This window comes from Geotrypetes seraphini, chromosome 2 (genome assembly GCF_902459505.1).
Source record: "Geotrypetes seraphini chromosome 2, aGeoSer1.1, whole genome shotgun sequence".
Taxonomy (NCBI): Eukaryota; Metazoa; Chordata; class Amphibia; order Gymnophiona; family Dermophiidae; genus Geotrypetes; species Geotrypetes seraphini.
The window spans coordinates 18,231,615-19,385,047 of record NC_047085.1 but is presented as its reverse complement, the minus strand read 5'-3'; the positions used below and the strand labels follow the sequence as shown (position 1 = coordinate 19,385,047).

General features: G+C 43.5%; 1 protein-coding gene and 1 long non-coding RNA gene across 9 annotated transcripts; one reads left to right on the top strand and one right to left on the bottom strand.

The window, feature by feature from the left end:
• Positions 1-2,456: 2,456 nt before the first annotated feature.
• LOC117353469 lies at positions 2,457-25,251 on the top strand. The gene is made up of 3 exons (XR_004537950.1): positions 2,457-2,594; positions 21,276-21,400; positions 24,911-25,251. It is a non-coding gene; the product is annotated as an uncharacterized LOC117353469 (long non-coding RNA).
• A 237,268-nt stretch (positions 25,252-262,519) lies between these two features.
• Positions 262,520-1,105,531, bottom strand: TSNARE1 (t-SNARE domain containing 1). Of its 8 annotated transcripts, none has more exons than XM_033933064.1 (13): positions 1,105,321-1,105,524; positions 1,046,072-1,046,155; positions 982,816-982,931; positions 888,249-888,326; positions 877,342-877,411; positions 791,385-791,475; positions 784,282-784,356; positions 779,201-779,257; positions 774,016-774,186; positions 701,906-701,978; positions 648,223-648,305; positions 410,828-410,939; positions 262,520-262,926 (listed from the first exon to the last, which is right to left on the bottom strand). In XM_033933064.1, exons 3-12 carry the CDS (start codon positions 982,898-982,900, stop codon positions 410,844-410,846), a joined length of 879 nt encoding a protein of 292 aa, XP_033788955.1. In that variant the 5' UTR covers positions 982,901-982,931; positions 1,046,072-1,046,155; positions 1,105,321-1,105,524; the 3' UTR covers positions 262,520-262,926; positions 410,828-410,843. The 8 variants fall into 8 exon arrangements, with proteins under 8 accessions (XP_033788955.1, XP_033788956.1, XP_033788949.1 ...); XM_033933065.1 differs by lacking the exon at positions 262,520-262,926 and adding an exon at positions 338,425-338,644; XM_033933058.1 differs by lacking the exons at positions 262,520-262,926; positions 410,828-410,939 and adding exons at positions 558,196-559,082; positions 577,253-577,676 and having other exon boundaries at positions 1,046,064-1,046,155; positions 1,105,321-1,105,531.
• Between the last annotated feature and the right edge of the window lie 47,902 nt (positions 1,105,532-1,153,433).

Here is a 1,153,433-nt window from a genome sequence, read left to right as displayed (position 1 = left end):
TGGCAAAAGAGTAGCAACATTCCATGCTACCGATCCAAGGCAAGCAGTGGCTTCCCCCATGTCTTTCTCAGTAAAAATACTGTAGACTTTTCTTAAAACCAGCTACACTATCTACTCTTACCACAACACCAGAGTACATGTTGAATTTAATTGAAATACTACCCAAAGACAAATACAACCTGATCAGCAACCATATGAGAATAAGATTCCCAAATCCTAGAGGAATCAAATACAAAATTATTCACTCTACAACCTTCTCATACCTAGCAGCAAAATGGTAGAAACCTATACCCAGCACAATTAAGGAACACCCCACCTACCAAAAGGTTCGTAAAGGCCTAAAAACCTATCTATTTGGAAAATACCTTAGTTTCCCCCATCCCCACCCCCCAACAACAGGCTACGACCCTAGAAAACAAGCAAGACACAAATCACCTCTCCTATCTCGATAGACAACTAAGCTCCCTACAAACTGAGAAAGTGACACCCACGCCAGAACCCATGATATCAAGAATACAATACCAGATATAAGAACATAAGCAGTGCCTCCGCAGGGTCAGACCATAGGTCCATCCTGCCCAGCAGTCCGCTCTCGCGGCGGCCCAAACAGATCACGACCTGTCTGAATAACCAGAAGGGGCCCCCTTGCCACCTTGGTTTCCCATTGAAGTCCTATCTTCCCATCGAAGTCCTAATCCTCTGGTCTTGCACATTCACGACTTGGTTGAGTTTCCATACTTATTACCTGGTTAGTTTTCTATACTTGTATTACATCCCAGCACCTCTCTCAGTATCCCACGATCCCTTTATCCCTCAGGAATCCGTCCAATCCCTGTTTGAATCCCTGTACTGTACTCTGCCTGATCACTTCCTCCGGTAGCGCATTCCAAGTGTCCACGTCCCTTTGGGTGAAAAAAAACTTCCTTGCATTTGTTTTGAACCTATCTCCCTTCAGTTTCTCCGAATGCCCCCTCGTACCTGTTGTCCCCTTCAGTCTGAAGAATCTGTCCCTATCCACCCTCTCTATGCCCCTCATGATCTTGAAGGTCTCTATCATATCTCCCCTGAGCCTCCTCTTTTCCAGAGAGAAGAGCCCCAGCCTATCCAACCTCTCGGCGTATGGGCAGTGTTCCAGCCCTTTTACCAGTTTCGTTGCTCTTCTTTGGACTCTCTCAAGTACCGCCATGTCCTTCTTGAGGTGTGGCGACCAATACTGAACGCAGTATTCCAGATGTGGACGCACCATCGCTCAATACAATGGCATGATGACTTCCCGCGTCCTGGTTGTTATGCCCCTCTTTATGATGCCCAGCATCCTGTTGGCTTTTTTCGAGGCTGCTGCGCACTGTGCAGATGGCTTCAGTGATGCATCCACCAGCACACCCAAGTCTCTCTCAATACTGCTGTCTCCCAACAATGCCCCCCCCCCAATTTGTAGTTGAACAACGGGTTCTTTTTCCCTATATGCATGACCTTGCATTTTTCCATAGACAATCTTCTCTCCAAACCATAATCAAACGCCTATAGAAACACAATCCAAGTTGTCTGTGTCGTGAAACCAAATGAAATAATGTTCGTAATCCCGGGATATGGTTAGGCTCTTCTAAATTGTAAATTGCATTGAACTCCTTCTAGGACGTATTAGCAATCCATAAATACTAATGTAATATAATGTAGAAAGCTCAACCTGACATAACTTTCCTTAGAAGTACAATACAGGTATTAGACTAGAAGATCATGAGATAAATATCAAACAAAACTGAGTTAAAAACTATGTTTTATTGAAAATCTGTTGAAAACAAATGATTACTCTGTACAGAACAGAATACAGATACTCTAGTGAACATTTTTCCTACTGATGAAATAAGAAATTGGTGCCAAACATATCATTTGTGCTTTGTGTTTTATGTGTGACACTAGGACGCAAGCTGAGTTATTCTCTGTGCTTTTGTCTCCCTCAGCGTAAAATGTCCTTAACACCTGCTGCTGGATGTGTTCCAATTAAGTGCCAATGCTCAAAGCCTCTCGAAATTGTCTTTATCTTTTTTTTTTTTTTGTGTATGTATTATAAAATATGCCATTATCTCATGAAATAGCTGTATAATGACATTGAAGATAAAGGCATGCACTCAATTCTGAAATCAGTATTTTAGAATTAAGATTTTAAAAGGTTATTCCAGTGCGATGGGTGAGATATTCTAGATCAGTGTTTCCCAATGGGGGGGCGCTACCGCCCCGGTGGGCACTGAGAAGTCATAGGGGGTATTTTATGTCCAAGTCATATTGAAGGGGCGTTGAGGATCAGCCGCCACCCCCTTGAGCAGTTGGTGAATCCAAGGGCCTCTGATGGCAGCACTGTCGTCTTTGTTTTGATTCTTCAACTTTTGACGCCACGGCAACGTTCTCACCAAGTCCCGCGCGACTGCTCCAAAGCTTCTCCTCTGACGCAAGCCGCCCAGGCAGAAACAGGAAGTGCATCAGAGGAGAAGCTTTAGGGCAGTCGCGCGGGACTTGGTGAGAACGTTGCCACGTCCAACAAAAAGTTGAAGCGTCCGGACACCTCAAAGAGAAAACTGTGAAGAACGCCCGCGAAGGTGAAGGGAACGGAGGAAGGTGGCCCGATGAGGGGAAGAGGTTGAGTGGCGCTGAAGGGAAGTGGAGGGAGGGGGGGGGAAGGGCAACAGACGCTGAAGGGAAGTGGAGAGAGAAGAAGGAGCAGACGCTGGATGGCAATTTCATCACATCAAGCTCAGCTCTCTCACTAATAATATTCCTTTTTTAATAACATATAATTTTTTAATCATACTGTGAGCAATACATCAATATTGCTATCTTCTAATATAATAATTTAAAAAATTTGTCCTTGTTTTTCAATATATAGTTTGCCCAAGGGGGGGCACTATCGAATCATTCACTGGGAAAAGTGGGCTCTGATTCAAAAAAGATTGGGAACCTATGTTCTAGACCAGTGTTTCTCAGCTCATTCCTGGAGTACTCCCTTGTCAGTTAGGTTTTCAGGAAAGCCACAATGAATATGCATGAAAGAAATTTGCATACATTGCCCCCAAAATATGCAAATTTTTTTCATGCATATTCATTGTGGAGATCCTGAAAACCTGACTGGCAAGGGGGGTACTTCAGGACTGAGTTGAGAAACACTCTTCTAAACAGTAGGGTTATTCCCCTTTAGTCGCATGGCTGCAGAAGGAATCCATGCTGGATTTTTCACTGTCTCTGTAGTACTTCACTGATCAGTTTAGCGCCCTCTACAGTTTTTTCCTTCTGCACGAATGGATGCAATGGTGTGTGTTCTGCTCTCCCACTTCAAAGACCTTGTTTCCGGATATCTCCATAGGGCCATTTCGTCAGCTCACATTCTTGCGGGGACTCCGCCTCCTGTTTCAGTCAAGGTGTATTCTGCCAGATGTAGGTTCTCTGTGTGGACCGCACCTAGAGCTGTCTCTCTTGTGGAGATTTGCAGGCTGGCAACGTGGTTTTCTGTTTGCACATTTGCCAAGTTTACAGAGTGGACGTGGCGGCAAGACAGGGATAGGCATCTTTGGGTCCTCAGTCTTACGGGTCAGCGCAGCAAGCCCACCCTTTTTGGGGGAGGACTGCTTTTATACATCCCTACTGTCTAGAATGTCTCAGCTATCGCACTGGAAAAAAAAGATTACTGTATATACTCGAATATAAATCGATCCGAATATAAGTCGAGACCCCCATTTTTCCCTTAAAAAAAAGGAGGAAAAATGGTTGACTCGAATATAAGTCGGGCGGCTTAATATTCAAGAGTCCTGCTCTGCCAGGTTCTGCACTCAGCCCCCCTCCCTGCCAAGTTCTGCACTCTGCCCTGCACTCAGTCCCATTCCCTACCAGGCTGTGAACCAAATCCTCCTCCCTGCCAGGCTCTGAACACTGTCCCACCTTCTTTCCCTGTACCCTCTTCCCCCTAAAAAGAGCCAACCTCATCAGTGATGTCACAATGGCTTGATTATCCTGTACTCCCCTCTGCCCTCCAACCCAGCCAGCAGATTAACCATTCTCCTTAACTTAAACCACCTAGTGGTAGGCCAGTACAGGAGGAATCCCTCCCATCTCCTGCCGCAGCAGACTGATAATTACCACCCTCCCTCCTTCCCTCCCTCCCTTGCGTACCTGTTCCCTGGTGGTCCAGCTGAAATCCTTTAGATTGTAAAGATAGTAGCCAGCAGCGCATGTGAGCCGGCACTCAGGAGCGAGCTTTTCAAGCCCCCAGCCAGCCCTGCACCGCTCCTTGATAGGCTGCTGCGAGAACCGCAAATCCCATGAGAACGTGCAGCCTATCAAGGAGTGATGCAGGGCTGGCTGGGAGCACGAAAAGCTCACTCCTGCATGCCGGCCCGAGTGCGCCACTGGCTACTACCTTTACAAGGGATTTCAGCGTGGAATACACGCTGGACCCCAGGGAACAGGTACGCGAGGGAGGGAAGGTGGTAATTATTAGTGTTGGCCAGTGCAGGAGACGGGAGGGATCCCTCCTGTCCCAGCCTAAGGCAGGAAGTCCGTGAGAGTTTCGGGTGGTCACTGGGGGATGGCCCGAATATAAACCAGGACCCCCAGTAGAGGTAAATTATAGGGATGGGATTAGAGGTAAATTATAAAATCAGTCAGGGACTAGGCCTGATGGGCCGCCGCGGGAGCGGACCGCTGGGCAGGATGGACCTCTGGTCTGACTCAGCGGGGGCAACTTCTTATGTTCTTATGTACTTGGAGGGCCGCAGAAAAAAAATAGTTAATGTCTTATTAAAGAAATGACAATTTTGCATAAGGTAAAACTGTTAAAGGAAAGTTTTATAAACTATAAAGAATTTAACTTCATGCAAAATTGTCATTTCTTTAATAAGACATTAACTATTTTTTTCTGCGGCCCTCCAAGTACCTACAAATCCAAAATGTGGCCCCGCAAAGGGTTTGAGCTTGAGACCACTGGACTACGAGGACCGGCGCAAGGTGTAGAAATAGAAGGGACGCTGAGAAGCAGTGATCACAATATGATCCGCTTCAACCTGGACACAGGGGCAAAACATCGGTCCAGAACGACGGCCACGGCGCTGAACTTCCGAAAAGGGAATTACGAAGCGATGCCCACCATGGGCAAGAAGATTAAGAAGAGGATAAGCACTGTAAAAATGCTAGAATAAGCATGGTCCCTTTTTAAGGACACAGTCACCGTGTATCAACAAGAGATCCAAGAGGAAAAAGAGCAAAGAACCGGCATGGCTCACGCTTCTCCCTGCTACTCTTAACACAAGAATTTTCCATTTTTAGCACGAACTTCAGTGAGGCAACGGCCCGACGTCAGAATGGACGCCACACACCTTGGGGGGCGGCTTTGTCCGTTATGTATGCTTCAGCCGGCGGGCCAGTTTCAGTGCAAACTGGTAATTCTCTGGCGGGGCCAAATATTACGACAGCGTTTGACACGTCTGTTCTACAGTGAAATTCTCCAGTCAGTTATCAGTGTAGAACTCAGGAGAATAACACATAGTCTACTCCAAACCACCCGCTAATTACTATCGTTATCTTCACTTGATGTAATGATCTACAGTATAATGTGCAGTGGATCTCATTAATTAACTTCCAAGCTCTAATTAACTCCATGCCTAATTCACCTGCCATAATGTATTATCCCTAACATCTACTTAAGTGAGACTCGCTTGGCCAAAAAAAAAAAAAAAAAAAAAGACTATACATTTAATACAACTATGGATATGCAGTGTCGTGACTGGCAATTTGCAACCCAAAAATTATAATAGGGGGAGGAGGATTTAATAACATGGGCAATCATTAAGAGGCATTATTTTTACCAATATTAGATAATAATAATAATAACTTTATTTTTATATACCGCCAGCTATCTTGCGACTTCTAGGCGGTTTACAATAAAAGAAACTGTGAATACAATAAAAGAAAATGTAAATACAATAAAGAGAAACTTTACGATGTGAGCCTGCCGAGAGAGACAGGGAAAAATGCTTGAGTACCTGAATAATTTGTAATCCGCATAGAATTGGAGGATATGCGGAATATAAATAATTAAATAAATAATAATAAAAATCCTCTATAATAAAACCCTAAGCACACATGCGCACTTAGGAGGCCATGATCCCTGCCGCCGTAATGTGTGCCTCCGTGCCGATTTCCATTTGCAGTGCGTGGGGCGGCTTGCGGCGCCTGCAGCGGATTGAGCGGCGGTTTGTTCAGGAGGGTGTCGTGGGGGTGCTGCGAGGTGTCCCATGCTGGTAAGAAGTGGAGGGGGGGAGAGGGAAAGGGGGCTGCTTTGGGAGAGGGGTGTGCTGGGAGGCAGGCAGCAATCGTGCTTTGCTGTGGGACGGTGGGGGGGGGGGGGAGAACAGAAGGGGGCTACGGAGAGACAGGCAGGCATGGCACAACAGAGCAACTGAACAACCAAGATTTCGATAGCTTCCTGAACTTCAGATAATCTTATTCAGCTGATTTCCACTGATGAGTATTCCAGAGGGTAGTGGACACTTGGAATGCGCTACCGGAGGAAGTGATTAGGCAGAGTACGGTACAGGGATTCAAACAGAGACTGGACGGATTCCTGAAGGATAAAAGGATCGTGGGATACTGAGAAAGCTAACCAGAAAATAAATATAGAATCCCAACCAGGTCGTGCATGTGCAAGACTGGAGGGCTAGGACTTTGATGGGAAGATAGGACTCAATAGGAAACCAAGGTGGCATGGGGGCCCCTTCTGGTGATTTAGACAGGTCATGACCTGTTTGGGCCGCCGCGGGAGCGGACTGCTGGGCAGGATGGACCTGTGGTCTGACCCGGCGGAGGCACTGCTTATGTTCTTATGTTCTTAACCTCGATATCAGACAGCTAAACAATTTCTTGTGAGAAGATCACACCTTCTAAAAGCGGCTACTAGTTATTCAGATCACAAAACGCATGTCAAAACATCCTGATCTTGTTCGTGTCTTCTTTGTAGGCATTAATAGAAATTCTCTGCCTATTTAAGTGTAAGCTTTTATCACAGTTTTAAAGGAAGAGTTCCTTTGGAACAATTTAGTCGTCATGATTTTTGACGCCCATTTAAAAGAATTAATGTCAGAGCAAATTTTTTTCTTTCTCACAAACTGAGGAAAAAGTGAATTCTCTCTCTAAAAAAAAAAAGGAAGATATGCACTACTTTGATTCACAAAAGCGTCCCCACAGTTACAGATATTTGTTCTACTGCAGTTTGGCATTTTAATAAAGGCTTCCTTTAAAGCATTCCATGAGAACAAGATGCCAACACAGTTCGTGGCAGCCATTTTGAAAGCGGAGCCAGGAAGGACAAGAGCGACTGAAGATTGCTCCTACTCTGACCTCACCAATGGACCACCAGAGCTTCCAAACCAGACTCAGGGGAATTACTATTGAGCAGGGGGTCCGGAAGCAGGGAAGCTGCTTTTGTTTGGGAGGGTGAGTGGGGTAGAAGGCACTGTGTGGGGCAGGAAGCACTTTAGGAAGGTTCAGTGGTGTGGTGGGAGAGAGTGGGCGGAGCCAAGTGAACTGACTGTCAGTTAATCCAGATTGTCATTGGATGAAATGGAGCCCCGTTAGACTCATACAGTACACAAATTTTTTCATTGACAATTTTGACCTGCATACCAGCGGATAAGTACTATGATAAGTTCAGCTATATTCCAGCATTTTTGGTGTGGCGTGAACCACACTGTTATTTTTGCATGACATAAATTTCTGGATTCGCAAAGAGGAATAAATAAAAAAATGGTGCAATTAAACCCATTCCTCATGACTCGGAGAATCCAGTTCCAATTCCTCCTTCTGCATCTGCAGCACAACGGGCCGAAAGTTCAGATGAAGAATGTGCCCCTGCTGCCGTGGAGGAGTTGTAAGAACCTGAAGTGGATGAGAAACAACCTCACCTGCCAACTCAAGAAGATCTTAACGATCTGGTTTAGAGACTTGTCACTGTCAAAGGAGCAGAACCGCTGGGTTCAAGGCTGAAGCAATGGAATCTTTTAAGGCAGGGCACCAAAATATCTTTTTTCCGTGATCGTCATACCATCCTGGCTTGTGCCGATATGGCAAACTGTCTAAAAAAAAAAATCAGTAACGTGTATTTCAGAAACCTGACTTGCTAGCTGAATTTCAATTACAGATCTGAAATCAGCGTCATGAGTCGAGTCTCTTTAATTTGGAAGGAAACTCTGCAATGAGAGGGCATAGGTTGAAGAGGTTCCGGAGTAATCTGAGGAAATACTTTTTTACAGAAAGGGTGGTAGATGCGTGCAACAGTCTCCCGGAAGAGGTGGTGGAGACAGAGACTGTGTCTGAATTCAAGAGGGCCTGGGATAGGCACGTGGGATCTCTCGGAGAGAGAAAGAGATAATGGTTACTGCGGATGGGCAGCTCTATGACCTCACAATACAGGTGCAAAGAGCCTTAGCCTATAGGAAGAGGAGATGCAAATGATAAGAACCTTAGCCAATAGGGAGAGAAGGAGATAATGGTTACTGCGGATGGGCAGACTGGATGGGCCATTTGGCCTTTATCTGTCATCATGTTTCTATGTTTTCTTAAGTCCTCAGTAGCAAAGAAAACTTTTGTTGTTGTTGACCAGTGTGATTGGCAATTGACAACTCATAATTGCTGTTAATTGCAATTAATTGGATGGTAGGTGCCTAACTTGGTAGGAGCCTAGTCCAAGGCGTCTACCAGAAAGTAGGCGTGGCTAAGGGGCAAATCGTGAGCGTGTTTTACATGTAGGCACCTGTTTTGGACTTATGTGCCAGAAGGTACCTAACTTAGGTGAATGCTTTAAGTCCAAGAAAACCCGGCCTATATAGGGTGCACCTAAGGTTAGGCATGCCTACCAACGCCTAAGTCCACTTTAGGTATCACTATGCGTGATTCTTTAACATGTATCTTACTTTTATAGAACCACACGTGGTTCAACCTATCTTTTGGGCATCATCAGTGGCATGTGATCAGGGCCTTCAGGGGATTTGGCCCAACCCCTAAAAGCCCTGAGGGCACTGCTCTGAATTTTATTGGTTGAGCAGTAAACAGGCAGATGCTGCTCAGCCAATCAAATTCAGATCACTACCGTCAGGTCCTTCAGGAGGTTCGGAGAATCCCCAGCCCATGAGCCCCGCTTTTTTTTGTTTGTTTTTTTACTTTTTGTTTGATGCAGTTTGATTGGTTGAACAGGTTGCTTACTCAACAAATCAAACTGCATCATGCAAAAAGTAACCCCCCACCCTAAAAAAAAGCAGGGCTGTAGAGCTGGGGATTCACTGAATCGCCTGAAAGCCCTCACCGCACGCCACTGGCCATCGTTTACAGAATCGAGCTGTTAGTGCCCACCTCTCTCCCGTGAGTAATGTAACCTTAGTTCATACTGTGGAATTCCCTTGTTTTTAATGGTTGCTATTTCTCTCAGCTCTTGTCTCTTTTTAAGCATTTTAAGTTTTTGGCATATCAAACTTTGAAACGGATCGAAGTCATTCGGTTGCAATTACTCATGTAGACATTTGGAAATACAGTAATGTCGTGCATGCTATTTTTAGAAATTCCCCAACATTACGTAAGCAGTTTGTGAATTTCTGACTTCACTTTTCTACATCGATCTCTACTGATAAGGAATGACCCTTTCTTTTGTCTGTTGGCTCAAGGAGCCACCTATGTAGGGTTTGTGGCAGCGAGCACTGGCCTCTGGACTGGAACGTACGCAGGTAGGTCTAGTCTCAGTTAGGGCGCTGGTCTTTGACCTAGGGGACGCCACGAGAGCGGACTGCTGGGCACGATGGACCACTGGTCTGACCCAGCAGCGGCAGTTCTTATGTTCTCTCGTGAGTGAATACAGAAACACTTTTATCATAAACCAACATATTTATTTCTTCCCATAGTTGAAACAGAAATGTAACTCATTAGCAAGACACAGCCCTGTCTATTGAACATTAAAAAAAAAGAGATAGCATTGTATTTGCTACGTAACATCTGAATGTTATAAATGGCTCTGTCAAAATGTCCTGGCTGGTTCGGAGCTTGGATTAGTCATTATCTTCACATCTTTACTTATCACATGCCTCCGCGATTCTTCCCCAGAGAAACAAAGTGTAAATGGTGGCAATTAGACTTTGTTCTGCTCTAAGCTTAGGACAGAATGAAGAGGCCTACTGCATTTCAATTGAGCATGTATAAATTATGGATGCCCGGTTCTAATAACGCCATTATCTAATAGAGCAGAGAGAGAGAGAGAAATAAAAACAGACCGATTACTGCAAAGAAGCTAGTAAATCAAAAGAACCAATATATTTTTGAAACTATGATGAACTCCTGTTATTAGAACATATTACACTGTTGTTCTCGTCAGTCTATGTGCAGCTAGTGTTTAATTAGCTTGCTTTTTCCTCAAATGTCTGAGAGTATTCGACCTTCAAGCAAGGTTGGCATTCTTGATGTACCATTGCTCATCAGAGAGAGATAAATATAAACATGATCGGTGCAGACAAAACTCTAGCACGCGGACCCGTGAAGTACAGTGGTGCCTCGCATAACGAACGCCTCGCACAGCGAACGCTGCACACAACGAACTTCATGTCTTGATTCATACAACGAACTTCGTTTCACACAACGAAGCCGCCCGAGCTGCGTTACTCACTGCGCTTAACTGCCCTCTCTCACAGCCCTTCGCCTGGCTCCCTGTGCAGTGGCGGACCGTCGGCTCGCCTCCTTTTATGGAGGGGCCCGGCGCCTACTGCTGATGCGTTGGGGGGGGGCGGAGCTACTCTCGCCGCTTCCCCGATGCTAGAAAAAAAAAAAGAAAAGTTAAGTCCCAGTTTTTGCCGCTGAGACTCTGCCCTCTCTCACTGTATACAGTCGTCCTTTTAAGATAAACTCAATATTTTTTATATATCATGGCTTCTAAAAAAAGCAGGAAGATGATTTCTGTTGAAATGAAACGGGAAATAATTAGAAGGAGTGAATGTGGGGTAAATTTATCTTTTTTTATGTCATCTTAGCATATTATATGCTACAGAACGAATTATTTTTTTTAACATGTATTGTTATGGGAAAACGCGTTTCACATAACGAACTTTTCGCATAACAAACTTGCTCCTGGAACGAATTAAGTTCGTTGTGTGAGGCACCACTGTATTTTGTGCGGCCCCGGCCGAGGCCTCTGCTGCCCCCCCGGGTGTTTATCGTCTTGCCGGCTCCCTCCTCTGTCTTGCTGCAGCGTTTGCGCGGCCCCAGAAACATTTTTTTTCGGCCAATGCGGCCCAGGGAAGCCAAAAGGTTGGACACCCCTGCTTCTAGAGCATTCACTCCCCAATGCAATAAAAAGCATTCAAAATTGCATGCGCAGTTCTGGTCATGTGCTCAAATTGCACACATAATTTAATTAAATAACAAGCTAATTAGCACTGGTATTCAGTATTTTGTAAAGCAATTACGGGCGCTAATTAAAATTAATTACAATTTATGCCTTTACATTTAGTTGTGAGATCTGGGCCTAAATTTTATATGCGAGTCAAAAAAGGGGGAATGGAAATGGGCAGGTCATGGATAGATTGGGGGGCATTCATTTATATGGATAATTATACAATATGGGCATATGTCTAAATTTAGGTGCAGGCATTTGGAGGGGGGTGTTCGCGGGGTGTGGGCCGGAGGGATTGGGCATTCCTCCTGCTGGGGAACACTGCGGGAGGGTTTGGGGGATCGTGGCAGGAGAGATTGGGCATCTCTCCTGCTGGATATTATTCAGGGGGGGGGCGCGGCAGCTTCGGGTAAGAGGGACTGGACATCCCGCCTGCCGTGATCGTTATGGGGGGAAGGGGACGGTTCCATGATTCTCTAACCATCGCTTATGACAGACACCGGTTAGAGAATTGTGCTTTTAGGCGAAAGACTGGTCCCTTCCACGCCTTAAAGGTCTTGTTTTGAGTGTTTAGGACTTGGGCAGTCCAATTATTTTTTTTTTTTTTTTTTTTGAGAATAGGACTTAAAGGTAGACGTAGTGGCAGTCTATGTGATTAAAATCTTGAACATACAGGTAGGCCATTCTCAGAAAACAAAACCACATTTTGAATGGTTTGTTTTTTTTTGAGAATGGACATTTCCCTGCTGCTTACTTTGGGCGCCTAGGGCCTTGGGCTGAAAGGGGACTTAGACGTTGTTTTTTTGATTATGCCCCTCCACGCAGTCAGGAAGTTTTTCTTGTCTTTCCTGGCTGTTCTTTGGAAATCAGCATTGAGTCGCCTCGCCTCTCTCCTCTTTAATGATTCGGAGGGTGGTTGCAGTTTGTTTGTTTTTTTCTACTTTATTTAAATTTTTTAGATAAGTACAACAATTGTGCTTAACAGGCAACATTACGATATTAGTACATCCAATATTTCAATTAATAAACAAAATAAATCAAAAAGGCAATACAAAAATAAATCCAATTTCCTATTGGATCAATATAATATAACAAAAAGGAAAACCCATATTTAATTTAAACATAGTCCTCAATCATAGAGAGGGGAGGAGACAAAGAGAGAAAATCTTCCAGGAAAGATCACATATTGTAAATTGAAAAGGAAATTAAGTGTAAAACCGATGGCACAAATAATAGACTTGAGTTATACCGAAAATCACTATGGTGCAAACGAAACTCCTTTTCCTTCTAAAAAGAAACGTAATTGGTCTGAATCATAAAAAATATATCTATTGTTTTGATGTACAACAAAGCATTTACAAGGAAATCTTAACTGAAAAGAGGCTCCTAATGATACAACTTTTTCCTGGTATGTAAGGAATTCTTTCCTTCTGGTCTGAGTCCATTTTGAAACATATATTCTTTCTCCCAAAAGAGTAACTTGTTTTAGACCATAATACAATCTCAAAATCATTTCTTTATCCTGATGGAATACAAAGGATACTATCAATGTAGCTCGTCCGGACAATTCAAGATTTGATGATTCTAAAAAGGTTGATAGATCTTGTTCAGTAGTTGTCTCAGTCTCTTTTATTGTCCTCTTTAGATAATAAATCTTCTGCAAAGGTGGTATATTCACTTCCGTAATTTTTAGTATAGGAACCAAGAAATCCTTGAAAATTTCCCTAGGAGTTTTACATTTAGACATAGGAAAATTTAAAATCCTTAAATTTAAACTCCTATTTTGATTTTCCAAATTTTCAATTTTGCAAAGAATAAAGGCTTTTATCCTTTGCATGCTGGTTATTTAAAGATTTAAACTCAGTTATAGATTTTTCAATTTCTCCCACTTGTTTCATTTGGTCTTGGCAAACAGTTTCCAATTTATTAACTTTAGTAGAAACTTCAGCCATTAAGGAAATAAATCCAGTACATACTGTTTGAAGGTTTTCAATTGCTCCCCACAGTGAGTCCAGTGTAACCACTGCCGGTTTCACAAGCGGCTTGAGCTGAGGTAGCCCGGGATCCCGTTCTCCTTCCCGGGTTTCACCTCCCCCCACACTCACCACCGCTTGTCTGCAGTGCTCCTCCTCCTTCTGCTCTTCCCTCCGGGGTGGCCTGCAACGGCATTTCCTCCTGAATCGGCTGCTGCCGAAATCCCTCCACAGGAAGGCCAAAATCCGTTGCCTCTCTCGGAGGAGGAGGAGGGTCAGGTCCTAATGGGCTCAGCGAAGTATCGCCGTCCAAGCTGTGCTGCTCCTGGGGCTCAGCTACGGATCCGCCCGACGCCATCGGGACTGCAAATGATGTTATTGCAGACTGACGAGGAGTCGAAGTCGCGGCCAGAGGTAGAGGGATATCCCTCTGCCGTCCCCTCCTCTTAGACATCAGAAACAGTTTTGGAAAAAACGCTTTCAAAGGTAAATTATTTGCCTCTAGAGCGGGAGCTTAAGACTCACACGTCCACTCTAGTCGCCATCTTGTCTCCCCTTCTCTCGGTTGCACATGTACTGACTTCTTTTATGGCACATGCTTTTGAGACGTTGCAGTGATGATTCCTTCGATCTCTGCCCTCAATTCATTTGGGTCCCCTCCTTCCTGCCTGAGCAGGTTGAACCCGTTATTCGTTTCAATTGCACGCTGCACAGGGATCTCTCTGACATCAAACTTCCTCTGCAAGTCTGGATGCTTGATCTTGCATTATCTAACCCTGATTTTGGCTACAAGGAGTTGGGGGATCCGATCTGCGCCCGGCAGTGTTCCTGCAGAGAATTGATTCCTTCCATTTTTTGCTGGCAGATGATGTAGTCAATTTGGTCAGATCGGGGACAAGTGGATCAATTTTTTACTCCGTCAAAAATGACAAAGACTAGGGGACACTCGATGAAGTTACAGGGAAATACTTTAAAACCAATAAGAGGACATTTTTTTTCACTCAGAGAACAGTTAAGCTCTGGAACGCGTTGCCAGAGGATGTGGTAAGAGCGGATAGCATAGCTGGTTTTAAGAAAGGTTTGGACAAGTTCCTGGAGGAAAAGTCCATAGTCTGCTATTGAGAAAGACATGGGGGGAAGCCCTGGATCGGTAGCAAGGAATATTGCTACTCTTTGGCATTCTAGAATCTTGTTACTCTTTGGGATTCCGGAATCTTGCTCTTCTTTAGAATTCTGAATGGAATGTTGCTACTCCTTGGGTTTTGGCCAAGTACTAGTGAGAACAGGCTACTGGGCTTGATGGACCATTGGCTATTCTTATGTTCTTAAATCTCCATTTTACTCCTAATACATCTTAGCAAAAGGTATTCTCTAAGTATTTTACTTTTGCTGAATATATTGTTGAAATAAACATCTTGTTCTCTACAGTTGGCCATGTCCAGTTAGTGTTAACCAGCACAGATGGGCCAAAGAGGAACAACATCCTCAGAATGGTACTGGGTTTGTCATTTTTCACAAGTATATAATTTATCCATCGAACTGGGTTGGGAGGAATTTCAGCCATTAAGGTTCGTCCTAGTAACTCCAAAAGTTAGCCAGACAAACCCTTTGAACACATCTATATAACCAACATGTGGAGATCTTTTTTTTTGTTTTAAATTCTTTATTGATTTTCTAAACTTCATAAGTGCAATACACAAATATATATGTAATATAATAAAACACTAAGCCGCGCATGCGCACTCTTACCTGCGTGCTCCCGTTTTCCATGCGCTGTAGGTCCCCGCAGGTAGGAGTGTGCATGCGCGGCTTAGGGTTTGTTGGCTTCAGGCGGCGCAGAGGCTGTCTGCCGCCGCGGCTCTTGGCTTCTGCAGGCCGCAGCGGCTGTCGGCATTTGCAGGCTGCCGCAGCTCTCAGCGCCTGCAGGCCACGGTGGCTGTCGGCGGCTGCAGGTCTTGGCGGCTGTCGGCGGAGGTCAGACGCGAGGCAAGGGTACTTCTGGCAGGGGAAGAGACGGGAGGGGGGAGAAAAAGGAAGGGAGGCCTACTGCTGGACGGGGGAGCAGGAAAGAGGTGCTAGGGGGAAGAAAAAGGAAGGGAGGCCTACTGCTGCACGGGGGAGCAGGAAAGAGGTGCTGATGGACAGGGGAAGAGAGGGGTGAGGAAGAAAAAGGAAGGAAGGCCTACTGCTGGAAAGGGGGATAGGAAAGAGGTGCTGATGGACAGGGGAAAAGATGGGGGGAGAAAAAGGAAGGGAGGCCTACTGCTGGACAGGATGACATGAAAGAGGTGCTGCTGTACAGGGGGGAGATTTAAAAAAAGGGAGAAGGGCTGCTGCTGGATAAGGGGAGCAGTGAAGGGGTGGTGGTGAACACAGGGAAGGTAAAAGGAAGGGAGAATGGGTGGACAGCCGAGGAAAAAGAAAGACAGAAAGAAAGACAGAAATACAGAAAGTGGCTAAGGAGAGAGAGAGAGAAAGAAAGAAATAAAGACAGACACATACACATATATTCTAGCACCCGTTAATGTAACAGGCTATAAGACTAGTCATATAATAAGTTAATAAAAGCACATTCAACTTACAAATATGCATAACCAACCATTTTCTCCCCCCTCCCCCAATGATTATTCAATAAAACACAGAAACATAAACTATCCCAATAACCTTACCCTATTCAGATTAAAAATATCCTCCCACCCTCCTCCCACCCAAGTGGACATGTTCAAAAGTAAATTAGGACAGAAATAGCCCCCCACTACCACCACCACACACACCCTTTCCTGGATGTGTAAGAAAATAAACCAAAACTGACTAATAATCAAAGACCTACTATAGGTAATATATGATGTCAACAGCCCCCAACCAGCTTAAATAAATTACTGTGCCCCAAACTATCGGCATTCATTTTTTCATATCTATAGCTGGAACACAAATTTGCCCACCAGAAAGGAAAATTTAGGCGGTCATAGTTCTTCCAATTTCGGGTTACCATCTGCATGGCAATCCCGGTCATGACGAGAAAAAGGCGGCATTTATAACGATCCATAGGGGGTTTAACATGTAATAATGTTCCACATATGACCGCCTCATGCGTCAGTGGAATTGTTGATAATCGTACCCCATATTGACCTCCAAAAGTTAAGTATCAAAGGACAATAGAACAACATGTGGAGACTTTTAACTGTACAATAAACCTGCCTTTTTGTCTTGAAAATGACACCAAGAAAGTTTGTCACAGGAAATCCAATACAACAGCATTTCACTTAAAAAAAAAAAAAAAAGATTATGACAACATGAGGAGAATGGTAAAAAAGAAATTTAGAGGAGCAACTGCAAAAGTAAAAAAAAATATATATCTGGCATGGATGTGATTCAAAAATATCATCCTGGAAACCATGTTTTTAAAAAGAAGGAAGGAAGACCGAACGGCAGCCGGTGAAGGTAAGTGAAGGAAGCTATTCGAGTTAAAAGAGAATCCTTCAAAAAGCGGAAGGAGGATACGACTGAAATTGTAAACAACATAAGGAATGTCAAATCAAATACATTGCACTAATAAGGAAGGCAAAGAGACCTTGAAAAGAAGATTGCACTGGAAGCAAAAAACACACCGTAAAACCTTTTTTTAAGTAGATTAAAAGCAAGGATCCAGGAAGAGAAACCATTGGACTAGAGGTCTGCACGGGAATGGGGATTGCGGGAATCCTGCGGGTTCTGTGGGGATCCCCCAAGTCCACGGGGATAACCCCAGGTCCAAGGGACTCCTGCGGGAATGGACGCTGGTTTTCCGGGGTTCCCACAGAAATGCAGGCCTACCTTTGTTCCAATGTTCTCTCTAAGCTTCTTCAGTCTTTCAGCGCACCAGTTGCTGATTGCCACTCACATGGGAGAGCTCTGTACATTCACCAATCAGGGAGACAGAGCTGGAGCTTGATGGCCAATCATGAGCACTTCCCTGTAGAAGTGCTCTTGATTGGCCATCAAGCTCCAGCTCTTTATCCCAGACTGGTGGATGTGCAGAGCTCTCCTAGTAGTGAGCCTTGATGTGAGACCTCCCCTCAAGAATCTCATTGGCTCATGCCTGCCACCACTCCCTGCGGCTGTGCAGAGGAGCATGGGAGAGACTGTGCAGCATAACTGTGCAGCTCTGGAACCAGACTATCCTGCATTAAACTGCTTCAGTCCAGTAGGTACCAACATTAAATATGTAACTTAAAAAAAAAAAAGAGCAGAAGGGAATTGCTGCACCGAGCATCTTCTTTCAGTTCATCAAATTCTGCCTTAAATCTATTTCTTTGGGATAGCATTTTGTTGATATGCCAACCCCACCCTACTGGGGAGAGGGAGGGAGAAAGGGTATTGGTTTTATGCCTGTTCTAGCAGATGTCTGATTTTGTTTTGAATTTTCTGTAAAACTCAATTAAAACTAAAATTAAAACTGTCAGAAGAAGTAATTGCTGCTTTTTATGGAGATAGGTAATTTTTATTGGGTGGGACGGACGGAGGGGATTCCTCACAGGGATGGGCAGGGATGGATAGGAATTCCTCATGGGGACAGGTGGGGATGGAGGAGATTCTAGTGGGAATGGGTGGGGATGGGCAGAATTCTGGCGGGGACGGATGGGGATGGGTGGAATTTCTGTCACCACGCAACTCTCTAAGTTGGGCTGCTAGATGACTGAGGGATAAAAGGGGGTCCTAGGAAAGACAAGGCCAAAGTGGAGAGATTCAATGAATTATTTGCCTTGGCCTTCACCAAGGAAGATGTGGGGGGAGTTGTTGTTGCCAGAAATGGTATTCAGTTCTGATGAATCAGAGAAACTCAAACAAATCTCTGTAACGCTGGAAGATGTAATAGGTCAATTGCTGGACCAGATGGTACAATCCCAGAGTGTTGATAGAATTGAAAAATAAACTTGCAGAGCTATGTTAAGAATTTGTCATTTTTCTTTAAAATCCAGCATAGAAGACTGGAGGGTGGCCAATGTGATGCCGATTTTTAAAAAGGGGTCCAGAGGTGATCCGGGAAATTATAGACCAGTGAGTCTGACGTTGGTGCTGGACAAAATGGTAGAGACTATTATAAAGAACAAAATGACAGAGCATATACGTAAGCCTGGATTAAGTCAAGAGAAATCTTGCTTCACAAATCTACTGCATTTCTTTGAAGGGGTGAATGAAGACGTAGATAAAGATGAGCTGGTTGATATTGTGTATTTGAATTTTCAAAAGGCATTTGACAAAGTACCTCATGAAAGACTTCTGAGGAAATTAGAAAGTCATGGAATAGGAGGTAATGTCCTATTATGGATTAAGAACTGGTTGAAAGACAGAAAACAAAGAGTAGGTTTAAATGGTCAATATTCTCAATGGAGAAGTATAAATAGTGGGGTTTCCGAGGGGTCTGTGCTGGGATCGCTGCTTTTTAACATATTACCAATGATCTAGAGATAGGAATAACTAGTGAAATAATTAAATTTGCTGATGATACAAAGTTGCTCGAAGTTGTTAAATCACAAGAGGATTGTGAAAAATTGCAAGAAGACCTTTGTGAGACTGGGAGAGTGGTCATCAAAATGGCAGATGACGTTTAATGTGAGCAAGTGCAAAGTGATGCATGTGGGAAAGAGGAACCCGAGCTATAGGTATGTGATGCAAGGTTCTATGTTAGGAGTCACTGCCCAGGAAATGGATGAAAGTGTCATTGTTGAAGAAGAAGTGAGGTGTTGATGCCCCTGTATAGATCATTAGTGAGACCACACTTGGAGTATTGTGTTCGGTTTTGGAGGCCTTATCTGGTGAAGGATATAAAAAGACTTGAAGCGGTCCAGAGGAAGGCAACGAAAATGGTAAGGGGTTTGAACCAAAAGAAGTATTAAAAGAGACTGGAAGACCTAAATATGTATACTCTGGAGGAGAAAAGAGACAAGGGTGATATGATACAGACTTTTAAATACTTGAAAGGTATTGATATAGAACCAAATCTTTTCCAGAGAAGAGAAAATGGTAAAACTTGAGGACATAATTTGAGGTTGCGGGAAGGAAGACTCAGAAGCAATGTCAGGAAATTATTTATCATGGAAAAGGTGGCAGATGCCTGGAATGCCCTCCCGACAGAAGTGGTGGAGGGGAAAACGATAATGGAATTCAAAAAAGCGTGGAATAAACATATAGAATTTCTAATTAGAAAACGAAGAATAAATTATAGAACTAAGGCCAGTACTGTATGGTCTGTGCCCCATATGTGGTGATTTGGTGTAGGATGGGCTGGGGAGGGCATAGATGGGAACTCCATTAATATGGAACATGAGGATACTACTGGCCAGAGTTTATGGTAGATATCCTGCAAACAGGATGGTTGGATAGGCTGGAATGAGCATGGACAACTACTTCAGCATTTGGAACCTAAGACAATACCAGGTGGACTTTACAGTCTATGACCCAGAAATACCAAAGAAGAGACAAGTTAATTTAATAATATATTTTAATGGGTATAACTAATGGGTAGACTGGATGGACTGTTCAGGTCTTTATCTTCCGTCATTTATTTTTTTGATGTAATTTAGAATCTCCCTCTACCCCCAGTTCCTCTCTTATGCAACTTGTCCATATCCTTGTCTAGTCTTCAATTTGCCCTATACTATTTTTACTTTTATATTTTATAAATTTTAGTATTGTAAACCAGCCAGATACTTGTTGATGGTCGGTATACCAAATTATAAATAAACTTGGAAACTTACGTTAAAACCCTCAGTCCAATGTGTGGCAGCGGCTAAAAAAGCAAATAGAATGATAGGAATTATCAGGAAAGGAATGGAAAACAAAGATGGTGTGACCGTACCTCAAATACTGTGAGCAGTTCTGATCATTGTATCTCAAAAGATAAACAGCAAAATTAGAAAAGGTACAAAGTAGGGTGATGAAAATTATAAAAGGGATGGGATGACTTTTCTTTGAGAAAAGGCTAAAGCAACTAGGGCTCTTAAGCTTGGAGAAGAGACGGCTCAGGAGAGATATGATAGAGGTCTACAAAATACTGAATGGAGTGGAAAGGGTAGATGTGAATCACCTGTTTACTCTTTCCAAAAATAATAGGACTAGGGGGCATGTGATGAAGCTACTAAGTAGTTTTAAAACAAATTGGAGAAAATATTTCATCATACAACGGAGAATGTGATGAAATCAGTTAGCTTACCGGGGTTTTAAAAAGGTTTGGATAAATTCCTAAAAGGGAAGTCCATAGGCTGTTATTGAGATGGCTTGGGAAAAGCCACTACTTGTTCTTAGGATGAACAGCATAAAATCTGTTTTACTACTTGGGATCTAGCTGGGTACTTGGGATCTGGGTTAGCTACTGTTGAAAACATGATAGTGGGCTTGATGGACTTTCAGTCTGTCCCTAGTATGGCAGTTCTTATGTTCTTATGTGAGCTGAGTATAGGACAGTCAAGCTATTATGACATCACTGATGAGGCTGGCTCTTAGGCATTGGTGGAATGAGGCATTGGTGGAATGAGGCATTATGACATCACAGTCTCAGCTATAGAATGTTGCTACTCTTTGGGTTTCTGCCAGGTAGTTGGGACCTGAGTTGGCCACTGTTGGAAACACGATGGACCTTCATCTGTATGATAATTCTTATGTTCTAAGATGACAGCAGGTGAAAATCCAAAAGCCACCACTGTAAGCACCTCTGAAAACTGCAGCACCCAAATGTGTCCAGAATAGTAGGCTGCTGTAGTTTTAGCATTTTCATGGGAGGATATCTCAGATGAAGAGGGACAACACATCCCTGTCTGTTTGATAATATGAGGAAAAGAGGGGAGGCAATGAAAAGCAATCAAAAGGTGATTATGAAACTGCCTTTTCTTCTATTAAACTTCAATTTCTTTTTAAAGGTGGCGCCTTCATTAGCAACTTGGACTTGAACCTTCAAAGGCACAGCCATGCATAAAACAGGAATGTATGTTCGAGAAAGGACATCAGAGAATTGGCCAACAATTCTGGGGATTGGCTCACCATGGTAATCCAAATTTCTAACCTCTGGTTTATATTCAAGTCAACCTTTTTCCCCTCTTTTTGGAGGGGGAAAAAGTGTACTTTGGTTTTTAGTCGGATTGGTTTATTTTTGTAGGCATGCATAAGTGCAAGATACTCATTCATGGGGAAGGGAGAACATACTATCTTGACTGCCTTAACTTTGTATTAAGACACAGGACAAACCACACTAACTCTTCCTCACCCATCATATTTTGGACTTTAAGATAGAAAACTTACCCTGTCTTCTATTAAACTGCACTAGCAGTTTGTAGCTCAGAAAGCCGCGCTGAATGGCCCACGCTGCTCCTGATGCTCTCTAAAATTGAAAGGGGATAGATTCCGTACAAACGTAATCTCTGATAACATTTCATCTTGTATAACGAATCTCCAATCCTGGGCTCTCACCGTTCAAATGAAACTTAATGAGACCAAAACAAAACTACTCTGGCTAGGCCCAAAATTAGATCAGCTGCCCACCCTCATCCCACTATCCTCTGGCACCAAACTGCAGCTTGAGCACTCAAGCAAAGTTCTGGGAATCATCATCGACTCTACACTGTCCTTCAACGATCACCTCAACTCCTTAGTAAAAAAATGCTTTTTCAACCTTCACATGCTAAGGAAAGTCAGATCCTGCTTCCACCAACAACACTTCGCTGTCCTCGTTCAATCCATTATTCTATCTAGACTGGATTACTGCAACCCCATCTATTTAAGCCTAACAAAGAAAAGTCTTCTCAGACTTCAGCGGATTCAGAACACCGCGGCTAAATTAATATTCGCAAAAAGCAAATTCGACCACGTCTTCCCACTTCTGTCTAAGCTTCACTGGCTCCCAGTTCTCCTCAGGGTTCACTACAAATGCGCCTGCCTAGCCTTCAAGTCGCTACAAGGCATCCTTTCTCCCCTGTTTCCACTATCTTGGCTCTCCCCGAATCCTAACTCCACCAGATCCACTCAAAAATTCATACTATCATTCCCCTCTTTAAAAGGCATCTCCCATACAGGAAAACTTGAAACATCCCTCTTCTTCAAGATCACCGAGCTATGGAACAGCTTATCTGCCCCTCTTAGAAGTTTGCCCTCCCTCCAACGCTTCAGAAAACATTTGAAAACTTGGCTTTTCTCTAAAATGTAACCACTCCCTCCCTCTCCACCCTACTTAGTCCCCTCCTTCTTTCCTTTCCACCAAGCCCTTCTTCTTCCCTTTGGAGTTCCTTTCTTTATTAATTCCTGTAAACCGTGTCGAGCTCTACTTCCGTGGAGATGATGCGGTATACAAACTTAAGGTTTAGTTTAGTTTAGTAAGGAAGTTCTTCTTCACCCAGAGAGTGGTAGAAAACTGGAACGCTCTTCCGGAGTCTGTCATAGGGGAAAACATCCTCCAGGGATTGAAGACAAAGTTAGACAAGTTCCTGCTGAATCGGAACGTACGCAGGTAGGGCTAGTCTCAGGGTGCTGGTCTTTGACCAGAGGGACACCGCATGAGTGGACTGCTGGGCACGATGGACCACTGGTCTGACTCCGCAGCGGTAATTCTTATGTTCTTATGTTCTCATAGGAACTCTATGAGCATCGGGAGCAGCGCGGGCCATTCAGTGCGGCTCACCGTGCTAAAAACTGCTGGTGCGATTTAATAGAAGAGGCCCTAAGTTCTTACAGCATTTTTACAAGCTATTTCTGTTTTCAGAGAACATGCTGGAAAGCCAGGAAATGCATAGTTTATGAGCCTGACTTGTTATTGAACAATGAATGAATAGTATGATGAGGAAATTGATCTCCAAATAGGTTCATAAATAATCTGTAATTGTACTAGTACAGGACTTCTGAAGTCAATTGCAATTGATCACAAGCCTGGCATACTAATAAACTCTTGGGATACCATCATGCATAAATTCGAGAACTGTTATTATTAATTGTTATTATAATATATACAATTATTTGTCAGATATTCAAGAACAGTCTAATACGCCAGTTCAGAATAAGCAAAAACTAAAGTATGGTGTACAATATACATTCACTTCAGTTGCCGTCTCATTTAAACATTTATTACTAGCTGATGCCCCGGCGTTGCACGGGTATTTAATTATAGCAATAACACTGTAAATGGATTCAAATAAAGATACTTTATAGTGGTGAATGAAATTATTTTTTTACAGCTTAATAAAAAGTACAATATTCAAATTATAATGTGAAATATTTGACAAAATGAATACAATACAACTAACGCAAAACGTGATTATAAACAACATTTTTAGTTTCACCTCCAGGAGCAAGAACATATAAATTCTTGGGTGAACCCACCCTTGAGCAAGCAACATAGAGTTGTGGGCTGCGAGACCCCCAGAACATATCACCCCAGGTAGTGAGGGATCTGCATACCAAGTTTCGTCCAAATCGGTCAAGCCGTTTTTGAATTACTGTGAGAATGGCAGCTTTTTACATTTTTTCCATTGACATGAATGGGTGAAATCTGATTTTATGTTTGTAGCTCCGCCCATGTGTGCAGGTGGGCCGTGAGACCCCCAGAACATATCACCCCAGGTAGTGAGGGATGTGCATACCAAGTTTCGTTCAAATCGGTCAAGCCATTTTTGAATTACTGTGAGAATGGCAGCTTTTTACATTTTTTCCATTGACATGAATGGGTGAAATCAGATTTTCTGTTTGTAGCTCCGCCCACGTGTGCAGGTGGGGCACGAGACCCCCAGAACATATCACCCCAGGTAGTGAGGGATCTGCATACCAAGTTTCATTCAAATCGGTCAAGCCGTGTTTGATTTACTGTGAGAATGGCAGCTTTTTATATTTTTTCCATTGACATGAATGGGTGAAATCTGATTTTATGTTTATAGCTCCGCCCACGTGTGCAGGTGGGCCGCGAGACCCCCAGAACATATCATCCCAGGTAGTGAGGGATCTGCATACCAAATTTCGTTCAAATCGGTCAAGCCGTTTTTGCGTGATCACGGCACATACACACACACATACACACATACATACCTCCGATTTTATATATATAGATTGTGGACTTCTATTGGAGACTTAAGAAAACACCCACTTAATAAAAACAGATATTATTGAATAAGAAGAATGAATGTTGATGTCTATGCTATGTGGAGTTTTTTTTACCGACTTATGGTGATGCGGGTTCTAAAGGAAGCCTTGTGAGTCCAGGAGTCAAGTTATTGAGGTCTGTTTTTCCTCCACTTTTGTTTTAGCATTTCTATGTCTCGGTTGTGTATGTATGAATGGTGGTCCCAATAATTCTTAGTACGTTCATACTGAATAGAGTTGATATTTATCACATCTGCTTCCAGAAAGTGTGGTACAATATACATTATAAATTATGGTGAGGAAAACATAGGCAGGGAGGAAGTCTAGTCTCTAGATTGAAAAGACCATTTACTCCACTAATAAGGAGACCACTGACCCAAAGGGTTAGGAAAATGAGTAACCAATTCCTTTGTCTATATGCGGTTGCCTCCTCTAGCGAAAGGACAAGGATATATCGCATTTAGTCACTCCAAGCTGATGGTGAGTCCTGAGGACCAGGGGAACCTGAACCCATGGAGACAGAAATGAATGAAGGTCATCCCTGAACCCTTGGCTGAAGAAGAAATGGAGGTGTTATTGCTTTGGTTTCAGGCAGCACCTTCTTCACGATTCCCCACACACTAGTTACTCTACGTATCTACCACCATAGGACTTTCAGGGGCCCCTGAAGAAGATCATCTTGTTGAAACACGGACCGTGTTGGGTCCTATGCCTTCAACGGACTAGGTCCTTTAGATTTTTATATGGATTACTTTATTTTTATTTGGATTGATTAATTATACTCAATAAAGCCCATTTCAGGAACATCGTCACTCCATAGTGTTTTTTGGTTTCTCTTGGACTTTCTTCTCTGTGGATTTCCTTGGGTCAATTTTTTTGTTTTTGTCCAGTTCAAAGCCCACCTCTTCGAGAGTTCTTTCGACTCCTAACTCCTTTCACCTTAGATTCTGCATCCCCAACCCTATATGTCATGTCTGTCTGTCCAAGTTAGATTGTAAGCTCTTCCGAACAGGGACTGCCTATAAATGTCAACATATATAGCACTCTGTATGCCTTTCAGCGCTATATAAGTGATACGTAGTAGTACCAGCTTTTAGAGAAAATGAATTCATTAAAGCTCTAATGTTCTATTTGAATATGAACCTTTGCATACAGGAAGGGATACTTCCAAATCTCAAAAAGAAGTACTTGAGTGATTCAAAGAGCTTTGGGAACTTGTTAACACATACATTATCATTAGGACACCCAAGATAAGAATGAGCATTTACGAACTGATGCTTAAGTTTCTCACTTTGACCTTAATAAGTAGCTGCATTAAGGACTTGGACATCATGGAGTTCCTGTAGAGAAGCATGGACTACTTTCCTAGAGATTGACCTGCCTGGAGGACTTCTTGCAACCGATGGTGCCAAGCACTACAGGAGAACATACCACAAGTGCTATTTTCTCAGTGAAGTTTTATTTTAGGTCTACATTTACAGAGCCAACTTTAAGCTGCTACCTAGGTAGGTACATAGAGAAGAAGTCACTCCCAGCAAAAACAAAAGAAGGAGGAGAAACAATAGTTTAAAATAAACTATCTTAGCAAATAATTTATCAGTAATCAAGCGGAAGGTGAAAGATGAATATACTATAACTGGAAAACAATGAGCATAAATGCTCTTAATATAAACATAGTAACATAGTAATGACGGCAGAAAAAGACCTGAACGTTCCATCCAGTCTGCCCATTAGTTATTCCCATTAAAAATACATGATTAAATTAACTTGTCTCTTCTTTGGTATTTCTGAGTCATAGACTGAAAAGTCCACCTGGCATTGTCCTAGGTTCCAAATGCTAAAGTTGCCATCTAATTAAGCCATTGTGACATCACTGATGAGGCTGGCTTTCAGGCATTGGTGGAATGAGGCATTATGACATCACAATCACAGCTCTGGGGCATAAACTGTAAAGTCCACCTGGCATTGTCCTAGGTTCCAAATGCTAAAGTTGCTGTCCAAGCTCACTCCAGCCTATCCAGCTATCCCATTGTTTGCAGGCCAGCAATATCCTCATGTTCCAAGTTACTGGAGTTCCCATTGATGCCCTCCCCAGCCCATCCTATACCAAATCTCCACATATGGGACACAGACCGTGCAAGTCTGTCCAATACCGGCCTTAGTTCTTTAATGTACATCCTTCGTTTTCTAATTACAGGATCTGTAAGCCTTGTGTTAGAGGCCGATTTAGATCTTGCTATCACACAGACATCGTTTAAGGACCCCCTTGAATGGGATACTATCATACTGGTGCTGAAGGAACTTAGGGAAGTTCTGGTAGCTCTGATGACTGACATTTTCAATGAGTCTCTAGAGTCGGGAGTGGTAACGGAGGACTGGACAAGAGCGGATGTGGTCCTTCTCCACAAAAGTGGAAGTAATAATAATAATAATAACTTTATTCTTTTATACCGCCATAACCAAAAGTTCTAGACGGTTTACACTAAAAAGAGCTGGACAATCAGCAAAATACAATAATACAGTAAAAAAATACAAATATTTGTTAAATAGAATTTCAATAATAAAACTCACTAAGTACTAAACTTATCGAACAAAGTGGACTTAATTAATTTCCGATAACATAGCTTGCTGAATACATTTACCTAACCAAGATTGTTGCCTACCAGCTTGAAATGCTAGGGTCCTATCTAAGAAGGTCTTATATCTACACCTGTTAATTTGGCCAATTAACCCCCCCCCCCCTTTAGTAAACCGCAATAGCGGTTATTAGCGCAGGGAGCTGAATGCTCCGTGCTGCTCCCGCCGCTCATAGAGTTCCTATCAGTGTTGGGAGCAGCACGGAGCATTCAGCATGGCTCCCTGCGCTAATAATCGCTATTGCAGTTTAGTAAAGTGGGAGTGAGGGGGGTTAGTTAGGCACCTTTTATAGAATCAGCCCCTATGTCTACAAAACAGAGAAACAATAGTAATGCTGACCTCATACTGTCTGTTATATCTAAATTTCAGTAGCTGGGAGGGTGTAGATGGGCTGGAGTAGGTTTTGACGGAGATTTCGGCAGTTGGAACCCAAACACAGTACCGGGTAGAGCTTTGGATTCTTGCCCAGAAATAGCTAAGAAAAAAAATTAAAAAATTTAAATTGAATCAGGTTGGGCAGACTGGATGGACCATTCAGGTCTTTATCTGCTGTCATCTACTATGTTACTATGGATGGCAGGGATATATTTGGGGAAAATCAGATGCAATACTGGAGACGATGGACTGAACAATGAAAAATGGCAACTATCTTAGCGTGAAGGTTCGGGCTAGCCTAGTTAATGTTTGTTAATTGTAGAAGGACAAGATAACTGATTAAAGAACACAAATTCTGATCATGTGGGAAGGCCATTCTTAATGTTGATGCAGGCAGAAGAACAGGATATACAGCCGTTAATCTTTGTTAAGAAGTTGAGCTGAAAATTCTCTAGTCTTGATCTAAAAGAGATGTGTATCGTTGTATCAAGGAACAGCTTAGGGTTTTGAATTATTGATAAATAGACTCAAAAAAAATGTCACTATGTGGTATAAGATTATTCAGAGTTATATTTCATGCAGGTTTATTAGACAGGTCTCTATTGTCAAACATGACCGTAATCATTTCTCCCCTCCACGGCAACTCAAGTAGTTAGAGGGAATGAGAGTGTTATGAACCTATCATTTTATGTTTAAATCTTTTTATTATGTTTTCAAAGAACAAAGTAAACAAGCACAGACAATACAGGGCAGGAGGGAACCCAAGCCCTCCTGCACCGGTGAGCCGCAACCTTCCCCCCCCCCCGACAATATTGGGGCAAGAGGGAGCCCAAGCCCTCCTACCCGGAGAAACCCCCTACCCCACCCCCTCTAAGATATGGCAGGAGGGATCCCAGGCCCTCCTGCCCTCGTCGCACCCCCAAACACACGATCTCCCCTCCAAACACCCGCTTATCCCCCATGAACCCCCTCCGACCCCCACCCCTGATACCCCCGGTACCTTAAGAAAGTTGGCCTGACGGAAGGGTCCTAAGCCCTTCCGTCCGGCAGGCCTTAGTGCCTGATTGGCCCAGGTGCCTCAAGCCCCGCCCACAGGTGGGGCCTGAGGCACCCGGGCCAACCGGAATAAGCCCAGTTGCCTTAGGCCCCACAGGCTGGGTTGGGCTCCCTCCTACCCCGATGTTGTCGGGGGGGGGAGGGGGTCGTGGTTCACCGGGGCAGGATGGCTTTGGCTCCTTCCTGCCCCGATCGTGTTGAGAGGGGTAAGGAGTTGCCGGACATGAGGACCTGGGCTCCCTCCTGCCCGATCCGATTAGGGGGGAGTGGATCACAGCAGGAGAGATTGGCTATCTCTTCTGCCGCGATAGCGATCCCAAGTGCCGCAGTTGTCGGCACTTCGGGATCGTTATTGCGGCAGGAGAGATGAGGCACCTCTCCTGCCGCGATGGTTGCAGTGGAGGGGGGGCAGGTTGCCGGGGCCGCTGAGCTCATCGCGGCAGCCGTGATCAGCTCAGCGGCCCCTTTTTCGGCACTTATACCTGTTTTGACTTTGTCTGTCAAAACGTATATGTGCCGACTAGGCAACCTGTCAAATGTTTTGGTTTTACCTGCTGTACGACTATGTACAGGTCAGCCCACCTCCCACCCTTTCCCCTCCTCTAAAAATGTCTTTTTTCGCTCTAGGCATTTAGAGGCAGGGGAAAGGCCTAAGCTGGTTTTAGATAGCTTCGGTTATGGGTACTTGGACGATCAGGCTTTTTGATCGTCCAAGTACCCATTTAGGCCACTTTGGAGACTTTTTTAAATTATTATTATGAGCCCCAAAGAGTAGCAACATTCCATGCTACTGATCCAGGGCAAGCAGTGGCTTCCTCCATGTCTTTCTCAATAACAGACTATGGACTTTTCCTCCAGGAACTTGTCCAAACCTTTCTTAAAACTAGCTATGCTATCCGCTCTTACTATAACCTCTGCCAACGCATTCCAGAGCTTAACTAGTCTCTGAGTGAAAAAAATATTTCCTGCTATTGGTTTTTAAAAGTATTTCCCTGTAACTTCATCGAGTGTCCGATAGTCTTTGTAATTTTTGACTGAGCAAAAAATCGATCCACTTGTACCCGTTCTACTCCACTCAGGATTTTGTAGACTTCAATCCTATCTCCCCTCAGCCGTCTCTTTTCCAAACTGAAGAGCCCTAACCCTTTTAGTCTTTCCTCATACGAGAGGAGTCCCATCTCCTTTACCATCTTGGTCGCTCTTCTTTGAACCTTTTCTAGCTCCACTATATCTTTCTTGAGTTACGGAGACCAGAACTGAACGCAATACTCCAGATGAGGTCGCACCATGGAGCGATACAGGGACATTATAACATTCTTAGTCTTGTTAACCATCCCTTTTTTTTAATAATTCCTAGCGTCTTGTTTGCTTTTTTGGCCGCCACCACACATTGGACAGAAGGTTTCATCGTATTGTCTATAATGACACCATGATCCTTTTCTTAGGCGCAAACCCCCAAGGTGGACTCTAGAATCTGGTAACTGTGATTCGGGTTATACTTCCAAATGATAGCCTATACAGACCACAGTGCCCATCCGATCTACAGTTTTCCGATGTAATACTGTAGTTCCACTAGATCTTTGGATGAAGCAGTGAGGTTCCCATGTTAGCTCATATTAAAGGAAATAAATACATCTCTGGCATCATCAGTTCTTAGCAACTAAACACCCTCCATTTATGGTTTTAAATAGTAGGCATTAAATAGTATTCTTGCCAAAATTGGAAGCCAGTGTAAGTTGAGGTATGCCTCTGTGATGTGCTCGTGTTTCCTCAATGAATAGATAAGTCTCAGTGCTGTGTTTTTATATTTTGTTTAACTTTTCAGAAATAAATTAACTATTGGGATTACCAATAAATACTTAGAGGGGCATAATCAAAAGAAATGCCTAAGTTCGTTTTGGGCCAAAGTCGCTAGTTGCCCAAAGTCGGCAGTGTCAAAAGTCCATTCCCGAAAAATACGTCCAAAATATTTTTCTTTTTCGAAAATCGTCTAAGTATACGTGCAGCCGTTTGGTCGGCCAGACCGCTAAGTCGTCTATCTTTATACCCCATTCTCGTCCAAAAATTTGTCCAACTCAAAAACGCCTAGAACAAGACCTTTTGGGCATGGGAGGGGCCAGCAAAGTGATGGACTGGACATCCAGACATGGCAACAGAGTAGTGGGGCACCTTAGAGGGCACTGCTGCGAACTTCACAAAAAGGGTGTCACATAAACACCACAACTCCCTTATAGGTCATGGTGAGCCCCCAAAACACCCCCCAAAAACCTACTAGACTCACCTGTCTACAACCCCAATAGCCCCAGACTACTTAAGTCACCTCTGTGCAGCTCTACTAGGGCTTTCGTATGCCAGGTGCTGATGTTCTGGAGGCAGATATGTAAAGTTTATATTCCATTTTTTATGGCCATGGGGAGGGGGCCACTGATCACTGGGGGAGTGTGTGGGGGTCTGTAGTTTGTGTCTACAGTGGTTATCTGATCACTTTGGATACCTTCTGGGCACATAGACCTGGGTTTACATGACCTAAGTCGCAACGTACAATTTCAGTCTAGGCAGTACGACTAAGGGGCCCTTTTACAAAGGCACGCTAAGCGTCATAGCGCGCGCTAACTGATTTAGCGCATGCTATACGCTAATGCACCCATTATAATCTATGGACGCATTAGCGTTTAGCGGACGCTAAATCAGTTAGCGTGCACTAAATCAATTAGCGCACTTTTGTAAAAGAGGGGGTAAGTCTAGCTCAGCCCACATCTCACCCAAATCCCGCCCTCGCTACGCCTCCTAAAACGCCCCTTTTAGCTCTGGGCGTACAGCAGCACTGAAAAGGCCTAAGTTGTCTTTAGATACGTCTAAAACCCGGTTCAATTATCGGCACTTGAACGACTTGTCTTACTGATCGTCCAAGTGCCGATTTAAGCCAGTTTTAGACGTATTTCCGTTTCGATTATGAGCCCCCTAGCTTCCAATATCTATCTATATTTTTTTAAAAAAAAGAAAAAGCTACTCAATCAATTCATTAGAAAATATTTATTATATATTATGCAATCTCTATCCACACAGTTTCACACCTTATTATACAAATACACATTAAACACCTCTTAAATATAGAATTACATAAAGAGTGCCATTGAAGAAATACCACTTTCTGTTTTCATTAAAAATGCTAAATACCAGCTCCAATGTCGGAGAGAATGTTTCCGGGTCAGCCACGTGCAGCATGAAAGAGCCGCTGACGTGAAGGCAGGAAGGAACAGCCCACCTGGAAGGAGGTAACTGTGATCCCCCACTGACCTGGAAGACTTTCCTCCGATGTCAGCTCTGGGTCGGCTTCGGTGAAGGAGGCAGGAAGGAAGGAGGGTGTGGGATCCGTGACGGCGGCAGCAACTTCAGCCGCAGGGGGCGGGCAGGCAGGCAATAAGGAGGGCATGGGATCCTCAGCGACGGTGGCAGCCAAAGGAGCAAGAGGGCGCAGTGCTGCGTACCCCCAACAAGCAGCTTGCTTACCCCTAAGGGTATGTGTACCCCGTGTTGAGAAATACTTTCATAGAGTGATCTGCCCTTTGAGTTTCTTTTCAAGACATATAAGCCTTTTTATGACTATTCTTTTGTTCTTCAAAGAATATCTTTTTGGGTGATATGATCTCAATTTTCCTGGACGTATGCAAATGGACTCAAAGTAGAAGAAACAAGTTGGGTTTTTTTTTTCATTATTTATTTATTTATAGAATTTCAAATTATTTTCCAAGCATAACATCTTGTACAGCAAGCATGATCAAGAAAAAATATTCATTCAAATTATCAAACATATAATGCCTCTTTTACAATGCCACGCTAGCGGCTGCCACGCGGCAACAGCCCTGAAGCCCTTTAAATCTCTGTGGGCTTCGGGGCCGTTAGCGCAGAGTAGCCGCTAGCGCAGCTTTGTAAAAGAGGCTGATAGTAATTAAAAACTAAAAATAGGAAAAGCAGATTGCTATTTTGAAATTTTAAACTTGATCCACTCAAGTCCACAAAATTTGGATCCAAGACTTTAGAAAGAGTAATTACAAGTTAACATGTTCAGATGTCTAAGGTACAGATGTTCCTTCATTCTCTAGACGCTTTAGGGAGATAAAACTGGTTAGATGAGATGGATCTACAAAAACATATTTTAAAGAACGATATCTAATAACACGCAAGAATATCTAAGAAAAAAGAGACCCCCCCCCCCTAGTTGAGTCACCAAGGTTTCAACATTAGAAATTCTCATCTTCTCTTCTGCGTCTCTCTTGAGACGGCAGGAAACATCTGAATACGAGGCCCCCCAGGAAGTCCTTAGCCCTATTTTTGAAGAAAGGTTTTAAGGATCCAATCCTTGTCTAGAGCTAATGCTACAGTCAATAAGAGAGTGGCTGGAACAGCCACTGCTCTATCAGATTGTTCCAAAATAGCAGTAACGTCTAAGGGACCGTCCCCTTCTTTTCGCGTTTCTTCAGTAGGCAAATAATAAACCCTTGTCAAGGGAGGTAGGGAATCTTCCGGTATTTTTAAATTTTCCATAAAGTAGCACTGTACCATATCCCTTGGAGGAAATATTGAGATCTTGGGAAAATTGATCAAACGCAAATTCTCAAGATCTTCCAATTTCCTCCGCATTATTAAGTTGTCCTTTAACAACAAATCCTGGTTCTGTTTAAATATTGTTAACTCTTTGTCTTTTTTCTGAATTTCAGTTTTTACAAAAGTCACATCCTGTTTTAAAGAGTTAACCTCTTCATTTTGAATTTTCAACTCTTTATCAAAATACTTTATCGGAGGATTGATAGAGTTCCCTAGATTCATCACCAAATCCCAAAGGGCATCTAAGGGTAACTTCTGGTGGTTTAGCCACTGAAAAAGACACTGCAGGTGGAATTAAACATTGTTCCTTGAGATGTGCTACTTCCCTTATGCTTTGTTTCTCCACGCCGTTAGATGTCCCAGCCATGGGTTCCTTCAGGAGGAGAGAATCACTCCGAGCAATCTCAGATGGCAAGCCCTCCGAAACGTTGGCCTCTGGGGACGAGAATACGTCCTCCTCATGTGTATTCTAGTTTTATTAAGTTTCAAGTTTTATTAGGATTTTATATACCGCTTATCAAGGTTATCTAAGTGGTTTTACACTCAGGTACTCAAGCATTTTCCCTATCTGTCCCGGTGGGCTCACAATCTTTCTAACGTACCTGGGGCAGCGGCTGTAGAGGTGGTGACCTTACATTAGGGCTCAAGGTGACATCCAGACCAAGAGAAGCCGCGGCGGCACTACTCTCTGCCGGCGTTCCCAGCGGCCAACTCCCCGGCGATATTTGCTCCTGTCGAAGGCATCTCAAAAAATCGTCAATAGTTACAGTTGAGGTTTAAATGCAGCGAGAGGCACTGCCAACACTTCCACCCCCCCCCCCCCGTCTCTTCGGCATTGCAAAAGCAAAAGAGGTAATCAGAGGCGTCCTCTCAGCATTCAGTTAGTGGCAGCCATCTTGGGTCCTTAGAGCAGATAGCCCCGAAGAAACAAGTTTTTGCATTATTATCAATGAGTTTTCACCGTGAGGACAAAATTTCATCGTGAACAGCCAGTACATAATTGGTTCCTGATGGACGCGCTCGAGGACTGTTTCAGATTTTTTGTTTGTGCATGTCTTTTTGGAACTATTTTTCTGTTTGGAACTTTTGGTTCTCTGATAGCATAGTGGTATTTTGGAACAGTGGATTTTTCTCCTGTTTTTTTAGGCCCACCCACTTTGAATTTAGACCCACCGAGCAATGATGTGGTTGGCGGGGAACTTTCAGCAATTGGGGGGAGGCGGGGGGTCTGAGCTACTTTTTAAATCCTTCTCTTCTTCACTAACAGAGAAGTCTCATTCCTGCTACTCACCGTTCTACAAGCAAAAGATTGACCCTTAATCTCACAGAAAATGCAAATCCAGCAAAAAACAAAAACTCTATGGAGATAGAAACATAGAAGATGACGGCAGATAAGGGCCATAGCCCATCAGGTCTGCCCACTCTACTGACCCACCCCCAAGTCTACTATCCTAGGCATCCCACTCCTGGTGACAGGTTCCCTTGGCTTAACCCTCTAAGGGATCCCACATGGGCATCCCATTTGCTCTTAAATTCTTGCATGCTGTTTGCCTCGATCACCTGCACTGGGAGCTCGTTCCAAGGATCAACCACTCTCTCGGTGAAGAAATATTTCCTGGTGTCGCCATGAACTTTCCCGCCCCTGAGTTTGAGCGGATGCCCTCTTGTGGCTGAGGGTCCTTTGAGAAAGAGAATCTCTTCTTCCATCTCGATACGGCCGGTAATATACTTAAACGTCTCGATCATGTCTCCTCTCTCCCTACGTTCCTCGAGTGAGTACAGCCGCAAATTTAAAAGCCTTTCCTTGTACGATAGATCCTTGAACCCCCGAGACCATCCTGGTGGCCATCCGTTGCAACGACTCTACTCTCAGCACATCTTTTCGGTAGTGTGGCCTCCAGAATTGCACACAGTATTCCAAATGAGGTCTCACCATAGTTCTGTATAATGGCATTATGACTTCAGGCTTCCGGCTGGTGACGTTCAAGATGCAGGTTTTATTTAAGAATATACAATTTGATAATCTGCATAAAATATACCTAGGACTGAAACCATTGGGAGTTGTGGACCCAACACGGTCCATGTTTCGACAATGCTGTCTTCCTTAGGGGTCCCTCAAAGTCCTGATATTAGAACATGTAGATTAAAAACTGAAAATAATACTGAGTCGTAACTCTGTGTTGGGTCCACAGCTCCCAGTGGTTTGGGTCCTAGATATATTTTATGCGGATTATCAAATTGCATATTCTTAAATAAAGCCTGCATCTTGAACATCATCATCTACAACCCACTGTCCGCCAGACCGGGAAGTTGTGCCGGAGGGAAGGATTTAAATTCTTGAATTCAGACGCACCCCCTCTTTTACTAAGGTGCACTAACCGATTTGCGCACGCTGATCGAATTGGCGCGTGCTAAACACTAATGCGTCCGTAGACTAATATGCGTTAGCGTTTAGCGTGCGCTAATCAGTTAGCGCACCATAGCAAAAGATAGCCATAGTCTTTGTTTCCACCCCCTCTACCGAGAACAGTGGAGTAGTAAAGGGGGGGTGAGGGCGGTCCGCTCAGGGCGCCATGTTGGTGAGGGCACTGGTATCCCTCCTCCTTCTCTCCTCCTTTTCTTTATTTATTTCAATTTCTAGCCTGTCTTCCCAGAAGCTCAGAACGGGTTACATAAGAACATTCACAATGCAGATATTTTATAGAGATGAGAGTCATGACGGGTCAAAGGGTAGTGGGTATATAGGGGGAAAAGTGTTGAAAATTCACAGAGACTAAGGGGCTCAGAGGAGGGAATAGAAAGGGAGACGCAGTCTGTCGGAGTCTGTTTAGCTGAAAAGGAAGGTTTTCACTGCTCTTCAGAATGTCATTAGTAAGTTCCGAGATCTTATCTGGTCAGGCGACTGGTTCCAGAGCTGAGGGATGAAATGATTGTATGAGCGTTTCCGGGCTGTTTCCATCTGGAGAGCTTTTCCTTATGGGATGCACACGTACCTTCACTTCCCCCCACCCCAAAATACCTCTATCTCAAGGGTGCCCTCGAGGGCTGCAATCCAGTCGGGTTTTCAGGATTTCCCCAATGAATATGCATGAGATTTACTAGCACATAATGAAAGCTGTGCAGGCAAATAGATCTCATGCATATTCATTGGGGAAATCCTGAAAACCCGACTGGATTGCGGCCCTCGAGGAGGGACTTTGACACCCCTGCTCTATCTCTTCACCGGAGCGAGCGTCGACTCCAACCTGCTGCTCGCCCCAGCGACGGCTCTCCCTCTGATGTCACTTTTGGGTCCCGCGCCTAGGAAGTGGCTTCAGAGAGAGAACAGACCTGATGTGGGCTGCAAGTTGCCAATGCTTGCGCTGGACAAGGGGATCGGGGTAGGGAAGGGGTGTGCACACGCAGTGGGGTGGCGGGGAAGGAGCGGGAGTGGGGCGGAGAAAAAAGCGCCTCTCACTCTTGCTATGCCACTGACCGGGAGACTGTTCCACACATCTATCACCCTTTCTGTAAAAAAGTATTTCCTTAGATTGCTCCTGAGCCTATCACCTCTTAACTTCATCCTATGCCCTCTCATTCCAGAGCTTTCCTTCATTTGAAAAAGGCGCACATCCTGTACATTAAAGCCACAAAAATATTTAAACGTCTCTATCATGCCTCCTCTCTCCTACCTATCTTCCAGAGTATACATATTGAGATCTATAAGGCTTCAATAACAGAAAATCCACTAAATTACTCAAGGAAGGAAAGACTTACCAGTCTTTCCTTCCTCCTTATTTTAAATTAGGGGGAGTGTGTGGCGCAGTGGTTAAAGCTACAGCCTCAGCACCCTGGGGTTGTGGGTTCAAAGCCACGCTGCTCCTTGTGACCCTGGGCAAGTCACTTAATCCCCCCCCATTGCCACAGGTACATTAGGTAACATAGTAACATAGTAGATGACGGCAGATAAAGACCCGTATGGTCCATCCAGTCTGCCCAACCTGATTCAATTTATTTATTTATTTTTTTTTTTTTCTTCTTAGCTATTTCTGCGCAAGAAAACAAAGGTAGAATGTGAGCCCGCCGGGACAGACAGGGAAAAATGATTGAGTACCTGAATAAATTCATGTAAACCGTTCTGAACTCCCCTGGGAGAATGACATAGAAAATTGAGTAAATAAATAGTGTAAAACGGTTCAGCCTCCGATAACCAGAGCTGGTATTGTGACGTCATAATGTCTCATTCCACCAATAAGAGCCAACCTCATCAGTAATGTCACAATGGCTGGATTGCCTTACACTTTTGCTACATTTTGATTTCTAGAGTGGCGCAGTGGTTAAAGCTACAGCCTCAGCACCCCCACGCTGCTCCTTGTGACCCTGGGCAAGTCACTTAATCCCTCCATTGCCCTGGGTACGTTAGATAGATTGTGAGACCACCAGGACAGATGGGGAAAAATGCTTGAGTACCTGAATAAATTCATGTAAACCGTTCTGAGCTCCCCTGGGAGAACAGTAGAGAAAACTGACTAAATAAATAGTGTGAACAGCTTCAGCCTCTGATAGCCAGAGCTGGTATTGTGACGTCATAATGCCTCATTCCACCAATAAGAGCCAACCTCATCAGTGATGTCACAATGGCTGGATTGTCCTACACTTGGATCACTTTTGCTATTTTGATTTCTAGAGTGGTGCAGTGGTTAAAACTACAGCCTCAGCACCCTAAGGTTCTGGGCTCAAACCCAGGCTGCTCCTTGTGACCCTGGGAAAGTCACTTAATCCCCCCATTGTCCCAGGTACATTAGATAGATTGTGAGCCAAACAGGGAAAAATGCTTGAGTACCTGAATAAATTCATGTAAACCGTTCTGAGCTCCTCCTGGGAGAACGGTATAGAAAAATTGAAATAAATTAAAAAAAAAAAATTAATATCTTTTAAATATTTTCTGATTCCTTGATATTGTTTCAGAACAGTATCCATTTTCTAAGGCAAAACACATGTCTCAGTTGAAAAAAAGCCTACAATTTATTTGCAATTGCTGTTAAACTCGGGAAAGGAAGATTTTTCAATTAACTAAAGCAATTTGTACTGTAATCCTATTTCTGGAAATGCCAATTTTAATATGAAAAAAAAAAACCCATTGCTGAAGTGCCCTCAAGCTGTTGAAGCCTGGGTGAGATATTTTGTCAAAACGATGGTGCTCTTGCATTGTGTTAACCTCAAATACTAATCATAGGACATTTTAGCATCAAAATCCCGCCATAATTGCTAGTAGCTTTAAAACTTCTATGCAAATGCCATCGTCGTATCCTCTATAATAGGTCGCCAGACAGCAGACACCGACAGGAGCTTATAACAAAAACAAAGAAATTCGATCATGTAACTCCACTCCTTAAGAATGCACACTGGCTACCGGTATCTCGCAGAATAACTTATAAATTATGCTTACTTACCTTCAAATCCCTACTTTATAAAACTCCTGCATTTATTTTCAAACTATTAATTCCTTAAGTTGCAGCTGTACTCACTCGAGGAACGCTGAGAGAGGGGTGACATGATCGAGACATTCAAGTATCTCACGGGCCGCATCGAGGCGGAAGAAGATATCTTCTTTTTCAAGGGTCCCGCGGCAACAAGGGGGCATCCATGGAAAATCAGGGGCGGGAAACTGCACGGGGACACCAGGAAATTCTTTTTCACTGAAAGGGTGGTTGACGGCTGGAATAGTCTTCCACTTCAGGTTATTGAGGCCAGCAGCGTGCCTGATTTTAAGGCCAAATGGGATAGACACGTGGGATCTATTCACAGAGAAAGGTAGGGGAGGGTCATTGGGGTGGGCAGACTAGATGGGCCGTGGCCCTTATCTGCCATCTATTTCTATGTTTCTATGTTTCTAATAGAACATTACGATCAAATGAACAACATCTATTGACAACTCCTTTTCTCAAGATCATTAATACAAGACGACAATCTATTTTTTTCTGTTACGGCCCCTCAAGTCTGGAACTCTCTTCCTATCTATTTGAGAGAAGAACGCAACCTTGATAAATTTAAGATTAATTTAAAAACTGCTTTTGATAATTAATTATCTCTCTTTGTTTTATTTATCTTGTTGATTATGATTATGGAATTTTACATCCCTACCTTATGTTTTTTTCCTTGATTGTTCTACTTTTAATATTTTGTAGTTCACTTCCCTTTTTCCCCTCTTTTCTTGTTAAGTTTGTTAATAGTCCTGTTCAAACTTAAGTTTATGTTAAGTATTGTATTATTCCCTAAATACTGTAATTTTATTATTATGTCCATCGCTTTGAATTATGATTAAGCAATTAATCAAAAACACTACTAAACTTGAAACTTGTAATCAATGCAGACTACCATTAAAGCCCAAGGTTGATAACGCCCCTCTTTAGTTTGAAGAGTTTCGGTAAGCAGAGCTGAGATTGTGATGTCATAATGCCTCCTTCCACCAATGCCTAAGAGCCAACCTCATCAGTGATGTCACAAATGACTTGTTTGTTCTATGCTTGGCTCACATTTAGTACATACAACAGTGATTTCGATTTTTAGAGATTTTTTTTCCCCGTTAATTAAAGGAAGAAATGTTCAATATGAACTACTATTAAGACATGATATTTTAATCTTAACCCTGATTTTTAGTAACTAGGTCTCGTATAAAATGGGACTTGTGCTAAAATTGCAATTAGTAGTGCAATCACACATTTTAAATGGTGGTCCTCATTGATAACTACGCCCCTGAGAGCCTCTTGATGGGTAGTATTGGAACATCAAACGGACTGAACTGATGGACTTAAAACCTACAAAATAATTTATAAAATAATTTTGCAAATCATCTTGGATAGATAACTACTATCTTGGAAACCATTCCCAAGGCATCCGATGCCATAAATGAGATGGAACAATGGATGACAGATTTCAAGCTCAAGCTCAACCCAGAAAAAACAAAATTCTTCGTTGCCTCCCCTCACCCGCTTGACAATGCATCAATAAACTCAACTACCCTATTCAGCCCACCATGAAAATACTAGGTGTTATTCTAGACCAATGCCTAACAATGAAGGAACAAGTAGATTCCCTATTCAGAAAAGGTTTCCTTACTCTCTGGAAACTCAGAACGATTAAATCATACTTCGATATGTCAATATTCAGAATCCTAGTGCAATCCCTCATACTGAGTCAGCTTGACTACTGCAACATCGCCTATCTAGCAATCTCACAAAAGAATATGAGACGTCTCCAAATAATGCAAAATGCTGCGGTCAGACTTATCTTCGGGCCGAAGAAATTCGACCACGTGACACCCTACTATCGGCAGCTGCACTGGCTACCAACGGAAGTCCGAGTAAGGTTTAAATTTGCCTGCCTCTGCTTCAAAGTATTATACGGCCTGACCCCCAAGTACATAACGGACCTTTTCGCATTTTCTAATAACAAACTCAAGAGAAACACACACCCAAAACTCATTTCCCTTCCAGTTAGAGGCTGCAAAATGAAAAAACACCATGACCACCTTCTCTCTCACCAAGCAGTCCTATGGGGCAAAGGACCTAGACCAACTGCTTTCACCCACTACATACGGGGAATTCAGGAAATGCCTAAAAACATACCTGTTCCAGAAATACCTAAACAATTGACCTGCTCTCCCTCTCCCCCCTCCCTATTCCACCTGAACTTACAGCACTGTTATAAATATAATCTGTTATCTTCATCTTATCGTAACTTTATGTTGCTATTTATCCCCAATATTTAGTTGGACATTACCTACTAAAATGTACATATTACATTTTCGCTCAGCAAATTGTATTTCTATACTATTGCCTCCTGAGGTCTCTGTATTTCCTCTGAATATCTACTTATTGTATTTCACTGAATGTCCAGCACTCTTGATTGTAAACCGCCTAGAAGTCGCAAGATTGTGGCGGTATAGAAGAATAAAGTTATTATTATTATTATATTATTACTGAGGATATTTTCAGGGTGCAAAGTCCAAGTTTGCAGAGATTATCTAGGTATGAAAAAGGAGGTCCAAGTTACGATGTTCACAAGTTTACGGTTTTTGCAAAAGGCTCATTACACGTAAGGAATACAATACTGCATCAGACTAGAGATCCATTAACACCCCACCGTCCTGTTTCCAATAGTGGCCAGTTCAGATCATAAGTATCTAGCGGGTTCTCAAAAGGTAGACAGAATCCATGCTGCCTGCCCCCAAGGGTTAAGCAGAACCTTTCCTAAGTGTACCTTGTTATTGACAGATCATGGATTTTTCTTCCATGCTAGAGAAGGATTTTAGGCGACCCATGGATTGCCAGAAGAACCAACAAATTGATTCTGGAAGAGATCAAACCGGCTATGTCACTCGAAGCCCAAATGAAGAAGTTATGACTGTCTTATTCTGGTTACACCATCAGACGAGAGAGATCACCAAAGAAGGACATCATGTTTGGGAAGATCGAAGGAACCAGGCGAAGAGGGCGACTTACAATCAAACGGCTGGACAAATTGCAAACAACCATGGGGATGACGCTGGAGGACCTTTCCAGACTAGCAGAAAACCGTAGCCCTTGCTTGGGTGGTGCTTCTTCCATGTCTCCATTGGTTGCTTTTTTCTTGTGGGAATTGGGTATTGTATTCCTATTCTTTTTTGTATCCGCCTCTTGTTTGGCTGATTTTGCTGTGTTTGTTTGTCAAATCGTACACTCAGCACTTGTTGCTCGTACACTTCATGGTCTGTCGTGAAACAATGATGACACTCAGGCGTTTGTCGACTAGTGTGGAGTTTATTTTGGCCGCAGCCATCACAGCACAATTACATCAAACTGTCATCAACTGAACAGAATAACAAATCGCGATCGGTGATGAACTGTCCACTGAAACCGAACATCTGAACATGACATAACACTCAATGTATATCACTCATAGCACAAGGCAACATATAACCAACCGCACAGCATATGCCTCTCTATCCCCACACAATGCGGGGTGCCGTACAAGCTTCCCCCGGCTCACCAGGCCCATCCCGTTCAAGGAGGTGTCCTCTCATCAGCGGTACGTTGCTGTGAAGATCATGGCCTGGCCTCCCTGCCGTCCAAGCAAGGTGACGTGCCCCATGTCTTAACCACTGTAAAGATGTATGCTTTTTATTCATATGCTGTGCTTACCTTCCAAACTGGCTGCGACAGTAGCCAAGGGTGGGCGGGAGGGAAGCCGCGTCTGTCTCCCCGCGATCTCCGTATCGGAAGGGGCGACCTCCCTTCCGCTCCCGGCTATTCTATCCTAACTCCCTCCCCCTCCCATCCCACCCCGCGTCCTTTCTGTTGATTGGCCTTCCCCTCCTTCTCTCCTCCCCCCCCCCCCCCCCCCCGGCTCCTCTCGCACAGGTTTTGGCCGATTTGGCCGCGCTCCTCCCTATACGGAATTGGAGCTTGTTCTCAAATCGTGCACTCAGCACTTGTTGCTTGTACACTTCATGGTCTGTCGTGAAATAATGATGACACTCAGGCGTTTGTCAACTAGTGTGGAATTTATTTTGGCCGCAGCCATAACAGCACAATTACATCAAACTGTCATCAACTGAACAGAATAACAAATCACGAACGGTGATGAACTGTACAATGAAACCGCACATCTGAACATGATATAACACTCAATGTATATCACTCATACCTCGGCGCTTCTTACCTGCCAGGCAGCATGTGTATCGCGTCTCGGCGGGCCTTGGCGCACTGAAATCACTCTTCCGATATCTCCTCTTGGGCTGCCGCGACTCATGCTGTGCGTGCCTCCGTAAGAGAGTGCACGCTGGTAGCCGGGTCAGTACCGATTGCCGGAGAGGCTGCTTGCCAAAGGGGAGCTGCAGACGGGCCGCCGCTGGAGCAGGTGAGGACATGCCGCATCGGGTCAGTGCCGATTGCCGGAGAGGCTGTTTGCCGAAAAGCCGCGTCTGTCTCCCGCGATCTCCGAATCGGAAAGGGCGACCTCCCTTTCGCTCCCCGCTATTCTATCCTAACCCCCCCCCTCCCATCCCACCTCGCGTCCTCTCTGTTGATTGGCCTTCTCCCTCCCCCTTCTCTTCCCCCCCCCCGGCTCCTCTCGCACAGGCTTCGGCCAATTTGGCCGCGCTCCTCCCTATACGGAATCGGAGCTTGTTCTTTCTTAATAAAAATGTTTTAAACACCCCCCCAAAAAAGAACCACACTTCTTCACGTCGCTAGGACTGGAACACGAGTCGATGGCGTCTAACAACAATCTTTTTATAAACAAGCCCCCAAATTCTGTATATGTTGCGTAAAGATGTGCACGTAGATGATGTGCACGCACAAGTTAATTGAGCAATTGGCCAAATCGGTGCCAGTAATTAGTGACTAGCACCTCCTAATTGCCAACTCGTTGGCATCAATTAAAAGTTAAGGGCGCGACTTCATATGCACGCTGCCAAAATGTTATGCATTGGTTCGAGTGCGTGAATCCGAAAAGCGGGCATGGTTAGGGGCGGATCATGAGCGTTCTTTTAAGTTACGTGCAAGATTTTAGCATATGCGCTGATGTGCGCACAACTTAGGAGCAGGCATTTAGACTAGGTTTATCGTGGCCTACATGGGTGCACCTAAATGCTATGACGCATAGCCGGCACTAAGCGTGGTTCTATAACTTGTGCATAATTTTTATAGAATTGTACTCAGGCCCTCTTTTACTAAGGTGCGCTAATCGATTTAGTGCACGGTAAACCTTAACGCGTGCGTGTTAGTCTTTGGACGCATTAGCATTTGGCGCCCTAATTCGATTAGCACGTTAGTGGACCTTAGGGCTCCTTTTACGAAGGCGCGTTAGCGGTTTAACGCGCGTCATAGCGTGCGCTTAACCGCCGGCTGCGCTAGCCGCTACCGCCTCCTCTTGAGCAGGCGGTAGTTTTCCGGCTAGCGCGGGGGTTACCGCGTGATGAAAAGTCACGCGTGCTAAAGCCGCTAACGCAGCTTCGTAAAAGGACCCCTTAGTAAAAGTTGGCACCAATTTTTTTTTAGGCGTGAGATACAGAATCAGGCTCATAGTTAATCCTAAATAATATTGCCACATCCTCTGCCAAAAATGACTAGAGCTTAATTATGTGCTAAGTGGGAAAACATACTCGTAGAAATTTTAAGCGTAAAAAAATAAATTAGAAGGTTGAGGCTGGAATAAATGTCTTTGGATTTGGCCAGGAGCAGGTCATTGGAGACTTTCGAAAGGAGAGGGCGAAAACCCAACTGAAGCAGGTCAAAAATAGCTTGAGATGAAAGGAAGTCAAGACAATGGTGAACAAAACGTTCAAATTGCTTGAATAAGAAGGGGAGGAGGGAGATAGGATGATAGTTGGAAGGGCAGGTAGGGTCCAGCAAGGGAATGGTGTAACAACGGCCTGTTTGAAGGCATCGGGCACAGGCTATGAGCTAATCTCAGACAGACAGTGAAGGTGAGGTTTCAAGTTTATTATGACTTGATATACCACTTTTCATTTCCAAAGCGGTTTACATCATTATAATTTTAAAAAATCAAAAACAGTCAAATTGTGGGAGTTACAAACAGAAACACATAGAACCCCATAGACAACTATGCCAGGCACAAGAGGGAAAAGGGAAGGGTTACATTGCTATAAAAAGGTGGTGGGGAAGGAAAGAAGAAAAGGACATCCTGCGAGGTTTAAGTTAAGCTTAAGGTCTAGGTCTCGTACACTTCTAATCTAATATAATCTAATACTTAGTTTTGTATACCGGGTCCTTAATCTGGGAAAGCTCGACTTCTTTATAGAAAGAGGTTTTAAGTTAAGCTTAAGGTCTAGGTCTCGTACACTTCTAATCTAATATAATCTAATACTTAGTTTTGTATACCGGGTCCTCAATCTGAGAAAGCTCGACTTCTTTATAGAAAGAGGTTTTAAGTTAATCTTAAGGTCTAGGTCTCGTACACTTCTAATCTAATCTAATCTAATGCTTAGTTTTGTATACCGAGTCCTCAATCTGAGAAAGCTCGACTTCTTTATAGAAAGAGGTTTTAAATTAAGCTTAAGGTCTAGGTCTCGTATACTTCTAATCTAATCTAATCTAATGCTTAGTTTTGTATACTGGGTCCTCAATCTGGGAAAGCTTGACTTTTTTATAGAAAGAGGTTTTAAATTAAGCTTAAGGTCTAGGTCTTGTACACTTCTAATCTAATCTAGTGCTTAGTTTTGTATACCGGGTCCTCAATCTGGGAAAGCTTGACTTTTTTATAGAAAGAGGTTTTAAGTTAAGCTTAAGGTCTAGGTCTTGTACACTTCTAATCTAATATAATCTAATACTTAGTTTTGTATACCGGGTCCTCAATCTGGGAAAGCTCGACTTCTTTATAGAAAGAGGTTTTAAGTTAAGCTTAAGGTCTAGGTCTCGTACACTTCTAATCTAATCTAATCTAATGCTTAGTTTTGTATACCGAGTCCTCAATCTGAGAAAGCTCGACTTCTTTATAGAAAGAGGTTTTAAATTAAGCTTAAGGTCTAGGTCTCGTATACTTCTAATCTAATCTAATCTAATGCTTAGTTTTGTATACTGGGTCCTCAATCTGGGAAAGCTTGACTTTTTTATAGAAAGAGGTTTTAAATTAAGCTTAAGGTCTAGGTCTTGTACACTTCTAATCTAATCTAATCTAATCTAATGCTTAGTTTTGTATACTGGGTCCTCAATCTGGGAAAGCTTGACTTTTTTATAGAAAGAGGTTTTAAGTTAAGCTTAAGGTCTAGGTCTTGTACACTTCTAATCTAATATAATCTAATACTTAGTTTTGTATACTGGGTCCTCAATCTGGGAAAGCTCGACTTCTTTATAGAAAGAGGTTTTAAGTTAAGCTTAAGGTCTAGGTCTCGTACACTTCTAATCTAATCTAATGCTTAGTTTTGTATACCAGATCCTCAATCTGGAAAAGCTCGACTTCTTTATAGAAAGAGGTTTTGAGAAAATTGGATTCTTGCCTAAGAGTAAGAGGCAGTGCCTTCCACAATGTTGGGTCTTCCACTGTAAAAATTTAGTTTCCGAGTGGTGTCATAAAATAATTGTCTGATGGAGGGAACTGCAAGAAGGGATTGTTGGGTCGATCGAAGAGGTCTCGGAAACACAAATCATGATAACCCCCCCCCCCAAAAAAAAAACCCATTGTCCAATATAAGGAAAGTTTTAGCGACTTTTGAAAAGAATCGGAAGACGTCTGTTGCTTTGTTTCGTCAGGAAGACGGTTCCAAAGGCGCATCAATCCCTTAGCTATTTTCTCCATCTCAGACACCCTCTTGCCCAGCAAAGGAGGTCAGATTTCCCACTTCCGGGACCCCTGCTATGTTTTCCTACTTATTTGTAAAGATATATGTTGTCGGGTTGCACAGCTAACGAGTTTCCTACATTCAGCACTGGGGAGCAAAGAATTCTCACATAGCAGCCTCCCCTTCCATCATCAGCAGCGAATTCATTAATAAGATGCCATCTCCTGCTGCCATGGGAACCGGTCTCTCAATAAGATCTGCAAAACCTCTCAGCTCTTAGTTTAAAATAAAATCCTTCCCGCCTAACATCTAAGTGGGCTACAACTGAACCTACGTAATTCATTAAGCTCAAAACAGTATCATACATCATCCCTCTTTTCCAATCGATATAACTCATCAGTAGAACTCAGGCACGCGCAGGTTTTAAGCAATTGCCTGAATTGCTCAGTGTTTCTGCAGTCGTAATCTACCTGGCAACGAGCTCCACAGTCTTGAGCCTCCCGCCGAGAACGAAGCTTTGATTGTTGACACATAATGTACTGCATTGCTGTTTCTGATCTTAATGATACTAATTCTGCAGAACCAGGAGATGATGTCTTAGGGAAAAGTGTGGCACGGTGATTAAAGCTACAGCCTCGGCACCCTGAGGTTGTGGGTTCAAACCCACTTCTCCTTGTCACCCTGGGCAAGTCACTTAATCCCCCCACTGCCCCAGGTATTTTAGACAGATTGTGAGCCCACTGGGACAAACAGGGAAAAATGCAGACAGAGATAAATGCTTGAGTAGCTGAATAAATTCATTCTGAGCTCCCCTGGGAGAACGGTATAGAAAATTAAATAACCACTGCGCCACTCTAGAAATCAAAATGTAGCAAAAGTGAGCCAATTGTAGGACAATCCAGCCATTGTGACATCACTGATAAGGTTGGTTCTTATTGGTGGAATGAGTGAATAGTGTGAAAAGCTTCAGCCTCTGATAACCAGAACTGCTATTCTGACATCATAATGCCTCATTCCACCAATAAGAACCAACCTTATCAGTGATGTCACAATGGCTGGATTGTCCTACAATTGGCTCACTTTTGCTACATTTTGATTTCTAGAGTGGCGCAGTGGTTAAAGCTACAGCCTCAGCACCCCCATGCTGCTCCTTGTAACCCTGGGCAAGTCACTTAATCCCCCCATTGCCCCCAGGTACATTAGATAGATTGTGAGCCCTCCGGGAAAAATGCTTGAGTACCTGAATAAATTCATGTAAACCATTCGGAACTCCCCTGGGAGAACAGTATAGAAAATTTAATGAATAAATAGTGTGAAAAGCTTCAGCCTCTGATAACCAGAGCTGGTATTGTGACATCATAATGCCTCATTCCACCAATAAGAACCAACCTTATCAGTGATGTCACAATGGCTGGATTGTCCTACAATTGGCTCACTTTTGCTACATTTTGATTTCTAGAGTGGCGCAGTGGTTAAAGCTATAGCCTCAGCACCCTGAGATTGGGGGTTCAAAACCCACGCTGCTCCTTGTGACCCTGGGCAAGTCGCTTGGCCCCATCATCGCCCCAGGTACCTTAGCGTGTAAGCTCACCAGGACAGACAGGAAAAATGTTTGAGTACTTGAATAAATTCATGGGAGAACAGTATAGGAAATTGAATATATAAATATTGAGGTGTCTCCTGCTGCTGGAGGAGGGGGGGGGGGGGGCATGACTTGTGGACGCCACAGCTGCAGAATTTTAGTGAACCAGAAGATGGAGCCAAGAGGCAGAGTGGATGGGCTGAGTGCAGGGCTGGGCAGAGTTGGGTTCCTGGCTCAATATCTCCATCTCTAAAACTGAGCTCTCTCGGCAGCTTTTTTTGTAGCTGATGATACTGGTACTGTAAAGCTTGTTTGAAAATTACTGTAGAAAAGAAGAGGGAGGGGAAAAAAAAAAATCAGTCGATGGGTTTGTGTGCTGGTAAACAAGTCCATTCTCATTTGCTTGGAAACTGGATGCAGACAGAGAATAGCCAGACTTTGCCGCTTCAAGTTGCATCTCCAGCAAACTTACCTTGGAGGTCAAGTGCTTCACTCGGAATCAAATCTATTTAGTTTTGCTTACTGTTGCCTTACAAATAGACTATTCACAAAAGGACTTTTTTCCCCCCCCATTCTGTGCTTGACAACAATGAATGTTCCGTCAGGACTTGTGTATATACTGTATATAGGCATTTAGCAATCGAAACACTCCATTATTTGCAATACAGAGAGCTAGTATGCAATTTAAAAACAATTACACCCTGACAAACAAATAATTCTTTAGACGAATGCCCCATTCGCTCAGGAGTCCTGTCTCCAGGAAAGCAGCTAAGAATGCCCAAATGTCGCCATGTGTTATGTCATGTTAATGTTAAAGTGAATTATGTTGAACGGCTGGTGCCAGAAAAGTATTTTCAATGTTTACCAGACAGTGCTGGGGTGAGACGCAGAAACGTATAACATGGCAGCAGAAAAGGGCCGAAAGATTCCGTTATTTGGCACAACACAGATGCCTGTTCAGCAAACTTTAATGCGCACATGTGCACCCTAAAAATAAAGTCACGATACGATGCTGGCCAATGTGTGACGGCGGCCCAAAAAGCAAACAAGATTCCAGGAATTATATTAAAAAAGGGATGGTTAACGAGACTAAGAATGTCATCATGCCCCTGTATCGCTCCGTGGTGCGACCTCACCTGGAGTATTGCGTTCAATTCTGGTCTCCTTATCTCAAGGGAGTGTGGGCACAGTGGCACAGTGGTTGGATCTACAGCCTCAGCACCCTGGGGTTGTGGGTTCAAACCCCACGCTGCTCCTTGTGACCCTGGGCAAGTCACTTAATCCTCCATAGCCCCAGGTACGTTAGATAGATTGTGAGCCCACCGGGACAGATAGGGAAAAATGCTTGAGTACCTGATTGTAAAAATCCGCTTAGATAATCTTGATAGGCGGTATATAAAATCCTAATAAACTTGAAACTTGAAAAAAGATATAGTGGCGCTAGAAAAGGTTCAAAAAAGAGCGACCCAGATGGTAAAGGGGATGGAACTCCTCTCGTATGAGGAAAGACTAAAAGGGTTAGGGCTCTTCAGCTTGGAAAAGAGACGGCTGAGGGGAGATAGGATCGAAGTCTACAAAATCTGGAGTGGAGTAGAACGGGTACAAGTGGATCAATTTTTCGCTCCATTAAAAATTACAAAGACTAGGGGGACACTCGATGAAGTTACACGGAAAACCAATAGGAGGAAATATTTTTTCACTCAGAGAATAGTTAAGCTCTGGAATGCATTGCCAGAAGTTGTGGTAAAGCGGAGAGCATAGCTGGTTTAATGAAAGGTTTGGACAGATTTCTGGAGGAAAAGTCCATAGTCTGTTATTAAGATATGGGGAAAGCCTCTGCTTGCCCTGGATCGGTTGCATGGAATGTTGCTATTCTTTGGGTTTTGGCCAGGTACTAGTGACCTGGATTGGCCACCGTGAGAATGGGCTACTGGGCTTGATGGACCATTGGTCTGACCCAGTAAGGCTATTCTTATGTTCTTATGAGCTTGAAGGACCTTTGGTCTGACACAGTATTACTGTTCTTATGTTCTTACATGTGCCAAGTATAGGACAATGAAGCCATTGTAGCATCACTGATGAGGTTGGCTCTTAGGTATTGGTGGAATGAGGCATTATGACATCACAATCTCAGCTCTGGAATGTTGCTCTCATTGGGGTTCCGGAATCTTGCTATTCTTTGAGATGCTGGAATGTTGCTACTCCTTGGGCTTTGGCCAGGTACTAGGGACCCAGATTGGCCACCGTGAGAACCAGCTACTGGGCTTGATGGACCATTGGTCTGACCCAGTAAGTCTATTCTTATGTTCTAAAGTGATTTAACCAGTTAGAAATGGCACGTGGCTGGTTAAATTGCTAGCTTGAGGCTAACTGGTCATACATAGCAGGATTTAACTGGGTAGTGCCACTGAAAACGTCCATTTAGAGCCTGGCGGTGCCTAACTGGGTAAGCGCCTATGAAAACAGCACTAACTGCATGCCAAAGTTAGGCGTCATGCCTAGCGGTGCCTAAATCTGGTAAGGCATCAGTGGGCATTTACAGCTTAGACGCTCCAGGAGACGCCCAGTCTGGATGCCCAGGCAAACCAGGACTGGGAAGATTGGAGGTTGGACTCCATGCCTTTACTGTCCCAGAGTGCAGTTTCTTGCCTGGAGGACTCTGGTTCCGTTTCAGGGACCGGAGGTCAGGAGGCGTTAGCCCTGTCCAACCAGGGAGATGATCCCTCTGTGTGGCAGATTTTTAACCAAATACCAGAAAAAATACTGTACACTCTCCCAAGGAATCGATACAAAGAGTAGAATGAGCCAAGTCTTCAAGCGGACCACACTTTTATTTTTTCCAATTCTTTATTATTTTCAAAACTTACAATAAGTGTAACAATAAATACATTTTTTTTCTTCAACACCACACTTAATATTCTATTAATATCTATTTCAGAATTAATCCACCCCTCCCTCCTAAACAATCACAATTTTCAACATATAAAATTTCTATATTAACCCTCAATGTAATATATCTAAATTTATTATCCTATCAGACCCCCAACCTCCCCACTCCCAGATATGCATGTTTATAGGGGAAAACAATGATTAGACGTTACAATATTTTGCTAATGGCTCCCAAGTCTCCTGAAATTTCTTAAAATTCCCTTTCTGAATGGCTAAAGTTCTTTCCATTTTATACATATGACACAATGAATTTCACCAAAAACTATAGTTAAGCCTCTTCCAATTGCTCGTAATTTGTTGTATGGTGACTCCTGTCATAAGAACATAAGAACATAAGAAGCGCCATCTCCGGATCAGACCTTCGGTCCATCAAGTCCGGCGATCCGCACACGCGGAGGCCCTGCTAGGTATACACCTGGCTTATTTTATAGCCAAATAATATAAACCAAATACTTTCCACTTAATCTAATATGTTAATGAAAGGTCAATTATACTAACAAGAGATAGCCTCAGTAATGGAGCCTACGCGTAGCCAAAATCAATGACTGGGGTATTCAGCGTAGTTATACTTGCTCCTTATTCTCCAATCATTGGCCTCACTCTTGTGACTATACTTAATTCAAACACATAAATTTGCTAAAAGTTATTTATTTAAATTATCACTTTTTTTCTTATCTTTTCAATTTTATAACTTATTCTTATTAAAACTTTTTATTACACTCATACTACCCCTTTCATTATACTCACATTCTAATTCTTTCACTACACTCTTATTTAACCCCTTTCATAACAATCTATCTCTTATGAGCCTACTTACTTTCCGTTTTATCTATTAATAGTTATTATAGAGACAAGGCATTCATTCACACTTGTCTTGAGTCAGCATTTATATTGCATAACAGCCTTTTTCTCATAAACCTGCTTGCTTTCAGTTATATCTATTGATAGTTATTTTAAACAAGGCATTCATCCAAACTTATCTTGAGTCAGCACTTGTATTTCAAGACAGCCAACGTGGCCAACGTTTCGTGGGCGTAAACTCGAACCCACTGCCTCAGGGCCAGATAATTTAGGAAACAAGTCGTTGCTGCTCAGTATTCAATTGAAAGCGGTCTCTTTATATGCCTCTCTCAAGGAGATATGCATCTAGTTTGCTTTTGAAGCCTAGGACTGTCGATTCCGCAATAATCTCCCCTGGGAGAGTATTCCAGATGTCAACCACTCTCTGTGTGAAGCAGAACTTCCTGATATTAGTCCTGAACTTGCCCCCCCTTAGCTTCATTTCATGTCCTCTTGTCCGTGTCAAATTGGACAATGTAAATAGTTTTTTCTGCTCTATTTTGTCGATTCCTTTCAGTATTTTGAAGGTTTCGATCATATCCCCACGCAGTCTCCTTTTCTCAAGGGAGAACAATCCCAGTGTTTTAAGTCGATCCTCATATTCCAGTTTCTCCATACCCTTCACTAGTTTAGTTGCTCGTCTCTGCACCCTCTCCAGCAGTTTTATATCCTTCTTTAAGTAGGGAGACCAATGTTGGACGCAGTATTCCAAGTGGGGTCTGACCATTGCCCTATAAAGCGGCATTATAACTTTCTCCGATCTACTCGAGATTCCTTTCTTTATCATGCCCAACATTCTATTTGCCTTATTTGCCGCTGCCGCGCATTGTGCCGACGGCTTCAGGGTCCTATCTATCAGTACACCCAGATCCCTTTCTTGTTCACTTTTTCCCAGAGTTGCACCTGACATTCTGTACTCGTATTCCTTATTTTTACTGCCTAAATGCATTACCTTGCATTTCTCCACGTTGAACTTCATCTGCCATTTCTCCGCCCATTTTTCTAACCGACACAAGTCGCTCTGGAGTTCCTCACTGTCCTCCTGCGATCTGATTGCCCGGCAGAGTTTTGTGTCGTCTGCAAACTTGATGATCTCACTGGATGTTCCGTTTTCCAGGTCATAGATATAAATATTAAAAAGGATCGGCCCAAGTACCGAGCCTTGGGGTACACCACTAGTCACTTTCTCCCAGTCGGAGAACTTCCCATTTATGCCCACTCTCTGCTTCCTGTTTTCCAGCCATTTGCCTATCCATCTTTGTATATCTCCCTCTATGCCATGGCTTTGTAGTTTCCTAAGAAGTCTTTTGTGTGGAACTTTGTCAAATGCTTTCTGGAAGTCCAAGTATATTATGTCCACCGGCTTTCCACTATCAATTTGCTCGTTCACGGTCTCAAAGAATTGGAGTAAATTCGTCAAACACGATTTCCCTTTCCTGAATCCATGTTGACTGGGTTTCATCAAGTCATGTGTGTCCAAGTGCTGAACTATGCTATCCTTGATCAGTGATTCAATCATCTTGCCGGGGACAGATGTAAGACTCACAGGTCTATAGTTGCCCGGTTCTCCTCTCGATCCTTTTTTGAAAATTGGCGTGACGTTCGCTTTCCTCCAGTCGTCTGGTATCTGACCAGTTCTGATTGACAGGTTTGCAAGTTTTTGCAGTAACTCTCCGATTTCGACCTTCAATTCCTTAAAGACTCTCGGGTGAATTTCATCCGGTCCAGGGGATTTGTCACTTTTAAGTTTGTCGATCTGGTAGTATATCTGATCTAAGTTCACTTCAACTGTGGTGAGGCTGTCCTTTATTTCTCCTGTAAACAGTTTCTCCACTTCAGGTATTGTTGAGGTGTCCTCCTTCGTAAAGACAGACGCAAAGAAGGAATTTAGTTTGTCTGCGATTTGTTTATCTTCCTTGATGTACCCTTTTCTTCCCATGTCGTCCAAGGGTCCCACTGCCTCTTTTGCAGGTTTTTTCCCTTTCACGTATCTAAAGAAGGGCTTGAAGTTTTTGGCCTCCCGGGCTATTTTTTCCTCATAGTCCTGTTTTGCATCCCTCACCGCCTTGTGACATTTCTTCTGTTCATCTTTATGTTTGTTCCAGGCTTCGGTTGTCTTCGTGCATTTCCATTTTTTGAAAGAGTCCTTCTTTTCTTTTATGGCTTCCTTCACCTGTATGGTAAGCCATGCTGGTTCTCCTTTGCCTTTAGTTCTCCGATCTTTGGAAATCCTCGGAATGTAGAGATCTTGTGCTTCTGCAATAGTATTTTTCAATAGGCACCATGCCTGGTCTACTGTTTCAAGTTTGTCCACCATCTTCTCGAGTCGTTTTGTTACCATGGCTCTCATGCAATCGTATTTACCCTTTTTAAAGTTTAAGGTGGTGGTTAAGGTTTTGGCATGTTTCCCTTTCCCGATGTCAAGTTTAAAGTTGATTACATTGTGATCACTCGTTCCCAGTGGAACCACGACTTCTACTTCTGTTATCGGTCCGGTGAGACCATTTAGGACCAAGTCCAAGGTGGCGTCGCCTCTTGTCGGCTCTTTTACCATTTGCTCCAGGAAGCAATCCCCTAGCACCTCCAGGAACTTGGCCTCCTTGCCGCAGTTGGAGGCTCCTAGTTTCCAGTCTATTCCTGGGAAATTGAAGTCTCCCAATATAACTACATTGCCTGTCTTGCATACTTGTTTGATTTCCTCCATCATTTCTGAGTCAGTGACCTCCGCCTGTCCTGGGGGACGATAGTAAAGGCCAATTTTTGTATCTGCGCCATTGTGACCAGGAATTTTGATCCAGAGGGACTCCAGCTTCTCTTTCCTGTCTGTTGTAATCATTCCAACAGAATCTATTCCTTCCTTAACATATAGGGCAATACCTCCACCTTTCTGCCCTTCTCGATCCCTTCTATATAGTTTGTATCCCTGTAGTACTGTGTCCCATTTGTTTTCTTCATTCCACCATGTTTCTGTTATGCCAATGATATCCATGTTCTCATGTCTTGCTATCGTCTCTAGTTCTCCCATTTTGTTTCCTAGACTTCTAGCATTTGTATACATACATCTAAGTTCCCTTCGTGTTACCTTTTTGGACCTTCTACTCTTGGCTGTCCTTACAGTTTCATTTACGGTATCCTTTACTGCTCCTGTGTTATCTCCCATGTTTGCTGTGTGGTCATCCCCTCCTGTGTCTGAGTTGTCCCTTCCTGCTTGTTCTCCTTTGTTGGCTGTGAGGTCGACCTCTTTTGTGTATGAGTAGTAGTCCTTTGTTCCTACGTCGGGGCATCCTGTTGTCCGTGCCATCGACCGGTGGTCGACTGTCGGCTTTCCCCTGTCCTTCAGTTTAAAGCCTTCTCTATTGCTTTCTTCATGTTGCCTGCCAAAACTCTTGCTCCTTCCTTGTTGAGGTGTAGTCCATCCCTTCTGTAGTATTTACTTTTTCCCCAGAACGCCGTCCAGTTGCGCACGAAGTCGAAGCCTTCGTCTTCGCACCATCGTCTCATCCAGGCGTTGATCACTTGCAATTCCCCTTGTCTCTTTCCATCTGCTCTTGGTACAGGGAGGATTTCAGAGAAGGCCACCTTCACCTCCCTGATCTTCAGTTGTCTTCCGAGTGAGCGGAGCTGGCCCTTCAGCTCTTCCCTGTCATACTTCCGCCCGCTCACATCATTTGTTCCTACGTGGATAAGCACAGCGGTGTCCACTCCCCGTGCGCCATCTATGATCCTGGAGATCCTGTTGGTCACATCCTTTACTCTTGCTCCAGGCAGACAGGTGACTACTCTGTCCTCTCTTCCTCCTGCGGTGTGGCTGTCCACGTGTCGTATAATGGAGTCGCCTACGATGATCCCCATCTTCTTTATTCGGGAGTTCCTTGGGGGGCGTAGGTCCACGTCCTTGGAGTAGGGCCTGTCTTCTTCCTCCAATGATACTCTTGAAATTGTTTCCTGTTCTTTGGGTGGGGGGACATCTTCCTGTGCTCTCACTATTCCTCCTGGTGTGCGGTTGTCTCCTACCTCGTCTTCATTTTCTTCTGTGTTTGCATGGGTGTCTTCTCTCCTCACTTGGGTTTCCTGATTACAGTTTTCCAGCCCTGGGATCTCTACGTGGTGCTGATGGGCTTCCTCTATGAACATTTCTAGATCCTTGACCTCGTCGTTTGGGCTGTGCTCCACTAGAATCTTCTCCTGTGCTCGGATTCTGTCTTCAAGTTCCATCACTGTTCCCTCCAATAGTCTTACCTGACATTTCAAGCTATCCATCTCCATGCATCGATCGCAAATGTATGCCTGGATCCCCGAAGGGAGGTAGTCATACATATTGCAGTCGATACAGAAGACAGGAAAGCTCATCTTCTGACTTCCTTGGGCTTCCATTTCGTGACCTACTGCTGCTCTTTTTCCTACTGATCCTACCTCCCCCTTACCTTCTGACTTCCTGACTGCAGTCTTCCTATTTGAGTGAGTCTGTTTGTGTTACAGTGCCTGTACCTTTGTGTGCTTGTGTTCCTTACCTGCTGCTTCCTTGTGTTTCTTGCCTTGTTGTCTCTCTCGTGTGTGCTGTCTCTGCTCTACCTCACCTTGATTGTATGTGCGGGTTGGTTTCTTTTGTGTCTGTCTCTTCCTTCTCTTCTGTGCTTGTCGGTTCCTTACCGGTCTGTTCTCCTCTGGTGTTCTTGAGAGTAGTGCTCGTCCCTTGCAAGGCCCTTCGCAAAGGCGCTCTCACTAAGGCGAGCGCCTTTACCGCACGCCTTCGCCGCGCGCCGAACGGCTGGGCGCCGTTGGCTCCTCCCCTTTTCAAGGGGGAGTCCGGCGCTGCCTGTGACGCGTGGGGGGGGGCGGAGCGAACTCTCGTCGCTACCCCGAGCCTACTGTCCTCCTACTTCCTTCGGTGCTCAGCACCAACGCTGCCTGCCTCCTCTGCTTCCTGCTCCCCTTCTCTCCTCTCTCTCTTCGGCACCGCGTGTGCCGCGCTGGCTCCTCCCCTTTTCAAGGGGGAGTCCGGCGCTGCCTGTGACGCGTGGGGGGGGGCGGAGCGAACTCTCGCCGCTACCCCGAGCCTACTGTCCTCCTACTTCCTTCGGTGCTCAGCACCAACGCTGCCTGCCTCCTCTGCTTCCTGCTCCCCTTCTCTCCTCTCTCTCTTCGGCACCGCGTGTGCCGCGCTGGCTCCTCCCCTTTTCAAGGGGGAGTCCGGCGCTGCCTGTGACGCGTGGGGGGGGGGCGGAGCGAACTCTCGCCGCTACCCCGAGCCTACTGTCCTCCTACTTCCTTCGGTGCTCAGCACCAACGCTGCCTGCCTCCTCTGCTTCCTGCTCCCCTTCTCTCCTCTCTCTCTTCGGCACCGCGTGTGCCGCGCTGGCTCCTCCCCTTTTCAAGGGGGAGTCCGGCGCTGCCTGTGACGCGTGGGGGGGGGCGGAGCGAACTCTCGCCGCTACCCCGAGCCTACTGTCCTCCTACTTCCTTCGGTGCTCAGCACCAACGCTGCCTGCCTCCTCTGCTTCCTGCTCCCCTTCTCTCCTCTCTCTCTTCGGCACCGCGTGTGCCGCGCTGGCTCCTCCCCTTTTCAAGGGGGAGTCCGGCGCTGCCTGTGACGCGTGGGGGGGGGCGGAGCGAACTCTCGCCGCTACCCCGAGCCTACTGTCCTCCTACTTCCTTCGGTGCTCAGCACCAACGCTGCCTGCCTCCTCTGCTTCCTGCTCCCCTTCTCTCCTCTCTCTCTTCGGCACCGCGTGTGCCGCGCTGGCTCCTCCCCTTTTCAAGGGGGAGTCCGGCGCTGCCTGTGACGCGTGGGGGGGGGGGGCGGAGCGAACTCTCGCCGCTACCCCGAGCCTACTGTCCTCCTACTTCCTTCGGTGCTCAGCACCAACGCTGCCTGCCTCCTCTGCTTCCTGCTCCCCTTCTCTCCTCTCTCTCTTCGGCACCGCGTGTGCCGCGCTGGCTCCTCCCCTTTTCAAGGGGGAGTCCGGCGCTGCCTGTGACGCGTGGGGGGGGGGGGCGGAGCGAACTCTCGCCGCTACCCCGAGCCTACTGTCCTCCTACTTCCTTCGGTGCTCAGCACCAACGCTGCCTGCCTCCTCTGCTTCCTGCTCCCCTTCTCTCCTCTCTCTCTTCCCATCTAATATAATAATATGCTAAGCGCGCATGCGCACTCTCGCCGCGTGTTCCCTGAGATCTGATCTGTCGGGATGTGCCAAGGCGAGAGTGCGGCATGCGCGCTCCGCAAGGGGAGGAGGGAGAGGGCTGGGGCTGTCCTGCTGGCAGCATGGCACCGATCCCCCTGCGTCCGCTCACCGCCACACTGCCGAAGCCTGGAGTGAAGAAGCCATGGTCCGGCCCAGCCCGCTGAGAGGTAGAGCGGCGCTGGCACCGGGGAGAGGGGGGACACACACGAGAGCTCTGCCGCCATCTCAGCTCGGCTGCTCCATCTCTGCCGGGGCTAACAGCAGCAGCCCCAAAGCTCCTCACCAGCCTGTCCTGCCTCCTTGAGAAGGGCTGAAAGCTGGCCTCGCGGGCTCTGCAATCAACTGCCGCTCGCCTACCCGTGCCAGGGTGATGCGCAGGCGTGGGGGCTCCCGCAGTGTCCGGAAGCGACTATGGCGGCGCTGCTGCTGGTGGCACTGCTCCCGCTGCTGTGCGCGAGCGATGCACCGGAGCTGGACCCCGCCTGTCAGCAGCGGCTCGACGAGATGGCGAACGGCAGCTGCTGACAGGAGGAGACAGAGGGGAGATGCTTGATTGATGGGAGATAGAGAGAAGGAGATGCTGGACTGTTGGGGGGATACAGAAAGGGGAGATGCTGGACTGATGGGGGGATAGACAGAGGGGAGATTCTGGTCTGGTGGGGGTGGGAAAGGAAGGGAAGCCTACTGCTGGACAGGGGGAGCAGGAAGAGGTGCTGATGGACAGGGAGGGGAAAAAAAGGAAGGGAGGCCTACTGCTGGACAGGGGGAGCAGGAAGAGGTGCTGATGGACAGGGGGGGAAAGGAAGGGAAGCCTACTGCTGCACAGGGGGAGCAGGAAGAGGTGCTGATGGACAGGGGGGAGGTAAAACAGAGGGAGAAGGGCTGCTGCTGGATAAGGGGAGCAGTGAAGGGGTGGTGGTAGACACAGGGGAGGTAAAAGGAAGGGAGAATGGACAGGAGGAGCACGCAAGGGGTGGTGGTGGACAGCCAAAAGAAAGATAGACAGAAATACAGAAAGCGGCTAAAGAGAGAGAGAGAGAGAGAGAGAGAAAGAAATAAAGACAGACACACACATATATTCTAGCACCCGTTAATGTAATGGGCTATAAAGCTAGTTATTAATAAAAGCCTGTTGTTCTTAGATGATATTTGACTTTTAGCTCTCATTGATATGCCAAATAGTACAATATCATAGGATAATGCCACAGGATTTTTCCAACAAACAATTTATTTGGTCCCATATTTCTTTCCAAAAAGCCAAAATAAGTGGACAATAGAACAATAAATGATCTAAAGTCCCTACTTCAAGATGACAATTCCAACATTTATTTGACTTAGAGCTATCTAACTTTTGTAACAGAACAGGGGTCCAGAATGCTCTATGTAACAGAAAAAAACAAGTTTGTCTCATAGATGCTGACATTGTACATCTCATCCTCCAAGTCCAGATTTGTGGCCATTGAGATGCAGAAATTTGGTGCTTAATCTCAATACTCCAAATGTCCCTAAGACCAGTTTTTGGTTTCTTATTTATAAACCCAGCTAACAAGGCCTGGTGTCCCAGGAAGTCTACCTGAAAGCATAAGAATTCCAAACTATATTGATTATTTAAATTTTTCCATTCAATGAACCCCGCCTGAATGGCCTGCTTCAGTTGCAACCATCTATAACTTTGTGATTTATTAAGTCCAAATTTATGTTGCAACTGTGAAAAGTCAAGCAGTTTACCGTTAGATATAACATCCTCTAAAGTAACGTATTCCTGCTATCATCCAATGCTTCCAGATGATCTTAAATCTGCCAATTTGAATCTTGGAGTTTAGCCATATAGTTTGATTTGTTGATTTGTGAATTGGAATAGGTGTTAAATTATTGACATATCGTACGGTATTCCACGTATCTACTAGTATTCTGTTTTCTTTATATAATCTAGGCATTACTGGGGTTTTGAGGATCTTGGAGGCGAAGAGTAGGTTGGCGACAGGTCTGAAGTTGACGGCATGTTAGGGTTGAGTGTGGGGTTTTCAAGATTGGTCTGATCTGATGACTGCTGACTTCCAGTTTGCTAGCACTAAGCCTGTTTGTAGAAAGGTGTTGATGAAAGGAAGGATGGAGTCTACAAAGGCATCTTTCACAGGCACTGAGTGAATAAAATAGACCGTCAGCATCCTATTAGTCTAAGGGAAAATTCCTGCAGATTCAAGCAGGGGTAAAAATTAGCAATTTCTTCTTTGACATGCATCCTCCATGGTGGTCAGAAATGCTGTCAGAATGATGGACTTCTTGAAACCCCTAAGCATGAATGCAAAAAGGAAGGGGTAAAACGCGAACCTCACGGACCTCGCGGATCTAAACCCGTACGGCCTTAAAAATCTGAGGTCCGTGTCGGTCCGTGTCCGTGGCGCTTGTAGTTTCTGTCGCTGACAGACCTTGATTGAGATTTGAGCAGCTGACGGATCCGTCTCAGCCTAGGGAGGGAAAAGTGTTCGGATCCGTCGGCGCTAAAAATCTCTTCGAGGTCTGTCTGAGCCAGAGACGAGTGCTGGAGCGGCAGAGCAGAAGCCAAGAGAGCGGGGGGACATAGGTTTGGGACGTGCGTTATGGAAAAGAAGTCTCCAAACTCCAGCGCGAGTCTCTGGCTCTGACAAGACCTCGAAGAGATTTTTAGCGCTGACGGATCCTAACACTTTTCCCTCCCTAGGCTGAGACGGATCCGACAGCGCTCAAATCTCAATCAAGGTCTGTCAGCGACAGAAACTACAAGCGCCACGGACACAGACCGACACGGACCTCAGATTTTTAAGGCCGTACGGGTTTAGATCCGCCAGGTCCGTCAGGTCCGCGTTTTACCCCTTCCCAATGCAAAGGAAAACAAGATGTGCTTTCATGCATGTGTACACAATTCTAGGGGTCTTGTATCATTTTCACTCTCCCCACTTTGGAACAGAAAAATCCTGTAAAATTTAGGGGTCCTTTTATCAAGCCACGGTAGGGGTTTAACGCGTGTAATACCGCATGTTAAACTGCCTGCCGTGCTAGCCCCTAACGCCTGCATCGAGCAGGCGTTAGCTTTATAGCCGGCCACGGAGGTTAGCGCGTGCTAACCCCACTAGCGCAGCTTGATAAAAGGACCCCTTAGTCTAAAATACAAAATGCGGTTTCCCATAATAATCACCCACTCTTAAATTTGGCGATCAGGCATCATTGGAAAATTTCTCTCCATCGCTCCCCCCCCTCCTCCCATAATGACTGATTTTTCTCTCCTCTACCTTCCACTCCTCTGCAATGAATGGATTTCTTTTCTTACCTCTTCTCCCGACTGAGGCTGTTATCAAGGTTTATTTATTTTTAAAATTTGTGAATCGCTTAAACCTAAGTGATGTCCAAAACATTTGCATCCACAATTTCAAGCATCAACAAACGTTATAAAATGCGGTCGACAAATAAGTCTTCCCCCCAAATTTCCTCAGTACAGAATTCTTTAAATCTAAAACAAATGATAACCACAGAGTTAGAGAAAGGCGTCCACAAATAATTGTGTTTTTAATAATTTTTTGAAAGACACACGATCGTTGCAGAATCTCATTATACCTGGAATTGAATTCCAGAGATTCTTACCGGCAAGTGAGAAAAGCGATATTCTAGATTTAACATAACAAATCCCATTTTCTTTTAAACTGATGAGCAACATTCCTCCCTCTCTTGAGAGTACCCAAGAGAGGGACTTGGGGGTAATGGTGGACACGTCAATGAAGCCGACGGCACAGTGCGCAGCGGCCGCTAAGAGAGTGAATAGAATGCTAGGTATAATCAAGAAGGGTATTACAACCAGGACGAAAGAAGTTATCCTGCCGCTGTATCGGGCGATGGTGCGCCCGCATCTGGAATACTGCGTCCAATATTGGTCGCCGTACCTTAAGAAGGATATGGCGTTACTCGAGAGGGTTCAGAGAAGAGCGACATGACTGATAAAAGGGATGGAAAACCTTTCATATGCTGAGAGATTGGAGAAACTGGGTCTTTTTTCCCTGGAGAAGAGGAGACTTAGAGGGGATATGATAGAGACTTATAAGATCATGAGGGGCATAGAGAGAGTAGAGAGGGACAGATTCTTCAAACTTTCAAAAAATAAAAGAACAAGAGGGCATTCGGAAAAGTTGAAAGGGGACAGATTCAATACAAATGCCAGGAAGTTCTTCTTTACCCAACGTGTGGTGGACACCTGGAATGCGCTTCCAGAGGACGTTATAAGGCAGAGAACGGTACTGGGGTTTAAGAAAGGATTGGACAATTTCCTGCTGGAAAAGGGGATAGAGGGGTATAGATAGAGGATTACTGCACAGGTCCTGGACCTGTTGGGCCACCGCGTGAGCGGACTGCTGGGCAAGATGGACCTCAGGTCTGACCCAGCAGAGGCATTGCTTATGTTCTTATGTTCTCCCTCAGATCTCAAACATCTTGTGGGTTGATAGATTTCCCACAAGCTTTGAAAGCAAGTAGGAGAAGAGGAGTATAATATCTGATGAACAACAGACAGAGCTTTATAGCAAATTTTCTGTTGAACAGGTAACCAGTGGAGAGCTTTTAAGATTAGAGTAATATGGGCAACCCTAGGAATGCCCATTATCAATCTAGCCGCTGAATTCATTAAAAGTTGGGCAGGTTGGCAGGTTTTCTTTGGCAATCCAAGATACAAAAGATTGCAGTAATCAATTTGAGTTAATAATAAGGTTATGATGCTGGGCCATTGTGTGACCTTGAGCATTTGTATATGCTCATGGCCTTGAGAAGAGATAAAAAAGAATTCCAGTCATCGTTGGGGGAGGAGGTAGAGGATGGAGAGAAATGCAGGCTACCACAGAGGTCAGGGTAGAGGAGAGGAATGGCAATCATTATGGGGCGTGAGGAGTGATGGATAAATTGCCAGTCATCATGGGGGTGGAGGGTGCAAGAGAGAAATTGTCAGTCATCATGGGTAGATGGGGGTAGAGGAAAAAAAATGGCTGTCATAACGGGGGTGGGATGGGGGAGAAAAATGCTGGACATGATCAAGGATGGGAAGGGGAGGGGAAAGAAGAGAGAAAGGTGTCTTAGGTCACCAATTTCAGGCTTTCTAAAAATTGAAGTGCCCCCATTAATAGCCTACCCTACACTACAGAAAACAACATGTTTGTAATAATTGCCTGGGCATTTATTAGAAAGAATAAGGTACTCTTTTCAGGATCTCTTGCTGAACCTCTGAAAGGTACTGAACATTTGGTTTAGAGAGGCGACCAAACACAAAGGGATTGATATTCAATCAAGATAACTGAGTAGAAAAGCCTCAATGTTGATGTTCTCTGCCTAATATGGGGTAAAAAAAATTGTTTTCACGGAAAAAAATAAAAAATTATAGTAAAACTGGAGAGGGTCCACCTGGACCTCCAGCAAGTAAATTTGGATATAATTCAAACCTTAACTGATACCCTGCCAAATACTGCCCAAAATTCATCAGCCTCTGTTATCAATGCAAGCAGCAAGGGAGTGAATGCAAAGCTGAATTACTCTCGCACACGAACACAGGGGAAACCATAAATAGAAAACCTGGTGAAGCAAGAAATAGCAAGAAGCACACGCCGATTCTAATAATGTAATCCTGGAGATAATAATAGAACTATTAAGATCATCTTTCCTTGGGGAGGATTCATTTTTTATGGTGAACTTGACTCCCTCCCCTTTCTCTCTCTCCTCTATTATAATCGATAGAATTTAAGAGAAACGTGCAAATATAAACCTTTGATTTATAGGGCTCTAAACGTGACGGGTTTCCTTCATCTATTGTCTTTGCCATGGTGCATTTGTTGTGTTACACAAAAAATGTAAGTAAAGTTATCCTTCAGTGCTAAGACAGAAAACAAGGAAAAGTAGGAGATAGAGAGGAAAGGCATAGAGAAGGTAGACAGGGACAGATTCTTCAAACTGAAGGGAGCCACAAATACAAGGGGGCACTCGGAGAAATTGAAAAGGGACAGGTTTAGAACAAATGCTAGGAAGTTCTTCTTTACTCAGAGGGTGGTGGACACATGGAACGCGCTCCCGGAGGATGTGGTAGGGCAGGGCACGCTACAGGGGTTCAAAGAAGGTTTGGATAAATACCTACAGGATAAGGGGATTGAGGGGTACAGATAGACATAGAGTTAGGTATGGGAAAGGCAGGGACACTTAGCAGGTCATGGACCTGATGGGCTGCCGCGGGTGCGGGCTGCTGGGCGTGATGGACCTCTCGTTTGACCCGGCGGAGGCAACTCTTCTTATGTTCTTATCTATATATATAAAATCGGATGTATGTATGTATGTGCCGCGATCACGCAAAAACGGCTTGACCGATTTGAACGAAACTTGGTATGCAGATCCCTCACTACCTGGGGTGATATGTTCTGGGGGTCTCACGGCCCACAACTCTATGTTGCTTACTCAAGGGTGGGTTCACCCAATAATTTATATGTTCTTGCTCCAGGAGGTGAAACTAAAATTGTTGTTTATAATCACGTTTTGCGTTAGTTGTATTGTATTCATTTTGTCAAATATTTCACTTTATAATTTGAATATTGTACTTTTTATTAAGCTGTAAAACAATAATTTCATTCACCACTATACAGTATCTTTATTTCAATCCGTTTACTGTGTTATTGCTATTATTAAATACCCGTGCAACGCCGGGGCATCAGCTAGTGAATCTATAAAAACACAGGGAACAAAACATGCATTCTAACAGAAATGTATTTATTTATTTATATACTGCTTATAGCCTAAGGCAGGGGTGTCCAACCTGCGGCCCCGTGAAGTATTTTGTGCGGCCCCGGTCGAGGACGACACAGCGTTTTCCTCCGCTGGCGCCGGGTGTTTACCGTCTTGCCGGCTCCCTCCTCCGTCTTGCTGCAGCGTTTGCGCAGCCCCCAGAAACATTTTTTTTCTGCCAATGCGACCCAGGGAAGCCAAAAGGTTGGACACCCCTGGCCTAAGGGCTTCTATTACTAAAGCGCGCTAGCGTTTTTAATGCACGCTGCTGAGTAGCGCGTGCCAACCCCCGCGCTACACGCCAAGAACTAATGCCAGCTCAATGCCGGCATTAGCGTCTAGCGTGCGCGGCAATGTAGCGCGTGCTAAAACCGCTAGCGCAGCTTAGTAAAAGGAGCCCTAAGTGGTTGCCGTTCAGGCACTCAAGCATTTTCCCCTATCTGTCCCGATGAGCTCACACTCTGTCTAATGTACCTAGGGCAACGGGGAATTGTGACTTGCAAATCACAATCAAAAAACACACCCACGCAGCTAGAATTATTCTATCCCCTCCCTCTTTTACTAAGGTGCGCTAACCGATTTGGCGTGCGCAAACTGATGTAGCGCGCGCTAATCGAATTGGCGGGTGCTAAACGCTAACACGTCCACAGACTAGCATGCACGCGTTAGCGTTTAGCGTGCGCTAAATCAGTTTGCACGCGCTATATCGGTCAGCGCACCTTAGTAATAGGATCTATATATCTCCATCCAAAAGCGGTGAACCTATAAATAAAAATAGAACAGCGCAGTGCTGTGCCTCGGTTCTTATAGGAAGAAAAGCTTCAGAACCCCGTTAGGATAGGAAACCTCTTCGAACTAGAGAGGGTAAATAACTTCATCGGCCAGAAAACCAGGCCAGGGTGGCCGATGTGTGACAAGGCAGTGGCTCTGCCAGAAGGATGCTGGGCTGTATAAAGAGAGGCGTAGCCAGTAGAAGGAAGAAGGTGTTGATGCCCCTGTACAAGTCATTGGTAAGGCCCCACTTGGAGTATTGTGTTCAATTTTGGAGACCGTATCTGGCGAAGGACGTAAGAAGACGAGGCGGTCCAGAGGAGGGCGACGAAAATGATAGGAGGCTTGTGCCAGAAGACGTATGAGGAGAGACTGGAAGCCCTGAATATGTATACGCTAGAGGAAAGAAGAGACAGGGGAGATATGATTCAGACGTTCAAATACTTGAAGGGTATTAACGTAGAACAAAATATTTTCCAGAGAAAGGAAAATGGTAAAAACCAGAGGACATAATTTGAGGTCGAGGGGTGGTAGATTCAGGGGCAATGTTAGGAAATTCTACTTTACGGAGAGGGTAGTGGATGCCTGGAATGCGCTCCCGAGAGAGGTGGTGGAGAGTAAAACTGTGACTGAGTTCAAAGAAGCGTGGGATGAACACAGAAGATTTAGAATCGGAAAATAATATTAAATATTGAACTAGGCCAGTTACTGGGCAGACTTGTACGGTCTGTGTCTGTGTATGGCCGTTTGGTGGAGGATGGGCAGGGGAGGGCTTCAATGGCTGGGAGGGTGTAGATGGGCTGGAGTAAGTCTTAACAGAGATTTTGGCAGTTGGAACCCAAGCACAGTACCGGGTAAAGCTTTGGATTCTTGCCCAGAAATAGCTAAGAAGAAAAAAAAATTTAAAAAAATAAAAATTTAAATTGAATCAGGTTGGGCAGACTGGATGGAACATTCGGGTCTTTATCTGCCGTCATCTACTATGTTACTATGATTTTAGGCCGATGTTGCACCGATTTTTAAAAAGGGTTCCTGGGGAGATCCAGGAAATTAGAGACCGGTAAGCTTGGCTTCAGTGCCGGGCAAAATGGTGGAAACAATTATTTAAAAAAAATAAAATTGTGGAAGACGTAGACAGACATGATTTAATGAGACGGAGTCAGCATGGGTTCAGCCGAGGGAGATCTTGCCTCACCAATTTGCTTGACTTCTTTTAAGGTGTGTATAAACATGTGGATAAAGGTGAGCCGGTTGATGTAGTGTATCTAGATTTTTAGAAACTTAATCTAATCTAATGCTTGGTTTTATATACCGAGTCTTCATTCTAGGAAAGCTCGACTCGGTTTACAATAGTTAACTTAAACAAATAAGAACCATAAGAAGAGAGAATAGGAGAATAATTAATTTCCAAAGTGGTTAGTGAATAAAGTGGTTTTCAAAAACTTACGGAAAGATGGAAGGGAACCGGAGCTTCTTAAAAAAAACGGGAGATTGTTCCAAAGTTGGGAAACTTAAAAATCAAGAATTGACCTAAAATCTTTTGACAAAGTTCCTCATGAGAAGCTCCTGAGAAAATGAAAGAGTCAGTTGTGGATTAGTAATTGGTTATCGGATAGAAAACAGAGGGTAGGTTTAAATGGTCATTTTTCTCAATGGAGGAGAGTAAACCAAGTTGTTGGGGAAAGCCAACAGTTGCCCAGGAGCGGATGATTCGATGTGAGGTGGGGCCTCACCATGGATCTATACAATGGCATAATGACTTCAGGCTTACGGCTGACGAAACCCCTGCGTATGCAACCTATGATTTGTCTTGCCTTGGATGAAGCTTGTCTTGCCTTGCTTGTGACATCCTTGTGAAATAGGGTTACATTCAGTGTGCAGAGATGGCCATCTTTAGCATTCTTCAGATGTATTTTCCGAAGGACTTCAAGGAAATAAATTAAATGGAGTTTAGCAAATGTTCTTTAGAACCTAACAAACAAAAGAAAAGCTTTTCCAGTCAGACTTACAATGAGGAACACATTTTTCTTCTTGCTACAGTGTCTCGCACTAAACAATTAACATGCATTGGTTTGGTCTACTATAGGGTATCTTGCAGATCAGCAATGATTCAAATAGTGGGCACGACCTAGTTTATTGACCTGTCATTTGGACCTTATTGCATGCTTAGAAAGGGCTCAACAAACTTGCCCCGCACAATTTACCAGAGATTAAGCTGTCTACGTATGTCACTCAGACATCTTTTTTCTGAAATATGTGCTGTCAGTTGGAAAACATCATTATTGCACTGGAAGAGCGAGACAGTTACTCATTCTTTCTTACTGACACTTCTTCTTTGGAAGAGGGGAAATTGACAGACGCTAAGATGTAAATATTAAATGTTGGTATTTTTTCCTGGTGTCCTCCAGCCTGGCAGTAAACAATTCCAGGCACTGGCGGCATCCTGCGATTGCAAGATGTTATTTTAAGGAGGTGAGGTTGTTTGGCTGAAGTAATCATATAAATAGGCTATCTACCTGCTTCCCAATACTTCCATATAGTCCTCAGTTCTTAATTCTATTTCAGGGGCGATCAGAGAAAGAAATCTCACACAGAAAGTGTGGTTAAAAATAGTCAAAGCTTTCAGAAGCGTTTCTGCATCCTCTAAAATAAAGGGACATCAGAAATGCTTCCCCAATACAGGTGACTAGCCATTTTGTTGACATCATTAATTCATTCATTATTAAACATGCGTAGGTGGTACATCTTCCAATCACAATCCATTTACAAATTGAAGTCACGTGGTTTCTTAATTTTACTTTGCTAGTAATTTCCTTAGCAACAGTGACTTAACTCATCACGGGCTAACTGTCACCCCTGTCAGTAGTAGAAGGAAGTGGACAACATGCTTATTGGTTTACTGAGGTCACGCTGACCCTTCAGACATGTTCTCTTCTATTGCAAATATGGTTTGATAAACAGATGTGTAAATCGCCTAAACAAGAACTGGAAGAAAACTATGTTTTTATAAAAACAAATTTGTTAGTGTGACTTATAGCTCATTTGCAGGGCCTGTTATGGCTCCATCTTGTTCCATTAAATTGTTGTATCTGGCCGTGTATAATACAATGAAATTTCTTCACAAGGATCAGGTATCAATCAAGAATAACCCAGGTGATAACGTTTTTTTCACCCTTACTTCCCTGTGCACAAGAAAGAGCTTTTCAACAAGTTTATTTGCCCTCAGAGATGCCACCAGAAGATCAACATATCATATCTACTGGCTTTATGCACCTAATCGTCATAGGGTCAAAACATTTAGTGTGTGTCTTTTTTGTTTATTTTTTAGTTTTTAGTTATTTTAACCTTAAAACCATAAATATTTTAAAGAAGTTTTTGTATATTAGAATACTTAGCTGGCTGGTGGTAGATGACTAGTAAGGGATTAATGAGCCAACATGTTTCACCCTTCGGGGGGGTTTCCTCAGGGCTACTATCCCTACAGTAAGACAATAAAAATCTTATTTCAGTAGGAAATACACTAAGTATAAACATAATAAACCACAAGCACACAATAAATAATACCCATGCTTGCCTACCTTATTTCTGCCAATAGTTCACGACATGACCACCCAGTATAAGTTTTTTTGGAAATGGCCGCGGCGTGTTTAACATCATCTTTAAATCCTCCCAAAACCGGAAATGAGGTGTGACAGGGGAGGGACGAACGCCCGTTCCCCTGCACCACCACTAATCCCGGAGGGACGTTATATCAAATGTTAATCATAAATTTTCTACCTCCTATGAAGTTATCGGGGGGGACATATCAGAACACACCTAAGGAGAGATCACAGAAGCGATGGCCATTCCAATTCTAGGTTTAACCCATATGGCATCACCGTGTTCAGGCGGTAGATCCACCTCTGTTCAAGGTAATTCAATTTAGCCTCTAAATCCCCCTCCATCCCTTGGGTATTTAACTTTTCGATCACCCTCCACCTAATATGGGACACTTCATGTTTTTTCAGCTGCCAATGGTGGACTAGGGGAGCTGTCAGATTTCCCGTGAGTATTCTAGATTTGTGTTCGTTTAATCTCACATGTATAGCTCGCTTGGTGCGGCCCACGTACACTAAAGAACATGGGCAAACGATGATATAAATAACCCAAGTTGTTTTACACGAAGAATTCGTTCTAGCCTGAATCGTTCTACCTGTACGTGGGTCGCTCCACTCACTACCCTCAATGGTCTTGTCACACCATTGGCACTGGTGGCAGGGGGTATGGGAGCCCACAGAATTTTGAATCGGGTTGTTTCGTTTCAAAAGCTGACCAATGGTGGTGCCCTTGGTGTATGTAAACAGGGGGAGATCATCCAAACCCCTGAGATCTTTTAATATAGGCCAATGTTGTTTAATGATTTTCACCATGGTCATAACCACATCCGAATATGGTAAAACGCATACTAAACCTGGCTCCCCCCTAGTTTGTTGGGGTCCCCTCTCCACATCGTTCAAAAGTACTTCCCGGTGGGAGTGGCGAGCCCTCACATATGCCTGATGTATACATTTCTCCGGGTAACCCCGAACCCTGAATCTCTGGCCAACATCTTTAGCCACCCGCTGAAATTCAGTAAGTTCGGAGCATACCCTCCTGGCTCTCAGGAACTGGCTAATAGGTAGGCTAGTCTTAAGTTTATAAGGATGGAAGCTGGCAAAATGCAATAGATTGTTTCTCGCCACTGGTTTTCTGTATAAGGTTGTCTCAAAAGTGTCTCCCACCCTATATACGGTGATGTCCAAAAATTCAATGTGTGACAAATTGTACGTGGCTGTGAATTAAGGTTAAAATAACTAAAAAATAAAAAATAAACAAAAAAGACACACACTAAATGTTTTGACCCTATGACGATTAGGTGCATAAAGCCAGTAGATATGATATGTTGATCTTCTGGTGGCATCTCTGAGGGCAAATAAACTTGTTGAAAAGCTCTTTCTTGTGCACAGGGAAGTAAGGGTGAAAAAAACGTTATCACCTGGGTTATTCTTGATTCCATCTTGTTCCAGCCATTAAATCAAAATATTTTGTTCTATGAAGGAAAAATATGTATTCTATGAACTCTGCTGTTTGTACTTTGCTGTGTGTGAAGGATTTCTATTATTCAGCTACAATATTAGTGTCTTTTAAAGCCTTAACTAAAAGTGTATCTAATACATATTGGTTATGGGGGCCATATTAGTTAAAGAGCACCCCCCTGTGACAAACGGACGTCTTTCCCAAGGTTTGCCACAGGGAAATTAAGGAAAGTATGTAAACCCCAGTGCAGAAGGGCTGACCAGGTCAGTTCCCAGGACAATAAATTAGCTGACTACCTGGTGAGTGACAATGAAATGGAAATAGAACAGGAAGGCTTAGACTTACTTGAAGCAGTTCCAGAGCCAGGCAGGAAGAAGCTGCCTTGCTATTGTCCATTGCCTGTAAGGCAGAAAGCTCGTAGGCAGTTTCCCCTCAGAGGAACGGCATGGGCTGAGGAAGGAATTCCCTTCCCCCATCCAAAGCCAAGGGGGAGTGGTTCTTCCCCTCAGCTTAAAGCCAGGCTCCTTAGAGAGCAGAGGGAGGAAGGAGGAGGAGCAGAACGAGGCTTGGCAGTAGAGCAGAGGCAGGACGGGGCTGAGCAGTTCCTCAGCACTGACTGGGAAATGACTGAGGAACAGGGTGGTAATTTGGCCACCGAATTCCTTCCCCCAGAACCCATGGTGTTGGAGGAAAGTGGGGCTATACAGGAAAGCTGGCCAGAGGAGATGGAGAGCTGAATATCCTGAAAAGGTCTGTGAACAGAGTTTTGTTTTGGCTGTATTTCTCTGTTGGCTCTTTGAACTAATGACTGTGGGAGTTACAAGGGAAATAATCCTGTACTGCAATTTCACATTCTGTTCTGCTGGAGTTTGGAAGGGATACAGACAAGGGTTGGCTCAGTTGACCCGTTTAGTAACTTTGAGTTTACGCCCAGCAGTGTCTACGGTGAGCTGTCAAAGCTCAAGGTTAACAAAGCAATGGGGCCGGACAACCTGCACCCCAGGGTGCTTAGGGAGCTGAGTGATGTCTTGGTGGAGCCACTGTCCGCGCTCTTCAACCTCTCCCTTAGTACAGGCAGCGTCCCGTTGGACTGGAGGACGGCTAACGTCATTCCACTCCACAAGAAAGGCTCAAAGATGGAGACAGCAAACTACAGACCAGTGAGTCTAACATCGATAGTGAGCAAACTAATGGAAACTCTAATCAAACACCAATTAGATAAGATCCTGGATGAGGAGAATCTACGGGATCCCCGACAACATGGATTTACTAAGGGGAGATCCTGCCAATCCAACCTGATCACTTCTTTGACTGGGTGACAGGGAAGCTGGATATTGGGGAGTCCCTGGACATCGTGTACCTGGACTTTAGCAAAGCATTCGATAGCGTACCACACCGCAGGTTACTGAGCAAGATGAGTTCTATAGGATTAGGTGACACATTGACGAAATGGGTTGGGAGCTGGCTTGGAGGTAGGCTCCAAAGGGTGGTGGTGAACGGCACCCCCTCCGAAATGACGGAGGTGATTAGTGGAGTACCACAGGGCTCAGTCTTGGGCCCAATCCTATTCAACAGGTACGTTAGATAGATTGTGAGCCCACCAGGACAGAGAGGGAAAATGCTTGAGTACCTGATTGTAAAAAACCGCTTAGATAACCTTGATAGGCGGTATATAAAATCCTAATAAACTTGAAACTTGAAACATCTTTATAAGAGACTTGGCAGAAGGGCTTCGAGGTAAAATAACATTATTCGCCGATGACGCCAAACTGAGTAATGTAGTGGGCAAATGCACAACAGACGAAGATTCAATGCCCGACAACATGATGCACGACCTACTCCTACTGGAGCGATGGTCTAGGACATGGCAACTCAACTTCAATGCCAAAAAATGCAAAGTTATGCACCTGGGCAGCCAGAATCCATGCAAATCTTATACCCTTAATGGCGAGATCCTAGCAAAAACGGTAGCAGAACGAGACTTGGGGGTAATCGTCAGTGAGGACATGAAGTCTGCCAATCAAGTGGAGCAGGCTTCGTCCAAGGCAAGACAAATCATGGGCTGCATACGAAGGGGTTTCGTCAGTCGTAAGGCGGAAGTCATTATGTCATTGTATAGATCCATGGTGAGGCCCCACCTGGAATACTGTGTGCAATTCTGGAGGCCGCATTATCGCAAGGATGTGCTGAGACTGGAGTCGATGCAAAGAATGGCCACCCGGATGGTCTCGGGACTCAAGGATCTTCCATACGAAAACCGGCTTGACAAATTACAGCTATACTCGCTCGAGGAGCGCAGAGAGAGGGGAGACATGATCGAGACGTTCAAGTATCTTACGGGCCGCTTCAAGGCGGAGGAAGATATCTTCTTTTTCAAGGATCCCACGACAACAAGAGGGCATCCGTTGAAAATCAGGGGCGGGAAACTACGAGGTGACACCAGGAAATTCTTTTTCACTGAAAGAATGGTTGATCTCTGGAATAGTCTTCCACTACAGGTGATTGAGGCCAGCAGCGTGCCTGATTTTAAGGCCATTCTGACAAAGTGTGATTTTTCCAAAACCCTTGGAGAATAAGCTTAGTGGTACATTTGCCAGCGACTACCAACTTGAAAGGTGACCCTAATTCTAAAGGGACCACGCCAGTAACAAGCTTCATGTCACTACCCGACGGCTCAAGGCGTTCTCGGAGAGCGTGGGTGTGACACCCCTTATATTCTGCACAATGCAACTATCCTCATCAAGGTTACAGCATCATTTTGCCGAAGATCAAATGCTCCCATGTCAGCACGGCATGCTTTAACCTCGTTAAACAGCAACGATAAAGCATGGTGAGACACAGCTGCCTCCCTTTGCCTCAGATCCATTGCTCTGGCTGCCGGATCAAGCGATTAGACCAGACATGGGCAACTCCGATCCTCGAGGGCCGGAATCCAATCGGGTTTTCAGGATTTCCCCAATGAATAGGCCTTGAAAGCAGTGCATGCAAATAGACCTCGTGCATATTCATTGGGAAAATCCTGAAAACCCGACTGGATTCCCGCCCTCGCGGACCGGAGTTGCCCATGTCTGGACTCGACACACAAGGCTTTTGTCTTGACATAGGAAAAGAACGAGTCCCCCCCCCCAACACACAGATACACTCAGATTACAGGGAGATTGTTACACCTTTGCTATTCATTTTTTGCATTTAGAAATTGCCCACACATGTTTGCATATAAGAGTATTCAAGCATGTCTGTTTCATCTACAGTGTTCCCCCGATCGTTCGCGGTCGGCGGTTCGCAGTCCCGGTCATTCGCGGTATTTTCCGACCGCAAACCGACGACAAGGAAAGGGCAGCGGGAGAGGCAGGAGAGAGCAGCCGGAGTGCCGCGAGGGCAGGAAATCACTTGCAGTACGCTCCGACCGCCTCTTCCTGCGAGTCAAAGCATTATTTTTTTTTTTTTTTTACTCAGCTTGGCGCCTAAAAAAAATCAGCACTGGTTAGAGAATCTGGGCCATAATGCATACTATTTCCAAAAAGCGTACACTATTATCAGAAACAGACAACATAACAAAATGGCCAGAAAACCCTGAATACAACGAAATTTCCCATAAACGGCATGGGAAATGACACCAAATTTGACCATGTTTCTTCTCTTCTAAAAAAAGCCCATTGGTTACCCATCACTCAGAGAATCTCATTCAAAACTCTCTTACTAGCATTCAAAGTTCAACTCACTCCCCCCCCCCTGCCCCCCATGTTCATTGACTGGCTTTTAATCCCCTACGAATCCTCAAGGTCACTAAGATCTTCTAACCAACATCTCCTGACTATTCCCTCAATCAGACGGCCATTTTATGATACAACGTGAAAATCCATTTACTCGGTAGTTGCGCCTACACTTTGGAACGCCCTTCCCCCCTAACACTACGGCGAGAAACTAATTTAAACAATCTTAAAATCAATCGTTAAATTTTTATTTTCAAAGACGCTTATCAGATCTATGATCGATAATGGGGGGGGGGAAAGAGAGAAAAATGCGAAGACGCCTGTTCCCGACATTCCCCCTCCCCCGTCATTTTTTTCCTGAACCCTTTCCTTTTATTTTTAACATTGTACCCTTACCCTGTGTCCTTTTGTTTCAATCCTTTTTTGTCTTAATTGTCACTATTGGTTTGTTTGTCTATCCCCAGGTCTTAAATACATTTTTAATATTGTAAAGATGTAACCCGCTTTCAAAGTTTTATCAAGTTTTATTTAAAATTTGATAGATCGCTTAATCAAACTTCTAAGCGATTAACATAAATAAAATTTACAACGTTCAAAGGGTACAATATGATAGACATATAGGACTTACTGTGCCAAAGGGGAAGGAGGGCCAGAAATACAATATTTGATAGTGGAATAACAATAGGATGGGTGAGTAGGAGCTTGAGGAAAGAGGTTTTTAGCACAGAGAACCATGCTGAATGGCCCGCGCTGCTCCTGACGCTCACTGAGTTCCTATGAGCGTTGGGTGCAGCGCAGGCCATTCAGCGTGGCTCTCTGCACTAAAAACCACTAGCGTGGTTTCGTCGAAGAGGGGGAGAGTCTCAATTATTATCATTAGTTTTTATACATCCAAGGGAGCGAAACACAGAAAACAAAAAAAAAAAATCTCCAATTCAATTTCATATATTTAATTTTGGAGAAAACCAGTTGTGTTAAAAAAAACCCTTGGAGTAAAACCAGAGGGCTATGTTTGCAAAGAACGCCTAAGTCTGACTTGGTTGTTTCCCGCTAAATGTCTAAAGTCAGAAGCACAGAAACATCCATTTTCGAAAGCCAAACCACTAGACATCCAAAAATATATATTTTTGGGAAAATCACCTAGATGGACGTCTAGGCCGACAAGATGTCCATCCCTTAGGACGCCAAACTTTAGACCCCATTTTCAACCACAGAAATGTCCAAGTTGAACACATCCAACTCCAGACCATTTGGACATGGAAGTGGCCATCGTTGTGATGGACTGGCCACACAGACATGCCACCAGAGCAGTGGATCACCTTAGAGGGCACTGCTGTGAACTTCACATAAAGGGGGCCAGAAGTACAGCTCACTATAACTCCCTAGTACTTTATGATTCATATTACCTACCAACGCCTGGAAAAAGATTTGATATATAATGTAATATAACTGCTCTCATCCAATGTTACCAAGCCTATACTCATTCTGTAACTATGTCTTTTTTTTTTTTTTTTTTTTTTTTTTTTTTTTATTTATCAAAATTTTTAAACATTATCATTTATACAAATAATAAGAAAAGGAATTTAACAAATACATAAATAAAAAGTAATTATAACCCAAAAGGTTATAGCAATAATTTCCTCAAGCCCACATAAATTGAGAGAGCACAAACAGGTTTTTAAAACTAATCAGAAACAATCAAATATAATCATGATCAAATGATCAAACAAAATGGTGCCTATTTTCAAAATTCCAAATATTAATTACGTGGTCACAGAAGAAGAAGAACTAACTTCATGATGTTGTAAAAATTGTTCTAACTGCATTGAATCCCAATAAACATAATCATTTTCTTTAAACCTAACCAAGCATTTACAAGGAAATTTTAAGTAAAAAGTGGCACCCAAAGCCAACACCCTAGATTTCAAAGCCAAGAAAGATTTTCTTCTCAATTGTGTTGCTTGGGCCACATCCGGAAATATCAATACATTATCTCCACAAAATTTAGCTTGCTTATTTTGAAAATAAGCTTTCATTATTAAGGATTTATCTATCTCTCTTGTACATGTTATTAAGAGTGTAGCTCTAGTTGGAATCACATCTTGTGAATCCTCCAAAAATCCTGTTAAATCAAAATCAATTTGTTCCAACTGATCTACACCTGATTCTATGGAAACTTTCTTCCTCTGAGGAATATAATATAAATTTGTTAATGGCAAATTTTCTACGTCAGTCATCCCCAAAACTTCTTTAAAGAATTTCTTAACCAAAATTTCTGGAGACAACAAATGAGTTTTGGGGAAATTGACTAGACGAAGATTTTTTGCTCTCTGCAAATTTTCCATTTTTTCAAATTTCATATGAGTGATATGAAAGTCCTTAACCGCTGTTGAGGAAACTGCTTGTAATGTAACCACTTGAGACTCTGTTGTTTTAACTATTTTTTCCATAATTTTTAAATTAGAATCAACATTTACAAACTTATCAATCACTTCCTGTGAAAACTTAAGGTTCTGTGTTACCACGGACTTTAATAACCCCTCCATCCGAGTATTAATTTGCCATAAATCTTTCAAGGTAACTTCCTGAGGTTCAGCCTGGGGCTCTCTAGCAATTAAAGCCTCATCTTGAAAGGATAAGGCTTTTGGCATCACCCCATAAACTAATAAGGGTGATCTCTGTTGCTCAGAGAGTCCCTCCGGCTGTATACTGGAGCCAGATTGAGGCTCCAAAGCTTCAGGAATATTTGGTGGAGGTGGTGGAGTTCTACCTGAAGGACTTAAAGATGCCCCTGAAAGCGAGTCCGCTCCTTGACTATGGCTTAATACACTAGATGAAATAAAATGCCTATCTATGGGGCCTGACACAATAGGTGTAGATACCTTTGCTTTCGCTTTTCTCTTCCCCATTATATTCATACATACAAGTCTCTCGTCTCTCCCAGTGTCTCCCTGCGGCCGCGCCCTGCGGCCGCGCGCCGCAGTCGCGGCGTCCCTTCGAGCCGCGGGAAGAGGACCCGCGTGATGTCAGGGGTCAGCCTCTGCGTTTGCCTGCAGGGGTTCGGCTCCCAACTCTCCGGCTTAGATATTCAATAAGCGCTGCAGTCTGGGGCAAGATAGTACATCAGATAGTAGCACCTCATATGCCTGTAGCTCTCCAGACTCCTGCAGTCGCGGCGTCCCTTTGAGCCGCGGGAAGAGGACCCGCGTGATGTCAGGGGTCAGCCTCTGCGTTTGCCTGCAGGGGTTCGGCTCCCAACTCTCCGGCTTAGATATTCAATAAGCGCTGCAGTCTGGGGCAAGATAGTACATCAGATAGTAGCACCTCATATGCCTGTAGCTCTCCAGACTCCTGCAGTCGCGGCGTCCCTTTGAGCCGCGGGAAGAGGACCCGCGTGATGTCAGGGGTCAGCCTCTGCGTTTGCCTGCAGGGGTTCGGCTCCCAACTCTCCGGCTTAGATATTCAATAAGCGCTGCAGTCTGGGGCAAGATAGTACATCAGATAGTAGCACCTCATATGCCTGTAGCTCTCTCCGGTAACTATGTCTTAACCTAAATGTCATGTACCCTCCTGGAAATGTCCAGCTTCTTCTTATGTAATCCGCTTTGAACCGCAAGGTACAAGCGGAATAGAAATCACTAATGTAATGTAATGTAATGGTGAGCTTCCCAAACCTACCATACCCACCTTTCTACCACCCCAATAGCTCTTATGACTGCAGGTGGCACCTATATAGCAGTATAGTAGGATTTTGGTGGCCTCACACTTTCCACCAAAAAGTAGTGGTTAGAGTGGCTTATAGGCCTGGGTCGTCCTCTCTAGGTTCACTACCCCACCCACCAGGTTACTTAAGACACCCATGTGATGCTCTACTAGTTTTCCCTGTCCTCGTCCAATCCATCATCCTTTCCAGATTGGACTATTGCAACTCTCTCTATTTAAGCCTAACTAAGAAAAATCTTCATAGACTTCAGCGGATTCAGAATGCCGCGGCTAAGCTTATCTTTCCAAAAAGTAAATTTGACCATGTCTCACCGCTCCTGTCCAAGCTTCACTGGCTTCCGATAATCGCCAGGGTCCACTTTAAATGCGCCTGCCTAACTTTCAAAATTCTACACGCCATCCTCCCTCCCTTTATCCCACTCTTGGAATTCCTCAAATCCTAATACCACCAGACCCACCTACAAATTAAAACTATCCTTCCCCTCATTAAAAGGCATTGCCCATGCAAGAAAACTAGGGACCTCCCTCCCCTTCAGATTCACCGAGCTCTGGAACAACCTTACCTCCCCCTCTTCGGAACCTGAGCTCTCTCCAACTTTTCCACAAACATCTGAAAACCTGTCTATTCTCAAAAATGTAATACTTACTCCATCGTTGACATTCTAAGCCCTCTAATTATTCTTCTTACTCTATCCTTTAACCCTTCATTGGAGTTCCTTTCTCTGCCAACTCCTGTAAACCGTGCCGAGCTCTACGATTGTGGAGATGATGCGGTATACAAACCTAAGGTTTAGTTTAGTTTCCCATTCCAAGTGCTGCTGTTCCAGAGACAGGTATGTACACTTTCATTAAAAATTTTTAGGGGTGGAAGGGGTCAGTGACTGGTGGGGGAGTGTGGGGGTCATAACTTCATGTATCCAGTGGTCATCTAGTCCTTTTGGGTTGCTTTATGGCACTTAGACAATTTTAAAACATCTAAGTTCTGTCCAGGACATCTTCGGAAAGGTTTGATTATCACTGCAAGACATCCAAGTTAAGCAAGCCCAAAGCTCCCAATATGCCCCCTGAAAATCTGGCTGCACAGCGGGCAAAATGCTTCGCTACATGTCCAGATAAACAGTTTTGAAAACTGGCACATGGACTTCTTTATTTTTTGATTATGACCCCATAGTCTCTACACACAGTTTGCAATAATCAATAACAAATAACAAAATAAATAACAAAAATGTAAAAACATTCAAAAGTCCCTAAAGTTGATTTAGGAATTGGAGGGGGGGGGTTCTGGAGTGGGTCCCCCCCCCCCCACTTCCCTTTGGGTGTATAATAACTGATGATTATAACCGAGACTCTGTATCTGAGATATGCAAGAAGAAAACTATATATCTTGGTGAGCTATGAGGGTCTTTGTTAATTAATTGCCCCTCCTCCCACCCTCTTTATTAAGCAACGATAGAGGTTTTCAGCATAGGCTGGCAACGTAAGTGCTCCGATGCTCATAGGAATTCTATGAGCGTCGGAGCATTTACCGCACCGGTTCGCTTCTAAAAAAAACCCTTCTAACCCTCTAGGAGTACTGCATTACTTGCCAGTTCTGCAACGATTCTCAAGTTGTGCAAATCACAGTTTGGAAGTCTGTGTATTTTGATTGGTTTGCTCCCCTTTATTGTTGACTTCCATTAAAGAATCTTATAATGCCACTAGCTGATGGCCCGGCGTTGCACGGGTATTTAATTATAGCAATAACACTGTAAATGGATTCAAATAAAGATACTTTATAATGGTGAATGAAAATATTTTTTTACTTTATAAAAAGTACAATATTCAAATTATAATGTGAAATATTTGACAAAATGAATACAATACAACTAACACAAAACTTGATTATAAACAACATTTTTAGTTTCACCTCCAGGAGCAAGAACATATACATTATTGGGTGAACCCACCCTTCCCACGTGTGCAGGTGGGCCGCGAGACCCCCAGAACATATCACCCCAGGTAGTGAGGGATCTGCATACCAAGTTTCGTTCAAATCGGTCCCACAGCTTTTTACATTTTTTCCATTGACTTGAATGGGTGAAATCTGATTTTCTGTTTGTAGCTCCGCCCACGTGTGCAGGTGGGCCGCGAGAGCCCAAGAACATATCACCCCCGGTAGTGAGGGATCTGCATAACAATTTTCGTTCAAATCGGTCCCACAGCTTATTACATTTTTTCCATTGACATGAATGGGTGAAATCCGATTTTCTGCTTGTAGCTCGGCCAACGTGTGCAGGTGGGCCGGAAGACCCCCAGAACATATCACCCCAGGTAGTGAGGGATCTGCATACCAAGTTTCGTTCAAATCGGGCAAGCCGTTTTTGCGTTGGCAGCTCTTTACATTTTTTCCATTGACATGAATGGGTGAAATCCGATTATCTGTTTGTAGCTCCGCCCACGTGTGCAGGTGGGCCGCGAGACCCCCAGAACATATCATCCCGGGTAGTGAGGGATCTGCATACCAAGTTTCGTTCAAATCGGTCAAGCCGTTTTTGCGTGATCGCAGCACATACATACATACATCCGATTTTATATATATAGATTGATGTGCATATCTGACTGCATTCGTTAACACAAAATGCCTTTATCAAACCACCCCCCCCTCAACGCATTTGTCCTCGTTTATAAGGCCAACAACACCTTCCCGCACACATTTTCAGAGGCACAAATTTTGATGCAGTTTCTTATGCCACTGGAAATATTACATCAGGACTCGCACATCCCTTTATGGCATATGACCTCTGCTGTAGTGATACACATGACAATAGCGAGAATAGCACGCTGCGTCCTAGGTTTGAGTTCAGGAGTAATTCAGCCACGGTAAATCACTCCAATATGAAGAAATAGCTCTACAGCTATGGGATGCTTTAATATTAATGTATTCATGGATGAAATGTGCCAGAACAGCACGCCTGGAATGTGAGAGCCCACAGCTGTTTCTAAAAGCAGAATTACAATTTCAAACCAGGCTTCCTTGGGGTTTTTTTATTATTTTAAATTATAGCTGTGTTCCTGACACAGTGATCCTGTATAAATTTATTCACCCATGTAAGGCCTATTGGCTCACGAGCTCTGCATGCTAGCATTGCTAAGCTGAGCCCAAGGGTTTGAGAGAAGCTTGTTCTCGAGTTGGCCTTCCCTACTTTTTGTTGGCGACGAATCTTCTCCTTTCTGCAGATGGGAAAGAGTTCAAAATGAGAAAACAAAAAAATTGTGGAGAATCGATGTCCAAGCTGATGGCTTTATTGAAACAAACAAGTAATCCACATAAATACATCTAGGGCCGGAACCTCTAGACGCAATTGTCTTCTTCAGGGGTCCCTACTTGTCCTAAAAGTGAACTTGTGGATTAAAACGAAGGGTCTTTGCGTATAACCGACGCGCTCAAAACGACAGGCTCAAAAGTGAAAAGAGTTCAAATGATCACCAAAGAATTATCCCTCTAATTTTGTAGCTGTGGACAGCCATTTTCGATGGGACGTATAAGTCCAACTTTGGATGATTCCTGCAAGATGTCCAGATAATGGGCGGAAGAAATGGCCATTTTTAAACCCCCAAGACATCTAAGTAGGTTTTTTTTTTTTTAAATGGCCCAGCTAAATGGTTTTTTTTACCATTATCGGAAAAAAAAATGACCAAATCAATAATGTCCAAGGTGTCAGGTCAAAAGTGCGCCGGGACATAGACAACGGCGCGAAAGACAAAAGCGCGCGCCGACAATTGAGCGCAGCGTGCACCGCCGCGCCGCTCTAAATTACAGTTTTTAGGGGCTCCGATGGGGGATTTTGTTGGGGAACCCCCCCAGTTTACTAAATAGACATCGCGCCGGCGTTATGGGGGTTTGGGGGGTTGTAACCCTCCACATTTTACTGTAAACTGAACTTTTTCCCTAAAAACAGGGAAAAAGTTAAGTTTTCAGTAAAATGTGGGGGGTTACAACCCCCCACACCCCCCACAATGCCCCCAAAACGTGGCGCGATGTCTATTTAGTAAAGTGGGGGGTTCCCCCCCACGCCCCCCCTTCGGAGCGCTAAAAACAGTAATTTAGAGCGGCGCGGCGGCGCGCGCTGCGCTCAATTGTCTGGGCGCGCCTTTGTTCCGGCGCGCTTTTGACCTGACACCGCAGTGAGGCACCCTGGAGGACACTGCTGTGAACTTCATATTAAGAATGCCAGGTACACACCATACATTATATGATGATCCTGCAAAACTCCCCCCAAACCTACTGTACCTACCTGTCTAACATAACATAAAATCAACTTATAGACCGCAGAACTGTGAGGATCTATGCGGTTTACAAAAGATTATCCTAAAATCACAATTGAAACTCTTAGAGAAATTAGTTACCCAAGAATCTAGAAAACAAATAAGTCTTTAGATGCCTTCTCAACTCCAAGTATGAAAGAGATATAGAGAAAACAGTGGTACCTCGGAATCCGAACGCCCCAGAAATCGAACGATTTGGAATCCGAACGCTGCTTTGGAATCCGAACTGCAAGCAGTGCTCAGCCCAAAGCTTCCCCTAGGACGCAGCTTCCTGTTTCCGCCTGGGAGAGAAGCTTTGGGCTGAACACCCACTTGCAGATGCCGTTGCCTATCTTGCTGTCTTGCCGCCGGGGATCCCCATCATGCTGCCTCTGCTGCTGGGGGTCCCGATCTTGCTGCCTCTGCTGCTGGGGGTCCCGATCTTGCTGTTTCTGCCAGGTAGGCCCGGTCTTGCAGAGTTTGTGGGACCAAGGAACGGATTAATCCAGTTTCTATTCTTTGCAATGGGAAAAAATTGTCTTGGAACTCGAACGTTTTGGAACTCAAACGGGGTTCTGGAACGGATTAAGTTCGGATTCCAAGGTACCACTGTAGTTGCTTAAAATCTTTATCCCAGACAGTGCTTGGTATGAAAGCGTACATTCTTGATAAATTTGCAACCCTTTGCTGAAGAACATAAGAACTTAAGAAATGCCTTCACCGGATCAGACCCTAGGTCCATCCAGTCCGGCGACCCGCACATGCGGAGGCCAATCTCGGTGATCCCTGCTAAGGACCTTGTTTACCTCAATGCGTTTTGCAAGAAGTTGTGCATCTAACTTGCCCTTGAATCCTGGAATGGTGGGTCTCCGACACAACCTCCTCCGGGAGAGCATTCCAAGCGTCCACCACTCGCTGCGAGAAACAGAACTTTCTGATATTTGTCCTGCGCCTGTTGCCCCTCAGTTTCAGTCCATGACCCCTTGTCCGTGTCACATTTGACAATGTGAATAACGATGTTTTTTGCTCTGTTTTGTCAAATCCTTTTAGTATGAGCATGTGCTTTGCGAGAGTGTTTCAGGTTAGAGACCATGAATACATCCAACTGATAGGAAGGAGCCTGACCTGTTATAATTCTGTAATAACCAACCAAACTTGAAAATAACATTAGCCCTTATGGCTGCAGGTGTCACAAATATGGCAGCACAGTGGGTTTTGGTGGGCTCACACTTTCCACCTCTAGTGTATTAGGGTGGTATATGGGCCTGGGTCCCTTTCCCTGCACAAGTCCACTACACTGCCCACCAGGCTATTCCAGAGACCTACTTGAAGCTTTTCTAGGATTGGCCTTAGTATCTGCAGTTGTCATAGAGACAGATATATACTGTTTCATGCAGATATCTGGGGGGTGGGAGGGGTCAGTGACTACTGAGGGGGTGTTGGGGGGCTATATTTTCATTCCTTCAGTGGTCGCCGGTCAGTTTGGGTACCTTTTAGACCCTTATATGTTTTTAAAAAACAGATCTAGCCCAAAATGTCCAAATTGTGAGCTGGATGTTTTGTAAAATGTTTGACTATTGATGTACAACGTCCAAGTGTTAGGCCCGCCCTAATCCTGCTGAAAACACGCCTCTGACACGCCCCTTTAATATTTAAATCCACTGTAGACAAAATGACCAGAAAGACATCTAGAAAGTCAGTTTCAAAAAAGTCCGTTTGGACCAGTGAGACATCCAAGTGCTGGTTTATGCCGTCTTTTGGACGTCAATCTTTTTTAGAAAATGAGCCCCTTAGCTAGGGTTATCAGACATCCGGATTTCCCCAGGCACATCCAGCTTTTGAGGACATGACCGGGGGGGTCCGGACGGCTTTTCAAAACCCGGAACTTTGTCCGGGTTTTGAAAAACTTCTGACGTCAGGGACGGCATCCGCAAACACGCGGATGCAATGCGGTGACTTCATGCGCATGCTTGCGACACATAAACAGGTTAAGGGGGTGGGGCTGTTGGCATGGCTAGGGGCGGGATGGGGCTCGATGCGGGCGGAACTGGTTGGGCCTGGGGGCGTGGCCATGGTTCTGGATTTTTCTTCGGGAGAATCTGGTAACCCTACCCTTAGCACCTAAATAAAAGCACTTATGGATGCGTGCTTGGCGGGTGCACAGCTGTATTACACAGTAACATACCAACATAGTAGGTGATGGCAGATAACGACCTCTATGGTTCACGAGTGTGCAGGTCACATATCCCCTAGTTCTACAAAGTTTTTTTTTTTAATTTTTAATTTATTTACCTTTGTTTTACATCAAAAGAAATTCTTTGATAAAGAAACATAACATTATCCAATAGGTAATAAAATATTAAATATTACTTATATAATACCATGATAGCAGTCCACAACTAAGGAGAGAGAATCAAGCACAAATCAGGGATAGCTGATTACAACAAGAAACCAACAATATTCATAAGATAAATACAGAGCACAACGATTGTATATTAACTATACGGTCTGGTTGGTGACTTCGGTGGGCATCTGAGGGGATACGGAAGCCGCTTTACCCTCCAAGAAAAATTGTAATTGATCGGGTTCATAAAAAACATATCTTGTTTGCGCAGCTGAAAGGTAGCTGCTAACTCCAATACAGATTGACGTAGGATGGGCAGGGGAGGACTTCAATGGCTGGGAGGGTGTAGATGGGCTGGAGTAAGTCTTAACAGAGATTTCGGCAGTTGGAACCCAAGCACAGTACTGGGTAAAGCTTTGGATTCTCGCCCAGAAATAGCTAAGGAAAAAAAAAAAAAAATTTAAATTGAATCAGGTTGGGCAGACTGGATGGACCATTCGGGTCATCTACTATGTTACTATATGTTACATTAGAAATTTTTTACGACGCAATTGCGTCCATTTGGAAACATCAGGAAATATAGCTATTCTTGAACCGTAAAATTCAACATTCTCAGTCCTAAAGAATAGACGAAGAACTGCTTCTTTGTCTTGTAAGAAAACAAAGGTCACAAGCAACGTAGCCCTTTCAGAGATTTCAGAATATGATGACTCAGGAATATTTGTAATATCTAATTCAGTCTGTTGATTTTCTAAGTCCTGAGTCGTTGATTTGGAAGTATTTAGATAATATCATTTCTGTAAAGAAGGCATTGAGGTAGTTCTACAAAGTTGACCTCTTTCTGGATGATAATGAATTAACTGCAATTGGGCCCACTGCATTTCTTCCTTTGCATAATTGTGAGGTTTATCTTGGAAGTGCAGCACAACAAAGAAAAATGGGGAGACCCCATAATCCACAGTGAAAACAATCCACCGATGAAAACAAAAACAAAAACTGTGGATACAGATGTTCTGGAGATGTTTCAAGCCTCTGTATATAGCATGATCACACTTGGCTCACTTGTTTTATCCTGCAGTCGAGTATAGACACTAATATGCATGCTCCAGATTGGCATCACAGTCACTTCTTATCTTTTCATCTTTCTCTTTATTCATTATTACCTCTTCCTTTTAGGACCTCTGAGGAAGGCGTTTTCGCCAAAACACGGACCATGTAGGGTCCGGTTGGATTTTTATCACTGTATTTTTTAAATTGAATTTTCATGGTTTTATATGTCAGTGTTTAATAAATTATCTCCAGAACATCTGTATCCACAGTTTTTGTTTATCTTGGAAGCCATTTTTGCATTTTCTATGTAGAAAAACTTGCATTTCCATGTGTCTCGCGTAAATGTGTAAAACCAATTTCAGAAAACTGCTCTGTAGAGATTTCAAGGGGACCTGACTATGGACAGGACTGAAATCTACATATTTATTTCCCATTTCACAAAGGGGAATACATTTGTATAAGGGAAAAGTACCATGTTGGCTTTGACACCTGCTTAATAACACCTATAGCAGGGTTAGGGAACTCCGGTCCTCGAGAGCCGTATTCCAGTCGGGTTTTCAGGATTTCCCCAATGAATATGCATTGAAAGCAGTGCATGCACATAGATCTCATGCATATTCATTGGGGAAATCCTGAAAACCCGACTGGAATACGGCTCTCGAGGACCGGAGTTCCCTACCCCTGACCTATAGGTTTAAAAAATGCTCATTTCAGTCAGGACTTTACACTATGGATTAAAGGAGTTATTTTCTCGAATCTCACGTAGTTTATTCCACCTTCAAAATAAAACCACATTAAACTTACAGCCTTACTACTTATTTATTTAGGGACGGATTCTATAAACGGCGGCAGCAGCGGGCGATTTAAAAAATGGCCGCTGGTCACATGCCGATCATGCAATGGCACCATTTATAGAATCGCAACTTCGTGAAAGGTAGGCTCCGGAAATGTAGGCTAGGGTTTTAAATCAAGTTTCAAGTTTATTTTTATTTAATAAATCGCTTATCCATAATTTACTAAGCGAGTTACAACCAAAATATAAAAATAAGTCATGAAATTAATATACTATTTAAAAATGGGCGAGACGAACAAACGTACTGACAAACTTGGATACAGGAGGAAAAAAGGGGTAAAGTTACAAAATGGTGTTAAACTAGATTAACGAAAAAAAACCCGTAAATGGAAAGAACAAAAGGGAAGGTAGTAAAATTAATTTTCCTATATATATATATATATATATATATATATATATATATATATATATATATATATATTTTTTTTTTTATTATTATTATTTTTTTTTTACCTTTTTTGTTTTTGGAGATGTTTTCTGCATTATTTGAGATTTAAAGGTTAAATGTGTCTTTAAAAAGGAATGTTTTTAAGTTATTTTTAAAACGATTGAGGTCATTTTCATCTCTTATATATTGCGGTAGGGCATTCCAGGTTTGAGGAGCCATCACCGAGTATATATCATGACATCTAGTGCCAATAATTTTTAATGAAGGAACAGCAAGCAGCCTTTGGGCTGTAGAATGGAGGGAGTGTGATGTGTTCTATGGAATAAGCATGCAATTTATAAATTGCGGTTCATTAGAGGATAATGTTTTAAATGCTAAAAGCAAAATTTTAAAGGTTATACGGTGACTAATGCCTTCATTTACGCCTACCTTTTTACCACGGCTACAGAGGCACCTTACAACGCCTAATGCCACTTCCGGCATTATCATACAATGTAGAACACTCAGGTGATAAAAATGCACGATAGTATCAACAGAGGAAAAAGATCTCAATACACCCCTGGGGTCCAATCAATAGAAGGACACCAATTTGGGGGTTAGGGTATCATCATTGATCAAAACCTCTGTGAAAATGTATCAATAATTTATCAATCATTTAATTTTAATTAATTTTTCAAACCTATTATTTTTATAAATATTTGTATATTTTAAAATGTATTTCAGCAATTCCTATCTCTCCCATGTGTAGGAATTTAAAGAGGTGGACGTAGAGTCTGGCATGCTGTTTTGTAACTGACTACTAGCACTTATCTTTTTAGACCCGACGGAGGCCAAGTCCGTTTCACACCAACGGGTTTCTTCAGGGGAAACACTGAAGCTTGTATTGCTGCCAGTGTCTGATAATTTAACAGTGATCTTTAAAACAGGAGAAAAAGAAAAAGAGCATCCCGTACAATTTTGTACTGAGAAGAATCCACTTCCTAAGGGAAGGAGCCACATGATCTGTGGAGGAGAAGAAATAGATACCATTAGCACAGCAGAACCCATTGACAAAATGGCATACCTATGCAGCAAGGGAGAGCCTCATACACAGAGCTTTTCAGTAAAGTTAATTTGTACTTGGAATGGATTATACTTGACATGTACAAGACTATCCTTCCAACTCAATGCCCATTCCCTACGCTCTCCCTCCACTTTGCCCTATCCATTCTCACCTCTGTATGCACACTACGATCCCTCTACCATCACCTAAGCCTTCGCCCCCTCCCCTCAAGGTTCTATAATTTCCTTCTGGTACCCCGGTTGGTTTGCTACATGTCCTTCACTTTTGTCCAGTGCTCTCGGGGGGGGGGGGGGGTGAGGAAGTTCTAAAATATTTGCGGGTATATGTCCTGAATATATGATTGGACTCTGTTCTTTTCCTTTTATCACCTTGCTCTTTTTGGGCTGAGGATTAATTGTTTTATGTCCGATTTTTTTTTTTTTTCTGGGATTGGATATAAGCAATCTTTACAATTAGCTTTTCCTTATCAGGCAGTTCAATTTTGGTTCTCTCTACTGATTGAATAAAAACTGAAGCTATGTATTTATCTTTCCAGGACAGATTGAAGACTTATTTCTTCCAGAAGCCGAATTTATAATTTTGATGGAATGGTTTCTTTAGACCATTTTTAATTATTAATCCGGCTTTGAAGCTGAATTTGTAATTTTAATGGAATGATTTCTTTAGACCAGTTTTAATTGCTCATCCACATTGAACCTAATTATTGGGGGCTGGTGACGTATAAGTACCACATTACATCACTCATCTCAACCTCTCCAGGCTGGTCCTGCTCCCCCTTTCTCTAATGGCAAATCCAATGACATGCATTCTATGGGGGCAAGAAATTGTGGTCAGTATCTGTCAAAGGTGCCTGGTACGTACTCATAGAAACATGTAGAGTGGAAACATCTCCAGTTCACTGGCCCTTTGTGACAAGGTGAAGTTCCCTCTTACTGGTATTCCACCAAAGGAACCCTGTGCACTGGAGCAGTGAGAGAGCCTAGCTAATTTGCATAAGAGCTGCAAGTGCTGCTGGGTGTTGTCCACTTACCTTGTGTGGATTGTGGTGCTGAAAAGAACAACTCCCAACACAGAGCGCTCCAAAAGTGAGGTGTTCTTTTGGGTGAGCCTTGGCCTAGCTCACAGAAAGCCCTTGAGACCACTGCTGTTAGGCGGTGCAATAAAGCAGATTAGAGTAATAAGGCTAACAAGCCCTGATAGGGAACACTGAAGCCCAGGAGTGGGTGCCTCCACAGGGGTCTATACAGCAGCAGAGAGATCTGAGAGAGTGGTTTAGCTCTATAGTGAAGCTTAGAGGTGGGAGGGGCCATAGCGACCCCTATACACTGGCAGGAAAAAGCTCAGAATAGAGAATGATACAGGGACAAATTTTTCTCTGTTCTCGCAGGAACTCAATTTCCCCATCTTATCCCCATGAGTTTTGTCACTCTTCCTGTACCACTCCTGTAAGCGCTGTCTTAACTTCACAAGTCTTGAATACTTTTGATTTTAAAGTCTTTGAGGCTTGTGCAGATGAAGACAGAGCTTGCAGGAATGGGGCAAAGACAAAAAAAGAACACGCCTGGACAGGATGGGAAAATGAGTTCCCGCAGGGACGGGTAAAAAATTGTCACCATGTCATTCTCTAGCTCAGAAGTAGCTGGAGGGCTTTCTAGAGCCTGGAGTTGAGGAAGTGGTTCAGGTTTGACAACCAGAGGTGAGACCGGTGAAGAAGAATCCAGGTGGTGGAGACCCAAGTGGCCAAGGAGTGAATGACTGGTGGTGGCCCCACAAGGAGAGTCCTCATTTGTGCATCTGTGATAAGATGACTGAGGGGCTGGGAGAGCCCTGAGTGCGTGCGTGCAGGATAAGACAACTGAGCAATGGAGAAGCTGGTAGAGTCTAAGACTGAGGGGGAAGGACTGACAGTTGAACAGCGGAGGGACCAACTAGGGCAGTGGTGACTGGCGTAGATACCACTAATGGCATCGGGAGCACTCAGTGGAACCCTAGGAGAGAGCCTGGTAGACCCTGGGAGTATTGGCCAGAGTTCTAAGGAGCGTCCGGCGGAGGGACCGGCTGGGATGGTGAGAACTGGTGGAGTGACTGGTAAATGGCTCCGGAAGCTTCCGAAGACCTGGAGGGTCAGAGGACTTGAGAGAAGACCTGGAGTTGTGTATTTAACCCTGTGTGTTTTTGTTGTGTTTTAACAGAGAACAAAGGTACCTAGAAACATAGAAAAGTGACGGCAGAAAAGGGCCAAAGCCCATCAAGTCTGCCCACTCTATTGACCCTCTCCCCTAGTTACCCTTTGAGAGATCCCACTCTGATGACCCATCCCCTTAATTCTATCCTCTTAGAGATCTGACATAAGCATCCCATCTATGCTTAAAATCTGGCACGCTACTGGCCTCGATTACCTGCACTGGAAGCCCATTCCAATTGTCAACCACTCTTTCGGTGAAGAAGTACTTCCTGGTGTTGCCATGAAACTTCCCGCCCTTGATTTTTAGTGGATGCCCTCTTGTGGCCGAGGGTCCTCTAAGAAAGAAAATATCATCTTCTACCTTGATACGGCCAGCGATATATGAGCGTCTCAATCATGTCTCCCCTCATGTCAACTGGGGGTTGATGTGTGACAGGTAATACCGTTCAGCCCAGTCAAATGATCACCAATGCCCTTCTGTGGCTCATATGTCCCTCTGATACGGACACGTCACTTTTGGCTCCTCCACACTGTCTGCCGATGTTATGGGGGGAAGGGAGGGAGCTGGGTTGCAACTGCAAAGGGTGCTCATATGTTCTTGATGATCATCAGACGTTCCCCACCTGTGCACCAATTTGGTACTCTTCATACCCCATCAGGACAGTATATGCCCCTCCTTTGTACTTCCCAGACCTGTCACCATTTTAGCACTGCCTAGTTCATCACATTGCTGAGAGATGCAGAATTTCAATCATGTCAATGGCAAACCTGTCAGCGCATGGCCTAGGCACCTACATCGGGCTAGGCATGCCGATATAGGTGCCTAACTTTAGGAAGACTATATAGAATCTGGGGGTGAGTTCCACCTTACAGTGCCTTCCCCTCCTCCACACATTTTGAGACATAGCTGTTGATGTGCTCGACGTTTTCAACAGCCTTTTGGACAAGTTTGGTCAGGGGACGGAGATAGGTTGATTTTTACAATAGACTTAAAAGTTCAGCCACATTTTCCAATCAGAAGATCCGTAACCCCCTTAGACCCGCCCCCCCCCCAGGCCTGCCCAGTCCCGCCCCATCCAAATCCGCCCTAATTCCACCTCCAGTCCCACCCTAACCCCGCCCACCATTGCCTGCTCTCATCGGGCAGGAAGGCCGCGCATGCGTGGACTTCCTCCCTGCCCGACGCAATTTGAGGAGGCTTTTCAAAAACAAAGTGCCAGGTTTTGGAAAGCCGTCCAGACCCCCAGGAGGATATGTTCCGGGAAATCCAGACGTCTTGTGACCCCAGTCCTTCGTTTGTAAAATGTGTCACAGGGCCTAGACATTTTAGCAAAATCATCTATGTTCCTACATCCATGACTTATCTAAAATGCCACTGCATGTGTGTGTGTGTTTGCTGCCTGTTTGACTCAGCTAGACTCAGAGCACCTTATACAGTTTTGGAATCCCATTTTAAAGATTTTGGGTTTTTTTAGGTGCTGGTAGGCGTGACGGGATAATCGCGCGCCATACACCAGCGCGCTGACAATCCAGCGCCGACAATTCAGCGCAAGACAGAAGCGCGTGGGAGAAAAAGTAATTTTTAAAGAGCTTCGACTGGGGATTTGGGGTGGCAACCCCCCCCCCCACTTTATTGGTTAGTGTTCGCGCTGCCATTGCAGGGGGGGGTGAACCCCCCCCACACACATTATAGAGAAAACAGAACTTTTCCCGAAAAAAAATAAGAAAAAGTTCCATTTTCGCTATAATGGAGGTTTCCAACCCCCCGAACCCTCCTCCAACAGCAGCGCGAACACTAACCAATAAAGTGGGGGGTTGCCACCCCAACCCCCCCCGTCGGACCTCTTTAAAAATTACTTTTTCCCAAGCGCGCTTCTGTCTTGCGCCGAATTGTCGGCGCTGGATTGTCAGTGCGCTGGCGTCTTGCGCGCCACTGTCTATGAACCGCTGGTAGGTGCCAAAATTCAGTAAAAAAAACACTGTTGAAACAACATTTGTAACTAAGTTTCAAGGCACCTACCCAGCACCTAAAAAAATTGGATCCAGAATCACGCCTCTGTAGATGCTTTGGACCGCCTAACACCACTGTGGGCATGGCTAGAGCCGGAAGTGGCGTTAGGCAGCCTAAATAGGGTTACCAGATTTTCCGGAACGAACATCCGGACCCATGACCCTGCCCCCCAGGCCCCGCCCAGTTCCGCCCTGTTCCACCCTAGTCACATCCTGTTCTGCCCCAGCCCCGATCCGAGCTCCACCCCCTCAACCTGTTCGCTCGTCGGAAGGGCATCTGCGCATATGCTGATATGATGCGATGACATCACACGAAAGCACGTGACATCAACGCATGGCCTCTGCACATGCGTAGATGCTATCCCGACGTCACTGCTAGCTGGATAAAGTGCCGGGTTTTGAAAAGCCATCCGGACCCCCCCAGACATGTCCTCGAAAAGGGGGATCTGTCCAGGGACGCTCAGACGTCTGATAGGTGCGTAGGATAGGTGCCGGAAATGTAGGCCACGAAAAGCCTGGCCTACATTTCTAGTGCCTACCTTTGCTGGGGGCGCAGTTCTGTATCCACTGCCATCATGTGATTGACACAGTGTCAGGTCAAAAGCACGCCAGGACAAAGGCGCGAGCAGACAACTGAGCACAGCGCGGAGGCGCGCGCCAAAGAAAAAGACTGTTTTTAGGGGCTACAACGGGGGGGAATACAGATCGCGCCACGTTGTGGGGGCATTGTGGGGGGTTTGGGGAGTTGTAACCCCCCACATTTTACTGAAAACTTAACTTTTTCCCTGTTTTTAGGGAAAACGTTACGTTTTCACTAAAATGTGGGGGGTTACAACCCCCCAAACCCCTCACAATGCCGCCGCGATATGTATTAAGTAAAGTGGGGGGGGGGCTCCCCAACAAAACCCCCGGTGCAGCCCCTAAAAACAGTCTTTTTCTTCGGCGCGCGCCTTTGTCTTCCGCGTTACTGTCTATGAACCGATTGACACACGATCGGTGGCTGCCGTCAATGACGCTAGTTACGAGAATCCAGGCCTTCATTTTTACAGATGAAGTCTTGATTTGGAAGTCTGTCTAAAAAGGCATTTTCCTATCAGTCAGTGTGTGCTGCTTGGAAGGATTAACCCCAAGAAGCCACTAAGTGACAGTAAATGCCATCTTTAGAAGGAATTTTAGCTATTATAAGCTCAGAACTCTTTGTCTTGAAGGCATTTAAAAGGCAGTTTCCATTACATATCATTTCTTTCTCAAAGAAACAGTCCATATGGAAATTAGAAACTGTGATGTGATAGAAATGGATTATCTTCAGGTCATTAAAGTCCTGGGTTTTAACCAATCAATATCGCTTGGAATTAAGCTTTTCTTTTTTTTTTTTAGGTCATAATATCGAACACTGTGCTATTGATACTGAAGATATTACAATGGGGAGACAGACGATGCTTACGGTTGTACAATTAAAATGTAATAGCTTATAAATTTGGACAGGGCCTGGCTGAACCAAGGGTAGCTCATTTGCAGATGCAGAAAGGGGGAGGCCTTCTTGACAGACCCCTGATTCACCAGGCAGTATGTTTCCGTTATGGACCTGCTTTATTCTGCTGGAATCCAGAGCATGAACAATAGTGGCATGGATTTGCGAGTGCGCAGTCGGTTGAAATACATGGCTAAGAATGCAGAATTCCTTGGATTCTATATTTGGCAACTAAAGTTGGATGAGCAAATATGGACACGTAGCCAAATCGCAGGCAGAATTTAATTATTTAAAGAGCGACTTGGCACAGATAATTGGCCACTGATTAGAATTTATACACACCACTTTATGGAATGTGCTTAGGGGGTCCTGATTTAGCACACTGATTAGTGCACCAAGGCTCATATTCTATATAGAGCACCTTAAGTTAGGCACTGGAGTCTAATTTAGGTTGGGAAGCCATTTAAGAGCTCATGAGGTGGCCTGGTATGAGATCCAAACCTATCACTCGGCAGTGCGCCTTGAATAATTGTGTTATGTAGCACTGTGGAGGGACCTCTTATCTCTTACCCAGGGGCCAGCTGATGATGGCTCTGGACTATCTCAGGGGTGATGGGACCCTCAGTTGCCATGGCGGGGGTGGGAGCTGGCCGGCCGGGGACTAGTGTGTGTGGGAGTGTATGCATGGTTGTGTGGATGGGGAGTGCTTGGTGTTGAGCTGGTTGGACACCTCATGGGTATATACTATCTTAGTCTGGTTTGTTGAATAGGGGGGGGGCAGAGGATGCATGTGGGGGGGGACAAAAATTGAAAATGATTGTTGCACTGCGGCTCAACTCCAGCCTACTGGAGTTTGGTTAAGCCTTTGTTGTTGAATATTGACTTCTGGATAGTTCTGTTTGTGTATTCATTTCAGTTACCTTGATTTGTCATGTGCTGGTGGAGAAGTTGTTGTTGAAACTTTCAATAAATACAATTTTTAAAAAAACCTGATTTTAAAATAGTTTAAAAACAAAAATGTAGATGTCTAGAGGCACCTAAAAAAAACCAGCGTCTAGATCGCATTTATAAGGATGCCTTAGAAAGCCTAAGGTCGGAGTAGGCATGGCTAACACCAGATAAGACTTTACATGCTTCCATAGATGCCAGGTACTTGTGACTTGGATTGGCCTCCGTGAAGACGGGCTACTGGGCTAAATGGACCATTGGTCTGCCCAGTAAGGCTATTCTTATGTTCTTATGCGATTCACATCAAACATAGATGCCAGAAATGTAGGCCTCAAAAGCCCTGGTCTGCATTTCCGCTGCCTATGTTTGAGGTAGCCACTATTCTGCAAATGGCGCCGTTGCATGATTGACATGTGATTGGTGGCCGTATTTTAGGAATATAACGGACATCTTAGTATTTAGGGCTGGGCACCATTGAACAGAATTGTCAATCATCTGCTAGACACCGTTTATAGAATCATGCCTAGCAGCTTGTAGAAGCTCTTATGTACCGGTAGGCATTAAATCCATGGCCTAAATGAGGACCCTAAGTCAAACCATGCCCAAAATCCACCCCAAATCTGCCCCTAACTATGCCTACTTGCTGGTAGGAGCCTCGGTGTAGATGCCTACCTCAAAGTGGTAGGCTAGGCTTACTGAGTTAGGCGCCCTACCGGGTAATTAATTTAATTGTTTTTAAATCATTTGTAATGGCACTTTCATTTAATGGTGCTGATTAAGCAAGTTGAGAAAATCATGTTAGGTGCCTAACTTCAGGTGCCAATTATAGACTATGGGCCTGATTCTGCAAACGCGTGTCCCAATGGTAGGCGGCAGTTGGCGTTCTACCTCTGTCTCTCTGTCAATCGGGATGCACGTTTAAAAAAAAAAAAAAAAGAAGGCCTACCCTGTAGGCATGTGTTGCAGGTCTATGGAGATGCGTAGGATATTTAAGCATGCCCAAGGCAGGACGTGGGCATGGTTTTCACCCAGAAGTGGCCTTGGGCATTGGTTAGCATCCCTATGTATCTTTGTAGGCATGAGGACATATGCCTTAAATGCTGGCCTACATTTAAGGTGTCGTTCAGCGATGTAGACACGATTCTCTTAGGACGCTGATGCATGATTGACACGCGGATCCGGTGGCCACCTCTTAGGCATTCATTGAGATCAACGTCCTAAAGAGAACAGGCCCTAAGGGCCTTAATGGCCACCTAGTATGGCTCTTCAATTATATCAGATGCACATCAGATTAATCCAGTTGTTATCCATCATGATGCACTGTATTTCTATTCCCTTTCTTTTATTATGATATATTTTCCTTTGCTTTGTAAGTGAAAAATAAACCTATGAAAGTGTTGCTTCTGTTCATGTTATATATTGGATTATAATAAGTGGAGAAAAAGACCTCAGTGTCACACAGGATAAGACAGATATTTTGAAGTAGAAAGCACATCCCTGGTCTTAAAAAAAACAACTCCACTTAGGCTGACATATTCACACTTTCAAAAACTGCAGATTTAATTTTTCAAAAAGTCTATTAATATATTTGAATAGAATTAAATCAACAGCACTTATCTTCAAAAGAAGCCCACTCAGCACGCAGCTCCAGAAAGGAAAAGTGAAGGTACCATGAGAATTCTAGACTCCACATGCCTCACATGTTACTCTTTGCTAATTCAATTCTAAATGTCCACTTAGTGAGACTAGGATGACAGACCATAAATCCTGCCTGTCTTGTAAACGTACAGAAGCTCCAACGGTTGAACATTGTCCGAAACACCCTTTTGCAGAGCTCCAATGCTGGATTATAGAACAACTGACACCATCATTCCGTGGTGGTGATTTTAAGGGCCTGATAAGACAACGAGAACAAAGATGGATCTTTAATTTGAAAACGTCTGAGCCTATGGGGCTCATAATCGAAAGAGAAAAACATCCAAAAACTGGCCTAAGTTGGTATTTGGACAAACACTGTCAAAATACGTCCAAGTGCCAATAATAAAAACGGGTTCTGGATGTATTTCTAAACGACCTAGGCCTTCATAGTGCCGCTGAATGACCATAGCTAAATTGGGCGTTTCAGGAGGAGTGTCGAGGGCGGGAGGTGGGCAGGCTTAGACTTAGTCGTACTGCATGTATAACCGAAAGTTATAAAGCACAGGATTGACGGAACTTGGACGTTGTGACTTAGACCATTTAAAACATGGTTTGAATCACAAAATCCCACCTAAAGTCACCAGATAAGCACTGCAAGCACATAAAACAGACCCCCATACACTACCCCAGTGATCACCGACCCCCCCAACCCCATAAAAATCATAAACACACCTTTAAAATTCAGCCTCCAGACCATCATCACCTGGCAGCCCGGCACAGGAAAGCCTAGTCGATCTGCAACAGAGGCATCTTAAAGCCATCTTGGGGGTGGGTTAGGGAACCCATGGAGAGGAGGCCCCATGCCCATAAGCCCCTGTAATCACTGCATTGATACTGAAACATGTGCACTCCCCTATATACCCCCAAAACCCTTTTGTACTGGCATATAAGTGGCTCCTGCAGCCATAAGGGCTATTGGGGTGATAAATAACGGGGTCTAGGGAATTTCTAGAGGTGGTTTGGGGGCTCATCATGACCTATAAGGAGCTGTAGTGAGATGATGACATGGTACCCTTTTTGTGAAGTTCAGAGCGGTACCCCCACTATTTAGGTGGCATGTCTGGGTGTTCAGTCCATCACTTTGCAGACCCCTCCTACGTCCAACAGGGCTTGTTCTAGGCGTTTTTGACTTGAGTGAAAAGTTGGACGAAAATGTGGTATAAAGATGGACGATTTAGCGACTTGGACAATCAGATCAGCAGGACGTATAGTTAGACGATTTTCGAAATGAAAAAAATTTGGACATATTTTTTGAAAATGTGTCCTAAGCTATTTTTTTACTTTGGACGGCTTGCGACTTGGACGAAAACGGACTTACACGTTCCTTTCGATTATGCCCCTCCACGGGTTTAAACTTTCTTTTGATGAAAATTCTATTGAATTTTTTTTTACTATCCAATAACGAGCGAATTTCATATTCTCTGAAATAGGCAAGGAATTTGCTAACATTGGCAGTGTGTGATTGAAGCTGATGTCATGTTGATGTGACGAGACGTTGAGAACATAACACCTGGAACGCCGAGGAGCCATTTTGTTTTAGGAGTATTTGAAGTGCTAAAGCTCGATCATAAGGTATGTTTACAGCTAATAGTTTAAATTATTTTCATTTTCCCTTATTGGAATCCTTCTGAGAGACTCTTTTTGTCTTTTTTTTCTAGCGGTTCCCTGATGAAGCTTTTTGCGAAACAGGGGCCCTTGTTGGGAATCCGCTAAGTGGACATTTAGAATTGAAGTTAGATTGTCTCCCGGATATGCTCTCTCACTTATCTTGTGTGACTCTGAGGCCTTTTTCTTCACTTAATATATTTGATGTATAATGTTTATCCCTCTCACCAGCTATATTTTGAATGTATTTTGCTTTGATATTGTGACATTCATCCTCAGCTACCATTACCCCATTACTCCAGCGCTCTATGCAGCTCACTGGTTACCAGTCAAAAAGTGATGCATCTTCAAAGCCTTGGTCATGACACAGAAGAGATTCTACCCAAAAAACCCAGCCTACATAGCATCCAAGCTACGCCTATACATCCCTAACCGCCCCCTCCGCTCCAAAGCAGGAGGATCCCACCGAATGAGTACAGCGTGCAAAAGATCCTACAGCCATTTCCTACCTCAGCTGTGGAACCGACTACCCACACAGATCAGGTCACTAGACTCACTAATGACCTTCCGCAGAGCCGTAAAGACCTTCCTCTTCCGCCAATCGGGCCATTAAAAACTGCCTCCTCAATAGACTTCTAGTGCTCTTCGCTATGACCAGTCTGGTCTCTAGAATAAGCTCCGTGATTGTCTACTGGAACCTATTTGTTTTCACGACTAGTCTGTCTTCAAACGATTGGGAATGTCTACTTGTAACCCGTTCTGAGCTTCTGGGAGAACGGGATAGAAATCGAAATAAATAAATAAAACTTGGATTTATTTTGTTTTGTTTCATAAATTGATTTTTTACAGTATTATCCCTTTTACTGCGTTGTAAATATTACTGTTACATATGTATTAATTTACAAAATTTTTATAAAATGTTATGAACTAAAACAAAATACAACCACCCCCATAGTGGGGGTACAAAATCAAAAACCCTCCAATACATGTCATGCTCTATGCAAATAGACATAGCCACATATAACATTATTCATCAGTAGTTCTGCATCTTCATGAAACAAGAAGTTGTGTCCGATGGAATTATACAAGCATAGCCTTTAATGGGTGGCTTTAATCACCATACAGAGTCCTACCTGGTTAAATTGCGTTGGGCGACTCATACATCTGCATAGCGTGGCCAAATATTAGTTCTCACCACCACAGCAATCCATCTTAAAAATGCCTTATAGACTTCTGTTTGAAGAACTTGTCCAAATATTTTTTTTTAATTCTGCTGAGCTAACTGCTTTCATCACATTCTCTAGCAACAAATTGCAGAGTTTAATTAGAACATAAGGATAGCCTTATTGCAGGGGTGTCCAATGTCGGTCCTCGAGGGCCGCAATCCAGTCGGGTTTTCAGGATTTCCCCAATGAATATGTATGAGATCTATTAGCATACAATGAAAGCAGTGCATGCAAATAAATCTCATGCATATTCATTGGGAAATCCTGAAACCCGACTGGATTGCGGCCCTCGAGGACCGACATTGGACACCCCTGCCTTACTGGGTCAGACCAAAGGTCCATCTAGCCCAGTAGCCCGTTCTCACGGTGGCAAATCCAGGTCCCTAGTACCTGGCCAAAACCCAAGGAGTAACAACATTCCAGCATCTCAAGATTCCGGAACCCCAGTGAGAGCAACGTTCCAGAGCTGAGATTGTGATGTCATAATGCCTCATTCCACAGTGCCTCAGAGCCAACCTCATCAGTGATGTCACAATGGCTTGATTGACCTATACTTGGCACACGTAAGAGCATAAGAAATACCGTGTTAGACCAAGGGTCCATCTAGCCCAGTAGCCTGTTCTCACGGAGGCCAATCCAGGTCACTAGTACCTGGCCAAAACCAAAGGTGTAGCAACATTCCATTCAGAATCCTAAGAATGGCGGCGTTCTAACTTGCTTGTTTCTTTACTTACAGGATCGGGAGGCAGAAGGGAGATAGCCAGGGCTGAGAGGAGACACAAGGGCAGCAAGGCAGAGGACAGGATCCAGCCAGGAGGGGTGGAAGACTGATCGGGGTAGCGGCGAGAGTAGGCTCTGCCCACCCCCACCGCGTCAGAGGTCGCTTCAGTGCCCAGGCTTCCCCTTAAAAGGGGGCGAGCCAACGGCACGCGGCCGTTCGGCGCGTGGCGAAGGCGAGCGGCAAAGGCGCTCGCCTTAGCGAGGGCGCCTTTGCGAAGGAGCCGAGAGAAGGAGCCAGGAGTCCAGGCTGCTCAGCAGCAAATTCAATCTTCAATCTTCTTAAATAACTAAAAAAAAATAAAAAATTTTCTTTCTTCTATACTCATTATTTCTTCTCTCTCTACTTCTCCACCTAGCTACACATCGGGCACACTCTAGCGCACCAAGGAACTTTAGTCACAAGGAAGGAATAATAGAGGCAGCAGAAGGCCAGCGAAGCTTTCCAGTATACTGCATTGATTGTCACATGTATGACTACCTCCCTTCCGGGAGGCAGGCCTACATATGCAGTCGATGTCAGGAACTGGCTAGCCTGAAGAAGGAGGTCGGGAGACTGCAGATCAAAGTACAGGAGCTAGAGGGACTCCGATCCATAGAGGAACCAAGGGATTTTGAACCAACTGAGGACATCACCAGAGAAAACCACATCAACGAACAGGTCAGAGAGCTCGAAAGATTCATCGAGGAGGCCTGCAAGATGGTAGAAACACAGGACCACCCGTTCTTCATAAGGGAGCAAACAGATGGAGGACAGGACCCGCCAGGAGCCATCAGGACCCACCAGGACCCACCAGGAGCCGAGAGAGAGGAGCCTTGCGGAGGAACCAACCAGGAGAAGGAAGGATTGGAGGACCCAATCATCGACACAGACCTGAGACCCAGGAGGAAGCTGAGGAGAGGGAAATCTGCTATCGTGGTGGGAGACTCAATCCTGAGAGAGGTGGACAGTCACATAGCAGGAGGCAGAGCGGATCGCCTAGTGACATGTCTCCCAGGGGCGAGGACAAAGGACATCTCCGACAGAATCGAGAGAATCATGGAGAGAGCTGAGACAGAGGAAACAGCAGTGATAATCCACGTCGGAACAAATGACGTCAGCAGAAGGAATTTCAACATGACTACACTGACCGAACATTTTAAGATCCTGGGGAGGAAGCTGAAGCTGAGGACAGGGAAGATAGCCTTTTCAGAGATCCTGCCAGTACCGAGGGCAGATGCGAGGAGGCAGACTGAGCTGCAAGCAACAAACGGATGGCTGAGGCGATGGTGTGATGAGGAGGGTTTCCTCTTTGTAAGGAACTGGTCAACCTTCCTGGGGAAAAAACAAGCTCTACAGGAGAGACGGATTGCATTTGAGCACGGCTGGGACGAGGATGCTGGCACGTAACATTCAGACCTGCATAGACATGACTTTAACTGATAACAAGGGGAAAGCCGATAGTCGATCTGACCTCGACACATCGGACCACAGTATCGAGCAAGGATACTGAAACAGGAAATGGCGACAGTGGACTAGAGACAAAATGGACACTTTATGGTCATAAACCCAAAGATGCAGTACAGGGACCCGTGAGGCAAATAGAGCTAAAGAGCAAGACAAGGAGGAAACAGCCGGAACCAGAGGGCTATCAAAGAACAAAGAAGCGGGCAGAGGACGGGATAGACACACCGCAGGAGGCAGCCCGTGGGGAGACCAACAGGAGCATCAAATCAAGAGTAGATCCAAAAGGAAAGGTAACAAACCGGGACTTAAATTGCCTATATACAAATGCTAGGAGCCTAAGGACTAAAATGGGGGAGCTAGAAGTTATAGCCAGAAATAAGGACCTAGACATAATAGGAATCACAGAGACATGGTGGTCAGAGGACAACAAATGGGATGTGGCCCTACAGGGGTACAAACTCTACAGGAGGGACAGGGCACACAAGAAGGGAGGAGGAATAGCACTGTACATAAAGGACTCCATTCCTTCATCCAGAACAGAAACACCAATAAAGGCAGACAGTCTGGAGTCACTATGGGTTAAGCTGACAGGAGGGAAAGGAGCTGACATCAAGTTAGGACTGTACTATCGCCCTCCAGGACAGCCAGAAGCAAACGACCTGGACCTGGAGGCCGAACTGAGGCAGGTGTGCAAAAGTGGAAGGGTGGTGGTTATGGGGGATTTCAACTATCCGGGAATAGACTGGGACATTGGGCACGTCAAAATTGCACGAGAGAAACTAAATTCCTAGAGGCAATAAAGGACTGTTTCATGGAGCAGCTGGTCACGGAACCAACGCAAGGGGATGCCACTCTGGACCTAATCCTCAACGGGCTAGAGGGACCCGCAAAGGAAGTGGTGGTACTAGCACCATTAGGGAACAGCGATCACAACATGATTCAGTACAAATTAAACATGGGAACATCAAAGGTGAAAAGAACCACAACGACAGCACTCAACTTCAGAAAAGGAAACTACAAGGACATGAGGAAAATGGTAGGAAAAAAGCTCAGCAACAGCTCAGGGAAGGTGATGACCGTAAAGGAAGCCTGGACACTGCTTAAAGGCACAGTGCTCGAGGCACAAGACCTGTGCGTCCCAAGGTTCAGGAAAGGGTGCAAAAAAAATCGAACTAGTAACCCAGCATGGATAACAACTGCAGTTAAAAAGGCGATAAGTGACAAGAAATCATCCTTCAAGAAATGGAAAAAGGAACCAACAAAGGAAAACCAGGAAGAGCACAAAAGACACCAGAAAAAATGCCATCGAGAGGTCAGGAAAGCAAAGAGTGAATATGAGGAAAAACTGGCAGGAGAAGCAGAAAACTTCAAACCCTTCTTCAGGTATGTGAAAGGAAAACAACCAGCCAGAGAGGAAGTGGGACCACTGGAACGACGGAGACAGGAAAGGAGCGATAAAGAGGAAAAAAGAGATAGCTGAAAGGTTAAACAAATTCTTCTCGTCGGTCTTCACCAGAGAGGACACATCCAATATCCCAGAACCCGAGGTGATTATAAACGGAGAACACGACGAAAGGCTGGTACAACTAGAGGTAAGCAAAGAGGATGTCCTCAGACAGATAGACAGACTGAAGAGTGACAAATCACCGGGCCCGGACGGCATCCACCCAAGGGTGCTAAAAGAACTGAGAAATGAAATAGCAGAGTCACTTCGCCAAATATGTAACCTCTCCCTAAAAACTGGGGAGATCCCAGAGGACTGGAAAATAGCAAATGTCACGCCCATCTTTAAGAAGGGATCAAGAGGTGACCCGGGAAACTACAGGCCTGTGAGCTTGACCTCGGTTCCGGGAAAGATGATGGAAGCAATGGTAAAGGACACAATCTGCGAACACATAGAAAACAATGGACAACTGAAGGTGAGCCAGCATGGCTTCTGCAAGGGAAGGTCGTGCCTCACGAACTTGCTGTACTTCTTTGAGGGAATAAACAGCCAGATGGATAAGGGGGAATCCATAGACATTATTTACCTTGACTTCCAAAAAGCCTTCGACAAGGTACCCCATGAGCGGCTACTTAAAAAGCTGTGGAACCACGGGGTGCAAGGGGATATCTATCGATGGATCAAACACTGGTTGGCAGGCAGGAAACAGAGGGTTGGAGTAAAGGGCCAATACTCAGACTGGCAATGGGTCACGAGCGGAGTTCCACAGGGGTCGGTGCTGGGACCTCTACTGTTCAATATATTTATTAATGATCTGGAGATGGGGTCAAAATGTGAGGTTATCAAATTTGCTGATGACACCAAACTCTACAGCAGGGTTAGAAACACGGAAGACTGTGAAGACCTGCAAAGGGACCTAACGAGACTGGAAGACTGGGCAAAAAAGTGGCAAATGAATTTTAACGTAGAGAAATGCAAGGTCATGCATGTAGGGAAAAAGAACCCGATGTTCAGCTACAAAATGGGGGGAACACTGCTAGGGGTGAGTAACCTTGAAAGGGACCTGGGGGTGATAGTCGACACATCACTGAAACCATCGGCGCAGTGTGCGACAGCCTCAAAGAAAGCAAACAGAATGCTGGGCATCGTCAAAAAAGGTATCACGACCAGGACGAAGGAGGTCATCATGCCGCTGTATCGCGCAATGGTGCGCCCGCACCTGGAGTACTGTGTTCAATACTGGTCGCCGTACCTCAAGAAGGACATGGCGGTACTCGAGGGAGTGCAGAGGAGGGCGACTAAACTGATAAGAGGTATGGAAAATTTTTCATACGCCGACAGGTTAAAAATGCTGGGGCTGTTCTCCCTGGAGAAGAGGAGACTTAGAGGGGACATGATAGAAACCTTCAAAATCCTGAAGGGCATAGAGAAAGTGGACAAGGACAGATTCTTCAAACTGAGGGGAGCCACAAACACTAGGGGTCACTCGGAGAAATTGAAGGGGGACAGGTTTAGAACAAATGCTAGGAAGTTCTTTTTTACCCAGAGGGTGGTGGACACATGGAACGCGCTTCCGGAGGAAGTGATAGGCCAGAACTCTGTACAAGGGTTCAAGGAGGGTTTGGATAGGTTCCTGGAGGAAAAGGGGATAGAGGGGTACAGATAGAACTTGAGGTAGGTTATAGAAGTGGTCAGAAACCACTTCACAGGTCGCGGACCTGATGGGCCACCGCGGGAGCGGACCGCTGGGCGAGATGGACCTCTGGTCTGACCCAGTGGAGGCAACTTCTTATGTTCTTATGTTCTATGCAGAATTTGAAAGAGTGACAACATTCCATGCTACCGATCCAGGGCAAGCAGTGGCTTCCCCCGTATTTGTCTCAATAACAGAGTATGGACTTTTCCTCCAGGAACTTGTCCAAACCTTTCTTAAAACCAGCTACGCTATCCGCTCTTACCACAACTTCTGGCAACACATTCCAGAGCTTAACTGTTCTCTGAGTGAAAAAACAAATTCCTCCTATTGGTTTTAAAAGTATTTCCTTATAACTTCATCGAGTGTCCCCTAGTCTTTGTCATTTTTGACAAAGTGAAAAATCGATCCACTTGTACCTGTTCTATTCCACTCAGGATTTTGTAGACTTCAGTCATATCTTCCCCTCAGCCGTCTCTTTTCCAAGATATAGAAGGGCTGATTATCAGGGGTTTATTTCTTGTTGCTTTCCCCTGCGGAATTTTTTTTTTTACAAGACCACAAGTTAACGATTTCTTTTAAACCGTCCATTCTCTTCAAAACCTCAGGTTGTTTATTTTTCATTGTCTAACGTTTTCATATCGACGCAGAGGTGCCCATTGCAACCGGATAGAGAAATCAGATACAGTTGCATAACTGCACATTTCGTTTTAGAGAAAATGAAGATGACGGGTAAGAAATTTAAAAAAAAACAAACTTATGTGAAGCTCAATAAGTGAAAAATAAAGTTATAACACGAGGGTTTCACATACCTAAGAAAAACAGTAAGCCTATACAGCGGAAAACAAATCAGTGCAGGACTGACAGTCTCTTAAGGCCATTGCAAGCTGAGGTCTTGATTTACTGCTGCTTTTTTGCCATTTCTGTGTCTAAAGGGAAAAACCTTGGTAAACTGTGAAGGAGACGGTAGAGGTCATTTTAGAAGGCCTGTATGTCTTTTAATGGTATGTACATACAGTGATACCTTAGAATCCAAACTTAATCCGTTCCAGAACCCCGTTCGAGTTCCAAGACAATTTTTCCCATTGAAAATAATAGAAACTGGATGAATCCGTTCCTGGGTCCCATAAACTCAAATTTTAACAGGAAATACACTGGATTTTAAGGTAAAATATTAACAAATATTCCAAAGCAGAGTTCGGATTCTGGGGCAAAATCTGCTTGAATTTTTAGTTCGGATTCCAAGTTGTTCGAGTCCTGGGGCGTTCGGATTCCAAGGTATCACTGTATGCTGTAAATGACCAATGCAAGTAGATAGATTTTTTTTTTTTTTTAGAAAGCTGCTGTTTGTACAGATATTTATAGGAATTTATTAGCTACCTTTATGAAGAGGTTCACCCAAGACAGGATATAATTGGTGCAGTTTAATATAAAATATACAACTTTGTTAAGAACATAAGAATAGCCGTACTGGGTCAGACCAATGGTCCATCAAGCCCAGTAGTCCGTACTCACGGTGGCCAATCCAGGTCACTAGTACCTGGCCAAAACCCAAGGTTTAGCAACATTCCATAGAGAATCTCAAAGAATAGCAAGATTCCGGAATCCCCAGAGTAGCAACATTCCATACAGAATCCCAAGGAGTAGCAACATTCCATGCTACCGATCCAGGGCAAGCAGTGGCTTCCCCCATGTCTTTCTCAATAACAGACTATGGACTTTTCCTCCAGGAACTTGTCCAAACCTTTCTTAAAACCAGCTACGCTACCCTCTCTTACCACATCCTCTGGCAATGCGTTCCAGAGCTTAACTGTTCTCTGTGTGAAAAAAAAATTCCTCTTATTGGTTTTAAAGTATTTCCCTGTAACTTCATCGAGTGTCCCCTAGACTTTGTCATTTTTGACCAACTAGGAGCATAAATACAATTATCGAGGTGAGCCTAGAAATGGCAAATTGAAACCTAGTAATAGGATTAACATTATACAGTGTCAGAAATGCAGACATTTATCAGCACTGTAAAACAGTCATATACTATGAATACCTCATAGGCAGCATTGGAGAACATTTATTCATTTCGATGTAGAGGGTGTCCCAAAAGTCACTACACACTTTTAATAAATTCTTAAAAATTACGCAAGAAACCGAGGGCTCCTTAACACACAAAACAGCGCGTGCTTAAATGCTGTGCACGCTAGCCGCTACCGCCCCCTTTGAAGCTGGCGGTAATTTTTCGGCTAGCGCACGCTATAGCGTGCACTCATCTTGTGCGGGTGCTAAAAACGCTAGCGCCCCTTAGTAAAAGGAGCCATGGGTTTATCCTTAGCGTCGACAAAAGAGTCGTTGCAGTTTGACTTGCTAGCCTTGCCATCACGTTCCAACGCCTCCATTTTCGATAACTTTCAGCCACCTTCGGACGCAAGCCTCTCCGACATTTTCCAGCACCTCTTCCCCGACCTCGCTGCAGGCTGCGCGCATTCTTTCCTCAAGCTGAGCCAGTTTACGGGGGCTTATTCTTTTGCTAATGGCCTCAAGTCTCTGCGAATGATACCCGGAACGAAATAGAAATAAAAGTGTGTAGTGACTTTTGGGACACCCTGTATATCCCGTCCACCCCGAAGAGCTCAGAACGGGTTACAAGTTAACATTCACAGTGTTACATTATGACATTATATCGGGTTACAGTTAACACTCCTACGGCGTGCTCCGTTGATGGCAGTATTCAAGTCTAAGTAAAAAGCCCACCTCTTTGAGTGCTTTCGACTCCTCTCACCTTGGGTTCTGCATCCCCCAACCCTATATGTCGTGTCTGTCTATCCAAGTTAGATTGTAAGCTCTTCAGAGCAGGGACCGTCTATAAATGTCAGCCCACCTCTTTGAGAGTGCTTTTGACTCCTATCTCCTCTCACCTTGGGTTCTGCATCCCCCAACCTATATGTCATGTCTGTCTGTCCAAGTTAGATTGTAAGCTCTTCAGAGCAGGGACCGTCTATAAATGTCAGCCCATCTCTTTGAGAGTGCTTTTGACTCCTAACTCCTCTCACCTTGGGTTCTGCATCCCCCAACCTATATGTCATGTCTGTCTGTCCAAGTTAGATTGTAAGCTCTTCAGAGAAGGGACTGTCTATAAATGTCAGCCCATCTCTTTGAGAGTGCTTTTGACTCCTAACTCCTCTCACCTTGGGTTCTGCATCCCCCAACCTATATGTCATGTCTGTCTGTCCAAGTTAGATTGTAAGCTCTTCAGAGAAGGGACCGTCTATAAATGTCAGCCCACCTCTTTGAAAGTGTTTTCAACTCCTAACTCCTTTGACCTTGTGTTCTGCATCCCCAACCTCATATGTTACTGCCTGTCCAAGTTAGATTGTAAGCTCTTCAGAGCAGGGACCGTCTATAAATGTCAGCCCACCTCTTTGAAAGTGTTTTCAACTCCTAACTCCTTTGACCTTGTGTTCTACATCCCCAACCTCATATGTTACTGCCTGTCCAAGTTAGATTGTAAGCTCTTCAGAGCAGGGACCGTCTATAAATGTCAGCCCACCTCTTTGAGAGTGCTTTTGACTCCTAACTCCTCTCACCTTGGGTTCTGCATCCCCCAACCTATATGTCATGTCTGTCTGTCCAAGTTAGATTGTAAGCTCTTCAGAGCAGGGACCGTCTATAAATGTCAGCCTACCTCTTTGAGAGTGCTTTCGACTCCTAACTCCTCTCACCTTGGGTTCTGCATCTGCAGCCCCATATGTCACTGTCTGTCCAAGTTAGACCGTAAGCTCTTCCGAACAGGGACTGTCTATTAAATGTCATAATGTACAGCGCTGAGTACACCTTTCAGCATTATATAGTAATAAGAGAAGTAACACTCATGGGGTTGCGATATTTATTTGTTTGTTTTTAAAATGTCTTTTCCGCTTATGGCCTAAGCAGTTTACAATAAAGCAAGCACAAAATGTTACACCTAATCTTCACAAGAAAACAAAACTAGTCTTGCATAAACATTTTGCTCTAAAAAAAGATGCTTGCACAAATAACCCCTTCCTTTCCAAAGCCGCGCTAGCATTTTTTTAGCACCGGCCACCACGGTAACAGCTCCAATGCTCATAGGAATTCCTTTTTGAAAGATTTCAACTCCTTACCCAATTTTAGATAACCTGGCAAACGATTCCATAATTGTGGAGCCTCAACCTATATTGCTGTTGCCTGTGTTCTCTTAGAACAGGGGTCTCAAAGTCCCTCCTTGAGGGCCGCAATCCATTCGGGTTTTCAGGATTTCCCCAGTGAATATGCATGAGATCTATGTGCATTCGCTGCTTTCAATGCATATTCATTGGGGAAATCCTGAAAACCCGACTGGATTGCGGCCCTCAAGGAAGGACTTTGTGATCCCTGTGACTTAGAATGAGTCTCTCCAGCTGGCTCCACTGTCAGTCTCGTCGCTGTTTCAGAGCAGTGGTTCCCAACCCTGTCCTGGAGGACCACCAGGCCAATCGTGTTTTCAGGCTAGCTCTAATGAATATGCATGAGGAAGTGAGAGGCATGGAAATATGCACCATGCATATTCATTAGGTCTAGCCTGAAAACCCGATTGGCCTGATGGTCCTCCAGGATAGGGTTGGGAACCACTGTCTTAGAGGACGTCTTGAAAGAGACCCACTCAGTGCCTGTGTTAAATTCCAAATCCAAATCCAAGATTATTTGATGCACAATTGTCAGAACTTTATATTCAATCCTGAACTCCCATCGGCAATTGTTTTAACGTTGGCGAAACATGCGCACACCGAGATACCCCCCGAAATCAGTCGTGCTGCCGTATTTTGCACAACCTGCTATGCCTTCATTCTGTATTTTACGATCCCTAAAAGCAATGCAGTACAGAAATCTAACTGTGTAATCGTCAGGCTCTGTAGTACTGTCTGAAAATCGGACAGAGCCGTCATAGGTTTGACTCTAGACCAGTGTATCTCAAACTGAAATTTCAGGTGTGCCGCGGCACACTGGGGAGGAGGAGAGGCGCCGCAGCCAGCTGACTGCCTGCAGGATGTGCCTCTCGCCGCAAAAGGCACATCCAGTAGACAATCAGCGGGCACAAGTGCCTCTCCTATCCGGCCCTCTTCCCTGCTAGCGCCCCCCACTGGCGCCTCAGGGCCCTTCTGGGGGGGGCCTTCGCACATACGCAGCCATCGACATGATGACATCCCACATGCGCGCGATGTCATCACGGCGGCATCTGCGCACTTCCGGGTGCCTCGAACAGCGGCCGCTGCCTTTAGTGTGTCGCGGCTCGAGAAAGTTTGCGGGAGACTGCTCTAGACAATCCTCGCAGTTGAAAAAAAAAAAGCCCCTTAATCACCTGCAATATATGGACCTGCATACTGCGGACTCCTTTTACTAAGGTGTGCTAGTGCTGGGGGAGAGTAATCTTGAAAAAGACTTGGGTGTGCTGGTGGATACAACCATGAAATCATCATGCAGCGGCCTCGAAGAAAGCAAACAGAATGCTGGGCATCATTAAGAAGGGAATTACAACCAGGACGAAGGAAGTCATCTTGCCACTGTATCGTGCAATGGTGCGCCCGCATCTGGAGCACTGCGTCCAATATTGGTCGCCGTACCTCAAGAAAGACATGGCAAGACTTGAGAAGGTCCAGAGAAGAGCTACGAAAATGATAAATGGTATGGAGGACTGTTCATACGCTGACAGGCTGGACAAGCTGGGGCTCTTCTCCCTGGAAAAGAGGAGGCTCAGGGGAGACATGATAGAAACTTTCAAGATCATGAAAGGCATGGAGAAGGTAGACAAGGAAAGATTCTTCAAACTATGGGGAACCACAGGCACAAGAGGGCACTCAGAGAAACTGGAAGGGGACAAGTTTAGAACCAATGCCAGGAGGTTCTTCTTCACACAGAGGGTGGTGGACACATGGAACGCGCTCCCGGAGGAAGTGGTCGGGCAGAGTATGCTACGGGGATTCAAAGAGGGATTGGATGGATTCCTGAAGGATAGGAGGATTGAGGGATACAGATAGGGGTAGATATTAGTATGGAAAGAGTATTGATAAAAACAAGGGGGCTATAGGGCTAAATCATGATAACCTGACAGGTCATGGACCTGAAAGGCCGCCATGGGTGCGGACTGCTGGGCGCGATGGACCTTTGGTCTGACCCAGCGGAGGCAAATTCCTATGTTCTTATGTTCTATATTGCTGTGTACGCTAACCCCGCGCTACGTGCTAATAACTAACGCCAGCTCAATGGTGGCATTAGCGTCTGGCGTGCGCTAAAACCGCTAGCGCAGCTTAGTAAAAGGAGCCCTATGTCTTGCATCCAGAAATACCTCCAATATTCTCATATGTGAGAAAATTGTAAATTTCACATAGTAACATAGTAGATGACGGCAGATAAAGACCCGAATGGTCCATCCAGTCTGCCCAACCTGATTCAATTTAATTTTTAAATTTTTTCTTCTTAGCTATTTCTGGGCAAGAATCCAAAGCTTTACCCTGTACTGTGCTTTGGTTCCAACTGCCGAAATCTCTGTTAAGACTGACTCCAGCCCATCTACACCCTCCCAGTTCTTCTACATTCAAAAGTGAGCCGTATCGTTCCCTACAAACAACACTTCTGTCTTTTGCAAATTCACCGTTAGAACTGATTATGCCTCATCCAGTTTTGTATTTTTCCATACATATATGTCAATTTGTTTTTAACACGATCTGCCTCCTTACTCACTGGAAAAAAAGTGTCCAGATAACCTCTTATGTAATCCGCCTTGAACCGCAAGGTAATGGCGGAATAAAGGTCACTAATGTAATGTAGTATATATTTCATGTGCTTTGCTTGAGTAATGCATTATTAAACATCTTTTTCTATTATTATCAAAGAGGAGTCCTCTTTACCCTCCAAAATAGGTTTAGCATGCAATATAAACTGTATATATATTTTTCATGTGCTTTGCTTAAGTAATGCATTATTAAACATCTTTTGAATGTAATATCAAACTGGAGTCCTCTATACCCCCCCCCAAAATAGATGCCCCATTCACCTATATGCAGACGCCTTTCGCACACCTAGGGACACCTAAGTCACGTCCACCTAACTCGCACCCGAATAATGCCCTGGTTTTGCAAAGGAGTCCTCTTTACACCAAAAAGTAGAAGATTTAGTATACAATATATATATATATATATTTTTATTTTTTTTTCATGTGCTTTGATTGAGGAACACAGAGGCCAAAAGAGTTTTTTTAGAAAACAGCAGAGGACCTGGACAAATGTTGAAGGTGCATGTTTTATATTTATCCTAGAGAAATAACTGCTTGTGAATCAAGAGGATAAGTGTGTGGCGCAGTTAGAGCTACAGCCTTAGTACCCTGAGGTTCTTGGTTCAAATTCCCCACTGCTCCTTTTGACCCTGGGCAACCAGAGCAGAAGCAAAATATGATAAAGGAGCTAAATGTAAATACCACATAAGAACCGCCATACTGTGTCAGACCGAAGGTTTATCTAGCCCAGGGGTAGGCAATTCTGGTCCTTGAGAGCTGGAGCCAGGTCAGGTTTTCAGGATCTCTACCATGAATATGTATGAGATGGATTTGCATGCACTGCCTCCTTGAGATGCAAATCTATCTCATGCATATTTATTGTGGATATCCTGAAAACCTGACCTGGCTCCAGCTCTCGAGGACCGGAATTGCCTACCCCTGATCTAGCCCATAAGAATAGCCTTTCTGGGTCAGACCAATGGTCCATCAAGCCCAGTAGCCCGTTCTCATGGTGGCCAATCCAGGTCACTAGTCTCTGGCCAAAACCTATGGCAACATTCCATACAGAATCCCAAAGAATAGCAAGATTCCGGAATCCCAGAAAGTAACAAGATTCTAGAATTTCAAAAAGTAGCAACATTCCAGGCTACCGATCCAGGACAAGCAGTGGCTTCCCCCGTGTCTTTCTCAATAACAGTTCCTCCAGGAACTTGTCCAAACCCTTCTTAAAACCAGCTACGCTATCCGCTCTTACCTCAACCTCTGGCAATTCATTCCAGAGCTTAACTATTCTCTGAGTGAAATTTTTTTTTTCCTCCTATTGGTTTTAAAAGTATTTCCCTAAAACTTCAATGAGTGTCCTCTAGGAAGTAATTAGTATATAAATAATTAAAAGATAAATGAATAGTAATAGTGGTGCCAGCATTTTACTGCATACAATTTTAATGTAAATTTTTAAAAAAAGAGCATAAAATTGCCGATGGGTGGGTTTGAGGATAGCATTTCTTAGAAGTTTTAAGAATATCCTTTGCATTGTGACGATATTGATTGTGAACAGATTTGTTAAAATTTATATTCTCACCTGCTGAAATGTATGTTTAATATATAAAATTTAATAAAATTTTGGAACTTAAAAAATAATTGCCATTCGGTGTCAGGTCAAAAGCACGCCGGGACAAAGGCGCATGCAGACAATTGAGCGCAGCGCGGAGGTGCGCGCCGTAGAAAATTACAGTTTTTACGGCTCCGACGGGGGGGCATGGGGGGGCGTGGGGGAACCCCCCCCCCACTTTACTTAGTAGAGATCGCGCCACATTGTGGGTGCGTTGTGGGGGTGTGGGGGGTTGTAACCCCCCACATTTTTCTGAAAACTTCACTTTTTCCCTGTTTTTAGGGAAAAAGTTAAGTTTACAGTAAAATGTGGAGGGTTACAAACCCCCCACAACACCGGCGCGATCTCTACTAAGTAAACTGCGGGGTTCCCCAGCAAAACCCCCCGTCGAAGCCCCTAAAAACTGTACTTTTCTTCAGCGTGCGCCTCCGTCTTGCGCTCAGTTGTCGGCGCACACCTTTGTCTTTCGCGGGGTTGTCTATGAACCTTGCCATTCTAATGACATCATAACACTAACATACGATAATGTTATAGGCGTTACGAGGACGTCCTTGTAACACCTAAAAGGTGAGTCTGTAAAGGACATCTAACAATATAGGCACCGCTGAATGCAATTCTCTATAGTGTGTCTCTGCATTACAGAATTGCACTCAGCGTGGTGCTGCTGGATGTCTAAACATCTTCTAGACGTCCTTTACAGAATCTGGCCCGAAGTGTGCAGTAGTATCGAGGGGGGTGTATAGCTCTCTGGGATTTACCACCACCTTATAATTTCAACATTTCACTTGATGCCTTAACTGTCTCTTTATGGGTGTCTAATTTTGTAAATCCTGGCCCTTATGCAGTGCTGATACCTATAGATATAGGTTATGAAACCAGGACCTATGTTGAAGGCGCGGTGGTTAAAGCTACAGCCTCAGCACTCCAAGGTTGTTGGTCCAAACCCACACTGCTCCTTGTGACCCTGGGCAAGTCACTTAACCCCCCCATTGCCCCAGGTATATTAGACAGATTGTGAGCCCACCAGGACAGACAGGGAAAAATGCTGGAGTACCTGAATAAATTCATGTAAACTGTTCTGAACTCCCCTGGGAGAACAGTAGTATAGAAAATTGAATGAATGAGTGAACAGTGTGAAAAGCTTCAGCCTCTGATAAGCAGAGCTAATATTGTGATGTCATAATGCCTCCTTCCACCAATGCCTGAGAGCCAACCTCATCAGTGATGTCACAATGGCTTGATTGTCCTTTACTTGGCTCACTTTTACTACACTTTGACTTCCAGAATGGCTCAGTGGTTAAAGCTACAGCCTCAGCACCTTGAGGTTGCGGGTTCAAACCCACGCTGTTCCTTGTGACCCTGGGCAAGTCACTTAATCCCCCCATTGCCCCAGGTTTATTAGAGAGATTGTGAGCCCACCAGGACAGACAGGGAAAAATGCTTGAGTACCTGAATTAATTCATGCAAACCATTCTGAACTCCTCTGGGAGAACAGTAGAGAAAATTGAATTAATAAATAAATGTCAGTACTGGTACTTAGGCCTTCAGAATCCCTACTGATCCATGTGTTTTTTTGGAATGCTTCATCCTGGACATGCTGGAACTTGCAGGAAAGGACCAAAAATAAACCAAACTCCAATGGCAGAGGCTATTTGTTCTCTAGGGCAGTGTTTTTCAACCTTTTTCCACCTATGGACCGGCAGAAATAAAAGAATTATTCTGTGGACCGGCGGTTGAAGAACACTGGACTAAGTCGTGGTCCAGACCCCGCCCATCTCTACCCAATCTCCACCCCAGACCCCGCCCCCATAATAGTACTAATTGCACCTTGCACGTCCCGTGCCTCATCTGGAAGCCTTCCCTCTAACGTTACGACGTCAGAGAGAAGGCTTCCGGTTCAGGCGCAGGATGCCCGTAGGAGCCACTGCCCGTGGCTTTGTGCACTGAATCAGTTAGGGAAGAGGGAGCTGGCTCGAAGATAACGCCTCATCGATAGCACTGTGGACCTGTTTTGGGCCTGATGCACGTGCTGGCCCTGTGCACCGGCAGGAAATTTCTGTGGACCGGCACTGGTCCATGGACCGGTGGTTGAAGAACACTGCTCTAGGGCAATGTTTCATAGCTCTGGGCCTATATTAAAGCTGGATTTTCAGACTTCTGCTATTACAGAAATGCATTCTGTCATTTGTTTATTATTCCACAGCCTGCAAGCCCCAAAGCTTTCAGAAGTGGCATGCATTCACCAGCGGTAGGTATTATTCTGTCCCTTGAGGGCTCACAGTCTGTGTTTGTACCTAAGGCAATGGAGACAAGCGATTTACCCAAGATCCCAAGACACAGCAGTGGATTTGAACTGGAGGGCTCCCCTGGCTCTTGAGCAGCTGCTCTGACTATTAGGCTGAAGTCCCCTAATTAGTCCGCAGTGGCCTTTTGCACACCAGACACACTTCTATGCTCACATTCTAATGCAAGCATCAGTTCTGTCGTTCCTCAAGTGCACAAACAGCAAAAAAGGAACAATAATAGTTATTAATACAGTTTCAAAAATGGCGTTTAGAATCCAAAAGTAGAGTAAAATAACTCAGCATCGGGAAAAAACCCTTTATAAACTTTCATAGAATCAATCATTGCACCATCTTGTTAGAATAAATGATTTTTAAATAACTTCATAGATTCATAAGTAATTCTTAAATCTCCATAATGTGAAAATAAAGTCCAAAGTTTTGTGAAATCTTATTTAAAAGTTATTTAAAAATCATTTATTCTAACAAGATGGTGCAATGATTGATTCTATGAAAGTTTATAAAAGGGTTTTTTCCCTATGCTGAGTTATTTTACTCTACTTTTGGATTCTAAACGCCATTTTTGAAACTGTATTAATAACTATTATTGTTCCTTTTTTGCTGTTTGTGCTACATTTCCTTTGGAACAATATTCAATTTATTTAATTACCCAGTTGTATTATATTGTTCCTCAAGTGCAAGCATCAGTTCTGTCGTTTCTCAAATGCAAGCATCAGTTCTGTCGTTCCTCAAGTGCTGTATTGCTGCTTATCTAAGGGAGAACGCTAACATTAACATCACAGCTTCCGCTTATGCAAAAAGGGTGCCACAATTATAATTTTGTGAAAAGGTGTGATAGGGCTTCCTCCTTATGGGTACACATTATACCAGGTTTCATTTTAAAATTCTCTATAGAAACATAGAAACAATAGACGGCAGATAAGGGCCCAAGGCCCATCTAGTCTGCCCACCTTAATGTCCCTCCCCTACCTTTGCCCTGTGAATAGATCCCATGTGCCGATCCCATTTGGCCTTAAAATCAGGCACGCTGCTGGCCTCAATCACCTGTAGTGGTCTATAACGTTGTCTGGATTTTTAAAAGCATTTTGCACCCTTCTATTCAAGTAAGGGCATAGTGGAACATAAGTTTCCAGAACATTCTGTTCTTTGCAAGAGTGGAGACTGATGTGGCAGCCGTCTGATTTAACCTAGTGAGTGCATCCGAGACATCTTTTATTGGTAAAGTGCCTCAGATCTTTGATTCAGGTTAATTATTATTGATGCCTCCGTGCCTCTAAATGTAAGACAACTCATCCGTAATTGATAGGTAAATAAGGATGGGGGAGATATTGTCGTAAGTAACTGTGAGCTAGTCAAAGAGCTTTGATAGTTTTTTTTGTCAGGTACCTAGGGGGAGGATATCTGTATTTGGAATACGATGATGTCTGTATTATGTTTTTCCCAGAGTGGCATTAATTGGTCCCATTTCGTTGCATGTCGGTCTAGCCCAGGGATGAGCAATTCCGGTCCTCGAGAGCCACAGGCAGGTCAGGTTTTCAGGATATCCACAATAAATATGCACGAGATAGATTTTGCATCACAAAGAGGCAGTGCGTGCAAATCCGTCTCGTACATGTTCGTTGTGGATTTCCTAAAAACCTGACCTGCCTGTGGCTCTCGAGGACCAGAATTGCCTACCCCTGGTCTAGCCAAACAGCACACATCAGTGTCCATAGCTAGTCCAGGATGGTCATTTGAACACTCTATCCCAGGTACCCAAGATAGAAAGGGATGTCCACAGATTCAGACAGCATGCTGATAGCTGAGGTGAAATTAGAAAGAGGAACAACTCAATTTTCCTCTTCATTGGTTCTAATGTCTACCTGTAATGATGTGATCACCAACGCCCAATGGCCATTCTCACTTTCAGTGGCAGGCCCATGGATGCTGTTGTCATGGTTACACCAGTGCAAAAATGAGTCACTGCTCAGTCCCGTCATGGCCAAATACCATTTGAGCACTAGTGCACTGAAAACAAGATGGGATAATCCACTTTCATGGGCAAGCAGGAAAAGGAGATCCGAAGAGCAGACTGCAATATAGTCTTCTACACTGATTACTGAACAAATGGAATCATTCAAACGTGCAAGATTATCTGAGTATCTCTGAATTATTGGTCCATATTTTTTTTTTAATACTAATAATCCTATTAAATTTTTGTGAATCACACTAAACTTGCATTAACTTTTGGCTAAAGCACAAGTTAATATATCCAAATAAATATAATAGAGAACTACGAACGATCTCAAGTGCTCACAGCTAAAAGTCTGATGTATGTTTCAAGCTATCATTGATCTTGTGTGTTCTCTTTTTCAATCTTATGAGTATTTATATTTTTTTTAAATTTTCCCATCTTATTTTTATTTTAGCTTATATACTGGTCTTCATTAATTTATTTTAACAGTATTTTCCCTTTGAAAGTAGAATCTATGAAGTACTTAGTTCACAATTATGGAGTACTTAGCTTCACAACTTAACTTCACTATTTTTTTTTTTACCTGTGTAACCTTATAGATAAATATAGACGCTTTTATGACTCCTACAGATAGACATATAGAGAGATTTTTTTACATACAGTATACCCCCGAGATCTGTGGAGGGGCATAATCGAAAGGGACGTCTAAGTCCGTTTACGTCCATCTCGCAAGTCGTCCAAAGTTAAAAAGAGCATAAGACACAATTTCGAAAGATACGTCAAACTTTTTTTTACTTTCAAAAATCGTCTAATTATATGTTCTGCCGATCTGATTGTCCAAGCTGCTAAATCGTCCATCTTTATACCACATTTCCGTCCAACTTTTCATCCAAGTCCAAAATGCCTAGAACAAACCCTGTTGGACGTGGGAGAGGTCTGCAAAGTGATGGACTGCACACCCAGACATGCCACCTAAATAATGGGGTACCTTACAGGGCACTGCTGTGAACTTCACAAAAAGGGTGCCATGGCTTCTCCTCACTATAGCTCCCTTATAGGTGATGATGAGCCCCCCAAACCACCTCCAGAATCCCCTAGATCCACTTATCTACCACCCCAATAGCACTTATGGCTGCAGGAGCCACTTATATGCCTGTAAAAAAGGGTTTTGGGGGTGTACAGGGGAGTGCACATGTTTAAGTATCAATGCAGTCATTACAAGGGCTTATGGGCCTGGGTCCTCCTCTCTATGGGTCCCTAACCCACCCCCAAGCCGACTTAAGCTGCCTCTGGGCTGGACGACTAGGCTTTCCTATGCCAGGCGGCCAGGTGATGATGGTCTGGAGGCTGAAATTTAAAGTTGTGAATAAAATTTTTATGGGGGTGGGGGGGTCGGTGATCACTGGGGTAGTGTGTGGGGGTCTGTGTTCTGTGTTTTCAGTGCTTATCTGGCACCCATCTTCTTTCCTCCAGTCCCCTCATAGTCTGACATCTCTGTCTTCTTCCCTTCCAGCGTCTTATTCCCACTCTCTGTTCCTCATTTCCCTTCAGCGACTTCTCCCCACTCTCTGTTTCCCATTTCCATTCAGCATCTTCTCCCTTCTCTCTCTTCCCCATTTCCCTTCAGTGTCTGTTCTTTTCCACTCCCCCTCCAGCGTCTGTTCCTTTCCACTCCCCCTCCAACGTCTGTTCCTTTCCATTCCCCCCTCCAGCATCTGTTCCTTTCCACTCCCCCTCCAACGTCTGTTCCTTTCCATTCCCCCCTCCAGCATCTGTTCCTTTCCACCATCCCTTCCACCCCCTTCAGCATCTGTTCCTCTCTCCCCCCCTTCAGCATCTGTTTCTTTCCACCCCCTTCCCTCTCTCCAGCCTCCTTCAGCACCCCTCGCACAGTCCAAGCATCTCCCTTCCCCTTACCTTCGTGGCACGTTTTAATTTAATTTGTTCAAGCAGCTGGAGCCTGAAGTCGCGTGCATCTGCGGAAGCTTCTCCTCTGATGAGGAAAGTGGAGAGGTAGGTTTAGACGGGAAGATGAACAGCTCTGTTTTAGCCATATTCAAATTTAGATGGTGGTGAGACATCCAGGCGGCAATGTTGGACAGGCAGGCTGAGATTCCAGTCTGGGTTTCAGTAGAGGTTGATCTTGGAGTCGTTAGCAAAGAGGTGATACTGGAAGCCATGGGAGGAGATCAGTGCTCCAAATGAGCAAGTGTAAATTGAGAAAAGGAGCGGTCTCAGGACAGAGCCTTGAGATACACCAATCGATAGCAGGAAGGCTGTGGGAAAGACAGGATGAGAACCAGAAGAGTGTAGAACCCTGAAATCCCAACAAGGACATCGTATCAAGGAGTAGGTGGTGATCAACAGTATCAAAGGCGGCAGACAGATCGAGAAGGATGAGGATAGAGTAGAGACCTTTGGATAATAATAATAATAACTTTATTCTTGTATACCGCATTACCATGGAAGTTCTATGCGGTTAACAGAAGAAGAGACTGTACATTTACAGCGATGTTACAATTTCGTTAATGTTACATTTACATTTTAGACGATACATATTCGGTCAAGTTACCTTTACATTTTTGACAATAAATATACGGTGAAGTTATTTTGGCAGCTAGGTTATATGTTCAGATCAGAGTGGTTGCTTTAAGTTAGATACAGCAGCGTTACAGATAGCAGTGTTACATGAGGCGGTAAGGGTCTAGGGGGGAGAGGTCAGAAGGGAAGGGAGGAGGAGGAGGGAGGATAAATCAGAGGAATTTGTCAAAAAGGTAGGTTTTAGTTAACTTCCGGAATGTTTGATAGTGGGGGGAATTGGAGATGAGAGTAGAGAGGCATTTGTTCCATTTGCCCGCTTGGCATGCTAGAGATCGGTCAAGGAATTTTTTGTAGAGGCAGCCCTTCAGGGAGGGAAAGGAGAACAGGTAGGTGTTTCGTGTACGAGAGGGGCATGCAATTTCAAGGTGCTCAGATAGGTAGATTGGTGAAGAGCCTGCTAAGGTTTTGAAGCAGAGGCAAGCGAACTTGAAGGTGATTCTTGCCTCCACTGGCAGCCAGTGGAGTTTAGCGTAATAGGGGCTAACGTGGTCGGATTTTTTGAGGCCGAAGATGAGGCGGACGGCGGCATTTTGTACTATTCTTAAACGTTTGATGGTGTTTTTATAGGCTCCTAGGTATATGATATTACAGTAGTCCAGTATGCTTAAGATTAATGATTGGACCAGTAAGCGGAAGGAGAGGTGGTCGAAGTGGTGTTTGATGGTGCGAAGTTTCCAGAGGGTGCAGAAGCACTTTTTGACCTGTGCATTGGTATGGTCTTCGAAGGTTAAGCATCTATCTAGGATGACTCCGAGTATTTTTTATGGAGGGGTTGATAGGATAATCTAGGCCGTTCAGTTTCATGGAGGTGTTTGTTATTTTATGGGTAGGGCTTGCCAGGAAGATTTTGGTTTTTTCAGTGTTCAATTTTAATTTAAATTGTGAGGTCCATAGTTCTAACTTGGTGAGGATGGAGGATGTGAGTTGTTCCGTCTGTTGGGTGAATGATCTGGCCAAGAACAGGTCATTGGAAACTTTAGTAAGGGCACTTTCTGTGGAATGCAGCGAGTGAAAGTCTGACTGAAGTGGATCCAGAATAGCATGAGATGAGAGGAAGTCCAGGCAACGGCGGTGAACAACGGGTTCAAGTAACTTGGATAAGAAGTGGAGGTCCAGCCAGGTTGCCCAACAGTGACATTCATTATCAAGACAATGTTGAAACAACAATCCAGTGATTATTCATTTTATTTGCTAAGTTCCCCTCTCCCGAGATAGGCAAGATCTGTATTCAGACGATATGAATGTGGTATAAAATGTGCATACTTCAAGTTCATTAGGATTTTATATACCGCCTATCAAGGTTATCTAAGCGTTTTTTTACAATCAGGTACTCAAGCATTTTCCCTCTCTGTCCCGGTGGGCTCACAATCTATCTAACGTACCTGGGGCTATAGAGGATTAAGTGACTTGCCCAGGGCCACAAGGAGCAGCGGTGGGGTTTGAACCCACAACCCCAGGGTGCTGAAGCTGTAGATCCAACCACTGCGCCACACACTCCTCACTTGCTCCTGATCCATCTTGCCGCGTAAGAGACACAGACCGCAGACGTCTATGTGGCATTAGCCACGCTGCCTCACTGCTAGAGCTGCCATCAAAGCTAACTCCAGCCCATCCTGATCCATTTTGCCACACACGGGACACAGACTGTAGAAGTGTCCATCCGGCATCGGCTTCACGTCCCCACTACTGGAGCTGCCATTTAAGCTCCATTCCTGCGCACCATAAACAAAGTTATAGTTGTTGATCTATCCTCTTTCTATTTATTCCGTACCTACCTTTACTTCTTTGTTTTTTTCTTTGGGAAAAAACATTTTTCAATAAAAATTTTATGAACTAAAAAGTTTTTATATACCATTTAAAGAACGAAACAGTTCACAGCAGTTAAATGTAAACATAATATACATAAATAGCAAACTAAAATCTTCATAAATAAATTATCCCTTCTGTTCAAATAATGACCAATAAGTCACAAAAACGTGGTGAGAAACGACTGGGTTTTTAGCTGTTTCTTAAATTGGGGCCGATCAACAGAGAGTCGCAAGTGACCCACCAACGCATTCCACATCTTAGCACCAACAATACAGAATGTCATTGCTCTATCTGCCTAATTGCCCTGCATTCTTGGATTTTTCCTGAGTTTTTATTTTTTTAATCTTTGTAAATCGCATTGGATTTGGATATTGCGATCATATCAAATATTTTAAATAAACTTGAAACTTGATTTCATAATCTTTTGATTTCAGATCTTAAGGATCTATTTGGCTTATAGATCGCTACGACTTGCCGGAAATAACTTGGTGTTTGATGATAAACAGTTTTATGGATCACAGAAATGGAATTATGTCGTACCCCCCCCCCCCCCAAAAAAAAAAAAAAAAAAACCACAAAGAAACCAAAAAAAAACACCCGGTAGCCAATGTAATTTCTTCAAAATTGACATTATGTGTGCCATGCTATCAACACCTAGGACTAACCTAGCTGTAGCATTTTGTATCAATTAGGGATCTTTTGAGTCTATCCCACACTGTTTTTTCCTCCACCCCCTCTGCAGGGAGGGCATTCCAGGCGTCCACCATCCTGTCTGTGAACAAGTATTTCCTGACGTTACTCCCAAGTCTACCACCCCGCAACCTCATATTATGCCCTCTAGTTTTACCATTTCTCCTTCTCATGCCAGAAGTTGTGGTAAGAATGGATAGCGTATCTGGTTTTAAGAAAGGTTTGGACAAGTTCCTGGAGGAAAAGTTCATAGTCTGTTATTGAGAAAGACATGGGGGAAGTCACTGCGTGCCCTGGATCGGTAGTATGGAATATTGTCACTCTTAAAAATTCTGCATAGAATGTTGCTACTCTTTGGGGTTCTGGAATGTTGCTACTCTTTGAGATTCTGCATGGAATGTTGCTACTTTTCGAATTCCGGAATCTTGCTACTCCTTTGGGTTCTATATGGAATATTTGTACACCCTGGATTTTGGCCAGGTACTAGTGACCTGGATTGGCCACCGTGAGAACGGGCTACTGGGCTTGATGGACCATTGGACTGACCCAGTAAGGCCATTCTTATGTTCTAATCTACTCCCTAAGCCAAGCAGTGGAGTAGTAATGGGGGGAGGGGGAGAGGGGCGATCCTCCCTGGGCGCCAGCACCTCTCCTCCTCCCTGCCTCATCCCGCTCCTCCCCCTGCTGCCCACCTTCCCTTCCCCCCATAACTCTAGATGTTCATCGCCGCAAGTAACAACTTCAAAGTGCTCCTCGCAACCTCGTCAGTCACTTCCGGGTGCTGCGCATGGCAAGTGACATCAGAGGGAGAGGATGCGGTCGCGAGGAGCACGTTGCAGTTATTGGTAGCGGTAGTTAACAAAGGGAAGGGGGGCGCGTGCCCAGCAAGGGAGGGGCTCCACCACCCCGGGTGCCTCTCGCCCTCGCTGCGCCATTGATGCCAAGCATACTTGCTTACCCTTTGAAAGCTATCAGGAAGAGAAAAAGAGTTGTGGGCATGGTCCATTAATTGCCATCACATTATTTAGTTTCCTAATGCAATCGGTCATGCTGTTTAGCCCATGCATTTTTGTGTCCCGGTGCATGATAAGGAAGCGATCGTTGTACTAGGTGCATATTAAATTTCATTGCATTACTCATTAGATAGTGTTTTATTGTCCATGTTAAATGCTTACTGACTCACAAGCTAAATATTTTAGTGTGAATTTTATTACACAGGTCTCCATATTGACTTAATGAAAGAGTGTGCGTCCTATCAGCCGACGGCTAAAATGCTATAGACAAGGAAAGGTTGTTGGCTTCTGCAGCTATAAGTGATTTGAGAGTTCCTAGTGATACTACCGTATTTCTTATATTAATTGGGGGGTCCAAAAAAACGCACTAAGGCTTATTTTCGGGGATGTCTTATTTTTTTTCATGCACAACCATCATCTCTCCTTGAATCAGGTTGGGCAGACTGGATGGACCATTCGGGTCTTTGTCTGCTGTCATCTACTATGTAACCTCCTAGAATCATGTAACTAATAAGGCTTTTGATAAGGGAAACTAGAATTGCCACCATGGCGCTCAACCTTGGCTCCTTCATGCCAGCATTTTGCACCTGCCCCATTAGAACTGTGAGTAGTGTATTTAAGCAGACGGATTCCTGGAATACAACCCTCTTTCCGCAGAATAACTAAACCACCAGCTATTTTTACTTATTCAGTTGCTAGAGTAATTGGAGTAATACCACTAATTGCATATAAATTACATTTGATTGTGGTAATTTAGAAACTGCTAGTGGCATTTCATCAAAACAGTGTGTGGTAACTCTTATATCTTGGCATCCCAAGTCCTGTAAATTTTCTTCACACTTCTACCTCTAACCCTCTGTTGTAGTTCCTTCCTATTTCTCCTACTGTAAACCGCGTCGAGCTCTACGAACGTGGAGATGATGGCGGTATACAAACCTAAGGATTAGATTAGATTAGATTAGATAGCGGATGCTGCGGATGGGCAGACTGGATAGGCCATTTGTCCTTTATCTGCCATCATGTTTCTCTTTTTCTATAACCATAAAGCTCTATGACATCACAATGCAGGTGGAAAGAGCCTTAGCCTATAGGAAGAGGAGATGCAAATGTTAAGAGCCTTAGCCAATAGGGAGAGGAGGAGATAGCACTTCTACCTCTAACCCTCTGTTGTAGTTCCTTCCTATTTCTCCTACTGTAAACCGCGTCGAGCTCTACGAACGTGGAGATGATGCGGTATACAAACCTAAGGATTAGATTAGATTAGATTAGGTAAGGGCTTTTTCCCTTCTTTCAGTTAATGACTAATGTTAGAGATTGTCATAAACTATTGTTTATTATATATATACAGTAAAACCTTGGATTGCGAGTAACTTGGTGTGCGAGTGTTTTGGAAGACGAGCAAAACGTCTTATTAAATTTTAACTTGATAAACGAGCGTTGTCTGGCGATACGCGCATGCACAGTATACTCGCACGACAACTGAGCCGACGGTTCTTCTCTCTCTGACGCTGCGGACTGTTCTAAACGAGCGCGGCCGTGCATTACGAGTACGTGTGCGCGCGTCGCGTCGCCACAACTGAGCCGATGGTTCTTCTCTCTCTGCCGCTGCGAGGTCTTGCAATACAAGTGCGCACTCTATACGCCCGTCACGTCATCACAACTGAGCCGTTGTTTCTGCAGTCTCTCTGACGCTGCAGGAGTGCAGTGACTGCTCTGTAGTATTTTAGATTAAAGTTTCTGGGTTGTGGAACGAATTGTCTGAGTTTCCATTGTTTCTTACGGAGAAATCTGCTTTGATATACAAGTGCTTTGGATTGCAAGCATGCTTCTGGAACGAATTATGCTCGCAGACCAATGTTTTACTGTATGTACAAAATCTATTTTGAAAATTGCAATTTGCATACAGTGCAAAAAGAAAAAAAAAAAATCCTTGCCTGTGCATGGAAAGGAAGAGGTAGGCCGTGTTTGAACTAGAGGTCTGCACGGGAACGGGGATCGCGGGAATCCCGCGGGTCCCGCGGGGGTCCCATGGGAATCCCCCCTAACCCACGGGAGAGGGACTCCGACGGGGCTGGAAGGCTTTGGAAGCAGGGTTCGTCCATATAATATAATGGACACGTCAGCCTTAGTAAAAGAGGGGGTTTATAAGTTAGTTACCTGAACAGAAAACAAAAAAAGGGTTCCACCAAAGAGATTCCACAAGGAAAACAGCAGCGCAAACTCAAAAGAAACCGTGGAATTGATGATCCTGTCAGAAGTAATTGCTGCTTTTTATGGGGACGGGCGGGGATGGAGGTAATTCCTTGCGGGGATGGGTGGGGACGGAGAGGATCCTGGTGGGGACGAGTGGGGACAGAGAGGATCCTGGTGGGGACGGGTGAAGACGGAGAGGATCCTGGTGGGGACTGGTGGGGACGGAGAGGATCCTGATGGGGATGGGTGGGGACGGAGAGGATCCTGGCGGGGACGGGCGAAGACGGAGAGGATCCTGGCAGGGATGGGTGGGGACGGAGAGGATCCTGATGGGGACGGGTGGGGATGGAGAGGATCCTGGCAGGGACGGGTGGGGACAGAGAGGATCCTGGCGGGGACGGGTGGGGACGGAGAGGATTCTGACGGGGACGGGTGGGGATGGGTGGGATTTCTGTCCCCACGCAACTCTCTAGTTTAAACCTCCCAGTCTGTTTTGTAATTCTGTATTAGAAAAAAAATTTTTTTAAAAAAGAAGTCTGCGGGCAGTGTGAAAATACAGCTGCAAGTGCTAATTTGGGAATGTGTGGCACAATGATTAGAGCTCCAGCCTCAGCACCCTGAGGTTGTGGGTTCAAATCCCACGCTGCTCCTTGTGACCCTGGGCAAGTCACTTAATCTCCCCATTGGCTCAGGTACATTAGACAGATTGTGAGCCTGGGAAAAATGCTCGAGTACCTGAATGTTCACCACTTAGGGCTCCTTTTACGAAGGTGCGCTAGGGCCTTAACGCGCGGAATAGCACGTGCTAAATTGACGCATGCGCTAGCCGCTACCGCCTCCTTTTGAGCAGGGGGGAGATTTTCGGCTAGTGTGCACTATAGCACGTGCTAATCTGGTGCGTGCGATAAAACCACTAACGCACCTTCGTAAAAGGAGCCCTTAGACCAGGGGTGTCCAACCTTTTGGCTTCCCTGGGCCGCATTGGCCGAAAAAAATGTTTCTGGGGCCGCACAAACGTGCAAACACTGCAGCAAGACAGAGGAGGGAGCCGGCAAGATGGTAAACACCAGGGGGCAGCAGAGGAAAACACTGCATCGCCCTCGACCGGGGCCGCACAAAATACTTCACTGGGCCGCATGCGGCCCTCGGGCCGCAGGTTGGACACCCCTGCCTTAGACTATCTAAATAGGAGGCGTGAAAGGACTTAAATAAAGTCTATACTCTGCACTAATTAGCTAAACTAGAGCGCTCAAAGATATAGAAATGCTCACGAAAGAAAAAGCCTCAGGTTTAGGTGAGCCCTATGACCTTACCAGCGCCGCGTCATCGGCATAAAAAGCTTTCGACTTAGCATTAATAAACTCTCTCTGTTATTTTGGAAGTTTGTAACGCTGATTTCTCTTTATCTTGCGTTCTCAGGTTCAAAATATTGTGTCACTTAATCCCCCCCCCCCCTGGGAGAACGGTATAGAAAATTGAATAAATAATAAATAAATTTTTAAAAATACAGTGTTCCCCCGCAAATTTGCGGTTCATGAATGGCGGACTCGCTCCGCCCGCCTCTTCCTGTGGTAAAGTCGGGCTACACCAATCAGGAGCTGCGGTGTCAGAGATCGTTTATTAATGCTAACACGAAAGTTTTTTTCTGCTGAAAACCACTTAGACTATACACGGTAAATACAAATACTACGAAGAAATAAATAATTTAGGATAATCCCTCACTATCCTATATAAAAGTACACCGGGATTAAGAATGAGTGAGATCTGGAAGCAGAGACGCAGCTTGTACTTTAGCGTAGTGACAGTGACGGCTGTTTTTAGTAGAAAAGAGAAATGAGCACACACACAAAGCACGCCAGTTAGAAAATGCGAGAGCTTTGGAAGTAAAACGGCCTTTCTACCCTGTGTGAAATGAGTATGCTAAGCAAAGTGCTCTCTTCCACAAGCAAAAAAAAAAATAACCAGCATGTAAACCCTGGAAGGTGAAAAGCTAATCTATATATATAAAATCGGAGGTATGTATGTGTGTATGTGCCGCGATCACGCAAAAATGGCTTGACCGATTTGAACGAAACTTGGTATGCAGATCCCTCACTACCGGGGGTGATATGTTCTGGGGGTCTTGCGGCCCACATGCACACGTGGGCGGAGCTACAAACAGAAAATCAGATTTCACCCATTCAAGTCAATGTAAGAAGCTGTGGGACCGATTTGAACGAAATTTGGTATGCAGATCCCTCACTACCTGGGGTGATATGTTCTGGGTGTCTCGCGGCCCCCCTGCACACGTGGGCGGAGCTACAAACAGAAAATCAGATTTCACCCATTCAAGTCATTGGAAAAAATGTACAAAGCTGTGTGACCGATTTGAACGAAACTTGGTATGCAGATCCCTCACTACCTGGGGTGATATGTTCTGGGGGTCTCGCGGCCCACCTGCACACGTGGGCGGAGCTACAAACAGAAAATCAGATTTCACCCATTCAAGTCAATGGAAAAAATGTAAGAAGCTGTGGGACCAATTTGAACGAAACTTGGTATGCAGATCCCTCACTACCTGGGGTGATATGTTCTGGGGGTCTCGCGGCCCACCTGCACACGTGGGAAGGGTGGGTTCACCCAAGAATGTATATGTTCTTGCTCCTGGAGGTGAAACTAAAAATGTTGTTTATAATCAATTTTTGTGTTAGTTGAATTGTATTCATTTTGTCAAATATTTCACATTATACTTTGAATATTTTACTTTTTATAAAGCTGTAACAAAATTATTTCATTCACCACTATAAAGTATCTTTATTTAAATCCATTTACAGTGTTATTGCTATAATTAAATACCCGTGCAACGCCGGGGCATCAGCTAGTCTATATATATAAAATCGGAGGTATGTATGTGTGTATGTACCGCGATCACGCAAAAACGGCTTGACCGATTTGAACGAAACTTGGTATGCAGATCCCTCACTACCTGGGGTGATATGTTCTGGGGGTCTCGCGGCCCACCTGCACACGTGAGCGGAGCTACAAACAGAAAATCTGATTTCACCCATTCATGTCAATGGAAAAAATGTAAAAAGCTGCCATTCTCACAGTAATTCAAAAACGGCTTGACCGATTTGAACGAAACTTGGTATGCAGATCCCTCCCTACCTGGGGTGATATGTTCTGGGGGTCTCGCGGCCCACCTGCACACGTGGGCGGAGCTACAAAAAGAAAATCAGATTTCACCCATTCATGTCAATGGAAAAAATGTAAAAAGCTGCCATTCTCACAGTAATTCAAAAACGGCTTGACTGATTTGAACGAAACTTGGTATGCAGATCCCTCACTACCTGGGGTGATATGTTCTGGGGGTCTCGCGGCCTACAACTCTATGTTGCTTGCTCAAGGCTGGGTTCACCCATGAATTTATATGTTCTTGCTCCAGGAGGTAAAACTAAAAATGTTGTTTATAATCACGTTTTGCGTTAGTTGTATTGTATTCACTTTGTCAAATATTTCACATTATAATTTGAATATTGTACTTTTTATTAAGCTGTAAAAAAATAATTTCATTCACCACTATAAAGTATCTTTATTTGAATCCATTTACAGTGTTATTGCTATAATTAAATACCCGTGCAACGCCGAGGCATCAGCTAGTAGTGCAATAAAATCCGGGAAGAAAAGTTAAGGCAGTGGCTATAATATTTATTCAGAAATTAAGAGAGAGCCAAAAGGAAATCAAGATAGAGGGAAGCAGAGTTTTTGGGAGAGTCAAGTTTCAAGTTTTATTAAATTTGATAAATCGCTTATTGCATACTAAGCGAGTAACAATTAAAAATATGTTATATACAACCATAAAAAGGGGGGGGGGGAAGAAACCACTAACAGACAATACAGACGAACTGAGGTACATAGGGAAGGAACAAAGGTGGGTAAAAGTTACAAATTGCGGTTTCTCGAGAGAGAAGAAAACGAAAATCTAGTAGGGGAAAGAACATTAGGTTTGGGGTTTTAAAAAAATTATTTAAAAAAAAAATAAAAGAAACTTTACACGCTCTGCGTTCAGTTAATAAAGCCACTGCGGCACAGGTAAATTTGGATCTGATCCTGGTTTTTTGATAGCTTTGCCTGGGGCATCATGGGATCCCTGACAGGTGCAGAAATGGAACATCTTTAGTTCTTTCATAACTTGGGGAGCCGGTTCTCTCAAATGCAGAACTCTTGTGCTGGTTGTTATTCCAGAAAATTTATTTATTCAATTTTCTCTACTGTTCTCCCTGGAGATCAGAACAGTTTACATGAATTTATTCAGGTACTCGAGCATTTTTCCCTGTCTGTCCTGGTGGGCTCACAATCTGTCTAATGTACCTGGGGCAATAGGGGGGATTAAGTGACTTGCCCAGGGTCACAAGGAGCAGTGTGGGTTTGAACCCATAATCTCAGGGTGCTGAGGCTGTAGCTTTAACCACTGAACCACTCTAGAAATCAAAATGTAGTAAAAGTGAGCCAAGTATAGGACAATCAAGCCATTGTGACATCACTGATGAGGTTGGCTCTTATTGGTGGAATGAGGCATTATGACATCACAATACCAGCTCTGCTTATCAGAGGCTGAAACTTTTCACACTATGTACTCAATGTTCTATACCAGGGGTAGGCAATTCCGGTCCTTGAGAGCCAGAGCCAGGTCAGGTTTTCAGGATATCCACAATGAATATGTATGAGATGGATTTGCATGCTCTGCCTCCTTGAGATGCAAATTTATCTCATGTGTATTTATTGTGGATATCCTGAAAACCTGACCTGGCTCCAGCTCTCTAGGACCGGAATTGCCTACCCCTGTTCTATACTGTTCTCCCAGGGGAGCTCAGAACAGTTTACATAAATTTATTCAGGTATTTAAGCATTTTTCCCTGTCTGTCCTATTGGGCTCACAATCTATCACATGTACCTGGGGCAAAAGGGGAATTAAGTGTCTTGCCCAGGGTCACAAGGAGCAGTGTGGATTTGAACCCCTAACCTCAGGGTGCCGAGGCTGTAGCTTTAACCACTGCACCACACTCTCCCCCTCAACTTGCTTCTCTATTCATATTGTAGTTCTTTTCTATTTTATTGATTTTTTTAATGTGAGCCACTTTGATAGATTTCTCTTTAGCGGAATATCAAGGCTGATAATAAACTTGGAACTTGGAACTTTAGTGATAGAAGACTCAAAATTCAACTCAGATATGAGGTAGTTTCAGCAGTATATAAGCTTTGTAATGGTTCAACTTGAGCCCTCTTGAGCTGCAGACTTATTTGTAGCATCTGTAATTTGTACAAGTTGGATCAAGGTGAAACGAGTTAACTCCCACCTCACCAGCCGAGCAGCTCTCACCAGCACCTTCTTCCAGCCGTCTCTCTTATACCCTTAATGGCGAGATCCTAGCAAAAACGGTAACAGAACGAGACTTGGGGGTAATCGTCAGTGAGGACATGAAGTCTGCCAATCAAGTGGAGCAGGCTTCGTCCAAGGCAAGACAAATCATGGGCTGCATACGAAGGGGTTTCGTCAGTCGTAAGGCGGAAGTCATTATGCCATTGTATAGATCCATGGTGAGGCCCCACCTGGAATACTGTGTGCAATTCTGGAGGCCGCATTATCGCAAGGATGTGCTGAGACTGGAGTCGGTGCAAAGAATGGCCACCCGGATGGTCTCGGGACTCAAGGATCTACCATACGAAAAACGGCTTGACAAATTACAGCTATACTTGCTCGAGGAGCGCAGAGAGAGGGGGGACATGATCGAGACGTTCAAGTATCTTACGGGCCGCATCGAGGCGGAGGAAGATATCTTCTTTTTCAAGGGTCCCACGACAACAAGAGGGCATCCGTTGAAAATCAGGGGTGGGAAACTACGAGGTGACACCAGGAAATTCTTTTTCACTGAAAGAGTGGTTGATCGCTGGAATAGTCTTCCACTACAGGTGATTGAGGCCAGCAGCGTGCCTGATTTTAAGGCCAAATGGGATCGGCACATGGGATCTCTTCACAGGGCAAAGGTAGGGGAGGGACATTAAGGTGGGCAGACTAGATGGGCCGTGGGCCCTTATCTGCCGTCTATTTCTATGTTTCTATGTTTCTCTCACACACCGCTTCCGCGCCCAGCTAAGACTCTCGCAGTCTTCTCTAGTGTTCTCTTCCCCTAAACACAGTGCAGAGGACTAGATTTAAAGACAAATTTATGGGACATGCATCACCGTTTCTGTTTCTGTGGTGTTGTATTGTATGAAGAGTCTGGCTTCTTGGTGGTTCAGTTTAACTTTTGTCTACATATTTCTATGTTTAGTTTGTGCTGCTTGGCACGATAATGCTTGAACAGTGACGACACTACATTTATACATTTGTTTGGGTTCCCGGTGTGCCGTCCACAGAGGAGCAAACCAGAAGTGCTGGAGATATGTACTAAATCTGTCTGAAAACTGTTTCAGTATTGGTATATTGGGAACATAAATATATTTAATTATTCACTGATTGATTTGGCACTATTTCACTGTAAATAAAAACACACACTGTGTACACCCATGATGGTGTGTAACTGAGGACTGGAATAATATCTTGGCAGACTTTCTTAAGAACATAAGAATTGGCGCTGCTGGTTCAGACCAGTGGTCCATTGTGCCCAACAGTCCGCTCATGCGGCGGTCCTTAGGTCAAAGACCAGTACCCTAACTGAGACTAGCCTTACCTGCGTACGTTCTTGTTCAGCAGGAACTTGTCTAACTTTGTCTTGAATCCCTGGAGGGTGTTTTCCCGTATAACAGCCTCCGGAAGAGAGTTCCAGTTTTCTACCATTCTCTGGGTGAAGAAGAACTTCCTTACGTTTGTACAGAATCTATCCCCTTTTAACTTTCTCGTTCTCCCTACCTTGGAGAGGGTGAACAACCTGTCTTTATCTACTAAGTCTATTCCCTTCATTATCTTGAACGTTTCGATCATGTCCCCTCTCAGTCTCCTCTTTTCAAGGGAGAAGAGGCCCAGTTTCTCTAATCTCTCACTGTAAGGCAACTCCTCCAGCCCCTTAACCATTTTAGTCGATCTTCTCTGGACCCTTTCGAGTAGCACTGTGTCCTTCTTCATATATGGCGACCTGTTGCGGCCCATTTCTCGAGCGTGTTTATATCATGTTGCAGGTCTTCGCAATCCTCCTGCATCTTCACTACTCTGAATAACTTCGTATCGTCCGCAAATTTAATCACCTCACTCATCGTACCAATTTCCAGGTCTTTTATAAATATGTTGAAGAGCACAGGTTCAAGCACCGAACCCTGCGGCACTCCACTCGTGACGCTTTTCCAGTCCGAATATTGTCCATTTACCCCCCACTCTCTGTTTCCTATCCACCAGCCAGTTTTAATCCATGTGAGTATTTCACCCTCGATTCCATGGCTTGCAATTTTTCGAAGGAGTCGTTCATGCGGGACCTTGTCTAACATCTTCTGAAAATCTAGATATACAATGTCGACCGGGTCACCCTTGTCTATCTGCCTTTTTACTCCCTCGAAGAAGTGTATAAGCCTTTGAACTTGGACTATGTCCAGTGTTCTCATAGCTTTTGTTAACACACTGAGGGTACACATTCACCAAAAATATTTTAGTTAATTAATTGATATTTATGATCTGTTGCTCAGTATATTAATCTTGCATATGTAGGGGATTATATTTTTATTGAGTCTGACATGTTCCCCTTTAGGATTATTTTGACTTGGATAAATGAATTATGGATAAAGTACGTTACAAGGCTTCAAAGAAGGTTTGGATAGGTTCCTAGAGGATAAAGAATTGAGGGGTACAGAAAGGAGTAGAGGTAGGTCATAGGGATAGTCAGGGACCACTGCTCAGGCAATGGGCCTGATGGGCCGCCACGGGAGCGGACCGCTGGGCGAGATGGACCTCTGGTCTGCCTCAGCGGAGGCAACTTCTTATGTTCTTATGTAGGATTATGAGGGGCCACTGAAAAGGTCTCAGCCCAACCAAGAAGAGAATTATGTGGAGCCTTGAAACTTACAAGTTATTCCACACTTTTCTTGACACTTTTTGAAATGAAAAATGTCAAGAAAAGTGTAGAATAACTTGTAACTTTCATGGCTCCACATTATTCTCTTCTTAGTTGGGCTGAGAACTTTTCAGTGGCCCCTCGTATTGTGATGTCATAATGCCTCATCCCACCAATATCTAAGAGCCAACCTCGTCGGTGATGTCACAATGACTTGGTTCCCCTATACTTGTGCCTAGTTACTAGATGTGTTTGTCTCATTGAAATGAAAAGTGCCAAGAAAAGTGTGGAATAAGTTTCATGGCTCCACATCATTCTCTTCTTGGTTGGGCTGAAAACTTTCCTGCGGCCCCCTGGTAACAAAGACCCTTATTACGGTATAAAGGATTTTTTTTTTAATTTCTTAAATGACCTGGGACACCATGCATACAGAATCTTTAGAGCTATCTACAGGCCCCTAAATAAAGAAGTAGTTCATTTAGGCTTGGGGTAATGTAATCATGGAAATCTAGTACCATTTAGTAGACATGCTTCTACAGTATGGACTAATTGGTGCTTCTTAACTGTCTTTGGAGGAATACCAACATGTAGTATATTACAACCGTGCAATCTTGAGATTATTAGAGCATGAATCAGTTGATAATTCTGCTCTCTTCAAGAAAGGTCTTAATTGCCAGTTAGATACAGTTAGATATAACAGTTTCAAGAAACAACTTTAATTTGTAAGCCCGTATTCAGGGATGGATCAAAAGTAACTGCAAGACTTCTCGGCTGAGATCTCAGAGAAACATTTATTCTAATAATGAGGATTTTGCGGAGAAAATTTCCCACCCCAAAATTCTTCTCACTTTAGTTAGCTTTAGCTTGAATGCATTAAAGTTCATCTAGTGTAGAAAGGAATCTAGGCAGAAATTTATTCTTTGCATTTGATTAGCAAAAACCTCTTCAAACAATGATCTGAAACAATATCAAAACATAGAATTTTGTTTCAGAAAATTGGCCCTTAATGATATACTCTTTTCAGCTACAGTAGCAAAATAACGCTCAGAATATGTATGTAATAAAAGTGAGCCAAGTATAGGACAATCAAGCCATTATGACATCACTGATGAGGTTGACTCTTATTGGTGGAATGAGGAATTATGACATCACAATCTCAGCTCTGGAATGTTGCTATGAGGGGGTGCTATAAAGTTCTCAGCTCAACCAAGAAGAGAATGACATGGATAGGGTTTAATCAATGATATGAAACAACATCAAAATATAGAATTCTATGTTTGCAAATTGGCACTTAACGAAATAAGAAAACTCTTTTCAGCTACAGTGGCAAAATAATGCTCAGAATTTAGGAAGTTGATTGGTTGGGCTGAGAACTTTTCAGCACCCCTTGTACATAATAAAAGTGAGCCAAGTATAGGACAATCAAGCCATTGTGACATCACTGATGAGGTTGGCTCTTATTGGTGGAATGAGGCATTATGACATCACAATCTCAGCTCTGGAATGTTGCTATGAGGGGGTGCTATAAAGTTCTGAGCTCAACCAAGAAGAGAATGACATGGATAGGGTTCAATCAATGATATGAAACAATGTTAATACATAGATTTGTGTTTCTGCAGGTTGGCACTTAACAAAAATAAGATAACACTCTTTTCAGCTACAGCGGCAAAATAACGCTCAGAATTTAGGACGTTGGTTGTTTGGGCTGAGAACGTTTTAGCACCCCCTTGTAGATATTTATTTTTAAAAATTATATCCCACTTAAAACGTAAGTGGACACCATCGCACACATGCATGATAGCATTGCACATAAATTAATCATTCTGTAATCACCTAAAAGTCAATATTCCTCATCCATTTAAAAAAAAAAAAAAACTTTTACAAATAAGGATGTCTTCAAAAGCTTTCTGAATTGCTACAACTCCTCCTCTTCTGTACTACCCCCAACCTACATTCCCCATATTCCTCCTCCTTGACCTACTCTTTCCCTCTCTATCCAACCTCAACTACTTCGTTGCTTGCAACTTTGTTCAATTGTCATGAACCGCTTGTAACTTTGACTAACAAATGTGAACCGTCTAGAACTCCCTGGGTATGGCGGTATACAAAACTAAAGTTATTATTATTATTATTATATATTTTTCCTCATCCTTAACTGCCCTACCAAGTTGTTCGACATTTGCAGTCCATTCAAATACATTTGAAAATGAAAAGAGTCCTCTCTATAGCCATAGAGACAAAAATATGTGGTCATTGATTGTTGCTGTTATCCGGGTCTCGTCGCGTCTGAGTGGGTAGAACCAACGTTTCAGCCATCAGGAGTGGAGTGCCGCGGGGTTGGGTGCTCGGACCTGTGCTCTTCAACATATTTATAAACGACCTGGAAGTTGGTACGATGAGCGAGGTGGTAAAATTTGCAGACGATACGAAGTTATTCAGAGTAGTGAAGAAACAGGGGAGGGGAAAAGCAGTCCTACCCTCTTGAATTCTTGTTCAATCTTTGATTTTGTCCAGAACAGACTATTGTAATTTAGGTTTCATTATTTGCTCCAAGTCTCTTATCGGTCGACTGCAAACGGTTCATAACTCAGCTGCAGGACTGATTTTTGGCTTATGGAAATTTGAGCATCTTCTACCTTATTACGATAAGCTTCATTGGTTACTTTTAGCAGCTCGATTAGAATTCAAGTTAGGTGTCGCAGTTTTCAGGATCTTGACAGGGAATGCTGCAAAATATTGGGCTAATTTAAGGCCGCATTCAACAAGCTGCGTTAGAGGATTTTAGAGCAAACTAGTGTGGTAAATGCTCCAACGCTTATAGAATTCTTATGAGCGTCGGAGCCCACACTAAGGGGTCCTTTTACAAAGGCGTGGTGGCGGTTTAACGCATGGAATACCGCGCGTTAAACCGCCTGCCGCGCTAGTACCTAATGCCTCCATTGACGAGGCGTTAGGATTTTAGGCTGCTGCGGGAAATGTTCGAAGCACTAACCCCCGTAGCGCGCCTTGATAAAAGGAGCCCTAAAACCCTCTAGTGCAGCTTGATAAAAGTGTGGGGGGGGGGGAGGGTTACTGACTTTATTACAAAATCCTCTTTCTAAATATCAAATGAGAAATCTATATCAACTACAATTTCCTACATCCAAGAAAGCAAATTCTATCAAACAATTTTCTTTGTCAATTCAATATCGCCTTATTAGTTTTGGGAATCGGCTTCCTTTGGGACTTTGAGTTTCTGGCCATTATCTTCAGTTTAGGAAACTGTTGACATCTTTTTTTAATTTTTTTCATTATAAATGATTCTTATCTTAGGGCCTCTTCTACTAAACCGCGCTAGCGGTTTTAGCGCGGAGAGCCGCGCTGAATGGCCCGAGCTGCTCCCGACGCTCATTGAGTTCCTATGGGCGTCGGGAGCAGCGTGGTCCATTCAGCCGCGGCTCCCCGCGCTAAAACCGCTAGCGCAGTTTAGTAGAAGAGGGGGTTTGTTTAATTTTGTAACATCAATTTTATGCTCTAATTTTGTAATTCCTGGATACGATGGTCCAGTTTTTCTTTTGTTATTCATCATTAATTAGGTAAAGTCGGAATAGGCTGTCGTAGGGGAAAACACCCTCCAGGGATTCAAGACAAAGTTAGACGAGTTCCTGCTGGAGATGGAGGACAGGGATCAACAGATGGAAGACAGGAACCAACAGACGCCAAAGATGAAGGACCACGTGGAAGAATCGAGCATGCAGAGGGGGAAAGAGAAGTACTGAACCACACCCAGGATACAGACTTGAGACCAGTGAGGAAGCTGAAGAAGGGGAAATCTGCAGTCGTGGTGGGAGACTCAATCCTGAGAGAAGTGGACAGTCGCATAGCAGGAGGGAGAGAAGATCGGCTAGTGACCCGTCTCCCAGGAGCAAGAACGAAGGACATCACTGACAGAATCGAGAGGATCCTGGACGGCGCAGAAACAGAAGAGACAGCAGCGATAATCCACGTTGGAACAAATGATGTCAACAGGAGAAATTACAGCAGGACTACGCTAACTGAGGTAGAGATAGGACCATGAAAGGGTATAGATAGAAGAAAAATGGGAGATTAAATGGTTTTTAGACAAAGGATCACTTACAGGTCATGGACTTGACGGTCCGCCGTGGGAGTGGACTGCTGGGCGTGATGGATCCCTGGTCTGACCCAGCAGCGGCGATTCATATGTTCTTATGTAGAACACAACAGATTAATAAAATCATAACAGTAAAAGAAAACATTGCCCAAGATTTTGTATAGTTCTTTTTTTTTTAATTATTATGAATTATACAAACTTTGAATAACATTTATCTCAAGACACTGCAATGTAGAAATGTCACCTTCTGTCCTACTGTCTTAAAATTTGCAGCCGCACACCAAGACCTACAAGATATACAACAGCCAACTTACCCCCCCCCTTTACAAAAGCGCGAAAGAGGTTTTTAGCGCCAGCCGGCACGCTGAATGCTCTGCGCTGCTCCATGAGTCATAGAGTTACTATGATCGTCGGAGCAATGCAAAAGCATTTAGCGTGCTGGCTGGCGCTAAAAACCTCTTTCGCGCTTTTGTAAAGGGGGGGGGGGATAGTTTGAGGTTCTTTTAAACATCGGTATTATAGACCGCTATGCATCGAGGCTTGTAGCTGGAGACAACGCAAGAAATTAAAACAAAACATAACAAAAAAAACCTCTGTGGTTTATTTTTACAACATCTACACTGCAATAACCACGCATACTGTATGACAGGGGTGCCCACACTTTTTGGGCTTGCGAGCTACTTTAAAAATGACCAAGTCAAAATTAAAAACAAAACAAAACCCACAAAGCACACTGTACGCAGAGAAAATGTTGATTATCATTTATATTCCGGGGGTTTTTCAAAGAGGTCAAGGCAGATGACTCTATGCAATGTCACCTCAGTAACAACCATACAAAAATAGACAAATATACCCCCTCTCTCTTTACTAAACCCGCAATAGCAGTTTTTAGCGCAGGGAGCTGCGCTGAATGCCCCGCGCTGCTCTCGACACTCATAGGCTCCCTGCGCTAAAAAACGCTATTGCAGTTTACTAAAAGGGAGCCTTAGTGCAAAATATAGACAGCAGATATAAATTCTCAAAACAGAGACATTTTGATCACTAAATTGAAAATAAAATTATTTTTACTACCTTTGTTGTCTGGTAATTTCATGAGTCTCTGGTTGCACTTTCTTCTTCTGACTGTGCGTCCAATATTTCTTCCCTTCAGCCTCCTGTATGCTTCCTCTCCTCCAGACCTCATTCTCTCCCCCAAGTTTTTCTTTCTCCCTGTCCCCTTCTTTCTTTCTGTCTCCCTGCCTCCATTTCTTTCTCTCTCTCTCTGCATGCCCCCTGTTCCCCCTTTCTTTCTGTTTCCCTTCTTTCTTTGTCTCCTTGCCCCCCCCCTTCATTCTCTCTCCCTGCTTGCCCCCTTTCTTTCTTTCTCCCTGCCCTCCCCTAAGCCACTAGATTTGCCGCCGCCACCATTGGGGAACAGGCCCTCAAGCCACTAGGTTTGCTGCCGCCGCCATCGGGGAACAGGCCTCCAAGCCACCGCCGCCCAAAGCGCTTCCTGTAGAAGCGTCGGACCAACCAGCATTCTGCTCCCCGACGTCAATTCTGACATCGGAGAGGAGTTCCGGGCCAGCCAGGCAGCAATTAGCTAGCCCAGAAATTCCTCTCCGATGTCAGAATTGACGTCGGGGAGCAGAACGCTGGTCGGTCCGCCGCTTCTACAGGGAGGGTGGTGGGGACCGTCGGGGAGAGGAAGGCTGATCGGCCGTTAGATGGGCTCCGCGATCGACTCGCGTTGCCTTCCCGATCTACCGGTCGATCGCGATCGACGTATTGGGCACCCCCGCTGTATAAGTTCATAAGGAAGTGCACGTTTTGAGGTAAATACAGCTCCGGATGACTCTTAAAGATAGGCTTTTTGTTCCCCCTGTTAAAGAAATCAATTATTTGCCATTGTCTGAGAAGCTTAGCATCTGTAGATGGATGAGCAGAGCCACATCATGAAGCACAAAGTAATGGACAGCCATAAATTAGAAGATCAAGGTACACTGGACAGGATAGATAATTTGTCTCCGACATTAAACTGCGAAACGCACCATTTGATCTTCTATCACTTTTATCCTCTATCTAAAAAAAAAAAAAAAAAAGAAAAATTGGAAAAAAAAAAATCCTAAAATGTTTTCTTGATGAATCAATTAACTTCCGCTGTCCAGTAAAGTGTGAGAAAAATACAATAACTCTCTTTTCTATGTTGCATCAGGGCACAGTATCAGCTCATTAGACTCTACAAGGTGTGTGTAATTATCCAGAGCAGATGAACTTCTTTCAAGCAATGTTTAATTTAAGCCCTGCTTCTCGCAAACAGCTAGAGTCACTTGCATTTGAAAATGTGTAAAATGCCATTCAACCACAAGCTCTGATATTTTAAGCCACTATTAAGAAAGCAGTAGAGGCTGGAAAGAAGCATTTGGTTTTAGTTAAAATGCTGAACTGTAGCATTACAGCTGGAGAGTAGAGAGAACGGTGCTTTTCTTAAAGCCCGTATTATCTTTCTATTGAAGTGATAGCATTAGGTGAATCCTTTGCTCAACATTCTCCCCCCCCCCTTTTTTTTTTTTTTCAAAACCGCAATAGCGTTTTTTAGTGCAGGCCGGCACGCAGAATGCTCTGCGCAGCTCCTGACGCTCATAAGAACTCTATGAGCGTCGGAAACATTGCGCTGATCTGCGTTATAAACCGCTATTGTGGGGTTTTAAAAGGGGGGAGGGGTCTATGTAGTAATGGTGTTGCGGGCAGACCTTAGGAAATTGGAAGGCTGGACGTCCAAATGGCAGACGAAATTTAATGTGGACAAATGCAAAGTGATGCACATTGGGAAGAATAACCGGAATCACAGTTACCGGATGCTAGGGTCCACCTTGGGGGTTAGCGCCCAAGAAAAGGATCTGGGTGTCATCGTAGAGAATACGATGAAATCTTCCGCCCAAGGTGCGGCGGCAGCCAAAGAAGCAAATAGGTTGCTTGGAATTATTTAAAAAGAGGGATGGTTAACAAGACTAAGAATGTCATAATGTCTCTGTATCGTTCCGTGGTGCGACCTCATCTGGAGTACTGCGTTCAATTCTGCTCTCTTTATCTCAAGAAAGATATAGTGATGCTAGAAAAGGTTCAAAGAAGAGGGACCAAGATGGCAAAGGGGATGGAACTCCTCTCGTATGAGGAAAGACTAAAACGGTTAGGGCTCTTCAGCTTGGAAAAGAGACGGCTGAGGGGAGATAGGATTGAAGTCTACAAAATCCAGAGTGGAGTAGAACGGGTACAAGTGGAATCGATTTTTCACTCCGTCAAAAATTACAAAGACTAGGGGACACTCGATGAAGTTATAGGGAAATACTCTTAAAACCAATAGGACAAAATTTTTTTTTCATTCAGAGAATAGTTAAGCTGTGGAACGTGTTGCCAGAAGTTGTGATAAGAGCGGATAGCGTAGCTGGTTTTAAGAAAGGTTTGGACAAGTTCCTGGAGGAAAAGTCCATAGTCTGTTATTGGGACAGACATGGGGGAAGCCACTGATTGCCCTGGATTGGTAGCCTGGAATGTTGCTATTCCTTGGGTTTTGGCCAGGAACTAGGGACCTGAATTGACCACTGTGAGAATGGGCTACTGGGCTTGATGGACCATTGGTCTAACCCAGTAAGGCTTTTCTTATGTTCTTATGCTTTTCTCACTTTATCAAGGAAGGATTCTTTTTCTAGATACTGTATCTGATTGGCATGGTGGAGGCCTGACCACTAGAATTTAACCATTGGTGGCTGGGGCCTGCACAGGGTGGTGGGCATGGCTCCAGCCACTTTGCTGGGCTGCCTGGAGGGACCATGTGGGTCTTTTTCAGCTCTCATTTACTGTGTATGTGTGTCTCAATGGAATGACCCAGGCCAAATTGCTTGAGACCACAGGAAAAAGGGGAAATGCGCCGTTGCATTGCAACACCCTAAGCCTGAACATTCAAGTTTATCAAGTACACATTTAGGCATCTGAAGCTGAATTCATTCGTGCAGTTTTCCAGAATCGTTGGGGAAAAAAAATAAAAAAATCTTATTTTTGTTACACGTTAGCAATCCATCTTCATTTCCAAAGGAGGAAAAACATTTCAAATAGATCACTCCTAAAGCTTATTCCTCTGTGATTCATGCATGCCACCTTCTTCAGAGAGTCAGCGGCTCTTGTGTGAGTTTTAGGAGGAAAAAAAAAATTACACAATGAAAACATATTGCACAGTTCATCACCGCTTGTCTCTTTACTTAGAGATATTATGGCATCTTTCTGCAGGAGCTCAGTAATTTTTAGAGTTATTTAATGGTCGCCGATCCCCAAGGTGAATTCACATCTCTTGCTCTGACTGGAGTGAATTCACCGTTGCAATAACTTGAGTCTAAATGCAGACAAGTAATTATGCAAGTTAGCAGAATCAATAAGAATGCTGGATTTAATATATCAGCTACCGGTGCAATATGTCATGTGTTCTAGAACTGTTAAAAGCAAGACATACCTTTGCAACAGAAATTGATGTAGACTCTGTAAATCAGCGTCTCTCAAAATGATTTAGCTCCGGCACACTGAACGGGGCAAATGTTTTTCACGGCGCATTATTAACTGAAATTATAAAAATTGCAAAACCATCAAAAAAAAAAAATTCAATTTGAGACTTCTTTGTTTAAAGTTCTTTAAGCTGTGTGTGGGTAATTGTAACGGTGGTGAAAGTAATCCCCTCTTCTCCGAAACCGCGCTGGCGGTTTTTGGCGCAGAGAGCCGCGCTGAATGGCCCGCGCTTCTCCCGACGCTCGTTGAGTTCCTGCGAGCGTCGGGAGCAGCGCGGGACATTCAGCGCGGCTCTCTGCGCTAGAAACCGCTAGCGCGGTTTCGTAGACGAGGGGGTAACGGAGATAGAATAGAATTGCTAATCCATGCGATGGATGGGCTTATTTTTGAGCGCAAATGAACTCAAAATGGGGCTCGATAGTCGACGAGCGAACACGCATTTCATCATCCACCATCTGCAGCCGTTCGCTTCTTTTTTTTTTTTTCAATTTGATTTCTGTCAGAGCTGAAAATCCAAGTTCGCAAAGATAAGGAGATCCGAACGGTAACGAAGCCTTGATTTCCTTGTTGCTCAAGTTAGGATAACTAGTGCGTAAAAATCAAATTGCTTTTTGTTAGTTTCCAAGGACCAATCACGTCAAAGAATGATGCTTGTCCGGGCGGTTGTATCCTTACGCACACAGACCTTCATAATAATGACAGACTCGTGCGTATGTGACGTACATGTCATCTATTCTAGTGTATACTTATGAAGGGAATTTTTAAAAATAAAGTAAAATTTGGGAATTTCTCATGGCACACCACTGTACCATGGTGCACAGTTGGAGAGACACTGCTGTGGATGCTGGTAATGTAGCCTGAGCAATGAAACAGGGTACGTTCATTTAGTTGTGGGAGAAAGAGGTAAGAGGATCAGGGATGGGCTTAGGGCCCTGAAAATGTCAAGGCCAAACCAAGTATACATACGTAACATTACATCATACCTTATGAATTTATCTTGTTGAGCAGACTGGATGGACCAAAGGAGTCATTATTTGCCATCACCCACTATGTTACTTTGAAAGGAATTTAATTTTGCCTGTGCTAATCCTTTAACTAGTAAGTCCTGGCTTAGACTAAAATACTTTACAGTAGAGAATGACACGGTGGCGGTTTACCCACGGCCACCGCATTTTAGCCGCGGGTCACCCGCCGAAAACGGGGAAGAAAACTAGCAGTCGCTGCGGCGACGGGGACAAGGCCATTCACCGCCCGCGGGGCGGTGAATGGTCTTGTCCCCCGCAGTGAGGCATGAAGGATCGCGCGGTCCCCGCAGCTCACACCCGCCCGCCCAATCGATTCCAGTGTCCAGCCAGCTCTCTCCCCTCTCCTCACCCCAGTCTGCAGATTCTCCTCCTCGGCGACCCGCACGCTACCAGAGAGCCGCGCACACCCGCCGCTGCTCAGCCTCGATCTTCTGCTCTGACGCAACCGGAAACAGGAAGTTGCAGCAGAGCAGAAGATCGAACACTGAGCAGCCGCGCGTGTGCGGCTCCCTGGGAAAGCGCGCAGGTTGCCGAAAAAGAAAACCCACAAACCAAGGTGAGGAGAAGGGAGAGAGCCGGCCAAACACCAGGATCGACCGGGCAGGCAGGTAGTGGCCGCGGGGACCGTGCGATCGCTAGTGTTCCCGGCTCAAATTGGAAGGAGGGAGTGAAAGGAAAAAGGCTTATATGGATGCAGCGGGGACGGTGACGGGGCGGTGAATGGGATGGCAGTGGCGGTGACGGGGCGGTGAAAGGGATGACGGTGACGGTGACGGGGCGGTGAAGGGATCGGCGGTGACGGGGCGGTGCAGAGGATGGTGGGCCGGTGACAGGGCGGTGACGGGGACAGATTTTTTCCCCGTGTCATTCTCTACTTTACAGCCAATAGGAGGACATATTTTTCCACTCAGAAAATAGTTAAGCTCTGGAACGCGTCGCCAGAGGTTGTGGTAAAAGCAGATAGCGTAGCTGATTGTAAGAAAGGTTTGGACAAATTCCTGGAGGAAAAGTCCATAGTCTGTTAGTAAGACATGGGGGAAGCCTCTGCTTGCCCTGGATCGGTAGCATGGAATGTTGCTACTCCTTGGGTTTTGGCCAGGTACTAGTGAACTGGATTGGCCACCGTGAAAACGGGCTGCTGGGCTTAATGGACCACTGGTCTGACTCGGTCAGGCTATTCTTATGGCATTTAGTTCCTTTTCCTGGGTAATAACTCCTAGCAAGGAACCCTGCATCACATAGCTATAATTCAAATTCCACTTTCCCAAGAGCATGATTTTGCATTTGCTCACATTAAGGCCCGGTTTTATCAAACTGCGTTAGGGTTTTTTTTTTAATCGCCAGCCGCTGCGGTAAAAGATTCGACGTTCATAGAATTCCTCTAAGCGTTGGGAGCTTTTGCCGCCACAGCCGGTGATATAAAACCCTAACGCAGCTTGATAACGGAGTGGGGGCAGGGTAAACATCATCTGCCAATTTGATACCCAGTCTCGCAACGTCCTCTTGGAATTTTTCATACTCTTCGTGTGATTTGACAACTTTAAACCACTTTGTGTCATTAGCAAATTTGTTAAAAAGCAGCAGTCCCGGCACAGACCCCTGGGGAACCCCATTATTTACCCTTCTCCATCGAGACTATCGACCACTTTATTATTATTATTTAAATTTATTAACCACTTTTTCATTAAGAGATTCACCCAAAGCAGTTCACAATGCGTTGAATAATAATGTCCCAGCAGGCTCACAATCTAACACTTAATCCTACTCTTTGGTTTCTATCTTTTAATCAGTTCTTAATACCATAATAGCGCATTCTCTCCAATCCCACGACTAATTGGTTCCAGGAGCAAGTTTGTTATGCGAAAAGTTCGTTATGTGAAACGCGTTTTCCCATAACAATACATGTTAAAAAAAATAATTCGTTCTGTAGCATAAAATATGCTAAGATGACATAAAAAAAGATAAATTTTTTGTTATTATTTTTATTTAGATACATCTAAAAACATAATTGTTTTTTAAAACAACACACATTTTTTAAATTTAAAGACAGACTAAGTAGAGTCTACCGAATCTTGCACATCTTCATCCATTTTCTGCTTTTTGGCCGATGGTTTCATGAAAAACCTGTCTGAGGCCAAACTCTTTGACGAGGTCACACTGTTTTACCCCACATTCACTCCTTCTAATTATTTCCCGTTTAATTTCAACAGAAATCACCTTCCTGCTTTTTTTAGAAGCCATGATATACTGTATAAACAATAATTTTACAGTGAGAGAGGGCAGAGTCTCAGCGGCAAAAACTGGGACTTAACTGTTCATTTTTATTTTTTTTTCTAGCATCGGGGAAGCGGCGAGAGTAGCTCCGCCCCCCCCCCCAACGCATCAGCAGTAGGCGCCGGGCCCCTGCGAGCCGACGGTCCGCCACTGCACAGGGAGCCAGGCGGAGAGAGGGCAGTTAAGCGCGGTGCCTGCGCGGAAGGATGCAGCTCGGGCGACTTCGTTGTGTGAAACGAAGTTCGTGGTAGGAAGCAAGACATGAAGTTCGTTGTGCGCAGCGTTCGCTGTGCGAGGCGTTCGTTATGCGAGGCACCACTGTATATATATATATATATATATATATATTTGCAAACTTAGAGACAAGCGTACAATACTTGACTACAAAACCCACAAAATTTTATGGTGAAATAAATCACCAAACAATAAGGAAAAATTTGATTATTTAGTTCACAATATTAGGGGCCAAGAAAAGACATAAAATACAAAGGAAAATTATATTTTTCAAAGAAGACAGCATTGGAGGTAAAAAGTCGGCAGCCGGTTCGTTTTAAGCTGGAGGAGAAACCATCGATCTCATCATGACTCCACCCCCCTTCCTTAGCCACAATAAAGTCCTGCAATTGCTTTGGTTCAAAAAAAAAGAGAATGTTTTTACGCCCAGTGATACACAACATGGTCAGTTTATTCGTGCATGTGTCGTACTGCTCTTTGTCAGGGGCTGCAGAGTGGCTCATCCTGTTATAACCATATACATAGGGTTAGCAGACGTCTGGATTTTCCTTTTGAGGACGTGTCCGGGGGTCTGGACGGCTTTTCAAAAACCCAACACTTTGTCTGGGTTTTGAAAAGCCTCCTCAAATCGCGTCGGGCAGGGAGGAAATCCACGCATGCGCGGATGGCCATGCGATGACGTCGCACGCACGCAAGCGCAGAGTTCCTCCCTGCCTGACAAGTGCAGGCAGTGGTGGGTGGGGCGGGGCTAGGGTGAGACTGGGGGTGGGAATAGTGCGTTACAGGGTGGGGTGGGTGGAACTGGGCGAACAGTTCTCTCTACGCTGAGCAGGAGTTCTACACCTATGGTCCTGCCAGTGGGTGGGTCTGTTTCACTAGCACATTTTCAATACTTGTACCTGTCCCCACTGATTGAAAATACAGTATTATCGCACTGCCCCCTACTGGTAGCAATGCAATTGGAGGACTCTTGCTCAGCTTAGCGAGAACAGTGATCACGTACTAAGAGAAATACAGCAAAAGAAGGCAAAGAAAACTACAAAGTTTTAAAATGTTCACCGGCGCGAACAGCATCTTCCACTTGCTGCTCGTGCCAGCCTCAGACGTGGCCAGGACTTGATGTCAGAAGGGAGCAGAGGCCGGCGCAAGCAGCAGGTGGAAGATGTTGCTTGCACCAGGTACGTGGGGGACGGGGGGGGGGGGCGCCCAAGCGGCAGGGAAGAGTGGCAGGGTGTGCTCAAATTACAGGGAAAGAGGGGGCGCATGATGCGGCGATGTCGGGTGCCACTGCCTCAGGTGCCAACCACCCTCGCTAAGCCACTGCAAGTTATTCCACGTTTTTCTTGTCACTTTTCGTTTCAATGATATGAAATGAGAGGTGTCAAGAAAAGTGTGGAATAACCTGTAGGTTTCCTGGCTCCACATCATTCTCTTCTTGGTTGGGCTGAGAACTTTTCAGTGGCCCCTCGTATTGTGATGTCATAATGCCTCATTCCACCAATGCCTAAGAGCCAACCTCATCGGTGATGTCACAATGGCTTGCTTTCCCTGTACTTGTGTCCATTTGCTAGATGCATTTGCCTCACTGAAATGAAAAGTGTGGAATAACTTGTAAGTTTCCTGGCTCCACATCATTCTCTTCTTGGTTGGGCTTAGAACTTTTCAGTGGCCCCTCGTATTGTGATGTCATAATGCCTCATTACACCAGTGCCTAAGAGCTAACCTCGTCGGTGATGTCATAATGGCTTGGTTTCCCTATAGTGAAACAAAATGTATCAAGAAAAGTGTGGAATAACTTAAGTTTCATGGCTCCACATCATTGTCTTCTTGGTTGGGTTGAGAACTTTTCAGCAGTCCTTCTTATTGTGATGTCATAATGCCTCATTCCACCAATGCCTAAGAGCCAACCTCGTTGGTGATGTCACAATGGCTTGGTTTCTCTATGCTTGTGCCCATTTGCTAGATGCATTTGCCTCATTGAAATGAAAAGTGTGGAATAACTTGTAAGTTTCATGACTCCACGTCATTCTCTTCTTGGTTGGAGTGAGAACTTTCCAGCAGTCCTTCCTATTGTGATGTCATCATGCCTCATTCCACCAGTGCCTAAGAGCCAACCTCGTCGGTGATGTCACAATGGATTGGTTTCCCTATACATGTGCCCATTTACTAGACGCATTTGCCTCACTGAAACGAAAAGTGTGGAATAACTTGTAGGTTTCAGGGCTCCACATCTTTCTCTTCTTGATCGGGCTGAGGACTTTTCATAGGCTGAAACAATCCTTGCTGTTTTATTGCTTGAGAGACAGAGTCGAGTGAGTGCTATGTCAGCTGGCCTTCTAGCATTGCCAGCCCCGGCACTGTCTTCAAATCAGTTCAACATAAACATATTTGTCTAGTCCACTGATACTCTAGCCGAAAAAGTGTTACACTGGTTAAAAAAAGAAAGTACAGTCAAACCTCGGTTTGTGAGTACCACGGTTTGCGAGTGTTTTGCAAGACAAGCAAAACACTCAGCAAACATTTGTCTCGCAAACCGAGCGCCGCCCCGATAAACGAGCACTTACAGCTGCAGGCAGCGCCGCTTCAGGGGGATGCCTCTTCCGTCCGCCGGGTACCTTCCCCACCATGTTGGAGAGCCTCAGAGCCCACGCAGCCGAGTGCCGTCCCATCTGCACGTTGCGTATGATCCCGCACATCAATCATGTTTATACGTGGCGCGCATGTGGGACGGCACTCGGCTGCCTGGGCTCGGGGGTTCTCCGGCGTGGTGCGGAGGGCTGGCTGACGGGCGGAGGAGGCGCTGCCTGCAGCTGTACAAGGACCCCGATGGTTGCGTGCGGCTGGCCACCTACAAACTGCAGCACCTGGCACCCTGAGCCACCCCTCGCCACTTCCTCCCAGTTCCTTGGCACCTTTTGGGTTGTGGAACGAATTGTCAGCGTTGCCATTATGGCCTATGGGGTAAAGTTGCTTTGATATACGAGTACTTTGGATTACGAGCATGCTTTTGTAACGAATTATGCTCGTAAACCAAGGTACCACTGTAATAAGATTTTTTATTAGAAAGGGTACAACCGGGTAACAGGAACAACAATAATATCAAAAGCGCAAATACAAAGAGTCAGTATATACACAAGAAAATACACTCTCCCCAAATAGGTACATGAATGGCACAGGTATAGCGGAGCATCAAAGAAAAACCCAAAGGGAAGCCAACCCCACCCAGCAAGCGGAAACGAGGAAAGAGCTGGTACATACAGGCAGTAGAAGAACGTCACCCGAACCACCAGTAATACATAGAGGCCGAGGGCCTCAAAAGCCCCCAGATGGAGAGGCTAGACAAAAAGGTCATCCCAGGTCATGTTATGTAAAGTAAAGACAGCCTAACCGGAACAGCTCCCCAAGAGGGGATAGGCCAGACAAACCACACAACATCAATCATCCATACAAACAGACACACCACAAACACGCACTCCAGTCAGAGTCCCCCCACACACACACACACCTCCCCCGGTATCGTGCAACCATAGGGAAATGCAGAAACACCTTCCATAGCGCCAGATAGGCCAACACCTCAGGATTGAAAGATTGTTTTAAAGGAATTCTATAAGTGACTGGAAGCCAACGTTCCATGGCCAAGCTGTATTTTGTCGAGAAGCAATGCTAAGGCACGATTTACAACTTGCTCTTGGCAAGTTGTAATTTTCCAAACTGTTGTACAAATACATTTAAAAAAAAAAAAAAATTAATACAATCTATACTAGGAGTACGTGTTTTTAATAAAAAGCTATTTATGTATCATCTGCTGGTGTGTGATAGAATTGTTCTATAAATTCGTAACCATATTATATATTTTCTCGATGCATCACTTTTTTTAATAATGGGAAGGGGTTATGTTTTAACTGAAAAGCAACCTTTTGTGAAAAGCAAAACAAACCAAAGCGTGAATTGTGCAGAGAAGCCGTGGAATGCAAGCTCATACATTAAGCCTATCGCTGCTTTCCTGGAATTTCGAAACCCCCGTGGCTTGCTTCTTAGCTCTGAGAATAAACACAGACATTTCCAACTCCAAGCGGCACGGTGTGAGGGCTGATGGCCTGGCTCCCTTAATCACCTGGCACCGTTCTTCTGAATGAAAACATGGGACATAGCCATGCCTTGCAAATAAGCCGAACACCAGTTTGGATTCATCGTTCACTTTTGCTAAATGCTAAACTCAGGCCGAATTATAATTATCTTTTGCTGCACAAGCAGATGCATAACTCAGAGGTCCTTTTACTATGGCTCCGATTTAGCTTGCGCCAAATGCTAAGGCATCCATTATGTTCTATGGGCACCTTAGCATTTAGAAACATAGAAACATAGAAAAAAGCAGCAGAAAAGGGCTATAGCCCACCAAGTCTGCCCATTCCAAGTATCCCCCCCCCTGAATTTACTCCCTTAAAGATCCCACGTGAGTATCCCATTTTCTCTTAAAATCCGTCACGCTGCTGGCCTTTATCACCTGGAGTGGGAGTCTGTTTCTATAACCATAAAGCCCTATGACCTCACAATGCAGATGTAAAGAGCTTTAGCCAATAGGAAGAGGAGATGCAAATGTTAAGAGCCTTAGCCAATAGGGAGAGGAGGAGATAGTGGATGCTGTGGCCATTTGGCCTTTATCTGCCATCATAGAAACATAGAAAAAAGCAGCAGAAAAGGGCTATAGCCCACCAAGTCTGCCCATTCCAAGTATCCCCTCCCCTGAATTTACTCCCTTAAAGATCCCACGTGAGTATCCCATTTTCTCTTAAAATCCGTCACGCTGCTGGCCTTTATCACCTGGAGTGGGAGTCTGTTCCAATGATCCACTACTCTTTCGGTGAAGAAGTACTTGCTGGAGTCACCATGAAACTTCCCTCCCCTGATTTTCAGCGGATGCCCTCGGTTAGCACGCCTTAGGGCTCCTTTTACGAAGGCGCGTTAGCGGTTTAACGCCGCGTAACAGCGCATGCTAAACCGCCGGCCGCGCCAGGCGCTACCGCCTCCTCTTGAGCAAGCGGTAGTTTTTCAGCTAGCGTGGGGGGTTAGCGCGTGATTAAAAGCCACGCACGCTAACGCGGCTTCGTAAAAGGAGCCCTTAGTAAAAGGACCCCTCAGTGGTTCTTTTTTTTTTTTTTTTTTTTTAAATCAATCATTTTTATTAGGAAACATAACAGGATACAAAATAGCATGGCACAGGCGGTATCACCAAGAGGCAAAGGCAGAGAACGCACAGCGGCACGAGACGTCAAAGTCCAATTACAGGGAGAACAGTGATAAGAACAGGTGCACAGGCCAAAAGAACACTGTATAGCCAATCAACTATTACAGTACACTTGCAGAGGAGACCAAATCCGATGAAAGGCATATTGCAACCTCCATCGTTCAGCCACTCGAAGTTCATACTGGTTGGCATTGAGAACCATGTGCCATCATTGAGAGGTAGATATCGATGACTGTTGTTTCCAGTGTAGCAGCACGGTCTTAAAGGCCGAGCCGATCAGGATGTCAAAGAGAGCAGAGTGATGCCGAGGGAGAGATGGTTCCAGAATGGCAGAGCGCGATAGCTCAAAGTATCAGGAAAACGTAGAATGGCCCACAGAATATCCCACGCCTCCGACCAGAAGCCAGAGACGAAGGAGCAGCCAAATAACATGTGTTGGAAGGTGCCGGTAGCTGCCACGCACCACCACAACTGCTGCTTGACTGGAGTCCACAGAGAGTTGTGAAGAACAAAATACAGAGATTGAAGAATGGAGGCTGAACGCAAGGGTCGGTTGCAACAGCGCCATACCTGGGACCATTGACGCTCCGTGAGAGTGCAGGATAAATCCTATATCCACATCTGCTGGATCGGTAAAGGACAGTCAGCCTCAGAAGAGACAAGAGCACCATAGATTACAGACATTACATGAGACCTGGAGCTCCATTGAGTAAATAACGGGGCGTAATAGGCAGAACCCAAGTGAAGGTCTTCCAAATGAAGCCCACAGACAGCATAAATACTATGACAGAGTTGCAGATATCGATAAACCTGGTGGGAAGGTATCGCCTATAAAGAATGTAGCTGAGCAAATGGCATTAGTCTACGATCAACAAGGATATCTCGCAAATGCCAGATTCCATGTTTAATCCAGGTAGGCCAAAACACCGTACGTTTCCCTATGGTAATGGGTGGATTACCCCATAAAGGGGAATGTACCCAAGTATACGTAGGATGTGGAAGAGCATTTCCAAGACAGAGTATCGCCTGTTTTGTAACGGAAACTACCACCCACTTCTGAATACATGGTACATTTTTGGAAACACTATAGCCAGAGAGTAGGGAGTCCCCAGGCCCTCCTTTAGTACAACCAATAGGGCAGATTACACTTGATCTTAGGCAAAAACCATTTACTAGCACCCTAGACCAGAGCTGCAGTGCCACAGGTGGAATACTGAGGAACATTGCCCCCCCCTCCCCCCGTACCCCTAAACAAGACAGAAAGGCAAACAGGATGTCAAATCCGCCAAATAGTTTCATTTATTGAGGTTAGAAATCACAAAGTCATAAAAAGTCCCAACTAGGATCCCAGTTTCGGCATCCGGAGATGCCTTCTTCAGGGGTCCGATCGCACTGAATAAAATGAAATCTAAACAATAATAAAATAAGCAAACAATAAAATAAATACATGCTCAAACGTACATAAAATAAAACCATACATATTACATTAGGTAAATGAACCATCTTGCAGTGTACAGATAAAAAACATTAAAACCATAAAAAAGACATTTATAAAAGACAGGTATATGTAGAAAAGGCATATATGAAAAAGAACATCAAAAAATATGTAGAATGCTTATATATAATTGTTTTCATGATACAGAGAAAAGTAAAACATGAAAAAGTAAAATAAAGCATATAATACTCTGTTTCCCCGAAAATAAGCCCTACCCCAAAAATAAGGCCTAGTTCAGATCGACCCCCAAATGTGCTCGACACTCCCTGACTCCATCCCTGCCCGAAAAAAAGTCTGACTCGTCAATTCAGCAGCCCCCACCCCGGTGAGACCTCTGAGGCTTCCCAATGCAGCGACGACGGCAGCTCTCTGAAAGGACTGCTTCTTGGACTTCCCCGCTGGGGCCTTCCCTCTGCTGTGTCACTGATGATATCGTGAGTGATGCGGCAGAGTGAAGGCCACAAAGCAGTCCATTCAGAGCGCTATTGCTGCTGCTGTTTTTGGAGGCCTCGGAGCAGAAGTATGTCAGTCTCACGGTGGGAGGGTCGGTGGGGTTCTGCTGCACAGGGGGATGGGAGAGAGGGATAGAAAGGGGATGGGTGAGAGGGGAGGAAAGATGCTGTACATGGGGGGCGGGAGAAAGGAAAGGGGAAGAATTAGGGTGGAGAAGAGGAAGGGAGAGATGATTGTTGTACATGAAAAAAATAAGGCATCCCCTGAAAATAAGCCCTAATGCGTTTTTTGGACCCACAATTAATATGACACTGTCTTATTTTCGGGAAGACACTGTAGTAAACACAAATTTGCTACATGAAGCATCTTGAAACATATGTATGCATTGAGCATTTTGCACCATTGTGTATTTACACTTCTCCCTCGTCATTCGTGGGGGATACGGGCAGAGCCAGACCGCAAATGGTGAAAAACCGCGATTATCCAGCTCTGACCCACCCCCACCTCCCTGCCGCCTTCCCGGCCTTACCTGGTGGTCTAGAGGGCTTTCGGGGCAGAAGCGATCTTCCTACGCTCCTGCCCTGTGCAGATCGCCATGAGGAAATGGCTGTAGGGAGTTCCCGACGTAGTCTCGAGAGACAGCAGCCATTTCCTCATGGCGATCTGCACGGGGCAGGAGCGTAGGAAGATCGCTTCTGCCCCGAAAGCCCTCTAGACCACCAGGTGAGGCCGGGAAGGCGGCAGGGAGGAAAAAAAGATGGGTTATTTTAAAATTAAGACTGCTTTTTTTTATTTTCCCCCCTACCCAGAAAAAAATCGCAATTATATGAAACCGCATATGGAGAAACCGCGAATGGGGAGGGGGAAGCGTAAACTGGAAATTTGGGGCTCCTTTTACGAAGCCGCGTTAGCGGTTTAACGCACATATCAGCGCGCGCTAATTTGCCGCTAGCCGCTACCGCCTCCTCTTGAGCAGGCGGTAGTTTTTCGGCTAGCGCGGGGGTTAGCGCACGCTAAAAAGGTGCATGCGCTAAAGACACCATCGCGGCTTCGTAAGAGGAGCCCTTCGTTGAACTGTGGATTTTGTTTCCAGTTCCTCCATTTTTTTGTTTTCTTATAAAATACATTAGAACCAAAAGATAGACATATATAAAAGAAAGGCAATATATATATTAAAAAAAGGCAGCCCCAGCCAGTCAGATTTTCAAAATATCCCTAACGAATATGCATGAGGCAGATTTGCATATAATAGAGGTGCCAGGCATAAAAAGCTGCCTCAAGCGCTGTGCATTAACAAGGAAGGGCGGTCCCTGCTCAAAAGGGTTCATAGACAACTCGGCGAAAGACAAAGGCGCGCGCCGACAACTGAGCGCAAGATGGAGGCGCGCGCCAAAGAAAATTACAGTTTTTAGGGGCTCCGATGGGGGGTTTTGTTGGGGAGCCCCCCCAGTTTACTGAATAGATATCGTGCCGGCGTTGTGGGGGGTTTGGGGGGTTGTAACCCTCCACATTTTACTGTAAACTGAACTTTTTCCCTAAAAACAGGGAAAAAGTTAAGTTTTCAGTAAAATGTGGGGGGTTACAACCCCCCACGCCCCCCACAACGCCCCCACAACGCGGCGCGATCTCTATTCAGTAAAGTGGGGGGATTCCCCCCCATGCCCCCCCCCGTCGGAGCCGTAAAAACAGTAATTTTCTGCGGCATGCGCCTCCGCGCTGCGCTCGATTGTCTGCACGCGCCTTTGTCCCGGCGCGCTTCTGACCTGACACCTCTCAAAAGAGCTTACAATCTGGTTGTGAGAGAGAAACAGGACAAAAAGGGTGAATCTATACCCACTGCTCCGGTATGCAATGAGAGCGGGAATGATAAGGCGGATAGGGTAGGGGCTATAGAGGGAATGACAGAGTGCTTTACAAGTGGGCTGGAGTTAGGACTTAAAAGCTGCTTCAAAAATGTGGGCTTTTAGCGTGGATTTGAACATTGCCAGAGGTGGAGCCTGATGTACCGAGTCAGGCAGTTTGTTGCAGGCAAACGGTGCAGCAAAGCACACTTCTCCCTCCAAATTTGTGGGTTTAAGACTCGCGACTTCGGTTATTCATGAGTTTCTAAACCCTGACCCATCCCCGGCTCCCGGACCTCTCCACCTGGTACCTGGCGGCCTAGCGGTGAAGCGGGGCAGGAGCGATCTGCAGAGCCGTCGATACTAATGGCTGCTGGGAGTTCCCGTGGTCTCACGAGACTGCAGCGGGAACTCACGGCAGCCATTTTTGTTGACGGCTCTGCGCGGGGCAGGAGCGATCTGCAGAGCCGTCGACAATAATGGCTGCTGGGAGTTCCCGTGGTCTCACGAGACTGCAGCGGGAGCTCACGGCAGCCATTTTTGTTGACGGCTCTGCGCGGGGCAGGAGCGATCTGCAGAGCCGTCGACAATAATGGCTGCTGGGAGTTCCCGTGGTCTCACGAGACTGCAGCGGGAGCTCACGGCAGCCATTTTTGTTGACGGCTCTGCGCGGGGCAGGAGCGATCTGCAGAGCCGTCGACAATAATGGCTGCTGGCCGTTCCCGTGGTCTCACGAGACTGCAGCGGGAACTCACGGCAGCCATTTTTGTTGACGGCTCTGCGCGGGGCAGGAGCGATATGCAGAGCCGTCGACAATAATGGCTGCTGGTCTAACGAGACTGCAGCGGGAACTCACGGCAGCCATTTTTGTTGACGGCTCTGCGCGGGGCAGGAGCGATCTGCAGAGCCGTCGTCAATAATGGCTGCTGGGAGTTCCCGTGGTCTCACGAGACTGCAGCGGGAGCTCACGGCAGCCATTTTTGTTGACGGCTCTGCGCGGGGCAAGAGCGATCTGCAGAGCCGTCGACAATAATGCCTGCTGGCAGTTCCCGTGGTCTCACGAGACTGCAGCGGGAGCTCACGGCAGCCATTTTTGTTGACGGCTCTGCGCGAGGCAGGAGCGATCTGCAGAGCCGTCGACAATAAAGGCTGCTGGCAGTTCCCGTGGTCTCACGAGACTGCAGCGGGAACTCACGGCAGCCATTTTTGTTGACGGCTCTGCGCGGGGCAGGAGCCTAGGAAGATCACTCCTGCCCTGCTTCACCGATAGACCACCAAATAAAGGGTGGAGAGATCCGGGAGGCAGGGGCGGGTCAGAGTTGGCCCTAAAAGTTATTCACGATTTTTCAACATCCGCAGGCTGGCTCTGCCCAGGGCAGGATTAATTCTTCGCGGGCCCCTGGGCACACAAGTACACTGGGCTCCCTAGCCCTGCCCCGCCTCTGCCCCACCCACACCCACACCCCCTCACCTATCTGCCCCACCCCCATTTATTTACCAATTTCTTATTTACTTCTTTATTTCCACTGGTATTTCTTTTTTTTTCTTTTATTATAAAATTCAAAAGAAACAACAAAGATTACCATACCAGTACCAGTGTACAGTTTTAGTTCTATGCAACCCCTAAAAATCGCTGAACAAATTCCCCTTCCTTCCCTTTAACTCTGAACCCTTTCCAAACAACAAGGCAAGCGGTCAAGTACAGAATCCAACGTGGAACAAAAGAAGATCAGCCGACAATAAGGAGATTCAAATCAGGTTCCTTCAAGGTGCTTCCAAAAACCATACCTGAAGCATTTTGCCAAATAAGGCTGGTCAATGCTAACAGAAAACCATGTCTTTCATACACACAGAATCACCTGCGCCCAGTATGGAATAAGTAATCACAAACTAACGTCTCCCCCCTTTTTACAAAAGCACAGAAGAGTTCCAATGAGCGTCGCAGCACCACAGAGAATTCAGCACGCTAGACGGTGCTACAAACCGAAGGAACAGTACAGTTTAGGGGGCGAAGAACTTATGTGCACGACAGAAGAGCGGGACTCGGGTGGGATCGGATGCGATGATCTTAAGGTGGCCAAACAGGTTGGAAAAGGTGACGGCGACAGCTAGGATACTAGGGTGCATAGGAAGAGGTATGGCCAGTAGGAAAAAAGGAAGCATTGATGCCCCTGTATAGGACTCTGGTGAGACCTCATTTAGAATATTGTGAGCAACTCTGGAGACCGTACCTTCAAAAAGATATAAAAAGGATGGAGACAGTCCAGAGGAAGGCTACTAAAATCGGTTGAAGAAACTTTATAGCTTGGGTATTATGTGCTCCAACCATTGCATTTTTGGTAAGGGTCTCTATTCTCTAAAAAAACAAAAATGCAATATGCCTTTCCACTTACTGTAGGTCATCCATAGGTGGGATGAGAGGAAAGCAAAATCAGTGTATGGTACTACTGGCTTGAGGTGCCGATTCTGGTGATTAGGGTACTGTTGGAGACCGATGGAGGGACTAAGAGCAGGTCAGATTGCATATTGCGAGAAAATGTTTGCAGAAGGAAGTGACTGGAGGATGGCATTACCTAGGAAATGATAGTGAACATCCCCTTGGGCATTGACTCTGCCATGCTTAAAAATAAAAATAAGGTATATCTTTCACTCATTAATAAACACCTTCTCTGTTCAGTCACTTCAACTGACAGACATGTTAAGACGAAGATTTTACCTAAAAGCCTTTGGTTGGTTGATTTGCTTTAATTCTACCAGGCCAAGGAGTTGTCTTTCCTAGATGAACATATTTTGTTCCTGGATCTGCCAGATCTTTAGTAAATTTCTAGTGTACATTTCCTTCAGGCCCTGCCTAGTTTTGACACCTAAATCGTCACCTCTTTGTTTAATATCCCTTTCTGCCATGCCCCTCTTATGGACAGACCACTTTCTAGATATGTTTTTGATAACTATTTCTGCAGTGTGCTCCCAAATCATTCCCCTTCACAACTAGACCCCCCCTTCACACAGTATAGACCCCACATCCCTACACCCTTTTAATCCCTTCCTACGCCTACCTTTTCCATCAATGCCTTTACAGCTTACAGGACTGCATTGACTGCTGGAATACCCTACTTACTTGGTTTTGCCAGTGTGCCAGACCAAGGCCCAAACAATTCTCCCATCTTGGCTCTACCGCAGGGCCCTGTCCCATTTCCCTCCCTTCCCCTCACCTTCACGCGGCGGGTCAGTCACCCTTCTCTTCACCCGCGTGGCTTATCTTCTTCTTTATGATTTTTTTTTTTCCCAAACGAAAACGGGGCTCGGCATAAGATTGACAACGTGGCGGCAACCTTTCTGTTGCAAACGGTGCTGCTGCTGCTGCTCGGCCAAAGCTTCCCTCTTTGAACCGCCCAGGCGGAAACAGGAAGCTGTGTCAGAGGGGAAGCTTTTGGCTGAGCACAGCTTGCAACAGAATAGTTGCCGGTTGCTGCTGCTGCCAGGTGGAGGGGGTGGCCGGCGCTGCCGATCTTTCGGGGGGGAGGGGGCCCGGCGCTGCCGATCTTTCTGGGGAGGGGGGACCCGGCACTGCCAATCTTTACAGGGGGGGGATAGGGGTGGGCAGCCGCGTTGCCGAAAGGAAAAAAGAAATCGGAGTCCCATTTGTTTCTTCAGCGGGCCCCCCTGACAGCTTCAGGCCCTAGGCATGTGCCTCTTGGGCCTATTCATTAATCCGACCCTGGCTCTGCCCCTAACCCCTATGAATATGGAGAGGGAAGAGTAGAAGGGATGGAGTTGGCAGTTGGAAGTAAAAGAGCAGGGTACAGACTTGCCTTGGGTTACAGGGAGCAGCATGGATTTGAAGCCCCAACCTCAGGGTGCTAATGCTGTAGCTTTAACCACTGTACCACACTCTACCCCCTGGGGACTCCTTCTTTCACTCTGGGCCTGGGTTTTGACCCTCTCCTTCGCGTTTCACCTGTTTTCTTTAACTAAGTGTAGAGATACAATAGATAAGATTCTATAGCCCCAATGATATCAAAAGTGATGGTCATGGTTATTCTATGGCCATCTGCGATGAACTCGGGGTTGACTGGGTTGCCGCATTAGGCCCGTGAACCACCTGTTGAATGCCCCTTCTGCAGAGGAAAGCATAATGGAGATTAAATGCCTCTTGAACTGTACTGTACATAACTATAACATAGAAACATAGAAACAATAGACGGCAGATAAGGGCCCACGGCCCATCTAGTCTGCCCACCTTAATGTCCCTCCCCTACCTTTGCCCTGTGAATAGATCCCATGTGCCGATCCCATTTGGCCTTAAAATCAGGCACGCTGCTGGCCTCAATCACCTGTAGTGGAAGACTATTCCAGCGATCAACCACTCTTTCAGTGAAAAAGAATTTCCTGGTGTCACCTCGTAGTTTCCCGCCCCTGATTTTCAACGGATGCCCTCTTGTTGTCGTGGGACCCTTGAAAAAGAAGATATCTTCCTCCGCCTCGATGCGGCCCGTAAGATACTTGAACGTCTCGATCATGTCCCCCCTCTCTCTGCGCTCCTCGAGCGAGTATAGCTGTAATTTGTCAAGCCGTTTTTCGTAGGGTAGATCCTTGAGTCCCGAGACCATCCGTGACACTTAAACTCCATTATGCTTTCCTCAGCAGAAGGGGCATTCAACAGGTGGTTCACGGGCCTAATGCGGCAACCCAGTTGGCCTTGGCATAGGACCCACCTGTGATTTTTAGGCAAAATGAACATTTACCTACGCAGACAGCACACAAGATTTTGAAACATTGCAGAGCCATTTCGAGGGTACGACGTCGCAGTTGCAGAAGAAATTCAGAGATCTTTTAGGAGCATAAATCATGCTATGTAATTGATTATAAATTCACTTTTTTAAAAAAAATTCACGCAGCCCATGCACACAGGGATTTCTAGTCATGTCACCCACTCTTGAACATACTTGGACACCCCTGCTCTGGCGTTACCTATTACTTGCTGTTCGCGTATCTCGCCCGCCTTTCTTTGCTTTCCCCCATCATTTCCAAGCCGTTGGCTTTCATGAAACGAATGCGAGTTCTATTTCTCCCTCATTGATCAAGCTGGGGTTTAGAAATTTTGCAATGGAGTTGGTGTATATAATTAACTGCATTTTAATCTGGCACTTGAGGAATGCCTGAATGATATGAAACGGCAAAGAGAGATTAAGCGAGAAAAGCACTTTTTTTTTTTTTTTTCTTTCCAGGAGAAAGAAAACAATTCTAAAGGCCGAAGCCCTGCTGAATGGATCACCCTGTTGCACGGCTGCATTGTGAATTTTCTGCAAGCAGGGATCTCAAAGTCCCTCCTCGAGGGCCGCAATCCAGTCAGGTTTTCAGGATTTCCCCAATGAATTGGAAGCAGTGCATGCAAATAGATCTCATGCATATTCATTGGGAAAATCCTGAAAACCCGACTGGATTGCGGCCCTCAAGGAGGGACTTTGAGACCCCTGGGTTAGAGCAAGGCCCCTGTGTCACTGCAATCATCATGAACAGATCCTGAGACAGTAGTCCAAAAACTTTGTCGAACATTGGGACACTGGATCATCTGTTGTTCTATTGTCCTTTGATACTCAATTTTTGGAAGTCAATATGGGGACAGATTAATATCTCATCAATTCCATTGACATATGAGGTAGTCATATGTGGAACATTATTGCATATTAAGCCCCCCCCTCCCCGGACCTCTATAAATGCCGGCTTTTCCTAATTATGACCGGGATAGCCATGCAAATGGTAACTTGTAATTGGAAAAATTATGATCGCCTCAATTTTCCTTTTTGGTGGGCGAATTTAGAAACATAGAAAATGATGGCAGAAAAGGGCCACAGCCCATCAAGTCTGCCCACTCTAATGACCCACCCCCCTGACTTTACCCCCCTTAGAGATCCTACTGAATATCCCATTTAATTTTAAAATCTGACACGCTGCTGGCCTCAATCACCTGCAGCGGGAGTTCATTCCAATGATCGACCACCCTTTTGGTGAAGAAATACTTTCTGCAGTCACCATGAAATTTCCCTCCCCTGATTTTCAGCAGATGCCCTCTTGTGGACGAGGGTTCTTTAGGAAGGAAGATTTCATCTTCCACCTCGATACGGCCCGTGATATATTTGAACGTCTCAATCATGTCTCCTCTTTCTCTTCGTTCCTCAAGTGAGTACAGCTGCAATTTATTCAGCCTTTCCTCAAACGGGAGATCCTTGAATCCCGAGACCATCCTGGTGGCCATTCGCTGAACCGACTCAATTCTCAGCGCATCTTTCCGGTAATGTGGTCTCCAGAATTGTACACAATATTCCAAGTGAGGTCTCACCATGGATCTGTACAACGGCATTATGACTTCGGGCATCCTGCTGACAAAACCTCTACGGATACAACCCATCATTTGTCTTGCCTTGGAGGAAGCCTTTTCCAGTTGATTGGCAGTTTTCATGTCATCACTAATGATCACTCCTAAATCACCGTTCTGCCATAGTCCTAGCTAAGGTCTCACCATTTAGTGTGTAAGTTCTGAATGGATTTCTGTTACCCAAGTGCTCAAGTTATAGGTATGAAAAGATGAATGCTGACATGTTGGAACATAGTAATTTATTTTAACTGGTTTGGGGCCCGTTGACGTCTTTTATTACATCATTATAGTTGTCTTTTGTCTTTAATTTCCATACACATCCAGGGAAGGGTGAGGGAGGGATGTCTTAATCCTTGATGAAATGTAATGGAAGGAAAGGGGAGGATTTATTCTTTATACAGTGTTATTGATTATGATTATAAGTGTTTAACTTGCTGATTAATGTAAATACAATGAAACCTTGGTTTACAAGCATAATTCATTCCAGAAGCATGCTCATAAAGCAATTTACTCGTATATTAAAGCGAGTTTCCCCATAGGAAGTAAGGGAAACTCGCTTGATTTGTTCCACCTCCCATCCATCCCCCCCGGCCACCGGCTCTGCTCCACCTCACCACATCCCAAAAGACCCCCACCCCCCACCCCCGAGGCCACTGGTGCGCTTCTATATCCCCCCTTGCGAACCAGCATAGTCCCCCGCCCGCAAACTCTGCCCCTCCTGCAAACCAGCATCGCTCCCCACCTCGTGAACGCCCACCCAAACTGAAAGCTTACCCCCCAATGTGGCACCGGCATGCAGCACCGAGCCACAGGAGGTGCCGGTGCCCGAAGATTCTCGGAGAGAACGAGAGCCAGAAGGCCTTGAGCATGGGCAGATGCTCAAGGCCCAGTCGGAGGAGAGGCACGATCTTCGGGCACCAGCACCGGCACCTCCTGTGGTTTGGTGCTGCGTGCCGGTGCCACATTGGGGGGTAAGCTTTCAGTTTGGGCAGGCGATGCCGGTTCGCAGGGGGGGGGCAGCATTTGCAGGTGGGGGGACAATGGCGGTTAGTGGACGGGGGGCTCGCAAATCGAGTCAATGCTCGGTTTGTGAGTCACGATTTGCGAGAATGTTTTGCTCGTCTTGCAAAACACTCGCAAACCAGTGCACTCGTAAACTGAGGTTTGACGGTATACGGTTCAAATCAAATGCAAGGAAGTTTTTTTTCACCCAAAGGGTCGTGGACACTTGGAATGCGCTACCGGAGGAAGTGATCAGGCAGAGTACGGTACAGGGATTCAAACAGGGATTGGACGGATTCCTGAGGGATAAAGGGATCATGGGATACTGAGGGAGGAGCTGGGATGTAACACAAGTATAGAAAGCTAACCAGGTAATAAGTATAGAAACCCAACCAGGTCGTGCATGTGCAAGACCGGAGGGTTAGGACTTCGATGGGAAGATAGGACTTCAATGAGAAACCAAGGTGGCAAGGGAGCCCCTTCTGGTGATTCAGACAGGTCGTGACCTGTTTGGGCCGCCGCGGGAGCGAACTGCTGGACAGGATGGACCTATGGTCTGACCCGGCGGAGGCACTGCTTATGTTCTTATGTTCTTACGGTTATTGCACTTTTGTTGGTCTTACAAATCAATAAAGATTTACAAAAACTTTGTCAAACAGTTTTTGAAATTCCACAGCACTTCTGCAAAATCTTTCTGTAAATCGGTCTATGGTTCATAATATTTGCTAAATAAGTTTATGGAAAGTGAATTTCTGATCGATCCCAAGCTTGGATAATTGTTTGCCTCCTCTATCTCTCTTCCAGTTTGGGCTCCTTTTACTAAGGGGCGCTAGTGTTTTTAACACACGCAGCAAATTACCGTGCGCTACACTTCTAGAACTAACGCCAGCTCAAGGCTGGCGTTTAAGGTCTAGCGCGCGGGGCAAAGTAGCGTGCGCTATTCCGCATGTTAAAGCCCTAACGTGGCTAAGTAAAAAGAGCCCTTTGTTGTCTCACCTCATTTCTTACCTCTTACTCTCTTCTGCGTCCCTCAGTTTTGGCTCATTTTTCAAAATCCCACTCACCCCCCTTCCCCAAGAAATGTCATCCTCCATATCAGGTACAGGAAATTCTTCTTTACGGAGAGGGCGGTGGATGCCTGGAATGTGCTCCCAAGAGAGGTGGTGGAGAGAATAATGGTGACGGAGTTCAAAAAAAGCGTAGGATGAGCACAGAGGATCTAGAATCCTATATAATAAAATGCTAGTCACGCATGCGCACTCCTATTTGCGTGTTCCATGATCAGTAGGTCTGTGGCCGCAGGAGTGCGTATGCGCGCTTATACGTCACCAGCCGCCGATCACCTCCACAAGCCAGGGCCACAGCCAGCTGCCGATCTCCATTCCTCCAGTGGGGGGGAAGAGGGGAGGAGGGGGGAGTGTCTCGGAGGAGAGGGATCGTGGCTGCTCAGCGCCCCCCACCGAGGAGCCCAGCAACTTTCCACCCCGGCTCTTAAACTGACCCCGCTGCCCGGGACTCGAGTCCTTTGCCGTCCCCCCCTCTTCCCTTCCCGCGGGCCCGACTACAAACCTGGCAATTCAAGCAGCGTGTGCAGCAGTCTTCACACGCTGCTTCGGGCCCTTCTACTGCCCTGATTTGCTCCGCCGCGTCTCTGATGATGTCATCAGGGACGTGCCAGAGTAAATCAGGCCAGTAGAAGGACCTGAAGCAGCGTGTGGAGACTCTTGCACACCCTGCTGGAATCACCAGGTTTGTAGTCGGGACCGCGGGAAGGGAAAGGGGGGTAGAGGAAACACTAATGCTGCTGCACAATGAACTGGTGTGGGGGAAGGGGAATGGAGGGGGAGGGAATGCTGCTTTGGACAGACAGAGGGAGGAAGGGAGACAGAAAGAAAAGAAGAAAGACACAGCGGCAGGTGCACAGGGAACTGGTGTGGGGGGAGGTAAATGGAGGGGGAGGGAAAGCTGCTTTGGACAGACAGACAGAGGGAGGAAGGGAGACAGAAAGAAAAGAAGAAAGACACAGGGGCAGGTGCACAGGAAACTGGTGTGGGGGGAGGGAATGCTGCTTTGGACAGACAGACAGAGGGAGGAAGGGAGACAGAAAGAAAATAAGAAAGACACAGGGGCAGGTGCACAGAAAACTGGTGTGGGGGGAGGGAATGCTGCTTTGGACAGACAGACAGAGGGAGGAAGGAAGACAAAAAGAAAAGAAGAAAGACACAGGGGCAGGTGCACAGGGAACTGGTGTGGGGGGAGGGAAATGGAGGGGGAGGGAATGCTGCTTTGGACAGACAGACAGAGGGAGGAAGGGAGACAGAAAGAAAAGAAGAAAGACACAGGGGCAAGGAGATACACAGAAAGACAGACAGACAAAGGGGGCCAGGGACAAAGACAGACAGAAAGAAAGAAAGACAGCGGTAGTCACGTCAGGAGGGGTGCGGGATGCGGCAGAGGGAACTTTTCCAATGGGTGCAACTGGGCGGCTGTCGGGAACCTCTGATCAGGGGCAGAGCAAGGTAAGTGTATCATAGGGATAAGAAGGAGGAGGGGGGAGAAAAAGGAAGGGACGCCTACTGCTGGACAGGAGGAGAAGGAAAGAGGTGCTGATGGACAGGGGTGGTGAAGAAAAAGGAGCGGAGGCCTAATGTTGGACAGGGGGAGAAGGAAAGAGGTGCTGATGGACAGGGGGGAGGTAAAACAAAGGGAGAAGGGCTGCTGCTGCATAAGGAGAGTAGTGTAGGGGTGGTGATGGACACAGGGGAGGTAAAAGGAAGGGAGAATGGACAGGGGGAGCAGGCAAGGGGTGGTGATGGACAGCCAAGGAAAAAGAAAGAGAGAAAGAAAATAAGCGGGTAAGGAGAGAGAGAAAGAAATAAAGACAGACTCACACACATATATTCTAGCACCCGTTAATGTAACGGGCTATAAGACTAGTCAGAAAATAATAGTAAATATTGAAGAACTGAGGCCAGTACTGGGCAGATTTGCACGGTCTGTGTCTGTATATGGCCGTTTGGTGGAGGATGGGCTAGGGAGGGCTTCAATGGCTGGGAGGGTGTAGATGGACTGGAGTGAGCTTTGATGGAGACTTCAGGAGTTGGAACCTAAGAACAGTACCGGGCAGAGCTTTGGATCCTTGTCCAATAATAGCTAAAAAAAAACCCACAACAACAAATTTTTAGATTGAATCAGGTTGGGGCAGATTGGATGGACCATTCGGGTCGTTATCTGCCGTCATCTACTATGTTACAGTATTTTGTTTTATTTTATTGATATAAGTTAGTGAACATGTTTTATGCACATTATGAGAAAGAGAGCATTTGTGAAGTAACTAAGAGCATCTGCTTACACGGAGTTTTTCTCTGGGATGCAGTCAACTTTAGGACTGTGGTAGATGACTAAATTACTCCAGCTCTCTGTCATTTTAAGTTATATTGTATTCCTTCCAGAGTCTCTTCATTGAGTAAAAGACAAGAGTTGTGAGGAGCTCATTTTTTTTTTTATTCCGGGGGGGAATTTTTTCAAGGTGAACATTAGCACATGGCCATTCATTAAATAAATACAAAAATTGGAGGAGGAGGGTTTACATCCACAGTAAAATGGCCTTAGCGCATGGGAAATACCTGCGTAAAGGCAGACCAAGTACAGTTTTTACTGCCGCTTTGTAAAAGGACCATCAAGTTAAGAACCTAAATCCTTTAATACCAGGCTCTTTATTTTTATAACATATTTCCAAACAAGTGAAAAATGCATGTCTAGAAAAAGAATTTATTTTGGGTTTTTTGTGACTAAGGATACTCTATGCTCATAAGAACGACATTTTTCCAAACTTGTGCTTAAGTTATTGTATTAACAGGCAAACAGAAGAGCCCCTCGCCTCGGATACAAGCAAAACAACAAGGTTAGAGAAGGGGGATGTCCAGAGGATGTGGTAAGAGCGATTAGCGTAGCTGGTTTTAAGAAAGGTTTGGACAAGTTCCTGGAGGAAAAGTCCATAGTCTGTAATTGAGAAAGGCATGGGGGGAACCACTGCTTGCCCTGTATCGGTAGCATAGAATGTTGCTACACCTTGGGTTTTGGCCGGACACTAGTGACCTGGATTGGCCACCGTGAGAACGGGCTACTGGGCTTGATGGACCATTGGTCTGACTCAGTAAGGCTATTCTTATGTACTTGTACTTGTACTGTTTTTAATAAAGACTTATCTTGGTTGTAGAGACATCTCCCTCACATAAGAACATAAGAACTGCCATAGTAGGACAGACTGAAGGTCCATCAATCCCAGTATCCTGCCAACAGTGGCCAACCCAGGTCACAGGTACCTGGCAAGATCCCAAAGAGTAAATCATATTTGATACTGCTGCAGTGGGTTTTTCCCACATCCATCTTAATAATTGCTTAAGGACTTCTCTTTTAGGAAAGTAACCAAACTCTTTTTTAAACCCTGTTAAGCTAACTGCTTTCTCCACTTTCTCTGACAATGAATTCCAAGGTTTAATTAAACATTGAGTGAAGAAATATTTTCTCCAGTTTGTTTTAAATCTACTACTTAGTCGCTTCAATACACATTCCCTAGTCCTACTGTTTATAGAAATTGTAAGCAAGCGACTCCCATGAAGCTGGCATGCGAATTAACACACATGCTGTCATGTTGTGGTAGCAGTTATTATGCTTATCCATTAATTATGGTAATTAAAGTGCTACTCAAATATATACTTGAGGAAAAGGGTCCCTTTGAGTATACTGTACGGTCATTTGTACTGTCCAATGTAATCCACTGTGAATGTTGGCTTGTAACCCATCCTGAGCTATTGGAAGGGCGGATAGAAATCAAAATAAATAAATAAATTTTGACACATGACTAATTGAATGGCAAGGTAAATAAGCGAGAATGAAAAATGAATATTGTAGAGTCAAAATGAAGCAAAAACTATACTGCTTACCAGTATGTGTGACGCAGCACCCTGGGGGTTGTGGGTTCAACCCCCAGGACAAGTCATTTAATTCCCCCCCCTAGCCCCAGGTACATTAGATAAATTGTAAGCCCACCAGAACAGACAGGGAAAAATGCTTGAGTACCTCAATAAACTCAGGTAATCCGTTCTGAGCTCTCCTAGAAAAACAATATAGAAAATTGAATAAATAAATAGTGTGAAAAGTTTCTGGCTCTGGTAACCAGAGCTGGTATTATGACATCATAATGCCTCATTCCACCAGTGCCTAAGAGCCAACCTTATCAGTGATGTCACAAGGGCTTGATTGCCCTTTACTTGGCTCACTTTTACTCCATTTTGATTTCTAGAATGGTGCAGTGGTTAAAGCTAGAACCTCAGCACCCAGAGGTTGTGGGTTCAAATCCCCCCCCTGATCCTTATGACCCTGGGCAAGTCACTTAATCTCCCCATTACCCCAGGTACATTAGGTACATGATAGAAACCTTCAAGATCATGAAGAGCATAGAAAAAATAGACAGGGACAGATTTTTCAAATTAAGGGGATCAATAAGTACAAGGGGGCACTCAGAGAAATTGCGAGGGGAGAGGTTTAGAACAAACGCCAGGAAGTTCTTTTTCACACAGAGGGTGGTGGATACATGGAACGCGCTACCAGAGGATGTGATAAACAGGAGCACGCTACAGGGGTTCAAAGAAGCTTTGGATAGGTACTTGGAAGACAAAGGGATTGAGGGGTACAGATAAGAGTAGAGGGATGGGATTAGAGGTAAGTTACAAAATTAATCAGGCACTAGGTCTGATGGGCCGCCGCGGGAGCGGACCGCTGAGCAAGATGGACCTCTGGTCTGACTCAGCGGGGGCAACTTCTTATGTTCTTATGATTGTGAGCCGACTGGGAGAACAGTAGAGAAAATTGAATAAATAAATATACCAGCTACTGTAGGCTCAGCTAATTCAGTCCCCCTTAATAAACCCTGACTATGACCTGCCAATACAAATTTATGATTTCTGAGCTGGCACCATGTGAGAGAATAGTCAGAAGCCCCTAAATCATCTCAAAGTTAGATTTTTTTTTTTGACTAGGAGCCAGTGACACTTCTGACATTGTCTGCAGGGAGATGGGAGACAGATAACGAGTTAGAAATGATTATAACAGACAGATTTCTAAAGACGTGGCCTCTACCTTCAGTTTTTGATCATTTCTTCATTAAAAATTTTAACTCTTTTCTGATAGCGTGTTCGTGCTCTTTGGTGCTGAATTCTAATGGAAACATGGTTTAGCTTCATTATGCAAAGGGATAATAACCACCTGTGTTATAGTTTTCCTTATGGTAGATTGTGGTTATAAGAAAATGTTGAAACGTTCCATCGGGCAAATAGTGACATTGATTGCAAAGAATATTTATCAGAGACTATGAAAAAAAAGAGTGCGTTAGCTTTGCAATCCTAAACATGTGGATTTAAAGTATTAGAAGTGGATTCCTCAGAGCATCAGAATTTCAATCAGTGGATGTAGACTCAGAGAGAGAGAGAAATTTATTGAAGTATTAGTTTAGCAGATTTTTGCTCTGGCAATGTCATTCCAGTATCGTGTTGCCAATGGAGTCAGCTAACAAGCACTGTTCCCTCTAAGCCAGTGGTCTCCAACTCAAACCCTTTGCAGGGCCACATTTTGGATTCGTAGGTACTTGGAGGGCCTCAGAAATAAATAGTTATGTCTTATTAAAGAAATGACAATTTTGCATGAGGTAAAACTCTTTATAGTTTACTAGCTGATGGCCCGGCGTTGCACGGGTATTTAATTATAGCAATAATACTGTAAATGGATTTAAATAAAGATACTTTATAGTGGTGAATGAAATAATGTTGTTACAGCTTTATAAAAAGTAAAATATTCAAAGTATAATGTGAAATATTTGACAAAATGAATACAATTCAACTAACACAAAAATTGATTATAAACAACATTTTTACTTTCACCTCCAGGAGCAAGAACATATACATTCTTGGGTGAACCCACCCTTCCCACGTGTGCAGGTGGGCCGCGAGACCCCCAGAACATATCACCCCAGGTAGTGAGGGATCTGCATACCAAGTTTCGTTCAAATCGGTCCCACAGCTTTGTACATTTTTTCCAATGACTTGAATGGGTGAAATCTGATTTTCTGTTTGTAGCTCCGCCCATGTGTGCACGTGGGCCGCGAGACCCCAAGAACATATCACTCCAGGTAGTGAGGGATCTGCATACCAAGTTTCGTTCAAATCGGTCAAGCCGTTTTTGCGTGATCGCGGCACATACACACATACACACACACATACATACTACCGTATTTTCACGCATATAACGCGCGCGTTATACGCGTTTTTACCTACTGCGCATACCCCTCGCGCGTTATATGCGTGAGCGCGGTATACAAAAGTTTTAAAACATAGTTCCCACCCCGCCCGACGCCCGATTCACCCCCCCCCCAGCAGGACCGCTCGCACCCCCACCCCGAACGACCGCTCGCACGCGCTCCCACCCGCACCCGCATCCACGATCGGAGCAAGAGGGAGCCCAAGCCCTCTTGCCCGGCCGACTCCCCGACGTCCGGTACATCCCCCCCCCCCCCCGGCAGGACCACTCGCACCCCCACCCCGAAGGACCGCCGACTTCCCGACAATATCGGGCCAGAAGGGAGCCCAAACCCTCCTGGCCACGGCGACCCCCTAACCCCACCCCGCACTACATTACGGGCAGGAGGGATCCCAGGCCCTCCTGCCCTCGACGCAAACCCCTCTCCCCCCCAACGACCGCCCCCCCCAAGAACCTCCGACCGCTCCCCCAGCCGACCCGCGACCCCCCTGGCGACCCCCACGACCCCCCCACCCCCCTTCCCCGTACCTTTGGTAGTTGGCCGGACAGACGGGAGCCAAACCCGCCTGTCCGGCAGGCAGCCAACGAAGGAATGAGGCCGGATTGGCCCATCCATCCTAAAGCTCCGCCTACTGGTGGGGCCTAAGGCGCGTGGGCCAATCAGAATAGGCCCTGGAGCCTTAGGTCCCACCTGGGGGCGCGGCCTGAGGCACATGGGCCCAACCCGACCATGTGCCTCAGGCCGCGCCCCCAGGTGGGACCTAAGGCTCCAGGGCCTATTCTGATTGGCCCACGCGCCTTAGGCCCCACCAGTAGGCGGAGCTTTAGGATGGATGGGCCAATCCGGCCTCATTCCTTCGTTGGCTGCCTGCCGGACAGGCGGGTTTGGCTCCCGTCTGTCCGGCCAACTACCAAAGGTACGGGGAAGGGGGGTGGGGGGGTCGTGGGGGTCGCCAGGGGGGTCGCGGGTCGGCTGGGGGAGCGGTCGGAGGTTCTTGGGGTGGGGCGGTCGTTGGGGGGAGGGGGGTTTGCGTCGAGGGCAGGAGGGCCTGGGATCCCTCCTGCCCGTAATGTAGTGCGGGGTGGGGTTAGGGGGTCGCCGTGGCCAGGAGGGTTTGGGCTCCCTCCTGGCCCAACTACCAAAGGTACGGGGAAGGGGGGTGGGGGGGTCGTGGGGGTCGCCAGGGGGGTCGCGGGTCGGCTGGGGGGGGCGGTCTGAGGTTCTTGGGGGGGGGCGGTCGTTGGGGGGAGGGGGGTTTGCGTCGAGGGCAGGAGGGCCTGGGATCCCTCCTGCCCGTAATGTAGTGCGGGGTGGGGTTAGGGGTCGCCGTGGCCAGGAGGATTTGGGCTCCCTCCTGGCCCGATATTGTTGGGGAGTCGGCGGTCCTTCGGGGGGAGGGATGTATCGGACGTCGGGGGGGGGCATCAGGCTTTCAGGATGGGGACAGACCTTCAAGGGGGGACAGTGCACGGAAGTCAGGGGGGGTGAACGGAGAGTCGGAAAGTCAGGGCGGGCGAAAGGAGCGTCGGGCAGCATGCGCGGTATACCCGTGAGCGCGGTATACCAAAGTTTTTGTACATATCATCGTGATTTCTGCGCGCTATACCCGTGTGCGCGTTTTATACGGGTGCGCGTTATTTGCGTGAAAATACGGTACCTCCGATTTTATATATATAGATAAATCTTTCCTTTTGGCTAAGTTTTAATAATAATATTGTCATTTATAGCTAAAGAGACATATGATCAAGAACTGTTTTATTTTACTTTTGTGATTATGATAAACACACCGAGGGCCTCAAAATAGTAACTGGCGGGCCGCGAGTTTGAGAACACTGCTCTAAGCTGAGCAGGAGTCCTCCAGCTGTAGTCTTGCCAGTAGAGGGTGCTGTTTCACTGTCACATTTCCAATAGTGAGGGGCAGGCAGGACTCCAGGGGAAACCTGCCTGTCCCTAGCAGTTGAAGAAACAATACTGAAGCACCACCTTCTACTGGCAGCAGTGAGGTTGGAGGACTTCCATTCAGCTTAGAAGGAAAAGTGTCAAGGCATTCACTTCTCCTCCCCCCCACCCCCCATATCTCATATATATTGAAAATTCCCACTGACAGAAGGAAAAAATTACTCTCTCTCCTTTGTTGTGTAGTGGCTGGGTTCTGCCAGTAGGATGAGGTGCCAAGACTCAAGAGGAAAGACTGAGTCTTCAGCTTACTAAGGAGTCTTCTTCTAACACAGCAGTTTCAAAGAGCAACATAAGAGCTCAGAGACAGGAAGCACTGAAAAAAGATCTCAGCTTAGAATTACAGGAAGAAAGAATTCTTGAGAATGGAGTAAAGAGAGCAAGGATTGTTCCAAGATTTGAAGTAAATCTAATTCTCTGCAAATCAGGAAGGCAATGACTTCAAACGAATAAGTGTTGCATTTGGAAAAGAAGCAGAGACTTAACTGCAAGGATCAACACTATTTCCAGCATTTAAAGTCCTCCGTAGGGGTGGATTGAGAGGTAAGTTGCGCCAGCAGGTTGACCTTTTCTGCCAGCATCTCGTGCATAGACGTTGTACGATTGTGTTGATCTGTCACCTCATCCTGCCCTTTTTAGGAGCAGAGAATAATACTTGTGCAATATGCTAGAAATGTTTTTTGATGCTCTAATATATTTTCAGTGGTCTGTTAGGTTTGCCAGCTGGCCCCGATTCTATAAATGATGCCCCCAATTAGGCACCTAACTCAGTTTTAAAATGGTTTCATACGGCGCTGTTAATTGAAAAGGCCATTAAAAAACCCAATTTTTAAAACTTAGAGGTCCCTATCTCGGTGGTACACCGACAAATGAGCGCAGGACAATTGCGCTCCGACAAATGCGGGCCGACAGTTGCGTGCAGGAACAAGTGTGCAGGCCAATGGCGGCCCGTGAATCTGGAAGGCCCTGATTTGCCGAGTCTCAGCAAATCGGGGCCTTCGTGTTAGGGTAAGATTAATATCGTAATTAGGGTTCCCATAATCATGATATAAACCTTACCCTAACTCAGGGGTGTCAAACTCAATCACATAAGGGGCTGAAATCTGAAAAAAGGCTAAGTCGCGGGCCAAATTTTTTATTAAGATACTTAGGGGTCCTTTTATTGAGGTATAGGGTCATGAAATGGTTAACTGTTGTTTAAAATATTGCTCTGGCCTACATAGCTGAAAACAGTGTACAATCTATTGACCTCATCTGCCTAAAATGTATGTCCCTGCCTTACCACATTGTAAGCTGAATAGATAAGAGTTTGAGCCATGATGTACCCTGCCCTTCTGTACATTTAACATTTAGAACTGTAAGAGTTAGATAAGTGACCTGCTAGTGTGAGCTTAGGACCAATAATAATTGTAGAAAAGTTATAGAAGTAACAAATAAAAATTGTAGTTTTTGCATATATTAGTTTGCGAAAAGGGCATAAAAGTCCGTGTATTTCCTGTTTCTGACACTCTAGTAGGCAGGCTATTAATTGCACTAGAGTCCGGTATACCGTAATAAATCTCTTGTACTTTCTTCACGCCTCTGACTTTGTGTGTCCAAGTGACCTTTCAAAGGTACGCTAACCGATTTAGCGCACGCTAAATGTGCACCTTAATAAAAGGAGTCCTTAGTCTTTGTGATGTAAACAAAATAAATAAAAAAGACTTTTCCTCTTTCTTTTAGGTCCTAGTCCACGCTTGCTGTCTAACACCAGCGCTGGCAGGAAACACATTTCAAATCTGACATAGTATAATCACAAAACATAAAATAAAATGATTTTTTTTAACCTATTGTTGTCTGGTCATTATTCAGTCATGTTGGTCCCAGACTCTGTGCTCCTTTTGTTGTTTTCGCTTTGTTTTATTTTCTCTTATTATTTTTACCCTATTTTTGTTCTATTTTTACTATTTTATGTTATTTTAATCTTCTAATTTTAATTCAACCACCCGGGCATGGCCGTTAACGGGCAGAATTCTCCAATCTTACTAGCCTGCGGTGTGGTGGTCTGTTTTGATACTTTCAAGCTCTGCCTGTGGTGGACCTGTGCAGTGCGGTGTGCCGGGGGTGCCTCTTGAATTCTGCCACTTTTCCCCTGCTGCCATCTTTGATCATCTTCGTGGGATCACGCACCTGTCTGCAGGGGCCTGGTTGATGTGCCATGGCCCACTGGCAATGTCGGGGGGGATCGCTGCTTGATAGGCCAAAACCACTCCAGCAGCAGAATCCGCCTCTGCGCCGCCTTTTTCAGGCACAGCCAAGGAAAAACAAAAGCTATGAAGCCAGTGGAAGCGGCGAAAAAGCGCGCAAGGCATTGGGCCTTCAGGGGAGCATAGTGGTAAGGCTCTGGCGGCATCCGGTTACGATGTGGAGAAGAACAGCAGCTGCCTGCGGCTAACTGTCAAAAGTCTGGTGAGTGCAGATACGGGATGATGTGGCGCTTATACCGGCGGGCCAGCTTTAGGGGAAATTTGAAATTGTCAAATTTGACCCACGGGCCAGAGTTTGACATGTCTGCCCTAACACTAGATAGCAACTGAATATTTAAAGTGTAATGGGGGGTGTCCCCCCCCACCCCCTCCTCAAAAAACAGCATGACCAGCAGCACCTCCCCCCTGCCCAGCAGTACCCCTTACCCTTCACCCTCCAAAAAACCCAAAATAGTATCCACCGCCGCAATTGTCCATGCGCGCACATGTCCGTGTGCGCAATTGTCCATGCGCGCACATGTCCGTGTGCGCGATTGTCAGGACGCATTTTTTCAGAGCGCAATTGTCCTGCGCTCATTTGACGGGTCACCTAACTCGGCAGGTGCCTACAACTTCTGAAAGGAACTCCATGAATTAGATGGGAAAGGAGACCAATCAGATAAACAAAATTCCTGAGACGAAGAAAGTGTGCGAGTCTCATTGGTCACGAGTAAGTGCCGGTGAGGGGCACCGCCGAGATCCATGGATATAGTATTAGGTATTATTTAACTATTTAACCCCCTCCTTTGCTAACGTCTGGAGCGGGTTTTGGCGCCGGCAGGGGCGGTAACTGCTCCGACGCTCATAGAATTCCTATGAGCGTCGGAGCAGTTACCGCCCCTGCCGGTGTTAAAACCCGCGCTACGCGTTGGCAAAGGGGGGGGGGGGGTAAGTTATTTATATTCTACTCCGTCAAAACATTTCCAGGCGGATTCCCGCTCAACCTACACGATTTAAAGCAGTGCAGTCTTATCTAAAAACCCATCCCCCTATTCCAAATCACTACCAAAATGAGCTGCTATATTGAGGCCTTTGAGTTTCATGTTTACACACTGGCTGTTAAATTGAATCATATCATTTGATGATCGTTAATGCTACCTGGATAGTAGCAAGGGTGGAGGGGGGTGAGATGGAGTCAAAATACACTTCTCCCTCCGTATTCACGGTTTCTACACTCGCAATTTCGATTATTCTCAGTTTTTGTTTCGATGGCTTTTCCCCGCCCCGGTCCCGCGCCCACAGCAATAAACTTCCTTTTTCCTGGCCTGGCTGTCGGATGGCACGCTGTTACTCTTGCCTTTGGCTTGCAGAAAGCTCCGATTGTCAAGTACCTCTTCTAATTGGCCAGCAGCTGTCCCTGGCACCACACCCTTCATCGTGGTAACCCGCTTGAAGGACAGGTTTCTCCTGTCGTCTCTTTTCCAGTGTCGGATGGGGAGGGAACCCGCCTGCATCTTGATAGGGCACTCGTGCAGTCAGTCAAGCTCTCCCCTCTCTCAATAGGACAATCCTTTCATCCCTCCCTCTTCCTTCCTGTCGCAGAGTTAGTCCCAGAGTGCTGACATCACTGAGGCAGGTGGCGAAGAGTGCAAAGCTGAGCAGAGTCCGGGCAAGTACATAGAAATAGTTATTCACGATTTCTCCGGATTCGTGGGCTGGCCACCTTCTCTGCCTCCTAAACAGTGTCACCAATAGTTTGGATAAGTATGATCTTTAATTATGTGTGTGTGGGGGGGGGGGGGGAGGGGTCCTGAATCACTGGGGAAAGGTGATATTGGGGTAATCATGATAATTAAGTTTACTTATTAATATCTTGGAGAGAGGAGGAGCAAGGCTGAGATTTCACCTAGAGTGGACTTTTGCAGTGGTTGTAGATCAGTGGTCTCAAACTCACGGCCCGGGGACCACATGCGGCCCGCCAGGTACTATTTTGAGGCCCTCGGCATGTTTATCATAATCACAAAAGTAAAATAAAATAGTTTCTTGATCATATGTCTCTTTAGCTATAAATTACAATATTATTATTAAGACTTAGACAAAAGGAAAGATTTATAAACTACCTCATGCAAAATTGACATTTCTTTAATAAGACTTTAACTATTTTTTTCTGAGGCCCTCCAAAGGTTCATAGACAAAACCGCGGAAGACAAAGGCACGTGCCGACAACTGAGCGCAAGACGGAGGCGCGCGCCGAAGAAAATGACCATTTTTAGGGGCTCCGACGGGGGGTTTTGTTGGGGAGCCCCCCCCACTTTACTTAATACAGATCGCGGCGGCGTTGTGGGTGGTTTGGGGAGTTGTAACCCCCCTCATTTTACTGTAAACTTAACTTTTTCCCTGTTTTTAGGGAAAAAGTGAAGTTTTCAGTAAAATGTGGGGGGTTACAACCCCCCAAACCCCCCACATCGCCCCCACAACGCGGCGCGATCTGTATAAAGTAAAGTGGGGGGGTTTCCCCCCATACACCCCCGTCGGAGCCCCTAAAATCAGTTGTTTTCTTCGGCGCGCGCCTTCGCGCTGCGCTCAGTTGTCGGCGCGCGCCTTTGTCTTTCGCGGTTTTGACCTGGCACCCCCTCCAAGTACCTACAAATCCAAAATGTGGTCCTGCAGAGGGTTTGAGTTTGAGACCAATGTTGTAGAGAATGGGTTTGGCGGTGGGACGAGGGTTACACCAGCTGGCAATATTGTGTTAAGTTTCTGTGCTGATTTGTATTTAAATTTAAATTAATAAAGTTGTGTAACTTACAATTACAAGAATTGTACATCTTTTTTTTTTTTTTTTTTATAACTGCATAAAGAGAATGTGATTGTGGATAAAGATACTGACGGCACAGATGCTGATTGGTGAAAGGATGCCTTGGGATTTATCATATATAATTCTGGGCACTAGTGCACTAATGGATAAACGCTATGATGAATACTTAAGTTTTACACTGAACACTGCATTTATTGTTAATTTAAGACATACTAATTTGCTACTGTTAATTGACTTATTTGAGAGACAGCAAAATAACGACTCATTAACATTTAATTCACACAGCAATGACATTGAATTCAGTTGGCAACTGAAATGCTACAAAAGTTTTTACTGTTATTGCAAGATAGTGGTGCTACTAATCCGATGCTTGCTTTTCAGTTTCAGCAAATACTAAATTGAGAACGCAAAAAACGACGCTTTGGGGGTCTTAAAAAAAATGCTATTTGTCAACTTCGGCCAGTAAAAATAGCCAGACTTTATTCTAAAAACACGGCCTCTCTAGCCATGTAGATTTACGGTATATACCTTTGATGTGGTTGTTAAGACCAGCTCCTTTTGGAAAAAGAACATCTCATTATGAGCTGCATTGAATGCATTAACCTTCCCTCATTTTTCCTCTTGCGGCAGGGCCTGTTCTGCCCTCATATTCACGCAAGCAGATTCCTGCACGGAGAAAATGGAAACAAAGTGCATAGCTTTAAGATAAGCTCCCAGAGTGCACTGCTGTATGCCTGGTAGGCTGAGCTGCCTTCTTCCGGCTGTTTCTCTTGTGTTAGGAAATAGCTGATTCCATTTTAGAGCTGCACATCTAATAACTCTAATAGATGCTGGCACTGCCATATAGACATTGGGACGTTGGATCATCTGTTGTTCTATTGTCTTTTGATACTGTACTTTTGGAAGTTGATATGGGGACAGATTAATGTTATACTAGAGTCATCAATTCCATTGACTTATGAAGTAGTAATATGTGGAACGTTACTACATGTTAAGCCCCCTATGGACTGTTATAAATGCTGGCTTTTCTTAATTATGACTGGGATAGCCATGCAGATGATAACACGTAATTGGAAGAATTGGGATCACTTCAATTTTACTTTTTGGTGGGCAAACCTACGCTCCAGTTATAGGTATGAAAAAATGAATGCTAAAATGCTAGAGAAAGAAATAAAAACAGGGGAAAAAAATAAAATCACAACTACCAATATGCACAAAACAAAGTGGAATTGTCCAGAAAAGAATGATGTGCACTAAAAAAAAAGTGTCCTCCAATCCGTCTGGTATTTTGAAGATCTTAATTGTTCCAACATCAAAATAACACATTCATCGACTCAATAACTCGACATGTACATGTTTCGGCCAACAGGCCTGCCTCAGGAGTCTTAGAAATTGCGAATGATGATCTAAGAAGTATGCTGGCACTCAAATGATTTGACCAAAAGCCAATTTCAGAAGAATATCATCCCGCGTGTGATACGAGTGCGTACGGTGTCAGCCAACAGTACTCGTATCACACGCGGGATGATATTCTTCTGAAATTGGCTTTTGGTCAAATCATTTGAGTGCCAGCATACTTCTTAGATCATCATTCGCGATTTCTAAGACTCCTGAGGCAGGCCTGTTGGCCGAAACATGTACATGTCGAGTCATTGAGTCGATGAGTATGTTATTTTGATGTTGGAACAATAAAGATATTCAAAATACCAGACGGATTGGAGGACACCTTTTTTTTAGTGCACATCATTCTTTTCTGGACAATTCCACTCTGTTTTGTGCATGCTGAAATGCTGGGGCATAGTAAGGTATTTAAACTGATTTGGGGCCCATTGACATCTTTTATGACTTCTCTTGTAGTTGTTTTTGTCTTTAATTTCTGTGCCATTTCTTTACACATCCAGGGTGGGAGGGAGGGAGAGGGGGGAGGGATTGTATTATTGCATTATTTTAAATAAGTGTAGGTTATTGAAAGAGTATATACATTTGTGTTATTGATTAACTAGTGTTTAAGCCCGTTACATTAACGGGTGCTAGAATATATGCCTGTCTGTCTTTCTTTATTTATGTCTTTTTCCCTGCTCTTGTCTCTTTCTTTCTTCCTTTTTTTCTGTCTCTCTCCCTCCTGCTATTTTTCTCTCTCTCTCCCTGGCACCCTTTGTCTGTCTGTCTTTCTTTCTGTCTGTCTCTCTGGTCCCCTGTCTGTCTTTATTTCTGTCTGTCTCTCTCCCTGGCCTCCTTTGTCTGTCTGTATTTCTTTCTGTCTCTCTCCCCCCCCCCCTTTCCTTTGCAGAAGCAGCAGCGGTATTTCCCTTCCCCTCCAGGTCCCTGTGAAGTAGTAGCAGCATTTCCCCCCCCATTCCCTTCTCCCCCCCCCCCCACTTTCCTTTGCAGAAGCAGCAGCGGTATTTCCCTTCCCCTCCAGGTCCCTGCTGAAGCAGTAGCAGCATTTTCCCCCACCCCCATTCCCTTCTCTTTTCCCCCCCCACTTTCCTTTGCAGAAGCAGCAGCGGTATTTTCCTTCCCCTCCAGGTCCCTGTGAAGTAGTAGCAGCATTTTCCCCCACCCCCCATTCCCTTCTTCCCCCCCCCCACTTTCCTTTGCAGAAGCAGCAGTGATATTTCCCTTCCCCTCCAGATCCCTGTGAAGTAGTAGCAGCATTTTCCCCCACCCCCTATTCCCTTCTCTCCCCCTCCACACTTTCCTTTGCAGAAGCAGCAGTGGTATTTCCCTTCCCCTCCAGGTCCCTGCTGAAGCAGTAGCAGCATTTTCCACCACCCCCCATTCCCTTCTCTCCCCCTCCCCACACTTTCCTTTGCAGAAGCAGCAGTGGTATTTCCCTTCCCATCCAGGTCTCTGCTGAAGCAGTAGCAGCATTTTCCCCCACCCCCATTCCCTTCTCTTCCCCCCCCTCCCACTTTCCTTTGCAGAAGCAGCAGCGGTATTTTCCTTCCCCTCCAGGTCCCTGTGAAGTAGTAGCAGCATTTTCCCCCACCCCCCATTCCCTTCTTCCCCCCCCCACTTTCCTTTGCAGAAGCAGCAGTGATATTTCCCTTCCCCTCCAGATCCCTGTGAAGTAGTAGCAGCATTTTCCCCCACCCCCTATTCCCTTCTCTCCCCCTCCACACTTTCCTTTGCAGAAGCAGCAGTGGTATTTCCCTTCCCCTCCAGGTCCCTGCTGAAGCAGTAGCAGCATTTTCCACCATCCCCCATTCCCTTCTCTCCCCCCCACTTTCCTTTGCAGAAGCAGCAGTGATATTTCCCTTCCCCTCCAGATCCCTGTGAAGTAGTAGCATCATTTTCCCCCACCCCCTATTCCCTTCTCTCCCCCTCCACACTTTCCTTTGCAGAAGCAGCAGTGATATTTCCCTTCCCCTCCAGGTCCCTGCTGAAGCAGTAGCAGCATTTTCCACCACCCCCCATTCCCTTCTCTCCCCCCCCCACTTTCCTTTGCAGAAGCAGCAGTGATATTTCCCTTCCCCTCCAGATCCCTGCTGAAGCAGTAACAGCATTTTCCCCCACCCCCCATTCCCTTCTCTTACCGTGAGCTGGCCTGCTCCGTTTGGCCCCTCTCCCTTCCCTTCCCGCGGGCTGGCCTGCAAGTTTCAAAGTACCGGCGGCTCTTCTCACGATCCCCGTGGTGGCTGATCCTCCTGTAAAGAGCAGCCTGCGATGGTGTCCGGCTTTAGCGAACCTCGCAGGCCGCTCTCCAACTCGGTAGCACGTTCCCTCTGACGCGATCCCGTGCGTCAGAGGGAACGTACTACCGAGGGTGGAGAGCGGCCTGCGAGGTTCGCTAAAGCCGGACACCATCGCAGGCTGCTCTTTACAGGAGGATCAGCAGCAGCGGCGGCGGCAGCGGCGAGTTAGGGCGGGAGGTGTGTTCCCTGCTGAGGACACGCAGGGAGAGAGCTTGCCTAGCTTCTATGGTGAGTGAGGGCGGGAGGAGGGGAGTGGCCAAAATGTTCCCTGCCGCCGGATTGGCTGCCATGGATCAGAAATCACAGCGGCAGGGATCACAAAATTTCAAGAGCGCATGCACACTCTAGGGTTTTATTATATAGGATTGACGGGTGGGATAAAATGATTGATTTTGAATATCTGTAAGTTGAATGTGCTTTTCTTGACTTGTTATATGTTCTTATACCTGTGTGTTGCATTGTTAATATTTGAAAATTAATAAAGATTTTAAAAAAAAAAAAAAAAGCTGCACATGGCCATATGAAATAATTGTTCCCCAGCTGTTCTACACCTTTGAATCTGCAAGCCCTGCATCTACTAGCTTTGAATCTGCTAGTCCAAATACAGCTTAGCCTGAATTTACTAGCTTTGAGTCTGCTAGTCGAAATTGAGCTTCTAGGGAAAGAGGTAAAGGGAGAGCGTTGAGAATTGGTATTAATAATATGGTGGCTAGTATGGGTGGTGTTGATCTGGAAGTCAGTGGCATTTGATTGAAAGATAAAGGAAATGTCTTAGAACAGTGAGAATTTGATCTTAGAAATATGAAGAAAGCAACCAGGGAAGGCTGGGTTGATCAACACGATCCCTTAGTAATATAATCTAGTTCCACATAGTTTGTTATCAGTATCTTAAGGAACTGAAGTTCATACAGGAAATATTTAGAAATAGGAGGTTTGATAGGGTTTTGGAATCTTTTTTGATGGTAGGTAAAGAAAAATCTTGTCATATCTTATTTTCATGCTAGATTAGTGGGTAGTAATGCTATAATTATAAGAGCCTGATAGAGGCACGCCAATTAGATACTGTCTTTATTAGTGAAATGTGCGTAGATTCAAAAGGAGCTTCTATTAAGTGATTTATGTCATTATCCAAGGTCAAACAGGAAAGCAGACAGGGGTGGTGGTTATTTTTAGAAGGCATTTTGCAATTAGAAATGAATAACTCAAGATCTCTAGAAGGACTAGATCTTATGACAGTTTAATCAAACATTGAGGGAAGGAAGGGCAGAGGGTTAGAGCTGTTATTGATTTATTGCCGGTCCCAATTTTGGCAGTCTGATATGATGAATACGTTGAAATTAGTTTATCTCCATTGCTTGGATGTACAAATGCAATCATGATATCAACTTACATTTTGAAGATTTATTAGAGTGATTGGGACAGTAATTTAAGTTCTCTATAGAAGAATTTATGGCAGGTCAAATCCTACACTCTTCTTTGAATTAAGTATGACATATTCAAAGAACCACACGAGAAGAGACGGCAGCGTTATGCAATAGCCCCAACAGCAGAGGTTGTGCAAGCCAGAAGTATAACTACATTTAAGTAGGCTTAAAATAAATTGTGAGAACAATTTGCCAAGGCAATTATAATACACTCTTCCACATATAAGTCATTACACCAGAGAAAAAGTGGATGAGAGAAAACAAAACAGCAATTTTATCATTTGCATCTCAATGCCTAAAGGACGCAGAGCTACCAAATCTTCCGATGATGGACATCTTAGAGATCCAAATGTGTCAGCTCACAGGATCTCTTATAACAACAAAAGTTATTTCAGAACCCTATCCTGTAATCCAGCTCCATATCGCCCTATTTCAACAGACTTCACTGGCTGCCAATCACCGCACGCATTAAATTCAAAATATCATGCATAATGCATCGTATCTTATATACAAGCTCAGCTGAACCTCTCATAAACCTCTTCATCAATTCTTTGACCAATTCAGCCAGAAACATCAAGAAACTTCTGATCCTCCCATCTCCTAAAGCAGTGTATCTCAAACGGTGTGCCGGGGTACACTTGTGTGCCTCCTGAGATACCAAGTGTGCCACGGCACACTGAGGCGGAAGAGAGGCGCCTGCCAGCTGACTTCCCTACGCAGTATGGCGCCAGCGCTGCCCGATTTGCCAAAGGCCTGCATGTTTCCCCCTTCTCTCTAGCATCCTACGGTTCCCCCCCTGGCCTTACGGTCTCAGCTTTAAAGCTAATTGTAGCAGCCTGTAGATGATCGCTGGTAGGTAAAATGATTTTATTTTCAATATAGTGATTGAAATGTGTTTTGAGAATTTATAATTGCTGTGTATATTGTGTGCATATGAAAAATGAATGGAAAAAATTGCATTGCAATTAGTAAAGGGGATGTGATCTGGGGCAGAGCTTGGGTGGGCCTAGGGAGGTCTGTGGTTGGGGTACTCAGTTGATATTTGTTAGACTTAGGGGTTATTTAGCTTGAAGTAGTTGAGAAACACTGCTGTAGGCAATCAGCTGGCGCCAGTGCCTCTCCTCTCTGGCCCTCTTCCCTGCTGGCGCCACCTACTGGCATCTCAGGGCCCGTCTGGAGGGCCTCTGCACAGTGGCATACCAAGGGGGGGGGCGGGGCGGTCCTCCCCAGGTGCACAGCTCAAGGGGGTGCACAGCTGGCCATTCACCGGGGAATAGGCTGCCACCGGGGAAAGGCTGCCACTGCCGTCATCAGGAACAAGCTGGCGCCGAGTTCTCCCTCCCTGCTTCTCTTACCCGCGAGCCGACCGACTCTAGCCGTCCAACGTCAATTCTGACGTTGGAGAGGATGTTCTGGGCCAGCCAATCGCTGCCTTGCTGGCCCGGAACGTACTCTCCGACGTTAGAATTGACGTCGGGCAGTGAGAGTTGGTCAACCCGCGGGAAAGAGAAGCAGGGCGAACTTGGCGCTGGCCTGTTTACGATGGCCAGTGGCAGCTTTTCCCCAGTGGCGGTGGCAGCAGCATGTTTCCCAATGGCAGTGGCATGGGGGAGGGCAGGGAGAAAGAAAGAAAGAAAGGGGGAAGACAGGGAGCCAGAAAGAAAGAAAGGGGGGGGGACAGGGATCCAGAAAGAAAGAAAGGGGGCAGGGTGAAAGAAAGAAAAAAAGAGGGGCATGGGGAGAGAGAGAGAAAGACAGACATAGAGAAAGAAAGGGGGCATGCAGAGAGAAAGAAAGAAGGGGGCAGGGTGAAAAAGAAAGAAATGGGGCACGGAGAGAGAGAAAGACAAACAGAATGAAAGGGGGCATGGGGAGAGAGAAAGAAAGAAGGGATAGGGTGAAAGAAAGAAAGAAATGGGGCACGGAAAGAGAGAGAGAGAAAGACAGACAGAGAAAGAAAGGGGGCATGGAGAGAAAAAGAAGGGGACAGGGTGAAAGAAAGAAATGGAGCACGGAGAGAGAAAGACAAACATAGAGAAAGAAAGGGGGCATGGAGAACATAAGAACATAAGCGTTGCCTCTGCCGGGTCAGACCAGGGGTCCATCGTGCCCGGCAATCCGCTTCCGCGGCGGCCCCCCAGGTCCATGACCTGAAAGTGTTCCCTACCTAACCTAAAATATCCATACCCTATTCGCTCAATGTCCTGTAAGGTAAACCTCTATCTGTACCCTGTTATCCCCTTCGCTTCCAGGAAGTCATCTAGTCCCTTTTTGAACCCCAGAATTGTACTCTGTCTTATCACTTCTCCGGGAAGCGCGTTCCAGGTGTCCACCACCCTCTGAGTGAAGAAGAACCTCCTTGCATTCGTTATGAATCCGTCTCCTCTCAGTTTTTCTGAATGACCTCTTGTTTTAGTTGTCCCTGCTAGTCTAAAGAATCTGTCCCTCTCCACCTTCTCTATGCCTTTCATGATTTTATAAGTTTCTATCATGTCCCCTCTCAGTCTCCGCTTCTCCAGGGTAAAGAGAGAGAAAGAAAGAAGGAGACAGGATGAAACAAAGAAAAAGTTGGGGGAGGGAATGAGATCTGGAGGAGAAGAAGCATACAGGAGGCTGAAAGAAGGGAAGAAATATTGGATGCACAGTCAGAAGAATAAAGTGCAACCAAAGACATGAAATTACCAAACAAATGTAGGAAAAATGATTTTATTTTCAATTTATTGATCAAAATGTGTCCGTTTTGAGAATTTATATATGCTGTCTATATTTTGCACTATGGCCCCCTTTTACTAAACCGCAATAGCAGTTTTTAGCGCAGGGAGCCTATGAGCGTCGAGAGCAGCGTGGGGCATTCAGCACAGCTCCCTGCGCTAAAAAAAGCTATCGTGGTTTAGTAAAAAGGGAGGGGGTATATTTGTCTATTTTTGTATAGTTGTTACTGAGGTGACATTGCATAAAGTCAGCTGCCTTGACCTCTTTGAAAACCCGCGGAATATAAATGATAATTAACATTTTCTCTGCGTGCAGCGTGCTTTGTGTTTTTTAAATTTTATTGTTTGGGGATCATTTTGACTTGGCCACAAAGATAAGGGGGGGGAAGGGAGGGGAGCTGCTGAAAGACATCTAGTAATCCTTGCAGGCTTGACTGTGCAGGGAATTATTTTTGTAAAATCATGTTTTATTATGTGACTGGCATTATTTAGACTTTAATTTATATTAATGAATAGAATGAAAATGATATAAAATTACTTGCTTGTTTTTATGTGCGTGCACTGAAGGAAAGTGGAGAGAGAGTGGGCTGAGGACGCTGAAGGGAAATGGGGAGTGGGGAGAAGACGCTGATTTATAAATTGACAATTGTACAGAATATTGTTTCTTTTTATACTTTAATATAATAAGTTCAATATAAAACAATTCAAGGCTTGTGTGGATGGAATCAGGTGGTTTGTGGGGATGAAGACTGAGCTTACAGGGATTAGTCCAATAAAATGGTATTTTCTTATTTCTCGTTATTTGTTTTATTTTTATTTGTTAATTTGTAAAGTGGTAATTGTTATGTATCAGTTTTTTCAAATTTACATCTACAGTCTTTATATTTTGCACAGTATTAGAGGACATGTATTACTGTTTTTGTGGTGTTGTGGTGTTGCATTGTATGCAGAGTATGGTTTCTTGGCGGTTCAGTTTAACTTTTGTCTACATATTTCTACTTTTAGTTTGTGATTATTCCATATTGGGCAAGGGTGTATCTGTCTGTGTGTATGAAAGGGACATGGCTTTCTGAAAGCATCGACTGTACTGGATCAATTGACTGTGCAGGATCTGGTTTGTTTAGTTTTACAATGTATGTGTTGGTGTTCTAGTGCTCACTGCAGTGTTTAAGATGCTGCCTTTTCCTAGGTACACTCTTGTTGTGCGATATGTAGATTGTTACTAAAAATCATATTTTTCATATAGATGGGGGGTGACAAAAAATGATAGGCCCCGGGTGTCACATGTGCTAGGTACACCACTGCCTCTGCACATGTGCGGGTGTTGACATGATGATGTCACGCATAGGCGTGATATCATCACGGCGACGTACGTGCACTTCTGGGTGCCTCAAGCCGTGGCCACTACCTTTAGTGTGCTCTGGCTCGAGAAAGTTTGAGAGACACTGTCCTAAAAGAATAAAATACAAGCGCACATTTGGCACACTTAGAAACATAGAAATAGATGGCAGATAAGGGCCACGGCCCATCAAGTCTGCCCACTCTAATGACCCTCCCTATTTATCTTTGCGGATAGATCCCACATGTCTATCCCATCTGGCCTTAAAATCTGGCACGCTGCTGGCCTCAATAACCTGGAGTGGAAGACTATTCCAGTGATCAACTACCCTTTCAGTGAAGAAGAACTTCCTAGTGTCACCGTGCAGTTTCCCGCCCCTGATTTTCCACGGATGTCCCCTTGTTGTCGCGGGACCCTTGAAAAAGAAGATATCTTCCTCCACCTCGATGCGGCCCGTGAGATACTTGAATGTCTCGATCATATCTCCCCTCTCTCTACGTTCCTCGAGTGAGTAGAGCTGCAACTTCCCTAACCGCTCCTCGTATGGGAGCTCCTTGAGTCCCGAGACCATCCTGGTGGCCATTCTCTGAACCGATTCCAGTCTCAGCACATCCTTGCGGTAATGCGGCCTCCAGAATTGCACACAGTACTCCAGGTGCGGTCTCACCATGGATCTATACAGTGGCATAATGACTTCCGGTTTGCGGCTGACAAAACTCCTGCGTATGCAACCTATGATTTGCCTTGCTTTGGATGAAGCTTGCTCCACTTGGTTTGCAGATTTCATGTCTTCCCTGACAATCACCCCTAAGTCTCTTTCCGCTTCAGTTCTTGTCAGGATCTCGCCATTTAGGGTGTAAACCTTGCATGGATTTCGGCTCCCCAGGTGCATGACTTTGCATTTTTTGGCATTGAAACTGAGTTGCCAGGACCTAGACCAGCGCTCCAGTAGAAGTAGGTCATGCATCATACATCACCTACATCGGCGCAAAGACCTGGAACAGCCTCCCGACAACCATCAAAACGGATCCCTGTTATCTCAAATTTCGAAAGACACTAAAGACTCTCCTCTTCAATGCAAAATATTCCATTGACAATCAGTAGCTTGTTCTAACTCAGTGGTTCCCAACCCTGTCCTGGAGGACCCCCAGGCCAGTCGGATTTTCAGGATAACCCTAATGAATAGAAACAGAAGATGACGGCAGATAAGGACCATAGCCCATCAGGTCTGCCCACTCTACTGACCCACCCCCAAGTCTACTATCCTAGGGATCCCACTCCTGGTGACAGGTTCCCTTGGCTTAACCCTCTAAGGGATCCCACATGGGCATCCCATTTGCTCTTAAATTCTTGCATGCTGTTTGCCTCGATCACCTGCACCGGGAGCTCGTTCCAAGGATCAACCACTCTCTCGGTGAAGAAATATTTCCTGGTGTCGCCATGAAATTTCCCGCCCCTGAGTTTGAGCGGATGCCCTCTTGTGGCATGGAGTAGATTTGCATGCCTGGCACTTCCATTATATGCAGATATCTCTCATGCATATACATTAGGGCTATCCTGAAAACCCGGCTGGCCTGGAGGTCCTCCAGGACAGGGTTGGGAACCACTCTTTTAACTCACAGATTTCTTCCTTTCCAATGTAAATTGTACTTCAAATATCTCCTCAATACTTCCCAGTAGAGGCCTTCACCCCTCCCTCCTCCCTGCTATATCTCCTTACACCCATTTCTTCTATCTTTTACCCATCACTTGAATTGTACGTTGCCTTGCACCTATTTAGGCATAGAGCAACTCGCAAATCGTAGATTAGAGTAGATTAAATTATAATCATGTGTCCAACCTTCACCTACCCAAATACAAAAGCAATCAAAAATTCATTAACCAAAAATTACATTCTTCAAAATCCTTCAAAACGGTATAGAGTGTTCCAAAACCCATCAAAGTCTACCACAGAAGGCAACACTTATCTTTTAGACCAGGGCAGCCCAAGTCCGGTCCTCGAGATCTACTGGCAGGCCAGGTTTTCAGGCTGTCCACAATGAATATGCATGAGAGAGATTTGCATACCAAGAAGGCAGTGCAGGCAAATCTCTCTCATGCATATTCATTGTGGATATCCTGAAAACCTGGCCTGCCAGTAGATCTGGAGGACCGGACTTGGGCAGTCCTGTTGTAGACCTTGTAGATCTTAATTCCAGCGCTGGCAATATTTACAACTCCCGACGCTCAATAAACCATTACCTGAGTGTTTCAATCTATACGATCTGCTTCGAGGGACTTATTCAGTTGTTGCGAAAAACCAAACTTATTAACACTGCAACATAGCTGACTTAATTAAACAAATGCCTTGCCATCTGCGTCCATATATAAAGGTTGAAAATGGGTTGGCAGCATTGAATGCAACATCTAACACCACGCAGGCATGTCAATCCGTAATCAAGGGATTGTATCGCCAGACCATCATCAAGCTTGCTTCACGGTCTGTTGTACTTGAAGTCATTCCAGACCACCTATCTCTCCAGGCTCTCCCTCTGATGTCACTTCCTAGTCGCGGGACCCAGAAGTAAGGTCAGAGGGGAGCGCCGAGGCTTTTGCGAGCAGCAGGCTGGAGCTGCTAGTAGCGCCGGCGAAGAGCTAGGGGTATAGTGGGGGAGAAATGAAGGCGCATGCATGGAAGGAGAGGAGTGGGAGGGAGTTCCCAGGGTGGTCTGCCCCCCCCCCATCAAGATGGCGCCTGGGGTGGTCTGCCCCACTTACGACACCACTGCATATCTAATCACTAGAATGAAGGCAAGGGTAATGCGTCAAAACTGCGGGAGACAATCATGCACAGATCCGACAGTCACGCGCAGGACATCAGCGCACCGGATTTAAACTCAATTTGACAGTGCTCTGAGGGGTGTGGAGGGGTAACCCCTTACTTAACTTAGTAGTGTTGATGTTGCCGTTGGGGGAGTGTGGGGGGAGGAACCCCCCCAACCACACACACACACACACAACCCCCCTCGGAGCGCTTTCAAATTGCGCTTAAATCTGGCACGCTGATGTCCTACGCGCAATTGTCGGCCCGGCTTTGTCGGTGCACGATTATCTCGTGTGGTTTTAACTATGTATCGAAGGCGATAGAGAGCCACAGAATAAAGTCACAAGAAAGAGAAAAAGTTTTCCCAGGCAATCCAGAAAGGAGGGGCTGGCAAAGAAGGAGTTAACCACACTATGAAGGCTGGACGCAGAGAGCGGTCTTTCGGAGGCACTGGAGCTGTGAAGAGATGCCTCCCTGCTTAAAGGTTTCGGCAAAGTGGTAAGAGACAGCCCTCGTGAGAGTTTTGAGAGACTCCTTGGCACTGACCTGGCTTTGAAGTGAAGAGTTTGAATCGGAGAACAGTTTCATTACGAACTACAGATTAAACTTTGCCCTAACAAATTCTTCCATAAAGGCAGAGGGCTAGCTCCAGGCTTCAGTGGGTGTTTGATATCACGGGAGATTAGCCATATATCAAAGGAGAGATTCTGTTAATATGAGGGAGATTCCGTATGAATGTAAGGAAGTTCTTCATCACCCAGAGAGTGGTAGAAAACTGGAACGCTCTTCCGCAGTCAGTCATAGGGGAAAACACCCTTCAGGGATTCAAGACAAGGTTAGACAAGTTCCTGCTGAACCAGAACAAACACAAGTAGGGCTTGTCTCAGTTAGGGTGCTGGTCTGTGACCAGAGGGCCGCCGTGTGAGTGGATTGCTGGGCACAATGGACCACTGGTCTGACCCAGCAGTGGCAATTCTTTTTTTTTTTTTTTTAATTCTTTATTTAATAATTAATTTTAATACAATGATCTCAATATAGTTCCGTTTCAGAAACCCCCGCGAATCTCAAAAAATCGCGAATACAGTTTTTCATGGGGGAGCCTGAAGAGGGCAGCAGGAGAGCAGCTGGAGCGCCGCGAGTGCAGGAAATCACTCGCAGTACGCTCTGACCGCCTCTTCCTGCACTAAGTCGGGCAGCTCCTGATTGGATAAGGCCCGACTTAGTGCAGGAAGAGGCGGTCGGAGCGTACTGCGAGTGATTTCCTGCACTCGCGGCACTCCGTCTGCTCTCTCCTGCCTCTCCCGCTGCCCTCTCCTTGTTGACAGTTCACGGTCGGAAAATACTGCGAACCGCCAACAACGAACAACCGGGGGAACACTGTACAGCACAATATAATTCATGAGCTTAATAAACTAATAAAAAAAGAATGCATCTTATAAATACTACAAATGAAACAATCCCATTCCCTATCTCTCTGTTTTGTAATCCGCCTTGAACCGCAAGGTAATGGCGGAATAGAAATCTCTAATGTAATAATAACACAGATTGGAATGCGAAGGGAGAGAGAGAGAGAGAGAAGCACACTGGCATATAAAAAGGATCAATATTGAATAAAACAGAAGCTTCAGGGAGATGCTCGGGCCAGCCAAACGCGGCATGCAACGTAGGACTCCAAGAAATCCAACCAGCCCCTCGTCTTTTATTAGGTCAAAACTGAATAAGCAGTTATCAGTCAACAGACACAATATGACATCGTATGCAATACGTCGTTAATCTCATTGCCATCTGTCAGGCCATTTCCATGTGAACAAAAACATTTACCATACGGGACAAAAACTCGAAACCAAGGCACCAGAACTTAGGGCTCCTTTTACTAAGCCGCGTGGAAAAGCGTGCTAAATTTTCCCCGCCTGCTAGACGCTAACACCAGCATTGAGCCGGCGTTAGTTCTACCCTCGAGTTTAGTGCGTGCTAAAATGCTGCCTGCGCTAAAAACGCTAACGCAGCTTAGTAAATGGACACCTTAGATGTGATAATGTATAAAAGCCATCTCTAGTAATAGTGCATATGCTCTGCAACTAAAGGCCATGTCATAAGAACATAAGCAGTGCCTCCGCTGGGTCAGACCTGAGGTCCATCGTGCCCAGCAGTCCACTCACGCGGCGGCCCAACAGGTCCAGGACCTGCGCAGTAATCCTCTATCTATACCCCTCTATCCCCTTTTCCAGCAGGAAATTGTCCAATCCTTTCTTGAACCCCAGTACCGTTCTCTGCCCTATTACGTCCTCTGGAAGCGCATTGGCTAAGGCTCTTAACATTTGCATCTCCTCTTCCTATAGGCTAAGGCTCTTTGCACCTGCATTGTGATGTCACAGAACTTTAGTAACATAGAAACATGATGGCAGATAAAGGCTAAATGGCCCATCCAGAGCATCCACTATCTCCTCCTCTCCCTATTGGCTAAGGCTCTTAACATTTGCATCTCCTCTTCCTATAGGCTAAGGCTCTTTGCAACTGCATTGTGATGTCACAGAACTTTAGTAACATAGAAACATGATGGCAGATAAAGGCTAAATGGCCCATCCAGAGCATCCACTATCTCCTCCTCTCCCATAAGAACATAAGCAATGCTTCCGCTGGGTCAGACCTGAAGTCCATTGTGCCCAGCTGTCTGCTCACGCGGCGGCCCAACAGGTCCAGGACCTGCGCAGTAATCCTCTATCTATACCCCTCTATCCCCTTTTCCAACAGGAAATTGTCCAATCCTTTCTTGAACCCCAGTACCGTTCTCTGCCCTATTACGTCCTCTGGAAGCGCATTGGCTAAGGCTCTTAACATTTGCATCTCCTCTTCCTATAGGCTAAGGCTCTTTGCACCTGCATTGTGATGTCACAGAACTTTAGTAACATAGAAACATGATGGCAGATAAAGGCTAAATGGCCCATCCAGAGCATCCACTATCTCCTCCTCTCCCATAAGAACATAAGCAATGCGTCCGCTGGATCAGACCTGAGGTCCATCGTGCCCAGCAGTCCGCTCACGCGGTGGCCCAACAGGTCCAGGACCTGCGCAGTAATCCTCTATCTATCCCCCTCTATCCCCTTTTCCTTCAGAAAATTGTCCAATCCCTTCTTGAACCCTAATACCGTACTCTGTCCTATCACGCCCTCTGGAAGCTCATTCCAGGTGTCCACCACACGTTGGGTAAAGAAAATCTTCCTAGCATTGGATTTGAATCTGTCCCCTTTCAGCTTTTCCGAAAGCCCTCTCGTTCTTGTAGTTTTCGAGAGTTTGAAGAATCTGTCCCTCTCCACTTTCTCTATGCCCTTCATGATCTTGTAAGTCTCTATCATATCCCCTCTAATTCTCCTCCAGGGAAAAGAGCCCCAGTCCTTTTTTAATTCTCTATATCTAAGTTTCTAAAGTTCCTAAATCTTAATTATCTGTCTTTCTACGCTGCTTAATAACTAATCACCTCTGTCCTCTTTAGCCTCAAGGTTTCTGCAAATGTCCAAGCAGCGTTTCATAAACAAGCAGCTCTACTTTCTTATCAGAGCAAAGAGCGCTGAAACTATAAGCATGACGTTTCTTTCTCAAGGATTGGATTTCATAAGCAAAGCTCCACTCAATGATTAACCTTTTGCAGTGCTCTCACAAATCTTTCATAGGGCTAGATTCACCAAGCCCACCGATCAAGTCCCAACCACTTAGCGACCCGGACCCGATTCCCTAACCTGCCTCCTGGTCCGATTCCGAGCCGCACATGCAAATGAGGGGCAGGACATCCAAAATTAGGGAAGGCAGCGATTCACCAAAGAAATGTAAGGAACTTGGCTGTCTGATCACAAAAGAAGCAACTGGTGAGGACCAGTCGCTCATGACCGTGCCGACTGTTCTGCAGCCCCGAAATCTACTTCCCGCCAAGCACAGTGGACACCGCTACCCATGGGATGCTGCCTGCTCCTGTGTATAGGGAGTAACATCGCCAGGTGACGAGCGCGGCTGGAGACATCAGCTGCAGAAATAGAAGCCGGGAAAGGGGAGGGGGGGCGGACACGTTTGGTTCCCGGTTCCCAAGAATCCACACTCTGCACAACATCCCCAGTTCTGGCCAGCATTATCTAGCCCAGAAAATGTTAGCGGCTGCTCAGTAGAGGGTTTTAACCCGCGGATTTAAAGCAGTGCAGCCCCAGTTTAATAATTAATAATAATAATAATTTTATTCTTATATACCGCCAAAGCCATATAAGTTCGAGGCGGTTTACAGCAAGAGGCGCTGGACAATCAGCGAAGAGGTTACAATCAAAGACAGCAATACAATCTTACATAATGAAGGAATATGAAAGCTAAAAGGTTCATAGGGTTACAGGATGGAATAAGAAGTGGTGAGTAGATTCTTAGTTATCAAATCGATTGAACAGACTCGTTTTTAATAGTTTTCTAAAATTGAAGTAGGATGAAGAGTGTGCAAAAACGTTACTAAGCCAGTCGTTCCATTTGGCTGCCTGGAAGGCAAGAGTTCTGTCCAAGAATCTTTTGTAGTGGCAGGCTTTTATTGTCGGATAGGTGAACAGATGAATTCTTCATGTGGGCCTAAGATAATTTGCCAGATTGAAGTGGGAAACCAGGTAAGTGGGAGCCAGACCAAATATTGATTTATAACATAGAGAAGCGAACTTAAACAGGATTCGCGCCTCTAGGGGCAGCCAATGGAGTCTTTGATAGTAGGGGCTTATGTGTTCCCGTGATTAAAACTGGGCTCGCACTGAAGTCGGGGCGGCAAAGAGAGCACTGAAATCGGGGCGGCAGGAAGAGTTCAGTTTAAAAAGAAAAGTTGCTACGGAGGCAAGCGCACGCACAGACCATCTACAAGCAAAGAAGATGGTGTACGCACGTGTCAGGATCGCTCTTCTGCGATCCGCGTGGTTGGTTGGGGGCGTGCCTCTGGTCGGCCTAACTAGCATAAGGATGTGTTGTGAAAAGGGAGCCCGGACACGGACCAGAAAGCTAAGGTGGGCTTAGTGAATCTAGCCCAGAGATGGGCAACTCCGGTCCTCGAGGGCCGGAACCCAGTCGGGTTTTCAGGATTTCCCCAATGAATATGCATTGAAAGCAGTGCATGCAAACAGATCTCATGCATATTCATTGGGGAAATCCTGAAAACCCAATTGGATTCCGGCCCTCGAGGACCGGAGTTGCCCATGTCTGATCTAGCCCATAGTGTATATTTTCGGGGGTGGGGGAGGGGCCTCTATCCTCACCTAGTGGCTCTCAGGGTTCACAATATCAGCAGTGATTTTAAGATACTGGAATCAGTGGCATAGTAAGAGGGTGATGGGAGGGGGGGGGCAGACCACCCCGGCGCCGTCTTCGCAGGGGTGCCAATGTCTCTCCTCCTCAGATGTTCACTGGCGCGAACAGCATCGTTCAACTGCTGCTCGCGTTGACCTCGACTTCCTTCCGACATCACTTCCCAGTTGCGGGACCAGGGCATGACGATAGAAGGGAGCCGAGGCCGGCACGAGCGGCCGGCTGCTCACGCCGGCCAACAATTCAAGATGTGTACAAGGGGCGGGGACGCTCAAATGGCGGGGAAGAGTGGGGCGGGGCGCTTGAGCATGGCGCAGCATGACCAGGCACCATTCCCCCCAGACGCCACCCTCCCCAGCGATGCCACCGACTGGAAAAGTGCAAATGAGCATGGCGTGGAGGCGTAACTTAATGGTTAGTGCGGCAGACTGCTGTCCCACTCCAGTTCCTTGTGACCCTGGGCAAGTCGCTTAACCTCCTATTGCCCCAGGTACAACAAACAGATTTTGAGCCGCTAGGGACAAGGAAAATGCCTGCATGAAAATGTACACAGCGTTGTGTACATCTAGTAGCATAGACGTCGGAACGGGGGACGCTACAGGGGCCATGGCCTCCCCCCCCACAATTTTCAGTTGTTGGTTGTTTCCCGCCATTCCTCCCATCTCCTGCTGCCCCAGAACCCTTCATTCTGCTTCCGGAGGCGGCGGCTGCCCCGAAGATTTGAAACTATAGCACCGGGAAGAGGTGGTGGTGGGGGGACTCGGGAGCTGCTGAGAGGTTGTGCGCTGGGACCCTCCCATCCCCAATAGAGTAGCACTACAATAGAGAGAACCAAATAAAAGATTATTTTGACATCAGTAACGGATAAAGTAATGGAAGCAAGATTAAAAACCAGAACAGTGCAATTTGTTACGTTTATAAATGAGAATAGGGTCATCTTACTTAACATTTAGAAAGAGTATAAAATCCTAGCGATTTGCCCAGATCATATCCTTACAGTGTCCTATTTTCTTTTCAGGATATTAGCAATAAGAACATAAGAATAGCCTTACTGGGTCAGACCAATGGTCAATCAAGCCCAGTAGCTGGTCCAGGTCACTAGTACCTGGCCAAAACCCAAGGAGTAGCAACATTCCAGCATCTCAAAGAATAGCAAGATTCCAGAACCCCAATGAGAGCAACATTCCGGAGCTGAGATTGTGATGTCATAATGCCTCATTCCACAGTGCCTCAGAGCCAGCCTCATCAGTCATGTTACAATGGCTTGATTGTCCTATACTTGGCTCATGTAAGAACATAAGAACAACCATACTGTGTTAGACCAATGGTCCATCAAGCCCAGTAGCCCTCAACAGTCTAAGAAAAGGCAGCTCAGGTCCTGACTTCTATCATTAATATTTGGGGACTGGCAATGAGAAAAATTGAAGAAAATCCCCGTTCGGTTCTGTGCACTAAAGTGTGAAATGACTTCACAAAAGTGCACTTTGCATGAAATATACAAGGGTTTAGGCTTACACACACACAGTCACGTACACACAGGTAATCAGTAATAACGTTTTCTATCTAATCCTCCCAACTCTTCTAACTGTTGCTAAAACTAGCAAAATGGTTAATAAAACTTAGATAAAACAGATGATCAAAATGTAAAACATTAAGCCTGAGAGTCCGCTTGACATTCACAGAGATGAGCTTCTCTTGGTAATGTCTGGAGTTGGGTTGCAGTTAATAAGAACATAAGAATTGCTGCTGCTGGGTCATGCCCAGCAGTCCGCTCACGCGGCGGTCCTTAGGTCAAAGACCAGTGCCCTAACTGAGTCTAGCCTTACCTGCGTACGTTCTGGTTTAGCAGGAACTCGTCTAACTTTGTCTTAAATCCCTGGAGGGTGTTTTCCCCTATAACAGTCTCCGGAAGAGCGTTCCAGTTTTCCACCACTCTCTGGGTGAAGAAGAACTTCCTTACGTTTGTACACAAACTATCCCATTTTAACTTTAGAGAGTGCCCTCTCGTTCTCCCTACCTTGGAGAGGGTGAACAACCTGTCCTTATCTACTTTGTCTTGAGTCCCTGGAGGGTGTTTTCCCTTATAACAGTCTCCGGAAGAGCGTTCCAGTTTTCCACCACTCTCTGGGTAAAGAAGAACTTCCTTACGTTTGTACACAAACTATCCTATTTTAACTTTAGAGAGTGCCCTCTCGTTCTCCCTACCTTGGAGAGGGTGAACAACCTGTCCTTATCTACTTTGTCTTGAGTCCCTGGAGGGTGTTTTTCCTTATAACAGTCTCCGGAAGAGCGTTCCAGTTTTCCACCACTCTCTGGGTGAAGAAGAACTTCCTTACGTTTGTACACAAACTATCCCATTTTAACTTTAGAGAGTGCCCTCTCGTTCTCCCTACCTTGGAGAGGGTGAACAACCTGTCCTTATCTACTTTGTCTTGAGTCCCTGGAGGGTGTTTTCCCTTATAACAGTCTCCGGAAGAGCGTTCCAGTTTTCCACCACTCTCTGGGTGAAGAAGAACTTCCTTACGTTTGTACACAAACTATCCCATTTTAACTTTAGAGCGTGCCCTCTCGTTCTCCTTACCTTGGAGAGGGTCATCACAAGAAAATGGAAAAATTGGGATCGTCTAAACTTCACATTCTGGTGGGGGAGTCACTGGGTTTGTATTATCGGTATGAACGAATGTTAGCGGAGCACAATGGTCAGTTCCGGGCATTTAATGGCATCTGGAGCCCAATGGATATGTTTGTTAAAGACCGTGATATATGATGGTTTCTTTTATTTTATTCAGAATATTTATTGTATTATTCATATTCTTTATACACATCCAGGAGGGATAAGGGGGTAAGGGGGGTTGGGTGGGAGGAAATCTGGGTTGTTTTAAGAATTTGATGTAGTATGAAAGTGCTGTTTGCTTGATTTTATTATGATATTTTCTTGCACTTTTTATACGTTATTATATAAAATCAATAAAAATGATAAATCGTTAGTTATAAAAATCTAAAGCATCGCTACCTAGTAAAAAGCTTTCACAAACAAATATGTTTTTAGTTGCTTCCTAAAGGATATCATATCTGTACGTAAGGGGTCCTTTTATTAAAGTGTGTTAACTGATTTAACATGCGCTAAAGATTAGCGCGGTAAATGCTAAGGTGCCCATAGAATATAATGGATGCCTTAGCGCGCACGAATGTTTAGCATTTTTTTAAAACACTATTTACTAACGCCCTCTTTTACTAACGCTTAGCGCCACTGCTCTGATGCTCATAGGAATTTTATGAGCGCCGGAGCAGTTGTCGCCGCTGCCAGCGCTAAAACCCGCGCTACGCGTTAGCAAAGGAGGGGGTGAATATCTCAAAAGCAAACGGCATCACTTTTCCACATAATCGCCCTGTTTTTCCCAGCGGCCTACTAACTACTGCTACTGATAACTTTATTTTTATATACCGCAATACCACAAACAGTTCAGAGCGGTTTGCAGAGGAAGAGCCTGTGGGCTGGATTCATTTACCTCCTTTCCGTGGCCGATCCGTGCAGGCCCGACCAATTCACAACACAAGAAAATTAAAATGAGGGCGATCAGAGGAAACACCCCCCTCCCCCCCCCCCCCTCCGACCGCACGGATCGTTAATGTGCAAGCCTGACGCATGCAGATGGTCTCCGCATGTGTTTGTGTCCGTTTTGGCTTGTTGTTGTTTTTTTTTAAATTTTACTGGCTCTGAGTCCCCTGCTTCGGAAGGGCGATCCCCGATGTTTAAAAGCAGTCAATTTTTGACTCTCCTGCTCTCTGCCTCCCTTCCTCGCAGTGCAGCCCCCCATGGGGGGGGGGGAAGGGCAGCAAAGAGCAGGAGATTCAGGGGAGCCAGAGAGAGTCGGGGCAGGCAGAGAGAGTCGGGGGAGGCAGAGAGAGAAGAGTCGGGGCATAGCCAGTCAGAACAGGTTGGGCCTGGTGGCGGGGCCATGAGTCCAGATTTTCTGTTTGGAAAATCTGGTAACCCTAGGTCAGAGAGCACTGGACATGGAAGGTCTTGAGCTCCTGCGGGTCCTAAAAGGTGAAGTATGACTTTTGGGTATCACTAGCTGGACCCTGCTATTTGGGTGCCATGGTTTGGGTACACATGACCCTTAGGTGCACATAGGGTTGCCAGATTTGTTCAAGGAAAAAAAGTACACATGGCCCTTCCCTGTTCTGCCCCAGCTCCACCTCCATACAAACCTCATCTCTTCTCCTTCCCAGAGTCTGGGCCGCGTCTGGAAGTGTCTAATGTGAGACATGGATACCTAAAAATGAGTTAAAATGTCCTTGGTTGTTGGTTCTACCCTAAGAACATAAGAATAGCGTTATTGGGTCAGACCAGTGGTCCATCAAGCCCAGTAGCCCGTTCTCACGGAGACCAATCCAGGCCCCTAGTACCTGGCCAAAACCCAAAGAGTAGCAACATTCCATACAGAATCCCAAGGAGTGGCAAGATTCCGGAATCCCAAAGAGTAGCAATATTCTGGAATCCCAGAGAGTAACAAAATTCTAGAATCCCAAAGAGTAGCAAAATTCCATGCTACCAATCCAGGACAAGCAGTGGCTTCCCCCATGTCTTAATAACAGACTATGGACTTTTCCTCTAGGAGTGAGTGAAATAGAACACCTATGTAATTTGTATTCTTCATTGACAATGCATTATGCACTGTTTAGTTACTTCAGAGATGACTGGTACTTTTTCAAATGAATTTACTGTCACCATTAGAAGGGGATAGCAAGCTTTCCTGGTATTATACTTGGGGTTATAGTGGAAAAAGAACTTGCTTAAATTTGTCTCCTTTCAGTTGTAAAAAACCAAACACAGCCATCATAATGGGCTTCCGTTCACTTGGGAAATGGTTTCACCTTGGCTGTCTTATTGATTTAGCAGGGGTCGTCCCAGTAGGCAATTTTCTAAGCGCATGCAATCAGCTTGAATCTCTTTAGGGGTACTCTCCAACCCTCAAGTTCACAAAACTACAAGTTTAAATTCAATTTAGCTACTTTAATTCACATTACTGCCTCCAGCAACCTGAGACCCTGTTTTGCTATAATGCAATAAGGCAAGAGAAGCTGAAATCATTATATGAACTTGAAGTAACTAGGTACGGTACACCAACTGATTTTATGTTGAAACTACACACAATTGTTCTTAAAGAGGTACCAACCTGAGTGAAATAGAATTCCTAGGTAATCTGTATTCTTCAAATGTCTGTAATCCAGGGGTCTCAAAGAATAGCCTTACTGGGTCAGACTGATGATCCATCAAGGCCAGAAGCCCATTCTCATTGTAGCCAATCCAGGTCACTAGTACCTGGCCAAAACCCAGGGAGTAGCAACATTCCAGCATCTCAAAGAATAGCAAGATCCGGAACCCCAATGAGAGCAACATTCCAGAGCTGAGATTGTGATGTCATAATGCCTCATTCCACAGTGCCTCAGAGCCAACCTCATCAGTGATGTCACAATGGCTTGATTGTTCTTATGTTCTTATTGGCACATGTAAGACCATAAGAACAGCCATACTGTTCCAGACCAAAGGTCCATCTAGCCCAGGGGTCTCAGAGTCCCTCTTTGAGGGCCGCAATCCAGTCGGGTTTTCAGGATTTCCCCAATGAATATGCATGAGATCTATGTGCATGTACTGCTTTCAATGCATATTCATTGGGGAAATCCTGAAAACCCGACTGGATTGCGGCCCTCAAGGAGGGACTTTGAGATCCCTGCAGTGTAATCCAACATCTTCACTATTTAGAGAGCAACTCTATAAAGGTGGGGTTACCAGACCCGTGTCCTTTTTTAGAGGACATGTCCAGGTGTCCGGACGGACTTTCCAAACCTGGCAGTTTGCCCGGGTTTTGGAAAGCCTTGCCGTGTCTGGAGGTCCTCTAAGCATGCATTGATGACATCATACGCATCTGCGTATGCTCGGAGGCCCTCCAGACTTAGCAGGAAAGAGACAAGGCTGTGTGGGGGTGGGGATGAGGAGCAGAACGGGGCAGGGTTTCAGGTGGTTTGGGACTGGAGGCGTAATGGGGTGGGGCCTTGTATCTGGGATTTTACGATTTTAAATATGGTAATCCTGTATAAAGATAAGCACAATATCCAAGAGGACTAACCTAACAGCAGATCTAATATTTGTATAAGCTGAATCGGCAAAGCACTATGTGAATTTTGAGCATAACATACAAACATAAGAATAGCCTTACTAGGTCAAACCAATGGTCCATCAAGCCCAGTAGCCCGTTCTCACGGTGGCCAATCCAGGTCACTAGTACCTGGCCAAAGCCCAAGGAGTAGCAACATTCCAGCATCTCAAAGAATAGCAAGATTCTGGAACCCTAATGACAGCAACATTCCAGAGCTGAGATTGTGATGTCATAATGCCTCATTCCACAGTGCCTCGGAGCCAACCTCATCAATGATGTTACAATGGCTTCATTGTCTTATACTTGGCACATATAAAAACATGTAAGAACTCAGGAGCGGGAAATTTCATGGCAACACCAGGAAATATTTCTTCACCGAGAGAGTGGTCGATCCTTGGAACGAGCTCCTGGTGCAGGTGATCGAGGCAAACAGCGTGCAAGAATTTAAGAGCAAATGGGATGCCCATGTGGGATCCCTTAGAGGGTTAAGCCAAGGGAACCTGACACCAGGAGTGGGATCCCTAGGATAGTAGACTTGGGGGTGGGTCAGTAGAGTGGGCAGACCTGATGGGCCCTTATCTGCCGTCATCTTCTATGTTTCTATAAGAATAACCTTACTGGGTTAGACCAATAGTCTACCAAGCCTAGTAGCCCGTTCTCACGGTGGCCAATCCAGGTCACTAGCACTGGGCCAAAACCCAAAGAGTAGCAACATTCCATGCTACCAATCCAGGAAGCAGTGGCTTCCTCCATGTTTTTCTCAATAACAGACTAAGAACTTTTCCTCCAGGAAATTGTCCAAACCTTTCTTAAAACCAGCTACACTATCCGCTCTTACCACAACCTCTAACAATGCAATGTGCTCCAGAGCTTAACTATTTTCTGAGTGAAAATATTTTTCCTCCTATTGGTTTTAAGAATATTTCCCTATAACTTCATCAAGTGTCCCCTACTCTTTGTCATTTTTGACGGAGTGAAAAATCGATCCGCTTGTACCCATTCTGCTCCACTCCGGATTTTGTAGACTTCAATCCTATCTCCCCTCAGCGGTCTCTTTTCCAAGCTGAGGTAATAGAAAAGTTGCTGGAGTCCTTGTAACTGTACCGAGCTGCAATTCTGGGATATTGCTGAGATGCAATTGGACGTTTCATCTCAAAGATAAGTTCTCAATTCTGATATTGATAATCCTGTGAAGATATTTAAATATTTATTTGAACTGCTGAAGTGTAACCGAAAGTGGACTTTTTCTGACCGAGTTGTGCCTCCTATTTCAAAAGGTTTTTTTGAAGTTAGGCTAGTCCTTTTGGATATTGTGCTTATTATTATATCCTTGGGTGACACTGAGGTCTTTTCTCCACTTAGTTTAACCCTTTCAGGACCATAAGGATCGTAGGCCAATTTTTGTGGTTTTGACGACATTTTTATGGTAAAAAGGGCTTGCAGATGCCAAAAAATTGATTTTTTGTGTGAAATATCATTATTTTTTTTTAAAAAAATCAAACTTCTGGCTTATGGACAGTGTGGCAAGTGAATCTTCTCGTCAATCTGGCAACGACGCTAATGAATGAATGTCGGAACCAGTTTGTTTACATAAAGGCAGTATCATATGGAATCCGTACATATCAAATTTAGAACTGTAGACTATCCCAATCAAAATTTATAGGATTTTAAAGTTATGGGACAAATATGTCCCTTGGTCCTGAAAGGGTTAACTGTCTTTATTGTGGGTCTTTGAATTATTTATTGAGAAATAAATAATGTAATGCTGATTCAGAGACCCACAATAAATAATCCAATTCATAAATCTACAAATCAAATAATATGGCTTAACTCCAAGATTCAAATTGGCGGATTTAAGCTTGTCTGGAAGCAAGGGTTAATAGCAGGAATTCGTACTCTTGATGATGTAATGTCTAATGGTAAACTGCTTGATTTTTCACAGTTGCAACAAAAATTTGGCTTGAATAAATCACAAAGTTATAAATGGCTGCAACTGAAGCGGGCCATTCAGGCGGGGTTCCCTGAATGGAAAAATCTTAATAATCAATATAGTTTAGAATTCCTATGCTTTCAAGCAGACTTTCTGGGACACCAGGCCACACAGTGGTACAAATTAATATCTGGATTAATGAAAAAAAAAAAAAAAACACCAAGGAATGGTCTTAAGAGACATTTGGAGCATTGAGATTAAGCACGAAATTACGGCATCTCAATCTCAATGGCCACATATTTGGTCTTGGAGGATGTCTTCATCTATGATACAAACGTGGTTTTTCTTGCTGCATAGAGCTTTCTGGACCCCCTGTTCGTTTAAAAAAATTAGATAGCTCTAAATCTGATAAATGCTGGCATTGTCATCTCGAAGCAGGGACTTTAGATCATTTGTTATTCTATTGTCCATATATATTAGAATTTTGGAAATCAATCTGGAATCAAATTAATTCCCTATTAGAAAATCATGTGGCATTATCATATGACACAGTTTTATTTGGTATAGAAATGAGGGCTAAGAAACAAATCTCATCTAATAATAACAAGTTATTGCTAATTTTAACAGGGGTTGCCATTCAACAGATCACTTACAATTGGAAGGATTGGAATAGACTTAATTATTGTTTTGGGTGGAACTCTGTATGCCATATATATATATAAAATGGAAAGGACATTAGCTGTCCAAAAAGGAAATTATAACAAATTTCAAGATGTGTGGAGGCCATTAATAGATTATTATAAAGATTAAAAATATTCTTCCCTGTATAAAATTTTAAGACATTAAGAGGAGGAGGGGGGGGGTATTTTTGATTATAATTGAAACAAATCATTTTCATAAATAAATAAGGGAGGGGGTAATATTTTATATTATGATGATCAATTATAGGATTTCAAGTGTATTTGAATGCTTAATTGATAAATGTCAATATTGCACTTGATTTAAGATTTGTAATGAATAAAGATTTAAAAAAAAATAATAAAGCATTACGTTATTGATTTTTGAATGCTTTTTGATTTTGTGAATTATATCTAAGCATTCATCTTGTGAGTTTTTAACCCTATATAAAGGTCAGCTAAATGGGCATGTCCCAAATATGGCCCCACCCAGATGTATCATATAAAATCTAGGTGAGCCTACACTTTACAGAATAAACATGTATGTGGTAGAAAAGTATGCTCCCAACTGTGGTAGGATACAGTATATCCAAGCACATCTCCCCTTCTGTATGTGCCCTGTGGTCAGATGGCAAACATGGAGACAAACTGGCTGCGAGAATCAGGAAACGTAATCATGGAGCAGTAGACACCCTTCTCCTGTCCAGGCTCATTAAGAGATGGGAACATCATGTTTCCAGTGCCTGGTCCAAGGAGGTATTCTACCAGAATGGACAGAGCTTAATACAATCTTCCAGGTGCTACGACAGGGAGCCTCCTACTCGAGAAAGGTCTGGGAAGGGTAAAGTAGACCATAAGTGCATGGAAAGCAGTGAGATGTGTTAAACCCTTTTTTTGAAGAACGCTTTGGCCCTGGACTCCATTGATAGATTGGCTTCCTAGTGTCAATCGGACCTCGATATCACCTATGATCGGAAGACTTTTCTGCCACTGTACACGCCCTGGGGGGCTCCATGGATTTTCGGGAGATGCAGTTTAAAATACTGCACCGAACTTATATCTCCAGGGTGCAGGGGGCAAGTATGGGCCTGGGGGAGGTGTGTACTAAATGTCACCGCTCTTTGGGTACCCTCACCCACCATTTTTTTTTGGAGTGTCCTGCCTCCGAACTATGGCTGCAAGTACTTCCAGTTTTGGAGCACCTTGTTCAACGCTCTGTGCCCTGGGATTATGGTCTATTGCTGCTAGGGGATCAGCGTGGCTCACTTGAGGTGGGGCTCACGTTGCCCCAGCGGAAAGTTCTCTACATGGCTATCTTGGTGGAGAAAAAGCTTCTCTTGCAACATTGGGTGGTTGACACGGTGGCTTCTTTCCCGCCGGGGCTTGCTCGCTTGGCTGAGGTGGGCCGCTATGAAGTCCAGCGTACTCCTCAGTCGGGGCACCTAGCACACCGGTATTACATTACATTACATTAGGGACTTCTATTCCGCCTATACCTTGCAGTTCAAGGCGGATTACAAAAGAGCTAACTGGACATTTCCAGTGAAGTTACAACAGTTTTGGGGTTTTTTGTTTTTTTTTGGTTACAAGGGAGGAGAGGTACCTGGATTAATTCCAGAAGAACTTGCAAATTGGATATTAAATTGACTGTACGTTACTGTGTGATATAACAAATAGATTACAGTTAGAGTACAAATAAGATTACGTTACATTTCAGGGATCTGAATACCTGGTTGGTGTTTTGGGGAGGAAGAGATTATTTAAGTGGAGGCTTTGGGGGAGAATTTATTTAGGAGGAGGGGGAAGGGTTGGGTTAAGATATCTGGATACATTTTTTGAAAAGTAGGGTTTTGATTTCTTTTCGAAAAGTTATGAAGTCACCCGTTGCCGTCAACAGGTTGGAGATGGAGTGGTTAAGTTTTGCTGCTTGCGTTGCCAGAAGGTTATCAAACATCTTTTTGCGCCGTGTGCCCTTGAGTGGAGGAAAGGCAAAAGGGTTCGGAGTTCTTCTTTGTCTTGAAGTGAGGATCTGGTTTAGGCGGGTGTTTAGATAGGGGGGGGCGGAGCCGTTTAATGCTTTGAATAATACCTAGCTCTTTGGCGGAGGGCCTTGCTCCTGTGTTCTGGCAAGGCGGATGCTCCTATGCACTGGACTCCTTTCCGGGGCTGGTGCCGTTTCGTTTCTTCTTCCCCAGGTAGATACATTGGTCATATGTCCCTTTTGCAATTGCTAATAAATATAATTGAAAGGAAGAAAGATTGAACCAGCAGTCGAAAAGAGAAGAAACCAAAATAGTGTTTGACGATACAAACTTTCCATAAAGTGAAAAAACATTTTTTAAACCCGAGAGTTGATGTGATCTTCAAACGTCAAGCTTCGGTCCAAGATGGCACCCAGGATTTTGATGGTAGAATGAATTGGGTGGCCTGACCCATTTAATCTCAAAGAGGAATTCGTGATCTTGTGATTAGGACTTGCCAAAAAGAACTTAGGGCTCCTTTTACTAAGCTGCGCTAGCAGTTTTATCATGCGCTTAGCGCCCGCTACATTGCCCCGGGCGCTACACGCTAACGCCTCCGTAGAGCTGGCGTTAGTATTTTCCGCGTAGCGTGGGGGTTAGCGCGCGCTAAAAACGCTAGCGCACCTTAGTTTTATCCAAATTGCGTAGTCCATTGTTCTATCTTAGTAAGGATAGATGAGATGAATTGTTCTGTCTCTTGAGTCCGTGAGGTTATGGGAATAATAATTTTAATGTTTTCAATTGGATAACATATTTCCCAATGATGCCCCAAGGATCCCCTCTATCCCCGACTCTCTTCAATCTCTATACAGCCTCCCTCAGCTCTCACCTGGACAAACAAGGCATAACCTCCTACAGCTATGCTGATGACATTACCATTCTCATACCCTTCGATCAACCTGAACTCTCCATGACGAACACAATATATATATATAGACATTTAGACACTCTGAGTATTTCCCCTCTCTGTCCTGCAGGCTCACAGTCTACCCGGGTTGAGAGACCTGCCCAGGGTCTAAGGAGCAACACAGGGATCGAACCTATAACCTCAGGGCGCTGAGGCGGCGGCGGTTCTAACCATCAGGCCGCTCCTCCACTTGTCAAGCTGCACTGCAGAATGTTCCATGTACGCCACCTGTGATACTGCCAAAGAGATGCTACAGATTATAAACGATGCCTTTGTCAGACAAGCCCAAGTGTTAATCCATTTTACATGCTCGGCTTCCATTTGCAAGACTGTAATTATTTCTAGCTGCTAATTGCACATCTTGTATCAGAAGCTGGAGTGGAATAGTAAGTGTGACAGCTGTAATTTCAAGAAAACCCATAAATCATCCTTAGGAAATTCCTATACTGCCATTAAGTTTCCCTTTATGAGTTTAAAGAGCAAGAGACAGATTTTGTTCTGATTAAATGTGACTCACAATGGCTTTATATATTCAATGCTTCTGTCCTTAGGATATTACGAGGACCTAATGTCTGTACCAGTGGCACACAGGGACATATCAGTTCACTCTAGAGCACAACAAGATAACGGCAAAGATTTTGATTAAAAAAATGAGGAAGATGGATGTTTTTGAAACATGGTAGTTATTTGCTCGCTCTGGTTGTTCATCTCTTTAAACTAGCACAGCGGCGCGAGTTATAGAGTGGCGAAACGGCCTGGCTTCCAGCGCAGCCTCAGTTAACCCTGGCTTACGTCTCACAAGTCAGACGGTTCTAGCTTTTCATCTCTCGGAATGACATTTATCTCACTGAGAAACCCCAAGCGCGCTTTGAAGCCGGAGAAAAGAAAAGCGGGACACGTCCGGATTTCCCGGCACATGTCCTACTTTTTTGAGGACGTGTCCGGGGGGTCCGAACGGCTTTTCAAAACCCGGCCCTTTGCCCGGGTTTTGAAAAGCCTCTAGCAACGAGCGACGTCGGGATGGTTTCTCAACAAGCAAAAAGGTTGTGGGGGTAGGGCTGGGGGTTGAACGTGGCAGGCCTGGGGCGGGGCCATGAGTTCGGATTTTCATTTACGAAAATCTGGTAACCTTAGACCGACGTATGTTATTAACATACCTTTGTCTCTATGGAACGGCACCGAAATACCCGATTGAATGTATATCTGTGAATATATCATCTCAAAGTTTATGTTCAGCTCAAGTTAGGGGGTTGAAAGTCCCTACTCTAAGGCAGGCAAGGTTACAAGCAACTCTTTGCTTATTATATTTATTTAATATAAAGGTATTGTTGATGTTTAATGATGAGTGTCAGGTCAAAAGCGCGCCGGGACAAAGGCGCGTGCAGACAATTGAGCGCAGCGCGGAGGTGCGCGCCGCAGAAAATTATAGTTTTTAGGGCTCCGACGGGGGGTGTGTGTGGGGGGGAACACCCCCCACTTTACTTAATAGAGATCGCGCCGCGTTGTGGGGGCGTTGTGGGGGGTTGTAACCCCCCACATTTTACTGAAAACTTCACTTTTTCCCTGTTTTTAGGGAAAAAGTTAAGTTTACAGTAAAATCTGGAGGGTTACAACCCCCCAAACCCCCCACAACGCCGGCGCGATCTCTATTAAGTAAACTGGGGGGCTCCCCAACAAAACCCCCCGTTGGAGCCCCTAAAAACTGTAATTTTCTTCGGCGCGCGCCTCCGTCTTGCGCTCAGTTGTCGGCGCGCGCCTTTGTCTTTCGCGGGGTTGTCTATGAACCTTAATGATGGGGTTAATGATAGATGTTTTCCATTGTTGTGGTAAAGTTCCTGATTCTAAGCTGTTAATTACTAGAGAGTGTAAAAGGACTCCGAACTGAGAAAAAAATTTCTTCAGAATGAACGGCGGTATCATTTCCGCTTTAGATCCCTTGATGCTAATATCCTGAAAGATGCGCTGAATTTCAGGTAGGGTGGGAAGATTAAAGGTAGAGCATTTGGCCATTGGAATATGAGTACTAGAGGGAGGGAATTGATCAATATGATTTCTAGTGAGGATGGAGTTAGGTTGAGTCCCGATTTGTTTTCTGATTTTCTCAATTTTTTGTTGGAAGAAGTTTGCCGAGGATTGGGCAGATGGAAGATTATTAGAAGTAAATTCAATTTTCTTTCAACTGGGAGATAGAGATTCTAGACTTTCTTTTTGTAAGTATTAATGGTATTGTTAATGGCATTTTTATTATGTCCATGCTCTTTTTTTAATATATATTGTAAACTCGCTTAGAAATTAGATAAGCGATTAAATCAAACTTTAATAAAACCTTGAATCCTATATTAGAAACATAGAAGATGACGGCAGAAAAGGGCTACAGCCCATCAAGTCTGCCCACTCTGCTTACCCACCCCCTGTCTATGCCCTAATGACCCAATTTCCTTATCTTGACCCTCGTAGGGATCCCACATGGGTATCCCATTTATTCTTAAAGTCTGGCACGCTGTCTGCCTCGATCACCTGCACTGGAAGCTTGTTCCAATGATCAACCACTCTCTCTGTGAAGAAACTTTCTGGTGTCTGCAGCATCAACTCTCTCCTCCTCTTCCTATTGGCTAAGGCTCTTAACATTTGCATCTCCTCTTCCTATAGGCTAAGGCTCTTTACACCTGCATTGTGATGTCATAGAACTTTCTGATTATAGAAACATAGAAACATGATGGCAGATACAGGCCAAATGACCCATCATAGAAACATAGAAGATGACGGCAGAAAAGGGCTACAGCCCATCAAGTCTGCCCACTCTGCTTACCCACCCCCTGTCTATGCCCTAATGACCCAATTTCCTTATCTTGACCCTCGTAGGGATCCCACATGGGTATCCCATTTATTCTTAAAGTCTGCCACGCTGTCTGCCTCGATTACCTGCACTGGAAGCTTGTTCCAATGATCAACCACTCTCTCTGTGAAGAAATACTTTCTGGTGTCGCCATGAAATTTTCCGCCCCTGAGTTTGAGCGGGTGCCCTCTTGTGGCCGAGGGTCCCTTGAGAAAGAAAATATCATCTTCCACTTCGACACGTTCCGTGAGGTACTTAAATGTTTCGATCATGTCTCCCCTCTCCCTACGTTCCTCAAGAGTGTAGAGCTGCAATTTGTTCAGTCTCTCTTCGTACGAGAGACCCTTGAGCCCCGAGATCATCCTGGTGGTCGTCCGCTGAACCGATTCAATTCTGCGCACATCTTTACTGTAATGTGGCCTCCAGAATTGCACACAGTACTCCAGATGAGGTCTCACCATGGCCCTGTACAATCCTATGCAGATGACACATTATTCAGGTACTCAAGCATTGTTCCTTAACTGTCCCGGAGGGCTCCCACTCTATCTAATGTACCTGCGGCAATAGGGATTAAGTGGCTTGGCCAGGGTCACAAGGAGCAGTGCGGGATTCGAACCCACAACCATCTTGGTCGCTCTTCTTTGAACCTTTTCTAGCGCCGTTATATCTTTCTTGAGATAAGGAGACCAGAATTGAACGCAATACTCCAAACGAGGTTGCACCATGAAGCGATACAGGGGCCTTATGACATTCTTAGTCTTGTTAACCGTCCCTTTTTTAATAATTCCCAGCATCCTGTTTGCTGTTTTGGCCACCGCCACGCATTGGACATCTAAGTCAGTTGCTGCTATGTGTAGCAGCACCTAGCGATAACAAGTTAACTTACCACCAACAAATAAGTACAGTTGTTCAGAAATGCATTTACAAATTAAGAATGATATGTCCCTTATCTCCTTTGCTTTTTGATATTGTTTTGGAACCCTTCTTGTTAGCCATTCAGCAGGCAAAGAAGATACAGGGTATTCCATATGCAGGTCGAGATTCTAAAGTTTCGGCTTATGCAGATGATATTTTGCTTCATTTGAAAAATCCTGAATCAACCATCCCTCATTTACTGGAATTGAATGATCGTTTTGGTTAATTTTCTGGATAAAAGATCAATTAGAGCAAATCAGAAGTTCTTCCATTGAATGTACATTATGTAAAAGGTTTAATTGATCCTTTCCCATTCCTTTGGAAGGAAGAGGGAATAAAATATTTGGGTATAATGATTCAAAAATCACTGGAAGACATAATGACAGTAAATGAAAAATCCTTATTATTGACAGTCAAAAGAGATGTGTGGAGCATTGGAACCCATTACATCTTTCTTGGTGGGGGAGAGCGCAAATCTTCAAAAACATGTTTACAGTCCATACAGTGCTGTACCATGGGAGCCTCAAGCCTTTCTCGTGCAAGGCACGAGCGATGTTCAATAAGGCGTGTTTTCAAAGCCCTTGAAGTCTGACCCACATACAATTGCTGACACGGGCACTTGATAATATATATAACTCTACATCACTTCTCTGATTGTGCCACTAGTGGAGTTATATATATTATCAAGTGCCCGTGTCAGCAATTGTATGTGGGTCAGACTTCAAGGGCTTTGAAAACACGCCTTATTGAACATCGCTCGTGCCTTGCACGAGAAAGGCTTGAGGCTCCCATGGTACAGCACTGTATGGACTGTAAACATGTTTTTGAAGATTTGCGCTGCTGGGTTTTGGAGAGAGTGTCACCGTCTGCACGGGGTGGTGATTTTAAACAAGTTTTATTGAAAAGGGAACAACGCTGGATATTTTCTTTGCAAACTTTTACCCCTATGGGTTTGAATAGTGGGGTGGATTGGAAAGCCTGGTTTTGATAGTCTGCAATGAGAACAATAAGAATTGCAGTAATATGATGTCACCACGTTTTTTGCATGATTTGCATAAAGATGATGTCATCACACTTTGACGTGGTGTCACTGGGAGGTGCCTATTTAAGGAGAACGCTGAGGGGCCATTTTTATGACAGGAGTGGAAGCGGGTGTGTGATCGCTGTGGGTATAGCTATCCTTTTTCTGCTTGTTTTCTCAAGTTCTTTGAAAACTTTCTACAATGTGTCTTTCATGTTTTACAGCAAATCCCTGACGAAGCATTTTGTTGCGAAACAGGGGCCCCTGTTGGATATTTTGGAAGAATGTTTTGACTGATAGCTTTTTTCCATAGAGCAGTTTTTCCTGCTTGCTTTACTCCAGGACTACACCTGAATATCGAAGTGCTCAGATAAGTGACTTCTATTTTTTGACAATTGTTGTTTGAAGAAAAGTTTAAAAAAATATATAAAACTATAAGAAAATATATAAAACTATTAGAAAATTAGAATAGAGGTTCACATACTAATTGGGAGTTTTTCTGACCAAGGATGTGTCTGCTAGGATTAAATTCTGTTTAAAACTAGCCTGTCTATATGGGAAGCTTAAAGAGCCCCTATTAGACACTGAGGTCTTTTCTCCCTTTTTGTAAAGAAAGGTGACTTTTTTGTCCTGTATTTTGGAGGGTGCAATTTTTTGTGATTTATTTTGGGCATCCTTTTCTTGATTTTTTGGATATTTTTGCAGTTGAAGCAGGACATTCAGAAGGGGTTCCCTGACTGGCGAAATTTTAAAAAATCAGTATAGCTCGCTGGGTCTGTGTTTCCAAACAGATTTTCAAGGGCATCAGGCCGCTAAGTGGTAGAAATTAATTTCTGAATATTTGGCTAAAAAACCTAAAACAAGCTTAAGAGACATTTGGAACATAGAAACAAAGCAGCATATTTCTGCTACACAATGGCCACAGATTTAGACTTGGAGAATGAGATGTACAGCGTCAGCATCTATGAGACAAACTTGGTTCTTTTTGTTATATAGAATTTTTTGGATCGCAGTTCATTTGCAAAAGTTGGATAATTTAAAGTCTTAATAGATGCTGGCACTGTCATCTTGAAGTAGGGACACTCGATCATTTGTTATTCTATTGTCCATTGATACTTAATTTTTGGAAAGCAATTTGGGGGCAAAATTAACATGGTTTTAGGTGTCTCTCTGCCACTATTTTATGACGTGGTTTTATTTGGGACATTGTTGAAATCTAAGAGTCCATTATTTGCCGATGACGCTAAACTGTGCAACATAGTGGGCAAAAGCACCGTGCCAGACAATATGACGCAGGACCTACACTTACAAGAACAATGGTCTGCAACTTGGGCAACTGAGTTTTAATGCCAAAAAGTGTAAGGTTATGCACCTTGGTAGCGGAAATCCACGCAGAACTTACACCCTGAATGGTGAGACCTTAGCAAGAACTGTTGCAGAATGGGACCTAGGAGTAATCATCAGTGAAGATATGAAGTCTGCCATTCAAGTAGAGAAAGCATCATCCAAGGCTAGACAAATGCTGGGTTGCATCCGTAGAAGTTTTGTCAGCCGGAAGCCCGAAGTTATAATGCCGTTGTACAGGTCCATGGTGAGACCTCATCTGGAATATTGTGTTCAAGTTTCAAGTTTAATATATCTCTTGATTGATCGCTTAGTCAGATTTCAAAGCGATGAACAATTTAAAATACATTCATTAGCAATTACAAAATAAACAATACAATACAAACTTTGAATAGTAACATTAGGTTGCCACATTATCAAAAGGATGTGCTGAGAATGGAGTCAGTTCAGCGAATGGCCACTAGGATGGTCTCAGGCCTCAAGGATCTCCCATATGAAGAACGTCTAGGTAAATTGCAGCTATACTCTCTCAAGGAACGCAGAGAGAGAGGGGAGACATAATAGAGACGTTCAAATATGTTACTGGCCGTATTGAGGTGGAAGAAGACATCTTTTTCCTTACGGCAACAAGAGGGCAGCCGTTAAAAATCAAGGGTGGGAGATTTCATGGTGACACTAGGAAGTATTTCTTCACCGAAAGGGTGGTTGATCGTTGGAATAATCTTCCACTTCAGGTAATTGAGGCCAGCAACGTGCTCGATTTTAAGAAAAAAATGGGATAAGCATGTGGGTTCACTTCGAGGAAGTGCTTAGGGGGGAGGGTTCTTGAGTGGGAAGACTTGTTGGGCCGTCGGCCCTTTTCTGCCGTCATACTCTATGTTTCTATATAAAAGTAGGACTTCTTCTGATTATGACGGGGGGTGGCCATGCAATTGATAACTAAGAACTGGAAAAATTATGATAGGCTAAACTTTTCTTTTTGGTGGGAATCACTTTGTTTGTGTTATAGGTATGAAAGAATGAATGCGGAACAATTGGGAAACAATGAAAGGTTTAAAGAAATATGGGGTCCATTGGGAGCATATGTTAAACAGAAGATTGATTAAATTGGTAAAATCTTTATTCCTGGAATTTCTTGGTTTTTCCACACACATCCAGATAGGGAGGGGGGAAGGCGTAAGGTAATATGTTTTAATATTAGTTCCAATACAAGTGCCATTAATTGTTGTATCTGTATGCATAGTTCTCTGTACTTTTTGTAAGTCTTGAAAACTAATAAAGATTTTTTTTTAAAAAGAATGATACGTTCAATCTCTTTTCTTCAAGAGCCCTCCTCTATTAATATTTAAATCCGCTCTCTGGTTACTACACCTCTCTATTATTGTGATGCCCTTTATCAAGGAATGAAGCAAAAAGAGCTTCAATGGTTGCAGATAACGCAAAATAGTGCTGCTAATCTTTTGACAAGTACACGTGAAAATCTACTTATTTCATACCAAAAGCACAAGTTTATGATACAAACTTTTCAGTCATGCATTTGGGCTGCAAAAACTTGAGGGAACAGTACAGTTTAGAGGATGAAGAACTTTTCTGCACAAAAAAGGAGCGGGATTTGGGTGGGATTGTATGTGATGATCTTAAGGTGGCCAAACAGGTTGAAAAGGCAAAGGTGAAAGCTAGAAGGATGCTAGGGTGCAAAGGGAGAGGTATGGCCAATAGGAAAAAGGAGGTATTAATGCCCCTGTATAAGACTCCGGTGAGACCTCATTTAGAATATTGTGTACAATTCTGGAGGCCGCACCTTCAAAAAGATATAAAAAGGATTGAGTTGGTCCAGAGGAAGGCTACTAAAATGGTGCATGGTCTTCATCATGAGGTGTATGGGAACAGACTTGAAGATCTCAATCTGTTTACTTTGGAGGAAAGGCAGGAGAGGGGAGGTACGATAGAGACATTTAAATATCTGTGTGGCATAAATGTGCATGAAGCATGTCTCTTTCATTTGCAAGAGAGCTCCGGAGTAAAAAGGTGGTAGATGCATGAAATAGTCTCCTGGTAGAAGTGATGGAGACAAAGTCTGTGTCTGAATTCAAGAAAGCATGAGACAGGCACATGAGACCTCTTATAGAGTGGAGAAGATAGTGGATGCTGCGGATGGGCAGACTGGATGGGCCATTTGGCCTTTATCTGCCATCATGTTTCTATGAATATCAACCGGTATATTCCCACTAACAATGACTGTATTTTTTTAAAGTCTTAAGAGAGATCTCAAAATAGTCACCCAAAAATTTACACAACTGTGCTGTAGAAGATGAATAGGGGGATTGGAATGTCAAAGCTTTGCATTTGGAAAGGAACATAGCCACTGCTAACATTCAAAAAAAAAAAAAAAAATCTGCTGATAAAATTGGTGTAAAAATGTCTACTTTGTAGATCAGCTTGTGTCAAGGTGCAAATTGCTAATTCTGGTCTTCTGTCTGGATGTGTCGGACATAATAACAAATGAAAGAGAGTCCTCGGGCAGGAAAGCGTAATTCCAATCAGCAGAAGCAGGCAGCAACAGGCTCCAGAAAGTGTGCTTATGTACCTGTTACATCTTCAGAGGACTTTGCAAGGAAGCCAGTTGAGCAGGCAAACATTTACACCTATCAAATAGGAAAAAAAAAAAAAAAGCTCATCATTGGTGACAAGAGGCCTTTTCAACATTAGCTGAAGAAAGCATTCTGAAACGTTGCATTACAGCAGCGTGATTATACAACTAGAAGGTCAGTTCTGGCATTATTTCCACCTTAAATTATTTTCCCTACTGCTCTAAACATACTAATCCATTCATTGGTTATACAACAGATTGATAACTGGCCAACATTCGTTTTGGTGCCTCAAATGTTAGACCTGTTTCTGGGTATATTTGACCTGTTGATTCCAAAAATGGCGCCAGATTTCTCCTATCAGCTCTAGTTTTTGAGATACAGAACATGTGCCATATATAATGTGACCATACATCCCATTTTAGACGGGACCGTCCCATTTTTAGATCCCCTGTCCTATTGTCCCCACGCACAGCTTCAGGACGATGAAATGTCCTGTTTACAGAGACAGCGTCCCGAAGCATTGCGTGGGGACAACAGGACAGGCGATCACTTCCTCTCCCTCCGTGCCGTGCCAAAGCCAGCCTGCCTGTCTGCCTCCATCCCTCCCTCCCTCCAGCGCCGAAGCTTGGCCTACCGCCGATTCAATCCCCTCAGTCCACCGCCCGCTGCAACTAAAGAAAAGGAAGGTTCAGGTGCTGGCACAAAAACCTTCTTCCTGACGTAAATTCTGATGTCGGAGAGGAAGTTCCAGGCCAGCCAGGCAGCGATTAGCTGGCCCAGAACTTCCTCTCCGACTTCAGAATTGACGTCGGGAAAAAGGTTAGTGGGCCGGCGCCTGGACCTTCCTTTCCTTCAGTTGCAGTGGCAGCGGGCAGGAAGCAGCAATGGGGGCCGGGCTGGGGGGGGGGGGATTGAATCGGTGGTAGGCCATGCTTCAGTGTTCTAGGGATAGAGGCAAACAGGCTGGGAAGGAGGGAGGTAGGCTGGCAGGCTGGCTGGCTTCAGGGGAGGGGGTAGGACAAAGGCTAGAAGGCAGTGAGGGTGTCATAGGAAGGAGGGAGGGAAGAAGAAAGGAGAGAAAGAGGCAGAGGAAGGGGGGGGGTTATAAGTAGAAGAAAGACTAGAGAGAGAAAGGCCTGGACAAAAGGGGAAAGACAGGAGGCAGATGCAGGACTATGTGAGGTGAAGACAGAGGGGGAGAGACCCTGAGGAAGAGCAGAGAGATGCAAGATCATAACATAGGAGGGAGAGAGAGGGAGACCTGGAACAAAGAAGAACTGACACTGGATCTGGGGAGGGTAACAGAGGGAAAAGAGAGAGAGACCTGGACCCAAAGGGGATGGGGCTGGAGAAAAAAAAGAGAGAGACCTGGACCCAAACGGGATGGGGAGAAAGAAAGAAAGATTGAATACACAGTCAGAATGAAATGCAACCAGAGAGTCATTAAATCACCAGACAACAAAGGTAGGAAAAATGATTTTATTATCAATTTAGTGATCAAAATGTGTCAGTTTTGAGAATTTGTACCTGCTGTCTATATTTTGCACTATATTTGTCTATTTTTCTATAATTACTGAGGTGACATTGAATATTTTAAAGTCATCTGCCTTGACATCTTTGAAAACCCCCCGAATATAAATGATAATTAACATTTTCTCTGCGTACAGTGTGCTTTGTGTTTTTTTTATTTTATGGTTACCATCATGAATTAATAAGGTATTATGTACACATGAAAAATGAATGGAAGAAATTGGGGCGGGGCTAGGGTGGTATTGGGGGCGGGACTAAAAATTAATAGATATCCCGTTTTAATGAAAAAAATAAATGCTAAACTAAACTAAACCTTAAGTTTATATACCGCGTCATCTCCACGGAAGTGGAGCTTGACACGGTTTACAGGAATTAAAAACAAAGAAAGGAACTCCAGTGGAAGGAAGAAGGGGACTTAGGGAAGGAAAGAGGGGCTTAGGATAATGGAGACGGGGGGGGGTTACATTTTGGAGAAAAGCCAGGTTTTCAGATGTTTTCTGAAGTGTTGGAGGGAGGTCGAGCTCCGAAGATGGGCAGTAAAGCTGTTCCACAGCTCGGTGATCTTCACTCGGCTCGCCCATTAAAAAAATCAGGATCTTTTAATGTAGTGTTAAAATTAATATCTTTTAAGCATGAAGGAAACATATTAAAAATTAAAAGAAAAGTACAGTGGTGCCTCACACAACGAACTTAATTGGTTCCAGGAGCAAGTTTGTTATGCGAAAAGTTCGTTATGTGAAACGCGTTTTCCCATAACAATACATGTAAAAAAAAATAATTCGTTCTGTAGCATAAAATTTGCTAAGATGACATAAAAAAAGATAAATTTTTTGTTATTATTTTTATTTAGATACATCTAAAAACATAATTGTTTTTTAAAACAACACACATTTTATAAATTTAAAGACAGACTAAGTAGAGTCTAATTTTACAGTGAGAGAGGGCAGAGTCTCAGCTGCAAAAACTGGGACTTAACTGTTCATTTTTTTTTTTTTCTAGCATCGGGGAAGCGGCGAGAGTAGCTCCGCCCCCCCCAAAGCAGCCCCCTTTCCTTCTCCCGCTGACTCTCTCTCTGGCCCCCTTTCTCTGTCTGTCTTTCTGTCCCTCTCACTGCCCCTGTGTCTTTCTTTCTGTCTCCCTCCCTCCCGCTGTCTGTCTGTCATTTTTCCCCATTTCCCTGTGCAGCAGCATAAGGGGTTAGGGAGTTTCTCAGGCTGGCAAACTGTCTTCTCCTCTCCCTCTCTAATGCTCCTCCTATGCTTTCCTTTTCTGTTCTCTTCCTCCTTCACCATCCCCTCCTCTTTGTCCAATCTCTCTCTCTCTGCTTCTCTCCTCCTCTCTGATTTTCTTCTTCTACCTTGCCTCTCCTCCACCCTCTGATGCTCGTCTCTCCTGATTCCCCCCTCTGGTGCTGGCCGACTCGTGGCTGGCACCCATTGGCTGCTGCGCGCGAGACCTGCCAGCGGCCGGATGCAATGGGAAGCAGTCATCTGTTGGAGGCTGTAGTCGGGAGTCAGCGCCGTTAAAGCTGGTGGTTCTGCTTAGAAAGAACCACGCGCCTGTTTGAAAACTGTCACGCCGCTGGAGCCGGGAGGCGACAGAGAGCAACCGTTGCCAATCCAGCGCGTCTCTCCCCGTCTCCTCCCTGTGCGCGCATGCTCGCTCTCAGGCCTCCCCTCCCCACCCCACCATCCTAACTCATACCTGAGGCCGTCCACCACCAACACCACTTCCGCAGCTCGCTCGCGCTTCCATACCCCGTCCCCTCTGACGCGGGCCGCCTCGCTGGAAACAGGAAGTGTTTGGGGGGGAGGGCTAGATGCTGGATAATCGGGGGAAACAAGTGAGAGAGGGCAGTTAAGCGCAGTGCCTGCGCGGAAGGATGCAGCTCGGGCGACTTCGTTGTGTGAAACGAAGTCCGTTGTACGAATCAAGACAAGAAGTTCGTTGTGCGCAGCGTTCGCTGTGCGAGGCGTTCGTTATGCGAGGCACCACTGTATATAATATGAAAATCTGCTTATTTCATACCAAAAGCACATGTTTATGATACAAACTTTCCAGTCATTTGACACACAAGAAGCTCCTTTTGTAAGACTTCCGAGAGTGGGATCTGCCAGGACAATCCCGCATAAGAGTCTAACCATAGTCTGCCATCATGTGCGCAACCCATCTTCCTTGGTATCTGGCTTTTATTGTTTTTATGTCTTGGTGAAATCTTTCACCTTGCTCTTCGCTGAAGTCACCGAGGTTCTCTGGAAAGCGATCTAAGAGACTGTGCAGATAATGGACTTTTAACATTCATGTTACAGTCAAGCCTGTTGCAATGAAACAGCAAATCCTCTACTAATTGTGTGTTGTTGTCTGCCTTCTTGTTGTCAAGAAAGTTTTTCACAACAAGAACAAATGAAGACCAGGCACATGATTCAAGTTCATTCATTGATGCTATGAAATGTGGGTCATTTATAAATTGTCTGATCTGTGGACCGTCAAAAATTCCTGCCTTCAGTTTTTCAGTGGTAAGTCCAGGTAACATTTGGGCTATGTATTCAAAGCCTTTACAAATTGTTTCATCAGGCCTAGCTTTATATGTAGTGGTGGCAGTAGGATTCCATCTCGTGCTACCAAAGGTTCATTGATTACATTTTGTCCTCTAGCCACCATATATTCCCTCGGAGGCCAATCATGTTTGCCTAATGTTCATGTTTGGCTCTACTATCCCAAAGGCATAAATTCAACCATATTCTTTACCAGAAACGCTATGACTTCAATCAAATCTCAGTAAGTTTAAAACAGATTTTAAAATTTTTTTATGTGATGATGCATCAGCATCACCAAAATTCACCCCTTCCTCTCTGAGCACACTACACAGACCCTTGCCCACACTCTCGTAACCTCACACTCAGGGCAGGATTAACCAATAGGCCTAGTAGGCACGTGCCTAGGGCCCGAAATGGTCAGGGGGGCCCAATGAAGGAGGGCATCAACATTGTTTTTTACAAACGGCGATGGGCCCCTCCAGCATCGATCGGCAACATGGCCCCCCAGATCAGCAACATAGACCCCCCCCCCCGATCAGCAATGCGGCCCCCCCATCAACGGAAAGCAAGACAAGCAAGCAACATGGGTAAGAAAGGCAACAGGAACTGCAATTTTGCGAGCGGTGCTGCTTGCCCAAAGCTTCCTTCTGACTCATAGAAACATAGAAACATAGAAGATGACGGCAGAAAAGAGCTACAGCCCATCAAGTCTGCCCACTCTGCTTACCCACCCCCTGTCTATGCCCTAATGACCCAATTTCCTTATCTTGACCCTCGTAGGGATCCCACATGGGTATCCCATTTATTCTTAAAGTCTGGCACGCTGTCTGCCTCGATCACCTCGATCGACTCAGCTTCCTGTTTCTGCCTGGGTGCATGGTGGGGTGGGGGGGGGGGCAGGGGGGCCCAGTTTACTTGTGTGCCTAGGGGCCTTCGACAAATTAATCCTGCCCTGCTCACACTTAGATTACTGCAATCTACTTCTATTAGGTCTCCCGTTGAATCCCCTCTCCCCCCTGCAATCTGTACAAAACTCTGCTGTACGATTTATCTTCTGCCAGCTTCATTACTCTCACCTCACCCCTATCCTCAAATCACTTCACTGGCTCCCTATCCGCCTTTGCATACAGATCAGATTCCTATTACAAACCTACAAGTACGTTTGTGCTGCAGCCTATCAGTATCTCTCCTCTTTCCTTATACACTAGTTTCAAATTGAAATTGAATCCAGATAAATCAAAGTTTTTTTCTGGCTAGCCCCAATGCTAAGCTTACTGAAACAATGCTTACTGTAAACGGTCAAACCTATCCAATAGTCCCTACTTTAAAAATATTAAGAGTTACATTAGATCGTACTTTATCATTTAAGGCTTATACAGATTTATTGGTCAAAAGATGTTTTATTACTCTTTGGAAGTTGCGTACCATTAGAAAATATTTTGATTTTACATCATTTAAAATACTGGTTCAATCATCAATTCTTTCAATATTAGACTATCGTAATGTTATTTATTTGGGCGCTCATAAAAAAGCAACTAGTCAATTAAGATTAATTCAAAACACAGCAATTCGTTTGATTTTTAATTTAAAAAAACATGATTACATCAGCTCATATTATCAAAAACTTCACTGGTTGCCTGCCGTTCGAGGCTAGAGTGTTGTTTAAATTTGGATGTACAGTGGTACCTCGGTTTACGAGTGCACCGGTTTGTGAGTGTTTTGCAAGACGAGCAAAACATTTGCAAAATCGGTGCCTCGGAAACCGAGCATGGCTCGATTTACGAGCACCCCCCCCCCCCCGCAATCCGGCACCCCCCCTTGCGATCCGGCACCCCCCCCTGCCTCGAACCGGCACCCCCGTAGGCCTTGAGCATGCTCAAGGCCGTGAACTCGCAGGCCTTGAGCATGCTCAGATGCTCAAGGCCCAGCAGAGGAGGAAGCCGATTTTCAAGAGTGCCCAGATGAGGGTAAGAAGCGGCGGGGGGGTGCCCAATTGTGTCGGGGGGGGGTCGGATCATGGCGGGGGGTCGGATCGTGGCGGGGGGGTGCCCAATCGTGGCAGGGGGGGGTCGGATCGTGGCAGGGGGTGCCGGTTCGACGCAGGAGGGGTGCCGGATTGCAGGGGGGGTGCCTGATGGAGGGGGGGGCCTTCGAGGGGAGCAATGCCGGTTCTCAGGGGGGGGGAACGCATCAAAGCGAGTTTCCATTATTTCCTATGGGGAAACTCGCTTTGATAAATGAGCATTTTGGATTACGAGCATGCTCCTGGAACGGATTATGCTTGTAATCCAAGGTATAAAGCGAATCTGAAGGGAGAAGTGTAAAACTTTATAACAAATACAAGTGTATAACTTTATAACAAATACTTCCTCAGATTATGCTCGTAATCCAAGGTATAAAGTTATTAAGTATTTGTTATAAAGTTATACACTTGTATTTGTTATAAAGTTTTACACTTCTCCCTTCAGATTCGCGGGGGATAGGGGCAGAGCCGGACCTTGAATGGCGAAAAACCTCGAATATCCAGCTCTGACCCACCCCTGCCTCCCTCCCGCCTTCCCAGCCTTATCTGGTGGTCTAGCGGGCTTTCGGGGCAGGAGCGATCTTCCTACGCTCCTGCCCCGTGCAGATCGCCATGAGGAAATGGCTGCTGTGAGTTCCCGTAGTCTCTCGAGACTACGACGGGAACTCCCTACAGCTATTTCCTAATGGTGATCTGCACGGGGCAGGAGCGCAGGAAGATCGCTCCTGCCCCGAAAGCCCGCTAGACCACCAGGTAAGGCCGGAATGCAAGGGGGAAGACTTAACGATCGTTTTTTTTTTTTTCTTTTTTCCCCCTCCCCCAAAAATCGCGAATATGTGAAATCACGATTACCGAAACCGCGAATGGGGAGGGGGACGTGTATTTGGGTTAGCTCCATCTTATCTTGTTGCACATTTTAGATTTTTTAGATGTAAGAAAAAATATACGTAGATCCGGTTGCTTTTCTTTTCCTTCAGCGAAAACGTGCCGCGTGAAGAAATTCTTAGATAGGACTCTGGCGTTTCAAGCAGGAGTAATGAATTCATGTTTGAATGCTCTTATTACTCCAGCCCTCACTTATTATCAATTTCGGAATGATTTTAAAACTTATCTATTTAAACAATACAATATTTAATGGATTTCAAAATTATTATGATAAGCAGATTTTTTTATTATTTTTATGGACTAATGTTTACAGTGGCTTATCTGTTTTAGTATAAATAATCTGTATTGTGCATATTTTACAGTATCTTTTATTAATTGTGTTATTTTCTTTTATAAGACATTGATATTTGGATCTGTATTTTAATTACTTGTTGTAATTACTGTTGTGTAAACCGCCAAGAACCGATGGTTTGGCGGTATATAAAAATAAACTATTATTATTATTACACTTCCCCCAAAACTCTGTTCCTCGGACGAATTGCTTTTATCTGTACCCTTCTACTCCACTTTTATCTCGGCAGCACTTTCAGCGTGTCACCAGCGTTTCAGATTTCCTCAGCACGTCACTTATTGGACCCCTGATGAAGATTATACGAAACACGGACCATGTTGGGTCCCTTGCCTGGTAAAAGGTTTTTAAATGTTTTATTCGTCATAAATAAAGTCTGCCTGCATCGTGTACAAAGTCTGCAGTTTTTTGTTTTGTTTGCCCTTCTACTCCACTTCCAATTCCAGACTTCATTCCTTTCAGCTCGCTGCCCCTAGGCCTGGAATAAACTACCTGAGTCCGTCTGCCACGCCCCTTCCCTTGTTCAAAAGTATTATTTATTCATGCATTCAATTTTCTATACCATTCTCCCAGGAGAGCTCAGTACAGCTCATATGAATTTATTCAGGTCCTCAAGCACTTTCCCTGTCTGTCCCGGCAGGCTCAAAATCCATCTGATGCACCTGGGGGCAGTGGGGAATTAAGAGACTTGTCCACAAAGACAAATCACCCCACTTCGGAGTGTCCACTAAAGAGAAAGGAGGGCAAAGGGTCTCAAAAACTCACTGAAACACATAAATGGGTATTATTCAAGCTTAGGTCAGGATATTGAGTATTGACCCTTGTTACCAGCTTCTCCTTAATATGCTGCTCACTTGCTGTTGTTACCTTGTGGATATAACTCTCAATAAAACATCACAACAGTAAGTATTTTCACTTACCTTTCATATGCAGAGTCACTAGCCTGCCCCGACGGGACCCATTTTGCCATACAAGGGCTTTGTCAAGGGTTTTTTAAAGGATCTAATCTGAAAGCGTCCTTCCTCATATAGGGCCTCACAATCTAATGCACCTGGAGTAATGGGGGAGTAAGTGGTCTCTACCATAGTGAGCGTGCAAGATAGCACGCCGCTAAATTGGTCCGGAACCCTGAAGCAGCTTGTGGGCGAAACGGCAGCTAGCTTGACGTCGGCAAGGACTGGTGGGGATGCAGCGACATTCTTAAAACTACTAACATACCCTGCCTGATGCTAAGAGCATTTAGCGGGACAGGAGGGGGGGGATCAAGAGCCGGTGAGCAATTTCTCCCTTTCTAGTGCGGTTGCAAAATTCATCAATGCACGGGGATCTGAGGCTCTCCCCTCGGTATAATTTCAAGTGCTTTAGAGTGTCTGATGCAGGAAAATGTTCAATGAATTTGTGTCCGTTTCAAGATTTGTGAAACTAATTTGAGAAAGGTATTGGAGTTGGATTAAGGGGCTTGCCCAGGGTCACAAGGAGCAGCATGGGATTTGAACCCACAACCTTAGAGTGCTGAGGCCATAGCTCTAACCACTGTGCCACACATTCCCCACAATGCTTATGGAGGTGGAGGTATTACTTTTCATTTAACCTATGTAACTGTTAAAGGAAAATGCATCATTATTTACTAGTGAAGTCAAAAGTAAATACTATTTTTTCCCCCAAAAAATAAAAAATTCAAAAATGCACGCTGCAGAAATCTGATGATGCCCTAAAGGGTGAAGATTTGTGGCTGACGGATCTAGAAGGGTGGATGATGTGTTACAGAGAATGATTATCTTTCTATGAGGTTGTCACATAAAGGGAAAATTGAGAATTATGATCAGGTAATGCTTTGCATCAACCTTACCTTATTTCGTAGAACCCTAAAATGGGATTATTATACAATAGCTTCTAGGGACGTGTATGAAATGGAAAACCAGGAAGAACAGCTTGATGTAAAGCTTAAGAATTAGACATATAAATTGAACGATAAATCCTATCTTCAAAGTAAATTTGTATGCATATTTGGAAAACCCAATGCATATTTGAAGCCTTACATCTCTTTAACTCTCCTTGACAAGATTCCTGTGTACGGTTTCTGAGGGTGACATCAGTAGGGTAGAGAATCTCTTTGCATCTCGTTTCATAAATGCCTGTTTAGAATATTGTAGTATTTCATTTTCCAAAAAGCGCTCCCTTTGTGTCCTTATGCAAATGAACTGAATTGCCTGCTCTGGAATAGGAATAGTATCAATTTAGTTCTTATGAATTCTTCGTGTAACTCAAACCCAAGGTCACGAGAAATCAATGACTGAGACTTCTCTGTTGGGGAAATTCTACTGGTCGCCGTACATGAAGAAGGACACGGTACTACTCGAAAGGGTCCAGAGAAGAGCGACTAAGATGGTTAAAGGGCTGGAGGAGTTGCCGTACAGCAAAAGATTAGAGAAACTGGGCCTCTTCTCCCTCGAACAGAGGACATTGAGCGGGGACATGATCAAAACATTCATGGTACCGAAGGGAATAGACTTAGTAGATAAGGACAGGTTGTTCACCCTCTCCAAGGAAGGGAGAACGAGAGGGAACTCTCTAAAATTGAAAGAGGATAGATTCCGTATGAACGTAAGGAAGTTCTTCTTCACCTAGAGAGTGATAGAAAACTGGAACGCTCTTCTGGAGTTTGTCATAGGGGAAAACACCCTCCAGGGATTCAAGACAAAGTTAGACAAGTTCCTGCTGAACCAGAACGTACGCAGGTAGGACTAGTCTCAGTTAGGGTGCTGGTCTTTGACCTAGGGGCCGCCGCGAGAGCGGACTGCTGGGAACGATGGACCACTGGTCTGACCCAGCAGCAGCAATTCTTATGTTCTTACAAAGTATAAGAGTTATGTGACGATTATACTCGTAACTCATAAGAACATAAGAATAGCCTTATTGGGTCAGACCAATGGTCCATCAAGCCCAGTAGCCAATTCAGGTCACTAGTATCTGGTCAAAACCCAAGTCATTAGAATAATGACACATGCTCGGGGTTGCCTCAAAGCATGAGCCAGATGAGGCACTGGTTCAGGACACTGAAGCTCAAGGGCATTGAAAGCCTATTTCACTAGCTCAACTCATACAATGGTGAGATTCTGCCTGATACTCAGCTATTTAACCAGCTAGGAATGGCTTCCAATGCCGCAAAATGGCCGCTGAATATTAGCAGTTAGTGGCTAATGGATAGCTGGCTACGTAACGTGACTTAGCTAGCTATCCATGAAATTCAGACCGCTGGCTGGTTAAGTTGAGAAGCCAAATTGGGCCACCCAAATAACTGGTTTATCTTTGGCCACTTAACCTTAGCCAGCCAGCACTGAATATCGATATGGTCAGCTAAGTTTGTAGCGGCCAAAACTAGGCTGGATATTCAAAGCCGGTCACCTTAAATAGCCCGATATTGAATATCTGCGCTCAGCGTCAACCGCAGAAGTCAGCCCAGCTAATTCCTGCGGCCTGAATATTAAAACAGGCATAGCAACATAGTAGATGACGGCAGATAAAGACCGAATGGTTCATCCAGTCTGCCCAACCTGATTCAATTTTAATTTTTCAAATTTTTTTTTCTTAGCTATTTCTGGGCAAGAATCTAAAGCTCTACCCGGTACTGTGCTTGGGTTCCAACTGCCAAAATCTCTGTCAAAACCTACTCCAGCCCATCTACACCCTCCCAGCCATTAAAGCCCTCCCCAGGCCATCCTCCCCCAAACAGCCATGTACAGACACAGACCGTGCAAGTCTGCCCAGTTTTGGCCTCAGTTCTTCAATATTTACTATTATTTTCTGATTCTCTGACACATCATTTGTCTAGCTCAGAGGTGGGCCAACTCCAGTCCTCAAGGGCCGGAATCCAGATTTTTTTTCCCTTCTTAGCTATTTCTGGGCAAGAATCCAAAGCTCTGCCCAGTACTGTTCTTAGGCTCCAACTACTGAAGTATCTGTCAAAGCTCACTCCAGTCCATCTACACCCTCCCAGCCATTGAAGCCCTCCCCAGCCCATCCTCCACCAAACGGCCATATACAGACACAGACCGTGAAAGTCTGCCCAGTACTGGCCTTAGTTCAATATTTAATCTTATTTTCTGATTCTAGATCCTCTGTGTTCATCCCACGCTTCTTTGAACTCCGTCACTATTTTCCTCTCCACCACCTCTCTCGGGAGCGCATGCCAGGCATCCACCGCCCTCTCCGTAATAGGCAATTCTAAATGGTATTCTGGATTGGCATTCTTTAAAAGGTCAGCACAGGATTCAAGATGGCGTCGAGGATGGATGCCTGAACGGGAGGCAGCGAGTTGCTGAGGTTTTTCTTAGCACTTACCGCTATGGATTCCTGACCCGTAATGGGGAAAAGAAAGGGGACAGTTCGCCCTAACCCTCTGGCATCTGACACCCCGCAGTCAACAACTCAGCTGACGATTTCAGCTGCCTTTGCCCGTTCATCCGTGGAGACCCACTCTACTTCGGAGGTGAGCCCGGAGTTTTCGGGAGTCCTCGGCGCTGCAGGTGCCCAGACATAGAAACATAGAAACATAGAAGATGACGGCAGAAAAAGGGCTATAGCCCATCAAGTCTGCCCACCGTACTGTCCCTTCCTCTTAAGTCTATACCTAGTGACTATTTATTCAGATTGACTCTCTTAGGGATCCCCTCTTTCCTCCTCTGACCCTCGTAGGGATCCCACATATGTATCCCATTTATTCTTGAAGTCCAGCACGCTGTTGGCCTCGATCACCTGCGCTGGAAGCTCATTCCAACGGTCAACCACTCTTTCTGTGAAGAAGTACTTCCTTATGTCGCCATGAAATTTCCCGCCCCTGAGTTTGAGCGGATGCCCTCTGGTGGCAGAGGGTCCCCTGAGAAAGACGATTCTGAGTCCGGAGCAGAGGTCAATTCCTCCCCAACCCGGAAGTCTGGTGGTGCAGGGAACTGCAGGAGCCCAGCAGCCTGACGAGGGAGATCTGGACTCCAGCAGAGGAGGGACGCCAATGCTGGAAACTCAGAAGGAAGGTGTTGGTTTGGAAGCTCAACTAACCCCCACTGCCAGTGAAGTAAAGGTGAGAGGAACTTCTAGAGGGAACAAGGCCACCAGCGTGCTCGACTTTAAGAATAAGTGGGGCATTCACGTGGGATCCCTACGAGGGTCGAGTTAAGGAACTGGGTCATTAGCACTCAGACTTAATGAGGTGGGTCAGTGGAGTGGGCAGACTTGATGGGCTGTGGCCCTTTTCTGCCGTCATCTTTCTATGTTTCTATGGTTCTTTCTAACATTAGTTTTGGGGAGTTGCAAAGACCAGAAAAGATTGATATGGAAGCGCTGTGGCAGGCCATATCTATAATGGACGCCAACCTAAAACTGAGTCTTTCAACCATAAAAAATTATTACGGAACTATCTATGCCAAGGTGGAACAGAAAGGACTGCAACTATCTAAATTAAGTGAGAAATTGGAAAAACAAGAAGAAAATTTGGAGGAAGTAAAGACTGTCCAGTTGGAGTTGGTTAAGGAAAGATTATTCATTTCCCGCAAGTTGGAGAACTTTGAAAACTCACTTAGGAAAAACAATTTAAGATTTTTGAATTTTCCTAAATGTCCAGTTATCTCCCCAGTGGAGATGGCGAGAAAATATTTTCGAGAAGTCCTAGCCATCCCTTTGGAATATTTACCTCCAATTGTCAGGGCTTATTACCTGGATATAAGAAGACCTCAAGGGGAGTCGACCCCTAAGGAAAAATCTAAGGACAATGTTGATCTGTCTTTATTTCTGGAGAATTCTCTTGAGGTGGTTACAGATAGAACCACTCTTTTGCTGACTCTAGCCTTGGAAAATGATAGGGATTATGTTTTACGCTTATATTTCCATCATATAAATGACAAATTTTGGGGCTCAAATGTTAGAATTTTTCCAGATTTAGCACAGAAAACCCAGAGGCGTAGAAAGGAGTTCTTGGCCTTGCGACCTAGAATCCTGGCCCTTGGAGCTACTTTTTTGTTAAAATTTCCAGCAAAATGTTTTATTTCCTATCAGAATAAAAAAATTTTTTTTTTTGAGCCTAGATTTTTTAGGACCAAAAGAAGGGTTGGTTTCTTAGTCCATTGATGAATGGCCTGACTATCGGCTCTAAGGTGGATAACCATTGCCATTACTCTAATTTAGAATAATTTGTTCAGTTTAAGTGAAATCTATTTTCTTTCTTGAATCCAATACACTTCCCCCTCCCCATTCGCGGTTTCTCCATTTGCGGTTTCATATAATCGCAATTTTTTCTGGGGAGGGGGAAAATAAAAAAAGCAGTCTTAATTTTAAAATAACCCATATTTTTTTCCTCCCTGCTGCCTTCCTGGCCTTACCTGGTGGTCTAGAGGGCTTTCGGGGCAGGAGCGATCTTCCTACGCTCCTGCCCCGTGTAGATCGCCATGAGGAAATGGCTGCTGTGAGTTCCCGTAGTCTCTCGAGACTACGACGGGAACTCCCTACAGCTATTTCCTAATGGCCGGTTAATCGCGGTTTTTCGCCATTCGCGATCCGGCTCTGCCCGTATCCCTTGCGAATGACGAGGGAGAAGTGTATTTGTGGACTAAACAGTAGATTGTATTTCTAATATACACTTAGGTATATTTATATGTTAATTTTATTTTCTTTTTGTATATTCTGATCCTTTGTCAAGATTGTTATGCTTGATGAAAATATAAAAGGATATAAATAAAAAATGTATAAATGGTCAGCACAGCCTTCCATTTTTCTGTTTCCAAGTGGGTTTTCATGGACATGAAGCCTCTGCACGGTATAAGTTAATAAATGATTATTTACCTAAAAAATTTACTGGGGGCTTATGAGATATCTGGAGTTCAGAAATATAATATATCATCTCTCCGCTATGTGGCCCCAGCTTTGGAATAAAAGAGTCTACTGTACTTCTTCTGCTTCAATGAGACAAACACTTTATTTTTTATTATGCAGAATATTTTGGACTCCGGTGAGATTGCTCCAACAGATGTTGGCGCTGTCAAAATTGAAGCAGGTACTTTAGATCATCTTTAGCTTCATTGTCCTTTAATAAAGGTTTTTTGGAGGTCTATTTGGAGCAAAATTATGCTCATTCTTGAAGTGACTTTACCATTGTCTTACGGTACGGTTATCTTCGGCACGTCTAGGTCTAAAAATCCGCTCAGAGCAGATAAAGATAAACTGTTACTAATTATGACGGGAATTGCAGTACAGACGATAACGAGAAATTGGAAACATTGGGATTGTTTGAATTTTTTCATTCTGGTGGCAAACTGTATGTCCGTATTATAGGGTTGAAAGAGAGATGTCAGAAAAATCTGGGGCGTTTCGAAAATTTAAAGAGGCGATGGGGGACCGCTAGATACATAGGTTAATTTTCTTAAGTTATTTATGTATAGTTTCTTGGTGTTTTCTGAACATATTGCTAATTTATGTAAATTTTCTTACACTTTGTATCAGCTATATTTTGCTAAATAAAATTAATAAACCATTTTTAAAATAAAATACATAGGAATTCTATGAGAGTCGGATCTGTTACCACCGCGGCCGGCGATAACAAAAATCCTAACGCGGCTTCATACAAGGGGAGTTAATTTAGTGGGTCTCCCGCAAAAGGCAATGTTTCCCGATTTCCGAGTGTGATAGCAAGTTTCACCTTTAATTGCACCTGTATGGAACATTTGTCTTCATTAGTTTGCAAGACAGCCATCTGCTGTTACTGTACTTTCCAAAAGCACTAATTCATGTTGACAGGATCTGGTCCCAGTTGAAATTTGTCACTCCTCAGTCAGAGACCTATCATGTTATTTTGTAATGATTATTTACTTTATTTGATAGGTTGAAATTAACCTCTCTTCACGTCTGCCTCTCTAACAGACTGGGATGAACCCAGTTGCCATCATGAACTTCACGGCTCATTAATTTGCATCTACGGAAAATGTGTGCCATTAACGCAAAATGCAAGCAGTGCCTTGACAAGCTGTAATGTTACATTATCCCACAAATGATCAATTATATCCAGTTTAGAGCAAAGACGTGTCTGCTGGTATAACACGTAGAGTCTTGCTGGGCTGCGGGGCTTTAATCTTCCTTTTTTTTGGACCAAAGAACGAGGGTGAAAGGGATATGTGCAGTGTGGATTGCAGCTCTGACGGCTTTGGAACTAGCAAGATTGGAGAGCTGTAGATAGGGAGGTGAGTGCTCTTGCTTAAGTGAGCAATTACAAGCAGGGATGCTCCATGAGGCTTGATGAGTACATATGCTCCCAGGGGTCTCAAAGACCCTCCTTTAGGGCCACAATCCAGTTGAGTTTTCAGGATTTCTCCAATGAATATGCATGAGCATGCACTGCTTTCAATGCATATTCATTGGGGAAATCCTGAAAATCCGACTGGATTGCGGCCCTCAAGGAGGGACTTTGAGATCCCTGTGCTAGACCGACTGAATAGGATACGGCTAAGTTGTCAAACCTGACAAGGAAGAGCGCCAGCCCTTTGCTGTCACAAATCTCAAACGCTGATGCGCCTTGCCCACCGTACCAGGAACTGTTGCAAATTATATTGCCCCTCATGCAATGCTCTTACCCTACCAAGATACCAACAAGGAGGCAGTAAGAATCATGTGGTTCTCGGAGAGACTGTTTGCTGACCAGACTAAAAACACCAATGGTGAGAAATCACGTCTATAATTAATATAATAGTGGAGTAATATAATAGTGTGATAAAGCAGCGAAGGGAGCAATACTCCTACGCTTCACATCTGAGACAAGGGCCAACCAGTTCCTGCCCCCACACCATCATAGAGTACTACCTTGGACCGCTTTATCATCTATCATCAGCTTCAGCTAAGTCGGCTTTTCGATCTTATTGGGAGTTCTCTGGGGGAGGTTCTCTGAGAGACTGTTTGATTGACCACACTTGTGTTATTGTGTTGTGCTTTATTTTGCACTTTTTCACGTTTTGATTTATTTGCTTCACACACCACGGTAGTACCCTATGATGGTGTGGGGGCAGGGACTGGTTGGCCCTTGTCTCAGATGTGAAGCGTAGGAGTATTGCTCCCTTCGCTGCTTTATCACACTGAGGGTACTCCACTATTATATTAATTACTAGCTGATGCCCCGGCGTTGCACGGGTATTTAATTATAGCAATAACACTGTAAATGGATTCAAATAAAGATACTTTATAGTGGTGAATGAAATTATTGTTTTACAGCTTAATAAAAAGTACAATATTCAAATTATAATGTGAAATATTTGACAAAATGAATACAATACAACTAACGCAAAACGTGATTATAAACAACATTTTTAGTTTCACCTCCTGGAGCAAGTACATATAAATTCTTGGGTGAACCCACCCTTGAGCAAGCAACATAGAGTTGTGGGCTTTGAGACCCCCAGAACATATCACCCCAGGTAGTGAGGGATCTGCATACCAAGTTTCGTTCAAATCGGTCAAGCCGTTTTTGAATTACTGTGAGAATGGCAGCTTTTTACATTTTTTCCATTGACATGAATGGGTGAAATCTGATGTTCTGTTTGTAGCTCCGCCCACGTGTGCAGGTGGGCCGCGAGACCCCAAGAACATATCACCCCAGGTAGTGAGGGATCTGCATACCAAGTTTCGTTCAAATCGGTCAAGCCGTTTTTGCGTGATCGCAGCACATACTGTCACAACCCGGGCTCCTGTAAGGCGCAGCGAGCACCTGGGAATGTGACCAAAGCTGAAACCCGACGTGTCCCTTTCCACTAAGGGATCCTTCAGGTCTTTAGAACAGGCACATTCCAAACTTATCAGCATGCAAAGTATAAAGGCATCTTAGTCAGAAATGGCAAAGCAAAAATAAACTTTATTTAAACCACTGGTTGAATAAATCAAAAAAATATAGGCAACAGCCTTGTAGTTCAAGATGGACTGATATTGCATGAAATACAAAGGTTCACAATAATATAATTAGGCAGTTGAATCTGGGTCAGCACTGCCTTGTGTACAGTCCCCTGCTTCTGGACTTTAATCAGTCAAGAAATACAGTTCTCTTCACCAGAGCAGTAATAATCAGATAAGTAATGCTTTTATCCAACAGTCCAGAACACATAAGAATCACAGCATTATTCAGAGTTCAAAATCAAGCCAACGTTTCCCTCTAAACGTTGCTGTAGCAATCAGGCACAGCTGAGCAGGACCATCGAGATTCCCCAGCTGAATCATCAAACAGGAAATACATTCAAAATGGTTTGTCAGAAAACACACACATTCCTGCTTTACAGAAAACCTCAAAAATGTGGCTTCCCAGGAGAGCTTCACTGGCTTCAAACGGGTAAGAGACAAGCTTGCAGCATAAAGAAATTAAATCCCAATCTTAGGCTTACTGGGTCTCCATGGGTGTTGGCAGAGTGTCAGCTCCTACACAGCTTTCCTGCCCCTCCATGGCTTCTCCTTCTGGCTGTCCTCCAGTGTCCCAGACAGGAGGTAACTCATCTGCCTCAGCATGGGACAGTCTGTGAGAGACTGCCTCCTTTCAGCTTCCCATTCTCCCGTCTCTCCTCTCTCCCCCATATGTCCCCTGTGCCTCGTTATATCCTGTGGATAACCACTCCCCCTCTGAGAAGGTGGGGGAAGGGTTTTCCACACACCGGCTTGCTTCCTGCTATTACAGGCAGGTTTCTCCCTAGCCCTGATTTTAACAGGCTGTTCAAACTGAATAAGCTTTCTGACAGTGACAGGTCTGCATGGAGTGTAGGATTTTTCTCTTAATCTTATCCTGCCCTGTCTCTTCTACCTACATGTCAGAATCAGAGCAGAAGTCAGCTTCATCAATCAATTGGCAGGTCACCTGATCAGCCCTCCTGCATCTAGGTGCACTGTGAATACTCCTGATCACTGGGGCAAAACCCGGTACGGATTCGGGTTTGTTTTGGCCAAAACCCGAAACGGACCTGGGTTTGTCACAATACACACATACACACACACATACATACACACATACATACCTCCGATTTTATATATATAGATAAACGTGATTTCTCACAATTGGTGTTTTTAGTCTGGTCAGCAAACAGTCTCTCCGAGAACCACATGATTCTTACTGCCTCCTTGTTGGTATCTTGTTAAGTTTCTTTGGCAGGTATTTTGGAGTTATTCTTTTGGTTTGACTTACCCTACCAAGCCACCGTGTCTTTGTCATACAATGCTTTGCTACATTTGGTCATACTGTCACCTTTGTCTCTACTATCTTTCAAAATATAATTGGCATCCCATGCCTACCAATCTACAACTGCACGTGCTACGTCCACGACACAATATTTGCCAACCTGTGTCCACCGCTCTAGGTTCTACCATATTAAGTGGCATACTCTCATGTCATACTGGGTTAGCGTTTTGTATACTGTTTTGCCGCGCTATATTTGTATATAATAACAACTATAGGGCTCATAATCGAAACTAAAATACGTCCAAAAACCCACCCAAGTCGGTACTTGGACGACCTAAAAGACAGGTCGTCCAAGTGCCGATAATCAAAATGGCGTATCCAGGGACTTTTTAGGCTTTAGAAGCCTGCTGTGCGCCCAGAGCTCAAAGGGGCGGTTTTGGAGGCGTGGTTAGGGCGGGAAGGTGGGCCAACGTAGGCTTAGTCATCCTGCAGCGATAGTCGAAGGTTTGACGAGACTTCCTGGACAGAATATACTCATTGTGACTTAGGCGATCTAGAAACAGGTCTGAGTGCCCAGAAGGTATCCAACGTGACCAGACAGACACAAAGTACAGACCCACACACACTCCCCCGGCGATCACTGACCCCCCCTCCTCCCCCCGTGATAAAAATTGGAATAAAAACGTACATACCTACCTCCAGAACATTAGCACCTGGCATAGGAAAGCCTAGTAGAGCTGCACAGAGGTGGATTAAGTGGTCTGGGGGGTGGGCTAGTGAACCATAGAGAGGAGGACCCAGGCCCAGAAGCCACTCTAACCGCTGCATTCATGATGGAAAATGTGAGTTCACCAACCCCCATCCCAAAACCTACTGTACTGCCATAAGGGCTATTGACAGGTGGGTATAGTAGGTGAGCCCCCCTCAAAACACCCCCAAAACCATGACCTGCAAGGGAGTTGTGGTGAGATGTTTATGTGGCACTGTTTTTGTAAAGTTCACAGCAGTGCGCATGTAGGTGACGTCACCGCACTGCATCTGCGCATGCGTAGAGACGCCCTCCCAGCATGGTCTCGGCGTGGAATCTTTTCAAAACCCAAACGTGGAATGTGTCTGGGAAAATGCAGATGTCTGGATATCTAATATAATAAAGCCCTAAGCACGCATGCGCACTCCCACCTGCGTGCTCCCGTTTTCCGTGTGCTGTAGGGCACTGCAGGTAGGAGTGTGCATGCGCGAGAATCCCCCGAGGTGGATGTCGGCCGCGGCGGAAGATGGCTGAAGACTGACTTCCCAAACGCAAGAGGACGCGAAGGAAAGTGGCAGCGAGCCACAGGGTCTCCAGCGACCGCGTCCCCGCCTCTCTGTTTCTGGGCTGTGCTGGGAAAGGATGGACTGAGGACAGGGCTAGAAGAGGAAAGAGAAACGCCTGATCCTGCAAGTAACTCAACTGCTGAGGAAACTGCTCCCTCTAGCTGATGGAGAAGCCAGGGAGCCAGAAATAAAGTGGAGGGGGGGAGAATGGGGAGGGGGACGATACAGAGAATAAGAGAGAAAGAAAAAAAAGAGACTGAACTGAAGGATAAGAAGGGAAATTAAGATACAGAGGAAGGGATAGAGAGAATATTGTAATCACATCATATGTCATATTGTATTAATAATTGGGAGGAAGGTAGGAGAAAATGATTGTTTTATGTATTATTTGTGTAGTTAATAATGCGTTTTATGCAGTATTTTATGTTCCATTAATTGTATTGCACTGTCAAAGTTTGGAAAAAGGTGGACATAGGGAAGGTAAAAGGGGAAATGGGAGCCTGAATATGGGTAGGTAAAAGGAAGGGAGAGGGATTACTGCTGAACAGGGGGAGCAGGGAAGGGGCACTACTGGAGAGGGGGAAGGTAAAAGGAAGGGAGAAGGGCTACTGCTGGACAGAGGGAGCAGGGAAGGGGTACTGCTGGACATGGGAGGTAAAAGGAAGGGAGAAGAAACAGAACAGACAGGGGGGCAGGGAGAGAGACAGACAGAAAGAAAGAAAAGGGGCAGGGAGAAAGAAAGACAGACAGAAAGAAACGCCTCAGCACCCCATTGTGCTAAAAGTCTACACATCTATTCCAGCACCCGTTAATGTAACGGGCTTAAACATTAGTATATATATATCCATCTGCTGAAAATGTCTGAATCAGGATTTTCAAAAAGCAGAATTGGGAAGTTTACCACTGAAATTGCCAAAATTGCAAGGATATTTTAGGTGGGAATGGGGTGGTCCCAAAATTAAAACCCTATTTTTTTTTTTTATTTTTTTTTTTTTAGAAGTACATTTTTATCTAGGCCTGTTTCAATCACATCTAAGTTACCAAAAAGATGCTTTGAATGACCAGCAGGCTAGAGGGATTAAGATTTGACCCCTCCATAATCCCCCAATCGATGCCGTGCCCCTCCCGCCCCCTTAAGAAGCGAAACTGAAAGGGGATACCAAGCGCTATGACAGCAGCAGGTATTATGGGCATACGCAACAGAGCAGAGAATAAGGGGGATCCAGGTCTAAATCCTGCTCTAACTAGTACATTTGTGGTGGAAATTGAGCCCTCCAAAACTCCATATTACCTTTTGTACCTTCAGTAAACATACGGCCTCTTATACAAAGCCACGCCAGCGGCTGCGCTGCGCTAACGGCCCCGAAGCCCATAGAGATTTTGCTGCGCAGCTTTGTAAAAGAGGCCGATAGTTGACACCCACAAATCAGAAGGCGATTGTAATAATAGGCACGGCAGGTTTTATTCTGCTCCTGGAGGGCTCGCAATACAAAATAAAGGAGTTTTGACGGGGATTATACCCGGGCACCGTTGCTTATAGTTCACGGCGCTGGGCACTAGCCGGTCCCTCTGATGTTCATAGGCGTCTGTGGGCCATTTTTTTTCTCAAAATGATGCCAGACGTTCTCGTGCCTTTTTTTTTTTTTTTTTTTAAGTGTTTATAAGCTGAGCGTGTCAGTTTGGAAAACGGCTCATCTCTTTAGATATCTTTTGTGCAAACATGTTCCTCTTTAAGCCATTTTCGAATAGGAAAACTTAGGGCTCCTTTTACGAAGGTGTGCTAGCGTTTTTTAGCGCACGCAGGAAATTACCGCATGGCTACACCGCGCGCTACGCTTCTAGAACTAACGCCAGCTCAATGCTGGCGTTAAGGTCTAGCGCTGTTCCAAGCGTTGTCGCGCAGCCGTCCCTTAGGGCCTAGCAGGGCCCGGCTCACAACGACAATATTGCCCTGGCGTGCTTCCCCAAGAGGGAGGAAGTCCCTGTTGTGGATACCTTACTCCAGGGGTGTCCAATGTCGGTCCTCGAGGGCCGCAATCCAGTCCCTTCTTTTCTTCCCTGCAGTGCCGACAAACTCTCGCCGCCCAACGTCAATTCTGACATCGGAGAGGATGTTCTGGGCCAGCCAATTGCTGCCTGGCTGGCCCGGAACGTCCTCTCCGACTTTAGAATTGATATCGGGCAGCAAAGAGTTGGTCGGCTCCACGGGGAAGAGAAGCAGGGCGAACTCGGAGCCGGCCTGTTCCCGATGGTGGCAGTGGTAGCCTATTCCCCAGCGGCGGTGGCAGTATTTTCCCAATGGCGGTGGCATAGGGGAGGGGAGGGGAGGGAGAAAGAAAGAAATGTGGGGGGGGGGACAGGGAGCCAGAAAGAAAGGGGGCAGGGTAAAACAAAGAAAAAGAAACAATGGAGTACGGAGAGAGAGAGAGAGAAAGACAGAGAGAAAGAAAGAGGGCATGGAGAGAGAAAGAAAGAATATGAATATGCATGAGATCTATTTGCATGCACTGCTTTCAATGCATATTCATTGGGGAAATCCTGAAAACCCGACTGGATTGCGGCCCTCGAGGACCGACATTGGACACCCCTGCCTTACTCTGTGTGTAATAGTCAGGATGGCAAAACTCAGGTAAACATTAAAAAAAACTGAACTTTAGATTTATTTGTCATCCAGTCAGGGTCCAAGAGAATACATGAAAAGCAAAGGTGAAAAACAATAATAGTAAACGTAACTGGCAGCTCAATATTGTTGCACTCATCAGCCTGGTCTGATTAAATTCTCAAACGCGTACATCTTATGTCCCAGGAAAGTCTTACTTCATCATGGGAGCAATGGGACAGCACTCAAATGCTTCTTTAGGCCTACTTAAACAACAAATGCGTTCATTGGAACGCAAGTGGCGTTCTAATCCCACCCAGGAAAACTTAAACAATTATAAAAATCATTCACATCATTATCGACAATCTATTAATATCACTAAGAAAAAATTTTACACTAAACAAATTACTCAGACTAATAATTCATCTACCCTGTTCAAAATTCTCAAACAATTAACAGTTTTCAAAAATGATAAAATAAGTTCTACTGACGAATCTCCAACAGCTCAAGCATTAGCAAATTATTTTCAAGAAAAAATTAATTCAATTAGATCAAAAATCATTGCCAAAACAACTAATGTTACCAACTTACCTCATCATACTAATGTTACTAACTTACCTAATCTTGCGGAAACTGATAATTCAATAACTAAGACTCAGAAATTTCACACTACTCTATCTAACTTTCTCCTTCCATCGTTAAAAACTATTGAAAATACATTACACAGTATTAATATTAAAGGCTCAAAAATAGAACCTATTCCTCCTTTTTTTTTCAAACAACATTTTACAGTCTTTGGGCCATATATTCTTTCGATTATTCACAATAGTTTGTCTTCAGCCAATATTCCATCAGACTGGAAACATTCCATTATATCTCCAATCATAAAGGACTCAAAAAATAATGTTGACAATTGCTCTAACTATCGCCCAATTGCAAATTTACCATTTTTATCAAAATTAACTGAAAAAATTGTGTTTCAACAATTGACAGATTTTGTCGAAAAAACGCACATACTTCACCCCAACCAAACAGGGTTCCGTACAAATCATTCCACAGAATACTCTCTACTCGGTCTCACAACATCTATAAATTACTATTTGGATCATCACAAATCCGTTTTATTAATTTCTTTAGATCTTGCTGCAGCATTCGACACCATTGATCATCATCTCTTATTGCAACGTCTTTTTTCTATTGGAGTAGCAGATCAAGCTCTTGAGTGGTTTCGTTCTTACTTTTCTGATAGAACTTCATCAGTATATTACAAGAATTTAGAATCTAAATCCTATCATTCAAAATTTGGCATACCACAAGGCTCTATTTTATCTCCCCTATTATTTAATATTTATTTAGCCCCGCTTTTGACCCTCTGCCAATCAATAGGATTTACGGTGTATGCTTACGCCGACGACCTACAATTACTGCACCCCCTTAACCCAAACAATCAAACTGAGATTCAGTCAATTAACCAAAAATTAAGTAAAGCCCACGAATGGTTAAATACAAACAAGCTTTCTTTAAACATTCTAAAAACAAATACTCTTCTTTTCTCCGGAAAAGAGGGGGATCAATTAATATCTCCAATCATAATCGAAAATACTCCACTTCCATTAATTTCAACTACAAAAATTTTAGGTGTTTTAATTGACAATAAGCTAACATTCCGTCCTCAAATAAGTGCAATAGTAAAAAGTTGTTATTATAAACTAAGAATGATTAGATCACTGGTCCCTCTTTTAGATACTAATTCCCTTAACATTCTGATTCATTCACTAGTAATTTCAAAAATGGATTATTGTAACTCTCTACTAAATGGTATCTTTCACAAAGATTTAAAACGCTTGCAGCTTATTCAAAATACGGCCATTAAAATAATCTCGGGAGCAAAAAAATACGATCATGTTACCCCTCTGCTTCAAAAGGCCCACTGGCTGCCAGTCTCTCACAGGGTAACTTATAAAATCGCTCTTCTGGCATTTAAAACAACACAGACCAACACACCAGCTTTCATAGATAGACTTCTGATTCCATACGACCCCCCAAGAACTTTAAGATCCATCTCTCAATATAACCTTAATGTTCCCTCTTTAAAAATCATTGGCACGCGTCGCACCTCTACGTTTTCTGTTACAGCCCCTATAATTTGGAACGCTCTCCCTTTGTATATAAAAATGGAAAAAAACCTAAAAAATTTTAAAAGCAATTTAAAGTGCTTTCTTTTTAATGATGCTTTTAACTGAACTTCTTTCTCTTAACTATTAATTTTATACTGCTCCCCAGTTCCTAAGTGTTCTTCCCTTATATGTTCCTCACTTTTCTATTACAAGTATATTTCTTCCCTCTTTTCCTTATGTTTATATGGCCTAAGGGTCAACATTTACCCAGTTTGTACGGTTCGTTTGTCTTGTAGTTTTACTATAAGAAAGTATGTTTAATTGTCATTTTTGTCAAATGTAAATACTTTTTATTTTGTACAACGCTTTGTAGTAACGAAAAGGCGTTTAATCAAAAATTGAATAAACTATAAACTATAAACTATTATAGCTCTTCCCTTCTCCTCCAAGTTCAATAGCAGAAGGTTGGCGGATTTGCCAAATCGGCTCCTTGTCAGGACAAAGAGCAAAATAACCCTCAAATCCCTCCACTAAGATGTTGGGCAGATGCTGCCCCAGCCTTCAGGGTTTTCCAACTCTATGAGGGTTACTGCTAGTGTTGCTTCACTACAGCCAAGCCACAGCCATCTTGGCTTCAAAAAAAAAAAAAACCCTTCCAAACAAACAAAACAATGTACAGTGGTGCCTCGCATAACGAACGCCTCGCACAGCGAACGCTGCGCACAACGAACTTCATGTCTTGCTTCCTACAACGAACTTCGTTTCACACAACGAAGTCGCCCGAGCTGCATCCTTCCGCGCAGGCATTGCGCTTAACTGCCCTCTCTCCGCCTGGCTCCCTGTTCAGTGGCGGACCGTCGGCTCGCAGGGGCCCGGCGCCTACTGCTGATGCGTTGGGGGGGGGGCGGAGCTACTCTCGCCGCTTCCCCGATGCTAGAAAAAAAAAAAAATGAACAGTTAAGTCCCAGTTTTTGCCGCTGAGACTCTGCCCTCTCTCACTGTAAAATTATTGTTTATACAGTATATCATGGCTTCTAAAAAAAGCAGGAAGGTGATTTCTGTTGAAATTAAACGGGAAATAATTAGAAGGAGTGAATGTGGGGTAAAACAGTGTGACCTCGTCAAAGAGTTTGGCCTCAGACAGGTTTTTCATGAAACCATCGGCCAAAAAGCAGAAAATGGATGAAGATGTGCAAGATTCGGTAGACTCTACTTAGTCTGTCTTTAAATTTAAAAAATGTGTGTTGTTTTAAAAAACAATTATGTTTTTAGATGTATCTAAATAAAAATAATAACCAAAAATTTATCTTTTTTTATGTCATCTTAGCATATTTTATGCTACAGAACGAATTATTTTTTTTAACATGTATTGTTATGGGAAAACGCGTTTCACATAACGAACTTTTCGCATAACAAACTTGCTCCTGGAACCAATTAAGTTCATTGTGTGAGGCACCACTGTACTAGCATACGACCCTCTGCTAGCAGGCTCAAAGAGTTCACTTATTGTCCCAGAAGTCAAACATTCAAAAACCCAAAAAGGAAAGTTCACTCAAAAAAAAAAAAAGCTATGCAAAACACAAGCCCACATTTCAATCAGCTTACATCAAGTTTCAAGTTTTTATTAGTATTTGATAAATCGCTTATTTAATTTCCTAAGCAACGTACAATTTATAAAAAAAAAAAAAAGGGTAGTGAATACAATAAAATAATTTCAGACTTACAAAATAAGACTAACATGAATCGTGGTGGGTAGGAGGGAAAAGTTACAATTCCTTAGAGTGAAAAACAATAGGGAAATAAACGAGAGGAAGGGTAAAAGAGTCAAAGATGTTAAAAGAAAAAAAAAAAAGAGAAAAAGCTTAAGATTTCAGGTCAGTGAGCGATAGGCTAAATGCATCTTTAAAAAGGTAGGTTTTTAAGATTTTTTTAAAAAGATTTTTAAAGCACGCAGGTCCATTTCCTCGTGTTCCTGGTTTACCAAGGCTGTTTCTGGCTCTGTGTGTTCAGCATTTCCACATCTGTGGGCTCTGGAGGAATTGGAGGCTCTTTCCACCTGAGAGCTTCCTTTGCTTCCCCCTTCCTCCTAGACAGCCAGCTCTCCAAGCCCTCAAGAGCTGCTGTGCCACGCCTAGCATTACGCGGGGGCGGGGCTTTCTTCAGCAGAGGCTGCCTTCTAACCTGTTTGGCCAGCCCTTTCAAAGATGGAGGATTTAAAGGGGCAATACCTGTTTTCACAGGGCAATGGGCTAAGCTCTGTTTGAACACAGCCTGCGCTTCCTGATCCTGTTCCTGGCTTGCAGGCACATAGTGATCAGCCCTGACTAATTTTTGAGGTTATCCCAGGACAAGCAGGCAGCATATTCTTGACTGATGGGTGACGGCACCGACGGAGCCCCGGTACGGACAATTTTAGAGTGATTGCACTCTAAGAACTTTTAGAAAGTTCTAGCTCGGCCGCACCGCGCACGCGCGAGTGCCTTCCCGCCCGACAGAGGCGCGCGGTCCCTCAGTTTCTTAGTTTCCGCGGAGCTAAGAAGACGCGTTTTCAACGGCTGTTGAAATTTTCTCTAACTTGCCTTCCCGCTCGCGTAAACGTTTTGGCTTAAATTGCCTTTTTTCTTTCTATTCTATTTGTTTAAAAAAAAAAAAAAAACTTTCATTTTTATTCTTCAGTTTTCGGTTTTCCCCGGCGGGGCCTTCTGCCACCATCGAAGCCTCGGCCTTCGATTTGGCGGAAGCCGTTTTTACTTTCATGCCCCCTCAACCGGGTTTTAAAAAGTGCCAGCGGTGTGCTAGGCCTATATCTCTCACGGACCCACACAACTGGTGTTTACAGTGTTTGGGTCCTGAGCATCAGGCCTCTTCTTGCACCCGCTGTGCTACTTTAAAAAAACGGACATTAAAAAATCGCCAAATTCAACAGCGATTGTTGTTCGGTGCCGAGATGTCCGACCCCGTTCCTTCGACTCCGGCTTCGGCACCGATTCAGTCGGCACCCTCGTCTTCGACGCCGCGTGATTCCACACCGGCATCTCAACAGTCAGGTAAGCCGGCTAAGAAGCCTTCCCCGCTGGAACGTCTTCCGGCCTCGAGTGCAGTGAGTCCAATCCTGCCGCCTGTAAGACGCCAGCGGAAGCGCTCCGCCCCTATAGAGGTGAGTCCCTCGACATCGGGCTCCTCATCTCCGGGGCGTCGAGCGGCACCGCAGGTACCGCAGAAGAAAAAAGCGGTACCGGTGCCATCCCTCGATGACCGTATTACGGCCATCCTTCAGGTGCAGCTTAAGGAGCAATTAGAACGACTCCTTCCTGCTATCATGACACCGAACCTTCCGGTGCCAGTCCGCACCGAGCCACCGGTACCGGTTGTGGATCAACCCGTATCGATACCGATTGTGGAACCCGTGTTACCCGCTTCCACTGTCTCGGTACCGCTTCACCTAACCTCATCGGTATCGATGCCAGTCCTTGCACCGGAGTCGAGAGCTCACCATCAATCGGTGCAGACTTCGGCACCGGTGCGACCGATAACTTCTCCTGACTCGGTATCGATGAGGTCGGGTAAGTCGGTGCGCAAAACCCGACACATGCAAACGTCGACACCTGAGTCTCGGGACCAATCTTCCCATGTCAGGGACCCTGATCTGTGGGGAGACTCAGAGGAACCCTTTCTTTCTGAAGGCGAATGTTCCTCAGAGGAGGAGGATTTGGCTGTCCTTGACCCATCCTCCAAACAGGCCACTTCCTCTTTCTCTAGTTTTTTGAAAGAGATGTGTGAGTCCTTGTCTATTCCTTTGGAGGCTGAATCCAAAAAGTCTAAAGCTTTTTTGGATGCCCTTGATTTTGATCAGCCTCCAAAGGAATTTTTGAAACTTCCCCTTCATGACATCTTGAGGGAAACTTTCTATAAGAATTTAGAGACTCCTTTAACTGTCCCAGGGGCCCCACGTAAACTGGATTCTCTATATAAAGTAATTCCCATTCCGGGGTTCGACAAACCTCAACTTCCACATGAATCCTTATTTGTCGAATCCACCCTTAAAAAGACTTCAGGAGCCAGTGTATATGCATCTGTCCCTCCTGGCAGAGAAGGAAGGGCCATGGATAAATTTGGTAAGAGGCTCTACCAAAATGCTATGTTGGCAAATAGGGCTGGTAATTATGCTTTTCATTTTTCTTTTTATTTAAAGCATCTCCTTACCACCATGGCTTCTTTCGAAAAATATCTTCCTTCACGAAAGCATCCCGCTTTTCACACATGCTTGTCGTCTCTCCTACAATTACGTAAGTTTATGGTTAGATCCATATATGACACCTTTGAACTAACATCCAGAGCGACAGCAATGTCAGTAGCTATGCGTCGTTTGGCCTGGCTTCGGGTATCCGAGCTTGATGTTAACCATCAAGATCGGTTAGCCAATGCCCCATGCCTAGGGGATGAGCTCTTTGGGGATTCCATGGACTCAACCACACAAAAGCTCTCTGCTCATGAGACGCGCTGGGATACCCTGCTCAAGAATAAAAAGAAGCCTCCTCCGCCAAGACCATATAGGCAGCAATCGGCTTATCAACGCCGCTTCACAGCTCGGCCATTGACTACCACTGCTCAGCAACCTAGGCGTCAGAGGCAACAACAACGTCAGCCTCCCAGACAACAGCAGCAGCAACAAGCTGTAAAACAACCTCCTCAGCAGAAGTCACAGCCCTTTTGACTTCATTCTCCACAGTATAGCCAGTATCCCCATTCCTGCTCTCCTGCCTCAGCCTATAGGAGGTCGACTTTCTCTGTTCCTCAGCCGGTGGGAAGTAATCACATCGGACCAATGGGTCCTCAACATCATCCGCCACGGCTACTCTCTCAACTTTCAGACTCTTCCACCTCAAAGCCTGCCAAAAGAGTCTGCTTTGAACAGTCCTCAATCGGCCCTCCTTATTCAGGAGGTCCAATCCCTCCTCCTTCTGAACGCTATAGAGGAAGTTCCTCTAGATCAAAAGGGGCAGGGATTCTACTCCCGTTACTTTCTAGTTCCCAAAAAGACAGGAGATCTCAGACCCATCCTGGATCTTCGCGATCTCAACATTCATCTAGTAAAAGAAAAATTCAAGATGCTTTCTTTAGCCATCCTTTATCCCCTTCTAAATCAAAACGACTGGCTATGCTCCCTCGATCTCAAAGAGGCTTACACTCACATACCGATCAATGTAACCTCAAGACCATATCTCCGATTCATGATCAATCATTGTCATTACCAGTACAAGGTGCTGCCCTTCGGTCTTGCCTCATCTCCAAGGGTATTCACCAAATGTCTCATTGTGGTAGCGGCATTTCTACGCTCTCACCACCTGCATGTATTTCCTTACCTGGACGATTGGTTGATCAAAGACACTTCCGCTCAAGCAGTCCTTCTGGCCACCAACCAAACCATCCAGTTTCTACAACTTCTGGGATTCGAGATCAATCTACCCAAATCTCATATCATTCCCACTCAGAGGCTTCAATTCATTGGAGCGATCCTGGATACACTCCTCATGAGAGCTTTCCTACCATCCAATCGTCTCCAGACTCTTCAGTCTCTATGTCACCAGGTGCTTCCTCTGCCGTCCATCTCAGCAAGACAAATGATGGTACTCTTGGGGCACATGGCATCCACAGTTCATGTCACACCTCATGCCCGTCTTCACCTGCGCACTCCTCAATGGACCCTTGCTACCCAGTGGTCCCAAGCGTCGGATCCTTGCTCACGACACATATCTGTGACATCATCTCTTCGTCAGTCTCTTCAATGGTGGTTGGTATCCTCAAATCTATCCAGAGGTCTTCTGTTCCATCAGCCTCCTCATCAACTAGTCATCACCACCGACGCCTCTCTGTACGCATGGGGAGCTCACTTGAACGAGTTCCAGACTCAAGGTCTTTGGTCAGTCCAGGAAAGGAAGCATCAAATCAATTTCCTGGAACTCAGAGCGATGTTTTACGCCCTCAAGGCCTTCCAACACCTTCTCTTTCCTCAGGTCCTTCTGTTGTGCACAGACAATCAGGTTGCGATGTACTACATCAACAAACAGGGTGGGACAGGCTCTCGCCTTTTATGCCAGGAAGCCCAGAAGATCTGGACTTGGGCCATAGATCACCATCTCTTCCTGAAAGCTATATACATTCAGGGGAAACAGAATTCCTTAGCGGACAAACTCAGCAGAATTCTCCAACCTCACGAGTGGACACTCGATCCCGTAACTCTGCAGTCTATCTTCGATCAATGGGGCACTCCTCAGATAGACCTCTTTGCAGCTCCTCACAATCATCAGCTGCCCCTATTCTGCTCCAGACTTTACTCTCCACACCGTCTAACAGCAGATGCTTTTCTCCTCGACTGGTCGAATCTGTTCCTGTACGCCTTCCCTCCTCTGCCTCTCATGTTGAGAACCTTGTTCAAGCTCAAGAGGGAACGAGCCACCATGATTCTGATTGCTCCGAGGTGGCCCAGGCAACATTGGTTCTCCCTTCTACTTCAACTCAGTTCCAGGGAACCTTTTCTTCTTCCTCTGTTTCCTTCTCTGCTTACGCAACAGCAGGGAACCCTTCTACATCCCAACCTTCAGTCTCTACACCTGATGGCTTGGTATCTCTCGGGCTGAACTCGACTGATACTCTTTTGTCTCAGCCCGTTCGTTCCATTCTGGATGCCTCCAGGAAACCAGCCACTCTACAATGTTACCATCAAAAGTGGACGAGATTTTCTTCCTGGTGTCTTCTTCATCATCTTGATCCCACTTCCCTAGCAGTGGAGACGTTGTTGGATTATCTTCTTTCTTTGTCTGACTCTGGCCTGAAGTCCTCTTCCATCAGGGTCCACCTCAGTGCCATTGCAGCTTTTCATGAGCCAGTCCATGGAAAACTTCTTTCAGCTCATCCCCTGGTGTCCAGGTTCATGCGTGGGCTTTTCAATGTTAAACCACCTCTTAAAGCCCCTCCGGTTATCTGGGATCTCAATGTGGTCCTTTCAGCTTTAATGAAACCTCCGTTTGAACCTTTAGCTACTTCTCCTTTCAAATTTCTCACTTGGAAAGTACTTTTTCTTATTGCTCTTACCTCTGCCAGGAGAGTCAGTGAGCTTCATGCACTGGTTGCAGATCCACCTTTTACGGTTTTTCACCGTGACAAGGTGGTTCTGCGTACACATCCAAAGTTTCTCCCCAAGGTTGTTTCTGAATTTCATCTCAACCAATCCATTGTTCTACCGGTTTTCTTTCCAAAACCTCATTATCATTCTGGGGAACAAGCTCTGCATACTTTGGATTGTAAAAGGGCTCTTGCTTACTATCTGGAGCGTACGAAACCCCACAGATCAGTTCCCCAGCTTTTTCTGTCCTTTGATCCGAATAAATTGGGACGTCCTGTTTCTAAACGTACGTTGTCTAATTGGCTGGCAGCGTGCATTTCATTCTGTTATGCTCAGACCGGACTGACACTGGAAGGTTCTGTCACGGCCCATAGAGTCAGAGCAATGGCAGCATCTGTAGCTTTTCTCCGTTCCACTCCTATTGAGGAAATCTGCAAAGCTGCTACTTGGTCCTCAGTTCACACTTTTACATCTCATTATTGTCTGGATGCATTCTCCAGAAGGGATGGTCACTTCGGCCAATCTGTTTTGCAAAATTTGTTTTCCTAATGGCCAACCTTCCCTCCATCCCTCTTTTTGTTAGCTTAGAGGTCACCCATCAGTCAAGAATATGCTGCCTGCTTGTCCTGGGATAAAGCACAGTTACTTACCGTAACAGGTATTATCCAGGGACAGCAGGCAGATATTCTTGCGTCCCACCCACCTCCCCGGGTTGGCTTCTTAGCTGGCTTATACTAACTGAGGGACCACGCGCCTCTGTCGGGCGGGAAGGCACTCGCGCGTGCGCGGTGCGGCCGAGCTAGAACTTTCTAAAAGTTCTTAGAGTGCAATCACTCTAAAATTGTCCGTACCGGGGCTCCGTCGGTGCCGTCACCCATCAGTCAAGAATATCTGCCTGCTGTCCCTGGATAACACCTGTTACGGTAAGTAACTGTGCTTTTTCCACTGGCACAAGGCCGGCACTGGGATCGGGCTTGTGACAGCGGTAATGTCCTAACGCACCTTCGTAAAAGGAGCCCTCAGACATTTTTCCTGTCTGAAAATGGCTCTAAGATGGATTTTTGTTTGGACATCATAAGCAAAATATCCCAGTTCTGAAAATGCCCCTCAATACATCATAAGAGTAATTCTATAACTGGGCACCCATACTGCATATTTTTAGAAAGGATATATCTATTTAGGGTTCATAGACAACCCCGCGAAAGACAAAGGCGCGCGCCGACAACTGAGCGCAAGACGGAGGCGCGCGCCGAAGAAAATTACAGTTTTTAGGGGATCCGACGGGGGTTTTTATTGGGGAGCCCCCCCAGTTTACTTAATAGAGATCGCGCCGGCGTTATGGGGGGTTTGGGGGGTTGTAACCGTCAACATTTTACTGTAGACTTAACTTTTTCCCTAAAAACAGGGAAAAGTGAAGTTTTCAGTAAAATGTGGGGGGTTACAACCCCCCAAACCACCCACAATGCTCCCACAACGCGGTGCGATCTCTATTAAGTAAAGTGGGGGGGTTCCCCCCATGCCCCCCCCCATCGGAGCCCTAAAAACAGTAATTTTCTGCGGCGCGCGCCTCCGCGCTGCGCTCAATTGTCTGCGCGCACTTTTGTCCCAGCGCGCTTTTGACCTGACACCTCTATTTAGGGTATTTACTGGTAGTATTTATATCTCCCACATTTTATGTGTCTGGTGGTCCCCAAAAATGAATAGACATTAAACAAATGGACCTCAAATCCCAGTGGAAAATTAAACTTATACTCAACATAAGTTCTTGTAAGCCTTTGTTTCGCAAAGCTGTCCTGAGCACCTGATCCAGTTTGCCTGTCTTGACTAGATTGTAAGCTCTTTTGAGCAGGGACTGTCTCTTCTGTGTTTTGCTGTACAGTGCTGCGTATGTCTAGTAGCCCTATAGAAATGTGTACTTACGGTTCTGCTTGTAGTGAGGTAAAACCAGGAATGGATTACCCTATCCAGCACAAATGAAGTCACCTGGCAAGCTTAAGACATCTATCAAACCCCCTATAATGCACTCCTATCGCGTGCTATTACATGGCACTTTGTTTATTGCTTTCCAGTAATTCACCGTTGACAGAATAAATAATAAATTTCGACTAAAAATGACAGAAGTGTATGTGAATTAAGGGATTTCATCAATCTCTTCTGTCGGTTCCGTAACTTTAAATTCCAGTTTCCCACTCTACTCACTGACCGTGCCAGACACTGCTAAAGCGTGCCTCCCTGGAATTGGAGGTAGCGCTCTCTTGAGAAACCTGAAGATTTAAACACCACCGAGACCCGTTTGTTTTGGGTTCTTTTATTCTCAGTAGTTCATCACTAATGGATTACATGGAGATCATTCTGCACGAATAAAACAGGATCAGTCTTGGCGTTCTAGCTTTCTGGAGCATGAGCTACATTTCCAGGAGTTGTACCGCAGACTGCTTTATTCGGCTAATGATGGAGCTTAAATCCACTCTGTGTAGGAGAATAGTGATTGTCCTTTAATGTACGTGCTTTGTGTCAGTGGTGACTTCAATCTTGTGCTCCAGCTGCAGTGAGCAAAAAGGAACATAACGTCACATAGCAAATTCACTTCTATACTGCAGTAACCTCTCAGTTCAACGCGGTTAAGAACAATCAAGAGACTTTAAAAGCCCGGTGTATTACAGTACTCCCCCAAAATTCACAGGGGTTCCATTCCAGGAACCCCTGCGAATTTCAAAAATCCTCAAAAGCGTTTTTTCGCCTGTCAAAAAGCAGGGGAGGCAGGAGAGGGCAGCTGGAGCGCCAGCGGGTGAAGAAAATCACTCGCTGTCTGCTCCGACCGCCTCTTCCTGTAGTAAAGTCGGGCTATATCAATCAGGAGCTGCTTTGACACGCTGGCCTGGAACTTCCTCTCTGACATTAGAACTGACATCGGGTGGGGAAGGCTGGTCGGCCCGACGCTTCTGCGTCCTTTTTACGACGTCGGGAAGCAGAACTCGGCGGCAGTGGCTTGGGGGCCTGTTCCACGATGGTGGCGGCGGTAGCTTGGGGGAGGTCACGGAGAGAGAAAGACAAAGAAAGAAAGGGGGCAGGCAGAGAGACACAAAGAAAGAGGGGGCAGGGAGACACAAAGAAAGAAGGGAAATTGAAAGAAAGGGGGGACAGAAAGAAAGAATGGGGCAAGGAGAGAGAAAGACAGACAGAAAGAAAGGGACAGAAAGAAAAGAAGGGGGCAGGGAGAAAGAAAGAAAGAAAGGGGAGGAGGCAGGACGAGAGGAAGAAAAAGTTGAGGGAGGGAATGATGTCTGGAGGAGAGGAAGCATACAGGAGGCTGAAAGAAGGGAAGAAATATTGGATGCACAGTCAGAAGAAGACAGTGCAACCAGAGACTCATGAAATCACCAGACAACAAAGATTTTATTTTCAATTTAGTGATAAATGTGTCCGTTTTGAGAATTTATATCTGCTGTCTATATTTTGTACTATGGCCCCATTTTACTAAACCGCAATAGCGGTTTTTAGCGCAGGGAGCCTATGAGCATCGAGAGCAGCGCAGGGCATTCAGTGCAGCTCCCTGCGCTTAAAACTGCTTTTGCGGTTTAGTAAAAAGGGAGGGGGTATCTTTGTCTATTTTTGTATAGTTGTTTCTGAGGTGACATTGCATAGAGTCATCTGCCTTGACCACTGAAAAAAGAACAAAACAGAATATAAATGATAGTTAACATTTTCTCTGTATACAGTGTGCTTTGTGTTTTTTTTAAATTTTATTGTTGGTAGATCATTTTGACTTGGTCATTTTAAAAGTAGCTCTCAAGCCCAAAAAGTGTGGGCACCCCTGGGCTAGAGTGTGAGGGAGCCCTATAACGCAAATAGCTTACAAATACTCTTTATAATGCTGGCTATTGATTCGATTTCTTAAGTTGCTCAGGTTTTTGCTCAAATGTTTCATTTTTTTTTTTTGACTGTCCTCTTTTGACATCTGTATCATGCTAAACTTCAAGCACTGCTCGATGCGAAGGATAATAATTAAGGAACAAAGGAGCTCCTCAATTAATATAGGTAAGATATACGAATGTCTAGAAAGCTTGTTGATAATGTCTGTGAAGCAGGAGGCAGCTTTCTGTGAATTTTATAAATGGTGTTTGGTTTGTAGACAGACAATGAAAGATAATAGCAGCTCAGTTTCCCATTGCCTGTGCTTGAGAGACCTCAAGATGAGAACCACCTGCTCACTACGAGTCTCAGAAGATCTGACTTACAGGAAAAGGCTTAGATTAGATTGCAAACATCCAGCACCATATGTGTGAGCGAAAAGCACTAACAAGCAGAGGCAGAAAGAACATCTACCCACGGTTTTTGAGAGACATAAAACACTTCCTTCGTTAAGACAGAAACGACATCTGCTCCGGTGGAAAGGTTAGCATCCTCCAGATACACATTAATCCTCTAGAGCAGAGGTGCCCCCACTTGCAAGCTAATTTTAAAATGACCAAGTCAAAATAATCTACCAGCAATAAAAATGCTAAACATATGCCCCCTCTTTTACGAAGGTGCGCTAGGACTTTAATGTGCGCCCGAGCGCGCTAGCCACACGGCGGTAGATTTTCAGCTACAGCGTGCGGTAATTTTGTGCGTGCGCCTAAACTCTAGCGCACCTTCGTAAAAGGAGCCCTTAGCTAAACACCCCCATATTTTTTTATTATATATACCGTGTGCACCTCTTCTGTCCTCCAGACCTCGTTCCATTCTCCACCCAACATCTCTCTGTCCCTCCAGGAGTCCACCTTTTCTTCCTCTCTCCTCCACCCCTATTGGCAACATGTTTTCCTCTATCTCCCTCCTCTGTTCTAATCTTGCATCTCTCTGTTCTTCCTCATGGTCTCTCCCCCTCTGTCTCTTCTGTCTGCACCTCCCATAGTCCAACATCTGCCCCCTCCCTCTCTTCTGCCTCCCCTTTGTTTTAGGCTTCTCCCTCTCTCTATCTTCTTTCTGCTAAAATTTTGAGTACTCCCACCTTTGATCCAGGTCTTTGTCTCTCTCACTCTCTTTATCTTCCCCCTCCCCAGGGCCTGGCATCTTTCTCTCCTCCAGTGGCGTACCTAGGGTATGTGGCACCCGGGGCCCATCATTTTTTGACACCCCCCCCCATGTAAAAAAATATTTTTTGTAATAACCATAAAACGGAATAAATGGTCAGACTAGAAACAGGCAGTGAAAATTTTCTTTTATTGAACCTCATATATGTAACCATTATTCCAAACATAACATAACATAAATTATGTCTGAATTGTCATGACATAAGTACATATGGAGTAGTTGCAGGTGATGCTTGGGACAGTTCTGATTGTGTTGGTTTGGTTTTATGTATTTTTTGAATATAAGGGTTTTTATTTCTTTTTTGAAGGTTTTGTAGTCTGTGGTCGAGGTCAATAGGTTGTAGAGTTGGGGATCGAGTATTAGGTTGTCGAACAGTTTTTTTTCTTTTGACGATTTTGGTTGGAGGGTGTGTGAATGGTGCGTGAGTTCTCCTATGTCTGGTTGAGGTGGATTGAATTATTTAGCTGAAGAAATTAGTTACCCCCCACCCACCCATTCCACACACATTAATTATCTTCCATTTTTGCTCCCATTATAAAAAAACACTGATAATTTCCCAGAAAAAAATACATTAAAATAAGAAGTGAAAACAAAGGCAGATAAAGGCCAAATGGCCCATCCAGTCTGCCCATCTGCAGTAACCAGTATCTCTTCCTCTTTCTAAGAGATCCCAGGTGCCTATCCCAGGCTTTCTTTAATTCTGACACACCACCACTTCTACCGGGAGACGGTTCCACGCATCTACCACCCTTTCTGTAAAAAAGTATTTTCTTAATCCTGAGCCTATCACCTCTTAACTTCATTCTATGCCCTCTCATTCCAGAGCTTCCTTTCAAATAAAAGAGACTCGACTCATGCACATTTACATTACGTAGGTATTTGAACGTCTCTATCATATCTCCCCTCTCCCGCCTTTCCTCTAAAGCAGTGATTCCCAACCCTGTCCTGGAGGAACACCAGGCCAATCGGGTTTTCAGGCTAGCCCTAATGAATATGCATGAGAGAGATTTGCATATGATGGAAGTGATAGGCATGCAAATTTGCTTCATGCATATTCATTAGGGCTAGCCTGAAAACCCAATTGGCCTGGTGTTCCTCCAGGACAGGGTTGGGAACCACTGCTCTAAAGTATACAGATTGAGATCTTTAAGTCTGTTCCTATATGCCTTATGACGAAGACCACGCACCATTTTAGTAGCCTTCCTCTGGACTGACTCCATCCTTTTTATATCTTTTTGAAGGTGCGGCCTTCAGAATTGTACACAATATTCTAAACGAGGCCTCACCAAAGTCTTATACAGGAGTATCAATACCTCCTTTTCCCTCAAGTTCACCTGCTTCCTTACAGATTGAAATGGTACACTAATAATGAACTATAAGAATTTGGAAGAAAAAGACTGAAACATTTAAAAAGACAGCGCAAAGGAGAAGTAGTTGAATTGCTTTACCTTGGACTGTAAATGCTCTGACAGAGAGCAAGTGCATAAAAAAGCCAAGAATTGACTTTAGACTATAAAATGTTCTGGTAGTAATCAGGTGAACTTGAACCAAATAATTTGTAATGCCTGAAAGAGAACAGGCAGTGCAGAGAGGAACCGCCGCATTTCTTCTAAGTCTATAACCTATTTGAGACGTCTGCGTGCATTTTGTCCACATTTCAAAATGTGGAGCCATTTCCCACCAGTGGGCCAAATCGGTTCACCTGAGTGAGCACACAAGCTACAGAGGGAGAGATATATTCCCTGAAAAGGTATGACATCAGTACCATGTATTCCAGTCTACCCAATCAGAAAATAGCAGACCATGTGCAGAGGGGCACACAGCTAAGCCATACCCTGAAAAACTGGCACCATTGCAAGGACTCTGATTGTAATGAGAGGGAAATTCTGAGTATCGGACAGGGATCCTAGGCCCTAAACCGCCATGTGGCCAAATTATACCACTAGCAATGCTAAGCATCTTTTCTAAAGAGAGAGGTTAGCCACCAGCCATATGGAACTAGAAATAACTCTTGTTACTGCTGCAGTTGCCAATGTAAGGCAGACTTTTGTGACTCAAAGAGGTTGTCTAGTTTTCAAGGAGTTGAAAAGTCATCAAAAGTGCAGAAAAACCAGAAAAGTAGAACCGGGAAGCCATCTGGGAGCAACTCAAACCAGGAAAGCAGCCATGCACAATGCACTGGGACCAGCAAGGCGAGTACCATGAGGGGGCCTGTCCGTCCTCTCAAAAGCTCTGTTGGGACCCCAAAAGCTAGCATTACCCAGCATTTGCAAGATCTTGAGGGAGCTAGGCCCACAAAGAAAAGGAGGACCAGGAGAAACCCAAAAAGAAGAGAGTTGAGAGGTGCCGGGAGTAGGGTTTCCAGATGTCTGCTTTTTTTTTTTTTTTAATTTTTTTAATTTTTTTTTAAATTTTTATTCAGTATTTTAAAAAATACAAGGAGCAATTCAAATACATAAAAGTAGTATAACATTTTGCATTAATATATAGTTATTTATAAAGGCCCATATTATTAAGAAAAGCTCAGAGTATTGGATTTGTTTGTGGTGATGTATGACAATAGAAAGTGAAATAGGACAAAGTAAAAATTGAAAGAGAGAGGAAAAAGAAGAGAAAGAAAAAAAAAAAAATAATTAAAGAGAGGAGAAGAGAAGACAGGAGTGTCTACATAGTAGAATGTACATATAAATCTAAAAATGACCAGGGTGATTTTTTGTTTTTCCAATTCATGGATTTACGGAGTGAAATTTTTTTTTCATATGCATATGATTCAAATCTGTGGTACATACATAGAGAGTTCCACCAAAAAGTATAATCTAATAACGAAGATGATTTCCAATTTTTCAGAATATGCATGAGAGCAGTCACAAACATGGTATCAATGAGTTTAGGAGGACAATTTGATTGCGTGAAACAGGGGTGTTGAGATCGAAGGATTATAATGTCCATAGAAATCTCTTCTGAGCAGTTGGTGATAGATTGTATGGTATTCCAGATTTTGGACCAAAAAGAACGGACCAGAGTACAATGGAAGAACATATGATCAAGAGTTCCTTCCTCTTTCAAACAGTTCCAGCAGATAGAATCTTGTTTTAATTTGGCTTTCCACATACGAAATGGGGTCCATATTGCATTCCACATTATAAAGAGCATTGATTGTGAAACTCTAAGAGATCTCTTTTTCATCAACGCCATTTTTCTGTCCTGATCCACTCAATTATACTATCTCGGCTAGATTACTGTAATGCTATTTGTCTTGGCATCACAAAGATCTGTCTCCAAAGGTTACAACTGATTCAGAATGCCACTGCGAAGCGGATTTATGGAAAAAGCAAATTCGACCATGTGACTCCTTTGCTTTTGAGCCTTCATTGGCTCCCGGTATTTCTCAAAATTCAATTTAAATGTGTATGCCTTACTTTTAAATTTTTATATGGTATTTTTATTCCTCTTGTTCCTCTGCTATGGAACATTTATAGATTTTCCTATGCCAGAGGCATTCGACAATTTAAACCTTCCCTTCCTTCTAGGAAAGGTATTAAAGGAGTCAAGAACTTCAGCCTTTCTTATGGAATGAACTCCCTTTAACTTTGAGATGCCCTCGTCCTCTCCAATTCTTCCACAAATCATTAAAAACTTTTTTATTTGCTAAACATTTTGAAAATTAATCTTCTTGCAATTTTAGCATTGGTTTTAATTATTGTTAACCGAGTCGAGCTTCCTCTGGTTGATGACCCGGTATATAAAGCCAAGGGCCTCTTTTAGAAAGCCGCGCTAGCAGCTGCTGCACGACAACAGCCCCGAAGCCCTTTAAATCTCTGTGGGCTTCGGGGCCGTTACCGCAGCGGCCCACGCTAAACGGCTTCGTAAAAGAGGCCCTAAGTTTTAGTTTAGTTTAGACTGTCCGGGCTCCCGGACGGACTTTCCAAAACCCAGCATTTGTCCGAGTTTTGGAAAGCCCCGACGAGCTCCAACCACATCTAGAGGGCCCCTGAGCATATGCGGATAACGTCACCCATATCCGCACATGCTCCAGGCCCTCTAGACGCGACTGGAGCTCCTCTGGAAGAAGAGAGGAGGCTTTGTGAGGGCGGGGCTGGGGCAGAACAGGCAGGGCTGGAGGCGGAATGGGGCGGGATCATGTATCCAGGGTTTCCCGGAGAAAAATATGGTAACCCTAGCCAAGAGCAATATCACCTCACCAAGTCCACTGAGCTCACCATCAGTCTTTGAAATCCATAAGCCTCAGTGAATACCTCCTTGATATTATCCCTTGTGTACCTAGAATAGGGAAAACCACTGTATAAGGAATCCCTGGAACCTCAAGATCTTCAGTGTGCATGGCCCACTGTGGCCTATGGATTTCCCCAATGAATATGCATTGAAAGCAGTGCATGCACATAGATCTCATGCAGATTCATTGGGGAAATCCTGAAAACCCGACTGGATTTCGGCCCTCGAGGACCGACTTCGACACCTGTGCAATAGAGGCACAACTCGGTTTACACAATAAGAGGTTGTAATTGTTTCTTCAAATAGAATTACTTATGTAACAATTTTTTGAAAGAGAAAAGTCTTCAGATATTTTCTAAAGACATAAAGAGGAAAAGTAGATCTGATCTCAACTGGTCGGTCATTCCAAATAGAAGTAAAGATGTATACAAAGGAGCGAGAGACATAACCTAATGCCTTTATTCCCTTAATTGAAGGGAAAGAAAGTTTATACAGTTGAGAGGTTCTTGGTCTTATAGTTCGTAAATAATCAAGAGAGATAGGGACCAAAGACAGAAATACTCCATTCACAATTTTGAACACTATGGTAGCACACTTGAACTGAATTCTAAGATGAACTGGCAACCAATGAAGAGCCTTCAACAAAAGAGATACATAATCGTACTTTTTTTTTCCTATAAATCAGTTTGGCTGCTGTATTTTGGATCAACTGCAACCTCTTCAAGTTGCCCTTAGTTAGGAAAACATAAAGAGAGTTGCAATAATCTAGTTGAGTCAGTACAATAGGCTGGGACAAAATAGCAAAATGCTGTTGATGAAACAAATTACGGATTTTCCTTAACATTCAAAGAGTTTCTCTGCAGAATGGAGTAGAGGGGCAATCTGGAGGTTAGAGCTTCTGCCTCAGTACCATGAGCTTGTGGGTTTGATCCCAGGCTACTGCTTGTGACTCTGAGCAAGTCACTTAACCCCCTCCATTAGCCCAGGTACCACAGTTAAGATTGTGAACCTGCTGGGACAGATAGGGAAAATACTTAAGAGTACCTGATTACTATTCAGTGTATTGAAAAAGGTGGTTAACAAATATATAAAGGAAACCAAAAAGTGAAGATGGCCAAAAAACAGAGGCAGAAAACAAAAAACTGTGGAACTGATGATCTTGATAAAACCTTTATTTGAACAGGGAGCAAAAAATATCAAATTAAAATGTTCAACAACACAAGGATCGCAATACAGTACTCCTCCGATATTCGCGGGGGTTCCGTTCTAGGAACCCCCGTGAATCTTGAAAAACTGCGAATACAGTTTTTCGTGGGGGAGATGCGGGGATAGGCAGCAACATAGCAGTGGCAGCCACTGCCTGGCCCGTCAGCGAGTCTGAAGAATGCTGAACAGAAAAACCGCGAATACGCTGAACAGAAAAGCACGTGATTCGGGCACCTCACAGCAGGCACGCACTCCGGCGAGGAATCTCGGACCAGGTGTGTGGTTGAAGTCACTTCCGTAGGTGTTACTAGTAGGGAAGACAGGAGATAGCAGCCGGAGAGAGCAGCCGGAGCACCTGTGAGTGAAGGAAATCACTCGCGGTATGCTCCGACCGCCTCTTCCTGCACTAAATTCGGGCCTCACCAATCAGGAGCTGCTTTGACATGCAGGTGCTCCGGCTGCTCTCTCCTGCCTCTCCGGCTGCCCTCTCCTGCCCGGTCATTCGTGGTCACAGCCTTTCGCGGTCCTGGTCATTTGCGGTCATAGAATACCGCGATTGACCAGGACCGCGAATCGCTAACCGCGAATGACCGGGGGAGTACTGTATATGAATTGCGGCATAGATCTGACACGGGCCATGTTTCGGTTGTGGAAACAACCTTCTTCTGGGGTCCTAAAACAATAAGTGGTACTGTTGAAAACCACAAATTTGGGGATGGCAAAAGAACGCAACAGAATACTGTGCACTTTCCAAAAGAGCTTAGTCTTTTACCACAGGTCCAAACATAAAGTCTTTAAAAATGACTGAAACATATGTAAAGACTTCCTCTTGGATCTCTGGTTGACCCTCCGCTTTGTGGTGTGGGATAAGCACAGAGGATTTTTAATTAGAAAATGCATGGTATCAATTAAAGAACAAAGGCTGGTACTGGGCAGACTTGCATGGTTTGTGTCCTATATATGGCAATTCAGTGTAGGATGGGCTGGGGAGGGCATCAATGGAAACTCCACTAACTTAGAACATGAGGACGTTACTGTCCAGACTTTACGGTAGGTATCCTGCAAATAACGGGATGGTTGGATAGGCTGGAGTCAGCTTGGACGACAATGCATCTGCGTTAACCAGGTAGCACTGGGCATGCCTACTGACCACCCCCATGCATACCCTCAGTGCATGGGCAACGCACAACATGGCTCGTGTTGGGTCAATAAAGAGAAGTTCCAGTTTATTGAGGCCTTTTGTGCTTTTTTTGGTGTTAATAACATGAAGAAAGACCTGGCAAAGCTTAAAGAATGGTCTGGCAGCTAAACTTTAATGCTAAGAAATGCAATAAATTGTTGAGTTTCCAAAGTAAAGTCTCATTAGTGAGTTCAAATCCTGCTCAAAACCAAAACTCATTACACGTCTCCCTCCGTATTTGCTGTGGAAGGGGATTAACAGAACCGCAAATACAGAAAAACCGCAAACAACTTTTTCATATGTTATTCGCTGTTTTCTATTAAAACCCATCGAGAATGTGGTGAAACCGCGAATAACGTGGTGGGAGACCTGGCCTGTTCCTGAAGGAGAGGCAAAACACGGTGAAGAAAGTGCCGGGAATCGGCGAATTTCTCTGTAAATGCTTGGAATCAGCGATTTCTCTATGCAAGCTGACGTAATTTGAGGAGGAGCCAGCAAGCTATAAACCGTGAATAATCGAAACCGTGAATGCTGAAACCGCGAATGCGGAGGGAGAAGTGTCGTAAAGTAGCACATTTTTGTATTTCATCTGCTAAATTCTCTTAAATAACGGAGATAACCAAAGGTTGTCAAACATTTACTGGCAGATTCGATAAAAGATGCCTAAAGGTTGGTGCCTAGATTTAGGCATCTCTTACTGCCTTTTTTTACAAAGCCACGAGAGCGTCTGCCGCGCGGCAAATGCTCTGAAGCCCATTAAATCTCTATGGGCGCTGGAGCGATTACAGCAGCAGCAGCCGCTACTGCGGCCTCCTAAAAGGATCCCTTAATTATTTAAAAAGCTTGATCAGCATTGATATCAAACAATTAGCACTCACAATTGGCTTAGATTAGAATTAATTGGGTGGTAGGGGGCTAGATTGGTAGGCGTCTACCACGTTGAGTTAGGCACCTATTCCAAGGTGCGTACCAGAAAGTAGGTGTGGCTAGAGGGCATGTTAAACATGGAGGCACCTGATTTGAACTTAGGTGCCAGTATTTAGGTCAAGAAAACCCTGGCAAAAATAGGATATGCCTAAGGATGAAATGCCTACTGGCACCTAAGCCCACTTTAGGCACTGCTAGGCTTGATTCTATAAACGGTACCTAATTTAATATTGACGTGCACGGTATGTTCCAGGCACTGTTTATAGAATCGGGGTCTTATTTCCTCTCTAGCTTTTCTTACACCTAAAACATACATATTATTAAAGAGACGACGAGGAATTTCCGTCATGCCCAAAACTTCCACCGTGTACTTTTTTCCCCCATGTCATTATTGGAGTTTGCCCAAGAGCTCATAGAAAATTCAGCACCCTCCGATTTAAATACCTTAAATCATTCTCAGCTTGTTCTAATTTCTTGTGCAAAAGAACTTGATCCTTAACTAATGCATTCACAGTAGATTGATTTCATCGGTTTTTCTTTTCAGCGTATGTCAATTTTGGTCAGTTCTTGAGAGACAGTTTCTTGCTTCTCAGCCAGTCCATTTACATTATACACTAAAGCAGTCATATCTGGCAAGCATTTAGAAAGATCTGTGTCCATCTTCGAGTGGCTGCTTGCATCAGCTTCAGCACTTTCTGATGTCACTTCCTAGGTGCGGGGCCTGGAAGTGACATCAGAGACCGTTGAAGCTGACGCGAGCAGCTACTTCATGGCTGCTCGCACAGAAGATAACAAGCTATGGGGGTGGAGGGGAAGGGAGGGGGTGTGAGCAGGAGGGGTTCCAGCACCCCGAGGAAGACTGCGCCTGGGATGGACCACACCTCCCCTTACTACGCCATTCCATCTTTGCCAGATAGATTGCAGAGGAACTCCAGGGCTCAGCATATATGGTAGTGTACCTGATACCACAGAAGACTCGTGAACACTCTCCATGTTACTGACAAATTCCCCTCCACATGGAGAACTGCCTGCTCCTGTAATTGGCCTTTGAGTTTCTAAGCTAGTAACTCTTATACCGGCAGGGTCTCCAACCCAATGCCGGTTCTGCACACCCTAAGGCTGCAATAGCGCTAGAGGCGTCATCTTGTTGCACCACAGCGCTCTTTCCGGGAGTCTCCGGAGAAGACCCAGGAGAGGAGTGAGCATGCAGGCTCAGACGCTCCGACAGAGTTTTTGAACCAACAATTTGTCCCAGGAGGGGATTTTATTTTTCTGGTATTGCTTCTGAACATTTGTATAAGGCGTTTCCAATCTTACCATCGACAGTATAAGACTGCCACATACTGGATGTTTCTTGCACCCCTCTGAGGCAGGCTTTAATGCCGAAACACAGACTGATAAAAGACTGTTTTATTAACTTTTCATAGTAACATAGTAGATGACGGCAGATAAAGACCCGAATGGTCCATCTAGTCTGCCCAACCTGATTTAATCTAAAAATTTCTTGTTGGGGTTTTTTTCTTTTTCTTATTATCTATTTCTGGGCAGGAATTTAAAGCTCTGCCCGGTACTGTTCTTAGGTTCCAACTACTGAAGTCTCCATCCATCTACACCCTCCCAGCCATTGAAGCCCTCCCCAGCCCATCCTCCCCCAAACGGCCATATACAGACACAGACCATGCAAGTTTGCCCAGTACTGGCCTTAGTTCTTCAATATTTACTATTCTTTTCTGTTTCTAGACCCTTTGTGTTCATCCCATGCTTTTTTGAACTCCGTCACCGTTTCCCTCTCCACCACCTCTCTCGGGAGCACATTCCAGGCATCCACCACCCTCTCCGTAAAGTAGAATTTCCTAACATTGCTCTTGAATCTATCACCCCTCAACCTCAAATTATGTCCGCTAGTTCCAATGAATAAACATCTGTTTACTCGCTTTCTATCTGGTTGATGTGTATAGTTCCATCCCCAGACTTTTACTATTTGCTGAGTTCCTAAGCCAATAACTATAACACCGGCAGGGTCTCCACCCCAGGCCAATGCTGATTCTGGTCACCCTGAGGCTGTAATAGCGCCAGTGGCGTCATCTTGCTGCACCAAAGCGCTCCTTCTGGGAGTCTCCGGACAAGACGCGGGAGAGGAGTGAGCATGCAGGCTGCATTTAACTCTCCGTACAAGTGGGTCTGATGCTCTACCAACAGCCCCTGCAGCAGAAGATGGTCCTGAACACAACAGGGGAAGTGGCTGGGCAAACTGCTCTGTCGGTAAGACCAGGAATGAATCAACCGATGAAAAGGCCCGCGTCTTTCCCTGTCATTTCATAGCCACAAGGAAACAATTCAGAAGGAAGAGCATAGCCCAGGCATGGACAACACCGCTCTTCGAGGGCCGGAATCCGATCGGGTTTTCAGGATTTCCCCAATGAATATGCATTGAAAACAGTGCATGCAAATAGATCTCCTGCATCTTCATTGGGGAAATCCTGAAAACCCGATCGGATTCCGGCCCTCGAGGACCGGAGTTGCCCATGTCTGGCATAGACCCTCAGTGGGTCTCAGCATCTGTCGTCTTGTTAACTCCACCCCATAATTTAAAAAAAAAATAATAATTAACATGAGATAAAAAATGAAAATGTAGACTATAACTTATGCTTGATACAGGGGAGTATTTGTTTTTGTGGTATCTTTACAGTGCTACATATGTCCTACAGCATTTTGAAAATATGAAGGGTAATGATACTGTATTCAACATTTTTTATAATTAAGGACAAAGCATGGAAAAAAAAAAAAATCTCCTGTGGAGGTTTGGGGTCATTTGAGCACATTTGGTGGTCGTATCCTGGGATAAAATCCTATTGGGAAACGGTGGGTCATTTGATAGTTCACATTACTAAGAAACATTGTCCGATGTTGAAAGGATGCTTTCTACTTAATGCACCCATGCCAGGTCCCCGTGGAGCTCAGAACGGTTTACATGCATTTATTCAGGTACTCCAGCATTTTTCCCTATCTGTCCTGGTGGGCTCACAATCTATCTAATGGACCTGGGGCAATGGGGGGGATTAAGTGACTCAGGGTCACAAGGAGCCATGTGGGTTTGAACCCGCAACCTCAGGATGCTGAAGCTATAGCTTTAACTGTGCCACTCTAGAAATCAAAATGTAGTAAAAGAGAGCCAAGTAAAGGACAGTCAAGCCATTGTGACATCACTGATGAGGTTGGCTTTAGGCATTGGTGGAATGAGGCATTATGATGTCACAATAGCAGCTCTGGTTATCAGAGGCTGAAGCTGTTCACACTATTTATATAGTCAGTTTTCTCTACTGTTCTCCCAGGGGAGCTCAGAACGGTTTACATTCAGGTACTCAAGCAGTTTTTCCCTCTCTGTCCTGGTTGGCTCACAATCTATTTAACGTACCTGGGGCAATGGGGGGATTAAGTGACTTGCCCAGGGTCACAAGGAGCAGCATGGGGTTTGAACCCGCAACTTCAGGGTGCTGAGGCTGTAGCTTTAACCACTGCGCCACAATCTCCCCTTTGTTTAACTGTGGCTCGTCTGGCTTTGGCTAAACACTGGCGATCCACAAAGGGTACGTGAGCGGCGATCCCTACTCTGCCGTCTCGAATATGTACATTTAGGGGTCCTTTTACTAAGGCTCGCTAGCAGATTTAGCGCGTGGTAAACGCTAACGCGTCCATAGAATATAATGAGCGCGTTAGCGTTTAGCGCGCGCTAAAATGACTAGCGTGCCTTAGTAAAAGAGGGGGTTCATGTGCAAACTGACAGCGCTAAGGTGTGAAAGGTCGGTCCCGTATCATAAGATCTGGGATAGCTAGGTTAACTGGAGGTCAGCCTCCTCTCCGTCGCTGCTGTAAACTGTGGGCTGTTGTTATGCTGGTGTGTGTGTGTGGAGGGGGGGAGTGGGGAGCTTTGGAGGGGGGGGGTTCCAGCTCAAGAATCGTTATTGGCGTTCCGGCGTTCTCGTTTTTCTGCCTGTTTTGTATTAGAGGAAAGAAGTGTGGGATTTGGGGAGGGTTAGGGTGGGTTGTTGGGACTGGGATGCTCCTGATTGGTTGGTAATTTGAAAAAATTTCCATAAAAAAGGTTTTACAAAATAAATAAATAAATAGACTAGCAAGGCAGGAAGCAGGAAGTCATAAGTGGCCCTCCCAAACGCAATGACAATGCATAAAATGACGTAGAAATATGTGGTACGTAGCATTCATTGTTTATTTTTTTAAATCTTTTTTTTTTTTTCAGACAAAAGTAGTTTAAAAAGCAAAAGGTGAAATGCATTGCTATTTCCGTATTTCTAAGAACTGAACGCAGACTTTTTCATAGGTTAAAATAGACAGCATCGATGAGCACATGCTAAGCGACGAGGCGACCGCACAAACATCGGCAAATCTCATTCCCATCAACGAGTACAACTTGCGATATACTTAAATACGTTTTCAACGTGCGGGACGGTAAACTTTACACACGCAAGGGGTTCAGAGCCTTCAGAAGAAGCAGGGTTCATCCGTCATCACTAAAGAACGCTTCTCTTCTTCCGGGTCAGCAGATATCCAGGGAGAGACAAATACAATGCTCCGTCCAGTCGTCTTCAAAAAACTAAATTATCTGCAAAATAAATAAATAAATTACATTAGATTAAATAAGAGAGTCATACATGAGAACTGCCCCTGCTTCTCTCAGCCATCTACAGGGTTTAAATTCTGTTGATAATCCTTCTGACCCTGGGCAAGTAACTCCATCCCCCACTGCCTTAGGAATCTATTCACTAAACAGCATTACGGCAGCAATGTGCATTATTGACCAACTAGTATGCACTATTTGCCAATAATGTGCATTATAGAGAATGACACAGGGACACATTTTTCCCTGTTCCTGCGGGAACTCATTTTCCCATCCCGTCCCAGCGAGTTCTTTTCCTGCCCCTGCTCCATTTCTGCAAGCTCCATCCTCATCCGCACAAGCCTCAAACACTTTAAAATCCTAAGTAGCAACATTCTAGAGCTCAGATTGTGATGTCATAATGCCTCATTCCACCAATGCCTAAGCTCCGACCTCATCTGCACAAGCCTCACTTTAAAATCCTAAGTAGCAACATTCTGGAGCTCAGATTGTGATGTCATAATGCCTCATTTCACCAATGCCTAAGCTCCGTCCTCATCTGCACAAGCCTCACTTTAAAATCCTAAGTAGCAACGTTCTAGAGCTCAGATTGTGATGTCATAATGCCTCATTCCACCAATGCCTAAGCTCCGTCCTCATCTGCACAAGCCTCACTTTAAAATCCTAAGTAGCAACATTCTGGAGCTCAGATTGTGATGTCATAATGCCTCATTCCACCAATGCCTAAGCTCCGTCCTCATCCGCACAAGCCTCAAACACTTTAAAACCATAAGTAGCAACATTCTAGAGCTCAGATTGTGATGTCATAATGCCTCATTCCACCAATGCCTAAGCTCCGTCCTCATCCGCACAAGCCTCAAACACTTTAAAACCATAAGTAGCAACATTCTAGAGCTCAGATTGTGATGTCATAATGCCTCATTCCACCAATGCCTAAGCTCCGTCCTCATCTGCACAAGGCTCAAACACTTTAAAATCATAACTGTTTGAGGCTTGTGTGGTTAAGGCAGAGCTTATAAGAATGGGACGGGGGACAGGGACATCAACAAAACTCATGGGGACGGGATAGTAAAATTGAACTCCTGTGGGGACCCGTGTCATTCTCTAGTCCATTCTGTGTTCTTAAATGTCACTCAGTTTGAACTTCTGAGAAAAGCATGAGCTAAAATTCATTCCGAACATTATTTTACAGTAACGCAGCTTACTGAAAAAAAAAATATTGCAGCTTGTTGAGCTGCTCTGCATGCAAATACCAGTAAAATGCAGTTAAGTTCATGAGCTACAGGTCTCCCTCCATATTCGAGGGGTTCGGCACTCACAAACACGACTATTTGCAGTTTTCATCTCACTGACTCCGCCCCCGAGTAATATCATCCTGGGGTGCCGAGAAAAGATCAGTGCTTTTTTTTCAGCATGGTCGGGAAGCACCAGCGTTGGAGAAGACGTGTGCTTTGCTGGGGCTGAGAGAAAATTGGCTTGTACGTGGCCAGTTCTATAATACAGTACAGGCAGTCCCCGGGTTAAGAACGAGTTGCGTTTTTAAAGCCGTTCTTAAGTCGGATTTGTATGTAACTCAGAACGTGTCGATTTTAAGATTCTCGCTGCTTCCCTCTGTCCCTACCAGTGTTCCCTCTGAGGTACTGCGTGCACAACCACACACTGTTCTTAATGTGGCCATGCGTCATTCCTGAATCTGCTGCAGGAGTTTATGCCACTGGAAATCCTGCTCAGTGAAATCAAATGAATCCATAACCATGTTCCTATGTACGAGTCGTACTTAAGTCAGGCATCTGTAACTCGGGAACTGGCTGTACTTTACTCATATAGGAACATAAGAGTTGGCATACTGGAACAGACCAAAGGTCCCTCAAACCTAGTGTCCTGTTTCCAACAGTGGCTAGCCTAGGTTACAAGTGAAATCTTATTTGTAGGACAAATTTGCTTGAGAAACCTCTTCTGTGAATTCTTCCCTTTACCAAATGTTTAAGGAAACCTGTGAAATCTCTTTTGTATCACAATTTTGGCTAAAGAAACCAACCATACTAGTTATATAATTCCATCCTATATAATAAAACGCTAGCCGCGCATGCGCACTCAGACCTGCGTGATCTGTAATCCCTGATCTGTAGGTCCGTGGCCAGAGTGCGTATGCGGCGGCTGGACAAAGCGGGAGAAACAGACTCGAGCGCTGAGGCCGACTCAGGATGGGAGGATGCGCCGCAGACAAAGTGCTGCACAGGTACTGGAGGGGGAGAGACATATCGCTTCTGCACATACCAGTACAAACCTCCCTCCAGCGTTGGCAGCCGCAGCACGTTAAACAGGCTGCTTTGCGACTTTCTCCTGCAGTTGAGTCCCTCTGCCGCGTCACTAATGATACACACAACACTACACTCAATAAATATGCCAAAAAATCCTATAATAGTAACAACAAAGAGGCACAACCAGTCACAACAGGGTTTGGATGGGGGACGCTCAGAATAAGCTACAATTCTAGCCTGAAACGACTCCACTCAAGAAATAAAGGGCGCTCTCAGTGTGAACCATCAGTAATGGGAGCAGAAGCTCCGATACTTCACTTCTGGGTTGAGGCGGGAAGCCTCCACCACCACACCATCATTGAGCCCCCTATGTGTATATAATAATGAAAGACACCTGCAATAAGGCCCTAAATAAATAATGCAATCCAAACAAACCCGTGAGCAAATAAAACTCAAACGGTGGAAATACAAACTGAGCGACCCCCACACAAACCCTGCCAGCCAAAACCCGCCAAGCTAACTGTAAAGCAATATCAAAACATACTTAAACTCAATGAAAAAATACTTATCTAAACCAAACTGCCACAATGAAAACGCCAGGAGCCGAAGTTCAACCAAGCTGGTTTCGGGGAGGAGCCCTTCTTCAGGAACCAAGCCCCCGGTTTGGTTTAGATAAGTATTTTTTCATTGAGTTTAAGTATGTTTTGATATTGCTTTACAGTTAGCTTGGCGGGTTTTGGCTGGCAGGGTTTGTGTGGGGGTCGCTCAGTTTGTATTTCCACCGTTTGAGTTTTATTTGCTCACGGGTTTGTTTGGATTGCATTATTTATTTAGGGCCTTATTGCAGGTGTCTTTCATTATTATATACACATAGGGGGCTCAATGATGGTGTGGTGGTGGAGGCTTCCCGCCTCAACCCAGAAGTGAAGTATCGGAGCTTCTGCTCCCATTACTGATGGTTCACACTGAGAGCGCCCTTTATTTCTTGAGTGGAGTCGTTTCAGGCTAGAATTGTAGCTTATTCTGAGCGTCCCCCATCCAAACCCTGTTGTGACTGGTTGTGCCTCTTTGTTGTTACTATTATAGGATTTTTTGGCATATTTATTGAGTGTAGTGTTGTGTGTATTATTAGTCTCACTCTATGGAGTTGCCCGAGTGGCAGCGCACTCTCTGCTTTTCGGCGGACCAGGTGACGTCATGCACTACCCTAACTTCTTTGTTTCAGGCAGACCACCAGATGAATACATATGCGCCAGATTTTGTGGCCAATAAGAACATATGGTCTAATTTACAAAAAGAATTAATTAAGTTGGATTTACACAGCATGTCCTTGGTGGAGTATATAAAGAATCACTACATTCCGCGGGGTTTGCGGGTTCACAAACCCCCTGGTATGTTCACCAATAGGGACCCCTTCCTCCATAAATGGGCTGCTATTCTCAATAAGTGCTCTTTGGATCTGATGGTGCTGTTGATTGACACCATCCAGGAAGTATCCCAAGAGGTTCAGGCACAAAGTGTTGAGATACAGACCAAATTAACCACTGATCCCAATACATCTCCACTGTTCGCTCAATGTTTACCTGATTTACAGGCGTTTCACGAACAGTACCGTAGTAAGATCAAACAGGGGAAAATTAATAAATTTCATAGGGATGCAGAGGACTACGCATCTGGGTACGTGTATGCTTGGATGCAGCCCCAGGGGTCTTCCTCTGCAATACAGCAGGTTAACACCTATCCCACTTACCCGACGGAGGACAGTTCCTCCAATAGTGACTCCAGTGGACGTAGTTCTTATATGGGGTCAGCGCGTTTTTTAGGCCGGGGATCCAGAAGAGGTCCAAGAAGACGGGCCCGGGGCCGCAGGGGCTACCCGGACCGCAACATAGCGCAAAACATTCCAGTGACCCGCTCGCAGGTAGCGAGGGGTCCCTAGTGGTCAACATATCAGGGGTTCCCCTTTCTGAAGCACAGACTCAATTATTGGAGAAGGGGCTTTCGTTCGTTCCCACCACTGCTCTAGATCTGTTTACTGTTCACCGGGATATGGCACGGTTTGTCCGGGGCCTCCAGATCAAGCTGTTTTTTTCTACCCAGGAAGGTTCCCGGGATGATTCCCTTTTTAGGGTTAAATCTCATTGGATCCCACCGGGGCCCATTGATGCTCATATTAAAGTATTCCGGGACCTGGTTTTACGTGATATAGACCAGCTCCCGAATGCACGTTCTACTCATCATTACGTCAACATTACTAAGGCCCAACGGCTTGCACTGGAGGCTCTTAAAAACGCCCCTGACTTGGATATTAAATCCGCCGACAAGGGCGGGGCGGTGGTTGTTCAGTCCACTGCCCAATATGATGCCCAGGTGGCGACTCATATTTCCAACGTTGACTGGTATACCAAACTGGAGAGGGATCCCTCTCCCGGTTTGCGTATGGAAATAGCGACTTTGGTCCAGGAGGCGCTCTTGGATAATATTATTACTCAATCCGAAGCCAGATATCTATCCCAACCTCCCAGTCGCAGCCCTCGCTTTTACACGGTACCCAAAATTCATAAAACACTTTCCAACCCCCCGGGTAGACCTATAGTCTCCCTCTGTGGGACCATTCTTGAGCCCCTGTCCAAAATGGTCGATCACTTTTTGAAACCCAGGGTTGCTCAGGCACGTTCCTTTGTACTGGATACCACCAATTTTCTGAATAAAATCGAGTCCATCCAGGTTCAACACACTGACCTTTTGGTTACTATGGATTTGGAAGCCTTATATTGCAATATCCCTCAGACTGAGGCCTTGAAGATTGTGGAACAACAGTTATCTGAAGGGCTTTTCCATCATCGTATAACCAAGGTTTTTTTGATGCAACTAGCCACCTTGGTCTTACAGCGGAATTTCTTCGAAGTAAGAGGGGAATTTTATCTTCAGACTCACGGGGTAGCCATGGGGACGGCCATGGCCCCTAGTGTGGCTAACCTCTATGTTACGAATTTCGAAGAACAGCTGTTATATCCATCTATGTGGATGTCGGATATTGGTACATGGCTCCGGTACATCGATGATGTGTTCCTGGTTTGGACTGGTACCAAGGCCAGATTTGATGAATTCCTTACCTGGCTAAATACCCTGGATAGACATTTGAAGTTCACCGCTACGGTGGATGGAGCCAGGGTCACCTATTTGGACACTATGGTCAGCAAGTCCGGTGGGCATTTGGTTACAACGGTCTTTCGGAAAGTTACCGATCGTACCTCATATTTACACTACACCAGCTGTCATCCTGCCAGGCTGCGTCAATCATTGCCTATGGGGCAATTTCTCAGGATCCGCCGTATCTGCTCCTCATTAGGGGAATTCAGAATTCAGGCGAAGTTGTTATGGCAGCGCTTTAAGGCACGCGGCTATCCAGATTGGACCATCAAGAGAGCCTATCGCAGAGCGCGCTATGCCAATCCTGAGCTTCTGCGGGCTCCTGTTATCAGGCCGCCTATGGAACAGCAGGTGTGTGTTATTTCATTTTCTGACCAAGCCCACCAGGTAGCCGGTATTGTGAGAAAGCATTGGCATGTTTTGGACCATCATGCTATCTTTAACCAGGCTCCTTGCATTGCTTTCTCTCGTCCTAAAAATTTGAAGGAATTGTTATCTACTAAAGGCCGAGCAGTCACCGGGGGGAGGCATGGTCCATGTGGCCATTGTGATATGTGTGCGTCTTCCTTATCTATTTCTCAATGGCAACATCCTCGGACGCAGCGCACTTACCATCTTAGATCCCAAACGTCCTGTGATTCTGCTTGGGTGGTATATATTATCATCTGTCCTTGTGCGCTACACTACGTGGGGCGCACGAGCAGAAAGATCAGGATAAGACTTCAAGAACACAGGAGTCGGATCAGAACGGCATCTTTAGCCGCCCCTCTGGTGCCTCATTGTCTGGAAGCTGGTCACCAGTTTACTGATCTTGCGTGGTTTGTGCTGGAGCAAATTCCCTGGGATTTCAGGGGGGATAAACAATTTCATTTAAACCTTAGGGAACAATATTGGATTTTCCAACTTCAAGCTGTTGCTCCCCACGGCCTTAATGAAAGTGTGGAGTGGAACACCATTATATAGGGTTCCTGTCTATTCTTTCTGGGTGCCGTGTGTTCGTGTAGGTTTCCTGTGCTGGGTGGTTTCCAGCATGTTTGGGTTCGAGTATTGCACGGGTCTTGCTGTTCTCTTTCTGTAGCTTTGGGGCTTTTTCTTTTTCCCGCCCCTGTATGAGTGATTTTGGACGCGTTGTGCGTCCTGCATGATTGGTTGGGTTGTGTGTGACGTAATTCCTGGTCCGCTTTTTAAGCGTGAGTGCTCTCCCGCTCGGTTACCCCTCCCTCCAGCCGTCCCGCTTCGCTTTTCGGCATTTTTTTCATTTTTTTGTTTTTGGTTTGTGGTCGGGGGCTTGGTTCCTGAAGAAGGGCTCCTCCCCGAAACCAGCTTGGTTGAACTTCGGCTCCTGGCGTTTTCATTGTGGCAGTTTGGTTTAGATAAGTATTTTTTCATTGAGTTTAAGTATGTTTTGATATTGCTTTACAGTTAGCTTGGCGGGTTTTGGCTGGCAGGGTTTGTGTGGGGGTCGCTCAGTTTGTATTTCCACCGTTTGAGTTTTATTTGCTCACGGGTTTGTTTGGATTGCATTATTTATTTAGGGCCTTATTGCAGGTGTCTTTCATTATTATATACACATAGGGGGCTCAATGATGGTGTGGTGGTGGAGGCTTCCCGCCTCAACCCAGAAGTGAAGTATCGGAGCTTCTGCTCCCATTACTGATGGTTCACACTGAGAGCGCCCTTTATTTCTTGAGTGGAGTCGTTTCAGGCTAGAATTGTAGCTTATTCTGAGCGTCCCCCATCCAAACCCTGTTGTGACTGGTTGTGCCTCTTTGGCGTCACTAATGATGTCATCAATGACGCGACAGAGAGACTCAACGGCAGAAGAAAGCCGCGAACCAGCCTGTTTAGCGTGCTGCGGCTGCCAACGCTGGAGGGAGGTTTGTTATTAAAGTCATCTCGCCGGGAGGGTCGCAGAGTCAGCGGGGGTTGGGCTGGGAGGGGAGAGAAGTGTCTGACTCGGGTGCTTCAGGCAGCAGCAGCGTTTACAATTCGCTGCTGTTGCTGGCTTCAGGCCTTCCTCTCTGGCCGGTCCTGCCTACTTCCTGTTTTCATGAAGACAGGACCGGCCAGAGAGAAAGACCTGAAGCCAGCAACAGCAATGAATTGTGAATGCTGCTGCTGACCAATGAAGTACAGTAGTTAAATGAGGAAAGGGAGCAGAGGGGGAGAGAATGGCTTGGAGGGAAGGAGGAAGGTATGCCAGACCAAGGCAAAAGGAAGGAGGAGATGGAGAGAGGCCATATGGGACAGAGAGATGGAAAGAGAAGAGAGGGCAGTGAATGGAAGGGGCAACATAGAGGGTGAACAGTATTCTAGCACCCGTTAATGTAACGGGCTTAATGACTAGTTTGTATATAATTCCATTTGTATTTCATCTGCGTCTGGCAGATTCTCATTGTTGTAAACCGCTCTGAACTGTTAAGGTATAGGGGATTATAAATAAATTATTATTATTCTTACTACCTGGAAGAGTCCCCCAAAATGGTTTTTAGCCCATTCTTCTAACCACGTGTCCAGCATCTCTTCCCTTTTCCTGCTTCATGTTTAGCATCTCCCCATGCCCTGTCCCACACCAAAGTCCTGTACTGCATTTTCTTTCCCTACTCTCCATATCTGCATCTCCCTTTTCCCTTCTCTACTCCCTGTGGTTCAGTATCTCCCCTTACCTTCCAAGCCTACCGTCTCCTCTTTTTGGCCCTTCCTCCCATTTTCAGCACCTCCCCTCACCCCACCCCCCTATCACTGCGACCTATGCCTAATGTTAGCCGGAACGCTCATAAATTGTAGTATTCTATCATTTACATGCACATTTGCATGTTCACTCATGCACATGATCACCAGCAAAGTACACACCATCAAAACATGTCACATACTTTTCTACTAATCTCTATTCTTTAAGAAGCGACTTATGCATGTAATTGGAATACCTCCATTTACAAACCTTCTCGCTACCTACAACTAGGCGACTACTTATACAGTTACCACCAAAATGGGGTCGGCATTGAGGATTGGAGTAGTGATAAGAATATAAGAATTACCATACTGGGACAGACCGAAGGTCCATCAAAGGTCCATCAAGCCCAGAATCCTGTTTCCAACAGTGGCCAACCCAGGTCCCAAGTACCTGACAGGAACCCAAAGAGTAGCAACATTCCAGAGCTGAGATTGTGATGTCATAATGTCTCATTCCACCAATGCCTAAGAGCCAACCTCAGCAGTGATGTCACAATGGCTTGATTGGCCTATACTTGGCTCACATAAGAACATAAGAGCTGCCATACTGGGACAGACCGAAGATCCATCAAAGGTCCATCAAGCCCAGTATCTTGGTTCCAACAGTGGCCAACCCAGGTCCCAAGTACCTGACAGGAACCCAAAGAGTAGCAACATTCCAGAGCTGAGATTGTGATGTCATAATGTCTCATTCCACCAATGCCTAAGAGCCAACCTCAGCAGTGATGTCACAATGGCTTGATTGGCCTATACTTGGCTCACATAAGAACATAAGAGCTGCCATACTGGGACAGACTGAAGATCCATCAAAGGTCCATCAAGCCCAGTATCTTGGTTCCAACAGTGGCCAACCCAGGTCCCAAGTACCTGACAGGAACCCAAAGAGTAGCAACATTCCAGAGCTGAGATTGTGATGTCATAATGTCTCATTCCACCAATGCCTAAGAGCCAACCTCAGCAGTGATGTCACAATGGCTTGATTGGCCTATACTTGGCTCACATAAGAACATAAGAGCTGCCATACTGGGACAGACCGAAGATCCATCAAAGGTCCATCAAGCCCAGTATCTTGGTTCCAACAGTGGCCAACCCAGGTCCCAAGTACCTGACAGGAACCCAAAGAGTAGCAACATTCCAGAGCTGAGATTGTGATGTCATAATGTCTCATTCCACCAATGCCTAAGAGCCAACCTCAGCAGTGATGTCACAATGGCTTGATTGGCCTATACTTGGCTCACATAAGAACATAAGAGCTGCCATACTGGGACAGACTGAAGATCCATCAAAGGTCCATCAAGCCCAGTATCTTGGTTCCAACAGTGGCCAACCCAGGTCCCAAGTACCTGACAGGAACCCAAAGAGTAGCAACATTCCAGAGCTGAGATTGTGATGTCATAATGTCTCATTCCACCAATGCCTAAGAGCCAACCTCAGCAGTGATGTCACAATGGCTTGATTGGCCTATACTTGGCTCACATAAGAACATAAGAGCTGCCATACTGGGACAGACCGAAGATCCATCAAAGGTCCATCAAGCCCAGTATCTTGGTTCCAACAGTGGCCAACCCAGGTCCCAAGTACCTGACAGGAACCCAAAGAGTAGCAACATTCCAGAGCTGAGATTGTGATGTCATAATGTCTCATTCCACCAATGTCTAAAAGAGCCAACCTCATCAGTGATGTCACAATGGCTTGATTATCCCTATACTTAGCTCACATAAGAACTTAAGAATTGCCATGCTGGGAGAGGCTGAAGGTCTTTCAAGCCCGGTATCTTGTTTCCAGCAGTGGCCAATCCAGGTCCCAAGTACCTAGCTAGATCCCAAGTAGCAAAACAGAGTCTATACTGCTTATCCTAAAAATAAGCAGTGCATTTCCCCAAGCCATCTCAATAACGGCCTATGGACTTCCCTTTTCGGAATTTGTCCAACCCTTTTTTAAACCCTGCCAAACTAACTGATTCTCAACACATTCTCCGGCAATGAATTCCAGAGTCTAATTACATGGATGAAGAAATATTTTCTCCGGTTTGTTTTAAGTCAAGTACAGGTAGCTTCATCGTATGCCCCTTAATCCTAGTATTTTTGGAAAGAGTAAACAAGCTATTTACACCTACTCTTTCCACTCCACTCAGTATTTTATAGACCCCTGAGCTGTCTCTTCTCTAAGCTGAAGAGCCTTGGCCACTTTAGCTTTTCCTCATAAGGAAGTCATCCCATCCATTTTATCGTTTTCATTGCCCTTCTCTGTACTTTTTCTAATTCCACTGTATCTTTTTATAGATATGGCAACCAGAATTGTACATAGTATTTGAGATGCAGCTGTACCATAAAGCGATACAAGGGCATTATAATATTTTCTTACAGAGAGGGACTTTACTTCAGTTCCAGTGAAGATTTCAAGGAGAAAGCAGGCTACAACTATGAAATGTAAGCTTCTTGGACTGGCTAGAAATAAAAAGACATGCCAAGTTAAGTCAGCCGGTTCATAGACAAAATTGCGCGAGACAACGGCGCGCAGACAACTGAGCGCAGACAACTGAGCGAAGGTTGACGGCGCGCCGAAGAAAAGCACTATTTTAAAGGGTTCCTACGGGGGGTGTTGGTGGGGAACCCCCCTATTTTACTTAACAGACATCGCGCTGGCGTTGTGGGGGGTTTGGGGGGTTGTAACCCCCCTCATTACACTTGAAACCAAACTTTTTGCCTGTTTTTTAGGGATAAAGTTCAGTTTTAAGTATAATGTGGGGGGTTACAACCCCCCAAACCCCCCACAACGCCAGCGCAATGTCTGTTAAGTAAAGTGGGGGGGGTTCCCCCCCACCCCCTGTCGGAGCCCTTTACAATAGTGCTTTTCTTTGGCGCGCTGTCAACCTTGCGCTCAGTTGTCTGCGCGCCGTTGTCTCGCGCAATTTAGTCCCGTCACCAAGTCAGCCAGTGGTCCATCAATCTCCAATCCTATCTCCAACCTGAATGATGACAATGGGACAGTCTAGGGTTACAAACGTCCGGATTTCCCCAGACCTGTCCTCCTTTTGAGGACACGTCCGGGGGTCCGGACAGCTTTTCAAAACCCGGCACTTTGTCTGCGTTGGGAAATTGCGTTGGGAAGGGGCATCAGCGCATGCATGGATGCATTGTGCGCATGCACAGATGCTGTCTGGGGGCGGTGCTGGGGACGGAACAGGGTGTTCCAGAGGTGTAACTGGGCAGTCCTGGGGACGTGGCCATGCGTCCGGATTTTCCTGAAGGAAAATCTGGTAACCCTAGGACAGTCCATTTCTTCTTCATATCCTGAGTCTACCTCAGTCCCCCAGAAAACACATCCAAATCTTTTTAACAACTGCTATTCTATTAGTCTTGATTATATTTTCCATCAACAAATTCCACACCAGTTACTTTCATGGAGTGCCCTTACATAAGAACATAAGAATTGCTGCTGCTGGCTCAGACCAGTGGTCCATCATGCCCAGCAGTCCATTCACGTGGTGGCCCCCAGGTCAAAGACCAGTGCTCTAAATGAGTCCAGCCTCACCTGTGTACGTCCCAGTTTAGCTTAGTCTTGAAATCCTGGAGGGTGTTTTCCTCTACAACAGACTTCGGAAGAGCGTTCCAGCTCTCCACCACTCTTTGGGTGAAGAAGAACTTCCTTACGTTTGTACGGAATCTATCCCCTTTCAACTTTAGAAAGTGCCCTCTCGTTCTCCCTACCTTGGAGAGGGTGAACAACCTGTCTTTATCTACTAAAGCCACAACCACCGAGAGCACATAGACCCGATCCTACCAAGAGTGTGAACTCTTCCCCCCATGCAATCCGCTAAGAAGATCGACTGTCGGCTCCGGGCGGCTTTCCCGCAGAGGAGAGAATCCTGCATTCACCGTGGGCCTCATCTGGGGCAGCCTCCTTGGAGCTGCTGGGGCACGGGCAGTGTGTCTGGGAGGGAATGCATGGATGGGAGAACATCGCAGGGGAGGAGACATAGGCATCCTGGGACTGTCTGCCAAGTCTCTTCCCTGAAGAAGCCCTTTCTGGAAACGTCAATCGCTCCTCCTAAACTTACTTGCTCCACTTCATCACTGACGCTGAAACCGTGGATTGAAGACAAAGTTTTATTTTATTTTTCTTTCCAGCTTATGATTTATCTTTAATCTTATCTATTGTTTTGCCTTTGTTTTGTTCTATTTCTATCATTTAAATTTCTCCAGAATTCTACTGTTCAACGGCTCCCCCTTCTGCTTCTATTCCTTTCTCTCCTCTCTTCTACCTTCCAAAGTATTTAGATCAATGCTGTCTTGTTAAAATGTTTATTTTATTTTTATTTTTCCTCTAACTCTACTTTTCACTTCTCTATTACCCTCCAGGTACTTTAGTTAGATTGTGAGCCTTCGGGACAGTAAGGGAATTTTTCAAGTACCTTTCTTATTTCTAATCTTAATGTATATTTTCTGTAAACCGCTTAGAACCTAACGGATGTAGCGGTATATAAGAAATAAATTACATTACTAAGTCTATTCCCTTCAGCACCTTGAATGTTTCGATCATGTCCCCTCTTTTCAAGGGAGAAGAGGCCCAGTTTCTCTGATTTGATTTCAAATATTTTTATTGATTTTCACATAAAAAAACAAGCTACAAATAGAAGCATGAAGATAAACAGCGATATCAAAAACATGTGTCAACATGACAGAACAGGACCATACAATAGTACCAGAGACCAGGCCACTGAAATAGATCATGTAGAATCTTATATTGAGTACTATGAGGTCCCAACAATGAATGTACAGAACCCTGGAGAGGGAGCAAAAAGAGAGAAGAGAAGAAAAAGAGAGAGGGAGTAAAGGATCCAGCAGATAGTAAAAGGAATATCAACAAGAAAAAGGAAAGAAAAGAGAAGACAGGGCGGGCATCCTCAACCATAGGAAGTCGTAAACAGAGACAAGATGAAGGAGAATCGTATACTAACTACAAGAAGTCAACGATCATGGAGAGAAATGTCGTATAGGCTCCCATATTCGAGAGACAATAAGAGCTCTATTAGAAAATTCCGCCGCTTTAGTCTCATACAAGTGAATCATAAGAACAGTATTCCACCAAAAAAACACATTTAGTGAATCTGCAGATTTCCAATTATGGAGAATCATTTGAATCGTTAGGGCAATCAAGATATTAAGAAGAGATTGTTGACAGGGGATGAGGGGGTCCGTCACTGCCAAGGCTCTGAAAAGGAGAATGTCAAAGGAAAATTCGGATGTAATAGGTAAGATGTGCTGAATGAGATGCCAGATCTTGGTCCAGAAAGAAGACAGAATAGGGCATGCAAAAATCATATGGTAAAGATCACCCAAGTCCGCAGAGCAATGCCAGCAAAGGTTAGAGTCTCTGAGACCAGCTCGAAACATCTTGTTAGGAGTCCAGAATACTTGGTAGGCTAAGAAGTAGAGAGACTGAGAGAGGCTGGAAGAAGCAGTAGGACGAACAATTTTACTGAAATAATGATTCCAGTCACTATCAGAGCCTCGCCAGGTGGTATAGGCAGCCCAACCATCAGTGGTTCTTTTGGATCTAGGGAAAAGATGTGTTCGAAGTTCCTTGTAAAAAAGAGATGTTGAGTGGCCGAAGAAAAGTCCCATGCGCGAGAAAGTCGGGAGGGCTCCAGTTTCTCTAATCTTTCGCTGTACGGCAGCTCCTCCAGCCCCATAACCATCTTAGTCGCTCTTCTCTGGACCCTTTCGAATAGTAACGTGTCCTTCTTCATGTACGGCGACCCAGTGCTGGACGCAGTACTCTAGGTGAGGGCGCACCATGGGCCGGTACAGCGGCATGATAACCTTCTCTGATCTGTTTCTGATCCCCTTCTTTATTATTCCTAGCATTCTGTTCGCCTTTTTGCTGCCGCCGCACACTGCGCGAACGGCTTCATCGACTTGTCGATCGGAACACCCAAGTCCCTTTCCTGGGAGGTCTCTCCAAGTACTGCCCCGGACATCCTGTATTTGTGCATGAGATTTTTGTCGCCAACATGCACAAATACAGTTAGCATTAGTGGACCAACACAGGCCGCTTGTAAAAATGACCTGCCAGTGAGGTGGCAATAGACTGGACGCAGTCATACTGTAGAGATTCGAAATCACATTTCACACTCCAGTAACCAAACAGTAGCCTACAGCGTCCTAGAACACTTTCTTGTGTCCTGATGTTCACATCGCAAGGAAAGGGAAAATAAATCCTAGAAATACTGCATCCCCTTGTGTATGAACTCTTTTTAACCCTTTACCTGTAAACTGCCTTAGTAAAAGGTAAAAACATTCTCTGCTGTATAGAATGTTCCAGTACAGAGAGTGAAGGCAACCTTGTGGTAAGGTGGAAGAGGGAACAAAGTGGGTTCATAGACAAAAATCGCGCGAGACAACGGCACGCAGACAACTGAGCGCAAGGTTGACGGCGCGCCGAAGAAGAGCACTATTTTAAAGGGTTCCTACGGGGGGTGTTGGTGGGGAACCCCCCTACTTTACTTAACAGACATCGCGCTGGCGTTGTGGGGGGTTTGGGGGGTTGTAACCCCCCTCATTATACTTGAAACCGAACTTTTTGCCTGTTTTTTAGGGAAAAAGTTTAGTTTTAAGTATAATATGGGGGATTACAACCCCCAAACCCCCCCACAACGGCAGCGCGATGTCTGTTAAGTAAAGTGTGTGGGGGGTTTCCCCCCACACCCCCTGTCGGAGCACTTTTAAATAGTGCTTTTCTTCGGCGCGCCGTCAACCTTACGCTCAGTTGTCGGCACGCTGTTTGTCTCGCCCAATTTAGTCCCGTCACCACAAAGGGTTCATAGACAAAATCGCGCGTGGATACCCTCTTAATACACTGAAATGTCTCAAAAGCAGTTATTTGTTGGTAGGGCTGGTGTCGGGGGAGTGTGTGTGTGGCAAGATCCCAAGAAGTAAAACTGACTTAAGGATGCCCAAGGCGGGGCGTGGACACGGCTTTGCCCAAAAGTGGCCTTGGACGGGCTTAAGTATTACTACACATCTACATAGACGCGAGACAGACGCCTTAAATGTAGGCCTGCAAAAAGCTGGCCTACATTTCGGGCACCTGACCGGGACAGTAGACACGATTCTTTTTCGGATGCCGACGTGTGATTGACACGCAATCGGTGGCCTCCGACATCGGCCTCCAAAAGAGAATCAGGCCCTAAATACCCGTATATAATATGTAAACTGCTTTGAATGTAACCACAGAAAGATGAATTTTTCTCTCCTTAAGATGCACTCCCCCCCCCCAAAAAAAAAAAAGTGAGTGGAAATGTCTGTGCGTCTTATGCAGCAAATATTATCTTTTTAAATCCTGGTGGTCCAGCGGTGTATCGTCAGGAGCGAGCTTTCTGTGCTCCTGCCTGGGCCCACGCTGCTCTCTAAATGGCTGCCGGGGCCCAGGCAGGAGCGCAGAAAGCTCGCTCCTGCCAATATATTGCTGGACCACTAGGATTTAAAAAGGTACGAGGGGGTGGGAGGTAAAAAAAACATGGAAATACCACAACGAGGGGTAGGGAGGTGGGACAGAGTACACCATTTGGTTCAGAATTTTTTTTTTCTTGGGTTCTCCTCCTCTACACCTAGGTGCGTCTTATGGTCAGGTGCATCTTATAGAGCGAAAAATACGGTATATATTAGGTCCCATCCCCTATCCCCCCTATTTACACTTCCAGGAGGAAGAGAGAAGGAGCTGGAACTTGTCCAGTTCAGGAAAATTCTGCTTTTGCCATTTCATATAATACAAAAGAGAGGAGAAAGTTGTGAGACGGCGAGATGAAACGGGCAGTTTTTCTTACATCAGTAATGGCTGAATTAGTGCCATGCTGTTAGGGATATCTTTACCGTGAACTGCATCACATTTTACGTTTTGTGGGAGAAAAGGAATGACTTTCTCTCTCAAGTAATTTTCCTTAGTGCTGTTATGAGAATCAGAAGTAACATAAAGACTCTGTTCAGTTGCAAATCTATTTCCTAGCCATTTTTATCCAGTAAGAGTCTGTTTGGGGAAATACATATTCTTTGTGACATGTCATTATTGTGCCGGTGAAAAGAAGCAGATGAAGGAGACTACAAGTCACACAAAGGTTTTTGGAGATTAATTCTTAGAAAAGGTACAGAGAAGGGCAACGAAAAGGGATGGGATGACTTTCCTATGAGGAAAGGCTAAAGCGACTAGGGCTCTTCAGCTTGGAGAAGAGACAGCTCAGGGGGGGTGATATGATAGAGGTCTATAAAATACTGAGTGGAGTGAAAAGGGTAGATGTGAATCGCTTGTTTACTCTTTCCAAAAATACTAGGACTAGGGGGCTATTAAGTAGTAGATTTAAAACAAACAGAAAAAAAAAATGTTTCTTCACACAACGTGTAATTAAACTCTGGAATTTGTTGCCAGAGAATGTGGTGAAATCACTTAGCTTAGCGGGGTTTAAAAAAGTTTGGATAATTTCCTAAAACAGAAGTCCATAGGCTATTATTGAGATGGCTTGGGGGAAATCCAGTGCTTATTCCTAGGATAAGCAGCATAGAATCTGTTTTACTACTTGGGATCTAGCCTCGTACTTGGGACCTGGGTTGGCCACTGTTGGAAACAAGAAACCGGGCTTGAAGGACCTTCAGTCTGTCCCAGAATGGCAATTCTTGTGTTCTACTGTCTTGGGATGATGAGGGGGTTAATTTACAAACTGCCTGCATTGGTGAAAAACTGGTGCGTACATTTTAATGGGGGACTTTACTCAGGTCCTTCAAAAATGCACATATTGTATCGCTTTAAATTACGCTGGAAGCATGAAGCAAATGCAACCACTTGCGTCTGCCGTTTCCTAGGAGTGGCCTAGTGGTTAGAGCAGCCGTCTCGGCGTCATGAGGTTGTGAGTTTGATTCCGACTGCAGCTCCTTGTGACTCTGGGCGAGCCACTTAACACTTCATTGCCCCGGGTACAAAATAAGCACCTGTCTAAAATATGTAAACACAGTTTGGGCGTCCACGATAGGCTTCCTTTGTAGAATCGCGCTCAGCGACGCTCAGCGCTACTTAGGCATCCAGCTTTTGAGACGTCTTTTAGAGAATCGGGTTTTAGGCGAGAGTTAGACTTCCAAAAAGTGTCCTTAATGTTATAATATTTGATGATGATGATGGTATTAGAATGGAGATTTTAGGGCATTTTTCATTATAATTGTGATACTGGGAGTTGGATCTGTTTAATGCTTTTATTTATTTCTCTTCCATCAGAGTGAATGGGATTTGAACCAGCAACATTAGGGTGGTTCTTTCAGCTTACTTTTTTGCTACCTCCCTAGAAGCTGCTGAACTAGGCAACTGCCTACTCATGCACAATTAGTTCCGTGGATTTTGGCCCTTGGGTCTAGGATGATTGTTATGATTGCTGAGCTGAGGAGCGCAGGAAGAGGAGATTCTCCCACATCCCCCAGGGCCCTCAGCCTTGGACGTAACCGAGGAAGAAATATAAAAAGGAAATTGCAAGGCAAAATGACATCTACAAATGTCTTTAAATCAAGCAGACTATACTGTAGATGGCTATCCTGCTGCTGATTGCTTGCTGAAAATTCATTCCTAGGTTATCAAAACTGTGCTGTAGACCCTTATCTCACGAAACATCCCTATCTTGACCTAAAAAAAAAAAAAAAGAGTATTAACGGATATTTTTCTATTTCCCTGCAATGATTATTGTATAATACTGCAATAACCTGATATCCACATGGGGATCTTAATCTAAGGATTGAGGTAGCAAATGTCTGCTGTGTCTAATTCCAGCTATTGCTTTTTTTTTTTTTTTACTAAGTGCTGACAATCATCAAGGAGCTTTGCTTCTCTCTGCCCCTCCCAAGACGTTCTTCAAAGTACTGCGTTGCATAGGTTTACTGCCTTTCCAAAAGCCTATGGGGCTCATAATCGAAAGAGAAAAACGTCCAAAAACCGGCCTGAGTCGGCACTTGGACGAACATTGTCAAAATACGTCCAAGTGCCGATAATAAAAACGGGTTTTGGACGTATTTCCAAACGATCTAGGCCTTCGCAGTGCCGCTGAACGACCATAGTTAAATGTAAAACATGGTCTAAGTCACAAAAACCCACCTAAAGTCACCAGATAAGCACTGCAAACACATAATACAGACCCCCACACACTACCCCAGTGATCACCGACCCCCCCCCTCTAAAAATATTAATCACAACTTGAACATCATCACCTGGCAGCCTGGCATAGGAAACCCTAGTCGTGCTGCACAGAGGCATCTTAAGCTGTCTTGGGGGTGGGTTAGGGACCCATGGAGAGGCGAACCCATGCCCTTAAGCCCCTGTAATCACTACATTAATATTGAAACGTGCACTCCCCTAAACACCCCCAAAATCATTTTGTACTGGCATATAAGTGGCTCCTGCAGCCATAAGGGGGCTATTGGGTTGGTAGATAAGTGGGTCTAGGGGATTCTGGAGGTGGTTTGGGGGGCTCACCATGACCTATAAGGGAGCTGTAGTGAGATGAAGACATGGCACCCTTTTTTTGAACTTCACAGCAGTGCCCTGTAAGGTACCTCACTATTTATATGCCATGTGTGGGTGTTCAGTCCATCACTTTGCAGATCCCTCATATGTCCAACAGGGTTCTAGGCATTTTGGACTTAGACGAAAAGTTGGACGAAAATGTGGTATAAAGATGGACGATTTAGCGGCTTGGACGATCAGATCAGCAGGACGTATAGTTAGATTTTCTAAACAAAAAAAAATTTGGACATATTTTTCAAAAATGTGTCCTAAGCAATTTTTTTACTTTGGACGACTTGCGACTTGGATGAAAACCAAGACGTTCCTTTCGATTATGCTCCTCCACACGTTGTATAACAAACTAAGGCCCCCTTTTATGAAGCCGTGTTTCCCCGAAAATAAGACACTGGGGCTCAAAAAAGGCACTAGGTCTTATTTTCGGGGATGTTTTATTTTTTCCATGTGCAATGATCATCTCTCCCTTCCTCTCCTCCACTCCAGTTCTTCCTATTTCCTTTCTCTCCCCCACATGTGCACCATCTTCCCTCCCCTCTCACCCATCCCCTTGTGCAGCAGAACCTTTGAAGTTTCTATCCCTCCCTTCCTCCCATCCCCTCATGTAGCATCTTTCTATCCCCCTACTGCCCGCCAGCACGCACCCCCCCCCCCCCCCAGCCCTGCTGACCCATCTCTCCTTCCCATCTAAACCGCGAGACAGGAATACCTTATAATCTAATCTAATCTTCAGTCTTATATACCAGATCATTTCCCTAGGGGACTCAACCCGGTTAACAAACTTTAAGTTAATAATACATTAGTGATACAGTGATAAAACTTCAAAAGTAGTAAATATTAACATTCATCAGTTGATTAGAGAAATTTCCTAAGAGGAATCCTCTTTCAACTATTCGTTAGAAATTTCTTAAATAGATACGTTTTCAAACTTTTTCTAAAATGGATCAAAGATAACTGAGGGCAGATCATTCCAAACTTTCACCATAGTATATGCCAAAGAATGTGAGAATTTGCCCAAAGTTTGAATCCCTCTAACAAAAGGAAATTTTAATTTAAATTTATGTATATTCCTAGTAGACTGAAGACGATGTGAATTAAAAGAAAGGAAACAAGGGGGGAAAAAAATACCATATAAACTCTTAAAAACAACACTTGAACTGAACTCTCCAGCGTCGGCAACAATCTACACAGGCTGCTTCGCAGCCTATCTCCCAGGCGTTCCTCTGCTGTGTTGCTGATGACATCCTCAGTGATGCGGCAGAGGAATGCCCAAGAGATAGAAGGCCGCGAAGCAGCCTGTGTAGATTGCTGCCAACGTAGTTATAAGGTATTCCTGTCTCACGGTTTGGATGGGAGGGAGAGATGGGTCAGCGGGGGGGGGGGGGAGGGTGTGCGGAGCAGTGGGCGGGGGAAGCACTGCTGCTGCAGGTGACTAGGGCTAATTTTCGGGGAAACACAGTATTAGCTAGGAATTCTAAGAGCGTCAGAGCTAATACCGCCAAGGCCAGCAATAAAAAAGCCTAATTCCAGTGGTGTAGTAAGGAGGGGGCGGTCCACACCAGGCGCCATCTTGATAAGGGCACAGGCACCCTTCTTCTCCCCCACCCCGCCTCGTGTGTGTGCCACTTCCCTACCCCATACCTCTGTAACATACCTAGAGCGAGCAGCTGTCACGCCGGGGTCAGCTCTTCCTCTGATGTCACTTCCTGGAACCACGCCTAGGAAGTGACGACAGAGGAAAAATCAACGCTGGCGTGACAGCAGCTTGGGGAGGGGGGGGTTGCTGCTCACGCCAGGAATGTTACAGAGGTACGGGCGAAGGGAAGTGGCACAGGGGCGGGGAAGGAGCATGTGAAGGTAGGGGGTGGAGAAGAGGGCGGGGGGGTTGCCACCACCCTATGCGCCTCTCACCTTCGCTACGCCACTGCCTAGCGCGGCTTCATAAAAGGGGAGAGGTAAATTATAACTAGAAGGAGCAGCCCATAGCTAGTGCAGCAGCCTGAGAGCTGGGTTCAAAAGTTAGCTTGTGAGTCCATTAGAGACTGTAAACTGCTTTGATTGTACCACAGAAAGGCAGTACAGTCAACTCCGCTTAAGTGCAAGGCCTCCGGACCGGACTTCCACGTGCGCTTAAGCAGAGTGTGCGCTTAATAGGAGCGCCGCTTTTTAGTCAGGTGGTCGTTTAGCCAGTATCGGCAGCTACCTGGGGTGATGGCGGCAACAGCAAGCAGTGCTGAGGGGGAAGGTGCTGGTGAGTTCTCGGCACGCTGACGTAGGTCTCCCGTCTACTTGCTGCCTAGTACGGCTCGTGATATTGTGACGTTCCGGGGAGGGGGGGTGGGGAGATAGTAAATGTGGTGCGATAAATATAGAGGACCCGTGATTGCATTTAACCGGAGTCAAAGTAACATGAAAGAATAGTGGTGGGACCTATGATGTCAGTGCGCATAAGCGGATTGCGTGCGTATCAGAATTGCAAATATCCGGAGTTTACGTCCATTGACTTTAATGAGAAAAAAAAAACGTGATCGTGGTGGTCGGGTGTGGATAGCCGGAGCGTGCGCTTATCTGACGTGCACTTAGGTAGAGTCGACTGTAATACCCTTTTAATATCAAAATTGACATAATATGTCAGAGCAAAGAAAGGTCCAACAAACCCAGTATCCTGTTTTCAAGAGGGGCCAATCCAAGTCAAACGTACCTGGCAGGATCCCAAAGTTAGATTCCATGCCACTTATCCCCAGAAATACACATTGGCTTTCTCCAAGTTACCTTAATAACGGTTTATGGACTTTGGTTTCAGGAATTTGTTTAACTGCTAACTGCTTTTGTCATAGGCTCTAGCAATGAATCCCAGAGTTTAATTATGCACTGAGTGAAAAAAAATGTTTCCTTTTTTTTATTTTTTTAAACAGTATTTTTTATTTTATTAAATATTAAGTGTACAACATACAGTTTATGTTTATTGAAAGCTTCTCTATCACTACTAATGACTGGGGAGTCAATTCAGAGCGGTTTACATGAGCTTCTGTAAAGGTGTTAAATACAGAGTTAGCGTTGGCTTTCCCTCTGACATCACTTCCTGGCTCCGTGACCTGGAAGTGATTTTGGAGGGGAGCCAGGCCAGCACAAGTTGTAGGCCTGAGAAGTTGCTCGTAATGGCAAAGTTTTAAAGAGGTATTGGGGGAGGGGGTGGATGGAGGGTACGAGTGGGGTGTGAGGGAGCGGAGAGGTGCCCGTACTCCCACCGAGATGGTGCCCGGGGCGGTCCACCCCCTCCCCCCCTTACTACGCCACTGTGCTTAAATCACACATAACTGCATAGGGCCTTTTAAACAAATTACAGTCGTCTGCTTCATATCATATGTATAGAAGTACAAATCTTAACATTTCATCTCTAACTCCTATATCCGGCCTAAACTAGCTCAAGATCCATGCTAACCAGAAGAACGGACTTACCTGTATTAAGAGAGAATGTGATTTAATTAACTGTCCTAGTAAGCAGGGGCTTGTCTCCTTTGGAAGCTAGATGATCAAGGACATAGTGCAAAAAGCACAAAACCTGTATGTCCCCAGATTTAGGAAACAGAATCAAACAAAAATCCCGGTGTGGATAACAAAGGAAGTGAAGAAGGCGATAGGCGACAAGAAAACATCGTTCAGAAAATGGAAAAAGGACCAAACTGAGGAAAACCGGAAGGAACACAAAAACACCAGAAAGAATGTCACCGAGTGGTTAGGAAAGCAAAATGAGAATACGAAGAGAAGCTGGCTGGGGAAGCGAGAAACTTCAAACCGTTCTTCAGGTACGTGAAGGGGAAGCAACTGGCGAGGGAGGGAGTGGGACCGTTGGATGATGGAGACAGAAAGGGAGTGGTTAAAGGATGAAAAGAGGTAGCGGACAGGTTAAACAAGTTCTTCTCGTCGGTCTTCACGAGCGAGGACACATCCAATGTACCAGAACCCGAGGAGATCATAAGTGGGGATCAAGATGAAAAGCTGGAGCGAATAGAGGTAAGCCATGAGGACGTCCTCCGACAGATAGATAGATTGAAAAGCGACAAATCACCAGGCCCGGACGGAATCCACCCAAAGGTACTAAAAGAACTGAGAAATGAAATTGCGGAAACACTCCGGCAAATATGTAACCTATCATTGAAAACTGGGGAGATCCTGGAGGATTGGAAAATAGCAAATGTCATGCCTATCTTTAAGAAGGGATCGAGAGGTGACCCGGGAAATTACAGGCCGGTGAGCTTGACTTCGGTTCCGGGTAAGATGATGGAAGCACTGATTAAGGACAGCATCTGCAAGCACATGGAAAAAAATGGGCAGCTGAGGGCGAGCCAGCATGGCTTCTGCATGGGAAGATCATGCCTCACGAACTTACTACACTTCTTTGAGGGAATAAACAGCCAGATGGACAAAGGGGAACCCATAGACATCATTGAACCGCAAGGTACAAGCGGAATAAAAATCACTAATGTAATGTAATGTAATGTAATTTACCTCGACTTCCAAAAAGTCTTCGACAAGGTACCCCACGAACGGCTGCATAATAATAATAATAATAACTTTATTTTTGTATACCGCAATACCACAAAACAGTTCAGAGCGGTTTATAGGGGAAGAGACTGTACATATACAGCGAAGTTACAGAATATCAGAAAACAGTTCAGAGTAGTTTACAGGAGATGAGAACTGTACATATGCAATGAAGGTACAGAGAATTAGTTATCAAGTGTATGGTATAAACCAGTGGCAATTACAAAATGATCCAATAACTGTTGCAAGGGGGGGTGCAGAAAGGGAAAAGGAAGCTGTGGAACCATGGGGTGGAGGGGGATTTATACCGATGGATTAAACACTGGTTGGTGGGCAGAAAACAGAGGGTTGGAGTGAAGGGCCAATACTCAGACTGGTAATGGGTCACAAACGGAGTTCCGCAGGGGTCGGTGTTGGGACCGCTCCTGTTCAATATATTTATAAACGATCTGGAGACAGGGACGAAATGTGAGGTTATCAAATTTGCAGATGACACCAAACTCTGCAGCAGGGTCAGAACCACAGAAGACTGTGAGGAACTGCAAAGGGACCTAACGAAACTGGAAGAGTGGGCCAAAAAGTGGCAGATGCATTTTAATATAGAGAAATGCAAGGTCATGCATGTTGAGAAAAAGAACCCGATGTTCAGCTATACAATGGGGGGATCATTGCTAGGGGTAAGTACCCTTGAAAGAGACCTGGGTGTGCTGGTGGATACAACAATGAAAGCATCGGCACAATGTGCGACAGCCTCAAAGAAAGCAAACAGAATGCTGGGTATCATCAAGAAGGGTATCACGACCAGGACAAAGGAAGTCATCATGCCACTATATCGTGCAATGGTATGCCCGCATCTGGAGTACTATGTCCAGTATTGGTCGCCGTACCTCAAGAAGGACATGACAATACTTGAGGGGGTCCAGCGAAGAGCGACGAAAATGATAAGAGGTATGGAAAACTTTTTATATGCCGACAGGCTAGAAAAGCTGGGGCTGTTCTCCCTGGAAAAGCGGAGACTTAGAGGAGACATGATAGAGACTTTCAAGATCCTGAAAGGCATAGATAAGATAGACAGGGACAGATTCTTTAGACTGTGGGGAACAACAAGTACAAGGGGGCACTCGGAGAAACTGAAAGGGGACAAGTTTAGAACCAATGCCAGGAAGTTCTTCTTCACCCAGAGAGTGGTAGAAAACTGGAACGCTCTTCTGGAGGCTGTTATCCCTCCAGGGATTCAAGACAAAGTTAGACAAGTTCCTGATGAACCGGAATATACGCAGGTAGGGCTGGTCTCAGGGTGCTGGTATTTGATCAGAGGGCCGCTGCATGAGTGGACTGCTGGGTACGATGGACCACTGGTCTGCAGGATTTTCCTAACACTAAGGTTGCCAGATTTCTTCTTAAAAAAAAAAAAAAAAAAAAGAGGATATTTGGCCATGCCCCATTCTGCCTCCAGTCCTGCCCCTTTCCACCTCCAGCTCCACCCCATTCTGCTCCCAGCCCCGCCCACACATGAACCTCTCCAAGCATTGGGCCATGTCTGGAGGGCCTCTGCACAAGCGTGGATGTTGACACGATGATGTCATGTGCATGCACGCGTGTGTATGATGTCTTCACGTCGACATTTGCGCATGTGCCGAGCTCAGGGACTTCCAAAACCCAGACACACTGCTGAAATGGCCATGCAAATCCATCTGGCTATAGAAGTCTTGGCGCTGGTCTGCCGCACCTAGATTGGCTGGTTAGAACAGATGGTCAGAAAGAAGGAAGTCATTGGTCTTTTCCAAGTAGTGAAGTAAAACTCTTCACACATCAAGTTTCTTCAATATCCTATACTGCTTGTCTGAACCTGTAGGCTGAAAAGCAGGCAGACTGAACTCCTGGTTGATGTGAAAATCGCATACAATTTTCAGAAGGAAGGAAGGAACTGCCCAGAGAGCTACACCTGCCTCTGTGATTCTGAGAAAGGGCTCTCTACAGGAGAGAGCTTGCAATTCTGAGATACGTCTTGCTGAGACTACCACCACCAGGAACACTATCTTAATCGTGAGATACAAATGGGATGCATCTTTGAGTAGTTCATATGGCTTTCGTGAGGTCCTTTAGAACGGTGTTAAGATTCCATGATGGAAAAGGATATCTTATTGGAGACCTCAACCGGACCACCTATCTTAAGAATCTGGTCACATCTGGGTGAACTGTCAGTGAAACCTTACCACTTTGCACCCGGAAGCATGAAAGGCCAGCCACCTGCACCTTGAGGGAAGCCGTTGCAAGGCCTTTTTCTAGCCTGGCCTGTAGGAAAGCAAGGATAACCAGAATGGGAGCTTGGACGGCTTCACCCAGCCCCTTTCACACCAATATTGAAAAACCTTCCAAGTTTTGGCATAGGCCACCATAGTAGAAGGCTTCTTAGCCCATAGTAGAGTGGCAATAACCACATCTGAATATCCCTTGTGAAATAGGGCTGTGCGCTCAAGAGCCATGCCATAAGATCACAGCGCCATGGATTCTCCATGGGAACTGGCCCCTGACTGAGGAGTTCGCGATGAAGAGGGAGTTTCAAGCTTCTGTCCTGAGGAAGATATACTAGGTCTGCATACCACGGACCACTAAGATCACAAGTCCTGGATGAGTTGCAATCCTGCAGAGGACCCGGCCCACCATTGGCCAAGGTGGGAGACAAAGAAGAATAGTCACTGAAGCTGGGGGCTGGATTGCTTATGTGAGAAGCAATCACAGGAAGCAAAGAATTTCCCTGGGCTAATGGTGTGCTCTAGGTCTTGTTAAAAATGCTCCCCTCATGAGATTTCCAAATTCTGGAGAGAAGCATTGTGCAGAGGAGATAAATGAATCATGCAAACCCTCCGACTGTGCTTCACATTTTCACTAAATTTGGGCTCTGGATGGGACTTTTTACCCTTTTCTCAGACCCACAGCGATTCTCCAACCCTGGAGGAGAAGGATGGGGCTATGCTCAAGGCTCCCATCCCTCCCTCGCGTGCGCTGTGGCATACTAGATGCTCCTTCACCAGCCATCCGGCACAAATTTCACATGAAATTGTGTTAATACACCGTGAGGAGTCCATCCCTGTCAATCTTTGTAAAAACTGAGGGGTTTTAAACTAAACTAAACTAAACTAAACCTTAAGTTTATATACCGCGTCATCTCCACGGAAGTGGAGCTCGACACGGTTTACAGGAATTAAAAACAAAGAAAGGAACTCCAATGGAAGGAAGGAGGGCATGGTAAACAGGAAGGAGAGAGGGGGAGGGAGGGGGGGTGGTTACATTTTGGAGAAAAGCCAGGTTTTCAGATGTTTTCTGAAGTGTTGGAGGGAGGTCGAACTCCGAAGGTGGGCAGAGAGGCTGTTCCACAGCTCGGTGATCCTGAAGAGGAGGGATGTTCCAAGTTTTCCTGTGTGGGAAATGCCATTTAGAGAAGGGAAGGATAGTTTGAATTTCTGAGTGGATCTGGTGGGGTGAGTACTCGAGAGCCAAGATAGAGGAAAGAGGGGAGGAAGGATGCCGTGAAGAGATTTGAAGGTGAGACAGGCGCATTTGTAGCGAACCCTGAGGGTGACTGGGAGCCAGTGAAGCTTAGACAGAAGCGGGGAGACATGGTCGAATTTGCCTTTTGTGAAGATTAGTTTAGCCGCGGTATTTTGAATCCGTTGGATTCTGAGGAGATTTTTCTTTGTTAGGCTTAGGTAGATGGAGTTGCAGTAATCAAGTCTGGATAAGATGATGGATTGGACAAGGACAGCGAAATGTTGTTGGTGGAAGCAGGATCTGACTTTTCTTAGCATATGAAGATTGAAAAAGCATTTTTTTTTACTAGGGAGTTGATGTGGTCGTTAAAGGACAGTGTAGAGTCGATGATGATTCCCAGAACTTTGCTAGAGTGCTCAAGCTGCAGGTTGGTGCCAGAGGGAAGTGGGATGTGGGAGGGTAGCTGATCCAGTTTCGGGCCGAGCCAAAGAAGTTTTGTTTTGGTCTCATTTAGCTTCATTTGAACGGTGAGGGCCCAGGATTGGAGATTTGTTATACAAGATGAGATGTTGTCAGAGAGGTTGGTTTTTGAGACAGATAGAGGCTTCAGAAAAAAAAGATAGTTTAAAATCCAAGATGGCTGCTGCCAGAAAAATCACGCCAAAAATGGCCTGTAGAAACATTTTTGAAAAAATACTGAAATAGGGGTTTTGGAGGTGGGGGACCTGAACCATGACACCATAAACCCTCAAAAATTAGATTTTTGGGTCCCCTTTCCGATTTTTCCTTAGGAAATGGAGCTCTACTTAAAGTTCTGTGAAAGTGCTTGCCTGTCAGCTTTCGCTGCAGTTTTAAGAGATGGAAAGGACTTTCTGCCTCAGAAACTTCCCATAGCGACTTCAAACCAGGAAGTTTTCAGGCTGCCAGTTGAACCGACCTCATCTAAGACCTCCACCCCCATGGAACCTTGAAGTGCAATGGAGGCAGGAGGAGTAAATTGCACAGGTTCTTACTCATGGCGCCCACAGCTCCCAGGAGAACGGACCCCGAACCCAGAAGCAGTACACAGTAGGCTGTCTATACAGGTCTATCCATGCCCTGTGAGCTGCAATCCAGCTCCACAGAACCTTTATCCTTTCCCTGGCAGAGAATCCCCAAATATGGAATCTCAGAGCACCCAAGCCTAAAAAAAAAAAAGACATTAAAGCTGAAAATAAAAACTAAGCAGAGCAGATCAGAAACACCTTTGCACAGTGCGCTAGCAGAAGGAAAAACTGAAGGGCACACTCCATTCCACTGGCAATGTGGGAAGTACTGAAAGCTGTAAATATCACCCTTCTGCAAAACCCAGTTTGCGGGAATGAATTGATCACCTAATGTATGAACTCCTGAGCAGATGTAACAGAATGAGGGAATATTTTTACAGGCACTGTTCTTCTAGAAGAAACATAGAAGCATAGAAGATGACGGCAGAAAAGGGCTACAGCCCATCAAGTCTGCCCACTCTGCTTACCCACCCCCTGTCTATGCCCTAATGACCCAATTTCCTTATCTTGACCCTCGTAGGGATCCCACATGGGTATCCCATTTATTCTTAAAGTCTGTCACGCTGTCTGCCTCGATCACCTGCACTGGAAGCTTGTTCCAATGATCAACCACTCTCTCTGTGAAGAAATACTTTCTGGTGTCGCCATGAAATTTTCCGCCCCTGAGTTTGAGCGGGTGCCCTCTTGTGGCCGAGGGTCCCTTGAGAAAGAAAATATCATCTTCCATTTCGACACGTCCCGTGAGGTACTTAAATGTTTCGATCATGTCTCCCCTCTCCCTACGTTCCTCGAGAGTGTAGAGCTGCAATCCTCTTTGTAATAAACTGGTTGTACCGTGGCACATATGACCATCTTCTGAGACACATTTGTACAAAATATTGTGGACTTTTCATTTCAAAACACTGCCTCTTGTTTCACTGTCACGGTGTAAACTCTGCCACACATCAGCTTGCCAAGCAAACGCTGGACTGTAGGTATAGTGCCTTGTTTCCTGGCTCGAGAAAGACATTCCAATTAGCAGATGCCTCTGTAAAATAGCTGTCCACAATAGCAGTGTCACAATATTCTACTCTACTATTTCCCAATGATATCACATGGGTCCACTTTCCTTGGCTCGCTTGCAGATGATTTGGTAGTGGCATATGTTTAATACATATTTAAGTGCCAAAACCAACAGAAATCGCACGCAGTAAAATCTAGAGTAGGCCGCACAGCTAGTATTGCATCTCAATTTGTCAGAAAAAAAAAATATTTATAACTGGAAGGCCTGTAAAAAAGATTTTGTATACTGTCTTGTCTAAGGAAGGATAATATGAGCTCTCTGTGGTAAGAGTATACCTGTCTCTGATAAATTTAAAGGATTTTGACATACAATTGATAATCAAAAAAAAAAAGTGTCCCAGATACAGATGAATCATAGCTTAATATTTTTTTTTTATTGAGAAGACAGGGTATAAATTGCTAGCCTCTGACATCTGCTACATTTCGTAGAAGCAGAATTGAGAGGATCCAACTTTTAGAATGTAGTCTGGTAGGCTAGAAATTTTAGTTTTAGGGAGTGTGTGGTGGTGTGGTTAGAGCTACAGCCTTGGCACCCTGAGGTTGTGGGTTCAAATCCCGCACTGCTCCTTGTGACCTTGGGCAAGTCACTTAATCCCTATTGCCACAGGTACATTAGATACAGTGGGAGCCCACCGGGACAGTTAGGGAAAAATGCTTGAGTACTTGAATAATTTGTAGGATAAATTATTAAATAAATAAATAATTTAAATATATAATTTTGATACATAGTAACATAGTAGATGACGGCAGATAAAGACCCGAATGGTCCATCCAGTCTGCCCAACCTGATATTACTTTGAGGCATTTTGGCCAGTGACGTAGCAAGGGTAAATGGTGCCTGATCAAATATGACGCTCCGTAGAGGGTTCTGCTCCCCCCCCCACCCCTACTATTCAATCTCTACATTAGACCTATCCTGGACAAAGCCTGCAAATCTCAAATACGGATTCACTCATTCGCGGATGACATCCAACTGTACCTATCGCTAGGAGAAACCCATGATGCCCAGATTGTGAAACTCCTAACCTGTCTCTCAGAAATCAGAAACTGGATGTCCTTCAACAAATTACAATTAACCTCCTCCAAGACGGAACTCCTTTGGATCCACAGAGAACGCTGCGGCCGTGCCCGTCCCTCGCTGAGCTGGGACCCAACTACTATAACTGCGAAAGACCAAATGCACAGCTTAGGAATACAGTGCTCCCCCCGAAATTCACAGGGGTTACGTTCTCGGAGTGACTGCGAATGTTGAAAACCCGCAAATATCGTAAGAGTATTGTAATCGGCACTCCCCCTCCCCTCTTGCTCCGGCCCCGCCCTCTCACCGGCACCAGACAGAACACAGCCCCCTCACCTCCCTCCTCCCCACACCGGCCTCTGGCGTGAAACCATAAACACCTCTTTCCACAGTGCACATGCCTCTTCCTTCACACCGGCGCAGTTTAGCGAGACACTATTGGAACGGCGTGAGCCCCATAGGCTCAAAACCTCACTGTCTGAAGAGTTTGACTTCAAAGTATGCCTGTGTCAAGGAAGGAGGAGCAGCTGAAGATGAGCGTCAGATAGATGCGGGGAGGAGGGTTTTAAAGAACCCCTCTCAGAGAATTACTGAGTCCGTGAATTCGGAACCACAAATTCACGAGGTTATACTATATTCCTTGAATGCAACTTGTCACTTGCCAACCATAATTCTCAGGTGGTATCTTCCTCATTTTACTATCTACGACAATTCCAAAAAATAAGGAACTACTTTTCAGAGTCTGATTTTGTCCAACTACTCTATGTCTTAGTACTCTCCCGGTGAAGAATGTACGACATCTCCAGGACGTTCACAAGCTTCTGAAAAAACCTCCATTCCCGCAACCCTGTCTCCCAGGCTCTAGTGTCGGCTCATTGGCTGCCCTTAGCCAAACGTGTCTTCAAGGGCCTGATGCTAGCGTTCAAATCCTCGCACGACACGGTGCCAGGCTACGTGACGACTAAGCTTCCTCCGTATGTGCCAAACCGATTCCTCCGCTCCCGGGACGAAATGTGCCTCAAAACGCCCCCTGGTGGTGCCCTTCAACTGCAAACTACAAAGCAACGGTCCTACTCCCAATTTATACCGAGCCACTAGAATCGACTGCCCCCGCGGATCAGATCCCTTGAAGGACTCCTCAGCTTTAGAAAAGCAATAAAAACATATTTCTTCACCTAAATCCTGCCCTTGACTGATAGACTACAAAGAAATGTACGTTGGTACCAGAACCAGTATGTGTCACATAAGGATGACTTGTATCATATACTGTGGGTCAAATTAGGATAAAAACCTTTACTGAAAACCTTGCACCGTAAGGATAACTGTAGCAAACTGTAACCAGTAAAATGTACACTTCTCCCTCCGTATTCACGGTTTCGATTATTCGTGGTTTTTAGCTTGCAGGCTCCTCTCCCCAGATTACGTCAGCTTGCATAGAGAAATCGCCCATTCCAAGCGTTTACAGAGAAAAATCGCCGATTCCCGGCACTTTCTTCACCGTGTTTTGCCTCTCCTTCAGGAACAGGCCAGGTCTCCCACCATGTTATTTGCGGTTTCACCACATTCACGATGATTTTTAATAGAAAACCGCGAATAACATATGAAAAAGTTATTCGCGGTTTTTCTGTATTTGCGGTTCTGTTAATACCCTATCACAGCGAATACGGAGGGAGAAGTGTATATTCATATTAGATCCTAGTATGTATCAAGTTAGGATAAAAACGTGTATCGTAAACTTCTACTGAAATAATGTATGTTAAACTTGTAACCCGTTCTGAGCTCTTTGGGGACAACGGCATAGCAAACGAATTTTAAAAATAAGTGTGTATGAGATTTATTATCATGCAATTCTTTCTCTGCATAGAAATATCTCTCATGAATATTCATTGTGGGTAGCCCGAAAACCCAACTGGTCCAAGCATCCCTGAGGAATGGGTTGAAAATCACTGTGTTAGAATACCAACGACAGGCATGTAACTGCTATCTTGTGCCATTGCAAAGCTACCTCTCAATAGTTGATAGGTGGTTAACAGAAGGGGAGAACGTGGTGCAGTGGTTAAAGCTACAGCCTCAGCACTCTGAGGTTGTGGGTTCAAACCCACGCTGCTCCTTGTGACCCTGGGCAAGTCACTTAATCCCCCCATTGCCCCAGGTACGTTAGATAGATTGTGAGCCCACCAGGACACATAGGGAAAAATGCTTGAGTACCTGAATAAATTCATGTGAACCGTTCTGAGCTCCCCTGGGAGAAGGGTATAGGACATTGAATGAATAAATAAATAGTGTGAAAGGTTTCAGCCTTTGATAACCAGAGCTGGTATTGTGACATCATAATGCCTCATTCCACCAATACCTAAGAGCCAACCTCATCAGTGATGTCACAATAGCTTGATTGCCCATTACTTGGCTCACTTTGACTACACTGATTTCTAGAGTGGCGCAGTGGTTAAAGCTACAGCCTCAGCACCCCAAGATTGTGGGTTCAAACCCACGCTGCTCCTTGTGACCCTGGGCAAGTCACTTAATCCCCTCCCCATTGTCCTGGGTACATTAGATAGCGTGTGAGCTCACCGAGACAGACAGGAAAAAATGCTGGAGTACCTGAATAAATTCATGTAAACCTCTTTAAGCTCCCCTGGGAGAACGGTATAAAAAATTGAATGAATGAACAGTTTGAACCTCTGTTAACCAGAGCTGAGATTGTGATGTCATAATGCCTCATTCCACCAATGCCTAAGAGCCAACCTCATCAGTGATGTCACAATGGCTTGATTGTTCTATACTCAGCTCACTTTTGCTGCATTTTGATTTCTAGAGTGGCACAATGGTTAAAGCTCCAACCTCAGCACCCTGAGGTTGTGGGTTGAAACCCACACTGCTTCTTGTGACCCTGGGCAAGTCACTTAATCCCCCCCCCCCTCATTGTCCCAGGTACATTAGATAGCGTGTGAGCTCACCGGGACAGACAGGGAAAAGTGCTGGAGTACCTGAATAAATTCATGTAAACCGCTCTGAGCTCCCCTGGGAGAACAGTATTGAAAATTGAACCAATAAATAAAACACTTCATCTGTAGCCTGTTGGGTCTCTTTTGTGGCCCTGATAGTGACGGGTCTTTGGCTCTGTACCTACTTTTTGTTGTCTCGGAGTCCTCTTGGACACCGAACTGTCTTTTGTTCCTCAAATTTCAGCAGTTTGCAAATCTGTTTCTTTTTTGCCTTGAGACAACTAAGATCATGATGCATTTCATTCGTTAATTCTCTTTCTTTTACAACCAAATTAGATTAACGCAATATTTGTTTATCTTGGGGGCATTTAAATGTGACCTCATGGAACTTCAGACGCTACAAAATACCGCTATGCATTTCTTGTGCAATTTACGGAAATCCTTCTGGGTTAGATGCACAAAGCTGTCCGATTAGGTACTGATGGTCGCCAAACCAGGTTGGGACTGCTTTAGTGACCGACAGAATTTGCTGACCCAGTACTCAAAACAGCTTACCACATGGTTTTCCTTGCGGTCGTACATCCTACGATCCTGGCATGTAAATTAGGTCATTAATATTAAAACGAGCCATCCGATCGATGGCCTAATATTACATGCAATAATCGGATTGCTAAGACCAACCTGGAAAACGATAAGCATAGAGCTGCAAGTGCTGCCAGGAGCTGTCCACTCGCCTTGAGTGGATTGTGGTACTGAAAAGAACAGCTCCCAGCACAGAGAGCTCAAAAGGTGAGAAGTAGAGAATGACACGGTGACAAAATTCATCACCATTCCCGTCCCCGCGGGAAATAATCCCATGTTATTTTCTAGTGTCTATTTCAACCTCGATCCTTCTACATCAGCATTCTTCAATGTAAGGGTTGAGGGTCAGTGGTTGTGGCCATTCATACTCTGATTCTTATGGGAGCCAAGGATAATGAAGCCATTGTGACATCACTGATGTGATTGGCTCTTAGGCACTGGTGGAATGAGGCATTATGACATCACAATATCTGCTCTGGAATGTTGCTGCTCAATCTCAGCATTCTTCAAAGCAAAGCTTTCGGGTCAGTGGTTGTGGCCATTCATACTCTGATTCTTCCCTCTCTCCTTAAAGAATGACATGAAGATGGTTTCCCGCAGGGACGGGAATGGTGATGAATTTTGTCACCGTGTCATTCTCTAGTGAGAAGCTCTTTCAGGAACAAGGTGACCCTAGGAAGGAGGAATGCTGGCCTCATCCCAGTAAGCCCTGAAGGACGCTGCTGACTGGTGCTGACAGGGGGCCTGGTGCAGCAGACTATAATGGCCAGACTGACCAGTCCTAACAGGGGGGACTGGTGTAGTAGTAGAAAGCCTGGTGGTGGGAGGGTCCATAACGACCTATTTACTGGTGGAGAAATCTGGCCCCGGGGTGGAGCCTGGTGGTGGGTGGGTCTGCGGGGACCTAAACACCAGCAGGAAAGAGCTAAAAGTAGCCAAAGGGCCCCATAGAGCAGTGTTTTTCAACCGCTGTTGATGTTGCCTGGTGTGCCGCAGGGCCGCCATCAGGGCAGTACTACCAGTCCTGCATTCAGGGGCCCGGAGCTGACAGGGGGCCCGAGGCAGGGGCGCCAGTAGCTCGCCAAGGCAAAGTGAGTCGATCACCCAGGACTCACTTTGTCTTGGCGATCTAATCTATCGAGCCGATAAGTCTTCTTCTCCCCGACGTCAATTCTGCAGTCGGAGAGGAAGTTCGGGCCAGCCAATCGCTGCCTGGCTGGGCGGAACTTCCTCTCCGATTGCAGAATTGACGTCAGGGAGAGCATGCGTCGGCGTCGGCTTTGGGGCCTGTTATCCATTGGTGGGGCCTGTTCCCCGATGGCAGCGGCAGTGGCAGTGGCTTGGGGAACGGCAGGGAGAAAGAAAGAAAGGGGGCAGGCAGGGAAACAGAAGGAAAGAAGAGAAACAGAAAAAAAGAAAGAAAGGTCAGGGAGAGAGGAAGAAAAAGTTGGGGGAGGGAATGAGGTGTGGAGGAGAGAAAGCATACAGGCTGATAGAAGGGAAGAAAGATTGGATGCACAGTCAGAAGAAGAAAGTGCAACCAGAAATCACCAGACAAGGTAGGAAAAATGATTTTATTTTAAATTTAGCAAAGTGGAGGCAGTATTACCACAGTTTTCAAAGGAATTTGCCCAAATAACTTAATAGTTAACTGGGTAAATTCCCAGAGATGAAAACTTCCCTTCACTTACTATGCACAGTTCTGAATTTATATCTGCTGTCTATATTTTACAATAAGGTCACCTTTTACTAAACCGCAATAGTGTTTTTTAGCGCAGGGAGCCTATGAGCGTCAAGAGCAGCGCTGGGCATTCAGCGCAGCTCCCTGCGCTAAAAACTGCTATTGTGGTTTAATAAAAAGGATGGAGGGTATATTTGTCTATTTTTGTATGCTATAAAAACCAAATACAGAGAGAGACTGAGAGCTGTTGACGAAGAGCTACGTGTGTGTCTTTCTTCGATTCCAGCCAGAATATCAGCTTTGTGTTCAGCCAAACAGGCCCAGGTTTCGCACTGAATAAAGTATTTTATAATTTTTCACTATTCTGTTTACTTAATATTTCATAATAAAGTAATTATAAAATACTTTCTTTGTGTTTATTTGATTCCTATTCAAGAGAATTACTTTATATATAGTCAATATAGACACAGAGTTAAATTTTTTAACATTTTCTGATGGTGGTGTGCCTCGTGATTTTTTTCATGAAACAAGTGTGCCTTTGCCCAAAAAAGGTTGAAAAACACTGCCATAGAGCCTGGAGTCGAGGAAGTGGCTCAGGCTTGGTAACTGGTGGTAAGACCGATGAAGAAGGTGAGAGTGTGTTTTAACTCTGTTTATGTTGTGTTTTACAAAGAACCAAGGTGCCCGGGGGTGGATATGTGACATACCGCTCAGCCCAGTCACATGATGAGAGTAACACACGTAATATCTGACCCATAAAAAATAAAGTAGAGCACCCCTCCGATGACCCCCAGAACAAGAATAGAGGCAGGAGGGATGCTCACTTCCTCCTGCCACCACAAAACACCCCCTCCCCCGTGCTTAGCCGAACCACATCACCCCCCATGCACAGACCTCCCTCCTGTAAAATAAAAATCAGCAAAAGGGATGCCTACTCCCTCCTGCCACCGTGACCCAACCCTTGCCAACCCCCCTCTGCCAGGATTCCCCCGAACCAACATATTTCCATCCCCACTCCTCTTCCTAAAAAAAACCCAAAAACTAGCAGGAGGGAGGCCCAATTCTTTTTGCCACTGGATGCCCCCTTGATCCCCTGAACTACCCCTGTACCTGTTCAAGATGTGGACAGTAAGAAGGATGCCCAGTTGCTCCTGCTTGCAGGCCTGCCACTCCAAAATGGCAGGCCTTCTCCTTCCCAGTGCATGCTGGGATGCATGGGGAAGGGCTTAAGGCCCTGATTGACTCAGATGCCTAAGGCCCCTCCCTCTCTGTATCATGGGATAGACAGGGAGGAACCTAAGGCTCCGATTAGCTCAGATGCCTAAGGCCCCTCCCCTGGAAAGTGACACATCAGAGGAAAAGTCCTGCCATGGCTGGTCTCGAGCAGCCTGTGTCTCCTGCTGACCGATGTGCTTCGGGTAAGGAAGAGAGGGAGGGAGTGAGGCAGGACCGCCACCTGTTTCTGTCACTTTGGGTCTTGAAGGGAGGAGGGCTTTGTGTCTCAGAACCGGTGTCTCGCTGGTGCTTCGCGGAGGGAGAGGGGATCATAGCTGCTTGAGGGAGAGAGGGAGGGTTTGCGGCTTAGGATACTTCCGCTGGTGCTTTGGGGGCTTTTTTTTTACAATGGTGATTTTTTTGCCGATTGTATGAGAGTCCTGGTTAACTGAGACTTTACTGTATCTTCTTATTTTGGGTTTGCTTCCTGGTTGACGGTTTATTCATTGTGTATGTGATTAAATTGTGATCAGACCAGGGCCCTGGTTTGGTGGTGCAGTCAGGAGTATCTTTTTGAATAAAGATTAAGTCTAGGATGTGGCCCGAAGAGTGAGTTGGCAAGGGGACCATTTGCTGGAAGCCTAGGTCCAATAGTGAAGTGATGAAGTCTACCGGGGATCCGGTCTCGTTTGGGTAGCTTGCGAAGTTAAAGTCTCCAAGTATGATGACCCGGTTGTATGTGATGACCAGTTTGCTAAGGATGGCTAGCAGGTCATCTAAGACAGCCATTGGAGAGTGCGGTGCCCTTTATATGAAGGTAAAGGTTAGATCTCTGTTGTGACCCATCGAGAAGGTGAGGCACTCTAGCGTGATGGTGTCTATCAATCTTGGGTTGAGGCTGGACAATGATGGTGGCTATTCCTCCACCTCTAGTGATGGTGCATGAACAAACTATGGTAACCTGGTGGGCAAAGCATACCCAAGGTAGCTCTGTCATTGTCTTTAAGCCAGGTTTTGGTAATTAGGAAGATGTCCCAGTTATTGTCTACAAGGAGATAGTTAAGTATAATGTCTTTATTGTTTACAGACCATGCATTTGCCAGTGTATTTTTGAGGATATTGGGGGGGAGATGATGGGGGGGTGATGGGGATAGGCCTAAGATAGCAGGGTCTATGTGCTACTGATTTGCTGCAGGGAAGATGACTCAGGTCACCCTATCTACCCTGGCCTGTGATGACTGGGATGGAGGAATACATGCTGGCAAGGAGAGCAATTGGCATGAAATAGGAAAGCAGAGATGGTGGCACTGGTATTATGAAGGCAGTGTAATTATGGATGACCATGGTGGCTAGGCTTAGGTTACAGAGCCTTTGGTCTGTATCTCTGTTGTGATACTCTTAAGGCAGATAAAGACCCAGTTTGCCCAACCTCATTCAATCTTAATTTTTTAATTTTTTTCTTCTTAGCTATTTCTGGGCAAGAATGCAACCTTTTGGCTTCCCTGGGCAGAACTGGCCAAAAAAAATGTTTATGGGGACGCACAAACGCTGCAGCAAGACAGAGGAGAGAGCCGGCAAGACAGTAAACACCCGGGGGCAGCAGAGGAAAACACTGCATCGCCCTCAACCGGGGCCGCATAAAATACTTCACGGGGCTGCAGGTTGGACACCCCTGCTGTACCCGGTACTGTCAAAACCTACTCCAGCCCATCTACACCCTCCCAGTCATTGAAGCCCTCCCCAGCCCATCCTCCCCCAAACGGCCATATACAGACACAGACCGTGGAAGTCTGCCCAGTACTGGCCTTAGTTCTTCAATATTTACTATTATTTTCTGATTCTAGATCCTCTGTGTTCTTCCCACGCTTTTTTGAACTCTGCTACCGTTTTCCTCTCCACCACCTCTCTCGGGAGTGCATTCCAGGCATCCACCACCCTCTCCGTAAAGTAGAATTTCCTAACATTGCTCTTGATCCTCTTCCAGCCTACTTCAAAGCTAATTTGTGTACTTGCGTAAGGTCAAGTTTGAGGTTGTGTTATTTATTTCAGTAGTAGATGGGTGAAGTGAGTGAATGGTGAAGAGGTAGTTTGATAAGGATTGGTAGTGGAAGCCTTAATTAGTGTTAATTTGTATTTGTGGGTGTATAAGTGTAATGTGAGCCTAAGGGTGGATGGGTGGGATGAGGGGCAGGGTAGGCGGGCATAGGCCTCAGTTCTATGAGCATGATGTATCTGTGGAAACTATCTCTATCTCTAAAGGTGAACTAGAGGTCAGAAATACATGTTTCAAGTCAGAAACTGACCCAAGTGGAGAGAGATGATAGATACAGCTGGATAGAAATGAATGTAAACAATATATATAATACAGTGCTCCCCCGGTCATTCGCGGTCGGCGATTCGCAGTCCCAGTCATTCACGGTATTTTCCGACCGCGAATGACTGGGCAGGAGAGGGCAGCCAGTGCATCGGCGAGTGAAGGAAATCACTCGCGGTATGCTCCGACCGCCTCTTCCTGCACTAAAGTTGGGCCTCACCAATCAGCAGCTGCTTTGACATACAGCTCCTGATTGGTGAGGCCTGACTTTAATGCAGGAAGAGGTGGTCGGAGCATACCGCGAGTGATTTCCTTCACTTGCCGGCGCTCCGGCTGCTTTCTCCTGCCTCTCCGGCTGCCCTCTTGTGTCTCCCCCCGCTAAAAACCGTATTCGCGGTTTTTCAGCATTCATGGGGGTTCCTGGAACGGAACCCCCGCAAATATCGGGGGAGTACTGTATAAGAGCATATACATATACATGCGTACTTGTTGGAACATCGGTCGCTGTTTCAGAATCGGCCCAAAGCGAACCGCACGGCCTTAGCGACCACGTTTTGTGCATCTCTTCTTCTGAAACAGCATCACTGGCTGCCTGTCAGCTTTCAGATTCCATTTCAACTTTTTGTTGATGACTTTTAAAGTGCATCCTGTAGGCACTCCTGCTTATTTATCATCCCATACAATCCCCTATTTGCCTGCTCATCTGCTTCGATCTTTTAATGATCACCAGCTGGTTCTACCAGGCCCTCATTCAGTCCAATTAGTAAGTTTTTCTTTATGTCCTCTGCTGTATGGAATCTGCTTCCACTCACCATTAGAGGAGAATTATCTCTGAAACAATTTAAGAGAGCCTGTAAAGGCCTGGCGGCTTTTCCAACAGACTTATGGAAATTGATTCTGGCTAGAGTAGATGGGGATGGATGACATTCCCTGTAATGTGTTTGAATACTATTTTTCTATTTTTTATTGGAGTTCTTTTTCTTCTGTGCATTATATTCCATTCCGGTCACTGGCAGCTTACTAGGGTTAGGCTGAAGACAGCCTTCCCCCCTCCCCACCTGAGGATTGCCTTCAAAATTCCTCGTGCCCAGCAGTCCACTCACGTGGCAGCCCTTAGGTCAAAGACCAGTGCCCTAACTAAGACTAGCCTTACCTGCGTACCTTTCTTGAATCCCTGGAGGGTGTTTTCCCTTATAACAGCCTCGGAAGAGCGTTCCAGTTTTCCACCACTCTCTGGGTGAAGAAGAACTTCCTTACGTTTGTACGGAATCTATCCCCTTTTCACTTTAGAGAATGCCCTCTCATTCTCTCTACCTTGGAGAGGGTGCACAACCTGTCTCTTCTTTCTTGCATAGTGCTGCATCTCCCAGGAGTTCTATAATCTGTCTCCCTGTACAATCAGGGTGAGATACTACTTCTGTTATAACAAAACCATCCTCAGACTTCCAAAGGCTGAGGGAGAGGAATCATCTCCCCCTCCCCCTTAGGGCTCGAATTAGAGCCTCTGGGAGTCCTTTCTCCACTTCTGAACAGCCCTCTTTATTACTTTTCAGTCGCATGCAAATTAGTTCAGTAATGTATTACGCACTCAACAGTCTTTTCCAACTCTCAGGACACTCAAGCCGCAGGGGGTATATTGGGTAGCCTATCCCTGCCACCACCTCCCAAACACAGGGATCACTGCTATTCAACCCAAGTTCTAAAAGGCTACCCTCAAATCCAGGTTATCTTACTGCATGAACCCTTCCTAGGAGTGATTTTATGGGGAATCTCCCATCCCCGTGATAGGACATATACCCCATCAGACTTTGGAACTGTTGTTCAGTAGATGGATTTGTCAAGATTGGACTATTGTAACGCTCTCTGTCTCGGTTTTTCAAAGGCGAGAGAGCATTGTAGTTAGTACACAATGTTGCAGCTAGACTGGCTATGAGTGTTGATAGGATGGCACATATTATGCCAGTTTTAAAGAAATTGCATTGGCTGCCAGTAGCATTTTGGGCTCAGCATAAGGTGATTTACGTATGTGGTTCATCAGATTATTTACCCTCAAACGCCATGGCATTTTTGCCAAGTTGTGGTTCCTTATCAGCCAAATAGATCTTTGAGATTTGAAAATCGAACGTTACTAGACTCGACAGTGCAGGGGAGATATGCCAACAGTAAAGTAAACTAAACCTTTAAGTTTGTATACTGCATCATCTCCACAATCGTAGAGCTCGGCACGGTTTACAGGAAATGGTATAGAGAAGGAACTCCAATGAGGGATACAGGACAGTGTAGAGAAAGTTTAGAGCAGTGTTCTTCAATTACCGGTCCATGGACCAGTGCCGGTCCACAGAAATTTCCTGCCGGTCCACAGGGCCATCAGGCCCAAAACAGTGTTCTTCAACCGCCGGTCCACGGTACGATCGATGTGGCGTTATCTTCGAGCCAGCTCCCTCTTCCTCACTGATTCAGTGCACAAAGCCACGGGCCACGGCTTCTACGGGCATCCTGCGCCTGAACCGGAAGCCTACTCTCCGACGTTGTAACGTCAGAGGGAAGGCTTCCAGATGAGGCACGGGACGTGCAAGGTGCAATTAGTACTATTATGGGGGCGGGGTCTGGGGTGGAGATGGGCGGGGTCTGGCCCACGACTTAGCCCAGTGTTCTTCAACTGCCGGTCCAAGGACCGATGCCGGTCCACAGAATAATTATTTTATTTCTGCCGGTCCATAGGTGTAAAAAGGTTGAAAACCACTGGTTTAGAGGGACTTAGTATAACAAAGAGGAGGAAGTATCACATTTTTGAGAATAGCCAAGTTTTCAGATGATTTTCTGCATTGCTGGTGTTAAGTTGTGGAATGCTTTGGTGGGGCACTTACGACGGTGCTCAAATAGGTCACATTGTAAGAAACAGTTGAAAACTCAGCTCTTTGTTACAACACTCCTGGGATGTGTTTTGTTGATTTTGGAGCAGAAGGATTTAATTAAAGGTAAAGAGGAGGAGGAGTCTAACCAAGATGGTGGCCTGATTGCGTTCGGCTGAACGCTGCGGTGCCCGTTATTAGCAATGGTCAAAAGGAAATCAAAGACCCGGGTTTTCCCTTTGGAACCCGGGCCGCAACAACAGTTACCTGGCCCAATGGACGCGTTCGTCGAATGGGGACCCAAAGGAGAGCCAGACGAGACCTCGGCGCGAAGTGGAGCTGGTTTTGGAGACTCCTCACAGTTCTTTCGAGGAGACCAGCTTATTGCCGGAAGAGTTTTATTTAAAATTTGATGAATCGCTTGATCTTAATACAAAGTGATGAACAAATCAAAAAAATAATACTTCACCAAAGTCAGGGAGTCAGTACAAATAACATAGATAAATCACATAACATAAACAGGACCAAAATGGGAAGTGGGGGTAGAAATACAATGTATAATAGCGAATGAGACGAGTAAGGGATATAACAATAGAGAGGGATTAAAAAATAAAAATCAAAAAGCTGGAATTAAAAAAGTGTGACCTAACTATAAAAAATTAGCCGTCCAAAGCACCTTTAAAAAGAAAGCATTTTAACTTGTTATCTCGGCTGCCGCAGGAAGCCTTGGAATTGGTGGAAGGGTTGCATAAGTCGTCATCGGTAAATTTACCTTCAGGTACTGTGGAGCTCAATGATAAGGAATTCAAATAGTCTGTAACCCCGTTTGTTGATTTAAATTCAATTTGGGAAGCTCTTTCCAACCTGCAAGTGTCTCCGGGAACTCAAATGAGAGTGTGGCGCAGTGGTTAAAGCTACAGCCTCCGCACCCTGAGGTTGTGGGTTCAAACCCACGCTGCTCCTTGTGACCCTGGGCAAGTCACTTAATCCCCCCCATTGCCCCAGGCACGTTAGATAGATTGTGAGCCAAACAGGGAAAACTGCTTGAGTACCTGAATAAATGCATGTAAACCGTTCTGAGCTCCCCCGGGAGGAGGGTATAGATAAATAAATAAATAACTGTTCTGGGGTACTATCTGAGACTTTGGGCTCCTTTTATGAAGCCGCGTTAGCGGTTTTATCGTGCGGGACTTTTAATCATGCGCTGACCCCCGCGCTAGCTGGAAAACTACCGCCTGCTCAAGAGGAGGCGGTCGCGGCTAGCGCGGCTGGCGGTTTAGCGCACGCTATTACGCGCATTAAACCGCTAACGCGCCGTCGTAAAAGGATCCCTTTATCTTTGCAACGGAGAGTGGGCAAATTAGAAAACAAAGCATTGGATCGGGGAAAAAAAAGCTTGAAATTTTGGGAGCACAAAATCAGCTCCTAGTAAAGGAAAATGGGAATATTAATTGCAAGATGGAAATTTTGGAAAATATGACGAGAAGACAGAACTTAAGGTTGATTCATTTTCCTAAATCACCTACTGTCTCCCCGTTAGAAATGTTTAAGTGTTATCGTCTGGAGGTTTTGAAAGTCCCACAAAATTCTTTCCCGCCCATTTCAAAAATTTACTATATTTCCTTGGGAAAGAAGAAAACTCCGGAAGACCAGCAAGAACCACAATTAGATGTATTGCATCAGAGTGAGAACGGACTAGTGTGGTTACGTTCATTGTTCAATTAGCCTTTTGTTTTCCAGACTGTGCTGTTCTTCTTTCTGTTCAATAAAGATGATTGAAAAAAAAAAAAAAACGTTCTTCAAGTATATAGATGTTACATTTCCAAATCAAAAAGTTAGAATGTATCCAGATGTGTCCCGAATAACAGAAAAAAAAGAGGAAACAGTTTTTGCTTTTGAGACCCCAGGTTCTAAAGTTGGGAGCAACTTTTCTATTAACTTTAAAGGCATTAGATACATTTTCTTTGACTCTACACAGTTATTACATTACATTACATTAGAGATTTCTATTCCGCCATTACCTTGCGGTTCAAGGCGGTATCTAGATTTATTGTGAATAATGGGGTGGTGGATAACGGCGTGGTGATAGCAAGCACCTCTACCAATAGACAAGAGTTTCGCTCATAGTTAGGAATTTGGGGTCTTTTTCAGGTTGTCTTTCTTTATTCCTAAATTATATGATGAAGTAATAGTTCTCCAATTTTGTGAAAACTCCTTCTCCAATTACACTGCACAACAATTTTTTGGTTAAGTCTTGATTCCTGAAAAGTTTTTGGTGATTATGACAGGTACCAACTTGGTATGCTCAAATATGGTTTTGGTTTTACTGCATCACGTAAGAACTATGAGAAATAGACATTTTTATGTTTACTGACAATAAAATATATAGTCAAGTTTACGTTTCGCACAAGCGACTAAATGAAACAGAATTAAAAGTGTTTTGCTCCTGAGTTTCTTTTATATTCAGTGTCTGGTGCATCACGTTGTAGCATCCAACAATAGTCGGCAAGCATTGACGGATTCCAATTGCCCTGGTATCGTTTCTCCATCGTAGCTATGTCTTGATGAAACCTTTCACCGTGCTCGTCACTCACAGCACCGAGATTTGCGGGGAAGAAGTCCAAGTGTGAATGGAGGAAATGAATCTTGAGTGACATATTGCACTTCATTCTCTTGTATGCTTTGAGAAGTTTGTCTACCAGCTGAATGTAGTTTGGGGCTCTGTAATTGCCCAGAAAATTGTCAACAACGTCTTTCAAGGCTTTCCAGCCAATTTTTTCCGGCCCAACTAACAGATCTTCAAATCGCTTGTCACTCATAACATGTCTGATCTGGGGGCCAACAAAAATACCCTCTTTGATCTTGGCATCAGTTATTCTTGGGAACATCTGTCTTAAATAACGAAAACCTTCCCCTTCCTTGTTCATTGCTTTCACAAAATTCTTCATGAGTCCCAGTTTAATGTGAAGAGGAGGCAAAAATATCTTTGTCGGGTCAACAAGCGATTCATGTGCTACATTTTTCTGTCCTGGAACTAACTTTTTACGGAGTGGCCAGTTCTTTCTAGAATAGTGCGACTCTCTGTCTCGGCTGTCCCATTCGCAGATGAAACAGCAGTACTTTGTATAGCCAAGCTGCAGTCCTAGTAACAGAGCAACGACTTTGAGGTCTCCACAGATATTCCAGTTATACCTGGTATACTGGACATACTTTAGTAACATTTCCATATTCTCATATGTTTCTTTCATATGTGCTGCATAGCCAACAGGTACTGAAGGATAAACGTTGCCATTGTGCAACAGAACAGCTTTCAGGCTTAACATTGACGAATCAATGAAAAGACGCCACTCTTCCGGGTTGTGATCACAACCAAAGACCGAGAACAATCCTTCAATGTCACAACAGAAACAGAGACTGTCGACTTGTGCAAAAAATTTGGTTATATCATGATGCCGGTCTCGAAACACAGAAATTTTCGTACCTGGTGATAGCAAACACCATTCCTGCAGTCTCGAACCTAGCAGCTCAGCTTTTGCTTTTGACAGACCCAAATCTCTGACCAAATCGTTCAATTCGGACTGTGTTATCAGATGTGGATCGCCTGATGAGGATGGTTCAAAATCCGGGTCAATGTCACTGTTAGAACCCTGCACTGCAGTTTCTTCATCTGGTTCGTCTAAGGTCCAATCCTCTGGTGGTTTCGGAACTGGAAGACTGTCATCATGTGGCATGGGTCTCATTGCTGAAGGCAGATTAGGATATTCAATTGACTTCTTGTTTTTGGCAGAGAAACCAGACACATTAGTCAAACAGAAATAACAGTCCGTCACATGGTCTTTCTGTTCTCGCCATATCATCGGAACAGCAAATGGCATCGTCTTTCGAGTACCTCTGAGCCAGGCTCTCAGACTAACAGCACATGTCGCACAGCAAATGTGAGGCGCCCATTGCTTGTCTTGATCACCTATTTTGCAGCCAAAATACAGATGATAGGCTTTCTTTACAAGGGCAGTCATCGAACGTCTCTGAGGCGTAAGTGTATATTCCCCACAGATATAGCAGAATGTGTCGCGGCTGTTACGACACCGACGAGACATATTGCCCGACACCAAAACGTCTATAGCATCAAGCTTACTTACTGTTATATTGCTACAGCTACTATACTACTATACTTTACTATACTGATACTATATACACACACGGACTATCTATATTAACCAAATGAGCAGGATCGGTGTATGGAAGCCACCATTATAGCATGGTGAGACAGCGCAAGCTCGTTCAGACCTGCCCAGACATGCCCAGGATGTCATCTTCCATAAAACAGCTTCCAACCTGGCTAGATTTTATGCATGGACATACCCAGGCGGCACAAACCGTTGTTGATAAGACACTTATGGGAGAAAAAATTGTTTGCATCCAAATATAAGAAAAAATCACGACAAAATTGAAGATTTCTCTGAAATGGTACGTGATGGGTAATTTTTGATGTAATATTCATGATCAGCACCCAAAATTCTATAAGAAACACCCAGCAGTGTTCAGGAAGCAAAAACTTTGTTGTGCAGTGTTATTGTGGACTAAAGTACAGTGGAAATAGGAATACTGTATATTATTATGTTGTCCTTTTGGGTTTTTTTTTTTTTACTGTACTATATTAGGAATGTATAACTATGGATACTGTTGTTTTCAATATGACTGTGTTATCATAAAAATTTGAAATTCAATAAAGAATACTTTTTTAATTAAGGGTAAAGTTTTTTTTTTTTAAATTCTGTGATGTTCATTTTATGTATGTTTTATTTTTGCAAACCATGTAATTTTTTAGACAGTATATAAATTTTTATTTTTATATATTTATTGATTGTCAAATTAAATCCCCCAAGAATAACTGACAGCATATAAATTTTTAAATGAATAAAATAAAACACACTGGTATAGTACGTTTTAATTCATAAATACGTAAATAAATAAAATATGTCATATGTGAAGCCGCTCTTATTCTATAACTTTGCATACTAACCCCTTTACAAAACTGCGAAAGTGGTTTTTTTTTGCGCCAGCTGGCGTGCTGAATGCTCGGCGCTGCTCCAACACTCATAAGAGTTCCTATGAGAGTCGGGAGCAGCGCCGAGCATTCAGCGTGCCGGCTGGTGCTAGAAACCGCTTTTGTGGTTTTGTAAAAGAGAGCGTAAGTATAAAGGAGCGCTTGGTAGTTTCTAAAATTAGGGGGCTTGTGTACAGCTAAAAATAAATGCATTGTTCCATCACAATGTACTTTTTACCTGCATAGAGGGGTCAAGGATTGAAATGTGTCTGTTATTATTTTCCACTAGCTGATGCCCCGGCGTTGCACGGGTATTTAATTATAGCAATAACACTGTAAATGGATTCAAATAAAGATAGTTTATAGTGGTGAAATAAATTATTTTTTTACAGCTTTATAAAAAGTACAATATTCAAATTATAATGTGAAATATTTGACAAAATGAATACAATACAACTAACACAAAACTTGATTATAAACAACAATTTTAGTTTCACCTCCTGGAGCAAGAACATATAAATTCTTGGGTGAACCCACCCTTGAGCAAGCAACATAGAGTTGTGGGCCGAGAGACCCCCAGAACATATCACCCCAGGTAGTGAGGGATCTGCATACCAAGGTTCGTTCAAATCGGTCAAGCCGTTTTTGTGTGATCGCGGCACATACATACATACATCTGATTTTATATATATAGATTATATGTAAACAGATAAAACATATCTGTATACCTAATAGCTACCCTTAATAATAACTTTATTTTTCTGTACCGCGATAGTCAGACGACTTCTAGGCGGTTCAACATCGAAAGAGGCTGGACATTCAGCGAATTACAGATGCATGAGGGGAAAGTTACAGAAGGTGGTGGGGGTGGGGACAGAGTTCAGTATTGCCATGCTGTGTTAGACCCAAGGTCCATCCAGCCTAGGTTTTCAAACCTGGTCAACCCTAGTCACAAGGGAAAAGAAATTGGGACCTGTATACCGCCTTTTTGTAGCTATACAACTGCACTCAAAGTGGTTTATATACAGGTACTTCAAGCATTTTCCCTATCTGTCCCGGTGGAGGATTAAGTGACTTGCCCAAGGTCACAAGGAGCAGCATTCTATGGGCCCCTTTTACAAAGCTGTGGTAGTGATTTCTGCTTGGCAAATGCAACACCGCCCATTTAATTCCTATGGGCTGCATCACATTTGCCACACCAGGACTCACTATCACAGTTAGAACATAAGAATAGCCTTACTGGGTCCATCAAGCCCAGTGGCCTGTTCTCACGGTGGCCAATCCAGGTCACTAGTACCTGGCGAAAACCCAAGGTGTAGCAATATTCCATGCTACCAATACAGGGGCAAGCAGTGGCTTCCCCCATGTCTTTCTCAATAACAAGACTATGGACTTTTTCTCCAGGAACTTGTCTAAACCTTTCTTGAAACCACATCTTCTGGCAACGCATTCCAGAGCCCTATGCTACTTACCCCCAAACCTGGTCCTGGAGGCACCCCAGCCTGTCAAATTGTCAGGTCATCCATAATGAATATTCATAAGAAAGATTAGCATGCACCGCCTCCTTGGTATGGAAAACTCTCGCAGGAATATTCATTGTGGAGGTCCTGAAAGCCTGAGTGACAGGGGTGCCTCTAGGACCAAGTTTGGGAACCACTGGTGTATGAACTTTTCTTCCAAGAATTTGTTCAAATTTTTTATAAAACTCAGCTAGGCTAACTGCTTTGACCGCACCTTCTGGCAATGAGTCCCAGGGTTCAGCTATGCACTAACCCCCTCCTTTACAAATCTGTGCTAGCATTTTTAGCACCAGCCACCGCGGTAACAGAATTCCCATGAGCGTCCAAGCTGTTACCGATGCGGCCAGTGCTAAAAACACTAGTGCGGCTTTGTAAAGGATGGGGGTTAATGAAAAAAATATTCTTCCTCATTTGTTTTAAATGTTCTACTGAGTAATTTTAAGATATTATACTTTTTGAAAAAATAATAATTTATTTTTAAAATATTTATATTACATATACAGTAGCATAGTAACATAGTAGATGACGGCAGATAAAGACCCGAATGGTCCATCTAGTCTGCCCAACCTGATTCAATCTAAAAAATTGTTGGGTTTTTTTTTCTTCTTCTTCTTCTTATCTATTTCTGGGCAAAAATTTAAAGCTCTGTCTGGTACTGTTCTTAGGTTCCAACTGCTGAAGTCTCCGTCAAAGCTCACTCCAGCCCATCTACACCCTCCCCGCCATGTTTTCTTTTGGACTAATCTATTCACCAAGAAAATGCGACCCCATCACCGAGGCCTACCTCGACTCACACTGGCTCCCAATTCCAGCAAGAATACTATTTAAATTCTACTTGTCTGTTATTTAAATCCATAAATGGTGACAGCCTGCAAATGAAGTTTGGAAGTAATGCTGCTCTCACCAGGGGCGAGTGAAATCCGCGCAAGACAAATACCTGTTACAGAGAAAGTTCTAGCGAGACTAGACCTTTACCTATAACAGACACAGTCAGGCAGCGAAAGAAGGGCGGGCTGTTCTCAGCACATATAAAAGGAGCCAACGTAACCAAAGCAACGAAAATGCATTCACGTGACTCATATTCGGAGCCAACGAAAATGCATTCCCGTGACTCATATTCTCAGCACAAAGAGGCTAGGTAACCATAGTGATAAAAATGCACTTACAAAATGCAGTCACGTATGACAATGACGTTCCTTACATCCTTACGTGAACGTCTTGCGCGTGATTGTGTTGTTAAAATTTCCTGCGCCTGTGTTGTAGTTCGCTGCGCACAATTGTCCTGAGCTAAGTTGTCATGAGCGCAATTGTCGCCGTGCTCAATTGTCTTGCGCTGAGTTGACTTGCCACCGACCAGTTCATATCTGCTCTTGAACCCTCCACCAATTGCATCATTACACTTATATCATTTTCAATTAGTGAACCGAAATTAGATCTTAACCGAGCAATTTTACTTTAGAAAAAATTCAATCAGGATACTCTACCTAACCTGAGACCTGCTATTGTAGTCAGAGGTGGGCCTCACGACACCTTTTGGTCTGCCCAATGCTTGGGGATGGTCCCGATACAGTGCGGGATTTTCCTGTTGCCAGCTCACTGACTTATGCCCGTCAGTAGAAAAAAAACCATGACTTTTGGTAGATGGACACATGAAGATGATGCAAACACTTTGCCAGGAAGAGGAGCAACTTAACAGAAAAGATACTCCAAGAGAGAGAGAGAGAAAATAAATTTGATTTTGCAATCCATCCTGAATAGAAAAGAAAATACCAGACAAATTTCATGCCATTCATATTTGAAAGCGAGCTGAAACGTTTTGCAGGAAATGTATTTCTTCTTCCAATTGAATATAATCACAGCGAAGAAGGTGATCCATGCAGCAGAACTATAACAAGCCTGCGGGATCTCGTGGGTTTTTGTGTTATTCTTCAGGCCTAATCTGCATTACTTAAAACAAGCAACAGTCAGCATTTTTATTTCAAGGAATATGCGCGACTCTTCCTTCTCAGGCAACATTTCAACTAATTTGCCACCGTACGGTATTTGTGCTGACAGATGTGCTCATTTGTTCCCATAACTCCTTTTCAAGGTATAAAAACATCATCAAGAAATCTTTAGGGTTCTATTCGGAAGTAATTATGCACAAGCTGAACTTTCGCTTGGATTCTGCCGAGCCAAAGAGCTGTGTCTTGACAACTGGTCAACTAGTTTTTCCACAACAGCCAAACCCTGTAGAAAGCAACTCCGCCGGCACGTACACGGCATAGCTTTAATGCCATTTGGTATAGTAACAGCTAAAGTGACTGTGTTAGAGACACAGAGGGGAACCGTCACCTACGCGATCAGTTTGTGCCAGACCAAGGGGAATTGGCGTGCTCTGTTACTATAATTAGCTTCAAGTGCAAAAAAAAAAAAAAAAAAAAGCACAGAGCAAACAGGCATGTCAAGACAGCATGAACGAGGATGTCACAGAAACGCATAACGAAAAGGGGCCCTAGGGTCTAGTCCAGGGGTGGGCAACTCCGGTCCTCGAGGGCCGGAATCCAGTCGGGTTTTCAGGATTTCCACAATGAATATGCATGAGATCTATTTGCATGTGCTGCTTTCAATACATATTCGATGGGGAAATCCTGACTGGATTCTGGCCCTTGAGGACCGGAGTTGCCCACCCTTGGCCTAGTCCCTTACTGATATTCCAGCATGCGCTCTGATGGGCCAAGGTACACGAAGTGGCCGGGCTTAAAAAAGGTTTGGACAAGATCCTATAAGAAAATCCCATAAGCCAATATTTAAGATGGACTTGACAGAACCACTACTTACTGTATGTCTTGGATAAGCAAAGAACAGAAACTGCAGTGATGATGTGCAGGACGTCAAGTCTTTACTAAACAATCGTAAAAAATGAACATAGAACAGTTTGTTTCCAAAAGGATAAGCAGCATAAAAGGCTCCTTTTACAAAGCCGCGTTAGCGGTTTTATCGCACGCACCGGATTAGCCAGAAATCTACCGTCTGCTCCAAAGGCCTTAGCGTGGCTTTGTAAAAGAAGCCCAAAATCTGCTTCACTCTTGAGACTCTGCCAGGTATTTGTGACCTGGATTGGCCACTGTTGGAAACAAGATAGTGGGGTTGATGGACCTTCGGTCTGTCCCAGCAAGGCGGAAAATACAGGTGTTGATTCCAAGCGCCCTATATCATTTCATATATATGTTAAAAGATGATCTCTCAGCAAAGAGACGTGGTGGGGCATAATCAAAACAAACATCTAAGTCCATTTTGGGCCTAAGTCGCTAGTCGCCCAAAGTTGGACACATCCAAAGTCCATTCTCGAAAAATACGTCCAAAATATTTTCTTTTTCGGCAATCATCTGCTTGCACGTCCAGCCGTTCGATCGCCCAGACCGCTTAGTCATCTATCGATATACCCCATTCTCGTCCAAAAAATTGTTCAAACCAAAAATGCCTAGGACAAGACCTTTTGGACGTGGGAGGGGGTCAGTGAAATGATGGACTTGACAGCTAGACATGGAAACACAGTAGTGTAGTACCTTACAGGGCACTGCTGAGGACGTCACAAAAAGGGTGCCACATAAACATCTCACCAGAACCTTATAGGTCATGGTGAGCCCCCTAAAACCCACTATATCTACCTGTCTACCACCCCAATAGCCCTTATAGCTGCAGGTGCCACCTATATGGCAGTACAGTAGGGTTTTGGGGAGGTTTTGGTGGGTGCACATGTTTCACCATGAATGTAGTGGTTAGAGTGGCTTATGGGCCTGGGTCTTCCTCTCTATGGTTCACTAGCCCACCCCCCAGATTACTTAAACCACCTCTGTGCAGCTCTACTAGGCTTCCCAATGCCAAGTGCTAATGTTCTGGAGGCAGGTATGTACTTTTTGTGTGTGGGGGGGGGAGGGTCAGTGATTACTGGAGAAGTGTGTGAGGGTCTTTACTTTGTCCCTACAGTGGTTATTTGGTCACTTTGGACCGCCTAACTCACAAAGTATACGTTCCATCTAGGAAGTCTTGTTGAACTTTCGATTATCGCTGAAGGATGACCAATTCTAGGTTGGCCCACATCCTGCTTATCTCCCGCCCTAACCACTCCTTCAAAAACGCCCCTTTTCACTCTGGGCGTACAGCAGCACTGAAAAGGCCTAAGCTGTTTTTAGATACATCTAAAACCCGTTTCGATTATCAGCACTTGGACAACCTGTCTTTTTGATCGTCCAAGTGCCGAATTAGGCGGGTTTTTAGACGGATTTCCATTTCGATTATGTACCTCATAGAAATTAAAGCTAATAGTAAGATCAGCTGTATGAAAACTATTGGCCTATGTGCTAAAAACAGCAAGGAATGTAGGATTTCCTTGCTGACCAGAAAGATGTTAGCATGAGAATGAAAAAAGTATGCAAATCAACATGTTATGGCCCTCATTTTTGAAGCAGATGGGTGTCTCAAATTGACCAAAAATATTGTACATCTGCCAAAAGGTCTATATCACAATTTTCAAAAGGCGGAATTTAGACATCCTAGACTGCAGTATGTCCAAATAGCAAGGGTACTCGTGAGAACTCACGGCAGCCATTCAGTTAGTGGTTCTGGAAAGGGCAGGAGCACAGAAAGTTTGCTCCTGCCCTGTTATATCACTGGACCTCCAGGGATTTGAAAGGTACTTGGAGAATATGGTATGGAGGTAAAAGTTGTCAGAATCAGCCAGGACAGGAGGTGGGAGGGATCCCTCCTGCCCTGGCCCACCAGGTCATACGACAGGCTCGGCAGAGGCTTGCAAGATATCAGGAGGGATGGAGAGGGGACAGAGTATAGTGCAGGGAGGGAGAGGGATTGGGTGCAGAGCCTGGCAGGGCAGGACACTTGAATATTAACCCCCCCCAGTTTATATTCAAGTCAACCTTTTTTCCTCCTTTTTTTTTTTGGGGGGGGGAGAAAGGTTACCTCAGTTTATATTCGAGTTGGCTTATATTCAAGTATATATGGTACTGTAAAATATAAACAGAAGTTTAGTCTTAGACGGTTTACAATAAAATCAAAGGGGTGGAAATGATATTATAAAATAAAATAAACAAATACAATAACAAAGGACACAACATGAACAACAAAATACAACAAGGATTAGAACAGGGGTAGGGAACTCCGGTCCTCGAGAGCCGTATTCCAGTCGGGTTTTCAGGATTTCCCCAATGAATATGCATTGAAAGCAGTGCATGCAAATAGATCTCATGCATATTCATTGGGGAAATCCTGAAAACCCGACTGGAATACGGCTCTCGAGGACCGGAGTTCCCTACCCTTGGATTAGAAGGTCAGGTATTATTACAATTTTTGTTTCAAAGGAAAAATGAGAAGGGAAAACACAAAAAGAAAGCGGGAAATAGAGAGAAAAATTCTAAGCCAATGAAATCAACTAAGAGAATTATGATGTGGTGGATCCAAAGGCCAAAAACCAAGATTTAAAATTCTCGAAGGATCATTCAGTCCTAAAGTATAATGGAAGAGAGTCCAAAACAAGAAACCAAGTTGGGAATGGACTACGCACATCAACCATAGAACCAATGAAATTTATTCAAACATATCACCTGCGTAAATACAGAGTCCGTTTTCTTTGCTCCTGGACCCGACACGGTCTGTGTTTCAGCTTCAAAATGAAAGCCTGCTTCAGGGGTGAAAGTGTCGATCCAGTAGATGGCGCTGCAGCACTTTAAACATCTAAAGGAAATGCACCAGGCTCGTTGTGAAGTACAAAATAACTTTGGATTGCGCTTGGAAACAGAAAGGTCTCGCTTGAAAAGCTACGTGGCTGCACGGGTGCGAATAGCGTAAAAGCTAGAAAAAAGGTTCCATAGAGTAGTTGGCCATAACAGAAAAACAGGAATTCCTATGAATGTCTAAGAACATGCGCCTGAAAGAGGGAATAGTTGGAAGGTGCTGCTGAGTTGAACGAAGGGATTCAAGACAAAGTTGGATAAGTTCCTGCTAAACTGGAACATACGCAGGTGAGATTGGACTCATTTAGAGCACTGGTCTTTGACTTGGGGACCGCCGCGTGAGCGGACTTCTGGGCATGATGGACCACTGGTCTCACCCAGCAGCGGCAATTCTTGTGTTCTTATGTTCTAAAGAACAAGAAAACTGGATAGGAATAAAGTGAGAGTCCCGAATGGAACCAAAGTTGAACAAAGCGATGAAGCTGGTTCAGAAGAGCAGAAAGCGCAAGAGCATTGTGAAGAGATTTGTCCCAGATACAGATTTGATCTGGCAGGGAAATGGAAGAGAATTCAGCCGGAAAAGGATCACAGTGACTAAAGAAAGCTTCTGCATTTAAGAGTTGTAAATTGCGAACCAACTTTGGCAGGGGCCTGAGGACAGCAGGGAAGTAAGAGAAAATTGTATTAGGCTATGAACAGACTATGGCCAATCCAGACCACTAGTACTTGGCCAAAACTCAAGCAGTAGCAATATTACACGCTACCAATCCAGATATGGGGGAAACCACTGCTTGCCCTGGATCGGCAGCATGGAATATTGCTACTCCTTGGGTTTGGGCCAGGTACTAGTGACCTGGATTGGCCACCGTGAGAATGGGCTACTGGGCTTGATGGATTGGTCTGACCCAGTAAAGCTATTCTTATGTTCTTACGTGTAATGAATTGGATGATAGGCTTAAACAATAGTCTTATACAAGGTACAGTATCAACCTTATCCCAAGGTGATGTTCTAAGTCACCCTCAATGCCTTGTAACAGAGGAGTAACAATAATTTTTCTCGGCCCTCAGAGATGCCACCAGGGGATCAAACGATCATATCCCCCGGCTTTACGCACCTAATCGTCATCGGGTCGGTGCAAAGTGTGAAACTGGTATATCGGTTTTTTCCCGTTTTTTTTTATATAATTAACTCTTATATTTAAAACAATAAATATTACTGAAGAGTTTTGAAGTGAATACTGTTTATCCCTTGTCAACCACCATTTACCATCCCGGTTAAGCTAAGTATTCACTTCAAAACTCTTCAGTAATATTTATTGTTTTAAATATAAGAGTTAATTATATTAAAAAAACACGGAAAAAAAACGATATACCTGTTTCACACTTTGCACCGACCCGATGACGATTAGGTGCGTAAAGCCGGGGGATATGATCGTTTGATCCCCTGGTGGCATCTCTGAGGGCCGAGAAAAATTATTGTTACTCCTCTGTTACAAGTAGAGAGTTGCGCGGGGACAGAAATCCCACCCGTCCCCACCCGTCCCCGCCAAAATCCCACCCATCCCCACCCGTCCCCGTGAGGAATCCCTCCGTCCCCACCCGTCCCCGTGAGGAATCCCTCCGTCCCCACCCGTCCCCGCGAGGAATCCCCTCCGTCCCCACCCGTCCCCGCGAGGAATCCCCTCCGTCCCCACCCGTCCCCGCGAGGAATCCCCTCCGTCACCATTCTTCCCTATAAACTTCAGAAATAGTTATTTTATTTAATTATGCTACTGAATTAAAGGCTCTGGTAGAGACCCATTTACAAATAAGCAAAGAGACTATTAATTTGGAAATATTAATTGGGAAGAATACATACTTTGTAAATGGGTTTCTACCAGAACCTCTAATGTAAATATAAAATATAAATACTCAGCTGATGAGAACCCACAAACTGTCAGCTGAGGACTTCCTTTGCAGTTGGCCTGGGGTCCCTTTTGCCAAGCTTGGCAGGCAGCAGTAGCGTCCCTGAGTCACAGATGCTGGCACCTCAGTGGCTCATGGATGCTGCCAGCGACTGCTGCGCTTGGTGGAGGGGAGTTCTGACCATCTCTAGAGGAGGTCCTCTGCTGGCGGTGCTTGGGGATCCCCACCAGTCACAGCAAGGGCCAACAAGTACTTCAACACTGTAGAAATAAAACCAGAAATGCATTTCCTTTTCTTTTGAACACAAAACAAAGATATCTGCCATATACATTTCCCAAGGCAGATGACTCTATGCAATGTCACCTCGGTAACAAAATACAAAAATAGACAAATACACCCCCTCCCTTTTTACTAAACCACAATAGTAGGTTTTAGCACAGGGAGTTACGCTGAATGCCTCGCGCTGCTCTCAATGCTCATAGGCTCCCTGCGCTAAAAAACAATATTGCGGTTTAGTAAAAGGGAGCCATAGTGCAAAATATAGACAGCAGATATAAATTCTCAAAACAGACACATTTTGATCACTAAATTGAAAATAAAATCATTTTTCCTACCTTTGCTGTTTGGTGATTTCATGAGTCTCTGGTTGCACTTTCTTCTTCTGACTGTGCATCCAATCTTTCTTCCTTTCTTTCAGCCTCCTGTATGTTTCCTCTCCTCCAGACCTCATTCTCTCCCCCAACTTTTTCTTTCTGTCTCCCTGTTCCCCCTTCTTTCTGTCTCTCTGTCTGCCCCCTTTCTTTCTTTCTCCGTGCCCTCCCCCAAGCCACTCGGTTTGCTGCCACCGCCATCGGGGAATAGTCCCCAAGCCACCGCTGTCCCAAGCTTTCCCTGCAGAAGCGTCGCGCTGACCAGCATTCCGCTCCCTGACGTCAATTCTGACGTAGGAGAGGAAGTTCCGGGCCAACAAGGCATTTCTCCTCATTCCATCCAGCCTGAGCCCCATCTCTCCTTGATCCAGCATTTCCCTTCTGTGTCTGTCAGAATTACCATTCCACCTATTTTCCAGCATCACCCTTCTTTGTGTCCATCTCACCTATATCCCTATCTCACCACTTTTTCAGAATCTTCATTTGTCTCTGTCCTTGTCTTTACCCCATATTCACCATTTGCCCTTTCAATGTCTTTATCTCCCCCCCCCACACACACTTTTTCAGCATTACTTCTATGTCTCTATTTCACCTCCTCTTCATGTCCCCTCTGTATCTCTATCCTTATTCAGAAGGTCCTGCTTACCCTTTCTCTTCTTTGTGTCACTATCTCCATTTTCAGCTTTCCCCCTTTTTCCTTTGTTAATGCACCCTGTAGCCAGAATCTTTCCACCCTCTCTCCACTCCGGCCCAGCCCAGTATGAAATATTTCCTTTTGTTTCTCTCCCCTCTCTCTTCTCCTCCCTCACCCACGAGTCCTGCATCTGGCCCTCTCCCTTCTACCTGCACCTGGCAACACCCCCCTGCTCCGCGGCTCTCTTAAGCAACTCGTCAGCAGCGGTGATCAAGACAAGCTGCCGACATCGAGGCCTTCCCTCTACGAGTCCCACCTTTGTGGAAAAAGGAAGTTGAAACAAGCGGGACTCGCAGAGGGTAGGCCCCGACGCCAGAAGCTTGTGTCGATCGTTGCTGCTAAGTTGCCGAAGAGAGCCGCAGGTAGAAGGGAGAGGGAGATAGGAAGGCTGTAGAAGCTCCGGAGCATGACACCGAACCCGGCCAGGATGATTTCTTTTTCAGGCTGCTGCTGCCGCTGCCATCCCCCACCCGAAATGACAAAAAACAGCCTAATGCCCGCGTCGGGAAATAGCCATGTTGAGCAGTGAGCTCAGCACGTACACAGATGAAAGCCTTGCTTGCTGATTGGTCCGGCGGCACGGTGGGGCGGGGCCGCCGGACCAATCAGCAAGCAAGGCTTTCATCTGTGTACGTGCTGAGCTCACTGCTCAACATGGCTATTTCCCGACGCGACGCCAGACTTGCATCGCCAGAATTTAGGTAGGTTGTTTTCATCCCCGTGGGAGTCCCGTGGGCAAGGGGGCGTCCCCGTGGGAGTCCCGTGGGTCAGGGGGGCATCCCCGTGGGAGTCCCGTGGGCCAGGGGGCGTCCCCGTGGGAGTCCCGTGGGCCAGGGGGGGAACCCGCGGGATCCCCGCGGGACCCGCGGGATCCCCGCGATCCCCGTTCCCGTGCAGACCTCTAGTTACAAGGCATTGAGGGTGACTTAGAACATCACCTTGGGATAAGGTTGCTTACGTGTAATGAAGCCATTTTAACATGACTGATGAGGTTGGCTCAGAGGTACTGTGGAATTGGGCATTATGACATCACAATCTCTGCTCTGACATCATAATGTTGCTCTCATTGGGGTTCCGGAATCTTGCTAGTCTTTCAGATGCTGGAATGTAGCTACTCCATGGGTTTTTGGCCTGGTACTAGGGACCTAGATTGGCCACCGTGAGAATGGGCTACTGGGCTTGATGGATTGGTCTGACCCAGTAAAGCTATTCTTATGTTCTTATGAGAAAGATGAGCTAGTAACGACAATGTCCAAGATATGACCTGCAGCATGAGCTGGACCATGAACCAATTGTTAAAGAGCTAAGAGATCAAGAAAAGTGAGAAAGTCACTGGTTATGGGATTAGAATTCTGAAAGGAAGATGCTCCAGTAAAAGGGCTTTATATAAGCAAGGCTAATTTTTCGAGGAAACTAAATGGGAAAAAGTCTTTTTATGACAAGGCCTGTGGTTTTTGGAAGAAAAATACTCCCCCTCAATATTATTTTAAAGTCATTTTTAGAGGCTGTTCTTGATCTCATTTTTTTTTTGCTCTTTACAATCTAAAACTACATCTGTTTTTAGTAATGAGGCATGACACTGTCTCCTTGACAACTTGGGCTGTCATCGTTTGATACTTCTCAGTTTTATATCTACATGAGAAAAGTTGGAAGACAAAATGTCATAAATGTAATTGCAACTCTGATTGTTTTTCAGCTTCTTCTTTTGCTGAGCCGTAAAATTAGTACATGCAATAAAAATCCTTTCCGAGTTTAGACAAAATGCACCACGGAAAACATTCATAACAATAGCAAAAAAAAATATAAAAAGTTATACTGTGTAGGTGCTGCCAGAGGTAGTATGAGATTGAATGGGACTACAGGCAGTCCTTGGGTTAAGAACGAGTTACATTTTTAAAGTTATTCTTAAGTCGGATTTGTATGCAACTCAGAACTTGTAGATTTTAAGATTCTTGCTGCTTCCCTCTGCTCCCAGCTGACAAAAGGGCCAACTGTCCCTACCAGTTTTCCCTCTAAGGTACAGCACGCACAACCACACACTGTTCTTAATGTGGCCGTGCATCGTTCCTGAATCTGCTACAGGAGAAGTGTAGGAGCCTATGCCACTGGAAATACTGCTCAGCTGCAACCGCATTCTTAAGTACGAGTCGTCAGAGAGACAGCAAGAAATGAAAGAATATGGTTGGAGAAGGAGAATAACAAGGAAGAGAGAAAATGACAGTGGAAGAGAGTTTAAAAAAAAAAAAAAAAGATTTTAGGGAATCTATAATTATTATAACGCATCCCCCAAAGTAATAATAATGGAGAAACGACCCACAAATTTTACTACTAACTATATATTAATGATGCTTAGAATATAAAGTCAGCAAAGTCAACAATGGAATGGACGGAAACCAGAAGATGCTATGGTGTCCAGATGAACCAAATTTATTTCCCAAAGATACAATACAATGCAAGTTCTAATAACCCACAGTTTTCAACAGGGGATCATTGAAGCTTACAGCAAGATGAGTTACATTTGTGATAAAGTGTTAGAGATAAGTGAGTTTATCATTGTTAGGTTAGTTTTAGGGTGGCAGTCTGTGGGATGAAGAGGACCGAGATGAGTTGAGCCTACCGGGGGAATAGAGATGTCTTTAATCTTTTCCTGAAACGGCAGTGTGTGTGGAGTTGTCGCAGGTAGACTGTTCCAGATCTGCGATCCCAGGAACTCGAAGGTGGAGTTAAGATGAAAATCGGTGCCTCTTATTCCACAACAACAGGACAACTCGACATGAACTGTGTTCCGATTGAGCTCTGAGTTTGGGAGCTATCATACTTTATCTGATCACCCTGATTCCCTTGACTGAATTAACGCTATTCATTAAAGCTTTAAACTACTGAGGCAGGCCTTTTGGCCAAAACACCATACTCAGAATATAATTAATCTTAGGCACCAATACCATTTTAACAACCTCCAACCTATCTTATCATGTCAAGTACAACAGAGACAATTGCAAGCAAGGTTCTCCTATGGTACTCCAAAGAGTTCTCCACCGTTATACCATACCAAATTCCCAAACACCAAAGGAAGGCCACCAATATGACCCCTGTGAGTATATAGGTTAAGAAGCATAACCTCTGATTTTCCTCCTTTCCCCTTATGCCCTGACACCCCAGAAAACTGTTCCAACAAGGCAAACAGATCAGGCAAAGACTGCGCTTTCAAATAAAAACATCAAGTCATCCCATACGCAGACAACTTACTCCCTCTATGACTCTACACACCCTTACCGCTCTCACCAAAGCCTCCAAAGCCAAATTAAATAATAACAAAGACAAAGGACATCCTAATTTAGTAGCACAGAAAAAGGGGGACACCATTAGATAAGACACCATTGACAAATACCTGAGTGCTAGGGTCACTCTGACACGCGAAACAAATAATTCCACTCTATCTGGTCAAACGCCTTTTCTGGAAGAGGAGTAGATAGTGGGTGCTATCAATGCATAGAAATGGGGGGGGGGGGGGAGGGGAGGGATATCAAGCTTTAATAAAGTTGCTTTGTAAGAGCAGATTGGATGGGCCATTTGGTCTTTAACTGCTGTCATGTTTCTATATTTTTGATAATAATACTAATTATAGATGCCACTTATAGACAAAAAACCCACTGTCACACTTAGCTTTTACCAGGAGTTCTTGGTGTCTAGTGATGAGCAGGAGTGCTCCCCAGTTGGTCTTGCCTCACCTGCACTCCTGCACACTTCACCACCAAGCTGTACTGTCTACTTGTTGTATTGTTTTAATAGTTTTTACTGGTTTTATTTGTACTTATTGCTTTTATTTTTTTTAGCCAAGCTTACTCGCCTCTCCTCTCCTCTGCCGCCGGACTCCTCCCCCAATCAGGTCAGCGCATGTCCTACTTAATTGGACTCTCTGCGGCGCACGCCGAAGGAGCACGCTAAAGGAGCAGGACCTGCTCCTTAGTTCGCTCCTCCGTGCGCCTCCCGAGGGCGCCCTTACAAAACATTCTGTTAATTGCTTTTCATCCCTATTAAGGCTCAAATCCACACGAGTTGCCCACCTAACATTTTATATTTTCATTTTTCTTTTTCATTTCCAATATATGGTTAATAAGAGTTATTCTACTATGGTTCCTATATACAAGAATATTCCAGTACATTGGGGTCATAGACCTTTTTCTTACAGACCCCCTAGAAACCCCCTAAATACTCTCTTAACTATCCCTACTCCAACTTTACAACCAAGCGAACCTACATTAAAAACGTCTTTGCCAGTCCATATATATTCTCCTTCTAATTTCTCTACTCTCAAATTAGGTTTAATTAATTCAAGATCTCTTAAAAGCAAACATCACCTTTTAAAGGACACTATTCTTCAACAAAATCTACACATCCTTTGTATTACCGAAACCTGGCTTTCAGAAGGTGAGGAAGCTTACCTTTCTTTTTGCTGTCCCCCTAACTATGATTATGTCTGGAACCACCGCCACAATCGTAAAGGTGGAGGCTTAGCTATTATCTTTCTCAAGAACTTAATTAAGATACATGACCAATCCACCAATAATTCCGTTATTGAATACCTTCACGCCAAAATTAATTTAAATCATAAAATTGATCTTCTTCTACTCTACATCCCTCCCCCTATAGACCACATAAAGTTAACTTCTTTTCATAATTTAATTTTTGATTTTTGTTCAGCTTCTAACTACCCGGTAATATTGGGTGATTTCAATATCCACTTTGACAATCTTGCCAATCCAAACACCTCAGATACACTAAATCTCCTCAAAGCATTAGATCTGCAAACTGTGATCCACGAACCAACTCATTCGGCTCAACATATTCTTGATATGATTTTTACACCTAAATCCCAAAATATCTCTCATTCAGTTCCAAATATCTTTTCCGTACCGTGGTCTGACCATAGTTTTATCTCGCTGAACTTTTATCTTGCAGAACCTCTATCTTCAAACCATCCACCTGAAATCAAAAAGATTTCATTTAGAGACTTTTCCAAACTGGAAACTTCTGACATCACACCGTTTTTCTGCTCGTCCACAACTTTTCTTAACTTTAATTCTATTGAGGAACAACTTCAATTCTGGAATTCCACCCTTGAATCTATTATGAACACTAAAATACCTCTAATCTCTAAAACTGTTTCCGCTCGTAAACTAAGAAATCCTTGGTATTCCGAAGAACTATCTCTTTTAAAAACACAACTTCGCGCTTTAGAAAGGAAATGGCGCTCCTCCAAAACACCATCCAACCTTCAACATTTCAGTGAAAAGGCCACTCTCTATAAAAACAAAATCACCCAGGCAAAAAAAAACATATTATGCCAATAAAATTCAAAAAAGCAAAAAATTTGTCTGTCTTATTCAATATTCTAAAATCCATTAACCCGGAGACAAAAACCAAAACTACGAACCAAAAATCAATTTTAACAGCACAGGAATTGGCAGACTACTTCTGCCAAAAGATTGCTACCATCAGATAAAATTTTGCTGGTAATAAGACAATTAAACCCGCAGCCGAGGATGCAACTAACTACATACCCACAGCTAAATGCATTAACTTCAAAAAACCATCTTTAGGGGACATAGAAGGTTACCTTAAATCAATTAATCTAAAGGGTTTTTGACTAGAAATCATCCCCCCATTTTATCTAAAAAAAATTTTTGATTGCTTCGGCCCTTTTATTCTTTCTCTTATCCAAAATAGTCTTCTCTCTGCAACCGTTCCCATTTCTTGGAAAACTTCAATTGTCACACCAATATTAAAAAATTTTAAAGTAAGTCAGAATGATACTTCTAATTACCGCCCAATTTCCAACTTACCTTTTCTAATGAAACTAACTGAAAAACTAGTTTTCGAACAACTCTCAGACTTTATCGAATCCTCGAACGCCCTCCATCCTAACCAAACAGGTTTTCGAAAACATCACAGCACAGAATATTTGATGATTGGTCTTATAACAAATATCCATTACTACTTAGACCATCACAAATCTGTTGCCCTTTTTTCATTAGATTTGTCTGCTGCGTTCGATACCATTGACCACGAATTTTTATTAAATCGATTGAAATCTTTAGGTATAGGTGGTCAAGTCCTGAAATGATTAACTTCTTTTCTATCAGACCGTTCCTCTAGAGTCAGATTCAATGATGACTATTCCTCTAATTATTCCTCAACCTACGGGGTTCCACAAGGGTCTATTCTGTCACCTCTCTTATTTAACATTTTTCTATCTCCTCTACTCACTATCTCGCAATCACTAGGCTTTACATCTTTTTCCTATGCAGATGATATTCAACTCCTACATCCTTTCAACCCAGAAAAAAATGAAGAAATAAAAGCCATCAATAAAAAACTTGAATTAATAAAAGACTGGTTAAACTGTAATAAATTGGCACTGAACATTCAAAAATCTAAAACCATGTTTTTTACCTGGAAAGGAAACTTAACACCAATATCACCGTTCATTCTTGATAGTACCCCTCTAGAATCTGTACCTAAGCTGAAAATTCTCGGAGTAGTGGTTGACGTTGACTTATCATTTCACAGTCATATCAGTGAAATAGTTAAATCTTGTTTCCATAGATTAGGTCTTATCCGCTCAATTTCCACATTTTTAGATCCTAAATCTGTCAATATATTAATCCATTCTTTGATCATATCTAAAATTGATTACTGTAATTCTCTTTTAATTAATATAACTCAGAAAGAAAAAAGACGACTTCAGATAATTCAAAACACGGCAATAAAACTAATCCACAAAGCGAAAAAATATGATCATGTCACACCACTAATGATTAAATCACATTGGCTTCCCATCTCCCACCGAATTAACTTTAAAATTCTATTTTTAGTATATAAAACACTAATCTTCAACGAACCACAATTTATGTCAAGAATGATTATTCCATATAATGCTTCACGCTCTCTACGATCATCTTCCTCAAACCTACTAACAATTCCCTCCTTGAGAATCATCGGCACAAGAAGAAATGATATATTTTCCGTTATGGCCCCTAAATTATGGAATTCTCTGCCAAGTTATATTAGAAATGAAAAAGATCTTTAATCTTTTAAAAAAATTTTAAAAACCTTTTTGTTTCAAGACACTTTTGATGTGTAATACGGCATATCTTAGGCCCTTTACATTTTGTTTCGATTTTCAAACTCACTAATCCCCTTCCCTCCCTATTGTATTTTCCCCTTTATGTAAATTCTAACAGAAAATGAAATTGTAACTTTTCCCCCCTTTCCTCCTTATTCATGTTTGTCCCTATATCGATTGCTAAAATGTTAATTGATCCATGTAGTTTGTTTTGTGAATGTACGTGAGACCACTATCTAGTGGCTTTTAAATTGTACATCGCTTAGAAAATTTGTATAAGCGATTCATCAAACGTTAATAAAACTTGAAACCAAAGTGCCAGGTTCAAAATGGTACCCGTGATCCTTAGTGGTAGTCTCGTGGTACTATCACCAGGGGTCAGGCAGCCTTCTAACCTGATTTTCTTGTTCTATCCATGGATGAGCAGGGCATTTGCCTTTATATAGCTTCATGACTCCTAGAGGTAGTATCATAAGACTACTGCTAGGGGTAAGGGCATCACTTAGAACCCGAGTCTTCAATGAAGCAGGAGTGACTGGAAACGGTGGACCCCCCTAGTAAGAGCCAGGAATAGAATTGGGAGTGGGAGGTGGGGTTGGGGATTATTTTTAAGAGGAGACTGAACATGGTTTTGATGTGGAGAGAGGTTGGAAGGTATCTTGATGTGGGAGGATCAGAAGGGATCGTGATGTGAGGGGGCAATCAGAAGGTGACTTGATCTGAGGGATTGGACAGGGTTCTGATGAATTTATGTGTGTATGTTTGTGTTTGTGGCTGGGGGGCTTTCATCAAACACGAGTCTTGATGTGAGGAGGGATCTTTGAGTTTTCCACTTGCTCTTCCAGCTCCACAGGTAAATGTAAATAGCAACGTATACATTTTTCCATGTCCATGTGCATTCCCTTTGTCAAATGGAGAATACATCGAGGGCCCCAGCCCCCGACTATGACCATCTCCTTCCTCCCACCCAACTGTTACCACCTCCACCCGGCCTGCTGACTTCCTGGGTCTGCAACAGCAAAAAAAAAAAAAAAAGCACAGAACCACTGCTCTGTGCACCCTGCTACTAGCTCGGCTAATTTCACCCCCTCAGATATAGAGATCCTGTTTTGGAGGGGCAGGACCAGCAGTTAGCAGTGGGTCCATGCAATTAATGCCTTCTTGCTTCTACCATACTGGCACCAGCCTTCAAAATGGCACTGCCTCTTGCAGCAAAAGCACTGTTATTATAGCAGCATAGAAAAGAGGCTCCTAATTTGGTCATTGCCGTGACATTCCTGGGCTACGGGCCATGCACCTTTAAGTGATGATACAACAATCTCCCTCCAGGGGCTGTAAATGCTGCCTCCACAGTCTCTTTAGGCCCAATTGACATTCTATGAAAATTTAATCTGTTAGGTCTTAGTTACAGTTTGGTTGGTGGGATTTTTAATAAAAGCACATCTAGATGCTGGCAGGTGTGTAATATACTTCCCTGAGGACAATATAATACTTGTTAATTATATAACCTTTCCCTTGCATTCAGCTTATTAAATATACTTGAGTCAGAAGGGGAACATGAACTGGTCCTGGCCTTTCTAGCTCCATTCCAACTGAATTTTAATGTGAGAAACACTGTTTTCTTTGGGGTTGCGAGGGACCCTGACCAGGTTTTCCAGGAATCCCTATTCAGACTTCCATAGGTACAGAACACACATTTGGAAGGGTGAAATGAACATTCATTGATTTATTCACAAGCCTGAGCTTTGTTACAGCACAGGCTCAGGGAAACAAAATAAGTTGTTATTCAGTTCAATAGCTTCATTCTCAGACTACCCTACATGGGTTTCAAATGTTCCAAGATATGTATGCAGTCAGTTCCTGCCCTACCCTCAACACTGATTCCAACAGTTTCTTTACTATTCCAGGCTGCCTTACCTTTGTCAACCGGAGATCGGTTGTTGCAACTGGATAAATCACACTCACCACTCTACTTCTTCCCAGGGCTCTGCTTCTGCCCACAGCTAGGGAAGCTGGAAGTCACTCTCTTTCTCTCAGGGATCTCTCTGACTGACTCACCTCTAGAGCATATAAACCGCTCCCTGTCTGAGTCCCTCCATGATGACTCAGCAGGATCTGATCTGGCAGTTTAGCGCCAGCTGTTGGAGGATAGCCCCACTGTCACCTTAGTGAACTAGTGCCCTCTGATGTCCATTGGTACAATTGCAATTCCAGTGGGTGAGTATACCTCGCTCTCTCACAGGGGTTTATAAATGATATTTGACTGATTCATTTTTCTTTCCAAAGAAAACATACTGGCTCTGAATGAGTTTTAGAAACATAAAAACATATGAGTCAATACAACAGCTGCGGGCATTGGTTTTTTTTTTTTTTTAATATCCACAATGAATATGCATGAGATAGATTTGCATTCACTCCCTCAATTGCATGTATTGGTATCATCTGCAAAGAGGCAAATCGTACCCAACAGCCCTGTAGCAATATCGTTTATAAAAGTGTTAAAAAGAACAGGCCCAAGAACAGAACCTTGAGGCACACCACTGGTGACCTCCCTTTCCTCAGAGCGCTCTCCATTGACCACTACCCTCTATCCCCTTCTGCCCTATCTGCTCGCTAGAAGTTACCTCTCTCCAGTTGATGAGATGTATCTAATACTTCCCTTCCTTCCTTTGGGCATCTTAAGTCTTAAATTGTAAATCACCTTGAAACAGTACTGGATAAGAGCGATCCAGAAATTCAGATTAGATTGGATTAGATTTCTGGGCGTCTTCCACCAAAAAATGTCCAAACTCAGATTTGGACTTCATCTCGAAAATGGCCCCCTGAGTATTGGTGTTATCTGGATAAGTTCTGACACTGCCCTGGTTGTATCCTTGCTCCGTCCTAACACTATCCGAATAATAGTGGGGATGTCTGTAAAGATATTCAGCCACAATGTCCTGGTAGTATATGCTGCTATCCAGATAAGTTGTTCAGAATATTGACTGGCTAAAACCCGAGGTTATTTTCGTTGTTGTTATTATTATGGCCATGAAGCAACCTGTGTTGTGCACCTCGTGTTACCCAACAGTTATGCTTTGGAATTACGTAGTAATGAGCTGCGTTATATGCATTTGCATATCATCCGCTATAATAAAACCCTTAGCGAGCATGCGCACTTCAAACTCCGTGCGTCCATGATCCTTGACTCCATGCCATGCATGCGCAGTGCCTGCATCAGCTGATTTCCTGCCCCGATCTCCGACGCCAGCTGACTTTCTGCCTTTTAACTATGCTGCCGCTGCCAGAACACCTCTTCTTCTCACCCCTGGACCAGCAGCGGCAGCAGCCACAGTTTCATCAAGCAGCTGCGGGGCATTTGCTAGGCCGGCCTACTTCGATAATTCAAGGCAGGCCGACCAGGTCCCAAGTACCTGGCAAAAACCCAAAGAGTAGCAACATTTCAGAGCTGAGATTGTGATGTCATAATGCCTCATTCCAACAATGCCTAAGAGTCAATTACTCATCACTGATGACACAATGGCTTGATCGTCCTATACTTGGCGAACATAAGAGCTGCCATATTGGGACAGGCTGAAGATCCATCAAGCCCAATACCCTGTTTCCAACAGTGGCCAATCCAGGCCACAGGTAAAACAGATTTTATGCTACTTATCCTAGGAATAAGCAGTGGATTTCCCCAAGCCATCTCAATAATGGCCTATGGACTTCTCTTTTAGGAATTTATCCAAACCTTCTTTAAACCCCGCTAAGCTAACTGATTTCACCACATTCTCCGACAACAAATTCCAGAGTTTAATTACATGTTGTGTGAATAAATATTTTCTCTGGTCTATTTTAAATCTCCTATTTAGTAGCTTCATCGCATGCTCCTTAGTCTTAGTACTAGGGGATCAACAAGTACAAGGGGGCACTCAGAGAAATTGAAAGGGGAGAGGTTTAGAACGAACGCCAGGAAGTTCTTTTTCACACAGAGGGTGGTAGATACATGGAACGCGCTACCAGAGGATGTGATAAACAGGAGCACACTACAGGGGTTCGAAGAAGCTTTGGATAGGTACTTCGAAGACAAAGGGATTGAGGGGTACAGATAAGAGTAGAGGTAGATTATAGGGATGGGATTAGAGGTAAGTTACAAAATTAATCAGGGACTACTGTTCAGGCACTAGGCCTGATGGGCCGCCGCGGGAGCGGACCGCTGAGCAGGATGGACCTCTGGTCTGACTCAGCGGGGGCAACTTCTTATGTTCTTATGTTCTTACTTTTGGAAATTGTAAACAAGCAATTCACGTCTACCCTTACCATTCCACTCAGTATTTTATAGATCTCTATCATATCACCCCCAGGTCATTTCTTCTCCAAGCTGGAGAGCCCTAGCCGCTTTAGCCTTTCCTCATAGGGAAGTCATCCCTCCTTATTATCATTTCCGTTGCCCTTCTCTGTACCTTTTCTAATTCTGCTATATCTTTTTTGAGATACGGCAACCAGAATTGCACACAGTATATTATTTAAAACCCTACACGGAGACAGCCCATCATACTTGAACAATCGCCTCATCCAAGCACCCACTACCAGACACAGAAAAACGCACTCCCCATTCATACCCCCCCCAATCAAGGAAGTAAAAAGAACAAAACTACACGACGGCCTCCTAGCCACTCAAGCCGCAAGGCTGGACAACCAGATCTCCAACCTTCTGATGACCACCCCAGACTATAGGACGTTCAGAAAAGAAATAAAAACCACACTTTTCAAGAAATTCCTGAAGCAGCAATAACACCACGACCTCTTAGTAACTCTAAAACTGACATTTGATCTACCCATTACCACACTAATAATAACAAAAGAACCTCCACTATGACCACCTATTAACTCTTTTACAAACCACCTCACCCTCAACAACCCGCTAAATGTTTATAAGATCTACAACTTACCTCTCTAGCTAATCATTGTAACTCTGTTTTTTTTAAATTAACCTTTTGTAATCCGCCTTGAACCGCAAGGTAATGGCGGAATAGAAATCCCTAATGTAATGTAATGTAATGTATACAAGGTGTGGCCATGCAATAGAATGATACAAGGGCGTCAACACATTTTCATCTTTGTTTTCCATTCCTTTCTTGATAATTCCTAACATTTTATTTGTTTTCTTAGCCGCTGGTGCTGCAGGACATTGAGCTGAGGGTTTCAATGTATCCTCAACAATGATACCTAAAAATAATAATTTTATTTTTGTATACCGCCATACCACATAGTTCTAGGCGGTTCACATACAATAAAAATTCGCCCACACTGTTCAACATCTACATCCTTAGGTCACCTTCTACAACAACTAAACTTAAAGCACTACATATACACATTTTAATCCCTTTAACTGACATTACAAATGAAATTACAGACAACCTCTCAAACATAATGACAGAAATCGAAAAATGGACCACCACCTTCAAACTAAAACTAAACACAGAGAAAAGAAAAGTCTTTTTGGCAAGCCCCAATGACAAAATTACTAGAACATCGTTAAAAATAAACAACCACGAATATCCAATATCCAATACCATAAAAATACTGGGAATCACTCTAGATACACACCTAACCATGGCTGACCACACAAACTTACTGGTGAAAAAAAATGTTTTTACACGCTGTGGAAGCTAAGGATCATAAAAAAATACTTAAGAACATAAGAAGTTGCCTCTGCTGAGGCAGATCAGAGGTCCATCTCGCCCAGCGGTCCGCTCCCGCGGCGGCCCATCAGGCCTATTGCCTGAGCAGTGGTCCCTGACTATCCCCTATAATCTACTTCGACCCAACATCCTTCAGGTTGCTGGTGCAATCGCTGATCCTATCCATCCTTGACTACTGCAACATCATCTACCTGGGTATCCCACAAAAAACAGTAAAAAAAACCCTGAGATTAGTACAAAACACCGCCATTCGCCTAATCTTCGGACTGAGAAAAAATGACCACATTAGCCCCTACTATAAAAAAATGGCACTGGCTACCAATAGAAGCGCAAATACAGTGGTGCCTCGCATAACGGACGCCTCGCACAGCGAACGCTGCGCATAACGAACTTTTTGTCTTGCTCCCTATAACGAACTTCGTTTCACACAACGAAGTCGCCCGAGGGGCCCGGGGGGGGGGGGGGCGGAACTACTCTCGCCGCTTCCTAATGTGAGCCGGGAACAGCAGCACCCTCCTGTCTGAATGCAGTGTTCCATCATCTCCCTCCACCTTACCTTAGATGCCGAGTTTTCCGGCTTTCTTTTTCGGCCAGCCACACACTTTCAAAGAGCAGCACATGCGCGCATGCTCTGTTGTTCAATCTTCTCCTCTGACGCAACCGGAAACCGGAAGTTGCAGGAGAGGAGAACATTGATCAACTCCAGCAGCTGCGCGTGCACAGCTTTTTGAAAGCGTGCGGCTGGGTGAAAAAGAAAGCTGGCAAACTCTGCATATAAGGTGAGGTGGAGGGAGGGAAATGTAGGGCTGCAGAACGAATTATTTTGTTTTACATGTATTCTTATGGGAAAACGCGTTTCACACAACGAACTTTTCGCATAACAAACTTGCTCCTGGAACGAATTAAGTTCGTTGTGTGAGGCACCACTGTACTATTCAAATTTGCATGTATCTGTTTCAAACAAGTCTGGGGCCTAGCACCTTCCTACCTGCAAACTCACTTCGTTCTGCACAACCCCACACGAACGACCAGAAACAAAAATATCTTTGCATACCCAAAGATCACAGGCTGCAGATGCAAATCCTTCCTGGATAGAACCTTCATGTTCCAAGCGAACAGACAGCAAGTCTGGCTGAGAAACTACAAAAATGAACCCAAACTGACCTACAACGCATTCTGAAAAGCAATTAAAACCGCCCTATTCGACAAATTCACTGACTAAAACAGACCACCCTCTCTCTCTATGATATTCCCCTCTGTAAACGCTATTACAATCTCTCAGGAAACTCCAATTTTCAAGAATTCCTTACCCATGGAACTTAAATGAGTATGCAACTTTTCTATTTTAGGCTTCTTGTTATTCGCGGACTGTCCAGCCTTCTTTCAACGTGAACCACCTAGAAGTCGCTTGACTACGGCGGTATAGAAAAATAAAGTTATTATTATTAACTAAAAATCAGTAAGCAAAATACAATTAATTAAAAATGCGTTAAAATCAACTAAAATAAGCACACTATAAGAACACTATACTATTTACCAATCAGGATTCTAAAACATCAGTTTACAAATTTATCAAACAAATCAGTTTCTAGCAGTTTCCTAAAAGACATATATGAATGGGCCTGAGAAATGATGGTACTTAACCATGACTAGTCTGTTTTCAAACGATTGTGAATGTCTACTTGTAACCCGTTCTGAGCTTCTGGGAGAACGGGATAGAAATCGAAATCAATAAATAAATAAGTTCATTTTACCTGCCTGAAAACTGAGTAATTTATCAAAAAATCTCTTGTATGGGCAAGATTTAGGGCCTGTTTTACAATGCCGCGCTAGTGGCCACAGCGTGGTAACGGCCCCGAAGCCCACAGAGATTTAAAGGGCTTTGGGGCTGTTGCCGCGTGGGCATGGCTTTGTAAAACAGGTCCTTAATAGTCAGATAAACAAATAGATATTGCCCTCGAGTAATCCTATTAGGTTGATATCGTTCAAAACATGAGGGCAGATAAGTAGGCGCCATACCAAAGAAGACTTTAAGGCAGATACAACCGAATTTAAACAACACTCTTGCCTCAAAAGGCAGCCCAGGCAACTGTTGATAAGATGGAGTGACTCCTAACCAATGTTCCCTCTAAGGCAGGGGTGTCCAATGTCAGTCCTCGAGGGCCGCAATCCAGTCGGGTTTTCAGGATTTCCCCAATGAATATGCATGAGATCTATTAGCATACAATGAAAGCAGTGCATGCAAATAGACCTCATGTATATTCATTGGGGAAATCCTGAAAATACGACTCGACTGCAGCCATCGAGGACCGACATTGGACACACCTGCTCTAAGGATTGATGAGGTGTGTGCAAAAAAAAATATGCATGAGCAACAAGTTACATACTCCACAAATTTATGAGCAGGCGCGCATGCACACTCCTATCTGCGTTTTCTGTGAGGTGTAGGTCCGTGGCCGCAGGAATGCGCATGCGCGGGTCCCCAGCCTTACTGGCATGTTCATGCTGTTCTTCGGCCTGCCCTGCTCCTTGCCTTGCCTTAGTGTATTTTTAAGCTGAAAGACGTGGCAGCGGCTCCTCTCACGATCCCCACCTGCGTCGGAAGTCCGATGCAGTCGGGGATCTTGAGAGGAGCCGACGCTGCATCTTTCAACTTAAAATACACTAAGGCAGCGGTCTCAAACACGCGGCCCGCGGGCCGCATGTGGCTCTCCAGGTTTTATTTGCGTCCCGCAGTCTGGAGGCCATCATTCTCTTCCTTTTGGAGCAGCAGCCGGCTCGTTCGCTCAAAGCCGCGGGTTGGCGGCTCCTTGCGCTATCCACTCCTGCATCGGAAGCCTCTCTGATGTCACAACATCAAAGAGGCTTCAGACGCAGGCGCAGATCTCGCAAGGAGCCGCCAACCGCGGCTTTGAACGAACGAGCTGGCCAGACACGCTGCTGCTCCAGTGGTGTACCAAGGGGGGGGGGGGGGGGCGGTCCACTGTTCTCTTCCCTGCAGGGCCGACCAACTCTGGCAGCCCGACGTCAATTCTGACGTCGAGAGGACGTTCTGGCTAGCCAATCGCTGTCTGGCTGCCTGGAACGTCCTTTCCGATGTTAGAATTGACATCAGGCAGCGAGAGTTGGTCGGCCCCGTGCAGAAGAGAAGCAGGGAGATGGCCTGTTCCCGATAGCGGCAGCAGCAGCAGCCTATTCCGCGGCGGCGGTGGCATGGGAGAGGGCAGGAAGGAAGGAAGAAAGAAAGAAAGAAAGAAAGAAGGGGGGGTGGGGACAGGGAGCCAGAAAAAAAAGCAATAAATGGGGCACGGAGGAAGGAAGAAAGAAGGAGGGGGGACAGGGAACAAGAAACAAAGCAAAAAATGGGGCACGGAATCAGAGAAAGACAGACAGAGAAAGAAAGAAAAAGTTGGGGGAGGGAATGAGGTCTGGAGGAGAGGAAGCATACAGGTGGATGAAAGAAGGGAAGAAGTATTGGATGCACAGTCAGAAGAATAAAGTGCAACCAGAGACTGATGAAATTACCAAACAAAGGTAGGAAAATGATTTTATTTCAATTTAGTGATTGAAATGTGCCAGTTTTGAGAAAGAAAAGATATTGAACTTTAAATGTGAGTGCTGCAGAAAAAAATAGAGTACTTGGAGGGCCGCAGAAAAAATAGTTAATGTCTTATTAAAGAAATGACAATTTTGCATGAGGTAAAACTCTTTATAGTTTTATATCTTTATAGTTTATATATCTTTCCTTTTAACTGTTAAAGGAAAGTTTTATAAACTATAAAGAGTTTTACCTCATGCAAAATTGTCATTTCTTTAATAAGGCATTAACTATTTTTTCTGTGGCCCTCCAAGTACCTACAAATCCAAAATGTGGCCCCGCAAAGGGTTTGAGTTTGAGACCACTGCACTAAGGCGAGCAGGGCAGACCGAAGCTTCAAAAAACATTTCAGGCGGCGGATGGAAAAAACAAGGCTCCGAGGAGGACGCGCAGGCACGACGTCGCCCGAGGAGAATGACAAGCGCCGGACTCGCGCCACGTCCGTCCCCTTTTGCGGTGTCACGCCGGCGCTTGGCCTGAGCCGCCGCTTCCTCTCACCTCCGCCTGCGCTCAATTCCAGTCGCGCCCACTACGTATTTTAGTGAGCGACACGAGAAAAAAATTATGGGTGACGCCAATGAAAATAGTGAGCGATCGCTCATGCGCTCAGCTTAGAGGGAATGTTGCTCCTAACACAGAACCCAGCATCACGTAGCTATAGTTTGGGTTCCTCTTTCCCAAATGCATCACTTTGCACTTGTTCAAATTAGAGAATGACACGGTGACAAAATTCATCACCGTTCCCGTCCCCGCAGATAACCGTGGGAAATAATCCCATGTCATTTTCTAGTGTCTATTTCAACCTCAATCCTTCTACACCAGCATTCTTCAAAGCAAAGCTTGCGGGTCAGTGGTTGTGGCCATTCATACTCTGATTCTTAAGTGAGTCAAGGATAATGAAGCCATTGTGACATCACTGATGTGATTGGCTCTTAGGCACTGGTGGAATGAGGCATTATGACATCACAATATCTGCTCTGGATACCAGAGACTGTCATTCTGTAGTGTCTGTTTCAACCTCAGTCCTTCTACACCAGCATTCTTCAAAGCAAAGCTTGCGGGTCAGTGGTTGTGGCCATTCATACTCTGATTCTTATGTGAGTCAAGGATAATGAAGCCATTGTGACATCACTGATGTGATTGGCTCTTAGGCACTGGTGGAATGAGGCATTATGACATCACAATATCTGCTCTGGATACCAGAGACTGTCATTCTGTAGTGTCTGTTTCAACCTCAGTCCTTCTACACCAGCATTCTTCAAAGCAAAGCTTGCGGGTCAGTGGTTGTGGCCATTCATACTCTGATTCTTAAGTGAGTCAAGGATAATGAAGCCATTGTGACATCACTGATGTGATTGGCTCTTAGGCACTGGTGGAATGAGGCATTATGACATCACAATATCTGCTCTGGATACCAGAGACTGTCATTCTGTAGTGTCTGTTTCAACCTCAGTCCTTCTACACCAGCATTCTTCAAAGCAAAGCTTGCGGGTCAGTGGTTGTGGCCATTCATACTCTGATTCTTATGTGAGTCAAGGATAATGAAGCCATTGTGACATCACTGATGTGATTGGCTCTTAGGCACTGGTGGAATGAGGCATTATGACATCACAATATCTGCTCTGGATACCAGAGACTGTCATTCTGTAGTGTCTGTTTCATCCTCAGTCCTTCTACACCAGCATTCTTCAAAGCAAAGCTTGCGGGTCAGTGGTTGCGGCCATTCATACTCTGATTCTTCCCTCTCTCCTTAAAGAATGACATGAAGATGGTTTACCGCAGTTATCCACGGGGACGGGAACGGTGATGAATTTTGTCACCGTGTCATTCTCTAGTTCAAATTAAATGTCATCTGCTATTTTTATGAGCCGTCTCCTCATAATGTGCATTGTGTTGAGATTGTAAGTACCACACCACAGCGTGAACTGTTTGAGTATTTTCTTCTACTGCAATTGTCTATTACTTATGTGTGGATTTTTCTTGCCGTACACTGCTTTGGGTGAATTTCGTGAAAAGGTGGCAACTAAGTTGTATTAAATAAAGAAATTTGCACAGGAAAAACACGTCTAACCAAAATAAGTGGCTTTGAAAATTGTTCTCTGTAATTTGCACATGCTGGACCGAAGGAAGGATTTTTATTAGCCAAAGACTTTGTCCATTTTTTTCTTTGCCTGGAGCAAGTTCAAACGCCAAGTAATGAATGTTGTAAATGTTGATGTCAGTAGGCAGATGGCATTATATGGCATACATGACTATCACTGCACCAGAGTCAGGAACCAGAGGATTCTGCAGTTCTGGACCTGCCAAAAAAAAAAATCCTTGCCAATTATTTAGATGAACTTGCAGGAATTTTTACAGATTTGTTGAATTAGTTTGTCAAACTTTTTTTTTTTTAATTTTCTTTATTCATTTTCAAAATTACATTAAGTGTTAAATATATTCATTCAGATTAACATTAACTACATCACTTACAAACAATCATTGATATATTACATAAAAACATATCCCTTCCCTTTTCCTACCCCACCTACCCTTATATTCCATTATCATATAAAACATGTAATAATAAAATTTTCGGGGTTTTTTTTTAATCTTTGTAGAAAGCTGAAGTGGAGTCCCTCAGATTCCGCATCGGATTTAGAATGAATTCTACAGTTATGGAAATCCAGAGCAGATAAATCCAGTGCGGATTTCTGTGAACAATCCCAGTAAATATGAACAGCTTTCCCCTAAATTCGTCCAGCAAAGCTATGATCCAATTTTCCTGGTGACTGGAGAAAATCAGCCATTCTGTCAAAACTGAAATAAGGCTAAAATTTGTCTTCTTGAAGTTCAGCCTCTAAATTATGCCACTCTCTCCATCTGCGACTGTAAGAACTGCTACAGCATTTGACCTCCGTTATTTTTCTTAGGTATTTAGGTTTCTACGAGGGAAAGGGGAGGGAGCTTCTCTTGGCAAGCATCGACCCAAAATGCCGCCCAGGGTCATTGGTCTGAGGCTTTGTGACTTGATGCTCTCTGGCTGGTAGTATTTTTCATGTAATAATTTGGCTTCAGCCTTAAGCTCTGCACAACAGAGAGCAATAAGCTGACATGCACAGATCAGGAGAGACACCTTGGCATGACATTGTACAAGAATCGCAAAGCGGTGACAACAGTTTGATGAAGTGGTAACGGCTGAAGCCAGAAGGATGTTGGATTGCATAGAGCAGGGGTTCTTAACCTAACCCCCCCCCCATGGGCGTCTGAACTGTTACCGTGGTGGCCGGCGCTAAAAACGCTAGTGCCGCTTTGTAAAGCTATTTTGGCTCCCACATCCTTTAAACTGATCAATTAAACCACTAGTGACTTACTGACAGCTACATATTTGATTTGATTTGGTATTCTGATAGAAACATGATGGCAGATAAAGGCCAAATGGTCCATCTGTAGCATCCACTATCTCCTCCTCTCCCTATTGGCTAAGGCTCTTAACATTTGCATCTCCTATTGCTAAGGCTCTTTGCACCTGCATTGTGAGGTCATAGAACTTTATGGTTATAGAAACATTGTAACATGATGGCAGATAAAGGCCAAATGGCCCATCTGTAGCATCCACTATCTCCTCCTCTCCCTATTGGCTAAGGCTCTTAACATTTGCATCTCTTCTTCCTATTGGCTAAGGCTCTTTGCACCTGCATTGTGAGGTCATAGAACTTTATGGTTATAGAAACATTGTCAAGATACTAATTATCACAGTTATTATGGCTTTGAATAAATATAAATATAAATTTATAATAGTGATGTGCTCAGACCTTAAACCCATTCAATAGTGAAGTCACTACTTAGAGTTCAACAGGGGGACCATCATCGCACTCACTAGTCCCCGACCCCTCCCTCCGTGAACATATTCAGATACTTGGTGGTACTTATCTGAATGGAGAGGTGTCTGTTGTTAGATTTAGTCCTGTTAAGTCTCGGTAGTGGCTGTGTTCAAACTAATAAAGTGCCTCTTAAAATCCTGAGGTGATTGTTATAAATATGTCTGCTTCTTTTCCCGTCCCCCCGACTCGAGTTTCGCCTTCTTCGTTGAAACTTAAATTAACAGAACTAAAAACTTCTTTGCTGTATGATCTAGCAGAATTAGTTATTTATAATAACTATTTCAAATTTGAAGATGAAATTTTCCTCCAAACAAAGGGAGTAGCCATGGGGGCCACTGTGGCCCCCACACTCGCATGTCTTTATATGAGTCAGTTCGAGGAATCTCATGTATACACTTCCAAATATTTCCAGCATGTGTCATGCTGGAAACGTTTTATTGACGATGTATTTTTTGTGTGGAGTGGTGGAGAGACTGATTTAACTAAATTCCTAGAAGAACTCAATCTAAAGGATAGTAATATAAAGTTCACCTATACTTCAAATAAAAATCAAGTTACGTTCCTAGATATAAGAATTGTTAAACAGAATTTACGTATCTCCACCACTCTACACAAGAAACCGTCTGACAGAAATACCCTATTACAGTTTCAAAGTTATCACCCACGACCACTCAAAAACAGTATTCCCATTGGACAATTTCTCCGTTTACGGAGAATTTGTTCTGAGGAGGGTGATTTTGATAGAGAAGCACATGAAATGTACAACAGGTTTGTCAGTAGGGGGTATCCTGCCAAAGTCGTTAAGAGGGCCTGGAAAAGGGCAAAAAACTGCCACCGCTCTTGGTTAATACAAGATAAGCAACGTAAACAAGAAGATCATAATATAGTATGTGTTATGCCTCACAGTAACAAAAATAACGCCATCAAACATATCATATTAAAGTATTGGCCAATACTACAGTATCATACGTCATTACAAAATTATCCTAAATTTGCGTTCTCTAGAGCAAAAAACCTCGGTGAACAGCTAAAACACAATCTGTACCACCATGACATCGGAAATAAATTACCACATAAGCCTTGCGGTAAATGCCGGGTCTGTCGGTTAGTATTAAATTCTGACCACATTGTGATACCAGGGTCGGGCGGACGCATTTTTAAATTACTCTCAGGGACAGACTGTGAATCTAAAAAGGTCATCTATTGTATACAATGTCCTTGTAACAAACTATATATAGGGCAAACGATTCGTATGATCAAAACACGAATCATAGAACATATGAGTAATATAAGAAGAAACAGAGTATCCGCCCCCCTGGTATCCCATTGGATGGACAAATCACATGATCTGCAAGATCTTAGATACACAGTGTTAACACAGATACATAGCACTGAAGGTGATATATCTAAAACGCTGGTTCAAAAAGAACAGCGTTTTATTTATAACTGGCAGACCCTGCACCCAAAAGGCTTAAATGCTGATATCGAGTGGTTGGCCCTATAGAGTGTATGTCCCTGGCGTTGTTAACATCCGGGGCCTTTAGGCACTGCCTCTTCCGGTTTCAGGATTCCTTAAATACGCATTGCCACAACAGAGTTAGTCAGATGGCCAGCAGATTTTGAACGAGTCTGGTTTCAATGAGCCAGTATCAGGTATTTTGATATATTTGATATATTCTGTATCAGTTTGAATGTGAATTGACCAATTATGCTTGGACTATTTTGCATATATATACATTTGAATAGAGATTTTGAAAAATAGTAAAAACTTAAATTCTAAATTTTGATTACATTTCTAGTGTCCCTCCCCGACGAAGAAGGCGAAACTCGAGTCGGGGGGACGGGAAAAGAAGCAGACATATTTATAACAATCACCTCAGGATTTTAAGAGGCACTTTATTAGTTTGAACACAGCCACTACCGAGACTTAACAGGACTAAATCTAACAACAGACACCTCTCCATTCAGATAAGTACCACCAAGTATCTGAATATGTTCACGGAGGGAGGGGTCGGGGACTAGTGAGTGCGATGATGGTCCCCCTGTTGAACTCTAAGTAGTGACTTCACTATTGAATGGGTTTAAGGTCTGAGCACATCACTATTATAAATTTATATTTATATTTATTCAAAGCCATAATAACTGTGATAATTAGTATCTTGCCAATTAACAGAATCACAGATTAACATTGTATATTTCCCTATTGTTTCAGTATAGAAACATTGTAACATGATGGCAGATAAAGGCCAAATGGCCCATCTGTAGCATCCACTATCTCCTCCTCTCCCTATTGGCTAAGGCTCTTAGCATCCACTATCTCCTCCTCTCCCTATTGGCTAAGGCTCTTAACATTTGCATCTCTTCTTCCTATTGGCTAAGGCTCTTTGCACCTGCATTGTGAGGTCATAGAACTTTATGGTTATAGAAACATTGTAACATGATGGCAGATTAAGGCCAAATGGCCCATCTAGTCGGCCCATCCGCAGTAACCATTATCTCTTTCTCTCTCCAAGAGATCCCACGTGCCTATCCCAGGCCATAGAAACATGATGGCAGATAAAGTGTTAAAGCAGTTTACAATAAAAAAAAAACAATACATATTATATGTTCAAACAGTTTTATTAGATTTTTTTCACATAGCAAAAAATACAAGAAGAATGTAACAAAATACAGGTGTTTAAGAGAAACTCTGCCAATCAACAGTAAAGAAACTACAACCAATATCAAATTCCTCCACACCCTAACCCCCCCATCAACCTCCCCCTCTACTTCTTCCCTCCCCCACTATAACCCGCCCTCCCCCTCTCCCCCCCATTCCCTACCTTTTATCCTTATTAATATCAACTGTATAAGCAAGGAAGGCCTACTTCACCAAAAGAAGCCCCCAAATGAGGGAAAACCGATCCCAGGGCTGACCCCAGGGCTTATAACCCTGGGGATCACTCAGCTATCCACAACCACCCTGCTAAAATAAATCCCCCCAACCCCCCCCCCCCAAAAAAAAAAACCTGACCAGTAAATTTTATAAAACAATTCATAATAAGATAATAAAAATATATTTAAAAAACCAACAAAAAACCCTACAAGATTATAATAACACAGAATAATCGCTATCATAAGACTTACCCCCAAATCATGAAATCCGTTTCAAAAGATCACATTTCTATTCTTTCCACAGGTTATCTCACTTTACTTTGCACCAGAAATTCCCAAAAGATTACGCTAATCCCCTCCTCCCCCTTTTACAAAAGTGTAGCGTGGATTTTTAATGTCAGCCGCAGCAGTAACAGCTCCGACGTTCATAGAATCCCCATGAGTGTAGGAGCTGTTACTGCCATGGCTGGCGCTAAAAACTTCCCTACACTTTTGTAAAAAGGGGGCGGGGAAGTTAAATTCAATGAGTCTGTAAATAACCATGTTTTTATAGCTTTTTCATAATAGCCACTAACAGTGATAACCGCTAATATAGAAACACTAGTCTTATAGCCCATTACATTAACGGGTGCTAGAATATATGTGCGTGTGTCTGTCTTTATTTTTTTCTCTCTCTCCTTAGCAGCTTTCTGTATTTCTGTCTGTTTTTTTTTTCCTTGGCTGTCCACTACCACCCCTTGCCTGCTCCCCCTGTCCATTCTCCCTTCCTTTTACCTCCCCTATGTCCTCCACCACCCCATCACTGCTCACCTTATCCAGCAGAAGCCCTTCTCCCTTTGTTTTACCTTCCCCTGTCCATCATCACCTCCTTTCTATTCCCCCTGTTCCCCCTGTCTTCATTTTTCTGCCCCCCTCCCTGTTCATCAGCACCTCTTCCCCTGTCCATCAACCCCTTTTCTGCCCCTCCATTTCCGTGTGTTGCAGCATTTCCCTCCCACCCCACTTCCCTGTGCAGTATTTTCCTCCCCCCATACCTTCCTGCTGAACTCCATGGCCTACTTATGTTAATGACTTGCAGCCGCCGACAGCTGCCGCAGCCAGCAGCCGTTGCGGCCGACATCCAACTCGGGCCGCCGCGGTCGACATCCGCCTGGGGGGGGAAGGAGGAAGAGAGAGAGCGAGCTTCAGGCGGCCAGCAGCCGCCGCGGTCGACATCCGCCTGGGGGGGGGGGGAGGAAGAGAGAGAGCGAGATTCGGGCAGCCAGCAGTCGCGGCGGCCAACATCCGCCTCGGGCCGCCAGAGAGAGAGAGAGAGCTTCGGGCGGCCAGCAGCCGCCCGGCCGACATCCGCCTCGGGCTGCCGCGGTCGACATCCGTCTGGGGGGGGGAGGAAGAGAGAGAGCGAGCTTCGGGCCAGCAGCGCCGCGGCCGACATCAACTTGTCTTGCCTTGAGGCCAGACCGTAAGCCGCGCATGCGCACTTCCTATGGGTCGATACAGCTCACGGAAAACGGACGCACGCATAGGAAGTGCGCATGCACGGCTTACCGTTTTATTATATTAGATGACGGCATATAAAAGTCAATGGGCCCATCCAGTCTGCCCATTCGCAGCATCCACTATCTCCTCCTCTCCCCAAGAGATCCCACGTGCCTGTTCCAAGCTTTCTTGAATTCAGACACAATCTATGACTCCACCACCTCTACCAGGACACTATTCCATGCATCTACCACCGATTCTGTAAAAATTAACATGTCATTTAAATTACAATAACACACAACTATGCTATCAATAATTGTTCTAGTAACTGCTTTCATTTTGTTTAGAAGAGGGGTAGGGCACTCCAGCCCTCGAGAGCCGTATTCCAGTCAGGTTTTTAGGATTTCCCCAATGAATATGCATGAGATCTATTTGCATGCACTGCTTTCAATGCAAATTCATTGGGGAAATCCTGAAAACCCGACTGGAATATGGCTCTCGAGGACCGGAGTTCCCTATCCCTGGTTTAGAAAGTATCAATAAACTGCCTGCCTCAGGTTTCAGGACCCTTCTCCAAACCTTGTTCGACCTCTTCCTACATCCTTTGGGGCTTGGACACTAGATGAAAACTCTTGGCATAAAGGGGCATGACACAAGAACAGCCTTACTGGGTCAGACAAATAGTCTACTCTATCTAGCCCATTATCCTGTCTTCACGGAACTCAATCCAAGTCACAAGTACCTGGCAAAACAACAAATAGTAGTGGCATTCTATGCTACTGATCCAAGGCAAGCAGTGGCTTCCCTCATGTCTTTCTCAATTACAGACAATGGACTTTTCCTCCAGGAACTTGTCCAAACCTTTCTTAAAACCAGCTACGCTATCCACTCTTACCACATCCTCTGGAAACAACTTCCAGATTTTAACCATTCTCTGAGTGAAAAAATATTTCCTCCAACTGGTTTTAAAAGTATTTCCCTGTAACTTCGTCGAGTGTCCCCTAGTCTTTGTAATTTTTGACAGAGCGAAAAATCGATCCACTCGTACCCGTTCTACTCCACTCCGGATTTTCTAGACTTCAATCCTATCTCCCCTCAGTCGTCTCTTTTCCAAGCTGAAGAGCCCTAACCCTTTTAGTCTTTCATCATACGAGAGGAGTTCCATCCTCTTTACCATCTTGGTCGCTCTTCTGTGAATCTTTTCTAGTGCCGCTATATCTTTCTTAATATAAGGAGACCAGAATTGAACGCAATACTCCAGATGAGGTCGCACTATGGAGCAATACAGAGGGATTATAACAGTCTTAGTCTTGTTAGCCATCCCTTTTTAAATAATTCCTAGCATCCTGTTTGCATTTTTGGCCACCGCCGCACATTGGGCGGAAGGCTTCATTGTATTTTCTACAATGACACCCAGATCCTTTTCTTGGTCGCTAACTCCCAAGGTGGCCTCTAGCATCGGCTAACTGTTACTTAGGCTATTCTTCCCAATGTGCATCACTTTGCATTTGTCCACATTCAACTTTCATCTGCCACTTGGACGCCCAGTTTTCCGATTTCCTAAGGTCGACAACAACACTAACTATCCAGGTAAGTGTTGCGGACCTGGATATTTGGCAGTATTTTCTGGACAGCACATCGAATAACATCCAAATAATTTAGGATGGGTAAAATGCTGTCCGGTGTTATTTGGCTAGTAGGTTGGATATTTCCAATATAAGGCCAATTCTATATCTAGTCACCTGCATTTACACAACGTCTATATAAAATACCAGCCTTTTCGTGAGAAAGTGTACCATAACCCTTTGGATTCTATACTCCTAAGTGTGTAATGCACAAGTTATAGAACAGTGTTTGCTATTAAATTAGGCTTTAATAACCATTCCATACCAATATTGGACCTTAATTGGCATTAAGGCTCAGATTCTCTAAATGGTGCCTTTTTTTAGGCGCTGGTGGGCCCAAATCAGTAAAAAAAATAATAAAATGCTGTTGAAACGTTTTTCACCGTTACAATACGCCTAAAAATCGGCACCAGAATTGCTGCCTAATGCCATTGTGGTCATGGCTAACGCCGGAAGTGGCATTAGGGGACCCAAAGCGCCTACGGAGGCCCAACCACATCATAGATAGGCACCCGGAAACATAGGCCAGAGTCGACACGCGATCGGCAGCCGCCGACAACGGCGCCAGGTACAGAATCCGGCCCTAAGTGGGGAATTCATCAACGGGCATTAACTGCCAAAGGTGTCCATTAGAGTCCTATGGGGGTCTTTTGAATTGAGCTAACGCAGTAGCACTCACTGATGAATTCCCCCCTAATTCCCACTAATTTGCAGTTTTGCACATAACTGTGCTTAGGAGCTATTCTCGAAATTTAGCACCTAAGTTCAATAGTGCATAACTGTAAAAGGGTCCAGGACATGGGTGTGTCTGAGGCGTGTCTTGCAGCTGTGCTCATAACTTATAGTACACTAGCAGTAGCAAACAATGCTACAAATCTAGGCCAGGCATGGTAAAACGTTTTGACTCCTGGGCCACAATGGGTTCTTAAATTTGACAGAGGGATCGGACCAAGAAAAGCTTTCTATTCCACCATCCCTCCCAACCCCCTCTGCAGCAGAACCCTTGCCCAGCTTCCATCCTTCACTCCCTCCCATCCCATGTGCAGCAGAACCCATACCCAGCTTCCATCCTTCCCTCTCACTCATCCCTCATGCAGCAGAAACCTTGCCCAGCTTCCATCCTTCCCTCCCTCCCATCCCACTTGCAGCAGAATCCTTGCCCAGCTTCCATCCCTCCCTCCCTCCCATCCCTCATTCAGCAGAACCCTTGCCAGCTTCCATCCATCCCTCCCTCCCATCCCTCATTCAGAAGAACACTTGCCCAGCTTCTATCCTTCCCTCCCTCCCATCCCTCATGCAGCAAACACTTGCACAGCTTCCATCCTTCCCTGCCTCCCATCCCTCAAACAGCAGAACCCTTGCTCAGCTTCCATCCTTTCCTCCCTCCCATCCCACATGCAGCAGAAACCTTGCCCAGCTTCCATCCTTCCCTTCCTCTCATCCCTCATTCAGCAGAACCCTTGCCAGCTTCCATCCTTCCCTCCCTCCCATCCCTCATTCAGAAGAACCCTTGCCCAGCTTCTATCCTTCCCTCCCTCCCATCCCTCATGCAGCAAAACCGTTGCACAGCTTCCATCCTTCCCTCCCTCTCATCCCTCAAGCAGCAGAACCCTTGCTCAGCTTCCATCCTTTCCTCCCTCCCATCCCTCATGCAGCAGAAACCTTGCCCAGCTTCCATCCTTCCCTCCCTCTCATCCCTCGTGCAGCAGAACCCTTGCCCAGCTTCCATCCTTCCCTCCCTCCCATCCCTCATGCAGCAGAACCTTTGCCCAGCTTTCATCCTGCCCTCCCATCCCTCGTGCAACAGATCCCTTGCCCAGCTTCTATCCTTCCCTCTCATCCCTCATGCAACAGAACCCTTGCCCAGCTTCCATCCTTCCTTCCCATCCCTCATGCAGCAGAACCCTTGCAAAGCTTCCATCCTTCCCTCCCTCCCATCCCTCATGCAGCAGAACCCTTGCCCAGCTTCTATCCTTCCCTCCCTCCCATCCCTCATTAAGCATAACCCTTGCCCAGCTTCTATCCTTCCCTCCCTCTCATCCCTCATGCAGAACCCTTGCCCAGCTTCCATCCTTCCCTCCCTCCCATCCCTCATTCAGAAGAACCCTTGCCCAGCTTCTATCCTTCCCTCCCTCCCATCCCTCATGCAGCAAAACCCTTGCACAGCTTCCATCCTTCACTCCCTCCCATCCCTCAAGCAGCAGAACCCTTGCTCAGCTTCCATCCTTTCCTCCCTCCCATCCCTCATGCAGCAGAACCCTTGCCCAGCTTCCATCCTTCCCTCCCATCCCTCATGCAGCAAAACCCTTGCCCAGCTTCCATCCTTCCCTCCCATCCCTCGTGCAGCAGAACCCTTGCCCAGCTTCCATCCTTCCCTCCCTCCCATCCCTTGTGCAGCAGAACCTTTGAACACCTGCCCCCGCCGCGCAGCCGAACCCCCATTGACCCTCTATCCTTCCCTCCTGTCGACCACGAGCCCTACATACCTCCCTCCAGAGCAGCATCGGGCCGGCAGAACTCTAAACAGGCTGCTTCACAATGTGTGCCGCGTTACTGATGACATCATCAGTGATGTGGCAGAGGGAATTCCCCGACGATAGAAGCCGCGAAGCAGCCTGTTTAGAATGATGCCGGCTCAACACTGCTCTGGAGGGAGGTATGTAGGGCTTGCAGTCGGGGGGGGGGGAAGGGGGGGCTCAGATGGTCGGCAGGCCGGATTTAAAAACTAAACGGGCCGGATATGGACCGCGGGGCATAGTTTGCCCATGTCTGATCTAGGCTCTCACCGTGTGGCTTTGAAGCACCTATAAGGGCACACTCATTTACAGAATTCTACCCTATCTGGATAGGTTCTGGTATTGTTGACCTCATCTGGATATTTAGCACTGGCCGCCAGCATCTGGATTTTTTTTTTTTTTTACTACCTCAGGTAGTATTTTTTTAAAAGATATTGAACACAGAAGCTGAATCTTGACATGAATATTTCTCTGTCCCATTCCATCAGGTTATTTTTGCTCCCTGCCTGGTTTTTTTTGGACTTTAATTGAATGTCTCTCAAACTTTTTTTTAGCTCTGGCACACTAAACAGAACACATGTTTTTGCGGCACATTATAATTGAAATTATAAAATTGCAAAACCAACAAAAAATTAAATTTGAGTTATTTATTTGCATTTCTTTAAGCTCTGTCTGGGTATTTGTAACAATGGTGAAAGTAAAGTAGATAGAATTGCTAATCAATGCGATGGATGTGCTTGTTTTTGAGTGCAAATTAACTCAAAATGCGGCTCGATAGTTGACAAACACACACACTTTCATCATCTACCATCTGCAGTCATTTTTTTATTATTTAATCACATCAAAGAATGGTGCTTGTCTGGGCAGTTGCATTCTTACACACACAGACGCTCACAACATTGACAGACTCTTGCGTACGCGACACACAGATATACTTATGAAGGGAATTTTTAAAATTAAAGTAAAATTCTGGAATCTCTCGTGGTACACCTGAAATCTCTTCAGGGCATACCACTGCGCCTTGGCACACAGTTTGAGAGACACTGCTCTAATTTAGATAATGACACGGGGACAAATTTTCCCCGTCCCCGCGGGAACTCCTTTTCCCGTCCTGTCCCCATGAGTTCTTTTCCTGCCCCTGCCCCATTCCTGCAAGCTCTGTCCTCATCTGTACAAGCCTCAAGCACTTTAAAATCCTAAGTAGCAACATTCTAGAGCTCAGATTGTGATGTCATAATGCCTCATTCCACCAATGCCTAAGCTCCGTCCTCATCTGCACAAGCCTCAAACAGTTTAAAACCATAAGTAGCAACATTCTAGAGCTCAGATTGTGATGTCATAATGCCTCATTCCACCAATGCCTAAGCTCCGTCCTCATCTGCACAAGCCTCAAACAGTTTAAAACCATAAGTAGCAACATTCTAGAGCTCAGATTGTGATGTCATAATGCCTCATTCCACCAATGCCTAAGTTCCGTCCTGATCTGCACAAGCCTCAAACACTTTAAAACCATAAGTAGCAACATTCTAGAGCTCAGATTGTGATGTCATAATGCCTCAGTCCACCAATGCTTAAGCTCCATTCTCATCTGCACAAGCCTCAAACACTTTAAAATCATAAGTGTTCGAGGCTTGTGCGGTTAAGGCAGAGCTTACAGGAATGGGGCAGGGACAGGGAAAATTTGTCCCTGTGTCATGCTCTACTCTAATTCATCTGGAATCAGCTAAGTAAAGATCAGTGGTAAGCTGCACCCTTCTAAATCAGCACAGAAAATGCCCTTAGCAGAGCTCCGAAAATGATGATAGCTCCTATCATCTTACATTGAAGCACAGAATCCACTACCAGCTTCATAGCTGCTTCCTTTGCTGCAGGCATGCACGGAATACTAAAAGCGTCGCTGTTCTAATTAAGACTTCAGTGCACACATCGCTGTACGCTCACAGGGGTACCATGATCTGTGATAGCGAGGTCACCTCAGGCTATACCTCTGCCATCTGGTACCTTTCTATTGCGGAATAATGTGAGATAAGAGAGACTTTTTCTTTCTAACAGATGGATGGATAGTGTTCACCGAGGGAGAAAAAAAAAAATAAAAAGGAAATAAGCTAAGCAATTATTTACAAAAGAGATCTGTTTAACCCTTCATGTCCCTAGCCTGAATCTGCAAGAAATACTTTTACAGTATATGTGAATAGATGAAGACAAGGCATTTGCAGTACCCTGGGTAAGAAACACTTAAATAGTATATTTGTGCTAATATTACTACTATTTCTAGCATTTAGGCCCTGATTCACTAACCAGCGCCGTTGTCGATGCCCGCCGATCATGTGTCAATCGCACAACGGCGCTGTTTAGAGAACTGCGCCTATGGAAAAGATAGACGCCGGAAATGTAGGCCAGGGTTACATGTCCGGTGCCTATCTCTGATATGAAAGGCACCAGGGGCACGATTACGACACCGTTCGTTTGGGCACCAATAGGTGTTTTGAGTTTTCACTTAAGTTGCATTTCAAACAGCATTTCCCTCTTAACTTAGACGCCAGTAGGGTTTATAGAATTTGCCACTCAGTAGGAAGCCCGGAGACTGAATGCCACTGCTGAATAATTATGCAGCAGTTTACGTGAACCCTTGAGAAAGCCAGTAATTGTGGCGAAACGTGTCCCATCGGCCATGGCTGCCTGCAACATTTCAGATAAGTACTTTGAAAATATATTGAACACCATTCGCATGAATATGGTTTTAAAGAAGATTTAGTGGAGAAGATTTTAAGATAAATCATTAATAAAAAAATGAAAATTGCTATAACTAAAAATTAAATAAAATAGGAAGGAGGAGGCTTTTCAGGATCAATGAATGAAATGTGGAATCTTGTCAGACTTGGCTGAGGTTTATTCCCTGAGATCCTTTTCCTCCTCTTGTTTATACCCCACGCATTGAAGAGTGGGATTTTTTTTGTCAGTTTGGAGTTTTTCTGGTTGGTCTCACTCACCATCTTCAGTGCACTGTATATCAGTTTATAGAATTTGCCCCTTATAGTGTATCCTACTCATGGTCCTTTACAATTCTTCTTCTTCAGGTACCATCAACTTATACTCGAGTCTTAGCGACTTGAGTTACAGATCTAAAAATAAATCAGTTTTGTGCTAGTCTGGTAAGGTCCTCCAGCATCATCCACATGGCTGTTTTCAATGTGTCCAACCATCTCCTCTTCGCCAGGTTCCTTTGATCTTCCCAAACATGATGTCCTTCTCCAGTGATCTTTCTCTTCTGACAGTATGACCAAAATAAGATAAGTCATAACTTCATCATTTGGGCTTCTAGTGACATAGCCAGTTTGATCTCTTCCAGATTCGATTTGTTAGTTCTTCTGGTGGTCCACGACACACATAAAATCCTTCTCCAACACCAAAGCTCATATGAGTCGATCTTCTTTCTGTCTTCATCCAACTTCATCATTTGGGCTTCTAGTGACATAGCTAATTTGATCTCTTCCAGAATCGATTTGTTAGTTCTTCTGGTGGTCCACGACACACATAAAATCCTTCTCCAACACCAAGGCTCAAATGAGTCAATCTTCTTTCTGTCTTGTTTCCGTAGTGTCCAGCTTTCGCATCTGTAATTGACCACTGAGAAAATGAATGCATGGACAAGTCTGATCTTTGTTTGGAGTGTTATCTCCTTGCCTTTGAATACTTTGTCAAGAACCTTCACTGAAGAGCGACCAAGTGCTATTCTGTGGAGTATTTCCTCCCTGCTAGTTGCTTTTTTGTTTACAAAAGAGCCCAGGAGATTGAAATCCTTTACAACTTCTATTCTATTGCCTTGAAGCTCAAAATCGTCAACACTTTCCATATTCACGATCTTCGTCTTATGTTTAGTTCTAATCCCATGTTATTACTGTCAACTTTGACTTTTCTCAGTAGATACACCGTGTCTTCTTTGCTTCTGGCGATGAGTGTTGTACCATCTGCCTAGTGCAGACTGTTTATATTTCGGCCACCATCTTTGCAACCAATGCTGTCTTCTTCCCAATTTGCTTTTCTGAAGATGGCTTCACAATAAAGGTTGAAAAAGTAGAAGGGTGATTAAAGCCTCTAATTTTAATATACACAACAGACACTGGCAAAACAAAAGTGAGGATATAGGATGTTTATTCATTTGTATTATTAGTCTTTGTGAACCGCATAGAACTTAATGGTATTTGTGGTATACAAGTGTGTTTTATGTTATGTTATATTGAATATAAACTAATTAGGCCCAAAGACTTGGCCTTTAATAAAATCACTGCTTCTCACAAAACAGCCTTTAATCATCCCCACCATACATATGAGCAGAAAGAACCATTGCAGCCATCCAATCAATTGACATTGTAGCAGAATGGAGAACCCTTCCTCGCTATATTAAATCGTTATGACCCTAAATCAAGTTCAAATTCAATTGACATCTATAATTTAGAAAAGAAGTAAAAATTATTATTTGCACGAGCTTTTGGCACCAGCTGTGTAGGTGTATGAGATTCTATCTTTCAGAGTTAGGCTGTGGGTGGGATTAGCTTTGAACTGTCTTTTTGAAGATGTATTTTATGATTGTGTAAAGATGTTTAGATGTTTTACGATCTTTGCTTTTCTTTGATGTGTATTGCTATTACATTGTTTTGTTTGTCATTTGCTGATTTTGTATGTTTGCATTGTTCCCCGCCTAGATAGATAGGTGGGGTACAAATAATTTTAAATAAAATACTCTGTGATTGATACCTTGAATAATAAGATCCTCTTAGTGTAATTATAGGCAATAAAAAATGATAAGGGACAGTACCTGAAAGGGTTATCATTTTTACAAGACCGGTATCAGCATATTCTTGTGGAAAATGTCTCATCTAAATATCCCTAGGAAAGAAGTATTTCTGTTACTTATATGCCAGACCAGTCTAGAATGAAATCGGTTGCGTCTATCCACCAGAAGACAGAGGAAAAATAGTCCCAGGAGCTTTGCCTTTTACAGGTATTATGCAGCCTGCATTATTTTTCTGCCTGCAAGTAGATGGATCATGCAACTCAATTCTTGGTGCTTGTCTGGTAGCTCCTGCCCCAGTTAATTCTGGGTGACAGTATGAACTTTCTCATTGAGCTTGGATGACACTTGGTGGTTCCAGGTCCCTCATCCTCCAGCTTGGGTGATACCTGGTAGGTGCCTAGAACCGTACCCCTCCCCCCACTCCACTCTGACCAGTGAGGTGACTTTGGAATATGAAATGAGGCAAACGTTTATTGGGAGCTTCAATATGTGGCAGTCTTCTGAAGAGCAAGTATGTATTTACTCTTCCTGCTTATAGTTTACTGAGGTAAGTTTCAAGTTTATTTTAGTTTGATGGATCCCTTATTTAGTTTTACTAAGCGAGATACATTAATAAAAATTTAAGCATATATTTAGACTTACCATTTAAATTTTAAAATAGTGGGTTAGACAAATAGACTTACAGACCAATCAATACACAAGGTAAAAAGGAACAGAACTACAATTCAATGCTTTAAAGCACAGAGGAGAACCATAAATGGAAAGGACACTAGGGAGGGAAGAGTGGAAACCAAGAAGAAATATAAAATTTGAGCATAATTTAAAGATTAAAAGCATCTTTAAAAAGGAAACTCTTTAAGTTACTTTTAAAACGACTCAAATCATTTTCCTCTCTTAAATGCTGAGAAAAGGCGTTCCAAAGTTGCGGAGCCATCACTGAAAACCTATCATGTCGTCGAGTTCCAATAACTTTCAAAGAGGGGACCACTATGAGCTTTTGATTAGTGCAGTGGTCTCAAACACGTGGCCCGGGGGCCACATGCGGCCCGCCAGGTACTATTTTGAGGCCCTCGGCATGTTTATCATCATCACAAAAGTAAAATAAAAAACAGTTTCTTGGATCATATGTCTCTTTAGCTATAAATGACAATATTATTATTAAGACTTAGCCAAAAGGAAAGATTTAACATAGTAACATAGTAACATAGTAACATAGTAGATGACGGCAGATAAAGACCCGAATGGTCCATCCAGTCTGCCCAACCTGATTCAATTTAAAAATTTTTTTTTTTTTTTTTTCTTCTTAGCTATTTCTGGGCGAGAATCCAAAGCTTTACCCGGTACTGTGCTTGGGTTCCAACTGCCAAAATCTCTGTTAAGACTTACTCCAGCCCATCTACACCCTCCCAGCCATTGAAGCCCTCCCCTGCCCATCCTCCACCAAACGGCCATACACAGACACAGACCGTGCAAGTCTGCCCAGTAACTGGCCTAGTTCAATCTTTAATATTATTTTCTGATTCTAAATCTTCTGTGTTCATCCCACGCTTCTTTGAACTCAGTCACAGTTTTACTCTCCACCACCTCTCTCGGGAGCGCATTCCAGGCATCCACCACCCTCTCCGTAAAGTAGAATTTCCTAACATTGCCCCTGAATCTACCACCCCTCAACCTCAAATTATGTCCTCTGGTTTTACCATTTTCCTTTCTCTGGAAAAGATTTTGTTCTACGTTAATACCCTTTAAGTATTTGAACGTCTGAATCATATCTCCCCTGTCTCTCCTTTCCTCTAGGGTATACATATTCAGGGCTTCCAGTCTCTCCTCATATGTCTTCTGGTGCAAGCCTCCTATCATTTTCGTCGCCCTCCTCTGGACCGCCTCAAGTCTTCTTACGTCTTTCGCCAGATACGGTCTCCAAAACTGAACACAATACTCCAAGTGGGGCCTCACCAATGACCTGTACAGGGGCATCAACACCTTCTTCCTTCTACTGACTACGCCTCTCTTTATACAGCCCAGAATCCTTCTGGCAGCAGCCACTGCCTTGTCACACTGTTTTTTCGCCTTTAGATCTTCGGACACTATCATCCCAAGGTCCCTCTCCCCGTCCGTGCATATCAGCTTCTCTCCTCCCAGCATATACGGTTCCTTCCTATTATTAATCCCCAAATGCATTACTCTGCATTTCTTTGCATTGAATTTTAGTTGCCAGGCATTAGACCATTCCTCTAACTTTTGCAGATCCTTTTTCATATTTTCCACTCCCTCTTCGGTGTCTACTCTGTTACAAATCTTGGTATCATCTGCAAAAAGGCACACTTTTCCTTCTAACCCTTCAGCAATGTCACTTACATACATATTGAACAGGATTGGCCCCAGCACCGAACCCTGAGGGACTCCACTAGTCACCTTTCCTTCCTTCGAGCGACTTCCATTAACCACCACCCTCTGGCGTCTGTCCGACAGCCAGTTTCTGACCCAGTTCACCACTTTGGGTCCTAACTTCAGCCCTTCAAGTTTGTTCAACAGCCTCCTATGAGGAACTGTATCAAAGGCTTTGCTGAAATCCAAGTAAATTACATCTAGCATATGTCCTCGATCCAGCTCTCTGGTCACCCAATCAAAAAATTCAATCAGGTTCGTTTGGCACGATTTACCTTTTGTAAAGCCATGTTGCCTCGGATCCTGTAACCCATTAGATTCAAGGAAATACACTATCCTTTCTTTCAGCAACACTTCCATTATTTTTCCAACAACTGAAGTGAGGCTCACCGGCCTGTAGTTTCCTGCTTCATCCCTGTGACCACTTTTATGAATAGGGACCACATCCGCTCTCCTCCAATCCCCAGGAATCACTCCCGTCTCCAGAGATTTGTTGAACAAGTCTTTAATAGGACTCGCCAGAACCTCTCTGAGTTCCCTTAGTATCCTGGGATGGATCCCGTCTGGTCCCATCGCTTTGTCCACCTTCAGTTTTTCAAGTTGCTCATAAACACCCTCCTCCGTGAACGGCGCAGAATCTACTCCATTTTCTCGTGTAACTTTGCCGGACAATCTCGGTCCTTCTCCAGGATTTTCTTCTGTGAACACAGAACAGAAGTATTTGTTTAGCACATTTGCTTTCTCCTCATCACTCTCCACATATTTGTTCCCAGCATCTTTTAGCCTAGCAATTCCATTTTTTATCTTCCTCCTTTCACTAATATATCTGAAAAAATTTTTATCTCCCTTTTTTACATTTTTAGCCATTTGTTCTTCCGCCTGTGCCTTCGCCAAGCGTATCTCTCTCTTGGCTTCTTTCAGTTTCACCCTGTAGTCTTTTCTGCTCTCCTCTTCTTGGGTTTTTTTATATTTCATGAACGCCAACTCTTTCGCCTTTATTTTCTCAGCCACTAGGTTGGAGAACCATATCGGCTTCCTTTTTCTTTTGTTTTTATTGATTTTCTTCACATAAAGGTCCGTAGCCATTTTTATCACTCCTTTCAGCTTAGACCACTGTCTTTCCACTTCTCTTATGTCCTCCCATCCTAACAGCTCTTTCTTCAGGTACTTTCCCATTGCATTAAAGTCCGTACGTTTGAAATCTAGGACTTTAAGTATCGTGCGGCCGCTCTCCACTTTAGCCGTTATATCAAACCAAACCGTTTGATGATCGCTACTACCCAGGTGAGCACCCACTCGAACATTAGAGATACTCTCTCCATTTGTGAGGACCAGATCCAATATCGCTTTTTCCCTTGTGGGTTCCGTCACCATTTGTCTGAGCAGAGCCTCTTGAAAGGCATCCACAATCTCCCTACTTCTTTCCGATTCCGCAGACGGAACATTCCAGTCCGCATCCGGCAGGTTGAAATCTCCCAACAGCAGAACCTCCTCTTTCCTTCCAAACTTTTGGATATCCACAATCAGATCCTTATCAATTTGCTGCGATTGAGTCGGAGGTCTGTAGACTACACCCACGTAGATAGAAGTTCCATCTTCTCTTTTCAGAGCAATCCATATCGCTTCTTCCTCTCCCCAGGTCCCTTGCATTTCGGTCGCTTGGATATTGATCTTTACATAGAGAGCTACTCCTCCACCTTTATGACCATCTCTGTCCTTCCTAAAAAGATTATATCCCGGTATGTTTGCATCCCATCCATGTGATTCACTGAACCATGTCTCTGTGATAGCAACAATATCTAGATCTGCCTCTAATATCAGGGCTTGCAGATCATGAACTTTGTTGCTTAGACTGCGAGCATTTGTGGTCATCGCTTTCCAGCTATTTTTCAGCAATAATCTCCTTTTTCGTATGGATTTTTGTGTCGTTTCACTTTCCGTTGCAATACTAAGAAATGAGTTGCTGATATTGTTTATGTTGCAGCCTTTACTACTATCACATCTTTTCTTTTGCCGGGGGTGGTCTCTATAATTGTCCTTCGTACATACACCACCCCCACCTTCTAGTTTAAATGCCTGGAAAAATATTGTCTAAATTTCTCTGCAAGGTTTCTTTTTCCTGCTGTAGTAATATGTAGCCCATCAGTGCAATATAGCTTCTTGTCCTTCCATGTATTTCCCCATCCTCCTATGTACCTGAAGCCTTCTTGATGACACCAGGCTCTGAGCCATCTATTAAAGTCCTCTGTGTTTTTCATTCTTTGCTCTCCTTTTCCATATGCAGGCAGTATTTCAGAAAAAGCTAAAGTCTTTACAAAAAGTTTCACGCCCTCACCAAGCTCCCGAAAAGCTTTCTGTGCTGCAAGTGTGGAGTTGTTGGCCAGGTCATTTGTTCCCAGATGGATAACAACATCAGTGTTAAAATCCTTAGTTTCTTCCTTAATTATAGTCAGTATTTGCCTGGAACTCCTGGTAGCTGAGGATCCTGGAAGACATTTCACTATTTTGGACTCCTCGCCCTGTGTTCCAAGGTTAATGCCTCTGATGATGGAATCCCCCAACAGTAATAGTTTTCTGTTTTTGGCTTTTTTATTTGTACTTAGGGTGCTCTTGTTCTCTTGAGTTTCCACTCTTATAAACTATAAAGAGTTTTACCTCATGCAAATCGTCATTTCTTTAATAAGACATGAACTATTTTTTCTGAGGCCCTCCAAGTACCTGCAAATCCAAAATGTGGCCCTGCAAAGGGTTTGAGTTTGAGACCACTGGATTAGTGGATCGGAGAGAATGCGAAGTGCTACAAGGGATAAGTAATTTATTAATAAATTGAGGTTTCTTCATTAGTGGAAAGGGTTTTAAATACTAAGAATAAAAATTTAAAAGTAATACGATGGTTAATTGGGAGCCAGTGAGATTTAATCAGAAAAGGTGTTACATGATCATATTTTTACCGTTATGGATGAGTTTAACGGCAGTATTCTGAATTATCTGAAGACGCTTTTTTTCTTTTGCGTGATACTTATTAATAAAGAGTTACAGTAATCAAGTTTTGTAATGATTAAAGAGTAGATTAATATATTCAGTGATTTTGGCTCCAGAAACATAGGGGTCCTTTTATCATGGCGCGGTAGGGGTTTAACGTGTGGAATACCGCACGTTAGACCGCGTGCTGCGCTAGTCACTAACGCCTCCATTGACCAGGCGTTAGTTTTTTTGCTTGCCGCAGGGGTTAGCACGTGATGAAATGTCCGATGCGCTAACCCCACTAGCGCGGCTTGATAAAAGGATCCCATAGAAATCGAGCGAATCGTTTGCAGCAAGAGTTGACGGTATGTGTTCGTGATAGGAAAGTTTATTATCATCGATGATGACTCCCAGTATTTTTAATGAAGTTACCAAATCCAAGTGAATATTATCCAGAGTAAAAGGGGCACTCGGGCTTATTCCTTTCTTCCATGGAAAAAGTACAGCTTTTGTTTTCTGTATATTTATAGCTAACATGTTGGAATTTAGCCAATGTTTAATCCTCTCAAGCTTTTTATCAGTGTCAAGTATTTCCTCTTTATTTTCCAGATTTAGAGGGTGTGAAAGTTGCTTGCTTTTGGACACGAAGCTTCCACACCTGTAATTTAAGTGCGTTTTGCGTTTTTAATTGTCAGTAACCGGAAGGAATTATGCTGTTTCGTTTTCAGCTCGGCAGTTTTCTTCACTCCCCCGGGAAACGTTTGTTTTCAGGAGGGTTGGTTTTATTTTTCTCTCCATCAGCTGCCTCGGAGCGTTGGCGGTTTTCTTTATGGCTCAGTGGTTAGTCGCCTCTATCTGGCGGTGAATGCGATTCTGCTATGTTTGTTTGGGACCGGTTTATTTTTTAAAATTATTTTTAAGTCTCAGATTGAGCACATTTTCTAAGTCGGTCCATTCCAGTTATGCAGACGGCAATTCAATGGAGTGTCTCGCCTGCGCAGTTCCCGTCATTTACGCTGTTTGCAAGTTTTCCCTGCCTTTTCTATGCAGGTAAACTGGGAAAATCTCTTCTCTTCAAAATCACAGGTCTGTGGAACGATCTTACTATCCCGTTGCGGAACCTGGGCTCTCTCCAACTATTCCCGCAAGCAACTGAACACTTGGTTCTTCTCTAACATGTCATTCTATTTTCCCCCTAACTCTTCCATTCTATATATAAGCTCATGTAAACCTTTTCCTTTCTCTTCTTATATTTTAAGTTCTTGTAAACCGTGCCGAGCTCCACTTCCGTGGAGAGGATGCGGTATATAAACTTAAGGTTTAGTTTAGTTTAGTTTTTGTTAGCGAGCGATATTCAGCTACATTTGCTCATTTTCTCCTTAATGGGACAGCTGTTGTAGGCCCATTTGTGTTGTTGCAAATGCAGCTGTTCCTGCTTCTGGAGTCATTGGTCCAATCTGTGCTGTTTTTAGTTCTAACATCATTTTAAGGGCTTTGGGCTGAACTCCTAGACAAAGGTTTAGATGTTTTGAGTTTATCTGCCTGTCTTTGGCTAGTGCTAGCGGACTATGTTGTTCTGGGTGGGAGAAGTCGCTCGAAGGAAGGAAAGGTGACTAATGGAGTCCCTCAGGGTTCGGTGCTGGGGCCAATCCTGTTCAATATGTTTGTGAGTGACATTGCTGAAGGGTTAGAAGGAAAAGTGTGCCTTTTTGCAGATGATACCAAGATTTGTAACAGAGTAGACACCAAGGAGGGAGTGGAAAATATGAAAAAGGATCTGCAAAAGTTAGAGGAATGGTCTAATGCCTGGTAACTAAAATTCAATGCAAAGAAATGCAGAGTAATGCATTTGGGGATTAATAATCAGATGGAATCGTATATGCTGGGAGGTGAGAAGCTGATATGCACGGACGGGGAGAGGGACCTTGGGGTGATAGTGTCCGAAGATCTAAAGGCGAAAAAACAGTGTGACAAGGCAGTGGCTGCTGCCAGAAGGATGCTGGGCTGTATAAAGAGAGGCGTAGCCAGTGGAAGGAAGAAGGTGTTGATGCCCTTGTAAAGGTCATTGGTAAGGCCCCACTTGGAGTATTGTGTTCAGTTTTGGAGACCGTATCTGGCGAAGGACGTAAGAAGACTTGAGGCGGTCCAGAGAAGGGCGACGAAAATGATAGGAGGCTTGCGCCAGAAGACGTATGAGGAGAGACTGGAAGCCCTGAATATGTATACCCTAGAGGAAAGGAGAGACAGGGGAGATATGATTCAGACGTTCAAATACTTGAAGGGTATTAACGTAGAACAAAATCTTTTTCAGAGAAAGGAAAATGGTAAAACCAGAGGACATAATTTGAGGTTGAGGGGTGGTAGATTAAAGAACAATGTTAGGAAATTCTACTTTACGGAGAGGGTGGTGAATGCCTGGAATGCGCTCCTGAGAAAGGTGGTGGAGAGTAAAACGGTGACTGAGTTCAAAGAAGCGTGGGATGAACACAGAGGATCTAGAATCAGTAAATAATAGTAAATATTGAACTAAGGCCAGTACTGGGTAGACTTGCACGGTCTGTGTCTGTATATGGCTGTTTGGTGGAGGATGGGCTGGGGAGGGCTTCAATGGCTGGGAGGGTGTAGATGGGCTGGAGTAAGTTGAAGGGACACGTCTTGTAGTTTTCCATAGAATGTGTTTTGAAGCTGTAAGAAAACCAGGCCCTGTTTGTTTTTCTTTCTCTGTAATAATGCAAGGACATCTATGTTTGAAAAGATGAGTGTTCTTATGCTATGTTTAATCCAGACATTGTTTGCCTTCTCTTGCCGAAATATTATAAGGCTATTCTATTATGTAGTTTTCCTTAAGTTGCGTTTGAAGTTGTAAATCCAGATTGTTTGCCTTCTCCTGCTGATATACTACAAGGCCATTGTATATTTGAGAGATGTGTTTTCTTATTCTGTTGTAAAGTGAATCTAATTGTTTTCTTAGCTGTATTTGTAAGAAAATTTAGATAAGATTCTGTTGGCCAAAGCACCTCTAGACTTTGGTCTTAGATAAGTAAAGGATTTTGTTATTTCTTTTAAAGTTGCATGTGATCTGTTATGGTTTGCATTTATCATGTGATATGGTTTGCATTTACGTCATATGCTGACGACCCTTACCCATGTAAAAAGATATAAAATGAGGTACAGAATAGTCAATAAAGTGGATATGTTTGAGAGATAATAGGTGTCTGTTTTCTCTTAGATATTGTCCCCGGATGCATCTGCTTGTCAAATGACAGAGTGTGTACGGCCATAATCGGGCCTTATCATAAGTCTTAACAGAGATTTTGGCAGTTGGAACCCAAGCACAGTACCGGGTAGAGCTTTGGATTCTTGCTCAGAAATAGCTAAGAAAAAAAAATTAAAAAATTTAAATTGAATCAGGTTGGGCAGACTGGATGGACCATTCGGGTCTTTATCTGCCGTCATCTACTATGTTACTATGTAACGCAGAGATCCCGCGCAGGTGTCTATCTCCTATGGCTTTCACTTATAAAGTGTTGCTGCAACATTCTAGCTTCCCTGTATGTATATGTGACAGACTAGAGTTTCACACACACACACACTGGACATACTCTTAACTGTCACAAAACCATTATTTATTTACAGGACCCTGAGTCTGTTCCCTCACATGGGAGAAAATGATTCTCAGTTCAACAAAACAGTCTCAGGCAGACCCAGGAATATATTTCACAGTTTTTAGAATAAGAAGTTTGGCGTACCTCAGCCAAGCTACCAACAACTGTTTCACCTGGTACGGTCCATCTTTCTCTCTTAAGTGCCGTCAGCTCCCTCAGGGGAAAGCTCAAGAGTCCCTTTCTCCTCCAGGGACCTTCTGATTCTCCTCTGTGGCAGATAAACACCTCCCTGCTGAGTTCCGCCCCCCTGACTCAGCAGGGTTACCTTGAGAAGGTGGTTCAGCAGAGCTGTAAAGCCCAGTGCAGTCTGGGACATGTAGTCCGCTCAGTCTTGGGCTAGCGGCCCCTGCTGTACGGAGGTGGAATGGCAGCATCAGTGGAAGATAACCCCTTACTCTTCCACAGCATAATACCAGCTTTCCTTAAGCTGCGTAAGCTCAGTCACCGTTCAGGTTGCATACTGGTGCTGTGCAGGGACAGAACGTCTGTGGAGTAGCCTAATAGTTAGTGCAGTGGCATGTAAACCATCAGACCCAGGTTCAAATCCCACTTCAGCTCTTTAACTCCTTATAAGCTGTTTAGAGGCCTCATCCATCCTCTTGTGGGGTTTAGTGACAGCTATCTTTTTAGGCTCCATAGTGCGCTATCATATTGGTTGGATAATGGGTTCATCCTTATATGTGGTAAAGGCACAACATTCTTCAATGTTGCATAGTGGTTAAAGCCTTATAGGCTGCTTAGGGATAGCATTTTGCGTAGTGATAGCATATTTAGTCTGCATGCTGGCAGGTGGTATCCTTAGAAGCTACATGGTACAGTGTTCTTTTATGCTCTATGATGGTAGTAGCTGTGGATGTCACATAGTGGCAACGTCATCGTATGAGGGACATTCAATAATTTAACGGAGTATGAAAGAACGTAGCAAGCATGTTGAAACAAGACTGTGCATGTTGGGACATGTCTCAAGGTTACTCGTGCACAGTTACGGCTCAGTGCAAGTCTAACATTCCAAGAGACAGGATGTCAGGCGAGTCCTCGTGCGAATCAAATGAGATTTGGAGCACCGGTCAATGATAAAATTTCTCACAAAAGAAAGGAAAAAGCCAAAGGAGATCCATGAACGCATAACTGCAGTTTTTCGGTGAGTCTGCCCCATCATCCTACAAAGTAAAATTTTGGGAGCAAGCAGTTTAAGTGGGGTAGAGAGTCCATTGAAGATGACCCTAACACTGGATGGCCTGTGGAAGCAACTGCCATAGAAATGTATAAGAAAGTCCAAGATTTAATTTTGTCAAACAGATGAATTAAGGTTCCCCGAATAGCTCGTGAAACGGGCATCACAGCAGGTACAGTTTGGAAAATAATTCATGAAAAGTTGGGCATGTCCAAGGTTAGTGAAAGATGAGTTCCAAGAATGTACGGTACAAGGATTCAAACAGAGACTGGACGGATTCCTGAAGGATAAAGGGATCATGGGATATTGAGAAAGCTAACCAGAAAATAAGTATAGAAACCCAGGTCGTGCATGTGCAAGACCGGAGGGCTAGGAAGGGAAACCAAGGCGGCATGGGGGCCCCTTCTGGCGAATTAGACAGGTCGTGACCTGTTTGGGCCGCCGTGGGAGCGGACTGCTGGGCAGGATGGACCTGTGGTCTGACCCGGCGGAGGCACTGCTTATGTTCTTATGTTCTTAATGCTGATGCCATGTCAGAAGGCCATGAGGCTCCGGTGCTATCAGGAGAACTTGGAGATGTTCTTTGAAGACCAAGTGGATTTTTTTTTTTCATTATTTGGTGACTGGAGATGAGACTTGAGTCTATCATAGAGATCCTGAGTCCAAAATGGAATCAATGCAGTGGAAGCACATTCATCCCTCACTCCAAAAATTTCAAGACAGAAAAATCTGCAGGCCAAGCCAAGGCAACTGTCCTCTGAGATGATGAAGGACTTTTACTCCTGGAGTTCGTGCCACACAAGACAACCAAAACCAGGGAGAATTACGTCAACAGAATGATCACTTGGCAGGAGTCAATCAAGGAGAAAAGACGAGGAAAACTCTCAGCAGGCTTGTTGCTTCTTCATGACAATACGCCGGTGCATGTGTCACGACAATCACAGGCTGAGAATGTGGATTTCAGCAGCTGAATCATCCACTCTGCAGTCCTAACCTGGCTCCCTCAGATTATTTCCTCTTCTGAGTTTTGAAGAAATCTCTCTCTGGACAGCGGTTTTCAAGTGATGAAGTCATCAAGGAAGCTGCGACATCCTGGTTTGAAGATCAAACAGAAGAATTCTTTTCAAAGGGGTTAAAAAGTCATTGCAGGAAAAGTGGATGGAGTGTACGGAGCTATCAGGGGACTATATCAAAAACTCTTCTTTCCTACTGAGGTAGATAAATTATTGAACACCCCTCATAGATTACAAAATAGTAACTCTTGATATGCTGCAAGGTGTCAGCTTCCCTTTTGCGCTGCTAATAGGAGTAAGTTCAGAAAAGCTACAATGATTAAGAATTCAAGGCAGACAGAAGAAACACAGAGAAGTGGGGTCTTAGGTCCGTAGCCCCCCCCCCCCAAAAAAAAAAAGGAATAGGAAGAGCTACAAACAATGGAGGCACATCAAGAAACGAAGATCAGCAAGAATGATAAATCCAACATGATCCTAAAAACTGAATGGTCCGTAAAAACAGATTTACTAAATTCCACAAAGTTTTTTTGCCCTTTAGTATCCCCAATAAATTATCGTACAGAATTTTCAAACATTTATCAGTATATTTAGATGCAAAAACCTATAAAAACATCAAAATCATAAATCAAAAATATAACCTTCAAAAGACATATTGAACTAATTAACTAGACATACATAAATTCCCATTTGGAAAAAAAATGCAAAAAAATAAGTTCTAAAAATAATATAGGAAGCCAACCATACTGTACACAGAAAAAACTTATACTTTAAGAACATAAGAATAGCCGTACTGGGTCAGACCAATGGTCCATCAAGCCCAGTAGCCCGTTCTCACGGTGGCCAATCCAGGTCACTAGTACCTGGCCAAAACCTAAAGAGTAGCAACATTCCAGCATCTCAAAGAATAGCAAAATTCCAGAATCCCAAAGAGTAGCAACATTCCATTCTACCGATCCAGGGCAAGCAGAGGCTTCCCCCATGTCTTAATAACAGACTATGGACTTTTCCTCCAGGAATTTGTCCAAACCTTTCTTAAAACCTGCTCTGCTATCCGCCTTTACCATATGTCACATGTATAATTGATAACCAACCATGATTCTTCTTGGTCAGACGCTGCAGCGGTTTGCCAGTGTCTTGTGCAACCTCCGGCGCCTGGTCTTTCTTGGCGATATTCTACCCTAGTAACTAGCCCGGCTCGATGCTTCTGAACTTTTGAGATCTAACTGGATTGGCCACACTGAGGATGGAATAGCGGGGTGGGGGGTGAGGGGGGAGGAGGAGAACACACAGTGCTGGACGCTCTTCTTCCCTTGTAGCACACACGTATATCTCAATGGGATGAAAGTAAGACTTTACGCCATGGAATGTGTTTATTACCCTACAGCAGCCTATTCTGACTATGGGCACATCATTTTGTCCAAGGTGATATAAAACTATATTATAGTAGATTTATTACACCATGCATTTTGTAAATAAAAGGTAATTAGCCATCATGGCTTTTTGTTCCTGTTTTGTGTCAGCACATTAATGCCTTACACATGGCACACAACAATTTATAATTATAATCGTTGTCTCTTAACTCAGTACATTGCAGCCTATTAGCTAACCACTGTACCTGAGCCGCACTCGCTGCATCGTTGCAACATTATTTCAGGCAATTCATTTAAAGTAAAATGGAATGAACCTACAAAGGATTCATTAACATATAGATTTTTTGTTTGTTTGTTTTAATGTCTCCCAGTGGCGAGCTTAAACAGGTTCATCCAAGATTAAAAATAGCACCGAACGGCACGCAGTCCACTTCTGCTTCTGTGGCTTTGTTCATAAGCTCAGAGCAAGTGGGTGCCGGTTCCATTGCTGTTAAGGTCTGTTCTCGTTAACGGAATAAAGACGTGCCGGAGGAGATAAGGGGGCAGATTCGGTAAACCGTGCCATATGTTAGGTGGTGGTAGGCGCCATATTGCCGCCTAACTTGTTGTAATTGGCATGGTAATTTTTATTTATTTAAAAACTTTTCGATACCGTTTACAAATAAACTAAATGGTTTAAGAACATAAGAATAGCCTTACTGGGTCAGACCAATGGTCCATTAAGCCCAGTAGCCCGTTCTCACGGAGGCCAATCCAGGTCATTAGTACCTGGCCAAAACCCAAGGTATAGAAATATTCCATGCTACCAATCTAAGGCAAGCAATGGCTTGTCTCATGTCTTTCTCAATAACAGACTATGGACTTTTTCTCCAGGAACTTGTCCAAACCTTTCTTAAAAACTGGCTACGCTATCCGCTCTTGCCACAACCTCTAGCAACGTGTTCCACAGCTTAACTATTCTCTTAGTAGAAAAAAAATTTCCTCCTATTGGTTTTAAGAGCACTTTCCTGTAACTTCATCGAGTGTCCCCTAGTCTTTGTAATTTTTGACGGAGTGAAAAATTGACCCACTTGTACCCGTTCTACTCCACTCAGGATTTTGTAGACTTCAATCCTATCTCTCCTCAGTCGTCTCTTTTCCAAGCTGAAGTGCCCTAACCATTTTAGTCTTTTATACGAGAGGAGTTCCATCCCCTTTACCATCTTGGTCGCGCTTCTTTGAACCTTCTCTAGCACCACTATATCTTTCTTGAGATAAGGAGACCAGAATTGAACGCAATACTCCAAATGAGGTTGCACCATGGAGCGATTCATGGGCATTATGACATTCTTTGTTTTGTTAACCATCCCTTTTTTAATAATTCCCAGCATCCTGTTTGCTTTTTTGGCCACCGACGCACATTAAGTGGAAGGTTTCATTGTTGTAAACATTATTCCCAAACAATCAATTCTCCTTTGCTGAATAGCAAAGAACTCTTCAGAATAGTCAACTCTCTATTTGATATTGATCTACATAAATGTTCTCACACAGATCTCCCATCCTCTACTGCAAACCTAGCCGACTATTTCGCCACAAAAATTTGTAAACTGAAAATGTCTCTTGCAGCTTCAAGATACCTGCTCTGGGAAATGAAGGCTTAACTGCTGACATGATCTGGAATCATTTCGAAAACCCAGATTGGAAGCAATTCCTCAAGCTCTACTCTAAATATACAAAATCCAACTGCCTACTAGACAACTGCCCACCAACTATCATGAAAACAGCCCCCTTCCCATTTAAAGCTGAACTTTTCAACTGGGTTTCTCTTTGTTTGTCCACTGACTACTTCCCAGTGGAACTCGGTCACATTCTTGTAACCCCTATTATCAAAAACTCCAAGGAGCCAGTCTCTTCGGCTGCTAACTACAGACCCATTTCCAACATACCTCTTTTCCTTAAACTAATGGAAGGCCTAGTTAACCTTGATCTCATCAAATATTTAGAAAAGTTCAACATTCTACACGCTTTGCTGACTGATCACCTCTTCCATCTGTTCTCCCTGGGAAAAAGTGCACTGGTACTTCAATTCGACTTGAGCAGTGCCTTTGACCTTGTTAACCATGACATTCTGCTCAGATGTCTCGATTCCATTGGCATTTCTGGGCTGGTACTAACTTGGTTCACTAGCTTCTTAAAAAACCACACATAGCAGGTCCATAGCGACGGAACTTTTTCCCAATCTTGGTGTAATCCCTGCGGAGTTCCACAGGTCTCCCCCCTCTCTCCTTCTCTGTTCAACATCTCCATGGCATCATTGGGACATATGTTATCTGATTTAAAATTGAAATCGTACATATATGCAGATGACATTACAATTATCATTTCCAGAACCTCACTGTCACAAGAGACAGAGCAACTCACCTCATCTGTTCTCACTAAGGTAGAACAATGGACTACACAATTCAAACTAAAACTGAACCCAGAAAAAACCAAGCTTTTCCTAGCAAGCCCTAACCACAAACTAACGAATACCTCTGTGAAATTAAACGGATTAACCTACCCAATCAATTCTACCATCAAAATCCTTGGAGTCATCCTGGACCGATGCCTGACTTTTGAAGACCATACTAATGCTCAGGTCAAAAAATGCTTTGGCACCCTCTGGAAACTTTGTACCATCAAACACTATTTTGACTTCCTCTCTTTTCGATTGATTATTCAATCTCTAATCCTAAACACCTTAGATTATTGCAATATCATATACTTGGGATCCTTTAAGAAAACCATCAAACGACTGAGAATCATTCAGAATACTGCCGTCCGCCTCATCTATTGTCTCAAAAAATCCGATCATGTAAGCCCGTATTACAGAAAATTACACTGGTTGCCGATGGAGGCAAGGGTCATCTTCAAGTTTGCCTGCCTCTGCTTCAAAACCATAACAGGTTCATCCCCAATCTACCTGTCACACCATTTTGAATTTCCAGGCACCACTTGCACACGTAATGCCTATCTGTTTGCCTTCCCCTACTTGGAGGGCTGTATCTACAAGAGATTCCTTGATAGATCACTGTCATTCCAAGCAGGCAAATGGAATAAATGTCTAACCACCCTCATTTCCAATTCTCCCTCCTACCAATCCTTCAGGAAATCAATTAAAAAACCTATCTCTTTGACAAATTTCTCTGACTCCTTCCTACCTCATTGTATCTCTGAAATTCTCCTGGATATACCTAACTACTCTCGGCTTACTAATGTAATTTGAAACTTTTCTCTGTAACATCACTGTCTGTGTACATTCTCTTTCTCTCGAAACCGCTCTGAACTGTTTGTGGTATTGCAGTATACAAAATAAAGTTATTATTATTGTCGACAATAACACCCAGATCCTTTTCTTGGGTGCTAACCCCCAAGGTGGACCCTAGCATCCGGTAACTGTGATTCAGGTTATTCTTCCCAATGTGCATCACTTTGCATTTGTCCACATTAAATTTCATCTGCCGCTTGGACACCCAGTCTTCCAATTTCCTAAAGCCCGCCTGCAAATTTTCACAGTTCGCATGTGTTTTAAGAACTTTGAATAGTTTTGTGTCATCTGCAAATTTAATCACCTCACTCGTCGTTCCAATTTCCAGACATAAAATAAAAGACAAACCATGTCATAAAATCTACATAGTTAAACAATTTCTTCTCTTGAAGTGTCAGCTAATAAATCAGAAGAATGCAGTAACAAACAGCTGAGTTTTTAACGGTTTCTTAAACTGGAACCGGTCTCAATTGGCCCACCAGAGTATTCCACATTTTAACACCAGCAGTACAGAAGGTCATCGCTCTAGTGTCTGCATAGTTTCCCTGCGCTATTGGAATCAATAGCTTTTGATTTTCGGATTGTAAAGTTCTATTAGGCTAACGTGATTACCTCTCCTCCAGGAAGATTATCCTCAGTGGTTACCTTAGAGAGCATATGGAATGCTCTCATGAAGCTCAACTCTTCGGTCAACAAGTCTTCACAGCCGTTAACAATGTTAGTGAGCACTGTTAATTCTTTATCTGAAAAACCTGAAGGAACTAGACAACAATTTACATCAGAGGTAAAGCAAGTGAAGGAAATAGTGGAAGACCTCCAAGCTCTATCCTCTGGCTTAGTTAAAGACAAAATAGAACAGAAAATTAGAAAATTACAATCGCAGGGGGGGGGGACGCCAGTTCAGCTCGGCCACTCCGTCTCTGCCGTCTCAGCAGCCCCCGAAGCTCCTCAGCAGCCTGTCCCGCCCCCTCGAGAAGGGCTCCCGATGGCGGCGCTGCTCCCGCTGCTGTGCGCGAGCGACGCGCCGGAGCTGGACCCTGCCTGTCGGCAGCGGATCGACCACATGGCGAACGGCAGTGGTTGACAGGAGGAGACAGAGGTGAGATGATTGATTGATGGGAGATAGAGAGAAAAAAAATAGACAGACATCTACTCTAGCACCCGTTAATGTAACGGGCTTAAACACTAGTTATAAAATAAGAATACATCTCAAATCATACAAGGACCAACATGATACAACAGGGATAGGGGTTGAACCACAATAGTTATAGGAAAGAAAGTAGTCTAAGGAAGCACATAAAGGATTGACAGGGGGAATCTCTGATGTCTCCTGAGTTGCATACTTTAAAAAAGAAGTATCATACATTTGATACTTACCGTATATTTCACTCCATAAGACGCACCTCACCATAAGACACACCCCAGATTTAGAGAAGGAAAACAAGAAAAAAACCCATTCTGAACCAAATTGTATACTAATATATACCCGACACTTTTAAATTCCGTCCCAGCCCCCCCCCCCACGGCGGTACCTTTAAATGTTGGACTGCTACCTGCTGCTTGTCGGGGCCTGCGGCGCACAAGCGTGCTAATGCCTGGGCCCGGACACTTCCCTAATTGGGCTAGTTGCTGGTGCTTCGCACGGCTGCTGCCTGCTGATTACCGGCACGTCGGGGCCAGTGGCGCACAAGTGCACTGCTGCGTGGGCGGGCGCCACTTCTGAATGGCTGCCTCAGTAGAACTACCGGTAATCAGCAGGCAGCAGCCCTGCGAAGCACCAGCAACCGGCTCAATTAGGGAAGTGTCCGGGCTCAGGCATTAGCACACTTGTGCGCCACGGGCCCCGACAAGCAGCAGGCAGCTGTCCACCGACCCGCCGGGGCTTTGTTTTTTGTTTTTTTTTGTATATTCACTTCCGCCCACTTTTTGGGGGGGAAAAAGTGCATCTTATTGAGCGAAAAATATGGTAAGTGTGAAAAGCATCTTTAAATAAAAAGACTTTAAACTGCTCTTAAAGCGATTGAACTTTTGTACTTCTTTAAGATATGAGGGTAAAGTATTCCATTGCTGCGGAGCATAAATTGTGAATATTTTGTTTCTTCGAGTATTACTACATTTTAGGGAGGGAATTACAAGTACATTGTGATCTGCAGATCGTAAAGTTCTCAACGGTGTACAAGGTATTAAGAGTTTATCTAGCAATGCTGGTAAGTTTTTGATTGTTGTATTTTAAAACAGAGCAAGATTATTTTAGAAGTAATCTGGTGGGATATTGGCAACCAGTGAGCATTCTGTAGACGGGGCGTCACATGATCAAATTTTCTGGAATTTTCTGGAATTAGTTTTATAGATGCGTTCTGGATTAATTGCAAGCGACTTCATTGGATGTAGGTGACGTTTTTACATAGTGAGTTACAGTAGTCCAGTCTAGAGATGATGAGGGAGTGGCCTAGGGTGTTTAACGCAGCTGGTTCTAGAATTTTTGTGATTGATCTCATCATTCGGAGCTTATAAAAGCAGCTTCTTACCACCAAACTTGTTTGATCACAGTATGATAATTTTGGATCTAGGATGATACCGAGAATTTTGAAGTTATGCCCCATTTCTAGGGGTATATTATTATTTTAAAAAATTCATGAAGGAAAAGGAATAAGGTAGAACAAATGAAGAATATGGGATAATAAAGCAATACACTTTACTCAAAAGACTCGATACAGCCGTGCTTCAGCAACTTTACCTGCATAAGGAGTCTGTCAGCCTTCACAAAACCAATAAAACACACTTCTCCCTCTGTATTCGTGGTTTCAGCAACTGCGACTTCGATTATTCGCGATTTTTAGCGTGCTGGCTCCTCCCCCCCCCAAATGACAGTATGTCAGGCATTTTACAAGCGCAATCCGTCCTCTGGCAGCTTCAGACCGTCAACGTTTCTGGCCTCTCAGTAACGCGGCAGAGTGAAATCCCCGATGGACAAGGCCGAAGCAGCCTGTTTAGAGTGCTGCCGGCTCGACGTTGCTTCGGTTGAAGGTAGGGCTCGCTTGCGTTTGGCGGGGAAGGAAGGATGGAGGGTCAGCAGGGGGTTCTGCTGTGCGGTGTGTGTGTGTGTGGGGGGGGGGCGGGTTGAACAGTTGCTGGCACATCCCGGGACTAGGGCTTATTTTGGGGGTGGGGCTTCTATTAAGACCTACCTAGAAAATGATGCTAGGTCCTATTTTCGAGGTAGGTCTTATTTTCGGGGAAACACGGTACAAGAGGAACAGGGAAGGGGAAGAGCTGATGTTTGGAAAGCACAAATACAAACATAGCCTTCCAGGCTCCAGAGATCCAGGAAACACTACTGATTCCACAGGAACCAACTTTTCAAAATAATTGGGGGTGCTAAACTCAATTGAAATTATCCTCTCTGGACACAGTCAAAGAGTTTGCTCAATGCTAGGGGTGCTCAAGCGGAATGCTTTTTTGTTTGGGGGGGGACCCAGAAGCTCCACCCTAGACTTCTCTCTCCGGCTCCCATGCTCCCGTCGGCCTGGCATTCTGCAGCAGCTGGACGCTGCAGAATGAAGACTTCCGGGGCACGCCGATGGCAGCAAGCCGGGGAGGAGGTAGGTGGGGAAGGCAGGACAGCTATCTCTTCCAACCTCTGACCGCCAATTAGAGAATGACACGGTGACAAAATTCATCACCGTTCCCGTCCCCGCAGATAACCGCGGGAAATAATCCCATGTCATTTTTTAGTGTCTATTTCAGCCTCAGTCCTTCTACACCAGCATTCTTCAAAGCAAAGCTTGCGGGTCAGTGGTTGTGGCCATTCATACTCTGATTCTTATGTGAGCCAAGGATAATGAAGCCATTGTGACATCACTGACGTGATTGGCTCTTAGGCACTGGTGGAATGAGGCATTATGACATCACAATATCTGCTCTGGATACCAGAGACTGTCATTCTGTAGTGTCTGTTTCAACCTCAGTCCTTCTACACCAGCATTCTTCAAAGCAAAGCTTGCGGGTCAGTGGTTGTGGCCATTCATACTCTGATTCTTATGGGAGCCAAGGATAATGAAGCCATTGTGACATCACTGATGTGATTGGCTCTTAGGCACTGGTGGAATGAGGCATTATGACATCACAATATCTGCTCTGGATACCAGAGACTGTCATTCTGTAGTGTCTGTTTCAACCTCAGTCCTTCTACACCAGCATTCTTCAAAGCAAAGCTTGTGGGTCAGTGGTTGTGGCCATCCATACTCTGATTCTTCCATCTCTCCTTAAAGAATGACATGAAGATGTTTTACCGCGGTTATCCGCGGGGACGGGGACGGTGATGAATTTTGTCACCGTGTCATTCTCTACCGCCAATCTTTGGGAGGGGAGGGGGGGGGAGACAGTGGCCCCCAACGCCCAAAACCCACAGCACTGCTTCCTATGACCGGTTCCCAATCTATTTTCCACATTAGATGCAAAAGCGCCCTGTGTTGGCGATACATGTGTGCCTGCATGGGTATTCTCTTTCAGTTGTGCTGTTTTTTTGCTTGTTAATGTTTCATGGATGCCAAGTTCTAGAACTGTGATTACAGAGATATAATTTCTAATGACACATAATTAGGACCGAACTACAAAAACAATTGCTCTACCCACTTGCAGGCTCTCAATTAAAGAAAGAACATCTCATTTATTCAAAATAATTTTAAACGCAACAAAACCTGGAAGTAAAAGACGGGAATTAATTACAAATATTTTATGGCACATCATGTTGTGAGAAATTAATTTGCCTATTGAAAACAAAAGATTAAATAGAATTCCGTAACATTAGGAAATACAAATACTGTAGCTTAAGTGATGCCATCAATTACGTCCTGTTCCCAGAACAATAAAGAATGCCTGGCTTTTCTGGAACAGAGCTGGTTTGTTCAGAAATACTTGCCCATTCCCTTTGTTCCGTACTTTGAAATCTCTGTCTTTATTTTGGATGGCTAACATGATATCACACGCATGAGACTGGAAAATTTCAACAGCCATTTAAGGGGAGAGTGTGGCACAGTACCCTGGGGTTGTGGGTTCAAACCCACGCTGATCCTTGCGACCCTGGACAAGTCACTTAATCCCCCTGCTATCCCAGGTACATTAGATAGATTGTGAGTTCACCAGGATAGGGGAAAATGCTTGAGTACCTGAATAAATCCATGTAAACTAGTCTATGCTCTATAGAACATTGAGTAAATAGTGTGAAAAGTTACAGCCTCTGATAACCAGAGCTGGTATTGTGATGTCATAATGCCTCATTCCACCAATAAGAGCCAACCTCATCAGTGATGTCACAATGGCTTCATTGTCCTACACTACACTTGGATCACTTTTAATACATTTTGATTTCTGCAGTGGTTAACCCTTTCAGGACCATAAGGATCGTAGGCCAATTTTTGTGGTTTTGACGACATTTTTATGGTAAAAAGGGCTTGCAGATGCCAAAAAAATTGATTTTTTTTGTGAAATATCATTATTTTAAAAAAAAAAAAATCACACTTCTGGCTTATGGACAGTGTGGCAAGTGAATCTTCTCGTCAATCTGGCAACGACGCTAATGAATGAATGTCGGAACCAGTTTGTTTACATAAAGGCAGTATCCTATGGAATCCGTACATATCAAATTTAGAACTGTAGACGATCCCAATCAAAATTGATAGGATTTTAAAGTTATGGGACAAATATGTCCCTTGGTCCTGAAAGGGTTAAAGCTACAGCCTCAGCACCCTGAGGTTGTAGGTTCAAACCCACGCTGTTCCTTGTAACCCTGGACAAGTTACTTAATCTCCCCCATTGCCCCAGGTACATTAGATAGATTTTGAGCCCACCAGGACAGACAGGGAGAAATGTTTGAGTACCTGAATAAATTCATGTAAACCGTTTGGAGCTCTCCTGGGAGAACGGTATAGAAAATTGAATCAATAAATCTGGTAAACCACTGCATGACACTCAAAGTGATTTAACCAAGCAGGAGGAGCTAACCAGGTGACAAAAATGGTAGGGGGTTTGTGCCAAAAGAAGTATGAGAAGAGACTAGAAGACCTTAACATGTATACTCTGCAGGCGAGGAGGCACAGGGATGATATGATACAGACATTTACATATTTGAAAGGTATTAATATAGGCAGTGGCATAGTAAAGGAAGGAGCTGACCTCATCTTTGCCCCCCCTGCCACGCGTGCATGACGCTTCCCTTCCCCTGTACCTCTGTAATGTTCCTGGCTTGAGCAGCAACCCCCAACCTTCTGTCGCACCAGCGTCGGTTCTTCCTATGACATCACTTCCTGGACCCGCGCCTAGGAAGTGATGTCAGAGGAAGAGCCGAGCAGCAGCTTGAGGGTTGCTGGTCGCGACAGGAATGCTACAGAGGCACGTGGGAAGGGAAGCGGTGCACGCGTGGCGGGAGTGTGTGGAGACGGGGATGGGGTGGAGAAGAGGGTGGGGGAGGGGGCGCCTCTCACTACGCCACTGAATATAGGACCAAATCTTTTCCAGAGAAAGGAAGGACCTCAATTGAGATTGAGGGGTGGTAAGACTTAGGTGGTGGATACCTGGAATGCCCTCCAGAGGGAGGTGGTGGAGAGGAAAACGATGGGCTCAATTCACTAAGCAAACCGATCGTGGACCCATCGGTTTGCGATCCCGATCCGATCCGATTCTAATCTGCGCATGCAAATGAGGGTAAAGGGCATGCAAAGTAGGAAGGATGAGATTCACTAAACTTTTCAAGGAACACCGACTGAGCTGGCTGATCCAAAAAGAAGCGACTGGTGGGGACCAGTCGCTCACGACCTTTCCTGCTCTCTGCCGACTTCTCCTGCCCTTTTCAGCCTGACCAGCCCCGACTCTCCTTGCCGTGTCCTGCCCTTTTCAGCCCGACTCTCCTGACCAAATCTGTCTCATAGCTGTACATCTCATCCTCCAAGTCCAAATTCTATGATTTTATTCCTAATGCCAGGGGCCGGGGTGTACGAGGAGGTGCAGCCTGCCTATGTTATGCGAAAACCATAGGTTTATAATAATATTAGTTGTTTTCAATTCACTATGGCCTTATAAAACAAAGGAAAAAAACACTCCAGCTTCCTCAGGACCTAATACTGTAGCTAAATGTATGCTCTGCTAATCAACGGGAAACCCGCGTCACATTAAAAGTGAGCTTAGCGAAGGTTCACTGAACTTCAAAGCACTTGCTCACTGGTGTGCCCTGGTGGGCAATTCCCGGTCCTCGAGAGCCACAGGCAGGTCAGGTTTTCAAGGTATCCACAATAAATATGCATGAGATAGAAATTTGCATCTCAAGGAGGCAGGGCGTGCAAATCCATCTCACGTATATTCATTGTGGATATCCTGAAAAGCTGACCCCGCCCGTGGCTCTCGAGGACTGGAATTGCCTTCCCCTGCCTTATACAATATGTTTGAAATGCAAAAGACAACTTTTTTACTCACTTAGGCCCAAATTCTGTAACCAGCGTCTAAGGTTAGGCACCAATTTCATAGGCGCCTATCTAAATTGAAGAACAAGCTCAATTAAGCTTTTTAATCAGCACTGATTGAAACCTAGGCGCCTATCAAGAAAGCGCAATTCTGTAACGAGGCGCCTCTAAAAATTTAGGAGGCCTTCAAAAAAGTAGGCGCTATGTTTGTTAGGCATGGGCGTGGCTTCTTACAGAATCACTGCTCTTTTTTTTTTTTTAATTCTTTATTTTCATTTTATAGTATTGACATAGTATTAGTCAAAACAAAGAAAGTAATACAACATCAGTTCAAGCTTTAAGGAGACAATAATCAATAGAAAAAATATACATTAGAAATTCCAAAACAAAACAAAAATTTCTTTTCTCATCAAAGGCAAAACATTAGACCCAAATATAAATTTTTACTGGTTTTTCCCAATGAACCTTTGCCAGCAGCATCGGGCCCAATGAGACGCTTTTCTTCAGCGAGGGACGCTAACACAGCCGGAGGTTTTCTCGGCTAGGAGAAACACGCCGGCTGAAGCGTTACAGCTCTCCCTCGGGGCAACATCAATAACCCCGGAAGAGCGGAGTCCTCCGAGTCGTCCGGGGGCGTTTGACCAGTCGACGGAAGAGCGAAGTCCTCCGAGTCGTCCGGGGGCGTTTGACCAGTCGACGGAAGAGCGAAGTCCTCCGAGTCGTCCGGGGGCGTTTGACCAGTCGACGGTGGAGAGAATGTCCCCGGGTGTTCCCTCTCTTGACCTGCTGAGATCGGGAGTCAGCCCAGCAGGAGGAGGGGTGAAGCCAAATCGACTATCGGAGCATTCGGAGGAGTTGGAACAGAAACTGCCTCAGGATTTCCTGACACCGACGTCATCGCCTGCTGAAGTTCCAGGTACTTTTTCATCAGAGGTTCTGGGTGCTGAACTGATACCAATGCAGAGGCCCAAGGTTTTCAATATGGAGACAATTTGGGAAGCAATATCTAGTTTGCAAATCTCCTTGGGAACCCAAATGCAGCAACTTACCACACGTTACACCTCTGCAGTGGCGTACCTAGGGGGGGGCGGGCCGCCCCGGGTACCAGCCCTAAGGGGGTGTTCCCGGCCTTGCCGTTCAGTCCCCCGCCACCCCCGAAGGACCGCTCGCCCCACTGACCTTCCTGCACCACCTGTGAAGCAGCCCGCAGCAGGATCGCGAAGTCAGCGTCAGCATCCCTGCACTGCTTCCTGCGCCGCGATCCCGCCCCTCCTCTGACGTCAGAGGAGGGGCGGGACCGTGGCGCAGGAAGCAGCGCAGGGATCGCTGACGCTGACTTCGCGATCCTGCTGCGGCTGCTTCATAGGTGGTGCGGGGAGGCCAGGGGGGCGAGCGGTCCTTCGGGGTGGGTCGGGGCATCAGGCCTTCAGGGTGGGGCGGGCAGGCAAGGAGGCTTTCAAGGGGGAGGGGGTGACAGGCAGGCAGGCAGGCCTTCAAGGGGGGACAGGCCTTCGGGGGGGGTGCAGACCTTCAAGGGGTGCAGGCCTTCGGGGGGGGTGTAGGCCTTTGGGGGGGTGCAGACCTTCAAGGGGGTGCAGGCCTTCAAGGGGGGGAACAGGCCTTCAAGGGGGGAAAGGCAGGCAGGCCTTCAAGGGGGGGACAGGCCTACAAGGGGGGGGACAGGCCTACAAGGGTTGGGACAGGCCTTCAAGGGGGGGTGCAGGCCTTCAAGGGGGGTGCAGGCCTTCAAGGGGGAGACAGGCCTTCAAGGGGGGGAAAGGCAGGCAGGCAGGCCTTAAAGGGGGGACAGGCCTACAAGGGGGGGACAGGCCTACAAGGGGGTGGGACAGGCCTTCAAGGGGGGGACAGGCCTTCAAGGGGGTGCAGACCTTCAAGGGAGTGCAGGCCTTCGGGGGGGGGGGTGCAGTCCTTCAAGGGGGTGCAGGCCTTCAAGGGGGGGGGAAAGGCAGGCAGGCAGGCCTTCAAGGGGGGGACAGGCCTACAAGGGGGGGAGAAGCTACAAGGGGGTGGTACAAGCCTTCAAGTGGGGGACAGGCCTTCGGGGGGGGGGGGGTGCAGACCTTCAAGGGAGTGCAGGCCTTCGAGGGGGGTTGTGCCGGCCTTCAAGGGGGTGCAGGCCTTCAAGGGGGGAAAGGCAGGCAGGCAGGCCTTCAAGGGGGGATAGGCCTACAAGGGGGGGGGAGAAGCTACAAGGGGGTGGGACAGGCCTTCAAGTGGGGGACAGGCCTTCGGGGGGGGGTGCAGACCTTCAAGGGGGGGACAGGCAGGCAGGCCTTCAAGGGGGGGACAGGCCTACAAGGGGAAGGGACAGGCCTTCAAGGGGGGTGCAGGCCTTCAAGGTGGGACAGGCAGACCTTTAAGGGGGGACAGGCCTTTGGGGGGGGACCATGATTTAGAAGTACACGGAGGGAAGGGGGTGTTCAAAGAGACATGCATATGCCAAACTTTGGGGGGGGGGGAAGAAATAATGGGTCTGAAAATAGAGGAGAGGGAGATAGATGATGGACCATGGGATTTAGGGAGGGAAGGAACAGAAAGGGAGAGAAATTGGACACAAGGGATGGTGTGGAGGAGGGATAGAGATACTGGATAGGAGGGTAATTAGGAAAAGAAACGGAGAGATGGTGGACTCTGGGATGGTGGGGAAGGAGGGAGAGATGCCGGATGAAAGGGTATTTAAGAAAAGGTGGATCTGTGGAGGGAGATGAAAAAAAGGAAAGATACCAGACTTCCTGGGAAGGGAAGGGAAATGGAAAGGGAGGACAGAGTTGGCAGATGGATGGTTAGCATGCAGAAAGAAGGAGACCCTGGCAAGCAAGTTATCAGAAGAAAACCAGAGCCTTGGACCAACAAGATTTGAAATATAACCAGACAACAAAAGGTAGAAAAATTAATTTTATTTTCTGTTTTGTGATTATAACATGTCAGATTTGAAATGTGTATCCTGCCAGAGCTGGTGTTGGACTGCAAACGTGAGCTAGGATTTAACAGAAAGAGGAAAAGTCCTTTTTGTTTCTTTATTTTATTTACACCACAGCGCCAGTGTGGTTAGGAGAAGCCAAAGGGGGTGAAAAAGCTATAAAACCCACCAGGAGTTTTGAAAAAAATCACCCAACTGGGCAGGAAAATCGAATTGAAAAACCAATTCAATAGGGCTGAATCGAATCAAAAATTTTTTTCCCTGTATCTGGCAGCATTAGTTTGCGCTACTGTCTTAGACTTTAGGACCTGGGATTGGGGAGAGATGGCATCCTCAGTACTTTATAATGCAAGTGAAACGAGGATTTGGTCAGACTTTTGAAGGGTCTGCAGAAAAAAAATATTGTATAGGCCGGGGATATGAGACAGCAGGAAATGGGAACTTTTCTTCCTTCTATTTTTGTGAATGGAAAGGCTGAGGATGTCAGAGAGGTCAGTTAAAATATGTGCTTTATAAGAAAATATAATAATGTGTTTTATAAAGTTTATAGCATAGCTGGCCTACCCAGTGAGGTGTTCCTAGTGGTGATGGTGGCAGCGTGTCAATGTGTTGAGAGGAAGAGGTGGTCTGGGAAATTCTGCTGAGCAAACTCCGGGCCCATTTCCACCCCCCAGTTAGTCCACTCCACTCAACTGATTCACACACTGAGTGGGTCTTTGGGTGTTGTTTTGGGATCTCTTCCAGTGGTTTATCTCCTTCTGGTCCAAGGAAGGAAACTTTGTTATCCTTAGCATTGACCTACAGAATATGTTTGTAACAGCGCTGCTTGTGTGGCATTAGGCTATGTAGTGATCGAAAGAAAAAAACAGACCTTTGCACATTTTTGCACTATATGGTGGGTGTATGAGGAGATTCACATTTCCTGCACAGCTAAGTCCATGTGAAGTTACCTTGTGCTGTATTTGACATCTAGCAAGGTCTCTGTTTGAAAGGAAAGATCTAAACTTAAAAATTAAGTGGCCAGAAGTTATGGTAAAAGCAGATAGTGTAGCTGGTTTTAAGAAAGATTTGGACAAATTCCTGGAGGAAAAGTCCATAATCTGTTATTAAGACATGGGGGAAGTGTCTGCTTGCCCTGGATCGGTAGCATGGAATGTTGCTACTCTTTGGGTTTTGACCAGGTATTAGTGTCCTGGATTGGCTACCATGAGAATGGGCTACTGGGCATGATGGACCATTGGTCTGACCCAGTTAGGCTATTCTTATGTTATGTTCTCATCTGTAGGGGCCTTTGTTTTCACTTCTTATTTTAATGTATTTTTTTTCTGGGAACTTATCAGTGTTTATTATAATGGGAACAAAAATGGAAGAGAATTAATGTGTGTGGAATGGGGGGTAACTAATTTCTTCAGCTAAATAATTCAATCCACTTCAAACAGACATAGGAGAACTTGTGCACCATTCACACACCCTCCAACCAAAAACGTCAAAAGAAAAAAACTGTTCGACAACCTCCTAGCCATTCGAGCTGCAACACTCGACCCCCAACTCTACAACCAATTGACATCGACCACAGACTGCAAAACCTTCAAAAAGAAATAAAAACCCTTCTATTCAAAAAACACATAAAACCGAACTAACACAATCAGAACTGTCCCAAGCATCACCTGCAACTACTCCATATGTACTTCTAATGTCATGACAATTTAGACATAATTTATGTTATGTTATGTTTGGAATAATGGTTACATATATGAGGTTCAATAAAAGAAAATTTTCACTGCCTGTTTCTATTCTGACCATTTATTCCATTTCATGGTTATTGCAAAAAAAAAAAAAAAAAAAAATTTTTTTTACATGGGGGGGGGGGGGGGTGTCAAAAAATGATGGGCCCCGGGTGCCACATACCCTAGGTACGCCACTGCACCTCTGTTGTGTCTGAAAATTTCGAAATGAAAAACAGGATATCCAGCGTTGAAAATAAAGTGGATGGACATGAAACCAGAATAAAAACAGTGGAGTCCCAGGCTTCGGTCTGGGTAAGAGATAGTGGAAACCTTAATTTTAAGGTGGAAATGTTGGAAAATATGACTAGCAGAATCACTGCTCTTAAGCGCTCGCATGGGTGCCTAATTTTTAGTTGTGCCTGGACCTGGCCTATTTAATGGGCGCCTCCCAAGTACGAGTCCAAATAGGGGCCGCTCGGCGCAATTCACTAAACAGCGCCCAATTTTTCTTTGAATGCCGCCGAACAGTGCCTACGTTGGCGCCTAACTTACAGACGCTTCTTATAGAATTTGCCCTTTAATACAGAACTTAAAAGCGTTCTTACGCAACTTCCATTAGCGTGGACACACACAAGCATCTGTATGCCAATTTCCGAATCGTTTCCACGCACAATTGGAGTGTAAATGTTGACACCTGTTTTATGGAATTATCCCTCCCCCCCCCCCTTCAATTATGTCTGAAGGGCCCTGGTGCCAGACAGTGGAACTGTGTTACTGCCTGCAAAATAAAGAGGCAATCGGAGAAAACTTTTAAAAATGGCTGCAAGAGTTTGGCTGTGCAAATGTCCCCCGAGATCTGGCAATAGTCCAGGGCAGGCCGCAAGCCGCGACTTGTCAGAGCTGTCCCTCCAAAGTTACTAGCGCAGTGCTGTAGAGCTTATCTGCACTGCTGTTTCTGTTGTAATGGCGCACGGCCTTTGTCTAAACCAGGGCTGTCAAAGTCCCTCCTCGAGGGCCGCAATCCAGCCGGGTTTTCAGGATTTCCCCAAGGAATATGCATGAGATCTATTAGCATACAATGAAAGCGGTGCGTGCAAATAGATCTCCCGCATATTCATTGGGGAAATCCTGAAAACCCGACTGGATTGCGGCCCTTGAGGAGGGACTTTGACACCCCTGCTCTAAACCAACAGCAAAGAGTCCAACAGGACAAGAACCCACAGGTTCAAAATCGCACAAAAAAACAATGAACACTCCACAATAGTAAAAAATATATATATATATATAAAAAACAAACTTGTTTATTCCAGAACAAAAGGACAAAACCTCAACTGTTTGATTTTTTTTTTTTTTGCGTGGGTTTGATTTCGCCATGTTTACCTGAGTATTACAACACCACAGTGATCCCTGATGCAGGCATTTTGATTCGCCGAAACACAGTACTGTGTCGGGTCCACAGTTGAGGTTTTGTCCTTTTGTTCTGGAATAAACAAGTTTGTTTTTTTATATATTTTTTTTCTATTGTGGAGTGCTCATTGTCCGTTCCCACTGTTTTTTGTGTGTGCATGGCCTTTGTTTAGCACACAGTCAGCTCAGGAATAGAGAACTGCACGGGAGCGGGGATCGCTGGAATCCCTCCCTAACCCACGGGACTCCCACGGGGACTCCTCTCTGGCTCACGGGACTCCCACGGGAACCCCCCTCTAGCCAACAGGACTCCCATGGGGATGGAAGGCTTTGGAAGCAGGGTTCGTCCATATAATATAATGGACACGTCAGGCTTAGTAAAAGAGGGGGGTTTATAAGTTAATTACCTGAACAGGAAACAAAAAAAAGGGTTCCACCAAAGAGATTCCACAAGGAAAACAGCAGCGCAAACACAAAAGAAACTGTGGAATTGATGATCCTGTCAGAAGTAATTGCTGCTTTTTATGGGGACGGGTGGGGATGGAGGTAATTCCTTGCGGGGATGGGTGGGATTTCTGTCCCCACGCAACTCTCTACTCAGGACAAGCCTTGGTAAGCTCCCTAAACGCTGATAAATCTTTAATGGAGGTTTCATGAACTTTCTGCCCTCTTAACTAGAGGACTCAAGCCTCAAGCTGAAGATAAAGGAGCCAGTGGATGGAAAACGCATGCTAAAAATACAGACGACGGCTCACTTACGGGCTTTAACCTTTTCCTATCGTAATAAATTTTACGTCACGCTGGTTCCAATCGTAATTATTTTAGCAAAGTTTTGTATTATTCACCGTTATCATTTCCGGCTATTATAAACATAATGTAAATAAGTCATAAGTTTGTAAATTCAAATATTTTGTGTTCCTGGCTCGTTATTAGTCCATACAGACTGTTTATCCACGATGGCAACGACATTTTTGGAACACATGATAGGAAAAGGTTAATGGGATTACAATAGTTTAGCAAGTATCAGATCAGGCCTCGTTTGGACAGATTACATACAGCACCAATGGAAAAAGTGGAGCAAGAAATCAAAACCCACAAAAGCAGCCGTCGCTGTAGTGATCACGCTTAAAGCTGGATAATTTTGCAAGGAAAGAAAAACAGCATTCAATTACAAGTTCAAGCGTTACAAATCTAAAATAGTTCATTTTAACGTGAACGTGGGATTTGAAGTGAGCAGAGAAAGCTACATGTAAGTCAGAAATGTTTAAATATGCAGCCGGGAGACAGCCAGACAAAAGCTCGACAATTAAATATAAACTTTTTCGACACAGTAAAAATACATTTTGCAGCTGAATTTTTGAGATAAGTTTCTCTTTCTCTCTCTCTCTCTCTTTCACTTAATTGGGACTCAGAGAACCAATCAAGCAATTTTAGCTATAAAAGTATAAAAATATCTGAACATTTAGACCCAAAATATCCTAGGACAAATGTTGTGCACCTGTTACGCTCACACATCTGGCATCAACATATTTCAACGATTGTACAAAGCGGAAAATGGGCTACACTTCCCCCTCCTTATTCGCGGTTTTAATGTTCGCGGTTTCGATTATCTGTGTTTTTTTCCCCCAAGCCCCCCCCCCTTCAGAATCGCTCATTGGCATCGAAAAAAAACAGCCCCGGGACTTGGAGGGAGGCGATCAGAGGTGATCAGAAGCGGCGGGAGGAGGGGCCATCGGAGGCGGAGGGAGGCGATTAGAAGCGGAGGGAGGCGATCAGAGGCGGCAGGGGACAATCGGAGGCGGAGGGAAGTGATCGGAGGCAGAGGGAAGCGATCGGAGGCGGAGGGAGGCAATCAGAGGCGGCGGAGGGAGGCGATCGGAGGTGGAGGGAGGCGATCGTAGGCGGGGGCGATTCGAGCATGGTCCTTACCTGGTGATCTAGCGGTGACACAGGGCAGGAGTGATCTTCCTACACTCCTGCCCCGTGCAGACCCCATGCTGTGAGTTCCTGTGGTCTCACGAGATTACAATAGGGAGTTCCTGTTGTCGTCTCGTGAGACCACGGGAACTCACTGCACGTCTCTGCATGGGGCAGGAGTCTAGGAAGATCGCTCCTGCCCCGTGTCACCGCTAGACCACCAGGTAAGGTCCGGGAGTGGGTCAGAGCCGGCCAAAAGTTATTCGCGATTTTTCCCTATTCGCAGTCCGGCTCTGCCCCTAACCCCCGCGAATAGGGAGGGAGAAGTGTGCAGGCCTGGGGGATTGGAAAATCTGGCAACCCTATGCCCCGGGAACTTGCCCTTCCTTTTCTGATTGCGGCTCTGTATAGGGCAGGAGTAAAGAACTCACTCCTGCCCCGCTTCACTGCTAGACTACCACAGTTCAAAAGGACCGTTGTAGAGGGGTCCGGGAGGTAGACGTGAAGTGGGGTGGTTAACAATTGGCTAGGACAGGACATGGGAAGGATCACTCCTGCCCTGGCTCACTGCTGGACCACTAGGGCTTAAGGCAGGCCCGTGGGAGACCTGCAAAGGGTCTGGGTGGGAGGCGGAAGGGAGCGTAAACTTGAGGGCCTGAATATAAACCGAGACCCCCATTTCTGGGCCACAAATCTCGGTTTATATTCGAGTATATACGGTAAATTGTCAGCTCTATCGAGCAGGGACTGTCTCTAATGTATACATCTAGTAGCCCTACAGAAATGATTTGCAGTATTAATAATTTTATAAAACAGACATTTTTAAAATGTTTCTTTTTTTTTTTTTATAGTCAAGGACAATTGTTTTGGGGCCAGAAAATCTGAGTCATTCCTGACCTCTCCAAGGTTACACAGCATACGCAGAAATAGTTTCTATTCAGCATCCCTCAGCTCTAAAACTGCCCAGCTTTTTCATTGATATCTCTATAAGATCCTTATTAAATATCAGGAAACCAAATATAATTTCTATGATTTTAATAATTTATGATCCTTCTCGCAAGACAAAGCTTTGGCGGCTCTGATGGTTGATTCTTTCCCCCTCAAGCACACCTCCGTGCAATTTTGGTTTGAGGGGAATATTTCAATCTGTAATTGCACTCAGTAAATATTGGATGCATCTGTGGTTTAATATGTCATTATTGATCTTTTTGACAATGTAATTATTCTCCTTTTTTTCCCCTCTGATTCAAAATTCTTCTTGGTTTCTCCCAAATTGAGGCCTATTAGAGACTGACACCCATAACTGTGTTTCCTTTGTTACTTTACGGAAAAGATGCTAAACATGTATTATTTATTGTTGACCATAGCAATTTTAACGTATATTTGGTCTGATTTTCAAAGACATTTCCATATATACTCGAATATAAACTAACCCAGATATAAACTGAGGTAACCTTTTTTCCCCCCAAAAATGAGGAAAAAATTGACTCGAATAGAAACCGTGTGTGTGTGTTAATATTCAAGTGCACTGCCTTGTCCTGCCCTGCCCTGTTCTTCCAGGCTCTGCACACTGTTCCCCCTTCCTCACTGCTCTGCCAGGCTCTGCATCCAGCCTCTTCACTCACTCCCCGTCCTGATAGTCTCTGCACCAAGCCCCACTCCCCTCCCTGCCAGGCTCTGCCTGTCCCCCCTTCCTCCCGATGACTTGCAGGCCTCCAACGGGCCTGCCGTGAGACCTGGTGGTCCAGTGGTGGCCGGGACAGGAGGAATCCCTCCCACCTCTGGTCCCAGCTGATTCTAAGAATTTTTTACCTCCTTCCCGCCTCCTCCGCACACTTTTAGTATTCCTGGTGGTCCAGCAGTGAATCACGGAAGGAGCGACCTTCCTTCACTCCTGCCCGTGTAGAGCTGCTACCTGATTGGCTGCAGTGAGTTCTCGCAGGACCAATCAGCTAGTGGCTCTGCACGGGCAGAAGTGAAGGAAAGTCGCTCCTGCCACAATTCACCACTGGACCACCAGGGATACTAAAAGTATGCGGGAGAGGCAGGAGGGAGATAAAAAATTCTTAGAATCGGCTGGGACAGGAGGCGGGAGGGATCACTCCTGTTCCGGCCACCACTGGACCACAAGGTCTCACAGCAGGCCCGGCAGAGGCCTACAACAGGTTTTGGGGAGGAAGGGGGTGGGGGGTAGCGGGTCAGTGGTGACTTGAATATAAACTGAGACCCCCATTTGTGGGCCATTTCTTGGCCCCAAAATCTCAGTTTATATTCGATTATATATGGTATCTATACAGTATACTGGCGGCTACTTTATGAATATGGTGACATCAAAGAAAGTTCAGTGGCGCTCTTACAGACCATCCTGGCAATATCCAGATATGTGCAGTCCTCTACTTGTCTCAGCATGTGGTTGTGGCTAGCAGTGACTAAGATAAGCGGCCTCTGACAGGCCATGGGGCCTTCCCTTTGCTGTGTTTCATCTTCCTGATGCTACTTTTTGTTTCTTCCTTGGCGGGATGTGGCAGAAGGTAAGCTTGATAACCTGCTGGAGGCAGGCAATCTTATTTGCTGCTGGCCAGCCATCCCATTGCACCGACTGGACTGCAGGGAAGAAGAAAGGAGTGTAATAGAAAAAGTTTTAAGTTCATCTTTAATACCAGCAAGAGCAGGGCTGCTGTAGTTGTCAGCTCTGCTGGGTGTTGGGGGCTAGAAACACAGAGGAAGGAAGAGGCTCAGGAAGAGACTCTGCTGGAGGAGACTGGACGTCAGCAGGAGGAGGAATGAGAGAGATAAGAACTAGAGAATGACACGGTGACGGTTTACCCGCGGCCACCGCATTTAAGCCGCGGGTCACCGCCGAAAACGGGGAAGAAAACTAGCAGTCGCTGCGGTGACGGGGACAAGGCCATTCACCGACCACGGAAACGGTGAACAGGTTTGTCCCCGCGGGCCAATGTACCCCCTTCTAGGAACCGCTATTTACCTGTGTTTCACCGTGCTCCTCATTTGTCAGATCAACCCTTCCTGCCAATCGCAGCAGAAGGGTACCCAACCCCTCCTGCCGGTCCTCCCAATGGCCTCCCCTAAGATCGCCGGCAGGAGGGTACCCAACCCCTCCTGCTGGACCCCCCCCCCCAACGAACCCTCCCACCCCGGAACCCCCTTAGTCTTACTTTCCAAGTTGGACCGGACAGCTCCTCGCTCGTCTGGCCAGCAGGCCTGCCTCCGTCCAAATGAGGCGGGCCCGCCCCTCCCCTCCCCTGCCTAACCCACAGGATCCTAGGGCCTGATTGGCCCAAGCACCTAAGGCCCCTCCTATAGCGGGAGTGGCTTTAGGTGCCTAGACCAATCAGGCCCTAGGATCCTGTGGGTTGGGCAGGGTAGGGGCGGGCCCGCCTCATTTGGACGGAGGCAAGCCTGCTGGCCATACGTGTGAGGAGCCGTCCGGTCCAACTTGGAAAGTAAGACTAAGGGGGTTCCGGGGTGGGAGGGTTCGTTGGGGGGGGTCCAGCAGGAGGGGTTGGGTACCCTCCTGCCGGCGATCTTAGGGGAGGCCATTGGGAGGACCGGCAGGAGGGGTTGGGTACCCTTCTGCTGCGATTGTCGGGAGGGCCGTTGGGGGGGTCTACAGGAGGGGTTGGGTGCCCTCCTGCCGTGATCGCTGGGGGGAGGGGAGACTTGCAGCCATTTAAAGTACATGTCGTGTTTGTTTTTGCATTGCTAGCCCCAGGGGTGGTGGAAGATTAGTGATTGAAAAACTATATGAAAAATAACTATTTTAAATTTAGTGATCAAAATGTGTCAGTTTTGAGAATTTATATTAATTAATTTTTTCTCTGCGTGTTTTGTTTTTGTATAGTTATTAACTAATATTTAACTAAGTTTTAAAGTTTTAAAGAATGTTTCCTTTATACGTAAATAAAGAAAAGTGAATGGGATTGCAGTGGCGGTGACGGGGCGGTGAAGAGGATGGTGAGACGGGGACGGGGCGGTGACGGGGATGGTGAGACGGGGACGGGGCGGTGACGGGGATGGTGAGACGGGGACGGGGCGGTGACGGGGACCAATTTTTTCACCGTGTCATTCTCTAATAAGAACATAAGAAGTTGCCTCCACTGGGTCAGACCAGAGGTCCATCTCGCCCAGCAGTCCGCTCCCACGGTGGCCCACCAGGTCCGTGACCTGTGAAGTGGTTTTTGTCCACTTTTATAACCTACCTCAAGTTCTATCTGTACCCCTCTATCCCCTTATCCTCCAGGAACCTATCCAAACCCCCCTTGAACCCCTGTACAGATTTCTGGCCTATTACATCCTCCGGAAGCGCGTTCCATGTGTCCACCACCCTCTGGGTAAAAAAGAACTTCCTAGCATTTGTTCTAAACCTGTCCCCTTTCAATTTCTCCGAGTGACCCCTAGTGGTTGTGGGTCCCCACAGTTTGAAGAATCTGTCCTTATTCACTTTCTCTATGCCCTTTAGGATTTTGAAGGTTTCTATCATGTCCCCTCTAAGTCTCCTCTTCTCTAGGGAGAACAGCCCCAGCATTTTTAACCTGTCAGCGTATGCAAAACTTTCCATACCTCTTATCAGTTTAGTCGCTCTTTTCTGGACTCCCTAGAGTACTGCCATGTCCTTCTTGAGGTACGGCGACCAGTACTGGACACAGTACTCCAGGTGCGGGCTCACCATTGCGCGATACAGCGGCATGATGACTTCCTTCGTCCTGGTTGTGATACCCTTTTTGATGATGCCCAGCATTGTTTGCTTTCTTTGAGGCTGTCGCACACTGCGCCGATGGTTTCAATGTTGTGTCCACCATCACCCCCAGGTCTCTTTCAAGGTTGCTCACCCCTAGCAATATTCCCCCCATTTTGTAGCTGAACATCAGGTTCTTTTTCCCTACATGCATGACCTTGCATTTCTCTACGTTAAAACTCATTTGCCACTTTTTTGCCCATTCTTCCAGTCTCGTTAGGTCCCTTTGCAGGTCTTCACAGTCTTCCGTGCTTCTAACCCTGCTGCAGAGTTTGGTGTCATCAGCAAATTTGATAACCTCACATTTCGTCCCCGTCTCCAGGTCGTCAATAAATATATTGAACAGGAGAGGTCCCAGCACCGACCCTTGTGGGACTGGATGGGTGAAGGGAGAAAAGGGAAGAATCAATGGACCCTCAGAGGGAGGGAGAGATGCTGGACCTCCTGGGAGGAAGCAAGGGAGAGAATGCTAGCGGGATTCCAGAGTGGTGGTAGAGGGAGGAAGTTATGAGAGAGTGGAGGGACACGGCCACAGAGGACTTAAGAAAAGATGCTGGGTAGGGAGGAAATTTAGGGGCAGTGCTGGATGGGTAGGGGATAGAGACACAGGGCAATGCTAGCAAAAGGGGTGAAAGGGGCACAGAGGGGCGATGATAGAAAAGGAAGAAAAAGGGCACAGAGGGGTAAAGCTGGAAAAGGGCTGTGACAGCTAGTACATGGGTTGTTATTGCACCGGTACAAGCAGTGCAGCTGGATTTACTGCCATCTCAAAAGGAGGTGGTAAGTGCAGTTGCTATCGGAATCCAACAATGCATCCAATAGGTCAGGGGTAGGGAACTCCGGTCCTCGAGAGCTGTATTCCAATCGGGTTTTCAGGATTTCCCCAATGAATATGCATTGAAAGCAGTGCATGCAAAAAGATCTCATGCATATTCATTGGGGAAATCCTGAAAACCCGAATGGAATACGGCTCATGAGGACCGGAGTTCCCTACCCTTGCAATAGGTGCTGCTATTTGGCTCCTCACTGATCCTATTCCCTCCCCCTGGCATCTAAACGCCTCCCCCTAATCAGCTTGCTATAGCCCTCAGTCCCCCAATCAGCTTCAAGCCCCAGGATTACAATGCTCTAATAAGCAAGCCCACTTCCAATTTGAAACCCCATCCACAACCTGTAAAGGAATCTCCCCATCCTCAGCAGAACCCTCCCCATGAATCCTGGGAGATTGCTGGGACAGAAAACATCCCCCTCTGATCCTGCTTCTTCCAGCTCCAGGAATCAAACTGGCCACTATGATCTCTTTAGCCACTAGGGGCAGGCTTCCATTTAAAGTAGCATCACAAGATTACTGCTAGGGATCATGGTGGTCATTTTGATTTCCAGAGCCGGAGAGGAAGGGGGCTGCTCCTGTCCTGGAAACCTACACCATCAATGATCACCTCTGGATAGGTCTCAATGTGATGGGTGGGGTGGGGGGGGGAGTCCATGGGGTTGGGAAGAAGGGTTCCTTTACAGATTATGGGCAGGGCTTATCTGAGCCCAGTGATCAGAGGGCTTTGGGAAGCTGATCAAATGGACCAGGAGGGTACTTCAAAAATCACAAGAAAAGTACTAACACGTTTTCGGTTTCGCAGATTTTAAACCTTCCAAAAACACATATAATTAGTAGGGCATTACTCAGACTAGGTAGAAAAGCCAGAATGATATCCACAGTATATTATTTATTTCAGAAGGCTGTATTTTATGTTTTCTGTTGTGTGTACATAGTAGCTATTTAAATATTGGCAATGTATTATCGTAAGCCACCTAGAATTAGTAGTTAGGTGGGTTTAAAGTTTAATAAAAATGAAATGAGCATTCTATTTTTATATTCTAATGCTACCAAGACAATGTGAGGAGATGATTGCAAGTGGTGATTTCACTGTATATTCACGACACAGTATAGTAGCTTTATCTAATTCATGCAAGCCCGGTTATATTTTCACAATGAATGTCTATGTGTCATCTGTGATATTTGCATATTGTGGCAGTTGTGGGTTAATTAGGGTTATTGCTACACCTTGGGTTTTGGCCAGGCACTAGTGACCTGGATTGGCCACCGTGAGAACGGGCTACTGGGCTTGATGGACCATTGGTCTGACCCAGTATGGTTGTTCTTATGTTCTTACGTGAGCCAAGTATAGGACAATGAAGCCATTGTGACATCCCTGATGAGGTTGGCTCTGAGGCACTGTGGACTGAGGCATTATGACATCACAATCTCAGCTCTGGAATGTTGCTCTCATTGGGGTTCCGGAATCTTGCTATTATTTGAGATGCTGGAATATTGCTGCTCCTGGGGTTTTGGCCAGGTACTAGTGACCTGGATTGGCCACTGTGAAAACGGGCTACTGGGCTTGATAGACCTTTGGTCTGACCCAATAAGGCTATTCTTATGTTCTTATGTTACTGTGAAAAAAGCAAGCATGTCCAGATTCTCCCTTAAGTTACTAGATTTGCTTTTTCTGTTTGCAACATGATGTGTTATATTCTATGGGGTCATCCTAAAGTTACAAAATCTCTATTTGGGTAGGGTTACCATATTTTATGATTGTAAAATCTGGACCCATGGCCCTGCCCCCAAGGCCCACCCAGTTCCACCGAATCCTGCCCTAGCCCCGCCTCCAACCTCTTCTCATGCTCAGAGACGCATTTGGGAGGGCATCCGTGCATGCCTGTGATGCCACCGCATTGCATGTGCAGGTGCCCTCCCGATGCGGTCCCGAGCTGGAAGCTTTTCAAAACCCAGACAAAGTGATGAGTTTTGAAAAGCTGTTCAGAGATCTACAAAGAGGACATGTCCGGGTAAATCCAGACATTTGGTAACCCTATATTTGGGATTACAAACTGAGCAAGTCCTCCATAAGATATCATTGGCCCGCATCACTAGGAAGCCATGTGCTACCCATGGCCATGTGAAGGGGTTTGCAGCCACCGAGTGATCGATAAGCTCCGGTGTAGTTACTTTCTGTAATGATTTGATTTTTGTTGGACTTCTCTGAATCTGCCCTGCGTTAGCTTTCTTTCATGGCCGCCCTTTTCAAAGTCTATTCTGGGTTTCCTTACCATAGTAACATAGTAGATGACGGAAGATAAAGGCCCGAATGGTCCATCCAGTCTGCCCAACCTGATTCAATTTAAATTTTTTTTTTTTTTCTTCTTAGCTATTTCTGGGCAAGAATCCAAAGCTTTACCCGGTACTGTGCTTGGGTTCCTACTGCCAAAATCTCCGTTAAAACCTACTCCAGCCCATCTACACCCTCCCAGCCATTGAAGCCCTCCCCAGCCCATCCTCCACCAAACGGCCATATACAGACACAGACCGTGCAAGTCTGCCCACTACTGGCCTTAGTTCAATATTTAATATTATTTTCTGATTCTAAATACTCTGTGTTCATCCCACGCTTCTTTGAACTCAGTCACAGTTTTACTGTCCACCACCTCTCTCTCGGGAGCGCATTCCAGGCATCCACCATCCTCTCCATAAAGTAGAATTTCCTAACATTGCCCCTGAATCTACCACCCCTCAACCTCTAATTATGTCCTGTGGGATGCAGCTCCGAAATCCACGTATGTGGTCACAACCTGGATGAGTCCTCCATGAACACGACTGGGATGTGTCTCTGAAGGGGTCGCACGTTTTATGAGGCCGTGCAAATGGGGTTATGACCACAGAAACTTTGGTAAGACCAGGCTTACTCATTCTCTGTTGGTATGCTGTTTTAGATGGAACTTTTCAGCTGATTGGCAGGTGGTAAGGGATGGGCTTAAATAGTTAAGATAGGTTGTTTTTGGACTTGGAGGTTGAGATGTACGGTGTCTGCATCTATGAGACAAACGTGGGTTTTTGGTTTTTTTTTGTTACATAGAACATTTTGGACTCCAGTTAGATTACAGAAATTAGATAGTTCCAAATCCAATAGTTGCTGGCACTGGGACGTTAGATCATCTATTACACTATTGTCCCTTGATACTACAATTTTGGAGATCCATTTGAGATCAGGTGAACAAAGTAATGGAAAATCCAGTGACACTAACATATGGCACTGTGCTATTTGGCACTTTGATGAGAGCTAAAAGCCAAATATCATCTCACAATAACAAACTTCTCTTTATTATGACAGGGGTTGCCATACAGCTTATTTTAAGGAATTGGAAAAACTAGGATCGATTGAATTATACCTTTTGGGGGAAGTCTTTGTGTCACGTGTTTAAAATGGAACCGTATTATGGCTATACAACAGGGACGTTTTGACAAAATTTTGCAAAGAGTGATTGTTGATTTTGCCCTTTGATCATGCACGTCCAGGGTGGGTGGGAGAGAGTGGGGGGTTAGAAAATATTTTTAATTCTTTAACTTGAGTGCAATTTTTCCATATAAGTATGGGGAGGTGATATCTCTATTTGTCACGAATTTAAGTGCTTTTATAGTGCAATATGATTGTATAATATGTTGCACTTATTTATGGCTTCTAAATGAGCAAAGATATTTATGATAGGTTGTTTATCTTCTTTTCACAGATGCACACAAACCAGTTGCTCATGCCTGTACAAGCGAAAGGGTTTCTATGCACGCTGAAAATGGGTAGAGTAGAGATGGAAATGGACATGTATGCACACAGTAGATCTTTCCAGAAATGTATTTATTTATTTAAAAATTTATATACCGCATACAACTATGCGGTTTCCATATCACATACATAAAATCTCGTTTCCCTGCGATTACCACATATAACATAGACATGTCTAAACAACATCATTAACCGTCCCTGTTATAAACACGGATAGAGCGCAAATTCAGTGAATTCAGAAATACAAGCAAGCTTTAAATCATACATTGCTGTCAAAAGAATTCTAAAAGGCGATTATCAACAGAAATATCCCTTGGCATAAGAAGGCATTGGCGAACAATTGAGTTTTCGGCATTTTCTTAAAACCGCAAAACCGCAGGGCATTCCATAGTTCTACGCCAGCCACGGATATCACTGATGCTCCGATCCTAGCATGCATAGTCGACATTCTACCTCCAAACTTAATTTCATCCCATTTTCATCTCTAAGCTCTCTTTATAGATCTCAAAGAATTCTTGTAAGATCTTTGGGGAAGCAGGATTCAATGTCGGATGTATGATCGCAACAATCTTAAACTACACTCTTTGTGGCATAGGTAACCAGTGTAGTTTCTTCAACACAGGAGTTACATGGGTACCCCTAGGAACTCCTAAGATTAATCTTGCAGCAGAGTTGATAAGCCTTTGCTAAGCCCTCAACTTCCCTTTCACCACTCCTAGGTATAGTGAATTACAATAGTCCACCCTACTCAGGATCAACAACCGAACCAGAGTACGGAAATCATATACTGGTAATTTTGGCTTCAATCTATAAAGCATTTGAAGTTGCATGTATCCCAGCCTGATTATTTTTAATATTTGGTTTTCCATTGTCAAATGTTTAAGATATGATGAATATACTGTAGTACACGTCTCCCTCCGTATTCGCGGTTTCAGCAATCGCGGTTTCAATTATTCACGGTTTTTAGCTTGCTGGCTTCTCCCCCCCCAAATTACATCAGCTTGCATAAAGAAATCGCTGATTCTAATCGTTTACAGAGAAAAATCGCTGATTCCCAGCACTTCCTTCACCTTGTGTTGCCTCTCGTTCAGGAGCAAGTCAGGTCTCCCACCATGTTATTCGCGGTTTCACCATAGTCACAATAGTTTTTAATAGAAAACAGCGAATTACATATGAAAAAGTTATTTGCGTTTTTTCTGTATTTGCAGTTCTGTTAATCCCCTATCACAGCAAATACGGAGGGAGAAGTGTATACGGAACTAAAATAATTTAGGACTTGTAACTAGGACAAATATAGTACATAATTCTAGAGCTGTGTAGGATGCATGTATTTATAGATTATTTATTTCGATTTCTATCCCATCCTCCCAGTAGCTCAGAACGGGTTACAAGCCAACATTCACAATGGAAAACATTTTGGACAGTACAAGACTAAACAGCAACTTAAGTACAGGAGAGTGCAGAAATATATATATATATATATATATAAATAAATAAATATATATATATATATATATATATATATATACTAGTCTTTAAGCCCGTTACATTAACGGGTGCTAGAGATTCCTCGGCTTTCTCCCCCTCCCTTGTTCCCCTTGTTTCCCTTTGCACAGTCTCCCTGCTTCATCCGCTCCTTCTCCTGCGCGGGCCATCGGAGCAGAGAGGACTGGGCAGAGGGGGCTGCCAGCCGGGGCCGGCGGAGAGGAGCTAGGCGGCTGGAGGAGTAGCAGCAGCCGCTGCCGATTGCAGCCTCCGTCCCGCCTTCGCCTCCCTGGATTTGCTAGAGCGGCCTGCAAGGTTCGCTACAGTGGCTGGCGAACCTCAGCAGGCCGCTTTGAAGAGGACCGGCAGTGGGGGGGGGGGGGGGGGAGGAGTCGCTGGCACACGCGCTAGCGCAGGCGCCATGAGCACTGGCACAGAAGCACAGCTCACGCCACCAGGACTCACGGATTTTCAACAGCGCATGCGCGCTTAGCCTTTTATTATTATGGATATATATAAACAAATTATACGAGGACGCACAACATATAATATGTTTATATAATGAGTCACTTGGCCTACCCTCTGATGTGTTTGTACCTTTTAGTTCTATACTGGTACATTAGTCTGAGGCTTTGTCTCCCTCTTTTTGGGTGCATGCTGGGTTTGAAGAGGGGGGTATCTCGGTGCCACGATCACACAACATTTTGACTCATTATATGAATATATATATATAAAATGTGTGTGAAAATTGTTCCAGTGTAGAGATTAATGAGAGCTGTGTGACTGTGGAAGCACTCTGCCACCCACTGACGTAAGTACATTTCTGTTCGACGGCTCACAAATAAACAGTCCTTATCCAGGCACAAATATTTATGGTCTGTGTGCATCCCAAGTTGGAATCTGTGTTGTGTCCTCCCTCCAAAGGCCAAAAATACTTTGGGTGAATCGAGCGTATAGCGCTCAAAATCTATAAATTCTCCGGTTGTCAGAAATGCCTGACATTTTAGTGGCAACCAGGAAGGAGGAGAGACGAGGCAAGAAAATCCTGGCTAGCTTAGATTACGTACGGAGATGCTAAGGTCATTGTAAACGTTGAATAGAGTTGATGAACCTAGGGGCTCCTACAGCAATATTTTATTTTATTTCATTTTATTAGGCTTATATATCACATTTATAAATTGCATTATGTTGCACAATAAAATATCAAGTGCAACTGAAAGTATAAAAGGAGGAATAAAATATGCATGGGAAGGAATGTTGCTGGGAGGAATTTCATTTCCCTCCTGCTAGGCTGCTTTTTAGGCTGGGGACCCTGGGGAGAGTGTGGTGCAGTGGTTAAAGCTACAGCCTCGGCTTCCTTTCTCCTCCGAAACAGGAAGTTGCGTCATGAGGGGGGAGGTAGGACAAGGGAAGCCAGCATGCTAAATGAACCCAGGCCGCGGGGCTCTAACACTGCACACGCCAGCTTCCCTTCTCCTCCCTCCCCCTTGTGACATGACTTTCTGTTTTGGAGGAGAAGGGAAGCTGACGCGCAGTGTTACAGCCCCGCGGCCTGGGTTCAGTTCGCTTGCGGGCAGCAGGCAAGAGGGCAGTGAAGGAGTAGAAGGTAGTGAAGCTGACCTGACCAGGCGGGGGGGGGCACCTTTCTCTTCTCTTCTACCAGGTCCAGCAGCACCTCTTATCCCTTCCCTTTCCCTCCCCCTTGTCCAGCAGCACCTCTCCCTCTCCCCATGTCCATCAGTACCTCTCCTCTCCCTAGTGGTAGCTCACTGCATGCTTTTAACTTCCCCACACAGCTGCCGCTAGCGTTAGTTTGCCTTTGCTAGGCCGGCCCGCCTACAATGATGCAACTTCCTGTTTCGTCGGAGGCGGGCCTGCCTAGGAAAGGCTGTCTGATGGAATTGCCGGCTAAACCAACGCTAGCGGAAGCTGTGTGGGAAAGTTAAAATCTGCTGTTCACGTTATGGGCCAAATAATGTGACTTAAGGCTATAACGTTGCTTAATGAATGCTTCCACCATAATTTTATACCAGGACCAACCGTGCTTTTCCAATGTTTTGCTACTACTGTACTATCCAAGCAGCACTATTGAAACCAACTGGGAACCCCCAACCTCTGGGCTCTGCCTGCCTTCCCTACTCCTCCTGCCCATGCCGACCTTGGCTCACCCTCTAATGTCACTTCCTGTTCCCGCGACCAGGAAGTGACTTCAGAGGGAGAGCCAAGGCTGGTGCCAGCAGCAGGTTGGAGCAGCTGGTCGTGCTGACGAAGAGTTAGAGGCATGGGGGAGGGGGGTGGGTAGGGAAGGGAAAGTGCAGGTGTGGTGGGGGATGGACAGGGAAGGACCAGGACTGGTCCGCTCCCCCTCCCTTACCACACCACCGACCAGAGTTTGATAAAAGGGGGCCTAAATTTTATATTTGGTTTTAGTTTGCTTCTGATGCAGCCATATTGGTGAAAATCAGCTACGTTGGGCACATCTTTTGTCCTGGAAGTACATTCAATAAATCCTGTTTGGTCTGCTTCTTTGTTTTCCCCTATGTTGGATCTGGTAGACCAGCTACTTTCTCCTTTTCTTACATTTTCGAAAATGCTGAAACTTTTGCAAATATTTTATAAAATTACAACAGTGAGAGGTTGGTCTATAATTCACTCATAACGTTTGGTTTTCCTTTGGGACGACGGTTATTAAGGCTTCATAAAGGGAAGCTAGCAATCAGCCCTCCAGATCAATCTGATTAAAAATTTTAACCAACCTAGGAGCTAATACTTCTTTCAAGTGCTTATAAATTCTGCAGGGAAATGATCTGGGTCTGCCGCTTTATTATTTTTTTTTTGTTGTTGAATAAATTGCTTTTGTAACTTCATCTAATGTATCAATTGACTTGATTAACTCTTCAGATAACTGTGGGAGAGGTCGCCGTTGAAACCAATTTTCTTCTTGTTTCTTTCTTCTCCTTCTCTTTCGCTTTGTTCCCCGGAGTGGCTGCATCTGTGGGGGGGTGTGCGTGGGAGGGTGTCTTTGGGATGTTGGACGGCTTGTGAGTGGTGTGGCTGGTGTGGTTTGTAGCGTGGGCTTGGGGTTGGCTGTCGTGTGTCTGTTTGGGGTGGGGTATCATCTCAAAATGACAATTGTGATGGGCATTCACCCATTTTGTATTGTGTATCTCTTGTTGCCATTCTCTGTTCTGTTGTTACCGACTGTTGTCGATGGCTCTGTTCTGGCTGTCTAGCCTGTGGATGTTTGTTACTTTGCAATTGTTAATAAAGATATTGAAAAAAAAAAAAAAAAAGAAACCAATTTTCAAACATTTGGTACCATACACCGAGCTGAGAAGTGATAATGATCCACAAAAGTGCTAGCAATCTCTTGAGATTTAAATGGTGCAAAATGCAGATTGATTACAGGAACATCAAAATACGCTCATATTACACCTTGGCTTCAGAAATTGCACTGGCTGCCAGTAGTAATTCAGTGCAGTGTTTTTCAACCTTTTTACACCTATGGACCGGTAGAAATAAAAGAATTATTCTGTGGACCGGCATCGGTCCGCGGACTGGCGGTTGAAGAACACTGGGCTAAGTCGTGGACCAGACCCCGCCCATCTCTACCCAATCTCCACCCCAGATCCCGCCCCCATAATAGTACTAATTGTAATACTATTTTTTTCCATTCATTTTTCATAAATACACACAATATAATCTTATTAACAACACATAATGATTAACCACAAAATTAAACTACACATAGCACACTGACAGCAGATGTAAATTCTCAAAATTGACATAATTCAATCACTAAATTCATAAATAAAATCATTCCCCCTTTACCTTTGTTGTCTCCCTCCCTCTATGCTAGGCCTTACCTTCTGACCTGCTCCCGCCTGGCCATTTTATGCCGCCCCCGGTGTTATCTTCAGGCCAGCTCCCTCTTCCTCACTGATGCAGTGCTCAAAGCTGCGGGCAGCGGCTCCTTGCACGTCCCACACCTCATCTGGAAGCCTTCCCTCTGACGTTGCGATGTCAGAGAGAAGGCTTCTGGTTCAGATGTAGGAGATGTGGCTTTGTGCACTGAATCAGTCATTCTGGCCAATCGAATCAGCAAAGCTTGTCCATGCAAATGATCAAATTGTAAACACCCCCCCCCCCCCCCCAATTCGCGCACACGTAACATCGATCGACGCGCGTGCGCACTTTATCCTTGTTGGTTTTGGGTAAAGAAGAACTTCCTAGCATTGGTTTTGAATCTGTCCCCTTCAACTTTTCCGAATGCCCTCTTGTTCTTTTATTTTTCAAAAGTTTGAAGAATCTGTCCCTCTCTACTCTCTCTACGCCCTTCATGATCTTGTAAGTCTCTATCATATCCCCTCTAAGTCTCCTCTTCTCAAGGGAAAAGAGACCCAGTTTCTCCAATCTTTCTCTATCTCTCTCTTTCTATTTCTGTCTCTCTCCCTTTCTTTCTATCGCTCTCTCTCTCTGTTTCTCTCTGTCTCCCTTTCTCTCTGTCCCTCTCTACTCTCTCTATGCCTTTCATGATCTTGTAAGTCTCTATCATATCCCCTCTAAGTCTCCTCTTCTCAAGGGAAAAGAGTCCCAGTTTCTCCAATCTCTCAGCGTATGAAAGGTTTTCCATCCCCTTTATCAGACATGTCGCTCTCCTCTGAACCCTCTCGAGTAACGCCATATCCTTCTTAAGGTACGGCAACCAATATTGGACGCAGTACTCCAGATGCGGACGCACCATTGCCCGATACAACGGCAGGATAACTTCTTTCGTTCTGGTAGTAATACCTTTATTGATTATACCTAGCATTCTGTTCGCTCTCTTAGCGGCCGCTGCACACTGTGCCGTCGGCTTCATTGTCATGTCCACCTTTACTCCCAAGTCCCTTTCTTGGGTACTCTCACTCAATAACATCCCTCCCATCGTATAGCTGTACCTCGGGCTTCTGCTTCCCACATGTAGTACTTTACATTTCTCAACGTTAAGTAGATATATATATTTTTTATGGGATTCTTAACATGCATGCAGCAGTTGCTAGGCAGGAATAGTTGGCGAGGATATAAGGCGACTGGTCCTCAGCAGTCAAAACTTTTTGGATCGGTTTGGACGAAATGGTTTCATGAATCGATGCCTTAAGAAATTTACATGCCTTTTTACTCATTTGCATGCACAGATTGGATCGGGTGTGGATGGGGTCTGGAGGAAGGTTAGTGAATCGAGCCGTAGTTGGAAAGTGAGCGCAAATCAATCGGTACACGACCGGTTTGCTTAGTGAATCTAGCCCTGTGTGAGAGGACAAAAGCTCTCTTGGTGTGATGCTGTTTAAGAAGATAGATCAGCACATATGCTTACTTCCAGCTTTTAAAAACAGCACTTGCTTTATTTCAGAAAGTGTGGCACAGTGGTTAAAGCACCTTTCCAGTGTCTGCTGCTCATTTTTTTCTCCTTTCATGTTCCATTTCCTCCTTATGCTTGTCTCCAACATATTGATTTTTCCCTTTCAGCTTTCTTAACTTTTTCTTTTCTTTTTTGTCTCTGTCCACTCAAATCTTGCCTTCTTTCTCACCCTTCTTCTTTTTAAATGTTCAGCTACCTCTCAATTCTCCATCTTCTCTCAATCTCTAGCTCTCCCATTTTCCATCTCACTGCTTTCCCACTCAAATCTTGCCTTCTTTCTCACCCTTCTTCTTTTTAAATGTTCAGCTACCTCTCAATTCTCCATCTTCTCTCAATCTCTAGCTCTCCCATTTTCCATCTCACTGCTTTCCCACTCAAATCTTGCCTTCTTTCTCACCCTTCTTCTTTTTAAATGTTCAGCTACCTCTCAATTCTCCATCTTCTCTCAATCTCTAGCTCTCCCATTTTCCATCTCACTGCTTTCCCACTCAAATATTGCCTTCTTTCTCACCCTTCTTCTTTTTCAATGTTCAGCTACCTCTCAATTCTCCATCTTCTCTCAATCTCTAGCTCTCCCATTTTCCATCTCACTGCTTTCCCACTCAAATCTTGCCTTCTTTCTCACCCTTCTTCTTTTTCAATGTTCAGCTACCTCTCAATTCTCCATCTTCTCTCAATCTCTAGCTCTCCCATTTTCCATCTCACTGCTTTCCCACTCAAATCTTGCCTTCTTTCTCACCCTTCTTCTTTTTCAATGTTCAGCTACCTCTCAATTCTCCATCTTCTCTCAATCTCTAGCTCTCCCATTTTCCATCTCACTGCTTTCCCACTCAAATATTGCCTTCTTTCTCACCCTTCTTCTTTTTCAATGTTCAGCTACCTCTCAATTCTCCATCTTCTCTCAATCTCTAGCTCTCCCATTTTCCATCTCACTGCTTTCCCACTCAAATCTTGCCTTCTTTCTCACCCTTCTTCTTTTTCAATGTTCAGCTACCTCTCAATTCTCCATCTTCTCTCAATCTCTAGCTCTCCCATTTTCCATCTCACTGCTTTTCCACTCAAATCTTGCCTTCTTTCTCACCCTTCTTCTTTTTCAATGTTCAGCTACCTCTCAATTCTCCATCTTCTCTCAATCTCTAGCTCTCCCATTTTCCATCTCACTGCTTTCCCACTCAAATCTTGCCTTCTTTCTCACCCTTCTTCTTTTTCAATGTTCAGCTACCTCTCAATTCTCCATCTTCTCTCAATCTCTAGCTCTCCCATTTTCCATCTCACTGCTTTCCCACTCAAATCTTGCCTTCTTTCTCACCCTTCTTCTTTTTCAATGTTCAGCTACCTCTCAATTCTCCATCTTCTCTCAATCTCTAGCTCTCCCATTTTCCATCTCACTGCTTTCCCACTCAAATCTTGCCTTCTTTCTCACCCTTCTTCTTTTTCAATGTTCAGCTACCTCTCAATTCTCCATCTTCTCTCAATCTCTAGCTCTCCCATTTTCCATCTCACTGCTTTCCCACTCAAATCTTGCCTTCTTTCTCACCCTTCTTCTTTTTCAATGTTCAGCTACCTCTCAATTCTCCATCTTCTCTCAATCTCTAGCTCTCCCATTTTCCATCTCACTGCTTTCCCACTCAAATCTTGCCTTCTTTCTCACCCTTCTTCTTTTTAAATGTTCAGCTACCTCTCAATTCTCCATCTTCTCTCAATCTCTAGCTCTCCCATTTTCCATCTCACTGCTTTCCCACTCAAATCTTGCCTTCTTTCTCACCCTTCTTCTTTTTCAATGTTCAGCTACCTCTCAATTCTCCATCTTCTCTCAATCTCTAGCTCTCCCATTTTCCATCTCACTGCTTTCCCACTCAAATCTTGCCTTCTTTCTCACCCTTCTTCTTTTTAAATGTTCAGCTACCTCTCAATTCTCCATCTTCTCTCAATCTCTAGCTCTCCCATTTTCCATCTCACTGCTTTCCCACTCAAATCTTGCCTTCTTTCTCACCCTTCTTCTTTTTAAATGTTCAGCTACCTCTCAATTCTCCATCTTCTCTCAATCTCTAGCTCTCCCATTTTCCATCTCACTGCTTTCCCACTCAAATCTTGCCTTCTTTCTCACCCTTCTTCTTTTTAAATGTTCAGCTACCTCTCAATTCTCCATCTTCTCTCAATCTCTAGCTCTCCCATTTTCCATCTCACTGCTTTCCCACTCAAATCTTGCCTTCTTTCTCACCCTTCTTCTTTTTAAATGTTCAGCTACCTCTCAATTCTCCATCTTCTCTCAATCTCTAGCTCTCCCATTTTCCATCTCACTGCTTTCCCACTCAAATCTTGCCTTCTTTCTCACCCTTCTTCTTTTTAAATGTTCAGCTACCTCTCAATTCTCCATCTTCTCTCAATCTCTAGCTCTCCCATTTTCCATCTCACTGCTTTCCCACTCAAATCTTGCCTTCTTTCTCACCCTTCTTCTTTTTAAATGTTCAGCTACCTCTCAATTCTCCATCTTCTCTCAATCTCTAGCTCTCCCATTTTCCATCTCACTGCTTTCCCACTCAAATCTTGCCTTCTTTCTCACCCTTCTTCTTTTTAAATGTTCAGCTACCTCTCAATTCTCCATCTTCTCTCAATCTCTAGCTCTCCCATTTTCCATCTCACTGCTTTCCCACTCAAATCTTGCCTTCTTTCTCACCCTTCTTCTTTTTAAATGTTCAGCTACCTCTCAATTCTCCATCTTCTCTCAATCTCTAGCTCTCCCATTTTCCATCTCACTGCTTTCCCACTCAAATCTTGCCTTCTTTCTCACCCTTCTTCTTTTTAAATGTTCAGCTACCTCTCAATTCTCCATCTTCTCTCAATCTCTAGCTCTCCCATTTTCCATCTCACTGCTTTCCCACTCAAATCTTGCCTTCTTTCTCACCCTTCTTCTTTTTAAATGTTCAGCTACCTCTCAATTCTCCATCTTCTCTCAATCTCTAGCTCTCCCATTTTCCATCTCACTGCTTTCCCACTCAAATCTTGCCTTCTTTCTCACCCTTCTTCTTTTTAAATGTTCAGCTACCTCTCAATTCTCCATCTTCTCTCAATCTCTAGCTCTCCCATTTTCCATCTCACTGCTTTCCCACTCAAATCTTGCCTTCTTTCTCACCCTTCTTCTTTTTAAATGTTCAGCTACCTCTCAATTCTCCATCTTCTCTCAATCTCTAGCTCTCCCATTTTCCATCTCACTGCTTTCCCACTCAAATCTTGCCTTCTTTCTCACCCTTCTTCTTTTTAAATGTTCAGCTACCTCTCAATTCTCCATCTTCTCTCAATCTCTAGCTCTCCCATTTTCCATCTCACTGCTTTCCCACTCAAATCTTGCCTTCTTTCTCACCCTTCTTCTTTTTAAATGTTCAGCTACCTCTCAATTCTCCATCTTCTCTCAATCTCTAGCTCTCCCATTTTCCATCTCACTGCTTTCCCACTCAAATCTTGCCTTCTTTCTCACCCTTCTTCTTTTTAAATGTTCAGCTACCTCTCAATTCTCCATCTTCTCTCAATCTCTAGCTCTCCCATTTTCCATCTCACTGCTTTCCCACTCAAATCTTGCCTTCTTTCTCACCCTTCTTCTTTTTAAATGTTCAGCTACCTCTCAATTCTCCATCTTCTCTCAATCTCTAGCTCTCCCATTTTCCATCTCACTGCTTTCCCACTCAAATCTTGCCTTCTTTCTCACCCTTCTTCTTTTTAAATGTTCAGCTACCTCTCAATTCTCCATCTTCTCTCAATCTCTAGCTCTCCCATTTTCCATCTCACTGCTTTCCCACTCAAATCTTGCCTTCTTTCTCACCCTTCTTCTTTTTAAATGTTCAGCTACCTCTCAATTCTCCATCTTCTCTCAATCTCTAGCTCTCCCATTTTCCATCTCACTGCTTTCCCACTCAAATCTTGCCTTCTTTCTCACCCTTCTTCTTTTTAAATGTTCAGCTACCTCTCAATTCTCCATCTTCTCTCAATCTCTAGCTCTCCCATTTTCCATCTCACTGCTTTCCCACTCAAATCTTGCCTTCTTTCTCACCCTTCTTCTTTTTAAATGTTCAGCTACCTCTCAATTCTCCATCTTCTCTCAATCTCTAGCTCTCCCATTTTCCATCTCACTGCTTTCCCACTCAAATCTTGCCTTCTTTCTCACCCTTCTTCTTTTTAAATGTTCAGCTACCTCTCAATTCTCCATCTTCTCTCAATCTCTAGCTCTCCCATTTTCCATCTCACTGCTTTCCCACTCAAATCTTGCCTTCTTTCTCACCCTTCTTCTTTTTAAATGTTCAGCTACCTCTCAATTCTCCATCTTCTCTCAATCTCTAGCTCTCCCATTTTCCATCTCACTGCTTTCCCACTCAAATCTTGCCTTCTTTCTCACCCTTCTTCTTTTTCAATGTTCAGCTACCTCTCAATTCTCCATCTTCTCTCAATCTCTAGCTCTCCCATTTTCCATCTCACTGCTTTCCCACTCAAATCTTGCCTTCTTTCTCACCCTTCTTCTTTTTCAATGTTCAGCTACCTCTCAATTCTCCATCTTCTCTCAATCTCTAGCTCTCCCATTTTCCATCTCACTGCTTTCCCACTCAAATCTTGCCTTCTTTCTCACCCTTCTTCTTTTTAAATGTTCAGCTACCTCTCAATTCTCCATCTTCTCTCAATCTCTAGCTCTCCCATTTTCCATCTCACTGCTTTCCCACTCAAATCTTGCCTTCTTTCTCACCCTTCTTCTTTTTAAATGTTCAGCTACCTCTCAATTCTCCATCTTCTCTCAATCTCTAGCTCTCCCATTTTCCATCTCACTGCTTTCCCACTCAAATCTTGCCTTCTTTCTCACCCTTCTTCTTTTTAAATGTTCAGCTACCTCTCAATTCTCCATCTTCTCTCAATCTCTAGCTCTCCCATTTTCCATCTCACTGCTTTCCCACTCAAATCTTGCCTTCTTTCTCACCCTTCTTCTTTTTAAATGTTCAGCTACCTCTCAATTCTCCATCTTCTCTCAATCTCTAGCTCTCCCATTTTCCATCTCACTGCTTTCCCACTCAAATCTTGCCTTCTTTCTCACCCTTCTTCTTTTTAAATGTTCAGCTACCTCTCAATTCTCCATCTTCTCTCAATCTCTAGCTCTCCCATTTTCCATCTCACTGCTTTCCCACTCAAATCTTGCCTTCTTTCTCACCCTTCTTCTTTTTAAATGTTCAGCTACCTCTCAATTCTCCATCTTCTCTCAATCTCTAGCTCTCCCATTTTCCATCTCACTGCTTTCCCACTCAAATCTTGCCTTCTTTCTCACCCTTCTTCTTTTTAAATGTTCAGCTACCTCTCAATTCTCCATCTTCTCTCAATCTCTAGCTCTCCCATTTTCCATCTCACTGCTTTCCCACTCAAATCTTGCCTTCTTTCTCACCCTTCTTCTTTTTAAATGTTCAGCTACCTCTCAATTCTCCATCTTCTCTCAATCTCTAGCTCTCCCATTTTCCATCTCACTGCTTTCCCACTCAAATCTTGCCTTCTTTCTCACCCTTCTTCTTTTTAAATGTTCAGCTACCTCTCAATTCTCCATCTTCTCTCAATCTCTAGCTCTCCCATTTTCCATCTCACTGCTTTCCCACTCAAATCTTGCCTTCTTTCTCACCCTTCTTCTTTTTAAATGTTCAGCTACCTCTCAATTCTCCATCTTCTCTCAATCTCTAGCTCTCCCATTTTCCATCTCACTGCTTTCCCACTCAAATCTTGCCTTCTTTCTCACCCTTCTTCTTTTTAAATGTTCAGCTACCTCTCAATTCTCCATCTTCTCTCAATCTCTAGCTCTCCCATTTTCCATCTCACTGCTTTCCCACTCAAATCTTGCCTTCTTTCTCACCCTTCTTCTTTTTAAATGTTCAGCTACCTCTCAATTCTCCATCTTCTCTCAATCTCTAGCTCTCCCATTTTCCATCTCACTGCTTTCCCACTCAAATCTTGCCTTCTTTCTCACCCTTCTTCTTTTTAAATGTTCAGCTACCTCTCAATTCTCCATCTTCTCTCAATCTCTAGCTCTCCCATTTTCCATCTCACTGCTTTCCCACTCAAATCTTGCCTTCTTTCTCACCCTTCTTCTTTTTAAATGTTCAGCTACCTCTCAATTCTCCATCTTCTCTCAATCTCTAGCTCTCCCATTTTCCATCTCACTGCTTTCCCACTCAAATCTTGCCTTCTTTCTCACCCTTCTTCTTTTTAAATGTTCAGCTACCTCTCAATTCTCCATCTTCTCTCAATCTCTAGCTCTCCCATTTTCCATCTCACTGCTTTCCCACTCAAATCTTGCCTTCTTTCTCACCCTTCTTCTTTTTAAATGTTCAGCTACCTCTCAATTCTCCATCTTCTCTCAATCTCTAGCTCTCCCATTTTCCATCTCACTGCTTTCCCACTCAAATCTTGCCTTCTTTCTCACCCTTCTTCTTTTTAAATGTTCAGCTACCTCTCAATTCTCCATCTTCTCTCAATCTCTAGCTCTCCCATTTTCCATCTCACTGCTTTCCCACTCAAATCTTGCCTTCTTTCTCACCCTTCTTCTTTTTAAATGTTCAGCTACCTCTCAATTCTCCATCTTTTCTCAGTTCCTAGCTCTCCCAGTTCCCATCTCACTCCTTTCCCAACCTCCTTTTCACTTCTATCTACTCCCCATTACCACATTTCTACCACTGTTCTCTCACTCATGTCCCTCCCATGCTCCATCCACATGTGTAAGCAACAGCAGCGGAGGAGCCAAAGAGACAGGGCAGTCAATGGCGTAATTCTATGACATAATTCTATGAGCGTCAGAGCTGTTTCCGCCACAGCCGGCATGCTATGGTTTTTTTTGGGGGGGAGGTGCAAATTTATTGATAAAAGATGACTCAACACAATTCATGTTTTGGCCGCAAAACCTGCATCAAAAGTCTGAATGCGTAAAGATAAAAATAAATATTTGAAAAGGCGTATGTTTGGAACAGGCTGCCAGAGTCAATACGTCATGCTCCGTCTCAGGCGGTATTCAAATCCAAGCTAAGAACCCACTTTTTTGAAGCTTGCTTTCTTAACTCTCACTCACTGTCAGATACCTTCACCCCTTCTCCAGAAACTTCCCAACCCTGAGATGTCCTGTCTGTCTAAATTAGATTGTAAGCTCTTCTGAGCAGGGACCATCTATTGCATGTACAGTGCTGCATAGGCCTTTCAGTGCTAAAGAAATGATAAATAATAGTAGTATCCCTTTAATAAATAGCACCCTCAAAGGACGACTGTTACCCTATGAAGTCCATTATCGTATATAATAATACCCTTAGTGTGCATGCGCACATCAATCTTTGTGGCTCAATGCGTCCGTAGCTCCGTGGCCGGCAGAGAAATGTTGGAGCGTGCGGCGCATGCACGTTCGGTGCGTGTGCACATTGGGAGCTACGAGGCGGTTTATTTTCCTGTGTGCCGGTTGCCCAACGCATGATTAGAAAAAAAAAAAAAAAAAGGTAGGTGGGAAAAAGGGCAGGGACATTGACAGACTGACAGAAATAGAGACACACACACTGAAAGACAGGTAGGTGGGAGTGAAAGACACACACAGAAGGACAGGGGGCCAGGGAGAGAGATTGAAAGAAAAAAAAAAAAACAGACAGCGGACAAGGAGAGACACACAGAAAAAAAGACAGACAGGCAGCGGTCAAGGAGACAGACAGCAAAAAAAAGACAGACAGACATACAGCGGCCAAGGAGAGTGTGGCGTTGCCGGTGCCGGGTTTTGACTTAGGCCCCATTCACCGCTCAGCCACAACCGACTTATACGTGCCTTCAAAATAAGTTGAAGGTCCTGCTGGCTAAAAATAAGAAAAGAATCAATTGGTCAAGATTAATAAAGTTCTTTCATCAAATGGTGTCTCACTTTATTGGCAATGAAACACTTTCTCCGTGGTTAGTTTTTCCACCTCAAATAAACATGAAAAATAAACCTGGGCTTTCAAAATGTAGCCCTCACCTTCTCAACAGGTACAAACAGGTAAGTGTCCCAAACAATACCCAGTAGCTCAGCTCTATTAGTTCCAATGTTTGAGCCGGTAAAAAGAAAAAAAAAACAGGTATAATAATTGTCCAGATTTATCAAAGTCTTTCACAAGGTTGCTTCCAATGCTTGAGAGCAATGTTGCAGAGGCCTGGTTCGTAACCGGCCTGCCCAACCAGCTAAGCACACTGGTGGGGGAAGGGAGTAGCTGAATCCACCTTAAATCAGCTTCTAAACAGCTTGCCAAAATTGGCCCCACAATGCCAACCCTAGGATGGATGGTGGATTCTCCCAGCTACTAGTCCTTCACTCAATCAGCAAATGCAAGTCCCACACAAACCGCAAAAAGGCAAAACTTAAAAATTGCCAAACAAAATCAATCTTGCTTTAAGGTCCCCCCAAAACAGGCACACTTGTAGCCGTGAGCTCAGCACTGCTCACTTGGCTTTAAATTGGTGCTTGCAGGCATTCAAAAACAAAAATCTCCAAAATTTCAAACACAGAAAAAAGTAAAGTTATTGCACTTAACTTTCATCCATAACTGTGTCCTCAGGTTCCAAGGCAGTATCCATAAACTCCATTGGTTGAGGGCTGGCTGTTTGGCTGGCTTCAGGGACAGGAGCTGCCTCTGACATCTCTATGTCCTGGCTTTGGGCAGCTTTTGGAGTCCGGTCCTGGGATCCTGCTTCCTGGGATGACCCAGGGTAGAATGACTTAGTCTTCCTTAGTTCAGCCTCTAAAGCGTGCAGCTGACCACACCCTAACCTGAAAGGGGGACGGGCAGCTTGCTGCTTACACTGGGTTTTCCTTGGGGCTTTAATCAGTGCTTGCAGCTGTGCACTACCTGCCCTAGGAGCTCGTTTCCTAGGCTGTTCCTTTATGTGGTACACCTCCTGCTGCTCTGGGCTATTCTCATATTCCTCCTCCCCTCCCCAGGGCTCAGTAACCTGGTGTCTCAAATGAAACTCTGATCCTGGCTGAGTATTAGAGTTTACCCGGTCACTTTGGTTAGCCCTTTTTAGGGTAATGTTGGGATTAGCAGAAGACTTCCCTGGCACAAGCTTAGCTTTAGGGCTAGGGTTGTGACAAGAGACACACAGAAAAAAAGACAGACAGGCAGCGGCTAAGGAGACAGACAGCAAAAAAAGACAGATAGACATACAGCGGCCAAGGAGAGAGATAGCAAAAAAAGAAAGACAGACAGCAGTCAAGTAAAGAGAGAGAAAGAAAGAAAGAAAGGCAGACCTACACACATCTATTCTAGTACCCGTTAATGTAACAGGCTTAAAGATTAGTTTACCTATATTTATTGATTTTTGGAATTTATATACCGTCTATATCTAGACCGTTTCCATATAAAACATGCATAACATAAAATCAACATTAAAAAAATCTGACTATGACATTTCTTGCCCACTTCCATCTTTTACCTGTACAAACAGAAATCTTTCCTTACACGACAACAGATACAAATAGCTGCGTTTTCAGTAGTTTTTGTAAATTTTCAGTGTCAGCACATATCCCACATCATCTCAAAACCTAGGCATGTTACATTAGCATGAGCTTAATAGCATTAATCTCTTGCATTTCAAGATTTCTCAAATGAATGAAAATTCAAAAGAAATCTCACGAGTGAATCAAAGTATGGCAGCCATTACAAATTAGCTTGCCAATAATAAAATATCAACCTTTTTTTGTCATTTCATTTCAGAGTGAAAAAAGGTAGAGCAGAGTACCGAACCAGGCCTGTACTTACCACCACTCAAGCAGAATCAATGTTTTATAGAGGCTAGAATGATTATAATGACCACCGACAAAATGATCACCCCAGTAGAGATCAAGCAGCACTTCACCTTCCTGGCTTGCCTCTGAAAACAGAGAGGGGAAGAAAAGATGCACACTGAATAAATCAGGTAAAATGCAAATGCAAAGAAAGAACACCTGCCAACTTAAACATAGTAACATAGTAGATGATGGCAGATAAAGACCCGAATGGTCCATCCAGTCTCCCCAACCTGATTCAATTAAAATTTTTTTAATTTTTTTTTCTTAGCTATTTCTGGGCAAGAATCCAAAGCTCTACCCAGTTCTGTGCTTGGGTTCCAACTGCTGAAGTCTCCGTCAAAGTTAACTCCAGTCCATCTACAACCTCCCAGCCATTGAAGCCCTCCCCAGCCCATCCTCCACCAAACGGCCATATATAGACACAGACCATGCAAGTCTGCCCAGTACTGGCCTTAGTTCTTCAATATTTACTATTATTTTCTGATTCTAGATCCTCTGTGTTCATCCCATGCTTCTTTGAACTCAGTCACCGTTTTTCTCTCCACCACCCTCTCCGTAAAGAAGAATTTACTTACATTGCTCTTGAATCACCACCCCTCAACCTCAAATTATGTCCTCTGGTTTTACCATTTTTCTTTCTCTGAAAAGATTTTGTTCTACGTTAATACCTTTCAAGTATTTGAACGTCTGAATCATATCTCCCTTGAAGAAGTTTATTTGGACCACTGAATTGATAAAATTTTTCTTTGTAAGTTACTTTCATCGTTGACAGATAATAAAGTCCATATCTAGCACCAATGTCTTTCAATGGTTGTCTTAATTGTAAAAACTGTTTCCTTATTTGAACAGTCTCCTTAGCAAAGTCTGGAATAAAGAGCAATTTGGAATCTTTATATGTCATATTTTTTGTTTCTTTTGCTGCTTTTAAAATCTCAAATACATGCTGAAATCTTAGTAACCTTAGTATCACAGGTCTTGGTTTACCTTGAATTTGAGATTGTTTCACCTCGATCCTTTGTGCTCTTTCTATTTCCATAGGCATTTTGAACTTCAAAGGAAGGATTTTTGGTATCATTTCCTCCAGAAAGGAAAGCATGTTTTTCCCTTCAACTCCTTCCTTTAATCCTAAAATTCGTATGTTCTGTCTTCTGGATCTATTTTCCATACCCATCATTTTATTTTTCATTTCTTTTAATATATTGTGGTCTTCTTTGTTGTCTTGCTGTATCTGTTCTATCTTTTCAACTCTTTTTTCCATCTTGTCCAATCTGTTGTTTACAATATCCAATTTGCTGTTCATAAGGTTCATTTCTTTCTTCAATTCTTTTATTGATAGATTGATATTTCTAAGTTCCTCTAAGACCTCAATTATATCTAGTGCATCCAGTGGGAGAGGGCTCCCACTAGGAACTTGTGGATCTTCCTTTAGTTTTTTCACTTTACCTGTAGATTTTACAGGTATTTCTTGGATCCTCTACTTATTTGAAGTCATCTTGGAGCGGTTTTCTTTATTAGAAGAAAATTTACTCTTTTATATCTTAAATAATGATGCTCAGAGGTGGGAGTTAAACTGCTAGCCTGCCATCCACTAAGCCTCCAAGTTCCGGAATCGTTATTCGCAGTTTTAAGAAAACGCCGTTGTTTTTATTATTGAAACCGCGAATGGCTTGGAGCAGGCAAGCAGCGATTTCAGGGCTTGGAGCAGGCAAGCAGCAATTACCAGCGATTCAAAGAGAATTTAGGGCTAATAGCAGGCAAGCAGCGATTCCCAGCCATTTCTCCATGCATGCTAGGAAGAAGCCTTTCTCTCTATGGATGCTGGGAAGCAGCATTTTTCTCAGTGCACTCTGGGAAGCAGCGAATTTGTGGGAAAAATCATAGAAGCGAAAATTTTCAGAGTGAATGGTAAGCGATAAACTTTTTTTATTGATACAGTAAAAGGAAAAAAGAACATTAATGATGATGATTAATGATGATGTAATTTGGGGGGGGGCGGAGTCAGCCGCAGATACGGAAACCGTGGCTACGGAGGGAGAAGTAATTCCATCTCTAAGACGCGTCAACACCTTACACGCTTAGATCTTTTCAGTAACTGCTCCGTCTCTGTGGAACTCTATTCTCAATCGTTTACGAGAAGCTTCCTCATTAAAGTATTTCAAATCCAACTTAAAAACGTTCTTGTTTAAAGAGCCCTTCGGGCTCTAACCGTCCTTATAAGGACGAGTTCCCCCTTTCTTTTTTAAAGAATTGGATTCTTCTTCCTTTTAATGAACTTATGTTTCCCCTTCCTACTGTAGTCCCCTTTTCTTGTTCTTTTCTTTCCTATCAATAATGTAGTTCTACCTTTATTCCTTTTGTTCCTGTTTTGTTAAATTATTTCATTTTGTCCTGTTTTGAATCTGTTGATTTTATTTTATGTTCTTTGCCTTGTTGTTTTTATTATGTAAATCTCTTTTTAATGCTCTGTAAACCACTAAGAAGTTTTGATTTGGCGGTATAACAAAATTTTAATAAACTTGGAAACTTTTACCCATGGGCTTTAGACCAGTTTGTAAGGGCTCCTTTTACTAAGGTGCGCTAGCGTTTTTAGCGCACGCAGGAAATTATCGCGCGCTACGTGGTTAGAACTAACGCCAGCTTAATGCTGGCGTTAAGGTTTAGCGTGCGGGGCAATGTAGCGTGCATTATTCCGTGCATTAAAGCCCTATCGCAGCTTAGTAAAAGGAGCCCTAAGAGAACCTTTTTTTTTTTTATTGTATCCTACTGACTCCCTCCTGTCCTCGTATTTCTTTGTTGGTTTGATTGTTTAACTTTAGTGTATGGTTTGGGGGGGGTTTCCCTACCCTATTTAATTTTTATATTTATTTATTTTAAAATTTATTGTAAACTGCTGATATATTTCAGAGCACGATCCCCTGAAGAAAAGAGAGCTGAGAGAAATTATGATGGAAGTCTATAAAATCCTGAGTGGACTGGAATAAGTAAACACGTACAAAGACTAGGAAACATTTCTGAAGTTAACAACTAATATATAATTTTTTCACTCAGTGCATTATTAAGCTCTAGAACTCATTGCTGGAGATGTTGTAGAGCAGGGGTGTCCAATATGTCGATCGCGATTGACCGGTAGATCAGGAAGGCAGCGCGAGTTGATCACGTAGCCCATCCCAGGCTCCGTAATAGACTCGTGTTGCCATCCCAATCCACCGGGCTGATCAGCCTTCCTCTCCCTGACGTCCCCCACCGCTGCCCCAAGCTCTCCCTGCAGAAGCATCGGACCGAGCAGAATTCCTCTCCCCGACGTCAATTCTGACGTCGGAGAGAAAGTTCTGGGCCAGCCAATCGCTGCCCTGCTGGCCCAGAACTTCCTCTTCGATGTCAGAATTGACGTTGGGGAGCGGAATGTTGGTCAGCGTGACACTTCTGCAGGGAGAGCTTGGGGCGGCGGTGGCTTGGGGGCCTGTTCCCCGATGGCGGCGGCAAACTTAGTGGCTTGGGGATCTGTTCCCCGATGGCGGTGGCGGCAAAGCTAGTGGCTTGGAGGAGGGCAGGGAGAAAGAAAGAAAGGGAGCAGGCAGGGAGACAGAAAGAAGGGGGGGCAGGGAGACAAAGAAAGAAGGGAGACAGAAAGAAAGGGGGCCTGAAGAGAGAAAAAAAGAAAGGGAGGCAGGAAGACAGAAAGAAAGAAGGGGCAGGGAGAAAGAAAGAAAAAGTTGGGGGAGAGAATTAAGTCTGGAGGAGAGGAAGCATACAGGAGGCTGAAAGAAGGGAAGAAATATTGGATGCACAGTCAGAAGAAGAAAGTGCAACCAGAGACTCATGAAATCACCAGACAGCAAAGGTAGGAAAAAAGATTTTATTTTCAATTTAGTGATTACAATGTGTCCGTTTTGAGAATTTATATCTGCTGTCTATATTTTGCGCTATGGCTCCCTTTTACTAAACTGCAATAGTGTTTTTTAGCGCAGGGAGCCTATGAGCGTCAAGAACAGCGCAGAGCATTCAGCGCAGCTCCCTGCGCTAAAAACTGCTATTGCGGTTTAGTAAAAAGGGAGGGGGTATATTTGTCTATTTTTGTATGGTTGTTACTGAGGTGACATTGCATAGAGTCATCTGCCTTGACCTCTTTGAAAAAACCCCGGAATATAAATGATAATCAACATTTTCTCTGCCTTTCAGTGTGCTTTGTGGTTTTTAAAAAAAAATTTTTTATTGTTGGTAGATCATTTTGACTTGGTCATTTTAAAAGTAGCTCGCAAGCCCAAAAAGTGTGGGCACCCCTGTTGTAGAAGGTGGATAGCAAGAAAATCAACAAGAGAATTATGGAAAATAAGCATAGAGTATTTAAAAAGGGAAGGAAAAATTCATGGAAGAAAAATTCATAAATCATTAAGGGGGTCCTTTTATTAAGGCGTGCTAACTGATTTAGTGCACGCTAAAGATTAGCGCTGGCTAAATGTTACGGTATCCATTATATTCTATGGGCGCCTTAACATTTAGTGCACGCTAATATTTAGCATGCGCTAAATCGGTTAGCACGCCTTAATAAAAGGACCTCTAAGACAGGGAAAAAACTTGGGAAAGGCAAATGCTTTTTCCTAGGGTTAAGTAAACGTGGAATCTAGCTATTCTTTTGGGATCCTGCCAGGTACGTGTGACCTTGATTGGCCATTTGGAAACAGGATGCTGGGCTACGTGGACCTAAGATCTGACCTAGTATGGCAATTCTTAGGTGCTTGTGTTCTAGGAACACCGCTCCAAAATGTAGTAAAAATTATGTAAATCATAAAATATGAGGCATAGTTTCAGCCAGACTGAGAGAGATAAAAAAGGGAGATAAAAAATTTTTCAGATATATTAGTGAAAGGAGGAAGATAAAAAATGGAATTGCTAGGCTAAAAGATGCTGGGAACAAATATGTGGAGAGTGATGAGGAGAAAGCAAATGTGCTAAACAAATACTTCTGTTCTGTGTTCACAGAAGAAAATCCTGGAGAAGGACCGAGATTGTCCGGCAAAGTTACACGAGAAAATGGAGTAGATTCTGCGCCGTTCACGGAGGAGGGTGTTTATGAGCAACTTGAAAAACTGAAGGTGGACAAAGCGATGGGATCAGATGGGATTCATCCCAGGATACTAAGGGAGCTCAGAGAGGTTCTGGCGAGTCCTATTAAAGACTTGTTCAACAAATCTCTGGAGACGGGAGTGATTCCTGGGGATTGGAGGAGAGCGGATGTGGTCCCTATTCATAAAAGTGGTCACAGGGATGAAGCAGGAAACTACAAGCCGGTGAGCCTCACTTCAGTTGTTGGAAAAATAATGGAAGTGTTGCTGAAAGAAAGGATAGTGTATTTCCTTGAATCTAATGGGTTACAGGATCCGAGGCAACATGGCTTTACAAAAGGTAAATCGTGCCAAACGAACCTGATTGAATTTTTTGATTGGGTGACCAGAGAGCTGGATCGAGGACATATGCTAGATGTAATTTACTTGGATTTCAGCAAAGCCTTTGATACAGTTCCTCATAGGAGGCTGTTGAACAAACTTGAAGGGCTGAAGTTAGGACCCAAAGTGGTGAACTGGGTCAGAAACTGGCTGTCGGACAGACGCCAGAGGGTGGTGGTTAATGGAAGTCGCTCGAAGGAAGGAAAGGTGACTAGTGGAGTCCCTCAGGGTTCGGTGCTGTGGCCAATCCTGTTCAATATGTATGTAAGTGACATTGCTGAAGGGTTAGAAGGAAAAGTGTGCCTTTTTGCAGATGATACCAAGATTTGTAACAGAGTAGACACTGAAGAGGGAGTGGAGAATATGAAAAAGGATCTGCAAAAGTTAGAGGAATGGTCTAATGCCTGGCAACTAAAATTCAATGCAAAGAAATGCAGAGTAATGCATTTGGGGATTAATAATAGGAAGGAACCGTATATGCTGGGAGGAGAGAAGCTGATATGCACGGACGGGGAGAGGGACCTTGGGGTGATAGTGTCCGAAGATCTAAAGGCAAAAAAACATTGTGACAAGGCAGTGGCTGCTGCCAGAAGGATTCTGGGCTGTATAAAGAGAGGCGTAGTCAGTAGAAGGAAGAAGGTGTTGATGCCCCTGTACAGGTCATTGGTGAGGCCCCACTTGGAGTATTGTGTTCAGTTTTGGAGACCGTATCTGGCAAAAGACGTAAGAAGACTTGAGGCGGTCCAGAGGAGGGCGACGAAAATGATAGGAAGCTTGCGCCAGAAGACGTATGAGGAGAGACTGGAAGCCCTGAATATGTATATCCTAGAGGAAAGGAGAGACAGGGGAGATATGATTCAGACGTTCAAATACTTAAAGGGTATTAACGTAGAACAAAATCTTTTCCAGAGAAAGGAAAATGGTAAAACCAGAGGACATAATTTGAGGTTGAGGGGTGGTAGATTCAGGGGCAATGTTAGGAAATTCTACTTTACGGAGAGGGTAGTGGATGCCTGGAATGCGCTCCCGAGAGAGGTGGTGGAGAGTAAAACTGTGACTGAGTTCAAAGAAGCGTGGGATGAACACAGAAGATTTAGAATCAGAAAATAATATTAAATATTGAACTAAGGCCAGTTACTGGGCTGACTTGCACGGTCTGTGTCTGTGTATGGCCGTTTGGTAGAGGATGGGCAGGGGAGGGCTTCAATGGCTGGGAGGGTGTAGATGGGCTGGAGTAAGTCTTAACAGAGATTTCGGCAGGTGGAAGCCAAGCATAGTACCGGGTAAAGCTTTGGATTCTTGCCCAGAAATAGCTAAGAAAGAAAAAAAAAAAAATTTTAAATTGAATCAGGTTGGGCAGACTGGATGGACCATTCGGGTCTTTATCTGCCGTCATCTACTATGTTACTATGTTACTAGATAATTTTCAAATAGCTGATTTACTTGCATAAATGACTTAAATTGTCCTTTTGTTTTTGCAGACTATCAATATTACGACATGCTAAGACTCCCAAGATCAGCAGGAAAGGTATAGGACTTGGAAGGGCATAGGACTTGGAATACCTTACAAATTGGATCTCTCTAAAATGTATAGGTATAGGAGTTGGAATACCTTACAAATTGGATCTCTCTAAAAGGTATAGGTATAGGAGTTGGAATACCTTACAAATTGGATCTCTCTAAAAGGTATAGGTATAGGAGTTGGAATAACTTACAAATTGGATCTCTCTAAAAGGTATAGGTATAGGAGTTGGAATACCTTACAAATTGGATCTCTCTAAAAGGTATAGGTATAGGAGTTGGAATACCTTACAAATTGGATCTAAAAGGTATAGGTATAGGTATAGGAAAGGTATAGGACTTGGAATACCTTACAAATTGGATCTCTCTAAAATGTATAGGTATAGGAAAGGTATAGGAGTTGGAATACCTTACAAATTGGATCTCTCTAAAAGATATAGGTATAGGAGTTGGAATACCTTACAAATTGGATCTCTCTAAAAGGTATAGGTATAGGAGTTGGAATACCTTACAAATTGGATCTCTCTAAAAGGTATAGGTATAGGAGTTGGAATACCTTACAAATTGGATCTCTCTAAAAGGTATAAGTATAGGAGTTGGAATACCTTACAAATTGGATCTCTCTAAAAGGTATAAGTATAGGAGTTGGAATACCTTACAAATTGGATCTCTCTAAAAGGTATAGGTATAGGAGTTTGAATACCTTACAAATTGGATCTCTCTAAAAGGTATAGGTATAGGAAAGGTATAGGAGTTGGAATACCTTACAAATTGGATCTCTCTAAAAGATATAGGTATAGGAGTTGGAATACCTTACAAATTGGATCTCTCTAAAAGGTATAGGTATAGGAGTTGGAATACCTTACAAATTGGATCTCTCTTAAAGGTATAGGTATAGGAGTTGGAATACCTTACAAATTGGATCTCTCTAAAAGGTATAGGTATAGGTATAGGAAAGGTATAGTACTTGAAATACCTTACAAATTGGATCTCTCTAAAATGTATAGGTATAGGAAAGGTATAGGAGTTGGAATACCTTACAAATTGGATCTCTCTAAAAGATATAGGTATAGGAGTTGGAATACCTTACAAATTGGATCTCTCTAAAAGGTATAGGTATAGGAGTTGGAATACCTTACAAATTGGATCTCTCTAAAAGGTATAGGTATAGGAGTTGGAATACCTTACAAATTGGATCTCTCTAAAAGGTATAGGTATAGGTATAGGAAAGGTATAGGAGTTGGAATACCTTACAAATTGGATCTCTCTAAAAGGTATAGGTATAGGAGTTGGAATACCTTACAAATTGGATCTCTCTAAAAGGTATAGGTATAGGAGTTGGAATTCCTTACAAATTGGATCTCTCTAAAAGGTATAGGTATAGGAGTTGGAATACCTTACAAATTGGATCTCTCTAAAAGGTATAGGTATAGGAAAGGTATAGGAGTTGGAATACCTTACAAATTGGATCTCTCTAAAAGATATAGGTATAGGAGTTGGAATACCTTACAAATTGGATCTCTCTAAAAGGTATAGGTATAGGAAAGGTATAGGAGTTGGAATACCTTACAAATTGGATCTCTCTAAAAGATATAGGTATAGGAGTTGGAATACCTTACAAATTGGATCTCTCTAAAAGATATAGGTATAGGAGTTGGAATACCTTACAAATTGGATCTCTCTAAAAGGTATAGGTATAGGAGTTGGAATACCTTACAAATTGGATCTCTCTAAAAGGTATAGGTATAGGTATAGGAAAGGTATAGGAGTTGGAATACCTTACAAATTGGATCTCTCTAAAAGGTATAGGTATAGGAGTTGGAATACCTTACAAATTGGATCTCTCTAAAAGGTATAGGTATAGGAGTTGGAATACCTTTACAAATTGGATCTCTCTAAAAGGTATAGGTATAGGAAAGGTATAGGAGTTGGAATACCTTACAAATTGGATCTCTCTAAAAGATATAGGTATAGGAGTTGGAATACCTTACAAATTGGATCTCTCTAAAAGGTATAGGTATAGGAAAGGTATAGGAGTTGGAATACCTTACAAATTGGATCTCTCTAAAAGATATAGGTATAGGAGTTGGAATACCTTACAAATTGGATCTCTCTAAAAGGTATAGGTATAGAAGTTGGAATACCTTACAAATTGGATCTCTCTAAAAGGTATAGGTATAGGAAAGGTATAGGAGTTGGAATACCTTACAAATTGGATCTCTCTAAAAGGTATAGGTATAGAAGTTGGAATACCTTACAAATTGGATCTCTCTAAAAGGTATAGGTACAGGAGTTGGAATACCTTTACAAATTGGATCTCTCTAAAAGGTATAGGTATAGGAAAGGTATAGGAGTTGGAATACCTTACAAATTGGATCTCTCTAAAAGATATAGGTATAGGAGTTGGAATACCTTACAAATTGGATCTCTCTAAAAGATATAGGTATAGGAGTTGGAATACCTTACAAATTGGATCTCTCTAAAAGGTATAGGTATAGGAAAGGTATAGGAGTTGGAATACCTTACAAATTGGATCTCTCTAAAAGATATAGGTATAGGAGTTGGAATACCTTACAAATTGGATCTCTCTAAAAGATATAAGTATAGGAGTTGGAATACCTTACAAATTGGATCTCTCTAAAAGGTATAGGTATAGGAGTTGGAATACCTTTACAAATTGGATCTCTCTAAAAGGTATAGGTATAGGAAAGGTATAGGAGTTGGAATACCTTACAAATTGGATCTCTCTAAAAGGTATAGGTATAGGAGTTGGAATACCTTTACAAATTGGATCTCTCTAAAAGGTATAGGTATAGGAAAGGTATAGGAGTTGGAATACCTTACAAATTGGATCTCTCTAAAAGGTATAGGTATAGGAGTTGGAATACCTTACAAATTGGATCTCTCTAAAAGGTATAGGTATAGGAAAGGTATAGGAGTTGGAATACCTTACAAATTGGATCTCTCTAAAAGGTATAGGTATAGGAGTTGGAATACCTTTACAAATTGGATCTCTCTAAAAGGTATAGGTATAGGAAAGGTATAGGAGTTGGAATACCTTACAAATTGGATCTCTCTAAAAGATATAGGTATAGGAGTTGGAATACCTTACAAATTGGATCTCTCTAAAAGGTATAGGTATAGGAAAGGTATAGGAGTTGGAATACCTTACAAATTGGATCTCTCTAAAAGATATAGGTATAGGAGTTGGAATACCTTACAAATTGGATCTCTCTAAAAGGTATAGGTATAGGAGTTGGAATACCTTACAAATTGGATCTCTCTAAAAGGTATAGGTATAGGAAAGGTATAGGAGTTGGAATACCTTACAAATTGGATCTCTCTAAAAGGTATAGGTATAGGAGTTGGAATACCTTACAAATTGGATCTCTCTAAAAGGTATAGGTATAGGAGTTGGAATACCTTTACAAATTGGATCTCTCTAAAAGGTATAGGTATAGGAAAAGTATAGGAGTTGGAATACCTTACAAATTGGATCTCTCTAAAAGGTATAGGTATAGGAGTTGGAATACCTTACAAATTGGATCTCTCTAAAAGGTATAGGTATAGGAGTTGGAATACCTTACAATTTGGATCTCTCTAAAAGGTATAGGTATAGGAGTTGGAATACCTTACAAATTGGATCTCTCTAAAAGGTATAGGTATAGGAGTTGGAATACCTTACAAATTGGATCTCTCTAAAAGGTATAGGTATAGGTATAGGAAAGGTATAGGAGTTGGAATACCTTACAAATTGGATCTCTCTAAAAACTGGTGAAGCTTGCATGAAGCTGTGAACTTGTCGTACGATGGCTTTGAAAAACGGGATAGCATTTCCAAAAACTGTCGAGTTGGCACAAGAACAGAAAAACTGCCATTAACCGTCTGTCAGGATTCTGAAGATACCAACCCGAAACTTGATTTGCTTAAACAACTTCCTTCTGCTTCGCTGGACTCCTAGTTCAATCCTAGTTTGGCCCAAATGGGAGTTACAGTGCCAGGGGCCTATCTTTTAAATTATCACAATTATTCAGTATTATTCCCCATAATTCCCATGCTACCCACCCTCTACAACCCAATTTTATGGTGACAGTCTTTACTATGGGAGACACAGATAGTATGTCACGCCACTCAGGGACCTATGCTCTAGAAATCTCTTGTTGCCCTTACATTCAGGAGCAAGGGCATTTTCTAGGAGTTAGGTGATGACAATCAGGATTAAAATGTACTATTTTATTAATCTTCTTATGGGGGTCCGGAGTTGAGTATGGTTGAGCTGCATTTATCTGTTAGGGGCTTTATTTTAGTCCTCTTAAGAGGGAATCTATAGGCTACCTTAATTTCCATTGCCCCTCCAAAGGGGAAAGTGAAACAGGAAGGGTGGAGCAAAGGAAGTAGCTGCCAGGAAGTATAAAAGGCGAGGCCAGAGTGGGTTAAGAGGGCCCAGAGAAGGAAGGAATGATCCCCAGTATGCTTTGAATAGTGTCTAGCTATTCTGTTTGGCTAAGGTAAGCCAACCTTTTACCTATTGTTACCTATTGAACACTTGGGAAGTCTGTTTGAGAGTTGGCTGGGTCCAGACCTTGCACCCCCAGAGAGAGAAAGAGAAAGACTTTACAGACTGTGTTTAGGGCATGCCAGATAGAGGAGGGGGGGAACAAGAGAAGGAGGAAATACAATATTTGATAGTAAAGAGCAAAAGGGTTGGAAAAGGCAGGGACCGTCAACACAGATAGCCATAACAAACTGTAAAAAGGTCATGGTGCACGGAGGTCTGTAATACCTGTAGGATTAACCGAACACATTCGTAAATAAAAATGTTTTCAGTGCGGTTATATATTTAGCCAGTGAAGATTCTAGATGCAGATGTGAAGGCAAAGCATTTCAGAATGATGGGGCAGTGACTGAGATGATGTAGACCAGTGGTCTCCAACTCAAACCCTTTGCAGGGCCATATTTTGGATTTGTAAGTACAGTACTTGGAGGGCCTCAGAAAAAATAGTTGTCTTATTAAAGAAATGACAATTTTGCATGAGGTAAAACTCTTTATAGTTTATAAATCTTTCCTTTTGGCTAAGTCTTAATAATAATATTGTCATTTATAGCTAAAGAGACAGATGATCAAGAAACTGTTTTATTTTACTTTTGTGATTATGATAAACATACCGTGGGCCCCAAAATAGTACCTGGCGGGCCGCATGTGGCCTCCCGGGCCGCGTGTTTAAGATCACTGATGTAGACCGTGTGGTATTTGAGACTACGAGAAGGTTGAGGAAGATCGCAAAGTGTGGAAGGGAACGTATAAGATGAGTAAGCGGTCAAGAAAAAGGGGAATATGTACTTGTTGAATTTTAAAGACCGGGATTAAGATTTTGAAAGTTAGCCTGTGTGTATTTTTTTTTTAACTCAAGGAAACATTATACAAGAAAGAGAAGAAAAAGAAGTAGAAGTATGCCAGAAAGGAATAATCAACAGTTTACGAAGTTAAAGTGGAACAATTTAGGTTATATTATGCATATCTGACTCATGTATCAAACTTCTCAGCTATATTTTTCTTCAGGTAAGTAACCCCTATTTAGCTTCTTTTCATAAAGGATCTGTTTTAACCCAATCATTTTTGTTATCTTTCTCTGAACCTTTTTTCTTCTTCTTAGGTGCCATCGACTCACACTCGAGTCCTAACGGACTTGACGAATTACAGATCTAAAAAGAAATCGGTTTTGTGCTAGTCCTGTAAGGTCCTCCAGTGTCATCCCCATGGTTGTTTTCAATGTGTTCAGTCTTCTGATTGAAGATCGCCTTCCTTCGATCTAACCAAACATGATGTCCTTTTCCAGTGATCTTTCTCTTCTGACAGTATGACCAAAATAAGACAGTCGTAACTTCATCATTTGGGCTTCTAGTGACATAATTCAAGGAGTCTCTCATAAGAGATTATTTCAAACACCTTTCAACTTTGGTATTATTTCGAAGTCCCTGAGCGAGGGAAGTGAATTCGTGATTTTTCCTTAGACATCAACTGAGGGCAGAGCTGTGGGAAAAGGACTGACGCATATACAGCTAGTCTGAGTGTATATCATCCACCAGGAAGTTCATGCGTTTGTGGGTTTTTTAATCCCCCACAAGACTTAAGGATATGGCATTACTCGAGAGGGTTCAGAGGAGAGCGACACGTCTGATAACAGGGATGGAAAACCTTTCATACGCTGAGAGATTGGAGAAACTGGGTCTCTTTTCCCTGGAGAAGAGGAGAGGGGATATGATAGAGACTTACAAGATCATGAAGAGCATAGAGAGAGTGGAGAGGGACAGATTCTTCAAACTTTCAAAAAATAAAAGAACAAGAGGGCATTCAGAAAAGTTGAAAGGGGACAGTTTCAAAACAAATGCTAGGAAGTTCTTCTTTACCCAACGTATGGTGGACATCTGGAATGCACTTCCAGAGGAAGTAATAGGGCAGAGTACGGTACTGGGGTTTAAGAAAGGATTGGACAATTTCCTGCTGGAAAAGGGGATAGAGGGGTATAGATAGAGGATTACTGCGCAGGTCCTGGACCTGTTGGGCCGCCGCGTGAGCGGACTGCTGGGCACGATGGACTTCAGGTCTGACCCAGCGGAAGCATTGCTTATGTTCTTATGGGAGAGGAGGAGATAGTGGATGCTCTGGATGGGCCATTTAGCCTTTATCTGCCATCATGTTTCTATGTTACTAAAGTTCTGTGACATCACAATGCAGGTGCAAAGAGCCTTAGCCTATAGGAAGAGGAGATGCAAATGTTAAGAGCCTTAGCCAATGCGCTTCCAGAGGACGTAATAGGGCAGAGAACGGTACTGGGGTTCAAGAAAGGATTGGACAATTTCCTGTTGGAAAAGGGGATAGAGGGGTATAGATAGAGGATTACTGCGCAGGTCCTGGACCTGTTGGGCCGCCGCGTGAGCGGGCTGCTGGGCACGATGGACCTCAGGTCTGACCCAGCGGAGGCACTGCTTATGTTCCTATGTCTCTTAAGACTCCTGAGGCAGGCCGGTTTTGGCCGAAACATGTACCCGTTGAGTCACTGAGTTTGAACTATCCAGTTTGATGAATAAAAAGACTTTTATGAAATAAATTGAGTTCACCAGTCTCATTAGGACAGTTCCACTCTTTGCCTTGTGATTATTTTATGCTCCCCATCGATTATTAAGATCGAGGGGAAGATTCTCAAAAATAAAATCTGCCTATAATGTGCTTGCTAAACCAGTTCCAGATGGTTTAGCGTGCATGTATTTTTGCAGCGGATTATCAAAACAGCTTACCGAGGTCTTTTCCGACTTTTCTAGCAGTCTCCGATACTGCCATGCAAATGTAGTACAACGAGGTGATTAGTATTAAAATGAGCACTCCGAGCGATTCTCTATAATCGCCGAGTGATTCTCTAATCTCATTGTGCCACATTTGTAGCCAAAATTTACCGACAGGTCTGAGCTGTTGTTACCTTACTTTCTGATCAGTGCCTGAGCGCTGATTGGCTCAGGCACTGACAAGAAAGCAAGATTTGACAACTCAAGACACCCCCCCCCCCATGCAAATTTAAAAAACAAACAAACAAATTGAAGATCGGCAGGAGAGATGCCCATTCTCTCCTGCTGCATCGCACAATCACCCGACACTGCTACACTCCCCCCCCCCCCCCCCCCACAGCAGTAAAGATGCCTAGTCCCTTCTAGAGGTCTGCACGGGAACGGGGATCGCGGGAATCCCGCGGGTCCCGCAGGAATCCCCCCTAACCCATGGGACTCCCACGGGACCCCTCCTCTAGCCAACGGGACTCCCACGGGGATGGAAGGCTTTGGAAGCAGGGTTCATCCATATAATATAATGGACACGTCAGCCTTAGTAAAAGAAGGGGTTTATAAGTTAATTACATGAACAGAAAACAAAAAAAGTGTTCCACCAAAGAGATTCCACAAGGAAAACAGCAGCGCAAACACAAAAGAAACTGTGGAATTGATGATCCTGTCAGAAGTAATTGCTGCTTTTTATGGAGACGGGCGGGGATGGAGGTAATTCCTTGCGGGAATGGGTGGGGATGGAAAGGATCCTGACGGGGATGGGTGGGGATGGAGAAGATCCTGGCGGGAATGGGCGGGATTTTTGTCCCCACGCAACTCTCTAGTTCCTTCCACTGCCAAGCAATGCCTCCCCCCTGCAGGAGAAGAGATGCTCACTCCTTCCCTCTGCCAAGCAATACCCCACCTGACACCCTCCCGGCAACGAGAGAGATACCCACTCCCTCCCACCACCAAGCAATGCACCCCTGACACCCCACCCCCAGCAGCAGGAAAGAAGCCCACTCCCTCCTGATGCCAAGCAACACACTGCCCTGGTGCCCCCCAGCAGCGGGAGATATGCTCACTCCCATCTTCTGTTACACAACCCCCACCCCCACCCTCATGTCTCCGACAACCCCCTGCCCCTCCCCCTTACCTTGCTTACGATGGCTGGCCGGAAGAATGCCTACACCCTCCGGTCAGCAGGCCTGTCTATTTAAAATGGGATACACTGGGGAGAGGCCTAAGGCTCTGATTGGCCTAGGTTGTTTAAGACCCCCTCCTATAGACCAATCAGAGAACATAATATAAGAACATCAGAATTGCCGCTGCTGGGTCAGACCAGTGGTCCATTGTGCCCAGCAGTTTGGGGAGGCCTGACATTTTGAATAGGTGGGCCTGCTGACCGGAGGGAATAGGCATCCCTCTAGCCAGCCATCGTAAGCAAGATAAGGGGGAGGAGGCATCTCTCTCGCTGCTGGGGGTGGGGGGGTGGGTAGCAGTGTTGGGTGATTGTGCGACACAGCAGGAAAGAGTGAGCATTTCTCCTGCTGCCAGGGGGGGTGTCGAGGGGGCCGTCCCGCTGCCAGAGGGTGTGTTGGGTGGGGGTTGCTTGACTTCGGCAGCTCAGTCTGTTGTTGTTGGGTTTTTGTTTTGTTTTTGTGTTTATTCTGCACATGTGCCCATCACTGTCACCAGCAATGGGCACATGCAAATTTAGCAAATCTTCGCTACTCTCCGCCAACCTCATTTGCACTGATTGTGCATTGATTGTAAATTATTTTTTCTTGTGATTTCCAGCAACGGATGATATGTGGAAATTATATTCCACGACAGTTGATTGAGCTTCTGGCAGCCTTGAAGTATTGTTGAGGCTATTTTTTTTTCCCCCCCCCCACAATGAAATGCAGAGAGTCCTGAAGGGAGCAGGTGATGATTGTATTTTGGTGGTCGCAAGCCAGAGGTTGGCAATCTGTTAAAAACTGCAGGCAAAGATCCTTCCCAGTAGCTGACTGAATCTAAATATGGCTATAAAGATGAATAAAAGAGAAAAATGTGCCTTTCACTGATAATTGTATTTAAGATCCCAAAGTGTAGTAATAATATTTTCATAGATCACTGCTCTATTCCCCTCATGATGGCCTCTTTTTTCCTCAGCCTACTTTGATTTTTCTGGAGGTTTAGTAAACTTAGAAGTGAACAGCAACCATCTCGGTTTTTCCTTTATAGTACCATGGATTCGTGAATCTTTTATTCTGATCCATTGCTGTACTGTGTTAGACCAAAGGTCTATCAAGACCAGTATCCAACAACATTTAACCTCATTTAAACTGCTTGCTCCAAAATTTTACTTTGTGGGATTGGTAGTATGGAATGTTGCTACTATTTGGGTTTCTGCCAAGTTCCGTGACCTGGATTGAACACTGTTGGAAACAGGCCTAGATGGACCTTTTGGTCTGTCCCAGTATGGCAGCTCTTATGTGAGCCAAGTATAGGACAATGAAGCCATTGTGACATCACTGATGAGGCTCTTAGGCATTGGTGGAATGAGGCATTATGACCTCACAATCTCAGCTTTGGAATGTTGCTACTCTTTGGGTTTCTGCCAGATACTTGTGACCTGGACTGACCACTGTTGTAAACAGGATATTGGGTTAGATGAACCACTGGTCTGATCCAGTATGGCTATTCTTATGTTCTTAAGTACCTACAGAAAAAGCGGGCAGCAATCTCGGTCAGTACTTCTGCGAAGACATGGAAAATGGATTACCCTTTGAGAATTGGTGTGAAATCCAGTGGGAATAATACCTGCGGGCTTTCCCTTAAAATGCGTATTACCCTCCAGTAGTCCTCAGGCTCCCCTTGAGGCACTATGTCCTGGCACTTAGTAAAGCAGTGGAAGCCAATGAAATCTTCCTTCCTTAAGGAGGGGCTCCGCCGAAGCTTGAATGGCATATCTATTCCTTACAGGCCACTGTAGTTCAAATGTTTACAGAATAGAGTCAGCCATGCCAATGATGAAAAATCTTCAGAGGCCTGTTCCAAGGCTTTTCTTCTGCCGAAGAGTCCCTCTTTGATGTAACTTTCAGTTTTGCAAAACCAGAAGTTATATCAAGGAGGGGCTTGTCGGCTGAAGGAAGGCCTTTGAGAAGGCCTCTGAAGATTTTTCAGCATGGCAACAGTTTTACCCAAAGGAGCCAATGATGAAAAATCTTCAGAGGCCTATTCGAGGTTTTTCTTCTGCCGAAGAGTCCCTCTTTGATGTAACTTTCAGTTTTGCAAAACCAGAAGTTATATCAAGGAGGGGCTTGTCGGCTGAAGGAAGGCCTTTGAGAAGGCCTCTGAAGATTTTTCAGCATGGCAACAGTTTTACCCAAAGGAGCCAATGATGAAAAATCTTCAGAGGCCTGTTCGAGGTTTTTCTTCTGCCGAAGAGTCCCTCTTTGATGTAACTTTCAGTTTTGCAAAACCAGTAGTTATATCAAGGAGGGGCTCGTTGGCTGAAGGAAGGCCTTCGAGAAGGCCTCTGAAGATTTTTCAGCATGGCAACAGTTTTACCCGAAGGAGCCAGCCGTGCCAATGATGAAAAATCTTCAGAGGCCTGTTCCAAGGCTTTTCTTTTGCCGAAGAGTCCCTCTTTGATGTAATTTTCAGTTTCGCGAAACCAGAAGTTACATCAAGGAGGGGCTCGTTGACTGAAAAAAGCCTTGGGAAAGGCCTCTGAAGATTTTTTGGCGTGGCATGGCTGGCTCATTTGTGTAGTAGGCGTGAGGGGAGCTGGGGAGGAGATGCAGAGATGCTGACCCATAGTGGGATGTTGCGTGCCGCTATCGCTGTACTCGCCGGGGAGGCAGGGGGGAGGGGTGCTGGTTGGCTAGCTAGCTCCAGAGCTTGAGCTGAAGGGAGGTGCTAGAACTGGACTGGGGAAAGGGAGGTGTTGGACCCATGGGGGGGGGTTGGGGCTGGAGGAAAGGGAGAAGGGTACTAGACATGTGGAGGAGGGACTGGAGCTGAAGGGAAGAGAGAGGTGCTAGACCTAAAACTGGGAGCTGAAGGGAAGGGAGAGGTACTAGATTTGCGGCTCAGAGCTGAAGCTAGAGAGAAGGGGGAAAGATGTTTGACCCATGGAAGCGGGCTTGAGGGAAGGGAGAGATGTTCTGGATCCTTGGGGAGTGTTGAGAAAAGGAAGAGAGGTAATGGACTTCGGAGGGAGGGGAGGGGCTGGAGGGAAGGGTAAGCTAGGTGTTCAATCCATGGGAGAAGTGCTGAGGACACAGTCAGTGGGGCAATGCCAGACATAGGAGGGTATATGGACACAGAAGATGGCTAGACATGAGAAAGAAGAGAGATGTTGGATTTGGGAACAGGGGCATAGGGACACAGAGGACTGACACTGGGAATGGAGGTGATAGGGACACAAAATAGTGTTAATGATGAAGACAGGGAAATACTAGAAAGGGATGTGTAGGAAAGATGGGGGATGCTGAACATGGGGAAAACATACACAGAGATGGAAGATGAATGGTGAATATGGAGAAAGAAGATATGCCAAATGGGCAGGAGACCGTAGTGAGTGAGTTAGGAGAAGACAAACGAAAACAGAGACCAGTGCCTGAGACCAACATGATTTGAAGAATAAAATGACCAGACAACAAAAGGTAGAAATATAATCTTATTTTCTAATTTGTGATTAGAATATATCAGATTTGAAATATGTATCCTGCTAGAGCTGGTTTAAGACATAACTGGGGACCACAAAGCCCAGACTGTGATGATTTTTTTTTTTTAATTCATTTTATCAATAAATTTTACAAGTATCCACTTGTTCTAGAAATACAGAAAATAAGGCATTAGAACAAAAGGACAAAAAAAAGAGGTTTTAACAATATCCCAAGGTATAAACAATTTATTATCTCTTCCTCAGACCACAAAACAAAACACTGGGGAAAAGACAGAATGATAAGGAGATCAACAATGAATGAATATTTAATAATAAGGTATAAGCTTAGCGGGTTACAACATCACCTAACTTTTAATCATCCCTGAATTTCCTGGACCAGCTTCTTAGTATCCAAAAAGGCCTTAAGTTGCTCTGGAGCAAAGAAGATATATTTTGTTCCCAACATATTTGACTAAACATTTACATGGGTAACTTAGCAAAACAGTAGCCCCCCATGCCTTAACTTCTTGTCTCATATTCAGGAATAATTTCCTGCGTTCTTGAGTCGACTTACCCCCCTCTTTTAAGAAACTGCGATAGCAGTTTCTAGCGCGGGGAGCCGCGCTGAATGGCCTGCATTGCTCCCGACACTCATAGGAACTCAATGAGCGTCGGAAGCAGTGCCGGCCATTCAGCACGGCTCCCCGTGCTGGAAACTGTTATCACAGTTTCATAAAAGGAGGCCTTCGTCACATTAGGAAAGACCCAAATTCTTTGTCCAAAAAATAAGGCTTGAGAAAACCGCATACGCATAACAGAGTTTAGGTCTTGTTCAAATCCAAATGAGACAAGAAGTGTGGGGCGAGATTGAATTTCTAAGGATTTTTCCAGCACAACAGATAGATTATGTAGGTCAGGGGTAAGGAACTCCGGTCCTCGAGAGCATAGTCTAGTCGGGTTTTCAGGATTTCCCCAATGAACATGCATTGAAAGCAGTGCCTGCAAATAGATCTCATGCACATTCATTGGGGAAATCCTGGAAACCCAACTGGAATACGGCTCTCGAGGACCGGAGTTCCCTATCCCTGATGTAGGTCATCAATTTGTCTATTTTCAGCTTCAGGGATTTTTTTTCCCAACTTCTTTTTCTTCAGGAAGATAGAAAATATGATTTATGGGCGGCATGGCTTCAAATGGAAATGTTAAGATTTCAGACAAATGTTTTTTGAACATGTCACCTGGTGTCACCCCTGTGGCTTTAGGAAAATCAAGAAACCTTCTGTTACAATTCTCAATCTGTTCAATTTTTCTTTGAGTGAAAAGTTTGTCCTTAGCCAAGTTCCCAGTTAAATGTTGAAGAGAAGATACTTCTTTGTTAATCAGATCAAATTTATCAGTTATTTCCTTTTTAATGGATTCTACAGAATTTGTTAAGTCGTCAATTTTACTCACAACCGTAGAAAACTCGGAGGACGATTTGATTACTGAAGCTTCCAGACTTTGTAGCATACACCAGATGCCGTCCAGGGTAACCACTGCAGGGGAACTCCTCTCTCTCACTCCCTGGCAGTCTCAAACATTGGTGACAGGCAACAGCTCGGCTCAATCTTCGCGTATCTAAAACGGCCCTCCCGGGATTGGAGAGACAAACATAACTAAGGCCCAAAAGCTTCGGAGTCTCCTTCCTCCGAAGCCAAAGCAGGCTGCTCCACTCCGATTGTAGATGGGGTGCTTATCATGAAACAGTCCATCTTCATCTCTCCAGGCGTGGAGAGATTTGGCTGGACAGAGGCCTTCCTTTTCATAAGGGGCATAATAAAAAACCTCGAATCTCAAAGAGTAGCAACATTTCATGCTACCGATCCAGGGCAAGCAGTGGTTTCCCCCATGTCTTTCTCAATAATAGACTAAGGACTTTTCCTCCAGGAACTTGTCCAAACCTTTCTTAAAACTAGCTAAGTTAACCGCTCTTACCACAACTTCTGGCAATGCAATCCAGAGCTTAACTATTCTCTGAGTGAAATTTTTTTTTCCTCCTATTGGTTTTCAAATTATTTCCCTGTAACTTCATCGAATGTCCCCTAGTCTTTGTGATTTTTGATGGGGTAAAAATAACATATGAGGATGTGAAGTTGAACTCTTGAGATTGACTATACTTTTTGATACTACACTGGGATTTGGCAATCTGGGTGGGCCCTTATGCTCCCTATCTGTTGTCCTTTTCTACACGTCTAGACCACCTCGCCACTGTAAGAATTCATTCACGGACATCCTTCAGGCTGTCAGAATTACTCAGCTCTTCGACTCTCAGTTTTCAAGTCGGCATGCACCTGCCCTGCAGATAGAAGCTAAATAAGCTGCCATAAATTTCATTTCCAATGCTATCAATTCAGTGTCTTCACAAGCACCATATCAACTGAGGACACGTTAAAGAAATAAAAAAAAAAAAAAGCTGCATGGAACAGACCCCTTCTCAAGCCTGCACAGAAGATGGATGGAGACCCTCGAACACCTGGTTGCTTATGTGAAGACGATCCTAAGGAGTCAGCGATGGAGACGTTTCGCTCCCAATTATATTTCAGCTTCTGCTATGTAGGTAGCCTGTCATTTTGTTGTTGCTCTGTTTGCATATTGCAATAATTTTTATCCCCTAAGGGAGAAAGCACATAAAATCCCCAGGAGTAAATAAAACAAACAACTGTATCTGTACAAAGTCTCACTCCAAGTAAATTATGCCCCCAGCAGTGTCAATGTTTAAATAAAAAAAAGAGAGAGATACCGAGATCGTCAATGAAAGAGAGCCTGGATTCCAGTGTGTGTCGGCAATTTATTTCTTTACATATTATAGTTTTGTCCTACTGCTCAGCCTATAGGGACAAGTTTAGACAGAAGGTTAGGAAAGCAAAGAGAACGTAAGAATTATCAGAAAGAAATGGAAAAACAAAGATGAAAATGTACTGCTCCACAGTATGGCCACACCTTGAATACTGGTGCAATTCTGGTCGCTCAAATTAAATATAGCGGAATTAGAAAAGGTACAGAGAAGGGCGACAAAAATAGTAGAAGGGATGGGACGACTTCCTTATGAGGAAAGGCTAAAGCGGCCAGGGCTCTTCAGCTTGGAGAAGAGACGGCTCAGGGGTGATATGACAGAGGTCAATAAAATACTGAGTGGAGTGGAAAGGGTAAATGTGAATCGCTTGATCATGCTTTCCAAAGATACTAGAACTAGGGGGACATGCGGTGAAACTACTAAGTAGCAGATTTAAACAAACCAGAGAAAATATTTCTTCGCTCAATGTGTAATTAAGTTTCAGGTTTTATTAAAATTTCATATTCCACTTATTGGGCTTCTAAGCAGTATACAGGTAAATATATATATATATACAGTAAAACCTTGGATTGCAAGTAACTTAGTTTGCAAGTGTTTTTGCAAGACAAGCAAAACATTTTACTATATTTTAACTTGATAAACAAGCAATGTCTTGCAATACAAGTACATACAGTATTTTGTATTAAAGTTTTTGGGTTGTGGAACAAATCGTCTGAGTTTCCATTTTTTCTTAGGGGGAAATTTAGGATAGAAAGACTTTGGAATGTGGTGAGAGAAGTTAGCTTAGCAGGGAATCAAAAGGTTTGCAAATTGCCTAAAACAAAAGTTCGTAAGTCATTATTAAGATGAAATTGGGGAAGTTCACTGATTATTTCTAAAATAAGCAGCCTAAAATCTGTTTTACTCTTTGGGATCTTGCCAGGTACTTGGGTCCTGGGTTGGCCACTGATGGAAGCAGGGTACTGGGCTACATGGACTATCGGTTTGACCCAGTACGGCTGTTCTTATCTTCACTGTGCCCAGAAGGCATACACTGTATGTTTATGCAACCAGCACATAGGCCTGAGCTAAGCACATTTTGAAGCCCTTGTCACAGCTCTCAACTGGAAAGGCTGACATTTACATAAGAACATAAGAATTGTCGCTGCTGGGTCAGACCAGTGGTCCATCGTGCCCAGCAGTCCGCTCCCGCGGTGGCCCTTAGGTCAATGACCAGTGCCCTGAGTCTACCCTAACCTGTTTACGTTCTGGTTCTGCAGGAACTTATCTAACTTTGTCTTGAATCCCTGGAGGGTGTTTTCCCCTATAACAGCCTCCGGAAGAGCGTTCCAGTTTTCCACCACTCTCTGGATGAAGAAGAACTTCCTTACATTGAGTCCCTGGAGGGTGTTTGCCCCTATTTGAATCCCTGGAGGGTGTTTTCCCCTATAACAGCCTCGGAAGAGCGTTCCAGTTTTCCACCACTCTCTGGATGAAGAAGAACTTCCTTACATTGAGTCCCTGGAGGGTGTTTTCCCCTACTTGAATCCCTGGAGGGTGTTTTCCCCTATAACAGCCTTGGAAGAGCGTTCCAGTTTTCCACCACTCTCTGGATGAAGAAGAACTTCCTTACGTTTGTACAGAATCTATCCCCTTTTAACTTTAGAGAGTGCCCTCTGGGGTTCATAGTCAAAAGCGCGCGCCGACAAAGGCGCGCCGAGACAACTGAGCGCAAGGCGGAAGCCCGCGCCGAAGAAAAACAGTGTTTTAAGGGGCTCCGACGGGGGGTGTTGGTGGGGAACCCCCCCCCCCCCCGCTTTACTGAATACAGATCGTGCCATCATTGTGGGGGCTTTGGGGGTTTGTAACCCCCCTCATTATACTGGAAACTTAACTTTTTCCCTGTTTTTTAGGGTAAAAGTGAAGTTTTCAATATAATGGGGGGGTTACATGCCCACAACGCCGGCGCAATCTGTATTCAGTAAAGTGGGGGGAAAACCCCACACACCCCCATCGGAGCCCCTTAAAACACTTTTTCTTCAGCGCGAGCTTCCGCCTTGCGCTCAGTTGTCTCGGCGCGCCTTTGCCGGCGTGCACTTTTGACCTGTCACCGCCCTCTGGTGTATGGTTTAGAGGTGGTTTAGACCAGCAAGCAAGCAAGAGTAGAACAACAGCGACTGGTGGCTGTGAATAAATTATATTTTTATTTTAAAAGCAACCTTTGTAGAATGGTGTGACTCGAGGTGCCGAATATTTCAGATCTTAACCAGTATGCCCAACATGTTTCGTATGGATTTTACGCCTCCTCGATGGATATGTTTTTAAAAAAACAGTGGTGTAGAAGGGGGCATGGGTGGCAGTCCACCCCAGATGCCGTCTTGGCGTGTGCGCCTTTTCCCTTCCCCCCCCCCCATGTACCTCTGTAACGTTCCCGGTGCAAGCAACAATCCCCCAACCTGCAGTCTCGCCAGCATCAGCTCTTCCTCTGACGTCACTTCTTGGACATGCCCCTAAGAAGTGATGTCAGAGGACGAGCCGACGTTGCCGTGACAGCAGCTTGGGGGTTGCTGCTCAAACCAGGAACGGGGGAAGGGAAGCGGTGTACGTACAGCAGGAGGTGGAGAGGAAGGAGCATGTGGAGGGGGGAGGGGAGGGGAGGGGCACCACCGCCCCGCGTGCCTCTCATTCTCACTATGCCAAAGTGCTTGTTTTGATAAGGGAAATGGAATGGGACTAGATACACCACTTTTCCGTGGTTACAATCAAAATGGTTTGCATATTATATACAAGCACATATTTTGTACCTGGGACAATGAAGGGTTAAATGACTTACAAGCAGCCCAAAAATTGACCCTGGGTACTCCACAGATCCAAGGAACAGATGCAAAACAAAACCAACTGTGGAGAAGATGTCCAAGATGCAGGCTTTATTGCAGATACAATCTTTTAATCCACATGATAAAATGTCTAGGACCCAAAGAAGAGGAACTAAGGACCCAACACGGTCCATGTTTCCACTATCCTGTCTTCCTCAGGGGTCCCTGAAAAGTCCTAAGGCAAAGAAATGTGGATCAAAGGCTAAATACAGTCCTGCTCGAGGGTGGATTAAAAGATTGCACCTTCAATAAAGCCTGCATCTTAGATATCTCCACAGTTTGTTTGGGTTAAATGACTTACCCAGAGCCTCAAGGAGCTACAGTGGGAATCGAACCCAGTTCCCTATCAAATGCACCCCTCAGCAAACATTAAACTATTACTATCTCCAGTCTACCATGAACAAACATTCAGTGGTTTCTCAGTTTGGTGCTCTGGCAATCACAAAAGGAGGAAAAAAAGCCTCACAGCTAGAATTAGTCTTGCGTGCGGACTGGAAAGGGGATCAAGTTTATTGGCTTAAAAAAAACACCTCCTTCTGTCCCCACCTTATTAATTTTAAGTCACTTTTAATCCTCCCTTGTAGTAAAGTTGACCGTAAGATTTGTACTCACAGAAGGTGACAGGAATAGATGCAGAGGGGACTATAGTGGTTGCTCTGTGCTCTGCTCCATGCTCACGCTCTCCCCTTCTCTATCTGTAGGTGTCAAAGTCCCTCCTCAAGGGCCGCAATCCAGTCAGGTTTTCAGGATTTCCACAATGAATATGCATGAGATCTATTTGCATGCACTACTTTCATTGTATGCTAATAGATCTCATGCAATTTCATTGGGGAAATCCTGAAAACCCGACTGGATTGCGGCCCTCGAGGAGGGACTTTCACACCCCTGCTGTAGACATTCTGGAAGTGAGGGGCTGGAACGGAGCATCCATGTTACTCTAGAGTCTGAATTAGGGTTACCAGATGTCGGGGAAAACTCGGAAAGGCATTTCAAAACCTGGCATTCGTCCAGGTTTTGGAAAGCCCCAACAAACTCCGGCCACATACGGAGGGCCTCTGGGCACATCCACTCATGCTCCAGGCCCTCCAGATGCGACCAGAGCTCATCACAGAAGAGAGGAGGCTTGCTGAGGGCAGGGCTGGTGGCGGAACTGGGCGGGGCTGGAGACAGAACCAGGCGGGGCTAAGGCAGAATGGAGCAGGGTTGGAGGTGAAACAGGGCGGGGTTATATGTCTGTGGTTTTCCTTTGTGAAATATGGTAACCCTGGTTTGATTAGAAGTAACATGTTGGATGATGGCAGATAAAGACCTACATGGTCCATCCAGTCTGCGCAATAAGATAAAACCCACAGAATGTGTTGCGCTGGACATACTCCCCAACCGCTAGAACTGCTGTCGAAGCCCTCTCTAGGCCACCAGATGTGTAAGACATAACTGGGGCACAGACTGTCGGAGGCTGCCTGGCATTTGCCTTATTTCCCGATTACTGGAGTTTCTGTCTAAACACCACTAAACTTTATTTTGCGTCCATTCTCTTTCTATTGTGGTAGGCAGGTACCTGCCATGGTTAAAAAACCAACCCTGAGCTTTCAACAGACCCAAAACATGCCTTGGGAAAAGGAGGGGAGCAGGACTTCAAAACAGGTTCCTGGAAGAAAGAGAACCCTAAAACACTGCAACCTGGAATTCAGGTGGAGAGGGCTCCTTAAACCAACCTTGGCCACTATTATTTCTTTCCCAGGTCTAGAGGGAGTCACTTTCCCCAACAGAGCAGACTGAGAAACAGAGGATTGAGAAAAGGGGCGGAGTCAGCAGCAAGAAATCAGCAGGTGAATAAATTGACCTCAGCTGGCCAGAGCAGGGAGAAGCGTCTTGGCACAACCTTTCCAGGCCTGCAGCTTCTACTATTGGCAGGCAGATGGGATCCACACAGAGCAGGGGCTCTGGCAGAAAAGGGCAAGAGGAACACTTCTCAGGAGATAAGTACTTGCTTTTAAAATTTAAACCCTTAGAAAGTACAGAAGGGGAGTTGGGGGACTAAGAAACCCTCTGATTCACAGATAGGGGGGTGGGAAAGAAACCCTCTGATTCACAGATAGGGGGTGGGAAATTAGTGTGTGACCCAGACGAATGTATGGAGATGAATGAGAATGAATTTTCCCCCAGTTATACAGACTGGGGGATGGACTGCTTTCCTGACCCAGAATACGTCCAACCATAAAAATATATGGAAGAGGGAGGTAATAAGTGCTATAATTGACTAAAGTTTGATCCTGAGTTTAATGGTTAAAAAGGAAAGGTAGGTGTGTGTGTGTGTGTGGGGGGGGGGGGGTGTCACAGCAGTGCTAAGGGGGGGGGGGGGCAGAGCATGTTTGTGTGAAGGCTTTCCTCTTAGCACCAAGTTTGTCCAGTTGAGCAGGGCAGCAGAATCCCTGTGAGTTACTTTTCCAGTTTTAGAAAACTAGATGGCACTTGGAAACAATTGGGTGGGTTACTGGATCACCTACATTTGGGGCAGGTATGTTTCCACACAGGTTGCTGCTAGATTAAAGGCAGAAGAGTCCTGTGGGTATCAGAAAGGGAAAAGTAAAAATTACCAAAAGTAAAAGGTTTTGGCAAAATGAAGTTTTCCCATTTGTTTTGTCAGGAGACAGCTGTAAGAAACCTGGCTGACAGGGGCTGTGGACCAGCTCTGCCTGCAGACCAAGGGCCTAAGAACTAAGGCCAGGATTCTCAAAAGCCCGTGTTAAAAAGTGACAGTCTGCTAACGCAGCCGTTTTGATAGCGAATTGAAAAAAGCGAGACATTCTCAAAAAAATCGTACATGCAAATGAGGTCGGCGGACAGCAGCGAAGATTTGCTAAATTTGCATGTGCCCATTGCTGGTGATAGTGATGGGCACATGTGCAGAAAAAAATGAGTAAAGACCCCCCCCTACAACAACGGAAGAGATGTTCAATCTCTCCAGCTGTAAACCAACAACCCCCCCCCCCCAGCAGCAGGAGAGATGCCAATTATCTCTCGTTTCCAAGAAACCCATGCCACTGGCGAACAACCCCCGGAATGATGGTGACACCTCACCTGCAATGCCATGGGTTTCTTCGCAGCGGGAGAGAATCGCCATCTCTTCCGCTGCAAGGGGAGGGATTGCTGTTCGGGGAGGGGGGGAAGTGTTTGCCTCCGCTGCAGGGGAGGGGTATTGTAATGCAGCGGGAGAGAATGGACCTAAGAGTCTTTTTGCTGGAGAACCTGGGCCACATATTGGAGCCTGGCATTATTATGTTTTGGAACTGTGTTGAATTTTTAATATTTTTTGCAAAGAACTGTGAATTGAAAGGGCAGTTTGTGACTGTGTTATAGTGATTTCAGCCTACTGCCCATGGATAATTGCTGCCCAGCCACAATTGAACTGCATATGTCTTTTGTTTGGAAAGCTGAATAAATACCCGGATTCTTGTAAAGAAAAAAAAATCCAGCATCCTGGTTTTCCTTATTTCTTGCCCAACACAAAAAAGGCACAAAAATCGGCCTTCTACCAGCTAGTAGGGCTTAGAGAGCTGCACGGGAACGGGGATGACGGGAATCCCGCGGGACCCGCGGGGATCCTGCGGGTTCCCCCTTTGGGTCACGGGGATCCCGTGGGGACGCCCCCTAGGGTCGCGGGGATCCCGTGGGGACGCCTCCGAGGGTCGCAGGGTTCCTGCGGGGTTGGATCGCAGTGCATTCGAGCCGCGAGGGTAGTCTCCTCCTCCTTACCTGCACTGTCGCAGCACACAGCCAAACGGAAGTCTTCCCGATGTCAGCACTGATGTCGGAGGGAGGGCTTAAGCAAAGCCCTCCCTTCCTCCGACGTCAGCGCTGACATCAGGAAGACTTCCGGTTGGCTGTGTGCGGCAGGGCAGGTAGGAAGAAGGCAATGGCGAACAAAAGAGGGGGGAGGGGGCGGTCCGCCCCGGAGAATGTGCACAGCCGGTCAGGTCCCCCGATCGACCGACAACAGGCCCGGCCGACAAACCTCCCTGCCCTGTAGCCGCGAATCTAAATTACCTCTTACAGCAGCTTCAATACCCCAGCTGCTGTAAGAAGGTAATTTAGATTCGTGGCTACAGGACAGGGAGATTTGTCTGATCGGGCCTGTTCTGTTGTCGGTCGGGTGCGGAAACGCCACAAAGGTAAGGGGCAGGGAGGGAGGAAAGGTGGAGTGGAGAAGAAAAGACGCTTAAGGGGGAGAAGGCCGCTGAAAGCACTGGGGAAGATAAAGGGGTGGAGAAGGACGCTGAAAGGACATGGGGTAAACGGGAGGAGGGGGGGAAGCATGCTGAAAGCACATGTGGAAGACAGAGGGGGGGTGAAGGACCCTGAAAGCACTGGAGAAGACAAAGCACTGGAGAATGCCACTGAAAGGACATGGGGAAAACAGGGGTGGAGAAGGCCACTGAAAGGAAATGGGGAAAACAGGGGGGGAGAAGGTGGAGAAGGGAGGAAAGGTGGAGTGGAGAAGAAAAGATGCTTAAGGGGGGAGAAGGCCGCTGAAAGGACATGGGGAAGGCAGAGGGGGGAGAAGGATGCTGCCTGACAGGACATGGGGAAGATGGTGGGGGAGAAGGACACTGGAAGGAAATGGGGAAGAGGGAATGGGGAGAAGACCCTGGCAGGGAAGAAGACAGAGGTGCCAGACTATGGGGGGAGTGGAGGGAAAAAGATGGGTGCCAGACCAATTTGGGAGGGGGGAGAAAGGGAGAGGCACAGTAACAGAGCAAATGGAAGACACAGAGAGAAGAGAGGCAGTGGATGGAAGGAATTGAATGAGAACAATAAAAAAAAACCACATATACCACACGCAAACATATCGATCCAACCATTTTTTGGTCAAATGTAGACGAAACTATCCAAAACTGCGACCCAAAAAACTTCATCTCCCACTGGAAAAATGTATCCACTAACATCCTTGATGATCTGGCCCCCCTACAAACCAAAACCAGAACCAGCAGGAAATCAGACCAATGGTTTGATAATGAATTACTCCAACTCAAAAGACAGTGTAGAAGATTAGAAAGAAAATGGAGAAAAAAGAACCAAGATCAAACAAAAACCGACTGGAAAAAAATCAACAAACAATACAAAAATCTACTAAGGGATAAGAGGAAAAGCTACTATACTAATCTCATAGGCACGGAAACCCAAGATTCCAAAAAAATATTCCAAATCCTGAAAGAATTAACAGACACCAAACCATACACTACCACCACGAACACCCCTCCACCATCACCCACCCTCTTAGCAGAACACTTCAAGAACAAAATTACCAACACCAGAGCCACTCTCATCCTTAACCCATCCCATCAAAACTCAATCACAATCCACCCTACAGGAAAAGAGGCAACCGCAGCAGACAGAATTTGGACTCAATTCCCCAACATACAATGGTCAGAATTCAACAAACTCTACAAAAAATACAGCCATGCCTCCTGTGACCTTAACCATTGCCCCTCATATCTCCTTACCACCTCTAGTGTAAAATTCCGCACCATAATTCTACAATGGATTCAAATCACGCTCACAGAAGGCACATTCCCTGCTGACCTCAGCGAAATCGTCATCACCCCAATCCAAAAAGACCCAAAAGCACCACAAAACCACCCATCTAACTTTAGACCTATAGCCTCAATTCCGCTATATGTCAAAATTATAGAAGGCCTAGTAGCCAAACTCCTCTCCAATTACATAGATGACCACAACCTACTCCACCCCATGCAATCAGGCTTCAGAACAAACTTCAGTACAGAGACACTACTAGGCTCCCTTATGGATACCGTCAGACAACACCTTAGTACAGGGAAAAAAAATGCTTCTCATACAACTGGACCTAACTGCAGCATTCGACTTAGTGGATCACAACATCCTTCTACAGATCTTAGACGCAATAGGCATCTCAGATAAAGTATACTCATGGTTTGAAGGATTCCTAAAACTCAGAACCTACAGTGTAAAATCAAACAAAGAAAAGTCAGAATCCTGGTCAAACCCCTGCGGCGTACCACAAGGATCTCCACTATCCCCTACCCTCTTCAATCTCTACACTGCTTCTCTAGGAACACATCTGGACAATCTGGGTATAACCACCTATAGTTATGCTGATGACATCACCATCCTCATCCCATATGATCATTCTAAACCTACCATGACAGACAAACTTCACCAAACACTTGAAACAGTCACAACCTGGATGAAAAATCACAAACTTAAACTCAACCAAGACAAAACCAAATTCATCCTTCTCGAAAATGACAAGGTCCAAACCACAACCAACTTAGAAATAAACGCAATCAAATATCCAATCCAAACCACCATAAAACTACTTGGCATGACCATAGACAGATGCTGCACTATGCAACCGCAAATAAATAAAACAATTCAGAAATCATTCGCAGTCATGAGAAATCTGAGACAAGTCCGAAAATTCTTTGAAAGAACACAATTCCAACTTATAGTACAATCCCTAATACTAGGTATACTGGACTACTGCAACATCCTCTTCCTTCCTTGCCCTGTAACCACGATTAAACAACTCCAAACAATCCAAAATACAGCTTTGAGACTCATCTACTCATTGAGAAAACATGACCACATCACTGAAGCCTTCATCAACTCACATTGGCTTCCAATCCAAGAAAGAATCCAATTCAAATTCTACTGCATACTATTTAAAACCCTACACGGAGACAGCCCATCATACTTGAATAATCGCCTCATCCAAGCACCCACTACCAGACACAGAAAAACACACTCCCCATTCATACCCCCCCCAATCAAGGAAGTAAAAAGAACAAAACTACACGACGGCCTCCTAGCCACTCAAGCCGCAAGGCTGGACAACCAGATCTCCAACCTTCTGATGACCACCCCAGACTATAGGACGTTCAGAAAAGAAATAAAAACCACACTTTTCAAGAAAGTCCTGAAGCAGCAATAACATCACGACCTCTTAATAACTCTAAAACCGACATCTGACCTACTCATTACTGCACTAACAACAACAAAAGAACCTCCACTATGACCAACTATTAATTCTCTTACAAACCACCTCACCCTCAACAACCCGTTAATGTTTATAAAACCTACAACTTACCTCTCTAGCCAATCATTGTAACTCTGTATTTTAAATTAACCTTTTGTAATCCGCCTTGAACCGCAAGGTAATGGCGGAATAGAAATCCCTAATGTAATGTAATGTAATGTAATGTAACATGAAGAAAGCAGAAACCAGGCAACAAAGGTAGGAAAAAAAATTCTTTTTTTTTTTTTTGCTTAAGGATAAAGTAGTATATTAGTTGTGTTGATAAAAATTTATAAACATTAGAGGCTCTGGTAGAAACCCGTTTACAAAGTATGTATTCTTCCCAATTAATATTTCCAAATTAATAAAGTCTTTTTGCTTATTTTTAAATGGGTTTCTACCAGAGCCTTTAATTCAGTAGCATAATTAAATGAAATAACTATTTCTGTAGTTTATAGGGTGGGGACGGGTGGGATTTCTGTCCCCGCGCAACTCTCTAGTAGGGCTGTGCCCGGCCATACTATATACACTTCTCCCTCCATATTCGCGGTTTCAGCATTCACGGTTTTGATTATTCACGGTTTTTAGCTTGCTGGCTCCTCCCCCCAAATTACATCAGCTTGCATAGAGAAATCGCTGATTCCAAGCGTTTACAGAGGCAATCGCCGATTCCCAGCACTTTCTTCACCGTGTTTTGCCTCTCCTTCAGGAACAGGCCAGGTCTCCCACCATGTTATTCACAATGGTTTTTAATAGAAAACAGCAAATAATATATGAAAAAGTTATTCGTGGTTTTTCTATATTTGCGGTTCTGTTAATCCCCTATCGCCGCAAATACGGAGGGAGAAGTGTAGCATAAGTCAAGTGACGAGGAGCTTCAATTGAGTTCCATGCCGTTTCCCAGAAATTAAGGGCCGGACTTGGGTGTTAATTTTCTGCAAAGGAACACTGACATTTTTTCAGCTTGACAACGTTCCAAATTCTGTGGTGAAGGCTACTCTTCCTCCATGAATTTTAAATCAAATTTAATTTAATCATAGCTGGGCAGAAAGACAAACCAGTGTAGATCTTCATTACACTGTACAAGCAAAGTCATTTGAATTCCGCAGTTTGAAAATTCAATATGATTTTTTTCTTTTTTTTTTTTAGGTAATCTATTCAGTTACTTAGCTTGAAACAAACATTTTCTAATCCGTCAATAGCTTTTACACTTCAGGCCCTGCTGTACTTAATTCTCACCCTCTGGTGCGCACATTCCTGACTTTATTTACATAAAACTGTTAGCCTCATTTAACAGGGTACGCTTGTTTTGGGTTGGCTTTTTTTTACAAAAGTAAAGATAGCAATTTGTACTCTTGGAGCAAAAGGATATGTTTTATCCTTTTTCATACAAGCCTGGCTTCTAGATTACTAAAAGCCAGGAAAAGTTGTCAACAAAGGGCCACACTTCAAGGGCAAGTGAAGGACAGGAAGGAAAGATTAATGGAGCTTTTTAAAAGGAAGAGTCGGGAAAAATAAAGAAAGCAAAACCTACGTCAGTTGACCTTTTCAAGGTCAAAGTGCTTGCAGTGGTATTTGAACTGAGGTCTAATCCAATAATAACCTAAGTCAACTGAAGAGCGACTGCAATTGCATTCAGTGATATGTGATATATCACTTTATAGCATATAGTGATATCAGTTTACTCACTTTAATTACCTGTCAATACAACACCTAACAATATCTGACTGCCACCATGAATGAAAATGTATCCATCTCTAAGGCGATGGGCTAAAGCAATTGTGACAACATGGACTTTTGAGCTCCATATGTCTTAGGTACCAAGGGATTCTTAGTGCCTACGTTCTGAAGCACAGGCTGGATCCAAAGTAGTTAACCAATCCTCATTACTTAGCTCAAATGATAAACCACTCCACAGAAGAACAGAAGAACAACCAGTGGTCCATCAAGACCAGTAGCCCGTTCTCACGGTGGCTAATCCAGGTCTCTAGTACCTGGCCAAAACAAAAGGAGTCGCAATATTCCATGCTACCGATCGAGGGCATGCAGAGGCTTCCCTTATGTCTCAATAACAGACTATGGATTTTTCCTCCAGGAACTTGTCCAAACCTTTCTTAAAACCAGCTAAGCTATCTGCTTTATTTTAACCTCTGGCAACGCGTTCAAGAGCTTAACTATTCTCTGAGTGAAAAAAATATTTCCTCCTATTGGTTTTAAAAGTATCTCCCCGCAGTTTCATCAAGCGTCCCCTAGTCTTTGTAATTTTTGACAGAGTGAAAAATCGATCCACTTGTACCCCCGCCACAATTCTAAGCAGGATACAATCAACACCAATTAAGGCCAATAATTTTTAGTGACAATTAAACCCTAATTAATGGCATCAAGTGTATTGATCTAGTATCCTACAGCAGTGTTTCTAAACTCGGTCCTGGAGTACCCCCCTTGCCAGTCAGGTTTTCAGGATATCCACAATGACTATGCAATAAACTTGATTTGCATACACTGTCTCCATGATATACAAATTTCTTTCATGCAGAGTCATTGTGGATATCCTGAAAACCTGACTGGCAAGGGGGTACTCCAGGACCGAATTTAGAAACACTGCTGTAGGATACTAGATCAATGCACATGATCATGCTTACATCCAGTCATATCATAACACAACAAAAATCATAAGCACAAAAAATAGATCGCCGGGACTACACTGTACCCTAAGCAGCCTGTATCATCATGGGTCTGAAAATAAAAAACTTCACACATGGGTACCTCTGTCTGCAGCAGCTCCTCTCCCTATTGGCTAAAGCTCTTTACACCTGCATTGTGATGTCAGATAAAGGCCAAATGGCTCATCCAGTCTGCCCATCCGCAGCATCCACTATCTCCTCCTCTCTATTGGCTAAGGCTCTTAACACTTGCATCTCCTCCTCCTATAGGCTAAGACATTTTACACCTGCATTGTGATGTCATAGAGCTTTATGGTTATAGAAACATGATGGCAGATAAAGGCCAAATGGCCCATCCACAGCATCCACTATTTCCTCCTCTCCCTATTGGCTAAGGCTCTTAACATTTGCATCTCCTCTTCCTATAAGCTAAGGCTCTTTATACCTGCATTGTGACATCATCAACATCTTTTCGCTTATCAAGCATCATTATGGGGAAAAGATCTGGAACAATTACTTATGCATGTTAATAACTATGGGGAATTTAGGAAACACCTAAAAACATATCTGTTCCTGAAATACTTTGATAGCTGATCTGCACAATCTCTCCCATAACAACTGATCTCTAGAACTGTTAGTCACTAATCTCTAACTTTGTTAGTTCTACTCAATTTATAGCATTTTTAATCATTGTAAACCGCATAGAACTTCAAGGTCCTGCGGTATATAAACTGTTATTAATATTATTATCATAGGACTTTATGGTTATAGAAACATGACAGCAGATAAAGACCAAATGGCTCATCCAGTCTGCCCATCCGCAGTAACCATTATCTCTTTCTCTGTCTGAGAGATCCCACGTGCCTATCCCAGGCTTTCTTGAATTCAGACACAGTCTCTGTCTCTACCACCTCTTCCGGGAGACTGTTCCACGCATCTACCACCCTTTCTGTAAAAAAAGTATTTCCTTAGAATGAGAGGGCATATGGCTAGCAGTAGCACACAGACTCACAACAGCAAGTTAAATATTCTAAGATCTGGACGACTGTTTTTTAAAGTCCAACTCTAAAGAAAAAAAAAAGGAACCCAACCAGCGGATGCACAATTCATGAGGATCCAGTGCATTCATCCTTCTCCTGCATCCCAGGCATTTCTTTGATGATTCAGGCATCTTCAAGGTGATGAGTAGAAAATCTGTAATGGAGAGCTGTAGAAAATCCGACCGATGGGAACGGGCGGAGACTAAAAACTGGGGATTAGGGGGAAGCGGGAGGAAATGGGTAGTGCTCGGGCATGCCCGATGGGGCCCAGGGCACTGCACGTGCTCAGTGAGAGAGAGAGAGAGAAAAAAATCTCTCTGAGCTATTGGAGAGCCTATCCGCAAATGGGAGCTGATGGGACATCACCCATATGTGGCTGACTCATCCTGCTTGTCCTAGGAGAAACCTCATTATCCACTTAAGGAAGATCAGAAACCTGCTTGCTTCTCTTGCTCTCTTTCTGTTCCTTAAAGTACAGGGGCGGGAAGAGGGGTGTTGGGCAGTCACCCATCAACTAACCTCAGTGCAGAATAATTAAACAATTATATTAGCCAGATTTTTATTTCTGACACAGTATAACTGACGTTAATTGGTCCACAATCAAGATAGTAATTCAGATTAATTGGATTTCCGCTGTCGGTGGTTATCAGTTTGTTTCAATGTGCCATTGTCATTTAGGAATAATTAATCGGGGATGACTTTATTAGATCACATTTGTTGACAGCTGACAGCATGGAGGGGTTTAAAAGCTGGTAGAGAGGAACGCAGCTATCAAATTGGAAAGTTCCCTTCACTAATGGGGAGGACGTGACTTCACAAGGGATCGAGACCAGCAAGCAGAGCTGTGGTTTTCAGCGTTATTCCTTAGGACTTCTGCCCCCCCCCCCCCCCCCATAGGTCCAGCTTTCAGGATAACAAATATACGCAAGTTGACCTGTCTAAAAATGGTGGATATTATTATTATTTTATTTCTTATATATCGCCAAAGCCGTAGTAGCTCGAGGCGGTTCACAATAAAGAAGGGCTGGACAATCAGCGAATGGTTACAATCGGAGAATACAGATACAACAGAGAATCAGCGATATGTTGATGATGAAACCCTTTAGGAGTCTATCATGCTGCACCGCCCTGTGATAGGCATGGTCGGGTTGTGGCTATACCTGTAGAGTGTTTTTGGGTGGGTATAAGGCAGCCAAAACCATCAAATCCAATGTTCTTGTTTTAAGAATGACGTTGTTGTTCTTGACCATGTCCAACCTCTGCCAAAATGCTGCCCTTCGGCATGCACAATTTATTTATTCATTCAATTTTCTAGACCGTTCTCTCAGGAGAGCTCAGAATGGTTTACATGCATTTATTCAGGTATTCTAGCATTTTTCCCTGACTGGCTCACAATCTATGTAATATACCTGGGGCAATGGGGGGATTAAGTGACTTGCCAAGGGTCACAAGGAGCGGGGTGGGTTTGAATCCGCAACCTGAGGGTGCTGAGGTTACGGATTCAAACCCACCCCGCTCCTTGTGACCCTTGGCAGTGTTTCTTTAACCACTGCGCCACTCTAGAAATCAAAATGTAGCAAAAGTGAGCTGAGTATAGAACAATCAAGCCATTGTGACATCACTGATGAGGTTGGCTCTTAGGCATTGGTGGAATGAGGCATTATGACATCACAATCTCAGCTCTGGTTAAAAGGCTCAAATTGTTCACACTATTCATTCATTCATTCAATCAATTTTCTATACCAGTGTTCTTCAACCTTTTTACACCTATGGACCGGCGGTGAAAAAAAAATTATTTTGTGGACCGACAAACTACTAGGACTGAAATTTAGAAACCCCGTTTCCGCCCTGTCTCTGCGAGCTCGGTCCTCGCAAACCATCTGATCCCATCCGCACAAGCCTCAGTTATGATTTTATACTGAATGTATTTTATTAAAGTATAAAAAGAAACAATATTCTGTACAATTGTCATTTTATAAATACAAATAATACATAGCAAGGATCAACAAAACCCCTGTTTCCCCTCCCCTTCACATATATCCCCTCTACTATCAAGAAAACTGAATAAGCCAAATTATTACAGAATGCTACACAGAAATATCATGCTAACAGAATACCGCAGTCACACATAGCAGGAATAGGGTTAGGGGAGTGCAACTAGAGCAACTGTCCCCCTGGTCAGAGAGAGCCCTAAGCCACTGCCTGGACTTTGCAGTCCCCAGTTATGTCTAACACCAGCTCTAGCCAGATATATATTTCAAATCTGATATATTCTAATCACAAAATAGAAATAAAATTATTTGTTTCTACCTTTTGTTGGCTATGGTTTCTGCTTTCATCTTCTTTTCACTCTCTTCCTTCCAGCGTCTGCCCTCTCTGTCTCTTCAATCCAGCATCTGCCCCTTCCATCTACTGTCTGACCTCTCCCCCTTCCATATGGTATTTGTCTTCTTTCTATGCCCCCCTCCCCTTTCCATCCAGCCTATGCCCCTCTCTCCTTTTTACACGATTCATTCCAGCTTCACTGCTCTCTTCATTTTTATCTCTCCTACAACAGATCTAGCATCTTTGTCCCTCTCAATTTCTCTGCTGAACCCCCTTCCCATCTCATTCCTGTCTCTCCCCTTCCCCTCCTCTAATCTCCCTGCAAGCCGTTTCCTTCCTTTTTTCTTCTCCCTTCCCTCCTCCCCCTGTCCAGCAATAACTCTCTTCCCTTTCCTTTTCCTCCTCCCCTCCCAGCAGCATCTCTCCTTCTCCCTCCCTCCAGGTCCAGTAGCAGCTGTCCCTTTTTTCCCCTTGCCCAGCAGCTTCCCAGACTCCTTAACCTCCTCCCATCCCAGCAGCATCTCTCCTTCTCCCTCTCCAGGTCCAGTAGCAGATGTCCCTTTTTCCACTTGCCCAGCAGCTTCCAAGACTCCTTTCCCTCCTCCCCTCCGAGCTGCATCTCTCCTTCTCCCTCTCCAGGTCCAGTAGCAGCTGTCCCTTTTTTTTTTTTTTCACCATGCCCAGCAGCTTACCAGACTCCTTTCCCTCCTCCCCTCCCAGCAGCATCTCCCCTTCTCCCTCTCCAGGTCCAGTAGCAGCTGTCCCTTTTTCCACTTGCCCAGCAGCTTACAAAGACTCCTTTCCCTCCTCCCCTCCCAGCAGCATATCTCCTTCTCCCTCTCCAGGTCCAGTAGCAGCTGTACCTTTTTCCACTTGCCCAGCAGCTTCCCAGACTCCTTTTCCTCCTCCCCTCCCAGCCGCATCTCTCCTTCTCCCTCTCCAGGTCCAGTAGCAGCTGTCCCTTTTTTTTTTCACCATGCCCAGCAGCTTTCTCCCCTCCCAGCAACTCTCCTTACTTGCCAGTGCTGCGATTCAGTAAGGCAGCCTCGGGTCCTTTGGTGGGTCGCACCGCTTCTGAGGAAAGCGGAAGTTGCATCATCAGAGGCAGCCCGACTCAGCAAAAGCTCCAAGGCTTCCTTCCTGAATTGCTGCGCTTGTAAGGAGAGCTGCTGGGAGGGGAGAAAGCACAGTCTGAGGCTCCCCATTATCTCTCCGGCCCTGCGCCACTACAGCTCCTCGATCTTGCCGGTCCTGTGCGGACCGGCAAGAAATTGAAGATGTTGATCTCGCCGGTCCTGCGCGGACTGGCAGGAATTTTCTGCGGACCGGTGGTTGAAGAACTGTGTTCTATACCGTTCTCCCAGGGAAACTCAGAACGGTTTATATGAATTTATTCAGGTACTCAAGAAATTTTCCCTGTCTGTCCTGGTGGGCTCATAATCTATCTAATGTACCTGGGGCAATGGGGGGATTAAGTGACTTGCCCAGGGTCACAAGGAGCAGTGGGGGGATTTGAATCCACAACCTCAGGGTGCTGAAGCTGTAGCTTTAATCACTGCACCATAAAGAAGTGGCTTCTTGGGCATGCATATTCAACTCATCTTTTGCTTACGCTGCCATTACAATTTGGAATAATCTCCCTGTTCACAATAGAACTGATATTAATTACTTAAAGTTTTGTAAAAATTTGAAAACTTTTTTTATATGATTGGTTGTATATTCATGGTACGATGATTGATTTTGTACTTTCCCATAGATTTTACGGCTTCTTTGGATGTAAATCGCCTTCAACCTTTTGGTATAGTGCAATTAATAAGTTGTGCAGTAGATTAGAAACATAGTAACATGATGGCAGATAAAGGCCATATGACCCATCCAGGCTTCCCATCCACAGCATCCACTATCTCCTCCTCTCCCTATTGGCTAAGGCTCTTAACATTTGCATGTCTTCTTCCTATTGGCTAAGACTCTTTGCACCTGCATTATGAGGTCATAGAACTTTATGGTTATAGAACCATAGATCTCTTTATATATAAAAAATAATAACCACACGGTAAGATACGTGCTTAATAGTGAACGCTCAGACCCACAACTATATCCCAGTGAAATATCACGGAGAAGCTGTGTAAAGAGACCATCATTGCTTGTTCACAGTCTCTCCCACCATTACTATATAACATTAGTTCTTAGCAACATCCACAGCTCCTAAAATAGGAACAAAAACTACTCATCTTAGTAAGGTGGTACTGTAGTCCTTACAGCTACTCCGGGTACATTCTTAATCACCTCAGCTGCACAAAATGCATATTCACCGACCCCCCAACCTAGGTTTCACCGGTTGGCTTTATCAGGAGGGGTACTACCGTGGGGTTATTATTTTTTATATATAAAGAGATTTACAGATTGTGGATGGGTGATTAATTAAAGCAGTGTTATTATTATCACCCTTTTTGCCATTTTAATTCCCTTTCGTAATAAGTTCAATATAGAAACATGATGGCAGATAAAGACCAAATGGCCCATCCAGTCTGCCCATCCACAGTAACCATTATCTCTTCCTCTTTCTAAGAGATCCCAGGTGCCTATCCCAGGCTTTCTTTAATTCCGACACACCACCACTTCTACCGGGAGACTGTTCCACGCATCTGCCACCCTTTCTGTAAAAAAGTATTTCCTCAGATTACTCCGGAGCCTATCACCTCTTAACTTCATCCTATGCCTTCTCATTGCAGAGCATCCTTTCAAATGAAAGAGACTCAACTCATCCACATTTATATTACGTAGGTATTTAAACGTCTATCATAGGAGTTCATTTAGAAAGTTGTTAAAAACACAACTATTGATGCATTTCTTTGAACTATTCTGCTTCTATTTGGCCTGATCTGTTTTAATATTTTAAGCATGTAATCATTCTGTAAAATGTTTTGGAATAAAACTGTCTAGAAATTTTTTAAATTAAAAAAAAAAAATAATATCCCCCTTCTCCCGCCTTTCCTCCAAAGTATACAGATCGAGATCTTTAAGTCTGTCCCCATCCGCCTTATCACGAAGACCACGCACCATTTTAGTAGCCTTCCTCTGGACCGACTCCAACCTTTTTATATCTTTTTGCAGGTGCGGCCTCCAGAATTGTACACGAAATTCTAAATGAGGTCTCACCAGAGTCTTATACAGAGGCATCAATACCTCCTTTTTCCTACTGGCCATACCTCTCCTTCTAGCTTTCGCCGTCACCTTTTCAATCTGTTTGGCCACCTTAAAGATTAGATTAGATTTGATCATTATTCCTGTGTTAGTTTGTTCAGAGTAGAGACAATCTCAGTTAGGGCACTGGTCTTTGACCAAAGGGCTGCCACGTGAGCGGACTGCAGGGCACGATGGACCACAGGTCTGACCCAGCAGCGGCAGTTCTTATGTTCTAATGTTCTTAACTACAATTTAAAAGTAAAGACACAAATAAGGGTAACGCGAGAGGTGAAGGGAAAACCTTTAGAAGGAAAGATAGAATTGGTGATTTAATATGGCGGAAGAATGTCCAAGTTAGGATTCAAAAGCATCTTTAAAAAGAATAATAAAAGCAGAGTAGCCCTATGAAGAATGAGGTGAGTCATGTTCCCTCCCCTTTTTAATTTTTATATTTACTTATTTAAAACTTTTACTGTAAACTGCTTAGATTTACCCTTGGTTTTATATTTGCGGTATATTAAATAAATTGATCTTGAACTCTATCCCCCTCTTCTACGAAACCGCGCTAGCGGATTTTAACACAGAGAGCCGCGCGAAATGGCCCGTGCTGCTCCCGATGCTCACCGAGTTCCTATGAGCGTCGGGAGCAGCGCGGGCCATTCGGCGCAGCTCTCTGTGCTAAAAAAACACTAGCGCGGTTTCGTGGGAGAGGGGCTATGTCCTGAATTGATTCAAAATGTTTACCTTTCATGGTCATTTTGACTTTGGGGAAGAGCCAGACGTCGCACGGTGCCAGGTCCAGTGAATAAGGTGGATAAGGACACACTGCAATGGTTTTTATTTGACAAAAATTGCCGCACCAGAAGCAATGTATGACACGGAGCATTGTGATGATGGCGGATGAAACCGTTTAACCATTTCTCAGGTCAAACTCGTTCAACCTCATGTTCAAATCTGTTGTTAACCCTTTCAGGACCATAAGGATCGTAGGCCAATTTTTGTGGTTTTGACGACATTTTTATGGTAAAAAGGGCTTGCAGATGCCAAAAAATTGATTTTTTTTGTGAAATATCATTATTTTTATTTTAAAAAATCACACTTCTGGCTTATGGACAGTGTGGCAAGTGAATCTTCTCGTCAATCTAGCAACGACGCTAATGAATGAATGTCGGAACCAGTTTGTTTACATAAAGGCAGTATCATATGGAATCCGTACATATCAAATTTAGAACTGTAGACTATCCCAATCAAAATTTATAGGATTTTAAAGTTATGGGACAAATAGGTCCCTTGGGCCTGAAAGGGTTAAAATGTTTTGAATGGAGCCATAAGAGATAAGATCCACGGAAATTTCCCTAGTAGTCAAATCAGCTGTTTGATCGAACCATTTCGCTTACTCTTTCAACATTCTCTTGGGTTTTTGATGTTGAAGGATGTCCCGATCTCTCCTCATCTTCAACCGATTCACAACCATCGCTCAAACCACTTGCAATCCAGCTTCATGGTCACTGGCGCCTCACCATAAACTAATTTTAACATTTTGTGTGTTCCTTTAGCACTTTTTTGCAGTGAGAAACAGCATTTCATGTTGTTTGTGATCCATGGCTTACGGCACGCTTTAAAACGCACCTTCTCTCAACCGTAGCTCACAGCTGACTGACTGCACCGAACAAGCTGAAACTTGTCACACACTGTTACTAAGGTTTGACAGGCTGATTCCCATATTGAAGATCCCTGCCTTTCTGTTGGATGGCGCACGGCTGCAGCATTCACCGTATTTTTTGATCATACCTCATATATACAGTATATATCGGAAATATAACTTATCTTTTGTTCTTATCAACTATCAAGGGATCAGCAACTGACACGGTCCATGTTTCATGATCACTGCCTCAGGGAGTAAGTCCCCTATTAAGAGTATGTTCATGCAAAATGAATCACCACTGAGGCCATAAATACAAAATATATTATGTATGTGCACAGTGCACAAATTCTATAAAATCAGTATATGACTCTTTTGAAATAATATTCTTAAGTGAGGGGACACTGATGTAGTGACTAGAGAATGACACGGGGACCGTTTACTGCAGTAAACCGTGGTCACCGCAGTAAATCCGCAGTAATGGGGACATTTGCAACTGGTTTACCGCATGAATGGGGACAAGACCTTTCACCGCCCCATGGGAATGGGGACAAGACCTTTCACCGCCCCTTGGAAGCGGTGAAAAGTCTTGCTCCTGTGGTAAAAAAAATTGCACCCGTGTCAGACTCGGCATCTCCTCCCCAGCTTCTCTTGCGCCTATTTTACCTTCAGGAGCCAGCCATGTGACAATGAAGACAGAAGGAACCCAAAACCAAAGCCTGAGACCAATGTGATTTGAAAAATAAAATTACCAGACAACAAAAAGTAGAGAAAAATTAATTTTTTATATTCTGTGATTAGAATATTTCAGATTTGAAATATGTATCCTGCTAGAGCTGGTATTAGATATAACTGGGGACTGCAAAGCCCAGGCAGTGCTTCTGTAGCTTCCAGCTGGCTTAGGTCTCTCTCTCTCTGTCCAGGGGGCAGCTGCCCTAGTTGCTCTCCCCTAACACTATTCCTGCCATGTGTGACTGAAGTATTCTGTTAGCTTGATTTTTCTATGTAGCATTCTGTAGTAATTTGTTTTTTCCAGTTTTCACAATAGTGGAGGGGATATTTGTGAAAGGGAGGGGAGACAAGGGTTTTGTTGATCCTTGCTCTGTATTATTTGTCTTTATAAAATGACAATTGTACAGAATAATGTCTCTTTTTTTTTTTACTTTAATAAAATATGTTCAGTATAAAATCATAACTATTTGAGGCTTGTGCAGATGGGATCTGACAGTTTTCAGGGCGGGGCAGGGACTGAGCTCACGGAGACAGGGCAGGGATGGGCACTGAGCTCGCGAGACCGGGACGAGCTCGTGGGGATGGGGCGGGAACGGTGATAATTTTTTTCCCCCATCTCATTCTCTAGTAGTGACCTGTTAAACCCTCCAGAGCACTGTTCTATAACCAGGATGTGCCAAGTACCAGGTTTACATAACAACAGACACAAATGTTCCCAAGGTGGCTTAATTAACAGGGGATGATATCGTGTGAGAAAGCTGAAGTTGTCTTCTCACACTGTTGCCACCTAGATACACTCAAAACACAGTCTCTGATTGGATTGGCGCAATATCCATCAATTAAACCTCCTTGGTTTCTAATAGGCTATTTGGGGTGAATCAATATAGTGACAAGCTCCGCCTACTGGCTTAATGTCAGGCAGTGGCGTACCTAGGGTATGTGGCACCCGGGGCCCATCATTTTTTGACACCCCCCCCCCATCTATATGAAAAATATGATTTTTAGTACCAATCTACATATCGCACCACAAGAGTGTACCTAGGAAAAGGCTGCATCTTAAACATTGCAGTGAGCACTAGAACACCAACACTAAACAACTAAACAACACTAAACAACTAAACAACAATTGTAAAACTAAACAAGCCAGATCCCGCACAGTCAATTGGTCCTGTAGTCAATGCCAACTGAAAACTATGTCTTTTTCAGAACACACAGAACAGAGATACACCCTCGCCCAAAATGGAATAATCACAAACTAAAAATAGAAATATGTAGACAAAAGTTAAACTGATCCGCCAAGAAACCAGACCCTGGATACAATGCAACACCACAAAAAACAGTAACACATGTCCTCTAATACAGTGCAAAATATAAAGACAGTAGATGTAAATTTGAAAAACCTGATACATAACAATCACCACTTTATAAATTAACAAATAAAAATAAAACAAATAATGAGAAATAAAAAAATACCATTTTATTGGACTAATCCCCGTAAGCTCGGTCCCCATCCCCGCAAACCACCTGATTCCATCCACACAAGCCTTGAATTGTTTATATTAAAGTATAAAAAGAAACAATATTCTGTACAATTGTCAATTTATAAATCAGCGTCTTCTCCCCACTCTCTTCCCCATTTCCCTTCAGCATCCTCAGCCCACTCTCTCTCCACTTTCCTTCAGCGCACGCACATAAAAACAAGCAAGTAATTTTATATCATTTTCATTCTATTCATTCATAGAAATTAAAGTCTAGATAATGCCAGTCACATAACAAAACATGATTTTACAAAAATAATTCCCTGCAGTCAAGCCTACAAGGATTACTAGATGTCTTTCAGCAGTTCCCCTCCCTCCCTCCCCCTTACCTTTGTGGCCAAGTCAAAATGATCTACCAACAATAAAATTTTAAAAACTCAAAGCACGCTGTACGCAGAGAAAATGTTAATTATCATTTATATTCCGCGGGTTTTCAAAGAGGTCAAGGCAGATGACTTTATGCAATGTCACCTCAGTAACAACTATACAAAAATAGACAAATATTCCCCCTCCCTTTTTACTAAACTGCGATAGCGGTTTTTAGCGTAGGGAGCTGCGCTGAATGCCCCACGCTGCTCTCGACGCTCATAGGCTCCCTGCGCTAAAAAACTCTATTGCGGTTTAGTAAAAGGGGGCCATAGTGCAAAATATAGACAGCAGATATAAATTTTCAAAACGGACACATTTTGATCACTAAGTTGAAAATAAAATCATTTTTCCTACTTTTTTGTCTGGTGATTTCATGAGTCTCTGGTCCTTCTTCTTTCTCTCTCCCCCTGGCTCCCCTCTTTATTTCTGCCTTTCTTTCTCTCTCCTCCTGGCCCCCCTCTTTATTTCTGCCTTTCTTTCTCTCCCCTTGGTCCCCCCTCTTTCTTTCTGCCTTTCTTTCTCTCTCCCCCTGGCCCTCCTCTTTCTTTCTGCCTTTCTTTCTCTCCCCCTTGACCCCCTCTTTATTTCTGCCTTTCTTTCTCTCCCCTTGGTCCCCCTCTTTCTTTCTGCCTTTCTTTCTCTCTCCCCCTGGCCCCCCCTCTTTATTTTTTCCTTTCTTTCTCTCTCCCCCTAGCCCGCACAAAGCCAGCAGCCGATTTCTTCCTGCTCCTTCCCCGATGTCCTGATGTCCTGAACTTCATCGGGCAGCAGCAGCATTCACAATTCACTGCTGTTGCCCGCTTCAGGCCTTCCTCTCTGTCGGGTCCTGTCTTCATGAAAACTGGAAGTAGGCAGGACCAGGCAGAGAACAAGGCCTGAAGCCGGCAACAGCAGCGAATTGTAAACGCTGCTGCTGCCCGAAGAAGGTAATGGAGCACCGAGGCAGTCTGCTTCTCCCCCCTCCCAGCCGAACCCCCGCTGACCCTCCTATCTCCCCCCCCCCTCCGTGAACCTTTCCGACCTTCCCAGCGAGAGCAGCAAACCTCCTTCGCGGCTTTCTCCTCCCTCTGCCGCGTTACTGATGACGTCATCAGTGATGCGGCAGAGGGAGGATAAAGCCGACGCTACTGGAGGGAGGTTTGCTGCTTTCGCTGGGAGGGTCGGAAAGGTTCACTTGGGGGAGGAGAGATAGGATGGTCAGCGGGGTTTCGGCTGGGAGGGGGGAGAAGCGGTCTGCCTTGGTGCTCCAAGGCCTGGCGCCATTACCTTTTTCGATAATAGCGCCGATGCTGCTTTCGCTGGGAGGGTAGGAGCGCGATAGGGACCGGGCCAGCTGTGCACCCCCCCCCTAAGGCGGCACCCGGGATGGACCTCCCCCTCGCCCCCCTTGGTACGCTACTGCCCTGGGGAAACAGCCTGCAACAAGATCGCGCGATGCCAGAGATCTTTGCCTGCTTCGGCTGTTTCCTCCGCCGCGGTCCCGCCCCTCCTCTGACATCAGATGAGGGGCAGGACAGTGGCGGAGGAAACAGTCGAAGCAGGCAAAGATCTCTGGCATCGCGATCTTGCTGCAGGCTGTTTCCAGACGCGACACCCGGCGCAGGGGGGGGGGAACTGGACCGGACCGGGAGCACCCCCTCAGGGCTTGGTACCCGGGGCGGACCGCCCCTCCCGCCCCCCCCCCCCTTGGTACGCCACTGATGTCAGGTAATGGGCCAATCCCGCACTCACCGTCTCCTGTTTCTTAAACCTCCTTAGATATTCCTTCCCTTTCTGAGATCAGTTTGCCATCCATATTTGGCACCAACCCAACCCTGTCCAAAACAAGCTCCCTTGCCATACAGACATAATATGTTTACTGTAAGTTTGTTAAACAGTTGGTATACTGCCTTCCAACATTCAGTACCCAGTGGTCCATAGCTCGGCTTTTTAAAATTGGAATTTGGATGACATGCAATATGAACAACTATTGTAAATGCTGGTTTTCAGGCATCCAATCAAGAACAGCGCTTCTAAACTAACCACCACTGGTGGCACCATCAGCACAGGCTCCCTAATGGGGGAGGGGTCTGCTTCGGGGGGGGGGGGGGTTGGGGGTCGGGGGTTCTTTGTAACCTGAGAGGACATCAGAGTCCAGTCCTCTTGGGCGGTGGGGAGCCCTGTTTCTTTTGATGGGGGGGGGACTATTGCCAATGCTTTTGTCTGCTGTTTGTATTTGCTATGGCTTGTTGTTTAATAAAAACAGATTGCACTTAAAAAGAAGAGACTTAAGTAGCTGCTGGCATATGACCAAGGAGCAGGTTGTGGTCCTTTGAATGCTCCTTCAGGTGTCTCAGCGTGTTTCTTTGAGATTTCTTTTGGTCTATTTTTTTTTTTTTTTCCTTTTGGACTGAACCTTATAACGTATTTGCTTACTCCTTCCCCCGTGTTCCGATACTGCAGGAAAGACGTGCTTCTATCCAAGAGGTGATCTCTTTTATCAGTTTTCGATCTGGTTCATTTCTTTTTTTAAAAAAAATCTTTATTGATTTTCAAACTTTAACAGTGCATTATAATTAATTGAACATAAAATACTGCATAAAATGCACTATTAATTACACAAGTAATACATAAAACATTCATTTTCTCCCACCCTCCTCCTAATTATTAATACAATAAGACATATTATGTGATTACAATATTATACTTAAGTAATTTTAATCCTCAAAATACATTTTCCTTTCCCCACCCACCCACTGGATGTGTAACGAAATCTAAGAAAAGGAGAGATACATGTCCCTTATTGTGAGGTAACAAATGTAGTCAATGGGCTCCACACTTTATTAAATGAATTACTAAACCCCACACATTCCGCATTCATTCTGTCATATTTATATGTGGTACACACATTTGCCCACCAAAATGTGTAATTAAGCCTGTCGTGGCTCTTCCAGTTACGTGTGACCATTTGGTTGATCATTGGAACAAGCTTCCAGTGCAGGTGATCGAGGCAGACAGCGTGCCAGACTTTAAGAATAAATGGGATACCCATGTGGGATCCCTACGAGGGTCAAGATCAGGAAATTGGGTCATTAGGGCATAGACAGGGGGTGGGTAAGCAGAGTGGGCAGACTTGATGGGCTGTAGCCCTTTTCTGCCGTCATCTTCTATGTTTCTATGATGGGTCATTTGGCCTTTATCTGCCATCATGTTTCTATGTTTCTATAATCAGAAAGTTCTATGACATCACAATGCAGGTGTAAAGAGCCTTAGCCTATAGGAAGAGGAGATGCAAATGTTAAGAGCCTTAGCCAATAGGGAGAGGAGGAGAGAGTGGCTGCTGCAGACACCAGAAAGTATTTCTTCACAGAGAGAGTGGTTGATCATTGGAACAAGCTTCCAGTGCAGGTGATCGAGGCAGACAGCGTGCCAGACTTTAAGAATAAATGGGATACCCATGTGGGATCCCTACGAGGGTCAAGATCAGGAAATTGGGTCATTAGGGCATAGACAGGGGGTGGGTAAGCAGAGTGGGCAGACTTGATGGGCTGTAGCCCTTTTCTGCCGTCATCTTCTATGTTTCTATGATGGGTCATTTGGCCTTTATCTGCCATCATGTTTCTATGTTTCTATAATCAGAAAGTTCTATGACATCACAATGCAGGTGTAAAGAGCCTTAGCCTATAGGAAGAGGAGATGCAAATGTTAAGAGCCTTAGCCAATAGGGAGAGGAGGAGAGAGTGGCTGCTGCAGACACCAGAAAGTATTTCTTCACAGAGAGAGTGGTTGATCATTGGAACAAGCTTCCAGTGCAGGTGATCGAGGCAGACAGCGTGCCAGACTTTAAGAATAAATGGGATACCCATGTGGGATCCCTACGAGGGTCAAGATAAGGAAATTGGGTCATTAGGGCATAGACAGGGGGTGGGTAAGCAGAGTGGGCAGACTTGATGGGCTGTAGCCCTTTTCTGCCGTCATCTTCTATGTTTCTATGATGGGTCATTTGGCCTGTATCTGCCATCATGTTTCTATGTTTCTATAATCAGAAAGTTCTATGACATCACAATGCAGGTGTAAAGAGCCTTAGCCTATAGGAAGAGGAGATGCAAATGTTAAGAGCCTTAGCCAATAGGGAGAGGAGGAGAGAGTGGCTGCTGCAGACACCAGAAAGTATTTCTTCACAGAGAGAGTGGTTGATCATTGGAACAAGCTTCCAGTGCAGGTGATCGAGGCAGACAGCGTGCCAGACTTTAAGAATAAATGGGATACCCATGTGGGATCCCTACGAGGGTCAAGATAAGGAAATTGGGTCATTAGGGCATAGACAGGGGGTGGGTAAGCAGAGTGGGCAGACTTGGTGGGCTGTAGCCCTTTTCTGCCGTCATCTTCTATGTTTCTATGATAAAAAAGACGGCTTTTATATTTGTCCAAAGTAGGCTTAACGTGTAGTAACGTACCACAAATTATGGCTTCGTAAGTTAAGGGAATAGATGACTCAAGAATAAGATTTATTTTTTTCCTTTTGGACTGAACCGTGTAACGTATTTGCTTACTCCTTCTCCCGTGTTGTGATACTGCAGGAAAGACGTGCTTCTATGCAAGAGGTGATCTCTTTTATCAGTTTTCGATCTGGTTCATTCCACTACATTCTGAGGGAAAGAACTTTTTTTGTTGTTTTTCACACTAGCTCAGCCCATTCTATCACTCATCTTGGTTCCTAATGCTCAGTCAATCAAAAGTAAATGCACTTCGGTATTGGATTTGATTACTGAGCATCAACTGGATAATTGGATTTGATTTTTGCTTTCAGCTCTACAAGAGATGGCCAGACTTCGTTTCTTCATCAATCTTGTTCCTCTAACTTTTCTTCGTAAGGACTTGTAGTAGAAAGCGGGGTGGTGGTGGTGGGGGGGGGGGGGGGGGGGGGAGGGGACGTGGAGTGCACTCCTAAACACAAGCCACTTTTTATTCACTGAACTTTAATTGCCTAGCTGAGGTCTATGGAGCCTTTAGGGGAGTATGTGGCACAGTGGTTAGAGTTACAGCCTTAGCTCCCTGAGGCTGTGAGTTCAAATCCCTCACTGCTCCTTGTGACCCTGGGCATGTTACTTAATCCCCTCACTGCCCAAGCTACACTAGATAGAGTTTGAGCCCACTGGGACAGATAGGGAAATATGATAAGGTACCTGAATGTAAACCATATAAGTGATATATAATTAAATAGAAAGAGAGACACATGGAGGGTAATTTTATAAAAGTTTCCAAGTTTATTTAAAATTTATTATACCGCCTAATCAGACTTCTAGGGGCTGTACATTAACATAAAATACAGTGGTACCTTGGATTACGAGCATAATCCGCTCCAGGAGCATGCTCGTAATCCAAAATGCTCGTTTATCAAAGCGAGTTTCCCCATAGGAAATAATGGAAACTCGTTTTGATGCGTTCCCCCCCCCCCACAAGAACCGGCATTGCTCCCCCCCGAAGGCCCCCCTGCGATCCGCACCCCCCCCCCCATGATTTGGCACCTCCCCACCACGATCCGTCACCCCCCCAACGCGATTGGGCACCTCCCGCCATGATCCAGCACCCCCCCCCCCAATGCGATTGGGCACCCCCACGCCACGATCCGGCACCCCCCCAACGCGATTGGGCACCCCCCCCCCCACTGCTTCTTACCCTCATCTGGGCACCGGCACGTCTTGTGCTTGGTGCCGGTGCCCGTAGATCGGCCTCCTCTTCTGCTGGGCCTTGAGCATCTGCGCATACTCAAGGCCTGCGAGTTCACGTTCACAGGGGACGTATTGTACGACAGAAGAAAACATTTTGGATGTACAGAGGATAGAACTACAATCTTAAAAGAAAAAAAAAACCCATAAAAGGGGAAAAAACAGGAGGAGGGGGAAAAGAGAAACGGGTCCTCCCAATTGTCCTTAGAAGGACATTTATGTTCCAAATGCATCATTAAATAAGAGAGTTTTTAATTTGGACTTAAAATGGATCCATGTAGATTCTTCTCTTAGATAACTTGGTGTGGCATTCCAGAGAGAAGGGGCAGTAACCGAAAAGTTGTTAGAACGCATAGTGTCGATATGCCTCAAGGATGGAATGGCAAGAAGGATTTCTAATGAATGTCTATGGCTGTGGCTCAAAAGGGGGCTTAGCCAGTGCCTTTAAAACCAGGCTGAGATTTCACTGTGACTCCACCAAGTCACAGTGATGCCTCACAAGAAATGATCATCCGCCCGCTCTGCGAGCAACACACCCTTGATCTTACTTTGAAAACGCACAACATCAGCAACCTGCATGTTGGAGAGCGACAAGGGTCGGGCAGAGGGCAACACACAGCAGTGCCACGCACAAATATGGGCCCTTGGTACAGAGTTTACGCTTGCCTTTAGCAGATTAGTCAGTTCCAAGCTCTTACATCAGAAACTGTTTCTCTCAAGGGCCAGGCCATAATCCAAAAGGGTTCTAGATCCTCTGTGATGACTTGCCCTTCATGTAGGGGCCTGGCCCTATGGGGAAAAAACACAAGGGGGCCTCATCAGAAGCCGAACTGCCTGAATACCAAAGCAATGCATGCAAATAGATCTCATGCGTATTCATTGGGGAAATCCTGAAAAACTGACTGGATTGCGGCCCTCGAGGACCGATTTTGACACCTGTGCCCTAGATCAGTGGTCTCAAACTCGTGGCCCGGGGACCACATGCGGCCCGCCACGTACTATTTTGCGGCCCGCAGTCTGTACTAGTGCTGCCCGCTCTTTGCAGCGTCCTATGGCTTCCGCCCTGGCCTCCCACTCTTATCTTCAGATAAATACTGCAGCCTGCAGAGAGGATCGCCAGTGCTGTAGCGCTCCTTGCAGGCTGCCGTCGTCCTTAGCAGCACGCTCCCTTTGCCATGATCCTGCCCCTGATGTCAGAGGAGGGGCGGGACCATAGCAGAGGGAACGTCCTGCGTAGGCCGATGGCAGCCTGCAAGGAGCGCTACAGCACTGGCGATCCTCTCTGCAGGCTACGGTAATTAGCTGAAACTAAGACCAGGAGGCTAGGGGGGAAACTAGAGGATGCTGCAAAGAAGGAGGTGAACATGCAGGTCTTTGGGGGTGGGGGGAAGATTTATAAACTATAAAGAGTTTTACCTCATGCAAAATTGTAATTTCTTTAATAAGACATTAACTATTTTTTTCTGCGGCCCTCCAAGTACCTACAAATTCAATATGTGGCCCTGCAAAGGGTTTGAGTTTGAGACCACTGCCCTAGAGGAAAGGAGGGACAGGGGAGATATGATTCAGATGTGCAAATACTTGAAAGGTATTAACGTAGAACACAATCTTTTCCAGAGAAAGGAAAATGGTAAAACTCGAGGGTATTATTTGAGGGTGAGGGATGGTAGACTCAAAAATAATGTTGATGCCTGGAAAGTGCTCCCTCGGGACCCGAGGGAGGCAGTGGAGAAGAAAATGGTGATAGAGTTCAAAAAAGCATGGAATGAACACAAAAGATCTCGAATCAGAAAATAATGGTATATATTGAAGAACTAAGGCCAGTACTGGGCAGACTTGCACGGTCTGTGTCCATATATGGCCATTTGGTTGAGGATGGGCTGGGGAGGGCTTCGACGGCTGGGATGGTTTAGATGGGCTGGAATGAGCTTTGACGGAGACTTCAGTAGATGGAACCTAAGCACAGTACCGGGCGGAGCTCTAGGGTCTGGCCCAGAAATAGTTAAAAGAAGAAAAATTTAAATTAAATCAGTAATTTAAAGAGAGGGTAAGGTTGAGCACACTGGATGGACCATTCGGGTCTTTAGCTGCCATCATCTACTATGCATACTATGCATTGATGCATGAAATATGCATCCAGTTGAGCACACTGGATGGACCATTCGGGTCTTTAGCTGCCATCATCTACTATGCATTTCTTTCTTTCTTTTATTACTTATATACCATTTACATTCAGGTACTTTATCCCTATCTGTCCTGGTGGGCTCAAACTCTATCTAATGCACCTGGGGCAATGAGGAGATGTGACTTGCCCAGGGTCAGAAGGAGGTATATTTGTTTTCTGCTCAGAATGATAAATGATGCAGGTTATGGGTTGTTTTTTGTTTGAAATTCATGAATGTGAAGGATAAAAAGGGGTTCTTTAGCTGCAAGGAAGCAGTGAGAATTCTGGAGATCAGGGGTGGACTTGCAGTGTTTGCAATTGGAAGGTAAAATGGGCCTACTAGCCTAGTAATCTTTTAATTTGAAACCATTGAAACATAGAAGATGACGGCAGATAAGGGCCATAGCCCATCAGGTCTGCCCACTCTACTGAATCACCCCCAAGTCTACTATCCTAGGGATCCCACTCCTGGTGACAGGTTCCCTTGGCTTAACCCTCTAAGGGATCCCATATGGGCATCCCATTTGCTCTTAAATTCTTGCACGCTGTTTGCCTCGATCACCTGCACCGGGATCAACCACTCTCTTGGTGAAGAAATATTTCCTGGTGTCGCCATGAAATTTCCCGCCCCTGAGTTTGAGCGGATGCCCTCTTGTGGCTGAGGGTCCTTTGAGAAAGAGAATCTCTTCATACAATCAAAACAAGAACTACAAAAATGGTAACGCACCCCTTCCCTCCCCCATCCCACCCAGGAACAGCCGCAAGATTAACAGGTGCTGAACCAATACGCTACTGAATTATTTATTTGTTCATTTTTATAGCTCGTTCTCCCCAGAAGCTCAGAACAGTTTACAATAAAATAAAAATTAGGTACTTGGAAGTTCCCCAACTGTCCCGAAGACTCACAATCTAGCTAAAGTACCTGAGAAAACAATTATTAAATAGTAAAGATATAATAATTCAAATAATAAAACTAAAATCCATTAAACATATTCAGCTTGGAAAGATAGAGATGGAGACTAGATATGTACATCCCAACAAGTATTCAGTGAGTAAAATCAATTAAAATTAAAAAAGTAATCTACTTCTGACAAAATGAGTCAATGTATTACAAAACGGTAACCAGTCTTGTTTAGAGTCCATTTGAGCAATGTCATGACGTTCAAGCCCAGCCAGTTGCATCGTCAACTGTCGCCAATGACCTAGCGTAGGGACTTGTGGTGTCAACCAGCATTGTAGTATAGCTTTAATGCTCATCAGTATAGATTTTTGCACAAAAGGAACACAACCTGGTCGCGTCGGGATCGTGGAAACGTGCAAAGTGAAAAGAAATGTGTCTGTTATTTGCTGTTATATGTTCTGTGTTTTATGAATTAAGAGAACAAATCGATAGCAATATTTCCAAGTTTATAGTGTGTGATCCAAAAATTGAAGCTAACTACCGTGAAGTTTGATGGAGAAAGGTACTATTGATTAATAATAAAATGAGGAGGAAATATTGTCAAGATAAGGATTATTGTTTTGGAAAGATTTCTGGTTTGTAAAGTGAATCCAAGCAGAATGCATCAAATAAACAGAAGAAACAGCCATTTTAAAGACATGATACCAGGTTAGTCGGCTTCCTCAGTGGCCAAGTACAGTGCAGTTGCAAGTGGGAGACCTGGTTCAATTCCTGGACCCAGGTTCTGTCCAGAAGATAGTGTTCATGCCTCCTGCTCCATCATAGGTAAACGGCAGGACTAAGGGTGAAGTATTGCAAGTTGTCACAGCAGTCATTTTGGAAGGTGCTGCAAGGGCAGGAGTGAGGGGACGGCGTTTCTGCCCCCAACGACTAGGGATACAGGCAAGGTAGGGTTACCTTTTGAGGACATGTCCGAGGGTCTGGACGGCTTTTCAAAACCCGGCACTTTGTTGGGTTTTGAAAAGCCTCCCTCAAAATCGCCGTCGGGCAGGAGGGCAACGCAATAACGTCACATGCATGGATTTTCTGAACGGAAAATCTGGTAACCCTAGTTCTGGGGAAAGAAAGGGAGACTGCTTGCAGCCTATGAGCTGGGAGGGAGTGGGTTTTGTTGGGGGGTGGGAATGGGCTCCAGAGGCTCATATAAAAAAAAAAATGGGTACCTGCCCGATATAGCAGGTGCCAGCACCTGCAGCGAACAGCAGCCTAATTTTAGGATAGTGTTTGAGCTGCCCTAAATTAGGCCGCTTAGCTATACGGGTATCGGAACCTGCATAACCCCGGGTTCCTCCCTAGACTTTTTGGTTGGCACTTATATGGCAGTATAGTAGGATTTTGGTGGACTCTCGCTTTCCACCATAAATGTAGTGGCTAGAATGTCTTAAGGGCCTGGGTCTTCCTCTCTATGGCTCATCAGCCCATCCATCAGGCTACTTAAGATACCTGTGTGATGCTCTACTAACCTTTCCCTAACTAATCAAAATGGGAAACACTGTGTGAGAACCTGACAGCAGTGTATTGTTACCTTTTAAGGGGGAAAGTTATCAAGGTGTGGCAAAAGATGGGCTTTTATCGTACCTTGATTTACCAAGGAAATCTAGTATCACAATACTGCAGGTTGCTGACTCCCAGGTGAGTCATCTTGCAAGAAATGTTATTCCATTATCCCAGAAGTATTGAGCCACCAAGTCGCAGCCTGATGCTCACGGGCTGCATCTTAAAGGGGTCAGGAACCTTTAAAAACTGCTGGTTCCAGTCTATTCTCCCAAGCATAAACCCATGGAGCTATTCCCCACCCCCCACCATGGTGATCCCCTAACTTGAAACCACCCTTCAAGTGTTGAAACCCCCCCCCCCCACTGGACATTACTTCCAACACACTAGAAGACCCCCCACCCAAACCCTTCTCCACCCTCCTGAAATGAGACTTCTCTAGGGGTGCCATTTTGGATCCTAGTCCTGGCAATGGAAGAAACGATTGGGGATCACTCCTGCCCCAGCCCACTATGGTATCAGGGAATTCCAGAGGTAGGTATGTAGTGTTTTATTCAGATTTTTGAGAGGGTGCGAGTCCTCAAAAATCCAACTCTACTGCCATAAAGGTGCCACCTCAAGTCATAATGGCTATTGGGGTGGTAGACAGGTGGGTATCGTAGATTTGGGGGGAGTTTTGTAGGGATCCCCTAACCAGAATTAATTTTAATTTAAGTCAATTATTGAGCCAATTAAGCGTGCTATCGGTGCCAATTAATCTAATCAAATAATTAAGATAGGCACCTAAATCAGTTAGGCACCAATTCAGACGCCTAACTTTCGGGGTCTTTTATAGAATCAGGGCCTTAGTGCAGACTAATGCTGGTGTTAATGTGCACATGATATTCACTGGGCAGTAGCGCAGAAAACAGCACGTGCACCAAAGATGGCCGCAAATAGTATTTAAACGTAGTCAAATGCATGCAAATGAGGCCATTCGCTATTCCCTCCCAATGCTCAGAGAACAGCACCCAAACAAACCCTGTTGTTACTGCTGGAAGCCTACCGTCAGCTCAGAGCTGGTGTTGGGGGTTTGAAGGGGATGTCTTGTGAACTTCTGTTTCAAATCTGCTGGTTTTGCTTCGTTTTGGAAGCGGACGGAAGCCCACGCAAGTCTGTAGTGGTCGGTACCGAGAAACAAAATCTGTGCGAATCCAAGCACACGTTACAGTGAAAGCACCTATTAGTGTCTATTTCCTGTATTTGAATATAAGTTTTTCAAGCGGAAAAAAAAAATAGAAAAGCTTATATTTAAAGATGCAGAAGAGCGGCACGGGTTTGCCTGGTGCGTGAGCTTCCTGTGAAACTTCTGTACGATTGCGCCAAGCACATTCCTACCCCTTGGTTTCAGTTTTCACAGCGCACACATAATTGGAATACAATTTTGTTTGAGAAATGGAGGGCTCCATTTCTGCGCTGTTCTGGCGCTTTGGGATGGGTGCTGCTGGCTTTAACACCGGAGTTTTGAGCACTGTATATTGATTTTGTCCTTTGTGATCCTCGGCAAGTCATCTATCCCTTCGTTGCCTCAGGTACATATTTAGGTAAAGGACATTAGCATGCACCATGTGGCTCATAGGATAAGAACATAAGAACATAAGCATTGCCTCTGCCGGGTCAGACCAGGGGTCCATCGTGCCCGGCAGTCCGCTCCCGTGGCGGCCCTCCAGGTCCATGACCTAAAAGTGTTCCCTACCTAACTTAAAAATGTCCATACCCTATTCACTCAATGTCCTGTAAGGTAAAACTCTATCTGTACCCTGTTATCCCCTTCGCTTCCAGGAAGTCATCCAGTCCCTTTTTGAACCCCAGAATTGTACTCTGTCTTATCACCTCTCCGGGAAGCGTGTTCCAGGTGTCCACCACCCGTTGAGTGAAGAAGAACTTCCTTGTATTCGTTATGAATCTGTCTCCTCTCAGTTTTTCTGAATGACCTCTTGTTTTAGTTGTCCCTGCTAGTCTAAAGAATCTGTCCCTCTCCACCTTCTCTATGCCTTTCATGATTTTATAAGTCTCTATCATGTCCCCTCTCAGTCTCCGCTTCTCCAGGGTAAAGAGCCCCAGCCTGTCTAACCGTTCGGCATATGAAAGGTTCTCCATACCCTTTATCATCCTCGTTGCTCTCCTCTGGACCCTCTCGAGTATTGCCATGTCCTTCTTGATGTGCAGCATCAGTGGCGTAGCGAGGGAAGTTTGCACCGGGGCAGAGGCACCTGGCATTGCTGTGCCAGGCGCCCCCGATATGCTCTTCCCTGATTCCCATCAACTCACTTTTTCAAATCTTCACTTGCAGCAAGCAGCATCTCCTACCCACTGCTTGGGCTGGCTGAGCCATTCTGCTGATGTCACATCCTGGTCCTGCATACGGGAAGTGATGTCAGAGGGAGAGATGAGCGGGTAAGAGATGTTGGTCGCTGCAGGTGGAGATTTGAAAAGGTATGGGGGAAGTGCACTGAAAAGACTCCTCCCATCACCAAGGGAGGGAAAGATAGGTGCTGGCACCCTCGCCAAGAAGGTGCCCAGGGCGCGCTGCTCCCCTGCCCCCTTACTATGCCACTATGTAACATGTAGCGTGTGTTAATGTCCATTAGCGTGTTCTAAGACAGAAAAGGCATCAGCTTTTGAAAGCATCTTTCACGCCAAGACTTGCTGAGTTTTCAGCAGCTAATAGGACAGTGGGCTAAGCTCCTGAATGCTTCAGAACATGGCACAACAACAGTTTCCCTATTGTAACAAGAGACGATGCTACCTTCATAGTCAAAAGGCAAAGTCTCTCCACTGCCTGCAGCTTGGGAGCACAATTGACAGTGACAGAATTCGTTACATGGCGGAGGACAGATGGGGAAACTTCAGAAAGGGATCAAGCTTCAGAAGGAAGTGGCTGTGAAGGTGCAGATAGGAAGCAGAAGCTTAGAAATGTCAATCCTCATCCCCCCGCCACTCCACTGAGAATTACCAATCTTCTTATCGTAGTGGAAAACCTTATTATGTAAATTGTCCTCCAATGAAATGCTCATCTTGGTGAAATTACTTTATAGCTGTTCTCCACGGAAGGCCTGTTTCGGTCCTCTGATAAGTGCGTGATTGACTGAGCTTGCTGTCCCAGCAAAAGTCCACGATGAATGTGGTAGTGCTGTCAGGGGTAGAACTGCGCTTTTTTTATTTTTTTTCTAATTTTGTTAAGCCATGACATGTTTTTTTCCTTAACAATATTTGCTTGCTGTTTTTTTTATTTTTTTTTTAAGGGGATATATGGGAGGGTGCAGAAGGATTTTATTGCTGTTATAATTTTAGCATAAACGGGGGTTGTTTTTTTGGGTGTTTTTTTTTTTTTTTTTAACCAACGCTGCGCATTCAAGGCCCTGGTAATAGCACATAAAAGAATTCACACCACCACCCCTGCCTACATAGAATCCAAGCTAACCTTGTACAACTCCACCCGCCCCCTCCGCTCGGAAATGGAGAAACGCCTATGCATCCCCCCAGGAAGGTCCCTACCTATGTTCCCTCTAAGCTGAGCACATGAGCAATCGCTCATACAATCTAGGAGCATTGCACATAGATTTTACATGGTTGCTCACAAAATACAGTAAATCCAAAGCACTCATATATCAAAGCGAATTTCCCCATAGGAAATAATGGAAACTCGGACAATTCGTTCCACAATCCAAAATCTTTAATACAAAATACACCGAAAATATGCTTGTAATTGAAAACAATCGTATATCAAAGCAAATTTCCCCATAAGAAATAAAGGTAACTCTGACGATTCATTCCACATCCCAAAAACTTTAATACTAAATACTATATACGTACTTGTATTGCAAGACTTTGCTTGTATATCAAGTTAAAATGTAATCAAATGTTTTGCTTGTCTTCCAAAACACTTGCAAACCAAGTTACTTGCAATCCCAGGTTTTACTGTACTTGCAAATCTGGAAAATTGTTGGTTTATGGAATTTGTTGCTCACACAAAAATTTTTTTAGAACTTGTTGCTCACATGAGAAAAAATTGCACGTACCCGGCCAATCCTTAGAGGGAGCATTGGTCCCTACTGTCAGAAACCCCCTGCAAACACTCCTACAGCCACTTCATCCCCCAACTCTGGAACCGACTCCCCCCCGCAAATCAGATCACAGAACTCATTGACGACCTTCCGGAAAGCGGTAAAGACCCTCTTCTTCAACTAAAAGGACAACTGCGATCTACCCCTTCCGTCTCCCCTCCCCCTCCATCTTGAACCTCTACTTAAATTAACTGTATAGTGAAGTCAATTCTTAACCTGCAATTCAAGGTCTGAAACTAACTTATACTCTTTCCACCTTGTATCCCATGTACTGTCAAAATGTATCTTTATTGTAAACCGCTTCGAACTTCACGGTATAGCGGTATATAAGAAATAAAATTATTATTATTATTACTTAAATTGCTGTATAATCTTTGTACTGTCCAAATGTAATCCACTGTTAATGTTTGCTTATAGGCCGTTCTGGGCTACTGGGAGGACGGGATAAAAATCGAAATAAATAAATACACTGTGAGGTTAATAATTTATTTTATGTAACTTTATGTATGTTTTTAGTATGTAAGCCACCTAAAGATAGGCAGGGTATGCATTTTTTAAATAAACAAATCTTTCCTTCTCAGTCAGTTTCCCTGAGTGTGTGGCAGTGGAGTTCACAGCGGATGGGACTCCAGTGAGAAGAACAGTAATTGATCAAGTGGGCTAGGGTTATCAGATTTTCGGTTTGGAATATCCAGACCCCCCCCCCCCCTAGACCCGCCCCCAGTTCCGCCACCCATCCCACCCTAGCCGCCTCCCCCGCTGACTGCTCTCGTCAGGCAGGAGGGCATCCGCGCATGGGCCGATGCCCAACTGCCCGACGGCAATTTTGATAGAAGCTTTTCAAAACCCAAAGTGCCGGGTTTTGAAAAGCCGTCCAGACTCCCCCCCCCGGACATGTCCTCAAAAGGAAGACATGCCCGGGGAAATCCGTACGTCTGGCAACCCTAAAGTGGGCCTACATGTCAAAGCTCATCCTAAAAGCTGTTATTTAGCATACACTCGTCAAACTATTTTGCCAATACATTTTCCTTTGTTTAAGGTTTTTACGTATAACTCGCTAATTCTACGACTTGGATTCCTATTTGAGGACTTGAGCTGAATTTAAGCAAAAAATGTTTCTTGCTGTGTATTTAATCTGTTTATGGTAACTTATCTTTATGGTACTATATGATATTTTGATAACTTGATAACTTGTTTTATTTTCTGCTTTCTGTTCAAGTGGATGCTTGAAATGTAATTAGAACAAAATCTTTTCCAGAGAAAGGAAAATGGTAAAACCAGAGGACATACTTTGAGATTGAGGGGTGGTAGATTCAGGGGCAATGTTAGGAAATTCTACTTTACGGAGAGGGTGGTGGATGCCTGGAATGCGCTCCCGAGAGAGGTGGTGGAGAGGAAAACTGTGACTGAGTTCAAAGAAGCGTGGGATGAACACAGAAGATCTAGAATCAGAAAATAATATTAAATATTGAACTAGGCCAGAACTGGGCAGACTTGCACGGTCTGTGTCTGTGTATGGCCGTTTGGAGGAGGATGGGCAGGGGAGGGCTTCAATGGCTGGGAGGGTGTAGATGGGCTGGAGTAAGTCTTAACAGAGATTTCGGCAGTTAGAACCCAAGCACAGTACTGGGTAAAGCTTTGGATTCTCGCCCAGAAATAGCTAAGAAGAAAAAATTTAAAAATTTAAATTGAATCAGGTTGGGCAGACTGGATGGACCATTCGGGTCTTTATCTGCCGTCATCTACCATGTTACTATGTAATTTGAAAACTCATAAATAAATAATTTTTTTAAAATTTGCCATACATGCTGAAAGGGCTCTTCAGATTTGATTGCTGTTTATGTTGCCTTTATGAAATATAATTTACACATCAAATATAAGACGCTATACATCAGCATGCCCAGTAAACAATATTAAGCTTCTAGTATCATCAATCTATTACTTTATTTTTTAATCAAATAAAATATCCATATAAAAATGTCCATATTGTTGCTGAAAATCCATTTACATACCTCGAGGGTTCTTCACGAAGTTTCCGCACATTCATATTTTCACTGGAAATGGTTGGGGGGCGGGAGAAGTGGTAAGAGGGCGTGTCATAGAGTGTCATGTGACTAGTTAGTCAGGCAAGCCGGCTCACCTTGCAGGTAGTGATGCAATTTGCTTTTGAGATATTTAATAAATAGTGTTTAAAATAAATAATAGTAGAAAAATAATACTTATCTCAAACTTTCAAGTGCAAATAATTCAATGCTGCTGAACCCAGCAATCTAAATATTCATATCCAAACACAGAGTGGTTCAGTCCAGTTCATTCCAACTCAACATTCTAAACCAGGGGTAGGGAACTCCGGTCCTCGAGTTTTCAGGATTTCCCCAATGAATGTGCATGAGATCTATTTGCAGGTACTGCTTTCAATGCATATTCATTGGGGAAATCCTGAAAACCCAACTGGAATACGGCTCTCGAAGACCGGAGTTCCCTACCCCTGTTCTAAACCCTCAGAAAAGCACAGGGTTATGGATTGCTGGTTCTTTACATTCTCTGACAGTATCTCTGCTTTTGGGGTCTCAACCTCTACAACTTCAAAATTCTATGAAATATTTAGGTGTTCACCTAGGTTCGGCATTGACGTTCCATCCGCACTTGGTTCCTGTAGCTAGATCTTGTTTTTATTCTTTACACAAGATCCATTCAGTACGCTTGTACACAGAAATTCCTTGCAACAAATCCCTTGTTTATGCGCTAGTCACCTCAAAATTGGATAATTGTGACATCATTTACACAGGATTACCTTGGGTTTCTCTTAAGAAATTGCAGACAGTTCAAAATACCGCTATCAGAGTTACCGTATTTTCACGCAAATAACACGCACCCGTATAAAACGCGCACACGTGTATAGCGCGCAGAAATCACGATGATAAGCACAAAAACTTTGGTATACCGCGCTCACGCATATAACGCGCGAGGGGTATGCGCGGTAGGTAAAAACGCGTATAACGCGCGCGTTATATGCGTGAAAATACGGTATTACAAATGCTCGGATATAAGACCACATCACTCCTTTGTCTAGGTAATATCATTGACTTCCTATTAAATAGTGCTTTGTGCGTCAACCTATAACTTTGGCATTTAAAATACTAAACAGTAAGCAGCTGGATTACCTTGCAAAATTGCTTGTTCCATGTAAACCTACTTACATTTTGTGTTCACACACCACATATGAAGTGGTATAAATAATCTATATATATAAAATCGGAGGTATGTATGTGTGTATGTGCCGCGATCACGCAAAAACGGCTTGACCGATTTGAACGAAACTTGGTATGCAGATCCCTCACTACCTGGGGTGATATGTTCTGGGGGTCTCGCGGCCCACCTGCACACGTGGGCGGAGCTACAAACCTAAAATCAAATTTCACCCATTCATGTCAATGGAAAAAATGTAAAAAGCTGCCATTCTCACAGTAATTCCAACTACCTGGGGTGATATGTTCTGGGGGTCTCCCGGCCCACCTGCACACGTGGGCAGAGCTACAAACAGAACATCAGATTTCACCCATTCATGTCAATGGGAAAAAAGTAAAAAGCTGCCATTCTCACAGTAATTCAAAAACGGCTTGACCGATTTGAACGAAACTTGGTATGCAGATCCCTCACTACCTGGGCTGATATGTTCTGGGGGTCTCGCGGCCCACCTGCACACGTGGGCAGAGCTACAAACAGATAAGTAGATATCACCCATTCATGTCAATGGAAAAAATGTAAAAAGCTGCCATTCTCACAGTAATTCAAAAACGGCTTGACCGATTTGAACGAAAGTTGGTATGCAGATCCCTCACTACCTGGGGTAATATGTTCTGGGGGTCTCGCGGCCCACCTGCAACGTAGACGGAGCTACAAACAGAAAATCAGATTTCACCCATTCATGTCAATGGAAAAAATGTAAAAAGCTGCCATTCTCACAGTAATTCAAAACCGGCTTGACCAATTTGAACGAAACTTGGTATGCAGATCCCTCACTACCTAGGCTGATATGTTCTGGGGGGTCTCGCGGCCCACCTGCACATGTGGACGGAGCTACAAACAGAAAATCAGATATCACCCATTCATGTCAATGGAAAAAATGTAAAAAGCTGCCATTCTCACAGTAATTCAAAAACGGCTTGACCGATTTGAACGAAACTTGGTATGCAGATCCCTCACTACCTGGGGTGATATGTTCTGGGGGTCTCTTGGCCCACAACTCTATGTTGCTTGCTCAAGGGTGGGTTCACCCAACAATTTATATGTTCTTGCTCCTGGAGGTGAAACTAAAAATGTTGTTTATAATCACGTTTTGCGTTAGTTGTATTGTATTCATTTTGTCAAATATTTCACATTATAATTTGAATATTGTACTTTTTATTAAGCTGTAAAAAAATAATTTCATTCACCACTATAAAGTATCTTTATTTGAATCCATTTACAGTGTTATTGCTATAATTAAATACCCGTGCAACGCCGGGGAATCAGCTAGTTACAATATAAAATTGCAAAAAATGCCTCTGCCCGAGCCACCTAAGACTGGTGTTATCCAGGGCTCTTCAGGAGCTGGTGATACATCTCCTGCCCTGTGAGTGTTCTTTAGGGCTTCCAGGTCTGCGTGGGGGCCTCATATTCTCTTGTTATCCCTTCAGATTAGCAAACTCCCTTTTGCTGCGTCTCTGTTCATGGGCATTCCACAGCTTGCAAAGCCAAGTCATATCCGACAGTTTGACGATCAAGTTCCTAGTGATCAGTTCCTAGTACATTGACCTGGCAGTCACGGGTACATAATCTCAGGACTTACTTGGTAGCTTGACCCCCCCCCCCTGGTGGTAGTTCCACAAGACTGCCATTAGGGGGCTTTGGAGGAACATTTTGAAGCCCAGAGGCAACAAAACCGAAGTGCCTGGACATTACTCCTGCCCTTCCACTAGCCAACAGGGTGGAAGATTTTATTTATTTATATATTACTATGAATATGTAGCATAGACATTTACAGTAAAAAATAAAATAAAATGTAGTACAGTGCAGAAGAAAAACAAAGGGAGAAGATGAGGTAGTTAGCAGCAATAGGGCAAAATGGACAACTTGGGAACTGAATGATAATTATCTTAACCACCCTCTAAATCTCTAGTAACACAGCTCATACCATCAAGGAACATGGAGGGAATTGCAGTTATGGTCCTAAGTAACTAAAAGCAAAGACCCAAGAGTTATCTAGACAAAATCCACTAGGGGGTGGTAGTCACAAAACACTGGATGTGAAGAGCGTAGACTCTAACTGGAGACCGGAGAGTCAGACCACAGATTAGGGCAGGAGAGCCTTGGACACGAATATCAAAAACTTGTACGTAAGGCCACCTTAAACAGGTAACCAGTGTTCAGCAATTAAGAGCACTGTGACATCATCAAAATGGGAAACACTATGTGAGAACATGACAGCAGTGGACTGGACAAGTTGTTACCTTTTAACGGGGGAAAGTTACCAAGGTGTGGCAAAAGATGGGCTTTTATCGTAACTTGATTTACCGAGGAAATCGCCAACTTTTAGTATCTCGATGCTGCAGGCTGCTGACTCCCAGGTGAGTCATCTTGCAAGAAATGTTATTCCATTATCCCAGAAGTATTGGGCCACCAAGTCGCAGCCTGATGCTCACGGGATGCATCTTAAAAGGGTCAGGAACCTTTAAAAACTGCTGGTTCCAGTCTGTTCTCCCAAGCATAAAGCCATGGAGCTATTCCCCACCCCCACCATGGTGCTCCCCTAACTTGAAACCCCCCTTCAAGTGTTGAACCCTCCACTGGACGTTACTTCCCACACACTAGAAGACCCCCCCACCCAGACCCTTTTCCACCCTCCTGAAATGAGATTACTCTAGGGGTGCCATTTTGGATCCTAGTCCTGGCAATGGAAGAAACGACTGGGGATCACTCCTGCTCAGCCCACTAAGGGATAAGGGAATTCCAGAGGTAGGCCTTGGGGGAGGTGGACTTTAGGATGGGTTGAACGCTTGGAAGAGGACCCTTCAGGTTAGCAGAACTTGTGCTTGGAAGAGGGAAGCACTCAGTGATACAGCAGATTTCACTAATCATAGTGGTAGAAAGGTTCCGTGCAATGCCTGATTTAAAAGACCGCTTGATGAAGATAAAGAGCCAAGCTTTTATTCATTAAAAGTAGAAAGCTGATCTATTCTATCAGTATCTTCTCAGTCAACTTAGGGGAGATTAGAAATTTGTCTGTAGCTCAAGTAGAGAATGACACGGTGCCAAAATTCATTACCGTTCCAGTAGGAAACCATGTCATTCTTTAAGGAAGGAGGGAAGAATCAGAGTATGACTGGTCACAGCCAATGACCCTCAAACCTTATATTGAAGAATGCTGGTGTAGAAGGACTGAGGTTGAGATAGACACTAAAGAATGACAGTCTCTGGTATCCACCAATGCCTAAGAGCCAACCTCATCAGTGATGTCACAATGGCTTGATTAGATGGCAACTTCAGCATTTGGGACCTAGGACAATACCAGGTGGACTTTACAGTCTATGACCCGGAAATATCAAAGAAGAGACAAGGTAATTTAATCATGTATTTTTAATGGGCAGACTGGATGGACCGTTCAGGTCTTTATCTGCCGTCACTTACCATGTTACACTTGGAGCTGAACAAATGAAAGTGATATGCATAGGACCACTCTAAGCACAAAACAGGAGTTTACTAAATCCTGTCCGTGCGGCCACTGTACAGGCACGCTGAGTTGAGTAAAAGAAGAAATAGAAATGGCTCATATATTAACAAAGAGCAAACGTCCATCCTCCCTGAGTGCAGCAGTTGTCAAGGCTTCTGTGATCACATATCTTAAATTAAGACCTCTTCCCTTTTATAGCTGGCTTAGCACTTCGGGAAAGAGAACAAGCAGTGATGCGCTGCATGGATATATCACATCATTAAAAAAAAAAGTTCACTTGACAAACTAACATTTGGTAATTAATCACTCTACACTCAGAAAATATATGCATATCACTTAATATTCTTCATCTGTTTGACATTTGCAGCTTCAGCATATGCAACAAATATATATCACTTAAGCACTATGAAAATAGCTGTGGTAGAACTAAATGTCCAGCAAATCTTCTGCATCATCACGGATCCTGGGGAAGGTAAAGTGACCCCAGGAAAGTGCCCCTTGAGGCGATGACTTTCAAAATCTTAACCTAAAGCGGTGGAGTAGCGGTGGGCCGAGAACCTGGGAAACCGGGCGGATAGCGTAGCTGGTTTTAAGAAAGGTTCGGGCAAGTTCCTGGAGGAAAAGTCCATTGTTATTGAGAAAGACATGGGGGAAACCAGTGCTTGCCCTGGATCGGTAGCATGGAATGTTGCTACTCCTTGGAGTTCTGGAATCTTTTGTTACTCTTTGGGATTCCGCATGAAATGATGCTACTCTGGGGATTCTGGAATCTTGCGACACTTTCGGGATTCCGCATGGAATGATGCTACTCTGGGGATTCCGGAATCTTGCTACTCTTTCGAGATTCCGCATGGAATGATGCTACTCTGGGGATGCAAATGTGGCACAAGGTTAGAGAATCCCTCGGCGATTATACAGTATCGCTCGGAGTGATCATTTCAATATTAATGACCTGGTTGTACCACATTTGCATAGCAGTGTCGAAGACTGCTAGAAAACTTGGAAAAGACCTCCCTAAGCTGATTTGATAGTCCACTACTAATGTACATGCATGCTAAATCAGCTGGAACCTATTTAGTGAGCACATTAAAGGCAGATTTTTGTTTTGAGAATCTGGCCCTTAGTGAGGGAAAAATCCCTGAGTCTCTCACATTGGAAAACTTGGCTTGGACTTCTTACTATCCAGGGAAGGACAGCAGCAAAAAGGTTGGACTAGGGCAGGGGTGTCAAAGTCTCCCCTCGAGGGCCGCAATCCCAGTTGGGTTTTCAGGATTTCCCCAATGAATATGCATGAGATCTATTAGCGTACAATGAAAGCAGTGCATGCAAAAAGATCTCATGCATATTCATTGGGGGAAATCCTGAAAACCCGACTGTACTGCAACCCTCAATGGAAGTAAAACCCAGATGCCTTAATCCAGGGGTGTCCAATGTCGGTCCTCGAGGGCCGCAATCCAGTCGGGTTTTCAGGATTTCCCCAATGAATATGCATGAGATCTATTAGCGTACAAGGAAAGCAGTGCATGCAAATAGACCTCATGTATATTCATTGGGGAAATCCTGAAAATTCGACTGGACTGCGGCCCTCGAGGACCGACATTGGACACCCCTGTCTTAATCTGTCCTCTTTACGTCCGTTGCTTTCAATGGAAGTAAAACCTGGATATCTCAATCCGTCCTCCTTTTTCTGGAGCCATATGGTAACCCTAGGTTGGATGAAGCCATTCAGTAGTGGCTGAGTAGCATAAGACTCCCTAGGTAAGATTAAAGGGAACCCAAATAAAATAACCATTTGTTTAAGAATTTATTTCTCAGAGAATGGCGCTTCGTAATGTAGATTGGTTTAACGAAATCTGTGCTCGGTGGTGAGACAGAAAACCTGGCCTGGACCATAACTTATGGCAAAGCCCAAACGGCAGTGATTACAAGTCTGCAGGAAGGATTCAGAGACTGCTGTTGACCTCAGAAAGATGAAATTTATGCTTAGCAGTAGAAGCACGCTGGGGCTGAGTAGAAATAATCGCCGGATAAAGAATATTTATGCCTGAGGATTTATTGTGGCTCTTATTAAGAGTCTGCATTTTCAAGATCAGGCCTCAGCATTTTGTCTCTTGGCAAGATGTCCACAAGGCGATAAAACAGTCTCCACTGAGCTTGCAATTATCTATGTGTCTAAATGATTTTACTGTTTTGTATCCTACTCAGTTTGGATTTTGATATCTACACAGTACAGAAGCGTTGCTTACTACGCCAGTGGCAGCCATTAAGAAGATAAGAGTTGCCATACTGTGCCATACTCGTGTCGAGGTGGAAAACAACATATTCTTTCCTAAGGGACCTTCAGTCACAAGGGGGCACCCGCTCAAACTCAGAGGTGGTGACACCAGGAAGTATTTCTTCACAGAAAGGGTGGTGGATCACTGGAACAAACTACCGGTGCAGGTGATCAAGGCCACCAGCGGGCTCGACTTTAAGAATAAATGGGACATCCACGTGGGATCTCTACGTGGGTCGAGCAGCACTCTGACTTAATGGGGTGGGACAGTAGAGTGGGCAGACTTGATGGGCTGTAGCCCTTTTCTGCCGTCATCTTTCTATGTTCTATATACTGAGAAAGACCGAAGGATAAGGTCCGGCACAAGCTACTGGCGAATGTCTTTATGTGCTTACAGAAGTTGGCCCCCAAACACCTGGTCCAGAGCATCTTGCCGCGTGAACCGGCTCGACTGCTCCGCTCAATTGAGCATTGTGATCTGTCTGTAGCATCCTGTGAGGGAGTTAAGGCTTTCCTCTTCCAGAAACAGTGTCTTTCACTGCATCGGCCACTGGGAGTGGAACGACCTTCCAGGTTACATTCGCCAGCAGCAAAATGTACAGAACTTTAGGGAACTGCTGAAAAGACATCTGTTCTATGAAATGAAATATAGGCTCTTAGTTTGGCCGGGGGGAGGAGTCATGACTCGAGTGCTGGTCACGGAGGCGTTCGATGGAATGGTTGGTTTAAGGGGAGATTGTGGCGCAGGGGTTAAAGCTACAGCCTCAGCACCCTGAGGTTGTGGGTTCAAGCCCTCGCTGCTCCTTGTGACCCTGGGCAAGTCACTTAATCCCCCCATTGCCCCAGGTACATTAGAAAGATTGTGAGCCCATCGGGACAGAGAGGGAAAACTGCTTGGGTACCTGAATAAATTCATGTAAACCGTTCTGAGCTCCCCTGGTAGAACGGTATAGAAAATTGAATAAAAAAAATAAATTATTTGGTTTATTGATGTCTGTTATTGAGGCGTCTTGTATGACTTATGGAATTTTATATTTTGATGTAATGTGTGGGTTTGGCCAGTTTGGGCCTTAAATGATGCGACGTGTATGTTATATGTAATTTGATATGTAAGTATGTAATTTGTTATAGTGTGTCCTTGAAGTGTTTTGTACGATAAATGTAAATGTTTTATTATGTATGTAAATGTTTTATTATGTATGTTATGTATGTTAATGTATGTTACTCAACCACAATCTACGCCTCACCCCCTTAAACCCCCCTCCCCTTTAACCTCTCTCTCCATTCGAAACTTCTACTTAAATAGCTATATAGTCCTTGTATTTAAACCACTGTATAGTCTTTGTACTGTCCAAATGTACTCCACTGTGAATATTTGCTTATAGACCGTTCTGGGAGGACGGGATAAAAATCTAAATAAATAAATAAAATATGTACCGTAACTCACCCTGGATAAGGGCGGGTGAGAAATAAACAAACAAAGGTCCATCAAGCCACGTAACCTATTTCCAACAGTGACCAACCCAGGTCACAAGTACCTGGCAAGATTCCCAAGGAGAAAAACTAATTTTTATGCAGCTTATCCTAGGAATAAGCAGCGGATTTCCCCAAGCTATCTTAATAATGGCTTATGGACTTTTGTTTAGGACATTATCTGAGCCTTTTTATTTTTAACCCTGCTAAGCTAACTCCTTTCGCCACATTCTCTGGCAACGGATTCCAGAGCTTAATTATAAGGCGAGTGAAGAAATATTAAATCGAGATAATCAAGCGACACATCTACAGTTTGCTATTTCCGTGGTCATACATTGACCACCACTTCTTATTGGAAATATTGAGTTTTGTTGAAATTTCTGGCATTGATTATAGATGGTTAACAGAAGCTATTGCAATGTAAAAGAGAGGGATAAACCCTCTACTTGTAACATAGTAGATGACGGCAGATAAAGACCCGAATGGTCCATCCAGTCTGCCCAACCTGATTTAATTTAAATTTTTTTTTTTTTTTCTTCTTAGCTATTTCTGGGCGAGAATCCAAAGCTTTACCCGGTACTGTGCTTGGGTTCCAACTGCCGAAATCTCTGTTAAGACTTACTCCAGCCCATCTACACCCTCCCAGCCATTGAAGCCCTCCCCTGCCCATCCTCCTCCAAACGGCCATACACAGACGCAGACCGTACAAGTCTGCCCAGTAACTGGCCTAGTTCAATCTTTAATATTATTTTCTGATTCTAAATCTTCTGTGTTCATCCCACGCTTCTTTGAACTCAGTCACAGTTTTACTCTCCACCACCTGTCTCGGGAGCGCATTCCAGGCATCCACCACCCTCTCCGTAAAGTAGAATTTCCTAACATTGCCCCTGAATCTACCACCCCTCGACCTCAAATTATGTCCTTTGGTTTTACCATTTTCCTTTCTCTGGAAAATATTTTGTTCTACGTTAATACCCTTTAAGTATTTGAACATCTGAATCATATCTCCCCTGTCTCTCCTTTCCTCTACTTGGCAACCCCCTTCTTGATTTCCCTGGGTTTGACACACTTTCCTATACTGTCTAACCTCTAGATGAGCTGCCTGGGTTCTGTTTTATTGGATAACAATGAATAGCTATATTTTTATACTGCTGCAATTTTTATTCTGAACCCTGTATAAAGAGATTTAATAATAATACTAGTTTTATTTATATCCCACTATACCTTACAGTTCAATGCGCTTTACATCAAGAATAAACTGCACAATATGCAGCGAGAGTACATCAACGCTTAGCAAGAAAATACAACAGTGCCGTAGATAAAAGTAGGCAACCAGTAAACCTATCTAATGGTGGACTTGAGAGATTATACAAAAATTTGTTTTCTATGTAAATTTATGAGGTTTTCTTTTTGTTCTTTTGTTGTAATCACTTTCTGTACAAGATTTATCTTGATTTGTTAATTTGAAATTTATAAAAAAAAAAAAAAAAAAAAAATTAAGAACTGCGTTGGAAGAGTGATATGTACTCTACTTAGAACTGGGAGGTGAGAAGCTGGTATGCATGGATGGGGAGAGGGACCTTGAGGTGATAGTGTCCGAAGATCTAAAGGTGAAAAAACAGTGTGACAAGGCAGTGGCTGCTGCCAGAAGGATGCTGGGCTGTATAAAGAGAGGCGTAGCCAGTAGAAGGAAGAAGGTGTTGATGCCCCTGTACAGGTCATTGGTAAGGCCCCACTTGGAGTATTGTGTTCAGTTTTGGAGACCGTATCTGGCGAAGGACATAAGAAGACTTGAAGCGGTCCAGAGGAGGGCGACGAAAATGATAGGAGACTTGCGCCAGAAGATGTATGAGGAGAGACTGGAAGCCCTAAATAGGTATACCCTAGAGGAAAGGAGAGATAGGGGAGATATGATTCAGACGTTCAAATACTTGAAGGGTACTAACGTAGAACAAAATCTTTTCCAGAGAAAGGAAAATGGTAAAACCAGAGGACGTAATTTAAGGTTGAGGGGTGGTAGATTCAAGAGCAATATTAGGAAATTTACGGAGAGGATGGTGGATGCCTGGAATGCTCTCCCGAGAGAGGTGGTGGAGAGTAAAACGGTGACGTAGTTCAAAGAAGCGTGGGATGAACACAGAGGATCTAGAATCAGAAAATAATATTAAATATTGAACTAAGGCCAGTACTGGGCAGACTTGCATGGTCTGTGTCTGTATATGGCCATTTGGTGGAGGATGGGCAGGGGAGGGCTTCAATGGCTGGGAGGGTGTAGATGGGCTGGAGTAGGTTTTAACGGAGATTTAGGCAGTAGGAACCCAAGCACAGTACCGGGTAAAGCTTTGGATTCTTGCCCAGAAATAGCTAAGAAGAAAAAATTTAAAAAATTTAAATTGAATCAGGTTGGGCAGACTGGATGGACCATTCGGGTCTTTATCTGCCGTCATCTACTATGTTAGAACTAGAGATAGAGCCGATTAGACCATGTTTAAATAAATAAATATTTGCCTAAGCTTTTGAGTCTGACTTCTGAGCCTACTGCTGAAAAATCGGTCCTAATCATTTTCCCTGCCTTTTTATGCTCCAAAATTTAGGAATTTAGAGACCTTTTGACCCTCATTCTACAATGTGAGAATCAAAATGTATGTGCTATTTGCATGCTCAATTATAATACATTGGCATAGGCACGAATGTTACAGATTATCATGTTCAGCTGATAGCTGGGTGTTGAATTTGTATTCTATCATCTTAGGGTGCGCCCTGCATAGTGTGCAAATGCAAAGGGTCCTTCATGTGGGTGGAACTTGGGCATCTCCCACAATTCCACAGCTCCCCTCCAATCCATCCAGAATTTGGCTGCATGACTCGTAGTCCGGGAGAGCCGCTTTACTCATGTTACCCCTCTACTAAAGTCACTTCATTGGCTTCCCATCTGTTTCCAAATACAATATAAACTCTTCTTACTGACCTACAAATGCACTCACTCAGCTGCCCCTCACTATCTCTCTTCACTTATCGCCCCCTATGAACCCCTCGTGAGCTCCGCTCAGCTGGTAAGTCCCTCCTATCTGTGCCTTTCTCTTCAACTGCCAGCTCCAGATTCTTTCCCTTCTGCCTTGCCTTGCTGCGGTGTATGCTTGGAAGAAGCTGCTCGAATTCCGTCTCTCGCAGTGTTCAAGTCACAGTTAAAAGCCCACCTCTTTGAGAGTGCTTTTGACTCCTAACTCCTCTCTAAAGTTAAAAGGGGATAGATTTCGTATGAACAGAAGGAAGTTCTTCTTCACCCAGAGAGTGGTAGAAAACTGGAAAGCTCTTCCGGAGTCTGTCATAGGGGAAAACACCCTCCAGGGATTCAAGACAAAGTTAGACAAATCCCTTCTAAACCAGAACGTACACAGGTAGGGATAGTCTCAGTTAGAGCGCTGGTCTTTGACCTAAGGGCTGCCGTGGACTTCTGGGCATGATGGACCACTGGTCTGACCCAGCAGCGGCAATTCTTATGTTCTCTCACCTTAAGTCCTGCATCCCCAATCCTATATGTCATTTATGTCTGTCCAAGTTAGATTGTATGCTCTTCCGAGCAGGGACCATCTATAAATAGCCCATCTCTTTGAGAGTGCTATCGACTCCTAACTCCTCTCACCTTGGGTTCTGCATCCCTAACACTATATGTCGTGTCTGTCTATCCAAGTTAGATTGTAAGCTCTACAGAGCAAGGACAGTCTATAAATGTTAGTCCACCTCTTTGAGAGTGCTTTTGACTCCTAACTTCTCTCACCTTGGGTTCTGCATCCCCAACCCTATATGTCGTGTCTGTCTATCCAAGTTAGATTGTAAGCTCTTCAGAGCAGGGACCGTCTATAAATGTCAGCCCACCTCTATGAGAGTGCTTTCGACTCCTAACTCCTCTCACCTTGGGTTCTGCATCCCCCAACCCAATATGTCATGTCTGTCTGTCCAAGTTAGATTGTAAGCTCTTCAGAGCAGGGACCGTCTATAAATGTCAGCCCACCTCTATGAGAGTGCTTTCCACTCCTAACTCCTCTCACCTTGGGTTCTGCATCCCCAACCCAATATGTCATGTCTGTCTGTCCAAGTTAGATTGTAAGCTCTTCCGAGCAGGGACTGTCTATAAATGTCAGCCCACCTCTTTGAGAATGCTTTTGCCCAGAGTCAGAAGAAGCTGCAGTGGGAATGGAATTCAGCTCCCCCGGTTCTGAGGCCATTGCACTCCTCCACTCTGAGGAGACCAATTTAGGGCCATAACTCTCAAAGTCAGAGAAATTTTAGGGACTGATATTCAAAAGATGTGTGTATGTATATCTATAAAAACAAAAAGCTTCGCTCCATTAATAGTACAACCAACAGTGTGGCACAGTGGCACAGTGGTTAAAGCTACAGCCTCAGCATCCTGAGGTTGTGGGTTCAAACCTACGCTGCTCCTTGTGACCCTGGGCAAGTCACTTAATCCCCCCATTGCCCCAGGTACATTAGATAGAGTGTGAGCCCACCGGGACAAACAGGGAAAAATGCTTGAGTACCTGAATAAATTCATGTGAACCATTCTGAGCTCCACTGGGACAACAGTAGAGAAAAATGAATGAGTGAAAAGATTCAGCCCCTGATAATCAGAGCTGATATTGTGACATCATAATGCCTCATTCCACCAATAAGAACCAACCTCATCAGTGATGTCACAATGGTTGGATTGTCCTACACTTGGATCACTTTTAATACATTTTGATTTCTAGAATGGCGCAGTGATTAAAGCTACAGCCTCATCACCCTGGGGTTGGGGGTTCAAACCCGCGCTGCTCCTTGTGACCCTGGGCAAGTCACTTAATCCCCCCATTGCCCCAGGTACGTTAGATAGATTGTGAGCCCACCAGGACAGACAGAAAAAAATACTTGAGTACCTGAAAAAATCCATGTAAACTGTTCTGAGCTCCCCTGGGAGAACGGTATAGAAAACTGAATTAAAAAAAATAATAATAATAACACAGCTATACACCCAATAAGTTTCAAGTTTATTAGGATTTTATATACCGCCTATCAAGGTTATCTAAGCGGTTTTTACAATCAGGTACTCAAGCAGTTTCACAAACGAAAGACAAAGCCTCAGATAACTGGAGAGGTGAACCCACGCCCTACCCACCCATACATCACAAGCAGAAAAAACTTTCGTTAATGTGAAAGCAGAGAGGTGAGAACCTAATTATTCAAACGAAGACAGATATCATTTCAAATGGCTATTTAGGCCCAAGTCCACCGTCCGACGATCGTTTCGTGGCAAACAGCCACTGCTTCAGGGCCACAGCAGTGTTCATTAGAAGAGGTGAAACATGCCGAACAGATAATTTGTCCATTATACTGGGTATGTTTTCTACACTGAGGCCCTGAAGCAGTGGCTGTTTGCCACCAAATGACCGTCGGCCGGTGGACTTCAGCAGAACGAGATTTAGGAGTAATCATCAGTGCAGACATGAAAACTGCCAATCAAGTGGAGAAGGCTTCCTCTAAGGCAAGGCAGATATTGGGTTGTATCAATAGAAGTTTCGTCAGCCGAAAGCCTGAAGTCATAATGCCGTTGTACAGGGCCATGGTGAGACCTCATCTGGAGTACTGTGTGCAATTCTGGAGGCCACATTACAGTAAAGATGTGCGCAGAATTGAATCGGTTCAGCGGACGGCCACCAGGATGATCTCGGGGCTCAAGGGTCTCTCGTACGAAGAGAGACTGAACAAATTGCAGCTCTACACTCTTGAGGAACGTAGGGAGAGGGGAGACATGATCGAAACATTTAAGTACCTCACAGGACGTGTCGAAGTGGAAGATGATATTTTCTTTCTCAAGGGACCCTCGGCCACAAGATGGCACCCGCTCAAACTCAGGGGCAGAAAATTTCATGGCGACACCAGAAAGTATTTCTTCACAGAGAGAGTGGTTGATCATTGGAACAAGCTTCCAGTGCAGGTGATCGAGGCAGACAGCGTGCCAGACTTTAAGAATAAATGGGATACCCATGTGGGATCCCTACGAGGGTCAAGATAAGGAAATTGGGTCATTAGGGCATAGACAGGGGGTGGGTAAGCAGAGTGGGCAGACTTGATGGGCTGTAGCCCTTTTCTGCCGTCATCTTCTATGTTTCTATGATGGGTCATTTGGCCTTTATCTGCCATCATGTTTCTATAATCAGAAAGTTCTATGACATCACAATGCAGGTGTAAAGAGCCTTAGCCTATAGGAAGAGGAGATGCAAATGTTAAGAGCCTTAGCCAATAGGGAGAGGAGGAGAGAGTGGCTGCTGCAGACACCAGAAAGTATTTCTTCACAGAGAGAGTGGTTGATCATTGGAACAAGCTTCCAGTGCAGGTGATCGAGGCAGACAGCGTGCCAGACTTTAAGAATAAATGGGATACCCATGTGGGATCCCTACGAGGGTCAAGATAAGGAAATTGGGTCATTAGGGCATAGACAGGGGGTGGGTAAGCAGAGTGGGCAGACTTGATGGGCTGTAGCCCTTTTCTGCCGTCATCTTCTATGTTCTATGTTTCGTTTGAATAATTAGTTTTTTCTGCCTGTGATGTATGGGTGGGTAGAGCGTGGGTTCACCTCTCCAGTTATCTGAGGCTTTTTCTTTCGTTTGTGAAACTATTTGGGTATACAGCTGTGTTGGTTGTTGTACCATTAATGGAGTGAAGCTTTTTGTTTTGGCCTATTTTCCATCCATTCCCTAACTTAGGAATCCTTTTACGAAGCCGCGTTAGCGGCTTTATCGCACGTACTGTTAAAAAACTGTGCGTGCGATAAAGAACCACCAACGTGGCTTCGTAAAAGGAGCCCTAAGATTTTTTGTATGTATATATATATATACACACACACACAGACATACATATACATATGTTTGTTAAACAGAGGAATGCTTGAAAATGCCAAATGATTTTTTTCCCCCTTTAGGTAATTGTCCTATGCACTGCTAGTTTTATGTTTATAAGTGATTAATATGTTGAAATATAATTAAAAAAAAATGAGTTGTGTTCATTTACTACTAATGATTTTCATTGTAATTCTAAAGAACAAAATAAAACAAACCAAAAATGGATGACGCACAAACTTGACACCAAAACACCTCTATGCATCAATGAACTTAATCACCACATCCAGCCCACCATAAAGATAATAGGTGTAATTCTGGATCAATGCCTAACCATGAAAGACCAGGTGGACTCCTTAATCAGAAAGGGTTTCTTCACTTTCTGGAAACTCAGATCCATTAAAGTTTATTTCGATACGTCGGCATTCAGAACCCTAGTCCAATCCCTCATACTAAGTCAACTTGACGACTGTAACATCGCCTACTTAGCCATTTCCCCAAAAAATATGCGACGTGCACAACTAATGCAAAATGCAGCGGTCAGATTAATCTTCGGACTAAAGAAATTCGATCATGTATCAGTTACATTGGCTACCGATGGAAGCATGCATAAAGTTTAAATTCGCCTGCTTCTGCTTTAAAGAGCTAAACGGACTTACCCCTAAATACATAACTGACCTTTTCTCCTTCTCTGCCAACAGACACGAGAGAAGCTCTCATTCCTACTTCGTTTCCCCCCCAGTTAGAGGTTGTAAACTGAAAAAACACCATGAACACCTCCTTTCACATCAAGCAGCATTGTGGGGTAAAGGCATAGATCAACTGCTTTTGCCCACTACTTATGATGAATTCAGAGAACGTCTAAAAACCCAACAGTTCCTAAAGTATCTAGACAACTGACCCACTCATCTTCCTTCTCCTCCATAGTGATTCCTCTGTCCTATTAATCTCTTTCTCCTCAACAACGCATTTCTGGTCCTATTAACAATAGTGATTTACAATAGTGATTTACAATAGTGATACAATAGTGATTTACAATAGTGACACCATGAACACCTTCTTTCACATCAAGCAGCATTTTGGGGTAAAGACCTAGATCAACTGCTTTCGCCCACTACTTATGAGGAATTCAGAAAACGTCTAAAAACTCACCTGTTCCTAAAGTATCTAGACAACTGACCCGCTCATCTTCTTTCTCCTCCATAGCGATTCCTCTGTCCTATTAATCTCTTTCTCCTCAACAACGCATTTCTGGTCCTATTAACAATAGTGATTTACAATAGTGATTTACAATAGTGATACAATAGTGATTTACAATAGTGACACCATGAACACCTTCTTTCACATCAAGCAGCATTTTGGGGTAAAGACCTAGATCAACTTCTTTCGCCCACTACTTATGAGGAATTCAGAAAACGTCTAAAAACCCAACGGTTCCTAAAGTATCTAGACAACTGACCCACTCATCTTCTTTCTCCTCCATAGTGATTCCTCTGTCCTATTAATCTCTTTCTCCTCAACAATGCATTTCCAGTCCTATTAACTCTCCTCTTCCCCCCTCTTAAATTCAATCAATTTGTACCTCACTTAATCTATTGTAAACCGCATAGAACTTAACGGTATTGCGGTATATAAACTGTTATTATTATTATTATATACAGTCAAACCTCGGTTTGCGAGTAACCCTGTTTGCGAGTGTTTTGCAAGACGAGCAAAACACTCAGCAAACTTTTGACTCGCAAACCGAGTGTTAACTCGATTTGCGAGCACCCCCCCGATAACCGGCATCGCTTCCCCCCCGCTTGCAAAGGCTCCCTCGCTCCAACCGGCACCGCCCCACCGCGCGAACCGCCCCCTCCCCCGCCAGTACAACTTAAATTTACCCACCTCCCCGTCTAGCACCAGCACCGGCACCGGAACGCAGGCACAGCTCGTGTGCCTAGAAGATCTTCCAGCTTCCTGCTTTGGGTCATAGACAAAGCGCGCCTTTGTCCCGGCGCGCTTTTGACCTGATACCTCCGGCTTCTGCCTGCCTCCCTGCCTTGAGCATGCATCTGCGCATGCTCAAGGACTTCTATTCTCCCTCTCGCCGAGTGATGCCGGTTATCGGGGGTGGGAACGTATCAAAGCAAGTTCCATTATTTCCTATGGGGAAACTCGCTTTGATAAACGAGCATTTTGGATTACGAGCATGCTCCTGGAACGGATTATGCTCATAATCCAAGGTACCACTGTATTAATTCGGCACTAACTATGAAACCAGAGTCGGGCAGTGGAGCTGTTCTTCAGCACCAGCGCTTCCGTCGAGGGAAAGGCTCTGGGGAGGTCTACTGTACCTACGTCAGCCTTGCCAAAACAGTTGCAGAACTGGTTTACCATCAATGACCAGACAGGAGAGCAATTTACTTGAAGACCATTCCTCTAAGTCGTCAGGGAAATAATTTGAAGCAGGTTTTAGCCCAATCCATTAATTATTGCTTCAGTCCTCTCACCATCATGTACCGTTCCGAATGTTCTATGATCTTAGTATATAACGGCTTGACCGGATGCAGCTCTAGCGTGGCTCTGGAAATCATTAATTATTGCTTTCACCTTCAAGGCTCTTAGAACAGCAAAGTTGTGGCAATAAACGCTCCCTTTGTAATATGTGAACACGCACAATCTACGGCATTCACGTAAAGACGCACCGACACTGCACAAGGAGCTCTTGCTGAATAATCCCACTAGATATAGGGCTCCTTTTACAAAGGTGTGGTAGGGCCTTAATGCGCGCGCTAAAATGCCACGCACGCTAGCTGCGACCACCTCCTCTTGAGCGGGCGGTAGTTTTTCGGGTAGCGCGCGCTGTAGCACGCGCTAATCCGGTCCTTGCGCTAAAAACGCTAGAGCACCTTTGTGAAAGGAGCCCCTAATTGTGAGTAGGGGTTTTTCTTAGGATCGAAACCGAAGTGTGTGTTGTCATTTGCTGCTTAGGAGGTTCTGGCTTGTGGTGAGGCAGGAGCCATCCGCAGTCTCTGATCAAATAAAAAAAAATAGGCATTGGTTTAATGTTTGTTCAATTGATTAGGAATGTTTTACTGTACGCCGCCTAGGTTTTACTAACATAGTAGATGACGGCAGATAAAGACCAGAATGGTCCATCCAGTCTGCCCAACCTGATTCAATTTAAATTTAATTTTTTTTTAAAAATTTTTTTCTTCTTAGCTATTTCTGGGCAAGAAGAAAAAAATAAAAAAAAATAAAAAAAATTGAAATTTAAATTGAATCAGGTTGGGCAGAATGGATGGAATATTCTGGTCTTTATCTGCCATCATCTACTATGTTTGTTCAATTGATTAGGAATGTTTTACTGTTCGCCGCCTAGGTTTTAGGCAGATAAATATTTTAAACTAGCTGATGCCCCGGCGTTGCACGGGTATTTAATTATAGCAATAACACTGTAAATGGATTCAAATAAAGATACTTTATAGTGGTGAATGAAATTATTTTTTTACAGCTTAATAAAAAGTACAATATTCAAATTATAATGTGAAATATTTGACAAAATGTATACAATACAACTAACGCAAAACGTGATTATAAACAACAATTTTAGTTTCACCTCCTGGAGCAAGAACATATAAATTCTTGGGTGAAGAGACCCCCAGAACATATCACCCCAGTTAGTGAGGGATCTGCATACCAAGTTTCGTTCAAATCGGTCAAGCCGTTTTAGATTTACTGTGAGAATGGCAGCTTTTTACATTTTTTCCATTGACATGAATGGGTGAAATCTGGTGTTCTGTTTGTAGCTCCGCCCACATGTGCAGGTGGGCCGCGAGACCCCCAGAACATATCACCCCAGGTAGTGAGGGATCTGCATACCAAGTTTCGTTCAAATCGGTCAAGCCGTTTTTGAATTACTGTGAGAATGGCAGCTTTTTACATTTTTTCCATTGAAATGAATGGGTGAAATCTGGTGTTCTGTTTGTAGCTCCGCCCACATGTGCAGGTGGGCCGCGAGACCCCCTGAACATATCACCCCAGGTAGTGAGGGATCTGCATACCAAGTTTCGTTCAAATCGGTCAAGCCGTTTTTGAATTACTGTGAGAATGGCAGCTTTTTACATTTTTTCCATTGACATGAATGGGTGAAATCTGATTTTCTGTTTGTAGCTCCGCCCACGTGTGCAGGTGGGCCGCGAGACCCCCAGAACATATCACCACAGGTAGTGAGGGATCTGCATACCAAGTTTCGTTCAAATCGGTCAAGCCGTTTTTGCGTGATCGTGGCACATACACACACACATACATACCTCCGATTTTATATATATAGAAGAAGAAGAAGATAGAATAAATGAAGTAAAAATAGCAAAGATGCAGGTTCTTTGCCACTGGTGGGCATCATGAGATAGCAAACACTCATTTCTCTCTGTCTTGAAAAATTTCATTATTAACTTTAGTCACGCTCTGTAAAAATAGTCATAAAAAGTGTGCATTGAACTGGATACACATCTATATTTATTTATTTTAGTATTTGTAGAGTCTTACAATCTATCAAATGTACCTGGGGTAATGGTGGGGGGGGGGATTAAGTGACTTGGCCAGGGTCACAAGGAGCCTGGGTTTGAACCCACAACTCAGAGTGCTGAGGCTGTAGCTTTAACCACTGCATCACACTCTCCCCATTCTCTTCTTGGCTGGGCCGAGAAATTTTCAGCAGCCCTTCATATTGTGATGTCATAATGCCTCCTTTCACCAATCCCTAAGAGCTAGCCTCGTCGATGATGTCACAATGGCTTGGTTTCCCTATGCTTGTGCCCATTTACTAGATGGCTTTGCCTCATTGAAAGCGTCAAGAAAAGTACAGAATGGCTTGTAAGTTTCATGGCTCCATATCATATTTATTTATTCAATTTTCTATGCCATTCTCCCAGGGGAGCTCAGAATAGTTTACTTGAATTTATTCAGGGACTCAAAAAAAGTGGGCTTTTAGCTTGGATTGAAGACTGCTCGAGACGGAGCATGATGTATTGACTTTGGCAACATGCTCTAGGGCATTCAGCACGGCAAGAAAGAAGGAATGGAGTCTGGAGTTGGTGGAAGGAAGGGTACAGATAAGAGGGACTCACCCAATGAATGAAGTACAAAGGGACGGGGAGGGGGGAACTACAGGAGAGTATTATCCACAGAAATAGAGAAAAGAAGGAGGGAGAGGTGGGCTTAAGTGGAAAGATACGGAGTTCAGTTTAAGCCATATTCAGTTTTAGATGGCGGTTAGACACCCAAGAAGAATGTCGGACAGGCAGGTTGAAATTCGGGCCTTAATTCCTGTAGAAATATCTGGTGTGGCGAGGTAGATCTGGGAGTCATCAGCCTAGAGGTGATATTGAAAACCATGGGAGGAGATCAGTGTACCGAGAGAGCAGGTATATAAGGAGAAGAGGAGAGGACCCAGAATAGAGCCTTGAGGAACACCAATAGGCAGTGGGATGGCAGCACAGGGGGATCCACCATAAAATGAACTGAAAGTGTGATGGGAGTTAGAGGAAGAAAACCAGGAGAGAACAGAACCCTGGCATCCCAGAGAGGGCAGCGTATCGAGGAGTAGGTGGCGATCAAGAGTATCAAAGGCAGCAGACAGATCAAGAAGGATGAGAATAGAGTAGTGGCCATTGGATCTGGCCAGGAACAGGTCATTAGAGACTTTAGCAAGGGCAGTTTCCATAGAACGAAGGGAGAAAAAGCCTGATTGAAGCGGGTGAAGAATATCTTGAGGAGAAAGAAAATCCAGGCAACGGCAGTGAACAGAACATTTGAGTAGCTTGGATAGGAAGGGGAGGAGGCGGCGGCCCGCTGTGGACTCCGCCCCCCTGCCGGTACATGCTCTATAAAATCAAGCACTTTGCGGCGCACGCTTATTGTCACTGAAGGCTGGAATATCACTGCACTGCACCTTTACCTGCTGTTATTTTTACTTTGTTTAGATTTTATTATTTTATTGAAGTGTTTTACCTGTGCATTCATTCTTCTTCTCTACAGTTCTCTCAAGGCCCTTCAGCCGCCGCGTAGCGGCGGCCCGCTGTGGACTCCGCCCCCCTGCCGGTACATGCTCTATAAAATCAAGCACTTTGCGGCGCACGCTTATTCTCATGTCCGGGCGTTCCTCTGCCGCACCACTGATGTCATCAGCAAGGCGGCATGGAACGGCGGGCGTGAGAAGGGCAGGCCGTGATCCAGCTTGTGCTGCCGACACTGTTGTTTGTTTCCAGGTATTTTGGCTCGCGATCGGGGGTTGCATGGGAGGAAGAGATGGAAGGGTCGGCAGGGGGGAAGCACTGCTGCTGGCGACTAGGGCTTATTTGGGGGGGGGGGAAGATCTTATATTAAGACCTACTGCAAAAATCATGCTAGGGCTTATTTTGGGGGAAACACGGTAGAAGGACGGAAAAGCTCAGCCAAAGTGCCATGTTGCAGACAGTCCAAACTGGCTCAACAGGTTTGGGGAAGGATTAGCTTCCATTCTAACCTCCCCCCAGTCTCTTAGGGGCCAGGACTCAAGGTCAGTTTTTTCCACAAGGGGAAGTTAGAAGGAGAAGCACTTTCTGGAAAATTCTTGCTGATTTTATTATTTATTTATGTTACTTGATATGCTACCCTTCTGGTCTACGGTTAATAAAAGGAGTTTACAATAATATGTCCAGTGCATCCCCCCTCCCCCCCTTTTTACTAAGCTGTGGTAGAGGTTTTTACTGAGGCTTGGAGCACTAAATGCCCTCTTCTCTGCCCCCCACCTCCACATGCCCCTTCCCTGCTGATTCCCTTACCCCCCTGGCCTGTACTTCTGTAAAAGTTCCTGGCGCGAGCAGCTGCCCCCAACCTGCTGTCAGCTCTTCCTCTGGTCCAGGCCCAGGAAGTAACATCAGAGGAAGAGCCGATGCTGGCACAATAGCAGGTTGGGGGTTGCTGTTTGCACCAGGAACGTTACAGAGGTAGGGGGGAAGGGAAGTGGTGCGCGCATGGCAATGGGGGGGGGGGGAGTGGAAAGGATGAGTGCCTGTACCCTCACCAAGATGGCGCCCGGGGCGGACCCCCCCTCCCCCAAACAAGAATACAGTGGTACCTCGGAATCCGAACTTAATCGGTTCCGCTTGAGCTCCAAGACAATTTTTCACATTGAAAATAATAGAAACTGGATTAATCCGTTCTTTGGTCCCACAAACTCAGATTTTCCAATAAATTTAACAGAGGCAGCATGATGGGACCCCCCCCCCCCCCGGCACAGTCAGCAAGGTCGGGCCCCCGCTGGCTTAGTCAGCAAGATCGGCAACTGCAAGCGTTGCTCAGCCCAAAGCTTCCCTCCCAGGCAGAAACAGGAAGCTACGTCAGAGGGGAAGCTTTGGGCTGAGCAACGCTTGCAGTTCCCGTATGTTCGGATTCCGGGGCAAAATTTAATTTAAAAAAAAAAAGTTTGGATTCTAAGTTGTTCGAGTTCTGGGGCGTTCGGATTCCAAGAAGGTACCACTGTACTACAACCATTTAACTACGCCACTGAGTCCAGTTCCCCTTCAGGCCTCTGTATGTTTTCAAAGAACTAGAAGGATCAGCAATATTGTTTTTTATCTTTAGTAAGGCCGACTCCCCCTGTAGCAATGCTGAACATCTACGACTTCAATTACCTTCGAGTTTATTCCAAAGGCATGAGGGTGGTATGAGAGTTTATAACAATTTTCCTGCACGATAATAAGATTCTTCTCTGCGAGGCCTTCATTTATCTGTTCTAATAACGCCAGCACTGTTCCTTCTGCCCCCCCCCCCCCCCTCTGTCCCTTCAGAAGCCCTGGTAAAGCAGGCCTCACGCAGAACACACGCTAGCTGCTTTCACACTAATTAACATACAAAAATGCAACCAGGATCAGCTGCGAGCCACAGGTGTGACATAAATCCAAAAACATTATTATAATCCAATATATTCTTCAATATCGTTTGATCTTGGCAGGCCTCTTGACCTTGCTGAAGACTAATCACAAAAGCGAGATAATCAAGGAAAACAGCTCACATCTGTGAACGCCACGCTTCCTTACATGTCGACCTCTGCGGCGGCGCCTGCACCTATTCTGATCCTGACTTTAAAGCAGTTTGTTTTACATGACAGCCTGTGTTATCTGTCGCTTCTTTTGGACACTCGTCATTCAGGTCTAATCCAGGGTGGAAGTGATGAACAGACTTGGGGGTGGGTCAGTGGAGTGGGCAGACCTGATGGGCTAGGGCCCTTATCTGCCGTCATCTTCTATGTTTTTATGTTTCTAAGTTATAAACGTGTGAATACTAGCCAGTTCTACCATACTGCTGACCATATTCCTCTACCTGACTGGCAACTCATTTTATTTTGGGGTGGGCTACCAGGAAATGATCGCCTTCTATACGCCTGGAAATGTAAATAAAGGGGGTCAGAGAGCATAACCAATGAATGCAGGCCGAAGTACAGGGGCATCCTATGTTCAGATGTTTGTTTCAACTGATTCGAACCCTTTAGTTTTTAAGCGGTACAGAAAACTTTTAAATAAATAAATGGTTGTATGCAAAGAATTTTTCAACCAAAAAACCCACAACAAAGGAATACAAAAATCCTTTATGTACACGTATAAAGTGAAAAGAGGCTATTGCAGGAGTAGGGAACTCCGGTCCTCGAGAGCCGTATTCCAGTCGGGTATTCAGGATTTCCCCAATGAATATGCATATTCATTGGAGAAATCCTGAAAACCCGACTGGAATACGGCTCTCGAGGACCGGAGTTCCCTACCCCTGGGCTATTGTAACTGTATGTCAAAATATTTTTAACTTTCCACAACAATTTACAAGATTAAAAAATCAATGGTGAATAAATCAATATATTGTGACATGTGAGCGAGGGTCCTCAGTTCGCAATATCAATTTGCCCAAAAACATGACCCCACAATGGAGGATTTTTTGGGACCTTAACCCCAATGGGTATGGTCAATAGGAACCTCTCACATTGTGAAGATTTTTTAAAAACGTGAAAAACTAATCATTAAATCTCCATTTGGTGCAAGCTCATATAAGTAAACAATAGTCTCAATTCAAATGTTTGTCTCCAAGCACTCTGTAAGGAATGAGGTGTTGTCCCAAACTTTAAAGGAACAGGCCTGCCTTGTAACAGTCCAGAGTGAGAGCTATCAGTGCAAAGCAGAGGCTGCAAATGCCAAAGTGGTGCAGCTGCAGCAGAAGTTGGCAGCAAGCGTGCCAGGCTGGCAATGGCTTCAACTCATACAGAATACTGAAGCCAAATTAATTTTCGGAAAAAGAAAATTTGATCCTGTTTCTCCATTGTTTGAACGAAGCCGTTGGCTTCCGGCATTTTATAGGAAACAATTTAAAAATGTGCACGTATAACATTTAAACTTATATCTGCTACCTTTCCCATCCTTTGTTTCAATGTTTATGAATGCTATACGATTGTCTGATTCAAGAAATTTGCACAAATTTAAACTTTCTTTTCCTTCATTGAAAGGTATAAAGTCTGTTGGCAGGTTGTGCCAATCTTTCTCGTTCAGGCTAACTGAGATTTGGAATAGCATTCCTGTTTCCGTTAGAATGATTACCTCTTTTCAAGGTTTTCGGAAAACTATGAAAACATTATTATTTCAACGATACTTAGATTCTCAATCCAGAGTAGCAAAATGATATATCTGCGTTATTTTCTTCTTATGTTTACCTAATTTCTATTAACTGAGTTGAGCTCCTTTTAGGTGATGATTCGGTATACAAGACGGAGTTTGCGTTTAGTTTAGCTTAAATGAAGCAATAGACTGTGAGGCAATGAAAGCCGAGAGATGCACCTCCAGGAGGAGGAGGAGGAGGAGGAGGAGGGGGGCGAAGATGGCTGGGAGAACCCATCAAGCGTGCACTCGGCTAAGAAAAGAGAATGATGTGTTGTCCCAGAAGACGGAAGAGACCCAGGCTCAGCTTGCTACCGAGACTGCCGCGGGACAGGAGTACCAGAAGTAGAAAAATTAGATTTGGAGCTACTAGCCGTTCAGGAGCAGCTACGAAAGAGACAGACCCATCAAATGAAGGAAAAATCAGCCCTAGATTCAGGGAAGTGGCTTTACGACGCCTATATGGGCCCAGCTGAGAGAGACAACCTGGGAAGAGAGTGCCAAGGTTGACCCTGAAGAGAGGGGCCTGGCAACCTCTACAGAATTCTGGAAGGAGTTAAGGCAGGCAGGCATGCCTAGTGATGGGGTACAAGTGAAGAATGCCACTGTGGCGTTCTCAAGAACGGGGATTTGCAGTTCAGTTCTACCCTGCACCTAGGCACCGAGGTGCCAATACATCAACTACAGGAGAGAGAGAATCTCAATCCGCAGGACATAACAAGGTTCCCTGGATGGGGGAAGATGGAGTCCAAGCTCTGGTAATGGGAGGAGTGGACTCTGATTTGGTTACAAGGGATAACCATACTCCTAAACCAAAGCTCAAGTCTACGGATTCAAGAGCTAAAGTGTCAAAAGGTCAAGTGTGTTCAAAGCTAAAGAGAGCATTGATACAGGACGTTCCAACAGGGGAGAGAACCCAGAGACTGATAGCCAGTAGCCCCATGACTATTATGGACTACAAGAACAAGAAGAGATAAGACTCAGTCGGAGTCCCAATGGTACTGCTTGCGGTGCTCTGTTCCCTTATGTATGCATGAGGCATGCAGAGTAAAAGTCAGGGTTGTGGCCCTGGGGTGGTCTTGGTGATTCAGGAGAGTGCATAAGGTTCTAAGTGTCTTGGGAATGTCTTACCCTTCACCCTTGGGGAAGGGGCCCCTGGTAAAAGCAGGAACTCACTATATTAAGGATGAGCTGATGGGGGGGGGGGTATGTGGCAGATTAAGGGATTTTCCCTCACCCTCACAAATATTATATCCCCCGGGCAGCAGGAGGTGCTAATTAAATGTAGAACTATAGGTCCCAGCATGCACTGGGCTATGGAGCTCAATGTTGAGTCACAGGAGAGAGATATTTCTACCCAGGCTGGGTTTATTCTAGAGAGGTCCCTGAGGGAGAAGGAAGAACTCTCAAGTTTTCCCTAGAGGTAGGTGGATGCAGGCCTTGGAGAAAACAGACTGGTGCCTGTAGCAGTTTGGCTGAGGTAAGCCAAATTCATTATATTTTGTGTAAAGCCAATGATAACAAATACAAATTCTCTTTACATGGAATTGTGTCTTGGCTGTATATGTGCTGACTTCTCTAGTTAAACCAGGCTAGTCTCTCACAGACATCTTTTGACGTAGTCATTCATTAAACAGCGTATTGATGACCCCTGAAGCAGGCAGTTATTCGCCGAAACACGGCCCCGTGTCGGGTCTTTTTCTCTGTCGGTGCATTGCTAATAAAAGTGTGCTTTATATTCTACATGAGTACAGAAAAGTTCTTGGTCCACCCCTACTTCTGTGTTTTCTTTGGTTTTGTTACATAGGGTTTTCTCCTTCCCTCCCCTCATTTTTTTTTTTTTTTTAAATACATGAAGCTATAACACGACCAGGTTATAATGGAAAAAGGCTTTTAGTTGCCACAGAAAGAGGAGTGCTGAAGCTGTGGATATTATCACTGCCACCCACCTGCAATGCAGCACCAGTGCTAAAGAGTGTTATTTCAATGAAAAAAGAAATCACAGCTGCTGAAGAGATACCTCATAGCTTGGTGCATAGGCTGGAGACACTATGGAATATCCATCTGTGTCAGCAGCTGGCATAATGGGATGAATAAACCTCTCCCAGGAGCTCTAGAAAACAGCTAATAACAGTAACCTCTTACTTGTAGTGAAGCCCTGACCAGACCATACAAGCACAACCTGAAATGCTATCAAGCTGAGCCATGTGTGCATTCGCATTCTCACGCTCGCTGTCCAATATGTCTCCGACCCGAGGCAGCTTTATCTACACTCCGTATTTTCAAAAGAAAATGTCATTGGAAGGGACGAGGAGGGAACATGGTAGAAGAGCCTGGCAGTGAGCCAGGAAACGAGAGCGTGCCGGGAAAGGGAGAACGAGGAGGCAAAGAATAAGCACCCTGGCACAAGGCAGAAGGCGGCGATAAGAGAGAGAACTTTTCAGAAAGGTGGGGGGGGGGGTGAATCAATTCGATGCTGAGCCCTTTTCACTTGAAAAGCAATAAAATTCTATTTGTCCCTTGTTCATTTCATACATAAAACGCCACTCGTGCGCTCGCTCTCAGCGAGGACACAAAATGTAATGGGTTCGGGCTGCAGCCTTAAAATATGTTAGGCTTTATAATAAAACCAATTTATATCTGCTTGGGCCACTGAAAGGGCTGAAGCAACTTAATTTACTGTCATTCTCCGCGCATTTTTGTAGCCAAATTGAGAATTTGCTCATTTCCGATGCAGGCTTTCCTGCCCTAAACCTTTTTCCCCTTCGTTTAGCGTGTGACTTCCGTTAAATAGGCAGGTGGTGGGCTCTATTAAATGGATAAACTTTCAGTACCAATGTGCACTGTTGATTTCGAAGACATATTTATTTTGGTACAGCATCAAATGCATGGTTCCCCCCCCCCCCCACACACACAGGTACTGATGAAACACATCTGAAGTTTACGTCATCCGATATACAGTAATAAAACAAGATATGAGTGGGTTTTTTTTGTTGTTGTTGTTGCCTCTCTTTTTAAAAAAATTGTTGCTTTTTTAAACTTTACGAAAGAAAGTGGTTTCAGGTGATAAGAGGAGGTTGAGAAGGAAGAATTCTTTTCAGGTTCATAAGATCAATTTCACTTCAATTGAATGTTTACAGTAAAAGGAATTTTTGTTTAACTTGTGATGATTTTTATGAATATGAACGTTTTATGAATATGAACTTAGATTATAATCAGATAATAAATTGCATTTAGTGCATGGAAAGCTTTAGTAAAAGGGCCCCTAAAAAAATACTGTAACTAAAATCTGTCTTGAGTGAGAATGGAATCAAGTAGCCAATGAATGTCAAAAAGTAATGAGGATGATTTTTATAAGCCTTCGGGTAAATAACAGCTTACTTGGGTGAAAGGGCAGGCTGACCATCCATCCAAAAGCAGGCCTGTTCTATAGATGTAATTCCTGGCACCCAAAGGTCCATCAAGCCCAGTATCCTGTTTCTAACAGTGGTCAACCTAGGTCCCAAGTACTTAGCTAGATCCCAAGTAAAAAACCCCACATATTTTATGCTGCTTATCCAAGGAGTAAGCAGTGGATTTTCCCCAAGCCAATGGACTTCTCTGTTAGGAAATTATACAAGCCTTTTTTAAACCCTGCTAAGCTAACTGATTTCACCACATTCTCCAGCAACAAATTTCCTTTATAGAATAGGTGCTAAATAGGCGTACTGTTATAGAATTACTCTCGCACTGCCAGCATGAAAATTGTTCTTATGAAGTTCACCAGAAGCACAAGTTTTCCTGTCCAATCCCTTTTCAGATGAACAGTTATGTATGCCATTAGCTGATAAATCTCTATTAGCTGGGGTTCTTCTTCAGACAGAGGGTTCCTAAGTTCACTTAGCATATGTATTTTTGTGCATGAAGGGGCTGTTTCTGTAAGCGACCCCTGATGCAGCAGGTTCTCAGAAAAGTGATGACCGCCACGTGTCAGTCATGGACAGGTGCTGCTTACAGAATTGTGGCTAGCAAGGACCCAAGGTGCCAGAAATGTAGACCAAGGTTTTACAGGCCTACATGTCTGGTACGTAGGATCCTCGTAGAATCACGGCCAGGCGGAAGAACAAATGGCTAAAAATGTAAAACAGGGAGATAAAAATTTTTTCAGATATATTAGTGAAAGGAGGAAGATAAAAAATGGAATTGCTAGGCTAAAAGATGCTGGGAACAAATATGTGGAGAGTGATGAGGAGAAAGCAAATGTGCTAAACAAATACTTCTGTTCTGTGTTCACAGAAGAAAATCCTGGAGAAGGACCGAGATTGTCTGGCAAAGTTACACGAGAAAATGGAGTAGATTCTGCGCCGTTCACGGAGGAGGGTGTTTATGAGCAACTTGAAAAACTGAAGGTGGACAAAGCGATGGGACCAGACGGGATCCATCCCAGGATACTAAGGGAGCTCAGAGAGGTTCTGGTGAGTCCTATTAAAGACTTGTTCAACAAATCTCTGGAGACGGGAGTGATTCCTGGGGATTGGAGGAGAGCGGATGTGGTCCCTATTCATAAAAGTGGTCACAGGGATGAAGCAGGAAACTACAGGCCGGTGAGCCTCACTTCAGTTGTTGGAAAAATAATGGAAGTGTTGCTGAAAGAAAGGATAGTGTATTTCCTTGAATATAAGGGGTTACAGGATCCGAGGCAACATGGCTTTACAAAAGGTAAATCGTGCCAAACGAACCTGATTGAATTTTTTGATTGGGTGACCAGAGAGCTGGATCGAGGACATATGCTAGATGTAATTTACTTGGATTTCAGCAAAGCCTTTGATACAGTTCCTCATAGGAGGCTGTTGAACAAACTTGAAGGGCTGAAGTTAGGACCCAAAGTGGTGAACTGGGTCAGAAACTGGCTGTCGGACAGACGCCAGAGGGTGGTGGTTAATGGAAGTCACTCGAAGGAAGGAAAGGTGACTAGTGGAGTCTCTCAGGGTTCGGTGCTGGGGCCAATCCTGTTCAATATGTATGTAAGTGACATTGCTGAAGGGTTAGAAGGAAAAGTGTGCCTTTTTGCAGATGATACCAAGATTTGTAACAGAGTAGACACCGAAGAGGGAGTGGAAAATATGAAAAAGGATCTGCAAAAGTTAGAGGAATGGTCTAATGCCTGGCAACTAAAATTCAATGCAAAGAAATGCAGAGTAATGCATTTGGGGATTAATAATAGGAAGGAACCGTATATGCTGGGAGGAGAGAAGCTGATATGCACGGACGGGGAGAGGGACCTTGGGATGATAGTGTCCGAAGATCTAAAGGCGAAAAAACAGTGTGACAAGGCAGTGGCTGCTGCCAGAAGGATTCTGGGCTGTATAAAGAGAGGCGTAGTCAGTAGAAGGAAGAAGGTGTTGATGCCCCTGTACAGTCATTGGTGAGGCCCCACTTGGAGTATTGTGTTCAGTTTTGGAGACCGTATCTGGCGAAAGACGTAAGAAGACTTGAGGCGGTCCAGAGGAGGGCGACGAAAATGATAGGAGGCTTGCGCCAGAAGACGTATGAGGAGAGACTGGAAGCCCTGAATATGTATACCCTAGAGGAAAGGAGAGACAGGGGAGATATGATTCAGACGTTCAAATACTTAAAGGGTATTAACGTAGAACAAAATCTTTTCCAGAGAAAGGAAAATGGTAAAACCAGAGGACATAATTTGAGGTTGAGGGGTGGTAGATTCAGGGGCAATGTTAGGAAATTCTACTTTATGGAGAGGGTGGTGGATGCCTGGAATGCGCTCCCGAGAGAGGTGGTGGAGAGTAAAACTGTGACTGAGTTCAAAGAAGCGTGGGATGAACACAGAAGATTTAGAATCAGAAAATAATATTAAAGATTGAACTAGGCCAGTTACTGGGCAGACTTGTACGGTCTGCGTCTATGTATGGCCGTTTGGAGGAGGATGGGCAGGGGAGGGCTTCAATGGCTGGGAGGGTGTAGATGGGCTGGAGTAAGTCTTAACAGAGATTTCGGCAGTTGGAACCCAAGCACAGTACCGGGTAAAGCTTTGGATTCTCGCCCAGAAATAGCTAAGAAGAAAAAAAAAAAAAAAATTTAAATTGAATCAGGTTGGGCAAACTGGATGGACCATTCGGGTCTTTATCTGCCGTCATCTATTATGTTACTATGTTACTCTGTTTGGTTGATATTTCATAGTGCAACGAAGCTAGTAGAAGGTATGGAGAACTTGAGCTACAAGGATCGCCTTAGAAAACTGGGATTATTCACCCTTGAGAAGAGAAGACTGAGAGGGGATCTGATAGAGACTTTTAAATTGCTAAAAGGAATCGACAAAATGGAGCAAGCTCACTCACCAGCAGGGGGAAAGGATGGAGAGCAAGAAATAGCTTTATTCACATTGGCGAATGTGATCCAGACTCGGACCAGAGGTCATGGCCTGAAGCTAAGAGGGGACATGGCCAGGACAAATGTCAAAAAGTTGTGCTTCACACAGCGAGTGGTGAACGCCTGGAACTCACTCCCAAAAGAGATGGTGGAGGAAACTACCATTCTAGGATTTAAGGGAAAATTGGACGCACATCTTCCTGCAGGACACATTGAGGGATACGAGTGACTAATGTATTCGCCAGGGTACGCCTGGCTGAGCCTCCGCGTGTGCGGATCACCGGATTGGATGGACCCCAGGTCTGATCCGGTGCAGGCATTTCTTATGTTCTTTTATTATTAATTTATATTTAGCTAGGTGAGAAAATATTTTGGATAACTTTACATGATATTGATGATTTATGCTTCTCACTGTTTCTTTCCTCTCCTCTGGAGCCTGGTTCGACTGGGCTATAGGCGCTGATCACTACTCCCATAGGTTCTATGTTAGCTCGTTTGCTAACTAGTTTACTAGTTACAGGCTGTGCCATGTTGGTTCTCTTACGGTCACAAGATATTGATGTTGACTTGATGTCCTTTTGCTGTTTTCCTTATTGCTGCTATTATGCACTATATACCACATGCCTTGACTTTGTACTTTCACATAATGTCAATAACATGCTTTTCCCTTAATGTTAAGGGGCTAAACAACCAGGTGAAAAAGACCAAAATACTGCGCTACATAGAAAAGTTTACTCCAGATATCATTCTGTTGCAAGAGACTCATCTCACATTGTTGGAATCTGCTAAATTATCCCCATTGCCCCAGGTACATTAGATAGATTATGAGCCCGCCGGGACAGACAGGGAAAAATGCTCAAGTACCTGAATAAATTAATGTAAACTGTTCTGAACTCCCCTGGGAGAACGGTATAGAAAACTGAATAAATAAATAAAAAAATAAATAAATAAAATGGTGCTACCCTGTACTGTATTCTGTAGCGGTGCAGAAAAAGGATGAGGTAGCTACACTTATTCGAAGAAGACAGGATTTTACCATACTGTCCCACACTGCAGATATGGAGGGTTCATAGACAACCCCGCGAAAGACAAAGGCGCGTGCCGACAACTGAGCGCAAGATGGAGGCGCGCGCCAAAGAAAATTACAGTTTTTAGGGGCTCTGACGGGGGTTTTTGTTGGGGAGCCCCCCCAGTTTACTTAATAGAGATCGCGCCGGCGTTGTGGGGGGTTTGGGGGGTTGTAACCCTCCACATTTTACTGTAAACTTAACTTTTTCCCTAAAAACAGGGAAAAAGTGAAGTTTTCAGTAAAATGTGGGGGGTTACAACCCCCCAAACCCCCCACAACGCCCCCACAACGCGGCACGATCTCTATTAAGTAAAGTGGGGGTGTTCCCTCCCACGCCCCCCCCGTCGGAGCCCTAAAAACAGTAATTTTCTGCGGCGCGCACCTCCGCGCTACGCTCAATTGTCTGCACGCGTCTTTGTCCCGGCGCGCTTTTGACCTGACACCGATATGGAGGGGAGGTGGCTGACTTGTTAACTTAAAAGTTCATGATACATCTATCACTATTATCAACATTTATGCTCCCAATGTAGATTGCCCTGCATTTTTTGATGCTTTAGCTGACATGATAACATCTACCGGTGATCAGCACCTTATATTAGGGGGTGACTTTAACTTAATATTAAATCCTCTGGTGGATCGCAAATCGACTGTACCATATAGAAAATCCAGATCCTGGTTTAAGCTGCAAGACATTCTAGCACAACTGAAACTAGGAGATCCCTGGAGAACACTACATCAAGAGAAAACGGAATATACTTTTTTCTCAGCACCGCACTCATCCTATTCAAGAATAGACTTCTTTCTAATAAGTTACGCCTTAATGTCAAAAGTCGACACAACGACAATTGAAGATATAGTAGTATCGGACCATGCCCCAATTTTGCTAACTTTTCATAGTCTTGGTGCCACTCTCAATAAAGGAGTATGGAGATTTAATTCTACCATGCTATCTGATGACCAATTTATGACTGGAATGCGGAATCACATAGTAGAATTCTTTGGGATCAATAAACCGGAAGATACATCTTGGACTACTACTTGGGACTGTTTCAAGGCCTTCATACGGGGTATGATAATATCCTACACAGCACGTCGAAAGAAGAAACTTGCTGAACAAGAGATTGAGTTACAGAAGAAATTAAAGACAGCAGAGGATCATCATAAACTAAATCTAACAGATGCAGCTTCATTAAACTCTCTACGGAAAATAAGGTTTGGATACAACCTGTTTCTCAGCTCCTCTGCAGCCAAAGAGGTCTTCATGAAATCTGCACATTACTATGCCAATGTTAACAAATGTGGTCATCATCTAGCGGAATATGTTAAATTTGGAACCGAACAGACTGTGATCCCGGCTATCAAAGATGATATGGGCACCCTTTGCATAAATAGTGCTGACATCTGTTCACGATTCAGACAATTCTATACTGCTTTATACTCCTCTGATGTGCAAGACATCTCACTGTTTGACCCTTTTCTGAATGCTTTGCCTCATAATGTCATCCCAAAAACGGATAATGAAGTATTACTAACACCTTTAGATGATATACACATCTCGGAGGCCCTACTTTCAATGTCTAAGAAGAAAGCACCCGGACCCGATGGACTCACCATTGAATTTTACCTGGCGTTTCAGGACTTATTCGTTCCTATATTATTACAGCTTTACACGTATCTCATCACTACTGGAGAAATTAGAAGAACGTTCACTGAGGCAACAATTATAATACTCTTGAAACCTTTAGATGTCAGGAACTATAGTCCTTTGTCATTAATTAACACCGACGTGAAAATTTTAGCAAAAATTTTTGCAAAAATTTTAGCCATCCGCCTACAATCGGTGCTTCCTACAATAATTCATAAGGACCAAAATGACTTCATAGAAACATAGAAAGATGACGGCAGAAAAGGGCTACAGCCCATCAAGTCTGCCCACTCTACTGACTCACCCCATTAAGTCTGAGTGCTGATGACTTAGTTCCCTAGCTCGACCCTCGTAGGGATCCCACGTGGATGTCCCATCTATTCTTAAAGTCGAGCACGCTGGTGGCCTTGATCACCTGCACCGGAAGTTTGTTCCAATGATCCATCACCCTTTCTGTGAAGAAGTACTTCCTGGTGTCACCACTAAATTTCCCTCCTCTGAGTTTAAGCGGGTGCCCCCTTGTGACCGAGGGTCCCTTGGGAACGAATATGTCGTTTTCCACCTCGACTCGACCTGTGACGTATTTAAATGTCTCAATCATGTCACCCCTTTCCCTGCGCTCCTCTAGAGTATAGAGCTGCAATTTGCCCAGTCTTTCTTCGTATGAGAGACCCTTGAGTCCGGAGACCATTCTAGTGGCCATCCGCTGGACCGTCTCGGCTCAAAGCACATCTTTACGGTAATGTGGCCTCCAGAATTGCACACAGTATTCCAGATGAGGTCTCACCATGGATCTGTAAAGTGGAATTATGACTTCAGCTTTGCGGCTGACGAAGCTTCTCTTGATACATCCCATCATTTGCCTTGCCTTGGATGAGGCCTTCTCTACTTGTTTGGCAGCCTTCATGTCTGCACTGATGATTACTCCCAAGTCCCGTTCTTCTGAAGTCCTAGCTAGTGCTACTCCATTCAAGGTGTATGTTCTGCATGGATTTCTACTGCCGAGATGCATGACCTTACACTTCTTAGCGTTGAAGCCCAGCTGCCATGTCGAGGACCAGTTTTCCAACGTGATCAGATCTTGCGTCATACTATCCTTGAGATTGCTTTCACTTACTATATTACACAGTTTGGCGTCGTCAGCGAACAGCGCTACTTTACCCTGAAGCCCCCGGGTCAAGTCCCCTATGAATATGTTGAAAAGGGATGGTCCCAGGACTGATCCCTGCGGCACTCCGCTAGTCACCTCCGATGTCTCAGAGAGGGTGCCGTTGACCACCACCCTCTGAAGTCTTCCACTCAGCCAATCATTGACCCATGCAGTTAGTTTCTCACCCAACCCCATCAATTTCATCTTGTTTAATAGTCTACGGTGCGGGACACTGTCAAAAGCTTTACTGAAATCCAAGTACACTATGTCTAGAGACTCTCCCGAGTCTAGCTTTCCTGTCACCCAGTCAAAGAAGCTGATAAGATTGGATTGGCATGACCTGCCCCTAGTGAATCCATGTTGACAGGGATCCCTCAGATTTCCCTCATCCAATATCGTGTCTAATTTACCTTTAAGTAGAGTTTCCATGAGTTTACACACTATTGGTGTGAGACTCACTGGCCTGTAATTCGCAGCCTCTGCTCTGCAACCCTTTTTGTGCAGAGGAACAACGTTGGCTGTTTTCCAGTCTAGGGGGACTCTCCCCGTACCTAAGGAGAGATTGAAGAGCATGGCTAATGGTTTCGCCAGAACATCGCATAGCTCTCTGAGCACTCTTGGGTGCAAATTATCCGGTCCCTTGGCTTTGTTCACCTTGAGTCTTGACAGTTCTCTGTAAACATCAGTTGGTGTGAATTCAAAATTCTGAAATGGGTCTTCCATGCTTTGCTTTGCTTCCAGCCGTGGCCCGTGCCCTGGTGCCTCGCAGGTGAAGACTGAACAGAAGTAATCATTCAGTAGTTTGGCCTTATCGGAATCTGTTTCCACATAGTTCCCTTCTGGCGTTCTAAGGCGTACTATCCCATTTGTGTTCTTTTTCCTGTCGCTAATGTACCTGAAGAAGGATTTGTCCCCTTTCTTAATGTTCTTTGCTAGAGTTTCTTCCATTCGAAGTTTGGCCTCCCTGACTGCTGTTTTGACCGCTGCAGACTTTGTCCTGTATTCAATGTTTGCTTCTTTTTTCCCCATGCGTTTGTATGAGAGAAATGCTTTTTTCTTCTCTTTGAAGAGGTAAGAGACCTCATCAGTGAACCATTGGGGTTTCTTTTTTCTTTGCTGTTTGGTTACCGATTTTATGTAGCTTTTAGTTGCCTCATGAAGGGTCGATTTCAAGGTTGACCACATAGCTTCCACATTATCAGTTACTTCTTGAACCTGCAGCGTCTGATGGACGAAATCTCCCATGCGTGCGAAGTCAGTGCCTCGGAAATTGAGTACCCTTGTTTTTGTTTGTGACCTGGGGAAGCCTTTCTTAAGGTTAAACCATACCATGTTATGGTCACTGGTGGCTAGCGTTTCTCCCACCGAGACCTCCGAGATGCTTTCCCCGTTCGTAAGTACCAGGTCCAGGATGGCCTGGGCCCTAGTGGGCTCTAGTACCATTTGTTTGAGCCGTACTCCCTTCATGGACGTTAATATCCTCCTGCTATCACAAGTTGTCGCTGAGAGTGTGTTCCAGTCTACATCAGGCATGTTGAAGTCTCCTATCAGAATGACGTCCCCCCGTAAGGTGATATTCTCAATGTCTTCAATTAATTCTGCGTCCTTGTCCTCCGATTGTCTTGGAGGTCTGTACACCACACCAAGGTACAGGCATTTTTCTCTGCCTCTGGCCTGGTTCACCCAGATGGATTCCCCAGTATACTTGACATCCGTGATCCTGGTTGTCTTGATGTTCTCTTTGATGTAAAGTGCTACCCCTCCTCCTAACTTACCCTCTCTGTCTTGTCGAAGCAGGTTGTATCCTGGTATAGTTATATCCCAAACATGAGAGTCTGTGAACCATGTTTCGGATATTGCTACTACGTCTAGGTCTGCATTAACTATTTCTGTTTCTAGTTCTAGAAATTTATTCCCTAGGCTGTGTGCGTTAACATACATAGCTCTCCACTCTTTCTGTTTGCTAAGCTCCTGTAGTGAGCCATCCATTTGAATTAAAGTGTCACCTAGTGATTCTTTTGCAATAAGGGTACTTACCTCAGACTTAGAAGCGGAGATTTGGTTCGCCCCATCAGGATTGTTACTTACTGCTCCGGTGTAAAATGTATGGTCGTCTATCCTTTGACAACACAAGGCTTTTCTCCCACATCATTCATCAAGCACAGTTCTCCTCCACGCCTCTGGTAGCGGTGGCATTGGATGCTGAGAAGGCCTTTGACCGTGCTGAATGGTCTTTCATATTTCATGTGATGAAATGGTTTGGATTTAATGAAGCCTTCATTAACATGATAAGAATTCTTTATGTGTGCCCAGTGACCAACCTGCACATGAATGACTGTGTTGGAACCATTTTGACCAACTCGTGGAACCAGACAGGGGTGCCCCCTTTCCCCTTTACTGTTTAAAATAGTCTTGGAACCACTACCGATTGCTATCAGGTCGAACAGGAACATCAAGGGATTCCAAATGGGAGCATTTCAAGCGAAACTCTCCGCATACGCGGACGATGTACTACTTTATACCAATCCTGACTCTCTTCGCAATATTTTTCTCACCATTGCAGATTATGCCACGGTTTCTGGCTACAAACTCAACATTTCCAAAACTGAGATTATGCCACTTAACAATTTGATATGCTGTGACTCTCTAAAACAGTTCGACCTCAAATTGGCTCCTAGAAAACTTAAATATTTGGGAATACTATTTGGCCCCTCTCTGGATGAAACTTGTAGCTACAATTCAAATCTTTTACTCACTCTTGCTACCGCACTGACAGGACGCTGGTCACCATTGAAACTGTCCTGGTGGGGGCGTTTGGATACTATTAAGATGATTCTAACACCAAAGATTAACTATGTTCTCTCCATGATTCCCTTTCTTTTCCCACAAAAGGTGTATACTAATCAATCCTGGTCAAATTCCTCTGGAATCAGAAAACACCCAGAATCGCATTTAAAAGACTAAAAGCAACCAAAGAAGCTGGGGGTGTGAATTTTCCTAGTTACTACGACTATCACCTGGCCTTTCTTTCTAGACAAGGGTCGAAATGGCTGCTGGAATGTCCACCTGATCAAACTCCTTCATGGCTAAATCTTGAATATGAATTGATTACAAAAATTTGCTTGAAATTCTTGCCCTTTACAGCACATCACACTACCACCGCTTACAATACCATTCTTTCCTCAACCAAAACAGCAATACAAACGATTGATGAACATGCGCAGACCAAGTGGAATGCAACATTACATTCTTCAATTTGGAATAATCCACTTATCGAGATCCAAGGACAGTATATTGAGTGGAAGTCATGGATCAAGGGGGGGCATTTGGACTTTGGATCAGCTGATGGAGACCTCTAAATTACCACCTTTTTCGACACTAGCCTCTCAATACCAACTACCTGCTCATCAATTTTTCCGCTGGCTGCAGCTACATCACTGCATCTCTACTTGCAAACCTATCGCTGACCTGTCCTCAACACTTCCTTCGTTAAGTTTGTGGTGTCACGAATATAGTGGGAATCGAAGGGAAGCTTCTGCATGGTATCAAATAATAAGAAATAGTAAATTCACCTCCTGCTTAGCACTACATGATGTCTGGCGGCACGATATCAATACTGAATTTACACCTACCACCTGGAAACAAATATGGTCGTCTGCAAGGAAATCTCTTAAATCCTCATCTATGGCCCCAATGATGTTCTTCGTATTGCACAGGGCGTATTGGACACCCTACAAATGATCAAAAATTGATTGCAAGAACTCAAATAAATGTTGGTCTTGTGCCATTGACATAGGCACCTTTGATCATATGCTCTATCATTGCCCTAATATTACACTGTATTGGTCGCAGGTGTGGTCTATTATTTGTGATATTCTGCCTATAACCTCTCCTCTTTCCTTTTCAGTGGTAATCTTTGGGCCCTCAGCCCTATCTGACGAATTAGATACATATCAATCTAGATTATTATCCTGCCTAATGCAACTGGCACTCAAATCCGTTTTGTCTAACTGGAAAGACTCTTCTTCATTGAACTCAAATGTTTGGTGGAACACCTTATGTCTCTATGTCAAGTTTGAAAAGGTAGCTGCTGAGAAGACGAATTCCTTAATTACTTTTAACAAAATATGGGCTCCTATCCTCGACATGTTGTAAATGCATTAACTCTGGGCATTGAATGATCTCTACATTGTACTCCTATAATGTGATGTACCTCTTTAGTTACTTCTTGACCTCTTATGGCTTTGTAGATTTGTTTCTTGTGATTGCAAATACTTTAGGGAAACTTCATGACACAGTTCTGTACTGCAATTTTCTGTTTGTAATGTTTTCATTCTCTGCATTTAAATTAATAAAAAAGATTGAACATAAAAAAAAGATGCTACAAATTGAGTGGCTTTAGCAATGTTAAAAGCTAGTGATTAACAGCACTAGGGATGCCAAAGTCTGGCACCAGAGATAATGGGGAATTAAGTGACTTGTCCAAGGTCATAAGGAGCAGCGTGGGATTTCAACCCACAACCCTCAAGGTATTGAGGCTGTAGCCCTAACCACTGTGCCACACACGCCCCACAAATATTTAAATATATATTTTTATTTCAACATAAGAACATAAGAATGGCCGCTACTGGGTCAGACCAGTTGTCCATCGTGCCCAGCAGTTCGCTCCTGTGGCGGCCCTCAGGTCAAAGACCAGTGCCTTAAATGAGACCAACCCTACCTGCGAATGTTCTGGTTCAGCAGGAACTTGTCTAATTTTGTCTTGAATCCCTGGAGGGTGTTTTCCCTTATAACAGCCTCCAGAAGAGCGTTCCAGTTTTCCACCACTCTCTGGGTGAAAAAGAACTTCCTTACATTCATACGGAATCTATCCCCTTTCAACTTTAGAGAGTGCCCTCTCGTTCTCCCAACCTTGGAGAGGGTGAACAACCTGTCTTTATCTACTAAGTCTATTTCCTTCAGTATCTTGAATGTTTCTATCATGTCCCCTCTCTATCTCCTCTTTTCAAGGGAGAAGAGGCCCAGTTTCTCTAATCTCTCACTGTACGGCAACTCTTTCAACCCCTTAACCATTTTTGTCGCTCTTCTCTGGACCCTTTTCAGTAGTATTGTGTCCTTCTCCATGTACGGCGACCAGTGCTGGATGCAGTATTCCAGGTGAGGGCGTACCATGACCCGGTACAGCAGCATGATAACTTTCTCCGATCTGTTTGTGATCCCCTTCTTAATCATTCCTAGCATTCTATTTGTCCTTTTTGCTGCTGCCGTGCACTGTGCGGATGACTTCATTGACTTGTCGACCAGTACTCCCGAGTCTCTTTCTTGGGGAGTCTTCTCCAAGTACTGCACCGGACATCCTGTATTCGTGTATAAGATTTTTGTTACAATTGCATATGCAAAACAATAACAGCCACAGCACCTAGCACGTCAGTTAACCAGATTAGCAGTATAAAAGTGGCCATGCTTTCCTCCTTTGGTGTTTAGGCTAGAGCTGAGCATGCATTGAAAACCAGCATTAGAACTTGCTAGGCCACTTTACCCCCTGTTATGCAAACACTTCCCTCATTTAGATCCACAGGAACAATGGCACGAGGGACAAGATTTTAAGAAACACCCATATCGTTATGCGCCTTCTGAGCTGGTGTGAAAAGCGACCAGGAAGAACATTTCCGTTAGAAATGTTTCATTCTGCGATAAATTTGCGAATGCCGACTTCATCACCTGGCACTGAGAGCAGCACCCTAAGAAATGTTTTTCCTCACCATAAACCTACCAAGGGAGATAATTTTATATATTTCAGGTGTCAGTTACACATGCAACTGGCAAACTATCTGAGAGCATGGCGCAGTGGTTAAAGCTACAGCCTCAGCACCCAGAGGTTGGGGGTTCAAATCCACGCTGCTCCTTGTGACCCTGGGCAAGTCACTTAATCCCCCCCCCCCCCTATTACCCCAGGTACATCAGATAGATTGTGTTCTCTCACTGGGACAGACAGGGAAAAATGCTTAAGTACCTGAATAAATTAATCAAAACTGTTCTGAGCTCCCCTGGGTGAATGGTATAGAAAATTAAATAAATAAATAATCTGAAAAGCCTCTGATAACCAGAACTGGTATTGTGACATCATAATGCCTCATTCCACCAATAAGAGCCAACCTCATCAGTGATGTCACAATGGCTGGATTGTCCTACAATTGGATCATTTTTACTACATTTGGATTTCTAGAGTGACGCAGTGGTTAAAGCTACAGCTTAGCACCCTGAGGTTATGGGTTCAAAACCACGCTGCTTCTTTGTGACCCTGGGCAAGTCATTTAATCCCCCCATTGCCCCAGGTACATTAGAAAGATTGTGAGTCCACCAGGACAGACAGGGAAAAATGCTTGAGTACCTCAATAAATTAATATAAACCGTTCTGAGCTCCCTTGGTATAGAAAACTGAATAAATAAATACAACTGGCACTGTTCTTAATGATGCAATTTCAGGGGGGAATACTGTAGCCCTCAGGGGTGAAACGCTAATCTTGCTACAGCTGAAGTTCAGCACATGGTTTCCTAATGCAAGCTTCACCCCCAAATTTTGCTCCCCAGTACAATAAGCAATTTACATGCAAATAGGCTGAGCACTAAAAATGCACACAAACATGGAAGCCATACAAGATACATATGGCATCTATGTCTTGCAAACCCAAAAATATTCACCAAATTGCATGCATATACTGTACATTTGTGCAGGTACTGGAATGCTATTTTATGCATACAGTTTTTTTGTCAACTACACACTTTACTTTTATTAGTATTCTTTGAAGCTGCAAAGCATAGCCAATAGCTTTCTTAGCGTGGACTTAAATGCAACATGCCCAGTTAGCTCATTCACAAAACTCTTTTCTATATAGCATTTGGACCACAGACACTTCAAATTGTGGTGTTGTTTTTTTTCCTCTGCATCTACAGGGTACTTAGAAGTTGATGGGGATAATTTGCATCCTTTACTCTGCTCTCACTTTAAACACTTCTGGCTTTAGAAATCTCTCTATTGGGATTTCCTAAAAGCTCTGTTTCAATAGTATCCTCCTAGGATACTCTACAACAAACATGCTTGTGGACGGTTGTCAGCTTTCCCCTATTTTTAGTTTAAAAGCTGTCCAAATGTTGCTGTCCTGCTATGCTCCCTCAAATGTGGTAGGGCCAATCCTGCTCGGGAGTCTCTTATGAGGGACACAAGCATCCAGTTACGAGGGGCTGCTGAAAGGTCCTCTGCCCGACCAAAAACAGAATGATGTGGAGCTATGAAACTGACAAGTTATTCCACACTTTTCTTGACACTTTTCATTTAAATGATATGAAACAGATCTAATCTAATCTAACACTTAACTTTATATACCGAGTCTTCATTCTAAGAAAGTTCGACTCGGTTTACAGCAGTTAAATAAAATCAGAGAGGAGTTAACAATTGATAGATAGGAACTATACAAGATAATGACAAAATTTCAAAAGAGTTAATTTTCAAAGTGTTAAGCAAATAGAGTAGTTTTTAAGGATTTACGGAAAAATTGAAGCGAACCAGAACTCCTTAAAACAAAAGGGGGATCATTCCTAAGTTGAGAGAATTTAAAGACCAAGGATTGATTAAAGATCTTGACTCCTTTAATCCCTTTTCTAGAAGTGTCAAGAAAAGTGTGGAATAACTTGTAAGTTTCATGGCTCCACATCATTCTCTTCTTGGTTGGGCTGAGAACTTTTCAGCAGTCCTTCCTATTGTGATGTCATCATGCCTCATTCCATCAATGCCTAAGAGCCAACCTCGTCGGTGAAGTCACAATGGCTTGGTTTCCCTAGACTTGTGCCCATTTGCTAGATGCATTTGCCTCACTGAAACGAAAAGTGTGGAATAACTTGTAAGTTTCACGGCTCCACATCATTCTCTTCTTGGATGGGCTGAGAACTGTTCAGTGGTCCCTCATATAATAATAATAATAATAATAACTTTATTCTTATATACCGCCAACAATCTTGCGACTTCTAGGCGGTTTACAATAACGAGAAACTGTACATACAGCGAATTACAGAGTATAACAGTGTACATCTGATGATAAGAACATTAAAGATAATAACAACAGTTCGTATGCTGCAGGGCCGTGATGTGCCATGCGGCTTACGAAGGATTAGAGAAATTTCATAAATAGAATGGGGTATTCATAGTTAGTGATTAGGGGTTAAAGTAACCAGCACACTTGTAAACTCTGCAGGTACATTCAATGTGTGTAGTCTTTGTAAATACTTTAACTGAAAACTACCACTTTATTTCTCCTCGAAGAGTGTAAAAAGTACCCAATTTTTATACATGCTTGTGCAGGTGGCTAGGCAGGCAAAAAGGCCCATTTGTCCTTTATGTGTGCATCACCGAGAATAACTTTCCTATAAACCACATAGATATTTCTTTGATATGTGGTAGATCAAGTATTATTGTCTATGCTTATTCAAAGCTTATATATTGCTACTAAGGACTGAATACGGTCAAATTTGAGCAGGTTACATGAACTTATAGGCTGGTGTCACAAAGCCTGACTACTGTAGTGGTGTAATAATACAGAACAATTTACATGAGCTGTTGTATTGGTGTTACCATGCATCCACTTAGGTGGTTATACTTTGCCTATATACAGCTCTCAATCATATATAATGAAAAGTAAAAAGAAACCTCCCTCACAATCAACTGAAATATATAGGATGTACCCCACAAACACTAAAACTAACAAATTAGAAACATAGAAACATAACGACAGATAAAGGAAAATGGTCCATCAAGTCTGCCCATCCGCAGTAACCATTATCCCCTTCTCTCGCTGAGAGATCCCACGTGCCTATCCCAGGCCCACTTGAACTCAGACAAAGTCTGTGTCTCCACCACCTCCTCCAGGAAACCGTTCCGCGCATCCACCACCCTTTCTGGAAAAAAGTATTTCCTTAGATGACTCCAGAGCCTAGCACCTCTTAACGTCATCCTATGCCCTCTTATTGCAGTTTCCTTTCAAATGATAGAGACTCGACTCATGCGCATTTACATTACGTAGGTATTTAAACATCTCTATCATATCTCCCCTCTCCCGCCTTTCCTCCAAAGTATACAGATTGAGATCTTTAAGTCTGTCCCCATACGCCTTATGATGAAGACCACATACCATTTTAGTAGCCTTCCTCTTGACCGACTCCATCCTTTTTATATCTTTTTGAAGGTGCGGCCTCCAGAATTGCCCACAATATTCTAAATTTGGCCACCTTAAGATCATCACATACAATCCCACCCAAGTCCCGCTCTTCTGTATCGTTCCCTCAAGATTTTGCAGCCCAAATGCATGACCTTGCGTTTCTTAGCATTCAATTTTAGCTGCCAAATTTCAGGCCAAATCTTAACAATCGGGCAATAGAAGAACACCTCATCTTGGGATACTACAAGGATAATTTAGTAAACTAAGGTATGGTAGCCGATTTAGGACACTAAATGCTAACATGCGCGAACACGTCCGTAGAATATAATGGATACGTTAGCACGCGTGTACTAAAACGCTAGCACACCTTAGTAAAAGGACCCCATAGTCTTTATTCGAAAATAAAGACTTCATTATTGGTTGATAGGACGTCTCCCTTGCCTTCTGTTAACTCAACAATTAGAAATTAAAGTGAATAAAATAAGTAAATAAAATATAATAATCCTGCTTTATTTTCAGCTCCATCTTCCTTGACTTTTAATTCAGTTTCACTCTATATTTCAGTTCCTCCTGTTAGCTCCGGCATGGAGTGCAACTAGTGATGGAACCTACTTTCCTGGTATTTGGCCTGACATGCAGGCCCTGGATTGGATACGTCCAACTGCTGGTTGTATGAGAACCCCTCTACGCCTTCAGGATAGCGCTGCCTTGAAACGTGAACTTGAATAAGAACATAAGAAAATAAGAAGAGCCTTACTGGGTCAGACCAATGGTCCATCAAGCCCAGTAGCCTGTTCTCATGGTAGCCAACCCAGGTCCTTAGTTCCTGGCCAAAACCCAAGAAGTATCAACATTCCATGCTACCAATCCAGGGCAAGCAGTGGCTTCTCCCATGTCTTTCTCAATAACAGTCTATGGACTTTTCCTCCAGGAATTTGTCCAAACCTTTCTTAATACCAGCTACGCTATCTGCTCTTACCACAACCTCCAGCAATGCGTTCCAGAGCTTAACTATTCTCTGAGTGAAAAAATATTTCCTCCAATTGATTTTCAAAGTATTTCCCTGTAACTTCATCGAGTGTCCCCTAGTCTTTGTCATTTTTGACGGAGTGAAAAATTGATCCACTTGTACCCATTCTACTCCACTCAGGATTTTGTAGACTTCAATCATATCTCCCCTCATCCTTCTCTTTTCCAAGCTGAGGAGCCCTAACCTTTTTCGTCTTTCCTCATATGAGAGGAGTTCCATCCCCTTTATCATCTTGGTCGCTCTTCTTTGAACCTTTTCTAGCGCCACTATATCTTTCTTGAGATAAGGAGAATGCCTCCTCACAGTACAGCTTACATGTATGCATTACAGAAGTCTGTGCATACTTTGTGCAGGGCTAAGGGAAACTTTCCATGACACCACTGTATTCAGGGAAACAGCTATGGAAATTATTACCCTACTCCAACGCATCTTAATGAAGACCTTATTCAATGGAAATTTTCCATCTTTGTCTCTTGCTTTCGCAGCCCCTTAAAAATGCACAGCAAGCATGAAGTCAGATCAGTTTGCTACTCGGTGGTCTTGCACAAACGTTCCCAGTATACTGTCAATTGTACTTATCAACAGCTTACTGGTTACAGGAAAGGGCTTGGATGGGGAGGCCTGAATTTATGCTCTTCTGAGCAAAACAATTACAGCTGATTCTGTGACCTCCTTTGTATCCCATCGTCTCTGATCATCTCAGATGTCTACTTCATACTTATGAGTGGATTCATTAGGGTTTCATGTAGCTCGCCATGTGACGCTCTAGTTTAGGTGACCTATGAATGATAAAGTTCACAGTAACCGTGTTCTTTCTTCCCTTTGGCAATTGGTATTAATACAGCAAATGAGGTCAGAGCAAAGGGTATCAAACTAATCTATTTGGCTTAACCACTTTAAGCTGAATATCTTGCATGTGAGATGAACTCAGTCTGCGCGTTATTAAATCTTCCCTGGGTTATATAAAAATGCTGCGGAGCTCTTTTTGCTAGAACTGAATTTCATCATCTTATCTTGGATTCAGCTTTGCTCCTTTCTGTCCTTTTTTTTTTCGCCAACCGTATTCACCTGCTGATGGTTAGGAAGGAAGTAGGGAAGGTGTAAATCTCTGATGGCACTTCCCTTCCCCTTATGCCATCTTGCAGTGTACTTCTTGCTCTCTTCTTTCCTCCCATGGGGGAGGTGTTCAATATTATGTTAATCAGATTTTCTATTCCGCCTTTATCTATTCAGTTCAAGGTTGGATTACATTGCAAGAGGTTGGGTCGGTTACCCAGGAAGTTACAATGGACAGTTCAGTTTGACACGGACATTCAATAACATAGCGACATAGTAGATGACGGCAGATAAAGACCCGAATGGTCCATCCAGTCTGCCCCACCTGATTCAATTTAATTTTTTTATTTTTCTTCTTAGCTATTTCTGGGCAAGAATCCAAAGCTTTACCCGGTACTGTGCTTGGGTTCCAACTGCCGAAATCTCTGTTAAGACTTACTCCAGCCCATCTACACCCTCCCAGCCATTGAAGTCCTCCCCAGCCCATCCTCCACCAAACGGCCATATACAGACACAGACCGTGCAAATCTTCCCAGTTCTTCAATATTTACTATTATTTTCTGATTCTAGATCCTCTGTGTTCATCCCACACTTCTTTGAACTCCGTCACCGTTTTCCTCTCCCCCACCTCTCTCGGGAGCGCATTCCAGGCATCCACCACCCTCTCCGTAAAGTAGAATTTCCTAACATTGCTTTTGAATCTACCACCTCTCAACCTCAAATTATGTCCTCTGGTTTTACCATTTTCCTTTTTCTGGAAAAGATTTTGTTCTACTTTAATACCTTTCAAGTATTTGAATGTCTGAATCATATCTCCCCTGTCCCTCCTTTCTTCTAGGGCAGGGGTAGGCAATTCCGGTCCTCGAGAGCCGGAGCCAAGTCAGATTTTCAGGATATCCACAATGAATATGTATGAGATGGATTTGCATGCACTGCCTCCTTGAGATGCAAATCTATCTCATGCATATTTATTGTGGATATCCTGAAAACCTGACCTGTCTCCGGCTCTCGAGGACCGGAATTGCCTACCCCTGTTCTAGGGTATATATATTCAGGGCTTCCAGTCTTTCCTCATACGTCAATAGAGTTGCAAGTACAGATTAGAGCTGCCTGATTCACAATTTGAATCGGTTCACCAATTCACTTTGGGTGAATCAATTCGAATCGATATAAATTTTTAAAAAATTGGCTTCCCGATTTGGTCCCTCTCCCCTCGCCTCTTAAAGCAGGAGCGGCAGCGCTGCTCTTGCTGGCCGCTGCCGCACCTGTTTTAGAGGGCGAGGAGGGAGGGTCAGTTGGGAAGTGCTGCGCCGGCTTCCCTCCTGGCCTCCCTGAAGGACTGCCCCCCCAAAAAAAAGACTGCGCACCCCCACCCCAGGAATGCCTCCATGTACCCCCTGGCCTCCCCGAACCGTTTACCTTACAGCTTCAGCCGAAGATCGCGGTTACAGCTCTTTGCACTGCAGTGCTTTGAGCTGTTTCCTCTGCTGCGGTCCCGCCCCTCCTCTGATGTCATGTAAAACATGGTCTAAGTCACAAAAACCCACCTAAACTCACCAGATAAGCACTGAAAACACATAACACAGATCCCCACACAATACCCGAGTGATCACCGACCCCCCCCTACCCCTATAAAAATATTAATCACATCTTTAAAATTCAGCCTCCAGACCATCATCACCTGGCAGCCTGGCAAAGGAAAGTCTAGTCATCCAGCACAGAAGTGGCTTAAGACGTCTTGGGGGTGGGTTAGGGACCCATAGAGAGGAGGACCCATGCTCATAAGCCCCTGTAATCACTGCATTGATACTTAAACATGTTCACTGCCCTATACACCCCCAAAACCCTTTTTTACTGGCATATAAGTGGCTCCTGCAGCCATAAGGGCTAAGTGAGTCTAGGGGATTCTGGAGGTGGTTTGGGGGAGCTCACCGTAACCTATATGGGAGGTGTACTGAGATGATGACATGATACCCTTTTTGTGAAGTTCAAAGCAGTGCCCTGTAAGGTACCCCACTATTTAGGTGGCATGTCTGGGTGTTCTGTCCATCACTTTGCAGACCCCTCCCACATCCAACAGGGCTTGTTCTAGGCATTTTTGACTTGGACGAAAAGTTGGACGAAAATGTGGTATAAATATGGACGATTTAGTGACTTGGACGATCAGATCGGCAGGACGTATAATTAGATGATTTTCGAAACAAAAAAAAAGTTGGACGTATTTTTCGAATGTGTCTTGTTTTTTACTTTGGACGACTTGCGAGATGGACTTAAACGGACTTAGACGTCCCTTTCGATTATGCCCCTCTATGATAAGAATTCTCATTGCTGTCTCTGGTTTTTGTAGCTGAATGGTCATTTATTATTTCTCATTATTTTTGCTTAGTGTATGATATTTCATTTTTTCCTTTTTGCATATTTTCTCGATTTTCAGTAATGCGCTGTCTGCACCCGGCTATCCTGATAGATGATAATCTGTTATTGCATTACTATTGTTCTGCTTGAACTTACCTTGTTGGTTGTGTTCCTTGTTTACTGTACTACTTAAATGCTAATAAACAGTTTGAACTGAAAAAAAAAAATTCACATCTTGTCTGCCCAACGAGCCCAAAGTTCAACTGCACGTTTCACCTTGTTATGATTTGGTAGCAGGATAGTTGTACTGTTAGAATTGCCAAAAATCAATAAATGCAGGTTCACACAATATAATTATGACAAATTTCCCATTATATTGGTGAAGGTCCCGGAATATTGCTACTATTTGGGTTTCTGCAAGGTACTAGGGACCTGGATTGGCCACGGTGAAGATGAGCTATTGGGCTAAATGGACCATTGCTTTGACCCATAAGGCTATTCTTATGTTCTTATGATAGATTTGCATACAAATTACTCTCATGCATACTCATTGTGGATTTGCCATCATTTACCACGTCATTGTGGCTGCAACAATTTCAAATTATTCGAAGCGCTGCACTGAAGTTGCTCAAAGGAGTTTTCAGGTGAACCCCTTACGGTACACTCAGTATAGATTACCCATTGCCTACTTCGTTAAGGGGGCTAAAAGCTAAGATGCCCATAGGAATAATAATGGATGTCTTAGCATTTAGCGCGCACTAATCTTAAGTGTGCGCTAAATCAGTTAGCGCACCTTAATAAAAGGACCCCTAAAATATTGGTTTCTACTTGTGGTTCATCCGACACGACCCCCTGACCCCCCCCCATTACTTAGCCAATTATCTTAACCTTCCACCCATCTATCATTCCGTTCTAATCCTTCTCCTTTGGGGATCCATTTTAAGACAGTATGCAACATACCCCCCGTTTTCCTAAAGTGCGCTAACTGATTAGCGCTCGTGAAACGCTAATGCGTCCATAGACTAACAGACACGCGTTAGCGATTAGCGCACCTTAGAAAAACAGGTGCCATAGTGTTCTCTGGACTTCGAAGGCTCTATATTTGCCCTGGTTTTAAAACGGCCACAAAAAATGTGCTTATTTGACGTGAGCTTGTCTGCCTTGTTCTAAGACCTATAGATAAGGGTATTAATCTCTCCAAGTCCTTTTCTTAACATAGTATTTCATTAATACTATGTTCTACGCCTACTCTAATTATGCAGTATTTTACTTTTATTTATATTTATGGTAATGTTATCTTTTAAGATATCCATACTATGTAATTAATGCATTTATGTTGATTGCTGGTTTTTCTTCTTTCGTTTTCTAACCAACTCTGTAAACTGCCCCGATTAATCATAGTTGAAAGGACAATTAAGCAAATCTGAATACGAGACTCCAATAATTAAGGTCACTGTCTGCTTTTTGTCCATTCTGCCTCTCCCTCTCATTTCTCCAATTGTCTTATCCACACTTGCTGTGAGCCCACGCAGGGTCACCCTATGGCTCCAGAAAAAGGAGGCCGGATTGAGACATCCGGGTTTTACTGCCATTGCTCTCAGTGGGAATAAAACCCAGACGTCTCCATCTGTCGTCCTTACTTCCATTGTTTTCAGTGAAAGTAAAACCCGGATGTCTCAATCCGTCCTCTCTTTTTCTGGAGCCATATGGCAACCCTACCACTAGGGACAGAGGCAGTGCCTGCATATAATGTGTACAGCGTTGTGAACGCCTAGTAACCCTATAGAAATGATCAATAGTAGCACTCACCGACTCCTTCCTTCTCTTGCTGCATTGTGGCTCTAAATCTTACGGGAAACTTGTTCTTCCCAAGCTACAGCCAGGGAACGTGTGTAAATTCACAGCATGCAGCAGCTTACTGGTGACATAAATAAGAACAGGCCCAAAACACAGAGCAATGAATCACAGGGCAGGGCAGGCAGCATTCAAAAGCTCCCCTTCCAGTGGGGAGCATGAAGTTAGCTGCTGGTCTTCATGATCATGTCTTTCTGCATAACTGAGACTGAGGGTTCATAGACAAAAGCGCGCGACGACAACCCAGCGCAGACCAACTGAGCGCACGGCGGAAGCGCGCCGTAGAAAAACAGTTGTAACCCCCCCCTCATTTACTGGAAACTTAACTTTTTCCCTCTTTTTTAGGGAAAAAGTGAAGTTTTCAGTATAATGTGGGGGGTTACAACCCCACAAACCCCCCACAACGCTGGCGCGATCTCTGTTAAGTAAAGTGGGGGGGTTCCCCCACCCCCTGTCGGAGCCCTTTAAAATACTGTTTTTATTCGGCGCGCTTCCGCCTTGCGCTCAGTTGTCGGCGCGCCTTTGTCATCACACGCTTTTGACCGAGACTGAGAGTTGCCTCTTCAATCTCCGAAGGGCTCAGCACAAAATTAGGTGTGTATGGGGGGTTGGGGTTGAAGATCAAGCAGTGGTGAAGCAGTGGTCAGGCAATGGTGAAGGCCAAGCAGTAGTGAAGGTCAAGCAATGGTGAAAGTCAAGCAGCAGTGAAAGCTGATCTAATGAAGGGAGATTTTCCTAAGCTCTACTTCTTAGGCCTAGCTCTTGAAAGTTAATTACAGATGTGTTGAATTACTCCAGTTAAAAAAGCTTTCCTACAGCTTAAATACAGAGAAAACAATAACAGATAAGACCATACAGCTCATCCAGTCTGCCCATTTACACCGGCTACTATGCTCTACAATAACCTCCTCTTTTAAGAGATCATCTGAGTTTCTCCCATTCCTTCTTGAATTCAAATACTATCCTTGCCATCACCTCAGTAGGAAGGCTTCTTCATGCATTCATTCATAAACATTACCCTAGACTACTCCTGTATCTATCCCTTTTCACCCTCATCTTATAACCCCTTCAACCCGGAGCTTGTTTTTCCATTTCAAAAGGGCCAGTTCCAGTGTAATTAGTGCTGCCCGATTCAGGGGGGGGGGGGGGAAATGAGGTAGCAGGATACTGGGCTAGATGGCTATTCTTATATTCTTAGAATTGAATAATAATAATAACAGTTTATGTACTGCAGGACCGTGAAGTTCTATGCGGTTTACAATGATTAAAAATGTTACAGATTGAGTAGTACTAACAGAGTTAACCCTTTCAGGACCAAGGGACCTATTTGTCCCATAACTTTAAAATCCTATCAATTTTGATTGGGATAGTCTACAGTTCTAAATTTGATATGTACGGATTCCATATGATACTGCCTTTATGTAAACAAACTGGTTCCGACATTCATTCATTAGCGTCGTTGCCAGATTGACGAGAAGATTCACTTGCCACACTGTCCATAAGCCAGAAGTGTGATTTTTTTAAATAAAAATAATGATATTTCACAAAACAAATCAATTTTTTGGCATCTGCAAGCCCTTTTTACCATAAAAATGTCGTCAAACCACAAAAATTGGCCTACGATCCTTATGGTCCTGAAAGGGTTAAGATTTAGCGGTCAGCTATTGTGGGGAAAGATTGTGAAGTGCAGCTGCCTACGTATTTTAGGAACAGATATGGTTTTTAGGTGTCTTCTAAATTCTCCATTAAGTATTCGCAAGCATGAGTAATTGTTTCAGGTCTTTACCCCATAATGCTGCCTGATAAGAGAAGAGATATTGATGGTGTCTTTTAAATTTGCATCCTTTAACCGGTGGAGAAACAAAATTCAAGTTTGAGCTTCTCTTAAGTCGATTGGTTGAGAAAGAGAAAAGGTCGGTTATATATCTGGGGACTAGGCCAAAAAGTCCCTTGAAGCAGAAACATCCAAATTTAAACTTCACACGTGCCTCCATCGGCAGCCAATGCAGGAGTCGGTAGGAAGGAGTTACACGGTCGAACTTCTTCAGACCCAAAATCAGCCTGATCGCCGCATTTTGCACCAGTTGTCATCGTTGCAAGTTCTTCTGGGAAATTGCCAGATAGGCTATACTACAATAGACATATTGGCTCAGTATAAGGGATTGTACCAGAATTATGAATGATGAAAGTATGCTCCTAGCCGATAGCTACATTTTGCTCTCGCGCTCTCTGAGATTCTAATGAGATTCTTGGAAAAAGCGGGAGCCAGAAGGCCTTGAGCATGCGCAGATGCTCAAGGCCCAGCTTAGCAGAGATCAGCGGCAAAAGGCAGGCTCTTCCGGCACCGGCACGTCCTGTGGGTTGGTGCTGCGTGCAGGTACCAGATCGCAGTAAGGGTTTTGGGTAGGCAATTCCGGTTTCCGGGGGTGGGGTGGAAGTGCACCGGTGGCCTCGGAGGTGGGGGTCTTTTGGGGATGGGGTGGGGTGGGGATGTGGAACCAATCAAGCGAGTTTCCCTTACTTCCTATGGGGAAGCTCGCTTTGATATACGAGAATGCTTCTGGAACGACCTGCACAGACCTTTGGTAAACTGTCTTTTTCAGGTAAAAAGTTAGAACTAATTTACAATTCAATGTATGGAGGGCTTTCTTGTGTGCATGGTTATATAAGGCTTCAGGTAAAAGGTAGTAAATACTACTGCATTTGTTTATTTTTCTGCTTCTTTTATTTTCAATCCTTTATTTGTAAATGCAACTTAGACATTTACTTATTTACTAAGAATATAAGCTTAGCCTTACTGGGTCAGACCAATGGCCCATCTAGTCCAGCATCCCGTCTTTGCGGAGTCCAATCCAAGTCACAAGTACCTGGCAAAAACCCAAATAGTAGCAACATTCTAGAGCTGAGATTGTGATGTCATAAAGCCTCATTCCACCAGTGCCTAAGAGCCAACAACAGTGATGTCACAATGGCTTGACTGTCCTATAATTTGCTCACACAAGAACATAAGATTAGCCTTACTGGGTCAGACCAATGGCCCATCTAGCCCAGCATCCCGTCTTTGCGGAGTCCAATCCAAGTCACAAGTACCTGGCAAAAACCTAAATAGTACCAACATTCCATGCTACCATCCCACAGCCGACTCTTGACTTTTCTGCCAGGAACTTGTCCAAACCTTCTTTAAAACCAGCTACTTTAACTGCTCTTACCATATTCTCTGGCAACGCGTTCCAGAGCTTAACCATTCAATGTTCCAATATTCTGATATTTGGGGGGAGTTTCCCTTTTTTATTCAAATAATATTTTCTCCTAGGCAATTTAGTTAGATTGTGAGCAAGTTTGGGACGGTAAGGGAAACTTAATGTGCCCTAACGTTCTAGTTTTTGTAAAACGCTGAATACTTATGTACAAGCGGCATAATAAATACAATAGTATCTATTCATTGTGGAAAAAGCATGATTACTTTCTGTGGGAACTTAAGATGTATCTCTAAACAATCAGGCCATTCTTTCACCAACACCACTTTGCCTTAGTTGTACAGCTGATACTTCCACAACTGGACTACTGCAACTCCATCTACATGGGAATCAACACCACTCTGATTCACAAAATGCAACTCATCCAAAACACTGCGGTCAGACTCATCTTCAACCTGAGAAAATATGACTCGATTACAGCCTTCATCAGGCAACTGCACTGGCTACCCATCCCGTCATGAATAACCTTCAAAACTTCATTCACCATATACTTTACGGAAACTCCGCCGCTCCTCTCATCCAGCTCTTCTCCAAGGCATGGTCTACTTCCCGCAGAACCCTCAACAGAATAATTCTAAATCTCTCTTCCACAAAAAATCTACAATACAAGCGCGCTTTCCACTCCATGTTCACCTTTCTAGGCGTAAAAACTTGGAATGACCTTACTGAAATGACCAGGATGGAACCTAATCAAATTCCAGAAGAAACTGAAAACTCATCTATTTGGCACCTAATCACTTGTATCCTCTTCTCCTCGTGTATCTTCCTGTCCTCCCTACCCTCTTCTAACCCTTTCCTCTGTAATGTCGCCAAGAGCTTGTATAGGTATGTGCGTTGCACAAATGGAAGAAATGAATAAATAAACTGCCCTACCTTGATAGAATTGAATGAGTATAAGGCTCATATGTCATGAGCACAACGTTGACGGACCTTTCCGGCTAAATCAACTGCTACTTGAAACACTTTAGTGGTGAGGATTCCAGTGACTCAAAAGGCGAATGATTTATCTCAGTGGTGCTTTAACCTTAACCTTTGTATTCATTTATCTCTTCCGTCCTTCACGATGATGTCATTTTCTTAAGGTTCATGTTGTTAATCCACTGTCAGTGTTCATGTTTAACATTGCACTCAATGCTGTTTTTATACTGTTCAAGGCTTTTTCTTTTATAAATCACTTTGTTGTCTCATATATGAAGTATGGTATATCCAGTAAATACTGTAAATAAAAAAGCATAGATTCCCCCAGGACTAATGGCTTTTGAACTGGAAGTCTTATTTATTAATAAGTATCTTACACCCTACACTGCTCCGTGAACACTAAGATCTCTCAATCAAAATCGGCTAGTAGTTCCTTCATTCGGAGAGATATTTCTTGATCATTCACGTAATTCCATTTTCTTAGTTCAGGGCCCTGAGCTTCGGAATCTGCTACCTAGCAATCTGAGACTCCAGACCTCAATCCATATTTTCAAGAAAGATTTAAAGACTTTTCTATTCAGAGATGCATTCTCTTAGGCAATCGAACCTTTCAAACAATGCAATATGAGATACTCATGGAGAGCAATTAGATCATCCCCCACCCCATATTCAAGTTTCAAGTTTTATTAGGATTTTATGTACCGCCTATCAAGGTTATCTAAGCGGTTTTACAATCAGGTACTCAAGCATTTTCCCTCTCTGTCCCGATGGGCTCACAATCTAGCTAACGTACCTGGGGCTATGGAGGACTGAGTGACTTCCCTCTCTAAATATGTATACCCTGGAGAAAAGGAGGGACAGGGAAGATATGATTCAGACGTTCAAGTACTTGAAAGGTATTAACGTAGAACAAAAGCTTTTCCAGAGAAATGAAAATGGTAAAACCAGAGGGCATAATTTGAGGCTGAGGGGTGGGAGACTCAAGAGCAACATAAGGAAATTCTTCTTTACGGAGAGGGTGGTGGATGCCTGGAATGCGCTCCCGAATGAGGCGTTGGAGAGGAAAATGGTGACAGAGTTCAAAAAAGCGTGGGATGAACACAGAGGATTTAGAATCAGACAATAATAGTAAATATTGAACAATTAAGGCCAGTACTGGGCAGACTTGCACGGTCTGTGTCTGTATATGGCCGTTTGGTGGAGGATGGGCTGGGGAGGGCTTCAATGGCTGGGAGGGTGTAGATGGACTGGAGTGAGCTTTGACGGAGACTTCTGTAGTTGGAGCCCAAGAACAGTACTGGGCAGAGCTTTGGATTCTTGCCCAGAAATAGCTAAGAAGGGGAAAAAAAAACCCCAACAAATTTTTAGATTGAATCAGGTTGGGCAGACTAGATGGACCATTTGGGTCTTTATCTGCCGTCATCTACTATGACTGGATGGGCCATTTGGCCTTTATCTGCCTTCAGGTTTCTATGTATCTTTAATCATAAAGCTCTATGACATCACAATGCAGGTGTAAAGAGCCTTGGCCTATAGAAAGAGGAGATGCAAATGTTAAGAGCCTTAGCCAATAGGGAGAGGAGAAGATAGTAGTGGATGCTGCGGATGAGCCATTTGGTCTTTATCTGCCATTATGTTTCTAGTATCTGTATACCCAGTCAGAAGACATCAGTAATATTGCAGCCTGGCCTGATTTGAAGGAACTTTCCATTTTCTGCCAGTGCAGCTGTTGAACACCTTTGTTAGAGGTGGAGGTTTAATAATAGCTCACAAGTACAATCGAATGAGTGACAAGTGAAATCAGCAACCAATGCAGTTTGAACAAGATAGGTAAAACATGAGCTGTCGTCTTTTTTTCCAGCAATTCAATGTGCAGCAGTGTTTTGGATCAACTGCAATCATTTAACTCCGGTTTGAGTGATACCTTGAGACAAAGAATTATAGAAGTCAATGAGAGCATGGATTACCTTGATCAATTTAGATTTGTCCAAAAGGAGCTTTAACTTCTTAATCATATGTAGCTGGTAGAAACATGATTTAACTACCTTATTAATTTACAGATCAACGAGGTAGTTAAATCATGTATGATCAAGCAATTAAAGCATATGGACAAATCTAATTACCATATTTTTCGCTCCATAAGACACACCTGACCATAAGACGCACCTAGTGTAGAGGAGGAAAAACCAAGAAAAAAAAATCTGAAACAAATGGTGTATGTACCCTGTCCCCCCCCCCCCCTTCTGGTGGTTTCGTGGTAGGCCGGGACAAGGGACAGGGCAGGTCTAGTGGCAGGTAGACAGACAGTTCCCCCCTCCCTTTTTTTTAAATTCTGGCGGTCAAGGTATAATAGTAGATTAGGTCTTCTGAAGAACCAATTACAAAAATGGGAAGGAATCTGGAGAAAGATAAAATCTGAGACTGATCTCCAATGTTATAAACTTAAATTAAGAGACTACAATTACCACTTATGGAAAGCCAAGGCACAATACTTTTCAAACCGTATAAAGAGAGCCCCAAACTTAACAAAGGAATTCTTAAGCATTTTTCATGAATATTCACGATTCCAAACATAGTTGTCTCATAAGGACACCAACCCTTCCTGAGCCTTAGCCATTTGCCACATAGGTGGTTGTAGTGATGGACTCACCCTTGCGCCATTTGCTCCCTGCCCCTCAGAACCCTCTTTCGTGCACCAAGTCTCCCACAAATACTCACGCTCTGCAAGGCTGATGGTGCGCTGCATCAACTGGCGCTCTAGTCGCCGGATGCAGCCAATGAGAAGCCTGAGGCGCCCGGGAGGCCTTTGCTCTCCGTCTGATTGGCAGAGCAGTTCCTAGGCGGGGTCCACTAAGGAAAGGCGGGAGCCGGTGTCATCGCCCTGAAGGAAGTCATAGTTTGTTTTGCTAAATTGAAGTCTGACAGCACGTGCAGCCCTTGGCGGAAACCCAGCACTGGACCGCAGGAATTAAATAAAGGTACCTGGGGGGAAGAGAGGGTATATTCGCTCCATAAGACGCACCTACATTTCCACCCACTATTGGTGGGGGGGGGGGGAGGGGAGAGTGCATCTCATGGAGCAAAAAATACGGTAGATCAAGGTAGTCCACACTCTCATTACAAATAGACTCGACTACTGTAACTTTGTTTTAAGGCAATCATTCAGTCTGGAGTTACCGACTGGTTCAAATCACTGCTGCACATTTACCCCATTTTACTAAGGTGCGCTATGCTTTTTAGCGCGTGCATGTTGTCCTATGGACACATTAGGGGTTGGTGCATGCGATGCTACACGCGTGCTAAAATGCTTAGCGCACCTTAGTAAAAGAGGGCCTTAATTGATGGGAACCCCCAACAGATTGTGTTTCACCCGTCTTGTTTGAACCGCATCGGTTGCTGTATTTCACCAAAGGGTTCGTTCAAGATAATGTGCTTTATGTCTAAAGCTTTTAAACTGGGTGCTCCTATATATCTTTCAGACATGATGAAACTGCAGGCTCCTCCCCTTTCCATTGCAAATGCAAGCAGTGTCTCACTTCCGGCTCACCACACAATTGTTTCCCACATATTCACCTTTATAGGACCTCCAAGGACCCCTGAAGAAGACTTTTTGTCGAAACGCGGACCGTGTTGGGTCCTGTATCCCTAGCGGACCAGGTCCTTTAAGGCTTTTATGTGGATGATTTATTTTTATGTGGATGATTTCAGTGGACCTTTGGAACTTTGATACTTTCAAATAAAGTCCATTTAGGAACATCGTCACTCCACAGAGCTTTTTTGGTTTTCTCTGGATTTTCTTCTTTGTGGATATTTTGGGGTCAATTCCTTTTGTTTTTTGCTACTTAGGATTTTAAAGTGTTTGAGGCTTGTGCAGATGAGGACGGAGCTTAGGCATTGGTGGAATGAGGCATTATGACATCACAGTCTGAGCTCTAGAATGTTGCAAACACAAGCAGTGTCTCACTTCCGGCTCACCACACAATTGTTTCCCACGTACTCACCTTTATAGGACCCCCAGGGACCCCTGAAGAAGACTTTTTGTCAAAACGCGGACCATGTTGGGTCCTGTATCCCTCGCGGACCAGGTCCTTTAAGGCTCTTATGTGGATGATTTACTTTTATGTGGATGATTTCAGTGGACCTTTGGAACTTTGACACTTTCAAATAAAGTCCTTTTAGGAACATCGTCACTCCACAGAGTTGTTTTTGGTTTTCTCTTCATTCTTAACAGTGACAGTCATTGCAATTTTCTTCTTTGGCACAGGTCAGTTTGATAACTACCGGGAAAAGAGCTTTCTGCTACTTTGGCCCCTCAATGTCGAACACTTTAGCTAAATATAAATTGCTGAAATATCTAGCTACTTCAGCTTTTGTAAAGCTGTTAAAACCTGTTTCTTTACCAGCATTTTAGTAAGGTGTTTGTTTTTTGTAAAATCTGATATGTAACGGGAACTGATTTTTTATTTTTTTTATTTGATGTTTTATTAATAATTTTTATGTACTGTTTTTTTTTTTTTTCCTCCTTACTATATACTGTAAGGTGTGGCTAACTGGAAGAGCTGCACCCAGAGGTTGTGAGATCAGATCCTAATGCAGCTCCTTGTGACCCTGGGCAAGTCACTTCATCCTCCAGCGCCCACTGCTTTGAATGTCAACTTTGACATACCAAAGCCACAAAAAAGCAGCATACAAGTCCCCTTTCTCCTGTCATTGTAAATCACTTTGGCACATTTCGTGTTACGTAGAATATCAAGTTAATAAACCATCATTATTTTCAACATTTTATCTTATTAAAAGCAAAGTGATTGAATTGTAGAACAATAAATCTGTTGGGATAAAAATGTTAATAGCTGCATTTGTTGTACCTATGGCACTTTTATTTTTACTCATAAAGTATTACATAACTTTTTTTTACTTTCACTTAAGTAAAATTTCAAATATTTTCTTCGCTGCAGTTTTACTTAGGGCTCCTTAAACAGATCCACTGTAGCTGCTGCTCCTCAAGTAATCGCTCCGACACCCGTAGGGATTTAATGGGTGATGGAGCGTTTGCTGCAGGGCAGCCACTACTGCGGTTTTGTAAAAGGGAGAGTTAAGTATTAAGAAATAATTATTTGTACTTTTACTTAAGGACTTTGACCAAGTACTTTGCACAACACTGAAAATATTGCTCTCAATTCTGGATGATTGATACCATGCTTCCTCAAAAATAAGACAGTGTCTTATATTAATTTGGGGGTCCAAAAAACGCACTAGGGCTTATTTTCGGGAATGTCTTATTTTTTTTTCATGTACAACAATCATCTCCCCCACCCCAATTCTTCCTCTTTCCTTTCTCCCCCCTCCATGTGCATCTTTCCTCCCCTCCCTCCCATCCCCCTGTGCAGCAGAACCCCGCCAACCCTCCCACTGTGACACTAACATATCTCCACTTCAAGGATTCTAAAAACAGCAGCGGCAGCAGCACTCTGAACGGGCTGCTTTGTAGCCTTTCCCGCCAGGGCATTCCCTCTGCTGCATCACTTGCTCAGAGTGCTGCTGCCACTGTTGTTTTTGGAGGTCTCGGAGGTACGGTATGTCAGTATCACAGTGGGCGGGGTTGGCGGGGTTCCTCTGCGCAGGGGGATGGGAGGGAGGGATAGAAAGATGCTGCACAAGGGGATGCGTGAAAGGGGAGGAAAGACACTGCACATGGGGGGGGGGGGAGAAAGTGCCGCCGCCAGTGAATCGGGCAACACTAGTGTCAGGGATGGAGTCCGGGAGTGTCAGGGTCATTCGGGAGGGGCTTCAGGGGTCGATCTTAACTAGGGCTTATTTTTGGGGTAGGGCTTATTAAGAGCATCTTAAAAAATCATGTTAGGACTTCTTATTTTCAGGGAAACACGGTATCTAGAAACTGTCTGGCCTGTGTCACATACTGATAGCTCCTCACCTAGAGTTTGAACCATGTGTGATGAGCATAGAGTGCTGCTACTGGGGCATATATGAAAGTCCCTGGAACAAGGTGACTTCTTTGGTCTACCATAGGAGCACAGTTTTAGGTAAGAAGAAGGGAACATCTTGGTGGATCAGGCTGATATGCTTTAATTCTCAATGTGACTTCGTTAACTTGAAATGAGCAAAAAGGACCACACACAAGATAGATGCCATATGGCCCTAGCATTTATAAATAGGTTCTGGCTGTGATTGGTGGAGCATTAGATCCAAGGACAAAACTGCCAGGAGCCAACTGTTGAGATATGGAAAAACAAGTGCACCTGGAATGCGTTGCCGGAATATGTAGTTTTTAAAATGATTTGGATAATTTACTAAAAGAGACATCCATATGCCATTATTGAGATGGTTTGGGGAAATCCACTGCATATTCCTAGGATAAGCGGCATTGAATCTGTTTTGCTATTTGGGATCTAACTAGGTGCTTGTGACCTGGGTTGGGCACTGTTGGAAACAGGATACTGGGCTTGATGGACCTTCGGTCTGTCCCAGTTCTTATGTGAGCCAAGTATAGGACAGTTGAGCTATTATGACATCACTGATGAGGTTGGCTCTTAGGCGTTGGTGGAATGAGGTATTATGGCATCACAATCTCAGCTCTGGAATCTTGTTACTCTTTGGGTTTCTGCTGGATACTTGGGATGTAGGTTGGCCACTGTTGGAAGCAGGATACTGGGCTTCATGGACCTTTGGTCTATCCCAGTATGTTCTTAGCATTACCATTAAAACAATGCACACTGCATCTGCTACTCCATAAAAGTTTACACTTTTTCATGATTAAACAATGGCATTACAAACAGGGCAGTCAGCAATTTACCACCATGTCAAGTACACATATGCAGTTATACGTGAAGCAAAGCCTACACTTAGCTATCGAATGAAGGCGACATACCCATACTTGAACCTGATTGGTCTTTGCCATTTCTGGGACACTGATCAGTGACGTCTGCCCAGCACTGGTCTTACTTCCCACGGCTTAGACAAGTGAAATCTTTGTATGCAGAGATACATCTCTATACTTGAAGATCTTGTCTAGATCCTTCATAGCTGTTCTGTCAAGAGTGGTCTGTCTTTGAAATTTTGGTTTCGTGATTATTATTATTATTACTCCAAGTAGCTTATTTCTATTATTTTTCTCCATCAAGGATGAAATTATTGATTTTATTAGTTGTCAGGATCCTTGGGGAAGAGTTTGGTACAGTGACGGGTCAGAAGCGCACGAGGACAAAGGCGCGCCGACAACCCAGCGCAGACAACTGAGCGCAGGGCTTAATCGTGCCAAAGAAAACCCGTATTTTAAAGGGCTCTGACAGGGGTGTGGGTGGAACCCCCCCCACTCTACTTAATAGGGATCGCGCTGCCTCACGCTGCCATGTTGAGGGGGTGTGGGGGGTGTAACCCCCCACATTATACTAAAAACATAACTTTTTCCCTAAAAAACAGGGAAAAAGTTAAGTTTCCAGTATAATGAGGGGGATTACAACCCCCCAAACCCCCCACAACACCAGCGTGATCTCTATTAAGTAAAGTAGGGGGATTCCCCACCAACCCCCCCCCCCGTCGGAGCCCTTTAAAATACGATTTTTCTTCGGCGCGATTAAGTCCTGCGCCTAGTTTTCCACGCTCGTTTGTCGGCGCGCCTTTGTCCTCGCACGCTTTAGACTATGAACCGTTTGGCACACTGGTTAAAGCTACAGCCTCAGCACCCTGAGGTTGTGGGTTCAAATCTCATGCTGCTCCTTGTGACCCTGGGCAAGTCACTTAATCCCCATTGCCCCAGGTACATTAGAAAGATTGTGAGCCCACCAGGACAGACAGGGAAAAATGCTTAAGTACCTGAATAAATTCATGTAAATCTTTCTGAGCTCTCCTGGGAGAACAGTGTAGAAAATTAAATAGAGTTTCAGCCTCTGAGAGCTGGCATTGTGACATCATAATGCCTCATTCCACCAATAAGAGCCAACCTCATCAGTGATGTCACAATGGCTGGATTGTTCTATACTCAGCTCACTTTGGCTTCATTTTGATTTCTAGAGTGGTGCAGTGGTTAAAGCTACAGCCTCAGCACCCTGAAGTTGTCGGTTCAAACCCACGCTGCTCCTTGTCACCCTGGGGCAAGTCACTCAATCCTTCCATTGCCCCAGGTACATTAGATAGAGTGTGAGCCCACCAGGACAGACAGGGGAAAATGCTTAAGTACCTGAATAAATTCATGTAAATCTTTCTGAGCTCTCCTGGGAGAACAGTGTAGAAAATTAAATAGATTTTCAGCCTCTGAGAGCTGGCATTGTGACATCATAATGCCTCATTCCACCAATGCCTAAGAGCCAACCTCATCAGTGATGTCACAATGGCTGAATTTGTACTACACTTGGATCACTTTTGCTACATTTTGATTTCTAGAGTGGTGCAGTGGTTAAAGCACCCTGAGATTGTGGGTTCAAACCCACGCTGCTCCTTGTGACCCTGGGCAAGTCACTTAATCCCTCCATTGCCCCAGGTACATTAGATAAGATTGTGAGCCCACTAGGACGGGCAGGGATTCATGTAAACTGTTCTGAGTTCCCTGGGGAGAACTGTATAGAAAATTGAATGAATGAATACAGTGGTACCTCGGTTTACGAGTGCACCGGTTTGCGAGTGTTTTGCAAGACGAGCAAAACATTCGCAGAATCGGTGCCTCGGAAACCGAGCGCGCCTCGATTTGTGAGCGCCCCCCCACCCCGCAAACCGGCACCCTCCCCCCCGCGATCCGGCACCCCCCCGCCACCATCGGGCACCCTCCTGCTGTGACCTGAGGTCCCCCCAACCCACCCGAACCCTCTTCTTACTTTAGTGTAGCCTCCGCACCGGCACCGGCACCAGCATGTCCTGTGCGTTGGTGCCGGTGCCCAAAGATCTGCCTCCTGTGCTGGGCCTTGAGCATGTGAGAGTTCACTAAAAAGAGCTGGACAATCAGCGAAATACAATAATACAGTAAAAAAATACAAATATTTGTAAAATAGAATTTCAATAATAAAACTCTCATTAAGTAATAAACTTATCGAACAAAGTGGTCCTAATTAATTTCCAATAACATAGCTTGCTGAATACATTTACCTAACCAAGATTGTTGCCAGGGTCCTATCTAAGAAGGTCTTATATCTACACCCAGTAATTTTTGGATAAGCAAATAAGTAGAAGTTTCTAGTTTCTCTCGATGGTCTATGCAACACAAAATGAGGACAAAGGTAAGCTGGAGACAATCCCGATATCAGCTTAAAGCAGATACAGGAAAATTTGAATAATGGCTCCATTTTTTTGACTTTTTTTGAAGCGTTCGTTTTCGCTCTCCATAAGACTGATCGGTCGGGTCACACCCTGATGTAGCCTGTCGGTGAAACGCTGGCCTCCGTCGGTGTGCCGATCAGCCTTAAGATAAGTGGTTTTTTCCTCTATCAATGATTTTGTATATGTGAAGCACAGTTTTTTACTCAATTGCTCACTTCTGATTGAAGGTTTTGCCTATGAGGTTATCGCTTAACCACCTTATATCCACCTTTGTGGCGGTGGGAGGGCCTTTTCTGAGGTTTTTTCCTTCTTTTAGAGCAATTTAGAACTGTTACTGGTTTCTCATTGTTTCTGCAAAAATTTCACCACTATAACATCTTATGACCACATTAGTCTCCAATTGAAAGAGTTGGTTTCACATACATTGGTTTTCAATATATCTGAGTTGTTTGTACCTAGCATATGTGACACCCGGGGCCCATCATTTTTTGGCACCCCCCATCTGTACGAAAAACATGAATTTTAGTAACAAGCCACACGTCACACATGAGTACCTAGGAAAAGGCAGCATCTTACATACTGCAGTGAGAAGTAAAACAGCAATACACCCATTGTAAAACTAAACAAGCCAGACTAGTACAGATCAATCCTACAGTCAGTCCTAACAGAAAACCATGTCTTTCGAACACACAGAACACAGAAAACACCTTCGCCTAGTATGGAATATGTCATCACAAACTAACCCCTCCCCCTTTTACAAAACTGTAGTGTGGATTTTAGCCACGGTGGTAACAGCTCTGACGCTCATAGAATTCTGAGCATCAGAGCTGCTACCACCACGGCTGGCGCTAAAAAATGCTCCACAATTTTGTAAAAGGGGGGATAAATAAAGGTTAAATTGAACCAGCAAGAAGCTGGACTCTGCATAAAATGCAACACCACAGAAACAGTGACACATGTCTCCTAAAGCAATAAATAGAAAATTTTTGTTCTACCTTTGTGTTCTCTGGTTTCTGCTTTCCTCATCTCCTTGTTACTGTCTTCCTTCCATCCACTGTCTGCCATCTCTCTGCCCCTCCCTATATGGCATCTTCTCTCCTTCTATGCCCCTTCCAGAAACTGTATGCCTCCACCTTCCATCTCTCCTTTCACCCCCATTGGTCTGGCATCTCTCTCCTCTCCTTCCCTCTCCCACACTTCTCTTCTGCAATCCCTTTCTTCCCTCATTTTCCTTTTCAATTTATTTTCTGCATCCATCCAGATTACGTTCTTACTACCCTCTCATCAATTTCCTTTTTTACTGTCTACCTACAGCTCGCCACCTCTTTCCCTCACCCCCTCCAGTATTTCCCTAACTCAATCCTTTTCCCCCATCATCTGCCCTCTTCTCTATCCCCACTTCCATCATCTGTCCCTTCTCCCTACTTCAATCATTTGCCCTCTTCTCTCTCTCCTTTCTCCCCACTTCCATCATCTGCCCCCTTCTCTCAATCTCTCCATCCACCACAGGCCCATCTTTCTCCCTTCCTCACCTTTCCGATTTTGGCTACAAGCTCTGCAAATCCTCCCCCCCCGCGATGACACTTAAGATCGGCAACGGGCCTCCTTCTACCCCTGGCATCAACAGAACTTCAGATCGGCAACGCGGTGCTCAGTCAAAAGTGGAAAAAAAAAGCTGAGTCAGAGGGAAGCTTTTGACGTGAACACTAGAGAATGACACAGGGAAAAAATCTGTCCCCGTCACTGCACCGTCCCCTTCACTGCCCCATCACCGCCATCTCATTCACTGCCCCGTCACCATCCCCGCAGCATCCATACAAGCCTCAGTACTGCAATATTTAGCTTATTCCTTCCTTATAAATCAAAGTTCTGGCTGCTGAACTGGAGAAAGAGATGTTCAGCTGGCAGGGCTTTGTTTATAAATTTTTATCAACACAACTAATATACTACTTTATCCTGAAGGAAAAAAAAAAAAAAGAAATATAATTTTTTTCTACCTTTGTTGCCTGGTTTCTGCTTTCCTCATGTTCTCATTCAATTCTTTCCATTCACTGTCTCTCTTCTCTCTGCGTTTTCCATTTGCTCTGTTACTGTGCCTCTCCCTTTCTCCCCCCTTCCAAATTGGTCTGGCACCCATCTTCTTCCCTCCCCTCCCCCCATAGTCTGGCATCTCTGTCCCTGCCAGCGTTTTCTTCCCACTCTCTCTTCCCCATTTCCCTTCAGCGTCTTCTACCCACTCTCTCTTCCCCATTTCCCTTCAGCATCTTCTCCCCACTCTCTCTTCACCATTTCCTTTCAGCGTCCTTCTCCCCCCGTCTTCCCCATGTCCTTTCGGCATCCTTCTCCCCCCTCTGTCCTGTCAGCGTCCTCCCCCCTCTGTCTTCCCCATGTCCTTTCAGCGTCCTTCTCCCCCCCCGTCTTCCCCATGTGCTTTCAGTGTCCTTCTCCCCCGTTTTATCCATTTCCCTTAAGCATCTTTTCCTCTCCACTCCACTTTCCTCCCTTTCTCCCTCCCTGCCCCTTACCTTCGTGGCGCTTCCCCCACCCCGCCCACCCGATAACAGGCCTGGTCCGACAAACCTCCCTGCCCTATGGCCGCAAGTCTAAATTACCTTCTTACAGCAGCTGAGCGTTGTAGTTGCATATATCTCTGATGCAACTTCCGGTTGCGTCAAAGATGACATTTACAGCAGCTTCAATACTCCAGCTGCTGTAAGAAGGTAATTTACACTCGCGGCCACAGGGCAGGGAGATTTGTCGGACCGGGCCTGTTGTCGGTTGGTTGGGCGGGTGGGGGGGAAAGCGCCATGAAGGTAAGGGACAGGGAGGGAGAAAGGGAGCTGTTTCAACACCATTCACCGCTGAATTTTCTGGACCTGGCCGGCTGTGCATCCCCCCTAAGGCTGACCCGGGGCGGACCGCCCCCTCCCTTGGTACGCCACTGGATATGATATGACCTTATAGAGAGGGAGAAGATTTTTTAGGAGGCAGAGATGGATCAGATAGGATACGCTTTGATAGATCACCCTGTCGGGAGTGAAGCAATATGCCGGTGCCCGTGGCTTGGCTAAATCCTTCAGAATAGTTGGGGAAAGTGCCGAGAGAGGAGATGAGAAATGCAAAGTGTGGTCTTCTTATAACCCAATAAAGACACAATGGAAATCTCTGGATCCTGAGAAGATTGTGCTCCTCTCCACACTGGGGAGATTTTTCAAAATTTATTTGAGAAGATCAATCAATTGGATCAAAAGCTGTGGCACAGATTTTCTGAAAAAAGAATGGTATTTCTTTCTGGCAGTGGCAAGGATACTGGAGATCATTTGCCACCATAATTAAAACTGGAGTTGAAGATATAAGCTTTTTAATATAAGAATGGGCACATGTGGGTTCTCTTATGTTTATGCTTTATTAGAACTTGTTATACCGCTTCAGCATATGACAGATCTAAGCGGTTTACAATACAAATATTTTATGAAAGGAACTCCATTAAAGATAGGAAAGTAAAGAGATAGGCCTAATGTTATAAGAGTGAAAAAAAAAAGGTTTCTATACTGACCCAAATGTCCACTATCCTTCACACTCCCCAAGAGTCATGCCACCGAATTGAGTTCAATCAATAAATATGAGAAATATCTGATAAGGATATGTCCATCCAAATGACTCCTTAAAGTAGGTCTTAAGCCTAGTTTTGAATGCTTCTAATCTAATATCCTGTGGTAGATAATTCCATAATTGGGGACCAATGAAATAAAAGGCTTTATTTCTTGTAGATTCCCGTTCGGCCCTCTTTGCTGAAGGGAATATCAGCTTAAAATCCTGCATTGATCTCAACATTCTGCTAGGAGAGTAAGGTTTTTTTTATTAAAGAATGTAAATACATTAAAAGCTTTGATTGCAAGTAACTTGGTTTGCAAGTGTTTTGCAAGACAAGCAAAACATTTTATTAAATTTTAACTTGATATACAAGCAATGTCTTGCAATACAAGTACATACATTATACACACATCACAACTGAGCCGATGGTTCTTCTCTCTCTGACGCTGTAAGAGTGTAGTGACTGTTCTAAATGAGCGAGGTCTTGAAATACAAGTACATATAGTATTTTGTATTAAAGGTTTTGGGTTGTGGAACGAATCGTCTGAGTTTCCATTATTTCCTATGGGGAAATTCGCTTTGATATACGAGTGCTTTGGAATACAAGCATGCTTCCAGAACAAATTATGCTCGCAAACCAAGGTTTTACTGTACTCAGGTTGCTGATGATACAAGACATGATGAACTAGACTTAGTGTTTTGAATTGGCAACCAATGGAATTTTAGATATAAAGGTGCAACCCTGTCGAATTTCTTCTTAAAGCCCAGTATTTTAATCGCAGTATTTTGAATCGTTTGTAATCTCCTTACTTTTTGCAAATGGACCCCAGGCCTGAGAATTTGCCGACTGCATCGTCTTGTACAGGCAATGGTGATAAGGATTATCTGCACTTCTTCTACACCTGATGACTGTGTTGAACTCCCCTGTGATGCAGGGTCCATTTTCAAGGTCTTCTGTACTGGAATGATGAAAACGGATCCTTTTTTCAGCACAGAGCAGTGGCCCAGTGCAGAGATGTGTCAGTTGAGACATGCCTTTTCCAAACCAGTTCAAACATTATCGTTTTTCCACAGCAGGGCTCTTTCAGTTACCGTTGTACTTTATGTGTATATAAGAACATAAGAACTGCCGCTGCTGGGTCAGACCAGTGGTCCATCATGCCCAGCAGTCCGCTCACACGGCGACCCCTAGGTCAAAGACCGGTGCTCTAAATGAGCCCAGCCTTACTTGCGTACGTTCCAGTTGAACAGGAACTTGTCCAACTTTGTCTTGAATCCCTGGAGGGTGTTTTCCCCTACGACAGACTCCGGAACAGCATTCCAGTTTTCTACCACTCTCTGGGTGAAGAAGAACTTCCTTACATTTGTACGGAATCTATCCCTTTTCAACTTTAGAGAGTGCCCTCTCGTTCTCCCTTCTAAGTGTCTATGTGCTTTGAAATTGGGCCCCTGTGTGAGGGGGATAAAGGCATCAACCAGCACAGAAGACCTGCTGCATATACTGTAAGATCTCAGTAGCTTAGATTTTTTTATTTTCCAGAATCTTTCATCCCCTTAGTAACATAGTAGATGACGGCAGATAAAGACTCGAATGGTCAATCCGGTCTGCCTAACCTGTTTCAATTTAAATTTTTTTAATTTTTTCTTCTTAGCTATTTCTGAGCAAGAATCCAAAGCTCTACCCTGTACTGTGCTTGGGTTCCTACTGCCGAAATCTCCGTTAAAACCTACTCCAGCCCATCTACACCCTCCCAGCCATTGAAGCCCTCCCCAGCCCATCCTCCAACAAATGGCCATATACAGACACGGACCGTGCAAGTCTGCCCAGTACTGGCCTTAGTTCAATTTTTAATATTATTTTCTGATTCTAGATCCTCTGTGTTCATCTCGCGTTTCTTTGAATTCAGTCACAGTTTTACTCTCCACCACCTCTCTCGAGAGCGCATTCCAGGCATCCACCACCCTCTCCAAAAGTAGAATTTCCTAACATTGCCCCTGAATCTACCACCCCTCAACCTCAAATTATGTCCTCTGGTTTTACCATTTTCCTTTCTCTGGAAAAGATTATGTTCTACGTTAATACCCTTCAAGTATTTGAACGTCTGAATCATATCTCCCCTGTCTCTCCTTTTCTCTAGGGTATACATATTCAGGGCTTCCAGTCTCTTCTCATACGTCTTCTGGCGCAAGTCGTCTATCATTTTCGTCGCCCTCCTCTGGACCGCTTCAAGTCTTATTACGTCCTTCGCCAGATACGGTCTCCAAAACTGAACACAATACTCCAAGTGGGGCCTTACCAATGACCTGTACAGGGGCATCAACACCTTCTTCCTTCTACTGGCTACGCCTCTCTTTATACAGCCCAGCATCCTTCTGGCAGCAGCTACTGCCTTGTCACACTGTTTTTTCGCCTTTAGATTTTCGGACACTATCACCCCAAGGTCCCTCTCCCCGTCCGTGCATATCAGCTTCTCTCCTCCCAGCATATACGGTTCATTCCGATTATTAATCCCCAAATGTATTACTCTGCATTTCTTTGCATTGAATTTTAGTTGCCAGGCCTTAGACCATTCCTCTAACATTTGCAGATCCTTTTTCATATTTTCCACTCCCACTTCGGTGTCTACTGTTACAAATTTTGGTATCACCTGCAAAAAGGCACACTTTCCCTTCTAACCCTTCAGCAATGTCACTCACAAACATATTGAACAGGATTGGCCCCAGCACCGAACCCTGAGGGACTCCACTAGTCACCTTTCCTTCCTCCGAGCGACTTCCATTTACCACCACCCTCTGGCGTCTGTCCGACAGCCAGTTTCTAACCCAGTTCACCACTTTGGATCCTAACTTCAGCCCTTCAGGTTTGTTCAACAGCCTCCTATGAGGAACTGTATCAAAAGCTTTGCTGAAATCCAAGTAAATTACATCTAGCATATGTCCTCGATCTAGCTCTCTGGTCACCCAATCAAAAAATTCAATCAGGTTCGTTTGGCACGATTTACCTTTTGTAAAGCCATGTTGCCTCGGATCCTGTAACCCATTAGATTCAAGGAAGTACACTATCCTTTCTTTCAGCAACACTTCCATTATTTTTCCAACAACTGAAGTGAGGCTCACCGGCCTGTAGTTTCCTGCTTCATCCCTGTGACCACTTTTATGAATAGGGACCACATCCGCTCTCCTCCAATCCCCAGGAATCACTCCCGTCTCCAGAGATTTGTTGAACAAGTCTTTAATAGGACTCGCCAGAACCTCTCTGAGCTCCCTTAGTATCCTGGGATGGATCCCGTCTGGTCTCTTAGTGCTCTCTAAGCTGGAAGAGGTATTGTATTGTAAGGTAATGTATGTTATTGTATTGTATTGTGTGGCCAAACGTATTGTCCAATGTAACATACTGTGAATGTTGGCTTGTAACCCGTTCTGAGCTCCTGGGAGGATGGGATAAAAATTGAATTACATAAATAAATAATCAACCAGCACAGAAGACTTGCTGCATATACTGTAAGATTTCAGTAGCTCAGATTTTTTTTATTTTCCAGAATCATTCATCCCCTTAGGGCTCTCTAAGCTGGACGAGATGCTGTTTCTGGGTCCCTTGGGGACATCTTTATACAATCATAGCAGTCTTGGTTATAGGCCCCAGGCAGATGACACATCTCTTATGGATATCAGGCTTAGCCATTTTTCAGCTGCAAATTGAACAGGCCCTCAGGTCTGTTTTGACTGACGCCGTGGTTCTATGCTGAAGAAGCAGCCACAAAAATTAAGCAAAATTTAATTTCTTTGTTTTGTTTTCAGTAAAAAAAACAAACAACCACATAGTAACATAGTAGATGACGGCAGATAAAGACCCGAATGGTCCATCCAGTCTGCCCAACCTGATTCAATTTAAATTTTTTTTTTTTTCTTCTTAGCTATTTCTGGGCGAGAATCCAAAGCTTTACCCGGTACTGTGCTTGGGTTCCAACTGCCGAAATCTCTGTTAAGACTTACTCCAGCCCATCTACACCCTCCCAGCCATTGAAGCCCTCCCCTGCCCATCCTCCTCCAAACGGCCATACACAGACGCAGACCGTACAAGTCTGCCCAGTAACTGGCCTAGTTCAATCTTTAATATTATTTTCTGATTCTAAATCTTCTGTGTTCATCCCACGCTTCTTTGAACTCAGTCACAGTTTTCCTCTCCACCACCTCTCTCGGGAGCGCATTCCAGGCATCCACCACCCTCTCCGTAAAGTAGAATTTCCTAACATTGCCCCTGAATCTACCACCCCTCAACCTCAAATTATGTCCTCTGGTTTTACCATTTTCCCCTCTCTGTAAAAGATTATGTTCTACATTAATACCCTTCAAGGATGAAGAAAAAAGAAACAAACAGAACATTGATAAAACATGAAATTCTAAACGTGGGGAGGAGAGACTGTTTTTGTGTTTGTTGACAGAGCAGAATATTAAAAACGGGGCTCATAACCTTACATTATGCTCATAACCTTACATTAATTCTGAGCTCTGAAGAGTTGTTTGTCCTAGCACCAACAGATGTCACCCATTTCTGTGTTTGATTCAATCATACTTGTTAATTAGGAAAAACAGACGACACTAACAGATTGGGAATGGGTCATGCATTTGATATTCTGCCTTTCTGTTGTATATAATATGAAAACTTCTTTGATTGTACAGGTACTTTGTCTGTCCTTAGTAGACTTACAATCTAAGAATGACACAGGGACAAATTTGTCCCTGTGTTCACAGGAACTTCATTTCTCCGTCCCTGCGAGTTTTGTTGCTGTCCTTGTCCCTGCCCCATTCCTGTAAGCTCTGCCTTAACCGCACAAGCCTCGGACACTTTTGATTTTAAAGTGTTTGAGGCTTGTGCAGATGAGGACAGAGCTTAGGCATTGGTGGAATGAGGCATTATGACATCACAATCTGAGCTCTAGAATGTTGTTACTTAGGATTTTAAAGTGTTTGAGGCTTGTGCAAATGAGGACAGAGCTTAGGCATTGGTGGAATGAGGCATTATGACATCACAATCTGAGCTCTAGAATGTTGTTACTTAGGATTTTAAAGTGTTTGAGGCTTGTGCGGATGAGGATGGAGCTTGCAGGAATGGGGCAGGGACAGGAAAAAACTTGCGGAGATTGGACAATGAGTTCCCACGGAAATGGGGAAAAATTTGATTATGTGTCAATTTCAGGGCCAGATCCTCAAAACTCACCGTGCATTTAATAATGTTCGCTAAACTGGTTCTTGCTGGTTTAGCGTGCAAATATTTTACCTGCAGATTCTCAGAATGGCTCACCGTGGTCTTTTCCGAGCTTCCTAGCAGCCTCCGATTCTGCCATGCAAATGTAGTACAACGAGGTCATTACTATTAAAATGGTAGTAAAATGGGGTCATTAATATTTAAACAAGCATTCCCGGGCGATTCTCTATCATTGCCAGGTGCTTCTCCAAACGAAGCACTGGCTTTTGATGACCAAAAATTACTGGCTGGTCCAAAGGTTCTGATACTGTGAAAAGTGCATCTCAGGTGTGTGTATCTGTCTGTGGCTCATGATACAAAAAAACCACACTATTCACATAAATTATAATAATGGGGAGAGGGGGAAAATCTAAAAAGCACGAGTCTCGAGCGCATGTATTAAAGGCATCAGCCGGTGTCTTATACGCGCTTGTTGACATCCGACGATTGCACCTCCCCTCCATCCAATAGCACTGGCATACCTATGATTGACACGACGTAGTGTTTTCTGGTAGTTCTCTGCCCCTCCTATCCACCCATGCCAGGATATGCATGTCTACGGCATATCTTTTCCCGACACATGCACACATTTACATCTCTTTCCGTGAACTATTCTGCGCATGTGCCGATCGCTATCACCAGCGACTGATCTCATGTAAATCTGGTGACCCTCGTTTGCACGCGCAGGTCTTTGAGAATCGCTAGTCTTTGTTGAATTGTTAGATTTACGGCCACTACAGCGACCCGTCAGATTTTACCAGTGATATTAGAGAATTCGGCCCTCAGTTTTTTTAACACCTGGGACAATGAAGGTGGCTTGCCTAGGGTTTTAAGGGGCGACAGTAGGAACTGAACTCAGTGAAACAGGTTCTCCGCCCACTGCACCATAAGCGCTACTCCTCTGTTCTGTGGATAGCGTTTAAAAATATACCTGGTTATTGTCAGCCACTTCAACAAAATACTAGTCCTGAATACCTAGGGTTACCATATGGCTCCAGAAAAAGGAGGACGGATTGAGTCATCCGGGTTTTACTTCCATTGCTTTCAGTAGAAGTAAAACCCGGATGTCTCTATCTGTCCTCCTTTTTCTGGAGTCATATGTTGTAGCCCAGCGGTATCAAACACGCGGCCTGTGAGCTGCATGTGGCTCTCCAGGTTTTAATTGCGGCCCGCGGTCTGGAGGCATCATTCTCTTCCTTTTGGAGCAGCAGCCAGTTCGTTCGCTCAAAGCCGCGGGTTGGCGGCTCCTTGCGCTATCCACTCCTGCATCGGAAGCTTCTCTGATGTCACAACATCAGAGAGGCTTCAGACGCAGGCGCGGATCTCGCAAGGAGCCGCCACCCGCGGCTTTGAACGAACGAGCCGCCAGACACGCTGCTGCTCCAGTGGTGTACCAAGGGGGGGGGCGGTCCACTGTTCTCTTCCCTGCAGGGCCGACCAGGACGTTCTGGCTAGCCAATCGCTGCCTGGCTGCCCGAAACGTCCTTTCCGACGTTAGAATTGACATCGGGCAGCGAGAGTTGGTCGTGCAGAAGAGAAGCAGGGAGATGGCCTGTTCCCGATAGCGGCAGCAGCAGCAGCCTATTCCGCGGCAGTGGCATGGGGGAGGGCAGGAAGGAAGGAAGAAAGAAAGAAAAAGGTGGGGTGGGGACAGGGAGCCAGAAAAAAAGCAAAAAATGGGGCACGGAGGAAGGAAGAAAAAGGAGGGGGGACAGGGAACCAGAAACAAAGCAAAAAATGGGGCACGGAATCAGAGAAAGAAAGAAAAAGTTGGGGGAGGGAATGAGGTCTGGAGGAGAGGAAGCATACAGGAGGCTGAAAGAAAGGAAGAAGTATTGGATGCACAGTCAGAAGAATAAAGTGCAACCAGAGACTGATGAAATTACCAATCAAAGGTAGGAAAATGATTTTATTTTCAATTTAGTGATTGAAATGTGCCAGTTTTGAGAAAGAAAAGATATTAAAACTTTAAATGTGAGTGCTGCAGAAAAAATAGAGTACTTCGAGGGCCGCAGAAAAAATAGTTAATGTCTTATTAAAGAAATGACAATTTTGCATGAGGTAAAACTCTTTATAGTTTATATATCTTTCCTTTTAACTGTTAAAGGAAAGTTTTATAAACTATAAAGAGTTTTACCTCATGCAAAATTGTCATTTCTTTAATAAGGCATTAACTATTTTTTCTGTGGCCCTCCAAGTACCTACAAATCCAAAATGTGGCCCCGCAAAGGGTTTGAGTTTGAGACCACTATTGTAGCCCTATGAATACCCTATATGCCACTGACCATTGGCATTGTTTGAATAGCAATATTAATTCCTGGAATTTGGATAACTGAGGACAATAAGAGAGCTGTCCCTTAAGCTATTTGGATATTTATCTAGACACCAGATTTGAAAATTCTGCCTCTGGACTGCCAAGACGGTCTATAATGCTTTTCAGCAGTATTTTTCAATACTGCTCTGTAGATCACAATTTCTTCAATCTGCATTTTTCAAAGCCCTCTCTGAATGCATTCAGAGTTTATTAAAATGACTAAGGAGAAGTTTATTTATAATAATGCCTTCTGACGTTATACTACGACTCAGATATTTTATACCGTAACATAAATCACACAGCTGATACTATAGATCATATTAAATCTAATCGTAATTGTGTCACCCAAATCTATCTTCAAAATTCACTAACTCCTAAAAACAAATTGATTTCCTGTGACTAAAGATTTATCATTTTTGAAGTGCCAGATCAAGTCACAGTTATCCATAGACGTGTAGAAAGAGATTATAGGGCAGATTAATCACTTTCTTTTTGCTCCACTGCAAACATGGCTTTAGTTTCATAAATAGCATTAGAAAACCCCTCCCCTCTGACCCTATTAGACTCCAAAGCCATCTCTAGCACTCTTTTCCTTGTGCCTTCCCCAGCCTGATCAAACGCCTCCTCCTTACCTTTCCATCCATCACTGTGGCCCTTCTCTGGCACCTCAGGCTGTTTCGTGCTTCCTGTGACTGCCAGCCCCCTGGCTTCTGTCTGCAGGGCATCCCTTCTTGCTTCTTCCACTTGCGCTACTGGAATGCCACTGCCTGGGCATCCTGTTTGTCTGTGTTTCCATGGGGTGCAATGGAGTAAGAGCAGTGGGTTCTATAGCTACTGTTCTATCAATCCATTACTTTTTTGCCCTGATCTTCAACCTTGCCAAGGTTGGTTAGGGCTCTTCAGCTTGGAAAATAGACGGCTGAGGGGAGATACTGTATGATTGAAGTCTACAAAATCCTGAGTGGAGTAGAACGGGTACAAGTGGATCGATTTTTCACTCCGTCAAAAATGACAAAGACTAGGGGACACTCGATGAACTTACAGGGAAATACTTTTATATCCAATAGAAGGAATTTTTTTTTTCACTCAGAGAATAGTTAAGCTCTGGAACACGTTGCTAGAGGATGTGGTAAGAGCAGAAAGCATAGCTGGTTTTAAGAAAGGTTTGGACAAGTTCCTGGAGGAAAAGTCCATAGTCTGTTATTGAGAAAGACAAGGGGGAAGCCACTGCTTGCCCTGGATAGGTAGCATGGAATATTGCTACTCCTTGGGTTTTGGCCAGGTACTAGGGACCTGGATTGGCCACCCTGAGAACGGGCTACTGGGCTTGATGGAGCTTTGGTCTGACCCAGTACGGCTATTCTTATGTTCAATTATTGCACTGATGCAAGCAATTTAAGACAATTAAGTTACGCGGTGGTAGGGTGCCGTCCACCGCCAAACTGACGGCGCCCTTTATAGAATATGGTCCTTGGTGCCTAACATAGAGGTGCCAACATATAGAATGAAGGGATTAGGTTGTAAATACTAGAAATAAGAGCCTTACTCTAAATGAGAGGGGTCAAAATGACTTGAAACTCCAAAAACCAGACCTGCTCTCTATTCTCCAGACACCTGAAGGGTTTTGGGCTAACTGAACCCCTTATACCAAATATTTGGTTGGAAATTGTAAACAGAGTGTTACATCAGTAAGTGGGAACTCATGTGGAAGGTTTTGTCCGAGTTCACCAGGGTTCAACACCGCCAAATGCACCAATGTGCTTGGCAGACATTACCCACTCACATCATTTTAAAACACTCTGTGGGCTAATCTAAAAATCTGTAATTCATAGTGCAAAAGTTTTTTTAAAACTGCTTTTTTTCTTTTTCTCTTTAAACTATATGTAAATGCAAAAATTGTTATCAATCGGGCAATCAGCTGGCACCCCCGCATGATATAACAAACAGGGTTTGCAGATAAGTTCCTGTTTTTCAGCCATTTTATTAAGGGTTTAAATTCACCAGGCTTTATATTTCTCAGGAGCTTTTTCACCAACGTCATTTAAAAGCATTGTTGAATTGTTGATTTATTTATTTCAATCCTATTTAAATTTAATTCTCCACACTTTATATACACCAGCGTTTTGGGCGATTGATAACAATTTTTGCATTTACTTATAGTTTAAAGAGTAAAAGAAAAAAACGCAGTTTAAAAAATCTTTTGCACTATGAATTACAGATTTTTAGATTAGCCCACAGAGTGTTTTAACCACCACCCTCTGGCGTCTGTCCGACAGCCAGTTTCTGACCCAGTTCACCACTTTGGGTCCTAACTTCAGCCCTTCAAGTTTGTTCAACAGCCTCCTATGAGGAACTGTATCAAAGGCTTTGCTGAAATCCAAGTAAATTACATCTAGCATATGTCCTCGATCCAGCTCTCTGGTCACCCAATCAAAAAATTCAATCAGGTTCGTTTGGCACGATTTACCTTTTGTAAAGCCATGTTGCCTCGGATCCTGTAACCCATTAGATTCAAGGAAGTACACTATCCTTTCTTTCAGTGGGTAATGTCTGCCAAGCACGTTGGTGCATTTGGCGGTGTTGAACCCTGGTGAACTCGGACAAAACCTTCCACACGAGTTCCCACTTACTGATATAACGGTGTCAGGTCAAAAGCGCGCCGGGACAAAGGCGCACGCAGACAATTGAGCGCAGCGTGGAGGTGCGCACCGCAGAAAATTACTGTTTTTACGGCTCCGACGGGGGGGGGGGGGCGTTATGGGGGTTGTAACCCTCCACATTTTACTGTAAACTTAACTTTTTCCCTAAAAACCCCCCCACTTTACTTAATAGAGATCGCGCCGCGTTGTGGGGGCATTGTGGGGGGGTTTTTAGGGAAAAAGTTAAGTTTACAGTAAAATGTGGAGGGTTACAACCCCCCAAACCCCCATAACGCCCCCACAACGCGGCGCGATCTCTATTAAGTAAACTGGGGGGGGGGCTCCCCAACAAAAACCCCCGTCGGAGCCCCTAAAAACTGTAATTTTCTTCGAGGCGCGCCTCCATCTTGTGCTCAGTTGTTGGCGCGCGCCTTTGTCTTTCGCGGGGTTGTCTATGATCCGATATAACACTCTGTTTACAATTTCCAACCAAATATTTGGTATAAGGGGTTCAGTTAGCCCAAAACCCTTCAAGTGTCTGGAGAATAGAGCGCAGGTCTGGTTGTTGGGGGATTAGGTTGTAAACATTCTGGGGACAAAGAAATACCTATTGTACCCAAAAGTAACTCACCTTGAACTACTACTTACAAAGAAACAGACAAATGAAGGCAGATAAAGACCATCTTCTCTATCCAGTCTGAAAAAAGGTTTCAGATAAATCGAAAGAAATAAATGACTATGAAAATGGAAAGGCCCAATGTGTTCCCGAGTGCTCAAAGTTCACAGGTTAAATCTCGCATAAATTCTAACACAGTGTTCCCGCAATTTTCTCGAGCCGTGGCACACCAGAGGGCTGCGACTCGAGGCATCCGGAAGTGTGCAGCCATCGCCTTGATGATGCCATGCATATGTGGAACATCCACACATTTGCCAAGGCCCTCCAGACAGGACCTGAGACGCCAGTGGGGGGGTGCCAGCAGGGAAGACGTGCGGGGAAGAGAGGCGCTGGTGCCACCTGATTGCCTACAGCAGGGCTGCCCAAGTCAGGTCCTCGAGATCTACTGGAAGGCCCGGTTTTCTGAAGGCAGTGCAGGCAAATCTCTCTCATGCATGTTCTTTGTGGATTTCCAGAAAACCTGGCCTGCAAGTAGATCTCGAGGACTGGACTTGGATAGCCCTGGCCTACAGGATGTGCCTCTCGCCGCGAAAGGCATATCCTGTAGGCAATCAGCCGGAGCCAGTACCTTGCCTTCTTCCCCGACCCTCTTCCCTGCTGGCACCCACCACTGGCGTCTCAGGGCCCGTCTGGAGGGCCTTCGCGCATGTCGAAGTGATGACATCACACAGGTGCGTGACAACACCATGGCGACGTCTGCGCACTTCCGGATGCCTCGAGCCACGTTTAGTGTGCTGTGGCTCAAGAAACTTTGCGGGGCACCGATGTAAATGATCCGCTAAAGCATACCATAACTTTACCAGTGAGAAGGTACATGAGCATCAGGACATGGAGCACATTTTAGAAATTACATTACTATCGAAGCTTGACTATTGCAATAGTATTTATTTAGGATTACCGGCTACACGGATGCAAACTTTGCAGAATGTATAGAATTCAGCAGCCTGGATTTTAATGGGGAAATCCCACTTTGAACATATCACTCCAATTTTAAAGAAACTCCACTGGTTACTGGTACATCTCTGTGTACAGTTCAAAATTTTTAAGATAGTTCAACAAAGAATTTATAGTACTTTACCAGAGAATTGTACACAAAATTCTAGATGAGGCCTCACCAAAGTCTTATACAGGGGCATCAGTACCTCCTTTTTCCTACTGGCCATGCCTCTTCCTATGCACCCTAGCATCCTTCTAGCTTTCGCCATTTCAATCTGTTTGGCCACCTTAAGATCATCACATAGAATCCCACCCAAGTCCCGCTCTTCTATCGTGCACATACGTTTTTCACTCCCTAATCTGAACCGTTCCCTCGGGTTTTGCAGTCCAAATACATTTCTTAGCATTAAATTTCAGCTGCCAAATTTCAGACCATTCTTCAAGCTTTGCCAGGTCTTTCTTCATGTTATTTACACCATCCTGGGTGTCTACTCTATTGCAGATTTTGGTATCATCTGCAAAGAGGCAAATCTTACCCAACAGCCCTTCAGCAATATCATCTATAGCAGGGGTGTCCAATGTCGGTCCTTGAGGGTCGCAATCCAGTCGGGTTTTTAGGATTTCCCCAATGAATATGCATTGAAAGCAGTGCATGTATATAGATCTCATGCATATTTATTGGGGAAATCCTAAAAACCCGACTGGATTGCGGCCCTCGAGGACCGACATTGGACACCCCTGATCTATAGAAATGCTATAAAGAACAGGCCCAAGAACAGAACCTTGAGGCACACCACTGGTAACATCCCTTTCCTCAGAGCGATCTCCACTGACCACTACCCACTCAACCAGTTTTTGACTCAGGCCCTCACTTTGGGACCCATCCCGAGGGCACTCAGTTTATTTATTAGACATCTGTGTGGAATGCTGTCAAAGGTTTTGCTAAAATCCAAACACACCACATCTAGCGCACATCCTCCATCCAATTCTCTGGTCACCCAGTCAAAGAAATTGATCAGATCTGTTTGATAAGACCTACCTCTAGTGAATCCATGTTGACAGGGCAATTATATGACAAAGAGATTATGTACTTACCCTGGTAAGCTCTTTTCCAGTAGATAGGTGAGACATTCTAGACTAGTGGGTAGTGTCCCCATGGCCCTGTGTCATCTGCACAAGGAATCCAATTTGGATTTTTTTCTGTGCCTCTGCTGTACTTCACTGAGCTCCTTAGCTCTACCTACAGTTAGTACCCCAGCACCAAGAGCCACCAAGCTAACGTGAAGTAGACACACCCATAACACTCAAGGTCATAAATAACTGTTCTGCTCAAAGAAGCAAAATGAGAATATCAGCTACAAACAACCAGTAAAAACCTCAAGGGAACTCAAAAACTACTCCTGCAAAAAAGAGGAGCATATATACAGTATACTCCCCAGCCCCCAAGGGCTGACTGGCATCCAAGATACAACTTGGAGACGCATAAACAAACTGAGATAATAGCCATGCGCAGGAAGGACAGAGGGAATCTAGAATGTCTCGCCTATCTACTGGAAAAGAGCTTACCAGGGTAAGTACATAATCTCTTTTCTCCAGTGCAATAGGCGAGACATTCTAGGCAAGTGGGGCATATAAAAGCAGTCCCCAAAAAGCTAGGGCAGGCTTACTGCGCCAACCCTCAAGAATGAGGACCCAAAGGCAGAGCCCTGTCTCGCCGCCACATCCACGCTGTAAAACTAGGCAAACGTATAGAGGACCGCACTGCTGCCCTGCAAAGTTCCTCAGGGGAGACAGCTCTAGCTAAAGCCCACAAAGAAAACTCTATAGTCTGTTATTGAGAAAGACACGGGGTGGGGGGGGGGGGGTGGGAAGCCACTCCTTGCCCTGGATTGGTAGCATGTAATGTTGCTACTCATGGGATTCCGGAATCTTCTTTAGGGATTCTGCATGGAATATTGCTACTCCTTGGGCTTTGGCCAGGCACTAGTGACCTAGATTGGCCACCGTGAGAACGGGCTACTGGGCTTGATGGACCATTGGTCTGACCCACTAAGGCTTTTCTTATGTTCTTATGACAAGCCTCGCTGATGTTAACAGCAACCAAAAAAGACCATCTGGAGTGTCAAGTCCAAAAGGGAAGCATCCCAAAGGGGCTCAAAGGGAATCTTGAGTAGACTAGACAGCACCAGGTTGAGGTCCCATGAAGGGAACGGCAGTTTAATTGGTGATCTAATGTGAAGAGCCAAACCAACAAGGAAGCAGGGGATATAATACCACTAGAAATACAATACAAAACTGACAGCTCATGATCGTAAGCCTTTCTCTGAGTTTGTGTCGTACTGGTAGTGGATTAGCTATAGTCACGTATAAATTACGCTGAAAACATTATATGTCGTAAACCCAGAAAAAACGACTGCAGTCATACCACAGTGAATACTAAAGTTTTTATTCTTATTTCATATATTTGGTGTCAATCAGAAGATTTAAACAGCTAATATTGCTTTGTAGAATTGTAAGATAACCGATGAGGCCTTTTGAGTCCTGCGGAAGCTGGCAGAAGAGCCATGAAACGTTGACTAGACTTATATTTTTGGCTGACTGATTGGATAATTGTTGTTTTATCAAAAATAAGAATATTCAAAGTATTTTCTAAACATTTATTCACATGTGTGTAGTGAGAAATCACAATTGAATTGCACTGACAATTGATTCCGGTAATTGCCATTGTGATATACCATTGAATGAAAGTTTTTTATGCCAATGATGTGGTTGGAAGGGCATAAATTTGCTCACCACTATCCTGAGACTTTTTCATTCATTCTGAGTGATTTATTTAGCGTTTATTGCGGGGTGTTTTATTGTATTTGTAATGCTAATATGAAGAGCCTCTTTCAGAAATCTGACAACATCAGGGTGAAACACCAAATACGAATGACGACCCTGGGCTCGAAAATAAGAAAGCCCAGTCACGTGGACCCAAAGGGATGACACAGTGAGGCCTTGATCAAGAACAGCCTGGAGAAAAGCAAGCACCACCAAAATTGGAGCAGAATACAGCTCTGCATGTTCCCGAGTGCACCAATGCTGGAGAATATTCCACACCTTAGCGTAAGCAGATACAGCAGTCGACTTCTTAGACATGAGAAAAGTGCCAAGGGACACATCAGAACAGTCCTTGTGGTCGAAAGCTGTGTATTCAAAAGCCATGCCATAAGTAGGTCAGGAGGGGTGCTCAACCAAAGGCCAAAACCCTAGTGAAAACGTATCCAGTCGTGTACCACAGCCTGCGAAGCCAGTCTGGAGCCATCAGAATGACACAGCAAGGATAGTTCACAATCCACAGAATGACCTGGCCTATCACGGGCCTGGGAGAAAAGACATACAGGAGGATTCCCCATGTATCCAGAGAGGCAAGAAACTCTCCCGGGGCCACTGCTGCTATGAAGATCACACCATTTCAATGCGAAAGTGCGGAACTTGAGAATTGTAGGCAGAAACTGCAGCTCCAGAATAGGCCTCCAACCATCTGAGCCATTTATTAGCACAATAAAGTATATGGATAAGCTGCTGGAGCCGAAAGGTTGGGTGGCACTTACTCTAGAGCTTGAATATCCAGCAAGTGCTGTACAGTGGCCTGCACTTGAAGCACCTTGTCCATATGCCCTGCGTGAGAGGCCATGAACCAATCGGTCAGAGGTCAGGTGAATTGCAATTGGAGCCTGACTGATTAAAGTCCAGAACCCACTGGGCGGACAAAATACAAACCCAAGCTGGCAGGAATACTGACAGCCTGCCCTCTATCTGTAGAGATGGTTCCCCCAGCCTGGCATCATTGCATTTTTGCGTAAGGTGGCGCAGGATGGCAGCTAGATGGCCGGGCACCTCTATAGTCAAAGTACTTCTGCCGGGAGCTCTTGTCGGAGATATGGCGCTGCAATACAAGTGGGAACGCCTGGAGCCATGAAACTTAGAGTGACCAGAACCCCTAGAGGGTCTGGGTCTGCTATCAGGCAGGGTCCTAGGGTAACTGACCACCACAGAATTCATGAGGTTGACCAGGCCCTTGCCAAACAACTGCCCCTAAAGGGAAGACTCGCCAAAGTAGCCTTGAAAGTGGAATCATCAGCCCATTGTCTAATTCAGAGCATTCTATGGGCAGAAATGGAAAACGCCAAAACCTGCATAAGGTTATATAAAGCATCAGTCACATAACCCGACCCAGCCAAAAGTTGTTGAGAAGGAGAATCTAGTCTCACTCTCTAGGGTGTGCAGACAAGACAGATAGGTGTATGTGACAAACGACACCACTAAAGCAGTCATAAAGCCCAAAGCAGCTGCATCAAAAAGCCTCCAGAGGACTACGGCCACAGGGCGGTCCTGCATATCTGCAAGCACCACATCAGTTTCCTTGAGAAGAGAGGTGCAGTTAAGCATCTGCGCAACCAAAGAATCCACTCTAAGATGATCCAGAACATTTGGGCACTCCAGTGCCAGAGAGTGCACACCACAAAGCCAGGAGGAAGAACGGATGGAGACCGCTGAGTGACCAAATGCAACTCCTGTAAAGACTCAGAAATAAGATCTGGCAAAGCCGTAGACTTAAATAAAACGCAGAACAATGGGATTGTCCCCAGGTCCTAGAGTCCCTGAAGGATCCGAAGATCCAGCATACAGTTCCTAGTCTCCTGTCTTTAAAGTGCTGCACCTGTAAATATGGGGTCAGCAAGTTGGCCATCAGAATAAGGATCAGGCAGACCAGGAACAGCGGCTGACTGAGACAAGGACATGCCCATAGAAGCAATGCCACCGAGAAACAAAGCTGAAGCGGAGCGAGACTGCGCAGAGGAAGAACGCCTACCTTGCAATGCATTCCACAACTGTTTCAGAAACCCTGATAAAGTCTCCGGCTCCAGGAGTGCTTTCGTAGGCTGTGGAGGGACTGCAGCCTTGCGCTCGGAATTATCAACCATGCCGAGCTCCAAAAATAAAGAAAGCCACCCCATTGAGCTAGCCGAGTGTTTTGTCACCTGCCTGATTAGGGGAGAGGCTAAGCTTTGTGCTGCCGCCCCTCCCGGGTGCACCATGCAGCACTTGATGCAAGAATGCTCCTGAAGTGCCAAATTTGTGCAATCCTGGCAAAAATTCACATTAGTAGAGCCTAAGGATTCCATTCCAACAAGATTTGAGGCAAAAAATACAGTATTGGAGAAGCAGGAAGCTTTTGAAAAAAAGATAGCTAAAAAACCAAGATGGCCGCCACTATGAAATCCGCGCCAAAATCACAATATTTTTCACACTAAAGTTAAAAAATGGCAATTTGGGGATTTTTCAGGTGGGGGGAACACAGAAGCATGCAGAAACCTTGAAAACTCCACTTTTGAGACCTCCCCCGATTCACCTCACAGGCTGCAACAGCCTGTACTCACTGTGACTTGTTTGTGGAATTGTGCTGCAGCCTGGCTCAGCTATCTTACAGTAGCTGGATCAGAGAATCACTGTCTCATGCTGTGAATGCATCTGCAATGCTGATCTTCAGGCTGCCAGTAAGTCCCTAAGCCTGACCACCTCCATCCCTGTGGACCAACGGACGCACACCGGGACGGGCAGAGGTGAGAAAATGTAGGCGGCACCCTGCGAGACACCTCTGAGCCTCCTAAGCGCACCTAACAACCTGCGTTCGACCCCTGCTTAACAGTAGGTGAGACAACCTCAGGGACGGCCCTGAGCTCCAAAGAAATCTAAGCAGGCTGGTTAACAGGTACCTACCAGAATTGGCCTGTCAGCTACAAACTGAAGTCTATGTGTTTTTAATGTAGGCAAAGCTGAAGAAATGCTCCCAGCACAATAATCCCGAAAAAGGAGAGAGCAAAATAAACATACTAAGGAGCTCAGTAAAGTACAGAAAAGGAACAATGAAAAATCCAAAATGGATTTCTTCTCCAGATGGTATGCAACCACGGGGGACACTACCCACTTGTTTAGAATGTCTCACCTACTGCACTGGAATAAGTGCTTTTGAGTATTGGCTTTATTTGTCTGATATACTGCAAGGATGTACACTAAGTAAAAGTTAATTTCAGATGTGCATATTTGTATAAATTTATTTGAGAAGATCAATCAACTGGATACCTTCTTCCAGTAAGACAGATATGATTTCAATTTCATGTTTTTTAAGGCCATACATTTATTTAAGAAAAATATCTTTTAAAATGAAAAGATCAAATACAAAACCAGCTGCTTATAAATGCATAGTACCAAATATAAAAGTATATTACGCCCATACCTTTGCCAGGCAACAGGGTTTTATGCATGTACAGTATATATGCATACCAAGAAATAGGAAGGGTTTACCCCATACAAAATGCTAACCATTATAATAATCTACACTGTTTTGACTCGCTGTAAAAATATACTTTTGTTTTAAATAAAGTCTTTGCTTTCCTTTAAAAAATAAAGAAGTCCATCAAACGTTGAAAAGCAGCTTTATACTTCCTCCTCCACTTTCAGAATCATGCCAGGGAAAACTTCCATCCCAGATTGCCCTACTGACTCACTACCAGATATCCGGGAAGGAAGCCTGGCTGAGGACCCTGTGGTGCAATCCTGCACAAAATGGATGGTCTCCTTCCGTACCTGGCGGCTGTCCACCAGCTTCTCCAGAGTCCGGTTCAATGACTCAACATTGTCTGCCAGCCTCTTGTTGTGCTCCACCAGGTTCTCCAGGATCAGGTTCTGCTGGATCATGAGAGAACTCTGCTGCTGGCACCAGGAGGACAAAAGAGCATTTTGGTTCATCTGAGTGTCCATCAACTGCTTTTCAAACTCCGAGGTTTCGTACTTCCTCTTGAGTAGTTGCTGAGTTGCCTGGGAAGAACGTCGCCCATTGGAAGCCCTTGACTGTATATGCGGTGAAGAAGGTGGAGAGGGAGACGAGGCAGATGTCTGAAATGCCCCACGCTGATTGGACATGTCATGCTCCATCACTAGGGGTGTCTCTATTGTCCTGAGGGGCACCCAAGTACAGCCAGGGGCCTCATCATCATCATCTGTAGGGATCAAAAAATCATACTGTCAATACTTTAACACGGCAACAAAAAAAAAAAAAACAACCAACCATAAAAAGTGAAGACGCTGTAGATAGCTTATAATATCAAGTCACTCTTTCAAAAGTGGCATTCCACATACGTGAGTGTACTTATACACCATCAATGGCCCTCTTTTCAGTTCCTTCCTTTTGTTCTGGGAGGGAGAGGGATTTCGATGTCCAAATACTTGGGACGTTTATAAAACTGTGAGGAAAGATAGAAGAGTACTTTTACAGCACTCTCCCCACTTCCTCCTTAGATTAAGGACTTGTACCACATTGAATATGGCCACTGATGATTTATGAAACATCTTCTGGCATCTGGAGCTAGGTGTACTAAAAAGTGTTTTCCCAAGTTAGTGTTGTTGAGGACAAAAATCAATATTAACTCTTGTTACATGGTAGGAGATAATTCTTAGTGTTGCAATGAATATAACTGCCTAGGTGAGCAATTAATACTCCATTCCCCCCAAAAATGATCACTTGTCGGCAAAATCTATGAAGGAATCCATTACAGACTACTTACTGTACTATATAGACACAAACATGAGCTAAATGAAAGGGTCAAAGGCAATACAGCATCCTGGTACATGTATCGCCAGTGTCACATCGAGTCAAGGACAGAAATCATCTGCTGTTAATTTTAGGGCAAATAAAAATGGGCAGGAACCTCCCCCCCCCCAAAAAAAAAAAAATCACTGTAAGAAACAAACCCAGCATATTATCATTATTTCATAAGAAAAAAGCAAACAAAACTTTATCTCAGACTGCTGGAGATTCTGTAAGGCAGGAACAATTTATCTGTTGTGACCACTTCTAAATTTTTTGCCTGCTCCAGAAAGAAGACCCCCCCCCTATAAAGTTATCATAAATATTCTTCCCCTATGCATTGATCTCAGGTGCTCCTCTCACCTAAGCCTCTTAATAGAAAACAGATGCCAGAAATAAAGTAACTGAAGCTGGCAATATTTTCAATAACCCCCCCCCCCAAAAAAAAAAAAAAGAATGTAGAGTATGGGTGGGAGGGCTCCAGAGGGCTACTGCTTAGTGAATGAGTGAAAACGAACCTGGGGGAAATAGTTGTGGTAGTGTAGGTGTGGAGGCAGGAGGGAATTTAGCAGAGGGGGCAACAACTGTCGGTAGAGATTACAAAATGCACACTGAACCCAGGTAAGCTGCTCAGTGGCATAGCAAGGGTAGGAAGCGACCAGGGCGTTACCCTCCCTCCCCACTCCTTCCATCCCCCCACTCACGCTCTCCCTTCCTCCACATTCCTCTGCAAATCTTCACCAGCGAGAGGAGTGGCTTCCCGAGTATGCTGCTCGCGCTAGTGTTGGGTTTCCCTCTGACATCACTTCCTGTTCCCACAACCTGGAAGTGATTCAGAGAGGAACCAGGCCAGCACAAGCAACAGGCAGGAGAATTTGCTCACACTGGCGAAGATCTACAGAGGTATGGGTTGGGAAGGATGGCGTGCCCGTGCCACCACTGAGATGGCGCCCGGAGCGGTCCACTCCTCCCCCCTTTATTATGCCACTGAAGCTGCTGGCTGGGGGTGGGAAAAATGCAAGGTCAATCCTAATGTGAATTACTTACAACTGACATCAGCAGTGGTTGTGCTTGGGTAACTCCCTGCTGACGTCATCATCAATGATTGGAATTATTCATGTGGCAAAACAGGGTTTTTCTTAATGACTTCGATATGAACAACATTGAAGCTACATTATGGGCTACAAGGCTGCCTTCAGCCAGTCCTTGATTGAATGTAGCAGCTGCTGTGAGAAAAAGTGAGGGAATGAATTCATGCCTCAGCAGACCAGTAAATACTAGTCTGTCTCTGATAAATACTGCTACAATTAACCTCAATATGCTGGTGACCAGCGGGCCAAATGAAGAGGCCATGGCTCCTGAGCAGTAGTTTTCCTACCATTGTTTCACAGTTTTCTTCATGCATTTCAAATAAAGGACAAGGGGTGCGGGGTGGGAATGGGGGTTTTGCCATGTTGTTTTGGCTGCTGTGAGATGATGTTGATCTGTTGCTTTGTTCTTACATTGATGTTAGGTTTTGCCATTACATAGAATTTAATTGGTCTTAGATCAGACTGTAAGATCAATTTAAGTGCCAGGAAGGCAATGTGCATCTCCTTGTAAAATCCCCACTGATATGGAGTGTAATGAGTGCATCTTCCATAAATCTAGACCCTTTAAGGGTTGGAGCCACCATATGCTCCTTTGTTAGTGTAGTGTATGAATCTTTGAGGTAATGCAGAATCTAGAGTTAATGAAAGATTAGGTTCTTATCTTTGCTAATCTTCTTTCTTGTAAATCCACGCTTTATTCTGGGACCAGTGGGTTATTTCCATCTACCCGCCAGGAAGCCTCAAACTTCAGAGACTTATACTCCTCCCCCTCTTACCTCATCACTATCCCTATAAACACCAGTTAGTCTTAAAGCAGCCAGGAACATCTGTAGAGGATAAGAGAGAGGGGAATAGAGAAACTCCTTGGCAAGTAAGTCAATTCTGCTCATATCAAGAAATGCAAAATAGGAACAATGAAAAATGAGAGAACAGGTCATTAAACATTAGAAACCTGAATGACAAAACAGTGCTATAGGGAGACAGAACCCTAAACCCATTCCGATGGCACTCTTGTAAAAGCTTGTCAGAAAACAGAAATCCAGCTTACTAGTACTTGCAACGGCAGACAATCGGTATAGGGCGAGTTCCTAGAATAAAGTATGGATTTACAAGAAAGAAGATTAGAAAAGGTAAGAACTTAATCTTTTGTTCTTGTACAATCCCACTTTATTCCAGAACCAGTGGGACATAACAGAGCAGTCCCAAAACAATCAGGGTGAGATTGAAGAGCCCACTGTCAAAACAGAAGCACCAAAGGCAGTATCCTGCTTGGCCACCAGATCGATCCTGTAAAACTTGGTGAACATATGCAAGAAGGACCAGGTAGCAGCCCTGCAAATCTCATCCAGAGAAACAGCCCAAGAGGACGAAACACCTCTGATAGAATGAGCCCGCACCGCAAAGGGGGGGAGGGGCTTCTTTCTGGCCACCACATAAGCTACAGAAATAGCCATACAGATCCACCTGGAAATGATGGCCTTAGAAGCTGGCCTACCCTTGCTGGCAGGACCCACCAGAATAGTTGGTCACAGAGGCAAAACTCATTGGTGACCTCCAGATACCGCAACAAAATCCTGTGCACGTCCAAAGATCGCAGCACCCAATCTAATCCAATCTTTTGGTTTATATACCAGATCATCCTCCAGACAACATAGGCTCAACTCAATTTACACAATAAGAGGTTGTAATAGTTTCTTCAAATAAAATTACTTGTGGAACAATTTTTTGAAAGAAAAGTCTTTAGATATTTTCTAAAGACATAAAGAGAAAAAGTAGATCTGATCTCACCCGGTCTTGCCTCCTGGAACCAGATGCCAGACCTTCAGGATTCATATAAAAAGTGGAAACCACTTTCGGAAGAAAGGAACAGTTTGCAGCATCACAGCGGAATCCATAATATGCAGAAAAGGATCCCAGCAGGAGAGAGCCTGAAGCTCAGAAACTCTATGGGCTGAAATAATAGCCACCAGGAAGATCGTCTTGATCATGAGATCCATAAGAGACGCCTGCTCCAGAGGTTCATATGGCGGATGAGCCAGAGAGTGGTGAACCAGATTAAGATTCCAAGTTGGACAGGGAAGGCTCAATGGAGGCCTAATTCACAGAGTGCCCCATAGGAAATGAGCCACAACTGGATGAGCTTCCAATAAGCCCCTCAGAGAAGGAAGGCCCATACACAAAAGACCGGCAATCTGCACCTGTAGCGAAGCTACCACTAATCCCTTCTTCAGGCCATCCTCCAGAAACTCCAGGACATGGGAAATTGATAGAACAGACAGGTCCACCTGCCCCAAGATGCACCAGGCCTGGAAACACCTCCAAGCCTTCACATAAGCTGCCACTGTAGTCTTCCTTTTGCTGTGAAGCAACGTGACCCCCCAGCTAGTCAAGGCCACACACTCAAAAGCCACGCATCACAACCAGGCAGGGCAGCTGAAGCCTCTGATCCTGCTGGAGCTGACCCAGGTCGGCATAACATGGCCGCCTCAGCCAATCGGATGTAACCAAGATGTGCTTGAGTTTCATCAAAACATTGCCTGCACACTCCCCAGGGGCCTCAGACACCATTTTCGGGGGAGTCAGAGCAGAAGGTGCTAGAAGACCCTTTTGGAGGTCAAAGGCACCAAATTCGGGCTAGCCTCGTACCCTTTGTGGGCCGCAGTGCACATGGAACACAACTGCACATCCTACAGCCAACCACTGCAAATGAGGCACAAATCCATCCCATCCTGCCCTGGGAAGGTCATCTATGTGGTTTTCTTTAAAAAACAAAGCTTGAATGTATAAAAAATAACTTTAAATTTAAATCAGAAAAAATCCAAGATGGCAACCATGAGTGCCAATTTTTACTAAAAATAGCTGGGCAAAACAACAAAGACCTCTCAAAAATGGCGATTTTGGGATTTTAGGGGTGGGGAAGGGTAGGAAATGCAGGGAAATCACCCAAAAATCCCTTTTGAAGACCCTCCAAATCATTAATTTAGGGTGTCAGCCTATACTCACAGAACCATGTGCTGACTGGAAAACACTGCAGACAGAGCTGAAACAGCTCACAAGGAGATCCTCTTCCTCAAAGAGCTGGAAAGCTGGATTCAAATCTTCTGACTGTCCTACCGACCTGACCTCTAAGGCTGGGTACCTCCACCACCCTCGGATATGTCGTGCAGATGCCTGGTGGAGGAATGCAGTCTGGCTCCAATCCTGGGCACATATCCATAAGAACAGAACTTAAGAATTGCCGCTGCAGGGTCAGACCAGTTGTCCATCGTGCCCAGCACTCTGCTCACGCCAGTGCTCTAAATGAGTCCAGCCTCACCTGTGTATGTTCCAGTTTAGCAAGAACTTGTCCAACTTTGTCTTGAATCCCTGGAGGGTGTTTTCCCCTTTAACAGACTCCGGAAGAGCATTCCAATTTTGTACCACTCGCTGGGTGAAGAAGAACTTCTTTACGTTTGTACGGAATCTATCTCCTTTCAACTTTAGAGAGTGCCCTCTCGTTCTCCCTACCTTGGAGAGGGTGAACAATCTGTCTTTATTTGCTAAGTCTATTCCCTTCAGTAGTTTGAATGTTTCAATCATGTCCCCTCTCAGTCTCCTATTTTCAAGGGAGAAAAGGCCCAGTTTCTCCAATCTCTCACTGTACAGCAACTCCTCTAGCCCCTTAACCATTTTAGTTGCTCTTCTCTAGACCCTTTCGAGTAGTACTGTGTTATTTTTCATGTATGGTGACCATTGTTGTACGCAGTACTCCAGGTGAGGGCGCACCATAGCCCAGTACAGCGGCATTACATTAGGGATTTCTATTCCGCCATTACCTTGCAGTTCAAGGTGGATTACAAAAGAATTATCAAGGAAGTATTATAACAAGAACTTACCAAAAAAAAAAAAAAAGAAATTTGGTCATTTTCAAAGAGAGTAAGAAATGAGTATGGTTATTTGTTTGTAGTAGCTGGCTTTAGTGAGAGGTGGTGTTTGAAACTTGTGGTGTTATTTCTTTTTTCAGTGATTTCTTGAAGAGTATGGTCTTTATTTCTTTTCTAAAAGTTTTGTAGTCTAGGGATGCCGTCAATAGATTGGCGATTTGGTTGTTTAGTTTGGCTGCTTGAATGGCTAGGAGGCCATCATATAGTTTTTTTCTGTTTGACCTCCTTAATTGGGGGGTATGAGAACGGGGTGTGAGTTTTCCTACGTCTGGTTGAGGTGGTTATTCAGTTAGTTTGGACTGTCTCCGTATAAAGTCTTAAATAGTAGACAGTAGAATTTAAATTGTATTCTTGCTGGGATTGGAAGCCAATGTGATTTGAGATATGCTTCTGTAATGTGGTCATGTTTCTTCAATGAGTAGATGAATCTTAGTGCTGTGTTTTGGATAGTTTGTAGTTGACTTGTTATAGTTGCAGGGCAGGGGAGATAGAGGATGTTACAATAGTCAAGTAGGCCTAGTTTTAGGGACTGAACTATGAGCTGGAATTGTGTTTTCTTGAAGAATTTCCGAACTTGTCTTATGTTTCTCATGACTGAGAATGATTTTTGTATTGTTTTATTGATTTGCGGTTGCATGGTGCAGCATCTGTCAATTGTGTTATTCCTTGTAATTTTAGGGTGGCTTGTATGGGGTAGTTGATTGTGTTGATTTCAATGTTGGTTATGGTTGGTATTCGTGATCCCCTTCTTTATTATTCATAGAATTCTGTTCACCCTTTTCGCCGCTGCCGCACATTCACTACTCTGAATAACTTCGTATCGTCCGCAAATTTAATCACCTCATTCGTCGTACCAATGTCCAGATTGTTTATAAAGATGTTGAAGAGCACAGGTCCAAGCATCAAGCCCTGCGGCACCCCACCGATGATGCTCTTCCAGTCCGAGTATTGTCCATTTACCCCCACTCTCTGTTTCTTATGCTCCAGACAGTTTTTAATCCACGTGAGTATTTCACCCTCAATTCCATGGCTCGCAATTTTACGAAGTAGTCATTCATGTGGAACCTTGTTGAACGCCTTCTGAATATCCAGATATACAATGTCGACCGGGTCGCCCTTTTCTATCTGCCTGTTTACTTCCTCGAAGAAGTGCAGCAAGTTCGTCAAACAAGATCTGCCTTTGCTGAAACTATGCTGGCTGGTCCTCATCAGATCGTGTCCGTCAAGGTGATCAATGATACGGTCCTTTATCAGCGCTTCTACCATCTTTCACAGTACCGAGGTCAGACTCACCGGTCTGCAGTTTCCCAGATGAATCTGGGGTGAGCAAACTTAAGAACATAAGAACATAAGAAATGCCTCCGCTGGGTCAGACCCGAGGTCCATCGCGCCCAGCAGTCCACTCACGCGGCGGCCCCAACAGGTCCAGGACCTGTGCAGTAAATTTCTATCTATACCTCTCTATCCCCTTTTCCAGCAGGAATTTGTCCAAACCTTTCTTAAACCCCAGTACTGTACTCTGCCCTATAACTTCCTCTGGAATTGTATTCCAGGTGTCCACCACACGTTGTGTAAAGAAGAACTTCCTAGCATTAGTTTTGAATTTGCCTCCTTTCAACTTTTCCGAATGCCCTCTTGTTTTTTTATTTTCTGAAAGTTTGAAGAATCTGTCCCTCTCTACTCTCTCTATGCCCTTCATGATCTTGTAAGTCTCTATCATATCCCCTCTTAATCTTCTCTTTTCTAGGGAAAAGAGTCCCAGTTTTTCCAATCTCTCAGCGTATGAAAGGCTTTCCATCCCCTTAATCAGTCGTGTTGCTCTCCTCTGAACTCTCTCGAGCAATGCCATATCCTTCTTAAGGTACGGTGACCAATACTGGACGCAGTACTCAAGATGTGGACGCACCATTGCCCGATACAGCGGCAGGATAACTTCTTTCGTTCTGGTTGTAATACCTTTCTTGATTATACCTAGCATTCTATTCGCTCTCTTAGCGGCAGCTGCGCACTGTGCTGTCGGCTTCATTGTCATGTCCACCATCACCCCCAAGTCCCTTTCTTGGGTACTCTCATTCAAAAACATCCCTCCCATCGCATAATTATACCTCGAGTTTTTGCTTCCCACATGCAATACTTTACACTTCCCAACATTGAATTTCATCTGCCATCTCTCTGCCCATTCCCCTAGTTTGTCCAAGTCTCTTTGCAATTCTTCACAGTCCTCCTTTGTCCGAGCTCTACTAAATAGTTTGGTGTCGTCCACAAATTTTATTATCTCACACTTCATCCCTGTTTCTAGATCATTTATGAATATGTTAAAAAGCAGTGGCCCGAGCACCGAGCCCTGCGGAACACCACTCGTGACCTTTCTCCAGTCTGAGTAGTGGCCCTTCACCCCTACCCTCTGTTTCCTACCTTCTAACCAGTTTCTGATCCATCTATGCACGTCTCCGTCCACCCCATGGTTCTTCAGTTTCCGGAGTAGACGTTCATGAGGCACCTTGTCAAAGGCTTTCTGGAAATCTAGGTATATGATGTCTATGGGGTCTCCTCTGTCTATTTGTTTGTTAATTCCTTCGAAGAAGTGCAGTAAGTTAGTCAGGCACGATCTTCCCCTGCAGAAACCATGTTGGCTGGTTTTCAGAAGTTCGTTTCTTTCAAAATGTTCATCGATGTTTTCTTTTATCAGTGCTTCCGCCATTTTCCCCGGAACCGAGGTCAGACTCACCGGTCTGTAGTTTCCCGGGTCCCCTCTTGATCCCTTTTTAAAGATGGGCGTAACGTTGGCTATCTTCCAATCCTCTGGAATCACACCTGTTTTCAGAGATAGGTTGCAAATTTGCTGCAGTAGTTCCGCTATTTCCTCCTTTAGTTCCTTCAGAACCCTTGGATGGATTCCATCCGGACCCGGCGATTTGTCAGTTTTTAGTTTTTCTATCTGCCTGCGCACCTCATCAAGGCTCACTTCCATGGATGTTAACTTTTGTGCTTGATTTCCCTTGAAGATTTGTTCAGGTTATGTTGGTTGTGTCTTCGCTTGTAAATACCGATGAAAAGAACATGTTAAGTCTTTCTGCGACCTCTTTCTCTTCCTTCACCGCTCCCTTCCAGTCTCCGTCGTCCAGTGGTCCCACCTCCTCCCTAGCCGGCTGTTTCCCTTTAATATATCTAAAGAACGGCTTGAAATTTCGTGCTTCCCTGGCTAGCCTCTCTTCATACTCTTTTTTGGCTTTTCGAACCACACGGTGACATTCTTTTTGATACTTTCTGTGATCTTTCCAGTTTCCCTCAGATTTGTCCTTCTTCCATTTTCTGAATGAGTTTTTCTTATTGCCTATCGCTTCCTTCACTATTTTAGTTATCCACGCCGGGTCTTTTGTTCGACTCTTGTTGCACCCTTTTCTGAATTTGGGGATATACAGATTTTGCGCCTCGCTCACTGTATTCTTGAAAAAGGACCAGGCATGTTCTACCGTATGCCATTTTTTGGAAGTGTTCCTAAGTTTCTTCTTTACCATTCCTCTCATTGCTTCGTAGTTTCCCTTCCTGAAGTTAAAAGTTGTCGCTATGGTTCTCTTTCCTTTCAGTATTCCTATTTCCACCTTGAACTTGATCATATTATGATCGCTGTTTCCCAACGGTCCCACTACTTCCAAGGGAACGGTCCCTAAACCCCGATCAGATGTGCAGGTTGTCCAGAGGGCTTACTGACAAGCAGAGAACCTGCCCAGAAGCAGACTTTTTCAAAAGTCTGTGATCCACCACAGTCAGAGTCCCTGCAGGGAACCTCCGCAGCATGAGGGCGAAATCCGCAAACGCAAAGCCTGAAATTACATGAAATAAACACAAACAGAAAAGACAAGGTCCTACAGCCTGGCTTGTAGGAAGAAAGATTGGTGTTTACATGAACAGTGATGATGTAAGAGGGGGAGAGGTTTAAGTCTCTGAAGTTTCAGGCTTCCTACAAAGTCCTGGCGGGTAGATGGAAATAGCCCACTGGTCCCAGATTAAAGTGGGATTGTACAAGAAAATTGTATTATATATTCTTTTGGCAATCTGGGGCTTTATCAGTATATGCAAGGGTGATGGATGCATGGATTATGCTGCCAAGTCGGCCACAGACCGTTGGCATCATGTGATGTTTCATGGTAGAGTATAGGAGTGGTTTGCCATTGCCTTCTCCCACGCAGTGTGTGGCTCCACTATACTGTTGCTGCCCAACATGGGGCCCTTTCAGCCTACAGCATCTCATATTCCCCAGTGGTCTCCTATCCAGGTACAAGCCAGGACTGACTATGCTCTGTGTAAGGGTAGTGTACATTTAATATCCTGCTTATCAGCTATTTGTCTATTTGTTAAGGATCCCATGATAACAGAGTGTTATTTCTCTCAGAAGTAAAAAGAATATAGGGTCCATTTACCTGCCATGTCATTGTTAGAAATGTTGAAGCCCATGCAGAAACTTGGGATGGGGCCCAGAAGCTAGCTGGCAGGCTTTAACTTCTGACAGGTTTGAGACTCCATGGCATTAGTCATGGACAATTGCCCTGATTGCACCCCTCTAACATTGACCCTGGCAGCATTATTGCCAACTAACCTGCATCTCCCCTTTAATACTTGTCTTGGATAAGTCAGTGAAATTTAGAAATATAGTATTGCAGGGCAAGAACGATTTGGTATCATTTCGACCTTGGAGAACCTCCAGCTGCTCTAAGATAAAGCGGTGTGTGGGAGCCTTGGGGAAAGGATGAGGTGGTGGTGGTGGTGGTGGTGGTGGTGGTGGTGGTGGTGTAGGGGGTCATATTTGGAATAACTATATAGTTGGAGCTACTGAAGAATTCTCTTTTGTGGGAGCATGCAAAAAGGACTTTTGTAATTGGAAAGAGGTTATGCTGGGGGATGGAAAGATTAGGTTCTTATCTTGTTAATCTTCTTTCTAGTAGACAAGACACTCCATTCCTTAACCTGTGTGTAGTCTATCCCTTCTTGTGAGAATTCTTGTAGGGAGCTTCATTTGCATTCTTTTGATCCACCTCCCATCCACCTGGGCTGTCCTCCAATTCCTCAGTTCGTATCACAGCAGATGGTCAGCCCTGAAGAGGAAACAGAAGAGAGAGGGGTACGAGGACACTCCCAAGATATATTTCTGTTCTGCTCGTATCATTAAACATATAAAAGATAAATAAATCTTAACCATGTGCAATACATAACAAGGTGAAAAGAACAAATAAGTCACCAACTTGAGCGCCCCCTGAACTAGGAGTTTGGGAGATTTTATATATACCCCTTAGCTACTTCAATGCGGCTGTTGCATCCTCCATTCTTGTCAAAGCTGGACAAAGGAAAGAAACAAGATGTCCAGATTCCCCGGCACCTCTGAGATAGCAACCAAGCAACTGAACATCTGACAGGGTGGGCTTCTGGAATGGAGTGTCTGTCTACTAGAAAGAAGATTAATGGGATAAGAACTTAATTTTTCCTTCTAGTGCGACAGACACTCTATTCCTGAACCTGTGGGATGTATCAAAGAAGTCTCTCAAATTTAGGGTGGGACAGATGAGTCTGGTGTCAGAACTCAAGATCCAAATGTATAGTCCTGTTTGGCTGCTATGTCCACGCTGTAAAACTTTGTGAATGCATGGAGAGAAAAACCATGTGGCCATTCAACAGATTTCTTCTGAGGATACCACCAAATATTCTGCCTATGAGGAAGCAACATTTCCAGTAGTGTGAGTCTTTATGGATATAGATGGGCGTTTTCCACTTCTAATATAGGTTGAAGAAATGGCCATACGGATCCATCTTGAAATGGTCACTTTCAAGACTGGTTGACCTTTATGGGCAGCCCCATCCAGTATGAACAGATGATCCGACAATCAAAATTCATTTGTGACCTCTAGATTCCACAGCAAGAGTCTGCGTCCATCCAATAATTTGAGCACCCAATCACTCTTCCTCGATCCCAAGGGTGTGAAGGCAGGCAAGCATTCTCCTTGGTTGATGTGGAAACTGGAAACCACTTTCAGCAAGAAAGAGGGGACTGTGTGCAAGATCATGCCTGAATAAGAGATCCTGAGAAATGGATCTCTGCAGGACAAAACCTGAAGTTCCAACAGTCTTCGAGCAGAGGTGATTGCCACAAAAAACACTTTCTTGATGGTGAAGTCCCTCAAATAATCATGTTCCAAAGGTTCATAGGGCACTCTTGTTAGTGCACGTAGGGCCAGATTCCCTGCTGGAAAAAAGTTGACACACTAGAGGGCAGAGACATGACATGTCCTTCATAAATCCAGCCACATCGGGATATACAGTTACTGTGCTCTTATTAATCCTAGGCCCAGAACAGGAAAGCACCACAATCTTAATTTTCTAGAGGCCAACCATTAGGCCTTTCCTGACTCTCCTGCAGGAAGGCGAGTATCACAGAGATTGGTGCAGAGTTTGGGTCCTCACCCCTCTGAGCGCACCAAGGTTGGAAGCACTTCCAGGCTTTCACATATGCTGCTATAGTCACCTTCTTCCCACTTCTTAGAAGGATGGAGACTACTCCATATGAATAACCTTTAAGCACTAGCACTGCGTGCTTATGAGTCATGGCGTAAGACCAAAGCGTTCTGGATTTTGCAGGACAATTGGACCCTGCAAGATCAGCCGGGGAAGTTTCAGACTGATTCCTTTGCAGACAAACCAGGTCTGCATACCATGGTTGCCTTGGCCAGTCTAGTGCTACTAGAATCACCGATCCCTGCGTAGAAGTCAGTCTGTCATGGGCCACGGAGGGGAGGCATAAAGAAGAACTGCCTTTGGCTAGTGTTGCACCAGAGCGTCCAGGCCTTCGCTTCCTGGCTCATATCAGTGAGCACTCTCCGGGATCCAGGGACTTCTGGATGAGAAAATTTACTTTCATAATGTCCACTCCTGCCACATTTGCCACCGAGAGCACCAGAAGATGGGTCTCTGCCCATCAAACAGTATCAGGACTTCAAAGAGTGGAGTAGCCTTCTTGGTGCCCCCTGGCAACTGACATAGGCTACTGTCATTTCGCTGTCCAAGAAAACTCATACCGTTTTGTTCTGCAGCATGCTCCCAATTGCCTGAAGCGCCAGATGGGTGGCTCGAAGATTCAAGTGGTTCAACAACCACTTCCTCTGGGAAGGGGACCAGTGTCCCTAAACTGGATACCCCCACACTGTGCCCCCCCAGCCGAATAGGCTGATGTCCATTGTCAGGATCACTCATGCAGAAATACGAGGGGAACTCCTGTGATAAAAGGACCAGGTCAAACTGCGAAGAGCTGTGCAAGGCTATGTAAGGCCATTGCTGGTGAAGCACTTCCCTCTTCGAGCACCTTTGGGAGAGTGTATCCTGAAGCGGAAGCAAGTGCCCTTGCCCGAGGGACTTGGTCCATGGTTGCAACCATTGATCCCAGTACTTGCAAATAATGTCAGGCCATCGGAGCTGACTCACTCCAAAATTCTCTATCTGATGCAGAAGCTTCTCTCTGCAGGTTTCTGGGAGAAACATTTTGTTTTCCCTTGTATCAAACTGAACTTTCAACTACTCCAAGAACTGTGCCGGCTTCAGATGGCTTCTCCAAAAGCTGATCTCCACGTCCAGCTGCAGCAGCAGCTGAATCACTCTATGACTACTAGTCTGCCTTCAGATTTGGACTAGGCTCTTATTAGTCAATTGTCCAGATACAGAAGTACTGGTATGCCCACTCTGTGTAAGAGTACTGCAATCACCGTCATTACTTTGGTGAAGGTCTGTGACGCCATGGCAGTGATACAGTACCCCTGTGGTAGAGCATTTGCTGTGAAGACGCTAAGATGCATTTAAACTATTCGCTACAATGCGATCGCTCTACCACAGGTTTCCATTCTACAACGCGATTGTTATCTGTATATCCTCTGAAGAAGGCAATTTATACCGCCGAAACTGAGATCCTAGTTGGAACCTGAGTTTCCATAATTTCAATAAAGGAACTGACATCTCATTTGCCTTTCTGTTTCTGCATCTTAAGGGATGCATTTACTGCTCTGGGGTCAAGAATTGACCTCCAGTCTTCTGATCTCTCTTGAGCACTAAGAAGTACATTGGGAATCTGCTGGAGTCTGAGTTTTCCTCTAGTACAGGCTCTATGGCTTCCAAAACCTTTGCACTGGTGCTCAGACTTCGGTACCAGCTTGTTTGGTGCCACCTTTTTCCTGTCTCCCAGCTGGAAAGTTTAGAAAAGGGTCCAAGAGGGGACTAAAGAATTCAAGCTGTTATCCCTCCCATGGAATGTCCAGCACTTAGCAATCTGTGGTGATCTCTGCCCATAATCCCCAATAGACCAATAACCTCCCACCGATGTGTGAAAGGTCATCTGACAGCTTGACATCATAACTACTTCTTGGGAATTGTGACAGAGCAGAATACTGAAGATTGGAGGCACCTGCCTCCTCCCCCCCAAAAAATCTATATCTGGACTTTGAAAAGATCTCTGGCCCAAAGGCCTTCCTTACAACTGTGAATATCATCTGGAAGCCCAAAAATTACCATGACCTGACCATCTAGGGGCTCAAGATTTGCTGCCCAGTAAAGACTTCAGCTAGTGATCCTGCACGCTGGCCATAAGATCATTCAGACCTTTCCAAAAGAGTAAATGTCCCTTAAATGGTTATTTACTCAAGGTTGCATTATGTTTATTAAAAACTTTATATACCGTGTATATAGCCAAAAAGGTTCAAAGCGGTTTACAATATATAATTCAAACAATTTTGAAAGAGCTCCATTCAAAAATAGAAAAGGAAAAATAATATTTTAAAAATACATAATATTCTATAAAAATTAACGAATTAATGCAAACTAAAAAATATATCCCTCCCCCTCCTTCCCAAGCCCACTGTGTGTGAGCCATAACATTCTGTGGGCAGAAAACAGACATTCAGAGCCTCATATACATAATCTACTCCAGACAGTAAAAACTGGAGATTCCTCCCAATAGCCTCAAAGAGCTTCTTATGAACAAAATCCAGTCTACGGTCCGGAGCACTGCCATTGCTTTGACCACCTGAAGGGGACCCTCCAGGACCTCCCAATGCTCCATGAGCATTTTGGTAACATAGAAACATGACGGCAGATAAAGGCCAAATGGCCCATCTAGTCTGCCCATCCACAGTAACCATTATCTCTTTCTCTGAGAGATCCCATGTGTCTATCCCAGGCTCTCTTGAATTCAGACACAGTCTCTGTTTCTACCAACTCTTCCAGGAGACTGTTCCACGCATCTACCACCCGTTCTGTAAAAAAAGTATTTCCTTAGATTATTCCGGAGCCTATCGCCTCTTAACTTCATCCTATGCCCTTTCATTGCAGAGTTTCCTTTCAAATGAAAGAGACTCGACTCATGCGCATTTATATTATGTAGGTATTTAATCTATCATATCTCCCCTCTCCTGCCTTTCCTCCAGAGTATACAGACTGAGATCTTTAAGTCTGTCCCCATACGCCTTATCAAGAAGACCACCTACCATTTTAGTAGCCTTCCTCTGGACCGACTATGTCCTTTTTATATCCTTTTGAAAGTGTGGCCTCCAAAATTGAACACAATATTCTAAATGAGGTCTCACCAGAGTTTTATACAGAGGCAACAATACCTCCCTTTTCCTACTGGCCATAACTCTCCCTATGCAACTTAGCATCCTTCTAGCTTTCGCCATAACCTTTTCAACCTGTTTGGCCACCTTAAGACTGCTGGGCACGATGGACCACTGGTCTGACCCAGCAGTAGCAATTCTTATGTTCTTATCACATACAATCACACCCAAGTCCTGTTCTTCCGTCGTGCACATAAGTTCTTCACCCCCTAAACTGTACCGTTCCCTTGGTTTTCGCAGCCCAAATGCATGACCTTGCATTTCTTAGAAATTTTAGTTTTCAAATTTCAGACCATTCTTCAAGCTTCACCGGGTCTTTCTTCATGTTATTTACACCATCCGGCATGCCTACTCTATTGCAGCTTTTGGTATCACCGCAAAGAGGCAAATCTTACCCGACAGCCCTTCAGCTCAGCAATATCATTTATAAAAATGTTAAAAAGAACAGGCCCAAGTACAGAACCTTGAGGCACACCACTGGTAATATTCCTTTCCTCATAGCGATCTCCATTGATCACTACCCTCTGTTGCCTTCTACTCAACCAGTTCCTGACCCAGCCTGTCACTTTGGGACCCATCTCAAGGGCACCCAGTTTATTTATTAGACTTCTGTGTGGAACACTGTTAAAGGCTTTGCTAAAATCTAAATACACCACATCTAGCACACATCCTCCATCCAATTCTCTGGTCACCCAGTCAAAGAAATTGATCAGATTTGTTTGATAAGACCTACCTCTAGTGAATCCATGTTGCCTCCAGTCCTGTAATTCACAGGATTCCAGAAAGTTGACCATTCTCTGCTCATAAGCGAATACAGTGTAGCAGAGGACTATGTTTAATTCCCGGAGAAATTCCGTGATCATCTCCAAAAACAATGAAGGCTTAGACAGGCTGCACACAGTAGGGTCTTCCCCGAGATCAGGGGCCTCCACCAGATTTGCCCCAGAGATGAAGCAGTGTCTCCTGATACAGAAGACCCTGACTGGGAGAGTAAAGGCAATGGAAATATAGTCAATTTCATCATGTCTTCCTCAGGCTGAACGTTCTCATCTTGCACATGGCACTACTGCTGGGGAATTGCACACTTGGATAGGGGGTGGTGGGGGAACCCTGGCACCAGCAAGGCTGCGGTCTCCGAGGCTCCATGTGGCCCTTAATTATATATTCTTCAAACATATCAACAAATTCAGGAGGAAAGCCCCTGACCAAGATGTCCAGACGAGCTCCTTTCTAGGGGTTTTATGGCTGCATGACGGCTGCACTTCAGTGGAGACACACTTGCACTGATCCCTGTTTCATATCTGGACTCTTTTCCCTGGCCCTTGGGTACTAAGACCCGCTGAGAGACTAGGGGAGGCAAAGCCATCGGTTTCTGTCTCCCTATGCGCCACATGGCAAGTAGAATAAAGCCAAATCTCAGACAGTCATCCATTGCAAATCTGGAATGAATCCAAGGTATCCTGGCCTTAGGAGTCAATCACCCTTGTTTTTAAGCAAAAAATGAGGTGTTTTGAGGTAGACAGAGGCTTTATTTTCACATCAGGAAATCCAAGATGGCTGCCATGGCAGCAATATTAGCACCAAAAATGGCCTGGAGAGCTATACTTGGGAATAAAAAAATAGCAGCTTTAGGATTTTAGAGATAGGGGGAACCTAGCTCTAACCCTAGAACCTTAAAAAAATGATTTTACAGGATATGTCCCCACCCCCGATTTTGTTTGTCAGACTGTTACTCACTGTGCCATGCTATATGCTGGGAGCTGCAAGTATGGAAGCTGTAAACAACTTAGAGGGAGAGCCTCAGCCTTAACAAGCCCAGAATTCGGACTGCTTGGGTCTTCTGACTGCCCAACGAACCAACTGGAGATCTCAACCCCCACAGGATGCATGCAAACAGGGGTAGGAAAGCAGTTGGCCCCAATACTGGAAAAATTGCAATGGAGCCACTCAGCCTGCGCTCAAGCCCACTGCAGACTGAGCTCCTGAACTAATAGTGCAGGCTGTCCAAGTATGTGCACTGCAAAGCAGTCTGGCTCCTTGGAAGCAGACTCTTGACCTCAAAATCTGCGCTCTCCCGCATCCAGAGCTATCCCCACAAGGGGGATCTTTTACAGCACCAAAATGCCACACAAATGGTAAGCGAAAAAGACCGAACTTAAATGAAAAGAAACATGAGCAGAAAAGGCAAGCTCCTACCATCTCGCTTCTAGGAAGACAACTGAGGAATTGGAGGACAGCCCAGGAGGTTGGGAGGCAGAGAAAAAGAATGCAAATGAAGCACCCTACAAGAATTCTCTGGAGAGGGGGAATGAAGTGTCTGTCACACTAGAAATGGATATTGCGTTGGGGATTCTACTTTCAGACGGGTCTGCACGGGGGAAGAGTGGATCGTAACTTCTGCCCCTTTAAACACTGTGGCCCGGGAAGTCATTAAACAAGTATTCCCTCAAACACAGACTTCACTAAGGGCTTAATGCTAGTTATCAAACCCCAGGGGAGGGCATCAAAGTGCACTTTTAACATTCTTTCTTAACCAGGGCCTTAAGACTGAACTTCCACTGCAGTATCTCTGCAATTAATTCTGGGTCCTAAAAAAGTAATTTTTTTTACTCAGAAACTGCAATGATTATATTAATACAGTAATCGGCAGCAGATTCTCTTAATAAATCAGTCTATGTAAAACAGTTGGCTAGTACCTTCAAGTTCAGGTGTACTAACAGCTTTTCCCATGGTGTATCTGATTAACTAAGACTTTAAAAAATAAATTAAACATTCAGTCTCTGAAGTTAGTAAATCAGTTCATCTGTGTCCACGGGAAAAATGGTTGGTACACTTGATTCTTAAATAGTTCTATTAAACGGGATCCTTTAGAACAGTCTTTCTGATTTCAGGTTGCTGAGATTTGTTTAGTTCTGCAGGGCTGTTTACCTGATTGTAGCTCCAGAGCTACGTGCGGGGCATCAATCTCCAACTCATCGTCATCACCACCCATGCTAGCAAAACCATGTGTGTTACCATCATTCCAGGAGGCCAGAGAACTTCCAGACAATGTCACGTCTGCTGGGCTCGCTGCTGAGCGCCTCCGCATGAATGCCAGTTTCTCCTTGGTGCGCCGTTTCATGTCATCCCATCTCCTGCGGAGATCCCTGGTAGTCCGTGGAGACCTGGCGACGGCGTTGATCTTCCTAGCGATGTCGGCCCAGATCCTTTCCCTCTCTGGCTGGCTCAGGTTGACTCTCTCACTGCCGTAGAGCTTGGAGTGACTTTTGGTCACTTCTGCCACCAAAATCTCGAGCTCTACAGGAGAAAACTTCTCCTTTCTCTTCCTGGGCCCCAGCCTAAAGCTGCTCCTCTTATGAAACGAAACAAGGACAATTGGATGGTGGACTGCAGTGAACCAGAATACTACTACTACTCATGATTACAATACATAATCTGCTGATCTTATCTGGGTTTTGCTTATGCAAAAGCCTAGCGCATCAAACATGTTCACTGGTGCAAATCTTAATACAAATACAAACATACAACGCAAACCCCCAGTTGCCTTTGCTGAGTCTAATGCCTTATTATTTCCTGCCTAGATACAACAATTCATCTAGTAGGCGGAAAAAGGCCTCAGAAGCTACGGGGAAAAGTATTACCCCAGAGCTGTGAAGGAAGGAGATACGTGTATACGTGCTTCTATCATTGGCCGCTAGAAAAACCTTTTTATAATAGACATAGATTTCAAACATGAATTTAATGCGTAAGCTTTACACGTACTGAAAATTGAAAAAAAAAATATATATATATGAAAGATGCAGAAAATGTACATGGCGGGTGGTTAAGATCAGAATAGCAGAGCATTTGAGTTGTTTAGAAAGGAGGAGGCTCTGCTTGTAGAGCATTGGTACACTAAGCATCATCGTGTGCCAGATCTGAAATCTGTAGTGCTTAAACAATTTCACGCTGTACATGGTGGCAATATATCACCTCAACTAGTGAATTATGAACAGAATAAAGAAGTAGAATGCCCTCTAGCGTGAATAAATGGTCTAGCCCAGTGGTCTCAAACTCGCGGCTTGCCAGGAACTATTTTGAGGCCCTCGGTATGTTTCTCATAATCACAAAAGTAAAACAAAACAGTTTCTTGATCATATGTCTCTTTAGCTATAAATTGCAATATTATTAAGACTTAGCCAAAAGGAAAGATTTATAAATTATAAAGAGTTTTACCTCATGCAAAATTGTCATTTCTTTAATAAGACATTAACTATTTTTTTCCTGAGGCCCTCCAAGTACCTACAAATCCAAAATGTAGCCCTGCAAAGGGTTTGAGTTGGAGACCACTGCTCTAGCCAATCCTTTTAAAATACGTCATCGGTCACATGCCATTTCATGAGAGTTGAGAGTGATACCGCCAGCGTTTTTGCTGGCAGCGTCTCTAGGCAGCTGGTTTATCAGCGGGGTTCTGGATGCGTCTCCTGTTTCATGTGGAGCTTTTTTGAAGTTTAAAGATGTGAGTTGATACTATGGTTATAATGATTTAACTTGTTTGAACATTTAGGAACAACTGTTTTGAAGTTGAACAATACTCCATTTTTTTTAACAGCGCTGGTTACTCTTCCTCCTGAAAAAGCAAACACTAGGAGAAACACGTACAGTGTTGGGGAAGACAGTAATACATTTCCTGAACATCAAAGAAATCAGTGGATTGTTGTATGGATTTCATTTTTATTTTTTGATATTTTGTATGGACGTTTTTTTACTTTGGATTATCACATATCACTGGGAGTGTGTTAAGCACGCCAAAGAGCTGGAGTATTGCAAGCAATAGATATATTAAAAATCCAGCCGTTGAAAGAAAATCTTTTTTATCTTTCTTATTTGGTACCATCTTTACAAGTATTTGGTTATAACACTCTCTTACTTATCCTGCTGTGAAGAGCAATATAAAGGAAAAAAATTATGAATGAGAAGAAGGTAGGAACGGTGCTATGATGTCATGAAGTTCAAGCTGGTGGAGTCTGCTGCTTTTTCACTAAGCACACCTTATTTATTAATAAGTTTTTTGTTTTGTTCTCTGCATTAAGAAGTCTAGTATGTATCTGTGAGGATTTAATTTATACACTTCTCCCTCCGTATTCGCTGTGAGAGGGGATTAACAGAACCGCAAATACAGAAAAACCGCAAATAACTTTTTCATGTGAATCGCTGTTTTCTATTAAAAACCATCGTGAATGTGGTGAATCCACAAATAACATGGTGGGAGACTTGGTTTGTTCCTGAAGGAGAGGCAAAACACGGTGAAGAAAGTGTCGGGAATCGGCGATTTTTCTCTGTAAACACTTGAAATCAGCGTTTCTCTATGCAAGCTGACATAATTTGGGGGGAGGAGCCAGCAAGCTAAAACCGTGAATAATTGAAACCGCAAATGCTGAAACATTACACTCCCATTATTTTGATTGAGTGTTCTCTCACTGTCAGCACAGACTCAGTGCTTGCAACGGGTTACACGTTGCCATAGCCGACGATGGCCATCGTTTCACGGTCTAAAAATCGTTTCATTAGGGCACTGCTAAGTAATAGTGCTGTATGACTATGTGTTAGAAATGGCTATGGCAACGTGTAACCCGTTGCAAGCACTGAGTCTGTGCTGACAGTGAGAGAAAATAGAAATCTGGCAGAGCCTCGTTAGAGACCAGCGTTAAGATAAGCATTTTCTACATCTTTCATATTTATTTTTTTTTTCAATTTTCAGTACATAGATAAAGGACAAATGGTCCATTCAGTCTGTCCATCTGCAGCATCCACTATCTCCTCCTCTCCCTATTGGCTAAAGCTCTTTACACCTTCATTGTGATGTCATAGAACTTTATGGTTATAGAAACATAGGAACATGATGGCAGATAAAGACCAAATGGCCCATCCAGGCTGCCCATCCACAGCTTCATCTCCCTATTGGCTAAGGCTGTTAACATTTGCATCTCCTCTTCCTATAGGCTAAGGCTCTTTACACCTGCATTGTGAGGTCATAGAGCTGCCCATCTGCAGTAACCATTATCTCTTCCTCTCTCTAAGAGATCCCACGTGCTTATCCCAGGCTTTCTTGAAATCAGACACAGTCTCTGTCTCCACCACTTCTACGTGTAAAGCTTACGCATAAAATTCACATTTGAAATCTATGTCTATTATAAAAAGGAAGTTTTTCTAGCGGCCAATGATACAAGTGTACATGTAGCTCCTTCCTTCACAGATCCGGTGTAATACTTTTCCCTGTAGCTTCTGAGGTCTTTTTCCTCCTACTAGATGAAGTGTTGTATTTAGGCAGGAAATAATAAGGAATTACACTCAGCAGACAACTGGGGTTTGCGTTGTATGTTGGCATATCATATACTGCATAAGATATTTATGAAATGGTCAGACAAGCATACTGACAAAATTGTGACAAATGGTAGCATAATCCACAGTTCAGAACTCTTTTTTTTCCCTTGTGCTATACTCTACGGGTTCAGGTTTTGCTTTTGTTTTGTATGTGCAAAAACCTAATTAGTGCTCTGATATACTTCCTAACAGACATTTTGTTTGAATGCATGTATTTATGTATCATTTCTTATATACTTAGTTATGTATATTCCTTGATAACTTACTCCACCCAAGATATGGATTTAGTATAATTTTTTTAAAAAAGCTGATAAGTGGAGAGCTGTGATTTGTACATCTATGTTAGCTGACTGCACATGCCATTTGATGCATGGTCGACAATAATCAAAACAGCTCAGGAGGCTACCAGTACTGGAAAAGCTGGTTTAAAACAGTGAATGGGGACATCACAATAAGTGCCAGACTCTACAAAAAAAAATCAACTGGAATAGCAAAAGGAAAGAAATCAGATTTTAGCATGGTCAGATTTGTTTCAGTCTTAAACGGAGGAAAAAGAGATCTCAGGTTCCCCTCAGTGGCAGAATAAACAAGGCTGACTGTTGAACTCCGATCATGGGGAAAAAAATCTTCTGCTCTATACACACATAAATTTTGAACAGCTCAATTTATGTGAAAATCCTGAACACAATGGGCCAGATGTCACGTGTAAGATCAGGATTGGTCATTGATGCTTTGGCGTCTTTAAAGCTTCAGGCACCATTGTGATAGCTTACGACTACTACTGTTAATTTTTTTCTATAGCGCGGTACGCAGTGCTGTACAGAGTCACAAAGACAGACCCTGCTCCAAAGAGCTTACAGTCTAAACAGACAAACAGAATGTCATGGATACAGTTAAGGGGAAGGGTTAATCTGCTGGCTGGGTTAGAGGGCAGAGGGGAGTACTGGACAATCAAGCCACTGTGACATCACTGAGGAGGTTGGCTCTTATTGGTGGAATGAGGCATTATGACATCACAATCTCAGCTCTGCTTTCCAAAGACTGAAACTCTTCATACTACTACTACTATGAATTATTTCTATAGCGCTATCAGATGTATGCAGCACTGTACAGAGCCACAAAGAAGACAGTCCCTGCTCCAAAGAGCTTACACTCTAAAGAGACAAGACAGACAAACAGGATGTCATGGACACAGTTAAGGGGAAGGGTTAATCTGCTGGCTGGGTTGGAGGGCAGAGTAGGGTTATGGATAGAAGGTTATATCAAAAAGGTGGGTTTTCAGTCTGCTTTTAAACAAGATGAGGGAAGGGACTTGGTGGACCATCTTGGGTAATTTATTGCAGGTCTAGAGGGCAGCTAGATGGAAGAAACAAAGTCTGGAATTGGCAGTGGAGCAGCAGTTTAGTTGGGTAGTGCCACTTTAAGCCAATTGGAAGGAAGCCCTAATTTATGTGAAGATGAAATAAGAACATAAGAACATTAGCAATGCCTCTGCTGGGTCAGACCTGAGGTCCATCGTGCCCAGCAGTCCGCTCACTTGGCGGCCCAACAAGTCCAGGACCTGTGCAGTCATCCTCTATCTATACCCCTCTATCCCCTTTTCCATCAGGAAATTGTCCAATCCTTTCTTGAACCCCAGTACCGTTCTCTGCCCCATTACGTCCTCTGGAAGCGCATTCCAGGTGTCCAATACACGTTGGGTAAAGAAGAACTTCCTAGCATTCGTTTTGAATCTGTCCCCTTTCAACTTTTCCGAATGCCCTCTTGTTCTTTTATTTTTGGAACGTTTGAAGAATCTGTCCCTCTCCACTCTCTCTATGCCCTTCATGATAAGGTTTTTAAAGTTTTTTCAATGTTGTGTTTATTTCAGTATATTTCTTTACATTGATGACCTTTTATAGCTGATATTATCAGGTGACTGAGACGCATTGTCTTCTGTGAACAGCGCTTCTCTCTTTTTGGACTGTGAAACGGGTCCCGTTGGGATCAGGAGTTTCAGATCAGTTGAGCTGTTTCAAATGTGGGGGTGTTTAGAGCACAAGATTGCAATGATCGAAGCCACCCCATTCAACAGGCAGCACTGTTTTTTTCTGCCTTCGAAGGGAATCGGAGGGTTTTTTCCCTCCTTTTAATTTCCATGTCAGCACTTTAATGTTTCCTCCATTGGTAGTTGTTTTTCAACTTGTGCGGGGTTTCTGTCTTTTTGTTTTTCTTAAACCATATGCATTGAGGGAGCAGAAGAACATAAGAGCTGCCATACTGGGACAGACTGAAGGTCCATCAAGCCCACTATCCTGTTTCCAACAATGGCCAACCCGAGTCCCAAGTACCAGGCAGAAACCCAAAGAACAGCAACATTCCAGAGCTGAGATTGTGATGTCATAATGCCTTATTCCACTAAGAGGCAACCTCATCAGTGATGTCACAATGGCTGGATTGTCATATACTCAGCTCATATAAGAACATAAGAGCTGCCATACTGGGACAGACCGAAGATCCATCAAGCCCAGCATCCTGTTTCCAACCATGGCCAACCCAGATCCCAAGTACCTAGCTAGATCCCTTGTAATAAAACAGATTTTATGCTGCTTATCCTAGGAATAAGCAGTGGATTTCTTCAAGTCATCTCAATAATGGCCGATGGACTTCCCTTTTAGGAATTTATCCAAACCTTTTTTAAACCCCGCTAAGCTAATTGATTTCACCATATTCTCTGGCAATGAATTCCAGAGTTTAATTACACATTGTGTGAAGAAATATTTTCTCTGTTTTGTTTTGAATCTACTACTTGGTAGCTTTATCGCATATCCCCTAGTCCTAGTATTTCTGGAAAGAGTAAACAAGCATAGGAGTAAAGCCTATAGGTTATAAAGATGTCTCTCACATCCCGGGTTGTCTTAGACCCCCCCCCCCCCCAAAGCAGTGTCAACATTTTGGTTGTTTTGTCTCTCTCTTGTCTGAGCCTTTTTCTACTGCTTTTTCTCTCCTATATAATATTAAAGTTTTTGAATTATTTTGTAAACCACTTTGATAATCCTCTCTACAGCAGTACATTAAATACTGAGATAGCATTTTTAGCGCACGCAGGATTTTAGCACTCGCTTAACCTGTGCTACGTGGCTAGAACTACGTGGCTCAATGCTGGCGTTAAGGTCTAGCGCGCACGGCAATTCGGCGTGCACTAAAACCGCTATTGCAGCTTAGTAAAAGGAGCCCTAAGTCTTCAATAAACTTGGAGGTTTCAGTCTCAGCTAAAACCAGATGATAAGTTTTGGATGCAGTTCCAGATTCGGCCAAAATCTTCCTAATTCTAGAAACTTGTGCGTCCAAATTTGGGCAAGCAAAATATAATAATAATAATAATAAACTTTATTCTTGTATACCGCCATACCATTTAGTTCCAGGCGGTTCACATCCAAGAGAGACTGAACACTTCAGTGACAATACATTCTTAAAAAATACAGAATATAATTGACGTTTAATTTATAAATTTTTCAAAAAGATACGTTTTCATAGATTTTCGAAAGGTGTAATAAGACTGAGGGCTCCTTTTACTAAGCTGCGATAGAATTGGGGTGAAGGGAGATAGAGGGGGGCAGGAGACTCGATGGAATTGGGGTGGAGGGTGATGGGACAGATGGTGGAAGTGGAAAAGAGGGCAAGCAGTGGATGTCAGTGGGGAGGAAGAGCAGATGCTGAATGGAAGTGGAGGAAGAAAAAAGGCAAAAGAGTGAAATACTGAAGGAGGTGAAGGACAAGGGTGGCATGCCGTGGGTAGACACAGTGAAAAGAGGGAAATGGATGGTAAGAACATAAGAAACGCCTTCACCGGATCAGACCCTAGGGTCCATCTAGTCTGGCGACCCGCACACGCAGAGGCCAAGCTAGGTGCTCCCTATTGGAGACCTTGATTACCCGTATCCCTCAATGTGATTTGCAAGAAGGTGTGCATCCAACTTGCGCTTGAATCCCAGAAAGGATTTAAGGAGGCAGAAAATAAATTGAGAAGGAAGAAAAGGAAAGAGACAGAGATACCAGATCTGAGGGGAGGAAAGGAGAAGAGAGAGACACTAAAATCCACAGGTGGGGGAGGAGATAGAAATGCCAGACCATGGGAGGTACGAAGGGAAGAAGATGGATGCTAGACCATTTGGGGGGGAGGGGGATAGGAGGGAAGGAGCGCTGAACTGGTGTTAGTTCTAGCTGCGTAGTGTGGGTTTAGCGCGCGCTAAAATTCTGCGTGCGCTAAAAACGCTATCGCAGCATAGTAAAAGGAGCCCTGAGTCTGGGAAATTATTCTACTTAACCAACTGTTCAATTTGCATGCCCAAAATGCAAATGTTTTATCAAGAAATATTTTATAACGGCAATGTTTTAGCGTAGGATAGGCAAAGAAATTGATTCTTCGAGCAGAATTTTTTTATCCTATATAGTTCAAACCGTGAAGATAGGTAAGCTGGAGCCAAGCCGAACAACGTTTTGAAGCAAATACAAGCAAATTTAAATAGTACGCCACTTCGAAAGGCAACCAGTGTAGCTGCTGATAAACACACACCCCATTCACGGAAAAAACTATACAACGGACTACTGGCCACTCAGGCAGCGAAGAGAGACAACCAAGTCTCCAACCTATTGACAGCAACCCCAGACTACAAGAGGTTCAGAAAGGAAATAAAAACTATACTCTTCAAGAAATCCCTTAATAAATCTTAATGCCATGAATACCCCTTCTTACCTTCCCTTCCCCAACCCCTGATCCTTCTTATCCCTCTCTTGGAAACCTTCTCTGATCTAACGTTGTAACCCTTCTTCCATAACTCTTTTTGTAATCCGCTTTGAACCGAAAGGTAATGGCGGAATAGAAATCTGTAATGTAATGTAATATGGGCTAATATGATCACATTTTTTCAGCTGCATACGCAGCTTAATGAACCAACAGCTGGTGAAAATGAGCAATAAGCTATAATTGGCATCAGTTAGCAGTTTTGCATGCAATTACCCTTGGTCAGTATTCTGTAAATTGTGCACTCAAATTCCAGAGCGGGCAACTTCAAGGGGGTGTGGACCTGGGAGAGGCATGAGAGGGTCAGGGATGTGCCAGACAGTTATGTGGGCAGGTTATAGAATACTAACATTTAGGGTCAGATTCTTTATAGGACGCCTACATTAGGTGCCGCTAGGCGCCCTAATCAAGAATGCTTTGTAACGCCTAACTTTGGAATTTGCGCACAATTTAAAAAAAACCAAAAAACTTTGGCTTAATAACAGCAGGATTAATAATTTGCGCTTGATAAATTTTCCCAAGATCCTCTCAGCGCCTCCTAGAGATATGGTGAAACGATATTTTCTAGAAGTTCTTGAAACACCAGAAGATTCTTTACCTCCCCTCACACGGGCGTATTACTTGCCAATATTGGCTCGAGATCAACAGAGAGTATGGTGATCAGCAAGAAACTCCTTTAGACATTACCACAATACTAGAAACCTCAGATAGAGACGTTGCTAAACCAGCTACTCTCGTAATTACTGTGGCATTATCCCCAGGTAAAGGGCTCCTTTTATCAAGCCGCGCTAGCGGTTTAACGCACGTAATACCGCATGCTAAACCGCCGGCAGCGCCTCCCTTGAGCAGGCGTTAGTTTTTAGGCCAGCGCGGGGGTTAACACGTGATGAAACGTCGCACGCATTAACCTCACTAGCACGGCTTGATAAAAGGAGCTCAAAGACTGGATCTTGAAATTATTCTTCAGAAACAGGACGAAGGAGTTCCTAGGGCTGAATATATAGATATTTCCGGATGTTTCGAAAGAAACACAGAAAAGGCGATGCCAGTTTCTTTTGTGAAAACCAGGGGTGATACAGATTGGAGGAGTTTTTTTTTCTCCGCTACCCATCCAAGTGCATAGTTAGGTACCGTTCCTTAAAATATGTTTTCTTTGACCCATTTCAGCTAATGAGTTTTTTTTTTTTTTTTTAAATCTCAAAAATGCCTGGAAATGAAGGACTAATAACTTCTCAAGCATAATTTTGGCTCTTTGCCTAGCAGCGGATATATTTTTCCTCAGAAAAGATATTTTTCTTTGAAATATTATTCATTTATCTCTTGGATTTTGATTTGAGGACTTGAGTGTGATTAATGTAATCATGTTTTCTCGGTTTTTCCTTATTGCATAAAATGCAATCTTCTGTATTGTTATGTTTTTAATCATATTTTCTGTTGGAAATTATTTTGAAATTTAATAAATAAAAATTTTAAAAAAAACAACAAAAAACCATTGGCTTAATTGGACTGCACCAGTTTTCAGCTAGTCAGTCAGTCAAAAATAAAAATAAAAGGCGTGGCTTGGAGACGAAGGAGAATGGTCGGGTGACTGAACTGCTCTGTAAAAAAGGCTCAAATAAATAAAATATAGCTACAGAAAAACATTTGAAATTCATTAAAAAGACGAGGATCAACAGCATAATGGCATCGGGTAAGCTGACAAAAGCTAACTCAGTAGGAGGAAGTAATAAAAGATCAAAAATAGAGCCGATAGCCCCCTCTAAAGTTCCATTGCCAACGGATGAGACAGAAGATATTGACATTGTTAAGGAACTGCGGCAGATAAAAGAAATAGTTTTACAAAATGCAAAGAATATACAGGAAGTTAAAGAAGAGCTGGCAGGGCTTAAATTAAGTTTGAAGATGGTGGATGTTAAAGTGGAGCAATTAGATAAGAGAGTGGAAAAAACAGAAAAAGAAATAGCTCAATGCAAGAGAGACTGTAAAGAAATAGAAATATTAAAGAGGGATCTTGAGGACGTTTCCAATCGCGAAAGAAAAAATAATTTAAGGCTGATTGGGATCCCGGAAGGGGTAGAAAAAAATAATCCTATTGCCTTTCTTGAGCAATTTTTACCAAAAATTCTACCTCTGACAGTTAAATTTCCTCTGGAAATAGAGAGGGCGCACAGGGTCCCGACTAAAAGATATGATAATCAAAAGGGTCCGCGTCCTTTAATTTGTAAGCTGCTCCGTTATCAACATGTGGAGGAAATTATAAGACTGGCAAAAGAAAATAAGACCTTGAAGTGCCAGGATTCTAAAATATATATAGTGCCAGATTTTGCAAAAGCAACAGCTCAAAAAAGGAAAAAACTGCTTGAATTGAGACCACAGCTTAGAGCGATTGGAGCAAGGTACGGTTTAATGTACCCAGCTATTATGAGGGTCACTTTTGCAAATAAAACTTCAAACTTTGATGATCCTTTGAAATTAAAAGAATTCTTAGAGCAATGTGAACAGCCTATGAATACATAAACTGAGACTAGAATTTAACAGAAGGATTGGAGTAAGAAATACTTTGATTCTGAGATGTTTTTTTTTTTTTTTTCTCTCTTCATTTGATTTTTTATTTGTTTTGATTGGTTTCTGATATAGAATATTTTATGGAGAATTGGACTTTGGGAGTTACAGTTAAAAATGGAACAGATTTGAATTGCTGATGGAACTGAATGGAAGGATGTGGATGCAAGGATTCTATGATGACATCATTCCACATGCTATGAATCTCAGGGATATTAATGTGAATGAACATTCTGATGTCTCTGATTGAGGTGGATATTAAAAGTTAAATATAAACTAAGAATGACTGGCTCTAATTGTTGAAATTAGGCTCCCTACAGAAGTTAAGGCAGTTTTAAGTAACATTTCCAGCCCTTTATCTGATATTGATGTTCCAGGCAATAAACAGCAATTTATAGGATCCTGCTATAGACTCTTTTTGAAGTGCTGGAATATATTGATCTCAGCTTTATAACATTCTTGACACTTTAGAATTGAATATAGTCTAGCTGAGGTCAAAGAGCACTTTATATTAATAGAAACACTCATGATTTCAAAGATTAAGGAAAGGGCGGTAGATGATGGAGATTTCCTTAAGTGCATAAGACACTTTACAGGAAAAGAGGTGGTTTAAACAGAAAAGGAATTGTATTGGATGATTACTTAAACTGCGCTAAAAAAGGAAAGAATCTGGAAATATGAAGGAGACAAAAGCCTGATTGCAGATAAATCCTAAATTTTAAAGAGAATATAAACTTATTAAAAAAAAAAATGCAAGTTGTTTGGAAGAAGAAGTGACTTGAAAGAAGTGAAAGAAAGATCAAGGAAAGTATGAGATGTAAAGGATAAAGCAGTATCTAAACAGGATTTAAGAATAATTTCACTATGAATTGACTGTAAAGCAAAGAACATCAGATTTCTTTTGGATTGACTCTTCAGTGTATGAATGACTCTGTAGAAACATAGATGACAATTTAAATATAATGAAACTGGAAAGTGTGGTTGGATTTATTCAGACTTTTAATATGACTATAATATATTAAAGGAACTGAAACTGTTTAGGGATTTTATGAAAAAAAAAAAAGGGAATGAACGATAAAAATATATGCCTAATAGTGATGAATTAGTTAAAACAAGCAGCTGATATAAAGACATGAAGAATTGAAGAGATGGGGAGAAGCTGAATATGCTTGGAGAGTTTTTCTACACAAAGCGGAAGATTGATGAAATTGTTTATTTATGATATATAATGATATATTTTAATATCACTTTAATGTTTAAGGTTAAGAAGGTGATTTTAGATTAATTAAAGGGGGTATGCAATTAGAAAATTGAATAATTTATTAACATGTAATTTCTTTTCACAGGAATACAATAATATTGATTTATTTATTTGTAGTAAATTCAATTTAATATTAAAAGATATTGGTATAAGAAAATGAGTTTCTTGGGCATGTGAGGGAAAGATTCTGAATCTATAGATGTTTTATAATTTAAGGATAAGTGGGGAGGGGAGTGAGGGTGAAAGAAGAAAAGGGAATGGAGGAAAAAGGGTGGAATAGGGGGGGGAAAAAACAAAAAAAAAAAAAAAAAAGGGGAAGGAGGGGAAGAAAAAAAATAAATTAAAAAAAATAAAATAAAATAAAATAAAAAAAAAGGATTTGAACTTAGTAGATTATTTGAAAGATATTATATTATATAATGTAGCTTATTAAGAGTGATAAATGATGTATATGGCAGAGCCTGAAGGGAGCTTTTTGTCACCTGATTATATATGAGCGTTTCCAAGTTTGCATTATTAATTGGGGGGGGAAGGGAGGGAGTAGGGAGGGGAATGGGAGGAAGAGATGTTGGTATAATATTTATTAAAGATTTTGTGAATTGGGGGAAATATGTTGATAGAGAGATAGGGAGGTGTTGGGGGGAAGGGGACCGAGATAATTTACAATATGGATATAAGGAAAAGGAGTATAATATGATATTGAAGTGGAGATTCTTAGATATTAAATTTTTATTTGTGTAATGACTTTCAAAATATTTTCTTTAAATGTTAATGGCCTGAATCACCCAGTAAAAAGGAAAAAGGTAATGTCATATATCAAACAACAGAATATAGATATATGTTTTCTGCAGGAGACACATTTGTCTGCGATAGAGTCTATGAAGCTGTCAGATAATTGGATAAAACAATGTTTATTTGCACCAGCGATAAAAAAGAAGGCAGGAGTAGCAATATTGATAAATAAAAAATGTACAGCAACGTTTAATATGATTAAGGCAGATCCTCTAGGAAGATGGGTACTTGTTGACATGAGCATGGGCAATAATACAATGGCGTTGTTAAATGTATATGCCCCTAATTCGAATCAAAATGAATTCTTTAAGTCTCTACAACAATTAATTTTACCACTGGCTACTACTAATTTAGTGGTGGCTGGGGACTTCAATGCTGTTATAGATCCAATAATGGATAAAAAACCAAGTAGAATTATGAAATCAATGGGGTTAGATAATTTGATACAATCATGTAATTTAAAAGATATATGGCGTATTCTTCATTTTAATGATCGGGAATTTACATTTTGTTCACATGTTCATCAATCATTTTCAAGAATTGATTATATTTTTGTTTCAGATCAGATAGTACAGAAAGTTGTAAAAGCTGACATAGAACCAATAATAATATCTGATCATGGTGGTGTGTGGATAGAAGTTAATTTAGTAGATCAAGATAATTCTAAACCGATATGGAGGTTTGATAATACATTGCTTGCTGATTCTAAATTTTGCACAGAATTTCAAACTAAAATTAATGAATATTTTTTACTTAATGATTTAGAGGAAATGTCGATTGGAATTTTATGGGATGCTTTCAAAGCAACTATGAGAGGACAAATTATATCATATTCTGCATATAAAAAGAAACAGCTAAGAAAGCAATATATAAATTTGGAAAAAGAAATTAAAAATTTGGAATTAAAATTGGTTAATAAATGGGAACAGGAGACATTTCAAATATTGTTAAAAAAAATGTGAATATAATGAAATTTCCTCTGGGTTAGTAAGGAAAGATATTTTTGCTCAGCAAGCGGTATATTATGGTAGTGCAAATAGGGCTGGAAGATTATTGGCAAATTATTTAAAAGCAAAGAAAAGGAAGGAAAAAATAAACATAATTAAGGATGAGTTAGGCAATTCACATTCTCAAATTGGAAATATATTAAAACAATTTTTAAAATATTATAAGTCACTGTATTCTTCGGAGTCTTATTTAAATAAAGAGAAAGATGGGTTGGATTTTTTGAGTTTAATTGAAGGTCCTAAGGTTCCTGATCATATAAAAGGAAGTTTAAATAAACCTATATCATTAAAAGAGTTACAAATGGCATTGAAATCCCTTAGAGTTGGGACCGCTCCAGGTGGAGATGGATTTACAGTAGAGTTTTATAAAGAATTTCAAATTTCCCTATTACCATATTTATTAAAATTATATCAGGATCAACTGAATAAAGGTTGTATATCAGGCACTATGGCAGAATCTTTAACTATTGTTTTGCCAAAGCCAAATAAAGATCCAACATTGGTGTCAAATTACAGGCCTATATCTTTAATAAATGTAGATGGTAAATTATTAGCTAAGATTTTAGCATTAAGATTGGCTCTTCCGCATATAATAGGAATGAATCAAACTGGATTTGTTGCTCAGAGACACTCTTCTAATAATACTAGACTGGCATTTCAGATATATTATTTAACAGAACAAATTAATGATCCGGCTTTTTCGGTATCACTAGATGCTGAAAAGGCTTTTGATCGTGTAGAATGGAATTTCATGTATCAAGCTATGGAGTGGTTTGGTATTGGATCCGGATTTATACAAATGATTCAAACACTGTATAGCTCCCCAACTGCTCGCTTATATATAAATAATAATATTTCAGATGCTTTTAAGTTGCAGAGGGGAGTTAGACAAGGTTGTCCATTATCTCCTTTGCTCTTTGATATAGTTCTTGAACCCTTATTATTAGCTATTCGACAGGCAAAGGACATACAGGGTATTCCATGTGCTGGAGTGGAATATAAAATATCTGCTTATGCAGATGACATCTTGCTTCATTTGAGAAATCCGGAAACAACAATTCCATGTCTACTGAAGGTAATAGATACATTTGGAAAATTCTCAGGATACAAAATAAATTGGACTAAATCAGAGATTTTACCTTTAAATGTGCATTGTACAAAAGGTATATTTGATTCTTTCCCTTTTATATGGAAAGAGGATGGAATAAAGTACTTAGGTATTTGGTTGAATAAAACACTCGAAGAGACAATGAGAATAAATCAAAAAATTTTATTACAAAAAGTAACAGAGATGTGTGAGCAATGGAATCCTTTACATTTGTCCTGGTGGGGAAGAGTTCAAACTGTTAAAATGATGATTTTGCCTGTGGTTTGCTATCAATTGGGAATGATACCAGTGTTTTTTCAGGGGTCTTTCTATAAAAAATTAAATAGTATTCTGGTTAAATTTATTTGGCTGGGTAAAATTGCAAGAGTGGCTTTAGTGTCTTTGCAAAGACCAATTGAGGAGGGTGGGGTAAATTTTCCCAATTTTTATAGGTATCATCAAGCCTATATCATGCGCCAAGGTATGTATTGGGTCCTCCCAGAGCTTTTGGAACAATTACCAGAGTGGTTAAAGATGGAGAGATCACTTATCTTTCCACTTAGGCTTGATCTTTTGCTTGGTATAAAAATGCCTAGAATACGTAAGGACAATAGAGTATTAATGGATACTTGGAAAACATTAAGGTTTATAGACAAATTAACTACTGATTCTATTTTAAAATCGAAACAACAAACTATTTGGGTAAACTCCAAGATACAAATAGGCGGGTTTAAGGTTGTCTGGAAAGATTGGATTAAAGCAGGTATAAGATCATTAACGGAAATAATTGATAATGGTAAGATGCTTGAATTTTCACAATTGCAACATAAATATGGTCTGAATAAAAAACAAAGTTTTAAGTGGTTGCAATTGAAGCATGCTATTCAGGTGGGGTTCCCTGAATGGAAATCTTTAAATGATCATTACAGCTTAGAATTCTTATGTTTCCAGGCAAATTTTCTGGGTCATCAGGCCGCAGAGTGGTATAAAATTATATCTAATTATTTGAATAAGAAGCCTAAAAATGGATTAAGAGATATTTGGAGCATTGAGATTAAGCATCAAATTAATGCATCTCAATGGCCACGTATTTGGTCTTGGAGAATTAAAGGTACGATGTCAGCATCTATTAGGCAAACATGGTTCTTTTTGTTGCATAGAGCATTCTGGACCCCTACTAGATTACAAAAATTAGATTGCTCTAAGTCTAATAGATGCTGGCATTGTAAAATTGAAATTGGAACTTTAGACCATCTTTTATTTTATTGTCCATGTATTCAGGCATTTTGGATATCAATATGGGATCAAGTCAATATATTGATGGAAAATCATGTAGCATTATCCTACGACACAGTGATTTTTGGAATGTGTATGAGGGCCAAAAGTCAAATATCTGCAGCAAACAACAAATTATTGATGATTCTTACTGGAGTGGGAATTCAACAAATAACGACTAATTGGAAAGACTGTTCTAGATTGAATTGTAGTTTTTGGTGGAACTCAGTTTGTCATATGTACAAGATGGAAAGATTTCTTGCAGTACAAAGGGGGTATTTTAAAAGGTTTCAAGAGGTGTGGAGGCCATTAATTGATTATTATAATGATTAAGATTTATTCCTTTTCCTTAGAGGATAATTTATAAAAATAGGGTGGGGTGGGGGGGATAAGATAATTTAGTTAGCTAACGGTATATTTCAACTGATTAATGGATATAAGAAACATGGTATATAGGTATGAATAGAAAAAGAAAGAGGGTAAATTTATTGGAAATATGTTGTTATGAAATATAAGGGGATATATGTACTATGATGAGATATATATTGTTGTGCATCACTTTGTATAATAAAATGAATAAAGAGTTTGAGGAAGAAAGGGTGGGGGGAGGGACAGATTTAATGTAAGATTAATTGTATTATGAAAGAGAGATGTATAAGTATGTATAAGTTTGGACGAAATATTTTGTTGATATGGGAAGGGATGGGAGGTGGATGGGGGGTATTAAAACATGTATAATAATATTGTTTAAGAATGTCAAGTGAGTTATGTGAATTAATTGTAATAATATTGTACACTTGTTGAAAGAAATAAAAAGGAATAAAGAATAAAAAAAAAAAAAAAAAAAAATAAAAATAAAAAAAACCTTGAGAATTAATAGCTTGGCACCAAACTCTTAGGACGCCTAGTGAGGCACCCTCTAACGTCTAATGATGTCTATCTGAAAAGTATGCGTGGTTGGAGCAGAGAGTTGGCGTGGTTGGCTTAAGCGTTGCTAGGTGTCTGAGTTAGGCCCCAGTAAATTAGGCCATGTAAAAACCTTGCCATATATACCGTTGCCTACCTATTAGGTGCTGCAAGGTGGGATTCTATAAGCAGTGTCTAGTGGTTGATTGACAACCGTGCCCAGCAGCATCTACAATGAAGGTGCGGATAGGCAAAATTTGTAGAACCCGAACTTTAGGAGCAATTAAGCCAGTGTAAGTGATTGTAATTAAAGTTAGGAGCATATATGATGTAGACTTACACTCTCGTATTCTATAATGGCAGTTGTGTCCAGGACAGCTGTGCTTTGCATGCATCATCCTGGCCCCTGACTTTAGGCAATCTATAGTGAATTATTAATTTATTTAAAATATTTATTATCCACCTGAAACCTAGGCAGCTTACAATAAAAAAAAAATCCAGTCATTAAAACATAGAAAAATATTAAAAAATAAACAAGTATATACATCAAATATACCAGCGATCATACTAAAATCATTACAAATACTGAAGCACTACTTTTCAGGCAAATTCCTGGACAGAAAAGTGGGTTTTCAGCAGCTTCCTAAACCCCAACACATTTTCACAAAAAAAAGTAAAATCTCAGGCAAGCCATTCCACAAAATAGTGCCAGCCACTGAAAAAGAAGACTTTGCAGTATCAACATCATATATCTGATCTCTTCTACCCACTTCTAACATCATGGAGATCTCTGATCTCAGTGTAGGCCCTGGTTTATATATCTGCAAGATATCATTAAAATAACCTGTCAATTTGTTATATATTCCCTGATGGATCAAATTCAAAATCTTATACTGTTTACGGAATTGTACTGGGAGCCAATAAAGCTTTTTTAAAAAAAAAAAATAGGTGATATAGAGTAGATGCTCAGCTATCTGGCACTCATGGGGATTGGTAGATGCTGGAGAACTGTAGTTTCTGGTTGATTGAGAGTTAGTGCAAAAAAATACCTGACAACACCCCTCCTTCCCTCCCTCCAGTCCCTGAAGCAGTAGAGCTGTTCCCGACAACCCCAATCTCCCTCCCTTACCAAAGGAGTGCGGTGCCGTTAACAGGCTGCTTCCGGTCAGCTTCAGCAAGGCCTTTCTTCTGCCGCATCGGAAGTGATGGATGCCTCAATACTGTGTTTTCAATTGCTAGGGACAAGTACTGGAGCCCTTCCAGGCTATCCTGTCTCACTGTTGAAAATGTGTCAGAACTGCAGATGGAAAAATCTTGCTCAGCTTAGAGGGAACAGTGAGTGCTTCTTCACTAATAAACCCTTTGACCTAATGGGCCCTTGGTTTTTAAGCAGTATTTTCATGTTTATGGGGGGCTCTTTGTAGGGACCAATGCAGTTTTTTTTGAGGGGGAGAAAGTTATGCTTGGCTTCTCGTGATTGTTTTACATAGTTTTACTAGTCAAGATGAGGAGTGGCCTAGAGGTAGAGCTGCTACCTCTGCACCCAGAGGGATCAAATCCCAGGGCTGCTCCTTGTGACCCTGGGCAAATCACTTAATTCTCCACTGCCCAGGTACAAAATACGGACCTTGTAAAAGAGTCAGGGATTCTCCTCCCTCAGTAATGATGTTCTATCAATGGGCAGCAGAGGGCGCTGGCCCAGTAGTGTGGAAACTACAGCTCCAAGGATGCCCTGGGTTCAGCAGTCCTGCTGAATCACAAGAGGCGGTCTTCAGGCATGGAGGAGAATATATACATGAACCTGGGATCAGTTCAGGGAGCAAGAGAGGAGAGAGCTCCTGATTTTTCCCTAGACATCAGCTGAGGGCAGAGCTGTGGGAAAAGGACTGATGCCTGTACTGCTTGTCTGAGGTAAGCCAAGTTAACTTTCTGTAAAGTGTGATGGCATAAGCTGCATAATCCATCCAGTCCACATCCATCCATCCATCCAATCACATTCATTATCAAATTATTACTGAACCAACAATCCAACAGTATTACTACTACTACTGTATTTCTTATTTATAAAGTGCTACCAGACAAATGGAGCGCTGTACAACAGACACGGAAGAGACGGTCCCTTCTTGAAAGAGCTTACAATATAATTAAGAAAGACATAGAACAAAGGCTTATACATGTTATTTAGGTGAGGAACTATTAGGGACTAAAGGTATGGGAGTAAAGAGGAAATGGTAACTGATATGGGTGCTTTACAAGTTGGGAGGGTAGGACATACACGCAGTTTCAAAAGAGTAGGTTTTTAGCCTGGATTTGAACACCATGAGAGACGGGGCCTGACACACTGAGTCAGGCAGGATGTTCCAGACATAAGGTGCAGCAAGGCAGAAAGTACGGAGTCGGGAGTTGGAAGCAGAAGAGAAGGGCATCGAGAAGAGAGACTCACCTGATGAATAGAGCTTCTGGGGCGGAGCATAGGGAGAGACAAGGGAGGAGAGATGCTGAGGAGTTGCAAAATGAATATACTCGTAGGTCAGTAAAAGAAGTTTGAACTGTATGTGGAGATGAACAGAGAGCCAGTGAAGCGTGAGGAGAGGGTAATATAATGACAGTGGCGGAATACGAGGCGCACAGCAGAATTCTAAACAGATTGAAGGGGAGAGATGGTGGTACTGGAAGCCACATGAGGAGATTAGGGCACCATGGGAAGAACTGTATATGGAGAAAAGGAGAGGACTCAGGACAGATAGAGTTACCAAACATGTCTGGGCATCTGGACAACTTTCCAAAATCTGGAACCTCGTATGGGTTTTGAAAAGCTTCCAGCTAGAAGCGACGTCGGGACGGCGTCTGCGCATGAAACGCGGTGATGTCACATGCACGCATGCATGAGATGTCGGGTCACACCAGTGCATGTGCAGATGCCATCCCAAGTGGAGAGGTTGAGGAGGCGTGGCTGGGGGACAGAATGGGGCGTGACTCAGGTGGAACTGGGAAGGGACAGGCGGAACTGGGCAGGACCATGTGTCCGGATTTTCGTTCCGAAAAATCTGGTAACCCTAAGGACAGAGCCCTGAGGTACCCCAACCGATCATGAAATTGTGGCAGAGGGAGATCCCTGCAGCCCAGAACCTCACTCCTGCCTTCAGACCAAAAATGAGCTTATTTTATAAAGGAAACAGAGATGTCTATGAGCCTTTATAAAATAGGCACCCGGAACCAGCCCTCATAGTGTGCAAATGTCAGCGCATGCACTTGTCACCTGCAGCAAAGTTGGTGGAAATGTGTGCATGTAAAATAGATGTAGAGACTGCAGCTTTGCCCCGCTTCATCCAAAATGATATCCTCAGGAATGCTCACATGGAATCACATGCAAAAGCAACCTCTCGCTGCAGTACATATCTGGGTGTTCCGCCGTGCAATTTATAAAAGGCTTTTCCCATGTGTAGAATAGGCTTTATACACAGAAAAACCTTTATATTTTGTTTCTTATCCAGTTTATCACTCAAACTCAGGTTGCCCAGTTTAATGAGCCGAGCCTCCTGTGAGAAACATTATCAAAGGCTTTAATGCTATCTAAGTACTTAAAGAGCAAAATACTGGCTATGACGGACCTGATAGCGATTCAGCAACGAAAAATCTGTTTCTGGTGATAAGTGTTTTTGTTCGATTTTTCAGGCTTTTCTTAGATTCAATTACCATTTACATTTCAAGGAAATTTTTTTCAGGAGTGCTATTTTTTCCATGATAAAGAATTAGCACTTTTCCACTGGCTGATACCGAAACTCAAAGGATGCAGGCTTAGCAATAATGCCAGAAAATATGTTTTTATTTTTTGGGACAGAAAGGATGACAGAGGCATGTAATGGCATCAGTACAGGTAGTGGGACAAAAACAGGAAGAGAACCAAAGATTTTTAGCTGCAAAGAAGTTCAGAAAATCAGAGATCAACTGTGGCCTCTGGTATTTTACATTACATTACATTAGGGATTTCTATTCCGCCATTACCTTGCAGTTCAAGGCGGATTACAAAAGAATTATCCAAGATGTATTACAACAAGAACTTAAAAAAAAATTGGTCATTTTCAAAAAGAGTAAGAAAGAAATGGGTAAGGTTATTTGTTTGGGGTAGTTGGCTTTAGTGAGAGGTGGAGTTTGAGACTTGCGGTATTATTTCTTTTTTCAGGAACTAAGAATAAACAGGTTAGGGGAGGGGGTGGTGGTGGTCCTACCGTCTTTCTGGAGGAGTGGCTTAGTGGTTAGAGCAGTGTTCCGCAAACTTTTCAGCGCCGTGGCACACTAAACCCGGTGCCGCAGCCGGAAAGCATCCGGAAGTGGGTGCACATTGATGCGATGATGTCATGCATCATGTCCATGCATGCGCGGAGGCCCTCTGGCCAGGACCCTGAACCTGTCACTTCGCCAGTGGAGGGGTGCGGGGAGAGGAGGAGAGACGCCAGCGAGGAGCATTTTGGCGCCGGCAGACTGCCCTACAGGACGTGCCTCTTGCCGCAAGAGGCACGTCCTGGGTGTGTGAGAGCGAGTTCGATTCCCACTGCAGTTCCTGGTGACTCTGGCAAGTCACTTAACATTTCATTGCTCCAGGTACAAAATAAGTACCTGTCTAAAATATTTAAACTGCTTTGATTGTAACCGCACGAAAAAAAAAAGCAGCGTATCAAGTCCCATCCCCTTTACCTTCTCTGTTTTGGTGTTCTGTGATATGAACTGCTGGGCCAATTTTGGGTGGCACGTCACAAAAAGCAACTTGGTAAGATTTTAGAAATTAGCCAAGAGTGATAATGGCTTTGATTATCCAGCTGTTAAGAACAGGAAACACTGAAGTCGTTTAAGCCTGTAGCTATCTTGTTTCTTGGTGTCAGCTTGCTCATTGTGCCTGCAGTGGGTTAAGTTATGGCCCCTTATTCTGCTAGACTGAAACTGAAGAACACCACATCCAGTGCTTTCTCCTGCTCTAATTACACATTAATTCAGCCAAAGAAATTCATCAGATTTGCTCGACATGGCTCCCCTCTGGTGAAGCTGTGCTGCCTCAGATCCTGGAGTTAGGGCAGGCTTAACCCTTTCATGGGCCTTGGGCAAAGAAAGCCATTGAACTCAACCCCAAGGACAAAGTTAGCAAAGTAGATGAGAACCAACGTGGCTTTTCCAGTCTGCTCAGAAAGGCCTTAAGGTTGTAAATGCCACCCCCCTGCAGGATGCGCCTCTATTCTTTCATTTAGGGTTCCTCTCCATGCTTGCTCATCTCCCTGCCATTTAGGGATTTACCCCTGGATTCTATAAAGTTGCATACCCAAATTTCTGAGTAGCATGCAAATTTGGGAATGCAAGACATAGAATAGTGCCAGTTGTATGCTAACTCAATTGCTAAATTAAGTGCCATCAGTCTGAAAAGGTATGAAGGGATATAAATAAAGCTATGATTATTGTTAATAATAGCCTTAAATGGTGTCAGCTGGTGTTAATGGTATTAATTTGTAGTTACAGTGCTCCCCCGGTCATTCGCAGTCGGCGATTCACAGTACCGGTCATTCGCGGTATTTTTCGACCTCGAATGACCCGGCAGGAGAGGGCAGCCGGAGAGGCAGGAGAGAGCAGCAGGAGTGCCAGCAAGTGAAGGAAATCACTCGCGGTATGCTCCGACCGCCTCTTCCTGCACTACATTCGGGCCTCACCAATCAGGAGCTGCTTTGACACACAGCTCCTGATTGGTGAGGCCCGACTTTAGTGCAAGAAGAGGCGGTCGGAGCATACCGCAAGTGATTTCCTTCACTCGTCGGCGCTCCGGCTGCTCTTTCCTGCCTCTCCTGCTGCCCTCTCCTGTCTCCCCCACTAAAAACACTTACGGAAGTGACTTCAACCACTGGATTTTGGGCTGAAGAGGGCTATGTCGCTGCCTATCCCCGCGTCTGCCAGGCTCATGAAACTGAAGGTCACAGCACCGGTGGTTTGGGGCAGGTCGCTATTTGCTTGCCAAAGGGCGCTCGGAGTGCAGGGGAGCAAAAGGGGATCCCAGCCTTGCCGGTGGCTGCCTGGCTCCGCTCCTTGCAGCGCTGTATTCTACGACGACTGATAGGGCCTTAGTTCTGTAGAATTCCTGCACTGTAAACAGCTGATGTGGCCGCTCCGGCTGCCCTCTCCTGTCTCCCCCCACTGAAAACCATATTCGTGGTTTTTCAAGATTCGCGGGGTTCCTGGAACGGAATCCCCGCGAATATAGGGGGAGTACAGTATATGCATAACTAAATGCTATAGCGTACAACTCCAAAAGGGAGGGTTGCATGCACATGATCAGGTCTGGGCTGTGTCTTGAAGCTGTGCATGTAAGTTACTTACTCCTCAAACAGAATATTGAGGTCAAACGAACAACATTTACTTACAATTCCTTCTCTCAAGATCATCAACACTAGAAGACAATTTATCTTTTCTGTTACTGCCCCACAAATCTGGAATTCTCTTCAAAGAGAAGAACATAATATTGATAAATTTAAGACTAATTTAAAAACATTCCTTTTCAAAGATGCTTACGAGCAATAATTCTTAATCTTAAATTTATTAATAATGTTTTATTTGACCATTCACCTTTAATTCCTAACCTTGTGTTTTTACCTGACCTCCTTTTCTATAATAATTTGTAGTTCAAATCCCCTTCACCTTTTGTTATGTTTGTATATAGTCTAGTTTATTTTAATGTTTACGTTTATTACTTTTTAATATTGTAATTTTAATTGTTTTTTTTATGTATGTTCATCGCTTTGAAGTACGATTAAGCGATTAATCAAAAATTTTAATAAACTTGAAACTTACAGAATACTATCCCATATAGCCCAATAGCCAGTGTTAAGCGTGACCAATTACACCAGCCTTTGACAGTGTAAATGCTCACTATCTTTGGACTGCCAGACGGACAGACTCAGACTTGTAACCTCCGCTCCCACGGAACCTCTCCACGAGACCGGGGGCGGGAGGCGCAGCCTGCACCCTGAAACCTGGAGGGACTTTTACTCAGGACTCATACAATCTGCGCTTAAACCCCTGACAGGGTCATAAAGCAAGCGAGCTCCCAGGGGACTGGACCCCCCCCCCCCCACCGGAGTCTGAGAAGGGTGGCACACAGCAGGCTGGCTCCACAGGTCCACCAAAGTTTCTCTGTGAAGCAGCAGTCCGACTCCGCGGGACTGCGTCCTTTCCTCCAGTAGAGGACACCACACGGGGTCTCGAGGCACTGAAGCCACCAACCCCCCCCCCCCCCCAAACTTTAAGCAAAAAAAAAAGAAAAATAAAAATATGACAATCAAAAGACTTTTGCACAGATGATTGCAAAAACTGTAGGGGGCTCCAACTCTTTGTCTAAGGTAGGAGAAGCAAAACCAAAACATAACTGCAGGAAAATGTACAGGGTGCAGGAATTTTATTGAAATGACTAAGACAAAAATCTAAAAACAAGTACAGTGGAATCTTGGTTTACGAGCATAATTTGTTCCAGAAGCATGCTCGTTAATCAAATTACTCATATATCAAAGCGAGTTTCCCCATAGGAAGTAAGGGAAACTCGCTTGATACATTCCCCCCTGCCCCCCCCCCCTCCCGAGAACCGGCATCGCTCCCCTCAGCTCGTGAATGCCTCCCCCTCCTGCGCGAACCGGCACCCCCTGCCCAAACAACATTCAGTCTTACCCCCCCATCTGGCACCGGCAGGCATCCCACAGGATGTGCCGGTGCCGGAGAAAGAAGTTCCTGCCTCTTGTCTGGGCCTTGAACATCTGCGCATGCTCAAGGCCTTCTGGTTCTCGGGCAAAAGGCAGGAACTTCTTTCACCGGCACTGGCATGTCCTGTGGGATGCGTGCTGGTGCCAGATGGGGGGGGTAAGACTGAATGCTGTTCGGGCGGGGGTGCCGGTTCGTGCGCGGATCGAATAAACGCTCGGTTTGTGAGACAAGATTTGAGAGAATGTTTTGCTCGTCTTGCAAAACACTTGCAAACCGAGGTTTGACTGGACATAGATTGTTTAAAACATATCCAGAAAACTGGTCTTAATGTTGATGTGGACCAGACCTGACGTGGTCCGTGTTTCGAAGAAACACTCCTTCCTTAGGGGTCCCTGATGTTGGATTTTAGAAAATCAAAAAAAAGAAAAGTGGATAAAATAAATAAATAAAATAAAAAATAAGAACATAAGAACATAAGAAGTTGCCTCCGCTGAGGCAGACCATAGGTCCATCCTGCCCAGCGGTCCGCTCCCGCGGCGGCCCATCAGGCCCATCGCCTGAGTAGTGGTCTATATCTATCTATACCCTTCAATCCCTTTTTCTTCTAGGAATCTATCCAAACTTTCTTTGAAACCATTTAATGTTTTCTTGTCTATAACAGCCTCTGGAAGCACGTTCCATGTATCCACCACCCTCTGAGTGAAAAAGAACTTCCTAGCGTTTGTTCTAAACCTGTCCCCTTTCAATTTCTCCGAGTGCCCCCTTGTACCTGTGGTGGTCCTTAATTTGAAAAATCTGTCCCTGTCTACTTTTTCTATGCCCTTCAGGATCTTGAAGGTTTCTATCATGTCTCCTCTAAGTCTCCGCTTTTCCAGTGAGAAAAGTCCCAACTGCTTCAACCTGTCGGTATATGGGAGATTTTCCATTCCCTTTATCAGTTTAGTTGCTCTTCTCTGTACTCCCTCAAGTACTGCCATGTCCTTCTTGAGGTACGGCGACCAGTACTGGACACAGTACTCCAGATGCGGCCGCACCATTGCACGATACAGCGGCATGATGACTTCCTTCGTCCTGGTCGTAATACCCTTCTTAATGATACCCAACATTCTGTTAGCTTTCTTTGAGGCTGTAGCGCACTGCGCCAATGTCTTCAGTGTTGCGTCTACCATCACTCCCAGGTCTCTCTCCAGGTTACTGACCCCTAGCGGTGTTCCCCCCATTCTGTATGTGAACATCGGGTTCTTTTTCCCCACGTGCATGACCTTGCATTTCCCTATGTTGAAGCTCATTTGCCATTTTTCGGCCCACTTTTCCAGCTGCGTTAGATCCTTTTGGAGATTTTCGCAGTCTCCCCTGGTTTGAGCCCTGCTGTATAGTTTGGTGTCATCTGCAAATTTAATAACCTCACACTTGGTTCCCGCCTCTAGGTCGTTTATGTAGATATTGAACAGGAGCGGTCCCAGCACCGACCCCTGCGGAACTCCGCTCGTGACCCCTTTCCAGTCTGAGTAATGGCCCTTTACGCCAACCCTCTGTTCCCTGTTCGCCAGCCAGTTTTTGATCCATCGGTGGATCACCCCTTGTACCCCGTGGTTCCATATCTTCTTAAGCAGCCTTTCGTGTGGTACCTTGTCGAAGGCTTTTTGGAAGTCAAGGTAAATGATATCTATAGATTCCCCTTTATCCACCTGGCTGTTTACCCCCTCGAAGAAGTGCAATAAGTTTGTGAGGCATGACCTACCCTTGCAGAAGCCATGCTGACTCGGTTTTAGCTGCTCATTGTTTTCGATGTGTTCACAGATGATGTCCTTAATCAGTGCCTCCATCATCTTTCCTGGGACTGAGGTCAGGCTCACTGGCCTGTAGTTTCCTGGGTCTCCCCTTGAGCCCTTCTTGAAGATGGGCGTGACATTTGCTATTTTCCAGTCCTTCGGGATCTCTCCGGTTTTTAAGGATAGGCTGTATATTTGTCGAAGTGGCTCCGCTATTTCGTTTTTTAGTTCCTTGAGTACCCTTGGGTGAATGCCGTCCGGACCTGGAGATTTGTCGCTCTTTAGTCTGTCTATCTGCTTGAGTACATCTTCTTGGCTTACCTCTAAATTGACCAGTTTTACATCTTGGTCTCCTTTTCCGCTCTCTTCAGGTTCTGGGATGTTAGTTATATCTTCCCTCGTGAAAACTGACGTGAAGAACTCATTTAACCTGTCAGCTATTTCTTTCTCTTCCTTTACCACTCCCTTCCTGTCTCCATCATCCAATGGTCCCACTTCTTCTCTTGCCGGTTGCTTCCCCTTGACGTATCTGAAGAAAGACTTGAAGTTTGTTGCTTCCTCTGCCAGTCTCTCTTCATATTCTCTTTTTGCTTTTCTAACCGCTCGGTGACACTCCTTCTGGTGTTCTTTGTGCACTTTTTGGTTCTCCTCTGTTTTGTCTTTTTTCCATTTTCTGAACGATGCTTTCTTGTCGCTTATCGCCTTCTTCACTGCATTTGTTATCCACACTGGGTTTTTTGTTCTGTTTTTTTTGCACCCTTTCCTGAACTTGGGGATGCACAGGTTTTGCGCTTCGTGCACAGTTCCCTTGAGTAAGGTCCAGGCTTTTTCTACGGAATCCATCTTCCCTATGTTACCTTTGAGTTTTTTTCCCACCATTTCCCTCATGGCATGATAATTTCCTTTTTTGAAGTTGAGTGCTGTCGTTGTGGTTCTTTTCCCCTTTGATGATCCAATTTCTAGCCTGCACTGGATCGTGTTGTGATCACTGTTACCTAGCGGGGCTAATACTGTCACCTCCTTTGCTGGCCCCTCTAGTCCGTTGAAGATTAGGTCAAGAGTGGCGTCACCCCGTGTTGGTTCCTTGACCAGTTGCTCCATGAAGCAGTCCCTCATGACCTCTAGGAATTTGGTCTCCCTTGCGCAGTTTGAGTGCCCAATACTCCAGTCTATCCCTGGATAGTTGAAGTCCCCCATCACCATCACCTTTCCGCTTCTGCATACCTGCCTCAGTTCTGCCTCCAGGTCCTGGTCGATTTCTTCAGGTTGTCCTGGTGGGCGGTAGTACAGACCCATTTTAATGTCTGCCCCAGTTCCTCCCTGTAGCTTAACCCATAGTGATTCCAAGCCATCCGCCTGAACTGTTGTTTCCATCCTGGTTGAGGGTATGGAGTCTTTTACGTACAGCGCTATTCCTCCACCCTTTTTATGTGCCCTGTCTCTCCTGTATAGTTTGTACCCTGGTATGGCCACATCCCATTGATTTTCCTCAGTCCACCATGTTTCTGTGACTCCAATTATGTCTAGGTCCTTTTTGCTAGCAGTGATTTCTAGTTCTCCCATTTTGGCCCTCAGGCTCCTAGCATTTGTGTACAGGCAGTTTAAGACCCAGTTTTTTGCCCTCTCTTTTTGTTCTCCTCATGTTTTGGTACTCCTGCAGTCCTCCTCATGGTTTGCCAGCCCCCGAGTTTCATCCTCCTCCTGCTGCTGTGTGTCTGTGACGTCCTCAGCCTGTTTCCCTTGCACCACTTGTTCTTGTAATTTTCTCTCAGTTCTGGTCTCTATTTCACAAGGTCCTTGCTCCTCTGGCTCCTGTTGTTCCATGTTGGTGCCTCTTACGAGTTCCATTTGTGCCCTCGGTCCCTGCAATGAGTCCTTAGGTCCTTTTTCAAAACATACACACTCAGTCCCAAGTCCTCCCTTACAATATCCCGGGTCAGTATCCTTATCAGGTATTGATGTCCGATGTCCTTTTTCAAAACATACACACTCAGTCCCAAGCTTTCCTTCCCAATGTCCCAGGTCAGTATCCTTGTCAGGTACTGATGTCCGATGTGTCGAGGTCAGTTCGACTATCGGCTTTCCCCTTCTCTTCAGTTTAAAGCCAAGTCTATGGCGTTCTGGACGTTGCGTGCCAGCATCCTCGTCCCAGCTGTGCTAAGGTGTAGTCCATCTCTTCTGTAGAGCTTGTTCTTCCCCAGGAAAGTAGTCCAGTTCCTAACAAAGTGGAAACCCTCCTCATCGCACCATCTCCTCAGCCAAGCGTTAATTGCTTGTAGTTCGCTCTCCTGAGGAAGGAGAGGGTCCGGTCCACATCAACAATAGGACTAGTTTTCTGGCTATGTTTTAAGCAATCTATGTACTTGTTTTTAGATTTCTGTTTTAATCATTTCAATAAAATTCCTGCACCCTGTACATTTTCCTGCAGTTTTGTTTTGGTTTTCTGTGACTTTTTTTTTCTGCAGATTTTGTTGGTTGCTCTTTTTTGTTTTACTTAAGGTAGGAGAAGCACATGCTCAGAAAAGTGTTTGGATTTCTGCAACTCCCAAATTGTGGGAAGAGATCAAACCTAGAGTATGGAATCCGGAAGGGACGTAATAGAACAGTAAATCTGCGTGCAGTTGCCATTTTAGAATTAATTTTATACAGGGTACCTAAAGAGTCAGCGCTGACTAGTACGGCGGTAAACGTTAGGAACACTATATAGAATCATGCTTAGGCGTACCTTAGTTATGCCAGGACTTTCTTGGCCTAAAAGCTGCACTAACGGCATCTAATTCACCAAGAAGCACCTAACTCGAAAACGTGCCTATGATAACGTCTAACCACTATCAATTTTAGGTAGGTGCCTACTTTTTATAGAATTGTATTTTTCAAATTAGCCACTTCAGTTTCAATTACTGCAAGTCCAATTAAAGCCAATTATGAGGTGTTACGTGACAATTGTCGGTGCCAATTAAGTTAGGCACCTACACTGGTTAGGTGCACCAATGAAGGTGCCTAACTTTAGGTGGATTATATAGGACCCGATTCTCTAAAGGACGCTGATTTCGGCGGCCGCCATTCGCATGTCAATCACACATTGGCGTCCTTTAGAGAATCACATTTTTTTTTTCTAATAGACACCTTAAATGTAGGCCAGCATTTTACAGGCGTCTGTCTCGTGCCTACGGAGACACATAGGGATGCTTACGACACCCAAGGCCACTTCCACGTCCACGCCAGATTTAGACATCCATACGCATCCCAATGCATCTCCGTAGCTGTGAGATAGAAGCCTACCATGTAGGCGTCGTTCACTGCATCCATTAAAAAAAAGAGGTATGTCCTGATTGGCTGGTAGAATGCCTACCACCATCTATATGTTTGGCACAGTTTTTTTGAATCTACCTTTAATTGTGTATAACTCGCTCCTTTTTGAATTATATCAGTTTTTGTCTCATTACATCCACAATGACACGGTGACAGAATTCATCACCATTGTTGTCCCCGCGGATAACTGTGGGAAACCATCCCGTGTCTATCTCAACCTCAGTCCTTCTACACCAGCATTTTTCAATGCAAGGCTTGAAGGTCAGTGGCTGGGCCCATTCAGACTCTGATTCTTCCCTCTCTTGAAAGCATGATATGGGGATGGTTTCCTGCGGTTATCCATGGGGCCAGGAACGGTGATGAATTCTATCACTGTGTCATTCTCTATCCAAGTTTATGTAAAATTTGTTTATCCACTTATCAAATTTCTGAGCATGGTGACAGTGCCAGTTGTATGCTAACTAGCACATTATCCTCTACAAGTATCCAGTAACGAATGCTCATCATGTTTACTAATGCCCATTCTATGCACGAGGATCTAGTTACTAGTAATTCACATGCAGGCTACCTTCAGACCCAACCAAGTTCTCTTTCCTTGCTCCAACCTTAGACCCTCAGCAAGCAGTCTCCCTCTTTTCTTTTCCAGACTCTAGCAAGTGCTTTCCCCAGCCTCTAAAAGTCCCAACACCCAGGGGGAGAGTGTGGCACCGTGGTTAAGGCTACAGCCTTAGCACCCTGGGGTTGTGGGTTCAAACCCACATTGCTCCCTGTGATTATGGGCAAGTCACTTAATACCCCCATTGCCCCAGGAACATTAGATAGATTGTGAGCCCACCAGGACAGATGGAAAAATGCATGAGTACCTGAATAAATTAATGTAAACCATTCTGAGCTCTCATGAGAGAACAATATAGAAAACTGAATGAATGAATAAAAATATAAGTAAATATTTGCCTGTTCATTCTTTCTTACTCCATTAGATGCTGGAAGTTTCCTTCAGAGGTTGAATATTCCAAAGAAGATGGGAAAGGCTGATGACTCAATGGTTCCAATGGTGTGCCATAGCACAACATACGAGTAGGCTTATTAAACTAAACAAAGAGGCAAGTGCTAAATTGACAAAATCAAGGTCTTAGAGGCTTCAAAATGTACAAAAAAAACTACCTTTCAGCTCCAGGGCAAAGCAGTTTAAGCCGCCATCTTTTTTTTTTTTTTCAGTTCAAAAGCTTTATTGGGTTTATTAAGAAAACAAAAAGCATACAACAAGATCAAGGGATGCATAATACAGTTGTAGATGACATACTTATTATAACTTCACAAAAATTATTCCTATTTATATCCACTACTGTAGAGGAGTGAAACACAAGATAAGGTATGTATTTCTAAATGGAGAAAAGACTTCTTTTAAGAAAAGACTTAAAAGAAAAGATTTCTTTTAAGAGAATCTGTGAAGCGGTAGCTCAAAATTTCAATAGACCTCCCCTGATGCAGCGTTTTTCATAGCGAAACAGGGCCTGTCGGGAGTCTCAACAATATCTGTTCCCACGTTTGGAAGAAAGTCAATGTGGGGACTTTATTTGAACTGTTTTGATTCTATTTCTACCTGGAGGAGAATGAACCTGAAAGATAAGTGATTTGTGATGTTCTGGACTGTTTGCTAACAGTTTTTCAGATATTATTTGGTAATGGAGTTTTTGACCAGGGATGTTTTTTCCTATGCTGCTTTAAGTTGTATACGGCAGACATAGAGATCCTCCAGGTGATTGTTTCCTTTCCCTGGAAGAAACTGAGGTCTTTTCTCCATTTAGAAATATATACCTTATCTTGTGTTTCACTCCTCTACAGTAGTGGATATAAATAGGAATAATTTTTGTGAATTTTTAATATATTCCTCTTGCTATTTTTTGAATACTTATTATAACTCCATTACATCCGAAGATCAAGATACTCGGGGATGAACTTGGCAATTTAGGGTTCTCTGATGATGCAAATAATTTACTCCATTTGTTGCTATTGATAGCTATTAAAATTATCCTATCTAATTGGAAAAATTTAGCTAAAGCGGAACATGGTATCTGGTGGAACTCAGTATGCTTGATAGCTAAATTTGAACGTGTAGCTGCTGAACGCTCTCTTGCACTTGATCGATTAAAAAAAATGTGGTCCCCGCTGTTGGAGTACTCCTTATTGCCTTATCAAGCCACTGGTTAATCAACTTCGGAATATGATCAACATTTGTGTCGCCTTATTTTATTCTTTAAGCTGCCATCTTTGACTTGTAGCAAAGGTATGGGCTTATGAAAAAAGCAACAGATGAGGCCACTTTTTGTCCTATTGGGGCCAAGCAACAGCAATAACTGATGATGTCATTTTCTATCCAGTGTGAAGGTTAAGTAGGGCCGGATTAAGATCCATCTGACAGAGCATAAGCCTGGTTTGCCTACATCTTATTCCTGTCCTGCCTGTCTGCTAGATTCAATATATTCCACTTTCCTTTCTATTAGCGGAGAGTCTCTTAATTTGCACACTACCATTGACATAAGAAATTGGAATGCACGTTGGCATCCGCCCCCGAAGCACAATGTAACCTTGAATGGCAAGCTCGTGCAATGTACGAAGCTGCTGCTGCCGCCGCCTTTAGTCCCAATGCCGTAGTCTCAAACTGTCTCTTAAAGACAAAATCCAGCCTGTGGTCCTGTGTATCTTTCAACACTCCTTCCCTGGGAAGGGAGGTACACTTGGTCACCCGTGCTACCAGAGAAACCACCTTTAGAGGAATAAATATCTGATTAAATTCCGCGAAAACTGGGTAAATTTTCATCATGGCTTTAGCTATCCGAAGGGGCCCCTCTGGGACCTCCCAATAGTCTGTCAACATCTTATTAATGTCCAGATAGCAGAGGAAGCATGTGGTCTGAGCCTTTATGCTGCTCATTAGCGAATACTGAGCAGTAGAGGTCCGTGGAGGCTCTATCTTTAATTCCTGAAGAGAATCTGTAATCTCCAAAAGTGAAGTAAATCTATTGAAATGCAAGCTCTCAGCAGAAGTCCCTGCAATCCATCAAGCTGCAAATTGTGCCAGCATATAGTAACATTGCAAATGATGGCAGATAAATACCCGAATGGTCCATCCTGTCTGCCCAACCTTAACCTCTTTTTAAATTACTGATTTAATTTAAATTTTCCTTTTTCCTAGATATTTCTGGGTCAGAAACCCAGAGCTCTGCCCGGTACTGTGCTTACATTCCATCTATTGAAGTCTCCTTCAAAGTTCACTCCAGCCCAGGGATCTCAAAGTCCCTCCTTGAGGGCCGCAATCCAGTCGAGTTTTCAGAATTTCCCCAATGAATATGCATGAGATCTATGTGCATGCACTGCTTTCAATGCATATTCATTGGGGAAATCCTGAAAACCTGACTGGATTGCGGCCCTCAAGGAGGGACTTTGAGATCCCTGCTCCAGCCCATGTAAACCAGTGGTCTCCAACTCAAACCCTTTGCAGGGCCACATTTTGGATTTGTGGTACTTGGAGGGCTTCAGAAAAAATAGTTAATGTCTTATTAAAGAAATAAAAATTTTGCATGAGGTAAAACTCTTTATAGTTCATAAATCTTTCCTTTTGGCTAAGTCTTAATAATAATATTGTAATTTAAAGCTAAAGAGACATATGATCAAGAAACTATTTTATTTTACTTTTGTGATTATGATAAACATACTGAGGGCCTCAAAATAGTATCTGGCGGGCCGCATGTTGTTCCCGGGCCGCGAGTTTGATACCAGTGATCTAAACCATCCCAGCTGTCAAAGCCCTCCCCAGCCCATCCTCAACCAAATGGCCCTATATGGACACAAACCGTGCAAGTCTGCCCAGTACTGGCCTTAGTTCTTCAATATATACCATTATTTTCTAATTCAAGATCCTCTCTGTTGCAGGACCTCACAGTTACCCTCATAGAAAAAACACTCAGCATGAGATCCTACCCTTTACCCTTCCCAAACACATAAAATATTCAATGCAGAACATACAAAAATGAATGCAATGTTTGAGACACAAGACAGATGTTAAAAGACAAGAATCAATTCACTCAGACATAGCATCAAATGCCCCAAAGCAAGCCAAAGTGGTGCCTCTGCAGGGGAGCACTTTATAAGACTTCAGCATTGCATCAAAGACTTTATGGTTGGAATACTAAACGGGACATTTTTAAAAATCCAGGAATGTAAGACCTTTGAAGCAGAATAAGATATTAACAGAGATCTGGGTTTCTTATCACTTCATAGACCCTAACATTCCACTGCTTTGCGGCATTCTGATCACCCCACGTCAATGTCTCTTTTCTCTTTCCCTCTCCCCCCTCTCTACTTTTAAAACCAATAGGAGGAAATATTTTTTTGTTTTTCGCTCAGAGAATAGTTAAGCTCTGGAACGCATTGCCAGAGGATGTGGTAAGAGTAGTTAACATAACTTGTTTTGAAAAAAGGTTTGGAGAAGTTCCTGGAGGAAAAGTCCATAGTCTGCTATTGAGACAGACATGGGGGAAGCCAGTGCTTGATGCTATCAAAAAATGCAGGAGAGTAGGTTCTATTCAATGCACATAATATATACCAACTCTGTTCTTTGAAATCTTGTAAAGTTAGAAATTTTAAGTCACGTACCTTAGATTATATACGTTAAACAAGGAGAAAATAGTCTCTGATTCCCGTCTTCAGTCAGTGGAGTGCCGCAGGGTTCGGTCTTGGGCCCGATTCTATTCAACTTATTTATAAGAGATATGACCCAAGGACTTAGAGGAAGGGTATCTCTGTTCGCCGACGGCGCCAAACTTTGCAACATAGTAGGTGAAAGCATCTTGCCTGATAATATGACACAGGATCTACTGCTGCTGGAACGGTGGTCAGCAACATGGCAGCTAGGCTTCAATGCTAAAAAGTGTAAGGTAATGCACCTGGGTAAGAGAAATCCACACAGAACTTACGTACTAAATGGTGAGACCTTGGCCAGGACCACGACGGAACGTGATCTAGGGGTGATCATTAGTGAGGACATGAAGGCTGACAATCAAGTGGAGAAGGCTTCCTCCAGGGCAAGACAAATGATGGGTTGTATCCGTAGAGGTTTTGTCAGCAGAAGACCTGAAGTCATGATGCCGCTATACAGGTCCATGGTGAGGCCTCATTTGGAGTATTGCGTTCAATTCTGGAGACCACACTACCGGAAGGATGTGCTGAGAATCGAGTCGGTTCAGCGAATGGCCATTAGGATGGTCTTAGGGCTCAAGGATCTCACGTATGAAGAAAGACTGAGTAAATTGAGGCTGTACTCACTTGAAGAACGAAGAGAGAGGGGTGGCATGATTGAAACGTTTAAGTACATCACGGGCCGTATCGAGTCGGAAGAAGATATCTTCTACCTCATGGGACCCTCGACCACCAGAGGGCATCCGCTGAAAATCAGGAGAGGGAAGTTTCATAGCAACTCCAGAAAATACTTCTTCACCGAAAGAGTGGTGGATCATTGGAACAAACTCCCCCTGTAGGTGATTGAGGCCAGCAGCGTGTCAGATTTTAAGAGAAAATGGGATATTCACATGGGATCTCTAAGGGGGTGAAATCAGGGGGGCGGGTATTTGGAATGGGCAGACTTGGTGGGCTATAGCCCTTTTCTGCCGTCATTTTTTATGTTTCTATGTTTCTAATAAATCTGACTGAAAGACTAGATAGGGCAAACTACCTCAATGGCTTATAAAAAAAACCTCCTTGTGCAGCGTTATTTATGCTTTTAAATCTCTGTGTTAAAGTGTCTAACCATTGACGCGTTTACCTTATCTAGTCTTTCAGTAAAATTTATTCTGACTGAAGACGGGGATTTGAGGCTTTTCCTCCTTGTTTAAAGTATATTACCTATGGTACTTGATTTAAAATTTCTAACTTTACACGATTTCAAAGAACAGAGAGGAAGCCACTGCTTCCCCTGGAATGTTACTACTATTTGATTTTTTTTGACAGGTACTTGTAACCTGGCTTGGCCACCGTGAAAACGGGATAATGGGCCAGATGGACCATTGGTCTGACCCAGTACGGCTATTCTTATGTTACCCTTTCCCTTAAGATTGTCAGTGGAATGCCTTTCATTTATATAAATCCACACAAAGATATCAGTGCACTAAATTATTTTCTTGTCTTTCTTTCATTCATTCAAAGAACCATACATAGTACTGTAAGGGAGTTCAGATTTCCTCCCGAGTTAATAAACTCAAGGCAGTGTGGTTCTTCATTATTCCCAGGACAGCATTTAGGTGTTTTTTTTCTTTTGAATTAATTTTACCATTCTTTCATAATAACGTTTTCCCTATTTCATTTTAGAAAACTATTATAATAAATCAGTTTTTGTAAATAAGTTCATAACTTAGCTTTATAGTGAATGATTCCCCGTCCCGACGCGTTTCGCTGGACTTTATCAAGATTGGGGGAACTTAAACAAAATCTAAGCTTTTCCCATTCACAATAGCCGCTGATAATCAAAAAACTGATTTACAAAAACTGATTTATTATAATAGTTTTCTAAAATGAAATAGAGAAAACTTTATTATGAAAGAATGGTAAAATTAATTCAAAAGAAAAAACAAACAAACACCTAAATGCTGTCCTGGGAATAATGAAGAACCACATCGCCTTGAGTTTATTAACTCGGGGGGAAATCTGAACTCCCTTACAGTACTATGTATGGTTCTTTGAATGAATGAATGAATGAAAGAAAGACAAGAAAATAATTTAGTGCACTGATATCTTTGTGTGGATTTATTGCAAGATTGTGCCGATTGGATAAATAGTATTAGTATCATTGGAAGAGATTTCATTTATATAGTATGATCATATCAATTTTTGCTTATGTTGTCCTGACCTGAGAAAGGTGGTTTAGGCATTCAAAAACTAAATTAAAAGATCAATCGTTAAAGCTACAACAATAACAACAACTTGCTTTCTATCTTTTGTTTTTATTTATCTACTTTTTGATATGCAGTAGATAGTATTTCCCTGGCACTGAATAACTGTTCTATTTGTTTAGAAGTGATTGCTTCTGGTAAGCGTGGAAGCCATGCTGACTTGGCACTTCTACTAATGATTTACAAAGAAGTTTGCTTTTACTAAAAACTTAATTTTTTTCTTTTCCAATTCCCTGCTATTCTGCATGATGCTATTGGAATCATATTTATTAAGGGGGAAATTATCAAGGCATTTATCTTGGTAAAGAGCACTTTATCCTGCTAAACACAGGCAGATTTAGTTGCATTTCATCGGGGCGGTTTTCAAATTACATGCAGGCTTCATAGTATAACGCTCTCTCTAAAACAAAATACAAAACAAGCATTCTTGTGAGGGTGTTTAGATCAGGGAAGAGTAAAATAGCATGCATACAGATGATTTAAGTATAGGGGTGCTACATGGCCCCTGTTGGCCACTCCCACAAAGAGCAGCTCATAAATATGAGATTGATTTTAACTCAGACACACTGCACTTGTAATTTTCCCACAATGTGGGTCATTTCTTTTTGAAAACTTGCTTTAATGGACGCACACTATAGAGGCAATGTTCATATTACCAGTGATCTGGAAAAGAGGCAGGCCCAGGCCCTAAAAAGCAAGCATGCAGGCAATGGCGTAGCACCTGGGGCAGTGGCACCCTCCCTTCCTCTCGTACTGCTTTAAATCTTCACCAGCGCAAGCAGCTTCTCTGGCCCTCCTGCTGGCGCTGGCTTTCCCTATGATATCACTTCCTGGCTCCCACGACCAGGAAGTGACTTCAGAGGGGAGCCAGACCAGCGCAAGCTGGAGAAGTTGCTCACGCTGGTGAAGATTTAAAGAGGTAATGGGGGGGGGGGAAGAGTGGGAGGGCACGAGCATGGCATGGGGGCAGAGAGGTACTGGCATTAGGGTCGGCCCACTCCCTGCAGGACACTGGCTATTGTCTGTAGTGAATTTACAAAAAAAACCCCAAAAAACATCTAATATAATAAAATGGTAAGCCGCGCATGCGCACTTCCTATGTGTGCGCTGGTTTTCCGTGAGCTGTAGCGACACATAGGAAGTGCACATGCGCGGCTTACGATTCTTTGAAAGATGCGGCGGTGGCTACTCTCACGATCCCTGCCTGCGTCGGACTTCCGACGCAGGTGGGGATCATGAGAGGAGTCACCGCCGCGTCTTTCAACTAAAAAAAAAAAAAAAAGACAAGGCGGATTTCGGCCCGATGGCTGGAGTTCACTGCTGAGTCCGGTGAGGAGTGCTTCCCTCAACAGGAACCGTCGGGTCGAATTCAAATACTCCCGGCAGGTCGGGAGGGGGCGGAGCAGGCTCGCACGCCTGGCGGGGACCTGGCAGGAACTAGACTCCCTGCAGGAGCCAGCCTGATGGCTGCAGATCACCGGACTGGACAGGGGGAGCAGGTAAGGGGGTGCTGCAGTACAGGAGGAGCAGGGAAGAGGTGATTCTGGACAGGGGGGGAGGTAACAGGAAGGGAGGCCTACTGCTGGATAGGGGAAGCAGGGAAGAGGTGCTGCTAGACGGGGGTGGGGGGGAGGTAAAAGGAAGGGAGAAGACCTACTGCTGGACAATGGGTGCTGCTGGACAGGGGGAGACTTAAAAATAAGGGAGAAGGCCTACTGCTGCACAGGGGAAACAGGGAAGGCATGCTGCTGGACAGGGGGGAGGTAAAAGGAAGGGAGAAGGGCTCCTGCAAAGGAGAAGAGCTACTGCTGGATATGGGGAGCTGGAAATGGGGTGATGCTGAACAGGGGGAGATAAAAGGAGAAGGGCTACTGCTATATAGGGGGAGCAGGGAATGGGTGGGGTGCTGCTGGACAGGGAGGAGGTAAAAGTAAGGGAGAAGGGCTGCTAGCACCCGTTAATGTAACGGGCTAAACAACTAGATACAGTATAATCTCATTATAAAGGACATCAAGGGACCTGGAAAAATGGTCCATTATATCCAGAATTGCATTTTTAAAAAACTTTATTTAGGTCAACTTGAAAAAACGTTCAATCAATGAACAACAGTCACTGCACAAGCGTATCAGCAACATCAAGAACAAAACTCAGCAAAACATTGGTATGGCACGAAACGATTGCAAAACCAGAACACTATAAGATGTTCTAAAGCATTATGTTATACTGTACTGGGAAGAAAAATATTCTGTCATTTTCTTCTGGGCTGCATTTTGATACTATATCACCGGCACACCATGCCCCTTTGTAGGCGGAGCCTGCATTATAGCCGATGAAAACTACAGCTAAAAGCGGCTCTGGGGACCAAATTGGTTGTCCGTTATATGTGAGTCCGCTATATGTGATGATTTTCTGTATGTTTATATAGGCGCACGGCTGGGACAAGCGGACCTTGTACGCTATAGGCGAGGTTTCGTTATAAGCGAGTCCGTTATAATGAGATTATACTGTATACAAGTTGCACTCTGTACCCATGGGCATGCACAGGGTTACTATATGGCTCCATCGTCTACCACTTTGATGCCCAATCTCATAAGGTTATTCCAGTGCTCTTTACAAATCACTTTGTTAAAGCAGCTGAGTCTGGTATCTGAATCAAGCAACAGAGCAAGCGAATTATGGGAACCCAAAGTTCCAAAATTAGAAACTGGGAGAAGCAGACGCCGGTGTTTTAGAGCAATTCTTTTGCTACGAGTGACCATCTTTTTTTATCCAGCAGTAGAATTAACCAGTTGCAAAATAACTACCAGTTACATTGACTCAATCACTAGAGCCTCTTCAATATAAACTTTGTTTGAAGGATGCTTAGAGTTTTAAGCTTTATATAGGCATCTTAGAGCACTCAGAAGCGGCAAGGTTGTGGGAAAAATTTCACCCAGTTTCACTCATTCAGCCTCAAGCTTCTCATCGGCTCTAAGGCCCCGATTCTGTAAACTGCGCCTAACGTTAGGCGTGGTTTAGGCATCCGATTTAAATGGTTAACAAGCGATTTAAGGGTCTTAACAAGCGTTAATTGGGGCTTAGATGGAGTTAGGCATCAAGTAGGTGTTGTCAGAATATAGACGCTAGTTTTGGGAAAAGTCGCATCCAAGTATGTAGACGTGGGCGTAATGAGGGCATAACATGGGCGTGGTTAAGGATAGGCACCACACAGACGCTAGTTGGGCGGCAGACCGCGTCTAAACATCATGGAAATTGTAGGCGAATGAAAAGCTATGATATTTTCTACATAGACTTCAGGAATCGTTTTTTTCCTCTTTTCCCCTCCTAATAGATTTAATAAGCCACCATATCAATAGGGCACATCAATATAAACATATTGCATGGAAAACATAGTACTTTTAATATGATTTACTCATTACACCACCTTTGGCTTTCCTGCTTAAAAAGAACCCCCTTTTTTCTCACCAAACAGTACTGCAATCAGCTCTTTCTTAAGAGCAAAGAAAGAACATGAAAAAGATATCAATATTGCACACATTACTTCATTTCTCAGAGCTTAAAAATAGAAAACCCATGGAGCTGTTCAGCTGCACAAAGTCGACCTCATTGTGAGATCATCAAGGTGCACCTGCAAGGTAGAATGCCACAATTAAAAGATGCGCTGGGTGTTGAACTCACAACCTCTGTATGATCAGCACAGGATTTTAACACATTGAGCTACATCAGCTTCTAATCAGGTGGATCTCACTACCCTATCATATGCTTAGTCACCACAACGAAAGCATTTGTGGCTCACCAACTTAATGTGCCTTGTTGTACCTTGACCATCTTCTCAAGCTCACCGGTTCAAATCCCACCTTCACTAATTTTAACAATGTCCTAACAGCTTCCTATTAGCTGTCATAAGAGGATCTAGATCAGTGTTCTTCAACCTTTTTACACCTGTGGACCGGCGGAAATAAAATAATTATTTCGTGGTCCTGCAAATTACTAAGACTGAAATTTTTTTAAAAAACCATCGCTGCCCCATCCCCGCGAGCTCAGTCCCACAAACCATCTGATCTCATCTGCACAAACCTCAAATAGTTATGATTTTATATTGAACATATTTTATTAAAGTATAAAAAGAAACAATATTCTATACAATTGTCATTTTATAAATACAAATAATACAGGGCAAAGATCAACAAAAACCCTGTCTCCCCTCCCCTTCACATATATCCCCTCTACTATCAAGAAAACTGAATAAGCTAAATTATTACAGAATGCTACACAAATATCATGTAATAGAATACCACAGTCACACATGACAGGAATGGTGTTAGGGGAGTAGAACTAGGGCAACTGCCCCCTGGTCAGAGAGAGCCCTAAGCCAGCTGGAAGCTAAAGAAGTAGTGCCTGGGCTTTGCACTCCCCAGTTATGTCTAGCAAGATACATACTTCAAATCTGATATATTTGAATCACAAGATAGAAATAAAATTATTTTTTCTACCTTTTGTCGTCTCTGGTTTCTGCTTTCATTGCCTTTTCACTCTCTTCCATCCAGCGTCTGCCCTAAGAACATAAGAACATAAGAATTGCCACAGCTGGGTCAGACCAGTGGTCCATCATGCCCAGGAGTCTGCTCATGCGGCGGCCCTCTGGTCTAAGACCAGCACCCTAACTGAGACTAGCCCTACCAGTGCACGTTCTTGTTCAGCAGGAACTTATCTAACTTTGTCTTGAATCCTTGGAGGGTGTTTTCCCCTATAACAGCCTCTGGAAGAGCGTTCCAGCTTTCTACTACTCTCTGGGTGAAGAAGAACTTCCTTATGTTTGTACGGAATCTACCCTCTTTCAACTTTAGAGAGTGCCCTCTCGTTCTCCCTACCTTGGAGAGGGTGAATAGTGTTTTTCTCTACTAAGTCTATTCCCTTCAGTATCTTGAATGTTTCGATCCTGTCCCCTCTTAATCTCCTCTGTTCGAGGGAGAAGAGGCCCAGTTTCTCTAATCTTTCGCTGTACGGCAGCTCCTCCAACCCCTTAACCATCTTAGTCGCTCTTCTCTGGACCCTTTCGAGTAGTACCGTGTCCTTCTTCATGTACGGTGACCAGTGCTGGACACAGTACTCCAGATGAGGGCGTACCATGGCCCGGTACAGCGGCATGATAACCTTCTCTGTCTCTTCAGTCCAGCATCTGCCCCTTCCATCTCTCCTCCTGCCCCCCCCCCCCCCAATTTGGTCTGGCATCCATCATCTTCCTTCTGTTTCCCTCATGGTTTGGCATCTCTGTCCTTCCCTCCCCCCTGTGGTTTTTAGCATCTCTCTTCTCATTTCCTCCACTCAGATCTGATATCGTTCTCTGCTCTCTCTTCCCTTTTCTTCTCTGGTCTTCCTTCTCTATTTTCTGCCTCCATCTAAATTAAATTCTTTCTTACAATTTAGTCCTGTTTCCCTCTTTTCACTGTGTCTACCCACAGCTTGTCACCCCTTTCCCTCACCCCTCCATTATCTTACTATTTTCTTCCCCCTTTATTTATCTCCTTCCATCCAGTATGTGTTCTTTCCCCACTTCCATTCAGCATCTGCTCTCCCCTCTCAACTGACATCCATCTGCCTTCTGCTCTCTCTCCCTTCTTCTCACTTCCATCATCTGTCCCTTTCTCTCTCTCATCTCCTCCATTCCATCATCTGCTCCTTCTCTCTCCCCCCCCTCCAACTTCCATTATCTGCCCCCCTTCCCCTCACCTTTGCGGGTCACTTTCTTTCCCCTGAGGTGGCTCATGTCAGAGGGGAAGCTTTGGCCAAGCAGAACCGCTTGCAAGGAACAGTGGAACTTACTTGATTGATGTCGATGCTGGGGCCCGTTGCCGTTTGAAGAAGAAAAAAAAAAAGGTGGAAAAAAAGGGACCTGCAAAGGCGAGAGGAAGGGAAACCTCCAGGACAGCTGCTCTTTGCCCTCGTTCAGTGGCCCAAGAATCCAGACCAGCAGCGGCAGCTCTGTATATTTTTAACTTCGGCACAGAGCTGCCCCTAATCAATAGTTTAGCGCGGTTTCATGAGGCAGCTTCGGGGCCTTTGCTAGGCCGGCCCACATCGCATCATCGAAGCGGGCCGGCCTAGCAAAGGCCCCGAAACTGCCTCATGAAACCGCGCTAAACTATTGATTAGGGGCAGCTCTGTACCGAAGTTAAAAATATACAGAGCTGCCGCTGCTGGTCTGGAGGTGCGGAGACAAGGCAGGAGGCAAACGCGGTGGAAGGCAGGAGTCCCGGCATCGCAACTGCAACAGGAAGTTGCAAGTCAGCTGACGCCTGCCTTTCGTTGCGGCGGGGACCGAATCCTTTGCGGACCAGCAAGATTTTTTTGCGGACCGACACCGGTCTGCGGACCGGCGGTTGAAGAACTGTGGTCTAGATGGTGGACTTTGCCATTTTTATCAGCACATTTCCCTTTCCAGGCAAAATTATTTTCACCTTCCCATGGCTAGAACATCCTAAGCTGTCACGGGAGTAAACTTCTCCTCTGACAGAGCAAAGCCATTTGTTTCACCTTGTCCATCTTCTCAAGCTCACCGGTTCAAATCCCACCCTCACCTTCACTCATTTTAACAGCATCCTAACAGCTTTCATAAGTGGTGGACTTTGCTGTTTTTCATCAGCATTCTGCAGTTTGCAGGCACAGGTGCATCAGATACATTCAACTGCTCAGCTACAAGCCATTGTGGTAGGAATGGATTTCTTTTTATGTAATATCCGCACAGGGCAACAGGTATAAGAGTTTACTAAAATTTCAGAGGGCTTGGACAGGTATTGAAGGAAGGTACATGTTTTTTTTAGATGTATCCTAGAGACATTACTGTTGATAAATTCAGTTTGGCTGGTTGTGGTTTCATGCCTGAGGAGTATGTGTTGGGGTGGGGGAGGGAGTTTTGGATGAGAGAGAACAGGCAGCTTTAGACATCTGAGAATTGCTGCAGATCATTTTAAAGATCAACTCAAATATGTTTAAGCAAATGAATGGCTAACGAGTTTGAAGGTTTTCTGGTAGAAAAATGAATATCAAATATTTGCTAACTGCACTCAAGACTTGAACCCCTGACATATGGAAGATAAAAGCAGTGCCTTAAGGCTTAGAGCTATAGAGGGAACTTCATTTAGAATTTGGTAACAGAGCTTCTACAGACTAAGCAGATGAGAAATGGCTTCTTGTCAAAGCTTTGAGAAGTGAAGGAAATGATTAAAAGTCAGTACAGGTGAGTTTACCCAAAGCACGCCCAATCAGATTTGAAAGTTTTCTGGTGGGAAGTCCTAACGGTGCCTATGACGTCAGATGCTACTTAGGGGTGCTAAGTAAAAGAAGGTCCATCAGAGCAGCTTTTTCTCTTTTAGGACTCCTATTCTGTGTTATTGCTTATGCTGATTTCTGAGACTTTACTTTTCTTGATTATCTTTTAACCTTTTCATTCCTATATCTGCCACAACTCTCTCCATTTCACAGGACCATTAGCAGCTATAGTAATTTGCAATTTTGATGTCTTTCTAACCTTTTTCATCTTTCCAGGTGAATATGCTGCACCTATGCAAGGAACTCCTTGCTAGCAGCTCTGATACCAAATCCAGGTGAGAATGATATATTGCTAGCTACGTAAGTGTCTTTATTAGATAAAAGCTCAGGCAGAACTGATTTCTTCTTATGGACTCCCATTCTGTGTTATTGCTTATGGTGATTCTCCATTAACTTTTGTCACCCTGATATCTGCCACAGTTCTCTCCATTCCACAGGGTCAATAGCAGGTCTGAGAATTAGTGATGATAAAAAATTGGTTCCAGGTGTGTTGGCTGAAAAAATACCCATGCTGGTTGAAACTTTGGTGCCAGGATATGCAAGTTACATGAATATGTAGAACCTATAGCAGTGCTTTTCCCCATAGAGCTAAAGGTAAATCTTTTTAGTCATAATTGTTAGGCATCCTTATTATAAAAAGGAAACAGTGTTTGTGCTTCTGTTCATTCTAGCTGTTATTTTGAGGCTGTGCTGCGACATATTCTCCCAAGACTTCTGCTGTTTATTTTTGCCATAGATGTCTAACATTTTACCCCTTTTCTCCTGATTTCAGGTTCCCAGAGTGGCTAATGACTTCTCTTGTGTTTCCCAGAGGCCAGAGCAGATCTGTTCAAACTGGGTTCAGCACACCAGCTTGCACCTGGCCAAAGCTCAAATACCAAAACAGAAAGAATAGGTGAAAATGATGTACTGCAACCTTTGTTTGCCCTTGTGATGAATTATATACATTTTCACATTACAAACATGTTTCACACTTTTTTTTCCTTCAGAAGGTTATAGTTATCGATGATTTTCTGAGAGAATAGTAAATTGGTGAGTTTTAGGCTTTCTTTTACAAAGGTGCGCTAACTGTTAATGCGTCCATAGGATAACATGCACACGTTAATATTTACCACAAGCTTAAAGCAGTGCCATTTAGGGCGCCGTTAGTGTGTGTTAAATGTTAAAGCTTGCATGTTATCCTGTGGACGCATTAGCAGTTAGCGCATGCGTTGATGTTGCGCACCTTTGTAAAAGAGCCTAAAACTCACCAATAAACTCTTAATTTGTCTCAATCCATCTTCCTTTTTCTTCAGCCTATCCTTACCAGGAGCAGATTATGGGACCTTAACAATTCTACCATAGTAACAACTTGGACCTAAGAGTGGCTTACTCTGCATACCTGTCATCCATCTCATCGAACTGCAGTTGCCTGATATTACACTTGCATGCTGCTTTCCTAGACTGTGCAATAAAAAATCTTAAACCATTTTTCAACTTGTGCTTATTTACATTGAATAGCAGCCGGGCATTAGTGTTTCCTTAATAAGCACCACTTCAGCTACTTCGTCACATTGACCTTTGTCTTATCTAGTGTTCCATGAAGCCCAGACTACAAAGGAGAGAAGTGGGGTGGCCCTTAGGGGGTGGCAAACAGCGTAGCTGTGCTATATTTCAGGGGGGATGGGCTGGCATGTCTCCTGCCTCATAGCCTGCAACCAGCATAATATTTGAGAAAATGAGATTATATGAGAGTTGGAGAGGATGAAAAGGTGCAACAAGGTGCCTTAACTTAGTGAGCCAGAAATGGCTTCTTTCAGTCAGGGGAGAGGTTTCCTACCCTGACAGCTTGAGATATGCTTAACTGCAGCCATTATGGCATGCTTCCGGTGCGCTGCTACAGAGCCGTAAGCACGCCGTAGCTACAGCCATAACGACGCCTAAACAGAACAGTATAATCAAACCTGAATTGCTATGATTTTATGGCTTATTGTGTAGCACAGTGGTTAGAATGAAGGTTGGGGTGTGAGCCTGGTCTGGGTTTGACTTCCTCATGTACTTCAGCTGACACAATACTCATTTTAATAAAAATTACAAGCTACAGACCAATCAAATCTAATTTTCATCTCAAACAGCACAACATTAGCAATACTAGAAGCAATCTATTCCAAAAGTGGAGTTTGCATTTGATAAAAACAGCAATATTTGACTCCATGTCACATTTATTGAACCATACTTGAGATTCTGGCTTTTGGGACAATGAAAGCAGTGCTTTAAGCTATTGAGCTAACAGTCTTTTGTCTCAGCTAACTGTGATATGATAGCTAAGCAGATGATACATAGGCAGGTCAGTAAGCTACGATATGACAGGGGAATCAGAGAAACTGGAGTGGAAGGTGGTGTAGCTCAATGAGTGAAAGCTCTGTGCTGATCTTGCAGAGGTTGTGAGTTCAACTCCCAGCCTGTCTTTTCCTTGTGGCATTGCACCTTGATGATCTCACAATGAGGTCAGCATTGTGCAGCTGCACACCTCCCTTTGCAATGAACTAGAAGCCACATTCAGGTCTGTTCTGTGTGTTATTCTGTTTTTAAGCTTGGCCAAATGAAGTTATGGGCTTTCTCTTTGCTTTGAAGAATGAGCTGATAGTAGCAATGTTTAATGAGAAAGAGAGTGTTATTTAGAATAAGGAACCTAAAGCTGTGATTTTTATGTGCTGCAATTAGCTAATAACATTGCTTCTTTAGGCAATTTTAAAATCAATATGCTTGTATGGATGTGTCCTGTTTATGTGGTGCCTGAATAACAAAATAAAAATCTCTGAACTGTATTTAAAAGATCACTTTGGAAACGTCTAAAAACATCTCTCAAATAACGTCTATGGGATGCCCAGAGAAAGCTCATTGGATGACCTAGGCTACCTAAATAGCATATATCCTGCTAAAGCCTTTCTGAAGCTTAAACCACGTCTATCTAAAGCCTATGCGATGCTCAAACTCCTATGTTTTATACTTCTTATAGGAGCTAATTTTACCATTACCATACAAGTTTCTGTGTAGCACAGGAGTGAAGCTTACTCCCTTCTACACTGATGTTTCCAGTTCAACTCCCAATCAGTATCTCTCAGTCAAAAAGTAATATTATACTTATCCTTTTAAACATGGCATACTTTGTTACTGTTTTTGTTTTTATACTGTTGAAGTATACAGTTCTGAAATAATTAAGAAAAAGGATATAACAGGGCAGTGAAATCTACCTTGTTCTGGCTCCTAGAAGAATTAACTGTCATTCACTACCTATAAGGAGCAGTATAATCCAATCAGAATGGCTATTATTGTACGGCTCATTGTCTAGCACAGTGTATTAGAATGAAGGTTTACGTGTAAGCATGTCACATTTTTTCAAAATTCACACTGATGTTCCCAGTTCAACTCCCACTATAACTAATATATTATAAATATCCTTTTAAACATGGTATACTGTGTTTTTATTATCCTTTTAATTTTGGTATACTTTGGGTTTATTATGTTAAAGCTTACAATCCTGAAATAATAACAAATCAGTAAAAAACACATTTTTATGTATATATTACATCGTAGGGACGTCGATCTGGCATCTATATCAGAAAAAGTGGGTTTTTTGGGAAAGGGTATCGGATGCCTACCCGACACTATGTAACACTGATTGCAACTTGCACCACGTGGACGTCTAAACCACGCCTAAAACTAGGCGCAGTTCACAGAATCGGGGCCTAAGAACATACTATCTTTTAACGTGTATCTTACTTCCCTTAATGTCTTATATATTTGTAAGCAAACACACTTATCTTTAAGTTGTTGAAATAGGTATTTAGCCAAACATATTGCCATCACTGACATGCGTGTTTTGCTGTCTACGTCAGGGCTGTATTTCTCTAACTGGTTTTGCCATGATTCTCTTACTACTCATTCCATAAAATGGCATGTTTTAGAGCGAAATATACAAATATTAATTAAAGACCATTTGCAAAAAATCAACAATGAACCATTTCTAAATTCCAACTTTTCCTTAAATTTGTTACTTGAACTATTAAGTTTATTAATTCAGGTTATTAGCTTTTAATCAAATTAAGCTAATTAGATTCTAATGGGGACAAGCCTCAGACTTAGGAGTATATGCTCGGGGCCAATGCAGTTATGAAGATAGAATAAGTGTTGCTCAAGCCATTTCCCTGAAGCAGCGGGTGCTTTAAGTTTGCCCCGTGAAACTAAGGCCTGGTCGGATAATAGAAGCAACAACACTGATTTGACAGTGGGCTACTCGAGCTAAGTATTTGAAAAAGTATATAATAGCGATTGTATCAAATGGAAAGTTACAAGTTTAAATGAATTTAACATTTTTTACAAGTTTAAATGAATTCAACGCTTTTTTCAAATGAACTATTGAAGAAATGTCTGAAACATAATTTTAATGAATTCAAGTTTGCCTCAAAACGCATGATTTTGAATTGAAGAATTGACTATTATAAGCTTTATTGATTATTATAAGCTTTAAAGATTTAGATAGTTTCACCATATCCATAGCATTGAAGCACTTTCATGGAGCACTTTACACTATGCACTTTAAGTACTAAAAGCACTATGACTACTTTTAATTGTAAATAGAGAAACATGCAAGATATATGAATTGAGGAAATGAAATGGAATGAAATTGAAATCGAAACAAGAGGAAATGAAATGGAATGGAATTGAAAAAGAACTTTGGATGAGATAATCTTGATTGAGTATGATTTGAGGAATATACAAGATCTGGCATGAGTTGGATCTGAGTTTCAAAAATGGCATGCTGATTTGTTTTAAGTATTATGTACTCCATACCAAAATAGCAATTTGTAGTTTAAATTTAATAAGTTTTGTAAGGATTTAAATTAATAAAAGAGTAGACATGGAGGGGCATAATAAAAAAAAAACGTTTAAGTCCCTTTTTGGCCTAAGGCCTTAAACGTTGAAAGTAGAAGCAGGGAAAATGTCCATAACCAAAAAAAACCGTCCTTTTTTTGATAATGGCCTGCCTCTACATTCAGCTGTTTAAACCACCACTACGTCTACACTTATCCCCCCACGACGTCTATACTTATACCCCTATAATGAACCCAAAAAACGCCTAAGCCCCAAACGTCCAACACAAGGGCTTTTAGGCGAAGGAGGAGCCAGTCCTTCGCCTAAAAGCTAGATTCTGTAACCGGAGTCTGTCAAAAACAACACCGGTTACAGAATCCCCCCCACCTTAAAACGATCTGGGCAGGAGAGAGCCCAAGCCCTCCTGGCCCGCGGCACCCCAAACTATGTTCAGGGCAAGAGGGAGCCCAAGCCCTCTTGCCCCGGCAGCACCCCGAACCCTCGATAGCATCGGGGCAAGAAGGAGCCCAAGCCCTCTTGCCCCGCGGCACCCCCCTATTATGTTCGGGGCAAGTGGGAGCCCAAGCCTTACAGGGCACTGCTGCAAACTTCACAAAAAGGGTGCCACATACACATCTCACCACAACAACCTTATAGGTCATGGTGAGCCCCCCAAAACACCCCCCAGAACTGACTAGACCCACCTGTCTACCACCCCAAAAGCCCATATGGTTGTAGGTGCCATTTATATGGCAGTACAAAAGGGTTTGGGGGGTGCACATGTTTCACCATGAATGCAGTGATTAGAGTGGTATATGGGCCTGGGTCCTCCTCTCCATGGTTCACTAACCCACCCCCAAGACCATTTAAGTCACCTCTGTGCAGCTCTACGAGCTTTCCTATGCAGGCTGCCAGGTGCTGATGTTCTGGAGGCAGATATATAAAGTTGTTATTACGATTTTTATGGGGGTGGGGGGGGTCAGTGATCACTGGGGCAGTGTGTGGTGGGTCTGTACTTTGTGTCTGCTGTGCTTATCTGGTCACTTTTGATACCTTCTTTGGACTTAGACCTGGTTTTAGATGGCCTAAGTCACAACATCCACGTTCCATCTAGGCAGTGTTGTAAAACTTTCAGTTATACATGCATTACGACTAAGTCTAGGATGACCCACGTCCCGCCCAAATCCCGCCCTCGACACTCCTCCTGAAACGCCCCTTTTAGCTCTGGGCATACTGCAGCACTGTGAAGGCCTAAGTCGATTTTAGATATGTCTAAAACCCGGTTTGATTATCGGCACTTGGAGAACTTTTTTTCAATGTCTGAAATCCAGCCCAAGAAATAAGAATTAGGTCTAGGAAATCAATTTAGATCCTTTGTTGATTGATAATACAACAACATAAAGCAAAAAGCCCATTATCTAACATTCATCGAACTGGCATCTGACAGAATGGTGTTATTTTGTGCCCGCACAGGGCATGGACACGAAATGCAACTGCTTACGTTCATTTAATTTGGGTGAAGAGGAATCTCTGTGAGTACTGCATGAACGAACAAGCATGGGAGAATGGGAAAAACTCAAGAGTAAACTGGCAGTCTTGATTAACTGCCCCAGCATGTTCTCCAAATGTGCTGGAAGATATGGCTTTTGCTGTAATGGATGCCAGGATGCTCTTTTTGGTAAATAAAAGCTAGGGAAAGCATTCCACGAGGCTCCTCTTTACATCTGCTGTTTAAAGAGAGAGGGGGGACCTGAATGATTTGGGATTTACCCTGTGTGCTGACCTCCATCTCCTGCTGCTAATAAGACCACATTCTCAGCAGAGTAATGGAAGTCTGATGCCATAAAAGGATGCTAGAAAGGCCTCTTTAAACTGGAGTTTAATGCAGTCCTGCATTTATGTTCTCACTGAATGGCTGGTGGTGCTTCTGCACTTTATTAATCGTTCAGACATTGCAGAAGCCTTTCTGCCCTGCAGACCCCTCGGGTTGAGTTGTTTTGGGGTTTTTTGGCTTCCATTAATCTCTCTTTGGCTCATTATTCATTATTTATGTCCGTGTCCACCTCTGCTTACATTTTTCCCCTCTCTGGGAAGATTATGTTCTCTGCTGCATGAGTTGTTTCTGGGCATTGCAGCCCTGCAGATTTCTAATAGAATAAATAAATAATAGAACCAGAGACCTGAAGGATTCATGTGTTTAGGGGTGATCAGATATGAAACGGGAAGACTGTGCAGGCTAAATCATGCCCGTTATTTATTGCCTATGGAACAGTTGTCATACTTCCCTAAGAGCAGCAAATCATTTATTGATACAGTTCTCATCCCCCAAAGTTTATTATTTATTTCTTAACTCTAGGGGTAAAATGTCTCGCTCTAAAACACAATACAAACTTGTATTAACAAAATATACAAATATTAAAGACCATTTGCAAAAATTGTTTAATGTAATAATTGTGATGATTACAATGTATTTTCATACGGTTTTTTCTGATTCTTCAATTGTAAAGTTTGAAATTATAAAGTTTGAAATGTCAATAAAGATTTATAAAAAAAAAGACCATTTGCAAAAAAAATCAAAAATGGACCCTGCTTCTAAATTCCAACTTTTCCTTAAATTTGTTACTTGAACTATTAAGTTTATTAATTCAGATTATTAGCTTTTAATCAAATTAAGCTAATTAGATTCTAATGGGGACAAGCCTCAGACTTAGGAGTATATGTTTCCCAAAATGGGATTACTCAAAGAGAGAAATAAATTACTCTCTTGCCTCCTTATGACATCACCGGCTATTGCCCCACCTCCCTACCAATATAGATTAATTTAATCAATATTTAATTATCTTTTAAAAACTAAATTGCTTTACATTTTTTTACAAATAAATATTTATAAACATTATGGGGTTCATAATAAAAAAAAAAAACACGTCTAAAAAGTGTCCTAAATGGCTAATTGAATGATCAAAAAGCCTGATCGTCCAAGTACCCATAACCAAAGCTGGTTTTAGACGTATCTAAACCCAGCTGAGGCCTTTCCCCTGCCACTAAACGCACAGAGAGAAAAGAGGCGTGTTTAGAGGAGGGGAAAGGGCGGGCAGTGGGCGGGAGGTGGGCCAACCTACACCTAGCAGGTATAACCAAAACCTTAGGCAGGTTGCCTAGTCGGCACTTATACCTTTTTGACTCAGGCGAAGTCAAAACAGGTCTAAGTGCCGAAAAAGGGGCCGCTGAGCTGATGGTGGCTGCTGCGATCAGCTCAGTGGCTCCAGCAACCTGCCTACCCCCTACAGCAATGATCACGGCAGGAGAGATGCCTCATCTCCCCTACCGCGATGCCATCACTCCTCTACCCGAACTGCCGCAACCCGCAGCAGGAGAGATGCCCTATCTCTCCTGCCAAGGGGCACGGCAGTTCAGGTAGAGGAGTGATGGCATCGCGGTAGGGGAGATGAGGCATCTCTCCTGCCGCGATACATCACCCCCCACACACACACACACATCGGGGCAAGAGGGAGCCCAAGCCCTCCGAACACATAGAATAGGCCCGGGAGTCTTAGGCCCCTCCTATGGGCGGGGCCTTAGGCACATGGGCCAGGTTGGGCCCATGTGTCTAAGGCCCCACCCACAGGAGGGACCTAAGACTCCCGGGCCTATTCTGGTTGGCCCAGGAGCCTTAGGCCCCACCTGTGTGCAGGGTTTCAGACGCCTGGGACAATCCGGCCCCATTCTGCAGCCAGCTGGCCTGCTGGACAGGCGGGTTTGGCATCCGTCTGTCCGGACAACATTTTACAGATTTGGGGGGTTGGATTGGGGGTGGGGTTGTGGGGTCAGCGGGGGATCGCGGGTCAGCGGGGGGGGAGATCGGGGGTTCAGGGGGGAGGTCGTTGGGGGGGTTGTGTCAAGGGCAGGAGGGCCTGGGATCCCTCCTGCCCGATCGTGTAGGGGGTGGGGGACGAGAGGCCAGGAAGGCTTGGGCTCCCTCCTGGCCTGATCGTAATCGGGAGGGGGGGGGTGCCGCGGGGCAAGAGGGCTTGGGCTCCCTCTAGCCCTGATGCTGTCGGGGAGTGCCCTGTAAGGTACCCCACTACTCTGGTGCAATGTTTAAATCTCCAGTCCATCACTTTGCTGACCCCGCCCACATCCAAAAGGTCTTTTTCTAGGCGTTTTTGACTTGGATGAATTTTGGGTCGAAAATGGGGTATAAAGATGGACGACTTAGCGGTCTGGACGTTCAGACTGCTGGACGTACACTTAGACAAATTTTGGAAAAAAAAAATATATATATATGGGACGTATTTTTCGAAAATGGACCTTTCCCATGTCCGACTTTGGGCAACTTGCGACTTAGGCCCCAAACGGACTTATATGTTTCTTTTGATTATGTCCTGGAGGGTTACTAAGTCCACTGCACTCACTGACTTTTTTTTACATCATTTTGAAATAATGCTTTTATATGAAAGTTTTTTGCCAATGATGGGGAGGTAGTAGGGTCTTGTGACTCACCCGATACTGAGGCATTTATTTTAGTGGTGTTTTGTTTTAATTTTTTGTGGAGTGTTTTTTCTCCTACTTTTGTGATGTTTTTGTCTCCACACCTCAGTTCTTAATATTTTTGTGAAATTCTGTACGCATAACTCTGAAACGCATGGAGAGATGTCAACCAAACTTGGTACACGTATGACTTACTATCTGGGGAAAAATACTTTGAGGGTGGGAAGGGGGTGACATAAAAAAGATTTAAAAAATGACAGATTTTAGTGTCTACCCCATAGTTTTCAGGCTTAAATACTCAGCATAACTCTGAAACGCATGAGATATGTCAACCAAACTTGGTACACATATGACTTACTATCTGTGAAAAAATACTGTGGGGATCCAAGATGGCCGCACGAGGAGTCGCTTGAGTTTCACTCTCCTGTGAACTCCTTAAAATATATTTTTGCCTATTTTAAACTCTTTACCTGTTGCGATGCCGAAGAGGAGGGGACGTAGCGCTGCTGGAGCCTCGCAGCGCTCCAGAACGGCCGTCTTCAGGAACATTGAGGAGATAATGAGGAGAATGCAGGGCACGCCGACAGCTTCGGGGAGTTCCCCGCAGGAGACGCATGGCGGAGGCGCGTCAACGACGTTCACCATGGGGCCGGAGACATCGTTAAGCCCCGAAGTAAGAGCACCTCCCCCACGCCCTCAGACCAATTCCCCGCGAGAGGAGGAACTTCCTGAGGTTGGAGTTCACCTCCTCTCGGAGGCTAAGGAGAACTACGCGGGGACTGTGCTGCAAGACTCCCTGCTGGAGCAGAGGAATCTGAACGAGGAAACTGAGGAGGAAGCAGTGGGGGATGAGAGAATTCAACAGACTGCAGGAGGAGACACGCTGCCAGAGGGTGAGCTAATTAAATTAAAACTACAACCATTTCAAATTGTTAAGCCCCGAGAGGTTACATTAGGCTCTCTGTGGGATCTGGTAGCCAATTTGGCAAAATCCATTAACCCGCAACTACAACAATTAGAAAAGAAATTAAAAAATCATGAAACTGAGATAAAAAATTTAAAGATTGGACTTGAGGACTCAAAAACTTCAACACAAAATATTCATCAAGAATTAAAAGTTTCCCAACAAATTACTGAGGTATTAATCAAAGACAATACTAACTTAAGAAGGAAGATGGAGGCAATGGAAAACTTTTCTCGTAATAATAACCTCAGACTGATAAATTTCCCTAGGGTTTCTGTGATAGCCCCAAGGGAAATGTTGAAACGCTACATGACGGAAGTATTGGAGCTTCCTGAAGAGTCCTTACCACCATTTACGCAGGTTTATTATCTCCCAAATAAGCCTCAAGACCAACAACAGAAATTGGGACCTGATTTAATGAATATATCTAATATTTTGGAAATGTCTGATAGAGAATTAGTGACCCCGGCAACTTTACTTTTGACAGTAGCTCTCGCACCAGATAAAAACTGGTTGCTGAGACTTTTCTTTAAAAATAAACAAAAAGAGTTTTTAGGTTGTAAAATTCAGATGTTCCCAGATTTGGCCAAGGATACGCAGAGAAGGAGACGAGAATTTTTGTTAAGGAAACCTGGTGTTTTATCTCTGGGGGCGACCTTTTACTTGCGACATCCATGTAAATGTGTTGTTAATTATCATTCTCATAAATATGTTTTCTTTGAGCCATCTCAACTGACAACTTTTCTCTCAACTGCATCTCTGGAGAAAGAAAGTGCTTAGTTTAAGAAAGGGTGCTTTAATCTCATCCGACTAGTTATTGCCTGGTTTAAATAATTTCTTTGATTTGCCTATTTCCCTTCTTGGATCTGTTTGAGGACTTGAGTAGAAATTTATGCTCATATTTGATATTCTTTGATATATGTTTTCATTTGTATTAATTTCTTGCTAAATTTCCTTTCTGTACAAGTTGTATGCTTGAATATATTGAAAAATTCAATAAATATTAAATTTAAAAAAAAAAAAAAAAAAAAAGAAAAAATACTGTGGGGTGGGAAGGGGGTGACGTAAAAATCTATCCAATACCGGAAGATTGGGATAAATAAATATCCAGGCAATGCCGGGTGACCAGTTAGTATTCTATATATCACCCCAAAAATTGGTGCTGACTAAAATGGTGCTTAGCACAATTCTACAAAACACATGCACACCTCATAGAATTGCGCTAAGTACCGGTCACAAATTTTAGGCGCACCCATTTAGGACAAGGAAAACCAGGCCTAAATCCCTGCACTTAACTTGTGCATGCATTAGGCATAGTCTATAACAATACGCATAAACTCTATGAACACCCACCATCTGTCCATGCTCATCTCCTGGCCACACCCCTGTTCAGATTCTTCTGGCACAAAGGGCTGAATTCTGTAACTGGTGCCCAAGTGGGTGGCTACCTTAAAAGCGGCTGCTGATCACTTGTCAATCATTCCGGGGCGCTGGTTACAGAATCGTGCCAAGATAGGCGGCTGAAATGTAGGCCCAGAAAACCCAGGCCTACATTTCAGCTGCTTATCTTGGTCGCTAGACCACAGCAGCCGAACGTGGCAGGGGGATTCACCCCTCCATCAGCTGAGCGGCAGGGACTCCCCAAAGCAGCAATTCAATACAGAATCGTGACTTTGGGGAGTCCCTGCCATTCAGCTGATGGGGGAGGGGGGAATACCCTTGCTGCGATCGGCTGAGAGTGGTCGCGGCAGGGAATCCCCAGATCCCACTGCAAGCCAGCTGGCAGGAGAGATTCCCTTCTACCAGCACTCCCCCCCCAACATCCCTACCAGGAGGGATGCCCAATCCCTCCTGCTGGCACCCCTCCCCCCAAAACCCACCCGTACCCTTCCCGTACTTTTTTGTAGAAGGCCGGCTGGAGGGATATCCACTCCCTCTGGCTGGCAGCCCTGCCTCTTCCGAATGGTGGGCCTTACCCTTCCCGATGCACTCTGGGATGCACCGGGGAGGGGCCTGAGGCCTAGATTGGCCGGTTACAGAATCACGACTTTGGGGAATCCCTGAGGCACAGCTGATGGAAAAGGGGGAAATTCCCTGCTGCGATTGGCTACTGCGGTCTAGGCAAAGATAGGCGGATAAAATGTAGGCCAGAGTTTCCAAGGCCTACATTTCAGCCAGCTATCTTGGTGTGATTCGCGGCTGGGTAGCCCCTTTAGATCACCTAACACCCTTTTGGGGGTTGGCCATGCCTAGTTTGGTGTTTCGCGGCCTAAAGAAGCTTCCTAGCCGCGATTCCAGTGGCCATTTCAGCCGCCTTTTATTTAGGCATTGGTAGGCGCTTCAACCCTGCCTTTTCTGACCACTGGCAGGGCGCCTACCGACACCTAAATTTTAGGCGCTGGTTATAGACTTTCCTCCAAAGTGTTTTATAGAATACGCCTACCAAATTGTTTGCGTAACTTTTGATTAGTGCCAATTAGATTAGAAGGTGTTAATTGTCAATTATTGGCACTGGATCAGGTTTATTAAACAAATTAAGTTGTGCGCACAAATCGGCTGTGTGCACCGATTTGCACAGACATTTGGCACCATATACAAAATTCTGGGGAAAGAGTGCAAATATTGGGCGATTCAGTAAATGGCAGGATTCAAACTAGAGAATGACACGGTGACAAAATTCATCACTGTTCCCGTCCCCGCGGATAACCGCGGGAAATAATCCCACGTCATTTTCTAGTGTCTATTTCAACCTCAGTCCTTCTACACCAGCATTCTTCAAAGCAAAGCTCGAGGGTCAGTGGTTGTGGCCATTCATACTCTGATTCTTCCCTCTCTCTTTAAAGAATGACATGAAGATGGTTTCCCGCGGTTATCCGCGGGGACGGGAACGGTGATGAATTTTGTCACCATGTCATTCTCTAATTCAAACCATATTAGATATCACATTAGTAACTCTATTACTAAAATTTTATATACCCTTACGCTGGTCAAAAATAATCAAGACTGTATACAGGAACATACAATAAAATATTACAAATTATACTTACACATATTAAGATGTTACGCTTCCCATAAGTAAAAACAGCTTTCACATCTCGTGCAAGTAGAGGATGGGAGGATACAGCCAAAAATGTTAATGCCTGGAAACAGCTTTCAAATTGATAACGCCCAAAGTAGCATCTTCATTTGGCTTAGCTTTGTACCATTCCAATACAAGAATAAGCCTCACTCCTTAGCCAAAGTACGAGGGTCATTTCATAAATAATGCACACATTTTTTTTTTTATATGTTTATTTTTTTTTTCCAAGTTTTTCTTTACAATCCTTCAATATAGTCTCCCTGCTTTGCAATGACCGAGTTCCAACGTCCGGGAAACTTCATTATTCCATCCAAGACACCATTTTTGTTCAGTTGCCGAACAGCTCGGGTACCGGCGGAAGAAAGCTCTTCCAGAGATGCAAAACGATGTCCACGCACAGGTTGTTTCAACTTTGAACATAAGAACATAAGAAACGCCTACGCCGGATCAGACCCCAGGTCCATCTATTCCGGCGACCCGCACACGCGGAGGCCAAGCCAGGTGCTCCCAGATGGAGACCCTGGTTACCCGTATCCATCAATATGTTTTGCAAGGAGGTATAGATCCAACTTACACTTGAAACCCAGAATGGTAGTCTCCGTCACCACCTCCTTCGGGAGAGCATTCCAAACGTCCACCACCCGCTGTGTGAAACAGAACTTCCTGACATTTGTCCTGAGCCTGCTGCCCCTCAGCTTTAGTCCATGACCTCTTGTCCGTTTCACATTTGACAATGTGAACAACGATGATTCTTGCTCTATTTTGTCGAATCCTTTCAGTATTTTAAAAGTCTCAATCATATCCCCTCGCAGTCTCCTCTTCTCGAGGGTGAACAGTCCCAGTCTTCCTAGTCGTTCTTCGTAGCTCAAATTTTCCATACCTTTTACTAGTTTCGTGGCTCGCCTCTGCACCCAAAAACTGTACTATGGTCCACTGTCAAATCACCACAAACTTCACATAACTGTGGATTTCTGTTGGGTTTTTGCCACGTAGAGTTTTCAATCTTAATGTACGACCTCTGATCATCAACAGACATAGTACCCGAGACACCTGCAGCCTCCGTTTCCCACACTTGTCACAGCCACACTATGTACACTACAGAGTTCCTGAGCACATGTCCTGTTGCTTCAAGCACTGAAGTGAAAGTGAAACAAGGTTTACTGCAATTGCATCATCCACTCCCCAGTGTTACCAACCTGTGCATTATTTATGAAATGACCCTTGTATATTGGGTAGGAACTGAATCAGTGGTGTAGTAAAGGGGGAAGGGATCTGCCCTGGGCGCCATGTTGGTAGGGTCACCGGTATCCTTCCTCCTCTCCGCCCCTCCTGCGCCTTTTCCCATTGCTTCCCTCCATATGCGCGGCCCCCCCTTCCCTTCTCCCATACCTCTAGTTGAAGTTGTTGTTTGCGGCGGTCATCAAAATGTTCTATGCGACCCCAACAGCTCTCCCGCTGATGTCACTTCTGAGTGCCACGCATAGGAAGTGACATCAGAGGGAGAGCTGATGGGGTACCAAGGAGCACGCTGTTGACCACTACAAGTGACAACTTCAACTAGAGGTATGGGGGAAGGGGGGAGATGAGGGCAGTGGAGGGGCACGCCTCAACCTCGCTACGCCACTGATCTGAATGACTCAAATGCTCTCCTTGTGCTTGCCTTAATGTGCGCATTGTACCAAAGGGGAGTGTGTGGCACAACGGTTAGAGCTACAGCCTCAGTACCCTGAGGTTGTGGGTTCAAATCCCACATTGCTTGTGACCCTGAGCAAGTCACTTAATCCCTCATTGCTCCAGGTACATTAGATAAGAGTGTGAGCCCACAGGGAAAATGCTTGAAGTACCTGAATGTAAACCACTTAGGTCCAGATTCAATCGCTGTTGGCCAATTCCTGGACGATTTTAAAACAGCAATTGATTCACTATTGGGGAAGTGCCAACTGCAGGAGGGAGTCAGCATCCCTCCTGCCATTTGTGGGGAGGGGGGGAGTATTTTTTTTGACAGATCTTCCTGTCTTTTTTTTACTCATTTTTTTAATGGGGCAGATATTTTGCGTTTGTAACACACGCAAAATATCTGTGACATGGAAAAAAATGAATAAAAACGACAGGCAGACCAGTCGGTAACACAGGTCTGCAGCACTTGGGTTTTAGGATAGTAAAACCCAATTCAAAATAGCCAAGCAATTGTTAGTGAATCAATCGCTTGGCTGTTTTGCATGGGTTAGATCGGATCAGATAGGAGAACGAAAGAAGGAAAGCTGGAGCTCATGAGCCGTGTTGCATTTTTATTCTGGGTGGCGAGAGGCACCGGGAATCACTGATTTAAACAAATAAAGGCACACGTGGAAATTCTTTTCTGGCAGGCTGGTGGAGCCGAGTATGGTTGTTAATGTTTCTCTATCTTTCTGCCACTTGTCCTAATCCCTCTATTTGTTTGAACTTAAGGATCTTCCTTCTCTCTCTCTCTCTCTCTCTGTTCTACAGAATACCTGCGTAGCCCCGACCCTTCCATTAGCAATGCTGCTATGTTTTCCTTCTTTCCACAACATTAAAAAAAAAAAACTCTTAATGTGGGAATGCCCCTATTTCATTGCACTTCACATCCTCATTGATAACCAAAGTTATCTCAAAAAAATAATAAAAAAAAAAGGCCAGGCATGCCATTTATATAGAAAATTAATTAAATGTATTCACAAAACCACACTGATGACATTTAGGTTTCCAAGAGCCTTCAGGATCCAAAATGTCAGAAACATGATTTGTGAATAAATAGAATTAACTGTCAGCATCACTGGCGTGCCTGGCTCTTCACAGACTGCCATGGAATGAGCGAATGTCTCGTGGAGCCTGCCGTTTCAGAGAGCGCCGCGTTCTCCAGCTTCTTATGGGTGGCAAAACTATTTTGGCCATGAAATCTCCCTGAACTTGCTTCTTCTTCAAGGTCTCTAGGCCTCCGGGTTATATGTTCATAGAGAACAGCATTCTAAGGACAGTGGCACAACTGCATTCAAAATAGCTCCGTGTTTTAGTTTTGCTTTAGTTTTTACGGTTTGCTATCGTCACTTTTCCAAAAAGACTTCTTAAGAGCATTTAGCTGACAAAGCAGGACTGCTCCTCTGTAGTTCAAGACATAATCTAGACAGCGGATGCATTTCATTAGTCTGCCTGGCTGCAGGACATGCATATTCTTTCATGCTCTTACCAAGTTATGCAAGTTCAAATAAATTCATGCATCTCTGACATGCTGGACTAAACCTGGTGCACCATGACCTTCACTGAGGGATGCCCTAGAGCAGGGGTAGGCAATTCCGGTCCTCGAGAGCCGGAGCCAGGTCAGGTTTTCAGGATATCCACAATAAATATGCATGAGATAGATTTGCATCTCAAGGAGGTAGTGCATGCACATCCATCTCGTACATATTCATGGTGGATATCCTGAAAACCTGACCTGGCTCCGGCTCTCGAGGACCGGAATTGCCTACCCTTTTCCTGGACCAGTGATGGTGAACCTTTTACAGACCGAGTGCCCAAACTGCAACCCAAAACCCACTTATTTATCGCAAAGTGCCAACACGGCATTGGGCTGCTGGGCAGAGGGGCGGGTGATGTGAGAAATATCCTCAGACACGCATGGAGAGGGGGAAGGGAGCAGCCCAGCCCCGCGTCCCTCTGGCTTACATGTCAACAAATGAGCTAGGTACTCCCCCCCCACTTCATTAATTCCATATCTATATAATTGATACTTATAGTATGCTAAGGACTTGCACACTCACCGATAGAGCAATTAATTTAGCGCTACTTCGACTTCTACCAAGGCTGTGTAATGGTCTGGCCTTCGGGATTCCCCATAGCTCCATTGTGCAGCTTGCAATTTCTGATCATTTGAGAGGGACAGTGGGACAATCCAGCGCCTCCTGTGCTGGATTATTTTAATCCATGAACAAGATACTCTAAAACTGGAGGGTCTGGGTGGGTTTCGGGGAGTGAGGGTGTTTGGGAATCCCTCCTGCTGGGGATGCTAGCGTGGTTTGGTGGCAGGAAGGATTAGGTACCTCTCCTGCTGGAGATGTTTGGGGGAGGTGCCAGCTGGAGGGATTGGGCATCCCTCCTGCCTGGAATGTTAGAGAGGAGGGGAATGCTAGCAGGAGCGATACCCAATCCCTCCTGCTGGCAGCCCCCCTAACATCCCTGGCAGGATAATGTTGGCTGATTTTTGGTTGGGTTTGGGGGTTCCCTGCTGCAGCCGCTCTCAACCGATCGCGGCAGGGGAATTCCCCCCTCCCCCCATCATCTGAGAAGCAGGGACTCCCCAAAGCTGCAATTCTGTAACCAGTACCCAGAACTTGGGTAATAATGCCGGCTGATTTGCGGTGGGGTTCTCTGCCGCGGCTGTTCTCAGCCAATTGCGGCAGGGGAATTCCCCCTCTCCCATCAGCTGAGCAGTAGGGATTCCCCAAAGCCGCAATTCTGTAACTAGCAAGTCCAAACCAGTCTAATACTGTATATCTAAAGAGGGTCTCTATAAAGGAAGGAAAGATCTCAATAATACTTACAGCATGGGTTACTTATAGAACCTCTATGCTGTTCAGACACCTAGTCCTTGATCAGAAAAACCTTGATTCAAAGCTGTTTATACCCTTTCCATGTCCAACTGACCTTACAAATATATTTTTCTTTTTTTTACAATTTAAATGTGAATAGTTGTCTTTTTTTTCATGTAGAACAACAACAACAAAATAATAATTTAAAAAACCCCCCGTTCATTGAAGTTTAGTACTACCAAAACTGGAGCCAGTTCATTCAAGTCCCATTTTATAAGGCTAAAAATTACGTTATTACTTGACCTGTTAAGGTACTTTAAATACTAAACTAAACCTTAAGCTTATATACTGCACCTTCTCTATAAAGATAGAACTCGGCACGGTTTACAGGAAGTTTAAAGAAAGGAAAATGTATTAAGAATTAGTGATTATATAGAGAGCAGCGAAATTTATATTTTTGAAAATAACCAAGTTTTCAGATGTTTTCAAAATAATTGGAAAGAGCCCAAGTTACGCAGCTGGACAGGAAAACTGTTCCAAAGCTCAGCAATTTTAAAGTAAAGAGATTTCCCTAATTTTTCAATATAGATAACGCCTTTTAACGAGGGGAAAGACAATTTGAGCTTTTATGGAACTCATGAATACTTCTATTAAACAGTTTTCTAGCGCAGAGAGCCGCGCTGAATGGCCTGCGCTGCTCCCGACGCTCATAGGAACTCTATGAGCGTCGGGAGCAGCGCGGCTCCCCGCGCTCGGAAACTGCAGTTTAATAGAAGAGGCCCTAAGTTTAATTTGAAACTGGCAGCTATTTATGTCTGTTGAGAGCTTCTATACCGCTACTAATGATCGGAGAGTCATTTCAGAGCGCTTTACATGAGCTTCTTTAAAGGTGTTGCACTATAGATGTTACCATAGAGAGTTACAAAGAGCTTCTGTGAGGTGTTATAATATATTGGCTCCATACTGAAATACACGGAGCTCTATGGTAATGTTACAATACAGAGTTATTGGTTCATAGACAAAACCGCGGAAGACAAAGGCACGCGCTGATAATTGAGCGCAAGACGGAAGCGCGCGCTGAAGAAAAAGAGTGTTTTTAGGGGCTCCGACGGGGGGTTTTGTTGGGGAACCCCCCCCACTTTACTTAATACAGATCGCGGCGGCGTTGTGGGGGGTTTGGGGGTTGTAACCGCCCTCATTATACTGGAAACTTAACTGTTTCCCTGTTTTTTAGGGAAAAAGTGAAGTTTTCAGTAAAATGTGGGGGGTTACAACCCCCCAAAGCCCCCACAATGCGGCGTGATCTGTATAAAGTAAAGTGGGGGGGTTCCCCCTACACCGCCTGTCGGAGCCCTTTAAAACAGTCATTTTCTTCGGCGCGCGCCTCCACGTTGCGCTCAGTTGTCTGCGCACGCCTTTGTCCCAGCGCGCTTTTGACCTGACACCGAGTTATTAATACCAGCATGAGTATAATCAATCATCCTATTTATATGCACACGTTTATACCTAATCATATCATACTAGGTTTACTATTGCAGCTAAATAACATGATAACATCCAGTCTGCCCAACCTTACATGCTCCATAAATTTTTTTATTTAGTTTAAATGGTCCTTTTTCTTAGATACACTTCCCCCTCCCCATTTGCGGTTTTGGCAATAGCGATTTCACATATTCGCAATTTTTTGGGGAGGGGGGAAAAAAAGAACCCCCCCCCCCACACAGTTTAGCCTTCCCCCCAGCGTCCTGGCCTTACCTGGTGGTCTAGGGAGCTTTCGGGGCAGGAGCAATCTTCCTACGCTCCTGCCCCGTGTAGATCGCCAATAGGAAATGGCTGTGGGGAGTTCCCGTTGTAGTCTCGAGAGACTACGGGAACTCATGGCAGCCATTTCCTGTTGGTAAGGCCGTGATGCTGGGGGCAAGGCAGGAGAGAGGCGGGGGTGGGTCAGAGCCGGACCAGAAGATATTTGTGGTATTTCACCATTGGCGGTCCGGCTCTGCCCCTATCCCCCGCGAATCCGGAAGAAGAAGTGTATTTCTGGGACCAGAAACCCAGAGCCCTGCCCAGTAGCGTTCTTAGGTTCTATCTACTGGAGGCTCCATCAAAGCTCACTCCAGCCCATCTTAACCATCGAAGCCCTCCCCGGCCCGTCCTCAACTGAATATCCATATACGGGACACAGGCCAATTACACTATTTTTACACACCTCCCAAGGAGGGTGGCCATTTCAACTAGATATAATCTGTTTACACGCATCCCTGAAAGTTCTAGTTTCCTCTCTCTGTCAACTTCAAAATTTCACTTGAAGTAGTCTGAGAAAAGGATAGTCTTTATCCATTTCCTGAATTTTCTGGTGTCCTTTTCTAGCTTTAATTCTTTTGGTAGGACATTCCAGCATGTTGGGGCCATTACCGAGAACATTCTTGCCCTGGGACTCTTGTATTTGATGTCTTTGAAGGAGGGAATTTGTAGTAAGGACTTTTGGCTCAAGCGAAGATCACCTAGGGGTGTATGGTTTTGTAGTCTGGCTGCTGGGTATTGCGGTTCAGAAAGGTGCTCTATGGACGTCTCTGTTTCACTGGATGTTTCTTCGTGAGCCTATTCCTGCCAATTTAGTGAATTTTCTATCCACACTAAAGCTTCAGTAAGCACTAACACATGCTTACTGCCACAAAAAATGGTGCACCATGGCGTACACTGAGGTGTCCCGTGATATTTCCACCATGTGGGCGCACTACCCATGTGCTAGAAAACGAAACTGTATTTTTTGCAAATTGGTTAAGTGCGTCAGCAATGCCACATGCTAACCAATTAGTGCAAGATTAGCACGCCAGTCCCTACTGCCTAAAAAATAGGTGGCAGTAAGCGCTCAAGCGCTAATGGGTCCTGTTCCTAACATGAATTCATGCAGTGTTTACGTCTTTCAGAGCCCTGAAGCAGCAATTGAATCGTGAAACGATGGCCACCGCCAGCTACATTTGGATTCACGGAGAGCACTGAAAATGCGGGAACAGCGAATGAGGATATGTTCTGGCAGGAACCTTTGAGATTAGAATTTATTACTTTTTTTATCTGCTTACCTGCTGATTTGCCTACCTGTTTGTAGTAGATAAATTTAATATCTACGCCTGAAGTCTGCATTTCTAATTTACGTACATATAAGGAGGTTTTTTTATGGCCTATGATAAGAGTACTTGAGAGAAGCCAGTAAAGTTGCACAACTCTTCCCTTCATAGCTGTGGTGTAGCATTCACTCCCCGTAGCTCCTGAGGCCTTTTCCCTCCTTTTAGAAATGCTTCATAGGTGACAAAGAAGTTAAAAGTTAGCTGATATTTGATAAAGTTAATGTGTGGCCATTAATGGAAAAATATGAAAATCAGCCATTTACCTTTGCAGGCTTAGCGCGTAGGAAAAAAAGCCCATGTAAAGGTATGCTAAGGCCACTTTTTGCTGGAGCTTTGTAATAATAATAATAACTTTATTCTTCTATACCGCCATAGTCGTGAGACTTCTAGGCGGTTCACACTGAAGAGAGCTGGACAGTCAGCGAGTTACAATATGTTGAAGTCCGGGATACAGTATATAGAAACTTACAAAGAGCATATAGAATCTTACAAAAGGTCCGGGATACAGTGTATAGAATCTTACAAAGAGCATATAGAGTCTTACAAAAAGACAGAGAGATACAGCATATAGAATCTTACAAAAGGCAGAGAAAATACAGCAAACAGTCTTAAAAAGGCAGCAAAATATAATGTTAGACATTTCAGACTTGAAAGCAGGAGAGGACATATGTAGTGTTAGGTGTAGATACTTTTTTAGGTGACAATTCTGTTGAATAAGGCAGTTTTGCTCCATTTATGTAGCTATCTAACAAGTGTTGTTTGGTTGCTTGGTACATAAAAGTTCTATCCAGGAAGGTTTTATATTTGCAGCCGGTAATGCTCGGGTATGCAAATAGGTTGCTGTTTCTGGTTTGTCTCGTAGGGCTGTATAGAGTGAAGTGAGGAAGCAGGTATGTAGGAACTAGTCCCCAAACCAGCTTGAAACATATGCAAGAGAACTTGAATATTATTCGTGCCTCCATTGGCAGCCAGTGAAGTAGTTTGTAGTAGGGGCTAACATGGTCGCTCTTTTTTAAATATCAAGCGGACCGCTGTGTTTTGGACAATCCTAAGTTTCCTTAAAGTTTTTTTGGGGGTATACCCATATAAACAATATTGCAGTGTTGAAAGCACTAGTGATTGCGCTAGTAGTCTAAATGATAGAGGGTCGAAGTATTTTTTGATGGACCTTAATTTCCACAGTGTCAGGAAACATTTTTGTACTACTATGTTCGTGTGTTCCACCATTGTCAGGTGTGTGTCTAGTGTGACTCCCAATATTTTTATTGTTTTAGTAATCGGGTATGCATGATCTTTTATATGTAACATTGTATTGGTAATTTTGTCTGTTGGGCTTCCAAGGAAGACTTTTGTTTTTTCTGTGTTTAGTTTCAGCTTGTTGTCCAGTGTTCTATTTTGGTCATAATTTGAGAAATGTATTCTGAGGTCTCGTTCGTTATGCTGTTTACTGGGATTAAAATGGAAATGTCATCTGATATATATAGTGGATTAGGTTTAGCTTTTTTAGGAAGTGTCCTAGGGATGATATGTAGATGTTGAATATAGTAGGTGACAGTGGTGAACCTTGTGGTACTCCCGAGGGGTTTTTCCAGGTGTTTGAGTACATCCCTCCACTACTCACCTGGTAAGATCTCTTTTTTAGGAAACCCTGTAGCCAGTTTCTTACTCTTCCCGTAATTCCTATTCCATCTAGGCAGTGTAGCATTATTTCGTGATCAACTAGATCGAAAGCGCTGCTGAAGTCTAGTTGTAAAATCAGAGCACTTGTTCCTTTGCTGAATAAGCCGTATAGGTGATTGAGGATCGAGGCCAGGACTATCTCAGTGCTAAAACCTTTTCTGAATCCCGATTGGTGTTCACTGAGGATATTAAATTTGTCCAGATAGTCTACTAGCTCCAAATTGACTAGTCCTTCGAGCAGCTTAGTGAATAAGGGGATGCTTGCTATCGGTCTGTAGTTGGTTTTTAGGGCTAGTGAGTTTAGATTGCCACTTCAAGAGGCAATGTTCCTCTTACTGTACACCCCCTAACTAAATAATTTCTTTGCTTTGGTCTTTAAGAAGGATTCTGGGATCATACTCACATGGGAAACCTTCTTTGATGGCGAGTCATTGTCAAGACCTTAAACTTGATCTGGCAGAAGATTGGAAACCAACAATGTCATATCTTTTTAAGTTATAAAATGGCAGGAGAGGGGAGATATAATAGAGACATTTAAATACCAACATTGTGTAAACGCACATGAGTCGAGCCTGTTTCATTTGAAAGGAAGCTCTGGAATGAGAGGGTATAGGATGAAGTTAAGAGGTGATAGCCTCAGGAGTAATCTAAGGAAATACTTTTTTTTACAGAAAGGGTGGTAGATGCATGGAACAATTTCAAGAAAGTTTGGGATAGTCATGTGGGATCTCAGAGAGAGGAAGAGATCATAGTTACTGTGGATGGGTAGACTGGATGGACCATTTGGCCTTTATCTTCCATCATGTTTCTATGTTTCAGTTATCAAGGGCACGCATTAATGATTTATGCGCTTTAAAGTCAAGATATGGTTTAACCCTTTATTTGGCATTGTTGCTCAGAAGCAACATGTGTTTCTAAGTCTCTTACGGGAGATCTGCATCTACAAATGTCTGCTACTTGGCACTGTTGCTCTCGTTCAACATCAAATTACGTAAAGTAGCTATTTTTACCATTTGCCAATTAAAGGGATAAACATATCCGTAATTTCTCTAAGAGTAACTAAAGAAATAAGAGAATGAAAATAAATTTTAAAATAAAAAAAAGATCCCCAGAGGGAAAATTGAATCCGTGATTTAGATTTGGAAATTTCAGATGCTTGGACCTTTTGTTATTATGCCTGAAGAGCGTCCAAGTCCCAAGACCACCCAAAACACGCCCCCTTAAGATTTGGACGCACTGGAGATAAAACAACCAGAAAGACATCTAGAAAAAGTCTGTTTTGAGAATGTCCACTTGAACGTTTTGACTAGTAAGATGTCCAAATGCTGGTTTATGCTGTCTTTTGGACGTCTATCTTTTTTGAAAATGAGCCCCACATTGTGATTTAAATGGCCAGGAGCTGTGCATATCCCACATCTTTTTGAACAATAACATCTTGTTTTTTTTACTTCCACTACCTCTTTCAGGAGGCCATTCTAGGCGCCTCCTCCCTTTCCAGTATGAAATAGTTCCTGAGGTTGCTTTTGATACTGTCCTCCTTCCCCCAAATATCCTCTAGTTCTAGACATCTCATTTGGAAGTAGCATGTTTGTTAAATAATTTATTTCAAGTATTTAAAGGTCCCTATCATATCCTCCCATCCCTTCTCTCCTCTTGGGTGGAGGAGATACAGATTTAGGACCGCCATATTTTCTTATATGGCTTCTATGGAGACCTCTTACTATTTTGGTCACTTTCATCTGAATAGACTCTAGTCTCTTTGGGCCACATTCTGCAAACGGTGCTGTAATCAGTAGCTGCCTGCAAATACGTCACCGATCACATGTCATTCACGCTACGATGCAGTTTATAGAATTGCAGTTCCCGTTAAAGGTAGGCGCTGGCAATGAAGGCCAGGGTTTTAAAGACCTACATTACCAGTACGCTTACCTTTGATGGAGAATCATGCTGAATGGTGGCCTAAAGCCATTTCTGGCCCAAACCATGCCTACTTTGACCTTAAGACATCACTAGGCGTCTCTGCAGACATGATTCAGGTGCCTACATTTTTTTAAACAAGATTTTTATTGGGTTTTAATCAGCGCACTGATTAAACCAATTAAGACCATTAAGTTAGGCGGCGGTAGGATGCCTACCGCTGTCTAACTTACAGCGCTGTTTGTAGAATCTGGCTCTTTATGTCCTTAGAGAGGTACAGCTTCCAAGTGTAACACAGTACCCCGAGTGAAGCCTCACCAGTGTCCTATATATAGTGACATTATGATCTTCTCCTTGCTCTGCTCATTATGCACCTAGCTATGCAGCTTAACATCTTTATGATTTTAGTCAACTTGATGCATTGTTTAACTACCTTGAAATTATAAAACACTACCGCCCCAAGGTCTCTTCCTTGCTCCTTGCTCATCAGTCTTTCGCCTACCATTGCATAGTTTTGCTTTGGACTTTTCCACCCAAAATGCATCATTCTGCACTTCCTCACATTAAAGATTTGTATCTTCTTTTATTATTTTTTTTCAGTTCTTTTTGGCAACCTGCAACCAAGTGGCCAATAGCAAATCAACACTTATTTGGTCACTTATTTATACCACATGAGCATCAAAACATGTAAGCAGTACAATGGAAATTCTGTGCCTATTGTCAAACATAAAAAGGTTATGGCCAACAGGTTTGAACTTGTATTGCTTTAGCTGTAACAGTTTTCATTTTATTAATATAATTTTAACAGCAGGGATTATGCTACTCTAAGTCACTTGTATGTATTAAAAACTGAACAAAATAAGAATTGCATGAATCAAAAATTTAAGTCGATCAATGCTTTTGATATGATATACCTCTAACCAGGGTTAGGCCTATTACCAGATGGTTTAGGCTTCCTGTGAGTTGCACAAATCTGGGAGCATCACCCACCACAATCATTCTCCATCCGGCCAGCCCAGCTGCTAAAACAAAGATAGGATAGCCCGTGCCAGCTACTCTTGCTTTGTTTTAGAGCTGGTAAGATAGATGAAAGTAGAAACAGCAACAGCACCCACCGATAGGAATGGAAGACAGAAGATGCTGCATACCTTGGAGAGAGGAATGCTAGACTTTTAGGGGGAAGGGTTAAGGAATGAGTAAGGCTGGACACTTAGGGGGATAGGAAAAGGGAAATGCCAGATATCTGGAGGCAGGCTCTAAAGAAGGCAAGGACTTATGCTGGACTACATAGGGATAGGGCCTTGAGTCACTCTTGGAGGGGGGAGGGGGGCTGTCAGATACCTTTGGGCAGGCCTTAGGGCTAACCTATGTAAAAGGTTGCAGTTGCAGTGAATACATGATAAAGTGACAGAGCCTGGTGGCAGGTTATAGCCTAACTAATTTATTGAGATATGAGCTTACAAGGACAAGAGTACACTTCATCAGGTGCAATACATTGGTTAGTCTATAAGATGTCACCATCCTTTATAATTTTGCTCCCCCCTCCCCTCTCCTCTACTGAATGGGTCATTTACTAATGGTTAGCTTGCATTACTGCATACTATTTGCTACAGGGCCCGTGTGATTATTGCATGCTCTTAGTAAATGACCCCTCTGAATGTACTTATATAGTACTACCGTCTATCTCTATATACAGTACACTCCCGAAATTTGCGGGGGTTCCATTCCAGGAGCACTCGCCAATTTAAAAAAAACGCAAATGCGGTTTAGGAACGGATCGGAGGCAGGAGAGGTTCTGCAGGGGCGGCGGCGAATGTTGAAAAAAAGGCTGATATCCTGCGGGATCGTTCTTAGTATTTTCTGACCGCCTCTTCCAGGAACTAAAGTCAGGCTACACCAATCAGGAGCTGCTTCGACACGCTATCTGGCACGTCAAAGCAGCTCCTGATTGGTGTAGACTGACTTTAGTTCCCAGAAGAGGCGGTCAAAAAATATTGCGAATGACTGCATCCGGGATTTGCAAATTTGCAGGGGTTTACTGTATATGCAGTTGAGAAAACAGGAACAGAACTTAAGGGTTTTATCATGAAAATGCTATACAACTGTAAGGTTTTAGACAAACTTACCTGGTGCTGACTGGCTTTAGCCAACTGTTCATTGGCTGACTCTACATTAGAAGATGCAATCTCAATGTTGGCTTCAATACTATCTGTAGATTAAGAGAACAGAAAGCAATCAACTCAAAATCACTAACAATATTGCTTAACAGAAATGAAGCACATCAATGTTTAATCTCAAACTCAATGGATCCTCCACCCTTGAACATTTTTAAGCTTTAAAAGTTATTGGGTCAATGTTCAGCCACCATAGAAACATGATGGCAGAGAAAGGCCAAATGGCCCATCCGCAGCATCCACTATCTCCGCCTCTCCCTATAGGCTAAGGCTCTTAACATTTGCATCTCCTCTCCCTATTGGCTAAGGATCTTTATACCTACATTGTGAGGTCATAGAGTAACCATTATCTCTTTCTCTCTAAGAGATTCCATGTGCCTATCCCAGGCCCTCTTGAATTCAGACATAGTCTTTGTCTCTGCCAGCTCTTCTGGGAGACTGTTCCACGCATCTACCACCCTTTCTGTAAAAAAGTATTTCCTCAGATTACTCCGGAGCCTATCACCTCTTAACTTCATCCTATGCCCTCCTATTCCAGAGCTTCCTTTCAAATGAAAGAGACTTGACTCATGTGCATTTACATCACGTAGGGATTTAAACGTCTCTATCATATCTCCCCTTTCCCGCCTTTCCTCTAAAGTATACAGATTGAGATCTTTAAGTCTGTCCCCATATGCCTTATGAAGAAGACCCCATGTACCATTTTAGTAGCCTTCCTCTGGACCAACTTCATCCTTTTTTTTTCTCTTTTGGAAGGTGCGGCCACCAGTAGATACGGTTGGGCCCACAAAGGTGACCAGACTTGAATCTGTCAATTTGTGCTGGCTACCCTCCCTCCTTTGTTGCTAAGGTTGTACCTACCGCTCTGTGCAGATTATCTCCATCTACGCTCTGTTGCTCTCTCTTTCTCATGTTGAGACAGTTATGTTTTAGTTTGCGTGGAAACAATCTATTGTTCTGCTCTTTCCATATATGGATGCATCAGTGTATATTCCATGTCTTTTGGAATTTTGGAACAGAACAGCATTCCACGTGCCACCACTTTCTCCGTGGAAAAAGTATTTCATGATGTTGCTTCTCAGTTCCCTCTCCCCCTTGCAGCTTCATTTCATGTCTTCTAGTTCTATATTCTCGCTGTTTATATTTCAAGGCTTATTTTTCCAAGGATTTCAATGTATTATCTCTCTCCTATTCCTCCTCTCCTTCAGGGAGTGTTCAAATCTCTTCTCAAACGTCTTTCCTTAGATCTGGTTCATTCTTTTTTTTCTCCTTGACAAGATACAGCCGCCAAAACAGAACCCAGAACTCCACATGCGGTCTCATCAATAATTTGTACCGTGGTTTATCACCTCTTTTTTTGCTGGTTATGCCCCTCTCCATGCAGCCAAGCATCATTCTGGCCATTCTTTTACTTCATAAGCTTACTGATCACTGGCTTTCCATTGCTGTAAAGTTTAAAACTTTTATCTTGGTTTTTAAAGTCAAGGTAACTAACTGTACAGCCTGTAATTCTTTTTAATATATTGCTGCCTCATGTTCCCAATATAATCATTTCCCATTTCACCCCCTTCCAGGACCCACAATGCAATTAAAATGTAAAATGCTGAGATACAGGTTACTTCCATTACTTTGGAATTCAATACCACAAATACCTTTGAAATGAAGCATTCTAATCTTTTTTTTTAAGCTTACTAATTGATAACTCTATAGGGCAGCACAAACAGACCAGAAAATAAAAGACTAAGCAGAACAAGATATAGTTCAAAGAAGCAATTTTACTGAGCAACAGCAGTGGAAGGGTAAAAACGTCCTCAATTTAGCTCTGTTTTGCCCTTCTGGGCTGCTTTAGGAGCCTAAAATATATTCCTCAAATCCTATAACTTTTTTTAGATGTTGCAACTTGTCCTCAATGGACTTGATAAATCAGGTTCTACATGTCTTCACTGAGGGATGTCTGTCACTGTCCTCTAGGGCAGTGTTTTTCAACCGCTGTTCCGCGGCACACTAGTGTGCCGCGAGATGTTGCCTGGTGTGCCGTACGGTCAGGGCCGCCATCAGGGCAGTACCACCAGTCTAGGGAGAGGGGCGGTCCGCCCCACGTGGACAGGAGAGAGCTGGACGGGGGACCCGCGGAGTTCAATACAACTCGAGCCGCGAGGCTCGTCTTCTGTTCCTGCCTGCCCTGCAGCTAACATATAGCCGATCGCAAGCGTTCCCCGATGTCAGCGCTGACGTCGGAGGGAGGGCTTAAGCAAAGCCTGCCCTCCGACGTCAGCGCTGACGTCGGAGAATACTTCCGTTCGGCTATTTGTGTGCGGCAGGGCAGACAGGAAGCAGAAGACAAACCTCGCGGCTTGAGCTTCGTTTTGCTGAGAAAGTTGCAAAGATGGGCTGGTAGGCAAACACGGAACACAAAAGGGGGGAGGGAGTGCATTTTGGACACAAGGCATGAACTTGGGAGAGAGGAAGGGAGGGAACGAGATGCTGAGGTGGGGGAGGGAATGGGTTTTTGGACACAGAAGGCATGGACTTGGGAGAGAGGAAGGGAGGGAAAGAGATGCTGAGGTGAGGGAGGGAATGCGTTTTTGGACACAGAAGAAATGGACTTGGGAGAGAGGAAGGGAGGGAGAGAGGAAGGGAGGGAAAGAGATGCTGAGGTGGGGGAGGGAATGGGTTTTTGGACACAGAAGGCATGGACTTGGGAGAGAGGAAGGGAGGGAAAGAGATGCTGAGGTGGGGGAGGGAATGCGTTTTTGGACACAGAAAAAATGGACTTGGGAGAGAGGAAGGGAGGGAAAGAGATGCTGAGGTGGGGGAGAGAATGCGTTTTTGGACACAGAAGAAATGGACTTGGGAGAGAGGAAGGGAGGGAAAGAGATGCTGAGGTGGGGGAGGGAATGAGTGTTTGGACACAGAAGGCATGGACTTTGGAAAGAGGAAGGGAGGGAAAGAGATGGTTGTGTACACGGGGAATAGAAGAAAGGAGAATTTTTGGTCATAGGGAGGGAGTGAGGTACAGATAGTGGCATACCAGGGTGGGGAGGGGGCGGTCTGCCCCACCCCGGGTTTACGTCCCAAGGGGGTGCACAGCTGGCCACCCTCCAGTGTTGTCCCTAGGCCGGCAAACTGCAGCTCTTTAGCCACTTGAGTGCCACCGCCGCCAACGGTGTTGTTGGCGGTGGCAGCATTATAAAATACTTTCTTTGTGTTTATTTGATTCCTATTCAAGAGAATTACTTTATATATAGTCAATATAGGCACAGAGTTAAATTTTTTAACATTTTCTAATGGTGGTGTGCCTCGTGATTTTTTTCATGAAACAAGTGTGCCTTTGCCCAAAAAAGGTTGAAAAACACTGCTCTAGGGCATCAAGCATCGGTAGCAGTTCTTGTGAATTTCCCCTTCTGTCTTGTTCACTTTTCAGAGACAGAAAGGGAAGTTCACCGTTTATAGAAAAGCGCTCAAAGCCATTTTATACACCAGACTTTGGCCCAGATTCAATCGCTGTTGGCCGATTACCGTATTTTCTCGCATATAACGCGCGCGTTATACATGGTTTTTACAAACCGCGCATACCCTTGCGCGTTATATGCGTGAGCGCGTTGTACAAAAATTTTTTTACCTAGTTTCCCCCCTCCGACGCCCGATTCATCACCCGGAAGAAGCGCTTGCACTCCCACCCCGAAGGACCGCTCGCACCCCCACCCGAAGGACCGCTCGCACCCCCACAGCCTCCCCCCCTCCCCCATGGAGAAGCTGTCTACCTTGTTTCCGGATGCCAGCCCAGCTGCTTCCTCTGCCGGTGGTCCTGCCCCTTCTCAGAGCCCTGTGCTGCGCTGCTTCCTCTTCAGGCGGTCCCGCCCTTTCTCTGATGTCAGAGAAAGGGTGGGACCACCGGAAGAAAAAGCAGCGCAGCAGGGCTCAGAGAAGGGGCGGGACCGCCGGCAGAGAAAACAGCTGGGCTCGCTGGCATCTGGAAACAAGGTAGACTGCTTCTCCATGGGGGAGGGGGGTGAGGCTGTGGGGGTGTGAGCGGTTCTTCGGGTAGGGGTGCGAGCGGTCCTTCGGGGTGGGAGTACGAGCGCTCCTTCGGGGTGGGGGTGCGAGCGGTCCTTCAGGGTGGGGGTGCGGGTGCGTGCGAGCGGTCCTTCGGGGTGGGGGTGCGAGCAGTCCTGCGGGGGGGGGTGAATCGGACGTTGGGGGGGGGGGCATCAGGCTTTCAGGGTAGGGACAGGACTTCAAGGAGGAAAGGAGAGTCGGGGCGGGCGAAATCAGAGTAGCGGTCTCCAGAGGAGAGTCGGGGCGGGCGAAAGGAGAGTCGGGCAGCATGCGCGGTATATAAAAATTTATGTACATAAATATGTGTTTTTTGCGCGCTATACCCGTGTGCACGTTTTACACGGGTGCGCGTTATCTATGTGAAAATACGGTACTGGCCAATTTTGAAACAGCGATTGATTCACTACCTTTTTTGCATGGAGGTGCAAATCATTTGCATGCAAACTCCCTGACTCATTCGCTCCTGACAGTAGTGACAGGAGAAGCAGCCTTCTGTCACTGCTGTCAGCGGTTTTTTTTTTCTTTTTTAAATGGGCCAGATATTTTGCATGGCCACTTAAAAAAAAAAAATGAAAAAAAGCCCCCTCCTCGACAAATGCATCCTGAACCCCCGGGGGAGGAGCCCGAGGCGCCTGAGCTAATCAGGGCCTTAGGCCCCACCCCATATATCACATGATACACCGGGGTGTGGCCTAATGCCCGCATTTGCACAGAGGAGCCTTACAGAGCAGAAGGGACTGAGCACCCTTCCTGCTCCCAACTTTTTGAAGTAAAGGGAATAGGAGTGGCGGTAGACCAAGGCCCCGGCCGATGGCAGTGGGGGGTTTGCGATGGCAGGAGGGAGTTGGCATCCCTCCTACCATATTCTTGCGAGATGGGGGATGATGGGAGGGGGGCAGGGGCAGCATTGGGAATGTTTTTTTTTAGGGACTGGGCCCGCTGTAAGTGAAGCACCGATGGCAGGAGGGAGTTGGCATCCCTCATGATTTTTTATTCGGGGGGGGGGGGGGGCCGCATTTGTGTGTGGGGGCATCCCTCCTGCAATTTGTGGGTCAGGAGGGGGGCACATTTTTTGACAGGCAAAATATCTGTGCCATGGGTAAAAAATGAATAAAAAAGACAGGAAGGCCTGTCAAAAAAAATGGCATATGCATCTCTTTTACACAAACAGCCATTTTTCAGCATTTGAAGCCATACAGATGTTTCCCAGCAGGTCTGCACTCTGCAACAGTCGAGTCTGACTATAGTAAAACCCGATTCAAAATAGCCAAGCAATTGTTAGTGAATCAATCGCTTGGCTATTTTGCCTGGGGTTTTACTAATTTGCATGGGAGGATCAGATCGGACAGAGGCTAGTGAACCGGGTCGGAGGGAAATCGGGTCGCAAACCGATCGGTTTGCTTAGTGAATCTAGCTCTTTATGCCTTTGTATTGCATCATGGTGCAGCTGCACCTTGAATACTGTGTGCAATTCTGGTCACTGCATATAAAAAAATATATATAACAATAAGAAAAGGTACAGAGAAAGGCGATGAAAATGATAAAAGGGATGGAGCGACTTCCCTATGAGGAATGTGCCCTTCAGCTTGGAAAAAAGATGGCTAAGGGGAGATAGGATTGAAGTCTACAAAATCCTGAGTGGTGTAGAAATGGGTATAAGTGGAATGATTTTTTACTCCTTCAAAAATTACAAAGACATTGCATTACATTTCTAGATGGCAAAACCTCTCGGATCGATGCGGTTTACAAGAAATAAAAAACTGGACAATCCCAGAGATCTACAAAAGAATCATTAACCCTTTTAGTTCTCTAAAAACCTTACAAATAGTCGATTTTAATAATGTTTGTGGCGTTGCCCGGATATAAATTCCCTTGGGTTTTGGTTTACATTCACTTGAGGAACATTCACTTCACACAAATTTTCAGTTTCTGTTTAGGTTTACCACACCACACCTGCACTTCCTTATATACTGTTGACTGTGACATCATTCCCCAAGCTTCACACCATTGGTCCATCTATATATTTAAATTCTGATGTATCTCTGTGAGTGACCCCCTTCCCATCCCAAGTTTGGTTGAAATCTGTCCATGTGTTTCGGAGTTATGCTGTAACATACATATATACATCCGATTTTATATATATACAGTGGTACCTCGGTTTACGAGTGCACCGGTTTGCGAGTGTTTTGCAAGACAAGCAAAACATTCGCAAATTTGGTGCCTCGTAAACCGAGCTTGCCTCGCTGTACGAGCGCCCCCCCCCCCCCGAGAACCGGCACCCTCCCCCTGCGATCCAGCACCCCCTCGCCGCCATCGGGCACCCCCCCCCCGCCGCCACCTGAGATCCCCCAACCCAACCGAACCCTCTTCTTACTTCCAGTGTAGCCTCCACATCGGCACCAGCATGTTGTGTGCCCGAAAATCTGCTTCCTGTGCCGGGCCTTGAGCATGCACGCATGCTCAAGGCCCGGCACAGGAAGCAGATTTTCGGGCACAGGACATGCTGATGCCGATGCTACACTGGAAGTAAGAAGAGGATTCGGGTGGGTTGGGGGATCTCAGGTGGCAGCGGGGGGTGCTGGATCGCAGGGGGAGGGTGCCGGTTCTCGGGGGGGGGGGCGCTCGTACAGCGAGGCAAGCTCGGTTTACGAGGCACCAAATTTGCGAATGTTTTGCTTGTCTTGCAAAACACTCGCAAACCGGTGCACTCGTAAACCGAGGTACCACTGTATATATATAAAATCGGATGTATATATGTATGTTACAGCATAACTCCGAAACACATGGACAGATTTCAACCAAACTTGGGATGGGAAGGGGGTCACTCACAGAGATACATCAGAATTTAAATATATAGATGGACCAATGGTGTGAAGCTTGGGGAATGATGTCACAGTCAACAGTATATAAGGAAGTGCAGGTGTGGTGTGGTAAACCTAAACAGAAACTGAAAATTTGTGTGAAGTGAATGTTCCTCAAGTGAACGTAAACCAAAACCCAAGGGAATTTATATCCGGGCAACGCCACAAACATTATTAAAATGTCCGGGGGAGGGTGCCGATGGCGGCGGGGGGGGGGTGCATGATGGCGGTGAGGGGGTGCCGGATCGCGGGGGGAGGGCGGGCCTTCGGGGGGAGCAATGCCTCTTGGGGGGGGGGAGCAGCGCTGCTGGCCTCGGGGGGGAAGGTTTGGGGTGGGAACATATCAAAGCAAGTTTCCCTTACTTCCTATGGGGAAACTTGCTTTGATATACGAGCATTTTGGATTACGAGCATGCTCCTGGAAAGGATTATGCTCGTAATCCAAGGTACCACTGTATATATATAGATATGTCTGAAAAGGATACTTGGATTTAATTTAGCTAAGCGGTATTTGAAGTATATACAGGCAATCCCCAAGTTACAGACGTGTGACTTAAGTACGACTCGTACTTAAGAACGCGGTGGTAGCTTCACCTGATTTCATTGAGCAGTATTTCCAGTGGCATAGACTCCTACACTTCTCCTGTAATAGATTCAGGAATGATGCATAGCCACATTAAGAACAGTGTGTGGTTGTGCGTGCCGTACCTTAAGGGGACAGCTGGGAGCGGAGGTAAGCAGCAAGAATCTGAAAATCTACAAGTTCCGAGTTGCATACAGATCCAACTTAAGAACAGTTTTAAAAATGTAACTCCTTCTTAACCCAGAGTAATAATGAAGGACGGTATCTACCTGTTGAAATCATGGCTCTTGCTGTTGCTTCACTTGGGTGCATTACAAGTAGCTTGCACTACTCAATTACACAGGCATTGTTAGCCAAACACTGCAGATACATTTCCAATGATTTAGTCATGCTGTTTTGCCCAACAGATTATATACAAAGAAAGCAGGTTTAGGTCCCTGCAGGTACTTTTTCAATAGACTAGAATATCAACAAAAGGATCCAGGGAGTTTTGTTTTCCTTGTAACTCTTAAAACTCTATGGGTTTAAATGAACCCATAGCGTTTTCACAACAATCGACTGATTATTATTCATCTATATCTTTTCTCTGCCTAAATATAAACACTTCCTTTACAGTCACAGCCCACGGCTATATGCATCTCTTCTGCACAAACAGCCACTTTTCAGCATTTGAAGCCATACAGATGTTTCCCGCCACAGCAAGACTCATTTCTGAACTGCTTTCTGGCACGAAACATTATACCAGAACACTTATTTACTTAGATACTTTAAGTATAGGAATAGTTACTTCTGAAAATTCTAAAGCTAGTGATATTAGCTGATCTTGATACTGTGGACTGGATTCTCAAAAGCGGAACTGGAAAATAGAGGGGCCAGTAGAGTATTAGTCATTTTTAAAAACGATTCCCAAAAACAACATAAGAATAGCCTTACTGGGTCAGATCGATGGTCCATCAAGCCCAGTAGCCCATCTTCACAGAGGCCAATCCAGGTCAGCAGCATTCCAAGGCTAGCAGTAGCTTCCCCATGTCTGTCTCAACAGTAGACTATGGACTTTTCCTCCAGGAACTTGTCCAAACCCTTCTTAGAACTAGCTAAGCTATCCTCTCTTTCCACATCCTCTGGCAACGCGTTCCAGAGCTTAACTATTCTCTGACTGAAAAAAAATTTCCTCCTATTGGTTTTAAAAGTATCTCCCTGTAACTTCATTGAGTGTCCCCCTAGTCTTTGTAATTTTTGACGGAGTAAAAAATCGATCCACTTGTACCCTTTCTACTCCACTCAGGATTTTGTAGATTTCAATCCTATCTCCCCTCAGCCATCTCTTTTCCAAGCTGAAGAGCCCTAACCGTTTTAGTCTTTCCTCATAGGAGAGGAGTTCCATTTCGTTTACCATCTTGGTCGCTCTTCTTTGAACCTTTTCTAATGCCGCTATATCTTTCTTTAAATAAGGAGACCAGAACTGAACGCAATACTCAAGGTGAGGTCATACCATTGAGCAATAGAGGCATTATAACATTCTTAGTCTTGTTTACCATTCCTTTTCTAATAATTCCTAGCATCTTGTTTGCTTTCTTGGCTGCCACCGCACATTGGGCGGAAGGTTTCATCGTATTATCCATGATCAAGTTTCAAGTTTATTTAAAATATTTGATATAATCGCAGTATCCAAATCCAATGCGATTTACAAAATTAAAAATAGAAAAAATAAAACATTTCCAACAAACAGGACATTAAAGACAATTATGACGTAAAAACACTGATGAAGAGGGGGGGGGGAAATAGATTAAATACAATTCGAAAATAAATAAAAAGGAAGGGTAAGGAAACAAAAGGTTGGGGAACGGTACCCATTTAATTTCTACTTAACTGTGTTCCTTGTCCAGATAAATTCCAGGGAATGTGATAATGTGATTATGAAAAGGGTCAGTTAAAGGCGTCCTTAAACAGACAGCTTTTTAGTAGGCCTTTAAATTTAGTAGGTAATTTTTCTTGTCTTATATTGAGAGGAAATGAGTTCCAAATTTGGGGAGCTATAACAGAAAAGATCGAATCCCTCCTTGAATAAATAATTTTTAATGAGGGAGTTACCAGCAGGGATTTTTCTTCTGATCTAAGAGATCTTACAGGAGTGTATGGTATTAAAAATCTTTCTAAAAATGCTGGGGCTTTGTTTACTAATATCTTATGTGTCAGTAAGGCAATTTTATAAGTGATTCTGTGGTTTACCGGTAACCAGTGATCTTTTTCTTGAGCACTGACCCCAAGGTGGACCCTAGCATCCGATTTCTACTCTTTAGACAGGGCTGGGAGCCCTTACCCTGAATGAACGGGCTTAAATTGGAGGGGTCTAGTGGATATAACTGGGATCGATTAGTGGGTGGTTGACATTGAATGACTGGATAGCTCAATCGTAGATTGGGGAGTAGAGAGGGATCTGAAGCCTTCTGGGTATCCAGAAACAAAAGAATAGCCTAATGGTTAGAGTGCTGGGCTCAACATCCAAGAGTGATTGGTTTGAGTCCCTCTGCTGCTCTTTGGTAAAATAATTTAACCCTGCATTATCTCAGGTACAAAATTAGATTGTGAGCCCTCCAGGCACAGGGAAATACCTAGTGGACTCTACTACTGAAAGGATATGAGCAAAATCCAAATTTAAAAAGCCACTGCGCCAACAGCACTGGTTGTGACAAAGTACAAATAGTATAGGCAGTCTTAATAATAGTTTCTTTAAGGTAACCACAATTATTCACTTCACAGACAAAGTACTTTACGTATTCTTCCTCACAGACCTCAGCGGTGCTGCTGTGTAGCAAAACTTAAGCATAGATATGATAGCACCAAAATCATCATTGGCATTTTATATTTTTTAATATTTTCTATTATAGTACTTTTAAATATTCTTCTCTTAGAAGCATAGCAAAGGGGGTGTTCGTCTGACATGGACTATGTTTCGCCCATAGAGTCTGTATCAAGGTATTTCCCCTAACAAAAACAAAGAGATAATAAATACATTAAAAAACTCTTAAGCCTGCATAGCAGAGAAATACATTCTTAATCTCTACCAATCCAGCATTATCTTTTAATATAATCTAATTACCTAAGTTGTGCCGGTTCAGTGATTGCCACCGAGTATGCTTACAAGGCAAACATGGCCACGGCTTTTTTAGAAGGAAATGTACGTCATGAGCTCATTACTACGTATCCAATCAATAGAGCAGGGCAAAATCATGACGTGGAGCAATTTTCAAATTAATGTCATCCACTCTACTTCAGCATTCAGGCCCCATAGTTTTACCGTATTCAATGAGAAAATCCATTTTTGCTCTTTAAAATTAAATCGTTCACCATAATTACCACCCTCCCACCCAACTGTAATGTAATCAATAATTCTCCATTTCAAGTCGGATATTTTATGTTTAGCCTCACGCCAGTGTTGAATCAACAGGGCTTCCAGATTACCTGTATTAATCTTTGATTTATGCTCAATTAATCTAACATTAATTTTCCTACTTGTTCTACCTACGTATATTACATGGGCATTGGATAATGTAGATTATATGACTAGTCATACAAAAAGTATTCATAGTAGATTTAAAGATCTTCTTTGTATCCGGGTGAATTCATTCAGGACCCACTAAAGCTTGTTGGCACTATTGGCATTGGCTGCATGGCTCTTGTTTAAAACTTTGATCGTGTTCAGTTGTTCTAGTTTCAAATTTAAATTCTACTGTATACTATTTAAAGCCATAAAAAGAAACAGCCCAACCTACTGAACAACCACCTCATCCAAACTACCTCAACCAGACATAGAAAAACACACAACCCATTCACACACCCTTCAAACAAAGAAGTTAAACAGAAAAAACTATACGATGGCCTCCTAGCCACTCAAGCAGCAAAACTAGAAAACCAAATCTCCAATCTACTGATAACTACCACAGACTACAAGATGTTCAGAAAAGAAATAAAAACTATACTCTTCAAGAAAGCCCTGCAAAAGTCTTAACACCACGAATACCTTCCTTCTTCCCATCTTCTTCCAGACTTACCGATACTACCTGAGCTTCTCTTTACTTTTACTAGAAATGACCAATGATCTCCTTTTGTAACCCACCTTCTATAACTCTTTTGTAATCCGCCTTGAACCGCAAGGTAATGGCAGAATAGAAATCTCTAATGTAATGTAGATAGTAGTTCCCCCATAGTCCTTCCTCTCCTATATCATACAATAACATATTGTTGGAAACAAGGGCTTAGCTGTAGCACTGACCAATGGTGTTTTATATTTTGAAATAATTTACTACTCAGATCTGTAAATGAGAGTACACAGATTAGACCCTCCTCTGGATTTTCTTCAGTCTTTCCTTGAATCAATAAGGGTCTCTGTGCATATTTTGCCTGGAGGTAAGCTTTCTTAATAGATTTCACTGGGCATCCTCTTTCTTGAAAACGTTGTGTCAGCAATTTTGCCAGTCTTTCAAATTCTTCTTGATCTGTACATAGGTGACATATCCTCAAAAATTGACTGACTGATATCTTATACAGTATTTCAAATGGTAAGGATGATAGCTCGAGAAATGTAAAAAATTATTACGCTCCACCTCTTTCCTATATAGAGTAGTTTTAATATATTGATTTTTAATGAGCATAAGATCCAGATATGGAATCTTCGTCGGGTGGTAGGACATAGTAAAAATGAGATGTGGATTCGGAGTATTAATCCATACTAGGAAGGTTTCAAGTTCAGGTAGCAATCCTTCTCAAAAAATCAACATCATCTAAATAACGTTTCCATAGCTTCACTTTCTGAAAAATTGGTGCTGGATAGATACAATCTTTTTCAAATTTTGAAACAAAGGTTAGCAACAGAGGGGGCCAGCATAGCCCCCATTGCTACACCCTGAATCTGCTTATAGAAATCACCTTGATACCAAAAATAATTAGATTTCACCACAAGAGTAGCTAGTTCAATAAGCCAGCCCTTGTGAAAACGGCCTAATTCATTAGAGCCCAGAACTTCTTCCACGATCTCTAATGCAGCAGTTTGAGGGATCTGTGTATACAGTGATGTAATATCAAGAGTCACCAGAAAAATAATATCCGATGTCTCCCCAATATTTTCCAAGATTCTCAACAGCTGGACCGAATCCTTTAAATAAGATGATATCTTCTGTCTTCAAAAAGTAATCAATAAATTTAGATAATGATTCTAATATAGAGTTCTTAGTAGACACGATCGGACGCCCCAGAGGCTGTTGAAAATTTTTATGTATCTTTGGAAGCAAATATATCTTAGGGATGGAAGGATGCAATTCTTGCAAGAAGTGAGCTTCCTTTTTGGAATCATTTTCCTTCTTCCAGACATTATCTCCTTGACGTAATCCCCCACCTGAACAGAGTTAGTTTTAATGTCTAGAACCTTCGCTTTCAGATGAGCCCTCTCTCTACACCTGTCTTAATTTTAACATTAACATTCCAACCAATCTTCATTTTTTAGATATGTAGGTGAGAAGAGGAAGTGTCAAAACGGCATTGTGAGGCTCAAGGTTGAAGAGGACCAATATGCAGAAATGGATAAGGATAAGGTTGTTTCTGTTTCCATGAATTAGACCGGGGCTAGGAAATGGAAATGGATGTGTGGTAGACCAGGAGAGATTCTCAGAAGATTGTGTTTATGAGGAGCTAAATTAAAAAATAGACAAAGTGATGCTTCTTTAGAGTTTTGAATGGTCCCAAAGGACTGGAGAAGGGTGGATATGGCCTCTCTGCATAAGAGCTGAAGTAAGGAGGAGGTTGATAAAAGATAATATCCAAAACACAAGAGAGGAGTGAGGGAGAAAAACACAAATTAAAAGATAAATTTGAAAGGAGAACCAGTAAACTAACGTTAGAAGGCAGACAAGATGAGTAGAATGGGTACAAGTGGATCGATTTTTCACTCCGCCAAAAATTACAAAGACTAGGGGACACTCAATACAAGGAAATACTCTTAAAACCAATAGGAGGAATTTTTTTTTCACTCAGAGAACAGTTAAGTTCTGGAACGCGTTGCCAGAGGTTTTGGTAAGAGCGGATAGCGTAGCTGGTTTTAAGAAAGGTTTGGACAAGTCCATAGTCTGTTATTGAGAAAGACACGGGGGAAGCCACTGCTTGCCCTGCATCAGTAGCATGGAATGTTGCTACACCTTGGGTTTTGTCCAGGTACTAGTGACCTGGATTGGCCACTGTGAGAATGGGCTACTGGGCTTGATGGACCTTAGGTTTGACCCAGTAAGGCTATTCTTATGTTCTTAACTGAACTTCGGAAAGCAATATCTTGTCAGCATCAGTAAATATAAAAATAAGTAGTGATTTGTGTTTCCCTTAAATTGCTCATAAATTTGTGACACTAGTGATTTGGGTTGGTGCAATCATCACTGTGATGGAGTACCACTCAGGAAATTAAAAAAGTGAACAGTATAACTGCATGAAACGTAACGATTTATTTTTAATGGTACATTTGCTTACAGCTTTCAGAAATTCACACTGAAAGGCAATAATTATTTAGAAAACTAAACAAACAGCAAGATCTGAAAGACAAATTGAAAGGCAGAGAACATGAGAGAACAACAACAGTAATAGCTTGGATGATATCAAATGGAAAATTGAAAACAACAAAATGGAATGGAAGCAAACAGTAGATTCATATTCTGCAGAAGACAATCAGGTAATGATGGACTCAACAGTTGGAGCAGGAAATGGCATATGGTTTGGAAAAAAAAAAAAGACCATTTAAATGTGTTTCCTGGGATCTCCCCTGTGTTTTATTTAAAAGGCAAAATGAGCTGATTTGGAGAGTAGGGATGCTGTAAACGCTTGCTTTGCTGAAAAGATAGACTTAATAATGTTGCTTTTCCTATGAATATCAGAACTACAAGCCCCTGCATAAAATGGGTTAGAGCAAGTACTCTGGAACAGTACTTCGTATCAATTGGACCTAGAAAATTAAAATGCAAAACAGAAGCACAGTGACCTGCAAGACACAGCTGTCTTGGTTTTCCCCACTGCTGGAAATCTGTGTGGCTCGAATCATGCACAGAAGCTGAAATGGTCCCTACTGGAAAGCCTATCTTTCGGTCAGAGTCCTGGGACACTATAAGGCTTTAAAGCAGCAGGAGAGAGAGACTTGCTACATTACTCAACACAGAGCCTGGGGTTTATAGTCAGTCACTTGGGATATGCATTCATTAGCATGCCTTAAAAAGTTCAGCACACACAAAAAGCAAAGTTACTCGCCTGTAGCAGGTGTTCTCCGAGAACACAGTAAATGAAAGCAGATAAAGACCTGAACAGAGTCTGCCCAATAGGCATGCACATGATACAGTCACAGTTAAATTGTCTTTTCCTTCTTTGGTATTTCTGGGACATAAACTGTAGACTATCTTTAGGTTCCAAAGACTAGAGTTGCTGGTCAAAGCTCACTCCAGCCTATAATCTTGTAAAGGGGAAAAACTTGATACACCGCTTTTTCTGTGTGGTTACAATCAAAGTGGTTTACATAGTGTCTTAACAGGTTAAATACAACTGAATGCTAAAATATCAAAAAGCCAAAAATTGCATTTACAAAAAAATGCTTGTGAGAGAGACTCTGTAGAATCAAATGACACAGCAGAAAAAGACCTCAGTGTCACACTGGATATGACATAAAGCGCCGATCCTATGGGCATTCAAACTTCAAATACAAATTTGAAGACGAAGACACATCCCTGGTCATAAAAAACTCCACCGTCCATGGTTCTTTACTAATTTCAAAAATTTCAAAATATCAAATCATTCCAATAATCTTCTAAACAGTCTGAAAATATGGTAACGAGTAGAAACATATGGTAATGAGTAGAAGCAAGATTTATCTTCAACAGATTCTACAGAGTCTCTCTCACAAGCATTTTTTTGTGAATGCAATTTTTGGCTTTTTACATATTGTCTTGTCATCTGTGGGATACAGACCATAAAGTCTGCCCTGCATTGTCCTCTCATTCTAAATTACTGGAGTCAGCTCAAGGGACCTGTAGCTAAGAAGCCAAGTAGAGTAGGTGGGAGGGTTGTGAGAATATATGCCTGCTGTCCTTGGAGAACATCTGCTACAGGCAAGTAACTTTGCTTTCTCCAAGGCATCATATTCGCACATCTGGGACTCCCAAGCTGCCAGGATCATGCCTCTGAGAGGAAGGTTATTGACAACTACCTGGTAAAACCAAAAGGGTTGGAGGGGAAAGTTGGCATTTATGTAGAGAATACATTTTGTAGAACTGTTTGGCTGAACCGACTATCCATCTGGAATGATTTTCCAAATAGCAGTAGGAAGTTAAGGTATGGATTGAGGACCAAGTGGCTGCTTTACAGATAAAAACTCAATAGGAGTGGAATGAAGATGGACTATTGAAGTTACCGTTCCTCAAACTTTATGTGCAGTGATATAGCCTTTGAGTGTAGCCCAGCCCAAGCATTAGGGTAGTCTGGAAAATAAAAAGTTGGAAAAACTGTGCAAATTTGAAGTTATTCCCATGAATTTGATCAGAAAATAATAATAATAAAAAAAATAAATTTAAAGCCCATCCTGGGGTCGCTCAAAGTCACCGATTACGTACATTTTTGCTTACTGTCTTGCTATTATAACAATAACTTTGTTTTCATACTCAGCAATCATACATTGATAAAAAGACATTTTATGCAAAAATTCCAGAAGTATGTTATTAAATAAATCTTTGATATCTGCACTTTATTGTGGAAAATAGAAATTTAACATACTTTGCTAAAAGTTAAACACTTACACTTTGATGTAGTCATCTGCCATTGGCATTCCCAACACTCAAGCATTCAATGTTTTCTTGAGATAGTCAGGATAACGCCTGTGATGCTGTTCAACTCCTTACAACAAAGCCTCACACTGCACTGGGTCTGTGGTGGTGCCAGTAGCAAAGTCAGTTTAACACCTCACTCAGTTGTGTCATTAACCACCTTCACTGTGTTTGGAATGCCACTGGTAGATGACTACACCAAAATGTACGTGTTTAGCCATATGGAGATAGTTTTCTTGATGACAGGAGCTCCGAGTCTGATAGGGTAGCATGATAGGAAAAGTTCAGTGGTAGTCCTGTGAAGTTTGGTTCAATCCAAGTAGTAAGCTAGTGCTTTGCCAGGGTGAACATGTGGTCTCGAAAAGAAGACGGGTAGAACCATGGACTGGTTGGGATGAAATTTAGAGATGACTTTGGGAGGAACTTCAGAAGTATGCAGAGAGCTATCCTGTCTTGGCAAATGTTGTATAGGGTGAATTCGATACCAGTGCTTGAAGTTCATTGACCTGACATGCAAACGTGAGGGCTATGAGGAAGACCACTTTCCAAGTCAGATGTCTGAGGGAAGAAGTCGCAAGAGATTCAAAGGAAGACTTCATCAAAGTAAATAAAACAACACTGAAGAGGCTTGGTATGGTAGAAGCCCCTTCATGAATCTAGAAACTAAGTGGTGAAAAGATAATGGTTTCTTGTCCAATGGTGAATGAAAAGCACTAATAACACTGGGCAGTCTTGAGACCAGAATTAGAAAGGTGTAGAACCAATGGAAGGGGATAAGTGATTGGATTCAGTGAGTGGAGATTACACCAGATGGTGAAGTGAGGCCATTTGAAATGATTGCAGTGCTGTTTAGAAGGTTTTCTTGAAGATTCTTAATAGCTGATAGTAGTGCAGATAGTGTAAAAGCATCTATTCGCTGGAAGAAATATATCATGCTGTGAGAGCTAATTAGCATAGATTGGGATGAAGGAGAGAGCCTTCATTCTGTGCCAACAATGTTGGAAAAAGCTGGAGTGTGATGGGTTCACATACACTGAGATGTAGGAAAGGAAACCATGGCTGATGTGGCTACAATAGTGCTATAAGTTATCATGGTGGCTTTTCCTGGCAAAGTTTGAGTATAGTCTTCCTGACTATAGGTATTGGGGGGAATATGTTGAGCAACCACTCATGCGGTTGAGGGAGTCTACTCAGCTTGTCTGCTAAGATGTTTTGTTTCCCTGCCAGATAAACTGCTTTGAGTTAATATGTTGTGAGGAATTGCCCAAACCTAGACTTGTACTGCTTCTTGGCAGACTGGGAGAGACCCTGCGCCTCCTTGCTTGTTCAAGTAGAACATGGCGACATGGCTATCTGTGTGAATGAGGACCACCTGATTTTGGAGAGAAAGTGTATTGCTTGAAGTTCTAGGAGACTGATGTGGAGTGTTTTCTCCTGAGGAGTCCAGACGCCTTGGATATGTAGGCTGTCGAGATGGGATCCCCAATCAAGCATGGAAGCATAAGTTGCGGTGCAGACTAGAAGAGAAGGACCCTGGTAAAATTGGCCAGAACCATCCAACACTGAAGGGACTGACAAAGTTCTGAAGTCACCTGTATTGTTTGGGAAGACCCGGTGGCTAAAGTCCACTGGGTGGAGAGGGTCCATAGAGGCACTCTGAGACGTAAATGTGGATGCCATGTGACTTAAGAGATGTAACATCTGATAGCAGTAATGTGTTGAAGGTAGGACTTTCTGACATATGTGGATAAGATTTCAAGTCTGTTGAGGCAGAAAAGCTTGAGCTTGCATTACATCTAGGAGAGCTCCTATGAATTCTAAGGTCTGAGTTGGTTGAAGGTGTGATTTCTGATATTTGACTTCAAATCCTAGTAGTTTTAGGAAATGAACTGTGGAATTGATGGCCTGCTGAGCTTGTTGCGATGATGAGGTCTTGATTAGCCAGTCATATAGGTAAAGAAATAAATGAAAGCCACATCAGCACAGGAGTCCAGCCACTACCACCAAGCATTTTGTGAACACTCTCAGGGCTCACACCAGACCAAATAGTAGTACTTTGTATTGGAAATGGTGTGACCCCGCTCAAAAGCGAAGATACTTCCTGTGGGCAGGTAAGTTAGGAATATGAGTGTACGCTTCTTTGAGGTCTAGAGAACAGTCAGTTTTTCTTCTCCAATAATGGTATTTGTTGAGAGCACAGAGGTCCAGAATTGGGAGGAGACACCTATTTTTTGCTATCAGGAAATGTTTGGAAGAGACCCTCAGATCCTCTCTCCTGTTGAGGATCTTGTTCTAATGCAAAGATTGGAGAAGAGCTGAGAGCTCTTGATGAAGGAGGGTTATCTGGAGGGAGTTGAAAAGACTTTCTTGGAAGATGGATTCAGAAGCTTTCATTGTAAGCGTAGGGTATAACCCTGAGCCACCACTTGCAGAATCTATTGGTCTGATTTTATGAGGGACCAACAATGGTAAAAATGTTGGAGTCTGCCTCCTATGGGAAGATCCAGAGGGCGAGAGAGAGATACATGGCAATGCTTTTTAAAATGGGCTGTTATTGCTTGGATTATGGTTGAGACTGAATCTTATGTTGTCTCTGCTACCTAGGCCATCTCTGTGTTATCGGTCGAGGTGATGCAGACGGTTGGTTATATCTCTGCTTGGAATAATAATAACATTTGGAGATAATGGAATATTTTTGTGATGATTACTGCTGAGATGACTTAATGCTCAATAAGATTGTCATGCAAAGATTGTGAGTCTTGATCTTTTATGTAGACTCTTCAATACAATCTCCAAAAAGATCATCTCCTAAGCAGGGGATGTTGGAGAGGCAATTATGGACATTGGCATCAAGATCTGAAATACATAGTAGAGAATGACACGGTGGCGGTTTACCCGCGGCCACCGCATTTTAGCCGCGGGTCACCCGCCGAAAACGGGGAAGAAAACTAGCAGTCGCTGCGGCGACGGGGACAAGGCCATTCACCGCCCGCGGGGCGGTGAATGGTCTTGTCCCCGCAGTGAGGCATGAAGGATCGCGCGGTCCCCGCAGCTCATACCCGCCTGCCCAATCGATTCTAGTGTTTAGCCAGCTCTCTCCCTTCTCCTCACCTTAGTTTGTAGATTTTCTTTTTCGGCGACCCGCACACTATCAGAGAGCCGCGCACCCGCTGCTGCACAGTTTCGATCTTCTGCTCTGACGCAACCGGAAACAGGAAGTTGCAGCAGAGCAGAAGATTGAACACTGAGTAGCCGCGCGTGCGCGGCTCTTTGGGAAAGCGTGCAGGTCGCCGAAAAAGAAAACCTATAAACTAAGGTGAGGAGAAGGGAGAGAGCTGGCTAAACACTTGGATCGATTGGGCAGGCAGGTTGTGGCTGCGGGGACCGTGCGATCGCTCGTGTTCCCGGCTCAAATTGGAAGGAGGGAGTGAAAGGGAAAATGATTCTGGGCCAAGGGGATGAAGTCGGAAAGAAAAACCCACACCAGGAAAGAAAGGGAAGGACTGGCAGGTGAGCCAGATGCTAGAAGCAGGGGGGGGGAAGAAAGAGGGAAAAAAGCTAGATGGGGTTGAAAAGAAGAGACACACTGGTATGGAAGAGGAAGATAGGGGAAATCTGGACACAGGAAGGTAACAGAAAGAGGGGAAATTATGTGCATGGGGCATAGGAACAGAGACATAAAGGGGACATGCCATGGGGATGGTATATGGACACAGGGGGGGCAATGACAGATACATAGGGGAGATATTAGAAATGGAGAAAATAGGAGCACAGAAGCGAGATGGTTTGTGGGGATGGGACAGGGACCGAGCTTGCAGGCTCCAGTGGCTTGCACAAATTACATTGTAACATGCCATGAAAATAAGAGGAAGGAAGGTAGATAGGCCACGCGAGAGTAGAAAGGAACAGATGGTAAAGGAGGGAGGGAAGGGTGATGGTGGAAAGGAATAGAACATACATTGAAGGAGGCTGGAGAGGAACAGACCCCCAAGGGAAATGTGGAAGACAGAGTGGGAAGAAGACAGATGCCAGACTATGCGGGAGCGGAGGGAAGAAGATGGGTGCTAGACCAATTGGGGGGGGGGGTTAAGGGAGAGGCACAGTAACAGCAAATGGAAGACGCAGAGAGAAGACACACAGTGGATGGAAGGAATTCAATGAGAAGATGTGGAAAGCAGAAACCAGACAACAAAGGTAGAAAAAAAAATTATATTTATTTATTTATTTTTTGCTTTAGGATAAAATAGTATATTAGTTGTGTTGATAAAAATTTATAAACAAAGCCCTGCCAGCTGAACATCTCTTTCTCTAGTTCAGCAGCAGGAACTTTGATTTATAAGAAAGGAATAAGCTAAATATTACAGTACTAAGGCTTATATGGATGCAGCGGGGACGGTGACGGGGCGGTGAATGGGATGGCAGTGGCGGTGACGGGGCGGTGAAAGGGATGGCGGTGACGGTGACGGGGCGGTGAAGGGAACGGCGGTGACGGGGCGGTGCAGAGGATGGTGGGCCGGTGACGGGGCGGTGACGGGGACAGATTTTTTCCCCGTGTCATTCTCTAATACATAGCCAAGCCTGTAATTTCATTGCAACGGAGACTGCTAAAGTACGAGAGGTGATGTCAAAGGCATCAAATGCAGATCTGATCATGTATTTTCTGTTTTCTAGTAAGTTGGTCAAATGTTGGAATAACTTGAGCTGGTCTGATGGAAGATACTGCTCATAAGGTGGTAGCTCTAATTAAAGTTAGAAGAAAGGCCCCCGGTTTGACAAAAGGCAGCGTGTATGTAGTGCTGCCAGCTGCAAAATGAAATGTAGAAAAATGCCAGGGGGTGGGGAGAAAGAGACACCAGGATGATTGGGTAGGGTAGGGCCAAAATACGATTAGAGCAGAGAGGAAGGGAAAGAAGCAGAAATGCAGCCTGCCTGTGTAATGCTCCACTGCTTCTCCATTCTGAAAGTGGTTGCAGTGTCAGCGTCAGTATACGGGTGCTGGCGCTCGCTCTGCCCGACCCCCAAAACCCCCCAGGAAGTTTCATTAAGCTCCGATGTAACTTCCTATTTTTGGTCCAACAGAGACAGCGGCAGCATGCGCACCCCGACACTGCAGCCAGTTTCAGAATGGAGAAGCAGTGGAGCATTACACAGGAGCAGGTGATCACGTTGTGACTTTTTCAAGTATGTTAACTATTTAGCGTGTTAATCGCATTAACGCTCTACATCAGGGGTGCCAAAGTCCCTCTCCTCGAGGGCCGCAATCCAGTCGGGTTTTCAGGATTTCCCCAATGAATATGCATGAGATCTATTAGCATACCATGAAAGCAGTGCATGCAAATAGATCTCATGCATATTCATTGGGGAAATCCTGAAAACCCGACTGGATTGCGGCCCTCGAGGAGGGACTTTGACACCCCTGCTCTAAATATACAGACCTATTTTAAATATGTACGTGCATAACTGATAGTGCCCACTTTCAGAATTATCTCAACTATGCCTCTGTATAGGTTCTCTGTATAGCAGCGTGCCTGATTTTAAGGCCAAATGGGATCGACACGTGGGCTCTATTCACTAGGCAAAGGTAGGGGAGGGTCATTGGGGTGGGCAGACTAGATGGGCTGTGGCCCTTATCTGCCGTCTATTTCTATGTTTCTATGTTTAGTAGAACCATACCGTGAGTGCTGTGTGCAGTTGCGATTGTTCCATCTCAAAAAGGACATAAGGGAACTAAGAGCATAAGAATTGCCGCTGCTGGGTCAGACCAGTGGTCCATCGTGCCCATCAGTCCGCTCATAAAGGGGTTAGAACACATCAGTTATGAAGACAGGCTAAACAGGTTAGGCTCGTCAACTTTGAGATAGGATGATTGAGAAGGAATATGAAAGAAATGTTTAAAATTATGAGTGGGACAGAATGGTTAAATAGGAAGCATTTGTTTAACCAATCAAACACGAAAACAAATATTGATATACCTTGGTCTGACTCGGCCTCAGGGCTGCCATTATCTAGACAATTCCTTTTGACTATCTGACAAACAGAATATGATGGCGGGAGAGGGACCCTATGGCTCATGCACTCTGCCCAGTTTCTTTTCCTGTAGCAACGCCATAGACATTCGGCTTTAGCTTCACTCATTTACAAGTGAGGATTCCTTGTATTTATCCTGTCTTTTTTAAACATTAACTGTTTCTTTTATTCAATCATTTTTACTGCAAAGTCGTTCCATGCATCCACCATGTTTTCTGTGAATTAAAATAAAAATGTAAAAAGTCTCAGAATTGCAATTTCAAAAACTTATAGCTAAGAAGAGAAAATGTTTAATGCAGACACCTTACACTGCAAAGGACATCATAACCACGTCTGTTACAGTGTGCAGTTGAAGCTCTGACCCCTTGCCTAGACTAATGAACTAATACCACTGACGACAAGAGTGATCTGAATAAATTACAATCGGTATTCAACAATGAGCTCTTCTGGATGTCCTTATTTTCAGAACGAGATATCTCATAGACTGCAGGCTAATCCTGGATGATAAAATTCAGTGATGTGGGGACTGTGTTTTAAACATATTGCATTTAAAAATTAATATATCACTCCTGTGCTTTCCCGTAGAGTATTGCAATTCTTGTACTTACAAGGATTACGAGGCCCGATGGAATTAGCTACTTTAACGGCAACATCTATCTTTCTGCTTTCAAAGCTCACCCATTTATCTTGAATGTGATTTTATAAACAAATACCGTCATTCCAAGCATGACTGCACCTGACATACACAGTATGCTACATAAAGCTTCAAACTGTCAACAAACAATTTAAGATCTACCCATGTAAATTATGCAGTTTAAGAGTAGCTCATTAAGGTAAATGCATTCCCTTTGTTGGTCTAAAACATATATTTGCTCAGCATAGATTTATTGCCATTTGCTACAAGCTAGCAGATCTGTGCCAGTAGCTCCTCAGATTTTCATTGCAAAACCCGTCATCTAAGAAACTACAGCAGACCTGCCCTATATGATAGTGTTAAACAAATGTTTAATACAGTATGGGGAAAATATCATCATTGAGGATCTTTTTATTTGCTAGACTTTCTCCCTCTGTTTATGCCCTTTGAATCCCTTCCTATATCATAGACAACAATTTGGCAATTAGTTGCTCCAATTCACAGATGATATGGGGTGGGGGGAATCTCCTGTCACTCACTGGAGATCACAGCATCACGCAGTCCCAAAGGCCAGAACAAAATCTCAGTGATCCTCATGCAGCAAAGCCTGAACCGAAATAAAAAGAGATTAGGTTCATACCTTGATATTTTTTCCAGTAGATAGGGATGGTATGTTGTACCATACGTTATCCATTTGTGCTCACGAGCATACTACAGAAGTTGTCAATCACAGCTTTTCAACTCCTCCTCCTTCTCCACGGTCTCAGCTGCCCCCTTCAGTTCATACCAAAACTGGCGACAGTCCTACAGAAGACAGGAGATGGAGGGATACGTGGAATTCCCTAAAACTAGGGGTCTGACCCATTCAGATGAAGTTAAAACAATCAATGAAGAAGCAGCGATGAAGTTAAAACATTAACAAGCCTCAGAGGAACAATGAATTCAATAAACAAATAGCTTGAACATTTATGGAACTCAACCATTCCTCCCTTGTAATCCATTATACAGTCTCAACCCAATAGTCTGACTGACAGTGAAATCTTAGCTATGGAGCTGATCATTAAGTTTGAGCCAGAAAGCAGGCAAGTTAAAATTACTGGGCGGGGGAAGGGTGGAGTTCATCATACAATCCCTAACTATTGAAAAATATATTATTAAGGTAAGAACCTAATTTCTTTTTCCAGTGCAATAGAAATGGTATGCTGAAACCATATCTAAGCAGTCACCAAACTCTGGTGTGGGATAGATGAGCCTGCTCTTAATACTGAGGACACAAAAGTAGTATCCCCTAGTGCTGCTATGCCCACCCTATAGAATTTGGCCCCAAGGCTGCCTGATGAAACCATGGCTAAACTAATGCTAATAACAGCTGTGTGGGGAAGTTAAAAGCACACAGTGAGCTGCTGCTAGGGGGAGGAGAGGAATTGCTATACATAGGGAAGGGAGAGGGACGGGTGTTGCTGGATAAGGGAGGAGGGAAAAGGAAGGAAGAAGAGGTGATGCTGGACCTGGCTTAAGGTGCTACTGGACTTGAAGGAGAAGAGGAGAGGAGGGAAGGGAGAGGTTCTGCACGTTGGAAAGAAGGGTGAGATGGGGCATTGAGAGAGATCATATTAGTTGTGAGTGGGTTTGAGGGAGAGGGAAGGAAGGAAATGTGTTGCATAAGGGGTGAGTGATAAGTGAGGGAGAAACTGACATGGAGTGGAGGGGAGGAAGGAATGATGCATATGGAGAGAACATGTTAATTGGATTGGAGAGAAGGGAAGGAAGTAAAATTGTTGCAGGAGGGATGAGAGTGGTGAGAGAGGAAGAAATTGACATAGGATGGAAGAGAGTTAGAAATGGTGCAAGAGGAGAGAGCATGTTAGTTGAGGGTGGGGGGAAGATGGTCTGGGGGATTGGAAAGAGGGATGTCACTCTCGACGGAAGGAGCAAGAGAAAGCGTGGAGAGGGAGAGATGTATGAGGAGGGCAGAAAGGAGGGAAGAAGAAATGCCATACTCAGGGGAAGGGGGAGATGGCAGAGAGTGAAAAGTTGGACTCATGGAGGAAGAGAGATATTGGTTGGCCAATCAGGGACTTACTTAGTCTCCTTCCTTTCCAAGGGAGGAGCCCGAGGCGTCTGAGCAACTTAGGGCCTTAGGCCCTTCCCCGTGCATCACATGATCCACCGGGGAGGGGCCTGAGGCCCCAGTGTCGTTGGACGAAAGGAGGAGCAGGAGGTATGTTGAGTACCTCCTGCTTCCAAAGTTAAGGTAGGAGTTACGGGTTACATGGATGGGCCTCTGGTGGCAGGAGGGAGTGGGCATCTCTCCTGCCATTTTTTCAAAGGGGGGGAGAGGGTAGGTTCTTCACAGGAAGGAGTGGGCATCCCTTCAGCTATTTGTGGGTGGCCCACATTTGTCGGGTGGGGGGGGGGCATTTGTCAGGGGTTATTGGGGGAGGGCCAGTGTATGTGAGATTTTTAATTTTTTTTTTATGGGACAGATCTTTTGTGTGTGTGATACATGCAAAATATCTGTGCCATTAAAAAAACAAACAAACAAACGGTAATCAGGTTTTAGCATCAGTAAAAACCGATACTAAATAGCCAAGCGATGTAAGTGAATCAATTTTGCATGGGATTTTACTAATTTGCATGGCCGGATTGGATTGGAAAATAGGCGATCGAGGGAAAAACACATAGTGCGCTGTTTAGAGAATTGGGTCAGTTAGCAACGATCATAACTAAACCTGTTAGCGTCAATTGCTGACTTTAGTGAATCAAGCCCCCCCAAAAAAAATTCCACTTCCTAAGAGAGGAAGTTAAGAAGATCATAGGCCATTGATTGAAATGGAGGCTGTCGCAGACTAGAGAAAACCATAGTAAGATTCCAAACCAGTAGAGGAGATTTGAGAAATGGTCTGATGTTGACAAGTGCTTTCATAAACTGTCAACTAGAAGATGAATAGTCAGAACTTGAACAGTAAAATAAACATGGAAAACACTAAAAACCATGAGGTGAAGTCCTGACTAAAGTGATTTTAAGCCATGCTTTGGATAAGCGGAAAAAATATTCCAACACTGAAGATATGGCAGATAATAAAGCATCTTGATGATGAATACCATAATGCGCTGAAAACCATATTTTGTTGGAAACACCGCCATGAAGAAGGGATTCCAGGAGACATCCCAAAAGATTGTGGAAAGCGCAGATCAGCATCAGATGAGGTCATCTTAAATAGAAGTGTCAGATGAGACAACTAGAATGGGATGTAAAATAAAATTTGACTCTGTATGAGAAGAGAGGGCAAGATCTAGAAGGATATTGGATTCTTAACATGGTGTCTGAAACAGGATAGGACTATCTGAGGAGTCTCAGAAAGAGAAAAAAAGTGGCGCAAAACCGAGGAGGTGAGCATCCACTCGTGTTGCCGAAGAAATCAGCTGAGGATGTCAGCAAGAGTATTTATTGCTTTTTGAACATAGACAAGGTTTAGAAATATGTTTTGAGTAGTTCCAAATCCTCCTGGCCTTTTGACAGAAAAATAGAAAAACTGATACTGTTATGCTTGATTATGCAGTAGAACACAAGTTGATTGCTCATGCATAGTAAGAGGAGTTGATTATATATGCTGTGATGAAAAGACTTGAGGGTATTCCAACTCGCTTAAGTCTCAACATAATTATATAAACGTCTGCTCTTGGCAGAACAGGCTCATGTGTTAATATTGTCCAGGTGAGGTTCACAAGAATACTTGGAGGAGTATGTGGTCAGAATTGGCTGATCTGGAGGCATCTGAAGCAGCAGCCGTTTGGAAAGATTGGATGAAGTCATCACCACTGAAGAGAGGAACACAGCAATGAAAGCGGCTGTGAAAAAGGATTGAAAACTGGAGACCATGTAGACGCTAGAGACTACTGGGCAGTTCAAAAATGAAGTCTTGTGAAGAAAGTAATATGGATTGAAGCCATGTGATCCAAGAGTCCCATCAGTTAGTTGTCTAGCTGAAATAGACAGAAGATGAAAGACTTGACTGGAAAGTTGAAACAGGTGGTCCTGTCGTTGCTGAAGTAGGAAGGCCCTGAGTATAATTATGTTGAGTAGGGCTGTTATGAATTAAAGCTGAGATGTTAAAAAGCTAATTGCAAACTTGAATGTCTGAGAGCATCATTGAGGAGAGGCATCCTATAGGAGCCAATTGTCGAGATAGGAAAAAATGGCTTGGCACTAAAGTTGCTGCCAACAAAACGCCGTTCTGATGAAGCTTTCTGGAGGAGGTCAAGTTGAAGAGCAGAACTGTGTATTAAAATTGTTGATGGTTCATCTGCCATTGCAGTTGTAGGTCCCAAAGGTCAGGTGAACGAAGACCGAACATCTAGAACCTCTGATGCTAACAGATAGGTTGAAGAAGAGGCAGAGAGAAATCTAGTATGCTCGTCAGAGGCAAATGAAAAAGGACTAAGAATATTAGAAGCAGCTGCTATGTGAATTTTCTGAGGCTGCTGCTGCTGCTAGATTTTATGGTTTCGCAGCAAGAGCCCAGTCTTGCCTGTGACTCAAATAGAACAGAAACTGTTATTCAAAGTATTCCAACTCCTTCCATGTTGAAATGTAACGTGGCCACCTCGAGAGAGAGAGAGAGAGAGAGACTCCCAGCAATTAGATGTCTCAGAGCTCACAACATAGCAGATAAGCAGCAGAGGTTAACCTTAATAGGCAAACTCCAGTCTATGAATTTGATACTATAGAAAAGGTTATCTGGAGAAATATACTTGTTAGAGACAGATAATTTCCTTAACGGGTCAGACCAATAAGCCCAGTAGCCCGTTTATAAGGTGGCCAATCCAGGTCACTAGTACCTGGCCAAAACCCAAAGGAGTAGCAACATTCCATACAGAACCCCAAAGAGTAGCAAGATTCCGGAATCCCAAAGAGTAGCAATATTCCATGCTACTCATCCAGGGCAATCAGTGGCTTCCCCCATGTCTTTCTCAATAACAGACTATGGACTTTTCCTCCAGGAACTTGTCCAAACCTTTCTTAAAACCAGCCACACTATCCGCTTTTACCACAACCTCTGGCAATACGTTCTAGAGCTTAACTATTCTCTAAGTGAAAAAATGAAAAATATTTCCTCCTATTACTTTTAAAAGTATTTCCCTGCAATTTCATTGAGTGTCCCCTAGTCCTTGTAATTTTAATGGAGTGAAAAATCGATCCACTTGTACCCGTTCTACTCCACTCAGACTTCCCTTTTCCAAGTTGAAGAACCCTAATCTTTATAGTCATTCCTCTTACGAGAGGAGTTTCATCCCTTTATCATCTTAGTTGCTCTTCTTTGAACCTTTTCTAGTGCCACTATATCTTTCTTGAGATAAGGAGACCAGAATTAAATGCAATACTCCAGGTGAGGTCACACTTATGAGTTGCTATTGGCAAAACAAAATCCTGTTCGCCAGCATAAATTTTTGATAATGGCAACAAAGTTGTTAAGCTACTAAGGGTTGTGTAGATTTGAACCCATGACCTTTGGAAGAAAGAAGCAGTGTCTTTAACCACTGAGCCATAGGTGCTTCCTTGCAAGAATGTATTTATTTTATTTTTTTAAATATCAGTAAGCCTTGTATTAAAAAGAGATTGAAGTGCTGTTCCAAATATGTAGGAACTCAGCAAGTGAGTCAGTAAGAGCTTTAAATTTAAAGCAGAACTGTGCTGAGCTCATCATATATCCAGGAAAGACAATAGCTACTGAAGATCTGGTCCTGGGAAGCAATTCCTTGTAAAGACAGTTCTTTCTTTTTTTTTTTGAGTTCAATAATTTTATTGAATATTATAAATAATATACAGAAAGCAGTTCAAGTACATGAAAATTGAATAAGAAATAGTGATGTAGAAACAAAAGAAACCGTAATTGCATTCATTTGCATATAACAAATTATTAAGAAGAATTCAGAGTATTTGAAACTGCTAAGAAAAGAAATAGAAAGGGTAAATAAGCAGAGAGGATGAAGTAAAAGAAAAAAGAAAGTGAGGATGAGGTAAAAGAAAAAAGAAAGGTAAAGAAGGAGAAAGAGAAAGAGGGAGAAAAAGAGAGAGGTAGAAGTGTCTACGAGGCAGAATGAACATATGAATCTAAGAACGACCAAGGTGATTTATTTCGCATCAATTTTGTAGAGAAACGAGATATCATGTTCTTTTCATATGCATATGATTCGAATTTATGGTACATGCTCAAAGAGTTCCACCAAAAGGTGTAGTCTAGTAATGTAGATGATTTCCAATTTTTTAAAATGTGCATAAGAGCTGTCACAAACATGGTGTCAATGAGTTTAGGAGGACAGTTTGATAGTGCGAAGCAAGGGTGTTGAGAACGAAGGATTATAATGTCCATGGAAATAGGTTCTGAACATTTGGTAATAGATTTTATGGTGTCCCAGATACGAATCCAAAAGGAATGAACCATAGTGCAGTGAAGAAGCATGTGATCAAGAGTTCCAGGCTCTTTCAAACAGTTCCAACAGATAGGATCTTGTTTCAGTTTCGCTTTCCACATTCGAAACGGAGTCCATACTGCATTCCACATAACAAAGAACATTGATTGCGAGACTCTTGAGGATAATAGAGGACGATCTGTAGATGACCAGAAGAGTTCCCAATCTATTTCAGAAAGCGTGGTCTTTAAGATAGAGCCCCAGTGGTTCATGGATTGAGGCGTAAAAGTGAAGGTGTGATCTCTTAAGATACTATAAAAAAAGAGATATCGCCCTACCTTTCAGTAAAGCCAAGGTAGACCAGTGACGAATAGTTTGATGAGAGGTCATAAAGTCAGGGCGCATTTGCACATTAGATAGTATTCTAGTAAGCGTAAGCCATTGAGGATATACAGAGGATGGGAGTGAGTTTACAGAACAAAGAGTATCAAATGGAACAAATGAAGAGGAGGAGATCAATTGATGAACAAACCACACACCCGCCCGCTGCCACCTCTTCCATGAAAGGGATCTACCCTTATTTTGAATTTTAGAATTATTCCAAAGGGACATGAGTGGGCCTTCAGCAACAGAGATCTCAGCCACTGCATCTAATAATTGAAAAGCATGTTGTGTTGCGCTCAGCAAAGAATACTTTCTCAAGTGTCTAGGTATCGACACTGTAAGGAAGCAGGAGATGTGTAATGGTGCACATAAAAAGCATTCCATTTCAAACCATGCTGGTTGATCCTGTGGACAGTTCTAAAGGAATGCTGGAAGAGTCAGGCATAGGTAAAGCCAAAGCAAAGCCTGAATGAAAGTTAAAAAGTCCAGTCTTTGAGTAAAACTAGGATGAGCTCGGTATTGATCTGATGAAGACGATGACGAGGATTGATGAGTCTCTCTTGTTCACTTAAACACATGAGAAATGATGCAATGTGAGTAGTAAGACGCTCTGATGGATAGCTAACCTCGGTACTTAGAGGCCTCATAGTGAAAATCGCAGTGGGCCAGTACCAAGGGAATGTATGCTAGCCTCAGCATGCTGTACCAAACTTCCTTCTGTAGGACTCATGTAGGCTTGTCCTGGAACATGTACCAGTATCAGTAAGCGAATATTCAGCACCATCGGTGCAGAAAGTTATCTCGATGCACCTTGAAAGCTGAAGAAACAGTGGTGACGTTGAATGGTGTCATTCTCTAGTACAGAGGCTCATGGTATGAGCATGGGCAGACATTATGAATGCACCTGCACTATGTGCTGTAGCATTTAACTTGGATCCCTGTGCTAAATATTTGCCCTGTGCAATAAATAAATATTAGACATGTGTTGACCACACCCCCAGCAATTACCATGCAAGCCTTTCACTTACCTTGTGCTCATTTTTTGCTTCTGAAGTTGAAGCATAATTGTTAGGCTCCAAAATCTAGGCAAACTTTCAAATGAAAACTTAGGTTCCTAACTTTGGCTGAAAATAAAGGACAAAGTTAGGCACCTAACTCACATTTTTAAATTTAGGAGCATTTGATTGCCTAAATGTAAGTTTGCAGACCCAGAACAATCATAAGCAGCAGGAAGTTGCTGGTTTGTTTTGGTTTTTTTATATAGTACTGTTCAAAAATGTTGAACTTTGGAATTCATGATTTTTTTGATCTAGAGCATTTTTCAAATGTTTTTATAAATAAGACAGCTGAATAGCATGGCCTTTGTCCAATTACTGATTTCTCACTCGAACCTAACAACTGTATGATCTGTATCTTTTAGCCTTCCACCCCCCCCCCCCCATTTCTTCAAGATTTATTAATGTCAAGCTCATTTACAAAAAAAAAAAGAAAACATTCCATTTGCCTGAACCTTCAACAATTACAAAACCAGCTTTTAAAGAGGCAGAACAAAAAGCACTAACCCCCTTCATCTCCAAAGCTGCGCTAGTGGTTGCCACGCGGCAACAGCCCAAAGCCCTTTAAATCTCATGGGCTTTGGGGCCTTTACCGCAGGGCTTTGTAGAAGAGGGGGTAATTTTTGGGAGATCAGGTTGCTCTCTCCATAATCATGTCTGACCTAGTGGCCGAAACACAGTAAAATTTCTGTCTTGTCTTCACCGCTGTTTCCTTGTGAACCTTCACAAGTCAGGAGATGCCTGTAATGAGGAGATGACTGATATTAGATCTAATCCAACAAAAATACAAAGCATTCTCTTCTCTTGCATTTTCTGTGCCTCTCCACTCTCTCCGTTACAAATGTGTTCCAACAGGAAGTGGGCCTTCAGAATAAATAGATAAAATGATGTGATGAGAAGTTAAATTTGACTATTCAAGTATAGCAAAACCTTTTAGGACAATAAAAACAATCAAAGTAGCTCTTTTTTTTTTTTTTTTTTTAAACTTTATTGAATTTTAAATAATTGCAGTGTATTACAGAAATTATAACATGAAAAGCTTGCATAAATTGCACCTTAATTACATTACATTAGGGATTTCTATTCTGCCATTACCTTGCAGTTCAAGGCGGATTACAAAAGAATTATCCAAGATGTATTACAACAAGAACTTACAAAAAATTAAAAAAAAATTGGTCATTTTCAAAAGGAGTAAGAAATGGGTAAGGTTATAATGAAACAACCATTTCCCCCCCTATCATTCAACTATTAATACCTTAAATCCTATTTTTATTACAAAAATATACTCATATAATTAAACCTTCTAAATATCCCTCCCTCCCCTCCCCCCACCCTGGATGTATAAGGAAATCTAAGAAAGAAAAGCAACAATCCACTCTAATCCACTTCGGTATCACTGCAGAGAGTACTGTAGACAAGAGGCAATGCTATATCGAATCCCTTGGTCCTGGGTTAGACTCCAGATGAGATTATTAGATCATGACTTATGAGAACTGTTCAACTAGTGAACCATACACAAGATAAAATTACAAGGTTATAAGGTCCCTCTTCCAAAGAGCAGACAATCTCTCAGTCAGAATATCAGAATGTCAGCAGCTTTGTCAGGATTCATTTAAAAAAAAGAACAGAGACAGGATTTAGTAGAAGAAAATTGCCTCTTTCAAGTCCAAAAATATCCATGCACGTGTTTTTTTATACTTCAGAGTCCCCAGTTGTACCAGTATTTCATGTTCACCAAACTTTCCAAGTAAATATGGCAATCATGGTAGTGGTGGTGCAGGAGGGGGGGGGGGGCTTGTTACTTTTTAATTTATTTTGCATGGACAGATAGTTGGAGGAGTTGCCGTACAGTGAAAGATTAGAGAAACTGGGCCTCTTCTCCCTCGAATAGAGAAGATTGAGAGGGGACATGATCGAAACATTCAAGATACTGAAGGGAATAGACTTAGTAGATAAGGACAGGTTGTTCACCCTCTCCAAGGTAGGGAGAACGAGAGGACACTCTCTAAAATTGAAAGGGGATAGATTCCGTACAAACGTAAGGAAGTTCTTCTTCACCCAGAGAGTGGTAGAAAACTGGAATGCTCTTCCGGAGTCTGTTATAGGGGAATACACCCTCCAGGGTTTTCAAGACAAAGTTTGACAAGTTCCTGCTGAACCTGAATGTACGCAGGTAGGGCTAGTCTCAGTTAGGCGCTGGTCTTTGACCAGAGGGCTGCTGCGTGAGCGGACTGATGGGCACGATGGACCACTAGTCTGACCCAGCAGTGGCAATTCTTATGTTCTTACCCACGTAAAAAGCCCTGTTGAACACCACCACACCCTCTCACTACTGAAAGCCAGTACGTGTTCGGTTCACAAGGTAGTTCTTACTCACCTCAAAAAAAGAGCATGGTTAGATCACGGGGGAAACACGAGGCTTTCATTCTGAATGTACTAGGAATGCGTTCCACAGGTATGTTTACACTCGCTTCGGAGCATGTGCAGATGTACGTAGCTACTAAGGCCTGGATTCGATAAACGGCACCGTAAGTTAGGTAGCGGTGGCTGCCCTACCACCAGGTTTTAATCACTGTGGTAATTGTCCACTCCATTAAAAAAAAAAACAATTAAAAGCGTGTTAAAAAACAAATGAGGTGCTGGAATTGTTGTCTAAGCATGGCACCTACCAGCATCTAAGGTCACAGTAGGCGTAGCTGGGGATAGAGATGGCATTAGGCGCCATTGGCCGCAATTCTCTGACAAACTTAGACGCCGGTAATATAGATAATGACCCTTGGTAAACACAAGTGCTTTTATGATTTTTCTTCTTTCAGTCTTACCACCTCTTGGTATTTTCCCTCTCGTTTTCTCTCCCTTCCCCTGTTAATCCTGTTTGTATTTAGTTTATTTGACCTGGTGCCCCTGCCCTCTTCGCCTTTTATTTTCATTTTTTAACCTATTGTTTTTATGGCTTAACTTTTTTTGGGATAAAAATTGTGGTATATCAAATAAAATAACAGTAATAGTAGGCCTTTAAAATACTGGCCTACACTACGAGGGGGTGCTAAGACGTTCTCAACTCAACCAAGAAGGAAAAGACGTGGAGCCATGAAATTTATAATTTATTCCACATATTCATCCCTATGTTCAACACACTTGGCACATCAGCCCGGATTCTGTATAGGACACCCGGGACAGGCGTCCTATAATAATAATTTATTCTTACATACTGCCAAAGCCGTAATAGTTTGAGGCGGTTTACAATAAAGAAGAGCTGGACAGTCAGCGAATATAGGCACAATGTAAAGTCATCAAAATACAAGTGAGCAGAATACAGAGGTAAGGCATAAGAGATCTTAGGTAACAATTTGGTTAGAGTATTAAAGAGATAGGGCTTAAGAGATCTTAGGTTACAAATCGGTTAAACAAGTATGTTTTTACTAATTTTCTGAAACTTAGGTAGGATGAGGAGTGCGTGATAATGTTATCCAGCCAGTTGTTCAGTTGACCTGCTTGGAAAGCAAGTGTTCTGTTCAGGTATCTTTTGTAACGGCAGGCCTTTATTGTTGGATGGTTAAACAAATGTATTCTGCGTGTGGGTCTGACTGAATAATCTAAGTTAAAATGGGAAACCAAGTACATGGGGGCCGATCCAAGAATAGATTTGAAACAAAAACAGGCAAATTTGAACAGAACTCTTGCTTCCAGAGGCAGCCAATGGAGTTTTTGATAGTAGGGAGTTATATGTTCCCATTTTTTTTAACCCCAAAATCAATCAAACTGCCAAATTTTGAATGATTCGGAGTCTTTGAGTGGTTTTCCTGAAAGACCCCAAATAAATGATGTTACAGTAGTCGAGTTAGCTTAGAATAGAGGATTGCACCAGTAAGCAGAATGAATTTGCGGAATGATGGTTCTTAGTTTCTGACCAGTAATTCAGTGTATGCTTCAAGGGTAAGGTAGCGGTCCAGAGTCACTCCCAGAAATTTTATGGCATCGTCAAAAGGGAAGTCTTGTCCATTCAAGGAAATTGATGAATCTTTGATTTTGTCGTTCGGACTCGCCAGAATTTGGTTTTTTCTGAGTTGAGTTTCAATTTGAATTCGGCCATCCATAGTTTGATTTGCTTTAAAATAGATGCCAGGTGATTCTTCGTCTTGGAAGTTAGGTTTGTTAGGGAAAAGACTATAGTGATGTCATCAGCATAGATGTAAAATTTGACTTTTAAACTTTGCAATAGATTCCCCTTACGTTTGTACGGAATCTATCCCCTTTCAACTTTAGAGAGTGCCCTCTTGTTCTCCCTATCTTGGAGAGGGTGAACAACCTGTCCTTATCTACTAAGTCTATCCCCTTCAGTACCTTGAATGTTTCAATCATGTCCCCTCTCGAACAGAGGAGATTGAGAGGGGACATGATCGAAACATTCTTAATAACTCTAAAATTGACAATTGATCTACTCTTTACTTCACTAGTAACAACAATAGTGCTTCCATTGTTACCCCATTTTAATTCTTTTGCAAGCCGCCTTACCCTTAACAACCCGTGAAATCATCGCAAGAATCACTCAACTGAACACTCTTTACTAGGTCTTGTCACTACTATTCACTACTTTTTGGACCAACATAAATCTGTCATTCTCATTTCTTTAGACTTAGCGGCAGCCTTTGACACTATTGATCACCACTTATTACTTCATCGCCTTTCTTCCATTGGCATCAAAGACCAAGTTTTAGATTGGTTTCAGTCATATTTTACTAATAGATCTTCTTCAGTACATTTTAACAATTCTATTTCAAAGCCATATCAAACAAATTATGGAGTACCTCAAGGGTCCATATTGTCCCCATTACTATTTAATATTTATCTGGCCCCCCTCTTAACCCTATGTCAATCTATAGGATTTACAGTGTATGCCTACGCGGATGATTTTCAACTTTTACACCCCATAGATTCTTCAAGTTCCCAGGATATTTCCGAAATCAACCGTAAGCTGGCCAAAGTTCATGATTGGTTGAACAATAATCAACTTTCTTTAAGTATTAATAAATCTTCATCTATGCTTTTTTCAGGAAAAGAAGGTGTACATCTCATCAACCCGATCTTAATAGATAATAAACCTCTATACCTCACTTCTAATACAAAAATCTTAGGCGTCATTTTTGACAATAATCTTTCTTTCCGATTACACATCAGTGCTTTGGTGAAAAATTGTTTCTATAAACTGAGAATGATCCGTTCATTGGTTCCCCTTCTCGATTCATTGTCGCTCAATACTTTAATTCATTCTCTAGTGATTTCAAAACTAGACTACTGCAATTCCTTGTTAAAGGGGGCATATCTTAAGGATATAAGGCGCCTCCAAATCATACAAAACACTGCAATAAAGGTAATCTCAGGTTCAAAAAAATTCGATCATGTTACACCTCTGCTTCAAAAAGCTCACTGGCTACCAATTTCATATAGGATTACATATAAAATAGCACTATTAGTCTTCAAGACAATAAGAAATAATACTCCTGCATTTATTGATAGGCTTTTGATTCCTTACAGCCCGTCAAGAGTTCTCAGATCATCCTCACAAGCGTCCCTATACGTTCCCTCTTTAAAAATCATCGGTACTCGCCGTGACCTGATTTTTTCGGTTACAGCCCCTACTATTTGGAACTCACTCCCTCTTTATTTAAGACTTGAACAAGATTTGAATAAATTCAAAACTAGTTTAAAGTGTTTTCTTTTTAAAGAAGCCTTTAACTAAAAGTTTATTTTTCGGTTGATTCCTATACTCATTGTTTTGTATTAAACTCTGATTATATATCCCCCTTTTTTTTTTTTTTTTTTTTTTTAGATCTTTAAGTTGGCAAATCCCTTTCTCACATCATCCTTATGTTCTATCCTAATCTGATTAACACATTTTTTTTTAATTTTTTTATTGTATTTTTTCTTTTCCCTACTTTCCTACTGTTCCATGTGTTTGTTACCCCAGTTTGTTTTTAATTTTTAAGTAATTATTTTTATTTACGATGTATTTGTGATTTAAGAAATCCAATTTTATTTCTTTGTAAAACGCTTTGTATCCTGAAAAGCGTTTAATCAAATAATTTAATAAACTTGAAACTTGAAACTTAAAAGATCTACTACTTACCTCTCTAGTTAATCAATAGTTCTCCCATTGTAACCCCCGTTTTAATAATCTTTTGTAAGCCGCCTTGAACTGCAAGGTAATGGCGGAATAGAAATCCCTAATGTAATGTAATTATTGCTTTTCTTGCATTGGCTACCCGTAAAATGTAGGATCAAATTTAAAATACTGTATTGGCTCTTACGCACAAAGACATTCATTCTAGTATTCCAGTTTACTTAACCTCCCTCACTATTCCTTACATGCCTACCTGTTTTCTTTGTTCCAAAAATGATTTTGCATCGGTGCTTCCTGGCCCCTCAAAGATCAGTTGGGAATCCCTAGGCACAGTGCCTTCTTAATTTGGCTTTGGTGTTTTGGAATGCCCTACCTCTACTTTTACGGGCTGAGTCCTCATACGTGTTATTCAGAGCAGCATTAAAAATGCTTTTGTTTTAGATTGCCTTTGAAAGTTATACGTTTTCTCTTTTTAAACTAGTTTGTTATTCTTTTATTGAGATGTGGCACACCATGTGGCAGGCAAGTCTGGAGTCACTGTTCCAGGGTCCAATCTAAAATAAATGAATGGAATGTGTGCTGTAGTTGAGTGTACCCTTTCTTACTGAGTTCTTTTCATTCTTTTTTATATGCTGTAAAACTGCGTTGACATGTTTTCCATATATGGTAGTATATTAAGCCTAAATAAATGATAATCAGACATGGGAAACTACAAACCCCAGGTTCAATTAAAATGTTGCCCTCTAAAGGGTCTTTCCATAATTGAGGTCATCAGCATTCAATTTAGAAATTTTTATACAAGTCACTACAAAATAATACATTTAAAATTAGTTGAAAAATGCTATCAAAGGGCCGTAGTAGGACATCATGTTCGTGAAGATCGAAGGAACCAGGCGAAGAAGGTGACCTGCAATCAGATGGCTGGACATGTTGAAAACAAACCATGGGGATGATGCTGGAGGACCTTTCTGGACTAGCACAAAACCGCAATTCATCAAGTCGCTAGGACTCGAGTATGAGTCAATGGCATCTAACAACAACAGCAGCAGCAGCAGGACAACTAAAAAGGCTGGTAGATGTTTGGGATTGAGAAGCCTTTTCAAGAAACACCTACAGTTCTCTTGGGCTTTCCAGGTTCTTCCATTTCCTTCCATTACTGCCCTATCAGAAATGGAAGCAACAAAAAGCAGACCTATGACATCGGCATCTAGGCATAGTTGCAACTGAGTGATAGCTCAGCTCCTATTAACCTTCTGTCATGGAAATGAAACAGAGGACCTCAAGAAAAACATACCGCAGTACCACATGAGATATTTACAGAATCTTCCAGACAGCATAGACAGAGAGAACATTATTGAAAGTGTGCATTAAGTGGGCTCACTTACAGTACTAGTTCAATGCTACAGTCCTTGTTTCTTCTGTGTATATTAAGGATAATTCAGAATACAGCTGTTCAATTGATTTTTGGTTTAAAAAGGAATGACCATATTAGTCCATATTATCGTTTACTTCATTGAGTGCTTTTGGAGGCGAGTATTATTCAAATTTTCCTGTATCTGCTTTAAGCTGATATCGGGATTGTCTCCATCTTATCTTTTTCCTCATCTTGTGTTGCATAGACCATCAAGAGAAACTAGAAACTTCTACTTATTTGCTTATCCCAAAATGAATGGGTGTAGATATAAGACCTTCTTAGATAGGACCCTAGCATTTCAAGCTGGTAGGTAACAATCTTGGTTAGGTAAATGTATTCAGCAAGTTATGTTATCGGAAATTAATTAAGACCACTTTGTTCGATAAGTTTATTACTTAGTGAGTTTTATTATTGAAATTCTATTTTAGAAATATTTGTATTTTTTACTGTATTATTGTATTTCGCTGATTGTCCAGCTTTCTAGTGTTATAAGGCAGAGTACGGTACTGGGTTCAAGAAAGGATTGGACAAATTCCTACTGGAAATGGGGATAGAGGGGTATAGATAGAAGATTACTGCACAGGTCCTGGACCTGTTGGGCCGCCGCGTGAGCGGACTGCTGGGCACGATGGACCTCGGGTCTGACCCAGCAGAGGCATTTCTTATGTTCTTATGTAGTTATGGCGGTATAAAAGAATAAAGTTATTATTATTATTATATAAATATTTCTGTTGTTACTCTTGCTAATCAAAGGAAGACACCGCGTTCAGCATACATCAATGCAAACAATAATAAATACTCTGAATGTGTATATCCAAAAGGCACACTTAGCTACTGGTTTCAAATACAAGTAAAATAGTATCCTATTATGCATATGCCATTAGTTCATTAACTTTAGCTGCCTCTGTGTTTGTTCCAATATAAAGATCATTCCCGAAAGCAGAGCTAAATAGCAGTAGACAGTCATAAGTTTCCATTAACATCCAATGTGTGTGTATATATATTCCCTTTATAGTATTAAAGTGTGGGCTTTAATGAGGCTGAAAAAATGGGAATGAAAGCAAGCACATCTGCACATTAAACTTCCTGAACATACATGGGGTTAGATGTGCTATACATATACATTCTCCACGGAACATTTGACACATTTTATTGTGTCTGGGTGTCAAGACCTGCATGCATTTAAATACTTTTTTTTTTTCTCATTCATCAACAAATCAAACTCTTAGGGCTCCTTTTCCTAAGCTTCCCTAGATGTTTTAGCGCGCGCTGCATTGCCGCATGCGCTAGACGCTAACGCCAGCACTGAGACGGCATTAGTTCTTGGCGCGTAGCGTGGGGTTAGCGCTAGCACACCTTAGTAAAAGGAGCTCTTAATCCTTCAGTGAAAAAGAAGAACATTTTACAGGGGACAAAGCATGTGCCTGAAAATCAAAACCAAAATGTAACCTAAGTCGGTCCTCCTTCTCCTTGTCGGGAATTACCTCTGTGAGTCTGTTGGGGCAGGACTCCAACTCTGTCCACTCTTAGATTTGTCAGTATTAGATTATTCTTTACAGAATTGTTCAAGCTCTGTCAGGTTCCTTGGCGTGCTGATGGATAGCAATTTTCAAGCTATACCACAGGTTTTAGGACTGGATTGAGATTGGGCTTTGAATGGCCACATCTCTTTGTTCCTCAGCCATTCCAAAATTTTTATTTATTTAGGTATTTATATATCGCCTATCAAAGTTATCTAAGTGGTTTACAATCAGTTACTTCAAGCATTTTCCCCATCTAATGTACCTGGTGCAATGGAGGATTGAGTGACTTGCAAGGAGCAGCATGGGATTTGAACCCACAATCTCAGGGTGCTGAGGCTGTTGTTCTAACAGCTAGGCCACTCCTTCTAATCTAATCTAATCTAAGCCTTAGGTTTGTATACCGCATCATCTCTACATTCGTAAAGCTTGACACGGTTAACAAGAGTTAGGGTAGAAAGGAACTTCAGTGGAGGGAAGAGGCAAAATGAAGAGAAAATTTAGAGGACTAGAATAACCAGAGAGGGAGGAGGAGTTACATTTTTGAGAATAACCAGGTTTCCTTACTTCAGGTTGTTGACCTGCTGAAATATGAACTTCTGTCCCAGTTTCAGCTTGTTTCCAAACAGCAATGGATTTTCCTCAAGGGATTTTCTGTGCTTTTGCCAGATATTTCATGACACACTTGCAGGGATATGCCAATAAAGTATTCCCCAACTTCCTTGTTTCTTCTCTCATGACCGAAAATTATTTCATTGTCTCCTGAGCTGATTTTGTCACATTAGGATATAACCATATCTCAGCATCTGCTCACCACAAAAAAGAGTCCCAGAATTTCTAAAATATAATCTTATTATAGAATTCAAATCTTGTTCAAAACTAAAATTATCAATCAAAGGTGTTCAACCATTTGTTTCAGAGAAGGAATTTTCTAATATAGCTGAAATATGCAATTCGTTTCCTTATATTTGAAGTTGAACTTGAGTCCCAGACGTACGCTTCTTAGCAGTCGTAGGCAAATAAAAGACCTTAATCAGAGGGGAATAGGGTCCAATTTTTCTGTGTCTTGGGTAGTTTTCTCCACCATCACATCCAGCTTCCTTATGACCAACTACAGAGTCTCCAATATCATCACCTTGGGGACTACTAATTCTTCACCTGTTCCAAAGCTTTCCTTCTCATATGTCTCCTCCAAGGGCAGAGATCCACCACAATTAGGCCCTGGTTCAGCAGATCCGGCCATCTTAGTGACCTCAAACTCAGCTCTTGTTACCGCTGGACAGGGCAGTCTAGGGGGTGGTGGTGGGAGGTAAAGATATATCACGGCCTAATGAGTTGGGCGCTCCTCCATCCGATCTCTCTGCAAGACCCTTCTCCCTGGTTAAAGAACTAGGACTTGGCAGCAAAGCGGTCCAGCAATTGCTGAAGCGTTAGCTCAAGCGGGGACTAAGCAACGGCTGGCAGTGGTACAGCCTTCACCATCTCTTTCCTTTTAGTATGAGGCATTTCACTTGAGGAAAAAAAGACACTCCAGATTAGTGAGATTGCATAAATGCTGATACTCATCCGGTTACCATTTTAGCCACCCCCCCAGACCAGTTTATGTTTTAATTGTTAACTGCAGGACCAGCAATACAATGCACTTAGCTACACAAATGTTATCTGCTATGTTAGTCACATCCCCGTCGGAATTAGCGGTAACGGAAATTGTTTTCAAGTTATCTGCTAAGGCACTATATGTACTTGCAGATTAATACATGTTCCAAAAACCTTGTTCTGGGATAAGAATTTGGAGATGATATCAAAGGAGAATTTATGCAGCCACAAAAAGCAGCCAGACAAATGATTCCAATTACAAAATAACCTTTATTTCCATCTTGTTTCCAACAGTGGCCAACCCTTGTCCCACCTAGCTAGCTAGATCCCAAGTAGTAGAACAGATCTTATGATGCTTATCCTAGGAATAAGCAGTGGATTTCCCCAGGCCATCTCAATAATGTTCTAGTGACTTCTCTTTAAGGAAATTATCCAAGTCTTTTATAAACCCTGCTAAGCTGATTTCACCACATTCTCCGGCAACAAATTCCAGAGTTTAATTATACGTTTTGTGAAGAAATATTTTCTCCAATCTGTTTTAAATTTACTACTTAGAAGCTTCGTGGCACGCACCCTATTCTAATATTTTTAGAAAGAGAAAAAAGCGATTCACATCTACCCTTTCCACTCCACTCAGTATTTTATAGACCTCTATCATATCACTCCTGAGCCATCTCTTGGAGGTACGCCCTTTGAATCCTCAGTTTGCTCAAGGTAATCCACTGACTATAATGGCTTCAAGTACCTGATGTCTCACTATCCATTTGCATTGTTGTTCTCATCCAATAAGGGAATTTAGAGACATTTATAGTAAATCATTTTGTTTCTATAAATGTTTTCCTTGCACTTTTGAAACTATGGCCTGAAGTAACGTTTCCACGTTTCTATTGTGACACTGAGTGAGGGAAACAATCAAACAAACAATAACAACAAAAATCCCCGTCTGGCATTTACTATACTCCTTCCAGCTTCTAACTAAGCCAGAGCTAGATTATTGAGCCCAATGTCTGTGTGCGGTAGTCCAACAATAGCGAGAGCTCAGGGAGGCTAAGGATTCCAGATTTTCTAGCAGGGAAAGCTTTTATTTCACTGCCAGAACCATATGTGGTAACATGAACGATGGTGAACCCTGGAGCCAGAATAAACTAGAGAGACACAGAGAGTTAAGGTGAATAAAGTAACATTTATTTCAGTTGTCAGGTAGGGGGGTCTTCTTCATTTCACAGGTGGGGAAAGAAAAGTAAACCTAAATCTAGACCTTAGAATGTCCTTTCATGGCCTGATCCTGCTGGGCTCTGGTCTGGCTCCTCTCGTACTTATAAAGTAAGTATGAATAATGACTTTTCTTATGAGTGGCAAAATCCTTGTGGTGTTCCTCAGGGCTCACCACTTTCCCCTTTGCTGTTCAATGTGTACCTTCCATCTTTGGGTATTAAATTGAGTAGTCTAGGTATTAAGTTATTTAGCTATGCGTATGATATTACCATCATAATACCTTGCCCTTCCTCTGTTGCTAATATTAGACAAGTAATTGAGGAAGTTTTTGATTGGTTTGAGGGATGGATGTCAGAATTTAGACTTAAGCTTAACTCTGAAAAAGACAAATTCTTCTTTGCTTCATCTCGTCAAGATATTCCCAAAACTTTTATTGTGTTAAAGAACATAAGAACATAAGCAGTGCCTCCACTGGGTCAGACCAGAGGTCCGTCACGCCCAGCAGTCCGCTCGCGCGGTGGCCCAACAGGTCCAGGACCTGTATATTAATCCTCTATCTATACCCTCTATCACCTTTTCCTTCAGAAAATTGTCCAATCCCTTCTCGAACCCTAATACCGTACTCTGCCCTATTATGTCCTCTGGAAGCGCATTCCAGGTGTCCACCACACGTTGGGTAAAGAAGAACTTCCTAGCATTCGTTTTGAATCTGTCCCCTTTCAACTTTTCCGAATGCCCTCTTGTTCTTTTATTATTTGAAAGTTTGAAGAATCTGTCCCTCTCTACTCTCTCTATGCCCTTCATGATCTTGTAAGTCTCTATCATATCCTCTCTAAGTCTCCTCTTCTCCAGGGAAAAGAGTCCCAGTTTCTCCAATCTTTCTCTATCTCTCTCTCCCTTTCTCTCTCTATTTCTGTCTCTCTCCCTTTCTCTCTTTCTTTCTATCTCTCTCTCTCTATTTCTCTCTGTCTCACTTTCTCTCTCTTTCTGTCCCTCTCTACTCTCTCTATGCCCTTCATGATCTTGTAAGTCTCTATCATATCCCCTCTAAGTCGCCTCTTCTCCAGGTAAAAGAGTCCCAGTTTCTCCAATCTTTCTCTCTCTCTATTTCTGTCTCTCTCCCTTTCTTTCTATCGCTCGCTCTCTCTATTTCTCTCTGTCTCCCTTTCTCTCTCTCTTTCTGTCCCTCTCTACTCTCTCTATGCCCTTCATGATCTTGTAAGTCTCTATCATATCCCCTCTAAGTCTCCTCTTCTCCAGGGAAAAGAGACCCAGTTTCTCCAATCTCTCAGCGTATGAAAGGTTTTCCATACCTTTTATCAGACGTGTTGCTCTCCTCTGAACCCTCTCGAGTAACGCCATATCCTTCTTAAGGTACGGCGACCAATACTGGACGTAGTACTCCAGATGCGGACGCACCATCGCCTGATACAACGGCAGGATAACTTCTTTCATTCTGGTTGTAATACCTTTCTTGATTATACCTAGCAATACCCAATTCAATCCACTGTCAAGATTTGGGGGGTCATTATTGATCAAAATTTGACTATGGGTATTCAAGTATCTCAGGTGGTTCATAAAGGATTTCATATTCTTTGGAAACTGCGCACTCTCAGGGCTTATTTTGACTTTTTGGCCTTTAAATTGCTGGTACAATCATTGGTGCTGAGCAATTTAGACTATAGTAATATAGTCTATTTAGCTGGAATTAAGAAAAATCTTTCAAGTCTGAAAATTATTCAAAATTCTGCAGTGAAACTGATTTATGGCCTGAAAAAATTTGATCATGTATCTCAGTTCTACTGAGAATTGCACTGGCTGCCAATGGAGGTACGGGCTATTTTTAAGTTGGGTTGTATATATATTACAAAGTTCTAGTTGGCGATGCTCCTTCTTACTTGATTGAATTATTCTGTTTTACTACTCAAAAATTCTCTTGAAGTGCTAAATCCCTTCTGACTTTTCCATCGGCGAAAGGCTGTAAATTGAAAAGATATCACAATCGGATGCTCTCATATTAGGCTGCAATCTGGGACAAGGAGTTAAAACCTTTACTATTGGCGTCTGTATCATATTTACATCTTAGGAGACAACAGAAGACTCACTTATTCTCAAAGTTCTTGGGCCCCTAGTTTCTAACTTTCATCCACAGTGTATTTCTAGCTAATCTTTTATAAACCACATAGAACTTGAAAGTAATGCGGTCCAGAAATAGATTTTTGTGTTTTTTATTATGTTAACAGTACAATAGGCCAGCCAGGTCTAAGATACAGGTTCTCAAAGTTCCAAGTTTAACTTGGCCTACCTTGTCGCAATTATAGTTCACAGGTATGTGGTGGAGGCATAAGAAGTTGGGTATCACTGATTCCTTCTGGGCCTCCTTAACCTAGCTATAGCCTGGGCTTTTATATTTCCTGAATCATAGCCTGCTGGCTCCACCTCTAGATGTCATTTCCTCTTTTCACGGGACTAGATGTGGTTCTGACACTGTGAGAGAGTATTCCTAAGGGAAAGAGGCAGTGTCCTATAGACTTCCTCACACACCCCATCAGAAGTAATTCTTAATCAAACTCTATCTAAAATTATATCATGTGCAGGAGCATACTTAGCCATACAAGCACAACTAAAAATAAACTTTTTTTATTTATTTATGCTGAACATAAGAATTATGATCTCAAATTCTGGTTATTGACAAATAGGCAATCAATATAGATTTTCAAGAATTGGTTTGACATGATCACAAATTTTAGTTCCAGACAATACTTGAGGAGCTATGTTCTATATCAAGGGTGCCCAATAGGTCTATTGCGATCGACCAATAGATCACCAAGGCAACACGAGTCGATTGCGTTGCCTTTGCAGTCTTTTTCTCCCTGCTGCTTCCCCAAGCCAGGCCTAGCACGTACAAGCGCCGGACTTACAAAACTTTGCCTCCGACGTCAATTCTGACGTCGGAGAGGAAGTTCTGGGCCAGCCAATCGCTGCCTAGCTGGCCTGGAACTTCTTCCCAGACATTAGAATTGACGTCAGAGGTGAAGTCTTGGTGGGCCTGGCACTTGTATGTGCCAGGCCTGGTTCGGGGAAGCAGCAGCAAAAGGACAAACATTACATTACATTACATTACAGATTTCTATTCCGCTTGTGCCTTGCGGTTCTAAGCGGATTACAAATTAGGAGACTGTATAATTTCAGGAGAGAAAGGCAGCGTGCCTGCCAGCATATTCTCCACATCTGCCTCTCCCTGCATCTTTAACTCACCAACAGCCCCTGCAGAACTAGAAGGACACACCTCTACCACCTACGAGAGCGCCGCCTTCTTATCCTCAAGCGTGTCTTTCACACGGGGAACCAGCATGCACTCCAGAGCCAACAAAGCTGCCGCCGCTGCGTCCCCTGAGCAAGCGGCAGAACACACTCCCGACGGTGTGTAGCGCAAATCACACCGTGAACAGCGTTTAACCACTTCCGCCGCCATGACTCCAAACAAAACAGCTGTACTCACGATCCTCCAGTGAAACCAGGTTTGGTGAAGTGTTGGTGGCTTGGGGATGGGGGGTAGGGAAAGAATCAGGGAAGTGGAGAAATCAGCACGATGGCTTGGGGGGCAGGGGGAGAGAAAGAAAGGCAGAAATAAAGAGAGGGGGAGAGAGAAAGAAAGGCAGAAAGAAAGAAGGGGGGCAGGGGGAGAGAGAAAGAAAGAAGGGGGGGCAGGGGGAGAGAGAAAGAAAAGCAGAAATAAAGAGGGGGCAGGGGGAGAGAGAAAAGCAGAAAGAAAGAAGGGGGCAGGGGGAGAGAGAAAGAAAGGCAGGCAGAAATAAAGAAGGGGGGGTCAGGGGGAGAGAGAAAGAAAGGCAGAAATAAAGAAGGGGGGGGCAGGGGGTTAGAGAAAGGCAGAAAGAAAGAAATATTGGCTGTACAGAAGAAGGAAGTGGAACCAGAGACTCATGAAATCACCAGACAAAAAGGTAGGAAAAATGATTTTATTTTCAATTTAGTGATCAAAATGTGTCCATTTTGAGAATTTATATCTGCTGTCTATATTTTGCACTATAGCCCCCTTTTACTAAACCGCAATAGCGGTTTTTAGCGCAGGGAGCCTATGAGCATCGAGAGCAGCGCAGGGCATTCAGCACAGTTTCCTGCACTAAAAACTGCTATCACGGTTTAGTAAAAGGGGAGGGGGTATATTTGTCTATTTTTGTATAGTTGTTGCTGAGGTGACAGTGCATAGAGTCATCTGCCTTGACCTCTGATAAAACCCCCCAATACAAATGATAATTAACATTTTTTCTGCGTAGAGTGTGCTTTATGGGTTTTAAAAAAAAATTTATTGTTGGTAGATCATTTTGACTTGGTCATTTCAAAAGTAGCTCGCAAGCCCAAAAAGTGTGGGCACCCCTGGTCTATATATACTATAGTTTCTATAACTGTATAAGCCTCTATTCCAGGAGTCTCAAAGTCCCTCCTTGAGGGCCGCAATCTAGTCGGGTTTTCAGGATTTCCCCAATGAATATGCATGAGATTTATGTGCATGCACTGCTTTCAATGCATATTCATTGGGGAAATCCTGAAAACCCGACTGGATTTGGCCCTCAAGGAGGGACTTTGAGATCCCTGCTCTATACAATGAATTGCAATAGTCCAGTTAAGAAGTGATCAAAGCTTGAAGCATAGTATAAGTCTAAATAATACAAATACCTTAATATTTCAAAGGAGGGAAAAAACATGATTAGATCACTGAAGAAATATGTTCTTTTATTATCAGTCCAACAAAAATAGCCAAGATTTTTAATCTTAAGATTACGCCGTTTTACAAGTTCTTATATTCACCTCTTGCTTCCTCTGTATGACATTTTCAATCATTTATATTTTAACTCTCTTCTTAAAAGCCTTGAGCCCATCAGTTAACCAGGGAGCCTTTGTTGACGGCTGCCTCATCAGACGTTTGGGGGACCAACTCATCCAATATTATGCTCATGGCTTTCTCTTATACACATGAAGTTTGAAAATGGATCAGACCAGATTATGGGATCCAGAGATACTGATCTTCCATCAGCCAATAAAGTGGGCAAGGAGGTTTATCCTATAGCCAACACTAGTATGATCAGAAAATGATCTGACCAAGGTATGGGTGACATCTCTAGAACATCAATCTGAACTCTATAGATATCTCTAAACAACACAAAAATATTAAATCAAGAATACCCCCTTCAGTGTGAGTTGAAGAAATGAACCATTAATGCAAATTTAATATTCACAGCCCCTCTAGAAAATCTTACTCCGTGCCATCTTCTTTACCATACATACAGTTTTAAAAAATTACCCAATATCAAAAAATTATGGATTTTAGAACAGGCACCTGTGAATAACTGTAACAACTCACACAATTCTGGTCTCCTTTATCTCAGGAAAGGTTCAAAGAAGAGCGACCAAAATGATAAAGGGGGTGGAACTCCTCTCGTATGAGGAAAGACTAAAAAAGTTAGAGCTCTTCAGCTTGGAAAAGAGACGGCTGAGGGGAGATAGGATTGAAGCCTACAAAATCCTGAGTGGAGTAGAACGGGTACAAGTGGATCGATTTTTCACTCCGTCAAAAATTACAAAGACTAGGGGGACACTCGATGAAGTAACAGGGAAATACTTTGAAAACCAATTGGAGGACATTATTTTTCACTCAGAGAATAGTTAAGCTCTGGAACGCTTTGCCAGAGGTTGTGGTAAGAGCGGATAGCGTAGCTGGTTTTAAGAAAGGTTTGGACAAGTTCCTGGAGGAAAAGTCCATAGTCTGTTATTAAGAAAGACATGGGGGAAGCCACTGCTTGCTCTGAATGAGTAGCATGGAATGTTGCTACTCTTTGGGATTCCGGAATCTTGCTTTTCTTTAGGGTTCTGAATGGAATATTGCTACTCCTTGGGTTTTGGCCAGGTACTAGTGACCTGGATTGGCCACAGTGAGAACGGGCTACTGGGCTTGATGGACCATTTGTCTGACCCAGTAAGGCTATTCTTATGTTCTTAGAAGAGGTGCCCTGCATCGAGAACACTATAAATCAATAAGACTGCCAAATTCTGCATGTTGTTCACTTAAATCAATCCTTTCCCTACCACCGGTTATCAGCAGTATCTTTTCAACTGCCCCAATTCATCACTACTCTTCCTCATCCCCACTGTTTTCTAAGCACAGGAGAAGCTTAGGTAAATTATACCAACCAGGCTAACTGAATCATGAATATTTAGCTATGATACCATAAGATAGAAAACATCTGAATCCTGCTGAATAATCAGATTCTAAAGTAGCACACATTTACACCAAACTGCTCAAGCATTAATCAAATGCACATTTAGGTTAACTTCATGCTGAGTCTTGGGTAATTAACGGACTAAGGGGACTAGAGTCAAAAAAAGAACTCCTATCTTTTCTATTTACGTGCTCTGGCATAATAATATACTTCATTTTTACCCCTACCGAAAAAAAACAGATATCAACTGACCATTTTCATCGTAACATCTTATATAAGACCAGCATCAACATGAAAAGCTTAATGAAAACCCCCAGCCTTTTCTTCCATAGAAGGTAAGTAAACATGAATATTAAACACATATTTTAAAAAAATAAACAAACAACACTTGAGGGCCTGAAAAAGTGTACCTATTAGGCTCCATTTCTTCAGCAACAGATCTGCTGCTTATAGGGGTTGGCATCTTTGAGCTGCCCCAATCCAGATGTGCTCAAGTCAAGTTCATTGGGCTTACTCTCTGGGACACCCAAACTAACTGCTGGGATAACAGTTACCTCCCAATTGGCAAGAAATATCCCACCACTCCTCTCCGCTTGATGTAACCTGATGGCCTAAGAGGACTCCAAAACACTTATCATTTTTCACACAAAAACAGTATCTGATGGGTCAAGAAATCCCCAGCCACCTCCCTGCATGGATGCCTCCCTCCCCTCTACCACCCATGAGCAGGGTCGGATTTTCCTATAGGCTAACTAGGCTTCAGCCTAGGGCCTCAAGATCAAGAGGGGCCTACATTCAAATTGTTAGCAAAATTAAAAATTACACTATTCTAAAAACAGTGAACACTAAAACACTGAACCGAAAATAAGGAGAAATTCTACGCATATGACTAATAAACAAACATAAAAATGTATTGGTTAAGATCAACGCGTTCGACTCATTGGGTTTGTTCGTTTGTATATACTAGATTGCACCAAAGTATAGTTCATACGTTCACTGATTGCTATGGCAAATATTGACGTGCCTTATGCTACTAAGCTCTGGTTTGTTCTTGCATCAATAAAGTGCAGATTGGTGTAGACTGGAACAGACAAACGAACAGACCTATTGATATCCCGACGTTCGGTTATATTCGTGTTACTTCGATAATATGAAACACGTGTTAATGTTATTAGAAAAGATGAGACAAACACATAAACCTTCATAAAATTCCACATTGTCGCATACAGACTTGTATCAAATAATATTCAAAGAAAATATTCAAGTGGCCTTCCCAATGTGGAATCAATCTTACGGCTGTTTCTCAGTTTAATAGTCACTAATTGTACTGGAGAAAGGTCATTTTCAAGACTTAAAAATATCAAAAATCAATTAAGAAGCACAATGACCCAGACGAGGTTGTCTTCATTGAGTATTTTGTGCATCGAAAATGAGACCTTCAGAAAAATAGATTTTGATGAACTTCTAGAAGAATTCTGTGTGAAAAAGTTTAGAAAGAAATTCTTCTAATCTACTATTTCGTTTTAAATTTATACTTGGATTGAATCAGTTCTTAAATAAAATAACTATTAACATAAAATTTAATATGATATACAATTTGATATTTTCTTTTTTGTGATCTGGATTTTGTTTGAATAAAGTTCCATTTTTGGTTTAGTTTAAGACTTAAAATTCATAATAATTCATACTTAAACTTTAAATGTTAATTATTATGAAATAAATTTATCTGAATTGAATTTGGTTTAATCTTCAATGTATTGAATATATTTAATTTAATTTGATAGAAAATATGATAATTTTTATTGCGTATTTTATTTTTGTAGTCAAAGATTTTCATTATTTGAATTTTGTTTCTTTGTAAATGTTGTGTGTTATGTTTGATTAGTTATTGTTACAAGTACTATATATGGTGCTGAGAATAAATGTCCAAATAAGTGTTCTCGACTTTTTTTTATTTATTATCCGTGTCACATTTTTTATAAAGGTTAGTACCAATAACAACATGTTTCATTTAACATATTGATATATATCACAGTAATGATGTATTTTATTATCTCTCATGTAATTTACAAACTTAAAAATGGGAGGTGAAAGGGCCTCATAAGTGGAATAGCCTAGGGCCTCTTTTCATCTAAATCTGGCCCTGCCCATGAGTCAGTATATCTTCATCTGTCTCATCCTGGCCCCCTCCCAACTGGTGATAAAGGGTTGGCATCTCTCCTCTCTTCCCTCCCTTCTAACCTGTAGATACTAAAGTGTAGGCAGAGGGAGGGAGGAAGTGAAGAGAGGGAGAGATGCTAGACTGGAATTTTGGCACCTTTTATCACTGGCGCTGAGCCACACACTATTTTTTTTTATTTACATGTTTGTTTGTTTTTTTTCAAGTATTTCTTTACAATCCTTTAATATAATCTCCCTGCTTTGCAATGATCGAGTCCCAATGTCCGGAAAGCTTAATTATTCCATCCAAAACAACGTTTTTGTTCAGTTGCCGAATGGTTCTGGTACAGGCAGAAGAAAGCTCTTCCAAAGATGCAAAATAAAATCCACGCATAGGTTGTTTCAACTTTGGAAAAAGGTCGAAGTCTGGTGGACTCATGTCTGGACTGTAGGGAGCATGAGGTAACACCTCCCAGCCGTATTTGCGTAGTTTTTCAATTATGGCATTCCCTATGTGCGGGCAAACGTTGTCGTGAAGAATAAGTGACCCAGTCAAGAGCAACTGAGGTTGGGTTTTGTGCATTTTTCTGCACATTGTTGGCAAAAAATCACGATAATACACACTGCTGCGACACTTCTTCCACATGGAACTTTGTGATGACGATGCCTTCATGATCATAAGCAAAAATCATCATTTATTGTCTTCTGATTGAGCTTATCAAAATTTTTTTGGTCGTGGGGAAGATGGAGCTTTCCACTTGTTATTGAAAAACTACACGAATATGGCTGGGAGGTGTTACCTCATGCTCCCTACAGTCCAGACACGAGTCCGCTAGACTTTGACCTTTTTCCAAAGTTGAAACAACCTATGGGTGGACATCGTTTTGCATCTTTGGAAGAGCTTTCTTCCGCCGGTACCTGAGCCATTCGGCAACTGAGCTAAAACGGTGTCTTGGATGGAATACTGAAGTTTCCCGGATGTTGGGACTCGGTCATTGCAAAGCAGGGAAGCTATATTGAAGGATTGTAAAGAAATACTTGGGAAAAAAAAATAAAACATGTAAATTAAAAAAAAAAAAATAGTATGCATTATTTATGAAATGACCCTCGTAGAAACAAAGTAGCTTCTGAATAATACTGGAAAGAAATAGATAACTCATTATTAACCCCCCCATCCCTGAGCAAGACTTCCAGAACCACTAGAAAACAATCAGTGAACAAATTCTAAACTATGTACCGTATTTGAAACTATGATCTAACTGTATTAACAGTTGTACTGATCTATCTAGCAACTCTATTGAATGTCCGTGTCAAACTAAACTGTCCATTGTAACTTCCTGGGTAACTGACCCAACCTCTTGTAATGTAATCTGACCTTGAACTGAATAGGTAAAGGTGGAATAGAAAATGTGATTAACGTATTTCTCAAATCTGCCTCTATGTTTTGATAGATTATATTGATTTATATACTGAGATGTAGGGGTCACCTTGGGGGGAGAGGGTTGTCTGCGTACACTATTGTACTTTGTGGCAATCTCTTTCTTATTTTGTATTCTTGTGGTTGCTATACCACAGAATTGACATTGATCTCTTCATGGATTAGTGATTGTTCTACATTAGTAAGCATGGGATTTCTAGGGGTGGATTAGGTTCACAAATACCAGGCTCTGTTTTGTCATCATCATTATGCCTTTATCAATCTAATGTATGAGTGGATACGATACTAATGTATCACAAAAGTCAAATCTGCACTCATATGAAGAAGTCTATACTCAAACACTCGCACTCCGCTCTTATAGTTTATTCATATTTGGAGCTTGGTATTCATTCAGGAAAAAGCCTCAGAAATAGGAAGTACTACGCTTATAGTTTCCGTGGTAATCATTACCAGCGTAGGTGTATTCCAAACTCGTACTCCGTACTGCAATCACTGGCCAAAAACCTGTTCAGTAAAATTATGCTAGGATCCTTTTATCTTGATTTTAGAAAACTATTGAAGACCCAACTGTTTGAAAATTTTTTTTCCTAATCTGGTTGTTTCATTTAATAATTCTATGCTTCCGTCATGCAATGTATCTTCTTTTAAATTGTACTTTTACGGTATGGTCGGTTCTTATTTGTTGTAATCCGCTTAGAACCATTCTTTTAAATTGCATTTTTCTTTTAAATCATATCTTCTACTGTAGGACCAATTTTTATTTATTGTATTTTGTTTTGAATTGTTTTTTCCTTTTAAATTGTACTCTCTACTGTATGATTTGTGCTTATTTGTTGTAAACTGCCTAGAACCATTTTTGGTTAGGTGGTATATACAAATAAAATGATTATTATTATAACAATAGTATAATGACCAAATATAAGCATAAATGTAATCAATGAAGGAAACCTAGAGATAAATATTATATTTATGTAGGAAGTAGCCTTGAGTCATTCCCATGAGTACAAAGTTCTATAAATCTGATTGAACTCAGAAGCTGAATGAAACGATAACGAGAATAAAGAGTTATACATACCTACGGTATCTCCTTGCTCATGTACCATGGTTGCCAAGTCTTTAATGATCTGGTTGACATCAAGCATATCACTCTGAAAAAAGAGAGACCCCAGGATGAGTATTCACAAGTTTATGTTATCATACATAATAAAGAAAAAATAATAAGTTTGGACTTGCAACCCAGGAGTTCTCTTCATTCAAAAGGCCAATAATAAATCGCTGTGAATCACAAACTGTGTGCCGCAGCAAGATTCCAGTTGTGCCATCAGGGATTGAAGGACACATGACGGATGCCGAGTAACGCTTCCAGCGTCGGCACCTCTCCGCCCCTCTGGCCCCACACGAACCTCATTTAGTTTCCCCCGAGCTCGAGGCCGTGTCTGGAGGGCCTCCAAACGTTTGCGCATGCTCGGTGGCCCTCCAAACACGGCCCCGAGCACAGAGAAAACAAGACAAGGTTTGTGTGGGGCAGGGCTGGGGTTGGAGCATGGCAGGGATTGGGGCGGAGCAGGGTGGGGTTTTGGGTGTGCCACAGAAATACATTTGCTCCGTTATATCTCCTTTTTTACTTAAGGGTGGTAGATGCATGGAACAGTCGTCCAGAAGAGGTGGTGGAAACAGAGACTGTCTGAATTCAAGAGGGCCTGGGATAGGCACGTAGGATCTCTCAGAGAGAGAAAGAGATAATGGTTAGTGTGGATGGGCAGACTAGATTGGCCACTTGGCCTTTATCTGCCGACATGTTTCTATAACCATAAAGTTCTATGACATCACAATGCAGGTGTAAAGAGCCTTAGCCAATAGGAAGAGGAGATGCAAATGTTAAGAGCATTAGCCAATAGGGAGAGGAGGAGATAGTGGATGCTGTGGATAGGCCATTTGGCCTTTATCTGCCGTCATGTTTCTATGTTAGTGTGCTGGAGCAAAAAAATAAGTTTGCGGGACACTGATATATCCTATGCCCTAACCCATGATTCAGGATTTGGAGACTTTGTGGCCAATAAATTCAGAAAGCAATAAATTGTCTCAGAATATTGTGTTGCTGCGAGACAAATGTGCAAGATTTCAAGCAACAACTTAATAAAGAGGGGAAGGGGAAAAAGGAAAGGAAAGCTTCTGAATTTTAATCTGCTATAATTCCAGTTCGTATTTATGCACCTTTTCTAGGTTTCTCCAATTTGAAAACGTAATTTGCTTATGGCTTCTTTTTAAAAAAAATTTAGTAATTTCAATTGTACATATCAAGTATCTATATACAAGAAAAGAACATTGGTGAAACATATTTTACAAGAAATATTACAAATAGAAACTAATCCTAAAATCCACTTCAAGGAGAGATTTGCAAGGATAAAGTAAAAGGAAATAATTTCTGATGGAAATCCAGTTCGCATTCTAACTCTAAACACTGAGATCCGTTTTCTGTTTGCTTATGGCTTTCTGAAGTATCTCAGAGCTAGAGTATTCAGCCTTTACATATTTATCAGCTCCAGATCTACCTCTCCATACCAGATATTTGGCCCAAATCTCAGGCTGCCAGTCCGGATGTCTCACCACTGAATATGGCTAAAACCTAAACGCACCTCACCTCTTCCACCATTCTCTTTTTCTGTGGATAACACTCTCCTCCTTCCTGTCATGGCAGCTCGCAACCTCAGGGTAGTCTTTGATTCCTCTCTCTCCTTCACCACTCAGATCCAACAAACCGCTAAAACCTGTTACTTCCTCCTCTATAATATTACCATAATCTTACCTCTCCTCTCTGAGCACACTACTAAAACCCTTGTCCACGCTCTCATCACCTCTCACTTAGAATACTTCTCTCAAGTTTTCCGCTCAACCATCTCTCTCCCCTTCAATCCGTTCAAAATGCTGCTGCACTCACATCACCCCTCCTCAAGTCACTTCATTGGCTCCCCATCCATTTCCGAATACAGTTCAAACTCCTTACTGACTTACAGTACAAGTGCATTCACTCTGTAGCCCCTCAATATCTCTCGCCACTTATCTCTTCCTTTGCTCCATTCATCAGGTAAGTCTCTCTTATCTCTACCCTACTCCTCCACTGCCAACTTCAGACTCCATCCCTTCTTTCTTGTCGTGCCGTATGCCTGGAACAGGCTGCCAGAGACGGTGTCAGGTCAAAAGCGCGCCGGGACAAAGGCGCGAGCAGACAATTGAGTGCAGCGCGGAGGTGCGCGCTGAAGAAAATGACTGTTTTTAGGGCTCCAGCAGGGGGGGCAACCCCCCCCACTTTACTTAATACAGATCGCTCCGCGTTGTGGGGGTTTGGGGGGTTGTAACCCCCACATTTTACTAAAAACTTCACTTTTTCCCTGTTTTTAGGGAAAAAGTAAAGTTTACAGTAAAATGGGGGGGGGGTTACAACCCCCCAAACCCCCCAAAACGCCGGCGCGATTTGTATTAAGTAAACTGGGGATGCTCACCAACAAAACCCCCCGTTGGAGCCCCTAAAAACAGTAATTTTCTTCGGCGAGCACCTCCGTCTTGCGTTCAGTTGTCGGCGCGCGCCTTTGTCTTCCGCGTTGTTGTCTATGAACCACCAGAGACAATACGTTATTCTCTGTCTCTAGCAGTATTCAAATCCAAGCTAAATGCCCACATTTTGGAAGCTGTTTTCAAGTCCCACTCATCGTCGGATACCTACACCCACTGTATCATTCCTTCTGCTAGAAAGTCTCCAACCCTGAGATGTCCTGTCTGCCCAAATTAGATTGTAAGCTCTTCTGAGCAGGGACCAGTGCTATAGAAATGAAATATAGTAGTAGCTCCAAGAATTCTCCAAAGTTAGAAGCCAGAAATGACATGACATTTACTCAATCCATGCTGCCCCCAATACACACATACAGTGGTGCCTCTGGTCACGACCATAATTCGTTCCAAAACTCTAGAGGTGACCTGAACCTAATTTAGAGGCCATGCTTAATTGCAAAATTAATGTAAAAATACAGCACAAAGATTTTGCAGTGAATGAATGCACGTCGGACCGAAACCAATTACAAGGGAAAATGCTTGAGTACTTGATTGTAAAAACCGCTTAGATAACCTTGATAGGCGGTATATAAAATCCTAATAAACTTGAAACTTGTGAGACTGAATGGTGTCAGGTCAAAAGCGCGCCGGGACAAAGGCGCGAGCAGACAATTGAGCGCAGCACGGAGGCGCGCACCGAAGAAAATTACTGTTTTTAGGGCTCCGACCGGGGGGGGGGGGCGTGACAAATCGCGCCACATTGTGGGGGCGTTGTGGGAGGTTTGGGGGGGTTCTAAGCCCTCAAATTTTACTGAAAACTTCACTTTTTCCCTGTTTTTAGGGAAAAAGTTTACAGTAAAATGTTAAGTTACAGTTAAGTTTACAGTAAAATGTGGGGGGTTACAACCCCCCAAATCCCCACAACGCCGGCACGATTTGTAGTAAGTAAACTGGGGGTGCTCCCCAACAAAACCCCCCGTCGGAGCCCCTAAAAACAGTAATTTTCTTCGGCGCGCGCCTCCGTCTTGCGCTCAGTTGTCGGCGCGCGCCTTTGTCTTCCGCGTTGTTGTCTATGAACCGACTGAACACGTGCGTCTTAGTTAGGTACATGTACGTAAAACAACAAAACATGGGTGGGGCTGTGTTTGTTCAGCACCCAAATGTGTGGTCGTGACCAGGTGCAAAATTTGTGCAAATTTTTGGGCCGGGAACCGATTTGTTCGCATTCAGAAGCGTTTGTGACCAGAGGTTCTACTGTACTATATTGCCTACTAAATGTGTTTTACTGAAAAGAGAATATACCCTGAAAAAGTTTCCAAATTTGACCATATCACCCCGCTTTTAAGAAACAAACATTGGCTCCTACTACCCTATCGAGTCACCATAAGTTCAAACTCCTTTTACTGACATACAAGTGCATTCGCTCTGCAGCTCCTCAGTATCCCTCCTCTCTTGTCTCCTTATATTCCTACCCAGAAACTCTCTTCATCGAGTAACTCTCATCTGTACTAGAGAATGACACGGTGGCAGTTACCTGCGGCTAGACGCAGGTAACCCGTTGAAATGGTGAGGGGGAAAAAGTGCTCACTGCGGGCATGGGGACAAGGCCATCCACTGCCCCGTGGAGCAGTGAATGACCTTGTCCCTGCAGTTAAGTGAGGGAAGGCGCGCGGCCCCCCTCCCTCCTTAGGGCCAAATCTATCTCCCTCCCTCCCCCTTACCTTTGTGGCGCTTTAGTAAAGAAACTTACTGAAGCTGGAGAAGCCTGCCTGCCTGCAGTCACGTGTGTGTGGGCATCAGAGGAGAAGCTTCCGTCCACACACAAGCTCTGCAGGCTTTGCTGGCGTCAGTAAGTTTCTTTACTAAAGCTCCGCGAAGGTAAGGGGGAGGGAGGGAGATTCTTGGGCCGCTGAAGGGCGGTGAGGTGGCGGGGGGGGGGGGGAAGGGTTTGTGAAGGGGACGGCGATGACGGGACGGTGGTCCAGAGAGGGGGCAGTGACGGGGACAGATTTTTTCCCCGTGTCATTCTCTAATCTGTACCCTTCTCCTCTATTGCCAACTCCAGACTCCGTCACTTCTATCTTGCTGCACCACATGCCTAGAACAGACTGCCTGAGTCAGTATGTCAAGCTCCATTTATTCAAATCCAGGCTAAAAGCCCACTTTTTGTTTTGAGGCTGCTTTTAATTTTAATTTATTTTTATTTCTTATATACCACTATACCGTGAGGTTCAACCCCTAACGTCCACTCACTTGTAAAGTACCCATGTCTGTTTTATCATTTACTCTGTGAGAATTCCCTACTGAGCAGGGATTGTCTCTTACAGGTTTAATGTACAACGCTGCATACATCTAGCAGTACTTTAGAAATAAGTAGCAGTAGTAAAAGGCTGAATATCAGGTTTTTTTCCTTCCTGATCCTCCTCTCAAATCCCCATAACAGTGACTCTTGATCTTGATTCGCAGTGGGAGAGACTACAGACTGAATTGCATTTTATATACACCACAACAAACTCTTTGCTCCTCTCAGCAAAACCTGCTAGCCATTCCAAATTCAGGTCAGGGCAGTGAGGGAGGGGGAGATAAGGTGCAGAGCCTGGCAGGGAATGAGGGGGGCTTGGTGCAGAGCCTGGCAGGGAAGGGGGCTGGGTGCAGAACCTAGCAGGGAGTGAGTTGGGTTGGGTGCAGAGCCTTGGAAGAACACAGATGGAAGGAGGCTGGGTGCAGAGCCTGGCAGGGGAGGGAGGGAGGGAAGGGGCGCTGGGTGCAGATCCTGGCAGGGCAAGTGAATATTAAGCCCCCATCTTATAGTCAAGTCAACCATTTTTTCTCCTTTTCTGGGGGTCTCGACTTATATTTGAGTATATATGGTACTTTATTTAGCATTTTATAAATTATAAACCACTTAAAAGCCCCCCAAATGAGTGGTATATCAAATATGAATAAAACTTGAATCTTGTTTCCAAAGACAACTCTTATAGGGAAAGGATATGGAAGCTTGAAGCAATTTATTTATTTTTAGTACTTATATACCACTTATAGCCTAACTGATTTACATTCAGGTACTCAAGCACTTTTCCCTATCTGTTCTGGTGGGCTTACATTTTATCTGATGTGCCTGGGACAGTAGGGGTTTAAGTGACTTCCCAAGGGTCACAAGGAGCAGCACGGGATTTGAACCCACAACCTCAGGGTGCTGAGGCTGTAGCTCTAACCACTGAACCACACACTAATACCTTAAAGAGACAGCAGATAGGACCCAACATGGGTACTAATTGATCTAAGAGCATCGATGGGGACAGAGCTATAAAGGAGTGAGAGAGTGGATACAAGTGTGAGTGGACCAAAGAAGCACCGTTTTCCACAGAGAAAGGAGAAAAATACCACTGCCCTTAAGACCACTTTCACTGGTAAAGAAGGAAGACTACCAACTAATATCAAGAAGATTAAGGCAGCACAGGATGGTAAAGATTGTTACAGCTATAAAGTCTGCAAGAAGGTGTGAAAGATGCATGAGTTGCAAGTAGAGAGTACTGTTCAGGTGAGGACAAGAGTCACCATTCCACAGAGACTGATTCTATTGTAACTATTTCACATTGACTATTTGTCTTATTCCTTTACATTATTAAAGAGTCCAATAAAAGGAGTTTTATTACCGTATATACTCGCATATAAGATGAGATTTTGGGGTAAAAAAAAAAGGTCCAAAAAGGGGGTCTTGTCTTATATTCAGATCAGCACCCACCTGTCCCCCCCTCCCGGTCTTGTTGCAGTCCTCCCCTGGCCTGCCGTATGACCTGGTGGGCCGGGACAGGAGGGATCCCTCTCGTCTCCTGTCCCGGCCAACTCTGACAATTTTTATACCTCCATCTCAACTTCCCCCTGCGTACCTTTTTTTAATCTCTGGTGGTCCAGCGGTGTACTGGACAGGAACGAGCTTTCCCTCTGAATGGCTGCTGCAAGTTCTTGCAGTCCAGTGGTGTACCCAGGCAGGAGGGAGCTTTTTGCAGGATTCATGAGAACTGGCGGTAGCCATTCAGGGAGCAGCTCAGGGCTGGGTAGATGTGCATTAAGCTCACTCATGCCTGGTGTACCGCGAGAACTCGAAGCAGCCATTCATGGAGGGGCTCAGCATGGGGCAGGAGCTTAGAAAGTTTGCTCCTGCCTGGTATACCGCTGGACCACCAAAGATTAAAAAGGTACATGGGAGAGGCGGGAGGGAATTAAAAAAATTGTCAGAGTCAGCCGGGACAGGAGATGGGAGCGATCCCTCCTGTCCCGGCCTACCACTGGACTACTAGGCTTGGTGGAGGCCTGCAGGATATCAGGAGAGAGGGGGAACAGGGTACAGGTCAAGGAGATGGGACAGGGTATAGAGTCTGGGGGGGCTGGGTGCACATGAATATTAAGCCACCATCACCCCAGGCTTATATTTGAGTTAACCTTTTTCCTCCTTTTTTTTGGGGGGAAGGGTACCTTTACTTATATTCGGATCATCTTATATTCAAGTACAAACAGTATATTTAAGATGAGATGGCTTGGGAAAATCCACTGCTTATTCCTAGGATAAGAAGCATTAAATCTGTTTTACTACTTGGGATCTAGCCTCGTACTTGGGACCTGGGTTATCCAATGTTGGAAACAGGATACTGGGCTTGTTGGACTTTCAGTTTGTCCTAGTATGGTAGTTTTTATGTGAGCCAAGTATAAGACAATCCAGCCATTGTGACATCACTGATGAGGTTAGATCTTAGGCATTGGTGGAATGAGGCATTATGACATCACAATCTCAGCTCTGGAATGTTGCTACTCTTTGAGTTTCTGCCAAGTACTTGAGACCTGTGTTGGTCACAGTTGGAAAACAGGATCCTGGACCATCGGTCTTGTCCCAGTTTGTTAGCTCTTATGCTCTTAAGTGAGTCAAGTAAAGGACAATCCAGCCATTGTGACATCACTGCTGAGGTTGGCTCTCAGGCATTGGTGGAATGAGGCATTATGGCATCACAATCTGAGCTCTGGAATGTTGCTACTCTTTGGGTTTCTGCCTGGTACTTGGGACCTGGGTTGGCCACTGTTGGAAATAGGATACTGGGCATGATGGACCTTCAATCTGTCCTAGTATGGTAGTTCTTATGTGAGCCAAGTATAGGACAATCCAGCCATTGTAACATCACTGATGAGGTTAGATCTTAGGTATTGGTGGAATGAGGCATTATGACATCACAATCTCAGCTCTGGAATGTTGCTACTCTTTGGGTTTCTGCCAAGTACTTGAGACCTGTGTTGGTCACAGTTGAAAACAGGATACTGGGCTTGATGGACATTCGGTCTGTCCCAGTATGGTAATTCTAATGTTCTTAAGAACAGTCTCCTAATTACCTTGTTGCCTTTGAATTTATTGTGCCTGTCTATTATTAACTATTAATTTTCAAGCCTTCCAGTAGGGGACTTTTACTACATGGAGAGAAGTTTGGGGAGAATTGGAGTGCATTTTAGCCACAAACACGACTAAATTGTTGGTCCACCAACCTCTGGGGTATCCCTCAGCCCCATTAATCTGAGAGATCTGCCACATCTATATGTATTGTAGGCATTTAGGCATCACTAATAGAATTGAGCCCTACATTGTAGGCCAGGGTTTACCTCGCCTATATTGAGGCGCCTAATGATGCCTAGCAGTTCCTAACTCAAAATAATGCCTCCAATCCACCCCCTAACAACACCTACCTGGTGTTAGGTACTTGGGTGTAGGTACCTACCACCCAATTAACCTTAATTTATTACTTTTTAAAAAAATCATGAGCCAGTTAAAGCTCATTAATGACACTATTAACTCTAATTTTGAAACTAATTTTTATGAATGTAGGCACCACCTCGTAGAATTACTTCCTCCTCACTGAATACTGAGTATTTCATTAAATTCAGCAACCTAGAGATTTGAGATAAAATTGAGTAGAAGATTTTGCAGGCAGAGGAATAAAAAAAAGAGAATGTTCTTCAGCCAGTCATTTATTTTTTTTTTTTTAAATAAGGAAGGGAATAGTTTGACTTGCAGATTTCCTTTTCTTCTTTCGCACTCATGCATGGCAGAGAGCTTCATAGTTGAGTAAACAAAGCGATAGACTAGACTGCAGCACGATTGATCTGAAAGCATTATTCAATTTGTCCCTGAGTGATTTCCCGTTCTGTATGCCAGTCCAGTGCGTCTCTTGTTTGCAGAGAAAAGTTGGGCCTGATTATGTCTCCTTCTTGTCAGAAGGTATAACTGCTTAAGCTCATCTTCCACTGAGTTCAAGTTCTTGCATTTCAGAAAATGCACATCGAAGACTCTGTGTGTATTTTTATCTGGGTCAATATATCCAGGCTAATTGTTATTTCAGGATATGATTTATATCGTCAGGAATGCCACAGCAAATGAGTAGTACCGTATATTGAAGTTACTGGATTGTATGTCTTTATTCTTGGAAAGCACACAGTGAACTATGGACTCCTTTTACTAAGCTGCTTTAGGGCATTAACGCGTGGAATAGCGCGCGCCAGACACTAACGCCAGCAATGAACTGGCATTAGTTCTAGCCGCGTAGCGCACGCTAATCTGCTGCGTGTGCTAAAAACACTAGTGCACCTTAGTAAAAGGAGCCCTATGAGATCAAGTTTCAAGTTTTATTAGGATTTTATATACCGCCTATCAAGGTTATCTAAGCGGTTTTTACAATCAGGTACTCAAGCATGGTTCTACATTGAACCAAAAATAACAATAGAGGTTTTGGGAACAAGTATTTGACTATGTGAGCAGATTAACTCAGACTTCACTTAAGCTGAATGCCGAAACAGCATTGTTATAAGAACATAAGAAATGCCTCTGCTCGGTCAGACCTGAGGTCCATCTTGCCCAGCAGTCCACTCACGCGGCAGCCCAACAGGTCCAGGACCTGTGCAGTAATCCTCTATTTATACCCTTCTATTCCCTTTTCCAGCAGGAAATTGTCCAATCCTTTCTTAAACCCCAGTACTGTACTCTGCCCTATTACGTCCTCTGGAAGCGCATTCTAGGTGTCCACCACCCGTTGGGTAAAGAAGAACTTCCTGGCATTTGTATTGAATCTGTCCCCTTTCAAATTTTCCGAATGTCCTCTTGTTCTTTTATTTTTATTTTTTTGGGGGACTAAGAATAGAAAGTTTAACATCCTCTCAATCTAAACTTTCAGAATTGGCATTTATAGCTGCCAGATTGACATTAGCTCAGCAATGGCGTATGTGAGACATAACCACATTAAGAGATATGAGGGAATGTCTGGGAATAGTCTGTGAGAATATAGACTATCGGCCCTTTTAACAAACCAATGGGCAAAGTTTAATGATATATGGGAGAGTTATACTCAAATGGGAAAAAGAAGCACTATGAAAAAATTGAAAGGTATATTATCCTATTCTTATAGAGATCCCAGGTCTCCTGGGAGGGGGGCGGGGGAGGTAGGGGATGGGATTGTTTTAATAGTAGGATAGATAAGCTGCATTATCTTTATTAGTTTATTAAGATTGTGAATTACATTCAATGATGATTATGTGTTGTAGTAAGATTATTGTATTAAATTAAAATTATTAAATAAAGATTTAAAAAAACCAAACTAAAACTTAACAATAATAATTCATAGCTGAAATTCAGATGTTGGAATAATTGAAGTGTGTGATTTATCAATATTTTGCAACTAAGCTGAGCCCTCTCACATGGTGTAAAATGAACATCAACTAATTAAGAAGATGACGACTAGAGGTCACAGGAGTCATTTGAGAATAAGGATGGCAAATTTCAAATTCTACTTTTCTCGATGTCACATTTTGTGCGACTTGAGCAACTCATTTCCACCCAGATTTATAAACTTGTGCACCCAATGAGATCTTCAGATGCTGAACAGATAAGGAGAAAAGAGGCAATGCTGGATCGGGAAGGGAAGCTACATGGGTGGTAGACCATGACATTCTACTACAAATACTAGAAACAATAGGAATCTCAGGAAAAGTGCACACTTGGTTTCAAGGATTCCTGCAGTCCAGGACCTACAGAGTAAAAACAAACAAAGAAAAATCAGAACCATGGTCCAACCCCTGCGGCGTACCCCAAGGATCGCCTTTATTCCCAACTCTCTTCAATCTCTACACTGCATCCCTTGGCACCTGCCTAGACAAATTAGGCTTAACTTCCTATAGCTATGCAGATGATATCACCATCCTCCTTCCTTTTGATCAATCTACACACTCCATGACAGACAAACTACACAGAATACTAGAAACGGTGGCTATATGGATGAAAGAACCCAAACTAAAACTGAACCCAGACAAAACAAAATTTATACTTCTTGAAACAAACAAAACCCCAACCATAACAAACTTAGTAATAAACTCAATCACATACCCCACTCAACCCACCCTAAGACTTCTTGGAATGATGATAGACAGAAGCTGCATCATGCAATCTCAAATCAACAAAACAATACAGAAATAATTTGTGGTCATGAGAAACTTAAGGCAAGTCTGAAAATTCTTTGACAGAAAACAATTCCAGCTCATGGTCCAATCCCTAGTCCTAGGACTTATAGACTACTGCAACATCCTCTATCTCCTCTGCCCCGCAGTCATGATAAAACAACAACAAACAGTACAAATCACAGCCCTGAGACTGATTTATTCGCTGAAGAAATACGACCACATCACCGCCGCATACCTCGACTCACACTGGCTCCCAATACAAGCAAGAATACAATTCAAATTTACTGTCTACTATTTAAAGCAGCGGTGTCCAACCTTTTGGCTTCCCTGGGCCGCATTGGCCGAAAAAAATGTTTCTGGGGCTGCGCAAACGCTGCGGCAAGACAGTAAACATCCGGGGGCAGCAGAGGAAAACACTGCATCGCCCTCGAACAAGACCGCACAAAATACTTCACAGGGCCACTTGCGGCCCTTGGGCCGCAGGTTGTACACCTCTGATTTAAAGCAATCAATGGAGACAGCTCAGCCTACTTGAACAACCGCCTTATCCAAACTGACACAACCAGGCAAAAGAGAACCCAAACACCATTCACGCACCCCCCAATCAGAGACGTCAAATGCAAAAAAATGTACGATGGCCTACTGGCCATGCAGGCCGCGAAACTTGACCACCAATTATTCAGTCTACTGATGACGACACCAGACTACAAAACCTTCTGAAAAGAAATTAAAACCCTGCTATTCAAGAAATCCATCAACACAAACTAACTCCACAGGAAGTATCTCAATCCTCCAAAGTAACTATGTAATCTCTTCTGGAATTGTCCAGATAACTTCTAATGTAATCCGCCTTGAACCACAAGGTAATGGCGGAATAAAAGTCACTAATGTAATGTAAATTTATGTCTAGCACACACATTTGCATTCACAAGTTTTAAAATAACAGCAGCTTAATACAGCTTAACTCCAATAACACAGTTTAACTCCAATTAACAATCAATTACAGCGGTACCTTGGAATCCAAACTTAATCCGTTCCAGAACCCCGTTCGAGTTCCAAGACAATTTTTCCCACTGAAAATAATAGAAACTGGATTAATCCATTCCTTGGTCCCACAAACTCAGACAGCAAGACCGGCAAAGTCAGCAAAATCAGAACTCCCACCGGCAAAGACAGCAAGATCGGGACCCCCACTGGCATAGGCAGCAAGATGGGGACCCCCACCGGCAAAGACAGCAAGATCAGGACCCCCACCAGCATAGGCAGCAAGATCGGGACCCCCACCAGCAAAGACAGCAAGATCGGGACCCCCACCGGCATAGACTACAAGATCGGGACCCCCCACTGGCATAGGCAGCAAGATGGGGACCCCCACCAGCAAAGACAGCAAGATCGGGACCCCCACCGGCATAGACTACAAGATCGGCAATGGCAACTGAAAGTGGTGCTCAGCCCAAAGCTTCCCTCCCAGGCGGAAACAGGAAGCTGCATCATAGGGGTAGCTCTGCTTGCAGTTTGAATTCCAAAGCAGTGTTCAGATTCCGGGGCAAAAATTAAGAAAAAAACAGTTCAGATTCCAAGTCGTTCGAGTTCTGGGGTGTTTGGATTCCGAGGTTCCACTGTATTAAATTAACAGCCAATTATTGGTTTAACTTGATCTTGATGTTAATTTACACCAATTAGCATTTGTGTGACCAATATTGTTAGTCACTATTCTAGAAGTTGTGTCATGCCATTTCCATCACGTGTATCTTCCAAGGAAGTGTGGACATGGGGGGTGGGGGGCGGGGGAAAGACACATGGCTGCCCCAGGGAGTGTGGTGCACAGGTTACAATTATGCGTCTAATTGCCAACAGTTAGTCACAATCACTCACACCAGCCTTTGAGATGGTGTACGTGTTCACGCCTAAAGTTAGGCACGAAACTGTAGACTTACGCTAGTATTCCTTAACGAAGTTCCGAGCAGAACTCTCATTACAGAATTCATGCTTAGCATGCATCATCCCAGCGTCTACATTTTGGTGTTGTTTCTTGAATTTACCCCCTTTACCACCTAGTGCTTCAGGTTCCCGCTTAAAAGCACGCTATATATTGGGCACAGTTAATGGAAATGTCTAGAATCTAGACTCTAGAATCTAGACTCTAGATGTTAATGACTTACCGTATTTTCACGCAGATAACGCGCACCTGTGTAAAACGCGCACACGGGTATAGCGCGCAGAAATCACGATTTTATGTACAAAAACTTTTGTATACCGCGCTCACGGGTATACCGCGCATGCAGCCCGACTGTCCTTTCGCCCGTCCCGACTCTCCTCTGGCCACCCGACTCTCCTTTCGCCCTCCCCGACTCTCCGTGGTAGGGTTGGACCCATGTGCCTCAGGCCGCACCCCCAGGTGGGACCTAAGGCTCCAGGGCCTATTCTGATTGGCCCACGCGCCTTAGGCCCCACCAGTAGGCGGAGCTTTGGGACGGATGGGCCAATCCGGCCTCATTCCGTCGTTGGCTGCCTGCCGGACAGGCGGGTTTGGCTCCCGTCTGTCCGGCCAACTACCAAAGGTACGGGGAAGGGGGGTGGGGGTGTCGTGGGGGTCGGCCAGTGGGGTCGCGGGTCGGCTGGGGGGGGCGGTCGTTGGAGGGAGGGGGGTTTGCGTCGAGGGCAGGAGGGCCTGGGATCCCTCCTGCCCGTAATGTAGTGCGGGGTGGGGGTAGGGGGTCGCCGTGGCCAGGAGGGTTTGGGCTCCCTCCTGGCCCGATATTGTCGGGGAGTTGGGGAGTCGGCCGGGCAAGAGGGCTTGGGCTCCCTCTTGCTCCGATCGTGGTTGCGGGTGCGGGTGGGAGCGCGTGCGAGCGGTTGTTCGGGGTGGGGGTGCGAGCGGTCCTGCTGGGGGGGGTGAATCGGGCGTCGGGCGGGGTGGGAACTATGTAAAAAAAATTTTGTATACCGCGCTCACGCGTATAACGTGCAAGGGGTATGCGCGGTAGGTAAAAACGCATATAACGCGCGCGTTATATGCGTGAAAATACGGTACACCTCCAATCTCAATATATTATGACAAGCAACCAACTCATATGGTAAAACAGAGGGCTCCTTTTACGAAGGTGCGCTAGCGTTTTTAGCGCACACATAAGATTAGCGCGTGCTAGCCGAAAAACTACCGCCTGCTTAAAAGGAGGCGGTAGCGGATGGCGCTCGCTAAAACCGCTAGCACACCTTTGTAAAAGGAGCCCAGAGTTCATGCCTAAAGGTCCCAGTTCTATACACTGCACATGGCGTACTTCAATCTTAAGTGAGGCGCTGTGTATAGAATTGCACCTAGTGGAAGTTAAAATGGACTTAGGTGTACCTTATTTATGCCAGGGTTTTCTTGGCCTGAATACCACTGCCTAAATCTACTTTAGGCGCCTACATGCAAAACACACCCATGATCTGCCCCCTAACCACGCCTACTTTCTGGTAAATGCTTTGGGCTAGGCGCCTACCACACAATTCATTTTAACTTAAGCTAATTATAAAGAGCTAATAGTTTATCAGTGCCAATTAATCTTTTAAATAAATTAGGTGCCTAATTTTAGGCGTCTTTTAGAGAATCAGGGCCAAAAGAACCATTTGTCCCATTCTGTCTCCCTGCTTACTTCTGCTCTGCACTGTTCTAGTACGGATATTTTCCAGCCATCACACATACAAGCTTAATTGTATACTGTTTTCACATTCATCACCACTCACTGTACTAAAGGATATCTCCCAGCTATCAAGATGATAAAGGGGATGGAACTCCTCTTGTATAAGGAAAGAATAAATAGGTTAGGGCTCTTCAGCTTGGAAAAAAAGACGGCTGAGGGGAGGAAAATGAAAACTCTACTCTTTGATAACTAATATCTAATCTAATCTAAGTCTTGGCTTTATATACTGAGTCATCATTCTAAGAAAGCTTAACTCGGTTTACAATAATTAACTTAACAAATAAAACCCATAAAAAATATGACTAAATTTCGGGAAATTAATTTTTAAAGTGTTTAGCAAATAAAGTAGTTTTTAAAGACTTGCAAAAAAATTTTAAGTGAGCCAGAACTCCTTAAAAGAAATGGAAGATCATTCCAAAGTTGAGAAAATTAAAGATCAGAGATTGACTAAAAATCTTGACTCCTTTAATCCTTTTTGGAAGGAAGAGATAATTTAAATTGTTGGTTACCTCTTGCAAAAGAAAGTCTGCAAGCATTCCAAGATAAAGGAAGGAGAGGAGTAAAGATACCATATAGGATTTTAAAAACAACACAAGCACATTTAAGTTGAACTCTAAAATAAACCGGGAGCCAATGGAGACTCTGGAGCAACGGAGTCACGTGATCAAATTTACGTTTCCCAAAGGTCAATTTCGCAGCAGTAATTTGAATCAGTTGCAATCTATAAAGACAAGTTTTTGTGGTACTGAGGTACATAACATTGCAGTAATCGAGGCGAGATAATATAATTGATTGAACTAATATGGAAAAATAACGATGATGAAAGAGGTGTCTGACCTTCCTCAACAAATGCAGGTTAAAAAAACATTTCTTGACCACAGAGTTAACTTGATCCTTAAAAGAGAGAGAGGAGTCAAAGAGGACTCCCAAAACTTGGCAGAAAACTCAATCTGTAAGGAGGATCCAGAAACCAAAGCTACAGAAAGGGGAAGACAATCCAATTTTGGGCCTAACCATAATAATTTGGTTTTAGTTGTATTAAGCTTCATCCGGACCGACTGAGCCCAGGCTTAAAGTTTTGATATACAGAGATTCACTTTAGATACTAGGTCAGTAGTATCCAGATCTATCTCTATCAATATGAAAATATCATCCGTATAAGTGAATAAAGTTTCCCAGGATGACAACTTAAGGATATTCAAGGTAGTCATATAAAGATTAAATACAATTGGAGAGAGTGGAGAACCCTGAGGAACCCCACGGGGAGACTGCCAAGAGTTAGAAGTATTACCTTCAAAATTCACTGAATAAGAACAATGCAGAAGAAATTTAGAGAACCAGTCCAAAACTACCTGGTGGAGACCAATATCTGAAAGCAACTGAATACCATGATGGACTACATCAAATGCTGCAGAAAGATCAAACTTAGTATGATTAGGACCTTCTTCTCTCCCTTCCCTCTATGCCCCAAGACACCCTTTTCCCACTGCAAGTCGCCTTGAGCCTTTTTAGGTTTGCGTGACACACAAATATTAGATTAGATTAGATATGATTGAAGTCTACAAAATCCTGTGTAGAATAGAATGTGTACAAGTGGATTGATTTTTCACTCCAACAAAAATTTACAAAGACTAGGGGGCACTCGATGAAGTTACAGGGAAATACTTTTAAAACCAATAATAGGGAATATTTTTCTTAATCAGAGAATAATTAAGCTTTGTAATACATTGCCAGAGGTTGTGGTAAGAGCAGATAGCGTAGCTGGTTTAAGACGGGTTTTGGCAATTTCCTGGAGGAAAAGTCCATCGTCTTTATTGAGAAAGACATGGAGCAAGCCACTGCTTGACCTGGATCAGTAGCATGGAATGTTGCTACTCTTTGGGTTTTGGCCAGGTACAAGTGACCTGGATTAGCTACCATGAGAACGGGCTACTGGGCTTGATGGACCTTTGATCTGATCCTGTAAGGCTATACTTATGTTTTTATAATTTATGACCTGACTACTGAAAGAAATCAGTGCCCCAGTTCTTGTTCTCAGGTTATGGATCTACAAGTTGTTTGGCCCTGTTCTCTGTACGTTGGTTCCGTTGTTCTTTTCGGCTTCTGCATTCTTGCTGGATGAGCATACATATTCTATGACTAAATCAACACCCAATCTACAATTTTTACCCTCTTTCCATACCTCTGTTGAAACTATTGCTGTAGCAATATTGAAAACCATAGTTTGTCCACCCATTTTCCTTCTTTAAATAGCTATCTCTTTTCCAAGCTAAAAGCCTTAACCGTTTTAGTCTTTCCTCATACGAGAGGAGTTCCATCCCCTTTATCATCTTGGTTACTCTGAACTTTTCTAGTTCCGCTATATCTATTTTGAGATAAGGCGACCAGAACTGAATGTAATACTCAAGATGAAGTTACACAATGGAGCGATATAGAGGCATTATAACATTCTTAGGTTTGTTAATCATCCCCTTTTTAATTTTTGGTCCCATCCCTGCAAGCTCTGTCTTCATCTGCACAAGGCTCAAACACTTTAAAATCATAAGTGTTTGAGACTTGTGCAGATGAGGATAAAGCTCACAGGGATGGGACCGGGACAGGAAAAGAACTTGCGGGAATGGGAGATAGATCCTGTGGGGGCAGGGACAAATTTGTCCCCATGTCATCCTCTAATTTGCTGCCTAACATATGATCACTAATGTTGGAGTTTGGAAATTAGAGAACCTCATCTTGGAGTGAAGGAGGAGAATCTGTACATAGTTGGACTGTATGGTTTGCATTATTTAAGGAGTGAGGGGGTGTCTGGTACTTGCTTGCAGTGGGAACTCCTGCTATTAAGTTGGTCCCAGTTCTGGTCTAAACAAATAAAAATAACTTTGTGTGCCTCTTCCCAGCATCTGGGTAAGAAAGGGGGTTATACCTAGGCAATGGCCATGCTACTGCAAAGATTTGTGGGTAGGTATGGGAAAGATGGGTACTAGACGGAATTAAATGTGTCGGAAGGAAGGGGAGGAAAGGTCTTGTATACTCCTCTATCCAGGATGGTAGAAGACAGAAAAGTAAAAAGATAGAAAAAGAGAATTCTTGTATGGCAGTTCTCTTAGTGAAAGTGACCAGATGGTCATTTTCTGCCATCATTTACTGTGACACTGCATTGAGGTCTGCTAAGAACAGCATCTCCGTGTTACTTGGATTCATAACGGTGAATGGCAAGAATTGCAACAACTGTAACCCAAATTGCTTCCTTGGACATGCAAACCACACACAGAAGGAATAAAGAGTCCCCCAGAACACAGAGGCAAAAAAAAAAAAAAATCAAAAACTATTCCTTCGGTGAAAATTATTAATACAAGACGGCAATTTATTTTTTCGGTTACTGCACCACAGACTTGGACTGCCCTTCCAATATTTTTAAGGGAAGAACAGGAATTCGGAAAATTTAAAAGTAATTTAAAAACATTCCTTTTCAAGGATGCCTTTGAAAACTAATTTTAATATCTGATAACCCTATTAAATTTTATCTTATTATATTTTGTTAACCTTCTGTATTTTTCCCTTAATGTTTTTTCTTTACTTTAAAGATTTGTATTTCATTCCTCCTTACCTAATATTATGAGTATGTTAAAATTGATTGTATTCTGTATCGTTTTTTCTTTTAAGTATTCTTATTTATTGTATTGTCACCCAACAAATGTAATTTTAAACTGTACATCGCTTAGAAGTATGATTAAGCGATTAATCAAAAAAATTATTAAACTTGAAACTTGAAACTAATAGAGCTTTGCAAAACAAGAGAAAATATTCTTTACAAAATTAAGAGTAAATGAGAAAGAAATGGATCTTTATTTTTTAATTTAAAACATTTCTAATCCACCTTTATCCAAGGCGACTCACAGTATCACATACACAATTGAGGTTTGAACATCTTAAGAAGTCACATACGTCAGTAAAAATCATAAGATTGCATCATTTGAACCTATAGATTATCTCAGCCATTCATCAACTACCATTACTTCACAAAGAATTTGAGTGACATTCCTTTACACATCACCTTCGAGCAGGACTGTATTTAAATTAAAGCTTAACTTTGTATACTGAGTTATCATTCTGAGAAGGCTCGACTCGGTTTACAGCAATTAAATAAACAGGGAATGATTTACAAATGATAAATAGAAGACAATAGCAAAATTGAACTGGAACTCCTTAAAAAAAAGGGGAGATCATTCCAGAGTTGAAAGAGTTTAAAGACTAAAGATTGACTTAAGATCTTGACTCCTTTAATCCCTTTTTAAGGAGGAGAGAGAGTTTAAATTGTTGGCTACCTCTTGCAAAGGAGAATCGGTAAACATTCCAAAACAAAGGAATAAGAGGATTAAAGATACCATATAGAATTTTAAAAGAAATACAAGTGCATTTAAATTGAATTCCAATGAAGACTCTGAAGCAAAGGGGTCACATGGTCAAATTTACGTTTTCCAAAGATCATCTTCGCAGCAGTATTCTGAATTAATTGCAATCTATGAAGACAAATTTTTGCAATGCCCAGGTAGATAGCGTTACAGTAATCAAGACGAGATAATATAATTGATTGAACTAAGATAGAAAAATGACGGTGATGAAAAAGATGTCTAACCTTCCTCAGCATTCACTAAATAAGCTTTTCATGACCAAGGAATTTATTTGGTCCTTAAAGGAGAGAGAGGAATCAAAAAGGACTCCCAATATCTTAGCAGAGAATTCAGTTGGTAAGGAGGACCCAGATACCAGAGCTACAGTAGGAGGAAGACAGTCCAATCTTGGACCTAACCACAAAAGCTTAGTTTTAGTTGTATTAAGCTTCATTCGGACAGGCTTGAAGTTTGGAAATGCAAAGATTTACTTTGTATTTAGACTTTGATCCACGTTTCTTTGACTTAGGACTTTTCAGGGACCCCTGAGGAAGGCAGCGTAGTCGAAAAAAGGGCCATGTTGGGTCCTTAGTTTCCATTCTTTGGGTCCTAGATATTTTATCATGTGGATTAAAAGATTGTATCTTCAATAAAGCCTGCATCTTGGACATCTTCTCCACAGTTGTTTTTGTTTTCGTCTGTTCCTTGGATCTGTGGAGTACCCAGGGTCAATTTTGGGTTTGTTTACAATAAAGCAAAACAGGTCTAATTAGCTGCAAAAGAAGATGACATTTGGAAGATAGAATAGTAACTTTAAAAAGCAGGATATTAGCTTAAAAGAGCCTGCACAAATAGATGGTTCTTGAGCAGCTTTCTAAATTGCATTAGATTTTTATAAAACCATAAGGTACCAGTCAACGCATTCCACATAAATGCTCCAGCTATAGAAAAACATGAATTCTTGGTTCGTACATATCGGAAAATATTCCCCTTTTTGTGTCTAACAACCAACAATTCTGTGACCTCAGCGTCCTTGGTGGAGTATATAAAATTAGGCATTTTGCCAAATAATTTGGCAGATCATCATAAACACGTTGCTGGACAAGTTTTAAAACATTGAATTGGATACAAAACAATATTGGCAACCAATGCAACCTTTTTAAAATAGGTGTAATGTGTTTGTATCGAGATACTTCCACCAATAGCCGAGCAGTTGAATTTTGTATCATTTGTAACACTTTAATACGTACTTGAGGCAAACCTAGATAGATTCCATTACAGTAATCTGTGATAGTACTAGTGCCTGAAATACTTGTCTCAAATCCCAATTTGACAAGATATTCTTCAAATGAGACAATTTTCGCACGGTGAAGCAAGCAGACTTCACTACTTTTGAGATCTGTGCTTTAAACCAGGCACAAAGACACAGACAGTTACTTCAAAAAGCAAAAACATCATATCCCAACAAAGGAATGGTTAAGAAAAGGTGACTTTAGTAATGTCAAAAGGGGATAGTAGCCTATAAGCAAGTAAAATTGGCAAATGTAGATTTTGTTGTGCTGACCTGCAGTGCTTCTCAGCTCGATCCTGGAGTACCCCCTTGCCAGTCAGGTTTTTAGGATATCCACACTGAATTTGCATAAACTTGATTTGCATACACTGCCTGCATTATATGCAGATGTCTTTCATGCATATTCATTGTGGATATCCACACTGAATTTGCATAAACTTGATTTGCATACACTGCCTGCATTATATGCAGATGTCTTTCATGCATATTCATTGTGGATATCCACACTGAATTTGCATAAACTTGATTTGCATACACTGCCTCCATTATATGCAGATGTCTTTCATGCATATTCATTGTGGATATCTTGAAAACCTGACTGGCAAAGGGGTACTCCAGGATCGAGTTGAGAAACACTTCTGTAAATGTTCACAGATCTTTTATCACTGGATACAACATATTGATGTCAGAAGGCATGTATACAAAAAAACAGAATAAGGTAGCAGGCATCATCCACTGGACAATATATACAAATAATATTTTGTGCCCAACACTGGAATCATGACCCTGGCAGAATTAGAGAACAGTGGGGGTGGGAGGGAGAATTGTTCACTGCGGCTTGTCCCCGCAGTTAAGGGAGGGAAGGCACGCGGTCACCGATGGTGCAGCCCCCTCTCTCCCTCCAGCCAAATCTATCTCCCTCCCTCCCTCCCCCTTACCTTTGTGGCACTTTAGTAAAGAAACTTACTGAAGCCAGTGAAGCCTGCCTGCCTGCAGTCGCGTGTGTGTGGGGCGGAAAATTCTTCTCTGACGCAACTTCCGGTTGCATCAGCGAAGAAGCTTCCACCCACACACGCGCGACTGCAGGCCGTCTCCACCGGCTTCAGTAAGTTTCTTTACTAACGCACCACAAAGGTAAGGGGGAGGGAGGGAGATTCTCGGGCCGCTGAAGGGCGGTGAGGTGGTGAGAGGGAAGGGCGGATGCTGCGGGGAAAGGGACGGTGGTCCGGTGACGGGGCAGTGACAGGGACAGATTTTTTCCCCGTGTCATTCTATAATTTCTATCTCCACAGAGGAAAAAGCTTGAGGCATGAAAATTTGACACTGTGCTAATGAAGAAAAGTTCAGGAATAGCACTATTACGTGTGGAAAAAGAAGATCCTGAAGCATAGGAACCATCTTTACAAAATGTTTGGGGGGGGGGGGGTTGCTAAATTAAAAATAAATTACTCTTTTCTGGACACAGAGGAGTTTGATCAATATTGGGTACCAACAAATGCAATCCGAAACCTAAAAAAATGTGGCAGAAAAAAACACAGAAATTATCTCAATTATTTTGGGGTGCCACTGGCCTCTTTAAAAAGAATTTCCAAATGCATCAACGTCCTCTTTGCCTATTGCACTTCATGAACTAAAGAACGCAGCTTTCTTTGGGGCAATGCAAGTATTAAGACCTGCATTAGGAATAATCCACAGATCATTGCTTATATACCTTGGTATATGAGTGAAGGACAGTTGTGTCACAGTGTGCACAAAATGAGTATTTGGAAACGCTACTTGGAAAGAAAAAAAAAATCAGAATTAAGAAGGGATCTTAAGCATTTGGTGCATTTTTACTGCTTTAACAGAAATAAGAAGGCTTAAATCATCAGCTATCAACTCAAAGATAATGATTTATCAACTGCAGATGTGCGCTTCAATATGAGAAAACTAGAACCCTGCAAAGCTTATGAAAAAAAAAATCCCCTGGTTCTTTAATTTTAGGCTTATTAATTTTGTACTTCTGATCTCGTAACTCCATGAGATCATTTAAGCTGGGGGAAAAATTAATGAGAAATTCATTTTATTTTTTAGTGGCGTTCTGGGAAACTGAGCAATTAGTGGAATCATAAGCCATCATGCATTATGAATTATTGCAATTACATTAATTTTGTTAAAATACTGCACAGCAAAGTTAATCTGCAAGTACCACCAACTACAGCCCATCATCTTTCTATTCCAAGCTGATAGCCCTAAATGTACCTGACATTACAACAACAAATTACTTAGCATTTGTGGTATATTATTCTGGCAGTGTTGTCCGAGACTAAGGTTTGCTTTGTATAGAAATATCCTTCTGTTCCTATTATTGCACAATCACGTATTAAGCTGCAGCAAGAGAGTCGCAAAAAAAATGGGCAGGATCCCTGGTCTCTCAAAAGCAGGGCCTGCAAAACTCAGCCTTTCCTGCATAATGGGATAGTCACTATGGCAGGCTGGAAGCTGGATGTCAAGTGTAACTTGCAAACCAAAGTTTTGATGGTTGCAGTGGTGATACTGGTAACCTCGAAGGAGACAGTCCCCTCTACACACACAGCAGCAAGATCCAAGAATAATGACAGCTGAAGCGTCATTCTGTGTGAGGTTGCAGCAGTCATTCTGCATTTCGATTTCATTTATAGTTGGTCTTATCTTTTGGTGGAATTTGGATTTCATTCGTGGTTTGTTTTTATTACTTGGGACTCTTAATACAGGCACTATAGCCGAAACACGGGCCGTGTAGAGTCCATGATTTGAAATTACACTTCTCCCTCCGTATTCGCTGTGATAGGGGATTAACAGACCCATGAATACAGAAAAACCGCAAATAACTTTTTCCTATGTTGTTCGCTGTTTTCTATTAAAAACCATCGTGAATATGGTGAAACCGCAAATAACATGATGGGAGACCTGGCCTGTTCTTGAAGGAGAGGCAACACATGGTGAAGAAAGTGCTGGGAATCGGCGATTTTCTCTGTCAACGCTTGCAATCGGCAATTTCTCTATGCAAGCTGATGTAATTGGGGGGAGATGCCAGCCAGCTAAAAACCGTGAATAATTGAAACCGCGATTGCTGAAACCAAGAATACGGCGGGAGAAGTGTATTACCCGCCATATTTATGTGACTTTTTTTTAGACTATTAGCACATATTTTTATTGCTACCAATAAAAAAGGGTTTTGAAGACCAGGAACATAAGAACATAAGAATAGCCTTACTGGGTCAGACCAATGGTCCATCAAGCCCAGTAGCTCGTTCTTACAGTGGCTAATCCAGATCACTAGTACCTGGCCAAAACCCAAGGAGTAGCAACATTCCATGCTACCGATCCAGGGCAAGTAGTGGCTTCCCCCATCTCTTTCTTAATAACAGACTATGGAGTTTTCCTCCAGGAACTTGTCCAAACCTTTTTTAAACAACTATACAAAATAGGGTAAATATAGTCAATTACTGGTATTTAATTCATTAAAATACTATACCAAGAATACCATAACATAACATTAAATATTTATTTTATTGATTTCTTTAATTCAATTCATATCCCAAAAACTAATACAATTTATTTCATCTACATTTAAAATCTACAATAACAGGTGCTACTAATAACAAAATCATAGGCTGGGAAAAACTACAGGTACTATCTAAAGCTTTAAAGTAGAGTCCATCAATCAATCTTCCGGAGTCTGTCATAGAAGAAAACACCCTCCAGGGATTCAAGACAAAGTTAGACAAGTTCCTGCTGAACAAAGACGTACCCTGATACGGATAGTCTCAGTCAGGGCACTGGTCTTTGACCAGAGGGCCGCCGTGGGAGCGGACTGCTGGTCATGATGGATTACTGGTCTGACCCAGCAGCGGCAATTCTTATGTTCTTAATGATATTAAGTTTTGAAGCCATCAGGCCCAATGAAGCTCACTTAACTTGATAATGAGTCAATTATAATCCCAATATCTCCTTGAGTAGTAATCTGTAGGCTTGGCCAGGACAGTTGTTCCTTATATTAATGATCCAATTAGAAATGCTTAATCAGTTCTGAGGTTCTCTCTTCTTAATCCTTTAAGTTTTCCAATTTTAATTCCTTATAAGCCTCCAACTCCAGCTGAGTTTCAGTTGAGTCCATCATCAGGGAGGTTGAAGATATAAGTACTAAGATAATAAGAAGAGTTTTCTAAATACTACAACTATAGCAGTACGTTTTAATTTAATTCAATTTATCTCAATTGATTCTAATTTAACTTCATTCCAATTTAATTCCATTCCTTGGATGTTAAATTGGATAACAAGCTCCCAGAGGATAGGTCATTGGGGGTCATGTGACCGGGTAGTCTCCTCCTATATAAGTAGCTCTGTGGTGGTAGTTCCCTCACTTGATGTTTCCCAGCAGGAACTCCCAGCCGGAGATCTGCATCAGAAGTAATGTCAGGTAAAAGTTATAATTTTAAATAGTTGTAAGTTAGGTATTCATAACTAGGAACTGAGGATCAATGGTTATTAGAATGGATTTAACTATAATAAATGCACTAGTTGTAGTATTTAGAACACTCTTCTTATTCTCTTAGTACCTCCCTGATGATGATCAGATGCTCAAGGCCCCGCAGCAGCCCAGCATAGAACCAGCGGCAGGCACTTTCAGCACCGGTGTACGGATGGTAAAGTAAGCACATGGCCGGTCAGTGGGGGAGGAGGGAGGCGATCTTGGTCACGGAGGGAACAGCACCGTTGGCCTCGGGGAAGAAGCAAAACCGGTTCCCGGGGTGGGTAACCTTCCCCAACCTCCTGTTTTATTACTTACCCCTTTTTATTTGTTTACGAATTGTATTTAATCCTTCAACTTTTTTCCCTTCCCTTTCTTACATGTATTGTTTTGTTAAAATAGTACTAATTGTCTTGTTTTGGGGGGGTTTTTTTAACCTAATTTTTAACTAAATGTAAATAGCATTGGATTTGGATTTTGCGATCAAATAAAATATTTTAAATAAACTTGCATATCAAGTCAACGCTCGGTTTGCGAATTAAAGTTTGCTCGAGTGTTTTGTTCGTCTTGCAAAACACTCGCAAACTGTGTTACTCGCAAACCAAGGTTTGACTGTAGTACCAAGATGAGATGGCATGCCATGAGGTTGAGGGGTGGTAGATTCAGGGGCAATGTTAGGAAATTCTACTTTACGGAGAGGGTGGTGGATGCCTGGAATGCGCTCCCGAGAGAGGTGGTGGAGAGTAAAACTGTGACTGAGTTCAAAGAAGCGTGGGATGAACACAGAAGATTTAGAATCAGAAAATAATATTAAAGATTGAACTAGGCAGACTTGCACGGTCTGTGTCTGTGTATGGCCGTTTGGTGGAGGATGGGCAGGGGAGGGCTTCAATGGCTGGGAGGGTGTAGATGGGCTGGAGTAAGTCTTAACAGAGATTTCGGCAGTTGGAACCCAAGCACAGTACCGGGTAAAGCTTTGGATTCTCGCCCAGAAATAGCTAAGAAAAAAAAAAAAAAAAAAAATTTTAAATTGAATCAGGTTGGGCAGACTGGATGGACCATTCGGGTCTTTATCTACCGTCATCTACTATGTTACTATGAAATTGACAGCTGTAGAATAGTCACTCCCTATGCCTCAACGGCAAATAGTCTTAAGACGGTACGTTAAACTGTTATTGACGCTTATGCTCAGAGACATGAAGGCGAAAATACCGCCTCACCACCCAATCATCGCATTGTTCAATACAGTGCCAAACGATGGTATTGGTCACTATATGATTCAAAAAATGCCAACCTGGCTATAACTGAACCAGCGACTTTCTGAAGTTAAGTTTTACTTCTTTAAGCGCTTTGTACACAAGTTGATAAAGTTATAGCCAGGTTGGCCTTTTTTGAATCGTATAGTGACCAATACCATCGTTTTGACACTGTATTGAACAATGTGATGATTGGGTGGTGAGGCGGTATTTTCGCCTTCATGTCTCTGAGCATAAGCTTCAATAACAGTTTAACGTACCTTCTTAAGACTATTTGCCGTTGAGGCATAGGGAGTGACTATTCTATTGTTGTTGACAAATTTCTTTTTAGTCACTCAACTTTTGTTATACAGTTGAGTTTTCTTGCCTCTTTTTCATTTTTTTGAATGAAACCGACAGCTAGCACATTCAAAACACATTGGAGAAACTATTTCTTTTCACTAAGGGGGAATTCATCAAGGTGCGGTAAAGTTTTGCCTTTTACCATACTGCAATACCCCATGGGATTCAGGAATCTGTGGTATCCCGGTACTGCTGATTCCCATCTTGACATTTTGCAGGCAGCATTATTCCTGTGGCCCAGAAGCATTGGGCCATGCAAAGCTATGGCCCGATGCTCCTGGTCTGCAATACTGGGTCCATTCCCCGCAGACCTAAACATCCCCCCTCCCAGTGGCTACTGGAATTATCATTGGTGATCCAGGGAGTCGGGGGAGGGGGTGTCTAGAGAGCAGGGCTCTTCAGGTAGGAGCAATGCCCAATTGCTACTGGCTACTCTGGTGCCATCATCAAAATGGTGTCCCTAGTGGCAGTCTCATGTGACTAGCACTAGAGGTCATATTTCCATATGTTTCCTTATATGGAAATACGACCCCTAGCAGTAGTCAAGCAATACTGTCTCTAGGGGTACCATTTTGATGAGGGCATCACTACTGTCTAAAGAGCTCTGGACCCCCAACCACTCTCCCCAGAGGAGCACCCTGGACCACCAAGGGGAGGGGGGGCAAGCCTGGGGATGCATTCTTTGGGGTGGTTAGGTCCATGGGATGGGGGATCCAGCACTGCTTTGAGGCAAGATGCTTCATGATGGTAAAATAATCCCAGCAAAAAGCATGGAAAATTTAATAATAACCAACTCAAAAACCCAAACCTGGATCCAAAGAAGTTGTCAAAGAGCTTTCAAGGTCATCTTCAGATGTTACCAATAAAGAGCTCTAAATGGTCTTGAAGGTACATATATGATAATATCTCTATAGAATTCTTTATCTTATTGCAATAAAGAGCACCTCGATTCACAAAGAATCCAATTAATTCCATGCTAAAATGTCTCATTATTATTATTATTGTTTCCTCTCATTCATTTTTATGTCTGTCACCATTTTTGTATCCATATTCATCTGTTTGCAATTTAAAGGCCTAAGCTCCAGGCTGTTTAATTTTGAAATCATGACTTTTCAGTCTTCACAAAAATCCAATAACTGCCTATAAAAGCATATTTATTTTGAGCCTGAGTAAAGAGAGAGGCTTCCTTCCGGTGTGGCCTTTATCTGATGTCAGGTTATATGTTGCTTCAAAACCAATCGACAATACAGTTCTAATTAAAGCTTATCCCCTTTCTCGGTGTATTTTTGGAGCCATGTAAGATGGGACTGATAACGGCATAAGATGATTAAATGGTATTGTGACAGATTAATCAGTCATCGGGTGTCACAAGCAATTAGAAGCAAGTGTTGCAAGCATTCATAAAGAGAGAGAGACAGTTGACTGCGAGCTTTCTTCAAGGTGGTCAAATGAGAAGGCTGATTGGGCCAGAAGACAAAGTTCAAAGTGCATCTGTAGCTGTGTACTGAATAGGTGAATAAGGGGGTTAAAAATTAAAAGCAGCCTCACCTGTTCAGTACCAATGTTTGTTTTAATCATTCCCATAATAGATATCTTCCCAAGTCCCTTATTTATCCTGTATGTCTATTTTAAATAGACTGTAAGCTCTGTCGAGCAGAGACTGTCGCTATTTGTCTGTGTACACTGCTGTGTGCATTTAGTTATGCTATAGAAATCATAAGCAGTAGAATCGTAGAAATAACCTATAGCTGAAGCTCTAAATATACAAATTTTCTCTCTGACCAACATCACATGCCCACCTTACTATCTCTTCCTTATGGTTGGGATATTGGGGGGGGGGATTGGTTCAGATATGAGTGCACTTCTCCCTCCGTATTCGCAGTTTCAGCACTCGTGATTTTGATTATTTGGGCACGAGCAACAACTTCAACTTGCTGCTCATGCCAGCGTTGGCTCTTTCTCTGATGTCACTTCCTGGACCTGCGTCTAGGAAGTGACATCAGAGGAAGAGCAGACGCTGGTGCAAGCAGCATGATGGAGTTACTGCTCACGCCAGGAACATTAAAGAGGTACAGGGAAGGAAAGGGGGGCGAAGAAGGCGCAGATGGGGGCTGGGGGGGCAGAGGAGGGTGGGGGAGGGGCACCACAGCCCCTGGCGCCTCTCGCCCTCACTAGGCCACTGCAAGGGAGTATGGGAAAAGCACACAGGATCTCTAAGGGAAAGGAAGAACAGTAGATGGCATGGCCGGGCAAATTGGATAGGCCATATGGTCTTTAATTACAGACACACATTTAACAGCCAGTCTTTTGGTCCTAGCAGCAAAGTCTTCAAGTTTTATTCAAGTTTATTTAATACGTTTGATTTGATCGCAAAATCCAAATCCAGTGCGATTTACATTTGGTTAAAAATTAGTTTTAAGATAAAAATCAAAAAACAAGACAATTAGTACTGATTGTAATAAAATAATACATTTGAAATAGGGAGGAGACAAAATGCACTTCAAAACCACTTAAATACACTTCAAAACCAAATAAAAAGGGACAGGTAATGAAAGAAGAGGTTGGGGAATGTTACCCACTTAATTTTCACTTGGCGGTGTTCTGACCAATGTAAAATCTTAAAACTTAAATGAATCAGTTAAAAGCATCCTTAAAAAGCCAACTTTTTAGAAGACTTTTAAACTTGCAGAGTAATTTTTCTTCTCTTATGTTGATCGGGAGCGAATTCCAAATTTGAGGGGCTGTAACAGAAAAAAATCTCATCCCTCCTTGAATAAATGAATTTTAACGAGGGGACTACTAGCAAGGATTTACCTTCAGATCTTAAAGACTTAGAGGGGATGGATGGTATTAGAAATCTTTCTAAGAATGCAGGAGCTTGGTTTACTAATATTTTATGTGTGAGTAATGCTATTTTATATGTGATTCTCTGATTTACGGGTAACCAATGCTTTTCCTTTAAAAAGGGGAGTTACGTGATCAAATTTTTTTCTTTTCATAATTATTTTTATTGTGGTATTTTGGAGAATTTGCAGTCTATGCATTTCTTTTAAGGTAGATCCCTTGTACAAGGCGTTGCAATAGTCAATTTCTGATATGACTAATGAATATATTAAAATATTCAACGATGATTCATCAAGAAAAGCGGCTAGTGATCTAATCCAGTGGTTCCCAACCCTGTCCTGGAGGACCACCAGGCCAATCGGGTTTTCAGGCTAGCCCTAATGAATATGCATGAGAGAGATTTGCATTTAATGGAAGTGACAGGCATGCAAATCTGCTCCATGCATATTCATTAGGGCTAGCCTGAAACCCGATTGGCCTGGTGGTCCTCCAGGACAGGGTTGGGAACCACTGATCTAATCAACCTTAACCTATAGAAGCAGGTTCTTACAAGTGAATTTATTTGATCTTAACTAAGCTTTTGGTCCAATATGACCCCAAATATTTTCACCTTGGTGACTACATTAAGTATAGTTGTATTTATGGTTATATTTGCTCCTAATTCCTGACCTTCCTGTTTGGTGAGGGTGTAGTGCTCCAGTTTTCTCGAAAAATTCAGAAACTTGATTAAAAACTATTTTCTCCATCATTTTTGCTATGAATGGTATCTGAAGATCTTTTGTCAGGGTCTTGTGTGGGATCTTTTTTCTGAACACTACAGTGAAGGCTAAAACTCGTAACAAACCTTGTAATTCCATTCACCCCAATGCACCACACACTGACTTATGGTCCAGTGCGTACAGCTGTCAATCATATCCACATGGGCTGCTACAGAACAGAAGTCTTACAAAGGCTAAAGGCAGAAAACCATGTGTGGCAACGTCTCAAATCAGGTACAAAATGAGATGCTAAGCTATGCAGCATACTTTGATACTGTCCACCTGGTTGATTTTAGCAGACGAGAAAACATAACTGACAGAGCCAGACATTTCTTACAACGGAGATACTGAAAGTTTAGATGGAGGAGTCCGTAGATTCAAGTGTTTACCAAGTGCCGCTAAGGAATCAACTGAACCTACAAGCTCAAAAATGCATAAAATTCCTGAGAATATATTATTCCCATTTTATCAGAAAATAACAAAAATAAACCATGTTACTTACATCGGTATATAGAAAGATAATATTGTGTGTGTGTATGAAAAATGAATGGAAAAAATGGCTTTACAAATAGTACTGTTGTGGGGGTGGGGTCAGGGGTAGAACTTGGGCAGGGTCTGGGGGCGGAGATTAAGCACCCCCAATAATTTTGAAAAGTTGGCTCCTATGATAATGGGTCCAAAGGATTTATGAAGTGAGTTGTGGGGTAGCAGAAGAGAAGTTTGGAGCTGCTCTAGCTTGTTTTTGTAAGACCTGAAGGAGAGATGGGGTTGGGCATCCAATATTTTAATTCTCCGGCCAGAGGGGATCAACAACAGGTAAGGCATTTGCAAACAAGGTGCTCCTTAGCTAAATACTGAAACCTTCCCCCAATCAGGCCCTTTTTCTGATGGCTGAACCTGTTGTGCAAAAAGTGATTTTGAGCACATGGATATAGCTTCTCACTGTTGAAGATTTTTAATCAGGCAAGAGCAAAGTGGAAATGTCCAATCAGATTGGTGCACAAAAAAGTGTCTTTCAACTCATCTGATAAATCCAATGGTCTTTATTAATCCAAATTAGCTCATACATCCAAAGCAACTCAACGACTCGACATGATCATGTTTCGGCCACCCGGCCTGCATCAGGAGTCTACGAATTACATACATATAAACAATCATAAGTAAATAAACATAATTATACATTAGAACATGAACAGCAAATATTAAAAGCAAATTTTTTTTAATCAGCCATATTGCCATGAGAAAGTGAATGCGCTTTAGTGCATCGTGGGATATGAGCTTACAGAAGATGCTCATTATTCTTTTTGCTTAATTACCATGCATTTAATTTGCTCTTATATCCCATGGCAGCAACAGCAAATTTTTCCAGTACTCCAAGGGGTCCTTTTCTTAAGAAAAGGACCCCTAAATTAAGCAATGGTTTTATCTGATTCTTTTAGCTGAATAAAATAAGAAATGTGATAACTTTCGATAACACAGTATGAAAAGACCATAAGCTTCTGTGGAGGGTGTAAAGCTGTTTTTTTAAAAAAAAGTTTCCTTAAAATTAACTGTAATAAATGCATATTTGATCATTCCATAGGAACATAAGAATTGCCGCCGTGACCCTTAGGTCAAAGACCAGTGCTCTAAATGAGTCCAGCCTCACCTGGTACGTTCCAGTTTAGCAGGAACTTGTCCAACTTTGTCTTGAATCCCTGGAGGGTGTTTTATCCTATAACAGCCTCTGGAAAAGCGTTCCAGTTTTCTACCATTCTCTGGGTGAAGAACTTCCTTACGTTTGTACGGAATCTATCCCCTTTCAATTTTAGAGAGTGCCTTCTCGTTCTCCCTACCTTGGAGAGGGTGAACAATTTGTCTTTATCTACTAAGTCTATTACCTTCAGTATTTTGAATGTTTCAATCATGTCCCCTTCTCACTCTCCTCTTTTCAAGGGAGAAGAGGCCCAGTTTGTCCAATCTCTCACTGTACGGCAACTCCTCCAGCCCCTTAACCATTTTAGTCACTCTTCTCTGGACCCTTTCGAGTAGTACTGTGTCCTTCTTCATGTATGGCGATCAGTGCTGGACGCAGTATTCCAGGTGGGGGGGCATACCATGGCCCGGCACAGCGGCATGATAACTTTCTCCAATCTGTTTGTGATCCCCTTCTTTATCATTCCTAGCATTCTGTTTGCCCTTTTCGCCACCACCACACATTGCGCAGACAGATTCATTGACTTGTCGATCAGAATTCCAAAGTCTCTTTCCTGGGAGGTCTCTCCAAGTACCGCTCCGGACATCTTGTATTCATGCATGAGAGCACAGTTACTTACCGTAACAGGTGTTATCCAGGGACAGCAGGCAGATATTCTTAACACATGGGTGACGTCACCGACGGAGCCCTCGGTACGGACCTTTTTAACTAGAAGTTTCTAGTTGGCCGCACCGCGCGTGCGCGAGTGCCTTCCCGCCCGACGGAGGAGTGCGTGGTCCCCAGTTAGTATAAGCCAGCTAAGAAGCCAACCCGGGGAGGTGGGTGGGACGTAAGAATATCTGCCTGCTGTCCCTGGATAACACCTGTTACGGTAAGTAACTGTGCTTTATCCCAGGACAAGCAGGCAGCATATTCTTAACACATGGGTGACCTCCAAGCTAACAAAGAGGGAGGTGGGATGGTTGGCCATTAGGAAAATAAATTTTGTAACACAGATTGGCCGAAGTGTCCATCCCGTCTGGAGAACGCATCCAGACAGTAGTGAGTAGTGAACGTGTGAACTGAGGACAAGTGGCCGCCTTGCAGATTTCCTCGATGGGCGTGGAACGGAGGAAAGCTACAGAAGCAGCCATAGCTCGGACTCTGTGGGCCGTGACAGTTCCTTCCAGTGAGAGACCGGCCCGAGCATAACAGAAGGCAATACAGGCAGCAAGCCAATTTGAAAGTGTCCGTTTGGAGACAGGATGACCCAAACGGTTGGGATCGAAAGATAAAAATAGCTGAGGGGATGTTCGGTGAGCTCTGGTACGATCAAGATAGTAAGCAAGGGCACGCTTACAATCCAGTGTGTGCAACGCCTGTTCCCCAGGATGCGAGTGAGGCTTAGGGAAGAAGACGGGTAGCACAATGGACTGGTTAAGGTGAAAAGCCGAGACCACCTTGGGAAGGAATTTAGGGTGGGTACGCAGCACAACCTTGTCATGGTGAAAAACCGTGAAAGGTGGGTCGGCAACTAGTGCATGCAGTTCGCTAACCCTCCTGGCAGAGGTGATGGCAATTAGGAAAAGCACCTTCCAGGTAAGAAGTCTGAACGAAGTTGTGGCAAGAGGCTCAAACGGAGGTTTCATGAGAGCTGAGAGAACCACATTCAGGTCCCAGACGACAGGAGGAGGCTTGAGAGGCGGTTTGATATTGAAGAGCCCTCTCATAAATCTGGAAACCAGAGGATGAGCCGTGAGGGGTTTTCCGAGAATAGGCTCATGAAACGCAGTGATGGCACTGAGGTGGACTCTGATGGAGGTGGTTTTGAGGCCAGCATTGGACAGTGAGAGCAAATATTCCAAGACAGTTTCCACCGCTAAGGAGGTGGGTTCTTGATGATGCCGGAGACACCACGAGGAGAATCTGGTCCACTTCTGATGGTAACATTGGAGAGTGGCCGGTTTCCTGGAGGCGTCCAAAATGAGGCGGACCGGTTGAGATAGATTCTCCGGAGAGGTCAGCCCGAGAGAAACCAAGCTGTCAGGTGGAGTGAAGACAGATTGGGATGCAGTAGAGACTGATGCTGCTGTGTAAGCAGAGTAGGAAACACAGGAAGAGGGATGGGCTCCCTGGAGCTGAGTTGAAGCAGGAGGGAGAACCAGTGTTGACGGGGCCACCGAGGGGCGATAAGAATCATGGTGGCGTTGACCTTGCGGAGTTTGGACAAGGTCCGCAACATCAGAGGAAGTGGAGGGAAGGCATAGAGGAACCGATCCCTCCAGTCGAGCAGGAAAGCATCCGGAGCCAGACGGTGAGGAGAAAAGAGTCTGGAACAGAATTGGGGCAGCTGATGGTTGTGAGGTGCTGCAAAGAGGTCCACCTGCGGAGTGCCCCATCGAGCAAAGATGGAGAGCAGAGTCGGAGGGTCCAACGTCCACTCGTGAGGTTGAAGGATGCGGCTGAGATTGTCGGCCAGAGAGTTCTGTTCGCCCTGGATATAGACCGCCCTGAGAAAGAGATTGCGGTCCGTGGCCCAGGTCCAGATGCGCAGAGCCTCCAAACAAAGGGGGCGAGATCCAGTGCCGCCTTGCTTGTTTATGTAGTACATGGCGACTTGATTGTCTGTGCACAGGAGGAGGACTTGAGGGCAGAGAAGATGTTGGAAAGCCTTTAGGGCGTAGAACATGGCTCTGAGTTCCAGGAAATTTATGTGATGACGACGCTCCTGCGGGGTCCAAAGTCCCTGGGTGCGTAGATCTCCCAGGTGAGCTCCCCATGCATAGGGGGACGCATCGGTGGTGATGATCATAGAGTGAGGGGGCAGATGAAAGAGTAGACCCCTGGAAAGATTTGAGGAGTTCAACCACCATTGGAGAGATTGCTGAAGAGATGATGTCACAGAGATGGGATGAGAAAGAAGATCTGTAGTCTGTGACCATTGGTTGGCGAGAGTCCACTGAGGCGTACGAAGGTGGAGACGTGCCAGAGGAAGGACATGCACCGTCAAGGCCATGTGACCCAGGAGGACCATCATCTGTCGGGCAGGAATGGAGGGATGCATGAGTATCTGACGGCAGAGATGGAGCAGGGTCTGCTTGCGATCGGAGGGGAGAAAGGCCCTCATCAGCGTGGTGTCCAGAACTGCTCCAATGAATTGAAGTCGCTGGGTGGGAAGCAGATGCGACTTGGGGTAGTTGATCTCGAACCCCAGGAGGTGGAGGAGAGAGATGGTGTGATGAGTAGCTTGTAGCACGAGTTGAGATGAAGGTGCTTTCACCAACCAATCGTCCAAGTAGGGGAACACCTGGAGGTTGTGAGACCTGAGGAAGGCCGCCACCACTATCAGGCATTTGGTGAAGACTCTGGGGGAGGAAGCGAGGCCAAACGGTAGCACTTTGTACTGATAGTGGTGGTGTAGCACCTGGAACCGCAGGTAGCGGCGAGAGTTCTGATGGATGGAGATGTGAGTGTAGGCCTCTTTGAGGTCCAGGGAACATAGCCAGTCGTGTTGAGAAAGAAGAGGGTAAAGTGTGGCAAGGGAGAGCATCCTGAACTTTTCCTTGACCAGACACTTGTTGAGGTCCCTGAGATCGAGAATGGGACGGAGGTCTCCCGTCTTTTTGGGTACGAGGAAGTAGCGGGAGTAGAATCCCTGACCCCTTTGATCTGGAGGTACTTCTTCGATGGCATTGAGAAGGAGGAGGGATTGAACCTCCCTCAGGAGGAGGGGGGTTTGAGAGGAGTGTGAAGCAGACTCTACGGGAAGGTTGTCCGGTGGAAGAGTCTGGAAGTTGAGAGAGTAGCCGTGGCGGATGATGTTGAGGACCCACTGGTCTGACGTGATGACTTCCCAACGGCTTGAGAAAATGGTGAGACGACCCCCTATAGGCTGTGGAAGAGGCAGCGAGGGTGGATGACTGGCTATGCCCTGGAGAGAAGAGTCAAAAGGGCTGAGATTGTTTAGCAGGCTGAGAAGGCTTGGAGGGTTGAGTGGCCTGAGATCGAGCCTGGGCATGGTGCTGCTGTTGACGGGGTCGCCGAGATTGCTGAGGAGGCGGATTGAGTGGCCTGGCTGAGAACCTCCGCTGGTAAGATGATTGAGGCCGATAGGGTCGAGCAGGCGGAGCCTTCTTTTTCGGCTTGATCAGGGTGTCCCACCTGGTCTCATGGGCCGAGAGTTTCTGGGTGGTGGAATCCAGGGACTCGCCAAAGAGTTCATCCCCGAGACAGGGGGCGTTGGCCAAACGATCCTGGTGGTTGATGTCCAGGTCGGAGACTCTGAGCCAGGCTAATCGACGCATGGCTACGGCCATGGCAGAGGCCCGAGAGGTGAGCTCGAAGGAGTCGTATATTGAGCGGACCATATATTTTCGCATCTGGAGAAGACCAGAGATGTGTTGTTGGAATAGCGGGACCTTGCGCTCAGGAAGGTACTTCTGGAGGGCAGACAGTTGTTGGACCAAGTGTTTCAGATAGAAAGAAAAATGGAAGGAATAGTTGTTTGCCCTATTGGCAAGCATGGCATTCTGGTAAAGCCTCTTGCCAAACTTGTCCATGGTCTTACCCTCTCTGCCAGGAGGGGTAGAGGCATAGACACTGGAGCCCTGAGTCTTTTTTAAGGTGGATTCCACCAGAAGGGACTCATGGGGCAATTGAGATTTGTCGAATCCAGGAATAGGAATGACACGGTAAAGGTTGTCCAGTTTACGGGGGGCTCCCGGTACCGTGAGGGGATTTTCCAAGTTTTTGTAGAACGTTTCCCGTAGGATGTCATGCACGGGAAGCTTGAGGAACTCCTTAGGAGGTTGCTCAAAGTCTAAAGCCTCTAGAAAGGCTTGAGACTTTTTTGAGTCAGATTCTAGAGGAAGGGACAGGGCAGCAGACATTTCTCTCAGAAATTTAGAAAATGAGGACTGCTCTGGTTTAGAGGTGGCATCGGGTGCCGATGGTTCCTCATCAGATGAGGAGGGATCCTCCTCGGTACCGAGAGGAGTTTCCTCCCATAAGTCAGGGTCCCTGACCTCTGGTGCATGTCGAGACACCGGGGTGGAGGGCGCGGTATGGCGAGTCTTGGACAAAGACTTTCCAGAGCGCACCGAAACGGTACCAGGGGAGGACGACCGGCGTCTATCTCGGTCCCGAGAAGAGTGCCGTACCGCCTGGTGCCGAGGAGGATCCAATGTGGCCTGAGAATGAACCACTGGATCGCCATGAAGTTGTTGGGCCGAGAGGATCGGCATGGAGGTGTTCACCGGTACCGAAGGGGTGGACACCGGGGGCTCGGTACGGGGCTCGGGCCGGTCTGGTACCGGAAGGAGCGGTGCCAGGATAGTGGGCAACAGTTGTTCAAGTTGCTTCTTCAACTGCTCCTGGAGTTGAGCCTTTAAGATGGCCGAGATACGGTCATCTAGGGGTGGCATCGGAACCGCTTTCTTTTTCTTCGGTTCCTTAGATGCCGCTCCACGCCCCGGCGATGAGGAGGCCGATGACGAGGCACTCACCGAGATCGGGGCGGAGCGTTTGCGGGACCGGTGCGATGCCGGTAAGGACGGTGTCGCCACCGTAGCTGGAGGGCGCTCGAGGGAAGAGGAAGGCTTCTTAGCCGGCTTACCTGGCGCCAGCGACGCCGATGTGGGGTCGGTCGGTGTCGAGGTCGACGGTGCCGATTTTTGAGGTACCGCCGTTGAAGGTGAGGAGTCCATCGCCGACTCGGTGCCGAAGAGAAGAGTTTGTTGAATTCTTCGGTTTTTAAGAGTTCTCTTTTGAAGAGTGGCACAGCGGGTGCAGGAGTCCGCCCGATGCTCCGGACCCAGACACTGCAAACACCAATTGTGTGGGTCAGTTATGGAGATCGGGCGTGCACACCGCTGGCACTTCTTAAAACCGACCTGCGGGGGCATGAAGGGGAAGATAGCCTCCGCAAAATCGAAGCCCGAGGCCTATATACTGGCAACAGGCCCCGCCGGGGCAAAACGAAAGAAAAAAGGGAAAAAGCAAAGTTTTTTTTTTTTTTTTTTTTTTTGCAAATCAAAGAAAAAATAAACCCGAAGGTAAAGAGAGAAAAATTAAGGAAAAAAGCGCGAGCGGGAAGGCAAAAAAGTGGTTTCAACGGCCGTTGAAAAAACACACGCGTCTTCTTCGCTCCGCGGAAACGAAGAAACTGGGGACCACGCACTCCTCCGTCGGGCGGGAAGGCACTCGCGCACGCGCGGTGCGGCCAACTAGAAACTTCTAGTTAAAAAGGTCCGTACCGAGGGCTCCGTCGGTGACGTCACCCATGTGTTAAGAATATGCTGCCTGCTTGTCCTGGGATAATTTTTTGTTACCGACATGAATCACTTTACACTTATCTACGTTGAACCTCATTTGCCATGTCGATGCCCATTTCTCGAGCCTGATTATGTCACATTGCAGATCTTCGCAATCCCCTGCGTCTTCATTCCTCTGAATAACTTCGTATTGTCCGCAAATTTAATCACTTCACTCATCATACCTATGTCCAGATCGTTTATAAAGATGTTGAAGAGCACGGGTCCAAGCACCGAGCCTTGCGGCACCCCACTGGTGATGCTCTTCCAGTCCGAGTATTGTCCATTTACCCCCACTCTCTGTTTCCTATGCTCCAGCCAGTTTTTAATCCACGTAAGTATTTCACCCTCGATTCCATGGCTTACAATTTTCAGAAGTAGTCGTTCATGGAGGAACCTTGTTGAACGCCTTCTGAAAATCCAGATAAACAATGTCGACCGGGTCGCCCTTGTCTATCTGCCTATTTACTCCCTCGAAGAAGTGCAGCAAGTTTGTCAAACAAGATCTGCCTTTGCTGAAACTGTGCTATCTGGTCCTCATCAGACCATGTCTCTCTCAGTCTCTTTTCAAGGGAGAATAGGACAAGTTTCTCTAATCTCTCACTGTTTGGCAACTCCTCCAGCTCCTTAACCATTTTAATTGCTCTTCTATGGACCCTTTCAAATAGTACTGTGTCCTTCATTCCATCTGTTAAATCACTAGCATTTAATAAGTAATGCACAATTACGGTCATGCCAAATGAATAAAAGTTAGCATATATATGTATTAAAAAATAGCAAGTTTATTGTTCCCTGTGTGAAACTGATAAGTTCTCCTGCTGGCCGGAGCAAATACAGCCACTGATTCTCGCCTTACAGCAATCCCCACTCAATTACTGAAAACCTACATCCCCCTCTGTGTGGAACGCATTCCTCACAGCTCTTAGCTCAGTTGAAAACAACTGAACCTTGCACTGTTTTCCCAAACAAAACGGCTGTGTTAAGCAATAAACACAGATGGTCATAGCAGTGTCTTGTTTTTTTCCAAGACGGCCATAAAATGTTTGCACCCGATTTGCTGCCTCCAAACTTCAGAATTATAGAGCACTCTGTGCAAATTTATAGCCTCAAAGGAGTGTTTATTAATAGAATGGCGAGAAGAGACATCACTCTCAAGCTCCTGGTCTACATGCATGCAGCACCCAAAACCTCAATCACTTATTTTTTGTTATTCCAGCACACGCACAAAAAATTTTGACTCTTTTTATATCATATAGTTGTCCTCACTCAAAGTTGCTTATGAAGGTAGGAATGTTTATATAAAATGGTCTTTAAAAAAAAACAAAACCCACACAGTAAAGTGAAAATCAATCAATAATTACAGTACATTCGTGATTTCTGTTCCGCCATGACTTTGCGGTTCAAGGCAGATTACATAAGAATTGTCGTAATATTACTAAGTACATACTCAACAACACTTTCATCCTTTAAATGGAAAGTCAAAAAGACTTGGAGATCCTTTTACAAAGGTGCGCTAGCGTTTTTAGCGCACGTACAGGATTAGAGCACACTACCCAAAAAATTATCACCTGCTTAAAAGGAGGCGGTAGCGGCTAGGGCGTGCGGCATTTTGGCGTGCGCTAAGCGCACGCTAAAACCGCTAGCGCACCTTTGTAAAAGGAGCCCTTAATAACTGGTGTTTTCATACATATATAATTTCAACTTCTCATTTGCAAATGCTCTGGCCAATCAAACACGAACGGAAGCGACTTGTGTCAGTTAGAGAAATGGGCAGAGAAATGGCAGATGAAGTTTAATGTGGAAGAGTGCAAAGTAATGCATTTAGGCAGAAAGAACACGGAACACGAGTATAGAATGTCAGGTGTAACTGAGTAAGAGCGAACAGGTATACTGACAGATAGGACCCTGAAGTCATCGGCACAATGTGCGGTGGCGGCAAAGAAAGCAAATAGAATGTTAGGCATGATAAAGAAGGGAACCACGAATAGATCGGAGAAAGTTATAATGCCGCTTTATAGAGCAATGGTCAGACCCCACTTGGAATACTGCGTCCAACATTGGTCTCTCAACCTAAAGAAGGATATAAAACTGCTGGAGAGGGTGCAGAGACGAGCAACGAAGCTAGTAAAAGGTATGGAGAACTTGGAATACGAGAAGCGACTTAAGAGACTGGGAATGTTCTCCCTTGAGAAAAGGAGACTGCGAGGGGATATGATTGAGACCTTCAAAATACTGAAAGGAATCGACAAAATAGAGCAGAAAAAATTATTTACATTGTCCAATTTGACACAGACAAGAGGACACGGAATGAAGCTAAGGGGGGACAAGTTCAGGACAAATATCAGGAAGTTCTGCTTCACTCAGAGAGTGGTGGACATATGGAATGCTCTCCCAGAGGAGGTTATTGCGGAATCCACCGTTCTAGGATTTAAAAGCAAACTAGATGCACATCTCCTTACGAGAGGCATAGAGGGATATGGGTTACTAAAATTACGCCAGGTGTATACCTGGCAGGGCCTTCGCATGTGCGGATCGCCGGACTTGATGGACCGAAGGTCTGATACGGAGATGGTGCTTCTTATATTCTTATGAAGAACAAGCCTCAGACCACGCCGCACAAGCCAGCCACAAGGCTATAAGGCAAGGCTAAGCGATACCTCATGGGCATAAAAAAAACCCTCCTTTTTATTCCTTGAAAAGTGCTCTGTGTTTGATTGGCCAGAGCATTTGCAAATGAGGAGTTGAAATTCTATATATATGGATCACAGTCAGGATTTAGACCATTATATAGTACAGAGACAGTGTTGGCATCACTGATGGATAATTTATGTAATCTTTTTAGTAAGAGTACCAGTGCCCTGCTCTTTCAGCTGGACCTAAACAGTGCATTCGACGTAGTCGATCATGATAAATTATTGGAATGTCTGGATGCTATAGGCATGCATGGCCAAGTTTTGAAATGGTTTGAAGGCTCTCTCAAATTTAGAACTTACCAAGTAAAGCTTAACAACAAGTTCTCAAAAAGTTGGAGTAATCCTTGTGGAGTACCCCAGGGGTCTCCTTTGTCCCCACTGCTTTTTAACATTTATTTGGCCTCTAGGAATAGATTATCTCATTACAAAATTAAATTATTTAGCTATGCAGCCGACATTACTGTTTTAATTCCTATACATACTTCTTTCTCTCAAATCAATCAAACTGTTGTGGAGATTCTTCAGACAATTGAATTTTAACACAGAGAAAAACAAATTTTATTTTGCATCACCAAGTTTAAATGAAGATGTTACATCTATTGCTTTAAATGATACCCACCACTCAGTGGCACTCATCGTAAAAAGCTTTATGATAACCTCATAGCAACGCATGCAGCAAAACTCGAACCCTCCATCACCAGATTATTAACCTCAACATCTGACTTCAAAGCATTCCGTAAAGAAATCAAAACGCTGCTATTCAAAAAGTATATACAATCTACCTAATCTCCCTCTCCTCTCCCACTTACACCGACCAGGTTTTGCTCACTCCCTGGCACCATACCCTCAATCGACCAAAAATAATAAAAAAAAAAACAAAAAACCCCCAAAACAAACCGATTACCTGCCAACGCGTGAAAACAGACTATTTGATATGTAATGTAATGTAACCTGACTTAGCTTCTAATGTTATTATGTCTACACACTCATTCTGTTATTAAGTCTATACCCTCAATCTGTATTCTCCAATGTCATGTACCCTCCTGGAAATGTCCAGCTCTCTTCTTATGTAATCCGCTTTGAACCGCAAGGTACAAGCGGAATAAAAATCACTAATGTAATGTAATGTAATAAAGTCTATAGCATCCAGCCAACCATAAAGATACTTGGTGTAATGCTAGTCCGAGCCCTTACCATGAAAAATTAGGTTGATTTGTTGGTTTGAAAGGGTTTCTATACTCTATGGAAAGTAAGAACTATTAGAGCATATTTTGATATTAATTCCTTTCGACTGTTAGTTCAATCATTGGTCCTTAGTCAGATGGATTATTGTAACAACGTTCATCTTGCTGGAGCTCAAAAAAATCTTCAAAGACTGCACATAATTCAGAATGCAGCAATTAGACTGATTTTTGATTTAAAGAGGTATGATCATGTCACCGATTTCTATTGTCAATTGCACTGGATTCCGGTTGAACCATGGGTTAAATTTAAGTTCGGCTGTATTTGTTTTAGAAACATAGAACATAGAAATTGACGGCAGAAAAGGGCCTCAGCCCATCAAGTCTGTCCACACCAATGACCCACTCCCTGACTTTTATTTCCCTAGAGATCCCACGTGAATATCCCATTTTCTCTTAAAATCTGATACATTGTTGGCCTCAATCACCTGCTGAGGTAGCTCGTTCCAATGATTGACTACCCTTTCGGTGAAGAAGTACTTCCTGGTATCACCATGAAATTTCCCTCCCCTGACTTTCAGCAAGTGCCCTCTGGTGACCGAGGGCCCTGTAAGACAGAAGATATCTTCTTTCACCTCTATACGTCCCGTAATATACTTAAAGGTCTCAATCATGTCTCCCCTCTCTCTTCATTCTTCCAGCGAGTACATCCGCAGTTTTTTTTAGCCTTTCTTCGTACGTGAGTTCCCTGAGCCCCAAGACCATCCTGGTAGCCATTCGCTGAACCGACTCAATTCTCAACACATCTTTCCGGTAGTGCGGTCTCCAGAATTGAACACAATACTCCAGATGAGGTCTCACCATGGATCTGTACAGCGGCATTATGACTTCAGGTTTTCTGCTGACAAAACCCCTACGGATGCAGCCTATCATTTGTCTTGCCTTGGACGAAGCCTTCTCCACCTGATTGGCAGCCTTCATATCATCACTAATGATCACTCCTAAATCACGTTCTGCCGTGGTCTTGGACAAGGTTTCTCCATTTAGTGTGTAAGTTCTGTGTGGATTTTTTTTACCTAGGTGCATCACTTTACATTTTTTAGCATTAAGGCATTAACAAGTCTAATCCCAGAGAATCTTATGGAATCTTTCATCATTACAAATTCTAGACATTCTAGAAAATTTCATTCATTATTTTTGTTTCCTTCTGCAAAGGGATGCAACTATAAGAAATTCCAGGAACGATTGCTGTCCTTCTAAGCAGCCTCATGGATTAGAAATCTCTAATGTAATGTAATGTAATTAGGGATCTGACTCACATATTTACACTTTCAAATTCGTACCAACAATTTTGACATGCTTTAAAGGCGCATCTTTTTATATAATCTTTTGGAAGTTAGACATTGGATGTTTATTCATTTGTATTGCTAATCTCTGTGAACCGCATAGAACTTAATGGTATTTGCGGTATAACAAGTGAGTTTTTATGTTATGTTATGTTTTATGTTAAGTCTTTTGACTTTTTGCATTTAAAGGGTGAAAGAGTTGTTGAGTAAATATATAAAATGGTCTCCCATTTTGTTGTTTCTTTGGATGAAACGCTACACGAGGTCCTGCTAATATACCCCCTCTTTGACAAACGCATAGCGTGGGTTTTGGCGCCATAAGCGACGATAACTGCTCCGATGCTCATAGGAAATCTATGGTGAGTGGAGAGCTCCATCTTCCCCACGACCAAAAAAATTTTGACGAGCTCAATCAAAAGTCAAATGATGATATTTGCTTATGATCATGAAGGCATCATCATCACAAAGTTCCATGTGGAACAAGTGTCACAGCAGTGTATTATCATGATTTTTTTGCAAAAATTGTGCAGAAAAATGCACAAAACCCGACCTCAGTTGCTCTTGGCAGAACCAATCATTCTTCACGAAAACACTCGCCCGCGCATAGGGAATGTTATTGAAAAACTACACAAAGACTTTTTCCAAAGTTGAAACAACCTATGTGTGGATATCGTTTTGCATCTCTGGAAGAGCTTTCTTCCACTAGTACCCAAGCCATTCGGCAACTGAACTAAAATGGTGTCTTGGATGGAATAATGAAGCTTCCCGGACTTTGGGACTTGGTCATTGCAAAGCAGGGAGACTATATTGAAGGATTGTAAAGAAATACTTGAAAAAATATACAGTGTAAATTTTTTAAAAATAGTGTGCATTATTTATGAAATGACCCTCATATGAACTCTTCTCTACAGCCAACTCCCAACTCCATCCCTTCTGCATTGCTGCAACATATGCCTGGAACAACCTGTCTGACTCAATACATCAGGCTTCGTCTCTGGTGGTTTTCAAGTCCAGGCTGAAGGCCCCCTTTTTCACAGTAGACTTCAACTATCACCTCTGGTCAAAAGACTCTGGCAACTCTCTACTTTTTCTTAGATGAAAGGGAAACAAAAGAACATAACCCATAAATTCTGTGTCTAGGAACTAGTTTAATACTCAGAACCCACAACTTTAAGAGTCCTGTGTTATCTCTTGGTAACTGGGCAGGAAGGAAGTCAAAATAAATTTCATTCTTGGTGACATTATAAACTCCTCGCCAGTATTAATATTGGGCTGAACACAAAGAACTAAGCTTTGGCTTTTTGGGCCCTTTCTGCCTTTGCTTTTTGCTGTCAACACGATCTTTTTACAAGTTCTGTCCTATATGCTTGTCACTGAAAATCACAAGAACATTTCTTGGTATCTTACTTCCAGAAAACTGCAAGCTATAGATACCACAAGCATGTCTTTTTTTTTTTTTTCTGAAGCCGTTTGACTGCATTCCTTCTGAAAAGAATGAGGATCAAGGCCTTGGAATGACTGGCCTTATTGCTTCTGCCCAAAGATGAGTTCACTTTTGGTGCAGATTAGCTAGAAAAGACAACCCTATCTGTCAAATGCAAGTTGTGGCTCTGATGACCTAATGGCGTTTTAAGATGAATGAATTCTCCATGCCACTGACAGCTAATGTAACGTTACGAGTAATGGAGTAGCACAATCTCATCATGTATGCCCAGTTATGATCTTCACTGCAGTAGAAAACCGTGGATATAAATGGAAAGCTACTTCTAATGTGATTTGTACCTGTGGTGAGCTATTTTATGTCACAACAAAACTCAAATGTGGATCCACATAAACTGAAGAGTCTACTTATCTGCTAAATTGTACTAGCAATTTGTGCAAGTCTCTTTCTGGCCTGCACACCACTGCAGAATTACAGTATATCAAAGTCAAAGGGGAATTTCCTGACAGAGATGGTGTTTACAATCTTGTTTTTACATCTTTGACTCGGAGATATTGATCCCTCCAAAAGAAAGGGTAAAGGTTTTAGTGAACAATTTAAAACTTGAAATTTTCTTCAGTTCAAACGTTTTATTGAATTTTTATAACAAACGTAAAAGAACCAAGAACTATATAAAACATAAAATAAAAATTAGTTATATTGTATTATTGTCAGAAGGAAAAAAATACTACAATCATAATCACAACAGAAGAGCGGGACTTGGGTGGGATTGTATGTGATGATCTTAAGGTGGCCAAACTGGTTGAAAAAGTGACGGCGAAAGCTAGAAGGGTGCGCATAGGGAGAGGTATGGCCAGTAGGAAAAAGGAGGTACTGATGCCTCTCTACAAGACTCTGTGACCTCATTTAGAATATTGTGTACAATTCTGGAGGCCGCACCTTCAAAAAGATATAAAAAGGATGGAGTTTGTTCAAAGGAAGGCTATTAAAATAGTATGTGATCTTCATCATAAAGCATATGGGGAGAGACTTAAAGATCTCAATATGTATACTTTGGAGGAAAGGCAGAAGAGAGGAGATATGATAGAAACGTTTAAATACCTACGTAATGTAAATGCGCACAAGTTGAGTTCCATTTGAAAGGAAGCTCTGGAATGAGAGGGCATAGGATGAAGTTAAGAGGTGATAGGCTCAGGATTAATCTAAGGAAATACTTTTTTACAGAAAGGGTGGTAGATGCATGGAACAGTCTCCCAGAAGAGGTGGTAGAGACAGAGACTGTGTCTGAATTTAAGAAAGTGTGAGATAGGCACATGGCATCTCTCAGAGAGAGAAAGAGATAATGGTTACTGTGGATGGGCAGACTGGATGAACCATTTGGCCTTTATCTGCCATCATGTTTCTTTAAGTTTATATAGAACAGAAACAAAATCATAAAACCCATTTCTGAGACAGTATATTAAATCTATGAAAGATAAATTTCAAGAAGTTTCTAAATCTTACAAATGTTATGGTATCTATTGTTTTATTTTTCCGCAGCCTTAAGTTTGTATTTATAGATGAGACAAACTGTATGCTATCAAAAGATATTCAGAGTTGTGGCAGTCTTCCAACAACCAAGAATCATTTGGATTGCAAGTGCAATTAGAATGTCAAATAAAGATGGTTATGTATCATCTAACTGTAAAGAAGGATATGATGAACGAAAGAGGATGATGGATAGTGAAAAGAAATAAATTTTTCTTAAAATGAAGAGTTATCATTCATTAGGATCAGCATCATCAATATCTTGCAGAATGTTTATTTACTCTTCAGAAGGAATGTCATCCTATTCTAGGGCATTTTAAGTTCTTGAAATCATACATATTAAATCATATTTGCTGACTTTTTCAAAAGTTATGGTAGAGGTTTCTACCATGGGCCGACGAGGTAAATGCTTGGACACTGAAAGAATTCCTTTGAACGTCGGAGCATTTTCCCGCCGGCCCACAGTAGAAACTTCTACAGCAGGTTTGTAAAAGGAGCCCATTGATAGGTTATATGTATTGGGCTCTTTTAAAGACAGATCAACCCAATGATAAAACTGATAATCCTGGACTAAGGCAATTATTTTGTTTTCCAGATTTGCCAGGTTGTCTCACATTACAACATATCTAAGTAGATACATCAACAAATATATATGAGGGGTATTAAATAATTTATCTACCTCAATAGAAGAGTTTTCAAAAAAATTATTTTATTTTTCAATATAATCCCCTATAGCTCAATCCACTTCATCCATTTTTCCAGCAATGACTTTAACCCCTTTGAAAAGTATTCTTCTATTTGATCTTCAAACCAGGAAGTCATAACTTCTTTGACGTCTTCATCATTTTAAAACTGTTGCCATGGAGAGATTTCTTCAAAACTCGGAACAGAAAAAAATCTGAATCAGGTCAGGACTCTAGGGTGGATGGTTCAACTGATGAAACTTACATTCTCGGATGGCAGCCTGTGATTGACGTGACATGTGCACTGACGCATTATCGTGAAGAAGCAGCACTCCTGCTGTGAGTTTTCCTCATCTTTTCGTCTTGATTGACTCCTGCCAAGCGATCATTGTGTTGGTATAATTCTCCCTGGTTATGGTTGTCCTGTGTGGAATGAACTCCAGAAGCAAAAGTTCTTTATCATCCCAGAAGACAGCTGCCATGATTTTGCCAGCAGATTTTTCTGTCTTGAACTTTTTTGGGGTGGAGGATGACTTGTGCTTTCACTGAATTGACTCCATTTTGGACTCAGGATCTCTGTGATAGACCAAGTCTCATCTCCAATCACCAAATGATGAAAAAAATTCACTTGGTCTTCATGGAGCATCTCCAAATTCTCCTGACAGCACTGGAACCTCATGGCGGCGGCAAAAAAGGCGAACAGAATGCTAGGAATGATAAAGAAGGGGAACACAAACAGATCGGAGAAGGTTATCATGCCGCTGTACCGGGTCATGGTATGCCCTCACCTGGAGTACTGCGTCCAGCACTGGTTGCATTACATGAAGAAGGACACGGTACTACTCGAAAGGGTCCAGAGAAGAGCAACTAAATTGGTTAAGGGGCTGGAGAAGTTGCTGTACAGTGAGAGATTAGAGAAACTGGGCCTCTTCTCCCTTGAAAAGAGAAGATTGAGAGGAGACATGATCGAAACATTCAAAATACTGAAGAGAATAGACTTAGTAGATAAAGACAGACTGTTCACACTCTCCAAGGTAGGGAGAATGAGAGGGCACTCTCTAAAGTTGAAAGGGGATAGATTCGGTACAAACGTAAGGAAGTTCTTCTTCACCCAGAGAGTTGTAGAAAACTGGAACGCTCTTCTGGAGGCTGTTATAGGAGAAAACACCCTCCAGGAATTCAAGACTAACTGGACAAGTTCCTGCTAAACTGAAACATACGCAGGTGAGGCTGGACTCATTTAGAGCACTGGTCTTTGACCTGGGGGCCACCGCGTGAGTGGACTGCTGGGCAGGATGGACCACCGGTCTGACCCAGCAGCGGCAATTCTTATGTTCTTATGGTGTCAGCATTCTTGGAACCTATCTTGCGCTAACCTTGGACGTGCCCAATTTTTAATGAATTATTTTCTAAACTGTACCTACTGAGATGTCCATTTCTTCAGCTATTCAGGAAACCTTAATTTGTCTGTCTGACAAAATTAAATCATCGACTTCATTGCACTTCTCTGTAGAAGTTACTTCCAAGGCTGTCCAGTGTGAGGGCATCTTCAATAGACTCTACCCTACTTAAACTTCTTGCTCCAAAATTTTACTTTGTAAGATGATAGGACAGACCCACAATAAAACTGCAGTCATGTGTTCATGGATCTCCTTTGACTTTTTCCCTTCTTTTGTGAGAAATTTCATCACTGAACGATGCTCCAAATTTAGCAGTTTCTTACTTGATTTGCATGAGGACTCTCCTGACGTCCTGTCTGTTGGAATGTTAGACTCGCACCGAGCCACAACTGTACAAGAGTAACCCTGAGACATGACACAACATGCACAGACTTGTTTCAACAAGCTTGCCATTTTCTTTCATACTCAGGTAGATAAATTATTGAATGTCCCTCGTAACAATAATATAACATAATCCATTACTCTTAAATTTACATAAAGAATGATTACATATCATTACCAACATTATAACAAGTAACACCCAAACATATAATAATCTGAAAACCCACTAAAAAAACATGTTTTGACTCATAATACCTTGGGTTTCTATCTCACCTCTAATTTCCTGAGCAAAATAGTCACTAAAATTAATTTCCTCATACTAACCAATTTCACCTCTGAGGAAGTGACACTCTATAGTAGCAGTTGCTATAAAGAGTGTAAGGGTTTGACGGGTCTGTATCACATCAAGAGTTTGGCAAAAAACCTGGCTATTCAGTTTTCATAAACTTGTAAACAATAGTCAGTATCTTAATTCTGTTCATAACAGGTAACTGATGTACTACTATGAATTATTTCTAAAGTGCTACCAGGCGCACACAGAGCTGTATAGAGTCACAGAGAAGACAGTCCCTGCTCCAAAGAGCTTACAATCTTAATAGCCAAGAAAGACAAACAGGATGTCTTGGATACTGTTAAGGGGAAGGGTTAATCTGCTGGTTGGGTTGGAGGGCAGAGGGGAGTACAGGACAATCAAGCCATTGTGACATCACTGATGAGGTTGGCTCTTATTGGTGGAATAAAGCATTATGATGTCACAATCTCAGCTCTGCTTCCCAAAGACTGAAACTCTTCACACTACTACTACTATGAATTTTTTCTATAGCGTTACCAGACGCACGCAGTGCTGTACAGAGTCACAGAAAAGACAGTCCCTGCTCGAAAGAGCTTACAATCTAAACAGACATGACAGACAAACAGGATGTCATGGATACTGTTAAGGCAGTGGTCCTGGGGGACCCCCAGCCAGTCAGGTTTTCAAGATATCCCTAATGAATATGCATGAGAGAGATTTGAATACCTGTCACTTCCATTATATGCAAATCTCTCTCATGCATATTCATTAGGGATATCTTGAAAACCTGACTGGCTGGGGGTCCCCCAGGACAGGTTTGGGAACCACTGTGTTAAGGGGATCGGTTAATCTGATGGCTAAGTTGGAGGGCAGGGGGAGTAAAAGCTTAAGTGCAGGGATCTTTCTTGCTTTTCCTATAAATCAATTTTGCAGTTGTATTTTGCACCAATTGTAGCTATTTTAGTCCCTAGCCAGGGATCCCCCAGTGCATCACATTGTATTAATCAGTTCTAGTCATGACCATAAAATAGCTCAAGATTGCTAAATCCTTCCCACCCAAGAAGGGGTCTAGCTTGATATATCATATGCAGATTATATGAAATTTAATGTGAACAAATGCTAAGTGATGTACATTGGGAAAAACAAGCAAAAATATAGTTACATGATGCTAGGTTACATATTAGAAGTCACCACTGAGGAAACAAAATTGGACAATATGTTGAAATCTTCTGCTCAGGACATAATGGCAGCCAAAACGGCAAACAGAATACAGTGGTACCTCAGTTTACGAGTGCACGGTTTACGAGTGTTTTACAAGACGAGCAAAACATTTGTAAACTTGGTGCCTCATAAACCGAGCTTGCCTCGCTGTACGAGCGCCCCCCCTGCGATCCGGCATCCCCACGCTCGCGTCTGCCCCCCCCGTGATCCTACATTCCCCCCCGAGCACGGCAATGACATCCCTTACCCCGACTGGGCACCAGTGCCGGTACCCGAAGATCCTCCCTCTTCTGGCGCGGCCTGGGCTGGGCGATGTGTCAGAGATCCTCCCTCTTCTGGGCTGGGCTGGGCTGGACTGGCTTTGAGCATGCGCAAAGCCAGTGAGGGAGGTAAGGGGGGGGGATGATTTTTTAAAATTATATAGGCCGCCCCAGTTTTACAAGTCACACCCACTGTGACTGCTTGCAAAACCCATATATAGGCCGCAGCCTATATATGGGGAAATAAGGTTAAAACTTCTATATGCCAGACAGAATCGTAGATTCTGAGGGATAGAATTTTTTAAAATAAATACATTTTATGCAATTGGAATTAAGAGTAAAATAACATGTCTTAACAGTGGCTGACGCTGACACTTCTCCCCTTAATCTTTTATTTGTTAACCCACATCAAGGGACAAGCAATAGAAAGGTATCGTATTTTTCACTCCATAAGATGCACTTTTACCTCCCAAAAAAGTGGGTGGAAAAAAGTGCGTCTTAAGAACATAAGCAATGCCTCCGCTGGGTCAGACCTGAGGTCCATTGTTCCCAACCAGTCCAGGACCTGTGCAGTAATCCTCTATCTATACCCCTCTATCCCTTTTTCCAGCAGGAAATTGTCCAATCCTTTCTTGAACCTCAGTACTGTACTTTGCCCTATTACGCCTTCTGGAAGCGCATTCCAGGTGTCCACCACACATTGGGTAAAGAAGAACTTCCTAGCATTCGTTTTGAATCTGTCCCTTTTCAACTTTTCCGAATGCCCTCTTGTTCTTTTATTTTTCAAAAGTTTGAAGAATCTGTCCCTGTCCACTATCTCTATGCCCTTCATGATCTTGTAAGTCTCTATCGTATCCCCTCTAAGTCTCCTCTTCTCAAGGGAAAAGAGTCCCAGTTTCTCCAATCTCTCAGCGTATGAAAGGTTTTCCATACCTTTTATCAGACGTGTCGCTCTCCTCTGAACCCTCTCGAGTAGCGCCATATCTTTCTTTAGGTACGGCGACCAATACTGGACGCAGTACTCCAGATGTGGACGCACCATCGCCCGATACAACAGCAGGTTAACTTCTTTCGTTCTGGTAGTAATACCCTTCTTGATTATACCTAGCATTCTGTTCGCTCTCTTAGCGGCCGCTGCACACTGTGCCGTCGGCTTCATTGTCATGTCCACAATTACCCCCAAGTCCCTTTCTTGGGTACTCTCCTTCAATAACATCAATAACATCCTATGGCGCGAATATCCAAATTCCCCCCGTTACCTTGCAGGACCGCCACCCGCCCCTCGCTGGTTGCTCACTGCCGAAAGTAGAAGAAGGGAAAAGCCAGGTGGGTGCAGCGATTGAACGCCGCCAGCCTGGACCTTCTTGCCGACGTCAGAATTGACATCGGGGGTAAGACTTCTGGGCCCGTGGTGTGCAATCGCGGCACCTGCCTGGTCCTTCTGGGTATCGCGTTGCTAAGCCAGGAGTCCGACGTTCTGGGTGCCGCACTGCTGAACCAGGAGTCCACCCCCTCCTGCTGCTGCGTCGGCGACATATCCTCAGAGCAGCAGCGGGAGGTAATTAAATCCAGTGAGCAAGCAGGCAGGCTTGGGGAGGTGGAAGAGGACAGAGACTGGAAGGCAATGAGGGGAACAGGAGGGAGAGAGAAAGGAATAATTGTTGGATCTGAAGAAGGAAAGAAAGAAATCACCAGACAACGGGGGGGGGGGGGGGGGGAGGGAAAGAGGACAAAGGCTGGAAGGCAGTGAGGGGAACATAGGAGGGAGGGAGGGAGGGACAATTGTTGGGCCTGAGGAAGGAAAGAAAGAAAGAAATCACCAGACGATAAAGGTAGGAAAAATGATTTTATTTTCAATTTAGTGATCAAAATGTGTCAGTTTTGAGAATATATATCTGCTGTCTATATTTTGTACTATATTTGTCTATTTTTCTATAGTTGTTACTGAAGTGACATTGCATATTTTAAAAAGTCATCTGCCTTGACATCTGTGCCCTGTCCCGGCCTACCACTAGACCACCAGAGGGGGGACAGGGTACAGAGCCTGGCAGGGAAAGGGTACAGGGCCTGGCAAGGAGTGTGGGGTTGGGTGCAGAGCCTGGCAGGGAGAATTTAGTTCAGAATGTTTTTTTCTTGTTTTCCGCTTCTAAATCTAGGGTGTGCCTTATGGTCAGGTGAAAAATATGGTAACTCCTGAAATGTATAAATCATGTGACTTCTGAAAAGGAACACCTGGTAATCAGACTGAGAACCACCATGACCTTCTAAATGCAGGTAGTGTAACATTTTAATAAAACAACTGGGAACCCATCTCTCTAATAAAAGACCCTAACAGTTGAAGAAAAGCTTAAAAAAGGATTGGGGGTTAAAGGTGATTCCAGACTACCCCCTACCTTTTTTTTTTTTTTTTATAAAAAATGTAGCGTGTTTTTTAGGGCCGAAAGCAGCAGCAGTAACAGCTCCGACACTCATAGAATTCCTATGAGCGTAGGAGCTGTTACCACCGCAGCTGGCGCTAAACACCGCGCTACACTTTTGTGAAAGGGGGGGAAGGGTAAATGCGGTGAGACCTGGAAAACTGTAACAAGCACACATGGATTGTCAGGCACGACAAATCTCAACCCTGTCTCACCACTTGTATCGCTCCATGATGCGGCCATACCTCGAATGCGTATAGTTTTGATCACCACATCTCAAAAAAGATATAGCGGAATTAGAAAAGGTACAGAGAAAGGCGATTAAAATGATATAAGGTATGGGAAGACTTCCCTATATGGAAAGGTAGAGGTTTCAAGTTTCAAGTTTATTCGAAATTTGATGAATCGCTTATACATAAAATACTAAGCGAATTACATTAAAATCCAAGTTTGTACATACATTAAAATACAAAAGAATGATAATAACAAATCGAAAAAGGGGTGAGACCTACAGACCAACAGACATGACTGGTTGTGAAGGGATGAAGGGATAAGGTTACAATATTAATCATTTTAAAAAGAGGGAGACAATAAGGGAGAAAACATTAGGAATGGTATCTTTTTTTTATTTATTTATTTTTTTATTATTCTATTTTTGATAAAAAGGACTGCTGCACTGTGACTATTCCATACAGGAGGTAAAAGCATCTTTAAACATGAAGGTTTTGAGATTACTTTTAAAACGGCTAATGTCTTTTTCGTCTCTTATATATTGGGGAAGAGAATTCCAGACTTGGGGGGCTACTATTGAAAATATATCATGTCGTCTGGTACCAATCACTTTTAAAGAGGGGGCTACCAAAAGACCTTGGGTTGATGATCGAAGGGGGTACCGATCACTTTTAAAGAGGGGACTACCAAAAGACCTTGGGTTGATGAACGAAGGGGGTACCGATCACTTTTAAAGAGGGGACTACCAAAAGACCTTGGGTTGATGAACGAAGGGGGTACCGATCACTTTTAAAGAGGGGACTACCAAAAGACCTTGGGTTGATGAACGAAGGGGGTACCGATCACTTTTAAAGAGGGGACTACCAAAAGACCTTGGGTCTATAAAATACTGAGTAGAATGGCATGGGTAGATGTGAATAACTTGTTTACTGCTTCCAAAAATAGTAGGACTAGGGGGCATGCAATGAAGCTACTAAGTGGTAGATTTAAAACAAACCAAAGAAAACATTTCTTCCTTCAAGTTTTAATACACTCTGGAATTCGTTGCCAGAGGATGTTGTAAAAGCAGTTACCGTAGTTTAGCAGGGTTAAAAACTGTTTTGGATAACTTCTTAAAAGTCTATAAGTCATTACTGAGACGAACTTGGGGAAATCCATTGCTGGGTCATTCCATACCAAGTGGTCTAAAATAAAAAAAATCTCCCCACCATTATGACTCAGATTTGGTTCAAAAACTGTATGCAGAACTAGTGCAACATTAAAAAATGTTTCCCAGAATAGCAGATCCTTCGTTGCTGTCTTGTCGTTTCTATCTCATGCCTGAAATTGTAAATAATTTAGCCTATATCTCTTTTCTATGGATTTCAAGGAGAAGGCTTGATATGACTGACATTTGTGAAATAAAGTATTCTAAGGTTATGTTAACCTTAAGGTTGCTATCCCAGAAAGGTCGATTTATGACTGGAATCTCTATTTGCAAGTGCCGTACTGAAATTGTGCAGGGCTTCAGGGTTAAAAAGTGAAATGTTGTCAAGGCTGTAGATCTTGTGAATATCACCAGCATATTTCAGGACAAAAAAGAGGGTTAGGATATCCTGGAGGCTGAAATTTAAAGATTATAAAACTGAAATTGTTAAGGCTAGATAGTTCAGCTTTTTCATATACTAGATTAAACAATTTTTTCCCCCCAAAACTCTGCAACCTTTAGGCAGTCCTTGTTATCAGTGGAGTTTAATAATCTTTAGGGACTGACAACAAATACAACACTCTCCTCATCCCACCCTACAGTACCATATGTTCACGCATATAACGCGCGCGTTATACACGGTTTTACAAACCGTGCATAACCATGCGCGTTATACGTGTCAGCGTGTTTTACAATTTTTTTTTCTCGATTATCTCGGAGAGAGCGAGACCAGAAGGCTTTGAGCATGCGCAAATGCTCAAAGCCTAGGCCAGCCCAGCAGAGGAAGAAGGAGGATCTCTCTCGCACCGCCCGGCCCAGCCCAGCCCAAACCAACGAGGGAGGATCTTCGGGCACTGGCACTGGCACATGCTGTGCATTGGTGCTGGTGCCGGTGCCCAATCGGGTAAGAGTTGTATTTGCGGTGCTGGGGGGGGGATGTAGGATTGCGGGGGAGGGGGGGTGACGCAAGCAGGGGGGGGGGGAGGATGCCGGTTCGGAGTAGGCGGGAGGAGGTTTTAGCATGCGCGGTATACACGTGTGCACGCTATATTAACATTTTACTACATAAATTTGTGTTCCCCGCGCAGTATACCCGTGTGCGCGTTTTACACGGGTGCGCGTTATCTAAGTGAAAATACGGTAATTAAATATGGACATAAGAACTTGTGAAACAACTGATGATCTTAAAACCTTGGTATTAGTAAAATCAGTTAAGGCAATAGTGGCCTTCTTGGTTGATTTGTTATCTTTTATGAACTGCTATTTTCAATCAGGGTTATTTTAAGGCTCCTGAAAAATTGTAGTTTTGCTTCTTTCCTTAAAAAAAAAAAAAAAAATACCCACACAGATCCAATGCTATTGTAAAGTTACAGGTCTATATGCTATGCATAAGAAGATTGATAAAGCCGAGGATGGCTAGCCTGCTTCAAGACTTCCTAGAGACCTATAAATTGCTGGATAATCTCTCACAGGTAGGTTTCAAATAGGGTTATAGTACTGATAGAGATCTTCTTGCCCCTTTTAGATGAACATAAGAACATAAGAAATGCCTCTGCTGGGTCAGACCCGAGGTCCATCGTGCCCAGCAGTCCGCTCACGCGGTGGCCCAACAGGTCCAGGACCTGTGCAGTCATCCTCTATCTATACCCCTCTATCCCCTTCTCCAGCAGGAAATTGTCCAATCCTTTCTTGAACCCCAGTACCGTACTCTGCCTTATAACGTCCTCTGGAAGCGCATTCCAGGTGTCCACCACACTTAGATTGAATTTGGACAAAGATGAGGTTGGTCTTTGGCCCTTCACCTTATAAATCATTCTCTGTGTTTCGGTAGATTCTAGTGGTTTGTATCTTTTCTTGAGAACTGACAGTACATACAGTAAGAGTTGCTGCACTGGGACAGACCGAAGGTCCATCAAGCCCAGTATCCTGTTTCCAGCAATGGCCAACCCAGGTCACAAGTATCTGACAGAAGCCCAAAGAGCAGCAACATTCCAGAGCTGAGATTGTGATGTCATAATGCCTCATTCCACCAATGCCTAAGAGCCAACGTCAGCAATGATGTCACAATGGCTTGACTGTCCTATAATTGGCATACATAAAAACATACAGGGACAGACAAGGTCCATCAAGCCCAGTATCCTGTTTCCAACAGTGGCCAACACAGGTCCCAAGCACCTAGCTAGATCCCAAGTAGCAAAACAGATTCAATACTGCTTATCCTAGGAATAAGCAGGGTCTTTCCATGCCAAGTAGTCTAAGGGCCCCCACCATTATGTTTCAGATTTTGTTCAAAATGTGCACTTCGAATAGCCAGCGTACTAAGAGAATTTTGCTAAGATTTTTGATTTCTAACTGCAATAGTCACATTAAATTTTAACTGTCAGACTTTTGACCATTCTTCTAATGTTTGAAGATCTCTTCTTACGGTTTCTACTCCCTCCTGGGCATCCACTTTATTGGCTATCTTCATGTCATCTGCAAAAAGGCAAACTTTTCCTTCAAACCCTTCTGCAATGTCTTGTATAAATTTATTAAACCAAATAAAGCACCTTCCTTTTCTCCAAACAAATTGCATTTACCACCACTGTCACCCTGTCAGTCAACTACTTTCTGATCCGGTTCACCACTTTGGGTCTTAAGTTCAGCCTTCTCAGATTATTCAAGAATCTTCAGTGAGGATCCGTATCAAAGGCTTTGTTGAACTCCAACTAGTTTAAATCTAGGGCATGTCATTTATTCAGTTCCTTGATCACCCAGTCAAAGAAATCTTTCAAATTCATTTGGCAGGATTTCTCTTTGGTAAATATATGTTGCCTTGTATCCTGCAGGTGAGGAGGGGTCTAGTGGCAGAGCTGTTGCCTCAGCACTTTGAGGTTGTGGGATCAAATCCCAGGCTGTTCCCTGTGACCTTGGGCAAGACACTTAATCCTCCACTGCCTCAGGTATAAAATAAGTACTTGTATATATGTAAACCGCTTTAAATGTGTTACCACAAAAAGGCGGTATACAAGAGCCATTCCATTTGGATTCTAGAATGTTAATTATCTTTTCCTTCAGCAGTGACTCCATTATTTCTCCTACCACCAACATGAGGCTTACCAGCCGGTAGTTTGTCTAGCAGGTGCATTGGTCTTGAGTTTATCCATCTCAATCCAAAAGAGTATCATAAGTGTTAGAAAATAACTAACAGATGCATTATAATTACATGAAAATCAAGGTATGGAGAGTGGACTATGTAGCTGCTCTACAAATCTCCTCGGATGGAATTGCCCGGTCCTCTGCCCATGAAGAAGCCACACTTCTAGTGGAATGTGCTCTCAGAGACATCAGTAGCTGCTTGCCACAGCCATTGTAAGTTGACAAAATTGCCATGCAAATCCACCTAGCAATTGGTGCCTTAGACCCTGGCCTGTCCCATCCAGCCTCACTGGTTAGAACAAAAAGATGATCTGAAAGCTGAAAATCATAGGTCACCACTAGGTAACGAAGAAGAGCTCTGTGCATATCCAGCAACTTCAAAAAACTTAGCTCTTTTTCTTTGAACCAGAGGCAAAAAGAAAGGGACCATGCGCAGGGAAACCCCAGCTTCAGTGAACTTGAGAAACGGCTCCGACACTTTTCTCGCAGAAGCGATAGCCACCAGGAAAATTGTCTTAACTTTAAGATCAAGTCTTCTGTAGAGGCTCATATGGCGCTGTAATCTGAGCACCCCCTTCAAGAATCTACCCACATCAGGATGAGAAGTCAGAGAACCCCCCTTCCACTCAAGCTCTGAAGCACGAGAGTCTAGCAACCTGCACCTTGAGGAATCCAATCGCCAGATCCTTGACCCTGTAAGCTAGCCCCAGAAACCCTCAAAACTGCACTTTTGAAATATCACCTCCCCCCACCCTGATTTTTCTATAGACCTCTATAGGTTGTACTCACAGTGCTGAATTGTTTCTGTACTGGTGCTGTGTCTGCCTCAGCTCACACTGTAGCTGAAATCTGGAGAAGAAATCTGTCTCTTAAGTGTCCACATAGCTGCGCTCTTTAGGCTATCAGACGGACCAAAGTAAGACTGAGATCTCAGACCCCCATGAAACCACTCCTGTGACAAGAGGAAGAAAACAAAGAATGTCCGGGGCGGTACTTGGAGAGACCTCCCAGGAAAGAGACTTGGGAATTATGATTGACAAGTCGATGAAGCTGTCCATGAAATGTGCGGTGGCGGCGAAAAGGGTGAACAGAATGCTAGGAATGATAAAGAAGGGGATTACGAACAGATCGGAGAAGGTTATCATGCCACTATACCAGGCCATGGTGCGCCCTCACCTGGAGTACTGCGTCCAGCACTGGTCGCCGTATATGAAGAAGGACACGGTACTACTCGAAAGGGTCCAGAGAAGAGCGAGTAAGATGGTTAAGGGGCTGGAGGAGTTGCCGTACAACGAAAGATTAGAGAAACTGGGCCTCTTCTTCCTTGAACAGAGGCGACTGAGAGGGGACATGATCGAAACATTCAAGGTACTGAAAGGAATAGACTTAGTAGATAAGGACAGGTTGCTCACCCTCTCCAAGGTAGGGAGAACAAGAGGGCACTCTCTAAAATTGAAAGGGGATAGATTCCGTACGAACATAAGGAAATTCTTCTTCACCCAGAGAGTGGTAGAAAACTGGAAAGCTCTTCCGCACTCTGTCATAGGGGAAACACCCTCCATGGATTCAAGACAAAGTTAGACAAGTTTCTGCTGAACCAGAACACACACAGGTAGGGCTAGTCTCAGTTAGGGTGCTGGTCTTTGACCAGAGGGCCGCTGCGTGAGTGGACTGCTGGGCACGATGGACCACTGGTCTGACCCAGCAGCAGCAATTCTTATGTTCTTATGAACAGTCCCCAAGCTCCACAAATGAAAATGCAGGCCGGCTAAACAGGCTCCCCTGTTAGCTGCAGACTTCTATTCAGCGAGTATGCTTCTTCTCCCAGGCAGAAATGTCCCAGGGCTACTGGGGTCCTCTTGAGCACCGAAAGCCTCATGATTTGGATTAAAAAAAACCAACCCAAAATAACAAAATAGATTCAGAACAAATCAGAAAGGCACCTTTCTCAACTTGCTTGCAGAAGGAAAGAACTGTACAAAGACGCATTTGAGTCATAGATAGGATAATTCATCTATCATTAATCCCAGACTCAAATACCTAATTTTAACCAAACCTTATGTATAGGTCACAGCCTCCCCTATCTCCTTTTAGGCTTAGCCATATTTTTAAAACATTCTTTATTACCCTCCTGTAACCCTTCATTGGAGTTCCTTCTCTATACCAATTCTTATAAACCGTGCCGAGCTCTACGATTGTGGAGAGGATGCGGAATACAAACTTAAGGTTTAGTTTAGTTAGTTGTTATTTCCTTAAATGTTCTTTTACTTTCCTTAAAGATTGTAGCTAAGCCCTCTTCCCTTTTGTATCGCTAATTACTTTTGTATGTTTATGGAAGAAAATCAATAAAAACAAGAGAAAAAGGAAGCCGATATGGTTCTCCAACCTAGTGGCTGACAAAATAAAGGTGAAAGAGTTGGCGTTCATGAAATATAAAAAAACCCAAGAAGAGGAGAGCAGAAAGGACTACAGGGTGAAACTGAAAGAAGCCAAGAGAGAGATACGTTTGGTGAAGGCACAGGCGGAAGAACAAATGGCTAAAAATGTAAAAAAGGGAGATAAAAAATTTTTCAGATATATTAGTGAAAGGAGGAAGATAAAAAATGGAATTGCTAGGCTAAAAGATGCTGGGAACAAATATGTGGAGAGTGATGAGGAGAAAGCAAATGTGCTAAACAAATACTTCTGTTCTGTGTTCACAGAAGAAAATCCTGGAGAAGGACCGAGATTGTCTGGCAAAGTTACACGAGAAAATGGAGTAGATTCTGCGCCATTCAGGAGGAGGGTGTTTATGAGCAACTTGAAAAACTGAAGGTGGACAAAGCGATGGGACCAGACGGGATCCATCCCAGGATACTAAGGGAGCTCAGAGAGGTTCTGGCCAGTCCTATTAAAGACTTGTTCAACAAATCTCTGGAGACGGGAGTGATTCCTGGGGATTGGAGGAGAGCGGATGTGGTCCCTATTCATAAAAGTGGTCACAGGGATGAAGCAGGAAACTACAGGCCGGTGAGCCTCACTTCAGTTGTTGGAAAAATAATGGAAGTGTTGCTGAAAGAAAGGATAGTGTATTTCCTTGAATCTAATGGGTTACAGGATCGAGGCAACATGGCTTTACAAAAGGTAAATCGTGCCAAACGAACCTGATTGAATTTTTTGATTGGGTGACCAGAGAGCTGGATCGAGGACATATGCTAGATGTAATTTACTTGGATTTCAGCAAAGCCTTTGATACAGTTCCTCATAGGAGGCTGTTGAACAAACTTGAAGGGCTGAAGTTAGGACCCAAAGTGGTGAACTGGGTCAGAAACTGGCTGTCGGACAGGCACCAGAGGGTGGTGGTTAATGGAAGTCGCTCGAAGGATGGAAAGGTGACTAGTGGAGTCCCTCAGGGTTCGGTGCTGGGGCCAATCCTGTTCAATATGTATGTAAGTGACATTGCTGAAGGGTTAGAAGGAAAAGTGTGCCTTTTTGCAGATGATACCAAGATTTGTAACAGAGTAGACACCGAAGAGGGAGTGGAAAATATGAAAAAGGATCTGCAAAAGTTAGAGGAATGGTCTAATGCCTGGCAACTAAAATTCAATGCAAAGAAATGCAGAGTAATGCATTTGGGGATTAATAATAGGAAGGAACCGTATATGCTGGGAGGAGAGAAGCTGATATGCACGGACGGCGAGAGGGACCTTGGGGTGATAGTGTCCGAAGATCTAAAGGCGAAAAAACAGTGTGACAAGGCAGTGGCTGCTGCTAGAAGGATTCTGGGCTGTATAAAGAGAGGCGTAGTCAGTAGAAGGAAGAAGGTGTTGATGCCCCTGTACAGGTCATTGGTGATACAAATTGTTTTATTTTGTCTCCCAATTTTAAATTGTCATACGCATTGAAGTATTTGATATTGCGTGTACAACAAACTTTTAATAAACTTGAAACTTGAGGAGACAGGGCACAGAGGAAGGAGGCAGAGCTGAAAGATGTGAGTGACAGCCTTCTGCTAGGGTTCATAGACAAAATCGCGCGAGACAACGGCGTGCAGACAAACTGAGCGCAAGGTTGACGGCGCGCCGAAGAAAAGCACTATTTTAAAGGGTTCCGACGGGGGGTGTTGGTGGGAAACCCCCCTATTTTACTTAACAGACATCGCGCTGGCGTTGTGGGGGGTTTGGGGGGTTGTAGCCCCCCTCATTATACTTGAAACTGAACTTTTTGCCTGTTTTTTAGGGAAAAAGTTCAGTTTTAAGTATAATGTGGGAGGTTACAACCCCCCAAGCCCCCCACAACACCAGCGCAATGTCTGTTAAGTAAAGTGGGGGGGGGTCCCCCCCACACCCCCCGTCGGAGGCCTTTAAAATAGTGCTTTTCTTCGGCGCGCCGTCAACCTTGCGCTCAGTTGTTGGCGCGCCGTTGTCTCGCACGATTTAGTCCCGTCACCTTCTGCTAGGAACTGACGAGTTCAGGATATAGCCCATCCATCCAGACTACAGTACCCTTTCTACTGGAAATTGCATATATAATTTATACCCTCCACAATTTTGCCATCTGATTCAAAAGAAATAAAGCAACAATATCCTTCAAAGAAAACCAACTATGGTGCTTCTTTTCAGTCTGAATAAAACATGGAATAGTCCTATGGTTTCTTTTTTTTTCCATTTATTTCATTGTCATTAAGCTTTAGCCCTTAACTTGAATAAAACAGTACAGTTATTATGTTAGTTCAATTGGATAAAGACAAATACAAGTTAACAAAGAGAGTTTGTAGGCGGTATTTCTAATTAGATTAACTTAATACAGTGACTATTTTTTATATTGCCACAATAAAAGAATATTATCTATAGCTTTCAAAAACTAGTCATACATGTGGTTTTAGTCCTAAGAAAAGGTATAACCTAAAATATTTTTGATAGCTCTTACTTCCTGAACTTGAAAATTCAGGAATAACATTTATGAAAGCATAAATTAAGAAATCATTGTTTGTACTTTTTTACTCAAATCACTTTTTTGTATCTGTATAGACATCTCAGATTAAATATACCAGAGAAAAGCTACCATAATTGATGTGTTATTTGCAGAAAAAAATGACTTCTCACTGCAGTGTTAAAATTCTAGGAAAAAGCCTTGGTCTTTTATAACAAACAGAACCCACAAATAGCTCAGAATCAATATTCAGCTGAGTGATATCCAGTCAAACATAACAGGCTAGGTTATCCAGTTATCTCAAATGAAATAAATCAATATCACTGAATATAGCTGGATAAAGATATTCAAATATCTAGATCTAGATGTCTCAGGCCTGCTAAATCTGTGGTTGATCAAGGAAGAAAAGGGTGCATCAAGGAAGACAAACAGATTGCGGATAGGCTAAACTCATTCTTTGCGTCTGTCTTTACCAAGGAGGACACTGCATCGGTTCATAGACAAAAGCGCGCGCCGACAATTGAGTGCGCCGCCGCGCCGCTCTAAATTACAGTTTTTAGGTGCTCCGACGGGGGTTTTTGTTGGGGAACCCCCCCAGTTTACTTAATAGACATCATGCCGGCGTTATGTGGGGTTTGGGGGGTTGTAACCCTCCACATTTTACTGTAAACTGAAGTTTTTCCCTAAAAACAGGGAAAAAGTGAAGTTTTCAGTAAAACGTGGGGGGTTACAACCCCCCCCACCCCCCACAACGCTCCCACAACGCGGCGCAATGTCTATTAAGTAAAGTGGGGGGTTCCCCCCCACGCCCCCCTGTCGGAGCACTAAAAACAGTAATTTAGAGCGGTGCGGCGGCGCGCACTGCGCTCAATTGTTCTGGCGTGCCTTTGTCCCGGCGCGCTTTTGACCTGACACCCACTGCATCAATGCCAGAAACAGGGAGAGCATTCAAGGGAGAAAGAGCATATAAAGTGCTATGTGCATAGTAGCGTTATCAGCACTCGTTTCCTGATGAAGCCCTTCATAGGGTGAAACGGGACCCGTTGAGCGAGCTGAGAGAGAGTTGTGTGTTAAGCGTTGTGTAATATGAGCGGATTGTGCAACATGAGTTGATAACGCTACTAAGCACATAGCACTTTATATGCTCTTTAGTACAGCATTGAAACCTGCTTCTCCAATTGCAGATAAGTGATCTTTTCTGCATGTTTGATAAACATCTGTAGAATGAACATTGTGCAATATGAATGAGCACTGAGCACTTTATCTTTTTTGTGCAATATCTTTTTCAGCATTGGCATTTTTGCACTTTGATTGGAGCACTTGAGCACTTTAACCTGTCTCTTCAGCTGCAGATAAGTACATTTTTCTTTTCTGCATTTTTGATTAATAATCCATTATTTAATGGTTAATATTATGAGTGTCATTTCAAATATTGAATAAGCTACCATTGATTTTAAAAAATATAAATAAAAATTTTACCAATGGTTAGTAAATTTATAAATAGTGGAGGTTTTTGATCGATGAAAGAAACCCAACACCACATGATTACAGGGAAAAAAAGTATATGTTCCCTTAGTGGTGCATCTGAGATCTTTTCCTCCACTTAGGTTTATCTATCATTATCAACTTGGTGTAGTATTTTGTTTGTATAACAGTTGATATACATCTTTCACTATTCTGTTTGGGCGGTAGTACAGCCCCATCTTTATCTCGGTTCCCTTTCTTCCCAGTATTTTAACCCATAGTGATTCCAGTTGGTCATTTGTTATTGCTGCGTCCACTCCGGTTGAGTGAATGTATGTAAAGTGCTACTCCTTCTCCTTTCTGGTGTGTCCTATCTCTTCGGTAGAGCTTGTACCCTGGCGGTACTATGTCCCATTTGTTTTTCTCGTTCCACCATGTTTCCGTGATCGCTATGATGTCTAGGCGCTCATCTTTGGCCACGACTTCTAGTTTCCCCATTTTGTTCTTTAGGCTTCTTGCATTAGTGTACATGTCTTGGTATTTTATCCTCCTTGTTATTTTCCCTTGTGTTTCATTTTTCTTTCTGTCCCCTACCTGTCCTACAGACTCCTGGTTATTGACTCCCTTGTTATCCCCTTGTAGTATGTTCTTATTATCCTCCTTTTGATTCTCCCCTTCATCTTGCTCCATTTTGTCTTCCGCTTGTAGTACACTCCATTTAACCTCCTCTTGTTGCGTCTGGCTCCCTTGGTTTTTCAGCTCCTGTTTTGTGCCATTAGTGTCTTCCCAACACTTTCCCCACTCAGTATCTTCTCGGGATACTGTCTTCCGAATCATCAACACCTGATCGACTGTCGGCTGCGCACTGTTCTAATGTGTAACGCTGCGTGCATCTAATAGCACTATAGAAATAATAAATAGTAGTAGTAGATCAGTGTTTCCCAAGTTGGTCTTGGTGTACCACCTTGTCAATTAGGTTTTCAGGATATCTACAATGAATATGAATATTAATTCCACAACTCCAACCGACTGTGAACAAACTTAACAGAATTCTAATTACGCTCAAGACCTCAAACACCCAAGACACTACTTTTGTTATTTTTCGTGTCCTTACTGGGGTGAAGTGTTCATCGTCGGTCTTGTCCATCGTAACCAGCAGTCTACTCACGCGGTGGCCCCAAGGTCAAAGACCAGTGCTCTAAATGAGTCCAGAGTCACCTGCTTACATTCCAGTTTAGCAGGAACTTGTCCAACTTTGTCTTGAATCCCTGGAGGGTGTTTTCCCCTATAACAGACTCCGGAAGAGCGATTCAGTTTTCTACCACTCTCTGGGTGAAGAACTTCCTTACGTTTGTACGTATCCCCTTTCAACTTTAGAGAGTGCCCTCTTGTTCTCCCTACCTTGGAGAGGGTGAACAATTTGTCTTTATCTACTAAGCCTATTCCCTTCATTATCTTGAACGTTTCGATCATGTCCCCTCTCAGTCTCCTCTTTTCAAGGGAGAAGAGGCCCAGTTTCTCCAATCTCTCACTATACGGCAACTCCTCCAGCCCCTTAACCATTTTAGTCGCTCTTCTCTGAAACAACTAGCAGGGAGGAAATACTCCACAGAATAGCACTTGGTTGCTCTTCAATGAAGGCTCTCAACAAAGTATTCAAAGGCAAACAAAGATCAGGCTTGTCCACACACTCATTTTCTCAGTGGTCAGTTACAGATGCAAAAGTTGGGCACTACAGAAACAAGACAGAAAAAAGAGTGACTCATTTGAGCTTTGGTATTGGAGAAGGATTTTATGTGTGCCATGGACCGCCAGAAGAACTAACAAATTGATTCTGGAAGACATCAAACCGGCTATGCCACTCGATGCTCAAATTGTGAAGTTACAACTGTCTTATTTTGGTCACACCATCAGAAGAGAGAGAGAGATCACTGGAGAAGGACATCATGTTTGGGAAGATCGAAGGAACCAGGCAAAGAGGGCCACCTGTAATCAGATGGCATGGTTGAAAACATCCCAAACTGGCTAGCCCTATACAGGACACAGACTATGTAAATCTGTCCCGTTTCGGCCCTAGTTCTTCAATTTATACCCTTCACTTTCTGATTAGAGATCCTCTCTGTTCGTTCCACACTTTTTTGAATTCTTCCACTGTTTTCATCTCTACCAACTACCTCGGGAGGGCATTCCAGGCATCCACCACTCTTTCTGTGAAAAAGAATTTCCTAAAATTACTCTTGCGTCTACCACACCGCAATCTAAATTCATGCCCTCTAGTTTTACCCTTTTCCCTTCTATGGAAAAGGTTTGGTCCTGTATTAATATCTTTTAAGTATTTAAACATCTATATCTCCCGTCTCTCCTGTCCTCCACATACATATATGAAGCTATGTAATATAAAATAATGTAATGCTTCCACCATGGATATATTTGGTATGTACATCACTGCTTACTTAAGGCTCTATTTACTAAAGAAGTTAAAATCATGCATTAATGGAAGCAGTTCAGTGTGGTGTGCAGTAAAGATCATTAAGTTTTTAGTGAATAGCACAGTAATCTGGATTTACTGCTGCCAGTAATACACATATGGTACATTTCTAACCCTAATAATGCTAACACTCTCTCTGCTCCATTATCCTTAAAGCTGTCTATCCCTATCCAGCTCCTCAGCAGGGTGGCCATCACCATTCTCCAGAGATATACAGGGACTCAGAACTCCAATTTCCTTCTCTTCCTCTCCCACAGTCCATGAGTGCTTTGCAAGGTGCTCCAAACCCTGAACCTCCACCACCAATACCCACATTTATTCATCCAAAGCAGTGGAAGAAACAAGCGGGGGCAGGAGTGATCCACATTTGCTTGTATCCTGGCTCACTCTGAAGTGTCACATGATGATTGAGTGATCCAACTCTGCCAAGATGCAAGGGGGCATTAAATCAGTCTACATCAGTGGTCTCAAACTCAAACCCTTTGCAGGGCCCACATTTTGGATTTGTAGGTACTTGGAGGGCCACAGAAAAAAATAGTTAATGTCTTACCGTGTTTCTCTGAAAATAAGAACTACCCCGAAAATAAGCCCTAGCATGATTTACGGGGTAGGTCTTAATATAGCCCTGCCCCTGAAAATAAGCCCTAGTCGTAGGCAGCTATGCTTCCCCCTGCCCTGCCTCCCACCCACAACACCACTGACCCTCCATCTTTCCTTCCCAACCAATCCCCGCCGACCGCGACCATAAATACCTTCCGGCAGAGGAGCGTCAGGCCAGTAGCATTCACAGGCTGCTTCGCGGCCTTCTTGCTGGGGCCTTCTGTGTACTGATGACATCATCAGTAATGCGGCACACAGAAGACCCCAGCGAGAAGGCCTCAAAGCAGCCTGTGAGTGCTGCTGGCCCGACGCTCCTCTGCCGGAAGGTATTTATGGTCACGGTCGGCGGAGATCGGTAGGGAGGGAAGGATGGAGGGTCAGCGGTGGTTCGGCTGTGCGGTGGGGATGGCAGCGGTTGTTCAAGGGTTCTGATGCATGAGGGATGGGAGGGAAGGATGGAAGCTGGGCAAAGGGTTCTGTTGCACGAGGGATGGGAGGGAGAGAAGGATGGAAGCTGAGCAAGGGTTCTGCTGCACAGGGGATGAGAGGGATGGAATAATAGAAAGATGCTGCAGAGGGAAGGCACAAGGGGATGGGTGAGAGGGGAGGAAAGATGTTGCACATGTGGAGGAAAGGAAAGAGGAAGAATTGGGGTGAAGGAAAGGAAGAGAGATGATCATGTACATGAAAATAAGACCTAGTGCCTTTTTTGGGCCCCAAATGAATATGACACTGCCTTATTTTCCGGGAAACACGGTATTAAAGAAATAACAACTTTGCATGAGTTAAGTACCTACAAATCCAAAATTTGGATTATCTGAAATCTTAAATTATCAGAAGCAATTAAGGAAAGATTTATAAACTATAGTATACAAATCTTTCCTTAATTGCTTTTGATAATTTCAGCTATACAAAGCTGAAAGCAGTGCAACATGCAGAAAATATAAAACTGTCATCAAAGTATCAACTGCAAGAAACAAGATTTTGGACCAACTATTTTGAGGCCCTCAATATTATAAAGAATGATTCTTTATGGAAAACTTGTGCCTTAAGTGTCCGGCGGTCGCATCCGCAACCGCCTTCAGCTCTCACCTCCTCCAGTACCGGACACATGCACAAGCTGCACTGCTTCCAATGGTTAACTTACGTTCTGGAACGTTGCCCGCCTCACTGCTGTAACCTCACACAAGTGCTTTCCTGTGTCTGTACGCGATTGTCCTCTCCACTCCAGCTCACAATCGCGTACAGATGCAGGAAAGCGCTTGCGTGAGGTTACAGCAGTGAGGCGGGCAACGTTCCAGAACGCAATTGCCAGCACAAGTTTTCCACCAGATCCTCCCACAAATTAAAACTATCCTTCCCCTCGCTAAAAGGCATTTCCCACACAGGAAAGCTAGGGACCTCCCTCCACTTCAAAATCACTGAGCTCTGGAACAACCTTACCTCCCCTCTTCGGAACTTGAGCTCTCTCCAAGTTTTCCGCAAACATCTGAAAACCTGGCTTTTCTCAAAAAATGTAAGTCTCCCTCCAACTTAGGAATCAAGGAAACTCTTATATCTTGGCATTCTAAGTCCTCTAAATTTTCTTCGCACTTCTACCTCTAACCCTCTGTTGTAGTTCCTTCCTATTTCTCCTACTGTAAACCGCGTCGAGCTCTACGAACGTGGAGATGATGCGGTATACAAACCTAAGGATTAGATTAGATTAGATAAAGAATCATTCTTTATAATACCGAGGGCCTCAAAATAGGACCTGGTGGGCCGCGAGTTTGAGACCACTGGTCTACATCATTAAATGTTTCCACCTGCCCCAATTTAGGACTGAGTGGGTAAAGGGGAGCTGGAGAGGAGTTGGTGTCAGGAAGCTTTTAACCCGTTTGAAGTCTTCACGGAAAAAGAGAAAAGGGCACAGAGGAGATCAGAGCATGTGGGGTCTCCTGTAGAGCTGGGGAAATTTTCTTTGGGTAATGGATGGCCCTTTATAAAAAGCATGAATGATACTAAGGCCAGACACTGCACGGGCAGATGCATTAGATGAAGTTATCTTTTTTTTTTTTTTTTGGGGGGGGAGTTTAAAGTAAATTGCACAGTTCATTTTAACAAGATAAATCTCAAATGGGAATTTTAAAGCATGCTAAGATATTAACACATTAATAAATAAACCCGTGAATGTATTATTTGTATTCATAAGACAAGATCTGATACTTTGGCACTGGTAAAGGCTGCTACAGACCTCGACAGATTTTGATGACTCAAAGTCCCTCTTGCCACAGCATCTAATCATTTTACAACTGAGTGAAATACTATAGCATATCACTATGCAGCTCCTTAACAGGGAACAACATTAGCACGGCACTAACACTGATGTAATTACTTCAAAAATACATCCGTCATAACCCTCACTCCAAATCGTTTTTCCAGATCCTCAGCGTCACCACCCCAGACTCAAATAGTCTCGCTATCTAAGGCTTCATGTGACCTTTCGGCACCGGATCTTGTTTAATTTAATCTTTAACTTTTATACTTATATTTTTACTTCGATGCTTATATATACTTAAGAACACCGCGGCTAAACTAATCTTCACTAAGAGCAAATTCGACCACGTCTCCCCGCTTTTGTCTAAGCTTCACTGGCTCCCAGTTATCCTCAGGGTTCACTACAAATGCGCCTGTCTAGCCTTCAAATCTCTACACGGCATCCTTCCTCCCCTCTTTCCTCTATCTTGGCTCTCCTCAAATCCTACCTCCACCAGATCCACTCAAAAATTCAAATTAGCCTTCCCCTCTTTAAAAGGCATATCCCATACAGGAAAACTTGGGATAACCCTCCTCTTCAGGATCACCGAGCTGTGGAACAGCTTCACTGCCCCTCTTCGGAGTTCGACCTCCCTCCAACGCTTCCGAAAACATTTGAAAACCTGGCTTTTCGTTAAAATGTAACTACTCCCTCCCTCTCCATTATACTAAGCCCCCTCGTTCTTTCTTTTTACCAAGCCCTTCTCCTTTCCATTGGAGTTCCTTTCTATATTAATTCCTGTAAACCGTGTCGAGCTCCACTTTTGTGGAGATGATGCGGTATATAAACTTAAGGTTTAGTTTAGTTTTAAAAGTACTTAGCTGCATGAATAAATAACATTAGCACAGACCATATATGCTGCCCACACATGTAGACTACTTTTGAAAACAAAATATCCTTGCTCATGTATACGCTGCACACACAGATTTCATTTCATTTCAATATATTTATAATCTACCTTTCATAAAAGCTTCTAAGTCGTTCGCAACAATACATTCATAATATAAGTAAAACATACAAAAACACATCACACATATAACAATAAACGCACATAAAAACAAAAGTTAAGACAACCGTTATTATATGACGAAAATATAACTGGGAACAAGACTTCTCAATATGTAAATCAAATAGTAAGGCTTGAATATAGATGATGAGAATATAAAGTAATACAATTTTTCACATACACTCAGATTTGTGTAATCCGACCAAGAGCCATAGCTCCTATAGTCGAACCACCGTCCCATCACTGTGTTTGACTTTGATGTGAGAAATAGTAAGTGAGGCTACGTGCTCTATTGATTAATAACTTTGTTCTCAATGGCAATGAGAGGAAAAACCACTCCACTTCGCTTTAAGATGTGTTAGCAGGTCCCGACATGGACCATGTTTCGAGGGTCTGTTTCAAGGAACCCAAAGGAGAAATACAAAACTTCAAATGGCAGAGACATAGTTGCTATGTGAATCGGACAACAACTTGTGTTCATAAGTTGAAACGGTCTCTTCTAATTAGAAGAGTTATATTTCCCAGTTATATTTTCGTCATTGATTTTGACCTCTCACCTCTGTATATTTTTGAGAGCATTTTCCTCACTTCCTATTATTTTTGACCTAACCGTTATTATATACCATTAGGGGGAAATTCTACAAATGGTGCCCTACCGGTGCCTAAGTTAATTAAGAAGCACCATTTAAAACAGCAAAAAAAAAACACCCGGTAAAGTTAAAAGTGCCTACCTGTGCCTAAAACATCAGCACTGGAATTGTGCCTCCATAAGCACTCTAGGCTGCCTAATGCCGCTGTGAGCATGACTAACGTCAGAAGAGGCGTAAGGAAGCCTAAAGCACATACGTAGGGGTGATTCATGACAAAGATAGGTACCAGAAATGTCAGCTTGGAAAGCCCTGGCCTACGTTTCCGGCACCTATCTTACTTGGAGGTGTGATTCTGTATACAGCGCCATCGCGTGATTGACACAAAATCGGCAGCCGCTTTTTAGGCGGTCGCCGATATCGGTGCCGTACAGAGAATCTGGGCCTTAATTTCTTCAAAAAGAGGAGGATGAATTAGCCAAATTCTAAAACTTGTTGGTAGAAGTGCTGGTCATCAAGCATAGAGATGAAGCCTCAATGATGAAGCATGATGAAGCCTCAAGCATAGAGATGAAGCCAGACAATGCTGGAAAGATCCAAATCTGTGCTAATTCAAGTTTCCTATAGTAACATATTAGATGACAGCGGATAAAGACCCAAATGGTCCATCCAGTCTGCCCAACCTGGTTCAATTTAATTTTTTTTCTTCTTCTTCTTAGCTATTTCTGGGTAAGAATCCAAAGCTCTGCCCAGTACTGTTCTTAGGTTCCAACTACTGAAGTCTCCATCCATCTATACCCTCCCAGCCATTGAAGCCCTCCCCAGTCCATCCTCAACCAAATGGCCATATACAGACACAGACCGTGCAAGTCTGCCCAGTACTGGCCTTAGTCAATATTTAATCTTATTTTCTGATTCTAGATCCTCTGTGTTCATCCCACGTTTTTTTGAACTCCATCACCGTTTTCCTCTCCACCACCTCTCTCACATTCCAGGCATCCTCCACCCTCTCCGTATAGAATTTCCTTACATTGCTCTTGAGTCTACGACCCCTATAAATGTTTTTTGCTCAAAAGTTTAAAAGAAAAACAGTTAAATAGCTCGAGGAAATGCCACACAGAACTATACAGGTGCACAACACAAACATGATTTACAAAGATTAATGCATGTTATAGATTTTATTGGATTTGGAAGTCATGAGCCCTGACAGTACCCCCCTTGCAGTGAAACTATGAAGTACGCCACAAGAGTTCACTTCAGCAACTTCTCAATGAGTTCAAGTCAATGGTGCACAACTAATGGGTTTTCCAGATCAGTAAGAGCTCAGTCAAGAGAGCTTATCTTCAGAACCATCACTGACCTCTATCTGCTGAATGGCTTCTTCCCGCTGGCGAACCATCTCCAGATCTTCCTCTGTGATTTCCTCCAGCAGCGCCTGGTCCTGAGTCTCACTGTGATTCTGCCACATCCCATCTCCACCATTGAAGATCTTCTCATCGTCAGCCAGATCTGAGAAAGGGGCTCTGGGACTCTGTAGAGAAAAAAAAAAGAAAAATGCCAAACAAATGTATGTTCTGAAAGAGAACATGTTCTATGTAGAAAGAACAATTAAGGTTGTACGTTCTTGCTGTTCTTTGACCTATAATACACCACTGGTAAGCAGTGCTCAGAAGATGTTGTTCCCCAATAGGACACATTCCAACCAGTAGCTATCATCGTTTGTCTGTCTGTCCATCTTTCTTTCTTTGGCTTTTGCTCACATCTTTTGCACTAGTAGCTCAATGATGCCACTTCTGGAAACCTCCTCCAGAGCACTGCGTCCCATTCCAGTTTTATAGTTATAAAGTGCACCAGCAAACAGAGTACCGTATTTTCACGCATATAACGCGTGCGTTATACACGATTTTACAAACCGTGCATAACCTTGCGTGTTATACGCGTGAGTGCGTTGTGCAAATTTTTTTTTACATAGTTCCCCCCCCCCCCGACGTCCGATTCACCCCCCCGCAGGACCGCTCGCACCCCCACCCCGAAGGACCGCTCGCACGCACCCACACCCCCACCCCGAAGGACTGCTTGCACGCACTCGCACCCGCACCCCCACCCTGAAGGACCGCTCGCACCCCCACAGCCTCCCGACCCCCCCCATCATGTAGAAGCTCCTACCGGTGTCCTGCTGCTTCCTCTTGGCGGCCTGGCCCTTCTGTGAGTCCTGCGCCTGCGCTGCTTCCTCTTCCGGCGGTCCCGCCCTTTCTCTGACATCAGGTGCGGGTGGGAGTGCGTGCGAGCAGTCCTTCGGGGTGGGGATGCGAGTGCGTGTGAGCGGTCCTTCAGGGTTGGGGTGCGGGTGGGAGTGCGTGCGAGCGGTCCTTCTGGGTGGGGGTGCGGGTGCGTGCGAGCGGTCCTTCGGGGTGGGGGTGCGGGTGCGTGCAAGCGGTCCTGCAGGGGGGTGAATCGGACGTCGGGGGGGCATCAGGCTTTCAGGGTGGGGACAGGACTTCAAGGGGGAGAGGAGAGTCGGGGCGGGCGAAAGGAGAGTCGGGGTGGCCAGAGGAGGGTCGGGGCGGGCGAAAGGAGAGTCGGGGCGGGCGAAAGGAGAGTCGGGGCAGCATGCGCGGTATACGGGTGTGCGCGGTATATAAAATTTTTTTAACATATATTTCGGTTTCCCGCGCGCTATACCCGTGTGCGCGTTTTACACGGGTGCGCGTTATCTACGTGAAAATACGGTAGATATGGCCTGGAAGTCAACATGTAGACCTGATTTCTGCAGAGCAGCTGCTTCATAATGGAAGAGCCTCCTTCTGCCTCGTCACGTTTTGCTGCGTACCATATGCCACTGTTTTTACTAGCTATTCCTTACTGAATGAACTATCTGTTCAGACCCCAGAGAAAACAATCATTTGCACTCTGAAATTCATTTATTCAATTGGAAAACCAGAGTCTAACAATCCATCAGTTAATTTTGACTATGTTCCTCCTCCCTCCCTCCCCACCATACCATAACATGCCAACTCTTAGCGAACTAAATATTTCAGAACAAGGACTGAGACAAAGTCCGCTCTTTTGTGGCAGAGATTATTTCCCCCTTCTCTCACTAACCTCAAGCTGTGTTTACAAAGCTTTCTTTCAACACAATTTATGTAACACTGCATGGCACTTTATGATTTAAGTTACCACATGAAACTTTTACATTGCAGACAAAAAGCTGTCCAAACTTTGTCAGAAAGCAGCAATGCCTAACTGCGATTATTTTAAAAAAGAAGTAAACCAATTAATACAGACTGAATTGAAAATAACGAAAGTATATCGCCACCTTTAAAATGTGGTTTTAAAAACCCAACAAAATCTCTGCCTAGTTAACTCTACAGTTCCATGTTCTCACAAACTGAGCTGCTCGTAGTTAATCTACTTTGAAACCAAGAAGTTGTGAAGTAAGGCAGACTGGAACATTTCTTGATTGATTTTTGCTTTCAGAGGTTAGTACTCAATCCCTTGGAATTAAGACGACTCATTGACCCGTCTACTGTTTTTCTTTCACTCATTCTCATGTTTTATTTCGCTTTTGTCATCCTGAGGTTCTCAAACACCATCATCCCAAGGTCCTTTTCCTGAACTGTGCTCATCAATCTCTCCCTTATCTTGAACATCTATTTAGATTTCTGTACCCCGACTGTGTCACCCTGTACTTCTTCACATTAGATTTCAACTGCCAGACATTCTATTATTCTGATTTTTTTAAGATCTTTTCTCTTGGTTTCTACTTCCTCTTGGGGGTATCCACTCTTTTGGCTTTCTTCAGGTCATCCACACAAAGGCAAAGCTTTTCTTCTAGGTTATCTTCTAGGTTATCTTTCCATGAACACATTACTAACACTGTCAGAACATGTTTTTTCAAATTGCGTATGATCCGCTCAATTGCCAAATTTTTAGAGCCAAAATCACTAAACATATTGATTCATTCATTAATTATTTCTAAGCTTGATTATTGTAACTCTTTATTAATAAATGTCACCCAAAAAGAAAAAAAACGTCTTCAAATAGTACAAAATACGGCTATCAAATTAATACACAACCGCAAAAAATTTGACCACGTTACACCGCTCTTGATTGAGTCACATTGGCTTCCTATTGCCCATCGCATTACTTTTAAAATCTTACTTTTAGTTTTTAAAACATTAACTACAAATGAACCCCAATTTATTAATTGACTACTCATTCCACATAGTACGTCACGCTCTTTAAGATCCACCGATCAAAAACTTCTAACAGTTCCAACACTAAAAGTCATTGGAACTCGTCGCCCTGACATTTTTTCAGTAATAGCCCCACAATTATGGAACAGTTTGCCCCAGTATCTTAGAGTAGAAAATGATCTGAAACAGTTTAAAAGCAGCTTAAAGAGTTTCCTTTTAAAAGATGCGTTTAATTTATAAGCTTAATTAAGGATTATTATCAAATTTTTCCTTTTTTATCTTTTTATTTCCCCGTTATCTCCACCTGTTGTTTTTACCATTTATGTTTTCTTTAATATATACGATTGTAGTTCTACCCTTTCTTTCCTTATGTGTCTGTTAGTTTGTATGACTTTATTTATTATTTTGTATGATAATGTGTCAAACTTATGTATCCTTTTATAATTAATCTGATGTATCTATTTTTTATCTGTAAATCGCTTAGCAAATTAAATTAAGCGATTCAATAAGTCAAAAATAAACTTGAAACTTAAACTAACCCTTCAGCAATATGTCTCACAAATATATTAAACAGAATTGGCCTCAGTAACAACCACTGAGGCACTACACAACTCGCCTTCATTTTCTCTGAGCATACTCCATTTACCACCACCCTCTATCAACTGTTAGTCAACCAGTTTCTAAGTTCAGTTCACCACTTTGGGTCCTAAATTCAGCTCTCTCAGCTTATTCTGGAGTCTTTGCTGAAATCCAAGATTACATCTAGCACCTGTCCTTTATCTAGGTCTTTGGTCACCCAGTCAAAGAAATCAATCAGATTCATTCGGCAGGATTTTTCTTTGATAAAACCATCTAGAAAGTGAACTGTATTTTCCTTCAAAAGTGACTCCATTATTTTTCCTACCACTGAGTGAGGCTTACCAGCCTGTTGTTTTCCACTTCCTCCTTGTCCCTGCTTTTGTGAAGAGGGACAACATCTGCTTGTCTCCAATCTTCTAACCTACCTCTAAAGATCTATTAAATTAATCCTCACAAGATCCCACTAGAGTTTCTCTGAGCTCCCTCAGCATTCTGGGATGTGTCCCATCTGATCCTATAGCTTTATCCACGTTCAGATTTTCAAGCTGTTTATGAATGCTTTATAAATGCTTTCAACTGTGCAATATCCAATCCATTCCCAGATATACCCTCGGAAGCCAACCATGACTGTTCTCTAGGCTTTTCTTCCATGAACACTGGAGGAGCATTTGTTTAGCATGTTTGCTTTATCCTCATCACTCTCCACAGCTGTTCTAAGCATCTTTCATTCTTCCATTCCTAGCCTTTCTCCTTTCCCCAATATATCTGGTCTACTATGGTCTTTATTGCAACCTCACTATCAGGAGACCTTATCTTCCCTGTTCTAATGATATTACTTAAAGATAACTTGTTCCAAACCATCCACTTTTGAATGACTGTTGGCTTTCCCCTAGTTTAAAAGTTGCTAAATCTCCTTTAAATGGTTCTACCCCAGTTAAGGTGGAGCCTATCTTTACAGAACAGAGTCCGCCTTCAGAAGAATGTTGCCAAGTTCCTAGCAAATCAAAAAACCTCCTTCCTATAGCATTCTGTCATCCATGCATTGACACTCTGGAGTTCTGCCTTAGCAGAACAGGAAGCACTTTTGAAAATGCTAACCTGGAGGTTCTGGATTTCAGTTTCCTACCTGAGAGCCTAAATTTAGTTTCCAAGAGTCTTCCTCCCACACATTCCTATGTCATCGGTACCCACATGTAACAAGACAGCACTATCTGAAATCTTATCTAAGTGACATGTCATTGCACCTCTCTAAATTTCTTTTGTGCAGTGCGTCTGGGTTACCCTCATCCACTATTTATTTATTTAATTATATAATGATACAGCCATGCCTATCTTATATGCTTGATTACATTAGAATAATTATTGACAATATTTTTAGAGGCAATTTCATAACAGTTATTATTGGACTGTTTTATTCATGGTTTTGAAAATTATCCTCAACATGTCAGTTGCTTGCAGAGCTTGACAGACAATGTATCCCATGCATTCCCCTTTTAATTTCTGTGTATTGTGTTAAGGGCCTTGAGTTATGGGGGGTCTGTGGCATCTCTTATTATTTGCCAACAGGTAGGGTTACGAGATGTCCGGATTTCCCTGGACAGTCCTCCTTCAAGAGCAATCAAATCTCAGTACACAGTCACGGTGCAATGTTTGAAAAGGGCCCTTAAGGACCTAAAACAGCATTCAGAAACATTTTAAGATATTAATAAAGCTATTTTTTGCACACAGCTGTTCAATAAAAGTGTACAAATAAAGCAGATAAACACCTACCTGCTTGCTACTTCTCTGAGCCGTGGGAAGCAAAGATTTGGACTTCTCTGCAATTTTCTGTCAGAATAAGGGGATAAAACAGACAATTATAAACTTAATTTATATATTGGGATTTATTAACTGTCTTTATGAAGAGATTCACCCAAGGCGATGTACAGCAAGTACAATTCAACATAAAGCGTATAATTTGGTTAACAGCAGTAAAAAGATCAAATATAAACAAATATAATGAAATAAAAGCAAATTGTAACTTAATAATAGGACTACCATGAAACAGCACTGAAATTCAAATCAAAGAGATACAACACAATGTTGGCGTAATACCTATGAAACACCTAATAATATCTAAAAAGTTCATCCAACAATCTATAAAAATTATTTGAAAATTTATTACGGTGGACACCAAGTAAAAGAACAATTTACTGTGAAAGGCGGAAAATATAGTATGTGAATGATTATAAATGTTATGTGGAGAGTTTTTTACAGACCTATGATGATATGGGCTCCAATTGATTCATTACAAGTCGAGGAGTCAGAGAATTGAGGTCTGTTTTTCTCCATTTTTGTCTGATATATGATTTTCAATGTATTGTGTTTGGTGTGAATGGATGTCTCTGTAATACTTGAATGGCAGCACAATGATTTGTTTAAAGATTTGTAGGTCACCAAATAAGCAAACATCAGAACATTCAATAACAGATACGATGCTAATGCTTTTCTACAATACAGCTGATCATATAACCGAGGGGCCAAGTGCAGATATTAGAGAGGGACAAGATGGGTGGTACAGAGTGCATTGAGATAAACAGATTCTTAGACAGGAGGCTAAACTCAAGACAAGTTGTTTTACTCCTGGCAGAATTCTGCTCAAAAAGTTTGAAAATTCCGCACACAATATTTCAAAATTCTACAAAGTTTACTGTTTTGTGTGAATTCTCCTATCTTGAGATCTGAAATTCCTTTCTGTCATTTCCTTTTGCAGGTTCCAACCTCCTCAGTTCCTTCCCTCCAACTGCAGTTCTGTCTTCCTCTAAATCTCTCCTCTTTCTCACTTGCACTCTGAATCCCATCTTTGCCCCCCCCCCCCAAGTCTAGCATCTCTCTCTCCCTCTCTCCACTGGCTAAGAATCTCTTTCTTTCTCCCTTCCCATCCCCTTTCTGGTCTTGGTCACTTCCTCTCTCTATCATCCCCCTCACCCCCAATTGCGGGACCAGCAACCATGTCCCCTCACCCCACCCACCACCTCTCTCGCTTGCACCCTGAATCTCTTCCCTACTCTCCATGGTCTAGCTCTCCCTCTCTTTACGGTCAAGAATCTCTTCCTTATCACCCCCTCCCCCCTTTCTGGCCTATGTTTCCTTCCCACCCCTTTCCCCTCTACAAACGGGTTCAGCAGCCATGCTCCCTCCTTTCTACTCCTCCCTCTTCAGATCTAGCATCCATGTCCCCCTCCTCTCTCCCCCCTCCCACTTGAAGTTCAGAATCCATGTCCCCTTCTCTCCCCCCTACTTGCAGTCCAGCATCCAAGTCACATCCTCTCCCCATCACGAGCCTCGCATCCATGTTCCATCCCCCCCAAAAAATCATGGTCTAGCATCCATGTACCCGTCCCCCTCCTCCTGCCCCACACGTGACTGGCCTCTCTATCCCCCTCTCCCACTTGCAGTCCAGTATCCATGTCCTCCTCCTCTCCCTCATCATGGGTCTAGCATCCATGTTTTCTCCCCCACCACCACCACCAAAATTGTGGTCTAGCATGCATGTCCACTAAAACAGGGGAAAAAATCCACAAAAATCAAACAAGCAAGAGCAAAAGTGGAAATGTCCAATCAGAATGGTGCACAAAAAGTGTCTTTCAACTCATCTGATAAATCCAAATGTCTTTATTCATCCAAAATAGCTCATTCATCCAAAGTAACTCAATGACTCGACAGGATCATGTTTCGGCCACCCGGCCTGCATCAGGAGTCTTAGGAGTCCTTGGGTATCAATTGGATAAATATGCTCTAAAACACAACAATCAAACTGTTGCTCCGAATCTTGTGACGCTACAAACCAACACAACCTTGCAGATTCGGAGCAACGGTTTGATCGTTGTGTTTTAGAGCATATTTATCCAATTGATACCCAAGGACTCCTAAGACTCCTGATGCAGGCCGGGTGGCCGAAACATGATCATGTCGAGTCATTGAGTTACTTTGGATGAATGAGTTATTTTGGATTTATCAGATGAGTTGAAAGACACTTTTTGTGCACCATTCTGATTGGACATTTCCACTTTTGCTCTTGCTAGCATGCATGTCTCCATCTCCCCTCCTCCTCCCCCACATGGGTCTAGCCTTCCCCCCCCCCATGAGATCAGACTTATCTGCAGGCCTCCCCAGAGCAGCAGCAGTAGCTGGCTGGCCAGCTGAGGCAGTGCTGTGAACAGGCTGATTGTGGCTGGCCCTGCCAGGGTCTTCCCTATGCCACGTCATTTATCTACAGGAAGTGATGTGATAGAGAGAAGGCTCTGGCAAGGCCGGCCACAAGCTGTCCATTCACATCGCTGCCTCTGCTGTACGGTTGCTGACATTGCTGCTTCTTTGGGAGGCCCGTAGTGTGTCTGATCTCACGGGGGAAATTTGGTTGGAGGGAGCGAGGCCAGACCTGCATGGGGGGAGATAGAAGGGACAGGGGCAAAATAGAAGGTCTGCACGGATGGTTTGGGTGAAGAGCCAGTGAAAACAAGGAAATATTTCCAAATATGCTAATCTCTACTGTCTCACAATGAAACAAAATGCCATTGTAATTCTGCACAGGGACAAAAATATATATACAGTATCTCTGAGACAAGAGAGAGATTTACAGGGGTTTAAAGTAATTTCAACTTCAAGGCATGACAAGGTTTTCAAAAAGGAAACATGTATTTAAAATGACAGTTGGTATGTGGAAAGATATTAATTTGTCACTTAGATCAGTCCTTCACGCAGCTGGGCACTCACAAATGCAATGGCTAATTTAGGAGCTGATGCTTAAAATAGACACATTTATCATAACACAGAGATTCACTAAATACATATCTTAAGAACAGATGGGTTGTTGGTTTTTTTCTGCACTAACATTACAATGAACACATTGTAGACTCCGTGTGAAAGTTATCTGCAGAAAGGCCGCATTTCTGCCAGTTAATGGAACACAGAGTTTGTCACGCGACCTTAAAACGAAAGAAGAAGCTATGCAGGTTCAACAAAGTGACTGGAGATTGTGTTCCACAGTATCAGGTAGACCTTTCACACAGAGACTGGGGTCTGCATCATGACTCAGTTTTGGAACCATAAAGTATTTCCTGATACTTTCAACTACCAAAAAAAAAAAAAAAAAAAGCAGCTTTTTTTATTTTTCAAGTTTATTAAAAAAATTTTATACCGCTTAATCAAATTTCTAGGCGGTGTACAGAAAAAAATGTACATAAGGATTCTATACATTGGGGTCTTTTTATGGATCACTTTTCCCTAGATAGTAAAATATATATACTAGTATTACATATATAATGGAACGCTGATTATCTGGACTACCCTTTTTTCTTTTGTTTTTAATTTAAAAAAATTACTTAAATGCATCCCCCTCCCCATGACAAGAAAAGGCAGCATTCCCCCTCCCTCCCTGAACAGGCACATCAACCCCCCTCCCAGTCCCACAGGAAACACCCCAGGCCTACCTTGCTTCCTGCCGCTAGAACCACCAGGGAAACAAGGTAGGCCTGGGGTCTTTCCTGTGGGACCGGGAGGAGTTTGGTGATGCCTGTTCAGGGAGGGAGGGGGGAATGCTGCCTTTTCTTCTTGGGGGGGGATGTGCTGAACATATTTTTTTATTAGAAACAAAAGAACAAAATTAACGTTGCGGTGGGGGGGGGAAGGGTGCTAACCGTGGGAGAAAGTCTCCAGGTTCAGGGGGAGGGGGTATTGGGCTGGGCAGATGGCAGCGGTGGCAGAATCAGAGAAGGAGTACTAGTGGGAGGGAAAGTGATAGGAATAGTACTTCGGTGGGGGGGGGGGAAACTTAAATATAAACTGCGACCCTCGATGTAATCTGGAAACTTGGAGTTCGGATAATCGGCATTCTACTGTTTAGAAACATGATGGCAGATAAAGGCCAAATGGCCCATCCTTTCCCTATTGGCTAAGGCTCTTAACATTTGCATCTCCTTTTCCTATTGGCTAAGGCTCTTTACACCTGTATTGTGAGGTCATAGAGCTGCCCATCTGCAGTAACCATTATCTCTTCCTCTCTCCAAGAGATCCCACGTGCCTATCCCAGGCTTTCTTGAAATCAGACACAGTCTCTGTCTCCACCACTTCTACGTGTAAAGCTTACGCATAAAATTCACGTTTGAAATCTGTCTATTATAAAAAGGTCTTTCCAGCGGCCCTTGATAGAAGCGTGCAGGGGAGCCTGTGCATACACGTAGATCCCTCCCTCACACCAACACCCCTCCCCGTGGCCTCTGAGGTCCCCCCTCCTCCCACTAGATGAAGTGCTGCATCTAGGCAGGAAAAAACAAGGAACCCCACTCAGCAAAGGCAACAGGGGCTTGAATTGTACTGGAAAACAATGCTTCCTCATCTCCCATCCCCCACCCTAGTCTCGGGTCCTTAGAATGATAGTTTTGGCCTCTTTCTTTCATGGTCCGTACAGATACTTATTGCCTGATGTTTTCTTGTAATTGTTTACTCCTCTCCCCTTTAATTGCTGGGCTCCAGTGAAGTTCTTAATTTTGGTTGATTTTTATTTATTTATTTTTTTTTTAACTTTATTTAGTTTTTAATGCCAACAAAAAGTGCAACTCAATTTATATACAAATAATGATAATCAACCAAGCACTTATAATCAATCAATATCTATACAAAAGATAAAAATTCCCTCCCCCCCATCCATCATTTCCATCAGGAATAATTCCAAAACAAAAGATATACCCCTCCCCCCTTGCATGTGTGGGTGAAAAACAACGGAAAATAAAGATAAAGATTTTCTTTTCTTCTGTATTTTATTGCCATATTATATCTGTCAAAATGGGAGATGAAGCTTTCAAGTCCCCTACCTTTTGCATAGCGCCATAGCGCTGGATAGTATCTGATAACTGGTTCTTTAGTCTGTCCAGCTGAAGTCGCTCTTGCTAGAATGATAAATAGAAAATGAATACTATATCAAACATATATTGTAAACCACGTAGATTGTTCATACTTCTTTGGAAAACAACCATAAATACACTGCTTGTAAATAATAATAATAATAATTTTATTCTTATATACCGCCATTCCGAAAAAGTTCTAGGCGGTTCACAACAAGGTGAGTTAATACATGGGATTCAGATAAAAAACAAATTAGAATAATGGACTTAAAAACAGATAAAGACTGAAAATATTGAAAATATACTGTATGGCAGAGTCTCTCAAACTTTTCTAGCTCTGGCACCCTAAATGGAGCAAATGTTTTTCATGGCACATTATAACTGAAATTATAAAATTGCAAAGCCAGCAATAAATTAAATTTGAGAGTTCTTTATTTAAAATTCCTTAAGCTACATATGGGGTAATTGTAACAACGGTGAAACTAAAGTAGATAGAATAGAATTGCTAATCAATGCGATGGATGGGCTTATGTTTGAGTGCAAATTAACTCAAAATGGGGCTCGATAGTCAACACGCATGTCATCATCCACCATCTGCAGTCGTTCGCTTTTTTTATATATATAATTTCTGTCAGAGCTGAAAATCCAAGTTCACACAGAAAAGAAGATCCAAAGGTAGGAAAGCCTAGATTGTTTTGTTGCTCAAGTTAGGAGAACTACTGCAAAAAAAAAAAAAAAAGCCACTAATTTTCAAGGACCAATCACGTCAAAGAATGATGCTTATCTGGGCGGTTGTATCCTTACGCACACAGACGCTCATAACATTGACTCATTTTTAGTGTATACTTATGAAGGGAATTTTAAAAATAAAGTAAAATTCTGGAATCTCTCTTGGCACACAGTTTGAGAGACACTACTGTATATAATCTACAACAACTAGCCAGTTATTTTCTTTTGAATTTACATACTCCTTTGTCTGGAATAAAGGACTGACATTCTAGTACAGGTTGTTCACCCTCTCCAAGGTAGAGAGAACGAGAGGGCACTCTCTATGTTAAAAGGGGATAGATTCCGTACAAACATAAGGAAGTTCTTCTTCACCCAGAGAGTGGTAGAAATCTGGAACGCTCTTCTGAAGGCTGTTATAAGGGAAAATACCCTCCAGGGATTCAAGACAAAGTTAGACAAGTTCCTGCTGAACCAGAACGTACGCAGGTAAGGCTAGTCTCAGTTAGGGGCGCTGGTCTTTGACCTGGAGGCAGCTGCGTGAGCGGACTGCTGGGCACGATGGACCACTGGTCTGACCCAGCAGCGGCAATTCCTATGTAAATACAGAGTGGGCCAAAATTAAAAAGTTGGACAAAGTCGTGGCCCAACCAAAACAAGTGCCATGGTCGTAACCATGTTTAAGGACAAGGTTCAGCAGAAGAAACTAAAAGGGTGTAAACATAAAAGCGACCAAAGAAGCATCACGGGCACACAATAAACTAAAACCCAACAAAAAATATATATATAAACAGTGAAAAATAAATAATAACAAAACCTTGAATGCGGAAAGGTTTAAAAATGCATAAATAAAAAGTCTCTGCTGCAGAGCGTGAAAAAAAGTATAGCTGTCTTGCACTGTGGCAATCGACTATAGACTGTCTTGACTTGGGGAAGGAAGTGTTGGCCTCTAAGAGCTAAATGAGAAAAAAAAAGTTTTGCTCACATGAACTTGGTCCTTAGAGGGAACATTGCCTTACGCTTAGGCATTTTCAAAGGTAAAGTTAGAAACTCATAGTAGATAAAGACTCCAAAGGTCCATCCAGTCTGCCCAACCTGATTCAATTTAAATTTTTTAATTTTTTTTCTTAGCTATTTCTGGGCAAGAATTCAAAGCTCTACCCGGTACTGTGCTTGGGTTCCAACTGCCGAAATCTCCGTTAAAACCTACTCCATCCTATCTAAACCCTCCCAGCCATTGAAGCCCTCTCCAGCCCATCCTCCCCCAGACTGCCATATACAGACCGTGCAAGTCTGCCCAGTACTGGCATTAGTTCAATATTTAATATTATTTTCTGATTCTAGATCCTCTGTGTTCATCCCATGCTTCTTTGAACTCAATCACAGTTTTCCTCTCCTCTACCTCTCTTGGGAGCGCATTCCAGGCATCCACCACCCTCTCCGTAAAGTAGAATTTCCTAACATTGCCTTTGAATCTACCACCCCTCAACCTCAAATTATGTCCTCTGGTTTTGCCATTTTCCTTTCTCTGGAAAAGATTTTGTTCTACGTTAATACCCTTCAAGTATTTGAACGTCTGAATCATATCTCCCCTGTCTCTCCTTTCCTCTAGGGTATACATATTCAGGGCTTCCAGTCTCTCCTCAAACGTCTTCTGACGCAAGCCTCCTATCATTTTTGTCACCCTCCTCTGGACCGCTTCAAGTCTTCTTACATCCTTCACCAGATACGGTCTCCAAAACTGAACACAATACTCCAAGTGGGCATCAACACCTTCTTCCTTCTACTGGCTACGCATCTCTTTATACAGCCCAACATCCTTCTGGCAGAAGCCACTGCCTTGTCACACTGTTTTTTCGCCTTTAGATCTTCGGACACTATTACCCCAAGATCCCTCTCCCCGTCCGTGCATATCAGCTTCTCACCTCCCAGCATATACGGTTCCTTCCGATTATTAATCCCCAAATGCATTACTCTGCATTTCTTTGCATTGAATTTTAGTTGCCAGGCATTAAACCATTCCTCTAACTTTTGCAGATCCTTTTTCATATTTTCCACTCCCTCTTCGGTGTTACAAATCTCGGTATCATCTGCAAAAAGGCACACTTTTCCTTCTAACCCTTCAGCAATGTCACTCACAAACATATTGAACAAGATCGGCCCCAGCATCGAACCCTGAGGGGTTCGGTGCACATCCTCACGCTATGGCCGTCATCTTGGTCTTGACAAAATACACACTAGAAGACCTGGAGGTATCTATAAACTACCTATTCTACAGTATAAACAAATTGCCCAGTATATAGATTAAATCATTTACATAAGTGATCTTGGCCTACCATACCAATTTTTGACAGAGATACCAAAGTGATTACACATTTTAGATCTATAGATAAGAACTGAAATAGAAGGAAAACAGAGGAATGGAGAACAACCCCTCTCCCCCCAAAAACAAACAAACAAAAAAACAACCCAAAGATCTAATCTCCACAGGTCTGATCCCATTAGCAACAACCAAGTCTTGCCAAAAAACAATCTTTTAATCTCTATCATGTATTTGGCAAAGGATGACCCTGGCCTATGGTCAAGAGGCAATGTATTGCATAAAGCTGGTGCTGCAAATCTGGGTGACTTCAAACAGATTCTGGAGGGTGGAAAAATGGATAACAGACTACTCTGGGAAGATTTCATTTGCTCATTTTTATACCCCCTATTAAGATAAACAGTTTACAATAAAACAGACATAAAAAATATTAAAATATCAATTTCACAAATGAGTGTTTTAGAAAGGAGAGAACAAATATACATTTTATTAATACAGCATGTCAGTGGAAAGGGTACAATGAGCCAGCATAGAAAGCTTGAATTTAATTTGCTATGAAATTCAAAACCAGTGAGGACTGCTCCCTTCTATGGGCTCTGGAGAGTATCTTAATCGCTGTGCTTTCATTTAATTATGTTTATACAACTTAATGTGAGACCTGGGTAAAGAAAGTCATTGCTGTAACTCATCGTCATAAGGGCAAGAGCAAAGTGGAAATGCCCAATCAGAATGGTGCACAAAAAAGTGTCTTTCAACTCATCTGATAAATCCAATGGTCTTTATTCATCCAAAATAACTCATACATCCAAAGCAACTCAATGACTCAACATGATCATGTTTCGGCCACCCGGCCTGCATCAGGAGTCTACGAATTATATATATATAAACAATAATAAATAAATAAACATAATTATATATAAGAGCATAAACAGCAAATATTAAAAATATAAAAATATATAAAAAAATGATGTTAAAAAAACAGCAAAGAATATACCAAGAAGAGGTATTTATGTATTTATGATTAGCCATTTTTTAATGTATTATTTATGTAGAGCCTATTAGATTTTTAGTTAATTTTTATTTTGGTAAAAAACTTTTTTATGGTTTTTTAATAATTTGTGCAGACATAGTAGATCTTTGTTTTAAACAATGCTGTACTTTTGATATGTTGTTTGGTTTTATTCTTTGCTGTTTTTTTAACATCATTTTTTTATATATTTTTAATATTTGCTGTTTATGCTCTTATGTATAATTATGTTTATTTATTTATTTATTATTGTTTATATATATATAATTCGTAGACTCCTGATGCAGGTCGGGTGGCCGAAACATGATCATGTCGAGTCATTGAGTTGCTTTGGATGAATGAGTTATTTTGGATGAATAAAGACCATTGGATTTATCAGATGAGTTGAAAGACACTTTTTTGTGCACCATTCTGATTGGACATTTCCACTTTGCTCTTGCCTGTTTGATTTTTGTGGAATTGTTTCCCCTGTTTTATTGTACTCATCGTCATAAGAACATGAGAATAACCACACTGGTCCATCTAACCTAGTATCCTGCTTCCAAACGTGGCCAATCCAGGTCACAATTACCTGGCAGAATCCCAAACAGTACCAAGATTTCATGCTACTGATCCCAGGGCCGGCAATGGCTTCCCATATGTCTAACTCATTAGCAGACTATAGACTTTTATTCCAGGATCTTGCCAAACCTTTTTTAAACCCAGATATGCTAACCCTTGTAACTACATCATTTGGCGACAAGTTTCAGAGCTTAGCATAAGAATAACCATACTGGGTCAGACCAATGGTCCATCTAACCCAGTATCCTGCTTCCGCAGTGGCCAATCCAGGTCACAAGTACCCCTGATTTAGAGTAAGCTGAAGAAAAGCATATTTTGTTTTTTGAACATTGAAGTGATTAAAGTTAAATACTTTTGGAACATTTTAACTCTATGTTCTCTATAACTGAGGAGTCCTGAGCCAAAGAGGGGTGTTCTCTGGAGGAGGAGTCTAGATCTCTACAACCAGTGGGTGGCATAGTAGAAGAACAGGGAACTCAAGCAGGTGCTTGAGCACCTTCTTGTCACAAAGGAAAACTCTTTTAAATTTTTTAGAAAACCTTTCTTTCTTTAATGAAGCTATCAGATCCAAGGCACCCTGGCACAGAGAATAGGATTAGGCTTTCAGACATGACAGTCTTTCACTGGAGCAATGGAACTCATTGCTGATTTCATATCTAGGTTCCTATTGTCAATCAAGGAGATCATTGTGGTCACTGTTCCATTGCAGTCTGATTTCTAGAAGGTTTAGAAGGAAAAACTTGGGATTTAGAAGGGACGTTGGTCTGATTAGGGTTGTCAAATATATAAATCCGTCACTCGATAGTATATAATGCCACAACCAGAGTGTAAATATTCTTTTGTGAATGAATAAATACAGTTTGTTACTACTTTTTTTTTCGTAAGAAGGTGGATCGGAACACATACTTAAGATTTCATAGTAGCCACCCATATGGACTGAGAAAAAGTTTGCCTATTAGTCAATTTCTGCAACTACATAGAATATGTTGCAACAGAAGATTTTTCTAAGCAGGCTCAAGATTTATTTCAATGTTTTTAGATCAGGGTTACCCCCAAAAGATTGTTCAAACAGCTTGGTTACAAGCACGCCCAACGGCCTCTTTTGCTACAATACAAGCAACCTGTTGGACCACCTCGATCGTTGTTATCATGGTCCCCAGAACCAGGAAATACTGCCATGCCATCAGGAACGGAGTGGTCAGAAGGCCTCTGACAACCAGTTGTAGCATCTCCTGACGGGACATGGGTAGAAACACGGCGGTCTGACCCATGCAAGATTGAACTCCCAAGTACTTCAAGTCCTCGGCAGGTTCGAGATGACACTTCCTGAAATTGATCACCCAGCCCAGACGTTGCAGCAATTGCACCACCTGTTGGACAGCCAAACGCCCCTCAAACAGCAAGGAAGCTCTGATCAACCAGTTGTCCGAATACAGATGAACCAGGACACCCAGGGAGCGAAGGCCAGCCACCACCACCACTACCATCACTGTGGTGAAGGTCTGGGGCGCCAAACCAAAGGGGAGAATCGCCAATTGAAATGTCATCTCAAGACATGGAACTAAAGAAATATTTCCAATGGTCTGGAAAAAAAAATCCACTGATCCCAGAATAAAGTGAGATTGTACAAGAACTTAAATGTTAATATCTTTTCTTTAAAACAGTATACTATTTCTGCTAACCTAAAATTTATTCACATTCAGGAAGAATTTTTTTTTTAAATTATTATTTTAATGTACTCAACTTGTAATCTGTTCCATCCGCCTAGAAGTCACCTGACTATGGCGGTATAGAAAAATAAAGTTATTATTATTATTATTATTATCTCCAATTGTGCCCAGCATTTTGTGGTTATTCAAAACATTGCTTCTTTAGGGAGTAACCCAGATCCAAGAAAAAAAAATTACTTCTCTGGTAAACTTAAACTATGAACACCAAAGAGAGTTATCTACCACCAAAAAGGGATAAGAACATAGAAATCATATTGCTACTCTTTTGGGTGGTAAGGATGCCCACTGGTCTTAATCTTTCAGGAGGAGAAGAGAGGGGTGTTACCCCTATAAAAGTCTACTCTAGCCTGCCACAAAAGTCTGGTTAAGGGTAACACGTGCAAATTTTATTTATTTATTATTTTAAAAAATTATATACTGCCTAAAATCTAAGCAGTTTACAAAATAAATAACAACAATACAACAAAGACTCATTTTGTTCACATAAATGCATTGTCCTATAACTAAATCTTCATGAGTTTTTAAAAGTATCCCTTACATAATCATAACTGAGCTTGTAATTTCTAGATCACCAGAATTCAATGTGCTGATAAGATAGCACCCCAGGAAACTGGACTCCTTAATTATAATACAAGAACTTTTACATTGCATGTCTTGCTTTTAATTTTAGGAATAAATCTTAATTTATTCATATCATCAAGGCACCTACCCGAGATGAGCCCCTGACGATCTCAGACAGCTGTTTGATCGCATTGGTACTGGAAGTGATGATTTGGTTCGTCTCCTGTTGCGTTGCATGCCTACAAGAAAAAAGAATCAGGTATCATTTAGGATGAAAAATTGTTGTATCTTTTGTTATTTTCATCATGTGACAATATTGGTGTAGCTACCGTGTTTCCCCGAAAACAAGTCTTACCCCCAAAATAAGTCCTAGCATGATTTTCAGGGTAGGTCGTAATGTAAGCCCTACCCCAAAAATAAGACCTAGTTGGATCAACCCTCGAAGCCCTCCTGAATGTCTTCGACACTCCCCGATTTGCCGGCGGCAGCACTTTCTCCCCTCCCCCCAGGTGCAACATCTTTCCTCCCCTCTCACCCATTCCCCTTGCGCAGCATCTTTCCATCCCTCCTTCCCATCCCGCACAGCAGAACCCTGCTGACCCTCCCACCATGAGGCCGACATACCTCCGTTCCAAACAGCAGTGGCGGCAGCACTGAACAGGCTGTTCGCGGCCTTCTCCGCCGGGAATGCATCATGCGGCACAGGGAAGGCCCCAGTGGGGAAGGCCGTGAAGCAGCCTCTTCAGTGTTGCCGTTGCTGCTGTTTGGAACAGAGGTATATCGCCCTCATGGTGGGACGGCTGGCAGGGTTCTACTGCAAGGGGGGGGGATGGGAGGGAGAGATGGAAAAATGCTGCACAGGGAGATGGGTTGGCAGAGCCGTCGGGGTTCTGCTGCACAGGGGAATGGCTTCATATTATCTGTTCCACAAAAATCTCAACAGTTTTTTATTTCAGAAATGTTATGACATCTTAAATTTAGTTTTTTAAGGATGATCTGTAATTTGTTTATTTATTAACCATTTAAAGCTCTATTTTATAAGGGAGAGGTGGCATACAAGAACAATGCTTAGATTAAATTAGATCTAACACAACATAATGAAATTGCTTTCGATGTTCTACTGCCATGGGGGGGAGGCAATGCGGGGGAGGGATAGAACGATGCTGCACAAGGGGATGGGTGAGAGATGATCATTGTACACAAAAATTAAATAAATAAGACATCCCTGAAAATAAGCCCTAGTGTTTTTTGGACCCCAAATTAATATCAAACAAGGTCTTATTTTCAGGGAAACATGGTAAGTTACCTCTACTGTTTTTCACTAGAGCATGAAGTGTTTCTGCTCAAACGTTCTTTCTATAAAGAAGATTAACTGATGAGAACTAGCCTTTGATAGTCACACTGCAACTGGAAGACGGGGGTTAGATGGGATGCAAACCATCCAATCCCAAGGGTGGAAGGAAGATGGCTGCTGAAAGTGCACTGATCGCTGCAGGTCAAAGGAACAGAGTCTGTGTTTTGAAGAATACAGTTTAGTTTTCCTACTTGGTGAGGGTAAGAGTCACTCATGCATGTCATCTGTGCTGGAGCAAGCAGCATAAAAGTAAACAAGAGTAAAAAATAATAATCATCATTTTAAATCTCAATAATGAAAAATATCCTTAACCTTTCTCCTTTTATATTTTCAAAACCAGGAAAAATGTTTCAAATACGATACTGTGCATATCTTTAGCCAGTAGATAATATTGATCCCCAACCTGGCACCTTAAGGCATATTGATATATAAATTGATATTCCAATTGCAGTTCAATGCAATGATTCTAACATCTGACCCACCATAAAACTTGGCCTCTGACTCCATTCACTCTAAAGACAGGATTTAGAAAAGAATACATCTGGAATATTATACTACACCAGCAATAATGCATGAACGGAAACCATCTCAATATGCCACATCACAGTGATTTACCATATTTTCACGCATATAACGCGCACGTTATACACAATTTTTACAAACTGTGCATAACCGTGCGCATTATACGTGTGAGCGCGTTTTACAACTTTCTTTTTTCAATCCGATCCGGCATCCCTCCTGCGAACCGGCATCCTCCCCCCCCGCTCGTGTCACCCCCCCTCCCCCGCGATCCTATATCCTCCCCCCAGTACCGCAAAACATCTCTTACCCAATTGGGCACCGGCACCGGCACCAGCACCAATGCACAGGATGTGCCAGTGCCAGTGCCCGAAGATCCTCCCTCGTTGGATTGGGCTGGGCTGGGCTGGGCTGGGCTGGGCTGGGCGGTGCGAAAGAGATCCTCCTTCTTCCTGCGCCGGGCTGGACTAGGCTTTGAGCATTTGCGCATGCTCAAAGCCTTCTGGTCTCGCTCTCTCCGAGATCTCGGAGAGAGCGAGACCAGAAGGCTTTGAGCATGCGCAAATGCTCAAAGCCTAGTCCAGCCCGGCGCAGGAAGAAGGAGGATCTCTCTCGCACCGCACCGCCCAGCCCAGCCCAACCCAACGAGGGAGGATCTTCGGGCACTGGCACTGACACATCCTGTGCATTGGTGCTGGTGCCGGTGCCCAATCGGGTAAGAGATGTTTTGCGGTGCTGGGGGGGGGATGTAGGATCGCGGGGAGGGGGGGTGATGCAAGCGAGGGGGAGGATGCCGGTTCGCAGGGGGGAATGCCGGATTCGAATGAAAAAAAAAATGCTCTCTCGGGTAAGCGAGCGGCGGGGAGGATGCCGGTTCGGAGTAGGCGGGAGGAGGTTTTAGCATGCGCGGTATACACGTGTGCGCGCTATATTAAATTTTTTTTTACATAAATTTGTGTTCCCCGCACGCTATACCCGTGTGCATGTTTTACACGGATGCGCGGTATATGGGTGAAAATACGGTACTATCTCTGGCAATGAATGCTCCTTGCTGGTAGTGAGACATGCTTTACAATGATAATCTTCCTCCACATTTCAAAGGGTACCTAGGTGTTAGTCAAAATGCGAGTTTTTATTATGAGAAGGAATTGAGTACAGATTTTCAATACACATCGCAACCACTGGATCACCAGGTTTCTCTAAATGAGCGCACGGATACCAAGGCATTCACCAAACCAGGCAGCCTATACAAATGCATCCTGTAAAAACATTATTACAACCAGTGAATGTATAACAAATTTGCTACTGATGCTATATCAGTCCACAATGCAGGTACAGGCAGTCCCCGAGTTAAAGACGCCTGACTTAAGTATGATTCGTATTTAAGAACACGGTTGCGGCATCATTTGATTTCGCTGAGCAGTATTTCCAGTGGCACAGACTCCTACACTTCTGTAGCAGATTCAGAAATGATGCATGGCCACATTAAGAACAGTGTGTGGTTGTGCATGCTGTACCTTAGAGGGAACACTGGTAGGGACAGTTGGCCCTTTTGTCAGCTGGGAGCAGAATCTTAAAACCTACAAGTTCTGAGTTACGTATAAATCTGACTTAAGAACAGCTTTAAAAACGTAACTTGTTCTCAACCCGGGGACTGCCTGAATAGATAATGGTTACTGCGGATGGGCAGACTAGATGGGCCATTTGGCCTTTATCTGCTGTCATGTTTCGATGTTTCTAATGATCACGCCATTGTAACATCACCGATGAGGTTGGCTCTTAGGCATTGGTGGAATGAGCATTATGACATCACAATCTCAGCTCTGGAATGTTGCTGCTCCTTGGGATCTTGCCAGGCACTTGAGACCTGGATTGGCCACTATTGGAAACAGGATACTGGGTTTGAGGGACATTTGGTCTGTCCCAGTATGGCAACTTTTATGTTCTTATGTGAGTCAAGTACAGGCAGTCTCCGAGTTACAGACAACCAACTTAAGTTCAACTTCGGTTGGTGCAAAATGCTGCAGTTCGCCTGATTTTTAATCTTAAAAAGTATGATCATGTTAGCCCTTTTTATACCAAGTTGCATTGGTTGCCTTTTGGGACCAGAGTGCTTTTTAAGTTTGGATGCATTTGTTACAAGGTGCTTTTTGGATTATCTCCCTCATATTTGTCCCCCTATCTGAAACTTTCTTACTCCACAAAAGGAACTAGAAATTCTGGAAAGTTCATCTTCCCTACTCCAAAGGCCTGTCGTTTTAAGACCTTTTTAGACAGGACTTTGGAGTATCAAGCTGGGAAGATGAACTCCTGGCTAAGTCCGATGATTGTTCAATCTAATTCTTACTTCACATTTAGGAAATCATTAAAGACCTATTTTTTTGACAAATAAGAATATTAATTTTGATATATTTAAATGAGGTCTTTTGTTTCTATTCTTATTGTCATAGTATGTTTTAATTTTTTAATAATTTTTAACATTGTACTTGAACGTTTTTAACAATTGAATTACTTTAATTATATAATTTTAGATTGTACGTAGATAGTGTGTTCTATGAAACTGTACCATGTGCTGAAATGTCTCAGTATTTTCCTGTTGTGAACTTCCCAGAACTATTGGTTGGGCGGTATACAAGAAAATAAATTATTATTATTAGCTTTTTACACTGCAGCTGAATGGAGGAAAAGGATTTTCTGCCTTGGAAACTGCTCCAAATGACCAAACATGAAGATCTTCAGACTGCCTGTCTGACAGACTCTGACTGTAACCTCCACCCCCATGGTACCTCCCCATGCAACCGAGGGTGGGAAATTCAGCCTGTGCCCTGAAACCCAGAGGGATTCTTACTAAGGATGCATACAGCCTGCGCTTAAACCCCTAACGGGATCAGAGGGCCAGCAAGCTCCCAGGAGAATGGACCCAGAGTCTGAGAAGGATGGCACAAGCAGGCTGGTTCCACAGGTCCATTGAAGTTTCTCTGTGACGCAGCAGTCCAGCTCCATGGGACTGTGTCCTTTCCTCCAGCAGAGGACACTGCACGGGGTCTCATAGCACTGAAGCCACCAAAAAAAAAAAGTGAAAAAATAAGAAAAAGATGCAGAGCAGATCAAAAGAGTTCTGTGCGGATTGCTTGCAGACATTAAAAACTGTAGGGGAGGGAGGGGGTATATTTTGGAACTGGTTAAGAGATATAGATAGGTTGTTTACAGGTATTTTTATAAGGTATTGGTTAATTGGAAATGGGTGGGGGAAAAATAAGTCTTGTCTTTATTATATTAAGTTTATTGTGCTGTAATGTTTACATTAAATGTAAATGCATCATCTCTTGTGCACAATTGAAGTTTTAAAAATGAATAAAGAATTCAAAATGAAAAAACTGTAGGGGGCTCTAACTCTCTCTCTAAGGTAGGAGGAGCACATGCTCTTTAAAGTATTTGAATTTCTGCAACTCCTGAATTGCAGGAAGGGATTGAACACCTAAAGTCTGGAATCCGACAGGGACATAATAGAATGACCTATTAAATCGAATGTACTGGAAAGAACTAAAGACACCAGCAAAGCAATATTCCCCAAATATCTAGAATTTAGTATACTTTCAAAGAAAGGCAGGAGATACAATATATGATAGAGACATTCAAATACCTCCATGACATAAATGCAGAGGTGGCAAATCTCTCAATTGAAAGGAAGCTCTGGAATGCATACACGTGGAGAGGCATAATCAGAACAAATGGCTAAGTCCATTTTGGGCCTAGGACATTAGTTGCTCAAAGTCGGCAGTGTCAAAAGTCCATTCTCAAAAAATATGTTCAAAATATTTGTTTTTGAAAATCATCTACTTTTACGTCCAGCCATTTGATTGTCCAAACCGCTAGTGCGTCTATCTTTATACTACATGTTTGGTCATTTGGAGCAGTTTCCAAGGCAGAAAATCATTTTCCTCCATTCAGCTGTAGTGTACAGAGCTAATAATAATAATAATAATGAGGCTGGACTCATTTAGAGCACTGGTCTTTGACCTGAGGGCCACTGCATGAGCAGACTACTGGGCAGGACCCAGCAGCGGCAATTCTTATGTTCTTATCCAAAAAATCATCCAAGTCCCAAACACCTAAAACAAGACCTTTTGGATATGGGAGGGGCCAGTAGTGACTGGCCACACAGACATGGCAACAGAGTACTGGGGCACCTTACAGGGCACTGCTGTGAACTTCACAAAAAGGGTGCCACATAAACATCTCACAACTCTCTCGCAGGTCATGGTGAGTACCCCAAAACCTACTACACCTACCTGTCTACAACCCCAATGGCTGCAGGTGCCACCTACATGGCAGTACAGTAAGGTTATGGTGGACTCACATTTTCCACCATGATTGCAGTGGTTAGAGTGGCTTATGGGCCTGGGTCCTCCTCTCTATGGTTCACTAGCCCACTCCCAGACTACTTAAGCCACCTCTGTGAAGCTCTACTAGACTTTCCTAGGCCAGGTACTGATGTTCTGGAGGCAGGTATGTATGTTTTTATTCCGATTTTTATGGCGGTGGGGAGGGTCACTGATCACTGGGGGAGTGTGTGGAGGTCTGTACTTTGTGTCTGCAGTAGTTATCTGGTAACTTTGGATACCTTTTGGGCACTTAGACCTGTGTTTAGATTGCCTAAGTCACAACGTATAAGTTCCGTCTAAGAAGTCTCATCAAACTTTCTATTATTTATTTTATTTTAGATATTTATATACCACCTATCAATGTTATCCTTGCAATATGACTAAGTCTAGGTCGCCCCTCATCCTGTCCTAACCACTTCGCCAAAAACGTTTCTTTCTGCTCTGGGTGCAAAGCAGGATTCAGAGGCCTAAAAAGTCTCTGGATAGGTGTAAAACCGTGTTTCGATTATCAGCACTTGGACGACCTGTCTTTTTGATCGTCCAAGTGCCAACTTGGGTGGGCTTTTAGACGTATTTATGTTTTGATTATGAGCCTCATAATTTATAAACACCCCAACACCACTGCTAGTCCAATTCAATATTTCTAGTGTATCAAGATAATAATAATAATAATAATAATTTTATTTTTATGTACCGCCAAAGCCATGAAAAGTTCGAGGCGGTTTACAACAAGAAGCGCTGGACAATCTGCGAAGAAGTCAACAATTTAAAGACATCTATACAATCATATAATGGATAGGTTGTCGCAAACTACATGCATTAATGTAATGTAATGTAATTAAGTGCTGTAAGAATTTATCGCACTTAGGGCTCTTTTTATCAAGCTGCACTAGCGGGGTTAATGCGTGCGACTTTTCATCACGCGCTAACCCCCGCGCTGGCCAAAAACTACCGCCTGCTCAAGAGGAGATGTGGCGGCTAGCGTGGCCGGCGGTTTAACGTGCATTAAACCGTTAGCGCGGCTTGATAAAAGGAGCCCTTAGAAATTAGGAAAAACTGGCAGGTACTTCGAGTACACTAAATTTTCAAGATGACCCAATTTAGTCAACTGACTGTACAAGTGCCTCTTTTTTAAATCTAGGCCACTTAAATGGAGCTATATCTTTTAAAAATGGATGTGGTTATGTGGATTTTCAGTGGCAACGCATGAAAGAATAGTGCTGCTGACTTCAAAATAACCAACTTATCTATGCTAGTAGTGTAGCAGTCAGACTGAATTTTTTTTTTCTTAATCTCCTTATGATTAACATCTGTTTCTGGGAGATCTATTTTTCTGATACAAATCAATACCTATTAAACTCACAGAATGCAATCCCATATTCATGGTCAATCTGAAGTCTTCCCACTCTTAAATTACAACATTTATACATCCCCAAGACAATACAGTCATGTATAACTGGAAAAAGGATATGCAAGTATCTTAGATTATAATTAACTAGCTTCTACCTTGAACACTGATTCACAAATCAGAATTTGATTATATTTAATTTACACAAATACTATTAAGAAATTCATTAGAAAAGCGGAGGACTGGGAATTCCATTACCTAGGGCTTCATCTTTAATTTTTAATATATAACAGTAATATGATAGTTCATTATCTCTGCTATTAGCTTTCACTATATACCTCTCAGGACAACACTGTTAAAATTAATTAAAGAGATGTCTCCATTGCATAGAACGTAAAACCCATCACGATGACCTTAATAAAAAGATAAACTGGCAGAGAACATCATTGGTCTAGCTCAATGGTCTCAAACTCAAACCATCTGCAGGGCCACATTTTGATTTGTAGGTACTTGGAAGGCCTCAGAAAAAGAGTTAATGTCTTATTAAAGAAATGACAATTATGCATGAGGTAAAACTCTTTAGAGTTTATAAATCTTTCCTTTTGGCTAAGTCTTAATAATAATATTGTGATTTATAGCAGAGAATGACACGGGGAAAAAATCTGTCCCCGTCACTGCCCCGTCACTGGACCACTGTCCCTGCCGTCCCCTTCACAGCCCCGTCCCCGAACCCGCCGTCCCCTTCACTACCCCATCCCCGTCCCCCCATCTCCTTCACCACCCCGTCCATGTCCCCGCAGCATCCACCCTTCCCTCTCACCACCTCACTGCCCTTCAGCGGCCCAAGAATCTCCCTCCCTCCCCCTTACCTTCGCAGCGTAAAGAAACTTAAGGGAGGGAAGGCGTGCGGTCACCAATCACGCACATGGCCCCTTCCCTCCCTCCCTACCTCTGGCCAAATCTATCTCCCTCCCTCCCTCCCCCTTACCTTTGCGGCGCTTTAGAAAAGAAACTGAAGCCGGCGAAGCCTGCCTGTGTCGCCTTGCAGTCGCATGTGTGTAGCCGCGTGCCTTCCCTCCCTTAACTGCAGGGACAAGGCCATTCACCGCTCCATGGGACGGTGGATGGCCTTGTCCCCATGCCCGCAGTGAGCACTTCCTCCCCCCCCCCATTGTTTCAGCGGCTTGCCCTCGGTTAGCCGCGGGTAACTGCCACCATGTCATTCTCTAATTTATAGCTAAAGAGAAATATGATCAAGAAACTGTTTTATTTTACTTTTGTGATTATGAAAAACATACCCAGGGCCTCAAAATAGGACCTGGCGGGCCGCGAGTTTGAGCCACTGGTCTAGCTGAACCGAGTTTGGTTCAAGCACAATTCAGTGTGGTTGCTGTGTTAGCTTACTGCAATGTACAGAAATAAAACATTAGCAATTAAAAATCAAAACTATAAGGAGATACCTTTGTATTGATCTAACTTAATATGTTTCTTGAATAGCTATTAAGAGCTAACACTTCTTTTTTTCAGTTCATAGCCCTGGAGAAGCACAGTACGTGAAAAAAAAAAAAAACATATTAAAGCAGCTGAAATGCAAGAGGAAAGGAGGAAACTGGACAAAGATCTAATCACAGATATCCAAAAGTGGGGAAATACAAGGGGAGTTGCTATTGCTGGGAGATCTGAAACTGGAAATATCCCAATTCATAAACAACAACAACAAAAAGTATTGCCGATGCCTTTGAAAGAGCTCTTTGCCCAGACAAATGGTAACGGGACCTACAAGGGAAGGGGTGACACTCAGAGCTCCTTTTACGAAGGCGCGTTAGGGCCTTAACGCGTGGAATAGCACGCGCTTAAATGCCCCGCGCGCTAGCCGCTACCGCCTCCTCTTGAGCAGGCGGTAGTTTGTCAAAGGAGCCCTCAATCTTATGCTTGTAAATGGAGACAACATGTCCATCATCCAGACGGGTGATCGTAGGAAAATATGGTTTGAAGTGCAGATTTGCATAGCTCAAAGTTCTGGATTTCAAACCTGACCACAGACAGAAAGGGAGGACATGAGAGAAGTGGATAAAGTGGCCCGAGCTGAAAGGAGACTCATTGCTTTAAGCGTACCTATGTGGGGGGGGGGGGGGGGAGGGAGGGGAAAGGGGGAGCTCCCAATGAAACAACAGGAGGTCCCTTATTGGAGTGCTCAGATTTCTGGGGTTTGGGGATGGGATGTGAGGTTCTCTTTGAGAGAGGGTATCGGGCTTATTGTTGCACTGGTGGTCTATGTTTCTTGTGCTTTCTTGGTATGTTGATTGTTATTTGATTTTACTGTTGTTTTGCATTTACGATGTCACTGATATCCATATTTAATGTTTTATATTTCAAAAATTTTCAATAAAAATTTAACGATAAAAAAGAGATCCTATGATCTGATCACCCACGATTATGATACGCCTGTCTCGTACTACAAGTAAATCTACTGTTTAGAAAAAGATAGCAGCTTATTTTGTTCAAATGGGAACAGCTAATATTGAAGATAGACACACTTAATTCATCTTTAATCTTATCTATTGTTTTGCCTTTTGTCTTTGTTTTGTTCTATTTCTATCATTTAAATTTCTCCAGAATTCTACTGTTCAACGGCTCCCCCTTCTGCTTCTATTCCTTTCTCTCCTCTCTTCTACCTTCCAAAGTATTTAGATCAATGCTGTCTTGTTAAAATGTTTATTTTATTTTTATTTTTCCTCTAACTCTACTTTTCACTTCTCTATTACCCTCCAGGTACTTTAGTTAGATTGTGAGCCTTCGGGACAGTAAGGGAATTTTTCAAGTACCTTTCTTATTTCTAATCTTAATGTATATTTTCTGTAAACCGCTTAGAACCTAACGGATGTAGCGGTATATAAGAAATAAATTACATTACATTACATTACTTAAGTTAGCCTGTGGTAGGCCTTTTCATATATTCTTCAAGTCCTTTGGAAACATCCATAATAAATCCTTGTAGACAGGGAAGTTCCATGGTATTGTAGATGAGTGGAGTGTTCCTCTTAACAATGGTGACAACAAAGTTGTAAATTTCAGGCCGGTAAGCCTCACTTTGTTGGTTGCAAAACTAATGGAGATGCTGCAGAAGAAAAAGATAGTAGACCTCCTAGAATCCAACATGTTGCAAGATCAAAAGATGATCACGCCAAATTAATCTGACTGATTTCTTTGACTGGGTGATCAGAGCACTAGATCAAGGGCATATACTGGATCACTGTTTCTCAACACGTGGTATGCATACCCTTGGGGGTACGCGGCCTGGCCACCGGCGATCTCTCCCTGCTTCTCGCTGAAGCCGCCACCACCGCCGGGGATCCCACCCTGCCTCCCGGCCCGCTGCACCAACCCCCACACCCAAAGCTGACCCTGCCACCTTGCTGGAGCCGTACACGCTCCATCCCACCCCAGCAGCAACTCCGCGCATGGTCGGCGAGTGCGACTCACATGCTGCATGCAGCTGACCCACAAGCCTCCCCCCCCCCCAACATCAATTCTGACATCGGAGAGAAGGTTCCAGGCAGTTCAAGGCCAGCCACACAGCGTGGAACCTTCTCTCCGATTAGAGTATGACACAGGGACAAATTTTTCCCCATCCCCTCAGGAACTCAATTTCCCTATCCCGTCCCCGCAAGTTTTGTCACTGTCCTTGTCCTTGCCCCATTCCTGTAAGCTCTGCCTTAACCACACAAGCCTCAAACACTTATGATTTTAAAGTGTTTGAGGCTTGTGCAGTTGAGGACGGAGCTTGAAGGAATGGGGCAGGGACAGGAAAAGAACTTGTGTCATTCTCTATCTCCGATGTCAGAATTGACAACGGGGGGAAGGTGTGTGAGTCACTGCATAGGTCAGGTCTGCACAGAGTTGCTGCTGGGAGGAGATGGAGCGTGTCCAGCTCCGGCAAGATGGTAGGGTTGGCTTCAGGGGTGGGGTGAGAGTGCAGCAGGTAGCCAGGCAGGGAGGGATCCCCAGTGGCTTCAGCGGGGCCGGGGAGGGGGGGGGGGCAGGCAGGGATTCCTGACTTGCAACTTAATTTTGGGATAAAGCTGGACGGCAGGGAGGGGGCATGAACTTGACACAGAAGGAAGGGAAGGGGCATGAATAGAACAGAAAAGGAGAATTGATGGGCATGAGTGTGTGAGTGAGAGATGGTGCACATGGGGAAAGGAAGAAAGGAAAATTGGGCATAGAGAGAGAATAGAAGGATGAGAGGGAGAAGTGTTGGATATGATGATGGAGAAGGCAGATTGAAGGGTGATGCAAGGGGGAGGAATGTTGGACATAGTGATGGAGGGAGAAATGTGGCATTGTGCTGGAGAGGGGTGATAGAAAGAAAAAATGGGCATGGGGCTGGTGGGCAGTGGTGAAAAATGCTGCACATGATCCAAGGGATGAGAGATGGAAAAATGTTGGATGTGGCAGTAAAGGGGGTGGGAGAGATGCCTGGATAAGAACATAAGAATTGCCGCTGCTGGGTCAGACCAGTGGTCCATTGTGCCCAGAAGTCCGCTCACGCGGTGGCCCACAGTGAGAGAGGGAGACCTATTGCCAATAGGGGTGGAAGAGAGAGGAAGAATATTTGGACTCATGGAGGGACAGAGAGAGAGAGAGAGAGAGATGTTGGTTGGGGATGGGAATGGGGTCCAGAGGAGAAGAAGTGTGCAGGAGGTAGAAAGAAAGAAATATTGGGTGCACAGTCAGAAGGAAGAGCAACCAGACACTCATGAAACCAGACAACAAAGTTAGGAAAAATAATTTTATTTTTAATGTAGTGATTTTATATCTGCTGTCTATATTTTGCTCTATATTTGTCTATTTTTCTATAGTTGTTACTGATTGCATATTTTAAAGTTATCTGCCTTGACCTCTTTTGAAACCCCCCCATATAAATGATAATTAACATTTTCTTGAGAGGGGCCTTAGGCAGCTGGTCTAATCATGGCCTTTGGCCCCTCCCCATGTATCACATGATTCACCGGGGAGGGAAAGTACGTCATTCTGAACCAGGTAGTCGACGCAGTAGCCTCTCTGGGGACTTCCTACTTCCAACCTTTGAAGGTATGTCAGAGTTTCGGGGGAGTAGGCATCCCTCCTGCCATATTGCTCCTGCACGTTGGGGGAACGTCCGGTGGCATCCCTCCTGCCATTTTGGGTGGGAGGTTCAGGGGATGGCAAGGGACTTTTTCCATTTTTTTTTTAAAGGGGAAGATATTTTGCATGTGTAATACATGCAAAATACCTGTGCCATTGAAAAAAACAAAACAAGTCATGTTAGTGCATCAATCGCTTGGCTATTTTGCATGGGGTATTACTAATTTGCATGGGTCAAGTCGGGTCGAATCGGAAAATGGCCGATCACACTCAGTGGGCTGTTTTGTGCATCGGGGGGGGGGGGGGGGGGGGGATTATCAGCGATCGCTGACTTTTGTGCGTCCCCTAGTCTTAGTATTTTTGGAAAGAGTAAATAACCAATTCACATCTACCCTTTCCACTCCATTCACTATTTTAGAGACCGCTATTTATTTTATTTATTTAAAAATGTATATACCGTATATTACCTATACGGTTTACACAACACCAATCGTAAAATGTTGGACAAAACAAATATTTTAATTGTTACAAATCACCATACTTTAAAAATCAGTCAGCAGGCACAGAAGACATTTTCAGATCCATTCTAAATATAAAATCTCAGCACAAGAAAACATTAACAATTGTTTTAACATTTTCTTAAAATTCATCCTGGCAGTGCAAAAATGCAAGATTCCTGGCAAAGCATTCCAAAGCTTTGCACCCGCTACAAACAACATGGCCACACCAATCTTACTGTGGGAGATTGACATCTTACCCTCTAAACATAATTTCATCCCCGAGCCATCTCTTCTCCAAGCTGAAGAGCCATAGCCATTTTAGCCTCTCCTCATAGGGAAATTGTCCCATCCTTTTTATCATTTTTGTCACCCTTCTCTGTAACTTTTCTAATTCCGCTACATCTTTTTTGAGATGCGGCAACCAGAATTGCACACAGTATTCGAGGTGTGGCCATACCATAGAGCGAAACAGGGGCATTATAACATTTTCATCTTTGTTTTCCATTCCTTTCCTGATCATTCCTAACAGTCTATTTGCTTTCCTAGCAGCCGCCGCACATTGAGCTGAGGGTTTCAACGTATCCTCCACAATGACACTAGATCTTTTTCCTGGGCAGCGACTCATAACACAGAACCCAGCATCACATAGCTATAGTTCGGGTTCCTCTTTTCCACAAACATCACTTTGTACTTACATAAAAGGCCATCTGCCATTTTGACACCCAGTCTTCCAGTCTCACAAGGTCCTCTTGCAATTTAACAACTTTAAACAACTTTGTGTTATCAGCAAATTTAATTATCTCACTAGTTATTTCTATCTTTAGTTCAGGGGTGTCACATTCAATCACATAAGGGGCCGAAATCTAAAACATAGGCTAAGTCGCGGGCCAAGTTTTTATTAAGATACTTGGGGGTCCTTTTATTAAGGTATGCTAACCGATATAACGTGCACTAAATGCGCATCTTAATAAAAGGACCCCTTAGTCTTAGTAGAAGTATAGGGTTACAACCTCTCCAATGCCACGCAGGCTCTGCGACATAAACAAAATAAATAAAAGAGACTTTTCCTCTCTCTTTTAGGTCCTAGTTCACGCTTGCTGTCTAACACCAGCTCTGGCAGGATACACATTTCAAATCTGACATAGTGTAATCACAAAACAGAAAATAAAATTATTTTTTTCTACCGTTTGTTGTCTGCTCATTATTCAAATCATGTTGTGGTCCCAGGCTCTGGTTGTCTTCTGATAACTCGCTTACCAGGGTCTCCTTTCTTTTTCTCTTTCCCCCCCCCCCAAAAAAAAAAAAACACACACACACACCATTTCCCTATCGAAAGAACGGCTTGAAGTTTTTCACCTCCTTGGCTATTTTTTCCTCATATTTTTTCCTCGTAGTCTCTTTTGGCCCCTTTTACCGCCACTGTTTCTGTTCACAAAAAGCACTAAAACTTATACAAGAGAGGTATTTTTGGGATTATTTAGATTAATCTCTCTATACCCTGTATAATTTTTTGATTGAACCCCACTATTTACCCTTCTCCACTGAGAAAAGTTGACCATTTAAACCCACTCTCGGTTTTCTGTCTTTCAACCAGTTCTCAATCCATAAAAGGACATTACCTCCTATCCCATGACTCTCTAATTTCCACAGAAGTCTTTCATGAGATACTTTGTCAAATGCCTTTTGAAAATCCAAATACACAGTATCACTGGAGTGAGCGTCAACGGAAATGCCAGTAACTGGAATCTAATGACGGTATCAGATGGACTTTATAGTCTATGGCCCAGAAATATCAAAGAAAAAAAAGACAATTTAATCATGAATTTATAATACGTGTAACTAATGGGCAAACTGGATGGACCATTCAGGTGTATTTCTGCTGTTGTTTAGTACAGTATAACGGACTTCAAGGGACCTGGAAAAACAGTCCTTTATATCCAGAGTTGCATTTTTTAAAAATTTTATTTAGGTCAACTTGAAACAACTTACAATCAATGAACAACAGTCACTGCACAAACATATCAGCAACATCAAGACCAAAACTCAGCAAAACATTGGTATGGCACGAAATGATTGCAAAACCAGAACACTAAAAGATATTCTAAAGCATTATGTCATACTGTACTGGAAAGAAAAATAATCTATCATTTTCCTCTGGGCTGCATTTTGATACTATATCACTGACATGCCACGCGGAGCCTGCAAGTCCATTATAGCCGAACAAAACTACAGCTAAAAGCAGCTCTGGGGACCAGATTGGTTGTCCATTATATCCGAAAGTCTGTTATATGCGAGTCCGCTATAAGCGATGATTTTTATAAAGGCACACGGCTGGGACCAGCGGACTTTGTCCGCAATAGACGAGGTTCCATTATACGTGAGTCCGTTATACTGTATGTTTAGAATTCAGATGCAGCCCCAGCCTCTGTGGGGGTTTGTGAGCAGGCAACCACCGGCCCGGCTTTACAAGTAATATGAGTGATTTCCCCAGGACAACAGAAAATACTGATCAATAGTTCTGCTAGTTGCCATTTCAGGAGAGATACGGCACACATTTGCATGCAAATACAAATCCCTGTACTCTGCAGATTAGTAGAAGCAGGCGAGCTAGTCAGAGCAGACTGGAGTAACCCAATTCTCCCACAATCAGACTGCTAAGTCAGCAGCATCTTTTTATTATTTAAGCAGTACATTTTTTTTTTTCACAGTGCATTCAGGACTTTACAGAAAAAAAATATTTTCTTCAAAGATAAATACTGTAAATAAATGAAAAATAGTGCAACCTATGTCAAGAACATCGACAGACAGCATTTCACTCTGAGAAGCCTGCAAATAGATATGATTTCTAGCTATCAAGACACAAACATAAAGTTATTACTTTTCCTTTCAGGCATTGGTTATTTCCCAACTGTTTGCTGTATTATGACATCAATATGCCAGGGTAACTTTGGAAGGTACCCCGACAAATCATTCAGGGTTCAATATTCAAAGCTATGTGAAGAACACAGCCATACTAGGTCAGACCAAAGGTTCATCTAGCCCAGTATCCCGTCTTCACGGAGATCAATCCAAGTCACAAGTACCTGGCAAAAACCTAAATAGTAGCAACATTCCATGCCACCGATCCAGGGCAAGCAGTGGTTTCTGCCATGTCTTTCTCAACGGAATTTCCGTTCAGGGATACTGAGATATGAAAACAAGGTCAGAAAGAAGTACAAAATTGATATAAAGCGTAACTGACCTCTTAAAGATAACAAGCCTATAGAGAGTGAACAAAAAATATGTATAAAAATGCTCAGAGATGTGAAACTCTGAAGGGAAGGCTGAAAAACCTCCCTTGGGTAAAGAGTTTACCTTCCAGTCATTGTCATTTCATAAACTCTTTACCCAAGGGAGGTTTTTCAGCCTTCCCTTCAGAGTTTCACATTTCTGAGCATTTTTATACATATTTTTTGATCACTCTCTATAGGCTTGTTATCTTTAAGAGGTCAGTTACGTTTTATATCAATGTCTATCTCAACAGCAGATTATGAACTTTTCCTCTAGGAACTTGTCCAAACCTTTTTTAAAACCAGCTACATTAACCGCTCTTACCACATCCTCTTGCAATGGGACGCACCTTCCACCTTGAGACTGCCCGAAAAGATCTTACACACACTACCTGCCGTGCCTCTGGAACAAGCTACCTACCCACATAAGATCATTAGAAAGTCTACTGAACTTCAAGAAGGCAATAAAAATCCACTTCTTCCCTTGAGAATGCACCTACCTAAATTCCCAAACCTTACAAAGAGCACCAGCCCTTTGTTGTCACATAATATAGTAGATGACGGCAGATAAAGACCCTAATGGTCAATCTAGTCTGCCCAATCTGATTCAATCTAAATATTGTTGGTTTTTTCTTCTTCTTCTTAGCTATTTCTGGGCAAGAATCTAAAGCTCTGCCCGGTACTGTTCTTAGGTTCCAACTACTGAAGTTTCTGTCAAAGCTCAATCCAGTCCATCTACACCCTCCCAGCCATTGAAGCCTTCCCCAGCCCATCCTCTCCCAAACGGCCATATACAGACACAGACCGTGCAAGTCTGCGCAGTACTGGCCTTAGTTCTTCAATATTTACTATTATTTTCTGATTCTAGATCCTCTGTGTTCATCCCACGCTTTTTTGAACTCCGTTACCGTTTTCCTCTCTACCACCTTTCTCGGAGCACATTCCAGGCATCCACCACCCTCTCCGTAAAGAATTTCCTTACATTGCTCTTGAGTCTCCCACCCCTCAACCTCAAATTATGTCCTCTGGTTTTACCATTTTCCTTTCTCTGGAAAAGATTTTGTTCTACATTAATACCTTTCAAGTACTTAAACGTCTGAATCATATCTCCCCTGTCCCTCCTTTCCTCTAAGGTATACATATTCAGGGCTTCCAGTCTTTCCTCATACATCTTTTGTCGCAAACTTCCTATCATTTTTGTCACCCTCCTCTGGACCGCTTCAAGCCTTCTTGTGTCCTTCGCCAGATACAGCCTCCAAAACTGAACACAATACTCCAAGTGGGGCCTCACCAACGACCTGTACAGGGGCATCAACACCTTCTTCCTTCTACTGGCTATGCCTCTCTTTATACAGCCCAGAATCCTTCTGGCAGCAGCCACCGCCTTGTTGCCCTGTTTTTATACCTTTAGATCTTCAGACATTATCACCCCAAGGTCCCTCTCCCCATCTGTGCATATAAGCCTCTCCCCTCCCAACATATACGGCTCCTTCCGATTATTAATCCCCAAATGCATTACTCTGCATTTCTTTGCATTGAATTTTAGTTGGCAGATATTAGACCATTCCTCTAACTTTTATAGATCCTTTTTCATGTTTTCCACTCCCTCCTCGGTGTCTACTCTGTTACAAAAGATTCCATCCAGGTTGAAGGCATACAAAGGCATTATAATATTCTTAGTCTTGTTTACCATCCCTTTTCTAATAATTACTAGCATCACGTTTGCTTTTTAGGCCACTGCCACAGTTTGGGTAGAAGGTTTCAACGTATTGTCCATGATGACACCCAGATATTTTTCTTGAGTAATGATCTCTGATGTGGACCCTAGTATCCATTAACTATGATTTGGATTATTCTTTCCAATGTGCATCACTTTGCAATTGTCCACATTAAATTTCATCTGCCATTTGGATGCCTCTCATTAGGAACTTTGTCAAAAGCCTTCTGGAAATCTAGATATACTACATCAACCAGTTCATCTTTATCACACCTTCAAAGAAGTCAAGCAAATTGGTGAGGCAAGACCTCCCTCAGCTGAACTCATACTGACTGTCTCATTAAATCATGTTTGTCTACGTGCTCCACAATTTTATTTTTTATAATTGTTTCCACTATTTTGCCCAGCACCAAGGTCTGTAAATCTAGAAGCTTTTGAAGCTGTTGATGTCAGGTCCCAATGGGATCTACTGATATTCGACATGTAATGCTGTTCCTGGAGCCAGATGCCTCCAATCCCAGCAAACCAAACTTAGATAAACTAAATATTCTGTCACATTATTCAAGGCCACAAATCCCTCTTTTTGCCATCTGGAAGCAGAGATGGTATCTAGATGACATGTGCTCAAGGCCCAAGGTGTTATAAGCGCCAACTATAGGTGCCTGCTCCACACTGCTCCCATTTTTTAATAGCCACAGAGAGGGCTTCTTTCTGGGGCATCTTACAAAAAAATATGATGAGTAGAAATGCGCATGTATTTGCAGTCCTGCTATTCAAAAGCTTCTAGATTTATTTAAGCTGATCAACTTTCTCCATATGAAAGGGCTTGCAACTCTGCTTGCCCTTGGAAAAAAAGCAATGACATGCAAACTTCCAACTAAATGTCTCAAATATAAAAATTAAAATCTCCGTATTTCATATTGTTACCTTCTCAGGCAAAAAGGCCTACTTGACAGATGAAATAATAAATATATATTCCAAGGCACATATTCCAATTAAAATGAATACAATTAACATGATACAATTTATTAAATCAAGATAAAACCACTCTTCTCAAATTATGTAATTCAATGTGAGCAATGCAGATCAATAAAGAATAACTAATGACAAAACTAAAGATTAGCTGTCCTATTAGCATTTTGAAAAGCTTTCTTTTACGTTTTATTTTAATTTCACATCATCTATGGGTCAACAGAACTAGAAATTAACTTTGTAGAGCACCTTCAAAGCCTCCAAACAAACGTGCCTTTCTAAGTATTGCTATCTCTATACCAACAGTTGAATGACAGATGTGTGGTTTGACAGTACTCATTAGCATCTCCCTCAGCGAAAGCCTCTTCCAAGTACAATAAATGGGCAAGTTCATCGAACTGAGATTTAAATTGCCTTAATTATTCACTGTTGCAAACCACAATGCCACAAGGGGAAAACCAACTAAAACAAATCCGAGCTACATTGGCTTTTAGATCAGAGCATTAAATTGTATTATTTTGCCTAGATCCCTCCAGGAAACTAAGATCATCATGTGTTTGTATGGTTCCCCTCACTGAATCCTGAATAACTTTAGAATTATTCATTCAATTCAGAGCACCAGGGCACCCCCCCCCCCTCAGCCACCACCACCACCACCAAGTTTACACTTTTGAGCTCTCTGACCTTGAATCCCTAAGGTCACTATTTACCTGCTCTTAGAACATAAGAATAGCCTTACTGGGTCAGACCAATGGTCCATCAAGCCCAGTAGCCTGTTCTCACGGTGGCCAATCCAGGTCCATTCATTTTTCATATACGTACAATATAATCTTATGTGATTCTCTATAAATGGATTTTCAGTCTACTTAACCACTTAAGTCAGACCTCTAAACATGCAGGCCTAAAAAATAAACAAATAAGCAAGACAGATAAACCAGATATTCATGTGGTCTTGTTTAAACACATAAATTTAACATAGGGGTAGATTCAGTAAATGACGCCTAAAGTTAGGGACAACAAACACAAGATGAACGTGGCCAAATTTGTTATCTCATATGAACTGAAATGATCTTAAACCAGTGCTCAGAGAATGTAAATATCAGACTAAACCTTGGGTCAAGCCCCAACTACATACACTCTGAATTTGGACTCTCAATCACTGCACATGGTCAATCTGCCAAAGTCCAGTTGTATATATGATAATAAATTCACTTCCGTGCTCTCTTTCAACGCATTGTAGCTTCTTTGCGTTCTACCTCTAATGTTCTCCTTGCAAATAAATGGTCTTATTATAAGCAGATTCCATTAGGCCTAATACTACACCTAACACTACTTGAAAAGAAGCATAAAATCAGTTTACAATAAGCTTACTAATAATAGCAGTTGGTCACATAAATAACACTATTCTTTAAAAATGTGACTAAATCCTGGGGATATTCTTGATCCATCAAGAATAGAAACGCATGGAAAGTAATCAAATAATCTCCCATATAACACGTCCACTAAAACAGTGTTTCTCAACTTCTTCAAGCCAAATACCCCTTAAATCTAACAAATATTAACTGAGTACCCCTGGCCAAGCTCTGCCCATGACCCTCATAATAATACCGTGTTTCCCCGAAAATAAGACATTGTCTTATATTCATTTTGGGCCCAAAAAAGGCATTAGATCTCATTTTTGGGGTAGGTCTTGTACAATGATCATTTCACCCTTCCTCTCCTCCACCCCAATTCTTCCTATTTCCTTTCTCTCCCACACATGTGCAGCATCTTTCATCCCCTCTCATCCATCCCCTTGTGCAGTATCTTTCTATCCCTCCCTCCCATCCCATATGCAGCAGAACCCTTGCAGCTTATATCCCTCCCATCCCTTGTGTAGAACCTTTGTAGCTTCTATTCATCCCTTGTGCAGCAGAACCCTTTATACTTTTATCCCTCCCTCCCATCCCCCTGCCACCCACCCCCCTTCCATCTCTCCCCCACCAACTGTGAGACCGAATACCTTGTAACAAATGGCAATGTTGGCAGCAATCTAGACAGGCTGCTTCGGGCCTTCGCCTGCCCGGGAATTCCTCTGTCGCATCACTGATTATGTCATCAGCAATGCAGTACATGGAACCCCCGGTGATAGGCGGCTGGGGAGGAGATGTGCGGGGGAGGAAGGGCACGGGGAGGGGGGCATGGGGAGAAGCGTTGCTGCCGGTTACTAGGGCTTATTTTCGGGGGTAGGGCTTATATTAAGACCTACCCCAAAAATCATGCTAGGGCTTATTTTTGGGGTAGGTCTTATTTTCGGGGAAACATGGTAGTACTAATTGTAATGCAATTTCTTCCATTCATTTTTCATATACACACAATATAATCTTTCTTATTAATTCATAATGGTAACCACATTTTTAAAAAACCACAAGCATACTGTATGCAGAGAAAATGTTAATAATCATTTATCATTTTTTTTCAAAGAGGTCAAGGCAGATGACTGTCACCTCAGTAACAGCTACAAAAAAAAAAATAAATATAGTGCAAAATATAAACAGTAGATATAAATTCTCAAAACTGACACATTTTGATCACTACACTGCAAATAAAATCATTTTCCTACCTTTGTTGCCTGGTGATTTCATGAGTCTCTGGTTGCACTTCCTTCTGACTGTGCATCCAATATTTCTTTCTTTCCGCCTCCTGAACGCTTCCTCTCCTCCAGATCTCATTCCCTTCCCCAACCAACATCTCTCTCTGTCCCCCATGAGTCCAACTTTTCTTCCTCTCTCCTTCACTCCTATTGGCAACATATTTCCCCTCTCTCCCTCTGTCCATCTGTGTTTCTCTCATTCCCTCCCTTGCTGCCACATCCAACATGGATAGCGTAGCTGGTTTTAAGAAGGGTTTGGACAGTTTTCTAGAGGAACAGTTCTGCTTGCCCTGGATCGGCAGCATGGAATGTTGCTATTCTTTGGGTTTTGGCCAGGTGCTGGTGACTTGGATTGGCCACTGTGGGAACGGGCTACTGGGCTTGATGGACCGTTGGTCTGACCCAGTAAGGCTATGGGAACGGGCTACTGGGCTTGATGGACCATTGGTCTGACCCAGTAAGGCTATTCTTATGTTCTTATGTCTCAGACTGAATTTCTCAGCATTTAAGTATTTTCCCTTTCTCCATGTAATTCACTGAGTAAACACTAGGAAATAACACCTCTATAATCAATGTCATTCTGGTGTTCTTCTCTTACCACTATACCTGTTTTCTGGTATTCAGCTTTTTATCAGTGATATCACAGGTTATCAGGACCTGGACTGGCAACGGTTGGAAACAGGATACTTACTAGGCTTGATAGACCTTGAGCCTGTCCCACCTGTTTTATTCTGTTAGTTATGTTTCTCCCCGTGTAATCTTTCAACTGTCTAGATCAGGCCACAGTCTTATTACATTCTTACTACCTTTAATTCAGAAATGATCTCTTTCCTGACAGACACATCAGTATTTCCCTCCTCATGCTGTTCCTGAGATTCAGTTCTTCCATTCCATACACACCTAAACTGATGAATATCAATACTTATGTACACTTCTTGTGAGAGGAGACATGTACCCTTTCTTTTCTTATACAATATGTTCATACCCTGTAGTCTCATTTAGCTTTTTTATTCAATGCATACAGAACAATAAAATTAATTCTTGTGAGTCATCTGTGGAGCTGGGTTGCTAATTGCCCAACAGTGGATCAAGGCTGCTAATATCATTGTCCTCCTGACTCTCGCCTGAAGACAGCACACATCAGGTCTTATTATTCTGAAGAAAGGTTGGTGATTACAACATTAAGTTTTCTTGGGGTAAGGGTCTCCATGGAAACATCATCCCACACTCTTCCATCTCTCACCTAGAAGGATCCTGTCAGCCCCCATAGGATGTAGGAGTGATACCTATTGAACGTTTATAAGTTAGAGAATATAGCTAGAGATTCTGCCTCAGCATCCCAACTGATCTACTGACAGACTAGCACTTTTGTACTGCACAGATGAGGTGCAGGTTTTCTCTCCATGCCAACAAAAATGTTAAAAGAAACAGAAAACTTCCCTTTCAGAAAGTAATCCTTTTTCTCTTTCTTCTGACATCTGCAGAAGGTCCTGGTTTAGGAACATAGAAACATAGAATATGACGGCAGAAAAGGGCCATTGGCCCAACAAGTCTGCCCACTCGAAGAATCCTCCCCCTAAGCATTTCCTCGAAGTGAACCCACATGTTTATCCCATTTTTTCTTAAAATCGAGCACGTTGCTGGCCACAACTACCTGAAGTGGAAGATCATTCCAACGATCAACCACCCTTTTGGTGAAGAAATACTTCCTAATGTCATCGTGAAATCTCCCACCCTTGATTTTTAACGGATGCCCTCTTGTTGCCGTGGGTAAAAAGATATCTTCTTCCACCTCAATAAGACCGTTAACATATTTGAACGTCTCTATCATGTCTCCCCTCTCTCTGCGTTCCTCGAGAGAGTATAGCTGCAATTTACTTAGACGTTCTTCATATGGGAGATCCTTGAGTCCTGAGACCATCCTAGTGGCCATTCGCTGAACTGACTCCATTCTCAGCACATCCTTTTGATAATGTGGCCTCTAAAATTGAACACAATATTCCAGATGAGGTCTCACCATGGACCTGTAGAATGATATTACAACTTCAGGTTTTCGGCTGACAAAACTTTTTTGGATGCAACCCAGCATTTGTCTAGCCTTGGATGAGGCTTTCTTCATCTGATTGGTAGTCTTCATGTCTTCACTAATGATTACTCCTAGATCCCGTTCTGCCACAGTTCTTGTTAAGGTCTCTCCATTCAGGGTATAAGTTCTGCATGGGTTTCCACTGCCAAGGTGCATAACCTTACACTTTTTGGCATTAAAACTCAGTTGCCAAATTGTGGACCATTGTTCCAGTAAAAGTAGGTCCTGCGTCATAGTGTTGGGTACTGTGTCCTTTCCCACTATGTTGCACAGTTTAGCGTCATCTGCAAATAATGCAATTTTACCATGAAGCCCTTGAGGCAGGTCCCGTACAAAGATATTAAATAGGATTGGACCCAGGACCGAGCCCTGTGGCACTCCATTGATCACTTCCGATGCTTCGAAGGGAGTACCATTTACCACCACCCTCTGAAGTCTGCCACTGAGCCAGTCTCTAACCCATGCGGTCAATGTTTCTCCTAGTCCCAATGAACTCATCTTATTCAATAATCTACGTGTGAGACACTATCAAAAGCCTTACTGAAGTCCAAATACACAACATCCAGGGACTCTCCCATATCTAGCTTTTTTGTTACCCAGTCAAAGAAGCCGATTAGATTGGATTGGCAGGTTGTTTCATACTGAAACTGGACTGTGTCAGGTCCATGCCACAAACTTTATACTGTGTATTATTTGGATGTGTCAAATATATGCATCGCCTTTACTTGTGAAGACTTAACTTTTTACAATAAACTGGTTATGGAGATCATCGTTTCCACAGCTCTGTTTTGTTTTTGATCTTTAGAAGCACCTTGCTGTTGTTGGGGATCAGGGTAATTGTTCTATAGTCGGTACAGTCCCTGGCGTCACCTTTCTTCAGCACTGTGCCATATAAGAAGCCAGTATATGATAGGAACTAGTTAACTGCAAACACCCATCTAGGCCCTTATCAAACAGCATTTGTCCCCTAAACTGGAGGCCTGCTCAGTGTTGCTTTAGAGATCAAATCACCCAACCATTGTCTGATCCAAAGCATATGATGGGTAGAGATTGAAAGTGCTGAGACTTACATAATAGCCTTATTGGGTCAGATCAATGGTCCATCTAGCCCAATATCCCGCGTTCACAGAGGCCAATCCAAGTCACAAGTACCTGGCAAAAGCCCAAATAATAGCAGCATTCTATGCCACCATTCCAGGGCAAGCAGTGGCTTCCCCCATGTATGTCTCAAAAGCAGACTATGGACTTTTCCTCCAGGAACTTGTCCAAACTTTTTCTAAAATCAGGTACATTAACTGCTCTTACTACATCCTCTGGCAATGCATTCCAGAACTTAACTGCTCTCTGAATGAAAAAAATATTTCCTCCTATTGATTTTAAAAGTATTACTCTATAACTTCATCGAGTTTGGGGCGGAGTTTGGCCGGGAGTACTCAGTTGGTATTTGTTAGGCTTAGGGGGTTCTTGGCTTGAAAAGGTTGAGAAACACTGCTTTAAAGTATTGCTGCATCTAGAGGGTTTTTTTGCCTCCAACAGCTGGTCAGTTGCCACGCCAAGATCTTTGGGCTGCTAGTCAGACCGTAGTTGGAGTGATGCTCATCACCGCCCCTCCCCCCTCGGCCAAGATTGGCACAGTAAAAAAAATTAAAGGGGGGGAAGGCAAAGTTGCAGCCAGCTCAGTGAGAACCCCAAAGGATACTATTGATGCTTAAGAGGCTTCGCTCATGCTCCTGACTAAGTCAAGGAAGCGAGCAAACGCCGAAGGCCTGGAACCCTGAGCTTCATAAATCATCAGCAGGCTGGCTTATACAAGTCCCCAAAGGATACACCTGCCAGCTTCAGACTAAATGTCTGCTCCTCTCCAAGTAGGCACAGCAGTCCTTGAATTCACGAATAAATCAAAAAACTAAACAAGGTACCGCAAAACAATAAAGAAATTCAGCAAGTCACCTTCATGCTCGCCTGCAAAAGAAAGAACTGAAGAGGACAGCAAACACCACAGAGGAGCAGGAGCTGAAAAGCTGTGATTGCCATCTTCTGCTGTATGCTCGTGAGCATAGGTGGACAACCCTAAGGTTCAGAATACCATTTCTATTGTACTGGAATATGTACTACATAGAATGAACCAAAATCATATTAGTCTGTTTTATAACTACTCTCTTAATATCTCTAAAGATTTGTTGTACTGACTTCTCAATACCCACGGTTTTCCATAACTGTGATTCTATTTCATCTGGTATGTATTATTTATTATTTTTTCTGCCTCCTCTCTCTCCCACAATATCGGGTTACAGTATATTTAATCCCTTCTTTTTTTTGACTATCGCTACACAAACATAGTTGCGTTAGATCCACCGATCTCTACTATTCACATTTTTAACAATGTCTTTTTTCACATTCAAGTATTCTGCCATATACTTGCTCCCTCAGCCTGTTACATACTCAAGATCACTGTCATACTCACTTATTCGTTACTTATGATTACAAGAACATAAGAGTTGCCGCTGCTGGGTCAGACCAGTGGTCCATCATGCCCAGTAGTCTGCTCACACGGCAGCCCTTTTGGTCAAAGACCAGCGCCCTAACTGAGACCAACCCTACCAGCATACGTCCTTGTTCAGTAGGAACTTGTCTAACTTTGTCTTGAATCCCTGGAGGGTGTTTTCCTCTATGACAGCCTTCAGGAGAGTGTTCCAGTTTTCCACCACTCTCTGGGTGAAGAAGAACTTCCTTACGTTTGTATGGAACCTATCCCCTTTCAACTTTAAACAGTGCCCTCTCGTTCTCCCTACCTTGGAGAGGATGAACAACCTGACCTTATCTACTAAGTCTACTCCCTTCAGAGATCATGCATGTTTTGTCCTATCGCCTCAATCACCATACATTCACACTCATCAGCACATCACACGTCATTGGTCATATTTTCAACTCATAGAATATATACCCGCTCACGTGGCACACTGATCTCCTCTCATGGTTTTCAATAGCATCTCTATACCGATGACTCCCAGACCTACCTCTCTACACCAGATATCTCTCCAGGAATTCAGGCCCGAATCTCAGCCTGCCTGTCCGACATTGCCGCTTGGATGTTTCACCGCCATCTCAAACTGAATATGGCGAAAACTGAACTCCTTATCTTTCCACCTAAACTCACCTCCCCACTCTCACCATTGTCTATATCTATGGATAACACTATCCTCCTCCCTGTCTCATCAGCTCGCAAATTTGGGGTGATCTTTGACTCCTCTATCTCCTTCTCTGCTCAAATCCAACAAACTGCCAAAACCTGTTGCTTCCTCCTCTATAATTTTACCAAAATCTGTACTCTTCTCTCTGAACACACTACCAAAATCCACACTCTCATCACCTCACGCTTAGAATACTGCAACATACTTCTCTCAGGCCTCCCGTGCACCCATCTCTCACCTCTTCAATCCGTTCAAAATGCCGCTGAACGACTCATATTCCATGAGAGCCGCTATTCTCACATTACCCCTTTTCCTCAAGTCACTTCATTGGCTCCCCATCCACTTCCAAATACAGTTCAAACTCTTCTTACTGACTTACAAGTGCATTCGCTCTGAAGACTCACAATATTTCTCTTCACTTATCTCCCCCTATGCTCCTCCCCGTGAACCTGTCCTATTCATTGGGCAAGCCCCTCTCATCTGTATCCTTCTCTTCTACTGCCAACTCCAGACTCTGTCCCTTCTTTTTTGCCGCACCGTATCCCTGGAACAGACTACCTGAATCAACACATTGTGTTCTTTCCCTAGCAATATTCAAATCCAAGCTAAAAGCCCACTTTCTTGAAACTGCTTTCAACTCTTAACTCCCACTCAGTGCTGTTAGATACCTATACCCACTGTATCATTTCCTCTACCATAATCTCCCCAACCCTGAGATGTCCTAAAAACATAAGAACATAAGAATTGCCGCTGCTGGGTCAGACCAGTGGTCCATCGTGCCCAGCAGTCCGCTCACACGTCGGCCCTCTGGTCAAAGACCAGTGCCCTAACTGAGACTAGCCTTACCTGCGTACGTTCTTGTTCAGCAGGAACTTGTCTAACTTTGTCTTGAATCCCTGGAGGGTGTTTTCCCGTATAACAGCCTCCGGAAGAGAGTTCCAGTTTTCTACCATTCTCTGGGTGAAGAAAAACTTCCTTACGCTTGTACAGAATCTATCCCCTTTTAACTTTAGAGAGTGCCCTCTCGTTCTCTCTACCTTGGAGAGGGTGAACAACCTGTCTTTATCTACTAAGTTTATTCCCTTCATTATCTTGAATGTTTTGATCATGTCCCCTCTCAGTCTCCGCTTTTCAAGGGAGAAGAGGCCCAGTTTCTCTAATCTCTCACTGCATGGCAACTCCTCCAGCCCCTTTACCATTTTAGTCGCTCTTCTCTGGACCCTTTCGAGCAGTACTGTGTCCTTCTTCATGTACGGCGACCAGTGCAGGATGAAATATTCTAGGTGGGGGCATACCATGGCCCGGTACAGCAGCATGAAAACCTTCTCCGTTCTGTTCGTGATCCCCATCTTAATCATTCCTAGCATTTTATTTGCCCTTTTCGCCACCGCCACACATTGCGCGGATGGCTTCATTAACTTGTCGACCAGTACTCCCAAGTCTCTTTCCTGGAGGGTCTCTCCGAGGACTGCACCGGACATCCTGTATTTGTGTATAAGATTTTTGTTACCTGTCTGTCTAATTAGATCGTTAGCTCTTCTGAGCAGGGACTGTCTATTGTATGTTAAATGTACAGCACGGCGTACACCTTTCCGCAATATAGAAATGAGAAATAGTAGTAATAGTAGTAGTAGCAGCGTGCTTTTAGCACTTTATCACTTTTCACATCTCATTACATTACATTTTCCTTCTAGGACCCCTGAGGAAGAAGTGTTTCTCCGAAACACAGCCCGTGTCAGGTCCTGTACTTCATGTACGAGAACCACGATTGAGATTACTATATTTTATCAATTTTTAATAAAGTAGCCTGACACTTGGTACATCGTCTCTGCAGGGATTTTTTTTTCCTTTTGTCATTCTACACAGACATGAAAACTTAAGAGGAGCTCTGAAAAGTTCACAGCTGAAAAGAATAATTGATGAGAGGGAAAATGCTTGAGTACCTGATTGTAAAAAAACGCTTAGATAACCTTGATAGGCGGTATATAAAATACTAATAAACTTGACAAAATACAAAAGAGTGTCCTAAGCTATAGCAGTTTCTTAGCACGGTGTATGGGGAAAAAATGGGCTCCAAGCAGTTTTCCAAATACAGTGGTGCCTCGCATAACGAACGCCTCGCACAGCGAACGCTGCACACAACGAACTTCATGTCTTGATTCATACAACGAACTTCGTTTCACACAACGAAGTCGCCCGAGCTGCCAATGTATTGCATCCTTCCGCGCAGGCACTGCAGGCAGTCGTTAGTCACTGCGCTTAACTGCCCTCTCTCACAGCCCTTCGCCTGGCTCCCTGTGCAGTGGCGGACCGTCGGCTCGCCTCCTTTTATGGAGGGGCCCGGCGCCTACTGCTGATGCGTTGGGGGGGGCGGAGCTACTCTCGCCGCTTCCCCGATGCTAGAAAAAAAAAAAAAAATAGAAAAGTTAAGTCCCAGTTTTTGCCGCTGAGACTCTGCCCTCTCTCACTGTATACAGTCGTCCTTTTAAGATAAACTCAATATTTTTTATATATCATGGCTTCTAAAAAAAGCAGGAAGGTGATTTCTGTTGAAATGAAACGGGAAATAATTAGAAGGAGTGAATGTGGGGTAAAACAGTGTGACCTCGTCAAAGAGTTTGGCCTCAGCAAGACCACCATTTTCACCATTTTGACAAATTTATCTTTTTTTATGTCATCTTAGCATATTTTATGCTGCAGAACGAATAATTTTTTTTAACATGTATTGTTATGGGAAAACGCGTTTCACATAACGAACTTTTCGCATAACAAACTTGCTCCTGGAACCAATTAAGTTCGTTGTGTGAGGCACCACTGTAACCTAAAATCGCCCTACCGCAGCAGAACCTCTGCCTGGAATTTCAGACATTTCTGAGTACTTTATTTATCAACAGAATAGAGCTCTAGCGCATTGAGCTTGCAAAACAATTGAGCTCTTAATTAATGAAATCCCAGAATTCAATGAAGTGGCATTGAAGAGTTCATGAATCTGTCAAGGTTGAAGGAGGGCAGTTTGAACACAAATTATGAATTAACTAAGAAAAAATCCCATTATACTAATGCATTCTCAAAGGTCATATTAACAATTGCAAAGTATTTTGAAACTATGGAAGGGGTTCTGTACTTTCCAGACACTGTGGAGATGCTCCAGAAGCAAGTGTCAGCATAGAATATTGTGTTAACATAAGCCAAGTCAAACTAGTCATGATTTGGAACCACATGGTGACAGATGACCATTTTGGCTACCCTGCTTGCCCGATCATTGCTCCCTACATTGCTCTAGATGTACAAAATAGGCCTCTCTTATTCAAATCCTCACCCTTTGCTAATCTTATCAGCACTCACTAATCATATCTCCCAACTATTAACTATTTTAGCTTGACTGTCTACAAGGAAATCTATCTTTAATTTCTTTAGCTGAGAAATATAGCCTTGTCAGCCTACTACCCTAGTAGGTATCCTGCATTCCCTCCCTACAATTAAATCTGAGTATTCCTAAGTTTTATCACTGATCCACAACAATGTAATCCTTAGAATTCAAAATACAGTAAAACCTTGGATTGCAAGTATTTTGCAAGACAAGCAAAACATTTTATTAAATTTTAACTTGATATACAAGCAAGGTCTTGCAATGCAAGTACATACAGTATACACACAACACAACTGAGCCAATGGTTCTTCTCCCTCTGACGCTGTGGGAGTTTAGTGACTTTTCTAAACGAGCGAGGTCTTGCAATACGAGTATATAAAGTATACATGCATCACATCATCACAACTAAGCCGATGGTTCTCTCTCTCTGACGCTGCGGGAGTGTAGTGACTGTTTCTAAATGAGCAAAGTCTTGCAATACAAGTACATACAATACACATACATCACAACTGAGCCGATGGTTCTTCTCTCTCTGACGCTGCAAGAGTGTAGTGACTATTCTAAACAAACGAGGTCTTGCAATACGAGTACATATAGTATTTTGTATTACAGTTTTTGGATTATGATGTTTCCATTATTTCTTACGGGGAAATTCGCTTTGACATACGAGTGTTTTGGATTACGAGCATGTTTTTGGAACAAATTATGCTCGCAAACCAAGGTTTTACTGTACCTGTATCACCACTCTGTACAAGCTGGCTTTCTCATCCATTTTTGACCCTCTGTTATACTCGTATTTAACCCAACAATCTGATCCCCAATATCAGGGAGCTCAAAGTCCCTCCTTGAGGGCCGCAATCCGGTCGGGCTTTCTTGATTTCCCCAATGAATATGCATGAGATCTATGTGCATGCACTGCTTTCAATGCATATTCATTTGGGGAAATCCTGAAAACCCAACTGGATTGCGGCCCTCAAGGAGGGCCTTTGAGATCCCTACCCAATATACCCAGTATTTTAATTCTCCCTCAACCCGACCCCTTGGCCTCATAACTATGCAACGTCTCTGTCCCGAGCATGCTTACAGCCTGTCAGGTTTTTCCTTGCCGCCGCCACCACTGTTAGCAGGTTTTTTCAGGTAACTGCAAATTCCCTGATGCAGTCAGTGAGCGGTCTGAACATTAGCCCTAAAATATGTCTGTGACTTTCTCCACTGTACTGCACTGTTGTAGGAATGGAGTGGCTGAGAACAGAGCCAACTAGCGCCGTCTTTCGGGCTTTCTGACAGAAATATAATGGTGCTCATATGCAGGAGGATACAATCTACGTTCTAGACCCAGCATGTAAAAATCTTAATCTAAAAGATGACATACGTTCTCTTAAGCTCTGCAAAGCCGAGTTAATGAGAATGATAATAGTAACATGTTTTAGAATCTCCATCTGTTTTATGCTGCCTACGCCACCGTTGTGGACTTGTGACTCACTCGAGCAAACGAGAATGGTTTGAAGTTACTGCTCCTCAGCCTTTCCCTGCGAGTGATTGCTTGCGCCGTCACTGCATTATTTTATGGATGCCTCCAGCTATAGCCATATGGTGCACAGGCTTCGATACGACACCCTGAGTTTCAGAAGAGGATAAGGGAACGGAGAGGAATTCCAAGTGAGAGCAGTCCTCCCCCTTACAGCAACAGCAAGAATACACAAACGCACATGAGCACAAACATTCCACGAGCCCCAACCACGGAAAATGAAATGCCGCTACGCTGACTTAACTGACGCAGGAAAACCCGGAGAGCTGAAATGAACTTGTCGTGCAACACTCATACCAGCCAGTCTTATTCTCCCTATCAAAAAAAAAACCAAAAACCTCATGCACTTGCATTTTCAGCTCCCACGATCCTGTCTCCTGAGCCAGGCAATTTCAGAAACAACAGTTAAACAATCAGCATTCCCAGAGGCATCTGAAAATGTTCAAAGGTAGTTCTTTTATATAAGTAATTCTGGCGTACCATATATTTTTTTTTCCAACTCTTTATTCATTTTATCATATACAATCAAGTGTACAGTAAATATAATCCATCATATTACATTCTCACTTGAAATTCCATAACCAGATATTTCCAATATATTTACCCCCCTCCCTCTTCCACCATACATACATATTAGATTTCTTATATGTATTAATCAAATAAATATACAGATATTTATTTAGAATATCCTAACCCCCCACCTCCCCCCCATTTCTACATATTATCACATAAGGAAAAAGAATATTAAATTAACCTTAATCATTATATTATTCTATTAATGGCCTCCATACATCCTGAAACCTTTTAAATTGACCCTTTTGTACTGCAAGTAGCCTTTCCATTTTGTATAGTAACATAGTAGATGACGGCAGATAAAGACCCGAATGGTCCATCCAGTCTGCCCAACCTGATTCAATTTAGATTTTTTTTTTTTTTTTTTTTTTTTTTTTTCTTCTTAGCTATTTCTGGGCGAGAATCCAAAGCTTTACCCGGTACTGTGCTTGAGTTCCAACTGCCAAAATCTCTGTTAAGACTTACTCCAGCCCATCTACACCCTCCCAGCCATTGAAGCCCTCCCCAGCCCATCCTCCACCAAACGGCCATATACAGACACAGACCGTGCAAGTCTGCCCAGTAACTGGCCTAGTTCAATATTTAATATTATTTTCTGATTCTAAATCTTCTGTGTTCATCCCACGCTTCTTTGAACTCAGTCACAGTTTTACTCTCCACCACCTCTCTCGGGAGCGCATTCCAGGCATCCACCACCCTCTCCGTAAAGTAGAATTTCCTAACATTGCCCCTGAATCTACCACCCCTCAACCTCAAATTATGTCCTCTGGTTTTACCATTTTCCTTTCTCTGGAAAAGATTTTGTTCTACGTTAATACCCTTTAAGTATTTGAACGTCTGAATCATATCTCCCCTGTCTCTCCTTTCCTCTAGGGTATACATATTCAGGTCTTCCAGTCTCTCCTCATACGTCTTCTGGCGCAAGCCTCCTATCATTTTCGTCGCCCTCCTCTGGACCGCCTCAAGTCTTCTTATGTCTTTCGCCAGATACGGTCTCCAAAACTGAACACAATACTCCAAGTGGGGCCTCACCAATGACCTGTACAGGGGCATCAACACCTTCTTCCTTCTACTGACTACGCCTCTCTTTATACAGCCCAGAATCCTTCTGGCAGCAGCCACTGCCTTATCACACTGTTTTTTCGCCTTAAGATCTTCGGACACTATCACCCCAAGGTCCCTCTCTCCGTCCGTGCATATCAGCTTCTCTCCTCCCAGCATATACGGTTCCTTCCTATTATTAATCCCCAAATGCATTACTCTGCATTTCTTTGCATTGAATTTTAGTTGCCAGGCATTAGACCATTCCTCTAACTTTTGCAGATCCTTTTTCATATTATCCACTCCCTCTTCGGTGTCTACTCTGTTACAAATCTTGGTATCATCTGCATAAAGGCACACTTTTCCTTCTAGCCCTACAGCAATGTCACTTACATACATATTGAACAGGATTGGCCCCAGCACCGAACCCTGAGGGACTCCACTAGTCACCTTTCCTTCCTTCGAGCGACTTCCATTAACCACCACCCTCTGGCGTCTGTCCGATAGCCAGTTTCTGACCCAGTTCACCACTTTGGGTCCTAACTTCAGCCCTTCAAGTTTGTTCAACAGCCTCCTATGAGGAACTGTATCAAAGGCTTTGCTGAAATCCAAGTAAATTACATCTAGCATATGTCCTTGATCCAGCTCTCTGGTCACCCAATCAAAAAATTCAATCAGGTTCGTTTGGCACGATTTACCTTTTGTAAAGCCATGTTGCCTCGGATCCTGTAACCCATTAGATTCAAGGAAATACACTATCCTTTCTTTCAGCAACACTTCCATTATTTTTCCAACAACTGAAGTGAGGCTCACCGGCCTGTAGTTTCCTGCTTCATCCCTGTGACCACTTTTATGAATAGGGACCACACCCGCTCTCCTCCAATCCCCAGGAATCACTCCCGTCTCCAGAGATTTGTTGAACAAGTCTTTAATAGGACTCGCCAGAACCTCTCTGAGTTCCCTTAGTATCCTGGGATGGATCCCGTCTGGTCCCATCGCTTTGTCCACCTTCAGTTTTTCAAGTTGCTCATAAACACCCTCCTCCGTGAACGGCGCAGAATCTACTCCATTTTCTCGTGTAACTTTGCCGGACAATCTCGGTCCTTCTCCAGGATTTTCTTCTGTGAACACAGAACAGAAGTATTTGTTTAGCACATTTGCTTTCTCCTCATCACTCTCCACATATTTGTTCCCAGCATCTTTTAGCCTAGCAATTCCATTTTTTATCTTCCTCCTTTCACTAATATATCTGAAAAAATTTTTATCTCCCTTTTTTACATTTTTAGCCATTTGTTCTTCCGCCTGTGCCTTCGCTAAACGTATCTCTCTCTTGGCTTCTTTCAGTTTCACCCTGTAGTCCTTTCTGCTCTCCTCTTCTTGGGTTTTTTTATATTTCATGAACGCCAACTCTTTCGCCTTTATTTTCTCAGCCACTAGGTTGGAGAACCATATCGGCTTCCTTTTTCTCTTGTTTTTATTGATTTTCTTCACATAAAGGTCCGTAGCCATTTTTATCGCTCCTTTCAGCTTAGACCACTGTCTTTCCACTTCTCTTATGTCCTCCCATCCTAACAGCTCTTTCTTCAGGTACTTTCCCATTGCATTAAAGTCCGTACGTTTGAAATCTAGGACTTTAAGTATCGTGCGGCCGCTTTCCACTTTAGCCGTTATATCAAACCAAACCGTTTGATGATCGCTACTACCCAGGTGAGCACCCACTCGAACATTAGAGATACTCTCTCCATTTGTGAGGACCAGATCCAATATCGCTTTTTCCCTTGTGGGTTCCGTCACCATTTGTCTGAGCAGAGCCTCTTGAAAGGCATCCACAATCTCCCTACTTCTTTCCGATTCCGCAGTCGGAACATTCCAGTCCGCATCCGGCAGGTTGAAATCTCCCAACAGCAGAACCTCCTCTTTCCTTCCAAACTTTTGGATATCCACAATCAGATCCTTATCAATTTGCTGCGATTGAGTCGGAGGTCTGTAGACTACACCCACGTAGATAGAAGTTCCATCTTCTCTTTTCAGAGCAATCCATATCGCTTCTTCCTCTCCCCAGGTCCCTTGCATTTCGGTCGCTTGGATATTGATCTTTACATAGAGAGCTACTCCTCCACCTTTATGACCATCTCTGTCCTTCCTAAAAAGATTATATCCCGGTATGTTTGCATCCCATCCATGTGATTCACTGAACCATGTCTCTGTGATAGCAACAATATCTAGATCTGCCTCTAATATCAGGGCTTGCAGATCATGAACTTTGTTGCTTAGACTGCGAGCATTTGTGGTCATCGCTTTCCAGCTATTTTTCAGCGATAATCTCCTTTTTCGTATGGATTTTTGTGTCGTTTCACTTTCCGCTGCAATACTAAGAAATGAGTTGCTGATATTGCTTTTGTTGCAGCCTTTACTACTATCACATCTTTTCTTTTGCCGGGGGTGGTCTCTACATACACCACCCCCACCTTCTAGTTTAAATGCCTAGAAAAATATTGTCTAAATTTCTCTGCAAGGTTTCTTTTTCCTGCTGTAGTAATATGTAGCCCATCAGTGCAATATAGCTTCTTGTCCTTCCATGTATTTCCCCATCCTCCTATGTACCTGAAGCCTTCTTGATGACACCAGGCTCTGAGCCATCTATTAAAGTCCTCTGTGTTTTTCATTCTTTGCTCTCCTTTTCCATATGCAGGCAGTATTTCAGAAAAAGCTAAAGTCTTTACAAAAGGTTTCACGCCCTCACCAAGCTCCCGAAAAGCTTTCTGTGCTGCAAGTGTGGAGTTGTTGGCCAGGTCATTTGTTCCCAGATGGATAACAACATCAGTGTTAAAATCCTTAGTTTCTTCCTTAATTATAGTCAGTATTTGCCTGGAACTCCTGGTAGCTGAGGATCCTGGAAGACATTTCACTATTTTGGACTCCTCGCCCTGTGTTCCAAGGTTAATGCCTCTGATGATGGAATCTCCCAACAGTAATAGTTTTCTGTTTTTGGCTTTTTTATTTTTACTTAGGGTGCTCTTGTTCTCTTGAGTTTCTTTCATTGGTTCCAGTCCCACCTCCCTTCTGTTTTCCTGAGTATCGCAGTGCACTAGTGGAGCGAAGGAATTCTGTAGAGGTAATATTAGTGAAGGTGGATGTTTCTGTGTTACATGTCGCAGTCTTCCTGAGCCTACTGTGACCCATTTGTTCCTGGGTTGTTTTATTCTTTGAGGTAGAGGTGGTAAGTTGGTATGATTTTGTGGAGTGATGGAAGCTGCTTTAATTGTATTCAATTCCTGTTTAAGTTTGCAGAGCTCCTCCTTAATACTGGCAAGTTGAAGACAGATGGGGCAAGCCTTAAGCCTCCAAATAGTATGTCTTGGAATTAAAGCACCACAGTGATTGCATAGAATAAAGATCATCTTGATTGGTTGTGAAGTCCTGATTATATGGGTTTCTATATATGAATAGTGGTCCCTGGGGTTGGTGGGACTATAAGTAAGACTACTAGTAAGGCAGAAATATAGGCTCTATACCACCTAAAACACAGTATTTTAAACAAAACTGCAGGTTCTATCAGTGCTACCCTAAAACACAGGATTTATAACAGGATTTTCCCTACTTTAGTCACCCTGAGCCACAGGCACCAGAAATATAGGCTCTATACCACCTAAAACACAGTATTTTAAACAAAACTGCAGGAAGAGGAAATAAGATTTAACAGAGGAAAGAGAAGGATTTTTTTGTGCTTTTTTTTATATTTTTTTTAGTAAGAAACAGGGAGGAGAAGAGAAATTAAGCAGATATAATGCTGAAAACCAGCGAAAAGCTGAAATATGAAATGCTGAAATATGAAAATCTGAGTAACTTAGCTTTTAGAAGTTCACAGGGCAGCCTTGTTTCAGCAATGTCCCAAAGATAATGCAATTAACCTTAGAAGTAAAACAGAACCCCTCCCTTCTCCACCTAATCAGCAGAAAACAATGGCTGAATACTGGTAAGACAGAAATATAGGCTCTATACCACCTAAAACACAGTATTTTAAACAAAAATGCAGGTTCTATCAGTGCTACTCTAAAACACAGGATTTATAACAGGATTTTCCCTACTTTAGTCACCCTGAGCCACAGGCACCAGAAATATAGGCTCTATACCACCTAAAACACAGTATTTTAAACAAAACTGCAGGTTCTATCAGTGCTACCCTAAAACACAGGATTTATAACAGGATTTTCCCTACTTTAGTCACCCTGAGCCACAGGCACCAGAAATATAGGCTCTGTACCACCTAAAACACAGTATTTTAAACAAAACTGCAGGTTCTATCAGTGCTACCCTAAAACACAGGATTTATAACAGGATTTTCCCTACTTTAGTCACCCTGAGCCACAGGCACCAGAAATATAGGCTCTATACCACCTAAAACACAGTATTTTAAACAAAACTGCAGGTTCTATCAGTGCTACCCTAAAACACAGGATTTATAACAGGATTTTCCCTACTTTAGTCACCCTGAGCCACAGGCACCAGAAATATAGGCTCTATACCACCTAAAACACAGTATTTTAAACAAAACTGCAGGAAGAGGAAATAAGATTTAACAGAGGAAAGAGAAGGATTTTTTTCTGCTTTTTTTTTTATATTTTTTTAGTAAGAAACAGGGAGGAGAAGAGAAATTAAGCAGATATAATGCTGAAAACCAGTGAAAAGCTGAAATATGAAATGCTGAAATATGAAAATCTGAGTAACTTAGCTTTTAGAAGTTCACAGGGCAGCCTTGTTTCAGCAATGTCCCAAAGATAATGCAATTAACCTTAGAAGTAAAACAGAACCCCTCCCTTCTCCACCTAATCAGCAGAAAACAATGGCTGAATACTGGTAAGACAGAAATATAGGCTCTATACCACCTAAAACACAGTATTTTAAACAAAAATGCAGGTTCTATCAGTGCTACTCTAAAACACAGGATTTATAACAGGATTTTCCCTACTTTAGTCACCCTGAGCCACAGGCACCAGAAATATAGGCTCTATACCACCTAAAACACAGTATTTTAAACAAAACTGCAGGTTCTATCAGTGCTACCCTAAAACACAGGATTTATAACAGGATTTTCCCTACTTTAGTCACCCTGAGCCACAGGCACCAGAAATATAGGCTCTGTACCACCTAAAACACAGTATTTTAAACAAAACTGCAGGTTCTATCAGTGCTACCCTAAAACACAGGATTTATAACAGGATTTTCCCTACTTTAGTCACTTTAGTATAAATGACATACAGAGTTCCACCAGAAACTATAATTTAGTCTGGAACAGTTTTTCCAATTAAACGTTATTTGTTGGATCCCCACACCAGTAAGGATCATTAGAAGTTTATTATTTGCTGCAGATATTTGGCATTTAGCCCTCATACACATTCCAAAAATAACCGTATCATAGGACAATGCCACATGACTTTCCATCATTAGATTAACTTGATCCCAGATTGACAATCAAAATGCCTGAATATATGGACAATAAAATAAAAGATGATCTAAATTTCCAATTTCAATTTTGCAATGCCAGCATCTATTAGACTTAGAGCAATCTAATTTTTGTAATCTAGTAGGGGTCCAGAATGCTCTATGCAACAAGAAGAATCATGTTTGCCTAATAGATGCCGACATCGTACCTTTTATTCTCCAAGACCAAATACGTGGCCATTGAGATGCATTAATCTGATGCTTAATCTCAATGCTCCAAATATCTCTTAATCCATTTTTAGGTTTCTTATTCAAATAATTAGATAAAATTTTATACCACTTTGCGGCCTGGTGTCCCAGAAAATCTGCCTGGAAACATAGGAATTCTAAGCTGTAATGATCATTTAAAGATTTCCATTCAGGGAACCCTACCTACCATATTTTTATGTTCCAAAACACACTTTCACAAGAGAGAGACAAAAAAATGTCATGTACAACGTAGACAATGCTGCTTTGGTTTAAATGGGATGTGTTTCAAACAACGGAGGAAAAGCCTCAGACGGAAGCCCTCCTACCACCACAGTGGTGGTCCAAGGTGGTTGGGTGATAACCTCACTGGCAAAAAACCTCCATTGAACTCCCAAAGCTTAAAGACCTTAAACAGGGCTGTCTATGCAAGTTGATAGAAGAAAGAAACTTTCAACTTATCTTCATATTTTTATGCCATTAAAAACAGCAGCAGCAGCTAGATTTCTCAAAATTGCTGGTTTCTTGATTGTGTTATATCTTCTTAAGTCTTATTCCTAAATCGCCTAAGTTTTTCTTCATACTTGTAAGTTTTATACTTGAAATCAAAAATATATACATTTTTCCATAGCCTTAACCTGTCTTGAAAATATATATCCTTCCCTAACCCTGCTTTCAATTGCTTGAGCTTAATGTGCACTATATATGAATAGATGGAAGTAGGAGAGTTATTTAACAAAAAACCTTTAAGTGTGGTAAGGTTTAATGTATATTTAGGCTGAAAGACCGCAAGTGTTCATAGCTTTCTGGGTCCGGAAGTAAACCTACCCAGATTGTCCAATGTGAACTATCACTGGTCTTATTTGCTTTTATTTTGTTTGAAACACTCCTTTTTTTTCATATTTTTTAATTCATCTAATACAGTGGTCTCAAACTCGCGGCCCGGGGGCCACAAGCGGCCCGCCAGATACTATTTTGAGGCCCTCGGTATGTTTATCATAATCACAAAAGTAAAATAAAACAGTTTCTTGATCATATATCTCTTTAGCTATAAATCACAATATTAATATTAAGACTTAGCCAAAAGGAAAGATTTATAAAGTTTACCTCATGCAAAATTGTCATTTCTTTAATAAGACATTAACTATTTTTTTTCCTGAGGTCCTCCAAGTACCTACAAATCCAAAATGTGGCCCTGCAAAGGGTTTGAGTTGGAGACCACTGATCTAATACTACTAGTAAGAGAAACCTGTCAGCTAGCTCTCTAAGCAGTTTTACTCATGGGCCTTTAATCGAGTTGCCTATAAAGGTAGATGTATAAAATAACTATTACAATTAATTTAGGTAACTTCACAGTAGTATAGTATCACGGTAGTATAGTATCTCTATACAAACTATAGGATGGGCTGGAGAGGGCTTCAATGGCTGGGAGAGTGTAGATGGGCAGGAGTAGGTTTTAACGGAGATTTCGGCAGTAGGAATCCAAGCACAGTACCGGGTAAAAGCTTTGGATTCTTGCCCAGAAATAGCTAAGAAGAAAAAATTTAAATTGAATCAGGTTGGGCAGACTGGATGGACTATTCGGGTCTTTATCTGCCGTCATCTACTATGTTACTATACAGTACAGTCAAACCTCGGTTTGCGAGTAACCCGGTTTGCGAGTGTTTTGCAAGACGAGCAAAATGCTCAGCAAACTTTTGACTCGCAAACCGAGTGTTGACTCGATTTGCAAGCACCCCCGATAACCAGCATCGCTCCCCCCCGCTAGCAAAGGCCCCCTCGCTCCAACCGGCACAACCCCCCGCCCGAACAACTTAAACTTACCCCCCCTCGTCTAGCGCAGGCACAGATCGTGTGCCTAGAAGATCTTCCCGCTTCCGCTTGCCTGCCTTGAGCATGCATCTGCGCTTTCTCAAGGACTTCTAATTCTCCCTCTCACCGAGAATCTCGGCGAGAGGGAGAATTAGAAGTCCTTGAGCATGCGCAGATGCATGCTCAAGGCCGGCAGAAGCCGGAAGATCTTCTAGGCACACGATCTGTGCCTGCGCTAGACGGGGGGGGAGGGGGGTAAGTTTAAGTTGTTCGGGCGGGGGGGCCAGTTCGCGCGGGGGGGGTGGTGACGGTTGGAGCGAGGAGGCCTTTGCGAGCGGGGGGGAGCGATGCCGGTTATCGGGGGGGGGGGAACGTATCAAAGCGAGTTTCCATTATTTTCTATGGGGAAACTCGATTGATAAACGAGCATTTTGGATTACGAGCATGCACCTGGAACGGATTATGCTCGTAATCCATGGTACCACTGTATTTCAATTTAATAATGAGAGTTGATTTTTTTTTTAATAAGTTAATAACAGTTAGGAAAAGCACTACAAAAAAGTATAGATTCAATATTCATTCATAGGGAATTTGATAGTTGCAAGTTAATAGAAAGTAAAAAAAATATTAGGAACAAGTTATAGATCTATAGGGCATCTGATAGATGCAAGTCTTTATTATTACAGTTAGTATCTCTATATGGCTTTCCCCAACGTAGCGTTCTGTAATGGTGAGTTAGTTATGTTTACTTTTCTCTCTTTTTAAATAGTGATTATTAAAAGGAAAAAAAACAAGACATCTGTTACAATTTATCTCCTGATGAAGCTCTTAATTGAGTGAAACGGAGATGCTCTGTAGAGCATGACTATAAGACTATCAAGATTATTTGCCACTTTGCAATACAATCAGAAAATCATCAGTATCAATTTCTCAGCAACGCCATATAAGCTAAGTTCTATGAGTTTCAATCGTAAACCTATATAAACTACTAGCGGTACTGCTTAGAGAGCTAGCTGATAGATTTCTCTTACTAATAGTATTAAATGAATTTTAAAAAATTAAAAAAATATGAAAAAAAGAGTGTTTCAAACAAAACAAAGGCAAATAAGACCAGTGATAGTTCACATTGGGCAATCTGGGTAGGTTTACTTCCGGACCCAGAAAGCTGTGAACACTTGAGGTCTTTCAGCCTAAATATACATTAAACCTTGCCACAGAAAGTTTTTTTGTTAAATAATAATAATAAAATAATAATAATAACAGCTTATATACCGCAATACCGTGAAGTTCTATGCGGTTTACAAAAGATTAAGCAAAGGTACAAATTGACTGACTTCAAGAGGGGAAGAGGAAAGAGAAGTAATTAGACAGGAAATTAATTGTTGAGGAGAGAGTGATCAATAGAACAAATTAATCACTATAGAGGGGAGAGAGAAGAGAGTATCAGTTGTCTAGATACTTTAGGAACAGGTGTGTTTTTAGACGTTTCCTAAATTCTTCATAAGTAGTGGGCAAAAGCAATTGTTCTAGGTCTTTACCCCATGAAGCTGCTTGGTGTGAGAGAAGGAATTCATGGTGTTTTTTCAGTTTGCAACTTCTCACTGGGGGGGAAACGAAGTTGGAATGTGAACTTCTCTTGTGTCTGTTGGTTGAGAAGGAGAAAAGGTCAGTAATGTATTTGGGGGCAAGTCCGTGTAATGCTTTAAAGCAGAAACAGGCAAATTTGAACTTTACGCCTGCCTTCATCGGCAGCCAATGTAGCTACCGGTAGTAGGGTGTCACGTGGTCAAATTTTTTAGTCCAAAGATTAGTCTGACTGCCGCATTCTGCAACAGTTGTAGGCGTCGCATATTTTTTGGGGAAATTGCCAAATAGGCGATGTTACAGTAGTCAAGCAGGCTTAGTACGAGGGATTGGACTAGGATTCTAAAAACCGATGTAACAAAATAAGCTTTAAGGGATCTGAGTTTCCAGAGAGTGAAAAATCCCTTTCTGATTAAGGAATCTACTTGGTCTTTCATGGTTAGGCATTGATCCAGAGTTACACCTAGTATCTTTAGGAGGGCTGGATAGGGTAACTAAGGTTATTGATACAGAGGGGTGATGTAATGTCAAGTGGATGTGGTGAAGCAATGAAAAAAGTTGTTTTATCTGAATTAAGTTTGAGCCTAAAGTTTGTCATCCATTGTTCCATCATGTTTATAGCTTCTGAAGCTTTGGGAATAGTTTCGGAGACAGAATTGGTGAATGGGATGATAATCGTAAAATCATCTGCATAACTAAATAGTTTTATCCCCAGCTGGGTAAGCTTCATGCCCAGTGAGGACATGTAGACGTTAAAGAGCAATGGGGATAGTGGAGAGCCTTGGGGCACACCGGATGGATTGCTCCAGGTGTCGGAAAGCTCATAATTAAAACGAACCTGATAGGTGCGGGATATAAGGAAGCCACGGAACCAGTTCAGCACCTTATCCTGGATACCAATGGCATCTAGGCATTGCAGCAGTTTCATGTGGTTCACTAGATCAAAGGCAGAACTCATATCGAATTGCATTATCAGGGCATTAAGGCCTTTACTAAACAGTAGGTGCAAATTGTCTAAGATAGCCGCAATTACTGTCTCCATACTGAATAATGGCTTAAAACCAGATTGAGTTTCATGGAGGAGAGAGAATTGATCAAGATAACCCATCAGTTGGGTGTGAACCAATCCCGCCATAATTTTTATAATAAACGGAATGGAAGCTACCGGTCTATAGTTGGATATTAGGGCTGAGGATACTTTACGATTTGTTAGAATTGGGGTTATAATAATGTGACCATTATTAGAGAGGACTTCCCATTGTTTAGGTTGTAAGCCAAGTATTGCATCAGTGATAATTTAAATTCTAAAGGTGCTGCTTTCATAATTTCTGGGGGGCATGAGTCCAGAACGCAATAGGATCTAGAGTATTTGTTATATAATCTGATATAATCATTCCACTCTAAATCCTGAAAGGAGCTCCAGATCATGTCTGCCGGTATATCAATTCCTTGGGTGTTCGCTATTTGATGATCACAAGAGTCGTTTGTTGAACAATGGATTCTAAGGTTCTTAATTTTAAAATAACTCTCCGACTTCCATCTATTTTCAAGGGATTGTTGTCTTAGACTTTATATATTGAGGATTAGTGTGTCTATATATGAATAGACCAGTACAACAGAATCTCAGTTATCCGGCACCCCAGATAACTGTTTTTCTGGTTAATTCTAATCCAATCCTTGGTCTTATATACCGATTCATCCCAACGATGGGGCTCGATTCGGTTTACAAAAGATTAAGTAATAGGACAAGGAATGCAAGATATTAAAGTACAGGTATCATCATTTATCATTCTTATTTATGTTGAAGAGTCAGTTAGAAATTTCTGAAATAGATGAGTTTTTAAAGTTTTCCAAAAAAGTTAATAAAGAAGGAAGAAGTCTAACTTCAGCCGGAAGATTATTCCAAATTTTTGCAAAAGATCGACTGATCTTGCCTAATGCTTTAAATCCCTTAATAGAAGGGAAGGCAGGTTTATATTTATAAATTCCCCTGGAGAATTAAATGAAAGAGCGATCAATGGGGGAAAAATCCCACATAGAATATGTTAGAAACTTTGTCTAGCACACTCAATTCCTCCCCCCCCCCCAAGCACCATCGTGGCACTGGTCATGAGTCACAAAGCCCTCCTCCCTCCCTCAAGCCCCGAAGCAGCAGAAAGAGGTGGCAGACTTGAGCCGCAAACACCCTCGCTCCCTCCCTCCCTCTCTTCTTTACCCGAAGTGCAGAAGTCAGCAGGAGGCACAGGCTGACATATCAGGCGAAAGGCTCTGCCAGGGCTGGCCAAGAGCAGCCTGTTGTGAGGCTGCCTCCTATTGATCAGCTACAATCGGGTAAGGGAGGGAGAGAAGGAACAAAGGAGGGAGAGAGGGAGCAGAGGAGTTCGCAGTTCAGGACCACTGCCTGCTTCTGCCATTTCGGGGCTTGAGAGAGGGAGGGAGGGAGGGAGGGAGGGAGAAGGGTTTTGCGGCTCAGGATCACTGCTACACTGGTACTTCAAGGTGGAAGGAAGGGGGAGTTCGTAGCTGCTTGAGGGAGGATTTATGGCTCAGGACACTGCCACTGGTGCTTCGGGAGCCATTTTTTTTACACCAATGATTTTTTTGCGGTTGTGTGAGAGTCCCGGTTAACTGAGACCCAGTTAGCCGAGACTCTACTGCATTTAGAAACATATCCATAAACATAACATAAAAACTCACTTGTATACCGCAAACACCATTAAGTTCTATGCGGTTCACAAGATTAGTAATACAAATGAATAAACATCCAATATCTAACTTCCAAAAGATTCCATAAAAAGATGCGTCTTTAAAGCACGTCAAAATTGTTGATTAGAGTTTGCAAGTGTAAATATGTGAGTCAGGTCCCTAATCCATGAGGCTGCCTGAAAGGACAGCAATCGTTCCTGGAATTTCTTATATTTGCAGAAGGAAATGAAAATAATGGATGAGATTTTCTAGAATGTTTAGAATTTGTAATGATGAAAGATTCCATAAGATACTCTGGTATTAGACCTGTTAGTGCCTTAAAGCAAATACAGTTGAACTTAAATTTAATCCATGCTTCAACCGGAAGCCAATGCAATCGACAATAGAAATCGGTGACATGGTCATACTTCTTTAAATCAAAAATCAGTCTAATTGCTGCATTCTGAATTATGCGCAGTCTTTGAAGGTTTTTTTGAGCACCAGCAAGATGAACGTTGTTACAATAATCCATCTGACTAAGGACCAATGATTGAACTAACAGTCAAAAGGAATTAATATCAAAATATGCTCTAATAGTTCTTAGTTTCCTTTCAAACCAACAAATCAACCTAATTTTTCATGGTAAGGGCTCAGTCTAGCATTACACCAAGTATCTTTATGGTTGGCTGGATGCTATAGACTTTATCATTTAAAGCAATAGATGTAACATCTTCATTTAAATTTGGTGATGCAAAATAAAATTAGTTTTTGTTTTTTTCTGTGTTAATTTTCAATTTGAATTCTGCCATCCAAAATTCAATTGTCTGAAGAATCTCCACAACAGTTTGATTGATTTGAGAGAAAGAAGTATGTATAGGAATTAAAACAGTAATGTCGGCTGCATAGCTAAATAATTTAATTTTGTAATGAGATAATCTATTCCTAGAGGCCAAATAAATGTTAAAAAGCAGTGGGGACAAAGGAGACCCCTGGGGTACTCCACAAGGATTACTCCAACTTTTTGAGAAGTTGTAGTTAAGCTTTACTTGGCAAGTTCTAAATTTGAGAGAGCCTTCAAACCATTTCAAAACTTGGCCATGCATGCCTATAGCATCCAGACATTCCAATAATTTATCATGATCGACTACGTCGAATGCACTGCTTAGGTCCAGCTGTAGGATCAGATTCTTTGGGTTTAGATCATTTTGTTTGTGCTGTTGAGGATCAAAGTTTGATTCTTATATTAAATGGATTGGAGAAGTACAGTCTGCAGGAGGTTAAGGTGAATGATGCCTTTAATCCATTCTATAAAGCTCTGTTATGCCTAACAAAAAAAAGTCTTCGCAGACTCCAGCTTATCCAGAATACTGCAGCCGAACTGATTTTTGCTAAACACAAATTTGATCACGTCTCCCCACTACTTTCCAATCTTCACTGGCTCCCAGTACTTTCCAGAATTCATTTCTCCTGCCTGGCTTTCAAGATCATTCACGGCATCCTTCCGCCCCAATCCCTCTATCCTTCCTCGCCCTGACGCCTGCTACCACCAGATCGGCCCACAGACATAAACTATCCTTCCCCTCTCTACACGGCATCCTCCACGCAGGTAAACTGGGAAGATCCCTCCTCTCCAAAATCACGGGCCTTTGGAACGATCTCACTATCCCGCTGCGGAACCTGGGCTCCCTCCAACTATTCCGAAAACAACTGAAAACCTGGCTTTTCTCTAACATATAACATCTCTTCTCCTGTCTACATTCCCTCTTTTCATATGCTCCTGTAAATCTTTCTCCTCTCTCTTCCTATATTTTTAAGCTTTGTAAACCGTGTCGAGCTCCACTTCTGTGGAGATGATGCGGTATATAAACGTAAGGCTTACTTTAGTTTAGTTAGTCCAAAATGAGCAATTTTTAAAACCGATGCTTGCCTTTAAGCTGATGTGGAATTGATGTGTAAATGTTTCCCCATGCACACTCCTTTGTAAAATGGAGAATGCACATATTGGGCTCCTTTTACAAAGGTGCGTTAGGGCGGAATAGCACACGCTAAAATGCCCCTACCGCCTCCTCTTGAGCAGGCGGTAGTTTTTCGGCTAGCGCATGCTAAAAACGCGAGCACATCTTCGTAAAAGGAGCTCATAGAGTTTAAACCAAGCTATGACCACACCATGCTCCCTTGAAATCTCTGCATGGTGTGGATCTCAATGTGTAAATAGTGAGTTTCTGAAATCTTTAGTTCCTTGAGTATGTGTTATACATATGTAAATGCCTCAGTTTACACATGGCTATGTTTCTAAATACAGCAGAGTTATGACTGGGCAGGGAAGTTACATACACGGGTTCTCTCGGCTCTGCACCACCATTTGTTCTACATAAGAATAGTCATACTGGGTCAGACCAATGGTCCATCAAGCCCAGTCTCCTGTTTCCAACAGAGGCCAATCCAGGTCACAGCATCTGGCAGAAACCCAAAGAGATTTGCTTACAATGTAGAAAGCATGAGGAAATTTATTTCATGCTTATTTATTATGGATTTCCTGAAAACCTGATTGGCAAGGGGTACTCCAGGATGACTTGGGAAACACTGCAATACTTGACTAAAGGATACCGGCTGTATTCTTTGGCAGTATTCCACAGTCCTTTTGTCCATGTCTCGGATTTTGTTAAACATTTTCAATTTGTATTCCCTCCTTTTTTTAATTGTATTGTATTTTACATCGCTTAGAATGTTGATAGGTGATTAATCAAATTTTTAATAAACCTTGAAAACTTGAAATGAATCAGAGGCGATACAATGAGTTACCTCTGCTTTTACATAGAAACATGATGGCAGATAAAGGCCAAATGGACCATCTAGTCAGCCCATCCGCAGTAACCATTATCTCTTCCTCTTTCTAAGAGATCCCTCGTGCCTATCCCAGGTTTTCTTGAATTCAGACACAATCTCTGTCTCCATCACCTCTTCTAGGAGACTGTTCCACGCATCTACCACCCTTTCTGTAAAAAATATTTCCTTAGATTACTCCAGAGCCTATCACTTCTTAACTTCATCCTATGCCCTCTTATTGCAGTTTCCTTTCAAATGAAAGACTCGACTCATGTCCATTTACATTACGTATGTATTTAAACGTCTCTATCATATCTCCCCTCTCCTGCCTTTCCTCCAAAGTATACAGATTGAGATATTTAAGTCTTTCCCCATACACCTTATGATGAAGACCATATACCATTTTAGTAGCCTTCCTCTGGATCGACTCCATCCTTTTTATATTTTTTGAAGGTGTGGCCTCCAGAATTGTACACAATATTCTAAATGAGGTCTTACCAAAGTCTTATACAGGGGCATCAATACCTCCTTTTTCCCACTGGCCATACCTCTCCCTATGCAACCTAGCATCCTTCTAGCTTTCACCGTCACCTTTTCAACCTATTTGGCCACCTTAAGATCATCACATACAATCCCACCCAAGTCACACTCTTCTGTCATGCACATAAGTTCTTCACCCCCTAAACTGTACCATTCCTTTGGGTTTTTGCAGCCCAAATGCATGACCTGGCATTTCTTAGCATTAACTTTTAGCTGCTAAATTTCAGACCATTCTTCAGGCTTCACCAGGTCTTTCTTCATGTTATTCACACCATCTGGCGTGTCTACTTTATTGCAGATTTTGGTATCATCCGCAAAGAGGCAAATCTTGCCCCGACAACCCTTCAGCAATATCGTTTATAAAAATGTTAAAAAGAACAGGCCCAAGAACAGAAGCTTTTATTGTAGAAACTGCAACATCATCTTCTGGAAAATTGTTGACATGTCTGTAGCCTTTTTTCAAGGCACCTAATATAGATCTCCTTTAGTGAAGGTATTATACCTGTGATTTTAAAATGTGTGTCTGTTAGGCCAATGATAAAAGAAGTGACTGATTCAAAAGATGACTGTTAAGGAAAATGAGCAAATTCTAAGAAAGCACTTGGATATATGTATAATGTTTTAGATCCATGGCAACAAGATTTAGAAAAGGTCATAGCCCTGAAACCTTGGTAACATCTCTGCTTGATTCTGTTTTGAAGAGCTAACAGGCACAAAGTACAGCCCACCTGTTTTGTTTTTATTTTAATTTTTTATTAGGTATTTATATACCGCTTATCAAGGTTATAAGCGGTTTTACAATCAAGCACTCAAGCATTTTTCCCTGTCTGTCCCGGTGGGCTCACAATCTATCTAATGTACCTGGGGCAATGGTGGGATTAAAAGAAAGATTTCAGAAAGTACTACTAGGACCCTCCATATCAGAACCAAAACCTCTCTGCTACGGAGAACCCAAGGGTGCATTGCTATCCCCACTCCTCTTCAACCTGTACGTCAAACCAGTACTTGACATGGCAAACCAAGATCCACTCTTATGCAGACGACATACAGCTCTACCTCCCCCTAGGTTCTATCTCCCCCTAGGTCAACATCAAGACGCACAAATAAAAAAAACTTCACTGCTGCCTAACTGAAATAAAGAACTGGACGACTGCACACAAACTACAGCTCAACGCTTCAAAAACTGAACTTCTCTGGATACACAAGGATTCCTGCACATAAGCACGCCCATCTCTCTCCTGGGGAAATGACACCCTTAAAGCCAAAGACAATGTCCGTAGCCTGGGAGTGAGTCTCGACTCTAATCTGTCGCTCTCAGATCATGTATCAAAATTAGTGTCTCCATGTTTCAATTAACTACGCCAGCTAAAGTGCATCCGTGCTTACTTCTCAAAGAATGATGTTGCCCAGCTACACTATGCATTTGTGTTATCCCGGCTAGACTGTTGCAACACGCTACTAGTAGGCTTACCCGCAAAAACCATCTCCTGTCTCCAAGGTGTGCAAAACACTGCAATCCGACTCCTGAAAAACCTGAGCTTCCACAACCACTAAGATCCATGCACTGGCTGCCTATCCGAAAACGATGCTTCTTTAAAGCCCTGGTTCTAGCTTTCAAGACATTCCACAAGATGACACCAAGCTACATAGTATCAAAACTACAAATCTATGTCCCCAACCGATCACTGAGATCCCAAGCAGAAAAATGGCTAGCCATTCCATCCGGTTGCTCGCTCACATCTGAAACTGCCCGTAAATGCTCTTATTCCCATTTCAAACCCAGATTATGGCACACCATCCCCCCAGGAAGGCTGTGAAAACCTTCCTCTTTACAAACCCAGCTCCTTAGCTTACATCTGCATCCCTGACTGACCTTTACGTCAGATCACTGGACCAAAAACCCACCATACTTCAATGACACATAAACCTACAAAGCTATCTTACGCCATCCGCCTTATATTTGGCTTAAACAAATGGGAACACATCACCCCTTTCTACCACAAACTGCACTGGCTGCCATTTGAATCCAGAGTCCTATTCAAGTTCGCATGCCTCTGCTACAAAACTGTATTTGGTTTATCCCCAAGCTACCTCAACCCTCACTTCAAGCTAAGTCACAACAATAAGAACTCTCGCAGAATTCACCTGTTCGCCTTCCCCTCCCTAAAATTATGTCAGCTCAAAAGGTTCCTTGACAAAACCTTCTCCTTCCAGGCAGCCAAACTAAACTCATGGCTAGCCCAAATTGTACTGGATGCCCCCACCTACCTTGACTTCAGAAAAAAAAACTCAAAAACTTATTCCACGGACCGAACCCTTAACACGCCCCTTACACCTCTTCAACTCCCATCAATACACTAGAACCTCCACCTTCCCTTCATATCGTACCCACCAAATCTATTAACCTCAATGACCGGTATATTACTGAAAATAAAATATTACCTTCCTAGTGTACTTTCTTTTATATTCCTGTCAATCCTCAATGATCTGTACATTTCTAAAATGCTAATTCCAATGACTTCATCGTTTGTAATTTTAATTTGATTGTTGTGAACCGCCTAGAACACTCTGGGTATGGCGGTATACAAAATAAAGTTATTATTCTTATGTTAGGCTATGTCCATACAGGAAATGATGTAATTTAAACCACCATAGACTATGTCTTCCCGGAACATACTGCAATTTTTAGAACACCCTATGTTCACTGTCTATATCTCCAAATCTGTATGTTATGACTATACTGTAAAAGCTGAAATTTATACGTCTATGTACACCAACTTTGTTTTTCCCACCAAAGTTTGTCTTATTTATACTATGAATGTAATCTTGTAACCCATTCTGGGCTCCTTTGGGAGGACGGGCTAAATAAATAAATAAGTGACTTGGCCAGGGTCACAAGGAGTAACACAGGGTTTGAACCCACCTCCTCAGGGTGCTGAGGCTGGAGCTCTAACCACTAGGCCGCTCCTTTTCTTTCTTGATGTTTCTTGGACTCTGTAGATTCTGAAATTCCTCTTCCACATGAGCAGTACTAGAAATAGGAGAGTTTATATTAAAGTTGGTCTCATTATTTCTGATGAGATGTCAAGCATGCTTTGGAAATAAACACTCAACCTGGCTCTTGTTGGCATGAGGTGTTCTACCAGGATCTGCATTATTGGTGAAATTAAAACCAGGGCTTAATTTCTGGGGGAACAGCCTCTAACACAGTTCCGGAGCAGCAAAGGTTTTCTGTTCCAGACTTTCCCTTCCAGACAGCCTGCAAGGAAGACAAGGGGAGGGGTAAATATGGAACAGAGTAGATAACCGCTCTTCCCCTTCTGTTGCTCCTACCCCTGGCCCAATCCCTTTTCTCATTTTATAGTTCCACCTCCTTTTTGACTACAAATTAAGCCCTGACTAACATAAATTTTGCTTAAACTCTGTATCTACGTTTAGAGACTGCGATACAGCTTCTTTGTTTAGTTACCATAAGTAGATATCTCTGAATTTTTCTTGGTGCAAATTTATCCATATGACTTCATATCTCTAAGGTTAGTCAAGAAGAATTTTCTTAAATTAGAGCTGTACATGGACCAAAGCAATGTTTATGTGCTAAGGACTTCCACTTGGCATTTCTACCTTGCCTTCGTTATTGTAATATTCTATATTTGATTTTTATGCCAATAAGAAAAGAATTATACTTGTTATCCAAAAAATTGTAAGAAACATTTAAAAGCATGTTTATTATTTAACACTTTCCATGACTTGACAGTAATAAAAGTTAATTTCTCTGCTACGGCGCTTTGAGTGTCTTATATTCTGGGCTCCATGAATTGCTGATTCTATCTGGGGTTTCGGTAGTCCCTATGTGTCTTTTCTGAATTAATAGTCATACAATAAAGTTGCCATTAGTACATGAAATGAATTTTGAGCATTCAGTGAGATCACGGAATATGTGAGCAAATTGATAAATTATTGCATACCGGCACCATACAAGCTCTATTGTTACCCCCGAAGAAGCCCGTTGGAGCGAAACGGATGGGACCTCTGTCGGGTCACTAAGATAAGTGCTTGACGTTTAAAAGCAATATGTTTTACTAACATTGAAACTTACTTAGAGCTGCTGGTTTATTATGCTCAAATATAATCAAGAGAGATTCTGATAGAACAACTTTTGGCAATCTAAACATTTAAAATTTTTTTTAAAAAATATAACACATATTTGATAAAGAATTAAAATCACATAAAAAATTAAAACACTATACAGGGGTTGTTGACCAGTGATGAAAACCAACCCCAATTGGCTATGGTCTGTTTGATCATATTCCAGGGGTTTTTTGAGGTCTTTTCTCCTCTATTTTAAAATTACATTATATGTAATAATTGAGTGATCCATTTTGCTTGTTGGCCATTAGTACATGGCCATAAACAAAAATTAGCATGTGAGCACTTACCAACACCTATTTTGTAGGTGCTAAGGACCTGATTCTACTAACGGCCCCTAAATCAGCTGCCACCTCCAAAAGCTGCGACAGTCATGTGTCAGTCACACGTAGGCGCCAGTGAGAGAATTGGGGCTTACATCTAACCTAGGCACTGGTAATGTAGGCCGGGGTTTTGCAGGCCTGCGTTACCAGAGTCTATGTTTGAAGAGAATCGACAGAGGCGCCTAAGGTCATCTCTGACATAAACCACGCTTCCTTTGAACTTAGGCGTCTCTGTAGACGCAATTGTAGGTGCCTACTTTTTTTTTTTTTTTTTAATGATTTAACTGGTTTTAAACAACGCGCTCAATTACCATGCTGATTAACACCAATTAGAAACATAGAACCATAGAAACATAGAAATATGATGGCAGATAAAGGCCAAATGGTCCATCCGCAGCATCCACTATCTCCTCGTCTCCCTATTGGCTAAGGCTCTTAACATTTGCATCTCCTCTTCCTATAAACTAAGGCTCTTTACACCAGCATTGTGATGTCACAGAACTTTAGTACCATAGAAACATGATGGCAGATAAAGGCCAAATGGCCCATCCAGTCTGTCCATCTGCAGCATCCACTATCTCCTCCTCTCTCTATTGGCTAAGGCTCTTAACATTTGCATCTCCTCTTCCTATAGGCTAAGGCACTGTGCACATGCATTGTGAGGTCATAAAGCTGCCCACTCACAGTAACCATTATCTCTTCTTCTCTCCGAGAGATCTCACGTGCCTATCCCAGGCTTTCTTGAATTCAGGCACAGTCTCTGTCTCCACCACCTCTACCGGGAGACTATTCCACATATCTTCCACCTTTTTTGTAAAAAAATATATATCTTTAGATTACTCCTGTGCCTATCTATCACCTCTTAACTTCATCCTATGCCCTCTCATTCTGGAGATTCCTTTCAAATGAAAGAGACTCACCTAATGTGCATTTATGCCACGTAGGCATTTAAACATTTCTATCATATCTCTCCACAACTCCATCCTGTTTATATCTTTTTTAAGGTGCGGCCTCCAGAATTGTACACAATATTCTAAATGAGGTCTCACCAGAGTCTTATACAGGGCATCAACACCTCCTTTTTCCTACTGGCCATTCCTCTCCCTATGCACCTAAGCATCCTTCTAGCTTTCACCGTCATCCTTTCAACCTGTTTGGCTACCTTACGATTATCACATACTATCACAACTAAGTCCCCTTGCATTTTTTTGCATTAAATCTTACAAAGCTGCCAAATTTCAGACCATTCTTCAAGCTTGGCTAGATCTTTCCTCATGTTTCACATCATCTGGGGTGTATACTCTATTTTGGTACCATCCACAAAGAGGCAAATCTTACCCAACAGCCCTGCAGTAATATCGTTTATAAAAATATTAAAAAGAACAGGCCCAAGAACAGAACCTTGAAGCACACCACTGGTAACATCAGAGCAATCTCCACTGATTACTACCCTCTGTCGCCTTCCACCCAGGCTATCACTTTGGGACCCATCCAGAGGGCACTCAGTTTATTTATTAGACACCTGTGTGGAACACCGTCAAAGGCTTTACTTTGTGATAAAGGTGCACGTTAATGTTTACTGGGGTCTTCTGTGCAGAAAGGTGCTATATCTCAAATACAATAGTGCCTAACTGGAAAGGTAAATAAGAAGCTGAAATTTATGTATCTATGTATGTTCAGTTTATTTGATATACCGCTTTTCCTTACAATTATTGTTGGATCAAGGCGGTTAACACTAGGTGCTTAAAACCTCCCTTTCTGTCCAAAAACGCTCACAACCTAACTAAAGCACCATACTAAACATTTATTAACATAACAGAATAAATTAATGCTTCCTTGGCATGCAAATTAGGGCATCTAGGGATTTTCTTGAAGAAGTGTTGAACCAATACAAAAAGAAACAGTTAAGGAAGCCACAGGAGGGAAATATGAAGAATCCAAATGTAGCACTGGGAGTTGGATTTGGGGAAGTCCTTGACTGAGGAGTAAGGAGAAATCTGGAGGCATACAAAGAGGTTGGCAGTGTCTGCCCTTTTTGCTGAGTATAGGTATAAAGTGTTTTGGTGTTTATGTTATATTCCTGTCAAATTACTGAAACTGTATGGAAAGGGCAGGAGTCGGCAACCTGTGGCTTGCGAGCCACATGAGGCTCTTGCATGTGGCTTCGGCTCTCAAGGCCCTGACCCTTTAATCACCCCAGGTCTACCGAGGTAACTGGTGGTCCAGCGGGGGTCTTTGTGGCAAGAGCATGGTCCTCTCACTCCTGCCTCCTCGCAGCCTTTTAAAACAGCTGCAGTGAACTCTCACAGTTGCTTGTGGCATTTCCTGTAGTACCGTGAGCTGCTGCTGCGTGCAGTCATAGCAGCCATTTTAGAAGGCAGTTGCGAGGAGGGAGAGGGACATGATCATGCCACAAAGAACCCCGCTGGACCACCAAGTACCTTGGTAAGCCCAGGGAGGGGAGATTATGGGGTTGGGAGGGAGATTAAAGGGTCGAGGTCCGGAGAGGGGAGAGAACCTTGGCTATGGGTTGGAGAAGTGGCAGGGGAGGAAGGGATGAGAGGTGCAGAGACCTACAAGAGGTTGAAGGGGAGAGAAGTTACACCTTGCAACTCTTTGTAAATCTTGGGTCAAACATTTTGGATAAATTGGCTCTTTGCCATAAAAAGGTTGCTGATCCCTGAGATAGGGGATAAGCAAGATGAACTAAGGACTTAAAGTCACATGTTGTGCCAAAAGTAAATATACAACCATATTGGCAAAAAAACATTCCAGATGTTCTCTCAACTATTTAACCGAGATATTATGCCCTTGGTGGAAAGAGGGTGTGGCCATAGAAAGGGCAAGGGTGGGTCAGGTGTGTTCCTAGAATTTGCGCATTTGCCCTCCAACCCAGCCAGCAGATTAACTGTTCCCCTTAACTGTATCCATAACATCCTGTTTGTCTGTCTTGCCTGTTAGATGGTAAGCTCTTTGGAGCAGGGACTGTCTTCTTTGTGACTCTGTACAGCACTGCATACGTCTGGTAGCGATACATAAATAATTCATAGTAGTAGTGTGAAGAGTTTCAGTCTTTGGGAAGCAGAGCTGAGCTTATGATGTCATAATGTCTCATTCCACCAATAAGAGACAAGCTCCTCAGTGATGTCACAATGGCTCAATTGTCCTGTACTCCCCTCTGCCCTCCAACCCAGCCAGCAGATTAACAGTTCCCCTTAACTGTATCCAAGACATCCTGTTTGTCTGTCTTGGCTGTTTAGATTGTAAGCTCTTTCGATCAGGGACTGTTTTCTTCTTCTATGTGACTCTGTGCAGCGCTGCGTGCATCTGGTAGTGTTACAGAAATAATTAATAGTAGCAGTAGTAGTTACAGAATATGGCACATCTGTCCAATGGAATAGTGAGGGTGGGAGGCACCTGCCCCACCCCCACCCCCACATGTGCCCTTTCCTTTCCACCATACCTCTGTAGCTTCCTCGGCAAGAGTAGCATCTCCAACGCGCTGGCACTCCTGCTGACATCACTTCCTAGTGATGTCAGAGGGACCCAAAAGTGACATCAGAGGTAATGCCGATGCTGGTGCGGGCTACAAATTGGAGATGCTGCTCAGCTAGAAGTAAGTTGGGAGAGAAGTGAAGACGCATGCACAGCAGGGGAGGAGTGGGAAGGAGAAGGGATGGAGAGGAGTCAATGCCCCCACCAAGTTGGCACCCGGGGCAGTCTACCCCCTGCCTCCCTTACTATGTCACTGCATCTGCCTAATTTAGATGAAAGAATTTACACCAGGTTTCAGTTGGTATAAATCCTCTCGCCCATAATTGGGCGCAAATAAGCCAATTTTGAAGATCAATGCTTGCAAAGATGCTTTATGTCAACTGGACATAGGCGGTATGGCCAGGCATAGGTGGCATAGGTGGTACCGGCCACTCACTGGAAACAGACCTAGGCTTCATATTGGAACCAAGTTGTGATATAAATGGAGAGTTGGCATGTTAAGTACTATCATAAACAGATCAGGTATATCTAAATATGAGCAAAAAAAAATGGATATAGCAAAGATGGATAAAACTCAATCTGATAGTGGCACTGATTTGTATCTTCATAGTTAGGAATAAATCTAAGCAGACTACTTGCATTTCTGCTTCTTCACGTGGAGTAACATTTCATTACCTAGTTGAATCTTAAGGCAGGAAAAACTCATCAGGGGTCTATGCCCCTTAACATCTCTGCTTTATTATGAATCAATTTAAGCATATTTGGAGACAATCAATGCTCAGATTCCTTCAAACTTTGGTTCATCCTAGAAATTGTTTCCACATGGTTCTCTCCAAACAAACAGAAAAAGTGGCTATTATCCACATACATCATATATTCAATTTGTGCTAAAATCAAAAATCTAAGTAAGGGAGTGTATTGTACACATTAAAAGGCAGAGTTGATGGGAGTGAACCCTCTGGAACACTTGAGGTCAAGGTCCAAGGCTGGGACAAATCAGAGACCCGATGAACTCCTATTTACCCTTTAAAAAGGAAATAACCAATTCAATGCCTTGGTCCCAATACTGCTATAGTCTAGGTGAGATAAATCCCACAGATGACATCAGCTGCTATTAGCCACAGTGTCAAAAGTGGCTAAAAAGTCCAATAAGAAGGTTACGCAATTAGAACATTCATCCAAATTTCTACAAATGCTATATTTACCAGGGTCAGATGAGCAATCTCCAAACTGTAGCCCATGCAAAGCCTAGTCTGCCTTACATCTACTATCTGGGTAGCTATTGCTCACTATATATAGCAAGAAGGGAATGGGTACAGAAGCACTGGTGTCATCTGACTTGGAGGAGCCCTTTGTCAGAACTGGAAAAATCTAATTCTTAATCTTATATACCGAATCATCTCCTTAAAATAGGAACTCGATTCGGTTTACATAATTAGATGACAAAGAAACATAGAGTATGATGGCAGAAAACGGGCTGTCGGCCCAACAAGTCTGCCCACTCAAAGAACCTTCCCTCTAAAAGAACCCTCCCCCTAAGCATTTCCCCGGAGCGAACCCACATGTTTATCCCATCGTCCCTTGAAGAACATTCCAGCAATCAACCACTCTTTCGGTGAAGAAATATTTTCTGATGTCACCATGAAATCTCCCACCCTTGATTTTTAACGGATGCTCTCTTGTTGCCATGGGACCTGTAGGGAAAAAGATATCTTCTTCACCTCAGTACGGCCTGTAAGATATTTGAATGTCTCTATCATGTCTTCCCTCTCTCTGCGTTCTTCGAGAAATATAACTGCAGCCTGCTTAGATGTTCTTTATATGGGAGATTCTTGAGTCCTGAGACCATCTTAGTGGCCATTCGCTGAACCGATTCCATTCTCTTCACATCCTTTTGATAATGTGGCCTCCATAACTGAACACAGTACTCCAGATGGGGTCTCACCATGGACCTGTACAACGGCATTATAACTTCAGGCTTTCGGCTGACAAAACTTCTTCAGATGCAACTCAGCATTTGTCTAGGCTTGGCTGAAACTCTCTCCACTTGCTACATTAACATTCATTGGAGCTATAGCCTAAAAATCTAGGAAACATAACAGTTTTTAAGATTTTGCGAAAGATCTTAAGAGATTAGCACGATCTAATTTGAGGAGATAGTCCATTCCATCACAGTCTACTTGAGCTCATCAGGAAATGCATCTTCATTTGTATAAGGGTTTACAATAGACAGTTTTAAAAGAGAGGTACAAAATGTACCATAAACCCCCTAAATAGGCAAGCAGGAACAGTATTTAAAAACTAAGGAATACTAAAGTTAGATGAAGACACTATACCTCAATGCAATACATCATCCATTCCACTATTAAAATACTGGATGTTACTCTAGATCCCAACTTAACTATGAAACATCAAGTCGATACTGTGGTCCACAAGGGTTTCTCCATGTTGTGGAAATTGCATACGCTTAGATCTTATTTCGATGCTTCAGTATTTAGAGCTCTAGTTCGGTCCCTGGTCTTGAGACAGTTTGACTATTGCAATATAATATATAGTACTCACCTGATATTCACAGAGGTTCCGTTCCAGGAACTCCCACGAATTTTGAAAAACCGCAAATACGGTTTTTCGTCTGTCAAAAGGCAGGAGAGGGCAGCTGGAGCGCCGACGAGTTAAGAAAATCACTTGCGGTATGCTCCGACCGCCTCTTCCTGTTCCTAAAGTAAGGCTACACCAATCAGGAGCTGCTTTGACACGCAGCTCCTGATTGGTGTAGCCCGACTTTAGTACAGGAAGAGGCGGTCGGAGAATACCGCAAATTATTGAATTCACGGGGGAACACTGTATCTTGCGGGCTTCAAGAAAAACATCTCAAGATTGCATATTATTCATAATACTGCAATTAAACTTATATACAATCAAAAGAAAAATGATCATATCACTCCTTTGTATCAAGATTTCTACTGGCTCCCTGTGGAAGCGAGCGTCATTTTCAAATTAGGTTGCTTTTACTACAAAGTTGCTACTGGTCAAGCACCACAGTATCTGACAGACCTATTTGTTTTCTCATCCCAGAAGAACCCCCAGAAAAACTCATGCTTTCTTTATCTTTCCAACAAAAACAAAAAACTCTGGAGATGGTGATGTTCAAGATGCAGGCTTTATTAAAAGTACAATTTAATAATGCACATAAAATATATGAGTCATTAAGTCATTGAATGTGTTATTTTGGTGTTTGAACAATAAAGATCTTCATTTCATCAGACGTATTGGAGGACATATTTTCCAGTGCACATCTTTCTTATTTGGACAATTCCACTCTGGTTTTCACGAGTTAGGAGTTGAAAACAGATTTTAAAAAGTGGGCCTTTAGCTTGGATTTGAACACTGCCAGGGATGGAGCAACACGTATTGATTCAGGCAGCCTGTTCCAGGCATACGGTACCGCAAGAAAGAAGGGACAGAGTCTGGATTTGGCAGTGGAAGAAAAGGGTACTGATAAAAGGGGCTTGCCCAATGAATGGGGCAAGTTCACGGGGAGGAGCATAGGGGGAGATAAGTGAAGAGAAATATTGGGGGCTTCAGAGTGAATGCACTTGTAAGTCAGCAAGAGAAGTTAAAACTGTATTCGGAAATGGACAGGAAGCCAATGAAGCGACTTGAGGAGAGGGGTAATGTGAGAATAGTGGCTCTCACGGAATATGAGTCGCACAGCAGCATTTTGAACGGATTGAAGAGGCGAGAGCAGGTGAACTGGAGGCCCGAGAGAAATACGTTGCAGTACTCTAAGCGTAAGGTGACAAGAACATGGACAAGGGTTTTGATTGTATGTTCAGAGAGAAGAGGACAGATTTTGGTAATATTATAGAGGAGGAAGCGACAGGATTTGGTGGTCTGTTGGATCTGAGCAGAGGAAAAACAAAGTGGTTTACAATCATAATTTCATGAAGAATAGAAAGGGGAAAAGTTACAAATTTTATAAGAGGAAAAAGAGATATAGTTGAAAAAGCAGGAGAACTAAATTAAATTAATCTGTGCCACTCTAATTAATGTCTCCTGTTTCCCCAAAGGCTTGGGAAAATAAATGGGTTTTCAAAGCAGCCATAAAACAAACGATTTGTTTCAGAGCGCAACGGGTGAGGAAGTGAATTCCATTCTACTGATCTAAAGCAAGAGGCAGCATTATGTCTTGTTGTATCAAGAGGATACGTGGAGGGAGGTAGATTAGCTAGTTGAGTTAAATACTGAGAACATACAGGAATGAATAATTTTTCCCAAATAGCACACACACTCATGGAAATGATGTTATGTATCGCGAATAAAAATCTTGTGGGAGCAAGAGTAATGTGGCTAAACTCTTAGGGGTCCTTATCAAGCCGCGCTAATGGGGTTAGCGGGTCAGACATTTCACCACGCGCTAACCCCCGCGGCCGGCTAAAAAACTAACGCCTGCTCAATGCAGGCGTTAGCGGCTAGCGCGGCAGGCGGTTTAACGCGCGGTATGACGCACGTTAAACCCCCTACCGCAGCTTGATAAAAGGACCCCTTAGTATTTTTGTTAGCAAACAGGTTGCAGCATTCTGAACAAGTTGTGATTTTTGAATATTAGAGTGGTTTAAACTATAATACAAAGAACTGCATAAGTTAGTGTGATTTAAAATAAAAGCAAAAGTTAACATTTTTAAATGTTGTTATAGGAAGGTTTTCGGATTGTAATTGACGAATAGCTAGGTAGGAAGACTTAGGGCTCCTTTTACAAAGGCGTGCTAGCCGCTAACGCCTCCTTTTAAGCAGGCGGTAATTTTTCAGCTGGCACGCGCTAATCCGGTGCGTGCACTAAAAACGCTAGTAAAAGGAGCCCTTAATGACTGATGAGATCTGTGACTCATGAGTCGAAAAAGAATCTAATTTGCAACCCAATGTTTTTATAGACTTAGATAAAAGAATATGTACATTATCAATCTGAGATTGGAGGTCTGGTAAAGCAGGATTGATTTTCAGACCTTGTGATGCTAGCCAAGCTGCAATTGAGTCAAGGGCTGAATTTAAAGTGGTGAGATCAGAATTTAGAGAATCAATTAAATGAATAATCTGGACCAATGATAAGTTGAGCCAGTGGTGACTTGAAAATGCTGAAGAAGATGAGTGCTAAAATCCCATATTTCATCTTTAGTTAACATATCACAAATAATCTCTATACCAACACAGTTTACAAAAAAATAAAAATAAATAGAATGATAAGAAAAAAGGGAAATAGAACATAAGAATAGCCTTACTGGGTCAGACCAATGGTCCAGACAACAGAAGTAATAATTATAATAATAGTAGTTTATATACCACAGGACCGTGAAGTTCTGTGCGGTTTACAATGATTAAAAAGAATGCCACAATTGAGTAGAACTTACATAGTTGGAGGTTAGTGACTAACAGTATATGAGAGCGGTTGTTGTGGGAGAGATTGTGCGGATCAGCTACCTAGGTAATTCAAGAACAGGTATGTTTTTAGGTGTTTCCTAAATTCACCATAGTTGTTGTAGTTGTTCCATAGTTGTTCCATAGTTGTTCCATAGTTGTTCCATAGTTGTTGTAGTTGTTCCAGGTCTTTGCCCCATGATTCTGCTTGATATGAGAGGAGATGTTGATGGTGTCTTTTAAATTTACATCCTCTGACCAGTGGGGAGACGAACTTCGGGTGTGAGCTTCTCTTATGTTTGTTGGTTTGCAAGGAGAAGAGGTCAGTTATATATTTAGGGGCTAAACCATATAGTGGCTTAAAGCAGAAACATTCCAGCTTAAACTTCTCACGTGCCTCCATTGGCAACCAGTGCAGGAGTCGGTAGGAAGGGGTTATGTGGTCGGACTTCGTCAACCCCAAAATTAGCCTAACCGCTGCATTCTGCACCAGTTGTAGTCTCTGCATGTTATTCTGGGAGATTGCCAGGAGGGCGATATTACAGTAGTCAAGATGGCTTAATATAAGGGATTGTACCAGAATTCTGAAAGATGAAGCGTCAAAGTATGCTCTGATGGACCGAAGCTTCCAGAGAGTAAAGAAACCCTTTCTAACCAATGAGTCCACTTGGTCTTTCATGGTTAGGCCTTGGTCAAGTATTACTCCCAGAACCTTCATTCTAGGTTGAATAAGGTAACTGAGTTTGTTGATGCATAGTGATGTTTTTGTGACAAGTAGGTGTGGCGAGGCTACAAAGAATTTTGTTTTTTTCTGAATTAAGCCTCAGTCTAAATTCAGTCATCCATTGTTCTATCAAGTTTAGTGCTTCTGTTGCCAGAGAGAAGTGGCGAATGGGATAATGATTGTAAAGTCGTCTGCATAACTAAATAATTTTATTCCCCGCTTGGCCAGTTGTGCACCTAATGATGACATGTAAACATTAAAGAGCAGTGGGGATAGCGTTGACCCCTGAAGAACTCCAGATGGGAGTATTAGTACTAAGGGTAAGGTCAAAGGAGGGTAAGGGATAGGGACTTGCATACCACCTTTTTGTCGTTTAGATAACCATATTCAAAGCGGTTTACATAAAGGTACTTCAAGCATTTTCCCCTGTCTGTCCCAGTGAGCTCACAATTCTCTAATGTACCTGGGGCAGTGGAGGATTAAGTGGCTTGTCCAGGGTCACAAGGAGCAGCGCAGGGTGCTGAGGTTGTAGCTCTAACCACTGCACCACACGAAGGAACAATTAAATTATTATATGCTCAGGAATTAGTCTATAAACCTAAAAAAAATTAGAAAATAAGATGGGAGCGTTTACAATTGATGCAAAATGCAGCGGTCAAACTGATCTTTGGGCTGAGGAAGTTTGACCACGTGACACCCTACTACCGGCAGCTGCATTGGCTGCCAACGGAGGCGCGCGTAAAGTTTAAATTTGCCTGCTTCTGCTTCAAAGCACTACACGGACTTGCCCCTAAATATATAACTGACCTTTTCGTCTTCTCAGCCAACAGACACAAGAGAAGCTCACATTCCAACTTCGTTTCCTTTCCAGTGAGAGGTTGTAAACTGAAAAAACACCATGAACATCTTCTCTCGCCCCAAGCAGCATCATGGGGTAAAGACCTAGAACAATTGCTTTCGCCCACTACTTATGGGGAATTTAGGAAACGTCTAAAAACACACTTGTTCCTAAAGCATCTAGACAATTGATCCTCTCTTCTCTCTCCCCTCTATAGCGATTAACTTGTTCTATTGATCACCCTCTCCTCAAAAATGGATTTCCTGTCCTATTAACCCTCTTTCTTCCTCCCTTCTTAAAGTCAATCAATTTGTACCTTTGCTTAATCTTTGTAAACCGCATAGAACTTCACGGTATTGCGGTATATAAGCTGTTATTATTGTTATTATTATAAAGAAACATGGAGCAAGTCTGACAAGAGAGGGTGGTTACTGGGAAGTTAAGTGAGAAAAGTAAGTTTTTAATAAAGTTTTAAATTTCAAAAAAAAGATAATTCAGAACAAAGGTACGGTGGAAGTGAATTCCAAAGCATTGGTGCAATGACAAAAACATGTAGATCATGCTGAGGCCAGATTTGAAGACATGAAGGGAATAACAAGAAAATGCTTACCAGCAGAATATAAAGTATGAAAAGATCAATAAGGCTATGTAAGACTAATGGAGAACCTTGGTGAGGATCTCGAATGGCAAATGAAAAGAAAAATGCTCAACAATCACTGGGATGGAGGAGGTGAACACGGATGAAAGAAAACAGAATGAACAAACTAAGAAAGTGAAAGATGGGACAAACGGTTAGGTTGTACCTCCAGCAGATGGAGGTTAAAAAAAAAACCCTGACAGGAAGATTCTCAAAACTTCACGATAAAATCCGATGGGCTGCTACTGAGGTTGCTACTGTAATAATTTCAAAAAGGTGAGTCATTCTTAAAAGACCCCGCATGCAAATTAGGTTCGCGGATGTTCATGTAGGCTCGCTAAATTTACCTGAAATGAGTCACTGGTGGTAGTGATCAGCACATGCGCAGAAGACACCTACATATTAAAACAAAACAAAACCACCAAACCAAATTAAAGATTGGCGGGAGAGATGCCCACTCTCTCCCGCCGTGCTTGCACAACCTCGAGACACCCACCCCAGGTAGCAGAAGAGATGCCCACTTCCTCCTACTGCATTGCACAATCCCCCAACACTACTACCCACCCTGCAGCGGGAGAGATGCCCAATCTCTCCCACTGCGTCGCACAATCCCCCACCACTACTACACACCACCATACACCCCCACTGCAATGGGAGGGTTGCCTATTCCCTCCTGCCGTCACCCAACCACCCCGACCAACCCCCTCGCCCCTCACTTACCTTATTAAGTCTAGCCAGAAGGATGCCTATCCGCTCCGGCTGGCAGGCCCGCTTCTTACAAAATGGAGGGCCTTCCCCCTTCCCGGTGTATCCTGGGATGTATTGGGGATGGGCCTAAGGCTATGACTGGCCCAGGCGCTTAAGGTCACCCTAAGCCTCGCCTCTAAAATACTTACCCACAACTGTTTGTAGCGTACCTAGCCATCTCTTGTGGCACACCATTTGAGAACCACCTTAATAAGGAATACTATAATTTCATTGTAAACCGTTTTGGTGTTTTGTGCTAAGTGGTACATCAAATGAATAAATCAAATCAAGTCAAATTCACATGGAAAGGAGAAATCACCTTCAGGAGGAATAAGGGAACAATACAGATGGACGAAGAATCCTCCAAGGAGAGATACAGGTCCTGACAGGATAGAACTTGAAGCTCTGAAATTCACAAGAAATACTAGATTCAAATACGAAGAGGGACGAGAGAGTCATGCTTGGATCAAATACCATGGTGCCTCTCCGTATAGTATGTGATGCATTATTGTCAAACTTTTGTACTCAAATGGGCAACCAATGAAGTTTTTTCAATACCGGAGTTATATGTTCATAACAAGACACCCCAATAATTAACCTCGCAGCCATTGTTCTGTACCACTTGCAAGGCATGTATCCTAGCTTCTTAATACCTAATAATAATGCATTGCAGAAATCTACTTTGGAAATGACAAGACTTTGGATCACAATTTGAAAATCTAATACTAATAGCATTGGTCTTGCTCTCGAAAGTATCTTCATCTGCATGAATAAACATTTATAAACATGCATAATGTGATTTTGCATTATCAAATGACTAAGTAGACACCAAGCAATCTCACACATGTAGGTGCCCATGTATGACAAAACTGGCAGTTTCACAATCTGTATTTCTAAATCTTGCAAGTGCAATAAACAATCATCATTGACAAATATCAATTCTGTTTTCTGTAAATTTAACATCAGCATATATTTATCCATCCATTTCTTAATCTTTTCCATGCAATCTGTAAATTTTGCCTGCACATCATCAATTCCTGTTTCAGTTGGAAAGAAACAAATATTGTCTACATAAATTCTGTAATGAACATCTAATTCCTCCAAAATCTGCCCCAATGATGCAATGTACGCATTAAACAATAGGACTGATAATGCTGATTCCTGCGGCACTCCCCTTTTCTAATCTAATCTTCCATTTGTGAGTCGCACATACCTATATAGACTCAAGGCGACAGATCAGAGAAGGGAAAGGAGAGGGGGAAGGGGGTATGGAGAAGCTAGAGGAGTGAACATAGAAGTAGGGGGAGCTATACAGAAACTAAGACAGCAGAAGGCAGCAAACGTGCCATCCCCATTTTTCACCACAAACAATGATTCATACCATTTCAATACTGAGCTTCCAATGCCTTTTTGCAATTTATGCAACAGGATGAATGAATCAAAAGCTAAACAGATGTCTAAAGAGACCACACATCATGTTTGACCAGAATCCATTCCACTCCAGAGAACATCAAATGTTGATAGTAATAGTTTCCATCCCATGCCCTTTTCTAAACCCACATTGGTGTACATCTAGCTAGTTGGGTTTTTTCCTACAAATTCTTCCAAATCTTCTAATACCACTCGTTCAATAATCTTTGATACGACTGGCATCACAGAAATAGGCCTGTAATTACCCAAGTTCTCTGGCTCCATATTCTGTCTTTTTAGTATAGGTTTTATTGTTGCAATCTTTGTTAATGACTTAGCCACATCATCTACAATTGTTTTTACTAATGCAGATGAACAAGAATCAAATATGGATCTTGTTGGTGTCAATCCCTTGTTGCATGATGCTACTTCTTTTTTTTTTTTTTTTTCTCACTTTTATGTATAACAATTTTTATTGAAAGAATCAAATAATCAGTAAAATAGGATAATACAATGTCACCACAAAGGCAAAAAAAAAAAAACCAAAACATGAAACTGCTGAAAATCTTAAATAAGAACCAAAAAAGTCAACTAGTAGTATGGGAAGAGAAGGACACCTCTCACCATAACCCCGAAGAGAAGGAGGTGATGAATAAAAGATTTTTTTTTTTTTGTGACTCTATTTCACCTTACATCCACAAATATGGGAAAGACCTATTCAAAAAGAGCATGGGAGGTAAGTTCTCAAAATATTTTACTCCCTCCGTAGCCTAAACATTTCATAGCATGAATTTACCTAATCTAATCTAATCTAATCTAAGGCTTGGCTTTATATACCGAGACTTCAGTTCAAGAAAGCTCAACTCGGTTTACAATAGTTACCTTAACAAATAAAAACCATAAAGAATAAGACTAAATTTTGGAAGATTAATTTTCAAAATATTTGGCAAATAAAATGGTTTTTAAAGATTTACGAAAAAATTGAAGTGAACCGGAACTCCTTAAAAGGAGTGGAAGATCATTCCAAAGTTGAGAAAGCTTAAAAATCAGAGATTGAGTAAAAATCTTGACTCCTTTTATCCCATGCTCTTTTTGAACAGATCTTTTCATCGCTGAGAATGCGCAATGTTTTGAAAGATTTGAAACAGAGGGGGGTGCGGCTCCTGAAGAAGACAGCGAAACAGAGCTCTGTCGGGCAAATTACGGACTTTCCTTTCAACCCCGATAAGTTTGATGTTTTCTATGTGTTGAACTTTTACACATATAGATTTTTTACATTGCGCTTGGGTATACAGTATGTATAGGATGTAGGTTACTCATCCGTGAGAGAGGGAGACGAATGAATTATACACGCTTATATACATTTTTCACTGTTTTTCTTCTGATTTTGTTTTATGAGTTTGGATTTGATTTTTTTTCACTTCACATTATCACTTGGGCTTTTAAATAGTCCTTACTAGAGTTGTCAGCCCGGGGGATACTGTTTAGAGCAGGGGTGTCCAACCTATGGCCCCGTGAAGTATTTTGTGCGGCCCCGGTCGAGGGCGATGCAGTGTTTTTCCTCTGCTGCCCCCGGGTATTTACCGTCTTGCCGGCTCCCTCCTCTGTCTTGCTGCAGCGTCTGCGCAGCCCTCAGAAACATTTTTTTCAGCCAGTGCGGCCCAGGGAAGTCAAAAGGTTGGACACCCCTAGTTTAGAGGCTTGTCAGATGCATTACAGTTCCCTGATCTTGAGGTATCTTCCATATTTCTGGATGTCAGGTGAAATAGAGTCACAAAAACAAATCTTTTATTCATCACCTCCTTCTCTCCCCATACTACTAGTCAATTTTATTGTGTGTGTTGTACTGTACTTCGCCTTGATAAAGGCAGATTATAAACAAACTCTTTTCACTTTTTCCTCATTAACCTCATCAAATATCAGCCGCCTTCTCACGTTCTCACTATTGTTTTCTTCTATTACCTTCCTCCTTCAAATCAAACAATCTTTCAGCTTTCTCAATCAAGTATCTAGCATAATCATTTGGATCTACATTCTCATATTCAGCCTCTTTGTATCCTTTCACTAAGTAGTCTACTGTGTGAAAAAGCTCTCTTGGATTGTGTTGTACCTCTTGCATTTTCTTTTTGTAAAATTTATTCCTTTCCTCATTACATATCACTAATAATAAAACCCTAAGCGCGCATGCGCACTCCTACCTGCGTGATCCCTGCCACCGTGCTGTGTGTTTCCGTGGCCATATTCTATTTGCGGCGTGTGCGACAGCTTGCGGCGCGTGCAGCGATTTCAGCGGCGGTGGCGATTTGACTCCTGCGCTGCCGCTGCCGGGACGCATCTTCTTACCCCCAGACCAGCAAACGCAGCAGCCGCGGGGCATTTGCTAGGCCGGCCCACTTCGATAATGCGAGGTGGGCCGGCCTAGCAAAAGCCCCGAGGCTGCCTGGGCTAGCGGATGCTGGACAGGGGGAGCAGGGAAAGGAGAAGGGGTACTACTGGACAGGAGGATCAGGTAAGGGGTGGTGTTAGACAGCCGAGGAAAGAGAGAGACAGAAAGAAAGACAGACAGACAGACAGCGGCCAAGGAAAGAGAGAGAGAGAAAGAAAGACAGACACACACATGTATTCTAGCACCCGTTAATGTAATTCAATTTAATCTTACAACTCTTATAATCATCCACATTACTAGTTTTTCTCCATAACCTCTCTGTCTAAATTCCTATCTTAATTTTTTTAAATGGCTCAGTAATCTATGGTCTCGGTTTATATCCTGGCCTAACTACTAACTCCCTAGTACAGGGGTAGGGAACTCCGGTCCTCGACAGCTGTATCCCAGTCGGGTTTTCAGGATTTCCCCAATGAATATGCATGAGATCTATTTGCATGCACTGCTTTCAATGCATATTCATTGGGGAAATCCTGAAAACCCGACTGGAATATGGCTCTCAAGGACCGGAGTTCCCTACCCCTGCCCTAGTAGGAAAAACAGCAAAGGAAGACTCTGGTGCTCAGTCTTCCTTTGCTGTTTTCCTACTTTCCAAGTTTGGGGAAGTAACCATCTCCTGTTTGCTTGACACTACTTTATCTAATCCCATTTACAGGCCTGAATTCCACCTCTGAATCATATCTTCTAACACAAAATCTTCACCTTTGTGTATATTCTCTCTCACTTCCTATTAATCTATTAATTTTCCTTACTTGCTTCTTATCTTCTGATAAACCCTTATGCTTCTGTAATACAAAATGAATTAATAATGGTCAGACCAACTCACCAGTATTCATATAGGTGGTTGCCATAACCATTTTCTCAATTCCTTTCCTAGATAGATTAAATCCAGTTTATTTCCCTCGCATGCTGTTAATAATTGACAATGATTCATTACCCTCTTATCCCTTTTGATCACATGGCATATTAAAATCACCTAAAACAAACAACGTATCCAAATTAATAGTAAGTCCTAAAATAAACTCCTAAGGAACCTGGAGGACTATATAATAAACACAAACTAAAAAGAACCACCCCAATTCCTTTGGTTCATTACAAATCACTTTAAATTTTAATTTTTCTCTATAAAAAAAATATACTACCCCATCCCCTCTCTTGTAAAATCTACATTTATTTAATTCGATTTATATTCCATCCGCCCCAAGGAGCCCAGAATGGGATACATGGTAACAAAATAACAGCAAACAAGACATAACAATTAACAACAGAGGATTAAGGCCCTAGGGCACTGTGAGGTAGGTATAGTTCAATTGTTCTGGATTAGCAGACACTTGGAGCTTGAAGCATGCACAGGGAGGGAGTCAGTTGAAGATCTATTAGGAGTACAGTGGTTTGGGTGTAACAGTCTGAATGATAGCTTGTCCTGAGGGGTCAGGTGAAGAGATTTTATTGCTTTCCTAAAGCTCAAAAGTCCATCAAGGGATTTGATGTTAGGACATACGGGCTGAAATCTAAAACACAGGCTAAGCCACAAGCCAAACTTTTTATTAAGGTACTTAGTCTTAGTAGAAGTATAGGGATACAATCTCTCCAACCCCACGCCGCCTCTCTTTTAAGTCCTAGTTCACACTTGATATCTAACACCAGCTCTGACAGGGTACACATTTCAAATCTGACATATTGTAATCACAAAATAAAAAATAAAATTATTTTTTTCTACCTTTTGTTGTCTGGTCATTATTCAAATCATGTTGGTCCCAGGCTCTGGTTTCTGTTTGGCTTCTGATAACTCACTTGCCAGGGTCTCCTGCCCATTTGTCATTTTCTTCTTTCTCAGTGCTAACCATCCATCTCTGTCCTCCCTTTCCGTTTCCCTTCCCTCCCCCGGAGGTCTGGCATCTTTCCTTTTTTTCGCCTCCATCCCTGCAGCTGCAGCGATGGACCCCACCATCCTCAGATCCACCATCTCTCCTTTTCTCAACTACCTTTCCATCCAGCATCTCTCCCTCCTTCCCCACCACTCCAGGGTCCACCATCTTTCCCTTTCTCTTCTTCTTCCCTACTACCATCCTATCCAATATCTCTATCCCCCCTCCACACCATCCCTTGTGTCCAACTTCTCGCCCTTTCTGTTCCTTCCCTCCCTCCATCCTATTGTCCACCATCTCCTCTGTTTTTAGATCCATTGTTTCTTCCCTTCCCCCCACCCTCAGTCCTGCATATGCATGTCTCTTTGGACTCCCCCCTTCCCTCCCTCCCTCAATTTAGTGATCAAAATGTGTCTGTTTTGAGAATTTATATCTGCTGTCTATATTTTTCACTAGGGCCCCCTATTACTAAACCAAAATAGCGGTTTTTAGCGCAGGGAGCTAATGAGCATTGAGAGCAACATGGGGCATTCAGCGCAGCTTCCTGCGCTAAAAAACGCTATTGCGGTTTAGTAAAAAGGGAGGGGGTATATTTGTCTATTTTTGTATAGTTGTTACTGAGGTGACATTGCATAAAGTCATCTGTCTTGACCTCTTGGAAAAAAACCCTGGAATATAAATGATAATTAACATTTTCTCTGTGTACGGTGTGCTTTATGTTTTTTTAAATTTTATTGATGGTAGATCATTTTGACTTGGTCATTTTAAAAGTATCTCGCAAGCCCAAAAAGTGGGGGCACCCGTGCCCTAGAACATCCTTAAGTCCCTCCTCTGATCCTCCTTCCCACCCCCAAGAAATACACCCCCTTCCCCAATTCCAATCCCCCTTTCTCTCACAGCCTGGTAGCCCTCCTTTTGATCACTCCTCCACCCTCCTTCCACAAAGAAGCAAGACTCCTCCCACCTCCCTACCCCCACGTGACAAGATCCCTCCCAGGTCCATCCTCATTTCTCCCACTCCCCAGGAGTACCAAAAGATCATAGTGGTCCAGTAATTGAGAAAGAGAAGGAAACAAACCCCACTCGCTCCTGCCCCTAGTTGCTGCCTTTGGAAAATGGCTTCCACGACCTCTAGCCACCATGTTATAAAATTATTTATTTATTCAATTTTCTATACCGTTCTTCCAGGAGTACTCAGAACGGTTTGCAAGTATTCAAGCATTTTTCCCCATCTGTCCTGGTGGGCTCACAATCTATCTAATGTACCTGGGGCAATGTCCAAGGTCACAAGAAGCAGCGTGGGTTTGAACCCACACACTCGGGGTGCTGAAGCTGTAGCTTTAACCACTGTGCCACACTGTCCCCTATCTGTTTTATAAAATTACTCTTAAAGCCTACTCTACATAGTGTGTGCAAACATATATATTGTATACATGTATCTGTGTGCACGTTCAAATCTAAGTGGTATGTTAAAAATGCCCCACATGGCTAAAAAATAAATAAAAAGGTGTATCCTGAGCATTCATTCTTTTGCAATCATTTATTTCTTTGTTCCAAACTGAAGGTCTGTTTCCCAGTGGTGGATGCATACATTGACTGAATCACTTTATCAGTCGCGCATTCTAGGGAGCCCATCTGGATAAAAGGTGAGACGCAAAGAAGTCTATTATCTATGAAGATCAGGAATCAGCATATTAACTTTACTGGCTAAAAGGCATTTTTACAGTGAGTGTTATCTGATTGCTACTGTCCTGGTAATACAAATATGATGGGACAGATGCTTAAAACAATTTTTGAAATCAGCTTCTGCAGTGCACATAATTTCCTGGACTCTGTGAAATACTGTTTAGATGAACTGCTGGGCTATAACCTAAATACTTCACTCTATGAATGGATGTGTAAAACAGTTCTGTGGGTGTACTCGTATATAAGAAAAAAAGGTCATTTATTCCTGAAGAAAACTTGATGAGGTTAGGGAAAGCTGCTCATGAACATGTTCAGAATTTGTAAATATGTTCATCAGACTCCCGCAGAGAAAATCTGTTGAAATCCAAATACTGTACCATTAAAAAAAGCAATATATCAGATGGAAGCATATTAAACCTTGTGTCTCTGAGAAACCAAAACTGGACATTCTAAATAATAATAATTTATTTTTATATACAGTGTTCCCCCGGTCATTCGCGGTATTTTCCGACTGCGAACCGCCAACAAGGATAGGACAGCTGGAAAAGCAGGAGAGAGCAGCCGGAGCGCTGGCAAGTGCAGGAAATCACTCGCTGTATGCTCCGACCACCTCTTCCTGCACTAAGTTGGGCCTTATCCAATCAGGAGCTGCTTTGACACGCAGCTCCTGATTGGATAAGGCCCGACAGTGCAGGAAGAGGCAGTCGGAGCATACAGCGAGTGATTTCCTGCACTTGCCAGCGCTCCGGCTGCCCTCTCCTGCCTCTCCCGCTGCCCTCGCCAGTCTCCCCCATGAAAAACCGTATTCGCGGTTTTTCAAGATTCGCGGGAGTACTGTACCGCCTAACCAGTAGTTCATAGCAGTTTACACAATAGGTACTCGGCATACAATATAATAATAACATCATATATAATAAAATTCTAAGTAACTAATTCAAGCATTAAAACTAATGAATAAAAAAAACCCCACAATATAAACTAAAATAAGTATAGATAAAAAGATTAAGGGCTCCTTTTACGAAGACGTGGTAGCAGCTTTAACACACGCGACTTTTAATCACGCACTAGCCAAAAAACTACCGCCTGCTCAAGAGGAGGCGATAGCAGCTAACGCGTCCAATGGTTTAGCACGTGCTATTACGAGCGTTAAACCGCTACCGCGGCTTCGTAAAAGGAGCCCTAGCATTTTTAGCACACGCACCAGATTAGCGTGCGCTACCCGAAAAACTACCGCCTGCTCAAGAGGAGGTGTAACGGCTAGCTAGCCTTTGTAAAAGGAGCCCTGAGCAGGCGATGTCTACTGTAAGTTAAAATTTACAGCGCTGCGTACGCCTTTCAGCACTACAGAATTAATAAACAGTAGTAGTAGATCAAAAATAAAATGAACGGTTTGGCTATAACCTCCCATGACACATTTGGAGAGAAAAAGAGTGAAGTCCTTGAAATTAAAAAGCAAACCAACCTAAAACTGTATGAATCTATTAAGTTTGGTGGTTTTGTGGCAGCCAGTAGCACAGAAAATTTGTACAGATAGGAAGAATGGATTCAACTAAATCTCACAGTATCCTAGAGGCTAATATCACACAGTCAATGAAGAAACTAAATTGAAAAGAGCCTGGCTGTTTGTTCACGAAAATAATCTGAAAGAAAAGCGCAAAATAAAGCATGGCGTACTTAAGAGGAAACAAAACAAAAAAAACTCTGTGGAGTGACAATGTTCCTAAATGGACTTTATTTGAAAGTGTCAAAGTTCCAAAGGTCCACTGAAATCATCCACATAAAATAATTTCATCCACATAAAAATAAATCATCCACATAAGAGCCTTAAAGGACCTGGTCCGCTAGGGATACAGGACCCAACACGGTCTGCGTTTCGACAAAAAGTCTTCTTCAGGGGTCCCTGGGGGTCCTATAAAGGTGAGTACGTGGGAAACAATTGTGTGGTGAGCCGGAAGTGAGACACGGCTTGTGTTTGCAACATTCTAGAGCTCAGACTGTGATGTCATAATGCCTCATTCCACCAATGCCTAAGCTCCGTCCTCATCTGCACAAGCCTCAAACACTTTAAAATCCTAAGTAGCAAAAAACAAAAGGAATTGACCCCAAAATATCCACAAAGAAGAAAATCCAGAGAAAACCAAAAAAGCTCTGTGGAGTGACGATGTTCCTAAATGGACTTTATTTGAAAGTGTCAAAGTTCCAAAGGTCCACTGAAATCATCCACATAAAATAATTTCATCCACATAAAAATAATCATCCACATAAGAGCCTTAAAGGACCTAGTCCGCTAGGGATACAGGACCCAACACGGTCCGCGTTTCAACAAAAAGTCTTCTTCAGTGGTCCAATTGTGTGGTGAAACGTGGACCTTGTTGGGTCCTGTATCCCTAGCTGACTAGGTCCTTTAAGGCTCTTATGTGGATGATTTATTTTTATGTGGATGGAATTATTTTATGTGGATGATTTCAGTGGAACTTTGGAACTTTGACACTTTCAAATAAAGTCCATTTAGGAACATCGTCACTCCACAGAGTTTTTTTTTTGTTTTCTCTGGATTTTCTTCTTTGTGGATATTTTGGGGTCAATTCCTTTTGGGGGTTTTTTTGTGTACTTAAGAGGAAATAAAGATTAAGATTTTGCAATGGTCTTTGTAGTCGCTAGACTCTATTGTTGGACTTTTGTGACGAGGTCTCAAACATGCAGTGCATTCAAGCTAAACAGAGTTCTTCCGAGAACAGTGGGGGAAAAAATGACAAATGAAAGAACAAAAGGACTCTTGGTTTGCTTCCGGGAAACATTTTGAAGCTATTACCTCAGGAGGAGGTACGAAGCACTGACTAAAAGGATGCCCAAACTTCATCATTTTCTTATACTGAATTTGTTTTAATGAACTGCAATTAAGCAGCTGCAGAAAGACATCTTCCTTAATTTTGTACCGTGTAGAGGTCAGCTTCTGCTCACATAAGGATTTATTAAGGACAACGTAGGTCCATCAAGTAGAGCACAGTCCGTTCTTGTTATTCGCACATTCCTGTTTCCTGATTTCGTTTATCCGCAGTTGCATGTATTGTGGCCGCTATTCACCATTTGCGTCATGTGCTCATAGGAAAAAAAAAAAAAAAAAAGCTTTGTTTCCTTTCACTTCCGGTTTTGGTTTCGCTTTCAGAAACATTCACCAAGCATCAAGAGAGTGAGTTACAAATAAGGTGACCATATGTCCCATTTTGAACAGGACTGTTCCCTTTAGATCTCCTGTCCCGTTGTCCCCACGCACAGCTTCAGGACGCCGAATTGTCCCGTTTTCAGGTACAGGCAATCGCTTCCCCTTCCTCCAGCGCTTAAGCTGAAGCCTAACCCCCCCCCCCCCCCGGACCAGCCCCCACTGCTGACCGCCGCAACTAAAGCATTAAGGTCCAGGCACCGGCCCACAAACCTTCTTCCCAATGTCAATTCTAATGTTGGAGAGGAAGTTCCGGTGCCAGCCAATCCTGGGGGACTGACAATTAATAGATGTCCCGTTTTGATGAAAAAAAATAAATTGTCAGGTTACACTTCCTCCTCCCCATTCGCGGTTTCCCTACTCGCGATTTCACATAATCCTGATTTTTTGAAGGGGGGGGAGAGGAGGAAAAAAAACCCATATTTTTGTCTTCCCCCTGGCATCCCGGCCTTACCTGGTGGTCATAGAAACATAGAAATAGACGGCAGATAAGGGCCAAGGCCCATCCAGTCTGCCCACCTTAACGACCCTCCCCTACCTTTACCCTGTGAATAGATCCCACGTGTCGATCCCATTTGGCCTTAAAATTAGGCACGCTGCTGGCCTCAATCACCTGAAGTGGAAGACCATCTTCCTACGCTCCTGCCCCGTGCACACTGCCGGGAATTCCCGTAGTCTCTCGAGAGACTACGGGAACTCCCCACAGCCATTTCCTAATGGCTATCTGCACGGGGCAGGAGCGTAGGAAGATCGCTCCTGCCCCGAAAACCAGCTAGACCACCAGGTAAGGCCGGGATGCCAGGGGAAGGCAGAAGGGAGGCGGGGGTGGGTCAGAGCCGGATATTCGCAGTTTTTCACCATTCGCGGTCCGGCTCTGCCCCTATCCCCCGCGAATAAGGAGGGAGAAGTGTAGTTACAAAGCATCTGTAGGTATAGCTCTAAAAGAGAAAGAAGCATGCTATGTGTCTGAGTGATAAAAGACATGTTTTTTAAACAGGTTTCATTCTGGCATGCCTGTTTCTGCTGTCAGCCATGAGTTCAATGTGAATGAATCCACAATTTGATTCATCCGGCAAAGAGAAGAAGATATTTGCAAGACTTTTCACGAAGCTGTATCGGAATGTTTTAAATCATCATCTGTGGTTTGTGACCAGTCAATGGAAAAAATAGAGAAGCAGATAAATTTGTGGATAATGCAAATGGTGAATGAGGAGAAAAAAAGCACAGTGGACAGCATTGTTGTCAGGATGAGCCAGAGACATTTACAAACACGTCACTCAAGATCAAGGAAAACGTGGAACCCTTTTCTGTGGGTCCAGGTTGGTTAGCGTATTTTAAAAAGTGAAATGCAGTAAAAAAAAATTAAGCCTTTACCGAAGAGGAAGGGTCAGGTGAAGCTGCGGAGGAATTTAAAACGTACCTGCTAAATGAAAATGAAGGAAAGGGGTATGGGCTAGAGCAGGTATTCAATGTGGATGAGTCTGGCTTGTTTTACAAGCAGACTGGGAGTGTGTGGTGCAGTGGTTAGAGCTACAGCCTCGGTACCCCAAGGTTGTGGGTTCAAATCCCACACTGCTCCTTGTGACCCTGGGCAAGTCACTTAATCCCCATTGCCCCAGATATATTAGATAGAGTGGGAGCCCACCGGTACAGTTAGAGAAAAATGCTTGAGTACCTGAATAATTTGTAACCCGCATAGAATTGTAGGATAAGCGGAATATATATATATTTTTTTAAACCCAAAAACAACATATATAATGAAAATGGCAGTAAAAGCCTCAGGATTCAAAGCATTTAATGATCGCACCACCTGCTACTTGTGTGCCAATATGAAGGGCGATTTCAAATGCAAGCCTCTTATGGTCTACAGAGGCCAAAATCCTCACACACTTAAAGGAAAGAACCTGAACCTCATGCCAGAATGGGCCTCAAGAATGGAAAAAACTGTTCCGTGACATGGAGGAATGTGATCCCATGTTGGAGCTCAATCTAAAATCCAAGCGTCTGACAAGCTCTGCGTTTGCCCCTTACGTTGAGACACTTAAGGAGTTGAGAAGGAAAGCCAAGTAGACAAGGCTGACACAATTCTTTCAGTCAAGGAGTCACAAGACTCACGCGCCAGAGGTTGATGTGACAGAAGTCAACTGGCCAGCCTTGACTCATGCGCCAGAGGTTGATGTGACAGAAGTCGACTGGCCAGCCTTGATTCATGCGCCAGAGGTTGATGTGACAGAAGTCGACTGGCCAGCCTTGACTCATGCGCCAGAGGTTGATGTGACAGAAGTCGACTGGCCAGCCTTGATTCATGCGCCAGAGGTTGATGTGACAGAAGTCGACTGGCCAGCCTTGACTCATGCGCCAGTGGTTGATGTGACAGAAGTCGACTGGCCAGCCTTGACTCATGCGCCAGAGGTTGATGTGACAGAAGTCGACTGGCCAGCCTTGACGAAGGTTACGAAACGGACTTGAGAAGGAAAGCCAAGTAGACAAGGCTGACACAATTCTTTCAGTCAAGGAGTCACAAGACTCACGCGCCAGAGGTTGATGTGACAGAAGTCGACTGGCCAGCCTTAACTCATGCGCCAGTGGTTGATGTGACAGAAGTCGACTGGCCAGCCTTGACGAAGGTTATGAAACGGGGCTCTGTAGGGCAATCAGCTGGCACCCCGTATGAACAATAGTGGTATACAGAATGAGATAAGTTCCTGGCTTTTTAGTAGCTTTATTAATGGTTGATAAACTGACAAGGTTGAGCACTACAGAGTTTCGCAATTCAGAAGCGATATTGAATTATCTACTTTAAATTCTTTAAATATACAGACACCAGGGTTTTTGGGTTGAATAGCTAGGTTTTGTAATAAACACAGTTTAAAAGAAAAAAACAAAAAACTTTTGTATTATTAATTATAGACTTTTAGATTGGCCCACAGGGTGCTTAAAGTGATGTGAGTGGGTAACGTCTACTGGGCACGCTTGTGCTATTGGTGGTATTGGACCCCGGTGAACTCAAAACAAATCTTTTATCCGAGTTCCTACCTACTGATTTAACACCCTGTATGGAATACTCCAGCGTGATTTCTTGCAATAAGTCTAGTTAGCCCGTAACCCCGTAGGTGCATGAAGAAGAAGAGAGCAGGTCTCAACTTGCAGTTCTAAGATTTTTTGACCCCTCTCATTTTGAATGAGGCTCTTTCTTACAATTTGTACTTCTATAAGCAATACTGCAAATAAAAAAATATGCCTGCAACATTCTGAGGGCTCCTTTTTCCTGAAGCGCTAAATAGTCCGACACTTATAGGAATTCTATGAGTATTGGAGCATCATCAAAGCATTTAGTGTTTCAGCCCACGGTAGAAACCTCTACCGCTGCTTATTAAAACCCAGCATAAATGGTCTACTATGGTTTTTGTCAAATGCTCTCCCATGCAGGAACCTAACTCTATTGTTCCTATAGGATCCATTATTCACTTTTGAGGTGCAAAATATACTGCTGGAACCTAACACCTATTTTCCCATAGGCTCAGCATTCTGTTGTGTGTGATTTCACGGTTTGTAGACTTGCCGGGAACCATACTATCGTGAATAACGAGAATGGGCTGTATCCTGTTTCCAACAGAGGCCAATCCAGATCACAAGTACCTGGCAAGATCCCAAAGAGTAAAATACATTATATGCTGCTCATTCTAGGAATAAGAAATTGATTTTTCCGCATTCCTCTTAACAATGACTTATGGGCTTCTCTTTTACGTTGTTATCTAAACTTTTTTTTTTAAACCCTGCTGAGTCTAAACCTTTGCATACAATTATGTATACATATATATTTGCATACAACTATGTATACACATATATTTACGTTTATCCACATTAAGTATAACATTCCCTAATACCTGCAGTTCATGACTCCAGCCTTGATGTCACAAGATCACAAAAAGAAAGATTAGCTTCTTACCTCGATAATCATCTTTCTTGTAGATGTGTCTAGTGGTCCTGAACTGCAGGGTCTAGTATCTGAACCCGCAAGGTGCTTGCAGAAAATTGTCAATCATGTTTTCAACTCTATCTCGTTCCTAGAGAGCTGCTCCTGCCCCCTCATTTTGTACAAAAGCAATCAAGCAGCATTGTAATGAAAGTCATAACTGGAAGGAGGGAAACAGGGAGGAATCCCCAACCATACAATTCTGTTCTGCTCTGTAACAAACATTACCAAGAAACATAACATTCAAGCATGTACAACCAGCACTAAGTTTATATAGAACTACTCGCATGTTCTGCTATCTAGCAAAGACTATATACTGTCTGGAGAGTTTTCCTTCTTGTTTTAATCTTTGTTCTCCTGAATGGCAGAGATTTCTCCAGCACCAGACTGTGTTCAAGGCAGAAGACAGGTGAAGCCCACATACAGGGCTGAAGAAAGCCACAGAATGATGGCTGAAACGTCGGTTCTACCTACCCAGATGCAGCAAGACCTAGGCAATAGCAACAATCATGATGTCAGCCGTGGAAGCCTAAGAGAACAGGATATTTCACCCCGGATAGAAAAAGGTTGGACAAGCCTGGTTTAAACAGTGCTTCCCATTTTTTTGTGTGTGTGTCTGTGATCCCATGATTGCAACCAAATAAAATTATGTAACCTCCTAGAGGTGCAGAATAATGATGCACCTATGGAGAGAATACCTAGGTTGTGCCTCCAAAAGCAGGCTTATGAACCCACTGTACTCTGAAAAAATATCTAATAATTTTGCATCATTCAAGACCTCCATTTAATGAAAACAGAGGAATAATAATTTAACAAACCATAACTGAGTTTAGTGCTCTGTCTCAAGAGTGGAACATACCAATGACTTTTAGGTGGCAGCTAATTTTAAAAAGTATTCTCTTACGGCTAGATTCACTAAGCCCACCGATCATGTTCTGACCCGATTTTCCTCCGACCCGATTCACTAACTCTGTGCCAATCATCCTCCGATCCGATCCATGCATGCAAATGAGGGAGAACTGTATGCAAAGTAGGAAGGACGCGATTCACAAAACAATTTCAGGAACACCGACTGCTGAGGACCAGTCGCCTGTACAAAAACACTGCTCTCTGCCCCGATTCTTCTGCTCGACGCCCTGCTCTCCATCCCGACTCCGTGGTTTTAACCCTTGGTGCAGACCCGCTTTCAATCCGCGGGTTAAAACCACGGGCTCGCGAAAGTTTCCAGCTCTGTATTTAAAAAAAAAAAAAAAAAGTTTCCAGCTCTTCCTTCGCGGTGAGTATGCGCAGACCGTTCACAGGCAAAGAAGATGGTCTGCGCATGCTGAAGGATCGCTCTCCAGCGATCTGTGCGGTTGATGGGCGGCGTTGAGAATGATGAGGACGCTTTGAGAATTCGTCGGCCTGCCACGGATCGCACATGGATCGGACACGATCAGGCAGGTTAGTGAATCTAGCCCTTAGTCATACTATAAAACAACAACACATGCTTCAAAATAGCATGTGAATTATAACATGGCACTATAGGATTAACTTAATCAATGGTCCTTTCATCCCTGCTGTCTTCTAATTCCTGGCGTGGAAGTAATTCAGATCAGATTACAGCATTTTCAAGTAACCTGCGTTGAAACTCATTATGCTGACATTGCAAAACAGAAAGTTGGTGGGGGAGAGAAAAAGATCAGAAGACCAGAGTGTTATCTTGTCTTAACACATGGAGCATAAATACATGTGTTTCGTCTCCTGGAAAATAGGAAAATACAAGATGATGCTATCAACCAAGAATGCAAGATTTGTTACTCTCATGGTCTGTGTATAACGGATTATAGTTTAGTCATCTGAAATATAATTTACTGTTCACATCTCTCTTACTGTTCGTTTGCATGAACTACTATTCTGTCTGTTCTGTCCGTCTTCCTTTTTCATAAAGTAGCCCTCCAATGAAGGAGAAAAGATGTAAAGTATCTGCTAAAAGCAGTGCTTAGCAGCCCGTTTGATTAGTTCCCTTCGCTACCTAGGGAACAATGGCGGCATCAGCATGGTGGTTGACTAGATTTTGGGATATTCTTGATGTCAAGTCTTTACTTCAATCAATGAACGTTATGTCAATGTAGTTCACTTTTGGCATAAAGGAACACAGACCCAACATGGACAGGGTTTCGATTGACAAATCTTCCTCAGGGGTCCAAGGATTTCCTTTATGGGCCACAAAAAAATGCAAAAGAGCCTAACTACATTGTGAAAAGGGGATACTTTTGAAAGCTGCGTGTCGAAACATGGACCGTTGTCGGGTTCATGTTCCTTTATGACAAAGGTGGACCACATTAACATAATGTTGATTGATTGATTGAAATAATAATAATAATAACAGCTTATATACCGCAATACCGTGAAGTTCTATGCGGTTTACAAAAGATTAAGCAAAGGTACAAATTGACTGACTTCAAGAGGGGAAGAAGAAAGAGAAGTAATGAGACAGGAAATTCATTGTTGAGGAGAAAAGTGATCAAGAGGACAGTAGGTCGCTATTGAGAGGAAAGAGATAAGTGGATCAGTTGTCAAGATGTTTTAGGAACAGGTGTGTTTTTAGACGTTTCCTAAATTCCTCATAAGTAGAGGGCGAAAGCAATTGTTCTAGGTCTTTACCCCATGATGCTGCTTGGTGTGAGAGAAGGAATTCATGGTGTTTTTTCAGTTTGCAACCTCTCACTGGGGGGGAAAAGAAGTTGGAATGTGAACTTCTCTTGTGTCTGTTGGTTGAGAAGGAGAAAAGGTCAGTAATGTATTTGGGGGCAAGTCCGTGTAATGCTTTAAAGCAGAAACAGACAAATTTGAACTTTACGCCTGCCTTCATCGGCAGCCAATGTAGCTGCCGGTAGTAGGGTGTCACGTGGTCAAATTTTTTTAGTCCAAAGATTAGTCTGACTGCCGCATTCTGCAACAGTTGTAGGCGTCGCATATTTTTGGGGGAAATAAAGACTCGGCATCAAATACATTGTTTCTGCAGTATTTTTTCCTTGGTTCTCTGTTGTTCGACGTCTACTGCAGGACTGTTGGATTCTTCTTTTTGGATTTTTGGATGGCCACTGCTACTTTTGCTCCCCCAATGATTCTCCTCCAGAGTCTGGCATTGGGACTGGGAGCACCAGCACGGGCACAGCACATCCTATTCTCCTCTTCTGGGCCCTTGCTTCCTGCCATGCTACGCGTGCAGGTCTATGCCCATAGGCCCATGCACTGTCCCACAAAGGTTTCACAGCAATGCACGCACGCTTAATACAGACAGGTATTCTCGCCTATGCACAATTTGCAATGGGACATAAGGTCATGCATGTCCTTCCAGGAATAGAAGAAATAATTCTATTACTACTTGCCACTGTACAGGTCCATGGTGAGACCTCATTTGGAATATTGTGTTCAATTCTGGAGACCACATTACCAGAAAGATGTGCTGAGAGTTGAGTCAGTTCAGCGGATGGCCACCAGGATGGTCTCGGGGCTCAAGGATCTTCCGTATGAAGTAAGGCTGAATAAATTGCAGCTGTACTCACTTGAAGAACGAAGAGAGAGAGGAGACATGATTGAGACATTTAAATATATCACGGGTCGTATCGAGGTGGAAGAGGATATCTTTCGTCTTATGGGACCTTCGTCCACCAGAGGGCATCCGCTGAAAATCAGGGGAGGGAAATTTCATGGGGACTCCAGAAAGTATTTCTTCACTGAGAGGATGGTCGATCATTGGAATGAACTCCCACGGCAGGTGATTGAGGCCAACAGCATGGCAGATTTCAAAAATAAATGGGATATTCATGTGGGATCTCTAATGAGGTAAGGGCAGGAGGTTGGGGGAAGGGTCACTGGAGTGGGCAGACTTGATGGGCTTTGGCCCTTTTCTGCCGTCATTTTTCTATGTTTCTATGTTACTATTAACTATTTGTATAACGCTACCAGACACACGCAGCGCTGCACAGAGTCCCTGCTCGAAAGAGCTTACCATCTAAACAGCCAATACAGAGAAACAGGTTGTCATGGATACAGTTAAGGGGAAGGGTTAATCTGCTGGCTGGGTTGGCGGGCAGAGGGGAGTGCAGGACACTCAAGCCATTGTGACATCACTGATGAGGTTGGTTTTTATTGGTGGAATGAGACATTATGACATCACAATCTCAGCTCTGCTTCCCAAAGACTAAAACTCTTCACACTATTACTACTACTATGAATCATTTCTATAGCGCTACTAGACACACGCAGAGCTGTACAGAGTCACGAAGGAGACAGTCCCTGCTCGAAAGAGCTTACCATCTAAACAGCCAAGACAGACAAACAGGATGTCATGGATACAGTTAAGGGGAAAGGTTAATCAGCTGGCTGGGTTGGAGGGCAGAGGGGAGAAGAGTTAAGGATTGAAGGCTATATCAAAAGGATGGGTTTTCAGTCTGCTTTTAAACAAGGGAAGGGAAGGGGCTTGGCGGACAAACTCAGGTAATTTATTCCAGGCATATGGGGCAGCTAGATGAAAGGAATGAAGATTCAACAGGTTACTTGACTTTCTACATCTATGCCTCAATCTCCTCTACAAAACTTTGCTCTGTTGCTCATTTTCTGTGCTCCCGGTCCCTCTTTTTTCTTTCTGCCTCATACTTTCAAAATTCTGCTCTTAAAATGCAAGAGCAGAATTTTGAAAGTACGAGTACAAGTAACCTCAGTACAGCTTTTTGAAACTCCTCTAAACAACAAATCAGTGGCATACCAAGAGGGGAGGGGTGGGGGAACCGTTTGCCCCGGGTGCAAACCATAAAGGCGTGCCCCCGTGGTAGGTGTCAGCATCATGGTCCAGGAACTTCACTGTTCTGCTGGTGTCGGGTCTTTCTTTCTGCCTGGTCCTGCCTACGCAGAAGCAGGAAATAGGCCTGACTCGGCAGAGAGGAAGGCCTGACCTAGCAGAGCAGCGAGTTAAGTCTGCTGATAATGAGAGAACTGACAAACCTCTGGGCCTGCCTCCTAATGCAGTGGCAGCAGCAGTGTCCGGCTGGTAGAGGTAGCACTCTGAACAGGTTGCTTGTGGCCTGCTCTGCCGGGGCTTTCTTCTGCCACGTCACTGATGACATGGCAGAGAAAAGCCCTGGTGGAGCAGGCCACAGCCAGCCTGTTCACAGCGCTGCCTTTAACAGCCGGCCACTTCTGATGCTATTGTGGAAGGCCTGAAGGTATGTCAGATCTGATGGGGTGGAATCAGTCGGGAGGTGCTGCACAGGGGGATGGGAGGGAAGGATGGAAAGCTGCTGCATAGGGGGATAGGAGGGATGAGAAGCTGCTGCACATGTGGAGAGAGGAGAGAGGAAGAATTGTTGGACATGGGGTGGAGAAGAGGAAGTGAGAAGCAACAAAGAGGTAGAAAAGAGTGAGAAGGAGAAATCATGCATATGGTGGAGGGGAGGGAGACATGCATGGAGAAGAGAGAAGGAAAAATGTTGGACATAGGGGGTGGACGGCGGGGAAAGATAATGCATGGGGATAGAGAAAGAAATGTTTCACATGATAATGGAGGGAAGGAAGGGAGAGATGCTTCATGGAGGAGAATAGAAAGGTTTGATCCAGGGCACAAGGCAGGGAGAGAGAGATGGTAGACAGTGGGAAAGAAACAGAAATGTTGGATATGGCAGTGGAAGGGAAGGTACAGAAATGGAAGACAGATGGTGAACACGGGGAAAGAAGAAAACGTCAAATGGGCAGGAGATCCTAGCAAGTGAGTTAACAGAAGACAAACAGAAACTAGAGCCTGGGTTCAACACGATTTGAATAATAAAATGATATAACAACTCCCTTATTAGCCAATCAGCACACATACCCAAATGACATACTACCAAGGTGTTACCTGAACAACATCAAGTTAAAGTGGTGTGAGTCTCGAGCACTGAACAGCTTTAAAAATAAGTAAATTGTCTAGGAGGTAGGAAAAAGCCTCAGAACCCCTCCCACGCCAACCAAAGGAAGTGTGGAAGAACCTTACAGGGGTTAAGTGCCTCACCTCACTGGCATAAAAAAAACCACCACTCTTTCAGACTGGATGATTTCTGTCTCTTGCATAGCAGCTTCTGATAGGCCAACTAGGTCAAGACAGTGCTAGAGAAGCAGTAGTCATATCCTGGGAAAGTTGAGGGAAGGTGTCCTAGTTACTGCTCAAGAGCAGCATCCACAGAACCAGTTATAGGATACAGGAGTAACAGTTTACAAGGACAGCAGCGGAATCATAAACAATGATCATATAAATCGGGAAAGGGGACAGTTAGTTGCAAAAACTCATAGTATCATAATCCCAGTACAGACTGGTTGCAAAAAAAAAAAAAAAAAGGGGTAAAAAAAAGCAACAGGGTACAAAAAACGACTGTGTGCCATAGAGAAATAGTTCATAAAATACGGAGAAACTCACAAGCCATCTCGCAGTTCCTGATCATCATTAGGAGTCCCAAGAGACCTGAGGCTTTTTTCCAAGGAAGTCACTGTGAAAAGAGTTAAAGAAGGCAAAATGAAACATAAGGACAACTAAAAGAACATGACTTTATGCATAAATTGTTGAAGGATGCGGAGGTGAAGCCTACTGGTTACAGCTACTGCCTCAACACCCTGAGGTTATAGGTTTGATCCCAGCACTGCTCCCTGTGACCCCACTGCCCCAGGTACTATAGCTAGATTGAGAGCCAGGACAGATAGGGAAAATACTTAAGAGTACCTGATTAACGCTTTGATATCTGCGGATGAAAGGTGGCATATTAAATAAAAATAAGCCATAACCATGTAAGGGAAGAGGGGGAGATAAAGTTTGCAAAGCCCATGTACAAATAGATACCTGAATATGTACTGTATGTATAAGTTTGTGTGCTAACAAGATCACAGTGCCAAGGCATTCCTGGCACAGTTTGGGCAACTGAGACTGAGTTGGAATGCATATATGTAATTCTATAAAATATGCGTGTGTGTGTATATAGAACCTGCAAAAATTTACACTTTTACAGCGAATTCTCTATACACGTATAGGTGAGCATTTGTGCATCACTGGGGCTGGTTCTGGAAGCCTGTTTTATCAAAGTACGAAGGTAGCTAAGCTATTTTTATAAAATAAACTTAAATAGGATATCTCTCTAGCTTTGATATATTATATTACATTACATTAGTGGCTTTTATTCCGCCATTACCTTGCGGTTCTAGGTGGATTTACATAAAACATAATCTGGATGTTTCCAGGAGTATTACAAGATAGATGTTTTAATCAGAGGTATAGGATCAGGAGAAAGAAATGATCAGCACTATTATTGTTCTTATTGGTTACTGCCTTTTGTTGATTAATGCTTGGATATTGTACATTTCTTCTGTGCAATGCTCCTTTAATTAACATTATTTAAAAAAAAAAAAGAGGCGGGGGCTTTTTTCTAAATGGATACAGACGTCCATTTATAAAATAGTTCCTCCGAGGGTATACACTCTAATCTAATCTAATCTAATCTAATCTAAACCTTAGGTTTGTATACCGCATCATCTCTACATTCGTAAAGCTCGACACGGTTAACAAGAGTTAGGGTAGAAAGGAACTTCAGTGGAGGGAAGAGGCAAGATGAAGAGAAAATTTAGAGGACTAGAATAACCAGAGAGGGAGGAGGAGTTACATTTTTTTTAGAATAACCAGGTTTTCAGATGTTTACGGAAGAGTTGGAGGGAGCTCAGATTCCTAAGAGGGGAGGTAAGGTTGTTCCAGAGTTGAGTGATTCGGAAAGGGAGGGAAGAACCTAGTTTTCCTACAAGTGAAACGCCTTTTAGAGAGGGAAAGGAAAGTTTCAGTTTTTGGATGGATCTGGCGGAATTGGGGTTACAGGAGTTCCAAGAGAGAAGAATGAACATAAGAACATAAGCAGTGCCTCTGCCGGGTCAGACCACAGGTCCATCCTGCCCAGCAGTCCGCTCCCGCGGTGGCCCAAAAACAGGTCAAGACTTGTCTGAATCATCAGAAGGGGCTCCCTTGCCACCTTGGTTTCTCATTTAAGTCCTGCCTTCCTATCGAAGTCCTAGCCCTCCGGTCTTGCACATGCACGACCAGGTTGGTTTATACTCATTACCTGGTTAACTTCCTATACTTGTGTTACATCCCAGCTCCTCCCTCAGTATCCCACGATCCCTTTATCCCTCAGGAATCCATCCAATCCCTGTTTAAATCCTTGTACCGTACTCTGCCTGATCACTTCCTCCGGTAGCGCATTCCAAGTGTCCACGACCCTTTGGGTGAAAAAAAACTTCCTTGCATTTGTTTTGAACCTGTCTCCCTTCAGTTTCTCAGAATGCCCCCTCGTATTTGCTGTCCCCTTCAGTCTGAAGAATCTGTCCCTATCCACCCTCTCTATGCCCCTCATGATCTTGAAGGTCTCTATCATATCTCCCCTGAGCCTCCTTTTCTCCAGAGAGAAGAGCCCCAGCCTATCGGCGTATGAGCAGTGTTCCAGCAGAGAGGCTGGATAGGCTGGGGCTCTTCTCTCTGGAGAAAAGGAGGCTCAGGGGAGATATGATAGAGACCTTCAAGATCATGAGGGGCATAGAGAGGGTGGATAGGGACAGATTCTTCAGACTGAAGGGGACAGCAAATACGAGGGGGCATTCTGAGAAACTGAAGGGAGACAGGTTCAAAACAAATGCAAGGAAGTTTTTTTTCACCCAAAGGGTCGTGGACACTTGGAATGCGCTACCGGAGGAAGTGATCAGGCAGAGTACGGTACAAGGATTTAAACAGGGATTGGATGGATTCCTGAGGGATAAAGGAATCGTGGGATACTGAGGGAGGAGCTGGGATGTAACACAAGTATAGGAAGTTAACCAGGTAATGAGTATAATGAAGGGAGGGAGAATACCATGTAGGATCTTGAAAGTGAGGCAGGCACATTTGAAGTGGACTCTGGAGATAATCGGAAGCCAGTGAAGCCACTCTCCCCCCAATTCTATAATGGTGCTCAAAACTGTGTCACAAATTTGGGCGCATGTCCAATTTGCACTTGCAATGAGTCTATTATCACCATTAATTGGCTATTAACAATCAATTATTTCTTCAACTCTTGTATTTAAACCTATGCCTCATGTTTAATTGCAAGAAGAAGGGGCCGCTGGATTCGTGTCACCTGAGCCTCCACAGGATGTTTCCCTAAAAGTTATTTGGCTTATTAATACTAGAGTTGAGGGGATGTTATTATCAGTTACAAAACAAAATGAAAAATTTTCTACTGAGGTTGTTCAGAAATTTGATAATGTCGATTCAAATTTAAAAATCCTAGATAAGCGTCTGGGGGTCTCAGAGACCCAAATCTCCACATTGCAAAAGGTATCTACCTCTGCTTTTAAAGAGTCACAAATCATGCATTCAAAATTTGAAAATATGGAGAATTTACTTAGGTCTAGAAATCTGAGATTGGTTAATTTCCCCCAAACCCATCTTATCTCACCAGAAATATTACTTCGTAAGTACTTAAAGGAGGTTTTGGGACTTCCAAACTCAGATTCCTTACCTATCTCAAATTGTTACTATATCCCACAAAAGAAAAAATTAGGCTCGGAGAAAGGAGTAGACCAATTGGTAGCAACTGATTTAAACCTTACAGAATTTTTAGAAGATTCCACAGACACTATACTAAATCGGTCTACATTATTAATTACTTGGACAATAATTTAGATTTATGTATGTATCTTACTATAAACTATTCTACAAAGATGCATGCATAAAATTTTCAGTGCAGAACTGAAAAGAGGGCATGGCAATGACTTTCCGCGAGGAAGATAAGGAAAAGGGTCTGATGGTATTTAGCAAAACTCCTCAGCAGATAGGTCTGGGTATTCAGAGGAAGAATGCTAAGTGAGGCGAGAATCATATTCCTCGATGTCATACCTCGGAAATGGTAAGTGTCAAAGAGAATGTTGAGGAATACTTCAAGGTGCTCTGAGATGAAAGTCGGCGTTGACTGGAGGTATGTCTTGAATGGGAGGAAGAACTATGCTCCCTAGAAGATTTCATCCATCTCGACACTGAACATCGACAGTGTGGAGTCCAAGATCTAGCTCTCGAAGGCAGCTTGGAATGTAGCTCGGATTGAGATGGTACTGGATGCATCAAGGCAGATGCTTGCAGTGTGTGACTGCAGCATCCCAGTCAACTCCCTTTGAACCAGTTCTCTAATCTGGTCTTGTAGGGAAGGCGCCAGTACCAAGGTAGAAATCAGTACAGAAGGTGCAGGCTGTGTCGGTTGTCAAGGCGTTGTTGACCTCAATGTTGAGACATGCCTCAAGGGAGACACCAACTGTAAAGACAGCGATCTTGTCTCTGTGCATCAACATTTGGAATGCATTGATATTGTAGACTCTTGAGACGCCAACGATGCAAGTTTAGAAGAGGAAATATGTTTGTGCTTCTTAACCTTTTTACGTAACTCCCCCTATGGAGGTAGGACTGATGATGTAGATGGTGACAAAGGTGTCAATGTCAGTATCGCTATTCATGCTGTAGTTGTCTCTGGGCATCAGTGTCTTGCCTAGTACTTGGAAGTATCCTGTAAAGCCTGGACTTTCAAAAGATATCATAAAGTCAGGTGTTCCTTGTCAATTGAAGGAAATTGTTTCAAACAAATACCAAATTGTGACATGGAGAGATACTGGAAAATACATTAAGACCAGTACTTAAGGCCAGCAAAAGTCTTTTGGGCTCGATGCTTGAACAAACAAAAGGAATACAGCCAGATACTAGAAGATGCTATTTTTAGAACAAACTCAAATCTATAAAGACAGACTTCAAACCCCCCTGCCTCCTCTTCTCTATTCTTCCTTCAGCCTTTCACCCCTACACACACACCGTTCATTCAGACAGGACACAGGCGCTTTCTGCTCTGCTCTCTAATATACCCACATACCCCTTCTCGGTCATTTTCAGAAGGTCAGCCACATTTTCTTTGTACACACAAAGAAGCAGCTCTAAATCCAATTTATGCTCTACAGCAGGGGTGCCCAATAGGTCGATTGCGATCGACGGGTAGCTCGCCAAGGCAAAGTGAGTCGATCACCCAGGACTCACTTTGCCTTGGCGATCTATCGGGCCGATCAGTCTTCCTTTCCCCAACGTCAATTCTGCCATCGGAGAGGAAGTTCGGGCCAGCCAATCGCTGCCTGGCTGGGTGGAACTTCCTCTCCGACAGCAGAATTGACGTCGGGGAGAGGAATGCTGGTCGGGCCAAAGCAGGGAGAGCATGGGGCGGCATCGGCGTCAGCTTTGGGGCCTGTTATCCATTGGTGGCGGTTTGGGTCCTGTTCCCCAATGGCAGCGGCAGTGGCTTGGGGAAAGGCAGAGAGAAAAAAAGAAAGGGGGCAGGCAGGGAGACAGAAGGAAAGAAGAGAAACAGAAAAAAAAAAGAAAGGGGGCTTGAAGAGAGAAAGAAAGAAAGGTCAGGGAGAGAGGAAGAAAAAGTTGGGGGAGGGAATGAGGTGTGGAGGAGAGGAAGCATACAGGCTGAAAGAAAGATTGGATGCACAGTCAGAAGAAGAAAGTGCAACCAGAGACTCATGAAATCACCAGACAAGGTAGGAAAAATGATTTTATTTTAAATTTAGTGATCAAAATGTATCTGAATTTATATCTGCTGTCTATAATTTTACACTATGGTCCCCTTTTACTAAACTGCAATAGTGGTTTTTAGCGCAGGGAGCCTATGAGCGTCGAGAGCAGCTCCCTGCGCTAAAAACTGCTATTGTGGTTTAGTAAAAAGGGAGGGGGGTATTTGTCTATTTTTGTACGGTTGCTACTGAGGTGACAGTGCATAGAGTCATCTGCTTTGACCTCTTTGGGAAAAAACCCCGGAATAGGAATGATAATTAACAATTCTATGCGTACAGTGTGCGTTGTGTTTTTTTTTAATTTTATTGTTGGTACATCATTTTGACTTGGTCATTTTAAAAGTAGCTCGCGAGTCAAAAAAGTGTGGGCACCCCTGCTCTACAGTATATTTGTAAAAGCCAATTCCTATATAATATACTTTTTCTGCACCACCTGGTTATCATCTTGTTAATTTACTTCTCGCTGCATCTGAGGCCTGAACCTGGGACTCAAAATAGACTAGACAATATAAAAATACAAAACACAAAAAATTGCACTAAGTACATAATTTCTGTTAATTAATCACTATTGGAATCAAGATAAGTATAACATCCTTGGAAGACCTGCAATAATTTCTCCATATCCCCAACTCAATATTTTTCTGACCCCTTTAGTGGTGGGGGGAGGGGTTCATGTTTACTCAGGATTTAATAAGGTTTCAAATCGCATTAGAAGTGCATTAAAACAGGAGTAAAAACATGTTAAAATTAACAGCTCAACATTTAGGGCTCCTTTTATCAAGCCGCGCTAGTGGGGTTAACGCGCGCGACTTTTCATCACGCGCGTTATAACCCCCGCGCTGGCCTAAAAACTACCGCCTGCTCAAGAGGAGGCGGTAGCGGCCAGCGCGGCTGGCGGTTTAAAGCGTGCTATTTCCCGCGTTAAACCGCTAGCGCGGCTTGATACAAGGAGCCCTTAGCTTGCGCTGCTCAGCAGCTCGGCTTTATAAAAGGGAGGTTAGTTATTTATTTTTGGTATGGCTAGTTTTATGGGGAAATAACCTATTTCTACTTAACATCTACTGTTGGGGGATGTTTCTATAGATGCAAACTACAGTGGTGCCTCGCATAACGGACGCCTCGCACAGCGAACGCTGCGCACAACGAACTTTATGTCTTGATCCGTACAACGAACTTCGTTTCACACAACGAAGTCGCCCGAGCTGCATCCTTCCGCGCAGGCACTGCGCTTAACTGCCCTCTCTCCGCCTGGTTCCCTCTTGCCCCCCCGACTCCCCGACACGATCGGGGCAAAAAGGAGCCCAAGCCCTCTTGCCCCGCCGATTCCCCAACTCCCCACACAATATCGGGCCAGGAGGGAGCCCAAGTCCTCCTGGCCACGGCGACCCCCTAACCCCACCCTGCACTACATTACGGGCAGGAGGGATCCCAGGCCCTCCTGCCCTCGACGCAAACCCCCCCTCCCCCCAACGACCGCCCCCCCCCAAGAACCTCCGACCGCCCCCCCAGCCGACCCGCGACCCCCCTGGCCGACCCCCACGACACCCCCAACCCCCTTCCCCGTACCTTTCTGTAGTTGGCCGGACAGACGGGAGCCAAACCCGCCTGTCCGGCAGGCAGCCATCGACGGAATGAGGCCGGATTGGCCCATCCGTCCCAAAGCTCCGCCTACTGGTGGGGCCTAAGGCGCCTGGGCCAATCAGAATAGGCCCGGGAGCCTTAGGTCCCTCCTGGGGGCGGGGCCTGAGGCACATGGGCCCAACCCGACCATGTGCCTCAGGCCCTGCCCCCAGGAGGGACCTAAGGCTCCCGAGCCTATTCTGATTGGCCCAGGCGCCTTAGGCCCCACTAGTAGGCGGAGCTTTGGGACGGATGGGCCAATCCGGCCTCATTCCGTCGATGGCTGCCTGCCGGACAGGCGGGTTTGGCTCCCGTCTGTCCGGCCAACTACAGAAAGGTACGGGGAAGGGGGTTGGGGGTGTCGTGGGGGTCGGCCAGGGGGGTCGCGGGTCGGCTGGGGGGGCGGTCGGAGGTTCTTGGGGGGGGGCGGTCGTTGGGGGGAGGGGGGGTTTGCGTCGAGGGCAGGAGGGCCTGGGATCCCTCCTGCCCGTAATGTAGTGCAGGGTGGGGTTAGGGGGTCGCCGTGGCCAGGAGGACTTGGGCTCCCTCCTGGCCCGATATTGTCGGGGAGTTGGGGAATCGGCGGGGCAAGAGGGCTTGGGCTCCCTTTTGCCCCGATCGTGTCGGGGAGTCGGGGGGGCAAGAGGGCTTGAGCTCCCTTTTGCCCCGATCGTGTTGGGGAGTCGGGGGGGCAAGAGGGCTTGAGCTCCCTCTTGCCCCGATCGTGTCGGGGGTGCCAGGGACCACACGGAGTCACCCACCGTACCACCCGATTCGGGTAAGCGCAGGTATCGGTGGGTGGCTTATTTGCGGGGGGGTGCCTTATTTTACATTTTTTTCTAAAAAGGGGGGGCTGTCTTATTTGATGGCCCTGCCTTATCATCGGGGAAACACGGTAGAAAAAAAATAAAAATGAACAGTTAAGTCCCAGTTTTTGCCGCTGAGACTCTGCCCTCTCACTGTAAAATTAGACTCTACTTAGTCTGTCTTTAAATTTAAAAAATGTGTGTTGTTTTAAAAAACAATTATGTTTTTAGATGTATCTAAATAAAAATAATAACCAAAAATTTATCTTTTTTTATGTCATCTTAGCATATTTTATGCTACAGAACGAATTATTTTTTTTAACATGTATTGTTATGGGAAAACGCGTTTCACATAACGAACTTTTCGCATAACAAACTTGCTCCTGGAACGAATTAAGTTCGTTGTGTGAGGCACCACTGTATATAAATTACATGGTAGTCACATATACAGCATATCAAATATGCAAGTATCATCCATGAAGTATGTTTCACAGGAAAAAAGGTTGAGACCATTGGATTACAGTGAATACTGAAAAAAATAAAAAGTTTCAAGTTTAATGGTTCTTTTGATTACCGTATTTTCTCGCATATAACGCGCGCGTTATACGTGGTTTTTACAAACCGTGCATACCCTTGCGCGTTATACGCGTGAGCGCGTTGTACAAAATTTTTTTTACATAGTTTCCCCCCCCCCCCGACGCCCGATTCATCACCCGGAAGAAGCGCTCGCACTCCCACCCCGAAGGACCGCTCGCACCCCCACCCGAAGGACTGCTCGCACCCCCACAGCCTCCCCCCCTCCCCCATGGAGAAGCTGTCTACCTTGTTTCCGGATGCCAGCCCAGCTGCTTCCTCTGCCGGTGGTCCTGCCCCTTCTCAGAGCCCTGTGCTGCGCTGCTTCCTCTTCAGGCGGTCCCGCCCTTTCTCTGATGTCAGAGAAAGGGTGGGACCGCCGGAAGAAAAAGCAGCGCAGCAGGGCTCAGAGAAGGGGCGGGACCGCCGGCAGAGAAAACAGCTGGGCTCGCTGGCATCTGGAAACAAGGTAGACTGCTTCTCCATGGGGGAGGGGGGTGAGGCTGTGGGGGTGCGAGCGGTTCTTCGGGTAGGGGTGCGAGCGGTCCTGCGGGGGGGGGGGGTGAATTGGACGTCGGGGGGGGCATCAGGCTTTCAGGGTAGGGACAGGATTTCAAGGAGGAAAGGAGAGTCGGGGCGGGCGAAAACAGAGTCGGGGTCTCCAGAGGAGAGTCGGGGCGGGCGAAAGGAGAGTCAGGCAGCATGCGCGATATACGGGTGTGCGCGGTATATAAAAATTTATATACATAAATATGTGTTTTTTGCGCGCTATACCCGTGTGCGCGTTTTACACGGGTGCGCGTTATCTATGTGAAAATACGGTAATCGCTTAATCAGAATTCTAAGCGATGAACAATTTAAAATACATTCAATGGAAAACAATACAATGCAAACTTTAAACAATAACATAGGGTTAAAGATTAGCTCATCATATTCATAACATAAGGTAAAAAGGGGATGTGAAATACAATTCCATATAGAAAAGCAGAACAAAAAAGGAAGAGTACACGAGGGAAACAAATAAAAGCATAATAATACAGTAAAATCAGTGGCCTAAGGGTTATAAGATTAAATACCAAAGGCATCTTTAAAAAGAAATGTTTTTAGATTACTTTTGAATTTTCCCAGATCCTGCTCCTTTTGTGAATAAATTGGGAGGGCGTTCCAAGTCTGTGGAGCGGTTACCGAAAAAATAAACTGCAATTGTAGACCTGCAATGCTACATTTTGAAAAAAAGGCTAAAATCACTAATTAAGCATGCTATTTTGGAAGACATTTTAGAAGCCTTGCACAACATTTAATTGTGCAGATTGCATATAAGTGTTAAGTGGCGACCTCAGATTGCCACTACTTGCATGTGAAGATGGCATGGGACAGACCAAAGGTCCATCAAGCCCAGTATCCTGTTTCCAACAATGGCCAACCTGGGTCCCAAGTACCAGGCAGAAACCCAAAGAGCAGCAACATTCCAGAGCTCAGATTGTGATGTCATAATGCCTCGTTCCACCAATGCCTGAGAGCCAACCGGTGGATGCCTGGAATGCGCTCCCGAGAGAGGTGATGGAGAAGAAAACGATGACGGAGTCCAAAGAAGCGTGGGGTGAACGCAGAGGATCTAGAATCAGAAAATAAGATTAAATATTGAACTAAGGCCAGTTACTGGGCAGACTTGCACGGTCTGTGTCTGTGTACGGCCGTTTGGGGGAGGATGGGCTGGGGAGGGCTTCAATGGCTGGGAGGGTTTAGATGGGCTGGAGTAGGTTTTGACGGAGATTTCGGCAGTTGGAACCCAAGCACAGTACCGGGTAGAGCTTTGGATTCTTGCCCAGAAATAGCTAAGAAAAAAATTAAAATATTTAAATTGAATCAGGTTGAGCAGACTGGATGGACCATTCGGGTCTTTATCTGCCGTCATCTACTATGTTACTATGTTATAAGAGCTGCCATACTATCAAGCCCAGTATCCTGTTCCAAACAATGGACAACCCAGGTCCCAAGCATCTAGCTAGATCCCAAGTAGTAAAACAGATTTTATGCTGCTTATCCTAGGAATAAGCAGTGGATTTCCCAAGTTCTTTCTGATCTTATCTCTTTCTACCCCACCGCTTCTTATTGTGAGAGACTTAAACATCCATCTCGATGAACCTTATAAATTACCTTACCCGTGGGATCAGGTATAAATCTGTGTGTTGGCAATTGTTTATTAATCAAGCTAGATCTGGGAGTCTATTTTACTGAGACACATAAATCCCTATGCGGCCTTCATAAAATAGGTGCCTTGTACACTTCTCACATATGGGTTACCTTTATAACAGGAAGTCTAACATACATATTAACCCTTTTAAAATTTGGTTTGCAAATAAAGAGTTTCCTTATATTGTGTTTTCTGTAAAAATCAGGTCATAGTCTGAACTCAACATTAAATTATCAGGCTGACAGTGACAAAGTCACTACTATTTAAAGGCTATTCACTGGCACTGTGAAATGAGTTGGTGTGGTCTTAGCATAGCTGAGAGGATAGATCAAAGCAGCTAGGCATAGGCTCTCTCCTGCAACATGTACATGGCTGATTTTTTTTTTCTTTAAAAAAAGGAAGCAAACAAGTGAGTAAAATTACATTAAGATGAAATGCTGCTGGACCTAGTGATCAGAGGAGATATCTTTCACCAGCATTTGGATTACAATGAGGATTTTATTGAACGACACATACCATTAGAGTTAATTCGGAAGACGTTCACAGAAGTTTCCTGGAACAGCTCCTGGAGTTCGTTGGGATCAATCTGAGTGGCTGAAGGAAAGAAGACAAAATATTACCACTCTGCTCTCACCTATTTACACAAACGGCAATTATAAAAATGAAAGCTAATAAAGATCATAACACCCATCTAAGTCCAGTCACTTCCCTTGACTCAGTGTCTCGCAAACTGTGTGCCGAACAAGATTTCAGGTGTGCCATGAGACACCGGGGAGGAAGAGAGGCGCCAGCACCTGCTGACCGCCTACAGGACGGGCCTCTCGCAGCGAGAGGTACATCCTGTAGGTAGTCAAGCCGCCACTGCTGCCTCTTCTCCTCCTTGGCGTCGCTTCTCCTCTACATGCCTCTTCTTTTTCAGTTTCCCCCCCCTCCCCGCTGGCGGCTCAGCTCTGGAGGGCCTCCATGCACGTGCGGATATCGACGTGATGACATCACGCATGTGTGACATCACTGTGTCGACGTCTGCGCACTTCCAGGTGCTCGCGAGCCGCAGCCGCCAGTTCAGTGTGCCGCAGCTCGCAAAGTTTGTGAGACCCTGCCCTATCTGATGCAATTTCCACTATACTTTTTCATGAGGTCCCAGGTATCAGAACAAGAGGAGCCACCCAGGCGGTATAGAAAATCCACGACCTTGTACTTTCTCTCAACCAATGACTGGGGCACAGTGCTGGATGCTCAGTAAGCAACTCTGATGTTGTTGCACAAAATACATTTGGGAAAGCTTATACCTAGTAACAGTATTTTACTTCTGAAATCAATGCAAAACTGTACCAACAAACCCCTGAACAAAAATGAATGTACCAAATGATTGTATGATTCATCATATTCCGTAATGCTTTGAAAAGCAATGCAAAACAAAAAATGCCATCATTAGCTTTACAATGGCTTACTCTATTATGTTATTCTAATCTAAATCTTGGCGTTACATACCGAGTCATCCCTTGACTCAGTTAACAATAGTTATAGTTATGAAAAAAGAAAATATACATGCTATTAAAACATATCTGCTAGAAAACTGTGAAACAAAGCAGTTTTCAAAATTTTTGGAAAAACGTGAGGTGATGGGCAAGATCTTCTTTGAGAAGGTAGGGGTGTCAGGTCAAAAGCGCGCCGGGACAAAGGCGCGCGCAGACAATTGAGCGCAGCGCGGAGGCGCACACCGCAGAAAATTACTGTTTTTAGGGCTCCGACGGGGGGGGGGGCGTGGGGTGGAACCCCCCACTTTACTTAATAGAGATTGTGCCGCGTTGTGGGGGCGTTGTGGGGTTTGTAACCCCCCACATTTTACTGAAAACTTCACTTTTTCCCTGTTTTTAGGGAAAAAGTTCAGTTTACAGTAAAATGTGGAGGCTTACAACCCCCCAAACCCCCCACAACGCCGGCGCAATCTCTATTAAGTAAACTGGGGGGGGCTCCCCAACAAAACCCCCCGTCGGAGCCCCTAAAAACTGTAATTTTCTTCGGCGCGCGCCTCCATCTTGCGCTCAGTTGTCAGCGCGCGCCTTTGTCTTTCGCAGTGTTGTCTATGAACCGAAGGTAGGTCGTTCCAAATTGCAATTAATAAGAAAGGGAAAGAATGGGCAATTTTACGGATAGATCTGATACCTTTTACAGAGGGAAAAGAGAGTTTGAATGTATGGATGGTTCTACAACTTAAAGAACTCGTGGAATTTAAAGACAGAGGGATCGGGGGGGGGGGGGGGGTCAAAGAACCCATGCAGAATTTTGAAAATTATACAGGCACATTTAAACTGAACTATTAATCGAAAAGGAAGCCAATGTAAACTCCTTAATCTACATGGTTGCTGCAGAATGCGATTACGAGCGGTCTCTATGCCTCTAAAGTCTGACCCGTGTTATAACATCAAAATTCAATTAACAAAACACAGACATCAGCATTCCTTACCAATTAGCAAGTGGTAGAGAATGACAAAGGGACAAGTTTTTCCCCGTCCCCGCAGGAACTAATTTTCCCGTCCTGTTGAGTTCTTTTCCTGTCAGCTCTGCCCTCATCTGCACAAGCCTCATACACTTCAAAATTTATTTTATTTATTTAAAAAATTTCTTACCTGCTTAAAACTAAGCGGTTTAACGGTTTAAAGTGTATGATACGGATATTTTAGAACTACAGAAATAAATCACTACTGATAAGAAATCGCAGATAGAAAACCAACAACAGAATATTAATTCTTATAAAGTAATACAGTGGGCATTAATTAAAGACAATACAAATCTAAGAAGAAAACTTAAATCACTTGAAAATTCTTCAAGAAGTAATAATCTTAGATTAATTAATTTTCCTAAGATTACAACAGTAACTCCTAGAGAAATGATTGCTCGTTATTTAACGGAAATATTGGAAATTCCTGAATCTTCTATACCACCTCTCACTCAGGTCTATTACCTTCCTGTTAAAGACATTAAAGATCAAAAGAACTTACAAGAAGCAAATCAAGAGCCTATGGATGTGACAGCTTTATTAGAATCCTCAGATAGGTACTATTTTTATAAATTTTTTAAAGATATGGAGACCGATGGTTGATTTTTGTAGTGAATAGGCATCATTTTTCTTTGATAATATACATAGGGGGGTGGGGGGATTGGAAGATAAGATGTAGCGAAATTGAAATTTTGAAGGAATATGATAGTTTTAATGATTGTATGTATAGAAAGATGGGAGGGGGGAGGGTTTTTAATTAATTTACATATTAAGAATATAATGTATGATGTTCAAGTGTTATACGATAGTATTTCATGTTGTTCTTTTTGTGCACTTGATGTAAGTTTGAAAAAGAATAAAGAAATTAAAAAAAAAAAAGAATCCTCAGATAGGGAAGTAGCCATTCTGGCAACTTTGCTTCTTTCAGTTGCTCTTACAATGGATAAAATATGGCTATTGAAATTATATTTTAAAAATAAACATAAAGAATTTTTGGGACTGAGAGTTCAAATGTTTCCTGATTTGGCCAGAGACACACAGAAGCGGAGAAAAGAATTTCTGTTATTGAGACCCCTGGGTGCTACCTTTTTTCTTCGGTATCCTTGTAAATGCATAAGTCCATTATAAGTTGCATAAATTTGTTTTCTTTGAACCTTCACAACCGACAACATTCCTATCACTGTCAAGGCTGGAGAAAGCTCAAGATGGATAGATAGATGACTGCCTTAGCACAGTTTTACCTAGAACTGTTTTTTTCTTCTTTAATTGATTGCTTAAATTCCGTTTATTTTAATCTTGGATCTTATATGAGGACTTGAGTGAGATTTAAGATAGAATTTATTTCCTGATTTTCATATATTATGTTTGAATTAATCTCTTTATTTCTTGAATTTTGCTTTCTGTACAAGTTTATACTTGATTGTTATATTTGAAAATTTATAAATAAATAATTTAAAAAAAAAAAAAACTAAGCGGTTTACAAAATACATTCATAAACATGTCATAACAAATACACAATCAGTATCCTTCCAATGTTCACATCAGATACCACTACTTATTCAATGAAGGCTTCCAAAAACAAAGTTGTTTTGAGTATCTTCTTAAATTTTTGCTAATCCGTGAGTAGTCTCAATGATCCTTTCAAATTGTTCCATAAGGATACCCCCTCAATGAGATCACAGGTTCTTGTATTTTCATAATGAACATGAAGGAGTTCATTCGTACATAATCGCATCATTCCCTCTGACCTCAAAGGTCTAGACCAGTGGTCTCAAACTCGCGGCCCGGGAGCCACACGCGGCTCGCCAGGTACTATTTTGAGGCCCTCGGTATGTTTATCATAATCACAAAAGTAAAATAAAACCGTTTCTTAATCATATGTCTCTTTAGCTATAAATGACAATATTATTATTAAGACTTAGCCAAAAAGAAAGATTTATAAACTATAAAGAGTTTTACCTCATGCAAAATTGTCATTTCTTTAATAAGACATTGACTATTTTTCTGAGGCCCTCCAAGTACCTCCAAATCCAAAACGTGGCCCTGCAAAGGGTTTGAGTTCGAGACCTCTGGTCTAGACAGCTGATACAGTTTCATCACTTGTGTCAGATACCAGGGAATTTTGTGGTGAATCACTTTAATATCATGAGATTTGTGCAGTTAAGGCTGAGCTTACAGGAATTGGGCAGAGACAAAACTTATGGGGATGGGATGGGGAAAAATTGGTCCCTGTGTTATTCTCTACTATAAACTCCTCTTCCTCTGTTCAGGGTAGCTGTCAGTTCATTCATGAATTTTGCTATGCTCCCAAGTTAGAAAATGCTTAAAGTGAAAGGAACCTGCATTCAGCGAATACTTCGAAATATGAACAGATGCATCGCAATCTAAGAAAAGGTACCAAGTCTTAGTGCACACTTAGTTAAAGAAACGAGGCAGTTAAGTTCTATTAATGACTAAAATACGGTTGTTGGAAAAATAATGGAAGTGTTGCTGAAAGAAAGGATAGTGTATTTCCTTGAATCTAATGGGTTACAGGATCCGAGGCAACATGGTAAATCATGCCAAACGAACCTGATTGAATTTTTTGATTGGGTGACCAGAGAGCTGGATCGAGGACATATGCTAGATGTAATTTACTTGGATTTCAGCAAAGCCTTTGATACAGTTCCTCATAGGAGGCTGTTGAACAAACTTGAAGGGCTGAAGTTAGGACCCAAAGTGGTGAACTGGGTCAGAAACTGGCTGTCGGACAGACGCCAGAGGGTGGTGGTTAATGGAAGTCGCTCGAAGGAAGGAAAGGTGACTAGTGGAGTCCCTCAGGGTTCGGTGCTGGGGCCAATCCTGTTCAATATGTATGTAAGTGACATTGCTGAAGGGTTAGAAGGAAAAGTGTGCCTTTTTGCAGATGATACCAAGATTTGTAACAGAGTAGACACCGAAGAGGGAGTGGAAAATATGAAAAAGGATCTGGTCTCGGAAGGCTTTGAGCATGCGCAAATGCTCAAAGCCTAGTCCAGCCCGGCAGAGGAAGAAGGAGGATCTCTCTCGCACCGCCCGGCCCAGCCCAGCCCAGCCCAAACCAACGAGGGAGGATCTTCGGGCACTGGCACTGGCACATGCTGTGCATTGGTGCTGGTGCCGGTGCCCAATCGGGTAAGAGTTGTATTTGCGGTGCTTGGGGGGATGTAGGATCGCGGGGGAGGGGGGTGACGCGAGCGGGGGGGAGGGGAGGATGCCGGTTCGCAGGGGGAATGCCGGATCAGAATGTAAAAAAAAATTGTAAAATGCGCTCACACGTATAACGCGCATGGTTATGCACGGTTTGTTATATGTGCGTTATATGCGTGAAAATACGGTACTGTTCTTTCTCTCAGTCATACACTTTCTAATAAGAAATCTGGATCTTCTACTCTAGTTAGGCACTCTGCTTTATTTATTTTCTTTTAAAATTTTCTATACCGTTTAAACCTAAACGGTTTACATAATTTTACATACATAAATCTATAAAACACATAAAATCAGACAAGCATAAACAAATAATCCTCAGAAAATCAACAGTGAAAAAAATGAAAGCCAAAAAAAAAAGGCTTATACCAAGAATCAGCAGTCATGAGGCATTTAGCTGTGTTTTAAGTAATTTCCTGAAAATGCCCTCTCCACAACATTTTCGTAATTGACTCAGAAGTGAGTTCCACAGTTTAACCCCTGCACAATAGAAGGTCATTGTACTGGTCTCAACATATAAACGGTGCCCTACTGAGTCAGATCAAGGGTCCATCCAGCCCATTGTAATCTGTCTGATTTGGGCTTGCTGCCTGATATCTAGAGTCTCTAGATTCTTAATTACTTAGTAAAACCGTGCTGACTCTATATACAGTGGTACCTTGGTTTACGAGCATTTGTTCCAGAAGCATGCTCGTAAACCAAATTACTCATATATCAAAGCGAGTTTCCCCATAGAAAGTAAGGGAAAAATGGTAAAACCAGAGGACATAATTTGAGGTTGAGGGGTGGTAGATTCAGGGGCGATGTTAGGAAATTCTACTTTACGGAGAGGGTGGTGGATAGAGAATGACACGGTGGCGGTTTACCCGCGGCTACTGCGTTTAGCCGCGGGTAACCCGCCAAAAACGGGGAATGAAAATTAGCAGCCTCTGCGGGGACGGGGACAAGGCCATCACCGCCCCATGGAGCGGTGAATGGTCTTGTCACCGCAGTGAGGCATAAAGGATCGTGCGGTCCCCGCACCCCCATCCGCCCACCCGCACGCCGGCTCGATCGTTTAACCAGCTTCCTCTCTCCACCTCACCTTAGTTTGCCGGCTTTCTTTTTCGGCGACCGGAACGCTTTCAAAAGAGCCGCGCACGCGCGGCTGCTCAGTACTCAATCTTCTGCTCTGACCCAACCGGAAACAGGAAGTTGCAGCAGAGCAGAAGATTGAACTTTGAGCTGCCGCGTGTGCGCGGCTCTTTGAAAGCGTGCCGGTCGCCGAAAAAGAAAACCGGCAAACTAAGGAGAGCTGGAGAGCAGTAGCGTACCAAGGGGGGGGGGGCGGGAGGGGCAAAAAAGGTAATGGCGCCAGGCCTTGGAGCACCGAGGCAGACCGCTTCTCCCCCCTCCCAGCCGAACCCCCGCTGACCCTCCTATCTCCCCCCCAAGTGAACCTTTCCGACCCTCCCAGCGAAAGCAGCAAACCTCCCTCCAGTAGCGTCGACTTCTCCTCCCTCTGCCGCATCACTGAAGATGTCATCAGTGACGCGGCAGAGGGAGGAGAAAGCCGCGAAGGAGGTTTGCTGCTCTCGCTGGGAGGGTCGGAAAGGTTCACGGGGGGGGGAGATAGGAGGGTCAGCGGGGATTCGGCTGGGAGGGGGGAGAAGCGGTCTGCCTCGGTGCTCCATTACCTTCTTCGGGCAGCAGCAGCGTTTTTCAATTTGCTGCTGTTGCCGGCTTCAGGCCTTGTTCTCTGCCGGGTCCTGCCTACTCCCTGTTTTCATGAAGACAGGACCCGACAGAGAGGAAGGCCTGAAGCGGGCAACATCAGTGAATTGTGAATGCTGCTGCTGCCCGATGAAGTTCAGGACATCAGGACATCGAGGAAGGAGCAGGGTGAAATCGGCTGCTGGCTTGGAGGTGAGGGTAGGGAAAGAATCGTGGAAGTGGAGAAATTGGCACGATGGCTTTGTGGGGGCTAGGGGGAGAGAAAAAGAAAGGAAAAAATAAAGAGGGGGGGCAGGGGGAGAGAGAAAGAAAGGCAGAAATAAAGAGGGGTCAGGGGGAGAGAGAAAGAAAGGCAGAAAGAGGGGGGACCAAGGGGAGAGAGAAAGAAAGGCAGAAATAAAGAGGGGGTCAAGAGGGAGAGAAAGAAAGGCAGAAAGAAAGAGGGGAGCCAGGGGGAGAGAGAAAGAAAGAGGGGGGGGGCAGGAGAAGAAAGAAGAAGGATCAGAATAAGGACCAGAGACTCATGAAATCACCAGACAAAAAGGTAGGAAAAATGATTTTATTTTCAATTTAGTGATCAAAATGTGTCCGTTTTGAGAATTTATATCTGCTGTCTATATTTTGCACTATGGACCCCTTTTACTAAAACGCAATAGCGGTTTTTAGCGCAGGGAGCCTATGAGCGTCGAGAGCAGCATGGGGCATTCAGTGCAGCTCCCTGCGCTAAAAACCGTTATCGCAGTTTAGTAAAAAGGGAGGGGGAATATGTGTCTATTTTTGTATAGTTGTTACTGAGGTGACATTGCATAAAATCATCTGCCTTGACCTCTTTGAAAACCCGCGGAATATAAATGATAATTAACATTTTCTCTGCGTACAGCGTGCTTTGTGTTTTTAAAATTTTATTGTTGGTAGATCATTTTGACTTGGCCACAAAGATGAGGGAGGGAGGGGAGCTGCTGAAAGACATCTAGTAATCCTTGCAGGCTTGACTGTGCAGGGAATTATTTTTGTAAAATAATTTTGTTATGTGACTGGCATTATCTAGACTTTAATTTCTATGAATGAATAGAATGAAAATGATATAAAATTACTTGCTTGCGGGGACCGCGTGTTCCGGCTCACACAAGGAAGGAGGGGGTGAAAGGGAAAAAGTTTCTCTTCCTTGGAAATAGATTCTGAAGTGACCTCATCAAAGAAGACCAGCACTAAATGTACAAGAAATCCCTTAAACAATGTCAAAAGAGCCCAAAATAGAAAACTGCTACTGCCTTGAGACTCCATTATTGAAGGAATCAACTTGAAATCACAGAAGAGACAGGAAAAGGTTAAATGCCTCATGGAATCCTCAGGTACAAAACACAAACCAAATTGTGAATGAAATCAGAGCAGACAGTAAGAATTATAAAATTGATGTCATTATCCATCTGGAAAAAAAGGCATACTAGAAATAATGCCTCAGCAATACAATTTTCAGAAGTTCTATTTGCTCATGGTAAGGGAGAAGAGAGACTGCTAGTGATGGTGGGGGGACTGATAGAAGATATGAAAGAAGGGTGGTAGAAAGGAACAGATGGTAAAGGAGGGAGGAAAGGGTGGTGGTGGAAAGGAATAGAACAGACATTGAAAGAGGGTAGAGAGGAACAGACCCTGAAAGGAAATGTGGAAGGCAGAGTGGGGAGAAGACGCTGGAAGGGAAGAAGACAGATGCCAGACTATGGGGGAGCGGAGGGAAGAAAATGGGTGCTAGACGGGGACGGTGATGGGGCGGTGAATGGGATGGCAGTGGCGGTGACGGGGACACGGTGAAAGGGATGGCGGTGACGGTGATGGGGCGGTGAAAGGAACGGCGGTGACGGGGCGGTTCAGAGGATGGTGGGCCGGGGACGGTGCAGTGACGGGGACAGATTTTTTCCCCGTGTCATTCTCTAGTGGTGGATGCCTGGAATGCGCTCCCGAGAGAGGTGGTGGAGAGTAAAACTGTGATTGAGTTCAAAGAAGCGTGGGATGAACACAGGATTTAGAATCAGAAAATAATATTAAATATTGAACTAAGGCCAGCACTGGGCAGACTTGCACGGTCTGGGTCTGTATATGGCCGTTTGGTGGAGGATGGGCTGGGGAGAGCTTCAATGGCTGGGAGGGTGTAGATGGGCTGGAGTAAGTCTTAACAGAGATTTCGGCAGTTGGAACCCAAGCACAGTACCGGGTAAAGCTTTGGATTCTTGCCCAGAAATAGCTAAGAAGAAAAAATTTAAATTGAATCAGGTTGGGCAGACTGGATGGACCATTTGGGTCTTTATCTGCCGTCATCTACTATGCTACTATATCTGTTCTACAAAAGAGCTATGCAACATAATCACAAAGTCTATTTACGGATTTATTTTCTATCCCGTCCTCCCCAAAGAGCTCAGGATGGGTTACATCACAAACCCAAATATATAATATACATGATATACATAATATACAGTTGACAGGTTACAATTTGCCATTCTAATCTTTTCATAGAGAATGGTAGGGGATCCAGTCAATGGCAGCCTTCTCTCATCCTTCCAAATCTAGGGAATAAACCTGGTTTGTTTTTAGAATTTTTTTGATACACGTGCGTTTTTGTTTAATATTCACGGGTTGATGATGCTATTTGGGAGAGCACTTTATGAGTGGCATTTGAAGAAAGCCGGAAAAAGCGCTATGAAGGAAATTTCAGTTTACTGCCTGAGTTGTCAAGCGAAACAATACTTCTGGATGAAAATGAAGAGGAAATGAGAAGCATTTACAGCTTTGACATCATGAAGGTTGAGACTCTCTGACATGAAGCTAAGTACTGATTACTGATATATTTGACCAAATTCACTTTCTCCTATTCAAAGTTAAATTTTTGAATGCATCATTGCTATCTGAACTGCTTTAAAATTGATGATTATTGTGGACATTTGCCTGAATTTTGCAGACATTTATAGCTGAACAAGATAGTAGAAGAATGTTTTAGTTCTGGAGACTGAAGTGTTTTTATGACCAATGATGATAAAAGCCCCATTAGACTGAAATTTGATCTGTGAGCTGCTTTATTGAGGTCTTTTTTTTTCTTCCACTTATAGACTAGCACTCTGTTCACAGGACATTTCAGTTTACATATTGTTTTGAAAGAAATGGTGTGGCAGCCGTGTTAGTCCACTCTTAAAGATAATATGTAGAAATAAAAAGAAATTAGGCGATACCTTTTTTATTGGACTAACTATAGCATGGTTAAGTTTAGCTTTCGAAGGCAATCCTTCTTCAGATATTGTTTTGAAAACGCATCTCTGGACTCAGACAAACTGTTCTAGGCCAGCTCAAGGGACTGTGGTGCCTCCTCCCCTGCAAACTGGTATCTCTCCCCCCTATTTGTAATTTAGTATCCCCCCAATCTCTCGAGTCCCCCCGTCCTGCTGAACCAGATGAGGCACTGGCTCAGGGCGCTAGTGACAGAGGTCATGAAATTCCATTCTAGCATATATCCCCCTAGAAGTCTGAAAGTTGACCAGGCTGGGATTCTGGCACCCATTTTTATTTATTTTATTTAAAAACGTATACCCTGCTTAAATCTAAGCAGTCATAAGGTACCTTATTTATTGCTCTATAAGATGCACCTGACCATAAGACGCACCCAACTGTAGAGGAGGAAAAACCAAGAAAAAAGAAAATTTGGTTTAGAATTTTTTCTCTTGCTTTTCCTCCTCCTAACGTAGATGCATCTGATGGTCTGGTGCTGGGAAACCCACAACCCGAAGTAGCCTGCAGCACGAGCAGCCCAAAGAAGTATCCCGCAGGTACCTTTTTTACAGGTGGTGGTCCAGCACGGTCTCCTGCTGGATGGATGCCTTTCAGTTGCAGAGCAACGAACAACGCAGGAGCGTGACCTTTGCACTTCCTGCCTGGCCCCGTACTACTCTGTGATTGGCTGCAGTCAGTTCTTGCACGATGCAAGAACTGACTGCAGCCAATTGCGGGGCCTTCCAGTACATTAGAGAAGAAAAACACATAACTTCATTAAAAAAAAACGTTAAAAACTTATCTTTTTAAAGACGCGTTCAAGATCTAATAATGAGACTTACCACATGAAACTTCCTTTATTTTGCTACCTTCTCTCTTGTTTTTCCCTTTTTTTGTTCTCTCTCTTGAACTAAAAATTGTAACTTCCTCCCACTATCCCCACGCTTCATGTCTGTCCTAGAGTTATAGGATGTGTATTACTCTGTTAGTTCTCACAACCTATGTTTTTTTTTTTAAGATGTACATCGCTTAGTTAACTGAATAAGCGATTTATCAAATATTATTAAAAACTTGAAACTTGAAAAAACTTGACATCATCAGTGATGAGGAAGAGGGAATTCCCCGACGAGAGAAGGCCACAAAGCAGCCTGTTTAGAGTGCTGCGGGCCCGATGCTGCTCTGGAGGGAGGTATGTAGGGCTCACTGTCAGCAGGGTTTGGATGGTCGGCGGGCTGGATTAAAAAACTAAACGGGCCATAGTTTGCCCATGTCTGGTCTACATGGTTGATACACTTTCAGCAACTGAGTCAGATACCAGGGAATTCCATAGTGTATCTGTTCCTCAGATAAGCTGCTCTTAGTTGTACCCTTCTCCTCCACTGCCAATTCCAGACTCTGTTCCTTTTGTCTAGCTGCCCCCTATGTCTGGAATAAATTACACGAGTTTGTCCGCCAAGCCCCTTCCCTTACCTTGTTTAAAACCAGACTGAAAATCTACCTTTTTAATAACGTCTTCAATCTATAACTCGACTGCACACTGCCCACCCACCCAGCCAGCAGATTAACCGTTCCCCTTAACCAGTGGTCTCAAACATGCAGCCTGCCAGGTACTATTTTGAGGTCCTCTGTATGTTACCATTGTTCTGGAACATTGCCCGCCTCACTGCTGTAACCTCACGCAAGTGCTTTCCTGCGTCTGTATGTGATTGTGAGGTGGAGTGGAGAGGACAATCACATACAGATCCAGTAAAAGCAGTTGCGTGAGGTTACAGCAGTGAGATGGCAACGTTCCAGAATGTAAGGTAACCACTGGAGGCAGTGCAACTTGTGCGTGTGGACGTAATCTCGTGAACTCTTGCAAAATTCAGCATCTCTCCAGGCGGTGACTGCTTGATGTACGATGGCGGTTGTGTCTGGTACTGGAGGAGGTGAGAGCTGAATATGGTTGCGGACGCGACCACCGGACACTTAAGGCCCTTCTACAAAAAAACCTAGAAGAACATAAGAACATAAGAAGTTGCCTCCGCTGAGGCAGACCATAGGTCCATCCTGCTCAGCGGTCCGCTCCCGCGGCGGCCCATCAGGCCCATTGTCTGAGCAATGGTCTATACCTATCTATACCCCCCAATCCCTTTTTCTTCTAGGAATCTATCCAAACCTTCTTTGAAACCATTTAATGTTTTCTTGTCTACAACAGCCTCTGGAAGCGCGTTCCATGTGTCCACTACCCTCTAAGTGAAAAAGAACTTCCTAGCGTTTGTTCTAAACCTGTCCCCTTTCAATTTCTCCAAGTGCCCCCTTGTACTTGTGGTGCCCCTTAATTTAAAAAATCTGTCCCTGTCTACTTTTTCTATGCCCTTCAGGATCTTGAAGACTACACCAAAATCTTGTCACTTGCAGTTGATACTTTAGATTAGAATCTAAATCACAATTTTGCAAGAGGTAAAACTCTTTATAGTTTATAAATCTTTCTTTAATTGCTTCTGATCATTTCAGCTATATACACAGCTGAAAGCAGTGTAACATGCAGAAAGTGAAAAACTATCTAAACTTCACTTTCTGCGTGTTGCACTGCTTTCAGCTGTGTATAGATGAAATTATCAGAAGCAATTAAGGAAAGATTTATAAACTATAACGGGTTTTACCTCATGCAAAGTTGTCATTTCTTTAATAAGACTTTAACTATTTTTTTCTGCAGCCCTCCAAGTACCTACAAATCCAAAATGTGGCCCTGCAAAGGGTTTGAGTTTGAGACCGCTGCCCTTAACTGTATCCATGACATCTTGTTTGTCCGTCTTGTCTGTTTAGATTGTAAGCTCTTTTGAACAAGGACTGTCTTCTTTGTGACTCTGTACAGTGCTGCGTACGTCTGGTAGCGCTATAGAAATAATTCAACACCCTGAGCCAGTGCTCACTTGGTCCATAGGTGGAACCAACCATGATAAGAACATAAGTCCATCTATTTGCACTGATTAAGTTTGTGTACTCGATGTATATCTACTCACATGCAATTAAAGAATAGAACAAATAATTCCTGGATGTTCCTGGACTCAAGGCTCTTCAGATATGTTGGTAGATTGATCGTACCTTTCGCTGACAGGACCTGAGTTGTGGAATATTTTACCTTTAGGTTTTAGGCTGGTTTGGGATTCAAAAACTCGCTTCTTGTTTTGTATCATCTCTTGCTCGATACTGTAATATATCTTCTATAGCAGGGGTCTCAAAGTCCCTCCTCGAGGGCCGCAATCCAGTCGGGTTTTTAGGATTTCCCCAATGAATATGCATGAGGTCTATGTGCATGCACTGCTTTCATATGCATATTCATTGGGGAAATCCTGAAAACCCGACTGGATTGCGGCCCTCAAGGAGGGACTTTGAGATCCCTGTTCTATAGCATCCTTGTACTGTACTAAATTGTACTGTAAGTTGCCTTGAAACTATTTAGGCATAGTATGCCTCATAAATCCCTGATTAGATCAGATTTGATGCATTTAAGAAAGAGATTAATAATAATAATTATAATAACAGCTTATATACCGCAATACCGTGAAGTTCTATGTGGTTTACAGAAGATTAAAGACCTGGCTCTATCTGCTGGCTAGAGGACTGGATGGGGTGTTTTTCTGTTAAGGGATGACGAGTTACTTATATTGAGGGGATGCTGTGGAATGGTTTGAATTGTGATATTTGGGAAGGGGGCATTATTGCAGGAGTGAATTTATAGATTTATTATTGTATTTCACATTGTGCTAAGCAGCTGCTATTGCTGGGAGAGTATTATTTAAACAATAAATTACTTAAGTCAACGCAAACTCCATCATTACACACTCCACACAAAGAGAGCATTTAATGTGCAGAGCCTGCCGTCTACCAATAAGAAATATTTTGTGCCTGATAATCATTAGGGAGAAGAGGAATTGCTAGATACTCCGATGCCCGATGCCTCTAACCCTTCTCCTCAAGCCACACCTGACGCTGGGGTGTGTTCAAAGGCAGTCTTGCTCCCTTTTCCTTGTCCGAGCTGAATTCATTTCACTGATGTAATGCAGGCCGCAGCAATCTTCAGAAAGAAGCATAGGGAATTACTGGTTAACCCTTTCAGGACCAAGGGACATATTTGTCCCATAACTTTAAAATCCTATAAATTTTGATTGGGATAGTCTACAGTTCTAAATTTGATATGTACGGATTCCATATGATACTGCCTTTATGTAAACAAACTGGTTCCGACATTCATTCATTAGCGTCGTTGCCAGATTGACGAGAAGATTCACTTGCCACACTGTCCATAAGCCAGAAGTGTGATTTTTTAAAATAAAAATAATGATATTTCACAAAAAAAATCAATTTTTTGGCATCTGCAAGCCCTTTTTACCATAAAAATGTCGTCAAAACCACAAAAATTGGCCTACGATCCTTATGGTCCTGAAAGGGTTAAGGCTATCAGATTTTTGGTGAGCAGTTCTGGGACATTGGTTCCCCCACAGTTCCAGCAACACAGAGCAATTAATGAGAAGGAAGAGGTGGCTCTTCTTCTAGTACAACTGATTATCCCCAACAAAAACTGCAGTTCTCTGTTTTCAAAATAAACCTAAATATGCACTCAATTTCTTGAATCCAATACAAAAGTCTCCAACTGGCAGGCACAGAAAAATAAAAATTATACACTGAAAAAAGCCAAATAACCCTAATAAAAGCCTATCATTCTCAGCATATAGATTGCCCAACACAATGTGCGGTACTTTACAACAAAATATATCACCAGAGAAAATGTAATACTATATAACAGCAGTTGCAATCCCTGATGGTTGACGAATCAAATATAGTGTATCAAATTCAATGGTGCTCAGAAAATAGTGCTCTAAGTCTGGTCTCTCAAAATCTTTTTTCTGAGCACTATTGAACTTGATACACTGTATTTGATTTGTCGACCATTCGGGATTGCAACTGCTGTTATACGAATAATACAAAAAAGAAATCCCATCCAAAATAAACATATTAAAAACACATTTAAATAATAATAACAGTGCTCAGTAGAAAATCACCACTTAATATCAGCAACGGCATATAGTAAGCAGGGTAATACCACACTTCACCCACCCTACCTCCATAAGTGTTAACAATATTTCAGCGTCTCAAAGGTATGAAAAAAAATCACTTATCTTTGATGATGGTTAACTCAGGTTTGCTTATTTTTTGTTTGTTTGTTTGGTTTTTTTTTGGGGGGGGGGGTTGTGATCACTGTTTAATATAATGTTCTGTTGTCTGGTAATCCCAATATACATGAAAAAATCCCTATTGTGCAATCCAGTGTTCAAAAAAATATATGATAAATTAAAATAAACAAATATGTTAAAAAAAATTCAAAAAAATATATTGCATATGCGTTCTTAACAGTTAGTTCATTAGAATCTTGTTTCAATTCAGAAAGAAGTCAAACTCTTCTTCAACAACGATCGTATTTCATTCCAGCTTCATCAGGAAGAAGAACTCCATTTGGGCAGAAGAAGAGACCGCAGAATCCTTCCATCTAACAAAAGCAAATGGTGGCAAATGGAACAACTTTACAATATCCTGATTATGATTATATTCTCCAATTTTTTTTATTTTCTTGTAGTAAACTGCTGCTATACAACATATAGAATGCACAAAATATACGCTGTAAGTGAAGACAGGAAACTGACAGGGTTGACGGTCAGTCTAGAAGAGGTATGCAGGCAGATTGATAAGCTTAAGAGCGACAAATCCCTGGGACCGGATGGCATCCATCTGAGGGTCATTAAGGAACTGAAAGGGACTATAGCTGAACTGCTTCAACTAATAGCTAATCTGTCGATTAGATCAGGAAAGATTCTGGAAGACTGGAAGGTGGAGAATGTTACGCCAATCTTCAAAAAAGGTTTGAGGGGAGATCCGGGAAACTACAGACTGGTGAGTCTGACCTCGGTACCAGGAAAGATGGTAGAGGTGCTGATAAAGGACCGCATCATTGATCACCTTGACGGACACAATCTGGTGAGGACCAGCCAGCACGGCTTCAGTAACGGACAATCTTGCTTGACAAATTTGCTGTACTTCTTCAAGGGAGTAAACAAGCAGATAGACAAAAGTGACCCGGTCGACATTGTATATCTGGATTTTCAGAAGGAGTAAGACAAGGTTCCACATGAACGACTACTTCGGAAAGTTGCGAGCCAGGAAATAGAGGGTGAAATACTCACATGGATTAAAAACTAGCTGGCGGATAGGAAACAGAGAGTGGGGGTAAATGGACAATACTCGGACTGGAAGAACAACACCAGCGGGGTGCTGCAGGGCTCAATGCTTGGACCCGTGCTCTTCAACATATTCATAAACGATCTGGAAATTGGTACGACGAGTGAGGTGATTAAATTTGCAGAAGATACAAAGTTATTCAGAGTAGTGAAGGCGCAGGAGGATTGTGAAGATCTGCAACGTGACATAGCCATGCTCGAGAAATGGGCAGCGACATGGCAAATGAAGTTCAATGTAGATAAGTGTAAGGTGATGCATGTCGGTAACAAAAATCTCACACACGAATACAAGATGTCCGGGGCGGTACTTGGAGAGACTCCTCAATAAAGAGACTTGGAGTACTAGTTGACAAGTCAATGAAGCCGTCTGCGCAATGTACGGTGGTGGCAAAAAGGGCAAACAGAATGCTAGGAATGATTAAGAAGGGGATCATAAATAGATCGGAGAAGGTTATTATGCTGCTGTACCAGGCCATGGTATGACCTCACCTGGAATACTGCGTCCATCACTGGTCGCCGTACATGAAGAAAGACACAGTACTACTTGAAAGGGTCCAGAGAAGAGAGACTAAAATGGTTAAGGGGCTGGAGGAGTTGTCGTACAATGAGAGATTAGAGAAACTGGGCCTCTTTGCCCTTGAAAAGAGGAGACTGAGAGGGGACATGATCAAAACATTCAAGATAATGAAGGGAATAGACTTAGTAGATAAAGACAGGTTGTTCATCCTCTCCAAGTTGGGGAGAACGAGAGGGCACTCTCTAAAGTTGAAAGGGGATAGATTCCGTACAAATGTAAGAAAGTTCTTCTTCACCCAGAGAATGGTGGAGAACTGGAATGCTCTTCCGGAGTCTGTTAAAGGGGAAAACACCCTCCAGGGTTCAAGACAAAGCTAGACAAGTTTCTGCTGAACCGAAATGTACGCAGGTGAGTCTCGGTTAGGGCACTGGTCTTTGACCTGGGGGCTGCCGCGTGAGCGGATTGTTGGGCGCGATGGACCATTAATCTAACCTAGCAGCGGCAATTTTTATGTTCTTATAGAAAATAGTGCCTAGATAAGAGAATTTGAATTGAGTCCCAGGACATCCTACACTGATGACTTATTCATAGTCTTGATGAAGTGATAAAAGTTTCCAACCTTTAGTATCACTAGCTCGATTTTTTTGACTCAACATTTCTTTTGCCATTTATTATCTGGTTCAGTCATCATTCCTTTTATGTTTTCCCTTTCTGTCTGGTATTTTTTTCTCTTTTTATATCTTTTTGAAGGTGTGATTTCCAGAATTGTATACAATATTCTAAATGAGGTCTCAGCAGAGTCTTATACAGGGGCATCAATACCCCTTTTTCCTACTGGCCATACCTCTCCCTATGTAACCTAGCATCCTTCTAGCTTTCATCGTCACCTTTTCAACCTGTTTGGCCACATTAAGATCATCACATACATTCACACCCAAGTCCCGCTGTTCTGTCGTGCACATAAGTTCTTCACCTCCTGAACTGTACCGTTCCTTCAGGTTTTTGCATTTCTTAGCATTAAATTTTAGCTGCCAAATTTCAGACCATTCTTTAAGCTTCGCCAGGTCTTTCTTCATGTTATTCACACTATTCAGGGTGTCTACTCTATTGCAGATTTTGGTATCATCCGCAAAGAGCCAACTCTTACCTGACAGTCCTTCAGCTTATAAAAATGTTAAAAAGAACAGGCCCAATCTTGTACAACAGTTTCAAAGTTGGTTTGCTCTACCTTAAGAGAATCTGGCTTTTTTTTCCCTTTATTTAGCAGTCTCTATCAATAATATCATTAGACCCAAAGAGCACTTATTGAGTACTGCACACCACTTATTCCAAAATTCTTGATCATTCAGATACATTGTGGGGCCTTTTGTGAACCTCAGTCCATGCAGAATTCTTTGTTGGCAGCAATATTCTAAAAGAAACATATAATGAAGATTAGAAGGAATGGTTTCTCTTTTTATGGATGACAAATAGATACCCAACAGCGTGGACACCACAGAGATAAATAAAACAGGAGGTTTACAACATTCAGAAGAATAGTCTATGGTCTGGCAATAAATAAAACAGGAGGTTTACAACATTCAGAAGAATAGTCTATGGTCTGGCACTTAAAAGTTTAAGTGAAGAAGTGCAGAAATCCAAAGGAGAGTTATATGGATCGCAGTTCAGGATGGAATTCTTGAGGTGAAAGTGTCTTGAGGGTCTTAAGACAGTGAAACAATATGATAAAAGGGTAGCTGTAGCCACAAGGATGGTAGGCTGCAAAAAGAGAGGTAAAACCAGGAAAATAGGAGGTTTTAATGCTCCTGTACAAATCATTGGTGATGTCTACCTTGTATTTAGTAAGAATAGAAGTAGTTCGGAGGAAAGCAACAAAAATGTTATGGTACCTTACTTATATTCTGCCTTTTCCAAGGCAAAGTACAAAAAATATGCATACCGTGTTTCCCCGAAAATAAGACACTGTCTTGTATTAATTTTGGGTCCAAAAAAGGCACTAGGTCTTATTTTCGGGGATCTTTTATTTTTTTCATGTACAATGATCATCTCTCCCTTCCTCTCCTCCACTCCAATTCTTCCTATTTCCTTTCTCTCCCCCACATGTGCAGCATCTTTCCTCCCCTCTCACCCATCCCCTTGTGCAGTATCTTTCTATGCCTTCCTCCCATCTCTTGTGCAGCAGAACCCTTGTAGCTTCTATCCCTCCCTTCCTCTCCTTCCCCTGTGCAGCATCTTTCTATCTCCCCCAGCTGCCGCAGCGCACCACCCCACCCCTTCCCCCCCACCCACCGACCCATCTCTCCCTCCCATCCGAACCGTGAGACCAAAATAAATACCTTATAACAAACCGGCAGCAATCTAGACAGGCCGTTTCATGGCCTTCTATCGCCCAGCTGTTCCTCTGCCGTGTTGCTGATGACATCATCATGATTAAGAAGGGGATCACAAACAGATCAGAGAAGGTTATCATGCCACTGTACCAGGCCATGGTATGTCCTCACCTGGAATACTGCGTCCATCACTGGTCGCCGTACATGAAGAAAGACACAGTACTACTCGAAAGGGTCCAGAGAAGAGAGACTAAAATGGTTAAGGGGCTGGATGAGTTGTCGTACAATGAGAGATTAGAGAAACTGGGCCTCTTTGCCCTTGAAAAGAGGAGACTGAGAGGGGACATGATTGAAACCTTCAAGATAATGAAGGGAATAGACTTAGTAGATAAGGACAGGTTGTTCACCCTCTCCAAGGTAGGGAGAACGAGAGGGCACTCTCTAAAGTTAAAAGGGGATAGATTCCGTACAAACGTAAGGAAGTTCTTTTACATCTAGCATATGTCCTTGGTCCAATTCTCTGATCACCCAATCACAAAATTCAATCAGATTCGTTTGGCACAATTTACCTTTAATAAAGCCATGTTGCCTTGGATCCTGTAACCCATTAGATTCTAGGAATTTCACTATCCTTTCTTTCAGCAAAGCTTCCATTATTTTTCCAATAACTGAAATGAGGTTCACTGGTCTGTAGTTTCCCGCTTCATCTCTGCGACCACTTTCGTGAATTGGCACCACATCTGCTCTTCTGCAATCCCCAGGAATCACCCCCCATCTCCAGAGACTTGTTGAACAAATCTTTAATAGGACCTGCCAGAACCTCTCTGAGCTCCTTCAATATCCTGGGATGGATCCTGTCTGGTTCCATCGTTTTGTCCACTTTCAATTTTTCAAGTTGTTCATAAACACTTTCTTCCGTGAACAGTGCGGTATCTACTCCAGTCTTATTTGTATCTTTGCCAGAGAATCTCGGTCCTTCTCTAAGATTTTCTTCCGTGAACATAGAACAGAAATATTTGTTTAGTATGTTTGCTTTTTCCTCATCACTCTCCACATGTTGGTTCACAGCATCTTTTAGTCTCGCAATTCCATTTTTCATCTTCCTCCTTTCACTAATATATCTGAAAAAAATTTTGTCTCCCTTTTTTACGTTTTTAGCCATTTGCTCTTACGCTTTCGCCAATCGTATCTCTCTCTTGACTTCTTTCAGTTTCACCTGGTAGACCTTTCTGTACACCGCTTCTTGAGTTTTGTTTATATTTCACAAATGCCAACTCTTTTGCCCTTATTTTTTCCGCCACTAGTTTAGATAACCATATTGGTTTCCTTTTTCTCTTGTTTTTATTTATTTTCTTCACAAAAAGGTCAATAGCCATTTTTATTGCTCTTTTCAGCTTAGACCACTGATTTTCCACTCCTTTTATGTCCTCCATTCCTAACAGTTCTTCCTTCAGGAACTCTTCCATTTTACTAAAGTCTGTACATTTGAAATCTAGGACTTTAAGCTTTGTGTGGCTACTCTCCCCTTTAGCTGTTATATCAATCGGATGATTGCTACTTCCCAGTTGGGCACCCACTTAAATATTAGAGATACTCTCCCCATTTGTGAGTACCAGATCCAGTATCGCTTTTTCCCTCGTAGGTTTCAACGCTATTTGTCTGAGCAGAGCCTTTTGAAAGGCATCCAAAATCTCCCTACTTCTTTCTGATTCTGCAGACAGAACTTTCCAGTCAGCATCTGGCAGAATGAAATCACCCAACAGCAGCGCCTCCTCTTTCTTTCCAAACTTTTGGATATCCGCAATCAGATCTTTATTAATTTGTTGTGTTTGAGTCAGTTCTGTAGACTACACCCACATAGATAGAAGTTCCAGCTTCTCTGTTTAGAGTGATCCATATCGCTTCTTCATCCCCCCAGGTCCCTTGCATTTCAGTCACTTGGATATTGATTTTTACATAGAGAGCTACTCCTCCACCTTTTTGACCATCTCTGTACTTCCTAAAAAGATTATATCCCGGTATGTTTGCATCCCATCCATGGGATTCATTGAACCATGTCTCTGTGGTAGCAACAATATCCAGGTCTGCTTCTAACATCAGGGCTTGCAGATCATGAAATTTGTTTCTTAGACTGCGAGTGTTTGTAGTCATTGCTTTTCAGCTATCTTTCAGTGGTAAACTCCTTTTTTTGTATAGTTTTTTGTTTAGTTTTGCTTCTTGTTGCATTGCTAAGAAGCAAATTGCTATTTTCACTACCATCACATCTTGTCTTTTGTTGAGAGTGGCCTCCATAATTGTCCTTCATACATAAGCCACCCCCATCTTCAAGTTTAAATACCTAGAAATATACTGTCTAAATTTCTCAGCAATAATTATTTTTCCCGTTATATTAAGATGTAGCCCATCATTACCATATAGTCTCTTCCCCATCCTCCTATGTACCCAAAGCGTTATTGGTGACACCAGGCTTTGAGCCACCTATTGAAGTCCTCTATGTTTTTAACTCTTTCCTCTCCCTATCCATATATAGGCAGTACTTCTGAAAAAACTATATGAACCTAAAGTAGCTGATCTGTTCCTTATAAAAAAAAAAAAAAAAGAGGTATCTTTCTACATCCTGAAGCTAAAGGTAACTAGTTCCTTTCTCTTGGCCCAGCAACAGAAGAGGCATATCTAGTTTCCTGAAGCAGACACAGGAAATGAACATACCCCCTCAGACAATAACAACTGAGAGGCTTATACATGTGCAGTACATGTGACAAGTAATGAGTGGAACTATGATACAATCTTTGATGAATCAACAGCAAGATCTTAAATGTAATTTGTGAAGTAAATGGAGGTCAATAAAACTGGATAAGATAGAATGAAATGTGATTATACTGAGGAAGTCCCAACAAAAGGCATGTAGCTGAATTTTGAACAAGACATAAATAGACCCAGATAGGCAGAGTTACAATAATTAATATCACAAGAGTACTGCAATACTGACCTAAAATCCTCAATGGGTATTAAAGATTTAAAAGTTCAAAAAGAAAAAGAAAGGCAGCCTATGAATTTAAAGACCAACCAGTGGGATACCTTATTGTGGGAAAGGGTTTCAGAAAACCAAACCACAAACACAATGAAGTCTAATGGCTATGCTGGTTTAGTTATCATTCATTAGTCCTGAAAACCCCTTTTGTTTTATTTTATTGGTTTGTTTGTTTTTTCAAAATATCAAAAAATGTTTTTTCTAGAAATGACCTTTAAGCTTTCTGAAGAGAGACCTGTTTGTTTAGAATGTTCATATAAAAAGTTCAAGTCAAGCTTTACTAACAAAAGTTCAATTCAGGGTGAATAAAACTCAATTATTATTTTTTTTATTTGAACTGGATTTTTTTTTTTAAATAAAATGCTTTTTTTGAGGAAAAATATCTATTTAGTTTTCTATTTAAGATGCATTATAGTCCAAAAGTTATTTATCATGAAATAAAGATTAGTTTTTAATTACAGTATGTAGCATGAGGATGTATATTTATGCAAGGTTTACATTTTGGGGTAAATGAATTCCATTAATCCATTCAATATGTCTCAGGCATGATTTAAATCAAGTCTGTCTGACTAGTGATTAAAATTATGATTTAATTCAATTTGATTTAAATCAAATCCACTCTGATTCAAGTCTTTGAGATGTTCAACAAAACCTATTCTTTTCCATCCAGTCAGAAATATCATCAAATATTTAGCAAATCAACAGTAGATGCAGAAAAAGGAAGTGTTACTGGAAAACCAAACCTGATGTCATCTGCATATGTGTAGACACAAAAGAGGATGCCAAAAGATCTTAACAGAGGATCTAATGGCATCAAATACAAATTGAAAAGGCTCCTAAGACAAACCTTGTGGCACACCAGCATAGGAACAGATAATTTAGTATCAAATTGCACCTGCCGCTTCCACCTATTTAAAAATAACGAACTACAGTTCAGATCCTGCAAAGTCAAATGATCACAATCGGCTGTATCAGAATATCAAAACAAGAAAACACAACCATGCTTGTCGCAATTATCCGTGTCTGAGTAAGTGGAACTAACATTTCAGTCATCATGTTGTTGCTTTCTTCAGGGTATACTGTGAGGTCTGCAGTTTATCTTTATATATAATACGTATAGTGGGTTCTCAAACCTGATTGGCTGAATAGGAAGGAATGAGATTTTGGCGCAAAATTAAGACGGAAAAGTCCGTTGGTCACAAATTTGAATTTTGGAGGTAATGCGACTAGATATTCATTGGGGCAGTCCTGCCTCTGGTGGAGGAAAGAATTTTAGTAGGTCATATTCTAAAACCTTGAATGTTTGCAATATTGCTGTGTGGCTTTGGGCAGACTGGATGGACAGTGTCAGTTTTTAATTGCCATATTATGTTACTATTTATTCTTCCTTTTACTCTTCTCTTGCTATTTATCCTTCCTCTATCTTTTCCTTATTTTCTCTCTCCTATTTCCTATTGTTTTGGATTCCGTTTCTCCCCACCACATCACCCTACAAACCCAAGGTCTTCTCTCATCCATGTCCCACCATTCCTGGACCTCTCTAAACCTTTTTTCCTTCACCTAGTACCTGATCCTCTCTCCCTCCTCAACCTCCTAACACCCAGTCTTCACCCCTCCATTCTCCTCCTTCTCAATCTGAGATTCAGCCTCTTTTCTCACTGCTTAGTATACCCCCCCCCCCCAATCTCTGTCCCTCCCTCGCAATCCCTGAAAATCTCTCACACATATTTTTTTTCTCCTCTATTGCCAGTCCCATCTCTCTCTGTTCACTCTATCTCTGATTCCCTATTCTGCCCTAAATGCCCAGTTCGCAAGTATTCTCTATCTTCTATTTTTTATCATCACATCCCTCTACCCTGAAAATAATGTTCAAAGTCTGTTCACTGTTCCTATGATTCTCCAGTGATCTCCCACCAGGCTTCTCTATCTGTTCCAACTACTTCTACTCATTCCATCCAGGACCAGTACTCTGGAACACATGAAGTTAAGAGGTAATAGGCTCTGGAGTAATTTGAAGAAATACTTTTTTACAGAAAGGGTGGTAGATGCATGCAACAGTCTCCCAGAAAAGATGGTGGAAATAGAGACTGTGTCTGAATTCAAGAGGGCCTGGGATAGGCACGTGGGATCTCTCAGAGAAAGAGATAATGGTTACTGTGGTGGGGCAGACTAGATGGACCATTTGGCCTTTTTCTGCCATCATGTTTCTATGTTTCTATCTGCTCCACCTGCAGCCAGAATGGACACCTCTTCCCACCGGACTTTAGTTGAGCAATTGAAACATCATCTCATATTTGAACTGTCCAGTCACAGGAAGGTCAAGAGAGGAGCTGAACCCATGACAGAGGTACCAGCCTGGAGCATCACAATGGTTGCATAGCATAGGATGCCCCCCTCCTAACTACCAAACTCCATTCAGGAACTGGCTTCAAAATTTGAGGCATGGACCTTGCACTACATAGCACCTACACGATCGAATAAGCAAGAACCCAGCAAAAGCGTTGTTAATTTTCAAATTAACAGGTTTCACAACTCTCCTTCTTCTCCACCCCCCCTCCCAATTTTAAACCAGAAGCAGACCAAATGATGAGGTGATAGGCTCCGGAGCAATCTAAGGAAATACTTTTTTACAGAAAGGGTGGTAGATGTGTGGAACAGTCTCCCGGAAGAGGTGGTGGAGACAGAGACTGGGTCTGATTTCAAGAAAGCCTGGGATAGGCATGTGGGATCTCTCAGAGAGAGAAAGAGATAATGGGTACTGCGGATGGGCAGACTAGATGGGCCATTTGGCCTTTATCTGCCATCATCTTTCTATAACCATAAAGTTCTATGACCTCACAATTTAGGTGTAAAAAGTCTTAGCCAATAGGAAGAGGAGATGCAAATGTTAAGAGCCTTAGCCAATAGGGAGAGGAAGAGATAATGGTTACTGCAGATGGACAGACTAGATGGGCCATTTGGCCTTTATCTGCCATCATGTTTCTGTTTCTATAACCATAAAGTTCTATGACCTCACAATGCAGGTGTAAAGAGCCTTAGCCTATAGGAAGAGGAGATGCAAATGTTAAGAGCCTTAGCCAATAGGGAGATGAGGAAAAAGTGGATGCTGCGAATGGGCCATTTGGCCTTTATCTGCCACCATGTTTCTATGTTTCTAAATAAGGATATGAGGACTGAGTCTTTTGCCTGATCCTGATGCAATACTATTCAGCTCACCAATGCCATACTTGCCTCTATGGTTTCTCCCTGTGCTCTTGAATTCTATTACTGTTTTGGCTCTGTAATGAATAAGATTTCCCATTCTTAAAGATGGACTCTTTTTACGAACGGGATCGGCTACATGGACAGTCCATGCAGTCGATCCCGTTCGTCATTTTAAGCGGTAACTAATTCAAAGTTTCCTCCACTGATTATGAATTATCTTTCATGACTTTGAGTGATTCTGTATTTAGTATATTATAGCGGCTTTAATCACTCACCATAAAGTTATTTTTGAATGTGTGGTTCTCTCATTCCCTCATTTATTTGACTGAGTCTGCATATTATATACTGGTATGTTCAGAATTTTATGCTCTATCACCCTGTGCATATTAACAGTGCATAGCATCTCCTAAATGGTTCACTTCACACAAATATACGCAACTAGAAATCTGTAGCAGCAGATCACAGGTTTGCAAAGAGGCTATGAATAAACCGGATGAGTCAGAGAGAGGAGTAGTACCAGAACTTTTATAAACAAAGAAAGGCGAGAAATGGATGAAAGGCTCAGTAGAAAATTAATAGCAGCTTCTCCTATTCCTAAAGGATATGCAATGGTACAGAAAAGTTAATTTTTCGATGAAATATTTTTTCATATAAAAGTGATTTAATAAAAAAAAAAAAAAGAAAAGAAATTGTCACATTATAAACTAGATATTTTGATATTATGTAAAAAAAAAAATAAAAAAAAAAAAAGAGGTACCAGACACAACTAGAGTGCCGACTTTGTGGGAAGTCTGCATGGATATGGAAAAAACTTACACACATACTAGAATTCTCATGTTGCCCCCAAAAAGCCCTGATAATTTGTCTAAACGAATTTCATCTATTTCTCTCCTTTCTTTGTTTATAAAAATTTGCACAGATAAGACACACACATTTATTGACTGATTTTGAAAAACATACAGACAGTGCAATCAAATACAATAAACTAATTTTATAAAAGCACTTATACTGTATATAACAAATATATATTAGAATAAACCCTCTATCTTATAATCCCTCCCTTTACTGGAAGTGTATTTAGCTTGTAATATCAGATCTGGTAAAATAGATTAATTTATGACAACTTCAGTTACTTTGAACGTGTGCTACAAAATCATCTAATGGACCCCAGATTTCTTTACATTTCCGGGTAACGGAAGTAGGCTAAAAAGAAGGAAACAAGTCACTAGAAGCCTCCTCTTATTTCAAATTGTTCTGAAGGGCACAGGTCTCTCTTTCCAATTAGCAGTGTTTGAAGCTGAATTAAATTTAAATATATTTAGCTTGCACTCAGTATTTGAACTGCGGAAGGGAGTTCAGGGGAATGCCTGCAGATAAGAGGGATCCTTACTCTCAGCAAATGAGAGGAGGGGCAGTAGGATTAGTTTTATGATCACTCAGATATTTTAACACCCCCACGGAAACACTACCTCATCACTGCACCGCGTTGCTTCAAGCCCACTTTGCCCCTACTTCCCCCAATCCATTTAACTGAATACGCTTTACGCCCACCAAAACAACATTAGCAGATCAGCAAAGGCTGCAGTCGCCAGTCGCTGCACGAAACGTCTCTGAGAGGGCTCTGGCACACCCCCGTCTCTTTTCAGACTACATTTTCCTTTTAATCCTCTGGGTAGAAGCACTGCGTGGTAGGATCTGTGTTTGTGTAACAGAAGGCTGCGGGAAAAAGGGACTGAGAGACAGAAAGAGAATGTTTGGGTCTGTTCACAGAAGACACTGAGTAAACTCTCCCCTGTTCATGTCCCTCTGAATATTTCCAGGAAGAAAGTCTACCCTAGCATGGTCTTTCTGAAAAGTAAGGCAGAAAACGACCTCTGGCAGATGACGCTGGAGGCGTGGAGGCTGCTACAAGTGCATTTACCATGACAGAAAAAAAAGGTCTGGTAAAATTGTGCTGGCTCTTATTGTTTTGCCCCAAATCAGAAACACATTCCATTAATGCACCTCAGATAAAAGGGGGAAGGGGGTAGAACGTGGCAAAATTTTCTAAGGTAACAGGAGGCCACTGCTAACTGGTATGATGAACCGTCAAGTTCAGAGTCTAGGCCACAAAATTCAAGCACCTTCCAGAGAGAGGGCTGGAGCAGGTCACAGCTCTGCACTGCCAGCAGTGGCTCTTCATTTCTCTTTCCCTACCATCACTTCTGCTGTGTCCTCCCATTGCCAAGAGGACCTGAGCAATCCTCTGCTGGGTTTCCTCTGACATCAGAGCAGTGCAGGGCTGGTAGGTCTAGGACGGTGTCCCGCATAATTTCTCGACATGCGGCACACTAAAGGTAGTGGCGGTGGCTCGAGGCACCTGGAAGTGCACGGATATCGTTGTGATGACGTCACGCATATGCATGACATCATTATGTCGATGTCCGCATGTGTATGAGGGCCTTCCAGACGGGCCTTGAGATGCCAGTGGGGGGGTGCCAGAAGGGAAGAGGGCCAAAGAAAAAGATAGGTGTTGGTGCCCACTGATTGCCTACAGCAGTGTTCTTCAACCTTTTTACACCTATGGACCGGCAGAAAAAAAAAAATTATTTTGTGGACCGGCAAACTACTAGGAATGAAATTTAAAAACCCCAATTCTGCCCCATCTCCACAAGCTCGGTTCTCACAAACCATCTGATCCCATCCGCACAAGCCTCAGTTATGATTTTATATTGAATGCATTTTATTAAAGTATAAAAAGAAACAATATTCTGTGCAATTGTCATTTTATAAATACAAATAATACAGAGCAAGGATCAACAAAATCCCTCTCTCCCCTCCCCTTCACATATATCCCCTCTACTATCAAGAAAACTGAATCAGCCAAATTATTACAGAATGCTACACAGAAATATCATGCTAACAGAATACCACAGTCACACATAGGAATAGGGTTAGGGGAGTGCAACTAGGGCAACTGCCCCCCTGGTCAGAGAGAGCCCTAAGCCACTGCCTGGACTTTGCAGTCCCCAGTTATATCTAACACCAGCTCTAGCAGGATATATATTTCAAATCTGATATATTCTAATCACAAAATAGAAATAAAATTATTTGTTTCTACCTTTCGTTGTCTCTGGTTTCTGCTTTCATCTTCTTTTCACTCTCTTCCTTCCAGAATCTGCCCTCTCTGTCTCTTCAATTCAGCATCTGTCCCTTCCATCTACTGTCTGACCTCTCCCCCTTCCATATGGTATTTGTCTTCTTTCTATGCCCCTCTCCCCTTTCCATCCAGCCTATGCCCCTCTCTCCTTTTTACACGATTCATTCCAGCTTCACTTCTCTCTTCATTTTTATCTCTCCTACACCAGATCTAGCATCTTTGTCCCTCTCAATTTCTCTTCTGACCCCCCTTCCCATCTCATTCCTGTCTCTCCCCTTCCCCTCCTCTAATCTCCCTGCCAGATGTTTCCTTCCTTTTTCCTTCTCCCTTCCCTCCTCCCCCTGTCCAGCAGTAACTCTCTTCCCTTCCCTTTCCCCTCTCAGCAGCATCTCTCCTTCTCCTTCTCTCCAGGTCCAGTAGCAGCTGTCCCTTTCTTTTTTTTACCATGCCCAGCAGCTTCCCAGCCTCTAACAGTGGCTTTCTCTCCTCCCAGCAGCTCTCCTTACTTGCCAGCGCAGCGATTCAGAAAGGCAGCCTTGGGTCCTTTGATGGGTTGCGCTGCCTCTGAGGAAAGAGGAAGTTGCATCATCAGAGGCGGTCGCAACTCAGCAAAAGCCCCAAGGCTGCTTTTCTGAATCGCTGCGCTCGTAAGTAAGGAGAGCTGCTGGGAGGGGCGAAAGCTACTGTTAGAGGCTCCCCATGATCTCTCCGGCCCAGCGCGGACTTCAGCTCGTAGATCTTGCCGGCCCTGCGCAGATCGACAGGAAATTGCAGATGCTGATCTCGCCGGTCCTGCGCGAACTGGCAGGAATTTTCTGCGGACCAACAGCGGTCCGCGGACCAGCGGTTGAAAAACAGTGGCCTACAGGACGTGCCTCTTGCCTCCTTCCAAGTGTCCCACAGCATACCTGAAAACTTAGGAGGCACACTAGTGTGCCTTGGCACACAGTTTGAGAAACACTGGTCTAGGACTTCAAGAATTCTGACTGCAAATGGACAGAGGACACAGTAGGAGCAAGTAAGAAGTGTTGCTCACGTGATTCCTTTTGAAGAACAGAGAGCATCCCTTAAGGGAGGAAAAGATGGTAATAATGGGGTATGGGAGGGGGAATGGCAATGGCAGAGGATGGGGGGGAGCAGGAGGGAGGGAAGGGAAGAAAAGGTGACGCTAGGAGTGGAGCGACAGGGAGAGGGAAGGTGGTAATGCATCACAATAAAATGAACCACTAGTTATGTCAATGGCATGCTAGTAACCACGGTAGAGGGCAATCTGGGATCCTTATATTTACTGTGTCCCAATCACTTTCAAATAATTCAGCTGAGTTTTATTCGCAGCAGACACAATTATACTATCACTGCAGCCAATAGGGTAAATCAAAAATTAAAGGTAAAATATATTTACTGGCTTAAATAGAAGTATCGTATCACTTAATAGAAGTAATATATCACTTTTCCACATAGTCCCCATGCAAGATGACACATTTGTTGTATCGATCACCTAGCTTCTGCATTCCTTCAGAGAAGAAGTTTTTCGGCTGCTCCCAAAGCCAGGTGAGCACCACTTCATTTACTTCACCATGCTTTGTCTTTTGTTCTCAGGTCGCAGTGATGCACCCATGACTCGTCGCAGGTGTCAATTCTCTCCAGAATACCCGGATCTTCTTCATACCATTCTGTTATCCGTCAGTCTGGAAATCTGAAACGCTCTTCCAGAGGCTGTTATAGGGGAAAACACCCTCAAGGGTTTCAAGACAAAGTTAGACAAGTTCCTGCTGAACCAGAACATACGCAGGTAAGGCTAGACTCAGTTAGGGCACTGGTCTTTGACCTAAGGGCCGCCACGTGAGCGAACTGCTGGGCACGATGGACCACTGGTCTGACCCAGCAGCGGCAATTCTTATGTTCTTATCAAGGCATCCGCCCTAGCAAAGCACTCTTGTGTGCAGAATGCTGATAGGCAACCAGAACAACCTTCATCGGTTACACCTGTTCTTCCAACTTTAAACCGTTTTACCCACTCATGAACCTTTCATTGATTCATGGTACCATGTCCAGACTCAGTCAATATCAGACAGTTAATTTCCACATGTTTCACTCCTTCTTCCCAAAGAAAGTGCACTACTGAGCGTTGTTCTTCGATGGTGTAATCTTGCAATGGAGCGTCCAAGCTTCTGGCCTTGTGGCTGCCACACAACTAAAGGTCAAGCGCTGCACTATGCAAGGATGAACTATCCAATGGGCACTATACGAGCAATATATGTTGCAATACACTAGCACTGTTCCAGGTACTGCGTAATTTCATAATTGCCTTTTTATTCACCCTTTTATAATACTAGAGCTGTCCGATTCAGAAAACATTTTTTTTTATTTGTTTTGCATTCTATGATATAGCTTTAAAATTAGCTGGTGGGTTTGTTTTGCAGCCTCTTCACCACCCCATCACCCCTTTGGCTCTATCAAATCCCCTGCTGGCGCTGTCATGTATACAGAAAACAAATACTATTAGTTCCTAGCTCGTTCTCACTGTCTAACACCAGCTCTGGCAGGATTCACATTTCAAATCTGATATAGCGTAATCACAAAATTGAAAAAAATATTTTTTTTTTCTACCTTTTGTTGTCTGGTTAATTTATTATTCAAATCATGTTGGGTCCAGGCTCTGATTTCTGTTTGTCTTCTGTTACCTCGCTTATCAGGGTCTACTGCCCATTTGACATTTTCTTCTTTCTCCATGCTCACCATCCACCTTCCATCTCTGTACCTTCCCTTCAGGTTCAGCACCATCATCACCAAGGGTCCAGCAGCCTTTCTCCCTTCCCCTTCAGCTCCAGCCTGTGCCCCTCTCCTTTCTCTCCAGGCCCACATGTGGTCAGCACCCTCTCTTCCATTCAGATCACCCCACCCCTTAGTCTGGTATCTGTCTCTTTCCCTCCCCCCCCCATACCTTAGCATCTTTATCCTCTCTTTCCCTTCCATCTTTCCCTCCCCCTCCTTCTCCATGCTCTGGCATCACTCTCCTCTCCCTTCCTTCTCCCTCCCCTCCAAATGGATGGCATCCTTCCTTACCCCTCCTATCCCCAGTCGGGTGCAGTTTTTCTCCACCACCCTAGGGCTACCCTGCAGATCAAGCAATTTCCCCTTCACTCTCCCCAAGATTCCAGCTTTTCTCCCTCCCGTCGGCTTCCCGCGGTCCACTGGTGTTACCATGCCTCAATCACTACCAGCAGGGACACTGCAGCGATTGAAAGGAGTTGTCCCTGGGCCTCCGTCTTCCCTGAGATGCATCCTGCCTATGGAAAATCCTCTCAGAAAGACTGTTGTTCCATCCATATGATAGAAAAATACTAGTATGTTTCATTTGTGTTAAGGATCAATTACTGAAATATTCTTTATAGCAGTTTGCCACAGTGATTTGAATGTTGTGTTGATGAATTATTCAGCTGCAATGTTCCAAATAAGTTTAATTTTTGTCATGCACCTTTTACTGCAGATTGTGAGTGCCCTTTTTTTTCACTGCAAGTTGGTTTGTGGAGTTTTTTTATGTCAATGCAATATTTGCAATGTATTGTCACCACTAATTGATTCTGAGGCTTTTTACTCCACTTTTTATTAATTTTTACATTGGTAAATTAAATTACTCGCTCTGTCAGTTTATTTCAACAGTACTAATTATATTTATGCATGTGTAAAACTAACCCATTTGGAAAAACTGCCTATCAGTCAGATCAATAGATGATGTTCATGAACCAATATGCTTTCAACTGCAATATCCCCTTTAAATGTCCTCCAATCTCAGTGCTGCCAATGGGAGGCAGTGTTTCAATATTATGTTTTCAATCATTAGGGACAGACAAATCCTTTGGAATCCTGCAGAACTTGCTTGTCCCTCTCTATTGAAAAGGTAATATCTGACAGCACCTCCACTGGCAGGAATGTAGGTGGAGGACTCGCAATTTAGAGCAGTGGTTCTCAAACCAACCCCAGCCAGTCAGGTTTTCAGGGTATCCACAATGAATAGTCATGAGAAAAATATGCATGCACTACCTCCATTGCATGCAAATATTTCTCGTTAATATTCACTGTGGATATCCTGAAAAACCTAGTTTGGCAACCGCTCCGGCACATGGTTCATTGTTTTGCTTATTAGCAATCCATTTTTTTGTGGTTCAAAGCAACAACAGCCCCCGGAAGAAGGTCTTTTGTGACTGAAACACAGGCCGTGTTGGGTCCATACCACAATTCTTTTACAATTGGCTAATAAAGATTCTTATCAAGGTCATCAGTTTCACAGTTGCTTTCCTTGTTTTTACTCTCCTGCTTTCCTTGTGAAACTCTTTGGTGGATCGTTGTTTGTTCTCTGCTCTGGGATGTCTCCAGGACCAGGTTTGGGAACTACTGGTTTAGCAAGAACATTGCCTCACTGCTGCTGCTTTCAGGACTATTTTTCTTCCAGGGTCACATCAAGCAGTATAAATTCCAGTGCAATTTATCTGAAATGGATTTGGATTTATTTTTGCACTTTTCCAAAAGCCTGCTCAAGGCAAGCTGCAATTCAGGAACAGTAGTCAGGTCCCTGTCCCCTGAAAGTTTGCAATCTACAATTATATTTGTGCCTGATGCAGAGTGGGTGAAATTACTTCCCAAGGAACAATAGGCAAGAGCTTTATTGACTCTACACTTTCCTTTAATGATCATCTCAACTCTCTGGTAAAAAAAATGTTTTTTTTAGTCTTCACATGTTGAGGAAAGTGAGATCCTGCTTCCGCCAACAATATTTTGCTGTCCTTGTACAATCAATTATTCTTTCCAGACTGGACTATTGTAATTCCATCTATCTAAGTCTAACCAAGAAAAATCTTCAAAGACTTCAGCGGATCCAGAACACTGCGGCTAGGTTGATCTGCGCAAAAAGCAAATTCGATCATGTTTCCCTGCTTCTGTCAAAACTTCACTGGCTTCCAGTGATTTCTAGGATTCACTTTAAATGTACCTGCCTAATTTTCAAGATTCTACATGGCATTCTTCCTCCCCTAATCCCACTATCCTGGAATTCTTCGAGACCTGACACTACCAGATCTGCCCAAAAACTCAAACTATCTTTCCTCTCGTTAAAAGGTGTCACGTATGCAGATAAATTAGGGAAATCCCTTTTCTTCAAATTCACTGAGCTTTGGAATAACCTCCCTGCCCCGCTGCTGAACCTAGGCTCATTCCAATTATTCCGAAAGCATCTGAAAACCTGGCTTTTCTCCAAAACATAAAGCTATCTATTTAAAATGTAAAGCTAGCTATCCTCTTCATTACCTCTAATTTCCTATTATGTCCTTCCCTCATTTATTGAATTTACCTGTAAACCATGCCAAGCTCTATCTTTATGGAGATGATGCGGTAGACAAACTTAAGGTTTAGTTTAGTTTTCAAACGTTTCTGGTTTTCTCCCACTGGCTGCATGGGATTGTAGTTTTGGTGGCCCTATTAATTTCCCTAAGAAAATCAGGGCTACAAATCCATACAGCTAGTGGTATAAAATCATGACTGGATCAATCTGCCATAACACCTGGCTTCAATGGTTCTCAACCCACCAAACCACTCCAGTCTATTCTAACACTATGACCTTAAAAAAAAAACCCATAAAAGGTAAAACTAGGCTGAAGAAGTCCTTAACAATATCCTACAACTGCTTTATATATCAAAACAAAATGTTCTGACCTGGTGTCTGCAATGTACAGCTGGCATTATGTTCTGAGCACTAAAGTGCGGAATGAATGATTAAGTACATAACCAAGCAAACCTGAATCATTAAGGGAGAGGCAGAGAAACCCTACATTTCAAAGGACAGATGCATCATGCCTCTTTTTTTTTTTTTTTTTCTCTTACTCCATTTACCTGGACTGCAGACTCAAGCAGTGATTCCTGCTGAGTCCATGTTCCTGAGAGGCAGCAAGGACGAGATCCAAAGAAAAAAGTAGAAACATGAGACTAAATGACCCATCCACTCTGCCCATCTGCAGAATCCGCTATCTTCTCCTCACCCTATAGGCTAAGGCTCTTTTACACCTGCATTGTGAGGTCACGGAGCTTTATGGTTATAGGCTAAGGGGCTCATAATAAAAAAAAGCCAGATCGCCCAAGTACCGATAATCAAAGCTAGTTTTAGACGTATCTAAAACTAGCTTAGGCCTTTCCCCTGTCTCTAAACGCCTAGAGCGAAAACAGGCATTTTTTAGAGGAGGGGAAAGGGCGGAAGATGGGCAGGAGATGGGCCGACCTAGACCTAGTCATACAGCAAGTATAATCAAAACCTTAAACAGGTTACCTAGTCAGAACATATACATTTTGACTTAGACCAAGTCAAAACAGGTATAAGTTCTGAAAAGGGGCCCCTGAGCTGATCATGGCTGCCATGATCAGTTCAGCGGCCCCAGCAACCTGTTTACCCCCAACCGCAATGATCGCGGCAGGAAAGATGCCTCATCTCCCCTTCTGCGATAGTGATCCAAAAACTGCTGCGAACCACAGCACTTCGGGGTAAGGATCACGGCAGGAGAGATGCCTCATCTCCCTTGCTGTGATCCTCACCCCGAAGTGCCGCAATTTGCGGCACTTCAAGGGATCGCTATCGCGGCAGGAGAGATAGCCCCATGTGCCTAAGGCCCCGCCCACAGGTGTGGCTTAAGGCAACTGGGACAATTCCGGTTGGCCCAGGCGCCTAAGGCCCCTCCTATGGGTGGGGCCTTTAGGCGCCTGGCCCAATCAGACCCTAAGGCCTGCCATTCGGGTGATGGCAAGCCTGCCAGGTGGACGGGCTTGGGACCCATCCGTCCGGCCAACTAATTGTAAGGGGGGTGTCGGGGGTGTCGCCGGTTCACCCGTTCGGTGGGGGGCCGGTCATGGGGGGTGTGTGTCATGAGCAGGAGGGGTTGGGCTCCCTCCTGACCATATTGGTTCAGGCATCTCTCCTGCCGTGATCACGAAAACGATCACTCCTCCCCCCGAACTGGCACGAACCGCGGCAGGAGAGATTGGGCATATGTCCTGCCGCAGGTTGCGGCAGTTTGGAGGTGGAACGATCGCCATCGAAGCAGGGGAGATGAGCCATCTCTCCTGCCGCAATCGTTGCGGGGGGGGGGAGGGGTGGATTCTGTAACCGGTGCTGTTTTTACAGACGCCAGTTACAGAATCCAGCTTTTAGGCAAAGGACTGGCCCCTCCTTCGCCTAAAAGGTCTTGTTTTGGGCGTTTGGAACTTAGGCTATTTTTTGGTTGATAATGTGTTGTAAGTGTAGACATAGTGGTGGTCTGGGCATTTAAACAGTTGAACGTAGAGGTAGGCCATTTTTTTAAAAAACCTCATTTTGGACATTTTTTTGAGAATGGACATTTTCCATGCTTCTACTTTCAGCGTTTAGGCCCGGGCCTTAGGCCAAAAGAGGACTTAGATGGGTTTTTTTTTATTATGCCCCTCCACGACTATTTACTCTTGCATTATGAAGTCATAGAACTTTAGAAACAAAAGAGAAATGGCCCATCTAGTTTGCCTATCCGTAGCATCCACCATCTTCTCCTCTCCCTAAGAGATCCCACGTGCCTGTCCCAAGCTTTCTTTAATTCAGTCTTTGTCTCCACCATCTCTATCGGGAGACCATTACACACATTTACCAACCTATCACCTCTTCACTTCATCCAATGCCCTCTCATTCCGGAGCTTTCTTTCAAATGAAAGAGACTTGCCTTGTACGTATTTAAACGTCTTTATCATATCTCACCTCTTCCGCCTTTCCTCCAATTCACATTGAGATCTTTAAGTCTGTCCCATATGCCTTATGACATATATCACCAACCAATTTAGTTACCCTCCTCTGGACCGACTCCATCTTGTTTATATCTCTTTGAAGGTGAGGCAGAATTTACACAATATTCAAAACGAGAATCTTATTATACAGGGCTATTAGTACCTCCTTTTTCCTACTGGTAATTCCTCTCCCTATGCACCCAAGCACTTATTTATAGATGATCTGGAAACTGGAGCGAGTGAGGTGATTAAATTTGCAGAGGACAGGAAACTGTTCAAAGTTGTTAAAACGCATGCGGATTGTGAAAAATTGCAGGCAGACATAAAGGAATTGGAAGATTGATCATCCAAATGGCAGATGAAATTTAATGTGGACAAATGCAAAGTGATGCACATTGGAAAGAATAACCCAAATCACAGTTACCAGTTGCTAGAATACAAGAGCTTGGGGCGGCGGTGGGGGACGTCGGGGAGAGGAAGGCCCAGTAAATTGGGACAGCAACACGAGTCTATCTCGGAGCCCGGGATGGGCTCCGCGATCAACTCGCATTGCCTTCCCGATCTACCGGTCAATCGCGATCGACGTATTGGGCACTCCTGCTCTATGAGATCCTACTTGCCCATCCCAGGCTTTCTTGAAATCAGACACAGTCTCTGTCTCCACCACCTCTAGCGGAAGATTGTTCCACACATCTACCACACTTTCTGTAAAACAATATTTCCTTAGATTACTCCTGAGCCTATCACCTCTTAACTTCATTCTATGCCCTCTCATTCCAAAGCTTCCTTTCAAATGAAAGAAACTCGACTCATGCGCATTTACACCATGTAGGTATTTAAATGTTCTTCTGTTGTCTTCTTTTGCACAGTGGTGTGGGTTAACCCATTTTTGAAAACAGCATTTTGTACTTGGTGGAGGTTTTTGCCTATGAGACAGAATTTGACTGGCTTATAACCCACTGGGTTGCCATCTGATATTGAAAGCATTTTTTTAATGCAGTTGAGGCTTTTTCTCCACTATTAGTAAATGTGCTTCAGTGGGTATCTTCACGACTAGGCTAATAACACTGATTGGATTTAAATGTCTCTATCATATCTCTCCTCTCCTGCCTTAGATTGAGAATTTTAAGTCTGTCCCCATGCACCATTTTAGTAGCCTTCCTCTGGATCGACTCCATCCTTTTTATGTCTTTTTGAAGGTGCGGCCTCCAGAATTGTGCACAATATTCTAAATGAGTTCTCACCAGAGTCTTACACAGGGGCATCAATACCTCCTTTTTCCTAATGGTCAAATCTCTCCCTATACACCAGGGGTGCCCAACACGTTGATCGTGATCGACCGGTAGCTCAGGAAGGCAACGTGAGTCGATCGCAGAGCCCATCCCGGGCTCCGTGATAGACTCGTGTTGCCGTCCCCATCTACCGGGCCTATCAGCCTTCCTCTCCACAACATCAAAGACGCCGACGCCGGGCATTAGGCTGTTTTTGTCATTTCGGGGGGGGGGGGAGCTTGGTAGCGGCAGCAGCAGCCTGAAAAAGAAATCATCCTGGCCGGGGTCGGTGTCATGCTCTGGAGCTTCTACACCCTTCCTATCTCCCTCTTCCTTCTACCTGCTTCCGGCCACACCCCCTGCTCCGCAGCTCTCTTCGGCAACTCAGCAGTAGCGATCGACACAAGCTTCTGACGTCGGGGCCTACCCTCTGCGAGTCCCGCTTGTTTCAACTTCCTTTTTCCACAAAGGCGGGACTCGTAGAGGGAAGGCCTCGATATCGGCAGCTTGTCTTGATCACCGCTGCTGAAGAGAGCCACGGAGCAGGGGGGTGTAGCCAGGTGCAGGTAGAAGGGAGAGGGCCAGATGCAGGACTCGTGGGTGAGGGAGGAGAAGAGAGAGAGAAAGAGAGAGGGGAGGGAAACAAAAGGAAATATTTCATACTGGGCTGGGCCGGAGTGGAGGGAGGGTGGAAAGATTCTGGCTACAGGGTGCAGTAACAAAGGAAAAGGGGGGGAAAGCTGAAAATGGAGATAGTGACACAAAGAAGAGAAAGGGTAAGCAGGACCTACTGAATAAGGATAGAGATACAGAGGGGACATGAAGAGGAGGTGAAATAGAGACATAGAAGTAATGCTGAAAAAGTGGGGGGGGGTGATAAAGACATTGAAAGGGCAAATGGTGAACATGGCAAGACAAGGACAGAGACAATGAAGATTCTGAAAAAGTGGTGAGATAGGGATATAGTAAGATGGACACAAAGAAGGGTGATGCTGGAAAATAGGTGGAATGGTAATTCTGACAGACACAGAAGGGAAATGCTGGATCAAGGAGAGACATGGAAAGACAAGGACAGAGACTATGAAGATTCTGAAAAAGTGGTGAGATAGGGATATAGTGAGATGGACACAAAGAAGAGTGATGCTGGAAAATAGGTGGAATGGTAATTCTGACAGACACAGAAGGGAAATGCTGGATCAAGGAGAGATGGGGCTCAGGCTGGATGGAATGAGGAGAAATGCCTTGTTTTCCCGGAACTTCCTCTCCTACGTCAGAATTGACGTCAGGGAGCGGAATGCTGGTCAGCGTGACGCTTCTGCAGGGAAAGCTTGGGACGGCGGTGGCTTGGGGGCTGTTCCCCGATGGCGGTGGCGGCAAACTGAGTGGCTTGGGGGAGGGCACGGAGAAAGAAAGAAAGGGGGCAGACAGGGAGACAGAAAGAAGGGGGAACAGGGAGACAGAAAGAAAAAGTTGGGGGAGAGAATGAGGTCTGGAGGAGAGGAAACATACAGGAGGCTGAAAGAAAGGAAGAAAGATTGGATGCACAGTCAGAAGAAGAAAGTGCAACCAGAGACTCATGAAATCACCAAACAGCAAAGGTAGGAAAAATGATTTTATTTTCAATTTAGTGATTAAAATGTGTCTGTTTTGAGAATTTATATCTGCTGTCTATATTTTGCACTATGGCTCCCTTTTACTAAATCGCAATAGCGTTTTTTAGCGCAGGGAGCCTATGAGCATTGAGAGCAGCGCGAGGCATTCAGCGTAACTCCTTGTGCTAAAACCTACTATTGTGGTTTAGTAAAAAGGGAGGGGGTGTATTTGTCTATTTTTGTATTTTGTTACTGAGGTGACATTGCATAGAGTCATCTGCCGTGACCTCTTTAAAAAACCCAGAATATGAATAATTAACATTTTCTTTGCCTTTCAGTGTGCTTTGTGTTTTTTTTAAATTTTATTGTTGGTAGATCATTTTGACTTAGTCATTTTAAAAGTAGCTCGCAAGCCCATAAAGTGTGGGCACCCCTGCTATACACCCTAGCATCATTCTAGCTTTCACCGTCACCTTTTCAACCTGTTGGGCCACCTTAAGATCATCACATACAATCACACTCACGTTCCGCTCTGTTGTGCACATAAGTTCTTCACCCCTAAACTGTACATTTCTCTCGGTCTTTTACAGCCCAAATACATGACCTTGCATTTCTTAACATTAAATTTTAGCTGCCAAATTTCAGACCATTCTTCAAGTTTCGCCAGGTCTTTCTTCATGTTATTTACACCATCCTGGGTGTCTACTCTATTGCAGATTTTGGTGTCATCCGCAAAGAGGCAAATCTTACCCGACAGCCCTGAAGCAATATCGTTTATAAAAATGTTAAAAAGAACAGGCCCAAGAGCAGAACCTTGAGGCACACCACTGGTAACATCCCTTTCCTCAGAGCGATTTCCATTGATCACTACCCTCTGTCACCTTCCACTCAACCAGATTTTATCGGTTATCGGATAGGAAACAGAGGGTAGGTTTAAATGGTCATTTTTCTCAATGGAGGTTAGTAAACAGTGGAATGTCGCAGTGGTCTGTACTGGGATCAGTACAATTTAAATTTTTTTATAAATGGTCTGTAAATTGGAACGAGTGAGGTGATTAATTTGCACATGACACTAAACTGTTCAAAGTTGTTAAAACACATGTGGATTGTGAAAAATTGCAGGCAGACCTTAGGAAATTGGAAGACTGGGCATCCAAGTGGCAGATGAAATTTAATGTGGAAAAATGCAAAGTGATGTACATTGGTAAGAATAACCCAAATCACTGTTACCGGATGCTAGGGTCCACCTTGGGGGTTAGCATCCAAGAAAAGGATTTGGGTGTTATCGTAGACAATGCGATGAAACCTTCCACCCAATCTAGAGCGGCGGCCAAAAAAACAAACAAGATGCTAGAAATTATTTTTAAAAAGGGATGGTTAACAAGGCTAAGAATGTTATAATGCCCCTGTATCGCTCCATAGTGCGACCTCATCTGGAGTATTGCATTCAATTCTGGTCTCCTTAGCTCAAGAAAGAGATAGCAGCGCTAGAAAAGGTTCAAAGAAGAGAGATCAAGATGATCAAGGGGATGGAACTCTTCTCGTATGGGGAAAGACTAAAAAGGTTAAGACTTTTCAGCTTGGAAAAGAGATAGCTGAGGAGAGATATGATTGAAGTCGACAAAATTCTGAGTGGAGTAGAATAGATACAACTGGATCAATTTTTCACTCTGTAAAAAATTACAAAGACTAGGGGACACGATGAAGTTACAGGAAAATACTTTTAAAACCAATAGAAGAAAATTTTCTTCACTCATAAAATAGTTAAGCTCTGGAACGCATTGCCAGACGTTGTGATAAAGAGTGGATAGCGTAACTGGTTTTAAGAAAGGTTTGGACAATTTCCTGGAGAAAAAGTCCATAGTCTGTTATTGAGAAAGATCTGGGAGAAGCCACTGCTTGCGCTTGATTGGTGGCATGGAATGTTGCAAGTCCTTGGGTTTTGACCAGGCACTAGGAACCTGGATTGTCCACCCTGAGAACGGGCTACTAGGCTAGATGGACCATTGGTCTGACCCAATAAGGCTATTCTTATGTTTTTATGACCAACGGTATTTACCCTCCTTTACTGCAAAGTCTGTAGAAAGTCTAATTTACATATTCTTCTGCTGCTCCTCCTCCTCCTCTCACTCTGGGTTATGCTAGAATTTCTCAGTCTGTATCAAAACAGTGAGTCAGTCTAGACCAGGGGTGCCCAACGCGTCGATCGCGATCGACAGGTCGCTTGCTCAGGCGACCCCAGTCGATCGCAGAACGGGTTCCCTTCTTCCCTTCTCTTTTTTCCCCTCCTGACTGGCCCGCTCCTGAATTCTGCTGCTGCCTCCGCTGCTCAACATTTAAAATAAAAAACAAAAAAAGGCTTGGAGAACTTATGCTCCGGGGGCTAACATGTGCTTGTACCGGCTTCCCTTCGCTTCCCTCTGAAACCGGAAGTTATGTCCGGGGAGGGGGAGGGGGTAAGAAGGGAAGCCGGCACGCACATGTTAGAACCCTGTTCGCGGGCTAAAGCGGGAGACAGGTCAGTGAAGCTTGCGATTTGCTCTTCTTGCTGCCAGGTCCTGCCTACTTTCTGTTTCCTCAAAGGCAGGATCCGGCAGCATTTTTCCCAAAATGTCGATCTTGGGCCGATCAGCCTTCCTCTTCCCGACCTCAATTGTGCCGTCGGAGAGGAAGTTCTGGCCAGCTGAACTTCCTCTCCGACGGCAAAATTGACGTCGGGGAGAGGAATGCTGGTGGGCCCGAAGCAAGGAGAGCTTGGCCGGCGGCGGGCGGCTTTGGGGGCCTGTTATCCGATGGCAGCGGCAGAAGCAGTGGCTTGTGGGTGGGCAGGGAGGGAGAAAGAGGGCAGGCAGGGAGACAGAAGGAAAGAAGAGAAACAGAAAAAAAGAATGGGGGCATGAAGAGAGAAAGAAAGAGAGGGCAAGGAGAGAAGAAGAAAACATTGGGGGGGGGGAATGAGGTCAGGAAGAGAGGAAGCATACAGGCTAAAAGAAGGGAAGAAAGATTGGATGCACAGTCAGAAGAAGAAAGTGCAACCAGAGACTCATGAAATCACCAGACAAGGTAGAAAAAATGATTTTATTTTAAATTTAGTGATCAAAATGTGTCTGAATTTATATCTGCTCTCTATATTTTACAATATGGTCCCCTTTTACTAAACCGCAATAGAGGTTTTTAGCGCAGGGAGCCTATGAGCGTCGAGAGCAGCGCTGGGCATTCAGCGCAGCTCCCTGCGCTAAAAACTGCTATCGTGGTTTAGTAAAAAGGGAGGGGGTGGGTATTTGTCTATTTTTGTATGGTTGTTACTGAGGTGACAGTGCATAGAGTCATCTCCTTTGACCTCTTTGAAAAAACCCCAGAATAGGAATGATAATTAACAATTGTATGCGTACAGTGTGCGTTGTGTTTTTTTTTTTAATTTTATTGTTGGTAGATCATTTTGACTTGGTCATTTTAAAAGTAGCTCGCAAGCCCAAAAAGTGTGGGCACCCCTGGTCTAGACTCTAGAGTGAGTATAAAAAGAGAGAGAGAGAGAGAGAGAGAGGGGACACGGGGATTCTCCCTGAGATAACAAATTCTGTTCAACAAAAGCAGCATTAATTAAAATGGAAAAACTGGGCTGTTCAACACATAACAAGGTGAAATGAAACTTCTGTGCAACCTGCATCAATAATTCAAAAGTTATTGAATTTGCAAATTATTCACTACTGCAATAAATTCTTCTCCCTGAACATAAGGGACAGTAGAAGTAACTGAGACGACTAACATTCCAGACATGTCTGAGACAGAAAGGAGGCTAACAAATTGACAAGACAGGCATCAAGACTGATATTAATGTTTACAAGAAAGATTAGCAAAGGTAACCCAATCTTCTATTCTAGTGCAATAGAAATATTAGTTTTGAACAATCACCTTGATTTAGCGCAATATCAAGAACAATAAATGATAAACAATGAAGAGGATACATAAAGCTTGGAGACTATGAAAGCTTTTTGAGCTTTGAGTGGTGCTACTGTGGTTCTGTTCAGATTTATAACATTTATATTTGTCTTGAGGAAATTTTTTTGAACAAGTCATGCACTAATATTTCCATTAGTTTACGACCTTAAAAAAAAAAAAAAATTACCGCTGCAGCAGTTGCCATGACCTATTTTGTAGGCTTTAAGGGGCAAATTCTATAAATGGCATCTTGATTGTAGGCGACCTACCACTGTCTAACCAGCCAATAGGGACGTGCGTTTTTTTAAAAAAACCAAACACACCCCAAGGCAGGTTACCTACATTATAGACATTTTTGTGAGCCTAGGAAAGCATGTAGGACCGCTTAAGTTCACCCAAGGCTAGGTGTGGGTGTGGCATCTCCCTAGGGCCACGATAGGCACCTGAAATGTAGGCTAGCAAAATACTGGTCTACATTTCAAATAGACGCGGTTGCTCAGCCGACTGTGGCAAAGGAATTTTCCTGCCTCGATCAGTTTAGTGGTCGCAGCAGGGAACCCAGCCCCAACCTCCCCCAAAGTTGATTGGCAGGAGGAATGCCCGCTCCCTCCTGCCGGAACTCCCAAGCCCCCCCTCCCATCCTCATCTGTCCGTGGCAGGAGGAGTGCCAAATTCCTCCTACCTCCCCCACCCCCGAGACATCCCCCAGCAGGAGGGATGCCCATTCGCTCCTTCCGGAACCCCACCTACCCCCCAAAGATCACTGGCAGGAGGGATGCCTAGTCCATCCTGCCGGAACCCCCCCCCCCCTTTGAAGGCATGCCCCCATCCCAACTACCCCATCCCCCAAGACCCCACCAGTACCTATTTTTCATAGGCCAGCCGGAGGGATGCTTACTCCCTCTGGCCAGCAGGTCCACCTCCACAGAATGGCGGGGCCTTACCCTTCCCGGTACATCCTGGGATGCACAGGCAAGGGGCCTAACGCCCCGATTGGCCAATAGGAGGGGCCTTAGGCACCTGGGCAACCGAAATCTTAGGCCTCTTTCCCAGTGCATTCTGAGATGCCTGGGAGTGGCCTAAGATTTCAATTGGTCAGATCCCTTAGGACACACATAGCATGAACACATTCACCATATGACACCATTTTTTACTGTGTTAGACACAGGAAAAGGTGAGTTTCTTCAAGCTCCTAACCACACAACTCTCCATACTACACAATTAAAGCCATCAGTGGTGCTGCAAGACTACAGAAATAGAGTAGGAAGCAGGAATCTTACTTTTACTTTTCTATTCTGCTTTGCCAATAGTTACTGGGCAAAGAGAATACAGTCAAATAGCCGTGCCGGGTGCTGGTGAAATGCAGAATCATATTATGCCAGAGGCGTATCAAGCAGCTTGTCCTAAATTAAAAACCGAGGGATCAAAGGGAAACACAGCTTGCTGTTTGGATGATTTATACAAATACTAGAAAATTATTGCTTCCTCTTTAGCTAAATATTGTTTTAAATCTCCATAATTTATCTCTTGAAAAGTAAAAACAAAAAGCTCCCATATGTAGTACATATTTATTGGGGGGAAAAAATGCACAATAATTAGCCATTCAAAAAATGTTTGGAGGGGAATTTTATTAACAGGGCACCTAAAACAATTTTGAAAAACATACCTAACTTATAAAGGCATCATAGGTGCTTTTTCAAATTAAGCACCCAGAAAACAAGCAAATCTACAAATTTATTCTCGCTCTGAGGAAGGTGTAAATGTTGTGTACACTTTGTGCCATGTAGAAGTGCATTTTATAAGGCACACTCATATCGCAACTCTGATTCCGACTCCATCCTAAGGTAGAGCACGTTTATCAATTCACTCTGCTTCAACTTTACCCCCACAGCAAATGTATAAATACTCACATTATTGATGGTGTAAGCCAGGGGTATCAAACTCAAATCACACGAGGAGCCGAAATCTAAAACACAGGCTAAATCGTGGGCCAGATTTTTTTTTATTAAGATACTTACCCCCCTCCTTTGCTGATGCGCAGAATGGGCCCCAGCGCCGGTGGCAGCTCCAACGCTCACAGGACTTCTGTGAGCATCAGATCAATTGTCGCCGCCGGCGCCAAAACCCACGCTGCGCGCTAACAAAGGAGGGGGTTAGTCTTAGTATAAGTATAGGAATGCAACCTCTCCAACCCCACGCCAGCTACAAAATAAATAAAAAAAGACTTTTCCTCTCTGTTAGGTCCTAGTTCATGCTTGCTGTCTAACACCAGCTCTGGCAGGATGTACATTTCAAATCTGACATATTGTAATCACAAAAGAGAAAATAAAATTATTTTTTCTATCTTTTGTTGTCTGGCCATTTTGCTTTTGGTCCCAGTTTCTCTTTCTGATTTTGTCTATCTTCTAATTCTCTTTCCAGTGTCTGCTGTCCATTTTTTTTTCTCCTCTTCTCTCTTGCTCCAGTCCCTGTCTCCAACATATTGATTTTCTCATTTTTCTTTTCTGCCTCTGTCCACTCAAATCTTGCCCTCTTTCTCATCCTTCTCTAATTTTCAGCTACCTATCAATTTTCCATCTTCTCTTATTCTGTAGCTCTCCCATTTCCCATCTCATTCCTTCCCCAGCCTTCTATTTCCTTCTCTCTCTCTCTCCTCTTGATCCAACATTTTGCTCCCTCTCTTTTCTGCTGTTGTTCTTCTTCCCTCCCCCCTTGATGCTGAACAATGAGACGGAAGGAAAAAAAATAGATGCTGCATTTCTCTCTCCCATCCACCCCCTGGCCTAACAATTCTCCCACCCTTCCACCTCCAAATCCAACTTCTCTCCCTTTCTCTTCCCAAGTGCCCCCATCCCATCTCTCCCCCTGTCTGCCTGCCTCCCTCCCTCCCCCCAGGTCCACCATTTCTCCCTATCTCTTCCCAACAGTTCTCCCTTAAAATATCTTTTACCCTCTTCCTCCACACTACCGCTTGTCCAACGTCTCTCCCTTCATCTCACTCTCCTCACAGCCCAGCTTGCCTTTCCCTCCTGCGCCGGTCCCTCTCTCCTCACAGCGCGTCTGATGTTGCCGCCAAGCCGAGGAATCTGCCAGCCTCAGCGATTTGGGAGTGTTGTACGTGGCTCCTCCTCTTGCTTTTCACCTGCCGCGTTCTGTCTCCAATGACAAGCAACTTCCTGTTTCCGCCCGGGTGGACCACGGCGGACGGAAGGCAGGAGGGGGAGCCATGAACAACACTGCCAAATCGCTGCCGGAGCCAGTAGACTTTCTGGCATGACGGTAACGTCAGACCGGTGTGGGAGGGAGGACATGCTGGGCTCTGAGGAGGGGAAGTTCAAGAGCATTGCCACGGGCCAGATAAAAAGGCCAGGCAGGCCAAATTCAGCCTGCGGGCCTTGTGTTTGACACATGTGGTGTAAGCAATTAAACATGTGCACAGAGCAACATGATTTCAGAAATGCCCCTTTTCCACATATAAGGAAGGCTTTATTTGCAAAAAAGTCTTTCTAAAATGACCTAAGGGCCTGATATTCAAAGGATTCAAAGGATTACTTTGAGAGTTATGATCGTAAAATGGCCTCTTTGAAAATTTTCAGGGGTTGAGTGGGTGAATCAATTTTTATTCAGAATCAATTTTTATTCAAAATGTCACTAAAATCTTAAAGAGCGGGAGGCAGCAAAGATTAAGGTGGGGAAAATAAGTTAGGAACTTAGGGCCTAATTCTATATATGGAACCTAAATATTAGGCGCGAGAACTTGCAGCAGCCTATCAAGGAGTGGTGCATGGCTGGCAAGGAGCATGAAAAGCTCGCTCCTGCATGCCAGCCCGGGTGCGCTGCTGGCTACTACCTTTACAATCTTCAGGATTTCAGCGCGGGATACACGCTGGACAACCAGGGAACAGGCACGCGAGGGAGGGAAAGAGAGAGGGTGGTAATTATTACTGTCGGCCAGGGCAGGAGACGGGAGGGATCCCTCCTGTCCCGGCCTAAGGCAGGCCTGCAGGAAGTCCGGGAAGGTTTCGGGTGGTCACTGGGGAATGACCCAAATATAAACAGGGACCTCCATTTTTGGATCAATTTTTTGGCCCCAAAATCCTGGTTTATATTCGAGTATATACGGTATGCGTCAGTTTGTGTTTATATCATTTTCGGCAATAACACTACCGTGAAGCGTTAGTATTTTGCTGTTTCTGTAACACAATACTGCATTTTAGGACAGCTCATCAATCACATATACCAGTAGTTTGAAAGTTTATACTAAAAAGTGATTGTAATACTTTCTGTGAATTTTTATATTTTGTTTGTTTTTGTCTAAGATATTAGAATTATTATGAACAGATGAGGTTGTGTTAACCATCCTGATAATTTCTGTTATGTCACCTGTGGTATTCAACCTATTCCCGCTAGGTTTGTCCCCAGAGCAGTGCACACGTCAGAACATGATTCACCTGAAACAGCACACTTTAACACCCTAAGCACACAATTTTGAGTATGTTCCATCCTTGTCCTCTAGGCAGGGGTGTCAAAGTCCCTCCTCGAGGGCCGGAATCCAGTCGGGTTTTCTGGATTTCCCCAATGAATATGCATTGAAAGCAGTGCATGCAAATAGATCTCATGCAGATTCATTGGGGAAATCCTGAAAACCCGACTGGATTCTGGCCCTCGAGGACCGACTTTGACACCTGTGCTCTAGAGAGAACAGAAGAGCAGATCTGCCTGCTAGCTCTGTTCCCAGTAGTCATGTGGAAGCTGAGACTAGAACCATCAGGAAAGCCTTTGCACCTGAGGTTTTGGGCATGGCTGCAGGCTTTTACATCAGAAATCAGAACAGCTAGAGAGGTGGAGAGAGAAGCAGCAAGCAAGGCAGGAGTGCTCAGGGATGAGAGTTCTGGATGGCAAGGAGCAGCCAGAATGTATGGACCAGACAGAGGCTGGATCAGAGCAGCTGGAGCCTGGAAACCAGGAGTTGGAGCCATACTATGAACTGCCCAGTAAGATATTGCCTATAGATGTCTGCTGCACTAAAGGCAAGTGAATTAAAAATTGCCTTATTGTTTGGCTGGAAGTTTTTGCCTTACTTTTGTGTTTGGGTTTGCTTCTGAGAACTGAGATAGTGTATTTTGGACAATACTTACTGCTGGGAGATCTGTTTATGTTTTTTCTGTTTCTATCCCCTTTCTCTGTGGGTGGGGAAGGACTGGTTGTAATCCCAGGAGTGGGGCCGCTCTGTGTCTTTTTGATATGGGTTTGAGGGAATATTTTTGCTTATTAGACCACACAGAGCATACTCCCTGGCCACAATGTGCCGAAAGTTCTGATAAAGAATGTGCTTCTGCTGCTGTGGAAGAGTTGTATGAACCTGAAGTGGATGAAAAACAACCTCACCTGCTAACTCAAGAAGATTTTAATGATCTGGTTAGAGCAGTGTCTCAAAAACTTTTTCGAGCCGGGACACACTAAACCTAGTGTTCTCAGCTCGAGACACCCGGAAGTGCACAGGCGTCGGCAGTTTCAAAAAAGTGGGCTTTTCGCTTCGATTTGAATGCTGCCAGGGAGGGAGCACGACATATTGATTCAGGCAGCCTGTTCCAGGCATACGGCGCTGCAAGAAAGAAGGGACGGAGTCTGGAGTTGGCAGTGGAAGAGAAGGGTACAGATAAGAGTGGCTTGCCTGATGAGCGGCGATCATGGGGTGGGGGGAGCATAGGGGGAGATGAGTGAGGAGAGATATTGAAGGGCTATACATTGAGAGCACTTGTAAGTCAGCAAGAGGAGTTTAAACTGTATTCAGAAATGGACGGGGAGCCAATGAAGCGACTTGAGGAGAGGGGTAATGTAAGAATAGCGGCTCTCACGTAATATGAGTCATGCAGCAGAATTTTGAACGGATTGAAGAGGCGAGAGACAGGTGCACTGGAGGCCCGACAGAAGTATGTTGCAGTAGTCTAGACGCAAGGTGACGAGAGCGTGGATAAGTGTTTTGGTCGTGTGTTCAGAGAGAAGAGGACGGATTTTGGTAATGTTATAGAGGAGGAAGCGACAGGATTTGGCGGGTCTGTTGGATCATCAGTAGCATCTCTCTTCTCCTCTCTCCCTATACCCCCCCTCCCTAGGAACTCTGTTCTTCAGGTAAACCACTTTTATCTATACCTTTCTCCACTACCTACTTCATTCCCTCCATCTTGCTGGCCCTGTTCAAATCCAAGCCACGAGTAAAGACTAGCTTTGTTCACTTGTTTAATACTCAAGTTTTTTAAAAAATATTTCCTATAATAAGTGAAAACTCCTAATTTCTAATTTGCTGTGATCGTCTCCCATGGCTACAGCAAGCTTACTGAACAGGGTCTGCCTCTTACAAGTCTGTGTATGGCGCTGTGCACATCTAAAAATAAGCATAAGTAGTATCATACTCTATGTTCTGAAAAGTACTTATAACACATTACTTTTTTAATTATATGGGTTCTGACAGAATGCCTTATGTAATGTGTTTGATTATATTTATAGTCTCAGTTACTGTAACTCTTAACAAAACTCTGGTTACTTCGTAACTTGTGATCCGCCCTGAATCATGGCAGAAATACTGACTTGGATTGGATTAAAGCAGTTACGAATGACTTTAAATCCAAGGGAGAAGTCAGGCAGGTTGTAAAATGAATGTGTTGGGGGGGGGGGAGTCCAGTTAGGACACAGTTGCCTTAACGCCTTGCACGAGTGGTTAGCCAGCTAGCAGAGGAAAAACTTCACATGGCTTGGAGTAATGCCAGAACTGCGAAAGTGGAAAATAAATTGGCTTTCTGGTTGTTTCAGCATTCAAAGGAAAGAGAGTGGCTCTGCAGCTGTGTCCCTGTCATCAAGGCTATAAGTCAGCTCCGCTGTTGTGCCTGTGCTGTGAACATCTAAGCTGATTCTGGCTGTGCCAGTGTCTTAAAAAACCTACATTATACACAGTGAATGCAGTTCTTAGTTCCCATTTGCCGACTGTCTTAAAGCAAAAAATAAATAAATAACCCATAAAAAATGATGGGGAAATATAGGAGCCTGATTTGTTATTCTGACAGCATGTGAAATTATTAACTACGCATTGGGGGAACTCCAGTATCACGTAGCCTATAACTTATGGCTTGTTTATTCTTTCCAAAACTACTAGGACTAGGGGTGTGCAATGAAGCTATTAAGTAGAAAATTTAAAATAAAGCAGATAAAATATTTTTTCACTCAACGTGTAATTAAACTCTGGAATTTGTTGCCAGAGACTGTGGTGAAAGCAGTTAGCTTAGCAGAGTTTAAAAAGGGTTTGAATAATTTCATAAAACAAAAGTCCATAAGCCATCATTAAGATAAATCCACTACTTATTCCTAGGATAAGCAGCTTAAAATCTGGGATCTTGTCAGGTACTTGTGACCTGGGCTGGCTAATATTGAAAACAGGACACTGGGCTTGATGGAACTTCAGTCTGTCCCAGTATGGCAACTCATGTTCTAGTGATGTAATTGATGCAGGCCTAATTCAAACCTCAATATATAGAAAGTTATCAGTCATACAGTAAGTAGCTCCTCCTTATGCCTTGCAAAAGTGGAATTTATGTAAAGACGGGATGGGCCATTTGGCCTTCATTTGACGCAATGTTTTTATATTTCTAGTTCCCAGCAAGCAAAACATCCTATAGAATTGAATATAAAAATCTTAGAGAATAAATTTATTCATTTATTTTATTTGTTAGGATTTATTTACTGCCTTTCTGAAGAAAACCACCTAACGTGGTATACAAAAAAAAACCAATGTGGACACATGCAATAGACAATTTCAGCAGAATAAATATTAAAACAACAGAGCATGGTATGGCAGAGCAGGTTACTTACAAGACTAATACAATAAGCAATAAAACATCTTTATACACAACACAGGGTGTAAAGCAGAGGTGCATCATGGAGTAACAGGAGGCAGAAAGAAAATAAGGGGACTACGTTAACGAAAGTTGTATGTGAATTTAGGCAGGTGCATGAATCTAATCTCAGCCCGGGGCAAGAGGGGGTTAAGTGACTTGCCCAGGGTCATAAGGAGCAGCATGGGTTTGAACCCACAACCTCAGAGTGCTGAGGCTGTAGCTTTAACCACTGCGCCACTCTAGAAATCAAAATGTAGTAAAAGTGAGCCAAGTAAAGGACAATCCAGCCATTGTGACATCATTGATGAGGTTGGCTCTTAGGCATTGGTGGAATGAGGCATTATGACATCACAATACCAGCTCTGGTTATCAGAGGCTGAAGCTTTTCAAACTATTCACTCATTCATTCATTTAATTTTCTCTACTGTTCTCCCAGGAGAGCTCAGAATGGTTTACATGAATTTATTCAGGTACTCAAGCATTTTTCCCTGTCTGCATTTTTTTCCTGTTTGTCCCAGTGGGCTCACAATCTATCTGGGGCAATGGGGGGATTAAGTGACTTGCCCAGGGTCACAAGGAGCAGCATGGGTTTGAACTCACAACCCCAGGGTGCTGAGGCTGTAGCTTTAACCACTGCACGCCACACTACTACCACTATCTGACAGGGCCCCACCCCCACCCTAAACCTTTGGGCCCGAGGCACATGCCGAGTTTGCCTATGCCTTAATCTGGCTCTGCCAACTGTACACACATATTAAAAAGTCATCGGAAACAGCTTAAGAAATTAAAAAGAGAAAACTGCTCAATGGAGCCTGCACTTCACTTAGGAGTCCCATGGTGCCTAATAACGTGGGCCGATGAGCAGTGACAGAGAACAAACTGAGTGAGGAAAAAAAAAAAGAGAGGATCCATTTCTGAATTCTAGCAAAGCGTTAAGGATTTTGTCCCAAAAGACATACCTACCCTATTTCCCCGAAAATAAGCCCTAGCATGATTTTTAAAGATGCTCCTAATATAAGCCCTACCACAAAAATAAGCCCTAGTTATGATTAATCCCCGAATGTCCCCAAAACTCCCTGACTCCATCCCTGACATTAGTGCTGAAAAAAGTCAGACTCGTCAATTCAGCAACCCCAACCCCTACTACTTTAGGGGGCCGCGGAGCGGAGGTATGTCAGTCCCACGTGGAAGGGTCGGTGGGGGTTCTGCTGCACAGGGGGAATGGGAGGGAGGGATAGAAAGATGCTGCAAAAAGGGATGGGTGAGAGGGAAGGAAAGATGGCAGGGGGGGGGGAGAAAGGAAAGAGGAAGAACTGGGATAGAAGAGAGGAAGGGAGAAATGATTGTTGTACATGAAAAAAATAAGACATCCCCGAAAATAAGTCCTAGTGCGTTTTTGGGACCCAAAATTAATCTAAGACACAGAGGACAGGAAAGAAAGAGCAAAAGGCGACCACAGAACCGATTCAATCAGATTTATGACAAGTCAAAGCACGAAATCAGCAGCGGTGGCTTTCACACCCAATGCACTGCACCAATTACTATATAACGTTCTACAAGAAAAACAGAGATTTACAAGCAAGTGCATCACTACGTCTACTGCTTGACAGAAAAATTCTCCTGGCTTTGTATAGAGTTGTGCAGAATGAGATTGGCACCCGCCAGGCTTGCAAATGCAAAGAAACCTGAATGTGGACAAACACCACATTGAGCTAAACTGAACACTGCAAGGTAAACATGTATCACACAAGGCAACACCAGTATACAAACCATACACACATCAAATTTCACATAGACTAATTTTAAAAGGACCAACCACCCACGATGGCCTAACTTAAGAGGGATGTAGTTATGGCACTGCACAGAATTACTGGCCATCACACATCTGCTGCTTTCCAAAATCACCATGGGTAAATGTCAGCTTGAGTAAGGGTAATTTGAAGAGATTACAACTGATTCAAAACGCGGCAGCTAAATTGATCTATAGAAAAAGGAAATATGACCATGTCTCCTCTCTTCTGAAGGGTCTTCACTGGCTTCCGGTTTAGTTTAGAACTCAATTTAAATGTGAAAGCATAACATTAAAAATCTTACATGGAGCTTTTTCCCCTTTTGTTTTAATCTTTACGAACTACAAAACCAAGAATTTCTCAACTGTATAAACTCTCTTTGCTTTCACTTAAAGCAGGGGTCTCAAAGTCCCTCCTCGAGGGCCGCAATCCAGTCGGATTTTCAGGATTTCCCCAATGAATATGCATGAGATCTATTAGCATACAATGAAAGCAGTGCATGCAAATAGATCTCATGCATATTCATTGGGGAAATCCTGAAAACCTGACTGGATTGCGGCCCTCGAGGAGGGACTTTGAGACCCCTGACTTAAAGGAACAAAGGTTTTAGCCGATGTTTCCCGTTCTTTCACATACTTCTTTACTTCAATTTGGAATGAACTTCCTGTTGAGATTAGAACTGCTTTCTCTATACTTTTAGAAAATCTTTAAAAACATTACTTTTTCGACAGTCAGTACCAGCACAATCTTAGCAAATGGCATATACAGCACGGTATCCAACAGGATCAAAGATGCAGTTCTGCAAATTCCCAAGCTGAACTTGGCCTACCTGGCTGTAGCAGTTCACACGTATGTGATGAAGGCATATGCAGCGTGGGGCTTTGTGGCTACCCTTCAACCTAGCTGTCATACTCCCTGGCCCATACCCTCCTGGCACTGTCCCTCCCGTGTCACTTTCCCCTGGCCGGGAATGTCATTAAGGGGAAGTGGAAACTTCCTTTAGACTCTCACACTTGCTTAATTTCATATTTCAACGGAAAAGAAGTCTAAGGAAAAAATGCAGGAAACTGTATATAAATAATGCCACTGGGCTATGCCATTCCTTCTTTGGTCAGCCTTAAGATTTATGATGGAGATTAGGTGGAGCATTGATGCAGCTCTGGTGTTTATACCAGAGAGATGAACAAACTGCCAAGTGAGAAAATTTAAGTCCATGGCTGCTGAAAATCCTGGAAGTCTTAACTAAATATTTAGTGGTTCTGAAAATGGAGAACAAAACACTGTGAGTTACAAAATCTCTGCAGTTTCTATGCTTTCATAAAGACAGTATGTCCCATTTTGGTCTGGCACTGTTATATTGTTCACTGATGTGTGCTATATTCTTTAATGTGCGTTAAAGCTACAGCCTCAGCACCCCGAGGTTGTGGGTTCAAACCCACACTGCCCCTTGTGACCCTGGGCAAGTCACTTAATCCCCCCCATTGCCCCAGGTACATTAGATAGATTGTGAGCTTAGCGGCACAGACAGGGAAAACTGCTTGAGTACCTGAATAAATTCATGTAAACTGTTCTGAGCTCCTTTGGGAGAAAAGTAGAGAGAATTGAATGAACGAAATGAAATAAAATGTATTTTCATCCTCATTGTACTCAAACAAAATGTAACTGAGTCAGACGAAAGGCCAATCAAGCTCAGTAACTCGTTCTCCTGGTGGCCAATCCAGGTCCCTAATACCTAACCAAAATCCAAGGAGTAGCAATATTCCATGCTACTGATCCAGGGCAAGAAGAGGCTTCCCCCATGTCTCTCTCAATAACAACTATGGACTTTGACTCCAGAAAATTGTCCAAACCTTTCTTAAAACCAGCTATGCTATCCGCTCTTACCACTGGCAACACATTCCAGAAATTAACTATCCTCTGAGTGAAAAAATATTTCCTCCTATTGGTTTTAAAAGTATTTCCCTGTAACTTCATCGAGTGTCCCCTGGTCTTTGTCATTTTTGACGGAGTGAAAAATCGATCCACTTGTACCCGTTCTACTCCACTCGGGATTTTGTAGACTTCAATGCAACACGATCCCTCCGCTCTTCATCGCAAGGACAATTAATGATTCCATCCTTGAAGATAATTGGCACCAGACGATTAGACATATTTTCTGTAATGGCCCCCCAAACTTGGAATAATTTACCACTTTATATAAGAGAAGTTAAAGATCTTAATAAATTCAAAACCATTTTAAAAACTTTTTTATTTAAAGATGCTTTTAACGTTTAAAAATGCATTTTATTTAATTTTCTATTTTTAAAATTACTTTTTATCCAATTTTCACATTCCCTTTCCACATGTTTTTTCCTGCCCCTTCTTCTTCTTTTTTAGATTATGTAAAAGATTAAATATTGTAACTATTCCCTCCCGTTTTCTTTTTTTTCCTTATGTATCATGTCAGTCTGTTTTGTCTGTTTGTATCAGAACCCAATTTATTGTTGTACTTCGAAAATTCTATTTATTTAAAATAAATTGTTCATCGCTTAGTTTGTAATAAGCGATCAATCAAATGCTAATAAAACTTGAAACTTGAATCATATTTCCCCTCTGCCGTCTCTTTTCCAAACTGAAGAGCCCTAACCTTTTTAGTCTTTCCTCTTACGAGAGGAGTTCCATCCCTTTTACCATCTCGGTCGCTCTTCTTTGAACCTTTTCTAGCGCCACTATATCTTTCTTGAGATAAGGAGACCAGAACTGAACGCAATACTCCAGATGAGGTCACACCATGGAGCGATACAGGGGCATTATGACATTCTTAGTCTTGTTAACCATCCCTTTTTTTTATAATTCCCAGCATCCTGTTTGCTTTTTTGGCTGCAACTGCTCATTGGGATGAAGGTTTCATTGTATTGTCTTCGATGACACCCAGATCCTTTTCTTGGGCGCTAACCCCCAAGGTGGACCCTAGCATCCGGTAACTGTGGGTTTTTCTTCCCAATATGCAGCACTTTGCATTTGTCCACATTAAATTTCATCTGCCACTTGGACGCCCAGTCTTCCAGTTTCCTACAGTCTGCCTGCAATTTTTTACAATCTGCATGCGTTTTAACAACTTTGTGTCATCTGCAAATTTAATCACCTCACTCGTTGTTTCAATTTCTAGATCATTTATAAATAAGTTAAATAGCACCGATCCCAGTACGGATTCCTGCGGCACTCCACTCTTTACTCTCCTCCATTGGGAAAAATGACCCTACCCTCTGTTTTCTAACAGATAACCAATTCCTAATCCATCACAAGGGTTCTCGGTGGCATTCGAAAATTAGTTATTTAGTCAATTTTAATTTGACTCTATCATTTTATTGAAGCTTTTTAACTTTACTCTCCCTATGTTTTTTTTTTCCTTAAATGTCTTGCTTTCTATCAAATAATTTGTAGTTCTACTGCTTTTTCCTTCTGTGTTTAGTATTGTCGAGTTTGTTAATTACCCTGCAAGACTCTGTTTTTGTAATGCACTGTTTTGTCTCCCCAACACTGTATTTTAATATGTACATCGCTTAGAATTAAAACTAAGCGATTAATCAAATTTATTATTAAACTTGAAACTTGTAGCAGCCAAAGAAAACCCTTTTGAACATCGAGAGGAGAGCTTCCCTGCCAGTATGACTGCTTCAACCAGTAAGTCGCATGCTCATTGCTTATGGCATACCAAAGTTGTTTTGGTGTGATTATTTTAAGCAGAGCTGCCACTAACTCGGCCTTGTCGTGAGGCTTTTGCATCAGCCTCTCTGTGACCCCCTTGCGAGGGAGAGCCTATTTGAAACTTCATCACTTTATTTACATACGTAAATGCAATTCTGCAAGTAAGACTGAGACTTCGACAAGCATAACAAACCCTCCAGAGATTAATTGAAGATTGTGAGTTTCTTTACCTCCTTGTATTTTTTTTCCTACTTTTGATCTGCATTGAAAGTCGCCCTTTCAGTGAGCGTTACATTCCAATATGAGCTATTATTGATGTTCAATATCTCCAATTTACCCCTTTATTGCTCACAGATAGTACTGATGGCATCTTCGTGAAAAATATTGAGACCGAATACTGTATCAAAATACGTAACCTAGGAGTTCACTGCCCTAGGGCCGAGCAATTCTGAAACAGATTTCATGGTACGGTGCCTTCTAAAAAGTCTTCACCCTTGTACATTTTTCACATTCTGCTATCTAAAAAATACAATCCAAAATACATCAAGGTAGGAGATTGTTTCAATGATCCACAGAACCAATTCTACACTCTCAACATAAAAGAACAATTACAGAATTATTCAAATACTAAACTAAACTAAACCTTAAGTTTATATACCGCATCCTCTCCATAATAAAGGAAAAGAATAGCACATAGAGTTTGGTGAATTGAGTATAGTGGGGGAGGAGAGCGTTACGTTTCTGTGAAAATACTAAGAATAAAAAACCAAAGAGTCTTGCCTGTACAAGTCTTCACATCCCATTGACCGATATTTGCTGGAAGTCCCTTCTAGAGAGTTGCACGGGGATAGAAATCCCACCCATCCCCACCCGTCCCCGCCAGGATCCTCTCCGTCCCCACCTGTCCCCGCCAGGATCCTCTCCGTCCCCACCTGTCCCCGCCAGGATCCTCTCCGTCCCCACCCTTCCCGTCAGGATCCTCTCCGTCCCCACCCATCCCCGCAACGAATTACCTCCATCTCCGCCCGTTCCCATAAAAAGCAGCAATTACTTCTGACAGGATCATCAATTGCACAGTTTCTTTTGTGTTTGCGCTGCTGTTTTCCTTGTGGAATCTCTTTGGTGGAACCCTTTTTTTGTTTTCTGTTCAGGTAACTAACTTATAAACCCCTCTTTTACTACGGCTGACATGTCCATTATATTATATGGACGAACCCTGCTTCCAAAGCCTTCTATCGCCGTGGGAGTCCCGTGGGCCAGAGGGGGGTCCCCGTGGGAGTCCCGTGGGTTAGGGGGGATTCCCACAGGACCCCCGCGGGATTCTCGCGATTTCCGTTCCCGTGCAGACCTCTAGTCCCTTCTGCAGAAATAGCAGCTATGCATCATGATCTGACAGTTTTTGCCCCCTCTTCCCGTATTACTTCAAATTGACTGGAATTTGCCCCTGGACTGACTGCAGTGATTCCATATTTGAGTCTGTGCTTTGACTGTGCCATGCAACAATATTTCTGAGGGAAGTTACTAACTTGGGCTTCTGTTGGTTTTCTTTTTTTATATATATTCTCAGTAGATCACAAAAAACATTTAAACACAATGGATCAGCGGAATATTAGGATTGTAAAAGTGATGATCTAGAAATGTGATTTCTAGTGCAAAAGGCATATAAATCTAGAACCTGTGTATTATTCACCTCTAGTTGTGAGTTTTGTAGAAGGTGTCATCTACATTTCTTTCTTGGCTCTGCCTGGGAGAAGACACAGACCTTTTGGGTCAGAAGTCTATAGCTGGGAAGTCTGTAGCCCTTTTAAAGCGCACCTACCTGGCCAGCCTGCTCTAACACTTTTTGTGGCTTGGGGACCATTACCCCGGTAGCAAAGCTCGCTCCTGGTCATTACTGGAGCTTGAGCTCAGACTGTATTGCCCCTTGTTGGTCCTGAGAGAGAACGTTTTAATTTCAGGCCGCCAAATTGAATACTTGGTTCGGCAAAATGATGTTAGAAGCTTCTTCTTATTTAGATTTTAGAAAATTGCTAAAGACACAACTATTCAACAGGCTGGTATCTTAATGTTCTTTGCTTTTTTAACATATCTTTCCAATTTTATTCACATGTTTATTTTATCTTGATGTATTTATTAGAAATTGTATGTATTGCTTTCCTGTCGTTAGCCGTTTAGAACCTTCCCAGTATGGCGGAATATAAATAAATTATTATTATTATTAACCTGGGTTATTAGAAACTAAGGATAAATTGGATCTGTGCTACAAAAGCAAGGCCATATTGATAACTCCTTCTTCTCCCCCCCCCCCACCCCTCTCCACACACACACCACTTCTCTTTCTGTTTAGAATCACTGTTCCACTGAAGGGTGACCCTTCTCTACCGTCCCAGGGTGGAATCGATCTCCTTTTCTCCCATTCCCATAGTAATCACTGTTTCCAAAGGAGAGGCCGCTAGCCAAAAAGCTTCCACTACTGTTTATCATTTCTATAGCACTGAAAGGCATACTTTTAATATGCAATAGACTGTCCCTGCTCAGAAGAGCTTACAAGCTAATGTGGGCAGATAGGACATGTAGGGGTTGGGGAGTTTCTTGCAGAAAAACTGATGGGATGGACATCATTAACTTACGGTGAGTGAGAGTTAGGAGCTGAAAGCATCTAAAATAATTACTTTAGGAGAAAGTATTTTCTGACAGGCCTCCAAGTTGCTGACAAATTTTTCAAAACAATCTGAAAAGTTTTTAGCCTGATCTTTAGCAGTTGGACTTGATCTAGAGAGCAGTGATCTCAACTCAAACCCTTTGCAGGACCACATTTTGGATTTGTACTGATTTGGACCTCAGAAAAAATAGTTAATGTCTTATTAAAGAAATGACAATTTTGCATGAGGTAAAACTCTAATATAGTTTATAAATCTTTCCTTTTGGCTAAGTCTTAATAATAATAATTTATAGCTAAAGAAACATATGATCAAGAAACTGTATAATTTTACTTTTCTGATTATGATAAACATACTGAGGGCCTCAAAATAGTAACTGGTGGGCCGCATGTTGTCCCCGGGCCATGAATTTGAGACCATTGATCTAGAGATACTTAGTTCTAAAAGCTTCTTCATCAGGGGTGCCCAAATGGTCGATCGTGATCGACCAGTAGATCGCAAAGGCAATGCGAGTCGATAGCGTTGCCTTTACGATCTTGTTCTTCCTGCCTCCCCGAGCCCGGCCAGGCGCATACAAACGCCGGACCCACAAGCCTTCACCCCCAACATCAATTCCGACATCAGAGAAGAAGTTCTGGGCCAACCAATCGCTGCCTGGCTAGCTTGGAACTTCCTCTCCAATGTCAGAATTGACATCGGAGGTGAAGGCTTGTGGGTCCGGCGCTTGTACATGCCAGGCCTGGCTCGGGGAAGCAGGGAGAAATCGATGTGGTGGCTTAGGAGGGTGGGGGCAGGGAGAGAGAAAGAATCGGGGAAGTGGAGAAATCGGCGCAATGGCTCGGGGGGCCAGGGGGAGAAAGAATGACAGAGATAAAGAGGGGACAGGGGGAGAGAGAAAGAAAGAGAGACAGAAAGAAAAGGGGGGGGGGGCAGAAAGAAAGAAAGAAATATTGGATTTACAGTCAGAAGAAGGAAGTGCAACCAGAGACTCATGAAATCACCAGACAAAAAGATAGGAAAAATGATTTTATTTTCAATTTAGTGATCAAAATGTGTCAGTTTTGAGAATTTATATCTGCTGTCTATATTTTGCACTAAGGCCCCTTTTACTAAACCATGATAGTGGTTTTTAGCGCAGGGAGCCTATGAGCGTCGGGAGCTGCAAGGGGCATTCAGCGCAGCTCCCTGCGCTAAAAACCGCTCTCGAGGTTTAGTAAAAGGGGAGGGGATATATTTTTCTATTTTTGTATAGTTGTTACTGAGGTGACATTGAATATTTTAAAGTCATCTGCCTTGACCTCTTTGAAAACCCGCAGAATATAAATGATAATTAAACATTTTCTCTGCGTACCGTGTGCTTTGTGTTTTTTAAAATTTTACTGTTGGTAGATCATTTTGACTTGGTCATTTTAAAAATAGCTCGCAAGCCCAAAAATAGTGGGCACCCCTGTTCTTCATCATAGCCACATTTTCTTCCTGCTATCAATGCCACAAACTGCATGCATTGGCTAGGTGTACTTTTTTGGACGCAAGATTTTTCTACAGTTTCTAACCCCGTGCCACCACACCCTCTATTTTTTCCCACCAGAAATCAAGAATCCCAGCAAGCGCTCTCCTATTCCAGGAGGAATTTCAGGGAGTACCATAGATCTTGTAGCAGATGGTGAAGTGGCAGCCCCAGAGAAGTAGAGAGTATAAAAATCACGACCACATGGAGATTTGCCGTCTACAGCACCTCCAGGTCATGCTGTTTCATTGGTCAGTCATATTGGTTCAATTCAAGTTACAATCCAAAACCAATCCTATTTTCCAAGAAATCTACGTCACACCTATTATCATTCCTATTCAAATGAGCTCTCCTTTTTTTCCCCCCTCAAATTCCTTCATAATCTGAACAAAACAATGCAAGCCCCCAAAGTGTCCTAAGCCCCTCCTCCCCAGCTCATTAGATTACTGGCAGTCCCATCTGCACATACCAATTAGAGCAGTGGTTCCCAACCCTGTCCTGGAGGACCACTAGGCCAATCGGGTTTTCAGGCTAGCCCTGATGAATATGCACGAGAGAGATTTGCATATGATGGAAGTGATAGGCATGCAAATCTGCTCCGTGCATATTCATTAGGGCTAGCCTGAAAACCCGATTGGCCTGATGGTCCTCCAGGACAGGATTGGGAGCCACTGAGTTAGAGAATAAAGAACAACAATATTTTATTTCCTGTTTATTTTGCTTTGCAGAGGGTGGTGGGATGAAGTGTAGGAGTTTGTAGTTTGGTTTAATGTGCAGTTTTTCATACTTCGTTTTGGCTCTCTCCCTGGATGTGGACATGAATATTTTGAAACTACAGTATTTACATTTTGCAAATGCACTAAATTCTCTGGTGCGCAAAAGAAACAGACAGACATACTTTCTTATGCAAAACTAGTATTTTTGCTTTCAGAGATTTCTGAAGAATATATATATTTCCCTATATAGTTTTAAGAAATTAGAACTCAACTTTCTACCCAATCCAAGCCTTTGCTCTATGCATGACTTTAACCCTATTTTGTCCCTAATCCACAGTATATATGCAAATTTAACCATGCAGCCAAATTGCAAGAGCAACGTAATTGTGTAACAAACCAATCAGCACTGATTGACTACTAACAAGCAATTACTAGCGCTAATTAGATTTAACAAACAACTTTCCAAGGGCTACATTCACTAAGCAAACCGATCGGTTTATAATCACTTTGCGACCCCAGCCCGATTCACTAACCTTACTCCCGATCCGATTCCTGCCCAATCCGATCTGCACATGCAAATGAGGGGGAATGGCATGCCAATGTAGGAAGGAAGCAATTCACTAAAAAAAACATCAGGAACACCGACTGGGCTAGCCGATCAAAAGAAGCGACTGCTGGGGATCAGTCGCTCACGTCCTTTCCAAATGTCCTGCTCTCTGCCTGAAATCCCAGCCCTGCAGCCCTGAAACCATCAAAAAAGTGCCCTGTTCTCTGCCTCTTTGCTCTCTTCCACCATGCTGCCCTGCTCTCTTCTGCCATGCCACCCTGCTCTCTTCCGTCATGCCGCCCTGCTCTTTGCAGCCCTGCCTCTCTGCGAGCCCGTGTTTTTAACCCGCAGTTTTAACCCATGGGGCTGCACTTCTCGCCACCAGCCCCGGCTGATCTCAGCGTGCGGTGTTATGATGCCCTGACCTGGCATTTCCCTGTTCCCTAGCGTGACAAGAGTTGCGCGACCGCTCTAGGGCAACCAACATGTGTTCATGGGGCAGGGAGGAAGACAAGAGCTAAAGTGTACTCTTCTGTGTCTTACCCCCTTCTTACCGGAGGGCTTCCTTGTGCTCCTCCAAGCATGCCTGTATTTTAAGAACCTCCGCTCCCAGCATTATTGATCCCCCCCCCCCCCTCTCCCTCCCACGCTTATGCTGAGAGCAAACGCATACGCAAACTATCTACAGGAAAAGAAGATGGTCTGCGCATGCGTCGCAACGGCTCTGTTCCCATGAATCTTGAAAAACCGCGAATACGGTTTTTCATGGGGGAGACTGAAGAGGGCAGCGGAAGAGCAGCCGCGAGTGCAGAAAATCACTCGCGGTACGCTCTGACCGCCTCTTCCTGCACTAAGTCAGGCCTTATCCAATCTTTTGAAAATCTGGCAAAAATCTTCATTTAAAAAGTATGTGCAAGCTTTATACCCATAAACACAGTTATAAAATAGCCCCTTTAATGACCATTAAAAAAGGCTGAAGTTTTTATCAATATCCACTAAGTGTCAGATTCTTATGAGTGCTGCCACTGTACTGGTAGGAAACAGATTTTACATATTTGCAAAAATTGCCATAGCCCTTAAAAGCATACATGCAGTGCTCCTGCTAAACAAACATGATCATTATTGTCTGCTCACTAGAGGAAGAACAATATTTTTAATATATTGAAGTTATTAAAACAGCCTAACGACAGTATGTGATTATCATCTCTTGCTTCTTCAAAGCCAAACAGTTTCATATTTGGGGATCAAGTAAATAAAGAGATGAGGTTCTTACCTTGCTAATACCTTTTCAAGTAGACAGGTGTGTCATTCCAGATCAGGAATCTCAAAGTCCCTCCTTGAGGGCCGCAATCCAGTCAGGTTTTTCAGGATTTCCCCAATGAATATGCATTGAAAGCAGTGCATGCACATAGATCTCAAGCATATTCATTGGGGAAATCCTGAAAACCCGAATGGACTGCGGCCCTCAAGGAGGGACTTTGAGACCCCTGTTCCAGATGGACGGGTTATATCCCCATGCTCGCGAGCTGTGCAGAAGGAAGCCACTGCAGCTTTTGAATCCCTCCTCCTTCACTAGAGGGCTCTGCTGCCCCCTTCAGTTTGTACCAAAGAAGGTGCTAGCCCAGACATGGGCAACTCTAGTCCACGAGGGCTGCAATCCAATCGGGTTTTCAGGATTTCCCCAATGAACAGGCATTGAAAGCAGTGCATGCAAATAGATCTCATGCATATTCATTGTAAAAAAAAGACAGCAGGATTTATATCACTTCAATAGCCCTCATAAATTAACATATAACTTACATAAATAGGAAGAGCTATACTTTAATATAAATAAATTACTATTGCCACTATCCCAAATAAAAGTGTTCACAAATTTATTGCTTTCTATAAAATACCTATACAACGCCTTCTCCACACACAATTCATGCCTTATAAATATATTAAAACATTCACATTCTACCCAACCACCTTGCTAAAAGTCCAATCATAAAGTGCATCAAAGTCTGTATGATATACTACTATATCTTCAATCCTGTGTTAATTTTCTTTTTTTCTTTTTCCAATTATCTTCTTTCTGTTATAGTCCTTCTTCATGCATCATACTCCAATCTTCAAAAATCTGAACAGACACGCCCTACACAGGTCTGTGTTTCGCCGTTCGGCGTCATCAGGGACTTTAGATTGTTCCCAACTTCAGATTTAAACTATGTTCTACAATATATATTCTCTTATTATCATTACTGCAAATCACATCACAATACCCCTATCATAACAATACATTATTATATAAATAACATACCTTGTCATTCATTATATATTGTTTATAGACCACACACTGTTGGGATAACTCCAAACCAGGACCTCTCTCTGCAATAGGAGCACAGGAACTACAGCATCATGACATCACTTAGGGGTCCTTTTATCAAGACGCGCTTGCAGGGTTAACGCGTCGGACATTTCATCACGCCCTAACCCCCGTGGCCGGCTAAAAAACTAACGCCTGCTCAATGCAGGTGTTAGCGGCCAGCGCAGCAGGCGGTTTAACACGCGTTAAACCCCTACCGCAGCTTGATAAAAGGACCCCTTAGTCTACCTCCCTCTTTTAACCGTTATACTCAGCTGATGGTAATCATAACAAATGCCATTCTATTTCCTTGTTCAAACCATAGGGCTCAACAGTGCCCCATGAATAAATCAATTTTTGTTCTTTCCTCAATAAAATTTCTGAAATGTTGCCTCCTCGGTTTACGTGAACTGTAATTAATATTATAAACTTTAAATCATTCACCCTATGTTGATATTGCACCCAATGGACTACCAACGGGAGATCTAATTTCTCTAACCTTAAATTACTCACATGTTGGGCTATACATTGTTTGCTCTTCCTCCTCGTTTGGCCAAGTCCACATGGGAATATAATTCCATATATTACCTGTTGAGTATTACAGTCGGTTCTATCCCTTAAGTAAAATATTCTATCACTATTGGTAGTGGTTCCCAAACCTGTCCTGGAGGACCCCCAGGCCTGTCGGGTTTTTAAGATAGCCTTAATAAATATGCATGACAGAGATTTGCATATAATGGAGATGCCAGGAATGCAGATCTGCTCCATGCATATTCATTAGGGCTATCTTGAAAACCCGACTGGCCTGGGGGTCCTCCAGGACAGGTTTGGGAACCACGGACTATTGGGGATATTGATTTGATCAGTTTCCAAAGCAAACCTGCAATAAACACACCCACTACATCTCCCGTGGAACCCCTGATGACATTCTTTCCTACTATTCCGATTGGACAACAGATCACTAAGGTTCCGCCCCCGAGAGTAAGCAAAAAGTATCACGGAGCTGAGCATGTAATCTGAGAATGTGCCCGTGTTGCCATATTAATTGCCTCAATTGGCCCGCTTGAGCTGAATAAGGAAGAATAACATGTTAATTTAGTGTCATCATTTTCCTTTGTTTTCTTTAGCATTACCCATTGGGGAAATCCTGAAAAATCCGATTGGATTGCGGCCTTCGAAGACCGGAGTTGTCCGTGGTTGTAACCTCATATACAAAAACATGTGGAGGGGTACAGGGAAACTCCCCAAACTACAACTCTGTTCTGCTCTGAAATCATTTCATGGATTCAGTTGCTTTCCCTTGGATTTGTGTTCTCTGAACCTCTGAAGCTTTATATATATTCCCTTAATTAAGATAATAAAATAGTTCTAAGTCTAATAGATGCTGGCATTGTCATATTGGTATAGGGACTTTGGATCATCTGTTATATTTTTGTCCGTTTATATTAATATTTTGGAAGTCAGTCTGGGGACAAATAAATCTAGTTTTAGAGTCAAATGTTCCATTATCATATGAAGCTATAATTTGTGGAATGATTTTACATGTGAAACCCACTCTAGATAAATATAAGAGTCATCTATTTATGATCCTAACAGGTATAGCCATTCAATTGATTACAAGTAATTGGAAGAACCATGATAGAAGAAATTATACTTTTTGGTGGGTGAATGTGTGCACTATATACAGATACGAACGAATTAACGCAGAGTGTAGGGGTTTTAATGAGGTATTTTCATCATATCTTTCCTTTGGTTTATTTATCTTTACACATCCAGGGGGGGTGGGGGGTTGGAGGGAAGGGAGAAAATATTTATAGTGATATTTGGGTAACTTTATTTTTCATTTGTATTATAAATTAGGTTATATTGTGCTATTATTATATGCAAGAAAATGAAATTATTGTATGATATTTATGTTACCTGTACAGATATTAGTGTAATGTGTGTAATACCTACTGTTTTTCCATTTGTATGACACTGTTTTTGATTAAAAATCAATAAAGAATTAAAAAAAAAAAGATACTTTAGATTTTCAATCAGTGCAATATAGTTTCATCTTGTTTTTTATTCAGTTGCTTTCTTTTTGTTTCCTTTATTTTGCACCTCTGAAGCTTTATTTATTCATTCATTTGATATACATTTCTTTGATCAATGTATATTGGTTTTTCAATTAATGCATTTTGTAGTTTCCATATAGCTATGTTCATGATGGTCTGTGAATGTATTTTCATATGGTCATTTGGTAGGTCTTTTAATTATGATAGTTTTTATAATTATTTATTTTTCATCTATGTATATTGTGGCTTCCACAGGTTCATATTCATGATGATTTTTTAATGTATTTATATCCATGAACGCTTTTTAAAGTATTCTTTTAAGCATATTTCCATGTCTTTCAATGTATGGATTTTTAGTATGCATTTGTTTTACATTTTGCATTTATGTTTTATTATGTCATGATTTTACATGTGTCTACATTTGTATTTTTAATGTTTTTATCAGTGTCCCCAAATGAAGGCAATAGATTAGTCTTTATACCCTTTAGATCTGATTGACATCTAAATTTCAATTTGAACTCAAACTTTCTGATAGAGACAGTAGGCAGGCACTAAAGAATGACACAGGGTCAAATTTTTCCCCGTCCCCACGAGTTTTGTCCCTGTCCTGTCCCATTCCTGTAAGCTCTGCCTTAACCACACAATCCTCGAATACTTATGATTTTAAAGTGTTTGAGGCTTGTGCAGATGAGGACAGAGCTCACAGGAATGGGGCAGGGATAGGAAAAAAACTTGCGTGGACAAGACGAGAACATAAGAACATAAGCCATGCTTCTGCTGGGTCAGACTAGAGGTCCATCATGCCCAGCAGTCCGCTTACGCGGCGGCCCATCAGGTCAGGACCTGTATACTAGCCCTCTATCTATACCCTTCTATCCCCTTTTCCTTCAGAAAATTGTCCAATCCCTTCTTGAACTCCAATACCGTACTCTGTCCTATCACACTCTCTGGAAGCGCATTCCAGGTGTCCACCACCCGTTGGGTGAAAAACTTCCTAGCATTGGTTCTGAATCTGTCCCCTTTTAATTTTTCGGAATGCCCTCTCGTTCTTGTAGTTGTCGAAAGTTTGAAGAATCTGTCCCTCTCTACTTTCTCTATGCCTTTCGTGATCTTATAAGTCTCTATCATATCCCCTCTAAGTCTCCGCTTCTCCAGCGAAAAAAGCCCCAGTCTCTCTAATCTTTCAGCTTATGAAAGGTTTTCTATACCTTTTATCAAACGTGTCGCTCTCTTCTGAACCCTCTCGAGTATTGCCATATCCTTCTTTAAGTACGGCGACCAATATTGGACGCAGTACTCCAGATGCGGGCGCACCATCGCCCAATACAATGGCAGGATAACTTCTTGTAATACCCTTCTTGATTATTCCTAGCATTCTATTCGCTTTCTTAGCAGCCGCTGCGCATTGTGCCGACGGCTTCATTGTCATGTCCACTATTACCCCCAAGTCCCTTTCTTGGGAACTCTCACTCAATAACAGCCCTCCTATCATATACCTTGGGTTTCTGTTTTCTCCGTTTAAGACTTTACATTTCTCTACATTGAACTTCATCTGCCATCTCGTTGCCCACTCCCCTAGTTTGTTCAGGTCCCTTTGTAAATCTTCGCAGTCCTCTTTAGTCCTAGCCTCATTAAATAGCTTGGTGTCATCTGCAAATTTTATTACTTCGCTCTTCATCCCCGTTTCTAGATCATTTATAAATACATTGAATAGCAGCGGTCCAAGCACCGACCCTTGCGGAACACCACTCGTGACCTTCCTCCAGAGTTTCTGCGGGGATGGGAAAAAATTTGTCCCCGTGTTTTTCTCTAGCAGGTGCAGGAGATAACTGACAGGGTGAGTCTCCAGAAAGAAACACCTTATCTACTAGAAAAGATATTAAAAAGTAAGAACCTAATCTAATTTTCTAGTGCTTTATGTGTGTCATTCTGGACAGACAAGATGTACAAAAGCAGTCCCAAAAAGCTAGAGCGGGACCACTGCGCCGGCACGTAACCAGAGGACCCAAAGGTCATGTCCTCCTTTGCTGCTACATCCACTCTGTAAACCTTGGAAAATGTATGTATAGTAGACCAGGTCGCTGCCCTATAAATTTCCTCGGTGGCGACCGTCTGAGCTTCCGCCTACAAAGAAGCCACGCTTCTAGTCAAATGTGCCAAAGGATCTATCTGGATATTGTGGTCTTGGAAGCTGATGCGCCACCTCTAGCCTGACTAGTGAGTACCAAAAGATGGTAAGATGGCTTGAACTCATTGATGACCTCAAGATATCATAGAAGCGCTCTTCTACATCCAACCTCTTCACAATCCGATCCTTCTTCTTAGAACCTATGAACAGGAATGCCAGAAATCCGACTTCTTGATTGACATGGAAAGCTGAAACAACCTTCAGCAAAAGGAAAGAACGATGCACAAAGAAACTCAGACCTCTGTGAACCTGAGGAAAGGCTCTCTGCAAGAAAGAGCCTGAAGCTCTGAAACTCTTCTTGCATGAAGTAATAGTCACAAAAAAACTGTCTTGAATGTCAGATCCATCAAGGACACTTCCTTCAGCGGCTGGTATGAAACCTGACTGAAGCATTGCAAAATCATGTTAAAGTGTTTTACCATGGGCCTGAGCCGCAGCACCCCCTTTATGAATCTGGCTACATTTGGATGAGATGCCAATGAAGCCTTATGCTCTCGAGCCCTCCAAAAAGAGAGTCCGGCCACTTGAACTCTGAGGGATGCCACTAAGTCCTTTGACAATGCCAACCCAGAGGAAGGATAACACCACGAAGCAGAGAAAGGCTCCACCTTCTTTTTAATGCGCCAGTGTTAGAAAGTGTCCCATACCTTAGCATCAGAAAATAGTTGTAGGCATTTTGGCTCCGAATAGAGTAGCAATGATCACTTCCATATATCCCTTCATGCTAATGATCACTTCCGTGTAGCCCTTCACACTAGCACTGTGCGCTCAACAGCCATGCTATAAGAGCAAAGTGAACCAGATCTTCTATGATCACTGGTCTCTGAGAAAGAGGGTCTGGCAGTACTCATAGTCTGAGACTTCCACCCTTCTGAAGACACACTACATCTGCATACCGTGGTCTGTGGGGCCAATCTGGAGTAGAGAGCTGCACGGAAACGGGGACGATGGGAATCCCGCGGGTTCCCCCTTCGGGTCGCAGAGATCCTGTAGGGATGCCCCCTTGGGTTGCGTGGATCCCGTGGGGGTGCCCCTCATGGTCTGGGGATTCTGCGGGGTTGGAGGCAACTCAAGCCGAGAGGCTCATCTTTTTTTTTTCCTTCCTGCAGCACGCCACACGTAACTGACCCGGAAGTCTTCCTCCGACGTTGGAGGAAAGGCTTCGCGTCAGTCACGTGCAGCGTGGAGGGCCGAATGTGGACACTGCTAAGCTCTGCGACTTGGCGGACCTGCACAGCCTTTCTCTCTAACGTAGCAGTTTGAAAGTTCCGGCAGCAGGTAAAAAGAGCAGGGACTGGGAGTAGAACCATGACTCCCCCCCCCCCAATACAGAATGCATTGATCGGAGTAGCATGTGATGCGGTGGGAGGTTCTCTGTGAAAGAAAACACATGAAAAGCCCTTTGCCGTGCAGGCTGTGAATATCCTGTGGATCACGAGGACTGCAATTGAGTAGCCCTGCTCTAATGCCTCCGTCCCACTGCAGCATTTTTGCCTGCAGAGACAATGTTAGATCATGCTGAGCTCCAGAACAATAATTTGGAAGAGGCCCCATGGTTCAACAGCTGGCTATGCCACCTCCAGCTTCCGACAACATTTAGGGCCCCTGTGGCACGGTGCTCAGGACTGTTGCCTTGTTTGCATATCCCTAACACCAGCCCTGCTTGTCTGATAAATCATTTTGGTCAGTCAGCTGCTTTGACTAGTTACCCGGGTGTCTGGATCCTTAGTTGTTGTTTTTATAGCAGTTGATTGGGTATGCACACAATTGCTTACTGGATACTTGGGTAACTGTCCACTCGATTTCTTAGTTGTTTATTAGTTGGATGGGTAAGTTGTCAGGATGTTTGGTTATTTGATCATTCAATTGTGTTGATGTTTTTTAATTGATTGGCATGCTGTTTTAGACTGTCTTTGATTACCGGTAAACCACTGGATTAATTGTTGTATTTTATTTTATTTACTTTTAAATCTCAATTGGCAGCCAATGACTGGACAATTTTGGAACAATCCAGTAAGTTGAGTATAATGTAAGTGTACAATTCAAGATTTTCATTGTTAAATGTTAACTTGGGGACCGTGACCCCAAGCTCCGCCAGCAGAGGACCTCCTCTAGAGACGGCAAGAACTCCCCTCCACCAAGCGCAGCAGTTGCTGGCAGCATCCATGAGCCACTGAGGTGCCACTGCCAGCATCTGTGACTCAGACGCTACTGCTGCCTGCCAAGCTTGGCAAAAGGGACCCCTGGCCAACTGCAGAGGAAGTCCTCAGCTGACAGCTTGAGGACTGAATATTTATATTTTATATTTACATTAGAGGCTCTGGTAGAAACCCATTTACAAAGTATGTATTCTTCTCAATTAATATTTCCAAATTAATAATATTTATAATTATAATATTTATAATATTCCCATGTATAATCTACTCCCTGGTATCATCCTCTCAATATCCTAATAAGCAACAAGTTTTCCAAATAATCAACTTATTCCATATAATCTTCCACTATAACCTTCTACTTAACATTTTATGAAAATTAAATAATCTTTTATGAAGTGTAATTAGAATTAATTTTCCCATGAAATGTAATTTTATTATGTTATGTAATTCCTATATAACGTTATTTATTATGAATTGTAATCAGAAATGATTTTCTATATAACATATCCAGAAATAATCTCTGATATATTGTATCCATGTCTTTATCTATTCTATCTGCTTTTTCTAATAATTATCTTTCTTGGGTACTTTAGCTAGATTGTGAGCCTTTGGGACAGTCAGGGAACTTCTAAGTACCTTTTTTTTTTTTCATTTATTTTAATTATTTATGGCATATTTATGATATCTATACTGTAAACCACTTTGAATCTCACGGTATAGCGGTATACAAGAAATAAAATTATTATTATTATAATAAAGTGACTTTGCTTATATGTAAATGGGTCTCTACCAGAGCCTTTAATTCAGTAGCATAATTAAATGAAATAACTACTTCTGAAGTTTATAGGGACGGGCGGGGACAGATTTGATTCCAGCGAGGACGGGTGGGGATGGATTTGATTCCAGCGGGGACGGGTGGAGACTGATTTGATTCTTCTGGGGACAGGCGGGGATGGGTTGATTTCTGTCCCCGCGCAACTCTCTAATCTGGAGCCACGAGAATGACCATTCCCTAATGGCTTGCAATTCTCTGGCACATCCAGCCCATCATGGGCTATAGAGGAAACACGTACAAGAGCTCACTCTTCGGCCATGGTTGGACCAGAGCATCCAGATCTGTGCTTCCAGGCTCATACCATCGACTGAAGAATTAGTCCACCTTCTTGTTTCTCGCCGGCGCCATCAGGTCAAATGTTGGCTGACCCCAACATTGCACAATGGAATGGGAGGCCACTGCAGACAGCATCCATTCTCCTGGGTTCACTGTCTGTCTGTTTCAACTCTTCTCTAGCCTCTGCAATGCCAATCGAATGACACAAAATTCCAATCTGCTATTCAACCATTTCCTTTGGGAGGCTGACCAATGACCCTGGATCAGGCATCAATTGCAGTGAACACCCCAGCCAAAAAGGCTGGCATTCATTGTCACAAGTACCCACAAGGCTATTCAGAGGGGAAAGCTCCTTGAAAATGTTTGTGGACAGATTCACCAGTCTATACAAGCCCAGGCTTCTGAATTCCACGGCAGAGAAATGTGGAGGGAGTTTGATTAAGGAGACCCACCTCAACAGTAACACACTCAGTAACAGACTCAGCAGAGTGTGCATGTGAGCTCTTGACCAAGAAACCACATCTGAGCCCTTGCCCAAGAAACCAAATCCATCATGGCTGCCATGGAGCCTAGCACTTGGAGGTAGTGCCAAGCAGACATAGCTGGTTTGGCCAACAAGCTCATTATCTGGGGGCAAAGCTTCTGTGTGTCTCTGGAATGTAGACACGACCTTCTGCTATATTGAAGAAAACTCCCAGGTATTCCAGGAATTGGGATGGAACTAGTTGGCTTTTTTGAAAATTCACTATCTAACCCAGACTCGGCAGGCCCTGAAACAAGTAAGCTACCACTTGTTCTCCTTCATGAACGATGGAGTTCCGATCAGCCAGTCATCCAGGTATGGGTGAACAAGCTAGACTTGCATAGATGGGTAGCTACCACCACCATCAAAGGTGCAAGGATCTGTCGCCAGCCCAAAGGAAAGAGCAGAGAACTGGTATTGGTTTTTTAGGACATGAAATCTCAGGAACTTTCTGTGTTCCAGAAAGATGGGAATGTGCAAGTAGGCCTCCATCAAATCCAGAGAAGTCAGAAATTCCCCTGGTGCTACCACCACTATGACTGGTTGAACTGTTTCCATGCAAAAACATAGAACTTTCAATGCAGTGTGTAAGGCAACTATTTGCAATCTTCAATTGTGGAATGCCCTTCCAGACAATGTTCGTCAAATCTCTTCTATATTTTTGTAAGTGTTTGAATGCTCATTACTTTCAGGCGGGTTTTCTTAATTGTGATGTGAGGAAATCACTATTGCTGTATTGAAGTTTGAAGGTAAATTGATTTTAGAAAGTTTTAACTTGCAATGTGATAACATTGGTGCTCTAAGTGTGTTTGTATAATTATGCATATGTGTGTTTTTTGCACCCCAAATAGATTTTTGGATATGTGTTTGATCCAGAATGTTAAACTTCTCCAATCTTCCAAACATACGGAGTATCTGCCAGAATCTGAATCCTCAAGCAGCATGGTCTCTATGGCCTGAAAATCTAACAGTCACTGAACTGGAGCAGAGACCTTGTTTGCATTCTCTGGTTGCCCCACAAGGGAGTCCACAAACCAGTCCATTAAGAGCTGGACAAATTTGAGCTTGCAACCGCTCATAATCTCCAACACCAACGATCTGACAAAATTTGCGCCCAGACCTCTGCATACCCTAAGAGCCATCCCCCTATCTTCAAAGGAACTACTCAGGACCTGGCGTCATTATGTTTTCTTGGAGGTTAGACCATGACGAGAACTGGAAGTTTGACTCTGCCTGGGATCTGAGAATCTCTGGCTGGCTCCCTGGAAGGATCTCAGAGAAGGCTTCTTCTCAGTACTGTTGAAAGCGCATGGAGCTACAAAAATTAGACCACTCAGGGTCTCTAGAGGCTCACGGCCTGCTGTCAGGTAGAGGCTTTGGCCAACAATCTGCCACACTGATCATGAGATTGACCAGTCCCTTCCTAAACAACATTTTTGTCCCTTGAACGGAAGACTAATGAGGGTCGCCTTGGAGGAGTAATTTCCAGCCTATTGCCTGATTCAGAGTATTCTGTGGGCTGAGATCAAATAAGCTAAAACTTTGCTGATGACTGATATTGTAGAGATCATCGACTACAAAGTCCACTCCTGCTAATAGGAGCCGTGGCAAAGACTTGCCATCGGCCAATTCAAGTCCCCACAACCTGGTATGACAGCCATGTGTCATAAAGGAAGCTTCTGCAGCTGCCTTGATTCCCATCCACTCTGCGATCCTGCAGATCCTTTAATACCAAGCCTCCCTCACTTGGTAGGGATATGCGTTTGGTTACCTGAAGTACAAAGGAATCTACCTTGGGCTGAGTAAACAGCTGCTGACATTCCTGTACCACTGGAAACAGCCAAGCCATTGTCTTGGCTACTTTAAGGGACTCTTCAGGAGCATCCCAAAGCTGCATGACTAATATACTGATGTCAGGATGCCAGAGAAATGAGGAAGACTGGGTTCTCACTCCAATCATTATTGAGCAGAAAGCAGAGCAGACCTGATGGGAGTCCAAATTTAATCCCCACAAATAGTTTGCAATAAGCTCAACCAGAGCATTAGGGTCTGAACAGCCGGAGGACTGTGTGTCACTGTATATTGTGCATTCGCACTGGCCTTGCAATCCTGCATCTCCCGACAGGAAGGGATCGCTCTGACAGCAAAGGCATACAAATAGACTCTTCATTATCTGAGAGTCCCTTGGAAAAGTCCACCAGATTTTGACCAGGCTCTAACACTGAGGTAGATGTGCTCTAGGAGCCCATACCCCCCTCCTGCATCCCTTGGTACACTGCCAGATTTCTTCCAAGGTCCCGTCCATCCAAATAATATTTCCACATCAAATTGACAAATTCTAGAGAAAATGCCATATTAGGTCACATGTAGATGACTCCAGATTGTGTCTCTAGGGCTCTGCAGTCTCCACGCTCCTGCGTTTAGAACGGCCGCCATTCTGGGGTTCTGGAAAGGATTTACTCCCAACCATTAGATCCTCTGACCATTCTTCAGCTCTAGAGAGCAAAGGGGAGGCTAAGCAGACCAAACTGCCCCCCCCCCCCATTTTCACATGCTAAGCATCACGTGGTGCAAGGGTGCTCTTTGGGTGACCATCCAGCACAAACCTAGCATGAACTGAGAACAAAGGAGCCAGAGAATTCCATCCCAGCCAGTTTTGAAGCAAAATGAGGTGATTTGAAGATTCTGGAGAACTTTGAAAAAAATTTGGGAAATCCAAGATGGCCACCGCGGCAGTATTTTGACACCAAAAAACAACTCCAAAAGGCTTTAACTAAAATAATTTTTTTTTTAACCTAGCAATTTTAGCATTTTTGAGGTGGGGAAACCAAAGGGAAGGGGCAGAAAACTTAAAAAACAGGTTTTAAAGATACCCCCACCTCCAATTTTCCTCATAGGCTGTGATCTGTGCTGAAAATGTGCTGCAGCCTGCCTCAGCTCCTAAGGTAGCTGGATCTGGGAGAAGAAATTACTGCCTCAAACAGACTGCTGAATTTTCAGGCTGCCAGTTGGACCAGTGTCTGACTGAGCCTTGAACCCCCATAGACACGAAAGGGGGGGGAGGCAAAACACAGCCGGCACCCTGTACACCCTGCTGAGCACTCTACTGATGCCTAACAGCCTGAACTCAAACCCCTGCAAAATAGTCACCAAGCTCCAAAAAGGCTTCTGCAGATTGGCAAACAGGTACCACAGAGAGACTGGTCTGTCAGCTGCAGACCTCTGTTTGCCTGTTTGCAGGCAGAGATGAACCCTTGCAGAACGGAGCTCTTAGCACCGAAATACATCAAAATTTCAAACAACCCCCCCCCCCCACACACACAGAAAGACCGAAAAAAATAGAAATATACATAGCAGAATAAAAAGACTCCTTCTGGCTCATTTGCAGAAGGAAAACTGAATGTGGCAGCAGAGCCCTCTAGTGAAGGAAAAGGGATTCAAAAGCTGGAGTGGATTCCTTCTGCATGGCTCGCAAGCATGGAGATATTACTCGTCTGTCCAGAATGACACACCTGTTGCACTAGAAATACATTTATGAAGGAAGATGGATAAATATTAAGTATATTCATCTGGCATCGGCTCGGCTGCAGTGCTATGAATTGCCATGTAGAAGGTCACCTTACATTCAGGGGCCCTGAATCTAGCTACTAGGTGACACTCTTAAGTAATGATGACAGCTCCCTTGTTGAGGGTTGGGGAGAGGCATGAATTTTTGCTTCCATATCATCTCCAGCTAATCTAGGGGGTGGAGATGACAAAAGGCCTGAACGGTAGATCAAACATGTGACCCTCCCCCCACAAACACTTGTGGTGCACCTCGCTCCACCGAGTCTGCCCTCTCTCCTTCTGTATGGGTCTGACCTCCTCGATCCCCTCTCACTTGCCCAATGCAGCAACATCCGATCAGAGGCAGCACTGAAAACAGGCTATTTATGGCCAGCCCCGGCAGGGCCTATCCTCTGCCGCATCGGAAGTGACATGGCATAGGAAAGGCTCCGCCAGGGCTGGCTGCAAGCAACCTGTTTACAGTGCTGCCTCTGCTGCTTTGGGTGAGGGAGGGAGGGGGGTTGGCGGGTCAGGACAGCTGATGCAGCTTTGGGGAGGGAGGGAGGGATTGGCGGGTCAGGACCGCTACCACTTCAAGGGAGGGAAAGAGTAAACAAGTGATTCTCGTCCACCTGTTCCACTCCAAAAGGACGTTTTCCTGAAATTCTCTTATTCTACAGGATATTTCAAAAATAGGATGGGGGGGTGGAGGAAAGCAGTGGGTCACTAGTGGACAGAAACCTCCTTATATACTATTTTATTTTTAATTATCCTAAATAAATTAATTACCCTAATATTCTAATTTATTTTTACCTTTGTATTGTTTGACTTCTACTATTCTGGAACTCTGCAGTGTTTAGTAAAATACAAATGTAACTTAAAATAGCATGAAAAACTTAAATTGCACATGAAAAAAATTCTGGGGCATTATAGGATATTTTAAAGGACACTGACTAAAGGAGAGCCATGATTCACAGATGCATCACAGCAGAGAGAACGAAGCAATGGGAACGCCAGCGTAGGCTCTCTCACCATGCTGCACACACCTGCTCAGTTCCATCTGACACAAACTAGGGAGGAAACTGCCCTCCCCTTCCCTGTGAAGCCTTTCATTAAAAGCACGCTTTAATTATAAGAGGGTTCCCCCAATGCTGACTCTTTTTTTAAGGTTACTTCACTCTCCCACTATATTAAATGAACCACATATACAGCTAGACACCTTTTGATCTCCCACAATAAAATGACTCAGCTGTGATCTTCATCACTAGTTAACCTCAAGCGCGGAATTCTCTAAAGCGCTCCAGAGAAGGGACCGTTTTAGGTGTATATGCAAAATTCTGTGTATATCTAGCAGCAACGATAGAAATTACAGTAGTAGTCTATTTATTAATTTTAAAAAAAGTAATGACTGCCTAATACCTAGGTAGGTTCCGTATTAAAGGGAAAGAGTTTGGGACTTGGATACAACCTTTTTATAGTTACAATATATACAGTTGTGAACGTGAACTCGCAGGCTTTGAGCATGCTCAGATGCGCTCAGATGCTCATGGCCCAGCAGACGAGTAGGCCGATCTTCAAGAGTGCCCACATGAGGGTAAGAAGCGACGGGGGGGGTGCCCAATTGTGTCGGGGAGGGGTCGGATCGTGGCAGGGGGTGCCCAATTGTGGCGGGGGGGGGTCAGATCGTGGCGGGGGGTGCCGGTTCGAGGCAGGGGGGGGGTGCCGGATTGCGGGGGGGGTGCTCGTAAATCGAGCCATGTTTTGCTCGTCTTGCAAAACACTCGCAAACCGGTGCACTCGTAAACCGAGGTACCACTGTACTCAAATATAAACTGAGGTGACCTCCCCCCCCACACACACACAAAAAAAAAAGAGGAGGAGAAACGGTTGACTCAAATATAAGCCAAGATTAAAAATTTGGGTGATCCTGGTGAGAAAGTCTACTTCAGCACTGGAGAAATAAAACCAGAAATGCATTTCCTTTTCTTTTGAACACAATACAGACATCTGCTATATACATTTCCCAAAGCTCACATACTTCAGTCAATAAATTCCATTTTTGCCTTTGTTGTCAAGGGATTTATTTTTTGCATCAAGTTGGTCCCAGTTTCTCTTTTTTCCGCTTTCCCGTCTTCTGCAAATTCCTCTGTTGCTGTCCATTGGTTCCTCCTACCATGGTGCAGGATTTCTCCCTTTCTCCCATTCTACAGCATCCTCACTCCCTTCTGTCCTTGATCAATCTCTCTCTTTTTCACCTCCCCACTCCTGCACAGTATTTCTTCCTCTCTCCTCCACCCCATGTGCAACATGTCTTCCTCTTGTTCTCTCACATCTCCACCATCTCTTTATCTCTCATTCCCTCCCTTGCTGCAAAGGGAGTGGGGAAAGAGAGAGAGGACTCCAGAGTGCATCTGTCCCACCTCCTCTACTGCCACATCCAACATTTCTCCCTCTCTCAACCCCCCCTCCCCCATATCCAACATACCTCCCCTCTTGCATCCCTTTCAATCTGTCCCATTGTTCCCTCTCCACCACCATATTCAACATTTCTCCCTCTCATCTTTCTCTTCCCCATGCATCTGTACCTCACTCCTCTCACTCCCTATGCCTCAAAATTCTCCTCTTTCTTCCATTCCCCATGTGCACCATCTCTCTTTCACTCTCACTCACATACTCATGCCCAACAATTCTCCCTATTTCCACCCCCACCTTAGCATCTTTCCTTCCTCCCTCTCTCCAGCCTTTGTTCCATGTTTGTGCCCCTCCCATGTCCCAATGCACACCCTCCTCTATCCCAAGTTTGTGCCCCCCTCTCTCTCCCATCCTTGGTCCAACATGTGCTCGTGTTCTGTGGCCCAACTATATTGGTGCCCCCCTTCCGCAAGACTGTATCAGAGCCGTCCAAGGTCAGCCACCTCCTTCTGGCCTTCCAGCTACACTTCTTCACAGGACCTGCACGTTGCTGACCCAGAAGCCTTCTCTCTGACATTAGCTCCGACGTCGGAGGGAAGGCTTCTGAGTCAGCTACATACAGTGTGCTTGGAGCACTGCATGCTGCTTGGTGGAGGGGTGAATGAGGCTGGAGGGCAGAAAAAGGTAGCACACAGGTATTGGAGCCCCTCAAGGTGCCTCCAACCCCACCAGCTCCCACCTTCTCCAAGATTTTCAGAGGAGGCAGGAGCCATCAGGCCTTCAGCATGCACAGAAGTTCAAGGCCCCGCATTGGCCCAGAACAGAGCAATGATGTTGGTGGAGAGAGACCTGAGCTGAACAGCTGCTGGAGGTCTTTATTCAGCGCCGGAGCTGATAAGGAGAAAGCTGCGATGGTGGCAGGCTAGAGTGAAGGATAATACAGCAGCACCAGTCATTGGGGGGAGGCAAACAGAAAAGTAGCATCAGTCATGGGTAGATTGCAGGAGAGCAGTTCTGTTCGCTGGGGGAGGGGTGGGGGATGCCTGAAGGAGAGCAGCGCCAGTCATTGTAAAGGGAGTACAAATGCGTCAGTTTTCTGGTGGACTCGAATATATGTTTTTGAAGATTTGCAGTGTTTTTGTATTGACAAGATCGAGGTTCTACCAAGATCGAGGGGGTAATAGACAAAAACGTTTACATCAAAAAGAATGCAGATGGATTTTTAATCTTGACACTCTTAAACCATCTGGCTTAAACAGTTCCATTGACTGGCATGCTTTTTTCTAAATGCCAGAACAATATCCACAACTTGTAGCTAGCTTGCAATTGAGGGTTAAATATGACATTATCGTAGTTAAATATGACATCATCGTAGTTTTATGATGTAAGCACTTTTTGTATATTTAACACATGCGCAGATTCGGCAGCGTGCCGACGCCATTTTTTCAATCCTGCAAAGGCAGATTGAGCTATACACGGTGAGTACCGCTATGAAATAATAACGCTTGGTTTCAATCATTTTAATTCTTTTTAAATTTTTGTATCCACAATTTCTAACATGATCTTTTCTAATCATGACAGCTTGACGACAACAGACCCCTGAAGAAGCCGTATTTGGCGAAACGGGTCCCGTTGGGCCATCAGATCAAGCCTGAGTAATCAATGATCAGCTAACAGACAACTAATTCAAAAGATAAGTGGTATTACCTTATCACTTTTTCTTGTTCTGCTGTTTGCTGTTTTCATTAAGATATAAGCATATTTATAAACAAAAAACAAAACAAAAAAATATAGAATTCACTAATAACTGTATGCCCGATGAAAGAAAACGTGCCAACCTGCATACTGCTTTTCCAGTGTGTTTTTCGACCACTGTGCAGCACAGGTATCTGAGGGCTACAGTTTATCACACTGAGTGCTAGCAAGTCCATTTCTTGTCTTATTATGGACTCGAATATAAACCAAGACCCCATTTTTGGCCCATTTTTTAGCCCCAAAATCTCAGTTTATATACAAGTATATACAGTATACAACCATACTCAAAGTGATTTACATATATACAGGTACTTATTTTATACCTGGGGTAATGGATAGAGTTACCAGATTTTGCATCTGGAAAGAAGAGGACACATGGCCCCACCCCGCTCCATTCCACCGGCTAAACCCAGCCCCACACATGCGCAGATGTATTCCAGATTTGACCCCGATCTCAATAGCTTTTCAAAACCCGGACAAAGTGCTGGGTTTTGAAAAGCCATCCGGACAGTCCTCTAAAAAGAGGAAATGTCCGGGTAAATCTGGATGTCTGGTAACCCGAGCATTGGAGGATTAAGTGACTTGCCCAAGGTCATAAGGAGCAGTCCTAGGATTCAAGCCCACAACCTCTGGCCCACTAGGCCACTCCTCATTGACACACACACAATAAAATTAAACATACAAAGCACTGCCTAAAGCAGTGCTGCAACAAACCGTCTCATCAAAGACACTGCATAATTGCCATTGTACATATTCATCGGTCAAGAAGGTTGTCACTCTCCTTCCTGTATGGAGAGTCCGCCTGCAGTAAAGCAAAATTGCAACAGGTGTTTGATCACAACAGCATAGCAGGCCTCATAACTGGGGCTAAGGAACGTAAGCAAAGCTGAAGAGCTTTCTAGTCCACTCCACTGAGCATGTGCGGGAAGTCCTGGATCAGAACCTCAAGTACAAGACACCACCTTGTACAATGCAGTCTGTAACAGACAAGGAGGATGACAGTCCTACAAAATGCCAACAATAATCATATTTGGGGGCCCTTTTACTAGAGTAAAATTTAGCACTTACCATACGATAAAAGCAGCAAGTGCAAAAGTTCTGTAGTGAATGTAGAGGGTTTATCCAGGATCTGCCCTTCATTTACTGCACAGCGCAGAGCCATGCTGCTCTGACACTACCTTAGATTAGAGAATGACATGATGATCGTTTCCTGCAGTACCCTGTGGCAAAACTGAAGGAATGGGGAAAAATCTGACCCATTTGCCACAGGTTCGGGAGCAAGGCTTTTCACCGCCCCACGGGAGCGGTAAAGAGCCTTGCTCCTGCAGTAAAGGATGACATTGCCGTAGGTCGAAACCCCCCCCCCCATGCCTCCCTCCCCAAGCCAGCAACCCCTCTCCCAATCGCGGGTCTAGCAGCCCCAGAAAACCCTGCCCCATGGTTTAAAAACAGAGGGGAACCCCCCTCAAAAAAAAAAAAAAAAACCACAAAAAACTGTGACTCCCCTACCTGGTCAGTCCCTTCAGCGACCAAAGAAGCTATGTCGGAGGCCTGCTCTGGAGCCTTCCTTCGGCTGAGTACCTTTCTGATGTAACTTCCAGTTAACTGGGTATGGCCAATATTCAATGCTGCACCCAAGACAGTGAATTGGGCCTAACTAGGACTGCATTATATATGGTCCAAAATGCCTGATTACCCAGGCACCAGTCTGGAATATCTACAGTACCCAGAGCTTGCAATTTCCATTTTTCATTACCTTCACTCTAAAAGTTTACTTATCTAGGTACAAGTGAACAGGATATTTTAAAGTCTCTTTTTCAGATACGAGTGCTGTAGACTGATAGGACCATAGGTATAACTATCATATCCATCAAGTGTTCCTAAAGTATCTAGACAACTGACCCACTCTTCTTCCTTCTCCTCCATAGTGATTCCTCTGTCCTATTAATCTCTTTCTCCTCAACAACGCATTTCCAGTCCTATTAACTCTCCTCTTCCCCCCTCTTAAATTCAATCTATTTGTACCTCGCTTAATCTATTGTAAACCGCATAGAACTTAACGGTATTGCGGTATATAAACTGTTATTATTATTCATAGAGTTATAATCATTCAAGCAGAGTCAACTGTGTGCCCATCTACAACTGCACCATAGATCAGCTCTAATTGTATCAAAAACTTACTCTACTGTTACTGATAATAATAAATGTCCACCAAACTCTAGTCTGAATTCATACAACTTCCGCACATAAAGCCTTTAAAACAGGGATCTCCACCTATTGTACAGTTCATGTCTTCCATCATCATCCACTGAGCGCAGAATAAGTAAAAGCCCTCGTGATTCAGGGCCACTATAACTTTGCATCTCTCTACTCCGTAAAGAACGGCAATAAATTTTACAGCCTGTCATAAAAAATAATTTAAATTGGCCACGTTGTTCTATTTTCGCACAACTAAGAGAAGGAACGTGCAGCAGTCCTCAGAAACTTGTCAACAATGCTGTAAAAGCAGCAGGTCAAAATAAAGCAAAGCACATTTGCCTCCCTCTGGAAATCTTTTTTGGAGATGGCTATAACTATGAAGCGTAAATGCTATTTTTCTTTCCACCAGGAGAAAATGTCTTTGAAGTATCAAAGGGAAAACAGCCTTCCCGAGGACTCCCATTACATGTCCGATATTTCTCCAGGCCAAGCTCTTCTCCTGTATGTAGGCAGTGAGCGGCTTGTGCTCTCCAGGCCCGCTACCTGCTCCTATGGTGGCACAACCAAGCCGAAGGCATGTTATGTTGTTTCAAGAATACTTTTTCTCCCCTAAGTTCATCGTATTACCATCTGTCAGTTCTGAAAGCCCAAAACAGCAGCAGTGGTGATGGCAGCGGCAGCATCAAATGCATACTTTTCAATGGAAAAAAAAATTAAAGAGCAAGCTAAGCTCCTCGTTCGTAAAATTTTTTAAAAAACGTATCAACTGCAACAGTAATTTTCAGTTTTTTTAAGTTTCAGTTTGCAGAAGTTAGACAGTTCTAAATCTAACAGATGCTGGCACTGTCATATTGATATAGGGACTTTGGATCATTTGTTGCATTATTGTCCATTGATACTTAATTTTTGGAAGTCGATACGGTACCAAATTAATGTTGTACTTGGGTCATCGATACCACTGACTTATGAAGCTATAATTTGTGGTACTTTATTACATGTTAAACCTTCTTTGGATCATTATTAAAGCCAATTTTTCTTAATAATGACGGGAGAAGCCATTCAAATGATAACACGCAATTGGAAATGTTATGATCAACTTAATTATACTTTCTGGTGGGCAAACCTATGTTCTAGTTATAAATATGAAAGAATGAACGCTGAAATTTTAGGTTATAGTAAAGTATTTAACATGGTGTGGAGCCCATTGACATCATTTATTGAGTCACAATAGCTGTCATGTACCTTTTCTTTTTATCTGATCTCCTTACACATCCAGGGTGGGAGGGAGGGTGGTGGGAAATGCATTATTGTTTGTTATTCCTATTTTATTTCTTGCATTAGTTAAGGGGGAGGAGGGGGAGAATTATTTGCATATTTATTTGAATTATTTGCATATTTAAAGTGCGTTTCTTGATTTGTTTATGTTTAAATTCATTGTATTGCACTATTTATACTTTAAAATTAATAACGATTTAAAAAAAAAAAAAAATCTTGTCAGCACATTTTAGGTTATGATTTCAGACTCATGTACTGACTTACCTATATGGCCTCCCCTTATCGACAAGATGCAAGCGGCATGCTATTGGCTGCACAAACGGTACAAATAAGACCTGTGAGTTTGTATCAAAGAAGAGACAAGATAATTTAATCATGTATTTTTAATGAGTATAACTAATGGGCAGATTGGATGGACCCTTTATCTGCCGTCATTTACTATGTTACCTGCAGAAACCCAAAGAGTAGCAACATTCCAGAGCTGAGATTGTGATGTCATAATGCCTCATTCCACCAATGCCTAAGAGCCAACCTCAGCAGTGATGTCACAATGGCTTTATTACATGGCAAGTTAAGCATTTGGAACCTAGGACAGTATTTTTCAACCTTTTTACACCTATGGCAGAAATAAAAGAATTATTCTGTGGACTGGCATCGGTCCGTGGAGCGGCGGTTGAAGAACACTGGGCTAAGTCGTGGGCCAGACCCCGCCCATCTCTACCCAATCTCCACCCCAGACCCCGCCCCCATAATAGTACTAATTGCACCTTGCACGTCCCGTGTCTCATCTGGAAGCCTTCCCTCTGACGTTGCAACATCAGAGCGAAGGCTTCCGGTTCAGGCGCAGGATCCCCTTAGGAGCCGTTGCCCGTGGCTTTGTGCACTGAATCAGTTAGGAAGAGGGAGCTGGCTCGAAGATAACGCCGCATCGATCGGACCGGCGGTTGAAGAACACTGTTTTGGGCCTGATGCACGTGCTGGCCCTGTGGACCGGCAGGAAATTTCTATGGACCGGCACTGGTCCATGGACCGGTGGTTGAAGAACACTAACCTACGATAATACCAGACTTTACAGTCTATGGCCCAGAAATATCAGATAAGAACATAAGCAATGCCTCTGCCGGGTCAGACCTGAGGTCCATCGTGCCCAGCAGTCCGCTCACGCGGCGGCCCAACAGGTCCAGAACCTGCGCAGTAATCCTCTATCTATATCCCTCTATCCCCTTTTCCAGTAGGAATTTGTCCAATCCTTTCTTGAACCCCAGTACCGTTCTCTGCCCTATTATGTCCTCTGGAAGCGCATTGGCTAAGGCTCTTAACATTTGCATCTCCTCTTCCTATAGGCTAAGGCTCTTTGCACCTGCATTGTGATGTCACAGAACTTTAGTAACATAGAAACATGATGGCAGATAAAGGCTAAATGGCCCATCCAGAGCATCCACTATCTCCTCCTCTCCCTATTGGCTAAGGCTCTTAACATTTGCATCTCCTCTTCCTATAGGCTAAGGCTCTTTGCACCTGCATTGTGATGTCACAGAACTTTAGTAACATAGAAACATGATGGCAGATAAAGGCTAAATGGCCCATCCAGAGCATCCACTATCTCCTCCTCTCCCATAAGAACATAAGCAATGCTTCCGCTGGGTCAGACCTGAGGTCCATCGTGCCCAGCAGTCCGCTCACGCGGCGGCCCAACAGGTCCAGTACCTGTGTAGTAATCCTCTATCTATACCCCTCTATCCCTTTTTCCAGCAGGAAATTGTCCAATCCTTTCCTGAACCCCAGTACCGTTCACTGCCCTATTACGTCCTCTGGAAGCGCATTGGCTAAGGCTCTTAACATTTGCATCTCCTCTTCCTATAGGCTAAGGCTCTTTGCACCTGCATTGTGATGTCACAGAACTTTAGTAACATAGAAACATGATGGCAGATAAAGGCTAAATGGCCCATCCAGAGCATCCACTATCTCCTCCTCTCCCATAAGAACATAAGCAATGCTTCCGCTGGGTCAGACCTGAAGTCCATCGTGCCCAGCAGTCCGCTCGCACGGCAGCCCAACAGGTCCAGTACCTGTGTAGTAATCCTCTATCTATACCCCTCTATCCCCTTTTCCAACAGGAAATTGTCCAATCCTTTCTTAAACCCCAGTACCGTACTCTGCCCTATTACGTCCTCTGGAAGCGCATTCCAGGTATCCACCACCCGCTGAGTAAAGAAAAACTTCCTAGCATTTGTTTTGAATCTGTCCCCTTCCAATTTTTCCGAATGCCCTCTTGTTCTTTTATGTTTTGAAAATTTGAAGAATCTATAAGCTGCATCTTTATAACATGGAGTCAGGCAGCAACCCTAGTTAATATCCTTTCATAGAGAAGACAGTATTTATTCTCTGTCTCAAGCTATAACAAGACAAAAAGCCCTATACAGTTGAACCTTGGTTTACGAGCATGATTTGTTCCAGAAGCATGCTCGTAAACCAATTTACTCGTATATCGAAGCGAGTTTCCTCATATGAAGTAAGGGAAACTCGCTTGATACGTTCTCCCCCACCCCCCCCCGAGGTCAGCGGCGCTGCTTCACCACGAGAATCTCGGAGAGAGCGAGAATCAGAAGACCTTGAGGATGCGCAGATGCTCAAGGCCCAGGCAAGAGGTAGGAACTTCTTTCACCGGCACCGGCACATCCTGTGGGCCACGTGCCGGTACCAGATGGGGTAAGACTGAATGTTGTTTGGGCGGGCGGTGCCGATTCGCGGAGGGGGGGGGAGCGATGCCAGTTCTCGGGGAGGTGAGATGTTCACAAGTCGAGTCAACGCTCGGTTTGCGAGACAAGATTTGCGAGAATGTTTTGCTCGTCTTGCAAAACACTCGCAAACCTTCTTTTTCATATCCACGCTACTCCATGTTTTTAGTACTGTATGTTCAAAGAAACTCACTCTTAACAGATTTTTACACTAAAAAAATAAGCAACGCTCAGCTTCCTCAGCCTTCTACTAACGTTGGTTCTAGATCCCTAGCTTGTGTCGAGTTAAGACAAAAACTTGTATTGAAAAACCTTGCAATGTAAGTAACTATGTCAAATTGCAACCTGTAAACTGCATATTTCGTATGTTATTTAGTTTAAAAATTTATATACCACTTAAACCTAAACGGTTTACATATCGTTACATATATAATTCAGTAAGACAAATAAAATCAAAAAAGCATTAACATATAATCATCAGAAAATCACGTGAAATGCCCATCAAAAGAACAATCGCAAAGATCAGTTCCTAGAAAAATACATTAATAAATAACTGTGTTTTTGGGGGGGAAGGGTTTGTAAAAATTGTATTATTTTATAAACTACAGTGTATTACATTTGTTATAGAACAATTAATTATTACAGAACTATTTTCATAGAATACACCAAGTCATACAATTAATTATAAAAAATAGTGTTTTACCCCCCTTCTTATCAAATAATAATAATATAAAGTACATAAGCTAAAACAGTGAATTGTAATTGTTAATGAGACAATTATTACAGAAGTAATTTCATAGAACATATCAGTTCTTGCCAAATAAAACAAAAATTATCTTCAATTATCTCCCACCCACCACCCTCCCGGATGTGTATTGATAAAGTCAGAAAAATAAAAATTCCTAAAGTGAATCAACAAATAAAGCCAATGGACCCCATAGCTTATTAAAAAAAACAATGTACCCTAAACATTCAGCATTCATTTTTTCTAATTTGTACGTATAACATACAGTTGTCCACCAAAACGTATAGTTTAATCTGTCATAATGTTTCCAATTTTTTGTAATCATTTGAACAGCTATTCCAGTAAAAATCAAAAAGAGACGACTTAATTAAATAACTGCGTTTTTAATAGTTTTCTGAAATTACCCTGGCCGTAACATTTTCGTAATTGACCGGCAAGTGAGTTCCACAGTTTGACCCCCCGCACAGCCTTGCCAACACGTTCCATGGTCTAATTCAGTGTTTTTCAACCTTTTTACACCTATGGAACATCAGAAATAAAAGAATTATTCTGTGGACCAGCATCGGTTCATGGACCAGCGGTTGAAGAACACTGGGCCAAGTCGTGGGCCAGACCCCGCCCATCTCTACCCAATCTCCACCCCAGACCCCACCCCCATAATAGTACTAATTGCACCTTGCACGTCCCGTGCCTCATCTGGAAGCCTTCCCTCTGACGTTACGACGTCAGAGAGAAGGCTTCCGGTTCAGGCGCAGGATGCCCGTAGGAGCCACTACCTGTGGCTTTGTGCACTGAATCAGTTAGGAAGAGGGAGCTGGCAAGAAGATAACGCCGCATCGATCGCACCGTGGGCCGGCGGTTGAAGAACACTGTTTTGGACCTAATGCACTTTGCTGGCCCTGTGGACCGGCAGGAAATTTCTGTGGACCGGCACTGGTCCATGGACCGGTGGTTGAAGAACACTGGTCTAACTGAAAAAGGAGCCATGCGTCTTCAACCCACTAGGGGGAAAAAAAAATCATTCAAAAATGTCTACCTGCAATTTGAGACAGTAATTAAAAAGTGCCACCCACAATTTTTTTTTTATTTTAATTTAGAGCTCCTTTTACGAAGGTGCACTAGGGCCTTAACGCGCAGAATAGCCTGTGCGCTAGCCGCTACTGCCTCCTTTTGAGCAGGTGGTAGATTTTCGGCTAATATGCGCTAATCCGGTGCATGCGATAAAAACGCTAGCACATCTTCGTAAAAGGAGTCCTTAGTTTTGATGGCCTGGTGCAAAGTACAGAAAACTTGGAAGCACTTTGGATCTAACAGCATCATAAATCTGTACCCCGGGCTATCAGCCAAAACACAGGAAGCAACCATAAATTCCTCCAATTAGACTGGACAACATGGTGAAGAACACGGCCACCCTAGGGTCTTCCTAGTTCTTTTTTCTATCAGCAAGTATTAATAATCACCTCTCTCTCCCCCTTGCTGCAGAGTTTTCTGGCAGTTGAAAATCATTTTTAACCCCCCTCCATTCACCAAGTTTTTACTGAGAGAGTTTTAAAGATGTCTTTAGACCACCATCATTTAGCTACACTAGTGACGGTGAACAAAGTTTGAACTTTTGGTATATCCAGCAAGGAGATATCAAATGGTCTGCCATTTAAGAACATAAGAATAGCCTCACCCAGTTTTGAACTCTGGCAGATTAATGTAATAAAACTCTGTTAAAAGGCTGTGTAAATGTGACAGACCCCAGTGAGGAACAAGAAGGAAAATTGCTTAGACGGTGCAATATTTGGGATCCACTTAGAACTTGAAAGCTAATCTCACATGACTACATTTTTCACCTACATCTCCACTCAGTTTATTCAAGAATAAAGCAATTTCTTGTAAATAAGTCAGTAGACAAGAATAAATCAGGTGGATATAGGACATAATGCATACAGAGGTTTAATGATGCCTTAGTGTCAAATTGGAAGGTGTAAAAACCTAAAGAATAATAGAAGATTCTAGAATCCCAAATAGTAGCAACATTCCATGCTATCAATCCAAGGCAAGCAGTGGCTTTCCTCATCCCTGTCTCAATAACATACTGTAGACTTTTCCTCCAAAAACTTGTCCAAACCTTTCTTAAAATCAGCTATGCTAGTGCTCTTACCACAACCAAAGCTTAACTGTTCTCTGAGTGAAAAAATATTTCCTCCTATAGGTTTTAAAAGTATTTTCCTGTAACTTCACCCTAGAATGTAATTTTTGACGGAGTAAAAAGTTGATCCACTTGTACCGATTCTACACCATTCAGGATTTTGTAGACTTCAATCATATCTTCCCTCAGTTGTCTCATTTCCAAGTTGAACAGCCCTAACCTTTTTAGTCTTTCTTCAGACGAGAGGCGTTCCATCCCCTTTATCATCTTGGTTGCTCTTCTATGAACCTTTTCTAGTGCTGCTATATCTTTCTTGATATAAGGAGACCAGAACTGAACCCAATACTCCAGGTGAGGCCGCACTATGGAGCAATACAGAGGCATTGCACTCCTCCCTCAATATTCATGGGGGTTAGGGGCAGAGCTGGCCCACGAATACTGAAAATTTGCAAATAAATTTTGGGCTGGCTCTGACCTACCCCCGCCTCCCTCCCGCTTTCCTCCAGCATCCCGGACCTTACCTGGTGGTCTAGCGGTTTTTCAGGGCAGGAGAAATCTTCTTACGCTCCTGCTCCGTGCAGATCATTCATATAAAATGGCTGCTGTGAGTTTCCGTAGTCTCTTGAGGCTACGAAGGGAACTCCCAGCAGCCATTTTGGATAGTGATCTGCAAGGGGCAGGAGAGTAGGAAGATCGTTCCTGCCCCGAAAGACTGCTAGACCACCAGGTAAGGTCCGAGGAGGTCCGGAAGGCGGGAGGGAGGTGGGGGTGATTCCAGTTTTAGAAAATCGCGAATAATCGAAATTGCAAGTCCTAAAACTGCAAATCTGGAGGGGGAAGTGTATAACATTCTTAGTCTTGTTAACCATCCCTTTGTTTATAATTCCTAGCATCTTGTTTGCTTTTTTGGCCACTGCTACACAATGGACAGAAGGTTTCATCATATTGTCTACAATGACACCTAGATCCTTTCCATGGGTGCTAACCCCCAAAGTGGACCCTAGCATCTAGTTACTGTGATTTGGGTTATTCTTCCCAATGTGCATCACTTTGCATTTGTCCACATTAAATTTCATCTGCCACTTGGAAGCCCAGTCTTCCCGTTTCCTAAGGTCTGCCTGCAATTTTTCATAATCAGAATGCATTTTAACAACTTTGAACAGTTTTAGGGTCATCTCCAAGCTGAGGAGCCCTAGCTGCTTTAGCCTGTCCTCATAGGGAAGTCGTTCCATCCTTTTTATCAATTTTGTCGCCCTTCTCTGTACCTTTCCTAATTCCACTATATCTTTTTTGAGATATGACGACCAAAATTGCACACAGTTTATAAGGTGTGGCCATACAATAGAGCGATACAAGAGCATTACGGCATTTTCATCTTAGTTTTCCATTCCTTTCCTGATAATTCCTAACATTCTATTTGCTTTCTTAGCAGCTGCCGCTCACTGAGCTGAGGGTTTCAACGTATCCTCAACAAGACATCTTATTCTACTATTAACTCTTAGTACAGGTATCATTTTATACAATAGACTTCCTAACCCATAGGTACTAAAGGGTTAGTAAAACAACTTCTCTGAACAGTATTCCACATTAATACACCCCCCCCCCCCCCTTTAGAACATCACCAGTAGTTTGGAGTTAAATAACAGGTGCTTGCTAGAGGAAGGAGAAGAATGAATTTAAAACTAGCATTATTGAAGAAACAGTGACAGAAAGAGGAAGAATAATGCCCGATAATCAATGTCCAGTTTTCTGGACCCCTCAAATCAGAACACAAGTCCAATAGATTTGAACTATAATTTCACATATTCTTGAATTCACTTTTCACTTTCATTTATTTATTCATTCAGTTTTATATCCCCATCCTCCTAGAAAGTTCAGAATGGGTTACAAATTATTGAACATCCCAGTGGGAGCTACAGAGGTAGGTAGTTATATATACAGAGATAAGGATATAAGTTGACCAACAAACAGTGACAATTACTAGTAGGGGTGCATTATGGTGTGGTGGTTAGAGCTACAGCCTTGGTACCCTGAGGCTGTGGGTTCGAATCCCGCACTGCTCCTTGTGACCCTGTGAAAGTCACTTATTCTCCATTGCCCCAGGTACATTAGATAGAGTGGGAGCCCACCAGGACAGTTATAATAATAATAATAATAATAACTTAATTTTTCTATACCGCCATAGTCAGGTGACTTCTAGGCGGTATACACTGTAAGAAGGCTGGACATTCAGCGAATAACAAGAGGTCTCAATACAATACAATAAGTCAACATACAATACAATACAAAACAATACAATACAATACAATGAGTCTGTATACAACACAGTACAATATAATACAACGAGTCTAAATATAATACAATACAATAAGTCTAAAGACAACACCATACATAAGTCTAAATACAGTATCGTACAATGAGTCTAAATATAATACAATAGTGTAGAGGGGAAAGTTACAGATTGGAGTTCAATGGGTAATGAGTAACTGAGTATTTCTTTAGAACTTCCATTTGAATTGGAGTACTATGGATAGCGAATATCTGAATACATGAGGGGCATCTTGAGAGAAAGAAAGAAAGGCGTTTAAAGGGAGGGGAGTCCTAGTGCGGGAGGGGACAATTTTAGTCAGTGAATTTTTTCGAATAGGGCGGTTTAGGGGAAAATGCTTGAGTACCTGAATAATTTGTAATCCACATAGAATATAAATTATTAAAATAAAAAAAATACGGGGCAAAAGTTGACCAGCACAGAGTGAAGCAATTGAGGGGGGCTGTGGTCTAGAGTCTATATATATATATAAAACTTCAACGGCATTATCCTGTCTTGATTATTGCAATCTTATTCTCTTGGAATTGCCTGCAACTACGTTAAGTGCTTTGCAGGTCATGCAAAATTCGGTTGTACGAACGTTTTTTCGTTTGAAGAGGACCGAAAATGTGACGGAATATTATGTGAAGTTATATTGGCTAAAATTGGAAGACCGAATCCGTTACAAATTGCTGGTGATGATTTGTGCGTTTAAGGTTTGCCACCAGAATGTCTGATGGGTGCTATTCAAACTTATGACCCATTACCAAAATTACGTTCTGTCCACCGTACTGAATTGTTCGTTCCTCCTTTCAAGAATTTGAGATTGAATACATATTGTGCAAGTATGTTCTCTTGTATGGGCCCTCAGGAATGGAACCGAGTACCTATGTATATTTCGACAGCAGGGGAACCTTGGTGTTTTTAAGAAGTTATTGAAGAGACATTTGTTTTGCAGTATGAAATATGGGAATTGATGATTTGTAAGGTCTGAGCGCTGGTCGCTTTTATTTGGATGTCATATATTTATTGAGTGTATGTTTATGCTTTTATTGTGCACGTTCTATTTTGTGAACCACTCTGTAAAAAGACGGTGGCCTCTTTCCCGCAATGGCTTTCTCGCTTGGCTGAGGTGGGCCGCTATGAAATACAGCGCACTCTCATGTCTGGACACCTCGCGCACCGGTGTTATCTTGCTCTTTGGCGGAGAGCCTTGCTTATGTGTCCTGGTACTGCGCTTGAGGCTGCGGAGCCCTTGCTCTGACTCCTCTAGGGACGGATGACGTTCCTTCCTTTCTCCCCTGGGTAGATGCGCACTTGTTTGGTTGTTTGGGGGTATGATTGCTGGGGCATCTGGTGAGTGATTTTTGTGACTTGAGGCCGGTTGTTTGAGGTTTGACTGTGTTTGGTTGGGGGTTCTATATTACTTAAAATTTCAATTGTGTTGGGCATTCAACCGAGGGCTTCTTGTACTTTGTCTCATTGCTGCCATGTTTTTACGCTCGTTGAATTACTTGTGTGCTTTACCCTGTTATTATCTGCTCTCCTTTTGGTTGTATGTTCCTTTTACAATTGCTAATAAAGATATTCAAAAAAATAAATAAATAGAAAGAAAGAAAAGACTGTAGTTGGGTCATCCAAAGACGTAGGTTTTCACCACTTTCCTGAAGTTTATTAGGCCTTCCAATGATCTAAAGTGCTGGGATTATAGGTTCCCATAGCTTTGGAAAGAAGTGGGCAAAGGATCCTTTATGTGCTTTTTCCTTAGTTTAAAACAGTGTCTCTCAAATTGTGTGACAAGGCACAGTGGTGTGCCCCAAAGAAATTCTGGGTGTGTCACGAGAGATTCCAAAATTTTACTTTATTTTAAAAAATTCCCTTCATAAGTGTACACTAGAATAGATGGCAAGTATGTCGCATACGCAAGAGTCTGTCAATGTTATGAGCATCTGTGTGCGTAAGGATACAACCATACAGACAAGCATCATTCTTTGATGTTATCGTGAAAACTAATGGCAAGTAAATTTTAGTTTTATTTTTTATGCAGCAGTTATTCTAACTTGAGCAACAAGACAATCAAGGCTTTGTTACCATTTGGCTCTTCTTATCTTTGCAAACTTGGATTTTCAGCTCTGACAGAAATTAACTAAAAAAAAAGAGAATGATTGCAGATGGTGGATGACGAAATGCATGTTTGCTTGTCAACTATTGAGCTGCATTTTCAATTAATTTGCACTCAAAAACAAGCACATCCATCACATTGATTAGCAAGTCTATCTACTTTAGTTTCACCATTGTTACAATTACATAGCTTAAAGAACTTTAAATAAATCACACTCAGATGTAATTATTTGAGGGTTTTGCAATTTTATAATTTCAATTATAATGTGCCACAAAAAACATTTGCTCTGTTTAGTGTGCCAGGGTTAAAAAAGTTTGAGAGACACTGGTTTAAGAGATTCATCTAATTGGCAGGAGTTTTCAACTATGGTCCTTGGGGGTCCCAAATAGGCCTGATTTTCACATACATAGTTGCATCAATATTTAGCTGGTGTATTAAGTGCAGGTGTTTAAGATTAATATGAATGTTCAGCAACACTGGAAATATAGTAAATAAAATGGCATCACCATGCTGGTGCCATCCATTCAACTATCTCTGCTGTCCAGATAATTTTCCAGCCTTTCCTCACTCCACCCCAAACCCTGTCTTTCTTATAGTGCTATTTATCAGAGCATCAAATCCTTATAATCATATAAAATTTGAAAACTTTTGGATAATGAAGTTACAGATTAGCTGGCTACTGATGAACATATAACTTCATTTAACTTTCATCACTTATGCATGCATTGGTTTAATATCCTCCAAATCTGAATATATTAAGCATCTGGAAATCAGATCTGCCTATGGCCTGGGAACTGAAGCGGAATGGATAAAATGCCATCTTTGACAAATCTTGTTATCAGTTCTGTTGGTCAAACCCTTAACACAGTCAAATTGTTTGACAAGATATTACCTAGAGGCTGGTACCCCGACCACGAAGATCCACCAAAAGAAAGTCTGCTTCCAAACCTGCTCCCATCAAGGGATCCATAAGACATTTTTTAAAGAGTGGCTGTTCAACTTTTGAGTCTGAAAAGGAAGAAAAAGATGTAATCAGTTAGTCAAGTGTTGCTCTCAAATCCCAAAGTTTCACTTTACGTAAGATATCTATCACTGGCAAATATCGTAGCACATTTTACTTAAGGAGCTGGTAAATGCTCTCCTACTGTTCTACAATTCACAATGCGAAAGCTGGGCCTAGAGCACCAAATAGCCGTTCATCAGCTCTGTTTTCTGTGAATACATATTTTTTATGCTGCTCCCGAGTCTATCCTTCTAGATGTAGCTTCATACCATGACTTGTTCCAGAACAGTTGTTTACAATCTGACCGGCTAAGGCTCGAGGACCCTTAGGCAGACAGATTGCAATGGAGTCACTGCATGCAAATATATCACGTCCATATTCATTGTGGATTTCCTGAAAACCCAAGTGACTGCAGTTCCCCGGGGCAGATCTGGGAAGCACTGTCAGAGAGCGTTCTTTCCTATAAAACAAAACTTGCTTTCTATGTGCAACTCAAACTCTTCAAGTATTTGAATGTATCCATTTTCTCCTTTTTTCTAGTCATTTTATTGAATGAACTTTGACCCCATGAAAGAAAGGGCTTAAAAGTATCAGAAATGTTATTAGACCTTTTTAATTTTTAATATTGTAAACCGCCCAGATACTTGTGATGGTCGGTATATCAAGCCACGAATAAACTTGAAACTTGAACCATAAACTTAGAGGCTACTTTGCTACGCAGATTCTACTGCCTGTATGGATTCCTTTTGCACTGCATGGTGAGTTTTTACTTACTTGGTTTTAACATACTTCACTATTAGCTGTTATATATAGTTATGCAGATGACATAACTACAGTATATTAATTCCTATTATTTCCTTATCATTGAATATTCAATATCTTATATCAACTGTATTAACATAAGAACATAAGCAATGCCTCTGCTGGGTCAGACCTGAGGTCTATCGTGCCCAGAAGACCGCTCACGCGGCGCCCCAACAGATCCAGGACCTGTGCAGTAATCCTCTATCTATACCCCTCTATCCCCTTTTCCAGCAGGAAACTGTCCAATCCTTTCTTGAACCACAGAACCGTTCTCTGCCCTATTACGCTCTCTGGAAGCGCATTCCAGGTGTCCACCACACGTTGGGTAAAGAAGAACTTCCTAGCATTCGTTTTGAATCTAGGAAGTTCTTCTTTACCCAACGTGTGGGTGAAATTGGTAGAACAATGGGCAAATGATCTCAGATTCAAATTAAATGCTGATAAAACGAAAATCTTCCTGGCGAGCTTGACAAATAAAATCAAGTAGACCTCAATAAAATTAAATAGAATTGATTGCGCTATTAATCCAACTATTAAATTAATTAGGAATTATTCTAGATCAATCTTTGACTTTTGAGACTCAAACTGACATTTTGGTTAAAAAAAGTTTCTTTGTTTTCTGGAAACTTTGAACTATAAAATCTTATTTCAATTTTTCATCAACAAATTCCAGAGTTTAATTACACGTTGTGTGAAGTAATATTTTCTGTGGTTTGTTTTAAATCTACTAGGTAGTAGCTTCATTGCATGCTCCCTAGTCCTAGTATTTTTGGAAAGAGAAAACAAGCGACTCACATCTACTTGTTACACTCTACTCAGATTTTATAGACCTCTCTCATATCACCCCTAATATCACCTCTTCTCCGAGCTGAAGGGCCCTAGCTGTTTTAGCCTCTTCCCATAGGGAAGCCATCCCATCTCTATTATCATTTTTTGTTGTCCTACCCTGTACCTTTTCTAATTCCACTACAGTGTTCCCACGCAAATTTGTGGTCGGCGGTTCGCGGTCCCGGTCATTCACGGTATTTTCCAACCACGAATGACTGGGCATGAGAGGGCAGCTGGAGAGGGCAGCCGGAGCGGCGGCAAGTGAAGGAAATCACTCGCGGTATGCTCCGATCGCCTCTTCCTGTACTAAAGTCGGGCCTTACCAATCAGGAGCTGCATGTCAAAGCAAACAGAGAGTGATTTCCTTCACTCGCCGGCACTCCAGCTGCCCTCTCTTGCCTCTCCAGCTGCCCTCTCCTGTCTCCCCTGCCTAAAAAACGTATTTGCGGTTTTTCAAAATTTGCGGGGGTTCCTGGAATGGGACCCCCACGAATTCCGGGGGAGTACTGTATTTGTTTTTTGAGATATGGGGACCTGAATTGCACACAGTATTCAAGGTTCGGCCATACCATAGAGTAATTCAAGTGATACAAGAACATTTTCATCTTTTTTCTATTCCTTTCCTGATAATTCCTAATTCTCTTATTTGCTTTCTTAGCCTCCACTGCAGCACATGGAGCTGAGGGTTTCAACATATCCTAAACCAGGTGTATCCAACCTGTGGCCCGAGGGACGCATGCGGCCCAGTGAAGTATTTTGTGCGGCCCCGGTCAAGGGCGATGAAGTGTTTTCCTCTGCTGCCCCCGGATGTTTACCATCTTGCCGGCTCCCTCCTCTGTCTTGCTGCAGTGTTTGCATGTTTGTGTGGCCCCAGAAACATTTTTTTCAGCCAATGCAGCCCAGCGAAGCCAAAAGGTTGGACACCTAGATCCTTTTCCTGGGCAGTGACTCCTAACACAGAACCCAGAATCACATAGCTATAGTTCGGGTTCCTCTTTCCCATATTCATCACTTTACACTTGCTCACATTAAACGTCATCTGTCATTTTGATGCCCAGTCTTCAAGTGCCACAAGGTCCTCTTCCAATTTTTCACAATCTTCTTGCGATTTATCAACTTTGAACAACTGTGTTATCAGCAAGTTTAATTGTCTCACTAGTTATTCCCATCTCTAGATCTTATAACAGGGCTTCAATATGAGAAGTCAAAAAAGGTGCCAATTTAAGTCTATTTTCTAAAGGCAACATCAGCGCCTTTGTGGCCACCGGAACAAGCTCCATTAATGGCAACATTTATAGCTGCTCCAAAGCAGGTATTAATGTTTATGTACGAGTATTGTGTATGCTCTGTCCAAACTAAGACCAAGGAACACCATCACACATTTTCAGTAAGTATATGTGCTGAAAATGTGGCACCGATTATATGTATGTACCAAGGCCAATTTCATAAAAGGCCTTGAAAACAGCTTGGCAAAAGGTAACAGAGCGAGGTCATACCTTTGCAGACTCATCAGTGCAAAGGTTGTAGAGATGACTAGGAAGTACTGCAGTGAGATAAAAGACCCAAGCTTAGATGAGAGGAAAAGTGAGGGGGGTCATAGGAGAAAGACCACTAGAACAAAGCTTATACAGGTAAGCAGGAGTGGCTGCAGTATGTATGAAACTACATTACCCACAATGCCTTGCTCACACACTAACTGCAGCATAAAGTCCTGTGGAGAGAAGGAATATATTAAACACACCTTAAACTAGTGGAAGGCTATGGAGGGCAGAACAAGGACTGCGCAATGACCCAGATCTAACCAAGTCATGGTGAATCCTTTTCTAATTAAGACTGCAATTTTAAAAGGAATTTTTATGAGGCATTTTGCTCTGTTTTCAGCAATATAATACTCGTAAATACACCTGGTACATCTTTCTACTCTAGCACCGTTGTACTTAGCATTGCTGAATTCACAGTCAGCACTTAAAAGAAAAAAAAAATTACACTCTGTGCCACCTTTAACGAACCAGCTGACAAAAGAACACACATTAACCTTGCAGATCGATTTTGGAATAGCTATTTTTGTCAGGCTTACTTAGAGACCTATTCTTCCAGTTTCATGGTTATTTATTTTTAATGGAACAGGGTCTACAGCAGGGGTAGGGAACTCCCGTCCTCGAGAGCCGTATTCCATTCGGGTTTTCAGGATTTCCCCAATGGATATGCATTGATAGCAGTGCATGCAAATAGATCTCATGCATATTCATTGGGGAAATCCTGAAAACCTGACTGGAATACGGCTCTCGAGGACCGGAGTTCCCTACCCCTGGTCTACAGCATTCATAATGCAAAGCTTGCAATCCCAAAAACACCGAGCGCAAATGTAGTATTAAACCATTTCTATCTCAGTGCTTCTGTATGGACTACTGGGTTTTGTCATTACACTAGACATAAGGCCTCTGCTTCCATTATTCTCTGCACAAAGAGTGGTCCAAGTTGACAATTCTGTTAGCCAGGTATGGTTCTTCTCCTTTCTGCATCCTGTCCTTGTTTGCATGTGCTTACCAATTACCATAATAACTTTCCTTTTATCCAATATAAAAATTTACAGACAGGCAATTTTGATGTTTGGTATAGACCATCTGCACTCATCCAGTCTCTTTTCAGTATACAGGCTTTTAACAAGCGCACATGAAACATGCCTGTTGCCCCCATAAACTCAAAAGAAGCGTGATTTTACTACCCACCACTTATAAAATATATAGATACACTTTTTTTTTCTTCATTAGCCACAGTCAAAACACAAGTGCTGGCACTGTAACGGCACCCCCGGACCAGTCGCTGCTTTTGGTCGCCAAAAGCCGACGCCGCACTTCGAAAATGCCTCGGCGACTTTTAAGAATCCACCGGAGGGCTCGTTTCAAGGTTAAAGAGCCCATTTGCGTGCCATTGTCGGAGACTGCTAGAAACCTTTCTAAAGACAGAGATAATCCGTTTTGATAATCCGCCGCTAAAAGGCTAAACCTCCGGAAAACGGCTTAGCAACCGCGTTAAAGTTTTGAGAATCTTGCTCCTTCTCAGTTAAAAAGAGATGAGGACAGTGTTGGTTAAATTTTACACTGGCCAATAAAGAGCTGTCACATCCTGCCAAGAAAACCAGCATCTTCCTAGTAAATGATTGCAGTGTTCATTTATACCAGGATTCTTAAATATTCTGCTGTAATCCACCTTGAATATATAATTCTATGATCCAAAGGCAAAACAAGAGACAATGTAAATAGCCTTGTAAATAAGACCAAATATATATTCAAACAATGCAAGACAAAAATAATAAAAATAAATAAAAATAAACTCTCCTATGAAAACATGACTTGTACAAAGGTATCCTGGCAATCAATGTAAGCAGGTAATTATTAATGGCCTAACATCTGCAATCAGCCTTGTGTTTTTCCCCTCCTGGAATTCTAATGGTCCTTTCTGCACTGTGATATAAAATTAGTAGTTGTCATGGTAACAACCAAGGAAAAAAAAAAAACCACCACCATTGTGCTGGAATTCAATGTCATCCGTCTTGCCTGAAGGTTACAATTACAAGGCACTGGGCTTTGACTCTCTCCACCGGAGTTGTTTTGGTCTGTGAAATGTGGCAGAACTCCTTAGAGGTTGGGGTTTTTTTTTCCCCTCCTATACCTAAAGTCTAACTGGTAATGGTAAAGGATGAACTGCCTGGCCGCAGTCTATCGCTTGCTGTTATCGAACTGAATTTCCCTCCCGTCACACAGCTTCCTGCCCCACTGCCTGCTTTTGTCGTGCACTTCTCGGTGACAGGGCCAGGATCTTTCTCTAAGCTTGCCTATCAAAGCACACCGATCCCTGCTTTCAGATCTAATCATATGATGAGGCTTCTAAGATTTAAAACAAACCGGAGAAAATATTTCTTCGCTCAGTATGTAATTAAATTCTGGAATTTGTTGCAAGAGAATGCGGTGAAAGCAGCGTGTGGAAACTTGTTTATGTACTGATTACTCCTGGCGGAATTCTGCGCAAAAAAAAAAAAAAAATCAAAATTCTGCACAGAAAATTAGCCAAATCTGTAAAATTCTACAGAGCTTAACAGAAGACAAAGGGCTTTCGTTTAAAAATTTAGTTTCAAAGATCTTAAGATGATTCAATACTGTGTATAGTAGTAAATGATTCATACGTCTTTTTTTTTTTTTTTAATAAATCTTTACTCATTTTTAAAAATCAGCATAGAGTACAACAGGTTAACAAACAATTCATACAATAAACAGCACTCATTACCATCAAATGACATCATAAGTACATAACACCCCCTCCCGCACCCTCCCACCCACCCTTCCGGCATTTATTAAGGGAGAAATAGGGTGGTAGGAAGGATAAGCAAAACTTGTACCCCCAGCACCAATTCATGACAGTTGCTTCCATATATACTGTACTTCCTAAATGTTTTCTTTTTCTTTTTTAAAATCTTTATTAATTTTCAAATATTAACAGTGCATTGCAAAAATTTTAAACATAAACTTCCTAAATGTTTTAATGTATGCACCAGGACTCTAGCATTATATAAATCGATTTCCTCTTGTTTAACTGATTTATTATTATTTTTTTTTTTACAAATATGCTTTGCAATTTATGAACTCTGGAACAGTGAGCTGTTATTTGCCCATGCCATAGTAATTTTCATTTCAAAGAACTTTGCGTCATTGCCAAAACAGCAGCCCTGTAAAGATGTCAAACAAAAGCCTGCAGTTCAAGGTCATATGAGTTCACATCAACTCTGGTGACATCACTGCTTCACCTATAGACTAGTAATTTTTTGTACTAACAGGCCAAGAAAATCTTCCATAACTTGGATACTCATATGTCTGACAAATAACACAGGTGTCACATCTGTTTCTTTGGGCTTTCTTTTGGCTCCAATGCAAAATTGTTACATGGCTTTGATTTTTTTTTTTTTTTTTTTACCTCATTTCAAACTAATTTGGAAGACCACGGGATTCTTTTTCCGGTGACTCTTTGACTGTCAACGCGGCAATCCAAGTACTCCTCTTTAGTGAATTCACACATCACCGGAGTTTTTAATTTCTTTCCTGTGTGAATAACAATTTTGTTACCTCCGCTTGAAAGTATGCGAGTTTGTTTCTCACACCGTATGTAATTGAAAACATGTAAAAATAAAAAAAAAACAGCAACAATATCAGGAGTTACACAAAACCACTCAAGTGATTTTGCCCGCATCTCAATGTGTCACTGGATAGAAATGAAGGCATGAGATTGGGAGAACGGTATAGAAAATTGAATGAATGAATAAAAAAAATAAATATATTGCTTAATGAATTCCTTATTAAAAAAAAAAAAATTAGGTTTTTCATCTAGGGCACTTTCACATTTTTACCGTACAAAATCTTCAGCTAACCTTCACTATTAAATTAGCCGTGTAGTATGTTTGTATACTTTATGGCACTTTGTATTAGTTGGGCCTCACCAATCAGGAGTTGCTTTGACACACAGCTCCTGATTGGAAAGGCCCAACTTTAGTACAGGAAGAGGCAGGCGGTCGGAGCATACAGCAAGTGATTTCCTTCACTCGCCACCGCTCCGGCTGACCTTTCCTGCATGGCCATTTGTAGTCGGAAAATAACACGAATGACCAGGACCACGAACCGCTGACCGCAAATTCGCGAGGGAGCACTGTACAATGAAATCTTCCACTCAATGTGCAGCGGCGGCCAAAAAAGCAAATAGGATGCTGGAGTATTGCGTTCAATTCTTGTCTCCGTATCTCAAGAAAGTTATAGTGGCGCTAGAAAAGGTTCAAAGAAGAGCGACCAAGATGGTAAAGGGGATGGAACTCCTCTCGTATGAGGAAAGACTACAACGGTTAGGGCTCTTCAGCTTGGAAAATAGACGGCTGAGGGGAGATAGGATTGAAGTCTACAAAATCCTGAGTGGAGTAGAATGGGTACAAGTGGATCAATTTTTCACTCCGTCAAAAATGACAAAGACTAGGGAACACGCGATGAAGTTAAAGGGAAATACTTTTAAAACCAATAGGAGGAAATTTTCTTTCACTCAGAGATAAGTTAAGCTCTGGAACGCGTTGCCAGAGGATGTGGTAAGAGCAGATAGCGTAGCTGGTTTTAAGAAAGGTTTGGACAAGTTCCTGGAGGAAAAGTCCATAGTCTGTTATTGAGAAAGACAAGGGGAAGCCACTGCTTGCCCTGGATCGGTAGCATGGAATGTTGCTACACCTTGGGTTTTGGCCAGATACTAGTGACTTGGATTGGCCACCGTGAGAATGGGCTACTGGGCTTGATGGACCATTGGTCTGACCCAGTAAGGCTATTCTTATGTTCTTACCAGTGAGGTTTGCAAAATCAATGGTGGTTTGATTATTATCTGCCACTATGTTTTCCTAGCAGTAGTGAAATAGGTTTTTTTGCCAATTATTTTGTCTTTTGTTATTACCTTATTGGCATTTTCTAAGGTTTTTTGTTTTTTTTTAGCCTATTTGATTATCTACCATTATCTGTGCATCAATAAACTCAGTTATCCTATTCAGTCTACTATGATGGTATTGGGTGTAAATTGGACCAGAGCCTAACCATGAAAGATTAATAATAGGAAGGAACCGTATATGCTGGGAGGAGAGAAGCTGATATGCACGGACGGAGAGAGGGACCTTGGGGTGATAGTGTCCGAAGATCTAAAGGCGAAAAAACAGTGTGATAAGGCAGTGGCTGCTGCCAGAAGGATTCTGGGCTGTATAAAGAGAGGCGTAGTCAGTAGAAGGAAGAAGGTGTTGATGCCCCTGTACAGGTCATTGGTGAGGCCCCACTTGGAGTATTGTGTTCAATTTTGGAGACCGTATCTGGCGAAAGACATAAGAAGACTTGAGGCGGTCCAGAGGAGGGCGACGAAAATGATAGGAGGCTTGCGCCAGAAGACGTATGAGGAGAGACTGGAAGACCTGAATATGTATACCCTAGAGGAAAGGAGAGACAGGGGAGATATGATTCAGACGTTCAAATACTTAAAGGGTATTAACGTAGAACAAAATCTTTTCCAGAGAAAGGAAAATGGTAAAACCAGAGGACATAATTTGAGGTTGAGGGGTGGTAGATTCAGGGGCAATGTTAGGAAATTCTACTTTACGGAGAGGGTGGTGGATGCCTGGAATGCGCTCCCGAGAGGTGGTGGAGAGTAAAACTGTGACTGAGTTCAAAGAAGCGTGGGATGAACACAGAAGATTTAGAATCAGAAAATAATATTAAATATTGAACTAGGCCAGTTACTGGGCAGACTTGCACGGTCTGTGTCTGTATATGGTCGTTTGGTGGAGGATGGGCTGGGGAGGGATTCAATGGCTGGGAGGGTGTAGATGGGCTGGAGTAAGTCTTAACAGAGATTTTGGCAGTTGGAACTCAAGCACAGTACTGGGTAAAGCTTTGGATTCTCGCCCAGAAATAGCTAAGAAGAAAAAAAAAAAAAAAAAAAAAAATTTAAATTGAATCAGGTTGGGCAGACTGGATGGACCATTCGGGTCTTTATCTGCCGTCATCTACTATGTTACTATGTTACTATGTTACCAGGTGAACGCTTTGGTTAGAAAGGGTTTTTTCACTCTCTGGAAGGTTCGGTCCATTAGAGCATATTTTGATGCTTCATCATTTAGAATTCTGGTATAATCCCTTATACTAAGCCAATTTGACTATTACAATATAGCCTATCTGGCAATTTCCCAGAAGAATATGCGGAGATTACAACTGGTACAAAATGTGGCAGTCAGGCAAATTTTTGGGTTGAAGAAGTTCGATCATGTAACACCTTCCTACCGACTTCTTCATTGGCTACCGATGGAGGCATGTGTGAAGTTCAAGTTTGGATGTTTTTGCTTTAAGGTACTATTTGGATTAGCCCCTAAATATAACTGACCTTTTCTCTTTCACAACCAACAGACATAAGAGAAGCTCACACTTGAATTTCGTTTCTACACCGGTTAGTGGATGTAAATTTAAAAGACATCATCAATATCTTTTCTCACATCAGGCAGCATTATGGGGTAAAGACCTTGAACAACTGCTTACGCCTACTACTTATGGGGAATTTAGGAAACACCTAAAAACATGTCTGTTCCTGAAGTATTTAGGCAACTGACCTGTATAATCTTAGTCCACAATAACTGATCTCTAGAGCTATTTATCACTAGCTATTAACTTTGTGGCAGTCAGGCAAATTTTTGGGTTGAAGAAGTTCGATCATGTAACACCTTCCTACCGACTTCTTCATTGGCTACCGATGGAGGCATGTGTGAAGTTCAAGTTTGGATGTTTTTGCTTTAAGGTACTATTTGGATTAGCCCCTAAATATAACTGACCTTTTCTCTTTCACAACCAACAGACATAAGAGAAGCTCACACTTGAATTTCGTTTCTACACCGGTTAGTGGATGTAAATTTAAAAGACATCATCAATATCTTTTCTCACATCAGGCAGCATTATGGGGTAAAGACCTTGAACAACTGCTTACGCCTACTACTTATGGGGAATTTAGGAAACACCTAAAAACATGTCTGTTCCTGAAGTATTTAGGCAACTGACCTGTATAATCTTAGTCCACAATAACTGATCTCTAGAGCTATTTATCACTAGCTATTAACTTTGTTAATTCTACTCAATCTGTAGCATCTTTTAATCATTGTAAACCGCATAGAACTTCACGGTCCTGCGGTATATAAACTGTTATTATTGTTATTATATAATAAAATCATCCACTGATTCATACTCATAGAATAATTCAATTATTCACGAATTCAATTCAAATTCCACTGCCTATTATTCAAAGCGTTACACGGCTCTTCCCCCTCCTACCTAAACAACCGCTTAAGCCAGATCTCCACCTCAAGACACAGAAGAACCCCGAACCCTTTTGCCTTCCCCCCACTCAAAGGCACACAGCGCAAGAAAATGTTTGACAACCTTCTGGCAACACAAGCAGCAAAACTCAACCATTCCATCTCCAACCGGCTGACAACAACGGACGACCTCAAAACATTCCGAAAAGAAATCAAAACCCTGCTTTTCAAAAAATTCATCCAAATATCTTAACCCCTCTTCACCTACCTCCAGATAATTCTCCCCCAAATAACCCCCCCCCAAAAAAAACACCTTCCAAGAAAACAGACCCCTAAAATAAATTTGTTATCTTACCCACTCTAACTGTATTCTATTTGTTTATATCACACAGTTCGGCACTGTCAGTTTACTATCCAACCCGTAAGTTCCCCTAAGATTCTATCAAGCTATCTCTCCTCTGTTAAAAAAAAAAAAAAAAATATTGTATCTTCACTGGAAAATGTCCAGTCAAATCTTTTGTAATCCGCCTTGAACTGCAAGGTATAGGCGGAATAGAAATCCGTCATGTAATGTAATGTAATAATATCTGCTAGACTAATAATTGAATGTAAAAATCTGAGTGCAGGTTCTTATAAAACAAAATTGTTGCCTTGAATATCTCAGCCATAATATGCGGCACCACTGAACTAATCTACAGACCATGAGTGTGTGTAAAAAAAAAATTAAAAAAAAAAAAGCCCCCCACACACAAAAAAAAGACTCAAATCGCCATCAGCTTCCTTGGCAAAAATATCTGGAGTCTGACAGTCAAATAATCCACAAATTTAGAGGAAACAAAAGGACAGTAACTGGACTTTATTAACCTGACTTGCTACTGACATTTTACTTTTTGCAACTATGCTGTTGATGCCTGCGTTTACTTTGTTTTCTCATTTCTGGCTTCAGTGAAGGAAAGCTGTTCGTTGGCAGATATACATATATTTTTTTTAATGCAGAATGAAGAGTGGCGCTGGCGGTATGGGGGACTGAAGTCTTGTGTGGGAGTTCACTTGTGGGTGGTCTTGCGTGGGAGTTGATATCTGGCTGCTTGTATGCGTGCACAGAGCAGGAAGGGGGTGGACTTTATCATTTCTTCCCATAGTGTTTGGTATTCATTGGTTGTAAGTCATGTTTGTTATCTCAGGCAGAAGAAAAGCAATCTATGGGGTCCTTTGCTTCTGAGTAGAGAATGACACGGTGACAAAATTCATCACCTTTCCCGTCCCCGCGGTTATCCGCGGGGACGGGAATGGTGATGTCATTCTCTACTTCTGAGGACTTTGGGCCATCTACGACAGTATTGAGCGGGTGTGCTTAAAGCATCCCCTAGAGCAGTGTCTCTCAAACTTTCTCGAGCCAGGGCACACTAAAGGTAGTGGCCACGCATCAAGGCACCCAGAAGTGCATGGATGTCGCTGTGATGACATTGCACGCATGTGTGACATCATCACGTTGACATCCATGCATGCGCAGAGACCCTCCAGACAGGCCCTGAAATGCCAGGAGGGTGTGCCGGCAGGGAAGTCTAATAAATATCAACTGAGTACCCCAACCACAGATCTCCCAAACTCCACCCTAAACCCACCCAAGCTCTGCCCTAACCCCCTTTACTAATTGTAATGCAATTTTTTCCATTCATTTTTCATACACACACAATATACACAGCAGCTATAAAGTCTCAAAAATGACGCATTTCAATCACTATATTGAAAATAAAATCATTTTCCTTACCTTTGTTGTCTGGTGACTTTATTTTCCTATGCTTTTAACCATGTTTCCTGGACCTTCTTATCCATTGACTTTTTCTCCCTGTCTTCACTTTCTGCCTTGCATCCATCTTTGGCATGAACTTAACATTCAATTTTTTTTGCTTTCTTCTCAAAATCTACTTTTCCATATCTTCCCTTCCCATCACCAGGGAATTCTTGTGGGATAGGAGTCCTGATCCAGTTTTCTATTCCATCCGCATTAGCTGATCTCTACAAAGGGTTTCCTGTTGCGCAAATCTTCTCTCTTCCAAGTAGCACATAGTGCAGTCACAGCGAACTTTGATCCTAGGGAACTGGGTTCAATTCTCACTGCATCTCTTTGTGACTCTGAACAAGTCACTTGCCCCAGGTGCAGAAAAAAACAAATTATGAGCCCATTAGGGACAGAGAAAATACCTTCATATAATGTGTACGGTGCTGCGTACATCTAGTAGCACTATAGAAATTATTATTAGTACACTTCTTCCTCCCTATTCACGGTTTCGATGTTCATGGCTTTGATTATACACGTTTTTTCACCAGGCCCCCCCTGAGAATCGCTCATTGGCATCGAAAAAAAAAACGGCCCCGGGACTTGAAGGGAGGCTATCAGAGGTGGCGGGGGGTGATTGGAGGTGGAGGGAGGTGACTGGAGGCAGCGGGGGGCGATCGGAGGCGGAGGGAGGCGATCGGAGGCGGAGGGAGGTGATCGGAGGTGGCGGGGGGGCAATTGGAGGTGGACAGAGGCGATCGGAGGCGGCAGGGGGGCGATTGGAGGCAGAGGGAGGCGATCGGAGGCGGGGGGTAATCGGAGCATGGACTTACCTGGTGGTCTAGCGGTGACGTGGGGCAGGAGCGATCTTCCTGCACTCCTGTCCTGTGCAGACCCCATGCTGTGAGTTCCCATGGTCTCACGAGACTACAATAGAGAGTTCCTGTTGTAGTCTCATGAGACCACGGGAACTCAGCAGCAAGGCTCTGCACAGGGCAGGAGTGTAGGAAGATTGCCCCTGCCCCGCGTCACCACTAGACCACCAGGTAAGGTCCGGGGGTGGGTCAGGGCCAGCCAAAAGTTATTCGCGGGACGGCTCTGCCCCAACTCCCGTGAATAGGGAGGGAGAAGTGTAGTAGCAATAGTAATAGGCAAATCCAAATGTTTCTTCCTCAGGACCTAGTTATATTGATCTCTCCTCTGCTGACTGGCTGGCACGCACTGCAGACTGATTGGCTTGGCTCTGAGGAGAGTAGCAGCACTGCGTGCATCTGTTAGCTCTATAGAAATAATTAATAGTAGTAGTAGTAGCAGCATTGACTATCTCTGAGTAGCCTTTGCGCTCTAACACTGTGAACTCAAGAGCCATGCCATTAGACCAAGTGATCCAGATATTCTATAAATATTGGTCCCTAGGAAAGAAGATTGGGCTGAACCTGCAGTCCGAGACCTTAGTCCCTCTGAAGAGGCACTCCATTCAAATAACATGGCCTGTACAGTCAATCCAGAGCCACGAGGTGGGTAGTTTGCTATTCTGTGGAGTATCCATCCTATTACGGGCCATGGAGGAAACACATACAAGAGCTCGCTCTTTGGAAACGGCTGGACTAAGGTTTCCAAGGCCTTCACTTCCAGGCTTGGATCTTCAACTGAAGAAACGGTTTGCCTTCTTGTTTCTTGCCACAGCCATCAGATTAAAAGTTGGTTTTCCCCATTGAAGAACAATGGATTGGAATGCTGCTGCAAATAACACCCATTCTCCGAGGTCTAAAGTCTGCCTGCTGAGGTAATCAGCCTGGACATCGTTCACTCCTGCTACATGACCACGGATATCACCTGTAGGTGTATCTATGCCCACTAGAACAATAAGTGGACTTCCTGGCTCAGCTGCAAACTCTTGGTGCCTCCTTGGAGATTAACATATGCCACCACTGTAGCATTGTCCAAGAAGACTCGGACGACCTGTCCTTCTCCAGCTTCTGTCATGCCAGCTGAATGGCCTTAAGCTCCATGACATGTGTGATATCTAGGCTGGGTCTCTAATCTTCAAAGCCTACCTTGGGCACTATGAAATATATGGAGTATCTGCTCGAGCCTGATTCTTTGGCCTGAATTTCTACAAGTCTCTATACTGTTGCTAAGATTCTGCATGCCCCACCGGGGAGTCCACAAACCAGACTGTTAAGAAACGGGCGAACTCAAGCTTGTACCCTCCACATATGCTAAAAGCCTTCAGCCCTGGCATAATAGTGCTTACTTGGAGTTGAAGTGGGACAAAACCAAGAGGCTTGGCTTCACTTAGGTCCTGTGAATCTCTGGAGTGATGTCCTGATAGGATTTCTGAGCAAAGTTTCCTCAAAAGCGCCTGAAATTACGAACATTAGATTGCCCCGAACCTCTAGAGGCTCGCAGTCTACTGTCAGGCAGCGATTTGGGCCGCTGATTTGCCACACTAGCCATCAGATCATCCAGATCCTAAATGGAATCTGACTCAGGATAGTCTTGGAGGTGGACTCTCCCACCCATTGCCTGATCCAGAGCATTCTGTGAGCTGAAATGGAATAAGCCGAGATTTTGCTCATGACTTTGATGATGTTGTAGACAGCATCAGCCACATAAGCCATCCCTGCAACCATAAGCTGGGCAAGGGCTTGCCCTCTGCCAGGGTGAGACCACACACCTTGGCATAAATCAATCAATCAAAACCATTCTGTTTGACAAATTCATCTCCTAAACAGAAGCCTCCAAATGATATATTCTCCCCCTCTCTACCTCGATGTAATTTGGCTGTTTTATTTTTACTGTTCCTTTACCTAATTCTCATGCAACCCTCTCTTCCTACATCCTGTATCTCGCTGATTGTCCAGCCTTCTTCGAATGTGAACTGCCTAGAAGTCTTTCAACTATGGCGGTGTAGAAGAATAAAGTTATTATTATGATTATTATAAGTGTGCGCTGCTGCTTTGATTCCTAAAGCCAAAGCTTCGAACTGCCATTTTAGGACCACATCCACTCTGTGTCCAGCTTATCCTTTAGTGTTAAAACATTTTTATTGAAATAAATGCCATACAAGAGATAACAAAAGAAAAGAAACAATCAACAGTAACACTCCTCCAATATCCCCAACCCCTCCCCCATCTACAAAACCCCCATGAAGGAGTCAGGGCCCACAAAACAATCCAAACCAACTACAAAACAGTGACCCGGGAATCTACACTCTGATAATCCCTGGGCACCAGAAACTGCACAGGCCCTCCCCCCCCTATGCCCATGCAAAGCACACAATACAAAAATAACCATCCTCCCCCAATATCCCCCCATCAACATCCACTGCAAAAGCAACAAAAAAATCCCCATATTCCATCCAGAGCTAAAGGCAAACCCAAAAAGCAATAGAAAATCACCGCTCATTCAAGAGCAGACTGCGTCCTTTGGGATGTAAAATCTGAATATAGGGATCCCAAAGCCGCAAATATCGTTGACTCCCTTCCCTGGAACTCTTCGCATCTTGGGCTTCCCAACAGGCCAACTGATGCACAACACCCCGCCAAAGCCAAACCCTGGAGGCTCAGAAGAAGTCCAATATTTCAAAATACCCTTCCGAGCCACCAAGGCTAGCTTCCAGCATAACAGTGTATGCACCCCACCCATCGTCCCATAAGCCCCAGTTAAATCCAGCACCAGCTGGTCCACTGTACCCGCCAGCGCCAAACCCAGCCCAGTACGCATAAAATGTAAAATCTCCTGCCAATATGGTTGTACAACAGGACACCACCAGAACATATGTCCAAAGGTCCCTTCCACCGACCCGCATTTAGTACCAGCTTATCTAATATAATAAAACGCTAGGCCGCGCATGCGCACTTCCTATGTGTGCGCCGGTTTTCCATGAGCTGTAGCGACACATAGGAAGTGCGCATGCGCGGCTTACGGTCTGTCTTGCTCCCTGTTGAAAGTTCGCCGCTAGCCAGGCGATCGCAGCCCCAGCGCAGTGCTTCTGCGGCCCCCGACAGCGACCGGATGCTAATTGCCAGCCCCGAAATTTCCCAGAGTCACATTTTCAGCCCTCCTGCCTCTGCCCAGAATAGCCCAGATGTGCAGCCAGCAGGAGCGGTGCTGCGATTGGTCCCTGCCGCCTCTGGCTTCCAAACCCCTCCTCCGGGTGGAGCGAAGAAGGATGCGGAGCGCGAGCGGTCTCTCTCTCCATCGGCGCGCGAGCTGCCGTTGAACGCAGCATGGGGCTCTCGAAGCCCTTTCGAATCAAGCCCACAAGCTGGAAGAGGTTTTCTGTGTCAGGCCGGCTCTAAAAATAGTTCAACCTGTCTTGCCTTCAACAGCTGTCTCCCCTCTCCTGCATAACGGTAGCGTCTGCCCCCTTAACCGTACCCCGCCCCCCGGCTCGCCCCCTCTTCCAGGGCGTTTCGCCTCCCCCCTGTCACTGCCATTGTTTCCGCATTTTCAGGGCCATTCGCTGAACGGACACATCAGAGAGGGCGGGGCAGGCAGGGTACTGGAAGATAATCAGCGTTTGAGGGGCCCGCCTTTATTTTTTCTTTTTCAGGTGAGCAGCAGCAGACTTGGGAGATGTTGAAAAAGGGGTTGATTTAGGGTTTCCACATTTGTGAAGACAAAAAAAGGGACCCGACCCTGCCCCCCAGCCTCCTACACATTGAGCCATATGCAGGGAGAAGGACTACTACTAGACAGGGGGAGCCTAGAAGGGGTGCTGCTGGACAGGGGGGAGAGACAGAAGAAAGACAGACAGTGGGCAGGAAGAGAGACAGAAAGAAAGACAGACAAACAGACGGGGCCAGTGAGAGAGACAGAAAGAAAGGGGGCACGGAGAAAGAAAGAAAGAAAGACAGACATATAGAAAGAAATGCCTAAGCATTTCTAGCACCCGTTAATGTAACGGGCTAAAAAACTAGTCCTTTAATAATACATCTCCCTCACTTGTCAGGGCCGTGAACTTGGTTACCTGAGCTACTAAGGAATCCATCTTAGGTTGAGCAAACACCTGTTGACACTCCTGTGCCGTAGGATACAGCCTGAAAACCTGGAATGGATTCCTTCTGCACGACTTGCATGGGGAAGTCCAGAATGACACACCTATTGCACTAGAATGTTTGTTAAGAGTACTGCTGAATCTTACTGCTCATGTGGCCAACAGGAAGATACTGAACTGGGGAGCTAGGGCTGACTGAGAGCCAAGTGTTAAAAGTGCCTGCATAAATTTCCAGAATTCTGCAAATATTCTTCTGTTCAATATGTTGTTTTTATGTACATTATTTTGATTTTTTTTATAACACATTTTCCTTGAATGTATACATATGCATAATGCCATCAATAAGAGAAGTACAGCAAGAGGCAGCTGGTAGACATTGAAGGGATTCTCTGCTGTGTTCAAGAGAACCCTTACTGTCCCCTGCCCCCCCCCCCCTTTTTTTTTTTTTTTTTAAGAGTGGTGCTCGTACAGAAGGGAACAATAGCATCCAGTATCTGAATTTTACTGAGTAGCTATAAATAGGGGAAGCTCATGGCATTACACTTCTCCCTCCGTATTCACTGTGATAGGGGATTAACAGACCCGCAAATAACTTTTTCATATGTTATTCGCTGTTTTCTATTAAAAACTATCGTGAATATGGTGAAACCGTGAATAACATGGTGGGAGACCTGGCCTGTTCCTGAAGGAGAGGCAAAACACGTTGAAGAAAGTGCTGGGAATCGGCAATTTTCTCTGTAAACGCTTGGAATCGGCGATTTCTCTATGCAAACTGATGTAATTGGGGGGAAGGAGCCAGCAAACTAAAAACTGCAAATAATCGAAACCACAATTGCTGAAACCGCGAATACTGAGGGAGAAGTGTATTTCCAACTTCCCTCCAAGTGTTTACATGTGTGTGTATACATCTGGACGTACTTGAAGAAATGCTCACATGGTAAGGTAATAGAAAATTTTTGCTCACATCAACTCAGTCCTTTGAAGGAACACTATTCTACATGATTATATTTTGGGGCTAGTAAGTAGAACAGTGGTAATGAATTATAGTATACTAGTGTTTAAGCCCATTACATTAACGAGTGCTAGAATAGATGTGTCTGTCTGTCTTTCTTTCTGTCTCTCTCCTTGGCCACTGTCTATCTTTCCTTTTTTCTTTCTGTCTCTCTCCTTGGCCACTGTCTATCTTTCTTTCTTTCTCTCTCTCTCCCTTCTTGACCGCAGTCTGTCTTTCTTTCTGTCTCTCTCTCTCTCTCTCTCCCTGGCCGCTGTCTGTCTTTCTTTCTTTCTGTCTCTTTCCTTGGCCGCTGTCTGTGTTTCTTTCTTTCTGTCTCTCTCCCTGGATGATGTCTGTCTATGTGTCTTTGTTTCTTTCTGTCTCTCTCCCTGGCCCCCTGTCTTTCTGTGTGTCTGTGTGTACATTTATTTATTTCTGTCTCTTTCCCCTTAATAACCTATCATACTGCCCCTCCTCCTTCTCCCCCATCTCAAATTACATAAACACTTTATTATGCCACTCGGTCACTCGGGTGCTACCTGAGTGCCCTGATGTCGGTAAGCAGCGCTCTTGCCTGCGGAGCCTCTAAAGTTTTAGCGGCTTTCCTCACCATGTCGTACAAGTTGAGGATCACGGGCTGGTTTGCCATCCTCCTTCCCCGTGGCTCCTTGGTTCAGTGCACGGTCCTCCTCATCAGCGGATACCTTTACTGTTAGACAGAGTAAGGGCGGGAAGGAGGAGTCACCGCCATGGTGTTCGCTATATCAAACTCCGTGCTTCTGCATGCACATTAGAAGGAGCCAGAAAACCGCCACAGGCTCCTTCTATTGCACATGCGGGGCCACAGAGCTACGGATCATGGATGCAGGAATCACAGAGTTTGAAGTGTGCATGCGCGCTAAGGGTTTTATTATGATAGATTTCTGGCTATGTCTTATTACTAGTCGCTGACAACTGTTCTGGCTTTCTTTTTTTTCTGTTCACCAGATCTTTCTTTGTCCCTTTTTCTAAATGTGCTTTTCTGTCATAGTAGCCGTTCCCTTCTTTGGGGGGGTTTTAAATAGAATTTTAACCACTGTATATCGCTCTCTTATTTCGTAAAGTAAGAGCAGTTTATAAAATGAAATAACCATATGTAACCTTCCATATGACCTTAAACTTATATGTTTTGTTTCATTACAACTGTGTCCCATTCCTCAATTCACCAAAGCAGACTGAATGCATGTGAACACTTACTCAGAATCATGGTGTATAATGTGTGTTATACTCACCAAATGTAGCTAGTGACATTCTGAACATTTCCCAAAAATGAGACAAAGTAAGCCTTGGGGCGCTTCAGTTGGCCCAAAATTCAGTGGTGCGCGCTCTGTTTAAATTGGACAGACGTGAGCTTGTAACAGAATATTTTATAAGGTTGTATTGGCTGAAAGTAAAGGATAAGATACGGTACAAGCTACTGATGAATGTCTTTATGTGCTTAAACAAGTTGGCCCCTACACACCTGGTCCAGAGCATCTTGCCACGTGAGCCAACTCAACGGCTCTGCTCAGTTGAGCATTGTGATCTGTCATAAGAACATAAGAATCGTCGCTGTGGTCCATCGTGCCCAGCAGTCCGCTCACGTGGTAGCCCTTAGGTCAAAGACCAGTGCCCTGAGACTAGCCCTACCTGCGTACGTTCCGGTTCAGCAGGAACTTGTCTTTGTTTTGAATCCCTATAGCGTGTTTTCCCCTATAACACTCCGGAAGAGCGTTCCAGTTTTCTACCACTCTCTGGGTGAAGAAGAACTTCCTTATATTCGTATGGAATCTATCCCCTTTCAATTTTAGAGAGTGCCCTCTCGTTCTCACTACCTTGGAGAGGGTGAACAACCTGTCCTTATCTACTACATCCAGCGATCACAACATGATATGGTTCCATCTGAGGAAAGGTTTCCATAGATCAAACACTAAAACAAAGGTACTCAACTTCCGAGGAACAGACTTTGCACGTATGGGAGTTTTCGTCCATCAGGCACTCCAGGACCAAACGGAGACAGAGAATGTGGAGGATATGTGGTCATCCCTGAAATCTGTCATACACAAGGCAACCTGCCGTTACATAAAATCATCACATAAACAGCGAAGAAAGGACAAACCCCAGTGGTTCACCGCAGAGATCTCACGTCTCGTTAAGGAGAAGAAAAACGCATTTGCTTCCTTCAAACGCACCGGGAAAAGCGAAGATCAACTGCTACACAGGATCAAGTCCACAGAGGTCAAAACGGCAGTCAGGGAGGCCAAACTTCGAGTGGAAGAAACTCTAGCAAACAACATTAAGAAAGGGGACAAATCCTTCTTCCGGTATATCAGTGACAGGAAAAAAAACACAGACGGGATAGTACGCCTGAAAAAAACAGACGGAAATTACGCAGAATCAGATCCCGAAAAAGCAGAAATACTAAATAAATACTTCAGCTCGGTCTTCACCTGCGAGGCGCCAGGGTCCGGCCCTCAATTGAAACCACAGTCAAACACAAAAGACCCGTTTCGGAATTTTAAATTCACACCCAGCGAGGTTTACTTTGAGCTAACAAAACTCAAGGTGGACAAAGCCATGGGACCGGACAATCTGCACCCCAGAGTGCTTAGGGAGTTAGGTGATGTCCTGGCAGAACCGTTAGCCGTACTATTCAATCTCTCACTGAGTACAGGGACAGTCCCCTTGACTGGAAAACAGCTAACGTCGTTCCTCTACACAAAAAGGGTTGCAAGACAGAGGCTGCAAATTACAGACCGGTGAGTCTGACATCAATAGTATGCAAAATCATGGAAACACTGATCAAACGCCAGTTGGACACGGTCTTGAACGAAGGGAATCTACGGGACCCCAATCAACATGGATTCACCAAGGGTAGGTCCTGCCAATCAAACCTCATCAGCTTCTTTGACTGGGTAACAAAAAGACTGGATGAAGGAGATTCACTGGACATAGTGTACCTGGACTTCAGTAAAGCTTTTGACAGCGTCCCACACCGCAGACTGTTAAACAAGATGAAATCAATGGGGTTGGGAGAGACTCTGACGGCATGGGTCAGAGATTGGCTGAGTGGCAGACGTCAGAGGGTGATGGTTAACGGTACTTTCTCTGGGACATCGGAGGTGACCAGCGGGGTGCCTCAGGGCTCGGTCTTGGGTCCGCTCCTCTTCAACATATTCATAGGAGATCTGACTCAAGGGCTTCAAGGTAAAGTAACATTATTCGCCGACGACGCCAAACTATGTAATATGGTAAGCGAGGACAATTTACAAGATAGTATGGCGCAGGACCTGCGCACATTGGAATGCTGGTCCTCAACCTGGCAGCTGGGCTTCAATGCTGGAAAATGTAAGGTCATGCACCTAGGTAACAGAAACCCGTGCAGAACTTATACCTTGAACGGGGAGACCTTGACCAGGACTTCAGCGGAACGAGATTTGGGAGTAATCATTAGTGCAGACATGAAATCTGCCAATCAGGTGGAGAAGGCTTCCTCAAAGGCAAGGCAGATGCTGGGTTGCATCCGTAGAAGTTTTGTCAGCAGAAAGCCTGCTGTCATTATGCCATTGTACAGGGCCATGGTGAGACCTCATCTGGAATACTGCGTGCAATTCTGGAAGCCACACTACCGCAAAGACGTGCAGAGGGTCGAGTCGGTCCAAAGAATGGCCACCAGAATGGTCTCAGGGCTTAAAGGTCTCCCGTACGAAGCAAGACTAGACAATTTGCAGCTCTACACTCTAGAGGAGCGCAGGGAGAGGGGAGACATGATTGAGACGTTTAAATACGTCACCGGACGTATAGAAGTGGAAGATGACATCTTCCTTCTTAGAGGCCCCTCAACCACAAGAGGGCACCCGCTCAAACTCAGGGGCGGAAAATTTCACGGCGACACCAGGAAGTATTTCTTCACGGAGCGAGTGATTGATCGGTGGAACGGGCTTCCAGTGCAGGTGATCGAGGCAAGCAGCGTGCCAGATTTTAAGAATAAATGGGACGCCCATGTGGTATCCCTAAGAGGGTCAGGGCAAAACACTAGCTAATCTTAAGGGGAGGGTCTATAGTGGGCAGACTTGATGGGCCTTGGCCCTTTTCTGCCGTCATCTTTCTATGTTTCTATGTTACTAAGTCTATTCCCTTCAGTACCTTGAATGTTTCGATCATGTCCCCTCTCAATCTCCTCTGTTTGGGGGAGAAGAGGCCCAGTTTCTCTAATCTTTTGCTGTACAGCAACTCCTCCAGCCCCTTAACCATCTTAGTCACTCTTCTCTGGACCCTTTTGAGTAGTACCGTGTCTTTCTTCATGTATGGCGACCAGTGCTGGATGCAGTACACCAGGTGAGGGTGCACCATGGCCTGGTACAGCAGCATGATAACCTCTGATCTGTTTGTGATCCCCATCTTTATCATTCCTAGCATTCTGTTCTCCCTTTTCGCCGCCACTGCACATTGCATGGACAGCTTCATCGACTTGTGTGGGAGTTAATGCTTTCCTCTTCCAGAAACAGTATCTTTCACTGCATTGGCTCCTGGGAGTGAACAATCTTCCAGGACACATTCACCAGCAGCAAAATGTTCAGAACTTTAGGAAACTGCTGAAAAGACATCTGTTCTGTAAAATGAAATATAGGGTCTGAGTTTGGTTGAGGGAGAAGGAATGATGACTCTTGAGTGCTGGTCACAGAGGCGTTCGATGGTCTGGTTTGCTTTATTGATGTCTGTTATTGAGGCATCTTGTATGACTTATGGAATTTTATATTTTGATGTTTGTGTGGGTTTGGCCAATTTTGACCTTAAATGAATTTCGTTGTTGATGTGACGTGTATGTTATATGTAATTTGATATGTAAGTATGTAATTTGTTATCATGTGTCTCTGAAGTGTTAAGAACATAAGAAATGCCTTCACCGGATCAGACCAAAGTCCATCCTGTCCGGCGATCCGCGCACACGGTGGCCCATTTAAGTACACCTTTTGGGAGACCCGGATTTCCCGTATCCCTCAATATGGTTTTCAAGAAGATGTGCATCCAACTTGCGCTTGAAACCCAGAACAGTAGTCTCCGCCACAACCTCCTCCGGGAGAGCATTCCAAGCTCCAACCACTCGCTGTGAGAAACAGAACTTCCTGACGTTTGTCCTGAACCTGCTGCCACTCAGTTTCAGGCTATGACCCCGTGTCCGTGTGACTTCCGAAAATGTTAACAATGCTTCTTCATGGTCTATTTTATCAAATCCTTTTAATATTTTAAAAGTCTCTATCAAATCCCCTCGCAATCTTCTCTTCTCTAGGGTGAACAGACCCAGTTTTCCGAGACGTTCCTCGTAGCTCAAATTCTCCATACCTTTGACCAGTTTCATGGCTCGTCTCTGCACCCTCTCCAGCAGAGTTATATCCTTCTTAAGGTATGGAGACCAGTGCTGGACACAGTACTCCAAGTGAGGTCTAACCATTGCTCTGTACAGTGGCATTATGACCTTTTCCGATCTACTCGTGATCCACTTCTTAATCATCCTGTTTGCTTTCTTCGCCGCTGCCGCACATTGAGCTGAAGGCTTTAGGGTTCTGTCTATCAGTACCCCCAAATCCCCAAATGTTTTGTACTATAAATGTAAATCTGTTATTTTGCATGTTAATATGTAACGTCCTGGATAAGGGCGGGTGAGAAATAACCAAACAAAAACGTACAGACGTCAGGAAATGTTTTTTTTTAATTAAAAATGATCCACTCTATTGCCACTCTTCTTCAACCCCAGTCACTAAATATCCTCATTCATTCTTTGGTGATATCTCATCTAGACTATTGTAATTCCATATCAAGGGATTACTAATAAGGAGATGAGAAGACTTCAATTAATCCAAAATTATGCCATCAAAATCATCTAAAAAAAATTTGATGTTACACCTCTATTTGAAACCGCTCTTTGGCTTCCCATTGCCCATCAAATATCATACAAAATTCTCCTTCTTGCTTTTAAAGCAAGAACAGAATGTACACCGGCATTCATTGATCGACTGCCCATACCTTATTCCCCCTTCAAGATCACTTCGTTCAGCCGAACAAAATCTTCTTTCAGTCCCCTCGATTCATCCAATATTCTATGACACAACTTGGAAAACAATCTTCTCATTTACAACTCCCTTTGGAATGCCCTTCTCCATTACCTCAGAAAAGAAGACAACCTGACAAACTTGATATCCAATCTTAAGACTTTTTTTTTTTAAAGATACCTTTGTCACGTAATTCCATCAATCAAAACTTTATGTCTAGACACATTTCCTCCTCCCACTGTGTCACACCCTTTGTTTTTGATAGTAAACTATTGTAACCAGTTTGTCCTCCTTACCTCTTGTAGCACGTTGTGTCTTCAAGGGCCTGATGCTAGCGTTCAAATCCTTGCACAAAATGGCGCCGGGCTACATGATGGCAAAGCTTCCTCCGTATGAGCCAACCAGGTTCCTCCGCTCCAAGGATGAAATACGCCTCAAAACACCCCCTGGCCGTGCCCTTCAACTGCAAACCACCAAACATTCTTACTCCCACTTCCTACGCCCCTGAAGATTAGATCCCTTGAAGGACTCCTCAACTTTAGGAAAGCAATAAAAACACACCTCTTCACCCAACTCCCCTGCCCTTGATCAATGGATTACAAAGAAATGTATATTGATCAAGACCCTGGGTATGTATCACATAAGGAAAACTTGTATTGAAAAATCTTGCACTGTAACTATGGCAAATTGTAACCTGTAAACTGTATATTATGTATATTAATTAATATTAGACCCCTAGTATGTGTCAAGTTAGGATAAAAACTGGTATTGTAAACTTGTACTTAAATTATGGCAAATCCAGTGCAAATCGTAATCTGTTAATTATATATTATATTTGTTTAACCTGTAACCTGTTCTGAGCTTTTTGGGGTCAACGGGATAGAAAAAGTAATTAAATAAATAAGTAATATCACATCAAATCTGCCTCTTGCTGAAATACATGATACACATAAGTTGGGGTGTCAACAGTTGCTGGCAGAATCACCTGTGCTTTGCATCCTTGTGGCATTAACAAAGGGCTCCTTTTACAAAGCCGCGTTGGCGGTTTTAGCGCACGCAGTTTTATAGCGCGCGCTACGCGGCTAGAACCAACGCCGGCTCAACGCTGGCGTCGGCGTCCAACGCGGCCGGCAGTTTAGCGCACGCTATTACGCGCGTTAAACTGCTAACGCGGCTTTGCAAAAGGAACCCAAAGCGTCACTGTTTCCTCTATCACCCCTAGAAAGGTGCTTTTCACGGCTTCTCTTCCAGTCACCTCCAGAGAACAACCCACATCTTGCCATCCAATCTCGTCCTCTTGCTTAATAAAAGCAATCATTTAGCTTATCACTTTACAGGTCTCTACTGGCATGCAGTGAACTAAACTGGTGTCCAGAGAACTGTCCTAATTAACAACATTGCCATTAACCAGAGCATACCAGCTATATTTCACCCCAGAATGTAATACTTTCTCTTTCATTCTTTGTTTCTGCCCAAATTAAAATTATCAGCCACTGTGGACAACTTTAAAAAAAACCTAACTGCTAACAATGTCCAGACACAGCAATCTAAGCCTATACATTTGTTCCGAAGTAAACCGTCTCTTAATTAAAAGAAGATATTTTCATTGATTTAAATTCATTTGAAGTTAGTTCTTCTGACTTTGGAGCACCATTAATCCTGTCCCTGGAGGAAAACAAGTTAACAGTAGTGCGAGTGTGTGTTCAGATTGGATTTAAAGGCTAAGAAATTAGTGTTCAGTGCTGTAAACCAATAGGTAAAATCGAACAAATCAGTAACTATACTACGATTTGACTCTGGTGAGATCTCATTTATAATTCTGGAGGCCGCACCTTCAAAAAGATATAGAAAGGATGGAGTCAGTCCAGAGAAAGGCTACTAAAATGATGCTTGGTCTTCATCATAAGGTGTATGGAGACAGACTTAAAGATCTCAATCTGTATACTTTGGAGGAAAGGTGGGAATGGGGAGATATGATAGAGACGGTTAAATACCTACGGGATGAGTCTCTTTCATTTGAAAGGAAGCTCTGGAGTGAGAGGGCATAGGATGAAGTTAAGAGGTGACAGGCTCCGGAGTAATCTAAGGAAATACTTTTTTACAGAAAGGGTGGTAGATGCGTGGAACAGTCTCCCGGTAGAGGTGGTAGAGACAGAGACTGAATTCACAGAAGTGTAGGATAGGTACGTGGAATCTCTTAGAAAGAGGAAGAGATAAGCTGCAAGACTGGACAAACAGATTTCCAACCTTCTGATGACAACCCCAGACTATAAGACGTTCAGAAAAGAAATAAAAACCACACTTTTCAAGAAATTCCTAAAACAGCAATAACAACACGACCTCTAAAAGCCCTTAAGATCTACATCTAACCTATCTAGCTATTCATTATAATTCATGTAATTATGTAATTCTGTAATTATGTAACTCTGTAATTCTATAATTCTCTAACTCTGTAATTCTGTAATTCTGTAATTCATTGTAATCCTGTCCTTAAACTAACCTTTTGTAATCCGCCTTGAACCGCAAGGTAATGGCGGAATAGAAATCCCGAATGTAATGTAATGTAATGTAATAATGGTTACTACGGTTCATAGACAATTGCGCGCAAGACAATTGCGCGTGGACAAAGAGGTGCAGACAACTTAGCGCAAGACAAGTGAGCGTGAGACAACTGAGCGCAAAGACAACTGAGCGTGAAGACAACCTAGCGCAAGATATTTGAGAGCAAGACAATTCAGCACAAATTATTTTCTGTAATATGCACGAGCGGGACAACTGAGCGCAAGACAACTGAGCGCAAGACAACTGAGCGAGAGTCATGTGAGCGCCGGCAAGTGAGCGCAAGACAATTGAGTGTGAGACAACTGAGCGCCGGCAGGTGAGCGCAAGCCAATTGAGCACAAGCCAATTGAGTGTGAGATAACTGAGCGCCGGCAGGTGAGCACAAAACAACTGAGCGCAAAGCGGAAACGATGGTGCTCCAATGGGGGATATTGGTGTGGAACCCCCCCCCCACTTTACGGAATACAGATCGCGTCGGCATTGTGGGGGGTTTGGGGGGTCTATGCGTTTGACCCAGGTGCTTTTGTCCCGTTACCAGACATGATGGGGGGACATGATCGAGACGTTCAAGTATCTTACGGGCCGCATCGAGGCGGAGGAAGATATCTTCTTTTTCAAGGGTCCCACGACAACAAGAGGGCATCCGTGGAAAATCAGGGGCGGGAAACTACGAGGTGACACCAGGAAATTCTTTTTCACTGAAAGAGTGGTTGATCGCTGGAATAGTCTTCCACTACAGGTGATTGAGGCCAGCAGCGTGCCTGATTTTAAGGCCAAATGGGATCGGCACATGGGATCTATTCACAGGGCAAAGGTAGGGGAGGGACATTAAGGTGGGCAGACTAGATGGGCTGTGGGTCCTTATCTGCCGTCTATTTCTATGTTTCTATGTTTCTATTCATTGGGGACTGTGAGACCTGTTATAGTGGAAGGTAAATGGGCATAGTGGGTGCTGTTTGCAATGGGTTCATAATAAAATGACCCTAGTCTGATGCCTGCAGTGTCTATTCATCTGATCCATCGTCAAATGCTAAGGTAACCAGGCTAATGTAAAACTAGAGGTGTGTAACATTCAGTAAGTTATGTTATTTTCATTATTTCTAAGTAATCATTTATTTGTGTTTGTCTTGCAGAATATGTTTGTTGTATGAATTCTCAAAATTTGGTACCCAATGCCTTTATAAAACTATAAACCATGAGCACACTCAAATTTTTTTTTTTTTTTTTTAATCTTTATTCATTTTCAATGACACATCAAATGTAAAAGAATCAAAACATTAAAATGAAATACATCACTTGTCAATCTGTCTAAATTATCACATAATAGATATAAGTACCTCCCTTCCCACCCCACTTCCCCACTCTTACTTTTCCCAATATGAATGATAATAGTATAATAAAGACCCCCCTCCCAACTATAAGACAGTGTATTCCTTCAATAGAAAATAGTGTCTATTCATGTAAGATGTTAATGGCTCCCAAATTTTATTAAAATTATTATAACTTCCCTTTTGTATTGCTACTCTTCTTTCCATTTTATAAATGTGACATAATGAATTCCACCAGAAACTATATTGAGTCTACTATGATCTTTCCAATTATTACTTATATGTTGAATGCCAACTCCAGTCATGATCAATAAAGGTTTATTATTATGTGCTGATATTTGACTTTTTTTTTTTTCCATGGACATACCAAATAATATTGTATCATTAGATAATGCCACACTCAAATTAAACATATTCAGATCCTAGTCTTGCTGGCATAAGAGTTTTTACTTCATGCAAACATGTTTCTTTACATCTTTATTACTTTTCAATTCTATAACTGCATTCAATTATACATCCAATTAATATCAGACATCACATGATACATAATCTCAATATCATAAATCAGCCTTTTACTATGCGGGACAACTAAGCGCAAGACGGGTGTAAAATGACTATTGATGTGCGCATGCGCGCTGAGCATTCCATGATAACCAACAAAACTTTAATTTGAACAAGTTCACTCAGAGTTTTATTATTATACTCTCGCTTTTCTTGCGATTGTGTAGCGCGCATCTTGTATAGCTTGAAAAGGGAGCGGCATTAAAATATACGGTCCGCGTGCGCATGCGAACCGAAAATATAAACATACCCAATATAAACGGTTCATACTCAATTGCGCTCAGTTTTATTATTATACCCTCGCTTTTCTTGCGATTGTGTAGCACGCATCTTGTATAGCTTGCAAAGGGAGCGACATTAAAATATACGGTCCGCGTGCGAACTGGAGCGATATTAAAATATACGGTCCGCATGCGAACCGAAAATATAAACATACCCAATATAAATAGTTCATAGTCAATTGCGCTCAGTTTTATTATGGTTCATAAACAATTGCGAGCAAGACAAAACATACCCAATATAAACGGTTCATAGTCAATTGCGCTCAGTTTTATTATTATACCCTCGCTTTTCTTGCGATTGTGTAGCGCGCATCTTGTATAGCTTGAAAAGGGAGCGGCATTAAAATATACGGTCCGCGTGCGCATGCGAACCGAAAATATAAACATACCCAATATAAACGGTTCATAGTCAATTGCGCTCAGTTTTATTATTATACCCTCGCTTTTCTTGCGATTGTGTAGCACGCATCTTGTATAGCTTGAAAAGGGAGCGACATTAAAATATACGGTCCGCGTGCGCATGAACCGAAAATATAAACATACCTATAAATGAAGAAATGTGGAAGTATGTTCGCTCTCACCAGAGGCGAGAAAAATCCGCGCAAGACAAATATTCGTTATAGATGAAGTACTAGCAAAACCAGATCTTTACCTATAACGGACACAGTCAGGCAGCGAAAGGAAGGCGGGCTTTTCGGAGCACATATATAAAGAGGAAACGTAACCATAGTAACGAAAATGCATTCACGTGACTTATATTGAAAACGCAAAGAGTCAAGGGAACCATACTGACAACGTGGTGATCACGTGTTAACGTGCTGAACATGTGCATGGCCTTCGTTCGCCAGGCGCCATCTAGAGGCGCACTGAATTGTCATTGCGCTGAGCTATCGTTGCGCTCAATTGTCTCGCGCTCAGTTATCGTTGCGCTCACTTGTCTTGCGCTGAGTTATCCTTGCGCTCAATTGTCTCGCGTGCTATTGTCTTGCGCGCATTTGACCTGTCACCGGTTACTACGGATGGGCAGACTGAATGGGCCGATGGGCCTTTGATCCAGGCCCCAAGCCTATTTTTTTTAGCAAGGCGCTTCATCACATTTGATATACGGTTTTAATAAGATTGTTTAATGTGTTTAGGGCTGAAGAAATAATATATAATTGTTTGTATGGTATGATTTATTATTTATGTTATATTTGTAACACACATGGAACTTTGGACATGCGGGATATAAATGTTTTAAATAAATACATAAAAATGTCTTGCCAAGTTGATAAGAAAACAGGACAGACTTCATTGCAATGACTGTGAAGCTCACTCCTACAGGCTTTCTCAGGTTATTCTGGCCCAGCGTAGGTGGCTGACCTTGGCTGTAAGCAAACAGTTTGTTTCCAAATAGCGGAGCGGGATCCATGTCTTTGTTCAGAAAAAAATGGTTTATAGCCTAGCAAGGCCTCAAAACCTCCAAAAAGGTGATGCAGCGATATCCCTATTATACCTCAAAGCCACCTTTCTTTCAAGAGGAATAATGGTACAGCTGGTGATACCGGCCATCAAAACATTACCTTTGGCACCTTCAGAAGCTTGTCTTGCTCATCTTTAGGTAATGGGGAGAGCTTCTCCATCGTCCATAGAACTTATTTTTAAGTCAGGTTTCTCCTATACTTCCCCTCGCTAAAACTTTGTCACCTCAAAAGATTCCTAGACAAAACTTTCGCCTTCCAAGCAGCCAAGCTGAACTCATGGCTTGCCCAAATGATACTCGAGGCCCCCACTTACCTTGGCTTCAGAAAATCACTCAAAACTTACCTATTCAGCAAACAAGACCCCCTAAGGGTCCCCCCCTAATTTCATCACACTTGGCCCCCCCCCCTATTCCGCACCCCCGCTCTTCTCCTCCTCCACGATAGCCTCTCTATTCCTGATCTTCCTCAATCTCCCCTCCTCCTCTATCAAGTTCGGTTAAAATTTGTTATATTTCTGATAAATTGTTGTAAATCTGCTTGTCAACGCGGATCCTAATCTAACTGATGTAAACCGCCTAGAACTCGCCGGTTATGGCGGTATATAAGAATAAATTGTTATTATTATTATTATTATTATACTTTCTCCTCTATTACTGGCTGACAGGAAGGCAAAGGCTCTAGACATTTTCCTGATCCTTTTGAGAATAAATCACTAGATTATTATGGCTCCTTTTGAATGCCAATAACTTTTAGGGCTTACCGGTAAGTGATCTGGAAAATTCTTATCCTAAATGAATCACCACAACCTCTTTTCTTTCCTCCTAGTCCTCAATTCTGAGTAGGCCAGCCTGGCCTTTCAGAGATTCCAGACTATGTTCTCTAGAAGTCCTGAACCTAAGGTCCCTGACCTCTTTGGTGCTGGTCCTCCTAAATCAGGGGTCTCAAAGTCCCTCCTTGAGGGATGCAATCCAGTTGGGTTTTCAGGATTTCCCCAATGAATCTGCATGAGATCTATGTGCATGCACTGCTTTCAATGCATATTCATTGGGGAAATCCTGAAAACCCAACTGGATTGCGGCCCTCAAGGAGGGACTTTGAGATCCCTGTCCTAGATCATGAAAGAAAAGAACTATGCTCATTGCTGCCTAGGTCACCTCACTTCTGGGCTCTTGATTCCACCATGGATTCAGTTTACTTATGTCCATAGAAACTAGCATCTAACACAGGTAGCCTTTACGCCCATGCTAGTTTGTCCTACCAGCTGCCCTTCCTGACCAAGTTCTGGGTTCCACCCAGGCAAAGGAGGGGGGAAATCATGTAAAAGGCAAAACCATCCCACCACTGAGCTCTCTTCCTAGTCCACCCATGCTTAATGCAATCCACTATCCCTGCATATTGCTGAAATACTCTCATACTTATAACATATAATGTTATATATTTGGCCATATCTGCAAAATGTAGGTACCGCAACTACCAGGACGGTTATTCCAGCAACACAGTACCTGGGTAGAAGGTTGTAAAATGTGCTTCAAGGAACATTAGAACATAAGAATTGCCGCTGCTGGGTCAGACCAGTGGTCCATCGTGCCCAGCAGTCCGCTCACGCAGCGGCCCTCTGGTCAAAGACCAGTGCCCTAACTGAGACCAGCCCTACCTGCGTACGTTCCGGTTCAGCAGGAACTTGTCTAACTTTGTCTTGAATCCCTGGAGGGTGTTTTCCCCTATAACAGCCTCCGGAAGAGCGTTCCAGTTTTCTATCACTCTCTGGGTGAAGAAGAACTTCCTTACGTTTGTACAGAATCTATTCCCTTTTAACTTTAGAGAGTGCCCTCTCGTTCTCTCTACCTTGGAGAGGGTGAACAACCTGTCTTTATCTACTAAATCTATTCCCTTCATTATCTTGAACGTTTCGATCATGTCCCCTCTCAGTCTCCTCTTTTCTAGGGAGAAGAGGCTCAGTTTCTCCAATCTCTCAGGCAAAATCGAGGCTAAAGTAAAGCAGTTCCACTTCTACATTGATGATTTTACTGCAAGTGCTTTACATTAACTGAAATTGAAAAGACTCACTACAGATCTCTCTGGTTTTATAAAAAATTTCATTTCACAAGGAGGTCACCAGAACACTACATCAGCAGGAAGCCCCGCCCCCTCCAGCACTGGAGATCTTCAACTTCTCTTTGCAGCCATTTAAAGGGCTGCCAAGCAGATGGGCCTTTCCTGCCAGTAGGCCCAGCTGACGGGCCATGTCAAAGAGCCCTTCGTGAGGCCCTTCATGGGGACCAAGAGAACTGTGAGTAATACATAAGTCTAGAAATAGAGTAGACCTTTCAAACCCAATTTTACCTTAACAGTGTGAGATGGAATGGACTGCATGAAAGTTGAATGCTGAGAATAGGCTGCCTGCTTGTACTAGGATAATACTTGATTTCCATCTCTTTCTATTTAGGAATCCTCTGTGTAAAACACAAATTATATATTTATAAATTAATTGATTAAAATTCTCTATTTCTGACTCTTATCACCATCTCCAGAACATTCCAGGGATTCAAAACCCTTTCCATGAAAAAATGTTTTGCCGACACCATTCCCAAGAATACCATCTTGCAACTCCGTATTATGTCTCCTAGCTTTACAACTTCCTTTGGAAAACTTTTTCCCTATATATTATAATATTTAAATCCCGATCCTCCTCTCATCTCTTCAGGCCCTCTAGTCTTTTCTTGTGTGTCTCCCAGCACAGATCCTGTACCATTTTGGTCACTTATCTCTTAAGTCTCTTTATAGCTTTAAAAAGATATGACCTCCAAAAATGGACACATTCCATGTGAGGCCTCAACGACCACTCTACAGGAGAGCCACCACCTTTTTCTTTCTGCTTCTCTCTCTATTAAGTATCCTTCTTGCTTTGGCCGCCTCTTTAGCACACTGGCTAACTACCTTGAAATCATCAGACACTAATACACCAGATAGAAACATGATGGCAGATAAAAGCCAAATGGCCCATCTAGTCTGCCCATCCACAGTAACCATAATCTCTTTCTCACTCTGAGAGATTCCACACGCCTATCCCAGGCCCTTTTAAATTCAGACACAGTCTCTGTCTCCACCACCTCTTCTGGGAGACTGTTCCATGAATCTTCCACCCTTTCTGCAATAAAAAGTATTTTCTTAGATTACTCTGGAGCCTATCACCTCTTAACTTCATCCTATGCCCTCTCATTACAGAGTTTCCTTTCAATTGAAAGAGACTAGACTCAAGCGCATTTATATTACGTAGGTATTTAAACATCTCTATCATATCTCCCCTCTCCTGCCTTTCCTCCAAAGTATACAGATTGAGATCTTTAAGTCTGGCCCTATACACCTTATGATGAAGACCACTTACCATTTTAGTAGCCTTCCTCTGAACCGACTCTATCCTTTTTATATCTTTTTTCCTTCTAGCTTTCACTGTCACCTTTTCAACCTATTTGGCCACCTTAAGATCATCACATACAATCACACCCAAGTCCCGCTCTTCTGTCATGCACATAAGTTCTTCACCCCTTAAACCATACCATTTCCTCAGGTTTTTGCAGCCCAAATGCATGACCTTGCATTTCTTAGCATTAAATTTTAGCTACCAAATTTCAGACCATTCTTCACGCTTTGCCAGATCTTTCTTCATGTTATTCACACCATTCGGTATATCTACTCTATTGCAGATTTTGGTATCATCCGCAAAGAGGCAAATCTTACCCGGCATCACTTCAGCAATATCGTTTTATAAACCTTGAGGCTCACAACTGGTAACATCCCTTTCCTCAGAGCGATCTCCATTGATCCACTGACCCTCTGTCACCTTCCACTCAAACTCCTGGTCAAGGTACCAGCAGCTTCTCTCCACCTATCACATACAGCTCCTATGTCTTTCTGCTCCCAGATGCATCAAATTGCATTTCTTAACATTAGAATTTAACTTCCAAGCATTTCATCAGTCTTCCAGTTTCTTTAGGTCACTTCTATCAAAACCAAATTCCTTTTTGGGACAATATAAATAAATAAAAACTTACTGATTTCTCCCACCAAGTTTTCATTCTTCCACTCCTTATCTTCACTGTTATCATCACTGAAGAATGTTTGCTGCTATATCAGAAAATGATTCAAAGGTTTGCACTCTAGGCCAAGAGAAACCTTGGAGTGATCTCTTCCTGCACATCTGCCTGTCGAGGCAGTAGCATTTAGCAGTCCATTCAACAATGGGGTCAGTCTTCAGCATCTCCAGTCAAAAGTGCTCATTTGACTACTTAAAACTGAAATTAAATATATAAGAAGTTTGGAAGTCCATTTCCTGTGGTTTATGAATGTGCATTCTTTGCAAAAGTTCTCCACATGTCTTTTAACTAATCAAGAGTTTATTCAAACAGAGGAAGCAAAGCACACCCATGCCGAATGCTGGATACAAGAAAGCAAGCTGTCTTGCTTGCAGACATACTATCAATTACTCTCTTCACATTAAGCATTCATGTCAGTAAATAGACTGCTGATTACATTTTGCAATAATGGAAGAAAAAAAAAGATGGGAATTTTCCTTAGCATCAATTCCTGTTTTAGTACTTCCTAAGGCAGTTAGAACCTGTGGATAGTACAGCTCAGGGTGTGTAATTGCAACAAGCATCTTCAAACTCAAACCTACATCATAACATTTCCTGCTAAGTGTGGCAGCGGCTAAAAAAGCAAAAAGACTGTTAGGAATTATCAGGAATGGAAAACAAAGATGATAAAGTTATAATGCCTTTGTATTGCTCTATGGTGCGGCCATACCTCGAATACTGTGTACAATTCTGGTTGCCGCATCTCAAAAAGATGTAGCGGAATTAGAATCTAATCTAATCTTTGGTTTATATACCGGGTCATCTCTCAGTGAAGCTCAACTCGGTTCACATATAATTAAGACAAGCAGAAAACATAGGAGAAGGAAAAACTAAAGTACATAAAAAAAGCATAAGAAAAATAACTATAATATTATCATTTTGTTGAGGCAGTAGTTAAACCATTTCAAAACTGCGAGAACAACAAAGTTTTCAGGAATTTACGAAAGAATTGCAGCTGGCCTAAGCGCCTAATGGAGTCGGGAAGTTCATTCCAGATCTCTACAAACTGGAAAACAAAAGATCGACTGAGCTTCCCAACAGATTGAATTCCCTTAAAGGAAGGGAAGGCCAACTTATAGCTTTCTCAAATGGCAAAGTCTGGGGGTATTCCAACATAAGGGGACAAAAGGATCAAATATTTCATAGAGAAAAACATACATAAATTGATAAATTTAAAAGCCATCTTTTCTTGATTTTAACTGGAATTGCGGTTCAAATGATCACAACAAACTGGAAAAATCATGATAGGTTAAATTATACATTTTGGTGGACAAATGTATGTAATACATATAAATATGAGAGAATGAACGCAGAATGTTTAGGGTTTAGGGTTTTATTTAACAAAATATGGAGTCCATTGGCTTTATTTGCTGTTTCACATTAAAAGATAATATATTTCCTTTTGAGTTTTTTCATTGCACATCTGGGATGGGATGGGGGTAGGGTAGGGAAAGGTAATGAAAATATAGATATTAATTCTTCATATTAAAAATGTTTAATATTGTCAATATTAATAATTGATGGAAAGGGGTTGGGTATAGCTATGATTCTATAATATTATTGTTTGAGATAGTGTAATCTTTGTTATATTTTGTTATTTTCAATCTAAATGTATTACACTATTGTAACTAAATAAAATAATAAAAATGTTTAAAAAAAGAAAAAGAAAAACATACATCTCACACGTGTATAAAACTCGGCAATCGGACTTCTAAAAAAAACCTCCATACCTGCAACCCCTTCTCCCAGGCTCTATCGTTGGCTCACTAGCTGCCCATAGCTAAACGTTGTGTCTTCAAAGGCCCAATGCTAGCATTCAAAACCTTGCGCTACATGACGACTTAACTTCCTCTGTATGTGTCGAACAGCTCCTTGCGCCCCCAGGATGAAATACGCCTCAAAATGCCCCCTTCAACTGCAAACCACCAAACGACATTCCTACTCTCAATTCATACCCCCTCCCCACAGATGCCTTAAAGAAATCCTCAACTTTTGAAAAGCAATAAAAACATACATCGTCATCTAACTCCCCTGCCTAAGGTCAACAGATTACAAAGAAATATTAATGGATAATGCTAGATCATAATAACATAGTATATGACAGCAGATAAAGGCCCGAATGGTCCATCCAGTCTGCCCAACCATATACTCGGACTAGGGGGCATGCGATGAAGCTACTAAGTAGTATATTTAAAACAAACTGGAGAAAAAATTTCTTTACTCGACCTGTAATTAAACTCTGGAATTCACTGCTGGAGAATGTGGCAAAAGCAGTTAGCTTAGCAGATTGTATAATCTATAGGATTAGGTAACACATTGACGAAATGGGTTGGGAGCTGGCTTGGAGGTAGGCTCCAAAGGGTGGTGGTGAACGGCACCCCCTCCGAAATGACGGAGGTGATTAGTGGAGTACCACAGGGCTCAGTCTTGGGCCCAATCCTATTCAACATCTTTATAAGAGACTTGGCAGAAGGGCTTCGAGGTAAAATAACATTATTCGCCGATGACGCCAAACTGAGTAATGTAGTGGGCAAATGCACAACAGACGAAGATTCAGTGCCCGACAACATGATGCACGACCTACTCTTACTGGAGCGATGGTCTAGGACATGGCAACTCAACTTCAATGCCAAAAAATGCAAAGTTATGCACCTGGGCAGCCAGAATCCATGCAAGTCTTATACCCTTAATGGCGAGATCCTAGCAAAAACGGTAGCAGAACGAGACTTGGGGGTAATCGTCAGTGAGGACATGAAGTCTGCCAATCAAGTGGAGCAGGCTTCGTCCAAGGCAAGACAAATCATGGGCTGCATACGAAGGGGTTTCGTCAGTCGTAAGGTGGAAGTCATTATGCCATTGTATAGATCCATGGTGAGGCCCCACCTGGAATACTGTGTGCAATTCTGGAGGCCGCATGATCGCAAGGATGTGCTGAGACTGGAGTCGGTGCAAAGAATGGCCACCCGGATGGTCTCGGGACTCAAGGATCTACCATACGAAAAACGGCTTGACAAATTACAGCTATACTCGCTGGAGGAGCACAGAGAGAGGGGGGACATGATCGAGACGTTCAAGTATCTTACGGGCCGCATCGAGGTGGAGGAAGATATCTTCTTTTTCAAGGGTCCCACGACAACAAGAGGGCATCCGTTGAAAATCAGGGGCAGGAAACTACGAGGTGACACCAGGAAATTCTTTTTCACTGAAAGAGTGGTTGATCGCTGGAATAGTCTTCCACTACAGGTGATTGAGGCCAGCAGCGTGCCTGATTTTAAGGCCAAATGGGATCGGCACATGGGATCTATTCACAGGGCAAAGGTAGGGGAGGGACATTAAGGTGGGCAGACTAGATGGCCCGTGGGCCCTTATCTGCCGTCTATTGTTTCTATGTTTCTATATGCTTTTATATGCATATTGAACTAAATTCTATAAAGGGCGCCAAATTGTGTTTCATTTATAGAATAGCGCTTAGCGGTGGGATCAATGCCCAATTTGAGGCACAAGGATTTACATCAAGTGGTGATAAGATTGCTGCGATATCTTATCATCAGCCCATAATAAAGACCTCGTGACAGTGACAGTTACAATAAGATAGGTTTATTAGTAAAAAGCATAAGGCAACTCACATGCAATAGCAAAGTACAGCATATTGGCTACAAAGGATAGCATACATACAAAATAGCAATCTAATGTTCTTTGGAGTCTTGACTCCTCTCTCTTCTCTCCTCCTTCTTCTCTTATGCCAGCCAGCATAATATTTATACACTTTAGCTCAGTAGCCTATGATACAGATTACATACTTGCTCTTCTATTGGCTATATGGTGTAAACACTTATGGAGCCTTACTGAAATGTGACGTTCACCAGGTGCTAAAACTGACCTTTCTATATTTCCCTGACAAATGCATTTCCAATACTAAGGCTAATAACTCCAGAGAGCAAGCCCCCACATTCCTGAGTTACACTGTCCTTCGCTAGTACTTCTTAGGAAGACTTCTTATCATGTACTGTACTGTTCTGAAAAGTCCCAAAACAGTGATGCCACAGTCAGGAGATCTGACTGCTGGTTTCTGGAGCAAAGGTGAATCTCTTTCTTAATGGTAGAGAGGAAAATGACTGCTTAGAAGTTTGAATTCATATTAGAGAATGACACGGTGAAAAAATTGGTCCCCGTCACCGCCCCGTCCCCGTCTCACCATCCTCTGCACCGCCCCGTCACCGCCATTCCCTTCACCGCCCCGTCACCGCCACTGCCACCCCATTCACCGCCCCGTCACCGCCACTGCAACCCCATTCACCGCCCCGTCACCGTCACCGCTGCATACATAAAAGCCTCAAACGGGTACGATTTTATATACTTTTCTAATATCTCCCCTATGTATCTGCCATTGCCCCCCCCTGTGTCCATATTCCATCCCCATGGCATGTCCCCTTTTTGTCTCTGTCCCTATGCCCCATGCACATAATTTCCCCTCTTTCTGTTACCTTCCTGTGTCCAGATTTCCCCTATCTTCCTCTTCCATACCAGTGTGTCTCTTCTTTTCAACCCCATCTAGCTTTTTTCCCTCTTTCTTCCCCCCCCCCCTGCTTCTAGCATCTGGCTCACCTGCCTGTCCTTCCCTTTCTTTCCTGCTGTGGGTTTTTCTTTCCGTTTTCATCACCTTGGCCCAGAATCCTTTTCCCTTTCACTCCCTCCTTACAGTCTGAGCCGGGAACACTAGCGATCGCACGGTCCTCGCAGCCCCCACCCGCCTGCCCAATCGATCCTAGTGTTTAGCCAGCTCTCTCCCTTCTCCTCACCTTAATTTGCAGGCTTTCTTTTTCAGCGACCTGCACGCTTTCCCAAAGAGCCGCACACGCGCGGCTGCTCAGTGTTCAATCTTCTGCTCTGCTGCAACTTCCTGTTTCCGGTTGCGTCAGAGCAGAAGATCGAAACTGAGCAGCAGCGGGTGCGCGGCTCTCTGATAGCGTGCGGGTCGCCGAAAAAGAAAATCTACAAACTAAGGTGAGGAGAAGGGAGAGAGCTGGCTAAACACTAGAATCGATTGGGCAGGCGGGTGTGAGCTGCGGGGACCGCGCGATCCTTCATGCCTCACTGCGGGGACAAGACCCATTCACCGCCCCGCGGGCGGTGAATGGCCTTGTCCCCGTCGCCGCAGCGACTGCTAGTTTTCTTCCCCGTTTTCGGCGGTGACCCGCGGCTAAAATGCGGTGGCCGCGGGTAAACCGCCACCGTGTCATTCTCTAATTCATATGCACAATGTCTTTCTTAAAAATATAACTATTTGGGGTTTTCAAGGGTCTTCGCCTACAATATATGCAGGACTTATGTTTGCGTCTTCTTCTGCCTACATTTGCATGCAGGTCTTACTCCCGATTCTCCTCTGATTCGTCCTCACTCCCCTCTAAAATTCCCCTCTGGAAGCCTACACGTAGGAGGCTTCCCCCCTCTAGATCAAGGCATAAGGGGTTGTAGTTGTTGTCATGACATTGTCCACATCCAGGAGGAGTGGAAGGATGAAGGGCCATTACTCAGAAATCAAGCTTAGTAAGATTGAGAAGGCAATCGTCACTACCACCCTTAATCTAATATGACACCAGCTTCAACAGGACTCATGATAAACATGTGTATAACAATAATTACTCAAAGTAAAAGAAAACAAACAAAAAGCATTAAGCATAGAAATATCTGGAAAAATTCTTACATCAATAGTACATATGATGTTTAATGGATTTATCCGGTTAGGTAGCTATCCCTCTAGGGGAAAAAATTAACAAACTATTTGAACTGCAAGCTGGATCTTTTCAGGTTTAGAACAGTGCAGACCCAGTCGACTGCAAATATTATCAGGTCGTGCTCATAGGCTATAATGGAAGTTCAGAGAAACACATTAGAAATTTCATATTACACTGACCAATTCAGAAACCTCCAGCCATATGTAGCTCTGGTATTGTAACTCTCTCTTCAGTGCACTTCACTTTACTTCAGCCAGGCAACAAGAAATGGATGGAAAGAATCCGTTGAGATTAGAGATAATCAGGGTGCAAACACAGGAGTCCAAACAGGATGAAAGATGCAATCAGGCAAAGCATAAACTAACATTGCATAAGTCCATAAAGAGGCTAAAATGCAAATCAACAAGTCCACATTTGCAAAGGAAAAAAAAAAACCAGAAAACAAATCAAACCAAAGCTTTTAAAGTCCAATCTCTTAAATTTCATCTAAGGAATCCAAACTATAGTTACGTGATGCTGGGTTCTATGTTAGGAGTTACTGTCCAGGAAAAGGATCTAGGATGCCGTATTTTTCACTCTATAAGATGCGCCGGACTTGAAATATTATTATTGTGATTCTTATTGTATTGAATGTATTTTTGTATTATCCTATTATACTGATTATTTGATTCTTTCAATAAAAATTGTCATACATAGAAAAAAAAAAAAAGACGCACCCACCTGTAGAGGACGGAAACCCAGGGCAAAAAAATTTCCACCCCCTGTACCCCCCCCCTCTGGTGGTCTAGTAGTAGGCCAGGACAGGGTCTTATAGAGCAAAAAATCCATATGTAGCGTAGGCCCCCACCCCCTGGTAGGCAGCACTGGCACACACACACACCCATAGACAGCAGAGGCACATCCTCCCATAGGCAGCACAGGCACCCCTCCCCCAGAGGCAGCACAGGCACCCCCGTAGGCAACACAGGCACAACCCCCCCCCCCCGTGGGCAGCAAAGGCACTCCCCTGTAGACAACACAGGCACAACTCCCCTGTAGGCAGCAGAGGCACCCCCCCCCCCCCCATAGGCAGCAGAGGCACCCCCCCCCCATAGGCAGCACAGGCACAAACACACACCCCCGGTACTTTTTTTTAAGTCCCATTTCCGCGCTCTTGCCTGTCTCCCTCCCTCGAGAATTGACTGCAGCTAATCGGGGAGCGGCGCCAGCCCAGGCAGGAATGTGAACAGCAAGCACCTGCCTTCTGTGCCGCTCTGCCCGAACCGAAGAAGAGCCGTCCAGCGAGGGAGACAGGCAGGAGGGGACTTAAAAAAAAAAAAAAAGGTATGGGGTGGGGGGGTGCCTGGGCTGCCTAAGGGGGGGGGTATTCGATCCATAAGATGCACCCTTATTTCCACCCCCTTTTTGGGGTGGAAAAAGTGCATCTTATGGAGCGAAAAATACGTTACCGTATTTGCCGGCGTATAAGACGACTTTTTAGTACCTTAAAATCCTCCCCAAAGTCGGGGGTCGTCTTATACGCCGGGTACAGTTTACATGCCCTTACTTGCGCGGCTCTTCTTCTCCCTACCTTCTCTGCTTGCAGCACAGAGCCGAACGGAAGTCTTCCCGACGTCAGCGCTGACGTTGGAGGGGAGGGAGGGCTTAAACAAAGCCCTCCCTCCCTCCGACGTCAGCGCTGACGTCGGGAAGACTTCCGTTCGGCTCTGTGCTGCAAGCAGGGCAGATAAGGAGAAGGAGAGTAGCCTCGCGGTTCGAGTGGCTACCAAGGGAGAGGAGCGGCCCGCCCCGCCCCGGGTGCAGCACAGCCGGCCAGGTCCCCTTACTTTTGTGGCACTTCCCCGACCGACCGATAACAGCCCGGGTCCGACAATCCTCCCTGCCCTGTAGCCGCGAATCTAAATACCTTCTTACAGCAGCTGTAAGAAGGTAATTTAGATTCGCGGTTAAGGGCAGGGAGGTTTGTCGGATCGGGGCTGTTGTCTGTCGGTCGGTCGGGGAAGTGCCACAAAAGTAAGGGGACCTGGCCGGCTGTGCTGCACCCGGGGCGGTAGAGAAGGTGTGCGGAAGAAGGGGTCGTCTTATACGGCGAGTATAACACAAAACTCTATTTTTTAGCTAAAAGTTGGGGGGTCGTCTTATACGCCCAGTCGTCCTATACGCCGGCAAATACGGTACATTGAAACCCTCAGCTCAACGAGAGGCAGCGGCTAAAAAAAGCAAATAGAATATTAGGAATTATCATAAAAGGAATGGAGAACAAAGATGAAAACGTTAAAATGTTTTTCTATCACTCTATGGTATGGCTGCATCTCCAATACTGTGTGCAATTCTGGTCGCCAGATCTCAGAAAAGATATAGCAGAATTAGAAAAGGTACAGAGAAGGGCGACAAAAATGATAAAAGGGATGGGACAACTTCCTTATGAGGAAAGGCTAAAGCGGCTAGGGCTCTTCAGCTTGGAGAAGAGACAGTGTAAATCCTCATGCCTAAATTAGGCACTAAATTGCCTTATTTTTACAGTGGAAGTCAGAAAAATATTAGAGTTCAAATAAAAGAACTGTCTTCTCATTCAAATTGGTAACCAAACTTCAGGTTTATCAAGCTGCTCTCAATTTTCTCACAGAGCGATGTTCATTTGAAAAGATTTGTAAAGATAAGAAAAAACAAAGTATTTTCATACAAATGTTTGAAAGACTGTAAAGACATTTATTTATTTATTTACTTTTGTAATCAAACTTGGAGCGTAACCAGAACTAATAAAGTTGCAACGACTGAAAAATATACTTTGGTTCATCACTAGAGGGCGCAACTCTCTTCTTGAAGAACTCTATACCTCTGAGTGACTTTCAAACGTGACGGTTGCAATCCTGAAGTTTGGTTACCAATTTGAATGAGAAGACAGTTCTTTTATTTGAACTCTAATATTTTTCTGACTTCCACTAATATTTAACTAATAGTACCCCAGTGACATTATAAAGAAATTATTTTTACAGTGAGCAAATTCTAGGAATGCTTCTGACCCGCCCATCATCCTTCCTTGGCCACACCCCCTTTTCAGAACATACAGTATGTAAAATTTACATGCCAATCTTTTAAGATGCGTGTGTAAATTTAAAGTGTTCCCAATCAGCACCAGTAATCGATTATTAGCACCCAATTACTATCAATTACCTACTCATTTACAATACATTGAATAGTAATCTGGTACTCTTAAGTATTTTCCCTATTTGTCCCATCAGGCTCACAATCTGTGGTACCTGGGGCAACATAGGAAGAACGACTCACCCTGAATGAAAACCACTCTAAAAAGAAGTTAGGAAAAGTGAGGGTACTTCTGAACACAAGTAGCCTCCCCTAGTGCATCTGTTCCAGATGGTATTCTGCACATGGCATACACTCCAGGGAATTTTGTACCAAAAAATCTAAATAATGCATGGCAAAATAATTCAACATATTAAACAGAATAGTATTTACAGTATTCTGGAAATATATACAGGTACTTTAACACTTGGCTCTCAGTCAGCCTTAGTGCCTCAGTCCTGCATTTTCCTGTTGGCTGTGAACAGTGATGTTCAGCTGCACTGTAACAGAAATCCTAGAGGTTAATGACAACCATAAAATTATTTATCAATGTTTTTGGTAGGTTGCCAAATAGCCACTAGGCTTCAGCTCTGCTAACCTTTACTTTGCTGTTGAGTTACCAAACATTAGATTCAATTGATACAGATAAAAAGAGATTAGGTTCTTACCTTGCTAATATCTTTTCTAGTAGATAAGTGTGTCATTCTGGACAGAGACGTAACCTTCCCATGCTCATAAGCCATGCAGAAAGAATCCATTCTAGTTTTTGAAGCTGCCTTCTTCAGTTTGTACCAAAGCAGGCAACAGCCCTATAAAGAAACATATGCAAAGGAGGAGTACGAGGAAACTCCCAAACGACAACTCTAATCTGATATGAAATTATAACAAACATCTTAAACATTACCAATTAATCAAAACATCAAAATAATCACACCAAACAGAAACATTTATGGAGCTCAAATAATACCCCAATAGATTATAGCAATAGATTATTCTTCATACCCTTAAGGTCTGACTGACATCCAAATTCAATTTGGACTCAATCTTTCTGACTGAGATAATGACAGGGTGGGGATCCATAATGACACACCTATTTACTATAAAAGATATTAGCAAGTTAAGAACCCAATATTTTTATCTTGTGCAATAGGTGTGTCATTCTGGACAGACAAAAGCAGTCACAGAAATCTAGAACAGGACCTCTGCGCTAACTCGTAACACTGAGGACCCAAAGGCGGAATCCTCCCTTGCTGCTATATCCACTCTGTAAAACTTGGAAAATATATGTGGACTGGGCCAGGTCGCTAACCTCCAAATCTCTTTGGAGGAAACCACCCAAGAAGAAGCCACACTTCTAGTCAAATGCGCCCTTACGGAGACTGGTGACTATTTTCCACAGGCAATATATGCTGGAAATTATGGTGCCTTGGACATCGGTGCACCACATCGAGTCTGACTAGTGAACACAAAAAGATGGTCAGACAGACTGAACTCATTGATAACCTCAGGATATCATAGAATCTGATCCTTCTTAGAATCTGTAAATGGGAATGCCAGCAATCTAATATATTGATTAAAATGAAAAGCAAAAAGGATGGAATTGTGCACATAGAAACTCCGGCCTCCATAATCTTGAGGAAGGGCTCTCTGTACAAAAATGCCTGTAGCTCCAAGACTCTTTTCACTGAGGTAATGGCCATAAGGAAAACCATCTTCAGTGTTGAATCCATCAAGGGCACTCTTTCTTCAGCAGCTCGTATGGAACCTTAGGCCTTGCAAAACCACATTACGGTTCCATGATGGAAATGGGTGTTTTATTGGAGGTCTGAGCCCCTCTAGGAATCTGGCTATATCTGGATGAAAGGCCAATGAAGCTTTATGCTCCTGAGCCCGAAAACAAGAGAGTCCCACTACTTGGACTTGAGGGACTGTAAGCCCCTTGTCAAGGCCAGCCTGGAAGAAAGCTAATACCACTGAGATCAGAGCAGAGAAAGGCTCTGTCTTCTCCTTAATGCACCAGTGTTCAAATGTTTCCCATGCCTTAGTGTAAGCAGACACCATCATAGGTTTTTTAGCTCTGAGAAGAGAAGCAATCACTACCGCCGAGTATCCTTTGCACACCCACGCCACACACACAAGAGCCATGCTATAAGACCAAAGTAATCTGGATCTTCTATGTCCACTGGCATCTGAGAAAGAAGGTCCGGTTGTACTTACAGTCTGACACGTGTGCCCCCCTGAAGACGCACTAGATCTGCATACTATGATCTGCATGGCCAATCTGGAGCCACGAGAATGACTTTTCCCTGATGGCTTGCAATCTTGTGGAGCATTCGCCTATCATGGGTCATAGAGGAAACACATATAAGAACTCATTCTTTGGCCACAACTGCACCAGAGCATCCAGACCTGTGCTTCCAAACTCAGATCTTCAACTAAAGAAGCGGTCTGCCTTCTTGTTTCTTGCTTTTGCCATCAGATCAAATGTTGGGCAACCCACAGTGATGAACAATGGATTGGAAGGCTGCAGCATGCAGGATCCATTTTCACAGATCCAGTGTCTGTCTGCTGAGGAAATTGGCCTGGATATTGTCCACTCCCAATAAATGTGTAGCTGAAACAGCCTGAAGATAAAATTCTGCTCACCAGAACAGTGTGTGAGCCTCCAGACTCAGCTGTGTACTCTTGGTGCCTCCCTGGTGATTCACATATGCCACTTCAATAGGATTGTTCGAGAAGACGCAGACCATTTGCCCCTTGAGATTCTTCTCCAGCTTCTGCAACACCAATCAAATGGCTCAAAGCTCCAATCTGTTGATCAACCAATTCCTTTTGGAGGCCAACCAACGCTCCTGGATCGAGCATCCATTGCAGTGAGCTCCCCAGCCAAGCACGCTGGCATCCACTGTCACGATTACCCATGAAATTATTCTGAGAGGCATGCCTCTTGACAACACCTGTGGGGGGAATCACCAGCTCATACAGGCACAGGCTTCCAGAATCCATGGTAGAATCATTTGCAGGGAGTGATTAAACAGCAGCACATTCTGGAAAGGATGCATGTAAGCCTTTGCCCACAAGACCATATCTATTGTGGCTGCCATAGAGCCTAGCACTTGGAGGTAGTGCAAAGCGGACAGAGCTGGATTGGCCAACAAGTTTATTATCTGGGTGCAAAGTTTTTGCCTGTGTGCCTCTGGAAGATAGACACAGCCTTCTGCCACGTATTCCAGGGATTGGGACAGAACCAGTTCACTCTTTCGGAAATTCACCACTTGTTCTTCCAAGAATGACAGAGCTCATATCAGCCAGTCATCCAGGTATGGCTATACTTGCAAGCCCATCCATCAAGGATGTGCAGCTACAACCACCATCACCTTGGTGAACATAAAAGAAGCTGTCGCCAGCCCAAAGAGCTGAAAACTGGAAATGGGTTTTTGCCACTGTGTCTTGCATACTCGCACCTGCCTGCAACCCTGCATCTCCCAGCAGCGAGAGCTCACTCTGTGTCAGTAAAGGCATACAAATAGACCCTTCATCCTCTGAGTTTCTATCGGAAAGGCCCACTTGATCCTGGCCAGCCTCTGATACAGGAAGATGTGCCCTGGGAGCCCAAACCCCCTTGCACGCCACCTGGTGCGCTGCCAAACTTTCCCTGGAGAACATGACATATTGGATATCATGGAGTCTCCTTTAGATGAGTCGAGCTTGCATCTCTTGGGCTCTGCAGCTTCCACGCTCCTGCATTTAGGATGACCGCCATTTGAGCAAACAGGAGGCTAAACTAGCCACTCCCGCCCCCTTCATGTGCTGCACTCTTCGGGCTCCCATCCAGCACAAACCTGCATGAACTAAGGATAAAGGAGCCTGCACTAAGTTTGAGGCAAAACAAGGTGATTTGAAGGTTCTAAAGAACTTTAAAAAAAAAAAAAAAATCAGGAAATCCAAGGTAGTTGCTAAAGCAGCATTTTGGCACCAAAAAATGGCTCTAAAATGCCTTAATTAAAACTAAAAACAAGCAAAAAAGGGATTTTATAGATGGGAGAACCCTAAGGGAAGAGGAAGAAACATGAAAAGGCTTTTAAAGAGCCCCCCCTTCTGATTTTTCTCATATTTAATAGCCTTATTGTGCTGGAGATGTGCTGCAGCCTGCCTCAGTTCCTCAAGTTGCTGGATTTTGGAGAAATCACTGCCTCAACTGGACTGTTCTTTTAACGCTGAATCTTCAGGCTGACAGTCAGACCAAAGTCTGATTAAGCCTCAACCCCACGGGACCGCGGGCTTGAAGGGAGCAGGCGAAACACAGACGGCACCCTGAAGAGCCCTGCTGAGTCCCCTATGAATGCCTAACAGCCAGCATTCAAGCCCCTATGACCCAGTAGGTAAGCAATGCTACAAGAGTAATGGTCCCCAAGCTGCACAAAAGTTTCTGCAGGCTGGCTAACAGGTACCACAGAGGGATTGGTTTGTCAGCTGAAGACTTCAGTCTGCTTCTGCTCTATGCAGGAAGAGTCTGACCCTCAAATGGGGGAAGCACCAAAATCAGCCCAAAAACCATTTTAAAATGCTCCCCCCCCCCCCCCCCACACACACAGAAAAGAAATATACAGAGCACATCAGAAAGACTTCTTTCGGCTTGCTTGTAGAAGGAAAAACTGAAGGGGGCAGCAGATTCCTCTGGTGAAGGAGGAGGGATTCAAAAGCTGGAATGGATTCCTTCTGCATGGCTCACAAGCATGGGGAGGTTACCCATTCATCCAAAATGAAACACCTATTGCACTAGAAAAAAGTTTATGTCCTTGCCTTGATAATTTATTTTCCAGTAGACAGGAGTGTCATTCTAGACAAGTGGGTTATCTCCTCATGGCCGTGAAGGAAGCAGAATCACTGCAGAAGGAATCCACTCCGGATTTTTTTCTGTGTCTCTCCTACTTCAAAGTGAACTCTATTGCCACCTGCATTTAGTACCAAAGTATGTTATAACTCAAACCAAGTACCTGAAGTAAGGATACAAGGTCCAATCATTTTGTTAGTAAAGAGTGATATCATTAGGGAGGTGCTATAGAAGCCGTTAATGTAGTGTACTGATAACACGTGGTTTAGCAAAGTACCGGACAACAGATCTTCTGGGGTCCGATATTTCTCTAAACCACAAGTGTGAATTGCAATTTGCAACCAAAATTCTGTGTACTAACACGTGGTTTAGAGAAGTACTGGAAGAAGGTCTATTGTGACCAAAACACGGCCCATGTCGGGTGTATACTGCAATTTAGCTTCTGTGCATTTTTATGTTTTTTTTGGACTGCACCATGTACATTAAGACTGGTTGAACACAACCCTTTAATTAAAGGTTTCATCAAGATCATCAGTTCTACAATTGTTTTTGCTCTCCTGCCCTTTTTGTGTGGAACTACTTTGGTGGATCGTTTGTTTGTTCTCATGTCTGGGGCTCAGCAGTTCTCTTAAACCAAAAGGTAGCACCATATCCCTCCGATTCGCTAATGGCCGACCTTACTCCAAATTACTCTCTCTTTTCTGCCTGTATCAAAATGTAAGCACTGCTGTCATTAAGGTTTGTTTCCAAAATGTCCAAAGCTTCCAGCTGCATCAGTTAAGCACATGCTTCCCTCGTCATTATCTGCTGTTTACAGATAACAGAAAATCCCAATCCATCAAACTGAATCAAACGCACCATTTGTACACTTGTGCTCTCTTTAGATTTCTGGAACGTTTGCTGATTTTGTTCATACGCCGACATCTTTTACATTATTTATATATCATTAACTTTCATGTTGCTTATAAATGAGCATCACCTCAGATTGAACAGAGGAGCTAGTTAACTTTTATGACAAAACTCATTTGTCTGGGAGTTTCCATTCAGCCAAGGACACAACCTGCAGCTGAAATATGAACAGTAGAAAATTAAAAATATAAAAAAAAACAAAAAAACAAGCAGCCAGAGATTACACAACAGAGATTACACAACCGATATAAACAGAAGGCAATAAAACTGTATTTAGCAACCCCCTCATTAGTTGAGACTGAGACAGGTACATAATCAATTTGTGGCATCTATGGCTAAATTTGTATTTCTCCCGCTTAACTTCAATTCACAGCACACAGGCAGGAACTGGTTCCCCTTCAGGGAGTTTATACCATTAGGGATGAAATATTAATAAGATGCACAAGAAGAAAATAAGCAAAAAGGTTATAGAAACATGACAGCAGACGGAGGCCAAATGGTCCGTCCAGTCTGCTCTTTCATACCATCTATACCAGCGGTCTCAAACGCAAACCCTTTGCAGGGCCACATTTTGGATTTGTAGGTATTTGGAGGGCCTCAGAAAAAAATAATTACTGTCTTTTTTTAATACATAAATCTTTATTAATTTTCAAATGTTAACAGTGCCATACAATAAATTTAAACATAACCACTACACAGAACGCACTTTAAATACACAAATAATTCAAAAAGCAATCATTTTCTCCCCCCTCCCCATAATTAATAGAAGAAGTACATATTTAATTTAAATAATATAGATAATTAAGGATAGCAAACAATAATACATTCCCCCTCCTCCCCCCACCCACCCATCCTGGATGTGTACGGAAAGGTACATGACAGTTCTTGTGACTCAATAAATGCAGTCAATGGGCTCCACGCCATTTTGAAAGCGTTACTATATCCCAAACATTCCGCGTTCGTTCTTTCATACTTGTAACTGGAACATAGGTTTGCCCACCAGAAAGTGTGATTCAGTCGATCATAACTCTTCCAGTTACGTGTAACCATCTGGATGGCTATTCCCCTCATTATCAAGAAAAGTCGGCTTTTATGTCGATCCAAAGGTTTAATATGTAATAGAGTACCACAAATTATGGCTTCATAAGTCATTGGTATCGATGACCCAAGTACAACATTGATTTGTCCCCAAATTGACTTCCAAAAATTAAGTATCAATGGACAATAGAACAACAGATGATCCAATGTTCCTATATTAACATGGCAATGCCAGCATCTATTAGACTTAGAACTGTCTATCTTTTGTAAACGAACTGGGGGACAAAAATCCTATGCAACAAGAAAAACCAAGTTTGTCTCATAGATGCTGACGCTGTACATGTTAACCTCGAAGTCCAAATTCGTGGCCATCATTCCAGAAATATACTGTTTTATCTCGATGCTCCAAATGTCTTTAAAACTATTTTTTGGTTTTTTATTCAAAATAGTTAATGTCTTATTAAAGAAATGAGGATTTTGAATGAGGTAAAACTCTTTATAGTTTATAAATCTTTCCTTTTGGCTAAGTCTTAATAATAATATTGTCATTTATAGCTAAAGAGACATATGATCGAGAAACTGTTTCATTTTACTTTTGTGATGATGATAAACATACCGATGGCCTCAAAATAGGACCTGGCAGGCCGCATGTGGCCCCCCGGGCCGCGAGTTTGAAACCACTGCTCTATACGTATATCTCCTCTCCCTAAGAGATCCCACGTGCGTCCCACGCTTTCCGGACTTCAGATACAGTCTTTGCCTCCGGCATACTTTAATGGGCACCCCAGTAGTGAATAATTATGTACAAATGGAAAATGATAAAAAAGTTAAAAAAAAAAAAACTCTCCATAAAAATCAATGTAAAGTGGCTGCAACAACTATCGTAACACTAGTTTCTTGTGCTTCGGTCCCTAACATCATTCTCTCTCACTCAAAATAATCTAGTAAAAAACAAACAAACAAACATTCCTTATTCCTGATGATGGTGCCATTGTCATTTCTTTATTTCTCACCTTCTATGACTCTGTAGCCCTCTCCTCCTCCTAAGCTTGGAGGCTTATGTTGTGTCAAAAGGCAGAAAATTATCTCCTATGTGAGTGGCAACAGGGTTTCTCTACTCTTCTCTCTTCACAGCTCTATTTAACACTCTTTGGTATGTCTCTGTATTTCCTGAGTGCTGTAAAATTTTACCTTGTTAGACAGATTAAGGATCAGTCCCTTAGTGGTGGTGGGAGGGGGGGGGTTATTATCCACCGCTACTTAAAGTGGCACTCAGCAGCTCCATTGTCTCCAGCTTCAAGTTTAAATAATGGCATGTGGACAGATACCCGGGGATAACCAAGGGGCAGGGACGGAAACATGGCCTACGGGGATGGGGCAAGAACCGGGCCCGTAGGGACAGGGACAAACTATGTCACTGTGTCAGTCTCTAAAAGTTTGAGACTACTGGAGATGGAACAGCATCTATAAAATGCTAGTATCGATATGTAAAAACATAACACATCTAGACAACTGGCAACTGAATTCAATGATTAAAAAAAAAAACTGCAGAAGTTGCGTTTGGGATTTAAATGAACTACTGTTGAATGACATCATTTGTGTCTGCCTTTGATGTGGCAACAAGAGTCTTGTCCACTGGTCAGATTCTTACCACCTGCAACATCCTTCCATCATGCGCCCAGCTGCTCAAACATCTTACTGTTACTGCAACAGATTTATCCATTGTTACTGGCATCAAGTAACATTTCCAACATTTAATGGACACTTATTTTTAAGTTCATCCATTACCCTGTGTTTATTCTCTTCTATGCCCATGTCTGAAAGACAGGACCATGGTGAGACCTCATCTGGAGTACTGTGTGCAATTCTGGAGGCCACATTACCGTAAAGACGTGCTTAGAGTCGAGTCGGTTCGGCGGATGGCCACTAGGATGATCTCGGGGCTCAAGGGTCTCTCGTACGAAGAGACTGAACAGATTGCAGCACTACACTCTAGAAGAACGCAGGGAGAGGGGGGACATGATTGAGACATTTAAATACATCACAGGACGTGTCAAGGTGGAAGATGACATCCTTTTTCTCAAAGGACCCTCGGCCACAAGAGAGCATCCGCTTAAACTTAGAGGGGGGAAATTTAATAGTGACACCAGGAAGTATTTCTTCACGGAAAGAGTGGTGGATCACTGGAACAAGCTTCCGGTGCAGGTGGTCGAGGCCACCAGCGTGCTTGACTTCAAGAATAAATGGGACATCTACGTGGGATCCCTACGAAGGTCGAATTAAGGAACTGGGTCATTAGCATTCAGACTTATTGGGGTGGGTCAGTAGAGTGGGCAGACTTGATGGGCTATAGCCCTTTTCTGCCGTCATCTTTCTATGTTTCTATGTTTCTAATTATCTTCCCAGAAAGCACAGTTACTTACCTGTAACAGGTGTTATCCAGGGACAGCAGGTAGATATTCTCACAGGTAGGTGACATCATCCATGGAGCCCGGTATGGACAGTGCAAAAAGTGTACTGTCACTTTAAATCTTTTGAAGATCTCAAGACTGTCCGTACCGTGCATGTGCCGGTGCCTTCCCATCCAATATCAGCTCGCAAAGCCATCAGTTCAGTAAAAAAGCTAAGAAACCAATGTGGAGAGGTGAAAGGATTATGAGAATTTCTGCCTGCTGTCCCTGGATAACACCTGTTACAGGTAAGTAACTGTGCTTTATCCCAGGACAAGTAGGCCGCATATTCTCATATATGAGACTCCCTAGCTACCAGAACCTAGGTTGGAGAGAAGTTGGCATTTAAGTAAAGAATTAATTCTGTAGAACTGCTTGGCTAAATCGATTATCCCATCTGGAAAGATTCTCCAAACAGTAGTAGGATGTGAATGTATGACTTGAGGACCATGCAGCTGCTTTACAAATGTCCTAAATGGGGGTGAAACATAGATGAGTTACAGAAGCTGTCATAGCTTGAACTTTATGTGCAGTGACACGATCGTCCAGGGTCATCCTAGGAGTGCTAAGTCTGTTTGGATCAAATGATAGGAACACCTGGGCAGAAGTTCTGTGAAGCTTGATCCAATCTAAGTAGTAAGGAAAAGCATGCTTACAGTCCAATATGTGGAGCGCTGCTTCACCAGAGTGAGAATGTGGTCTTGGAAAGAAAACAGGAAGAACTATAGCCTGGTTGAGATGAAATCTCGTACGAAGCAAGACTAAACAGTTTGCAGCTCTACACTCTAGAGGAACGCAGGGAGAGGGGAGACATGATTGAGACGTTTAAATACATCACCGGACGTATAGAAGTGGAAGATAACATTTTCCTTCTCAGAGGCCCCTCAACCACAAGGGGGCACCCGCTCAAACTCAAGGGCGGAAAATTTCACGGCGACACCAGGAAGTATTTCTTCACGGAGCGAGTGATTGATCAATGGAACAAGCTTCCAGTACAGGTAATCGAGGCCAGCAGCGTGCCAGATTTTAAGAATAAATGGGACGCCCATGTGGGATCCCTAAGTGGATCAGGGTAGAACATTGGCTAATATTAAGGGGAGGGTCTATAGAGTGGGCAGACTTGATGGGCCTTGGCCCTTTTCTGCCGTCATCTTTCTATGTTTCTAAATTCTGAAACTACTTTTGGAAGGAACGTCGAATGTGTACGAAGAACTACTCTGACGTGGTAAAAGGTTGTGTAAGATTGATCTGACACCAGTGCTCTTCATGTCAATGTAATGCAGACAAGGCCGGATTACCCAATAGGCCAACTAGGCACGTGCCTAGGGCCCGAAATAGTCAGGGGGGCCCGCTGAAGGACGACTTACCATGCCACTTTTTTTTCAGATGGCAACCTCCCCTTCCCTCCCTGCATGGCAACGGGCCCCCACCTGACAACAACGCTGCCCCCCCCCACAGTAACGGCCCCCACCCTACGACAACAATGTCGTCCTCCCCCATCAACGGACGGCAATGCAGCCAATGAAGCTCCGAGAAGGTACTGTGATGACTGCATCTACTGGTCCATCACCCTCCGACGTCACTTACTTCTTCCGGCAGACGCAGTCATCGCGGTACCTTCTTGGAGCTTCATTGGCTGCATTGCCGTCCGTCGATGCTGGGGGGAGGCTGACGTTGCTGTCGTTGGGTGGGGGCCCGATGTTGTGGGGGGGGGGCCGGCGTTTTTGTAGTCATCGGGTGGGGGCCCGTTGCCGTGTAGGGAAGGAAGAGGGGGGCTTGTTGCCGTCTGAAAAAAAATGGCTGCATTACCGTTGATGCCGGCGGTTGGCTGCATTGGTTTCCGTGGATGCCGGGGGGGAGGGTGTTGTTGTCATCGTCAATGCCGGGTGGCGGCCCGTTGCCCTGGGGGGGGGCGCATTGCCATTGCTATGTGGAAAGGGTGGTGGAGAGAGAGAAAGGGGGCATATGCTGACGGAACAGGTGTGTAGGGAAAGGGGGGAGACATAAGGGGGAATGATACTGGATGGATTTAGGTTGGAGGGAAAGAAAGGGGGCTAATGTTGATGGAATTGGAGTGCAGGGAAAGGGGGAAAACAAGGAGGAAGGATACTGGATGGATTTAGGCTGGAGGAAAAGAAAAGGGGCAGATGCAGATGGAAGTGGGGGGAACAGAGAGAAGAGAGTGAAATGCCAGACCATGGGGGTGTGGGTGTGGGAGAGGGAAGGGAAGAAGAGGAGAGGAGAGAGATGCCAGATCATTGGAGGAGGGAATGGAAGAAGATGGATGCCAGACCAATGGGGGTGAAGGGAAAGATGGAAGGGAGAGGCATACAGTTTTTGGAAGTGGCATAGGACAGTTGGGTAGTTGGGAAAAGAAACAGAAAGATGATGGACCCCGGGGTGGTGGGGAAGGAGGGAGAGATGCTGGATGAAAGGGTAGTTGAGAAAAGGACAGATGGTGGATCTGGGGATGGTGGGGTCCATTGCTGAAGCTGCGGATATGGACACGAAAAAAAGGAAAGATGCCTGACCTCAGAGGGAGGGAAGGGAAACGGAAGGGGAGGACAGAGATGAAAGATGGATGGTTAGCACGGAGAAAGAAGAAAACGACAAATGGGCAGGAGACCCTAGCAAGCGAGTTATCAGAAGACAACCAGAGCCTGGGACCAACAAAAGGTAGAAAAAATAATTTTATTTTCTGTTTTGTGATTACAATATTTATTTTGTTTACACCACAGATATGTTGTAACCCTATATGTCTGCTAAGACTAAGTCTTAGTCACTTAGGGGTCCTTTTATTAAGGTGCACATTTAGCGTGCGCAAAATCAGTTAGCGTACCTTAATAAAAGGACCCCTAAGCATCTTAATTAAAAATTTGATCCACGACTTAGCCTTTTTTTCAGATTTCGGCCCCTTATGTGATTGAGTTTGATACCCCTGATGTAGAGTGAGGCAGTTAGGCGATGTAAATTTGGTTATTAATATAGACTTATATTTTGGATAGTATTACTGCTTTACAATATATTTGAACACTTTTATATACGTATTGAAAGGGTTCACAGTTAATGTCCTGGGTAAGTAGGTGGGAAGGGAAGGAAGGGGGATTTGTTCAGAGATGTTTGGGGGTTGCATAGAAGAAAAACTGTGCACTGGTATACTAATCTTTGTTTGTTTTGAATTAAAAAAAAAAGAAATATAAGTGGAAATAAAAAAGTAAATAAGAAAACAGATAAATGGGGGTGGTGGGTGGGCGGGGCATGGCCTGGTGGGCCCAGTGTACTTGTGTGCTTAGGGGCCTTCGAAGAATTAATCCTGCCCTGAATGCAGAAGAGGATACTACTTTCCACATGAGATGCCAGTGGTTCAAAGGCAGGCGTTAGAGTAACATAGTAACCTAGTAGATGATGGCAGATAAAGACCCGAATGGTCCATCCAGTCTGCCCAACCTGATTCAATTTAAATTTTTTGATTTTTTTCTTAGCTATTTCTGGGCAAGAATCCAAAGCTTTACCCTGTACTGTGCTTGGGTTCCAACTGCCGAAATCTCCGTTAAAACCTACTCCATCCCATCTACACCCTCCCAGCCACTGAAGCCCTCTCCAGCCCATCCTCCCCCAAACGGCCGTACACAGACACAGACCGTGCAAGTCTGCCCAGTACTGGCCTTAGTTCAATATTTAATATTATTTTCTGATTCTAGATCCTCTGTGTTCATCCCATGCTTCTTTAAACTCAGTCACCGTTTTCCTCTCCACCACCTCTCTCGGGAGCGCATTCCAGGCATCCACCACCCTCTCCGTAAAGTAGAATTTCCTAACATTGCTCTTGAATCTACCACCCCTCAACCTCAAATTATGTCCTCTGGTTTTACCATTTTCCTTTCTCTGGAAAAGATTTCTATGTTAATACCCTTCAATTATTTGAATGTCTGAATCATATCTCCCCTGTCCCTCCTTTCCTTTAGAGCAGGGGTGCCCAACGCGTCGATCGCGATCGACCAGTAGCTCAGGAAGGCAACTCGAGTCGATCGCACTCGTGTTGCCGTCCTGATCTACGGGCTGATCAGCCTGCCGCTGCTGAACATTAAAAAAAAAAACCAAAAAAACCGGCTTGGAGATTCAGCCCCTAGCAAACTTATGCTCCGGGCTCTAACGTGTGCGTGCAGGCTTCTCTTCTCTTCCCTCCGAAACCGGAAGTTATACCCTGGGAGGGGGAGGGGGGGGGGGGAGAAGGGAAGCCTGCACGCACATGTTGAGAGCCCTGAAGCAAGCGTTCGCTACGGGCTAAGGCGGGAGACAGGTTAGTGAAGGATTTCCTCTTCTTGCTGCCGGGTCCTGCCTACTTTCTGTTTCCGCGAAGGCAGGACCCGGCAGCATTTCCCCCAACAGTTCCTCGCGATGCTGGTCGGCCGAAGCAGGGAGAGGTTGGGGCGGCGTCGGCTTTTGGGCGTGTTATTGGCGTCGGCTTTCGGGCCTGTTATTGGTGGCGGTTTGGGTCCTGGTCCCCGATGGCAGTGTCTTGGGGGAGGGCAGGGAGAAAGAAAGAAAGAAAAAGGGCAGGCAGGGAGACAGAAGGAAAGAAGAGAAACAGAAAAAAAGGAAAGGGAGGCAGAGAGAAAGAAAGGGCAGGGAAGAGGAAGGAAAAGTTGGGGGAAGGAATGAGGTTTGGAGGAGAGGAAGCATACAGGTTGAAAGAAAGATTGGATGCACAGTCAGAAGAAGAAAGTGCAACCAGAGACTCATGAAATCACCAGTCAAGGTAGGAAAAATGATTTTATTTTAAATTTAGTGATCGAAATGTGTCTCAATTTATATCTGCTGTCTATATTTTACACTAAGGTCCCTTTTTACTAAACCGCAATAGAGTTTTTTAGCGCAGGGAGCCTATGAGCGTCGAGAGCAGCGCTGGGCATTCAGCGCAGCTCCCTGCGCTCTAAAAACTGCTATCGTGGTTTAGTAAAAAGGGAGGGGGGTATATTTTTGTCTATTTTTGTATGGTTGTTACTGAGGTGATAGTGCATAGAGTCATCTGCTTTGACCTCTTTGAAAAACCCTGGAATAGGAATGATGATTAACATTTTCTATGCGTACAGTGTGCGTTGTGTTTTTTTAAAATTTTATTGTTGGTAGATCATTTTGACTTGGTCATTTTAAAAGTAGCTCGCAAGCCCAAAAAGTGTGGGCACCCCTGCTTTAGAGTATACATATTCAGGGCTTCCAGGCTCTCCTCATACGTCTTCTGGCGCAAGCCTCCTATCATTTTCATCACTCTCCTCTGGACCGCTTCAAGTCTTCTTACGTCCTTTGCCAGATACGGTCTCCAAAACTGAACACAATACTCCAGGTGGGGCCTTACCAATGACCTGTACAGGGGCATCAACACCTTCTTCCTTCTACTGACTACGCCTCTCTTTATACAGCCCAGCATCCTTCTGGCAGCAGCCACTGCCTTGTCACACTGTTTTTTCACATTTAGATCTTCGGACACTATCACCCCAAGGTCCCTCTCCCCATCCGTACATATCAGCTTCTCACCTCCCAACATATATGGTTCCTTCTGATTATTAATCCCCAAATGCATTACTCTGCATTTCTTTGCATTGAATTTTAGTTGCTAGGCATTAGACCATTCCTCTAACTTTTGCAGATCCTTTTTCATATTTTCCACTCCCTCTTCATTGTCTACTCTTGGTATCATCTGCAAAAAGGCACACTTTTCCTTCTAACCCTTCAGCAATGTCACTCACAAACGAGTCTTTAATAGGACTCGCCAGAACCTCTCTGAGCTCCCTTAGTATCCAGGGATAGATCCTGTCTGGTCCCATCGCTTTGTCCACCTTCAGTTTTTCAAGTTGCTCATAAACACTCTCCTCCGTGAACAGCGCAGAATCTACTCCATTTTCTCGTGTATCTTCTCCAGTTTCTCGAGTATAACATTAAAATCCCAAGTAACTGGAGAAGTCTTGATTGGTGGCTTAGAATAGGACAGACCTTTCATGTATCTGAAAACTAACGGATACCCAGAACTGCAGGAAAAGCAGTAATACTGCTGATACGAACTCAGATAGAAGTACGGTAGTCTTGAGTCCAGTGTCAGAAAGTATAAAAGGTAGTCCAGGACTTATGGGATAGAACAAGTGACTGGATCCAGTGAGTGATGATTATGCCAAACAGTGAAGCGCTCTTAGTGCTTAATGATAAGCAGAAGCCCCATGTCCTAAAAGCAATTTACAAGTCCAGTTTCTGAGGCTCCTAACTACAAACTATTCCCTAAGGCCCAGATTCACTAAAGATAGGGAGTCAATCGCTGTTGGCAGATTCCTTTATTTTTAAAAAAATATATATTTTTATTAATTTTCAAAACTAATATAAAGTGCCAGACATAATAAAACAATGTAAGCACTTAAATTACTTAAATTCCATCAATAACAATGCAGAAGAAAAATATCCCTCCCCTCCCATCCAACAATTTAATCAAAAAATAAACCAAAAAGATTTCCCCCGTCCTGTCCTGGATATGTACAAAAATAAACAAAATAAAATAAAAGACAACTATGTTGAAGTAACAAAGGATGTCAACGGGCCCCAACCCAAATTTTAAAAATTGCTATGTCCCAACATATCAGCATTCATCTTTTCATATTTGTAACCTAAACATAAACTGGCCCACCAAAACGGAAAGTTGAAGCAGTGGCAATTTTTCCAATTGCGGGGTATCATTTGCATAGCTATCCCCGTCATAATTAGGAAAAGCCTGCCTTTGTAGCGATCCATGGGAGGCTCTGTTGGCCGATTCCTGTCTGATTTTAAAACAGCGATTCACTATCTGGTTTTGTGATCGGAAGGTTTAGTGCAGGGATCTCAAAGTCCCTCCTTGAGGGCCGCAATCCAGTCGGGTTTTCAGGATTTCCCCAATGAATATGCATTGAAAGCAGTGCATGCACATAGATCTCATGCATATTCATTGGGGAAACCCTGAAAACCCAACTGGATGGCGGTCCTCAAGGAGGGACTTTGAGACCCCTGGTTTAGTGAATCTAGCCCTAAGTTCCTTAAGCCTCTGGTGTAAGAACTCCCTCTTCAAGTTCAAGATTCTTCACCTCTGCCTATATTTCTCTCTTATCTAAAGGGAGACTTACAATTTTTCAAGCTCACCTGTTAATCTGCCTATCTGCTGTGTTCCCACTGCCAAATTTGTACTGCTCATACGAGTTCTATTATACACCTGAGACTATAGTATCATATATATGAAACAAATAGTGACAAATAGTATAATAAAAATAACAATGGAAACGAAGAAGAAATAAAACTAATCCCGTTTTAACTCACTGCTGTTTTCTCGCAAGAGCTAGCTATGCACAGTGGATTATATACAATTGCACCAAATGAAAGACTGCTTTGAGATATCCTATCAGTTTCTTTCAATATGCAATTTAAAAAAAAAAAATCCAACAGAGTTCTGGCTCTGTGACAAAGTTGTGATTTGTCTTGCCCCCCCAAAAAAATAAAGGGCTCCTTTTATTAAAGCGCGCTAAGGGGGTTAATGCGTCGGACATTTCATCACGCGCTAACCCCCGCGGCAGCCTAAAATCCGGTTCTTAGACAGTAACGCGGAAGACAAAGGCGCCCGCCGACAACTGAGCGCAAGATGGAGGCGCGCGCCGAAGAAAAAGACTGTTTTTAGGGGCTGCGACGGGGGGTTTTGTTGGGGAGCCCCCCCCCACTTTACTTAATACATATCGCGGCGGCGTTGTGGGGGGTTTGGGGGGTTGTAACCCCCCACATTTTAGTGAAAACGTAACTTTTTCCCTAAAAACAGGGAAAAAGTTAAGTTTTCAGTAAAATGTGGGGGGTTACAACCCCCCAAACCCCCCACAACGCCCCCACAACGTGGCGCGATCTGTATTAAGTAAAGTGGGGGGGTTCCCCCCCCACACCCCCTGTCGTAGCCCCTAAAAACAGTCTTTTTCTTCGGCGCGCGCCTCCATGCTATGCTCAGTTGTCTGCTCGCGCCTTTGTCCCGGCGCACTTTTGACCTGACACCCTAAAATCCTAACGCCTCGTCAATGGAGGCGTGAGGTACTAGCGCGGCAGGCGGTTTAACGCGCAGTATTCCGTGCGTCAAACCACTACCACGCCTTTGTAAAAGGACCCCAAAGACTTTTCTCTATTATGGTTGCGCCTGGCTTTAGCTGTTGCAAATAGCCTGTGCAGTTTTGAAACAGCACCGTTTTTGCCTATAAATTAAATCAGATATTAAGTGCAATTTTGAGTGACTAAATTTCTGGTGACCATGAAAGATTCACAAATGGTGCTGCAGAACGTCTGCTCAATTTTCAACATCTGGCCCCAAAATATGAATGGTTCTTAGCAAGGAGTTCTAATATGGGAAGGAAAAAAAAGCCACAATCTAGAAAATTGCCTGACTATTAGGGTGAATCATTTGTCAAGTTCAATCAAACATTTTTTTGGAATCTTCTTAATAAATCAATCCAAAATCGCTTGTTATTCAATTTTATACATCCTTTGTTATATTTGAATTGCGTTTCTTATGTTCTTTTGTCCCTTGATACTTAAATTTTGGCGATCCATTTGGGATCAAATAAATAGCATACTGGAAGTTCCATTGGCATTGATGTATGATGCAGTGCTACCGCCTAGAAGTCTCATGACTATGGCGGTATAAAAGAATAAAGTTATTATTATTATTATTGATGGCCAAGAGTCCAATAACTTCATAGAACAATAGATTGCTCTTTGGATATCACAGCAATCAACAATAAACTTGAACAAATCTGTCAATGGTTAGATATAAATAGGTTGGCCCTTAATATTGAAAAGACAAAAACGATGCTTTTCCCATGGAAAGAAACTCCTAAACTTATTGCCCCTATCACTATAAAAAATATTCCCTTGCAATTAGTTAATACCATTAAAATCCTAGGAGTTATATTTGATATAAATGAACTTTTCATGAACACATCGGTAGTATCGTCAAATCATCATTCTATAGACTCCGTCAAATTTGCTCCCTTTCACAATATCTTTGTTCAAAATCACTAAATATCCTTATCCATTCCTTAGTAATCTCTAAAATCGATTACTGCAATGCCCTTTTTAAAGGGATTGCACAAAATGAAATAAAACGGCTTCAAATCATACAAAATACTTCCATTAAACTTATAACAAAGAAAAAAAAATTTGACCACGTAACACCACTTCTCAAAAACGCTCACTGGCTTCCGGTATCGCATAGAATAACGTATAAAATATGCCTACTCACCTTTAAAGCAATGCTTTTCAAAACACCTGCATTCATTTTTAAATCACTGATCCCTTACTCCACAAACAGAATATTGCGGTCAAACGAACAGCATTTACTGACAATTCCATCTCTAAAGATCATTAATACCAGAAGACAATTTATCTTCTCAGTTACTGCCCCACAAATCTGGAACTCTCTGCCAATTTATTTAAGAGAAGAACATAATATTGATAAATTCAAGACCAATTTAAAAACATTCCTTTTCAAAGACGCTTTTGATTAATAAGTCTTACTCTGAATTCATTAATGCTGTATTTGACCATTCATTTTAATTCCCATCCTTGTGTTTTTGCCTGACCTCCTTTTCTATAATATTTTGTAGTTCGAATCCCCTCTTCCTCTTACTTGTGTTTTGTTAAGTTTGTTATAGTCTAGTTTACTTTAATGTTATGTTTAAATTAATGTTTTATTTTTAAAATTGTAATTTTAATTGTTTCTGTTCATCGCTTTGAAGTAAGATTAAGCGATTAATCAAAAATTTTAATAAACTTGAAACTTGATCATGACGGGAGTTGCCATACAACTTATTTGGAAAAATTGGGACAAGTTAAACTATAGTTTTTGGTGGGAATCCTTGTGCCAAACTTAAATAGTGTACCCGACGGGACCCGTTTCACCTTGATAGGCTTTTTCAAGGGTTCCAACTGGGAGCCCTGAATTCTGGCGTCCTCTTTATCACGGGTCGCCAGAATTCAGGGCTCCCAGTTGGAACCCTTGAAAAAGCCTATCAAGGCGAAACGGGTCCCGTCAGGTACATTATTATTGGAGCAAGCAATTCGAATATAATAAAGGATGTATAAAATTGAATAACAAGCGATTTTGGATTGATTGATTAAGAAGACTCCAAAAAAATGTTTGAACTTGACAAATGATTCACCCTAATAGTGAGGCAATTTTTTAGATTGTGGAGTTTTCCATTTTACCTCACTATCTATCTTCAATATTGGTCGTTTTAAGGAAAAAAAAGCCACATTTGTTTCTCAAGTCATTAAGTGAACTGTTACGTGATTAGCAGGAAAGGAATTCAGCTCTCCAGGCTACGAAACCCAAAATAGGCATTTAACAATTGGAAAGTGATGTACTGTAGTTTTTAAATACCTGCTTACCCCACTAGGAAGGATACCTGGGTTCAGTTTCTGGCCTTGATATCTGAAATTCTCCTCAATGCCCCCAGTAGCTCCCTTCACAACCTAAAGGGTTAAAACAAAAAGAAGAACAGCTGATAAATGAAGTGCAAATTGCTGCTCTCAAGACAATACCCTAGAACAGTTTCTTACTCAATCAGTAAGCAAAGAAGGGGCATGCACATTGGAGAACTGTTTCCAAGGCCCTGATGCACAAAGCTCCATCACCAAGGTGGTGGGAGCAATTTTTCCAGACCAGGTGATGCTCAGCATGAATAGCGTGCAAATTATATCCATGCTATTTGTGCGGTAACAGGGGGAGGAACTGTGCCCAGAGCTCCTCCTCCTCCCCATCCTTCCTGTCAGCTTAAAAATAAGTGCCTGGCAATAAAATAAGAAAGCCAGAATAAATTCAGGTCAAAAAAACATTCCTGCGTCTGAATTTGAACAGCAGGGCAAAGGAACCGCATCTTCTTCACTATTTGCTCATCGGTGAGCTAAAAGAAGCCACCATCACCCCTCCCAGACCGCTTTCCCGATCCACCTGCAGCTCCAGCTGGGACACAGGTTGTGAGAACGAATGCATCTCGCCGCCATGGTCCTCCTGCCACTCTCTCATGAAAATGGGAACAATTTGCCACTGCCACCATGGCCCCGGAGCCCAATCACCTGCTGCTTTTTGATTTTAATGGGTGCAGCTGTTGTGTGTGTGTGTGTATAACACACTCACAACCACTGAGCCCATTAAAAAAAAAAAACTAGCAGCTCCTGATCTCCCTGTAAGCCACAATCTACTGAGCCACAGGACTCCCCCGAAGCCGCCAGCTTCAGAGCTTCCTTCAATGCTGAGCTGATCTGATCGTGGCTTTGGCGTCATGATCAGATGAGTGGCAGGGGTATCCTAAAACAGCTGAGTGGTAGGAGAAGCCCTGAAGACGGCAGCTTTGGGGAATACTGCAACACAGTAGATCTGGGCTAGAGCAAGGGCCGCTGGTTTTTGAGTTTTGTTTTTTTTTTTAAAAGACACAGCTGTCCTGTGTGTGTTGTGTACCTCATACAGTACACACAGGACAGATGCAAGCAGGTTCAGACCTGCCACAAATTTTTGCCCTGTAAAAGGGGTCATTCCTTTTTGTGTATCGCAAGGAGAGTTAATTTAAATACTAATCAGCTCCTTGCGGTGCACTTGCATAGGATTCTTGGTGGCTGCTATGAAAATTACCATATGCTTGGAACAAACTGCCCAAATCCCTATGGTGGGTTCAGTCTCTGGTAGTGTTCAAGGCCCAGTTAAAAGTCCACCTCTTTGAGAGTGCTTTCAATGCCTAACTCCTCTCACCTTGGGTTCTGCAACCCCAACCCTATATGTCATGTCTGTTTGTCCAAGTTAGATTGTAAGCTCTTCTGAGCAGGGACCGTCTATAAATGTCAGCCCACCTGCTTTCGACTCCTAACTCCTCTCACCTTGGGTTCTGCATTACCAACTCTATATGTCATGTTTGTCTGTCCAAGTTAGATTATAAGCTCTTCAGAGCAGGGACCATCTATAAATGTCAGCCCACCTCTATGAGAGTGCTTTCGACTCCTAACTCCTCTCACCTTGGGTTCTGCATCCCCAACCCTATATGTCATGTCTGTCTGTCCAAGTTAGATTATAAGCTCTTCAGAGCAGGGACCATCTATAAATGTCAGCCCACCTCTATGAGAGTGCTTTCGACTCCTAACTCCTCTCACCTTGGGTTCTGCATCCCCAATCCTATATGTCATGTCTGTCTGTCCAAGTTAGATTATAAGCTCTTCAGAGCAGGGACCATCTATAAATGTCAGCCCACCTCTATGAGAGTGCTTTCGACTCCTAACTCCTCTCACCTTGGGTTCTGCATCCCCAATCCTATATGTCATGTCTGTCTGTCCAAGTTAGATTATAAGCTCTTCAGAGCAGGGACCATCTATAAATGTCAGCCCACCTCTATGAGAGTGCTTTCGACTCCTAACTCCTCTCATCTTGGGTTCTGCATTCCCAACTCTATATGTCATGTTTGTCTGTCCAAGTTAGATTATAAGCTCTTCCGAGCAGGGACCGTCTATAATTGTCAAAATGTACAACGCTGCATAAGCCTTTCAGCGCTATATAAGTGATAAGCAGTAGTAGTAGCAGCTATATAGAACCCTTTTGTGCATTGGCAGGAGAGCGTTCTGCAGCAGTAACACTGCTTTAATGAGTCTTACTGCCAGGGAAAGCTTTTGAGCATCAGAGCCCGAGACAGCACTGAACAAGTAATTCTCAAACCGGCAAAGCACTTTTAGATGTACTGGTCCTAGTGAAGAGGTACCATGAGCTTTTGAGATTACAATGGTAACAGTAACAGATAGTAGATATCAGCAGAAGATAACCCACCAGCTCATCTTATCCATACTCCTGTTCACACTGGGAGGATATATAAAACAAAATTCATCCTCCTCGGAAATAAACAAAGTCCCAACCATAACCAATTTAGAAATCAACGCAATTAACTACCCAACACAACGCACCCTAAAACCACAAGGAATGACAACAGACTGATGCAACCGCAAATCAATAAAACACAAAAATCATTCGCAGTCACGAGAAACTAAGACAAGTTTGAAAATTCTTCGAGAAAACACAATTCCAGCTCATAGTTCAGTCCCTAAAACTAGGCCTACTTGACTATTGTAACATCCTCTATCTCCCTTGCCCTACAACAATAACAAAACAATTACAAACAATTCAAAACACAGCATCGAGACTCATCTACTCATTGAGAAAACACGACCACATTACAGAAGCATACCTCAATTCACATTGGCTTCCAATCCCAGCAAGAATATTATTTAAACTCTACTGTCTACTTTATAAACTATAAACATAGTAACATAGTAGATGACGGCAGATAAAGACCCGAATGGTCCAACCAGTCTACCCAATCTGATTTAATTTAAATTTTTAAATTTTTTCTTCTTAGCTATTTCTGGGCAAGAATCCAAAGCTTTACCCGGTACTATGCTTGGGATCCAACTGCCGAAATCTTTGTTAAAACCTACTCCAGCCCATCTACACCCTCCCAGCCATTGAAGCCCTCCCCAGCCCATCCTCCACCAAACGGCCATATACAGACACAGACCGTGCAAATCTGCCCAGTACTGGCCTTGGTTCAATATTTAATATTATTTTCTGATTCTAGATCCTCTGTGCTCATCCTACGCTTCTTTGAACTCAGTCACAGTTTTACTCTCCACCACCTCTCTTGAGAGCGCATTCCAGGCATCCACCACCCTCTCCGTAAAGTAGAATTTCCTAACATTGTCCCTGAATCTACTACCCCTCAACTTCAAATTATGTCCTCTGGTTTTACCATTTTCCTTTCTCTGGAAAAGATTTTGTTCTACGTTAATACCCTTCAAGTATTTGAACGTCTGAATCATATCTCCCCTGTCTCTCCTTTCCTCTAGGGTATACATATTCAGGGCTTCCAGTCTCTCCTCAAACGTCTTCTGACGCAAGCCTCCTATCATTTTCGTCACCCTCCTCTGGACCGCTTCAAGTCTTCTTCAAACGGAGACAGCCCAACCTACCTGAACAACCGCCTCATCCAAATCACCTCAAGCAGGCACAGAAAACCTCACACTCCATTCACACACCCTCCAATCAAACAAGTTAAATGGAAAAAACTATATGATGGCCTCCTAGCCACTCAAGCAGCAAAATTAGACAACCAAATCTCCAATCTACTGATAACGACCCCAGACTACAAAACATTCAGAAAAGAAATAAAGACTATATTTTTCAAGAAATCCCTGAAAAAGACTTAACACCACAAGCTTCTGTCTTTCCTCCCACCACCTCCCCGACCCCCCCCCCCCCCCCAGAAAAAAAAACAAAAAAAAAAACTTGACCTACTCTTTATCTTCCCTGGAAATGACCTGATATTCTCTCTATCTCCCCTGAAAAATGACCAAATATCTTTTTGTAATCCACCTTGAACCGCAAGGTAATGGTGGAATAGAAATCCATAATATAATGTAAGGTAATATATGCCTTCCTCCAATCATAAGTACATAAGTATCACCATAATGAGGCAGACCAAAGGTCCATCAAATCCAGTACACTATCTCTAACCGTGGCCAATCCAGGCTACAAGAACTTGGTCCTGGCAAGATCCCAAAAGAGTAAAACAGATTTTATGCTGCTTATTCCAAGTATAAACAGTGACTTTCCCAAATCTATCTTACAGTATATTTTGGGGGGAAAGAGTAAACAAGGGATTCATATTGAACCGTTCCACTCCACTCAGTATTATATAGACCTAGAGTTCCCCCACCCATCTCATTTTGTTCTCCAAGCTGAAGATCCCTAGCTTTCGCCTTTTCACAAAGAAAAGTCGCCCCATCCCCTTCATCATTTTTATTACCCTTCTCTGTACTGAATCTTGAGCAATTGTAGGAGCCTGCCGGGACAGATTGGGTATTCTTAAGAATTTTCCCTATTACTATTCAGTGTATTGTAAACCACTGAATGAATCTCTTCTTGAAAATTAATCAATACCAATAAATAAATATCACTTCTTACCCAAATCAATTTTTGATCAACAGCAGACCAAAGGATAGAAGTGTCTTTCCAAAGAATGATATGATACAGGAATCCCTATAGTCAAGGCTTTTGGAAGACGGCAGGTAGAACAGAGATTGTCCACCGATTTGTTGTTTCATGCTAGTACACTGCAGAGAAAACTCAGAGATACTCCAAAATGTTTCCCTACAGACAGAAGATGGGGTAGATTCCAATTGCTATTGCTGGTGGTAAATTCTGGACCTCTTCCTATACTACTCCCTTTGGCTAGCTAGAGGCATCAACAAGCATCTTGGCTTACTTGCTGTTGCCAACTCTTCTGCTATCTTCCTTCGTAATTGCTCAGGACTACTGGGGCTCATGAAACTTATGAAGATAAGAATTTCCATACTGGGACAGATCGAAGGTTCATCGAGCCCAGTATCCTGTTGCCAACCCAGGTCCCAAGTACTTAGCTAGATTCCAAGTAATAAAACAGATTTTATGATTCCAATTTGGAGGGGCAGCAACAGTTAACAAGCACTGCTTATCCAAATCCTCTTTTTAGCAGAAAGTTTTCTCAAGGGAGGAAAGGAACGTGGTGCCAAGCTGGTGGGAGGAAAGATGGTGATATCATGGGATGTATGAGGACAGCGAAAAAAATGAGGACACCAAAAGGTGAGAGAATGAAAAAGAGCAATTGGGTAGTAGTAATAGTAAAACCAATGCTAAAATGAATTAGCAACTACAGTTAAACCTTGGTTTGCGAGCATAATTCATTCTAGAAGCATGCTCGTAATCCAAAGCACTCGTACATCAAAGCAAATTTCCCCATAGGAAATAATGGAAACTCAGACGATTCATTCCACAACCCAAAAACTTTAATACAAAATACTATATGTACTCATATTGCAAGACTTTGCTTGTTTAGAACAGTCGCTACACTCTTGCAGTGTCAGAGAGAGAAGAACCATCGGCTCAGTTGTGATGATGTGACGCGTATATACACGTATTGCAAGACTTTGCTTGTTTAGAACAGTCGCTACACTCTTGCAGTATCAGAGACAGAAGAACCATCGACTCAGTTGTGATGATGTGACACGTATATACTGTATGTACTCGTATTGCAAGACTTTGCCTGTTTAGAACAGTCGCTACACTCTTGCAATGTCAGAGAGAGAAGAACCATCGGCTCAGTTGTGATGATATGACGGGTATATACTGTATGTACTCGTATTGCAAGACTTTGCTTGTTTAGAACAGTCGCTACACTCTTGCAGTATCAGAGAGAGAAGAACCATCGGCTCAGTTGTGATGATGTGACACGTGTATGTATACTGTATGTACTCGTATTGCAATACTTTGCTTGTTTAGAACAGTCGCTACACTCTTGCAGTGTCAGAGAGAGAAGAACCATCGGCTCAGTTGTGATGATATGACGGGTATATACTGTATGTACTCGTATTGCAAGACTTTGCTTGTTTAGAACAGTCGCTACACTCTTGCAGTGTCAGAGAGAGAAAAACCATAGGCTTAGTTGTGATGATGTGACGCGTGTATACTGTATGTACTCGTACTGCAAGACTTTGCTCGTTTAGGATAGTCGCTACACTCTTGCAGTGTCAGAGAGAGAAAAACCATAGGCTCAGCTGTGATGATGTGACGCGTGTATACTGTATGTACTCGTATTGCAAGCTTCATCCAAGGCAAGGCAAATCATAGGTTGCATACGCAGGAGTTTCGTCAGCCGTAAGCCTGAAGTCATTATGCCATTGTATAGATCCATGGTGAGGCCCCACCTAGTATACTGTGTGCAATTCTGGAGGCCGCATTACCGTAAGGATGTGCTGAGACTGGAGTCGGTCCAGAGAATGGCCACCCGGATGGTCTCGGGACTCAAGGATCTCCTGTACGTGGAATGGCTGGATAAGTTGCAGCTGTACTCACTCAAGGAATGCAGAGAGAGGGGTGACATGATCGAGACATTCAAGTATCTCACGGGCCGCATCGAGGTGGAAGAAGATATTTTCTTTTTCAAGGGTCCCGCGGCAACAAGGGGGCATCCGTGGAAAATCAGGAGCGGGAAACTGCACAGGGACACCAGGAAATTCTTTTTCACTGAAAGGGTGGTTGATCGCTGGAATAGTCTTTCACTTCAGGTTATTGAGGCCAGAAGCGTGCCTGATTTTAAGGCCAAATGGGATAGACACGTGGGATCTATTCACAGAGAAAGGTAGGGGAGGGTCATTGGGGTGGGCAGACTAGATGAGCCATGGCCCTTATCTGCCGTCTATTTCTATGTTTCTATGTTCTATGACTTTGCTCGTTTAGGACAGTCGCTACACTCTTGCAGTGTCAGAGAGAGAAGAACCATCGGCTCAGTTGTGATGATGTGACACATGTATAATGTATGTACTCGTATTGCAAGACTTTGCTCGTTTAGGACAGTCGCTACACTCTTGCAGTGTCAGAGAGAGAAGAACCATCGGCTCAGTTGTGATGATGTGACGCGTGTATACTGTATGTACTCGTATTGCAAGACTTTGCTCGTTTAGAACAGTCGCTACACTCTTGCAGTGTCAGAGAGAGAAGAACCATCGGCTCAGTTGTGATGATGTGACACATGTATAATGTATGTACTCGTATTGCAAGACTTTGCTCGTTTAGGACAGTCGCTACACTCTTGCAGTGTCAGAGAGAGAAGAACCATCGGCTCAGTTGTGATGATGTGACGCGTGTATACTGTATGTACTCGTATTGCAAGACTTTGCTCGTTTAGAACAGTCGCTACACTCTTGCAGTGTCAGAGAGAGAAGAACCATCGGCTCAGTTGTGATGATGTGACACGTGTATAATGTATGTACTCGTATTGCAAGACTTTGCTCGTTTAGGACAGTCGCTACACTCTTGCAGTGTCAGAGAGAGAAGAACCATCGGCTCAATTGTGATGATGTGACGCGTGTATACTGTATGTACTCGTATTGCAAGACTTTGCTCGTTTAGAACAGTCGCTACACTCTTGCAGTGTCAGAGAGAGAAGAACCATCGGCTCAGTTGTGATGATGTGACACGTGTATAATGTATGTACTCGTATTGCAAGACTTTGCTCGTTTAGGACAGTCGCTACACTCTTGCAGTGTCAGAGAGAGAAGAACCATCGGCTCAATTGTGATGATGTGACGCGTGTATACTGTATGTACTCGTATTGCAAGACTTTGCTCGTTTAGAACAGTCACTACACTCTTGCAGTGTCAGAGAGAGAAGAACCATCGGCTCAGTTGTGATGATGTGACACGTGTATAATGTATGTACTCGTATTGCAAGACTTTGCTCGTTTAGGACAGTCGCTACACTCTTGCAGTGTCAGAGAGAGAAGAACCATCGGCTCAGTTGTGATGATGTGACGCGTGTATACTGTATGTACTCGTATTGCAAGACTTTGCTCGTTTAGAACAGTCGCTACACTCTTGCAGTGTCAGAGAGAGAAGAACCATCGGCTCAGTTGTGATGATGTGACACGTGTATAATGTATGTACTCGTATTGCAAGACTTTGCTCGTTTAGGACAGTCGCTACACTCTTGCAGTGTCAGAGAGAGAAGAACCATCGGCTCAGTTGTGATGATGTGACACGTGTATAATGTATGTACTCGTATTGCAAGACTTTGCTCGTTTAGAACAGTCGCTACACTCTTGCAGCGTCAGAGAGAGAAGAACCATCGGCTCAGTTGTGACGTGTGTATTGCAAGACTTTGCTTGTATATCAAGTTAAAATTTAATAAAATGTTTTGCTTGTGTTGCAAAACACTTGCAAACCAAGGTTTTACTGTATTTAAAAAGATTAGCTGTTGGATAAGTTAGAAATACTGTGAATCCTCATCAGAACAATGAAAAGATGATGGAAGATATTACTATAATGAGTCCTTACATCAATGTGTACGTTTAGGCCATTATCTTTTCACTCTAATAGATGAAAATGTATTTGAACTTAGCTTTAATTATTCACCTTTTCCAAATGTGAACGCCAGGCAAGTTACAATCAGGTATATTAGTTAAATTGTAAGCCCACTTGGGAAAGGAATCAAGTTGTACCTGAGGCAACAGAAGGTAAAAATGACATAACCAAGGTTATACTAGGTTCAGTTGTCCCTACACATTACAAAGAACACATGCTCGATTTTATTGCCAATTCTCTCAACTTTCCAGGGGAACATTAGCACCAATGATTTCAACTAATCACTTTCTCTTAGATTTTTAGCTAAAAATTCCCCAAATTGTTAAATATACAGAAACCATTGTAAGAGATTATTGGAGTAGGAATAACATTAATAGATGAATTCTGTCAGAAAGTCAGTACTAAATTAATCCCTAAAATTTCCCTCCAATTGTCATGTTGCAAAACTGGAATACTTAAATTTTAGGTACTTTAAATATATTAGCAGCTTTGGTTAAAAAAGAGAGAGAGATTAAAAACAAGAGAAATCTCTCCCTCTCAGTATACATTACACCCCTGAAATTCATGGGAGTTCCGTTCCAGGAACCCATGCGAATTTTGAAAAACCATGAATACGGTTTTTCGCCTGTCAAGAGGCAGGAGAGGACAGCTTGGGTATAGAAAATCACTTGCGGTAAGCTCCGACCACCTCTTCCTATTACTAAAGTCAGGGTACACCAATAAGGAGCTGCTTCGTCACACCAGATAGCGTGTCAAAGCAGCTCCTGATTGGTGTAACCATGAGTTTAGTACAAGGAAGTGGCGGTCGACAAATTCCGCAAATTACTGAGTCTGCAATTTGCGAACCGTGAATTCACGGGGGTTTATTGTACTGCTAATTAAAAAAAAGGGAAAGGTAGACTAGAAAGACCATGGAGAGGGGGCACTGTTAAGCATTGCAGAGTATATCTGCCTAGACCTTTAGCTCCTGACTTGGGATGCCATACCCTTTTGTTCTGCAGATCCTGCAATACCCTCAAGCACTCTTGATCCTCCAAAAAAGCTAAAATGAAATCTCCATTATACCACGAAGGAATGAAAATTTATATTTTTCTGGATCTTATCAAATTCACAGTGCAGAAAAGAAAGCAATTTCTCACTATGAGAGATCGATTAAAATCTTATCAGAGCGCGATATAGTTTAATGTACCTGGCAAGGATGAAAATCATAATTCATAATTCAGTTTGATCTTTTGATGATCCGGACACTTTAAAACAATTTCTGGACACCTTTTGAATTCATTACTAACTTGGTTATTATCATTAAATGCATACCATATAATATTTTTTCTTCATCTATTTAATCAATTGATTTGATCATTTCATATATGTTACAATGGCAAATCTTTACAATATTTTGACAGTTATAACTTAATGCATTGTATACATTTAAAATTTTTGCAACCTGCACAGTTCTTTTTAATGCACCAATATATTCATTGTAACCCGTTCTGGGCTCTTTTGGGAGGATGGGCTAAAAAATCAAATAAATAAATAATATGCATGCTCCAGATTGGCATCACAGTCACTTCTTATCTTTCTATCTTTTCATTTTTTATCTTTCTCTTTATCGTTATTCATCATTACCTCTTCCTTTTAGGACCCCTGAGGAAGACGTGTTCACCGAAACACGGACCGTGTAGGGTCCGGTTGGATTTTTATCACAGTATTTTTTATCATTGTACTTTTTTAATTGAATTTTTATGGTTTTATATGTCAGTATTTAATAAATTATCTCTAGAACATCTGTATCCACAGTTTCTGTTTTTGTTTTCATCAGTGGATTGTTTTCACTGTGGATCATTGGGTTTCCCCATTTTTCTTTGTCATATCCTATGGTCCTATGGGGCACGTGACGTGTCAAGTTCAACTGCCAAAGATAACGGAATCATGTGAATGACTTAAAATGTATATTATAGCGCTTCAATAAATGGGATAAATGGGAAATCGGAACAGCTGATTTTCTGCAACATTTCATTTTAGCAGTGAAAATCATTTTAGGCAAAAATTTATTTTTTTGTGCGCGCTATTTTAATTTGTGTGCGCGGGTTCGGCAAGTTGTGTGCGCGCGCACAAGCGCACAGCTTAGAGGGAACATTGATCACAACTATTTTCAAACCTTAGTGAACAAAGGATCTATGGACTTAACTATGAGTTTGATGCCTAAACTTCTAGAGAAAAGGATAAAAGATACTCCTTTTGTCAACTAAAAACATCAGAAAACTCAATATAAAAGGCCCTGATGTGCCTCTATGGCTCACAGAAGCAAGCATTTTAAGGGCAAGTTGTCAAAATTTTGCAGCGTGGAGACAGGTACTCTGGGGCACTTTTTCAAGACTTGAATGCATCCATCACCATTTTCGGCAGCAGTTATTCACCATCTGACTACGGCAACTGGCTAGCAACTTGTAGCTGGGAAAAAGCTGCTTATATTTGATGACTGTTCTAAGCATTAGTTGGTAATTAGTTTGTAAAACTGTTCCTTTAGAAAGCAGTCCTTGTTAGGAAATGTACCTAAGCCCACTGAAGGAAGGAGGGCCCTCTTCCTCTCTGATGTAATAGCATATGACCTTCCATAACTTGATGGTGATAGATCAGATTTTGGCTTGTAAACTTAGGGTAAACTGGTAAGAGAACCTTAATTAAGATCTGAAGTCTCTATCTCAGTGGTCTCATACTCGCGGTCCTCCAGGTACTATTTTGAGCCCTTCAGTATGTTACCATTGTTCTGCTGTAACAACACTCAAGCGCTTTCCTGCGTCTGTACACGATTGTGAGGTGGAGTGGAGAGGACAAGAAAATTGCGTACAGACGCAGGAAAGAACTTGTGTGAGGTTACAGCGGCGAGGTGGGCAACGTTCCAGAACGTAAGCTAGCCACTGAAGGCAGTGCAGCTTGTGTGTGTGTGCGTAATCTCGTGAACTCTCGCGAAATTCAGCACCTGTCCTGGTGGTGACTGATTGATGTAAGATGGCAGTTGTGTCCGGCGTTGGAGGAGGTGAGAGCTGAAGGCGGTTGCAGACGTGACCATCGGACACTTATTTATTTATTTTTTTATTTGCTCAATTATTTAGCCTGTCCTCCCAAAGGAGCCCAGAACGAGTTACAAAGTACATCCACAATATAATCGAGACAGGACAAAGATTACATAATTTACAATATAGACATGACAAAAAACATATCCATTAAGCAGCTCTAATGAGAGTAGGTGGCGTAGGTGCGTTGACTCTGAATGGCATTTCTGGGTGCATGTCTTTAAGGCGCTGGGTTTGTGAAGAGGAAGGTTTTCACAACCTTCCTGAAACTCCAGAGTCCATCTACTGTTCTAACAGATGGGGGGATGGTGTTCCATAGTCTGGGTATGAAATGTGTGTAGGAGCGTTTGTGGGCTGTTCCAGTTTTGAGGGAGCGACCAGGAGGTATGGTCAGTTGTTTTTCTCCTTGGGACCTCAGTGGTCGCTTTGGGAAGTGGATTTGTAGTTTAGTTGTCATGTAGTGTGGAATCGTTTCGTGGAAAGTTTTGAAAGCGAGCATCAGGGCCTTAAGGCACAGCTTTGTTGAATGGGCAGCCAGCGCATGGAAGCTAATGCAGGAGTAACGTGGTCGCTGGGCTCCTTCCAATTATTCCGAAAGCATCTGAAAATTTGGCTATTCTCAAAAATGTAAATCTCGCTACCCTCTTTATAATTACTATTATGTTTTTCCTTCCTTATATTAAAGTTCCTGTAAACCATGCCGAGCTCTATCTTTACGGAGAGGTTGCAGTATATAAACTTAAGGTTTAGTTTAGTTGCGAATGCCAAGGTTTTTCAGGAGGCGGATTGCAGCATTGTGCACCCTTTGGAGGTGGGAAAGACTTTTGGTAGGCAGACCCACTAGTAGCGTGTTGCAATAGTCAAAGCGAGATAGTACAAAAGCGTACAGTAGTTGGGCGAATTCAGGTTTTGAGAAGTATGTACATATGTTTTTTAGCTGGCAGAAGTAGTAGAAGGAAGAAGATAATAGTTTGGATACGTGATCTGACATTGATAAGTTTGAGTCGAGAGTTACTCCTAGGCTACAGACATTATCCTTGGGTGTAAGGAAGGGTGTTTGTGCCCCAGGAAAAGGATGGACGGGGGTACATGCAAAGATCTTTGTGGATCTAGAGAAGTTCTGTCTTGGACTCATTTAACTGTAACTTGTTCCTGGTCATCCAAGTCTTTATTTCAGTTAAGCAAAACTGGAGATTTTTTATTTGTGTGTCTCGGTGTCAGCCTAGTGGGAGGTAGAGTTGTAAATCATCTGCGAAAGAGTGGATTCTGATTTGGTGTTTTTTCCGCTGTGTCCAGTACTGGTTTGACATAGAGGTTGTAAAGGAGTGGTGATAGTAAGGCTCCCTAAGGCACTCCAAAGTGGAGTGGTTTGGGTTCAGATAAGGATTTCCCTAGTAGAACTCTCTGGTATCTGTCGTTTAGGAATGAGGAGAACCATCAAAGTACGTTGTCACGGATTCCAATGGTTTTTAGCCTGGACAGGAGGCGAGAGTGGTCGATGGTGTTGAAGGACTCAAGGATCTCCCATATGAGGAACGGTTAGACAAATTGCAGCTATTCTCACTCGAGGAGCGCAGAGAGAGGGGGGACATGATCGAGACGTTCAAGTATCTCACGGGCCGCATAGAGGCGGAGGAAGATATCTTCCTTTTCAAGGGTCCCACGACAACAAGAGGGCATCCGTGGAAAATTAGGGGAGGGAAACTACGAGCTGACACCAGGAAATTCTTTTTCACAGAAAGGGTGGTTGATCGCTGGAATAGTCTTCCACTGCATGTGATCGAGGCCAGCAGCGTGCCTGATTTTAAGGCCAAATGGGATCGTCACATGGGATCTATTCACAGGGCGAAGGTAGGGGAGGGACATTAGGGTGAGCAGACTAGATGGGCTGTGGCCCTTATCTGCCGTCAATTTCTATATTTCTATGTTTCTAAGGAGGCACTGAGGTCTAATTGTATCAGCAGTTCATCATTTCCTTCATCTAGGATTTTCCAGCAGTCATTTAAGATGGCCAGGAGCACTGTTTCTTTGCTGTGGTGTTTCCTGAAGCCTGATTCGAAGTCGGAGAGGGTGACGTTTGTCTCCATGAAGTCTTGTAGTTGCGTGAGTACTGTCTTTTCCAATATTTTTGAGATGAATGTGAGGTTTCAGACAGGTCTGATGCTGCTTGGGTTGTCTGGGTCCATGGTTGGTTTTTTTCAGGAGTGGTTTTACTATAGCTGATTTCCAGCTCTATGGAACTACACCTGTCATAAGGGACTCATTAGGGGAAGGATGGATTCCAGGAATACCTCAATTGTATCCAGGAGTGTAGTGGAGAGACATGAGATCAGGATCGAGGTCGTGGGACGTACGGAGTTGATTATGGATTTAAGGTCATTGAGGGAGATCAGTTTGAAATTGCTCAAGGTTTCTGTCTGGTGTGGATTGTTGACTTGAGTGGTCTCTGGGATGTTTGGGAGTGTTTTGGCCTCTGAGTCCAGATTTATGCGTATCTTTGATATTTTATCATGGAAGAAGGTGGAGAGGGATTCACTGTCTAGGTTCATTTGCTGGGAATACATTGGACCTTGGAATGAGGTGAATAGGTTTTTCATTATCGAGAAGATGGCCTTCGATCTGTTTGGGACCTTGGATAATAGAGGCACAAGTCGGATAGTGATTCTCCCCTCTACAAAAAAGCCTAGAGGACTACATCAAAATCTTGTCTCTTGCAGTTGATACTTTAGAATCTAAATCACAATTTTGCATGAGGTAAAACTTGTTATAGTTTATAAATCTTTCCTTAATTGCTTCTGATCATTTCAGCTATACACAGCATTAAGCAGTGCAACATGCAGAAAGTGAAGTTTAGATAGTTTTTCACTTTCTGAATGTTGCACTGCTTTCAGCTGTGTATAGCTGAAATGATCAGAAGCAATTAAGGAAAGATTTATAAACTATAACGAGTTTTACCTCATGCAAAGTTGTCATTTCTTTAATAAGACATTAACTGTTTTTTCTGTGGCCCTTCAAGTACTTACAAATCCAAAATGTGGCCCTGCAAAGGGTTTGTGTTTGAGACCACTGCTCTATCTGGATTACCTGCCGCACAGAGCAAGAAGTGCTTTCGTTCTATAGATTTCCACTGCCTTGCTCCTTTTCTTTGGCTTCCTTTTCTTCATTTTAATTATGTATTTGACGCGGCAGAGGAAAGGCTCTGCTGGGGCTGGTCAGAAACAGCCTGTTTACAGCGCTGCCTCTGTCCACCGACTGCCACTATTGCTTCAGGTGAGGGAGGGAAGCGCTGCTGCTGCTGTTTCTTTAGGGGCTAGTGGAAGTGTTGTCACGACCGGCTGCCACTGCTGCTTCGGAGGCTGGAGAGAGGGAGATTTGTATCTACTGCTGATGCTTTGGGAGAGTCACAGGCAAGTAAGAAGGGCCAGACCCGGTCTGAGGGAGGGCAGACCTGGGGGAGGGGGAGGGGGAAGGGACATGGATGCTAGACCTGAAGAATGAAGGGCATGGGAAGGGAGATGGATGGATGATGGAAGTGGGGAGAAAATGACCAGAAAAGAGGGTGGGAAGGATGGAACAGATGCTGGACATACAAGTGGGGGTGGAGGAAATGATAGTGACTTGGGCCAGAAAGGGGAGGTGGGAAGGGAGACAAAACTGCAGTTGAAGTGGGAGAGAGATTGGAGGAGGCTGGAACCTGAGAAGGAAAAGGTAGAAAGGAATTTCAGACCTTAGGATAGGGGGAATTATTTGCTTTTATTACTGTATTTCAATATTAATATCAAGTTAATACAGAGTTTATTGTATGGCAAAGGGTATAGTATTAGTTAGGCCTATTTTTTTTATAACAACTCTCAAGCAACCAGAAACTCCATTTATACGCCATCTACCAATCCCCATGGGTGCCGGATAACTGAGTGTCTACTGTATGTACACACTTTGCACTGTACCACAGAATGCGTTGTGTACTTCTGCCCTTTAAAAAAACCAAAATGATATCGCATTCTACAAAGAAGCAAGCTTGACTCAGGATCAATAAAGCTTTTAGGACTCTGCAGCTTTAAAATAAAGACTCGTTTGTCCTTTTTACAGCTCTCATTTCATTTTTGGCTCCTCCACACCGGTTTTACCTCTTTCAGTTACACATTATTTCAGCCTGGTAGTTTTTTGCTATAGGCCACTGGTATTCAAAACCTAATTAAAAAAATCTAACCAGTGTAAATTGCACACAAATTAGTCAATTACCACACTGCATTCTCCACTGAATGTTTTTTTTTTTTTTTTTTTTAATCATGTTTGCTGAAAAGAAAGAGGTTTAAAATTCCTTTTGTTTAGGCTGCCTTTAGAACTTGTATTATCGCATTATAGCGTAGGATAAACAGTACGTTGTCATTAAAAGCTATCTGACAGACTGAACCACAGTCTTTCTTTTCACAAACTGAGCTGCCTTAAACCTTGACTACAAACCATTTAAAAAAAAAAAAAATTTGCACACATTCACAGCATGCACTTGCAACTGTGGTGATCTGCCTCTCGGCTGGGGCACTGCCAAGGAACCAGTGCTTGCTGAGCATTTATTCAGGAGCTATGCACCATGCACTAAATCCCCGATGTGCCTCCCATTCTTCCATCCCTCAACTATAATAAACATTTAAAAGGGTCAGATTAAAGCTCAGTCAGTCAGATCAGTGGCGATTATTGCAGCTAGCCTTAGGTAAGGTCCTCCAGCTGGGACGCAGGACGCAGTTGTTACAAGTTCACTGAACGATCCTGCATCCTATTACTGCCTCTGCAAGATGTTTTGGGAACAGTCCATAAACAGATGCAGTAAAGCAAAAAATTTCTAAGCTGGTGCAACAGAGCTGCCTCCAAAAACCCCATTCCTTTCATCGGTTGGACGCATAATGATTCCAGCGTGCTATAGATTTCAAAGGAGCTTTACTTGCAAACCTACTGTTAGAATGATCAGAAATAGCTGGTTCAAAACATCACAAGAAAAACATTATATTACATTAGTTTCTTCCATTCTGCCAATACCTTGCAGTTCTGGGCGGATTACAAAAGGATGAGATTCTGGTCATATCCAGAAGATTACAGGGAAGCTATTGGTTGGAACATTTATAGTCTGGTGATGGGGTGAGATTATTGGTTGTATCAGGAGTTTGTCTTGATATATTTCTTGAATAACCTGGCCTGTATTTCCCTCCTGAAGGTTTTGTAGTTTGGTGCTGAGATTAGTAAACTGGAGATGTGGCTGTCTAGTTTCGCTGCTTGCGTGGCGAGTAATCCGTCGTGTATTTTTTTACGCTGAGTGCCTTGGATTGGGGGTGGGTGAAGGGTGTCTGAGTTCTCCTTGGTCTGGAAGAGTTGGTCCAAGTTAGGCGAGTGTTCAGGTAGGATGGTCCATTGCCATGTAGGGTTTTGAAGAACATGCAGTAGAATTTTAAAAATATTTGTGCATGTACAGGTAGACAGTGTGTGTCTTGGTAGGCGGCAGTAATGTGGTCTTACTACTTCAGTGAGTGGATCAGTCTGAGGGCTGTGTTTTGTACTGTTTGTACTTGTTTAATCATGGTGGCGGGGCAGGGTATGTATATGATATGGGAGTAGGCCTCGTATTAGTGCCTGGACCAGGAGTCTGAATTGTGTTCTATTGAAGAATTTTCAGATTTGTCTTAGGTTACCTATGCAAAATACCTCCCTGGGGTTATACAAAGTTTCAAGCAGTGAAAAACCTTAATGGACAGTAGAGAATGACACAGGGACCCCCATCCCCGTCCCATCCTGTAAGCTCTGCCTTTACTGCACAAGCCTCGAACACTTTTGATTTTAAAGTGTTTGAGGCTTGTGCAGATGAGGACAGAGCTTGCAGGAATGGGGCAGGGACAGGCAAAGATGGGAAAATGAGTTCCCCCAGGGACGGGGAAAAATTTGTCCCCGTATCATTCTCTAATGGACAGCATTCCCAGTATATCATGCTCATTCATACTCTCCGGCTGCCTCTTCTGTCAACACTAGGTGCCCAGCAAGCATGGTTGAAGTGCAAGCTTTGCCTAGGATAGGGCCTTTGATTGGGTGCCTAGGTAGAGACCCAGGTTAAGCTCTAGAATATTCTGAGAAGTGCTGGGTACCCATCTGTATAACAATTAAATTATCTCAGGACACTGAACCAAAAACAGATTAGTTTCAAATTCTATGGCAAGCTACTTTAGGAAAGACAAACAATTACCGTATTTTCACATAGATAACGCGCACCCGTGTAAAACGCGCACACGGGTATAGCGCGCAAAAAACACATATTTATGTACATAAATTTTTATATACCGCGCACACCCGTATACCGCGCATGCTGCCCGACTCTCCTTTCGCCCGCCCCGACTCTCCTCTGGAGACCCTGACTCTGTTTTCGCCCGCCCCGACTCTCCTTTCCTCCTTGAAGTCCTGTCCCTACCCTGAAAGCCTGATGCCCCCCCCCGACGTCCGATTCACCCCCCCCGCAGGACCGCTCGCACCCCCACCCCGAAGGAGCGCTCGCACTCCCACCCCGAAGGACCGCTTGCACCCTCACCCGAAGAACCGCTCGCACCCCCACAGCCTCCCCCCCCTCCCCCATGGAGAAGCTGTCTACCTTGTTTCCGGATGCCAGCGAGCCCAGCTGTTTCCTCTGCCGGCGGTCCCGCCCCTTCTCTGAGCCCTGCTGTGCTGCTTTTTCTTCCGGCGGTCCCGCCCTTTCTCTGACATCAGAGAAAGGGCGGGACCGCCTGAAGAGGAAGCAGCGCAGCACAGGGCTCTGAGAAGGGGCAGGACCGCCGGCAGAGGAAGCAGCTGGGCTGGCATCCGGAAACAAGGTAGACAGCTTCTCCATGGGGGAGGGGGGGAGGCTGTGGGGGTGCGAGCGGTCCTTCGGGTGGGGGTGCGAGCGGTCCTTCAGGGTGGGAGTGCGAGCACTCCTTCCGGGTGATGAATCGGGCGTCGGGGGGGGGGGGAACTATGTAAAAAAATTTTTGTACAACGCGCTCACGCGTATAACGTGCAAGGGTATGCGCAGTTTGTAAAAACCACGTATAACGTGCGCGTTATATGCGAGAAAATACGGTATTTTTGCAGTTCTATACTCCTGAAATCTTTGTGTTGTAGATTTTAACTCTTGGAGGGAAAAGCATGATGACGGAAGAATGCTACAAAAACATCAAAATGGCTATCCTTGACCTTCAATTTCTTTAAGAAGATACAGGTACACCATCGATTTTCCGGCAATGGACAGTCCGGCACCTCCTTTGGTCCGGACAAAATTATAAGCGGGAACTTCCAATTCCCATGCCCGCCAGACCAGTTTGGTGTTGAGTGTAGCCGTGTTCACGTGGATTGTTTACATTGCAGTTGCTGGGGGTGATACCTCGATTTTGTGATTCTTAACTTATTTTGCTTAAAGATAACTCTAACTATGGTTTCTAAGAGAGATGCAAGTGACAGAGACATGGGAAGTGTATAATTAAGTTCAAGTTTTTATTAGTATTTGATGAATCGCTTATTCTAATTACTAAACGATTTACAACTTCATAAAACAGGATTATATAATTAAACAAAATAACTTCAAACGTACAAATTTAAGACAAACACGAAACGTAAGGGGTAGAGGGGTAAAGTTACATCTTCTTAACTTAAGAAAAGAGACTGAAAACAGGGAAAAGAAAACAGTGGGATGGGTAAAAAAACTGAACCATAATATCTTCATCTAAAATTAGAGATTGAACGCGTCTTTAAAAAGGTAACTTTTAAGAATTTTTTTGAATTGGCTAAGGTCTTTTCTTCTCTAATATACTGGGGAAGCGTGTTTCACAGTTGAGGGGCCATAACTCATGTCATGTCTTCTAGTGTTTATGATTTTCAGTGAATGGACCGTTAAGAGTTTTTGAGCCGTCGATCGAAGAGACCGGGAAGTATTATGGGGGATGAGCATTCTATTAATAAATTGTGGTTCTTTAAAAATTAAAGTTTTAAATGCTAGAAGTAGTATTTTGAAAGTAATGCGGTGACTAATTGGGAGCCAATGGGAGTTAATCAGTAGGGGGGTGACATGATCAAATTTTTTTCCGTTGTGTATGAGTTTAATGGCCGTGTTTTGTATAATTTGAAGACGTCTTTTTTCCTTTTGTGTGATGTTGATTAGTAGAGAATTACAATAATCAAGTTTTGCTATGACCAGAGAATGAATCAATATATTAATTGATTTAGGCTCGAGAAATTTGGAAATAGAACGTATCATACGTAGTTTATAGAAACATAATTTGACTGTATTACTTATATGGTCGTGGAACGAGAGTTTATCGTCGACAATGACGCCTAAAATTTTTAGAGAAGACACTAACTCTAAGGGAATGTTGTTAAGGGAAAATGGAGTACTCAAGAATATGTCTTTTTTCCACGTGAAAAGCAATGATTTTGTTTAGTGGGTTAGAGTGTGTTATAAAGGTGACTACCGTTGGTTCAGCAAAACGGTTAATCTGGCAAGGTTTAGGAACCAGGGGTGCTGGAAAAATCGGTGGTGCATGTACTCTCCAATGTATATAGATCTAGAGCAGTCATGAACATGAGGCCATGGATTCAAATCTATTTCCATATGCTTATTTGCACTAATCCTAGCTGCAAAAACCTCTTAACTGCAAAGTTGCTGACATTGAAAAATTCCCGTGCCTGATATATTTCACACGTCACAGTATCAAAAGCACAAAAGAAAGGAATGATCAATTTTGGTGTATAAACCGAAAACACTGGTATGCCACTCCAGTGACAGGTCAAAAGCGCGTGCCGACAACCCAGCGCAGACAAATGAGCGCAAGGCGGAAGCGCGCCAAAGAAAAACAGTATTTTAAAGGGCTCCGACAGGGTGTGTGTGGGGGGAACCCCCCCTTTACTTAACAGAGATCGCGCTGGCGTTAGGGGGGTTTGGGGTGTTGTAACCCCCCACATTATACTGAAAACTTCACTTTTTCCCTAAAAAAGAGGGGAAAAGTTACGTTTCCAGTAAATGAGGGGGGTTACAACCCCCCAAACCCCCCACAACACCAGCGCAATCTCTATTAAGTAAAGTGAGGGGGGTTCCCCACCAACACCCCCTGTCGGAGCCCCGTAAAATACTGTTTTTCTTCGGCGCGCTTCCACCTTGCGCTCAGTTGTTTGTGCTGGGTTGTCGGCGCGCCTTTGTCGGCGTGCGCTTTTGTTTATGAACCTGCCACTCCAGAGCTTAAGCAGGCGTTTGGTCATAACAACACAGACTAGAAAACCAGTCTTCTAGTCAAATCTATCTTCTTAAGAGACGGCATCACATGAGACTACCATATGAAGTGTAGAAAAGAGAAAAAGATATCTGCTGGACGTTTTAAACTATCACTAACCTTTCCCAAAGAAAACTAAGACTAGTCAAAGGAAACAGATCCCAGAACAAGTACAGTAAAACTTTGGTTTGTGAGCATAATTCGTTCCGGAAGCATGCTTGTAATCCAAAGCACTCATATCAAAGTGAATTTCCCCATAAGAAATAGTGGAAACTCAAGACGATTCATTCCACAACCCAAAACCTTTGATTAAAAAAATACTGTACTGTATAAAGTAAAAATATATACAGTAAAACAAATTAACTACACTCCCACAGCGTCAGAGAGAGAACAATCGGCTCAGTTGCGACTCGCGTATAAAGTGCGTACTTGTACTGCAAGACCTCGCGTCAGAGAGAGACGAACCATCGGCTCAGTTGCGACGCGCGTATAAAGTGCGTACTTGTACTGCAAGACCTCGCGTCAGAGAGAGACGAACCATCGGCTCAGTTGCGACGCGCGCATAAAGTGCGTACTTGTACTGCAAGACCTCGCGTCAGAGAGAGACGAACCATCGGCTCAGTTGCGACGCGCATATAAAGTGTGTACTTGTACTGCAAGACCTCGCGTCAGAGAGAGACGAACCATCGGCTCAGTTGCGACGTGCGTATAAAGTGCGTACTTGTACTGCAAGACCTCGCGTCAGAGAGAGACGAACCATCGGCTCAGTTGCGACGCACGTATAAAGTGCGTACTTGTACTGCAAGACCTCGCGTCAGAGAGAGACGAACCATCGGCTCAGTTGCGACGCGCGTATAAAGTGCGTACTTGTACTGCAAGACCTCGCGTCAGAGAGAGACGAACCATCGGCTCAGTTGCGACGCGCGCATAAAGTGCGTACTTGTACTGCAAGACCTCGCGTCAGAGAGAGACGAACCATCGGCTCAGTTGCGACGCGCGCATAAAGTGCGTACTTGTACTGCAAGACCTCGCGTCAGAGAGAGACGAACCATCGGCTCAGTTGCGACGTGCGTATAAAGTGCGTACTTGTACTGCAAGACCTCGCGTCAGAGAGAGACGAACCATTGGCTCAGTTGCGACGCACGTATAAAGTGCGTACTTGTACTGCAAGACCTCGCGTCAGAGAGAGACGAACCATCGGCTCAGTTGCGACGCGCGTATAAAGTGCGTACTTGTACTGCAAGACCTCGCGTCAGAGAGAGACGAACCATCGGCTCAGTTGCGACGCGCGCATAAAGTGCGTACTTGTACTGCAAGACCTCGCGTCAGAGAGAGACGAACCATCGGCTCAGTTGCGACGCGCATATAAAGTGTGTACTTGTACTGCAAGACCTCGTGTCAGAGAGAGACGAACCATCGGCTCAGTTGCGACGCGCGTATAAAGTGCGTACTTGTACTGCAAGACCTCGCGTCAGAGAGAGACGAACCATCGGCTCAGTTGCGACGCGCGTATAAAGTGCGTACTTGTACTGCAAGACCTCGCGTCAGAGAGAGACGAACCATCGGCTCAGTTGCGACGCGCGTATAAAGTGCGTACTTGTACTGCAAGACCTCGCGTCAGAGAGAGACGAACCATCGGCTCAGTTGCGACGTGCGTATAAAGTGCGTACTTGTACTGCAAGACCTCGCGTCAGAGAGAGACGAACCATAGGCTCAGTTGCGACGCGCGTATAAAGTGCGTACTTGTACTGCAAGACCTCGCGTCAGAGAGAGACGAACCATCGGCTCAGTTGCGACGCGCGTATAAAGTGCGTCCTTGTACTGCAAGACCTCGCAGCGTCAGAGAGAGAAGAACCATGACGTGCATATATGTACTCGTATTGCAAGACCTCGCTCGTTTATCAAGTTAAAATTTAATAAAAATGTTTTACTCGTCTTGCAAAACACTCGCACACCAAGTTACTTGGAACCCAAGGTTTTACTGTACTCTTTGTTCATGCAAGCTCCCAAATTTACTTCCACAGATGAGTGCGTGTGTGTGTCCCTCTATGCACATGCATACATCTCACATTCTTTACCCAACGTGTGGTGGACACCTGGAATGCGCTTCCAGAGGACGTTATAAGGCAGAGTACGGTACTGGGGTTCAAGAAAGGATTGGACAAATTCCTACTGGAAATGGGGATAGAGGGATATAGATAGAAGATTACTGCACAGGTCCTGGACCTGTTGGGCCGCCGCGTGAGCGGACTGCTGGGCACGATGGACCTCGGGTCTGACCCAGCAGAGGCATTTCTTATGTTCTTATGTTCTTATGTGTGTGCATGTATCAGTTGGCTCGCTGTGCACTTGAATGAGAGAGGAGAAGCACAAGTCCCTAATGAGCGTTACAGTGAATCAAGGTTTGTACGTTGCAGCTATTGGAACAACTCTCCCATAGAAATACAACGGGCCATTTTGGGGTGACACTGTCTTCAAAACACCCAGTCTGAACTGGCTCATTTTCAAACTCAGGGTGTCTTGGCTGATTTTTCCTACATGCCAAATCTGGTCCCATTCCTTTAAATTTACAGTTTTGGCCCCACAGAGTTTTTCAACCCCTTACATCTCTTACTTCTTGTTGTAAACATCTCTTACTCTCATTGTATGTAACTTGTTGTAAACCGCTTTGAACTTATGCTATAGCGGTATATAAGAAATAAAATTATTATTATTATTACATATAATTTCTTTCCAACGTTCTGTCGAATTGGAAAGAATATAACGAATACAAGGGAGGATAAAACCTTGATAGAATCAATCTTGTTGACATATCTACATGAAAGCGGAAGGCGCCGCTGACAAAGGAGTGAATTTTGACAATTCTACCAGTTCAGCTGCTGGAGCTCCTCACCTCAGTTCAAAATCCTACTGAGTCGACAGTAATGGACATGCTTTGAAAGCATTCTCTCTCACCTCTCCTGCCTGCAGCATACAAAACAATTCTCAGGATGACAGCAAAACAAATTCCCAAGGATCCAATGTACCTAAAGATTTGACAAATACATTCTTTACTGCAAATGCCATACTCAATTTTCAAGTCATTTATTGACTAGCTCTCACTACTGTTATCTGCACAATGCTCAGGTCTCTTGTTCATCAGTAGCTCTCTGCATTACTAAAAGTTGTTTGTTCTCCAAGAAAGGGAATATGCAGCTTTCAAGATATTTATGAAGGTAATAAATGCAGCTCAAAGAGAGGTTTTCCAACTAACCACAAGAATGTGTGACTGTCAATAATGAATACTGACAGGCAACAAACAGAGATACTTACTGCTCAAGAGCAGCTACAATATCAATCCCAACCAAGAAATCATGAAGAGGGTCAACAAAACCATCAATTTTTTTTTTTTCTATCGTTTATTATAAAAAGGCAAAAAAAAATTTATTATTTTTTTTTTTTTACAAGCAAGTTAGCTTAGCAGGATTTTAAAAAGGTTTGGATAATTTCTTAAAAGAAAAATCCATAAACCGTTTTTGCAGTGGACTTGGGAACCTACTGCTTATTTCTAGGATAAGCAACATAGGGATCCTTTTACAAAGCCCCGCACGCTAGCCGAAAATCTACCGCCTGCTCAAAAGGAGCCCATAATATTTGTTTTACTCTCGAGAACTATCAAGCACTTGTAACTTTGACTGACCACTATTGAAAACAGGATACCGGGCTTGATGGAACTTTGGCCTGTCCCAGTATGGCAATACTTACGTTTCTTAAGTGATATCTGATCAGCATGAAATAGGTTTTCCTAGTACCACATCATAAGAGAATCATTTGTTCACTCTTTCCCAAAAATACAAGGATTAGGGGATAAGTAATGAAGTTACTAAGCAGTAAATTTGAAACAAAATTGAAGAAAAGATTTCTTTGCTCAACGTGTAATTATGACTCTGGCATTTGTTACTAGAGAATGTGGTAAAAGCATTAGCGGGTCTGGCTGGCAGCACTTCCAGTGCGCTCCACCGGAACTGAAGTCAGGCCAAAGACAATGTCAGAAAACATTCTACTACTACCGTATATACTCAAATATAAACTGGGATTTTTTTGGCCAAAAAATTGGCCCCAAAATGGGGATTCACGGTTCTCGCGGCAGCCTATCAAGGAGCAGTGCAGGGCCGGCTGGCAGGCAGCACGAAAAGCTCGCTCCTGCGTGCCGGCGCTACTACCTTTACAAAAGATTTCAGTGCGGGATACATGCTGGACCACCAGGGAACAGGTAAGCAAGGGAGGGAAAAAGGGAGAGTGGTAATTATTAGTGTTGGCCAGGGCAGGATAGGGGAGGGATCCCTCCCGTCCCAGCCTACCACTAGGTGGTTTAAGGGGAAGGGTTAATCTGCTGGCTGGGTTAGAGGGCAGAGGGGAGTACGGGACAATCAAGCCATGTTAATATCTTGTACCTTATTGTAAACACCCCAGTACCCGGTATCTTATTGTAAACACCCTGTAACTGTTTGTCTTGTTAATATCTTGTACCTTATTGTAATCACCCAGTACCTGCTCACTTTGTATTACCCCGTATCCTACTGTTAACACTGTACTCTCTCTAGACACGACTTTCACTGTAAACCGCTTCGAACTTAGGGTATAGCGGTATATAAGAAATAAAATTATTGTTATTATTATTATTATTGTGACATCACTGATGAGATTGGCTCTTTTTAGGGGGAAGAGGGTACAGGAAAGGAAGGTGGGACAGTATTCAGAGCCTGGCAGGGAAGGGAGCTTGGTTCGCAGCCTGGTAGGGAATGGAACTGAGTGCAGGCCAGGGAGGGAAGGGGGCTGGGTGCAAAATTTGGTCGGGAGGGGGGCTGAGTGCAGAACCTTGCAGGGGAGGGCGTGACGGAGGGGACACTGGGTGCAGATCCTGGCAGGGCATGGCACTTGAATATTAAGCCTCCGACTTATATTCGAATCAACCATTTTTTTTTCTTTTTTTTTTCTTCCTTTGGGGGGGGAATAGGGGTCTCGACTTATATTTGGATCGAGCTATATTCAAATATAAACGGTCCTTCCTCTCTGCTGCCCACCGCCGGAGAGCTGCCTTGCCACCACTGCCGTTGCCACCAGCCACGGTCCACTATAGCCCCTCCCTCACTCTCACTAATCTTTTATAGCCTGTCAGCAGGGCTAGTGATTAAAGCAGAGCTTGCCGGTAAGTGCCGGCTCCAGTCTCTCTCAATTTCTTCAGTCCCTGCTACACCAGAACAGGAAATTACATCAGTTGTACAGAATATTGTTTCTTTTTATTTTTTAATAAAACAAGTTCAATATAAAATCACAACTCTTAGAGGCTTGTGCGGATGAGATCAAACGGTTTGCGGGGATGGGGCAGAAACAGGGACTGAGCTTGCAGGGACGGGTCGGGATAGGGACCAAGCTCGCAGGGACGGGGCAGAGACAGGGAAACATTTATTTCCCTAATTAGAACCCCAAAGTCTCAATGGAGGAGACCCCTTCACCTGGACAGAACTGCAGGGTACAAATCCGAAAATAAATCCCTTTAATTTCTATAGGCAATGAAACCCTGAAAGGATTTTTGACCTACACTCACACATTTCTCAAATTCAACACTGCTGCTCTGAAGACTTCTTCCTTTCGTAGAACTACACTCTCCACATAACAGGGACGGGATGGTAGTTATACAGCAGCTTGCATAACCCTCAGTAGCAAAATAATAAAATAAAAATCTCTGATTTCCGATGCCTTTCATAGGAATGGCGAACCCTCTCCAGCAGCATCCATAGGCTTTAATGTTAAACAGCCGACGGTAGCAACGATTACATGAATCACAAGGTTGTTATAGCAACTTCCATTCCGTATGAAGCTAGGAGCCAAACATACGTCAAATGAAATAGCAAGCAGCAAAAACAATTACAATTAAAGAAATCCGGAAACAGAGGGAGACCTTAAAGAAACTTCCTCTTTCCTCAAACCTTTTAGATTCTGGTTTCACCGACCCTCATCTGCAAGTTCCCTTATCCTTCACACAGCTCCACTTCGGAGCGAGCAGGGAGGGCCACCACCTAACCTGGACATTGGACCGGTGTCATTCTTGATGCGTTGGTCCACTGCATTCCGGAACAGTTAAAAAAAAAAAACCGGGACCGATTATATTAGAAGTAGTACAGGCAAAACATTTAATGGAAACAGGGCTCAGTCGGTCTGTCAAATTTCACTCTTCTGCATACGCCAACTCCATTCTCCGTAGTTTCCTGCTTCCCCCTTCTCACCTGGGGCTGAAAGCACTTCTGCAATCCAAGAAGCAGATTTGTAGCAGACTGCTAAACTGGACTGTTCTTTGCTCTACATCACAGAACAGCCATAAATGATAGAAAAACAAAACAACAATTTGCTACTTGAAATTGCTCATGAAAGAGGACGTTCCAACTTAAGACGTGCGGCCGAAGAAAAAAACAACTGTGCTGCTATATACACTAAGCCGCGTTAGGGCTTTTAACGCACGCCAAATTGCCACGCGCGCTAGACCTAACTTCAAACTTTACCGTCCTTCCCCCCCTCCCTCTTCCCGCCACACAGAAACTACATAACCTACTCTTTACCTGTCTAGAAAGGACAAATGTTCTTCCACTGTAACCCTCCGTTTTTTTATCTCTTTTGTAATCCACCTTGAACCGCAAGGTAATGGCGGAATAGAAATCTCTAATGTAATGTAATTATCTTAATGCCAGCATTGAGCTGGCGTTAGTTCTATCTATGTAGCGCGGGTTTAGCGTGCGCTAAAAATGCTAATGCAAACCCTGATCCAAAAAAATTAGCATTAAAATAAGAGAACAGCAATTGTACAACAAACTAAATTAAACTAAACTAAACTTTAGGTTTGTATACCGCGCCATCTCCGCAAGCGCAGAGCTCGGCACGGTTTACAGAGTTAGGATAGAAAGGAACTCCAATGAAGAGTTATAGGATAGGAACTAAGAGGGTATAGAGGGGTCAGGGTACCAGAGTTGTTGGGTGGCTGCATATTTAACCTCGCTTCCTACAGGAAGACTGGCCTTAGACGTCTCTATCTGCCTCCCCCCCCAAAAAAAAAACATTTGAACAGTTCCATCCTTTTTCATTCAAAATTTTCTGCCTCCGATAACAGAGCACTCGATGAACCCAGTCTGCAATTAGGTTCCCCCAGATAACTAAGGCCGGTACTGGGCAGGCTTGCTCAGCCTGTGTCCTGTACATGGACATTCAGTTGAGGATGGGCTGGCGAGGGTTTCGATGGTTAAGATGGGCTGGAGTGAGCTTTGATGGAGACTCCAGTAGATGGAACCTAAGCACACTACCAGGCAGGGCTCTGGGTTTCTGGCCCAGAAATATCTAAGAAAAAGGACCATTTAAACTAAATAATTTATGGAGCATGTATGGTTGGCCAGACTGGATGGACCACTCGGGTCTTTATCTGCTGTCATTTACTATGTTACTATATATAACCCATATCTCAAGAAAAATATATATGCCAAATGGACCATGAACAGCACAACTTAGGTTTTAATGTGATGTACAGTTAAAAATGGAGGAAAAAGCCTCAGACTAGGACCCTCCCACCTCCACAAAGGTGGTTAACGTGTGGTTAGACGATCACCTCATTGGCAAAAAAACCTCCATTGCACTCCAAAAAGTAAAAACCTTAAGCAGAGCTGTTAGTAATGAACGATAGGGGAAATAACTTTCAACTTATCTTCTGTTGATTGGTACATCAACGGTGGCCAGCGTTTGACAAGTCTGCTGCCTCAGGGTGTAACGTATCCGATCAAATTTTAATCGGGACGCCAAAACGCATCTCCTACCTCTTCTGCAGCAAACTTGTGAAACGCTGGCCACCGTTGATGTACCAATCAACAGAAGATAAGTTGAAAGTTATTTCCCCTATCGTTAAGCACTAACAGCTCTGCTTAAGGTTTTTACTTTTTGGAGTGCAATGGAGGTTTTTTGCCAATGAGGTGATCGCCTAGCCACCCGTTAACCACCTTTGTGGAGGTGGGAGGGTCCTAGTCTGAGGCTTTCTCCTCCATTTTTAACTGTACATCACATTAAAACCTAAGTTGTGTTGTTCATGTTCCATTTGGCATATATATTTTTCTTGTGAAAGTGTACTTGAGATATTACTGGGTTTTTCACAAAATTTGAGTTTCTTTAACTATATATAACCCAGACATGAGGGAGTCAAATGAAGCCAGCCGATAGTAAGATGCGTCTTGCTTGACTCCTGATGGTTGGGAACATAACCACTTGTCTGGACTCTTTGATTCCCCTTAGTGGGAATTCCTTTAGATCAGTGGTTACCAAACCTGTCCTGGGGGACCCCCAGCCAGTCAGGATTTCAAGATATCCCTAATGAATACGCATGAGAGAGATTTGCATATAATGGAAGTGACAGGTATGCAAATCTCTCTCATGCATATTCATTAGGGATATCTTGAAAACCTGACTGGCTGGGGGTCCCCCAGGACAGGTTTGGGAACCACTGCTTTAGATCCTGCTATTCAAGAATTACAACAATTCACAAATTAGCATTTCCTTCGCTGAAAGGTATTAAATGCACTGGGAAGCTTAGTAAATCTTTTAAATTGGTGAGACTCTAAGACTGGTAGATCAATTATTTCAATTTTGAAAAAGTTTAAAAACCTGGTTGTTTTCACAATAGTTAATTTGATTTTAGCTGTCGTAGTAATTGTAAGCAATTTAACATACTTTTTTCTAACTTTTTCCATCCATCTAATCTAACCAATTTCTGTTTTTATCCCACAGTTTTTACTTGTTATGTTTCATTTTTTAACGAACTGTAAACCGAGTCGAACTCCTTAGGGAGTAGATTCGGTATATAAAATAAAGATTAGATTAAAAAAGGTTGTTCTCACTGTTTTATGGACCATGTAAAAGTAGTAGCCCAAGACAAATTTGTTGCAGGTGGGGGTACAATGAAAAGGATGAAGAGGCATAAGTTGGCTATGGTACATAAATCTCATTAAAAAATAAAGGAATAACATGCGGATCTTTTATCTGACTAGATATTTGTTGATATTTCAGAGGTCGAGAATTGGGCGCAGACCTCCCGTCTTCTTTGGAATTAGGAAGTACCTGGAGTAGAACCCCTGATTTTTCTGAGAGGGGAGGTTTCCTCTATGGCACCGCTTTGGAGCAAAGCATCTATTTCCTGAAGAAGAAGGGATGTCTGCTGAGATGTAAAAGAGGACTCTTTTGGAGGATGGTTTGGAGGAATGGATTTGAAATGAATAGAGTAACCCTCCTTGATGACTATTAGGACCCAAGAGTCCTTAGTAATGAGAGTCCATGATGGGTAGAATGATTGAAGACGTCCTCCAATGGGAAAAGGAAGAAGCTGTAAAAGTTGGGATATTGACTATGCTCTCCAGAAGCAGGTCAAAAAGGCTGGGCTGGCTTCTGAGTAGCTGATGGTTGTTGTTTCTGAGATTTCTGCTGTCGCTGTCTCTTGAGGTGGTGGTTTAGCAGAGGAAGAAGCAGCAGGGTATCGTCTCTTATAAGTGTAAGAAGATGGCTTTTGAGCAGGCTTAGTAGATTGAGACTTCTTGGGTTTGTTCAGAGTATTCCAGCTCTGCTCATGCTGAGTAAGTTTCTGTGTGGCGGTTTCAATTTCTTTTTCATAAAGTTCCTCTCCCACACATGGTATGTTGGCCAAACAATCCTGAAGATTTATATCCATGTCGGAGACTCTTAACCAAGCACGTCTTCTCATAGCCACAGCCATGGCAGAAGCTCTGGATGAAAGTTTGAACGCATCAAAAGCAGTACGTGTCATAAACTTCCTGGTTTGTAGAAAGCTATGAGTGATATGTTGAAACTCAGGAAGATGGGCAGTCAAAATGCATTGCTTGAAGACTGATAACTTCTTAACTGAAATAAAAAGACAAAGAAATTATAGTTTAAACTCTGTTGAATAACAGAGTTTTGGTATAGATGACAGCCAAACTTGTCCATAGTCCTGCCTTTATGACCTGGAGAGGCCGTAGCATAAATTCTGGAGCAAGAAGATTGGGATTTTTCTACCGAATCCATGGTGGTACCGAAAAGTTTCTCCTGCTGGAGACATCGAGCCTTCACCGAACATTTTTGTAGAGTAGAACAACAAATGTAGGTGTCCACTCGATGTTCAGACCTGAGGCACTGGATACACCAGCTGTGTGGGTCGGTGATAGAGATGTGACGCTGACACAGACAGCACTTTTTAAATGCACTCGGTGTCTTAGACATGGATGGGAAAATTTGGGGGAGGTGAAAACCAACTCAATTTTAACTGAGAAAAAGCCACCGAAAGGGGGGAAAAAAGGGCCTGAAGGCCACGAACAAGACACAGCAGAAAAGAAAAAACTAACAAACTGTTTTTCTCTTTTTTTTTTTTTTACCGAAAGAAACAGTGGATACCGAAGGGAACTAAAATGAAAAAATATGAGGCGAAGCTCACAAAATACGTGCTGAAGGGAAGGCAATGCAATACAAGAAAACACAACTTCTTCGCAGAAAACAAAGAACTGAGGTACAGCGAGCCTACATCAGACAGAAAGGCACTCACGAATGCGTGGTGTGGGCAGTTGAAAGCTTTTATGCTCTTAAATGCCAGTGAACTTTTCACTCTCCATACCGGACTCCATGGATGACGTCACCCCACTTGTAAGAATATGCTGCCTGTTTGTCCTGGGAGATAGAAACATAGAACATGACGGCAGAAAAGGGCCACGGCCCATCTAGTCTGCCCACCCCTTAACTTCCTCCATGAAGAGATCCCACATAGAAACATAGAACATGATGGCAGAAAAGGACCACGGCTCATCTAGTCTGCCCACCCTAATGGCCCGCCCCCTAACTACCTCCATGAAGAGATCCCACATGTCAAATAGAAACATAGAACATGACGGCAGAAAAGGGCCACGGCCGATCTAGTCTGCCCACCCTAATGGCCCACCCCCTAACTACCTCCATGAATAGATCCCACATGCCAAATAGAAACATAGAACATGACGGCAGAAAAGGGCCATGGCCCATCCAGTCTGCCCACCCCCTAACTACCTCCATGAAGAGATCCCACATGCCAAATAGAAACATAGAACATGATGGCAGAAAAGGGCCACGGCCCATCTAGTCTGCCCACACTAATGGCCCACCCCCTAACTACCTCCATGAAGAGATCCCACATGCCAATCCCATCTTTTCTTAAAATCTGGCACGCTGCTGGCCTCAATTACCTGTTGTGGAAGATTATTCCAGCGATCAACCACCCTTTCGGTGAAGAAATATTTTCTGGTGTCACCATGAAATTTCACACCCCTGATTTTCAACGGATGCCCTCTTGTTGCCTTTATCTATCTATCTATCTATCTATCTATATGAATGTGTGTACACACACATACATACACAGCACTACAGCTCTCCAACTGCAAGATTAAAGTTCAGTGACACACATCCCCAGAATTAAAGCTAGCAAGAGGTACCGTATTTCCCCTCTTGTTATAGCTGTTTACAAAGGCCATTCATCTCAACATCAATATTCAAAGATTGTTATTAAGAAAAACTGAACAGAAACTAACATTATATGGCATTATATTATTGTGGTTTCTCGAATTAGGAAAGACTAAAAAGGTTAGAGCTCTTCAGTTTGGAAAAGAGACGGCTGAGGGGAGATATGATTGAAATCTACAAAATCCTGAGAAGAGTAGAACAGGTACCAGTAGATCGATTTTTCACTCCGTCAAAAATTACAAAGACTAGGGGACACTTCCAATTTCTCAGACAGCCAAAGCGAGAGTAACACAACCACAACAGGTACCTGGATAGAAATGAATGAAAATAAATCCATAATTTCACCAATGAATACAACAGCAGAAGTGGGGAAGGATTATCTGTCCTCTGTTCCACTTGAACTGATAAAAATAAAGCATAAGATATTTAGGAGTGAACATTACAACCTCCCTTGATAAAACTATATTAACTACACTACTTTCCACCAGCAAACAGAGTAATAAAGAATTTGGGTAGATGGAAGTTCACTACAACATTTTCATAGGCAAAGATAAATATGACCATCTCTAGAAGGGTCTAGGACGATTCATTGTGACTGATTCATCGCTGAATCGGCCACGATGAATCGTCCAACCTCTTGTGTACTCAGTGTAACCAGGCCGCACCTCCCCCCCACCCCACCCCGCTTTCCCTCATATTGTCTGATGTCTAAGGGGGGGGGGCTATGATCCCCCCAGTGGGGAGAGTGTGGGGCAGTGGTTAAAGCTACCCTGAGGTTGTGGGTTCAAATCCCTCGCTGCACTTTGTGACCCGGGGCAAGTCACTTAATCCCCCCATTGCCCCAGGTATATTAGATAGATTGTGAGTCTGCCAGGACAGACAGGGAAAAATGCTTGAGTATCTGAATAAACTCAAGTAAACCGTTCTGAGCTTTCCTGGGAGAACGGTATAGAAAATTGAATAAATAAATAAATACCCCCCCCCCAAATTCCCCCCTGAAGCTGATATTTTATGAGTGGCCTATGCCCCCATAGCCCCCCCCAAGCAGGAGCACCCCCAAAAAAACACCCTCATTGTTCTGATTCTAGGTAGCAAGTTATGGGCTAAGTGTAACCCATGTGAAAAGTCGCCACTGAGTTCTTTACAAAATATTGACTATTTTGTGCAATTTCTTAACACCATGTTGTCACTTAAAAATGAAAATAGCATTTATTGGTGTTTTTTGATATATCATTCTGAATAAGAATGTCAGAATGGTTTACAAACAATATAAAAAATGTAAAGAGAGCAAAAAAACCTCAAATTGTAATTAGTTAAAAGTGCCTAAGCATCCTTACCAGAACACAATAAATCATACTTTCAGTAAATTAACAAACATTAAGTTCTACTTTCAATAGTTAATTAAAAACTAGTTTTTTAGCCCATTACATTAACGGGTGCTAGCAGCCCTTCTCCCTTACTTTTACCTCCCTCCTGTCCAGCAGCACCCCTTCCCTGCTCCCCCTGTCCAGCAGTAGCCTTTCTCCCTTTAGCACCCCCCTGTCCAGCAGCACCTCTTCCCTGCTCCCCCTGTCCAGCAGTAGCTCTTCTTACCTGCTCCCCCTGTCCAGCATCCGCTAGCCCAGGCAGCTTCGGGGCTTTTGCTGGGCCAGTCCACCTCGCATTATCGAAGTGGGCCGACCTAGCAAATGCCCCACAGCTGCTTGATGAAACCGCAGCTGCTGCCACTGCTGGTCCGGCCTCGGGCTGGGAAAACCCCACTAGTCCCTGTCTGTGCGTCTGGCAGCGGTGCTTAGATCCCTAGAGGCCTGGACATTTGCCGTTTGTCGAGGCGCAGGCTGGCTGGGGTGTGGGAGCGGGGAAGCCATTGTCGCATATGCGCATGAGAACGGAGGCCGATAGAGAAACCACCGCAGGGTCCTACTGTGCATGCGGGAGTACGGTACCATGGAGTTTGAAGTGCGCATGCGCACTAAGGGTTTTATTATAGCGGATAATATACTGATCCAACAGACACTTTCAGCTAGAAACAATTTCATTACAACAAAACTGGCAACCCTTCTTTGAATCTATGATTTCGTTATGCCAAAAGCCAACAAATAAAAATGGATTTTCACGGATGCTCTGAACCTTTTATGCTCAGAGTCAGCTCAAAGAGACTCAGGGAGAGTATTCTAAAGTATTTGGAGCTATGAAGAAAAAGGCACTAGCTCGAGAGTCACTAACAATGATGGAAGAATGAATCTGTGTGCAAACAGAGATCAGGGCAATCTTGGTGATCAACGAAAATAAGTACAAAGGGGTTTTAGTATAAAGTGTCTTATGAGCAAGGACTAAGGGGTCCTTTTACTAAGGCACGCTAGTGCGTCTTAGCGCGCACTAAGGCCCGGATACAGAATCAGGCCTAGACCCACCTAAAATAAACCTGATTCTGTAACCGATGTCCATGTTACAGACGCCAGCTACAGAACCGGGTTACTGTAGACGCCGCCGCTATACTTACCACGACAAGGGATCTCCCTGCCATGATAAGTATAGCTGCCATGGATGCCAGTCCCCCCTAAAAAAACGATCACAGCAGAAGGGTGCTCAACCCTCCTGCCCAAAGACGACCCACCCCCTGACTATCCAGCCTCCGTTGAAATGAGGCAGTATTTCCCCTAACTGGCATTCCCACACTATCCTAAGGCCTGATTGGCCCAGGTGCCTAAGGCACCTTCTATGGGCAGGGTCTTAGGTACATGGGCCGAGATGGCGCCATTCTGTGAGCATCGCGGTACCAGGCAAGCAGCAAAAATCTCGCGCCTGCATTGTGCTTCACTCAGCCTCAAGGCATGGAGGCAGTCGTCGAGGGAGGGGCAGGAGTTACAGCGCTGGACCGCTGGAATTTAGAAAAAAAGGTACGGGGGGGGGCTGCCTGCCTGCTTGTACCACTGGAATTTTTTTAAAAGGTACCAGGGGGGAGGTATATTCGCTCCATAAGATGCACCCACTTTTTCACCCCATTTTTGGGGGTGGAAAAAGTGTGTCTTATAGAGCGAAAAATATAGTAATTTGATTAATACTAGTCTATTTATTTAAATATTTGAAGCCCACATATCCAACAATTCTACACAGGTAACAACATAACATACATAGTAACAATAAGTAAACATACACTCAAAACACAGGAAGGGAAAGGTGATGCTTCATGGAAGTGAAGGTGAGGAGAAAAGGATAGGAGAAATGCAGGACTAGTTTCGGCGTGCTGCCAGGCACTGCAGTGTGTATCCCCTATTAATGGTTCATGTATCCCCTGAGGCAGAAGCAGCCCTATAATGAGGCCAGCTGAGGCGGAGGCCTCGGGCGGCACTCTTCTGGGAGTGGCATCCTGCCGCCTGCCTGCTCATGTTACCTCTACCACAATCCTTCCCCGGTATCTCTCCTTTGTGGAGTGACGATGTTCCTAAATGGACTTTATTTGAAAGTGTCAAAGTTCCAAAGGTCCACTGAAATTATCCACATAAAAATAAATCATCCACATAAAAGCCTTAAAGGACCTAGTCCGCTAGGGATACAGGACCCAACATGGTCCGCGTTTCAACAAAAAGTCTTCTTCAGGGGTCCCTGGGGGTCCTATAAAGGTGAGTATGTGGGAAACAATTGTGTGGTGAGCCGGAAGTGAGACACTGCTTGTGATTGCAACATTTTAGAACTCAGACTGTGATGTCATAATGCCTGATTCCACCAATGCCTAAGCTCCGTCCTCATCTGCGCAAACCTCAAACACTTTAAAATCCTAAGTAGCAACATTCTAGAGCTCAGATTGTGATGTCATAATGCCTCATTCCACCAATGCCTAAGCTCCGTCCTCATCTGCACAAGCTTCAAACACTTTAAAATCCTAAGTAGCAAAAAACAAAAGGAATTGACCCAAAAATATCCACAAAGAAGAAAATCCAGAGAAAACCAAAAAAGCTCTGTGGAGTGACGATGTTCCTAAATGGACTTTATTTGAAAGTGTCAAAGTTCCAAAGGTCCACTGAAATCATCCACATAAAATAATTTCAGCCACATAAAAATAATCATCCACATAAGAGCCTTAAAGGACCTAGTCTGCTAGGGATACAGGACCCAACACGGTCCGCGTTTCGACAAAAAGTCTTCTTCAGGGGTACAATTGTGTGGTGAAACGCGGACTGTGTTGGGTCCTGTATCCCTAGCGGACTAGGTCCTTTAAGGCTCTTATGTGGATGATTTATTTTTATGTGGATGATTTCAGTGTACCTTTGGTTTTCTCTGGATTTTCTTTTTTGTGGATATTTTGGGGTCAATTCCTTTTGCTTTTTGCCGGTATCTCTCCTTACATTCCCTCTCCCTCAGCAGAGATTTCCCCTCTTCCTTCCTCAAGCACCCCCTTCCTCCCCCCCCCCCCCCCATTCTACCTTTAATTGTTCCAAAGTTTGGCAATTCACACACGCTGCCTATCTGAGGATGCCCCAACGTCTTCTCTCTACTGTGGCCCGCCCTCTTTGACATAACTTCCTGTTTCTGCTGGGGCGGGCCACAGTAGAGAAGACACTGGCCCGACCCTCAGACAGGCAGCGTGTTTGAATTGCCAACCTTTCGACCAATTAAAGGTAGAATCGGGGTGGGGGGAGGGGGACCCTCTCATCATTTGCCTCAGGTCACTCCAGCCCTGAAGTACACATACCACCTCTTAGGAACCACGGTTCTGGTCCAATAAGAGGCCTTGAGCACAAGCAGAGCGTCCTTAGTTTTTCCTTGATCAGATCCGGCAAAGTTTCATTTCTCTGAACTTTCTCCAAATTTCCAGGTCTACAGAAATGATGCAGCTACTGAATCTTCTTCATAGGAAACAATTCGAAGTCAACAGTGCTGCAGTGCAGGGATTTCTGTACAGTTATTTTGCAACAAGAAACAGTAGCACTCAATCACCATAGAAATATGTTTCTATAGCCAGCAAAAGAGAGAATGCCAGTCTGATACTTAGGTTATTTCAGAAGGGTTGAGAGGCACTGGCATACATATGGAAATGGAGATTTTTACAAAGCCACCAATTACATATTTAAAATGTTGAAAATGCATTGATTTAAAGAGGATGTGTTTTGAGCATGGTTTAGGCAATCTAAGAAAATATACTTCTTTAATTCTCATTTCACAATGGTAATATATACATTTTTTAAAACTTTCTTATCAGCATTTAGACCAGGGATGTCAAAGTCCCTCCTCGAGGGCCGCAATCCAGTCGGGTTTTCAGGATTTTCCCAATGAATATGCATGAGATCCATTAGCATACAATGAAAGCAGTGTGCATGCAAATAGATCTCATGCATGTTCATTGGGGAAATACTGAAAACCCGACTGGATTGCGGCCCTCGAGGAGGGACTTTGACACCCCTGATTTAGTCCTTCTCCAAGGAAAGCATAAATCGGGGCTGCCCAAGTCCGGTCCTCGAGATCTACTGGCAGGCCAGGTTTTCAGGAAATCCACAATGAACTATGCATGAGGGAGATTTGCATCCCAAACATGTAGTGCAGGCAAATCTCTCTAGTGCATATTCATGGTGGATATCCTGAAAACCTAGCCTGCCAGTAGATCTCGAGGACTGGACTTGGGCAGCCCTGGCATAAATATTGGCTAGCTGCTCATTTGGAAATGGAGTCTCCACCTATAATTGAAGAAGCAAGTATTTTTAGCTTCGTGACATCCACCAACATCTCAGAAAGCACAAAAAAAAAATTCAACTCTTTCAGCTATTTCACTGGCTATAATTTAACAAATAGGGGCCGTTTTACTAAAATGCACCAAAATTTGCAGTTAATGCAGCTTAAGACAGGATTTTACCACGTGGTAGCTCCAAATTTTACTGAGCACCTTTTACGGCATTTCCACTATTTTTTTTTACTGCAGGGCAGTGGTCTTCAATGAAAGGACCACAAGTCAAAGGTAATCCTCTGAGACCTCTTGGACAGCCTGCAGAGCCTGTACTGGATTCCCCGCTCCCCCCTCCACCCTCCACCAATGTTCCCTCTAAGCTGCACAGCCTCTGCCCAGGAAATAGTGGTGTTGAAGAGGGCGGGCCAGCAGCCGCAGGAATGTATGGGAAGGTCCCACAGCCAATTAGTTTCGGTTTGCTGCCGCCACTACTGTTTTACTTGCGTGGTGGCGATGCAGTATAGCCAATAAGCTGTTTGATAGTTAGCACAAGTATGTTGTTACACCTTATTCCCACGTCGGAAGAGGTGGCGCTGCAAGTAAAGTCCAGCATTTCTCAATGTGATTAATTAACTACCCCACTTGGATCAATGAGGATTGTAGCCAGATTGGGTTATTCTACCCAATTGGCAGTCTGAAGATTCTTGTATCTTGATAGTTCAGTCCTTGTTATGAAGGTTATACAACAGGTTTTATGGACTAACAGTAATTGTGCAATAATCATTGTGTACTGTTTTAGGAAAGCAGCAGCGGTGGGGATGCAGGGGGAAGATGTTGGTGCATATAGGGGGGTGGGAAAGAGGGGGGCAGATGATGGTGGATGTAAGGTAGGGGCAAACGCTAGTGGAAGACTTCTAGAGGAGAGAGGTGGTAGACAAAGGTGGAAGTAGGGTGGGGGAGAGAGAGTGAGCAGAAGCTGGTAGAAATGGTTTGGGGTGGAGAGAGATGGGGCAGATTTTGCATAGAAAAGGGAAGACAGATTCTAGATAGATCAGGGGAAAGAAGGCGATGAAAGAATGGGGAAGTAAAAGGGGAGAAAGGGGGCATACTGTATGGAATGGGGAAGAGACAGAAATACTGATGGAAGGGACAAAGGGTGGAGACACTGAATGGAAAGGGGGAGAGAGGGGGCAGATGATGAATGGAAGAGGGGATAGAAATGAGCAGGGGAGACAGAAAGGAGGGAGATAATGATGGAAGAGGAAAGAAAGGACAGATATAAGGGGCAAACACTGTACACTTTTCCCACCGTATTCGCGGGGGATGTGGGCGGACCATAGGCGCGATTATGGAAAAACCGTGAATAACTTTTTATGTTATTCATGGGTTTTTGTAACAGCCAGAGTTTTTGTATTTGAAACCGCAAATAACTAGAGATTCTGCAGCTGAAGGTACCTGATACATGAGCAGCTCTCTGATCTTGCTGGTTGGGCTGGCTGGGCTTTGTGCAGTCTCTGCTTCCGCTCTGTATCTCGAGAGGGGGCAGGGTGGGGGCCTGTGTGAAGGTACCTGGGAGTGTGCCGGATGCCATGCACGTGAGCAGTTCTCTCTCTCTTGATCTCGCTGGTTGGACTGGCTGGGCTTCGTGCAGGCTCTGCTTCCGCTTTGTATCTCAATGAGAGAGAGCAGGGGCCTGCGTGAAGGAAGCGTCAGTTTTCAAAGCGCTCAGCACTTGCGTTTCCTGCGCTGTCTTCTTCAGTTCTGTGCTGTGAGAGGCGAGAGTGGCTGGCGGAGGAGATGATGCGCTTACTGCTGTCAGGTGCGCCCTCCAAAAGACACTGTTTTTTCTTTAATTGCTCTCTGATTAAGTAAAGGAACTAATCATGATGTAATTTTGAGGGGCGGAGTCAGCATCGAAAATAATCGCAAATAAGCGAATCCGCAGATACGGAAACCATGGATACGGAGGGAGAAGTGTATAGAAGGGAGAAAAAAGATAGCAGTCAGTGAAGACTGGAAATATAGGGAAGTGAAATAGGAGACCCAGTGCGAGAGAAAGAGATGCAAAGCTGCTGGTAGACTGTAAAAAAGAAGGAGCTTGAAGACTAGATAGCAAGAATGAGTAAAATCTAGACAAGAAGAAAAATAAAGTGGAGACAGATGAAAAGAAAAGGAAGAGAGAAAAATCCTGGCAAGAATCTTAAGATGGTGGATAGCAGAAACCAGAGAAGTAAATGGCCAGAAAACAAAGGTAGATGAAAAGAATTTTATTTTTAATTCAGTATAAAGTAGAGCGATACCATGTTTATAAAAGTTAATAAATAAAATTAAGATGCTATCTTGCCACTGGACCAACTCTAATACATTTTTGAACAACTGTCTTGACTGGGGGGTAGGAAGTGCTGGCCTCTGAAAGCTAACAGAAAAATGTTTTTATTTATATTTGTAATTCTTAATTTATAACATACAGTGTATATAATGTCATCAGGGTAATGTTAACAGAAAATTTTTGCTCATATCAACTCGGTCCTTTGCTCAAGAAAAAAGATTTTGCCCACATGAACTCAGTGGGAATATTGGGGCTACACTCTTCGGGATGCAGGCCGCGGGAGTGAATGTCGACGGGCGCACTTCTGGTCACTAGTAAGCTTACAGGGGGTTAGTCTGTAAGGTTCCTTGTCTCTAAGAGCTCAGAGACCAGTCTCTCCTCCCTTCCATAGGGCTTCTTCTCCCAGGAGTCCTATAATCTGTCCTCCTGTGTAATCAGAATGAGAGACCACTTCTATTATAACAAAACCGTCCCCAGACTTCCAAAGGCTGAGGGAGGGAAATCCTACTCTCCCTTATAGCTTAGATTGGAACATCTAGGAGTCCTTTTCTCCACTTTTGAATGGCCCTCTTTACTACTTTTTGGTCACATGCAAATTAAGATGCAAATTAGTTCAGTAAGTCCATGTATTAATCATTGGGTATAAATGTATTATGCAATTTTGGTTGCAGAAAGAATCTCCAAGTTTTTGGCATTGGAGGAATCAATTACATCGCTTATTTTTATTTGAGAGTTGGGAGGTTCGAGGTTCGCCTAAAAAAACTCGTCTTTTTATGGACGTTTGGGATCCTTATATTCAGAATCTTTCACCAAAAATTCGAAGTTTGGTTATCAATGATTTATTATGAAAATTAGGTTTACTAATTACATTCCAGTTATTTATTTTAATTCTTTATTAAGGGGGGTGTAGATAAGATTGAATTAATTCATATGGAAATTAAATTTGAAAGAATGATTTAAATTTGTATAAAATATTATTGTAATTCTTATTGTATTGAATGTATTTTTGTATTATCCTATTGTACTGATTATTTGATTCTTTCAATAAAAATTGTTATACATAATCACTCAACAGTTCTTTCCAACTCTTAGTCAAACAGCAGGGGATATATTGGATAGCCTATCCCTGCCAACACCCACCATCACTTCCCTCAGGAGGGTATTCCAGGCATCTATCACCCTCTCCGTGAAAAAGAATTTCCTAACATTGGTCCTGAGTCTTTCTCCTTGCAACCCCAAATTATGTCCTCTAGTTTTACCATTTTCTCTTCTCTGGACTATGATCACGTCATCTAAATAAGCACAGGCATATCAGTAATGGGGCCGGAGTACTCGATTCATTACCCATTGAAACGTAGCTGAGCTCAATGTAACCGAATGAGAGTATCTTAACCTTTTCCTATCGTGTGTCCCGGCTGACGGGACATTCCAAAAATGTCGTTGCCATCGTGGATAAACAGTCTGCATGGACTAATAAAGAGCCAGGAACACAAAATATTTGAATTGACAGACTTATGGCTTATTTACATTATGTTTACAATAGCCGGAAATGATAACGGTGAATAAAACAAAACTTTGCTAAAATAATTACGATTGTAACCAGCGTAACGTAAAATTTATTACGATAGGAAAAGGGTTTAAGTGATACAACTCTTGGTGAGTGATGAAAGCAGTGTTTTCTTTGAATCTGCCAGCAACCTTTCATTAGATCCAGGGTAGACAAAAACTGGGAACCTCCTAACTGTTCAACTAAATCAGGGATCTCAAAGTCCTTCCTCGAGGGCCGCAATCCAGTCGGGTTTTCAGGATTTCCCCAATGAATATGCATTGAAAGCAGTGCATGCACATAGATCTGATGCATATTCATTGGGGAAATCCTGAAAACCCAACTGGATTGCGGCCCTCAAGGAGGGACTTTGAGACCCCTGAACTAAATCATTCATTCAGGCATGGGAGAGACATTTATTTTTTCATTCACTTTCTATACCATTCTCCCAGGGAAAGATTAAGTGACTTGCCCAGGGTCACAAGGAGCAGTGTTGGGTTTGAACCCACAACCTCAGGGTGCCGAGGCTGTAGCTTTAACTACTGCGCCACACACTCCCCTCCATTATATGCAAATTTCCTTCGTACATATTCATTGTGGATATCCTGAAAACCTGGCAGAGGGGGTACTCCAAGACCGAGTTGAGAAACGCTGTCCTAGAAGCCCTGCCTTAATACACGGTAAAGATTATGGTTTGGTCCTATGTGTTTCTCTATCAATGAAAGCAGAAAGATTTTTCTTTCAGTGCATTAAAGTAGTTCTATAACCGTCCCACCGATAACTCAGAAAAGCTATCAACATGAAAATACTCCTCTTGTGTATACAGCACTAAAAATAACACACTATGCCAGAAGATACATAGTGTGTATTCAGGGCTTTCCCCTTCCTACCTAGAGCCCGTCTGCACTCTCACACCTTATTAAATCTATCAGGGAGCAGCTGCAGGAGAACACTACTTTTAAACACATTCAGTACATTAAATTGGTTTTGGAAGGAAGCTTATTAGCCTCCAGTTGCCCATCCTGAAATGTATAACAAATTTGCCTTTTTCCCTCCTCTGCTCATCACCCTAGCCAGCAGTTTAGCCATCCCCTGCTAACTGTAACCCCCTACCGTGGCGTCCTGTCTTGATTCATTAGATTGCGAGCTCATTCGAGCAGGAACTGTCTCCTTCGAGACCCTGTACAGTGCTGCATACGTCTGGTAGCACTCTAGAAAGAATTAATAGTACGGTAGTAGTTTTGTTTTGCTTTCATTCTGTCAATCAGTCCTCCACCCTTTCTATTCATTTTCTCTTTCTTCCCAACACTTTACCTTCCACCATTATTTTGCTATTTCCTTCTCTTAATCTCCGTCTGTCATTCCCCCTTCATTCATCTCCTAAGCAGCAGAACAGCTGGGATGCCCCACGTCAATCTTACTCTATTTGCTGCAATCATGTGGCTATTGGCAACTACCGTGTTTCCCTGAAAATAAGACCTACCCCAAAAATAAGCCTTAGTCCCCAGAAGCCTAACCCGAATATCCCTGGATTCGCCGGCAGCAGTGCTTCCCCCCGCCACCGAATACCCGCTGACCCTCCCATCCGAATCCCACCAACCACGAGACCTACATACCTCCCTCCAAAGAGCAGCATCAGCAGCATTCTAAAACAGGCTACTTTAAGGCCTTCTCCCACCGGGTCATTCCCTCTGCTGCATCTGATGTCATCAGCAACGCGGCACATGGAAGGCCCGGCGAGAGAAGGCCGCGAAGCAGCCTGTTTAGAGTGCTGCTGATGCTGCTCTTCGGAGGGAGGTATGTAGGTCTCGCGGTCGGCGGGGTTCGGGCGGGAGGGAGAGATGGAAGGATGGAAGGGTCTGCGGGTGTTTGGCTGTGCGGCGGGGGCAGCTGCTCAAGGGTACTGCTGCACGGAAGGGAGGGATAGAAGCTGTGCAAGTGTTCTGCTGCACGAGGTATGGGAGGGAAGGACAGTGCAAAGGTTCTGCATAGGGGGATGGAAGGGAGGGAGGGAGGGAGAGATAGAAAGATGCTGCAGAGGGAAGGCACAAGGGGATGGGTGAGAGGGGAGGAAAGATGCTGAGTATGTGGTGGAGAGAAAGAAAAGAGGAAGAACTGGAGTGAAGGAGAGGAAAAAATAAGACCTATCCCAAAAATAAGCCCTAGTTCGTTTTTTGGGTCTTATTTTCGGGGAAACATGGTATCTTGGAACCCCCAGATCTAAGTAAATGATTGCTGATAAAAATGCTACCAATTGTCTGTATTAGTGCAAAGGCAAGGTTTTCATCAATGGCTTTTGCGGAGGAAAAGATGTACAAGAGACTCTGCAGAGTCTTGCTCAACTATGCACATGGCCTTTCTCTGCTTCAACAACAATGAAAATGAATTAGATCACCAGTCGCTACTGCGAATGTAAATTTAATTTCTGTGCTATTCTAGATGCAGCTCCAAAATGCTCATATCTGTGTATAGGGGGAGGGGGTCAGTCTGTCTCTTTCTATGAAAGACAACAAGGAAATGCCTTTCCTTTAGTAAATCGTTTTAAATACCGTATTTTTCACTCCACAAGATGCACCCTAGATTTAGAGGAGGAAAACAAGGAAAAAAACCATTCTGAACCAAATTGTTTACTAATATATATCCGGCACCTTTAAATTCCGTCCCAGCCCCCCTTTCATCAATCATCACTTTTAACATAACATAAAACTTTATATACTGCAAAATTCCTTTCAGTTCGATGCAAGAATTTGCGGGAACCATTAAGGAAGCTGCTCAGCACTGAGCAGCAGCGCCAAATCACGCGCCTGCTTGCGCTTCTCAGCGGCCGAAGACACTCACGGCAGCCAGTTAACAGCGGGGCAGGAACTTGGAAAGTTTGCTCCTGCCCGCTGTACCTCCACCAGCGATCGTCAGTAGAGGTAGGAGGCTAAGAAGGGGAGGGCGGCAGGGTGCAGAGCCTGGCAGCGGCCTGCAATAATTTTGGAAGAGGGTGTATTGGCTCAAATATAAACTGGGACCCCCATTTATGGGTCAATTTTTTGGCCCCAAAATCCCGGTTTATATTCAAGCATATACTGTAGCTAGAGTGCCTAAGAAGTAGTAGTACAAACTATATGTTAAAATAATGAAAGCAATAACAACAGGTAGAAAAGCAAAATACCAGAGAGGGAGGTATAATAGAGAGTGACAGTCCGGGAGGGCAGGCCGGCCACAGAAGATCTCCCAATGTCCCAGAGACTCCAGGCTCCTGATGAGAGGGCGTAGTCAAGACTGCTGTTGCTGGCCAAGGAACAACTGCAGGGTGAAACGGTTAACCGCTCCCAAAGGAACCGATTCGCCGCTTTGCCTTGATTTCGGTTCTTTTGCGTCGGACTCCAAGCAGGAGGTGAGACCAGCAGCGAGAAAACAACACCACCATTGGGCAGAGGTCAAAGAGCCGAAGACACCACCACCATTGGGCAGAGGTCAAAGAGCCACCACACAGCAGGAGAGCAGAGCTGAAAGGACTCCCCTCACACTGCAGGACCAATGGGGCCGCGGGTATTTACAGGTGTACAGCTCTGCGCACGTGGCCATCCCTGCTGCTGATGCTACTTCCCCCTCCACCACCTCTTGCTACAGGAAAAGGGGCGGGACAGAGTGCACCAAACATTTTGTCCGCATTCCAGACATTCTATCATTGCTGACAGGATTAACAGTTGGAACAGGAAAGATGGCGTTTTCCGCCTAGCAGCTTTCAGCCATTGTTGGAGCCATTTAGGGAGGAAAGTCGACCCCATCCTCCCTCCTAATGCCCACACATTCGCTAGGACCCAGGAATAAGGAGACGAACCAGAGGCTTGGTGATGATCATATTTCCCTCTATCTAAAAACACCAACCCTAGCTGTCAGGTGTTTTGCCTAGGCGCCTAGCACTTATTCTTCTCCCCCTTCCCGGATTGGAGGTGGGAGGCGAGCCCCCACTGAACAAGACACCCGGAGTGGAGAGGGCCGAGCTCAAGCTTGGTGTCTGCGAGTGCCACGTCCTTACTTCCCTCCCATCACTACCTGCTCGTCTCCTCCGTTGATGCACAACGCCCACAGTGCTCTGCTTTCAACCCAGTAAGTATCAGAGAACTGATGAGAGAAATCGTCTGGCAGAAAGGAAAGTAGAAAGTAAGGGGGATTTGCATTCACTTCATAAGATGCACCTTATTTCCACCCACTTTTTTGGGGGAAAAAGGAGAAATTATGTTCTTACCTTTCTTTCCTTTAGACGCAGCAGATGAATCCAGAGACCAATGGGATAGCACACATCGACCAGCAGGCGGAGATAGAGAAAATGATTAACAGGTGGTCCTATTGGCTGGCACTCCTCCTGTATCTTCAGTATAGCTCCTTGCCCAAGCATCTGCAACCATCAATAGGCATAGCATGTAAAAAACTTCTTTCCCATAATAAATCTCAAAAGGTAATAATACAGAATACAACCATCAATAATAACAAACTTCAAAAGTTGCAAAAGAAAAAACCAACAGACAATATCCAGAAAGGGTGGGGCTCTGGATTCATATGCTGCGTCTAAAGGAAAGAAAATTAACAGGTAAGAACATAATTTTTTCTTCCTTAGCAACAGCAGCAGATGAATCCAGAGACCAATGGGATGTAGTAAAGCAATCCTCAATCTGGGGAGGGAAATTTCAAGGTGATGCTAGGAAGTACTTCTTCACCGAACGGGTGGTCGATCATTGGAACGAGTTGCCTCAGCAGGTGATTGAGGCCAACAGCGTGTCAGGTTTTAAGAGAAAATGGGATATTCATGTGGGATCTATAGGGGAGTAAGAATCAGAGAGTGGGTCATTGGTATGGGCAGACTCGATGGGCTATGGCCCTTTTCTGCCGTCAATTTCTATGTTTCTATGTATTTGGTGAAGTCTGTAAAAGGTAGCTTTAACCACATAACTAACATGGTCATGGTAGGTTAGATTTTCATCTAAAATCACACCAAAAATTCGAATCTTATTTATCTGCTTAAGAGTAACCCCTTGGATGGAAATAGGAACAGCGAGCTTATGATTGTCTTTCCAAGGGAAGAGCAAGGTATTAGTTTTATTAATATTTAAGGATAATCTATTATTATCAAGCCAAAAATGAATCTGTTTTAATTTCTCATTGATAGCTGAAATTTCGGAAGAACTATTAGGGTGGCCATGAACCAGAACCAAGAAGAAGCAAGTGAAGAAAGAGCCATATTATCTATTTAAAACTGCATGAAAATCAGACATTTATATAAAAGTCTATACAAAACAAGAAACAGCAAATGGTGCAGGTAGATATGAGGCAGTGAGGTTGGGATCTAAGAAAATAAAATCATACTAGCATAATCTATCTATATAAAAGTGTGAGAGTGTGAGTGTGTGAGTGTGTTCTATTACTAGGGAAAATATAAGAGCTTATATTTTCCCTAGTAATATAACACCCTTTCAAAGCTTCTCGATCCTCAGAAACACTACTTTGTGTTCAATTATTTCATTACACAAAGCTTTGTGTGTTATATCTTCATAGGATCCAAGATTTTATCTTCGATCAATTTTTTTATATAAATATATTTCATTTCTGAATTTCAAACTAAAATATTAATCAATATATTTATTGATATTAAGCCTATAATTATAGTAGTCTTAGCTGTTACTTAGCTTTTCTTTGTGGTCTAGGTCGGGGACAATTAATTCACCGACATGTTTCGCAAAATGCTTTCTCAAGATGAAGTCCCTTATAGACAAATCACTAGGAGAGAGTGGTCTATGAGGATAGCTACTTGTCTATGAAGGACTTCACCTTTAAGCCCATTACATTAACGGATGTTAGAATAGATGTGTCTGTCTGTCTTTCTGTCTCTCCTTGACCACTGTCTGTGTGTCTGTCTGTCTGTCTTTCTGTCTCTTTCTCTCTCTCTCGTTGACTGCTGTCTGTCTTTCTGTCTCTCTCTCTCTCTCTCCTTGGCCGCTGTCTGTGTGTATTTCTGTCTCTCTCTCTCTCTTTGGCCGCTGTCTGTCTGTCTTTCTTTCTTTGTGTCTCTTCTTGACCACTGTCTGTCTGTCTGTCTTTCTGTCTCTTTCTTTCTCTCTCGTTGGCCGCTGTCTTTCTTTCTGTCTCTCTCCTTTGCCGCTGTCTGTGTGCCTTTCTGTCTCTCTCTCTCTCTCGTTGGCCGCTGTCTGTCTGTTTTTCTGTGTCTCTCTCTCTCTCTCGTTGGCCGCTGTCTGTCTTTCTCTCTCTCTCTCCTTGTCCGCTGTCTGTCTGTCTTTTTTTGCTGTCTGTTTCCTTGGCCGCTGTATGTCTGTCTGTCTCTCTCTCTCTCCTTGTCCGCTGTCTGTTTTTTTTTTTTTTTCTTTCAATCTCTCTCCCTGGCCCCCTGTCCTTCTGTGTGTGTTTTTCACTGCCATCTTTTCTGTCAGTCTGTCAATGTCCCGTCTGTTTGGCCCCCTGTCCTTCTGTGTGTGTGTAATGTCAGGGGGATGTCAGGGTAGGTCTAGGATGTCGGGGGGATATTGGGGATGTTAGGGGGGATGTCAATGATCATGCCCCTTCTCCCACCTACCTTTTATAATTTTTTTTATCATGCATTGTGTTGGAAACGACAACCGGCACAGAATAACCGCTGCTGGGTAAAGTAAACCGCCACTCGCAGTAAATTGAACGTGCACATAGGCGCCGCATGCTTTACCAACTGCTCTGCTTTACAATATAATTTCTCTGCCGGCCACAGAGCTACGGACGCACGGAGAACATACGAACATAAGAATTGCCACTACGGGGTCAGAAAAGTGGTCCTTCGTGCTCAGCAGTCTGCTCACACAGCGGCCCCCAGATCAAAGACCAGTGCCCTAACTGAGACTAGCCCTACCTGCATACGTTCTGGTTCAGCAGGAACTTGTTTAACTTTGTCTTGAATCCCTGGAGGGTGTTTTCCCCTATAACAGCCTCCAGAAGAGCGTTCCAGTTTTCCACCACTTTCTGGGTGAAGAAGAACATCCTTATGTTTGTACGAAATCTGTCCCCTTTCAACTTTAGAGAGTGCCCCCTCATTCTCCCCACCTTGGAGAGGGTGAACAACCTGTCCTTATCTACTAAGTCTATACCCTTCTGTACCTTGAATGTTTCGATCATGTCCCCTCTCAATCTCCTGTGCTCGAGGGAGAAGAGGCCCAGTTTCTCTAATCTTTCGCTGTATGGCAGCTCCTCCAGCCCCTTAACCATCTTAGTTGCTCTTTTTTGGACTCTTTCGAGTAGTACCGTGTCCTTCATCATGTATGGACACAGTACTCCAGATGAGGACGCACCATGGCCCGGTACAGCGGCATGTAACCTTCTCCGATCTGTTCGTGATCCCCTTCTTTATCATTCCTAGCATTCTGTTCGCCCTTTTCACCGCTGCCGCACATTGCATGGATGGCTCCATTGACTTATCGATCAGAACTCTCAAGTCTCTTTCCTGGTTTGAAGTGCGCATGCGCGCTAAGGGAATTATTATAAAAAATTGATTGAAGATAAAATCTTGGATCCTATGAAGATATAATACATAAAGCTTTGTGTAATGAAATAATTGAACACAAAGTAGTGTTTCTGAGGATTGAGAAGCTTTGAAAGGGTATTATATTACTAGGGAAAATATAAGAGATTATCCCTAAAATTAGGACTCTATATGAAATAACACCATCATGATATACTATAATTGCCTATCTACTTTATGTATGTTCCAGCATAACTCTGAAACACATGGAGAGATTTCATCCAAACTTGGTATACATATGACTTACTATCTGGGAAAAAAAATACTGTGGGGTTGGGAGGGGGTGACGTAAAAATTATCGAAAACAACAGATATTAGTGTCTAACCCACAGTTTTCGGGCTCGCTGAGATGAATACTGACACTCCCGATGTCGTTAAAGTCCAAGTTCAGCCCCATAGAGAGGGCCGTTCTTGCTGCTAAAAATGAAGATGTCCACGAAATAAACAATCAAATCCTTCCCGTTTTATCAGGCGCAATCACTGAACAGAACTCTATCGATACCGGAAGATTGGGATAAATAAATATCCGAGCAACGCCGAGTGATCAGCTAGTGCTACCTAAAATAGCTTTTGGCCGAGTCTTACTCTTATGGCCAGCCCAGAAGTCGACTATTGAACTTATAATTTGATTATTCTTTTGTTTCCTGTACTCGGGATCTCTTTTGTTTAATTTTGGGGGGGTGGGGGGGAGTTGGGGGGGTGTGATGATATAACTTATGCATAAATATAAGTGTTCAGCTTTTTGCTGTAGTTGTTTGCTTGCACACTGAAAATTAATAAATACATTTAAACATAAAATAGCTTGGACTTCATGTCCAGCCACAAGTACTAAGCTACATTCAAACCAATTTTTAAACAGTAGATGTTGCACCAGAAACTAGAATAAAAATGTAAACATGAAGGTAACAAAGAAAACCAAAGCAACTTTCAGTTACTATCAGGGCTGTGGAGTCGGTAGATAAATGTTCCGACTCCGACTCCTCAGTTTTTTGTACTTCAGACTCCGACTCCGACTCCAGGTACCCGAAATTTCCTCCGACTCCGACTCCACAGCACTGGTTAATTTTCAGATCGTTAAAATGGAATGTCAAGTTGAGAGAAATGAGCACTTTCGACACCACCTTCTTTTTGCTTTTAATCAAGGTTCTAAGGCCGCAGAAGCTGCTCGCAACATTTGTGCTGTGTATATAATGGGTGCTATAGCTGAAAGAATCGCTCGTGATTGGTATGCCAAGTTCAAAAACGGAGTCGGTAGATAAATGTTCCGACTCCGACTCCTCAGTTTTTTGTACTTCAGACTCCGACTCCAGGTACCCGAAATTTCCTCCGACTCCGACTCCACTATTACTATTCAGGTTTCCCATGTATTTGCCGTCCAGAAGACAAAAAAGGAATTTGCTGAATCAATTCTATTACACGGCGCAACAAGCTATTTTGGTTTGCACAAGCTTCAGTGAACACCTGTATTATGATGTTATCAGTGGCTATTAAAAGTAGAGCCTCACTGTCCATAAAATGCAAATGATATTTCATTCACAATAATGAACAGCTTGGTTGGATGCTCTCAATTTTAAGCAAGTGCTCTTTGTACAAGGAGCGGCCCCTCCTTTGCATCCCAAATCATCCATCACCGCCTGCAAGAGCTGACAAACTGGTTTTTTAAAAAATAGGCTTTTTAGAGCCTGTCTGGGTCTTTTTTGTAACAAATTTGTCTCTTATATTATTGGTTTCCCATAATTGACTCGACAGACCGTGAAAGTTGTTACCCATTTCAATACAGCATGCTCATGCAACGAGTACTAATATCACAACTGAAAACATAAACACTCAAAGTTTTGTAATTCTGAGAGAGGCTCTAGTTATGTCTTCTTTACTGTACTAAGAAAGAACTTTGGAATTTGGATCGATGATAAATTGGTGTTTAGGGGTGAAGGTGGAGTAGTAATCAGGGGTTCTTTTGCCAATCTTAGCTTAATTAGATGTTTAAGATCATTATTGGTAATGACAATAAAAAGAGAACCTAAGATCGGTGGCGTAGCGAGGGAGGTTGGTGCCCAGCACCGCTTTGCCATGCGCACCCCCACTCTCCCCCACCGCTTGAGCACGAGAACTCGCAACAGCCAATTAGCTAGCAGCTCTGCACGGGCAGGAGCAAAGGAAGGTCGCTCCTGCCGCGGTTCACTGCTGGATCACCAGGGACTTAACAGGTACAAGGAGGGGGCGGGAGGGAGATAAAAGTTGTTTAAAGTTGGCCGGGGCAGGAAATGGAAGGAATCCCTCCTGTCCCAGTCCATTTAAAAGGTATGCCGGGATGGGGAGGAGGGGGCAGGAGGCAATAAAAATTGTTGAAGTTGGCTGGGGCAGGAGACAGAAAAAATTCCTCCTGTCCTAGCCCACTGCTGGACCACCAGGACTTATGGTTGGCCCGGTGGAGGGCTGTAAGGTATCGGGAGGGAGGGAGAACAAGGACCCGCGAGAACTGACTGCAGCCATTCTGAAAGCGGGGCGGGCCCAGGTAGCAGCGCAGACAGCATGCTCCTGCCGGCTCATATACCGCTGGACCACCAGGCTTAAGGGGTGCTTAAAAAGGTATTGCGAGGCGGGAGGGTGTTTTAAAAGGAAGGGCGGGCGGGTGGGGGTGTTTTAAAAGGAAGGGCAGTGTTTTAAAAAGTAGTACAGTGGGCAGGGGGAGGAGGAAAAAATTGTTAGTTGGCTGGGATGGATCCCTCCTGTTCCAGTCTACTACTAGAATACCAGAGATAAGGGGGGTGGTAGGTTACAGGTCAGGGAAGGGGGAACAAGGTGCAGAGCCTGGCAGGGAGTGAGGGAGGCTGGGTGCACAATTTGGTTCAGAATGGTTTTTTTTCTTGTTTTCCTCCTCTAAATCTGGGGTGCGAAGGCCAGGTGTCAGGTGTCTTCTCCACGACCACAGAGGTCGTGCAGCAAGTGGAACAGGAAGTGAAAGGCTGCACGCTGAGTCTCTTCTTCCAGCCTAGACTATTTATGTATACCACACGGTCCTCCATACGGCCCAGGGGTCCAAATAAGCAGTTGGGTGTAAGCCAGAGTAAGATGAAGAAGTGATTAAAATGTAAAGCAATTCACTTTGTGCAATCACTACAGTCGTGGGAAAGAGACAGCTGTGTGTGAACCCTGAGGAAGGGTGAGGGCTGGAAGCAGGCTAAAGTAAGAGTTCACCATGGGGATTGGAGGAGGGTAGAGCAAGGTGAGAGTGTGCTGTGGGGATGGAAGAGGAACATAGAAAGAGTATGCGCCCTGGACAGGTGGGAGGCAGGGCAAGGTGGAGGCGGGGTGGGGTCATGTATCCTTTTTCTCTTCACAAATATGATAGCCCTAGGGTGTTTACTTGAGGGGAGGAATTATGAGAGGTGGGTGGAAGACAGAGTTAGAGGGAGAAAAAACTACAGTTGGCATGAAAGATGAAACTGGGGAGATTGGAGCCTGAAGAGGGAAAAGGCAGGAGGGGATTTGGGCCTTTTGATCAGGGAATTCTGTACAAAAACAGTTCAAATAAACAATTTAGAATTTTGCAGAATTTTAAAATATTGTGCACAGAATTTTCAAAAACTTTGCACAGAATTTCCACAAGAGTAATATTCAGCAGATCATACGTTAAACTGATTCACATATCCCCCTTATTTTTCCCAGCCCAAAAAGTATCCAATTGCAGTAGATTAAATATGTACTAATTGCCCTCATAGGAAACTAAAACATGTACAGGGACGTTTCAAATAAAATAAAAAGTTACCAGATTTTTGGTTTGTACATCTGGGACACCAGGGTGGGGTTAGGAGCGGAATGGGACTTTCCCCAGTCTACTTTCCACCATAAAAACAATTATAAAGAAATGCAATTCTGAAAGTAGACTATATCCTTTATGCTGCTTAACATCAAATACAGTAACTGTACTGCCAGGACTCAAGCAGCAGCAATCCAAGCAACCAAAACACGGCACCGCAATTGCATCAGAATCTTAAAATATCCACTATGTCGATTATGGTAGATACTTGCATGCACTGCCCCCCCCCCCCCCCCCCCCCACCGTCTGCAAATCTCTCATGCACATCCATTGTGGGTATCTCGAAAACCAGACTGGCTTTGGGGGGGGGGAGGGTAAGGTTGAGAAACCCTTTGCATGTTTGGAAGTTGCAGCCTTAAATTGAGGACCGTCAAAGAACTGCTCTTAAACCCAAACGCGTCCTAGGCTCCTGCTGGCTGGAATCAATGGAACATAGTGACATAGTAGATGACAGCAGATAAAGCCTGACCTGATCAATTTTTTAAAAAATTTTCTTCTTCTTTTCATTTTTTAGCTCTAAGTCTAATAAATGTTGGCACTGTCATCTCGAAGCAGGGACTTTAGATCATTTATTGTTCTATTGTCCATTTATTATGAATTTTTGGAAATCAATTTGGGACCAAATTAATTGTTTATTAGATAACCCAGTGGCATTATCATATGATACTATTATTAGGATTTTTTTTTTTATATACCGCCTATCAAGGTTATCTAAGCGGTTTTATAATCAGGTACTCACGCATTTTCCCTATCTGTCCTGATGGGCTCACAATCTATCTAACGTACCTGGGGCTATGAAGGATTAAGTGACTTGCCCAGGGTCACAAGGAGCAGTGCGGGGTTTGAACCCACAACCCCAGGATGCTGAGGCTGTAGCTACTGTGCTGTTTGGTATGGCAATGAGAGCAAAAAGTCAGATTTCTACAAGTGATAACAAATTATTACTTATAATGACTGGGGTTTGCCATTCAACAAATTACGTATAATTGGAAAAATTGGAGTAGATTAAATTATAATTTCTGGTGGAATTCCTTATGTCATGTTTATAAAATGGAAAGATTTATTGCAATACAGCGCGGTTTTTTCAGGAAATTTCAGGATGTATGGGAGCCATTTACAAAGTATTGTACCGATTAGATGACATTTTATTTTTCCCTTAAATTTACAGGTTTGATCGTGAGGGGGGAGGGGAGGGTAAATTTATTGTTACATATTGTATAAGGTATTGATTATATGATAAGAAAGGGTGGGAAGGGTGGGAGATAAGAGCATATTATTTGTACCATTGATGATTATGAAGTCTTATATTTATAGTTAATTTGTTTGGATATATTGTTATACTTATTGTAAATTTGAAAATGAATAAAGAATTTAAAAATTTTTTTTATTGAAGTTTAACATATAACAAGTGATTAAATAAAATATGAGATTTTACAGAAGCTATCAACCTTGTAACATAGTAACATAGTAGATGACAGCAACCTCGAACGCACCTGCTTACATGCCCTGATCCCGCCAGCCTGCCTGCCCCAATCTCTCCTGCCTGCTCACCCTGACTCTCCTGCTCTCTGCCGCCCTTCCACGCAGTGCAAGCCCGTGGTTTTAAAGTGGGGCTGCACGCCAGTTTTAAACCTGCGGGCTCGCACTGAAGGGAAGGAGGGAAGAGGCTGATGCCGCCACCGCATAGGAGCAGGAATCGGGCCCTGAACATGCCTGCCCCGACTGCCTGTGCAAGCCCATGGTTTTAACCCAAAGCAGGTTAAACCCACGGGCTCGCAAAAGTTTAAAGTAACATAGTAGATGATGGCAGATAAAGACCCGAATGGTCCATCCAGTCTGCCCAACCTGATTCAATTTACATTTTTTTAAAATTTTTTCTTCAATTCATATGGAAATTAAATTTGAAAGAATGATTTAAATTTGTATGAAATATTATTGTAATTCTTATTGTATTGAATGTATTTTTGTATTATCCTATTGTACTGATTATTTGATTCTTTCAATAAAAATTGTTATACATAAATTTTTTCTTCTAAGCTATTTCTGGGCAAGAATCCAAAGCTCTTCCCGGTACTGTGCTTGGGTTCCAACGGTCGAAATCTCCGTCAAAATCTACTCCAGCTCATCTACACCCTCCCAGCCATTGAAGCCCTCTCCAGCCCATCCTCCCCCAAACGGCCATATACAGACCGTGCAAATCTGCCCAGTACTAGCCTTAGTTCAATATTTAATATTATTTTCTGATTCTATATCCTCTGCGTTCATCCCACGCTTCTTTGAACGCAGTCACCGTTTTCCTCACCGTTGTAAACTCCCTGGGAATGCCCAGGCAAATTTTTTGTTGTAAACTGCCTAGAACTGAAAGGTATTGGCAGGATAGAAGAAATCAATGTAATGTAATGTAAAACATAGATGCATAGAACAGTGTTTTTCAACCGCTGTTCCGCGGCACACTAGTGTGCCGCGAGATGTTGCCTGGTGTGCCGCAGGGCCGCCATCAGGGCAGTACTACCAGTCCTGCATTCAGGGGCCCGGAGCTGACAGGGGACCCGGGCTCCCCCAGGGTCCTAGGCAGTGTTCTAAGGCAGGGGCGCCAGTAGCTCGCCAAGGCAAAGTGAGTCGATCACCTAGGACTCACTTTGTCTTGGCGATGTAATCTATCGAGCCGATAAGTCTTCTTCTCCCCGACGTCAATTCTGCAGTCGGAGAGGAAGTTCGGGCCAGCCAATCGCTGCCTGGCTGGGCGGAACTTCCTCTCCGACGGCAGAATTGACGTCGGGGAGAGGAAGACTGATCGGCCCGAAGCAGGGAGAGCATGCGTCGGGGTCGGCGTCAGCTTTGGGGCCTGTTATCCATTGGTGGGTCCTGTTCCCCGATGGCAGCGGCAGTGGCAGTGGCTTGGGGAACGGCAGGGAGAAAGAAAGAAAGGGGGCAGGCAGGGAAACAGAAGGAAAGAAGAGAAACAGAAAAAAAGAAAGAAAGGTCAGGGAGAGAGGAAGAAAAAGTTGGGGGAGGGAATGAGGTGTGGAGGAGAGAAAGCATACAGGCTGATAGAAGGGAAGAAAGATTGGATGCACAGTCAGAAGAAGAAAGTGCAACCAGAAATCACCAGACAAGGTAGGAAAAATTATTTTATTTTAAATTTAACAAAGTGGAGGCAGTATTACCACAGTTTTCAAAGGAATTTGCCCAAATAACTTAATAGTTAACTGGGTAAATTCCCAGAGATGAAAACTTCCCTTCACTTACTATGCACAGTTCTGAATTTATATCTGCTGTCTATATTTTACAATATGGTCACCTTTTACTAAACCGCAATAGTGGTTTTTAGCGCAGGGAGCCTATGAGCGTCAAGAGCAGCGCTGGGCATTCAGTGCAGCTCCCTGCGCTAAAAACTGCTATTGTGGTTTAATAAAAAGGATGGAGGGTATATTTGTCTATTTTTGTATGCTATAAAAACCAAATACAGAGAGAGACTGAGAGCTGTTGACGAAGAGCTACGTGTGTGTCTTTCTTCGATTCCAGCCAGAATATCAGCTTTGTGTTCAGCCAAACAGGCCCAGGTTTCGCACTGAATAAAGTATTTTATAATTTTTCACTATTCTGTTTACTTAATATTTCATAATAAAGTAATTATAAAATACTTTCTTTGTGTTTATTTGATTCCTATTCAAGAGAATTACTTTATATATAGTCAATATAGGCACAGAGTTAAATTTTTTAACATTTTCTAATGGTGGTGTGCCTCGTGATTTTTTTCATGAAACAAGTGTGCCTTTGCCCAAAAAAGGTTGAAAAACACTGCCATAGAAGACTAAGGGCTCCTTTTATGAAGGCGTGTTAGGGCCTCAGTGCAGTGGTTCCCAACCCTGTCCTGGAGGAACACCAGGCCAATTGGGTTTTCAGGCTAGCCCTAATGAATATGCATGAAGCAAATTTGCATGCCTATCACGTCCATCATATGCAAATCTCTCTCATGCATATTCATTAGGGCTAGCCTGAAAACCCGATTGGCCTGGTGTTCCTCCAGGACAGGGTTGGGAATCACTGCTGTTTAGTGCATGCTAAAATGCCACACGTGCTAGCCACTACCGCTTCCTCTTGAGTAGGCAGTAGTTTTTCGGCTAGCGCGTGCTAATCCGGTGCGTGCGTTAAAAACATTAGCGGACCTTCGTAAAAGGAGCCCTAAAAGCATATACGTAGACAATTTTAAATATACATATGTAACCATACAATTAGGTAAAAAACAAAGATTAGATAAGATTCGATTAGAACTCATTTGAGTAAATTAAGCATCACAAGCAATAAGTAATACATTAGGATAAGAAAATATACTCAAAGTTACCAGCTGAAATGTAACAATTACCTCAAAAGTGAGCAGAGACATTTGTTATTGGAAACCGTATTTTGTTAGTTTTAAATCTGCTATTAGCTATTTCTGGGCAAGAATCCAAAGCTCTGCCCGGTGCTGTTCTTGGGTTCCAACGGCTGAAGTCTCCGTCAAAGCCCACTCCAGCCCATCTACACCCTCCGAGCCATTGAAGCCCTCCCCCCACCTGCAGCAAAAAGACAGCGCTGTCCACTAGACCAGGGGTGTCAAAGTCCCTCCTGGAGAGCCACAATCCGGTCGGGTTTTCGGGATTTCCCCAAAGAATATGCATGAGATCTCTTTGCATGCACTGCTTTCATTGTATACTAATAGATCTCGTGCATATTCATTGGGGGAATCCTGAAAACCCGACTGGATGGCGGCCCCCGAGGAGGGACTTTGACACCCCTGCACTAGACCCAAGCAAGCCAAAGCGCAGGGAAGGAAGTGGTCAGGTTAAGTCGGGACTTGAGAGCAAGCTGCGGCTGAAAGGAACCCGACCCAGAGACTCCTCTGCAGGAAAAGTGGCCCTAATGAGTGTCAATTCATAAACAGCACTATATTTACAAAATGTGAAAATTTCTTAATGTGTAAGAGAATAGTATATAATATCTAATTAATAGAAGGAGATTCACTGTCAAGTCTCCTCCAATATTCTCACACTTCCAACTATGTTATTCGTAATTTCAGTGGAACAGACCCTCAGAGGTACCAGCAAAGATAGTCAAAAAAATGTCATTGCATCTGGCTTAACATTAAGCCAGATGCAATGAAATTGTCCCGCAGGGATCTCAAATTCCCTCCTTGAGGGCCGCAATCCAGTCGGGTTTTCAGGATTTCCCTAATGAATATGCATTGAAAGCAGTGCATGCAAATAGATCTCATGCATATTCATTGAGGAAATTCTGAAAACCCGACTGGATGGCAGCCCTCGAGGAGGGACTTTGAGACCCCAGGTGTAATCTGACACATCATTTGTCTAGCTCAGAGGTGGGCCAACTCCGGTCCTCAAGAGCCGGAATCCAGTCGGGTTTTCAGGATTTCCCTAATGAATATACATTGAAAGCAGTGCATGCAAATAGATCTCATGCATATTCATTGAGGAAATTCTGAAAACCCGACTGGATTGCAGCCCTCGAGGAGGGACTTTGAGACCCCAGGTGTAATCTGACACATCATTTGTCTAGCTCAGAGGTGGGCCAACTCCGGTCCTCAAGAGCCGGAATCCAGTCGGGTTTTCAGGATTTCCCTAATGAATATGCATTGAAAGCAGTGCATGCAAATAGATCTCATGCATATTCATTGAGGAAATCCTGAAAACCCGACTGGATGGCGGTCCTCCAGGAGGGACTTCGACACCCCTGTTTGGTGCTACCTAATGAGTGTCAGGCACGCTGGAAAGGCGGAGCGTGCAAATGAAAAGGGGGGGGGCAAGACTCAGCACCGACTTCGCCCCCTCCCCCCCTTTCCGAGCCGAAGGGCCGCGCATTGGGCTTTCGGAGGCCGGGAGTCGAGCTTAAGAGCAGGATTTACACTTTCGTTTCGTTCTTACCTCAGCCTGACATGCTGCTCGTTTCAGGGGGGGGAGGGAGAACGGAGTTTGAAGCAAGTCTGGGCGGCCTTCCTGTTCTTTTTTTGTTTTTTAATGATAATGTTTGTTTTGGGCTACCAGGGAGAGACCCCGTCGCGAGCAGGAAGGGTTCGGCAGCAGGCGAGACCCGGTGCGCCCGGCCTAAGAGACCGCGCTGCAACCCGGAACCAGAAGATTAGTTCCCGGCGGAGCTGGGGGAAGGGGGGACGCTTTTAGGAGGAGCACTTTTCCTGGGCCGCTTTGCGGCTGCTCTTCTTTCCGAGGGGAGGGGCACCGAGGAGAGAGATAGGGAAAAGGCAGCGAGCTGGGTGGCAAACCCAGAGGACAGATGCAAGGGAGCACCAAAGGACTCTGCCTATTGATTGCAAGGGAAATTGGGGCTAGGAAGGGGGGGGGAATGGAATAGGTCTTATTATTTTAAGAAAGGCTTTTGGAAATAAAAAAAATCAGGCAAAACTACAAACTTTACATGCACCAGCCCTACAGGCAGTCACATATATACATATATATATATATATATATATATATATATAGTTAGTCACACTTCCCCCTCCATATTCGCGGGGGTATGGGGGCAGAGCCAGCCCGCGAATATTAAAAAACCACAAATAATATTCGGCCAGGTTCTGCCCCTAACCCTCGCTTCCCCCCGGCTATTTTAAGCTCTGAAAGCCCTCCCCCCCCCCCTTAAGCCTTATCTGGTGGTCTAGCGCAGTGGTTCCTAACCCTGTCCTGGAGGACCATCAGTCCAATCGGGTTTTCAGGCTAGCCCTAATGAATATGCATGAGAGAGATTTGCATATAATGGACGTGACAGGCATGCAAATCCGCTCCATGCATATTCATTAGGGCTAGCCTAAAAACCCAATTGGCCTGATGGTCCTCCAGGACAGGGTTCGGAACCACTGGTCTACGCTCCTGCCTTGTGCAGATCGCTCACAGGAAATGGCTCGAGAGACTACGGGAGCTCAAGGCAGCCATTTCCTGTGAGCGATCTGCACGGGGCAGGAGCGTGGGAGGATTGCTCCTGCCTGAAAACCCGCTAGACCACCAGGTTAGGCTTAAGGGGGAGGGGGCTTACAGGGCTTAAAATAGCCTGAAAAATGAAAATGAATTTTGTGGTTTAAAACCGCAAATAAGCGAATCTATAGATATGGAATTCGCAAATACAGAGGGGGAAGTGTAGTTAGTTTTCTATCCCATTGTCCCCAAAGAGCTCAGAACTGGCTGCAGCAGGGTTAGGCAATTCTGGTCCTTGAGAGCCACAGGCGGGTCAGGTTTTCAGGCTATCCAGAATGAATATATACGAGATAGATTTGCACGCATTCTTCCTTGAGATGCAAATCTTATCTCATGCATATTTATTGTGGATAGCCTGAAAACCTGACTTGCCTGTGGCTCTCAAGGACCAGAATTGCCTACGCCTGGGCTACAGCTTAAACATATATAATATACAGTTATCAGGTTACAATTTGTACTGGATTTTCCATAATTTCAGTACAAGTTTACAATACAACTTATCCTAACTTGACATATACTAGGAGTCTAATACTAATATACATAATATACAGTTTTCTGGTTACAATTTACCCTAGTTATCCTTGCAGTGCAAGTTTTTCAGTGCAAGTTTTATCCTAATTGACACACTGTGTACAGGTTGGATATGCCCTAGTTTACAGCACAAAATTTTACAATACAAGTTTTCCTTACGTGACACATACTGGATTCTGGTACCAATTTACATTTCTTTGTAATCCATCAGTCAAGGGTAGGTGTTAAGTCTAAGCAGTTTTCCAGGTTACCCATTCCAGAAGGGAGAATTTTTTTGGCCAGTCCTGTTAGTCCACTCTTCAAGGTAATATGTAGAAATATAAAAAAAACATAAAGGAAAAAAAATATAATACCTTTTTTATTGGACTAACTTAATGTAGATTATGATTAGCTTTCAAAGATAACCCCTTCTTCCTCAGATCAGAAATAATTTAATTTAATTTAATTTTTATATACCGCTAATAACCGTGAGGTTTCTAAGCGATTTACAAAAATGATGCATTAAAAGATACAATAAATAAAAATAAATAAGATAGGTACTTGGAAATTCCCTAACTGTCCCAAAGGCTCACAATCTAACTAAAGTACCTGAAGAAACAATTTATGAAAAGTAAAGATAAAAATATAAAGACAGAGGTAGAGATAGAGATAGAAATGAATATTCCAACAAGTAATGAATAAATACCTACCTATTTTCCTTTCCCTCCCTGAAGGGTTGCCTCTACAAGAAATACCTCGACAGATCCCTAGCATTCCAAACGGGTAAATGGAACAAATGCCTCTCAACTCTCATCTCCAATTCCACCCCCCCCCCCTACCAAACATTCAGGAAGTTAATCAAAACCTACCTTTATGACAAATTCCTCTGATCTATCCACCCTCTTCTTTGCCTCCTCCTCTGACCTCGACTCACTCCCAGACTCTTCACCGCCGTATGTAACACTGCTATTTGTAACACCGCTGTATGTAACTTACAGCAAATGTAACTACTCAGTATATGTCAACCTAGCTGAAAAAAAAACAACTTCACTGTAAATTTATCGTCTAAAATATAAATGTAACATTACCAAAAATGTATCATCTAAAATGTAAATGTAACATTACTGAAATTGTAACTTCGCTGTAAATGTACAGTCTCTTCATTTGTTAACCGCATAGAACTTCATGGTAATGCGGTGTACAAGAATAAAGTTATTATTATTATTATTATTATTAATAATAAATAAGTTAAAGATAGAATTAAAATAATAATTAAAGTAAATAAAAATAGATAAAAATAAGTATAGAGAGAAATAAAAAATAAAATATATTCCAAATACGCATTACGATCTGATGTTAAATGATCATAATAATTGCAAGCCAAAGAATGAAAAAAATGTTCAACCGCCATCAACCTCAGTTCCAATGGCTATCACCTGGGGTCCCAAAATTCCTGCAATAAGCAAATGTTGGCAAAATTGGTATATATAAGGGAAACCTGAAAGCATTTCAGTGGTAGTTGGAGACAAAGAGGTGACAAAACAGTTTGAATTTCTTTGCAGTGGGTAACAAAGTGAAAGGGAATGGGGACTTATATACCGCACTGACCCCCCCCCCACACCCCTCCTGGACTTGTCACGGGCCTCTAGGCTCTGCACCCTGTCCCCCCTCCCTGCCCTGTGCAATGTACCTCTTCTCTGCCACGTTCCTGCAATCCCTAAGGTCCAGAGATGTAGCAGACAGGAGCGAGCTGCAAAACCGGTGGCTGCCGCGAGTTCTGGCTTCAGCGGTACTGAGCAGGAGTGCACTTTGGCGCTGTTGCTCAATGCTGAGCAGCTTTCTGAATGGCTGCAGTCTCGCAAAAAATTTGTGGGAGCCATTCAGGAAGCCGCTCAGCACCAAGAAGCAGGGTCAATGCCAAAACTCACAGCAGCCACCAGTTTAGCAGTGGGGCAGGAGCATGGGAAGCTCACTCCTGCCCACTACATCTTTGGACCACAAGGGATTCCAAGTACACGGCAGAGAGGAGGTACAATGGACAGGACAGGGAGGGGGAACAGGGTGGAGAGCCTTGCAGGGCAGGCCAAGGAGGGGAGGGGGCTGTGTGTAGTGCCTGACAGGGCAGGGGGCTGGGTGCAGAGCCTGACAGGGGAGGGAGAGAAGGGAGCTGGCTGCAGAGCTTGACAGGGGAGGGAGGGGGCGCTGGGTACAGATTCTGGCAGGGCAAGGCACTTGAATATTAAGCCACCTGACTTATATTCAAGTCAACCATTTCTCCTCCTTTTGGGGGGAAAAATGGGGCCTCGACATATTCGGATTGACTTATATTTGAGTATATACGGTACGTTATGACAAATAGGTGCAGACTTTTAAATGAGGGGGCTATAGGCTTTTTCAAGGGAGGAGATTGGATGGAGTCCTGATGTGTGCACGTAGGTTAAAAAAATATGGATCTACTTATGAGGTTCAGCCAATTGGTACTGCAATTTCAGCAGGTCATGTCGTAAAGACACGTGAAAGTCCATTTTTGAAAAGGACATCTAAATCTGACTTGGACGTTTCCCACAAAATGTCCAAAGTTGAAAGCACAGAAATGTGCATTTCAAAAGCCGAAGCTCTATTTTATTTTAATTGCCTAGTTGGATGTCTTGTCTGTCAGGACACAAACCCTTAGGAAGCCTAACTTTATACCCCGTTTTTGACCACAAAAATTTCCAAGTTGAAAACGTCCAGATCCAGATCATTGGACTGGCCACACAGATGTGCCAACACCATAACCCCATTATAGCTTATGGTGATCCCCCCCCCCAAAAAAAAAAAAAACAAAAAACCCTCCCCAAATCCTACTAGACCAGGAGGACCAAGTCCCTCCTTGAGGGCCGCAATCCAGTCGGGTTTTCAGGATTGCCCCAATGAATATGCATTTATCTATGTGCATGCACTGCTTTCAATGCATATTCATTGGAGAAATCCTGAAATCCCGACTGGATTGCGGCCCTCAAGGAGGGACTTTGAGATCCCTGTACTAGACCCACCTGTCTACCACCCCAATAGCCTGTAAGGCTACAGGTGGTACCTATATGGCCATAGGGTAGAGTTTGGTGGGTTTTGGTGGGGTTTGGTGGGTTTATACCATAAATGTAACAGGTAAAGTGGCTTATGGGTCCGGCTCCTCCTCTCTATGGTTCACTAGCCCAACCACCAGGTTACTTAAAATACCTATGTGATGCTCTAGGGTTTCCCATACCAAGTACTGTTGTTCATTCAGATCTTTGGAGGGTGGGAGGTGGTTAGTGACCACTGGGGGATTGTGGTGGTGGGAGGGGGGAGGGTTAATTACTTACGGTAATGACTTTTTTTCCCATCTAGTCTGCCCAACCGCAGTAACCATTATCTCTTTCTCTCTCTGAGAGATCCCACGTGCCTATCCCAGACCCTTTTGAATTCAGACACAGTCTCTGTCTCCACCACCTCTTCTGGGAGACTGTTCCACGCATCTGCCACCCTTTCTGTAAAAAAATATTTCCATAGATTACTCCAGAGCCTATCACCTCTTAACTTCATCCTATGGCCTCTCATTGCAGGGTTTCCTTTGAAAAGAAAGAGACTTGACTCATGCACTTTTATATTACATAGGTATTTAAACAGCAGGCTAAGTTGGATGCTGCAATCTTTTTGATTTTTGGGTTGGTTTGTTTCTTTTTTTTTTTTTAATTCTTTATTCATTTCTTAATCTTACAACAAGTGTTACAACAAAAAATAAAACATTTAAAATTAAATACATCACTTGAATTTCTTTCTAGTATAACATCAAATAAATAAATTTATTCCCTCCCCACCCACCCTTTTCTTTAGCAATTAATTAAAAATATACAAAAATAAATATTCTTTTCTATTAATTAAACCTACAATAAAATTTTAATTCACCCTCCTCCCCCATTTGCAAATATACTTTCAATAGAAAATGGTATCTACTCATTACAGTAAGTTGTCAATGGCCCCCAGATCTTTTTAAATTTATTATAATATCCTTTTTGAATAGCAATTATGCTTTCCATTTTATAAATGTGACATAACAAATTCCACCAGAAGGTATTTTCTTTTAATTAGACTATTTTTGTTTTGTTGTTTTGGTATGTTTTATCCATTTTTTGGTCTGATCCGCATGATAGGGGCTTTAATTAATGATTACTTCGCTGGGCCTCCCTATCTGGCCGTCAACGGCTGAATTCTTCAACTGCCCACCTGTTTCCACGACGGCAGCCACTTCTGCTGCTGAGTTGGCATGAGGAGCCCGAAGTTGAGGAGCCGCTTTACTGACTCCGGTGGAGGAGCAGCGCACAACCATTCCCGGGCTGTTGTCCAGCAGCAGGAAGGAGAGCACCATTGACGCAGTTGCCGGGTGCAGCGCAGCCCTGGCCTGATCACCAGTGATGGACTGATACCGGCATCGGGGAGGGGGGATCTCCTGTGGCCTGCTGTCCCTCCCCTCTCCTCAGTGGACTTGCACTCCTGTTTCAGCTTTGAGAGGTGCCTGCCTTAGTGTACTCTGGGACCCAGAAATTGGCTTCATCCCCTTATGCATCGCGAAACCTTCCTTAATTGGCCGTTTAACAGCAGATTTCCTCCATCTGACCGCAGCCTTGCACTGATAAGAAATGGACGTATCGCTTCACTGGATTGACCTGATTTCAAGTTGGAGTTTATTTGATTTTTCTGCTAGGTTTCCATCTATTTTGATTTCAGTTTTGTTTTTTTATAATTAACTTATTTTATTTTATTGTTTTTTTCCACTAAGGTTTATTTAATTTTGCTCTTTCTTCCTCCCTATTTTCTCTGTATTATAAGCATTCCTAGTTTAGACTCTGAGCCCATCTGGGACATACAGAGTAGTTTAATATGCCTATTTTATTAAATTTGTAAAGCCGCTTTGACCTCTTGCATTAAGTGGGATTTCAAATGTGCAATAAACATAATCCCTCCAGTGGTCATTGGCCCTTAGATGTTTCTAAAACATGGAATGGGACAATTCATTGAAGCCAGTTCATAATGGGACGTTTCGTGACAGCCGTGCTGAAATTGCCGTGCTGAATTGTCCCATACAAATGGGCAGTGATGGAAGCCAAGAGGATGCAGCACCCAGGACCGTACGATGTCTCAATCATCGGGAGAGGTGCCAAGAACTGCCAGTGACCACTTGAGCGAGACGGTGCAAGGGGTCATTGAGCTCCCGGCCCCATCTGGCCCTGCACCACAGGAGCAGAGCAGAACAGTGGACAGGAGGCGGTGATGAGATAGGACAAGCTGGCAACGGTGGCAGGATGCCGATGGCTGAAGGGGGGCTCAGGAGGGGGAAGGGTGTACTTTGGTGGTAGCATCGCCCCCCCCCCCCAAACGCGTAATCGTTAATACCCAGACTCAGGCCGATCATCGCAACTAGTTCATCACACTGAAACAGCCACGATTAACTGGTTGTGATGAATCAACTTAGACCTTCAAACCCAAAACATCTAAGTTCCGTCTAGGATGTCCTGGAAAAGCTTCGATTACACTGCGCAACAAATTTTAATTTTTTTTTCTGGGGCAAAACGAAAATGATGTTTACTTTATAGAATTTGACCTCCTTTGTATGAAAATAGCCTCAGTCTTCTCCTATCACCTATAGTTTTTGAGCAAATCGCAAATATTTATAACATGAGAAGTCACAATGTAACGCATTGCACCAATTTTAACTAAGAAGCAAAAACCCTGATACAAAATCGACGATTTAATCTCGACTGTGCTGATGAAGCTTGAAAATTGCCGATGATGCAATAGGCCTACAGAGAACTGCATATTCCAGCTCCGCCTCCTCACCCATAATAATTTTATTATATAGCACATTATTACATCATCATTAAAATTAATACTTTAGCTTAAAAATCTAATTTGAGGCAAACTGTTTTAATATTTCAGAGATTGTTATAACACCTTACTCCAATATAGCGAAAATGTGGGGGGTTTTTTTAAAGTTCAAAAAGTTTTATTTATTTTCAGGCAGAATAGAAAAATAACAAGAGGCAAATATGTCACAATAGAGCATCAAGGAAACAGAATTGGGAGATCAACACAGAGCGACTCTCTATGAGCTATGCAACAAGGTATAATGAGCAAGCTGCAAGCAATAATGGAAGGAGATGTCAATGTCAACCATTTTAAAGCATGAAAACATGCGAGTCAAGAAAAATAAGCCAAGGTCAAGTCATAGAATCATAAGTACAGTATGACAGTAATGAGGACCAAATACGACAATAAACATTTTATGTGTTGCGTCTTTCAGCATTCATTTTTTCATATTTAGCAGTTAGCACACAGAGGGCTCCTTTTACAATGGGGCACTAGGGCCTTAACGCGCGGAATAGCTAAATTGCTATTAATTATTATTATTATTATTGATTTTCATTTTATTTTCATATTTTTTGTGTTTTCTCCTTCCCTTTCCTATTGTTCTTAACCTTAATTGGTTTTCTTTATATTAATCAGATTGTATCTTTCCTAGTCCTTCCTTGTGTTCTATTGTGTTTGTATAAGATGGTTTTTATTATGTTTAGTAGATTCAGTCTCTTTGTTAGTTACGTTTGTTTCCCCTAACTGTAATTTTTATCGATTTGTACATCGCTTAGAATTTGGAATAGGCGATTAATCAAATTTTATAATAAACTTGAAACTTAAACTTATTGCTCTTATTAATAGCTAGCCGCTACCGCCTCCTTTTGAGCAGGCGGTAGATTTTCGGCTAGCGTGCACTAATCTGGTACGTGCGTTAAAAAAGCTAGCGCATCTTTGTAAAAGAATCCCAGAGTTCCACCACACATTGTACTCTACATTAGCCAGGTTCTTCCAATTGTGAAGGATGTTCCGAAGGGCGAGCAGAGACATAATACGGAAGAGCTGAGCTTCAGAATAATCATGTAAGTGCCTTCATGATTACCAAACAGTATATGAGAAAAGTCAATGTTTATGTTGATAGAAAAAATGTCAGAGATTGTGTGCCAGACTCTGCTCCAATCATTTTGAAGCAAAGGTCCAGAGTGCCAGGTTGGGCATTACAGGACCAGCATGTGGAAGGCAGCCAGGCATTAATTTTATTGGAGAGGACATGTGTGTACGTAGCCCTATGCAGTAAAAAAAATACAGCAACTGGAGCAAAGAGGCTGATTTAAGAGATTTGCAGAAACGTGTCCATATCTTTGGCCAGGGCTCTGTGTCTGTTATGTGATGCAAGACATCAAACCATATTGAAGAGTTGACAGATTGAGCCAAAAATTTCTTCGTTTGTATTAATCTATACCATGATGATGCAATGCCTTTGGAATGTAGTGGAGAACGTTTGGTACTGAAGGTCGGTAAATCAGGGGATTCTTATAGAGAAGTTAAGTCAGAAAATACCTTCCTCAGTATGTAAGTTGTAGCCATCTGAATTATCGGATAAGAGGAAGATTATATAGTAAGCCTATCTCTGTGAAACTCATCCAGCATCGATATCTGAATATGTGCCGAAGTGACCAAATACCACATTTTTGCCAGCTAGGCCAAGAGACTGTAGAATTTATTAGCGGGTTGCCCCAAATGGGAATGTGAAGAGAAAAGAACCAAGTAACTTCCACGAGGTTATCCACAAAAGTGAGCGCTGATTTAGCTGAGGATAAAATGATATCGGATGTGAAGGAGGCAGGGATTTCCATACTAACAATGGACTGTAGTAGATGTATGTTCAACCGACAACCAGCAAGGTAAATCTACATCTAGAACAGTGGTTTCCAACCCTGTCCAGGAGGACACCAGGCAAATTGGGTTTTCAGGCTAGCCCTAATGAATATGTATGAGAGAGATTTGCATATAATGGATGTGACAGGCATGCAGAGCTGAGAGGGGACATGATTGAAACATTCAAGGTACTGAAGGGGATAGACTTAGTAGATAAAGACAGGTTGTTCACCCTCTCCAAGGTGGGGAGAACGAGAGGGCACTCTCTAAAATTGAAAGGGGATAGATTCCGAACAAACGTAAGGTAGTTCTTCTTCACCCAGAGAGTGGTAGAGTGGTGGAAAACTGGAATGCTCTTCCGGAGTCTGTCTTAGGGGAAAACACCCTCCAGGTTAGACAAATTCCTGCTGAACAAGGATGTACGATGATAGGGATAGTCTCAGTCAGGGCGCTGGTCTTTGAACAGAGGGCTGACGCGTGAGTGGACTGCTGGGCATGATGGACCGCTGGTCTGACCCAGTAGCGGCAATGCTTATGTTCTTATGTATATTCATTAGGGCTATCCTGAAAACCCGATTGGCCTCGTGGTCCTCCAGGATAGGGTTGGGAACCACTGATCTAGAATGAGCATTGGCGAAGCAGGAAGGAAACGTGATAATGGTAAAAGCTTTTACCATAAGAACATAAGCAATGCCTCCTCTGGGTCAGATCCGAGGTCCATCATGCCCAGCAGTCCGCTCACGCGGCGGCCCAACAGGTCCAGGACCTGCACAGTAACTCCCTATCTATACCCCTCTATCCCTTTTTCCAGCAGGAAATTGTCCAATCCTTTCTTGAACCCCAGGACCGTACTCTGCCCTATTACGTCCTCTGGAAGCGCATTGGCTAAGGCTCTTAACATTTGCATCTCCTCTTCCTATAGGCTAAGGCTCTTTGCACCTGCATTGTGATGTCACAGAACTTTAGTAACATAGAAACATGATGGCAGATAAAGGCCAAATGGTCCATCCACAGCATCCACTATCTCCTCCTCTCCCATAAGAACATAAGCAATGCCTCCACTGGGTCAGATCCGAGGTCCATCATGCCCAGCAGTCCGCTCACGCGGCGGCCCAACAGGTCCAGGACCTGCACAGTAGCTCCCTATCTATACCCCTCTATCCCTTTTTCCAGCATATAGCGAAAATGTTAATTTTTGCATTTTAATGCTCTTTTGCCAAAACTGAGAGGGTTATACTGAAAAATGAAGGTCAGTTTTGAATTCAGTGACCCCCAAAACACTATAGAACACCCACTACAATTCATGCCCCCAAACCTCTGTTGCACAGTGTTATCACAGCAAGACATCGGCGGAGCCTGACTGCCACGGAGGTTGCACGCATGTTTTAACAGCTCCCTCGCACCGCACCCGACTTCTGCACCAAAGTGCCTTTTCAGAAAAAATTAAATATCACCGATATCGCCGATTTAATTGTAAATCCAGTGCCTACAATGTCACCGCCGAAACCAACGAAAACGGAGCTTGTAGCTCCCGCGCCATCCAGCGGTAAGAGGCCCAAGACTGACCCGACCACGCTGGAGAAAATGGCGCCTAAGGGGGACGAGGCTTCATTCGACCTGCTCCTAAGAGAAATGCGATCCGTTCGCTTAATAGTACAGGAGCAGGTCGAGGAAACAAAACTCCTCAGAGGGGAGATTGAGGCGCTGAACTCCCAATTCGTCGATGCACGCCACCGCCTCGACGCCCTAGAGGAGAAAACGTCGGAGCTCCATACCACACAAGCACTGGTACAAAAACATGATGAATTGATTACCTCTTTACAACGTGACGTCGAGGATCTTTCTAATCGCAGCAGGAGGTCTAATTTGAGGATCATTGGACTACCTGAATCAACAGAGGGCTCTGACATGATCTCCTTCCTGTCTGACTTTCTGCCTAAAACACTGGGACTAACTTTCTCTCCTCCATTGGAAATAGAACGTGCTCACCGTGTGCCATCTCATCTCTCTGCACATGCTACTGCACCTCGTCCCATAGTAGCTAAATTGCTTAGATTTCAGCACACGCTGCAGATTCTCACTGCTGCAAAAGCTAAACCCCAGCTGCTTTACCAGGGCAGGAAACTCTTCATCGTTCCAGATCTGGCTAAATCTACAGCACTGAAAAGAAAGGCATTTCTGTCTCATCGCCAGGAGCTCAGAGATATAGGAGCCAAATATGGTCTTATGTATCCGGCCAGGATGAAAGTGACCTACAATAACCACACTACTTCATATACAGATCCGGATGACCTAGCAGCCTTCCTTGAATCTTTAAAAATGCGCTAACTTGTGGAGCTGCTGATGGCTACAGCTGTTCTCTCTCTCCTCTATTGTTGTAAATGCAATTAGTTGTGATTTCTGAAAGGCGCACCAATATATTGTTGTTATTATGGTGGGTGCGGGGTGGTTAGTTGTTTCATCTGTGTTACATCTCTGTGCTCACAGGAGCACCCTTTAACTGCTTTGCTTCACGCACAGCAATGAGGTCTTTTATGACTGCATTGCGTGCTGACATCTATAGCTTTCTCTGGTTTTTTTTCTTCTCTTTTTCCTTTTTCTTCTCCCCTTACTTTTCTGACAGGAGTGTCTTTTTATATAACATCTTGTATATCTATTATGTGCGAACATGGGTAGCATCTTCTATATCGCTTGTTAATTAATAAGGCTTATGACTGATTTACATATTTTTTCTTTCAATGTGAATGGTTTGAACCATCCCATCAAGAGGAAAAAGATAGCTAATTATATCTCAAATAAACACCCTGATGTAATTTTTTTACAGGAGACTCACCTCCCTCCAGCTGCCGCTTTGAAATTCCAACTCAAAGGATACTCCACTCACCTATACTCTCCTGCTACCCAACGTAAAAAAAATGGGGTATCTATACTATTTAATGATAAACTCTCTCCTGTCATCCACTCCTCAAGGACAGATACTGAGGGTAGATGGTGCTTGGTGCATGCTGCGTTGCACTCGGTAGATTTTGTGTTCCTTAATATATATGCTCCAGTTATGGATCACCCAGAATTTTTTCAGGACCTTCAGATAGCATTAATAGAATTTGGTTCATGTTCCCTGATATTAGGAGGCGACTTCAATCAGGTTCAGGACATTTATATTGATAGATCATCATCTTGTAAACCTTCGAGATCCAGGTCCTTCACAGCTTTACATGCCCTTAAAGACACTTTCTCACTTGTTGATCCATGGCGGCTGTTCAATCCAAAAGGTAGGGAATACTCTCACTTCTCGCCTCCACATAATACATACACAAGAATAGATTTTTTTCCTAATATCCTCCTCTCTATCTCATGACCTCACGAATACCATCATCCATCCAATCTCGCTTACAGATCATGCGGCCGTTTCTCTACACTTACTCATGTCTGCTCCCACCAAACAGTCCTCCTCTTGGAGACTAAATAATACTTTACTTTTAGACACTGAAATAGCTGAAAGAATCAAATCCTTTACTACTGAATTTTTTGAATTCAATTCAAAGGATCCTGAGGTCTGCCCTTCCATTGTCTGGGAGGCTTACAAAGCTTCAATTAGAGGTGAATTGATTAAATTGGCCTCCTGGAAAAAGAAACAATCCCTGCAAAAAGAGAAAGACTTAGAATCCTCTATCAAAACACTAGAGTTACAGCACATGTCTGCCCACCTACACGACCCGTCTATACAACAACGCATCCAGAATCTTAAATACGAATATAATACTCTCGTTTCGTGCACAGCTAGGCGTGATATTTTTATTTCGACATCGGGCCACTACATGGGAGATAACCTTATGGGTCGTCCTTTGGCCAGATATCTAAAAAATAAATCTAAGCGCCTGCACATAACAGCTGTTCAAGACTCACTGGGACAGTTGGTCAAGACTAGATCTTTGATTTCCTCTCAGTTTGAACAATTCTACGCTGCTTTATACAAATCCGAACATTCTGCCTCAGATTCTGAGATGGACTCATTTCTTGCCTCTTTGTCTCATTCGTCTTTAACAGACTCTGTAAAATTAGAGCTTGACTCTCCTATAACTATATCTGAAATAGAATCTGCAATTTCGTCCCTGCCCAATGGTAAAGCCCCAGGTCCTGATGGCTTCACTAATGAGTTTTTTAAGCAATTTCGAACTCTTTTGGCCCCACATCTCCACAAATATTATGAATTTCTTCACTCCGCTCCAGATAAACAATTTAATTTTACTGAAGCTACTATTGTTGTCATTCCCAAGCCTGATAGAGACCCCACTTTGGTTAAAAACTTCCGTCCCATATCTCTTCTTAATTTAGACTATAAGATTATGGCAAAACTTCTATCACTGAGACTAAATAAAGCTATCCCTTCTCTAATTCATACTGATCAAGTGGGATTTATTAAACAAAGATATATAGGTGATAATCTACGCCTCTTCCATCATATCAATGCCCATGCTAAAACTCTTCCTGATCCTGTAGTTGGCCTAGCCATTGACGCTGAGAAGGCCTTTGATCGCGTGGAATGGCCATTTCTTTTTCGCATCCTGAAATGGTATAATTTTGGTCCATTCTTCACAGAGTGGATTGAAACCTTATATCGCCATCCTACAGCCCGCATTCTAATTAATAACTCCCTTTCTAACAAATTTTCACTCCACAGAGGTACTCGTCAGGGCTGCCCACTTTCACCTTTACTGTTTAATTTGGCCCTAGAACCTCTTCTTTCTGCCATTCGTCAATGCCCCAAAATTAAAGGTATCTCCACTTCCACTCGTCATATCAAGTTAGCGGCATACGCCGATGACGTCCTTCTCTTTATTCGTGAGCCTACTGATTCCCTTCCTGCTCTTGTTAACATCGTCTCTAAATACTCCCTTCTATCTGGATACTCAGTCAACTGGGAGAAATCGGAGATTTTTCCTCTTAATGATCACATTTCTCCTTCGGATCTCATTCAATTCCCGTTTCCATGGGCTCGTGGGGCTGTGAAGTACCTGGGTGTTTTAATTCATAAAGATTCAATTCATGCTCAAGATCTAAATTTATCTAAAATTAAAAACTTAGTTCTAAACACAACGACTCGATGGTCTCCATTATATTTGTCTTGGTGGGGCAGGATTGCTGCTATTAAAATGACTCTCGCTCCTCAACTAAATTATACCCTTTCAATGCTCCCATCTTTATGCAGAAAAGCATTTTTTCATTGGCTGGATAAGAAAATATCTGAATTTGTTTGGAACAAAAAAAAGCCTCGCATTGCCCTTGCTAAATTGAAAGCTTCTAAGGTTAATGGTGGTTTAAATTTACCGGATTTCTATTTTTACTATATTGCATCATTGGCCAAATATGGAGCTTATTGGATCACTAATCCTTATCCCCAAGATCTTCCAGCCTGGTTCGAGATGGAGCACTTTATATGTACACCTTTGCACATTTCTTGCTTGGCAACTGTCCCAATTCCTAGAAGATTGAGGGGGTATCCTCTGCTGAGTGCAACGCAGCATGCTCTTCACTTATTAGATGAGACTGCAGAAATTTCAATTAAAGACAGCCCGTTTATATCAATTTGGAATAACCCTAAACTTCAAAAAAAAGGAAAATCATTCTCATGGAAAAAATGGCAGCGTGCTGGGTTGTGGTTTCCTCATCAACTGATGACTCTAACTACACCTGTTCCCTTTGAAATTCTCTGTTCTACCCATTCGTTGCCTCCTTCTACATATTCTCAATGGCTCTCTCTTACTGGAGTGATATCCTCTCTGCCTCTTCGATTTGATTATGGTTCATCCATTCACACTATACGCCACTGGTCCACATTGGCTATATCGAAAGGTAAAGCTATATCGTTGTTTTATAGCATCCTTAGAGACAACTCCTTTACCTTCTCCTCTCATTCACTGAAACATTGGGACTCTATGCTGACAACACCATCCTCTGATATTGACTGGGACCTATTTTGGTCATCAACAAATCGTCCTCTATTGTCAGCCAGAGTTTCTCAATCAATGTTCTTCATCATGTGGAATGCAGTATGGACTCCCTTTCGAATGTGGAAAGCTAACCTTAAACAAGACTCGATTTGTTGGAACTGTGCAAAAGAATCAGGAACTCTGGACCATATGCTTTTCCACTGTTCTCCAGTTCATTCTTTTTGGATTCGCATTTGGGATACCATTAAACACATTACTGGTTGCTCAACTGAAATTTCTTTGGATATCATAATTCTTCGATCTCAACATCCATGTTTTGCTCTTTCAAACTGTCCTCCTAAACTTATTGATACTATGTTTGTGACAGCCCTTATGCACATCTTAAAAAATTGGAAGACCTCATCGCTATTAGATTACTCCTTCTGGTGGAACTCTTTAAGCATGTACCATAAATTCGAATCATATGCGTATGAAAAGAGAAACATAGCCCGACTTTCCATGAACTTGTTACCATGCAATTCACCTTGGAAATTTTTGGATTCCTATGTTCGTTCGACCTCATAGACACTCCTGTCTTCTTCTTCTTTGTTTTCTTCTTCTTTTTCTTCTTCTCACCCTTTTTCTTTTCTTTTCCTTTATCTCTCTTATTTATTTATTTATTTATTTATTTATTTATTTACATATTCTTCAGATTCACTGTTCTTTCTATATTGTCGATTTCCTCATTATACACTGTACTTGACTTGATGTTATGCTTGATGATGACACTTAGATGTCTTGGTTATGTCTTGTACTTGGGCTTGTATTTGGATTTACATTTGGTTTGTTTTTGCCATTTTTGTACTCTTGATTTTTTCTTAAAAATTAATAAAAAATTATTGAACTGATCACAGCAAGACATCCAAGTCTAACCCGCCCATAAAACACCATAACATATCATAAAAATGCAGTTTACAAAATAGAATAAAAAAAAATGCACATTTACAGTTGGATGTGATACATTAATTTCCTAAAAATCGTGTAAACAGATATGTTTTCAATTGTCTCCTAAAATGCAGATATGAGCAAGAGGTCGCTATTAAAGAATTCAGATCTTTATCTCATATTGCAGTTTGAAATGACAGGAGACGACAATATTTTTTTGTATTGACAACCTTTGACTGAAGGAAAGGTAAACACAGCATGGGTGTGTCGAGAGTGCTTTGAATTAGGTAAATGTATTCAGCAAGCTATGTTGTCCTATTTCAGTTTTTGGAAATTAATTAAGACCACTTTGTTCGATAAGTTTATTACTGAGTGAGTTTTATTAGTGAAATTCTATTTTACAAATATTTGTATTTTTTTACTGTATTATTGTATTTCGCTGATTGTCCAGCTCTTTTTAGTGTAAACCGCCTAGAACTTTTGGTTATGGTGGTATAAAAGAATAAAGTTATTATTATTATTAAATGTGAACAAATCATTTTTTTTTTTTTTTTTTTAATGCCTTCTCCGGATCAGACCTTGGTCCATCTAGTCCGGCGATCCACACACGCGGAGGCCCATTTAGGTACTCCTTTGTGGAGACCCGGTTTTCCCGTAATCCTCAATATGATTCGCAAGAAGGTACGCATCCAACTTGCGTTTGAAACCCAGAACAGTAGTCTCCATCACAACCTCTTCCGGGAGAGTACTCCAAGTGCCCACCACTCGTTGTACGAAACAGAACTTTCCTATGTTAGTCTTGAACCTACTGCCGCTCAGTTTCAGACTATGTCCTCTAGTCCGTGTCACATCTGAAAATGTTAGTAATGAGAGTTCCTGATCTATTTTGTCAAATCCTTTTAATATTTTAAAAGTCTCTATCATATCTCCTCTCAGTCTTCTCTTCTCGAGAGTGAACAGTCCTAGTTTCCTGAGGCATTCTCTGTAGCTCAAATTCTCCATGCCCTTGACTAGTTTCGTGGCTCGCCTCTGCACCCTCTCCAGCAGAGTTATATCCTTCTTAAGGTATGGAGACCAGTGTTGGACACAATACTCCAAGTGTGGTCTAACCATAGCTCTATAAAGTGGCATTATAACTTCTTCCGATCTACTCGTGATCCCCTTCTTAATCAAGCCCAACATCCTGTTTGCCTTTTTCACCGCTACCGCACATTGAGCTGAAGGTTTAAGGGTTCTATCAATCACTACCCCCAGATCCTTTTCTTGTTCGCATTTGGTTAAAGTCCCCCCCCCCACATCCTATATTCATGTTCTTTGTTTTTCTTTCCCAAATGCATCACCTTGCATTTGTCTAAGTTAAAATTCATCTGCCACTTTTTCGCCCACGTCTCCAGCTGGTTGAGATCCTTCTGCAGATCTTCGCAGTCTCTTAGAGTGCCAACCGCCCGACATAATTTTGTATCATCTGCAAACTTGATTATATTGCAAGTTGTTTCTTAAGAACATAAGCAGTGCCTCTGCTGGGTCAGACCAGAGGTCCATCATTCCCAGCAGTCCACTCACATGGCGGCCCATCAGGTCCAGGACCTGTATAGTAATCCTCTATCTATACGCTTCTATCTAAACCCTTCTATCCCCTTTTCCTTCAGGAAATTATCCAATCCTTCATGAACCCCAGTACCGTACTCTGTCCTATCACACCCTCTGGAAGCGCATTCCAGGTGTCCACCACCCTTTGGGTGAAGAAGAACTTCCTAGCATTGGTTCTGAATCTGTCCCCTCTTAATTTTTCTGAATGCCCTCTCGTTCTTGTAGTTTTTGAAAATTTGAAGAATCTGTCCTTCTCCACTTTCTCTATGCCCTTCATGATCTTGTAAGTCTCTTTCATATCACTTCAAAGTCTCCGCTTCTCCAGGGAAAAGAGCCCCAGTTTCTCTAATCTTTCAGCATATGAAAGGTTTTCCATACCTTTTATCAATCGTGTCACTCTTTTCTGGACCCTCTCGAGTATCACCATATCCTTCTTAAGGTACGGCGACCAATATTGGACGCAGTACTCCAGATGCGGGCGCACCATCGCCCGATACAACGGCAGGATAACTTCTTTTGTTCTGGTTGTAATACCTTTCTTGATAATACCTAGCATTCTATTCGCCTTCTTAGAGGCCACTGCGCACTGTGCCGACGGCTTCATTGGCTTGTCCACTATTACTCCCAAGCCGTTTTCTAGGGTACTTTACATTACATTACATTACATTAATGGCTTCTATTCTGCCCGTACCTTGCAGTTCTGGATGGATTACAAAAGAAACAGCTGGACATTTCCAGGAGGATTACAAGAAGATTGGAGAATTACAATTTAGTGAATAGAATATAGAAAAGATGACTGGGCTATTCCAGTAGATTTACAATTTGGGGAGCTGTAGAGTTAGGGGATAGTGCAATTCCAGTAGATTTATAGTTTGGGAGGCAGTTGACATGCTTGAGGTTTTGACGAGAAAGGATAGCTGGAGATGAGGAGAGGTTAGGGGGGAATTATACGAAGGGGAAGACAATTAGGTACAAGGCCAAACAATACCTTATAACAAATGCAAACAAATTTAAATTTCACATGAGTCTCGACTGGTAACCAGTGCAGTTCATGGAAAAAAGGGGTGACGTGATCAAACACCCTTCCTGGAACTCTGGATGCAAAGCGGCAAAACGCCTCGCTAGACATTCAGAAAGTCGGCTTCGAAAGTATATATGTAAAATAGCCTCTCAATAGAGTTCTACTTGGCTTTCCCACGTAGCCGACCTGAAGATTTCTGCATAGACTTATAGTTAAATATTACCATCTCTGGAACACCCAAATCCTTTTTAGACAGATAACTTTGGATATATCAATTGTTATACAGCCAAAATTACCGTAACTGCTCAAAAGCGGTCCTGCCACTGACACTGTAAGTGCTTTTGAATATCAACTTCAGTGTTTCATATTTTCTTATTGTAAACAGCCCCGAGGACTTGTATGAATGGTGGTGGATCCAATTAAAATAAATAAATTAATTAAAGGAGTGATTGTGAAGGTTAAAAGTCTGCATGAGGCAGACATCATTAATGTGAACAAATGTCTTGAGGCAGTGTTAGATTGGTTGGGCTACAGCAAACGCAGGGCCCTGTTTACTAAGCTGCATCATGGCAATGATATGCATTATTGACCCATTACCATGTTAATTGGCAATAGCAGAGCTTAATGCAAAAAAGGTTCAGCCCAACACACATTAAAAAAAATAATAATAATGAGCTGCTTCACACGCAAAAGCGCACAAAGCAGTCCATCATTATGCAACAATAATGCAGCTTGTGTTAAACTTTGCAAGCTCCTTTATTCAGGGCAAGTTAACACCACCTGCAGAGGTGCTGTTAATTTTCCATGTGGTACATTAACCCACTAAACTTGCAGGGGGTCTCAAAGTCCCTCCTTGAGGGCCGCAATCCAGTCGGGTTTTCCCCAATGAATATGCATTGAAAGCAGTGCATGCACCTAGATCTCATGCATATTCATTGAGGAAATCCTGAAAACCCGACTGGATTGTGGCCCTCAAGGAGGGACTTTGAGACCCCTGCTTAACTAAAGTGTGAGTTGTCTAGCTCATGGGAGGAAGTTAAAGGAGCCTTTAAATCAGGGGTGTCAAATGTCAGTCCTCGAGGGCCACAATCCAGTCGGATTTTCAGGATTTCCCTAATGAATATGCATTGAAAGCAGTGCATGCATATAGATCTCATGCATATTCATTGGGGAAATCCTGAAAACCCGACTGGATTGTGGCCCTCGAGGACCGACATTTGACACACTTGTCTACATTAAAACAAAAAACAGCCCTCCCATTCTGATCTCTCACCCCTACTTCTAATCAATGTGGGGTGTTTTTTTGTTGTTGTTTTTTTTTTGCATTAACTTTTTAATGGTCTCAAATTTTGTGACAGATTTTGGTCAAGTTGCTTCCATTTAAAAATTATTGATTTAAAAGGACTACTAACATAAAACTGTCACGAAACAAATGGTCCACGAACATTCCTTTCCTTTGGATGCTTTTACGATGCATTGTAATCATTAACCATTCTTTTTTAATATTAAACTTAAATGGCCAATTAAGACAAATAGTTCAGAGACCATTCTTCCACCACTGGTTAAGACTGAGGTGGGTGGTTGGGCTTTCTGGGCTTGGTAACCTTGCCAACCCCTCCGGCCTTCTTCTCAACTGCTTTGATGACACCAACAGCGACAGTCTGTCTCATGTCACGAACAGCAAAGCGACCCAAAGGAGGGTAGTCGGAGAAGCTTTCCACACACACGGGCTTGCCTAGGATCATATCAACTATGGCAGCAATGTGTTTTTGACTCTTCCGGCTATGAAGATGTCCCATAATTTTGTTTATTTTGATTTATATAGGCGCGCCCATTTTCAGGCAGTTTACATTCAGGTACTCTTCAAGTATTTCTCCCTATCTGTCTCAGCGGGTTTGCAATGTAACTATGGTACCTGGGGCAAATGGCATGTGAAATGATTTGCCCAGGGTCACAGGGAGCAACGCACAACCTGAGGGCGCCGAGGCAGGGGTTCTAACGGCTAGGCCATACCTCCATTCTCCAGTGATAGCCCCACATAGCTATTATTAGGGGCCTAGTGGTGGTTTGTTGTTTTTTTAAAAATGAAATCTCAGGGGCAGGACCTACTGAGTATTGCGCCTGACCCCCCCTTCTCCTCACTATAAACCATGGATAGAGTTGCCATATTTTCCTTTTGGAAAACCTGAAACCCCTAGCCCCGCCCCCCCTAGTTACACCCAACTCCGCCCTAAGCCCACTCTAGCCCCGCCCCCACTGCCTGCCATGTCGGGCAGGGAGGGAGTCTGCGCATAGCTATTATTAGGGGCCTAGTGGTGGTTTGTTGTTTTTTTTTAAATGAAATCTCAGGGGCAGGACCTATTGAGTATTGCGCCTGACCCCCCCCTTCTCCTCACTATAAACCATGGATAGAGTTGCCATATTTTCCTTTTGGAAAACCTGAAACCCCTAGCCCCGCCCCCCAGGCCCCCCTAGTTACACCCAACTCCGCCCTAAGCCCACTCTAGCCCCGCCCCCACTGCCTGCCATGTCGGGCAGGGAGGGAGTCTGCGCATGCATCTTCGGGTGAAGGCTGCGCAGGCGCGGACTTCCCCCTGCCCGACACAGCTTTTCCAAAACCCGGACAAAGTGCTGGGTTTTGAAAAGCCATCCAGAGCCCCAGACATGTCTGTGGAAATCCGGAGGGTCTGGTAACCCTAACCATGGATAACCTGTTAATTGGCCGGGAACGGAAGTGTCCAGGGGCACACTAACCCCTGGATTCTACGTAGGCCACCAAAAGCTGAGCACACAGGTTTGGGCATGGATCTCGGATGTGGGCACAACTTAGAGCTCATCATACCATGGATTCCCAGGGATAAGCTTACTCCAGAATATGACTGAGACTGCTGACAGGGTCTAACATAAGGGTCTTCATATCCAGTTCTCGGGTCAACAATCCAGCCTGATTTTCAGGATTTACACATTCTGTATAAGATCTATTTGCGTAAAATGGAAGCAGTGAATGCAACTAGTCTCATATGCATTCATTGTGGAAATCCTGAAAAACAGACCGGGTTGGGGACCTCGGAGGCTAGATCCGTGGCTCTCCTCTTCCTTCCTCTCCCTGTACCTCTTCAAATTTTTGCCCGCCATGAGCAGCATCTTTTATCCAATGCTCACGCTGGCCTCATCATTCCCTCTGATGTTACTTCCTGTTCATGGGGACCAGGAAGTGACTTCAGAAGGAGGGATGAGGCTGGTGCAAGCAGAGTAGGAGATGCTGCTTATGGTCAGTAAAGATTTCATGAGGTACAAGGGAGAGGGCCATGGAAATCGATGATTCAAGGGGGAGGAACATGGCACCCCAGGTGCAAACTACCCTCACTATGTCACTGATCCCACCTATCTAGTAGCCCACCCTCATGCTTCTAATAACATTTGTATGTATATTGGGGTAAAATGTTCTAAACTACCCCTGAAATACCTTCTATATAATATTGCTTCAGACCCTCTGAAATGCCACCAAGTGTTCAATTAAATTTTCATGACACTTGGCTTTATGCATCCGAATCTTCATAAGGTCATTCTATAAATAAATTATCAACTTTTTTGTTTTCTTGATTTTATACTTTTTTATACTTTTTTAAGAACTTTTGAAAAGATATATTGTACTTATCTTAGGTGGTAAGAAACAAGGAATATGTTTGCCAACATGTTTCACCCCTGGGGGGCTTCCTCAGGGCTCCATTCCCTTGATAATATTCAGACTTCACGACGCGACCTCCCGATGTGTTTGACAAGATGCATATCTTTTCAAAAGTTGTTAAAAAAGTATAAAAAAGTATAAAATCAAGAAAACAAAAAAGTTGATAATTTATTTATAGAATGACCTTATGAAGATTCGGATGCATAAAACCAAGTCTCATGAAAATTTAATTGAACACTTGGTGGCATTTTAGAGGGTCTGAAGCAATATTATATAGAAGGTATTTCAGGGGTAGTTTAGAACATTTTACCCCAATATATATACTGTGGTTGGAACCTTCTATTAGCATTGAATAGCTAAGCCTACCATTAGAATTCATTATCTAATAACATTTGGCCATCTAATTGTCTCTCTCCAACCTATCTACTATCCTACTCCTCACCTATAACTCCTGCCACTTACTAGCCTATTGCAACCTAAAAAGTAATCTCACCCATTCTCTAGTTCAGTTAATGAGAGTATGGATGGGGGGGGTGGGGTTGGTAGATGGATGCAGACTAAGTGGGTGGGTGAGTGGTGGTGAGTAAATGATTGAAAGGGTGTAGTTAGTTGTAATGCTGGAAGTCTCTGATTTACTGTTTTCCCACTTGCTTAGCCATTTTTTAGGTCTGAAAATCTCATGTCATTTTCTAGTGTCTATTTCAACCTCGGTCCTTCTACACCAGCATTCTTCAAAGCAAAGCTTGCGGGTCAGTGGTTGTGGCCATTCATACTCTGATTCTTATGTGAGCCAAGGATAATGAAGCCATTGTGACATCACTGGTGGAATGAGGCATTATGACATCACAATATCTGCTCTGGATACCAGAGACTGTCATTCTATAGTGTCTGTTTCAACCTCAGTCCTTCTACACCAGCATTCTTCAAAGCAAAGCTTGCGGGTCAGTGGTTGTGGCCATTCATACTCTGATTCTTCCCTCTCTCCTTAAAGAATGACATGAAGATGGTTTCCCGCGGTTATCCGCGGGGACGGGAACGGTGATGAATTTTGTCACCGTGTCATTCTCTACTCACAACCCTTTCTCCAGAACCACTCTGACAACACTACAGACTAATCCTAACCCTGGAAATGCTAGTACACTTCACCCCACCTGTGGCCCAGGAGTTAAATTTCTGGCATATCAGTTTTCAGGGCATGGCGCACCTTCTTGCAATGAGGGTGTAATAACTAATTCATTTGTAAATTGGATGCCCGGAGATGCACAAGTTTTAAAGCACATTTTTACAAAGTAAATGTCACAAGGCGGTGAGGGATGCCAAAAAGGACTATGAAGAAAAAATAGCGCAAGAGGCCAAGAACTTCAAGCCCTTCTTTAGATACGTGAAAGGGAAAAAACCCGCAAAAGAGGCGGTGGGACCCCTGGACGACCAGGGAAGAAAAGGGTACATTAAGGAAGATAAACAAATTGCGGACAAACTAAATTCCTTCTTTGCGTCTGTCTTTACGGAGGAGGATACTGCAAAAATACCAGAGGCAATGAAAGTGTTTAATGGAGTAATGGAAGACAGCCTCACCACAGTTGAAGTGGAGTTGGACCAGATATACTACCAGATCGACAAACTTAAAAGTGACAAATCCCCTGGACCGGATGGAATTCATCCGAGAGTCTTAAAAGAATTGAAGATTGAAATCGGAGAGTTATTGCAAAAACTCACCAATCTGACAATCAGAACTGGACAGATACCAGATGACTGGAAGATAGCGAATGTCACGCCAATTTTCAAAAAAGGATCGAGAGGAGAACCGGGCAACTACAGACCAGTGAGCCTTACGTCTGTCCCTGGAAAGATGGTTGAAGCACTGATCAAGGATAGCATAGTCCGGCACTTAGATACACACGACTTGCTGAAACCCAGTCAACATGGGTTCAGGAAAGGGAAATCATGTTTAACGAATTTGCTTCAATTTTTTGAGACCGTGAACAAGCAAATTGATAGTGGAATGCCAGTGGACATAATTTATTTGGACTTCCAGAAAGCATTCGACAAAGTTCCGCATGAAAGACTTCTCAGGAAACTACAAAGCCATGGAATAGAGGGAGATATACAAAGGTGGATAGGCAAATGGCTGGAAAACAGGAAGCAGAGAGTGGGCATAAATGGGAAGTTCTCAGACTGGGAGAAAGTGACTAGTGGTGTGCCCCAGGGCTCGGTACTTGGGCCGATTCTATTTAATATATATATCAATGACCTGGAAGGCGGAATATCCAGTGAGATCATTAAGTTTGCAGACGACACAAAGCTATGCCGGGAAATCAGATCGCAGGAAGATAGCGAGGAACTCCAGAGCGACTTGTATCAGCTAGAGAAATGGGCAGAGCAATGGCAGATGAAGTTCAACGTGGAGAAAAGCAAAGTAATGCATTTAGGTAGTAAGAATAAGGAACACGAGTATAGAATGTCAGGAGCAACTCTGGGTAAGAGCGAACAAGAAAAGGACCTGGGTGTACTGATAGATAGGACCCTGAAGCCGTCGGCACAATGTGCGGCAGCGGCAAAGAAAGCAAACAGAATGTTGGGCATGATAAAGAAAGGAATCACGAGTAGATCGGAGAAAGTCATAATGCCGCTTTATAGAGCAATGGTCAGACCACACTTGGAATACTGTGTACAACATTGGTCTCCCAACCTAAAGAAGGATATAAAACTGCTGGAGAGGGTGCAGAGACGAGCAACGAAACTAATAAGAGGTATGGAGAAATTGGAATACGAGGAACGACTCAAGAAACTAGGATTGTTCTCCCTTGAGAAGAGGAGGCTGCGAGGGGATATGATAGAGACGTTCAAAATACTGAAAGACATCGATAAAATAGAGCAGAAAAACAAATTATTTACATTGTCCAATGTGACACGGACAAGAGGACATGGTTTGAAACTAAGGGGTGACAAGTCCAGGACAAATGTCAGGAAGTTCTGCTTTACGCAGCGAGTGGTGGACGCATGGAATGCTCTTCCACAGGAGGTTATTAAGGAATCCACTGTGCTAGGATTCAAAGGCAAATTAGATGCACATCTCCTTATGAGAGGCATAGAGGGATATGGGTGGTAAAACTACATCAGGTGTATACCTGACTGGGCCTCCGCGTGTGCGGATCGCCGGACTCGATGGACCATGGGTCTGATCCGGAGATGGCAATTCTTATGTTCTTATGTTATGTTCTTATTATTTAATTGTGAATAAGATTTAACTAAGAACATAAGCCTGGGGCAGTAGAAGGTGAAGGAGTGTCAGTAGATCAAGTAGAATCTGACCACTAACCTACGCCTTTTGTCCTCTATTTTGTTGATGTAACAAGAAGGATTATTGCACTCATTTGTAAAAGAAAAAAAATCTCTGAAGCAGCACATGTATGAGGGTTTTTTCCGCCATAACATGTAAATCTCAACTTATCCCTACTTATCTGACTAATAGTTTTTCCATAGCTACGCACAAATGCAGTAGAAAAACTCACGCTCCGTTCAATTTCCCTTCTGTAAAAGGTTGTAAAAGCAAGAAATTCCTAAATCACTCTTTAGCATCTCAGGCAGCTTCTCATGAAAAAGAATTTCGATCATTGTTGCTCACAGCTGTTTCTTACAGACATTTTAGAAAACAGCTAAAAACCTACCTTTTCTCCAAATACCTGACTAGCTGACTCATTCAAATATACAATTATGTTTAATGTTTATAATCTTTTGTAAACCGCGTAGAACTTTTTGGTAACGCGGAATTGGGGCATTTTTTTTCACTGAGTTCATCAAAATAGCAAAGGAGCATGTTAGAGATATGTGTTGTGTGGGACTTGGGCAGGCTTACACTCTGGATCTTTTTTTTGTGATAATGTAACAGAAAAAAGGTCCAGGGCAGAAAAGTAGTATGTTTTTTATTTTTTTTATTTTTTTATTTTTTTTAATCTAGATCTGTTTCATTCACAACTGAAAAAGGTGCCCCAACTGACTAGCTAAAAACTGGAAGGGATGAAGACATGACCCCCCACCCAAGTCCCCCAGTGGTCACTGATCCCCTCCCAACTCCCAAAGATGAGATAGTAGCAGTAGATACCAGGCTGTTTGACAGCTCCAGATATTATGGCAATTCCTAAGAAAGCAGTAAGTAGGTGGATGGAGTAGTCTAGTGCAGTGTTTTTCAACCTTTTTACACCTATGGACCAGCAGAAATAAAAGAATTATTCTGTGGACCGGCATCGGTCTGTGGACCGGCGGTTGAAGAACACGGGGCTAAGTCATGGGCCAGACCCCGTCCATCTCCACCTCAGACCCCGCCCCCATAATAGTATTAATTGCACCTTGTACATCCCGTGCCTCATCTGGAAGCCTTCCCTCTGACGTTGCAACGTCAGAGAGAAGGCTTCCGGTTCAGGCGCAGAATGCCCGTAGGAGCCGCTACCCGTGGCTTTGTGCACTGAATCAGTTAGGAAGAGGGATCTGGCTTGAAGAAAACGCCGCATCGATCGCACCATGGACCGACGGTTGAAGAACACTGTTTTGGGCCTGATGCACGTGCTGGCCCTGTGGACCGGCAGGAAATTTCTGTGGACCGGCACTGGTCCATGGACCGGTGGTTGAAGAACACTGGTCTAGTGGTCAATGCAGTGGACAGTGAACAGGGACCCAGCTTCAATTCGCACTCAAACTCTCATTTCAGTACAAATATGTGAACCCTCCTGGAACATAGAAATATCTCCAATCTCTAAACAGAAACATGACCTGCAAACATGAGTCCTTGTGAGACTGGGCATCAAAATGGCAGATGACGTTCAATGTGAGCAAGTGGAAAGCGATGCATGTGAGAAAGAGGAAAACAAACTATAGCTATGTGATGCAGGGTTCTGTGTTAGGAGTCGCTGCCCAGGAAAAGAATCGAGGTATCATCATTGAGGATACGTTGAAACCCTCAGCTCCATGTGTGGCGACGGCTAAGAAAGCAAATAGAAGGAATTATCAAGAAAGTAATGGAAAACAAAGATGAAAATGTTATAATGCCCTTGTATTGCTCTATGGTACGGCTGCAGCTTGAATATCGTGTGCAATTCTGGACAACGTATCTAAAAAAAAAAAGAAATAGCGGAATTAGAAAAGGTACAGGGAAGGGCGACGAAAATGATAAAAGGGATGGATCGACTTCCCTATGAGGAGAGGCTAAAGTGGCTAGGGCTCTTCAGCTTGGAGAAGAGACGGCTCAGGCGTGATTATGATAGAGGTCCTATAAAATACTGAGTGGAGTGGAAAGGGTAGATGTGAATTGCTTGTTTAATGTTTCCTAAAATACTAGGACTAGGGGGCATGCAATGAAGTTACTAAGTAGTAGATTAAAACAAACCAGAGATAATATTTCTTTTCACCGTGTGTAATTAAACTCTGGAATTCGTTGCCAGAGAATGAAGTGAGATCAGTTAGCTTAGCAGGGTTTTAAAAAGGTTTGGATAATTTCCTAAAGGAGAGGTCCATGGGCCATTTTTGAGATGACTTGGGGAAATCTACTGCTTATTACTTGGGATCTAGCTAGGTACTTGGGTCCTGTGTTGGCCACTGTTGGAAATAGGATGCTGGGCTTGATGGACCTTCAGTATGTTGCAGAATGGCAATTCTTATGTTCTTATGTGAGCCAAGTATAGGACAATCAAGCCATTGTGACATCACTGATGAGGCTGGCTCTTAGGCATTGGTGGAATGAGGCATTATGACATCACAATCTCAGCTCTAGAATGTTGCTACTTAGGATTTTAAAGGGTTTGAGGCTTGTGCAGATGAGGATGGAGCTTAGGCATTGGTGGAATGAGGCATTATGACATCACAGTCTCAGCTCTAGAATGTTGCAACTTAGGATTTTAAAGTGTTTGAGGCTTGTGCAGATGAGGACGGAGCTGAGGCATTGGTGGAATGAGGCATTATGACATCACAATCTGTGCTCTAGAATGTTGTTACTTAGGATTTTAAAGGGTTTGAGGCTTGTGCAGATGAGGACGGAGCTGAGGCATTATGACATCACAATCTGAGCTCTAGAATGTTGCAACTTAGGATTTTAAAGTGTTTGAGGCTTGTGCAGATGAGGACGGAGCTGAGGCATTGGTGGAATGAGGCATTATGACATCACAATCTGAGCTCTAGAATGTTGTTACTTAGGATTTTAAAGGGTTTGAGGCTTGTGCAGATGAGGACAGAGCTGAGGCATTATGACATCACAATCTGAGCTCTAGAATGTTGCTACTTAGGATTTTAAAGTGTTTGAGGCTTGTGCGGATGAGGGCAGAGCTTAGGCACTGGTGGAATGAGGCATTATGACATCACAATCTGAGCTCTAGAATGTTGCTACTTAGGATTTCAAAGGGTTCAAGGCTTGTGCGGATGAGGGCGGAGCTTAGGCACTGGTGGAATGAGGCATTATGACATCACAATCTGAGCTCTAGAATGTTGCTACTTAGGATTTTAAAGTGTTTGAGGCTTGTGCAGATGAGGACGGAGCTTAGGCATTGGTGGAAGAGGCATTATGACATCACAATCTCAGCTCTAGAATGTTGCTACTTAGGATTTTAAAGTGTTTGAGGCTTGTGCAGATGAGGACGGAGCTTAGGCATTGGTGGAATGAGGCATTATGACATCACAATCTCAGCTCTAGAATGTTGCTACTTAGGATTTTAAAGTGTTTGAGGCTTGTGCAGATGAGGACGGAGCTGAGGCATTGGTGGAATGAGGCATTATGACATCACAATCTGAGTTCTAGAATGTTGCTACTTAGGATTTTAAAGTGAGGCTTGTGCAGATGAGGACGGAGCTTAGGCATTGGTGGAATGAGGCATTATGACATCACAATCTGAGCTCTAGAATGTTGCTACTTAGGATTTTAAAGGGTTTGAGGCTTGTGCAGATGAGGACGGAGCTGAGGCATTGGTGGAATGAGGCATTATGACATCACAATCTCAGCTCTAGAATGTTGCAACTTAGGATTTTAAAGTGTTTGAGGCTTGTGCTGATGAGGACGGAGCTTAGGCATTGGTGGAATGAGGCATTATGACATCACAATCTGAGCTCTAGAATGTTGCTACTTAGGATTTTAAAGTGTTTGAGGCTTGTGCAGATGAGGACGGAGCTTAGGCATTGGTGGAAGAGGCATTATGACATCACAATCTCAGCTCTAGAATGTTGCTACTTAGGATTTTAAAGTGTTTGAGGCTTGTGCAGATGAGGACGGAGCTTAGGCATTGGTGGAATGAGGCATTATGACATCACAATCTCAGCTCTAGAATGTTGCTACTTAGGATTTTAAAGTGTTTGAGGCTTGTGCAGATGAGGACGGAGCTTAGGCATTGGTGGAATGAGGCATTATGACATCACAATCTCAGCTCTAGAATGTTGCTACTTAGGATTTTAAAGTGTTTGAGGCTTGTGCAGATGAGGACGGAGCTGAGGCATTGGTGGAATGAGGCATTATGACATCACAATCTCAGCTCTAGAATGTTGCTACTTAGGATTTTAAAGTGCTTGAGGCTTGTGCAGATGAGGATGGAGCTTTTAGGAATGGGGCAGGAAAAGAACTCATAAGGATGGGGAAAAATTTGTCCACGTGCCATTCTCTAATTATGCCTGCCTCAGAGTATGAATAATATTGTGCAGGAGTTTTCAGGAGGGATATTTTTATAAAATGTTTCTTATATACTGCCTGAAAGCATTAAAACAGTGTTCATTTGCAGTCGGATGCATTTGGTGCCTTTATAAAACACAATCTATCAACAAGAAAGGTAAATACCAAACCTTATTTTCCTTCCAAATTATAATCCCTTCACAATCCCTCTATAAATGATAACTTGTCAGCCTCACCTAGTCCTTAGATACACAGCCACAGATCCGGCTCATTTCTCCTCGATGATAACTTGTTAGCCTCTAATATTGTGCCTAAGCGCCCTCCATTTTCTGTAACCCTCCCGGCTCTGTGTTTGTTCTACTGTTACCCGCCCTGAGCTTTCTGGGAGGGTGGGAAATAAATCAAAATAAAGAGATAGATATAAGAAAAAAAGTGTTGCATGAGTGGATTAATGTGTCTTCGGCCTCCATCATATGCTGGTCCAACCCTAACTCCACAAACTTTAAAATTAGCGATAGTAACACGTCCTGACTGAGAGCACAAGGGTTGTGTATTAACATTCCTTGCTAAAATAAAATAATTATGGAAGGGATTATCTAATCTAATACCATTTACGTAGTTCAAGGTGATTTACATCATAAAGAAGGTATAATAATTAAAAAAAAAATAATAATTTTGATATTCTACATATCCTACGATTCTATGCGGATTACAAATTATTCAGGTACTCAAGCATGTTTCCCTAACTGTCCCAGTGGGCTCCCATTCTATCTAATGTACCTGGAGCAATGGGGATTAAGTGACTTGCCCAGGGTCACAAGGAGCAGTGTGGGATTTGAACCCACAACCTCAGGGTGCCAAGGCTGTAGCTCTAACACACCACGCACTCCCACAATTTATGGCAAGGTACAATTCTTTAGATAAAAATACTAACTTTACCAACCTATCATATAAAAATGTTTTAAGCATTTTATGAAACCTCCAGTAACTAATTTCTGTCTTTATTTGCCTAGGTAAATCATTCCAAATAAAAACAGCAGCATTTGTAAAAGAAGAATTAAATTGACATTTAAAACGTATACCTCTATAAGGGGGAAACTGCAATAAACGTGCACTACTCAGCCCATTAGATGAATAATGGAAATGTCAAAAGAACAAAGTGAGATGATCGGAAGCTTCTGCCTGTATAATATGATGAATCAGACAAACAGTTTTAAACTCCTATACATTTCTCTATAGGCAGCCAATGAAGTTTCGTATAGCATATAGAAACATTATCGTATCTCTTCAGACCATATATTAACCTCACTGCAGTACAATGTTCCCCTGGTCATTCGAGGTTGGCAATTCGCGGTCCCAGTCATTCGCAGGATTTTCCGAGGGCAGCCGGAGGGGCAGGAGAGAGCAACCGGAATGCCGGCGAGTGAAGGAAATCACTCGCGGTAGGCTCCAACCACCTCTTCCTGCACTAAAGTCGGGCCTCACCAATCAGGAGCTGCGTGTCGCAGCGCAAGCAGCGCTGTAGAGTCACAAAGAAGACAGTCCCTGCTTGAAAGAGCTTACAATCTAAACAGACAAGATAGACAAACAGGATGTCAGGGATACATTTAAGGGGAACGGTTAATCAGTGGGCTGGGTTGGTGGGGCACAGAGGGGAATACAGGACAATCAAGCCATTGTGACATCACTGATGAGGTTGGCTCTTATTGGTGGAATGAGGCATTATGACATCAGAGGAGTAGGGTTAAGGATTGAAGGCTATATCAAAAGGTGGGTTTTCAGTCTGCTTTTAAACAAGGAAAGGGGCTTGACGGACAAATGTGGATAATTTATTTCAGGCATAGGGGGCAGCTAGATGAAAGGAACGAAGTCTGAAATTGGCAGTGGAGGAGAAGGGTAACGCTAAGAGTGACTTAACTGAGGAACGGAGTTCTCTGGGAGGTGTATACGGAGAGAGAAGTGAGGAGAGACATTGAGGGGCAGCAGAATGAACACACTTGTAGGTCAGCAATAGAAATGTACTGCTTGATATTTACCCTTATTGTTGACACCATTGGTTTTTTCTTGGTGGTGGTGGTAGGGTGTTCACATTTGTGGCCTTTTAAAAAAATACACAACATTAGGTACCTATCTAGTCTGTGTACCCTGTAACCGAATTACTTTGTGTATGCAACTTGGCAAATAACTTTCTACTAGAGAATGACACGGGGAAAAACTTTGCCCCTGTCCCCGTGAGCTCATCCCCCGTTCCGTCCCCGCAAACTCAGTCCCCGTCCCATCCCTGCATACCATCTGATTCCATCCACACAATCCCTGAATAGTTTTATACTGAATATATTTTATTAAAAAGAAACAATATTCTGTACAATTGTCATTTTATAAATCAGCTGGCAGGGCTTTGTTAATAAATGTTTATCAATACAAATAATATACTACTTTATCCTAAAGCAAATAAAAGAAAATAAATAGAAATTTTTTTTTCTACTTTTGTTGGCTGGTTTCTACTTTCCTCATCTTCTCCTCATTCATTTCCTTCCATCCACTGTCTGCCTTCTCTGTCTCTTCCATATGCTCTGTTACTGTGCCTCTCCCTTCCATCTCTCCCTCCACCCACCCCCACCCCCCAATTGGTTTGGCACCCATCTTCTTCCCCCATAGTCTGGAATCTCTCTCTTCCCCATTTCCCTTCAGCGTCTTCTCCCCACTCTCATCCCCATTTCCCTTCAGCATCTGTTTCTCTCCACCCCACCTTCCCTCCCTCTCTCCCTTCCCCATTTCCCTTCAGTGTCTGTTCCTCTCCACCCCACCTTCCTACCCTCTCTCCCTTCTCCAGTTCCCTTCAGCATCTTTTCCCCACTCTCTCTTCCCCATTTCCCTTCAGCATCTGTTCTTCTCCATCCCACCTTTCCTCTCTCCCTTTCCCAGTTCCCTTCAGTGTCTGTTCCTCCCCACCCCACATTCTCCAGTTCCCTTCAGCGTCTGTTCCTCTCCATTCCACATTTATTCCCTTTCTCCCTCCCTGCCCCTTACCTTCATGGTGGGCGATTTCTAAATTTCCTTCCTATGAATTGCGTGTGGCTGCAGGAAATGTCGTCTCTGATGCAACTTCTGGTTGAGTCAGAGATGACCTTTATGGCAGCTAAATGCAACTTCGACGCTCCTGTTGCTCGTAGGAAGGAAATTTAGAAATCACCAGCCAGAAAGATATGGGGAAGGGAGAAGAAAGGGAGATGCTCGGACGGGGCGGTGGCGGCGATCAGGCAGTGGCAGCAGTGGTGATCATTAGTAAGGAGGGAGGGAGCGCATTCGGTGACCGCGTGCGTTCCCTCCCTTAACTGCGGAGACAAGGCCATTCACCGTTCCACGGGGCGGTGAATGGCCTTGCCCTGTAGCCTCGGTGAACACTGTTTTTCCCTCACCATTTTGGCGACTTACCATGGGTAAAAGCCACCGTGTCATTCTCTACTTTCTACCAGAAATGTCTATAATTTCTTAAGGGTGAATTGAGTCTTGGCTAATGGGGTTTTCATCAAAAGATTTATTTTTATATTGAAAACTAGCTGATAACCCGGCGTTGCCCGGATATTTATTTATCCCAAAATGTCCAACCCCCTACATGTCCCACCCCCCTATGTCCCACATGTCCCACCCCCCACGTTACCCCCCACACATGTCCCATATGCCCCACCTCCATGTCCCAACCCCCTACCCTCCACATGTCCCAAAGGAATGTCCCTCTCTATGGGGCTGAACTTAGACTTAAACGGCATCGGGAGTGTCGGTATTCATCTCTGCGAGCCCGAAAACTATGGGTTGGACATTAATATCTGTCGCTTTTGATAATTTTAACATATCACCCCCTTCCCACCCCCACAGTATTTTACCCCGTCCCACCTGCACAATATTTTTCCCCAGATAGTAAGTCATATGTGTACCAAGTTTGGTTGAAATCTCTCCATGCGTTTCAGAGTTATGCTGAGTATTCATGTGTGAGCCCGAAAACACTATGGGGTAGATACTAAAATCTGTCATTTTCAATCATTTTTACATATCCCCCCCCTTCCCACCCCCACAGTGTTTGTCCTCAGATAGTAAGTAATGTGTATGTCAAGTTTGGTTGAAATCTGTCCATGCATTGAAGAGTTATGCTGGAACATATATACATACACACACACACATATATTCAAATTATAATGTGAAATATTTGACAAAATGAATATAATACAACTAACGCAAAACTTGATTATAAACAACAATTTTAGTTTCACCTCCTGGAGCAAGAACATATAAATTCTTGGGTGAACCCACCCTTGAGCAAGCAACATAGAGTTGTGGGCTGCGAGACCCCCAGAACATATCACCCCAGGTAGTGAGGGATCTGCATACCAAGTTTCGTTCAAATCGGTCAAGCCGTTTGTGAATTACTGTGAGAATGGCAGCTTTTTACATTTTTTCCATTGACATGAATGGGTGAAATCTGATTTTCAGTTTGTAGCTCCGCCCACGTGTGCAGGTGGGCCGCGAGACCCCCAGAACATATTGTCAGTTTGAAAGTGGCCCCCACAATATTAGGTGGTAGGGGTTAAGTGAAAGGCGTACTGACAAACGCCAGGTCCCAGGTTCAGTTCCTTCACAGAAGTTTCATTAGGGATAGAATCAAATAAGAAGCACAGCCAGGGGTGTTTGCATAAAGAATATATTATAGAAATAGTCTTACAGAAAAGTAATATTTATAAGCATTACAATTAAGCAGAGAGCATTACACTTAAGCAAAGAGCAAGCAGTCTCACTGCCTTACAGAGGTCAGAGGTAAAGAGGGACATAGAAGCTTGTAGTTCTAGGAAGCTTCGTGTTCCATAGATAAAGGGAAGGATAGACAGAGAGAGGGAGAGCCAAGACAGAACCAGAGTGCCAAGCAAAGAGCCAAGAGACAGTTAGACAGAAAGAGAGAGAGTGAAGACCCCTCTCCTGATAGCTCCATAGAAAAAGAGAGAGATAACTTGATAGAGCAGAGAGCAGGCTTTTATACCTTGGAATCTTATTCTGAATAGAGAAAATATTGTATCTCCCAGTATCTTTCTGTTTAGAATTTGTAAACTGTTTGAGACAATGGTTAATTTAATTAACAAAGGAGGGTGAGAAACCTGATGGGATTAAGTCTCTGGCTTGATCTGTGCACCCTTGTCCTAAGCACCCTCTTAATCAGGCATTAACACCTTTTAGCTAGCCATGATTCAATCAGGGCTACTTGAAACTTAAAATATATCAATCAGGGCTACTTAAAACAGTTTCCCTGCACTAAGGGTCTATCTGCCTTCCCATGCCAGGGTCAAATTGATATAATCTCCCAGAGGCCTCTAGGCTGACATCTCCCATAATTTTTTTATTTTTATTTTTATTCTTTGAAATGAGGGCAAGCTTGTGGTACCCTCGCTTACTTCCAACAGTACGTCCCCTGTCTTGCAGAATCTCCAAGCTATGAAGATAGGTTGTAAACAGTTCCCATTACGAGTTCAAACCTCTGTCTTAGGTCGTATAGGCCATAATCTGGGCGGGGATCCCAGTATGCCTATATCTTACCCGTCGTTGAGCGAGTGAACGGTGCATAATGGATGAAGCTTTTTCAGGAGGTTCAGGTATAAAGGTACCAAGATGTCATAAGAGAGAGTATCTAAGTATGGGATATGGGATAATATTATATCTGACCCTGGTAATGGTAATGCAATAGGCCATGCCAAATTAAAACCAAATTAGGACCAAATTAGCAAGTGTCAGAAAAGATACTGGAAATACATGTATAACTGCCTTAAAAGTTAGAGGGAAGCTTGTATGATAAGCGTTGTAAAGAAATGTACATGTGTTTCACTTTACAGCAAAGAAAAATCATAATAATACATAACAAAATTTGTACAATAATTAAGATAATGATAGGGTGAATTAAAACATTAAATACGTGGTTTGCAGTGGGCGAATACCCAAAGAAAAGTTCCCAAACTGAGACACGAGCGTCTCGTAGCAAATTTTCTACAGTTTGTGCAATCTGTCCATTTTCAAAAGTGATAGTATGATTCACTTCTTTGGAGGTTTTCTTAAGTTGTTCAATGTAAGTATGGAGTTCAGTAAAGTTCAGCAGCTTTTGAAATATCTCGTTGCCCATACCAAGAGGTAGTGGATGTACAGCATATGAAATAAAGTCTGGAATGTCCATAGAATAGGTTAAATAGGTGGAATTGTACAGCAAAGCGTTCTTAGGAAGGTGGCTATATCCGATGAACAGGAAACATTGTGTACAGCATGTGTGGAAAAGTCTTTGCAGTCAGGGTGCATGAAGATGAATTAGTCCAGCAGGAACCGGCAGTCTCTTTAAACTGATGAGGTTCACACTTGAAATGAAAGGATGTTTGCACAGGATCTGATGTTTGCACAGGATCAGTCAAGTCACTGGAAACTGGTGGTGTTCGCCCTTGAGATGAAATGATGTCTGTGCATACAGGGAGGGATTTGAAAAGAGTCCTGATATCAATCAGCAGCTGTACTCCAGTGTGATTCAAATAAGAGATAGAAAATGGAAGAGAAAACATGTTGCCTGTACTGAATGTAGAGAGAGAGAAACCAGGTTGCCTGTACTGAATGCATAGAGAGAGAGAGAGACTAGTTGCCTGTACTGAATGTGGCAACATGTAACAATATTAATGCATTTACTTGTTATAGTTATGGCAAAAGACAGACAATAATCAGGTACTTAAGGTTCTTAATCAGACATTCCAAAAAGATATGTTTTTGTGTGCTGCATATAACTTATGGCAATTCAGAGAAACCATAATTCTGTACTGAATGTATATATAAAAAAAATTATGTCAGAAATGTGTACTGAATCTAATGAGGAGCATAGAATAAACATGGTATAGATATAGAATAAAACCTTTTCTTAAAAATATAACCCCTAACTAAGCTACATTTAGCATATGCAAATTATAGGGAAAAAAAGAACATTGCGCAATTGGGCTAGTTAAAAAAAAATTGGGGAAAAGAGCTCTAGAAATGGCCAATGTTATGTATCCTGGGGTACCCCCTAAACTAAAACAAATAGACAAAAAGACAGACCACATAGCACAGACAACATAAAACACAAATTTTGAGGCGTCGGCATTATTCTTCCATCTGTCAAGTGTTCAGGGCTTAATTTAACTCTGCAAATAAACACATTGTTATAGAAAAACACAGCAAAGATGAACACCTGAGTAGTACAAATAATGCATATCATAACCATCTCATATTCAGAAAAGGCATAAAGCTAATATCTTCTTTGGAACATCTTTATCTCTGCAGTGATAAAGAGGAACCTTGGAAAACACTAGAAATATCTTTGTGCCAAAATTGGTCTGGGATGGCTATATCCGAACTGCTGCTAGGAAAAAGAAAAAAACATTTTAAATTAGCAGCAACCTCAAGGTCACTTAGAGCAAACTTTGTCCATGTTCCATTCAGGCCGACCTGGACCACATGTCTGCCACCTGGGTCCCACTGCACTCGGAGGAGTGGGCACTGCGGTGCAGAAGTCAGGTGCAGGCTAGATTTGTCTTCTTTTGTCTGCACTGTTGTGTCCTGGCATTCAGAGGCAAGGGGCAAATTCCGAAAATCATTAGTCATGTCTAGGACAGAGAAAAATGCACATTTAGGGTTAAATGTCACAGTCATTTCAGAGTGAGAGGCTGCCACTGGTACTACTGGCTTTGAAGTCTTAGTTAGGGCCTGAGAGTGTATAGTGAGCCTAACAGAGCCCTCTGAATTAGCAAATGACCCAGTTGGAGAGCCACATGCTAAAGAGATAGGTCCACTCAGACCTCTCTCCTCCATCTTAGGCGCCAGTTCTGTTGCTGGAGGAAGTACTGGTTGCTGTGTTTGTGGTGCAGGATCTTTGCCCTCAAACAAAATTTCTGTGTACCTTTTCCCACAATCTTGTACCCAAACTGAAAGATCTGCAGCCTCTGAGTGAGTTACACTATGATCATGCTTCTGCACTGGCAGGCAGCATTGTGTGGCTAACTGCACAGGAATAACCTTGTGAACCAAAGGTTTAGAAGCATTTAGAATTCCTGTACCTAATGCAAGACCAGTCACCTCAACTATTTCTTTGCCTGTATTCTCACTCATGCTGGCAGTAGTTTCTACAATGTCTTTCATTTGTTCCTTTTGTGGGATAGACACACACTTTGAAGCTTTGTCATTTAGACCCTGAATCTCACAAATTTCCATATTTTTCTGATCTCCAGTAGGAGGCGCTCTATCTGTGAAATGGATTCTAGCCCCTGTATCAATTAACGTTAATTTATCCTGACCCTCTATGGTAGTATTAACATTGGGGCTGTCGGAAGTGTCCAAAATCAAAGGTGCAACATTCCTCAAGCTGAATTCTGAGTCTGACTTCTTTCCCTTATCCTGTGTCTCCAAAAGTGAGTCCACAGGTAAGTGAAAGGAGTCTGGCTGGGCTGTGAAGGCCTGAGTCACCTTGGCATTCGGACACAGAGAGTCAGGACATCCCTATGGACTAGCACTGTTGTTCCTAGCTGTCAAATCACTTTTTACCCTGTCCAATTCTATCTGCATTGTGTGACGATCCTGTTCCCATTTCATTTTCTCTTTTTCTAATTTTTCCTTTTGGTCTCTGAGTTCATGGAAGGGAATGTAAGTGGAGGAATTTCTGTAACTACCTCTGACTTGCCCTCTATTTCCTGTGTGTGGTGTTTTCTTGTATTGGGGTGCTCCCTCAGCACGCCACCTTCTAGCTTCAGAGACTGAAATAATTTGAGCTGGCTGGCTCTTCCACACAGACCCAATCCTGAGCAGTAAGGTGTCAAAAGGTGTAGTTTTAGGGTCCTCCGAGAACAACAGAAGGTGTTTAGTAATCTCGGGAGATAATAATTCTAATAGGAATTCTTTATGTTCTCTCTGGCCATAATCTGAGGAAATGGGCCAATGTTCATGTTCGTTAAGTACCGCGTTGATTACCCACACTCTATATGCAAACTGCTCTGGTGTATCACTTGGCAGGGGTGAAAGAGTTCTAAGTACTTGCAAAGAAGTGCAGCGAAATAGTTGTTCGATGCCCATCTTTACAAATTGGTATGGATGAACAAGAGATCCAAATTTATAATAATGTGGACCCAGGGCTAGGTGCATAAGCTTATCAAAATCTGCATTGTTCCTTTTGTATTTCCCTAGACCCCAGTGAATCAGTATGTCAATAGCCCATTTGCACCATTCATTTATGTTAAAAGGCATAGGGCCCACTTTCTCTACTATTCTTTCAATGTCACTATCTTTCATATGTCCCTGCAGCACTACAGTTACTGGAGCTGTGTCACTTATAGGGGTACTATTGGTATTGCTCTGGCCTGGTAATGAATTTTCCTCACTTTCGTTTGTCGGGTCTTCTTCCTGTTCTACATCTGTAGCTAGTTTACCCTTTCTCTGACCTGCTACAAAAATGGTTTTCTGTTTCTCTATAAACTGACTACATGGATTATATGGTGATGGTGGCACAGGTACAGACGGCAGAATCTGTAAGGCACATTTTGACTTTAAATACTTTAATTCTGCCTTGGCCTCTTCTAATTGTTCATTTACAGTTAAAAAGGTATTTGTGGCCTGAACAATTTGGGTTCTTAGCATGGATATATTAATTTGTGCCTCATCTAAGTCTTTGGACAGCTGATGGCACTGAGTGTTCAAGTCAGTATTATCTTGTCTTAGGCTAATAAGTCCTCTACATAAGCCCTGAATGAAAAGGCATTTGCGTTTATCTGTTTTCTTTCTAAACTCCTGAGAATGAGAAACCATTTGTTTCTGAATATCGTGCCATGTGTTTTCTGGAAAATTACCCTCATATGGACCCCCTTTCTTGTCAAAATATTTGTGTACAATATCTGTGAGTTCTTGAAAATCAAAAGGGTTCATATTTGAGGCTGCAGAAGTCTGCCTTGGTTCGTGGGCCTTGCTCCTATATTTCATGAGAGAGAATGGGCTTCTAAATGTCCCTGTCTGTGTGTAGCCTTTGAGATTGAAATGCTCCCACTTATGAAGGAGGGAGACTTTAGTTAATAGGTAGAAAAGCGAGGTAAAGCGTGTTAGGCAAGAGTCATTGGCATAAATAATACACTTATGCCCACACTGGTTACTACCTGAAATTTACAGGCAGAAGTTTAGCAGGATAAAATATAGAAGAGCAGAGGTGTCAGCTGCCAGTTCCAGTCCAGTGTGCACTGGGCCTTTCACCAGGGCAGAGACTGACAAGAAATAGAATTAAAAGCACAAGGTAAAAAAAGTAAAAGTTAGTACAGATGTGGTGTGTCTTAATTGAGTGACTGTTTTCACTTTGAACCCTGCTTTTCTTCAGAGCAGCTCAAATATTCTTACATGCAACACCCTAGCAAGCATATAATAGCAAATCATACAATGCAAACTGGCCCAGGTAAACTACAAAGACTTTTGATAGTAAAATCTCACCAAATATAAAACTCAAAATATTACTGAAACTTTTCACAATTGTGTCATCCAGTCTAAAACAATTTAAGGGTTCCAAAAGGACTTTTGATTTCTATCTCACTCTGTCTATCAATCAAAAATTGAAATAAAATCTCACCAAGTATAAAAACCCCACAATATTACTGGAACTTTTCAACAGTGTGTCATCCAGTCTAACGTACAATCAATCTAAGGGTTTTCCAAGGACTTTTGATTTCTATATCACTCTGTCTATACATAATCCTATTGCACAGTGCATTAAAAAAAACTTAAATTCTACTTACCCAAATGAAATCATCAGGAAGGACCGAGACAAAGCCCCCAAAATGTCAGTTAGAAAGTGGCCCCCACAATATTAGGTGGTAGGGGTTAAGTGAAAGGCGTACTGACAAACGCCAGGTCCCAGGTTCAGTTCCTTCACAGAAGTTTCATTAGGGATAGAATCAAATAAGAAGCACAGCCAGGGGTGTTTGCATAAAGAATATATTATAGAAATAGTCTTACAGAAAAGTAATATTTATAAGCATTACAATTAAGCAGAGAGCATTACACTTAAGCAAAGAGCAAGCAGTCTCATTGCCTTACAGAGGTCAGAGGTAAAGAGGGACATAGAAGCTTGTAGTTCTAGGAAGCTTCGTGTTCCATAGATAAAGGGAAGGATAGACAGAGAGAGGGAGAGCCAAGACAGAACCAGAGTGCCAAGCAAAGAGCCAAGAGACAGTTAGACAGAAAGAGAGAGAGAGAGAGTGAAGACCCCTCTCCTGATAGCTCCATAGAAAAAGAGAGAGATAACTTGATAGAGCAGAGAGCAGGCTTTTATACCTTGGAATCTTATTCTGAATAGAGAAAATATTGTATCTCCCAGTATCTTTCTGTTTAGAATTTGTAAACTGTTTGAGACAATGGTTAATTTAATTAACAAAGGAGGGTGAGAAACCTGATGGGATTAAGTCTCTGGCTTGATCTGTGCACCCTTGTCCTAAGCACCCTCTTAATCAGGCATTAACACCTTTTAGCTAGCCATGATTCAATCAGGGCTACTTGAAACTTAAAATATATCAATCAGGGCTACTTAAAACAGTTTCCCTGCACTAAGGGTCTATCTGCCTTCCCATGCCAGGGTCAAATTGATATAATCTCCCAGAGGCCTCTAGGCTGACACATATCACCCCAGGTAGTGAGGGATCTGCATACCAAGTTTCGTCCAAATTGGTCACAGTGAGAATGGCAGCTTTTTACATTTTTTCCATTGACATGAATGGGTGAAATCTGATTTTCTGTTTGTAGCTCCGCCCATGTGTGCAGGGGGGCCGCGAGACCCCCAGAACATATCACCCCAGGTAGTGAGGGATCTGCATACCAAGTTTCGTTCAAATCGGTCAAGCCGTTTGTGAATTACTGTGAGAATGGCAGCTTTTTACATTTTTTTCCATTGACATGAATGGGTGAAATCTGATTTTCTGTTTGTAGCTGCGCCCAGGTGTGCAGGTTGGCCGCGATACCCCCAGAACATATCACCCCAGGTAGTGAGGGATCTGCATACCAAGTTTCGTTCAAATCGGGCAAGCCGTTTTTGCGTTGGCAGCTGTTTTACATTTTTTCCATTGACATGAATGGGTGAAATCTGATTTTATGTTTGTAGTTCCGCCCACATGTGCAGGTGGGCCGTGAGACCCCCAGAACATATCACCCCAGGTAGTGAGGGATCGGCATACCAAGTTTCGTTCAAATCGGGCAAGCCGTTTTTGCGTTGGCAGCTCTTTACATTTTTTCCATTGACATGAATGGGTGAAATCCAATTATCTGTTTGTAGCTCCGCCCACGTGTGCAGGTGGGCCGCGAGACCCCCAGAACATATCATCCCGGGTAGTGAGGGATCTGCATACCAAGTTTCGTTCAAATCGGTCAAGCCGTTTTTGCGTGATCGCGGCACATACATACATACATCCGATTTTATATATATAGATATGCAGTTTTCCATTACCAGTTGTAAGGGTGAGAAAAGACATTTAAGGTGGCCAGGTTCCCTGCTGTAAGAAATTGTCTTGTGAGCTGCTTGAGCAAGAACAGAGTGTACAGTTATCCTGTTTTTGAGAATGGAAAGATACAGAAATCAGACTGCATTTCCTACGGGCAAATCTACAATTTTGAGAAGGTGTTGCTACTGATGTGATGAACTCTCCTTGTCCTTCCCTTCCCTTTTGGCTTTTTATAGCTTCCTCTCCACCTTGCTTCCCTCCTCTTCCTCTCCACTAACACCTTCCCATTTTCCTCTATAGGAAAGAGCTGCCAAGAAAGGAGAGAGGGGAAGAGAGGGCTACTGATAGCCCCAAATGGAATAAAAGATCAGAGGCAGATAAAAGCCTAGAAAGACTGTACTTGGTAGCCTAGGAGGGGTTTGGGACTACCCTGAATTGTAAAGGTGGGTTGGACCTGTCTTGATTCGGGAATAGGGTTGGAACTACCCTGAGTTGGGAATAGGGTGTTTGAATAGACTTAGTAGATAAGGGCAGGTTGTTCACCCTCTCCAAGGTAGGGAGAACGAGAGGGCACTCTCTAAAATTGAAAGGGGATAAATTCCGTACAGACGTACAGAAGTTCTTCTTCACCCAGAGAGTGGAAGAAAACTGGAACGCTCTTCTGGAGTCTGTCATAGGGGAAAACACCCTCGAGGGATTCAAGATGAAGTTAGACAAGTTCCTGTTGAAGCAGAATGTACGCAGGTAGGGCTAGTCTCAGTTAGGTCGCTGGTCTTTGACCAGAGGGCCGCCGCGTGAGCGACTGCTGGGCACGATGGACCACCGGTCTGACCCAGCAGCGGCAATTCTTATGTTCTTATGTATGGAATTTCACTGGTGTGTAAAAGAGGATAGAATTACCCTACATTTTAAAAGGGGTTTGGAACTACTTTTAGTTGGGAAAAGGGGAGAGTTGTTTGGGGAGCTGCTCTTGAGTTTAAAGTGTAACTTTGAGGTAATCCAGGTAGAAGCTTGGGAATAGAAAGTTTGGTACAGGAATGTCTCTATGCAAATGCTTGTAACCCGGATGGTCTCGGGACTCGAGGATCTCCCGTACAAGGAACGGCTGGATAAGTTGCAGCTGTACTCATTACATTACATTACATTACATTACTGGCTTATATTTCGCCTGTACCTTTCAGTTCTAAGCGGATTACATCAGAACGATAACTGGACATTTCCAGGAAGAGAAATACAAATTACAATTAAAGGCGTAAGGTCTAAAGCAATTTTGATGAGAGGATTCTAAGAGGGGGAGAGAGGGGAAAAGGAAGGGATTAGGACGTTTGGGTGAATTTCTTGAATAGTAGGGTCTTGATTTCTTTGCGGAAAGCCTTGAGGTCAGTTGAAGCCGTCAGTAGGTTGGTGATGGTGGGGTCCAATTCAGCTGCATGTGTTGCTAGTAAGTTGTCATATATCTTTTTGCATTTAGTTCCTTTAAAAGGGGGGTAGGAGAAAGGGGACTGGGTTCTCCTCTGTCTGGTTGAGAGGTTCCTGTTTAGACGGTTGTTTAGGTGGGTGGGTGCCGTTCCGTTTAAGGTTTTGAATAACATGCAGTATAGTTTGAATGGGATGCGGGCTTGTATTGGAAGCCAGTGTGAGTCTAGGAAGGCGTTGGTGATGTGGTCAAATTTTCCAAGGGAATAGATCATTCTGAGGGCCGCGTTCTGCACGGTCTGTAGTTGTTTTATTAGGTAGGTGGGACAAGAAAGGTAGAGGATATTGCAGTAATCCAATAGACTTAGGACTAGGTATTGAACTATGAGTCTGAATTGTTCTTTTTCAAAGAATTTTCTGATTTTGCGAAGGTTGTGCATGGTGAAGAAAGTTTTTTGTGTGATTTTGTTGATTTGCACCTGAAGAGTGCAACCTCTGTCTACTGTTACTCCAAGGAGTTTGAGAGTGGGTTGTAAGGGAACGCAGAGAGAGGGGTGACATGATCGAGACATTCAAGTATCTCACGGGCCGCATCGAGGTGGAAGAAGATATCTTCTTTTTCAAGGGTCCCGCGGCAACAAGGGAGCATCCGTGGAAAATCAGGGGCGGGAAACTGCATGGGGACACCAGGAAATTCTTTTTCACTGAAAGGGTGGTTGATCGCTGGAATAGTCTTCCACTTCAGGTTATTGAGGCCAGCAGCGTGCCTGATTTTAAGGCCAAATGGGATAGACACGTGGGATCTATTCATAGAGAAAGGTAGGGGAGGGTCATTGGGGTGGGCAGACTAGATGGGCCGTGGCCCTTATCTGCCATCTATTTCTATGTTTCTATGTTTCTATGTCACATAATCTATATAAAATTATCTCTATAAAAGTACATATAAAATGGAAAGAAAGCTGAAGAAAAGATGGCAGGAGATAAGAAACAGGAAACAGGGAAAACATTTGAAGAGCAGGGCAGAAAATAAGAACATTCTATTTTCAGTTCTTTTGGAACGTGTGAGTTCCTGAAGTGCGAACTGTGTGCTTAATTAATTTCATGCAGGTAAGACGCATTCCAGTAAATAGCGCTTCCACTTCAGAGAACTGGATCAGCGATTCACACAAGGTGGGTGTGGAATCGGATAAAGGGACTGTGGGCCTGGAGGAAGAGAGAGAAGGGAGAAATCAGATCCGAGGTTCACATTGGGGGGAGGGAGAGGAGAGGAAACTTGGGGACAGAAGTTCACGTGGGTTGGTGATTGTACGAGAAGCCCGATGTAAAGCTTTTCACCTGCATCATCTTTAAGTGCATCATCGCTTAGTAACCATTGTAAATTTAGGAAAAAGAGTCCACGGAAGTCAGTGTGATCCTGGCAGGGAAGAGAGATGATAGTCAAATTTAGACATGTTGATTACAGATTCTCCCAGAGCTTACCTGTAGAAATGCCCTCATTATCTTTATCTATATATATAAAATCGGATGTATGTATGTATGTGCCGCGATCACGCAAAAAATGGCTTGACCGATTTGAACGAAACTTGGTATGCCGATCCCTCACTACCTGGGGTGATATGTTCTGGGGGTCTCGCGGCCCACAACTCTATGTTGCTCGCTCAAGGGTGGGTTCACCCAAGAATTTATATGTTCTTGCTCCTGGAGGTGAAACTAAAAATGTTGTTTATAATCACGTTTTGCGTTAGTTGTATTGTATTCATTTTGTCAAATATTTCACATTATAATTTGAATATATGTGTGTGTGTGTATGTATGTATGTTCCAGCATAACTCTTCAATGCATGGACAGATTTCAACCAAACTTGACATACACATTACTTACTATCTGAGGACAAACACTGTGGGGGTGGGAAGGGGGGGATATGTAAAAATGATTGAAAATGACAGATTTTAGTATCTACCCCATAGTGTTTTCAGGCTCACACATGAATACTCAGCATAACTCTGAAACGCATGGAGAGATTTCAACCAAACTTGGTACACATATGACTTACTATCTGGGGAAAAATATTGTGCAGGTGGGACGGGGTAAAATACTGTGGGGGTGGGAAGGGGGTGATATGTTAAAATTATCAAAAGTGACAGATATTAATGTCCAACCCATAGTTTTCGGGCTCGCAGAGATGAATACCGACACTCCCGATGCCGTTTAAGTCTAAGTTCAGCCCCATAGAGAGGGACATTCCTTTGGGACATGTGGAGGGTAGGGGGTTGGGACATGGGGGTGGGGCATATGGGACATGTGGGGGGGTAACGTGGGGGGTGGGACATGTGGGACATAGGGGGGTGGAACATGTAGGGGGTTGGACATTTTTGGATAAATAAATATCCGGGCAACGCCGGGTTATCAGCTAGTCTGCATTAAAATACCACAGCTAGTGCCATTTTATACCTACCTTTACCTGTAGGGGGAGATGTTAGTATATATAAGAGCATGGTCAACCTAGAACAGACAGAATGCCCATCAAGTCCAATATCCTGTTTCCAACAGTGGCCAATCCAGGTACCAAGTACCTGACAAGATCCCAAAAGAGTAAGACAGATTTTATGATGCCCTTCCCAGGAATAAATGACCTGTGGCTGCACCCCTGACTGATGGATCTCAAAAGCACCACCAAATACACCAAACGGACTCTTACTAAAACTTGAACTACAGTACTCCCCCGATATTTGCGGGGGTTCTGTTCCAGGGTTCCCCGTGAATTTAAAAAAAAACACGAATGCGGTTTTCGCCTGTCAAAAGGCAGGAGAGGGCAGCTGGAGCGCTGGCGGGTGCAGAAAATCACTCGCGGGATGCTCCGATCACCTCTTCCTGTGACTAAAGTCAGGCTACACCAATCAGGAGCTGCTTTGACACGCAGCTCCTGATTGGTGTAGCCTGAATTTAGTACAGGAAGAGGCAGTCGGAGCATACTGCAAATTAGTGAGTCCGCGAACCGCAGATTCGCAGGGGAACACTGTACTACCAAAACTTACAAATCACTCCAAACAAAACCAAATTGTACTACATTCTAAAAACCAACCTCATTTCCCAGTAAAACTTATCTGTGACACCCACCGGATCAAAAATCGCCATACTTCAATGATGCACACACCTGCAAAGTTATTTTACCTCTATTATAGGCTACGTCTTTATAGAAAATGCTGCAATTTAAACCACCCTATGCCCACTATACTTTAAAAGCTGAAATTTAAACCCCACTAAAGTTTGTCCTGCTTATACTGTAAATGTACTATTGTGACCCGTTCTAGGCTCCTTTGGGAGGACAGGCTGAATAAATTAATGAATTAATAAATAAAAACATTTCCCCATCATAATGATGCCTTGTGGACTTTACCTTTAGGAAGTTGTCCAAACCTGCTTTAAGTCCTGCTAAGCTAACTGCTTTTACCACATTGCCTGGCAACACATTTCAGAGTTCAATTATGTCAAGAAATATTTTCTCTGGATGTTTTAAATTTCCTACTTAGCAGCTTCGATGAATGCCCACTAGTCCTCCTACTTTTGGAAAGAGTAAAGAAATACATAGTAACATAGTAGATGACGGCAGATAAAGACCCGAATGGTCCATCCAGTCTGCCCAATCTGATTCAATTTAAATTATTATTTTTATTTTTCTTCTTAGCTATTTCTGGGCGAGAATCCAAAGCTTTACCCGGTACTGTGCTTGGGTTCCAACTGCCAAAATCTCTGTTAAGACTTACTCCAGCCCATCTACACCCTCCCAGCCATTGAAGCCCTCCCCTGCCCATCCTCCTCCAAACGGCCATGTACAGACACAGACCGTACAAGTCTGCCCAGTAACTGGCCTAGTTCAATCTTTAATATTATTTTCTGATTCTAAATCTTCTGTGTTCATCCCACGCTTCTTTGAACTCATTCACAGTTTTACTCTCCACCACCTCTCTCGGGAGCGCATTCCAGGCATCCACCACCCTCTCTGTAAAGTAGAATTTCCTAACATTGCCCCTGAATCTACCACCCCTCAACCTCAAATTATGTCCTC

Coding starts and splice junctions, on each gene's coding strand:
- TSNARE1 (XM_033933058.1), bottom strand. CDS start 982,900: ATGTCTTATGGATCCCTTGATGGGAGCAGGTTTGGAAGCAGACTTTCT. Junction 791,476..877,341: donor CAGGAACTGCGAGATGGCTT/GTGAGTTTCTCC, acceptor TTTTTCTTGTAG/GCATGCAACGCAACAGGAGA. Junction 577,677..648,222: donor CTAAAGCCAGTCAGCACCAG/GTAAGTTTGTCT, acceptor TCGTTTCATAAG/AGGAGCAGCTTTAGGCTGGG.